This window comes from Pongo abelii, chromosome 10, assembly GCF_028885655.2.
Source record: "Pongo abelii isolate AG06213 chromosome 10, NHGRI_mPonAbe1-v2.0_pri, whole genome shotgun sequence".
Lineage (NCBI taxonomy): Eukaryota > Metazoa > Chordata > Mammalia > Primates > Hominidae > Pongo > Pongo abelii.
The window spans coordinates 59,592,203-60,700,233 of NC_071995.2; the positions used below are offsets into that span (position 1 = coordinate 59,592,203).

General features: G+C 36.9%; 4 protein-coding genes, 2 non-coding genes and 3 pseudogenes across 24 annotated transcripts; 3 read left to right on the forward strand and 6 right to left on the reverse strand.

The window, feature by feature from the left end:
• Positions 1 to 160,775: 160,775 nt before the first annotated feature.
• On the reverse strand, positions 160,776 to 746,176 carry TAFA2 (TAFA chemokine like family member 2). Of its 7 annotated transcripts, XR_010135621.1 has the most exons (14): positions 746,086 to 746,176; positions 744,518 to 744,622; positions 729,909 to 730,020; positions 727,036 to 728,226; positions 725,790 to 725,937; positions 724,322 to 724,501; positions 684,225 to 684,406; positions 681,797 to 681,990; positions 658,473 to 673,864; positions 595,509 to 595,641; positions 594,535 to 594,596; positions 530,994 to 531,141; positions 529,982 to 530,118; positions 519,527 to 528,677 (listed from the first exon to the last, which is right to left on the reverse strand). XR_010135621.1 is itself a non-coding variant. In XM_054526473.2 (8 exons), the coding sequence occupies exons 5-8, from the start codon at positions 322,966 to 322,968 to the stop codon at positions 163,271 to 163,273; spliced, it is 396 nt and encodes a 131-aa protein (XP_054382448.1). In that variant the 5' UTR covers position 322,969; positions 684,225 to 684,406; positions 724,322 to 724,501; positions 725,790 to 725,937; positions 727,036 to 727,165; the 3' UTR covers positions 160,776 to 163,270.
• Positions 334,788 to 336,265, forward strand: LOC100456176 (keratin, type II cytoskeletal 8-like; annotated as a pseudogene).
• LOC100456523 (small ribosomal subunit protein uS3-like) lies at positions 474,102 to 474,797 on the reverse strand (annotated as a pseudogene).
• On the reverse strand, positions 692,943 to 708,924 carry LOC129049137 (Krueppel-like factor 17; annotated as a pseudogene).
• On the forward strand, positions 727,327 to 871,717 carry USP15 (ubiquitin specific peptidase 15). 9 transcript variants are annotated; one of them, XM_002823463.4, is made up of 22 exons: positions 727,327 to 727,524; positions 761,129 to 761,256; positions 769,765 to 769,895; positions 781,765 to 781,891; positions 788,424 to 788,569; positions 792,691 to 792,752; positions 816,217 to 816,303; positions 822,465 to 822,609; positions 848,685 to 848,858; positions 851,026 to 851,184; positions 851,264 to 851,488; positions 856,593 to 856,676; positions 856,767 to 856,861; positions 856,955 to 857,146; positions 857,969 to 858,084; positions 858,262 to 858,534; positions 858,916 to 858,986; positions 859,374 to 859,489; positions 860,157 to 860,306; positions 863,358 to 863,461; positions 868,275 to 868,363; positions 871,267 to 871,717. In XM_002823463.4, exons 1-22 carry the CDS (start codon positions 727,436 to 727,438, stop codon positions 871,447 to 871,449), a joined length of 2,946 nt encoding a protein of 981 aa, XP_002823509.1. In that variant the 5' UTR covers positions 727,327 to 727,435; the 3' UTR covers positions 871,450 to 871,717. The 9 variants fall into 9 exon arrangements, 7 of the variants coding, with proteins under 7 accessions (XP_002823509.1, XP_002823510.1, XP_009246245.1 ...); XM_054527328.2 differs by lacking the exon at positions 727,327 to 727,524 and adding an exon at positions 745,404 to 745,694; XM_002823464.4 differs by lacking the exon at positions 816,217 to 816,303.
• On the reverse strand, positions 800,924 to 801,030 carry LOC112135902 (U6 spliceosomal RNA). The gene has a single exon (XR_002917135.2). It is a non-coding gene; the product is annotated as a U6 spliceosomal RNA (small nuclear RNA).
• Positions 871,718 to 946,906: 75,189 nt separating the features above from the next.
• Positions 946,907 to 1,074,667, forward strand: MON2 (MON2 homolog, regulator of endosome-to-Golgi trafficking). 5 transcript variants are annotated; one of them, XM_024256974.3, is made up of 35 exons: positions 946,918 to 947,451; positions 964,292 to 964,355; positions 973,681 to 973,808; positions 974,785 to 974,916; positions 978,183 to 978,312; positions 980,052 to 980,149; positions 980,838 to 980,963; positions 987,545 to 987,739; positions 1,003,789 to 1,003,913; positions 1,004,357 to 1,004,493; positions 1,005,229 to 1,005,382; positions 1,011,668 to 1,011,900; positions 1,014,073 to 1,014,154; positions 1,014,748 to 1,014,932; positions 1,016,383 to 1,016,495; positions 1,016,833 to 1,016,937; positions 1,017,327 to 1,017,407; positions 1,017,483 to 1,017,556; positions 1,017,646 to 1,017,736; positions 1,022,345 to 1,022,446; positions 1,024,129 to 1,024,239; positions 1,026,134 to 1,026,309; positions 1,028,926 to 1,029,088; positions 1,032,134 to 1,032,427; positions 1,035,234 to 1,035,432; positions 1,039,626 to 1,040,248; positions 1,044,375 to 1,044,518; positions 1,045,149 to 1,045,166; positions 1,045,456 to 1,045,584; positions 1,050,505 to 1,050,695; positions 1,057,539 to 1,057,599; positions 1,059,412 to 1,059,535; positions 1,064,293 to 1,064,500; positions 1,067,078 to 1,067,160; positions 1,071,599 to 1,074,667. In XM_024256974.3, exons 1-35 carry the CDS (start codon positions 947,341 to 947,343, stop codon positions 1,071,760 to 1,071,762), a joined length of 5,154 nt encoding a protein of 1,717 aa, XP_024112742.2. In that variant the 5' UTR covers positions 946,918 to 947,340; the 3' UTR covers positions 1,071,763 to 1,074,667. The 5 variants fall into 5 exon arrangements, with proteins under 5 accessions (XP_024112743.2, XP_024112742.2, XP_054383310.1 ...); XM_024256976.3 differs by lacking the exon at positions 946,918 to 947,451 and adding an exon at positions 970,136 to 970,216; XM_024256975.3 differs by lacking the exon at positions 1,045,149 to 1,045,166 and having other exon boundaries at positions 946,907 to 947,451.
• Positions 1,024,812 to 1,024,915, reverse strand: LOC112135911 (U6 spliceosomal RNA). Its single transcript, XR_002917143.2, has one exon. It is a non-coding gene; the product is annotated as a U6 spliceosomal RNA (small nuclear RNA).
• A 6,123-nt stretch (positions 1,074,668 to 1,080,790) lies between the features above and the next one.
• On the reverse strand, positions 1,080,791 to 1,088,627 carry LOC112135723 (putative uncharacterized protein encoded by LINC01465). The gene has a single exon (XM_024256396.3). It carries the CDS (start codon positions 1,082,544 to 1,082,546, stop codon positions 1,081,998 to 1,082,000), a length of 549 nt encoding a protein of 182 aa, XP_024112164.2. The 5' UTR covers positions 1,082,547 to 1,088,627; the 3' UTR covers positions 1,080,791 to 1,081,997.
• Between the last annotated feature and the right edge of the window lie 19,404 nt (positions 1,088,628 to 1,108,031).

Consider the following 1,108,031-nt stretch of genomic DNA (forward strand, 5'->3'; position numbering starts at 1 on the left):
AGTCATATTGAAAGCTAGTTTGGGGGAAGACAATTGTTAAAGAAAAAGCCTGTCATCCCAGTGATGTCAGGGTTCTGAGGGTTATGGAAATAGACTCTATCAGGACAAAGGCTCAGGAAATGAAGTGTAACAGGTCAAGTACTGTATCAATTTGGGGCGGCCACTGGGCAGAAGAGCTCCTGGCATGGGTCAGTGCCCTAGCAGAAATAAAGGAGAATATAAATAGATCCAATTAAAGGCAATCCCCTTTTGTAGGTCACTTTGGCCTTAAAATAAGACAGGCAGGCAGATCTGCCTATCTTATGGCTAAGGTCGGGGGAAAAAAATAATAGTAACAACACCACAAAAAAACAACTCTTAGACTTCTCTGGCTGGCAGTGGAATGAGTAACTAGGGTGAAAAGAACACTGTAAAGTTCCATAATCACAAGTAAGAGATTATGTAGGGAAACTGTGTCAAAACTTGGCAGCTGCAATTCAATTTTTGTTACGGAAATGTGAAGAAAGTTAACTATCCTAATTCTTCATGGTTAAGCTTCCAGAAGCCTCAAGAACCACAGAGTTAAAAGGATGTTTAGATAATTTAAGGAAAAGATCATCTGAGGCAAACTTTGTTTTGTAATCTAAATTAGCTAGGTTGGCAGGATACATTAAATTAATTCACAAAATGGATCCAAATTTCAAATATTTACTGAACACTCTATGTTTAAAACACAGTGCTAAGTTTATTCACTAATTTTTTTTCTAATCTAATTGAAGCAACAGTTATTCAAAGTGGGTATTATGGAGACCATTGCTCAGAGGAAAGAGGTGACTTGCCAGAAATCATTGTTAGCAAACAGAGGAGCCCTATTTGAACCCAATTCTCCATACACCACAGCTATATAATTGCTAAATCTTCTACTTCTCTTAACAGAAGTTGGTTCTGTGACATGTGATATTTGGTCATACACAGTGACCCATGTCACTTTTCTTGCAGTAGAGTCAACTGGTGAAAAGCCCACAGGGTTGCCTATGGGTTAGCCACAGAACTGCCATTAGCTGTGTAATTCTAGGCAGGTCAACTCATCTGGTTTTTATTTCCTGAGAAATAAGTGGATTGGTAAAAATCATTTAAGGTGATTTCTAACCCCAAATTTTAATGGTTATTACTATCAATTATGGAGTTTCAATCCAGATTTACTAAATGTATTTTGAAAACCCACTGAATACAAAGGGACTGTGCTAAATATTTTTCCAAAAATTAGACATTTTATCCTCCCAACAATCCAAAGGAGTACATAGTATTCTTTCTATTTTACATATTTTAAAAATCCAGAATCTCAGAGAATGTAGAAAAATATGCTCCCATTGATTATAAATGACAAAGCCATAATATATCTAGGTATTCTGGCAACAAGTTCAGTGCTTCTATCACTACCACCCAGCTGTCTCTTAGTCATGGTGGATGAATTTAATTTATATCTGCTCCATTACCTCACAATTCTATCTCAGGACCATTGTAGAGGTAGGGATTTTAGGGAAAACAATGTAGAAAAATTCAAAATCAAGCTTTTTTTAAAAAAGTTGCAGTAAACTAAAATATTTGACAGTAATTGTAAGTTACTCACAACTTTAATCAGCCCAAGACATTCACAGTGAGAAAGTCTGTTACAGCATTTGTATTCCTAAAACCAAAACAATAAATATAATCTGGCTAAGGGAAGGGAGATGTGATGACAGCTCTGTGATCCTAAAATTTGATAGACTTTTTAAATGCAGCTTTTATATTTTACCCTTTATTCCATTTTAAAGATCTGTTCTTGCACTACTAAAAAGACACCACAGTTTTTGTGCCTGGGTTTCAAGACTAGGAAAAAATATTCACACAAGCATCCTGTATTAATGCCTTCTTTCTTTGAAGAAGCATCTGGATTTCTACATTTTGGAGTTCTCTTTTTTTGCTCTTGTGCAAGAGATTTAAGCTCTTTAAGCCACTGAAAATAACATTTCTGAAGAGATAAGTAAAAAATGAGAGTCACAGATGTCATTCTAGTAAACAGCATGGTACCTGTTCATAAAATAGTCAAAGACACCACACATACACACACACACACACACTCTCACACACAAACTTTCCCTTTTAAAAACTACTCGCTGTAGGCAGGGCGTGGTGGTTCATACCTATAATCCCAGCGCTTTGGGAGGCCGAGGTGGGTGGATTACCTGAGGTCAGGAGTTCAAGACCAGCCTAACCAATATGGTGAAACCCTGTTTCTACTAAAAATACCAAAAAAAAAATAGCCAGGCATGGTGGCAGGGACCTGTAATCCCAGCTACTCAGAAGACTGAGGCAGGAGAATTGCTTGCCCCCGGTAGGCAGAGGTTGCGGTGAGCTGAGATCACACCACTGCACTCCAGCCTGGGCGACAGAGTAAGACTCTGTCTAAAAAAAAAACACACACACAAAACAAAACTACTCACTGTATAAAATTAACTATTACAACTATGGTAATTTTTTAAAAAATTGCAACAAAAGTGTTAAGAATATGTGTGTATGCTCAATTTTCTGGGGAATAGGTTTGGAGAACTGTGACCTCCAAATGTTGAAAATTGCTACTTAGATATAGTGCTAAAAAGTTAAACTCTACTGAAACTAGTTGAATCATGAACTAGGATATGTATAAACTCTTGTTTTTGTTGGGTTCGATACTAATAGTGACTACTAAGTTATTTATGTGGAAATTTGTACTCAATGCTGTAAGATAACAGGTTGAATAACGTGTCATTCACCAATCACATTGAACAATACAATATCTGGCGCATGCAAAAATAGGCGTACCGTCATCTAATCAATTCATCTTTTTTATTGTTGAAATTTGTGTACCATAGATGGAAAATTGTTGGCTGAATGAGATACTACGTAATTTATGCCGCTTGTATAAAAAAGTAATAGTCTATGCAAAAACGATAATTTCTTGCCCTTTTATTGAGAATATAGCATAGTGATGAGGCTTTAAATAGATATTTATGCCTAAAGACTTAAAGTGACTTTTCTGAGCATCTTAGTTATATGTTGCTTTCTATATTTTTCCTTCACATTTTATTGTTTTATCAAAAATGATCCTTCTTGTAACAGTATTTGTATTTATAACATTTCCTCAAATAGGTCTATATCTCTTAGATACTTTAAAAGATTGGTCTAGCTGCTGAATAAAAAATGAATTGGGATATGAAGCTGAGAGCAGAAAAAGGAGTCCAAAGACCATAACATTTCAAGGTTTGGGCAGAAATGGAGTAAGTGGAGTAGATTTTAAATTTATTTGAATTGAATAGATCATGAACGCTTAATCATCTGGAGGTGTAGGTTGATAGCAACTTGTCAAGAGTAAGTCTAACATTCCAAAAGTCAAAAATTGAGTCAATAGTGATAGAATTATGTTAAACAGAAAGATAAAAATAACAATCTTGGAAATGGAAAGCAAGGGATGTCATTAGTTTTTTGGTTCATATTAAGTTGGAGATGCCTATAGGAAATGCTGGGGAAAATGGCAAATATCTGGCTACAGGAGTGAGAAGTCAGAACATTTGTCTGACTTGAGGAACTCTGGGAGTTCTCACCACAGAAATTGCATTATAAGCTGTAGTGAACTAACCAAGCAAAAGATTACAGAATAGGAATTTAAAAGGATCTCAGGCCAATTCTTCACAACTCTGTTACAGGGAAGTTGGGAAGAGGAGCAGAAGTCACCAAGGGAGACAAAGAGAAAGAGCCAGAGGAATAGGAAGAATATTTGAAGGCAAGAAAGAGGCTATTCCAAAGAGGTGTGGTCAACAATATTATATTCTACTAAGTCTTGTAACATAAATTTTAAAAAATTCAATTTCTTTTAGTATTATGGCAGTCATTGTTAACCTTAGCAAGAGACCAGTGAAATGGAGAGAGCATGCAAAGAAGATGAAAATGTCTGTGCAAAAACTCTACAAATCTTGGTTGTGGAAAAGGGCAGAGGAGGAAAGTGGTAACTCTATTAATCAGGATGATTTAAGCAAGCTGCCTCTACAGAAAAACCCAAGGGCTTTACACAGTTAATGTTTGTTTTGTTCATGCAGTGTTTAATGATGACCCTCCCCAACCCCATCCTGCGGTTCTGCCATCTGGAACAGGTGCCCTCTATGCTCACCAGGACAGGGAAAGGATTTATTGAAGACTGATGCACACTGTTAGTGTTACACATGACTTTCACCCACAGTCCAGTCCATGGACCACAACCAGACTCATGGTCCAGGGAAGTTAGGAATCTTAGGAGCACACTTGGAATATCTGATGCATATGTACTGCTTTTATCAGAAAAACTCAAGCAGGATGTGGGGTCAAAAAATGTTTATATTTGTTGGTTGTTGTACTTTATTTGTCTGTTTGTTTTTAAGATGGAAAATACTAGAGCACATTTGTTATCTGATGGGAACATCAGATACAGAGTTGTAGAAGCATCAAAGAAAGAAATCTCAGAAGACAAATTTCACGAGAAGGCAAAGGGAATGGGATCCAAAACAGAGGAGGAACGGCCATGGGTATTTTCTCGGCTGAATCGCTGTCCTAAAAGGAAATAATGGATATGGGTTGAGGCATATTTATTAATTTGGTGATGGAAGATGAAGAAGTATCCTTTTGATGATGTCTATTCCCTCATTGTAACATGAAGCAAGGTTATGAGCTGATAGTTGAGAGGTTGTGCAGCGTGGTGTGGAAGCCCAGGAGACTGAGGAGCATGGTAAAGGCAGGAAATCATTTCCAGGAAGAATGGAAGTCTTTCACTTGGCAACCTATCTGTCTTATGTTCTAACACAATATTCAGTCCTCAAATCATCCTAAAATATTTAACATAACTTAATATGCCATGTGTCTGCTCACGTTTCATGACTTTATTCTTGCTTTTTCCTCTGCCTAGTGTGCTAACCCCAGTCTCACCTTATTTACCCTGTAAACTTTTACTCATCCTTCAGCTCTCACCTCAGGTAGGGGCTCTTGTATAAAGGCATTTCTGTTCCATCAGAAAGAGTTAGCTCCTTACCCTTTCTCCTCCAGTAATCCACATCTTCCTTATGGGGCTCCCATAAGGGATCTTCCTGAGGTCATGAAACTTGTCTCTCCACCTTTATTCTCAGACATAGCAGAGAACATTGTACAAAATGAAGAGATGCTTATAATTGCTTTTGGACCAGCTATAGACATTTAGTAGAATATAAACTATACTAACCATTGTGAATACAGCACACCACTCCAAAAATATGATAGAAATCTAAAATTTAATTAAATGTTTAAAATAGCATTCAAAATAGCAAAACAGGATAGAAATCAGCCCATATTTACTAAGGAAGGAGGGGTGTCTTCTGGCACACAAACAGTTCCAAGCCTGAAACACTGTAAATAACTAATTAAATTTTTTTTCTGTTGGAATAAAAATAAAATGCCTTAAGCAGTCTAACCTGCTTTTCCCAACTCATTTAGCTCCTTCCTTACTGTGTAAATGCCCTTTACAAAACAGACATCAGCTTCGCAGAAGATATTTTTGAACAATTGAAATATGAAGAAAAAACTTTGTTAAGGCATGCCATCTGTTTTGGTTTTTTTGGAGCCCAGTGATTTTATCTTTCCTGAGATTCAAACCACCTCACCCTTTATAGCAATTCATTAAAACTTCACTGCTGAAGGAAGGTGAACAGGGGAATCACAACCATAGGATATGAAAAATAGCTGCTTCTGCTCTGTTTTCTATACTCAAACCTCCCAATTAATAGAGAGTGTTTCTACCACTTTGAAAAATTCTCCTCGGCTCTGTAGTCTCTATGGGCAGGAAAATTTGGAACTAAGTTACAGTTTAGCAACTACTCAATTCCTAACCAATCTACATTGATACAATTATGTCTTCTGTACCATTGCACAACTACAACTAAAATTACTACTAGTTGGATAGTAGTATTTCAATATTTCTCAAAATCAAATTGAAATCCAGAGTTCCAAAGTTGCCACCACTGCATGCACATTTGCACATTATTAGGAAGCAATATATAATTTCTGGAGCAGTTGTGTGAAGCTCTCAAATGTTTTTGGCTAAAGGCAAAATTTTAGAATACAGTCTTTTATCCCTAATTAAATTACAAAATTAAATGTCACCTCAAAATCTGATGAAGCCCCCTTTCCATGGAAACTCTGAAATAAAACTAGGGTACAATACAAAAAGCACTGGTCACAAATGTGAGAACCTCTGACTTCAGTTCACCATTCTGCCACTAACTAGCTGTGCAACATAGAGTGTCTTTGAGTCTCAGTTTCCTCACATGTGAAATTAAGGTATGGGACCTCTTGATTTCTAAGATCAATTTCAGCCCTATATTTTGAAGAAATCAAAAGGCTACCTGAATAGCATTTACGTTTTATTGTGAAACCTGTATACCTTACATATTACCCAGTGCTGTAAAACCCAGTAGATCTTCAAGAAATGTTGAATAAGAAAATGAATGCCTAAATGTAAATAGGTATATGACTTTTGTAAGAGTCAATGAATCAGAAGAAAATAGAAGGGAGATGCCAGTGTAATGAATGGCTAGGAAGATGAAAAATAAGTAAGACAAATTAAATATTATTTGTTTCCATTTGGTATGCTTACCCACTGCTGACTCATTCACCTACTACTTATTTCTCTTTCAAGTACTGTTTGGTCCTAAATCAGCAGTTAAAGGAATTATTAGCCATTAAGTTTTCTGTTCTAGTTAGCATTCAGCTCAGCTAATGGCATCAGAAAATTCAACAATCGTGGCTTAATTGAGTAAAAAGATTCACTCTCATTCCATGGAAATGAGGCAGTTCAGAGCTAGTAGTATAAATCTATGACCATCAGAAACACAGGCTCCCTCTGTCCTTTGCCTTCTCATTCTTAAAAGGAAGAGTCTATCCTGGAGCCAAAATGACTGATCCAGCTCTAGCATTTCTACATGCGAAGACTTGTCTGTTTTTGAGGACACATTGCAGAATTTGCACATATCATGTTCTCTTGCATCAAAGAGCATAGTCACAAGGCCAGATAAAGATAGAAAGGAGGCTGAAAAGTTTATTCTATCTAAGAGAAACTGTTATTACCAGCAAATATTTAGGAAATGGCCATTACTTTAGCAAAGGTTAGAATGGATATTGAGAGATGCTGCCTCCCATTGGACTTCTAGTCTGTGTACATAATCTTGTTCTGGGCTATGAAGTGGATTTTAGGAACACTTACCTACCCTTTTCTGTATCCCTCTCATTCTTGTAATAATTATGCATTTCCTCCCAGGCTTTCCTAACCTGGAGGAAATTAGCTAAATAAATTATTCAATTTTAATCTCAATGTGATACCTCACAAAAGGATGTCTGCATTTTCAGAGGAAATCTCATTAAGAGGTCAAAATTTAAGCCTAGAAATGAAATAAGTGTTTCATTAAATAAAGTATCATTAAATACATACCTCAGTGAAAAGAAGAGTTTTAGGAGACACTCCTCCTGAGCAGCTCAAATGATGCTACTAAGCATCACCTATTTCATCCAAAAATAGGAGCAGCCTTGGTGAGTGATTCTTGTATTTGCTCCAATAGTTATTTGCTCTATTATTCCACTGTGCCATGGTTTTCTTCTTTTTATCTTATTAAATATTACAAAACTATATAGTGTGTAGCAGGGTTCTATTTTTATTTTAATACTACAATTAAATTTGATCTTCTAAGTCTAAAAGGAGATTATAAGTTTAACATCATTGAAAACTTCAGGTTACAAGTTCACCAAAAATACAACTATCTTTCAAAGTTTTAGTGGACACTAATTTAGAAACACTAATGTGTTCACATGTCATTAATAATATTAAGCTTTAAATTAATAATAACTACAGTAATTAAAAGTGACAATAATGACCTAAATGGCACCTATTACTATAAGACATTCCAATTTACTGAAGAAATTCAGTCCTTAATATGCCACACTCTGTCCAGCCATTAAAGCACAGGGATTACTTTTCATTCCATATTGTGAGTTACTTACCATTTAGTCAATTCACTTTATAGCTACTATGGTCTACTGGGTGAATTCCAGCCTTTAAATTAAATAGCCAAAGAGTATGACAGTGCTCAATGTCTATAAAATTCTGCATTTAAAACAATGTAGACTGCTTGAAAAATTGTGCTAAAGCATCTGGTAGATGTTATTTCATTTAAACATGGTACATTTTTATCCTAAACTGAAAAGCTGGAAAAATTGTAGAATTCATTTAAAGATATCACAGTTATGCTCAGGAGCTGGAAATAACTGAGACACGGTTCCATGACCACCTAGCCCACCAGTATGCAGGTTCCTCAGAAACCATTTGTTCAAGGTTCCCAAAGCTACTCAATTTAGAGTTGGTCAGAGAGAAAGAATAGTACATAAAATGAGGAAAAGGATCAGAAAGAGGTATATTGATTTTTCAGATTTATTTCTTATGATGAAGTGAAGGAAAGAGAGTAAAGGGAAGAATATGTGTAGGTGTGATGTTGATTAGGGTGGTTCAAATTTTAGTCTGCATAAAAAATATCTTAGAAGCTCTTTTTTAAACTTTTATGTTCAGGGGTACGTGTGACAGCTTTTACATAGGTAAACTCATGTCATGAAGGTTTATCGTACAAATTATTCATCACCCAGTTATTAAACCCAGTACCCAAAAGTTATGTTTTCTGCTCATCTTCCTCCCACCCTCCACCCTCAATTAGGCCCCAGTGTCTGTTGTTCCCTTCCTTGTGTTCATGAGTTCTCATCATTTAGCTCCTACTTATAAGTGAAAACATGTGGTATTCGGTTTTCTGTTCCTACATTAGTTTGCTAAGGATAATAGACTCCAGCTCCATTCGTATTTCCACAAAAGATATGATCTCATTCTTTTTTATGACTACATAGTATTCCATGGTATATACGTACCACATTTTCTTTATCCAATCTGTCATTGTTGGGAATTTAGATCGATTCCCCATCTTTGCTATTTTAGAGAAACTCTTAAAAGTACAAATTCACACAAATTCCTAGGGTTCCATCTTGTAAATCTAGCAAAAAAAAAATGTAGAAATCTTTTTTTAATTACAAGAAACCCATATGACTCTTATAGAGGTTATGGCAGGCAGAACAATGACTCTTCCACTTCCCTAAAAAGCCCATGTCCTAATTTCTGGAACCTGTGAACATGGGAACTTACATAGAAAAAGTAATTTCCCAGATGTAATTATGGTAAAGGATCTTGAGATACAGAAGAGTATCCTGGATAATACAGACGAGTCCAATCGAATCACATGAATCCTTAAAAGTAGGACACTTTTTCCGGGGCTGCTCAGAGAGAGGCGTGACTACAGAAGAATGGTCAGAGATATACAACCTTGCTGGCTTTGGAGATGGATGAAGGGGCCTATAAAACAAGGAATTTCAGTGGCCTGCAGAAGCTGTAAAAAGCAAGGAAACAGATTTTTCTCTAGAGCCCCAAGAAAGGAACACAGCCTTGCTGACACATTGATTTTAGCCCGGCGAGACCTGTGTTGGACTTCTAACCCACAGAATTATTTAGGTAATAAGTTTGTGTTGTTTTATGCCACTAAGATTTGTGGTAATTTGTTACAGCCACAGCAGAAAACTAATACACAAGTGGTCGAAGACCCACATTCTGAATTCCTGTTAAGCATTCAAAAACACTAAAATACAAAATCCAAAGACATTTTAATAGAATAAATGCAGTCTGTTTCTCAAAAGGGAAATGGTTTCTTTACTATACAACAATTGTTTAAATTCACTGATGGAGGTATTGTTTCTCCTTATGATGTGGTTCTAAAGCATATATAAAATTTTTATGTTTTTCATTTTCATGAAAAACTAAAGAAAAAAGAATAAATGATATGAGGATGAGAAATAAAACAAATATTACAGAAGGAAGGAGGGAAATGATAAAAAAAAAGGGGGGGGGGAACCGGGAGACTTTTGTGAACTTTATTGGGGTAAGCAGCCTGATAACATATTTTAATCCTTTCATATTTCAAACAAATACAAAGGCCTGACAAGCTAAGAAAAGCATATCATGAAGTGGCCTAAATGCCACAGCTGTTCTACAATGTAGTGTTATTTTTTTCTGAATATGCTATTATGTCCTGTGAAGAACATGTGCATCAGTAATTTTTCTTCTGTTCTAAATTTGTCTCACTCTCACTATTCCATATTCAATCAAAACTGTTTGCATCTCTCTTCCCCAAATATTTTAATTTTTCTTACTTCAGTGATAAAATCTCTGAGCTTCCTAAACACTATATGTTGCCCAAATCCTGGATTCTGAATTAATACACTTTTAAGCCCAATAACCCAAACACATTCTCTAAACCTCTTTTCTAGGGCCAACCACAAGTAAAACAAAGTGAATCATGTCTTTGGGAAAGTATTTTATCTTGAAAAAGACCACAGTCAATCCCATGGGTTGGAAAAGCCAAGGCTATATGGAAAGTCCCTAAATTGTAAGCATTGGGGTAGGATAATTTGGGGGCTATAAATGAGGTTTAGGTATCCATTATATTTCAAAGCTTAAGATTAGGTTCAGAGGAAGTTTGAACATATAGTAGTTAATATGTAAATGATATAACCCTCCAGCTTGGTAAGAGAAAGTGGTCTTGGTAATTCTTTGACCTAACTGAACCTCAGCCTGGATCTAGCTAAATATGCCACCAACCTGGTGTGCTCTCTCTTAGGAAAGCCGTTTTTCTCCTAACCACATTTGTTTGAGTTGAAGGCCGTCATTACCAGAAATGGTCAATGCTTACTAACATACGCATTGTTACATAGAAGTAACTAATTTCTGCTGACGCAATAATCCACAGGGATCTTGGTCTATCCTAAACCATCTCTCTCTCTCTTTGTTAATATCTTAGTACACCTTTAGCACTTTACTTCTCCTCCAGACCACTCATCCAATACTCCAGCCATCCCAATGATCATTAAGTCAAAGCATTATGGATAATTCATGGATGCAATTAGCTCTGTTACAATGCTTGTTCTGAAAATGTGAATTTGTTTCAATACAATTAATATGTTAGGGAACACTTTGAGCATAACAGAATTTTGAATTTGCTTCTGTATGCTTTTGTCAGTGAGCTCTAAATATTTGGAGACTTTTTTTAAAAAAATGGAAATACATCTAATGAAAGATTACAGTTTTGATCGTTATGTCTCTTAAATCATCTTTTAATCTAAAACACTTCATACTTGTTTTTTCATGATGCTAATTTTTTTTTTTTGAAGGGGAAATAAGGTCAAGTTGTCTTCTAGAATTTCTTAGATTGTTTTCTAGGCTTATCCGATTATATGCTCAGGTCTAATAACACTTGTTCCTCTCTCCATTATATTTTCTGTAAATTGTCAGTTATGTCTAAAGTCTTCATTAGAATCAGGTTAGATATTTTGAGAAGAACACTTGATAGGTGATAAATGTGAACTTTTTCTTTCTTTTTTCCTTTCTTCTTTCTTTTCTTTCTTCTTCATTTCTTCTTTCATTTTCCTTCCTGCCTCCCTCCTGCCTTCTATCAACTGGGTCTATTTGTTATTCTGCCAATATTTCTACTGACAAGTCAAGAAAAATGCTTAATTCTTCCCCTTTAATTACCAATTTTCAAAATAAGAATAGATAAAATGTTTAAAAGTACGCATTGCAAAATTATGATGAAGTTAAAAAATTAGAAAGAAATCCTTATTACACATATTATAGATAATGGCTAATTGCCCTAAAGAAAAAGAAAACTCCTATAATCAGTAAGAAAAAAACTAAAACTCCAGTAGAAAATGGGAAAAACAAACAGCTCTCATTACAGAGAAATGAAAATCACTCAAATGTAGTATGCTCAACATCACTTATTTCACCTATCTAATGGACACACATCAAAGACATATCAGTGTACAAATTTTATCAATATAAAAATTTTATCAATATATAATAATCATATAATAATGAAATTATATAATAATGAAATAAAAGTATATTAAAATGATGTAAAGATACAGGTGTTCCCATGTGTTGCTACTAGGAGTCTAAATTGTCACAACCCATATGGAGAGCCCATTTGTTAATTACCAACATGAAAAATCCACAGACACTTTGACCCAGCAATTCTCCTTCAAGAATTTAGTCTATGGTTATTCCCACACAAACTCCAACTATATTTTTAATAAGAAAAGTTGAAAACAATCAAAGTGTCCATTAGTTAGAGTTGATTAAGAAAATCCAAATTTGAAAAGTTTATGAAATAGAATACTAGGCAACAACAGAAAAGATGAGGGCATAATAATGTGAAATAATTTCAGATATATTTTAAGTGAAAAAGTAACATGCTGAAAAGTATGTCTAGATCACCTAATGAATGAGTGTAGTTAGAGAGGAGAAATTCAAGAACTGAGGTCTAAGCTCTTCAACATTTACAGTTTGAGAAAGGAAACGAAAACCAATAGAGAAGACTGAAAATGAAAAGCCAGTGAGGTGAAAACAAAATCAAGCTAGTATAGTCACGGAAAAAGCTTATTCCCTCCAGATAAGTTTAACCTTCTTTCCCAGAAAAATAAAACCCTCAATTTTCCCTAAGTCCCTGGATGCCCAGAATAAATGCTGTATTTTTTATCTTCCCTAACAAGGGTATGTAGTGAGTTGGATAGTGTGCCCTCAAATTTACGCAGACTTGAATGTGACCTTAGTTGAAATAGCATCTTGGCAGATATAATTAAGCATCTCAAGATGAAGTCACTCTGAATTGAGGGGATAAGGCCTAAGTCCAATGACTGCTCTCCTATAAGAGCAGAGAGCTCAGAGAAACACAAAAATATGCATAGAAAAGAATGCCATGTAAAAATAGAGGTAGAGATTGGGGTTATTCTAGCATGAGCAAGGGAAGGCCTGGAGCCGCATAAATTGGAAGAAGAATTCTTCCCTAGAGCCTACAGGGGGAGCATCGCCCTGCTGACCTTGATTTCTGACTTCTAGCCCCAAGAACTGTGAGAGAATAAAATTCTGTTGTTTTAAGCCACCCAGTTTGTGATGACTGTGGCAGCCCTAGAAAACTTATACAGAGGATATAGCCATCTATTTAGATTTTGACCTATCAGATACTGTAGACTATGTGGATATTCTAGGTTATACCTTTAAAAGGAAAGTTTCTTTTTGACTAGAATATGGACTTAAGGTGAGCACATTGGATGTGCAGATAAGGGTAACGACCTAGGAAGCAAGAAAATTGAAGGTGTCTATTCTAAGTGATTTTGCAGTGATCATGCCAGTTTTAATTTGTATGTAACCAAAAAAAATTAGATTATATTTTCTTTAAGTCATAGTTATGCTGGGGCTCTGTCATAGCAGATAAACCAACATCCAAAATAATACAAGAAAAGAGTTTTAAGAAAGAAGGAGTGATCAGCTGAACCCAGTGCTCCTGAGAAGTCCAATAGGGTGAAGACTAAAGCCTGAGCATGTAATTGGATGGATTAAAGTTAGTAATGACTCAATAGTGCTGTTTGAACCAGAATAGTATGAACAAGAGCCTATTTGGGGTAAGCCCTAGTGAGAATGAAAGGTAAGAAGGTAGAGACAGTAAATATAGATAGTGCTTTTGGGGAGTTTTACTACACACAAGGAGAAAGAAATGAAACAGTAGCTGGAAGAAAGCCAAACGAATCCTTTTTTTTTTGTTTCAAAATTACCTCCTGAGTATTTCTCAATCTTACCTACTTTATGTGTCTTCATTTCTCTCTTCCTAAGCCAACTTACAATTATAGCTCACCTGGACCACTGCAGTAGGCTTCTAATTCATCCATTTTACCAATCCTTGCCCATCTCTAAACAATTCTCCACACATCAGCTAGTATAATTTTTTAAAACATAAATACATTACTACAGTGTTGCACACTTCTCCGTGATTTCCCTGTGTGATGAGATTTAAATGTAAAATCCATAAAACACTAGCCCACATCATACCTTTCTCATGCTTTGTGCTCAAGCCAGGGTCACAGAGTGTCTCCTATCCTGCACTAAGGAAATGGTGCACTGAAGCTGTACATTTCACATTCTATGCAGCCTGTTGGGCAGCCCTTGAACTGGTCATACACACGTCTTTTCATGCCCAGCACTTTCATTCTCACGACTTTTAATGACATATTTCTCTCTATCTGAAAAAAAAAAATTCCTTTTCCAATTCTTTACCTACCTTGCTCCAAATCATTCTTCAACGGTTAGCTAAACACAGCTTCTGAGAGAAGCTTTCCTGAATTTACCACAAATTAAAGCCCTATCATATACTCTCATGGCTTTTTGTACATTTCTGTCGTAGCCCTTATTTATTTCCATTAAATTTCTTTCCTTCCTTCCTCCCTCCCTTCCTTCCTCCCTTCCTCCTTCCCTCCTTCCCTCCCTCTCTCTCTCTCTCTTTCTTTCTTTCTTTCTTTCTTTCTCTTTCTTTCTTTCCTTCTTTCATTTTGAGACAAGGTCTCACTCTGTTGTCCAGGCTAAAGAGTACAGTGGTACTCTCACTGCAGCCTCAAACTTCCCAGCTCAAGCAATCCTCCCACCTCAGCCTCCTGAGTAGCTGGAACCACAGAAGCATCACCATGCCCAGCTAGTTTTTTTATTTATGGTAGAGATGGTGTTTCTCCATGTTGTCCAGGCTGGTCTCAAACTCCTGGGCTCAAGTGATCTGCCCACCTCGGCCTCCCAAAGTGTTGGGATTATAGGTGTGAGCCACTATGCCTGACCAAATTGAATTTCTCATTTATGCAATTGTATATTTAATGAAAGGGCTCATAGCAGGTGATTAAGAGCACAAGCTCTGGAACCAGACCAGCTGGGTTTAAATTTAGACTCAGCTATTTCCCATTGTCTCTTGGGACAAAACGCATAACTATCCCCAGGTCCCTCATCTGTAAAGTGGGAAAATTACAGTTAATATCTGATGGAGTCATTTTGGGAATATGGATTAAATATACAAATGTCTAAATGTAGAACATGTGTATTACTTGATATGTGTCATGGCACATAATTCGGACACGAAACAATTATATGTGAATGGAAAGACACTTGTCAGTTCTATGAGTAACATGGCTATAATTTTAGTTATTATGAAGGCTGGGTCATAACAGACTTATTTCATTTTATAATTGCAGACTATTTGCTGCACTCTTGCATATTTAGTTAAAGTATATGTTTCTTTTAAAAGGATCTATATACATGTGTGGAAAATACCATAGATGGCACAAATACACAAATCGTATTTTTCTTTCTTACCTTGACCAAAGTACGTCCTAGGTGCAGAATACTGAAATTCCAAGTTCTGTAGTAGCCAGAAATGGTAACGGGTAACCAAGTTCTGGCTAATGAGAAGGGTGCAGAAATCCCTGGGAGGGTTTTCCTCCCCAAATCAAAAGACAAATCCTTGGGAGGAGAGGGCTTAATTTGGTATGTTTACTTCACCCTTGGCTGAATTTCACTATTCAGGATTCAGTTGTGATGCCTAGAAGTGCAGCAGCCATTTTCTGCCCCCATGAGATCCAAAGCCACATGCCTAAGAATGGTAGACCAAGGGAATGGAAAGGCTGTCCTTGTATGGCTATAGCATCCCTGAATGTCCACACTGGGTTTCTTGTTATATGAGCAACATTGACCCTGAAAGACTGAATATACAGACATATGGAAAAAGAACTCTGATCTACATTCAAAGTCCTGATAGCCAAACCACTATCTGCAGCAATTGGCCTAGAATTATTAGGGCTTTGTCAAGGGTGATGGACAACTTCCTTTTTTTTGGTTCCCTCTTCTATTTCTAATTTAGAACCAAACAGAGAAAGCCAATTTTTCCCCCCAAACCAATTACATAAAATGCCCTAAATCTAATTGTGCCACCTCCATCTTTCCCATGCCAACAACCTACAATCAGAGCAATAAGGAAAAAACCTTATCTTTTTCTACTGCCTTCCTTTCCAACTTTTCTAATTGCCTTTGAATCTCTACCAAATGCAAATGATAGTGTCTGACTCCCTTACTTAGAAAGTTCACAATAAATAGCTTCTTCTTCTTCTCCTTTGAGTGGTCTTCACTGATTTTCACAATCCTACATTTGTTTAAACATCTGTTTGCCAGCTTTTGCGTTGCTCAAAGCTAAGGGAAATCCTAATGCACTATTATTTTGTTGTTATTTTAAGTAATCTACTACATGTTTTATATTACTAATAAGCAAAGGAATTTGTTCCATAGTGCAGTGCTTCTCAAACTTTAATGCAACATAAATGTCTGGGAGTTCTGATTTTGTAGGCCTGGGGTGAGGCCCAAGACTTAACATTTCTAATAAACAAACTCCCAAGTAACATCAGTGTTACAGATACAAAGACAACACTTTGCATAGCAAGGCTATAGTGGATACCTTCCAGCCGGCATTTAGGCATTTCTCCCTTCAACGACAACTTTATTAACATTAAAAAAAATACCAGTTTCCTCTCTTTATTAGGGGAAAATGAATACTGAAAAGCACACAGGTCTAGCCAAAGAAGTGCAAGTGTTTTTTTGTTTTTTTTTTTAATTTTCTCCTTGCCCCAATATTTGAATCTTTGGTTTTGGGGGGCTCTCTGGTTTCTCTTCTAGACCATCTGCATAGTCAAATCAGCAAGAGTTTTTCAAAATTCACTAGAAGACCAAGGATCTAATCTGAATCTGTCATTCAAACACACTCTTTCTTGTGAAAAGAGTTGAGAGATGGTGCCTGACAGTCTGGGTGCTGCAGTCTTTGACTACCCAATGGTCACAGAATCTGGCCCTCCAACATCAAAATGATGAGACAGAAATGTTTTGTTAATGAGATGAAAATGTTTTTAGAATGAGTGCTGAGTCTCCAACAGATAAATATGAGAATGAGACATAAGGGAATTCATCATCAAATATTCTTTCATATGCCACATTTTTTTACACTTGCAACAAACATACAGCATTTTCCAAACCACTCTGTTATGCAAACTCGGTAAAAATAAAAAGGAGGGGTACCCCACCATAGTAGATAATAAATCTATTTCTTAACATCACAGAAGTTGTGCTCTAAATTTCTGGAGATCTCACTTGTTGAAAATTTAGTGAGACTGAGCCTGAAACCTTGTTTAAACAAAATCTTTACCACAGGCCTTATCAACAGAAGAAATAAAATCTTTGAACCCAGTGGTTATCTTTTTTCTGGTCATCTTGAAATGAATAAAATTCAAATAGAATTTGGCACTGTTCCTAGTGGTCACAAAGGCTATCTTGTCTCAACTAATTTATTACCACCTTGGTTTTAAAAACACTGTAAACAAAGCTACCAAGAACACACAGTTCTGAGAATTGTAAGTCAGACTAGCTGCTCATTTCATAGTGAAGCCATCATCAAACCACTTTTGCTGGCACCTGGAAATGTGTAACACCCACTGAAAGAGTGAAGGACCATTGCATCTCCTAATATCTGATATATAGATATAAAGCCTGTGTAACTAGCAATTACATCTTAATAAAGTGGTAATCTGGCAATCTTTGTGTTCTAATAGCATAACAAAGTAAATGCAATCTTCAACTGGATAGATGACTGGTATGGCCTGAATATTTCTCCTGACTAAACTTGTTTGACTAAAACTTCAGGCAGACTTCTTGACTCTAGCCCCTGACCTCCCTTTTCTTAAAGCATCTACCTTAGAAAACTTTCAATTATAGATTCTTTTTCTCCCACTTTGAGTAGATATTTTTTAAGCCTCTTACAAGTTTTAAACCTTAGGGATGTCTTTCTCATGGATCTTGGTGCCACTTCTTTGAAATGTAATCATCAAAGAAGATAGTGCCCTCATTTTCCAATCTCTGTAGGAGGATAAGTGCCTAATTTCTGTGGGTGCCTTGCTTCAAGCTGTAAAACTACCTCCTGCAATGAAGACAGGAGAAAGACTACTTTTCTTCTGAGTAAGGCCAACTAGCAAAAACAGTGGCCTAAGAATCTTTCTACCTCAGCAATTAAGAACTCTCCTACCATTTGTTTCAGTGGAGTTGAGTTCAGCGTCAATTTCGGCCTCTCTGCCCTTTTGTAATAATCTTGAATAAAGCCTTCCTTGTCCGTTTAACTTTATCTACTGCAATTTTTGCTTTGACATAGGCAAACATTCAATTATGTAATTTATTATTAAACAAATGTAGCCATGTTCACTAACACATACACAACTAAAAAGATTAGTAAGAAGGGGCAATTTTCTAACTAGGGCTACCACTGCAACCACAGACACAAAAGAAACATGAGCCTTCTGGACTGGAGGAAAGCAACAAGAAATTAGTTTATTACATCTCACAACAAACATGTCTTAATTTTATACCGTATTCCAGGTAAAATGTAAGAAAATGGTGGTACAGAGATGAAAGGCACACTCTGCTCACGGTGGCACACTAGGCTCTTAGGGGAATCTGCAATGTAGATCAACAATTGTAATTCAGTATGGTAATGGCATTCAGAGGAGTACAAGCACAGAGTCTTTAGAAGGTCAAAGAGAAGTATGTAATTTAGATTGGGGAGGTTTTAGAGAGTAAGTGACATTTGAATTACAACTTGAAGGATCAGTAGGTATTAACCAGGCACAGAGTTAGAGAGTAGTGAATCTTGGGAACAGGAGCCACATGCACAAGCCTAGAAACATGAAAAGGCATAGCATAAAGTGAGACGATCAATAGTTCAGGGTGTGCCTGGTGCATAAAGTGAGTGTGGAGCCATTGACGCTCTTCATCCCTCACCACGCAACACATCGGTTAGGAAATGCTTTCGGTTCATCTTCCAAAACAAAAACATAAGTCTGTCCACTTCTCTCCATTTCTACCCTACTGCAGACAACTTTGAAAACAACAGAATATATTTTAAGGTTTCCATTTCAGGGGCTCAGAATTGAGTCTTTTCTGTTTGAGAAAGTTCATAACACTAATAAAATGGTTAGCCTTTCTTTTGTCTTTTTATTTATTTATTTTGGCTTACCATAGTGCAAACCCAAATTAAATTCTAGGGCCCCCTAACTATCTGAATAGACCTCCCCTCTCAGCCAAGGGCACTCCAAAGTTAAACTGAAAAACCTAGTTCAGGTCATGATGGAAGGAGGGGTCCAACATTCCTCATTAAAACCTCCTCTCTTTTGAAATTCAGGAAAATCCAATCAGCATTAACATCAACACAGACCTTAAGTATGATAAGAAGCATTTACAATCTATTCTCTCGGAAGCCTGCTACTTGGAGGCTTCATCTGCATGATAAACCCTTTGCCTCTGTAATAACTTATCGTAACCAATACATTCCTTTCTATTGATCATAACTCTTTCAACGAATTGCCAATCAGAAAAAATTTAAATTTATATATGACCTGGAAGCCCCCCACCTTTGAGTTGTCTTGCCTTTCCAGATAGAAACACTGTAAATCTTACATGTATTGATTGATGTATTCTGTGTCCCTAAAATATACGAAAGCAAGCTGTACCCCAACCTCCTTGGGTACATGTCATTAGAACCTCCCAAGGCTGTGCCACAGGCTCATCCTTAACCTTGACAAAATAAAGTTTCCGAATTGACTGAGACCTGACTCAGACACTTCTGGGATCACAATAGCATTCAGCCACTTCTCACTACCCCCATAACGACCACCCTGGCCTGACCACCACATCTTTCATCTGGCTCATTCTAACAGCATCCTACCTAGTCTTCCTGCTACCACTTTTCATCCTTCTTCGATGGCAGCCCAAATGGTCCTTCAAATGCAAATTATGTTACTCTCTTGGCTAAATTTTTGTGATGACTTTCCATTGCCCTCACAATAAAATCCACACTAATTGTTTGAGGGGAGGAGAACATTTCTGTCTGACTTCTCTGGTTCCATAAAGGATTTTTTGCTGAATAATCTTAGGTTTTTGTTCCATCTTTAAATCCTCCCCAGGGAGGTATTTAATTGCTGGATCAGTGAGTTGGGAGAGGAACTGACCACATGTATGGATTAGCCCCTTGCTCTCATCCCTCGCTTTGTGATCTATGCACACACAGAGAACTTGGCCTGCAGCTTTGCTGTTTGCCAGCAAGAGAAACGGTCCTGTCTTCAGTGGGGATTTTTGTATGCTTGGCTCCTTCTTACATAGAGACTCATCTCAAATGGCACCTGATCATCCTGTCTAAAGTAAGCCCTTCCCCCATCACTCTTATAGGAACCACTGTTATTTTCTTTAAAACTCCACTCAGTGCCTGATATTTTATTGATCATTTCTGTTGTCTTTTTATTTTTCCTGTCATACCATACTGAAATGTAAATCCGTAACCAGGGGAATCTTTATCTTCTTATGCACTCTTATATCTCCAAAGCCTATAACCACACCTGGCACAGGTAGAAGATAAATAATTATCAAATAGCTGAATCTGGAGAAGTAAAGGAAGGCTTGGTACTGAAAGACAGCTAAGGTCCCAAAATGTCATAGCAAAAGGCATTCACCCTCTTCAAAGAGAGAAATTTTGAAAAATTTAAACTTAAAAAAATTATTCAATATTTCCGTAACTGAATAAAGGAAAAAAGGAATTTAAGTAGTTAAACTTTCAAATAATGATTTTTACAAGGCACCTTAAGAAATAATTAAAATAGCTATAGCTATGCAGAATACACAGTGTTTTCTATTGGCTAGCTAAAAGATATACATCAGTAGAGAAATTAGCACTTGATTATATCACAAATGGTCACATTTGGTTAATTGCTTAATAACTTAATAATGTAAACGGACATTTTACCTATAAGTAAAAGCCTGAAAAATGTAATTGAGTTTGCTCCCCTATATGAGTAATATCTAACTTTCATATTCTATTAATCAGTTTTAATCACACACACACATACAAAATGCTGCTGCCCCCAGTTGTCTAAATAGAAACATTCATTTTGGATACAAAAGCAGCTGTAACATAACATTAATCTCTAACACCACAGGTGAGTTAAAGGACATGATTTTAAAACAATTGTCTTCCTTTTACTATATAAAGACAGTTTTTAATTTATTGTCAATATCTCTTGGTCTCTTGCTAGTGGTTTTATGATAAGTCTGAGCTTAAAAAAAATCTAAGGCATCATATATCTGAGACACAGATAATGATCATCTTGACTGACAGTGTTTAAATTCCCACAGCCCCTATTCTCCAAAAAGAACGTATTAATGAAATTGAAGGTGCTCAGGAATTAAAAAGAAAAGAGGTAAGTTCCCCTTTTCACACTTTATTTCATTGATCCTCTCTATCTTTTCCTCTTACAGATGAAGCTTGGTAAGACATCTGGGCAACCGGATTATCACTGCTGTTGTCAAAGTGACATTTGATTAAGCCAAACTTCTAGGGTTTATCTTTAAAAGTACTGGATTCTTATGCTAAGAAGTTAATCCTTGTGTTTCTTATTCCACATATTTGCAGGTTCAGCCAGGGTTTTTAATTCTGCCTCTTCTTCCATGATAGTCTAAGTGACACTTGCTGTTTCTTTTGGAGATCTTCAAGTAAAGTAATGTAGGTAGCCTTAGCAAATTTGCATCACTGCAAATGCCTCCCTCCTATTTTTATAAAGTAAGGAGGTTATTATATTCTCCTAGCTATTGATTTTTCTTGATTCTTGCCAATGTTTCTAAAATGTAAAGTAATACACAAACTGCTTTCAAAGAACAAAATATCTTAACTATTGGTGTTAAATTAATTTTTTGTAAAGTTACTTAAAATTGATACAGACATAAATTCAGCTGTAAATTCCTTTTGTTTATAGATCTCAACTACTCTAAAACAGAAATAAACTGAAATATCACTAAAAATTCCTATAAAACCAATAAAGTTATAATTTTATTTACTGCAAAGGAGGAAGTTGTGTTGCTAGAATTAAATTGCCAAAGTTAGAGATTTATGGTAAAAAGATAAAGCCTCAGGTCTAGTTTTATATGTGACATACTTTTCAGTTTTAATAATAGTATTAATTCATAAAGTAGATATTTACACAAATATGATTGTTAAGAACACATCAATAACTCAAATTTTTGTCCACTAATACAGAAAACTCAGACAAGCAACTTTTATGAATCAAGTTCATCAGATGTACTCTCAAATGCCAATTTTAATAGTCACTTGATAACTCTGAAAACTCTCTTACTCAAATTAACATTAAACTGAGTTTAATTCAATAATTACTGGAATTGGGAAAATAAGAATTATTCATTTAATATTTACTACCATAGTTCTTGCTAATGAAATATTATAAATTGACATACACAAATAGAATTAGTATGATACCATTGATTATAACATTTATATGTGGTACAATTTCAGCACAGGTACTTTGTGGTTGGTGAGCCTATACTATCTTGTGTCTCATAATCACACGATTCTCTCATTGATATTCTCTGGGCTACATTAGTAACTTCTTTTACAATGTAATTGGCTTTTATCTGGGGCAAATACCATCTTAAATACAAATGTAAATGTAGGCAGCGTAATTATATGACAATACTCAATAGAACTCTTGAATGCTCAAAACTTTGTCTGCAGATCCATGGAAATTTTGACTTTAAATAGCCATTAACTGCATAAAAAATGCAGATAATATGGATAAGTATAGCGTGTGTTTCCAAGGAGAGCCACATTTTTTTCCTTTCCTTTCCTTATGTTTTCTAAAACTCTTCCTCCATCCTCTCTCCCAACTAGACCCAGGAAGGGGTGGAAAAGAGGGGCTCAGCAAGGCTAAAATTGTTACTCATCTTCTATATGCCTAGTGATTTACAAACTTAACCTCATTTAATTTTCACTCCATTCTAGAAAGTTAATCAGTCAGGACACAGGAGTTTAGAAAGTTTACATAGCACTTAATCCCACAAACTGCAACCAGTTTCCAAATCTAGTTTTTTCTCTCTCCAAATCCAGAACTCTTTCCCTTAGAAGCTCAATCCAAAGAAAGTATATTATAAAATTTAAGCTATAATCATCTCTTTATTATGATTTTTTTCTCAAAAGACAGCAAACATTTTAAGCAGAGATGTATCATGTTCACTTTGGTGACAAGAGCCTAGACTAGTGTATATATTTAATAGGGCCTCACTAGCCTTCTGTTGAATGAATAAATGAATTAAGTAAATGAAAGGAAGAATAAGCAAATCTGTTCCTGGACATAAATTACACATTTTCAAATCAATCAAAGTTTAGCTCATTCTTTCCCTGCAACTGAAATGAGACATTATTCCACTGACTCTCTTTTTTAAGCTTTCATTGGCAAACCCAGAAAACAAGAACAGAGACCTAGAATATTTGCCCTATGGAGCTAACCCTAGAAAATTTATATCTGGGCCGGGCGTGGTGGCTCATGCCTGTAATCCCAGCACTTTGGGAGGCCAAGGAGTGTGGATCATGAGGTCAGGGGTTCAGGACCAGCCTGGCCAACATGGTGAAACCCCATCTCTACTAAAAATACAAAAATTAGTTGGGTGTGGTGATGGGCACCTGTAATCCTAGCTACTCTGGAGGCTGAGGTAAGAGAATCACTTGAACTCGGGAGGCAGAGGCTGCAGATCACGGCACTGAACTCCAGCCTGCAAAACAGGAGCAAGACTCCATCTTGCGGAGAAAAAAAAGAAAAAGAAAAAAAAATTTTATCTGGTGACAGAATTTTTTTTTATTTATTACCAAATACATTTTTTTTTTTCAGATTCAGTGTTTACACGTGCAGGTTTATTACATGGATATATTGTGTGATGCTGAGGTTTGGGCTTCAATTGAACCCATCAGCCAAATAGGGAACATAATACCCAACAGGTAGTTTTTAATCTTAAGCCTCATGAGCTACAAGTGTGAGGTCAGGCCTTGAATGATACCGTATACAAATAAAACAATTCTGAAAGTTGTATTAGTATATTTACTTTATTTGCCAGAGGGAAAAAAAAAAGACTGATAGAAAAAAAAAATTACTAATCAAAGTCCTAAAACAGTGATCTTTCTCATGGGCTATGAAATATGACAGACTTTGTCTTATACTTCCCACTCATTTATTCATTCATTTATTCATTTAGCTAATTATTATTTTTATCATTACAACCTACTGTTTTCAATACTTTGCTGGATTCTAAAAAGTGTACCAGAAACTATTTTTTTAATGTGTCCTTTTCTGAGAAAACAGTATCAGAGTAGAGGCAAGAAAATGGTAAATCATGCAACACAAGCAAAAATGCAAGCAGTATAAAGACAAATGCTAAATTAATTGGCTTTGACCTCAGATATAACAAGAAAGCATATAGCTGTCGCACTGAGACCTATGCAAGTGTTCTCAGGTTGGAGCTGAAAGTGTCTGTACCTTGAAGCTTTGAGAAGATAGTGACCATAATGGGTTTCCCAAAGATCATCCCCCAACTGTGTTATTTCTTTTTTGTTTACTTCTATAATTTGTTTTGAGGGGTACTCATAAGCCATGGTCTAGTTCAGTGGTAAATATTGTAATATGGGACTGGCACAGGACACAGTTATGAACACTGCTCACAGTTAAGGACAGTTATTCGTACATATAACAAAATAAGAGGATTTAAGTTTCTGCTAAAAGGAGTAGATACATGCAACAGCTGGGTGATTTCAATACGTTATCAACAAGCAAAATTCAGCAAAGAAAGCTAACATAAAAGTGATTTGTTTCACAGTAACAGGCAAGTTACAGTAAGTATATTATAATTGCAAATAACAGATGAGTTTGCAAAAACTTGATTACATCTTAATGAATTCTTAAATACTTTCTTTAGTGCCATTATAATTTTTTCTACTGTGGGGTCTTTAACAGCAATAACATGCTCTTTCTCATTCTCTGTGTGTATTAACTGGCCTGTTTGGAAGGATAGTAAATAATGTGTTTAATATTAATTAGACTAATATAGGAGTATTGAGATCTATTTGTATTTGCAAATAATCCCTTTGCAAATAATTTCTTTTCAAATATAAATGGGGACAGAGGAGAATTTTAGCAGTGTCAGAACATCTCTATCTTCATCGTATTTACAAAATACACAGAAAAATCCTCCTCTACTTTGTTCACTGAGATTGGAAGCTGAAGCTGCTCAGAATAGGACCTCATACATTATTTTTTTGAAGTGCCCTCTGGCCTGGTCTCTTTTGTGTTATAGTTAACACCATTTTGTTGTTGTTGTTGTTGTTATACACTTCCTCCGGAGCTAGGTATTTTTGGAACCCAACAAAGCTTAAGCTTCAGGGCTCCTCATCTGAAGAGGCTGGTTTCGAGCCCCTAAGAGAGACTCTGGCAATATTCTTCTGGTCTTATGCTTTGGTATAATTCGCAAAAAATGTTTTAACTGCAATTAAATTTAAAGCACTTTTTTGAGGACATTTTCTCTTTCACAATGCTTCCCCTGTCAGGTATCAATGAAGTAGCCACGGGTATATTTGGATCGGGAACAAAGAAAAATGAGATGGTGATACACTTAGATTTTGCTCGGATTTAGTGGCATTTATGAATGCAGTTTGTAGTCGTGTGTATATAGTTACTGCTAACTGCCTTGGTGAAGAAATGACACCTAGCAATATTCTTGCTATCTGTGCTAAATCTCTGGGCGTGAAATCTTGATATGAACGTGTCCCATGGTGTCCTGCACCTGAAGTATGTGGGTAGTTTCTGGCTCCATTTCTCCTTACTTATTCTTTATCAAGACTACCGAAATAAAATGGTTTTACCCAAAACCTGTTATGTCTTAGGAAAAGAAAGCTAAAGTTCAAACTTAATCACCTCAAATTTATTCCTCATTCCCACAAGAAAAGGTACAACAAATTTTAAAGATAGCTACGCCTATAGTTTGAATGTTTGTGCTCCCTCCAAAATTCATGTTGAAACTTAATTTCCAATGCAACAGTATTAAGACGTGGATGTTTTGGGGAGATGGTTAGGTCATGAGGAATCTTCCCTCATGAATGGGATTAATGACCTTAAAAAAGAAGTGTGAGAGAGCTTTTTGTGCCTTTTGCCCTTCCACCTCCTCCATGTGAGTATACGGCAACAAGGCACCGTCTTGAAGCAGAGAGAGAGACGCCCTCCCCAGACACTGAACCTGCTGGTGCCTTGACCAAGGACTTCCTAGCCTCCAAAACTGTGAGAAATAAGTTTCCATCAATCATTACTTACCCAGTCTCAGGTATTTTGCCATAGGAGCACAAACAGATGAAGACAACTGCAACATTTTTTTCTAAAATAGTCTAAAATTTTTCTTTTCTAAGGAGTTCTCAAAAAGTGAATAAAAACAGGCAGCAAAACAAAAGTGGGATTTTTAAAATACTGAGTCTCTTCATTCTATATTCACATTGTACTCCTGGTTGACAGATGAGGTGAACTCTTTGTGGCTAAGATGAGACCCTTGAAAGAAAATTAAGTGGTCATAATAGGGAAAAGTGATTGGTCACATCCTACTACATTGTTAATTACTAGAAGATTTGTTCATTGCCATAAGGTTTTCTCCCTGCAGTTAGGCAGAAACGTGTTCCAGGAAAACACTGCCCAGCTGGCTCCAGTGGACGGCCTGATGCCAGCTAAGTGGTAGATTCCCATCTTGGGGTCCTGCCAGCCACGCCCACCAGATAGATGACCAACCTTACAAACATTCCTCCTGATAAGCAGCTACAGACCCTGAGCCAGTTCCAGCCAGCCTACAAAGACTACACACAAAATGTATTTGTGCCCTACAGCTCACCTTATGACATAAAAAGCTGAAGTCCATCTAATTTTAATGTTAAAACCCTGTCCCAAAGTGAACACGGGATGTATGTTAGATATATGTTAACTCACTGCACATGTGCTTGACTTTTTTTAATAAATATTCACAGACATTCCCAAACCCGATGAATACGCATGGTTATGCATGGAGACAGACCATTGAAGGCTTAAATGACAATGTGTTCTTCCTTTCTACAAAGTATGTGTTTTCAATTTCCTCAGAAGCTTCATTTCCCCAATTTACAGATTGTCACTCAGAAAATAAAGTTTTCTCCTTTTTCCTTCCTCCGCAGGTCTCATGGGCATTTGTTAACACCTGATTACATCTGACAGAAACGTGCTAAAACAGATCAATTTGTATCTATTTGAAAAAGTTCTCACTAATTAAGATTGTTGTATTTTCATGAAATATTAGATAAACACTACAACTCACACTCTTATTCTCTCTGGTAATAATATGATATTTTGAAAATAGAATTAAATTTAGTTATCTTGAAAATGTATTTTTTTTTGTTTTTAAACGATTGAAAAAAGAGATTTTATCAATTTTGTTTTCAACAGAATGAGTTTCATATGTTCCTACATTTTTTTGGTACTTATTTTTACCCTGTTAGGAAATGTCAGTAAATGAATAAAAGCTGTGTCCTCTTGATAAGAGAAAAAAAATCAAATTGGTCCCTTCTCAACATTTTCCATTTGTTTTGAAATTGTCTATTAGCATTAATACTTACAAGATTTGTGTCAGTTGTAACTAAGCTATCTCATCATTATTGGAATGGCACAGGAGATTAACACTGCATTTGTTTTGAAGGCCACTTTCTTGTACAAGAGATATATGGATTGTTTTCTTGTGCAGCTTCTTATAGCTTCTTCTACGTAGCTTCAGAAAGAATGATACCTTAAATATTTACCATAGAGAGGTGACAGACAGAGGAAAGATATTAACACAACACAGAAATATATTAGTAAAAGCCATTGTGCTAACTCCTTCAGTGAGCACCTCCTCTGTGTCGAGACAACTGTAGTCACTGGGAATACAGTGGTAACCAAGACTGATACTGTATTGGCCATTATCATACTTCAAACTGGTTGGATATAGAGGAGAGAACATTGAATTCCGAATTCAAAATGGAGTGCAATCAAAAGCTCAAATAAGCAAGCCCCCAAGAGAAATGGCAAACAAATGAACTTGACTTCAGTGGAAAATATCATTTAAAGGCTGTGAAGTAAGATTCTGGAGTGGTGAAGAGGAAGGGAAAAGGAGTGGCTAAAATACTGAAATTAATGCGTTTTGTTGTTGTTGTTCTTCTCTTTTTTGAGACAGAGTCTCACTCTGTCACCAGGCTGGAGTGCAGTAGCGCGATCTTGGCTCACTGCAACCTCCGCCTCCTCGATTCAAGTGATTCTCCTGCCTCAGCCTCCCGAGTAGCTGGGACTACAGTCACGTGCCACCATGCCCAGCTAATTTTTGTATTTTTAGTAGAGATGGGGTTTCACCATGTTGGCCAGGATGGTCTCGATCTCCTGACTTTGTGATCAGCCCACCTCAGCCTCCCAAAGTGCTGTGATTACAGGAGTAAGTCACCACACCTGGCCTGAAATTAATATTTTTAAATTAAATGAAAAATTGAATTTTAGATACAACCTAGTGTGTATCTGAGTGAAACTATAAACATATGTAGCTGCTCAATGAGTTTATTCAAACCATAAATGCATGTATGAAACTTCATTTAACCTAATTGGGTTGTGTTAGACTTTAAAATCATTTTTTTAGTATTGTTTTTGGACGTTTTGAATGTAGCATTTCAAACAAGCAAGTATCATGCTTTTTCCTTTGGTAAATTTGCTTTTGGAGGAAGAATTTCGAAAGATGTAATTTATCAGTTAATCAAGAAAGATCAATTCTAAAAACATAAAAGAATTGTAGAGAAAGTAATATTTATTCATTTGTTTAATACTTTTTCTTTGAATATCTATGTGCCAGGCACTACTTCTATGTCTCAGGAGTAAGATGGGAACCAAAAAGAAAATTTCTCTACTTTGCATTAAAGTGAGAGAGATAAATAAGAAGAGAACAAAAAAATTATTATATAATACAATGACAGGTGGAGATGTGTGCCATAAGAAAAAGTGGAACAGGTATAGGGAGGGGTGGAGGGGTTGGGAGGTGGCATGGATATTTTAGATACCAGGGTAGGGATGTCTGAGGAGGTGACATTTGAACAAGGACCTGAAGGAAATTGGGAATGAGCCATGTGAGAATCTTGTTGTGGGAGGGAAAGAGAAGAGAGCTTCCAGGCAGAGGGAACAGTGAATGTAAATGCCCCAAGGTAGGATCCATTGGGTCTTTGAGCAAACAGAAGAGGAATGAGAAGACAGAGTAGTAATCGTGTAGGACAAATTAGTAAAGCCTTTGAATTTTAATCTAAATACAGTGAAAACCAGCTGGAGGTTTTGAGCAGAAGAATAACAAGATCTGACATATGTTTTAAAAAGATCTCACTTTTGTGTTGGGAAAAACTGAAGGGCATGATGATAGAAACTGGAAAAGTTGTTAAAGTGCCATTAGGAATAATCTAAGTAAGAGATTTGGCTTGGATAAATGAGAGTAAGGAAGATAGTCAAAAGTGGCTAAATTTTGAATGTATTTTGGAAAAGCGCTGACAGAATCTGCTAATGGTATAGTGCATAAAGTCAGAAAATGAGCAGAGTTTATGATGACGCCAAAGTCTGGCATCTAGGCAGCTGGGTAAGTGGTCATGCCATTTACTAAACTGGGGACAATTCAGAGAGGAATAGTCAGGTGCATACAGTGGTAGTTGGCATTGTTTTGCATGCACCTGTAGTTTCAGCTACTTAGGAGTCTGAAGCAGGAGGATGGCTTGAGCGCAGTAGTTCCACTCCAGTTGGGACAACACAGCAAGACTGTCTCAAACAAAAACGAATAAAAAGACAAAAAAAAAAAGAGAGAGAGAGAGAGAAAGAGAGAGGAATAGATTTGGTGGGGAATGGAGAAAATGAGAGAGAATCTAAGAAAATGTTGGAGAGATGTTTTATTCAGTACAAAAATAGAAAGTAAAAGCAAGAAAGCAAGAGGTTAAGTGAAACGTAAAGACAAAAGTCTCAAATGATACTTTAAATGTAGCAATTGTGTTTGATTGAAATTAAAGCTTTTTTAAAGTGCAGTTACCTGACTTTATAATTGAATAGTTCTGTTGGCACAGACTAGGAAATATCCTCACATTACCGGCAGACTTTACATTGAATAGTCGTTATATTATCATGATATTACGCTTCCCTGGAGAATTGCTTTAATGGTATACTAATACATCAGTCACTTGAAGCCCACAGACAAGTAAAGCACAGTAGGTCTGCATATTCATGTCTTACTGTCAAACCTGAAAAAGAAGGTGCCACAATCTAACATCTTGCTCACATGGAAAGTGATGGCAGCCCTAGAAGATAATGATCTTCCATGGGGTGGACAAAGGGCCAGCATGCTGTTAGATGCTGCTAATGTGTCTTTCCAGAGCAACTCATTACTCAGAAGTTTTAAATTTTTACAGAAAAAAAGACTTTCAGGGCACAATTTTCTTTAGGGAATACTTATGACAGAGCATTTCCTCTTCTTTCTGGGTCACAAAGCTGCCTATCTATTTGGGATGGTTAAAGTCAGCTTTGATAAATTGGAAGCCTATTTAAAATTCTCTAGCTCAGAGTCATTATCACTCCATGCCTTTTAGTATTTCTAATTTTCTATTTTCAATTTTCAATCTAATGGGAAAATGGGGAGAAAAGGTATCTCCCTTCTCATATAACATATGGCTTTGATTGCTGGGGTTTGGTTGCATAATAGTTTGTAAGTCACAGGTATTGATTATATTAACATCAAACAGCAGTTTTTATAGCTATAAAATAGCACTGGAGTTGGTCCTAAAAGAAAACACGGTAAAATCATTCTTTGCACGTCAGCCCCTGATCCAATTCGAAATATTACAGCTTATCAGATTTTTGCTTTCCAGCATCTCTCCCACCATTTTAATAGAAATAACTTCATTAAGTATAGGGTTTGATCTTTTATCAATATACTATAGGAAAAAACAACAGCTGTAAGAAAAAGAGATCTTACCCTTACACCTGAAAAGAAAACAAAAAAGGAGCATTCAAAATTCTGGGGAGCAGTAGGGCTAAAACCAACCCTACTTGCCTTCCATTCATGTCTAGGATTAGCTCAGAATATCATAAGATGCGTGGCAGTACAATTGGACAAACTCTACAGAACTAGCAGGTAAACCACTATGCCACTGAAGAACACAAAATCAAATTCTGAAGCATTGCAAGCTTAGGCAATTCCTATGCTTTTGAGGTATACTTATTCTACAAAGTTGTTGTCTAAGCTTTTCCTATTAATATTTATTCTAAATCATTCCCCTTATCAGCAAGCTGAGTTTCATCCTCAAGTGCATTTAAACTTAGCTGACCTTACTGGGATATTTCACATTTGCCACACAATAAAACAGTTTGAAATGCAAGTTATCTCAGATACCACTAAGTAATTCCACCCTGCAGTGCAGACAATACATCATCAAATCATTATATTATCCCCTTTCCTCAGACTAATCCGCTGACCATTTCTAGCTGGTCCCTCTGCCATACAGGGCTCCTTTTATAAGTGACTGGTTTGTGTTTCTTTTAGTACTGATGATATTTTATTGTCTTAGTCCTCTTCACATTGAGTGTAACACCTAAAATTGCCTAGAACTAAGTAGGAGTTAAATAAATGTTAGTTACGTTAACAAATTAATTCTAATGATACCATATCTAGCAAGACATTATTTCTGCCTTTGAAAAGTTTTGGTTTAACTAGCAAGGTATTGGAAGGATTTCTAAGGAGATGATGGTTAAATATCTGAGCAGAATTTAAGAAAAGGGGGCATAGGCCCTGCGGGCCATAAACTCCTGCCTCCTGGAAATCCCTACAAATCGTTGCAATAGAAAGAGCCATTGATTAAAGCTTTAAGATCTGAATTTACATAGTATCTAATATTTGAGAAAACCTGTTTTATTAGCTCCAAATATAGCCAAAAAAAATGCAAAGCAGCTATTATTATTATTATTATTATTATTGCTGCTGGATCATTATATATATATATATGGACTATGTACTTTCCTTTGTGGTGCTCATGGAACTATAATTCATAAATACTTTGAAATCTTCAGGTAAAAGACATTATTTTAAATAAAGCAATTTAAGCATAATATATTGAGTTTTCTCCTTCCTTACTCTAGAGCAGACCTATGCTTTATATTCATAATGTTGCTCTATTTGGAGAAAACTTGTCTTAAACAACCTAGAGGAAAGCAGAGACTCATTCAAAAAAAGGCAGCCAAAGGAGTTATTATTTTCTCTTTTTAAAATAAGATGATGAGAAATCAGAACAAAGAGGTTAAATAATTAAAAGAAAAGGGATTCTGGAAGTCAGTAGTATGGCCCAGTTAGAGTGAGGTAATTTTCAGTTACATAATAAAGTGGTTTAAAAAAATAAGAAAGACTGCAGAAGAGGCGTGGGCACTGAGACAGTCCTAGGAGGACGCTGCCTCCTTCAGGAAGCTCACTAACACCTTCCTCTCTGGCCTGCTGTCCCACAGTGCTTGACACCCAAACATATACAGCCTTGCTTTCTTAAAGGAAAAGTCCTTGGCAGGCATATTTGTCTTCATGGAAACTTCAATGCATAATTCTTAGAATCCTTCAAACAGTCTAGAACAATGCCAAGAAAATATTTGGTGAGTGCATTGGATCTGGTGAATAAGGTCATATATGGTGAAATATTTAAAGATATCAGGACTTTGAGGGAGAAAAGAGGTGATGGAGCCTTAGTTAAAACTTTTCAGATGGGAAATAAAGGGATTTCATGAAGTACGACAACCTTTGAGCAAGAGGTCTTTAACATTCTCTCAGTTTGATGAAACCAAAAGACAGGCTTCTTTCTGATTCTAGGACCCTGACTTCCCTTTTCTTAGAGCATTTACCTCAGAAATCTTACCAATTCTTTCTCTGCCCCTTTGAGATGTAAATACATTTAAAATCTTCTAAACCAATTTTACAACCCAAGAATGTTTCTCTCAAAAACCTGGGCACCATCTTTTTGAAATGTAATCATCAAAGAAGATAGCGCTCCCATCTCCCATCCTGTCTAGGAGAGTAGGTTGCTAACTTTTGTAGATGTCTTGCTCCAAGATGCAAAACTACTTCCGGTGGACAAGGCCAACTAGAAAATACAGGCGGTCTAAGATCCACCACCACCACCATCTTGGTTCTTAAAATCTCTCTGACCCTTCATTTCAGCATAGCTGCATACTTAGTCTTGGTGTGCTCTCTCCTGTGTTGCTGGCAATAGTTGACAGAATAAAGTCAACTTCTTTTTGCCCTTTCTGTCTAATGTGATTTATTTCTTTAACACATTGCTGCTCCTACACAAAGAAAAGAAAAAGGGATTTATACTTAGAATCCTGCTGTTTCTGATCCTTCCTTGACAGGTGCCTTTGTAGGTTCTGCCACTTGCTTCAGCTCTGCCAGGGAGTGGGGCACAACACCCCTTCACTCGGGCAGTCATCAAACTCTACCCTCTCCCAGTCTGAGATACCATCTTGCTCTTCCTTTTCTTCTTCCTTCTTCTCCTCCTTTCTTCCTTTTCCTCCTCCTTCTTTTTCTTCCCCACTCTCTTACCAGCCCCCTTTCCTAAGTGACAATTTTTCTCTTTGCTCCCTTAAAGACATTTAGGACCTAAATATTTTGAATGTGCTGAGGCTTTCAGAGGTGATAGAATAAAGTCTCTTTCATTCTAATGTGAACAACATTGTTCTTCCTCCTTTCCCAAAACAGCCCCTGAGGCATGGAAAGTAAAGGATCAGGCTATATTCTTCAAAGGGAGAAAGGTGGAGACACAACAGGAGGCACAGAAAATACAACTTCAAAAACCTGACATCTCAACAAAATATACTGCTAAAATAGCATGGCCAAATTATTCACCCCAGGGAGAAACAAGACTTTGGCCTCCACGATTTTTCTGTGAATAATTCAAATGGAACTCTCCTTCAACATGAGACAAAGTGGTAGGCAGCCTGTATACCAGCAGCACTGACAACACCTGGGAGCTTTTGGGATGCAGAATCTCAAGTCCCATCTAGACCTACCAGAGCTGACCTGCAGTGTAATAAGGATCCCAGGTGATTCCAACGCTCACTAAGGTTTGAGACACTCTGGCAAAGACAGCAAGCTCTGGAGCCAGACTAGTAATAATGGCAATTCAGCACTGTGTTTGTTCCAGGAAAGGGGTCCCGATCCAGACCCCAAGAGAGGGTTCTTGGATCTCACACAAGAAAGAATTCAGGGTGACTGCACAGTGCAAAGTGAAAGCAAGTTTATTAAGAAAGTAAAGGAATAAAAGAATGGCTACTCCATAGACAGAGCAGCCCCGAGGGCTGCTGGTTGCCCATTTTTATGGTTATTTCTTGATAATATGCTAAACAAGAGGTGGATGATGCATGCTTCCTCTTTTTAGACCTGATAGGGTAGCTTCCTGACAGTGCCATGGCATTTGTAAACTGTCGTGGTGTTGTTGGGAGTGTAGCAGAGAGGACGACCAGAGGTCAGTCTCTTCACCATTTTGGTTTTGGTGGATTTTGGCCGGCTCCTTTAGTGCAAACTGTTTTATCAGCAAGGTCTTTATGACCTGTATTTTGTGATGACCTCCTATTTTATCCTGTGACATAGAATGCCTTAACCATCTGTGAATGCAGCCCAGTTGGTTTCAGCCTCATTTTACCCAGCTCCTATGTAAGGTGGAGTTGCTCTTGTTCTTACACCTCTGACATGTTCACTACAGCTAAGAAATTTGTTATCATCAACTTTGTGTGTGTGTGTGTGTGTGTATGAGGAAACAACACAATGAGCAGTAAAGTAACTTCTCCAAAATCACAAAGCTAATAAACTGAATCAGGAAGTTAAATAAAACAAGTTGAAACCCTAACTCTGTTGCTTACTGCTAGCTGACCTTAGCAAGTTACCTACGCTTTCTTAGTCTGTTTTCTCATTTGAAAAATGGGTGTCATAGATACATCCCATAGTTGTTATATTGATTAAATTATATGCAGAAGCATATGCACAAATATTATTTATATTCACAATGTTTCCAATTGTCTCTGAAAAAAATAGTCATCCTATTCAGAAATATATTTAGTCATCACTATGGTAGATAAGAGTTGTGAGATGTGAGTGATGGTAACTCCAACAGGAGGTTTATGAAACAGTACTAAGGAGAGTGTCCTTAATCTTCAGATCTTTGGTTGTGGTAATACATGATATATTCCAGGGACAGAGACTAGAGAAAAAAATTGACAGATCAGAGACATCAGAGAGGAAAGGAAAGAAGTCAGGGAAGAAAGTGCTTAAGGGAGCATTTTTAATTGCCAGTTATAAAATGTTTTTAATTTACTGTTTGTATTTATCAAACCCTCAAGTGCTTTAGGTTAGTATAATTTATCATTTTATCATGATTTTTCACTTCAGGCTTTCCTTTTATTTTGTTTTTTTCTTCCTTTCTTTCCTTTCTTCTTTTTTAGCCAGAGCTTTACTCCGCAGGGTAGAAGAAGATGAGAGAAATAAAAAGGTAGAACCTGTTGAGAAGCTGTGAGGTTAAAATCATGTTCCTAGAATTCTGATACTATACTAGGCTTGCCAAGCTGTGAGGCAAACTGAGAAGTCTCCTGCAGTGTTTTCAAAGGAACCAGATACAAAAACAATCTAAAAACAAGCAGTATGAGATGTGAGAGACAACATGCTGCTGCAAAGATGCTCCTTCTCTTTAATCCTGACACACATACCCTATATGAGGGCCCACATTCAGCCCTCCACATAGACACACACACACGCACACACACGTGCATGCACTCATGCGTGCACTGTCTTACATACCCTCCTTATCTGTCTGTTCCTAATATATTGCTTTGCTGGCCACCGGACTAGAGGTTCTGAAATTATACTATATGGAATACATATGAAAAAGAAAACAAAGTTGATTTAAATTTCCTCTGAAATGCATTTTTGTTTTGAAATCTATCACCAAGCACATGTAACATAGGCATCCTACAGAGCAGGCTGGGAAGATTGTTGGGGTTCTCAATACCGTTTGAATCACCAATTTCCTAATTATCACCTACTTACTACTTCTTAGAATGAACCTATTAGTGTATTTTACAATATTAATAGATATTTTATTAGCTATTATGTTTTAGAATTGCTTTTTATATAAAAGCCATGCACTAACTATGTCATCCCATTGATCTTACCTCAATGTGCTCCTTACAGTCATCTCAAATGGCTAATAACTTGCTAATATAACTTTACAGGTACATTTTGTACCTTTCTCTCCAATTGTGGACATAACAGCTCATTAAACACTGTGAAAGAACACAGGCTAAAGCCCTTTCTTTTAACAAGCCAGTGGTGTGAAACCAAAGTCTAAGCCCTTGTTCTGTAATGATGTTGATGCACCCCCTCCACAATATCAGGAGGTAGGATGTAGGGAGGAATACATCTCAGAGAGCTGCTTCCACAAAGGATAATTAATATTTTTGTGGTATTTCTAAAGTTTTCTTTTAGATGTTGCTTTAATCTTCCCATTCCTATCTTGGGTCATTTTAAAGCCTTGTCAGTACTGTTGGCTGGCTAAAAGAAAAGCATAACAAGGTCAACTGTTGAACAATGGAACTTGTGTCAAGGCACAGTTACACATTAATATAACTTGTTCTAGCCCATATCTACTCCTAACAACACATAAAAGAACAATTTGCTGTCACTTGGCAAAATAGCATCAAGGATGGTGTGACTGCAGAAATCCTCATGGAACAACGATTGCTAACACAGTTACTAACTATAAAACAGGATTTTTCTATTCTTAGTGGCCCTTGTGAGTGCATATCATTATTTGGGGGTTAAGTTGGAATGAAAGGTGTATGCATTAGTACCAACAATTTAATACACTGTTTACAGGTAGGAAAGAAATATGCCTGAAATTGTTTATGTACTCAATAAGAAAATAGAGCCGGTGAACAGTAGAACCAAAAAGAATTTAGTAGACTCTCTTACTGAATTTACCATATATTTATGTAAAGCAGGTATTGCATACCTGCCAGAACACAGAGCTTAATTTGAATGCCATTATTCCAGTCAAATTAACACAAGATGGCAAAATTGTTCAACAATTAAATTATTTTATTATACCCACTGCTTATGCTTTCAAATAAAATCAGTCAGATTTTTACAAACAGTGGTTTTCATAGAAGACTTTTTAGTAAATGCCTGCTTCAGAGAAAACCCCCACTGACTTAATTCACTTACAGATATTTTCGTAACCTCTCTCACATGAACATAAATGTTCATGGGCTACATTCAAGAAGTTAACAAGCCTAAGATAACAGCTCAGCCAAGCTATGGAACTCAATTCCTGCTCCACTTTGAGAAAGAACATGCGATGTTAGCAAATAATGAAACGCAATACATCAAACTGTCTGCCTAGAGAACTCAACTTGTTTAGAATAAATTAACTTAAGCTGCCCATAAACAGAGTTGAAATGCAGATGAACCAATATGGCTGCATTACCAATTCCATCTAGTTTTCACCATAGAGTTAGTTTTAAGTGATTGGAACATAGAGACAGTGGCTCTCACCACAGTGCTCCTATAATGCTTTGTCCACACTGCTTTTCCAGTCTTTTCTTCAATACATTGTAGTTATTTCTTTGGATGAATTTTTTCACCTACTGATTCTGAGTTCCTTGTAGGTAAGGATCGTATTTACTGTTTTAATAAGTGCTATTTTAATAAATAAGAGAAAGAATAAGTGAATTAATTAGAGTCATGAGTGGTTTAATGACAGGAAGACATTTTGAGAAATGCACGGTTAGGTGATTTCATCATTGTGTAAATATTACACAGTTCATTTACACAAACCTAGATGACATAACCTACTATACACCTAGGCTATATGGTACAGCCTATTTCTCTTAGGCTGCAAAACTGTACAGAATGATATTGTGCAACTGAGCCTTTATTATAAAGATCATAAGATGTTATAAGATGTTTGTTTAACTTATTTTCCTTTTATCTTGTCCTTTCCTGCCTCCATACATGTTTACTTGTCATTTTGGTAGACAGTAGTCCCTAGTAATTGATTAATTTGATATCCTCATGCCCAGCAGCTGGCCACAAGATTAATGAACTTGTTTTTTTTTAAAGAACAATGATTCTTAGGTCATACAGAACTTCTTGATGGCCCCCAAAGTTTCATTGGGCTGAGGGACTCAAATAGCTTTGATCATTGGGGGAACCCACCTCTCACATACCTACTGTCAGGCCTCTGGTCCCAAGCCTGCACGTATACATCCAGATGGCCTGAAGTAACTGAAGAACGACAAAAGAAGTGAAAATGGCCAGTTCCTGCCTTAACTGATGACATTACCTTGTGAAATTCCTTCTCCTGGCTCATCCTGGCTCAAAAGCTCCCCCACTGAGCACCTTGTGACCCCCACCCCTGCCAGCCAGAGTATAACTCCCTTTTACTATAATTTTCCACTACCTACTCAAATCCCATAAAACAGTCCCACCCCTATCTCCCTTTGCTGACTCTCTTTTCGGACTCAGTCTGCCTGCAACCAGGTGGTTAAAAAGCTTTTTTGCTCACACAAAGCCTGTTTGGTGGTCTCTTCACATGGATGCATGTGAAATTTGGTGCCACGACTTGGATCGGGGGACCTCCCTTGGGAGATCAATACCCTGTCCTCCTGCTCTTTGCTCCATGAGAAAGGTCCACCTACAACATCGGGTCCTCAGACCAACCAGCCCATGGAACATCTCACCAATTTTAAATCAGGTAAGTGGCCTCTTTTTACTCTCTTCTCCAACCTCTCTCACTATCCCTCAGCCTCTTTCTCCTTTCAATCTTGGTGCCATCCTTCAATCTCTCCCTTCTCTTAATTGCAATTCTTTTCCTTTTCTGGTAGAGACAGAGGAGATGCGTTTTATCCACGAACCCAAAACTCCAGTGCTGGTCACGGACTCAGGAAAACAGTCTTCCCTTGGTGTTTAATCATTGCAAGGACGCCTGCTTGATTATTCACCCACATTTCAGAGGTGTCTGATCACTGTGGCGGGGATGGCTGCCTTGATCCTTCACCCTTAGCGGCAAGCACTGCCTTTCTGGGGGCAAGCACCCCCCACCCCTTCTTTCCGTGTCTCTACCCTTTTTCCACTTTCCTGTGAGGCAAGCACCTCCCACCCTTCTCCACTTTCCTTGGGGGCAAGCACCCCCCACCCCTTCTGTCTGTGCCTCCACCCTCTCTTTTCTCTGGGCTTGCCTCCTTCACTATGGGCAAACTTCCACCCTCCATTCCTCCCTCTTCTCCCTTAGCCTGTGTTCTCAAAAACTTAAAACCTCTTCAACTCACACCTGACCTAAAACCTAAACACCTTATTTTCTTCTGCAACACTGCTTGGCCCCAATACAAACTTGATAATGGCTCTAAATGGCCAGAAAATGGCCCTTTCAATTTCTCCATCCTACAAGACCTAGATAATTTTTGTCAAAAAATGGGCAAATGGTTGGAGGTACCTTACATCCAGACATTTTTCACACTTCATTCCCTCCCTAGTCTCTGTTCCCAATGCAATTCCTCCCAAATCCTCCTTCTTTCCCTCCCGCCTGTCCCCTCAGTCCCAACCACAAGTGTCGCTGAGTCTTTCCAATCTTCCTTTTCTGCAGACCCATCTGACCTCTCCCCTCCTCCCCAGGCTGCTCCTCACCAGGCCAAGCCAGGTCCCAGTTCTTCTTCAGCCTCTGCTCCTCCACCCTATAATCCTTCTATCACCTCCCCTCCTTACACCCGGTCCGGCTTACAGTTTACTTCTGTGACTAGCTCTCCCCCACCTGCCCAACAATTTCCTCTTAGAGAGGTGGCTGGAGCTGAAGGCATAGTCAGGGTACATATGCCTTTTTGTCTATCAGCCCTTTCTCAGATCAGTCAGTGTTTAGGCTCTTTCTCATCAGACCCCACTAAATTTATACAGGAATTCCAATATCTAACCCTGTCCTACAATTTAACCTGGAGTGACTTAAATGTCATCCTAACTTCTACCCTCTCCCCAGATGAATGGGAAAGAGTTTTTGCTCTGGCCCAATCTCACACTGACAACTGTCGGCTCCACGAGCCAGACCTCCAGGAAGGCATTAGAGCAGTTCCCCGAGAGGATCCCCAATGGAGCTATCAGGAAAATTCCCCAGGTATAGCTAGGCGAGATTACATGATTTCCTGCCTAGTTGAAGGGCTTAAAAAGGCAGCTTACAAAGCTGTTAATTATGACAAGCTTAAAGAAACTACCCAAGGTAAAGACAAAAACCCAGCCCAGTTCATGGCTTGTTTGGCAGCAACCCTGAGACACTTTACAGCCCTAGACCCTGAAAGGTCAGAAGGCTGTCTCATTCTAAATATGCATTTTATCACCCAGTCAGCTCCTGACATTAGAAAAGAACTTCAAAAATTAGAATCCGGCCCTCAAACCCCACAATAGGAATTAATCAACCTCACCTTCAAGATGTGCAATAATAGAGAGAAGGCAGCCAGATGGCAACGCATTTCTGAGTTACAATTACTTGCCTCTGCTGTGAGACAAAACCCAGCCGCACCTCCAGCATACAAGAACTTCAAAATGCCTAAGCCGCACACACCTAAGCCTCAGCAGTCAAGCATTCCTACAGTACTTCCTCCATCAGGATCTTGCTTCAAGTGCCAGAAATCTGGCCACTGGGCCAAGGAATGCCCGCAGCCCAGGATTCCTCCCAAGCTGTGTCCCATCTGTGCAGGGACCCACTGGAAATCAGACTGCCCAGCTCACCCAGCAGCCACTCCTAGAGCCCCTAAAGCTCTAGCCCAAGGCTCTCTGACTGACTCCTTCCCAGATCTGCTCGGCTTAGTGGCTGAAGACTGACGCTTCCCGATCACCTCGGAAACCCCCTGGACCATCATGGACTCCAAGCTTTGGGTAATTCTCACAGTGGACTGACCCTGACACCCATCAGTCCCAGCAGCTTACCTGGGCTGTGCTGCCTTAAGGCTTCAGGGACAGCCCTCATTACTTCAGCCAAGCTCTTTCTCATTATTTACTTTCTTTCCACCCCTCCACTTCTCACCTTATTCAATGTATTGATGACCTTCTACTTTGTAGCCCCTCCATTGAATCTTCCCAACAAGTCACCCTCCTGTTCCTTCAACATTTATTCTCCAAAGGATATTGGGTATCCCCCACCAAAGCTCAAATTTCTTCTCCATCCGTTACCTACCTCAGCATAATTCTTCATAAAAACACACATGCTGTCCCTACCGATCATGTCCAACTTATTTCTCAAACCCCAACACCTTCTACAAAACAACTCCTTTCCTTCCCTGGCATGGTTGGATACTTTCACCTTTGGATACCTGGTTTTGCCATCCTAAAAAAACTATTATATAAACTCACAAAAGGAAATCTAGCTGACCCCATAGATCCTAAATCCTTTCCCCACTCCTCTTTCCGTTCCTTGAAGACAGTTTTAGAGACTGCTCTCACACTAGCTCTCCCTGACTCATCCCAATCCTTTTTATTACACACAGCCAAAGTGCAGGGCTGTGCAGTTGGAATTCTTACACAAGGACCGAGACTGCACCCTGTAGCCTTTTTATCCAAACAACTTGACCTTACTGTTTTAGGCTGGCCGTCATGTCTCCATGCAGTGGCTGCCACCACTCTAATACTTTTAGAGGCCCCCAAAATCACAAACTATGCTCAACTCACTCTCTACAGCTCTCATAACTTCCAAAATCTATTTTCTTCCTCACACCTGACACACATACTTTCTGCTCCCTGGCTCCTTCAGCTATACTCACTCTTTGTTGAGTCTCCTACAATTACCATTGTTCCTGGCCCGGACTTCAATCCAGCCTCCCACATTATTCTGGATACCACACCCGACCCCCATGACTGTATCTCTCTGATCCACCTGACATTCACCCCATTTCCCCATATTTCCTTCTTTCCTGTTCCTCACCCTGATCACATTTGGTTTATTGATGGCAGCTCCACCAGGCCTAATCGCCACTCACCAGCAAAGGCAGGGTATGCTATAGTATCTTCCATGTCTATCATTGAGGCTACCCCTCTGCCTCCCTCCACTACCTCTCAGCAAGCTGAACTCATTGCCTTAACTCAGGTCCTCACTCTTGCAAAGGGACTACACGTCAATATTTATACTGACTCTAAATATGCCTTCCATATCCTGCACTACTATGCTGTTATATGGGCAGAAAGAGGTTTCCTCACTACACAAGGGTCCTCCATCATTAATGCCTCTTTAATAAAAACTCTTCTTAAGGCTGCTTCATTTCCAAAGGAAGCTGGAGTCATTCACTGCAAGGGCCACCAAAAGGCATCAGATCCCATTGCTCTAGGCAATGCTTATGCTAATAAGGTAGCTAAAGAAGTAGCTAGCATTCCAATTTCTGTCCCTCATGGCCAGTTTTTCTCCTCCTCATTGGTTACTCCCACCTACTCCCCCACTGAAACTTCCACCTATCAATCTCTTCCCACACAAGGCAAATACCTTAGACCAAGGAAAATATCTCCTTCCAGCCTCACAGGCCCATTCTATTCTGTCATCATTTCATAACCTCTTCCATGTAGGTTACAAGCCGCTAGCCCGTCTCTTAGAACCTCTCATTTTCTTTCCATCATGGAAATCTATCCTCAAGGAAATCACTTCTCAGTGTTCCATCTGCTAGTCTACTGTCCCTCAGGTATTGTTCAGGCCCCCTCCCTTCCCTACACATCAAACTCAGGGATTTGCCCCCACCCAGGACTGGCAAATTGACTTTACTTACATGTCCCGGTCAGGAAATTAAAATACCTCTTGGTCTGGGTAGACACTTCACTGGATGGGTAGAGGCCTTTCCCACAGGGTCTGAGAAGGCCACCGCAGTCATTTCTTCCCTTCTGTCAGACATAATTCCTCAGTTTGGCCTTCCCACCTCTATACAGTCTGATAACAGACCAGCCTTTACTAGTCAAATCACCCAAGCAGTTTCTCAGGCTCTTGGTATTCAGTGGAACCTTCATACCCTTTACCTTCCTCAATCTTCAGGAAAGGTAAAACGGACTAATAGTCTTTTAAAACCACACCTCACCAAGGGGGCAGGTGGATGATCTCTAAGCTGCAAAAACTGTGCTGTCCTTGTGAGGTCACTGCCTGGACCTGGTGCCCCGGCTGCCTTCCTGTGCCCAGAAAGGAAGGGGCTATTGCCTCCTCCCAGCCATGTTCCCTTTCCTCCTCTCCCTCCTGTGGATTCTCCCATCAGCCATCTGGTCCTCCTCTTCAGGCCAGTTAAAGATGGTCCCTTACAGCTTCCCAAGTTAGGTTAGTGATGTGAAATGCTCCTGTCCCTGGCCCTACCTCCTTCCCTGTCCCCACCCCTGCATAAAGCAGTTGTTGGTTTTCTTCCCCAATTCTTTTCCAAGTAGGTTTTTTTACCCTACTCCCCAAATCCCTGAGCCAGAAGTGGGGTGCTTATACTCCCAAACCTTGAGTGTCCAGCCTTCCCCTGTTGTTTTTTGTCTCTTGTGCTGTGTGTAGTGGCACCTGGGCTGGGGAGGACACTGCCCCGTCTAGGTTTTTATAAATGTCTTACTCAAGTTCAAACCTCCAGCTTGTGAATCAACTGTGTCTCTTTTTTGACTTGGTAAGCAAGTATTAGGCTTTGGGGTGGGGGGAGGTCTGTAATGTGAAACAACTTCTTGTTGTCTTTTTTTCTCCCACTGTTGTAAATAACTTTTAATGGCCAAACCCCAGATTTGTACTTTTTTTTTTTCTAACTGCTAAAACCATTCTCTTCCAACTGGTTTTACTGTAACATTTGGAAAAGGAATAAATGTTGTCCCTTAAAAACAAAAAAAAAACAAAAAAACCCAAAAAAAAACACACATCTCACCAAGCTCAGCTCCCAACTTAAAAATGACTGGACAATACTTTTACCACTTGCCTTTCTCAGAATTCAGGCCTGTCCTTGGGATGTTATAGGTTACAGCCCATTTGAGCTCCTGTATGGACACTCCTTTTTATTAGGCCCCAGTCTCATTCCAGACACCAGCCCAACTTGAACTGCACCCCAAAAACTTGAATAGAGCCTAAAAATTCACCAACCAACCAAGCAATTATGCTGAACCCCCTTGGGCACTCTCTAATTGGATGTCCTGGGTCCTCCCAATTCTTAGTCCTTTAATACCTGTTTTTCTCCTTCTCTTATTTGGACCTTGTGTCTTCCATTTAGTTCCTTAATTCACACAAAACTGCATCCAGGCCATCACCAAAAATTCTATATGACAAATGCTCCTTTTAACAACCCCACAATATCGTCTCTTACCACAAAATTTTCCTTCAGCTTAATCTCTCCCACTCTAGGTTCCCACGCCAACCCTAATCCTACTCGAAGCAGCCCTGAGAAACATCACCCATTATCTCTCCATACCACCCCCAAAAATTTTTGCTGCCCCAACACTTTACCACTATTTCATTTTATTTTTCTTATTAATATAAGAAGAAAGGAATGTCAGGCCTCTGGGCCCAAGCCTGCACGTGTACATCCAGATGGCCTGAAGTAACTGAAGAATGACAAGAGAAGTGAAAATGGCCAGTTCCTGCCTTAACTGATGACATTACCTTGTGAAACATCTTCTCCTGGCTCATCTTGGCTCAAAAGCTCCCCCACTGAGCACTTTGTGACCCCGACCCCTGCTAGCCAGAGAGCAACCCCCTTTGACTGTAATTTTCCACTACCCACCCAAATCCTATAAAATGGCTCCGCCCCTATCTCCTTTTGCTGACTCTTTTCGGACTCAGCCCGCCTGCACCCAGGTGATTAAAAAGCTTTATTGCTCACACAAAGCCTGTTTGGTGGTCTCTTCACACGGACGTGCATGAAACCCACCTCACTTGTAATGTTCAAAGGCAAGTCAGATTTGAAGAACTGTCTTTCCTGCCCTCTCACTTTGACCAAATCAAATAAACCATTCTCTGTTTCTAAGCACCGATTTGTCAGTATTTGGCTTACTGCACCTCAGGTACACAAAACTAAATTTGAGGGTTCAATAGCAACTGGATAAAATACTGTAGACTATAGGCAACTGCAACACAATGATAAGTATTTGTGTATCCAAACATATCTAAATGTGGAAAAGGTGTTGTAAACAAAAGATTTAAAAAATGGTACACCTACTTAGGGCACTTACCATGAATGGAGCTTGCAGGACTGGAAGTCGCTCTGGGTGAGTCAGTGAGTGAGTGGTGTGACAATGTGGAGGCCTAGGCCATTATTCTGTACTACTGTCGACTTTATAAACACTGTACAGTTAGGCTACACCAAATTTATTTTAAGAAGTTTTTTCTTCAATAATTAATTAACCTTAGCTTACTGTAACTTTTACACTTTATAAACTTTAAATTTTTAAGCTTTTTGACTCTTGTAATAACACTTAAAATAGAAACGTTGTACAGATATACAGAAATATTTTTTCTTTATATTCTCATCCTATAAGCATTTTTCTATTTATAAAATTTTCTATTTTCTTGTTTTTTTTTTACTTTTAAAACTGTTTTATGAAAAAACAAACAATCCCATCAAAAAGTGGACAACGGATATGAACAGACACTTCTCAAAATAAGACATTTATGCAGCCAACAAACATATGAAAAAAAGCTCATCATAACTGGTCATTAGAGAAATGCAAATCAAAGCCACATTGAGATACCATCTCAAGCCAGTTAGAATGGCAATCACTAAAAAGTCAGGAAACAACAGATGCTGGAGAGAATGTGGAGAAATAGGAACGCTTTTACACTGTTGGTGGGAATATAAATTAGTTCAACCATTGTGGAAGACAGTGTGGCAATTCCTCAAGGATCTAGAACTAGAAATACCATTTGACCCAGCAATCCAATTACTGAGTATATACCCAAAGGATTATAAATCATTCTACTATAAAGACTCATGCACACATATGTTTGTGGCACTGTTCACAATAGCAAAGGCTTGGAACCAACCCAAATGCCCATCAAAGATAGACTGGATAAAGAAAATGTGGCATATATACACCATAGAATACTATGCAGCCATAAAAAAGGATGAGTTCATATCCTTTGCAGGGACATGGATGAAGCTGGAAACCATCATTCTCAGCAAACTTACACAGGAAGAGAAAACCAAACACCACATGTTCTCACTCATAACTGGGAGTTGAACAATGAGGACATATGGACACAGGGAGGGTACACAGGGAGGGGAATACAGGGAGGAGAACACTGAGGCCTGTGGTTGGTGGGGGGCTAGGGGAGGGATAGCATTAGGAGAAATACCTAATGGAGATGACGGGTTGATGGGTGCAGCAAACCACCATGGCACGTGTATACCTATGTAACAAACCTGCACATTCTGCACATGTACCCCAGAACTTAAAGTATATATATATATATAAACTAAGACAAAAACACACCTATTAGCCTAGGCTTACACAGGGTCATGATCAAGACATCATTAGGTGGATAAAAATTTTTCAGCTCCATTATGGTCTGGGGGGAACATCACTCTGTGTGTGTGTGTGTGTGTGTGTGTGTGTGTGTGTGTGTATATATATATTTTTTTTTTGTAGTGATGGAGTCTCACTGTGTTGCTCATGTTGCCCAGGCTGGAGTGCAGTGATGCAATATCAGCTTATGGCAACCTCTGCCTCACAGGTTCAAGCGATTCTCCTGCCTCAGCCTCCCAAGTAGCTGGTACTACAGGTGCACGCCACCACGCCCAGCCAACTTTTTGTATTTTAATAGAGACAGGGTTCCACCATGCTTTCCCAGGCTGGTCTCAAACTCCTGAACTCAGGCAATCTGCCCACCTCAGCCTCCCAAAGTGCTAGGATTACAGGAGTGAGCAGTTCATCACTCACCCAAACTTCGTTATGCTGTCAGTGTTTACCTGTAATTGAATACTAAACATTTCCATTTTCTTTTCAAATTACTTGAGTTCTTCATTTCTAAATTTTATTATGTGTTTAATATTAATACTATTTTATGTTTGCATATATCTTAAATTTCAAATCTACCAGCTAACTTTATCTTGCTAATTGTTTTTCAAAGACTATTTCTAATGTAACTTCAACCATGAAGCCTTTGTTAATGCCTCTGTTATAATCTTTTCCGCTTTAGAATACCTATAACACTTGAATTGTATTTCTGTTTTAGAACTTTTCTTGCTCTCTATAATTTACAGTTATTTATATAATTATTTTATTTGCCTAACCCACAATAGGCTACAGTTTCTTCCAGGGTAGGGACCACATTTTCATCAGTTGTTGAGTTCACCATGCAGCCATGTACATTGTAGGTGTTTGACTCAGTGCAACCTAACCAAAATTAGTGGCAACAGCATATGGTTCAATACCATAAAAGACAGATTAATAATTTTCAAAAAACAAGTAAGACATACTTCCTGCTTATAAAACATTCTGACCTTAAAATTAAAATACATAAAATAGATACTAATACACCAAATTATGAATGTGGGCTAAAATAGCTTTATATATCTGCATAGAAAAAGAGGTAAAATTTTAAAGAATAAATAAGAAGCATAATCTATGAAAGGCAAATCTTAGATGCTATATTATGGTATAGATTAATGAGCTCTGCTATTTTCTAGTTTGTGTGACCTTGATAAAATTGCATTGCCTTTTGGGGTCTCTGTAAAATAGACATTTTTTTTTATTTTACTTTAACTTCTGGGATACATGTGCAGAAAAATAGACATAATTATGCTTACTTTATTTAATTGTTGTGAGAAGAATAAGATTTCTGAAGCTCTTCAGACTCTAAGATGATACACAAACACAAGATGTTTTTCAGTATATAGAAGATGCAGGTTCAGGAATAGATGGGAATGACAAAGGGTGGCAAGTGTAAGGTCGTACTGAAAGCTCTCAAAGTCACAGTAGTTTGGATTTGATGAAGTAGAAAGTAGAATGCATGTATATATGTTTATTACATGAAATGACTTTATAAAAGTGGTATTAAGATGCATAACCAAGAAGTAATCAGCAGGTAATAGTGATTGAGAGACCAAATCCAAGGAGACTGAGCTAGGAGATAGCTATAGGAATTCAGTCAGGAAATGATTGAAGCCTGACTAGGACAATGGTACACAGAATGCAGGAGAAGGAAAAGACCCAGAGACATTCTAGTGTAATATTGACTAAAACTTGATGAACAATTAGGTATACAATGGGCAAAGCCTAAAGATGAATAAAACTGAGAGACAAGGAAAACTGATGGTGGCACAAGTAATAGATGGAAAAGGAAAAGCAATGTAATCCCTTACCTTGGATATAAAGTTGGAAACAATGGCCAAAATCTGAAATTTGAGATCTAACCAAATTCCAGTACTGGAATCACACAGATTTTGGAGGAATTAGGTACCTTATTATCCAGAAAATTTGATCCAGCCCTCAACTTTCTGGATGGAAAAAATTCATTGTCTTAAGCGATAATATTCTCAGGAAGTACACCTGTCACAGACCATATTAGACCTGCCATTTTTTAATCTTGGAATTCTGTCTTTCTGATATTAAAGTCTGTTAAAAAGTCTCAATTACATAGATGGGATCAACTTTTATTTGGAAAATCTAAGTTAATTATTTATTGGATACCTAGCATTATTGTAAAAGTAATGAAATGCAAAACAGACAATCAAGGATTCTGCATGTGTTCACAAAGTGTTTACAGTCTACAAATTAAAATACAGGTTCATAATTCTTTCTAGATGCTATTAATGAGATGTGTTAACTCCAAAATTAGTTATATCTGTTTCCTGAATTAATTCTGGCCAAAACAGCTGGAATTTTAACAAGGAAGAAATTCACATTCCTTTGAAGATCCAGTGTCTAGTGTAAGCCTCAATAACGTGAAAACCTACTAAATTAGAATGTAATCTTACCTCTCTTCCTTGTGCAGTAGCTGGGTTTCTGCTTCAGTTTCTTTGCTTAGCCTTCATGCTCTGAACTTTAGTATTTTGACTGTAACTTTAGGTTATGTTAGATCCTTTCCCTTGAACATAAGTTTATACATATCCTGGCCTAGCCTGGCTGTACCTTTACTTCAAGTGTATTATGTTACCTGGATTCCTCTTACTATTATTTATTCATCAGATTTCATCATTATGTCCTTCAGCAAATACTTACTGAGCATCTAATACATTCCATGTTGGCCCCCAATTACTTTTATCTGCCTGATTCAAGCCTAGTCCTTCTAACAACTTTACAATGAATTTCTTGCAACATCGTGATAGGAATAAAACCTATAGCCAAGTCTATTATTCACCTGTCAAATCTGGACTACTTCTTGCTTCTAATGCAATGCCTCAGCTCCTCATTGGCTCTTGTTGCCAAGGTTCTAGCATGCACTGTGGCTGGGTCTGCCCAAGTCATTTATGACAGCAGGGATATTTACCTAATAAATAGATAAAGATATAAGACCAAAATGGGAAACTCTCTAAGGAAATTAAAACAAGTGTGTAGTACCCTATGCTGTAACGTATACTTTTTGCAGTTTCCTCTATGAGCTTGCTGGGTTGCAGTCTCACAACTCCATAGTGTTTCTTATGTTCTTCCACCTCCCACTTGATTTCCAACGCTGATATTGATCCCTACTCACCTACCCATTCCATCTTTATTCATATGATAAATGCAAACTTCTTTTCCGTTCTCAAGCTTGGCCCAATTGGTTGCTTGCCATCTTCCCTTTTGTTTTTTGGCAGAGTAAATTATTCCTGCCTCTGTGGAAGCTTGAAAAACACATGATTATAGAAGGGCTTCTTACCCAAATCTTCCCATTCTGGGCACTGCAGTGTTAAATAAAATTGTCTAGATGGCCCTACCTATCTAAATATCAACCTAAGAGAATACCTGAGCAACTAAAAAGATTGTTTAACTGTAAACCTTTTGAGGACAGCGAAATACTTAGTTAAGGGTGACAATCCATTCTATGGAATGAGAATTATATATATATATATAAAATATATATATATAATATATATAATATATATAATATATATAATATATATTATATATATGTACACATGTATGTAATTGTATATATTATATACATAAAACATAGTATAATTATGTAAAATCATTATTTTTTAAAAGCTCTACATACAGGTAGGCTATGAGAGTAAACCTGTTAATCCTCATTAAGGAGTGGTGAAAACCTTTAGTGTAATATGGCACCAATCCAGCTGCGATACCTGCTTTTTTGTTGTTGCTGTCAAAGTAAACACTGGTCTTCTTCTGTGTATCCCACACAGTTCTTACCTTCTGAAACTCTGTTCACAGATCTTCTTTTTTTTTTTAATCACAGCATCCTTATCCTCAAAGTTCTCTTTGAAAATTAGTGAATTTTAATAATAAATACCTAATCTGGGGCAGAGACAAGTTGGATACTCACCAAACCCATGTTGTCTTTCTACTTGATTTCCAGTGGAATGCAAGTAGTAGCCACACTCATAAAAACCTTCTTCTCCATGCTCCCCTTAAGTGCCTGGAAGAAATGTGATCCTAAGGACCACCTTATGGTCCATGGGTTAAATATGATGGAGTCACAAGGAAAAAGAGCCTAGGTTTCTACATCATTGTTGGAGGAGAGCTACCTGCCCATCTGGAACACTTGCTTGGGCATCATGAGATAGAAAAGTAAACTTGCAGAATAATCCACTGAAATTTGGAGTTATATCTATTTTAACAGCAAGTATGTTCTTAAACTTGACATATGCTTTATTTACAATACCAACAGCAGCTTTATATATAGATATGCATGTAAATATATACAAAATGCTACAACGTGGGAAGATTAACATTCATACACGTTCATTGATTTCAGAGTTTCTTTGCTAACTTTCTCTGTCATATTCTCTAGGTTTACATCATCAAAAGGAAAATCATACATGAAGGGTACTTCAGTATAATAAATATAAGCTTGTGTAATCAATCATTGATAGACTGATGTGAAGTAACTTCCAGTTCCCATTTCCAGCTCTCAAAGAGTTAGGATTAAAAACATCATGTCATAAACTCACACAACAAGGAAATACAGCATCCCTTAATTTTCTACACATTGATCTGCCATTAGGTTGGACTTCCAAACCTTCCAGAAAGGAAAGAACTGTGACTGTGTCTCTCTTATACCTGTTCTTCTCACCTTGGCTCAGTTCCAGCTTGTGTATTGTCCAGACTACTCAGGAGGTGATGATTGCAGGGAGGATGTCATGCTCATCACGAAAATGCTTTGGTTCATCAGAATTTGAAGAAGGCTTCCTTAGCCCAGTGCTCATGGTGCCTCCAGGGCAGTATGAAGCTTTGAAGCAATCATTTAGGTCATGAAGTAAGGTCAGAAGATAAGTGCTGTCCACAGGACCAACTCAAAATGTTGCCTTTGGGTTTCCAAATGGTTGGTGCATCTTCTTGCATTAGGCTTGCTCCCAAACACAATGTGTTTATTGCTCATTCTCCTTTGTATATTGATTCTGCATCTAAGGAAAGGAGGCCTGGATCCAGGAGGTGAGAATGATGCTTTCCACCTCCTAAAGCTGATGCCTGGATGAGCTTTGCAGCATGACAAGCAGAGCCTGAAATTCCTTGCTGAGGGCTGATTCAAGGTGTTAGAAGATCTTCCTCCTATGGATCCCAATTCAGAAAATAGTATACCTTTTCCTGAAACTCTGGCTAACAAGTATTGATCTAAAAGACTTGATGTTTCTGTAGAGTGCTGGTGTGGTTACTCAAGCAAATAAGATTGTTCCTCAGTCGGTAGTGCCTGCTGCTGCCACATGCGTGTCAACATGTGCTGGCTGCTGAAAGTGGCTCTTCCTGAGGTTCCCATTTGACCATGAAACCCTATGGCCACTCGCTGTACCACTCCATAATGTGTAATATCTCTTGCTGACCTAAGACTGTGAATTTATTGCTAAGAATTATCGTGTTGTGGCTGAGTAGAGTCCTTAAAGGGCAGTACTGCCAGGCGAGTGTGCTCACTATTCTTTTTCTACTGGAATTTTCCTTGGTACGGGGCTTAGAAAGGAGTCTAAATATGTGAAAGCCTTTCTCTTAGAATTGATACTGTTGACACACAACTCAGAAGTGTCAGAAGAAGGTGAGAAATCTCTCCTCCTGGCACAGCCCGGGTTGGCTGGATCATCATTACCAGGCTTGATACCTGGCTTACACAGCCCACAGAGGAATGCCCACAACCAAAGAACCTGTGGAGTGGAGGAAGAGCTGGTACAAATGCCTGGTTGGTTGCTGCCAAAAGAATTGGAGGGAAGAAAGTGATGAGAGCTGCTTGGGGCAATGTAGAAGTTGCTTGGTCCACCTGGACTCTCAAGTGATGTTTTCAACTTGGGTGTTTTGCCAAGGAATTCATGGACCTACTCTTGCTCTTCCCTGCATGCCTAGCGTTTTGATTCTGAAACCATATCTGAATTCTGGATTCTGAAATTCCTCTGTAGTCCAATTCTTCTGTAGTAGCAATTCCAGGAAATCAATTCTTCTTAAAGGCCTGAAGAAGGATACTGGTTTGAGACCTACTGATGGGTGTTTGCGTTTGTTTGGCTTCTTGGCAAAGTTTTCAAGTCCAAGACTGAGGCAGCTGCTATCACCAGAGTTGTTCTTCTCCTCAAGAGCATCCAGACCCCAGTCGACTCTTCCTGAGGTGATATATTCTTTGCTTTTGAAACCTAGTATGTATTTTAGACTCCGGAATGCCAATGTCTTTGGCCAGTCATTCTCTGGTAGTTATCCTAGGGTAGTGGTTTTTCTCAGCTGCAAAACAATCCTCCTTCATAGCAATTCTTTTGAGAGACAGCCATGTGAAGTGCTGGTCAAATCCATAGTGGGAAGAGTCACCTGGATTCCACAGAGACTGCTGGCCACTTGAGCAGCTCCCAGAAGCCCAGGACTTACCAAGACCAGCATTTTTCACTTATCTCTTAAATACCTTTCCAGCTTATCCCTTCTTAAATATTTAAGACCTTGATGGAATTAAAGGAAGCCATCAAAAGTTAAATTTTAAGGCAACTACAGGGGCTACCAGATAATATTACATCTCACATAATATTTTTCCAAATATAGCTTTTATTCCAGACTCCCTAGTTTTGACATATCCAAATATTTTGGTCTCTGTTACATTCCAGCCCTCTTGTTTCTTCATTATTGTGGATGACCACATTATTAAAAAGACAGAATGCCTCTTCCCATATGTGTAGTTTGCACGATTTCTCTGCTTTTCCTGGAACACTTTTTTATTACATCATCAGATCAATTATTTTATGTCAGTGGAATGACATGATAGAGCATGTATTGGTAAATTGTTATCAGGGTCAAATCATAGATGATTCCAAATAGCACTGCATCTTGTACAGAAGGCAACCAATCTAATGCAACTACAAAATATAGCAAGGCTATATCTGATAACAAAATGCAGAGAATGGGATATTCACTTTTATGCTGTGAAGGAAAAAAATACCAAACTATAAGTGGTTAGGCTCACCTGTTCTTGAATGCCATGATAAAGGTAAGTCAAGAAATGCATGATCTCAGAAAAGGATGTGCTGCTTAACAAGACGGGGTAGAGAGGAGAAGAGGATAAATAGAACATGTAAAGAAAAGCAGAAGTTCTACTTCATTGAAAGACTGAAATTTTTCCCTTTTTTTATTTTGAGACAGGATCTTGTTCTGTCACCCAAGCTGGAGTGTGCAGTGTCATGATCATAGATCCCTGCAGACTCTTACTCCTGGACTCAAGAAACTCCCCACGTCAGCCTCCCAAGTAGCTGGCATCACAGGCATGCACCACCATTCTAGGCTATTTTATTTCATTTCATTTCACTTTTGTACAGACAGGGTCTCACCATGTTGCCCTGGCTGGTCTCAAACTTCTAGACTCAGGCAATCCTTCTACCTTGGCCTCCCAAAGTTCTGGGATTACAGGCACAAGCCACTGTCCCCCGGCCAGAAATTGTTTTCTCCAAAAGTGAAGAAAAAGAAACAAAGAAAGAAACCTGAAGACTCACTGTGTTTTAAAATAGAAAAAAAATATAGCAAACTCCTACTTGGGTTATAGATGTGACATCTGTGCTTTAAGCAATGATTAAATAAAAACCACCACCTGCAAATCATTCCAATTAGCTATAGGGCTCCAGAAAACGTTTTAAAATAATGTGATGTGTATTCTGCCACAGACATCTGAGAAACTCAAGTTCCATGAACTACAGCGAGGACAATAAAAACTAGTCAAACTGAATTGGGGTGGGATTGATTATCGCTGAGTCTTAGTCCATTTAGGGTTGCTATAACAGAATAGCCAAGGCTGGGTAATTTATAAAGAAAAGAGATTAATTTGGTTCATGATTCTTGTGATGAAAAGTCTAAGAGCATGGCACTAGCTTCTGCTTTGCTTCTGGTGAGGGTCATGTGCTATGTCACAACATGGCACGGAAGCAGAAAGGCAAGTGGGCATATTCAAAAGGAGACCAAACATGGAGGCAACTTTGCTTTAAAATAAGTTGCTCTCACAGTAAATATTCCAGTGCTGCAAGAGTGAGAACTCGCTCCTGCAAGACAGCATTCGTTTGTTCATCAGGGTTATGCCTCCATGGCATAAACATCTCTCACTAGGCCCCACACCCCAACACGGCTCCACTGGCAATCAAATTTCAACATGAGATTCAAAGGGAAAAAAAAACTAAAATTCACACCATAGAATCCTGGGACTAAATGTGCTCAAATGGATTAAAACATTGTGTGTGTGTGTGTGTGTGTGTGTATGTGTGTGTGCGCATGTGATGGTGCATGTTTGCAATTAAGTATCAGAAGAGCTTCTGGCTTAAACTAAAGGAAGCATTATGAGTTTAAATAAAAACAGTGTTCTGTGGAATGCTAGGATCCTACACAGTTAGCGGGCTGCTCTCTGACCTTGGGTTTTAGCTGGGGCTTCTCTGAGGGTAGCCAGCCAACACAGCAAGTATGTCAGTGGAGGGACCCCGTGGAGGTTGCAAGGACTTTGTTGGAGGCCAGGCACTAACTGTGGAAAATTCCATTAAAGAATAAATACACAATAGCTGGCCAGGAGCTAAGTCCTGATTTTGACTCCAGAGGGAAAATGGCCACTTCTTGTACCTATGATTTCTTCCCCACTCTGAATGAGGTAGCCAGATGGCACCTGGGGATGGATGCCTCCCAAACCAGAAGCAGCCTACTACTTTTGTGACTTGATCTCGAAGACTTTTGATCCCCAGTTCTCAGGGACTGGGAGTTGGAGAGCAATGTCATCCTCTCGCAAGCTCCCCAAGGTCCTTCCCTTTGAGTGGGGATGTCACTGCAGAGAAAAACCTCTGAACCTCAACATGGACTCTAGCCTATACTCCAGGCAATCAGAGACTCCAAGCTCCACTGTGGATATTTTGCAACCTAACTTGTTTTTGAGAGCAGCGGGCACTATTTAATCAGTAGCCAGGGCCTCCTCGAAGCATGCAGGAGGTCCAAATCCACCTGAAACCCAGCTCTCTGCATCATGTATGGCCTTTGGAAGTTCCATTTCAAAAAATCTTAAGGTCTCTATGCTACTAGAGTCTTTTCTCCCCTAAGCAACAAACAGCCATCTCTTCAACCTGACTTCCCTTGTCCATGGCTAAAGACTTCTTTTGCTTGAGGCCACCATCTCCAGAACTCTTATTCAGAAGGCATATCCCGCCATTTCCATCAAGGAAAAAAATACTTTCCCTCTCTCAATAGGAGCTGTAGTCACATTTGTAAATACACAGATAAGAATAGAGGGTCATAACAGGAGGAGACAAATAACAGGAGGAGATGAATTGTTGGAATGGATATTTACAGGGAGATACACACTCTGTATACATATAGAGATAGATTAGGATGTAGATATACATACAAATATATTTTGTATATACATTACATTTGTCCGATATCAGACTTTTGGGATACATTTATTTATTTTTAATTGACAAGTAATAATGTATATTCATGGGGTATAATGTGATATGTTTATCTATATATACCTTATAGAAAGGTTAAATCTAGATAATTAACATATCCATCACTTACCAACTTATCATTTCTGTATGTGGTGGGAACGTTAAAATATCTATTCTTGCCAGGCAAGGTGGCACACTTGTAATCCCAGCTGCTTGGGAGGCTAAGGTGGGAGGATCACTTGGGGCCAGGGGTTTGAGGCCGCAGAGCATTAAGATTATGCCTGTGAATAGCCACTGCACTTCAGCCTGGGCATCATAGCAATATCCCATCTCTTTAAAACATAATCTATCCTTTAAGCAATTTTGAAATAGGCAATGCTTTATTATTGGCCGTGGTCACCATGCAGTGCAATAAATTACTAAGACTTATACCTCCAGCCTAACTGAAACTTTGTACCCTTTGATCAACATCTCCGCTTACCTCATCCCTCCTACTTCTCCCACTTTTCTCCAGCCTCTGTTAACCACCTTTCTACTCTGTTTCTATGAGATTGTCTTTTTGATCCCATATAAAAATGAGATCATACACTATTCGTCTTTCTGTGCCTGACTTATTTCACTTAGCATAATATCCTGAAGGTCCATCTATATTGCCACAAAAGATGAATTCCCTTCTATTTTAAGGCTGTATGGCATTCAATTGTGTATGTATACCACATTTTCTTTATTCATTAATCCATTGACAGAAACTTAGCTTGTTTCTATATCATGGTCATTGTGAGAATGCTGATATAAACATGGGAGTGCGGACGTCTCTTCCATATTTTGATTTCAGATCCTTTGGATATGTACTCAGAAGTAGGATTGTTGGGTCTTACAGTAATTTTATTTTTGTTTCTTGAAGAAGCTTCATCCTATTTTCCAAAATAGCTATACTAACTTACATTCTCACCAACAGCGTACCAGAGTTCTCTTTTCTCCACCTCCTCACCAACACTTATCATTCATCTTTTTTGTAATAACCATTCTACCAAGTGTGAAGAGATACCTCATTGTGATTTTACTTTGCATTTCCCTGATGATTAGTATTTTTTCATATATCTCGTGGCCATTTGTAGGTATTCTTTTGAGAAATATCTGCACAGGTCTTTTGTCCATTTCTTTAAATAGGTTATTTTTTTCAATTGAGTTGTTTGAATTTTTTATATTTTTTATGTTTCCCCCTTATTGGATGTATGGTTTGCAAATATTTTTCACAATCTGTACGTTGTCTCTCCACTATGTTCATTGTTTTCTTTACTGTACAGAAGTATTTTAGTTTGATGCTATCCCATTTGTCTATTTTTACTTTTGTTGTGCATGCTTTTAGAGTCTAATCCAATAAGTCATTGTCCAGACCAACAACATGAAGTTTTGCCCCTAAGTATTCTTTTATGATTTTTATAGTTTTAGGTATTATGTTTAAGTCTGCAATCCATTTTGAGTTGATTTTTGTATATGGTGTGAGATAAGAGCCCAAGTTCATTCTTCTGCAAGTGGATATCCAGTTTCCCTAACACCATTTATTGAAGAGATGGTCCTTTCCCCATTGTGTTTTCTTGGCATCTTTGTGGAAAATCATTTGACTGTAAGTACTTGGGTATATATCGGAGTTTTCTAGCCTGTTCCATTAGTTGATATGTCTGTCTTTATATCAATACTATGCTGTTTTGGTTATAATAGCTTTATAATATATTTAGAAATCAGGAAGTGTGATACCTCCTGCTTTCTTCTTTTCTTCAAGATTGCTTTGGCTATTCAATGTCTTTTCTTGTTCTATATAATTAGAATTTTGGTAGGGATTTTATTGAATCTGTAAATCACGTTGGGTGGTATGAACATTTTAAGAATATTAATTATTCCAATCCATTAAAACAGGATAACTTTCCACTTATTGGTGTCTTCTTCAAATCTTTCATCAATGCTTTGTATTTTTCAGTGTGCAAATCATCACCTCCTTGGTTATATTTACTCCTTTTTTGATGCTATCATATATGGAATTGTTTCTTTATTTTCTTTTTTGAATAGTTCATCATTAGTTTATAGAAATACTACTGATTTTCGGCTGAGTGTGGTGGCTAATGCCTGTAATCCCAGCACTTTGGAAGGCCAAGGTGGGTGGATCAGTTGAGGGCAAAAGTTTAAGAAAATCTTGGCCAATATGGCAAAACTCCATCTCTACTAAAAATACAAAAAAAAATTAGCTGGGTATGGTGGTGCATGCCTGTAGTCCCAGCTACTCTGGAGGCTGAGGCACAAGAATCACTTGAACCCAGAAACCAGAGTTTGCAGCAAGCTGAGATTGTGCCACTGTACTCCAGCCTGGGCAAAAGAGTGAGACTCTAAACAAAAAAATAAGAAAAATAAATACTGCTGATTTTTGTATGTTGATTCCATAACCTACAACTTTATTGGATTTGTCATTTGTAACAGTTTGGTTGGTTTTTTGAAGACGTTTTGGGGTTTTCTATATATAAAATTGTGTTGTCAACAAACAGAGATGATTTCAATTCTCTCTTTCCCAATTAGATGTCTTTTGTTTCTTTTTCTTGCCTAATTGCTGAGGTTAGGAATTCCAGTACTATATTGAATAGAAGTGGCAAAAATAAGCATCCTTGCCTTGTTGCTGATCTTAAAGGATTTTTGCCACTGAGCATGATGTTACCTGTGGGCTTGTCATGTATAGACTTTATTGTGTTGAAGTATAATGTGGTTCGGATGTTCGTTCCCTCCAATTCTCGTGTTGAAATGTAATCACAAATGTTGGAGGTGGGGCCTAGTGGGAGGTGTTTTGGTCAAGGAGATGGATTCCTCATGAATAACTTGATGCCACCCCCTTGGTGATGAGTGAGTTCTCCCTCTTAGTTCATGTGAGAGCTAGTTGTTTAAAAGAGCCTGGTATCTTCCCTCTCTCTCTTCTTGTTCAGTCCCTCTTGCCATGTGACACACTTGTCCTCCTTCTTTCACCATGATTGTAAGTTTCCTGAGGCCTCACCAGAAGGAGGTGCCAGCACCATGCTTCTGTACAGTTTGCAGAACCATGAGCCACAATAAATCTCTTTTCTGTATAAATTACCCAGTCTCAGGTATTACTTTATAGCAATGCAAAATGGATTAACACAAACTACATTCCTTCTATTCTTATTTTTTTGAGTTTTTATTATAAATTGATGTTGAATTTCGTCAAATGACCTTTCTGTATCTAGTGAGATGATCATGTGATTTTTGTGCATTTTGTTTATATGGTGTATCACATTTATTAATTTATGTATGTTGAACCATCCTAACGTCTCTAAGTTAAATTCCGTTTGATTATGGTAAATGACCTTTATAATATTTTGTTTAATTTGGTTTGCTAGTATTTTGTTGAGAATTGTTGCATCTATGTTCATCAGAGATATTGGTCTGAAGCTTTCTTTTCTTATAGTGTCCTTGTCTCTGGCTTTGGTCTCAGTGTAATGTGGGCCTCATACAATGAGTTTGAAAGTATTCTTTCCTCTTCAATTTTTTGGAAGAGTTTGAGAAAGATTAGTGTTAGTTATTTAAATATTTGGTAGAATTCAGCAATGAAGGCATTAGGTCCTGGGTTTTCTTTCATGGGATACTTAATTCTTATTACTGGTTCAGTCCCCTTACTCATTACTGATCTGTTCATATTTTCTATTTCATCCTGATTCACTCATGGAAGATTTTATGTTTCCAGGAATTTGATTTTTTTCTAGGGTGTCCAATTTTTTTGTTTATAATTGCTCATAGTAGTTTTCTGTGATCTTTCGAATTTCTGTGTTTTCCATTATAATGTCTCCTCTTTCATTTATGATTTTGTTTGAGTCTCCTCTGTTCTTTTCTGTGTTAGTCTAGCAAATGATTTATCACTTTTATCTTTTCAAAAAAACAATTTTTTATTTTGATCTTTCGTACTGTTTTTCTAGTCTCTATTTTATTTATTTCTACTCTTATATCTGTCATTTCCCTTTTTCTGCTATTATTCTTTTTTTCTAGTTCCTTAAGGAATAACATTAGGTTGTATGTTTGAGATTTTTCTTCTCTTTTAATGTAGGCATTTATTGCTATAACTTCCCTCTCAGAACTCTTTTTACTGCATCCCATAAGTTTTGACATGTTATGTTTTAATTTTTGTTTGTGTCAAGATGTTTTTAAATTTTTACTTTAACTTCTTCTTTGACCCACTGGTTATTCAGAAGCACATTATTTAATTCCCACACATTTGTGTGTTTATCAGAATTTCTTCTGCTATTTATCTCTAGTTCCGTTGTGTCATCAACAAACAGAGATGATTTCAATTCTCTCTTTCCCAATTAGATATCTTTTGTTTCTTTTTCTTGCCTAATTGCTCAGGTTAGGAATTCCAGTACTATATTGAATATAAGTTTTGCAGTCAGAAAAGATAATCAACATGATTTCAAGCTCCTTAAATTAGTTAAGACTAGTTTTGTGGAGAATGTTTTGTGTGCACTTGAGAAGAATGTGTATTCTGTTGCTGTTAGATAGAAAGTTCTGTAAATATATTGTAGGTCTATTTGGTCCAAAGCAGAGTTCAAAATTTACGTTTTCTAATTGATTTTCTGTCTAGATGAGGCATTCAGTGTTGAATGTGAGGTATTGAAGCCTCCTGATATTATAGTACTGCAGTCTATCTCTCACTTTAGATCTACTCATATTTCCTTTATATATTTAAGTACTCCAACGTGAGGTGCATATGTATTTAAAATTGCTATATTCTCTTGATGAATTGACCCCTTTATCATTACATAATGACTTTCTTTGTTTTTTTTTTACAGTTTTTGACTTAAAGTCTGTTATGTCTGCTATAAGTATAGCTACCCCCACTCTCTTTTGGTTTTCATCTGTGTAGAATAACTTTGTCCATTCCTTCACTTCCAGTTTCTTTGTATTTCTAAAGATAAAGTGAATCTCCTATAGGCAGCATAGAGTTGGGTCTTGTTTTTCAATCCATTCAGCCACTCAATGTTTTTAATTGAAGAATTTAATTCACTTGAAAGAAATTGAATTCATTCAATTGAATGTAAGTGAATTCTTCAATTAACAAAGAAGGGAAGGTAAGTAAGAAATACTACTGCCATTTTTTACATTGTTTTCTGATTATGTGGTAGATCTTTTGTTCTCTTTCTCTCTAGCTGTCTTCTTTTGTGGTTTGATAATTTTCTATAGTAGTATGCTTTGAATCCTTTCTTTTTATCTTTTGTGTATCTACGAATGGTCTTTATGGTTGCCATGAGGCTTACATAAAACATCTTGTAGTTATAACAGGCTATTTTAAATGGACAAGTTAACTTTTATCATTTGCACAAACTCTACACATTTATTCCCCTCCCCAATTGATGTTTCTGATGTGACATTTGATATCTTTTACAGTTTTAATCCCTTGACAAATTATTATAGCTATGGCTGTTTTTGGTAGTTTTGTCTCTATACCAGAGATATAATTGATTTCTCACCTTTATTACAATATTAGTTTTTTTGTTTGTTTGCTGTTGTTGTTGTTTTTTGAGACAGAGTCTCACTCTGTCACCCAGGCTGGAGTGCAATGGTGTGATGTCGGCTCACTGCAACCTCCGCCTCCTGGGTTCAAGTGATTCTCCCCCGTCAGCCTCCTGAGTAGCTGGAATTACAGGCACCCACCATATGCCCAGCTAATTTTTTTATTTTCAGTGGAGATGGGGTTTCACCATGTTGGTCAGGCTGGTCTTGAACTCGTGACTTCAGGTGATCCACCCACCTCAGCCTCCCAAAGTGCTGAGATTACACACCCAGTCACAATATTAATTTTCTGACTTTTATTATATATTGACTTTTACCAGTAAGTTTTACATTTTTGTGTATTTTTATGTTGCTACTTAGTTACCCTTTCCTTCAGCTTTAAAGACTCACTTTAGCATTTATTTTAAGTTAGATCTAGTGGTGATAAATTTCCTCAGCTGTTGTGTGTCTGAAGAAGTTTTTATCGTTCCTTCATTTTTGAAAGACAGGATTGTTAGGGATAGTACTACTGTTGGCAGTTTTGTCTTCTGCTTGATTTAGTCTGCTGTTGAATATCTTTATTGAATTTTTGAGTTCTGTTACTATGTTCTTCATCATTTCTTTTTGGTCCTTTTTAGTATTCTCTTTTTGTTGAAATTCTCAGTTTGCTCATGTATTGCTCTTCTTACCTAAGTGAAGACCTATATGGCTGTTCTTTTGAATTTCCTGTAAGGTAAATTACATATGTCTATTTCATTAATGTTGGTTTCCGGAAATTTATCTTGTTCCTTTATTTGAAATATATTTATTCCTGTTTTTATTTTCTGTGGCTCTCTTTGTTGGTTTCTGTGCATTAGGAAAGAAACTTCACTTTGTTAGACTGGTGTTGTAAATAAGATTTTCCTCCCTAATCAGCCCAGACAGAGATTCCAGGTGACTAAATTATTTGTGCTCATCCAACTTACTGTCTTCGTTTTTTATGGCCCCAAGAGATTAGAAAGTGTCAAGTTGTGCTATTACCTTGAGAGAAAAGTAGGATAGAAGCCAGACCCTTGAGATGCAGCTGAAGAAGTTGTGGTGTTAGATATGTGTCCCCGTTCCTTCTTTCCTTGTGGAGAAGCTGAGAGCCAGAGTTTATCTCTCACTTGTTCCATCCCATGCCAAGGAGAAAATCTGCAGCAGATGCTCATGCCTTTTTTTAGACTGATTACTTTGAACTTGGAGAGATAGATGCTGCATGTTTACAGGTTTCAAAATCACCTTTTTGTTCTCTGTGATCTAAGAGACTTAGGAGTGCAGAGCACTGTCAATTCCTAGAGCTAGGTAATTTAAGAGCCAGTCCCTTGGGTCAATTGCTATAAAACTTGAGGCACCCAAGGCATGCAGAAACTGCTTGCAAGGAGTGCTTGCAGATTTGGATTTACTGCTGGAGCAATCCTGGGAAGAAGTAACAGGGAGTGCTCACTCTCCTGTATGAGCAATAGAAGTTTCATAACCTCCTTGCAGTGAGAGATTTCTGATCTGGAGTTATAACTGAAGTAAGCCAGGGAAGAAGGTACAGAGAATACCTACTTTCTCTCTCAAGCATGGAGTAGTTCCCCACCCTCCTTCCAACAAGAAATTTCAGGAATTTATCTCTAGAGCAAACAGAGAAAGATGGCTCAGGGAGTGCCATCCCTCCAGTACTTGCTGGCAGAGACCTGTAACCTCTTTCCACAAATAAATTGCAGGCTAAAATTATCACTGGAGCAAGCTGGAGAAGAAGGCACAGGAAGTGCCACTTCTCCCACTTAGGCTCTGGAAGTTTATTCTTTATTTGCTACATAGGCTCTCAGATAATGGCTTGATAGAAGCTAGAACCACAGGAAGCTGCTGGAAAAGTATTCAGCAAACCGTTTCCAAAGGGGAAGTTGGAAGCTAGGCTGATTCTAGGGAGTATAGCTGCTGGAAGTGCTCGCGAGGTTAGAACTCCAGTTTGTTATTTGTGCTTGAAATAAATCCTCCAATGCCCTCTTCCTGCTTCCCCTCAAACAAGGTGATTTAAAAGCCATACTTTATGTGTGATAAATACTACTTACCTCTCAGGAAGAATTTGGGAGGTGGGATTTCCTTCCCAGTGTAAGGTTCTGTGCTCAGGGTAAGGTTAGTACACAACGTATCTCTGTTTTTCCTACTCATTTTTATAGGGATATTTTCTCAGTCATCCAATGGTAGGAATCTTTCAACTGGATTCTTGTTTTCTCTTGGAAAGATTGATGTGTATGCAGATATACATTCAGTGTTGTCTGTGGGAAAAGGAATAATCAAGACCCTCCTATCCACTATGTTGCTGATGTCACCCCACAGCTAGTATTATCTTAATAGCACACTGTATTATTTAGGCCTGGAAATGGACAAAGTGTTGTATTTCTGCTCAGTGTCTTTTTGAGTTGTGTTCCGTGCTTTGCCACTCATCTGCTAGGAATTTTATGCATCTATGTCATGGGTTGAATTTCAAAGACTTCATTAATTTTCCATTACTTTTTTCCTTAATAGCAAACCATTTTACCCTAACTCTAGTTATAATCCAAGAACAAAGATTATTTATGTGTTTCTTATCTTCCTATTGCTATGACATAAAAGAGATAGAAAACATGAAATAAAAAAGCATACAACTTCTCAAAGAGGCTCACTTTGCATCACTGAAGGAAAACAATCCTTATTAGTTGTGATAAGACTGGACTAGAGCATCTCTGAATATGTCAACAGGTAAGGAACAAAATATATCTTCAAAATCAAATTCCAGTTTGGAGAGTGGTCTGGGAAACTGCTCTGTCACACAGTAGCTCACATGAAAATTGTCCACTTAGATAGGCATAGTCATAACGTAGAAGGTGGTGGCTGGAAACCTGCCTCAGGTCTCAGATACTCCACCATGTACAGTAGCAAGCCCCCGCCCCTTATCCATGGGGGTACATTCCAAGACTCCCAGTGAATGCCTGAAGCCACAGATAGTACCAAATCCAATTGCCATCAATCAGAACACGTTTCTTTCACACCTTCCACCTACAAATTTAGTGCCTTTCCATCCTAACTAAGCACTTATCATGCACTATGATCATAACTTTTGCAGTCTTATGCGAGACACAAAACTAGTATAAATTTCTTTTTCTTCACAATTTCATGGATAGAAGATTTTTTTTTTACCATAGGTCTTAGCAACCACAGCATATAACTTTTTTCCTTATTAAATTGGTAACTTAAATTTTCTTACTTAAAGGAAGAACTTTATGTTTTCTCTTTTGGCATGACAACTACTCTTGCACTTTAGGCCCACTATTAAGTAACATAAAGTTACTCGAACATAAGCACTGTGATAGTGAAACAGTCATACTGGTGATGAAGAAGATACTAAGTGACTACCAGGTAGGTAGCATAGACAGTGTGGATATGCTAGAAAAAGGGTGAATCACATCCTGGACAGGACAGAGTAAGATGATGTGAGATTTCATCAGGCTATTTAAGATGATGTGCAATTTAAAATTATAAATGCTTTGTTTTTGGAACTTTCCATGTAATATTTTGAATCATGGTTGACTGTGGGTAAGTGAAACTGCAGAAGCAAAACCATGAATAAGGGGGACTACCGTATGTTTCTATCCCCTCCATCTACCCATGGAGAGATGTGCCCACCTCTTCTGTTCTCTGGGGCACCTTCCCTCTCAGGTGGCTTTTACTTCGTATGGCAGATATTTTTCTTCTGGGCCCTATCTCAATGCTTAGAATTTAAGACACCCATCTTTATTAACACCCATCTCTATTATGGTGGGAAGTCTATACAAGTTAACATACATTCTGTCAAGGATAAGTAGCTCTCTTATTCCATCTTCTCACACAAGTATCTATTCTTATATTCAGTACTATCACAGGATTGCTGACCCAGAAATAGAGTCACTATAAAATGTTGTGAGAGGTAAAAGAGAAGTTTCTTGAATTGGGAATGAGTCCTCAAACTTTTATTCATATAAAATACTATTCAAGAAACATTTATTAAGCATCTATTTGTGCAAGGCACTGTGCTTGGCTCTAGCTGTGAATAAAGAAGGCTCATCCCCTGCCCCAGAGGAGCTTCATGTCTAATCAAACCTGTTGAGAGGGATTAATATGGAAGGTATATTCCGGTTTTTTTTTTCCAAGAATTGCACTTTTGTGATGGTTATCTGAGAAGAAAGCACATTTCTGCTTAGCATCAGTACTGGTTTGAAGTAGTTAAGTGGTATAATATTTTAAAAACTCACATTCTATATCACATGGGTTATAACAAACACTGTGTATGTTATCATGTATTTACCTGTCTTTTTCCTAGTAAGTTTGTACATTTTTTAGCACAGGAACTCTATTTTACTTACCATGATTTTCATTGTCAAGCACAATGCCTGGCACATAGCAAGCCCTCAATGAACATTTGTTAAGTTATTTCTACAAATAGTTCTGTGACCAGGATGCCAGGGTACTATTTCTACTGGCAAGAAAAACGGCTGCCTTAATATCTTACTTCTACTATTCGTATAAGAATCATGGAAATGTGTCAGATTGATTGTGAAAAGGCTTCGATCAATCCTAGCAGAAATATCTTCATTAAACCTGTTGTTTTCAGTTCTGACTCAAATCTCCTTTCTTCTTATACTGTTGCCAACATCTCAATCACATTTCTAACACATGGAAATTATTTCTGGGTATACCCACCTACTCACACTGGAAAAAAAACACCAGGGCAAGTTTATATGCTTGCCCTTATTTCAAGAGAAGTGACTGTGAGAGTATATTCATCAATCACGCTCTAGAAAGCAATGAGAGCAGTAAAATCTTTGGGAAATCAATAATAAGGTGAGTGGGTGTGCAGGAGACAGATGGTAGGATCTTGAAAATCACAGTTATTTCAATGACAGGACTTCCTTACTCTAGATACTATATGAAACATCAAAATATTACAAGAAATTTTTGAAATAACAAATTTTAAAACTAATGAGTATAGTTTTCAAGAAATCTTTGGTACTGGCCTATTTATTTCTACATTGACACCAAATCTTTCCAAATGTATAATGAAAACTTGGTCTTGGAGATCATAAACTGTTTATTCACAAATTCCTCAGAAAACATACATTTTTGTAAAGAAAGATTTTGACTTAGATCTTTATTTTGGGGCTCTGTGATGAGGGGCTATGTGTGTATTACTGTTGAATGTTTTAAAAGCACACACACATACACACGTGTGTGTGCTTGCATATTCATTTTAACATTATATATATACACACATATGCACGTGCACACACACACACACACACACACACACACACACACACCATCTCCTGGTATAATTGAAAGCATTTCTGATGCTTTTGATAGCCTGTAAAATTATAAGTTGTTTAAGTGATAGCTATATCATATAAAAAATGCTTTCATTTCTTATGCCCTTTAAAGCTTTTACTATTATCAGCTTATAAAATGCAAAGATAATAAAATAAGACCTGCACATTCCTCAAATTTAATTGGCAACTAAAAAACAGTCAGCTTCAGTAAGGTTCAAAAACTAATATGATTAATTATTAAGTTTTTTTTAACTTTTATAAACTTTTTGAAATAGGAATAAATAATACCATCAACTTAATCTATTTCATAAAGATACATTAATACTAAAAGTCAGATACTCTGACTTTCAAATCAAAATTTCACTAATCTACATGGCTTCCCATAAATATTAAAATCCAAAACAATGCTTATATTAACCATTTAACCATATTATAGTATTCACAGTGTTGTTAAACGAGTAGAATGATCCATTTCATTTAAAAGGGGAGGTGGTATAATAGCCAAAACTGAAACACATTAAGAAATAACAGAGAAGAGAAGAAGAATAACAATAATCATAACACATTAATATATCAGACATTTCAAGTATTTATGGCAAGAAAATCATAACTAATAAAAAAAAGTAAATTTCCTAAGTAAAGGAGGAGTAAAACAAGAAAGACAGTATTCCCCAGATGCATGTATATATATGTGTGTGTGTGTGTGTGTGTGTGTGTGTATATATATATATATAAACTGTAAGGTTGGAGATGAAATCCTCTTAGGAGTTTACCTTGACTCTGGACGGCAGCACCTTCACAAGATCAGCTGCATTGACTAGGTGAATTATAAAGTGAGAATAAGTCTTCAAACTATTCATAATTCTAACTCCTATCCCCATAGTTCATATGCTTTAAAATGTAAGTCTGCGTATATGCCCCTACAAAAAATTTCCACCCTTTACCCTCAAACTTCAAGGTTATCTTTTGGGAGGTGATAAATAGAACCTTCAGTTGATCCTAAGAAGGAATTCAATTTGATTTCTCCTGAGGCAGCATCTTGCCACCCACACGTTATCTATCCCTCGAGCTGAAATAACTCTTTGCATTCAAATGAACAAAAGTTCAAAAATGCGGAAAAGCCAGACCTCAGACTATTGAACTGTTGTGCAAATCTGACTACATAAATTTATGGAGTTAATATAAAACCCAAAGCTGAGTCACAATGTGTTGAATATATGGGTACATACACTCATCATAAGCAGCTCTACAGAAAAAAAAAACCTAAGGAAATCCATATAAAATAGTAGTGAATTTCAGTTTTGGGTCAACTCTTACTACAAAGAACTATCATATTTAGTGCTTAGGGAAAGAGAAGCAGTCCCTTTCAAAGGGAAGTGGTCCTCACCAGAACCTCCTTTCCGTATTCTCGATTCAGATCACTCCACATTGTGGAGTGGACCTCCACCTTTGATGCTTGTCTAAAATTATTTTATACCAAGGAAGTCCAAATGTGGCCATGGTTTCCTGAGTATCATGAATCACATGCAAAGCAAAAAGCAAATAATCATTTGAATTATAATTCATTAATATGCATTAATTTTCTAAAAAAAAGAAATTGTAATTTTAAATATCACACATGATTATTTTTCAAATATGAGAAATTCATAGGACATGAAAGAAAAAATGTGGCCAGGCGTGGTGGCTCATGCCTGTAATCCCAGCACTTTTGAAGGCCAAAGCGGGCAGATCACCTGAGGTTAGGAGTTAGAAACCAGCCTGGCCAACATGGTGAAACCTCGTCTCTACTAAAAATACAAAAAATTAGCCGGGCATGGTGGCCAGTGCCTGTAATCTGAGCTAGTCTGGAGGCTGAGGCAGGAGACTTGCTTGAACCCGGGAGACAGACAGAGGTTGCAGTGAGCCAAAATCTCACCATTGCACTCCATTCTGGGCAACAAGAGTGAAACTCCATCTGAAAAAAAAAAAAAAAAAAGAAAAGAAACAATGTACCTGGCCATGATGTCACCACTTGGATAGAACCATAGCTAATATTTTAGAACATGTTTCTACTGTGTTCTATGAATTCATGAATGTGTTCATATTTTGTGAAATATTATATTATGGCTAATAAAATATTTTACTTTTTATGGCCTGTATTTTTGATTAATATATCATTACTTATTGTGTAACTAAAATCTCTTCATAGTAATAATTCTAATGACTACCTTATAATATATATATTTTTAATGTGGAACACTGTAGCTCACACTTTTGATGGCTACCCAAGTCGTCATTCCCAATCTCCTTCTCCTTTGCCTGCACCTCATACTAAAAGCTGGACAAAACTATTCACTTCATTTTCCAGGGTCCTTATAGTTAGGGTCACCAAAGAACCAATCTGTCATTATAAGAGAAAATGATCTTTCACTAGAATTATTTCAAAAGTATTTGCTTTCCTTATAAAAAGAATAGATGGTTTGTTACATAGGTAAAGTTGAGTCATTGGGGTTTGTTGTACAGATTATTTCATCATCCAGGTATGAATCCTAGTACCCATTACTTATTTTTCCTGATCCTCTCCCTTCTTCCACCCTCCACACTCCACAATAGGCGTCAGCGTGTGCTGCTCACCTCTATGGGCCCAACCTGCACATACACCCCTAAACCTAACTTACTAAAAAGAAAACTCTATTACAGAAAATTGTACTCAACAATTATATTTAAAATTTTACCAATAAAATATGTAATTAAAAAATGTAAAAAAACTAGGTGGGAGCTATACTTTTCGGTGAACAGATCTTTCACCATCTTGGTTAAATTTATTTTGAAGTATTTTATTCTTGTTGATGCTGTTCTAAATGAGATTGTTTTTTGAAAATTTTTTCAGATAGTTTCTTATCAGTGTATAGAAGTGCCACTGACTTTTATATGTTCATTTTGTATTCTTAAATTTTACTGAATTTGTTTATTAATTTTAATAGTTATTGGGTGGCATCTTTAGGCTTTTCTATGTATAAAATCATGCTATCTGTAAAACAGAAATAATTTTACTTCTTCATTTTCAATTTTGATGCCTTTTATTTCTTTCTTTTTCTTGTGTAATTGTTTCAGCTAGGATATCCAGTACTATGTTAAATACAAGTGGTGAGAGTCGGCACCCTTGTCTTGTCCGCAATTATAGAGGAAAAGCTTTCAGCTTTTTAATATAGAATATGATGTTAGCTGGGGGTTTGTAGTATATGACCTTTATTATATTGTGGCACATTCCTTCTATAAGCAATTTGTTGAGAGTATTTATCATGAAAGGATGTTAAAAATTGTCAAATGCTTTTTATGCATGTATTGATTATATAATTTTTATTATTAAATATTTTAATAAGGTATATCACATTTATTGATTTGTATACATTGAATCTTTTCATCTCAGAGATAAATCCCACTTGATAATGATGTATGAACATGGTAATGTGATATTGATGAGAGTATTTAAAGATGACATGAATAAATGAAAAGCTATCTTGTGTTCATGAAAGAATTAGGATTGTAAAAATGTCCAAACTATCCAAAGTAATCTACAGATTCAATGTAATTCTAATCAAAATTCAAATGACATTTTTTGCAGAAATAGAAACAATCCTATATTCTTATGGACCCATAAAAGACCTCAAAGAGCTGAAGCAATCTTGAGCAAGAACAAAGCTACAAGTATACACTTCCTGATTTCAAATTATATTACAAAGCTATAGTAATCAAAACAGTATGGTGCTAGCATAAAAACAGACACACAGAACAATGGAACAGAATACAGAGCCAGAGATAAACCCAGGCATATATGGCCAACCAATCTGCAATAAAGTTGCCAAGAATATAAAATGAAAGGAAAGGAGATTTCTTCAATAAATAGTGCCACAAAACTGTTTATTCACATTTACAAAGATAAAATTGAACCTTTATTTTATACCACATATAAAAAGCAACATGAAATGGATAGAAATTTTAAATGTAAAAACATAAATTATAAAACTAATAGAAGAAAACCCAGGAAAACAACTCCAAGACATTGATCTGAGGAATAATTTTTGGATTTGCAAAAGCACAGGCAAAAAAAGCAAAAAATAAACAAATGAGACCGTATCAAGCTAAAAACCTTCTGCACAGCAAAGAAAACAATCAACAGAATGAAAAGACAGTCTTTGAACTAAGAGAAAATACTGAATCCTATAAGGGGTTAATATCCAAAACATATATGGAACACATACAATTTAATAGCAAAAAAACAACCCAATTACTAAGTGGGCAAAGGACCTGAACAGAAATTTTCCCAAAAAGCATATACAAATGACCAAAAAGTATATGAAGAGCTATTCAACACACCTTATCATCAGGGAAATGCAAATCAGAACACAATGAGATATCACCCCACACCTGCATAAATGGCTATCATCGAAGTCAAAAGATCACAAGTATTGTCAAGGACATAGAGAAAAGGAAACTCTTGTGCAGTTGGTTGGCCTGTGAATTGGTACAGCCATTACAGATAACTGTATGAAGGTTTCTTAAAAACTGAAAAATACAACTATCATATAATTCAGCAATGTATGTGCATTTGTGTTTGTTATATATGTATATGTGTGTGTTATATATGTATGTGTGTATTATATATAAACATTTCATTCATTCATATATATATATATGGAATATTGTTCAGCCTTAAACAAAAAGGAAATCTTGACTCTTGTGCCAAGCTGGATGAAATTGGAGAGCATTATGGTAAGTGAAATAAGACAGACACAGAAAGACAAATACTATATGAGCTGACTTATATGTGGAATCTCAAAAAATATATATATTAACTCACAGTAACAGAGAGTATAATGGTGGTTGCCAGGCCCTGGGGAGTGGAAGAAAATAGGAGATGTTGGTCGAAGGGTAAAAACTTACACTTATAAGATAAACAAGTTCTGAAGACCTAATGTATAGCATGTTGAATACAGTTAATAATGGTGTATTATATACTTTACATTTTCCCAGAAAGTAGATCTTCCAGTATTCTTACCACAGAAAAAGAGATAACTATGTGAGGTGATGTATATGTTAGTTAGCTTGATTGTGGTAATCATTTTACAATCTACATGTATATCAAAATAACATATTGTACATCTCAAATATATATAATTTCTTATTTTTCAATCATACCACAGTGAAAAAAAACTGGAAAAAATACTTCCAAAAAAAGCATAATTAGGAAAATAAAGATGGAGAGATACATCTGCCTCCCATTTCTCCTATCTCCTTGAACATAAAAGTGATGTCTCCAGTAGGGCAGCCATTTTGCAGCTATGTAGTAACAAGAGTGAAGATAAAGTATCAGTATATGAGAGGTGTTCATGATGACTGACTAGAAGCATTTTATGCCTGCCTCCTCCACTTAAAAGAACCAAAGTAATTTACAGTCAGTCACACTTTGAGTATGTTATCCATAATGGAAGAGTGAAATTCAACAGAGAAGTGACAGGTGACACCAAAAATGGGGAAGAAGGAGGAGAGACAGCTTACCTGGATGGAATCAGCTGGGAGCCAGGAATGACTTTCCAACATGGGAATGGGTAAGAGACTTCCAATAGCCATGGGACAGTGTGTCATCCATCCTAATCACTGAAAGTAACACAGAAAGTTGCTAGGAGACCATGGGACAGAGCTGGCCCAGGAAAAGAAGTCACACTGGGTCCCATACCTTATCTGAGACCTAAGCAGCTAGAGCAAGGTGCCATTGTCAAACCTAGCCTCTGGCAACCCAGCAGCACCAGGAATGAGGCATCATAGAAATTCAGGCTGTCAGGCGGGGCGCTGTGGCTCACGCCTATAATCCCAGCACTTTGGGAGGCCAAGGTGGGCAGATCACAAGGTCAGGAGTTCAAGACCAGCCTGGCCAACATAGTGAACCCTCGTCTCTACTAAAAACACAAAAAATTGGCTGGGCGTGGTGGCGGGGCCTGTAATCTCAGCTACTTGGGAGGCTGAGGCAGGATAATCACTTGAACCCAGGAGGTGGAGGTTGCAGTGAGCTGAGGTTGTGCCATTGCACTGCAGCCCGGGTGACAGTGCGAGACTTCATCTCAAAAAAAAAAAAAAATTGAAAAATTTTAAAAAAAGAAAGAAAAAGAAAAAGAAAAAAATGCAGGCTGTAACTCCTAGGACAGGGGAGAGAGTCAGGAGCACTCCTGCACCCAGAGGTAGGAAATGAGCATTACACTGCCAAAATTTGAGGTAGTGAGGCAAGCAGATCATGATTTGCCACTGGGGCTTGGTTGCAACCTGGGTGTGAGATCCTGCAGCCAGGGTCGGGAGTAAGCCCCACCAGGACTAGGGCATGAAGAGACATGTGTTTCTTCCCCTCTGCCGAGGCAGTGACCACCGAGGGAGGCCCCATCCTCTCCAGTGATGGGGCTTCAGCACAACTGCTAAAGCTCCTCATTCAAGCATTCTGCTTAGCACCTGAGGATTAACCTGCCTCTTTTCTACATGCTTTGTACCTACTCTTACCGTTAGGGGTCCTGAGCATAAGCCTGCTCAGCCCAGTGTGGCCGCCCACTTCTACAAAATAGCACATAGCCCCAGGGTCCTGGGGATTGCCCAACACAATCCACCACCCTGGGCACCTAAGCACTTCTCCCAGGGACTTGATGTTGGGCAAAAGCTCCTGACAACTACCACCTCAGCTGGTGATACCTGCTGAGTGACACCTGTGGGCTTGAAGACTGGCCTGCTCAGCCTATTGTGGCCACTTCCAACATCAACACACCACTCGGGACCCCGAGAAACATCCTGTCATTTCTACGCTCTTTGCCCATGGCACACTGACTGCCAAGGAGGCTGAAAATCTGTCTGTCCACTCAGGCCACTACTGACTACCAGCATCCAAGTAAGCCATCTGGAGGCACAGGTGCCAGCATACACTACCCTGGGACACAAAGACAAGCATGCTGAACACAACACTGCCAATACTGGGGCCTGAAAACTAACCCACCTGGCATCCTAGTACCCAGCACAACTTCACCACAGCCTCTACTAATAACCATACCCTAAACTGCTATGGAAATCAGGTACCATTAATGCTGTTTACAGCCAAATAAATCATACAGAGGCTATACTACTGCATACACCCAGAATCAAAACCAAAGTGTCCTCCCCATACAACACCATAGATAAAGCTTTAGGACAAAGTCCTCCCCTATGAAAGTAAATGCAAAAATAGAAGCAATTGTTACACCAGATGCACAGATATCAATGTAAGGGCATAGGAAACATAAAACAACAAGGAAATATGATACTTACAAAGGAGCACAATAATTTTCCAGCAATAGATCTTAATCAAAAAGAAATGTTTATAATCCCAGATAATAATTCAAAATATTGATTTTAAAGAAGCTCAGCAAAAGGCAAGAAAATTCTGAAAAACAATACAAAGAAAGCAGACAAACAATTCAGGATATGAATAAGAAATTCACCAAAGAGGTAGATATTTTTTAAAAGAACCAAATAGAAATTTTGGGACTGAAGTATTCATTGAAGGAGATACTTCAAGGCTACATTTGAAAGCTTCAATAATAGATTAGATCAAGCAGAATAAAAAATATCAGAACTTAAAGACAGTCCTTTTGAAATAAACCATTAAGACAAAAGTAAAGAAAAAATAAAAAAGAATGAGCAAAGCATTCATAAATTTAAGACAACACTAAGGAACCAAACATATGAATTACTGGTATCCCCAAGTGTGAAGAGAAAATAAAATGATTAGAAAATCTATTTAACAACATAATAGATGAAAGCTTTCCACAGCTAGCAGGAGATTTACATACTTAGATAGAGGGGGCTCAACGAACCCCAGGTAGATAAAATTCAAAAAACACATTATAATCAAACTGTCTAAAGTCAAGGACAAAAGGTAAATCCTTTTGCAAGAGAAATCTACCCAGTCACCTATACAGGAAAACCCATCAAACTAACTGTGGAATTCTCAGCGGAAACCTTACAGGCCAGAAGAGAATGGAATTATATATTCAAAGTGCTGAAAGAATAAAACCTATCAGCCAAGCATACTACATCCAGCAAAATCAACCTTTATAAATGAAGAAGAAATTAAGCCTTTCTTAGACAAGCAAATGCTGAGGGAATCTGTTACCACTAGACTGATGCTACAATAATGCTCAAGGGAAGCCTAAACCTGAAGCAAAAGGATGACATTCACCATTATAAAACACACAAAAAAGTATAAAACTCACTGATAAAGCAATCACACAAACGAAGAAAAGACTTAAATGGTCCCATTACAGAAATCCACCAAACTATGAAAAATAATAGGAGAAAAAAAAAAAAATATATATATATATATATATATATATATATATAAAACAACCAGAAAACAATTAACAATATGACAGGGATGAGCCTCATATATCAATAATAACCTTGAATGTAAATGAACTAAAGTCTCCATTTAAAAGATAAAGAATGGTTGAATGGATTTTAAAAATAATAAATTATAAGCCACTTAAAAGAAACTCACCATGCCAGAAAAAACACATATAGACTGAAAGGTAGTTAAAGTGATAGGAAAAGACAGTCCATGCAAATGGATACCAAAAGTAAGCAGGAATAGCTACACTCATATCAGATAAAACAGACTTAAAGTAAAAAACAACATTAAAAAAAGACAATACAGTCATTATATAATGCTAAAAGAACCATTTCAGCAAGAGGATATAATATTTCTAAATATATATTCACCCAACACTGGTGTACCCAGATTCAAAAAGTAAATATTACTAGATCTAAAAAGAAAAATAGACAAATAGACTGCAATAGAGTAATAGTGAGTGACTTCAGCAGCCCACTGTCAATATCAGAGAGATCTTCTAGACAGAAAATCAACAACAACAAAAAAAATTGAACTTAAACTGGACTTTAGAGCGAATGGACCTAACATACATTTACGGAAAATTCTATTCAACAACTGTAGAATATACATTCTCTTTTCATCAGCTTATGGAACATTCTCCAAGATATACTTTATGTTAGGCCACAAGACAAGTCTCAATAAATTTTCAAAAGTCAAAATCACATCAAGTATTTCCTCAGACCACAATGGAATAAAACTAGAAATTAACACCAAGAGGGACTCTGGAAACTATACACAGTTGAAATTAAGCAACATGCTCCTGAATCGTCATTGGATCAATGAAGTAATTAAGATGGAAATAAAAAATGTTTTTTAAACAAACGAAATGGATATAAAACATACTAAAACTCTCAGATACAGCAAAAGCAGTACACAAAAGACAAGTATATAATGATAAAAGCCTACATCAAAAAAGTAGAAAGATTACAAATTAACAATCTAAGAATGTACTTCAAAGAAGTAGAAAAACAAGAAAAAGCCACACTCAAAATTAGCAGAAGAAATAATAAAATCAGAGCAGAACTAAATGAAATAGAGAATTTTTAAAAACAACATAAATGGTAAATGAAGCAAAAAGTTGGTTCTTCAAAAAGATAAACAAAATTGATTAACTGCTAGCTAGATTAACCAAGAAGGTAGAAGACCCAAATAAAATTAAAAATGAAAAAGGAGACATTATAACTGACACCACAGAAAAACAAGCAATCATTCAAGACTGTTATAAACAACTGTATGCTGACAAAATGGAAAACCTAGAAGAAATTGATAAATTTCTGGGAACATAAGAGCTACCAAGACTGACTCAGGAATAGAAAACCTGAATAGAACAATAGTGTGAGTAGAACAATAGTGTGAGTAAAATCAAATTAGTAATAAAGTTCTCAAGAAAGAAAAGCCCAAGACTTGATGGATTCATAGCTGAATTCTACCAAAAATGAAGAAGAAATAATGCCAATCTATGTGAAACTATTTCAAAAAAATGAAAGAGAAGATAATTCTCCCTAACTCTTTCTGTGAGACTAACATCACCCTGATGCCAAAACCAGACAAGGACACAACAAAAAAGACAACTATAGACTAATATCCCTGATGAACATAGATGCAAAAAAACCCTCAACGAACACTCAAAAACTGAATTCAACAGCACATCATAAAGATAACATACCATGATCAAGTGGGATTTATAGCAGGGATGCAAGGATGGTTCAACATACACAAATCAAAAAAAGTGATATATCATATCAACAGAATGAAAAACAAAAACTATATGATCATCTCAGTAGATGCAGTAAAAGCATTTGATAAAATTCAACATTCAATTATGATAAAAAACATGCAATATATTAGGCATAGAAGGAACATACCTCAAAATAACAAAAGCCATATATGACAGACCCATAACTAACATCATACTGATTGGGGAAATCTTGAAGTGTTTCCTCTAAGAACTGGAAAAAAGAGGATGTTCACTCTCACCACTTCTATTCAACATAGTATTGGAAGTCCTAGCCAGAGCAATCAAGCAAAGAGAGAAATATAGGGCATTCAAATTGCAAATGAGGAAGTCTAATTGTCTCTTTTTGCTGATTATTTTGTATCTAGAAAAACCTAAAGACTCCATCAAAAAACTCTCAGATTTGATTGATGAATTCAGTACAATTGCAGGATATAAAATCAATGTACAGAAACCAGTAGCATTTCTGTACACAAATAATAATCTAGCTGAGAAGGAAATCAAGAAGGTAATCCTACTTACAATGGCTACAAAAAAAGTAAAATACCAAAGAATAAATATAACCAACGAGATGAAAGATCTCTACAAACAAAAAACCTACAAAATTCTGGTAAAAGAAACTGAAGATAACAAACAAATGGAAAAACATCTCAGGCTCATGGATTGGAAAGAATTAATATCACTAAAATGCTCATATTGCCCAAAGCAATATAAGAATACCATCATCATTCTTTACAGAAATAGAAAACACAATCTTAAATTTCATATGGAACCAAAAAGGAGCCTGTTGGTCAGAGTGGTGGGGAAAACATTTAGGGAAAGGACACAAACCTTCTGAAAGGTCAGAAGGTTCTGCAGAACCCTGGGGGAGAATAGCTGAAGGCAGCTGTTCTATAAACCTGAGGCAGAGGGCAAGAAGTAGGTACAAGGGAGTGTAGGGAAATTTATCTTAAACAGGCCTGTGTACTTATATTGACCAGGAACTGACCTTTGATCATCCACGCCTGTGACATTCCCTGAAAGAGGAACAATAAATGTTAATTACCTGCAGGTTGTGTTGGCTCCAGGTTTTCCATATTGTGCCTGCACTGAATAAAAGCAAGCAGCTCCAGCTTCTCAGGGCTGCTCTCTGATCACTACAGCCAGGCAGTCACCTAGCTGCTCTTACACTGCATACCTGTGTCTGAGTACTCATTTCATCTGTCAGCCAGGGTCTGCGGGACAGACCCAGCAGGAGCCCAAATAAAAAAACACAATCTTAAACAAAAAGAATAAAGCTGGAGGCATAAATTACCTGACTTCAAAATATATTACAAGGCAATAGTAACCAAAACAACATAGTATTGGTATAAAAATAGAAACATAGACCAACGAAACAGAATGGAGAGCCCAGGAATAAAGCCACATATTTTCAGACAACTAGTCTTCAAAAAATCCAGTAAGAACTTACATTGGAGAAAGGACATCCTCTTTAATAAATGGTACTGGGAAAATTGGATAGCCATGTGCAGAAGAATAAAACTGGACCCCTATCTCTTGTCATATACAAAAATCAACTCAAAATGGATTAAAGACTTAAATATACTACCCAAAACTACAAAAATACTGGAAGAACACCTAGGGAAAACTCTCCTGGGTGTTGGTCTAGGCAAATAATTTATGACTAAGACATCAAAAGCACAGGGAACATAATCAAATATAAACAAATGGGACTTCATTAAACTAAAAAGCTTTTGCACACACACACACACATAACAGAGTAAAGAAACAACCTATTGAATGGGAGAAAATATTTGCAAGCTATTCCTCCAACAGGGAACTAATATCCAGAATAAACAAGGAACTCAATCAACTCAAGAGGAAGAAAACAAATAATCCTAATTAACAGTGAGCCAAAGACATGAGTAGGATTTCTTAAAAGAAGACATACAAATGACTAACAGCTATATGAAAATATGTTCAACATCACTCATCATCAGAGAAATGTAAATTAAAATCACAATGAGATATATTATCTTAACCAGTCAAAATGGCTATTATCAGAAGGACAAATTATAGTAGATGGTGGCAAAAATGCAGAAAAACAGAAATTCATACATTGTTGGGAAGGTAAACTGGTATAGGCACTATGGAAAACAATATGGAGATTTCTCAAAAAACTATAAATAAAATTACCATTCAATCCAGCAATCTCACTACTGAGTATCTACCCAAAGGAAAAGAAATAAACACATCCAAAAGATACCTACATTTACATGTTTATTATAGCACTATTCACAATATCAAAGATTCAGAATCAACCTAAATATCCATCAACAGATAAATGGATAAAGAAAATGTGATTACATATATATATATGTGTATATATATATATATATATATATATATATATACACACCATAGAATATTCTTCCATAAAAAAGAATGAAATCATGTCATTTGCAGCAACATGGATAGAACTGGAAGTCATTATCCTAAGTGAAATAAGACAGGCACAAAAAGACAACTATTGCATGTTCTCACATAAGTACAAGCTACAAAATTTGAACACATGGAGGTAGGCAATGAAAAAATAGATAACAAAGTCTGGGAAGGGTGAGTAAGAGGCAGGGGAGGATGAAGATAAGTGGGTTAATGGATACAAACATACAGTATCTGTGGCCAGCCATGAGGCCTCACACCTGTAATCCCAGCACTTTGGGAGGCTGAGGTGGGCAGATCACTTGAGGTCAGGAGTTCAAGGCCAGCTTGCTCAATATGGTGAAACCCTGTCTACTAAAAATACAAAAATTAGCTGGGCATGGTGGCACATGCTTGTAATCCCAGCTGCTTGGGAGGCTGAAGCAAGAGGATTGCTCGAACCTGGGAGATGGAGGTTGCAGTGAGCTGAAATCACTGCACTTCAGCCTGGGTGAAAATTCCATCTTCAAAAAAAAAGATTAAATTCAAAGTTTGATAGCAGAGTAAGATGACCATACTTTTTAGAAATGTATTGTACTTGGGTGATGAACATACTAAATACCTGGACTTGATCACTATACATCACTTAAATGTAAAAAGTTCTCATGTACTCTATAAATTTGCAAAAATTAAAAAGTGCCAATATACTATGGATATGAGAGCAGAAACACAAAATGAGACTGGAAACTTAATCATATTGTTGCATGTAAGACTAAGCCTGATATCATCATCAAATAAACAATAAATGTACTTACTATTTAATAAACTGGTAGTCAGATTTTCTGTTTTTATAGTCAAAAGCTTTCCAAACTGTTCAAATATTTAGATTATTTTCAGGATTTTACTATATAAAAAGTGATGAAAGAAAATTTTCATATATAAATTTATATCCCATTTCCTCACGTTTTATTTAAAATATAAACTGAAACACAATTATGCTGATTTGGTTATGTGTATGTTTATATAAAATTAACTAATTTGTTACAATATTTTAATATTTTAACATAGAGCTGTAAATAGTATTATTTGATCATTGAAAAATCAGAAAACAAAAATATTTAAGTTGATTGATAGCCCAATTGTAGTGATTTGATCTTTGCAAATTATATGACTGGTTTTTTAAAAATTATCACACGTACCCTCAAAATGTGTATTTCTATTATGTATCAATTTAAAAATGTTTCAAAATAAAAACATATACAAAATCTTTCTATATGCAACAGTTTTCATTTCTAATATTTTATGTGTTTTTGTTGAGATTTTATCAGAAAGTACTTTTTAAATAAAACTTTAAATTAATTAGCACTTCTATTTTTACAGCATATTTAATCCTTTTGCTTATAATTATTATATCTATTCTACCTTTTTTTCGTAACTTTCTCAGAGTAATGAAGATATTTAGGGCTATAAATTTACCTTTAAGTTCAGCTTTGGTAATATATCACAATTTTTTTTATATGTAGTACTTTTCATTTGCTATTTTCTACTGTTTGATGCTGACACATTAATTATCTATAAAAGTATTATGCTTTCAACAGAGGAGCCTTTATTTTATTGTTGTTAATTTACAATGTGGTAGATATTGTCATAGTTATTATTTTTATCTACTAACTCTATTCTAAACTGAAAATGTAACCTCTTCAATTTCTTCTTTGTGGAATAAAAATGATTTTATTTTTGCCTAGTATAGCAAACATATTTTGTAAACCACACAAGGACATTTTAAAAGAACATATATTTTCTGCTTCTTGGTACAGAGCTTAATATATTTCTATTAATCCAACTTCATTAATTTTATTACTCAAAACTGACATGTCCTCATTTAATTTTTGACTACTTCTTATAATAGTGATAGTGACATTAACTGTCCCAACTGTAATTAAGTTGCTGCCCATTTCTCCTTGAATTCCTAAAATTTATTCCATATTTTGACTCACATAAATTTTCTGGCTATTATAATTTCATGTAGAATTTAACTTCTAGGAATATGAAAAGACTTTCTTTGTTATGCTTTAATGATTTTTTTTCCTTAAATACTTTTTTGTCTTCTCTTAGTATGAATACTCTGCTTTGGTTTTAGTGGCTTTTACTTAATGTATATTTGCCCATGTTTTTATATTTTATCATTCTAATTAAAAAATAGCTATGCTTATAGAAAATCTACTTTTTAAATTTTACTTTACTCAATTTTATTGTAACTGAAATGTTTGTATTTATTCTTAACGACATTTCATTAATTTCATTTTTAATCTGACTGCTGTTTGTTTTAGGTTTCTGTCTTTTATTGTATGATCTTTATTTGCTCTTCTTTGCTGTATATTTTAAAAATATATATTCTGTGTTTGATTCTATGAGTGATTACTTCAAAGAAAAATGCAAAATGTTATCGTTCTTTATAGTACAGTATCATAAACTGCATTCTGGTAAACATTAGCTTGCAGGATCGTAATACATAGTCCTAAGGGTCAGAAAAGCTAGAAATGTAACAAATCTCTCCAAATGTTAAGGCTTACAAGAAATTAGCGTTTTCTCTCCCTGTTCTCCAAGTTGCCTGGGCTCAACTCAGGGTCTCTATTAGTTTCAGTCAGGTGACAAGCATTCCAGTCACTCAAATTCAATTTGTGTGTAAGATGACTCCCTCTCACCTCTGGTAGCTGATGCTAGCTGATGGCTAAGACTGAGCTGGGATTACCAACCGGAGTGCCTACATATGGTCTTAACATGTGAAGTTTGCTTCTGACAATATGATGGCTGGATTTTAAAAGAGAATACCCCAAAGTGTTTTGAGAATCATAACCCGAAGCTGCAAGGCATTTTTTTATCTAGCCTCAGAAGTCCCATAAAATGGCTTCTCCTGTGTTCAATAGGTCAGAAAAGTTATGAAGGCAAGCGCATATTCAAGGGGAGGGAAAATAATCACTACCTCTTATTGGGAAGAACAGCATTCTCATGCAAGAAAGAAAGGAATTGGTGGAGTCTATCTTTTAGATACTTCTTGAAAAAATTACAATGTTGTTGAACATATTACAGAAAAAACTTGTATAATGGCTAACCAAACTATTTAATCTGAAAAAGTCTTTTACTCACACATAAACTGTCGTCCTTATAGCAGCATACCCACAACAGTAGTTTCAGAAGTGTTATAGACCAGCATTTTCTCATAGAAATATAATACAAGACACATGTAATTTTAAATTTTCTAATCACCTTAAAAAATAAAAAGAAACAGCTAAAATTAACTTAATAGTATAACCCAATATATCTAAAACATTATCATTTTGTCAACGAAATGTGTCAAGCTCCATAAAATATTTTAAGAGATTTATTCTGAGCCAAATATGAGTGACCATGGCCCGTGACACAGCCCTCAGGAGGTTCTGAGAACATTTGCCCAAGGTAGTCGGGGTGCAACTTGGTTTTATACATTTTAGGGAGGCATGAGGCATCAATCAAATACATATAAGAAATACATTGGTTTGGTCCAGAAAGGCAGGACAACTCAAAGTGAGGGCTTCCAGGCTATAGATAAATTTAAACATTTTCTGGTTGCCAATTGGTTGAGCTTGTCTAAAGACCTCAGATCCACAGAAAGGAAATGTTCAGGTTAAAATAAAAGTTAAAAGATTGTGGAGACCAAAGTTCTTATGAAGTCTTATAGTGGCTGACCTTAGAGACAATAGATGACAAATGTTTGTTATCCAGATCTTTAAAAGGTGGTAGACTTGCCAGGTGCAGTGGCTCATGCCTGTAATCCCAGCACTTTGGGAGGCTGAGGCAGGTGGATCACAAAGTCAGGAGTTTGAGACTAGTCTGACCAACATGGTGAAACCACGTCTTTACTAAAAATACAAAAATTAGCTAGGTGTGGTGTAATCCTAGCTACTCAGGAAGCTGAAGCAGGAGAATCCCTTAAACCCAGGAGGCAGAGGTTGCAGTGAGAGGAAATCGCACCACTGCACTCCATCCTGGGTGACAGAGCGAGACTCCATCTCAAAAACAAATAAACAAACAAAAAAGGTGCTAGACTTTTAGTTAATCTCTTTAGTATTGAGAGAGCCTGGAAGAAAAAGATCTAGCTATGTTAATAGAGATTCTTTACAGACACAAATTTTTCCCCACAAAGGACAGCTTTGCAGGGCCGTTTCAAGATACGGCAAAGAAACACGTTTGGGGTAAAATATTTTTATTTTCTTCCTTGTCTTGTAATGTTATGTCAGAGTCAGGTTGGAAAGTAAGTCATGATATATAGGGTTAAATAAAACCCATCTGATGAGAATTTATGGTTTGTAGGGCTAGACTCCCTAGACTCCTTAGATAGGAATTTGGGCAAGATTTAAAAAATCAGAGCTTAGTCCTCAATTTCAACACGTAAACAATAGAAACATTATTAATAAAAATTTCGTAGTTACTTTTATATTATGTCTTTGAAATCCAGTGTAGATCTTATCCTTAGGGCACATCACAAATGTTCCACAGTCACATATGACTATTCTTTACAATGTCGCTCTAGACTATAAACTCCTTGAAAGCAGGAATCATGTTCTCCTCAATCTTGTATCTCAAACATAAATGTGCTTGATACATAGGAAAAATTTATATGTTTGATAACTGACTTAAAGAATGAATTTCAAAGTTATAATTTTTCTAATGCATATTCCCTCAATCTTTCCTCTCTTTGTAAATTTTGAGGAATCTTATGCCAATATTCCCATATTCACTGCCAGCCTTTGTTAATATAATATGGAATTTGCTACTCAGTTTTAATATGAAATTTGCTACTCAGTTATTTTTAGTAGTCTCTCTTCACTTTTAGAAATACTTTGTACATTGCAAAAATTTTATTAAGAAATTAATAGCAATAATTTAGATTATTGGTTTTGTTGTTCAAAGCCAATATCATTCATTTGTTTCTCCTTTTATGCCACAGTAATTCTCAAGGTTACATTATTTGTCACATCATACTGGGTTGTAGAAGTAAAATACAAAAACTCAAACAAATTTCTACTCTCATACTTTTTTTTTTTTTTTTTTTTTTTGAGACAGAGTCTTGCTCTGTTGCCCAGACTGGAGTTCAGCGGAGCGATCTTGGCTCACTGCAACCTCTGCCTCCCAGGTTCAAGTGATTCTCCTGCCTCAGCCTGCCTCGTAGCTGGGATTACAGGCTCTCTTATTTTCGTTTCATAAGTCCTTAATTTTTTTCTTACTCTTCTTATACAACATGTGTAAAAAAGGTACTTGAGTGATGCATTCCACGTGTCCTATAATAATTGTCAATATATTTCTGTTGATGCCAACTTAACTACATCCACAAGTTTATATTGTTATCTCATCTCCTGAAAAATGTGTGTATATTGCTCCATTATCTTCAAACATAAACTGTTAAAGAGGAAACATCTGAGCCCAGAATGATTGCTTTTTATTAGCATTGTTTTTCCTGACTAGTGCTTAGATTATTCGTTTCTAACATGTCAAATTTTTTTTCAGAATGTCTATTTTATTTAATTTCCTCCAGAACATGGTAAATTATTTTAATCTTTGCAAAGGCTCAAATCTTTTTGTTAGTTCTGGAAATATTTCTTCTGTTTATTTTTTTATCTCTGATTTCTGTTTATTTAATTTGTTTTATTTTCTTATTTTCTAACTTAGTAATAGTTTATATTGACTTTCTAAGCCATGTATCAGTATCATATTTTTTCACAGCTTTGTAATTTATTTCACTTTCTCTTCTATACTTAAAGTATGTCTCAATTCTCCTCTACACAGAATTGCACACAGTTGTGCTGTTGGGACTAAATTTTAGCCTACACTCCATTTGCCAAACAGTGTCCGCTGAGAGAAGCTGAAGCCACTAAGAGCTGCACCTTGGTCTTACTCTGTCATTTATAGGAGAACGTTTTTCCTAATTCATCAGCCCAGATAAAGTACCTTTGTCTAAATTGTATAAAGGGGGCTCTAAAATTATATTCAGAGAGTTGTTTTCTATTTTTCATTAATAATGTGTTTTAACTTCTTACTGGTCTTTCTGTGTCTCTATCAGATCCATAGTTTTACTAAGCCTGCATCTCAATTGGTCACCTAAGTGTTATAAATCCACCTGATTACCCTCTATTCATTTCTTCCCACTTACTACTTTTTTTTTTATTTTCCCTCAACATTTGATTATCAACATCTAAGAACGGTACAGTAAACACACTCATACCCCAGGACCTACATCTACAATTAACATTTTATATTTTATCACATATCTCTCCAATTATTCATTTCTCTATTAACCCACCATCCATCTTACCTTTTTTGATGACTTTCCAAGTAAACACCAGAATGCCTCACCAGAAGCCAAGCGTTCACTAGAGCTTAACATTTCTTTATAGTTGTTCTCTGTGCTATTGTTTATATATAATGACATGCATAAATCATAAATGCATATTTGTTATTTGCTGAGTTTTGACAAATGCATGAACCTGTAAAACAAAGTCCTTATCAAGAAATGGGATATACCATAAGCCCACAGAGTTCACTGGTTCCCCCTTTCAAGTCAATCCCTTCTGCTGCCTCCAATTCATGTAAGTACCAGAGAGTGTGCACTCCTATGTCTGACTCTTTTCATTCAACACAATTGCGGGGGCTCTGCTTGTTGTTGCATAAAATAGATCTTTCTCTTTTTGTTGTTGAGTAGAATTTCATTGTATGAATACAACATAGTTTGTTTATCCAGGCTTCTATTGATGGACATCTAGGCTATTTCCAGTTTAGGGCTTTTTTTTTAATTAATGCTAAGAACATTACTATAAAAGTCTTTTGTGGGCATATGTTATCATTTCTCTTAGGTAAACATTTTGGAGTGAGATTATTGGATAATAGGATGGGTCTATGTTTAGTTTCCTAAGAAACTGAAAGACCTTTTCAAAAATGGTTTTACTATTTTACAGCCCAACCAACAATATATGAGATTCAGTTTACTCCACATCCTTGCCAAGGTAAATGATTGTAAGTCTTTTTAATTTAAGTCATTCTAGTAGATATGTACTTTACATTTTTTCTGAGGACAATGATATTGAGCACTTTCATATCACCCATATATCTTATTTTATGCAGTGCCTCCTCAAGTCTTTAGGTCATTTTTATTGGATTTTTTTAAATTATTAGGCTGTATATATGAGTGAATAACATTAGTTTCCTTGTCAGCTATATCTTTTAAGAACATTTCTTCCCATTCTCTGACTTTACAATTCAGTTTTTAAATGTCTGTGGATGAGTGGGATTTTCTAACTTTGAAAAAGTCTGATTTATTACTTTTATTTCTAATTATGGCTTTATTATCTTCAGAAAACTACTGCCCAAATACAAAGATATTCTCCCATATACCAGCTATATATTTTTAGCTTTTCAGTTTAGGTGTACAGTCCAGTTTCAGTCAGTATTTGTGTATTTTGTAAGGCAAGAGTCAAGGTCCATATGTTTCCAGTAGATATTCCATCTTTTTCAGTATATGTTGAAAAGATTTTCCTTTCAACATTATATGCTTTGACACCTTTGTTGAAATCAAAACATCACAAATGTGTGAATCTATTTAGGGCCCTTCCTCTTTTATTTCTTTTTTTTTTCTTTCCTTCTTTTGATCTGTTTGTTGATCCTTAGGCCAACATCACATGGTGTTAATTACTGTACATTTTGATGAATCAAAAGATTGATTTGGGAGAAGTGACATCTTAACAATATTGTCTTCCAATTCATGAACAAGGTTTATTCTCCATGTATTTATGTCTTTTAAAATTTATCCCACAAATATTTTGTAGTTCTCAGTGTAGATGCCCTACGTAAAAATGTATTTGCACTGAAATTTATTTCTAAGTACTTTGTTACTGCTGTTGTAAGATAATTATTTTTCTATTTCATTTTCCAAACTTTTGTGGCTAGTATCTAAAAATACAATTGATCTTTATACTGAACTTGCTAAATTTACTTATTCCGGTAGGTTTGAGAAAGATTAAGATTTTCTACATAAAAAATCACGACATCTTTAAAGAGAACATTTCATTTCTTCATTCTAATGTTTATGCCTTTTGTTTCCTTTTCTTGCTTTATTGTGTTGGTCAGGACCTCTAGAAAAATGTGCAATAGAGGTGGTAAGAGTCAGAAGATTTATGCCATTATTTCATCAAACATTTTTTTCTATACACTTACATTTTTTCTGCCTCTCTGAGACTCAGTTATATACATGTGCAATTACACATGTAGATATTGTTCCACAGGTCTCTCAGCCCCATTCAATTTTTATTTCAAGATTTTTTATCTCTGTTCTTCAGGTTTGATCATTTTCACTTATCTATCATTAAGTTATTTTTTCTTCTTTTTCAGTGATGGTTTTTCTATATTCTGTCATATTACAAGCATATTTTACTTTATTGAGCAGTTATAACAGCTGCTTTTAAAATGTTTGTCTGCTAATTTCACCATCTAATTCATCTTATAGTCTCTATTGACTGCACTTTCTGTTCATAATAGATCACAGTTTTTGTCCTGATATTTATTAGTATATATGAATTTTGGATTTATTATTAACATTGTGAATGATACATTATTGAAACAATAGATTCATTTCTTCTGAAAAAATATTAATAAAAATTTTAGGAAGCATTATCTTGGATGAATTCAAATCCCAAACTCTGAAGTATCACTTTAGATATTTTAGTCTCAGTTGAGTTATTAGGATGGAGTCTACCCCCATGCATATAGTTCTAGGATCAGCTACAGGTGAGGGAAGAATTTATAGAGAAGATCTCGGGGTACCCCTGTCTGGCTCTCTCTTTTCTGAACTTTCCCCTTTCACTTTCTAACTTCTGTAGGTGCCTTGAACTTTGTCTTCTGGTTCTTCAGTCCAGTAATACTGCAGTTGTTTATCTGAGTTTTATCAGCCCTGCATGATGCTGATTGGATTCTGTCCTAGGGATAAAACTCTTTAAATAGTTGAAAATTTACAGAATAATATTTCCTTCTTTCAAGTAAAGCTCCCTCCAATATCTGCCTCTTTTTGTTCACATTATAGTGACTTCAAATATTTTTTTTCTATTTTGTCAGACTTTACAATTGTTATCTGCAGAAGAGTTCATGTAAGAAGAGTTGTTAGATATTGTTACTGTAAGTCAAATTTATCTTTCTTTATAACATTTTGTTAAAGTAACTTAGTCTCCTGCCCTGTAGAATTTTCTTCCTTTTGTATTTTGTTGATTGCATCTCAGTGGACTAGTTTAGCATACTTCTCTGTCCTTGGCATCTCCTATAAATTGACATTTGGATCTAGAAACTTGATACAATTTTGTTTAAAATTATTTTTGACTATACTATTATATTTCTTCCATGGTTTTGTGTTCTGTTACACATCATATAATGCCTCATTGTCTCTCTTTTTAGGATGTCAGCAGCTACAGATGGTCATTGCCTTGATTCATTATAAAGTAATGTTTTTTAACTTAGACCCTTATGCATGGATAATCACAAAGAGGCAGGAGAACAGGATCTGGAGACAGGCAACCTAAGACTGTTTCACGCTGACTTCCTAGAACTAAATTGAAAGGAAAACCCTAACTTTCCACACCTAAGTAACAAAAGGAGCAGAGGATACACCCTTTGCAAACCCCCCACCTTTTCTGTGCAGCAGATGGGAAATTGGCTGTCCACAACAAATCAGACTGATTGCCGGCTGAGTCTTTGTTTGCATAGAAGCATAACTTTGTAACTTCACCCTAGCCTCTGATTGCTTGCTTTTTGCAACCAATCATATGTTTGCACAAGAATGTGACCTTTGTAACTTCACTTCAGGCTCTGGTTGGCTGCTTTTTGCAACCAATCAGACTGATTGTGGGCTACCACTTTATTTACATGAGGTGAGCATGATGTAGCCAATGGGAAACTTCTAGGGGGTATTTGGACCCAAGAAGATTCTGTATCCGGGCCCTTGAGCCACTGCTTGGCCTGTTCCCATACTGTGGAGTGTACTTTCGTTTTCAATAAATCCCTGCTTTCATTCTTTTGTTGCTTCATTCTTTCTTTGCCTTGCTGGGCGTTTTGTCCAATTCTTTGTTCAAAATGCCAAGAACCTAGACAACTTGCAGTCACGACTCTCTACTGGTGACAACAATGTCTGAGTATTTTAAACTTTACTAAGCATTGTCAAATGTGCGCCATGTAGTAAAATTTCTATTTAGACTATCACTGACAATGAACAAGAAGTACTGCTTCTGTACACCCTAATGGTACATCATTTTGGTATAATTTTTAAATGTTGTCATTTTTTACAAGTGAGAAATATGTCCAACTGAGGCTTTAATTATATTTAGTCACAAACGAAATTAACCTTGTCTTCTTAGGGTCTTTTTTGTTTGTTTGTTTTGTGGGTTTTTTGGCTATTCGGTGTCTCCTCTTCTATATCTTGCTTCTCATTTGGCCAGTACTTGATTAGATAGCATAATTTGTCCTTATTGATTTGTAAAAGTTCTTAATATATCAATTTTAATCATTATACATATGTCTTGCCAGTTTTTTTTCACTATGTAATTTTAAACAATTGAATATTGTGGTAGGCAGAATAGTAGCCCCTCAAAGATGTCAATGTCCTAATGCCTAGAATATCTAAATATAGTATGCTACATAGCAAAGGGGAATTAGGGCTATATATGGAATTAAGTTCACTAATCTGCTGACTTTAAAATAGGAAGATTGTCCTAGATCCTCTTGGTGAGCCCAGTTAAGGACTCACAGGAGTCCTTAAAAGTAGAAGAGAAAGATAGAAGAAAAGGTCAGAGTGATGCAATCTGAGACTTACTTAACTTGTTGTTGCTGGATTTGAAGATGGAGGAAGGGAGCCATAAGCCAAAAAATGCAGGCAGCCTTTAAAAGCTGGAAAAGACAGCTAGAAAATCCCCCCCCACAGCCTCCAGCAATAAAAGCAACCCTGCCGATACTTTGATTTTTAGGCCAGGAAAATTTGTCAGAGTTTTCACCTACAGAGCTATAATATATTTGTGTTCTTCTAAGCCACAAAGATTGTGATATTTGTTACAGAAGTCATAGAAAACAAATTAAAATATTAAAAAATTCATGATATACAGATGATGGTAACATAGTATAATGAACCATGCTGTGCCCTTAACATAGGTTTTTAAAAAATTAAGTCATGGCCAATATTATTTACAATACCCATATGTACTGGGTTACAATCTAGATTATTTTGAAGTAAACCAGACATTTTATCATTTCTTCATAAATATTTCAGATATAATTATGAATTATAAGCAGTCTTTTTGAAACATAACCAAAATATTATTTTATACCTGAAACTTCATAATGGTACCTAACACCATAAATATCCTGTCATTGTTATTTTTTCTTCTACACTTCATTTGTTTGATATATGCATCCAAATGAAATCTATTCCTTGCAACTGGTTGATATGTTGCTGTTTATTTTCATCTATAGGTTCTTTCTTCATCTCTTTTAATCTTGTTTGTTTGTTGATATCATCATGCTCTTTATTCCAAAAAGCTTTTATAGTCTGGACTTTGCTGATTGTATATCCATGGCACAGTTGAACAAGTTCCTCTATGCCCTATAGTTCCTGTAAATTTGTAGTTAGCTCCTGAGGTTTCATCAGTTTCAAATTTCATTTTTTTGGTAAGAACATTTCATAGATGTTTTCTACTTCTCTCTGCAGACATATAACATATAGTTCTTTTTACTTGTTTTAAACATTTTTACTAATGTGCTATCATACAAAAAAGTTCATATATGTTCAAACAAATATATTTTCACATATTGATTAGAGTAAAATACAAATTTATTATTTTCTCTATATTATTAAAACCCTATAATCCTTTTTCTTTCTTTTTTTTTTTTTTACACATTTGCAGGGTACAAGTGTAGGTTTCTTATTTGCATATGTTGTGTGAAGTGGTAAAGTCTGAGTTTTCACGTACTGATCACCTGAATAGAGAACATTGTACCCATACGTAATTTTTCAACCCTGACTACCCCCCACCCACCCACCTTTTGTAGTCTCCATTGTCCATTACTCCTGTGTGTCCATGCATACCCACTGTTTGGTTTCCGCTTATAAATGAGAACCTGCAGTATTTGACTTTCTGCTTCTGAAGTTATTTCACTTAGGAGATAACTTAGGAAATGGCCTCCAGTACCACCCATGTTGCTGCAAAAGACATGATTTCATTATTTTTAATGGCTGAGTAGTGTTTCATGGTATCTGTCTACCTATCTATATCAAATTTTTATTATCAAGTTCTCCATTGATGGACACTTAGGTTGATTCCATATTTTTGCTATTGTGAATAGTGCTGTGATAAACATATGAGTGCAGGTATCTTTCTGATGTGATTTTTTTCCATTTGAGTATAAATCCAGTAATAGAATTGCTGGATCAAATAATAGTAGAATCTTAGAATTTTTAACTCCACTTAACTCCACTCATCTTTTGTGCGATTTTTGTCCTGCACTTAGTTCTAAACATAATTTAAACCATATACTTCACTACATTTTTTTAAATTCAGTATTCTCTTATATGTATCCAGATTTTTTTTCTTGAGTTTTTCATTCCTTCTTGAATTTTTGCATCCAATATTCTTCTACCAGAATTCTCTTTAATATTTCTTTAATTGCAGGGTGGCCTAAAAGAATGTTTTTACTTTTTGCTTGAAATAATTCTATTACAATTTTATTTTGAAAGATATTTTCAATGAGCACAAAATTCCAGTTTGTGGTTCTTGTAGGTTGTTTGTTTCCAGCATTTTACATGTGTCATTTTATTGCTTTCTGATTTTTATTGTCTCTACAGAGAAATAAATCATCAATCTTACTGATAGCCCCTTGAGGTAATGTATCTTTTTTGCTGTGGCTAACTATACCATTTCTTCTTTATCTTTAGTTTTAACAAGTTTTACTATGATATGCCTATATGAGATTTTTATTTATTTATTTATCCTACTTGGGATTTTTTAAGCATTTTGAATTTGTTGACTTGTATTTTCTACTGGTTTTAGAAACTTTTCAACTATTACCTTTTAAATATTGTTTCTACTTATTTCTCTTTTTCTGCAACCACAATTACATATATTTTAGATTTTTCAAGCATACCTCTAGTATTTCTATTTGGTTTGTGTTTTATTCTTTTAGTTTATTTGTGCTGTATTTTTGATATTTTCTATTAACCTATCTTTTGTTTAAAAAACTATTCTGTTGTATCTAATATTTTGTTACAATCATGAGTTCTTAATTTCAGATATTACATTTTTTAGTTCTAGAAAGTCCTTTGATATTCTTACAGATTGTATTATCTGGTGATATTCTCCAGTGGTCTATCATTTTTTAAAATTTCTATAATATATTAACATAATATTTTAAATTATCATCATGTAATATTATCTGGATAATCTGTGGGTCTGTTTCTAATGTTTGTTTATTTTGATTGTTTTTAAAATTGTCTTGCCTCCTTTCATGTCTAATAAATTTTTATACCATGTTATACTTGTTTATAAAAGAACTATAAAAGTCCCAGGAAATAATATGCTTCATTAGAGGTGATTCCTCTGTTAGGTAGATAAGGGTATATTGTCTTTTCCTTTCCTCTGTTAGGTAGACAGTATAAGGGTATACTGTCTGTATGGCCTTTCTATACTTCCTGACTTCCTCAGCCTTAAAGATCTGAGGAAGATTCAGTTATGATTTTAGAGCTCTTCAGTTTAGCTTTTAATCCTCCATCTCTACTTGGCTTCAAAATTAAACTATTCCAAGAAAAGACCAGCCATGAGTTAAAATAGGCCTTTTTCTCCTATCAGGTCTTTGTTTCCTATTTCTGAAACACCAAAAAATTGAAAGAGATTTTATTCTGTTATTTAGTATCTTTTAACCCACTTATTTATTTATTTATTTATCTATTTTTATCCATTTATTTTTTTAAGATGGAGTTTCGCTCCTGTTGCCCAGGCTGGAGTGCAATGGCATGATCTCGGCTCATCACAACTTCCACCTCCTGGTTAACCTACTTCTTGAACCTCTTATGCAGGTCAAAATTTAGCAAATTTCTCATGAAAAAATGTAACCATGGATTTTAGGCTCCTTGTGTTTCCAATGTCCCACAAGTCCTGGGCAACCACTGAAATCTTTATTGTTTTCTCTTCACCCAGAAGAGATCTTCTGTCTATACCCCGCCTGCTCCTTAGCCTAAATCTACTACATGGCAATGCCCACAAGGGAAAATAAATAATTGTTGAAAATAAGAGCTCTTCTTAGGAATTTTAACCCACCTAGTTCTTATTACTTCTACAGATTACTAGTATCTTTAAAAACATAAGGTTTTCTTCCATATAACTTGTCCAGCCTTTTCTAGTTTTTGCAATGAAACTACTGACCTCCTATTACCTACTATATTCTATCAAAAGCAGAAATTAGTCTGTTATATTTTAATTTCAGATAATTTTTCTTAAGATTTTCTGGTCGTTTTTAGAAGCCAAATATTTGTACATCCCAACCAACCATTCATTCATCCAACACCTATTTATAGAATACTTATCAAGCAGTTGTTTTCTTGATTATGATTTCTATCATAAATTATTTTCAGATCTAAGTACTTCCTTGGAGTCTTCATCATAATGTTCCATTGTTTTATGTGGCGATTTTCTTCCCACAGCTTCATGTTGATTTAATTGTTTTTGTTGTTTCTTTTCAGTAAAGAAACAGTAACTTGGCTTAGGAATATCAGTAAAAAGAGAATAAATATTACCTTTCATTTGCTCATTGTGTATTAGGCTATTATAAAAAGACTACTGTCTGCTTAGTGTAAACAGATACAGAAAGCAATGCATGATCCATTTACATGGATCCATAGGAATTAATCTGGTTCACCTTTGTGGAACAAAGGCATATCTCTGCCCTAACTCCTTGATTCTCTATCAGAAACAGAAATAAATTGTTTCAGTACAGCATGGCATGCATTTCTTTCTTATGTAGGCTTATTATATGAAAGACCACACTTTCAGGCATGTACACACACACACACACACACATTTCATCCTCCACTTCCATCTATACTGCTTTAACAAAAAATTATATTTAGCAGAATGCCTATCCTAATGTGCACCATCTTCAACTCCCTGCTTTATTGCTTCCTTGTAGATGTGGGCCCCAAAGTATGTAGAATGTACAAATGGGTCCTAGAGAAAGGATGTTCCTGATTCTGCTTTAGATACCAATATTGCATCACAAGGGATTGATTGCCAATTTTCTTGATGCTACATAATCTGCATCACAAAACTAGAAGCACATAGCAAGAAGAACTGAACCCACTTCATAGGAGATAGGCCTACTCTGTTTCAAAATGGCGAAATACGTCACAATGTTATCTCTTACTTCTGCTCAATCTGATCTATGGTTATTGTAATTTATCCCCAGTTTCATTCAAATGGTATTCCTAAATGCAGTTAATTTCAGATAAATTAATCAATGAAAACATTAATTCAATTTATACAATGTAACTAAAATGATAATTATAAGATTGCAACAATAATAATACAGGCCAATATTAGTTGCATACAAGCCAGCATAGAGAGTTCAAGTATCCCTGATTACTCCCTCCCTTAAAGAGAAGCACTGATAGAGGTAGGTAAAGTATAAGGATAAAGTATAAGGATAAAGTATAAGGATTCCATCTTGCAATGATCTCAGGGGTAGCTTTTTGGGTAACAGGGAAAACAAAAGTCCTGCTTCTTTGCACCATGGGCTCTTTCCCTTTTTCTGGAATAGAAGGGATAGCATCTTTTTGGAGCGAATACTTTGCATCCTCCTTTGAGACCTTGATTCCTTGCAACCCCTTAAAGCTGGTACAAAGTGGCTGTTAATTATTTTGGAATGGCTTCTTGTCCTGGGGAAGCCTAAATCTGTAATTTCAATAGAAGGCAATTTTGTACCACAGGAAACATTTTACCTACTACAATGAGCAGGACAGCCCTCTACAACAAATAATTATTCATCCCAAAATATCAGTGTGTTGGGGTTGAAAAACCATGGCCTACAATTACCAGATTAAAAAAGAAGAAAAACATAGGTGACACAGGTACTTATATTATGCAACTCAAAATACTAAGTACTTCAAAGTACTTCACATATATTATTTCTAATTTTTATTATCAAAACAACTCTGTCATTTAAGTATTATTACCTCCATTTTACACATAAAGGCATTGTATCAGGAGGGATGGATAGATACATAGAATTTTAAATATTACAAATAACCCTAAAAGTATATTAGCTTTTTTTTTTTTTTTTTTTTTTTGAGACAGAGTCTTGCTGTTTTGCCCAGGCTGGAGTGAAGTGGTACAGTGGTGCAATCTCAGCTCACTGCAACCTCCACCTCCCACCCCGGGTTCAAACAATTCTCCTGCCTCAGTCTCCCAAGTAGCTGGGATGACAGGCGCCCACCACCACGTCCAGCTGATTTTTGTATTTTTAATAGAGATGAGGTTTCACCATGTTGGTCGGGCTTGTCTCAAACTCCTGACCTCAGGTGATCCACCCACCTCAGCCTCCCAAAGTGCCAGGATTACAGGCGTGAGCCACCACGCCCGGCCAGCATATTTTAATTAACTAATTTTTCCAGTATTCAGAAAATACTATGACAGTTCGAACTTCCGATACCTTGCCTGATAGCTCACAGAGCCGCGATTAAATCCAAGTCTGTTTCACTGCAAAAGGTGTTTCACTCCCCTTTCCATGGTATCATGTTAACTCTAATAACAGATAAGCATATGACAGCATTTCATTCATCTGAGCCATTGGTGACAACTCGTGCAACTGCTCTATTGCTTTCAGGTGTGACTAAACACAGATAGGATCAGTCTGGATATATTCACATGTGCGCAGCTTGATACAGTTTTACAAAATATCTTTGATACATTATCTTATCCTCCAAACAAACTTTGAAGTAAATAAAATTGTGTACACCAGTATGCATATGAGAAAACTGAGGCTCCATAAATTTAGGTAAGTGGAGGCTTAAACCCAGATCTTTCCAATTCTTTTCATTAACTTTACTAAAAAAGCCATTCTTACCTGAGCTTTTCTCATGTGCACCGTGTTTCTCCAATGTTTCTCAAACATTGGAACAAGGTGACACACATCGACAGTGACAATATTTCTTCAGTCACTTTGGGCAAAGAAAGGTGTTATTTGCTCATCATCCTGGAGATTCACCTATTCCAAACCTTCACTAGCCACAAGAGCTGCAAGGGTCAATAATTTGGCACACCTGTATCCCACACTAGTGCGTTGTAGACACTGATTGAGATGATCTAGTTAGTCTCACATGTAGGCTTTCTGAGACTTCTCAGTTTTCTCCATTGTTCACTAAAATGTGGTAGACAAAACTATTAATATTATATCAATAAGAGCATGTTATATATAAAATTTTATAACCAAACTCAAAATGAATATCACCCATATCAGATGCCCCAGCTATATAAACATATTTTGATGTTTACTAATCTTTTAAACATTATAGGACTATTAATTCAAACACTATTCAAAATATTACTGGGGATAGATTAAAAAAAAACAGTTGTCTCCTAAGAGAGCACAAGTGGCTAGGATGTTTCATTCAATATGTTTCCTCTCTTCATCAACAAAAATCAGTAAGAAAAAATGAATTATGATATAATCATGTTCTTTTCTAATGCACCATTAATCCCTATCTTTGCCTGCTATTATAATTCACTTTACCAAACAAAAACAATATTTGTGATGATATATTAGCTCAAATTTAGTGTAATGTGTCAGGAAACAGAAATATGAATCTCAGACATAATAACATGTCAATATGAGTAAATTTCTTTCTGTGCTTCAGTCACTTTTGAGCTTATTTCTCCCCCATTGGATTTTGCTCTCTTCAAATAACACTTCCCAGCCCCCATCACACCATTATAAATAAGTTTTAAACCTTTTTGAATTAAATAATTTCAGAGTCTCCTCTTTGCTAATCTTTTTCTCTAGCTCATCTAGAAGTTACATGAAATGTGAACAGATCAAATAATCACATGCATTCTATTTGTTACTCGAATGTGATAATTGTTAACATCTTCTTGCAGTATTTTCTATTACCATGAATAAGATCCTATCAATTCACTTCATCAAAGATGCTGAAAAGATTAACCAGAATATATTAAATATTCTAGCCTATTTGATGAGTTTTTGTTGAATTGTGATTGCGAGAGATGGTATAATTTTCAAATATGATATCTCATATTAGAATATGTCTAGTAGTTTTTTAATAACTAGAAGCTTTAAGCTGCTATGTTAACAATATTTAGTAGTTTAATAATTTAATCTCCTGGTAAGAGAAGTCACATGCTTATGGAATTCCAGAAAATAAGCTGCCTGTCACCTGTGAATGAATTGTCCAAAACCTAGCCCCAACAATTCAAATATTATAAGTTCAGGTACCCACTCTTCAAAAAAAATCTGATATTTGTACCCTGTACTTCTTTTTTACATAGAAATTAAACTGAAAAAAAGCTTTGTGATTGACCTTTTTTTTGGTAACCAAAAAAACTTAAGCTCTAACCCAAAAGTAAATTTTAAACTATAAACCATGTTTAGAACAGCAGCTCCTGCCTACAGCTACACACACACACACACACACACACACACACACACACGCACACGCACACACAAATTCCTTCTCCCTGTTTCTTCTGAGTAGAGAACTATGTTTATGAATTGAGAAAAAAATTTGAAAATAGCTTTTAAATTATGACTCATAATTTTGGACTATTAACAGAAAGCTTTTTCAAATATAAATCTGTTTAGGTCTCTCCTCTGTTTAAAAAGTCTTCAATAATTCCAACTCCCTTCCTCTCCCCTCCAACTTCCAGATAAATCCTAAACTCTTTCTTAGGCACCCTAGGCCCTTTATAATTAGACCTAAGCTTATTTCTTGTCTCTCACTCCTCATTATGCCTTTAGATTCATACAAGTCTGTCTGATGCTTCTTGAATCTGCAAACCATGACTACTGTTAATTCATGTCTTTGCCTAGAAATACCTTTCCCAGGTTTCTACATCTGAAATGCTCAAGTTTTCCCCCACAACAAGAGTCATCGGCATCCCTGCCTTATTTGCTCCTATGGCCCTAGTCTACTGCTCAGTCTTATGCTACCTTGTTCAGACCTCTTCCTCAGAGCACAAAAAATTTCAAAAGAACAAGAATGTTTGATCCTCCTCCAAGAAACATAAAGGAGCTTAGAATGTGCATTTTGTACAGTAAACTTACATATTTCAGCCTAAACTTATTTTTCCTAATAACCCTATTTTTTCAGTTAATTTATTTTTCATCTTGTTGGATTATATCACTACATTTTTAAATAAATAAATAAATATAGCTGCATTAATTTAAAAACTGGCATTAGGATTCTATTAGAGAAAATTGTCTTTATTAGGAAGCACATATTTAAGCCACGGAGAAAAGGAAAGCCAGGAGGGAATGTGTTGGCAGGCTTCAAGACAACAAAAGAGATCATTAGATTGCTCTGCAACAACAATGAAGAGGAATTCCTGGTAAGAAAGACAGAGAAAGCAGAGAGGAGGGGCAGAAGACAGTATAGTAGAGGGTTTTAGTTTGAGTTTTGACTATCACAGAGGAATTTAGGAATGGAATGATTTTAAGGTTAATATTAAGCTGGTTTTATTAATGTAATGCAAACCTTCTCATCTTCCAAACACTGAGTAAATATCCTGCATCAAGGAACAGAATTCCACCTCCATGATGTCTAGATTTATATTAAGGACATGGAGGATGATGTAAGAGGATCTCTAAACTAAGCTAACTGTGGAAGTGGGAGCTTAGAGTAAGGTGAAACCACGAGAAGGTAGAAACTCCTTAACTTTCCAAGAATGTGGTGCTAGGCACTGGCCACAATCTATGGAAAACAAGTTAAGTCAATTTAAGCTGTACTTTGAGGACAGTGTGACTCCATCTGATAGCTACTATAGAAGAAAATCAATTATAGCACCATTAACATAAGACTTTGTTTGAAAATGCTTAGCAGGAGAAGGCTCTAAATGATTGTTCTAATTTGGGAAATAAGGGGGATAATTTTTATTGGATTTTAGCAAGAGAGGTTGCATCATTTTCAGATAATTTTAAGAACAGTGTAAGGACAAAAACAAATTTGAAATAAGAGGTTTAATTCTTCTGTTGAAAATAAACGAAGAGCATTCTCTCACTCCTTTTCTTAGAGCATTTACTTTAGAAAGCTTATAAAAGTTCTTTTTCTGGTTTTTTTGAAATGTATATAAATTTTTCCGGAAGCTAAAAAAGCATCTTGCCAGCTTTGTGATCCAGGGATGTCTTTCTCAAGGACCTGGGCTCCATATCTTTGAAGTATAAACATCAAGGAAGATAGCACCCTTGCCTCTCAGTCTCTGTGGGAGGGTAGGAACCTAACTTTAGCCAGGCCTGGCTCCAAGTTGCAAAGCTGCCTCCTGTCATAAAGATGTATGTTTTTCTTTTATATAAAATCAAGTTTCTAATATAGATGGTCTTCCTAATTACACAGTGAATTTAGGATGAACTATGTATAATAAATGGTGCCGTCAGCATTCTTGCTTGAGGACTAGTTATTGTTTATCTTGAGAACATGAATGTAATAATTTGTTACTGCCTAGCTACATAAAATGGTGAGATTTCTTTCTGTCTTCGCAATCTCTTAGCGGATTGACTGCAATATCATATCTCTGTTTAATATTTATTCAATAATAAAACTTTTCATTTTCTGCTACATTTGTGGAAAATTTTTCTGGGTTGGGAGAATAATTTGTTTTTGTTTTTATTTATATTTCTCTAACAATATTTGGTCAAAAAATGGTTCTCTCAAAAAGAAGGAATTTTTCTTGTGTATCAGCAGGCATTAGGCAATTTGCTGCCACTGGAAAATTTGGGTTTTATTGAGAGAGAAGGAAGGAGGGATTGTTACACAGTTAGGAGCTAAGATCTTGTGCAAAAGATGGTGGAGAAGAGCAGCTGTGGGAGGGAGGAGGGATGGAAAGACATGTGAGGACCACAGTGGAGAATTCTCATTTCTTCAATGCCTGTTACGCTGGGTTACAGAAATTAGCAAACATAATTATTTATTGATTTGAATCCTCCCTCTCCCACAAACACACTGACATCAAAGTGATTGTATAATTCATAGTTGAATCCTCAGTATCTAGAATTTTCTACCACCTAATAGATACTGAAATCAATAACTGATAAACTTTGCCCAGTCTTAGGCTTCAACCACAAATTAATTTTGGAACAGATCTAGATATTTTACAATATGCTGGTAAAAAGCTGAGGTTACGGCCTGGGCAACATAGTGACATTCTGTCTGTACAAAAATCTAAAAAAACATAGCTGGCTGTAGTGGCACACATCTGTAGGTCCAGCTACTCAGGAGGCTCAGCTGGGAGGATCACCTGAGCTCAGGAAGATTGAGGCTACATCATACCACTGCTCTCCAGCCTGGGTAACAGAGCAAACCCTTGTCTTGAAAAATAGATAAATAAATAAATAAATAATAAAAGCTGAGGTCTTACAGATGAAAATGGACTTTTAGGACAGGCACGGTGACTCACGCCTGTAATATCAACACTTTGGGAGGTCAAGGCCAAGGCGGGCAGATCGCTTGAGCTCAAGAGTTGGAGAACAGTCTGGACAACATGGCAGAAACCCCGTCTCTACAAAACATACAAAAATTAGCTGGGCACGGTGGCTTGAACCTTTAGTCCCAGTTATTCAGGAGACTGAGGTGGGAAGATCACTTTAGCCTGGGAGGCGGAGGTTGCAGTGAGCTGAGATCACACCACTGCCCTCCAGCCTGGGTGACAGAGTAAGACCTTGTCTCTAAATAAATAAATAAATAAACAAACAAACAAACAAACAAACTTTTATGTATTTAATGATCTTATTTCTCAGATCCTTTGTTAAAAAGAGTAACTGGGCTCACAAGAATCTATAATCATCTGAAATCATCAATTTCAATTTGCTTTAGCAATTTAGCTTTTTCCCTGTGGTAGTTTTGTTTAGTTAGTTGGTACTTTGGTTCGGTTGGATTTTTAATCTCTATTTTAATATTCTCTCTGCTCACCATCCTAGCACCTTTTCATTATCAAACTTTCTTCATTGTGCACATGTTCCATAGTTTTTCCAATAACAGATCATTATGTAAGGTTCTCCCTAAAGGACAAAGATAGTAAAAAGAAGAACACAGAGAGTTAAAGAAATCAAAAGACATGGTTAAAGAAATAATAATTTCAACTCAATTTATCTTAGTTAATTTGCTATTAGCATCATCAGTGCTTGCATCTTACTTATATTGCAGATCCGCTTGGAAGAAAATACTGTTTTCTATTTGCTTGCCATAGCATAAATGCAATATTGCAAGGAATCTCATAAAAATTTCCCTTCTTTTATTCTTGTTAGATGTGGCTCTGTAACTTTGAAAATTCCTTTTCAAGGTTACGTTCTGGGATTTACAGCTCTGAAACATGAAGTTGGTGAATACATAACTAACTCCCTTTGCTTAAAAAAAAAGGCAAGCATATGGGAGATGAATGTATAGTGAATGCTTTCTCGAAGACAAACACAAATAATTAGCTATGGAATCTCACAATTACAGAAAAGCAGGAAGGATATACAGTCTAAATCACACATATAGAGATTGAAAAATGAATGGCTCAAATATAATTTATAACTGAAGAGATGGAATTTTGAAAATGAAAGAACATTGCTGAATTTTGCTTTAAAAACTTAGGAAAGGAGACTCAATGACTAGAAAAATGGAGGGAAAGACTGAAGTTGATACAGCGGCAACAAGAGAATAGATCATCATAGAAGCAGAGAAGCTGATACACAAACCTGGCACATTAGTAGAATAGCTGTTGGTGTGCAAGACTTGCCCTTGTGTCAAGGATGTTTCCATTCCATGATACCAACCAATAGATTGCTTGGACTCTTTCTTACACTTCTCTACTTTATCTTCCCTCTTTATAAAACAGCCCCATCCCCTGAAGAGCTTGAATGAAAACTCAAAACGCACTATTTAGCATAACATAAACTCCAGATATTACAAAACTGTCTCGCTTTAAAATATTTTGCTCCATTGTCTCCCGTCCTATACTTGTACTTAGCAGATTATGTGAATGAATTTTTGTCTTTTAAAAATAGTGTTCTAATAAGGGATTGTAATGTTGTTTACAGAAAACAAAAGTTAAAGAAATAACTGGAGGCCAGGTTTGGTGACTCTCATGCCTGTAGTCCTAGCACTTTGGGAGGCTGAGGTGAGCGGATCGCTTGAGCCCACGAGTTCGAGAGCAGTCTGGGCAACATGGTGAAAACCTGTCTCTACAAAAAATACAAAAATTAGCCAGGCATGGCGGTGTGTGCCTGTAGTCCCAGCTACTTGGGGGACTGAGGCAGAAGGATCGCTTGAATCCTGGAGGTCAAGACTGCGGTGAGCAGAGATGGCGCCACTGCACTCCAGCCTGGGCGACAGAGGGAGACCCTGTCCCCAAAAAAAAAAAAAAAAAGAGAGAGCGAGAAAGAGAAATGACTAGAACAAACACTTACAAAGGAGTAAGATAAATTTATGTCTCAATTATGATTGCTTTAATTTCTTCATCAATTTTTCCTTTACATAATCCAATTCCTAGTAAAAATAGGTTTCAAGAAAACTGAGAATTTAAAGATATGGCTTTCTCATTCTTAGTATACATAACCTCATGGCATTGGACACTCTTACCATTACCATCCACCTATCAAGAAAGATGCTTATATAGCCCTAGAAAATGCCATACCCAGCCCAGAGAGCAGTTTTAATCAAATTTTTAATCTCAAGGGATTAAGTAATCATTACCTCCTCTGCATCCTCCACTGTAACTCTAATTGCCCTGTTATAATCATGACTGACTCTTTTACCAGCTCTCCCACCAGACTGGGAGATCTCAGAGGATCAGAAGCACTCCATTTATATTTCTGTCATCAGCATTAAGTACCTTTCTTGACTTAATAATGTTTGCTGACCCAATGAATAAATCATAATTTCTCTGAATACAAATAATATTTGCTAAATTAGGCCCAGGATGAGGACATAAGTTTTATCTAGCATGTATCTCTGGACAATTGATAGTGATCAGCTGGGAAGATGTGTTGAGAAGAACTCCGATAGAAATATAATTATAAATAGAAAAATGTAAATAAATAAACGCACATATAAATACACACACACCCACACACTCTCTGAAAATACTGCTATAATTAATTAGCAGTATTTGTTATGAGAATAGTACTGGCATGGGAGACACTATTTGGTGTCTTGAGACCTGATGAGAAAAAAAAAGTATCTAATATATTTAAATTCTATTTTATCATTATTTTTCAAAAATGCTTTATGTAATTTAAAACATTTTATTTCCACAGAAACAATGTCTCCTACTTTAGAGATATATGGAAGGAGATTTGAGATTTAAGTCATTTTTCAAAGTTTATAGTTTATATGGTCAATAACTTGCTAATCTGGGTCTCAAACACAACTTCTAACAACAATAACGAAATGCCAAGATCTCCACAATGCTCCACAATGTATTACCTGTAATTACACTCAGCTCATGTGCAAGCACTCCTGAGCATATATGAATGCCTATATTTTGAGTATAATTATAGCAGAGAAACAGACCAGCTGGAAAGTGCTAACTGAACAATTTTACAAAAATATATCTGGATGTGTCTCTTGCAAATCCCAGTTGCATTTACGGGTACTAATTATACATTCTTATACAATTCAGTGCAAAGTCCTGTAGAGTCCCAGTGTTTGGAGCTTATTCAAGAGTTAGCTTAACAATGGAAATGTTCAGATAGTGATTGAGCTTTGATGGTAAAATAAAGACCAAGCTCTTTCCTGTTTGTCTTGTATTGCCTGGAAAAGTCAAGTTAGCATAAATCAGCAGATACCTTTAACAACTGTGATTCAAATAAAATGTAGTTCAACAATACGTTAGGGAAAGAATAAGACAATCTCAAGGAGGCTGGCCCAAGGCATTAGCATATTTGATAATATTTTGTTTTTTGATATTATTATTTTCTATGATTTTATTATATTTTATGTTATATTATTATTATATTATTTTATTATATTTTATATTATTATTTTGGTATTATTTTGTTTTATTTTGCCAGACACAGCTGAGTCTTTGATCCATTGAAAATATGTAACAGGGTGCTTTAAATTGGGGGTTAAGGGACAAGAAATTTAGGGTTGACAGAGCAGGGCCAGGGACAATGGTTAGGAAGGCTGTACATAGGTGTGGGAAGACATCTTATTGTCTCTCTCTCTCTGTCTCTCTCTCTATAGATAGATAGATAGATAGATAGATAGATAGATAGATAGATAGATAGTTTTTTTTTTTTTTGAGATGGAGTCTCATTCTGTCACCCAAGCTGGAGTGCAGTGGCGTGATCTCGGCTCACTGCAACCTCTGCCTCCTGGATTCAAGCGATCCTCCTGCCGCAGCCTCCTGAGTAACTGGGATTACAGGCATGCGCCACCATGCCTGGCTTAATTTTTGTGTTTTTAGTAGAGACGTGGTTTCACCATGTTGGCCAGGCTGATCTCAAACTCCTGACCTCAGATGATACACCTGCCTCGGCCTCCCAAAGTGCTGGGATTACAGGCATGAGCCACTGCACCTGGCCTTATTGTCATATTAAAGTTCTGGTTCTCCCACTTACTAGCTGCATGACCATGTGCAAATAGATTGCCCTCTGCCGTCAGTGCTCTCACTAAACAATTGGAGTTTTTGTGAGTATCAGATGAACGAATCTATGCAAAATGTTTAGGAAAGTGCCAGAAACATGGCAGACACTAGTAATAAAAATAGTCAGAGTTGTCAACATTTTTCTTATTGTTTTAATAAAAATAGTGGCAATAGTAGCAGGAGTGGTATTAAGACAGCTGTATCTGCGTTGCTATAAAGGAATACCTGAGGCTGGGTAATTTATAAAGAAAAGAGATTTATTTGGCTCATGGTTCTTCATTCTGTACAAGCATGGCACCAGCATCTGCTCAGCTTCTGATGAGGCCTCTGGAAGCTTTTACTCATGGTGAAAGGTGAAAGGGGAACAGGCATGTCCCATGATGAGAGAGAGAGCAAGAGACAGGGGAAGATGGGAGGACATGGTCAAGCGACCAGCTCTCATGTGAACTGACAGTGAGAACTCACGCAATACCATGGAGAAGGCATCAAGTCAATCATTAGGAATCTGTCCCCATGACCCAAACATCTCCTCCTAGGCCTCACCTCCAACACTGGCGATCACATTTCAATAAGAGATTTGGAGGGGACAAGTATCCAAACTGTATCAACAGTTTATGTTCTTAGACATAGGGGAAAGAACATAAACTCTGAAATCTAAATACCTGGATTTAAATCCAGCCCCTGCTGATTATAAATAAATCTATTAACCTCACTGTTCTTAGAGTCATCATCTATAAAATGGATCTAACATTTAATTGAAAGCTCATTTGAAGACCAAGGCCCTGCATAGAAAAAAAAAATCTTTGTAAACTAAAAAATACATACACAAACATGGGTCACACCGTTCCTTCATATCCTCTGCAGAGTCAATCTGTGAGCTAAAGTGCATAAATATTCCTAAAATATCTCTCACAGGTCTACTGTAGATGTCTGCTATGATCTGAATGTTTCTATTCTTCCAAAATTCATATATTAAAATGTAATCCTCAATGTATTGGTATTAAGGCCCTTGGGAGGTAATTAGGTTGCAGAGGCCAAGGAAAAGCTTCCCCTTCACCCTCTGAATGTTTGCTCAAAAATCAACACACAAAAGGAGATTAGCTGGTGAAAAGTAATACAAATTTATAAACATGCATGTAAAGGAGAACCTTAAAGTGATTACCCCAACCCCCAAATAGGGTTCAGAAGCTTATACACCATCTAGAGGTTACAGAACAAATGGGGACTTGGATTGTGCAAAAAAGATTGTGGGAATGGGAGGAGACCTGGCTGGCAAACAGAGCCTTATTATGTAAATTAAGTCCCACAGGTAGCAGCCCTCAGAAAGAACAGATAGTATAATAAATGTTTCTTTCAGAACAGGTGTCAGACTCTCGGTTTTTCTTCCTTAGATCCAGAAAGGGAAGGTCTCAGAGAAGACCCGGCTGCACCAGCGCAAATTTTCTCTACAGATGCAAGTCTCCACAATGAAAAACAGCTCAGCTACTTCTGTTACATGCCCTCTCAACAGCCATCTCAAAACATGTCAAAGTAGTGTATTTGGGGGAAAAATATTTCCTTCACTCTCCATTTTGAACTTTAAAAGTCTTCACAAATTAAAAGCCAAGTCAATTTCTTTGGAGAGATTTGGGTTAGTGATTGTTAGATAAGAGATAGGCAAAGGAAGGAAAAGACAAACTGGGATAAGCAGAAAAGAACAAATTTAAATATATCATCTCGTATCTTCTTGAATCAATCTCAGTCCTGAAAATAGATCAGGTCAGTTAAACAGTTGTGCTCCATTCCAGAAGGTGGCACTGCAGATGAGTTAGGCCTCTATATATGAAACAGGCAAATAGAACTTTGAAGGCACCAAGGCAATCATGAGGAATCCGTCCCCATGACACAAACACCTCCCACCAGACCCCACCTCCAACATTAGGAATCATATTTTAGTATGAGATTTGGAGGCAACAAATACCCAAACCATATCAACAGTTTATGTTCTTAGCCATAGAGGCACTTTACAGAAAGAATAAGGACTTGGATTGTCCCAAAACAGGTTATGGGAACAGGAAAAGGAGGCCTGACTGGCAAAAGGGGACTTGTTATGTAAATGAAGCCTCACGGTCTCACAGAAAACCGTAAGAAGTGCCATAAGAGACATTTCTATGGAAATAGAAGAAAAACAGAGGTTAATGTCTGGTGTAATCTATAGATTAGTTTTTTTGAATCTCTGGAGCATCTTTAGATTGCAGTAACAATCTGACAAATTTTCCTAGATTAGAGTTTGAATCAGATATTCAAGCAATCTTTCTGAGTAGTCTATACATCAGCTGGCACAAAAGCTGTTTACATGTAAGTTGTGGTGATTTCCCCCAACGTTTATATCAAGTTGTCTAGTTTCAATTAGGAGGACTTCAAGAAAAGCACAGTTTTAATGTCTAGTGATTCCAACTATGAAAAATGGGAGAAAATTTTGAAAATATTAGTTTGGAGACTTTTAACTGGGAAAGAATTCAGGATACAGTCCAAATTGTAGGCAAATAATGAAAAGCCAAAAACAATGGGCAGGGCTAGAATCTAATAACAGGTGTGCCACAGTTTTCTACTGAAACATAATTTTTTTCTCTCTAGTCTCCAATTTTTACCAAAGATTAATCATAATAGGACCAATTTATTTTCAAAATAAGTTTTAGTCTTCTTATATTTAGGCTTATTACTGGCATAAAGTACAGCAAGACTAGTGATCTGCCATACAGGCTCTTTTTAAGTTGGCTTCGCTGGAAATTTTCATAATGAATTTCAGATTAGACTTTATAGGGGCTCTCAAGGCTAGGAAGTCAAGTCAAGGATTTGCCATCGGATTGTGCCTGTAATATCTGTTCAAATTGGATGCACTCCTATCTTCTCAAGGTCCCCAAAATATCCTGAGGTTCCTAAACCTGTCAAAAAGTGACTTCCTTTACTTACTTCAAGGTCAGGAACCTTGCAAGAGAACGATATAGACAAAGTACCAGGCCAGTCTTTCTTGGGGGCTTTTTATAGGCTCTATAAAGTCAAGTTCAACTCCTCAAAGCAGCCTAGTCATATCTGAAAATACGCTAGTCCAGTCAAAGTCTTGGTGAAATAACTAGTGTCTCAAATTTTATCCTGTTACAAAAGAAAACAGATTCTTATTGAATTTATGCAAATAACTATATTGTCATAAATCAAGAGCACTCACAAATAGTTTCCAAATTCTGAAGAAATCAAGTAGAGAGAAAGGTAAATCTTTCAATTTTGCTCACAAAAGTGTGCATTAATCAATTATTGTAAGCTACAAATAGCTCAAAAAATTTTTCTTGACTCTGAAAACAAAACAAAAAGAATCAGCAATGTTTCAAACAAAAAAGTAATAAAAATTATTTTAGATGTCTATCAGTTCACTACTATATAATTAATTTTATTCCGCTTTATGTCGGGTTAATAAACCTCATGAATGCATCAGCATTTTAATTAGTCCTGAAAGTTTTTTTACCTAGTCCAATGGTATGATCTCTAAAGTTATCAGAAATCTGTATTTAAGTGTGCTTGTCAGGGTCCCTTTATGAATTTCCTTGAAGAGAAAGCACATTTTTGACAGTAGTTCATTATAAATTGCCTTTTAGGAAGAATTAAAGTAAAACAATAATTGCCCATGGATGACAAAATACTTAGAATAGCCATGGTTAAAGACACAATTGAAAAAAAAATGAGTTATTTTTGTGGCATAAACCATACACCATAATAATTATAATCATTACTGACAACATGTACCAAAACATATCAGAATTTTAGGAATTTCATATAATTATGAAACACATATTAATAACACATTTATACAAATATAACCCAAAGAAAGTTAAACATAATTTCTTATTTGACAATGCTTCCCACATGATTTTAACATACCAGATAAGCCTAATATGTCTCCTTTGAACTTCTAAGGATTATTTTTGGAATGTGAAATTTGAATTTGGGAAGTTATTAAATAGCAAACTTTTATAATACTTGATATTAAAATATGAAAACATTTAAACACTTGATCAAATTAGAATCATAGCTTACTCTAAAGTAATAGTCATCTCTTTATTCAAAGTGATAATTCTAAGATGTCAAGAAGCAAAATCTGATAGAGAGGAGCCTTAGTTTCCCAAACAATCAAAAGACCTAAAAAAGACAGCATGAAGTATACTGATTCTGTATCTCCCTTCTCACCTCTTTTATCTATTTATTTATTTATTATATTTATTTTGCAGTTTACTAAAAATATAAACAAAAATATTTTACTATCTCTCATTAATTCTACATGAAAATCTTGTTCAAAAAAAATCAAATTTTACCTTTTATATCAGTGCATTATTATTGTTAAAGCTAATTGTAAGGAAATATTATAATAAGTCTAGCTAATCTAATCAGCTTTGACCACACAAGATAATATTTCTATAAACCTTTTATAACCTCTTATATTTTTTCCATTCTATTTTTTCACCAACTTTGATATAGTTTGGATCTGTGTCCCCACCCACATCTCATGTTCAATTGTAATCCCGTGTTGGAGATGGGGCCTGGTGGGAGATGGCTGCATCATGGGGCAGAGTTTTCACGAATGATTTAGTATTATCCGCCTTGGTATTATGTAGTGAGTGAGTTCTCACAAGATCTGGTTGTTTGAAGTGTGTAGCACCTCCCCATTCCCTCTTGATCCTGCCCCTGCCATGTAAGACTCCTGCTCCTGCATTGACTTCTGCCATAAGTAAAAATTCCCCAAGGCCTCCCCAGAAGCAAATGCTGCCACACTTCCTGTACAGCCTGCAGAACAGTGAGCCAGTTAAACTTTTTTATTTTATAAATTACTCAGTCTCAGGTATTTTTTTTTTCAACATGTTTTTTTAAGTTCTGGAGTACATGTGTAGGATGTGCAGATTTGTTACATAGGTAAATGTGTGCCATGGTGGTTTGCTGCACAGATCAACCCATCACCTAGACATTAAGGCCAGCAACCATTAGCTATTCTTCCTCGTGCTCTCCCTGCCTGGACCCTACCCCAAAAGGCCCCATTGTGTGTTGTTCCCCACCATGTGTCCATGTGTCCTCATCATTCAGATCCCACTTATAAGTGAGAACATGTGGTGTTTAATTTTCTGTTCCTGCATTAGTTTGCTGAGGATAACGGTTTCCAGCTCCACCCATGTCCCTGCAAAGGACACGATCTTGTTGCTTTTTATGGCTGCATAGTATTCCATGATGTATGTGTATCACATTTTCTTTATCCAGTCTATTGTTGATGGGCATTTTGGTTGACTCCATGTCTTTGCTATTGTGAATAGGGCTGCAATGAACATATGGATTCATTTATTATATCTTTAAATAGAATGATTTATATTCCTGTATGTACATAAAGGAATTTATATACACATATAAAGCATTTATATAAAGCATTTCCAGTAATGGAAATGCTGGTCAAATGATATTTCTTCTTCCAGATCTTTGAGCAATTGCCACACTGTCTTCCACAATGGTTCAATTAATTTACACTCCCACCAACAGTGTAAAAGCATTCCTTTTTTTGCCACAAACTCACCAGTTTCTGTTGTTTTTTGATTTTCTAATAATTGCCATTCTGACTGGCATGAGATGGTATCTCATTGTGGTTTTGATTTGCATTTCTCTGACGATCAGTGATATTGAACTTTTTTTTTCATGTTTGTTGGCCACATTAATGTCTTCTTTTGAGAAGTGTCTGCTCATGTCCTTTGCCCACTTTTTAATAGCATTGTTTATTTTTTTCTTGTAAATTTGTTTAGGATTATCATAGACTAGAAATTAGACCTTTGTCAGATGGATAGATTGCAAAAATTTTCTTCTATTCTGTGGGTAGTCTGTTCATTCTGATAATAGCTTCTTTTGCTGTGCAGAAGCTCTTTAGTTTAATTAGATCCCATTTGTCAATTTTTGGTATTGTTGAAATTGCTTTTGGCATTTTTGTCATTAAATCTTTGCCCGTAACTTTGTCCTGAATGGTATTGCCTAGATATTCTTCTAGAGTTTTTAAAGTTTGTGGTTTTACATTAAAGTCTTTAATCCATCTTGAGTTAATTTTTGTATAAGGTGTAAGGAAGGGGTCCAATTTCAATTTTCTACATGTGGCTAGCCAGTTCTCCCAGTACCATTTATTAAATAGGGAATACTTTTGTCATTGCTTATTTTTGTCAAGTTTGTTGAAGGTCATATGTAGGCATGCTGTATTATTTCTGAGTTCCCTATTCTGTTACATAGGTCTATGTGTCTGTTTTTGTACTAACACCATGCTGTTTTGGTTATTGTAGCCTTGTAGTATAGTTTGAAGTCAGGTAGCATGATGTCTCCAGCTTTGTTCCTTTTGCTTAGGATTGTCTTGGCTATACAGGCTCTTTTTTTGGTTCCATATGAATTTTAAAGTAGTTTCTTCTAATTTTGTGAAGAATGTCAGTGGTAGTTTAATGGTGATAGCATTGAATCTATAAATTGCTTTGGGTAGTATGGCCATTTTAATGATACTTATTCTTCCTGTCTATTAACATAGAATGCTTTTCCATTTGCTTTTGCCCTCTCTGATTTCCTTGATTAGTGGTTTGTAGTTCTCCTTGAAGAGGTCCTTCACTTGCCTTGATAGCTGTATTCCTAGTCTCTTTGTAGCAATTGTTAATGGGAGTTCATTCATGATTTCACTTTCTGCTTGTCTGTTGCTGGCATATAGAAATGCTAGTGATTTTTTGCATATTGATTTGTATCCCGAGACATTGTTGAAATTGCTTATCAGCTTAAGAAGCTTTTGGGCTGAGATGATGGGGTTTTCTAGATATAGGATCATGTCATCTGCAAACAAAGATAATTTGACTTTCTCTCTTCCTATTTGAATAAGCTTTATTTTTTTCTCTTGCCTGATGTCCCTGGCGAGAACTTCCAATACTATCTTGAATAGGAGTGGTGAGAGAGGGCATCCTTGTCTTGTGCCAGTTTCCAAGGAGATTGTTCCAGCTTTTGCCCATTCGGTATGATATTGGCTGTGTGTTCGTCCTAAATGGCTCTTATTATTTTAAGGTGTGTTCCATTAATACCTAGTTTATTGGCTGGGTGCAGTGGCTCATGCCTGCAATCCCAGCAGTTTGGGATGCCAAGGCGGGTGGATCACTTGAGGCCAAAAGTTCGAGACCAGCCTGGCCAACATGGTGAAACTCTGTCTCTACTAAAAACACAAAAATTAGCTGGGTGTGGTAGTGGGTGCCTTTAATCTTAGCTACTCGGGAGGCTGAAGCAGGAGAATCACTTGAACTTGGGAGGCGTAGGTGACAGAGAGTCAAGATCACACCACTGCACTCCAGCCTGGGTGACAGAGCAAGACTTTATCTCAAAAAAAAAAAAAAAAAAAAGGAAAACCTAGTTTGTGGAGACTTTTTAACATGAAAAGATGTTGAGTTTATTGATGGCCTTTTCTGTGTCTACTGAGATAATAATGTGGTTTTTGTCTTTAGTTCTGTTTTTGTGATTAATTTCATTTATTGATTGGCATATGTTGAACCAGCCTTGCATCCCAAGGATGAAGCCAACTTGATCATGGTGAATAAGCTTTTTGATGTGCTGCTGGATTTGGTTTGCCAGCATTTAATGAGGATTTTTGCAATGATGTTCATCAGGGATGTTGGCCTGAAGTGTTCCTTTTGTTGTATCTCTGTCAGGTTTTGGTATCAGGATGATGCTGGCCTCATAAAATGAGTTGGGGAGGAGTCTTTCCTATAAATTTTTTGACAGTGTTTCAGAAGTAATTGTACCAGCTCCTCTTTGTATCTTTGATATAATTCAGCTGTAAATTCATCTGGTCCTGGGCTTTTTTGGTTGGTAGGCTATTTATTACTACCTTAATTTCAGAACTCATTATTGGTTTATTTAGGGATTCAACTTATTCCCGGTCCAGTCTTGGGAGGGTGTATGTGTCCAGGAATTTGTTCATTTTCTTCTAGATTTTGTAGTTTATGTGCATAGAGGTGTTTATAGTATTCTCTGATGTTTGTTTGTATTTCTGTGGGGTCAGTGGCAATATCCCCCTTATTATTTCTGGTTGTGTTTATTTGATTCTTCTCTCATTTCTTCTTTATTAGTGTAGCTAGCAGTATATCCATTGTACTAATTTTTTTAAACACCAGCTCTGGGATTCATTGATTTTTGAAGGGTTTTTTCTGTCTCTATCTCCTTAAGTTCTGCTCTGATCTTGGTTATTTCTTGTCTTCTGCTAGTTTTGGGATTTGTATGCTCTTGGTTCTCTAGTTCTTTTAGTTGTGGTGTTAGGTTGTCAATTTGACATCTTTCTAGCTTTTTGATGTGGAGCATTTCGTGCTATAAATTTCCCTCTTAACACTGCTGTAGCTGCATCCCAGAGATTCTGATACATTGCCTCTTTGTTCTCATTAGTTTCAAAGAACTTCTTGATTTCTGCCTTAATTTTACTATTTACCCAGTAGTTATTCAGTAGCACGTTGTTCAATTTCCATGTAGTTGTGCAGTTTTGAGTGAGTTTCTTAATCTTGAGCTCTAAGTTGATTGTGCTATGGTCTGAGAGACTGTTTGTTGTAATTTAAGTTCCTTTACCTTTGCTGAGCAGTGTTTTTCTTCTAATTATGTGATCAATTTTAGAGTAAGTGTGATGTGATGAGAATGTATATTCTGTTGTTTAGGGGTGAAGAGTTCTGTAGATATCTTTCAGGTCTACTTGATCCAGAGCTGAGTTCAGGTCCTGAATATCTTCGTTAATGTTCTTATCTCAATGATCTGTCTAATATTTACAGTGGGGTGTTAAAGTCTCCCACTATTATTGTTTGGGAGTCTAAGTCTCTTTGTAGGTCTCTAGGAACTTGCTTTATGAATCTACTTGCTCCTGCATTGGGTGCATACATATTCATCATAGTTAGCTCTTCTTGTTGAATTGAACCCTTTATCATTATGTAATTCCTTTCTTTGTCTTTTTATCTTTTCTGGTTTAAAATCTGTTTTGTCAGACACTAGGATGGCAACATCTGCTCTTTTCTGTTTTCCATTTGCTTGGTAAATTTTTCTCCATCCCTTTATTTTGAGTCTATGTGTGTTATTGCATGTGAGATGGGTCTCTTGAATACAGCACACCAATGGGCCTTAACTTTTTAATCCAGCATGACATGCTGTGTCTTTTAATTGGGGCATCTAGCCCATTTACATTTAGGGTTAATATTGTTATGCATGAATTTGATCCTGTCATCATGATGCTAACTGGTTATTTTTCAGACTTGTTTATGTATTTGCTTCATAGTGTCACTGGTCTGTGTACTCCAGTGTGTTTTTGTAGTGCTGGTAAAGGTCTTTCCTTTCCATAGTGCTTCCTTCAGAAACTCTTGCAAGGCAGGCCTGGTGGTGACAAATTTCTTCAGTAATTGCTTGTCTGAAAAGGATATTATTTCTCCTTTACTTATGAAACTTCGTTTGGCTGAATATGAAATTCTGGGTTGGAAATTCTTTTCGTTAAGAATGTTGAATATTGGCCTCCAATCTCTTCTGGCTTGTAAGGTTTCTGCTGAGAGGTCTGCTGTTACTCTGATGGGCTTCCCTTTGTAGGTGACCTGGACTTTCTTTCTTGCTTCCCTTAAGATTTTCTCTTTCATTTTGACCTTGGATAATCTGATGACTATATATCTTGGGGTTGATCTTCTCATGGAATATCTTACTGGGGTTCTCTGGATTTCCTGAATTTGAATGTTGGCTTGCCTTGCTATATTGGAGGAATTCTCCTGGATGATATCCTAAAGTATGTTTTCCAACTTGGTTCCATTCTCCCCATCTCTTTCAGATACCCCAATCAGTCGTAGGTTCAGTCTTTTTACATAATCCCATATTTCTTGAAGGGTTTTGTTCATTCCTTTCAATTCTTTTTTCTCTAAGATTTTCTGCCTGTCTTATTTCAGAAAGATAATCTTCATGCTCTGAGATTCTGCCCTCCGCTTGGTCTGTTTGACTATTGATACTTATAATTGCATTGTGAAGTTCTCGTGTTGTGTTTTTCAGCTCCATCAGGTCATTTATGTTCCTCTCTAAACTGGCTATTCTGGTTATCAGCTCCTATAATGTTTTATCATTATTCTTAGCTTCTTTGCATTAGATTAGAACATGCTTCTTTAGCTCAACAAAGTTCACTGTTAATCACCTTCTCAAACCTATTTCTGTCAATTCAGCCATCTCAGCCTCAGGTCAGTTCTGTGCCCTTGCTGGAGAGGTGTTGTGATCATTTGGAGAAGAGGCACTCTGGCTTTTTGAGTTTTCAGTGCTTTTGTGTTTCTTCTTTCTCATCTGTGTGGACTTATCTACCTTTGAATCTTTGAGGTTGCTGACCTTTGAATGGTGTTTTTGTGGGGTGTTTTATGTTGATGTTGTTGTTGTTGCTTTCTGTTTGTTTATTCTTCTTTTAACAATTAGTCCCCTGTTCCCTAAGGCTGCTGCATTTTTCTGGGGGCCCATTCCAGACTCTATTGCCTGAATCCCTCTCACATCTGGAGGTGTCACCAGTGAAAGCTGCAAAACAGCAAAGATGGCCTTCCTGCTGCTTCCTCTGGGAGCTCTGTCTCAGAGGAGCACTGACCTGATGCCCGCCTGAATACTCCTGCAGGAGGTGTCTGCAGACCCCTGCTGTGAGGTCTCACCCAATCAGGAGGTATGGGATCAGGGACCTACTTAAGCAGTCTCACTGCCCCTGAGCAGAGCAGGTACACTGTTCCAGGAAGAACCCCCTGTTCCAGATTGCCCAGACTTTTCAGAGCCAGCAGGCAGAAAAAACTAAGTCAGCTGAACCGCAAAGACCACAGCCGCCCCTCCCGCCAAAGCTCCATTCCAGGGAGATCAGCATTTCATAAAACCCTGGCTCAAGATGCCAAAACTCATGCAGGTTGGCCTGGCCCAGTGAGGAGGGATAGATTGGGGTCTCACTTAAAGAATCAGTCTGACCATGATCTGTAACAGTAGCTGTGCTGCACTGTGGGGAATTTCTCTTTGTCTGGACTGCCCAGTCTCCCTGGAGCTGGCAGGCCAAAACAGCTGACTTGAGCTACAGAGATGGTAGGCACCCCTCCCCCAACCCTCCCCAAGAACCTGGTTGTCTCACAACATCTCCAGCCTGCTGGCCTTGGCTTGCTGGAATTCCAAGGCAGTAGGTATTAACTTGTGATGTGCCATGGGAATGCAGCTTACTGAATGACACTATGTGCCTCTGTGGCTTCAGCCCCCTTCCTAGGGGAATGGACAGATCTCCGCCCTCACTGAAGTTACCAGGGCTGGAGTATGCAAAAACTCCTGAGTCTCCATGCTTGCCCGAGTGGCTGCTGAGAGTCTGCACAGCTCTCTGCTTCAGACCCAAGGCTGTGGTAGTGCGGGCTCACAAGGGAATCCTGATCGGCAGGCTTCAATGATCTGTAGGAAAAGTGTGGTTTCCTGAGTGGAGTCAATCACTCACCACCTCCTTTGGCAGGGGGTAGTGGCTCCTCTGGTTCCATGCCACTCCTGGGTGGGCCATCACCCCACTCTGCCTTTTCTCACTCTCCAAGGGTCATGCTGATCACCTAGTCAGTCCCAATGTGAGAACTGGGATACCTCAATTGAAGGTGTAGAATTAACTCACTGCTTTTGTTCTTCTCTGTAACAACTGTGGACCTCAGCTGCTTCTAATTGATCATCTTGGCCTGCCCCTGGTATTTCTTTATAGCAATACAAAAATGGACAAATACAAACTTTTTAATATCCATTTAGTTTTAACAATTTTTCATATTTTTTGGATTTAAAAGAAACTTTAAATAACCTCTAAATAAGACAAAATTATTTTTCCTTTAACAAAATCCACATTTAATGCCTTTTAAAAATAATCTTCCTTATTAAAAAACATTCCACCTTTCTTACACATTTTGCATATTGAATTGTTTCTCATATCTAGTAGTTTTAATTGCATAAATTAATTACAATGTTAACTCTTAGTAACCCTTAATTTTGGTGGAAAACTTAGGAAATAAGCAGTTTTAATTATGCAACAGATGCAGAGCTCAGGACAAAAAACAGAGTTGTGAAGACAATGTCTGGAGGACTTAACCCTTCCTAGCATGGCCAAGAGGCACAGCTAGGCCAGGAAGAACTTTGGGTATCTATTTCCAACACTCACTCTGGCCACTGGTCTAGACCTCAGAATCTAAAAGCTTAAAACCAAGACATAAGCTTACAAAGTAAGTCAGTATCAAACGTATCACTGAATATTTATCAGAAACAGTCTAAACCTATCAAACAAATATATCCAGGCAAAAGTCTCTAAATTAAATTTTGAAAACATTTGTATTATATTTTACCAGTAATTTAAAAACTGGCTTTATATACCAAAGATTACTATAGTCATGTGAACTTTAAAAGAATTTGAGATTATTTACTTAATTTATGAGTACTCATATACTTACAAGTTAATTTGATATCATGCAGATAATATACAAACAGATGTGTATGATATGTATACACATATATACATAAAAATACAGAGAAACACAAAAAAACTTATAACTTTTATTTTAAAATTTTATCCAGGAGGCAGGTAAAACTTACTCGTTTAAAAGGACAGTTGGATTTAGATTTTGCTTTTGTAAATACAAAAAATTAAAGTTTATCTGTCTCATATGGCCCACGCACTCACCAAGTTTTAGAGAAAAAAAGAGTAGCAAATTTCTGTCTCAAGGCATAGAAAAAAATAAAATTTTTTAAGAAGGAGTTTGGATTTGTTAGAGGGAGATTAAAAATGGATGCCAAGGTAACATAAAATCATAGAAATTAATCACAGGATTTTACACAAAAACAGACAAGTGACTCTAGAGAAAATTTTAAAACCTTTTCAAAATAACCAGCTAAATACCAGAAAGTCATATTTTGGAGAGCAATCTAGTTAGATAGATGGTTTTTAATTTAGTCTGTTTTCTAACTGCATACCTGAGCTCAAGGCAGAGTCCATTAATGAATACAGTCAACCAAGCATTTGCAGTTTCTAGGGCCTAATATTTAATACATAAAAAGCAGGCACAACTGGAAGGTAGAACACCCAGATTCACATAAATTAAAGATTTTATTTTTACACTGGATTCTAGGTCCCCACAAAGAGGAAAACACCATGCATGAGATTAGGCTGTGCAATGTTCCCACAGTATACCTCACTACAAAGAGATCCCCCACAAAGTTGGTACATGACCCAATGCCAGTCAGCCCACTATGATTAGCTTGTCACCCATGGGAGTCTTATACATTGGTGGTGAGCACTCCCATGTATTTCAAGTGTTCAAAGCATCCATTTCTTATCTAAGGTGCCAAGAAATGCATATCCCCTTTCAGTAATAACTATCTATTGCAACCACTGTCAGCCACCTCTGAAACTATAGCCAGTAACCCACCAGTCATTGCACATACAACGGTTTCCTCTTATAGTACAAAGTAACTCCTGGTACTCCCAAAAGCCAAAGAGATCAGGTGATTCAATGCAAAAGAGAGCAAAGCTGTAAACCAGAGGAAAGTAGATCTTCAGGATCCACTAGGAAGAAGAGAGAAGACCCCAGAATCAGTGTGTGTGGTGCCTTTTTCTATTTTCTTCTAGGTATTTCAGGGTTGTTAGAAGTCTCTTCTAGATTTCTTCATGTGGTATCAAAGATGGCAAAGAGGAAGGAGAGGCAAGCAGTAGAAATAAATGGGGGGAAAATTAAAAAAAAAAAAAACAGAAAACAGAGGGACAAATTATATCATCGTAAAAACGGGTTCAGACAACTGAAAAAAAAAATTCAAAAAAAATTCAAAAACAGATCCAAAAGGGAAAATCAGAAAGACCTTGAATATCAGCTTCTAATTAATATGACTTCTGACAATGAAGCACTTTAAAAAAACTTTTAAAAAATCTCTAAGTAGCAGATTTTAGCCGGGATAAATAGCTGATATCCCTGATATTACTGGCTTTTGAATTTTATTATTTTTACCAAAGTTCCTCTTCCCAACAATAAATGAGTCCTCCCAAAAGGCAAAAGTCAGAAAATATCAAATGAAAGGGGTCTGGCTCTTTAACTGGGAATGGAATCCAGGCCATGGTGATGGAACAGAATTGTATCTACTAGATTACAAGGTAGGGCAGCTTTCATTGTCAGTTCTGTGTGGGGTCTAAAGCAGGCAGTCTGAGCATATAAAGAATTTTAACGTTGTTTTAGGTCAGGTAGATTTTAGCATTTTAATTTAGTCAAAAGATTTTCTATCATGACACTATTATATGTTTTTCTATTAATTTGATGTCTCCATAAATACAAATAAATAAAACAATTTTTTAAAATGAGAGATCTCTAAAAACTTTTTTTTTTTTTGTAATTTACTAGTCTGTCTAATGTAAATGATCCACTAATGATTAGAATTTCCAATAGTGTACTTATTCCAACGGTGACTCAACCCAGTGGCAACTTCATGGAAAGCTCAAGGTGTAATTTTATAGGTTTAGAATAAGACTAAATTGATGTTTTTTGGAGAAGGCATAGGAGAGGCAATCCCAAAGATCTCTCTCCAGAACTTTTGCTTCAAAGAATAGGTTAAGATAGCAAAAGTCTCTTGTTGCCACTGATGGTTAAGGATGGTGTTTATGTGTACAGGGCCTGGTTACCCACAAGTTTGTGGGTGCTGCTAACCATAGATCTGTCAATCCATGACACCAGCTAGGCCCTCCTGGGATTAAACATTTCCTGGACTAACAAGGCTACAAGAGTTGAGATGACAAAAGTTCATGGGAATGGAATGTCTTAAGACAAGCTCCCCTGAGAGCATGATACATTCAGAACAAAGAGTGTGTTGCATAGAATCTTATGTGTCTTGGATTCCTAATCTTTTCAGATTGGCCACCAGATATGACCCAAAAATCATTCCCCTCCCCCCAGATGGTGGAGAGCCAGAGTGCTCCCATTGTGTCAAAAGTCAAGCCCTCAAGGACATAAAACAAGACAAGAGGGGAAACTCATCCAGTTTTTATTTTGGGGATGGACAGCAAAATTTACACACCATTCTGATCAGAATGGCAAAACCGACTGGTCTGCAGGGCCAGCTTGAGCAATGGGATTATAGTGGTTTTAGGCCTGTGTTTTACCCTATAATACCCCTTTTTATGACAGAACAACACAGAAAAACAAAGGAAAATACTGTATATTAGTCAAGGTTCTCTACAGGAACAGAACTAATAGGATAGATGTATACATAAAGGAGAGTTTATTAAGTAGTATTGACTCACACGATTACAAGGTGAGGACCCACAATAGGCCCTCTGCAAGCTGAAGAGCAAGGAATACAGTCCGAGTCCCAAAATCTCAAAAATAGGGAAGCCAGCAGTGCAGCCTTCAGTCTGTGTTTGAAGGTTCAAGAGCCAAAAAGCTGAAGAACTTGGAGTCCAATTTTTGAGGGCAGGAAGTATCCAGCATGGGAGAAAGATGTGGCCAAAAGACTAAGCCAGTCTAGTCTTTCCACATTTCTTTGACTGCTTTTATTCTAGCTGCACTGGCAGCTGATTAGATTGTGCCTATCCAGATTGAGGGTGGTTCTGCATTTCCCAATTCAGTGACTCAAATGTTAATCTCTTTTGGCAATACCCTCACAGATACACCCAGGAATAATCCTTTTCATCCTTCAATCCAATCAAGTTGACACTCAGTATTAACCATCACAGTCTGTTTTGGGTACGATAGGAATCAAACAATATGAATATTTATACCATAAAATATACCAGCATTGCTATACCCAAGACTACTCACACAAATTTTTTTCTCCTATTAATCAAAACTTTGCAGAGAAAAAGAGAGACAAATAGTGGGTTTTTAGCGTCAGCTCAGCCAAATTCCACAGGAAGAGAGACCAGGAGCCTGGCTGGTAAAAATTCTTACCCTTCTGTTGGCTTGTCAGGTCCTGGGTTTCTTTCACTGTGGCTCCCTGAAAAGCAGAGCAGCTTTGATGAGATCCTGTTCACAGTTCCAAAACTGTAGGGGTGAAGGGAAAGCTTCCCCTTAGCCCTCTGAAGGTTTGCTGAAAAGTCAGTTCACAAAAGGAAATGAATTAGTAACACGGCATACAAATTTATTAACATGCACATGAGAAAGAATCATAGAATGATTACCTCACTTTCCTCACCCCACACCCTCACCAGTTGAAGTTCAGAAGCTCACATACCATCTTGAGGTTACAGAAAGAATGGGGACTTGGATCATGCAAAACAGGTTATAGTGACAAAGAAGGTTATAAAAAGAGAAGAAGAGGAGGCCTAACTAGCAAAGGTGGTCTTGTGTGCCTGGCTGGCAAAAGTTGTCTTGAGAGGTGAATGAAGTCTCACAGCCCTGAGAGAAAATAGATGGTAAATGTTTCCATCAGACTTTTAAAGGTGTCAGACTCTCAGTTAAACTTCCCTAGATCCAGACGAGGGAGGCTTTTGGAGAAAGCCTGGCTGCATCAATGCAGATTCTCTACAGATGCAAATCTCCCCCTCAAAAGGCAGTTTAGTTTTTGTTCTTGATAGCATTGGGAGATATACCTAATGCTAGATGACGAGTTAGTGGGTGCAGCGCACCAGCATGGCACAATGTATACATATGTAACTAACCTGCACATTGCGCACATGTACCCTAAAACCTAAAGTATAATAATAATAAATAAATAAATAAATAAATAAATAAATAAATAAATAAAAGGCAGTTTAGCAGGGCTACTTCTGTTTGCATGCTGTCTGAACAGCCATCTTGAAATATGTCAAAGTAGTATATTTTGGGATAAAATATTATTATTTCTTTCAAGATCACAAGGGCAGAGTCCTGTGAATAAAATTAGTGCCATTATATAGAAGTCCTAGAGAGGCTTGTTTGCTCCTTTGCTGACCCACTGTATTAGTCCATTGTCATGCTATGTATTAGTCTGTTCTCATGCTGCTAATAAACACATACCTGAGACTGGGTAATTAATAAGGAAAGAGGTTTAATTGATTCACAGTTCAGCATGACTGGGGAAGCCTCAGGAAACTTATAATCATGGCAGAAGTGGAAGCAAACATGTCCTTCTTTACATGGTGGCAGGAAGGAGAAGTGCCAAGTTAAGGGTGGGAGAACCCTTTATAAAACCACCAGATTTCCTGAGAACTCACTCTCATGAGAACAGCATGAGGGTAACTTCATTCATGATTCAATTATCCCTACCTGGTCCCTCCTATGACATGCGGGGATTATGAGAACTAAAATTCAAGATGAGATTTGGGTGGAGACACAGCAAGACCATATCGTTCAACCCCTGGCAATTCCCAAATCTCATGTACTCCCATTTTAAAACACAATCATGCCTTTCCAACAGTCCCCCAAATTAACCCAAAAGTACAAGTTCAAAGTCTTATCTGCGACAAGGCAAGTGCCTTTGACCTATGAGCCTGTAAAATCAAAAGCAAGTTAGTTACTTCCTAGATACAATGGGTAAATTGGGTAAATACATCCATTACAAATAGGAGAAATTGGCCAAAACCAAGGGGCTACAGCCCCCATGCAAATCCAAAATCTAATAGGACAGTCATTAAACCATAAAGTTCCAAAATAATCTCCTTTAACTCCATTTCTTACATTCAGGTCATGCCGATGAAAGAGGTGGACCCTTATGGTCTTGGGCAGCTCTGCCCCTGTGGCTTTGCAGGGTACAGCCCTCCCCCTGGCTGCTTTCATGGCTGTTGTTGAGTGTCTGTGGCTTTTTCAGGCACATGGTGCAAGCTGTTGGTGGATATACCATTCTGGGACCTGGAGGACAGTGGGCCTCTTCTCACAGCTCCACTAGGCAGTGCCCCAGTGGGGACTCTCTGTGGGGCCTCCAACCCCACCTTTCCCTTCCACACTGCCCTAGCAGAGGTTCTCCATGAGGGCTTCACCCCTGCAACAGACTTCTGCCTGGACATCCAGGTATTTCCATACATCCTCTGAAATCTAGGCATAGGTTCCTCAATATCAGTTAATGACTTCTGTGCACCCACAGACCCAACACCACATGTAAGCCTCCAAGGCTTAAGGCTTGCACCCTCTGATGCAATGCCCTGAGTTGTACCTTGACCCCTTTAGCCACAGCTAGAGCTGAAGCAGCTGGAACTCAAGGCTCCATGTCTTGAGGCTGCACAGAGCAAGGGGTTCCTGGGCCCAGCCCACAAAACCATTTTTCCCTCCTAGGCCTCTAAGCTTTTGATGAGAGGGGGTGTTGTAAAGGTCTCTGTAATGTCCTCGAGACATTTTCCCCATTGTTTTGATAATTAACATTCCGCTCCTCATTACATATGCAAATTTCTGCAGCTGGCTTGAATTTCTCCCCAGAAAATAGGTTTTTCTTTTCTTTTGCATAGACAAGCTGCAAATTTTCCAAACTTTTATGGTCTGCTTCCTCTTGAATACTTTGCCACTTGGAATTTCTTCTGCCAGATACCCTAAATCATCTCTCTCAAGTTCAAACTACAACAGATCTCTGGGGCAGGGGCAACATGCTGCCAGTCTCTTTGCATAGCAAGAGTGACCTTTACTCCAGTCCCAAACAAGTTCCACATCCCCATCTGAGACCACCTCAGCCTCAACTTCATTGTTCATATCACTATCAGCATTTTGGTAAAAGCCATTCAACAAGTCTCTAGGAAGTTCCAAATTTTTCCAAATATTTCTGTTTTCTGAGCCTTCTAAGTTTCTAAGAAGTTCCAAACTTTCCTACATTTTCCTATCTTCTTCTGACCCCTCTAAACTGTTTTAACCTCTGCCTGTTACCCCATTCCAAAGTCACTTCCACATTTTTTGATATCCTTATAACAGCACACCACTATCTGCATTACCAATTTACTGTATTAGTCTGTTCTAATGCTACTAATAAAGACATACCGAGACTGGGTAATGTATAAAGGAAAAAGGTTTACTGGACCCACAGTTCAACATGGCTTTGGAGGCCTCAGGAAACTCATGATCATAGCAGAAGGGAGATGCAAACACATCCTTCTACACATGGTGGCAGGAAGAAGTGCCAAGCAAAGGAGGAGTAAAGTCTCTTATAAAACCATCAGATCTCGTGAGGACTCACTCACTATCACAAGAACAGCATGAGAGTCACCACCCCCATGACTCAATTACCTCCCACCAGGTCTCTCCCATGACATGGGGGATTTATGGGAACAACAATTCAAGATGAGATTTGGGTGGGGACACAGCCAAACCATATCACTGCTCTAAAGAATTGCTGCTCTAAAGAATTGCCCAAGATTGGATAATTTATAAAGGAAAGAGATTTAATTGACTGACAGTTCTGCATGGCTGAGAAGGCCTCAGGAAACTTATGATCATGGTGGAAGGGGGAGCAAACATGTCCTTCTTCACATGATGGCAGGAAGGAGAAGTGTGAGAACCAAGCAAAGGGGGAAGCCCTTTATACAAGCATGAGATCTCACCCCTTATATAAGCATAAGATCTCATGAGAACTTACTATCACAAGAATAGCATGGGGGAAACTGCCCCCATGATTCAATTATCTCCAGCCAGCTCTATCCCCCAACACATGGGGATTATGGGAACTGCAATTCAAGATTTGAGTGGGGACACAGCCAAACCATATCATCCCATTTCACCCTTGGATGACACAAAAACAAGATGCTGTCTATGAAGCAGAGAGCCCTCATTAGACACCAAATCTGTTGGCACTGTGATCTTGGACTTTCCAGCCTTCAGAACTATGATCAATAAATTTATGTTGTTTATTAATTACCCAGTTGAAGGCAGAGGTTATAGCAGTCCAAATGCTCTAAGATAGTGTCTTTTTCCACAGTAGAGATTATTTTTGTAGGTTTTACAAATACTTCTGAAGAACATTTAAAGTTACATGTCAGTCATAGCATAGAGTAAGCATAGATATGTAACAGATTTATCCCACTTTCTTCCACTCTGATAACTAAGAGTAGATTTGAATGGAGGGTTGAAGGAGGAAGGCAAAATTAAAAGGATAAATAGAGCATAAAATTCTATTTTGGAACGGCAGAAGTGGGTAACTGATGGCATGAGTGACAGCATTAGACCTCAGAGAAAGAAGACACAGGTAGGATCAAATGCCAGTGATAATTTTCACTCACAAATAACACAATTCAGTTAAGTTAGCTCTAGCTTGAACACAAAGGGTTTTTGTCTTTTTATTTTTTATAAAACCTATAAATAATATATTTTTGGCCAAAATATTTTGCTTAGTTTGTTTGATGTGAAAGTCTTTTTTTTAAAAAGAGCTCATTTTTTTCACATATGTTACTTCCCAGCTTACTAATTTATTCAAGTTAACTATAGACACTACATATACATTCTCATTTTTTTAAACTATTGAGAGGGAAAAAAACTCCACTATTCTAAATATTTGGTATTTCTTCCCCAAAAATTCTACGATGAACAGTACGCAATTCTAACGTTTTATAATCCCTAACACTCTGTAAAGGAAAGAACAACATTTTGGCTACTAGAAATCTCTCTGTAATGACACTGTCATCCTGAAGGAGTAGCGAAGAGTGAGAGAGGCTATTTTCCAGGGGGTCTTGGTAAAATGGGCTACATCTCATTTTATAGCAAGTATTATCTTTTGCCTATTCAATATGGAAATGAGCAATCTCATTTAGCAAAGTTTTGAATGCTTTATTTCAAAACTGCAATTGCATGAGCTATAGAAATTATAGCAGCAGTCTTCTCAATCTCATTTCAAATGTCATTGATATTTGCCTTCACTTACCTTTTTTTTTTCTTTGAAAGCATAAACTCTATCTTCTCCTTTTTTTTCATCCTAAGTACACATATGTAGATTTCCCTGGGAAGAACAACTTTACTTTATCTGTAACCTTTTGAAATACAGTATGGTAGTACTAATTCACACACGAGATTGTAAATTGCGCATGATTCTAAATTGTGTGCTATAGCACTCTTAATTAATGGCTGAATTTAATGTGTTCCTTTTTACTTGTTCTATACGTAGTCCCAGCAAAGTCACAGAAAGGTCTCTAAGAAGATTAAGAATTAACACTTTAAGTAATAACAAGAATACGAAATGAAATATAAAGGTAAGAAGAAGGAAGATAAGAAATACAGATTTCAGCAAATGTTATCCCCTGAAATATTGTTTTAGCAAAGTTTTGAATGCTTTAGATGGATCTTTATCTCACTCCATGTTGCACTCAGCACAATGTCCAGCTCAAAGGGCATTTCATGTATGCCTATTGATGACACAGAGATGATGGTTATTACCAGAACAAGAAACCCAAATTGCCAGGCTTTATTAGGCCCGTTTTTGTGTACTCTCTCTCAAATTCCTAAGTTATTTAGAATAACAGAACATTATAATTTCCTATTTATGTTATGGGCCAAAATGCTATTTTTTAACATTCTCAACATCCATTTCTGGACAATGTTTATTAAGATCTTGGATGATCATACATGGAGTTGGGTAATCGTCATCTTTGAAATTTCCCATTTGCAAGTACTCATACATACTTCCTGGGAAGCTGAATAGGTTCACAGTAAAAAAGGACATTCTCTGAAGTGTAGTAACATAAAAATATTTCTGATGCACTACAACAATCCCATTGAAACATAACTTCAAAAGGAACACCAGTGCTCCTGAGAGGGAACACGTAAAATAATCTGGACTAATGATGTAGCTGCAGTCCCAAGACCAAAGTGTGTTTGTAGGATACAATCAGACTCCAGCAGGACTTGCACTGACAGTGGAATCCATGCTGGTCTAGTCTCTGTGACACCTTCTGCAAATTTTGTGGAAACACCAAGGGCAAAATCCCCAAAGGGATATAACACCACTGTTGGTCCCAAGGGGTGCGGCAGTACGTCCCTTGGTGGAATGAAAGCAGGATCATTCTCTTTTCTACCTCACTAAACCTGGGCATGTAACTTGCAGCAGAAGCCACAGACTTCTGTTTTTTCTACTAGCATCAGAGCCCTGTCTTCCCCACAGACAGAGTGACTCCTCAGGCAAGTGAATCCCCTTGATTGCAGCAGCACTGCCTCTGGCCAACTAAGATATGCGTGATTTTCATCCCAAGTTTACCACAGACATCCAGGTGAGAAACACATTCCTAGGTTGATGAGTGTCTTTAAGGTTTGGATAAAAAATCGGAGGAATAAACCAAGGAAAAGGGTGATTTTTTTTTTTTTTTTTTTTTTACTATGTAATAGGTGGGGGCTTAGAGCAATGAGACCTGGAGGAAAATGTAAACATGGCCTTGTCTGATACTGAGTTGGCTGACTGGTATACCTAAACTTTTCATCTCCATAATCCAGCCTGCAAGAACTCTGGAGATTATCTGGAATAAAAACAAACTAACAAATAAAACTAATGGTACTGTAGAGTTTTACTTGGAATTATAGTAAATTAAAATGTCCACTCAGTGGTACATCTATAAAGAAGTGCCATTTTTTCACTTACCCTAGTTTTCCTGCAAAGTGTCTGTGAGCTAGTTTAGTAGGGCTTAGTACACCAGAATTGTACAAACCAACCTTCCTGCAGAGGAAGCGCATATCCCTCAAACTGAATACTGTTCTCCATGAGTTTATTTTCCTCTCTTCTGAGAACATCCTGCTCCCCTTGGCCTCTTTCAGCTGATGCCTCAAAGCCATGATTCCCATATTGAGTAGTCTGACATTTCTAAAGCATTGACTCACCTCTCCTTGCTTACTGTTACCACCTTTTCTCCTGCTCCTCCCTTCATCCAGGTGCTGTGTTCTTGATCACCTTGTAGACAGTCATTTCAAGCTTCCAGCTTTCTCCAGCCAATCCACTGACCCCTTGCCTAATGGCACTTCTAATTGCATGATGTTCAGTGGATTTTTTTTCTTTCCAATTTTAAAGGACATGAAATTGGAAAGGTGTAAAGAAAATTGCTGCATTTTAAAATAAACAAAAGGCTATCACTAATTTGGATTTTATAACCTTTATTTTTTTTCTATGTTTATGATCAGAAACTTTACAAAAACCATTCTGATTTTGTCATTATTTTGGAGAAATAATTACATACTAAATAAAAACATGCAAAACCTTATTAATCTGTGTCACATAGGTTCATTTTTTTCTTGGGTATGGATAAATTACATCTTTTGGAAAAGATTTAAAGGAAAAAGAGAACCAAAATATCTATAATCAAATATGTACCATAAACCTAATAATTAGAAAATATAATAGTGCAGCAAAAAAGTAAAAATAGTATGAGGTATGAATAATGAGAGGATAGCATTTTTCACAAGACTCAGTCGAAGTTATTAGCTCACTACACCTCCATGCCAGAGTAGCCAATAACACAAGATCCTATTATCTTCACATGCCAATCCCACCAAAGCCTAGAGAGAAATGACAAGTGGCATTTCACTGCAGGAGACTAAATGAACATTTGAAGAGAATGAAACTACCTTGATTCAAGGATCACATGGATCTGTGCAGTAGCAAACAGGAAAATATAGGCTAGTGCTATATAAATATAGCTGATGAAAACTCTACATCTTTAATATCTGAATTGTATAGACAATTACAGACAGACAGCATAAAACTGTCAGTACCTTGGATAACAAGGCTGACACAGGTAAATGATCACATCAGTGTGGTAACCAGGCTTGTTTGCAACAGAAAGCAGGATTAAAAAAACAACCAAACTCCATATTGTACATACAAAGATGAGGATAGAGGCATTTAACATATGTAATCTAAATTAAATATGGCTCTAATTTTCAAATTAGGAAGGCATACCAAATTGCTATTGCAAAGATATCCAAAAAGCAATGGTTCAAATAAGATAGAAGTTTACTTCTAAAAAGACTGGTGTGCAGGCTCCATTCCTTCAAGCTATCTAGGGTTCAGGTTAGAAGAACAGCTCTACTACCCTCTGGGCATTGCACAAGTGAGTTTCCAGCCAGAAATACCAGTGAAAAAGAGAGAGAGGGCATGAAAAAGACTGTTAAAGCCCAGTCCAAAGGACTTTTCATTTCTGCTAACATTCCACTGGAAGAAGTAGAAAGCAGAACTTGGTATATAGATAGTATAATTGAATTTAATAGGAGGGCTACACATAAATAAAAATACATTTTATTTTTGGTTTGAGAGAAATAGATGGTTGGAGAATGTTTGGAGGGATGATTGTCATTTATTAATGGTTTTATAAATATTATGTAATTCATTTGATCTAGTTTGTGCAATGACTGGTAACTGATGTTTTTTTCATGAACACATACTTACAGGCCATACTCTCAACTGCTTGTGTCTGTCTGATCCATTCATTTTCACTATTTCCCTACTAATAAAATATTGGAAATGTGGCAGAGGGTTTCATGACAACTCTCAGGATTTCCTGATCTGGGAAAAGAGGGAATATAATATTAATCTTATGGCAATATATCCAAAAGCAGAGTTCAAAGAGCATATTTAACATGACTCTTTTGAACTAGATCATTTGAAAGTCATAAGAATCCAGGTACTACTCTCTTAGTTTCCCATCACATTGATCTCAGCAACATACAAATAAAGAGAATAGGTTATTCTAAATATATATATATATGTATATATATATATATATATATATATAGAATGACTGTATAACTCTTCTAACCTGTGAGCAGTGGCAGCATCTTTGGAACGCTGCATAGAAACAGTACTGCACCATTTTAAAAGACACTTCTATCAGTATTTCTTAGGATTTTAAGTTCATCTCACCGGCAAGAAACTGCTCCTTTATACCTATAAAAATAAATGTATTCTAGCACAGTTTTATTTGTTTATCAGTATTTCTTATGTTAAGTAGAAGAACACAGTAAGGAAAAGAGCATAGCAAACCCCTTATATTCTGGTTAAAAATAAAGTATTTGCAGACAGGCCAGTATGTACCCACTACTTGCTAGTTTTGAATCCAGCCAAGTTATTTAAACAGTTTAGGGCTCAGTTTTCTCATCTGTAAAAGGGATATTGTGCATATTTTATAGTATCATTTGAGGATTAAACGAAAGGATATGCAGAAAGCACTTAGCACAGTACCTGGCACACAGTAAGCAGCCAAAAAGCATTTAAAAGTTATTTACTGTTGTTTACACTCTGATTGACCCTGGGTTTAAGAACAATCTTGACCATTATTATAAATTATTGTAAAATATTGCTGCAGTCTCTTCACCGGTCTACAATCTGAATGTCTTTCATTAGTATTTAAATTGATAGTAAATATGTACACTTCTAAAGCATTTCAAGATTATGTTTTCCTATATGTTTCAGCGGTGACTGATGGTCAAAACATCTGAGACTCCCTATGCCTGGGAAACTGGTAATGAAGCTTATAGAGCTTATTGAAAGTGCCATTTAACAAAATACATTAGCCCATTCCAAATGTCATCTCTAGCTGTATTGTATTTCAAGTTAAACGTCATGCAAAAACAGATCTAAAAGGCTCCATTACTTGCTTATTTTCAAGGGCATGAGGAAAAATGTCACCAGCTTACAAAGTAAAAACTAGAGTCTCTAACTAGTGCCTCAGACAAAATGGCGGAAAGCAAGCTAAGCACAGAACAGTCACTGGTAATGAGTCACCACTTATTAGGAATAATTGACATTTCGTGATTTCCAAATCTTCCTTCAAAATGTAATCTGTTCATTTCATTATTTTATGGCATCTTTTTTGTATCCATTAACTTAACATTTCCTTCCACACTCAATGGGGGAGGTTTCTCTCTCCTGAAATGTCACCCTACATAAATAAGTGTAGTGCAAGCCTTCCATCACTGTAATGGTTAAATGATGGCAAAGCTGAGCAATTGAAACAGAAAGAGAAGTCACCTTGACAGTCCTGTAACTGGGAAAAGCTGCTTAAGGCACCAGAGCTTTCACTGTGAATGAGTTGAACCAGTTTATATCTATTAACCAAACAAAATATATTTAAATAATATTCCAGCATTGAGACAAATCAAAGAAACTCTTTTTGGAGATTTTAATACTCTGTCTATTACAATAAAACATACATACTTTTGAAAATAAAGAAAAAAGAAATCATAGTTTCTCCACATTATGCATATTATTGATGTCACTTTGGGAACTTTTACAAAAGAATGTGGCTAAAATAAAAAAATAGGTGAAGTGTTTGCTATTGACCTTTAGTATAAATTCTAGGAATTCTTCAGGGTTTAGGTTTTGCTTTGTTGCTGTTATTTTTTAATATCTTATAGTAGGTATTAGAAAACCATTTAATTAGACAATCTGGTATATCTGAAGTTCTGCTATCCAAAATAGACATTAGATGAAAATAAATAAAGGCCAAGAAACTTAGAAAATAATGATGCCACTTTAATATACAGATTACTGGAGCAGGATTTTTTTTCCTGAATTAAACACATAATTTTATTAAAGTGCAATTTGGCATAACTGTTACATTTTTTAATATTGTCCTTATTATTTTTTGCCCACTCCAGGAAATGACAGCACTTCACTTTATATAAAGTGAAGTTAATTTTTAGATCACTTTGAGTCATAAAAATGTAGAATATTTTATAATTTTTAGTTGGGGCAAAGACTCCATTTTAATGATTTGAACAGAAATTAAACTGCCACCTCAATGTTATTGACATTTAAATCCCATGTGAGAAATACTGCATGATCCAACAAAGAAAATTAAAGTGCTTTTTGTAAAAAATTAGAACTCTCAGTCTTAATGTTTATTGCCTAGCAAACAGATTTTTCCTAAATTTAATAAAATATAATGTGCTCCTGCTTTGATGCATTAACATTTCCTATCACACTTTCAATGATGTGGTGATTATTGCTTTAAAATTAAATTAAACTTTGGCGTGCCTCAAAGTCGAAGTTCATGAGCTATTTAGTTGTTGTATAAAATTTTTCTGGAAGTAAAAGAAATATGAAAAATGGTGCTGAGGTGAAGTGATTAGGAATATGCCTTGTGACACCCCACTAGGCAAACAGAGTTGCTTCATGGAATAGTAACAGAGTAACTTGTTTTGATGGATGCGGTAGAGACCCTTTTAGTAAATTCAGGTGCCAGGCAAGTAGGGAATATCTGAAATCCCACACATGGACTCTAGATACAAGCTAAGGCATCTTTGTGACAGGTGACACAGAAGGGAATTGATATGATTTGGCTGTGTCCCCACCCAAATCTCTTCTTGAATTGTAGCTCCCATAATTCCCACATGTAGTGGGAGGAACCCAATGGGAGGTAATTGAATCATGGGGGCAGGTCATTCCTGTGCTGTTCTCAGGATAGTGAATAAGTCTCAGGAGAGCCAATGGTTTCATAAATGGGAGTTCCCCTGCACAAGCCTTATTGTCTGCCGGTGTGTAAGACATGCCTTTGCTTCTATTTTGCCTTCCACCATGATAATGAGGCCTCCCAAGCCACGTGGAAATATGAGTCCATTAAACCTCTTTCCTTTTTAAATTACCCAGTCTCGGGTACATCTGTATTAGCAGCATGAGAACAGACTTACACAGCACTGCTCACCTCTCATTGGAATTTCCAGTAACACCTGATCTTTCAGCTAGGAATCCCTGTCCAAAACAGTTCTTCCCAATAGTTTATTGCCTATGCATAGGAAGCTTATAGTTTCTCTCTAATTTTAGAAACACACACATTCACAGATCCTCACATGTTGGGTTAGGATTTTTTTTTAACATCTTACCATTTAGACTTACTACTCTTTTCCTTCATTTAAAATACAATAAAAACAAAATTAATGTCATAAGCCTCTTGCCATAGCACTGAAAAATCCAGAACCACCTACTGGAACATCAAGAGATGAAATTTTTAAATTTGCCTGTGTTCTATTTATATATATTTGTGGTTTCTGAAGTTTAAATATTTATTTACCGGTATATATCAGTGGTGATTTTATTTACCAAATTAAAAATAATGCGGCATAGTGTGACACATACAAGCATACTTATGAAGACAATATAAGAGAACTTTTTTGAAATGAGGATTTCTTTTTTGTAATTTCATTAGCTGTTAGGGTATAAGTGGTTTTTAGCTACATGGATGAATTGCATAGTGATTAAGCCACAGAATTTGGTTCATCCTTCACCTGAACAGTGTGCATCATACCCAATATTGTTCCTCACCCCTCCAAGTTGGCTGCTTTTGACTCTCCAGTGTCCATTATATCATTCTATATGCCTTCGCATACCCATAGCTTAGCTCCCACTTAAAAGTGAGAACATATGGTGTTTGGTTTTCTATTTCTGAGTTACTTCACTTAGAATAATGGTCTCCAGCTCCATCCAAGTTGCTGCAAAAGACTTCATTTCATTATTTTTATGGCTGCATAGGATAGTGTATATATACCACATTTTCTTAACCACTCGTCAGTTAATGGACACTTAGGTTAGTTCCATATCTTTGCAATTATGAATTGTGCTGTGATAAGCATATATGTGCAAGTGTCTTTTTGATAGAATGACTTTTTTTCTTTTGGGTAGATATTCAATAGTAGGATTGCTGGATTAAATGGTAGATCTACTTTTAGTGCTTTGAGAACTCTCCATACCGTTTTCCATAGAAGTTGTACTAATTTACATTCCCACCACTGATGTATAAGTGTTCTCTTTTCACCACATCCACACCAACATCTATTACTTTTGACTTTCTGATAATGACCAATCTGGCTGGGTAAGCTGGTATCTCGTTCAGGTTTTAATTTGCATTTCCCTGATGATTAGTGATATTGAGCACTTTTTCATGATTTTTGGCCATTTGTAGATCTTTTGAGAAATGACTAATCATGTCATCTGCCCACTTTTTAATGGAATTATTTGTTTTTTTCTTGCTGATTGGGTTGAGTTCCTTCTAGATTCTGAATATTAGTCCTTTATTGCATAAATACTTTGCAAATATTTTTTTCCCATTCTGTGGGTTGTCTGTTTACTCTGATAATTATTTCTTTTACTTTACAGAAGTTTTTAGTTTAATCGAGTCCCATTTATTTAGTTTTATTTTTGTTGCATTTGCATTTGGAGTCTTAGTCATAAATTATTTGCCTTGGCCAATGTCCAGAAAAGCTTTTCTTTCAGAATTTTTATGTTTTCAGGTCATATATTTAAGTCTTTAGCAAAATGGATTAAAAAAAAATCACAAAGTAAATATCTGCTGTCTTCAAGAGACTCACCTAACACATAAGGATTCTTTTAGACTCAAGGCAAAAGGGTAGAAGAAGATATTTTATGCAAATGGAACCCAAAAGTGAGCAGGAATAGCTATTCTATATCAGATAATACAGACTTTAAAGTGACAGCAGAAACAATGACAAAGAAGGTCATTATGTAATGATAAAAGGATCAATCCAACAAGAAGATATTAGAATTCTAAATATATTTGCAGCTATCTCTGGAGGGCCCAGATTCATAAAACAGTTACTATTTGACCTAAGAAAAGTGATATATAGTAATACAACAATAGTGGGGGACCTCAACACTGCACAGAAAGCACTGGACAGATCATCAAGGCAGAAAGTCAATAAACTAAAAAACACTGGACTTAATCTGCACTCTAGAATAAATGGACCTAACAGATAATTACAGAACATTCTACCCAAGGACTGCAGAATATGCATTCTTCTCATTAACACATCGAACATTCTCAAAGATAGATTATATGATATGCCACAAGACATACCCCAATAAATTTTTAAAAATCAAAATAACATCCAGTATCTTCTTAGAGCACTGTGGAATGAAACTAGAAATAAACTACAAAAGGAATCCCAAAAACTTTACAAATATATGGAAGTTAAACAGTCTGCTCCTGAATGACTTTTGAGTTAACATTAAAATCAATATAGAAATTTAAAAATTATTCAAAATGAATTATAATAGTGACACAAGTAATCAAAACCTCTGAGATACAGCAAAAGCAGCTCTAAGAAGAAAGATTATAGCACTAAATACCTACATTAAAAAGTCTGAAAGATCACCAATCAAGGAACATCACACCTGAAGGAACTAAAGAAACAAGAACAAACAAAACCCAAAGCTAGCTGAAAAAAAAGAAATAACAAAGATCAGAGTAGAATGAAATGAAACAGAAGGAAAAAAATACAAAAGATCAATGCCACAAAAGTTGGTTCTTTGAAAATATAAATGAAACTAATAGACCGCTATCTATTAATAGATTAACTAAACTAAAAAAGAAGGAAGATTCAAATAAACTCAAATAGAAATGAAAATGGTGACATTACAACTGACACCACAGAAATACAAAAGATCATTCGAGACCACTGTGAACACCTCTCCACACACAAACTGGGAAATATAGAAGAAATGGATGAATTCCTGGAAATATACAATGCTCCTTTGCTTGCATCAGGAAGACATAGAAATCCTGAAAACATCAACAACAAACAGTGAGATAAAATAAGTAATGAAAAAAAAAAAAAGACCAACAAAAACAAAAGCCCATGGCCAGATGTATTCACAGCTAAATCCCACCAGATATTCAAAGAAGAATTGCTATCAATTAAACTAAAACTACTCCAAGAGATAAGAGAGAATCCTCTCTAACTGACTGTGAAGCCAGTATCACCCTGATAACAAAGCCAGGAAAGAACGTAACAAAAATGAAACAAGAATTTCTTTTGGAAAATGAAGTATATTGTTTCCTGGGCCTTATTGTGCCTTGTGGAGGGGTTATGTCTGGGCAGGATACTGGCAGGGCCAGTCCCAGACTGAACTGGAGTTTTATTCCAAACCAGATCAGAGTAAAACAGTAAAAATATTGAATAAGTACGGATGTAACCATCAGCCTAGGGTTGAACCTGGAAGTTCCATCAACATAAGCATTGATATACTTTGCTGAAAGCAAATTCTTAAAGAGCCAAGCCTGACAATTGTCTTCATATTTCAGTGACCTTTTAAAACTATTACAATAAATCCATAAAACAGCTATAAGCTGCTATACTATAATAGAGCCAATGGATATCCTGACATTTTCCCCTCTGTATTATCTTTTTTGGTTCCATAAGCAATGCTATAAATTTTAAGTACAACCACTCTTTTATAGAAAAAAGTTATTTAACATAAAAATCAGCCTTCAGCATTGTTTGACCTCAATATTACAAAATTATAAATTCCTTTATTCTCAGTCAAGCAATGTTCAGTTTCTTGTATTCTACACAATTATTTCATTGTCTCTATCAAGCCAGTTTACACCAGAAAAGCAAAAGATGCAATAAGCTTCTTCTTAGCTTCAACTATTTGAATAATTAATTAAATTCTCTATTTTATTTGGCATGTGTAAATAAAGCCATTGATGACTGTTTAACTATCTTTCTTTAGGTGACATTCTTTCTCTGGACTTATGGTCCCTGATGAAGTAGCCCCTGTGTCACTTTCGATTGCCTTGTCTCTACATAACAAATATCATGATTATCAGTTTACTATTGGATTGATTTAAAACTCCAGGTTAATGTTTAGGTCTACTGTAGTATACATATTTTTGCATAGACTAGATTGACAAATAGAAAAATCTGATTTCCTCAAATTATCAAGACTCATCTACATGGTAAGACACTAGAAGCAATTATCGTTTCAACCTGTTCCACAGGAAAGGAAACAAAATGAGTTTTGTCTTCTGGCATAATTGCTTATGACTTGTCCCTACAAAGCTTTACAAAAGTGGAAAGGTGGTAAATGCCCAGATAATCTGATCAAAGCATACAATCATAAAAAATTATTTTTCACATCCATTCTTATCCAGACTTACATTTATAATACCGAATCCATTAATTCCCAGGTTTCTGCTTTCTCAGCTTCTTGAAAATAGATTCTAAAAAAAAAAAAGAAAACTTATTATCCAGTCCACTGGTACCCTAGAAGAAGCCCAGTGTGAGTTCAAGGTACAGTTTGTCCTTGCAATTTTAGTATTTGCAGATCTATTAAATATTATAAACAGTTGACCAGGCACGGTGGCTCACGCCTGTAATCCCACTACTTTGGGAGGCCGAGGCAGGTGAATCACAATGTCAGGAGTTTGAGACCAGCCTGGCCAACATGGTGAAACCCCATCTCTACTAGAAATACAAAAATTAGCTGAGAGTGGTGGTGCATGCCTGTAGTCTCAGCTACTCAGGAGGCTGAGGCAGGAGAATTGCTTGAACCCAGGAGGCAGAGGTTGCAGTGAGCCAAGATTGCACCACTGCACTCCAGTCTGGCGACAGAGCAAGACTCTATCTAAACAAAAATTACATGAATGCTTGGTTTTTGAATCTGGATTCTTTCCCTGTCATCATATCTCAAATGAATTTACTGTTCTTAAAGAAAACTTTCCATTAACATTGGTGACAGAGAGAAAGCCAAGGACTTTAAATAAGAGAACTCAAAACCAAACAGGCTCTTGTATTACACTTCACAACAGGTCTTCTTTACCAATGGTGCCACTGCAAACAGGTGACTACCAAAACAGCAAGATACACAAAAGAAACGTCTCCTGGTGAAATAACGGACTGGAATATTATATAAATATTATGTAAATAATGCATAAATATTCCTGTCAGTTTTTATATGTAGATGACAATGACAATAGTATACCAAAATATTATACAATTAGATGACAATAATATATTAAAAATTTCACAAGTAGTAGAGAGCAAACCCTCAGTAACAAGAAAAATTGAATGAAATTTCAACGCTTTTAGTTTAACTGATTTGAACCTGGATATATACTTGTTTTCTCTGGTAATTTTACTTTTGGTGAAGAAATAAAAGTTTCCATTATCTGAATATCCCCTTCTTTTACCTTTTATCCTAGTAGAACAAAAGTACTTTTAAAATAAATGTATTGTTTGTGAAACTGCCAAATAATAATAATGAGGATGATAACAACTTACCTATCAGAACCTGCCTGACTTTAATTATTTTGCTAAATTCTCGCAACTGCTGAATTTGATGCCATTGGCCTTATTTTAAAGATGAAGAAATTTGTACTTAGAGACCATTAATAACTTGTACCAAGCAGTGGATCTAAACTGGAACCCAGGTCTTTCTAATTGCAGATTGCAAGCTCTGAACTGTTAAGCTAGACACTTGTCTTTTTAAAGTAAGTATTCTTCCACTGAGGGAGGTCATAGCTACAGGAAATTCAGCAGCATCCTCTCTTCTGCAGAAGAATTATGATTTCTGAATTATGAAACTCACTAACTAGACTCTCATTGGAAAAAAAATCATTAGAGAGGACAACCCTTCTGTCCAGGAGGCAAGTAAATGTATTGTTTCAATAGAGAATATGTTGCGTTTGTGTCTAAGACAGTGATAATTATGTCACTCCCTAATGCATGGAAAAGAAGCCTTTGCTGTTTCTAGTAAGCTGTTTACAGCAAGAACCTTTAGAATATATAGTGTCTATTATATAGCATTTTCTACCAATAGCATCATTGTTCCCCTCCATATGTTCTTCTGCTAGGTGTCTAATGAGTTCCTATGTATGAAAAATGACAAGAGAATCTGAGGAATAATTCAAGCAACCGTGGCATATGGAAATATTGTTTTCTAGTCCCTTTGCCATGATTTCTAGGCAAAACAGCAGGAATACCTGGCAGCAGAGGCTAGAAAAATCATCATCCCTGACTGTAACTTCGACTGAGTTATCTGGCGCAAATGTCAGGCTTTGAGTTGACAGTGATAATGATAAACAAGGCAAAATTTCTGTCAGAATTTGATACATACATTCTATTGTTCATTCCATAGTGAATATTTCTCTGCCCCTAAGCTTAATTCCACGAGTCTATGAAAGGAGTCATTAGGACTTTTGCATCCAGTGCATTGAGCTTCCCATCATTTATAAAGCCCTCTTGTGTTTCTGAGTGTTGTGTGCTCCTCTGAATTCTTGTGAGGTTTTGCCAGATAAGCTTTTTTCAATAAGACAGTTACCAATCTATAGTTCTGCTTCTTCTCCATTGAAGGAAGGACACTCTAACACTTTTGAGACAAGGTAGTAGAGAGATGTAATATAGTGAGATGTGATTCTTCATCCCCTTTATCCTTCGTGATCCTTAGAAGTAATGATTGTGCAACTGTAATTTATTCTGCATTCCACCTACAGACATGTATCCACTCATCAATTTACCCATTCACAAGCATATTGAGGACACTCCTAGACAGAACAAGTCAATAATTCCTTCCACCATACATTTGTTCAGTGCTGCCTACTAGTATATACATTTACTTATTTAACTACATGCCAGTACCCAGTTTGGACTTAGGCATTTATGACAATAACAGAATTGATACAGTCTTCATTTGGTATTGCCACTACTTTTCTTTATTTTTTTAATTTTTAAGTTCTAGGATACATGTGCAGGATGTGCAGGTTTGTTACATAGGTAAATGTGTACCATGGTGGTTTGCTGTACCTATAAACCTTTCACCTAGGTATTAAACCCAGAATGCATTAGCTATTTTTCCTGATGCTTTCCCACATCCACACCCTCCTGCAATAGGCCCCAGTGTGTGTTGTTCCCTCCTTGGGTCCATGTGTTCTCATTATTCAGCTCCCTCTTACAAGTGAGAACATGAAGTGTTTGTTTTTCTGTTCCTGCATTAGTTTGCTGAGGATAATGGCTTCCAGCTTCATCCATGTCCCTGCAAAGGATATGATCTTGTTCCCTTTTATGGTTGCATACTAGTCCATGGTGCATACGTACATTTTTTAATCCAGTCTACCATTAATGACTGAATTTGGGTTGATTCCATGTCTTTGCTACTGTGAATATTGCTGCAATGAACATGCACATATCTTTATAATAGAATGATTTACATTCCTTTGGGTATGTCCCTAGTAATGGAACTGCTGGGTCAAATGGTATATTGAGTTCCAAATCTTTGAGGAACCACCACATTGTCTTCCACAATGAATGCACTCCCATTAACAATTGCTATGAAAAGAATAAAATACCTAGGAATACAGCTAACAAAGGAAGTGAAGGACCTCTTCAAGGAGAACTACAAACCACTGCTCAAGGAAATAAGAGAGGATACAAACAAAACAGTCCATGCTCATGGAGAGGAAGAATCAATACCATGAAAATGACCATACTGCCCAAAGTAATTTATAGATTCAATGCTATTCCCAGTAAAGTACCATTGACATTCTTCACATAATTAGAAGAAACTATTTTTAAATTCATATGAAACCAAAATTAAAAAGCCTGTATAGCCAAGACAATCTTAAGCAAAAATAAGAAAGCTGGAGGCGTCATGCTACCTGACTTTAACTACTAGGCTACAGTAACCAAAACAGCATGCTATTTTTACAAAAACAGACACATAGACCAATGGAACAAAATAGAGAACTCAGAAATGATACAGCACACCTACAATCATCTGATCTTCAACAAACCTGACCAAAAAAATGGGGGAAAGGATTCCCTATTTAATAAGTGGTGCTGGGAGAACTGGCTTGTCATGCAGAAAAGTGAAACTGGACCCTTTCCTTACATCTTTCCTTACACCATACACAAAAATTAACTCAAGATGAATTAAAGATTTTAATGTAAAATCCAAAACTATAAAAACCCTAGAAAAAAATCTAGACAATATCATTCAGGTATATAGGACATAGGCACAGGCAAAGATTTTATGATGAAATCCCAAAAGCACTTGCAACAGAAATGAAAATTGACAAATGGGATCTAATGAAACTAAAGAGCTTCTACACATCAAAAGAAGCTATCATCAGAATGAACAGACAACCTACAGAATGGGAGAAAACTTTTGCAATCTATCCATCTGGCAAAGGTCTAATATTCAGAATCTACAAGGAACTTCAGCAAATTTGTAAGAAAATAAACATTAAAAAGTGGGCAAAGGACATGAACAGACGCTTCTCAAAAGAAGACATTCATGCAGCCAACAAACATATGAAAAAAAGCTCAACATCACTGATCATTAGAGAAATGCAAATCAAAATTACAATGAGATACCATTTCATCCCATGCAGAATGGTGATTATTAAGAAGTCAAGAAATAACAAATGCTAGCAAGCTTGCAGAGAAATAGGAACATTTTTACACTGTTGGGAATGTAAATTAGGCAACTACTTTTCATTTTAGCCATATTAATTGTTGTGTAGTAATATCTCATTGTTTTTTGATTTGCATTTCCCTAGTGGCTAATGATCTTGAACATGTTTTCATGCACTTATTTGCCGTATTTATATTCTACTCAGTGAAATATTTATTCATATGTCTTCTGTCCATTTTCTACTTGAATTGCTTGTTTTTTTACTGTTGTTTTTTGAGAGTTCTTTATATATGCTAGACATTAGTTCTTTATTGGATATGTGTTTTAAAAATATTTTCTTCAAGTCTGTAGCCTGTCTTCTCAACCTTTTCATTTAGTCTTTCACAAAGCAAAGTTTTCAATTTTGATGAGGTCCAAGTTAGCATTTTTGCCTTTTATGAATCATGTTTTAGTCTCAAGTCAAAAAAGTATGTGCCTGCATTTATATCCCAAATATTTTCTTCCATAGTTTTCTAAAAACTTTACAGTTTTGCATCTTACATTTAAGTCCATAATCTGTTTTGAGTTAGCTTTTGCATAAGTGGAAAGTTTAGGTTAAGATTTTCTGTTTGTTTGTCTGTTTTGCCTATGAATATCCAAATGCCCCAAGACCATTTGTTGAAAGGTTGATTTATATTTTGAAAAATCCATTCTGACTATTGTGTGGAGAATGGAGGGTAGGAAAAGGAATAGGCTGATTCATTAAGAAACTTTTTCATTTGTATAGGTAAGAGATTATGGTGAATAGGACTGAGGTGATAGGAGAGGAAATAGGGAAAACTAAATGCAGAGTATTTGAAGCTATAGAGTTAGTAATACTTGGTGATGAATTTGATGTGCAGGTAAGAAAAGAAGAACAGAATCAAAGATGATTCTAAGTTTTTAACATGAAAACCTGAGCATATGGTGATTATATTTACAAAATTAGTGGAAACTGAAAGAAGACTTGGAGATTGAGACAGAATCAAAAGTTCTGTTTTGTCTATATTCTGTTAGACATCTGAGTGGAGATGTCAAGTAGGTTGTTGGAGTAATGTGACTGGTATTCAAGGGCAAGATCAGGGCTGAAGATACACATTTGGGGAGTCATCAGCATGGATGACATTACTTAGAAAGTCTAAAAAGGGAAGAGAAAATCTGTAATTATTATTTTGGATCAAGAAATATTTACATATATAGATTTCCTAAAAGTGAACAAGTTAACTACAAATCTAATTTTAATTATTTATACTTGATATGAATCTGTGATTAGAACATATTAATATATTTTACTGCATACATTTGCTATATAAAATATTATTAAGGATCTAACTGAAATAATAACAGAAGTCAGGTTAGAATCTTGTATGTGCCGTGTGCCTCACTGCACCTATAATAAAAGAATTCAGGGATATAAAAGGCCTCAGCTTTTCATCGATAATAGTTTGTCTTTCAAGGATAGCCTCCATGAAATAAGCAAAATATATTGAAATAAATTACCGCTGGCCAAACACTATAAGTTTTTTTTACCTCAATAACTATTATTCTAAGTGAAAGCAACCCTCAAAATTCTAGTAAACTCTCACATTTTCTCCATTCCAAAGAAATCCTGAGTGGATTAGTTCTGGATGTAGCAGAAGATTCAATTCTGTTTTGGGTGGATCAAAGCTTATTTCTGGGAATCCTTAGTCAAAGATATCAGTGGATTCCTATAGACTAAAAGAAAGTTGGTTCAAGAATGACTAAGCAATTGAAACTGAAGAAGAGTTTACCTAAAAATATTGATGTGACTACACAGAGAGCTCTATAATGAGCACCAATTACTGTAAAAAATGTACAAAAGATCATAGCATTTTAAATGAAGATCTGTAGAGTATAGGCTTGTATAAATATTAACTGAAAGTCATAAACTGAGACATGAAAAGTTCTAGTAAAATTATCTCTTTACTTTCTTTTAAAAGCAAACCAAAATCCCTGTGTTTGGGCTACGTGCTATAATATTATGCTGTTAGGTGGTTGAAGGGAAATTGCAAAACATAACAGAAAGTACTATATAAGTACTTTGGAGTTTGAGAAGCCTTAGTTTTGACATTCAAGCTTTTTTTGTATACATTTTGTAGCCCTGAGATAGTTACTTATATACCCGAATCAATTTTCCCTGTAAATTCACAATGATTATGCATATTCCCACATGAATTTAGAAAGTATAAAATGAAATTAAATAAATTAAGTTTCTGGTATTATAGTAGGTGTGTCTTACAATACAATACCCTTTTAAAATTTCTGTTTTACTTCTATCTGCTCTCTCAAAAAGTATTACTCCTTTACAAAAGAAGTGTAAGTCAAAGAAAAAATTAGGTATCAGATGCATATGTATAAGAAAGGAGATTATTTAATGAATTTATATCTCCATTTCACATAAATTATCTCTGAGAATTAATGAAAGAACTCATAGATGACAGCACCAAATGATAATTAGCACTTGAATGATAATCATTGAGGAATCATGGTTAATGTAGGTCAGGGATAATAAAGGTAGTTCCCATTTCAAAGATTGAAAGAAAAATTGATACAAAGAGTTGGTGTATCTATGTCTGGGTTACACAATAATTCTGAGAAACATAGAATTTCTTTGACCACAGTGTTAACACAGCTACAGTGAAGCATGACTAAGCCACATACTTTAAACAAAAGACATGTAAACCTCCATATGGTAGTCTGTTCAAATTCTATGAAGATTTTACCTACTAATAATAGTAGGTGGGAACATTTATTTAGGAATAATGAGTTCGATGTGAAAGAATCTGGGCTTGTGAAAACATCATATGTGTTATCATCGTTGTGCAAATATGCAAAGATGACTTCCAGTCAGCATTAGGGAGCACATGATAATCCACTTGTAGTGTTGGATATTGCTCATTTCTTCTATTTTTTTTCTCATCCATAGGAAACATGATCTGGATAAATAAACAGCATTGATCTACATATAAAGTTCTTCTTGAGAATCTGGCCTTTAACCTTGGCCTTATTTGTACAGCACTCAAATCAAATGACCTAGGAAATTACAGGCATCATTGCATATTGCTCACAGGATTTACAGCATTTTCCTATACAGAGCTGTAGGAAACTCCATGATTGATATCAAGTTACTACTCATGAGCAAGACTCTAGCCAAATGTTAGGGATTTGAATCTTCCTTCACCACTTACTAGCTGTGTGACCTGTGCAAATTGCTTAACTGCTGATTGCTTCAATTTCCCCATCAGTAAAATGCAGACAATAAGAGTACCTACCTCATGAAGTTCTATGAGGATTAAATGAGTTAAAATTTGTAGACAACTTAAAATCATACATGACATCTCCAAATAAATGCTTGTGAAGTAAATATTTCATTAAAATAAAACTGCTAAGTGACTTAGAGCTGGTCTTTTGAAGAAAGCCAGTTTCATTTATAATTGGGAAAGAAAGATCAAATATAATCTGATTCAATGCTTAGAATAGCATAAAAGTGTCATAAACCTATAATATTTACTCATACCTATGAATGTTCAAAAGAAAATGTGTCCATAATTATTATAATATTAAAAACTTGTAAGAGCCACAGTATAGTGTGACCTTGTTTTAATTAACAATGTAATGTCAGAGCTTACTAGCTCTCACTGATAGAAAATATGATGCAGATTTCACAAAGAGCATCAAGAGCTGTGTGTCTTCTCTGGCACATTGTAATAATGGTAATAATGTTAGAACACATTCATCTAGCATTTTAACTTTCCAGAAAACTAACCCATCTTTCACTTAGTCTTTATAATAGTCCTTGGTGGTAGATAGCAATGAAGCAGGAAACAGCCAAATGCTTAGGCAAATAGGGAAGGGTCCCCAGAGAACCTCCAACACACCCAGGTCATTATGCACAGGGGACTTGCCTAAACATGCCTGTGGTGCAAAATTCCATCCCTTAACATATGTGCAGTAAGGGAAATAAATCAATATGGAGTGGCTCCGACTAAGGATCCACATACACACTGGAAGAATGGGGTGGGAATTCACTCCTTATGCAGGGGAGGAGCCTGGCCTCTTCAACTTGCCTGGTATTCAATTCGTGAGGTGGAAACCTGCAGGCAGGACCCCTCTCTTTTTTGTTAGCTTTCCTTTCACTTAATAAATCCTGCTTTCCTCACCTTTCAATGTGTCCATGTACCTAATTTTTCTTGGTTGTGAGACAATGGCCACAGGCATACTTGCATGACAGATAGGTGGATGGCAGCTCCCCACCCCACCCTCCCTCCCAGCTGGGGAGAAAGGCCATGTCTACCACATGTGTGTGTGGCACCCAATGGCCACACAGGGCAGGACTGAGTCACAGCCACTGTCTGGGCCCCAGGATGGCCTTGGGCCGGGCTCCATGCAGCAAGCTGGCCCATGTTCCCCACCATGCATTCACAGAGTCTTCCCATCCCCTAATCCCCAGCTGAGGGGTCCAATTCGGTTGAATAGCAATTAAAAGTTTCTCTCCCTGTTGGGGAAACTCATTTGCATAGGAATAAGAGGCTTTTCCCCCAGGCATCTTCTCCACCAGCACTTAAGCTGTTTTTATTTCTCCACCCTGTCAGGAGTTAACTTTTATGCTAGATAATTTCTCTTGAAAAATGTCTTATTAGACGAGGACCCCAATTCACAGGACACCATTTTTCTCTTCCTTGTTTGAGAAGGACCCAATCCCACAGCTTCACCTTAGCATTTGGCTTATTGATAAGGAGGCAACAGCCAGTCTGGTGAGGGACACCTGGGACTCGAGTCCATGCACCCCCCCCGGGGCAGTTCTTTTTTCCCAAACTCAATTCCAAGCTTTGGGTCAAAGCCCTAGGAAAGAAAACTGGATCTGAGGGATCCAGAGGCAGATGACAATGAAGGTTAAAAGGCACAGTGCAGGTGAGCATGACTAATTCTTGCCAATTAAGCCAAGCCTCCTCTTTCATGGATAGACGTCATGTTAGTAACCATGGCTTAAATGAAGTGCAGGGAACTCAAAGGCTACTGACAGCAGGGACAAAGTCAGCACACGAGTCAAAATGGATAATCCCACCCACTAGGCCTCCTGTTAGCATGGGTGAAAGCTGCAGTGGTACCCATGGGTGGCACCCTGTCAAGGTCACTGGGACTCGGGGATATAAGGACAGAAGAAGAAAAGAGGGTTTTTTCCTTCTTTCCCTCATGAACCCTGGTATTTTCTAGGAAGAGAAAGGAACCAGAGACACCTTGCTCCCCTCTTTCTAGATGAGTGGCCATTCATCTTCGGTCTTTACCCCTTTTGAATGCATCCTGAACACCTGGGGCTCCTTTGAAAACAAACACCTTCTTTTTTCCTTTTTCCTCCTCTGCCCTCTCTTTACTGATGGGTAATTGTGTCCCCGTACTACAGGACACTCCCCTCGGATGCATCCTTCACACCAAGAAAAGTTAACTTCCCAAACCTTAAACTGGTTGGCTTAGAATTGAGCTCGGGGGAAGGAAACCCAGAAGCCTGACATGCTGGCAAAAGGATGAAAGTTTCTTTTTTTTTTTCTACCAGTTAGAATTTTAACCACTCTTCTTCTGCAAACTGGTAAAAGGAATGATAAGGATCATTGTTTATATTCTCTGTTAAGTTTTGATTAATGAAAAAGGATTTATGAGGTTGGCCTTAAGCTGTAGCCAATCTGGTGTGCATCACATGTCTTAATTGAGGCTTGTTGGTGTCACTTGAGATTACTTTTGATAAAGTTCAAAAGCCAAAAATATTGGCCACTTGGCATGGCTAAAGTCAGGTAATAAGGGATTTAAAAAGATTTTCTTAAAGAATGCTCAATTTAATTAAAAGTGGATATCCAGATTATGGGTATATCTTAAAGACCTTTATGTTTTATGTTTCTCTTCTTGGGTTTTGTTTTGCTGGGAAAAGTTTTTTTTTCCTCAGTCGACTGAATTACTTTTCTCCACCTTGTCTTGCCACTCCTAATGCACCCATGAGAGGCCCTAAGGTAATTTCTGATGGCCTGAGACTCCTTGGGAAAACCAGAAAAGGTACCACATATTCCATTTTGGGAGAAACATCTATTTTCTTTATTGAACTCCGGGAGTTAGAGGTGAATAGGTCCCTCTCAAAATCTGCTTTTATCTTCCAGCTATACCTGTTTATTAGGCCCTAGAAACTGCATGTTTTCCTAGCCCTGCTCTTAAAGGGCACCACCCAGAGGCCAATAAACCAATTAAAAGACTGGCAAATAAAAAATATTATAACTACTGGATCTTCTTCTGTTTGTGTAGTTATATATGTGTTGTGTGTGACATCTATTAAAAAAGAGCTCTAATTAATTGGCTTAAAGAAAAATTTTTTTGAAGGAAAAGTAAAAGCTGTAATGCTTTTCAGTTCATGTGACTTTAATGTTTGAGAAATAAAAAGCCTGAAAGATTATTGGTAAAACACAGATGTCATTAAAATGTAAACAAGTGGTCTAAATTATGCAAGTCAGGTACTAGGTTTGCTAGATGTTTTAAGATTGTAAACTGCTTCTTTGGTCTTTGAGAACTGTTCAACTTGCCTACCTTACAACTTGGTAAGGCTTGGGGACATATGGAATTAACCACACCATTAACTATGGTTGTAGGAGTCAAACCTTATTAATACATAGTGCATAATTAAAACAAATTACTAGATTTTACATTAAAATTAAAAATTGTTAAGAGGTACCTTATAACATGTAATTGAGACCACTGAAAATAGATTTACATGCAAGGTGTGTAAGAAAATTAAAATGTGTTTTTTAGTAAAAGATTATACAAAGGCATAGAAATGTACATTTTTGCCTAGGGTTAAAAGTTTGTTTTGAATTATATAAGATAAAACTAAAAGTTTAAACAAGTTGTGGAAAGTTTCTAAAAAATTAATCTTGTAAAAAGAAATTCTGTATGGACACTGGCTAAAGTTAAAAGGATATTATTTTTCTGTGAACTGAACATTGGAATAAAAGCACAGCAGGTTTTTCTTAAAGCACTGATTTGCTCTTTCACAAAAATTTATAAAGGGTTAGAAAATGTTTATAAGAATCTCATCTCATGGTCAAACAGGTTAAGATTAGATAGAATTTTCTATAAGGTTTCATAAAAAAGCTGGGGTTGACATTAATAGTAAACTAATACAAGGGTGAAATTTGGCTTTCTCTCCCTTGTACAAGATTTTCATGTAATAGTAAAGGATAATGAAAATTTTTCATTTGCCTTGCCGATAGACTGCCAAGGAAAACAAAAAGGAAGACAGGAGACAAATTGTTTGAAAAGCTGTCTTCTCTCTTAATGAGTAAAGGTTTTTGGCCTCGTTTTAAAATTTCTGAGTCATCATTTTGGCAAAATAAATAACATGGTAATCTGGAATTATATTTCATAATATCAAGTGTTTTAAACTCTAACATATTTAACAGGCTTCCCAAAATCATAGTTCAGTTTCAAGGTTGTCTTTCCTGACCCCTAGCTTTTGAATGATATAGAGGGCCCCTAGAGCATCCAGAAGAGAAGGAAACAGGATTAGCTGAGATGTTTAGGTATGTGGGATTGCCAAAATGATTTTTAATCTTCAGATTATATTTTAGTGAATAATATTATGTTTCAAAGTTATATGGGATTTCTAAAACTCTCATGTCTGAGTATATGCTATCAATCATAATTAAGGTTGTTAAGTTGTTGTAAACCACAGAAAAAAAAACAAATTTCTTTGTCAATTGCGTTTCTAACTGTAACTACACTGGACATTTTGTTATTTGCAGATAATTCTTATCTTGTTTTAATTCTCTTCAAAAGATAGTTTATAATCATCCATAGAATTTTGACAGGTGCTCTCAAATGCAGGTTTCTGATAACTTTGGAGATTGTGGCTTTGGAATAAAGAAAAAATGTACAGGACTCATGAAGAGCTGAAATGTTTGTGAATATCAAGCAGAATAATAGTTAATGAAATGGATGGAATTAATAGAAAACTGAAGTAATCTTTTTTTAACTTTTGCTTAAAACATTGCTGATTCTTGTTTTGTTTTTCAGAGTGAAGGAAATTTTTATGTTGAGCTATTTACAGTCTTTAATAATTGAGTAAAGTTTACTCTGTGAACAAAATTTGGAGCATATTTGTCTCTCTGCCTGATTCCTCTAGAATTTGTAGACTATCTTTGAGTATTCTTCACTTATAGCGATATGATTATTTGTATCAGTGCAATAAGAGTCAATTTCCTTTTGCAACAGGATGCTATTGGAAAAACTGGTTGTTTTACCAAGGCCTTGACTGGAAGGGTATGCTTCATTTTAAGGAATCAAGTTTGACTTGCAGAGCTGATAAAAGCCCCTTGGGAAAATTGGCCTCATACCTTGTCTACACGGTCCCTGTACAGAGTTCCTAACCTGTGGTGAGTAAAGAATGCCACTTTCTAACAGGACCAGGAACCCCATGTTCTTGGGACTTCAAGAAGAGAGGAATTCACCCAACTCATACTATTTGAGGGTACAAACCCATGGTTGGGCTCGGCTTTAAAAAGTCCTATATGAGATTTCTTGTGGAACAGAGTTTTATCAAAGTGAATTTTAAAAGCCTATATAAAAATAATTATTCTTGATGCACTTTATGCAAATAATCAGGCCAAGTATAAGACTGAAGTTTATTTTGCAAACAACTCAGTCCTACTATGACTTGTTTTTAACAAAAATGAGGACTGGAGAGAGAGAAATTATGTGTCAAAACTTGTCACACATTTGTCATTAAATTCTAGACCCATTAGTTTTTTTTTTTTGCCTACATTTTATACTAACCTTGCTTATTCCTGTGAACCAACTAGCTATCTCCGTCTGCAGCTCAGAAGAAAAAAAAAGGGATGGGTAATATAAAAATCTGGATCAATATTCTAGTTCTGGGCAATTATCCTACAAATCCTGCCAGGTGATAGGAATAAATAGGGTGCCCATAACCTGGAGGTTTTTTTGTTTGGGAAAACAGGACCAAGGGAACTAGCCAAAGCCAAGCTCCATGCACCCAAATCTTAGTAGGCATAACTATAGCTACCAGTTATCTGACCGCGTAGGCATCCTCTAGATTTTTTAGCTGTCCTTACCCCCATCCTTGTTTAGTTTTGATCCATGTCTTCTAATAACTTATTTTGTCTCTTCTTGCCTTCAAGCCATCGAACTCCAAATGGTCATGCAACCAGAGCTTCAAATGATGGCCCCTTTTTTACCAGCGATCCTTAGATAGGCCTCTGAGGGACATCTGACTGCCATTTTCTCAAAACAGTGCCCCTTGTCAGCCGCAAGTGGTCAAGATCAGTCTTCCTCCTTTTCCTTATCTTTATTCTAACGGTAGTTAAATGTACTTCTTTAGAGGAGGGAATGATAGAGGCAGGAGATAGCCAAATGCCTAAACAAATAGGGAAGGGTCCCCGGAGAACCTCCAACCCACTGATGTCATTGTGCACAGGGGGCTTGCCTAAACATGCCCACAGTGAAAAATTCCAATCCTTAACACATGTGCAGTAAGGGAAATCAGTCAATGTGCAGTGGCTCAGACTAACGGCCAGCATGCCCACTGGAAGAATGAAGTGGAGCCACCATCGTTCCTTATGCAGGGGAGGAGCCTGGCCTCTTCAACTTGCGTGTAGTGGCCTGGTATTCTATTTGTGAGGTGAAAACTTACATGCAGGACCCCTCTCTTTGTTGGGAGCTTTCCTTTTGCTTAATAAAATTTGTCCTCCTTACCTTTTAGTGTGTCCATGTGCCTAATTTTTCCTCGTTGTGAGACAAGAACCCAGATTTAGCTGAACTAAGGAGCAAAAAATCCTGCATCAATAGAACAGATATTATTATTTATATTTCACAGATCAGAAAACTAAGGCCCAAAGAATTTAAGTAATTTGTGTACCTAGGGTCATAATGTATCAGTTCAGGGCTCACATTCCCTAAAGTGCCTTCAGATAGTACCTAAATCACAAATCAAAACTTGTCATTCTCATTCTTTGCATTCCTTTGAAAGAAAGCAGGAAGAAAATACCTCTTTCTTTTTTTTTATGATAATAATTAAATAGTATATTATTATAACTACTATTATAACAAGCAAATGAATAATAATTTTTAAAAAGTGATTTCTGCATCATATGACTGAGTCTAAAATACACTCTTTGCTGTGAACCTTAACAATCAAGCACAGATCTCTCTCTAATTCTTCTTTTTTTTTCTTTTTATTAATTATTATTATTATTATTATTATTATTATTATACTTTAGGCTCTATGGTACATGTGCGCAACATGCAGGCAAGTTACATATGTATACATGTGCCATACTGGTGCGCTGCACCCACCAACTCGTCATCTAGCATTAGGTATATCTCCCAATGCTATCCCTCCCCCCTCCCCCCACCCCACAACAGTCCCCGAAGTGTGATGTTCCCCTTCCTGTGTCCATGTGTTCTCATTGTTCAATTCCCACCTATGAGTGAGAATATGCGGTGTTTGGTTTTTTGTTCTTGCGATAGTTTACTGAGAATGATGATTTCCAATTTCATCCATGTCCCTACAAAGGACGTGAACTCATCATTTTTTATGGCTGCATAGTACTCCATGGTGCATATGTGCCACATTTTCTTAATCCAGTCTATCATTGTTGGACATTTGGGTTGGTTCCAAGTCTTTGCTATTGTGAATAATGCCGCAATAAACATACGTGTGCATGTGTCTTTATAGCAGCATGATTTATAGTCCTTTGGGTATATACCCAGTAATGGGATGGCTGGGTCAAATGGAATTTCTAGTTCTAGATCCCTGAGGAATCGCCACACTGACTTCCACAATGGTTGAACTAGTTTACAGTCCCACCAACAGTGTAAAAGTGTTCCTATTTCTCCACATCCTCTCCAGCACCTGTTGTTTCCTGACTTTTTAATGATTGCCATTCTAACTGGTGTGAGATGGTATCTCATTGTGGTTTTGATTTGCATTTCTCTGATGGTCAGTGATGGTGAGCATTTTTTCACGTGTTTTTTGGCTGCATAAATGTCTTCTTTTGAGAAGTGTCTGTTCACGTCCTTCGTCCACTTTTTGATGGGGTTGTTTGTTTTTTTCTTGTAAATTTGTTGGAGTTCATTGTAGATTCTGGATATTAGCCCTTTGTCAGATGAGTAGGTTGCGAAAATTTTCTCCCATTTTGTAGGTTGCCTGTTCACTCTGATGGTAGTTTCCTTTGCTGTGCAGAAGCTCTTGAGTTTAATTAGATCCCATTTGTCAATTTTGGCTTTTGTTGCCATTGCTTTTGGTGTTTTAGACATGAAGTCCTTGCCCATGCCTATGTCCTGAATGGTATTGCCTAGGTTTTCTTCTAGGGTTTTTATGGTTTTAGGTCTAACATTTAAGTCTTTAATCCATCTTGAAAATACCTCTTTCAAATTGAGGAAGCTCAGCGGTCTTCTGTTTACAGTCATCCAAGATGGGCAACATAAAACTCTAGTTGTAGTCATGCACATAATGGTCTCTGTAAACAGTGTTTCCTGGATTTTTGTACAGGACACATCCTGCACATCCACATGAGGAATATATGAAGCAACTACTTTCACTCATGCAAAAGCCTAAGTCAGAAGCAGAAAGCAGCAGCAGCAACAGAATTGACATCCTGATTTCCATTTCATTGTGTGGTTTCACAGTAAAGAAAGGAAAAAAAGATGAAATCAAACAAAAGTAAGTTTTAGAGAAAATCTGTCACTCAGGTTAAATTTTCTCTTCCTTGAAATTCACCCTGTGTATATTCAATTGAATAGAATGACATTTGATTGAACTGACTGGGAAAGAAACTGACAAGATACATCCGGATTCAGGCTCTCAAATTTGGTTTATTGTTTAGTGCAGCAACCCCTGAAATTAAATGAACACATACAGGAGACTCATCATAATGCTATCTGTGGAATCCTGCTATAGGGAGACAGTGCTATTACAAAGTCCTCCCACAGTTAAACTCCCAAGATGGACTTGATATTCTGCAAAATAGCACGATGGATTTAAGTGAGACTGGAGCTTATTTTTTCCCATTTTTTCACTTAAATTAGAAATCTTGTAATTGGATTTTAAAAAGCTCCTTGTGAAGTAATTATGTGTAATCTATTTTCAAGTATTCTTTCTGAGTAAACCTGTAAGAGACAGAAAGTCAAGTATTCTTTCTGAGTAAACCTGTAAGAGACAGAAAGAGATATCTCATACCTTTCCTTTCTTAACTGCCACACATTTCTCTTTGAAACTGGTTCCAATAATGAGTCATTTAAAAGAGAAAATGGGCCTTTTTAGCTTTTGAAAACTTAATGGGAATCACAAGAAATGTTTAGCCAGAGGTAAAATGTAGAGGGTTATATGAGTTTTCCACAGTATCATAAGAAATGCTATCAGAAATAATTAAGCCAACAAAATCTTAAGCATCTATTAGTGTTCAGACATAATGACAACATACATATGTAGCTGTCATGACAAAACAGCAAATAATTCAAAAATTAATTTTGTAACAGTTATCACAGAAGCAATTCACACACACACAAAAGCCCTGAATATAAAAGGTGACCACTACTGGGGCATTTATAGTAAAATACTTGAAATGACTGACAGTGAAATAGCACTGAAATAGATTGTTTGTGTACTCCAGAAAACAACATTTTAAAATGTAATTTGAGTGTGTTTCCTAATGCTTTCAAAGTAGAAAAGAAAATGTTTTCCATAAGAGTTCACCAGCATACACTGACAACAGTGATTAAATAATATCCTTCTGCTATTCAACAACAGAGAAATTATGAGGAGTCATTTAATCCCTCAGATTGTTTAGGTGTGACACTTTTGATGTACAGTACAAGAGATTTAACTATCAGCCAGAAAACAAAAAGATTAACATGACATTTGCACATCAAATCACAATCACAATCATGTTCCATTTGCCAGACTATTCTCTAACAGCTGATATTCAGCATCTCTAAGTAAGGATAAGTTAGTCAATCAACAAAAATCAAACTCAGATACTACCAAGTGTGTCTATGTAGTATATATTAAATCCTGCAATGATTCCTTTAATAAGCAATGTCTTGGTTGCTTGCTGCATCCCAGACACTATTACACAACAAGATAACTGAGAGGAAGAGATTAGGCTTGCAGAAGTTAGAAAGACAGCAAACATATAAGCGATTACAAAGGAAAGCAACAGGAGTGTGGCAGCTAAGTCTGTCTATGGCGGTCAGGAGAGACTTGGCAGAGGCAGGCACTGTGAAGGAAAGCTATGGGGTATTTTTCTCTGTCTCAAATCATTTCACCAAAAAAAGAGGATTTGAAAATGGATTCCAGATAATCACCTCACCGGCAACTTTAAATCTATGTAAAATATTTTCAATTCAAACTATAAAATGTCAGTCTCATGTATATATGTATACACACACACACATATATATACACATATATATACGCACACACATATATATACACATATATGTATATATATTAAGATTAAATATTTAATACCACTTACTCTTTGTTGAACCCTGATTTCAGTCCCTTTGGGGAGTTTGGCTTTGGGAAAACTTTCCTTCAAAACAATCGCACCAACAGTAATCTTGTAATAACATCTCAATGTTCACACACTTAATATTATGGTAGAAATATTAATTAGTCAAGAGATTTTGATAACTTAAATTTAAGTATATGAATAGGGAAAGGCCAGGGGAAGAAGGAGTAAAGTCCAACCTCAGAGAGAAATGAGAGGTTTGTAGGAGAACAGTGCATTTAAAGAACTATACAAAGGAACTTGGGTGTGATGGGTTAGTAGCACAGACACAGTGTATATATGAAGAAGTGGACAGAGGCCAGATAATGGAATGCCATTTACGTTTGATACAAAGTATAGGTTTCCTATGAAGTTTACAATGAGGAGCCATGAAAGAATTTTAAATTGATGTATGTAAAAATCACATAGGCCTGAGAACATTTTTCAGATAAAAAAGCAAATTTTGTATTTAAAGGGAATGAAACTAGCATAAAATCACTACTGGTAAGTGATTGGAAAAAAAAAAAGATCCAATTCTTTGTCTTTTTCAATATCTAACCTTGCAATGTGACTTTGCAGCAACTTCCATCAAGAAGTGGAGTCTCTCCACTTCAGGAATATGAGCTGGCCCTGCTTTAAAAGAAAGAATGTGGCCAAAGTAATGGTGTGCCAGTTCTGAACCCGGGCCTCCCGATATTCATTTTCTCAGAACCCTGCTTTTGCTATGAGAACAAGCCATACTAGCTTGCTGGAGGATCAGACACCACTTGGTTCTCAAGCCAAGTTGTTCCAGTAAGACCATCCTAGACCAGTTTTCAGCCAGATACTCTCAATACATTTGAGAAAATCTAGACAAACTCAGCAGAACTGCCTGCACAACCACAGATACCAATAGATACGGGAGTGAGTCCAGCCAAGACCAGCAGATCCTCCCAGCTGACCCACAGACTTGGGAGCAATCATAGATGCTTATTGTTTTATGCCATCATGTTTTGGGGTGGCATGTTGCATAGCAGTAGGTAACTGCTATAACACCCTAACAAATCTTCCCTGATGCATTGTGGGTAAACACAAAGATAGAAAATTGTATTTCCAATTGAAAATCAAACATAAACCCTTAGAACACAAACCGATTGAAGTCTTTCTTCTGAAAAATACTCAGGCATTACTGAAGTTCATAATTATCAATATGATCTACCCTTATCAAAACAGTAAGCTTCTTTTTGGAGCATGTTCCTCCCTATTCTTCACAATCTCCCCATTTTACTTTCAGCCGATTATCTCTCCAGTGCTACCATGCAGCTCCAGTGCTTCATGGAATTTTTCTGAAGATTCTTAAGCTAAGTTGCTAAAAACTCAGTTTATTATCCCTCCCAGAAGGGTTATCATTTGAAAAGAAGGTAAAGCTTACTACTTATATTTTATTCACTGCACCTAAAACAGTTCTGGTGCAGAGTAGAAACACAAAAATATTTGTTAATGAATTAATGGATCTCTCTCCCTTATTACCCTTCCCTGTTAAAACTGCTCTCCACTTTCAAAACTATTTCTATTCTCTCTACCCCTCCCTAGATTCATAAACATTAATCTATTTTACTTGCCCTCCGAGTCAGGCTATACCCTTTCAATGTCATGTATACTAACTCCCTACTATTTACCACTACAGATGTTAAAATCCTGGCTCTGCTACTGACTATATGTGACACTAGGGAAATTACCTATCCTTTCCATGCCCCAATTTTCTTATTACAAAACGGTAATAACAATATTGCCTGTCTCAAGTAAGAGTAAATTAAATAATATATGTAAAATACATAGAAATAACTTGTGACAGAGTTAAGTACTCAAAAGAGGCTAGCCATTTTTTAAATCTTGCCTATCTTCATACAAAGATGATGCCAGCTATTCATTTTCACCCTTGCTCTGTCCAGATTGCAACACTGACAGACAGTGATACATCTCTACCCATTAAATGCTCTATATTGTGCCTTTACTATATTTTGGGCTCTCAATGTCTAGAATCACCAAAGTTTGTTTCTGATATTTTCTGCTCTCACTGGGAAGAGCAGAAAACCCAAGTCCATCCCTTATAAACTGAACAGATAAATCTTGTCTTCTGAAGACCTGTGTATGTCATTCTCTCAGCCCAGAGGCCCTAAAGCATTATTTCCCTTGGCCCCACTTTTGAATTTCTCTCTAGCTTCTCTCATCCTTGTTCATTTATCTCATTGAACAGAAGTATATATTCCTCTCTCACACTAACACTTCCATTTAATATTCCCATCCTCACCTATTTCTTCTTCCTTCAGGATGTTGATCTATTCCTTTTTTAAATCAATTTCTCTTTCTCCACTGACTGTTTGCCCTTGGCCAATAAACTCTTCTGGCCTCTCCCACCAGAAAAATATTTCCACTTAGTCTGCCACTAAGGTTACTCATTTGCTTTCCTTTCAGCCACACAATTCTAAAAAAAGGTGATTTAAATATAACAGCTGCACACATTTCTCTCTTATTTAGTACATGCACCAGCTGGCCCCAAACCCTTTTATGTCATATATGATATGAATCTATTATTTTCCATCAACATGATTTTTATGCAATTGAAGAGCAAACAGAACTGTCATATCTTTTGCAATGAAAGAACCACCATTTAACAAATAGTTACCATTAGATTCTGTGCTAAGCTCCTTGAATGTATTAACTCATTGAATCTTCACAACAATCCTATAAGGTAGACAGTGAAAGCATTTCCATTTTACAAATAAATAAGGATGATGAACTTAATTAATTTTTTCTCATCTGTTTATGATCTTGGAGCTACAACTTAACTAAATCTCAGTAGCTCAGGCACAAACTGTTAATCACCCATGTGCTAATCATTACTCTGATGATTGCTCTTTGACTCATGAGCTATCATACTACCAACTACCTCTGTTGAAGGTCACCAAAGGCCTAACTCCAAGTGCTTCTTCCCTGTTATAACCCCATAAGATTTACTATGGAACTTCTTCCTTACTCTGCATACATTATGTATTGCTTTCCATCTAAATATGGATACCCCTTCCTTCATGGATTACTGTGTTTTACTCCTACACTTTTTACCTCTCTCTTTCCCTGCCTCATATTGCAGCATAGATACACATACTATTATTTCTCTTGTATTAAGAAAATTACATTCCTTTTTAATTCTGCTTCATTGGCATAGCCACTACCTTACTTTTCTTTTTCACTTCCCATTGAAAAAGAAGTCTATATGTGCTAGTTCCACTTTCAAATTTTTCATTCACTCCCCAACCCACTGAAATCTCAATTCTACAAGCATTCCATTGAAACTGCTCTTTCCAAGGCCAACAATAATCTCTAATTACAAATCCAATAAAACCTGTTCAGTCCTTATCTAACATGATCTGTCTAAATGTTTCATTGGCACTTTAAACTCAATAGACTTAAAAATGAACTCATTGTTTTCGCCACTTGCCCCTCACCCTGCTTTACCTCCAAGTTTTTCTCTCATGTTTAGCTGAATTTCTGTTATTCCATTTTAGTAGGCTCAGGACCTCCTGTAGTTTTCTTCCTCATTTTCCTTTCATTCACCAATCATTTCACCCATCTCATTTCAACCTTGGCAAAAACCTTCATTAGAGGCTCTTAATTCTGGATGCATGCTAGAATCACCTGGGGAACTGTTTTAGAAATGCCTATGCACAGACCCTAATCCCAGACCGATTTAGAGAATCTCAGAGAGTTAGTTGGGCGTGGACATTTTCTAAGGCTTCTCAAGTAATTGAAATTGCAACCAGGCTTGAGAGTCATAGTTTCACATTTTTGTCAGTCATATAGTCCAAACTCAGACTCTCAACAACTCTCTCCTAGATTATTTTAATACTTTCTAATTTCTTTGCATGCCCACAACCTCTCTTCTTTAAGACTTTCAAATACATTTTTGCTAAAATCTGTAAAACACAGCTTTACAGAACATGCAATGCCCTGCCCGGCCATGTTCACATAACTTCTAGAATAAAATTGAATTGCTTTGCATAACAAGCCCATCCAGGAAAATGCTTAAGGTAAAGTGCATACCATTTAGTAACTTGCAATATATTGGGGAAAAACAAATATAAAAAATCAAAATAAATACAAAATGTTCATAAATCTACGTATCCACTTTCCCATTGGTTAGCATAGTGCCATAAAAACAGGGGCATGGAGAAAATATCTTTTGAAATAATTTGAAAGACCATTTTTAAGACTAAGCTTCAGCTAACCTCAAAATTCAATCTAGTCAAACATGCTTGTGCCTAGTAGGAATTCAATTATTGTCAGTTAATTGCCAGATAATTGAAATGTCTATACTACTTTTCCCAATCTCACACAGTGCAAGTTAAAGCAATGAGAAAGAAATCTAAATATATTTATTTCAATGTTTTCTTCCCAAAGCATTATATATACAAAACAAGGACAGGAAGGAAGGAAGGAAGGAAGGAAAGAAGGGAGGGAGGGAGGGAGGGAGGGAGGAAGGAAGGGAGGGAGGGAGGGGGAGAGTGGGGTAGGGGAGGGAGCAAGGGGAGAGGAGGGAAGGGAGGGGAGGAGGGGAAGGGAGGGAAGGAGGGGGGAGGGAGGGAGGGGTGGAGGGAGGGAGGAAAGGAGGGAGGGAGGGGGAGAGTGGGGTAGGGGAGGGAGCAAGGGGAGAGGAGGGGAAGGGAGGGGAGGAGGGGAAGTGAGGGAAGGAGGGGGAGGGAGGGAGGGGCAGAGGGAGGGGAGGAAAGGTAGGAAGGAAAAAAGAAAGACCCTTACTTTGATAAAAATAATAATGTTCTACCATGAGTTCTCTATGTGGGTAGCAGGGACAGAAGATACTCAGTATATGTCTCTCCAAACTTTTCACTTTCTCCAAGCAGAGTGTCCAGTGTCATCCTAATTCTCCCCATTAAATTAATGAGTCAAAGTGAGAAAGGGCTGGATAAGGAACAAATACAATTTGATTTCTTTGTTTCTTTGCATCACCCTTTCATGTGGATACATTATCTATGAATTGAGAAAATGATCAAAACTTTGAAAAGATCAAGTCTCATTTAATCACTCAATTAATTACTATGCTATTAGTGATTATTATCAAAAGTCACAGTCGAATTGTATAGCATTGGTTGTAAATGGTGCAAGTATTGTTATGGGAAATAAAGAATAAAATCAAAATTTCTTTTTATTTTAATCATAGACGCAGATTCTCAGATCTCTTCCTACCCATTAAAAACAATAGCATATTTGAAATCACATATAGTACACTCTGATGTTAAAACTGGAAGTTTCTATTGTGTTAAGGCAACAAGAGTGTATAAAAAATAAAGTAAAATAAAACTATGGGATATTATTCCAAAAATAGAGGACTTCAAAAGAATTATCACAAATCAGTCACTCATTGGCCCATAGTGTCACACTGTAATCTCATCCAGCATATTACAATGGATGGATACCAATTTTAAAAGGATTACACACACACAAACACACACACACACACACACACACACACACACAGAGTTCATGTGAAAACTAGTGAGATCTGAATTAGGTCTGTATTGAGTTAATAGTATTATACCAATGTCGATTTCCTGGTTTTGACAATGTTATATGGTTTTATAAAATGTTATCACTGGGTAAGATGGGTAAAGTTTTCAAAGAAACCCTCTGTGCTATTTTTGTAGCTTCCTGTGAGTCTTAATTCTTTAAAAATAAAAAGTTTTAAAAAAAACTTTAAAAGTTAAATTATAGTCATATTTGTGATTTTAATATTTTCATACATATTTTGAAAGATAAAGAGATCATTATCTTTAACAATTTTCATAAAATGAATTTTACATATTGCTAGCAAATTATGCCAGTGGTACTTATAGTCAAGATGGGCAAGTAGCGCAAGTGTTAAGTATATCTATTTCAATTGTATCCTAGCAAAGAAGCATTCATATATTGGAAACTTGTGTAAATGGCAAGATTTGCCATGGATCTTTATTTAAAAAAAAAAGATTGAAGAATTTATGTCATCTTCCCCAGGAATTCAGAGGTTTCCCTGGATAGTAACTGAAATGCTTTTAAAACACAGAAAACAGATCTATAAATGTAATTTATGAAAAACAGTTCATTTTATATCCCAATTTTATTCACCTTTTCTGAATAGTCACAACATTAATCTACTGGGGATAATCTAGTTAGTATAGTTGAAATTCCATTTTTTTTTTCTATTATATGCATGTATTACACTTGTATATAATACAGAGTTTCCAGTGTTGATTTAAAGAACATAGTTTAAAAAATGATAAGCATGATCTATAATTTTGAATCTCAAACAAACCTAGGACAAATTCATAATTTCCAAAAAGTATAGTTTTTCACTTGGTTACAAAGAAATTAACGATATTCTAATTGATGCAGAAACCCCAGGGCGACTTTTTTTTAATAATTTCATATAGTCTTGAGCCATTGTGAAAATCCACTCAAAGCCATCTAATTCATTTTATGCATGATTAAAATGGAGGCAGAAAGTCATTTCATTCCATGAACTTATGAGACAGTGGATTTTAGTTCAATGTCAGATACATACTTTTCAGATTTTATTTTTAACCAATTTTACATTTTTAGTTGCTCTTCCCAGGAAAGTGTCTGAGTAGTGTTTTGGCCTTTGAATATTGTCACAAACTAATAGACCAGAGCTCCCCAGAATATATGGGCCTCCATCCTGGAAACCAACGTATGTCTAACTGACCACATCAGTGAGTTTTTAGAATACAAGATATTTCCATACCTTCTTCCATACCACCTTCTATGATGGAAATTCTAACAGGACAATTTATGAAGCATCTTCTGAACAGTCTAAAATGAGTAAAACACAGAAATCCCTCTCCTTGCATTCCTTCAAACTATAGGTTTACACAATATTGTTACAGAATGGCTACCCAATTTTCTTTCTTCTCTCCCTTCATATCACAAATGAAACAAAATAAATGTAGTATAAAATTATACATTCTATAACTTAGGAAAAAAAAGTACATACATGTTTAAGGCCTTTAAATATTTATGACTTTCCTGTAGAACCAAAACCACAAACGTTAAAATCGCTACAAAAATGTCACAAAATATTGGCCTAACAAATTGTTTGAATAGGAAAACTGTAAGCAAATATTTATAAATTTGAGACTGAGGAAAATGAACAATTTTTTTCTATCAACAGATTGAACAAATATATAAGCATTCAGTCATTGGGATCAAGCAAAAGAAACTCTTTTAAAATGAGAAAGGACAGTTTTTTAAAAAATACTAGAAGAAATCTAAGTGAATAATGTTCAAGCTAAGAAATCAGAAACTCACATGCATCCCCGTCAATTTTTTTGAAACTGAAGGCTACCCATTAACTTGACTGCTCACTGCTGATTTCTGTGAAGGGAATAAGTAAACATAAAAAATTTTAAAAAAAGCTCACTTAAAAAAAAAAAAACAGAAAGGGAGAGTGCTCTAGAGGTACAAAGTATTATATAATGAAAATGGTAATCCAGTTCTAACTACTACCTATTTGACAAAGAGCTTCAGCAGGGTGTTGTTAGCCTTAGGGAAATATGTCAGCTTGTCTATACATTCTTATATGATTGATTTATTCAGATAACTATTACTTGCCAACATTATTATCAATGGATATATATTTCCATTCCTTTAACAAAAGCAACTTTAAGATGTTAAAACATGTAGGCTTTCCGAGCTCCAAGATTAGGATATAAATAAAATTGTCTCAGTCTACACCATGCCAGAGGAAAAGTTCTCAAAGGAAATGTCATTAAAGCCATGTGTAGTCCCACTAGCAAATGAACATAGGACCCAGGAACACATCCAGGACAGAAGGACAGTGCACTTGGGATACAGCTTGCAGAAACAAGAAAAGTAGTCACACCTGGAGCCAGTAACTCAAAAGGTGACTGTCTCTAACATCACCCTGAAAAAAACAACTCTTCACCAGCTCCGCAGACAGTGACTTCAAATTCTTTTAACAATTTACAAGTTGAACACAGTTCAAATCTGCTGAAATCTTCATACATAGAAGTTCATGTCTGACTTTTAAAAAGTCTTGATTTCAAGAAGAGGCCATGAAATCCCTTGGAAATAGACTCTTGAGTGCCTCTTTCAAGTGGTATAAAAATCTTCAAGATCACCTCAGGAGTGAAGTTTCTATGCGCATGTTCAATGTCATCAGCCTTGAGGATCACTTGATTTCTCCTCGGTTAATGGGTTACCTACAAAGGAAGGAGAAAATAAACTCAACATTTCATAACATACCGATAATCTTAAAACTAAACACAATTAAAAATTAATAGATAACTCAAAATGCTGGTGTTTGCTATATTAAATACATTGCTTAATTTTAAAGGACTAACAGATGCAGGTATTTCCATCATATAAAAATAGACTTTTTTTCTCATTATCATCTCACAATATTTTTAAAGCCATTTGCACAATTATCCAAATGAATACAACTGTGACTAGAATTATCCCAACTGGTGACAACAATATCCCACTCAGACCCAGAGAGTGATTCTGGAATCCTTGTTTTTTTGCACAGGCTTGGTAGACATAACCCAAATATCACAAACACATCATACTAGGCCTCAGTGAAGAAAGACCTTTGTTCCCAGCAACATAGTAACATCATATTCTCAAAAAGCCCTTGGGGATTGGTTCCATAAAGTTCATTTTTGAAATAGTTTAAAAATTGAGGGTTTATTTGAGTCAATTATATTTGAAAAATTATATTTGAAAAATTATATTTGAAAAAAATCTGTTTATGGGCGACAAAAATATCTGAGGAGAGAAACAATAAGGAATAGAAAAGTGTTGTGCCAAATGTTAAAGGTGTCCCAAATTTTTCATAAAATTGATTAGAATATACTATTAATGCTATTTTAAGTATCACTAAAAACATTCATACTAACTTCACACCTACTAAAGTCCAAAGACCATTTGTGTACAGGAAAAAAGAATAATAAACAGATAGAATGCCTGATACATATATACATACATATCTATGTATGCATAGATACAGAGGAAAACACACAGGGAGAGGGAGAAGAAGAGAGAGGGAGAAGGAGGGGAGAGGAAAAGAGATTTTGAGAGAGGGAGAGGATAGAGGGAGAAAGAGGGGAGAGGAGAAGAGATTACCGACACAGCAGAAATATCTTGATTTCTGCTGTGTTAATAAATTTCTAATTCTACTCTAATATCAGACAGGGTATTTAGAGAGTTATCTAACAGTTCTTTTCTAGGAATGGCTAAAACAAAAAGTGATTTTAAAAAATTATTGTCGAAATTTTGATTTTATTCTATTAAGTGACATTGTTACTTGTCCTTTGAAAAACATTACAAAAGTCTGTTTGGTTTCATTGTTTTCTGATCAATTATGTTAAAAAATGAATATATTAGACAAAATAATAAGCTAGTTCTAGACTTTGCTATGGCTAGTCTCAAATTATACTACCAAAGGGAGATGCTACAAAAGGCAAAAAAGTGTTTTCATGCATGGAGGCAGTCATCTTATTTCTGTCTCAGTGGTCTGCTAGCACTCCCGAGGAAGGAGTTCTTTGCCTGCGTATTTGAAGTGTCTTACTCCCATGCACAGAACCATGGAAGAAGTTGAGCTGAGAATGGAGGGTTGGAAACACATGAAGAGCCTACTGCATCTTTGAGATTCTGGGAGCAGGAGATACCTTAGGCATAGCAGCGATCTCATCATCAATTATCCACTATCAATCTGCCTGCCATTCAGGAGTCATCATATACAATTTCTGTGAAGGGCTCTCAAATTGAATATGAACGTGGACCATATTTTCAAAACTAATGCTGAAAAGACAATAAAAGAGAGGGGAAGATATATGTGTGTGTGTAAAAGATGGAGAGAGGAAATTGAGAGAGAAAGAGAGAGGAAATTGACAGAGAATAAATGGTTTAGCCTCTGCTGTTGCTCAGTGTAGCCAAATGGAGAAACATGGTGGAAATGAACTGCATGAACGTGGTGCCATGACTCTGTGATAGCAGGTGACATGTCCTCTTGATCTACTTCAAGCTCAGGTTGTAAGTAATCTATTAGTGAGTAGAATAGATGCATTCCTATATCTTCATTTCAAGCTAAATATTTGACCCTACTAGTTTATATAAAGTTGAGAAATTATCCTCTCAACTATTTATATATTAAAACTTTGCTCTCATATAATTTTGAAAATAGACATCTAAATTAAAAGTATAATACAAAAGGCTTATGAAACGAAAACAATTTTTTCTCCATTTCTGTAGAGAAAAAAACATAGATATATACACACACATAAACATATAAACACATATAAATAAGGATATAACCCATATCCTCAAAAACATCATAAACATCCATTTTCATGATGATATCTTTCTATCAGCTAACATAATTGCTAGACAAACACAATTTAAACATGACTAAAAGAAGTAATTGTCTAAATACACATGGATTACAGCATAATTAAAGCAACCTATTCTCACACCTAAGTTTTACACAGTATTCCTGGATTATTAATTTTAAAAATATCCTAGCATACATTATGAGATGAAGAATATGGTATAAATCATTTCTAATATTAGATGAAAGTGTACAATCTAATACTTGATTTTTTTTTTTTGACTATTTGATTTTGACCAAGGGGACACATGGTGATTCGGCATCAAGAACTCTGTATTTAGGCCAGAATGGCAGTATTGCCATGAAGATCAAGTATTATAATGTTATTTAACACCTAGCTTTGTCAACCCTGAACAACTATAAAAATAAAAGGTCTGGATTTTAGGAGGGATTTTTTTTTGCTTTTGAACATATAAATCTTTAACAAGAGAGCCACTAAAAGTAGAATGAAAGAATCACACTATTAAATTTAGCCTAAAGCTTCCTCCTTGCATATTTTAAGTTCAGCCTAAAGGTTTCTCTGTACATCATAAACTGTAACCTAAATGGAGGTGTCAACACACCATAGCCCACTCTTATGCCAATCACTGAGTTTTGGCCAATCAAAGGTGGCCAACTGTTCAAACTGTGTTCAAATAAGGCAGATGCTGTGCTGTAACCAATCTGGCTGTTTCTATACCTCACTTCCGTTTTCTCTATGTCACTTTCCTTTTTCTTTCTATAAATCTTCCACCACGTGTCTGCGCTGGAGTCTCTGAGCCTACTCTTGCTTGGAAGACTGCATGATTCACAAATTGTTCTTTGCTCAATTTAATTCGGCTAAAGTTTTTCTTTGAACAATACTAACAGACATTCATGCAAGTTTAGAGAACTGCATTGAAGGAATTAAAGCCTAACTAATGACTCATCCTTTTCAACACAAAATAAGGATGAACATGTATAAATATCTACCAGCACCCTCCCTGACAACTTCAGGGTTTGCACTAAACAAGATGGGAAAACCAAAGGTTTAAAAATCCATAGGAAAATGATTCTAAATATAGGTACATTATCACCAATTGAAAAAGCTTACTATGCAAGGTCCAAATACTATTTGCAAATAAAATTATTACCTAAAATTAAACAAAAATATCAACCTTTTATGATTTGTATGCTTATTTTAAATAAATATGAGTGACCCAAGTTTAAATTCTGGCATGCTAGGGGGGGAAACATATTTTAAATGTCATTTTACCTTTTGTAGACTCTAAACTGGAACACCCTGATATGCAAGATTTGCTTAAGCAATATTTATACAATCCAACATTTTAAAAAGTATAAGTAATCGTTAATACATCAAATTAAGCATTGCCATATTTTTACAACTTAAATAATACTCTTTCATTCAAACCGTATTTTTTGGAAGAGGCCAAGCACTAAGTTATACCTTCTAAGGAAGATTTTTGGCAAATTTTCAGTAACTAAAAGCAGGGGGTTGCAATAAAATCAGTTTTACAGGATGGGAGATAGCATTTGCTACCATGAATGCACACTATCTTCTTGTTCCGAGGGCAATAGATATAAAATACTGCATGAGGGAGAGAAATGGCCCTATGATTGTTACGGTTATGCCTTGAGCTTCATGCGCTATAATCACTATCTCAGTAAATTTGCGTTTCCAAAGGCAATATTTTACACAGCTGTTCTTTTTTATGCAAATCTTATTTGTGTGTGCCACACACCAGCCAGTTTGGTAAGTGAAACTACCGGGCTGCCGAATACATATAAAATGCAGAAATAATAATAGCTTTTCTGTCACAAGCAGGATGCTACCCTGGTAGCAATCAACCAGGATGAAGATGCTAATCTGGTAACATTAAGCAAAAAGTAGTAATTATTTAAGATCAAGGTACCCACTTATCACAGGCCAACAAAACAATTATAGGGCCCTGATTAGATTTCTAAACAACTCATGCTAAAATCATGTCTTTAAGTCTGTTCAACAATTTAAATTGAGAAAATAAAACCTGGTTAATGACATATATGATATTAGTTAAATTTGAAATTAGGTGAGCTCAATTATTTATACTGTTTCCATTTTATTGTTTGAGTATTGTGAAATTTCCTCTGCCAATCTTCAAGTTAAAGTAAATCACAAAGTTGGAAGGAAATTCAATAATCTATTCTGTCCTTTTATAACATTCTTAAATCTTAAAATTCTTACAATCATTATACTGAAGCCTAAAATTCCTTTTTCCCCCTGTTCAAGTCCTGCTGACTAGGTTATCCGCAGGAGGTAACATATTATGGTGAGAGGCATAATGACAAATAGCTCAGGCTTTGTTCGGCAGACTGCCCAGGTTCAAATCCTTGCCTTATCACTTTCTAACACTATGGGGTTGAATAAATTATTTAAACTCGCTGACCCTTGGCCTCCCTGTGTGTAATATGCTATTGTGATTAAATCAGATAATCCAGACAAAGTGCTTGTCCCAGTAAATGCCTTTTTTAGTAGGTGGTAGAAGTAGAAATTCTCAAACAAGATACAAAAGTTGATACATAGGATACCTATTGGAGGGTGGTATCACTTCTTGTTTCTCTAAAAATATTGACTTAATTTTTTGTTGCTTATAGTGATTCATCTTGCAATTATTTCTTTTCATAATCTTGTTATGTTAATAATAAAAGTCACATATTAAAAATGAAGCACTGGCCAGGCATGGTGGTTCAGGCCTGTAATCCCAGTGCTTTATTTAATTAATTAATTTATTTATTTTAATTTAATTTTATTTTTTTTGAGACGGAGTCCCGTTCTGTCGCCCAGGGTGGAGTGCGGTAGTGCTATCTCGGCTCACTGCAAGCTCTGCCTCTTGGGTTCATGCCATTCTCCTGCCTCAGCCTCCCGAGTAGCTGGGACCACAGGCACCCACCACCACGCCCAGCTAATTTTTTTGTATTTTTTTTTTAGTAGAAATGGGGTTTCACCATGTTAGCCAGGATGGTCTCAATCTCTCGACCTCGTGATCCGTCCGCCTCAGCTTCCCAAAGTGCTAGGTTTACAGGCATGAGCCACCACGCCCAGCCAATCCCAGTGCTTTAAGAGGCTGAAGCAGGAGGATTGCTTGAGGCCAGGAGTTTGAGACCAGCTCGGGCAACATGGCAAGACCCCTCAAGACTCTACAAAAAAAAAAAAAAATTAAAAATTAGCCAGTCGTGATGGTGCACACCTCTATTCCCAGCTACTCAGGAGGCTACAGGGAGGATTGCTTGAGCCCAAGAGGTCATGTCTATAGTGAGCTATGATCTTGCCAATGCACTCCAGCCTGGATGACACAGTGAGACTGTCTAAAAAAAATTGTAAAAATAAAAATTAAGAAAAAAATGAAGCACGACTTTGGTGTTCCATGAAGGTAGGCTGCCTGTGTTCAATGTTCAGTTCTGCTAATGATTTACTGGGTAAAACAGAAATACTATTAGCATCTGCATCATAGATTGTCTGAGCTGAGAAGTAAATGAGTTAATAGGTTACATGCTTAAAACAGTACGAGGAACCTAATGAGTGCTAAAGAAGTATTCACTATTATTATTCAGACATGTGTAAATTTTTAGCCATCCAAATGTATTAAATTCCCAGGTTTTGGCTCTCATTGTTTCTGCACATATGTTACTAGTCTTCTCTGATACAGAATTCCATTTTTTTCTAACTCTTTGTCTTTCTAATAAACCAGCTACCATCAGACTTTGCACAAAGGATACATATTTAGGAAGTTGGCACTGCACTTTATCTACACTTAAAAAATAAATGGGATATTATTATGCCAAAAAAAATGCAGATTTGCAAATTTCCCTATTCTTTATTGATGGTTCCTCTGCTATTATTTTTCTTTGAGTTCTACCCCATATCCCAGATTTTTTAAATTTCAGTTGTTCCATTTGCCAGTCTACAACATGTTTGTGAAATCACTGCCAAATCTCCACAGCATCAATGTAAATCTTATATGATATTAGCTTAATTAAAAAAAAATTCTCTTCTCCAATATGTTCATTAAAATCATGTTATGAGGAACTATTAAACAATATTTATATAATAGAAGTGAAAATGTGTTATGAACAATAGAAGTGAAAATGCATTATGAACATTGCAGTCAATTTCATTTTAAAAAGTTAAATTTTCACTAAAATATCCATGTTATTAGATAAACATTTATTTTTGGACTGATGAGCACTCTTTAGCTAAACAACTGGAAGACAAGGAAATGTGGTAATATTTCTAAGAGGAGGCAGAAGGATTAAATGCAGTGCATGGCCAATCCTTTTAAGATGGCTGCTTAATAACATCACAAATAGGCACAATTTCAAACTAACATTACAATAAATTTAACTTATTCGATAAAGGTAAAAGGGAGAATAGAATACCTTCATCATCCTAAGTGCTAATTTGAATGAACTCTTCCTTTCTTTGAATATAATTGCTACTTCACTGCAAATGTATTTTTTTAATGTAGCTCTTACACATACATGAAATAAGCTCTTGCTTCACTTTTTGTGTACTAAATGTGCAATTAAAACATCATTACTCTGCAGTATCAGGTTTTCTCATTTAAGCTTGAGAAAAGCTGCCACTACATTGGTTGTAACTATATGTGAATGCACTCGTCATATCTTAAAGCACTTCATGCAATAAGGTATTATGAAATGAAAGACACCTATTGGTCTGGGATATTCACGCATGAGCAAGCTGACCAGACAGCTTTCAGGTAAGGTAAGGCACTATAAGACAGTGACATATAAATCACTTTTATAAATATACTCATCTATATGAAAATTAAGCCTATATTTTACTTTCATGATGATGGAGGTGATTCCTAGAGACCTGAAAACCATTGTATTTTCATACCACAGCTTAGTTTTACCTCCAAAGAACTGCTTTTGCTAGACTGGCCTGAACATTTATTTTAACACTTTGAGATATATTTAATACTTCAGTTAGGATCAACATTTCCACTAAAGGACCTTGAACGATACTCAGTTATCTATTTTATAAGTTCTTGAAAAATTTAACAGCCTTGGGTGAGTGGAAAGTGTAATTTCAAACAACAGCATTTCTGTAGCTAACTGATTATATTTAGGTGTAAATCAGTGTGAGTCTCAGTGTAGGAAGCAAAAAAATAAGAGATTCTCCAGACTTGGCATATAATCTTTCTAGACTTCTGGAAAACAGAATACCAGATATGCCTGAATGGGACAGCCTCATTCTGCTAATCAGGAGACCACGGTTTTATACCAGTGTTACTACCTGCTAGTCCTAGAACTCTGGCTAAGTCACTTAAAAAAATATCTGAAACTTGAGTTTTTATCTACCAAGCACATCGGTTGGAGTCAGTGAGCTTCTAAGTCACTTCTTGCTTCCAACTACTGTGACCTTTCTTAAGAAACACTACTTCTAAATGGGATAAAATGTCGTTCTGATCACCTAAATTCTTCAGTGGTATAACCACTTTGAAAACTCCATTTTCTAAAAGGCCTAATCATTATATTAGAATGCAGAACTAGTGAGCTCCTACCACATATACAACATCTGTCAATGGCTTTCAGCTTCCTATGCTGTGCAAATGAAGATCTTGACTGGAAATGAATCTTTTGAACAGATGGACCTGCGCTGTTTCTTGGAACTTTGAAAGCTGTACAGTGTGCCTGCCATGAACTCTTCTATGTGACTCATGGAAGTAGATGACTGTTTGCGTTGCCATTTATGCACATTCATCCACTCAGAAGCAGATCAGCCGTTTCTCTCTGGATGACATTCAATGCTAGCAAAACAAAGCATTTTCTGCTTTTTAAGTAGCTAATAAATTCCTTTGACACTTTACAAAATATTTGTTAAGACAAGACTTTGCTTCCCCTTCCCTTAGTACCCCAACACACACACACTGTGTTTGTTTCAGGTGCAGAATCACACACACAAAATTAAGATAATGGTGAAAATCAACAGCATATGGAATAAGGAGAAATCTCTTGAAGACATTCAAAAAATCCTTAAGTCAGGAAAACAATTATTTTAAATGCCTCAAGGAAATCTGAGCAGCCTTTTTAAGATATTAATTCTATATTCCAGCATAGTTCATACATTTTTACAGACAGTTGAGATTCTGAACTCAATTCAAAGGCACCTTACCTGCTAAATTTGATATTAAGTTCATTTTTTTAGACTAGCCTCTCATTTGTAAAAGAGTAATTTGAATTGATAGTTTTTATCTACTTTCTGCCAGAAAGCTTTACTTTATAAGTTTCAATCTGGTCAAGAATCACTCTCCTCAAGAATTCCAGTCTCACTACAGAAGCTTTAAAAATTGTACTTTAAAAAATGAGTTTAAGATAGTTGGAGTTTAGGGGTGAAGAAGAGCTGAAACTTGGAAGAAATTCCTTTTCACAGCCTAGAGAACATTTTATCTTAACTTCTTTGTTGGTTTGTGTTACAAATACAAATGACTCTTAGGGACAACCTTTCCTTGAGATATTGAAACCACCTTTGCAAAAACTGTATCAGGGAGAAAATTACGGCAGTTGGGGGGATCTAATCTAGCCAAACCCTATCTTGCCTTAGGCATTCAATCTGATCTTAATTATTTCTGGGTTTAAGCCAAGCTAACTTTGGAAGACATTCAGTTAATAGCTTAAGTAATAATAGCCTTTCACCAAAACTCAACCACCTTTGTAAAGCTAAGGAAAGATCACCAGGCTACGAGGATAGAGGAGACTGAATTCTGCTAAGTCATAGACATAAACAATTGCCAGCCATTGTTCTAGAGGTCACAATGGATGCAAATTCTCCAATTACTCCTACAGATAACATCACTGTTGTAGAACCTAATATGGGTCTTTTGAGATATCTTTTCAAGGTTTTTGCATGCCTGACACCAGTGGCTCCACCTGGACCCACCAACCGCTCCTGTGACCTTACCCAGAAGCAATTCACCCACAGGAGGACTGTTTCCCACACCTGTATGACTGCATCTCCAACCAACAGTAGCAAGCAATCATTCCCTAGCCACTCCCACCCCTTCCCCCAAACTATCTTTGAAAAACCCTAGCCCCCAGATTATCAGAGAGCTTGATTTGAGTAACAGCTTCATCTTCTGTGTGGCATGGCTGGCCCCTGATCAATTAAATTCTTTATTGCAATGCCATGGTCTCTATGAATTGATTTTGTTTGTGCAGCGGGCAGGAAGAACCCTTAGGGTGGTTACACACCTGTCTGAATGAGGAATATGTTGCTGTCACTTAAAAGGACTTGATGTAACCTGTGAAAGGACAAAAGCAGTACCAGAAGTTTGTGAGAACATGCCAGAAGGAGCACATGGAGATGGAGCATTCTCTCCTCTCCATCCCTATCATCCTCCATAAAATTAAGAGATGATCATTCTACATGTGGTAAATCTTTTATTAAAAAAAATCCCCTTCTGTAAATTTCAAACTAAAATCCATTTTCTGAAGGATAGGGCAACAGAGATGGTGATGTTTAACATGTTGGGTGCTTTTGCTTTTTATTTATTTATTTATTTTTCGGTTTCCTAGATGTAATTCTTTTCGGACTTTTCTGATAACAACCATCATAGTTCAGTAATCTTGAATTTCCAAAGTATGTCAAAATATAAATGCTTAAATCTAATTATTTGTAATGCTTAGATACAGGTATGAAATAATATTCAATTGTGGGGCAATTTAAATATATAAAGAATGGACCATTAGGTAAGAATGCAGCCTTTATTTGGTTTATGGAGATTAAGTGAAAGTCTGATGGCTCAGTACTTTCCATGCTTATTTCCAAATAATAGCACTTTGAACACTAACAGAAGTCCAAGAATACACCCAGATTTTCGTAGCATCCATTTCCTACTTTGGGGAAAACAATACTGCAGAGCCATTGTAGGTGACATAACATAATGGCTCTTTGTGGCCAATTATTTGTTCAGTGTACGGGCCTCACATCAGTTTAAAGAATGATGTCTCTCTCTACTTTTTAATAACAATAATCCAATGCCTTTCTTTACTGACCACTGAGGCAGTTCTTTGCCTTCTGATTCCCTAAAGCTGTACCAAGTTCATTGTCCCCTCTGAAATCAGGGGCACTTAAATGCTAATGGTAACCACAAGAAAGAGTAGGTCATAGTTAATCCTGTTAGCACCATGTACACACCTGCTGCTTTGTGAGCAATAAACCAAGACGGGAGCTCATTTCTGGAGTTGTTTTGAATCTTTACTTCTCAATGAAACTTCTGTCCCTTCCTTAGAATCCGACCAACACTAGGATTCGCCACAACTAGTGCTCCAACATGGAGCCAAAACTTTTTTGAGTGTGGAGAAGTCAAAAATTGTCATCAGGCACAGCAGAAACCTCTTTCTACTTCTCCATTCGAACTTGAAGAGTTTTACACGTTTGCCTAAGGAACAAATACATGTCAGGCACTCCACTGTTTAACAGATTATTACAGAAAGCAAATCTGGGAGAAAGGGGACATTACAATAAGCATAAAGGGACAACAAGACAATAATGTCCTTTACCTCCAAAAAAGCTCACAGTGGGGATAGGTTTGTATCTCTCTTAGAAGATTATATAATCTTAGTACATCATTTTTTAATTTCAAAGAGACACGCACCTTTAAATGGGACTAAAATAAACAGTTTTTACAAGAAATTTTAAAAAAGGACAGTAAGCATTTCTTGTGAATATTTGGGGAGCATTCTGCACAAACCTAAGAAAAAAGTTCATTAAAAGCAAGGAAGAAAGTACACAGAAATCAAGAGATAGTCATCTAAGCACAAAGTGTAAAATAATTGTAGAAACAATATTAGGTAGTAATAATAAATTATAATTCAAAGATAAAATATTTGTGATCTTAACCATTCATAGCCTTGCCTGATCATCCATGCCTAGAGTAATTTATAATTTGCTGAGGTAGGAATTTGAGCCATACACACTTTAAGGGTGATAAATGGAACCAAGTCACTTAACCAACATATGGGTCTGGTCACCCCTGGGCGACATTCATTTTTCAAGCCAACTTTGTTGCTCTCTAATCATTATTAATTATATAATCCTCATTAACAGTCAGAATGAGATTCATGACATTTTTCAGTTGTAATTTATGATATTTTATAGCTATAGATAGATGTTTAAAAGTTTTATTGGCCAGGTGCGGTGGCTCACGCTTGTAATCCCAACACTTTGGGAAGCCAACGTGGGTGGATCACCTGAGGTCAGGAGTTCGAGACCAGCCTGACCAACATGGTGAAACCCCGTCTCTACTAAAAGTACAAAAAATTAGCTGGGGATGGTGGCGGTTGCCTGTAATCCCAGCTACTCTGGAGGCTGGGGCAGGAGAATCACTTGAACCCGGGTTGCAGTGAGCCAAGATCACGCCATTGCACTGCAGCCTGGGCGACAAGAGTGAGACTCTGTCTCAAAAAAAAAAAAAAGTTTTATTTATACTCCCTTTTCCAAAGTACTCCAGCGATATCAAAACATACTATTTGAGTTTCAAATATTTGAAGAATAATTCAGTAGTTGAGAGAAAAATATGAGTAACAATAATAAATAATAAATCATATGCAAATTGGCTATTAATAGTAATTTAGGCTCTGACAATAGAGGGGTTTTGGTTGTATAAGTTAAAAGTAAAGTAAAGCACTTTCTACATAAATTTGAGAGGTTGGAATAGTTAAAACTAATAGCAAGAAAAAAGACTAATCATGTAATTAGAAGAAAAATATATTTTCTAATTTTGAAAATATTTGTGTTATTGAGCAATTAGAACAGACTCCTGTTTTCTTATCACTGCTAATCCTGTCCTCTCCCTCCTAAACCAGAAAATGTAAAAGATGTAAATGATGGTTTGAGGAAGAGTGGAACTTTTGTATTCTGGCCAGAGTCGAGTCTAGATGCCTTTATTTAGATATATCAAAGCCAACACAGTTGTGAAGTGGGTCCGTGTTATGACTTGCAGTGGACACATGTAGCTGAAGATAAATGATAAAGACTGAGAAAATTTAGAAGAGTTTCAGTTTTTTGGATTTTTTTGTTTTTAAGAAAAAGCAAGTCGCACATGAAGAAATACATCATCTACATATTTCCAATCCTCCATTTTCTTTACGTTGTTCAAAAACATAGAAATGTTTTCAGGAACTTTTTAAAAATTTCATATATATCCATTGAATACTTTAAGAGTAGAATAACTTTTTCCTATATGTCTCATCTCTAATCACTTTCTAATCATCTTTCTAATCTATTTCCTACTCTTGGTCCCAGTACTACACTCTTTATTCCACCTGGTGTGTATAATTGCAATAATGTCCTGACTTGTCTTGTTCCCTGCTGTTCCTCCTCCTCTTTGCCACCGTCATCCTGAAAAGAAAAATCTATAATACTATCCCATTACAGGAAGAAACATAAACTTATTTATGATATATAAGATCCTTCATGATTAGACCCCAAACACCCAGCTTCATCTCCCCTTCTTCCCAATGTCTCCACAAAACATGCATGCTCCACTCTAGTCGTGCCTATTTAATCCTAGGACTTGATGTGCCCATTCATGTCCCCTGATCTTTGTGTTTGTTTTAGCTTTGCCTAAAACACACTTGCTTCAAACCCCAGAAGAAATGTGGCCACTTCATGATTTATCCAATCAGCACTTTGTCATAGTTCTATTATAAGACATATTTCATCATATTATGATTATTAATCTGTTTCTCTCACTAAAATACGAGGTATTGGAGAAAAAGAATATTAGCATACATTTTGTTTCCTCAGTGCTAAGCAGCATATCAGGCACATAAATGATGCCTAATATTTATTAAATGAAAGATTGAAACAATGGATGCATGGAGAGATGAATAAATAAATGAACACGTGAATGAATTAATATATGGATAAAGGTGATAAGTTATTTCAGAAGAAGGAAAGCTAGAATCAATATTTGGATTCTCTGTAAACAGCAAGGGGGGTGATTAGGTGACCCAAAGTGTCAGTTCCTCAATTTTTAATTTTTCTAGGATTATCCCTATGATACTGCAGTTTCAGAATTTGAAATTATAAATATGCATGGGTCCTGACACTCAGCTTCACATTTTCACCTCAGATATTTAAATGTATTCTCATTTGGAAAAGGTCTGATTTTAAAAACACAATTAATTCATGAAAATAATAATGCAAGTAGATAATAGCAATCTGTGATGCTCCAATTTGTATTAGACTAATCACTTGGGATGTGGAAAATGTCCAAATGAATGCATCGAGGTTGATGCTGGCATATTCACTACAGTTAATATTTCAGTTAGAAGCTATCCCATTAAAAAAATACACCTATCTCCTGAGTAATTTCCATACAGCTGCTTAACACTGTCAGGAAATTTTTCTCATGAAATATTTCATGAGACAATTACCCTACGCCAAGGAATTACATGCTCACTTGACATCAGATATGGTGGTACAAATGGAATAGCAACAAATTTCCTATAATAGAACACAGTAAACAAATAGCACAATGATTGGTTCACCATTGCCCCCAAATAATATTGTGCATGCAATTATTTATGTGCACGCACACAAACAGAATTATGTACTGTATGTATTACAGTTCGGGATGTCTGACCTCTCTCCTGCTTTATTTTTCCTATCAAATCTGGAGACTAGTATTTTAAAGCATGTATGTGGCATGATTTTTATTTTTTATTGTTGATACTTTGTTTTGGGGTTTCCCCCTCATAATAGTTTCTGAATGTGGAACTGCATGAACAAAGAGAAGACATATTTCATATTTTTTGGTTTTCTTTTCTCTTTCTTTCTTTCTTCCTCTCTCTCCCTCTCCCTTTCCTCTCTCCTTCCTTCCTTCCTTCCATTTCAATACTTTTGGGGGAACAGGTGGTTTTTGGTTATGTGGATAAGTGCTTTAGTTGTGATTTCTGAGATTTTTGTACACTCATCCCCTGAAGAGTGTATACCCAATGTGTACTCTTTTATACCTCACCCCTCTCCATCCCTTCTCCCCGAGTCCCCAAAGTTTATTGTATCATTCTTATGCCTTTGTGTCTGCACAGCTTAGCTTTCACTTATAAGTGAGAACATATGATGTTTGGCTTTCCATTCCTGAGTTACTTCACTTAGAATAACGGCTTCCATCCAGGTTACTGTGAAAGAAATTACTTCATTTCTTTTTATGGCTGAATAGTATTCCATGGTATGTGTATGTGTGTGTGTATATATACACCCCAGATGGGTGCATATATATATATATATACACACACACACACACACACACACATACACATACAGCATTTTCTTTATCCATTCATTGATTGATGGGCATTTGGGCTGGTTCCATATTTTTACAATTGCAAATTGTACTGCTATAAACATGCATGGGCAAGTGTCTTTTTCATATAATGATTTCTTATCCTCTGGGTAGATACACAGTAGTGAGATTGCTGGATCAAATGCTACATCTACTTTTAGTTCTTTATGGGATCTCCACATTGTTTTGCATAGTGGTTGTACTAGTTTACATTCCCCCCAGCAATGTAAGTGTTCTATTTTCACCACATCCACACCAACGTCTATTATTTTTTGATCTTTTAAATTATGGCCATTCCATTGTGATTTTGATTTGCATTTTCCTGATAATTAGTGAGGTTGAGTATGTTTTTATGTTTGTTGGTGATTTGTACATCTTTCTTTTTTATCTATTCATGTCATTAGCCCACTTTTTGATGGGATTGTTTGTTTCTTGCTGATCTGAGTTCCTTTGTAGATTCTGGATATTAGTTTTTTGTTGTATGCATAGTTTGCAAGTATTGTCTCCCACTCTGTGGGTTGTCTGTTTACTCTGCTGATTATTACTTTTGCTGTGTAGAAGCTTTTTATTTCAATTAAGTCCCACTTATTTATCTTTGTTTTTGCCACATTTGCTTTTGGGTTCTTTGTTGTGAACTCTTTGCATAAGCCAGTATCTATAAGAGTTTTTCTGATGTTGTCTTCTAGAATTTTTATGGTTTCAGGTCTTATATTTAAGCCTTTGATCCATCTTGGGTTGATTTTTGTATAAGGTGAGAGATGAGGATCCAGCTTCATTCTTCTACATGTGGCTTGCCAATTATCCCAGCACCATTTGTCGAATAAGGTGTCCTTTCCCCACTTTATGTTTTTGTTTGCTTTGTCAAAGATCATTTAGCTGTAAGTATTTTGCTTCATTTCTGGGTTCTGTATTCTGTTCCATTGGTCTTTGTGCCTATTTTTATACTAGTACCATGCTGTTTTGGTGACTATAGCCTTATAGTATAGTTTGAAGTTCAGAAAATGTGATGCCTCCAAATTTGTTGCTTTTGCTTAGTCTTGCTTTGGCAAAGCAAGTAACCCAGATGGAGTTGGAGGCCATTATTCCAAGTGAAGTAACTCAGGAATGGAAAACCACACATCGTATATTCTCACTTATCAGTAAAAGCTAAGCTATGCAGACACAAAGGCATAAGAATGATACAATAAACTTTGGGGACTTAGGGAGAAGGGTTGGAGAGGGGTGAGGTATAAAAGGTATACACTACACATTGGGTATAGTGTACACTCTTTGGGTAATGGGTGCACAAAAATCTCAGAAGAGTTTCTTTTTTTTTTTTTTTTTTTAGAAAAAGCAAGTCGCAGGTGGGGAAATACATCATTTACACATTTTTAATCCTCCATTTTCTTTACATTGTTCTAAAATATAGAAATGTTTTGAGGGACTCTTTTTTTAATTTGATATATACCCATTGAATATTTTAAGAGTAGAATAACTTTTTTCTATATGTTTTAACTCTAATTGGTGGGCTCTTTTTTGGTTCCATATGAATTTTAGGATTTTTTTCTTCTAGTTATATGAAGAATGATGGTGGTATTTAGATGGGAAGTGCATTGAATTTGTAGATTGCTTTTGGTGGTATGCTTATTTTCACAATATTGATTCTACCCATCCATGAGTATGAGATGAGTTTCTATTTGTTAGTGTCATCTATGATTTCTTTCAGCAGTGTTTTGTAGTTTCCCTTGTGGAGGGTTTTCACCTCCTTGGTTAGGTATACTCCTAAGTATTTTATTTTTTGTTCAGCTATTGTAAAAGGAGTCGAGTTCTTGACTGGATTCTCAGCTTGGTCACTATTGGTGTATAGCAGTGCTACTGATTTGTGTACATTGATTTTGTATCCTGAAACATTACTGAGTTCATTTTCAGATCTATGAGCTTTTTGGATGAGTCCTTAGGGTTTTCTAGGTATCCAATCATATCACCAGTGAACAGCAACAGTTTGACTTTATCTTTACCAATTTGGATGTCCTTTATTTCTTTTTCTGGTCTGATTGCTCTGGCTAGGACTATGTTGAATAAAAGTGGTGAAAGTGGACATCCTTGTCTTGTTCCAGTTCTCAGGGGGAAGAATGCTTTCAACTTTTCCCTGTTCAGTATAATGTTGGCTGTGGGTTTGTCATAAATGGCTTTTATTATCTTAAAGTATGTCCCTTCTATGCTGATTTTGCTGAGGGTTTTAATCATAAAGCAATGATAGATTTTGTCAAATGCTTTTTCTGAGACTATTGAGATGATTATGTGATTTTTATTTTTAATTCTCTTTATGTGGTGTATCACATTTATTGACTTCCATATGTTAAGCCATCCTTGCATCCCTGGTATGAAGCCCACTCAATCATGGTGTATTATCTTATTGATAAGCTGTTGGATTCAATTAGCTAGTAGTTTATTGAGAATTTTTGCATCTATGTTCATCAGGGATTTTGAACTGTAGTTTTCTTTTTTTATGTTATCTGGTTTTGAAATTAAGGTGATACTGGCTTGGTAGAATGATTTAGGGAGGATTCTCTCTTTCTGTATCTTTTGGAATAGTTTCAGTAGAATTGGTACCAATTCTTCTTTGTTTCATAGAATTCAGCTGTGAATCCATCTGGTCCTGGACCTTTTTTTTTTGACAATTTTTTTATTACCATTTCAAACTTGCTGCTTGTTATTGGTCTGTTCAGAGTTTCTATTTCTTTCTGGCTTAACCTAGAAGGGTTGTATATTTCCATGAATTTATCTATCTCCTCTAGGTCTTCTAGTTTGTGTGCATAAAGGTGTTCATAGTAGCCTTGGATGATCTTTTGCATTTCTGTGATATCGGTTGTAATATCTCCCATTTTGTTTCTAATTGAGCTTATTTGGATCTTCTCTTTTCTTTTGTTGGTTAATCTTGCTAATGGTGTATCAATTTTGTTTATCTTTTCAAAGAATCAGCTTTTTGTTTCACTTATCTTTTGTATGGTTTTGTTACAATTTCATTTAGTTCTGATCTTTGTTATTTCTTTTCTTCTGCTGGGTATGGCTTTGGTTTGTTCTTTTTTCTCTAAATACTTACGGTGTGACCTTAGATTGTCTATTTGTGCTCTTTAAGACTTTTTAATGTAGGCATTCGATGACATGAACTTTCCTCTTAGCACCACGTTTGCTGTATCCCGTGGTTTTGATAGGTTGTGTCACTATTATCATTCAGTTCAAAGAATTTTTAAATTTCCATCTTGATTTCATCGTTGACCCAACATGAATCATTCAGGAGCAGATTACTTAATTTCCATGTATTTGCATACTTTTGAGGGTTGGTTTTTTGTTTTTTTTTTTTTAGTTAATGTGCAGTTTTATTCCACTGTGGTCACAGAGAGTACTTGATATATTTTGATTTTCTTAAATTTATTGAGACTTGTTTTATGGCCTATCATATGGTCTCTCTTGGAGAATGCTCCATATGCTGATGAATAGAATGTATATTGTACAGTTTTTGGATAGAATGTTCTGTAAATATCTGTTAAGTCCATTTTTTCTGGGATATAGTTTAAGTCCATTGTTTTTATGTTGACTTTCTGTCTTAATGACCTGTCTAGTGCTGTCAGTGGAGTATTGAAGTCTTCCACTATTATTGTGTGGCTGTCTGTCTCATTTCTTAGGTCTAGCAGTAATTGTTTAATAAATTTGGGATCTCCAGCATTAGGTGCATATACATTTAAGACTGTGATATCTCTCTGTTGGATTAGTCTTTTTATCACTATATAATGTCTTTCTTCCTCTTTTTTTTAATTGTTGTTGCTTTAAAGTCTGTTTTGTCTGATATAAGAACAGCTATTTCTGCTTGCTTTTGGTGCCCATTTGCATGGAATATCTTTTTCCACCCCTTTGCCTTAAGTTTATGTAAGTCCTTATGTGTTAGGTGAGTCTCTTGAAGACAGCAGATTCTTGGTTGGTGAATTCTATCCATTCTGCCATTCTGCATCTTTGAAGTGGAACATTTAACATTTAGGCCATATACATTCAATGTGAACGTCATTGAGATGTGAGGTACTATTCTATTCATCATGCTAGTTGGTGTCCCAATACCTTGATTTTTTTTTCATTGTGTTATTGTTTTATAGTCCCTGTAAGATGTATGCTTTAAAACGGTTCTATTTTGGTGTAATTCAAGGTTTTGTGTCAAGATTTAGAATTTCTTTTAACAATCGTATAGTATTGGCATGGTAGTAGCAAATTCTGTCAGCATTTGTTTGTCTAAAAAATACTTTATCTTTCCTTCATTTATGAAGCTTAGTTTCACTGAATACAAAATTCTTGGCTGATTTTTTTTTCATTTAAGGAGGCTAAAAATAGCACCCCAATCTCTTCTAGCTTGTATAGTTTCTGCTGAGAAATCTGCTGTTAATCTGATAAGTTACCTGATGCTTTTGCTTCACAGCTCTTAAGATTGCTTCTTTCATCTTGATTTTAGATAACCCGATGACTATGTGACTAGGCAATAATCTTTTTGTGATGAATTTCCCACTTGTTTTATGAGGTTCTTGTATTTGGATACCTAGATCTCTAGCAAGACCATGAAAATTTTCCTCAATTATTTTATCAGATAAGTTTTCCAAAGTTTTAGATTTCTCCCTTGGGAACACCAATTATTCTTAGGTTTGATCGTTTAACATAATCTCAAACTTCTTGGAGGCTCTATTAATTTTTTAAATTTTTTTCTTTGTTTTTGTCAGATTGAGTTAATTTGAAAGCCTTGTCTTCGAGCCCTGAATTTCTTTCTTCTACTTGTTCAATTCTATTGTTGACACTTTCCAGTGTATTTTGCATTTCTCTAAGTGTATCTTTCATTTCCAGATGTTGTGATTGTTTTTTATTTATGATATCTATTTCTCTGGTGATTTTTAATTCATATTCTGTATTATTTTTTAAATTTCTTTAAGTTTGTTTTCACCTTTCTCTGATGTCTCCTAAAGTAGCTTAATAATTGACCTTCTGAATTCTTTTTCTGGCAATTTGGAGATTTCTTCTTGATTTGGATCCCTTGCTGTTGAGACAGTGAGATATTTTGAGGGTGTTATGGAAATTTATTTTGTCATATTACCAGAATTATTTTTTCTGGTTCCTTCTCATTTGGGTAGACTATGTCAAAGGAAAGATCTGGGACTCAAGGGCTGCTGTTCAGATTTTTTATCCCATGGGGTGATCCCTCGATGTGGTACTCTTCCCCTTCTCCTAGGGATGGGACTTCCTGAGAGAAAGACTGCAGTGACTGCTATTGCTCTTCTGGATCTAGCCATCCAGCAGAGCTACTGGGCTCTGGACCGGTACTGGATAGTGTCTGCAAGGAGTCCTGTGATGTGATCCGTCTTCAGGTCTCCCAGCCATGGATACCAGCACCTGCTGTGGTGGATGTAGCAAGGGAGTGAATTAAATTCTGTGGGGTCCTTCACTGCAGTTTTCTTTAGTGCACTGGTTTTTCCGAACACCAATTATGCTAGCAGTGAAGCTGTCACATGGACAAACTCAGGACCTCTGGTTAGCCAGGATGTTATAGGCAGTGGAACTAGCTGGTGTATTTTTCTTCCTTGGATCAGGGTTGTTCTAAGTTGGTATAATATCTTGAGTTAGTTGGCATCCAGCAAGGAGGTGGTGGTTTCAAGAGAATATCAGCTGCAGTAGTACAGGGGGGACAGAAGCTTGCCCTCAGGTCTCCTGAATAAGTATTGGGTTTCTCAGGCAATGGGTGGGGCCATAGAGCTCCTACAAGCTTACATCTTTGTCTTTGCCTACCAGGGTAGGTAGAGAAAGACCATCAAATGGGTGCAGGGTTAGGTGTGTCTGATCTCAGACTCTCCATGGGCAGGGCTTGCTGCAGCCACTGTGGTATGGGGGTGTGGTTCTCAGGCCAATCGATTCATGTTACAAGGGGATTATGGCTGCCTCTGCTGCTTCATACAGGTCACCAGGTAAGTGGGGAAAGTTGGCAGTGACAAGCATCACCCAACACCTACACAGTCAACAGGCCAGTCTCATTCCTGCCATGCTCCCCCAACAGCCAACAGAGCCAAATTTACATCCAGGCCTTCAGTGTGCAGGGCTGAGATCTTGTCCCAGGCTACAAGCCTTCTCTCTGAGAAAGCAGGCAGAGATTTCAGGCTTTGCCCCTCCCTGTCTGTTGTGGCTTCTGTGCTCATATCTGCACTTCCCATTTGCACCCCCACCACAGGATTCTGCCCAGGAAATTTGCACTCGGTTGAAATTATTACAAAGTTCAACTGGAAGTCTCCTTCCCCTTGTGGCCCTTCCCCAATTCCATTGACTGCCTTCCCCAAGGACCCCTGTGAGATAAAGTCAGAAATGGCTTCCCTGGGGACTGGGAGTACCTACAGGGTTCTTCCCACTGCTTCTTCTACTTTCGTATCTTGCTCTGTTCTCTAAATTTGTTTCAGCTCTAGGTGAGGTTAAATCCTTCTCCCATCATCTGGTTTTTCAGTTTCCCCAGTGAACAAGATGGACTTTACCCCTCCAAACTTGGGTACTGAGTTTTTTGTCTGTCTTATGGAGTTTATGGCAACAAGCTACATCTTGTGAATTCTTTTGGTTTTTCTGGTATGTTCCTGTGGTGGTTCTTGGAAGCAAAAGTTTACAATGTTAGTCTCCACATGCTGTTCTGTCTGTCCAGGTGGGAGCTGCAAGTTAGTCCTACCTCCTATCTGCCATTTTCCAGCAGTTAATTTTTGCTTAGCAGAAGTACAACACATTTTTTGGTTTAGACTAGGACCAAAAAATTGGGTTTTGGTTAAAACTGCTGCTCATTCTGTTACTCAAGGAATCCTGAAACCCTGCTCATTCTTCTTTTACTTCTACCTCTCAGATCATAATTGTTGGCATCAGTAGACAACTTAATAAACTTCCATGTTCTTTTGTAAAACCCCCAGAATTATTCTGTGAGATAGTCCCCATTTATGATTTACTGCTGTTAATATTATTAGTCTTTGTTACTAATTATCATTATCCCCAGTTTACAGTTGAGGACACTGAACCTCAGAAAAATGAAGTGAAACTTCCCAAAGATGCAGGGAAGCAGGAAGAGATAGTCTGGGGAAAAGATTCTTAGTTTTGGGCTTCAAAACCAGTGAAACAGGTTATGTGTTCTAGGTTCTTCTATTTCTTCATTTAGCTAATATTTATTGAGCATGTACTAAGTGGGAGGCACTGTCCTAGGTGTGAAGAAAAAGATAAAAATCACTCCTTTGTGGAACTGACTATCTACAGAGGCAGGCAAACAACAGACATAATACATAAAATTTTAATGTACTTTAGGCCCTGCCAAGAGAAGAATTAAGTCGAGAGAAAGAGAGGGACTTTTGAGACAGGGATGTACAATTTTAGTTGGGGTAGATGAGGAAGACTTGCTGAGAAAGTGAGGTTTCAGTAAGAGCATATGGAGATAAGAGAGCCAATCAAGTTGGTAGCTGGGAAAAGAGCATTTTAGGCAGAGGTAACAGCATCTGCAGAATACCTGAGATGAGAAAAATACAAAAGGGTGGTGTGGTGTCAGTGATATAAGCAAGAAGAAAGTAGTAGGAGACGAGATCACAGGTTTGTTCATTTGTCTGTTTACTTCCTTGTTTATTCGATGAATAACTCAATGAATTATTCAATGAATCTTACTGTGCTACCACATTACTTACTAAGGCTAAATCATAGGCAAAAGCAGACATGGTCCTTGCTGTCATGGAGTCACACTAAAAAGAAATGCAATGAAGTTTCCAGTAACACACATGACTTTGTAACTTCCTCCCTCAGAAAGCCTCATGCTTGGAATTGAAACTGAATAGAGGTTGGTTGGACATGAGAGATGATGCAGACTTCTATTTACAAGTCCTGGAGGCCAGTATTCTGTTCCTTCTGTTCAGATGGTGATGGTTTGCAATGTTTGAGGAGAGACAAGGAGGTTCAGATGGTGATGGTTTGCAATGTTTTGGGGAGGGACAAGGTGGAGTGAGCAAGTGATTGTGTGTGTGTGTGTGTGCGCGCGCGCGCACGTACGTGTGTTAAGCAACAGAAGATTTTCCTGCTAAATGTTTTCAGCTGACTGATGGGAGAAAATTCCTGAATGCATGGTTTATATTCACTTAAATTTTAGCTATATTGAAATATTCCTTAGTATAGAAAACCAATCTAGAACAAGAAGTCTGTCCATGAGGAAATCTTTGAAGGTATACCCCCATCTCTTATACACTCAGTCTATTCAGCTGCTCCTGGGTTAATGAAATCCAAGAGAAATTGAGCTCAGTCATGAGAAAACATGCCATATCTTGGCTTTTAGGGGATTCTGAAAGAAAGAAACAGATAAAAATCTAAACTAATACTTGAAGCACAGAGAAAGGAATATATTAGGCCCTATCCCATTTATGGCAAACTGGTTTGAAATGTGCAGCAGAGACAAAGCCAAAAATTATTTGGTTCAGTTAGGCTCTTCCTACTCAAATATTTATTTTCATGACTTGGAGGCTACATAGCCTGGGTTTGATCCCAGCTCCACTGCTTACTCACAATGTAACTTGGGCAACCTCTTTTTATTTTTTTTTAAATAAAAAAAATACATATAGAATTTACCATCTTTACCATTTGTAAGTGTACAGTTCAGTGGTAATAACTACCTTTATATTATTTTCCCCTTCATCACCCCTTCTTTCACTCTGCCAAATACCAATATACTCACTATTTTTATGAGTTGACAACCTCTTTATGCCTCAATCTCCTCAATTGTAAAAGGATGATAATAATCAAGTCTTTCTTATGGGGTGGTTGTAAGAATTAAATGAACTAGTATGTATAAAGTTCTTGGAATTGTATTTGGCCATAGTGAGAACTTAATAAGTGTTAGTTAGAACTTAATTAGAGTTAACTAATTCTTGTGAAAATAGAAGTAGTAGGCAGGCACTAACACAAGCAGGAAGTCATTTATGTGGTTTCCTCCTGAGGAATTAGGCCTTTTATAATTAGAAAATATCCTTCTTTAGCAATAGTATTTGCTGCAAATTCTTTGGTATTGATATTTACATAGTGTATCTTTCCCATTATTGTCTTATTTTCCATTTTTCTTAATTCTTATAGTTTGGATGTATCTCTGTTAAACAGCATATATGTGTTTTCATCTTTCGATCCAGATTGACAATCTTTGTATTTGCCTTTCTTAAAAGTTTATTTTATTCATAAATGACACATAATAATTGTACATATTTATGTGATACAGTGTGATGTTTCCATGCATATATACATTACATAAAGATCAATTCAGGGTGATTAGCATATTCATCATTCTAAACATTTATTTATTTGCTTTTTAATTGAATTATTTACCCCATTAGCATTTGATATAATCACTCATATATCTGAGTTACAGCTACCATTATTGAGTAATTTCTATTTCTTCCACTTATTCTAGATTTTCTCTCCTCTTTTGCCTTCTTTTGTATTGTTTTTAATAGTCCATTTTTTTAGTTGACTTGGAAGTTATACATTCTTTTACAAATTTTTTAATGTTTGTCTTAGTGCAGCAGTTCTGCAGCTTAATAATTCACTATTGTATATTATTTTGTTTGTTTTTGTTTACATTGCCTTGTCTTCATGTTTGCCTGGTTATTTTTCATTGTATGCTGAATATATTTGCAAAATTATTTGTGGAGTGATTGTGAGACTGGGGCTATAATCTTTCCAGAGAAGAATTACATTTGCTTTTGCCAAGCATGCCTTAAAAATATCTGCTCACCTCAATCTAATTTCGGTTATTAAAGTGATTCAGATTGAGCCCTGTGAGGGCTTTTCTACTTTTAATTCCCTCTTCTTCCTGGGGTGTAGCACTTCGGGTTTATAATAAGAAATAAGAGAGATTCACCAGGGCTCCCCTTCTCAGCAATCCCTGGCCTACTATGGCAGTCTGCTGGGTTCTGCAAGGTCGTCAATGCACTTTTATCCACTGAGCCACTCCTCTAATGTTGATAATTGCCTCGATGGGTTAAGTGATTTCCAAGAGCAGACTAATCTCTGTTAGTCTTCATCCTTCCTAAATTCTGGACAAGTAACTCTTCACTTTCTTGTTGGCTTTCCAATGCCTCCAAACATATCATCTTATATTTTGTTAAGTTCTTCAGTTTTCTTTTATGGGATGAGGGGAGGAGAAACTTAACAATATCACCTGATCTGTTACTAAAACTGAAAGTCAAGTTATGTGGGTTCAACTTTACTGATGAATTTGGTATTGATAAGTCATTCATAAAATTAATAATTGAAATTTATTATTGGTATTTTTCTGCCTGCACAGTACTTCTGCATTACAACCATGCTTAGACTGAGTCTTCTTTCTAAACTTGCTTTCATCTAATACTTAAAATAGACATTAGCTAATTGTTACTTACAATTGGAATTATTACATTTTCCATTTTGCTTGGGATAGTTCTGATTTACCCCTGTTGTCCTGAATTCCTGTTGAGTTTATCCTGGAAATATGTCCTACTATGGACAACAAATTATATCATCACGCACATAGAGTAATTATTCTTATAATGGAAATTTAATTTTAACAAATAACTCCTAGATGTAAAGTCTTCAGGCCGTGAATGAATGACTCTCTAATGCAAGAATTTCAGCCATTGTGATAGGCAAAAAAGAGCATTCCTTGAAGCATAAAACATTTCTGAAATCCACTAAATCACATCAAGTTGCTAATAAATGTTAAAGTTTGGCATTGAAGAGGTATCTATAGATATAGCACTGCACTAATTTCTTCAACTTTCCCATCATAAAGATGAGACATAGAGATAGTAATGTGAAAGACTGACTATAATATTATCAGTTAGTATTGTAGTCCAGGGTCCTGAACTCTGAGAATCACATTAAAGTGATGGCACACACTACTACCTTTGAGATAAAAGAGTTGTTACAACAAGGAGGTCAAATAGGCGTCTTACAAAAATCTAGGTCTATTTTAAAACACTGCAATATTGGGATTTTATATTACCTAGTATGCTCTTCAGTTTACCAACTAGATTTTTTAAGTTTTTTTCTATTATATTTTAAAGAAAAATTATATTACAATGAAAATTTTCTAATTTTGCCTAAAATTGAAACATGAAAATTGCATATCTTTTTCAATTTCTCCTAACTTTTTTTCATTTCTTTACCATGAATAATTAAAAGTTGGCTAAAATGGAATTTGTGCTACACATACTGAATGTTTATCTAATAGTAATAATGATGAGGAAGACGATGAATATAGATTTTCAGAGAATCAGATGGGTAATACATACAACATAGTGGTTAAGAGCATGGGGTTAAGAACATCATCTAGTCTTGGGATTATGCTCACTTAAATATTTATTAATTGTGTGGCCCTGTTATTTCACTAAAACAAAACTTAGTTTCCTTACCTATAAATGAAGACAATCCATATCTTATTACACTACTATGAAGGTTAAGTGCAATTATGCCTCCAGCAAGAATATAATAAACAGCAACTTTTAAACATTTTCAAAACATATTTTGAAATAAGTATTTTTAAAATAAATTTATTTGCTTAAAATTATCATTATTCTATTCCTGCTACAAAATATGAAATCTAATTATTTAATAAATAAGGCAGTAAGCACAAATGTATTTCTAGCTCTTTGATACTATCATTATCCTTTACAAAGCATAGAACAAATCTTGCTCTATTTTTGAGATTATACTAGAGTCAAGATAAATTATAAAGAATGTATGCTATGTACATAACATCTCCTAAGAGCAAAAACTTACATATTGCAACATATTTTGGTTAAAATGTACTGAGGTTCAAAAATCACTTAGGTTTTATTGGTTATTCCATTAATAGGAATTATTGGCCTCTGCTAATTGCTGAATATCTATAAACACTTTCTGCATCAGTTTCTACTTGGTGTTTTGTGATTTATTAAGAACATTAATGTTATACTAGTAATAGCAAAATGGGCAAGGGTGACTCAGCATTCAATAAACAGGTCTTTCCTGCTGCAACAACCACTCCAGGCTAACCTCATCTAAAATTGCTACAGGCAAACAACTACAAAAACTTTAAATGAAAATGAAAAAAAAACACACACACACAAAAACCTAGCTCATAGACCCAGACTAATACTCCTCCCTCTCCAGTTAACAAAGCATTTTTAAACATAAAAGATTTGTGCATGCATAAGAGGCTATCTTTGAATTATACCAGTGGACATAGAAATACTAGTTGAATAAATGTCAATAACTGTGATTGTCAGAAAAAGAATTGTCTCCTTCGCCTAGTAGGCCTGATAAGTCCATAAGAGATGTTGCTGAAAACCCAATGTCTGATGGCTATAAATAAGAAAAAATATTTCTGCTCTTGCAGCGTATCCTGGGAAGAGCACCTTTACAATTGTGTAGTCCAATAGTCCCCACCTGGCCCACCTATGGTAAATAACTAGAATAGCCCCATGTCTGAGGCCAGGTGGAGACTGTTCTCAAGCACTGAAATCCATTTAGTGCAGTTCTATGGTTTCTTTCTAGGATGTAACTTTGTGGCTATTCTAAAAGATATAGACCAACCTCCAGTGAATTTGTGCTTTCTCTTCAAAGCCCTAGTTTAAGTATGAATAGAGATAGTAAAGGAAGTTTTGAGTTATTTCCACATTAGTATTTCTTTAACAAGACTGACTACTGTGGAATAATAATGTTAATATTTGTTAATATTTGAGTTATGAGAAAACTGGCCCATTTTATTAGCCTATTAACAACTTAGTTGATTTATCTGTTTTACTTAACAAACACATATAGCCCTTATACTTGGCGAGAAACTGTTTTAAGTGTGTTACATATATAAACTAATTTAATCCATATGAGAAATCTATGTGGCAGATATATTATTGTCATCATCTCCCAGACGTGGAAACTGAGGAGTATTGATGTAAAGTAACTTTCCCAAGACCACCAGCTAATACATGGCAGTTGGGATATGAACTCAAGTAATATGATTCCAGAGACTGGGTTCTTAATCATTATGCCAGACTTGAAGGCATTCTCAACCAATCATACCAGATTTCTCACTGAGGTAGATGGATGGATAGATAGATACACACACACACACACACACACACACACACACACACACATAGACACACAGATAGATATATTGATAGATAATAGTAGCTCCTGGCACTGTATCCATTGTGAATGAGTAAAGCAAAGCCAATAGAATTCTCAGAGCCATTCTGGAGTCTTCACCAATTTAGAAGGATTTTTTTTCATGCAAAAGTCCTCGTAAATCAACATAGAACATTACTCTGCTCTCAAGGAATAAGACTTCCTTGCTTACACATTAGGCAAATAGCTAGGCGTGGAGTTTCAGAATCTCTTTATGACTACAACTCTTAGCTCTGTTATGTGGTATGAGAAAAATGAGATTTTTCCTTTGGTGTAATAACATTTTTTTCCTCATAAATACGCATTCCTTTAGGCTTAGATAATTTAGGATGGCAATTTTTTAAATGACATGCTTGTCTTATATATCTTCTCAAAGATTGCCCTTCCCAAACTAATTTGGTATCTGATAGATACAATAAGAGATATGTAGCCTGAAGAGGTAGGTCCAAAAATATATCTGAACTTCCACTGTACACATCTATTGGAATGGCCAAAGCCCAGAATACTAATACTAATGCTGACAAGGACATGGAACAACAGGAACTCTCATTTATTGCTGGTGGGAATGCCACATGGTACAGCCCCTCTGGAAGGCAGTTTGGCAGTTTCTAAAAAATTAAACATACTCTTGCCATACATTCAGCAATCATGCTCCTTGGCATTTATGCAAAGGAATTGAAAATGTATGTCTTCACAATAATCTGTATATGGATGTTTATTCACAATTGTCAAAATGTGGAAGCAACCAAAATGTCATTTCAGTAAATGATTGGATAAACTGTGGTAGATCCAGGTGATAGACTATTATTCAAGCTAAAAATATGTGTGGTTATCAAGCCATGAAAAGACACAGGGGAGATGTAAATACAAGCGGAAAAAGCCCAATCTGAAAAGGCTACATACAGCATGATTGCAACTGTATAATATTGAAAAAGGCAAAACTATAGAGAAGTAAAAAGATCAGTGGTTGCCAGGGGTTGGAAGGGAGAGAGAAATAAGTAGAGCACAGATGATTTTTAGGGCAGTGAAAATAGTCTGTAGGATACTATAATAGTGGATACACGTCATTATACATTTGTCTAAACCCATAGAATGTACAAAACCAAGAGCGAACCCTAACATAAACTATTGACTTTGGATGATAATAATGGTCAATTTTGTAACAATGAACTACTCTAGTGGGAGTGTTGATAACAGAGAGATTGTGCATGTGTGGAGGTAGGGGTCATATGGGAAATTATTACATACTGTCAGTGTTGCTTTTAACCTAAAACTGCTTGCTATGGTTTAAATGTGTCCCCTCTAAAATTCAGGTGTTGCCAATGTGATAGCATTAAGAGGTAGGGCCTTTAAGGAGCGATTAGGTCATGAGGGCTCCTCCCATGTAAATAGGATTAAGTACCTTATAAAGAGGCTTCACACCACATTTGGCTCCCTTGCCCTTCCACCTTCTGCCATGTGATGACACAGTGTTCCTGCCCTCCAAAGGGACCATAGTAGAAGCAGACAGCAGCCCTCACCAGACAATAACCTGCCATCACCATGACCTTTGACTTCCCAGACTCTAGAACTGAGAGAAATAAATTTCTGTTCTTTATAAATTATCCAGTTTGTGGTGTTTTGTTACAGCAGCACAAACAGACTAAGACACTGCTCTAAAAGATGTCTTTTAAAAAACTCTCATTATACAGAAGTCAAGAAAATATGTAATCTGGGCATTTTCATTCAGCATAAAGCCTGTGACTAGATAAATGTATATAGTCATATGCGCACACACACACACACACACACATATATAAAGAGACTATATATGTGCACTATAAATATATACACACATATATAATATATAATACACATATATAATGTATTATATGTGTGTGTGGTGTGCGTGTGTGTGTGTGTGACAGAGATAGAGAGAGACAGAGAGAGAGAGAGAGAGAAAAGAGAGACAGAGCAGATTGATTCATGATAAGAAATTTGCTCATGCAATAGTGGAGCTTGGTGAGTCCAAAATGTGCTGGGAGGAGGCCAGCAGCCTGAAGACTCAGAAAGGAGTTATAGCTATCATCCAAAAGAAGTCTGCTGGAGAATTCCCTCTTGTTCAAGGGAGGCCGTCCCTTTGTTCTTCCTAGGCCTTGAATGATTGAGGCCCATCCACATTACTGAAGTATTCTGCTTCACTCAAAGTATGCCAACTTAAACATATATCTCATCCAGAAATAGGCTCACAGAAACATACAGAATAATGTTTAATCAAGTATCTGGGCACTGTGGCCCAGCCAAGTTGGCACATATAATTAACCATCATACTTGGCTTTCTGACTTCCTGAATACTTTATTCCAGGTGAATAAACAAAATCATTTGATGACTGAGCAACAACTACAATAATTCTTGAAATTTCTAGAGGAGTTTGAAAAAGACACTCTCTTGCTGTGACCATTTCTCCTGTAAAACCTATGAAGAGGTAGCTGCACAGCAGCACTAATATCCCAGCTGCCTCTTAGCAAATTTTACCAGCAGTGCTCTAGAAGAGCCAAGCATATTATGTAAGCACCCATTATGAGATAGAATTGTTGCACATCTGTAGGGACTAGACTGAGAGAACCACAGTGCATAAGAAATGGGAGGATGATATTAGGTTTATAAGGCCTTGTGGGGCCTTGACAAGTTGGGTAGACTTAACATTGCACAGTTACCTCAAATGGTTATGGTGGGTGAAATGGAGAATCAAAAATTACCTAATACACCTTGACAATGTCTCCACCTGTCACTAATTTCAGTAACCTCAGAAAGGCTAAACCCTTAGTGAGACATCAACTGTACTACTGAAAATAATTCTATTATTATCTGTAGACATTTTTAATCAACTTATATAAACAATTTTTTTCATGTTATGAATATTTATCTTTACCTTCAGTATCACATAGTGATGTGAAACAGTTTTACTGAATAGGATCTCCTTAGACCATTACGTAGGTACAACGTGAATTATTTTAAAGTTACCATTAACAGCTTTTTTCATAGTTTCCCTTATTCATAAGGGAATTCACTTAAAATCCATCTAAGAAATCCTCAAAGCTATAATCTGGAGGCAGATGGTTCACAACTGTATTTTATATGCAGGAGTGCTCTCAACAAGTTGATTTCATTTGTGAAATTTAATCCCAAACAATAGTTGGACTCTCTGGACAGACATTTGCCTTCAGTAATCTCACAAATCGATCATATGTTGTAATTGAAGTTGGGGGTTGAGATTTCTAATCATGATACTTGTTTAGATTATCCTGACTGTCAGCCAATGTGTCTGGGAATATTCAATTTGATTTCTTTCAAGATAGAATAAATGCATCTCAGTATATGAATCCTAGAAACAGGCTGACCAAATCAACTCTCCTCACAATTACTCAAACAGCCTTTTCAAATATAGAGTATTTTAAAGTTGCAAAGCAAAGATTGCATTCAATTTGCAAGCATTCTTTGAAAACAAATTTACACTGCCTGATATTACCCAGTTTCTCTTTCTCTTTCTCTGTCTTTCCATCATCCTTCTCCCTGCCCTCACCAGTTTTCTTTTAACAGGACCAAGAAGAGAACAGAAAATGCAATGTAAGTGTAAAATATGTTTGTCCCATCATTCTCTGCAAACACAGGAACAGAAAACCAAAACACCACATGTTCTCACTCATAAGTGGGAGTTGAACAATGAGAACACATGGACCAGGGGTGGGGGGTAATATCACATACCGGGGCCTGTCAGAGTTGGGGGGCAAGGGGTGGGAGAGCATTAGGAGAAATACCTAATGTAGATGATGGGTTAATGGGTGCAGCAAACCACCGTGGCACGTGTATACCTATGTACAAACCTGCACGTTCTGCACATGTATCCCAGAACTTCAAGTCTAAAAATAAAAAGTCTAAAAACAAATTTAAAAATAGACACTGGAGACTCATAAGGATGGGAAGGTGGGAGGGGAGTGAAGGATGAAAATTGGCTTAATAGGTACAACGTACATTACTCAGAAAATGATTACACTAAAAGCCCAGACTTCATCATTATTCAAAATACCCATGTGACAAAACTCACTTGTAGCCCTTAAATTTATACAAATAAGCAAAATTTTTAGATGTAAAAAAAATTTGTCACCAGAAGAGAATAAGCAATAAAATATAAAGGTGAAATAGCCAATGGTAAGCAGAACCTCAACAAAAAAATCCTTCATTGACTTTAGGCTAATCCTACCATAAATCATGGGAAGCCAACATTGCTAGTTAATAGGAAAAAAAATGCCGTAATACTGAACCATGAGAGCAAAGCATATATTTAACAGCTAAATAACTCATGTTAAACAAGCTCAATATTAAACATTATAATAAATGGAATTCTATGGCTTAGTATAAGCTATCTGTATTATTTTTTGTTTTAATTTGGCAATTTGAGTTTTATATCTTAGATCACATTTCAACTGAATGGCTGATTTTGCTATAACTAATATACATTACTTCAAAATTTTTAAAGTGTTTTATAAGCTTAAAACATTAAAAATATGTGCAATGGTATAAGGTTCCAATATTCTTATTTGCTCGTGGGAATCTCAAATTATTTTCAATTTAATTAGAGTTATTAGTGTAGCCCCAATTTTTTTATATGCAAATTATCTCCCTTCCCCATCTCTCCTCTCTCTCTGCTCTCTCTCTCTGTGTGTGTATGTGCCTCCATCTCTCTTGCATGTGTGTGTATATATATTTACACACATACACACACACACATATATATGTATATGAAGATAGTCTAGTTGAGAAAGCATTTTATTGGATTTTGTTCTATTATGATAGTACCATACAGATATAAAGGCAGGAAAAAAATTCAGTTCGATCTTGACATCATGGAACATAATATTTAGATTCTGTTAGATTGCGTTTAGTTGCTATATACTATGGAGACAAATTATAGGTAAATTGCCCTTGAATGGCATCACAATCTGGTATCCTTGAGTGTTAGAAGAGTTATGGGCCATGCAATATTAAACTGCCAATGTGCTTTCGTGGCACTTACACAAACTTCTGTCCTACCACTTCTGTACATGACAATGATTTACTGACTTTCTTTCCAATTGACTGTGAACTTGTGAACTCTTGGGCAGCAAAGAGTCATAATTTTTTAAAAATCTGAATCCCCAAAATCTAGCACAATGTCTAGCACATACCCACATAGCATACATTCAATTTATCTTCACAGAGTAAATGAATGAATGAACAGACAAGCTTCCTTTAAACAGAGTTTGTTAATTCTGCTAAGGAGATTCATATTTATCCTTTTAGACAGAGTCTCACTCTGTCACCCAAGTTGGAGTGCGATGGTGCAATCTCAGCTCACTGCAACCTCCACCTCCCGGGTTCAAGCAATTCTCATGCCTCAGCCTCCTGAGGCTGGGACTGCAAGCATGTGCTACCACACCTGGCTAATTTCTGTATTTTAGTAGAGATTGGGTTTCACCATGTTGGCCTGGCTGGTCTTGAACATCTGGCCTCAAGAGATCCATCTGCTTCTGCCTCCCAAAGTACTGGGATTACAGGCATGAGCCACTGTGCCCAGCCCATATTTATTCTTATTTTTAAAGTACTTTAAACAGTGCATTCTGTTTTAAATGGATGTATATTCTGCAGTGTTTACAATGTGTTAACAATGACATCATCCAACTAGCAGGCAAGCTTTAGGATTATAATAAAACAAGTAATGTTCATCTAATGGACAAGAACTCAGTATTTCTTGCAAATCCCACATCAGAAAGAGACATAAAGCCACATAACCTGTCTGTAGGTTCCATATCCTTGTATCAACTGAAAGCCCTGGATCCCTGGAACCCTACTTCTGCATTCTCCCAGACTCTGGTCTTTCTTGGTTTTCTGTCTATATCTCTGTCTACACTTCTTGTTCCTTACAAGTGCTTTCTTCCACATTAGTTGTTAAAATGTCTTTGACACTCTTCTTTTTCTATGCATTTCTTTTGAAAGAGCATTCTTGATTAACTATTTCAATACCACCTAGGGAATAATAATTTCCAGATTTCTATCTTGACCTCTAGGCCTATATATCAACTTATCCTCCAGATACCTCTACCTCATAGTCTCATTAGCAACTACTATTGCAAAAATAAGTCAGGCAAGAAATATGTAAGAAGTATGTGAGTCTGGAATTTTTCCTTTCATTCACTTTTCATATTCAATAAACTACAAAGCCCTATCAATTCCCTGCCCTCTGCACCCACACTACCATCACCTCCCTACCTTACTTCAGGCCCATTACCTCATACCTCCTTCAATTCTGTTGACCCATTGCAGCCAAATAGACATTATGAAGTACAAATCAAACCCTTCTCCTCTCCTGCTTGATTAAGGTTCTTCGATGATTCACCACTGCATGGAGAATAAAATCCAAATCTTTTAACATGGTATTTAAAAGCCCAACATGATACAAACTCAACCTGCCATGATTCCCCTCACAGGGATTCCTCATTACATACTTCCCCTCACACACATTGTTACCCCATGAAATGGTTTCAATTCCATGAGTAAGATATGATCTTCTATTCCGTCATGCCTTCATATAAGCTGTTTTTTGTTTTGATAGCTTGATGTAGACAACTCTGCGAATTTCTGTTCATCCCTTAAAAGTCACAAATATATGCCACCCTAAAATGAGGAACTTACTGTTTCTTAAGGCAGCCCATTCAATGTCATCTAGAGTTGACACTGAGAAAGTTATTACTATAGCCTTAGTTGTATTCCTTGTAGTCACACAGAACAAATCTACATTTTTTTTCTTTCACATGCTGTGTCATCAAATAATTTAAAGCATATTGCTTCTAGTGCTTTAATTCCCTGAGGTAAATCTCCACAAAATCCTTTACACTTGCCTCTTTTCTTCTACCCCATTAAAAGTTGGTATCCAGGACTTTCTTGAGCACATCCAGATGAGGTTTGATCACTCTAAAGTAAAGCTCAATGCCACCCTTTATATTAGGTGCACTTCACAAACAACTCTCCACTACTCACAGGTGAAGTGACAAGTCCTGAACAGCCTTGCAGGGAGCTAGAAATCCTGAGCTTGTGGGAAAATTATGTGTTATTTCTCAGCTGCATCTTCACCCCACTCTCCAGAGTAAGAAAATAAAATTGGATCTGAAGTCATTGATTAAGAGAGTTAAACTCCACATAAAACGTGTGATGGACACAGGAGGGAAAAAGCCATGGGGGAATGTACATAGGAAAGATTATCCATATTTTTTAATAGGAAGTTTGCCACTCACAGTAGAGGAAAAAAGCACAGAAGCACCACTAAGTATGGCTTCTTGAACATACCTTTCTATTCCCCAAGTCCTACGAGGTGCCATGTTTCTTTTATTAGGGCATTTTAGTAACCAAAACCAGGTAAAAGTGTTGCCTCTCCCAGGAATGCTTACCTTTAAACAAATATCATGGTCTTAAACATTAGATATAAAGCCCTGACAGAATTTTATCTATCAGCCCTCAGGTAAGAGACAGAAATATTGGTCTCGCCACTTAGTTCATAGAACAGAAGCAGTCGCCTAAAGATGTACCTTGCAGTTGCAAATGAAATTCTATGGTGCTCAAACTGGTCCTATTACAATATGTGAACATTCGCAATTAACTGTAAGATTATAAGCACAACATTTGGAGTAACATCTACAGATTAACACCTGGCTCAAATATTGCAGAAGCATCTACATCTTAGAGGAACTTAAAAGCACTCATATATCACCCATTTCTCATTTCAATTACAAAAATACAGGCCAAGTTTCGGAAATAGAGCCTGATGATATATTTTTTGCATTATTTTTCAATAACTCTTTAAACAAATACCAAGGTAGACACTCTTGGCCCTATTAAATTATATTTAATTAAGTAATCAGCTCTTAAATTTAAAATATCAGGTTTAAAATGTTACTTTCTTTTGAGACAGAGTCTCATTCTGTTGTCTAGGCTAGAGTTCAGCGGCACAATCATGGCTTACTGCAGCCTCAACCTCCTGGGCTCAAGCAATTATCCTGCCTCAGCCTTCCAAGTAGCTGGGGGTACAGGTGAATGCCACCACATCTGCCTAATTTCTTTTTTACAGACTGGGTCTCACTATGTTGCCCATGTTGGTCTTTAACTCCTGGCCTCAAGCAATCCTCCCACCTCAGCTTCCCAGAGTGCTGGAAAGACAGGCATGAGCCTCTGCACCTAGCCTAAAAATGTTACTTTTACTAATGCTACTTCATGGACACCTCGCTTAGTGTCCTGTCTACTTGAACCCAATATCTAATTAAAGAAAAAGATTACCTTAATATATTAATCCATTTCTGTCCAAATCTCTTTAAAACTTAACATTATTATAGTGACTACATGCTTCCTTAAGTGTTATGTTTCACATCTCCATATCATTTGAGTTTAAATATTATTTAATAAACATATCACTTATTCAATTTCTGAATCTCTCATTACTATAGAAAAAAGTCTACCTACTCTTCTTCAGAAATATCAGATTTAAGATGTTATACCATATTTAGTTTTTCATTAAGTTAAATGACCTAAATTTAGTAGTTATTAATGTAAAACATAAAACATGCTCTTCCCACAGTTCTCTCCATCTCACATAATGGCAAATCCCTCATTCTATTTGTTTAGGACAAAAGTTTAAGTCAGTTGTGATATTACTCATGTTGCCTTTCTAACCTTAATTCTACCACTTGCCCTAGTTCACTCCACTCCAGACACAAGCATCATTTCTACCCCTTGAATATGATTTGCCCAGCAAAGCTCTCATCTCAGGTACTTTTACTTCTTTCCCTCTGCCTGGATAGCTTGTCCTCCATTTAGCCATGTAGCTCATGCCCTCACCTCCCAAGACTTCAATCAACTATGCAAACTCCCTTGCTCAGCAACACTCCCCACTTCCCTTCCCTGCTTAATTTTCTTCCCATGGCATCTATCAACATCCAACATACTATATATTTACTTACTTATTTTGTTTATCGTTTTGTATCCCCCCATGTGGTATGCAGAATTCCAAAGATATACTCCGGAGATTTTCATCCCTTGATTATTCAAACAAACACTAATCTAAGCACTGCTATAAAGAGATTCTGCAGATGTAATTATGGTTGCTAATCAGCTGATGTTAAGAGAGGGAGATTACCCTGGACTATCTAGGCGGACACAATGTAATCATCTGTGCCCCGAAAAGGCAGAGAAAGCCAAAAGAGCCCACCAGAGAAATGCAGTGGAAGAGGAAGAAAGGGAACAGATGGGGGAATGGGAAGTCAAAGAGCTTCAGAGCATGAGACAGACTCAACATGCCATTGCTGGTTTGACGTGAAGGAGGAAATATTATTAGAATGACAGGCATCCTGAAGAAGGCCAGAGAGCCTCCTGATGATGGCTACGTTGGTAATATGGTTTAGTTGTATCCCCACCCAAAATCTCACCTTGAATTGTAATCCATGATCCCCACATGTCAAGGATGGGGCCAGGTAGAGGTAAGTGGATCATGAGGGTAGTTTCCCCCATGCTGTTCTCATGATAGTGAGTGAGTCTCACCAGATCTGATGGTTTTATAAGCATCTGGCATTTCCCTTGCTTGCACTCACTCCGTCCTGCCGCCCTGTGAAGAAGGTACCTGCTTTTCCTTTGCCTTGGGCTGTGATTGTAAGTTTCCTGAGGCCTCCCCAGCAATGTGGAACTGTAAGTCAATTAAACCTCCTTCCTTTATAAATAACCCAGTCTCGGGTATTTCTTCATAGCAGTGTGAGAATGAACTAATACACAAGGAAACAGTCACCTCAGTCCTACATTTGAAAAGAAACAAGTTCTAACAATAACCTGAATGAGCTTGGAAGTGGATTCTCCCCAAAGTCTCCGGAAAGAAACAAAGACTTGTTGCGAAAAGGTGAAACATATCCCTTAATTTCAGTCTTGTGAAACCCAGAGCAGAGACCCACCTGAGCTACACTGTGCCCGGACATCTGACCTAAAGATAATTACTGGATATTGTATTAAGTCACTAAATTTGTGGTAATTTGCTATGGCAGCAATAAAAAAAATGTATATACCCTATTAGAATACAGGCCTGATGAAGGCAGGGATTTTCATCCAGTTTGTTTTGTTTTGTTTTGTTTTCAGCGCTCTGACCAGAATTTAGAATAGAATCTGACCATAGGAGGCAATAAAGACTTTTTGAATACAGCATACATATTCTTTCCCACAAAATCTGTATTTCACAAAGTCTTTTGAAATTTTTAGCCCAAAAATGTTGCATAAAAATATTTAAAATTAAAATGTGGAAGGTAAGTTGTTTTGAAAGCTCTTCATTCAGTAGTTTGTTTCTCTTCAAGTTAGCAGCAGCTATCAGTTCTATGAATTGGACATAGGAAACAGTCAAATACCACTTCCCAAAGCAGTGTTTTTCAATCTACAGGGTGCAACACTTAAGCAGGTGATAAAAGCAATTTATGAGGTTGAGATCATCAGATGGAAGGAAAGGAGGAAGGAAAGGAGGAAGGGAGGGAGGGAGAGAGGGAGGGAAGATAATAAAATCAAAACATTATAATGCAACTTTAACTTTAATGTAGCATATATGAGTGTGCATATGCATATTGTGTGGTGGTAGATCACTATATAAGATGTATTTCTTACTGTGAGTTCCATTAAAGTAATTAGAAAAACCCTAAAGGTCATTACAGTCTGTGCTGTGGACCAGAATGTAATTTAGGGCCTGACTGGAAGTGAGATGAAGACAAATGAATGGGGATCTGTCTATTAAGAAAGAGCTGATCAAGAAAGAACCACACTATTCTAAACCTGTACTTAAATTTGCAAGGCTAGAGAGAGCATGATAATTGAAGAATTTACACAAATTGCACCACCTTAAGGTAAGGAAATGAACTTTTTTCCTCTTGCTGTGTACATCATTTTCCATGGGTCTGAATTAGCACCCCTGGACACTGTTTAGAGCCACCAGCAGAGCAGAGTCACTGAGATTTGGTATGAAATCCAAATGGAAGAGTACAACCTGAGGCTTTAATCAGCAAAGCATCACAAGATGCTATTTCTTTTCTTCCTTACAGTGAAAGGATTAAAAATCTAATACTTATCTATCTTCTGAGATTTTCAGTTATTACTGTGATTTAAATGTAGCTGGAAAGGAAGTTAGAAATCTTCTTGTCACATGGAACCCAAGAATAAACCTTGGTTAGAGAAACTTGAAATTGAATCTAGCACAACATCCTCATTCTTATGCTATTCTATTATTGTTACAATATTACTCTTAACTTGATTCCAATGTTTGCTGTCAATAGACTGCATATGGGTAAAGGAAAGAATAATGTGGTTGGGTGTGGTGGCTCACACCTGTAATCTCAGCACTTTGGGAGTCCAAGGTGGGCGGACCACTTGAGGCCAGGAGTCAGAGACCAGCCTGGCCAGCACCCCAAAACCCCATCACTACTAAAAATACTAAACAAAAAAAAAAATAGCTGGGTGTGGTGGGGCATGCCAGTAATCCTAGCTACTTGGGAGGCTAAGGCATGAGAATCACTTGAACCCAAGAGGCGGAGGTTGCGGTGAGCTAAGACTGTGCCACTGCACTCCAGACTGAGCAACAGAGTAAGAGTTTGTCTCAAAAAAAGAAAAGAATAACGTAACTGTACACTACTCATTCCTCCATTCAATGGCATACTCTTTGTGGGCTGGGATCAAGCCATGCATTCTCTTTAATATCTACTATGGTTGGGTAAATTGAGTAAGATAATACCTGCAACGTACTCAGCAGAGTGCCCAGAACACAGTAAGAGCTAAGTAAATGCTTCTGTATTTGCTTTTGTTGTTTTAATTCTGAGTACTATTAATATAAAATGTGCGCATAAGAAATTCTTAATATATTTTGATTTTCATTGCATTATACAATAAAATAATATCATAATGCATACCTTTAAAATCAATTTATATTTGAAGGAACATTTAAAAATTACAGAGATCTTATCTGCTCAAGCCACTTTAAATAAGTGCATAAAGTGAAAGATTTCAATTAGCTAAAAATTAGCCAGAAAATTTCTTCTTAAGTATGTGAAAAGTCAATAGACCTGGGACATAGGATTCATAAAGGTAATCTTTCTAAAAACAATGTAAAGTCTTATATAATATGAAGTTAGGTAAGAGACCAAGTTTCTCTAACCTGATCCTTAGGTAAGAATCAACATTAAAAACTGCAGTGACCACTGTATTTTGCAGCTTGGTGTCCATACCATTAGGCAAGGACAATAAATCCTAAAAACAGAATATTATTTCCTTTAGATCTTCCACAAAGAAAGAATATCAAAACACCCACCCCCGCCCCACACACACACACAGAATCACAGTCTGTTTTTTTCTGATGATTTCAACTATGTTAAATATTTTCTTTTCTTATATTTTACAAGCTCTGCAGCATCTTTCCCCCCTGTTACTTTTGTGTTGTACAATTAGCATATAATTATGCACTCTTTCACACTGGAAAGATGATTCTTTTATTAATGACCCTTTGAAAAGTTCTTTATTATTTATCTTTGAAAGTGAGTTTGAAATCAAAACGCTTGCATGACTTTTCCTTTCCTTCTGTTTAACTTAGGAGATCTTAAAAGTAGTAAAAGAGACGGTTATAGATGTCACAGAAAGTCATAAATTTTCCACCTTTAGACTGAGAAATGGGGTTTGGGAAACAACTGTTGCATCTTCCACTCTTTCCAAATTAAATGCTTGAGCGTGTGAAGAACAGGTATGCAACAAAACACTCAAGTTCCAAAAATGACTCCCTATTCCTTACCTTTTCCCCCTGTTAGCACCAATAGGAAATGGTCAGAACCAAAAAGCTTCCAGAATCCGATACAAAAACAGAAGAAGACCATAATTCACATTTGTAGTAAGTACAATATAGGCTCAAAATTAGTCTTAAGTGGAAAAATCACTCAGACCCTGATTTGTAGTCAATTCGGGAAGGTGCCACTCATCTTTCCTGAGGCCATGCAAGCCTTATTACTATTTCTGGCTGACTGCTATTTATTTAACAGGCTTACCCAAGTACTCCAGATTGGCTATGGGCCATTATAAGGAAGAGTGTACATTATTGCAAATTTTAATTATTTCTCAAGCCATTTTGCTTGCAGTGATAATCCCATGAGACCAACATATCTTGCATAAGCAAAGCAAATAGCTTTTGGCTAAGACAGCTCTTGAGTTATTTTGTAACCTATTCCTACATAATTTCTGGCCTTTCCAATTGTGGCTGGGACCTGCCAAATCAGGAGTTCAATGGCTTTTTGGCTCATGGTGATCACAACCACATTATTGAAAACACACATATGGACAGTAATACAAATGATTAAAATAATGACTCAAATTTGTTTGCAAAAATAGTGCTATTTATGCATGATGGAAACACTTCCGCTATCTACCTCTATTCAACATTTCCTCTATCCAGCACTTCCACTGTGGGCAAAGTAACACATGCCTAGAGCTATTTTAAGAATTTTTCTTATCTCCTCCAGTTTTTCCACTATTTCAGTGGAGATGGCTGAGCAATAATAGCCTGATGACCTTGAAAACTTTTTGCTTCATTTGTAGCATCAGGGAAATTTTCCCAAATTGTTTTGTGGGCCAAACTTAATTGCACACTTTTGCCTTTCTATTTGGAATGCCAGTGTTCCTTTGGTTGAAAATGTCTAAGTAGCTCCATTTTCACAAGCAACATTTTTCTTGTGAAGGAATAAAAGGATAAGAATTTACTTTGGTTGTACTCAAGAAGCTCCTTTTTTCAAGTCTTTCTCTCTCCTCTTATATATGATGATTTTTCTTTTCAAAATGGGAGTCACAGACTCTTAGAAATAGAGGGTATCTTAAAAGAAACTAAATCTAAACACCTGCTGTTGCATGAAAACCCTCTATAATGTCTTAAATAAGGTCCTCCATTACCAGCTATTCTTTGGGGCAAAAGAGATTAAAGAAAAATAGAAAGTGCTATCCTCTATATAGAGGATAATGTCTTATAACTAAAACAAATTATAGGATGTAGATGTGATTTTCCCTACTCATGAGTTCTCAGTCTCTCATCCACCTTGTTTCATTACATTTGGAAGAATTTGTGAAGCAGACACTCCATTTTAAATTTGGGTCATTGAGAATACGGTCAACAGGCCAAAAGGGAGTAAAACAGCACTTCCAAAATTTTTTTTTTTCCATGAGAATTTAGACTGCATGGTCTTGACCTTTTCATTTCAATGATCCAGAAAGTTAGAGATATTTTTAAAGGTCGACCTCATAAGAAAAGAACTGTAAGATACTTTTACCATTATTGCTTAAGAATAAGTTACATTATTAGTACAAAGTACAGGTTAAAAGATTGGGTTTTGCAACGGAACTACATGTTTTGAAACCTGGCTTCCTAATTAATTAGCTATATGTCCTTGGGAAGTTACCTAACCTTTGGAAGTTTTGGTTAACTCATCTGTAAAAGGAGATAATAACACTATCTTCTCCACTGGGCTATTAGGAAGATTAAGTGAGCTAATTCATGTAAAGCATTTTGTTCAGTGTATGGCATATGTTTTAAGCATACAATAAATAATAGCTTCCCCTTGTTCACTGAAGTAATAAAAACAAAGAATTTGGTTGTCAAGAGCTCACAATTTTAAAAATTTGATTCATAATCTCAAAACGTTAATGAATTTCCTTAAGTCCTGTTTTTGGACTGAGAATTAATAGTGCTAGGGAAAATATTTTCATGGTATAAATACCTTATAAGGAAAATTTACATAACCAGAATGTTTTTAACAAATTAATACGTATTATTTGATAGCTCACTGAATAATATAATTATCCTAATTGATCATGCATCCAATAGGTTTTGAAAAGGTGTGACACTTAGCTAACCGGTTAGAGTCCAGAATAATTTCATGAAATATGTTTTTATTCATGCCATTTGAAACTTAGTCACTTCTGTGTTTGTCTGATCAGTCAATGTATTAAATATATTACTTGGCAGACTAAATTACATATCTAGATGAGATTATAAAATAGGCCTCTTGTATATATCCAGACAAGGTTTAAAAGTCTGCTATATCAAATAGCATTATAAATTAGCCAGTCTCCACTTTTATGTTACTTTTTATAAAACATCAATTTATACCATTATTCTGATCTATTCTTAAATATTCAACTCTAATTTATAGTATGCTTTTCCTAAAAGCAAAACAAAACAAAACCTTGCTTTGCTAATTCTATAAAGGAAAGAATTCAAATTCTGCCAGTCTGGAATACCCATGTGGCGAATTAGGAAATCAAGGAACAAAGCTATTTTTCAGTTCTCTACCATCACCGAGAGTCAGTAATTACAAAGCTGAAATACATCAGTGTCTTAAGAATATTCTTTTTGTATTGATCCTGAGAATCTGAAACTCTTCCTAGTAGCCCATTACAATAATTGTAAACCTTAACCACTAGAAAACTATTTAATGATTCAGAAATCAGGGACATCAAAATAATTACTTCCATAAAACTAAAAGAATCGCAGTTAAAAAACTGTATTAAAAGTAATATATAAAATAATGTTTTCAGAATTTATTTAGATTACTGTACATTAGAAGAATAAAGGATTGGGGTCACCCTCCCATAATTTAACATGCCTCCTCAGTGGGGAAAGGAGGTTCACATTACCCTCAGTATTTTATGAAGGAACAAACAGTGTTTATTGATCAGATATATGACAGTTGATGGTAATCTATGGAAGATGTTGTTCTGAGTGAAATAAAAATGTTTTGTGAAAAAAGCAAACTAAGAAAAAAATGGGGAAAACGTATCTTGCAAAACTATACTCTTCCATTCCACAATTGCCACTTAAATTGGTTACTGCGCAAGCTCCATTCTCTATTAATTCAGGGACATTCTCTTTTCCCAAGCTTGCTGTCCACTTACCCTAGTTGTTTTGACTTTATTCCCAGAGGAACAGCTCCATCCTTTCCGATCAGGGAGAACTTTACATTCTTCTCCCTCTAGACATGGCTGCATATGGCACCACCATTTCTGTTCCACTATTGAAGCTATAAGAGAGAAAAAAAATTGACTCAACGTTTTCTTCTTGGGACTTATTTCTCTTGTTCACCTTTAAAGAGGAACAAAAGCCACTAATTTTTCCTACCAGTGGGAAGACAGGTATTTGAGGTATGCCTTTCTTTTTGTTCAAAAGGACAAAACCTTTCAAGATTTTCTAACTAAAATAATTTTCTTTAAAACATTTTTTTTGTTGTAATGAGAACACTTAACATGAGATCTATCCACTTAATAAAATTTTTAAGTGTAGCAGTAGGAGATACACCTAATGCTAAATGATGAGTTAATGGGTGCAGCACACCAGCATGGCACATGTATACATATGTAACTAACCTGCACATTGTGCACATGTACCCTAAAACTTAAAGTATAATAATAAAAAAAAGAAAAAAAAGGAATGCAGTATAGTTAACTATAGACACAATATTACAGGATTTTCATGTGAAAATAGACTTCATGAAAGCTAACATATTGAAAATAAACTATGCAAATGTGTATAGGCACCAATAAGAAAATGGACCTATGACCAGTTTAGAGTCAACACTTTATAATCAATATAATATTCCCATGAATAAGATGATTATCAGGAGGGTGTTTATCAGAGTTATCATAATTTTTTTAACTGTGTGCTATAACCTCATCACAAACACTAAATTATAGTAATATGAGTACTTAACAAATTACTATTTATGGTAACATCAATTAAATAAATGCATATAAAGATTTATGTCCTACTATTATTAGGTGAACCCTCAAGGAAAAAAATTAATATGTTATTGCATCATCATAAAAGTTGATATTTTATGTGAATTCTATCCACAACTAAATGTTCACTCATATACATGGTGCTATATTTTTTAATTCTTAAGAATATCCATGGGTTTAAGAACCCATCATATTAAATCATCCATTTTCATCTTTCCTTTTCCAATTAATTTACACATACTCCACCTCCCACCATCCACCAAGAAATCAACATTTCATGGTATCAAAATAAGATGCACATTAATTTAATGGAACCTCATTATAATGCCTTTTGTAACAGAACTGCATAATATTTTAGATCTCTTTCCAGAGGATTTTAGATTTCAAAATGCCACCCAAATATTCTAGTTTCAACTTATTATGGTATTTGTAGTATGTTCAAATTTGTAGTATGTTCAAATATGTTCACCCAGGATTGACCCCCCATTGAAAGCATTATAGTGGGGTTCCAGTTCTAAGCCATCCTTGGCTGTGCTGTTACAATAAGGAATGGAAGAAGTCACACCATCCACACACGATGGAGCAGCTCGCGTGGTGCCTGCCACCTGCCCAGGGAAGCAGGAGCACTTGACTGTTTGTGACCGTTCTTCTATCTTGTTCTTATTACAGCATCTGTGGAGTGCCACCACCTCACAAGTTCCCGTTTTAACATGGTGAGCTGCACAAACAAAAACAAAATATAAGAAAACATTGAGAAAGCTTTGGACACTTTCCCCCACCCTTCTTTTTAATTAGCAGTACATTAAATATAGCTCTATAAGGGGTCTACCATGCATGAAACGAGAAATACAATGATGCTAACTCCATAATGCAGATTTGATTTCTTTTCTAAATGTGGTAGGAACATTTCTGTCAGTGAATGCTTAGTAAAGCAGGCACAATTAGTGACTAGATTAGAATAAGCTGTTAAAAGTCTGATACAGAAGCAGTATGTGCCGTCATCAAAAACATTTATTTGCATATGACTTTTTAATGCCTTTTTGTTCAATGTGTTAATCAAAGTGAAATAAATCTCTGGCCTAGGTACCCTGCAACGGGACTGAGGCCAGCCCCATTCTCAAAGTGGGTGGTTGCTGATAAAGCTTGTGTTCTTCTAGGGGAGAGTAAGAGGACTAGGCAGGAAGTGGAGGCAGACGGTGGGCACCCACATGCTCAGTATTCTTCTGCTCAATTTCCCTGAAAATGAACAAATCCAGTGATTCTTGAAATTTCCACCATTTTTCTGGAAGATCCAACCAGTCCCAGAACCCAGAGTCATTAATTTCAATTTTGCCTGAGAGGGCAACTGCCACCAAATGGTACCATGAACTTGGATAATTCGTATCTGGCAGCCAACTGCCTGTAAACCCAATCCAATAAGCTGTCAGGCTTCCATACTCATTTTGTCAGCCTTGAATAAGGCCACTAAGTGAGTTGGGTTAATGAAAATTTTGGACCTTATTCATTACATTATGATAAGATTCTAGTTTGTCTTCATTATTTTTTTCAGCATTTCTTCTTCAAATAGTAATCCTACTGTGAAAAGATAAAACTTTTGCCTGCTAGAATTAAAAACAGCTTAAAATCAAACATTTGTTAAAAGATTATGCTTTCAGTAATTTTAAAAGTGTAATTGTTATAAAAACAGAAATTACAATGGAAAAGATCTTAAGTTGTTTAATGGCATAAACATAGGGAGACCCATTGCAAATGAGATCAGCACATCAAGCATTTACATTAATCTTCTCATTGAAGATGAGTGAAACCAATGTGCAATAAGTCAGGCTAAGTAGTTTGCTCAGATTTTTCTAAGACAGAGCAAATCACACATATTGCCTACCTCTTATCCTTCTATGTGAGACCAAGAAACTCAAGTGTAACATACAGCTTTGACATATAATCCTCAATAGAAACTTCAAGAAGCAGACACCATTTCTGCCACTGTAGATACAAATTGGAATGTTTTCTGTGTTTGATTCAAACACAAATCTATCTCTATGAAAGCAAAAAAATAAGAGGCAGACTTTTGTCCCTATCTTCTCTTGTTCTGGGGGAATATTTTCTTAGCTAAGAATGAGTCCGTTTGTTTTAATTTGCCAAATGGTTTATATTACATTATACAAGTTAATATTCTGCCTTCTCTACATTTCTTTATTAGGTCACATTTTAAGCGAGTGAATACCACACATCAGCCATGGTCTTGAGCACTGGAAACACGGCAATGAATAAGGGACACAATCTGTTCCTGCCCTCAAAAAGCTTATGTTTCTGAGGAGAAAACAAATAATAGGCACCCACGGTAATAATTAAGGCAATGATGTTAGATTTTTAAGCTCCTTGAAGAAAATACAGTAGAGTAGAGTAGAAGAGTAGAGTAGAGTAGAGTAACGTGATTCAGAGTAATTTTGTAGGAAGGGAATGCATATTTTTTCAAGTGTCACAGGAAACATCTCTCTTTGAGGAGATAATCCGAATCATGAGCTGAATAATGAGAAGGAAGTCTCTAATATGAAGATCTAAGAAAGGAAGAACAAATATTAGAGCAGCAAATAACAAGGTCACGAAGTAGGGGGAAGTGTGGTATGTCCCCAGGGCAGCAAAGATGGCCAGAGTGGCTGGAGTGTGGCTAAACAATTGAAAGTTTGAGGGAAATGTATCAGAAACATAAGCAGATCATGGAAGGGCTGGTATGCTATGGTAAGGAGATTGGATTTTATTCTTCCTGCATGGGAAATCTTTGGGTAGAAATAGCATTACATCATCTATCTATTAGAAGTTTACTCATGCTGCTCTTTAGAGATTGGGATGAAGAAGGCAAGAGTGGAGACCAGTTATGAAGAGGTGTAGGAGTCTCTGTGATCAAGGATGAGACTTACACTAGATTAACAACAGCAGAGATGGGGAGAAGTAGCAGCTTGGATATATTTCAGTATAGAGTTGATTTGATTTACCAGTGGGTAGAATGTGGGTCATGAGGGAAAGAAGACTAAAGAATTACCCCTAAGCTTGGACTGAGCAATGAGAAGTTGATAGTTCTGATGGATAGAGAAGGCCTAGGAAAGAAGAATTTGTCAGAAGATGGTTGAGGTTAGTATATCTGTACTTCTGTTGGGGCCGTGTTAAGCTTAAAAGATACCAATGCAGAGATGTAAATCAAGCAACAACATTTATAAAATAAAGCTTAGGGGAGATATTTGGGCTACAGAGGCAGTCTTCAGTGATCTAAGCCTACAGATGGTATGTAAAGCCATGGACTGAACAAGATTACCATGGAAAAGGTTTCCACCAATAGAAAAAGAAGAAAAAAGAACAGTCTAAAATCTAGATCTGGAATGGGGAGACAGCAAGAAGACTGATAAAGAGGTACACAAAAGGAAAAAGGATAAAGAAATGTGTGTGTGAAAGAATGAAGAAATAGAAGACAAAAGAATAAAAGGTTTCAAAAAGGAGAGATTGATCATCTATGTCAAATGCTGTTGAAAGGTCCAATTAAAAGAAGAGAAATAATTGTCCATTTAAAAAGTAATACGGTGTAGTGGCCAAGAGTATAGACTCCAAAGTCCGAGTACCTGGATTCAAATCTAAGTTCCTCCTAATGACTACTTGATCTTGGTACGTTATCTATTATGCATGGGCAGCTGAGTTTTTTCATGTCTAAAAGAGGGATATTAATAGCACAATCTTCATAGGATTAACTGAGGATTAAATGAGTCATGTATAAAGTGTTTAGGACACTGCCTCCCCGTAGCAGGCACCTCTGTAAGTGTTAGCTATTTCTATTGCTGTTAACATTTGATCTTGGTAAAAATCATGTTAGTGGCATGAAAAAAATAAAAGCATTATTGAAGTAAGTTTAGTAGAGAAGGAAAGGTAAGGTTGTTATACTTATAAAAAGTCTTTCAAGGAGTTTTTCTGGGAAGGGAGAAAGGAAATTAAGCAAGAACTGGAATGAATCATGGGGTCAAGGGAATTTTTTTAAATGGATGCTTTAAAAGCATGCTTGTTTGATGGAGTGATCTAGCAGAGAGGGAAAATGACAACACAGGAGAAAAAATAGATCATTAACAAAGAATGTTCTTAAGAAAGAAAAGTAAATTGTGATCCAGGGCCCCTGGAGGGCTGGCATTAGATTTGTGTGAGGACACAATCGATTTTAACAAGAGGAAGATGGGATATGTAGGTACAGTCAGGTAGACGTGAGTGGATTCGGTGGTGAGAAGATAAGGTAGTTTCTTACCCGATTTCATCTATTTTTCCTATGAAATATGGCAGCCCTTGGAGAAGAAAAAGAGGGTCTGAAATAGACACGTAAGAAAAAGTAAATTTACCAGGAAAGAGTGGGAGCGATACCTGGCAGGGAGTTAGCTGATGCACACTGTAAGTTGCAGAGAACACAGCAGAATGGGAGATGGAGTGAGATTGCAGAGCACAGTGGAGATAAACATCTCTAAGATGATAGGTTTCTGGGGATGCTTGGACTTCTGAGAGTGATTTAGGGAACCAGGGATGTGAGTCATGATAAGATTACTCCTCTAAATCTCTGAATGGAAGCTAGGGAAAGATGATTAGGGCTTCTTCAGATAGTGACATTAGTAGGCAGATCACTAAGCTGAGATAGCTTCTGGGAGAACATTATGGTGGCTGGGGCTCTGTTCTCTTTCGTGGTCCTATAACAGCCAGGAGCACATGGTGAGTTTCCCCTGACCTCTGCTCTGAGAAAAGAGGCACCATTCTAGCACCAAGGCTACTTTCCTTCTGTATTTCAAGGAGATTTTATTATATGTTGAAAAAGAAAGGAGAAGTGAAAACTCATCTGTTTTCCATTTCCATACAAAATCAAAATTTATTTCTATTTTGCCTGACTAAATAAATAAGAGGACAAAGTAACTGTGGCAGTCATTAGTCCTGTTGACCAACTATGTCTGGTTTTCTCCCTTCTGGACAAAGGTTGTACTGTACTTCTCCACTCCATTTAATTTAGATGTAAGGGCATGACTTGCTTTGTCCAATGAAATGAAAGTTAAAGTAATATGGTCCACTTATGACGAGAAACTAATAATATCAATTCTATATGGAAGCTGTAAGAGCTACTGTGTAATTCAGCGTGTTTCTCCCCACCAGCCAGAGCAACCAATTATGTTCTTGATAGCGGAGGCCACGTCAATCTGAATCCCCAACTGAAGAGACATGGAACCGACTCACCACCGATCATGATGGGCATATGAGTGAGAAACAAAGCCATGTTGTTATAAGCCTCTAAAATTAGGATGTTGTTTGTTACTGCGACCAACTCAGCCTACTATAACTACAAGGTGGTACTTTCACTGCTTCTCAGATTGTTCAGGAGGGTACACTTTCCAAATGTATTAGTTGGAGAATAAGTCAGGGAAGCATGATATCTCAAAGCCCAAATCATCCTAGCTTATTTGAGTCAATGCAGAGTCAGGATGAAAAAGAAAATATTTAAATATTCCTATAATGTGAGAGGTTCTGAGAAATTATTCTACAATGTAGAAATAATTTCTACAATATAGAAATTATTCTATAACGTGAGGGGTTCTGAGAAATTATTCTACTTTGGGTAAGTTTGGCATGCCAGAGCTCTGGTGAAGAAAGTGTACCTCTTTCTTCTTGGAAGAGAAAGGAGGTGAAATGATGATCACAAGGCACAATGGAGAGTAGGGAAAGAGAGGTATGCCCTCCTTCAGAGAGCATGATGCTAGATGTTAGGAGAGTTGACCAGGAAGGGACAAATGGTAGCCTGATAGATGCAGGGCTTTCCTGCCCTGTGCTTTTTTTTTTTTTTTCTTTTCACTGCCTATGAACAAAATGTACAAACATGAGGGAGTTTCCTGGTGAGAAATGAACTTCGTAAAAACCTCTCTCAGCCTTTGTCCTTCTTATTAAAACTGAAGGTGTAAAACTTTTTATGGGGAAGAGAAGAGAGGTAACCTTTTAAAAATAGAATAGATGATAGATACAGATAGATAAATATATAAATAAAATAGATGATAGATAGATAATCTTGTATTCAAAAACTTTGAAGGCATTGGTAGGAAAAATATCAAAAATATATATATATATATATATGCGCCAGTAAATATGTCAAGTGAAGTGAGATACTTCAAAGAAGGAAATTAGCCTAGCAGGATTTGAACATGAAATATGTATGCATACGTTTAGTTTTCTTATTTGTCTGCTGTATATCTTAAAGTCTTGTTATGATAACCAAATTCTTGTAGACAAAGACTAATTTTTCATGTAAACTGCTCAGTATGTGGTATGTGTTTAATAAATGGTAAACAAGCAATTTAAAAAGATAAAACTAATTCCTGTGGTTTTTCTTTAAAAGGTTAATGAGACGGTAGGAAATTCAAGCAGTTACTAGAATTCTCTACACAGATTCAGACAGAGCTTGTGATAAACTAACCTAATCGAATATTAGTGCTTTCCAAATTAACAAAATAGGCTTCACAGAAGATCAGTTAGCATCATATTAAAATGATACAAGACCCCCTGGAGAAGATTTAAATGAAAAAGAACAAACAAACAATTTTATTCATGTCACAATTCCCAAGTCACCAAAAAAAAAAAAAAAAAAAAAAAAATTCTGATATTTTTCCTCCATGGATGTGATGCATAAACACAAAGCATTCCCTCCTACTTTTTTGTGAAATGACAGCAAAGACATATAGATTTCATTAAATTCTCATGAAACAGGGATACAAAGTCTTACCCAGCTCTAACGCTCTAACTACTGCCTTCCAAGGTTATGGCCCTTATGTCTCATTTCAACAATAGGACCTTTGGCTCTATGGTACCCCAGAAACATGGCCTTAAGATACTGCCTCTTAAATCATATCTTAGATTTCTAAATATTTTCTGAAGCTATTATGACTGGTATATTTTGAAACGAAGTCCCATAGGCATTTTACCAAAACCTTTGCTTCAAGCTGCTTTTTTTATGTAGTGAAAGAAACTTATTCATAAAAAAAGAAAATCAAATTAAATGACATTTGATTTATATAGGCATAGATTTTTAAAAATTATACATCATAATATTCATTGCATTATATATACGTAATATGGTCACATCTGATTGATCACTTGTGAGCCAACCATAAATACATGGGTATGAAAATATGGGTTCACAGTAGAATAATATTCATGCAAATTATTCACCTTAAATAGTAGTTGCTGGCCGTAGCTTAATATGAGCACTAACTTATGTATATTACATTCTGTATGTGAAAATAATTTATACACACCATAAACCATTTATGAAATAATGGTGATTACTAACATTGACTGAATATTGATTTTGTGATGAGCATTATTTCATTTTATCAATGCAATAACCACTGACAAGGAAACTATACCTCCAATTTACAAGGGACACAGAAATGTTAAGAGACACAGAAACGTAAGTTGGCCAAGGTAAAATATTGAGTAAGAAACAAAATTAGAGATAAGAATCCAGATAACTTACTTCCAGAAATCATGATCTTGACCATTATCTTATAATGCCCGATATGGTTTATATCTGTGTCCCCACTCAAATCCCATGCTGAAATGTAATCCCCAATGCTGAAGATGGGGCCTGGTGGGAGGTGATTGGATCATGGGGCAGTTCCTAATGGTTTAACATCATCCCCCTAGTCCTGTTCTTGTGAAAGAGATCTGGTTATTTAGAAGTGTGTAGCACCTCCCCTCTTGCTCTCTCTTCCTCCTGCTCTGGGCATGTGAGATGTCTCACTCCTCCTTTGCCTTCTACTATGATTGATTGTAAGTTTCCTGCAGCCTCCCCAGAAGCCTAGCAGGTGGCCAGCATCATGCTTGCTGTACATCCTTGAGCCATGTACCATGAGCCAATTAAACCTCTTTTCTTTATAAATTACCCAGTCTCAGGTATTTCTTTCTAGCAGTGTGAGAACAGACCTTTCTATGCAAGAAAGACTTTTCTATGCCTTCCTGAAGTTCTAAACACATGCAGCAGACTCCAATTCCAGATTATGTGGAGGAATGCAGTAAGTGTATCACTGTCCTTACACATAGTGCTTGATAACCTTGAAAGAGCCTAGCTTGACCTATACTACATTTGTATAAACTCTAAAGCAAGTTTATTCATTTTCCAAAGAATTGATTTGTTCACCTCTAAAATGGCTTCCTAGAGTCTTTATGAAGACCAAATGAGGTAATGTGTGTGAAGCTGTCTTGAAATTATATATTACTTAAATGTTAATTACCTTTATTTTTATGATTAGTGTAATTAATGAATATCAAAGTAATGCAATATGCATATAAGCTGCAAAGAAGTGGCTGTTAGGGGAAGTTATCTACATTCTATAGAAGTTCTAATTTATATATATATATATATATATATAGTTAATTGTGTTGACTTGAGATGCCTATAAACAAATCAATCTGACATCAAATCTACAAAAGAGAGTAAGTTTAGCATCAAGTTGTGAATTTGTTCCTACTTGGTTTCCTCTCCACTATATTTCAGTTCTTATTTGCATTCTGATTTCTCATTGATTCTGAAATTTTGTTTGTCTCTATATACTCCTATTTAATAGTTTACCCAGCCTGACTAGCTCCCTGGAGAATCTATATTATACCTTCTAAGCAGAAATAAAGCATCACCTACATGCACCAATAGGCAACTGAAATGCAAGCTAGTTAGTGGATTTAGGTTGCTGTAAATCACTTTAAATTGAAAAAATGTGCTGAAACAAAACTTTCTGAGACAGCTAATTTCTCACTTTAATTCATTAGAATGGGAAAATAGCTCATATTTTTTAGACTTTCATGCTGAAGCAATCTAATTAAAAGAAATAGTAATTTAAATAGCTCCATGAAATTTCAAAAGTTCTCATAATTCATGAAGTCAGGAAGATCAGGAGGAAACAACCAAGTGCCGATAACATGTTTACAAATTCTGTTTTTTAGAACTGTTCCACTTTTATATGGAAAAAAGAAAATGAAATTTTGGGGTGGGAAAAGATTGCCACTAAAGAAAGGATAATAACCATAAAATTTCAATTTAACAGTAGGGTCTCTATTAACAAAAGCAAATTCTCAACCAGAGAATGTCCCCCAGTCTCTTTTAAGAGAAAGCGACAAAACAAAGGAAGATTCACACATGGGATAATGCTTAGATTCTTTGCCCCTCATGAGCCTCAATCATGAATATCTTCCCACCCACATTTTAAATGACAGTTGATGTTAAGAAAGGTGTATCTAAAGGAATAAGTGGTCCCTTTATACACTGTCCAGCAACTTCTGCTTGTAAGGCCTGTTCTGGAAAAGAGGTATGAGACCACTGAAATCCATCTCTTCAGAAATTTAAAGTAAAAGCTGCAGAATAGACACATGGAAATTGACACACGAGCCAAAAGTATATCTGGTATCAGGAGTCAGGTAACCCACGGAAAGCTTCGTGCATGCCTCATGGTAAAGAGGGGTGGCACTCGGAGGAAGCAATCAGGAAAGGGAACCAAGCACAGCAGCAAAGAGAGGTCAGAGAGAAGGGAGCAGGTGGTCCATGAGCTGCCTTGGTGTATGCCCTTCTGCAGATTTTCCTGTTTTTTTCCTGAATTCCCGAAAACATTTTCCAGAATATGTTTCAATTGGCCCCCTTTTTTTTCATGAGGTAACTTGATGATGTCTCTGTTCCTTGATCCAAAACTGTGCTGACTAAATGATTTCTTTGTTTAAATTAAAGCTATAATTAACAAAAGCTCATTATCAGCCAGAAGTATTCTCCACCTTCATTTTTAAGAGGAAAAAGACAAATTCCTACTATCTAAGTAGGATCCAGGAAACATAATCTAACAGTCACACTTCCTACATTTACCTCATACTGAAAACTGATACTTCAAATGATGACCTTAAGTCCATTTATAATTACAGTAAAGGAGAAATGGTCCATTTTAGATTAGATGATAGATAGACAGATAGATAGATAGATAGATAGATAGATAGATAGATAGATAGATTTTTTAATGGCAAAGTTTGAAAAGAAAATTTTCTGATTAATCTTAAATTATACAAAACTGTAAAGAAATAGAACATCCCCGATTCCCAAGCATTGTAGGAATCACATTGTTCTTTCATGATTAAGAATATTCCTATAAGCATTCCTGGAAAGGAGTGTAGTGCAGACCAAGCGCTTTCTGAGGGAATGACCCAATGGGGAGAAAGAGTGTTAAAAATACAGATTGAGGATTGGGGCTCTCGTGTGTAGTTGTTTCTCCCTGAAGAGTGTGACTTGGAGTAAGGCATTTAGGTCACTGGATCTCTTTTCTTATCTGTAAAATGAAGAAATCAGACTAGATTTGGAGTTAATTTAGACTTAGAGGTTTCTCCCAATTCAAAAGTTTAATGAATTTGTAAAATGATTAGGTTTCATTAAAATGAAGACAATCTTTTAAACCTTTCAGAAAATGAAAACCTAAATATTACAGATTTTTTAACCCCTTCAAACTAAAACAACTTAACTTCATTTTAGTCCCTAAACTTAATGAGAAACTGAGGAGTTTATGAAATGTGTAGTTTAGATATATTTCTTCTCTGTATGAAGTTTGAAGTCTTAACTGCACAGTATAATATTCACCATAAAGTCAATCTGCACCCACATTTCTTTATTTACAAAACAGCTTGATTATGGTCAATTCCACGAGAAAGATCAAGTTCAAATCGTAATACAGGACAGTGGATTGGCTGAGGATTCTGAAGAGATGGTCTAGGTTCAAGTCCCGGCTTTAGAAGAAAGTGCTTTCCTATGCATCAAACCTTTTTCTTTCCTCCTGGCTTCACAGCTAGGCTATTTTCCAGTCTTCCTTGCAGTTAGATATAGGCAGTGACACAAAGAATGTGGGCAGAAGTAAGTTATGCTTTTTCAAGTCCAGGCTTATAAAAACCTCCCACTCCATCACCCACTCTCTCTCTTCTCCTTTCAGGTAGATGTTAGTGCCAGGAGTGACCTTGGAAACCATGTGTAGAAGATGGCAGAGCTACCATAAACCTGAGTCTCTGAATGACTATGTAGAGGAGAGACCCACCCCCTACTACCAGCTGGATTTCACATAAGCAAGAAATACATTTAGCCTATGTTAAGCCTAATGTAATCATAGGCTATGTTAAGCCTAATGTAATCATAGGCTAGGTTAAGCCAATGATTTTGATGTATATCTGTTACAGTAGCAAGCCTTAGCTTAACTAATATGTAATGATATTCCTAGTAATGGACCTAGGAAGGAGTTGGGCGCAGCTCAAGTGCTTCTTAAGGGAAATGACATAGGAAGTAGAAAGAGCAGAGAACAGAAATATGTAATTTGAGAAAATTATTTTATCTCTGTAAGCATCAGCTATTCATAGGTAAAATAGGAATTATGATATTACCTACCATTAAGTGCTTTAATGAGGGTAAATTGAGCTAACCTTCATGAAAGTGCTTAAACTTAGTGTTAGCTATAATTATTATGGAGAGTAATAACATCTAAATCAGACCCTTGTATATATTTATGTAATGCAGATATCTAAGAGAGAATCATAGATTTTTTTAGAGACTTAAAAATAAAGTCCAAATTTGCCATTTTGTAAAAAGGGAACTGGTGATGAGAAAACATAATCCTAATTCTATATCACAGAGCTAGAGAGGAGGAGATAGCTAACTAGAACTCACTTCTCTTAATTTCTAGTTAGTTCAATGTCACTTCCATTAACTCCTCCACCCCTCATTTCTTTGATCACCAAATCCCTGTAAGTCTGCCTTTTGTAAACCCTTTTGATTTTCCTCTCTTTCCTACAACTTCACTTCTACTGATTTAGCTTAGGCATCCTTAACATTTCTTTCTTGCAAAACCACAAGAGCCTGTGACTTATTTCCCTACTTGCTAGCTTACTTCCCTATATACATATAAACACACACATACTACCATGGAAGATCCTTCTAAAAGTAATTCCGCAATATAGAACCATTTGTGGCTCTTCATTTTTTATACAATAATTCAAACTCCAGGCATTGCAAAAGCATCCTTCCATCAGCCTACATCCGTCTTCTCTAGCCTCACTTTCATGTGCATATGTGTTGCATCCTACACTGAAGGCACATAAACTATTATCAGAGTCTTATACAAAGCATACCTTCACATCTCTTTGTCTTTGCTGAGTCCATCTCCCTGTTTCTTGATTCCTTGCCCTCTTTTAATCTTTCAAGATTTAGAGCATCACATCTTCTACTCTATGAAGCTGTCAATTAGCCGGTTTCTTACTTATCTCTGTAACACCTGTAATTGTCTTTTATATTTACTTTTTATATCTCTGTTTCCCCTACTAAATTTTGTGGACCAAATCTATGGCTTTTAATCTATGAATACCCAGCTTGAGACACAGTTTGAGAGCCAAAATAGAAAATTAAAATAATTGAAGAACAAATGAATAAATAAATGGTTTACTACAAGGGTTCTCAAAAGAAAGAAATAAAAACAGTAAATTTAACTTTTTTTTTCCAGTTCAGGCTTAGATAAACTTATTGGAAATTGTAAAAACATTTGACATTGTCTCTTTGTGAATATGTGTGTAATTCTTTTCTAATGGAGAGCCAAGTACAGTTTTGGAGATAAACCCTGGATGGGGAGGTCAGAAGCTCTGGCTTCTAGAACTTGCACTGACACAAACTGATGGTTTCATCTTTGACAAATCAGTTAATCTCACTAAGTCACAATTTATTATCTGTGGGATAATGTTGGTGATATATGATGGTAGGGCATTTAATATCATAGTAAAGAAAAAAAGTGACATCAGCTAAAAGCATGTTTATATTGTTATATCATAGAAGAAACTTACAACATAATCAATGAAAGCCTGCTCATCAGAGAAGCAATGTGGCATTGAACTCTGACCTAGGATATCTTGATTTTGGTCCTAACTGGTCAGGAATATTATTTCAGAAAGCACTTTACTTATATGGACTTCAGTTTCCTCAACTATAAAATTAGAAGAATCTCTAGATTTCTTTCCAACTCCAAAAATGTATTGTACAGTGTGATATGTAAAAAATTTAGATGAAGAGAGGCATTAAGTCATTTAATATTAAGAAGTGATTATTCCCTGCGAGGATGAACTTTTACTGTTCCCTGTATCTAATTTTGCAGATTTATAATTCCATACCCTTCTGTATGCTAAGAGGTGTTTTTTTTCACATATGTGGTATTCTTTGAAGCCAGCAAGAGCCCTACAAACAGAGGAAATCAGTATTATTTAAGAATGAACAAAATCTTTGCCTTCCAACTACAATCCAACAAAATCTTTTCTCACACATGGAAGATTTGCTTTGTTCCCAGTGATTGACATGAAAAGCAAATTTAGGTTATTTTTTCTCTACACTTCAGCAATTTCAGTAAGGAACATCCAGGTTCTGAGTGTCACTCTAGATTAAAAGGATATAAATCCTTAGTTAAATTATTAAAGAGGACTAGGATGAAGCTTTTTTTTTTTTAGTTTTTAGGGAAAAAAGGTAATAGCTCTTTGAAAACTTATATTCTGAACTGCCCATTCACTAGCAATTTTACACTGTCATCTCAACTAAGCTTTTGGTTGTTGTTGACATCTTCTGAAAATGTCCTCTTAAAAATGACTTTAAAATTCACTTATGATGTGAAATTCAAATTAAAATAGAGAAGCAGTAAAATGTATTAGGAGAACCACTTGTCAGCAAGTCAAGAAACCTGTGCTTTCATTTGTATTTCACTACTAACCATGAGATCACTGCCTAGTCATTCACACATTGAAGATTCCCTCAACAGACATTGTGCTATCTCTCCTGGAAATATAAATCCAAACCATCTCTACTTTTAAAAAACCTAGAAAGCAGTAGAGGGAGAGAACCAGGCACACAAAAACTAAAATAAATTATCCATGAAAGAAAGAATAGATAAGCTGAACTTTATTAATAGTAAAATTTGAAATTTCTGCTCTGCAAAAGACACTGTCAATTAAAAAAAAATGGTGAAAAGTAGGTAGGACTAATAGTAGGTAGGACTAGGCAGCTCCCATTTGGATGGACAGAGCAGCTTGTGGAGACTCACACTGTGAACTTTTGCTCTAAGAACTACCGCAGGGACATACCAGGAAAGCTGAGAGAATCCACAGACCCTTTGAAGAAAGTGGCTTGCCGCTGCAGGTTTCGTGAGATGGCCAAAAAACTGTGAGTAACCAAAGTGTGAGGGGGAAGGTCCACCTCCAAACAAACAGCCTCACTGGTGAATCTGAAGGTCCAGATCATGGGAGAAGGATTTGACCTTACCTGGAGCTGAGATGAATTTAGAGAGCAAAGTGAAATATAAGAGTAGAGGAAGCAGCTGGAAGAGTGCTGTGGGCACTCTCGGTCCCCAGGGAAGGCATTCCTGATTTTGTCTCACAGGGGTCCTTGGGGAGGTCTGCCAGTGGAATTGGAGAAAGACCACAAGGAGAAGGAAACTTCCAGCTGAACTTTGTAACAATTTTGACTGAACATGAAGTTTCCTAGACAGAATCTGGGGGAGGGGGCAAACAGGGAGTACACATAGAAGCACAGAAACTGCAGCAGATGGGGAGATGTGAAACCTGAAAGCCCTGCCTGCTTTCTCAGCAGGGAGGCTTGTATCCTGGGTCACCTTCTCACCCCTGCTCACTGGTTGCCTTGAAATGAACTCTGTGCTGTTGGTGGGGGCATGGTGGGAGTGAAATTGCTCTTCAGGCTGCATGGAAGCTGGCTGAGGTCTATCACGGCCAGCTTTCCCCGACTTCCCCACTTCTCTGGTATGAAGCAGCAGAGGCAGCCATAATTCCCCTGGGAACATAACTCCATCAGCCTGAGAACTATACCCTTATGCACTACAGCAGCTGCAGTAAGACCCACCAAAGGAGGGTCTGAGCTCAGACATACCTAACCCTACCTCCATCTGATGGTCTTTCTCTACCCACCCCAGTAGTCAAAGATAGTGGACATAATTACTGGGGAGCTCCAAAGCTCTTCCCACTGCCTGAGAAATCTGAATACTTATCCAGGCAACACTAGTGCAAGCCTGTATCCTCCCTACACTACCACAGCTGATGCTCTCTTGAAAGCACCACCTCTTAGCTGGAGGCCAACCAACACAAAACCATTGCATTAAAAAAAGCTAAAACAAAGGACACTCACAGAGTCCACTTTACTCCCCTGCTACTTCCACCATAGCAGGTGCTGATATTCGCAGATGAGAGACCTGAAGACAGATCACATCACAGGACTCTTTGAAGACACCCCCCAGTACTTGCCTGGAGCCCAGTAGCTCCACTGGGTGGCTGGACCAGGAAGAGAAATAACAATCACTGCAGTTCGGCTCTCAGGAAGCCCCATCCCTAGGAGTAGGGGGAGAGCACCATATCAAGGGAGCACCACATGGGAACAAAAAATCTGATCAGCAGCCCCTGAGCCCCAGATCTTCCCTCTGACAGTCTATCCAAATGAGAAGAAATCAGAAAAACAATTCTGAAAATATGACAAAACAAGGTTCATTAGCACCCCCAAAAGATCATAGTAGCTCACCAACAATGAATTCAAACCAAGATGAAATATCTGGATTGCCAGAAAAAGAATTCAAAAGGTCAATTATTAAGCTACTCAAGGAGGCACCAGAGAAAGGTGAATATCAACTTTAAAAAATCAAAAAAATGATACAGGATATGAACAAGAAAATCTCCAGAGAAATATATGGCATAAACAAAAAACAATCACAACTTCTGGGAAGGAAGGACACAATTAGAGAAATGCAAAATACACTGGAAAATCTCAGCAATAGAACTGAAGAAGCAGAAGAAAGAATTTCAGAGCTCAAAGACAAGGCTTTCAAATCAACCTAATCAGACAAAAATGAAGAAAAAAAGAATTAAAAAATTAATAAAGCCTCCAAGAAGTTTGGAATTATGTTAATCCAACCTAAGAATAATTGGTGTTCCCAAGGAAGAAAAGAAATTTCAAAGTTTGGAAAACATATTTGAGAAAATAATAGAGGAAAACTTCCCTGGCTTTGCTAGAGATCTAGACATCCAAATACAAGAAGCTCAAAGTACACCTGGGAAATTCATTGCAAAAAGATCACCACCTAGTTACACAGTCATCAGGTTACCCAAAGCCAAGACAAAGGAAAGAGTCATAAGAGCTGTGCGGGAAAAGCATCAGGTAACCTATAAAGCAAAACCAATCAGATTAACAGCAGATTTCTCAACAGAAGCTATACAAGCTAGAAGGGATTGGTGTCCTATCTTTAGCCTCCTTAAACAACAAAACTAGTCAGCCAAGAATTTTGTATCCAGTGAAACTAAGCTTCATAAATGAAGAAAACATATAGTCTTTTTCAGACAAACAAATGCTAAGAGAATTTGCCACTACCAAGTCAACATTAGAAGAACTGCTAAAAGGAATTAGAAATCTTCAAATATATCCTCAAAATACACCAAAATAGCCTCCTTAAAGCACAATTTCACAGGACCTACAAAACAATAACAAAGTGGAAAAAAGCAACCCAAGGTATCGAGGCAATAACTAGTACAGTCAATAGAAGAGTACCTCACTTTTCAATACTAATGTTGAATATAAATGGCCTAAATGTTCCACTTAAAGGATGCAGAATGGCAGAATGGATAAGAATTCACCAACCCAGTATCTGCCGTCTTCAAGAGACTCATCTAACACATAAGGACACACATAAACTTAAGGTAAAGGAGTAGAAAAAGATATTCCATGCAAATGGACACCAAAAGTGAAGAGGAGTAGTTATTCTTACGTCAGACAAAACTGACTGTAAATCAACAACTGTTTAAAAAGACAAAGAAGGACATCATATAATGAGAAAAAAGACTAGTCCAACAGGAAACTATCATAATCCTAAATATATATGCACCTAACACTGGAGATCCCAAATTTATAAAACAATTACTACTAGGCATAAGCATGATAATAGTGGGGGACTTCAATACTCCACTGACAGCACTAGACAGGTCATCAAGATAGAAAATCAACAAAGAAACAATGGACTTAAACTATACCCTAGAACAAATGGACTTAACAGATATTTACAGAACACTCTACCCAAAAACTGCAGAATATACATTCTATTCATCAGCACATAAAACATTCTCCCAGATAGACAATATGATAGTCCACAAAACAAGTCTCAATAAACTTAAGAAAATCAAAATTATATCAAGTACTCTCTCTGACCACAGTGAAATAAAACTGGAAAGCAACTCCAACAAAACCCTAAAAATTACACAAATACATGGAAATTAAATAATTTGCCCCTGAATGATTGAGTCAACAATGAAACCAAAATGGAAATTTTAAAAATTATTTGAACTGAACAATAATAGTGACACAACCTAGCAAAACCTCTGGGATACAGCACAAGCAGTTCTATGAAAAAAGTTTGTAGCATTGAATGCCTACATTAAAAAGTCTGAAAGAGCACAAATAAGCAATCTAAGGTCACACCTCAAGGAACTAGAGAAAAAAGAACAAACCAAAACCAAACCCAACAGAAGAAAAAAAATTAACAAAGGTTAGACCAGAACTAAATGAAATTGAAACAAAAAAACAACAGATAAATGAAACAAAAATATGTTTCTTTGAAAAGATAAACAAAATTGATAGACCATTAACAAGATTAAATAGGAAAAGAAGAGAGAAGATCCAAATAAGCTCAATTAGAAACAAAAAGGGATAAATTACAACTGATACCACAGAAATACAAAAGATCACTTAAGGATACTATGAACAATGAGATATCATCTCACACCAGTTAGAATGGCGATCATTAAAAAGTCAGGAAACAACAGGTGCTGGAGAGGATGTGGAGAAATAGGAACACTTTTACACTGTTGGTGGGACTGTAAACTAGTTCAACCATTGTGGAAGACAGTGTGACGATTCCTCAGGGATCTAGAACTAGAAATACCATTTGACCCAGCCATCCCATTACTGGGTATATACCCAAAGGACTATAAATCATGCTGCTATAAAGACACATGCACACGTATGTTTATTGCGGCACTATTCACAATAGCAAAGACTTGGAACCAACCCAAATGCCCAACAATGATAGAATGGATTAAGAAAATGTAGCACATATACACCATGGAATACTATGCAGCCATAAAAAAGGATGAGTTCACGTCCTTTGTAGGGACATGGATGAAATTGGAAATCATCATTCTCAGTAAACTATCGCAAGGACAAAAAACCAAACACCGCATGTTCTCACTCATAGATGGGAATTGAACAGTGAGAACACATGGACACAGGAAGGGGAACATCACACTCTGGGGACTGTTGTGGGGTGGGGGGAGGCGGGAGGGATAGCATTAGGAGATATACCTAATGCTAAATGGCAAGTTAATGGGTGTAGCACACCAGCATGGCACATGTATACATATGTAACTAACCTGCACGTTGTGCACATGTACCCTAAAACTTAAAGTATAGTAATAAAAAAAAGGATACTATGAACACCTTCACATTCACATACTAGAAAATCTAGAGATGGATAAATTTCTGAAAATATACAACCCTCTAGATTAAACCAGAAAGAAATAGAAACTCTAAACAGAGCAATAACAAGCAGTGATATTGAAATGGTAATAAAAAATTGCCAAGAAAAAACAAGTCCAGAATCAGATAAATTCACAGTTGAATTCTATCAGACATTCAAAGAAGAACTAGTACTAATCTTATTCACACTATTCCAAAACATAGAAAAAGAGGGAATTCTCCCTAAATCATCCCATGAAGCCAGTATCACCCTAAAGCCAAAACCAGGAAAGGACATAACTAAAAAAGAAAACTACAGACCAATGTCCCTGATGAATACAGATTCAAAAATCTAACTGCATCCAACAGCATATCAAAAAGATAATCTGCCATAATCAAGTGGGTTTCATACCAGGGATGCAGGGATGGTTTAACATATGCAAGTCAATAAATGCATTACAGCACATAATGAATTAAAAACAAAAATAACATAATCATTGCAATAGACTCAGAAAAAGCATTTGACAAAATCTGGCATCCTTTATGATTAAAACCCTCAGCAAAATCAGCATAGGAGGGACATACATTAAGGTAATAAAAGCCATCTATGACAAACCCACAGTCAATATTATACTGAATGGGGAAAAGTTGAAAGCACTCCCCCTGAGAACTGGAACAAGACAAGGATTCCCACGTTCACCACTTCTATTCAACATAGTACTGGAAGTCATAGCCAAATCAATCAGACAAGAGAAAGGAATAAAGGGGATTCAAATGGGTGACGAGGAAGTCAAACTGTCTCTGTTTGCTGATAATATAATCATATACCTAGAAAATCCTAAAGACTCACCCAGAAAGCTCCTAGGACTAATAAATTCAGTAAAGTTTCAGGGTACAAAATTAATGTACACAAATCAGTAGCACTGCTATACACCAACAGTGACTAAGCTGAGAATCAAATCAAGAACTCAACTCATTTTATGATAGCTGCAGAAAAAATAAAATACTTGGGAATATATCTAACCAAGGACATGAAAGACCACTACAAGGAAAACTACAAAACACTGCTGAAAGAAATCAGACAATGTAAACAAATAAGAACATATCCCATGCTCGTGAATGGGTAGAATCAATATTGTAAAAATAATCATACTGCCAAAAGCAGTTCACAAATTCAATGCAATTCCCATTAAAATACCACCAGCATTCTACACAGAACTAGAAAAAACAATCCTAAAATTCATGTAGAACCAAAAAAGGGCCCACACAGCCAAAGCAAGACTAAGCAAAAGGAACAAATCTGGAGCCATCATATTATCCAACTTCAAACTATACTATAAGGCTATAGTCACCAAAACATCATGGTACTGGTATAAAAATAGGCATATAGATCAATGGAACATAATAGACAACCCAGAAATAAACTCAAATACATAGAGCCAAGTGATCTTTGACAAAGCAAATGAAAACATAAAGTGGAGAGAGGACGCCCTTTTCAACAAATGTTGCTAGGATAATTGCCAAGCCACATGTAGAATGAAACTGGATCCTCATCTCTCACCTTATACAAAAATTAACTCAAGATGGGTCAAAGACTTAAATCTAAGATTTGAAACCATAAAAATTCTAGAAGAAAACATTGGAAAAACTCTTCTAGACATTGGCTTAGGCAAAGCATTCATGACCAAGAACCCAAAATCGAATGCAACAAAAGAAAGATAAATATATGGGACTTAATTAAACTAAAAAGCTTCTGTACAGCAAAAGTAATAATCTGCAGAGTTGACAGACAACCCACAGAGTGGGAGAAAATATTCACAAACTATGCATCCCTCAAAGAACTAATATCCAGAGTCTACAAGGAACTCAAACAAATCAGCAAGAAACAAACAATCCCAACAAAAAGTGGGCTAGGGGCATGAATAGACAATTCACAAAACAAGATATACAAATGACCAATAAAAATATGAAAAAATGCTCAATATCACTAATTATCAGGAAAATGCAAATCAAAACCATAATAGAATGAATAAAATCCAAAAATCAAAAATTAATATATGTTGGCCTGAATGTGGTGAAAAGGGAAGACTTTTACACTGCTAGTGGAAATGTAAACTAGTAAAACCACTATAGAAAACAGTGTGGAGATTCCTTAAAGAATTAAAATTAGATCTACCATTTGATTTAGCAATCCTACTCCTGGTATCTATCCAGATGAAAAGAAGTCATTATACAAAAAAGATACGTGCACATGCATGTTTATAGCAGCACAATTTTTAGGGGCAAAAATATGGAAACAGCCCAAATGCCCATCAATCAATAAGTGGATAAAGAAAATATATGTACCATGGAATACTACTCAGCCATAAAAATGAATGAAATGATTACATTCACAGCAACCTGGATGAAATTGGAGACTATTATTTAAAGGGAAGTAACTCAGGAATGGAAAACCAAACATTGTATGTTCTCACTTATAAGTGGAAGCTAAGTTACGAGGACACAAGGGCATAAGAATGATAAAATGGACTTTGGGGATTCGGGGGAAAGAGTGGGAGGGTGGTGAGGGATAAGTGATTATATATGGGGTACAGTGTACACTCCTCTGGTGATGGATGAACCGAAATCACCACTAAAGATCTTATCCATGTAACCAAACAACTCCTGTTCTGCATAAACCTACTGAAATAAAAAATAAAAATTAAAAAAATAAATTAAATTAAAATTGGTCTTTGAAAATAAAGACATTGTCAAGAGAATCAAATGACAACCACAGACTGGGTGAAAATGTTGTAAAAGATAGAAAAAGGATTGTTATCAAAAATATACAAAGAACTCTTAAAACTCAACAATACGAACACAACGCAAATTTAAAAGGAGCCAAACCAGTTAGCAAACACATCACGAGAAAATATATGTAGGTGGCAAATAAGCCTGTGAAAAGATGTTCCAAATCATATGTCATCAGATAAATGCAAACTGAAATAAGATATCACTATACACCTCTTAGAATGGCCAAAATTCAGAATATCAAATTTTGGCAAGGATGTGGAGCAACAAGAACTCATTCATTGCTAGTGGGGAATGTAAAATGGTACAGCCCCTCTGTAAGACAATATGGTAGTTTCACACAAAATTAAAGATACTCTTAACATATAATCCAGCAATAGTGCTCTTTGGTACTTACCCAAAGGAGTTGAAAACTTATATTCACCCAAAAACCTGCACATGAATGTTTATAGCAGCTTAATTGCCAAGACTTGGAAGCAAAGAAGATATCCTTCAATAGATGAATAGATAAACTGTGGTATATACAGACAATGGAATATTATTCAAGCTAAAAAAAATGAGCTATCAAGCCATGAAAAGACATGGAGAAAACTTAAATGTATGTAACTAAGTGAAAGAAGCCCAATCTGAAAAGGTTACATGCTGTATGATTCCAGCTATATGCTTTTCTGGAAAAGGAGAAACTATGAAGATCAGTGATTGTCAGGGAGTAGGGGAAAGGGAGGGATGAATAAGCAGAACACAGGATTTTTAGGGCAGTGAAAATAGTCTATACGACACTATAATAGTGGATACACGTCATCGCACATTTGCCTAAATCCATAGAATGTACAAAACCAACAGTTCATCCTAATGTAAGCTATTAAATTGGGGTGATGATGTGTGAATGTAGAGGTAAGTAGAAAGTCTCTGTACCTTCCTTTCAATTTTGTTGTGAGCCTAAAACTACTCTTAAAAAAATGAAGTCTCCCTTTGGCAGGAACTTCCATATTCCAGTAATATGCCAAAACGACAAACACCAATAGAAAGAAGAGAGACACCTGATGTATGTTTCCTAGGCCTTTTAGAAAACATGGAGTTGTTCCTTTGACCACACACATGCGAATCTATAAGAAAGGTGATACTGTAGACATAAGATAATGGGTACTGTAAAAAGAAATGCCCCACTAATGCTACCATGGCAAAACTGGAAGAGTCTACAATGTAACGTAGCATGCTGTTGGCATTATTGTAAACAGACAATTTAAGGGCAAGATTCTTGCCAAAAGAATTAATGTGTGTAGTGAGCATAGTAAGCAGTTTAAGAGCTGAAATAGCTTCCTGAAACATGTGAAGGAAAATGACCAGAAACAGAAGGAAACCAAAGAGAAATAAAGGTACCTAGGTTCACCTGAAGCACCATCCTGCTCCATCTGGAGAAACACACTTTGTGAGAACCAACAGAAAGGAGCCTGAGCTGCTGAAACCCCTTCCCTATGAATTCATGCATAATAGATGTTAAAAAAAAAAAAAGACCTCTGGACCGCATAAAAATCAACTAACATAAATGATTAAGAGCCATGATGAAAATAGTCATAGCCACAGACTATACTAAGATAAAGAAAGGAGGAGGGGTCAGGTCTCCTCAGTGACAGACAGGCATGAGAATGGGGATTAGGAAAGAATTCATAAAGATGACGCTTAATCTGAATCTCGTGAGATGCCTGAAAGCTAGCCAAGTCATATCAGCAAAAGTGGCCTCATTTAGTTTTCTGATCTAAACTAGATGATGTCTAAGCTCCCTTCTGGTTCTAAATTTCTAAATTTCTATGTTCATTTTTAATAAACATACAGAAAGATATTTATATATTTCTGGTTTGTTTACATGTGGATATGTTTAACCATAGTATGTATACTATCTAAAACCCTATATTGAAATATCTCTAATATAAGTTTTTCTAAATAATAAGTAATATCTCTTAAATATTCTTTAACTTCTCAGTGTTAATCTTGGCCATAATTATAAGCATTAGGTCCTGGAGTGTGTTGTAAGTGTAGTTTTATGAAGGGGAAAAAACATAAGACATAGTGTGAAATGTAGTTAGTGAGTGGATACTGAACAAGTGGCATTCCAGGAATTAATTTTCTTGAAAAGATCCCTGGTGTTAATTTGTTCTTTTGGTAATTTGCCTTTTTCTCCTGAAAGTGAACATACAGAGTAACATGCCCTCCTGGGCCAGGTAAAATGGCCAACATCCAGCAAAACCAATTAATGAATCAAAGACTAAGGCAGCCTTCTAGGGGGAAGCAGCAGAGCAACTAGTGGTTACAACAGGAAATCAGACAGATGCCAGCTTTTACACAGCTGTTACCAGCTGTGTGGCTTTGAGCTAGGTACTTACATGTAAGCTTCAGTTTCCTCATCTGCAAATCAAGAATAATAATCCTGCTTTGCAGTATTATCAGGAGGATTAAACAAGATAAGGTAGGGAAAGCTCTTAACACTGTGTCTGGCATGTTGACAGTACTTAGTGATAACTGGCTATTATTACTATGATTATTACAAATTCAGGGAGACTCCAATTATCCTTGTGAGAGCAATCTTCAGGATAATAGATACAACAGATGTCAATGGTTTTAAGTAAAGTTAATTTATGGATCTAGCCCTTAGCAAGTTACCTTTTCTTATCTAAGAGTCAACAGAACACATAAATAGGGGCATAGTAATAGAGAACATTGATTCTAGAGTCAGACTACTTGCACTCAAATTTTAGCTCTACCACTTATTTGCTGGGTAACCTTTGCCAAGGTTACTTACCCTCTCGATGCCTTAATTTTCTCACTTGTAAAACGAGAAAAATCAGAGAACAATATCTCATAACCTTGTTGTAAGAATTTAATTAATACATATAAAGCACCTGCTACAGTATCTGGGTTCAGTAAGTATTCTGTAAATATTTGCTCTTGATAGAAATAACATTTCTTTTAACCCTTGTGGAGAGGTAGGAGGTAGTGTCATCAATGACTCAGTGACAGTGATAGAAAGGGTGAGGTTGGTGCTCGATAGTAGCAGCATTCTCATAAATGCCTCCTGAGGAAAAGGGATAACTGGGAGCTCATTCTTTAGGGTCAGATAGACCCGAACAGGAAATCTTTCCTATTGTGCATGACCTTACTCAAGTTATTTCACTACAAAGTCTCAGGTGACTAGTGTTAAAAAGGGAATAGCAGTATCTACTTCACAAAAGTGTTCTAAGGATGAAATGAGATCCTGAATGTAAAGTGGTTCCCTCTTTTGGAGATTGTTGCAAGGGCTCACCCTAAGGATTAACGGGATTCAAAGCTCGTTTCTTGACTACTGTCCCATACTATCTCTCGAGCCTAAGGGGCAAGGAAGCTGCCAAGAAAAACTTTCGAACTGTTCTGCTACCACCACACCCCAACTCTTGAGCTTATTACTTCATTATATCCATCTGGCTTCTCACCTGGGACTCAGTGACAGTTCTAGTGAACATCTACTACTGACAAACGCTTGCCACCAGTCATGATGCTGCCTTTCAGATTCCATACCACACCTCCCTCTCACCCTAGCTCTCATCCTCATTCCCTCTCCCTCTCATGCATGACTTTACTCATCACTCATTTACTATTTATTAGATGCCCATGGTAGGCTAGACAAAGGAAAGACAAATGTCCTGCCCTCAGGGAAAAGACAAACACTGAACAAATTATGACATAGCTGGAAAACTGTATAGGAGACTGACTCAGGAAACAGGCTATGGAGTTACGTCAACCTGGGTTTGAGCTCCAGCTCTCTCACTTGTTAGCTGTGCTCTTGAACAAATTATGTAATACCTGTAAACTTGGATTTCTTATTTTGGGAATTGTGAATACCAATGTTCACTTTTAACTTGAAAATACTTGCCCTCCATCACCATCTAGCCCCCATCTGCTTCTGGGAATGTGCTCTAGAACAAGAAAGAAAAACAAATTACTTTACCAGTTATCCTTTGCTTATAGAGACTAGTGGGAAAGGATACCTTGCTTAAAACGTGCTCTGTTGAAAAGGCAAAATAAAAACAAGTTATGTTTTCAAAGCTTTGGTCAATTTTTCTGTAAATAAAAGGTCACCACCAAATCTCTGTTTTTGAAAACATAAGGCAATGAGCCCTGCTGGAAAACAAACCACATTTATCATCATAATGTAAAGCTGTGTGTTCACTGTGGGCAGGTATTTTTGCATATTATGTTGCATTATTATTTTGCATATTATGTTGCATTGTTTTTCTTCTTAAATTGTGCTTAAAAGATAGTCTGAGAAGTACATTTTTCCTTTGGAGGTAGTGATGTGTGTGTGTGAGAGACAGAGAATCCAAAGAGAGTTTAATCCAATAATTGCACCTCTGAAAGCTAAGTAGAATGAGGAGAAACACCCGCACTATGCACTGGTAGAAACCCCTCAGAAAGAATCAGAACTTGGAGCGGCAAAGCTAAAGTGACCCTATAATTTATCTTCCAAATCAAAACCCATTTGAGAGTAAAAGGGCATGCTATTAATAATTATTCTGAAAAAAATAGGTGTTAACTAGAGCTGCCTTAGTGCAAATTGGAACATGTTTTACAACCACCACAGCCTATGCTCACCCGAAGTGTTCTGCTAAAGCCTACCTTTGCTAACTATGATCTTATTCTAAGCCAAATACCCAGGTTTTTGAACATGTGCTGCTACAAATTATGTTCTATGAACTCTCCTAACGGGGATAAATCACAGAAAAGACTAAAACCAATTGGTAGGGAGCAGATTTTCCTATGTGAGAATAAAGATTTTCTACTATGAACATTCAGTGACATTCTCTTTCTCTGAAAAGCTGTGATAGTATATGCTGGGCAGGGCTTGAGACTTGCCCAGGTATGCTGCAGGTGGCCACTAGCCCTCACTCTCAGGAAGTAAAATTGCTGAATCTATGGTGTCTTCTTACTGGATCCGTTCTTTTCCGTTTTTATGACTATAAATATTAATCCCCAATATAATATCTCTATTAACAAACAGACTGCAGCCAAATGCTATAGGGATTTTAGGCAAAACTTTCTAACCAGAAGTGTAAGTCATATTGGAATTACAGATGTGTTTGAGGACATCAGATAACAAGAGTTATAATATTAAATATGAAAATCATCAGATGCAAATGAAAACAATGTCAAATATCCCAGAAGATAATATATGTGATTCCAAGCCACAGGACATATGGAAGAGAGGGCAGGAAGCAGATTAAAATCAGGAGTAAGAGCACACAGGTAGTGAAGCAGGATAAATGCCAACAGGTGTACATGTGCTATGACAGGACACATATCACATGCGGAAGAAACTAATAGTGCAAGGACACCAAGTCAACTTCAATCAAATCAGTAAGAACCAGAAACCTTAAGGTCCTTTAGCAGAGTAGACAGCATGGAGGTATAAAAAGAAAGAAGTGTGGAAGGCAGGTGACCAAGAAGACCTTAACACGCCCCTCTGCCTGGCTTAACTTTGTACAGATTTTTTCTGACTCTAGGCCACTGACATCTCCTTTCTTAGAGCATTTACTTTAGAAAACTTGTACATTCTTTATTTGCCCCTTTGTATTAATATAAATCTTCTCCCAGTCTCTTGCCAGTTTTACAAGCCATGAATATCTTTCTCAAGGGCCCCGAAGCCATATATCCCTTTGAAATTTAATCAAGAAAGACAGGGCCCTGTTTCTGTCTCTGTAGGAGGGTAGGAGCCTAACTTGGATAAACACTGATTAGCAAATACAGATGGCCCAGTCACATTCACCAATCTCCCTGCTAAAGTCCTTCAGTACTTTCTCACTTGTTCCTTCCAGTGTTTAAAAATTCTCCTGTTCTTTATGTCACCAGAGTTGAGTTCAAGCTCTCTCCTCTATGGCAACAGTCTTCACTTGTGTTGCAACAGTCTTAAACAAAGTCTTCCTTGCCATTTTTAACAAGTGTCCAGTGCAATTTTTCTTTATAGGGACTGGTTGTAGATCAACTGCTTGGACAGCTCAAAACATCATAAAGTCTAAATCAAATTTGCTTGAGTCAGACAACTGTAATTTCAGAAGCTCCTGAGAGCTTCCTCCCATCTAACTATCCAAGAACAATCCCTCACCAGCTTGCAGAGGAAATAAAGTTTTTCTAAAAAGGAAAAAGCCTCTCCTGCAATCAGAGATAAAAGGCTGGTTGAGGTAAAGCTTCAGTGTGAAGGCATCTCAGTGACAGCATAATCAGTCAAATAGTAGGTATAAATGGGTCATTATAAGATCCCTTCCTATTTGGACTGGGGAGCAGGAAGCCTGAGAAGGATAGAAGAGCCAGGAGGGGGGAATGTGGAGGAGAATGAAAGGCAGGAGAATAAGGGCATAGACAAATTTCACAGGATTTACCACTTTGCCTAGATTCCGCCTCATCTACCTCCAACTGGGCTAAGATAAAAAGAAGTTGAATCTGAGGTTTGTTTGACATGCAGCTGCAAACACAGGCAGCACACTTGGCTTGATTAATGAAGATGTTTGTTTTATTAAACACATTTTACCTCTTGTAAAGCAGCTTAGACTTTAGCATATCACCGTACTTGAAATCTGACATTGCTTTTCCATTTTTCTTTTTATAATATGCATTCCATTTTCCTTTCTATAATGTGCATTTAATTGGTGTGTGCATGCGTGTTTGTGTGTATATGTGTGTGTACCACGGCCTCAGGCAAAGCAAAAGACTAACAATCCCTCACGAAAAACAAAGCCCCCAGTGATAAGAATGTTAGAAACACACAATAAAAATATGTCTTAAAGTTTTTATTGAATCTTATAGAAAAAATATTATAATGCAATTATAAACTGGTACCAAAAAAATCAAGAGATTTTTACTAAATAACACATAACCAATGAAATAACTAAGCCAAAATAACAACAATTATAATTAAGAATCAAAAAAGCAGTAATTTTTACTTTTGTTTAGGGATGGTTGCAAGGGGGACAAAGTAAAAATTGAAATCTATGAGATTTCATGTCATTCACCGATGAATAAAATTCACAAAACTCTTTTACATGTTTGAATTTTTTTCTTGTGACTTCTGATCTCAGAGTCTCCCGTAGAAAACAGTGGGATTTGAGACTAGGAGGAATGGTGGAATACATGGCTACTAAAGATGTATATATTCCCATGAAACTATTTGATCCTGAAGGTATAAAGTGTAAACGAAATTCTAATGCCCCCCAACCATTTAAATGGGCTCCTCCTCACAGCTGAGCATTCCAAAGTTAACCTCAAAAATGAGTTCAGGCCATGATGAGAAGAGGGGAGCCAAACATGGCTCATTATACCCGCCTCCCTTTGGAATTACTGATAGAGACTATGTTTGATAAGAAACATTTACAATCTATTCTCTCTGAAGCCTGCTACTTGGGGGCTTCCTACGTGATAAAACCTTGATCCCCACCAACCCCTTATTGTAACCAGGCATTCCTTTCTATTGATAATAATTCTTTCAACCAATTCCAATCAGAAAATCTTTGAATCTGCCCATGACTTCCAGTTGTGCCACCTTTCTGGACTGAATCAAAGTACATCTTACATGTATTGATTGATGTCTTTTGTCTCCCCAAAATGTTTTTTACACATATACAAAACCAAGCTGCACTCTGTCTACTTTGGACTTATGTTCTCAGGATCTTAAGGGCTATGTCATGAGCCATTGTTCACTCATAATTGTTTCAGAATAAATCTCTTCAAATATTTTACAGAGTTTGACTCTTTTCATTGACAAAGGTTAAATTGTAGGCCCCAAAAAATAAATTTGCAAGGATTTTTTCCATCCTTTTATTAGTTCACCAGGTTTCAAGTTCCTTTCTAATTCAGGCACTGTTTAGGAGAAGTTTTAACTAAAGTTGACATTATAGGTAATGTAGTATTTATAAGCTAAGGTGAAGCAGATATAATTATTTTCTGTTTTGTTTAAATATTTAGTAAAGACTTTAAAGCTGTTTCCCCTAGGAAAATTCCAAAAAGCACATTAATTTCCTGACAATAAAGAGCACAACTAACATTTATCATTTTTTTCCAGGAGGTTCCAAAATTTAATCTTAAAGCTTGAGGAAAACATTTATTCTTGGAAAATTTATGCTAACATACTTTACATATTTAGTTTTCAACATACTTTTACATCAAAGGGTCAGTAAGTTGTTTGAAAACTAGCTACATAAAACACTGCTTACAGATAATTAACTACCTGATGGACAGCCCCAGGCAAGAAAGTTTAAAGTGCTTGGAGCCCACAGAAGATCAATCAGAAATAGAAAAAAACAAAGCTATAAAGGAATATTGCAAGGAATATAAAAATTAGTATTCATTTTACATAGAATTGTTGAATAATGCTTCCTTGTTTTGGTTAAGAAAACTTTATACGAATAGACTTTGACTTCACATGTCTAATTATACAGGACAGAATCAACTTTATTTCTGGTAATAAAATTAAGAGCTTATGACAATTTCTCTTCTTTACCACTCATGTACTTAGGCAGTTATCAAACTGTATTGTAAGAATTGGCTTCCTCTACTAGGACAGGAATTTCTTGAATTTGGCACAGAGTACACGTTCAATAAGTGTTTATCGAATTGAAATTAATGAACACTACAGATATGCCAGATAGGAAGCTAACAAAGTATTATTTATTTCTTATCCCAGACACAATGTTACTTACTTTATTAATAGAAAAGCACTTCAGAAAAGGATAGTGAGCAAGAAAACCTGCCCTTTAAACAGGTGAGGCAATGGGTAGTTAGTATTTAAAATTATTTTAAATTTAACTCATTGAAATTCTTACATCCTAAGAAAAAATCAACAACTCTACTGCAAACTATAGAAGTCAGTGCCCTATATTGATATTTCTTGAGAAAATTTAATTCTATTAAGAAGGATAAGCAGCATGTTCTTCAAATATTTATGTAGCCTAATCTTCCATTTCAAGGCTTTTACTAATAGTTTATTTAATCAGAAGAGAGAAATACATTGATATTTTTACTTAATGAACTCAGAACAATCAACATCAGATCATGTATAAGTGGAAGATTAAATAGAAATAGGAGGCATAAAAACAGCATGGCTACTTTATGAAAATAGCATAACCTATATTTTGTCCCCAAGGTTCGGGGAGCTATGTTTTCTCCTGTGAGACTGAAGCCATCTCTGGAAAAGGGAGGGGAAATACTGGAGGAAGAAAGGACATAATCTAATTATTTTGAATAGTTAGAAATAAGACCCCTCTTTACAAAAAGATAGGGAGATAAATAATGAGAGAGGGTTGAGTGAGAGACCCAGGAGACTGCCTCCCACTTTAAATCATTTGAAGTTAGGGTGACAGAGTAGGGTCTGAGAAGTTGTTTTATTGTTAGAAGCATGGTTCAGTATCTGGGAGCATAGTACTGCCAACCACATCAAGAGAGGTGATGTAAAAGATGACCCCTCAAGAAGGTGTGAGGTATAATCCATCTCTGGTCCTCAGAGTGGCTCAGATCAGAAGTGAGCACAGCCCTCCTCTGCTTCAAGTTTAAAGGGTTGGGTTTCTTCATTCTCTTTTAATGGTACTGATCCACAGTTTGAGAAAGAGAGTTTGGGAAGAAAATTTCTCACAGTCCAGTAAAAGGTAAGAAAATATTTTAGAGACAAATGTGGAGTGTTCAAGACTTTTTATTAAAAAGCAACAGAGGTAGAAATTTGTCATTAGTTCTAATTAAACTAAGTAGGAGTTTTGATGTATCTTGTGATATCTCCCTCCCATTTTTCAAAAAAAAAAGTTTATTTCAAATTTACATTACATAAAAGGGAAGTTTTACATATTTAGTCTTTTTAAATTCTCTAATTTTTAATTATTTCCTTTTCCCTCTCTTTTCCTTTTCATTTTCTTTTCTAATTGACATATAATAATTGTATACATTTATGGAACACATAGTGATGTTTCCATACATACAATGTACTGTGGTCAGATCAGAGTTATTAGTGTGTACATTACCCTGGACATTTATCCCTTTTGTAGGTTGGGAACATTCAATATCCTCCTTCTAGCTATTTGAAACTATATAATATATTATTGTTAACTATAATCATCCTTCAATGCTGTAGAACATCAGAATTTATTCCTATCTATCTATAATTGTGTATCCTTTAACAAATCTCTCCCTATTCCTTCCTTCCCTCCTGCCCTTCCCAGACTCTAGTATTCTCTGTTCTACATTTTACTTCTATGAGATCAACTTTTTTTAGCTTCCATATATGAGTGAGACCATTCAGTGTTTAACTTTCTGTTCCTGGATGATTTCATGTAACATAATGTCCTCCAGTTCCATACATGTTGCTACAAATGACAGGAGTTTATTCTTTTATGGCTGAATAGTATTCTAGTGTGTGTGTGTGTGTGTGTGTCTGTGTGTCTGTGTGTGTGTCTGTGTGTGTCACATTTTCTTCATTCATCCATTGTTAGACACCTAAGTTGATTCCATATCTTAATCTGAGGGTCACTTTATTTTCTGACTCATAAGGAATCACAGTAATTGAACATGATATCACATTGTACTAGAGGGTAGTTTTTCCATGGAAGCAATGGCCAGATTATTTCTACTTGTTGGCAATGAAATAATAACTATAAATATTGAAGGTGCACCTCTCATGCCTTTATGAACTCTGCAGATACCTATCCTGCCTTGAACTTTCTGGAAGAATTTAGAGTATCTCTCTGCACTTCAGTATGTGAACAAACATATTACTTATTGACTCCTACATGTTGAATCTGAGACAGGCAAAAAAAAATTAATGTCTTATATATATGACCATAAGCATACTCTATGATGTTCACATGACAAAATCAGCTAATGACACATTTCTCAAAATGTATCCTCATTGTTAAGTGATTCATGACTGTAATTACCAATCTAGGAAGAGTTTAAGCCCACATGAGAATCACAAACAGAGTATGAAACTTAAAAAAAATTAGGGAGGGGGAACCATATGGAGCCTAGCTGACTCTGAGTTGAGGAGATAGAGCTGTGAGTCTTGGGAGACAAAATCAGCTAGAGTTCACAGAGATTACTGGAGAGGAGAAGCTGCATAGAGAGAGGGCAGGAGTATTCAGCAGAGTACTAATCAGCATTTGCTTATGAGGAAACTATCCAATGAAAGGGAAAGAAACATCCACAAAGATTAAAAGAAACAGAAGCCACAGATCACATGGGACTTGGAAAAGTGTCTGGTTTCAAAAGCCAGACTAGGAAATCTTACCATGCATAAGGAATTGTACTGTACTCAGAAAGCTCTTACCTCAGTAGTAGGGGATAATTAGTTATTGACTAAATTCTGCTATGGTCCTGCCTTACTTACCTGAAAAGCAAGACTTAGAAAAAATAAAACCATTTCCAAGTAACCTGTGTCCCAGAGCAAAGTTTGACAACATTTAAAATTCAAAAATACCAAGCAGTCAAAAAAGGTAAAATCTAAAAGTCTGTCATCCTCTCAAAAATGACCAGCCACATACAGAGGTACAAAAAAAGTCCTATAATGAAAATAAATAAAAAAATTGAAATTGATCCAGAATTCACACACATTAGCATTAGTAAACAAAGACATTAAATCAGTTATTGTGCCCATATCCCATGTATTTAAAAGGTGCTAGGAAAGATAAATTGAACATGTTAAACAGAAAAATCAAAAATATAAAACAACCCGGGTTGAACACCTAGGGATGAAAACTACAATGTATGTAATGAAACAATACACTAGATAGGATCAACGTATTATATTCTCCAATGTATTGGAGAAAAGGAAGTATACAATTATAAGGTTTTAATACTATACATGAAAGAGTATAATATTACTAGAAGGTAATTATTTACTTGAAAGTTATAGATGTGCACTATATATTCAGTCATCCACTATAATAATAAAAAGTTATAGCTAACAAGCCAAATAAGATGATGAATGAAATTATAAAATTTACTCAATTAATCCAAAAGAACTCAGAAAAAAGAAGGGAAATTAATAAAGAACAAATGGGACTAATAGAAAACAAATAGCGAGATTAGTGATTTAAACTTAACTGCATAAGTAATCACATTAAATCAAAGTCTAAATACTCCCATTAAAAGAGAAGAAAAGATAAGATGAAACAGCACAACCCAACTATTTACTCTTTAAGAAATCAACTATAAACCTTGCAGGTCAGGAGAAAATGGGATGACACATTTAAAATACTGAAAGAAAAAAAAAAACCTGTTAGCCAAGAATATTATACTCAACAAAGCTATCCTTCATAAATGAAAGAGAATAATGCCCTTCCCTGACCAGCAAAAGCTGGTCTTCTTCACCACCAGACTGATCTTACAAGAAATGCTTAAGGGAATGCTGCAACTCAAAGCCAAGAACAATAATTACTATCATAAAAACATATGAACGTATAAAACTCAGTAGTAGAGGTAAGTTTATATTCAAACTCAGAATACTCCAATACTCTAAAGGTGCTATGTAAATCTTTCACACCACTAGCATAAAGGTTAAATATCAAAGTGGTTAAAAATAACTGCAGCTACAATTAGTTGTTAAGGAACACAAAATATATATAGATGTAAATTAAAGCAACAAAAATGTAAATTGTGAAGAGGAGGACAAAGGTCTAGAGTACTTTTCTGTGACCAAAGTTACACTGTTATAAGCTTAAAATAGTCTGTTATAACCACAATTTTTAAATCTTAGTTTCATGGTAACCACAAAAATAGACATACCAACAGACACACTAATAAGAAAAAGGAAAGAACCAAAGCTTACCATAACAGAAAATCACCAAACCACAAAGGCAAACAACAAGAGAGGAATAAAAGAACATGGGAGCTACAAAGCCACCAGAAAATAATTAACAAAATGGCTGGAGTAAGTTCTTACCTGGCAATAATAACTTGAATCTAAACAGTTAAATTATCCAGTTAAAAGATATACAGTGGCCAAATGGATAAAATAACAAGACTCAACTGTGTGCTACTTATAAGAGACTCACTTCACCCATAAGAATGCAAAAAGACTGAGAGTGAAGGGATGGAAAAAGATATTACATGCAAATGAAAATCAAAAGCAAGTAGGAGTAACTACAGTTGCAGCAGATAAAATAGACTTCAAGTCAAAAAGTGTAAAAATAAACAAAAAGAGTCATTATATAATGATAGAAATATCTATTCAGCAAGAGAATATAACAATTGTAAATATATATGCATCCAGTGCTGGACCACCCAAATATAGAGAGGAAATATCATTAAATCTAAATGGAGAGATAGACTGCAATACAATAATAATAGGTTATGTCAACACTCCATATTCAGCAATGGATGGGTTATCCAGACCAAAAACATCAACAAAGAAACACTGAATTTAAACTGCACTCAAGATCAAATGAACCTAACAGACATTTACAGAACATTTCATTAAACAGCTGCAGAATACACATTTTTCTCAACTGTAAATGGTACATTCTCTAGAATATATCATATATCAGGCCACAAAATAAATCTTAACAAATTTAAGAAGACAGAGATCATATCAAATATCTGTTCTGATCACAATAGTATAAAGCTAAAAAAGGAAATAATAAAGATTAGAGCAGAAACAAATGATATAGAGCCTAGAAAACCCATACAAAACATCAACGGGATAAAGAACTGGGTTTTTAAAAAGATAAACAAAATTTTGATGAATGTCTATCTAGACTAAGAAAAAATGAAGAGTAAAAAAAATTCAGAGAGGGAAAATGATAAAACTGACACAACCGAAATATAAAGGATCATGAGAGACTATTATGAACAATTACATGCCAACAAACTAATAACCTAGAAGAAATGAATAAATTCCTGGACACACAAAACTATCAAGATTGAAACAGGAAAAAATATAAAATCTGAGCAAACCAATAACAAGTAAAATAACTGAATCTATCAGTACTAAAAGTTTTTTTCTATTAACAAAAGCCGTATGTTTATTGGCCACATAAATGTCTTCTTTTGAGAAATGTTTATCTTTGCCCACATTTTGATGGGGTTATTCTTTTCTTGTAAACTTGTTTAAGTTCCTTGTAGATTCTGGATATTAGCCCTTGTCAGATGGACAGATTGCAAAAATTTTCTCCCATTTTGTAAGCTGCCTGTTCACTCTGATGACAGTTTCTTTTCCTATGCAGAAGCTCTTTAGTTTAGTTAGATCCCATTTGTCAATTTTGACTTTTGTTGCCATTGCTTTTGGTGTTTTAGTCATGAAGTCTTTGCCCATGCCAATGTCCTGAATGGTATTGCCTAGGTTTTCTTCTAGGGATTTTACGGTTTTAGGTCTTACATTTAAGTCTTTATTTCATCTTGAGTTAATTTTTGTATAAGGCGTGAGGAAGGGATCCAGTTTCAGTTTTCTGCACATGGCTAGCCAGTTTTCCCAACACCATTTATTAAATAGGGAATCCTTTCCCCATTGCTTGTTTTTGTCAAACTAACACATAAACAGAAAACCAAACACTGCATGTTCTCACTCATAAGTGGGAGGTGAACAATGAGAACACATGGACACAGGGAGGGGAACATCACACACTGGAGCCTGTCAGGATGTTGGGGGCTAGGAGAGGGATAGCATTAGGAGAAATACCTAATGTAGATGATGGGTTGATGGGTGCAGCAAACCAACATGCATGTATAGCTATGTAACAACATTAGGGGAAATACCATGTAGATGATAGGTTGATGGGTGCAGCAAACCACCATGGCACATGTACACCTATGTAATAAACCTGCACATTCTGTGCATGTATCCCAGAACTTAAAGCGTAATTAAAAAAAATAATTATAGCATCTATTACAGGGATATAATAGCATTTTAAAAAGCCAAAGACTTGGTGGTTTCACTGCTAAATTCTACCATTTAAGGAAGTAATACCAACTCATCTTAAACTATTCCAAAAATGAAAGAAAAGGGAATATTTCCAAACCCATTCTGCAAGGCCAGCATTGCCCTGATATCAAAACTATACAAAGATGCAACAAAAAGGAAAACTACAGACCAATATCCCTGAGTGAACATAGATGCAAAAAATTCTCAACAAGATACTAGCAAACTGAATTCAATAGCACATGATAAAGATCATTGACCATGACCAAATATGATTCATTCCAGTGAAGCAAGAATTGTCTAACATACAAAAATCCAATAAATGTGGTACTTCAAATTAACAGAAAGGACAAAACAATATGACAATTTCCATAGGTACAGGAAAAGTATTTAACAAAATTCAACATCCCTTCATGATAAAAAAAAAAGTCCCCCAAAATTAGGTATAAAGGTACTACCACAACACAATAAAGGCCATATATGGCAAACCCACAGCTAATATCATACTAAATGGGGAAAAGCTGAACACTTTTTCTTTAACATCTGGAACAAGACAAGTGTGGCCATTTAAACAACTTCTATTCAACTGTACTGGAAGTCCTAGCCAGAGTAATGAGCCAAGAGAAATCAATAAAGCTTATCCAAATCAGAAAGGAGAAAGTCAAAGTGTTTCTGTTTGCAGAGGCTATAGTCTTATGTATAGAAAATCCTAAAGACGACACCAAAAATCTCTTAGAACTAATAAACAAGTTTAGTAAAACTGCAGCATACAAACTTAACAGCTAAAAATCAGTAGTGTTTTTATGCATTAGTAGTGAATTATCTGAAAAAAAATGAAGAAAACAATCACTTTTACAGTAGCTACCAAAAGGCAAGATACCTAGGAGTAAATTTAACCAAGGAGGTGAAAGATCTCTACACTGAAAACTATAAAATGCAGATGAAAGCAACTGAGAAGTACACGAATAATCTGATAGACATTTCTTGTTCATGAACTTGAAGAATTAATATTTCTAAAATGCTCATACTACCCAAGGCAATCTATAGATTTAGTGCAATTTCTATTAAAATACTAACAGTGTTACTTATAGAAATAAGAAAAAAATACTAAAATTTGAAGGAAACCACAAAAGACCCTGAATAGCCACACCAATACTAAGAGGGAAAAACCTAGAGGCATCATATTACCTGACTTCAAAATATACAACAACACGATAGTAGCCAAAATAGGATGGTACTGACATGAAAAGAAACACATAGACCAATAGAACAGAAGAGCAGGCCCAGAAATAAATACACACATCAGCACTGATTTTCGACAACAGTCCCAAGAACAAATACTAGGGAAAAGACTGTCTCCTCAATAGATGGTGCTGGGTAATTTGTATATCCAGTTGTAGGAGAATGAAACTGGACATGTATATTTTGGCATACACAAAACTCAACTGAAAATGGATTAAAGACTTAAATATGAGACCTAAAACTATAAAACTGCTAGAAGAAAACATAGAGAAAATACTTCTTGACATTGGACTGGGCAAGAATTTTTTTATGAGACCTAAAAGGCACAGGCAACAAAAGCAAAAACAAAGAAATGGGATTACATCGAACTTCAAAAGCTTCAGCATACAAAAAAGCTTCAGCATAGCAATGGAAACAATCAGCAGAGTGAAGAGAAACCATACAGAAAGGGAGAAAATACTTGCAACTATACATCTGACAAGGGGTAAATATCTAGAATATATAAGGCACTCAACCCAATAACAACAACAAAAATAATCCAATAAAAATGGGCAAAAGACCTGAATAGACATTTCTTTAAAAAATTAAAACATACAAATGACCAAAAGGTACATGAAAAATGCTCAACATCGCTAATCAACAGGGAAATGAAAATTAAAACCACAGTGAGCTATCAACTCACTCCAGTTAAATGGCTGTTATCAAAAAGACAAAAGATAAGAAGTGTTGGTGAGAATGCGGAGAAAAGGGAAAATATGTACTGTTTGTGGGTATGTAAATTAGTATAGTCATTGTGGAAAACATTTTGGCAGTTCCTCAAAAAATTAAGAATAGAACTACTATATGATCCAGTAATCCAACTACTGGGTACCTATCCATAGAAAATGAAATCAGTATGTTGAAGAGATATCTGCACCACAATGTTTCTTGCAGCACTATTCACAATATCCAAGATATGAAATCAACCTAAGTATCCAGTAATGGATGAATAAAGAAAATATGGTACATATAAAAACAATGAAATACTACTTGGCCAGAAAAAATAATTTTTTTCATTTGCAACAACATGGATAATACTGAAGACAACTGTGTTAAGTGAAACAAGTTAGATACAGAAGGAAAAATACTACATAATCTCACTCATATATGGAAGCTTAAGAAGTTGATCTTACAGAAGTAGTGAATAGTGAACCATGATTACCCGAGACTGTGAAGGATAGGGAAAAGGATGAGATGGAGAGAGATAAGTCAATGGATACAAAGTTACAATTAGAAAGGAAAAATAAGCCCTGGTGTTTTATTGCACAGTAGATTGACTATAGTTAACAGTAAGGTACTGTATATCTCAAAATAGCTAGAAAAGATTATTTTAAATGTGGCCACCACAGAGATGATAAATGTTTGAGGTGATAGATTTGCTAATGACTATGATTTGATCATTACACAATGTATATATGCATTGAAACATACCATTATGCCCCATAAGTACAATTATTTTGTCATTAAAATTTTTTAAAAGAAATTAACTATAAATATGAAGACACAAATAGGTTAATATGATAGAAAAAACATACCATGCAAACACTAAACATAGAAAACTGATGTGAGTATATTATTTTCACACAATGTTTATTTCAGTGCAAATAATATTAACAGAGATGAAAATAAAAAATACTAGCAGGGACAAAGTGGTCAGCTCATGAAAAGAGAATAAGTCTTAAGCATTATGCATAATAACAGAACTTTAAGAGAAAAAAAGAACTACAAGGAAAGATAAAATCACTATTATATTCAGAGATTAAACACCTCATCTTTAAATAACTGACTTAAAAAGTAGAAAAAAATAGTAAGAATATAGAAAATTTGCACATTATCAACAAGCTTGACCTAATTGAAATTTAGAGAAAATTACCAGTCATATATACATTTGTTTAGTGCACAGAACATTTACCAAACTATACTATATTCTGGGCCAGTTCTAAATTACTCATGAGTGAAATACATTATAGAAAGGGAAATTAAGACTTGTTTTTAACTAAATTTTTAAATGAAAACAAAAATAAAACTAATCAAAATTTGAGGGATGGTAGGCACCTTATAGCACTAAGCATCTATATTATAAAAGAATAAAGATCTCAAAACAATGACCTCAGCTTTCATCTTAAGAAACTATAAAAAGGGGAAAATTATACCTAAAGTAAGGACAAAGAGGCAATAATAAAGATTAGAATTAAAGTCGGTGAACCACAAAATAGAAAAACAATAGAGAATATCAATAAAACCAAAATATGATTCTTTGAAAAATTCAATAAAATTCATAAACCTCTACTCAAAGTGATCAAGAACAAATGTTAGAAGAAAAAAAAAATCTCCATAAGAAAAATTTTAAAAGTGACAGTACTACAGATTTTATAGATAATAAAAGGGAAAAAATAAAAGTTGTGCCAATAATTTGAGCAATTTAGGTGAAATGGGTAAATTCTTCTAAAAACATAAACTACTAAACCTCACTCAAGAAGAATTGGATAACTCAAATAGCTCATATCTATCAAATAAATTGAATTTTTTAGTTAACAACCTTCCCACTATGAGAATTCTAGGCCCAGGTGGCTTTGTTTGTTAATTCTACCAAGCATTTAAGGAAGAAATTACGCCAATTCTATGAAAACCCTTTCAAAAAACTGAAGAGGTCTGACTACTTCTCAACTCACTCTGTGAAGCTAGCATTATCCTGATAATAAAAACAAAACACATTGTAAGAAAAGAAACTATGCGGTGTTTGGTTTTTTGTTCTTGCGATAGTTTACTGAGAATGATGATTTCCAATTTCATCCATGTCCCTACAAAGGACATGAACTCATCATTTCTTATGGCTGCATAGTATTCCATGGTGTATATGTGCCACATTTTCTTAATCCAGTCTATCATTGTTGGACATTTGGGTTGGTTCCAAGTCTTTGCTATTGTGAATAATGCGGCAATAAACATACGTGTGCATGTGTCTTTATAGCAGCATGATTTATAGTCCTTTGGGTATATACCCAGTAATGGGATGGCTGGGTCAAATGGTATTTCTAGTTCTAGATCCCTGAGGAATCGCCACACTGACTTCCACAAGGGTTGAACTAGTTTACAGTCCCACCAACAGTGTAAAAGTGTTCCTATTTCTCCACATCCTCTCCAGCACCTGTTGTTTCCTGACTTTTTAATGATCGCCATTCTAACTGGTGTGAGATGGTATCTCATTGTGGTTTTGATTTGCATTTCTCTGATGGCCAGTGATGGTGAGCATTTTTTCATGTGTCTTTTGGCTGCATAAATGTCTTCTTTTGAGAAGTGTCTGTTCATGTCCTTCGCCCACTTTTTGATGGGGTTGTTTGTTTTTTTCTTGTAAATTTGTTGGAGTTCATTGTAGATTCTGGATATTAGCCCTTTGTCAGATGAGTAGGTTGCGAAAATTTTCTCCAATGAGAACACATGGACACAGGAAGGGGAACATCACACTTCGGGGACTGTTGTGGGTTGGGGGGAGGGGGGAGGGATAACATTGGGAGATATACCTAATGCTAGATGACGAGTTGGTGGGTGCAGTGCACCAGCATGGCACATGTATACATATGTAACTTACCTGCACATGGGGCACATGTACCATAAAACCTAAAGTATAATAATAATAATAATAATAATAAAAATAAAAAAAATAAAAAAAAATAAAAAAATAAAAATAAAAAATAAAAAAAAAAAAAAAAAAAAAAAAAAAAAAAAAAAAGAAAAGAAACTATGGAAAAATATCCCACATAAACATAGATGCAAGAAGTTTTATTAGCAAAATAAATCCAACAATACATAAAAATGATAACACAAAATGACCAAGTTGGGGTTTACTAGTTTAATATTTGAAAAATAATCAAAGTAATAACTGAAAAACATATCTAATGAGCTGAATAAATTCAACACAAACTTTCGACAAAATACAATGTCTATTCATGACTCTAAAAAATAAGCTCTCAGCAAACTAGGTATAGAAAACAACTTCCTAAACTTGATGAAGCATATCTATGGAAAATCTACAACTATCATACATAATCCTGAGAGACTGAACATTTTTTTCTAAAACCAGGAACAAGACAAAGAAGTCCACTCTCACCACCTGTATTGAACATTTTACTGGTAGTTCTAACTAGTTGAGTCAGGCAAGATAAAGAAATAAAAAGTATCCAGATTGGAAAGGAAGAAATATTTGCTGAGAGCATGATCACCTATGTAGAAAACCATAAGCAATCTACAAAAAGATATTAGAATTAATTGACTTTACTATTAACATAAAAATGATTTGTATATCTATATATGAGAAATCAGTGTTTACAAATTGAAATGTTAAAAATGTATAATTTACAGTAGCATCAAAAAATATGAAATACTTTACGAGTAAACCTGAGAAAAGACGTGTAAGATCTTCACACTGAAAATTATAAAACATTGATAAAAGAAATTAAGGAGATCTAAATCAATGAATAGACATATTTTGTTCAAGGGTTAGAATACTTAATACTATGATTTTGATTCATCGTGTACTTATCTTTAGGTCCATTGTAATCCTAACTGACACCAAAAGCCCAGCAGTAATGTTGTAGAATATTATAAGCAGCCAATAAAAGTCCTTTGCAGAAATGCAAAGGACATAAAATGCCCCAAAAAATTGACAAATGGGATCTAATTAAACTAAAGAGCTTCTGCACGGCAAAAGAAACTACCATCATAGTGAACAGGCAACCTACACAATGGGAAAAAATTTTTGCAATCTACTCATCTGACAAAGGGCTAATATCCAGAATCTACAAAGAAATCAAACAAATTTACAAGAAAAAAACAAACAACCCCATCAAAAAGTGGGTGAAGGATATGAACAGACTCTTCTCAAAAGAAGACATTTATGCAGCCAACAGACACATGAAAAAATGCTCATCATCACTGGCCATCAGAGAAATGCAAATCAAAACCACAATGAGATACCATCTCACACCAGTTAGAATGGCGATCATTAAAAAGCCAGGAAACAACAGGTGCTGGAGAGGATGTGGAGGAATAGGAACACTTTTACACTGTTGGTGGGACTGTAAACTAGTTCAACCATTGTGGAAGTTAGTGTGGCGATTCCTCAGGGATCTAGAACTAGAAATACCATTTGACCCAGCCATCCCATTACTGGGTATATACCCAAAGGATTATAAATCATGCTGCTATAAAGACACATGCACACATATGTTTATTGCGGCACTATTCACAATAGCAAAGACTTGGAACCAAGCCAAATGTCCGACAATGATAGACTGGATTAAGAAAATGTGGCACATATACACCATGGAATACTATGCAGCCATAAAAAAGGATGAGTTCATGTCCTTTGTAGGGAAATGGATGAAGCTGGAAACCATCATTCTCAGCAAACTATCGCAAGGACAAAAAACCAAACGCCGCATGTTCTCACTCATAGGTGGGAACTGAACAATGAGAACACTTGGACACAGGAAAGGGAACATCACATACCGGGGCCTGTTGGGTGGGGGAGGGGGGAGGCACAGCATTAGGAGATATACCTAATGTAAATGACGAGTTAATGGGTGCAGCACACCAACATGGCACATGTATACATATGTAACAAACCTGCATGTTGTGAACATGTACCCTAGAACTTAAAGTGTAATTAAAAAAAAAAAAACTAAGCAAAATAAACAAAAAAAATGCAAAAAAGTAAATAAATAAAAAAGAAAAATAAAATAAGATTTTTTATAGAACTAGAATAATCAAGACTTACGGTACTGACATGAAGATAGATAAATAGATAAGTGGAACAAAATAAGGGATTCATAAGTAGATCCACACATATATGGACAATTGACTTTCAACATACCTATTAGAAAAGCCAAAATTAAAAACACTTACTACACCAAGTGTTAGTGACAGTGATACTATGAAGGAAAAAGAAGAACTAGAAGTCTCATACTCTCCTAGTGGGAATATGAAATAGAACAACCACTTTGAAAAGCTGTTTGGCAGTTTCTTATAGCACTAAGCATAAACCTACCATATGATACAATCATTCTCCTCCTCGCAATTTTCCCAAAAGAAATGAAAACATATTTCTAGACAAAGACTAGTTAATGTTTATACCAGATTAGATAGATGATTGCTAGAGAGATGATAGATAGATATACATGCACATACACATATTAACTCAAAACTGGAAATAACCCAAATGGCCATCCACAGGTAAATAGATAAACAAATTTTGGCATAACTATACAATATAATACTACTGAAAAATGAAAATGAACTATTTATATTAGCAACAACATGGATGCTTCTCAAATAATTATTCTAAGTGAAAGAAGACAGATTCAGAGTGTACATTGTATTTTTCCATTTGCATAAAATTCTTTTAAAAAATGCAACCTTATCTATAATAACTGATCAATGTATAATAACAAATCAATGGTTGCCTGTGAATTGGGAACTAGGGTGACTGGGAGGAGGAATTTTTGGAAAAGAAGAAAACAAGGAGAAAAAGTTATAACATTAATTCTCATGATCTAAGAAAAAAATTTCTTAAATGGAGAAAAATAAAGCAGAAATGAAATTTGAAAATTACTATTAAAATTGTGCTTTGATTTGAAAAGTCATGAGTGTTTAGCAGTTTTAAATCCAGCTATTTGTCTTTGTGATTAATAGATGAGAAAATAGTGCCTTCCTTCAATTTATCTTAAAGTTAGTGCTGATCAACTTTGAGAAGCATCCTTGTGTTCCTAGATTATAAGAAATGGCATGGAGTCATGGTTAACCTGAAAATTACTGACTGTATAGTTTAACATAAATATAAAGGCAGAAAAACATCTAACAACTAGCAAGAAGTGCATGTGAAGAGGTCATACCTCATTATGCCTCTCTCAAACAGCTGTTACAAAACTCTCTCAATCAGACTATTAGTTACAGAGAGAACAGTTGTAAATTCATAAGAGTAAATCTTGGTAAGTGTTTACCACACAGATGTCAGACTAGCTACACTGGAAGAGCTGATTTCACTGAGCAATTAACCTGTTTAGTCCAATTGGTTGTAGAATGGTTAACAGAGTTTACATAGCATCACACACCAATAGCATCACTAGTAGCCTTTAAAAGTGAGGCTAATGAATAGTTTACCACAGTAACAATGCCGAGCATGCCCTACCTCACAGTGCCAAAAGAAAAAGAAAAATCATCCATCAGCTCACTGCCAGCTACCAGTAACAGCATCTGGGAAGGAAGACTTCTGCTCCTTTGGAGAAAAAAAAATCCAGAAAAAGTAAAATGTAAGCATTCTCTAGGGAGCTTTGCACTAATGACCCAGTGAAATTAGCCCCAAACAGTCCCGGGATACTGCCCATGAGCTGCAATGGACAGTTGGATGGATTTATAGCTGCTGAGTGAGGAAAAGGTTTAGAAGAATTACACAGCAAATTGGCCTAGATCAGCTGGGCACAAAAGCCTGAAAAAATATATATAAAACCACAGATGGAGTCCTCCATGTAGAAACTCTAAGACCTGGCAAATTTTCAGCCATCTGACTTCAGCCTCCTGGGTTTATAGACTCATTTTATTCAATCAGTGCTTCGGCACTGGTGAGAACATTTCTCTGAATTGTCGATCTTATCTTCCATAAAGGGAAGACCCTTTCCATGGCCATGGGGACAGACAGAACTTTATTGCTAATGCTGCAGTTAAAACTGTAGGCACAAGCTAGACACTGGTTCCTTGGATTTGTCATGCAAGAGTTTGCTGTCAGTCTATATTAGACTTTCTCCTGTATGAAATTTTTGTCTTTAAATTTTTGAAATTCAAGCACAGTAAGAAATACATTTTATATCATACACAGTGTCTACACATACAGAAATGATTTTCAAAATATTTAATAACCACTGTGTAATGGGGATGAATCTATTAGAATAGGGCATTAACCAAAAAGAACAAGGTATCAACTGCATACAACTATATCACCACCATATAGATGCTGATTGGCTAAATTATAATGAAACAGAAGTTTTAGTACCATTCACATTATGAACAATGCATTCGTATGTTTTATTATTTCTCATTCTTTTTTTTGGTTTACATGCTGATCATGACCTATTAAATTGCTTTCATGATCAGCTAATGAATCATGACCTATAATTACAGAATCATTTCTCTTAACAATTTGGTCTTTTTGTGTGTGTATGAGTCTCTGCTGATTCCAGGGCCACCTGGACTTTATTTTATTTATTTTTTATTTATTATACTTTAAGTTCTGGAATACATGTGCAGAACATGCAGGTTTGTTACATAGGTATACGCATAAGTTATACATAAAATTTACCATTTTTAGTGTACACTTCAGTGGCATTAAGTGCATTCACAGTGTTGTACAGCCATCATCACCATCTATCTCCAGTACTTCTTTATTTTCCCTAACTGAAACTCCATACCTGCTAAACAATAACTCCCCATTTCCCTCTTCCTCCAGTCCCTGGCAACCCCCATTCTACTTTCTGTCTCTATGAACTTGGCAACTCTTGGTTTCTGTGGTTCATTTTTAATGCATAATATTTCTAAGAAATGGGACAATAAAAACACATGTGAAGTGAAGGAAAGGTGAAGCTGGACAAGTAATGAGAGTACAATAGGACAACTATCAAAATGCAAAGTTCTCTCATACTTACATATTACATTGTTAAACATCTTGTAGAAATATATTAAAGACCAGTGATAAAGAAATCTACTAAGGTACATGAGATATTTAAAATGTTCTATAGAATGTTATCTAAGATAATTGATTACATAATCTTTCAGAGGAAACACTAAATGCCAACAATTTTAATTCTCTATTTTTCCTTCACTGGGCCAAGTGCCAATAGTTTGAACTCAGCAAGAAGCAGCACATCTTAGAATAGCTTTTAGCAAAGAAACAGAAGCATTAGAAAATATAGCTTCCTTTATCCTCAGCTCTACTGGGCTTCTAATGACTAGTATCAAATATGCATACATGCTTTATTATCAACTTTTGTGATTAAAATGTACTTTTTACTTTTAAACTCATAGGACAGATAATAATAACATGTGGATGAAGAACAGTGTCACAGAGTCTGTTTACATTACTCATAGCATACGTTTGGTTCTCTTTTTCTTCTCACAAAAATAATAATGTGCTGTTTATAGTTCACTTCTTAGCAGTGTATTTTTTCCACTTTTGAGAAGAAGTCACACTATAAGTGTTATTAACCATTTAGACTTTGTTCTTAAGCATCTTGATCCTATCTTGAGATCATGTTTGATAAATATGATGAGAGGGGAGAGTGCTAAGACGAAGGTTAGAGCCCTTCCAAAAGGGCAAAGAACAAATCCCCTCTTAAGATAAGACTACTATCCAAGTCTCACCATAACCCTATAAGCAATCAGAAAATATATTCATATATACATTTAAAGGTGACAAACTGGCCAGGCACGGTGGCTCACTCCTGTAACCCCAGCACTTTGGGAGGCCGAGGCGGGCGGATCACGAAGTCAGGAAATCGAGACCATCCTGGCTAACACGGTGAAACCCCGTCTCTACTAAAAATACAAAAAATTAGCCGGGCGTGGTGGCTGGCGCCTGTAGTCCCAGCTACTCGGGAGGCTGAGGCAGGAGAATGGCGTGAACCCGGGAGGCGGAGATTGCAGTGAGCCGAGATTGCGCCACTGCACTCCAGCCTGGGCGACAGAGCAAGACTCCATCTCAAAATAAAATAAATTAAATAAAAAATAACGGTGACAAACTAAGGATCCAGAAGGTAAATTATTTATCCAAGTGGTGGAATTTGGGCAAACACAGAAGTCACTGGTGTTCTGATCAAGTTCTTTCTCCTTCTGGGAGAGTATTAATCCTCCCATTCCTTTGAATAAAATCAAGTAAATCACATTGTCCACAAACACTGTCATTTGGAATGCTAAATGAATAATGGACATTTTTATATGACTAATAACTAACAAGATATTATATAATTAGTTGAAATGACACTTAAAAGACAAAAATATTTGAAGTAATAAAATTAGTGATCAAGAGATAATATAGTTAGTCATAGTAATGAATAATATATCCACTATCTATGTGCCAATATAACGTTAATCACTTTTATGTACAATACCACTTTTAATCTTCACCACAACCTTAGGAAGTTGGTAATATTCTTGGCTGAGAACTCTGTTTTCAAGTTTAAAAGTTCCTGAAGGAAGAATTTATATTTGGGACCTTGCTTTCAGAAAATAAATTTGAAAACTTGATGTAATTTACATTTATTAAAGGGAAACTGCAGGTAAAAAAACTTGATTCAATAATGGAAATCAGAAAAACAAGAAAGAGATTTATTTGAACAATTGAATTAGTGTTCAGAGCCCAATACTGAGGGAGAAACACCTGAAAATATGGGGCAAATACTCAGGAAATTCGCCTATGAAAAGATTCAGGAAGTGATTTGCTACAACAGTGAAATCTATGGTATTTCAAAAGTATGGAGGTCATTAGCAATAATAGAGCTCAGAATTTTAGCAAAAAAGGAGCAAAAGCAGCAAAAAGAAGGAATGTTTAGATAGAAGAGAAGCAGGATAATACCAGGTACAGAAATAAATGGGAGATAGCTTGGAGAAGGAGATAGGTAGGCAATTCTGTCAAATGCTTCAGAAAGCTAAGGAGAAGATAGAAGGTAGACAACTATGTCAAATGCTTCAGAAAGCTAAGGAGGACCATTATGGAGAAAAGTCCTTTGCTGACCTTCAAGAGAATATTTATAAGTCACAGGATCCAAAATAGTCTCCACATGGGGCAAAGACATAAAAGATAATGAGATGTCATTTATCATTCTTCTAGAGTAAGATACTGCAAACACTTCAAAGATCACTGTAGTACATATCAGTTGTAAAGAATGTCTAAGAGGAATCTCATTTTACAATAGCTACAAAAAACTACCTAGGGATAAATTTAACCCAGGAGGTGGAAGATCTCTGCACTGAACACTACAGAAAACTATAAAAGAAATGAAAGATGACACAAATAAATAGAAGATATCCCATGTTCATGAATTGGAAGAATTAATATTGTTAAAATGTCAGTACTACCCATAGCAATCTACAGAGTCAATGCAATCCTTATCAAAATATTAATGTCATTATTTGCAGAAATAAAAGAAAATTATTCTAAAATTTGTATGGAACTACAAAAGAGACCAAGTATCCAAAGCAATCCTAAGCAAAAAGAACAAAGCTGAAGGCATCACATTACATGACTTCAAAATATACTGTAAAACTATATAGTAACCAAAACAGCGTAGTACTGGTATAAAAACAGACACAAAGAACAGAGAACTCAGAAATAATTCACATATTTACCGCCAGTTTATTTTTGACAAAAGCACCAAGAACATAAATGGAGAAAGAACACTCTCTTCAATAAATGGATCTGGGAAAATTAAGTGTCTTATATGCAGAAAAATGAAACCAAACCCCTATCTCTCACCACATACAAAAATCTACTCAGCATGGATTAAAGACTTAAATGTAAGCCATGAAGCTTTAAAACTACTAGAAGAAAGCATCAGGGTAATGCTTAAGGACATTGGTTGAGCCAAAGATTTTATGGGTAAGACTTCAAAACCACAGGCAACATAAGCAAAAATAAACAAATGGAACTATATCAAACTGAAATGGCTCTACACAGCAAAAGAAACAATCAATAGAATGATGAGATAACCTATAGAATGGGAGAAAATATTCGCAAACTATTCATCCAACAAGGGTCTAATATCCAGAATATGCAAGGACCTCAAACAACTCTACAACAACAAAAAACAAATAAACCAACTTAAAAATGGGCAAAGGATCTGAATGGATCTTTCTCAAAAGAAGACATACAAATAGCCAACAAGTATACTTTTAAAAGCTTAATATCATTAATCATCAGGGAAATGCAAGTCAAAACCACAGTGAGATTTTGTGCCACCCTGGTTATAATGGGTATTATCAAGAAAACAAAAACTAATTGCTGGTGACAGTGTAGAGAAAGGGAACTCTTACACATCACTGGTGGGAATGTAAAAAGTACAGCCACTATTGAAAACAGTATGAAGGTTCCCCAAGAAACTGAACATAGAGCTTACCATATGATCCAGCAATCCGTCTGTTGGGTATTCATCCGAAGGAAAGAAAATCAGTATATCAAAGAGATATATGCACCCCCATGTTTATTGCAGCACTATGCACAAAAGCCAAGATATGGAATCAACATAAATGTCCATCAATGGGTGAATGGATAAAGAAAATGTGGTCCATATATGCAATGGAATATTATACAGCCACAAAAAGAATGAAATTCTGTCGTTCACAGGCACATGGATGAGCCTGGAAGACATGTTAAATGAAATAAGTCAGGCACAGAAGGATAAATACTGCATGTTCTCGCTTATATGAGGGAGCAAAAAGTGTTGAGGGCATAGAAGTGGAGAGTAGAACTGTGGTTATCAAGAAACTGGGAAGGGTAGAGGGGAGGTGATGATAAGAGGTTAGGCAACAGATACAAAATTACTACAGCTAGATCAACAACACAGTAGGGTGACTTTAGTTAACAATAAGCTATTGTACATTTTCAAATAGCTGGAAAAGAGGATTTTGAATGTTCCCAACAGAAAGACAGGATAAATGTTTGAGGCAATGAACATAATAATTACTTTTATTTGATCATTACACATTGTATATATGTATTGAAATATCACTCTATATTCCACAAATATGTGCAATTATTATATGGTAACAAAAAGAAAAAATTACTTCAAAAAAAGGAATCCTCAGAGGAATTCACTGGGTTGGTTATTTTTAGTGTCAGAGAGCTCCATGGGTGCATTGTTCAATACTGCAAGCAATATAATTTAAAACTCCTAGCTGTCTCTTAATAACAGTTTCTGGACAATGGGAAAAAACTGTTTTGTTTTTAAAGAATGAATAGCATAAACAAAGTAAGTGTTTAATATTTTGCTCCTGTGGGGCATAGATCTGACCAATACTTTATCCAAGGAATACAAAGGATAAATAAGACAAATTTATAAAAATAAAAGATATATTAAATGACTGGCAATACTTGCTAGTGAGCATGCCTGCTGTTTCTGCTCGAAAGCCAAAGTACTATTAGTTCAAACTGTCTGACTAGGGAAAAGCTACCTTGGAATTCTAAGTGTACCATGCAATAGAATAGAAAATGTAAAAGAGAAATCATTGATGGCAATGTTATAAAATTAACTCTCCAGTTACACAAAACAATGTCTGGTTTCATTTAGTGTAGATAGATTTTATCCAGATTCTGTAACCAACTTCATTCTCAGCTTTAAGGATTGATGGTCTATTCCTTCTATATACGCTAAACAAGAAGTTTCTATGATTAAGAGCAATATACCACAACAATAATTGTACATCTTATGGATTAAAAATAGTCTAAATCCCCCTTTAGCATATATATTAACAGACTCCCTTATGCTGACATAATACTTGAACATAAATATAATTTTCTCTAAAATTGTATCCAATGTGCTATTAGATAACTATAGTTCATTGATTTATTTAAATTAATATTTTTATTATTTTCTAAAATCAGAAGCATAATAACTTCTTCTATGGCTAGTTAAATGAATTATTGAGGACTTTGCTATTATATATCACTGAAATAACAAAAATATAGTACATACTTCAGAATAAAATGGCACGTGTATACATATGTAACTAACCTGCACGTTGTGCACATGTACCTTAAAACTTAAAGTATAATAAAAAAAAAACAATGACAATAGCTATAATTTATATATCACTCCATATGTGCCAAGTGTGTTTACTCATCTTACATATGTTAATGCCTTTAACATTCATAGTAAGCCTACATGAAAAGTATTATTAATCCCATTATTATTACTCAGCAGACTGAGGAGAGAAATAGTACTTAATTCAGTGCATTTGTTCAAAGATTCCTAGTCAAAATTCTTATCTTCAACAGACAATGTAGATTCTTGTGAGACCTGGAATATCAGTTCACAGTTCTCATTCAAGTCAAGACAATAATATAATGGCTTCCTATACTTTAAATTAAGAACTTTATGGCTCACATTTCTCTTTTATAAGTCTTCAAAATTTAACAAGCAATTGACATTAGCGTCCATTTCACTATTACTGTTGTTAACATTATTATGTCTATCTTTAAATATATGTCACTCATTATAAAATATATGTCAAGAACTTGCCATAAATGAAGACATTCTGGTTTATGCTGCTTTCTCAGCAATTCAAATTCAAGGAGACTTGAATTAGCTCAGCAAGCACTCTCTCCTTGATCATCTTCAAGAGAGAGACAAAATAAGAGTACTTCAACTAGCTCCTACTGACAGACAAGTATGTGCTAATGCACCCAGGAAATGGATTAGGTAAAGTTCAAAGCAGACAATTGAGTTAGGAACTTCATTTTGTATTACAGTGATTCTGGGTGACATGTATACAGTTTATGAAGATTGTTGAGTCCAGTTAAGTTTCTATGAAACAAGTTTCTACAGTACTCTGTGGAATTATTACCTGGAATAAATTCTAACACCTTCGAAGCACTTTCTGGCTCCCATTATTTTAAGCACTTTATACCCATTATCTCATTTAAACCTGACATTAACCCTTTACAGCTATACCTGTTATTATTACTACTTTTCAAATGAGGAAAGTAAGGCACATAGAAGTTAGGTAATTTACCTAACATACACAGCTCATAATCAAGAGAATCATGACCCAAAACAAGAAAGTTTCAGAATTCCAATGGTATTTGGAAAGTCACCTATACCATTTCTATAGTATTTATATTTCTAAATAAAAATAATCAAACATACTCTAAAACAGCAAAGCAAGCTTTACTATACTTATTCATAATGAACAACAGCCTAAAAGCATAATTATTATATAGCATGAATGTTAACAGTATTCCTAGCTCAAAGTTAACAACTCTATTTTATCTGTCTAGAAAATGGTATATGTCTGGTATTTACAAGTAATAAATATAACATATATTATGAACAAACTTTTTAGGATGATTTAATAATTATGTTTAAAATAAATGACATCTGAAGAAATGCTTTCTAATACATGGCACAATATTTACTCCCTAAATTGTTATTTTTCAAAATATATTAGCAGTTGGCACTTCTACAAACTGGTACCTTACAGCAATTAAGGCCTGTGCCACATACCAGTGAGATTCTGTACATTACCTCATTCATGATCCAATTTTTTTAATTCAAAAGCCCAAATTTCAATAAATATTAACATCATGTCATACTATATTTACTATATATTTATTATTTTTCATTGTAAACAAAAATGCACTTAAAGTACACTTTGAATTTTTGCCAAGTAAATGTTTTCAAAAGATTCATTGTCCATTGCCCAAATATTAAACTCTGGTAACGCTAATTAATATTTAATATAGTGGCAGATATGATCATAGTAACACCATCACTGTGTTAAGTAATTCCTTTGTGCAGGGTGTGTTCCTCAAGATGCCCTGAACAATCCTCTTTTGAATTTCCAGAATGAATATATACCTGCAGAAATAGGACCTATATTTAGTAGATTAATGTGGAAATGGCAACTTATTTAATCGTAACTTCTAAAAATATAGAGATATCAACAAATGGAACTCACTAATACATCTTAATATGATGATATTCTATTCCTAGAGCCCTGAGCTGAGATGATAAGATTTCACCCTAAATTTCTGATGGTTTCATCTTGATGAAATTAACAAATTAAACTAATATATTAAATTGTTTATTATTTGACTCAGAAACACATAGCACTAACTACAAACATATCTCAGCTTAGTCCCTACAATCAAAACACAGAGAGAAAATGATGGAAGGTAACAACAAACTATTAAGATTTGTTACTTGAGAGTGAGGGATGGAGAGGGTAAAGAACATAACTAGTCTTCCCCACATTGTGTTGTGTCTTTGCAGGGGACATGTACGATTTTTACTTTTGTATTTTATACACTTATATAAATGTATACCAGTTAGAAAAATTGTATATGATATGGTTTGGCTATGTCCCCACTGAAATCTCATCTTGAATTCCCATGTGTTGTGGGAGGGACCCAGTGAAAGGTAACTGAATCATGGGGGCAGGTCTTTCCCATACTGTTCTCATGATAACTAATGAGTCTCACGAGATCTGACAGTATTTTAATGGGGAGTTTCCCTGCACACGCTCTCTTCTCTTGTCTGCCTCCATGTAATATGTGCCTTTCACTTTCTTCCATGATTGAGAGGGCTCTCCAACCACGCAGAACTGTAAATACAAGTCTTTCTTTATAAATTTCCCAGTCTTGGGTATGTCTTTATCAGCAGTGTGAAAACAGACTAATACCATAAATTGATACCAGTAGAGTGGGGCACTGCTGAACAGACACCCAAAAATGTGGAAGTGACTTTGGAACTGGATAACAGCAGGGGGTAGAACTGTTTGGAGGGGTCAGAAGAAGACAGGAAAATGTGGGAAAGTCTGGAACTTCCTAGAGACTTGTTGAATGGCTTTGTCCAAAGTGCTGATAGCAATATAGAGAATAAAGTCCAGGCTGAGGTGGTCTCAGATGGAGATGAGGAACTTGTTGGGAACTCGAGCAAAGGTGATGCTTGTTATGTTTTAGCAAAGGGACTGGTGGCATTTTGCCCCTGCCCTAGAGATTTGTGGAACTTTGAACTTGAGAGACATGATTTAGGGTAACTGGTGGAAGAAAATGCTAAGCAGCAAAACATTCAAGATGTGACTTGGGTGCTGTTAAAGGCATTCAGTTTTATAAGGGAAGCAGAGCATAACAGTTTGCAAAATTTGCAGCCTGATAATGCGATAGAAAATAAAATCCCATTTTCTGAGGAGAAATTCAAGCCAGCTGCAGAAATTTCCATAAGTAACAAGGAGCCAAATGTTAATCCCCAAAACAATGGGGAAAATATCTCCAGGGCATGTCAGACGTCTTCATAGCAGGACCTCCCATTACAGGCCAGGAGGTCTAGGAGGAAAAAATGGTTTTGTGGGCTGGGCCCAGGTTCCTCATGCTGTGTGCAGCCTAGGGACTTCGTGTACTGTGTCCCAGCTGCTCCACCCATGGCTGAAAGGGGCCAATGTAAAGCTCAGGCCATGGTTTCAGAGGGTGCAAGCCTCAAGCCTTGGCAACTTCCATGTGGTGTTGAGCCAGAGAATGCATAGAAGTCAAGAATTGAAGTTTGGGAACCTCTGCCTAGATTTCAGAAGATATATGGAAATGCCTGGATGTCCAGGCAGAGGTTTACTGCTGGGCTGGGGCTCTTATGGAGAACCTCTGCTAGGGCAGTGTGGGAGGGAAACATGAGGTCAGAACCCCCACACAGAGTCCCTACTGGGGCACCACCTAATGGAGCTGTGAGACAAGGGCCACCATCCTTCAGACCCTAGAATGGTAGATCCACTGATAACTTGCACTGTGTGCCTGGAAAAGTCACAGACACTCAATACTAGCCCATGACAGCAGCCAGGAGGGAGGCCCCTCCTGGCTGCACCCTGCAAAGCCACAGGGGTGGAACTGCCCAAGACCATGGGAACCCACCTCTTGCATTGGCATGACCTGGATATGAGACATGGAGTCAAAGGAGATCATTTTGGAGCTTTAAGGTTTGACCTCCCCACTGGATTTTGGACTTGCATGGGGGCTGTAGCCCCTTTGTTTTGGCCAATTTCTCACATTTGGAATGGCTATATTTACCCAATGCCTGTACCCCCATTGTATCGAGGAAGTAACTAACTTGCTTTTGATTTTACAGGCTCATAGGCAGAAGGGACTTGCCTTGTCTCAGATGAGACCTTGGACTATGGATATCTGAGTTAAATGCTGAAATTAGTTAAGACTTTGGAGGACTATTGGGAAGGCAAGATTGGTTTTGAAATGAAAAAGGATGTGAGACTTGGAAGGGGCCAGGGGCAGAATGATATGGTTTGTCTGTGTTCCCACTGAAATCTCATCTTGAATTCCCACATGTTGTGGGAGGGACCCAGTGAAAGGTAATTGAATCATGGGGGCAGGTCTTTCCCATGCTGTTCTTGTGACAGTGAATGAGTCTCATGAGATCTGATGATATTATAAGGGTAAGTTTCCCCGCATAAGCTCTCTTCTTTTGTCTGCTGCCATGTGAGACATGCCTTTCACCTTCTGCCATGATTATGAGGCCTCTGCACCCAAGTGGTCAATAAACCTCTTTTCTGTAAGTCCAATAAACCTCTTTTCTTTGTAAATTTCCCAGTCTCGGGTATGTCTTTATCAGCAGCATGAAAACGGACTAATACAGTACGTAATTGTACATGTGTGTATGTGGTACATCCCCCATCTCATGGAAAATACCTGTAGTAACTCCACGGGAAAACTAACCTTAAAAGATGATTAGGATTTAGATAAGCTGATGAGCAAAACAAGGTATGAGGAAAATGGAGGTAGAAATGAGAAAAAAAGTCATGTAGTTTAGCAGGAAGTTAAGGTTGGGTCTATGTTTCTAAAAGCCTTTAAGTTTAGACAGAAAAGCTTAGCTTTTAGGATGAAAGTAACATTGAAGGACTTGGTCTGAAAGCAGTAATGCAAGATGGGTTACAGAAGGGAAAGACTGGAATTAATGAGATCAATGTTGTCACAGTAGCCTTATATCTTTGCACAGTGCCTGCAGCACATACGGAATCAGTAAATGTTTATTAAATGCAGGCAAAAATGAATTAACAACTATATCAAAATCTATTACTAATTGTATTATCTAAATTGTATTACTAAATGTATTATCTATTACATCTATTACTTAAAGGTGACTGCTGTAATAACATCTAAGCTAATGTGACTCATCTATTGTCCATAACCACCATTTCTAAGTCTAGAAATAGACTTTTTTTCTAAGTCTAGAAATAGATGAATCACAGATGACACCCAAGTTTGAAGTATGTGAAAGCACATAGCTTGAAAGTGTGTGTGTGTGCATGTTCACGTGTGTGCATAAAACTATGCCTATAAATGAGCAGAAAACATAGGGTTCAGTGTGCAATCTCTAAAGTCAGGCTTCCTGGATCATATCACAGCCTTAATACTCACTGATTAGCTAACCTCAGGCAAAATTATTGAGCCATTATGAGCCTCAGTTTTCTCATATTTAAAATAGTAATAAAGCATCTTCCTTATATTTAGAATGACATTAAAACAGTACTTATCTTGTAAGTTTAATTGGGAAAATAAATACTTAAACTGTTTTACAAATAGTGACTATCAATAAATGTTAGTTATTATTCTTGAGTTTTGAACTTTACTTTTTCACTAAGTTACCTTCCTGCTGAGATTGTTCTTTCCACCAGATGTGGTTCAGAAATAGTTGACCAAGTCTTAGGGCATTTTTCATAATAAAAACATGCCATAAATAGCTCTTTACTGAAAGAACAGAACAGGCACTGATTATTAACTAATCCATGATTCTAATAGAATCATGATTTAGAGCATTTTTAATTTTAAGAAAAAGCATTACCCCTACATTTTGACTAACAATACTACTGGGTTTTCTTCCTAACTTTATGTCTTAGTTTTTTTATTATAAGGGAAAACCAATTTTTACTTATGGTTGAGTGTAGAAAAGCTTATTGTATAGTTTCCTTGTGAACCTACTTCACCCTCTTGTCCTCAATATGAAGAATCAAGCCCTTCTCAGCTTTAACAGCCACCCCTGACATGGAAAGGGAAATCTCAATACCTCTATGCACAGTGATGTGTTTGAGACCATCAATGTGCCAACATTTCCAGGTGATGATTTCTAATTTCTAATTAGGCAACTTCCTAATCCCATAATGTTTTCTGAAGACATAGCTGACCACCCCTCCACAACTGCCAGGGAATCATAGGAGTTGTTAAAGTCCTTTTGGGAAACACATTTCCTTCTCTCGTGATCTTTGCCATCTGAATGAAGTCTTCCTTTGTGTAAAAATAAATACAAGTTTCCTGTTACTATTCCTGTATAATTTACAGTTTTCCCAAATACTGATAAATGCATACCATAACATTTTTCTTCAAAATAAACCATGCCCAACATTTTAAGAAATGCTGCCTCTACGATTTTTGATATATCAAACTTAAACCCAGCTTCCTAAAATGAGTTCTACTCTTTCTCCAATGGGGGAAAATTGTTTTTAAGGAGGCTTAGCCATTACTTTGGTTTTTTTTTTTTAGGAATATCTGTAACTTTAGATCATGACTCTTGTGTTTTTAAATATAGATATTTCCACTTATTAAGTACACTTAAAGAGATTAAATGTAGCCTTAAATAAAGAAGACAATATGAGGAAAAGCAGTGCTGGCAATTGAGGGCAGATCAGACTTATTGTTTTACACAATGATTTCTATTACTTAAAGGTGACTGCTGTAATAACATCCAAGTATTAATAAAGTTTAAATAATGTGGCAGAAATAGCTAGCTATCTCACAAAGATTTATAGTCTTTTCCATGTTTGAGAGTTGTTGCTAGAAAGCAGCTGCCCAGATAGAGACTACATTTCCCAGCTTCCCTTGTGTCTTGGTGGGGTCACGTGATTAATTTCAGGCCAGTGGAATAAAGGTAAAAGTGAAGTGTTGCACTTCCAGGTTTGGGTCATAAGAATCTGCTGTACAATCCTCAGTGATCTCTTTCTTCCTCTCATTTTGGCAGTTGGAAGTATTTGCCCAAGATGACCTTGTAAATCATGTGTGGAAGAAAAAAGAGTTCAGTCAATTTGTGTTTTTGAAGATCAGGTAGAACCGAGACCAACCTACCACCATTCCTGCCACTGCCAAGTGGGTGGGGATAAACTGTTTACATTGGGTTAATCTATCGAGAATTGATGATTTTTTTTTTTACAGAAGCTAGAGTAATCTTAACTAATACATGTAGACAAATCACTACACAGTAAAGAAAAATTATATTAAGGTTCTATAACTTATATCTGAATAAAAATAAGCATTCCTTAAAAAGGGAAGTTTTTAAACAGCAATGTCTACAGAGTAACACACCAATATTAGTTATTAGTAGTAATAATGCATATGAACATTATTTTTATAATTTGGCTAACATTTATTGAGTGCTTACAGTGTTCAATTCTTCATGTATTATCACATTTAATTCAGAAAAGCCCTACAGTTGAAGAATATAAAGCACGGAGATATTAAGTTACTTGCCCAAGATTGTACAGTATTAGTTGGCAGAGAAGGGATTTAAAATACTCCATATATTGGAAGATTATTGTGTGATTAGTGAATTAAAGAAACTATTAAGAAATAGTTTGCCAGCAAGAAAATGGCAAACTTGTAAGTTCACTGTTCATTAAATTAGGAAGTTTTTATTTGCAAGGCATGATGACATTCAAGGACTGTGGGAAATAGAAATATGTAAAGGACGTGAACTATGACACAAGCATATTAAAATCTAGTTGGGAACATAAGCCATATACAAAAATAACTACTATATATCTGTATATAGTAAGTATCCTATAATATTGCAGAATATTGTGAGACTTTAGGTGAAAAGGGTCACTTTTAGCAAGGAGTCAGAGCATACTCTTTGTAGAAAATTACAATTAATATTGGCCCTGCCTGAATGGGTAGAATTCAATAGGCAGAAGCAATTAAAAGCCCTTTCAAGTGGACACATAAATATCTATAATCAAGAACAGGAAACGGATTAACAAAGAGGTAGAAAGACAATTTGGGATCAGTTGATTGTAGATCTTGAATATCAAGCTAAGGTTTTGACTTTATGAAGCAGATAACAGAAGTCATTAGCAGAGTTATACACTAAATAGATAAATCTAATAATCAAGTATAGATTGAACTAGTTTATGAGACTGAAAAGCCCTATCCTCTTTCCCCTATGTGGTATATTGTAAGAGATGTATTGTGGCTATGTGATTAATGATAGTGAGAAGGCCTACTCAAGAATCTCATGGGGCCGAAACTATGTGACACTTAGCAGCATGATGCAACCTGGCCTGGGAATTTCCAGGAGACAAGACCACCTCAGCACAGATGCAATTCCTAGAAACCTTAAAACAAAGCTTACCCTTACAAGAATAACTTAAACTCCCTCTGAAGGAAACTCCTAGTAACTGACCTGGACTGAAGACAGAATAAGAAAGGGGGAAAGATGCCTTAAACTCTGGGAATGGTGTCTCCAAGTCAAGACCCTCCCAGTCAGATGGCCATCTGATGTCCTGATTGTATCTGGCCCATGCCATTGGTCTGCTCCCAACATCTGCCTTGTAAAAGTACTGCCAGAATAAACTGCTTCAGGGTCAGATGGTGTCTGAGATTCATCATTGACGTGAATAGGACTAAACAGGAGAACTCACTCCTGACGAAGCTAGTGACCTAGGACAACCTAAGAGCCCCAAACATGACATCCCCGGAACATGAACAATAAAATTATATATGTTCCCACCTTTTTATTTTTTTTGGACATAGAGTCTCACTCTGTAACCCAGGCTGGAGTGCAGTGGCACAATCTCAGCTCTCTACAACCTCTGACTCCAGGGTTCAAGCGATTCTCCTACCTCAGCCTCATGAGTAGCTGGGATTACAGGCGCCCCCCCGCCACGCCCAGATAATTTTTGTATTTTTAGTAGGGACAGGGTTTTACCATGTTGGTCAGGCTGGTCTCAAACTCCTGACCTCAGGTGATCCACCCACCTCAGCCTCTCAAAATGCTGGGATTACAGGCATGAGCCACCACGCCCGGCCAACCTTTCTTTTCAATAAATGTTTACTGAAGACAGTTCAGAAATACAGGTGAATATAAAATAAAAAATATCCTCTTGTTTGCTATTATCTCCTTCCCTAATTTTCCCTTGAAAATATAAACAAAAAAATGCTTTGCAAAAATAGTTTCAAACAATACTTAATGTTGTGTAACCCACTGTTTAAACTCTATCATCATCATGATTGTGTAGCATTCCATCAATTGGCTAGATCATAATATATCTAAAAATGCCCAATTACTAGAAAATTAGATTGTATTTATGTTTACTGTCATTATATGACAAATAGCCCATTTTTAAACTTTGACAATTTCATGTTGAAAAATAATCTCATTGCTTTAATTTGCACTCCTTTGATTATCAGTAGTAAGTTGAGCTTTTTCCATACTTTTCATAGTATGTCTTTCTAGTGAATTGCCTACTCATGTATCTGCTGCTTATAAAATTATGTATCTTTTTCTTACTTATTTTTTGAAGACTTAATCTATATAGTAAGAATATTAACTTTTTTCTGTCATATATACTGCAAAACATCTTAGTTTGCCATTTGCCTCTAAATTAATTTTTGGCATTTCTGTCATACAAAATCTCTCAATATTCAGATAAGAAAATCTACCGATTCTCTCTTTTAGGATTTTTTCCTTTCTAAAAGAGTTTCCCAATAACAAAAGTATGGTGAATATTAGCCTGCAATTTGTACCAGTATTTTAATTATTGATTTGCATTTTTAACATTCCTCCTCCAAGCTAAAACTATATATTCTTCATGTTTATTTCCACCAACACCAATTTTACTGGCTGAAACTACTAGTGTAATATAGAAATTAAGAATATGGACTCTACAGTCATACTTCCTGAGTTAAATTCTGGTTTTACTTACTAGCTGTGACTCTGAGAAAACTATTTTACTTTTTGGTGTCTCAGTCTTTTCATCTACAAAATGGGGATAAGAAATGGACCTATCACATACTGTTGTGAAGCTTAGACAAATTAAATCACATAAAGCATATAATATGCCCTCAATAGGAGTTACTTTTATTATTATTGAGACATTCATTTGCAATACACCAACAAATCCAGGCCTTGTGCTAAATATTGGAGCATATCAATATAGTAACAGTTAAGCAATCTGCCCTACAGAAGTTTACATTCGAGAAAAGGCACGTAGTGTATGCACACAATAAGCAGTATCATTGCAGTTGTGTCTATTTCAATAAGGGAAATAAATGCAGTAATAATATCTCTTTTGCAGTAGAGAGCCAAAGAGCTTCACCAAGAGAAATAGGGAAACAGGCAGCCAGTTGAGAAATTTGAAGAAGAGCATTTGTGCCAGAGGGAGTAAAAAGTGCTAGGCCTCACAGTGAGGGAAGGTATTGGCATATTTAATCAACGTAAAGAAAACTAACCAGAGTGCTATAGTGAGCAAGCTAGGGAATGGGGCAAGACAAAGTTGTGGAGGTAGCAGGAGCCCCATGATCCAGGGCCTTGTGAACCAACTTAAGGAGTTGAGATTTATTCTAAGTTAAATGGGAAGACATTGAAGGATCTTAACCAGTGAACAGTGTCGTTAAACTCTCTCTGAATCTGGTCAAGATCTGATTCAGGTTTTTAAAAGGCTATATATGGGCTGCTTGAGGAAGAACGGTTTAGAAAAGGGCAAGAGTAGGAGCAAGAAACACATTTAGAAGGTGGGGTACACAGAATAGTACCCCTCGCCTGCAAAGATTTCCTCACTGTAATTCCAAGGACCTGTGAGTATGTTACCTCACATGCCAAAAGGGACTTTGCAGATATTTTTCAGCAAAGGATCTTGAGATGGAAGATTATTCTGGATTATCTCAGTGGGTCCAATGTAATCACAAGGACCCTTACAAGAGCAAAATAGGCGGGTCAGAGTCCAAAAAGGCAATATGACAGTGGAAGCAGAGAAAGAGATTGAAAGATGCTATGCTGCTGGCTTTGAAGATGAAGGGTGAAGCCACAAGCCAAGTAATGTCAGCGGCTTCTAAAAGCTAAAAAGGACAAATAGATTTTTCCCTAGATCCTCCAGAAGGAACAAAGCCCTGCTAACATCTTGATTGCAGCCCAATTCATTTTGAATCTCTGACCTTCAGAATTGTAAGATAATTAATTTGTGTTGTTCTAAGTCACCTAGTGTGTGGTAATTTGTTACAGCAGCAATAGAAAATACTGAAGAGTTCTGCATTAAGTAATTCAGGTGAAATATGTTAGTATTTCACGGAGTAGAGTAGTCGTGGCAGAAATACTAGAGAGGTGGACATATATCTGCTATATATTTTCTAGGAAGATAGGATAGGCATTGGACTGGATCTATAAATTTTAACTTGAACAGGTAGGTAGATAATGAAAACATTTATTAAACTGGGTAGATTGTAGAGTAAACCAGTTTGGTGTGGGAGGAAAAAAGAAAATCAAGAATTATGTTTTGAAAGTGTTAAGTTTCAGATGCCTATTAGACATTCAAAAGGAAATAAAAAGTAGGCAATTGAGGCCAGGCACGGTGGCTCACGCCTGTAATCCCAGCACTTTGGGAGGCCAAGGCAGGCAGATCACAAGGTCAGGAGATTGAGACCACCCTGTGAATGGTGAAACCCCATCTCTACTAAAATTACAAAAAATTAGCTGGGTATGGTGGTGGGCGCCTGTAGTCCCAGCTACTCGGGAGGCTGAAGCAGGAGAATGGCATGAACCCAGGAGGTGGAGCTTGCAGTGAGCCAAGATCGTGCCACCGCACTCCAGCCTGGGAGACAGAGCGAGACTCCATCTCAAAAAAAAAAAAAAAAAAAAAAGGTAGGCAATTGAATCTATTTACTGGGGGCTCAATACAAAGGTAAGAGTTGGAGACGTGAATTTGAGAGTCGCAGTATTTGGATGGCATTTACAGCTAGAGGCTACATAAAATTTTTTCTCTATGCACTAAATGTTTATTGTGCATCTGCTTTTCTAAAAGCTGGGCTTACAACAGTGAACAAGACAAAATTGTCCCTGTTCTCATGGAGTTTCTATTCTAGCGGAAGGAGATAGATAATAAACCAAGGGGATAAATTAAAATATAGGAAGGGAGAAGCATTATATGGAAAATAAAAAAAGATGGTGTGGGTTTCAGAGCTATTTTATTAATTTTATTTTTAAACTTTTAGGTTTGAGGGTGCATGTGAACATCTGATATATAGGTAGACTCATGTCATGGGGGTTTGTTGTACAGATTATTTCATACTCAGGTATTAAACCTAGTTCCCAATAGTTGTCTTTTCCTGCTCCTCTCCCTCCTCTCACCCTCCACCATCAAGTAGACCTCAGTGTCTGTTGCTCCCTTCTTTGTATTCACGAGTTCTCATCATTAGCTCCCATTTGTAAGTGGAAACATGCAGTATTTGGTTTTCTGTTCCTGTGCTAGTTTGCTAAGGGTAATAGCCTCCAGCTCCATCCATGTTCCTGCAAAAGACACGATCTTTTTCTTTTTATGGCTGCATAGTATTCCATGGTGTATATGTACCACATTTTCTTTATCCAGCTGTCATTGATGGGCATTTAGGTTGATTCCATATCTTTGCTGTTTTGAATAGTGCTGCAATGAATATTTGCATGAATGTGTCTTTATTGTAGAATGATTTATATTCCCCTGAGTATATACCCAGGAATGGAATTCCTGGGTCAAATGGTAGTTCTGCTTTCAGCTGTTTGAGGCATCACCATACTGCTTTCAACAATGGTTGAACTAATTTACATTCCCACCAACTGTATTTAAGCGTTCCTAGGGCTATTTTAAGTAGAGCATTGGGAAAAGTTATTTTTCAGAAATTGACAAGATGTATTAGACTTTAGGGTAAAGAAGCGTCCTTAGACTGGGAGTCAGAGAAGTCTTTATTGAGGTATTTAAGCTGAGACTTGAAGGACAAGGAGGCAGCCATACTTATTGCTGGATTTATTGTCCTTCTCGTATCTGACTGAACATTTGGAGGACAAAGATATTGCCTAATTTTTTTTTTGTATGCACAGGGTCTGGCACTAAGACAACCAGATTATTATATATATTGTAATAGTATGCCTTTGAGAAATTGTGAGTAAATAATAAGCATTTACTGTCTACCAGGTTGGAAGACCAAAAGAAATAAAACAATTTTGTTGCTACTTCCATAGCTCGCAGTCTATTTGAAGAAACTATACATAAGCACAGTAATTGAGATGGCAATATATGAAGCAGCATGACATGTACTGCTATCTTATATGCTACATGAGGACATCCTGATATAGTGAATGGAAAGTGGGCTTATATTAAGAAGACAAGATTGTTAAACCTACCCTTGTGTGTAATCAGATGGGGAATCTTCACAAGTAACTTAACTTATATGTATTTATTTCCTAATCTGTAAATAAAAATAAACATATTTTCCTAACCTACCTTCATGTGACAAGGCCTAGTCTGTCACAAAGCAAAAAGAATAATAATCGTAGTTATTATTATAGTGAAACTAATACATATTAAAATAATACATCCTAATTTTTATTAGGATAATATTTAAGTGTCAAAATATGCCATAGAGATACAGACTTTATGATAAGGAACTTATATTATATGGCTTTGACTTACTGGAAATCTTAAACATACATGATCAATTCCTAGGCAAGAATTTTTTCTCCCAAGAGAGAGCTTTTTATTTTTTTCAACTCCAAAGGTTGTCTTAAAGTTAGTGCTTTAAAGAGGTTCTTTTTGTGTTAAGTGGCAACTAGGTACGCCCTGGGTCTTAAAGACAGATGTCATAACTCTTTCCAGTTCTAATGCAGATTAGTGCTGCACAGAGCAGCCATAAAAAGGCCACAATGAGTGAATTTTAGCAAAAAGCAATAACAGTGATATATAAAAATGGCCAAAATAAACATAAATCAGCTACCTCAAAATGACATATTGACACAATTCAGTGGTCTCCTCAACCAACCTCTACCTTCCTTCAGGCATTTTTCTTCCCCAAGTGCTCCAAACCTCATTCTCAGAAACTTTAAATCATAGGGATGGCTCTAGGGAGCCTCTGCTATTCAGTTACCTTCACTCTTTGCTTCCATCATCCTTCAGCAACACCCAAGGCTGCCAACTAGCCAAAGCAGACTCTCCCTGGTGTCCAACATCAGCTGTATCATTCCTCCTCATAATTCGGCAGCAGGACGCCTGCCAGCCTCACCAGGAGAACAGAATCCACATCTCCCTCTATTGGGACTTTCAGCTGATCGACTTGGATCATTTTTCTAAAGCCTCAACTTTCTCTTTACCCTCCTTACTCTTCATTAAATCTTCAACTCATTCTGTCTGTTCTATATTGTCACATCTGTCTTTTTCTTTATCAAATAGAATCTGTCAAACCCCATTCTATAAAAATTGTTCACTTCAGTGCTTATTTTTTTTTAACCTACACTGAATAGGTAAATGTGCCACAATAATTATTTGCTTGGAATAAGTAATGTAACTTCTCAGGTCCTCAATCTTCTCATCAGTAAAATTGGGATGAAATGGACTACAATTAGTGGATTTTAAACTTTTGTTAAATACTGAGATTCCCTACAGCCTAGGTGACAGACCGAGACCCTGTCTCAAAAAAATACACACACACACACACACACTAGGATCCTTCAAGTGCTATTGTATACCCATGTATAGAGCAAAGCCCTCCAATGGAGCACCACTCTGGGGCAGGTGGTAATGGAACTCTGGAGCTCTCCCACGTGATGCAGCATCACTCTTCCTTATTGGGGTCCCTGAGATAGTTCCAACTCACAAAACCCAAAGGAACACATGATAGTCTTAAAAAGCTGCATTCTAACTTTAATATCCAAAGACTCTATTCAAAATGCTTGTATAGTGAGAGAGACTGAGTGGCAAGGAAGCTATAATTTTGTTGTACGTCAACTTTTATTTTATTGAAATGCCCATAAGCAGATTAATTCATTTAATTCCCTACAATAATGCTATTATGCTTATGGCTACCAATGAAAAGACTGAGACTTCGAGGGTAAAACTTAAATTCACATATTTTATAAGAGGCTATAAGGCGATTCAAACACTTGCTTCTTCCATCGTTGCACATTACCTCTAGACCCGATGATGACTTCCTAATCTAGTCCCCATCCAGCCATTATTACTGATTAATTAGATTCCCTTCCATATTTTATTGTGAATATGTTTAGTATATATCACCTATTGTTGATGTTTATATTTACTTGTCTAGTAACAATAGAACAATAGGATGGAGTAGATTCGTGTAGAGCACTAAGAAGTAATAATTTGACTTAAAGAGAGAAACAGAGAAGGTAGCATTGATAAATTGATAGTTAAATGTTTTCAAAACCTGACACTTACTTCTAAATGTACTATAAAAATCGTGATTACCCAGAAAGAGCATTACTTCAAAGAATGTATTTTTAGTTCCTATAATCATATCCAAAACAGTTCATAGCATGCATTGAATTTCTCACTTTTAAAAAGTCTTTCCAATGATAAAATGTGAAGATAAGCAAATGTAATCTCTTATAATTAGCTGAATTCCATATCCTTAGAATACCTCTTATGCAAATCTAAATATCTCTGGATAATCACAGAAATAGTATTAATTGTGGAAAACAGGCTAGGATGTGAAGTCAAAAACTTGTTAGATACTGCATTATCATTCCCTATTTATCAGCTTATATTTTTCCTCAGATTCTATGTTATCTTTGCTCGTTTTTCCTCTGGCAGGTGTTCAAGGGTGAATTATGCAATTAAGAATCCAAAATTCCACTTCATCCAGATGCCTAATTTGCTAACTATTCATTTGCCAAAAATGCATGTTTACTATATATTACATAATGACTACAGAAACAACTTCTGGTTTCCATTTCATGAATTGATACTGAGAATCTGACAAACGTCCTGGAAGGCATTTTTCAGTGCCCATTCCCATGCAATTTTATTAATTTCATAAATTTACCAACATCTGGGGAGAAAAACTCTCCCCTCAAAAGTTTTAAGTTCCAAAGTCATTGTTATTTTTCTTTTCAAAATCCATGGACAATTCTGTAGAATAATAATAAAATTTTAGTCTCTAAATTTTGTTAAAAGTTTAGCTGATCTTGAAAGAGGCCACTCTACCTTATCCAGAAACATTTTTAAAAATGTTTCCACAAGTTTTTATAGTCATTGTGAGTTCTTAAAGAAAACTGCATTTACATCAGTTTCTCCCATCCCAACAGTTACCAATACCCCTCAGTACATCAAAGATTTCATCACATTGTAGATCAATGGTGATGTAGTGATGGTGAATCTATTTCATTTACATTAACAAGACAAGTTTATAAAATGGTGGTGTGGGGATGGAAGGGAGAGGTAGTTGAAATAACAGGAAAACAATAATTAACATTATATTGTGTTCCAACCCTAAATCTGTCTCAACATATCCAAAATAATGTGGTAAATATAAGCTGATGTTAACTATAATGTCTACATTCATTTCCTCTCTGATTTTTACTTAACTTTAATAAGCAGCAATAGTGTGGTACGTATGTAACTATCTATCTGCCTCACTCTCTTTTTAGGAATTCCCAATATTCAGAATAATATCTCTCAGAGTAAGGCATATAAAAAGAAGAGAAGGAGGAGAAAGAAAGGAAGGGGAAAGAAAGGAAGGAAAAAAAGGAAGAAAGAGGAAAAAAAGAAATCAAAAAAAAAAGAAAGATAATTCATTCTTAATTATACTACCTTTTGTTTCAGCCCTACTAAACAAGGCACTCATTGAGTATTTGATGACTGGATAAATAAATGATAAAACAAAGTGAAAAGAACTCTACTGGAAAAAGGAAATGAATTTCAGTACAAGCGTTTTTCCCCAGCTAGAATACTGTAATACTCACCTGACCTCTTAGGATTTCATATGTTAAATGAAGAAGTGTGACTAGACAAACTGCAATTCTAACACTAATGTTCTATACAATTGTTTTAACAAAGAAATAAGTATATGGAGATTCTTACTCTTTGTTTTGAAAATATTTGATTACATTGGACAGGTGTATCCGTAATCAACGGACAGATGTATTTATTCACCGAACTTTGAGAGGATGTCTGTACCTTCCCTAATTGTTGGTAGGAGTGGAAGCTTTTTTTCTTGTTTGCACACATTAGGCATTCATTCAACAATTAGCTCCTTTCTACTCTTTTTTAAAAACTACCTACCTTTAGTGTTGATACTTCATTTGATAGGGGTACACACACCCACACACACACACACACACACACGATTATTTGGAGGGTGCTGAAACATCTTATTACCATCTACACTAATTGCTGTACATAACTTACTTGCTCTAGTTAAAAGGTAAAATACTTCATACTGATGGTTAAGTATTTGTAACATAGGTTAATGATTTGAAAATTCTCACATTTTTACCACATGGCATCTATTTTTATTGGTTCCTTTTCATAGCTAATCTAGGAAGAGGTTAGAACACCAAGACACACCTACAATTAAATAAAAGTTATCTTCCAGAACCTAAGTAGGAGTTTTCATCTTTAGACAGCCTACTGAGTGTTATCTTTTAATAAACTGGATTGCAAGCAAAAAAGAGAAAAAGAAAATAAGCAGGGAAGGAAGAGAGGGAGGAAGTGGTAAAGAGACAGACAGACCCTTAGAAACAAGAGCTATTTCAGAGCTGTCCTAGGAAACTGTCTCTGCATCATTTGGACTATGACTCATATTAACATGAATTTGCAAGTAAGAACTCTAATAAAAACATATTTATCCTCTATCCAGCACATCTTCAAGAGAACATTAATTGTAACAATGTATAATTGACTTTATGGAATTTAAGTTTAGAGAAAATTTTTTTTTTTAAATTTCTGCCGTGCCTCAAAACTTGTCCCAAAAACTTAAGAAATGAGAATGCTTAAGTCAGTTTGCCAAATTTTAAATGCATTTTATTCCTGTAGAGTTTTTAGTTTATAAGTCATTTTCCTAGGCATTATCACTTTTGAGTTTTACAATCTACTTCTGGAGTAAACTGAAATTATTAGCCCCACTTTTTAGATAATTACAGTTTAAGTATTGAATTAATTAATTTAAATATGAGCTAAGACAGAAAACCAATTATAATATAAAGCCAGAAATGCAAGAAATGCTATCATAGGCATCATGGAAAGTCTATTTTTGAATATATTTTGCAAATGCTATTTTTCTCATTGATTCTGAAGGGTTCATTTACATTAAAAGATACAATTAATTTATGTACTAATTCAATCTGTGGCTACTATAGGTTAAAAAAATACTCATTTTTCTCTTCACTGAAGATGAAAGAACATGAATTCAAAATATTGAGAAGTAGTTCTCTCATTCCTAAATCTTGTAACTTGAGCACCGCAGGCTCAAAATAAATCATCTATTTTGACACTCATCAATGCATATGTCCATTTTCTATGACATTTTAAATAGCATAAAATTTGGAGCAGTATCAAGCAGTAAAGGAAACAAATGACGTTGCTTTCATTCCTGCTCCTATTCCAATCTACTAAAAGTTCAAAATCACCTAAATATTCTGTCAGATTAGAAACGTAACTGTGAAGTATCAAAATGCATAGAAAGTAAAATTGCTACAAAACTAAGAAACCAGTAAGCAGAGAAAAATGTTCATTCACTGTGCACCTTCCTGGTGTTAAATGTCACTTCCTCTGAAGGCGTCCCCATCTCTTCAGACACAGGGATTATTTTTTTCCCATGGATTTGTTCCAGAGTTAGTTTATATAACCATGCTCCTAGAACATAATATGATGGTTTTTGTTTATGTTTCCTGCTTTCCAGAGACTAGGAAATACTTAAAACTAAGACTTGACTTTTGTATTTTTGGTGCCAGCATACTGTCTAATATAAAGTATATACATAATATCACATGTATCAATATGTAAATCAGTAAATGAATGAATGACTCATGTTGAAAGAAATACTAACATATTCTTTAAGAAGGAGACCTCAACCAGGAAAGGAAAAAGAGTCAAGCCTCTAGCTAAGGTTTATTTTAAAATTGTTTCATGTCTTCATGATTGATCATTTTGACTGCTCATTCATTCTATATGTGTTCTCTACAGAATTTTATCAAACATAGGAAATACTCTTTTAGTTATTTTTTTATTCTCTATAAATAAATTAATGGCTAGCATATGCATTAAAAAACCTCATTTAGAAACTTTTTAAAAGAATCTTTTAATTTTATTCTTCATATACCAAAATAAGTATAACATCATTATCATTTACTCTGTTTCTGTTTTGTTTTGTTTGAAATAGGGTCTCACTCTGTTGTCCAGGCTGGAGTGCAGTGGCATGATCATAGCTCACTGCAGCCTGAAACTCCTGGCCTCAAGCAATCCTCCCACCTTGGCCTCCCAAAATGCTGTAATTACAGCCATGGGCCACCACACCCAGCCCTAATGTTTACTCTGTGATATCAATTTTAAATGTTGTAAAAAAAAATTCCAAAACCTGCTTCTTCGGATCAAGGCCAATGTCAGTATACTATATTTAGCTGAATAAATTACAGGCACCCATTAACTTTGCTAAGAGCTCAGGGTCTCCAGGTAGGCCACAAATACCCCTTCAATCCTGGGCAAGTTACTCCATCTCGGCATTGCTATTTGCAAATCAGTAAAATAAGTAGTTGTACCACATAGCAGGCCAGGTCCTGTCCTGCTCATCGCATTCTGCATTGGTGTAACTCCTTGTTAGGAATCTTAGTATGAACTCTGCCATAGTTTCAGCCCTTGAAACAACCAGCAAATAAATGTAGCCTTCCTTCCCCCTCCAAACCCACCATGTTCTTTAATGTCTATATCCTATCAGTGAGAATTCAGACATGAATGTTTAAGGAAAATGGGAGGAGAGTGCCCATAGAATAATACTCACACCAGAATCTGAGAAAAGACTCATGCATGATCAAATAGGAACCACACACCAAAAGTCTTTGTGGGGAGACTTTAGGTAAGCCCCTAAGATACCCAACACCAAAACCTGGTGTCTACATTCTTATAGAAGGCCCTCTTTTTGAGTGTGAGTGTGAGACCAGTGATTTGATAATAGTCAGCAGAAAACAGCAAAAGTGACAGGATGTCACTTCACAATTCATGCTATGTTATATAATACTGTCTTGCTAACAAACTAGCTTTAGATTCTCCCTTGTCAGCTGTGACGAAGCAAGTAGAAATGGACACTACAGGAACTGATAGTAACCTCCAGGAGCTGAGAGAAATCTCAGTCCTACCACTTCAAGGAAATAAATTCTGCCAATAACATGAATGAGCTTAGGAACAAATTCTTACCCAGTTGAGCCTCTGATGAGACTGCAGACCCAGCCAACATGTGAGTTGCAGACTGGTAAGACCCTGAAGCATTAAATCCAGCAATGCCATGTCTGGACTCCTGACCCACAGAAACCATGAGATAATAAATGTATGTTGTTTAAGCTGCTAAAATTGTGGTAAGTTGTTATATGGCAATAGCTAACTAATACAGCTGTGAAGGTAATGTTGGTCTCTTCATTCCCACATTTTGTATAGAGTGTTTATTAGTGCCATACACTTAGGCAGTAAAAAGAATACTGACCCATTTTATCTCCTTTAGCAAAATAATTGTAGATATATCTATTTTATTTCCAAAAAAGTCATAATGTTTTATTGTCTCAGAATACTGAAATAAAGCACGTCTTAGATAATGAATGAAGAATTTATGCTAAAAGAAACTGGCTGGTTCTTTGGCCATTCCTTGCATCTAGAGTTTACCAATACTTATAGTAAAAAGTCTTAAATTCATTTATTTATTCACTATATATTTGATGCACTCCTGTTTATAAAAACTGCAGAAAGTGCTCTGGGGGATTCAGAGATAAATAAGACATGGTTACTGCCCCAAGAAAAATTATAACTTTGTCGCACTAAGTTTTGTGAATGTGTTGTCAATGCAAGAGTTTAAATTGTTTGTAATACTGTGTGTCTTAAAGGATCACAGTTTCAGAACAGAGGAAAATAAATGCAATGTATCAAAGTGAAATTGCTTATATGAGCCCATCTATGACGTTTGTATTAAATGGTTTCAGATAAATTCCCATGGGAATAAAATTGACTCTTATGGATGGGTAATATCTCAATAACCAGATATATGGAGGAGAATATTTTATTGGAGAAACTTAAAGGTGAGAATGATGGGCATATTCAGAGAACAAGTGATTTGGGCTTGAAAGCCATCATGGTTTATTGGAAAAAGCAAAAGCACAGAACATAGTGTCAATTAAAAAATAATGAGGGCCTGAACCAGGCTGGAATGGAAAGGAGGATCCAAACAGCAAACGAAGACACTGCGGATGTGGACCCTAGAATAAGCACAGCAACCGATTGTGTAAGACAGTTGATAGAGAGAAACAGAAACAACTTTGAAGTTTAAAACCTGGATAAAAGGGAATAGAATTATCATTAACAACATGAGGAGGGTTAAGAGGCAGTATTGGTTTGTGGGGAGAAAATAGCTGGGTGTGATACACATTGGATTTAAAGGGCTACTGAAACAGGGTATTTGAGGAGGAGAAAGGTAAGGAGAATAAGATCAAGAATATTTGGCAATGAGGAAACCACTAAAACTGCGCTTTCAGATGAGTGTTGGGTTTACGATGGGTAAAAAAGTAGGTTAGTAGAAAAAATGGAGTCAAATGACAAAGCAACAAGGATCTTGAATGACAACATAAGAAAAATTAAAGGGAGATGGGTGTTTCTAATGCTTTTCAGGGTGCAGCATCGTCTTACTACAAGTCAAAAGAGGAGCTCTAGTCTAAGTATATTCAAAATATGAAAAGAAATGTTTTTTGAAAGATGCCACAGAAAAAGATAAAGCACAAATTTTAAATATAATTTCATTATTTTTGGCACACATGCCCCTTTGAATATAGCACATCTCTTTTCTCTTAGGGAAAATTAATGGAATAAAAAAGACCTCCTATCCCTATTTAAGTCATTGGATCTGTAAAAATGGAACATAACCAAAACTGTGATGAATGAAACAATTGATGAAAGTTCAAAAAAATCAAAAGTTATTTTATATATATCCTTTGAGCAATTTTCTGACATACTTTCCATTTCTTAATACAGTACCCTGAGTTGAAGCAATGACAACTAGAAGCAGGATTATAACACCTATGTTTTCAGTTATGAAAAGTGAGTTATTTCTGATGATGAGTGTGAGCTGCCGACAAGCACATAACACCATGCCCACTAGTCCTATAGTTTGCTTTCGTTTTAGAAAATTTTCTTGTTTTCTGCAGTTTCCATTTTCAGAGTACGTGTAGCACACAACCTGGCAGTACTACCCTTTAAAAAATATATCCAGAGCATTTAACAAAGTTCTATGCAGAGAGGATGTTCAAAACTTCTAATTAGTTCATCTGTGTGTGTGTGTGTGTGTGTGTGTGTGTGTGTATTTGTAAATTTGAAATTCTGTATGTGAGAAAATTGATGTAAAATAGCTGGCAAAGTGATTGCTTAATAAATGCTTAAAAGAAACCTGAAATCTGAGAAATACAGAATGACAAAACGTGTTCAAATAAAAGAAAATTGGGAAACAGTTATCAGCTTAGAATCTACGTCATTCAAAAATATAAAGTGTTAACACCACCACAAAGCACATAATTTATGAATATTTTAATGCCAATGTGTCATATGGGCTTTTTGGCTCAGTAGATACTAATTTCCCAGTGACCAGAGTATCTCACCTTAAATGCAAAATGTAATCCTCAGATTTGACTCACAGCAAGATGCATTATGCGTGGCCCAGCCTGTGTTCCTCTCATTTATTCCTGCTCTCTGAACTCTGTCTCTCTCTCTCTCTCACTCTCTCTCATTTAGAGCTATGATTAACATTTTGTAATTTGCTAGATATTCTTGGGTTTTATGATATATATGTAAGAAAATGACAGAAGATCAGTAAAGAAATACTGCTTTAATTTCTAGAGGCAATATTTCATTACAAATATCAGAAAAAAATTACACTGACAAAATGACCTATACAGCAAAGACTGCACGTTGTTCTCTACTATGCATGCCCTCCTTCTCTAATAATAGAACTTCCCAATATTTAGCTGGGCATATAACCCCTCACAATACACCAAGCCCATTCCTTTGCAATTGCAGGTAGATATATGATTCAGTTTTGGTCAAAGAGATGCCAAGAGAAGTCTGATGTGGGTTGTGCCCTTCAAGGGAAGCAGTTTACCTTCTCCTTCCCCTGCATTTTTGCCATCTGGGATGATGGAGATGAGGGGATCACACTAAGGGGCTTGAGCAACAAGAGAGAATTCTTTACACTTGAATTCTTGCAGCAGAGCACTGGTATCATTCTAGAATTTTATGAGAAATCAATAACCTTCTGTCTTGTTTAAAGAAGTATTACTTTAGGATCTGAAGTCATATTGCTGAACTTATAGCCCTACCATTACTTGTTCCTAGATAGCATTTTAATTTTATCTTCCTTTCAAATTTTTAGTTCTACTTTGAAAAGATGATTATATTTAAATCATCTCAGAGCCGGAAAAGGGTTTTTTGTAACATTTAGTCTGGCATTCCCTGATGTGTATTTAACTGAATAAGCAGTAGTCATCAGTAGTGATGAATGAAGGAGATATAAATAAATGGCAATAAAGTAAAACATGTTTAGAAAACAGCAAAAATTCATTCTCTTCTTGAAGAGTCACAATGCATATTAGCATATAAAAATATGAATAGTCCTAAAATAGAGAGAAATATTTAACATTTTATTTTCCTATCAATAGACCATAGAAACATTTTTAAAACAATATAGATTAACATACTTCGTAACTACTGTTCTGTGGAACATTCTTTGGGGAACTTTGAATTTCTAGATAGTGCATAAATCCTCCATGTGTTCAAAAAATGGCTCATTAATCCTTGCTTGAATGCTTTCCAATAACAGAAGTCACTACTTCAAAAGATGATCCATTTCATCTACTTCTCACTTTTAAAAATAAAGACATTAATTAAGATGGATATTAATTATTTCTATTAAATGTGAGAATGTTTTTGACCTCAGTAACATTTGCCACAATGCATTAAGTTTTATTTACTAGGTTAGTAATGGCAACAGAAAGTTCAATGATCTCATTTTAAACAACCCGTGTACTAAGCCTACCTAACATTTCAATTTCCCTTCATCAGCATTTGATCAATCCTTTTTAGTGTATCATGTATTCTACATGTGAGAGAGGAAGGAGGAAATTGAATACATTTTTCTTTAACTCAATAATCTGAGAACACAGCAAATACCACTGAAATAAAGTCAACTATTTTCTGATGACCAAAACGACCATTTTGTTACTTGCTGTTTTGTTACAAATTCAAGAATCATAAAACAAAAGAATTCTATAATTAAAATGCCCATTTAGTCTTTGTTCAGATTCCATTTCCTAATCAATAATTGTTGCCTCAATACATGGTCATAAATCCACGTGTGTAGGCCACATTAAATACTCATTAGTCACGGTAATAAAGTGTGGTCTATTTGAATTTTAAAAATAATATGAACCTATGAAAATGGTAGAATGTATAGTAGGGCCAACTTTCTAAGTGTACACAGTAATACACTTGGCATTAGTAACTGATGGACTACAAAATGAAAAATGGTTTTACCAAGATTACCAATACTTGAAAAAAAAGGTATTTACACTATTTTTGACCAATTTTTGAATCAAATTGTTATCTTGACCAATACATTTGTTATCAAGTTGCTTTTAATCAGATCATTTACTATCTTTTCATGAAGTCACCAAATACATAGTTCAAGAATTTTTTTAAGCTGCATTCAATAAATTTAACTAATCAAATTGATTTTAATCAAATCTCTTGGCCCTCACCAACATAGCTTCTAGCATTAAATTTTAAAACTTTAATTAGAGAATTAGTAGAGATTCCACTGAGCTCCGAGTAATATGTAAACTTTTGAACAGCCATCTGATGACTCCACATAGACAGTATGATCTGAATGCCAATATATTCTTGAATAAATTAATAATGTTCTAGTTTATTTTCCAAATTATAATTTCAAATTAAATTTATTTAAATGTCACATTGGTAAGATATTTGTGAGTATTAAGTAATTATATTTAAAACTACAAAAGTCTCAGGACACATTTGGTTCCTGAGCTGTCTATTGGACACTTATAAGAATATAAGAAGGTAGATATTTTATAGTGCTGCACTGAAGTTTGGCTCCAACCTTGATTTTAAGCCTAAATCTGCTTTTAGGTTTGAGTTTTAGCCATGGACTTGAGAAGCTCGAACAATTAAAATTCTATTTTAATGCCATATCAGGCATTATTGAACTCATATACGATTAATGATCATGTAATGGATAGATTATCATCATTTCTTACCACAATATGAACAAAAATAAAATAAAAACAGCAAATCATTTGCATCGATTGCTAATACATGAATAGGTAACTTGGAGAAAATCTTATATACTTTATATATTGAACAATTATTTTTCACTAGTGCAAATTTACTTTTCTAAGAGTAAAATGCCACAATAATTTATATTTAATAGTGAAAGGTGTTAATTTCACATCAGAAAATGATTTAAAACAGCCAAAAAGTTAAACATATGACAGCATATGCATTTAATAAATATCAAGAAAAAACATATTAGCTAGATAAATTTTAAAAATATCTTTATCTTTTGTTCCAAAAATATTTATAAAATATAAATAGTAATTAAGGTAGAATAATAGAAGTAATGTCATAATGCTAATCTCTGTAGGATTATTTACTTTATAAGCATTGATAAGATTTAAAAATCTTTATTTCAAATCATCTTTAGCCTAAATATAAAGAACACAAAGTTCAAAAAGAAGCCTTAAGAGAAAAATGTCCTACCTCAAAATATCTCACTCCTCCATCTATTTAGTGGACAGTAAGCAATTATTTCATATCACAAATAATGCAATAGCATGTCTTCAGGGACTTTGTAGACAATAAGAATGCAGAGAAGTTATTGTTCCTGTGCTATAATGTCAACAATGTAAACTTTGTATAAAAAAATACTTGTACTGGTATATTAATCACAGCACTATTCACAATAGCAAAGATATGGAACCCACCTGTATCTACCAATGGTTGACTGGATGATTGGATAAATGTTATGATCCAATGGATCCAATGAGTGATTGGATAAATGTTATATATATATGTATATGGTATGTATATGTATATATTATATATGTATATATAACATTTTATGTATCTAGTCATCCATTGATCAACACAGGTTTATTCCATATCCTTTATATCATATATATAAATGTTATATATGTATACATACACACATATACATACATATATATACACACATATGTATGATACACACACACACACAATGGAATACTAGTCTGTCATAAAAAGAATAAAATCATGTCTTTGGCAGCAATAAGGATAGAACTGGAGGCCATTATCTTAAGTGAAACAACTCACACAGAAACACCAAAACCACATGTTCTGACTTATAAGTGGAAGCTAAATAATGTGTACACATGGGCACAGAGGGGATATAATAGTCATGGGAGACTCAGAAAAATGGGAATGAGATGGGGGAATGGGAGATGAGAAATTACTTAATGAATACAACGTATACTATTCGAGTGATGGTTGCACTAAATGCCCCGACTTGTGGGCTTCTTGCCACTTAAATTTACACCAATAAAATAAAATAAACTTTGAGTACTTGATATTGTAATAATGAAATTTAATATTAACTAAAAATTTTATCAAATTTTAGATTCATTCTCATACCTCAGAATTTAATTCTACGATGAAGATATTTCACTTTGGCCTTGGTTCAGCTGAATATTTTTTTTTAACAGCAGGCCAAATATGTATTTAGTGAACCTTTACCAAACATATCAGAATTTTTACAACTAAACAAGCATTTTATTCATATCAATTCCAATAAATACATATTTTTTCTAGATTTTACTTTTAAAAGTTTTTGAACTCCATTTTGTCAGAACATTGTCTTTGTAGACTAACAATTTAGTTTTGAATTAGTGGGTCACCCTAGACAAATGATTTAAATTATTTGAGCCTTCAGTTTCTGTAGGTCATGGATAGTAACATCTACTTTGCAGTAGTGTAAGGATTTAATTGGATCACATATATAAGGACCGTAGCTTAATGCTTGGTATGTAAAGATTTGCAAAAAATGAGTAACTTTCACTTTCTTCTTCCTTGGTGCCTATGCCTTTAATCTTTGAAATTCCTGTCATTAACAGTTTATGGACCATACAGGAAATTAAAATAATAGAAACACAGAAAGTTGGAAAGAGATGGAAACTCTGAGAACATTTACTCTATTATTTTCAACTTTTTGAGCAGGAAAATTCTTTCTTAAAATAAAATCCTATATCTAACCCCAATATATAAAACTGATCAAATCAAAGCTACTTTGGTTGAAGCAGAGACAAAGGGCCCTGAATCCACCAATTTTCTTCTCCTTTACCCTAAGCACAGTGGGTTCTAGATCACCTCACTCCTATGGAATTTCAGCCTTTTGTAATGAAACAACAGAAAGTGTGAAGCATTAAAAATACTGTTTTTCTGGAAGACTGGCTTTCCCTCAAATTGTGTGCCTTGTGTAGGTATATCTCCTGATGCTATCCCTCCCCCTTCTCCCCACCCCATGACAGGCCCTGGTGTGTGATGATCCCCTTTGGAAATGAGGGGTCTGAAATATTCCTTTCTAAATCTAATTCATTCCATCTATTTTCGTCATCAAACTTCTTGAAGAAAAATATATAAATAATTTTATCAAAATTTACCAATTATGGCAACTTGTAATTTCAAAGATGGTAGCAATGAAATCTTCCTTCCCACTTGCTCTTCTGCAATGTGATCTTGCCACTCAATCAAGAGATAGACACTAACTTTCCTCCCCTTAAGCCTAATTACCCTTTCTTAGATCAGTGCTGCCCTTAGTAACTCACTTGTACCCAACACCATAAAGCCACAGAATGGCATTGTGTGGATTTCCTAGACTAAATCAGGAAAGGCCATGCAACTTTTACCTGCTTCCCTTGGAAAGCTCACCTGCCAGATGTTCCCTCTGGACACTTTCTCTAAGAAACAACCCTGCAACCACGTTGTGGTGAACCCAAGCCAGAAGAGAAGTCACTTGCAGGTGCCCTGGTCAATACTCCTAGCTGAACCCAGACTTCAAGCTATGCCAGACCAGGCACTAGACATGTGAGTCATCTTCAGATGATTCCAGTCATTCAAGTCACTCCAAGCCAATAAAGTGTTCCCAGCTGAGACCCCAAACAAGCCACCCCTACTAGGCTTTGTCCAAATTCCTGATTGAAATAATTCATTAACATAATAAAATGGTTGTGTTTTTGCCACTAAGTTTAAGGTGGCTTGTAACACAGGAATGTTACACCAAAACATTAATAGCCCTATTGCTGACCATATCCAGTGTCCTTGACTCATGTTTCATCCTCTTCAACCTTGCAAGCACTCTTTAAAACTCTGTCTAACCATTACATTCATGACATAGCACTTATGATTCTCCTCCTATCATAATCTTTTTTAAGTAAAAATCCTTATTGGATTTCTCATTTCCTCTAGCAAACTCTTAAAAGAAGGTGTTTGTAGAGATCACTTCCTCAGCTCTCTTCCCTGCCATTCTCTCTTGACCAGCTCATCCAATACTAGGATTTAAATTATCACTTGATTTATTCATCAATTCACTCAATACATCTTTGTTGAGCATCTACAATGTGTCATTGCTCTAGGGACTGGGTATATGTAGCTGCTCACCAAACACACAGAATTCTTCCTTTAATGGTAGATACAGTCTAGTAAGAATAGACAAAAAAAATAAACAAATAAGCATATGGTAATTCAATAGGCCAAGTAGAAACGCCATGAAGAACGCCAAGCAGGGTGAAAGAGATATAAACTGATGATAGAAAAGTACTATTAGGTAATATTTTATATAGGGTGGAAGACATCTTTGATAAGGTATATTTGATCAGAGACCTAAAGGATCTAGTTCTACATATGTAGAGAGATCATTCCAGGAAAAGGTATGTGACAGAGCACCCTAAAACAGCAAGGAAGCAGAGATGGCTGGAGTAGAGTGAGGAAGCAGGATAATAACAGGAGATGCAGCTAGGAGTAGACTTCATATCGTCCTTTGGCTATCATTGAGGTTTTTAATTTTTTTCTGAGGAAAATGATGTGGGAGACATTATATAATATATAAATATATATAATATATAAATATGTAATATATAAATATATAATTTACAAAATATATATACATATATAAATATATGTATATATACATGATTCTCCAGTTCTCCTCTCCTTTTAGGCCTTAAGAAATACACTTCTCAGTTTGGTAAAAACTATTCTATTAGATGTAGCCAAAGAAATATGAATAGAAATAACATGTCATGAACCAGAACCATGAATTTAAAGTGAGACAAAGCATCATGATTTTCCCCACCTCCTTCCCCCAGAAACATTCAAATTTATATTCCTGATTCTCGAGTCCAAACATATCATTCTTTGTCCCCATTCAATCTTCAATGAATATCTATGGCCTAGTCAGTAGAGTCAACTAACAAAGCCCCAAGATCCTTTATAGAATAGCCCCAAACTATCTTTATGAATTTATCTCCATCTATGGTGTAAGAACTCTCAGTTCTTGCTCTCTCAGTTGATTTTATCATTTGACTGGATTATTTTTTCTTAATGACAGCCATTTCTCTTTGTTATTCTCTATTCAATAAAATTGATAATATATAATTTATTTAAGCCACACTAATTATTCTTTAACTTAAATAGTGTAACTTCTATCATGGTACTAGTTGCTTCAAATTTAATTCTTGGAACATGATCGTTTTTCTGTCATTTTCTTAATTTTTCTTCCTCTGTGACTATAATCCTCAGTAATTGCTTTTGTTGTCTATAAGAACTCTCTTGCCCACCCAGATAAACAAGGGTGATTCCCTATTCAAAGATGCCATAAACGTCCTCATTCCCTTCATTTCATTATGCTGTTGTACTCCATCTACAGCCCCAGCTTTGATTATCTCAAACCTGACTGTGCATCAGAATAATTAAGGGAGTTTTAAAACACACATAATCAAGCCCAACTCCAAGAGCTGGTATAGAGCCTGGAGATGCTCTATTATTAGTAAATTTCCTACATGGTTCAAGCCAAAGTTGGTCTCTAAACAAAGGATAGAAATCACTATACCTCCTGATCCCATCAAAATTCTACTTTTCCTTCAGGATCCATGACAATAGTAGTAACAACTATTGCTTACATTGTGTTTACTCCATGTACCAGGCACTTATCTAAATGCTTTTATATACACTAGGTCACTTAATCCTCACAAGCACCATGAATCAACAAAGTTTAGACATAGCTTCTGCCCCAATCTCCACTGTTTTGCTCTTGGGCCCAGTTGTGGACATGCGTTCAGCTTATAGGGATCTCCTACTTCTTCCCACTCAGGAGAAATAAAAATCTGGCAGCATAAGCAGGAAGTCAGAAAGATCAATAGCATCAGGCTGTCTGCTGTTGCCACTTGCTGTGGGATTCCTTACCTGCATATCAGCTCTTATTTCTGCTATGAATAACTCCACTGATTCACAATATTGACCTTAACCTAACGCAGTGACTTTGGCTTCTACCGAGGGAAATCTGGCAGCCTGACATTTCCTTCAGGCCAGTCTGCAGCTCCATTTCCAATAGAGAACACCCACGGTTATAAGTCTCCATACAGCAGAGTACTGACCTAGTGTATGAAGCTTTGTACAATGTTTTGCTAAGAGGTCAACACATGCTTTTCCAGGTCCCTTCCTGGGAAAGATGCCAACTCATGGGGGATTATCCTAATTAGATAACTTCAAACAGTGACAACCTTGCAGATAAAAATAAGTGGGAAAAAAACTGTAAGACATATCTAGCTAGAATCCTATCAACAGTTGATTTTATTATTTGACTGGATTCTTATTTTTCTTGATTAAATGACAACCATTTATCTTTAATATCATTTCTTATTTGACAAAATTGATACTATTGCATAACTTATTGAAGCCACACCAATTATTCTTTACCTTAAATCATATAATTTATATCTTTCATGGTTCTTGTCACTTCAAACTTAATTCTTCGAACATGATCTTTTTTTCTGTCATTTTCTTAATTTTTCTTCCTCTGTGACTATGATACTCCAGAATTGCTTTTGTTGTCTCAGCTGCTCTGTCTGGACTGCTTTCTGCTCTTCTAACTAAATGCTAATCAATTCCCACTCATTGCCTGAGGGGAAAAAAAACAGTTCGATTTTAAACTTTCCATTCTTCTTCTGACTATAAAATAATACGTAAAATTTGGAGACAAGAAAATAAAAATCATACACAACCCAGAGGATTACTGCTAACAGTAATGCTATTCTTTCCAGCATTTGATATATGTAGATATAAATAACTATACTCACTTTCAAATTTGGGATAATGTTAAAGATAATTTTTACTATACTTACAAAAATTAATACCAAATTTTGAATACTTTCCATGTTCTTTGAAAAAGATATTTTGGGGGGCCTGGCTTATTTTTTTATTTTAGATTCAAGGGGTACATGTGCAGGTTTGCTATATGAGTATATCAACTGATACTGAGGTTTGGGCTTCCACTGATCCCATCACTCAGAGAGTGAACATAGTAGTACCCAACAGGTAGTTTGAAAAAGATAATTTTAACATTTGGGAAGACTAGGGTTTTTAATGATTTTATAATACTTTTCCACACACAACCATGATTAATTTTTTTGTATTGTTGTAACGAGTTTTACTATTACAAATCGATTGCTATTTTTGCTTCAATGAACAATCATATTGCTATTTTTAAACTGTCATAAAGAACTTTGAGTAAATATCCTTAAACATAGATCTTGGACATACATAGGTCGAATTTTTCCCCATGTAGATTTCTAGAAGCAAAACATTACTGAATAAAATGGCACAAACATTTTGTTCCTTCCTTCATTCAATAAATATTTGTTTCGTACCTATTTTGTGTTAGACTCTATTTTAAACCCTGGAAATACAGCCATGGATAAGAGACAGCACCCACACTTAAGCAGCCTTCAGTTCAGCAAGGGATACAGTAATTATACAATTGCACTTATCATCTTAAGTATGGAAATAATGGTAAATACAGTAGAAGTTCCCTTAATCAACTTACATTTACACAATTCTGGAATATCTAATGTCCTCCAGTCCTAGCCTTAGACTAATGGATTCCCCCAACACCACATACCCTTGCTTGGTTAACTACTTGCTCCTACTAGTTAAATTGTGTAGTTACCAAGAAAAAGTTTTATGTGCCCCCAAACTTATTTATATCAGTTGTACATGTTACTGTGATCACATAATTAACTATATAAAAACTGATGCTATTTGAGTGTGAAATGCTTGAGTAAGAATCAACAAAGACGAGTAACTAAAAATAGATTTCTGTAGAGTTAGATGTGAGTGAAAAAATATAAAAGATTTTTAAAAGTGTGAGTGTAAAGAATCTGCATTTGGATTATTCCGCAAGCGTCTTAGATTCTTGAATCCCAACTTGGAAATTTAGAGGATACATTATAAACTCTATTCAAAGGGCCTATCTCAGACAAAAGCCCTTAACCTTCCATAAGAGTTAGGTGAATTCATATATTTTGTGTGGGTTTTAAATTTTACAATTTCCTCCTTAAAGCCACCTGTTGGACTAACTAATCACTGCTGGTCTCAATGACAATGAATAAATTATTCCCTAACAAAATCAAAGCTCTTATAAAATAGTTCCAAACTGCTTCTTTGAAAGCAGTTCAAAACAGCTTATTTTAAAGCATTATATATCTTTTGGCCATAAAATAGCTAGCACTCAGTATTTAGAATTGTTGCCGACATATATGCATATATATATGCATATACATACATATCATTGTTTTAACATACTTTTAGGAAATTAATAGTGAAATTGAACCAATGTTTACATGTTTATTGAGAATTTGTATTTCTTTGTGAATTCCCTGCTGACCTTTATTCCTTATTGATTTGAAAAAGATTTTTAACGTATGAAGGCTATTATTTTATTATCTGTCATAAATACTTTTGAAGTCTATTTCTACCTTTTAATTTTATTTATAATGTTTTTTAATTGACCAAAGTTTTTAATTTTTACATTAAAATTTAGAAAGTTTTTTAATTTTCACATTAAAACTTCAGAAAGTTTTTAATTTTTATTTTTATATAATCAGATCCAACACTCCATATCTTTCTTTTCTAAACTTGTCTGTGTCTTGTGACTGATATAACAACCAACAAATTTGATGGGGATTGCAATTTATTGATGGCAATGGAATCAAAAATTCTATATGAAAGCCACATTTATTTGTTTTTATTTTCTTTTCTTTTATGCTCTTTCTCTGAGTTTGTAAAAATCAAAAATTATGTGGTGCACCTTTCTTATTTCCATATGCGATTCCTTCTCCACTCTTTAACATATCTCCTTACAAGAATAAAAATGAATGTTGTTCTTTAGTGACATCATAACTCTTAATCTATAGGTAAAAAGCACTTCTAATATATAACTATCTTATTGGCAGTATTTACATATGAGAGAGATGCCCTTGGTGTAGACAGCATGTGTATTATATGAGATCTATTAATATTCCCTTAAATTAAATCAATTTGAATCTTTGAACTTCATCTCAAACATATCACTTATATATCTGAACTGCTGTTTGAAATTCTGTGACTGGGTCCATACATTCAGGCCTTCTTCAATAATTACTAATCAGATACCCACTCTTACTGAGACTTGGTGTTCAGGGCTGAAGATCACACAGAACAAGAGAAATATAGCTGCTGCATTCCTGAAACTTACATTCTAGCAGGGGGTGGGGTAGGAGTGCGGGGAAGAGATGGCAAACAAATTATACCAATGAAAAGTGATTATAATTTTAATAAGCATTATGAAGAATGCAAAGTGCTACAAAAGCTTGTAATTAGGGTTCTTTAAGAAAATTATATTAGAGCTGAGCACTGAAGGATGGGAAATAATTAGCCAGTAGAACAGACATTTGAGTTGGCAGTGTGGCTCACAGAACTCATTGAAAATTCTATGCTGCCACATCTGTTTTATGTGAACTCAGCTCCCAGACAGAGTTGATTAATGTGGGCATGGGCATTTGATCCAAGGTGAGACATTTTAGGGGACTAAATCTAAGAGAAGAGAATCAATGCCTCTCTGGTGGTAGAACAGTCAATGTAGGAAGTAGACTCTGCACATTCCTATGGCTCTGTTCTCTGAATGTGAGGGAGGAAATTGCAGGAGGAAAAAATAAAATTGATATCAGAGAGGCATGGAGATAAAGGCATAGACAGAAAGGGAATCCAGGCAGCATTTCAGTTCTTGTTCCAGTTGCCCCCAAGGCCTGGATCATTCTTGCCCTTAATACAGTTATGTGAAATACTGGAGTTTGCTTCCAATAAATCCCACTTTTCCCAAAGCTAATTGAATATGAGTTATATGAGTTTCTGTAACTCTCAACCCAAAGCATGCTAACTCACATAAGCAGGCAAAAGGGAAGAATCACATTCCAAACAGAGAAGACAACGTATGTCAAGGCTCAAACCAGACAGAAGACACTGAAAGAATCCTTTGGGATGGAAAGAAAAATCATCCAAGATGAAGTAGTCAGGCAGGGAGAGCTGGGATCATGTGGGGTGTTTTGCGCACGTACAAGGTTTGGGATTTAGCCTAGGAGCAATTTTCACATTCATCCTACTGAAGCAAAAAGAGAAGCAAACAAACAAAGGCAACTCAATGATTGAAAAATGTGCTCTTTCCAGGCATTTATTAACGGTTCGGCAAACATTTTTGAGCACCTATTGTATGCCAGGTCTTGCAGAAGTAGAGTGGAGTGAGGGGCAGCAGAAGAAAGAATAAACATTTGACTTTCCAGAAAACGTTATTAAAAGGTATATTTTTCAATGGTTTTCAAATAATTTTTGTTTTTCACAACTAGGGTAGGTGGCTGCTGGCATCTAATTGGTTGAAACCAGGGATGCTACCAAAATCCCCCTCCAACAAAAAGTTATCTGGCCCCAAATATCAATAGTGCCAAGGTTGAGAAACCCCGCCTTAGGGGGAAAAAAATAATGCAGGACTATTAGACATGAATAGAAAGTGAGCAAAGGGTGGAGTATTTCCTCAGACTTGCTTTCCCAGGTGTGAAAACTTGACTATGCCTCTGGGACACTAAAGCAGACAATTTTTTGTTCTCCAGGAACTTACAGTCTGGTGAGGAAGACAGGCAAGAAAGATGTAAACAGAGCAATGCTCTAAGTGCTGAGACGCAAAGATGCAGATGAGCTTGTTTTTCAGTGGGCAAACAAAGAAGGAATATCCAACCCAGACTCAGGCTATTAGGAACACTCTCCAGTGGAGAAATGTCTCAGTTGCTACATAAGAAGGAAGAAAGCAATTTGGAGAGTTCTCCAAGAACTAAAAATAGAACTACCATTTGATCCGGCAATTCCATTACTGGGCATATACTCAAAGCATAATACATTGTTCTACTGAAAAAACACACATGCCCTTGCATGTTTATCGTAACACTACTCACGATAGCAAAGACATGGAATCAATCTAGGTGCCCATCAACAGTGGATTGGATAAAGAAAATGTGGTACACATACACGATGGAATACTATGCAGCCTAAAAATATGAAATCAGGTCCTTTGCAGCAACATGAGTGTAACTAGAAGCCATTATTCTAGGCATATTAATGCAGAAACAGAAAACCAAATACAACATGTTCTCACTTACAAATGAAGGCTAAACCTTTGGTACACACAGACACAAAGAACAATAACACTGGAGGGAAGGAAGAAAGAGTTGAAAACTACCTATCAGGTACTATGTTCACTACTTGGGCAAAGGGATCATTAGAAGCCCAAACCTCAGCATCACACAATATACCCATGTAAAAAATCTCTACATGTACCCCCTGAATCTAAAATAAAAGTTTAAATTAAAAAAATAAGGTGTAAGAGAAGGATCAGAGTCAATATGAGAATACAGAGAAAAAATTAGCCAGGCAAAGTTGACATAGACATGAGGAAAATATTTCAGACAGAAGGAGCCTCATATGCAAAGATCTGGAGCCACGAGAGTGTATGGAATGTCCATGGAGCTCAGCTTCTCAGGATGTCTGGAGCAGAGAGCCCAGAAAAGGGCAAGGCTAGGAGATACTGTCGGAGCAGTAGGTCCTTGCTGTCTTTAGAGGGGCAGTTATTCAAAACTGAATCCAGTGCTTCAGGAGTCAAGTTAATAGAGCAGAGTTGTGTCTTGGTGTATTATGAAGTGGGAAGCAGTGGCATTTTTAGGTTAATTCTGACTTAATATGCTTCAAGTCTATTTTTATATTATGTGCCTGACGTGCCTCAGTTCTGTATTTCACTGTGCCTGGATATTTATATCAAGAGTGTGATAAATCAGTGATAATGTTATTTGGCATGTTTCACAACCAGTCAGTTTGACTGACACAAGGAAGCAAATTGTTATATTTTAAAACTTCTTAAACTCACTTTTGTTATAAGGCTGCTTATATATTAAATATCCGCCTCCATTGTTTCTTGACAAATCTTTTTAATTTTATATACATGTTAATTTTCGATGATATACTCTTCAACCAGAGAATAGACAATATGCCACACAGATTCTAGGAGTATAATCTCAACCAGGGAACTGCTTGAAAGATGGCAGAATAAATGAGCCAGCCCAAAAATCTCAGATATAGCTCTTTCACTCTCTGGATATTAAAGACCTCCAGTTAAATCAAGAGTTTACTGTTTTCATGACCAGCCTATTAAAGGAACAATGGAAAACAATGGTCTGCTGCTTTTCTAGAGGGATTGAATTCAATTTCTCTTCAACACAGTGGGAATGTGAGGATGGTGGTAGACAGGTAGATATTTGGGAGACCAATAACAGGGTCATGAGGGAAATTTAGAATTTACGTAAAGACAAACAGTTAGATGCCAAAAATTACAGCAGTACCTGAAATCAAGGTAAAGCAAGGTCAACCATCAACATAAAAGTGTCAAGATCCCAGTTGTAAAAGAAACCTAATACTGGCACAAAGCCTATTCAAATGAATTCATCAAAGACATGGAGTCTTTACTTTACTTCACACAGGACACTATGTTCATCCATGTGTCCTGCTGGAGCAGGAGGCAATATTAGCAGGGGGCCAGACAATAGTCTGCTTGTACCAGTAGGTGAATCTCAGTATAAATGTGGTCCACGAACACTATATCCACCACAAACAATGTGCAATCACAATGAGCACAACCCTGGCAGGACAGCTGTATTATATTATGTCAAAGTCTTTCTCCTTTTATTCAAAACTTGAATAACAGTGAAAATGGGACTTCTCTTCACCCCTGCCTCAAAAAAAGGTATTTGGCAATAACCTGTCCCAAACCAGTACATTTCACATAAGGCCAGTTCAAAAAATTGAAGGATACAAAGTTAACCAGATACCACTTATTGAAGAGACTGGTCTCTCTCTATTGTGTGTTCTTGACACCTTTGTTAAAAATCAGTAGGCTGTAAATGTGTGCATTAATTCCCGGGATCTCCATTCTATTGGTCTATATGTCTGTTTTTATGCCAATACCATGCTGTTTTGGTTACTATAGCTTTATAGTATATTTTGAAATCAGATAGTGCAGTGCCTCCAGGTTTGTTCTTTTTGCTTGGAATTTCTTGGAATATTTGGAGACTTTTGTGTTTTCATACAAATTTCAGGATTTTTTTAAATTTCTGGGAAGAATGTCATTGGTATTTTGATAGGAATTGCATTGTATTATGTATTTCAAAATAGAAGAGGGAATTTTTAATGTTCTCATCACAACAAAGACAAATGTATGAGGTGAATAATATGCTGAAAACCCTGATTTGATTTTTACATAGTGTATCAAAACATCATATTGTATCACATAAATATGTACAATTATTATGTGTCCATAAAACAAATAAAGTTTAAAAGTCAACTGTCTGATAAATGGTGTATTCAAATTGGTCAAGAAAGAAGATGGAGAAAGATGGAAGACCAAATAGAGCCCAGACAAACCGTCATGATTTGAGTTCCTTGCCACTCCACTTAAAGACTAGTCAGTATCAGAAAAACATTACTCTATAAGAAAAATAGGAGGGGATTCTAATGACACTGTCTCCATAAGGACATTTTTTTTTTCGCTCAAGATTCAAAGCGGTATAGAAAATAGCCATATTTAACACTAGATCATGAGTCTTCTCAGCCACATAAATAGGTTTATTATGCACATGGGAAAAATAGGAGAAGAAAGAAGAGAACAAAAATATGGTATAGTTTGCTCAATTAAGCAGCTTCCCCCACATGACAGAACTTGCCCTTTATATTAGGAAGGTCAAATGGCTAATATCAAGTGAAACTAAGTGCCCTTATTCTAAAGGCAGATGCTATTTCAGATCAGCATGTTTGTTTTTTTTTTTTTTTTAAGTTGAACTCTGTTGTCCTTGAAAATGTCAGGTACAAATCCTCTGAAATGTCTGACATTTTCAAATTCCAAACAATGAATTGCCTAAATCTGTATGGAGAATGAGAAGCAAAATTAAGAACCTGAGTTTATTCAGGTTTGTGAGTTTTTATAATGATCCCATTTAAAAGATTCTCATGTCAAAGTCCAGTGAACTCATTAAAATACTTCCTAGAAATCAAACTAAAGCATACATTCTAGATCAGAACAAATCCAATGATACTTACTGTTTTAAAAATCTCAAAGACATGAAAAGCCCTAAATATTTGATGACATTTTAATTTAATAAAAAATGAAAAATACAAAAGAGTAACCACAGACTAAAACGCTGGGATAAAACCAAGAGCTATTTAACATTGAAGTAGACGTCTTTCTCTTTGAAATGTTCTGTACATGTCACATGTAAACTTAAACCACATTTAGTAGGGCAATCAAATCCTCTCTCTGAGAAATTTTCACTTAATATTGAAATTCATGTCTCAGATTTAGTGTGTGACTGCAACTGATCACTGTATACACTTAAGAGAAGATGGGTGGGCATATTCATGGAGACACAAAGCTGGCCCACACAAGGAAGAAGAAACCCGACATGCAGAGGGGAAGTTGAGGTGAATCACCGTGTAGAGAGAGAGACTAAGGGAATAGCTACCTTGGGTCTCAGAAAATGTTCAGTAGGCCTTTAGGCAGGAGAATTGAGACAAAGGTTAAAACAAATTTACCTCCCTAAAAGCATATGGGGAAAAAGAGAGCAATCATGAAAGGTTATTTCAGATGGTCCTTTCTGTATAAAACTAGAGATCTGAGACCCCTGAGCCAGATAAAGAAATTATTTCCGAGTTTGCTCAATGGCTCTGCCACACTCTGTTCTTAAAACAACGTTGGTGTACTGCTAGGGAAGCAGTGGGACGACTCCAGATATTGGAAAAAAAAACTGCATTTAAGGGAAACAAAAATGAGGCTGACCAAACAACCACAGAAAAAACAACAGGAAAAATTCGGAACGCTATTTACCATTTTACTCTGATTTGGATAGTCCATACTTAGGATAGTAATCTGTAATGCACAGAGTAAGTTTCAAAGGGTCATAATGGGAAAAGTCTGTTTTTGACGATTAATTCAAAGAGTTGGGGATGTGAAGCCTGGAAAAAAGAGATCTAAAAGATGAGAAGATGAGAGTCTGCAAATATTTAAAGGTCCATTACATAGAAGAAATAGTCACATAAGCCTTGCTCTCCATTTTCAATTGATTGAAATTATGTGCCAGATGTTACCCTTCAAGTTTGGAAGTAGATTCATATATACACACATAAATATGTAAACAAATTTATACATATATAAAGAACTTTCCAACAAGTTCAAACAATTTGATCTCTCAGAAAATGTAGGTGAACTTGTGAAGTAGCAAGCTGTGTTAACACATTCAGCTGAAGACTGGTCAGGAGCATTGTAAAGGGGAGTTATGCATTTATTAGGGCTTAGAGTACATAGCTTCCAAGTGTTTGTTCAGTCCTGAAACTGAGTCAATATGGTTACTTGGAAAGAGAAAATGTACAGCATTAAGAAAATTATGCACACCTGGCTTATAAGAGGTAATCATAAAAATGTTTAAAAATTTATGTACAAGTGTAGATTATTGAGGCAGGTGGTATTTTAAAAGATTACAGTTTTGTAAACTTGTACTTTTTCATTATTCATTTAATAATTTCTGCCCTGGAACAGACAAATGAGACCCAATGAGAATCCCACATTAAACTATTTCAACATTTTAGCCAATAAAGAAATATTTCAGCCTTGAGCTTAAGACTTTGACATTAAGTGGCAAACATCTCCACTTTGAATAAGATTGAGATATTTCTAAGAGGCTTTCTGAAAACTATTTCCAGGCACTTTCAGCAAGACTGAAATCTGTTCAAGTGTAAATTCAATATTTCGATACTCAGAACTGAATCATGTATACAGAGTCATTTGTCAAAATAGAATAAAAAGTTTGTTTTATTATTATTGCAACAGTACACAAGAAAACCTTTTCTACATATTTTCAAATGATTATTGCTTCTTTGAGATACAGAAATTAATATTGCCAAGATTAAGGTCTCCGTTATTTAGGCTAAAATGGATCATTTTTATAGAAATTAGGTTTTAAAGCTCATTACACTCAAAGATTTCCATTATGATCTTATTTGAAATGAAAGTAAACAGAAATAACAATTTTGTTCTGCTAAAATAGGAAGTCACTGTGCTTCAATAAAATATCACAGCAGTTACAGGAGAAGCAATAAATAGGCTAAGATGCATGGCTCACGAACAATTATCAGCCATGTGAGAACTCATTATTAGTTTCTAGAAAATCATCTTTGTCTGTGAGGCATCACTAGCTGTTTTCTCAACCATAGATGTTGTATTGTTGTCTGCCTTGAAAACACTCATCTGGCAGTATCACAGAACTTAAAGTATACAGACACTGTATATATATATGTGAATATATCACAAATCAACTATCCAAAATTCAAGGAAATTTACCATCATGTTGAGTTCAGGACCACCTACAGAATGATGCCTAGGTCACAAGAGATTTAACATGATGAAATGGTCTGCTTGAACTGGTAACTGTGGGTTCCTGGGAAAAAAGTTAGCAGAGAACGAACAACAAAGGTATTTCATAAATATAATGAAGTCAAATGAAAAACTCCAAGAAGTTTCCAAGGCAATTAGTTGAGTTGGCATTATAAATCTCTGGTGCTTGAGAAGGCTCCAGCCTAATCATGCCCGTAGCAGTTGCAGTACTGGCAAAAATATAAGCTTTTCTTTATTATGACACAGGCCATCCAACGAGACTACTGAACTTTATTCTTAATAGCTTTAATGAGGTTCCCTTGTTTTAATTTACTCAATCAGAGACACAGTCTCTAAAAAAAAAAAAAAAGGAAAAGCATACAGAGACTCTAAATATACCCAAGTGTTTGGTCACCCCCAAGTTCTGGTCTCCAACACACCAAGCCAAGTCTTCTCATTGCCTTGTGGCACCAGGACAAGTGACACAGTTATCTTGAAACATTGCATCATGGACTATTGTGGCTTCAGGATCAAACTCTGGTTTCTTAACAAGAACAAGATCTTTAACACAGAAATTTTCCCTATGAAGAGTTGGTATTAGGTCTTTGAGAGAAGTTCAGATTTGAGACATTTTTTAAATCCCCTAGAGGTAAGCATGGTAGTTTAGTATTCTTCTGGGGTGATTATCCATTTTCCAAAGAGACTATCTCAGCATTTGGATTTACAGCCACATATTTTAATGTTCCCCAATGTGTCTAGAGGCATAAGCAATTATTTGATAACTCCGAAGTCTAAAGTGTTTTGTTACTAACACTCATATAAATGATCCACAAAATAAGGTTCTACAAGAATATAAAGTGTCCAAACATACCATATGGAAAGAGACCAAAATATTCCTGACAGAATATAAAAATGGTTTCCTAATCCCATTTTATAAGACCATAATTCCTTCACTAACACTACAAGGGAATAGTTGTGTTTAGACACAGAATTCATTTTATAAAATAAGCTTTTATTCAGCTTTGCACAATGGTATTGAAAGTCCTATTTGTCTATGTTTTGAAATACAAATACTATATTTTGGGCCAAGATTGGGAATCCAGACCCACTTTGAAATATGAAACTTTAGCTAAAGAGCAACAAAAGTTGATCTTGAAAAATGGGGATTCTAGAACTGATCAATAGCAATATCCTAGAGCATCTTCATAGGTGCTGTCACTGTATGTCTGGTATACCAGACGGATAGACTTTTTTCTATACTTACTAATGCATCAAAAATATTGTTGTTGTGACTGGACAGCCCATATTCCTCAGCATGCTTTCTTCAAGGTATTAAGATGTTGGGCTCTTTCTTTTCTGAGCAAACAAATAGTCAACAGGGTTTTCTAAATGATTAGATTTAAAATTCAAAAATACCTGTGTAAGATGAGTGATAATCATTCTAGTACTTCTACCAAAGTGATACAGCATTCTCACTAACAAGACAATTTCTTGTTTATGACTTATTTAGGGAAAGGGAAAAGTTTATCATTTATTTAGGAAACTTATACTCTGATAAAATAAGACAACAATCCCAAGATAGATTCAAGTAAGAAAACCTTTACCATTTTTAAATGCTTCCATAAAATAAAGGTTAACTTGATTATAACTATTGTCTTTGCTTACATAACTTAAACATTATTTCAATTAAAATAAAAACTTAATTCTTGATTAAATTAAAACTCTAATTGCATCCACGAACAACTGCCCACCCAATGATAGCTCTGAAAATAATAGTCACATTTTGGTAGAGGTATTTAATTTCCTCTGCCAAAAAATACAAAGCGATTTCAATAACTGTGACATTAGTGTGGTAAAAGGTCTGCAGTTTCAAAATCCATGCTATTACTCCAGAGAAAGTAAAAACTTGAGTTCATCTCCCAGGAGTATTTCATCAAACAAGTGACTTTGTAATCATAGCTTGCAGTCTTCCTTGCCTCCTTACTTCCCACACAGATTCCTCATTCTTCTCTTAGCTGCCCTCCAACCAACTACACTTTCCTTCCCACACAAGTCTTTTACTTACCCGCTACACAGCAACTATCTCTTACTTTCATCGACCCACTCAGGCTGACACATATTTACGCACTTCCTAGTAATTTTACTTTTTTGTTTAACGTTAAGAAGGACTTTTCTGTATTATCTCTTCTGCTGTTGTGATTATATACATGCACACGTTTTGTCCTTCCCTGTGAATAGGTAAGAGTTTATTAAATACTCACTGTGTTCACAATTTTATTAAACTAAAGTGTGTTTTCTTAGTTGAGGAGTTCCTTGAGAGCATTTCATTTTTATAGCCTCTTGGTACTTAAGTAGTATCTGGTACAAATAAATGCTCAATACGTATTTGTTGAATGAATGAATGATAAATAAATTACTGTGAAACAAAATGTTTGGAAGAAAAGAAATCCATAAGAATTTTACATTACTTCTGAAATTTAACTGTCCTCAATGTTGGACATGTATACATTACTTTGAGAAACCCATTACATGAAAAATGAGTAAGAGAATTACGTTAGGATATAATTATTTTCATGTCAACATGATTAACCTAAAAGGAGTGAATTTTCTTCTATTAAAATGAACTTTCTTACAAAAGTTTGTCTAACAAAAATTTTAGGCAAGGAAAAAAAAATTTAAAGCAAAGTGCATCACCTATCTTTGACCCAAAAGTCTGCAGAGCATGAGCAGTATTTGCCACAGTGTTTCATAACAGTGTTAGAGCTGCATATCTTTGTCAGGAAAAAAAAGACCAACAGGAAGAGTGCTTTTATTTAAGTAACATCTGTTTTGAAATATGACATTTGTAGAGTTAGAAAATAATACATAGGCTATAACTACTATACAAATAACCCAGTAACTTATTAAAAGGGCATGCCAACATGTTTTCTTCCTGAATTGTCTATTAGTGGGCTTGTCAGTTTTATCTACAGTTGATTTTCATTTCTCTGTATAACTCCAATCCAATTTGTTTCAAATCAGGAACAATTAATTCAATTGATGGATTTTCTCAATATTAACCTTCCAGTGAGTTAGCTATAACTTGAAAACACATTATAAAACAGCTCACTTTTTTCTACTAACAGGTGACACTGAGATTCCTCAAAATACTCCTACAGATACACATTTGCAAACGCAGATGAATTGCATGTATGGGCAAATAAATCGGAGCTGGTTATTATATGTATGATATCACATTTCAAAAGAGGAAAACAAGTCCCCAGTATGACTTACACTTTATTTCTCAAGAAATGTCTTTAAAAGTTTATTAAGTGTTCATTTTAAATAACGTGCTCACTGTGTATAGGAATTTGTATTTTGGAGGTGCTTGATCTATCTACAAATAAAAATTAATTAGGAATGACCTTATTATAAAATGCTCCTAAAAGTCCTAATTGTACTTATTTAAAAATAAAAAATGAATGCTAGACTTGTGTGCATGGAAGTAATTATGGTACATTATTATTGCAGTTTAAAAGTTGTACATAAGATATTTTGTTTTTACTGTATGTTTTTACTGAATGATCTGTTCCCCATCCCAAGGAAATCATGAATAAAATTAAGTTAAACATAGCACGTGGCATCACAGCCTCTTAGAATTTGTTTCATCTATTTTATTGAATAGTCTGTATCTTCAGTTATCCTGTTTAAAGAAAAAGGACAAATAAAACATGGCCAGCAAAAAAAAAAAAAAGTTTCAATATTTATAATAGTATTATCAGTAAAATTAAAAATTTGTATATAGCAGAAACAATAATATCTTACAATTTATGGTAGGTACTTTTTTTTTTTTTTTTAATGGAGTCTTGCTCTGTCACCCAGGCTGGAGTGCAGTGGCATGTTCTCGGCTCACTGCAACCTCCACCTAGCAGGTTCAAGCAATTTTCCTGCCTCAGCCTCCTGAGTAGCTGGGATTACAGGCACCCGCCACAACTGCTGGCTAATTTTTTGTATTTTTTAGTAGAGACAGGGTTTCACCATGTTGGCCAGGCTGCTCACGAACTCCTGACCTCAGGTGATCCACCCTCCTCGGCCTCCCAGAGTGCTGGAATTACAGGCATGAGTCACTGTGCCCGGCCATGTTAGGTACTTTCAAAGAATTTTCATATGCATTTTCATTTTAGGTCTTTATACCAATCCAGTGCAGAAAAAAGAGCACCTATTATTCCTATTTTACAGATAAACTAAAATGTTCAGAGGTAATATGTTTCACCCAAGTGCATTCAGCTCAAACCCTAAACACTTCTGACTTTAAATTTTCTCCTAGTCTTTGAATCTGTTTATTCTACAAATGCAGTCTTCTGTACTCATAATGAACTTATAAACTATTTATTTAGGGAAGTAGACATGTTCATCATGAGTGATCATCTAAGCACTCATTTTACTTGGTAAATTTAATTCCCAGCCTAGTATCTTGCTTATTTATTTTCATAATATCCAAATATCATGGCTAGACTTAAATCACTAAGTACATAACTTTCTATTACACAGATACTCAAGATATTAGTGATATAGAAAAGAAACTAAATGTGGAAAACTAGAAACTACAGGAGACACTTAAATTATTTTCCAGTGGTCATATTATTATGAGAATTGTCAAACAGTATGTTTTAGTGACTTGATAAGGAAGGCGTTCACAGAGCCAAGACTAGAAGCCTAGTGTGATTGAACAAAAATTTAGGTACTTTAGACGGTCTTACCTTTCTTTTTTACATGATGCTTGTGAAAAACATCTGGATAAAGGAAATTATAAGATATACAAAATAACTTTTCCCTCAAATATTTTGCTATGTGAATTCTTTAAAACACAGATTGTTGATCTAGTAATTATATTAGCTCCTCCAAGTCCTTAAGATCTGTTGAATCTATATGCTATTAGGACTTTCATAAATTATCATTAATGACAAAAAATAGCACTATGAAATCGTGTCATAATAACAAGAACTGACTAACTCTAGGTCATGCATTTTCAACAGGGGTGATATCATCCCCCAAAAGGGTGAGAATTGGTTCATAAAAGGTGAAAAAATCTTACTCTGTATAAATCACAGATACACATACAGCACATAAACCGACATATAGTATACCTGTGGTATTAAAATTTTAAGGGAGAGGAATCAGTTAGGAAAAAAAAGTCTAAAGAAGCTCCTTAGAGGGCAAAAATGAAAAAAAGATTGACAAGCACTTCTCTAAGTAAGTAAGTATTAGCAAGCTACTCTAAGTTAAATAATTCAATAATTTTTTTTACTTCCTTTAAGGGGATGATCAGTCATTGCAATATGTTAAATATATTATCTTATCTAAATATATTATCTAATATATTATTATCCATTATATATTATATTCTGGAATGCTTGTTATCTGTACAGTATCCACTAAATACCTGGAAACAAATACTTTTCAATTAATGAATTGTGCATGATGAAAAAAGAATAAATGCTTTATTGTTTTCAGCTCTTTTTTAAGGCATACAACTACGCAATAATGGTATAACTTCATTCAGTGACTATAAACCCACCAACACCAGGAAATCTATCTTTTATTTTCTGAAATAGTAAGATTTATTCTCCTCATGGTAGACTGGTTCGGCTTTGAGATTTTATTTTTTAAAATTCTTGAATCATCTAGTATAAACAAACATGAGAGAGGAATTACAGTGAAAGATTTTTCATTTCACAGGCCAAATTTTAAAGTATGCAATACTTTACCCTCAAATATATTATAAACTAAAAAGAAAATCTAAACCTTTAAATAAAAATATAGAGAGAAGACATTTCTTAAATATAATGGTAGAGACTTTTCAAAAGTCAACATTATTCTTAATGCTGGAACACCAGCGCTATCAACTTAAAACAGAAAAAACAAGGATATCTGCTATCATGATTGATTTCTTAAATTCTTCTGTAACTTCTATTCAACATTTTGAAATATGAAATCTAAACTTCAGCATATTTAAAGGAAATGACCATATCATAATTATATTTATTCTAGATACTGTTAGGAACAGCAGATGTTGAACATGAAAGACATGAATCTAACCTCAGAGAGCTTACAGTTAAGTGAGAAAAATAAACATTAACAAATAATTATACAAATATTTAATTAGTTACAATTGTGATAAGAGTACAATTGTGTAAAGAGTGCAAGGTGCCATGGGACCATATAACAGGGAAACTAACCTAGAGGGATAATAAAGGATTTCTAGGGGAGATAATAGTCATGAATAATGGCCTGAAGTTGGATGGACAAATAAAGCAATAAGACGCGAAAAGCACACAGAGGGGAATGTGGCATAAAGGGGCATAGTGCCTTCAAGAAATTGCCAAAAAGAAGCTCTGGATCATTCTGAGTAAGGGAGAAGCTGCCCAAAGGAGGGAACAGGCACAAATCATGCAGGGCTTTGTCATCCATGTTACAAGTTTTAAATTTAAGAGTTCTGGCCGGGCGCAGTGGCTCACGCCTGCAATCCCAGCACTTTGGGAGGCCGAGGCGGGCGGATCACGAGGTCAGGAAATCGAGACCATCCTGGCTAACACAGTGAAACCCGTCTGTACTAAAAATATAAAAAATTAGCTGGGCGTGGCGGCGGGGGCCTGTAGTCCCAGCAGCTCCGGAGGCTGAGGCAGGAGAATGGCGTGAACCTGGGAGGCGGTGCTTGCAGTGAACCAGAGATTGTGCCACCGCACTCCAGCCTGGGCGACAGAGCGAGACTCCGTCTCAAAAAAAAAAAAAAAAAAAAAATTGTTCTAAGTAGAGAAACAAAATTATCAAACGTTTATTTTTAAAAGTTTACTTTAGCACCTGGGTCGACAATGGATAAGAGTCAGGACATTTTGGATAAAAGACTTGAGCCGGGCACGGTGGCTCACACCTGTAATCCCAGCACTTTGGGAGGCCGAGGTGGGCAGAGCACCTGAGGTCGGGAGTTCGAGACCAGCCTGACCAACATGGAGAAACCCTGTCTCTACTGAAAATACAAAATTAGCCGGGCATGGTGGCAAGTGTCTGTAATCCCAGCTACTCAGGAGGCTGAGGCAGGAGAATCATTTGAACCCAGAAGCGGAGGTTGCAGTGAGCTGAGATCGCACCATTGCACTCCAGCCTGGGCACCAAGAGCGAAACTTCATCTCAAAAAAAAAAAAAAAAAAAAAAAAGAATTGCAATAGTTCAGAGAAAACAAAGGCCATAGAGATGGAGGATGATGGTCAAATGTAAGAGATAATTAGGAATTAAAAGGAACTGGATTTCACAATTGACTGGATGGCAAGAAAGGTGATTTGGAGATGATTCCAAAGACTGGCTTGCACAACAGGGAACAGAGCGAGTGAGCTGCGGATAGGAAAAAGTGTGGCTGAGAATGCTTTCTGAACCTTCAGAATTAAACAGCAGCTGCTCTGAGAGGCCAAACAGAAAGCCAGAAGGATAATGCCATTATTCTCTGACTTCACAGCAGCAAGATCCAGGAGTAGGAATATCCTGAGAACCTGGAAAGGAAGCTCTACCAAGTCCAAAATTAAATGCACATGTTTGGTGCCTGTCAAAGTAACTCCCATAAATACTAAGAAGAAATCAGTCAGAGTAGTAGTTCCCCAGTGGAACTAGCTACAGCTTTAGAATGTACAATTTATATTCTGAGAGCAGGATTCCAACAGGATATACATGAGGAGGGAAAATTCAAGTCCCACCCATCCAGTTTGGGACAAATAATAGAAAATGATGAGAAAAACAGGAAGAAAAATCAAAATGAAGGCTTGTAGAAAGAGATTGTTAAATGAGAGGAAGATACAGTATTCTAAAAGCAATAGAATAACAGTACTTAAAAGTATACTACAAGAGTGTGAGGAAAAAGAAATACTGGTCAAAGGGCACAAACCTTTAGCTGTAGGAAGAATAAGTACTGCAGATCTAACATACAGGATAGCAACTGTAGTTAGCAATGTATTTTATACTTGAAATTTGTTAAGACAGTAGCTCTCAAGTGTGCTTACCATACACAAAAATGGTAACCACGTGAGGTGATGAATATGTTAATCAGCTTGTGGTAAACATTTCATAATGTATACATATATCAAAACATTACATTGTATACTCTAAATATATGCAATTTTTATTTTTCAATCATACATTAAGAAATCTGGAAATAATTAAAAATACAAGAGGCAAAAATAAAGTTTACAAAGCGTCTGCTTTGTACTTTCATATAGTTCAGGAAACATGGACCTGATCAATTCAATGTTTAGGGATGAGCTACAATAGAGTGTGAAGTAAAAATATGAAGTTGGAAAAGAGATAAGTGGAAATAAGACAGAGAGTGACAAGAAGAGGAAGAGTATAAAAAAATTTAAAACAGCGATTTTAAAAACACTATTAGTGTTTTAATTTATGATGGTGGATTAAAAAAATGGATTTAAGTAGGAGGAAATGGCAACAAAACCTTGGAACTAACTCACTGGACTCAACAAAGCAGAATCTCTAGACTGGTAATACAGAATTATCAAAAGGATGGCGAAACTGGAAGCATCACGTCCATCCTGGAAGGAGTGAGGGCTATAAGTGGGAGCATTTCTGAAAGCTGTCTGAGAGGCACTTACATCTCTAGTTACTATCCATCATTCCACATTAGTGTGTGGCTGCCCTTCCACCAACCTGGTAGCAGGTTGGAAGTTTTTTGTTTGATTGGAGGGTTTTTTTGTTTTGTTTTTTAAGAGACACAGAGTTATCCTCTGAACTGGGAAGCACAAGACAAAGTGGAGGGTATGTAGGCACTGTACTGAAAACAAGAGAACTGAATAAGCTACAGAATGCTGAATTTGTAACACACTCCCACCCTAACTGCTTTCACCTCTCAGCTCTCCAACAACTTAAGCCAAGAAGTAAGCTTCTTATGTAAAGAACCTGAACAGTCCAAAAGAGAAAACCTAAATGTATTAACACTAGTGGTTCTCCAACGAGAGCCCTACTGCATCATTCTACATTGAGTCTCAATTTTTACAAGAGATTTCAGAGTAGACAGTTTGGAATTATCAATTATTTGAGGAAAGCTTCTAATATAGAAGACAGAAGCCAAAATAGCAAAGTCAGCACAAAATCTTAGAAGGAGAGACTATGCAATAAAAAATAATTTTAAATGGAGGACATGAGAATATTCAAAAAACAAAAATGAAGAGCACTTAGAAATTAAAAGAACAACAAGAAGATACAAAATTTCACACAGGTTTGGTCAATAAAGAAATCTCCCCCCAAAAAATTATAGCAGAAAGATACAGATGAAGGCAGGAGAGGAAACAGCACTGCTAGAAGACAAGTTTAGGAGATCAAACAGCCTAACAATAGGACATCCAGAAACTGAGAGGGGGGAAGATCCTCAAATAATTCAATACATATTTTCACAACTGGAGGATATGAATTGCCAGATAAAAGCATCCAAAAATGCACAGCTCAGCAGTTCATAATGGATCTTCACCAAGATATACATCATTTTAAAATTACAGAACAGAGTCAAGCAGAAGAGAGAGGGAGGAGGGAAAAAGGTCACAATCAAAGGATAAATATTATAAATAAGAATCATCTTAGACTTTTATAGCAGCAACAGTACAGTGAGAAAATAATGGAGAAATATCTTCAATATTCTACAGGTAATTATTCCCTCCATAGAATTCTATACCCAGCCGAACTATCATTTAAATATGAGGGTATAATAAAGATATATTTAGAAAAGCAAGGTTTTAAAAAATAAATTTCTTACTTATGTTTTTCCTCAAGAAACAGCTAAATGATATGCTTCACCAAAATGAAACAGTAAACTAAAAAACAATGAAGATATATGAGACCCTGGAAATGTATCATCATATGTAAGAGATGGGAAAAGGTAATTGTCAGGATGATAGTGAAGAGAGAGAGATCCCAGGATGAAGTATGTACACCAGATGCAGAGGAAAACCAATCTAGACTGGAGCAGTGACTCACAGGGCAGACACATTGAGGACTGTTCTTTAAAAAATGCCTGCCATCCTTGTACTGTCTTTTTAGCCTAAAAGAGATGCTTAGGTGAATCTGGCTCAGATTCTTGTCTCAGTTTGTCTTGGCAATAAGGTGATGACATTTTTGCTTTCTCTCCAATTATTTTCCTCTAAGGTATTCTGCCTGACTCAGCTGAGAACACTCATTTCAGCCATAGAAAAGTATGTTGCATTCACCTACTCTTAAGAGCTGGAAGTATGTCTTAATGAGCTTAGAAACATAAAATGCCAAGCATTTTATTCACTGTAGCCACATTCCTGTGGGACATCTATAACCTGAACTAGGCTACTACTTTTACATGTCCTGACTGTAGTCACCCTGTTTCATACATGGGCTTGTCTATTAACCTCTGCAAAAGAATCTTAAACTATTAAGGAAGCTGAATTCAAATTTTGATCCAGAACAACAGGGGTGGGAGAAAGGAGACAGCTTTCTATGAAATGCACTTAAAATATACTCTTTATTTAACATGTATATTTATATTTCATCTAATAATATATTATCATTTAGCTATTTTTTTCTGTATTATGACTATAGGCAAAAGAGTCTTCAAATAAAAATAAATATATATTTTTAAATTTCTGTATCGTGCACTCTACTGGATGCTCCAGAATTATTTTAAAAATCACATTAGTAGAAATAAAGGTTAGAATCAAATTACAGCAATGGCTAATCATTGAGGAGAGTCAACTTAATATATGAGAAAGGAAATGTGAAAAAGCATTATCAAAAATGAGAAACAGGTTGCTTGATACAGAGAACAAAAAATAATGATCCAACTTAGATACTAAATGCTCCTGGGAAGAAACAACACCAAAAAGATAAAAGCATCAAAGACAAAATAAAAGTAAGATTTTATTAGAAGTGGAAACCTAAGTTTGAAAGGTTTCACTCAAAAGACACAAAGACACAAAACCCGTATCTATCTAGATATCTATCTAGAGATGGGTTATATGTCTTTTAATATTGATCTGTCTATTGATAGACAGATATGCATGTTTATTTTTTGAATTCAAGGGTAAAGAAACTATCTTAAAAGTATCAATATTACCATCCCCCTCCCCTCAAAAAAAAAATTACCTACAGCTAGTAAAGAGATAAACCTGGATTAAAATTCAAATGGTCTGTGTCTCTGAAACTGTGCTACTATACTATATGCTAATTGATTGAATGTAAAATTTAAACTATTGACTGTTAATTATTTATAAAGAGCTCTTATAAAGCCATAATAAAAACAGTGTCTACTAATACAATGAATAAAATATGTGAAAAGATGATTAAAAAATATTAATGGTCAATAAACCAATAAAAGTTTTACTTATCATCTTTAGTAATAAAAAATCACAACTTAAAAGAGGATGAAATTGGAAAAGATTAAATAGAATAATAAATCTCAGTGTTGATAAGGGCTTATAAATACAGGCACTCATTCTCTGCTAATGAGAACATAAATTGAGAGGTTTACAATTTGACAACATATATCAAAATGCATACATTTTAACATGTATAAATGTTAATAAATTAACATTCTATGAATCTAGTCTAGATCATTTTTGTTAGTACTATTTTATACTTTCTAAATATCCTGAGTACAAATCATTTTTATAATTAAAAGTGTCATTGTCAAAACATAGTAACATTTTAGAATTTGAATCATTTGACCTAGTAATTCCTGTACTACAAATCTAGACTAAGTAAATAAACAGATATGGGGAAAAACAGTTATATATATATGAATGTTTATTACAGCATTATTTTTACTAAAAATGAAAGGAAACAGCTCAAACACTTAATAATATGGTATGGTTAAATAATTTTCAAAGGAAATGTAAAGAAATGCTCACAAAAAGTGAGAAAGTAAGACACAAATCTATAAATACAGTATAGTCTTAATATGAACAGTATTTGAGAGTTAATAATGGTGTATGTGTAGTGGAATTACAGGTATTTTAAAGTTTCTTCTTTACATTTTTCTATATTTTTCAATTTTCTCCAACAATAGTTTATATTTTATATTCTAAAATATAAAAACATTATTTTAAACATTACATTTGAAAAGGATATAACTGAAAATATACAAATGTAACCAAGCTTTAAGAGTTATATAAGAGTCTCAAATTAATAATAGAAACATTGAGTTGGCAAAGAAATTGATAAATTATCCAAATAATAGTAACAAAAATACTTCAAAATTAACTTTATCCATTTATTAGTATTCAAAAGTATAAATTAAAATATAAATAAGAGACTATGTCTAGACTTTCTCATTTAATAAAGATATTCAATTTAATTTTTTTTTAAATTAGTAGCCAGCCAGTATTTCCAGAGTGGTGAGAGGGGAAGCTTTATATACTTCTGCAAGGAAATAAAAAGTAATTAGACAATATGTAGAAATATTCTTGTGGCAAATATTTGTCATTTTCTTCTAAAACATTTACCTTTCTATATCCCTCTCTGTATTGAAGGGAGCTGGAAGCTTAGATAAGATTTCCCAGGCTGCTTTGCCAGCTGGCTTCTGGTTAGATTCTAATGGCAACCTTTTCTCAGGGATTCCCAATTGGCCTGAACAAGACTTTTTCAAAACTATGCTGAAGTTCTAGGCTCTTCCTACTCAGTCCTCCTTCCTTCCTTCTCTTCTTTCATGGGTGTCAGACCCTCATAGTCTGAAGGTTCACCCCCTCCTTCTCCTGCACCTCCTCTCTTTATACTTCAAAGGTGTTTCTACCCATAAATTTCTGGTGTGTTGGATTCTATCTTGGAGTCTGCTTCTTGGAAGATGGCACTTTCGTTAAGAAAGACCCAGGGGAAAAAAAAAGACCCAGGGAAGGAAGAAGCCATCTATTTTTTTCCTGCTTCTGGCTTCAGAAGTGGTAAGGTAGGGTACTATGGATGCCCATGGGCTTTAACAGCATTAGCAGAGAGTCTAGCAGTGTTGGAAGCATTCAGCCTCTCAGGCAGCTCTTGTAGCATCATGAGAGAATTGGTTCCTGGTTTCCTGCTCAGTGGCCATGGAAGTGATTCCTAAATCACAGGAGGGCTTTGGCAGACTCTGCAGTGTGCACCATCACGAGCCCTGTGTAACACTGTGTTGCTCCTTGCTCTTCCACCTGTAGGGGCAGGAACAGCTTTCTGAAGCTACAAGTGTCTGGTGATACTATCACGCTTCCTTATTTCCTTTTCAGCCCATTCAACACTTTTGTCACCAATTTCCTGTTTTAAACTGCCCTACCACGATTGCAATTTTCCTGACTGGATGTTGAATGACACACCTAACCATTTCATTCTTTTTGATACCCAAAATTCTCATTTGTACTAAATATTGAAAAAAATGTTATTACATGTGAACAAAAATTATTTTTTATTATTATTATACTTTAAGTTCTAGGGTAAGTGTGTGTGGCGATTCCTCAAGGATCTAGAACAAAAATTATTACACAAAGGTTTCTATGTTAGTATTAACAAAAAGTCTCCAAGAACTCTAAAAATGGGAATTTTGTTAAGAAACTTAGGGTGCATTTATATGTTTTTCCATGCCCCAATACAATATATGTTTATGGATATTTTTAGATACATGTAAATACTCGTTATTTACTGCTAAGTGAAAAAAAAAGAGACGTAAAATTGAGTAAGTGTTTATCATATGACCCATGAAATTCCACTTCTAAAAATACATCCTGGAGGAATTTTGTAAGTGTGAACCAAAACAAATGTATAGTGATGTCCACAGCAGCACTGTCAATAACAACCAACAACCAGAGTGACCCAAACATCCATCAACAGTAAAAGAGATAAATACATCTCAGTATATTAATACAATGAAACACTATATCACAACACGGATGAATCTCAAGAGAAAAACATTGACAGTAAGAAGCAAATCACATTTTTTAAATGCCTATAGTAGAATTACATTTTTACCACATTAAAAACCAGATATATTAGTCCATTTTCATACTGCTATAAAGAACTGCCCAAGACTGGGTAATTTATAAAGGAAAGAGGTTTAATTGACTCACAGTTAAGCATAGTTAGGAAGGCCTCAGGAAACTTGAAATCATGGCCCAAGGCAAAGGAGAAGTGGGCACCTTCTTCACAGGGCGGCAGGACCAGGATGGAGTGAGTGCCAGCAGGGAAATTCCAGACGCTTATAAAACCATCAGATCTCGTGAGACTCACTCATTACCACCAGAAAAGCATGCGGGAAACCGCCCCATGATCCAATTACTTCCATCTGCTCCCACCATTGACACGTGGGGATTATCCCCACCCAATTCAAGGTAATGTTTGGGTGGGGACACAGAGCCAAACCATATCACCAGACAGCAATATTCTGTTATTGTTTTTGAGAGGGAGCCTCACTCTGTCGCCCAAGCTGGAGTGCAGTGGCGCGATCTCAGCTCACTGCAACCTCCGCCTACAGGGTTCAAGCGATTCTTCTGCCTCAGCCTCCCGAGTAGCTGGGACTACAGGCATGCGCCACCACGCCCAGCTGATTTTTGTATTTTTAGTAGAGATAGGGTTTCGCCATATTGGCCAGGCTGGTCTCAAACTCCTGACCTCGTGATCCGCCCGCCTTGGCCTCCCAAAGTGCTGGGATTACAGGCATGAGCCACCACGCCCCGCCGAGACAAAGCAATACTCTATTGTTCAAAAATAAGAAGTTGGGAAAGGGATACCTCTGTGGGAGGAGGGGTTGTATTCAGCGACTCTGAGGGGCTGACAACATTCTAATTATTGTCCTGGTTGATAATTGCACACTAATTTGCTTTATGTTTATTTTTCATAATATGTAGGTGTTTTATTTACTATTATATAAGCATGAAATATTTTAACATAAAAAAGAGGAGAAAAGAATCAGGTTATGAAAGCATAACTCTTAGAAACTAGCAACTCTGCCTGCATGGTTTAAAACAGAATCACTAACTCAGAGTAACATAATCTCTCACAACTAGTCTTTGTCAATAAATGTATGAATACATAAAATAATTAATGAACAGCATGCTCTCAAATATGTATAACATGTTTATGAATTAAACCAGATGAAAAGATGTCCAAATGTTGTTTAATAATTTCTTCGTGGAAAAATGATGGGTAACTTGATTTCTCTTCTTGGTATTTTTCTTTCTTTCCAAAGTTTCTCAAATAAATATATATTACTTCGAAAATTCAATAAAATACATAATAAAAATGTGTCATTAAAAGTCCAGAATACAGTCAGTTTATGTTCTAGCTATTTTTCTTTCTCTTAGGACATTAATCCAATTGTTTTTATCAACAAGAAAAACACCATGAATTATAAATCAGTGCTCTTAAACTTTGGTGTACATCCTAATAGCTGCAAGCCAGCCCAAGAGATCCTACTAATATCCTAGGCTAAATTGGATCAAACAATTTAAACTGTAAGAAAATCAGCATTCTGAATATTTCCCCAAAGGATCTGTCCCAGCCACCTCCCCAGGCTAACTGTACATCACCATCCTCTTTGCTCTTTGCTCTCTGCTCTCCAGTCACAGCAATCTTATTTCAGCTCCAGTGAATTCTTTCCTTCATGTCTCAGTAGTTTGGCATAAGCTGCTGCTCTTGCCTGGATGTCTAGCCCTTCCTCTGTCTTCATTCAAATCTCAGCTCCAATGTCTCCTCCCTTGCAAAGTCTTCCCTAAAACTGTACCCTATCCATTTTACAGTTTATATACTCTTATCCTGAAATTTTATCTTCACAGCACTTTAATACCATTTGTAATTAACTATTTGTGTTATTATCTGATTAATGTTTTTCTCCTTCAACATACTGTAAGTGCCACTAGGACATGAGTCATGTCTGTTTTGCTCACTTCTGTTTTGTTTTCTTTGACAGAGTCTCCCTCCATTGCTCAGGATGGAGTGCAGTGGTACAATCTTGTCTCACTGCAACCTCCGCCTCCTGGGTTCAAGCCATTCTCCTACCTCAACCTCCGGAGTAGCTGGGATTAGCGGCACATGCCACCATGCCTGGCTAATTTTTCTATTTTTTAGTAGAGATGAGATTTCGCCATGTAGGCCAGGCTGGTCTTGAAATCCTGGCCTTAAGTGATCCACCGGCTTCCGCCTCCCTAAGTGCTGGGATTACAGGCATAGGCCACCGTGCCTGGCCTCGCCTTTTTTTTTTTTTTAAGAGAAAGGGCCTGGCTCTGTCACTCAGGCTGGAGTGCAATGGGCATGATCCTAGCTCACTACAATCTTGAAAGCAATCCTCCCGCCTCAGCCTGCCGAGTAGCTGGGACTACAGGCACAGGCCACCACACCTGGATAATTTTTTTTAATCATTTTTCTTAGAAATGGGCTCTCACTTTGTTGTCCGGGCTGGTATCAAACTGCTGGCTTCAAGCGATACTTTCATCTCTGCTTCCCAAAGTGCTGGGATTATACGAGTAAGCCGTTGTGCCCAGCCTGCTCACTTTCGTATCTCCAGAATTTGACTTAAAGCCCAACACTTAACAGACACTCGCCATATATTTCATGGATAGTTGGTTGGATAAATGAATAAACTATCAAATGAATCAACAAACAAATGAAGATCTGCCCAGAAAAATTTATGGCTATGTCTCCCAGGCTTTGAACTAAAAATCATCTTTATTTTAAAATTTGGTTATTACCATACTGTATACACATAATGAAACATCACACTGTACTCCGTAAATAAGTACAATTATCACATATCAATTAAAAATAAAATAAAATTTTAAAAAGTTGGTTTTTCTTTGAAAAAGATCCATTCAATCAAAAGTTCTCACTCAGACCAGTAATTAGCTTGTATTACAATGAGGATAACATATATTCAACCTTGGCTAATCTAACTTTTTTAGGCTCCTTTTTTTTTTGTGAGTATAACTCACCTGTGTGTATCTTTTTCAAACAAAATAAAAATTCTTTTCCAAACCCCAAACCCAATGATGACTCATTCTCCAGAGATTTAGTTTGGATGTGATGGGTAAGGAAAGAAAAGACAAGAAAACATATTAGCTTCCTAAGATTAATGACTATATTTTTCTGTTGGGAACTTGGAGTCCTAAACTAAAATGTTTGCTCTCTGATCCCCAATATCAGAAGCTGCACCTAATGTAATTGCTTCCAAGGGGGAAACACTGCTCATTCCTTCTGACTGGCTGTCACAATACTCTGACTTAATCCCTTCCGAAATGCCCAGCTCAATATAATTGTAAGAATTCAGGGCAGAATCTTTCCATGGCAGTTTGAGCAGTAAACTTATTTGTTTGTATGTGAGGGACTGTTAGTTCTCAATGCACAGAGGTTTTATTAAGAAGATGACAACAATTTCTGATTTTTAGATACCCATTTTTTCAAATCCAAATATTCTGGATTTCTACAGTGTTCCCACATCATGTTCAGAAAATGGAGTAATACAGTTATCCATTGGTGGCTCTTGAGAGCAGGATATTATTGTACCTGTATTTCGGTAGAGGTATTTATTTATTTGGTTCTTTCATCTTCTACACTTACTTGTTCCATAATGACCTATCTACCACTCTGTCCCTTAAATATTCTCTCTATGCACACCATCCTCCTTGCTATTTCTAATTGTCTATGGGCATGCTTGAAAGCATTCATACCTATTGCTGCTTTGCCTGGAGCATCCTTTCCCTGAATACTCCACTGGCTGACTCTACTGGAAACTTTAGATCTTACCCAAAGGGCTATTTAAAAATTATATTCCCTCCTGAATACTTCCTATATGCTTTCTTCCTTCATATATTTTCCAGAGCATTTATATCATAAAACATCCCATTTTATGTATTTTTCTTATTACCTATCTTTCCACTTCTAGAATAAACATCCCATGAAAACAAAGATGTTTGTCTCTTTTCTGTACCTGCTATATTCTCAGGCCTTAATGTAGCTACTCAACAATCATTAAGTAAACAAACAACTTTTCCATGAGAAATATCCAACTGAAATGACCTATATACTATGCTATGGGTCTAGCATATCCCAGAAAGGGGATAAGTTTACCAGAGGAAACAGTAACAGTGACACTAAACACAGAGCTACAGCTGTTGCCTGATCATCAATCAGTCTGTGCTCCTTACACTGATAGACCAGAGAGAGAGAGAAAAGGAGTTCAGTGTTGATGGGGTAAATGTAAAGGTCCCTGATGACCATGAGGAAGAGGACAGCTTCTGTGCACTAGAGGCAGAGAGGAATATCTTAGGTACTCAGATGATCCACTGGGGCATCTTGTGGCATTCCCATGCTCAGTTATAACTACCAATGTATAAGTACAGCAGCAAGAGAATGGTAACCCAGGGCTCAGAACTCTTAGTAAAACATTAGGAAAGCCTCCTACATGAGTAGAAGTGCTAGCAAAAAGAGAGGAAAACCTAGAATGGCTGGGAGTAGGGTGGACAGACCACGAGCACCAACTGCATTAGTGGGACTCTTACTATTCCTCTTCAAGTAAGTCTTCTTGGAAATTCTGACCAACCAAAATCTTGAATAAGCTTTGCCTGGACGGAGTGACCTTCAGTGAGAAGCAGGTGGATCTGAGGGCTGTGAGGAGTAGACTGCAGTGGAATGTAGCTGCTGATACATGACCAAAATCTTTTAGGGCTGTGCACCTTTCCTCCACTTTCTGTGAATGTTCTGTGATCACAGTTCACAGCTGCCCCCTTCTTTAGAGACTTACCTTCTGCTAAAGATGAGCCACTTCCCCAGAGAGGCCACTCCTTGCCATGGGGAACAGGCCAGTAGCTAACGGCCAATGGACACAAGGGTAGACAAGGCCATCTATGTTGCCTCAAGGAGGGACCATTTCTGTGGAGCAATTCATGCCTCAGAGATTCCCCATAGGAACAGATTGGGCGATTCTCCAGCTGAGACTCTATTTGTGCTTAGTTTTTATCTCCTGCTCTAGACTGCTTCACTTAATCTCATTCTCCTGAGAGCACTCTTTCAATAAATCACGTAAACAAGAATTCCTGACTTGGCTCTGCTTCCAAAAAACCCTGCTTAAGACTCATGTCATATGCAAATTGCCTCTGAAATAATACATTATAATGACAAGCCTTTAAAATTCTTCCAAATACAATTCTGATGAACATCAGCTCACAAAATTTTTCTTAAAAATCAGAAGCCCTAAAATAAATAAACTACCGTGAGTGAAAGTCACTAGGAAGAAAACATAAAATTGCATAAAATAGGATCATCAGATAGAAATATATAGAAATATACGGTATATATTTCTATATATATATATACACACCTATATATACCATATAGAAATATATGGTATATACATAGAAATATATATATATACCATATACAGAAATATATATAGAAATATATATACCACATATTTCTATAACTATATATGTAGTAAGATATAAAAAGAGAAACCTGAAAACATGAGTGAAAACAAAAAGCTATCAAAAGATTGCAGATTCCCAGCACTTTGGGAGGCCGAGGCGGGCGGATCACGAGGTCAGGAGATCGAGACCATCCTGGCTAACACGGTGAAACCCCGTCTCTACTAAAAATACAAAAAATTAGCTGGGCATGGTGGCGGGCACCTGTAGTCCCAGCTATTCCGGAGGCTGAGGCAAGAGAATGGCGTGAACTCGAGAGGCGGAGCTTGCAGTGAGCCGAGATCGCGCCACTGCACTCCAGCCTGGGCGACAGAGCGAGACTCCGTCTCAAAAAAAAAAAAAAAAAAAAAAAAAGTATCTACCACATAGATGGTTAAGAGATTAAATGAGTTGACATCTGTAATGCTCTTTAGTGCTGTTGAGTTTCTAATATTCATCTTTATTACTTTTATCTTGAATGCTCACCAAGGTGTTCTGGATCAGAAACTGATTTCTTACTAATTAACTCACAATAAATAGAAAGTGAACTGGCCTGCCTTGCCCTAAGCCTTAACCCTGATGAAAGCCAAGCCAAATGTCCTACATTGGTAGCCGAACATTCCATAGATGACTGACAGTGAACAATGGATTCTTTTCATTTATATATAGGAGAGAGACAACCATTCCCCTCCCCCTCCTGAAAGGAGAGAAAAATCTTTTCCTCCTTTGAAATGAGGTAGAAAGGATCCTAGGTTCTTACCTTAACTATTTAGAATGTAACTATGTCCTTCCACAGGTCAGATACACCAAAGGGGTCTCCAAAGTCTGGGCTTTGTACCTAGGGAAATAGCAGCCCAGCCTTTCTTGGATGGTGAGCACACTAGTAATCATTTTATGAACATGCGCTACAACTTACATATACACAACCCTTATTATTTTATGTGTAAAATAGCTCAAAACAAAAAGGATATTTTGTACAGAAAATATAAAGAAAAGAAAGAAAAAAGAACAAAAGGAAGAAAGATGGAGGAGGGGAGAAAACTTTCATAAAATCTTCATCCAAAATATCAGTGGCAGTGTGGAAAGGGAAAAGCAAAACAACAAAAAAACTCTATCTTCTGTAATGTACCAGGTCTGACAATTTGAGTTTTCTGACACGATGTGTAATTTCTTATGTTCAAGGACTATTTTCTTGGCAAAAAGAAAAGATCTTAGTTTCAGAGTTAGCATAGAACATAACACAATTTAAATGTCTTAAAGTAGCTTTAACAATAGTATGCAATATACACTGTGAGCAGTCTTTATGAGTGATTCTCTAAGAGACCCCATCATTTGGCTTTGGACAGGAGAAAGTATCTTTATCATGAACACTTGCTGTGCTAGGCTGAAGCCCACAATTTCTATGATCCCCTACTCCTCCAATTCTTCTTTCATAAACTGGGAAGGGGCACTAAGGTGACCATCAGAATAATGAGGATGGGGTGTGTTTTCTTGTTAAGTCCAAGGCAGGGCTTGGCCCTACTGGATTGCAGCTCTTTTAAAAGATGAGTATTTAATACTGCTTCATTCTTTGGTCTGGTTGGTTGTTGCCAATTTGAGACCACAGGGAATGTCCTCCTCATCATCTTTTTAATTTTACGCTGATAAAAATTATTAAAGAGAATTTAAAGTCTGATTTGTGGATCAGTGTGCTGTATTAAAGAAGAGGAGAAGAAAAAATATATGAATATATATTGACACACACGAAAACATACTGTGGGTAGAAAACAGGATAACGAAATATGAAGAAATTTCATAAAATTTTATTTTGCAAGATGTTCCTTTTTGATTTTAAATACAGGGGGAAGAGATTAGTCTTATAAGTTTCAGTCCCACACACCATGTCTTTTCTCTCCCTGGTGTTAATGTTCCATGTAATGCTAATTAAATGGACATGTGTAACTAATTTAAGTGTTACAGAATTCAAACCAGTCTTAATTCCCCCTTCACCCAAAAATAGAATGAGAAACTTAGTTGTTAGTCTCTAGACTTTATAGTGGGCAGAGAACTGAATTATAAAATCATATTTTACAGAAAAATCTAAATTGATTTCTCAGGTTATGAATACTTGATTATGATAGGGACAGTTCAGAAATAGCCCCATGGAAAAAGTAGTTATTCATTATATTGAGTCTTATGGCCAAGAAAGAGGGCAGAAAGAATGTAATTGTGAGTTGTCAAGGTTAACACATATGTATAGAGCAAATATGCTCACTCTGTTCAGTGGCAGAATTGAGCCTGCTGAATACTGGGCAGTGTCCAAGTGGTGGTCAAAGTGGTCCTCTGACATAAAGAATCATGACCCACAAAAAACATTGAAAGAAAATTTACATATAGACATATTATTAAGATACATATCATTACAGACACTTTCTTTACCAGGATAAGTGCAATCTGAAACTTATCTTTATTATATACCAACTCAATTTATTTATTTATTTTATTTTTTATTTATTTTTTCCTTTAAAAGACAGGGTAAACTTTATTTTATTTTATTTTATTTTATTTTATTTTATTTTATTATACTTTAAGTTTTAGGGTACATATGCACAACATGCAGGTTTGTTACATATGTATACATGTACCATGTTGGTGTGCTGCACCCATTAACTCGTCATTTAGCATTAGGTAAAAAGGGAAGGAAAGGCAGTGTTATATTTCCATATTCTTTGAACACTATTTACAGAAATGGCATTAATCCTGAAAATATCGTCTTTCTCTATCAAAGCCATCTTAAAGATAACAGTGCATTATTACTTAAAGAAAACTGCCAGGGGGAGAATCTATACCTAGTAAAATTTAACAGACCAGTGGAGGCAAAACATAACAGTCTGTGTTAAGGGTAGTCATCATCCACAGATAGTTGAAAAAAAAAAAAACAGAAAAGCTTACCTTTATGATGGTTTGCACTGGATACAACTTTCCCCCACAAGGTTACAATAAATATTATTATTAGCAGTTTTCCTTTTGTTGCTTTCTGTAAGTATCTCTTATTCATCCTGCAAATAAAAATAATAATAAAAATCATAAGTATGCAAATTCATAGCTTTTCCATTATGATTGTGCTACATTTAAAGCCTTCCACTATACTTTAACCCCTTCAACTCCTGAAAACTGTATTTCTTGTATTTAAAATGCTGTTCACTGTATACAAACGATGATCAGAGAAAATAAAAGTTTTCCAAAGTACCTTGATATGATGCAAGAAATAAGCAAAGCCCTGCCTCAGTCAGTCTTCATCCACTTAACCATAGCCTAAATCAGTTTGGAAATATTATCATATTTCTCTCCATATAAGCATAGATTTAGTGTATTAACAAAACCCAAGGCATGGTCATTTGGATAATCTTTAAATAAATGCCTTATTATTTTACTTTTTTCCTAACAATTGCCAAGTCAAATGGACAGTGTAACAGTTTAGATATAATTGCTTAGATGAATTCCTGCACAGAATATGCTCACTTCAAATCTATTATTCCTAATGTGCTTTTTAAAAATCACCTAGTTATATACATTTCTTACTGCAAAGTAACCTGATCCTCCTAATGTGCACAACTCCACTACAGGTGGACACAATATTGTTGGACTCCACCTTGATGTAAGTTCCCAGAGGTAGGAGAAAAATGAAAAAGCAGAATGAAAAATATCAAATCAACATTTTCATGTTGAACTCATAAAACTAGAAAAAGCAAAAAATGTTATAACAAAATAATAGCTACCTATAATAAAAGTTCAGAACTTACTTTCTCCAGCACCTTCTACAACATTCTTTCATTTGTTCTGAAGAACAAATTTGGCCTGTAGGTATATCCATCCCCATTTTGCAGATGAAGAAATTTGGATATTTGCCTGGGCCACATTTAATGGCAGAGTAAAAATACAAACCCAGAATTGTCTAATTCTAAAATTCTTGCGTTAATCACTAGGGGATAAGCAAAACTGATATGAAATCAAGTCCATCTCGATTTATTTATGAGGGAGATTAAATATATGTCTGTTACCCTGTGACTTTCCAATTCAGATCCTATACTGAACTCCACTGTGCTTGACCTGAAGATTCTTGCCTGCCCTGCTTTTAAAGCAATTTCCTGGGGTCACTTCCTGATGTAGCCTGATCTCTTTTCCTCTGTATTTTCTAGGTTACCCTTTTTTGTACATTTTTACCTCCAAAACATTCTATCTCCAAAAATGTGACTCAAAGGTAGAACAGGTGGCTATACAATTTCAAAGAGGAGTCCTTGACATTTTTTCATGTATGACTAAATGCATGAAAAAATAAATTATACATTATGTATTTTAATATAGATATATGTTAACATTTCTTAGCTTGAGGAGGTTATAGGGATTACTTCAAATGTTTAGATGGCAATATTGTAAGAATAAAAACATGAACTTCTAAGTCAGAATGCTGGGGTTTGAGTCCAAACTTTAATGGCTTCTAATTATGTGGCCTTTACCTGACTTAACTTTTTTTGGGTCTCCTGCTTCAGTTTCTTCTGCGAATTTCTGGATCTCCTGCTGCACTTTCTGCTACTGTAGCATAGGATAATGTATGTGAAATTCCTGGCCCACTGACAAGCATGTACTAAGGATTCAATGGCTGTGATATTAGAGAATATTGAGTCATTTGTATATGTTTGACCCTTAAGGGTCTGGGAGGCTAGTCCATTCGTGAGATGATTGAAGAGAGTTTCAGTAGCACCAACAGCTGTAAACTCTCCGTGGATCTTAGCCTCATGACATGTCAAAGATAACATACAAGAAGATAGGTATTTGAGCTTTTAGATCAGACTCTTTGGGTTTAAAACCAGGCTTCCTGCTGACTATGTGACTTTGAACAAATTACTAAATAATTCAGATTATTTTCATTGTCAGTAAGATGAAGATAATAATATGTACCTAACAGTATTGTTGGTATGAAGATTAAATGAAATAATCTGTGTAAAAGGTTTAACACTATGCACAGCAAATAATAAATGCTCATAAACGCTAGCCATTACTATAATCATTACTCAGTCAGACTAGCATTTTCCTAAATTCATTCTGTGAGGCACCAGTTCCACAGACTGTTATTAAAGTATTCGTGAAAAATAAAGGGGGGAAATATATTTGTAACATTCTGAGTTCAACCAATTTAACTAGATTTTTTTTTAACAAGAGGCATATTGCCAAATATGCCTTTTAGAAACATTTTCCAAGAACCTCCTCCACGGTGTAACACAGCACACTAGTGTCCTCAGGAAGTCTCTTAGAGAAATACTGAGCTATAACAATAACCTGGTTTGGAATTTATTCTCAGTAAACCAAATGTCATTTTAAATCTTCTGTTCTATTGCCTTTGTTTCCTCTCTCAGCACTCCTACTATGTGTTTTAAGAATCTTCTCTTTTTTTCTACATTTTTTCAACCATCCTGACTCCCCTCTGCATCTAATCCCTGCAACCTTATTGTACTGCATATCATATAACAGAATGAACAGCAAAACTCATCTGACAGGAAGAGCTGCTTAGCATAATTCTTGATAATAGCTTCTCCTTAGCACATGGCCTCTGCTACAAGGGCAATGACCCATCATTTTTCCATACCATTGTGCACCCACCCAATGGGATGACAGAACTGACAGCTGGTCAAACTGATAACTAGACATACGGAAACAGAAACACCCACAAAGTTGCCAGGCTGTCAAAGTAAAGAAAGAAAGGAGAATGCAGGTCAACATTTGGAAGGCTGTAAGGACTGGTATTTTCTCCTTTTCATAACACCATCACTCCTGTCCAGTTAATTACCATGTTCTGTCAATACTATCACCAGAATATCTCCTAAATGTATATTCGTATACGTACTACTTCTCAACACTGCAATACAGACCACCAAACTTTCTCACTGGCCACAGCATCCTAACTGGACATCTGCCACCAAATTGCCCTCCTATGTCTGTCTTTTTCACAACTATATTTGCAGTATTTATTAAATGCCTGATAAATATTGCTGACTGAATGTAATGCATTCTCTATGCTATGGCCAAATATGTCTTTATGAGCATGAAACATACTTGGTTAAAACCTTCACATGATTCCCTTCTCTGTTCAGAACAGAAGGCCATCATTCTTAGAAGGGTATAAAAATCCTGCAGCAGAATTTTTTTTTAAGCTTTGATCCTTTCTTTATGTCTCTAATCTCATTTTATGCCATTTTGTCCCATCTTTCTCTCCACACATAGTCTATTTTTAACCCTAGAAAATTTCTCCAATGACTTCCAGCTAAATCTTACCCCCCATGCCACCTGAAATATGTTAGCTATTCCCTCCATTCCCACCTACTCTTCAAAATGGGTAACTTCTACTCACTAGTAGAAGGGCAGGTCAGAATTCCTCCTATAGGATTTGCCCAAGACCGTGTCCTTCATTCTGCACAACAGCCACTCGCCATACCATATTATAATCCACCTACTTATATTCAACCATTATTCTCATATAAGATTCCTAAAGACAGCAACTGTGCCCCATACATTTGTGAATCTGTAGGACTCATCCAAAGTCCAGCTTAATAGCTGGTAAATAAGTACTTATTGAATGTTGATGGTGACTTACAGCCAAATATATTGCATAGTGGTTAACATGAGGAGGAAGGAAGTATGTGTCATCTCTCTAGACGACAAACAGGAAGTGAAAAAGAGTCGGGGGGGGGGCATGCAACAAGACAGAGCAAACTGAGAAGGGAAAGAGAAAAATGAAATCCAATCTTGAATGTGTTTTATTCTGATTTTTAAATAACAATCAAGTTTGAACAAAGTGAAACATAATAGAGTGATCAAGGATTTTTGACAAAGGGGCAATACCAGAGAAAAACACCTAAAGGAAAAAAAGCTGAATGTACATTTCTTCTTTACCTTGCATGACAGCACAAAAGGAGGGACATTGCCTTCTTTCTCTATGTGCTAACCACCAGGTCTCAGTATAAAATTTCCCAGCACAGAAATACAGAATGTGGTCCTGGCTCCAACACACACACACACAAAAAAAGAACTGCCACATTCATTTGTGAAAACGGCAAAATTTAAGTGAATTTTGCAAAAAGCAAAAACAGTGAAAAGAAACTGGAAACTGAAGGAAAATACACATAGAGGAGGAAACCTTGAAATCGCTCCCAGGCAGCGGCAGCTTGCAAGGGGAACAAGGGAAAAGAGGAAACTGAGAAATGGTAACCTTGGCAGTGAAGGATGTTGAAGTGAAAGTTGTCGAAGTGGAGGACTGACAATTAAACCTCCTGGACTTTCTCCCACTCTTCTCTTCTGTTACATATTTCACTTATGTACACGTAACTTTAGACTTTTGGATTATTTGAAACGCTTCTCATCCCACTAATGTTAAAAGTACATTTAATTGGCCAGATGCGGTGGCTCATGCCTGTAATCCCAGCACTTTGGGAGGCCGAGGTGGGTGGATCACAAGGTCAGGAGATCGAGACCATCCTGGCTAACACGGTGAAACCCTGTCTCTACTAAAAATACAAAAAATTAGCCAGGCGTGGTGGCGGGCACCTGTAGTCCCAGCTACTCGGGAGGCTGAGGCAGTAGAATGGCACGAACCCTGGAGGTGGAGCTTGCAGTGAGCTCATACTGCGCCACCGCACTCCATTTAATTGTTAAAAAGCAAGAAATAAAAAACTGTTATGCTATGAGAAAAATCATTTCCCCATGAAAACAGAAAGTAAGTTTAACTGGTCTATAAACAAAAACCTGGAAGGAAAAAAGGAGGGAATAAAGGAGATAGTATAAAGGAGATGTATAAAAAAGATAAAAGTGGAGGCTTAGAATCCAACCACCTGACCTCCCCTTGAGCCTAAGACACTTCTGTGGAAATAGAGACACATAAGGGAAAATATTTTTTAAGTCTTTTTAGGAAAATTCTTTACATTGATCTAAATACCGGACGAACTTGGTGTTAACTAGTTACAATGGCATGGACCTTAACAGACAAATCTCGAAAAAAAATTCGCCCTTAGGGCAGAATTCTCAGTGGATTAGTCATGTGCCCCTTCTCCTCATAGGAACCAGAATGATGATTATAAAATGTAAATCAAATCACATTACCCCACTGGCCTTATACCTTGCTTAAAATCCCGGAATTTACCTATTCACTGAAATGAGAATAAAATATAAATCTCTTACTGGAGAAAAAAACCAACATCATCTTCCCTCTCAACCACTCTGACTTCATTTCCATCCCTGTACCCCAGGTTCCCTACGCTTCAAGCACACTGGCCCTCCCGCTATCCCCTCTGCCAGGCTAATTCTAGACCTTACCCTAAACGTTAATTCTGCCATGAAGGTTCTGCCACCTGTCTTTGTGTAGTGGTCTGCTTTTCATAATCACCTTCACAGAGATTATTATGACCATCCTGCCCTCCAGAGCCCAGAGAGACCCACCCTGCAGTTTCTCTCTCTCTCTCTCTCTCTCTCTCCAAATAGCCTGTAGCATTTTCTCTATTTATTCTAATCTAAAATTATTCTATTCACTACTTTATACATTTGCATAAGTGTCTATTTTCTCCTTCTTCCCATTAAAATGTAATTTCCATGAGAGCAGAGATCCTGCCTGTAAGTCACTACTGTAGCACATAGAACATCACCTGGATCATGGAACATCAAGAGATGTAGAATGAAGAAATAGGTGTATTTTATAATCAGAATAAAAGAGGTGAGTTTTTTAATGGAGAAGTTTTATTACTTCTTTTGATTTAAAAAAATGTTCCTTATATTCAACAACTAGAAATGGAGATGTGAAGAACAGTACATATTGGTGGAGCGATAGAAGAAGTGAGAAGAATGAGTGGGAGATGAGGAAATGGAAACAAAGACTAGATTACTCTTTCAAGAAACACGCAGAGAAGGGAAGTAAAGATGGAGTGGTGGCTAGAGAGATTTAAACAAGACAACAGAGCCAATAGAAAGGGAGGAGTTAAAGATACCAAAGTGAGCGTAGATTATGAAAGTTAATTTTCAAATGAGGTCAAAAAATAAGTAACAGTTTTGTAAATGTAAAGCATTCTACAAGGATAAACTATTATTGTTATTATTCCTTTAGTTTCCTTATTTTTATAGAAATTAAATGTATCCTCCAAAACTAAACCATTCTTTGTTCTTACTAATAGATTAATACAAATACCCTACTAAATAGGACATCGAGAGCTACAAGTTTGATTTCACTGTTGCTTTTATCCAAAATCATGTCTAACCTGACTAGAATTTTATAACACTATGCCTGAATATAGAATATCCAAGTTATTACTGAAATAGCAATTGTCTTTGAGGTAGATGGTGCCATCAGTATTGATAGAGATTAAATAGGTATATATGGATATTAAAGCACAAGAGACTCATAAGTTGTATATATAAAGGGTATACAGTAACAAATTAGGAGATAATAATGTAACTCATACATGTAATCATGTATGTTATGTGTTACATCATCCAGAAACTGAGGTGGTTGATTTTAATCATTTTAATTACTACAGTTTTTCTTTTCACTTCACATCATGTATCAAGTATTATCACATGATGGTATTTTAAGCCACATTCACTAGGCACATTATGTAAGCCAGAACATTCCTATTGAAGAACTAGTTTTTACATTTCCTATATTGTAAGTTATTATCAAAAGTTTATAGAGTTGTATTTTCACAAGCTAGTCATAGGATTAGCCTAACTAGGTCATATTTTCTTAGACAACTTCAAAACACATACTTTGAAACCTAAATCAGTTTCTAAACTTTGTCTGAACTGAAACACTTGTTTTAAAATGCTCATTAAGTTTGATATATCAGTGTTTTGTAATGAATCCAGCTCTTAATTCTGTTCAGTAAAGAAGTCAACCCTGGAGATTTAGCCAAGAAAGCTGCATTGGTTTCCAAGGATTTCCTGGCAACAAACACAAGCTTCATTTAAGAACCACAATTATCTGCTTCCTTCACCCAAATTTTATACTTTCATTCATTTCCCCACAATACCGCAATTTTGGCGGGCACAAAAACTCAGGAGCACTATTGCTTTATGCCTAGCCATGTATAGCCAAATTGTTGGATTTGTGCAAATACCTTTACCACCCACAGATTGAAATGATATGGAATAGAAATGTATTATCATTTAAATGATTTCTCCAGAAACACAATATTCCAATGTGCCAAGCTCTAACATCCAAAACAGAAAATAATGCTGTAAGGCAAAGATAAAGCAATCATTTATGATTTTTCAGAGCCCTAGAAAGACACCTGAAATGATCAAGGCTAAGCTACATCACCATGCATCTATTATTACAAGTGAATCACTTGCCCTCCTTTCTGTCTCTAAAATGAGAATGTCATCTATTTTTTTTTTCAAACAGGAATGTCATTAGAATAAACAAGAAATCATGGGAGAGTTTGAACTTAAAGATGTGAAAAATCAGAGGTGTTACTGTTTCTTCAAAGGTCCTTCTCTCAGAGCATGGGCTTATAAGTCAGAAAAACCAAATGTGATCCTGGATTCCAACAAATAATAGTTAAATAAATTTGTCAACTTTTCTTAACATCGAGTCTCAATGCACACATAGAGAATGTATAAATATTATTACATATAATATTGTAATGTATGTAATGAATGTATAAGTATTATTACATATGTTGTAAAGAATGAGCACAATATAGATCAAGCTAAATGTATGTCTTTCATTCTCACACGCCCTGTTGAGGCATTTTACTCTTTTTTCAGTGGCTGTAGATAGTTTGAGGAGGGTGCATCCATCATATTTAAATTTCATATCTCTTTCCACTTCAGTCTTAACCCTAAACTACATTCTTTCTCTGCATTTCTGTTTTTTATTCAGTGCTCCTCTCCTTATCAATTGCTTATTGTTTTATATTATTATCTATCTCCTCCAGGGTCCAAATCTTTTTTTCCCAAAGAAAACAATTAAGGAAAATATGGTACGGTTATATAGTATGACCAAAAGTGAGATTTCGTACTGAACCACTGTAACAAGATATATATTATATCAAAAAATAAGCCATCAAAAATTTGAGTCTAACCAAGCTAAAATGTAAAATATATTAGAGCTACTAAATTGAAAATAAATCTAATTTTTGCAATTTAATATGAAATGTATGTGTCCACCAAATCATGACGATGTCTGTAAAGGAGAGGGCTGGTAATTGAGATCTAGAAAACACAAAACCTTGTTTTATATTTGCCCTCTGCTCCTACAAAAACTTCTACAAAAGTACTAACAATTAGAAAAAATTGGATTATCTTCTCCTACCCTTTTAACACAATGACACTATGTCACAATATGAATTGAAACAGGTGGTAGGAGACAAGCAGTTGATTTGTAGATCTGTAAACAATCCGCAAAGCTTCCACTCCTGCATGATCTGGAGATGACTACATTTCACAAACGTTAGGTGGAGCACCATTATATAGAATAAGAAAGACAACTTCCAATTACATGTAGCCTTTTATAGATGGCTAAATCATAAGCTTTATATTTAATTTTGTGATTATATATGGTAAAAAGAGAGATAGCTCTGCACATAACATCTAAGTTCTATATATAATATTGATAATAAAACATTTTCTTTCTTTTTTAATAAGACTTTTATAATGCAAATAATAAGACTTTTATCAATGCAAATAAGCTATGGTAATGGAACCAGTTCTAAATATTTCTTTAGTCTACTATCATTGGGACTAGTTAAGACTTTCATTCCTTTAGTTCTGGTGTACCTGTTTTCTTGGGAAATGAGGCACAGAAGAAATCCACTTCACCTCAGCTCTTTCTCCTGCATGCTGGCAAAGGAGTGAAAGAGTGAGTGAGAACAATGAAAACAATCTTTAAGAGTTCTTTGTTAGGATAAAGTTTGTGGTCCAAGAACATTTATTCTCACCATGGTAACACCTACGTATATGAAGGATTCTCCGTTTTATGCATTTAACCATCCAGTATGGTCAATGTGCCAGCAAGCACTAGCTAGTTAACAGCACGCATTCAAGACAGCAAAATAGCTTTACCAGCAAACCATTACAACATGGAACCTCCCCCTCGACACAGATTGTTCTCAAAGGTAGGTGAACTGAAGAGCTAAAGTTGCATATCCGAAGGCCTCTGCTCATATAACCAACCCTTCTAAAGCACCAACATCAACATATTTCAACCATACCATCAAAAATTACAAAAGCAAACAAACCATTAAAAAAAAATAGTTATGTGTCAAAAAGAATGCTATTCTATGTTCTCAAAAGAAACCAAAAGAAAAGAGTCCAAGAACAGACTGTTTAATCAACTTCACTTGAATTCACACTTCTCTCTGAGAATAATAGTTTAAGCAAAATTTTTGGACAATTATGTGCACTAGCATTAAATCCCTGAGCACAGCAACGTCACAAAGCACAATGAAAGCGACAGTGATGCTGGGACCCACATACTTTTATAACTACATTCTATTCACACTCCTTATATGTGTTTGATAGTTGTACATTACTTCACATACTTTAACGAGCTGTCTTTGAGGGAAAGGTAGAACATTATCAGATTTTAATATAACAAAGTACCATACTCAGCTTTCAGCTAACAGCTTAAGCAACTGAGAACTCAACTGATTAAGAATCAAAGCAGCAACCACTCTGTGCTACAAACCTCAGTCTACAGTAAGCCTCTATAACATCTTGCTTTCTGACTTGTTCTTTTTGCAATAAAATTTCAGTACCTTTTAGAATCTCGTTTTACTCTTTCCCTTTATGAATAAAATCGGTCACATAATATACACTACTCTAACTTCTATTTGCCATCAGCCGCTTTGTTCTACCCCTAACATTTTCCTTATGGATGAATTTGGTTTCCTCAGTCATGACGCAGGTATTTTCCTGCAGTATGCAATCATATGGCAAAGCAGCAGTCAAATGGTTAAATGTGAAATCTTGAGAAATTTTCCCAACGGTGAGATGTATTCTATTGTGAAATTATGCCCCAAGGTGGTGGTGGAAGCCTATTACCTGGGTCTACTTTCAAAAAATTCTCCAAAGAACACCCTGAGGAAAGCCCTACCTTACAGGGATATGAAGAACTAGTCCAAATTACAGCCATCGTCATTTCATATTGGCTGAAAACCTACTGACCTTATTTCTTCTCAATTTGTATCCCATTACTTCAATTGCTAGGAAGAAGGATTCAGGACACATCAGATAGAATACTACACAAAACAAGTGCCAGATATCACTACAGTTTAGCCACAATTTAACCAGTAATCCCTGAGTTAACACTCTTCTTGCAGTGTACAATGGACATGAGAGTACTCTGTAAACTGTATAGTAGTATATAAATTAGACTTATTACCAAATCATACTAAATTAGGTAATAGGGTGAATGGGTAAACAAATTGTGATATACATATATATACACACACACACACACACACACACACAAACATACATATACATATATATACACACACAGTGGAATATTATTCATCCTTAAAAAGAAATTACAACATAGATGAATTTGGAAACATGTTAAGTGAAATAAGCCAGACACAAAAGTACAAATACTGTGTGGTTCTACTTACATGAGAGATACCTAGAATAGTCAAATTCATTGAGACAGAAAGTAGAATAGAGATTACCAGGAGCTGAAGGGAGGGAGAAATGGAAAGTTACTATTTAATGAATATGGAGTTTTTGTACAGGATGACTTTTAAGAGAGTTCTGGAATAGATAAGTGGTAATGTACAACATTGTGAATGTACTTAACGCAACTGAATTGTCCAAAAAATGGCTACAATGGTAAACTTTATGTTATGTCTATTTTACAACAATAAAAATGAAGAAAAACAGATAAAATGGCAAGAGTCATAATGGGAACAGCTCTGCTCATTGGCTTTACCATATAACCTACATTTATTTTCTTCGTGGCACTGAACAGTATTTGAAATAGTATTAACCTATTTGCTTATTTGTTTATTGTCTCTCTCTTCCCCTACTAGAATACAATCTACTATAAGAGCACAAACCTATGCCTTCTATTTCACTACTTTATTTCCAGCATTTATGATGTTTCTTATCACAGAATGTGTGCAGAATAAATATTTGTTGAATAAATAAATAGATGGAAGAAACACTATATATGTCCTTTTAATTTTGAGTTTGGTTACTCTGCATGATCACACGCATTTTCTTATGCCCAATAACATTTAATGTCTCTAACTCTTGTAAGCAATAGAATACTTTCAATCGTTGTTTATATTATATGTAAGTCTTGTATCTGTAAATAGAAGTTAAGTTCCTTGACAAACCATACACTATAGCTCTATTTCCCCACAAAGTATCTTACTTTTGCATAGTGCCATATGGCATACTAAGAACTTTTACATCTGTGATCATCTTTGGTTCACATGATCATGAGGCTGGCAGATGGAATCACCCCTCTTGCAGAGACGAGGGAGCAGGCTTAGAGAAGGTAAGTGACTTGTTCAAAGTCAAAGTTAGTAAGTAGCACAGCCAGAACTCAAAACCAGTTATCCACCAGGCACAGTGGTTCATGCTGTGGCTCAATGCTTTGGGAGGCTGAAGCATGAGGATCACATAAGGACAGAAGTTGGAGGCTGCAGGGCAATGTGATGGCACCACTGCACTCCAGCCTGGGCAACAGAGCCAAGACCCTTTCTCAAAAAAAAAAAAATGTTTAAAAAGTTCTTCCAGCTTCAGGCCCAAAGTTCTTTCCATTAAAAGTCTGATAATGAAGAAGAAGCAGCTTCTCCACTCCTTCTCGAATCTCTGCCTGGTTGGGGCCCACCTGCTTCCACTCCTGCCTCCACCATGTCCATCAAGGTGACCCAGAAGTCCTACAAGGTGTCCACCTCTGGCCCCTGGGCCTTCAGCAGCCGCTCCTACACGAGTGGGTCCGGTGCCCCCATCAGCTCCTCAAGCTTCTCCAGAGTGGGCAGCAGCAGCTTCCAGGGTGGCCTGGGCAGAGGCTTTGGCGGGGCCAGCGGTATGGGAGGGATCACAGCTGTTATGGTCAACCAGAGCCTGCTGAGCCCCCTTAACCTGGAGGTAGACCCCAACATCCAGGCCAGGCCCTGCACACCCAGGAGAAGGAGCAGATCAAGACCTTCAAAACAAGTTTGCCTCCTTCATCGACAGGGTACGGTTCCTGGAGCAGCAGAACAAGATGCTGGAGGCCAAGTGAAGCCTCCTGCAGCAGCAGAAGATGGCTCAGAGCAACATGGACAACATGTTCCAGAGCTACATCAACAACCTTAGGCGGCAGCTGGAGACTCTGGGCCAGAAGAAGCTGAAGCTGGAGGCAGAGCTTGGCAACATGCAGGGGCTGGTGGAGGATTTCAAGAACAAGTACCATGATGAGATCAATAAGCGTACAGAGATGGAGAATGAATTTGTCCTCATCGAGAAGGATGTGGATGAAGCTTACATGAACAAGGTAGAGCTGGAGTCTCACCTGGAAGGGCTGACTGATAAGATCAACTTCCTCAGGCAGCTGTATGAAGAGGAGATCTGGGAGCTGCAGTCCCTGATCTCAGACACGTCTGTGGTGCTGTCCATGGACAGCAGCCACTCCTTGGACATGGACAACATCATCGCTGAGGTCAAGGCCCAGCATAAGGAGATCGCCAACCACAGCTGGGCTAAGGCTGACAGCATGTACCAGATCAAGTATGAGGAGCTGCAGACGCTGGCCGGGAAGCACGGGGATAACCTGTGGTGTACAAAGACTGACATCTCCGAGATGAACCAGAATGTCAGCTGGCTCCAGGCTGAGATCAAGGGCCTCAAAAGCCAGAGGGCTTCCCTGGAGGCCACCATCACAGATGCCGAGCAGCGCAGGGAGCTGGCCATTAAGGATGCCAACACCAAACTGTTGGAGCTGGAGGCCGCCCTGCAGTGGGCCAAGCAGGACATGGCACAGCAGCTGCGTGTATACCAGGAGCTGATGAATGTCAAGCTGGCCCTGGACATCAAAACTGCCACCTACAAGAAGCAGCTGGAGGGTGAAGAGAGCTGGCAAGAGTCTAGGATGAGGAACATGAGTATCTACTCAAAGACCACCAGTGGCTATGCAGGAGGGCTGAGCTCGGCCTATGGGGGCCTCACAAGCCCCCCTCCTCAGCTATGGCCTGAGCTCTAGCTTTGGCTCTGTTGCAGGCTCCAGCTACTTCAGCCACACCAGCTCCATCAGGGATGTGGTTGTGAAGATCGAGACCCGCGATGGGAAGCTGGTGTCTGAGTCCTCTGACGTCCTGCCTGAATGAATTGCCATGGCAGCCCTTCCCACCCTACTCCCCCCTGCAGCTGCCCCCCAGAGCCCATGAGAGAGGCCGCTGTGCAGGGGAGCACAGGGAACAGGAGACCCACCTGAGACTCAGCCCTAGCCCTCAGCCCACCTGCGGGGAGAGTTACCGCCGGGGAGAACCCCCTTCCCCATACCTCCAGCTACAAAACAATTCAATTATTTTTCCGAAATAAACCCTCAGCTAGCTCTGCCAACTGTCAAAAAGAAAAAAGAGTTTGATAATGAAAACAATTCTAATGTCATATTTCCATAATATAAAATAGAATATGTTAAAATAATTCCTACTAAATTTTTTTTTCTGGGCCTGCGAAAAAACATGCCTTGGCCATGGGTTTATTTTAAATGCTAAACAAGAGAGAAATTATACATGGCTAGAAATAAATTCAGCTGATTATTTGTCAATATAATATTATATATACAGTTACGCATTGCTCAGTAATCAGGATACATTCTGAGAAATGCATCATTGGGCAATTTTAATGTGTGAACCTCATAGAGTCTACTGACACAAACCCATATGGTACAGCCTACTACACACCTAGGCTATATGGGATAATCTATTGCTCCTAGACCACAAACCTGTAGGCAACTGTAACACAATGGTACTTGCGTATCTGAGCGTATCTAATTACATAGAAAAGGTACAGTAAAAATAGCATGTTAAATCTTATGGGACCACCATTGTATGGACAGTTCATCATTGGCCAAAACATTGTATGCGGCTTATGACGGTACAGAAAAAACTGACTACAGATATATGATGGGGCTGGTAGGAGCCATACAGCCCAGTCAGTGAAGTGAGGGCTCAATCATCTCACTGTCCAATTCACCTCCAGGAAACTTTCTGCTTCAGCCCATTGAGGACACATGGGAAGGAGAGCCTCATACCACCCCCACCCACCCTTTTCCCTTCAGGAGCCAGAAATCCAGAATCATATCTGAAATTCATCATTTTTAAATGTTATCAATTAATCTCATTTTAAAGAACATTCTGCATGTCAAATACAGCCTGTGGGCAACCAGGGTGTGGCTTCAGTTCGAAGCCGTCTTATTTCTGAGTAGGTAGCACTTTCTACTCATGGACTGTGTAAACTCTGAATTGAATCAGAAAAAAAAAAAAAGCAAGAAGAGAACATATGAATACAAAAAAAATCTTGGTTATCTTCTCTGTGCTTCTTATTTACCCACATTGAAAATTTTGCCTAGACTTACGGACTTCAAATGAGTGCCATTATATGAAATAACTGTGCTTATAAGAGTGCTTTCAAGTCCTTAGATTTGAAGATGTTTAACGTACTAATCCAACTTAAAAAACTAAGTTTGCCTTCCATGGGAGAATCCAGAGGCTAAAACACAGGCTAAAAACAGAGTATTTATTCTTGTAAGGACAGGATCTGATGTTTCTACTCTATACTTTAGCAGTGGCACATAAAGATTATAATTGGGAATGAAAGAAAGAAAAGGACCTACTGAAAAACAGATGTCTTGAGCTAGAAGTAGCAATCACAGCATCTGCACTTTGGCGTCGGGAGAAAAACACTGGAGGAAAACAATAAAGCACAAGGTATAAAAATACCAAAGAAGTCAGCTGGTTTTCTCAGTTGACTGGGGGGAAAATAGAGTACAAAAGGATATTTAGAAGACTTTGGTAAAATTCTGAAGACTTCAATAGCTTATGGTTCAGATAAGCTGAGAAATGGAGGCAAAAGGAGTAAAAGGAGAATAAAATGGCTGTGCTTAGTTTTTCTGTTACTGTAAGGCTTAAAAGACAATTCGGAACTGGCTCAAATTCAGACTCTTTCACCAAGATCAGTACCATTGCTTCTTTCTTGGTATCATCTTTCAAATGTCAAATTCACTCCAATTTATTACATATAACTTTCCAGAAAGCACCTTAAAAACCACCTCACTTTATTTCCTTGCAAATACTCTATGCTATATTTATATATTCTACCTACTACATAACACAGAAAGAATGCAGGATTTGGAGTAAGAATACTCGGATTCAAGACTTGGTCACCTGTTTAGGTAGATGATTTCTGGAATCATTTAATTCCTCTGAGCTTCAGTTGATCATTTTCTACAATAAAGGTAATATGACTTGCCTTAACTACCTCACAAGGTTGTTGCAAGGATTAAAAAAGTGTCTCTCAAGTTTTAATCTTAAAAATATATTATCTGCAAAGCCAAATGTTCATCCTCCAAGGAAACTACAACCTAACTGATCATTTAACAAACATTATTAAACATCTACTGTTACTTTAAATATTGGCAATATAGCTGTGAAAATGACAAGGTCCCTGCCTGCACACATGGAGCCCATAATCTGATTACAGATGTAAATTTTTAATTTGGGGTTTGATGATAACATAGTAAACAAAAAAAATCATCTTTCAGCTAGTAAGTAGATTACAAGTTTGTGATAATGTATTGTTTTTCATTAATTTTCATAAAGAAAAGAATATAATGGCATTATCTTAATTAAATTCAAAAAGGCACTTAGCCTGAAACCACAGAGTAAAGGCATTATTTACTATACATGTGTCATTGGAATATAGTAATTATTAGTCACCACAGACACACTTGCAATCATGCAAACATAAGGAAAATGCAGCTGCTCACTCAAAGTCTGATTTGTGGAAACATGACATATTCATCCAAAATAGCTATTACTAAGTTCTTATTTTATGCAAGGCCCCACAGTGGACACTATAAAGGATAGGTCAGCAAGCCCGTTTCTTGCTTCCTTCAAAGGACTTGTAATAAAGGAATAAAAGATTTGTGAGCTCATGTAAGTAAGAGAATGATGTATGAGTATTGAAGAAGGGATTATAGTGGCTTAGAAAGAGATGCCAAATTTAAGGAGCCAAAAGGTGCCTTCATGAAATTTTGACCAATAATGCAAAGCACCAGACCAGCAGTCAAAACTCCAAGTTTGAGTCTAATGATGTATTCACCCAAATCTGGTTCTATGAACTGAAGCAAATTACATTAACTCAGTTTTTCTATCTATGAAATAAAAAAATAGAAAACTACCAATATTCTGACCTTCTCAAATCCTTGAGTTGGAAAAACTCATGACTGAATGAACAGATTTTTCTGAATACCAGTGACTCCACAGTTTTGATTGTCGCATTAGATAACATATGTGAAGCACTCTCACTATTTCTTACACGAAGTAGGTCCTCAATAAATGTTGAAACTTGATCTGAAGTTGAATTAAACCTTAACATATTGGTAAGATTTTAATATAAAGAGATATGAAGAAAGTAATGTCAAGCCAAAAGAGCAGGCTGGGGAAAGACACGGAATATTAGAATATGCAAAGAGTATGAATGGCAAGTAATCTCATTTGGCTCCACGCTAAAGTGTATTAAGTGGAGGAATAAGAGGTAAGCTTGAAACGATGGCGCTGACCCAGAATATTTAGAATGCTGACGGCCACAGGGAAGTGTTTTCCCTTAATGTAGTAGGTACCAGCAAGGCACTGGGGGACTGCAAAGGACATCAGCCTAAACATGTAAAATCTATACAAACCCTTTGCATCATTTGATGATCAAACATCTCCAAAGAAAGCCAATCAACAAGCTCTTTGGATAATATATTTGACAGTAGCTCATATGACACCACTACCATTTCCAGTTAACATAAATAGAAAAAAACTCTTTGATGATTATTTGTAGTTGCTCTCTTTTAGTAGGACACCAGTGAATGCCTCTTTCAATATTAGGTGCATTGCATTTCTCAGAATTTATCTTTAATCAAGCTATCTTAAAAACTAGAGATGCTAAATGGAAAGATTTGGATCAATAAAGTACAGAGTTTATAATTTGTTTCAGAAAGACTTCACTATACATTTATGAATCACTATGGTACTCCATATAAATACAAAAAAAAGCATGACAAAAATATGTTCTCTAGGCTACCAATATACACTGTGTCTTAAAACTACTATGCAATATGTTTGTACTATGATGAGGAGGTTACAATAAGAGAATGAAGAATAATTCGAGGGAGAGAAAAAGAAAAAAGAAGCTAAAAGATAATTAATATCTAAGTTAAATAAAATAAGAAAAACAAAAGCATTTCAAATGTGGAACCCTGCCTTCTTTTGAGTTTTTCACTCCATTCCATTATTAAAATTCAGCCACATTTCTTAACTGAAGTAAGACAATACTTGCTAAATAAACTTCTTTGTTTCTACTGTAGGAAGCATCTAAATTTATAGTTTCTTATTTTTACAAACCTCTTTCAAATGGATGAATATTTTCACAGTCATAATTCAATACAGTGAGTAAGATGTTTTTACCCGTATTATAAAAATAAGAAAACTGAGGCTCAGAGGGGTGAAGTGACTTGCTCAGTCAGAGCACACCCAAAAGGGACAGCTTTAAGACCCATATCCAGGTCCTCTGATTACAAATCTCTTGTTCCTTCTAGCATATCATCCTACAGCAATACTAGTGGGCATGCTATGCGTCAGATAAAGAGTAGAGAAAGAGTTCTCAGCATTCACAATAGTTGCTCTTTTGCACAAAGGAAGAAGAATGATATAGTGCCGGGGTGCAGGGCAGCTTCATTCCTTTTTCATTTATCTAACGTAGTCCTACACCTTCCATACTGAGAATTGTATAAAAATAATCAAGTTCACAGAACCCTTGACACCATCTGCTGACACCACACTGTACAAACATCAAATGTAAGATGATAATACAATTAAGTTTTAATCTACTTTGGGATACTATCCAATTTGTGGACCATCTGGGGAGCATGTGTCCTCCACCTCAGTTCACCTTTGCTGTTTGCCTGATTCTGGACTAACTCTTTCTGTGTGAAGGTGTGAAGAATGAAAACTGATCACTGCATTAAAATATAATTCAGACGGCAGTGGTGTGCTGGAAAACTACATAATTGTCCCCAATGGTAAACAGAAATAATTTGAAGTTCTCTGCTATTAGAGCTTATAAGCATTGCTCTTTTCCTCCATTCATGCCAGTGACGTGAGTATGGGTGTTACATCATGTCTGAACAGGCTTCATTCCACTTTCTGATTAAAGAGAATACTATGATAGATCCTCCAAGAAAGATGGAATAGAAGACAAAATGATTCTCTTCTCCTTCCAGATTTTTTATTCCTGTGCACATTAGACAGCATGTCTAAAGGTACTATCTTCACTCCATCACAACAACCAATCAGAAAGGAAAATAGAGTGTACAATCAATGGCACGCACTCAACTCTGGAAATAACCCCCATAGTTATGTCAAACAATTGGTTAATAGGCTATGCTTTGGGTAAGGCCCCCCTTTGCACAGAAGAAAGCATTTTTACCAAAGCCAGAGCTTTCTTCTCCTCTTTTAGGCTCAGACCTCCCTCTTGTCGTTAGGTTCATACCTAGAATTCAGAATAAAAAATTTAAGGAGACCTGAGCCATTACCATGGGAGTTACATCACATTGGTCAGTCTGGCTCTAATGTATTGCCCCAGTTCTGGAAATTGAGCTTCTACCATTTTCCCAGGACTGACTCCTTTTCTTGGGTACCTGTAAAAGACCTCACTTTGTTCTTTCTACCACCCCCCCCGTCCCCACTGCCACTCTCCCATGGAACGCTGCTCCTGAAACTTAGTCCTGCTCTTTGCTACTTCCAGACAATGTTTCTTCACACTGATTTCTCACTTGTATCCCTCCTGCCCTCCATAAGAATACTCTGGGCTATATTGCTTTTGCCTTATCCCTAAACGCCATGCTTTGCCTACCAGAATGGATCCTCAGAACACAAGTTAGGCCTGATTCCAGCACTGGGTCCACACAGTGGCAAGTTCTCGTGTGGGTCCCAGTGGTCCACATCTGTGTCCACTTGCTGGAGTTGATCACTAAGGGCTTATAGTCTAATTGAAAGAGACGTACATTAACAAAAGGATTGGTTTTTGACTTTTGTTGTCTTATATTGTTAGCTCTTGCAGGCACTTAAGGATGAAATATTATGGTTCATGAATTGGTGGGCTATTGGCATAATTCAGCTATAATTATAACCAACTTATAATTGATGATGTAATGATAGTACTGAATAGTGGGAAACTTGGGAACCAGACTTCCTGGACTCAAACCCCAGCTTTGACATTTACCAACTTTGGGCCATTGGGCAAAATTAACAAGTGCCTCAATTTATTCAACTATGAAAGAGGAAATTTATAATGCTTTCTCAAAGGGCTTTGAGGATGAAATGTGTTAAAATATATAAAGTGCTTAGAGCAGGACCTGCTCATAATAAATGCTCAACTAGTAGATGTGTATTAACTCGGCAGGCTGCCATATCTAAAAAATAATAAGAGTCACAGAGAAGACCAAGTAGGGAAATCAGTCCCATATTGAAATTCACTATTAACTCTTTCAAGAAGAATTTTCTGCCCCTCCCCAGGACAAGCTGAATCTGACTCCACTACATCAGTAACTGTTTGGCAGGAAAGTGTGGACTACTACGTCTACCTTGACAGCTTATTACCTACAAGGAAGTTTTTTATCTGTTAAATGTAGAAAATAATGCTTCCTACCTAGTAGGGTTAGCCTGATTACAAAATTAGTTAAGACAGATAAAGCACTTAGAATCATGCCTGACATACAGAAAACACAAGTGTGAGCTAATTGCTATTCTAAGTGTAGCCTACACAATGGTCGGGAAGATGCTATGATGAAACCAGAATGTCCCTAAGTGATTAGAGCCTGGAGGATCCATGTTTCTGGCAAAGGGGGAAACTCATTAGCTCTATTCATACTCAGGACCCTTCCCACTGAAAGTAAATTCAAATCTTAACTGTACCTTAAAGAACATACCACATGGAAAGAAACACAAAACACTCAGACCAGAAAGAAGCAATCACAGCCACATTCTCCTACAAACAGAGAAAGTGGGCAAAACAAGGACAACAAGTTTCCAAGGATAACAACTCACATTTTGCAAAGCTTTTAAAGCATGTACTCTTTGAAAAATTCAGTGAGAGGGTGCACTTAAAAGACCAAGTAGATAAAAATACATTTTGAATAAAAATTAGGGTCCCCAAGCAAGGATGCAACAATCCAACACATACAGGTAGGAGGCAAAAAGGTGTGAACACAAAGGAGGATCAAAACAATCTAAAGGAAGAGAATTTCAGAGTGGACCGACATGTGGTAATTGCCAGATTCTTAGTGAAAAGGTCCCAGAAATGAATACCTGAGTTCTGCTCTAGTATAAACATATATTAGTTTATTTCATGGTAAATTTCAGAGCCTATTTCTTATTCCAAAAGGTGGACTCAGTTATTTTCAACAAAAGCTTTTCTAATGCTACCCCTCTCCATTGGAGGCTAAACTCCCCTGGAGTTGTTGGAGACTGTGTTTCCAGGAGCAATGGGCTGGCCTTGATTGCTAACTATCTGAGTGACCTTAGGAAAGTTACCACAACTCCGTCTCCATTCATCTCCCGTCTGCAGAGTGGACATAATGCTGGACTCTACCCAATAGAAGTAACACGATTATTGATTTAGCTAACACACATGATGCACTTAGGAAGGTCCATGACACACAGAAAGCATTATATACTTTCTGTTGTCTCATAAGGTACCAAGTTAAAGAATGTCACCATTGTTTTTTATGGATATCTAGACTAAGCTGACCCTATTGAGTATTGCAGTCAAGATTCTAAAGGACAAGATCAAAAGGGACAAACATGGGCAAATAACACCTCTCTCAGAATCTGTTCTGCCTTGTTCTCTATGGCTCGGTCTGCACCACTAGATTTAATAGGGTTCATTTTCTCTAGATGTATTTTACCTTACAATCTGGCTTACTAGGAATGAGCTCCCTGAGAAGCTGGCTGGTTTCTTTGTTCTCTACCTTGCATTTAACGTAGTTCCAGACACAAACTAGGTTCTCAAAAAATGAGTGATTAATATTCAACAAATGGATATCAAGCAGGAAAGAATTGTTCTAAATCCAAGACTACTTGCTAAAATCAGCAAACTTTTAAATTCATTAATAGAACAAAATTATTATTTTAATATTCTTTTAATAGTTTACAGCTAAAAGCATCAGCAGTGCTTTTTAAAGTGAATTGTGCCAACCGCTATGTTGGGAATCTTGAAATGTTTTTGCCGAATACTACTGCCATACCCTTCTGTCATTTAGAGACTTTTTAAATGGTTTTGTCTGCCCCAAATGTTCTGAGACACTTGTGTGTTCTCTATGCATTGAACTGCCTACACATAGAAAAATTATCCACTTCCCCACCAACCACTGACTTTTTCTATTACCAAATGAGAGGTTCTAAAGGCCCACAATGACTAGGATAAATCACTCCATTTCTTTTACTCTATTAAAGTAGATATTTTATGTTCCACTGCCACAAAATCCAAGATGAACACCAAAAATAGCCTGTGAGTTGAAGACTCTCATTTTAAAATGGCACCACAATTTATCCTATTTCTTACTGTACCATGAGCATTACATTATTCATTAGAAGATTTGGTTTTTAGGCAGCCTTTGCTGCCTTTGCTGAGTGTAGGCTTCCCAGTGCAAACTGGCGATTTAAGGAGATATCTTCCAGAGATAAGGTCACTTTGTGGATTGCCACCTGTGTGACCCCACTGTGTTTGCATAAATATAAATTTACTCTATGACATTCCTGTCATGTCTGCTCAGTGAGCAAGTAATTTGCCACTCTCATTACTCCAGGTACAAGGTACCTTGTGAAAAATCAATCTTCTTTCTGCTTCATACATCACAGCTTCCCCCAGTCACCCAGTGCATTCTGACTCTGAAATGCAGCTGTGAGATAAAGACACAGGTCTGTTTCAGCAGGTTGCATTGTCCAAACGGGCTAATGAATGTTACACCTCACTGGGAAACCCCATCTTGGGGCAAGGGAAATGTCTATATAAAAAGCAAATGCGCTGTTTTGTGCAAAGCATTTCCTATACCAGAGGGAGGGAGGTCTTAATAGTAGAACAAATAAGTAGCTATAGGGGGTTTAGCACACAGTTTTTCAGCAATATTAATCTGCCATCTCTTCAGGCTACAAATCATTTTCTCTACCTCTTGACAGGTTAAATTTTGACTTTGAAAGACAATCCATTGCAGGATCCTGACTGGCTATAATATGCCAGACTTCTCCTCAGGGACAGAGCCACCTCCCTCCAGCAGATGAAACCATTTTCAGTGTTTTCCTTGGTGCTGATTGCTGTTTTTCCACCAATGTATCCTCCTCAACATCATAGCGTAAGTGCCAGTGGGAGAAAAAAAGCAGTGGAAATATTTTCATTTTGTATCTATTTTCTGATCCAAAAAGGGGTTATATCCTGGAATTTTCTTGCTATATAGTAGCACAGATCTGTTTTAGAAAATCACCAATTCGGATGTCAGGAAATATGTTTTGAGGACCTACTGTGTTGTATTTCTGGAGCTGTAAATAAAGTAATTAACAGAAGTAACATAGTCCTTCCATCATGTAATTTATATTCCAGAAGGGAGAAAATAAATGAATACCTAAATAAACCAATGTGACAATTTTAAGTATTGATCAGTGTTTGGGGGGGCTGAAACATTAGATAGGATGGTGAGAAAGATTTAGCCAAATAAACCAGCTGTGAGGAAGAAGAAAAGAAGCAGCAGAAGCAGTAGAAGCAGCAGCAGCAGAAGCAGCAGAATCAAAAGAAGAATCAGAATCAGAAGAAAAAGAAGGGCTGGGCACGGTGGCTCATGCCTGTAATCCCAACAATTTGGGAGGCCGAGGTGGGCAGATCCCCTGAAGTCAGGAGTTCAAGACCAGCCTGACCAACATGGAGAAACCTTGCCTCTACTAAAACTACAAAAAATTAGCCAGGTGTGGTGGCGCATGCCTGTAATCCCAGCTAGTAGGGAGGCTGAGGCAGGAGAATCACTTGAACCCGGGAGGCAGAGGTTGCAGTGAGCTGAGATCATGCCATTGCACTCCAACCTGGGCAACAAGAGCAAAAACTCCGTCAAAAAAAGAAAAGAAAAGAAAAAAGAAGGTAGAGTAGGAGGAGGAGAAGGAGGAGGGAGGTAGGGGAGCATATAAGCATATTCTGGGCAAATTAAAAGGAATAGAAATAGTGAAATAGAGAGAAGGCAGTGTGGGAGGGGCAGTATGTATGAGTCAGGAGAGTGATCCCGGCAGGAGTCAGTCCACAGAAGCCTGATGGCCATGAGAACTGGGATTTATTCAAAGTGCAGTAGGAAGCCACTGGAAAGTGAAAGTGGAGAGGGCTTTGAAACAACCAGGCAATTGAAATGATCTTATTTACGTTTTTAAAGATCACATTAAAAAGTGCTGCTGCATAGACTTGTAGGGGGTAAATGTAGTAGAAGTAGGGGGGAACATCTAGGATGCTCGGGCCACAGTCCAAGCAAGTTATGATGATGGCCTGACCTACAAAGCTATCAGTAGAGAGGAAGAAAAGTAGACATATGTGTGATATACTTTGGATATACAGACCTTAGAACTTGGTCAGAGATTTGATGAGAGGGTAGCAAAGAGGACAGCAATCAAGGACATAGTCAAGATATTTTGTTTAAAAAACTAGATGAATATCGTTGTCATTACTATGATGGAGAGAAAGTGGAAATGAGTTAATTGTCTTTGGAACATATTAAGTTTGAGAGGACAGGTGTCCAAGATGTTACGTAGGAAGTTGGTAACACAAACCCGAAGCTTAGGGAAAAGTAACTTCTAGAGCACATAGATAGTATTTAACACCATGCATGTGAATGAGCTCACTCAGGGCAGGGGTGCCAGCTAAAATATAAGACATCCAGTCAAGTTTGAATTTCCAAAGCAATGAACAATGATTTAATGTAAGTATGTCCAAAACATTGCATAGGACGTACCTATACTAAAGTATGTCCTGGCTGGGCATGGTGGCTCATGCCTATAATCTCAGCACTTTGTGAGGCTGAGGCTGGCAGATCACTTGAGGTCAGGAGTTCTAGACCAGCCTGACCAACATGGCAAAACTCCGTCTCTACTAAAAATACAAAAGTATTAGCTGGGCACGGTGGCACACACCTGTAGTCCCAGCTACTTGGGAGTCTGAGGCACAAGAATCACTTGAACCCAGGCAGCAGAGGTTGCAGTGAGACAAGATCGTGCCACTGCACTCCAGCCTAGGTGACAGAGTGAGACTCCATCTTGATAAATAATAAAGTATGTCCCAATAGTTTATAGAGTGAATAAGTAAATAAATAAATGTGTATATGTATAAAATATAAATGCAGTAAAAAAAATCTGAAATTCAAATTTAACTTAAATGCTGTATTTTTATTTCCCAACAATCTAGGCAATCATAACTCTGAGTGAGATTATAAATAGAGAAGACCCAAGATCTAATACACTCCTAGCTTTAAAGGTGGAACAGAGGAAAAAAGAGGTAGCAGAGAAGACTAAGAAGGAGGTGCCAGTCAGAAGAATATGGTTTCACAGCGACTAACAGAAAGAAGGTATCCCAAGAAGGAAATGCTCAACTGAGTCCAAAGTTTTGACTATGGCTTAGGGGTTGAATAGGATGAGCTTAAACAAGTAACCATTACACTTGGCAGCATGCAAGCAAGCCTTGGTGACCTTGAAAACAGCAGCTACAGTGAAGTGGGAGGAACAGAAGACCCTCTGGAGTGAGATAAAGAGATAAAGATGTGAATACAATGAACATAGAAACCTCTTCCAATAAGTTTTGCTATGAAAAGGAGAACAAAAACTGGGTAGCAGCTATGGGAGCACCTAGGGTTGGGGAGATACATGACAATGTGTGTGTGTAATGGGAATGATCTGGTAGAGAGGGAGAAGCAGAAGATTCAGGAGTGAGAGGGGAGAATGGCAGGACGAAAGCTCATGAGAGGGAATAAGATCCAGACCATGATGGATGGGTTGGCTTTGAATAGCGGTGGAGACAACTCTTCCATTTTAACAGAAAGAACATACTGAATATATGTGTGGTGTCTGTCGGTTTCAAATTTAATAAACAACTCCAAAGACACACGTACATAAAAATATTCCACTTATAATCAAATATTTTTCTATGTTTTAGTTTGTGCAAAATTACCCTGCTATTATATACTCACATAAACAAATATAGACATATTCAAAATTAGTTTTTTCAAGACATTTTGATAGCTAAATGAATGTTAGATAATCATTTAGGAAAAAAAATTGTTCACGTTCTCTTTTACATTCCTAGTTTACTACCATTTCTATTTTCCACCTTCACTGTTTTTGAATAGTATTTATCTTAGTTTCCCTAGATGAACCCAAGTCAAACTGATACTGCTTTTAGAACTGATAAAATATGGATGCAGAAAAACTCCTGATTATTAAACAAACTATCATGTGATTATGTATCGATTTACACTATCCAGGCTAAACAGGCCTCTTTCTCAGCATGTTTACTACCATTTATATTTTCCACCTTCACTGTTTTTGAATAGTATTTATCTTAGTTTCCCTATATGAACCCTTTATTTTTCATGAATATGGGAAGTACAAAATAGCTACAACACCAAAGTTGAGGTTTTTCTAAATACAAATTAGACATTCCTAAATAACATTTCTCTTAACTGTGCCATAACGTACATCATTAAATATAAAAGTTTTGCTAATACAAAGTGAAAGTAAATACTGCCAAACTCCAGAGAAACAAAGGTCAGTTGCTGTGGGAACCAACCTTTGGACCTCTTGACCTTTGCATGTGTTGCATTAATGTGGATATTTGCATTGGATCTACTCCAAAATATAAATCAGGTATTCACTAATACAGTTAAAAATGCAGATCAGCAGCAAAGAGACAGTGCTGCATTTGGGGAGCACAAAGACAAACAGTAAAGACAATTTTTTAAAAATAGATATAGTATCTTTAAAACATTTCTCTCAGTATCATGCAGTCATCTGTCACTTAACCTGAAGTCCTGGTGATATTCATACATGAACACAATTATCCCATAATACTTAATGTTCTTGTTAACAAAAGAGTGATAGTGTGGTAAACAGAATTCCCTGGTTTATTAAAGGGTAATTATTGCCCACATGGTTCTTGTAATTTTCAACTCAAAGCTCAAAGCTAAAACAATCTTAAATTCTTTTGAATATTTAAAGGAATTTGTCTCTTAGCCATATCCTGCATTTGAAGTCAAACGATACTGCTTTTAGAACTGATAAAATATGGATGCAGAAAAACTCCTGATTGTTAAACAAACTATCATGTGGTTATGTATCGATTTACACTGTCCAGGCTAAACAGGCCTCTTTCTCAGCATGTTTATTACCATTTATATTTTCCACCTTCACTGTTTTTGAATAGTATTTATCTTAGTTTCCCTACATGAACCCAAAGAACACAGACAGAGCAAAATTGAAGTTCCATTCCATTTTAACATAAGCCAAGGGCGTTATGTACTTTCAGGGTCTGGTACCTAGCAGTGAGCCAATAAATATGCATGGATAGAAGCACGGATGGATGTATGGATGTCCAGAAGGACTATGAGGAGAGTAAGCTAGGAAATTTAGTCAGACAATAAAAATAGAATCATAAATATATGTTTTATATCAGTTGAGAAAAATGAGACATAGCCAAGATTTTAAACAATCTGCTACCCTTCTTAAAACTACAAGTAGGTGACAAATGTCTTAATTCCATGGTTTTTCTTTAGAAAAACCTATTTCTTCTACATCCTTTCACCATCCATAAAGCATACACTACCCCTCCCCTAATCTACCCACTCACACACTAAAAAAGTGAAACAGTTCTCCCAAGTATTGACTCAATGATACTCCAGGCTCTTATGGCTAAGTTTAAAAACTGACACCTGAGATTTACTCAAAGTTTCCAAAGCAAGCACAAATACAGTGTGGTAAAGAGTTGGAGAGAACAGTTCACAAATGCCCATGTTCCCAAGAATAACGTCCATGCTTACTTCAGATGACCTTAACAGTTCAGATGTTTGGCAATTCACACCTGTAAATCATAAACTGGGGCAATCTCTTCAGAGAGTGAATGTTTTAGAGGCTGGAAATATGTCATTCTCATCTTTGTATCACAGGAGTCCATGCCACACAGCTAAATAGTAGGTACTCAATATATGTGTTTATTGGATGAATGAGTGAATGACAAAATGAAGGCATCCATGCCTAGGTACCCTAGTAAGAAGTAAAATACAACCAGTAATCTAGTATCCTAACAATACGTGTCAGAGAACAGATTATACAAACTCTTCAAATATTTGGTTATATACAGAAGTTAGCACTCCCCAAAAACAGATTGCCCTGTAAATAAAGATTTCATGAAACTACAAATCCATCAAGCAATTAGTGAGAGAGAAGACAGAGGAGAATGAGAGAGAAATGAGAGGGAAGGGAGGAGGAGAGGACATAAAGGGTGGGGAGAAAAGGAATACAACTACCAAAGGGTGATGGGTCAACAGGATGGTACCTAAAATCTATGCTCATCGATGAGGCAATGGAAATCCAGTTCTTTATTTTTGTTTCATTTCTTTATTTTATTTAAAGCCTTAAACTTAGCCAAAGCTAAGTATGAGGTTCACAAGGAAAGTAATGGCTCTGGGGTTGAGAGTTAATAAAATTCTGGAATGAAAAAAATTAACAATGGCAGTCAAAAGCACAAATTAAGCCAAGATCTAATTATGTTACACTTTCATGAATGTAAAAAACATTATGAAATATTTAATAATCTACCAAACTCCACACTTTTTATCCACCCAGGGATTCCATAGATTGCATACAATTATCTCTTCAGTTAAATACACAGCACTTGGCAAGCACTTAGATTCATGTTCACATCGTTGTTCCTGATATTACTAGGCCACTTCAAGGCTTGAAGCTCTTCCCTTGCCATTCTCTGTGCTTAGAGAGTTTTATGTTATAAGGATTTCAATCTGCTTGTTTTAATCAGTAGTTCTGCACTATTTGCCTGTACCTTACATGTGAGCCTTTTGGCAGATGATTTATTTGATTTACTTTATTCTTATCTTGCCAACACTTTTAAAATTGAATAAAGGAAAAAAGAAGAGGGCTCAGCAGGCACTGAACAACATGTCACATTGTCAACCAAATGCTAAATACATATTCTGATTTCTAAGAGACCCTGGAACCTAAATTTTTAAAAAAAGATGTAACTGTTTGCATCATCTATGATGTTTCCTTTTTTTGCCTGCCATCAAGCTATTTGTGATACAAATAGCAAATGGGGGATATAAATGTTATCTGATAACATGATAATCTAGATAGTATCTTATCTCTATTGAGGGTCCAGATGATCTCAAAAATGACTGATTTCATGCAATATTACTTTTCCATATTATTTGATACATATAAAATAAGTAACATAGGTATATATAGAAAGCAAAATAATAAGATAAATATGAACCACTACCTACCAAACCCATCACCAATTTAATAACAATAACATTACCATTGGTCTTGAAAGACAAACACCCTGTTATCTGCAGGGGATTCATTTTAGGACCCATGTAGAGTGGATGTGCAAATCCTTGAGACAAAATGATGCTGACTGTACATCCTTAACTAATGTATTATTTCAATTTGTTTGGTTTCAGCTTCATAAATATGACATTATACTATGTGCAATTTCCTGAAATTTGCTTTTTTCACTCAACATTATACAGGATATATCTGTAGGTTCCACAACCATGATATAGTAGTCCATTTTCACACTGCTATAAAGAACTGCCCGAGACTGAGTTATTTATAAAAAAAAAAAAAAAGAAGTTTAATTGACTCACAGTGCAGCATGGCTTGGGAAGCCTCAGAAAACTTACTATCATAGCAGAAAGGGAAGCAGGCATGTCTTACATGGCAGCAGGTGAGAGAGAGAGGAATAAGTGTGAAGAAGGAAGTGTCCAACACTTATAAAATCATCAGATCTCATGAGAACTCACTCACTATCACAAGAACAGCATAGGGTAAACTTTCCCCATGATCCAATCACCTCCCACCTGGTCCCTCCCTTGACACATGGGGAATATGGGGATTACAATTTGAGATGAAATTTGGGTAGGGACACAGAGCCAAACCATACCATACTGCCCCTGGCCCCTCCCAAGTCTCACATATTTTTTCATTTCAAAACCTATCATGCCTTCCCAACAGTTTCCAGAGTCTTAACTCATTTCAGCATTAACCCAAAACTCCAAGTCAAAAGTCTCATCTGAAACAAGGCAAGTCCCTTCCTCCTAGAAGCCTGTAAAATCAAAAGCAAGTTAGTTACTTCCAAGATACAATGGGGGTACAGGCATTGGATAAATGCTCTCATTCCAAATGGGAGAAACTGTCCAAAAGCAAGGGGCTATAGGCCCCATGCAAGTCCAAAATCCAGCAGGACAATCATCCCATGTTAAAGCTCCAAAACAATCTTCTTCTACCCATGTCTCACATCTAGGTCACGCTGATGCAAGAGGTGGGCTCCCATGGCCTTGCGCAGTTCTGACTCCATGGCTTTGCAGGGTACAGCACCCCCCAACCACCACCCCCAGCTGCTTTCACAGCTGGTGTTGAGTGTCTGCATCTTTTCCAGATGCATGGTGTGGGTTGTCAGTGGATCTACAATTCTGGGCTCTGGAGGACAGTGGCCTTCCTCTCACAGCTCCACTAGGCAGTGCTCCAGTGGGGACTCTGTGTAGGGGCTCCAACCCCACATTTCCCTTCTGAACTACCCTAGCAGAGGTTCTCCATGAGGGCTCCACCCCTGCAGCACACATCTGCCTGGACATCCAGGCATTTCCATACATCCTCCGAAATCTATGCAGAGGTTCCCAAAACTCAATTCTTGACTTCTGTAAACCCACAGGACCAACATCATGTGGAAGCCACCAAGGCTTGGGGCTTCCACCCTATGAAGCAACACTCCAAGTGGTACCCTGGCCCCTTTTAGCCACAGCTGAGACTGAAATAGCTGGAATGCAAGGCACAAAGCAGAGGGACCCTGGGCCCTGCCCATGAAGCCATTTTTTCCTCCTAGCCCTCCAGGCCAGTGATGGGAGGGCCTGCGGGGAAGGTCTCTGACATGCCCTGGAGTCATGTTCCCCATTGACTTGATGATTAACATTCAGCTCCTTGTTACTTACGTAAATTTCTTTAGGTGGCTTGAATTTCTCCCTAGAAAATGGGTTTTTCTTTTCTATTACATCATCAGGCTGCAAATTTTCCAAACGTTTTATGCTCTCTGCTCCCCTTTTTCCAAATGTTTTATGCTCTGCTTCCCTTTTAAACATAAGTTCTAATTTGAGGTCATCTCATTCAAGTTCAAAGTTCCACAGATCTCTAGGGCAGGGGCAAAATGCCACCAGTCTCTTTGCTAAAGCGTAGCAAGATTGACCTTTACTCCAGTTCCCAAGAAATTCTTCATCTTCATCTGAGACCACCTTAGCCTGGACTTCATTGTCCATACCATTATCAGCATTTTGGTCAAAACCATTCAGCAGGTCCCCAGGAAGTTCCAAACTTTCCTACATCTTCCTGTCTTCTTCTGAGCCCTCCAAACTGTTCCAACCTCTGTCTGTGTGGGACAGACAACTCTGTGAGGACACAGAGTTCCAAAGTCACTTCCACATTTTCAAGTATCTTTATAGCAGTGCCCCACTCTCGGTACCAATTTATTGTACTAGTGCATTTTCACCCTGATATAAAGAACTGCCTGAGACAGGGTAATTTATAGAAAGTAAGGTTAATTGACTTATAGTTCCACATGGCTGAGGAGGCCTCAGGAAACTTACTATCATGGCAGAAGGGGAAGCAGGCACATCTTACATGGCAGCAGGGAAGAGAGAGGAGAGAGGGTGAAAACAAAAGCTGTCAAATACTTATAAAACCATGAGATCTCATGAGAATTCACTCACTATCACAAGAACAACATGGGAATCTGTCTCCATGATCCAATCACCATTAACCTGGTGCCTTTCTTGACATGTAGGGATTATGAGAATTATAATTCGAGATGAGATTTGGGTGGGGACACAGAGCCAAACCATATCACATGGATTCATCCAACCGTGGATCAAAAATATTCAAAAAATTAAAAACTTCATCTGTACTGAAAATGTGTAGACTTTTTTGCTTGTCATTATTCTCTAAACAATACAGTATCACAACTATTTATGTAGCATTCATATTCTATTAGGTATTATAAGTGATCTAGAGATGATTTATAGTACACAAGAAGATTTGCATAGGTTATATTCAAATACTACAGCCATTTTATAGCAGAGACCTGAGCATCTGTGGGAGATTCTAAAATCAATCCTCCTCGAATACTAAGGGAAGACTGTATTTCGAAGATGGGTTTGTGTTGTTGCATCCAGTTGTATTTCATTCATTTTCACAGTTGTATAATCCATTGTGTGAATATAACAAAGTATACACATCCATTTCTTGTCAAGGGTCATTTGGAATATTTCCAGGATTTTGCCATTGTGAACAATACAACTAGAAGTATTCCTATACATATCTCTTGGTTCACATGTGTAAGAGTTTTTCTAGGACTTATTCATGAGAAAAAAATTATTGGTCATAGGGAATGCATGTGTTTATGTTTACAAGATAAGCCTAAATAGTTGTCCAAAGTGATTATCCTAATTTACATCCCCACCAACAACAATGTGTAAGTTTCCATTGCTCCACACATTGCCAACACTTGATGTAGAAAAGCTTCTATTTCTGTGGCATTCTAGTGGTGTATCGGTCCATTATCATGCTGCCAATAAAGGCATACCCAAGACTGGGTAATTTATAAAGGAAAGAGGTTTAATTGACTTACAGTTAAGCATGGCTGGAGAGGCCTCAGGAAACTTGCAAGCACACTGGAGGGGAAAGCAAACATGTCCTTCTTCCAATGGCAGCAAGAAGGAGAAGTGCTGAGCAAAGGGGGAAAGGCCCCGTATAAAACCATCAGATCTCATGAGAACTCAGTCACTATCATGAGAACAGCATGGGAGAACCACTCCCATGATTCAATTGCCTTCCATCAGATCCCTCCCATGACATGTGGGGATTATGAGAACTACAATTCAAGATGAGATTTGGGTGGGGATATAGCCAAACCATATCAAGTGGGTATAAAATGATATCCATTTTTGGCCTTACTATGCATTTACCTGAGTGTTGCTGAAGATTAATGTTTGTTTTTTAATGATGCTTGTTTTTAACCTATGACTTTCATTGGTATCTATTAATTTCTGAACAGTGAATAATTTTTCAAGTAAGCAGACAGTATTATCATTTGTTTCCATCAACAAGATCATGTCAAGTTTTTTTTCATTAAATTGGCCAATCCATGTGGAGTTTTGAGCTGTGTGTGTGATTACCTGTTTTGGTCTACTTTACTACAGGTATGTTGGAATCTCTTTTAAGAAGCTAGACACTTTTCCATGAACTTTACCAAATATATGTCTTTATAACAATCTTTAGCAAATGTATTTGTACATATGTTCACTCGACTAATAATCTTTTCCCAATAGTGTTTTGTATATTTTCTAAGAATAATTATTCTGATGTCAAACTTAATTTGCTTTCCAAGTTTTAACTCTTCAATTTCACTTTTTAACAATAATTTTAACCTATTCTTCAACTTTGTAGTTGAAAAACATTCTATAAATTATATTGTTACTTTCCAACTGTGATGAAACAAATATATGGTACTTCTATACAAAAAAAAAAAAAGACACACAACATAAACAATACCTGGAACAAAAACTTATTTTCTCCAGAAGCCATTTGAAGAAAGCATTAGTACTTGGCCTGTAAAAATTATTTTTTTCAGGTAAGATCAAAAGAAGTACTATAGGAGTTAAAGTTGAATTGAAGGCACCACACTAATCAAATATTTGGCTCCACACAGGTTTGTTACATTAATTATCTGTCTCACACAACATCGGGAGACAATTTTTTATTGTATACCATGCCAGTTACTGGTTGTTATAATACAAATAGATATACATCCTGCCTCTGATCTGTCATTATATAATTTCTAAGAATGGGTTCTGTTTCTTTGAATATTTTCATGCATAGGCATCAAAATTTCTTATTCATTGCACATGACTAGGATAGCAGTATAACTTCTATCAAACACAGTTTTATGACTTTATAGGACTTAGCTAGCTATAGCTGTGGATACCACTTCCAGCTCTGAACCTCTGCCAGTTAAACTATTTTATTAAAATCTATTGATGTAATCATGGCGCAGGAATGTTTAAAAAAAAAAAAAAACTAAAACCTGTATCTTTCTGGTATGGTACTATAGGAATCCAGCCTCTTGGTAACCTGTTACACCGAGGCTGTCTACAAAATGATGTAATTGAAGAATTCTAGCCAAACTAGAAAACCAAGGAAATATATATTATCTCTGTAACAGCTTTACATCTAAAAGATGAACAACTGTCACTACCTTTAAAATAAGATGTCAATACGTGACTTCTTTCTATATTTCCATCCAGTTCAAAGCTGGAGATGGCATACGATCAATGCTCAGATTTAAAAATATCATAGAAACTATCTCCTGTGCTAGAGTTAACTTTGCTGTCTGCCTCTTCCTGGTCTCTCTGTAACATGAACACAATTGGGCATACCCTTATTTTTTAACACTTTCCTCTCTTCTGGGAGCGAGGCATTGAACTCTCACAATCTTGGCTCTCCTATTGCCTTACTGGCCTCTCACTGTCAGGGCGTTTTGCTGGCATTTGCTCTCCCGGCTGACCTCTGGTGGTTATTGCAGCACCTCAGGCCCTGTTAGAGCCTTCTCTGTTTACAATTTTGACCCAGATGATCTCATGTCTTTAATACAACCTCTTCACTGCTCATTCATAAAATTTTTCTCCAGCCTTGATATCCTATCTGTGCCAAACCTGCACATTCAATTGAGAATTTGGCACCACCAGTTAGGTAGCTAATAGGGATCTCAAACCTAACATACCCTGAGTAGACTGATGCATTTTCATCCTTCTACTCTGTCCACGATCCCTCTCCCATTCTTCATTGCACCACCATCCAACCTAGCCAAAAATTTATAAGTCACCTGTGATTTCTCCCTTTCCCTCATTCCCATTTTCAACCTGTCATCCCATCATTTTAAATATTCATTAAATCCATCCACTTTTTTACATCTCTATTCTTGCCCAATGCTGACCTCCACTTCAACAATGAACTCCTATAAGGTCTCTCTGCTTCTATTCTTCACCATACAATTCTTTCTACTAATAACATACAGAGCCACCATTTTCTACTTCATGTGTAAATCTCACCACTGCCCCACTTGAAAAATTACAGTGTAGTACCAATGTACTATGACTTACAATAAAATCCCAACCTCCTTACCATAACTTAATAGACTATTAGGGATCTGGCCTCATTCTGCCTCTCCCATTTGACCACCTATACTTCTCCCCCTCCCTCACTTTCTTTGTAAAAATGTAAAAATGCCAAACTCAAGTTCTGAAGCCCATTACACTGCTCATTCTTCATTTCTCTGTTCAAGTTTAATCTCTTTAGAGAGGCTTTCCAATTATGTGTACTTCAGCACTCAATTCATTTTTACCGCAATGAACATTGCTATCAATAATTTATTTATAAATGTTTTGATATATTTCCTGACACCAGCATCTAAGTTCCGTAAGAGAAATCTTTTCTGTCTTCTTCACCACTGTGTTCCCATGTACTGAGTCTAGAACACTGGCTGGCTCAATAAATATTTACTAGATAAATAAATTTTTAAAGCCCGTCTCCTTAATACCAAATAACCACCAAAAAACAAGGCCATGTTTTTGTTAATTTTCATGTCAAATTTTAAAATAATGGATAAATTGTTTGATTTGTGTGCTATTCTTTAATTTTAAGAAGTAGTCACTTAAAAATTCTACAGTTTTTTTGTATGTCAATGACTATATGTGAGTCAAAAATGCAATTGCACTCACAAAGTCAAAAAGTTCACTTTTATTTTTCCTTCTGAGAGAATTCAAGAGCAAAACCCTCTTCTTTACAAAGTCAATTGTAATTTACACCCATTAAGTTATCTGCCTTTCCAGACAATGGAATAATAATAGTCTAAGTAGTTTGAGAAAAATGCCTGGCTTTTGGCAAGTCCTGCTATTCTTTTCAAGATCTATCATCTGAAATTACTGAAGATTTCTGTATCTTCAAAGCTATTCTTTTCAGACACTAAGAAACTGACACAATATTATAGAAGTTAAAAGTAGAAACCTCAAAGCATCCTTCTGTATCAACTACATTATTAATTTGATAAACATAAAATATGTTTATCAGAGTCAATACACACCAGCAGCTAGTGGTGGTGTTCTAAAAAATATAACACACACAATGGGTCCTCAGACTGTGCAGCCACCATACCAGGTTGAATATAAACAATCTCCAGTATGGAATCTGGACATTTGGATCAAAAAACACTACAGGTTTTTCCCTAGTGGTACAAACTCCCCAAAAACTCATGTATTCAAGAGGCAGAGTACAAAAGTGAGAAGGTAAAGATTTTAGATTTAAATTAAAAAATGTGGCCCTGCTTTTTACTAGTTTGTACTCGAGCATATTACATGTTTCCTTCATGAAATATTCTTGGAGCAACCACTCTCCCAGGTGCTGTGGTAGGTGCTAGGGCTCTAAAAATAAAGTAAGATTTGGTCTTTGATTTCAAACAGTTTATAGCTTTAGTTTTCTCCTAAATAAAATGGGAATAATACTACTAATCCCATTGATGATCAACCAAGGTAAAGAAGGCAACATACTCAGCAAAAAGAAAAGACTCAGTAAATACCCTGTTTTTATAATTCTCAACTAATGGTCTATATGGAACTCCCCCTAGCAACTTACAGTATATATATGAGAGAAAAATTTAGACTCATTCCCTTTCCCTCGTTCAGTCCCACTGGAAAAAAAAATCATACTGTAATTATTGATTTGGGCATAAAATGAATGATACTAAAAAACAGTTTATTTGCAAATTTTCAGTGTGCCTAAAGGTTTAGTTAATAAATGTTTTATTGTCCTCAACTCTTTGATTCAATAAAATGTTACAAAAATCTACTGTGTTGATTTTACCAGTGAATATGTTTTTAAACATAGTATCTTCAACAGGTTGCCATTAAAAAATAGATACTAAAAAGCAGTCAGAGGAAAGCGTACCTTCAGTACCTACTGGACATTCAAAAGGTTTTGCTCCTTTTAATCTCTGGATCTCTACTTTATAATAATTAATTGATTATGTCTAGGAATATGGCCAAACAGTGTTATTCTATTTTGTAGAGAATTACTATGCCAAATTCAACAGTAATTATATTCCTATGGTGTAAAAAAAAAAGCTATTTTATGACTATCTTAAGAAGATAGTTTCTTATCTTCTCACAGCATAAGAGATTACTGTTCAAAAGTCCAGGCCATTACCAGGCCCTCTAATTCTGCTAATTATTTGAAATAACATAAGTACCACAAAAGAAAGAGCAGTAAATTGTCAGTTCTCTTGAAACTATAGTTCAATAATCCAATGTTACTATTACCCTAACATCAAGATTCTAATTTAGAGAGTTATAAATAACAATGAGGATCCAAATTAAATAAAATAAATCATTAGCTTACCCCCTCAGAAGTCAAAATGGTCTTGATATTATTTCATTAGCATTGAGGATTAGGTTTAATATTTTATGTAAATGGATATGTAAACTGCAAAGTTCTAAATAAATGTACATAATTAGCATGACAAGATAATCTCAATATCACCAGATAGATCGTTGTTACATATATCAAAGACAGTGGGGGTCACCAGAAAAAATATCCTCATATCCAATTAGTCTGAAATGAGATTTCAATCAAGGAAAATCTCTTGTCCTCCTCATGTATGAAAGCAAAGGATAATACAGAATTTCTTTTTCATACACAGGGGAAAACAACTGAAAATTACTGAAAAGGCAAATACTCATTTTATTAAGTCCCTTAACAAAATGCCTTTGACAAATCTTGATTGCCACCAGGCACACAGACACACTCACACACAGGCCCCAGAGCTCTCTGCTTTTCAATACTGTAACAATTCATCTGAGTATACATGGAGAAAGCCTGAACTCAGTAATCATGTTGTTAACATACATCTTTACTACTTTAATCTCTCTTCTAACAAAGAAAGTATACTAATTCAGAGTAACTTCAGAGACATGAAATTGGTCCTTAATGGATTGTCAAGAAAAAGTATACCTATTCCAAATATTGAATCTTCATTAGCAAATACAAAAGAGCCACATGTAGCCCACCACATTGCAGAATATCACACTTGGTAAGTTATGAGGATGATGTCATAAACTCTATTAAAAAGTGATATGGTTTTACTGTGTCCCCACCCAAATCTCATGTTGAATTGTAGTTCCCATAATCCCCAAATGTCATGGGAGGGACCCAGTTGGAGGTAACTGAATCATGGGGGTGAGTTTTTCCTGTGCAGTTCTCTTGATAGTGAATAAGTTTCACGAGATCTGATGGTTTTATAAAGGGCAATTCCTCTGCATATGCTCTTTTTCCTGCTGCCATGTAAGACGTGACTTTGTTCCTCCTTTGCCTTCTGCCATGATTGTGAGACCTCTCCAGCCAGGTGGAATTGTGAGTCCTTTAAACCTCCTTTCCTTTATAAATTACTCAGTCTTGGGTATGTCTTTATTAACAGCATGAGAACAGACTAATACAGTAAATTGGTACTGGGTAGTGGAGTGCTGCTGTAAAGATACTCGAAAATGTGGAAGCGACTTTGGAACTGGGTAACAGGCAGAGGTTGGAACGGTTTGGAGGGCCCAGAAGCCAGAAAGATATGGGAAAGTTTGGATCTTCCTGGAAACTGTTGAATGGCTTTCACCAAAATGCTGATAGCAATATGGACAATGCAGTCCAGGCTGAGGTAGTTATCAGATGGAGATGAGGAACTTGTTGGGAACTGGAGTAAAGGTAATGCTTGCTACGCTTTAGCAAAGAGACTGGCAGAATTTTGCCCCTGCTCTAGAGATCTGTGAAACTTTGAACTTGAGAGAAATGATTTAGGGTATCTGGCAGAAGAAATTTCTAGGCAGCAAAGCATTCAAGAAGTGACTTGAGTGCCATTAAAAGCATTCAGTTTTATGTGTTCACAAAGACATGGTTTGGAATTGGCACTTACGTTTAAAGGAGAAGCAGAGCATAAAAGTTTGGAAAATTTGTAGCCTGATGACGTGATAGAAAAGAAAAACCCATTTTCTGTGAAGAAATTCTAGTTGGCTGCACAGATTTGCATAAGCAATGAAGAGCCAAATGTTAATCACCAAGATAATGGGGAAAATGTCTCCGGGACATGTCAGAGACATTCTGCACAGGCCCTCCCATCACAGGACTGGAGGCCTGGGAGAAAAGGATAATTCTGTGGGCTGGGCCCAGGGCCCTACTGCTCTATGCAGCCTCAGGACATGGTGCCCTGCATCCCAGCTGCTTCAGCTTCAGCCATGGCTAAAAGGGGTCAATGTACAGCTCAGGCCATTGCTTCAGAGAGTGCAAGCCCCAAGCCTTGGCAGCTTACACGTGGTGTTGGGCCTGTCGGTGTAGAGAAGATTGAGGTTTGGGAACCTCCACCTAGATTTCAGAAGATGTATGGAAATGCCTGGCTCTCCAAGCAGAAGTTTGCTACAGGGGTGGGGCCCTCATGGAGAACCTCAGCTAAAGCAGTGTAGAAGAGAAATGTGGTATTGGAACCCTCACACAGAGTGCCCACTGAGACACTGCCTTGTGGATCTGTGAGAAGAGGGCCACCATCTTCCAGACCCCATAATGGTATCCACCGACAGTTGTAGCATGCACCTGGAAAAGCTGCAGACACTCAACACCCACGAAAGCAGGCAGGAGTGGGGGATATACCCTGAAAAGCCACAAGGGTGGAGCTGCCCAAGGCTATGGGAGCCCACCTTTTGCATCAGTGTGCCCTGGATGTGAGACATGGACTCAAAGGAGATCATTTTGGAACTTTAAGGTTTAATGACTGCCCTACTGAATTTTGGACTTGCATGAGGCCTGTAGGCCCTTTGTTTTGGCCATTTCTGCTATTTGGAATGGGTATATTTACCCAACGCCTGTACCCCATTGTATCTAGGAAGTAACTAACTTGGCTTTTGATTTCATGGGCTCATAGGCAGAAGGGACTTGCCTTGTCTCAGATGAGACTTTGGACTGTGGACTTTTGAGCTAATGCTGAAATGAATTAAGACTTTGGGGGACTGTCGGGAAGGCATAATTGATTTTGAAATGTGAGGAAATTAGATTTGGAAGGGGCCAGGGTGAAATGATATGGTTTGTGTCCCCACCCAAATCTCATCTTGAATTATAGCTTTCATAATTCTCATGTGTCATGGGAGGGACCCAGTGGGAGGTAATTGAATGATGGGGGCATATCTTTCTGGTGCTTTTCTTATGATAGTGAATAAGTGCCATGAAATCTGATGGTTTTATAAAAGGGCACTCCCCAGCACACACTGTCTTTCCTGTTGCCATGTAAGACAACAGGCAAGACAATGTATGACTTTGCTCCTCCTTCACCTTCGGCCGTGATTATGAGGCCTCCCCAGCCATGTGTAACTGTGAGTCTATTAATCTGATTTCCTTTATAAATTACCCCATCTCTCAGGTATGTCTTTATTAGCAGCATGAGAACGGACTAATACACAAAGATATGGATTCTAGGTAGGCTCCAAAAACACAAAGAATATAGATTTTTAAAGTTTCTAACCTAGTGTTATGCAGTGCTAAGATGTCTCAGAACTTTGAGTCTGCCAAGAACCAGACACCCAAAATATAATACCAAATTATGGTCCACTAAATGTAATATTAAAGAACATGAACCTATTCAGAGTAAATTTAGGCAAACCTCTTTATGGAGCAACATAAACATGGTTTTTGCCTGTATCTAAGAAGGAGAGGATGAACTATATAACATGCCAGGGTCTTTCCCATTCCAATATTTAACTGTATGATCAGAATGTTGTATTCTCAGCAAAACTAAACAAAAATGATATCAGCTTTTTCCCAAAATCAGTTTATTCTCCTGCCTAAAGTGTAATTTTTAATCCTAGAGTGATCCAATAGTGCAATTTCAGGAAGCAAGTTTTGCGTGAAGGAGCCTGCACTTCACTGTCGGATAGTTACAAGAGATGACAGTTTGTAATCCCATGGACACAGTGAAGGATGTTCACATATCAGAAAATCTAGAGAGAAAGGCATCCAGGGCCCTGCACAGGATGAGAAGTCAGTCACAAATTCATAAACTATAACAAGCATTTTGACCTTGAAGTCACAGCATTTTCAAGGTTCCATTATTTTATGTGTAAAAATGGAGGTGACTAACAAAAGTTTGAGGAAAGCCATTAAATTTTAGAGCATCCTAATATTGCTTAGGGGTACAAAGATAAATAAGGTACAGACTCTTCTCAGAGGCAAACATGGCGAGCAGGACATCGCATATAAGGCTCTGGACCTAGGGGAAGACATCTAGGTTAGGAAATACACATTTGGAACTTATCATCATATGGGAAAAAGTCAAGACTGAATCCTGACGCTGTCAGCCAGGAAAGAGTATGGTGATAGCAGAGCTGTGAAAGAAAATCAATCTCTGTAGAGATGCCAATATTTAAGGAGAAGCAAAGGAATAGATGCCTACCAAAGACTGAGTCGTGAGATGTGCTAGGAAAGTGTAAGGATAAGGCAGCCAGTAGGGATAGTCATGTGGGAAGGAGCTAACTGGCAGTAGCAGATGTAGTAAAGAGCACTAAAGGGTTAGGAAATTACTCACTAAATGTTTCTAGAATGGGGAAACCAGGAATTGAGAGTGGTCACATCTAAAGGCCTCTAGTTTTTCCACAAATTAAGAGATACCATAAACCTGTGAAAAATTAAATTGGAAGGTTTTAGTAGGGTTTTAAAGAGAGTGATCAAAGTTTGGAATATTCCCTGAGAAGAAACTGCTTAAGGAAAAATTTTCTAGGCTACTAAAAGGAACAAATACCATACTGCCTTTTAAATGTGTACAGATGGGGCATTCATTTAACTAATAATTATTAAAGGAGGCTATGCGAAAGGACAAAAATACGTAAGACAAATCCCTGACCACAAAAATTCAACTGTATATGTAACTTTCAATGCAATGCAAAAAACAAGGCCCCAAAAGAGAGTAGTAAGATGGTGCGTGTGCGTGCGCACGTGTGTGTGTGTGTGTGTGTGTGTTTTTGGGGGCTGCAAGTTATGCTAATCCATCTAACCTCCCTCTTTCAGCTACTCAGGACACAGGCATGAACTAACAAGACAATTCATGGATTTTAGGGGTACAATCCAAGGTGTAGAAGGAGATGCTCTCCCATGTTATGCATTGATCATACAATTTCAATGTTAGGAACATAATTCATATGTTCTTAATATGAATTATAAGATATAACTAAATTATAAGAAATAACTAAAAACTGCTGGAATGAGACACTCCCTCCTGGCTTCCACAAAGTTCAGCTAGCTGAGCATAACCAGTAACAGAAGAAGCTGGGTGACTGCACAGCTGTGACTTTCTACCAGCCTCTCAATTCAGTGACCAACATTCTCCCCAGAGGTTGACTCCAAGATAAACATAATCAACAAGCACCTACTGGTCAGGGCTGGAGTTAAAGTGGTATAAACAATAGCCCTGCCATCAAGGAGCTCTCATTTTAATTGGTAAGTATAACATAACCATGAGAAACCTTAAGCGACAATAAGATTTTGTAGGCTGGTCAAAATAACTAAGGAGGAGCTAGCCCCAGGTCATGCATAACTATGAAAGTGGCAGGAATTGTTCTGGGTCTTGAAACTACTTAAAGGTCAAAACTTCTTGCTGCAGAGCAATAAATAGCCCATCCTATTCTAACTAATTCGTATCCCTTTTGCCATCGCTGCTGATAAACTCACCCTGTGCAACTCCGAACCATCTGTGTTTCTTCAAAGCTCTAACACTGCCAATGATTTGGACAACTCTATTTTAGGAGGCATTCATTTCAAAGATCAGATGTTTGACTGTTTCTTTGTCTTTAGGACTGGCAAAAATAAGAAGTAATTTGCCTGCTCGTTCCCTGCATGGCTGAAGAGTTACATCATGTACAGATGTTCACGAAGGTTGTGTTAATTGGTATTTTGTCCTCACAATTTTCAGAAGAAAATAGCCATATGCACTTTACCTTATACTTTCTAGGCCAATTATTTAAGATCAGATTGAAAAGCATTTTGGGGTTTAGATTTTACATTTTACCCCAAAAAATAGCAATTTACCATAATTAGCACTCATAATCATTCAGCAGCAGGAGGATCCATTCCCTGATTCTTTACTCTGTACTCCTACCTTCCCCTCTAGTTTCAGAGTCTGGGCAACATTTCAAGCAAATAAGAATTGGGATTGGCCCAATCCTTTGAAAATTCCAGTCAACAAACCTGTCATTTATCTCACACTCATTATTCCCATATCAAGCCACTTCCATGGAACATGAAGCTAAATTTGTGTTTAATCCTTTCCATGTATAAGTTAAACTATGAAATTTTGAACTCACACAAAACTTTAAATTAGTTTTGCCTAGGCTACAAAGCTAAATTCCACAAGGAATTCATTGTCAGGCTGAAGAACAGGTACTGAAGATCACCCCAAATCTTTAGAAAAATTCATACTTCTCATGCATTTAATGAGCAGAGTTTTCTGTCCTAGTTTGTTGTCTGGGGCAGAGCAAAAACAAAACCAGGTTTGGTACCAGAGAAGCGGAAAGGAAGCATCAGGTCCGGACAGAGAGTCACAAATAGAATTGAGAGTGAAATCAGGATTGATTACAGGGAATCTGAATGAGAGACACCGGGAGCTTGAGAAGGTGAAACATCACAGTAACAGCCAGGAAACAAGAATCAAGGGTCAGATGAAGGAAGTGAGCAATCAAAACACAAGCAAAACAGAAACACAAAAAAAGATGTAGAGAACAAGAACCAAACAAATGCCAAACAGAAGCTGATGCATCATCCTCCTAAACTAACAGTTCTCATCCATCCCTTACTGAGGAAGAACTTAAAATTTTTACCAAACTCCCAGTGGAACCTGATGATACTGATAGTTACAATTTATTAAGTGCCTGTGTGCTAAGCACTTTACATGTTTTATGTCACTTAAACTTCAGAACAACTCTGTAGTGTATTTATTAATTCCCTATTTTATGCATGAGAATTCCAAGGTTCAGCAAGGTTAAGTAACATCCTTAATGTGATCCAGCTAATAAGAGCCAGGGTGAGGATTCAAAGTGCTCATTTATCTATAACATGCTATTTATGCTGAAGTTTACACATAGAAAAATGCATGCAGTTCTCATTCTATATTTGTGCTGTTCAATGTGGTTACCATTAGCTATATGTGGATATTGACACTTGAGTTGTGACTAGAGACACATGTTGAAATTATAATATTGGAGATATATCGAGTGAAATAAAATACATTGTGAAAATTAATTTCATCTATTTTATTTTTAAAACATGGCTATTAGAAAATACAAATATATGTGGCTTATCTTATATTTTTCATCAGTCAGCACTATTCTAGAATAGAAGTTAAGTCATAACGAATCGTTTTTTAAAAAATATAGAACCTCCAAAGTTTTAGTAGTAGGAAAACAATATTCATGGGAGAAAAGAAAGCCGACCAAATGCCCAGACATTGTTCCATGTTTCTCTTTTCTCAGTAGAATCACTTTGCGTACCACTGCCACCATTGTGTCAGCATCCAAAAGTGGAAACACACTCCTCTTCACTTCCCCCTGGTAAAGCTAAAAAATTGTTTGCCTCTTCAAAAAGATTTTGTAAACAACCATGATAAAACACAGGTGAATCAAAGAAAATTCACGGAACATTAAAATAGGCCTCATTACAAGCCAGGGGTTCCAATTCTGATCTTAGCTAGCTTGTGTAAGAGCTTGTAAGTTTCATCTTATCTCAGAAAAGCAGCAGCCCTCTAGGTCTGGGTCATAGAGTTAAAAATGTATAGAATCCACACTGGGTATATAAATGAGAGAAGAAGATCTGGTGAAAACCATAAGGAGTAGTAATGAGTGTGGTAAATAGATGATTTACTTATTTATCTATCTAAAGACATCACACTTGAAATTTTTTAAAACACTCTACAATAATTGCCAAGGGGGTAACCAAGAAAAATCTTCCCTCTCAGTTTTGAGGCTATAGGTTTTCAATTCACTAAAATGAGAGGCAAGTTAAGAAAGAACAGAAAATAAATACATAGGGAAAGAAGGTGTTAAGAAAAAAGAATACAGAGGGAAAGAAGGTGTTAGAAAGAAAATTGAGCATAAAATGGCCCTGATTACTATACACAGTGCCCTTCCTATAGGACTCAAGGAATCTGCATCTTCACCTGACATGTATAACATAAAGCCTCTAACATTTGTCAAAATATTTTATGGATATGTGTTATGATACAAAATAATCCCTGAAGGTAACTTAAATTCAACAGCTTTTAATAACACAGAAGGAAAGTGGAATTGATATTGGAGAAGAAACTTACTCAAAGTCGTGTTATTTACAATGGCACTTTGACAGTCTGACTATGATTCTGGCCTCACTCTATGGGTCACGTTCGTCTCTATTTTATAGGCTAGAAGCCAGGAGGGTGTGAATCACAGGAAACAAGTAGATAGGCATCAAGATTCCTGACTTCCCAGTGTCTCTAACATTCCTAATTAATATTTGTTGTGCAACTTTGCTTTCTTGGTAATTTAATTACTGAGAAAATGAATGGGGTCAGCAATAACGAGAGCTAATGTCCTTCATGCAGGAAATCCACAACCTGGTCCAAGAAGAACATATGCTTCAAAGGCATTATTCCCAGCCTGAAGAAGATTCCAGGACAGTCAGATGACAGGAGACACTGGGTGTGATATATTCATAATCCTTCAACAGATCACAACACTTGAGTTTCAAGGGTTACAGTTTAGCTATATTCAGAATAAAGGTGACAAAAGAAACAATCAGATGAATATGAATTTTTGGAAATGGTTTTGTGATAAAGCAACAGAAACACAGGGCTGAAAGAGGAAAACCCCAGCTATAGTGCCATACCAACACCACCTCAACTGACCTAACCCGGAGTGCTTAACTTTGCTGGAGTTAAACTAGATTTGAGGACACCAGGAAATCCACCCTAATCACTGCATTATCTCCCCACATTTATAGGTGATGCCCTAAGGATGAAGATCCATGGGTAGAATTTCAGTCAGGATAAGGAGAGGACAGTGCTAAAAGTTCAACCGGGAAGGCATCACAGTCAAACTTCACTTACATCATAATTTTGTCATGAAACATCCTTCTCTCAGGATCTAATCATGAATTTCTACTTAGGGTCTAAAGCTAGCCTCACATCAGAAAAAGGAAGAGACCCAAAATACGGGTTGCACCTTCACCACACTGCTCTCACTGTGGCTTGCTTAGAAGTCGAATGGTATGGAAGTTCAGGCAATCACCTTGAATGCCTATAAGGTTGGAAATGCATTCTGTAAAAAGCCTGGTTTTTGGAAACTAAGAGTTACTGTAAACCTAATTAAAATGACTGGTGTTATTCCAGTTAAAGTCTCTCTTGGCCCATCAGTGAATAAAAACTACCTAACAGCAAATGTTAGACATGGAGACTTTCCTTCAGAAGAGATTTCCAAAAATTACTCTCATTGCTAGGTTAGTAGTACCTGATATTATGTCCTCAAAATTGTATCCTAAAATTATTACATATTATTTATTCATTCATTTCACACTCATTTCAGCTGCGTTTTGTGCCAGGCAAGGCATCTGGAGTTGACAAAAAATTAGACAGATAAGATTTTTATTCTCTAAATAGCTTGCTTTCTAATTGGAAAGATAGGCTTCAAAAAAACCGAAAGACTTCTTTTATATATGTAGTAGAAGAGAATGATGTGTTGGCCGGGCGCAGTGGCTCCTGCCTGTAATCCCAGCACTTTGGGAAGCTGAGGCAGGCAGATCACCTGAGGTCAGGAGTTCGAGACCAGCCTGGCCAACATGGTGAAACTCCATCTACTAAAAATACAAAAATTAGTTGGGCTTGGTGGCGGACACCTGTAATCCTAGCTACCCAGGAGGCTGAGGCAGGAGAATTGCTTGAACCCGGGAGGTGGAGGTTGTGGCGAGCCAAGATCATGCTAATGCACTCCAGCCCAGGCAACAGAGCGAGACTCCATCTCAAAATGAAAATTAAATAAAAGGAAAGAAAGTGATGTGGTGTAGTCTAGACATGACTTGCAACTTTCTTTACAATTCTTTTTCGATTAATAGGGTTTAAGTTTTGGAAGGATCCATAAAGATACATAATCCATATATTCATCCAATCATCTCCACAAGCTCCCCACCAAGTGGCCATCCCATATATTCCAGAAATCCTTTGATGACAAGGAACATGCTTTCTCCAATTTATTGGTACAAACTCTTTTTCCCAGTAAATCCTGGTTCTGAGCCATGTGTATTAGCCAAAGTTCTCAAGAGAAACTGAACCAGTAAGCTATATAGAGAGATATTTCAAAAGGGGGATTTATTATGAGTATTGGCTTACTCAGTCACAGCGGCCAAGAGGTCTCACAATATGTCATCTGAAAGCTGAAGAACTAGGAACTAGTGTTGTAATTGAGTCTGAGTCCAAAGGCCCGAGAAGCAGGAAAGCCAATTGTGTAACTCTCAGTCCAAGGCCAAAGGCCTGAGAACTGTGAGAGGGGAAGTTTAAGTCCCAGACTCTGAAAGCCTGAGAGTCTGCGGCTCTGATGTCTGAGGAGATGGATGTCCCAGCTCAAGAAGAGAGAGTACATCTGCCCTTCCTTCACCTTTTTGTTCTATCCAGGTCCTCAATGGATTGGATGATGCCCATCCATCCACATTGGTGAGCATGAGTCTGCTTTACTATCCCAATTCTAATCTCTTCCAGAAACAGCCTCACAGACATACCCAGAAACAATGTTTTACTAACTAGCTCAGTGTGACACATAAAATCAACCATCACACCATGTAAATCAAGTCAGAGTTTCCATCCATAAAAGGTATTTTCAAATACTAGAGGACATGGGTTACTTTGTCCCTGACTGATCTAAGCCAAGCCTAGGATCTTCAGCCTTTCATCAAAAGAAATGTCATGAAGCCCTTTGTCACTGAGGTCATTCTTTTATTCAACAGGTTCCAGTTGTCTGTGTACCTCTTGAAATTTGAGATCCAAGACTAAACGTAATTAAGAAGAGAATATATGTAATAAGAGCTAAGAAATAATTCTTGGGGTCTGATAGATCTGTGTTACTACCTCAGCTCTAAAACTGCAGCTGACTTTCTGCAAGTTAATTAACCTCTCTGAGTCTATGTTTCCTCAACTAAACTTCCATATAATAGAGATCAGAATGTTTCATTACACTCCTCGAAGGTTGATTGTGAGGATCAAATGTGACAGAGCATGTACAGTACTTGGTACAGTAACCAACATATAGAAAAGGGATAATAAATGGTCATTATTGTTCTATTGTTAATGTTTTTACTCTCCATTCTTAATCTGACTACCCCAAACTAACACATCACTGTTAAGTAATCTTTGAAGTTGTTTAAAATTTATTTGCAGACCCTCTATTGCCTGTTACCATTTTTCACCTTTTGGTTACAATTCCATGCTTTCGCTTTTTCATGTTTGATTTCTTGGCTTAGTAACTCACCTACCTTTGGCTTTTGCTTTCATCCTACTTTTATTTAGAGAAAAAATTCTGCGTAGAAATACCTGCACCATGAGTCATAGTTAATCTGGAGTGTGGATTCAAGATAAATATTTTATTCCCATCTGATAGAATCACAGTGAAAATATCAAATTAATCTAATATGCTTTCCATTTTTTTCTTGAAAAATAATTAAGGAAGGATATATTTCAGGTTTTATGCTTCCTTATCCAAATTATGTACAGATGCTTCATTGAAATATATTCTTAATAGCTACATTAACTATGATAAGTTCACTCACATCATTGTCATTCATGTCTAATTAACCTAAATGCCCAGCTGGGAGTAGTAAGAACTTGTACACGGCAAGGAGAGTGAGTCATGTGAGATCTCCCAGCCCCCAATCGTGCCATTTGAATATACAAGGATAGGAGAGGGAAATGAAAATGAGTGTTCAAGATCAAGAGGGATAACGGTCAGGAGAGCCTGGCAGGACTGCCTTGACAGCACAGATCTGAAGTTGTTGAGCAGGGAAACTTTTTTTGCTTTTTGAAGGAAAGCATTTGTGAAATAATAAAATAGTAAGAAAAAGTACAAAACTGTCCCTATGAATTCAAGTCTACATAGCATTTTGAAAGACACATACAAAATAATTTTTCATAATTTTTACCTGTCAGAAATTAAATATTTAGTTCCCTTTAATAATAAGGTCACAGTTATATCCAGCTCTTTGTGTAGTATTCCTAACAACTATGCATCTAGGCTCTGCTTGATTATGATCACTTATGAGAGGCTTACCATCTCACAAGGCAACACATTCCATTGATTAGTTACACATTTCTTTCGTTTATTTGATTGAACTCTGCACCCTTCATAACTTCCCCTCCCGTGCCCACCCAATAATTAGCCTGTGCTCTCTCAACTGACATATCAGGAAGCTTGGCAGGCAGATATTGAAGGGAAGGAGTTGGTGGCTATTTGAGGGCAGTGCATTTTTTCATGTTACCTGTTAAAGAAGCGTGGTCACTTATTCCTACTAGGAGGAAAGCAGAAAGAATGAGAATGTATGTTACCTGGGTAAAGGTCTACCAAAGTCACACAACTCCTGCATCAGCCATGTATCTTATGGCCCAAGAAGCCACATAGTGAAAAAAGTACTTTGGCCAACAGGCTGGCAGAGCCTAACCCCATGAAAGAGAATCAGTAATTAAGTTCTGGAAACAAAGAATGAGACTTTATTCAGGAGCGCTGTGAATCTTATGAATGTATAAAGTTCTAGAGAAGCAGTAGTGGATAGCTAGGGATTCTCAAGTTACATGTTCATGTGTTGGGTATAAGAACCATGCTTATTTATTTATTTATTTTTAAATTTGTCTGGGTACATAGTGGGTGTATATATCCATGGGTTACATGAGATATTTTGATACAGGCATGCAATATGTAATAATCACATGAGGGTAAACAGGACATCCATCACCTCAAGCATTTATTCTTTGTGTTTCAAACAATCAAATCATACTCTTTTAGTTAAATTATCATTTACTCTATCAATTAAATTATCATTTACTCTAGTCTCCCCTAACAAATACTAGGTCTTATTTATTGTTTTTAACTACTTTTTGTTCCCATTAACCATCCCCCCTTTTCCCCACCCCCACACCCCAACTACCCTTCCCAGCCTCGGGTAACCGTTCTTCTACTTCCATGAGTTCAATTGTTTTAATTTTTAGATACCACAGATAAGTGAGAAAATGTGAAGTTTGTCTTTCTGTGCCTAGCTTATTTCTCTTAACATAATGACCTCCAGTTCCATCTACATTGTTGCAAATGACAGGATCTCATTATTTCTTATGACTGAATGGTACTCCATTGTGTATGCATACATTTTCTTTATCCATTCATCTGTTGATGGACACTTAGGTTGTTTCCAAATTGTGGCTATTGTGAATAGTGCTGCCATAAACACGGCAGTACAGTTGTCTCTTTGATACATTGACTGCCTTTATTTTGGGTATATACCTAGGAATGGGATTACTGGATCACATGGTAGTTCTATTTTTAGTTTTTTTGAGGAACCTCCAAAATGAAGAACCATGCTTATTTAAAATGCAGGCTGTTGGCTTCTATCCTCGGAGATTCTAATTCAGTGCCTCTGGTGCAGGGCCCAGGAGTCTTTATATTTAGCAAGGGCAACAGGTAACTCTGAGGTTCTTTGGGAAATACTGGTGCCATAATTAAAAGCTCTGGTGTCAGAAAGACCTGAGTTAATACCTGGCCTTTTCCTGTACTAGCCATATTTCCTCTTTAGTAAAATGGAGATGAGAACCATAGTTCCAATCTCTTTGGGTTGTTGCAAGGATTAAATAAGAAAATGTGTGTAAGTAAAGCATATAGCATACTGCCAACAGTGGCCTGTTAAGTAATTGTAGCAATTATTTTTGCTTTTCATTATTACAATGTACTGATTTCAACTTCCCCCAAGGAATTATTTACATTAATGACAACCTTTCCTTCTTGGCCTTCCCCTATTTCTGATTTTGTTTAAAATTCATCATATATCTTTTGGAAATAGAGCATAGAGGAATCAACCAAAAAACTTGCTAATTTAGCATTCATTATGTCTTTCACATCCAACCCTTTCCAGTTCCAACTTCCCGTCCCCTGGCCACTACCCTCTGCATTCTCACTGCCATTTCTCTTGCTTAGTCCCTCTCATATGTTGCTCTTTTTGCCTAGAAAACCCTTCCAATTCTCTTTCTGAATATCTGTTTCACAGATGGAAGCTTCAGTGATTTTTTTGGAAGTTTATAGTACAAGGATTGGGAAATTAGTCAATTTAGGTCAAATACATACACCCAAGTTCATGGCTCCTAAGTTCCACGTCTATATCCAGAGCCCTGTAAGCCACTATCTGTCTAGCTGATCCAAGGTAACTTAGTGTGAAACACTCAGATCAACCATCAATACAATCTTCCTGATCACTGTATTTTATTGTACTGTATATCTATTTTATATTTTATTATATGTTTATTTTATACTTATGTTTTATTTCATTATCTGTTATTATATTGTAACACTGTATTTTTAGTTTAATTGTATAATTGTCAATTTCTACATTTATCTCATTTAATCACTGAAGCTAAATTTCTAATAAGAGTAAGAAGGAAGCAGAAAATGGTGCAATGAATCATAGTTAATCACTCAACCAAAAACAGTAAGTTCTGATTCAATTGCCTAATTTAGGCAAATGCATTTTTGCCTCGTCAGTATAATATCTTAAATTTTTCACTTCACTTTCTTGATGTGAAGCTAAAATTTCTCAGTCTCATTACCAATATGCAATTATTATGTGCAAATTTTAAAAATAAAGTAATGACTATAATGGCAATTTTTGAAGTACTTGAAACATCAAACACTGCAAATAAAATATTTATAGTGTCAATATAAATATAACTGATGTAACAAATCAGCACTAACTTAGATGGTAAATGAGACAGTGACTGTGAAAGAATATTCATTTCTTCAATTGACAGTTAAATAAATCATAAATAAGTATACTATTGTAAGAGATCAGCTTATGCCACCCCAAAATATTCCACTTCGGCATAAAGAGGCAAATGAGAATTAACAGATGCAGAAAGAAGCCGTCTTGGAGCATCCTTTACCTCACTAAAAGCAGAAACTTGAAACTTCTGAGAAGACGACTGCCACAAATCTCCTCTCCCAGGGAAGTTTTAAGGCCATGAAAAAGATGGAAAGTTGGCACCAAATGGATCAGCAAACAAACGTTACTAAAATAAACCTTATCTTCCATTAGTTTGCCCCATATATTTACCTTGCCACAGTTTGCTGCTTCTAAAAGCCTAAAACCCTTTTCCTTTGTCTTGTCACTTTTCTACAAATGTATTGTTCCTTGTTATGATGATATATAGACGCAAGTTCTAGCCAGTTCTTTGAGTAACTCTTCACTGTTTCTTGCACACGTATGTGTGCTGTGCATGTTCATAAACTCTATTTTTTGCTTGTTAACCTTCCGTTTGTCAGTTTAATTTCAAGATCCCTAGCCAAAGAACCTAGGAGGGTAATGGAAAAAAAAATTCCTCCCCTATGCTATATACGATGTACAATTTTCTAATAATATAATAAATAAACTATATAGAATATCATATGGTAATGCTAAGATGCTCTGGGGAAAAAAAAAAGGAACAAGTAGGGAGTTGTCAAAGAAACCCTTATGGAAGAGATTCAGACTTCAAGAAGATGAGTGAGTACCCAAGAGAATATTCGGGAAAAAATTCTCCCTGGATGAACCAGTGAAAACTCCAAGAGGTTAGAGTGTGATTGGTGGGTTCAGAGGCCAGTGTGGCTGGAGCAGAACAGAAGAGACAAGCAGTGGGAACCAACATCAGAAAGAAAATGGTAGGCCAAGACATAATGGGAATGATTGGCCATTATGAGGAATTGGCTTTGACTCTGAGTGGCAAAGAGAACCACAGAAGTGTTAAAGCAGAAGCATGACAAGATAAGACTTAGGTTTTAATTAATCACCCTGCCAGGTACATTGAGATATTCTGTGGGGCAGGGAAGAGCACAAGTGAGCCACTTAGGAGATGATGAACTAACCCAGATAAGAGATATTGCTGGCTTAGGCCAGAGTGCTAGCAGTGGAAGTGGTGAGAAGTGTCCACTTACAGGATGTAAGGTTAGGTAGAGCAAGAAGACTCCCTGATAGATTGAATTCTGTTTTTAAGAAATAGAAGATTCAAGGAGGACCTTAAAATTTTGGGGTTTGTGCAATGGAAGAATAGAATTGCCCCTATGTGAAATGGAAAAGGCTATGGCTGAAACAGGAGACTTTTTGTTGTTTGGTGTGGTGTGGTGGGGTATGGTGTGGTGTGGTGGGGTATGATTTGGTATGGGGTTTTTTTGTGCAGTGGGATCAAGATTTCCATTTTGTACACATCAGATTTGAGCTGTCTATTAATTCTGCAAGTAGAATTGTTCAGTAAAGTAACTGGATACATAAATGAGGAATTGAAAATAATCTGAATACAAACACTAGTTTGCATATTGATGTTATTTAAAGGCATATAACTACACAGTATAACTATGCATCAATGTATACAGAAAAGACAACAGGAATAAGTAATGAACCGAGGGTCTCACTAACATTAAGATGTGAGGGAAAAGAGGAGGAACCAGTAAATGACAATGAGACAAAAATGAGGTGGTACAAAAATTGAGAATGTGGTGTCCTTCAAACCAAATAAAGAAAGTTTATCAAAAAGAAGTATGTGATTAACTATTTCAAATGCTGTTAATAGATCAAGTAAAATGAGGACTAAGAACTGAATGTTCGATTTAGCAATGCAGAAGTTTCAGTTGTCTTGACAAGACCAAGTTTAGAGAAGAAGTACCACAAAGACCAGATTCGATTTTGTGTAGAAGAGAAGGAGAGCAAGTGCTGCAAAATAATGGAGCTGGTTGGAAGGAGCAGTCAAAAGAACTTTAAAAAAATGGAAGAAACAATGCATGTTTGTATACTGCTGAAAATGATCCACTAAAAAGTAAATGACTGAAGATGAAAGGAAAAGGGAGAGTCACTGAAGTCATCTCCTTGGGGTGAAAGGAAATAGGATCCAATGCTGGGCAAGATGGCTGAATAGGAACAGCTCCGGTCTGCAGCTCCCAGCAAGACCAAAACAGAAAGTGGGTGATTTCTGCATTTCCAACTGAGGTACCCAGTTCATCTCATTAGGACTGGTTAAAAAGTGGGTGCAGCCCATGGAGGGCGAGCAGGAGCGGGGTAGGGTCACCTCACCCGAGAAGCGCAAGGGGTCGGGGAAACCCCTCCCCTAGCCAAGGGAAGCTGTGAGGAACTGTGCTGTGAGGGACGGTGCTATCCGGACCAGAAACTACACTTTTCCCATGGTCTTTGCAACCCACAGACCAGGAGATTCCCTTGGGTACCAACACCACCAGGGCCCTGGGTTTCAAGCACAAAACAGGGTGGCCATTTGGGCAGACACCTAGCTAGCTGCAGGAGTTTCTTTTCATACCCCAGTGGCACCTGGAACACCAGAGAGACAGAACCATTCACTCCCCTGGAATGGGAGATGAAGCCAGGGAGCTGGGTGGTCTAGCTCAGCAGATCCACCCCCATGGAGCCCAGCAAGCTAAGATCCACTGGCTTGAAATTCTCGCTGCCAACACAGCAATCTGAAGTCGACCTGGGACACTCGAGCTTGGTGGGGAGAGGGCATCTACTATTCCTGAGGCTTGGGTAGGGGATCTTCCCCTGACAGTATAAACAAAGCCACCAGGAAGTGCAAACAGGGTGCAAAACCCACCGTGAAGCAAAGTCACTGTAGCCACACTGCTTCTTTAGATTCCTCCTCTCTGGGCAGGGCATCTCTGAAAGAAAGGCAGCAGCCCCAGTCAGGGGCATATAGATAAAACTCTCATCTCACTGGGATACAGCACCTGGGGGAAGGGGCGGCTGTAGGTGCAGCTTCAGCAGATGTTCCTGCCTGTCACCTCTAAAGAGAGCAGTAGATCTCCCAGCACAGAGCTGAAGATCTGCTAAGCAACAGACTGCCTCCTCAAGTGAGTCCCTGATCCCCATGCTTCCTGACTGGGAGACACCTCCCAGCAGGGGTCAACAAATACCTCATACAGGAGAGCTCTGGCTGGCATATGGCAGGTCCCCCTCTGGGATGAAGTTTCCAGAGGAAGGAACAGGCAGCAATCTTTGTTGTTCTGCAGCCTCTGCTGGTGATATCCAGGCAAACAGGCTCTGGAGTGGACCTCCAACAAACTCCAGCAGACCTGCAGCAGAGGTGCCTAACTGTTAGAAGGAAAACTAACAAACAAAAATAGTATCAGCACCAACAAAAAGGATGCCCACACAAAAACCCCATCTGAAGGTCACCAACATCAAAGACCAAAGGTAGATAAATCTACAAAGACGAGGAAAAGTCAGCACAAAAAGGCTGAGAATTCCAAAACCCAGAATGCCTATTCTCCTCCAAAGGATCATAACTCTTCACCAGAAAGGGAACAAAATTGGATGGAGAACGAGTTTGACAAATTGACAGAAGTAGGCTTCAGAAGGTGGGTAATAACAAACTCCTCCAAGCTAAAGGAGCATGTTCTAACCCAATGCAAGGAAGCTAGGAACCTTGATAAAAGGTCACAGGAACTGCTAACTAGAATAAGCAATTTAGAGAACATAGATGACCTGATGGAGCTCAAAAACACAGCACAAGAACTTCATGAAGCATACACAAGTATCAATAGCCAAATTGATCAAGCAGAAGAAAGGATATCAGAGATTGAAGATCAACATAATGAAATAAAACATGAAGACAAGATTAGAGAGAGAAAAAAAAAAAAAGAAAAGGAACGAACAAAGCCTCCAAGAAATATGGGACTATGTGAAAAGACCAAACCTATATTTCATTGGTGTACCTGAAAGTGACAGGGAGAAAGGAACCAAGTTGGAAAACACACTTCAAGATATTATCCAGGAGAACTTCCCCAACCTAGCAAGACAGGCCAACATTCAAATTCAAGAAATACAGAGAACACCACAAAGATACTCCTCAAGGAGAGCAACCCAAGACATGTAATCATCAGATTCTCCAAGGTTGAAATGAAGAAAAAAATGCTAAGGGCAGCCGGAGAGAAAGGTCGGGTTACCCACAAAGGGGAGCCCATCAGACTAACAGCAGATCTCTCTGCAGAAATCCTACAAGCCAGAAGAGAGTGGGGGCCAATATTAAACATTCTTAAAGAAAAGAATTTTCAGCACACAATTTCATATCCAGCCAAACTAAGCTTCATAAGCAAAGGAGAAATAAAATCCTTTACAGGCAAGCAAATGCTGAGAGATTTTGTCACCACCAGGCCTGCCTTACAAGAGCTCCTGAAGGAAGTACTAAATATGTAAAGGAAAAACCAGTACCAGCCACTGCAAAAACATACCAAAATGTAAAGACCACCGACACGATGAAGAAAGTGTATCAACGAATGGGCAAAATAACCAGGTACCATCATAATGACAGGATCAAATTCACACATAACAATATTAATCTCAAAAGTAAATGGGCTAAATGCCCTAGTTAAAAGACACAGACTGGCAAATTCAATAAAGAGTCAAGATCCATCAGTGTGCTGTATTCAGGAGACCCATCTCACGTGCAAAGACACACATAGGCTCAAAATAACAGGATGGAGGAGTATTTACCAAACAAATGGAAAGCAAAAAACCCAGGGGGTGCAATCCTAGTCTCTGATGAAACAGATTTTAAACCAAGAAAGGTCAAAAAAGACAAAGAAGGGCATTATCTAATGGTAAAGGGATCAATGCAACAAGAAGACATAACTAGCCTAAATATATATGCACCCAATACAGGAGCACCCATATTCAAAAAGCAACCTTTAGAGACCTACAAAGACACTTAGAATCCCACACAATAATAGTGGGAGGCATTAACACCCCACTGCCAATATTAGACAGATCAACAAGATGTAAAATTAACAAGAATATTCAGGACTTGAACTCAGGTCTGGACCAAGCAGACCTAATAGACATCTACAGAACTATCCACCCCAAATCAACAGAACATACATTCTTCTCAGCACCATATAGCACTTATTATAAAATTGACCATATGATTGGAAGTAAAACACTCCTCTGCAAATGTAAAAGAATGGAAATCATAACAGACAGTCTCTCAAACCACAGTGCAATCAAATTAGAACTCAGGATTTAAAAACTCATTCAAAACTGCACAACTACATGGAAACTGAACAACCTGCTCCTGAATGACTACTGGATAAATAATGAAATTAAGGCAGAAATAAATAAATTCTTTGAAACCAATGAGAACAAAGACACAATGTACCAGAATCTCTGAAACCAGAATCTCTTAAATCTGTACTAGATAAAGCAGTGTTTAGAGGGAAATTTATAGCACTAAGTGTCCACAGGAGAAAGCAGGGAAGATCTGAAATTGACACCAGAATCTCTGGGACACAGCTAAAGCAGTGTTTAGAGGGAAATTTATAACACTAAATGCCCACAAAAGAAAGCAGGAAAGATCTAAAATTGACACCCTAACATCACAATTAAAAGAACTAGAGAAGAAGAGCAAACGAATTCAAAAGCTAGCAGAAGACAAGAAAAAACTAAGATCAGAGCAGAACTGAAGGAGATACAGACACAAAAAACCCTTCAAAAAATCAATGAATCCAGAAGCTGGTTTTTTTTAAAAGATTAACAAAATAGACCACTAGCCAGACTAATAAAGAAGAAAAGAGAGAAGAATCAAATAGACACAATAAAAAATGATGAAGTGCATACCACCACTGATCCCACAGAAATACAAACTATCATCAGAAAATACTATAAACAACTCTACAAAAATAAACTAGAAAATCTAGAAGAAATGGATAAATTCCTGGTCACATATACCCTTCCAAGACTAAACCAGTCAAATCCCTGAATAGACCAATAACAAGTTCTGAAATTGAGGCAGTAATTAATAGCCTACCAACAAAAAAAGCCCAGGACCAGATGGATTCACAGCCGAATTCTACCAGAGGTACAAAGAGGAGCTGGTACCGTTCCTTCTGAAACTATTCCAAACAATAGAAAAAGAGGGACTCCTCCCTAACTCATTTTATGAGGCCAGTATCATCCTGATACCAAAACCTGGCAGAGACACAACAAAATAAAGAAAATTTCAGGCCAATATCCCTGATGAACATCAATGTGAAAAATCCTCAATAAAATACGGGCAAACCAAATCCAGTAGCACATCAAAAAGCTTATCCACCATGATCAACTCAGCTTCATCTCTGGAATGCAAGGCTGGTCCAACATATGCAAATCAATAAATGGAATCCATTACATAAATGGAACCAATTACAAAAACCACATGATTATATCAATAGATGCAGAAAAGGCCTTCAGTAAAATCCAACACTCCTTCATGCTAAAAACTCTCAATAAATTAGGTATTGATGGAATGTATCTGAAAATAATAAAAGCTATTTATGACAAAACCACAGCCAATATCATACTGAATGCGCAAAAGCTGAAAGCATTCCCTTTGAAAATGGGCACAAGAGGGCGGGTGCAGTGGTTCATGCCTGTAATCCCAGCACTTTAGGAGGCTGAGGTGGGTGGATCACGAGGTCAAGAGATCAAGACCATCCTGGCAAACATGGTGAAATCCTGTCTCTACTTTTAAAAAGTACAAAAATTAGCTGGGCGTGGTGGCACATGCCTGTAGTCCCAGCTACAAGGGAGGCTGAGGCAGGAGAATTGGTTGAACCTGGGAGGCGGAGGTTGCAGTGAGCCGAGATCTCACCACTGTACTCCAACCTGGTGACAGAGTGAGACTCCGAAAAAAAACAAAAAAAAACAGGCACAAGACAAGGATGCCCTCTTTCACCACTCCTATTCTACACAGTATTGGAAATTCTGGGCAGGGCAATCGGGCAAGAGAAAGAAATAAAGTGTATTCAAATAGGAAGAGAGGAAGTCAAATAGTCTCTGTCTGCAGATGACATGATTGTATATTTAGAAAAACCCATCGTCTCAGCCCAAAATCTCCTTAAGCTGATAAGCAACTTCGGCAAAGTCTCAGGATACAAAATCAATGTGCAAAAATCACAGCATTCCTATACAGCAATAACAGATAAACAGAGAGCCAAATCATGAGTAAACTCCCTTTCACAATTGCTACAAAGAGAATAAAATACCTAGGAATACAACTTACAAGGGATATGAAGGACCCCATCAAGGAGAACTACAAAACTGCTCGAGGAAATAAGAGAAGATACAAACAAATGGAAAAACATTCCATGCTTGTGGATAGGAAGAATCAATATCGTGAAAATGGCCCTACTACCCAAAGTAATTTACAGATTCAATGCTATCCCCATCAAGCTACCAATGACTTTCTTCACAGAATTAGAAGAACTACTTTAAATTTCATATGGAATCAAAAAAGAGTCTGTATAGCCAAGACAATCCTAACCAAAAAAAACAAAGCTGGAGGCATCACACCACCTGACTTCAAACTATTCTACAAGGCTACAGTAACCAAAACAGCATGGTACTGGTACCAAAATAGATATATAGACCAATGAAACAGAACAGAGGCCTCAGAAATAACACCACACATCTACAACCATCTGACCTCTGACAAACCTGACAAAAACAAGCAATGGGGAAAGGATTCCCTATTTAATAAATGGTGTTGGGAAAACTGGCTAGCCATATGCAGAAAACTAAAACTGGACCCCTTCCTTACACCTTATACAAAAATTAACTCAAGATGAATTAAAGACTTAAACATAAAACCTAAAACCATAAAAACCCTAGAAGAAAACCTAGGCAATACCATTCACAACATAGGCATGGCCAAAGACTTCATGACTAAAACATCAAAATCAATGGCAACGAAAGCCAAAATTGATGAATGGGATCTAATTAAACTAAAGAGCTTCTGCACAGCAAGAGAAAATATCATCAGAGTGTACAGGCAACCTACAGAATGGGAGAAAATTTTTGCAATCTATCCATCTGACAAGGGGCTGATAGCCAGAATGTACAAGGAAATTAAACAAATTTACAAAAAAACAAACAAACAAACAACCCTATCAAAAAGTGGGCAGAAGATATGAGCAGACACTTCTCAAAAGAAGACATTTATGTGGCCAAAAAGCATATGACAAAAAGCTCATCATCACTGGTCATTAGAGAAATGCAAATCAAAAACACAATGAGATACTATCTCATGCCAGTTAGAATGGCAATCATTAAAAAGTCAGGAAACAACAGATGCTGGGGAGGATATGGAGAAATAGGAACGCTTTTACACTGTTGGTGGGAATGTAAATTAGTTCAACCATTGTGGAAGATAGTGTGGCAATTTCTCAAGTATCTAGAACCAGAAATACCACTTGACCCAGCAATCCCATTACTGGGTACATACCCAAAGGATTATAAATCATTCTACTATAAAGACACATGCACATGTATGTTTATTTCAGCACTATTCACAATAGCAAAGACTTGGTACCAATCCAAATGCGCATCAATGATAGACTGGATAATAAAAATGTGACACATATACACCATAGAATGCTATGCAGCCAAAAAAAAGATGAGTCTGTTGCAGGGACATGGATGAAGCTGGAAACCATCATTCTCAGCAAACTAACACAGGAACAGAAAACCAAACATCACATATTCTCACTCAAAAGTGGGAGTTGAACAATGAGAACACATGGACACAGGGAGGGGAACAGCACACACCAAGGCCTGTCAGGGGGTGAGGAACAAGGGGAGGAATAGTATTAGGAGAAATATCTAATGTAAATAACGGGTTCATGGGTGCAGCAAACCACTACAGCACCTGTATACCTATGTAACAAACCTGCACATTATGCACATGTATCCCCGAACTTAAAGGATAATTAAAAAAAAAAAAAAAAAAAAAAAAAGGAAATAGGATCCAATGCACAAGTGGAGGGACTGGTGTTAGATAGGAAGGGACACATGTTCTACAGCAATGATTGTCAGTGTTGGCCAGCAGAAATGTCCCCTGGGGAGTATTTTTAAAAACACAATACCCAAGAAAAAAACAAACAACCCCATCAAAAAGTGGGCAAAGGATATGAACAGACACTTCTCAAAAGAAGACATTCATGCAGCCAAAAGACACATGAAAAAATGCTCGTCATCACTGGCCATCAGAGAAATGCAAATCAAAACCACAACGAGATACCATCTCACACCAGTTAGAATGGCAATCATTAAAAAGTCAGGAAACAACAGGTGCTGGAGAGGATGTGGAGAAATAGGAGCACTTTTACACTATTGGTGGGACTGTAAACTAGTTCAACCATTGTGGAAGTCAGTGTGGTGATTCCTCAGGGATCTAGAACTAGCAATACCATTTGACCCAGCCATCCCATTACTGGGTATATACCCAAAGGGTTATAAATCATGCTGCTGTAAAGACACATGCACACGTATGTTTATTGCAGCACTATTCACAATAGCAAAGACTTGGAACCAACCCAAATGTCCAACAATGATAGACTGGATTAAGAAAATGTGGCACATATACACCATGGAATACTATGCAGCCATAAAAAAGGATGAGTTCATGTCCTTTGTAGGGACATGGATGAAATTGGAAACCATCATTCTCAGCAAACTATCGCAAGGACAAAAAGCCAAACACCACATGTTCTCACTCATAGGTGGGAATTGAACAAGGAGAACACATGGACACAGGAAGGGGAACATTACACACCGGGGACTGTTGTGGGGTGGGGGGACGGGGGAGGGATAGCATTAGGAGATATACCTAATGCTAAATGACGAGTTGATGGGTGCAGCACACCAACATGGCACATGTATACATATGTAACAAGCCTGCACGTTGTGCACATGTACCCTAGAACTTAAAGTATAATAATAATAATAATAAATAAATAAAAGGGGAAGAGAAGGGCAATTGAGAAACCTTGAATCTGTTTACCCAAAATAGACTTAAGTTTCAAACCAGAAGGGACTGCATAACCATAAATTGGCAAGATTAAGCCTTGTTTCCCAGAGCACAAATGAAGTTTTAAGAGCTAAACTAAGTTGAGATAAAGAATTATAAGGAAGTTTACATCTTTGTACTCCTGAATGCTAAGAAACCACTTCAATAATAGTAGAAGATATACATTGAACACTTTGTAGTTCGCTCTATGCTTAAACACTTTACATGGATCGTCACATTCCTCTTCACAACAACCTTATCAGTAAACACTATTTTTCACTTTGCTTTGCAGACAAGAAAGCTGAAACCTCACACCTACACAACGGCAAAAGTCAAGATTCAAGCTGCTAGATTAAAAGCTGCTGACCCTAATCACTCTAATCATCATGCTCTATACTGCTCCATTTAATAGAGCAACCATTTATATATTCAATATTTTAGGATATTACTTTAGGACATTAGATTCAGTGAATATCCCAACAGACTTACTTCCACGCCAGATTCATGTTCCTCAAGGCCTTGGAACATATTTTCAGAATTTTTTGGCTTCCTCTTACATCACTCTGCATGAGGAAGGGAATAAATAATTCCCATGAATTGCAATGTCTGTAATCCAATTTGTCAGGTGCCATGAGGCACAATGGTACACACGGGATCAGCACTTCCTTTGATAGCCTTGATGTTAAATCCTAAGAGGATCCATGGCAGAAGTAATTTGGTGCCAACATCTCTATAAATACAGTCAGAAGTTGTCTTCCATTCAAGCCTGGTGATAGTTGGTTTCATAAAATAAATGACTAGACAGACAGATGAGAGATCATTTATTTCCTTATATGACATGCCAAATAGCTAAAGAAATTGCACTGTTCAAGTTCTTGCTTCTCATGCCACCATCAGTTGAACCGTAATCATAAATAATTATAGTTTTTCATAAGGTATTCTGTGATTAAAGTGTATTACCTGCTTTTTTCAATTTTAGGATTATTGGGAACTCTAATCCATTTCATGTGTTATCTTTCAGCACTCATAATTAATCTCTGCTATGAGCATCCCAAAATTAAACCTCATGCTGTATGCTTATATTAGACTGGAAATCTCAGGTACCTTGGTTCATATGATACATGAAAATACTTTAATTTTAGATGAAAATATTGTAATATTCCAATTCAAATAGATATAATAAAAAAGGCACAGTGTCTGATCTTACGCTGTGTGAGGACTTAGCACTGGCCAGTTGCTGTGAAATTGGATACCTTTTAATGTCTTTCTGTAATAAGCATATTCTACAGAAACAGTGAATGAGAAAATCGCACACCTATCATTGGAATTTTTATTGCAGCTTACCTGTGGTATTTTGTGAAACTCTACATAATGCAAAAAATCTTGTATCTGTTCTGCTTCTCCCAGTAGTTTCAAAAACTGAAGGGCAATAAGCTACTTTAATCTCTAGTTTGGAAGGTACAGTTTAACTCTAGCTCCATGCATCCCTGGTGGTCACTGCCATTTTGTAATGTTACAAAGGCTTCTGTTTTAAAATGTGCTGTGGGATTACATAGCAACTTTATCAGATGAATTATCTTCTTTGGGAAATCTTCTGGAACACAAAAAGTATTATACAGCAGGCCAATTTTTGTATCAGTTATGTGCCAGGATATTTCTAAAGATAATCAAAATTCTATATACAGGGCTCTTGCCTGCCTACAAAAATGTATTTGAAGATAATTCTGCATCACCAATGTTTTTATCCCTTACAAATTTTATACCTAAGTAGAAATTTCCCCCTTTGCCGCATACCTTTTTCACCTAAGCCACATCAAATAACATTATAAATCATTGAATCATTTCAAATTAAATTTTGTACCAGAAAATTAACTTCCTCCTCCAAATTACTAAAATAATGTATATTACTAGTATTCATAAATGAAAAGCAGCCAAATGGTATTTTAAAGGCAGAAAACCAGATTTTAGATTTTCCTGTTTGGAGAACAGTCTCCAAAACATCACCACAAATGCAGCCCATTGATTCCAGCCGACTAGCACCATTTATGGCAAAAAGATAAGGTGAGATGATGCACATTCCTTTTCTGCTTGTGTTCAGATTTTGAAAAGAAACTTTAAGGTAGTAACCCTTCAGTGACAGTGATAAATAGATGCCTCCCAAGACTGAGAAAAGCAATCACTCGAGAGGTGAAAAGTGAAAAGTGGAAGGTGAAACAGCAAGGAGAGGCATAATATCATCCACAACCATAACTCTTCTGCAGAGTTTTGCTCTTTCATCCAGGCTGGAGTGCAGTGGTGCGATCTCGGCTCACTGCAACCTCCGCCTTCCTGTTTCAAGTGATTCGCCTGCCTCAGCCTCCCGAGTAACTGGGATTATGGGCACCCTCCACCACGCCCAGCTAATTTTTGTATTTTTAGGGAAGATGAGGTTTCACCATGTTGCCAGGCTGGTCTTGAACTCTTGACCTCGTGATCCGCCCTCCTCAGCCTCCCAAAGTGCTGGGATTACAGGTGTGAGCCACCGCGCCAGGCCCCATAACTCTTTTAATGGCCCAGGACAGGCACGCAAAGTACTTCTTTGCTATTCAACAAGTTTCCAGCTTTCTGCACCTAAACAGCTCCCTTAACCTTTCCAGAGCCGCCTTCTTCCTGGCAGAGGGTTGATTCCTTAGTATCTTAGGAAGATCCATTGGAAATTATTCTGTATGGTAGACTCTTTGCTGTTAGATCCTAGCAGGCTTATCCAGCCACAAGCTGCTGTCTCCTGGAACTAAGAAACTAAGAAAGCCAGGCTGGTTAAAGGCAACATGAAAGCTAGCAGAAAATTGAATTTACCCAGCTGAGGTTATTATCCAGTTTTCCCCCAAACTATATCTACATAGTGAAAAAAGACCAATGGAGTTCAGGGTAAAGGAGGTTCTTGTACTGAATCAGGAAGGAAACTTTGTATGAAAACCTGAATTTGTCTCATTTCTAGATTTATTTCTGAACCTTCATAGTATCAAGGAAGGAACATAGAATTTGGGATCAAACAGATTGAGCTCAAATCCTAGTTCAATCTGTTAAAGATTATTTAAAAACATCTTTAACAGCTATGAGCTATAGTTTTCACCTTTATGTAATGGATAGGAAACACCTACCTCATTTGCTTGTCATGAGGATTAAATAAGATAACGTAATAAAGTTACTGGTGCAGAACTCGAACCCAGGGCTAAAAGATATGTTTCCTGGATGGATACAATCTCTCACACCTGTAATCCCAGCACTTTGGGAGGCAAAGGCAAGAAGACTGCTTGAGACCACGAGTTTGAAATCAGCCTGGGCAATTATAGCAAGACCTCATCTCTATAAAACAATTAAAAAATTAGCCAGGAGTGGTGGTGCACACCTGTTGTCCCAGCTAATGGGAGGCTGAGGCCGACAGGAGACTAAGGATCTTTTGAGCCCAGGAGTTTGAGGCTACAGTGAGCCATTATCACACCACTGCACTCCAGCCTGGGTGACAGAGACAGACCCTGTCTCTTTATATATCTATCTAAGGAGCAGCTGTTGTAATGGTAATTGATATAGTAAGAACAATAATGACCTTTTGTTGAATGCTTTACAAGCTAGGCATTGTGCTAAGCACATAGACATAGTGTTTCTAAATCTCATTTTAAAACTCCACAACATAGATGTTATTTAACAAAAAAGTATCCCTGTTAAGTGGTAAAAGCAGCAAGGAGAAAACTGGACAGGCAGATTAAATTCCATCACTTGCTTTGAGTTGCAGACAAATAAATTAGCATCGAATTTTATTTCAGAAAGGTTAAGTGACTTCCCCAAAGTCACACAGCCAGAAACTGCCTAATGCCGCATTTTCATTGTGTATCTTAAGTGCAACTGTTTTCCTAGTTTATGCAACATATCGCAAAACCTAAAAATGAAAGAGATATTTGAGACCCAAGTAAATCCATACAAACTCACTATCCTGAATCCTGTTGCTGCACAGCACAAGACTGTCAGATAAATACTGTTCTCCAAAACTTCCCTAACCAGAAACCAGGGGAGTGGCCTAAGGTAACACTTATCAGAGAGAAGAGAATACTAGCACCCCTAGTCTGCCCACAAAGTCCCCAGGAGCTGGGCTAACAGTGACCCAGGATCACAAAACTCCAGAAGAACTCGGAAATTCAAAATTGGGAAATAAAGCCTAATCTTCACCACCAGTAATGACACAAATTAAAGTTAAGTACTGGGAGAAAGCCGACAACTAACTCATCAGGAATTAATGTTGAGTTCAAACATCAACTGAAATCAAGATAAGATCCTTCCTGTAATTCTTTATTATGCTAAACTGAACTCTGATATTTAAAAACTCTGGGACCATCAAACACATACCAAGATTATTGTTTGCCTGGGAAAACCCTGCTTAAACGCAGAAGATAAAATGACTTCAACTTCTCCAGATGTTTCTCCATGCTGTCTATGACACTTGAAAGAGATGCTCTTCTGTATCTCAGAAGCTGTGTTTCAAACACTGAGCAGAGTGAGTTTCTCTAGAGAGGACCTTTCACACTGTCTCTCTCTATGTTTATCACATAGTGAATCCAATGGCTAACTCAGGAAAAGAATAAGTAAATAGACCAAAGTCTAAATATATAAAATTGATTGATTTTGCAATATTCTCTACTTCTTGAAAGTATATATGACTCCACAGTTAGTACTTTTTGAGAAATATTTTAATGTATAAAGTGAAGAACACATATATCTCAGATCGGATATGATTTATTAAAAAGTAGGTTCACTTGACTGAGTTTACAAGCATTTACCAAGCCTGGCATGAGTACATGAAATTACTAATTATTGACTGTACAGCACCATCAACTGAATCAGGATGAGAAAAAGAACTGTGACGTGCTATATGCAAAGTGCTAGGCTTTACTAATATATCCTTACACTAAGAATGTTAATTCTATGATGGCATATTTTATATTTAGAATGTCTGGTTCTGACTATATTTTCCAAAAATAAGTATTCAATAGTAAATGGCAAGAAACCCAAGCACCAAAATGATAATAAATATTTCAAGCTACCTTTCCCAGAAGCACAATTTGTTTCTCAATTGATAGACATTCATCATAAGCCACTGTCTATATCATAGTTCTTTAGAAAATTTTACTGTGCAGTAATTCATCAAAAGCCAATAGACCAAATTGCCATTTAATCCTTGAACCAAGGAAACAATTCATATAGCTATAAGTTTATAAACATCTTACCAAGTACTTGATGTGCTACACCACAGCAATTTCAAAGTCCATCCAATATATCATCAACTCTAATTCTTGGTACAGTATATACTTACTTTCATTATGGAATTTATACAAGCTTAACAAGAATCACAATTTTAAGAAAAAATAATATGAAATTCTTCAGTATGTTTATTACATAGAATAGAAAAATAGTAAACATTTCTCATTTTTTGAAAGATCAACTTTCGAACAAAACACAAAGAGAAACAGAGATTTTAAACACCTGAATTCTAACCTCTACACAAACAAATTAGAAAATCTAAAGGAAATAGATAAATTTCTGGAAACGCACAAGCCCCCAAGATTGAACCAGGAAGAAAGTGAAAACCTGAACAGGCCAATGATAAGTTCTGAAATTAAATCAGTAATTAAAAAAAAACTTACCAAACAAAAAGATCTCCAGACCAGATCAATTCACAGCTGAATTCTTCCAGACATACAAAAAAGAACTGATATCAATCCTACCGAAACTATTCCAAAAGATTAATAAAGAGAGAATCCTCCCTAAATCATTCTATGAAGCCAGCATCACCCTAATACCAAAACCAGGAAAGGACATAATGAAAAAAGAAAACCACAGTCCAATATCCTCAACAAAATACTAGCTAGCCTAAACCAATAACACATAAAAAAGATAATATACTATGATCTCATGGGTTTCATCTCAGGAATACAGGAATGGCTTAACATATGCAAGTCAATAAATGCAATACATAAACAGAATTAAAAACAAAAATCATATGATCATCTCAATAGATTGCAGAAAAAGCATTCGACAAAATCCAGCATCCCTTGGCCAGGCACGGTGGCTAATGCCTGTAATCCCAGCACTTTGGGAGGCTGAGGTGGGTGGATTACCTGAGGTCAGGAGTTTGAGACCAGCCTCACCAACATGGTGAAACCCTGCCTGTAACTAAAAACACAAAACTTAGCCAGGTGTGGTGGTGGGCACTTGTAGTCCCAGCTACTCGGGAGGCTGAGGCAGGAGAATCACTTGAACCCGGGGGGTGAAGTTTGCAGTAAGCTGAGATCATGCCACTGCACTCCAGCCTGGGTGACAGAACGAGACTCCATCTCAAAAAAACATAAAAACACAAATAAACAAATAAATAAATCCAGCATCACTTTATAATAAAAAACCCTCAACAAACTAGGCAGAGATGGAAAATACCTGAAAATTATAAAAGCCATATATGAAAATCCACAGCCAATACACTGAATAGAGAAAAGTTGAAACTATTTCCCCTGAGAACTGGTACAAGACAAGGATGCCCACTTTCACCACTTCTATTCAACATAGTACTAGAAGTCCTAGCCAGAGCAACCATGCAAGAGAAAGAAATGAAGGGCATCCAAATTGGAAAATAGGAAATCAAACTATCACTGTTCGCCAATGATAAAACCATATACCTAGGACACCCTAAAGACTCCTCCAAATGACTCCTAGATTTAATAAACAATGTCTCAGGTTACAAAAATCAAAGTACACAAATCAGTAGCACTGCTATCACCAACAATAACCAAGCTGAGAAGCAAGTCAATAACTCAATCCTTTTTACCATAGCTGCAGATAAAATAAAATGCCTTGGAATATACTTTAAAAGGTGAAAGATCTCTACCAGGAGAACTAAAAAACACTGCTGAAAGAAATCATATGACATGAACAAATGGAAATGCATCCCAGGTTCATGAATTGGAAGAAAAAATATCATGAAAATGACCATACTGTTCAAAGCAACCTACAGATTCTAATGCAATTCCTATCAAAATATCAACATCATTTTTCAAAAAATTAGAAAAAAAAGTTAAAATTCATATGGAACCAAAAAAGAGCCCAAATAGTCAAAGCAATCCTAAGCTAAAAGAACAAATCTGGAGGCATCACATTACCTGACTTCAAATTATACTACAAGTCTGTAGTTACCAAAACAGTATAACACTGGTATAAAAGTGGACACATAGACTAGTGGAATAGAATAGAGAACCCAGAAATAAAGCCAAATACCTAAAGACAACTGATCTTTGACCAAGCATACAAAAACATAAATTGGCAAAAGGACACACCCTATTTAATAAATGATGCTGGGAAAATGGATAGCCACATGTAGAAGAATGAACCTGGATCCCTATCTTTCACCTTATACAAAAATCAACTGAAGACGGAGCGAAGCCTTAAATCTAAGACCCAAAACCATAAACATTCTAAAAGAAAACTTAGAAAAAATTCTTCTGGACGTTGGCCTAAGCAAATAATTTATGACTAAGACCACAAAAGCAAATGTTACAAAAACAAAACTAAATAAATGAGACCTAATTAAACAAAAAGCTTTTGTACAACAAAAGAAACAATCATCCGAGTAAACAACCCACAAAATGGGAGAAAATATCAGCAAACTACATCTCTGACAAAAAATTGATATCCAGAGTCTACAAGGAACTCAAACAAATCAGCAAGAAAAAAAACAAATAATCCCATCAAAAAGTGGGCAAATGGCATGAATAGAATTTCTCAAAAGAAAATATACAAGTGGCCCACTACCTGACTTCAAACTATACTACAAGGCTACAGTAACCAAAACAGCATGGTACTGGTACCAAAACAGAGATATAGATCAATGGAACAGAACAGAGCCATCAGAAATAATGCCACATATCTACAACTATCTGATCTTTGACAAACCTGACAAAAACAAGAAATGGGGAAAGGATTCCCTATTTAATAAATGGTGCTGGGAAAACTGGCTAGCCATATGGAGAAAGCTGAAACTGGATCCCTTCCTTACACCTTATACAAAAATCAATTCAAGATGGATTAAAGACTTAAACATTAGACCTAAAACCATAAAAACCCTAGAAGAAAACCTAGGCATTACCATTCAGGACATAGGCATGGGCAAGGACTTCATGTCTAAAACACCAAAAGCAATGGCAACAAAAGCCAAAATTGACAAATGGGATCTAATTAAACTCAAGAGCTTCTGCACAGCAAAGGAAACTACCATCAGAGTGAACAGGCAACCTACAAAATGGGAGAAAATTTTCGCAACCTACTCATCTGACAAAGGGCTAATATCCAGAATCTACAATGAACTCCAACAAATTTACAAGAAAAAAACAAACAACCCCATCAAAAAGTGGGCGAAGGACATGAACAGACACTTCTCAAAAGAAGACATTTATGCAGCCAAAAAACACATGAAAAAATGCTCACCATCCCTGGCCATCAGAGAAATGCAAATCAAAACCACAATGAGATACCATCTCACACCAGTTAGAATGGCAATCATTAAAAAGTCAGGAAACAACAGGTGCTGGAGAGGATGTGGAGAAATAGGAACACTTTTACACTGTTGGTGGGACTGTAAACTAGTTCAACCCTTGTGGAAGTCAGTGTGGCGATTCCTCAGGGATCTAGAACTAGAAATTCCATTCGACCCAGCCATCCCATTACTGGGTATATACCCAAAGGACTATAAATCATGCTGCTATAAAGACACATGCACACGTATGTTTATTGCAGCATTATTCACAATAGCAAAGACTTGGAACCAACCCAAATGTCCAACAATGATAGACTGGATTAAGAAAATGTGGCACATATACACCATGGAATACTATGCAGCCATAAAAAATGATGAGTTCATGTCCTTTGTAGGGACATGGATGAAATTGGAAATCATCATTCTCAGTAAACTATCGCAAGAACAAAAAACCAAACACCGCATATTCTCACTCATAGGTGGGAATTGAACAATGAGAACACATGGACACAGGAAGGGGAACATCACACTTCAAGGACTGTTGTGGGGTGGGGGGAGGGGGGAAGGATAGCATTGGGAGATATACCTAATGCTAGATGACGAGTTGGTGGGTGCAGCGCACCAGCATGGCACATGTATACATATGTAACTTACCTGCACATTGCGCACATGTACCATAAAACCTAAAGTATAATAATAATAATAATAATAATAATAATAAAAGAAAAAAAATGGAATTATAAAAAAAAAAAAGAAAATATACAAGTGGCCAACAAATAAATGAAAAAATGCTCACCATCAGTAATCATCAGGGAAATGCAAATTAAAACCACAGTGACATACCACCTTACCCTGTATGAATGGCCATTATTGCAAAGACAAAGACAATAGATGTTGGCAAAAAGATTTCACCACTATACAATTCATCCATGTAATCAAAAACAACTTGTACCACAATAGATATGGTAAAAAAAAAAAAAAAAAAAAAAGGGAAACCTTATATATTGCTGGTGGGAATGTAAATTAGTAAAACCTCCTTAGAAAACAGTTTGGAGATTTCTTTTTTTAAAACCTTTATTTTAGATTCTGGGGTACATTTGCAGATTTGTTATGCAGGTAAACTGCACATCACGGGGGTTTGGTTTACAGATTATTTTGTCACCCAGGTACACAGAGAGGGAAACAACAGACACTGCAGCCTACTTGAGGGTGGAGAATAAGAGGAGGGAGAGGATCAGAGATTTCTAAAGAACTACAACTAAATCTACTATTTGATCCAGCAATCCCACTCCTGGGTAACTACCCAAAGAAAAAGAAGTCATTGTATCAAAAAGACACCTGCATGCATATGTTTATTGCATCAAAATTCACAATTGCAAAGATATGGAACCAACCTAAGTGCCCACTGACCAATGAGTGAATAAAGAAAATGTGGTATGTATATACATCGTGCAATGCTACTCAGCCATGAAAAAGAATGAAATAATGTCTTTTGCAGCAACTTGGATAGAGCTAGAGGCCATTATTCTAGGTGAAGTAACTCAGGAAGGCAAAACCAAATACCTTATGCTTACACTTATAAGTGGGAGCTCAGCTTTTGGTATGCAGAGGCATACAGAGTGACATAATGGTCTTTGGAGACTCAGAAGGAGGAGGGTGGGAGGTGGGTGAGGGATAAAAAAAAAAAAACTACAAATAGGGTACAATGTACACTACTCAGGTGGCAGGTGCACCAAAATCTTAGACTTCACCACTATACAATTCATCCAGGTAATCAAAAACAACTTGTACCCCAAAAGCTACTGAATTCTTTTTAAAAAAGGATACCTATCGTTACTGAGCATTGTGCTTCCAGGCACACCCTACTAGAAGTTAAACTGCCAAAGAATAGTAGATGCATTTAAGTTTTTCAATGGTATCTGGAAAGTAATTTGAATTTACCATTTAATCCATAAATTAATTTAAAAAGACATTAATGAGATTTGTGTGTGGCTAGATGTTACTTGTTGATTACAATATTACTCTTAATTTATATTGTCATTTTAGTTGCCTAGAAAATATGACTAGTTAGACTTCTACTCTTTTGAAATTAATGACATTATTAAGCCTAAAATCTTGCTATTCAATTTTTTCCTCTGGTATTTGAATACAATGTGTATCTTTGGTTTATTGGCAAAAAATACTATCTATTTTTCTCTATGTGGAATTAGTCAAACTTTCTAATAAAGTTATTCAACATTAAAAATAATAATTAAAAAAAACCTTGAGTTCTGGCAGTTCTACCCTTAACTAGTTGCATGATCTTACCTGATTTGAATTTCAAATTCTGCATCTATAAAGTAGGAAAAAGTACAATCTCTGTCTACTTCATATGCTTGTTTTGTGGAGCAAATGAGATAATTTATGATACACATAAAATATGTAATGTTATTATCAAGAGCATTTTCAAATGAAAGAAAACAGGACAATACATTTGATGGCTGCCTCTCTTCACGTGACTTTTATTTTCACCCACTCAAAGCACAAGTGCCAAAAATAAGTTATTGCCTAAAGTAAGATCCAGAGAAAAAGAGCAATACCCTGGCAATGAAATCTCTAATCTTGGAGCAGTGGCTCAATTACACTGAGCCTTAGTTTTGCCTTCTTTAAAACAGAACGGCTTACCTGCTCCCACCTACACAGAAACATGACAATAGGTTTAACAGTGTTGTCTTACTCAGCTTCCTCATATGTAAAATTGGCTTTGTGGATAATGTATTTAAAGCCAATAGCCTGGTGCTTAGCATATTCATTCATTCAACAAATAATCTGTTCTGGCTGCTACAAATATAACAGAGAACAGAACAGAAAAGCCCCAGGCCCCACTGTGGTTACCTTATAGTATGGGAAGATAGACAATAAACAGATTAAGTCAAATAGATAGTGGCAGTGACAGCTTCATAGACATGTAATGTGTGCAATTGCATGAGGTCCCAAGCCCAGACACCCTGTGCTTGGTTTAATGCCCTGTTATTGCCATCTTGAAATTCTTAATACTTTGTGAACAAGGGGACCCACATTTTCAGCTCCTGGATGGTGGTAGATGGTGGTAGATGGTGGTAGATGGTGGTAGATGGTGGTAGATGGTGGTATGGAGAAAATAAAGTGCAAAGGGATTAGGAAATGTGTGTTGGGAGGTAGGAGGAGTGGCCATCAGGGCTTCAACATGACATTACACGTTTCGGCACTACACAAAGGTGCCCAGGTCGGGGAGACAGTGAGGGCTGAAAACTGCCTAGAGGAAGAGGCCTTACTCTGCACAAATCTGATTCCAGGTAACTCTCCAAGCACCTGGCTTTAGAGGTAACAATCACATAGATTACAATGTGCCTCAGGTATCTTTAGATGCAGTCAACTCAAAGCCTGCCTGCTTGTCCAGCTGTGAACCGCAGAGCGATACCCCCAGAGTGGGCATCCTTTTGTCATCTACACAGAGGTGCAGGTGAAACTAGCAATGGGCATGCTGGTCAGAAAAGGCCACTTGAGGAAAGGTCTGAAGAGGTGAGCAAGTAAGTTGTGCAGAATGGAGGAAGAAGGAGTTAGGCAAAGGGGACAGTGAATGCCACTGAATGCCACTAGAATACTATGGTTATGAGCTTTTCATTTGGCTGCATTGAGGAAAACGGTAGTAATTTATTTAAGGGGAAAATAATTTAATACTAGATTATCCAAGATAGGAGCCACTGCTATATGTGGCTACTGAATACTTGAAATACAGCATGTGTGAATGAGAAAGTTAATTTTTAATTTTAATTTTAAAACATATCTGATTCAGTTATTTCAAAACTTTTATATGTGTTTTAAACAATATGGGTATGTAAATCTATTTTCTAACTGTAATTTTATAAAATTTAAATACAGATCACATATTTGTGATGAAAATCCAGACTCTGAACTAGATATGTTGTTACCATAAACAGCACACCATATTTTGAAAACAGTACCAAAACAAAAACTTATATTATTAATAACTTTTATATAGACTACATGGTAAAATAGTATTTTCAATATGTTGGATACATAAAATATATCATTAAAATTAATCTGCACTCTTTTTAATTTTCTAATGTGGCTACTAGAAAATTTAAAATTATACATTGGCTCACATTATAATTTTATTGGAAAGTACTGGTCTAATGAATTAATAGGGTAGGCAAAACAAGATCTTGCCAAAAGTAAGAATTTTGTCATTCGTTTTATCTCAAGCTTCTCACAAAACCTGAAAAATAATGATGTGTTCTGATGTTTCTGCTTTGGAAATTAGCATATACACTTTTCATTCGGTCAGTTTGTTGAAAAGCCCACTCTAATTCACTGGGCCATTTTCTACCCGTCTTTTCAAAGTTCTGCTCCAACAATACATGCTCTAAGAAGATCAATTCTCTGGCCCCTGACAGTTAAGTTGCTCTCATCTCCTCGATATATAAGTGATAGCTGTAATACATCAATGCTTCATATGTCTGTGTACCCTACAAGACTTTCCTACATTGAAGCAAGGGTGTGCAATTTGGTTTTGGATCTGAAGAGCTTAGCACAAATCCTGAAACAGTAAGCCTCAAAACAACTTGTAGAACAAAGAGGTGAGATGGGAGTACAGATATGTAAGGATATATATAAGCACACTTTATGGAAACTCCCATTTATCCAGCTATCAGACTCATAGAAACCACAAACATCTGGAAAGCAGCCACATAATCTGGAAGTAAGGGGAAAATAAATAAATAATACTAAGAATGACCTACTATGCGCCTGACAGGCACTCTGAAAAGTTTCTTTCATTTAACCTTTGCTGTTATAAAAACTTAATAATTATTGAGCACTGTTATTTGCCAGGCACTGTGGTAAGCACTTTAAAGATTTTTTAAATTTGTTTCATCTTCACAAACTCCAAGCACGGGTTCTACTACTATTGCCATTCCTCAGAGCAAAGAGGTTAAGTAACTTTCACAAGATTACACAGCTAACAAATGTCAAAGCCAAGATGAAAATTCAGGCAGTCCCTAACATTTGAGATCTGAAGCAAGCATGACCTTAATGCAAAGGGATTCTAATACAAACATTTACAAATCTGTAAGCCAAGAGAAATCAACTAGAGGTAAATGTTGTTTATAGAAGTATATGAGAGCAATAATGAGACACTCCAGGAGACCTTGGAAATAAGGCAAATAAGACAATTAGAGATATAGAAGGCCACTTTAAAGATTGACTGATATATTCAGAATGATTCCATGCATATAGCACCCAAAACTGGTAGAACAAAGTATATTTAGCAATATATACATAGATTATAAAAATATAAAAAAGCAAGCAAATGACACAAATGTCAGGATACTGGTTTCCCTTAAAGAAGAGAGAATGTATTGTAGTCATGGGAGCTTTGGGGTATTGTAAGTGATTTACTGACCTGGGTGGTTGATATTTGGGTGTTTGCATTGTAATCCTCAAATGATATACATGTTTTATGTGATAACAACAACAGTGACACCTCAGCGTCTTAGCTCTAGAGCCCATGCTCCATTATACCCATAGCATGAGCTAAGCAGAAGTCAGGTGATTGCCTGTACCCATGGCTGAGTACTACTCATCACTCCTGACCTACCTTAAATATCATCTCTAACTCCCCCATTTCAGTAGGTCCTCCCAATCTTTTTACCATCATTTATTGCTTAGCACTTGTGATGGTTAATTTTACATGTCAACTTGACAGGGCCATGGGGTGGCCAGATATTTGGTAAGGCATTATTCTGGGTGTAGTCTGTGAGAGTGTTTTTTGAATGAAATTAACATCTGAATCCATAGACTCGGTAAAGCAGATTGTCCTCCCTACTATGGATGGGTCTCATCCAATCAGTTGAAGACCTTAATAGAACAAAAAGGCTGACCCTCCCATGAGTAAGAGGGAACATGTTCTGCCTGACTGTGTGAGCTGGAACATCAATCTTTTCCTGCTTTCAGACTCAATGGAAACATCAGCTCTTCTTGGGTTTCAAGTTTGCTGGCTTTCAGAATGGAACTTATACCACTGGCTCTCCTGATTCCCAGGCCTTTGGACTCAGACAGGAGCCACACCATCAACTCTCCCACGTCTCCAGCCTGTCAACTGCAGAAGGAAGGCTGCTCTAGACCGAGCACCTATTATAATGACCAGTAGATAACAGACAGCCAGTCAATGGGAATTAAAAACAAGAAATAAATAAATGCCATACAGCTGGTCAAGTAGACAGACACAGGCTTTGATCCAGCTAGCTCTCTACCATCAAGCCTCCTTACAAGTCACACATTCTTTATATACCTTGGGATGTCTCAGCCTCCATAATCATTTCTTATAATGATTCTGTTTTTCTAAAGAAAACACTGGTTCTGTTTTTCTAAAGAACCCTGACTAATACAACACTAAAGACCTTAAGACTCCTGGTAATTATTTTTATAATATGTTTTTGGTTTTATTTTATGTACTTTTATTCTAGGAAAACACATAAAATTTACTATCTTAGTCATTTTAAGTGTACAATTCAATTGTGTTAAGTACATTCACATTGTTGTGACACAGATCTTCAAAACTTTTTCATCTTGCAAAATCGAAACTCCATACCTAGTAATCAACAACACCCTTTTCCCCTCTTTCTCTAGTCCCTGGTAATCACCCTCTACTTTCTGTCCCATTAATTTAACAACTTTGGATACTTCATATAAGTGGAATCATACAGCATTTGTCTTATTGTGACTGGCTTATTTCACTTAGCATAATGTCCTCAAGTTTCATCCATGTTGTCACATGTGACAGGAAGTACTTCCTTTTTAAGGCTGAATAATATTTCATTGCATATATATATCACATTTTGTTTGTCCATTCATCCATGAATGGACATTTGAGTTGTTTTCACTTCTTGGCTGTTTTATGTAGTATTGCTATGAAAATGGGTGTGCAAATATCTCTTCAAGTCTCTGCTTTCAATCATTTTAGGTTTATACCCAAAAACAAAATTGCTGGATAATATGGTAGTTTTATTTTTAATTTTTTGAGGAACCTCCATACTATTTTCCATAGCTGCTGCACCAATTTATAGCACTACTAACAGTGCACAAGGGTTTGGAATTCTCCACATTCTTGCCAACATTTATTTTCTGTTTGTTTTGATAGTGGCCATCCTAATGTATACGAGGTAATATCTCATAGTTTTGATTTTCATTCCTATGATGATTAGTGATGTTAAGCATTTTTTTCATATGCTCATTAGCCATTTGTATATCATCTTTAGAAAAATGCCTATTCAGGTTCCTTGCCCATTTTTAATTGAGTTATTTGATTTTTTTGTTGTTGAGTTGTAAGAATTCTCCATGTATTTTGGATATTAAACCCTTATCAGATATATAATTTGTTCTGGTTTTTAAAATAATAACTTTATTGTTTCTGGATGTCTTTCTTATACTAGTTTGGTAGCTCCATAAAGTCTAAGTCTGTTTCTTCTCTGCTCTACACCCAGCATCTATTATAATAACCAGTAGATAGTAGATGGCCAGTCAACGGGGATCTAAAAGCAAAAAATAAATAAATGCCATGCAGCTATTAAACAGATGCAGGCTTTGAGCCAGCTCTCTACCATCAACCTTCTTTATGACACACATACGCTTTATAGGAAACGTAGAGTCTTCTTTGGACTGGAGCCTATTGACTTCCTATTGGCTACACAATTTAGCAAACATTCACCTGGCTTTCCCTAGCCTTGACTTTTGCCCTAAATGACCAATGCTGCAAGTTAGATGCTGGTAGTTCCAGGGATGAAAAAAGATCTCAGAAAAAGACTCACTGAGAAGTGACACCTAATAAAAAGAAAGTCAGAAGAATCACCAACTTCAATAGCAACTGAGGATATGTGACGCAGGAAAAAGCAGTCTCGCACATGGATTTTTCCCCAGCAGCTTCATGTAATGCTGTAAGAGAGATGCTTACACAAATGATCTTCCCAAGAAGAGTTAAATTCTGTGCTTTTTACAGGCAAATATGTTTTGAAAGATTTTGTAAAACAAAATGGTTACAATAAAAGAAGCCTGATGTTTTAAGAAGAAGAAATTTCACCAACATCAACTGTTTTCTTACCCAAAAATCTTCAAGTCCTGAAAACAACAAAAGTAACGCACATGCCTGCAATAAATGTGCACCTATATGTGTAAATGTCCTGGCTCAAATTAGGCAATGGTAATTGGATGTAAGATGAAAATTAATGTCATGGTAAAGATGGGGAAAATCAGAACCACACAGGAAAGCCTTGGCAACTCTATGTCTGGAAAACAAAAGCTATAGAAGGAAAGGACATGAAGGGCATAGAAGAAAAAGGAAAAGTAAAGATGGTGTTTGAAGGAAACATAGTGTATCATTTTTTCTTTCTCCGGATGACACTTAGGCATACACTACAAATTCCAAAATAAATCAGGAAACCAGTACACAAAGCTAACAATGTGCCATAATTTCGTTGGTACCTCTACGAAACTAATCACTGTGCACACCTATTTTGTAAACTGATTGATCTTAATGTTTATGGCTTTAGTCTGAGCTGTCTGTAAGGAGCAATATTCACCTAATTTTTAAAAAAAGCTAAATAAATCTTAACTAATATACACTTGAGAAAAAAACACGAAGCATTTTAAACAATGTAATTACCAAAGATGGCCAAGCCCAGAGGAGCAACTTGACTTCTTCCTACTGTTACTGACGGCTGAGTGGTGTGGAAAACTAATTGCCAAAGAAAATAATTATCGAAACAAAAAGACAGCAGTAACCTCTGCAGACTTAAATGTCCCTGTCTGACAGCTTTGAGGAGAGCAGTGGTTCTCCCAGCATGCAACTGGAGATCTGAGAACGGGCTGACTGCCTCCTCAAGTGGGTCCCTGACCCCTGACCCCCGAGCAGCCTAACTGGGAGGCACCCCCACCAGGGGCAGACTGACACCTCACACGGCCGGCCAGGTACTCTAACAGACCTGCAGCTGAGGGTCCTGTCTGTTAGAAGGAAAACTAACAGAAAGGAAATCCACACCAAAAACCCATCTGTACATCACCATCATCAAAGACCAAAAGTAGATAAAACCACAAAGATGGGGAAAAAACAGAGCAGAAAAACTGGAAACTCTAAAAAGCAGAGTACCTCTCCTCCTCCAAAGGAACGCAGTTCCTCACCAGCAACGGAACAAAGCTGGACGGAGAATGACTTTGACGAGCTGAGAGAAGAAGGCTTCAGACGATCAAATTACTCCGAGCTACGGGAGGACATTCAAACCAAAGGCAAAGAAGTTGAAAACTTTGAAAAAAATTTAGAAGAATGTATAACTAGAATAACCAATACAGAGAAGTGCTTAAAGGAGCTGATGGAGCTGAAAACCAAGGCTCGAGAACTACGTGAAGAATGCAGAAGCCTCAGGAGCCGATGCGATCAAATGGAAGAAAGGGTATCAGCCCTGGAAGATGAAATGAATGAAATGAAGCGAGAAGGGAAGTTTAGAGAAAAAAGAATAAAAAGAAACGAGCAAAGCCTCCAAGAAATGTGGGACTATGTGAAAAGACCAAATCTACGTCTGATTGGTGTACCTGAAAGTGACGGGGAGAATGGAAACAAGTTGGAAAACACTCTGCAGGATATTATCCAGGAGAACTTCCCCAATCTAGCAAGGCAGGCCAACATTCAGATTCAGGAAATACAGAGAACGCCACAAAGATACTCCTCGAGAAGAGCAACTCCAAGACACATAATTATCAGATTCACCAAAGTTGAAATGAAGGAAAAAATGTTAAGGGCAGCCAGAGAGAAAGGTCGGGTTACCATCAAAGGGAAGCCCATCAGACTAACAGCGGATCTCTCGGCAGAAACCCTACAAGCCAGAAGAGAGTGGGGGCCAATATTCAACATTCTTAAAGAAAAGAATTTTCAACCCAGAATTTCATATCCTGCCAAACTAAGCTTCATAAGTGAAGGAGAAATAAAATACTTTACAGACAAGCAAATGCTGAGAGATTTTGTCACCACCAGGCCTGCCCTAAAAGAGCTCCTGAAGGAAGCTCTAAACATGGAAAGGCACAACCGGTACCAGCCACTGCAAAATCATACCAAAATGTAAAGACCATCGAGACTACGAAGAGACTGCATCAACTAATGAGCAAAATAATACCAAAATGTAAAGACCATCGAGACTACGAAGAGACTGCATCAACTAATGAGCAAAATAATACCAAAATGTAAAGACCATCGAGACTACGAAGAGACTGCATCAACTAACGAGCAAAATAACCAGCTAACATCATAATGACAGGATCAGATTCACACATAACAATATTAACTTTAAATGTAAATGGACTAAATGCTCCAATTAAAAGACACAGACTGGCAAATTGGATAAAGACTCAAGACCCATCAGTGTGCTGTATTCAGGAAAATATTAATAACAATATTAACTTTAAATGTAAATGGACTAAATGCTCCAATTAAAAGACACAGACTGGCAAATTGGATAAAGACTCAAGACCCATCAGTGTGCTGTATTCAGGAAACCCATCTCACTTGCAGAGACACACATAGGCTCAAAATAAAAGGATGGAGGAAGATCTACCAAGCAAATAGAAAACAAAAAAAGGCTGGGGTTGCAATCCTAGTCTCTGATAAAACAGACTAAACCAACAAAGATCAAAAGAGACAAAGAAGGCCATTACATAATGGTAAAGGGATTAATTCAACAAGAAGAGCTAACTATCCTAAATATATATGCACCCAATACAGGAGCACCCAGATTCATAAAGCAAGTCCTGAGTGACCTACAAAGAGACTTAGACTCCCACACATTAATAATGGGAGACTTTAACACCCCACTGTCAACATTAGACAGATCAACGAAACAGAAAATCAACAAGGATACCCAGGAATTGAACTCAGCTCTGCACCAAGCAGACCTAATAGACATCTACAGAACTCTCCACCCCAAATCAACAGAATATACATTTTTTTCAGCACCACACCACACCTATTCCAAAATTGACCATATACTTGGAAGTAAAGCTCTCCTCAATAAATGTAAAAGAACAGAAATTATAACAAACTATCTCTCAGATCACAGTGCAATCAAGCTAGAACTCAGGATTAAGAATCTCACTCGAAACCGCTCAACTACATGGAAACTGAACAACCTGCTCCTGAATGACTACTGGGTACATAACAAAATGAAGGCAGAAATAAAGATGTTCTTTGAAACCAACGAGAACCAAGACACAACATACCAGAATCTCTGGGATGCATGCAAAGCAGTGTGTAGCAGGAAATTTATAGCACTAAATGCCCACAAGAGAAAGCAGGAAAGATCCAAAATTGACACCCTAACATCACAATTAAAAGAACTAGAAAAGCAAGAGCAAACACATTCAAAAGCTAGCAGAAGGCAAGAAATAACTAAAATCAGAGCAGAACTGAAGAAAATAGAGACACAAAAAACCCTTCAAAAAATAAATGAATCCAGGAGCTGGTTTTTCAAAAGGATCAACAAAATTGATAAACCGCTAGCAAGATTAATAAAGAAAAAAAGAGAGAAGAATCAAATAGATGCAATAAAAAATGATAAACGGGATATCACCACCGATCCCACAGAAATACAAACTACCATCAGAGAATATTACAAACACCTCTACGCAAATAAACTAGAAAATCTAGAAGAAATGGATAAATTCCTCAACACATACACCCTCCCAAGACTAAACCAGGAAGAAGCTGAATCTCTGAATAGACCAATAACAGGAGCTGAAATTGTGGCAATCATCAATAGCTTACCAACCAAAAAAAGTCCAGGACTAGATGGGTTCACAGCCGAATTCTACCAGAGGTACAAGGAGGAACTGGTACCATTCCTTCTGAAACTATTCCAATCAATAGAAAAAGAGGGAATCCTCCCTAACTCATTTTATGAGGTCAGCATCATCCTGATACCAAAGCCTGGCAGAGACACAACAAAAAAAGAGAATTTTAGACCAATATCCTTGATGAACATTGATGCAAAAATCCTCAATAAAATACTGGCAAACAGAATCCAGCAGCACATCAAAAAGCTTATCCACCATGATCAAGTGGGCTTCATCCCTGGGATGCAAGGCTGGTTCAATATACGCAAATCAATAAATGTAATCCAGCACATAAACAGAACCAAAGTCAAAAACCACATGATTATCTCAATAGATGCAGAAAAGGCCTTTGACAAAATTCAACAACCCTTCATGCTAAAAACTCTCAATAAATTAGGTATTGATGGGTCGTATCTCAAAATAATAAGAGCTATTTATGACAAACCCACAGCCAATATCATACTGAATGGGCAAAAACTGGAAGCATTCCCTTTGAAAACTGGCACAAGACAGGGATGCCCTCTCTCACCACTTCTATTCAACATAGTGTTGGAATTTCTGGCCAGGGCAATTAGGCAAGAGAAGGAAATCAAGGGTATTCAATTAGGAAAAGAGGAAGTCAAATTGTCCTTGTTTGCAGATGACATGATAGTATATCTAGAAAACCCCATTGTCTCAGCCCAAAATCTCCTTAAGCTGATAAGCAACTTCAGCAAAGTCTCAGGATACAAAATCAATGTACAAAAATCACAAGCATTCTTATACATCAATAACAGACAAACAGAGAGCCAAATCATGAGTGAACTCCCATTCACAATTGCTTCAAAGAGAATAAAATACCTAGGAATCCAACTTACAAGGGATGTGAAGGACCTCTTCAAGGAGAACTACAAACCACTGCTCAAGGAAATAAAAGAGGATACAAACAAATGGAAGAACATTCCATGCTCATGGGTAGGAAGAATCAATATCATGAAAATGGCCATGCTTCCCAAGGTAATTTACAGATTCAATGCCATCCCCATCAGGTTACCAATGACTTTCTTCACAGAATTGGAAAAAACTACTTTAAAGTTCATATGGAACCAAAAAAGAGCCCACATCGCCAAGTCAATCCTAAGCCAAAAGAACAAAGCTGGAGGCATCACGCTACCTGACTTCAAACTATACTACAAGGCTACAGTAGCCAAAACAGCATGGTACTGGTACCAAAACAGAGATATAGATCAATGGAACAGAACAGAGCCGTCAGAAATAATGCCACATGTCTACAACTATCTGATCTTTGACAAACCTGACAAAAACAAGAAATGGGGAAAGGATTCCCTATTTAATAAATGGTGCTGGGAAAACTGGCTAGCCATATGGAGAAAGCTGAAACTGGATCCCTTCCTTACACCTTATACAAAAATCAATTCAAGATGGATTAAAGACTTAAATGTTAGACCTAAAACCATAAAAACCCTAGAAGAAAACCTAGGCAATACCATTCAGGACATAGGCATGGGCAAGGACTTCATGTCTAAAACACCAAAAGCAATGGCAACAAAAGCCAAAATTGACAAATGGGATCTAATTAAACTAAAGAGCTTCTGCACAGCAAAGGAAACTACCATCAGAGTGAATGGGCAACCTACAAAATGGGAGAAAATTTTCGCAACCTACTCATCTGACAAAGGGCTAATATCCAGAATCTACAATGAACCCCAACAAATTTACAAGAAAAAAACAAACAACCCCATCAAAAAGTGGGCGAAGGACATGAACAGACACTTCTCAAAAGAAGACATTTATGCAGCCAAAAAACACATCAAAAAATGCTCACCATCCCTGGCCATCAGAGAAATGCAAATCAAAACCACAATGAGATACCATCTCACACCAGTTAGAATGGCAATCATTAAAAAGTCAGGAAACAACAGGTGCTGGAGAGGATGTGGAGAAATAAGAACACTTTTACACTGTTGGTGGGACTGTAAACTAGTTCAACCCTTGTGGAAGTCAGTGTGGCAATTCCTCAGGGATCTAGAACTAGAAATTCCATTCGACCCAGCCATCCCATTACTGGGTATATACCCAAAGGACTATAAATCATGCTGCTATAAAGACACATGCACATGTATGTTTATTGCGGCATTATTCACAATAGCAAAGACTTGGAACCAACCCAAATGTCCAACAATGATAGACTGGATTAAGAAAATGTGGCACATATACACCATGGAATACTATGCAGCCATAAAAAATAATGAGTTCACGTCCTTTGTAGGGACATGGATGAAATTGGAAATCATCATTCTCAGTAAACTATCTCAAGAACAAAAAACCAAACACCGCATATTCTCACTCATAGGTGGGAATTGAACAATGAGAACACACGGACACAGGAAGGGGAACATCACACTTCGGGGACTGTTGTGGGGTGGGGGGAGGGGGGAGGGATAGCATTGGGAGATATACCTAATGCTAGATGACGAGTTGGTGGGTGCAGCACACCAGCATGGCACATGTATACATATGTAACTTACCTGCACGTTGCGCACATGTACCATAAAGCCTAAAGTATAATAATAATAATAATAATAATAATAATAATAAATAAAAAGAAAAAAATAAAATAAAATAAAAATTAAAAAAAAAAAAAGAAAATAATTATCATCTATACTGTTACATTTCCCTAGCCTTCTTTTTTTATGTGTGTGCACCAATATATAGTCCCAGGTCTCTGCAAATGCTATCATCTGTTTAGGTGACAGGAAGGTAGACAGATGGAGCCAAGACAGATATCTGCACAGCCCATTTTACACCATAGACTCTCTGATGTAAAAATGTCCCACCTATTAATATTTCAGTGTTTTCATTAATTATTTTTCTCTATTAGGTAATGATAAAGAAGCTATGAGACTTTCAATGATAAAAGGATTAATAAAATGTAAAATATTAAATACTGAAGGTTTATATCAAACTTTTTCATCTTCAATTCACTTTGCATGCCCCTTTCAGAGTTTTTATATTTTTATTCCCTGTTCTTGTGGTCAAGTTTTGATAGTAACTCAAGTTAACTTATTCTTTCCTCAATTTCCAGTAATTAAATATTTTTTCTTTCTCAGATCAACACGATAAACTTCAAGAACTAACACAGATAAGCCCATTGGAAACAAAAAGACCTTCAGAAACACAGTACTTGCACTCTACTATTAACAGAAAAGAAAAAAGCAACTGACGTCTTTATCTCTTTATATATAAACTTCATGTATCTATACCATAGTTTTCCAATTGGTTAATCTTTAAGATTCTTTCTATCACCTTCAAAATTGCATAACTAAAGCTATAGAAAATTGTATTATATAAATAAGAATTTAAGAGGTATCATTTACATGTCTCAGAATCAGGCATTCTCCCTGATTAAACACATGATTATATGTATGATTATATATATGGTCATATAAAGAACCAAGTACCTGTTTTTGCACCTAAGATCAAGTTTTTTAGATCATTTCTCCTCTTTTATATTTTATAAAAATAAAAATACATGTTATATTAAAATAGCCCAGAGAACCAAGACCAAAGTCTGGCTAGATTTCTGCTTAATTTAGTAGTCAATAAAAAGCCAGAAAACATTATCCAAGGCAAGACTATAAAAGTATCTCTTCATTGCATCCCCTCCTTATGTTTATCATTTCCTCCATGAAGCAACAGGTTCTTCTTGAGGTGAAGAGAAGCAATAATAGTCATTGAGCCAGTTCAGTGTCCTGAGAACCTATTGCCATGGGAGAGCATTATGCACTTTCCAAAGAAAAAAACTGACACTCCCCTTAAAAAACCCAAAAACATAACTTTGTAGTACTATCATCCACCTAGTCTGTGTTTTTAAGGTGGTTATTTTGTTTGGATTATAGGTCTCTGTAACAAAATTTAAATACAAAAGATACTAATCCACTTCAAAATAGGTGCAAGTAAACACCAACTTCCAAGTCAAGAAGATAATTGAGTAACCTCAAAAAATGGGGTAATTGCAGTGAAGTTATATTGTAGGATAAAGGAAAATAAAACACACTATAATTCAGCTTTTCTTTGAGACATTATTACTGCCAATCACTCACTGGGAAGTTCACATTTCTTAAAGTTTGCATTAACATTTATTTGCTATATTTTTGTGGGATTTTAACCTATACAAAAAAAATGTGTATCCTTATTAACCAGTGGCCTCAGCAAAGAAGATACTTTACAGTAACACACAGGACATGACAAAGAGTTTTATGATTTCTGTACAATTGGAGGAGTCTGCCTCAGCATCTTCCCCAACCTGGAAGCACCTCATCCATCAAAACACCAGGGCATGGTTGGAGAAACCCAACACCACATGTCACATGTCACACTAACACAGAGAACTGAGCAAAGTGTGACAAGATCAAGCACAGACATAGGACATTTCGCTAATAGTGTGGTGTAGTCACCACACTACACAGGCATTTTTGAAAAGCATATTAAGAAAGGACATACTATGAAATTCTATCATTACCTAGAATTTTTTTCATGTTTACATTTGTTTTTTATTTTTCTTATTTGTATAAATTAAAGAGGTACAAGTGCAGTTTTGTTACATGGATATATTGCATAGCAGTGAAGTCTGGACTTTTAGTGTAGCCATCACCCAAATAGTGTACACTGAACCCATTAAGTAATTTCTCATCCCCCACCTTTCTCCGCACCTCCCACCCTTCCAAGTCTCCAATGTTTATCATTTCACACTCTACATCTGTGTGACACATCATTTAGCTCCCACTTACAAGTAAGAACATGTAGTATTTGACTTGGATTTATATAGAAATAAAGTTCTAGAAATAGATGCTCAAGTTAAAGCATGAACTTAAGGCAACTACAGAACTAGTAATAGGAACTAATAAAAGCACAGTGTTTTTTAATCCACTCAAGATTTTTAGGGAAAACACTAATTTATTTTCAGGGGAGGGTAGAACACTATTATGTAGCATTTGGAATTTGTATATAAAAATATAAGTTAAAGTTAATTGCTTGAAAAACAAGAGTCATCTCATTCATAGTATGGATTTGGTTATTCTCAATATTTTTCTTACCTGTGTAGTTACTAATTACAACACAAAACACACACACGTACACAATTTGGTATTATTGCTTAGAGATATATTGTTGGGGTGGACTTGAGCTGACAAGACAATATACTTCCATGGGTAAGGTGGGCGCAGCAGGTAATCAGAATCCTTCATGTAACTTTGTCCAAATGATGCTAAATTTTATTTTTGTGAGCTGCTTATTACAATGTTAAATTCAATCTCAATTTGGTGCATAATGAGAAACTCATGTATGTGAGTGATACTAAGCAACCTCAGTATTTGAAACTAGAACAGACAAAAAAATCTCTAGCTATTACATTATCACAGATACTTCGACTTCAGGAACTTTTTTTCATAGGAAGTCCTATTTCAGGGTTCATTGACCTACACAAAATCATTAAACAACAGAAAAGATTAACCTGAAGTTTCATTTATTTTATAACTGTTAGAAGCTTACCAGGTACTAAGATAATATAACCCTTCCTGAATACTCTTATATATCACCATCTCAAGAAAGAATATATTGAAGTCTTGATATGGTAGACTACATCATCTGGAAATAATATTAGTTTTACTAAAAATGTTGAGTCTTAAATTTCACATATTGTTAGAGTAATAAAATAGTATCTGGATTGTAAACTTCCCAGCTGCTATTTATTACTTAATTTAGAGAAAGTGTTAACATAACTTTGGGGCACATATAATGTTAACTATATAATTTAGAAGAAAAACTAAAGCACCATATTATCCTGTTTACCTTCATAGAATAGGTGCTAGAAAAATTATTTAATTAAAATATTGTAGGCCGAGCATGGTGGCTCACGCCTGTAATTCCAGCACTTTGGGAGGCTGATGAGGGCAGATTAAGAGGTCAAGAGATTGAGACCATCCTAGCCAACATGGTGCAATCCTGTCTCTATTAAAAATACAAAAATTAGCTGGGCATGATGGCGTGCACCTGTAGACCCAGCTACTCGGGAGACTGAGACAGGAAAATCGCTTGAACCTGGGAGGTGGAGGTTGCAGTGAGCCAAGATCACACCACTGCACTCCAGCCTGGTGACACAGCAAGACTCCATCTCAAAAAAATAAAATATATATATATATATATAATTAATTTTAAAAATTAAATCTGTATAAGAACCCAACAGTCACAAGGAGGTGTATGTTTTTTTAAAAAACATTGCAAAACTAGAACTCCATGAATCTCACAAATGTCTTAATTTAATGTACATGGTTTTCACAATGAACATAACAGTGAAAGATATGACTCAACCACAAGTTAAGTACATAGGGTGATTTTATTTGTAACAATTTTTGGGGGGCCAGGAAGCTCTCATAATGTCTCAAGTGTTATAATCTTAGTGATTTTAAAACAAATATCTCAATGGTATGTACAAATTTTAAAATTTAGGCTCAATTATAATTCCTCTGTAAGATAAGAGCATAAGATTTAAGTGGCAGACAATAACACATGAATAACAGTGATCAGAAAGCTAGATTCTAGTTTCCCACAAATGTATGCATACTAGCTACATTTTTTTTAAACACTTTAGTTCTATATTTGCTAAACATTTTCAAGTATCCTATAGCAGAGTCAAAAAATTCCATTTTATTGTATTCTATTTTAGTGGATTCTTTGTAAAGAATTATTTAGCAATGCATTCCTTTATTGGCTTTATACATGCTGATTTTCATATACTAATACATCATAAGTTGAGAAAAATACATAATCCTTATCTTTCGTTGGTGGATAAAGAATTTCACTGATAAGGTAAAATAAAACATCTCATTTACTTCCATGTTTCTCCCCTTCCTCCATCTTCTCAAAATCAAAAAATAGGATAGAAAATGAATAATATTGATTTGATAATTCTTTGCTTAGAGACCCTAATTTTTCTGACAATTAAGAGAGTTATAAAATGACTACATTTTCAGTACACATAATAATATCTAAAAATGTAGTTGGGTTCGTTTTTCTTTTAAAAATCTGAAGTTTTGTTTTCACAGAAAAACAGATGGTGTTTTTTTGGTTTGAGGGTGAGAGTGGTAGTGGAATTTTGTTTTGTTTTGTTTAAAAAAAAAAAAAAACAGGTGTGACAATCATTTTCTCCTGCTACTGTATTAGCACATTTAATTGCTAAGTTCACAGGCAGCCTTCTCAATTCTTTTACCAGCAGATGGTGAAAGTGATTTTAAAAGAGGAATAAGAATTTTTCAAGAACCATTTCAGAACAGCATGAGATCTGCTCTTTCTTCAATGGGTGTGTCAACGTCTGATGAACACTAAGAAAAGTCACATCACTGCATTTGCCTTTAATTACTTGACAGTTATCCAAGTTTTGTAAAATTACTCACACATTATCTACCAAAGTACTATCTGCTTGCAGTGACTATCTTCGAATGACTTTATAACTATTGGCTAATTAAAACTTCACAATACTCCTACAAAATATGTAGGTAGAAAGTTTTACAAGCTTTGTTTCACTGAGTTCCCAGGTATATCGCTGACAAAGATGGCAGTTAAATGTAAGTTCTGAGCTCACAAGGATTTATGCCCTGTGCCAGCATTTGCTTCTCAAACGGCAATGACTAACTTTTAGAATAAGGAGATCTTTGATGTCACAGACATAGTTACTTCTCCATTACCCATCCCTTTTTTCCTTCTCAGCTAATAGAACCCTAATTCTGTCCAGAATAGCCATAGACGAAGAAAAAGTTCTGACACTTGTTAAAACAGTAGGGAAGACTTTATTCATGACTATCGCAATATAGGACAGAGATGGGGCTCAACTCTGAATACAGCAAAGACCGCTGGGGGTTGCAGCCCAGTTTCAGAGTGAGGGGTCAGTGGATGGAAAGTTACTAAGAGGAGTCATCAATGGTAAAGGGATTCTTCTGAAGTCAGGCCAAGGACATAAATTAAAGGTGGGGGATGAGGAACTTGATCAGATATCAAAGTTGAACAAGCATGGAAAGTTGGGGAATTCTCACTAAACTGACTTAGCAGGATTCTTTGCTGAGATTGGACTGAGCAGGCCAAAGACAGGACTGGGGACAAGGTCAAGGCCCATTAGAGAAGACGTTCAGAGGAGCCTGACGAAAGTTGGTCAAGGAGAGAGTTTGCCACTCTATACTCAGCTAAAAGTCCGTATCCCCTCTGCAGGTGAGTGCAGCATGTTGCATGGTTTTGAACAACAACATGTAAGAGAAAGTCTGCTGGAAAGTTTGGAGAAAGTTTTCACCTTTCTGATGCAGGCCTGCCTCTTTCCCTTATTTCTTTCCTGGACACAATGCATCCCTATGGTGATCATTGGGACTAAAACAACATGCTAAAGATGATGCACAAATAGAAAGAGCTTAGGACACTGATGAAAATGTGGAGCCATTGACACAACCCTTACTCTGTGCTTGTCTCCTCCAACCTCCATCTACAATAGCATCTCACCCCAACGCCTCAGTTAACCTACATTAGCAACCTGGTGTGTTTCCTCTCATATTTTCTCATATACTCATACAAAGACCTAAATGTGAACAGAAATATTGTGTACAGATATGTATACAGAATTTACTTTTCATTGTTTTATTAAAATTGAGCCAAATTATTAATCTTCCATTTTTCTCACACAATAATACCTCATAACAATCCCTCCAAGATATCCAGTATAGCTCTAACATTTGCTTTTTAACAGCTGCCTAGTATTCCAAAGTATGGATATACCCTAATGCTTTCTTTTCTGATTTTTGACAGAACAAAAATGCCATAATAAATGTTTTCTTATATGGATATTCTTTTTTTATTCTATGGTATAAATTTACAACACTGCATTTCTAAATTTTTCTAGACACTTTTTGAAAGCGTCCATTTATATCAACAATAGATAAGTAACTTTTTCCCTGTATTCCTACCAATAATCTGTGCTACCAGTTTTTTTAATTTCTGCTATTCTAGTATTTATAAAGTTATATCTCATTTTTACTTTTATTTGCATTTCCTACATATATATATAAGTATCTCTTTATTTGCCTGTTGGCCATTTGTATTTCCTCTTCTGTGAATCATATATTCATAACATTTGTCTATTTTTCTCTTTGTCTGTGTCTTGCCAACTTTCTTGTTTATGTAGATATTAACCATCACTGTTACATGTGTTTTCCAGATCTTTTGTGTGTTTACCAACTCTGTTTTCAGTATGGGTTTTCATACATAGGTTTTCAATTGTTAACTGACTAAGTAAAACCATTATTTTTTCTGTATAGGTAACGGATTATTAGTCTAAGGAGATTTCCTAACCACCATATTTTTGAGACATTTACAGATTTTTATTTTTCTTTGTATATTTCAGTCTGCCTGAAATTTATTTTTGAACATGGTATAAGATGGGGTCCATTTTTATTCTTTTCCAGAATAAATTGCAGCCACTATATTTGCCAATATGAATTCATTATATTTATCACATTATTTCATATTCTCTTCTACTAATCATCTTTTCTTGTAATGACTTGATTAGAGGGGCTTTATTGTAAGCCCTGATATTTTTTAAAAGCCTCCTTTTAATTCATCCTTCTTGCATTTTTATTGGCTGTTCTCATACATTTATTTTTCCATGTAAACTATAATTTCACCCAATTAAAAAATTTGTTGGATTTCTAAATAAAATGGCATTAAATATATATGTTAATTTGAGGAAAGTTGATATTTTCATAATATTGCCTCCCTCATCCAAGAGCACACTATGCCTAATCCTTTATTCCAATTTTGTTTGAGTATTTTAATTAAATGTCACATGGTCTTTGTATAGGTCTGCTACTCTTCTTTTTAAATTTAGTTTTAAGAATTTTAGTTTTGTCACTATTATAAAGGTAGTGTTTGTAGGCATTTCTTGCTAGAGTAAAGAAAATCTATTGATTCCTTTTGTTTATGTAGTCCATATCTGGCCAACTCACCAAATTTTCTTATTAATTCTATTAGCTGTTTTTATTCAATTATAAATGTCTTAGATATATGCTTTATTGAATAGGAGCAAAGAAGTAGAGCAACAACATGGTCACTGGAATTGACCATAAAGTATGTCCAGCATATTAATATTAACCATTATGCTTTTGTGTGGAGGTGGAAGGAGAGAACATCTACTCTGAGATATCAAATATGTGGATTAATTTAGCTGATTTTACATATTATTTCTGTTTCCACATTTTTTTCAGACTGAACTGAACATATCTTTATCTTTTATTTAAATATTTGCAATGATTGCATATATTAGCAGTTTATCAAAAGTCCTACTGCATCACTATATTTTTTTTAATTTTTTTTAGAGATGGGTGTCACTGTGTTGCCCAGGCTGGAGCACAGTGGCTATTCACAGATGTGATCGTAGCATACTACAGTCTTGAACACCTGGGCTCAAAGCAGTCCTTCCACCTCAGTGTCCTGAGTACCTTGGACTATAGGTGTATACCACCGGACCTAGATTGCAGCACATTTTTATCAAAGAATAGCATGGCTGGTGTGTGTGCTGAAGTTTGTTTTAATTTTTAAGATTTTTCTTTGTGATTTCACATTTTAAACTTTATATTTAAATATCTTGATAATTTCCCTGTCATTCACAATTTTATGGGTGTAAATCTTAATAACTAAAATCTATATGCTGTTTTATATTATGATTTTTATCTTTAAGTCTTTCTCTAGAAAATATCGCTGGGTTCAGTGGTCCTTCTGTGCTCCAAGTTCACTCTGCACACATCTATATTAAATGGCATCAAGATATCACAATAACCCATTACACTGTATGTTATTTAAAAACACAAACTGTGTCTAATTATCATTGTATGCCCAATATCTAACACAGCTGGACATATTTTTGGTGCTAAATATGTTTGCTACACAGAGTTTAACTATTTACTAAGTTTATATTGACTCATTTTGTCTTCAAAATTATCCTGTGAGAAATGCTTTACCATTGTTCTAATTTTTCAGTGAAGAAACAGACTATGAGTAACTCAGAGAGTGATTATTCAACTAAAATTTAGTCCTTTGGTTTCCCATCCCATATAATCATTGTTGTTACCCACATCACCATACATTGCATCCTCCAATTATAAGTCCATGTTTGGCTATTTAATCAATTGTATGATTCAATAAATCACACTACCATTTTTATCATCCTTGTGTCTGTTTTTTAAAGTTTAGCCACTTTGTCCTATTTCACCAAAAAAAAAACTTCTGTTCTCAAATTTGCTTTGCTTCAGCCATAAACTAAACATTTATAACATCAGATAAGCTTATACAACCTGATGAAAATAGAAAAAAAAGAAGTTTTATTTTCTTGCTGTATTTGCTATTGTATGAGTCTGTTTTTGCATTGCTATAAAGAAATACCTGAGCCTGGGTAATTTATAAAGAAAAGAGGCTTAATTGACTCAGTTCTGCAAGCTGTACAGGAATGTGTGCCTACTTCCCCATTACCTTCTGCCAGGATTGTAAGTTTCCTGCTGAGGCCTCAGGAAATGTACAATCATGGCAGAAGGTGAAAGGAAAGTAGGCACATCTTACATGGCCAGAGAAGGAGGAAAGAGAGAGAAGGTGGGAGGTGCTACACACTTGTAAACCATCAGATCTCTAAGAACTCACTCAGTATCAGAAGAACACAAGGGGGATATCTACCCCCATGATCCAATCACCCCCTACCTAACCCCTACTCCAACAATGGGGATTACAATTTGGACATGAGATTTGGGAAGGGACACAAACCCAAACTATATCAACTATCAACTTAAGTCTATAATTTTTACGTGGATAGGTACTATATGCCCAAATCTTAAAGTTCCATAACTGTGGTCATTTTTGCAGGTTAAATTATCTGATTTCTAATCAAAAGTGTATCCTAAAGTTAAACCTTCACTTTTGTTACCTGGGAGTTTCTTTCTTGAAATAATGCCTCACATTCTATAGTATTTTTATATAAATTTAATGTCTATAAGGCAGCACCTTTCTCCCCTTATTTTAAGGTTAAGAAGCTATAGCTTAAAGAGGATAAGTACCTCATCCAAGGTCAGAAAAACTAAATAGCCGAACAGGAATTCACAACAGACCATACAACTCCAGTCCTGAAGCTGTTCCTTTTACTCCTTCTCTATGTAGTAGGGTAATAATATTTCAAGTTCTCCATGTGATTGGTTGTTGCATTTGTTTGTTTGTTTGTCTGCCTGGAGGATAACATCCTTTCCACATTTTTTTCAATCTCTTCTGTATCATCAAATGGTTTGTTTAGCAAGATTTCCGAAATTCATTTGGTTCTTTCCTGTTGTCCACTTAAGACAGGCAGATCTAATACTTTCTCCACAAATAGGATATAGCATTTAACTTCATTTTGATTTCAGAACATGTACCTATTTCCTCCAATCAGCAGAAAGCTTGGTTTTTCCCTTCGCTAGAATTGAATAATTTGAACTTCACTTATAGTAAACACTTGATTTACAACAATACTTTCACTACGTATATTGATTTACATTAAGGCCAACCAAATGCCATATTTATTCTTCACTCATTCATTGTTCATTGTTAAAGATTATGTGCTTTGTAGTTAATACAGAACTTCCAGGAATTCCTGTTTATTCTCATATTTTAACCTAAATCCCTGAAAAGTAATTTATTTAAGTATCAGCTTCTCAGCTTCAATTCAAAGCAGAACTCAAGTAAAACAAGTTGTCTTCCTTAAATACTTCTTATTTTATACATTAAAGGCGGGTTCCCACCATCTTTTCCTTACAGCTGTACTCTATCTACTCTCCATGGTGCTCAAACGGATGTAACAAAATAACCAACCTGATAATTCTGAAAAATAAAATCACGGTGGATGAGGACCGGAATCATGGATTTTTCTTGTTGCTTATTTGGCTTTTGCTTAAGTTTTTGTCATTAATACCTGCAGTCTATATTCAGGTTTCACTGTATTTAGATTACACCCTCATGGAAATTCTTTTTTTAAAACATATACACATTTTATTGGAGTTTTCTTTTCAAATTCAAAAAGGAGAACATTATTTTTTCAAAGCCAAGAAACAGAAGAGTATATGAAAAAAGTCAATTTTGTGCATATCTTTTTACACTTCTCTCTATGCTCATGTAAAACATGCATGACTTATGTAATTATACACATATGTTCCCGATCTCATCTGTATTAAATTTTATTATCGTACTTTAAGTTCTGGGGTACAAGTGCAGAACATGCAGGTTTGTTACATATACCTACACATGCCATGGTGGTTTGCTGCACCCATCAACCCATCATCTACATTAGGTATTTCTCCCAATGCTATCTCTCCCCTAGCCCCCCACCGCCCAACAGGCTATGTCCATGTGTTCTCACTGTCCAACTCTCACTTATAAGTGAGAACATACAGTGTTTGCTTTTCTGTTCCTGTCTTAGTTTGCTGAGAATGATGGTTTCCAGCTTCATCCATGTCTCTGCAAAGGACATGAACTCATCCATTTTACGGCTGCATAGTATTCCATGGTGTATATGTGCCATATTTTCTTTATCCAGTCTATCACTGATGGTCATTTGGGTTGGTTCCATGTCTTTGCTATTGTGAACAGTGCTGCAATAAACATATGTGTACGTGTCTTTATAGTAGAATGATTTATAATCCTTTGGGTATATACCCAGTAATAGGATTGCTGGATCAACCGGTATTTCTGGTTCTAGATTCTTGAGGAATTGCCACACTATCTTCCACAATGGTTGAAAAGCATTCCTATTTCACCACATCCTCTCCGTCATCTGACTTTTTAATGATCGCCATTCTAAATGGCATTAGATGGTATCTCATTGTGGTTTTGATTTGCATTTCTCTAATGGCCAGTGATGATGAGTTCTTTTTCATATGTTTGTTGGCTGCATAAATGTCTTCTTTTGAGAAGTGTCTCTTCGTATCCTTCACCCACTTTTTGATGGGGTTGTTTAGGGGTTTTTTTTTGTAAATTTAAGTTCTTTGTAGATTCTGGATATTAGCCCTTTGTCAGATGGATTGCAAAAATTTTCTCCCATTCTGTAGATTGCCATACTGCCCAAAGTAATTTATAGATTCAATGCCATCCCCATCAAGCTACCATTGACTTTCTTCACATAATTAGAAAAAACTACTTTAAATTTCCTATGGAACCAAAAGAGAGCCCATATAGCCAAGACAATCCTAACCAAAAAGAACAAAGCTGGAGGCATCACGCTACCTGACTTCAAACTATACTACAAGGCTACAGTAACCAAAACAGCATGGTACTGGTACCAAAACAGATATATAGACCAATGAAACAGAACAGAGGCTTCAGAAATAATGCCACACATCTACAATCATCTGATCTTTGACAAACCTGACAAAAAACGAGCAATGAGGATTCCCTATTTAATAAATGGTGTTGAGAAAACTGGCTAGCCATATGCAGAAAACTAAAACTCAACCCCTTCCTTACACCTTATACAAAAATTAACTCAAGATGGATTAAAGACTTAAACGTAAGACCTAAAACCATAAAACCCCTAGAAGAAAACCTAGGCAATACCATTCAGGACATAGGCATGGGCAAAGACTTCATAACTAAAACAACAAAAGCAGTGGCAGCAAAAGCCAAAATTGACAAATGGGATCTAATTAAACTAAAGAGTTTCTGCACAGCAAAAGAAACTATCATCAGAGTGAACAGGAAATTCTTTATTAGAAAATTACATCACTCCTTCCTCACTATATATTCCTAATATCCTAATTTAGACTATTGTTTTAACCTAGATTTTTATAAAAGTCTCCTGAATTATCTCCCTTCTACTGTCTTTCCCCTGTGAGAAATCTCGCCTCCATGACCTGCTATCTGAGTAAGGCTGTCAGAATGTTCTGACCTATACTTAAGGTTCCAAGCACTTCAAATTCACCTTATACCAAATAACCCTCCCTTCCCCTACCCTGCTCAAGTCTGCCCCTGCCCCAGGCTCCCTCGATATGACATCACCACATACTCAGCCAAGCAGGCAACATTAAATCATCTTTGATTCCTCCCTTTTCCTCACCCCATACTTTTCTTCATTCATCCATCCATTCATTAAATAAATATTTAAAGAGCTCTGACTATAGGGCACAGTGTGAGGTACTATTAATTTGGTTCTTTCTGCCATATTTTTCTTCCTCTACCACCTCTTTTCTCCACATGTCAAAATTCTATTCATCCTCCAGGACCTAGTCCAAAAGACATGTGAACTTCCTATGTGAAGCCTTTTCTAATTTATTCCCACTATCCCCCAACAACTTTTTTTAATGTAACTAAATAATTATTTATTTACACACGACTATCATGATATTCACTGCAATTTGATTTGTATTGGAAAGTAATCTATGCCTCCTCTACCAGGTTACACACATGATGTACATATTTTTTAGGATCTCATCAAGAAGTTAGAATAGACATTCAAAGGTCAATTATCAATGTATCCCCCAAATCCAAAAGGTTAGCTTCTATGAAATGTATGTTTGTGACTCCTTAGAAATTTAAATCCTAATCCCCGAGGTAATGATATTAGAAGGTGGGGGCCTTTGAGAGGTGATTAGATCACAAGGGTAGAGTCCTCATGGATGGGATTAGTGCCCTTACAAAAGAGGCCCAGAGGAACTTGTCTGCCCTTTTCACTATGTGAGGACACAGCTAAAAGCATCATCTATGAACCAGAATGTGAGTGCTCACCAGACAACCAAACCCGCCAGTGTCTCAGTCTTGGACTTCTCAGCCTCCAGAACCGTAAAACATAAACTTCTATTGTTTATAAGCTACCCAGCCACGATACTTTGTTATAGCAACCTGATAGGCTAAGAGATTAGCAGAGCACAGAATATTTGGGGAAATATCATACTTAAGAATCTGTGCAAGTATGCAGTCACTTGGGAGAAGGTAACTGGCAAGATTGAGTCCCTGTCTTAAAAGAAAAGTGATGTACTAGGTGAATAATCAAGCAAGGACTCAATCAAGAAGCAAGGCAGCAAGTTCATTTTAAACACTAGACTCTGGGAGGGGACTGAATTTCAGCAGCAACAAGTAAGAAGTCTAATTAGCAGGGATGGACTAGTTCCAACAGTACTTTGACAATATCACATAATTACTGCTACTTGACTAGTCATAAATGACACTTGTAAAGCAGGAACAAGACTGAGGTTGCAAACAAGTCAGTGGCTCCAACTCTAAGAAGCTGAGAATGGCATGGCATTGTGCAGCCCCTGAATCTCCTAATCAGAAAATACACTCAATTGCATTTAGTAAACATTTGTCTCTGAGTTAAAGGCTAAATAAAATCTATAATGTACCTAGAAATTTCTGAAAAAAAAATTTGAACCCTGCCATCCATTGATGGACATTTGAGTTGTTTCCACCTTTGGGGTATTTTAAATAACATTGCTGTGAACGTGGGGGTATAATTATCTCTTCAAGACCCTGCTTCCAGTTTTTTGAGGAACTGCCACACATTGAGGAAAATGCCACAGACATTTTCCACAGTGTCTGTACTGTTTTACTTTCCCATCTACAGAGTACAAGTGTTCCAACTTCTCCTCATCTTCACTGTCCTCATCATTCTGTGCTGCTATTAAAAAATATAGCTGAGACTGGGTAGTTTATAAAGAACAGACATTTATTTCTCACAGTTCTGCAGGCTAAAAAGTCTAAGATCAAGGCATTGGCAGGTTTGGTTGTCTGGTGAGGGCTGCTCTCCACTTGCAAGATGGCACCCTGCTGCTGCATGTTCCAGAGGAAGGAACACTGGTGGAAGAGCAAGAGGGCTGAGGCTTCAGAGGACCTCTTTTATAAGGGCTGTAATCCCAATGATGAGGGAGGGGCCTTTATGGCCTAATCATCTCTTAAAGACCCCACCTCTTAATATTACGACATTGAGCATTAAGTTTAAATATCTGTATTTTGAAGAGGACATATTCAAACCATACCATTCACCAACACTCATTATTTTCTGTTATTGTTGTTGTTTTTATTCTTATGGGTATGAGGTGTCATTAATCATCTTTTAAATCATCCATGTCATCAAGTCTGTGGCTGAGCAAATAATAATGTTCAATAAATACTTACGCAATTAAATTGAAAAAGAGCTGTGCTCAGCAGCATCTGAAAAAAGCAGATGTGCATTACATGATGCAATTCCATCTCAAGGAGATTGAGTGTTTTGCTCTCACTTGCAGCTATGCTAATACAAATTCTCTCTTCCTTCTTTCTTATTTTGAGGTGTTTCAAACTATGGACACATTTACAACACTGTGGGAGATTTCATGAATGATTGTGAAATTCCTTGTGTTTTGCCAGTCAATGAAACGGTCACTTTTCTATATGTGTCTTTTCCTATGTGTACATGCTATTATATTAAGTTTATATAAGAGCAGTAGATGTGTAGAATAATATCCATGTTGACCTGAAGCAAAATACATTTATATTACAAATTTTTTAATTGCTCTAAATTAAAGGTGAGAAGTGATGAGAGACTACATTACAGGGGGTCCTGATCTTTGCTTTTGGGTCAGGCTTCAGCGAAGAGGCGACAGTTGAGTGCATCTTTTTCTATGTGCATATTCTTTGCCTTGTACTTTTCTGTAACCAGGCAAAAATTAATTCAACCAAGAGATACTGATTAATCACCTGCTAAACGTAAGCACTATGCTAGGCTCAGTGGGGTTGCAGAGAGGAACCTAAGGACTTGGCTTGCTCCCAAGTAATGACAGAGGCTGGGAATCATCCTGGTTCCATCGAGATTCTATAGCAGAGCAAAGGTCAAAGTCCTTACATCCAAGAATATAAATGTAATGGGTAAGTTAAAGAGAATCTCATAGCCATTCATCATGCATCTAGTGAAATGATTTGATTCTAAAGAATATGCTACACTCCCATTGTTTCTCCTATCCACTTGTCCATTTGAATAAAACACGTCCACACAACACGTGTATTATATCAAAATGCACTGGCAGGCTGGCACTGTTCATTCTATCTATAATAATGCAAGGTGCTGGAAATTGAAGTGAAAGTTGAACCGACTCCTTGAACCATTCAAAATAACATTCAAAGAAGCATCCATTTTTAGAATACCAAATATTTCCATTCTGAATTTGAAAATCAACCAAGTATAGTGGCAGGAGGACTGAAAAAGGAAATCAGAATAAAACAGACCGATAAGTCGAAATTTGTGAAATTCCTGTTTTTGCATAAAATGAATGGGGAAAAAATATAAAGTTGATCTATTCGCCATTGTCATCCATGCTCCAATAAAGAAGATTAGAGTTAGTCCAGATAGGACAGACACTCAAGCAAGGAAGCACATAAGCAGGTCTGCAGTCCCACATTTCTGTAATCTTGGTCCAGGCCTGGTAATGTTATGGTGGTCAACCTTTGCTAATGAGGTCTTCTTGTTGGTTCAGTGGGTATTCATTATTTAGCAGACTTCACCACATTTTACTATCATTTAAAAACTGGTTGAAAACATATCCCCTGACCCCTTCTGATATTAGACGCTCTTCTAGATGGCAGTAGAAATGGTGAGATAATATGGACAATGAAATTTCAAAAACTTCATTTCTGCTGGTCTGACCTTATTTTCTTTTTCTGTATACAACCTGCTTATTCCTATTTATGGGCCTTTTGTCATGCTATTTTACCTACATGGCATATCTTCCATACCACTCTACAAGCACTTCCATTAAAACCCTGTCAGTATTCTCAATCATTCTCCAAGCTGAGAAAAGCTGAACAGCATTTTCTTGGAGCTCCATTAGTACTTTACATATGAATTGTAGTATAATAAGCCCAGGCTTCAGGTCCCTACATTGTACTTAAGAATGCGCATTAAATATGCTTGATAATTTTAAAGCATTATACAAAAACATGAGACATACACACAAGCCTGAATCTCAGCATCATTGCTTCAAGCCCCACATTCAGCATTTTGGGCTTGTTGTGTTTGTTTGAACACATTCAGGTCTGCTTTCCTTGTCTATATTTTCAGGGGTATTATGATTAAGTAATAACAATAACAATAGCCTCCATTTTTTGACAGCTTACTCTGTTCTAGTCACTGTGCTAATCATTTTTCACACATTATCTTAGTCAATCATTGAAACAATGCTATTCAGTTGAGTTGATATGAGGATTATTATTCCAATCAATCACATTAGGAAACTAATAGGGAAGATAAGTAGAAACTTGCCCCAGAGTTCATGACTCTATGAACTCTTACTTTGCCATAGATGATATCATCTCTAATAAAGGTGGAATCAGAGTGTTGGCTTTACAAACATGTAAAACTGACTGATTTCATATTCTTTCTCTGCCCTTCATAAGCTAGGTTATGCTGAAGGAGTTTGCTGATCATTTTGAGCCACATTTCTTCATCAATAAAATAATGTGATTGTGATTATTAAATGGAATAATGTATATGAAATACAAAATAAATGATTATCACACAGGAAACACTGAGCAAGGGTTCCGTTTTTCCCTTTCAAATACATTGTAAGTTCTTCAAGTCAGAAATATCATTATGACATTGGAGCACTCTAGCGTTTCTAGCACAATAATGCCACCATAAGTAATCAATAAATGCTTTATAACTGAACAACAAACATTTATTATGATTAAGAAACAAATGTATCCATATTCTAGCTAATTTTAAGGTTAAAAAAAGATTGTTTTAATAATCTAAACTTTTTTCTTCCTATCTTTGAAGGCTATTATTCATTCGTGAGACTCTGCAAAGAATATGAAAAAGCAACAGTTGAACACAGGCTAAGTCTGGAGACATATTAAATAACTAAAAAGAATCCTGACTCAGCTTCTGACCATTAAACTATTTTAAAATATTAGACTATTTTTAAAATATAGGGCCTGAAAAAATAAAAATACAGGACTTCGTCTGACTGCCTAAATCTTATTTTCCTCATTGTGTAAGAGGGCAATGCATAAGAGGTACGCATCCATTAAATATCTCTAATGAAAGACCTAATAATACTGAGTAAAAAATAAATGACAACATATATCTGATTTCCAGTGAACTCATAGTTTAATAGAGAAAACATGTGTGACATAGGTGGTAAATACATTTTTTAAAAGTACAAAAATAATGATATAATAATACAAAAGAAGGAGATATTCACTAAGATTGAAGGATCATAGTCCTTTCATACACAAGTTCAACTCAATACACATTTGAACTTGGTCTTGTAGAAGAGTACAAATTCACAAGGTAAAGATGATGACAAAAGAATATTCCACACAGAGGAAACTGTAATAATAAAAGCAGAGATATACAAAAAAGAAAGTTGCAACATTTTTGGAGACTGTCAAGAGATCCAATATGGCTAAAGCAAAAGGCAAATGAAGCTACACAGTCAGAGTAAGGATGAGAAAGGAAATACGGTTGGACTATTAAGGATCTTGACAGTCATAATGAGAGGCCTAGACTCAATGCAGAAGTTTAGACCCTGCCATTTCAACTCTGAGAATATTTTTACCCCACCATTTTGACCCAGTTGTATACCAAATTCCTGTCTTCATTCTTTAAAATATATAAATTGAAGAAAATATTCTTGTTATTTATTCCTGACACTAAGAGCAAAAAAGAATAACTAAGAAATCAAAAAATTAATTAGCTAATTGATAATGGAGATTACTGGTAGATATCATCAAATAAGAATAGAACAGATAGTGGCTAAAATTGCACAGGGTAAAATTTGTTAACAAGGATCTAAGAATCTAATTTTCTTGGTAAAATTCATATCTGATTTTTTTGGTTCCCCAAATATTGGATTTGTTAGAAATAATGGCCACAAAAGAAACAATACAATGTCAGAAGCTATAATTGTTAAATATGATAAGAATAAAAACGGCTGTAAAGGATAAGCAAGATTTAAATAAACAAAGCAGGGATAACACATCTGGGATAAAAGAAATGAATCATTTTGGCTGAAAGAATTTTTTTCTTCAGAAGTTATAATGTTAAGAATTAAATTGCACATCAAATCCCAATTTGGAAGGCCTTTACAACAGTCAAAGGAGTTTGGTAATAACAAAAACTATGTTCTTCTGCCAGAAAATGACATAACAGAAGAACTATTCTTAGATAATTGACTAGTTAACAAACATGCATTAAAGACCAAGAAATAATCACCGAGAAGTAGTTATAGAAACAAGAGCTACCAGTTTAAAAGCTAGTGCAAGAATCATCATGGACACCTAGACTAGAATGGTCACATTCAGAGTGGTAAAGAAAAATTCAAAAAGCATTTTAAGAAATGAAAAAAAAAAAAAAACCCTGGTCCTCAAGGATTAATTCTATATAGGAAAAGAACCTAGAAGGCTAAAGAATAGTTCTTCTGGAATATCTGTATTTCACGAATTTAAAACAGGAGAGGGTAATCCATAATGTCTTACGACTCATTAGTTCTAAACAATGAAGATTGAGAAAAAAGTTATAAGATATAGCAAAATAGATCATTATTGAACTTAGAAGAAATGGAAAGAAGCTGGGGAGGGTATGGAAAGCAGGGAAGAATAAGGAGTGAGTGGAAATCAAAGACACAAAGACAATGGATATAGAATGCTCATTTGAAAATCACACAGGAAATGGTGATGAAGGAAGACTTCCTGGAAAGAAAATGGAAATGTTATCTGAGTCTTGAATGATAAATAGAAATAAGACAGGCAGAGAGACAGTGGTAAATTATACAATACTCTTGAATCCACACAAAGTCTTGTTATTGCTCTTATGGTAAGAGAACTTTATAGAGAAACAGAAGTTATATTTAATAATGATCCAGGTAGCTGGGCTAGGCATCAGTACTACCTATAGAAATGGAAAAGTTGAGAAGGGAAGATCCCAAATTAGTTTCTTCAGGAGATACAACCAAGTGGTGATAACTTCACTCTTTTGACCTTTCCAAAGTTGTATGAGCCCTAAGGCCTTGCATTAAAATCTTCCCATCTGGAATTCACAAAGTGAGTTCTGTTTTCTTGGCCAAACCCTGACTGATGATATGCATGGTATAGAGGAATTAGGACTGGATAACTTGAGGAGCCTAGAAATGGGGAAAGGACTAAGCAGTAAATAACTGGGCAGAATGAAGAATCTGTACTGGAAAGAGAACAACGAGTACCATGACTTTTTTAAAAGATCAAATAACTTGTACCTATTAACAAATTGGTCATTGTAAATAATGATTACTGGCAACACTAAGTCATCTGGGGGAACGAGACAGGGCAATGGGATGATCCGCTAAGGGAAAAGAAGCATACAAAAGATATCTCAGGAAAAGCGAGAGGTAACATCAAACTGGGGTCAAGCGGATTACAGATAGTTCAAATCCATGATTAGAAAGCAGAACACTCATTTTGCACCGCAAAAACTGGTGATATAAGTTGAGTAACTCATACTTTAGAAACGATTTTCCCACCTACCAACAAACCCTATTCAAATGCTAGTACCAGAAAAATAGAACACTTACTATATTAGCATCCCAGAAAAAGATATTCCTGTGAATTATACAAAAGAACAGTATGTTTTTCCTTTTCAAACACATAACTCCCATTAAAGTAAATGCATGATTTTATACATCTGTCAAAAATAGATTATAGGCACTGTCAGTAAAGGTCATTTGGGTCTATTTCTTCTACCCAGGAGCATACCTGTGAATACAAATTAAAAGTGCACTATACAAATGTTGTAAGATAAGAGCTCCAAGTGCCCTTAATCCCCTCACTTACACAATGTGAACAGTCCTGCTGAAAAAATCATTTCATATCATATTTTAATCAAATACATATCCCCCAAGGATGACTACATGTTGCAAACATACTTAAGTTCTGATTTCCTTGGAAAATATTATTTAGATTATTTTTTAATTATAGATTAACACAGTAGTTCCCAAATTTGTCTTCACATTATTAGTAGAATCAAGTGGGATCTTTTAAAAATTTCAAATCCCAAGCTATCACCCAGAACAATTACATCTCAATCTCCTAGGGTGAGGCAAAGACCTTGTTATTTTTTGAAGTTCCCCAGGTGAGTCCAATGTCCATACAAGTTGGAAACCACTGTGTTAACATAGAACTCCTTAAAGGAAACCTGATTAGCCTTTGAGAGCAGCAGGTCTCAGACTTAGCTACATATCAGAACCACCTGGGAAGTTCTAAAAATCCCCAGACCCTGGCTACACCCAAGACCGGTTAAATTGTAATCCTTGGGGAAGTGAGCAGGGAGCCAACCACTGTTGTTCTTTAAAGTTCCAAAATGCAGCCAAGTTTGAGAACCAGTGCTTTGAGCCAGAGAATGGTTTGTAATACTTATTAAAATAACTTCATTGATGAAATAAAAATTCTTATTAAAACTCTCCAAAAAAAGAAGGAACAAGAATGTGTATTATGTAAAGGTAATGATGCTCTAGTAAGTAGACCAGCTATTGTGTTAACTACAATATTGAAAATTAGGACAGAGACAGAAAAAGCCTAAGCAAGACAAAAAGAAGAAATATAACCTGTTGTCATTTAGAGAGGTATAATTGAATCTTTCAATCTCTATATAATAAAATATATTCCTGTTCTATTCATCACTCTTGCCAAATGTATAAGTTTAAGAAAATTTAAAAAGAAAGAATATTACTGATAGAAAGTTTTCCAAATACTCAAAATATGAGATTAAATGATTGAATAATTTTGAAGCAAGAAAAGGTCATCTCATCTCTAATTCCCATTCTAATCAGTAGTTTCTGGCCACTCTTTGGTCCTGTTGAAAATTAGCTCAGCATGAATAAAATGTATATTATGTTTCAAATGCAACAGAAGGGGTGGTTGAATTAAGATAATTTGATGCTATAACTTTTAAGTGTTTATTAAATGTTCACTTTCATGTAAATATATTTCAATGGAAGTTTTAAGTATCATTTAAAACAGACTTTATAAAGTATAATTAGATGTGCTGTCAGATGGGAAGACAAATTAAAAGTGCAATTCACACTGTTGCAGCAGCAGTGCCACCAGGAGCAGCTGAGCTTTTGTACAATGCTCAAGGCAGAATGTAATCCAGTCTCCGCAGCACACGTGATTATAGACTCGCAGGGATACTACTATTTAAATTATTAATCAATGCAGTTTCCTTTGGTAGAAAAACCTGTGTGCTATACAAAGGAGGGGGAAGAGTAAGGTCTTTTTTAACTTTTGTAAATTGACTGCCTGGTAAAAAGCCCCTTACTTCTCAATCTCATAGGGTGAGTTCATCGAAGTATCAGCTACGCATGCCCTGCCAATTGACAGTATATGACAAAGTTAGTGGGAAACATCCATTTAGCCAATTACTTTGGGATGATTTAGTAGTTGTTACAACTGGAAATCTCTGGGTAGAAGTCAGATGAACCAACAGATTTTTCCTTAACTGTATATATCTGAGGTGCACAAAGTGATGTTTTGATATACATATACATAGTGAAATGATTGCTACAGTCCAGCTAATTAACATATAATCATCTTACATAGTTACATTTTGTGTTAATAGCACATTACTCTTAGCAAATTTCAAGTATACAATATTATTAACTAATATGTAGTCTTCATGCCATACATTTGATATCTAGACATATTCATCTGATATAAGATATAACTGCAACTTTGTACCCTTTGACCTACATCTCCCCTTCTTCCCTCACCTCTACTTTCTTTTAGATTCCACATGTATGTGAAATCGTGCAGTATTTTACTTTCTGTGTTCTGTGTCTGGCTTATTTCACTTAGCATAGTGTCTTTCAAGGTCATCCATTTTGTCACAAATAACAGGATCTCCTTTTTAAGGCTCAATAATACGTGTGTGTGTGTGTGTGTGTGTGTGTGTGTGTGTGTGTATCCCAATTTCTTTATTTACTCATCTGTTGACAGGCACTTAGGTTGTTTCCATAGCCTGGCTATTGTGAATAATGCTGCAATTAACATTTCTAAATTATCCCCACAGCTTTTAATGCAGAGGTAGGTGCAATTCTACCTATTGTAATCTTACCCAAAACATCAACAGGGACCCATCTGATGATTATTCCCTTTGAGGTTGTTGGTTAAGGGTACAAACTTGTAGTTAAAAGACTAATAAGTTCTGGAAACCTAATGTACGGCATGGTGACTACAGTTAATAACAATTTATTATACATTTGAAATTTGCCAATAGAGTAGATTTCAAGTGTTCTCATAACCACAAAAAGCAGAGGGGAGGAGGGACCCTAGGTGAGGTGATTGATACATTAATTAGCTTGATTGTGGTAATCATTTCACAATGTATACATATATCAATACGTCACATGGTACAACTTAAATACATACAATTTTTATTTGTCCATCATACCTCAATAAAGCTGGAATGAAAAAATAAAGTGAATCACTTTACCAAATGGTATAATTACATAACTAACCTAAATCTTAGGCAAACCTTTAAAAAAATCACTTTTCTTTCTTCATCAGCTGGAATCACTAATAGATGAAAAATCAAACATGATATGTTTTGCCTTTTCATTTTCTTCACTGAGCCTCTATTGGACTCACTAATTACCCAATCAAAAGGCAATATACTTAGCCGTTATAAGACACTCCTACCAACATGATAGAACCTGTCACCAATGCAGCCTAAGGTTTTGTTCTCCTTTCATTAAATATATCTATTACTGGTTGTTAAACAATGTATTTTGATATTTCTGGATTTCATAATACATGATTGGAAAAATAAAAATCATAAAAAACAATTTTATAATGAACTCTCCTAACAAATAAAAACAAACACACACAAATCATCTAAATAGGTATTTATTTTGAATCCAATCAACAATGTTTATTATAATCTGAATTTTTTTTCTTTTCTTCATTATACATTAAGTTCTAGGGTACATGTGCACAACCAGCAGGTTTTTTACATATGTATACATGTGCCATGTTGGTGTGCTGCACCCATTAACTCATTTACATTAGGTATATCTCCTAATGCTATCCCTCCCCCCACCCCATGACAGACCCTGGTGTGTGATGTTCCCTACCCTGTGTCCAAGTGTTCTTATTGTTCAATTCCCACCTATGAGTGAGAACATTAGTTTTCTGTCCTTGCGATAGTTTGCTCAGAATGATGGTTTCCAGCTTCATCCATGTCCCTGCAAAGGACATGAACTCATCCTTTTTTATGGCTGCATAGTATTCCATGTTGTATATGTGCCACATTTTCTTAATCCAGTCTATCATTGATGGACATTTGGGTTGGTTCCAAGTCTTTGCTATTGTGAATAGTGCTGTAATAAACATACATGTGCATGTGTCTTTATAGTAGCATGATTTATAATCCTTTGGGTATATACTTAGTTGTGGGTTGGCTGGTTCAAATGGTATTTCTAGTTCTAGACCCTTGAGGAGAAAATGGGGTCATTTAAAAACCTTTCAATGCACAAAACATTTTGCAGCATTTCATATGAATTTGCATTACAAACTACATATACTTTAATCCCAAATGAAAGATTCAAATATGCTTTTTGACCTAAGTCTCGTTAAATGGTAGATGTGATCAGCATTTCAATTTTCCTCTTAGCAGGATCTTTGGATAAAATATATCGTCTCCAAATTTTAAAATGGTTCCAAATTGCTAGTATTAAATAAGCACTTTTAAAATTAATTATCTCCTTTCCTGATAGTCTATGCTTATCACATCCATACTAGAAATATTATAAAGTGCTCCAGCAAAATATGAAACAAAGATACCTTATTGTTTGACTTTCCTATTTGACCTTGTTTGCCAAGTGTGCACTGAATGTCATGGCTTCCATTGCTAAATCCCGACAATGAATGTGCTACTGTCAGAAAGCCCATTTGACTGAAACCTCTTCTTTTGTGAATTTCATTCTGTAACCCTATACCTGGCCTCTATAAAGAATAAAATTGTATTTGTATGTCTTATAGTTGGTAGACCAGCAAAGTAAAATTGCCACTCTTTTTAAAGCCTAGCTTTCTCTTGTTTGCTTTCATTTAATTCTACAGGTCTTTGTAGCTTCCTACAGCACGAAACCATTCTCTCACTTTGTCTTTCTCAACCATAAGATAAATCAATGCAAAACAGCCACTTTTGTGAACATCAGTCTTTCTTTCAGCCAGGCTCTCACAATGCAAGCACAGTGGTGCCCTCGTCTTCTAATCAGTTTTCAGATATCCTTTGATTGTGAAGGGGAGAGGACAGGAAATAAAGAGGAAAGAAAGAAAATCATTCCACTGATTTCAGTAGATTAGGGTTTTGCCTTCTTTTAGATTAAGAATTCCTTTTATAAAAATAATGAAAACATTCCTACAATAGTGACCATGATGAAGATGCTCAGAAGTAGCATTGTCCAGGTTTCACTTAGCAATGAATATTTAATGAGCTACATGACTCTGTGCAAGTTACTTAGCTTCTCTGTGCCACATTTTTCCATGTAAAATAATATTACGCCTCTCAATAGGAGACTATGTGGATTAAAAAGAGATAATGTATACAAAACACTAAGTCCACCTGAGTAATTGCTCAATAAAATTAATTCTTACTTTAAAAGCAGAATTTAATGAAATTTCCAAAAGGACTAACATCCTATATAAATATCTTCTAAAATAAATTTGGTGAATTTGATATTCTTATCAGACTTCATATATCTCACACCCTATATTTCAAAACATATGACAAATTAATGTCGCAATATTTTATAGCAAATACTCTAATAACAATTTTCAAAATGAAAATGTATTTTAAAGTTTAAAAGAGAAGAACAGTTCCTACATGAGAAAGAAAGGAAGATTGACATACACCTACATCAGACAGAAGTACCATGGAGGATGAAGAAGAAACAGCCCCGAAGTCTCTACATATGCCCACACACATTAGAACTGGATTTCCTCTTGGTTCTCAGTGGTGCTCAGCATTGAAGATAACTTGGATTCACCTGAAAGCACTTGAATCCATCTGGATAAAATGTAGATTTCAGGGCCTCAACCAAGACCTACTGAATTAGAACCCCTGGAGAAGCAGGAGGCAAGAAATTGACATTTGACAAGAAGCCCCTCCCAGGCGGCTCAAAGTCCCACCAGTGATGCCAGTAGCTCATGTACCATACTTCAAGAAACTGCAAGAATTGAAGTCCCAAGTGAGCAGTAGCTATCATGGCCGATTCTTGCCAATGTTGCCTACATTTGCACTGTTTTTCAAAGTAGGCATATATGGAGTGATCAATATGTCTTTAATTAACACTTGTGACTGTCTCCCAATCAGAAAACCCAAGAGCCTAGTTCTCCAGTAACGAGGAAACTGTGTGAAATTCATTTTCACGTAATAATACACGTTGCTTCTTCAGTGCTAAACTATAATAGGTTATAATGTGAAACTAAATGACATTTGCCATTTTTCTGCAGATAACGTCATGTTACTCTCTTTTGCTATCCAGTAATAACCACTAAAATAAAGTCTGGTCAAACAAACTCCCCCAAATACTACAGTTACTTTGTAATTGTGCAGTACATTGTCTAATTACCCTGCCACTGCATAGCACTTTCCACATAATTAGATAAATAGTAATTATCCTTTGAGGAGCCAATAACTCAGTGGAATTGGTGAATGGCAAAGTGAATCACTGCCTTCCTGGGTAAATATGGGAAAAAGATCTTCAATGAAGGTTTTAAAATGAGGCCACTGAAGCACGTCTCAAAGGCTATGGGTTTTATATTATATCACATGAATAAAAATGGAACAAATAGAAAAAGTTTAGTGAAATGGCAGTTCATCTACTGTACCATCATTTCAGAAATTAAAGCTGGTAGCATAAGTTCAACCTTTCCAGGGTATAGAAAGAGTGAGAAAGGAGTGAGGTAAAGTATATTCTAGCAACCCACTGAAGTACTGCCTAGAAAATGTCCTAAATTGGATAAAGTATCATCAGAATTGAAAAAGGAAGGTGAGTAAGGAGGAAATTAAGAAAAGAAATGAACAGAGAAAATAAGAGGAAATAAAGAAGAAAAGAAAAACCAATCTTAAAGAGAAACAACACTGCTGCCAAAAAGCAGGAGCATGGCACCACCCTCTCCCCAATGGCAGCTCCATCACCACAGTAAAGATGCCTAGAAGGAGACCAGCTAATGAAAGATGCAGATATGGCAAACGAGGCTGGAAGGGAAGCCTCTGCAAAAGAAGTTTCATGGAAATAAATAAGAAAAATTAACCACCCTCTTAGTGCCTCTCCCACGCCATATCTCATAGGCAAGCTTTACCAGTGCTGTGTCCCATAAAACTATACCTTAAAATATACTTTTTCTGATATAAGCTAATGCTTATTCAGAAAATTATTTTCTTTTACATAAATTATCTTTAAAATATATTTTATGTTTATGAACTGTTTAGAATCACTCCAGATACTTTGCCCCCATTGAAATGTATCCCTGGCCATGCAAGTCTGGTTCAACATATGCAAATCAATAAACATAATCCATCACATAAACAGAACCAATGACAAAAACCACATGATTATCTCAATAGATGCAGAAAAGGCCCTTGACAAAATTCAACAGCTCTTCATGCTAAAAACGCTCAATAAACTAGGTATTGATGGAATGTATCTCAAAATAATAAGAGCTATTTATGACTAACCCACAGCCAATATCACACTGAATGGACAAAAACTAGAAGCATACCCTTTGAAAACCAGCACAAGACAAGTATGCCCTCTCTCACCACTCTTATTCAACATAGTGTTAGAAGTTCTGGCCAGGGCAATCAGGCAAGAGAAAGAAATAAAGGTATTCAATTAGGAAATGAGGAAGTCAAATTGTACCTGTTTGCAGATGACATGATTGTATATTTAGAAAAACCCATTGTCTCAGCCCAAAATCTCCTTAAGCTGATAAGCAACTTCAGCAAAGTCTCAGGATACAAAATCAATGTGCAAAAATCATAAGCATTCCTATACACCATTAACAGACAAACAGAGAGCCAAATCATGAGTGAACTCCCATTCACAATTGCTACAAAGAGAATAAAATACCTAGGAATCCAACTTACAAGGGATGTGAAGGACCTCTTCAAGGAGAACTACAAACCACTGCTCAAGGAAATAAAAGAGGACACAAACAAATGGAAGAATATCCCATGCTCATGGATAGGAAGAATCAATATCATGAAAATGGCCATACTGCCTAAAGTAATTTATAGATTCAATGCCATCCCCATCAAGCTACCAATGACTTTCTTTGCAGAATTGGAAAAAACTACTTTAAATTTCATATGGAACCAAAAAAGAGCCTGCATTGCCAAGACAATCCTAAGCAAAAAAGAACAAAGCTGGAGGCATCATGCTACCTACTTCAAACTACACTACAAGGCTACAGTAACCAAAACAGCATGGTACTGGTACCAAAACAGATATATAGACGAATGGAACAGAACAGAGGCCTCAGAAATAACACCACACATCTACAACCATCTGATCTTTGACAGACCTGACAAAAAACAAGAAATGGGGAAAGGATTCCCTATTTAATAAATGGTGCTGGGAAAACTGGCTAGCTATATGTAGAAAGCTGAAACTGCAACCGTTCCTTACACTTTATACAAAAATTAATTCAAGATGGATTAAAGACTTCAATGTTAGACCTAAAACCATAAAAACCCTAAAAGAAAACCTAGGCAACACCATTCAGGACATAGGCATGGGCAAGGACTTCATGTCTAAAACAACAAAAGCAATGGCAACAAAAACCAAAATAGACAAATGGGATCTAATTAAACTAAAGAGCTTCTGCACGGCAAAAGAAACTACCATCAGAGTGAACGGGCAACCTACAGAATGGGAGGAAATTCTTGCAATCTACCCATCTGATAAAGGGTTAATATCCAGAATCTACAAAGAACTCAAACAAATTTACAAGAAAAAACAAACAATCCCATCAAAAAGTGGGCAAAGGATGTGAACAGACACTTCTCAAAAGAAGACAGTTATGTAGCCAACAGACACATGAAAAAATGCTCCTCATCACTGGTAATCAGAGAAATGCAAATCAAAACTACAATGAGATACCATCTCATGCCAGTTAGAATGGCAATCATTAAAAAGTCAGGAAACAACAGATGCTGGAGAGGATGTAGAGAAATAGGAATGTTTTTACACTGTTGGTGGGAGTGTAAATTAGTTCAACCATTGTGGAAGAGAGTGTGGAGATTCCTCAAGGATCTAGAACTAGAATTACCATTTGACCCAGCAATCCCATTACTGGGTATATACCCAAACAATTATAAATCATGCTAGTATAAAGACACATGCACATGTATGTTTACTGTGGCACTATTCACAATAGCAAAGACTTGGAACCAACCCAAATGTCCATCAATGATAGACTGGATTAAGAAAATGTGGCACATATATACCATGGAATACTATGCAGCCATAAAAAAGGATGAGTTCATGTCCTTTGCAGGGACATGGATGAAGCTGGAAATTATCATTCTCAGGAAACTATCACAGGACAGAAAACCAAACACCTCATGTTCTCACTCATAGGTGGGAAATGAACAATGAGATCACTTGGACACAGGGCGGGGAACATCACACACCAGGGCCTGTCGTGGGGTGGGGGACTGGGGGAGGGATAGCATTAGGAGAAATACCTAATGTAAATGATGACTTGATAGGTGCAGCAAACCAACATGGCACATGTATACCTATGTATCAAACCTGCACGTTGTGCACATGTACCCTAGAACTTAAAGTATAATTTAAAAAAAAAAAAAGAAAAGAAATGTATCCCTGGCCAGGTGCAGTGGCTCACTGTTTCTTTTTAATTTTTTTAACTCATACCATGTTCCTAATATCTATCCAGGTTCTTAACGTGTATCCATGTTGCTCTGTTTATATCCAGTTTGTTGCTTTTAAGTGTCCCATGTTAAACACGGATCTTTCACATTTTAATTCCTCAGTCCCCTCAGTATGGAGATATATCCTTTAGTTCTCAAGTACCACTCCCAGCAACACCAAAATATATGGATAAGAAAGAAAGATCATCCTCAAACATATTCATTTACCTTTGTGAGAATTTTCTGTAGGGTATACCTAGGCCTGAGATGAGTAGTCATGAAACATATGTTAACTTCATTTCACTAAGCACTACCAGATTGCCTTCCAGAATGACTATATTCCCACCAGCAAGTGGAAGGCAAAAAAAAAAAAAAAAAAAAAGTTACTTTTTTAAAAACTTCTGACCCAAATGCTTTTCATATATTTAAGAGTTCTTTAATTCCCTTCTTCATCCCATGGACCCACACTCTATCCAAATTTTGTTGTTTTATTTTTTAAAGGGCTTATTTCAGAAAGCACAAGGTCAACAGCTGCTATGTAATTTGGGCATAGTAGGAAATAAAACATGCTACGGTTTAAAAAGATTCAGCAATGGAATAGACTATTTGGAAGCTAAAAAGCTGTACAGTGCTGGAATATGACATATTTTCTATGGAACATTCTATTTTCCTTTACAATATCCTACATCTCCATAAATCCACTCTCCCATTTTATACCCATAGGATTCAAAATCATATCCTTGGGCAAAAACAGCAGTACCATTTGCAGTACCATTTACAGTACCAGTGACTCGCAGAATGAAACACTTTCTACTATTATTACCAAACAATATAAACCAGGAAGGGGTGGAATTCTATGTCCTAGGTCCCTGGGATTTTGTTTGTTTGTTTTGTTTTGTTTTGGGACAGAGTCTCAATCTGTAGCCAGGCTTGAGTGCAGTGGTGCAATCTCGACTCACTGCAACTTCTGCCTCCCCGGTTCCAGTGATTCTCCTGCCTCAGCCTCCCAAGTAGCTGGGACTACAGGCACGTGTCACCACGTCCAGCTAGTTTTTGTATTTTTAGTACAGATGGGGTTTCACTATGTTGGCCAGGATGGTCTCAATCTCTTGACCTCGTGATTCGCCTGCCTCGCCCTCCCAAAGTCCCTGGCATTATTAATCAGTACTCTATAAATCATTCTGGAACCCCAGCACTTTAAGAATCAGAGAAGTTGGTGCAATTTCCTTCTCAGAGCTGAAAACGAGCTTAATAGCCACTCTTAGATAAAGCAAATGGTCTCAAGTCCTAATACTAACACCACTATGACTTCAGGTTTACTCATTGTCCTTTTTATTTATTATAATTACTGTTCTGTGACTACACCAAGCATCCCAGAGTCTCCTGCTAGTCAGTCTTCCCTGAACTATCACCATAGATCACATCGCTCACTCTCTCACCTCATCCCTGGCCTTGCTCAAGTATCAATGTAAAGAGAGCCCTCTCCTACCACCCTATGTAATGCTGTACCTGACACACTCATATAAACATGCACTCATTTTACCAACAATCTGTATCCTCTAACACTGCTATATTATCCTTCATAACACCACGTATATCTTCCCACTAAAGTGTAAACACACTAAAAGCAAGGATTTTGTTATTGTATTCATTGAGCTATCCCCAGTATGTAGAACAGTGCCTAGCACAAAGAAGGTATTCAAATATTTGTAGAACAAATCAATTTAGATTGTGATAGATGCTGAAGATCCAATAACAAGAGAGCCCAGTCCCTGCCCTCATGGGGCTTATATTCATGCAAGGATACAGATGAGTAAGCTGTAGAATGTGCAGGAGAACTCCAGTCTTGTCATTCACGTAGCTCTTTCCACCCTGCCATGCTGAACACTGTACAAAAGATGGGGCTTGATTATTTAGCAACAGCTGAGGGAAAACATTAGTGAACAGATGACTGCAAATGCTGAGTTAGTTGCCTTTTTCCATCACATATCTTGAAATCCTTTGTGGTTTTTTTTCCAGAGACCCATTCAGATTAGAAGCTACAAAAGAGGAGGTAGCCATGAGGACTCTTTGAAGGCTTGTATTATTCTAAAGAACATTTGCCATTATGTTTTTTGTACATGGGATATTATTTAGATTTTTAATTAAATCATCACAGTAGTAATGTAATCAATGTGCATAAATTTCCACATGAACATACCCTCATGTACAGTTTAACAGTGGGTACAAGAATGGACAGCTGGAAATGTTTCAGTGGTTATATAACTTGTCCTTAATAAGTCATGATGCTTATTTCCTAACAATGCAAGTAATATCTACCAAGTCATGTTAGAATTGTGATAGTGTTCTATTTGCAAACAAGTTAGAAAATAAAGCTTCTGTTCCTATGCTTTGGAATAGAAATAAACATCCTATTTTTATTGTATACCAGACTCTCTTTGACTACACCTGAAGAAAGTGAAAGGAACTGAAGTTTTAAATACTGTCCTAGAATTTAATTGAGAGAGAGGGAGAGGGTAAAAGTTCCTTTGAATGTGAAGTTGAGCTGATAAAACAATTTACTTTGTAGAAGCCACATTCCATTTCTGTTGACAGACTATGATATCTGACATAAGAGAAGTCCAAAGAACTAATTCCTGCACTGAGAGCTTAGGGACTCATACACCAAGATTAAAGGAAATGCTCGACATGCTGGACTTATTTTGAGTTACTTAATATGGCCTAAAGATTTTTGAAAAAAAGAACATAAAAATATGCTGTGAATAATTTTCACTGGAAGTATATTTTGTCCTGTTTATACTTTCGCTCATGGGAGCCATAAAGGACAAACGATTGAACAGCAGAGTCTTCTCATCTTAACCATTTGAGGGGAGGAAGACAATAAAGATTGGTTTATCACATACAGTCTATTATTATGTAATAACATTGAATCATTATAGGAATATTGTATAGTTATTAGGGAGTAATTTTTCAAGTCTCAGTGGAAATTATCTCTAGTGAGAAGTCAAATTCTCAAGTTTCTGATATTTACTTGTGAGTCACAAGTCTCCCCTGTTCGATATTAACATATTAGACTGAAAGCACAAAAATTCATTTAAAAATAAAAGAAATAAGTCACCAGCTCCCTGTACTTCAGAAGGTCTCCCAATTTCTCTAACTTGCTGATAACATCTTTCTCTTTCTCTTTGTTGCTCCTGTTTTGGAATGAGGGCAAAGGATCAAATTGCATTTATTTCCACTGAATTATGATTTTCAGCACAACCAAATGAGATTGCTTTTTCTTTTGAAAAAGTTGTGTTATGATATGTAAAATGATTTTCTGATTACTATATTTAGATGTGAAATACAGATCCACATGTCACCTGGTTATGCTTCATTTTTTAATGGGGCAGGCATTGGTAATCATAGCTCTGGAGTACTCAGATTTTCACCAGGCTCCACAGCTACCTCAGCCCACAACCATTGCCCTTGGATACCATGGTGCTCATGGTATACAAGAGCTTCCTCTGGTGACCTCGAAATAATCAGCACATGCTAAGTAGCTCTGTGCTCCGCTATTGTTTGTATTATGCTCAGTGTATTTGCTAAGTAGAAAGAGTGACAGAATCTAGACATAGACAAAGAATCTAAGTTCTTTTTTTTTTTTTTTTTTTTGTTTTGTCTCACTCACTTACCCAGGCTGGAGTTCAATGGCATGATCTTGGCTCACTGCAGCCTCTGCCTCCCAGGTTCAAGTGATTCTCCTGCCTCAGCCTCCAAGTAGATGGGATTACAGGCATGCACCACCACACCCAGCTAATTTTTGTATTTTTAGTAGAGACAGGGTTTTGCCATGCTGGCCAGGCTGGTCTAGAACTCCTGACCTCAAGTGATCTGCCTGCCTCAGCCTCCCAAAGTGCTGGTATTATAGGCATGCACCACCACACCCAGCTAATTTTTATACTTTTAGTAGAGATGGGATTTCGCTATGTTGGCCAGGCTGGTCTCAAACTCCTGGCCTCAAGTAATCCACTCATCTCGGCCTCCTAAAGTGCTGGGATTACAGGCAAGAGCCACCACACCCGGTCCAAACGATCTAAGTTCTAAGAAAAAGTCTATCATTTACTGGCCATGAGACTTGGTTTAAAAAAAAAAAAATCATTTAAACTGTTCAATAATCAAACTCACCCTGCCCTTCTAACAGGATTAATCGCATCAAGTTGCAACAAAAGGTATTATACGGAATTTCAAAAGAGTGTGTGTGTACATATGTTGTTTTATATGCTTGAAAACTAAAATAATTCAAATTTGAAATAATTACATAAGAACATAACATTATATAAATAGGACTTGACAGAAGCAAAATTGGGGAGAAGACAAGTAGACCGTCTATGTCCGAGGCTCACATTCTTCAGTGCTAATGCTGCCATCTGCTAGTTATTCTCTTGGTCAAGAAAATGGACTTCAGCTGGCTCACATCTTGGGGAATTATTTTAAATAGACCATATAAATTATTTCTTTTCATCTTATGTAGTTGATTCGCTCCTCCAAATATAAAAAGGTCACTAAAATATAAAATGTTCTGTAGTTTTAAGCATCCAGTGTTGTGAGGAGAGAAAATACTGATTTTTTCTTTTCTAAATTTAAAGAAAACAAGCTTGCAGTACAATCTTAAGATTCTTGTTAGTGCAGTAGGCTCCACAACTCATAAATCATAATGTGCTTCCTTGCAGCATCCTCTTTACATGTAGCTGAATTAAAAAAGCAATAAAGGGTGAACAAAAGTATCTCTGGTTTCTGTTAGAATGAGTGCTATGTCCATACAACTCTGCCTGCTTTTCAAACCAGTAATCCATCAAGTCTCAAGACAAAGAAATAAACGGTTCTGGTCAACTCATCACTGAACGAATGTGCTTATGTACTTCTCTCTGGGTCTGGGTACCATTATTCCACAGCCGGAGTAACATGCACAATTTGTGTTTTGCCTTATTTAAACTAATGATTGCCTTTGTTAGAAACTACCATGGAAATATTATTCCCTGCAAGATGCCAAACTACGAGTCCAGAAAAGTCTGCACCCTTCCTAAACAATGGTTGACAGGTTAAAAATTGTACTTCCGAGAACACAAATAATGTCTAAGCCAAAAATAAGCTAATCTAAAAGCACTTAAATTATTCAGGCTGCTCTTTCACGTAAAGCAAATTGGCAGAATTGGTAAATTAAATAAGGTAACATCTTACAAAAGGTCTCTTTTGTGGAAGGAAGTGAACGGATGTTACAGGATGTTGCCCCATAACAGAGTGTCCTCAAAAAGATCAAGGGGAAAATCTACTGTTCTTGTAAATGGCCCAACTTAAATTCAAGCTCTCAGCAAATGTTTGTTGAAGCAAATTAAAATCAATAAATTTCTTGGAGGCTTAAACCACATAAAATAAATTGAAGATTATAAATTATCACCACAATGAATTATTCTTCAATTAATATTCTTCCACAGAAAACAAATACGTGCTGCTGATGGATACAGAGGATAACAGCCAGGAGGAAGGTTTTCCTGGCAATACCCACACTTTGAGAGTTATCACAGGAATGCTATCATGACCCAATCTGAGCTCCAGACAGAACTTAGCACCCTACTTCACAGGTGTCAATGGGAGGACGTCTTTCTCATGAGGGAGGTGTTTAGGGGAAATTATTGCATTGTTGGTTTCCTTTTCACATGTAATATATGCCCTGTTCACTTCCCAATAGAACTTAAAGCATTTCAAGCAGTAGATAGTGAAACAGATTAAATGTATTATAAATTGCCCCAAGATTTGGAATCTCGACAATATTTTATAATATTAAAATACATAAAATAGTTAATAACTAAAATGGATCAGAAGCCATTTAGGAAGTAATGAAATCAAAACCAGTATGTGAATTCATATAGAAAGACAAACTCTGCTGGTAATAAAATGTTGGAGGAGTTTCTCAAATGATACTTCCTTTGGAAGACCTTAAGAAGCAGAGCACATAATGTCTTCAATCACTCATTTATTCAGTAACTGTTTATTGAAAGCACCTACTATGTGCACTACAATTTTGCTTAAGAAATACTCTGTTTTTCAGCTTGACTTCTGATCAAAGGGACATATAATTAAATTATCATTCCACAAATACATTCTACCGGAAAACTAAGGTTTAGGGATGCAACTTGGCCCAACAACAGAGATGCGTCTCTTGTACTCTCCAGTACCACTGCAAACATACTTCAGCAGGAGGCTGTCTGTGCAAGCTTGGGCTCTGTGTTGAGTGCTACAGGATGTGGGAGCCTGAGTTTTTAATTGATGTCAAACAAGCAGAATAAAGATTATCTTTTGACACTTAGGGATACAACTTTCATCTTTGTTTTACGGAAATAATCCAACCTCCATATCCAGGCAGACTACAGGCTTCTTGTGAGCAAGACCAATTTTGTTTTACGAAAAATGAAAATATATTTTCAGCTGTTCTTACATTGTATATGATGTAAGTGCCTTTGATCAGAAAAATATTTTAAGGCAGATATGCATTAATAGTGTGCTGTATTGATCATACCTCTCTAACATGATAAATTTAAAGGAACACTGCAGCTTGATGCTCCTGACCAAGATGGGTTAGCTGTAAATGGGTCCTGAAGGTTGTGATCCCAATTTTGTGCAGCAGCATGGAATTCTAAAATAGAGTTGCGTGTGTCCTCTCACCAAGATGTAGAAAAATGCCTAGTGATCCATAGAAGAGAAGCACAGTAATAACATCTGCCCTATACAAACATGAACTGTTATCCCTCCTTCCCCAAAAAAGGTTTATGCCTAAGACATATTGAAAAGCTGGTCCCCCCATTTACTCCCCCAACCCTAAAAGAGCAAAACATTGACAAATGTCCATCGCATTCTAAGTGACTTGGCTACGTAAAATCATTTCTGGCTGACAAGGAATATAAAAATATGTGCTCCCCATTCTCTAACTCCTTACCAAACCTCTCAGCATCACCCTTGCCACTGCCTTCCCCATTCAGAAAGAATGGTTACTGCCCTCTTTACAGGGGAGAAGCCAGGGCCAGCTCACGGCTTGTTTTAGAAGGTGCACATGAGAAGCTTCCACTTCTTCCCCCACTCCCAGAATAGATGTGGTTCAAAGGTGTATCTGGCAAGCTTCCAATCATTTGAAGCAAATGTGTAGAAGTGCTCCAAAATAGGATGTCAGAAAGCATATTGCCCTCATAGCCTGCTAAAATAAATAGAGAGAGGGATATGTGGAGGAAACAATACCAATTACCCATGCTGGAGCCTGCCCAAGTCAGAACAACTAACACACCTTAATTGTGTAAATAATCACCCTCAGTATTTTAATGAGTTCAGTAACGGAGAGTCATCTTTTCTTCATCCATTTCACCTCCAAAACAGCACTCCCTACAACTCAGTCTCTATTAACAATCTGCTGAGACATTAATTGAATATTAACCCAAAGAAATGTCTGCTACCTGTGGCATCACTACAGCTCCCCAGTCGAAAACCAGCTCTAAATCTGAGCTACAGCAGGGAAAGAATTCCATCTCACCACTTTGATTATATTTTAACTGCTAGTACTTGGAAGCCAATGAATTTTACTTTAAAAATAAGGAAAAAAAATTCAAGACAGCTGCAGTATAATGAAAAATGCCCTGAATTAGCAGTCAGGAGTCTCAGCTTTCTATTACTGTTCTGTTCTTCCAAACTCTGTGACTTTAACTATGGACCATTCGTTAATTTATTCTTTTATTAGACTATTTATTAAGTGTCTACTCTGAGCTAACCACTGTGCCAATTTTTGTTAAAAGGCAATATTTATATCTATTCTGACCAACACACAGGGTTGTCATAAGAATTAAACAAAATTACTTATGTAGTAGTGCTTAGCAAACAATAAAGCACTGTGTAATTATGAAGCAACTATTATCAAAAACATTCCAACTGCTCGAATCTGCATATGATCACCACGTGGAGGAGTGTATATGTATATAAATGGAATTTGTGGGTACATGATATGTAAATTATGCACAATGAGAAAAGTATTATAAGATATGTGAGCTATAACAAATGAAATATAATTTGGAGAATGAATGGAAATGGAGAAGCAGAATATTTAAGGTGAGGGAAATAGTTACCTTTTGTAAATCCCCATAAATTAACTGTGCATGGGGCTAAAAGTAAGTTACAATTTAGAAGACAATAAACTGAGAGAAGCAATAGAACAAGGTACTATGCTCTATTCTGGAACCACGTTGTCTGAGTTTAATTACTTACTCTACCACTTATAGCTGTTGCCTAGGAAAAATTGCTTAATATCTGTGCCTCAGTTTCCTCACCGTCAAAATGTGCTCAATTCTAGTATTCACCCTCTGGAATTGTTGGGAGGATTAAATAAGCTAACACATATAAAGTAAGTGTTATATAGTGCATTGTAAGTCTACCTAAAGATGAGCTATTTAACATGCAGATACTTTTACATTTAAGGGGGTTATTAGAAATAATGATGCTTAAAAATTATTAAATCATAAATCAATTCAGTGAATGTTTCTATAAGCACATATGTAGGTTTTTATGTCATTCCTTATTCAGAAATCTACAAAGGCTTCATTTTATCTACCATAAACGGTCTAAAGTCATTTATTGGCTTTGAACTTGCTATATTTTCATACACTACCCAAATATTTCTCACAACTTCTAATATGAATGCTACCTTTCAGTTAAGTCAATTTATCCCTCTGTTGGTTCTTTTCCATTAGCATAAATACACACTAAATCTCCCGTCTTTTTTAAAAAAACTTTTTTGATCTTCCCTATTTTATTTTTTGTTCATTTTTACAGCAAAACTCCTTAAAAGAGTTTTCTGGCTTACTGTCTGAACTTCCTGTTTTATTCTCTCTTGAACTTTCTCTAACTGGGTTTCACTCCCTGCTAGTCTCACTAAAACAGCTCCTGTCAAAGTCACCAATGATTTTAACATTGCCAAGCCCAACTGTCATTTCTCAAGGCTCCTCATACTCATCTATTCAGTAGAATTGACATTACTGATGACTTCCTGCTTTTGAAACAGTTCCTTCATGTTGGCCTGCAGAACAGTTTTCACTTCTTCTCCCATGTCTCTTTCAGTCTTCTTTGCTGGCTTTCTCATCTTCCTGCCCTCTAAACGTTGATATAACTCAAGACTTGATCCTCACACCTCTAGTCTCTCTCTACTAAACCCCCTAGCTCATCTCCTCTATTATACAGTCTTAAAAAATTATCTAAGGGCAGACTTCTCTCAAATTTGTATTTGCAGGTCATTCCTACCTTCTGAAATCCAGACACATAACCTACTACTAGTATTTGGTTCCCTTTAGAAGTCCATAAAAACCTCAAAGCTAATGTGTCCTATAGAATGTTTGATAATTCCTCCCATACCTGCTGCTACCACTATCTCCCTAATTTCAGCAAATGGAAACTCCATTCAGAAGAATCTTTACTGATTCCCCTCTTTCTCTCACACTCCATAGGCTTCAATCCATAGGCTTATAGTAAAGCCTATAAGCTCCTTGTTGAAAATACATCTAAACCAATTTTCACAGCTTCCACCACTCCCTAACTCTCTTTGCCTCTCACTTGGACTTCTTGCAAGAACATCCCTGCTTCTGCCCTGCTTTCCCTACAGTTTGTTCCTACATAGCAGCCAGAGTGAGCCTTTAATATAAGTCAAACTGTGTCACTGCTCCCCTCAAAATGTCTAAATGGTTTCCCACTTCACTCAGAGTCAAAACCAACATCTTCACCATATACCTCAGGGACTACTGAACTGGCTGCTACTTCCTCTTTAACCTCATTCATCACTACTCACCACCTCCTCCAACCCCCTTTTTCTGCTCCAACTACACCACTCTTCCTTTTCTTGTAAAACATCCCTATGCAAGAAGACAAGCTCCATGAGAGTAGAAATTTTGGTGTTTTATAAACTGCGATATCCCTTAAACCAAGAAAAATGCCTTGTGATTTCCTATATTTGTTGAAAGAATAGACTGAGTGATTAATCTCTTTGTATTGTACGTAAATAATAGCTCCTACACATCGAGTGCCACGCCTGATGCCTGCATCATGTCAAACCTTCATGAAAACTCTGAAGACAAGCATTATTATTATTATGTAGATGAGTAAAATGAAGCCCAGGAAGATTACATTTCATGTCCAAAATCGCATAGCTAGAAAGTGGCCACACTGAGGTTGCAACCAGAGGCTGTCCTCTTTTCATTAAGCCTCTCTGCTCACTAAACATTCTGTACTCATTACTGTTCCCTAAACTGGGCTGATGTTCTTACCATGTCTAGAATGCCCTCCTTCTAACTCTAAATCTCAAATGTAAACTACAAATCAATGCTTCTCATTAATTTCCTTTATTGGCATCCCACTCATCCATATGTCATTCCAATTTTTATCAGTGTCTCTATTCTCAGAACTAAAGCTCTTAAAGTTTATAAAGAATGAAAATAATCTCAAGTGTACATGCTTTTCCATAATTTTCTAATGTATGTGTGTATGTTGGTCTGCCCAAACACAATTGGGGGCTTTACTATAGAACCTATTTCATTAAAATATCTGTCTCATCTAGTGGCGATTGAGAATGTTCATAGCAAGGGTTAAATGATGTATTACCTTGAAGACACACAAATATGTAAAAGAACACAAGGTTCTTTTGACCTAGGTGTCAAAAACTACAAACTTTAGTGTTGCCATTCAGAAATTTCTGTCATTGGCCATAAGAGCACAAAGAGTAGATGCCCATTTGCTCAGACTAATGAAAGTCTCATAGATCAGGATTTTCCTTTCTGTCCATGCTAATCCCTAATTTTCCTCATGGTGTAAATTGGGGACTCTTCACAAATGGTCACTGTTAAGTACAGACAATGAAAATAATCTTTAATTTTCTAATACAGAGACTAAAGTGTGCATGTTCGTGGGATGTTTATTTGCCTTGAGTGCTGCTTCTCTGTCCCCCTCCAAAAGGCAGATGAAAGATTCATGTTCCTTAAACAGTACTTCCCTCATACTGCTCCCTCTCTCATAACGCCCTGCACAGCTCTCTACTACCACCTATAGATGAAATCTAGACTTCTCAATCTGACCCTGAAAACCTCTCACAACCAGATTCTGCTCTCTACATACTAATGGTCCACAACTTTGTAACTAACACTCTCGCCTGCTTTTAAGTAATGCAATTAGATATTATATGCACATGACACATTTACTCTATCCTTTGTCCCCTTGCACAGATAGGTTCACTTGACCCATTCAACCTTTTCCACCCCTCACTTTAACATTAACATTGTCACCATCCTTCAGAGTCCATATCTCTACTGAGAAAAGAGAAGCCACCAAAGTGGAGCTCTGTCACCATCAAAACTTCATGCAGACAAACCCATCTGTTCAAGCCTGCTTTTCCTTCTTCTCTTTTGATACACTGAGAAAATATCACTATCTTATTAACAATCAATGTCTCCAGCCATGCTCTGGATACCTCCTTCCCCATGTTGCCTTTTCAAGACTTCTCTCAAGACTTCTCTCCTGAAACTTTAGTCTCTCACCCTCTCCTGAGTTATTCTCATTAACATTCAAATATGCTCCAAAATATCCCACCTTAAGGTGGGAAGGAAGACCTCATGTAACTCTATTCTTCCTCACAGCTAAATTCTCAAGAGTTTCTACACAAAGTACCTCCATTTTTTTCATGCCATTCTTCAGTCCATTCTAATCCTAATTCTAACCATTTTTCCCTCAAAATTGTTCTGGTCAAAGTCACCAATGATCTCCATCTTTCCAAGTTTAATAGACTCTCCCTTCCTCATTTTTTTATATTCTAGTAGCTTTTGACACAGTTGTCCACTCAATCTCCCTTCGTATCTGTATCCGTGTATTCACAGCTTTCTTCTTACTTGCCTGGAGACTTTTTCTTAGCCTCTTTTCTGGTTCTTTCTCTGCTATCTCAACTCTGAATTTTTATTTAGGGTTTGAGCCTGGGCCAGCTCTTCTCTCTAAGCTCTAAAATACATCCTGAACATGTTCACTTCTCTGCATTTCCACTGACACCATCCCATTCTAGACTATCCTTTTTACTAGCCTAGTCCACTGCAACTGCCCCCTAACTTGTCTGCCTGTCTCATATTTCTCCAATTAGCCACTCAACAAGAGTGATCCTATTAACATAAATTAGTCCACTTCTGTCTACTGTGTCATACTCTCAGAGGCTTCCCATATCCACAGAATAAAACCCAACTTCCTTATAATGATCTCCAAGGCTTCACATAATCTCCCCCTTTCTCCTATGAGACTTCAGTCATCTTATGCCACTATCACTCCTAGCTCATTATTCTTCAGACACAATAGTCTTTCTTTAGTTTCCCAAATAACCTAAGTTATTTCCCACATCAGAGCCTTTACGCTCCCTATACCCTCTTCAAGAATGTACTTCTCCCATCTCCACATGGCTAGTTCCTTCAAAGTCATCAACGTCATCTCCTTAGAGATTTTTACCATCTCACAATTCGTTTCAAATGTCTTCTTCACTACATTTTCTCTAATTGTATACTACGTTTTATCACAGCACTTCTCTCATTAATTATTTTTGTTTGTTTTGGGTTTTTATTTTTTATTTGTTTTGTGTCCTCTCTATTAGAACACAGCCTGGTACCAGGTCAGCCTTTTTCAATGTTGTGTCTTTCCATGGCTAACATTGTGCCTAGTTCATAGGGTACTCAGCAAACACATGATGAATGAATTGATAATTATGTGCAAGATTTAAGGGTACATTTGATTACATAGTATGTGATTCCATTTATATGAAATATTCAGAATAGGCACATCAATAGAGACAAAAAGTAGATGAGCAGTTGCTACGGCTTAGGGTAGATGGGAGAAATGGAGAGTGACTGCTAAAGAGTATAAAGTTTCTTTGGAGGTTGATAAAACATGTTCTAAAACTGATTGTGGTGATCAATAAATAAGCATTTATTTATTCTGTGATCAATAAATAAGCATTTATTTATTCTGTGATCAATAAATAAGCATTTATTTATTCTGTAATAAATAAATAAGCATTTGTATATTCTGTAAATATACAAAAATCATTCAATTGTACATTTGGAGTGAATTGTATGGTATGTAAATCATGTCCCAATAATTCTGTCCCCCTCCTCCCCCACATAAAGACATTTGGCTAATCCATTAGTTGATTAGTTTTTTTTCTTTTGACATTGTATTGATGAGAAATATTTAGTAGCACATATTTTATTTGTTTTTATAGTCCTTAAGGGTACTATAAAAATAAATGACCATAGGATAATGCTAATAAGGCAGTCAAATAATAAAGAAGTATTTATTCAACACTTGCTATGTACAATGCAAAGTACTGGAGATAATCAAAAAGAAAAATGCCTCCACACTGCCATTAAAGAGTTTAAGGAACCAATTTAATTCAGATTAAGATGACTAAGAGGAAACAGTGAAGATCACTGTATCAGAAACCTCCTGTGACCCATTTCCCATCCTCCCACAACCCTTTTTACTCCAACCAATGCTTCAGTAACAAGCTGTGAGCAGGTGCAGTCCTTCACCTCAGCTTTCTACCAGGGGCTTCCACTCAGCCAAGTGGGACACTGCAGAATCGCTCAGTCATTTCAGTGTATGTGCAAATTTGGAGGAGGTGGGAGTTAACAACTGTTGCGACTCTTGCCTACATGAGAGCTGCCTACATGGGAAGCCTAAATACTCCAGTCTTCTGTGTCTCAGGTGCACTATTCTCCGATGTACTGTACACCAATTCTCAAAGTTTGATCAGTGGGACTGAGTCTCAGCTGCCCACAGTTGTAAGCAGATCAAAAATGCACCTCAAATAGGCTTTCACTCTTCTCCTCTTTCTCTCTTCCAAGCACTCCACTTATGTACCCTGGCATCACTTCCCCAAATAAGCTACCTGTATGAAAGCCCTTGTCTCAGGTTTTGCTTTGGGGTGGGAGGGATCTAAGTCTTAAGCAATTTCCAAAGTCTATTTCTCTATTTTTATAACCTTACCAAGAAAAACCAAAATTTCTGAATCCAAAGCATAGCATACTGTCAATCAGATAAGATGACCGTAAATCCTGCTTAGTCTGCACATTTGCCAAGCTATTTTATTCAACAATTCACTCATTCCTTTATTAAATATTGATCATCCACTATTATCTAGGCTCTCTTCTGAATTCTAGAAATATAGCAGTGGACATAAAATCCACCCTCTCTGGAGGTTGTATTCCAGCAGGAAGAAACAAACAATAATAAACAAATATACCAAAGTGTATATATGTATATGTGTGTGTGTATAGATACATACTAGACTATATGTATATATGTGTGTGTGTGTGTGTGTGTGTGTGTGTGTGTATATATATATAACCCATTAAGTGGTGGTAAGTGCAATTTAAAAAAGTAAAATAATGAGTGATGGCAACAGATTATGATCAGAGAAGGGGTCTATAGAGAAGCGATATTTGAGCAAGGATCTGAATAAAGTGATTCATGAGAATATCTGGGGGAAATAATCCCAGGCAAAGGGAACTGCAAGGGTAAAGCCCTGCTGTTAGTAACGAGCTTGGTACGGTCAAGGAAGAGCAAGAAAGCAGTACAGCTAGTGTCAAATGAGCAGGGGCAACAGTGGAAAGAGAGGCCCAGTGGCTCTTACAGCCCAAGGTACAAAAAAGTTAGATTTCATTCCAAAAGTAAAAGGAAGTATTTGGGGAGTTAAGAAAAGAGGGGGTGGTGACAAAATTGGATTTCCATTTCTGTAAGATGATTCTAGCTATTATATGACAAATTCACTGTGAGAGGGCAAGAGAGGAACCAAGGAGATCAGTGAGAAACACTAAACAGCGATCCAGAAGACAGATGACAGTAGAGAAGGATGAAGGGAGGAAGAAACCATTCCAGTGACTTCACATGTTAAAAAAAAAAAGTGGAGGGACATGTTAGTTCCACTTAAGCATTGTTTTTTGGATTTTTTTTTTATTTTTGGCAAATAAACACTTTCACAAAAAGCTGTTCACATTTGAACAAAGTTAATTTTAAATGTTTTTTTAAAATAACAAAGTATAAAACTGTCCTGAGATATGACATAGTATTCCTACAACTTACAAAGAAAAGTGGAGACTAATTTCTAAGCACCTATTTTTAAGAAAATAACTTAGATCGATCCCCCTCAGTTCCAATCTGCAGGAAATCATGGGTCAGATGTAAATTATGCAGTCAGGAGGGAAAAGAAAATCCTAGACACACTGTTCTAAAGATTAAAAAATCAAAAGGAATTTGATGAGAATAAATATAAGGAAAGAATTTAAGGAATAAGTCAGAGCAAGTAAAAGGAGAGTGGAAATTTTCCTTAAAAATGCAGTTGCCCATTCCTGTCATTCAGGACATCAATATGAGGGGAAATAACAGGTTTCAAGTGAAGCTACAAAATTACATCTTCACAGATTTCTTAAATAAGAGCAATATAGCATTATATTTTTAAAATATTTCCAGAAAACTTTATTTTTAAAAACAGCTTTTGCATGTTCATTTATATTAACTCCTCCCCTTACCCTCATCTTAAAAAGATAGTGCTCTCATGAAAATTGAACCTAGACGTAAAACTGCAAACAATACTTTTTTATACCAAAGGTAAGTATCTTTCCCTCTTTAACCAAAATTTCAGATATTAAAGGCCATCATTTCTAACTGATATGCATATATAAAAGCATTTAATAGTCACAGTTATATTAAGTGTATACTATTATTTTTCCCATTTTACAGATGGGGAAAGTGAAGCTCCAAGGAGTTAAATGTCTTGACCAAGGTCTCACAGCTGGAAGCCAGAGTTTAAATCCATGAAGGCTGGCTCCATACTCTCAACCACTGTAAATATCACCTTGTAATGTACTATACAGATGGTAGCTTGGTTCAGAAGAAAAAACAAAAATAGAAGCAACACCTGGAGGATGTAATTGAAGAAAAACAAGGGTGGGGCTGAGAATACACATCTCTCCTCAACAGCTAATTCTACCAACTGCAGAGAAGGCACAAGTAACATCTGATCCTGCCAAACATCTCACCTAGAAGTGTGAGAGATTCACCTCACATATTGCAGGCAGCAGCTCATAACCTGAGGATTTTCTTCTGGTAGCAGCATCTGAGTGCTAACCTGCTCTGTAACAATATAGGGCATCCTGCCAGGGAAGCTGGGTTTTTATTCAGCTGCATGAATGAGATCTAGTTTCAAATGCAAGACTTCCTTACTACTTATTCTAGAGATTTCATTTAAGACCGAAAAATATACTGGCCATAAGAAGATCTTAATATGAGAGGAAAGAGTTCTGTTTAATTCTAGGGGGTAGTTCCCAACCTAACTGAATGACAAATTCAAACTATCCTTCAACTAAAGCATGCTCCTTCTTCAGAAATGGCCTCATGACCCATACATTTCAAGCAATAGCCTCAGCACAAGAATACAATTAGCTGACTTTGTTATAAACAATGGCTTTCATTCAATAGTATCCTAACTTAACCTCATACAAATCCAACTAAGCAGATTTGTCAGGTATTAATATCTACATTTGTTAGATAAGAAAGCAAAAGGACAGGGAGCTTTAAAGTCTTGCCTAAGATTACATAACTAGGGGAAGTATGGACAAAATATGTGGATATGGCTTCCTAAAATTGAAGATTAAGCCATTCGTTCGTTCATTGTTGGTGAATTGGCAAATCAACTGGTGACTGAAAGCCTGTCATGTGCCCAGCTCCATGCTAACCAATAGAGTTCTGTAGAGAACAATTTGAAACTCCCAAGCAAGTACTTAATCCACCAGTGTCTGTTTCTGTATCCGTATGCTGAAGCAAATACTAGTACTATATCCCAGAATTGTTAAGAAAATTAAAGGAGGCATTCCATATCAGCATTTAGCACAGTGTCTGGCACAAATTATTATGATATTTTTTAAATCCTGCAGTTAGAGCTGTCTAATAATGATTGAACTCCTCTCACCAGAAAAGTAGAGAGACAGGCTGAATAACATTTATCAGAACTAATGGATAAAGCCTGTTCCAAACCTATGAGACTGTGGGAAAGAGGTAGCATCTTGGCTCATACAGGTTCTTTTCCTCCCTACTTGTTGATATAGGAGAGCTTTCTCAGAAATTTTCATACATTCCCAAAGATAATACAAACAAATGAAAAATTAATATGATTTTCAGAGACACACCAAAATAAATCAGATGCTTGGATTAACTACTCATTTATTTTTCTGTTAAGATCAATGTCATTTTCCATTGCTTATACTTTTTTAAAAGAAAACCAAATACAGCAACTAAAACTAAATCACAGGAAAAAGTTAATAAATGTGGCTGTTATTAGTTTAACCCTGTACATTAGCATTCTAATGCATACTGCCTGTGTAGTCCTTTAGTTTCTTCAGAGGTTTTCATTATCCTAACTATATTAAGAGGAGCTCAAAGAAAGAAACTACATCATATGTTTTTCTTAATTCCCTGCCGTACTTTCCAGCACACAGTAGTTGGCAAATATCTTGATATGGCCATGGTAGCTGTGAACTAGATTCCATACCAAATGTTGGCAAGGACGTGGAGTACATGGACCTCTCATGCATTGCAGGAGGGAGTCAAAATTGTTACACCAATATTGGAAAAGAGTCTGACAGTATTTTCAAAAACTGTACATATACACACCCTATGACCTAATAATTTCACTACTGGTATGTGTTTATATGGCAACTCTACAGCAATACTACAGTGATGCATCCATGTATTTAAACATGCATAAATATGTGCACACACAAAAAAATGTACAAAGGTGTTTAAAGCAGTATTATGTGGAATATCCCCAAACTGGAACAATAGAAATATTCTTCCAAGGTATAATAAATGAATTGTGGTATATTCATATGATAGAATACTATGCAGCAATGAAAATAAAGTATTGCCTTTCATATCATTCTCACCAACATGTTAAGCAAAAGAAATAAGGTTCAAATAAGTTTATACTCAAAGATTCCATTTATATAAAGGTCAAAAGCAGGTAGGATGGATCTATAGTGATAGGATGCAGAATAGTAATTACCTGTGGGAGAGGGACATAAGAGTAACTTTTAGAGTACCAGTAATAAAAATATTTATAGAAGTAAAAAGCCACAGGACCAATATCATTGAGCTCCACTGCTCTCTTCCCCTTGCCTATTGGATCAATGTAATTTATTAATATTCTATAGAAATAACAAAAGGCAGGGGAAAGAACATTGTAGCAAAAACCCTGAACTTCTTTGAGGTTCTATTGCTGCTTCGAACTAGCTACAAGGTTACTTAAGTTGCTAAAATTTTTTGTTCCTTCTCATCTCTAAAATAAATGTATTGAACTGATCTCTTTTATCCATTCAGCAACACAATATATAGCAGCAGTCCCCAACCTTTTTGGCATCAGGGACTGGTTTCATGAAAGACAATTTTTCCATGGACTGAGGCATCGGGGAGTGGTTTCGGATGATTCAAGCACATTACATTTATTGTGCATTTTATTTCCATTATTATTACATTGTTATTAATATATAATAAATAATTATACAACTCACCATAATGTAGAATCAGTGGAAGCCCTGAGCTTGTTTTCCTGCAATTAGATGGTCCCATCTCGGGGTGATGGGAGACAGTGACAGATCATCAGGTATTAGATTCTCATAAGGAGTGCACAACCTAGATCCCTCACACATGCATCACAGTAGGGTTTGTGCTCCTATGAGAATCTAATGTTGCCACTGATCTGACAGGTGGTGGAGCTCAGGCAGTAATGCAAGCAGTGGGGAGTGGCTGAAAATACAGATGAAGCTTCACTTGCACTCCCACTGCTCACCCCCTGCTGTGTCACCCAGTTCCTAACAGGCCACAGACAGATACCCATCTGTGGCCCAGGGGTTGGGGACCCCTAATATATAATGATTCACATTACATACAAAAGTAAATCAAAATATTATAACTATAGCTAATTAAAAACTATGTAAACATACAGATGAAAATAAGATATTAGGAGCGCTATAATTAGCTGCTGTTAAGTGATGATGTTGTAGAGAGGTTTTAATACAAATAAAACTTGGAATCAAAAGATCCCATGATAATATGAACATAACAATGTTACCAAAAAACAAAAGCCAGATGGTTTGATCATCAACCTGGAGGACCCTAACCCTCCTATGCCTCTCTCTTCTGTGGAAACACATCGCTTGTCCCCTTTGTCCAACCAATGAGAAAACTCTTCAGAGACTGTTGATAATATGGTGGGGAAGGTCACTGCAATTAGGTCTTGTAGTGGCTTATGTTTCACCGTGTTTTCATATAGCCTAGGACATAGTACTCTGCATATTGCACGTATTCCATAAATATTTCTAGATTATTTGGGATAATAAAAAGGGAAAATTTCTGTGAGACACACACTTGAATCATAAAAGGCCTTTTTTAGTTTCTCCTTTCCTTACAAATAGCCCCCATGTAACCTCAGTGTTCTTTCTCTAACTGAAATCCTGGCTCCCCCCTGAGCACCCTGCCTCCCTTGTGTCTCAAGCATTGGCTTTCTCTCATTTTTGCATAATGGGCCTAGCTACAAGTGAGGTGCACTCGTTGCTTCTCATGATAGCTTCCCGATTATTTTCCCCATCTCTTCCATAAAATTTCCTAGCTTAGAATCTCATGTCATCAGATTACATCACTCGCAAACCCTCATTGTTGACATAGTATACTGATACCTGCATCATTTCCACTTATTGCTTGACAATTTTAGCTCCTGGTTTACTATGACTTTCTAAAACACAACCCCTATCTTAATTTTTGGCTATTTCAATTCACATAGAGATAGTCCTTCCAACACTCTGGCCCCTTCCTGAATTTCTCTCTTCCAATAATCATATCATACTCCCTATTCTAGCTTCTCATTCCCAAGTCATATTCTTCATTTTGTTGTTACCTATAAATCCTCTAAAATCTAAATTTTATGCATCCACCTCCTGGGATGCATCTTTCTATCTTTCTACCTTATTCCTTCCAGTACATCAATCACTCTAAAAATGCTTAAACCCCACAAGTTCTTGCAAAGCATTAATTCTACTAATTTTTTATGTCCTTCACCCATCTGACATCCTCTCTACCCTTCTTACTCAGATTAAATTCTATTGCCAATCATTGAAATTACTCCCTTGCATACATCCTTTACTCCTTTCCCCTCTCACCACCATCATGTCTCACCTGGATTACTGCATTAGTCTCCTAACAGGTTCCCCAGCTTCTATCTTTCTCCATCTACAGTCTATTATCAACATGGTAGCCAAAAGGATCCTTTTAAATGTAAATATGGACCTGTCATTCTCCTATTCAATACTCTCAAGTGGCTTCCATCTCACTCAGAGAAAAACCAAAGTCCAAGCAATGCCTTACAAAACCAGCGATGAACCGCACCCCCTTATGTCTGATTTCCCCTCCTATTCTCATCTGCTAACTCAATCCAGGAAGCTAAACTGGGCTCCTCACTGTTCCTCTATCCCATTAGACAAGCTCCCACCTCAGAGCCTTTGCACTGACTATTTCCTCTGCCTAGAATGTTCTTACCCTAGATATACTCTCATGACTTCCTCCTTTGCCTTCAAATTTTGCTTAAATCTCAGCTTCTGAAAGTGGCTTACTCTGAAATCCTATTTAAAACTGCGACCCATCCACCTCAGCCTGGCACTCCCAATCCTTCATATCCTGCTCTATTTTTCTTTTTACCACTGCACTTTTAAATGTCTACTCTACTGTACAATTTGTTTATTTATTGTGTTCATTGCTTCCCTCTTGTCTACCACCACTAGGATTTAGATTCCATGAGGCACAAAGATCTTAATATGTCTTGTTCTCTTATATATTCCAAGTACCATGAGCAATGGCTAGTATATAGATGTACAATAAATGTGTTTACATAATTTAAATATAAATACATTTCTATGTGTGACTTGCTGGATTTCAAAAGAAGCAGAACCAGACTTGAGTAAAGACTTTCAAATTTTTCATTTCCAATTTTTCACAAGAAGTGCATGCAAAAAAAGGAGAATGTTTCTAATTGACCCATATGTTACAGTCTAAAAGTTAATCTCTACATTTGCTTCCCATACAGAAAAAAACATTCTTAATTGTAGATCCACAAGTCCATCTATAAAATCACTTTTGGTTTATAGTTATCTGAAATATTATATATTATAAATGAATAGCAGTGACTAAAATCATTACAATATCAAGCAAAAATACAAAATAAATAAATTATAAAGGTATTATTTTATCTTAAATACCAACACTTAAGAGCAGCCATACATAATTAAAGAAAGTGAGAAGAAAGATGAAAACTTTTATGCTAATTCTGCAGGAAACCTCAAGCCTCTTTTAAAGTTTTAAGAAATGAGGTATTTGTTATGTCTATTTTCACTTCAAAGCATGGCTTTCTTTGTCCCTGTTACAAGTGGATCACCAGCACTGCTCTGATATGGTTATATTCCTTTCAACTCATTTAAATGAAATAAAGAGAGAGCTGGAAAGGTGTTTCTGATATTACTAGGCGATGGCTAGAAGAGAGATGAAGCAAAAAAGGTGTTAAAAAGAAGAAAAGTAACTTGAGCTGAAAATAGCTGCATTGTAAAACAGGAACGAGCATCTGTGAGTAAAGAGAGGGAAAAAAATGAATGTCTCCAAGTTTGGTGGGGAATGTGATAGGGTATAAATTGTCTTTAAGATAAGCGGGATGGGCAAGATATAGAACTACTTTATGACCCAGAATTTCCTCTGTTGGACATGTACCCAAAGGAAATGAAATGAGTACCATATAGAGATATCAGTGCTCCCATATTCATTGCAGCATTATTCATAATAGTCGAGATATGAAAACAACGTGTCTATCGAAGGGTGAATGGATAAAGAAAATGTGGTACAGATAAATAGTAGATATTAATAAGCCTTAAAAATGAAGAAAATTACATCATTTGCAACAACATGGATGAACCCAGAGAACATTATGCTACGTTAAATAAGCCAGAAACACAAAGAAAAATAATGTATGATCTCACTTATTTGTGGAATTTTTTTAAAGTCAAATACATAGAAACAGAATAGAACAGTGGTTACCAGGGATGGGGTGAGGGGGTTAAACTACATGGAGAGATGTAGGTCAAAGAGTTCAAAATTGCAGTTATGTAGGATGATTAAATATAGAAAGCTAATGTGTAAGCTAATGTGTAATAATCAATAATATTGTATCGTATACCAGAAATTTGCTAGAAGAGTAGAGTTTAGGTGTTACCACCAAAAAAAGATAACTATGTGAGGTGATGGCAATGTTTATTTGCTTGACTGTAGTAATCATTTCTTTACTACGCATGCGTATATCAAAACATTATGCAATATACCATATATACACACAATATAAATGAATAAATGAATGAATGGAAGAAAAGTTCTAATTTTATTGCTATCGTTTCCACTTTAGCCTTGCTTCTTCCTTCCTTCCATTTCCAATGAGATCTTAAATATAGATTATTTGTGACTTCAGAATACAGATATGTTTCTGGAAATTCATATAGAAAATAATTTAATTTAAAATATAGGAAAGGTATGTTTAATTCAGTTACATGCATATAGCATTTTCTAGCTTACTAGCAACTTTAATATGAAATTTTAGCATGAAAGTGCTTTCAGGGACTATACACCATACATATTATAGATAATCTAGTTCAAACTATTCATTCTGAGAGCAGGAAAATTAGCACCAGAAAGGATCAATGTTTTCTCTAAGGTTATAGGGATAAACTAGAAAGCAGGTTCCCTCTCTGTCATCCTGCTTTCTTTCCATTAATCCACAAAAATACTATATGGATTTTACAGATAAGCAAAGTGAGGTGTAGACAGTTCATTTGCCCTAAGTTGCACAAATAGTAAGTGATGCAACTCAAGTTCAATGTCCTTTCTGATCCATATACCTGCCAATGAAAAAACATGTCTGAGAAAGAAATAACTGCAAAATCCAAAAATGTCTTAATCTACCCTCAAATCATCTATTTATTAAAATGTACAATTCATCGTTTTCCTATCAAGCTCTATTAAGCAAAATAAACTTAAACATTTTCATTTTTATAATACTATGAAGACTCATAGCACAGCTTTATTGTATTTCTTTCTTCTCTCGATTTATTAAAACTACTTCAATCTCTCTTAGATTATTTGAACAGTATAAAATCTACCCTAATGATGGTAGTACTGACTAGATCCTAAATTTCTTTCCATTTTGATGATACTTTTGTTTTGTAAACCAAGCACATGAGATTTGAAATTTTATCGGTGGTTTTTTTTGTTTTGTTTTGTTTTTGTCTTTAAACCTTCCTATTTCATCACTGCTTTTTGTTGACAAAGGCAAACAGGGTTGTGAAGCGTGCCCTCTGCTGGTAAGAAGAGGAAAATGGTCATACTTCAAACCAAACGGGTCCTATCAATTTCACGTGGATAGCAGATGTATCTAAAGATCCGAAATATAGTAGCCTACAAATGATTGATTTAGAAATAACTATCATGTTATAATAACATAATTATATACAATATAATATACACTTAAAATGGGAGAGAAAATAGATTTACAAGGCATTGAATAGTAATATTTATATTTGTTCCAGCATTTTATATTTGCTTTACTACTAACTAAAGTCTAAGAGAGGCTACAATTAGGAAGAGAAAAAGGAAATCATACTCAGATGAATGGAGCCACCCAATGTTTTTCCATATTTTACAGAGGAAACTGTCAATAGTTTATCAACTTCAAAATATCAATTGCAAGCACTGACATTGTCAGTTAAATGGAAGTCACCAAATTCAGTGACCAATATATCTTCTCCCCAACCCATTTCCTATCACAATTCATTAGTAAGCCCCCATCAACCATTTTAATATCTCCCTGCAAGGCAAAAAGGGAGACAGATCCCTAACTCATCACAAATGTTCATTACAAGTGTGTGCTTCAGACATCTGCAAGTTACTTAAACTAACAACTATAAACTTATATAATATTTCTTATCTCATAAGACTAAATGGACTATATATTTCTTTTTATGAGGTGTTAAGAAATGAATCTTGCCTGTGAAGCATGATTGAAGGAAACTCTGGGAAGGGTGATGAAGATGCGTCCTGTGTGATCTGTCACCTGGCCACCTCTCTACCATTCTTCCTGGTCCCCATGCTCCTTCTGCTCCAGCCACACTGACCCCTTCCTATTCCTGGAGCATGCTGAGCACATCATCTCCCAGGGGCTTTTGCATTTGCTGACCCCTATGATTGTAATGTTCTTTACACACATAGACACACAGCCTCATCTTACAGCTCATTTAGGGCTCGGCATAAATGTCCCAACATCAAAAAGACCTTCCTTTATTACCCTATACGAAATCACCACATCCCCTTACCCTGATCTTCATAATATTTATTACTTGTTATTATCACAGTGATTTTGTTTTATTTATAATCCGTATCTTCCCACGAGGAAGCAAGCTTTGTGAAGCAGAGACTTAACTTATGTGGTTCACTGTTCTGTTCACAGTGACTGGAAGAGAACCTAGTTCATAGTAGGTCATAAATATTTGATGAATGGATAAGTAAATGAACTTATCAGGAACACTACAGAGATCATTTCTGCTTTGAATGGGAGAGTGATCTAATGACTTCCAGGGCCCCATCCTGTAATTTTATAAAGATAGCTCATCTTGAAAAAACAGACCCCATCTTCTTTCTTTTGATTGCTAGTAGTACACTTTCAGAAGTCCTTATAACTTTTTTTTAAAGTTTTACTTTCTTTTAAATTGATACATAACAATACGGGGTACAATGTGATATTTGCATACATGTATACACTGTATAATGATCAAATCAATGTAATTAGCAAATCCATCACCTCAAACATTTATCATTTCTTTGTGGTGACAGCATTCAAAATTCTCTCTTCTAGTTATTTTAAAATATACAATACTTTATCGTTAAATATAGTCAAGCCCACTGTCCAAAAGAACATAAGAACCTATTCCTCCTAATTGGAATTTTGTACGCAATTGCCAACATTTCCCCATTCCTCTACCCTTCCCAGCCTCTGATAACCACTATCCCCTCTACTTTTATGAGATCAGCCTTTTAAAATTCCACATATGAGTGAGATCATATGGTATGTGTCTTTCTGTGTCTAGCTTATTTCACTTAACATAAGGTCCTCATAACTCATTACAAAGAAATAAAGTATAAGCAAATCAACTAAATGAATTTGGGAACACCATGAAAAAAGTTTGATTGGATGTTTAAATAATTCATTGCACTACCATGTAAGATATTTTTTCTTCTTTGTTACTGTCATTTCCTTTTGATCATGTATTTTAAGACAAATAAAATACAGCAACTATAAGTAATCTATAAAAATATCACATTACTGGAGTTGATTAAGTGGTTAAATATCAAATATTTCACATAGTTTCTATACTTTTTAAAATTAACATTATAATAGAATAATGTTTTTCAAGAACTGAAAAGGTAAAGCAGTAACAGGAAGAAAACAAAATTTAAATGTGTAAGTATATGCTAGTACCTACCATTTTTTTATTATGATACTGCCAAACTCTATTAAAAGTATCATCGCACAACATAATATCTTCTAAGTCTAATTCTAAGTCTAATACCTATGATATTCTATTTAAAATATTACTACTATAACACCCATCACATTTTAGGTATGAACACATTTTAGGTATGCTTGTAATCCCTAAGGAATAAGCAAAATAATGAAATTGGTAACATGTCCAAATATTCCTAGCTGACTTTCTGGCATTGCTGTCTGTCTGGATGCATCAGGATTACACACAAGAAAGATGATTGCAGTTATTTGGTGTTTTGACAAATGCCTGACACTATCCATTTTATTGCCAACATTTTAGGCCCCTTATTGCACATGATGAGAGAACTGACCTTTGAAAGAAAATTGTTGGGTCGAATAGAGAAAAATCAAATGACAGAAATTGATAGAAAGAGGACTGTTTTGCAATCATACTTGGATCGTCTCAGATGACCAACTTTTCTAACTAGTAAATTTTTGTAACTTAATCATGTTTATCAGTGAAAATCTCCTATTAGAAATGTACACACATTACAGGAGGGAGAATCTTTTAGCCCATGTAAGTCATTTTTTCAGAACAAAAGCAGAGCAATGAGAACTTCAGTGTCTGGTCACACATAGAATCATCATATTAAACACATAATTTCAGGTGTTTATAGCATTTTGCAAAACACACTGCTTAAACAAATTATTTGAAAGTCAGTTAAGTGAATTTGGGGGGCATCATAAGGCCAAAAGATGATGCAGGTCCGCTTATTTATAAAATCATCATGTTCTCTTTTACTAATCCTTCTTACATTGGTTTCCAGTAACAGCAGAGAAAGCTCAACTCTCTTAGATGTATTCATTTATTCATTTAAAAAGCATTTCTTAAGTGTCTGCTATGTACCAGGAACCAACAGCTGCTGGGAATTTGAAGATTATACATAATCCCAACCTCTTTAGAGCGGACAGAAGACATAACATGGTACAGATGATTTCCGATTTGTGTTTAACATTACCACTATGAAACGCTCTCAAAGAAAAGTCAAAAGGACACTAGGCATTTAGATATGAGCAATTCAGAAACACTAATTTGGCTTTATCAGATATAAAAATATATAATTATGTGAAAGTCTAATATTATTTCAAGTGACTAAGACATCCAAAGTGACACATTACGTCATTCCATCCATTTATTACTCACAGAAAGTAATCAGAGAATTCTATTCCTTGTTTTGCAGATGAGGAAACCAATATTCTGAAAACTTGTGATACATAGAAAGTCAAAAAATGAGCAGTTCTTAGATATGAACTCCTAGTCCATGTTTTCTTCAATGATAATAATTATCCAACCATATAGAATAAACTCATCTTCCTTCCCTTTCCATCTTCAGACACTGATAGGAATGCCTTGGTGACAAAGTACTGTGTGTTTAAATAATTCAACATTCTTTGAAAACTGCCCCCAAATAGCTACTCCCCTGCCAGAAAAGAATAAAGGAGACTGGCCAATTGAGGTAGTCTCATAACATATTTAAATGTGCCTAAGAAACACACCATTCTCCATTAGCTTTTACATTTTTGTACTATAGGTTTACTTTTCCAACTTTCAAAATATCTATACAAAAACATTAATTTGGAACTGTAGTATGAGGTAGCCAGTGGGCTTGTATAAGATAGACCAGAGTTAAATCCCCTGCAACTGCACTAAGCTCTTCTGTAAACCTCAGTTTGCCTCATCTGTAAAATAGAGCTAAAGCTGACTTCATATTTGTAAAATATTTGGTTGACCTCTCAGCACACACATGCTAAGTAAATCATAAGCACTAATAGGGATTCTATGAGAATAGATCCCTAATAGTGCTTATACGCTACTGACAATTGTTTGTACTTGATTTTCAAGCGTTCTTAAATCATTTCATAGTGCATGCTGAACATTACTGCTAGAATCTGTAGAAATCTGTAATTTCTAAGGCTTAATATTTTTAGTCACATTCAGTGGAGATCAAATAAAAGTGATTTAGTGGTGATAAGAAGAACTCCAATCCACCTCATATACACTGGTGCACTGAGAAACATCAGTAAATGTTAATTATCTGACCGTCACATTATTAAAACTTTAAAAAGTCTTTTTTTCATAAAGGAAATATAGAAAACAAAACATTTTGCCTGTAATAAACTCTTATTTTTATCACTTCTATTTTCCTTTAGGTGATGTGCCCTATTGAAGACAATAGGAGACACATATATCGTCTTTCTCATATTTCAGCATTTAAAAAAAAAAACAGACTGTTGATTTGTTTTAACCTCTGCAGATGCTTTGTGAAGGTACAAAGGTGCATATGGTCAGGATGAGACATTTCCTATTTTTATAAGCACCTTCAAACTTCCATTGCTTACATTTGTATTGAATTTTCTCAAAGCACAGAAGTAAAAAAGTCTCTACAGGAGTAAAACTGTATCCAAAGTATTCCATCTCAGACTTTGCCTTATTCCTAAAAGTACTCTACAGAAGAAAATATTTGAAAATGTAATGGGAAATAATCCAATCTAAAATACAGTACCCAAAATTTAACCTTATCAACAAAAAAGCAAATCAGTATTTTGGTACTATGATACTAATGAATATTCCACAAATAACACACTCAGAAGAGAAAAAATAAAATTCTACATTCCTGATTATTGCAAGGTTTAAAAAATCACTTAAATCTAAATACTGGAGGGAAATGTAGTTTGCGGAAAATCATAGAAGCACACTCATGCTACAGACAAAATTGCCCTGAAATTTGCCCAGTTCAGAGCCTCAATGCATACTTACATATTCTCCTTATTAAAATGCTGGAAATTAATTTCTCGCCCAAGAGGAATTCATAGTCCCATATTTAAAGCACAAAGATTACAAGGGGAATATTTAGATTATCTAGAGATGCCATCATGTGAATTTAGCCTATTATTATTGAACATTTGTAGTTTATGGACAAAAAATAGTAAATCAGTTCAGCAGGATAGGCTGCTTAAGAAGGATTAGACTATCACACTATAAATGAGATAGAATTTTACTACATGGAAATCAGTGAGATAAATTTAAGCTTTGTAGCTTACAAATTTGTGGTATTTACCATAAGTGCAGCACAATAGAAATCAATGCCTGCCAGTACCCACTCATAAATCTCTAATCATAGCACGTAACAGGTTTGAACTAATGTAGGATCAAGTAGAACACAATTTTCCTGGTTAACATATTATAAAAGTAGGTGTGTACATAAACGCACAACAAGAAAAAAGAAAGAAGACTTCCCACTGCTAATGGGTGCCATTTGAGACTTAAGTTAATAGTAAGTCTAAAATTCCAGTATCTAATCCTTCAGGCAAATACTGCAACCAGATATTAAACACTACACACATCATCATCACACAGCATGGGGGCTCTGTTGGAGTTACTCTATTAGAAAAATCACCCTTATTACTAGTCTAATACCACAGTGTGAGTAATGAACTGCACTGTAAGTTGTATAGAATCATTTAATGAACTGCAATAATATGAAATTTCTTTTTGTTCTATTTAATAACATCTTATTCACTCAACTACTCAGGCTTCAAATCTTGACCATCTAATATTAGACACTGGGAGCTTCAATGTGTAAATATAACAAATTAGTTGTAAGTTAGTCGATAATTTAAGGTCACCTTCAAATATAGCACAATCAAAAGCCAAAATACTATTGCACTTTTACAACAATTGGTATAATGGCAACAGGTTCTATCTTACAAAGTCTACCTAATAGGCCTCATCAATATATGCAGAAGGGAAATTAACTATCTTGGACCCACTTTCCACGAATAGTGCCAGGGACATGCTAGATACTTCTTAAATACTTGATATCTGACTGTTGACTGATATCTTAGTGAACTACTGTGGAATGCATTTAACAAAATCTTTAAAATATATATTATTCCACTGGGCTATATAAACACACCTCAAAACATTCTACTGACATCAAAAACCTTAATTTTATACTTCAGGCACTAAAATACAAAGAATTATAAAGCTACATCCTCAAGAATATAGGGTAAATTTAACACATTAGTGGACCAACTTTGGCAGCAAGATACCAAAATTTACTACCCAATAAGATAGTATATTAACCAGTGTTGCTGCATAATTTATTTTGTGTTTGTGAGCTGAAGATACTTCAAAATAATGTTTTGGCTGTGCGCAATGGCTCATGCCTGTAATCCCGGTACTTTGGGAGGCCAAGGCAGGTGAATCGCTTGAGCCCAGAAAATCAAGACCAGCCTGGGCAACATGGTTAAGCCCCATCTCTACAAAAAAAATACAAAAATTAGCCGGGCATATTGGTGCACACCTGCAGTTCCAGCTAGTCAGGGGGCTGAGGCAGAAGGATTGCTTAAACCTGGAAGGCAGAGGCTGCAGTGAGCAGAGATGGTGCCACTGCACTCCAGCCTAGGTGACAGGGCCAGAATCCGTCTCAAAAAAATAAAAAATAAAAATAAAATAAAATCATGTTCAGTTGTCAGTACTTTTCATCTTGGCTGCCATGGTTAAACAGGCCATAAAGAAACTTGAAGTCAGATTCAACTAGCATTTATTAAACAGAACTATTAAATATCAAGTATTGTGCTAGACTTTTCTACATAAATTGATAATTCTCATGACCAACCAGATTTGGAAACCACTCTGCGATGCTGGGCCACATAACTCCACAATGCTATGCCCAGTACCTTCAATGATAGGACAGGCAACCTCCAAAAAAAAAAAAAAAAAAAAAAAAAAAGCCATCCATTTCATCATGGTAAATTCTTCTATTAGCAAATTATTCTAATATTCTCTATTAGCAAATTCTTCTATAATTAAACCAAAACTGTTTTCTAAAAAAGTCTATCCTAGCACCTCTTCTAGTATTACAAATGAGCCTTCTTCTCTCCTATATGAGAAAACAGCTATTCACAAATATGAAAAGTTACTTTGTCTCCAACTTCCTGCAATTTAAACTTGTCTGCCCCATCCTTGATCTTTCTGGTAGCATTCCATCTTTTTCCTTCTTATAATTTACAACTAATATATCATTTGTTTGTTCACTTTTTATAGCTTGGGTTCTTCACTAAACTAGGGCTCTCTGAGTCCAAGGATCATGTCTATTTTGTGCACCATTGCACAGCCAGCATCTAAAACATAACAGGTACACAATAAATATTTGATGATTTAGGTGCATACACTCATAATCTTTGGTTTATATCACCACACTCATTTTTAGAGATAGTGTCACAAGAGAAGGATAAGAGTTCCTCAATTAGCTGATCTCCCACATAGTAGGAAATCTCAGTAAATGGTTTTTAAGTGGATTTTTTAATGATAAAGATCAGCAGCATTTGTTTATTCTATAAATACATATATGGATTTTCTACAAAGTGCAAACAATGTACCAGACACCAATGATATAGTGGTGAGCAGAGTAGATACAGTTCTTGCCCTCATGATGTGATAATGAAATTTAAGAGGTTGCTATATAGAGAAGCAAAGTACACTATTTATTGCAAGACAATTGCATTAAGTTCACATCCTCACATAGATCCGGCAGGGAAACATCAATCCCAGTAATCAGATAATAACCACAGCAAGGAAAAAGAGAAGATGGTAGGCCTCAATTTAAACAAGTAAATCATGGAGTTACAAAGCTGAGACATGAGTGTTCCAATTCATAAATACAGAAAGTAGAATGGTGGTTGCCAGGGGCTAGAGGGATAGGAGAATGGGGATTTGTATTTAATGGGTATAGAATTCTATTTTGGGAAGACAAAAAGTTTTGGAGATGGATGATGGTAACGGTTGCACAACGTTAATAGATGTAATGCCACCAAATTGTACACTGAAAAATAGTTACAATGATAAATTTTATATTGTGTATATTTTAACACCATAAAGAAAACTACAAAAAGAACTGTGTCACACATGGCAGTTATATTTCAAACAATGTAGTAGTCATTTACCATGCACATGTACAGAACTCTGGGTCCTGAGTTTGTTTTTGAGTTCCACGTGCACAAATATGGAGAAACACTACCAACAGCAGGAACTTCAAGTGAAGGAAGACAACCACATTTGACAAATGATGTATCATTATGTGACCAGTGAGAAACCTCAAGGATGCTGACAGCTCATTTTTTACTTAAATTCCTTTTCAGGAAATCTCTCTAGGACTGTGAGACTAAGTGATTGTTTTTTAATTCTCTCACCTCCAAAACACAAAGAAATTTTTACCCCTCAAGTTAAAAAGCTTAACTTTGAAAAAATCCTAAGGACACAACTACCAGAAATGACTATAGGATGAAGTCGGAAAATACTGGAAAAGCTAATTGGAAAATGTTAACTCTGTCTGAACACTCCAACTGCCCTCAGACCCTTCTTCCCACAGGCACCAAGGAAATAAAATTTAGAATCAAGATGCAGGTGGCATATGACTGAGGAGAAAACCTCCTTTCCTAATATAAAATGTAAGGCATACTGCAACAACATTCCTCCGAGCCCTTCTCAGAATCAACCATCCTACTAATCATTCATACTGATAGCAAAACCAGAATAGTGTCACCGCCAAGCCAGTCAAACTGTCAACAACATTTATTATTGTGTGTACAGGGTACCAGTAAGTGATACAAAAGAAAAAGTCTCATCCTTTGCCCTTCGAGAGCTCATAATAGGAAGAATAATTATTTCTGCCATACATGTAGGGCAGGGGAGTTGGAAGGCAATGAAGAAAAGAGTGTGAGCTCTGGAGTGAGACAGATCAGTGATCTAACAGCAACTCTATAACTTTTTAGCTGTATGACCTTAATGAAAATACATAGCTAAATTACTGAGGGCTTACCATGCACCAGGAAGTTTGGTCTATAATCCATCCCAGCTAATCTTCACAAGCCCTATAAAGTAAATATTATTATTGTTTCATACATGAACTCAAGTTATTTTAATTTCCCTGAGCCTCAGTTTCCTTGAGGGGATGGAGGATTAATACCAACTTTATATCATTGTTTTGAAAGTTACATGAGTTAATGCGTAAAAAAAAAATAGCTTAAGATACTGTAGACTCTCAGTGAATGAATACTGATACCACTATTTAATTAAATGTCTATAAAATGGCACATATTTAGAAAAATTATCCCATGAAAGTATTTTAGATATTTGTATTTTGTTATAAATAGTCTGAACTATTTGTAAATGCAATTTAATTCAGCAAGTATATGTATTCTTGCTATATACAAGATACTGTGCCAGCTACTGCAATACGCACACCAATATATGACACAATTTTGGTCATTAAGGAGTTAGTAAGCCAGGGAATTAATAACAGAATATATTCTATCTTAAAATTAACTCAACTAACCAAGACCTAAGAGTTGGCCACGTGGTGAAATATTTTCATTCTGGAGTGTATTTTATTATATTCTCCACCACTGTTTTGAACTGCAATATGACTTTTTCCCTGAAAAATATAACTTTCTACAAGTTAAATACCAGGTTATCTCACTAAAGTATGGTTCCTCTTGTTTTTCACATTAATATAGCATATATTTTTATAAACAACTGTAGTAAGTGAACACTTGCTATTTTTCAATCATCAGTATGCAATTCACTCAATAAAAGAAAACAAGCAGCCAATATTCAGGCATTCTGTTTATAATGACAACCTAAACTGCCATTCAAGCTCAATACTGCCTGTTATAATTATCAGAATGAGTGGAAACAAATGATCAATAATGGGAAAGCTTCTTATTCGTCTCCCATGGCAATGTGCTTTCAATTCCTAGTGAGATTTCCCAAGATATTTATGGGGAAATCTTCCCAGAACACTGATCTCAATTGAAAATCTTATAGTTTGGGAGAATGCAGGGAATTTCCCCATGGAAATGGGGAGAGATATGATATAAGGTACTGGGCATTCCTGCAGTAAATGAGTACTGAGAATTTATAAAATGTTTGAGAGAATTGATAACATGGACACTGTAATTAATGTGCATTATAAAATGTTTCCCATCCCTCCAGGTAAACTCCATCAAACTGTAGTTTTAAAAGCAGTTAACATACTAGAATAACAATCATTAGTCAAAACCCATTACATTTCATTGTGAAATCCCCAGTATTATTATTCTCCTTCATCTTTCCAAGAAAGAATAGCAATCCATGTATATGATTAAGTGATATCACCATTTATTCACACAAAATCAAGCAAAGGCTTAAAGACAGTATTTTTTAATATATCTAGAAATGTCAGTTCAACTAAACTTAAAATTAATATAGATCAGTAGAGCAGAACAGAGGCCTCAGAAATAATGCCACATATCTACAACTATCTGATCTTTGACAAACCACACCAAATCAAGAAATGGGCAAAAGATTCCCTGTTTAATAAATGGTGCTGGGAAAACTGGCTAGCCATATGTAGAAAGCTGAAACTGGATCCCTTCCTTACACCTTATACAAAAATTAATTCAAGATGGATTAAAGACTTAAATGTTAGACCTAAAACCATAAAAACCCTAGAAGAAAACCTAGGCAATACCGTTCAGGACATAGGCATGGGCAAGGACTTCTAAAACAACAAAAGCAATGGCAACAAAAGCCAAAATCGACAAATGGGATCTAATTAAAGAGCTTCTGCACAGCAAAAGAAACTACCATCAGAGTGAACAGGCAATCTACACAATGGGAGAAAATTTTTGCACTCTACTCATCTGACAAAGGGCTAATATCCAGAATCTACAATGAACTCCAACAAATTTACAAGAAAAAAACAAACAACCCCATCAAAAAGTGGGCAAAGGATATGAACAGACACTTCTCAAAAGAAGACATTTATGCAGCCAAAAGACACATGAAAAAATGCTCATCATCACTGGCCATCAGAGAAATGCAAATCAAAACCACAATGAGATACCATCTCACACCAGTTAGAATGGCAATCATTAAAAAGTCAGGAAACAACAGGTGCTGGAGAGGATTTGGAGAAATAGGAACACTTTTACACTGTTGGTGGGACTGTAAACTAGTTCAACCATTGTGGAAGTCAGTGTGGTGGTTCCTCAGGGATCTAGAACCAGAAATACCATTTGACCCAGCCATCCCATTACTGGGTATATACCCAAACGATTATGAATCATGCAGCTATAAAGACACATGCACACGTATGTTTACTGCAGCACTATTCACAATAGCAAAGATTTGGAACCAACCCAAATGTCCAACAACAAAGACTGGATTAAGAAAATGTGGCACATATACACCATGGAATACTATGCAGCCATAAAAAATAATGAGTTCATGTCCTTTGTAGGGACATGGATGAAGCTGGAAACCATCATTCTCAGCAAACTATCCCAAGGACAAAAAACCAAACACCGCATGTTCTCACTCATAGGTGGGAATCGAACAATGGGAACACATGGACACAGGAAGGGGAACATCACACACTGGGGACTGTTGTGGGGTGGGGGGAGGGAGAGGGATAGCATTAGGAGATATACCTAATGTTAAATGACGAGTTAATGGGTGCAGCACACCAACATGGCACATGTATACATATATAACAAACCTGCACATTGTGCACATGTACCCTAAAACTTAGAGTATAATAAAAAAAATTTGTAAAAATAGAATAAAATAAAATTGATGTTTTAAACCACAAATGATGCTTCTGATTCTTAAGTTTCCAATTTAATTATTTTCAATTTCTTAATACATTTTTATTCAATTTTAGTTTTATGCATTTCAATGCTCAACATTCAGACTACCTCACTATAAATATTGAAAGACAGTCTCATCATTATAGATTAAACTGATTCCAAATCACCTCAACAGGATATTGAGAACTTACCTTTAACTGAAAATGTTTCATTTTATTAAGTTGATACTAATTGACTACAAATGCCAAGTTCTATACTGGTACTAGGCACATAAAAATGACTTCAGAACATAGTAAGAAGGAGAAACACAAGAAAGACAAAAATTAAAATACAACATGAAAACTGCCACACTAGTATTATTATACCAATGCCCCACAGAAACACAGAGGGAATATGCCCTCATTATAGCCCCCATCCTTTCATTTCTACCTGGAAAAAATGGCGACCCTACACTTCCAAAAGAGGTAGTTTTGAGCTGAATATCAGGGTACAAATAATAGCTCACTAAGAAAACTTAAAAAGAATGAAAGAACATTCCAAGTAAAGAAAAATGTAAGACACAAAGCCCAAAGGTAGACATGGGCATGGTGTTTTCAGAGAATGTCAATTAGTTGTGTCAATGAGTTGCAGCACAGATGACACTAGGATATGGACAGGGAGTCAGATAAAAAGGATGAAGGTGAAAATTATCTACCTACAAACCAAACTGTAAAGACTATTCTATTTCATGCTAAGGAGTTTACTCTATACTACAGGCAAGAGCTGCTCATTTAAGTTTTCTCTTTGTGTTTGAAAATGATTTCATTGAAAACACCCCTTTACTCACTTCTCATTTACTGAAATGTACTGATTGAGCACCATTTCTCTGCCAGGATTGGCAAATATCACAATGGCCAAAATTTTTCTGTAGCCTGGTTTTATACGGCCCACAAACTGAAAATAGTTTTTACATTTTTAAATGAATGAAACAATCAAAGTAAGAATAATATTTCATGACACGTTTATATAAAATTTAAATTTTAGTGCCCCTAATAAAGTTTTATTTGAACTCAGTTATATTCACTCCTTTGCCTATTGTCCATGGCCACTTTTGTGATATGGTAGCAGAGATAAGTAGTTGCAATAGAGACAGTATGGTCTTCAAATCCTAGAACACTTACTAAAACAGAAAAAGGCTGCTAATTTCTATAATAAATACTGGGAAAACAAGAGGTCTAATTATGGAGATGAACAGAGAAGCAGATCTATACAATTCAGTATGATAAGCACTACGGTACAAGTAATCTCATAATATTTGATTAGCAGATGCTTGGGACACATAGCCCAAATTGTGGGAAAGGATTCTAAATAAGGAAAGGCTTCTTTTTTTTATTGTTTTTATTTTCAAAGTTTTTGAGGAACAGATGGTGTTTGGTTACATGAGTAAGTTCTTTAGTGGCGATTTGTGAGATTTTGGTGTACCCATCACCTGAGCAGTATATACTATACCCAATTTGTAGTCTTTTATCCCTCACCCCCTCCCACCCTTTCCCCCAAGTCCCCAAAGTCCACTGTATCATTCTTTTTTTTTTTGTCTTTGTACAATATTTTATTAAAGATCTTTACAGAACGACATCCAGACTCCAGAATACAGCTGCCAAGGAGACCCTGTTACGCTGTGGGGACTGGCTGGGTCATGGCAGGCGGCTCTGGCTTCCCACCCTTCTGTTCTGAGATGGGGTGGTGTGCAGTATCTCATCTTTGGATTCCACGATGCTCACATGGTCAGGCAGGGGCTTCTTAGGGCCAATCTTACCAGTTGGGTCCCAAGGCAGCATGATCTTCACTTTGATGCCCAGCACACCCTGTCTGAGCAACACATGGCACACGGCAGTGTCAATGTGGTAGTTAACATGGTCTCCGCTGTGGATCATCAGGCCATCCACAAACTTCATGGATTTAGTCCTCTGTCCTCGGAGTTTCCCAGACACCATGACCTCACAGCCTTTGGCCCCACTCTCCATGATGAATTGCGACACACCATGGCAGGCCCTCCTCACAGCAAGCCCTCCTAGGAGCTTGTAGTGCAGAGACTCTGCCTGGGCAATGGCACAGACCCCTAGCGGCCACCTTGTCAGCATAAAGCTCTACACTGCCCTCTGGAAAGCCAAACCTCTTCTGAACTACAGCAGTCAGTTCCCGAATCCGCCAGCCCTTCTCACCAAGAACATTCTGTGTTCTGGTGGCTGAGATAATGATTTCTGTCCTGGTTGGCATAAAGGAAAGGCTTCTAAAACTGGATTAGATAAAATTTAGAGACCAAGTGATGAAGGCAATTTCATACTGAAGGCAACGGCAAGCCTTTGATGGGTTTTGAGAAGGTCTATGACATGATCAGTTTTATATTTTAAAATGTTGATCCTAGAATAAATGTATATAATTATATTTAATGCCATTTTCTTCCATAGCAAACACAACACTGGGATGCAAGGATTATTTCCTCTAAGAAGAATTAATTATCATTCCTGTCAGGCAATCATTCACTTTTTCTCTCTTAATAAAATAATAATAATAACAATAATAGCTAGTACTTTTTGAGTGTTACCATGCGTCAGGAACTTGCTAAGTGCTTCAGTGTATTAATTCATTCAATCCTCACTGATATAATCAGAGCAAGTAATTCTTGTCGAACTGGGTACATAAAATAATGTAATTAGATTTAACCCTTTTCTGGATGAAAACATTTCTAGTGCTCAAATCACATATTCTTGTCTGCTGTTAGGCAAATGTACTGAACAGTTGTAGCATAAACTTTAACTCCCTTCGTCAAGCAAGATAGATAGTTATATAATCACTCGTTTATCCACTCCGATTATTGACTGAGTGTCCATCATGTGCCAGTAACTATGCTGGGAAGATATGAGTGTATACCAGCAAGTAGTTCTCATTCCCAGGGGTTCCCATGGCTGAATGAGGGGAGCAACCATACCAGCAATCTCAAACCTGAACCACTGTCACTGTTTCCCCCTTCACCCAGGATTATACTGTTGGATACATCTAATATTTGAAATTCTTATTAAAATATATACCTACTAAGCAGTTTTGTGAGTTGATGTTCTGGTGAGAGAGAGAAAAAGACAGTGAGAGACAAAGAATCAATGAGCATTAGTGATGAAAATGAAGCCAAGAAAGACAGAAATTACCGGTTCATAGAGAGCCAAGGATTGGTATTTCGGCCTGTTTTCCAATAGTAAAATGAATGAAATAACAATGGATTGTTACCTGGAGTAACTAGGTTGGAAGTGGAGGGAAAGGGGCTTAGTGAGGGGAGGGTGAACAGCTACTGTGTGGACAAGAGGTGGACCTCCCTCTGTGATATGTGGCATTTGCCTTGATTTATGCTATGAAAGGTGCAGGAAATTTTTTATACATCTAAATATTTTTTGTGTTAGATAAACTTTCTTTTGAGTTCAGATCTAAATTTAATAATCATATATGCATCTAGGATATAGGATATACTATGCTTTACAGGCTGAGTAACTTTATTGGAAAATTAGATAAAATCAGATAAAACAAAGAATTTGCCATTTTACTGGAGCACTGCACAAAGTACAAGGTTCACAAACCAAGACTTATGAACCATGAGCTTAAAATCATGATTTTGTAACTAAAAAGATACTGAACTGTATCTGGAATTTCCTCTAAATTTCCAACAGCAGCAACATACCTCTGAGCTTCACCAGAAATCAACACAGAGAGGGAATGATGGCATTTTGTAGTTCTGTACTTTTTCAATTCACCTGAGATGGATAGCTTCACTACTGCATCTACTCCTTACAGTCTGAACTTGACCTGCTGTCAAATGGAAGGAGAAAAATTAGGTACAGAAAAAAACACAAATCTCCCCCAAAAACTTCCCACATATAATTTTCTCTCATTAAATGTTTTTCTTCTGCACATCATCTTTATCCTCAGTTATGTTATTAGAAGACTTATAGGAGAGTTAAATAGGCATTTGTTAAGATTGTGAAAAGTCAAAAGTTTAGATAACTTTGAAAGATTCTTTTTGTATCTGATTTAATTGCAAGTTTTTCAATATTGGAATCAGTTGCCCTACCTCTACTGCTTGAAAACACTCTTTGTTCCTATTTCTCTTGCATGCTTCCTATTTGGAGATATTTTCTACATCAGGCAGATTTCTTTCCCCTCTCATCCCAACAAAATCTGGTATTCAGGAAAGTCAGTAAACAGCTCCATGATCTCAGCATTCATTCTCTTTCATTTTCTGTGTATTCTTGATATATGCTATTGGAAATAGAGTTCCCCAAAATCCACAGCATAAGTAACCTGACTGTAGTATATTAATAGAAAATGAACTCTCATGGAAAGTTAGATGAATAGTTGCCTGGATAGAGATATAGGTCCCACTGTTCATACTTTCTTCTAAAATGATTTGGTGATAATGTCCAAAATGCCTATTGGTTGGTTACAGCACAATCTCTGCAGATTGGTTTTGCTTCGCAGTTAGACAAAGTTAATGTCCCATATGAGAAATCATTTTGGATCTTAAACTATTAAGAAACCTAGAATAAAACTTAGAAAACATCAATTTGGACACTGGCCTTGGGAAAGAATTTATGACTAAGTCTTCAAAAACAATTGCAACAAAAACAAAAATTGACAAGTCAGTGCTAATTAAGCTAAAGAGCTTCTGCACAGTATAAGAAACCATCAACAGAGTAAACAACCTTCATAATGGGAGAAAATATGTGCAAACTATACATCCAACAAAGATCTAATATCCAGAATCTATAAGAAACTCAAACAATTGAACAAGCAAAACCCAAATAACCCCATTAAAAAAATGAGCAAAAGACATGAACAGACACTTCTCAAAAGAAGACATTCAAGCAAATAACAAACATATGAAAAATGCTCAACACCACTAATCATCACAGAAATGTAAATCAAAACCAGAGTGAGACACCATCTCACACCAGTCAGAATGACTATTAGAAAGTAAAGAAAAAGAATGCTGGCAAGGCTGCAGAGAAAAGAGAACACTCATATACTACTGGTGGATATGTAAATTAATTCAGCCATTGTGGAAAGTAGTTTGATTTCTCAAAGAACTTAAAACAGAACTACAATTCAACCCAGCAACCCTATTTCTCTGTATATTTCTCTGTATCCAAAAGAAAGTAAATCATTCCACCAAAAACACACATATACTCAAATGTTCATCACAGCACTATTCACAATAGCAAAGACATGTTGCCTATCAATGGTGGATTGGCTAAGAACCTGTAGTACATACACACCGTGGAATACATGCAGCCATTAAAAAATGAAATAATGTCCTTTGCAGCAACATGGGTGCAGCTATAGGCCAATATCCTAAGCAAATTAACACAGGAACAGAAAACCAAATAATGCATGTTTTCACTTACAAGTGGGAGCTAAACATTGGGTATTCATGGACATAAAGATGGCAACAATAGAAACTGGGTACTACTAGAGGAGGGAGGGAGAGAGGGAAACAAGGGCTGAAACACTAACTATTGGGTACTATGCTCAGTACCTGGGTGACGGGATCAACCATACCCCAAACCTTAGCATCATACAATCTACCCAGGTAACAAAACTGCACATGTACTCCCAAATCAAAAATATATGTTGAAATTTTAAAAATTAAAAAATAAGCAAATAAATAAATGAAACACTTTTTAAAAGAGAAAAAATTCTGATTTCTAATGAAAAGCTAATCTTTGACAGCCTTCTCTCAGTATGAAATAGACTTTTTAAATATTATGGACTGTTTGTACTTAAATGAAACAGTTTCTGCATGAAATCTATCATCCATATTTAAGCAGAGTGGGTAAAATTTAGCCAGAACATTGGATGGCTATTGTTTTACAATTGCTATTGTAAAAATAATAAAATTTGTTTTAACTTGCTTTGTGTAACACTTAGTAGAGAATAAGCCTTGCATTTTAAAGGCATGTAATAATGAAAAAGATGTTTTACAAGAAAAATTAGAACAATTCAAATTTTGTATTCTAGCTCTGATTTTTGCAAATTGCTTGCCCCATCTTAATTACAAGGCACACTAGAGTTTTTACCTAAGGAAAAAACATATTTAATAAAAATATTGAGCACCTACCATATGTACTGCAGAGGAACCCAAAATAAAGAAGTAGTCAAGACGAAATTAACTGGTAATACACATTAACATGGCAAACAACCAACCCTGTTCATTTTTTATACCATATATATTTCAGTACATGCAGGAACCCAATCAATGAGGTTCGTTAATAATTTAAATTCCAAGGGTAAAAAGAAGCCTACTTAAAATATAATTGGAAGAGCTTTCACGTCATCCTGTTTAGATGAACATAAAACATTAACCATGAAAAGGATTAATTAAAATGAGTTTATTGTCTTTCTCTAACCCTCCGATACACTAATGTTGAAATGGAAAGGTTGCTAAGGTGTTCCACTGGTGTGGTTTCCATTCCTCACTTGTTTCAGAGATTTACCTGAATAGATATCCAGTCAAAGAAGTCACATAAAGAAGACAGAAAGAAAAACATAAGTTCCTTTGAGGTTTGCCCTTGAAGCGCCCCTGCTTGGCTTCCCCACAAGACACAACAGGGCAAACCCGTGATGGATTTGCTTTTTTCTTGCTGATACAAACTTCTAAACTTCCAGGTTCTTGGCAAAACCTGGAAACATCTCTCATCACTAGAACAAGAAGATCTGCTTCTTGGTCTGATTCTCTTTCCAACTCCAGCTCAACTTGATCTTTCATGATGTACACTTCCTTGTTTTTCTCACAAACAGCTCTGATTCCTCTATCAGCTGGCAGACAGTGCTCATTCTGTCCAGCTTTGTTTTGGTTTGCAGAGCCTGGGAGACAGTCTATGTTTTGAATTTGCTGAATAATGCTATTATTTGGTTTATTCTTTGTATCTTCTATTTTTAGCAAAGGTTTCCATTTCTAAAAATACTCAAAATTATGATAAATATTTTGGGGATTTGGAGTTTAAACAAAATGGCTTCAACAAAAGAAAGCATTTAGAATTGTAAATTTGCATTTAAACTCTTGACCATGCTGGTGTCACTTATGCGGCAATATTAAACAGCATGAGATAAATCAGAACGCAGCTTGAAATTATAGGCCTAACTTATTTGATTTCATAATAATTTGAGGGTCTTTTCTTTAAAAATCAGTAGCTCGAAGACGTTTTTTTCCCCAGGGAATTCTCTTCTCTTTTTGAATAATGACTCTCCCATGGGTCACAGAATGGCATATATAAAAGCACTATTTCTACAATAATTATTCCTAATTTTTAAATTTAGCTAAATAACATCTGCCACATATTTATAAGTATAAAATTAGACAAAGTCATTTAACTGAAAGCAAACTAATTTAAAATATGTAAATGAAAATGTTCTACGCTGGACCAAGGATTTGCATGTAAGTTACTATTTTGAACTGCACTTGTGTGATTGCAAGATAAAGAATTAACATGCAGCATAGAGCCCTTTGACATAGCCCTAGAAAAAGGAAAATAACTAAGAACATAATATTCACAATCAAACAAATTAATAAACTGGAGTATTGATCACGGGAAAGTGGAGTTGCGGAAAGAAAACCTACTAGAGAAGATTAAATGATTCTCAAAAGAAATCATAAAATTTAAAATTTTCTAAGAAGGTGAAATTTGTTGCAACAAACAAAGCAAAAAACATTCCTAGTTTTTTCGTGTGCTAATGATGTGATTGATAATATTAATATTTGTGTAGCACCTTTCACAATAGAATCCAAAAAGTCTAATGATTTTTTTCTTGCACAGAACATCAAAGTTGTCCTACGATCCACAGAGTAAGTTGTACCCTCTTCCTTCAGCAGAACCTCCTTTGTGGCACTTTGCCATATGCCAGCCTCTGTTCAAAGTGTATTTTTTTATTCTAAATCTTCAGCGCAGCAGATTATATTTCCCTTTTAGAGATGAGAAACTAAAGTACACAAGGATTCATTAATTTGCCCAATTTTTCATAGGTAGAAAATAGTAAAGCAGAGACTTTATCCAGGTATCTGCCTGTAAAATTCACTAGTTTAATTGCCATGTTTTGCTGCTTCTGCTCTACCAAATCCTTCAGGGAACCACAAGATTAGCTCCAGATTTCTAAGATGCAGTTGGCTAATACCCTGGTTCCATGTTATCCAACTAGCCTTCGTTTTCTATGTTGAAGGACTTTGAATCTCCAGTCTAGGTCTTGGCTTCCGAACTCATCTGCTATAGAGGTAGGCTCCAGTGTCAGACTGGTTGGGTTCAATTTTCATGGGGCCACATTATGGTTAGAAGAAGACAATGCCTCTTGTGTTTTTGTTGTAAGAGAAAATTCTCAAAATACCTCTCTAATAACCTAGTACTATATCAAGTTCTCAAGGAATGTATCCAAAGGCAAGTGTGAAAACTTGTTTTCTATGGATTTAGTCTGGCCCTCTCCTGTGGTAAGCTGAGCTAGGATCAATGACCTGGTCTATCTAGACTAGTACCTAGACTCAAGAACTAGCTAGACCCGTGACAGAAAGACAGTTCTTGGCTCCTTCACAGTGAGTTCCCACTTCCTCCTCTCATCTTTATCCTTTGCACTTCTCTCTGTCTGCAGGAGAGGAAGCCAGTAAGCCTTGGAGAAAGAACTCTTTTCTCTAAGCCTCAAGGCAGAGAAACGTATGAAATAATTCTCAACTCTCAGCTATTGAATGCTTACTACACATGGCTAATTCTAGAGTTGTGCATGGTCAAACATAACAACACAGAACAAAAGAAAAGCATTGTGAGAGTCACCAGAATCCATCTTAGCTTATAAGTAAGTTCACACAAATTGTACAAACTCAAATAACTATCCTAAGTTTCCTCTAAACTATTGCTTTAATCATAGCAGAAGGCTCTCAAAGCTACTGACAGCCAGCAATTGCAGAGTCAAATGCAGTCTGACTGGCCACCTGTTGCGAGGTAGAAGCCAGGAATAAATGTGAGTAAAATCAACTTTATCAGTCAGAAAAAGAGACATCTGCCATAACAGTCAGTACAACCACCCAAAAGGACAAACTATAGTCCAAACTACTTCCCAGTTCCTGTTTGCTTCTCTTCAACCCTCTTTCACATCTAATATAGGAATATCTGCCATTTACTATCTGTATGCTACCACAGCATAATTATTTTCACTTTTTCAAGTATAGGCTAAAATACATGTATTTAATATGTAACTAATAGATATGCATTAGAAAATTTATAAGGAGATTTTTTAACTGAATAATATGTTAAATACTAAAAATGGAAAATGTTCTCACCATATTTAATTTTTTAATTAAAAATTGGGTGACATTTTAACTTTCACTAACTGGTTTTAAAAATCCTTTTGTTTTGATTCTAAATGAAATCAGGCAAGCTATCTCAAAGCATTCAGTTAGGATTTATAATCTGTAAGGGAAGCTCCCAGTGGAAGCAGGGTTTCACTTGACGGAAAGAAGAAAACCACTAATTGTGAAACACCTAGCATGTGTCTGATGTGCTGGACAGATTTACCTACATGTTATCTTTTTAACACCAATATTATGCTTGTTAGGGAGGTGTTATCAGAACCATTTTATTTATAAGAAAATTATGTTTCTGAAAAGTTAACAAACTCATCTAAGGTCGCATAGCTAATAATTAGCAGGTTGTCTGCTTGCAGAGCTGCCAACCCTAGTAAACAGCACAGTATACAGTTTCCATGTCCCATGCCTGAGGAACTTAAACTGATGTGATAAGATAGCTAAGTATCAGAAAATATGGCAGAACATGACATAATGACATTATAAACAATTACTTTTTTTAAAAAGCCAAAACATGGATTACTTGGATCATAAAGGCAAAGGAAAGTGCAATCACCCCATACTTCTATATCACCATCACCTCATTAGTTAAGTACAGGTCAAGGTCTCCCTAGAATAACAATGAACCCAGGTGAGGATAGTTGACTCCAGCCCTCATGATCATGCCCACATGGAAGAACCACATTAAATGTCTGCCTATCTCTCTCTCTCTCACACACACACAGACACACACACACACCATGCAGGACTCTAGAGAAGTTTCTAGAGAGTCAAGATAAGGATAGCAACATTACCACAGCAATGTCTGAAAGAAAAATGATCTTAGAATTAACACAGGGCACTGCTTTCAGAGCTGCATTTACCTCCCATTGAGGTCTCATCTGGCTCCTCATGTAAATAAGGAATAATCACAACTACCTCTTCCATGAAGTCACCCAAGTGTATTTTAGGAATGTAAAGGCACAGAATCTAACTTCTTATCAGCCACTGCTGAGGAGGAAAAGCTCAGAAAGGATCAAAGACACACTGGCATCCTTGGGGACCCAAAGACAGCGGTCACAGTAGAATGCCTGAAACTGAGATGAAGATGGGGTTGCCATTACTGATAAGGTCTGGGTATGAGTGAGGAAGCAATTAACTGAGGTTGGAAGATAAGGTCATGGAGAAGTGGAATCCTAGGAACTGGGAGTGTGTAAGAAGGATCACCTATATACATATTTAAATGGCCCCAAATTGAGATAATGTTAATATGGGAGAAACAGAATAAGCCACAAGAGAAGATTGCTGGGTAAAGAGGAGAGAGGACCCAAGGGTTGGGTAGGCAAAAGAAACAAAAGTAGTGTAAGGGAGTTTAAGAGAAAGGCAAGATCATGATCTGAAAACCACAATGACAAACAAGGAAGACATCTATTCTACTCCCAAGCCTAGTGATATGAAGTATGGTTATAAGAGGAAAAAATAGCCACCTCTTGCCAGGCTTGCAGTGAAAGCAGCAACCTTAGGGAGAGCCAGTTGTCAGAGCAAGAAGGTGAAAGGAATATTTCGAGAAAAATCTGAAACTATAGAAGACTTTGCTGAAAATGGTCCATGGACTCTAGAAAGTATAGAGAGAATGGAACATGATGCAGTGGGACCTGGGAAACAGAGGTTTGTTGTTGTTGTTGTTACTGACTTGAGGTTAAGGACACAATGAAATTTGTCTCAATAAATTCAAAGCAAATGGTAAAGGTAAGGCTTTGGGTTTCAGAAGTAGGAGTAATGGGTTTCTGGAGCTTCCTCTTCACCCTTAATGATGCAGGCAGAAGTTATAGAGGAGGTGTGGCCTTAATCTCGGGCACATCAGCTCCTCACTACAACCCTTATATGGTAGGTACTATTATTATTTCCATTTTTACTTATTAAAGAGAGAATGACCATGATAACTCTGGACTGTACCTAAAGCTCCATGGTAAAGGAGTCATGGACTGTGTGATGTTTAATACTGAGTGTTAATTTGATTGGATTGAAGGATGCAAAGTATTGATCTTGGGTGTGTCTGTGAGGGTGTTCCCAAAGGAGATTAACATCTGAGTCAATGGGCTGGGAAAGGCAGATCCATCCTTAATCTGGGTGGTCACCATCTAAGCAACTACTACTGCAGACAGAATATAAAGCAGGCAGAAAAATGTGAAAAGAGAGACTGGCCTAGCCTCCCAGCCTACATCTTTCTCCCATGCTGGATGCTTCCTGCCCTGGAACATAAGACTCCAAGTTCTTCAGTTTTTGGGACTCAGACTGGCTCTCCTTGCTCCTCAGCCTGCAGATGGCCTATTGTGGGACCCTGTGATCATGTGAGTTAATACTTAATAAACTCCCCTTTATTTATATATATATACACACACACACACACACACACACACACACACACACATCCTATTAGTTCTGTCCCTCTAAAGAACCCTAATACAGTAAGAGCTGAGTTGTCTGTTTTAGGGTGTAGGGCCAAGGAGGCTCTTGAAGGCAGACAAAGTCAAAGAAAAGTATGAAGAATGACATTTACCTGTACATACACACTTTGAGAACTTGGAGATCACAAGTATAGTAGTCAACTACACTACGAATTCCTCCCTTTCAACAAAAACCCTACGACCTCCATGTTCCAGAACAGTGCCACCTCTGTTAATATATATGTTGTAACATTTGAAGCATAATTTGAATATTTATGGTGGCCTACTTTATTGTTAGTCTTAATTATGTTTTAGAGTAGTCTAATATTTTCAGGATGACTTTTCCAAACCAATTTAGTTTATCTGATAAGAAAATTTAGCTACTATATTACGAGAAATATTGTAAAACGTTATTTCTTCTTAACATTAGCAAAGATTTTAACAAGGCCCTGCTTGCCTCCTATCATCAGACTGGGGAAACATGGTTTATAACTTAAATAACATTGAAAATGTGGCTGAAAAGTGCACTTAAAAAGCAGTTATTGATGGCACAATACCAACCTGGAAAAGTATAGCACGTGTAAGTCCAAGAGACCATGGTGAACGATGAATTGCAAACATCTCTCTTGGCAATTTTAACAATAACATAATGTTTAAAATATGGAGCAGGAGGATATAGCTATGAGGAGGAAAAACACACCTGAGAAAGGGTACAGGAAAGGACTCCATTTAAGTAATATGACCTTTCTCAATTTCATTCAACCCAAAATTTCTCTGCTGGAATCCAGTAATACATCTTGTAATTGATTGGCATGCACACTAGGATGTAAACAAACTTTGCCAATATCTCTGACAAGAGTTCTGAGGACTGTTTTGCAAATCAAATATATGTGAAATGTTATAAGGAATAAAAAACATTATGTTTGTACTAATAATTGTATCTATAATAATAATGTTGGTATTATTCCTACTCAGACTAATATGAAGTGTTCACAGCTTCAAGACCCCCAGCATGAAAAGCATTGGTAATCATGTCAGTATCTGTCTGATTTCTTTGTTTAAGTTCCATAGGAATACATTTTTTTTCCAGAAACAACCCTCATGTAAGACTTCTTGATGCATTAATAAAAAAAAATCTGTGGCTCCTTTTTAAACAAGGCAAAAACAGCAGACCTGCTTGGAGCTACTTATATTTATGGGCATCGAGAGTGTTGTTAGCTTCTCTTACCGTATATGAATCAGACAAACAGAAACAGAAGAGTATGTGAAGCTTCCCATATTTTTCTACTTATCTTAAAAAACTAAAATCAGAAAAGGAAACAGCATTCTCACCTAAGAATATCCTCCCCCTCAGCAATGATTCACGTTTTTCATGGATTTTATTACTATTATTATTCTACCCTCAGGGAATTCCAAGAGTAAATAAAAATTTATGATCCAAACCACAACCTCTTCCTCTCCCCCAGCTAAGGATCTGCCCTGCATGGAAACACGTACATGAACTGCCAGCCTACTCACACAGCCATGCCAGACTAGCACCTGGGAAGTTATTCCACCCTGTCCAGGGAGCAGAACGACACTCAAGCTGTTACCCTTGCTTTTCAAAGGCTGGAATTATTGTGGGTTACATCACCCTTTGGCAGAAATATTACCCTTCCTGTGTCACCTTATGAAACACCATCATATGCCCACTCACATTATGGGGCTTTGTCATGAACATGCATATATTCCTGAGGGTCAAATGTCCATGAACTAAGGAATTCCCAAAACCCTAATATTAGGAAATAGATAATGACTAAAAATGACCTTCATTCAATGCAGACCACTGACACAGACTACATCGGCCCTTAGGAAGGAGGTTTGCTTTTTGTAATTCTGCACATTTTTCCTACATTTGATCAGATCCCAAAGACTCTGCTCCCTAGACAAAGATTTTCTTTCACCAGTGAGAGTTAATGCCTCAAGAAGAGAGCAGAGTTTCCAACAACACTGACATTATCACCTAATTCTCTATCCATCCCTAATTGCTAGTCTAAGATCAAATGACTAGAAAATCAATTTCTATTAATTATTCTATCACAATATGAAGAAAATTCTTCAAGGTGTCATGATGTATGTCACCAACCCATAAATATGTTATATACCAAACACTCATATATGAGTGTTTAGCCTGAGATGCCTTTCCCTACAGAATCACTGGTTTAAATTACAGCTATGTTCTCTGGTTAGCCTATAAAAATCTATTTGAACCATTATGTACCTACTCCAAGTACATATAGAACTATTTCAACTTTGTTTCACTATTAGAATATTACTTTTATAAAAAAATGAATACAAAGTTTGTATTTATTTTAAGCTGAACCACATGAAAATGCATTTTTTGTACGTCAAAAATGGCTGAATCTCGGCAATTTCATGTGGTTCAACCTAATCTATTTATTCAAAAAGCATTAACTGAATAATATGCATAAGAGAGAAAGAGGTTGGGGGAAAAAGAGTGGAACACATAATGCATGTATTTAGAGATCATCACATCCAGTTAACACATAAATGGATATAATGGGTACATGACATGATGAGCGGCGATTTGATGCATTTTGACTCCAGGACAACTAAACACAGACCACGTGTGTTTTATATTACCAAGCAATGTCAGCAGATATTGTCACCTTGAGCCCAGCCCCCTTTGCCAAACCCACACTGTAAGGGACAGGATGAAGGTCAGGTACCACCTGGCAGATAAACCATATGAATAGGAGTCAAATGTTTATTAGACTTTACCTACCTCGGAAAGGGCCAATGATTCAGCCATTCTCTATAAAATTACTCAAACATAATGACCTGTAATTTAAATTTTCCTATTACTCTCTTTAGCTGTAATGTTCATTCTAATTTGTTTTGGGTAATAAATAGATTAATCAATTTAATAAGGATATTCAGTCTATTTTCTATTTGAAAAATCCAGAGGACAAACACCTCTGCTTTGTGTTGGCTGCCTAATTATGCTAACTATATTTGACTGAGTATATATTAGACAGAGAGCCAAGCAGGATGTTTGGATCACAAAATGATCCCTTATTCTCAACTCCAAATTACATCATTAATCTTCAATTTAATTTTTCACAGATTTCTCCATAGTCAATAATATGTATGTATTATATTAATACTATTAAACTCCTGTAAAATTATAGTTTGGGAAATTCAATGATACAATCTTAGAATCCAGTTCAGCATCAATATAATTTTAAATTTTTAGTCATCTTTCTTAATATAGAAGCAATGCTCATTAAATTTTTAAAAATCAAACAATGTAAAAATACAGTAGAAATTGAGTTATATGTAATTGAGGTGAAAGGGGTGAGAGAGCAAGAGATAGTGATTTGAAAACAGAGTGACATTATATTGTTGTATCAAAATAACCACATCCAAAAAGCCATGACATATACTGTTTTACCTACAACTACTGCATAGAACTATATATGATTAATACCAAATATTGGTTTACAAATAAATGCCTTATCAATTTAAAGGAGGGAGGTCACCCCTCTACATGTCAAAAATAGTTGATGGGTCTAATTCTTTGTAAATCACTGTAAGATACATTATCTTACTTGATGACTGATTCATTGAAGAGCTATTTATTGAGTGACTACCAAGCACAAAGAATTGTGTTGGCCCACTGAGGGAACCACAGTGAATAGGCCCTGCCTTCCTGAAAATTGTATTCTAATGGGAAAGATAAGATACGAACAACCAGTGACACAATAAATTATTTCATTAGAATTGTTAATAATGTCCAAGGACAGGCATACATAGCGCTCTAAGGAGAAAGCAATCTAACTCAGTGGGAGAAGTATGGAAGGCTGCTTTGAGGAGTGCTATTCGCTGAGCTCTGAAGTTCCTACTCAGCAAATGAAAGAAGTGGGAAGAGGGTTGATATAGGGAGAGCCACAAATACAAAAGCCCTAAAATAAAAAGAATTTAAAAAAAAAACCCACACAGGCTTTTCAAAGAACTGAAAGGAAGCTAGTGTGCCCGGAGTGGCGAGTGCAATGGAAAAACAGCCAAAGACAAGCCTGGTGAAGCAGGCAGGGGCCAGATCCTCTAGGGCAAGATTTCTGAACTTCAGTGCTATTGACGCTAGGGGTCAGTTGTGAGAACCAAACATGCCTCCAGGCTTTGCCAAAAGTCCCCTTAAGGACAAAATCATACCTGATTAAGAACCACTACTATATAGCCTTATAGGTGATATTAATAAATTTGACCTTTATTCTGCCAGCAATAAGAAAACATTGAATATTTTTAGAAAGTGATTGATTTTTAAAGCTATCTGGGTAGGACAAGAGGAGGTTAATTAAAAGAGCAAAATGCTGCAGCTGCCAGATAAATAAATGCTCTCTAAGCCTACAGAAGAGAAAGCAGGTTGGTAGGTCAGCCGTTCCCAAAATGTTCTGAATTACCTCAATAGAAGTGGGAACAGGGCCACTAGTTATGTACTTCCCCATTGTCCATTCATTTATCTGAAGTTAGACTTTAGGGCTTCTTGTGCATCTGTGTTCACCATTCGACCTGGTAGTAGTACTCTACATAGCAATTGCTAAATAAAACCTTTGCTGATGAATTGTCAGAATTCTAATATGCTTATTAGGGAGAGGGTGAGAATAAATTGTAGATGGAAATTATTAAAATGTAAAATATGTAGCAATGATTATATACATATATTATGTTCCTTTGAGGACATAACACAAAACTAGGAAATCAAATAGCAAAACTAAAGCAGGTATCAAATACTGAAAGAGAAGTTGCACCACCAGAAGCAGTAATTCTGTTTTTAGTAGAAGTCTCCTGGCTGTACTAACTTGAGATCTTTATTGGCTAAAACAAAAAAAATCAGTCAACTGTTTCCATCCTTGTTAACTCAGTTCCTTCTGCTTTTTAGGAAAAACATGTAATTTCTCACTGAGGTCTCTTTCTATTCCGATTCTGCTGCATTGTTATTTTTATTTTAATGAGTGCTTGGAAGGTATTTATTATGTAATTTAATAGCAATAAATAAAGTAAATCTGGATGAGCTCCTAAAACATTTGCTATGTACCTGCTTATTTAAAGTAAGAAAAAATAGAACATTTTCCACAATGACCAGGTAAATGTTTATTTTGCTTAGTGCCTCTAGCTCCAGCCTTCATCTTTTTCTCTTACTTGTTCCTAAGTGTGGGCTCTGCCCATGAACTTACTGTTCCTTCTCCATCTGTGCTCGAAAACTATTGCCCATCTGTGCAGGGTGAGTTTCATTCAAACCAATAACCAAGAAGCAAGAACCAATGTCCTTAAGCACGCTAGAATGAAAGAATAATACCAAAAGAATCCTTCTGATCCATGAACAGGATTAAGTCTTCAACAGCCAACACTGTCATTAAATTACTCTCTCTTGAGTTCTGGCTCAAAATTCCAGACAAATTCCTGATTTTTAAAAAATCATACAATTCTTAATCCACTCATGCCACAAGTAAATAGAATGCCTGCTTCTAATCACATGCAGCAGAGGTCCCTGAACTTTGATAGGCATCAAAATTATCTGCATTACCCTTTACAAATACATATGCCCACTACCCACTACAGACTTATGGAATAAAACTCATCGGAGATAGGAGCAGACCATCTGTACTTTTAATGAAATCTCCAAGAAAACTTACATACCAAATTCCAATGCACACCAAAACTTAAGAATAACTACTTTATAGACCAGAGCAATAATTAGTAATGGTCATACAACAATTATTAATTGGTCAGGGATAGATAAATATAAGTCACAACATAAATTATTTTACCACCAGACAGATGATTTAACAGTCTCCCCTAATAAATCAAAATCTCTTTGGAGGAAACAACAAATCTTAGTCACCTTTATGCCCAAACCAGTTGTATAGCAGGTACTCAATAAATTTTAGAAAAATAAATAAAAACATCCATATCCACATGAATATCTACTTTAATCAGTTCTATCATTTCATTTGTATGTAAGAAGACTTCTGTACTGTATGATCCCACATGTGAAATCTAAAAATAAAAATCAAATACACAGAGAGAAATTAAAACAGTGGTTACCAGCGGCAGGGTGGAGAGGAAGTGGGGAGACGTAGGTCAAAACATACAAAGTAGCAGATGTATAGGATAAACAAGTCTTGAGATTTAACATGCAACAGAGAATTATAGTTAATAATATTGTATTCAAGATTTTGCTAAAAGAATAGATTTTAGATCCTCTTAACACAAAAAAGGTAACTATGTGGAATATGTCAATTTTCTTGACTATAATAACTATTTCACTATCTGTATGTATATTAAAATACCATGTAAACCTTAAATACACTATCTTCCCTCTTTGTCTGCAGGCTCTGCATCCACAAACTCAACCAACTGCAGACTGAAAATATTCAGAAAAAAAAAGCATTACAATAAAAAATATAAACTATAACAATGTACATAGCATTTACATTGTATAAGATATTATAAGTAATCTAGTGATCATTTAAATTTTACAGGCAGATGTGCACAGGTTACATGCAAATCATACACAGTTTTACACAAGGAACTTGAGCATCCACATACTTTGGTAAGCAAGGGGAGTCCTGGAGTCAGTGCCCCACAGATACTGAGAGATGACTATATGCAATAAAATTTTTTAAAGAGAAACCCCTAGACATACAAAAAGAATGGGAAAAAACAAAATACCAAGACTTTCACTTCATTTGATCACTTAAAAATACTATGCAAAAAGGTACAACAATACAATGTTCCCAGGAAAGAAATGCACGTTCCTCTCACCCACTTTTTCAACCGAGAGTACACTTTACGTCTTGATTTTTAAAAGAAATGAAAATAAGCCATGTTATACATGATAGTCATAAAATTCTCAGGAAAAAATATGAGATGACTCCCAAACCCCTCACATAGCCTTCTCCCTCATACCCCCCTTTGCTGACCTGACAGCTCATCACTGCATTGCTCCTTTGCAACGTCTGCCCCAGATGATGTCTGCATATTTTCAAGAACAGGGTAACAGTTTCTGTCCTTGCAACAAGTGACCCACTAAAAAATTCTAGACCCCCTCACTGGATTTGAGATGTCAGTGCAGGGAAAATGCAAAATAAGAAATGTAGACCCAGAATTACCAATGTGCAAGTACAAAAGCACTCATCCATTGGTTTGTAATGATATCCAAGTTCCATAAATATAACATTTGGTATGGTAAACTCTATGCACCTTACACTAGTTCACTATTTTATTTATTCTGAATCTGTCCAAAAATAACAAATGTTTTCCTATTCTTGGAGCACTCAGTGAAAACCGCTGAGTAAGGGCAGTAAAATAGGTTCTTCATTCCTAATAAATCATTATAATTTATGTTGTACTTGTCCCATTGGAGAGGATAATAAGAGGCTGCTATGCATAACATATTTCCTTAAAAAAATTTTTCACTGGGTTCTTACTCACTCTGGACAAGCAATTGTAAAGCAGAAACTTCATGGTTGAGAGCAGGGCATTAAGCAATGTTGAGAGAGATCAGTTGTCAAATGGAGCTTAGAATAGGACTTTTAAAGGTAGCTTGGATGAAATTAATGTTACATCACCTCAATATCAATGCTGCCTTTGTCATAAGTATGCTTGAGAATACTGCTAAGAACTCAAGGTAAAGAAGAGAGATGGCTCTTCTAACTGTTGCATGAACAATCCTGAGATGCATATACACTTGCACAATCAACTTACAAGCTCCACCATTGTCACCAAAGCAGATACCCGATCAAATTCAGTACTTCTCAACCTGCAGCATGCATATGGTTCACCTGGAGAACAGACACATGAGCACTACTCCCAGAGATTCTGATTCAGTAGCTTGAGGTGAGGCCCAAGCATTTGCATATCCAAAAATCTCCTAGATGATGCAGATGCTGCAAATCTGTGGATCACACTTTGAGTGGCATTCCTCTGGTTGATTTTTCTGATTCCTTTTACTCAGGGTTGCTTCTAGATGTTCATTTTAATTAAGAATGCTGCAGGAGAACACACTGGGGAATTTGACATGTATTATACCACTGAGCCCTGCATAAATAAACATCTATGATGTTTACATTGCTAAACTCACCAAAAAGTGAAATAGCCAGGGTCCAATGTAAGACAGTCTGACTCCAAACACCATGTTCTTTTCATTACACTACAGTTGTTATTAAAGTCAACAACTAGATAAGATTACTTGGGGAGAGAGAGAAGACCCAAAAGGGGCTGAGGTCAGAACCTTTGCGAATACCAATTGTTATGGGTGGAATTGTGTCCCATCCCCCAAAAAAGAATATATTGAACTCCTAAACCCCAATACCTCAGAATCTGACCTTATTTGGAAACAGAATCTGGACAGAGGTGATCAAGGTAAAATGAGATTATTAGTATGAGCCCTAATCCAATATGACTTATTTCCTCATAGAAAGAGGAAATTTGGACATAAAGACAGACACATGCAAACAGAAGACACACAAGAAGAAGACAGTCATGCAACTAGAAGCCAAGGAACCTCAAGTATTGCTAAAGCTAGAAGAGCCAAGGAAGCATTCTCCTCTGGAGCCTTCGGGGAGAACATGGCTGTGCAACACCTTGATTTTGAACTTCTGGCCTCCAGAACTGTGTAACAATACATTTCTCTTATTTCAGTCACCCCACTTCTGGTACTTCATGACAGCAACCCTAGAAACTAACACGAATATTTACAGGAACAAAACGAAGTACCCACGAAGGACACTAAGAGGCCATGTTTAAAGGGAGAGGAGTGCTATACCATAGGACTGAAGAGGTCAAACTGAATTTAAAGAGAGACATGTAAAAATTTCACAGAAACTTCCTAAACAATTATTGTCTTTCTAAAATGACCTTTCTGGTCAAACGAACAACTTCAACAGGCCATGTGATTAGGAAATCTCAAAATATTTTTGAGCACTTGAGCCGTGAGCAAGAAAGACTAATAATAAACACTTATATGTCTAACAAGACCCTATTATTCAGACTGTTTTTATCATTTGTTCTCAAAACAATCTGATGAGGTAGGCAGTATCTACATTATTCATATCAGAAACTACAGCTGAGAAAAAACTAATCTTTATGTGAAATTATAAGCCTGCAGACATTATGTTATTGATTTAACTGTTTTCTTATGTAATACCTACAATCCTCTGAGGGAGAAAACATAGAAATGTTAGGTAAATTGCCCAAGATCAGAGAGCTTTGAAAAAAAGAAAAATTTTCTTTTTTTTTATTTATTATTGACATACTTTATTATTTTTTTTTTAATTTTATTATTATCATTATTATTATTATTATTATTATACTTTAGGTTTTATGTTACATGTGAGCAATGTGCAGGTAAGTTACATATGTATACATGTGCCATGCTGGTGTGCTGCACCCATTAACTCGTCATCTAGCATTAAGTATATCTCCCAATGCTATCCCTCCCCCCTCCCCCCACCCCACAACAGTCCCCGAAGTGTGATGTTCCCCTTCCTGTGTCCATGTGTTCTCATTGTTCAATTCCCACCTATGAGTGAGAATATGCTATGTTTGGTTTTTTGTTCTTGCGATAGTTTACTGAGAATGATGATTTCCAGTTTCATCCATGTCCCTACAAAGGACATGAACTCATCATTTTTTATGGCTGCGTAGTATTCCATGGTGTATATGTGCCACGTTTTCTTAATCCAGTCTATCATTGTTGGACATTTGGGTTGGTTCCAAGTCTTTGCTATTGTGAATAATGCTGCAATAAACATACGTGTGCATGTGTCTTTATAGCAGCATGATTTATAGTCCTTTGGGTATATACCCAGTAATGGTATGGCTGGGTCGAATGGAATTTCTAGTTCTAGATCCCTGAGGAATCGCCACACTGACTTCCACAAGGGTTGAACTAGTTTACAGTCCCACCAACAGTGTAAAAGTGTTCCTATTTCTCCAAATCCTCTCCAGCACCTGTTGTTTCCTGACTTTTTAATGATTGCCATTCTAACTGGTGTGAGATGGTATCTTATTGTGGTTTTGATTTGCATTTCTCTGATGGCCAGTGATGGTGAGCATTTTTTCATGTGTTTTTTGGCTGCATAAATGTCTTCTTTTGAGAAGTGTCTGTTCATGTCCTTCGCCCACTTTTTGATGGGGTTGTTTGTTTTTTTCTTGTAAATTTGTTGGAGTTCATTGTAGATTCTGGATATTAGCCCTTTGTCAGATGAGTAGGTTGTGAAAATTTTCTCCCATTTTGTAGGTTGCCTGTTCACTCTGATGGTAGTTTCCTTTGCTGTGCAGAAGCTCTTGAGTTTAATTAGATCCCATTTGTCAATTTTGGCTTTTGTTGCCATTGCTTTTGGTGTTTTAGACATGAAGTTCTTGCCCATGCCTATGTCCTGAATGGTAATGCCTAGGTTTTCTTCTAGGGTTTTTATGGTTTTAGGTCTAACATTTAAGTCTTTAATCCATCTTGAATTAATTTTTGTATAAGGTGTAAGGAAGGGATCCAGTTTCAGCTTTCTCCATATGGCTAGCCAGTTTTCCCAGCACCATTTATTAAATAGGGAATCCTTTCCCCATTTCTTGTTTTTGTCAGGTTTGTCAAAGATCAGATAGTTGTAGATATGTGGCATTATTTCTGACGGCTCTGTTCTGTTCCATTGATCTATATCTCTGTTTTGGTACCAGTACCATGCTGTTTTGGTTACTGTAGCCTTGCAGTATAGTTTGAAGTCAGGTAGTGTGATGCCTCCAGCTTTGTTCTTTTGGCTTAGGATTGACTTGGCGATGCGGGCTCTTTTTTGGTTCCATATGAACTTTAAAGTAGTTTTTTTCCAATTCTGTGAAGAAAGTCATTGGTAGCTTGATGGGGATGGCATTGAATCTGTAAATTACCTTGGGAAGGATGGCCATTTTCATGATATTGATTCTTCCTACCCATGAGCATGGAATGTTCTTCCATTTGTTTGTATCCTCTTTTATTTCCTTGAGCAGTGGTTTGTAGTTCTCCTTGAAGAGGTCCTTCACATCCCTTGTAAGTTGGATTCCTAGGTATTTTATTCTCTTTGAAGCAATTGTGAATGGGAGTTCACTCATGATTTGGCTCTCTGTCTGTTATTGAGGTATAAGAATGCCTGTGATTTTTGTACATTGATTTTGTATCCTGAGACTTTGCTGAAGTTGCTTATCAGCTTAAGGAGATTTTGGGCTGAGACAATGGGGTTTTCTAGATATACTATCATGTATATCTAGAAAAATTTTCAAAGTCACATCTGTTGTCCCCAAAACTCATATTCTTTGCATGGCACTATAACTGGTGAACTCCATGAAAAAAGTTATTAAAGTGAGGAAGGAACTGAAAGTGGATTTAGGAAACTAAAGCTTTGTAACTTTACAGAAATAGTCAAAAGATATTTCTCTTATCTAGGACATTGTGCATAAGGTGGCTGAAGAAACCATTCACATAAAGGTAATCAGAATTTATTGCTGACAAAATAAAATATTTTCCCACAAATGTGTTAGTAAAATGGCTTTTCTGGTCAGGTGAACAACTTTAACTGGTCACCTAGTTAAAGGCAGAATTTGGAAGTAACTATCTAAATTGCATGTATACTTAGTTATTCCTCTCCTCGATAAAGAGTAAAAAATCATCAAGACATAAACCATAGGTACATTACAATATAGAATCTAAGTGCTTTTATTAACATCACGTTTTTGTGCTATGCTTAAGATTAAATAAAGTTTTATGCTTTAATAAAGATTTCTCACAACCCTAGAAGATTTTTTTCAAAGACTATCCTACTTCATTTTAAGGCAAATTTTCATTCATATGTAAATTCTGAAAGAAGATTTCGATATTGCTTAAAATACAAAAATACAAAAAAGCAAATGATATAGCATTCTTTTTATTATGAAATGCTTATTTTCAGAATCCCAGAGCTATAAAGGATCTCCGAGAGGCATTTAATTTATCCATGTGGTCTTAATACTGTATATTAATATATTTCAAATAATGATCAGGATAGAAAGTCTCAAAGAAGGCTGCCTCCATGGTGGCAACTCCTTCATATCTGAAGGGAATCCTCAAGGCAGAAGACACCCCTTCATGGGGAGTCGTACCCATTCCCAAGCTCTCTTATCCCTACAAGCAAAAGCACATAAATACTCAACTCTGCTCAGTGTCTAGGTCAATCCTGATCTCATGGAGGAACACTGTAAACAGTTCTAGGCCACAATTAGGGTCAAACAGAATCAGCATAAGTCTCTTTGACTGCTAACCTAGTTCAGGTGCTTGCATCCCAATTCTGACCACCTAGATTTAGTCCTAAGTTCTGCATTGAAGTCTTTGTGTGTATGTGTGTGTGTGTGTGTGTGTGACATGCATAATGCAAGTATGTGTCAAAAACTGAGCCTTTGCCTTCATCTGGCCAGTGTCCCTGCTGGAATAGAGTCTTGCCCTGAATTCTGTTCTAGTACCTGAAACCTTACTATTAGTTGAATGGTTTCTCTTGTTTTACCAGTCTACATATCTACCTAGAATCCTAAGTACTGGCATGATATTACTTTACCTTGCCTATCAAAACACTTATAACTCCATGATGAGCCTATATTTTGTCTGTTACTATACATCTTTATAATGTGCCCTCCATATCATCAACTGTATTGAACCACACGTATCATCTCAATGCCTGTCTCATTCTAGTGGGGTAGCCTTTAAGCATAATCTATCCTGGCAAGGTTAATTGTGCTACATCCAGCCCAGTCTTAAACACAGTCTATGTGGTGACCACTCCTTGGATCTGCCCCAATGCAAGACTGTCAGCACCTTGCCTTTCCTCCCCTTCTGTAGGGTCCTCATCATCAGAACTTAATAATTTCTAAAGATCACTATAGTTTTATAAAATAAAAATTGTATCTTCAATAAAAGGGGGATAGAGATGTCAGCCACAGACAACAAGGACAAAAGTAACACTTATAAGTAGTTATTTTTCATTCCTAAAACAGAAATGTAAAATATGTAATTTTAATTAACAATATTTTAATGTATGTATTAAATCCTGCTGTATTTAAGAAGAAGAATATTTTCTTCATTTAATTAGTTTATTGCGGCACTATTCACACTAGCAAAGACTTGGAACCAACCCAAATGTCCAACAATGATAGACTGGATTAAGAAAATGTGGCACATATACACCATGGAATACTATGCAGCCATAAAAATTGATGAGTTCATGTCCTTTGTAGGGACATGGATGAAACTGGAAACCATCATTCTCAGCAAACTATCACAAGGACAAAAAAATCAAACACTGCATGTTCTCACTCATAGGTGGGAATTGAACAATAAGAACACATGGACGGGGAGGAGCCAAGATGGCCGAATAGGAACAGCTCCGGTCTACAGCTCCCAGCGCCAGCGACGCAGAAGACGGGTGATTTCTGCATTTCCATCTGAGGTACCGTGTTCATCTCACTAGGGAGTGCCAGACAGTGGGCGCAGGTCAGTGGGTGCGCGCACCGTGCGCCAGCCGAAGCAGGGGCGAGGCATTGCCTCACTCGGGAAGCGCAAGGGGTCAGGGAGTTCCCCTTCCAGGGGTGACAGACTGCACCTGGAAAATCGGGCCACTCCCACCCGAATACTGTGCTTTTCCGACGGGCTTAGGAAACGGTGCCCCAGGAGAGTATAGCCCGCACCTGGCTCAGAGGGTCCTACGCCCACGGAGTCTCGCTGATTGCTAGCACAGCAGTCTGAGATCAAACAGCAAGTCAGCAGCGAGGCTGGGGGAGGGGCGCCCGCCATTGCCCAGGCTCGCTTAGGTAAACAAAGCAGCCTGGAAGCTTGAACTGGGTGGAGCCCACCACAGCTCAAGGAGGCCTGCCTGCCTCTGTAGGCTCCACCTCTGGGGGCAGGGCACAGACAAAAAGACAGCAGTAACCTCTGCAGACTTAAATGTCCCTGTCTGACAGCTGTGAGGAGAGCAGTGGTTCTCCCAGCACGCAACTGGAGATCTGAGAACGGGCTGACTGCCTCCTCAAGTGGGTCCCTGACCCCTGACCCCCGAGCAGCCTAACTGGGAGGCACCCCCCAGCAGGGGCAGACTGACACCTCACACGGCCGGCCAGGTACTCCAACAGACCTGCAGCTGAGGGTCCTGTCTGTTAGAAGGAAAACTAACAGAAAGGACATCCACACCAAAAACCCATCTGTACATCACCATCATCAAAGACCAAAAGTAGTTAAAACCACAAAGATGGGGAAAAAACAGAGCAGAAAAACTGGAAACTCTAAAAACCAGAGTACCTCTCCTCCTCCAAAGGAACGCAGTTCCTCACCAGCAACGGAACAAAGCTGGACAGAGAATGACTTTGACGAGCTGAGAGAAGAAGGCTTCAGACGATCAAATTACTCCGAGCTACGGGAGGATATTCAAACCAAAGGCAAAGAAGTTGAAAACTTTGAAAAAAATTTAGAAGAATGTATAACTAGAATAACCAATACAGAGAAGTGCTTAAAGGAGCTGATGGAGCTGAAAACCAAGGCTCGAGAACTACGTGAAGAATGCAGAAGCCTCAGGAGCCGATGCGATCAAATGGAAGAAAGGGTATCAGCCCTGGAAGATGAAATGAATGAAATGAAGCGAGAAGGGAAGTTTAGAGAAAAAAGAATAAAAAGAAACGAGCAAAGCCTCCAAGAAATGTGGGACTATGTGAAAAGACCAAATCTACGTCTGATTGGTGTACCTGAAAGTGACGGGGAGAATGGAAACAAGTTGGAAAACACTCTGCAGGATATTATCCAGGAGAACTTCCCCAATCTAGCAAGGCAGGCCAATATTCAGATTCAGGAAATACAGAGAACGCCACAAAGATACTCCTCGAGAAGAGCAACTCCAAGACACATAATTGTCAGATTCACCAAAGTTGAAATGAAGGAAAAAATGTTAAGGGCAGCCAGAGAGAAAGGTCGGGTTACCATCAAAGGGAAGCCCATCAGACTAACAGCGGATCTCTCGGCAGAAACCCTACAAGCCAGAAGAGAGTGGGGGCCAATATTCAACATTCTTAAAGAAAAGAATTTTCAACCCAGAATTTCATATCCTGCCAAACTAAGCTTCATAAGTGAAGGAGAAATAAAATACTTTACAGACAAGCAAATGCTGAGAGATTTTGTCACCACCAGGCCTGCCCTAAAAGAGCTCCTGAGGGAAGCGCTAAACATGGAAAGGCACAACCGGTACCAGCCACTGCAAAATCATACCGAAATGTAAAGAACATCGAGACTAGGAAGAGACTGCATCAACTAACGAGCAAAATATCCAGCTAACATCATAATGACAGGATCAAATTCACACATAACAATATTAACTTTAAATGTAAATGGATTAAATGCTCCAATTAAAAGACACAGACTGGCAAACTGGATAAAGACTCAAGACCCATCAGTGTGCTGTATTCAGGAAACCCATCTCACGTGCAGAGACACACATAGGCTCAAAATAAAAGGATGGAGGAAGATCTACCAAGCAAATGGAAAACAAAAAAAGGCAGGGGTTGCAATCCTAGTCTCTGATAAAACAGACTTTAAACCAACAAAGATCAAAAGAGACAAAGAAGGCCATTACATAATGGTAAAGGGATTAATTCAACAAGAAGAGCTAACTATCCTAAATATATATGCACCCAATACAGGAGCACCCAGATTCATAAAGCAAGTCCTGAGTGACCTACAAAGAGACTTAGACTCCCACACATTAATAATGGGAGACTTTAACACCCCACTATCAACATTAGACAGATCAACGAGACAGAAAGTCAACAAGGATACCCAGGAATTGAACTCAGCTCTGCACCAAGCGGACCTAATAGACATCTACAGAACTCTCCACCCCAAATCAACAGAATATACATTTTTTTCAGCACCACACCACACCTATTCCAAAATTGACCATATACTTGGAAGTAAAGCTCTCCTCAATAAATGTAAAAGAACAGAAATTGTAACAAACTGTCTCTCAGATCACAGTGCAATCAAGCTAGAACTCAGGATTAAGAATCTCACTCAAAACCGCTCAACTACGTGGAAACTGAACAACCTGCTCCTGAATGACTACTGGGTACATAACGAAATGAAGGCAGAAATAAAGATGTTCTTTGAAACCAACGAGAACCAAGACACAACATACCAGAATCTCTGGGATGCATTCAAAGCAGTGTGTAGAGGGAAATTTATAGCACTAAATGCCCACAAGAGAAAGCAGGAAAGATCCAAAATTGACACCCTAACATCACAATTAAAAGAACTAGAAAAGCAAGAGCAAACACATTCAAAAGCTAGCAGAAGGGAAGAAATAACTAAAATCAGAGCAGAACTGAAGGAAATAGAGACACAAAAAACCCTTCAAAAAATAAATGAATCCAGGAGCTGGTTTTTTGAAAGGATCAACAAAATTGATAGACCGCTAGCAAGATTAATAAAGAAAAAAAGAGAGAAGAATCAAATAGATGCAATAAAAAATGATAAAGGGGATATCACCACCGATCCCACAGAAATACAAACTACCATCAGAGAATATTACAAACAACTCTATGCAAATAAACTAGAAAATCTAGAAGAAATGGATAAATTCCTCAACACATACACCCTCCCAAGACTAAACCAGGAAGAAGTTGAATCTCTGAATAGACCAATAACAGGAGCTGAAATTGTGGCAATAATCAATAGCTTACCAACCAAAAAAAGTCCAGGTCCAGATGGATTCACAGCCGAATTCTACCAGAGGTACAAGGAGGAGCTGGTACCATTCCTTCTGAAACTATTCCAATCAATAGAAAAAGAGGGAATCCTCCCTAACTCATTTGATGAGGCCAGCATCATCCTGATACCAAAGCCTGGCAGAGACACAACCAAAAAAGAGAATTTTAGACCAATATCCTTGATGAACATTGATGCAAAAATCCTCAATAAAATACTGGCAAACAGAATCCAGCAGCACATCAAAAAGCTTATCCACCATGATCAAGTGGGCTTCATCCCTGGGATGCAAGGCTGGTTCAATATACGCAAATCAATAAATGTAATCCAGCATATAAACAGAACCAAAGACAAAAACCACATGATTATCTCAATAGATGCAGAAAAGGCCTTTGACAAAATTCAACAACCCTTCATGCTAAAAACTCTCAATAAATTAGGAATTGATGGGACGTATCTCAAAATAATAAGAGCTATTTATGACAAACCCACAGCCAATATCATACTGAATGGGCAAAAACTGGAAGCATTCCCTTTGAAAACTGGCACAAGACAGGGATGCCCTCTCTCACCACTTCTATTCAACATAGTGTTGGAAGTTCTGGCCAGGGCAATTAGGCAGGAGAAGGAAATCAAGGGTATTCAATTAGGAAAAGAGGAAGTCAAATTGTCCCTGTTTGCAGATGACATGATAGTATATCTAGAAAACCCCATTGTCTCCGCCCAAAATCTCCTTAAGCTGATAAGCAACTTCAGCAAAGTCTCAGGATACAAAATCAATGTGCAAAAATCACAAGCATTCTTATACACCAATAACAGACAAACAGAGAGCCAAATCATCAGTGAACTCCCATTCACAATTGCTTCAAAGAGAATAAAATACCTAGGAATCCAACTTACAAGGGATGTGAAAGACCTCTTCAAGGAGAACTACAAACCACTGCTCAAGGAAATAAAAGAGGATACAAACAAATGGAAGAACATTCCATGCTCATGGGTAGGAAGAATCAATATCATGAAAATGGCCATCCTTCCCAAGGTAATTTACAGATTCAATGCCATCCCCATCAAGCTACCAATGACTTTCTTCACAGAATTGGAAAACACTACTTTAAAGTTCATATGGAACCAAAAAAGAGCCCGCATCGCCAAGTCAATCCTAAGCCAAAAGAACAAAGCTGGAGGCATCACACTACCTGACTTCAAACTATACTACAAGGCTACAGTAACCAAAACAGCATGGTACTGGTACCAAAACAGAGATATAGATCAATGGAACAGAACAGAGCCGTCAGAAATAATGCCACATATCTACAAGTATTTGATCTTTGACAAACCTGACAAAAACAAGAAATGGGGAAAGGATTCCCTATTTAATAAATGGTGCTGGGAAAACTGGCTAGCCATATGTAGAAAGCTGAAACTGGATCCCTTCCTTACACCTTATACAAAAATCAATTCAAGATGGATTAAAGACTTAAACGTTAGACCTAAAACCATAAAAACCCTAGAAGAAAACCTAGGCATTACCATTCAGGACATAGGCATGGGCAAGGACTTCATGTCTAAAACACCAAAAGCAATGGCAACAAAAGCCAAAATTGACAAATGGGATCTAATTAAACTAAAGAGCTTCTGCACAGCAAAAGAAACTACCATCAGAGTGAACAGGCAACCTACAAAATGGGAGAAAATTTTCGCAACCTACTCATCTGACAAAGGGCTAATATCCAGAATCTACAATGAACTCCAACAAATTTACAAGAAAAAAACAAACAAACCCATCAAAAAGTGGGCGAAGGACATGAACAGACACTTCTCAAAAGAAGACATTTATGCAGCCAAAAAACACATGAAAAAATGCTCACCATCACTGGCCATCAGAGAAATGCAAATCAAAACCACAATGAGATACCATCTCACACCAGTTAGAATGGCAATCATTAAAAAGTCAGGAAACAACAGGTGCTGGAGAGGATGTGGAGAAATAGGAACACTTTTACACTGTTGGTGGGACTGTAAACTAATTCAACCCTTGTGGAAGTCAGTGTGGCGATTCCTCAGGGATCTAGAACTAGAAATTCCATTCGACCCAGCCATCCCATTACTGGGTATATACCCAAAGGACTATGAATCATGCTGCTATAAAGACACATGCACACGTATGTTTATTGCGGCATTATTCACAATAGCAAAGACTTGGAACCAACCCAAATGTCCAACAATGATAGACTGGATTAAGAAAATGTGGCACATATACACCATGGAATACTATGCAGCCATAAAAAATGATGAGTTCACGTCCTTTGTAGGGACATGGATGAAATTGGAAATCATCATTCTCAGTAAACTATCGCAAGAACAAAAAACCAAACACCGCATATTCTCACTCATAGGTGGGAATTGAACAATGAGAACACATGGACACAGGAAGGGGAACATCACACTCTGGGGACTGTTGTGGGGTGGGGGGAGGGGGGAGGGATAGCACTGGGAGATATACCTAATGCTAGATGACGAGTTGGTGGGTGCAGCGCACCAGCATGGCACATGTATACATATGTAACTTACCTGCACATTGCGCACATGTACCATAAAACCTAAAGTTTAATAATAATAAATAATAATAAAAGAAAAAAAAAAAAAAAAAAAAAAGAACACATGGACACAGGAAGGGGAACATCACACTCCGGGGACTGTTGTGGGGTGGGGGGAGGGGGGAGGGATAGCATTAGGAGATATACCTAATGTTAAATGATGAGTTAATGGGTACAGCACACCAACATGGCACATGTACACATATGTAACAAACCTGCACATTGTGCACATGTACCCTAAAACTTAAAGTGTAATAATAATAAAATTTTAAAAAAAAGAATCATTATGATAACTGAATCTCAAGTATTAATTAAATATATCTTTAAATTTTACTTGGTGTTTTTATATTAAGCATCTTGCAAGGAATCTAAGATCTTCAAAGGAAAGAATTATATCTTGCATATAATACATGATAGTTTCATCCTATGTCAAATCCATAAATCCCTACACATTGATTGAAACCACATGCTGGGGCATTTTATGGAGATTTGTAAAAGCTTTGCTGGCATTAGATTGAAGGCTGTATTAACAATTATGATAGCTACTTTGGAAAAATAAAACAAACAAGGGAAAGCACAGAAAAGTTACAAGTGGCACTTGTTCTAACACTCTAAAGCAAATATAATCCCCTTCAATTCACAAAACTATTAATTACTCTCAAGGTTTGCAAGTGTTCTACACAATTTGCAAACCTTTTTCCATCTTTGCAATGTATACTTTCAGACATAGAGGTATTTGAGAACCCACTAACGGTATGATCATAAGGTATTACTGGGCAGTGGGTGTTAAAAAAAAAAAAAAAAAAAAAAAAAGTATTTTTTAAGATACCAGGAAAACTCAGATTCCAAAATCTCCTCTACTCCTCATGTATTTCTTATTTTTTGAATTGCCCAAAGCTTTTTAGTTCAAGTTCTTAATACTAGTAAAATTGGCAATAATCTGAGTGTTTTAACATTTGAAACTTCTATCATATTTATACTACTTAGAGTAACAAAAAGTCTATCATTACAAATAAAGTGGTGAGAGGAAATGGATCGCAAGGATGCTAAGAATCTAAGTCTGGGAAAGGGGCTATCAAAAGGGAGCAAAGAGCAAGATTCTGGGGATAAAACAAGACCAAGTGTGGACATTTCCCACACGTAAAGAAAGCCCGCATAACCTGAGTTCTGGCTTACACCAGGCAGGTGTCAGTGTGGCACAGACCAAGAGAACCAGGACTAATAAACATGAAGATGGCAAGTGATTTTCAACTCAGGCTCCTTCTCTTTTTATCCAGCTCCACTGTTTGCTTCCTACCTGCTGTTAAATCAACAGTCCTAGGCAGACTTCAGTCACGTGCCAAACAACATGGGGGCCAACTGGTTTTGGAAAAGTTCATGAGAACTAGGCTCCACCTTTATCTTTCTGCCTTTTTAGGTACTGCTATCCAAATGCTGGTTGAACAGCTGAGCTTAAAATCTCTCCCAGATATAATGGGAAAATGAAAGCAGACAATCAATCTCCTGCAAGCTTCTAAACCATGTGAGAACAGGATAAGACCCAGGATGATCAGGCTGAATTCTGCTTCCCCTAAAATTTGGCAGAGAAGCACCTCCATCTGTGTTCCTTGGGCCCTTGGAAAATCACTGTGTCTGACATTTTAAGGCCCTGGATACCAGAGACAACATTCCTTTTGCAGGGAAGAACAGACTGAATCATCCATTAGATATAGCAATAGCTTTCTTTATGGGGAAACCTAACTAGCTTATCTGGCAGACATCTGAGGCACAGATACTCTTTACTTAATGTAGACACAGTCTAGGTCGTACAGAAAAATAAATAAGAATGAACTTCCAAAGAAATATAAATCCCTACAAATTAAATTGATTTCATTCATGCTCCAGTTGCCCTGTTCATTTCCAACGTTTTTTTATGCTGATAACTTCCCTCCCAACTTCTCTGTTCATGCTTGGGCTCACACATTCTCTTAATCTGTTAATTATCTGTATTAGTTATTCATCAAATACTATACGCTTTTGGTTGGAACCTGACCAAGAAATTTTTTTTTTAAGTTTCATGCTCTCCTAGGAATAACTTATAAGACGAAAATCCAGATTTCATCACACGATGCACATAGTGAACTCCCTGGGGGAGATGTTACCAGTAAAACAAAGCTCCTTTCTGTCAAAGCAAAGTGCTGTGGATTCTGAAATTTGAAGCCAAAAATAAAATATTCACAAACAACAAAAATATTTATGATTAAAGATGTTATGCTTTCAAAATTATGCTCTACAAACTTTTGCTATGTCTTCTATTAAAAAACAGTAGCCTAATGCTAAAGTGTCAGATACTAACCTGAAGCTATTTTAGATGTTCCTGTTTTAAAAAATTGAGAAACACTATATGTAGAGAATCTAATGTTTTTTCTTTTTCCTCTCTCCTTACCAAAATCAATCAAATTTCAATGGCGACCCAGAACAGTATGAGGGAAACTTTATCATTCGCAACACATATATAACAAACAGCAAGGAGGCTCCCCTAACCAGTATTGCATGCAGAGTGTCAACAAAAGACAGGAAAGAATACAAACTGCTTGCTGTAAGAAAGACCAGAGCAAGAGATCTGAGAGCTAACAGAGAACTTAAGAATGAGAACTGTGATCCAAAAGAAATTCTGAGGGAAAATAAGATGAATGGTGAAATCGGAAAGGAGGAAAACTAGCTAGAGAAATAAGAGGCCCCAGATAGATAGGGATACAAAGGTCAAAGTAGCCCATGGCCATAATGATGGATTCAGAAAGCAATAATGCTATAATTTGCTCTTTGAAAACTAGGACTGGATCCAAAAGATTAAAGTGTGTTTCTGATACTATTTGACCCCAAAATTCAACCTGCTCCCGTGTTTGGTGTGTATCAGAGCTAGAAAAATGAGTCAAGATAAGTCAGTTCTTGCACTGATTTATTGCCATCCAATTAGGAAGCTCTTGGCTCACTGATCAGAAACAAAGATTAAAGGAAAAAAAGATACCATAAAAGCTAAAACTTCTGCAATCTTCTATCTCAACTGACTATACAAAAAGATATGCAGTACCTAATTTAGTAAGAGTTATAAATCACTGCAAGTGCTAAAGAAAAAAAAACAGATGTTAACATTTAAACATGTTTCTTCTGGATTTTGGTGTATTATTATGTCACTGATAAAAATATTTTTAAATGAAGCTTTAAATGCCCTGATTTTGGCTGTCTACACAGAATAAATCTAATATAAAACCACACTTAAGTAAAAAATATTTATACCAATATAAAATACTCTACAGATTTCAGTAAATATTGTTGCTATAATAGTTATTTGGCCTACTTCTTTCTAACTCCCTATGCCTTACTAAATCAGCAAACACATTGTTCAGCGTCCATAGATGAATAACTAACACTATGTGATGGAAGGATTTGTCTCAGTCTAATGGTTATTTGACAGATTACTTCTCTGTTCATTAGGGGATGTTATTATTTCAACATATTATTTGTAAAACCTTTTAAAACATTATTTGCAAAATTTTAAAGTATACCTTTATTTTTTATTATTATTTTTTATCTTTTATTTTAGGTTGGAGGGTACATGTGCAGGCTGTTACATAGGTAAACTTATGTCATGGGGGTTGGTGAACAGATTAAAGTATACACTTATTTTTTATTCATTAGGTTAACACCCATAGAAAATGTGCATCAGAAAATGAATATCATCTTAAAACAAGGAAAGTAAAATAGTAATAATAATAATTAGATCAGGAATTGAAGCATCAACAAGTGTACTGATTTATTAATAAGTAATAAACATTCTCTTATAAAGAGATTTTGATGTCTATTCAGCACCTAACTGGTAGCAAGATCTATGAGACAGAAACAAGGTAGAAAGGGAGGAAGGAAGAGCAAACAAAGCAAGGCCAAGTCACAGAAAGCCTGGAGTTTAGGCCCTCATGGATAAACTGCATGATATTTGGCTAGTGACAACCTCTATAAACCTCAATTTTCCCTTAATATAAGAGTGCAACTTATGTCCCAGGATCATCATAATGATTCAGTTAGATGGTGTAGGTAATATTGTTTTACAAATGATAAAGCTGTATATGATATAAATTTATTACTTCCGCTAATATTTAGCTGAACAGAGGAAACAACCTCAGAAATAATGAAGAATAAATTTGGTTAGATGCCAGGTTTATTTGATCACAGAGTACTGTTAAGGTTTACTAATTTAATTTCCAATGTAGCTTTTCAAACTTATTTATCCAAAGTGTTAGTTTGCATTTTTTTAAATACCTATTAAACCAAAACCTACCCATTTAACTAATAAATCATTTTCTTTCCTTGAGGTATACATAGCCAAAGATATAAAAGAATTGTCATTTTTCTACCTAAGAGAGTTTTTTTAAATATTAAGAATAACATTTTGTGTCTACCTCAGTCTACCTGCCTTCAAGATTATAGTTCCAGATTCCAAATGCCAGAATGCATCTAAATGGAGGTTAAAAAGGAGAATATGCATGCTGAAAGTTCCTAAATAGAACCTCTTCACAAGTTCTAGATGTGTAGGTCTTCAAAATACCACAAGAAAAACAAAAAACATAACCACATAAATTCCTGCTTTAAAGGAAAAAATGTGTTATGATAAAGTGATCTTTGAAGCAAATCTTTTCAAATAATTTTTTGTGATCACCCTAAGATGATTAGAGATTGCTTCTAATCCAGAATTAATCTTTCAAATATCTGAGTTGAATAGTTTTGATAAGAGCAACACAAGACAATATTTGTATTAGTCTGTTTTCACACTGCTATAAAGAACTGCCCGAGACTGAGTGATTTATAAAGGAAAGAGGTTTAATTGACTTACAGTTCAGCATGGCTGGGGAGGTCTCAGGAAACTTACAATCATGGCGGAAGGTGAAGAGGAAGTAAGACACCTTCTTGCCAAGGCAGCAGGGAGGAGACGTACCAAGCAAAGTGGGAAGAGCCTCTTATAAAACTATCAGATCTCGTGAGAACTCACTATCACTAGAACAGCATGGAGAAAACTGCCCCCATGATTCAATTACCTCCACCTGGTCTCTCCTTTGACATGTGGGGATTATCAGGATTCTGGGGATTTTAATTCAAGATGAGATTTGGATGGAGACACAAAGCCTTACCATATCAATACTCATGGAATACTGGAAATTAAAATCCTCACTTAGCAGCTCATTTTTTTCCTGATTATATTTCCCCAATTTTCAAATCTTCATTTGTCACCATTTACTCTATTTACTGTTCAACCTTTGATCATAATGTTGTTATATCAAATTCACTGTTACTTTGCCCCCACTAGTGTCATTTTATTATTACAAATAACCCTTATGATAAGTAAGCTTAATGTGAAAATTGTTAATAGATTAATAAAATGGAGAAATAAATGATTCTGCATAACCCAAGGCCTACACTTTGCTATCACAATTTAGTTATTGCATAGCAAATGACAGCACGACCAGCAGTGTGTATTTCAGCTGAGTAATGCATATATAGGACATAGATAGACCAAAGGAGAGGAATATGTCATCCAAAGATTAAACCATTTAGACAAAATATCTGTAGACAGAGCCACACTAAGAGGCAGATTACCCATGCAGCTGCTCATGTTGCTAAGCTATCAGTTGAAATATAATACGATGGAGAAAATTATATTAAACAATGTCCTCTTAAGGAGGAGATATATGAAAGAATACTTTGATAAGTCTCATTAGGTGGAGTACCACCTCCAGTGGATACGTCAAAGTCACAAAGGTAATATGTCTTCTAGGGAGGTGGGTATGGATTTACTGAATGAGCCATACTTCCTGGCAAGCTGCCCCAGAACCCCTTCTCCACCCTCTCCACCCTCCATGGCACTCCTCTAAATGAACATTGAATAAAGAAATAAAGAGAATTTTCTCAAAGAGGCACCAAATCATGATCCTACCAGGACAGCAAGACATCCTATTTTCATGTGAGATGATGCATTCTGGCAGCACTGTGGCTTGGAAGGGAGACACCTACACTCACAAAGAAACATTAGCAGACAATTGGAATTACTCAGGCAAGAAGTACCTAGCACCTGAACCCAACCAGTGATAGTGGGAACAGGAAGAAAGCAGCTGAATCCATGAGTTTGGATGAGGTTGTAAAGGGAACAAGCACATAGTGGGGAGAGCAACTAAAACATCTTCAGTTGAATAATGAGCAAAGAAGCCAAATTACACTGAGTTCAGGATGAAGCAGGAGAATATGAAAAACCCTTTTTTCATAAAGATTGACAATAAAGGGATGTCTTAAATTATCTTAAATGTCATAATCTTGCTAGAAAGTCAACACATACAGGAAAAACAGAAGGCTACAAAAACCGAGTTTTCAGTATGAAGTCAACTTATATATAATGTATTATATTATGTACGTATATTATTAAGTTCATTAAGAGACATATTAGAAACAAAAGAATATGTAGGAATCTTGCCAAGAAATTGCAGAACAAAGTCCAACTCTCTGAACTGAGCACATCAGCAGAATTGACATGGTACCACAGGGAAGTGTTGCTACCAATTGTCTATAAAAGAAAGTGGTTTCGAAAAATTTGCAGACTGCCACATGAATATCCAAAATGATAACTCAGCTAGACATGAAAATGTACAGATTCACAAGCGTAAATCCAGACTAATGTTGACTAGAGCAATTGCCCTGTGCTGGCTCATTTGGGTGTAGAGTAACATTCCCGAAGTTATCTATCCCCTGTACCTGCAAGATAGCCCACTCTTTTGAAAAGAGAATTTTGAGATGCTTCTATTGTTACTACTACTGAAGGGCAAAGTAAATGCCTGAGACCATGCCCTCGGACCTTCCAGGGGACACAGATTCTAAAAATAATTGCCCCTCTCACCAAGATGTCAAACAATAAAAAAGAATTAAAATTTTATCACAGCCGGGCTCAGTGGCTCAAGCCTGTAATCCCAGCACTTTGGGAGGCCGAGGTGGGTAGATCACGAGGTCAAGAGATCAAGACCATCCTGGCTAACACAGTGAAACCCTGTCTCTACTAAAAAATACAAAAAAATCAGCTGGGCGTGGTGGCGGGTGTCTGTAGTCCCAGCTACTCGGGAGGCTGAGGCAGGAGAATGGCGTGAACCCGGGAGGCAGAGCTTGCGGTGAGCCGAGATTGTGCCACTGCACTCCAGCCTGGGTGACAGAGTGAGACTCTGTCTCAAAAAAAAAAAAAATTGTTACAAACTTTACACAGCTCCATATTCCCTTGTATAATAAATGGTCATATCTATACTTATTAGTTAAAAACGTGAAACTCCTCCACATTATCCCTACTAACCTGGCAGTAAACTCCTGCAACCAAAAACTGAAGTGATTTTCAATTAGCCATGTGCTGATAAGAGCCAAATCTGGGCATTCTTTTCCAACTCTGCGTACAGTGATGTCACATCACTAGCTTGAATCAGCCATGGTAGGAGTATTTACACCATAGGAACTGGCAAACACTATCAATTACAGTTTTATCCCCTTCTAGAGTGCTGCTTGTCAAACCTTTTACCATCACATTACTACTCTAAGCATCCTTTTCATCAGTGCTTTAAAAAGCAGAATTGAATCCCTTCCCATCACTCAGTCTCGAAGAGCTCTCCAGGATTTCCAAAATGCCAACATTTTCCACTCTGAAAGTTTACTCTCTCCAAGGTAACAGACCTTAACAGCATCCTTAGTGTTGCTAAATTATACCAGAGGAAAAAAAATCATTTTTGCTAGATCAGCTTTTTGTGTTGCTGTAATATTTTAGCTCTGTGCTTCCTGACAGCTAGGAGTCTAATTACCACCCTCCCATTCATCCATTCAGCAATCTTTGACTATCTTCAACCCAGTGAGGCATACAGATTGGTCCTTACTCCTCCTCCTCCTGCCTGCTTCATGCAAAAGGACTTCATTCAGACCCAGGAACAAATTCCCATGTTTTTCATAAACAGCGCCAATCTTATAGCTAATAACCTTGCTTCACAAGAGTCCATGCTCTATGGTAGGTACTGACAATAGAAAGACGAATCAAACACACTTCCTCCTTATGAGGGGATACAAGGTCAGGTGTGGAAAACAGACATTTAAGCAACTGCTTTTCTACACCATTTTAAGTAAGCTTCCAGTAAGAATAGGAGCAGCAAGAATTGAGATTCCAGGAGAAATTCAAAAATGTACAATTTTTCATTACACAAATACTTCAATTCAATGTAAATTATTTTACTTAGTGCCCACAGTGAGCCAGGCACTAGGCACACCTGTCACCTGTCCATGAGGAGAGAGGTGACAGGTGTGCAGAATGCCTGATTCACTGGGGGCACTAAGTAAATGGATTACATTAAATTGAAGTAACCATGTAAGGAAAATTGTACATTGAACTTAAAGAAACTTGCAAATAAGTTTTATAGATAATTTACACCAGGAGTCAGCAAATGTTTTCTAAAATGGGCCAGATAGTAAATATTTTACGCTTTGTAGTCCATATGGTCTCTGTTGCAACTACTAAGTCTGCCTTTGTAGTATGAAAGCACTAATAGACAATACATAAACTAATAAACATGTTATATTTCCATAAAACTTTAATTGCAAAAGGCAGGCACTAGGCCATAATTGGCCCATAGCCATAGTTTTCCACCCCAACTCCAATTTCAATTATAAAAATTGAGATGACTCAAACATTTTCATGGGTGCCTCTGACATTTACCAATGTCTCTTCTCATTTTACCTTCTCCTCCTTTTGTGTGTGTGCATGTGTGCGTGTGTGCGTGTGTGCATGTGTGTGTGTGAGAGAGAGAGAGAGACTTACTCTGTTTCCCAGGGACTGGAAGGCAGTGGCATGATCACAACTCACTGCAGTCTCAATCCCAGGCTCAAGTGATCCTCCAGCCTTAGCCTCCCAAGTAGCTAGGACTACAGGTGCACGCCACCACGCCCAGCTGATTTTTTTGTTGTTGTACAGATGGAGTCTCACTATGTTCCCCAGGCTGGTCTTGAACTCCTGGCCTCAGGTGATCTGCCCGCCTTGGCCTCCCAAAGTGCTGGAAATACAAGCGTGAGCCACTGCATTGCACTTAGCCAACCCTCTTCTCTTTGTGCTCTAAGCAATTAGTAATTACACACTTTTATATATTAGTATTTTATTTTGAAACAATCCTCTGCTTGCTCACCTTCACTCTGTTTTCCTAGCACCTGGCAATCAGTAAGAAGCAAGTAGGTCCCCAGTATACGCAATTGACACCATTGATTCCATTAGAATGATGAAAGCTGCTCTACCTAAATTCTAATTATTCTAGAACTTCTGGGTCTGAGCCGCAGCATAAATGCAAAAGTAGAATCTAAGAGATTCTTAGATTTGTGGAGATATTAGCCACAAACGAAGACTGTATCCAAGCACTGATATTTATTGTTTGCTAAATAAAGAGTGCAAGTTTAAAATCAGTAAGATCATTTCTTTAAAAGTTTAGTTATTTATTTGAATCTTCACTGAGAAGTCAGTTCATTCTGACCTTTTCATAAATTAAATTAAACTAGCACTGGCTAAAAGGTGATGGGAAGAAAAGGTGAAAAGGTTAGTGGGTTGTTGTCGTTTTTATTGCACAGAAATTTCTGAATTGAGCATTCAGCCAAAATATTGCAAAGATTCAAAATTTAATTTCCTGGGACCAGCAAACCAATTTTTGATGGTACCATAAAGACTTCCAAAATGAGAGTTAATTTAATTCATTGTCATCCAAGTCAAAATTGTGAAAGTATATAAAAAAGGAATCAGTACATTTTCTCCAGGTAATAATTTTCCTTTCTCCAAGTTTCATGTATATTACTACAACCCAGAGTAATATTTTCTCAGTAGTATATTTTTACTTGTTTTGTTAGCATAAGATGCTGCTCTAAATACATATATTTAATATTCTGGTATGTTTTTAAAAATAGTCTTATTTCCTTTCATTGTGACTTTGAAAGAGCACCTTTATGCATATAAAAAAAGAAAGGACCCTAAATACAAAAACTAACATAGAAAGTATATAAAATTGTTATATGAATATAATAAATGCTGCTTTATTAACTTTGAAATAACACCAACCATTAATAAATTGAAAATTTTGTAACTTAAGCTATTTAATGTAATTCTGTTTGAAATATGTATTGTTTACTAAAAACTTATTTTAGCCAAAAATAACACAAAGCTTCTAGACTGCCAACAAAATGTGTTTTAATAACCCAATTCATTAGAAAGATGTTGAGGAGGACTCTCCACCCCTTTTCGCTCCTTACAAGTTGAGGAGCTGCACGACATAGTGGAATGAAATTCCCTAATTTGAAACCTGGTTCTATTGCTTAGCAGCTGAATGACTGGGCAAGTTATTTAACCTGGCTCTGAGTGTCATAAACTGGAAATAGTATTAGAACCTATCTCACAGGCTTGATGTGCCACTTACATGAGATAATATTTGTAATCCACTATAAACAGAGCTTAATACATAGACAATGTTGAATAAATGTCAGCCATTAGTAATATGTTCATTTTTCTTGGTTAAATGTGATTTTATTATTTACTACAATTTGATCTCATAAATAACAGAGACTAGAGGCTATAGCTACATAAAAAGGAGAATTGGGGTCAAGTAGTTCAGACAAGAGAAACACACTAGAGCTCAACTGAGCATGCATGATACAGCTATGTACTTCCAGTGACTAACAGTGGATGCTGCTGCAGGCAAGATACCAAAGCAATGTGTGTCAGCAGAATTAAGCAGATCAGAAATCAAAAAAATTATATACAGTAACAGATTCTATGGTTAGCAACTGTAACTTAAATACAGAAAGCCTGTCTATGTGTTCAAATTCAAATACGGACGTAATGCTGAAAAGTTTTTAGTTAGTCTTTTCAGCCCTTTTCACCATTAATGCCCTAGATTCAATGTAAAGACTTGCCCATTGTATTGCCAACAAAGCAACATTTCAAAAGTAAAGTTCCAGGACACTCAAATCTAAGTCTGAGATCATACACAATCTCAGAGTTCACCTCAATATCTTCAGCCTGAAGAAAATGGATAAAAAGTACAAGATACTTTAAGCTTTAGTGAGCTGTAACTTATTTTTAAACAGAAAGGGAAGGTATATTTTAATGTGAGTTACATTTTAAAGCAAAAGCAATATAATGGTACTTCTAGAACCTCATAAACTTTGAATAAAAATGGATCAGTTCATACTTAATGCTTTGTTCCATAAAGCTCTTCCAGATACTTGAAATGTTAAAGCTGCTATTTTACATAAAACAATATGCTCTTCTATAAAGCTGTGTTCTAAATATATAACGCCTGGGTACATTTCATGGCATTTTAAAATGCATTGTTTTCTGGACTTGCATTTATTGGTGATTTCAGGGATATAGAATTATAAAACAGTGTCACAATTTAAAGTATGCAAACATTATGATTTCATCACAGAATTTTATTTTTAGAAGTTTTTTTATCTTCTAAATAAGATTAAAGAACAGAAATTTGTCTCATACATATAGTAGGTTTTTCTAGATCACTATTGCTATAGACAATGTTTGTACCCCTCCAAAAATTCATGTGTTAAATTCTAATGGTCAATGTGATAGTATTAGGAGGTGGGGCCTTTGAGGGTGATTAAGTCATGAGAGTGGAGTCCTCCTGGATGGGATCAATGCCCTTATAAAAGAGGCCTCAGAGAGCTCCCTCTCCACTTCCACCATGTGAGGACTCCAGGAAGCAGTCCCCCACCATATACTGAATCTGCCAGCACCCTGATCTTGGACTTCTCAGCCTTCAGAACTGTGAGAAATAAATTTCTGTCCTTTATAAACAACACGATTATTTGTATTTTGTTACAAAATCCTAAACAGACTAAGATAACTATAGCAGTCAATATTTAGCCCATATACTTCAGAATACTAAGAAATAAATTTCTGAAGTAGAAAAGAGTCTCTCCATGTGATATTTTCACATACCATTTAGTCAACTTATTACAATGATAAGTATAAATATTTCTACATTGTCTCCGCCGGTATTAATTTTGATCTTCAGCAGCAGAATTAAACTTATCAAAGATGATTATGTGTTATGCAGGTCACAAGTACTATTGTGCCACCATTTCAATGACAAACTAGAAAGATTGAAAAAAACAGAAATGATTTTAGATAATTATACCTAAATAATTTCTAATAATAAAAATCAACAGTCATCTAAAAAGATATTAGCTATCTGGTTACATTTTAGATTGCATTTTTCAAAGTTCAGGTTATAACCTATTTCTAAATCCCCAGAATTAATATAGTGGCTCACAACTTGCAATTTTTTAGTAAAATGATAGACTAGAAAAAAATAGAAAAGAATAGAGATACTAGAACACATCATATCTATAATAAAAGTATCTTTTCATAAAGTATATTTTTAGTTACATGAGTATGTGTGTGTATGTTGGATTACAATTAAAATCCATTTCTTATTATAGGTTACTGTCAAAAACCTTTGAAAGTCAATAGAGAGCTATCATACATAAATGTAAGTATAAAACTAAAATGCAAAATTCTTAACTCTTGCTTCTATGTAGTTCACTTCCCACTCAAAATCAGGATTTCAGTATATGCCCACAATATCTAAAGTTCTAACAAATACAGAAAAATTGTTTTCTGCATTAAAGGCCAAATTCATTCCTGATATTATGACTTAGGTTTTTGAAAAATGGAAATTATACTTTTCTTTTTTAATTTCTCTATCTCCTATAATGCTTTTATTATGAGGGGGGGGTGAATATTTGAAGTTGAGTAGGACAAGGCAACCCACACAATAGCTTGCTACATCGCTAGATATTTAAAACACTCCCTTCTTCAATTTAGCAAAATGCTATTACAGTAACCAATATTTCCTCTAATTTTTGAAAGTATGAATAGAATATGATTACATAAAAACAACTAACCACAATATTTAGACATTGAAAAGTTCAACTGATGTTTACAACCACCAGTGTGGTATATAATAATAATTAAATTTAAATTAGTAGTAGTGTTTGCACATGGTATAACCAGTCAGTGATAGTGTATTGGTGGAAGAAATTGTTCTAGAACTTGCAGGGACCTGGAGGCCTGAGGTCCATGGGCTCCCCCACCAACCCTGCTTCCCACACAACATGCCCACTCTTCTGGTGTCCCATCTCTGCATTTTGCAACTTTCTAAGGCTGAGCTAAGGCAACCACTGGACACTTGGGTCTGCTCTGACTCAATCTTAACACCTAGGAATAAGCAAGTCCTTCCTCAAAGATATCCCAAAAACAGGGAGATCACCTATGTTTTGACCACGAAAATGAAAATCAAAAACCATTTCGGACACACCAACCACTGCATTCACTAGGAGGAGAAATGGGTGCTGCCTACATCAAGCATAACAATAACAACAACAACAACAACAACAAAAAAAAGATGGGGGCCCGAAGGCACTTCTAATCTGTGGTTAGGATAAAGTTAGCTAGTATTTTGTTTAAAGTTTTTCTATCTATGCTCTTGAGAGAGAAAGGCCTGTAGTTTTTAGTCTCTCATGCTGTCCTTTTCTAAGTTAGGTGTCAAGAGTGTACATACCTCTCATTGCTATTCCCTGGAAACGTTTTTGGTGGAATACTGAAATTATTTGTTTTTGAAGGTTGGGATGAACTTACCCATAATACCATCTGAGGCTAGTGTTTAATTTGTGGGAAGATTTTTACTGATTTAATTTCTTCAATGCTCATAAAATGTTTCAAGTTTTCTATTTCTTCTTGAATTTTGGTAGGAGGTGATTTTCAAAATTTTTCCCCTTTTGTTTAAGTTCTCAAATTTATTACCATTAAATTATTCACAGTATGTTTCTGATCTTGCTAATATCTCAGTTTTGTCTCTCCTTTTAATTCTTAGTATTTTTTCTTGATTGCTTTTTTTCTCTTCTTCTTCTGATCCATCTCACAAGATGTTATGTTAGTCTTCTCAAGAAACCAAATTTTGATTTTGATGAGCCATCTCCTAAAACTGTGTTTTCTTTCTAATTATGATTATATGAGGGTTTATTCCTACTATATTATGTTGTGCTTTCTATTTTTCTCTCATTTTCTATACTGTTTGTTTTTCTTATTTTTTCTTTATTTTAAATTATTAAATTACTTTGTCATTCAATTTGTTTTACTTTACTCAGTTTGGAAATTATGTACTGTCTCTTGAGTTCCTTTTTCGTGAAATGTTACTATGCACACTTAAGAAGGTAAAGTCTAAAATTAATCAGTATCATTGCCTTCCTTTCAAAAAACATAGGAATTTAGGCCACTTTAAATCCTTAATACTTCACACTCAATTATTTGCAATTGCCATATATTTAAGTTCTATCATTTTAACCACACTAATTAGACATTGTTGTTATTGATTCATGTGGCGGGTATCAGTTCAGCTGTAACCACAGGTTTCTGATTTTCTTCGCTCACCATTCCCTCTTGCATTCAGATCTCACTTAAGGAATCACTTCTGAATTCATTATTTATAATTTCCTTTAATGAAGGATCAGCTAATGGCAAGCTCTCTCTTTGTCTGAAAATATCTTCATTTTGCTCTCATTCTAAAAATAAATAAATAAAACTGATTTGCTGAATATAAAATTGAAGCTACACATTGTTTTCTTTTAATAATTTAAGATATTATTCCACTGTCTCCTGGTTTCCATTCTTGCTATTGAGAAGTCAACTATGCCTGTCATTCCTTTGTAAGGAATCTGTCTTTACCGTGGAGCTGATTATAAGATCATCTCACTCCCATGATGATGGGCCTTTAGTGAGATTTCTGTTTGTTCACTTGGGATTCCTTGGGTTTTCCTAACCTAAGGAGTAGAATCTGTCATCAATTTTGGAAATTCCCACTCTTCAAAATTTGCTTCTCCCTCATTCTCTCTCTCCTCCCACAATCCTGATTAGATAGATATCAGACTTTTCACTTATTGTTTTATTTAGCCATGTTTATGGAGTGCTCACTATGTGCTGGGCACCGATTTACAGACACTGCAGATACAGCAGTGAATAATTCAGTCTGAGTCCTTCCCTCAGAGGTCTTACATTTGAATGAGGCAAGGAAGTCAGTAAATAAGTACAGCTATAGTATGTCTGACAGCGCTGTGTTTCATATCCTGCCCTCCTTTTCATGTTTTCTCACCCCTTTTTTTTTATTTTCTGTGTCCGTTTCATGCATTCTTTCATTCAAGAAGTAATTGTTCAATTGGGCATGGTAGCTCATGCTTGTAATCTCGTCATTTTGGGAAGCCAAGGTAACAGGATCACTTGAGCCCAAGAGTTTGAGACCAGCCTAAGCAACACAGTGAGACCCCATCTCTACAGAAACTTTTTAAAATATATCTGAGCGTGGGCGCAGTGGCTCACGCCTGTAATCCCAGCACTTTGGGAGGCCGAGGAAGGCGGATCACGAGGCCAGGCGATCGAGACCATCCTGGCTAACACGGTGAAACCCCGTCTCTACTAAAAGTACAAAAAATTAGCCGGGCGTGGTGGCGGGCGCCTGTAGTCCCAGCTACTCTGGAGGCTAAGGCAGGATAATGGCGTGAACACGGCAGGCGGAGTTTGCAGTGAGCCCAGATCACGCCACTGCACTCCATTCTGGGTGACATAGCAAGACTCTGTCTCAAAACAAAACAACAACAACAACAACCAAAAAATATATATATATATATATCTGAGTGTTCTGGCATGAGTCTGTAGTCCCAGCTATCAGAAGGCTGAAGCGGAAAGATCCCTTGAGCCCAGGAGTTTGAGGCTCCGGTGATCTATGATTGCACAACTGCATTCCATCCTGGGCGACAGAAGGATACCCAGTCTCTAAAAAATAAAAATAAAAAGATGAAAGTAATTATTGAACTGCTGCTATGGGACGAGCATTATTTTAGGCCGTGGGGCTGCTGCACTAAGCATGAAGAACAGTCTATTGAGTAGGATTGGGGAGACAAGCAACAAACAACTATGTTAATAAATAGAATGTCACCAGGTAACAAAACTGTGAAGAAAAGTAAAGAGTGGTAAGAGATAGCAGAAGTTTAGCAGTGGCGGGGAGGGGGTTGCTGTTTTATAATACATGGTCAGGAAAGGGCTCCAGAATAAGGTATTATTTGAGCAGAAATCTGAAAGAAATGAAGGAGCAAGCCATGTGGCCACCTGAAGAAAAGTATTCCAGGCAGAGTCAACAGCAGGAGTCATGATAAGTTCATCTTGAATAATTTTCAGTGCTTCTTGTAGGCCACAAATTCCATTTTCAGCTATGTCTATTGTTTAGGCTGTTCATTAACTGTTTAATATCAGTTTTTATATTTTTCATTTAGATGTTCTATTCATTTTTCAATTCTGTATACTCAGTTTCAAGGTCACTTGTTCCTCATTTATATTTTAATTTGATCTTTTATTTCTTCCTACTATATTAAAATATTTTTATAATTTTATGTCTGATAATTCCTGTATCTCAAGTTTGTGAGGATCTGTATTAGCTATCAGCTATCATTGTTTCAGAACAATATTACCACAAACTTAGTAACTTAAAATTACACACATTTATTATTTCACAGTTTCTGGGGGTCAGGAGTCTTGCCTTGCTTTCTTGCACAATGGATTTTTACCATTTTACTCCTTCACTGAGGATACAGCCGTTTGGTCTCTAAAATGACCCACTTTGGGTGGGCTTTAGACTTTGTCTCCTGTCCTCTGCCCTCAGCAGCCAAGAAATACAAGCTTCTATAGGCAGATGGATCTAGGAATGTTGCAAATAATAAATACAATCATGCATCACATGATGACATTTTGGTCAACAATGGGCCACATATACAATGGAGGTCCTATAAGATTATAATGGAGCTGAAAAATTTTTCATCTTGTGATAACTGTTATAATGTCCTAGATCAATGCATGACTCACGTGTTTGTAGTGATGCTGGTGTAAACAAATTCACTGTGTTGCCGGTCTTATAAAAGCATAGCACATACAATAGTGTACAATACATCATAATAATAATAAATGACAATGTTATTGCTTTATGTATCTACTATACCATATTTATCACTGTTTTAGTGTGTACTCCTTCTGCTTAAAAAAAATTTAACTGTAAAACAGCCTCAGGCAGGTCCTTCAGGAGGTATTCCAGAAGAAGACATTGATATTATAGGAGATGGTAGCTCCATGCGGGTTACTGCCCCTGAAGACCTTCCAGTGGGACAAGATATGGAGGCTGCAGACAGTGATACTGATGATCCTGACCCCGTCTAGGCTTAGGCTAACGTGTATGTTTGTGTCACAGTTTTTAACAAAAACTTTAAAAGTAAAAAATTTATTTAAAATTTTAAAAATAGAAAAAAGCTTATAGAGTAATAATAAAGAACATCCCATGTACCCCATAAATATCTACTATGTATGCATAAAAATTAAAAATTAAAAAAGTTTAAAGGGAAAGAAAATATTTTTGTACAGCTGTAAAATGCATTTTAAGTGACGTGTTATTACCAGAGTCAAAAGTTTAAAAAAAAAAAGAAAAGCCTATAAAGTAAAAAAAGTTTTAGTAAGCTAGGGTTAATTTATTATTGGAGAAAAAATATTTTTAATAAATTTAGTGTAGCCTAAGTGTACAGCATTTATAAAATCTACAGTGCCATATAATAATGTCCTAAATCTTCACCTTCAGTCATTACTCACTAACTGACTCACCCAGAGCAACTTCCAATCCTGCCATCTCCATCTCCATTCATGGTGAAGTGCTCTGTACAGGTGGGCCATGTTTTGTCTTTTCTACAGTATTTTAACTCTACCTTTTCCATATTTTAATATTTTAAATACACTTATACTTACAATTATGTTACAACTGCCCACAGCATTCAGTACGGTAACATGATGTACATGTGTGTAGCCTAGGAGCAACAGACTATACCATATAGCCTCGGTGTGTAGTCGGCTTTACTATCGAAGTTTGTGAAATTACACTCTGTGATGTCGCATGACAAAATCGCCTAACGGCACATTTTTTCAGAACATATCTCCATCGCTAAGAGCCATAAGACTGTATATGCTATTATCGGGTAATGAAAGAGGAGTCACAAGATGAGAAAAAGAAAATTATGCTACATTTTTAGTATAATCTCCTAATATAATTTAATGAGATTGTCACTAGGAGGTTACTCATTTTATGAGGTGTAAGAATTAATTTTGGAAAGTAGAGGCACTACATGAATAAGTTAAACTATACGATGCCTAAGGAAAACTAAGAAAACATCATTTATTCATTCATTGAATATTTATTGAACATATACAATGTATCAGATCAGAGTACTTTTTACTTTTGAAGACATTTTAGTGGATAAAGGTGACAAAAATCCTTGCCTACTGGGAACCTACATTCTAGTAAGCATGAGAGTACTGAGCTATTTATTGTAAGAGTGGGGAAGACACGGCACCAAGAGGCCCAGGGGAGGCTCGGGGAAAAAAAAAGAGATGCCAGCCTGGCCAACATGGCAAAACCCCATGTCTACTAAAAATACAATAATTAGCCAGGTACAATGGTGCACGCCTGTGGAACCAACTACTCCAGAAGCTGAGGCATGAGAATTGCTTGAGCCTGAGAGACAGAAGTTGCAGTGAGCTGAGATGGTACCACTGCACTCCAGCCTGGACAACAGAGCAAGACTCTCTCAACAAAAAAAAAAGAGATGCAAAACATAAAACTCCCTTACCTGGCCACTTTACTTAGAGTTGAATGTTACCCCTCATTTTCAAGATCAAGTCTACTGTCTTAATGTATTTGCTAAATCTGTTAACAATACACTGTATACTCTTGGGAGAACTCACACTTCTTGCATCTGGGAGGGGAACACTGACGAGGCGTAAGACTAATAATACTGGAATTGGAGATGTGGTTTCATTGCGACCTGACAAGAAGTGAAAGCCTTCCTCATGCTGCAGTGGTGATAGGGGGCTGCTCACTGAGTCAGTAGTACAGATGCCAAGCCAACTTGGCCTCTTTCCACTCTGAGGTTATATCTAATAAGGTCCAATCCCACTACCTCCTTGTCTTGACTTGCTTGGAACGGTATGGAGACGTTAACACACCTGTATCCATTTTCTGTTGTTGCCATAACAAATTAACACAAACTTAGTGACTTAAAACAACACAAACTTATTATCTTCCATTTCTCAAGTACAATAAAGGTCTCACCAGACTAATATCAAGCTGTCAGAAGGCTGCGTTCCTTTCTGGAGGCTCTAGAAGTGAATCCATTTCTTGCTCATTTATGTTGTTGATAAAATTAAGTTCTTTATGGTTGAATAGTAGAGGTCCCCATTTTCCTGCTGGCCCTAAGGTAAAGGCCTTTCCCAGCTTTTAAAGGCCACCACATTCCTTGGCTCATGGCCCCTTTCTTCTGCCTTCAAAGCCAGCAACAGCGGATGGAATCCATGTCATGCTTCACATTTTTCTTCCTTCTCTTTCTGTCTTATTTCTCTGACCCAACCAGGGAAAGGTTTACTGCTTTGATAGACTCATGATTAGAGGGCATACCTAGATAATCTAGGAAGATCTCCCATCTCAATACCCCTACTCTTGATCACAACCTGTGTCATATAAGGTAATATATTCACAAGTTCTGAATATTAGGACATGGACATATTTGGGGGGACCGTTATTCTGCCTGCCACACAGCCCTAGTGACTTAACTCTATGGTAGTCCTTCAGCATGAAAGTTGTCCTGGCTATTTGTAGAAGGTAAAATTGGTTATAATCTCTTACTATTAAATATTTCCTTAAAATCTTAACATGAAATAGTCCTCCAATTCCTGATGCTAAGCTAAACTAATAACCATAATAATTGGGCTATATATCTATCTACTCAGAGTTATGAATAAATCTAGGAGCCATTTCCTACCATCAAATTCGTATTCATTTATCTGTTAAAGTTTATCTGAAGAAACAGAAATATGTATTCTATATATAGTTTGGGTTAACCTTTATTCAACACTCCTGGGAACTTTCTATAGCAATGGAATCCATTTAGTATGCAGCCTTAGAAAAGGCACCTTTGATAGAAAGGCAGATACAGAGACACTGAAGTGTTCATCTTAATGATTAACCAAATTATATTTTGCTGTCTTTCCATTTGCACAATGAATGCTATTCACATAGAAAATTCTTTGTTATCCAAATGAACACCAGGTGGTTTGATGTATCAACTGTTATGGTTAATAGAGATATACAACATACAAATTTCCTATAATCAAAAACCTTTAAGAGCAAAGCTTAATCATTGTTCATGATACAGATATTTCTAAAAATGAATCAAAATATAAAGAAAGCCAATAGTTTTTGGTATGTAAGGGTGGCTGGACACACACACACACACGCACACACATGCCCACACACACACACACACACAATAGATTGGATAATCCTAATATTTAAGATTAAGAAAAGGAAAGCAACTTGTAGAAAAACAATGAGAGCTATTATTTGTTGTTCACTTACATTGTTTCTTAGACAATGGTAGGTGCTTAATATATATTAATAATTGCTTACGAGAGCTGTGTAATTTATGTGTCATGATCATTTTAGAGATGAGAAAACTGAGGCTCAGGGGGAATTTTCTAAGCTGATTTAAGGTTAAGTAGCTAACAAATGACAGGGCTGGAATTTTAAATCTGAATCTGAGTTCATTTTTTAAATGTACTAAAAACTTTACCTAACAATTGTAAACACTATTATTTTTTACATGATGAAGACAAAGATATTTATATTTTGTGGAATTTTGGAACACATAGACAGCTATTTTGCCATATTGTTATCACTGTACATATACATAAAAAAGTTCGTGCCTATTTAAAACCTGTAGTTGCCATTCCACAAACCCACTTGGTTTTTGAATAACTAAAAAAACAAAAACAAAAACAAAAACACAGTTGTGCCAATAAACAACTTACCTATGTTTTCTTATTAATGTATTGCCAGTATAACATTAAAAGCGAATCCAGAGGCAACTTGTAAGCCAAGAACAATGAAAAGAGAATAAAAGAAAAAATATACACCACCCAAATCTGTTGGACTTTGGTTTTCAAATTTCCTCCAGAACTGTACCACTTGGTGGATTCAACAGAAAGAATGCAAAATCTTAAGACAGTTATCCAAATAAAAATGTTTCTGTTCAATATCATTAAATGTTTCATTTTCTTCATATATAATTTTTAAGTAACTTATATGACTGAATTTCATTCCCTCATAAGTGCTATTAAGGTACACTTTAGTTCACTATGTATTAATCCATCTGCAAACCTGTCATAAATTGTGGTCAGTAATAGCTTCCAAATGAGCATGGTTTTCATATAATCCTCAGAACTTCCAATACCTATTACTGTAGGAATACCACTAACAATCTTCACAGTAAGTCTTCTATTGAATTTGTACTATTTTATAAACTAGAGGTTCAGTTTCCGTTGTCTATATTTCTCTAAGTCATCAATATTAATTTTACTATTTTGACTGACAATATGAAGTCTTGTGCATATATTATTGAATGCTACATATAATATTACTTTAGATAGCTGTTGTTGCTATATTTTAACACTATGCTCCCTCAAGATTAAAATCATACAGGCTTGTTTTTCCTCCAAGGAATTTAGTTCCAAAAACCAGTCATAGTACAAGCATTTTCTGCAAGCTATTTTCATAATGAGTATAAGCTTTGCACGAAATCAGAAAGTATTTACAGAAAGTAAAACAGAAAGTTTTACTAAGAAAAAGTTTGTTAAGGTGATACACCTCACTTCCAGGAAAAAACCTGAGTACAGAACAGCAGTCCAAATGTCAACAATATTAATATGAGTAGTAAACAGGAAAAGGAATTTCCAAATTACAAAAATCAAATATTCAGCAACCTATTGCAGACCAGGATTCTGTGAATAAACAATGACTGATTATAGCAGAGAGCCTCTTGGATCTTATTTTCCTGCCTTGTCTTACCGATGAAAATACCAAAACAATGTTGAAAAAATGTGCACTTGGAAACTCCAAATCATAATCAGTATTGAAACCAAAATATATGTGATAGCATCTGGGCACAGGCCCAGAGCCCAATATATTATAAGCTCCTTTATATTTATTCTTAGCATGTGTTCATATCCAAAAAGCATCAAGTGTGGTCAATTTTTAAAATCATACGGTTTCACTAGCCAAGAAGCACTGTGTATGCTGATAAAACTTCCGTGTGTGTGTGTGCGTGTTGTGTGTGTGTGTGCGTGTTTAGTGATTAGTAGGGGTAGAACTAAAACTGAGTTCTGTACATATATTTTACTTCAAAAGTAATATTTACACCTGTACTCAGCCTTATCATCCACAAAATAATAAAAGAAAAGTGGTTTTTACTTGCATGTCAGTTGCAGAACACACCAACAGCCTCCAGAGCCATACCACTTTATAAAAAAGCTGGTTACAATTATTAATATCAGTGTAATCTTGAAAGCACCAGTGCATGTAGGAAAAGCTGTAGATAAACCCTGTCATTTCTGTGTGATTAGGAACAGTAATTTTTTCAAAGTGAAAGAATTAGTAACTGAGAATTAGTAACTGAAAAGTAAAAAACAGAATTCCCCATTCAAATAAAAGGCTGGATAACACTTTTTTTGCTGAAACAGCCGTGTGTGTGTGTGTGTGTGTGTGTGTGCAGGCATGCACACGTGTGTACATAGTAGGGTATATATATATTTATGGGGTATATGAGATATTTTGATATCAGCATGCAATGCATGATAATCACATTCAGATAAATAGAGTATCCATCACCTCAAGCATTTATCCTTTGTATTACAAACAATCCAATTATACTCTTTTAGTTATTTTTAAGTGTCCTTTTAAGTGTCCAATTAAATTATTTTTTACTATCCACCCTGTTGTGCTAACAAACACTAGGTCTTATTCATTCTTTCTAACAATTTTTTGTACCCATTAACCATCCTCACTTCCCCCCACTTCTCCCCACCACCCTCACTACTCTTCCCAGCTACTGGTAACCATCCTTCTGCTCTCTATCTCAATGAGTTCAATTATTTTCATGTTTAGTTTCCACAAATAAGTGAGAGAACAAGCAATATCTGTTTGTTTTTTTTTTCTGTGTCTGGCTTATTTCAGTTAACATAATGACTTCCAGTTCCATCCATGTTGTTGCAAATAACAGGATCTCATTATTTTTATGGCTGAATAGTACTTCATTGTGTATGTGTACCACATTTTCTTTATCCATTCATCTATTGATGAACACAGGTTGCTTTCAAATCATGACTATATTGAATAGTGCTGTAATAAACATGGGAATGCAGATATATTTTCAACCTACTGATTTCCTTTCTTTTGGACATATATTCAGCAGTGGGATTGCTGGCTTATATGTTAGCCCTATTTTCAGTTTCTTAAGGAACCTCCAACCTGTTCTCTATAGTGGTTGTACTAATTTACATTCCTACCAACAGTGTAGAGGGTTCCCTTTTCTCCACATCCTCCCCAGCATTTGTTATTGCCTGTCTTTTGAATAAAAGCCATTTTAACTGGGACGAGATAATATTTCTTTGTAGTTTTGATATGCATTTATCTGAAGATCAATGATGTTGAGCACCTTTTCATATGCCTGTTTGCCATTTGGATGTCTTCCTTTGAAAAATGTCTATTCAAATCCTTTGCTAATTTTTTTTTTGGCAGGTCAAAATCCTCTTATCTTTTAGTTGAAAGATACTTTACAGTTTTCATAGCTTAGTCAAGAGTACATCTGCATTTTATTTATTTATTTTTTAGAGTGGTTTTTTTATTATTATTATTATTATTATTATACTTTAAGTTTTAGGGTACATGTGCACAATGTGCAGATTAGTTACATATGTATACATGTGCCATGCTGGTGTCCTGCACCCATTAACTCGCCATTGCTCAGTTTTTTAATTGGGTTATTTGATTTTTTCCTATAGAGTTGTTTGAGCTCTTTATATATTCTGGTTATTAATCCCTTGTCAGGCGGTAGTTCGCAAATATTTTCTCCCATTCTTTGGGTTGTATCTTCACTTTGTTGATTGATTGTTTCCTTTGCTGTGCAGATGCTTTCTAACTTGATGTGATCCCATTTGTCCATTTTTTGCTTTGGTTGCCTGTGCCTGTGGGGTATTACTCAAGAAATGTTTGTCCAGTCCCATGTCCTGGAGAGTTTCCTCTATGTTTTCTTTTAGTAGTTTCAATGTTTGAGGTCTTAGATTTAAGTCTTTACTCCACTTTTATTTGGGTTTTGTGTATGAAGAGAGACAGAGGTAAGTTGCATTCTTCTTCATATGGATATCCAGTTTTCTCAGCACCACTTATTGAAGAGAAGGTCCTTTCTCTAATGTACATTCTTGGCACCTCTGTCAAAAAATGAGTTCACTGTAGATGTATGGATTTATCTCGGGGTTATCTTTTCTGTTCCACTGATCTATGTCTGTTTTTATGCCAGTACCATGCCATTTTGGTTACTATACTTCTGTAGCATAGTAGCCCAATTTTTTAATGGTAAAGTATCAGACAGAATTTCACTGTCCTTACAACATCAAAATGAACTTTCAAGAAATATTCAGGTGACTTTTAAATATCCAGATATCACTGAAAAAACTAATAAAACATCAGACTTCACAATTAGATTTGCATTTGTATATTATTTGTTTACTGCATTTATTTCAACTTATGTGTCTATTACTTTCCTTTTCTTTCCTTTTAATAATTTTTGTTTTTACTTTTTTTTCAGATTCTTCTAAAGAAAGGAAAATTCTTAGTGTCAGATCTTCACATCCACAAACTGCATTCCACAATTCCACAATAACGCAATTCTGTAGTCACTGGTCTACAATTCCTTTTACAAAAAAAAAAAAAAAAGAAAGCTTATTTACCTTCCTCACTTTGAAAATACAAACTCTAACACAAATCAGAACAGATCTCTATTTTTTAAATACAGGAAATGTCGTGATGAATGTTCTCATAGATATGAAAGGCATGAACTAGCTATACAAAGTTAATCTTCAAGAAAGTTTAAACTACAAATACCCCCACATAAGGTGACTTTCGCTCTCTGTGAACCTCTGTTCAGTTCCTATAGCACACCCTCAGCTACCTAGGCAAATCAGCCACATTGGTGTCTTGAGGATGGAGTTCTGAGAGAACAAGATGAGATGGTACTCATTCTCTTTTTATAACTCACCTCTGCTCTCTTTTGAAATGCTAAAAATTAGAAAAGTTAAGCTATTTTTTCTGCTGGTACCCAAAGAACAATTATCAAATCTTCTACCTGCCTCTTTGAAATAGGTCTTACAATAGTTAAGCAAGCGGCTCATCTATCATGCCAGTAAAATCATCAGAGGGGCTCACTTTCTGTTGGAACATGACAATGGAAAATTTACAAAATATTATTCAAAATTTACAAATATAATTCAAAAAACCAATTTAGAAGATTTCTCCTTTACCAAGCCTAAAATTATTTTTGACCTCATATAGAGGATTCAGATGTCTTGTAGTACTTGGCCATTGTCAAGAATCACTGGGAAATAAGAATAAACAGTCTACATGATTACATCCATCAGAAATATTTATAATCATAGACAATCATTTAAAAGTAGAAACTATTAATTCATACTAACTGAATGCATCAGTGTTACCAACATCAATGCCAACACAAATAGAAAGATGTGACTCCTAAACTATGAGGTCTGAATGTCACACATTTTCTCCATTTTCTTAAAGTTTCCTATGTGGGGACATCATAAAGCATATGCTCTCTAGAAATAAAGAAAGCCAGCTTGAAAACCTCAATCACAAAAGCAGAGCAATTTTTGTGCTGCAATTTCCACAGAGAGGATTTATTTATGTGATCTATGGAAGCCATCGTTAAATGACTTTTGGGCTCCACACTAGTCTGTTGTTCTCCAGGCTGACTCCCTTCTCACTGCTCCATGACAGCCTATTAACCTTTTTAGTTTATCTGTGACCCTAACAGCAAATCCCTAATGGCATATGGGCAGGAAAGAATCAAAACAGAGGTTTCTTTAAAGGTGTGTTTTGTTTATTTTCTGGAAATCACTAATCTGATGCTCTTAGTATGAGTCCAAGGGGACAGGGATGGCATCCAATCCTCTGCCCTATACACACCACATAATGAATTACCAAAATTAAGAGCATGCCGAACTACAGCTTTCCAGGGCTTAAGCTACTTCCTGGATAGACAGCCACTTTCAGATGCTACGTACACCAGGAGTACAGTCAAACTGTATTTTCATAGCATGAACAACTCCCAATGGTACCTGAAAAATAGACAAGAAATGCCTTAAACCTTATAATGACACTAGCTAACAAGGGTTGAGCAGTTCATAAGAACCAGAAAACATAAAAGTTCCTTACATACAGAGTCCAAGTGCTCGTTTTTTATACTTGAAAAAAGAAAACACATAATATATTGTTACACAGGACTCAACTGTCCCCTTTGGTTGTTTGAATTTTAGTTCTTTCACATGACAAGAACAACACAATAGTGACCAAGCACACTGCTTCACTTTAATGTGCATAATCATGGCATGCATCATTAACACTGAAAAGATTTGCTAACCCATTTTAAAATAAGAACACTTTTATTTAGATTAAATACAACGTTTGTTATAGCCAATGTATATATGTCAAGTTCTTCCTAAAATTTATACTGTTGCAAGGTGGCCTTACTTCCTGAAGACATTTATACACTTGCATGCAAGTTTTGGGAGTAATATTAATTCATCCATTGATTCATTCTTCCCAGAGCTGTCTGAGACCAGCTCTCAGCAAGGAACTAGAGGAAATTCCAAAGACACAGAAGGCAGTTTCCTCTTTAAGATATTTGTTTCTTGTGCTGCTTTATTTTTAGAACATTATTGGGGAATTTGAGGTTAAAAAATGTCTTGAATGAGGTGTAATAATAGCAATGGACTGCAGAGTTATCTTAATCTCTTTCTAATACTGACACAATTTGCAACATTTTTAAGCAAACCTCAAGTAATACTATTTTTTCTATACAGACAAGAAAAGTCTGTGTGTGTGTGTATGTGAGAGAGAATATGCTACAAAGCTCATGAGACACATAGTGAAAAACGGCATTAAAATATACCAGCTAAGAGCAATAACCATAAAAGCAATTATAGTCAACAACCTGATACTTCACTTTCCTTGGTTTAATTGAAACACAAAGACTTTTGTTAGCAGCTCTTTCCTAGGGAGTTTGCATTGAGTGCTCCCTTACTGATGGAGGAAGTGGCATAGCTCTATTCTCTTGCCTCTGCTAGTAGTTAGGGCTACACCTAGAGTAAAAGAAAAAATAATTGTAATTATCCAATGAGTTAAGAGTGATCTGATAACAAATTCAGAAATCATTTGCACTTCAAAAAAAATAGCATCCCAGCTTTCCACAGAAAAGCCTCCTAACTGCCTTGGACTCTGAATACTTTACCTAAAGGTTAAATAATCATGAATATCATTTTAGTATATTATAAGCTGTCACTACACTATTTCTTATTTATTTTTTCTCTTTTCTGTTTTTCACATTCATGATTGCAGGGGACAGTGTCTGGTTTATTATATTCTTATTGTTCAGCTTTTGGTTATAAAACATGAATGTTTCAGCTACACCAAATTTCAGATAGAATTATCAAATCTGAACACACGAAATAAACTGGCACAACCCACCATCACTTAATGCCCTTACATCATTAATGTGAAGTTGAGTCCTGTTTAAGATGCAAACTGCAAATAATGCTACTTAAGTAAAAAGAAAAAGAAGTCTTTCAACAAATACGTATTAAACCTCTTGCAGACAGACACAGTTCTGAGTACTGTGAATACAGTGATGAAGAGAACCTGTGGAGTTCCTCTCAAGAAGCTGGGAGCCTAGTGATCAGAGGGTATAAGTGTTACAGAAAGACTAAATGCAACAATGTGATGGAAAGCAATAGAAAAGGCCTCTCTAGAAAGGTGGCATTTAGGCTGAAATCGGAATGCTAAGAAGGAACAGGTCTCCAGGAACAGGTCAGCATGTGGCTAGAGCACAGGAAGCGGGGGTGAGAAAAGGATCACAAAATAAGCTCAAAGAGGAGACAGGTGAATGATCATGTAGGACTTTGTAAGCCTGAGTAAGGAGAGTGATTTTTCTTCTAGGTGAGATGGGAAGCTTTGAGGGAGTTCAAGCAGGAGAGCAACATGGTCTCATTCACACTTTTAAAACATTACTCCAAGCACTTTGGGAGGCCGAGACGGGAGGATTATTTGAGGCCAGGAGCTGGACACTAGCCTGGGCAACATAGGGTGACTCTGTCTTTACAAAATAAAAATTTTTTAAAAATTACTTCAACTTCTCCATGGAGGGATGTACTGTTGGGACATAAAAATCCATGGGAGGATTCTAAAGAGAGTTGTAGACCTGAGCCATGATGTTAGAGGAGAGGAGACAACTTGAGATAGCTTTTGAATATTAGTTTAATCATACCTGGCTGACAGGATAAATGTGGAGAATAAGGCCAACTTCTAGATACTTGGCTTGAACAACTGGGTGGATGATAGTGTCATCCTGAGATGAAAAAGACTAGAAAAAGCGAACTTGTGAGGATAGGGGAAATACAGTTGTGTTTTGGCTGTGTTCTTTTTGAGATGCCTAGAACATTAGTTCTTGATGTTTTATTATGCAATACACTTCACTGCACTAATATTTATAAAAAATTAATAGCATATTCATAAACAAGACAACTAAACTTCTTACACTACATTTCAGGTACTATTTTTTCACACTCATTTTTCTCCAAGCATCCTGGCTTAGACAAAGTTGCATATCCAGAGAAAGATAAGTAAAGTAAAATGTAAAATGGGCATGAGGACCAACATCCTTGAGCAAAAATCTTGCACCTTCTGTGTTAAAATAATCCATTCCTGGCCAGGCGCAGTGGCTCACGCCTGTAATCCCAGCACTTTGGGAGGCCGAGGCAGGCGGATGACGAGGTCAGGAGATCGAGACCCACCTGGCTAACACGGTGAAACCCCGTCTCTACTAAAAATAAAAATAAAAAAATTAGCTGGGCGTGGTGGTGGGCACCTGTAGTCCCAGCTACTGAGGAGGCTGAGGCAGGAGAATGGCGTGAATCCGGGAGGCAGAGGTTGCAGTGAGCCAAGATCGTGCCACTGCACTCCAGCCTGGGCAACAAAGCGAGACTCCGTCTCAAATAATAATAATAATAATAATAATCCATTCCAGGCCAGGCATGACGTCTCATGGCTGTAATCTCAGCACTTTGGGAGGCTGAAGTGGGCAGATCACTTGAGCCCAGGGGTTCAAGACCAACCTGGGCAACATGGCAAAATCCCATCTCCACAAAAAATACAAAAAATTAGCAGGGTGAGGTGATGTGCACCTGTAGTCCCAGCCAGCTACTTGGGAGGCTGAGGGAGGAGAATCATCTGAGCCTGGGAAGTTGAGGCTGCAGTAAGCCGTGATCACATCACTGCACTTCAGCCTGAGTGACAGAGTGAGACCTTGTCTAAAAATAAATAAATAATAATCCATTCCAAAGATCAAAATACCGAATGATCCAAATAAGATGGAGCAAAGTAAAGAAAGAAAACTGATACCCTGATCAACTGACAAAGTTTACTTTCATCCTAGGATGACTTATTCTTTTGCAATGAGAACTGTTTAGTTAGCTCTTAAATGATAGGGGAAGCCCATCAACCTAAAAAATGTTCTTGTTCCCATCTAAAGCCAGTGAAACCTTTAAAATCTCTTCCGACTGAGCAGCACAGAGGACAGAGAAAGAGCTAAAACAAACTAATCCAAGATACTGCTTCTGATGGCAGGAAGTGCCATATCCAGTTTATAGTATCATGGAAAACAAAAGCAGGCAATACAGATCAGGGGACAGAGTAAGACAAACAATAGAGACTGGAATCTGAAAAACATCCTACGGATATCCTAAATGCTCACCTGAAGATTTCACTATTACTTTGGTATTGTTCCCTTCTGTATACCACACATTTTACATATCTCGTATTCCTCCATTTCATCTTCGCATTAAGCCTTTGAGGTAGATGTTATTATACTATAGGTAGGTGTTGTTATCTTATCTATACATTATAGATAAGAAAACACCTTTGAGGTAGGTGTTATATTATAGGTAGGTGTTATTATCTTATCTATATATTATAGATAAAAAAACTCATGTTCAGAAATCTCATGTTCAGAAATACTTGAATAGCATTGCACAGTTGGTAAGTGGTAGAGCCAAAATTTGACTTTATGTCTGTTTAACTTCAAAATTCATGTTAGTATCCCCTTATTTTTTATTACATTTTTGATTATATGGTAGATACTTAGAATAGTTTTAGTTATCTGCAATCATAAAATGACAGGCCATGAACCAAGTGGACCCACATGGTACTGAGGTCTTCCTATGCCACAACTATACAGACGAAAATGAATCATTTTGTAGAATGGAAAGAGTAGGGATTGTCTCCAATGAGATGAAATAGCCCTCACACATGGCATGCTGCTAAAGCAAATTAGGTGTCTGTGTCTTGACTATCCCACAGTATACAATACAAACGTTTTGAGTCTATGTGTGCTGAATTCGAGGTTGGTGAGTACAAACTTGCTTCCAGTTTGTTGACTTGCCTAGCATAGCATTAAATAGGAACTATTTCTCATTGAATGTACAATAATTAACTTATGCAGCACAGGCATTTAAGTTTAAAGTGTTTTATCCTTCTCCTTCCCAAAGTTAAAACACACACACACACACACACACACACACACGAGAAAGATAACGTATGGCAAAGTCAAGATTAATTTTAGGTTTCTGTGCTCAGACAGTACCATGGCATTCCGGCCAGCATGATTGCACAGGCACAGAGTTTTTTCCAGCAAATATCATTAAGTACTTTATTTTTGCATCACAAAAATTTCAATACTTAATTTTGCTTAATCTTGAAATTAAAGAGTTCATTTAAAAGGAACATTTTTTAAAACCCTTCAAATTCTAATCTCTAATGCAATTTAATTATTTGAAGAGTGACATGTCTTATGAGCTAATTAATAATTTATTAAAATTAACTGGTGATAAATTTATTAATTTTGGAACTTCTGCAGGAAAACATTGTATATTTTCATTTAGCTAACAAATCCATAGCTATAAAATGCCATAAAATTAAGAAAGTCTTGTTTCCTCTTGCTTCTGAAGCCATATTCTTCAACCATCAATTTGTTTTCATACAGACAGTACAAAGCGAGGTTATAAATGAAATATTCACATCCAGCACATCCAAATCCTTCTATCTACATGAATTTTTTTTTTTTTTTTTTTTTTTTTTTTTTTTTTTTTTTTTGAGACAGAGTCTCACTCTGTTGCACAGGCTGGAGTGTAGTGGTGTGATCTCGGGACACTGCAACTTCCATTTCCTAGGTTCAAGCAATTCTCCTGCCTCAGCCTCCTGAGCAGCTGGGACTACAGGCGAACACCACCACACCCAGCTAATTTTTGTATTTTTAGTAGAGATGGGGTTTTGCCACGTTGCCCAGGCTGGTTTCAAACTCCTGCTCTCAAGTGATCTGCCTGCCTCAGCCTCCCAAAGTGCTGGGATTACAGGCGTGAGCCACCACACTTGAAGATCTTGAATTTTAAAGATTTAGTGACTACAAGAAACTCATCACAAATGAAATATGGACACAAATGTTATTACATTTTCAGATGACAACCATTGAACCAATAACACAACATTCTTCTTCACTGTTATGAAATGAAATATTTCTATAACAATAACAGCTATCACTTGAGTACTTACTATATACCAGGCACTATTTATATATTATTTAATATGTAAATAATTTAATGTACTGTGTATTTCATTAAGGGGGAAATAAGGAAAAAGCAGTGTCCATCATGGTGGACATACAAACTATCCACTAAAATCATTTGTTCTTCTGATAGTAATTAATATGTAGGTAGGATACAGATGCTAAGCTAGAGGGCATACATCCCCAGGCTCTTTTGCAGTTAGGCATGGCCATGTGTCCAAGCTCTTGACAATGGAATATGAAAGGAGGCAACATGTGCAAATTCCACCTCTTTTGCTTGAATGGAAATCACTGGACCCAGATTAGACTCTCTCCCCATTCTCACAGCTAGACTGGCTATATCAGACCTGTTCCTAGACAACTATAAGGAGCGAAGCTGCCAGTCAGATAAAAAGATTAAACTTGGGACAATTATTTCATCATTTCATGTCCACTCATTTCAGCAGCTTAGCCTACCCAAAGTAATAGATCACACAGGCACACATACACGCATATACATACACATATGCACACATATACATTGTTTTATGGTCAATTACCAGTAAGGGTTTTTGTTTTTACTCTTGCAGACTTATTAATCCACTAAGTTATTTAAGAATACTTACTGACCAAAACACTAAGAATATCCACATGAGCTATACATAAAACTATTGTTCTCTGATTATTATACTGCTAGTGATAACTAACTTCAATTATATGGTTTTGAATTTGAATTTCATTGTTTACAAACCTTTTCCAAAAATATTCTTACGTTGTCTTTCTTACACTATTTTTATTTTGTAGACCCTAAACTAAAATTCAGAGTGGTTAAGTAACTTGGCAAATATTACTCAGTTATCACTGGCATACACTGAACTGAGCCAAAATCCATGCCCTTTAAATCCATACTTCCTCTTTGTGACAATGTCTTTAACCTTTAACCTTCATTTAATCAGTAAATGAAACTGATTTAAATTGTACTTTTCAAAAGGGAAGTGAATTTTGCTTGGTGTTGTTGTATTAAAAGTTAGCTAAGATCAGTCTTTCCTACTTCTTTTATATTTGAGCATGTCTGGTATAATCCATAGTATGCTGAAAGATCAAACAGACATGTGGAGAAATATGAAAAAAAAATGTATTTGAAGTTTCTTTGAGAAAAAGCCTCCAGATTATCTTCAGTTTTGTTAGCAGAGTAACTCAGTGAGATTTAAGGCATTAGAAACAGAAGTTAATTTAAAATAAATAAATAAATATTTATAGTGCAAAAGCTTTTTTGAAAATCACTTTTCTGCCCTACACTTCAGCAAAGTGTCACTGTGAGATCATTATACTTTTTCTGCTTCCTAAGGTTTTCTTTAGGGTTTTCAATTCATCTACTCCAATAAAATCTAATGTTCTCCTCACTACTCTTCCAAATTCCTCTTCTGCTAAGGTTCGACACCACACATAAGTCTGTGTATGGTGGCCAAGAACCTTCCAGGAGCATTCTTCACCCTGTCTCATGTTGTATTTAAACAATACTTCTCCTACCCCCAAACAGAAGGGAATAAAACAATAGCTTCCACTAAATACTTTCTTCCACAGAATTACCCAACAGTTCTATTGCTATGCACACAAAGCACAAGGAAGAAAGATAGAATTTATTTCTTATCACACAAATATCTTCATGGGTTCATATTCAGATGAGACAGCTTCTTTGAAGGCCCTGGAGATGTGCAGAGCTGCTCAGAGCAACATCAAAGACTTTGGGGAAAAAATAATCTAAAACTGGAACCTCTGAGAAGGAGAAAGGAGCTCATGAGTGGAAGTCTAAAAGAAATGAAGCCTCGATGAGTTTTAGATTCCTCATTATATTAGTCTAGGTTTAGGTGATTAACTTTCTGATATGTTTAATATAAATGAAAATATTGCAAATTCTTCTAATCCTACATAATTTTTTATGGATCCATTAAGCATAAAAGGAATTATTCAACACCAGATAAATTATTAAAGTCATTAATTACCAACATAGAGAATTATTGTTGGCTGACTTGACTAAGTCGCTCCTTAAAACCAACAGTGTAGAGACACTTCTTTCAATTAATTTGACACTAGTGATTTCAGAAGCTGAAAAACATATGAACATGGTTTAATGAGGATGCTTCTATTCTGTGTTCTGTTTCCATTAATTGACAAAGAAATATTCACAGATATTTTGGCTCAAAGTCATTGCATAAGCTATCTTTCACATAAGAGTAAATTAAAATTAAAATTCTTTCTTAAATTAGCAAGTAATGATTGTTTAATTAGAAAAGAGGAAAGCTTGGCTACTCCTTTTTAAATTGCTAAAAGGAAAGTAATATTGTTGGTGACAGAATGAGGATCAGCATCAAGTGTGGCCAATTTTGGAGAAGAAATTTCCTTTAATGACTGGATTGTTAAATCCCTCTAAGGCTATGCAACAGGTATTATAAAGCATGCAAGAAATTTTATAAAGATATCAAACCTCTTTTCTCCCTTGGCTGCCAGTATACCACTTTGTCCCAATTCTCTTCTGGGCTCTCTAAAGACTGATCAGTATTTTCCAGTATTGCCTGTCTGCCCCCAGAGCTCTTTTCTTATTATCCCATGTACTCTCACAAGAGTACCTTGTCCACATCCATGAATCACACTGGCACCAATATGTTGATTACCAAAATCCACATCTTCAACACAAACCCCATTCTAAGCTCTCAAGCCATATTTTTATGCTACTTCTATATCACAGGGACCTAAAAACACTGAACATCTCTACTTCTAAATTATTATAGGGATCTCAAAATCAACATGTCCCTAATTTGCTATATCTACTCTCTATCACACATTCAAATAATCTGTTAGCCCTCCTACATTCTCCCCTAAATGAGTGGTTTCAGTCTTCTCCTTCAGGGCTTTGTCAGTGTTCCTCTTGAGACAGCACAGGTCTCGGTAGACAAGAGACACAGAGCTCAGGATCTCCATGGGCCTCACATGTCCGGGCATATTTCCTCCCCTACCCTCTTACCTCCCTTAACAAGCTGACCCAAGTCACGTAGCAGAAAGTTGCCCCCTCCTAACTTACCCAGCCAAGCTGAATTCCTAACCATAAAAGGCAGAGCCTAACGTTGACCTCCTTCAACAAGATGTCCCAAGGTTGCTAAAGTGGGACTCTAGCATTCCTGATAAGAAACTGCCATCTCCCAAGGTTACAAAAGGAAGAGTCTGGCATTCCCCATAAGAACTGTGCACATGTACTCTAAAACTTAAAGTATAATTAAAAAAAAAAAAAAAAAAGAACTGGATCAGATCCAGCCAGCTAAAGACAAGATGGACCCAGCACTGGCCTTTCACTGATTTTTTTCCTCTTCATAATCTCATTATAATACTAAAATCACACCCAGGGGTGTACATTTAACAGGCCAATGAGACATATGACACATAAAGAAGCATGTTATCAGACTGTGCAGATGCTAAAAATTCCCCACCTCTACGTGCCTACACGTCACTCCTTTTCTCACCTCAGCTTCCTTAAAATGACAAGAGCTTAGCCCTTTGGGGAGCTGGCACCGGGATCTCTTTCCCTTATGCTTCTCCCTTGCCTTTCTAGAGCTGCAAGCCTATTAAACCTTGCCTGAGAAAAATTTCTTTTTGGTGTGATGTTAATTTCTATTTATACCAATATTTATCTGAACTACAGTGACACTCTGGGTACCTCCATCATGAGCTATGGCCTTCATATCACCAGAGCAATGCCATGTGCGACAGGAGGAAGAGGGAAGAACACTGAAATGCTCCACCCTAGTTCACTTTGTCCCCTGGAGATCCATGTGGTTCAGCTTATGGGCATGTTTCACAAATTTTTCTTAAAAACAATTCTTCAGCTTCCAACTACAGCCTTTCTTTCTAAAGGACTCGAGTGTTGCCAGTGAAGTCACACTGAGTTTACGATGCCATGTCATCATCTGCAGCTGCCCCTCTCTCCAACCTCAGCTCTTCAGGAACCACACAGTAACATCTCCCTTGCAAGACGCTTTCCTCTAAACAAGTTTACCCGTGAACACAGAAGCCTAGGGAAATTGTTGGTCCCATACACCCAGCTACAACTGGATCACACATACATGCCTCTCTATCAAATATATATTTTATCAATTAATTGCAAAGTAGTTGATATTCCTGATAGGCCTCTGGGACTGTAGACAACATTGTGGCTTGATAAAAGTTTAACAGTGGCCGGGCGCCGTGGCTCATGCCTGTAATCCCAGCACTTTGGGAGGCTGAGGAGGGCTGATTGCCTGAGGTCAGGAGTTCGAGACCAGTCTGGCCAACATGGTGAAACCCCGTCTCTATTAAAAATAAAAAAATAAAAAGAAAATTTGCCAGACATGGTGGCATGTGCCTGTACTCCTAGCTACTCTGGAGACTGAGGCAGGAGAATTGCTTGAACCAGGGAGGTGGAGGTTGCAGTAAGCCGAGATCGTGCCACTACACTCCAGCCTGGGTGACAAAGCAAGACTCCATCTCAAAAAAAAAAAAAATTAACAGTATGTTGTTACTAAATCTGTGATCAAAAATCAACATTCCTGTCTCAAAATAATTCTAGGATATTCAGGTTAATCTGACGCAATCTATCCACTTTTATCAGGTGAAGCTTCTCACAAAAAAAAAGTGCATCAAGCAGCACACTAATGGAAAAGTCAGTATCTTCCCTCTTTATTAATTTTCTACTGCCACATAGCAAATTATGACAAACTTGGCAGCTTAAAACAATACCAACTTATTAGCTCACAGTTCTACAGGGCAGAATTTCAGGCACAAAGAGACTGGTTTCTCTGCTCGGATCTTATAGGCTAAAATCAAGGGATCAGCCAGGCTGCATTCTCATCTGGAGCCCAAGTGCTCTTCCAAGACCACGTAATGGTAGCAGAATTCAGTTCCTTGAAGTTGTAGAACTGTGGTCCCCAATTCATCACTCTCTGTCAGCAGAGGCTGCTCAGCTCTGAGAGGCCAGCTATAATTCTTGCCATAGGGCCCCCTTCATCCTCAAAGCAAGCAACAAAGATTCTCCCTTATGTCAAAGGGATATGTATATCCCACTCACTTAGAATCCCTTTCTCCAGGAAATGCCCAGTCTCTTTTAAAAGCTTTCCTGATTCGGTCAGGCTTATCAAGGATGTTTTTCTTGTCTTAAAGTCTCTTTTATTCACAGTTCTGGCCCACTCTTGAAGGCAGAGGATTATACAAGTATGTACAGGGGGTGAAAATCTTGGGGGTCATCTTAAAATTCTGCCTACCACATTACCCTTCCTGCTGATGATAGTTTCTTTCCACCACATAACCATGCACTAAATTGAATTATCCCCTGGGTAGAAAGAAAAGAAAAAAAAAGTAAAAGTGAATCATAGACATGGGAATGAATGTGTGCTACTGGTATGGCTTCTCTGATTTGACACATATGTGAACTTTACAAAATTCTAAAATCTATACATAATGTAGTGTGCATCTATTAAATCCTTGAACTTCTTTGGTCTTCAGTTTCACAATTTGTAAAACCATGATTGCCACTTTGTATGACTATATAGTCATAAATAACATATTTATATTCTAAAATTTACAAGGTGATGGAAATGAAAAAAATGGTCTCAACTTATCTTTCTGTTAATGTCCATGAAAAGTAATCTCTACAACAGGTTCATTAAAAAGTAGCCTCCTGAATCTTTGATAAATGGTCTATTTGACCTTGAATTAAAACATTCCCCTGGCCGGGCACGGTGGCTCACGCCTGTAACCCCAGCATTTTGGGAGGCCAAGGCAGGCGGATCACGAGGTCAGGAGATCGAGACCATTCTGCCTGACACGGTGAAACCCCGTCTCTACGAAAAGACACAAAAAATTAGCCGGGCATGGTGGCGGGCGCCTGTAGTCCCAGCTACTCGGGAGGCTGAGGCAGGAGAATAGCGTGAACCCGGGAGGTGGAGCTTGTGGTGAGCCGAGATTGCGCCACTGCACTCCAGCCTGGGTGACAGAGCAAGACTCTGTCTCAAAAAAAAAAAAAAAAATTCCCCTAAATATTATTTCTATTTATAGAATTTTAAGAAAATTTTTGCAATTATTTAATCACTTTAATTTTTCAAGTTACTTTCATAATTATTGTCACATTAGTTATTTAAAAAACTATATAAAATAGGTAAAACATGAATTACTTTTTTCATTTCACAAGTGGAAAAAACCCTGAGTCTGAGAAAGAATAAATAATTTTTCCACGCAAGTTAGGTAAAGAACCAAGAGCAGATTCCAATTTTTTTCTTCAACTTGTTTTTTTGTTTGTTTTTTATTTTTTTATTTTTTTTTGTCTGTTTGTTTGTTTTGATATGGAGTCTCTCTGTGTCACCCAGGCTGGAGTACAGTGGTGCGATCTCGACTCACTACAACCTCCGCCTCCCAGGTTCAAGTGATTCTCCTGCCTCAGCCTCCCAAGTAGCTGGGACTACAGGAGCCCACCACCACACCTGGCTAATTTTTCTATTTTTAGTAGAGACGGGATTTCACTTTTTGGCCAGGCTTGTCTTGAACTGCTGACCTCAAACGATCCGCCCACCTCGGCCTCCCAAAGTGCTGTGATTACAGGCATGAGCCACTGCGCCCAACCTCTTCAACTTGTATTTTAAGTTCAGGAGTACATGTGCAGGATGTGCAGGTTTGTTACATAGGTAAACGTGTACCATGGTGGTTTGCTGCACAGATCATCCCATCACCTAGGTATTAGGCCCAGCATCCATTAGCTATTCTTCCTGATGCTCTCCCTCCCCTCCTCCCCACCCCCGACAGGCCCCAGTGTATGTAGTTACCCCCATGTGTCCATGTGTTCTCATTGTTTAGCTCCCACTTATAAGTGAGAACATACAGTGTTTGGTTTTCTGTTCCAGCATTAGTTTGCTGAGGATAATGGCTTCCAACTCCATCCATATCCCTGCAAAGGACATGATCTCATTCCTTTTTATGGCTGCCTAGTATTCTATGATGTATTTGTACCACATTTTCTTTTATCCAGACTATCATTGATGGACATTTAGGTTGATTCTATGTCTTTGCTATTGTGAGTAGTGCCACAGTGAACATATGTGTGCATGTATCTTTATAATAGAATAAATTATATTCCTTTGGGTATATACCAGTAATGGGATTTCCGGGTCAAATGGTATTTCTGCCTCTAGGTTTTTTCTAATGTGGCCTGAGGCACTTCTATTCCACTAATGCTCCTTTCATCTTTAGTAGTAAGCAGCTATTTTTTTAAGGTGTACAAATATCACATCTGGTTTATCTTGCATTCCAAGGGGCATAGCACAGTCAATGTTTGTTGACGCAACCAACATTGAGTACTGCTAAGTGCCAGATATGGTTCCAGGCAGTGAGGCGCTGGGGCTATCTGACACACATGACACAGCCCTGCTTTCATGAAGCTTATCAAGTTTAGATATTTCTTCCAAGGAGCATGATTTCTGACTAAGTCTCCAAGGAGCACTTAAACATCTGAGCACATAGAATCTTTTGATGTAGGATATGAAGTCAAGCAAAGGAAACAATAATTACATCAAGTATTGAAATAATAACCAGTCACCAACTCATCACAGTGGAACATTTCAATTGAATTCTGAAGAATATTCAATATAAATTTAAAATATAGCCTCTAAGAATAATTTATGTCATTTAGTCATTCACAAAAAAGGAAACTTAACACTTAACACAACATATACTATTAATCTGCAATGCTCTACAGTGATTTTTTTTCCATTTAATCCTTGCAACATCCCTTTGAGTGTAGGTGCTATTATTAACCTCCTTTTACAGATGAGGAAACTAAGGCAAAAATAGAAACTTGCCCAAGATCACACAGCCAGTAAAAGCCAAGATCTAAATCCCCAGTATCTCATTCTGGAATTCAGGCTTTTAACCAGTAGGCTCTATTACTCATTAAATATTATAAATATTTGCTGAGCATCTTCTAAATTCCAGGCACTGGGGATTGAAAAGCTGTTTTTGTTTTATTAATAGGATTATGAACTGAAGGAGCAATCTGATCTGCTATAAATCTCGTATGACCTGATTTGCATATGATCTTATCTGAATCATTTCTGTGGGTGGAAAATGCACTACTACAGTTTCTATAAGTTTCTGAATGGTAATGACAACTTCTTCCTTCTATACCTACCTGCTATTAGAAGAGTGTCTTCTCAGAAGAGAGTAAAGGAGTTTCCAAAAAGAAGAAAAATACTTTTTGGACACCCCCTAGTCAAAATTCAGGTAAACATTTTTCTGGGGCATATGCCATATATATCAGGTTTTCTCTTTGGAAATGCCTCTATCCTTCAATAAAACCTCTCTCCTCTCCACCATGAAAGTAAAACAAAATAAGGGTGGGTTCTTATCAATTTGAGCCTGAACAATACTTATATAGTTGCAAACCCAATCCACATTTGACTACAAAGACATGAACGTCATTTACAAATAAAATTTTATTCTGCCATTAAGAAATTTGGTTCATCTTCCAAAGTTTTAACATAAGACAGAGAAATGTGTCTTACACTTTTTAAATATTCTTTTTTTTTTTTTTTTTTTGTAGCAATGGCTAGCTAAATAGCAGAGAAACCAGTGTAGGAGTATCTTTAGTGTTGGAGTCTTTTGATTATCTTCATCATTAACATATCTGCAACATTTACATTGTGTTAGTAGCCTTAGCATTTATGTGACTTTTTTATTTTTTATCATCTAATTTGAATTCTTCCCATACCGCTGACTGTTATTTGGAGAATGCTTTATTCTCATTGTGTGTGTGCTTGAGTGTGTGTGTTTCAAAAGACACATACAAGCAAAGATACATCAATATTCTCAGGGTGTTTTTAAACTGAACTCCAAATTCAGGAGATTTATGGTTTAAGTATGAGTACACAGTACATTTTCAAAAAAGCCAACCTTTCATCAAAATCTGTAATAGGTATGCAAAGAGAGACAAAATCATCTGGCAACAGCACTACATTTTTCCAACATTTCCCCTCACTATTTTACATTCCTTTTCCTCCTACAATTTTCAAATCCAAATTTACAGGAAAGCTTTTTGAGAGCACAAAACCACTTCCCAATTATATGCTTGATACTTAAATACCTAACAACTTATCTAATACTTATTTAAATGAGCCCAATTATGACAATCATTAGCATTTCTCCATTTACTCTTCTCTAATTATAATAGTACAGTACAAAGGTAGAGACGTAACACAAATGATGCTGAGCAAAGCAATGCAAAGTCATTTATTCACAAGAAGGAGGGAAGGGTCTCTTGGCATATTTACTAACGCCGAGTCAAAAATGTTTGCCAAAGCAGTGTTTGGAGGTGAGTCTGCAATCATTTTTAAGAGAAAGGAAATTTTGCTCCCCAAAAGGAGAGAAAAAGAGAATAGTCAAAAGCAAATTTCCTCCAGGGGCTCATTCACGTCTGCTGATTTTTTCCTTTCTAATAAGCAGGACTTATGCTTGGACAATCAAAAACACTCAGGCTTAGAGGTAAAGACTGGACAAAGAAGTAGTAGAGTTATCAGACAAATACAGATCCCAAACTTACAATAGTGAGACTTCCAATTTTTAGACTTTAAAATTTTTTGAGAGTGATATGCATTCAGTAGAACTATACTTCAGATTTTGAATTTTGATCTTTTTTCAGGCTAGCGATATGTGGTAGAATACTCTTTCTCCCAATGCTGGATAGCATCAAGCTGCAGCACCCAGTCAGCCATGCACAGAGGTAAACAACAGGGTTTTTGGATCATAATGAAAAGAAAAAATACACTGTGCAGTCAAACTTGATACCTTCCTGAAGAACACTACTCCTGCTAAACCATCAACAAGTGTTCATAACCCAGTGCTTTCTATCATCCGTCCTCGAGCCTCCCCAGAAAAGAGAGAAACTGATGATCCTGCTGCAGTAGCATCCCAGTCATCCAGCAATTAATTTTACTTTGTTGCTTCATATGTTAAGAATAATAAAAAGGACTGGATTTCTTCAGGCTAAATATAGAAAATAGCCAAAGTCACAGGGAAAAGACATCTGACATAAAACCTGAAGAAAATGAAAAGTGCATCTATTCTGAAGCTCATTGTCCTTATTTCTTCTTCAGATGAAAGAACTGTTTTCAATGTTATATTTATGTTATGTTTTATCCCAAGCTTAGCAGATTGAGATAAATCTAATTAACAATGCTTCTAGGAGTATAACTTGTAGACCACGTGTTTACAAAAGAAGCAAAAGTAGCAGAAGAAAATTGTCCTGGAGGTAACCAATATTAATTTAATTAATTAATTAATTCTCATGGTGGCACAGGATTCTATGATTCTGAGAAATAAACATGTATTTGCCTTAAATATCCCATTTAAATGCCTTCTTTTATTCATTCATTCCACATTTTGCTATGTGCCAATCCCTGATTTAAGGATTGGAGATAGAATGTAGTGTAAGACAGCCATGATCCATGATCTTATTGAGCAAATATTTCATTGGAATTATAGAAATCAAAAGGTAGAATAGGTACCATATACCTAATATAGAATTTAAATCAAAATGGATAACAGGACTAAATGTAAGAGCTAAAACTGTAAGACTCTGATATGATTTGTTTCTGTGTCCCCATCCTAAACTCCTGTTGAATTGTAATTTCCAGTGACGGGGGAGGGACCTGATGGAGGTGACTGGATCATGGGGGCAGATTTTTCCCATGCTGTTCTTGTGATAGTGAGTGAGTTCTCATGAGATCTGATGGTTTAAAAGAGTGTGGCACTTCCCTGCTCACTCTTTCTTTCTCTTTCTCTCCTGCCACCATGTGAAGAAGGTTCTTGCTTTCCCTTCTCCTTGTGCCATGATTGTAAGTTTCCTCAGGTCTCCCCAGAAGCAGAAGCATATACAGCCTGCAGACCCATGAGCAAATTAAAACTCTTTTCTTTACAAATTACCCAGTCTCAGGTGGTTCTTCATAGCATTATGAGAACGGACTAATACAGTCTCAAAAAAACAAAACAAAAACAAAAACAAAAAGCAAGGAAAAGGCTTCATGACAGTGGATTTAGCAAGATTGTTTGGATATGACATCAAAAGCAGAGGCAACAGAAGAAAAAAATAGGTAATGTGGATTTCCTCAAAGTTAAAAACTTTTGTATGTCAAAGGACAGTATCAACAGAGTGAAAAGACAATCCATAAAATGAGACAAAATATTTGCCAATCATATACCTGATAAGGGAATAATATCCAGCATATATAAAGAACTCCTACAACTGAATAACAACAAACCAACCATCCAATTTCAAAATGGACAAAAGACTTGAATAGAGATTTCTTCAAAGAATGTATACAAATGGGTAATAAGAATATAAAAAGACGTTTAACATCACTAATCATTAGCGAAATGCAAATCAAAACCACAATAAGATACCACTTCATACATACAAAGGATGGCTATTACCCAAAAAAGGGTAGGGGGTGGGGAATGAATGTTAGTGAGGATGTAGAGAAATTGAAATCTTGCTCATTGCTGAAGGGAATGCAAAATGGTATTGCTACTATGGAAAACAGTATTAAAAATAGAATTACTATGTGATCCAGCAATTTCACTTCTGGTTATATACCCAAGAGAGTTGGGAGCAAGGACTCAAACTGTTATCTGTACACCTATATTCATAGCAACACTATTCACAGTAGTCAAAATGTAAAAGCTACTCAAGTGTCCACTGACAGATAAATGGATAAATAAAATGTGGTATATACATAAGATGGAATAATATTCAGACATAAAAAAAGAAACAATTCTGACACATGCTACAATATGGATTAATCTTGAGGATTTTAGGCTAAGTGAAATAAGCCAGTTACACAATGACAAATACTGTATGATTCCATTTATAAGAGGTACTTAGAGTAGTCAAATTTGTTCACAGAGACAGAAAGTAGAATGGTGGTTGCCAGGGTCAGGGAGAAAGAGAGGAATGGGAAGTTAGTGCTTAGTGGGTGTAGAGTTATGGGACTGGGAAGCTGAAAAAGTCATGGAGATGGATAGTCATGATGGTTATACAATAATGTGAATGTACTTAATACCATTGAACTGTACACTTAAAATGGTTAAAATCGTAAATTTCAGATTATGTACACTTTACCACAGTAAAAACAAAGTATACAAAGATAACTTCAGGTAGTAAGAAGTGCTACAAAGAAACATTGTGTCACTGAAAGTGACTGGAAGAAGCCCGAAAACTACATTAGAATGAGAGTACTTGGTGGAAATGACATTTGACTGAGGTCTGATTGACAAGAAAGAATCAGAAAGGTGAGACCTGGGGGACAAGCATTTGAAGCAGAGAGTATAGCAAATGCAAAGTCCCTGAAGCAGGGATGAGCTTTGCATGTTGAAGAAACAGAAAAAAGGCCCACTAGAGTGGATCTTGGGAATGCAGATAAGGGATGACCTACAAAGGATAGGTAAGATGTCGTAGGCCAGGGAAGGAGCCTAGATTTTCTTCTAAGGACAATGTAAAACCTTGGAGGATTTTTGAGCAAGAGAATTAAGTGATCTAATTTGTTTGTAAAAGATCATTTTGGCCACTGTGTAGGAAATGAATCATAAGAGGGCAAGAGTTGAAGCAGATCCATTAGGAGTTGTTCTAACAGTAGGGACGGTGGTGGCTTGGAATAGATGATGATAGCAGTCATGACAGAGACAAATGGAGGCATTCAACATATGTTTTGAAGGTAAAGCCAACAAATCTTGCTGTTTTCATTATAAATAGGGTAATCATACATTCCCTGTTTCCCTGGGGCAGAAATGATTTCTATCTGTCGTCCCAGTGCCCTGTGTGGTTAGTATCTCTTTTATTCTCAACAGTATCCCAGTTTGAACAATAAGTCATATGGTTGCCCTAGCTATGAAGAACAAAGGATAAAGAAGAATCAAGGGTAACTCCTCAGCTTAAGCCAAATTTGTAGTATTGATGTTTCAAAGATGCACTATTAACAGTATTGTTAATGAAGGAAAAACAACAGAACTCCACATTTGTTTTATTCATGAGTCCTTTTTGTCCATAGTCACTTAACAATCTCACATTCCTCTTTCCATCTGAATTCAATAGCTATGAATATGTACTAAAACTTCAGAAGAAAAAAAAATAGGGCAAATTGAATTAGCCAACTAAAATTAGACAGTTCAAGTAACTGATCAAGAAATACAAGAGAAAAGGAACAATTTCCAGGAGACAGCAGCACGTACAGGAGTAGCTCTTAGGCTGCCCCCGGTCCTGCTCAGACAGAGACATCATGGAACCGGGTCTTTGGTCTGCTAAGACTGTGGTAGAAGGAGCTTTATCCTGGATCTTGGACCTGGGAGGATTTTATGCCACGAAAAGATAGAAAAGAAGACTCTCGGGGAAACAGCCCTGTAGAGGGCCTGGACCACATTTAAAAAAAAAAAAAAAAAGACACTGGAAATTAGTTAGAAAAAAGCATCAAAAATGAAGAAGGCTATATGAGAATTCTTCCTTAGAAGGAGGATTGTGGCACAGGAATATCTAGCATCTAAAACCAAGAAATATGTTTTTCTATCTGGAAGCTGTTATTTCCTGAGATAACCCTCAAGGAGTGCCAAATACATTATTATTTTGCATTCTGAAAAAAAATACAGGCTGATGTGGCCTGAAAAAATACCTGCTACATTTTTTTCTTTCTCTCTCTCTCTCTCTGTGTGTGTGTGTGTCCGTCTCACACACACACACAAACACACACAGAGTTCTTATAATACATTATTGCTTTCTTCCTTTATCCAAAGAAGTAGCAGCAATGAAAAAAATCCTCTGAAGTTTGCTTTCGTAATTCTGAAGTTCAACAAATATCCACAAGGCCAAAATAGAACTTCAGGCCACCCCGAAATAACTGTTAAATGAAATTAACACCAAAGCTTAGTACTAGAACTATCCACGTTTATTAATATTTGAAGGCAAATTCATCAAAATTTACACCTCTTATTACACAATGAACCGATATACTTTTTTAAAGTGATGGGTAATTGACTGGGGACTGTCAGTGAATGTGATCTGGGTAAAGAAGAAAATAGATTAGTTGTGTTTCAAAGGGAATTACTGTACGTCACCTGCTACCCATAATTTTCAGGCTATTTTAAGCCTTGGTTTTGTGACCATCTACATATTATGATTTCTAATATTACCCTAAATAGAAGAACTCTAGTAGTGCCCAAGGACTCAAAGTTGATTTTTTTTTAATTTCAGTAATTGTTTTCGTCAGTTGATAGCCCTAGGATATGAAGAGCACCGGGACTTAACTAAAGTCTAAATTCAGCTCTAACATAAAGAAAGAGTGAGAGAAAGGGAGCGAGCGAGGGAGAGAAAGGATGGGGGAGACAGAGAGAGATACAGAAAGAATCCTTTTAGGCCAGCCAAATCTATATTTATGGTAACCTGCCCCAGTCTTTTAAATGCATATGATTCATGGAAGCATCTGAATGATCTTTTTAAAACCACAGAGCTGAAACAAGTAATTGCTAAAGAGTCACTGGATTAGAAGGCTAGGTGAAGCCCACTATTTCTTCAGGTTTTCATGATCAATAGCTGCCCCAAACATATTTGATTCCACTTTTGCTTATGCAAATATCATTCATCTTGCCACCGTCATTTGCTTTAGTCCATTAACAGAGTTCTTTAATCATAGTTGTTTCCACAGATCCATCAAATCGCATTCATTATTGTATCCTGGACTCTAAATTAAGCTGAATAACACGGAGATGTTATCTTTTACTTGTTATGTGCTACACAAATATTATCAATTCTCATAAGACTACCTGAATATTGTGAGCCACACATAGCTACTTCCAGGCCAATGCAGTGATTGCTCATTTTACCTAACATTAGTCTCCCTTGGTTTTAATTCACGTTCAGATCTTGGCTTTTCCAGTGGATAAAATTTCAACATGATTTTGAAGTAGTCTCCAGTCTCTAGTCCAGTAGAGTTAAACTCTTGGGGAGTTTCTTCAAGAATTTCAATTAATGGACTGAATTGAAAAAGCTTTTCCTACAGACAAGTGATGAGCTATATAGGAAATTTGACTCTGAACAAAATGTCTTGGCAGTCATTTACACATCCATAATCTAATAGAAGATTTTCAAACTGGACCATATATCAAAATTATACTGTAAAATTAAAGAAAAATGTTTCTACTTTGGAAACATAGGAGCATTTTTTACTGTATGAAGAATAGTGAGGTTTCTAAACAGAACAGTTGGCATCACTTTGAGTAGTCTGCTGATTTGGAAAGAGAAAGAATGCCTCAAGACTGTGAATAAGCCACTTTCCTTTGGCAATCAAGAAATCGTTGGGGACAGAAATAGAGTCACTACCAATCTTAGCACTAGAGCCTCAAGGTCAACTGAAGAACTAGTCTGTTCTCTACCTCTTTCCGACAATCATGTGATTATTCCCTTTTTGTTCTTGCTGAACATGACAAATATTTTTTTCTAAAGAATATATAAACCCTATTGCAGCACTCATTTTCCATGGAAAATATTCTGTTAGAGTAAGAAGAATGAATAAAAGTATCTCTTCTTTGGTTGTTCAGTCCTTTCCAGAAATCTGCCACTTCTGTCAACACATTTCATAAATCCAAGGATAACCAGTTTGGGCCAAAATTATGTTTTCAATAATTAAGATAGAATGATGCTGGCAAAGCTGAGTTTTTACCTCATATATACAGATACTTATGCCTATTTTCCATTGTTTTGCCACTTTCAGAGAATTTGAACAAAAGTTTTGAATATCCAGACACATTATATATCAAAATTAATCAACAAGTATTTGTTGAGTGCTTCATATATAGCAAGCATTTTGCTAGAAACAGGTATCTCCTTTTCTTATCTCAGGTGCCAAGACAAAAAAGTTGGTTTGAAGTCCCAGTCCAAGTTCTAGCTTTTCATCTAAGTAGTTGTCTGCAGCCATTCCAGTCCACAGTGAATTTTTTCTTTCTCTAAGCAACTATAGCATTTATATCTGTATTTCTTATTTTAATTCAAGGCAGTGAATTCCATTTGATGGAATTAATGATGTTAAATGATATCATTGCAGAGCTTGGCACATGCTTTGTATACAGTAGATATGTATCTACTATATTAAATACTGTTAATATTAAGTATTAAGAATGAATATTTGCTTCCCTCTTTAAGATAATGTCTATACTTAAATACATGGAACTCATTATGTAACAAATCTCTAGGTACAGCTCTTACATTTTTATACCATGCACTTTACAATCTCGTTATCACTAGGGGGGTGGAGAAGAGGAAGGTCACCAAACTACCCATGAAGCTGAGGTGGTAGCAGCTAGAACATCATAACTGATAGGTCAGTTGATACTCTGAGCCAGTGATTCCAATCTCATACAGCAATTTGCCATTTTTGTCATTACCCATACCTCCAATGCAATCATTTGAAGGTCCTAATTAACCGCCACATCCCCTAGGTGATCCCAGACCCATGATAGTCATTCAGTGATTTGTCAAACTCAAGGTAAAGTGCAAGCTCAATCACAATACTGTTTCATAACTGTCTCATATCTGCTCTAGGAAAGATATTTTGAAACACTTTTTGAAGATTTGCTATTGTTTTTAATAAGCTTCCAAAGAAATGTAAAGCATTCTAATTGCTGTCAACAGAGTATCAAGTTGAGTGACATATTCTTTTCAGCTAGTCATTCTTTGGTGTGACACTGAGCAATAATACTGAACCATTTGAACATTTAAAATTATTTTTACAAGAATAACTAGTACCCACTGTTAAATCTACCAATCTGTTGGCATCGGTGCCCAAAATTCTACCTTCTTTCTTGATAATATAGATAACCAGTCTGTGCTCCTAGTTAAGATTAACCCACCGTTTGTACACTTGATTCCATCCCCATGCACCTACTCAGGAGCATGGGAACCAGCTCTTCTCCACTGGCTCTTACAGGAACAGATTGTCCTATTAAACCACTATATAAACACATAAATATGCTGTAATTTCTCTTAAATAAAAACTAGTTTCTTCACCCCACTCCCCCTGTAATTTCATCTTCTATTACCCCATTTCTCTTCAACTATTTCCACCAAACCTCCTTAAAGGAGTTATTTAAATTCCTGTCTCCGATTTCTAGCCTTTCATTCTCTCCAATCAGGGCTTTGCTCCTGCCAAAACCATTCCTATCAGGGTCACAAATGACCCTCCAGTTTGATAAATCCCATGGTCAGTTCTTAGCCTTCATATTCCTTGACACGAATAATCTAAATTCTTTGAAATGTCTTCCTCATTTTACTTCTAGAATACCAAACTCATCTGGTTTTCCTTTCTACGCCTTCTTAGCCTCCTTTACTGGTTCCTGCTCTTCTCTCCAACTTCTAATAACCCCAATGTCTAGAAAAGGATTTGACACATTGTATACATCCAACATGTATTTTGTGAAAAAGTGAATGAATAAATCAACCTCATTAACAAACACCTACTATAGTAGATTAGAAGCTGGCTCCAAGGTCAATGGAGTGATTTTTTTAACATATCCATCTGCAAAGGAAATATTCTATCAAGGAAAGAAGGTCATAATGTTTAAACTTCTCTAGACGGTTTCAGAGATATGGGCCCTGCAAATTATCTTCTCCCAAATCCCATATAATTTTTAAACCATTATAATTAAGTGAATACTCGGCACTTACCATGGTCAGCCATCAGTTTCCAATCAAATTTACATATCAGTGAAGGCTTTATTTGATATATGAAATTTGCTTTATAGTCCATTCATACCTTCTTTATAATCAATACATCAGTCTATTTATGGATTTTTATACGATTTGGTATTCAACTTTATTATTTTAGACTATTACAGAGAACTCAGCTGTTATAAATTTTCTTTTATAATGCTTTATTGCTGAATCTCTGATTTGTTTGCTTTTGAGTCATTGGTTAGGAGCACAAACTTGCAACAATATTATTCTTTTAGGAAAATATTAATCTGACATATAGAACCATTTTCAGGAATGCATTGTGATGGAAAGCAATTTACAAGTTTTTATTGTAAGAGACTCTGTGTACATTCTGTGGGTTTATCAAGGTAATATTAATGATGGAAATGAAGATTTCAAATATATGTAATTAAAATGATAAATGCTTAATAGTAAGGTGCAGCACTGACAAAATCTATTGTATATTGGCATTGCTAGAAGTGGCTTTTTAACAAATAGAATTTACACATTCAGATGAATTTTCACTTCAAACCGGTTACATATCTTAAAAATAAAGAATCAGCAAGACCCCCTGGGGAGGTCTGTAAATTTTAGCTATAAAAATAATAACCACTAGAATTTATACATCCTAACAGGTATTGTTTCCCTCACAGTGATAACCTTGCAAAGCTGCCCCACATTCCAGTGTTGGTGTCATATGCTCAGAACATTTTTGGAACTCCATCTTCAAAAACAGCACCAAAGCCTACATCGCACTCTTTATTGCCCTCAGAGGGCGACGTGTTCATACTTTGAGGGTGGATTCTTTTAAAAAACAAGACAAAACAAAATTATTCAGTGTCAAGACCAACAAATCAGATAATGATAAAGTTGAGTAATACCATCATGAATCCAAAACGAGATTTAACTACAAAATAAAAAGGCAGATATCCTTGTAAAAGATTGCAAATCTGCTCTGAAGGCAAGTCCCAAAGAGGAGGACATTTAAGTATGTATTGAGCAACTGAAGCAAGGTTAAAATGAATGTAGCCTCCAGGGTGGCTACTGTGAAGGGTATCAATCACTTCAGTTTTAAATTCAGAAAACTTTGTTTTAAAACTTCTTTCTGGTGGATATTTTGTAACTTAGGTACCTAAGACACTAGAAGCTAATGTTCCCCATTCTTCTCAGGGTTATGCTTCTCATCTTCAAAAACATCTGTATAATTGACTAAGGTAGCTCTTAGCTTTTTATTAAGAAATAATTTCATCCTCACTCTGGAATGGAAAACCAAATATCATGTGTTCTCACTTATAAGTGGGAGCTAAGCTATGAGGATGAAAAGGCATAAGAATGATATAATGGACTTTGGGGACTCAGGTGGGGAGGTTGGGAAGAGGCGGTGAAGGACAAAAGACTACACATTGGGTACACTGTACACTGCTCAGATGACGTGTGCAATAAATTCTCAGAAATCACCACTGAAGAACTTATGCATGTAACCAAAAACCACCTGTACCCCAAAACCTTTGAAATACAAATAAAATTTTTTTAAAAAAGAAATAATTTTAGAAAGAAATCAGTTTACCTTTTAAAATTTAAAATGGATAATAACAGAAAAAATATAAACCTTAATATTATCCCAAAATTCCTTAATTTACATATTTGTTTATTTATTTTGGCTAACATTGAATGCTTACTGTATTTCAGATACTTCTAAACACATTAAGCATATTCATTCACTCCATCTTTATAAGAAACTTGTAAGATACATTCTATTATTAGCTTCATTTTACACGTAAAAAAAAAAAAAAAGAAGTCAGAGAAATTAAGAGACTACCAAAAATCACACAGGGCAAAAGGGCTAGAGCCAGAACAGGAACACACGCAATTCAATCCAGAGCTGCTCTTTGAACTACTGCACTACATTCTGAGAATATTCGCCAAATTATCAAGACATATTAGAAAAATATATATTTCAAAGGTAATAAGATATGCAGAAATGAGGAGAAAAACAACAGTAAAGCATTAGCCATTAACACATTCTTCTAAATTGTTCAGTTTTTTAAATGCTAAGAATATTTGTAATTGTATCATTATTCCTGTTTATCTAACCCCAGGCACCAGGCCACTTAGATAAGTCCTTGCTAGGGAATCTGAGTGACGTAGTAAAAGTGGCCTTCGTAGGACACTTACTTATTATTATACGATCTTAGAAAACTGTCCTACCACACAATACATACAACTATAAGAGCATCATAAGAATGCTATGATAAGAGTAAGAAATGCAAGGTCTTTGAGCATCAGGCACTGGGCTGGGCACTCTCAGGCTGCAAGTGAGAGAAGGGATATAATTGCCACCCTGCTGGAGTTAATGTCTTAAGGGATAGACAGTCGATTAACAATTAAACAAATAAAATATATGAATGTTATTCTAATGATGAGGAAAATAAACATGACACTGTGGTAGAGAATAAAGTGAGTGGTTAGGAAAGGTCTAAAAGAACATGGTCAGGTCCAATGCACTGAAATTCTGTAAGGCCAGATGGCACAGCAATGAATAACATTAAGAAATTGCATAGCAAGAAATTAGTATCTATATCTGAGTGGCACAGCTCAAATAAATTTCATTTAGTAAGGCAGACTCCGTGAGTTGATATGTCCAATTCCCATACTAACCTATAAATGGTTAAAAAGCCAAAGGCCCTGGTTACCTAAAGGATTTCTCACCTGATTTTAGTAAACTTTGAGTGAGCCTTTGAAAAACAGGTAGTTCCAAGAATCTGCATTCAACCATACCATAATATTGTTAGTCTCATATGTAGGCTTGCATTGCTTATTTTCTGGCTTCAGTCATACAAAGGAAAACTAACATTGCTCAGAGGTAAAGAATCCTTTTTGCCAGTCCTCAAGTTTGAACCAGTCTTTGTGAACTGTCGTTCCCCAGAAAGCCTCTGTGAGCATTTAATATTTAAACTGAAATCTAAAGGATGAGAAGGAGCCAGTTTTGCAGAACTTCAGGAAAAAGAACGCTACAGGTCTGGTTCAAAAAGCAAACTTTTACAAAGACTGATATTAGCAAAACATCTCTGTAAATTGGCATTTACTAGTCCCTTTGAACATTACCATTTCCCGCTACCATAAAGCCAGCATCCCATAATACGATGTGGAAGCCATTATCAAGGGAAGCAAAGGGGTAACTGCTGGTTCTCTTATTTGGAGGTCTTATCTGTGTTTGGACTCTTAATCTTTAAGCATAGCCCAAATTCCCTACTGGATCTGGGATTCCTGTCTTGGTGCCAGAGATGTTGCTTAGATTGTGAGGTACTCTTTCAAAAGCCATGCATCCACACATCACTGATAATAAAAACACTAAAGTCACATAAGTACTGTAGAGAAAGCAGGAAAGGTGAAGGACCTCTGCTTTAACTATACCCGAGTCAAAAGGAAACTGTTTAAAAAATCTGAGATACAAAGACACATAAGATGTCACAACAGGATCCTATTCATAAACAAGAAAATGCAGAACATTTGCTTTTTAAAAAGCAGAGGAATAAATGAACCAGACCAAGGTCTGGTTTCTTAAAAAAGGTTTTACTAAATTGGGTGTCCAGGATTATAAATCCCAATTACTATTTGAGTCTCCCCTTTTCTAAGTATTTCCAGAATAAGATAAATGACCACATTTTGCCTTAAAACTATGTTAATGAAAAAAACTTCTAAAGCATACAATGCAATTTCCAAAATTTTAATAATAACTCAGTGTCACAAATGAAGCCAAATCTGGTGGGTGAGCCAGTGTTGAAACACAGGCACAAATGGCTTAGCTTGTCACTCTCGTGCAGTTTGCAAACCCTTCCCCAAGCTGCCAAACTGTATTGATTGCCAAGCCTCTGGAATGTCACACAATTTCTCTTAGGGGCTGTTGAGCAGCAGGTACACATACCTGTGCATGTTCTCATGGGGCACATGCCTGAAATCACACAGCTCCACACCCCAAGTTGCAATACTGTTTTATGGACATTTTGCATATATCTCTCTCTCTTTGATCCCCCATCAGAATGTCTCCTGTTTAACACCCCCTTGCTATTTCTAATCTCTGTAGTCAGCTGTTGCAGCTGTGTCTGATTCCACAATTCTGCTTCTGTTTCTTCATTGATTATTCAAAAAGAATTTATTAAGAATTATGTCCCAAGCACTGTGTTAGGCAAAAACTGAACCAAAAAGACAGGATCTCTAATTGCAAGGAGCTTGAAATGCAGAGTAGACAGATGTTAAACAAACAAATATAGCATTAGAACTTGCAGTAATATAATACTTTGAGGGAGAAGGATAGAAAGGAGCTTATTTGGACTCTGGTTCCAGAAGGCATTTCTGAGGAGGTAATAATTAAACTAAGGCCTAACAGATAAATAGGAAAAAGCCAGAGAAAGAGTGAAGAGAAGACACTGAAGGCATAAAGTGCAACACAGGCAAAGGCCTGAAACCAATAAGAGCTTGGCACATGTGGGGAATGGAAATAGGTTGGTAAACGGGAAGAGTGAAACTGGCATGCAATGAAGTAACAAAAGAAGTAGGAGTCAGATGATGGCTTGTAGGTCATGTTAAATATTTTTAACACAAGGCTTGGCTAGTAAACAGTATTGACATGATCTGCTTGATTATATTTTAAATGGCTGTCTTGTCTGTCCTATAGGAAAGAACTAAGAAGAAGGCAAGAGTGGAAGTTAGGAAGTCAATTACAGGGACATTGCAGTAATGCACGTGGACTCCATCTCTTCTCAGTGAGTTTCTTCTGTCTCCTCCAGTCACTTATGACCCACTCTGATTTTTCATGGAAAACTTGACTTAGAGGCACTGGGTATCCCTCAGTAGTTTTCTCTTTTCTTCCATGTGGTAAATCAAACAATCAGCATGAGAAAAGCTCCAGCTTTTCTCAGCTGTGTTCATGATTCTCAGAGGCTGCTTTGTCATGAAAGTTTAAAGATGTCTTAAGCTTGTGAAGTTGAACCCCGGAAAACTAAAGTCTACATTCCACTATATTAAAAAGAGATAGTTTCATGGAGTCTATGTGACAATATATATAACTTTAATATATACTTATCTGCAAGAATTTCCCATTTTGGAAGTGAAAACACATCTGTCAAAATTTGACTTCAGTGATAAATGGTGTTGCCTTAACATTTTATCACCCAGGTCCTTAACTTGACATCTATAAACACTAAGGAAAGACCATTAACACTCTGAAAGAGTATGCAAACACTTAGATGCATTCGTGCTTGAAGACTTTTCTGCAGAGGTCTGTAACACTCATCAGAGTGTTCCAGAAGATTCAAGAGTGAGTGGCTGAGGTTTACCTACCCATGGCTAGCAAGCTTTCTCATCATCTCCATGGGCACACGACCAAGGTTGGCCAATCAGAATCTTCCCTGACACTGATAAATGGATATGAAGAGAAAAAAGCTAGGTTTTCGCTGGAATTCCTAAGCTTGGGCTGCAGTGGCTATGTTCCCTGCCATGTGGAAAAATCCTTCCAAAATAGGACAAAAGTATAAAAAAATGGACATTTAGGTTAAAAACAAACAAACAAAACAGGTAGAGACAGACAGATTTCTGCCATCATTAAATTAAGGCTCTAATTCTGGCCTCTGTTCCTCCAGTTCTGGAATCTACCCCAGTATCCTTCCAAGCTACTTGAGCTGATTAATTCTCTTTTTGTTAAGCTAGCTTGAGTTGGAAGTCTATGCCTCTTGCAAGAGAATTAGTCCTGGCTTATAAAATAACACTCAAATGCTTAAGAATTATCTCTTCAGTGTAATGATCTGATATCGAAATCCATCAGAGACTTAAAGATATTAAAATTGAAATTGAATAAAAATATGAATTCATATTTGACCACTTAACTTTCAGAGATATTACTATGACTACCTACAGATATTTTACCAGATTTAGTTCTAGCAGCAGAAATTAAAGCCTAATTAGACACCTGTGGGAAGCTTACTAAATTATATTTACACATTAAATGTTTGCTTAATAATCTAATAAACCATAAGACCACTTGAGGTTACAAACTAGATGGCATATTTTAGACAAATTTAATGGAATTAGGTAGCTCACATAAAATTATTTAATCCAGTACATGTCATAAAAGACTTAAAATGCCATGACAGAAAGAGACTTGTAATTTCATTCTAGTGGTAATGATGATATAAGGAGTAAAAACTGGTAAATCACAAAATATAGAAACACTCTGCCTAATCAATAGTGTAAGTCTCTAGAACATCCTCCAAATCGATATGATATATAATAATGACAAGAAGCACGTAAGAGTAAATGAAAAAAAAAAGTGAATTGTCTCCCAGCCTAGAACCATTATCTGTACTATATTAAAAGAGCATTTAACACAAAAATGTGATCAGTCTTCTTAACTGCAGTAGCACTGACAATAAATAAAATTTATCTTTCCTTCTTCATAATAGAGAGTTATAACGTTCCAGAAACCTCACAAAACTAGAAAACAAATAGTTTTGAGAATCTTAGACCACGCTAGCACTTAACTACAGACTCACACCTGCAGGCTTTTGGCAATATCTAGAACATTCAAAGTTTATAATTACTGAGTTCAATGACCATTTATGCATAGGATGTGCATTATAAATTTAACTTCCAGTCGGAGAAATAGCAATGCAGTAAAATCTCATTGAGAATGGGGTGTTTTAGATAAATTTTGCCAAGCATATGAGGAGGCAAATAATACACTGAGAGCCAGCAATATGCCAGGCCCTTGCTGGCTGCACTTCACATATATGATGTCATCCCAGCCCCATGGCACCCCTGCATGGTGGGAAGCATCCCCTTCACTTTACAGATCAGTAAACCAAAGCTCAGAGCATAAGTAACTTGCCCACATCACTTCAGCCTAAGAGATGGATCTGGATGCAAATACAGTCTGACTCTGAGTCAGAAAAATTTTTTTCATTTAGATCATGTTTTATTCAATAAATGCTTATAAAATGAGAACAAATTATAGATGTAAATATTCTTTTAAAATAGAAAATACTGAATGTATTTTCTCAAAGTCTCAAGGATAATTATCAATATGAATTTTTTTATTTTTCTTGTTATCCCTCAAGGTCAAGCTTTTGATTATTCCACTTGCTGTCATTATGTCTTCCACAAACACTGCCTCTTCATAATAGCAACTCCCTCTACACACACACACACACACACAGCCCTTCAAGTTTGTTCTTTCAATCTTCTCTGGGTGGGAAACGAGAACACCATGTTGTTTAAGTATTATATGTTCATTGAGAGCCATTAAAATTCTGGAAGAACTGAAAAAGTCAATTCCATGTTACCAAAGTCTTTGAAACCACTATGTCAGAGGCCTCCTTGGTTTATTTCCTTACTCCTAGTAAGATTTATATCCCAAAGGACTGAAATTTCAGAAATGAAGACTGGAGGTAGAAAATTGCTTCCAAATACATGAAAAGTGGCTGTGTTTATACCCCTGTACAGTTTGGTCTGAGATTTCTGGTATACTAGCTAACTTCTAAATATAGACTCCAGCAATGATTTATGGACTAGATCATATTTGCAATCCCTTACTCACCTGTTAGATCACTTGAAAATCTTATCTGTTATAGCCTATATCATACATCTCATTCCATCCAGTCATCCTAAAAGAACAGTGTAGACCTTTCTATAACAATGAAGATCATCACTTGTGTACCTCTTGAATGTCAAGCACTGCACTAGGCACTCTGCGTGCAGTGACTCACTAATCTCATAAGCAAACAGTTCTGCCCATTGTGGTATGCACGTTGTGCTCTTCAAAACTTATGAGTGCCAGTTATATAGACTACTAGGTGAGTGGTACTCCTTGCAAATGTACAATGCCCAACCTACACAGTGGCATAAAGGTAGGTATTATTGGATTCCCATGGCACAGAAATTGAGGAAACTGAGGCTTAAAAGTTTAAGTGGTACAGGTATGTCAGGAAAAAAAGTCTTAATCACTGTGTTATACTGCACCCTATATTTTCCTACAGAATAATGTTGAGTTTTGATACCTTAAAACATACCCATACTTGCAGACACTTCAGATGTATCTATATACAAGCACGCAGAATGCAGAAATGGCCTAGGTTAGTAGGAGATTATCCAACAACAACTATCTGTTTCTCAAGAATGCCCCAGAATAAACCAGGACCCAGAAGAGTCCTGATGATCCTAAGAGACCCCTCAAATATAAGAACAGCTCCATAGATTAGGTTATGGAACCAATAACCCATGCCCACCTGAGATCCCTAAGAGCCAATACATACATGACTAATGGATTTGACCAACACAGTGCCATGGCTGACATCAAATTATCAAACTAATTCCTAAATGAGTCTATAGGTGCTAAGAACTGATACATCTCTGATCCATAACCATGCCTAGTACGAATTTGGACTTAGCTGGAAATATACACTGAATACACTTTGCATTTACCTGGAGATGCACACTCATCATGCAATACTTGGTAACCAAATTTCCCTAGATTGTTAGTTCTTCCAGAAGCCCAAACATAACTCTTATTCACAAAGGTAAACACCATAGAGTTCAAGCAGGTTCCAAGGCAGCTCTGCAGCTGATAAGCCACAGAACCTTTTGTGCAGCTTCTATAAGAGCAATCCATCAGATGGCATGTACCATCACTACCCTACACAGTAAGTTCTACTTAAGCACAGTAGGAATGGACCATTTCTGGAGTCTATTTGAGAGCCCTTTCATTTATCTCAATTTTTACTAAGTGTTTACTGAGTACCTACTCTAAGTCTAATACTAAGTGTAGCATTAGCCAATGGTATATTGAAATGAAAAGGAATAGTCCCTGTCCTCAAAGAACCCACAGGAAAAGGAAGGAGGAAGATGTAAAAATAGATAAATCCTAAAACACATAGTAGTGCTGACAAAATGGTGAAAGAGCAATTAGCTCTGCCTGTGGGTGGGACAGGAGGTTGGAGAAAGATTCATAGAAAAAAAAAAGTGGCAGAACTAATGGGTCTTGGAGGACAAGTAGGAGTTTGCCTAGTTAAGAAGCTGAGGTGGAGAGCAGGTGGGAGAAAGCTGTTTCTTGCTATATAATTAACTGCAAAGGCATAAAACGAAATTTTCTTCCTGCTTTCATTATACTTGTGCTTTGTCCTCCCTTGATTATATTTTCTTTGAGTTTAAAGTAAGCAATTAGGGGAGATTCACTAGACTGTTATTTGGATTGAAGTGGAATGATCTGGGTTCAGGTAGAAACTATTGCTATTTTTTAAATATTTTTCTGGGTCCATTAAAAAATCAGCTGCAATATCATGACTTTTCAACAGTTCATGTTGTGAAAACATGAGATATTTTTCTTCAGAAAAGTGTAACTTGAAGGTCACAATTAAATTAAACATCAACATTTATTAAGATCAAGTTAACACTCTCTGAAAATTAGATTACTCCCCCCAGTGTGTATTTAAATTGACAGCTGGTGACTAGGGTAACGTGTTCCACATTGTTGCACCATAGCAACATAGAAATCTTTACAGAATGTACAATGATTGCTGAGATGGTGATTCCTGAGATCTTTTCCAGTAAACCCCATGAGCTGAACTACTTACTAAACAGCAGTGTCAGAAGTGTTCTAAACTACATGGCTTTATAGAGAACTCCAGAGCTACCTCCTAAATCTGAACAATTCCTGTATTATAATACAATAATGTACTCTGGACCCAATTTCCTCATCAGCTTAAAGAAAGAGAAAAATACTAAGATGTATTACAGTAGAGGAAAAATAAGCTAGCATATATTTAGGCAAATCATATATCTACCATGTTTAATACTCATAGACTTCACTTAAGAAGACTCTAGGGCTGTCCTGAGCACAGTTGGTCCATCGCCTTTGTATCTGTCTTATTAGCAGTCTACTATGGTCTCTCCAAAGAGGAGAGAAACTTATGTTTCCCACATATATTCTGGGTAGTACTAGCCTCGACTTCTCTTTCTACAGTACATCCTTGTGCTCATGCAACCTCTAGCCCTGTTGACAATAGATGTGTGAACTCAATTTCATGACTCCCATTCATCTGATTAGAGTTCACACTCAGAAAGGTTGAAGAAAAGCATCTTTTAACACTGTCATCTTACACTCATTACAGCTGAAATCAGAAGCATCACACTGGAGGAAACGTTGACCAAAATCCTGTTTGCTGTTCATTCAGAAATGTTGCTTCCCCAGAACTTCTGGCATTCACCTTGCTAACACTGACTACTTCTTCGAATCTGTAATATTTGCTGTATGTCTAGCTGGATGTTTTCATTTCCAATCTCATCCTAGGGTCAAAATCACACACTTACCCCATCAGAACCAGCAATGATCTGTTATTATCCAGTCCAGTATATGAAGGGTGTCTTCAAACAGCAACTAGAGTTGTGCAGAATAGCTTATTAAAGACTACATGCTTCCGACCGGGCATGGGGTACCTGTAATCCCAGCATTACAGGGAGGCTGAGGCAGGTGGATCACCTGAGGTCAGGAGTTCGAGACCATCCTGACCAACATGGAGAAATCACATCTCTACTAAAAATATAAAATTAACCAGGCGTGATGGCGTATGCCTGTAGTCCCAGTTACTCGGGAGCCTGAGGCAGGAGAACCGCTTGAACCCGGGAGGCAGAGGTTGCGGTGAGCCAAGATTGCACCATTGAACTCCAGCCTGGGCAACAAGCATGAAACTTCCTCTCAAAAAGAAAAAAAAAAAAAAGACTACATGCTTCCTCATAAACACCTGGGAACTGGAGGGGCAGGATGGTATGCACTGATAGGAAATGATACAAATGATAAATGAGCAATGTCTAATTATTCAGGCATTGCTCAGACTCAGAGACAAAAGCAGGAAAACTGAGAGTTAGGGATGAAACTCCATCCTCCTCTAACCCTATTGTGCCTGTGTACTGCGGTACATATTAATATAACATCAAGCCCTATTTTTAGACTTCTGCAATTCCACAGGCATAAATCATTCCTGTACCACAAGTCACCTTTGAGTTGGCAATGCCAAGTTTAACATTTTGCAGAATCCTACAACAATATAATTGAAAGCAAGTGATATTTAAAATGAATAGTGATAATTTTAATAGAATAAAATTAGCTTAAATATAGCTTGTTTGAGAGAATTTATTGAGTAATAATTAAAAGGAAAAGTGACAAACGTGCCATTTAGCTAATCCTATCTTCACAATAGCTTTCACAGTTGAATTTGGAATGCTGTTCTTCTGAAGCAAAAAAAAAAAAAAAGCTAATGTAATGGTCTTTTTCTTTTTACATAATATTGATTAATCCTCAGCAATTTTAGACACCAGGGTTTGCTCTGAATTGCGCATCTGATTAAAGAAGGAAAAGCATAGTACAACTAAAGTCACAAGCTGGTCAAAGTGTTACTTTTTATATTAGCCCATGTCTTTTGTTGAGGAGAATTAAAAACAAAATCTTCTCCCAACCCAGAAATCTTATCCATAAAAGTAACAAGAAAGAAAACACTTTTACCATTGAATAAGCATTAAACCAAAATGGAATGTGCATCATAGGTAATCTGCTTAGAGATTCCAGAGAATGAAAGAAATCTCACTCTTGTATACAGCCACACAGATACAAATCATTACATACATATTTTCAAGATAAGCTGTAACTAGTCCTCAACTAAGAGGACTTGATGGTACAATTTGTCATGCACGCTTCATCCTAAATTTACCTGGTAATCGGGGTGACCATCGGTGTAAGCTAACTGGCTTTCTTTAGGGGAGAGCAAACTTCTCATCTCTTCATGACAAGGTAATTTTGAGGCTCAAGCTTGGCTCCTACATCTCACAGAAACTGAGAGATTGAGTTGCTATCTCCCTGGATGTTTACATTTCAAAACGTTGGCTGCCAAGTCCTTGAGGGGGTAAACTGACAAAAAGTCTATTTAGTTTTCAAAAGGATTTACATACATTTCAAAGAGAGGAGAAAGTACTTATAATTACAAGTTTCCTAAAGTAAAGGAAGGGGGAAAGGTCTCCCTTTTTTTTTTTGTTTTCAACAGAGAGAATTAAGCCTCTTATTTTCAACTTTTATTTGTCCTTACACCATACAAGTTTAGTGTGATTACCATAATGCAAACTCATTTACAGAAGATATGTGACTGCTGAGTCCCCAGAAGACAAAATCAAAAAAAAAAAAGAACAAAATGAAAATGGTTTCTAAACCATTAAATCAGCACAAATTAATATGTCATGCCAAACCACATGCATTATAGGCTGCAAAGATTATTGATAATGTATTTCACCAGGGGGAAAAAGCAAATTCTTAATAAGCCTTTGTTTTCCTGCCTATTTCTGACAGGGATGATGATTTCATTTTTAATTTGTTCAGAACTAAATTTATAATGATAACCAAAGGGAAACAATTTGCTCCCCTGTATGAGATTATCTATAGTATCATTAGCCATTAAAAATGTATTAGATTGAGTACAAATGGGAGTTTTGTATTCATCTAAATAATGCATATTACTCTACAAAATACAAAATGTATAACAGAGATGAGTTAAATGAGTCAACTTACCAAAATTTCAAATCAATGCTTATGTTAGAACTTATTTAGCTGATATATTTGGCTGATGACGCATCCCAGATACGTAGTTCAAACTATTTAATGAACTTTCTACCTATATACAGTAATTTTCCACTAAGTGCTCTGATAAAGCACCATCTAATGTTAGCATTAAGAGGGATGTGTAATACGAATCAATAGCCAAATAAAACAAAACCACCAGAAGTCAGAAGGGGATAATGCAGAGAGTAATGCTTTCTGATGAGACCTTTCTTTAGAGGGCAACATCAAAAGGAATCATCCAGCGTCTGCTGCCATTAGCAGATCACATGCAACCGTTAGGAAGTTGCTAACAGAGTTCCTATTTAATGAAAAATAGGTGCACTCTTAGCTCTTGCTAACTGTGTTTCAATTTATCTTGGAAAGTGCTACGGTAAAAAGAAATGTCATAAAGAAAAGTATAGGCCGGGTGCAGTGGCTCACGCCTGTAATCCCAGCACTTTGAGAGGCCAAGGCGGGCAGATCACCTCAGGTCAGGAGCTCGAGACCAGCCTGGCCAACATCGTGAAACCCCATCTCTGCTAAAAATAAAAAAAATTAGCCGAGTGTGGTGGTGGGCGCCTTTAATCCCAGCTACTCAAGAGGCTGAGGCAGGAGAATCGCTTGAACCTGGGAGGCAGATGTTGCAGTGAGCCGAGATCATGCCACTGCACTCCAGCCTAAGCAACAGAGTGAGACTCCACCTCAAAAAAAAAAAAAAAAAAAAAAAAACTATAAAGGTTTAAGGCTAACACTAAGGAGAGTCCTAAATTCAGACATTATCCAAAAAGTTAACTGGTTTGGGGTTTCTGGGAAAATAAAGGGAGAGGCAGAAGGGAATGGATGCTTCGAATTCCTGACTTGAATTTTACTTCTGTCAATTCTAAAATCTGCCCTCCAATCTGATGTGTTTGGCAAATTAAAAGAAAGCGTAGAAAAATCGCTGTAGATGACACTGTGGCCTGCTTGATGAGAATCTGTAGAGTAACAGTAAACTTTTCTTTAGCATATTCCCCTTTGATTTACATGAAAAGAGAAGCTGTTTCTCCAACACTGGCCCCTAACATCCCACTGTGAAGACAGCTGCCTTATTTGCCTTTCAGCAAATTAAAAGTTAAAATAGCTTCACTGTCAGGAGTAGCAGCAGCAATTGAGAGACTTGTAAAAGAGCTCAGTTTACTGCAATAGAGGGTTCTATTTTACAAAGGATCACCGCTACCTATTTTTTTTATTATTTCAGCACAGTCTTCGAAGAAATGACACCCTTCCTCTACTATCACCCTCTCTGCTGCTCCCCCTGTTGACATCGGTCAAGACAAAATTCCAAAAGCAGAACGAGAAAGGTTCTGCTTTCTTAATGTTCCTACGCAGAGTTTTGATTTCATTTTCTTACATTGTTAAGATTCACCTCTATCTACTTCCCAGTAATGAAAGTAATTAATAGAAATTAAACGTACAACAAAAATGTAGGTCATTCTCTACTTCAGACAAAAGTGTAAAATATCTCTGGTATTTCTCCACCCACCCGCCCCCCAACCCACCCCCAACACGCACACATACACTTTTTTAAAAAAGGGATGAGAATGGAGGACCAATCAGAGTTGATAAAGCTACTGGAAGAACTATATACATCATTTCCTCAAAACGCCAAAAGAGAAAAAAGGAAAAACTACCAAAGGGAAGAGCAAATAAATTCTACCAGAGTCTTAAGTTTGGCTTGTACTTTATTTTTCCAAATAAACCAAATTCTGTCCCCAAAATAAAAATAAAGTAGTGAACTCAAAAACATTTTTAAAGCCATATTTTCTTAATTTTGGTCTTGTCAATTTTAGCCTAGGGAACTCAAAAGTTAACTTTTCCTTAGGTATTTTTCAGAATTCTGACTTACCAAAATGAGCTAAGATTATTTTCTTAAGTAAGGTTTGCATTCAGAAAGGAAACTGAAATAGAAGATCTGGAAGAATAATTATTTAATTAGGATGCCATTGCTGGACTTTTTAACTCTTCTGTGTTCATATTTTTTTCATTGCAAATTCATAACAACCTCCTCTTTCCTTACTTGGCATATAAAACCTCACCATTTACTTTTAGTTTAAAATCTCCTGGATGAATGAAATAAGAATACTACTAAATAAAATACAAATTACTGTAGTATTTGTTACTTTAATATTATTATTAGTATCTGCAAGAGGCCATAAAAATTATCTTCTTTTTCCTATTTTGCTTAATATGCTGTAAAGAGTATTGTCTAAAGAATTTATTGTTTCATTTCTTACGTTTTCATGGCTTTTTTAACCACACTTTTAATTCATTTCCATATAAAAGCTTTTTTTATATATACTTGAAGTTCTGGGATACATGTGCAGAACGTGCAGGTTTCTTACATAGGTATACACGTGCCATGGTGGCTTGCTGCACCCATCAACCTGTCATCTACATTAGATATTTCTCCTAATGCTATCCCTCCTCTAGTCCCCCACCCCCCAGCAGGCCCCAGTGTGTGATGTTCCCCTCCCTGTATCCGTGTGTTCTCACTGTTCAACTCCCACTTATGAGTGAGAACATGCGATGTTTGATTTTCTGTTCCTGTGTTAGTTTGCTGAGAATTATGGTTTCCAGCTTCATCCATGTCCCTGCAAAGGACATGAACTCATCCCTTTTTTGGCTGCATGGAATTCCATGGTGTGTATGTGCCACATTTTCTTTATCCAGTTTATCATTAATGAGCATTTGGGTTGGTCCCAAGTCTTTGCTATTGTGAACAATGCTGCATTAAACATATGTGTGTATGTGTCTTTATAGTAGAATTTATAATCCTTTAGGTACATACTCAGTAAGGGGATTGCTGGGTCAAATGGTATTTCTGGTTCTAGATCCTTGATGAATCGCCACACTGTCTTCCACAATGGTTGAACTAATTTACACTCCCACCAACAGTGTAAAAGCGTTCCTGTTTCTCCACATCCTCTCCAGTATCTGTTGTTTCCTGACTTTTTAATGATCACAATTCTAACTGGTATGAGATGGTATCTCATTACGGGTTTGATTTGCTTTTCTCTAATGACCAGTGATGGTGAGTTTTTTTACATATGTTTTTTGGCCACATAAATGTCTTCTTTTGAGAAGTGTCTGTTCATATCCTTCACCCACTTTTTGAAGGAGTTGTTTTTTTCTTCTAAATTTGTTTAAGTTCCTTGTAGATTCTGGATATTAGCCCTTTGTCAGATGGAGAGATTGCAAAATTTTTCTCCCATTCTGTAGCTTGCTGGTTCATTCTGATGATAGTTTCTTTTGCTGTGCAGAAGCTCTTTACTTTAATTAGATACAATTTGTCAATTTTGGCTTTTGTTGCCATTGCTTTTGGTGTTTTAGTCATTAAGTCTTTGCCCATGCCTATGTCCTGAATGGTATTGCCTAGGTTTTCTTCTAGGATTTTTATGGTTTTAGGTTTTACATTTAAGTCTTTAATTCATCTTGAGTTAATTTTTGTATAAGGTGTAAGGAAGGGGTCCAGTTTCAGTTTTCTGCACATGGCTAGCCATTTCTCCCAACACCATTTATTAAATAAGGAATCCTTTCCCCATTGCTTGTTTTTGTCAGGTTTGTCAAAGATCAGATTGCTGTAGATGTGTAGCATTATTTCTGAGGCCTCTGTTCTGTTCCATTGGTCTATATATCTGTTTTGGTACCAGTACCATGCTGTTTTGGTTACTGTAGCCTTGTAGTATAGTTTGAAGTCAGGTAGCATGATGCCTCCACCGTTGTTATTTTTGCTTAGGACTGTCTTGGCTATACAGGCTCTTCTTTGGTTTCACATGAAATTTAAAGTAGTTTTTCCTAATTCTGTAAAGAAAGTCATTGGTAGCTTGATGGGGATAACATTGAATCTGTAAATTACTCTGGGCTGTATGTATATTGTCACAATATTGATTCTTCCTATCCATGAGCATGGAATGTTTTTCCATTTGTTTGTGTTCTCTCTTATTCCTTGAGCAATGGTTTGTAGTTCTCCTTGAAGAGGTCCTTCACATCTCTTGTAAGTTGGACTTCTAGGTATTTTATTCTCTTTGTAATAATTGTGAATGGGAGGGGGAGGAGCCAAGATGGCCGAATAGGAACAGCTCCGGTCTACAGCTCCCAGCGTGAGCGACGCAGAAGACGGGTGATTTCTGCATTTCCATCTGAGGTACCGTGTTCATCTCACTAGAGAGTGCCAGACAGTGGGCGCAGGTCAGTGGGTGAGCGCACCGTGCGCCAGCCGAAGCAGGGGCTAGGCATTGCCTCACTCGGGAAGCGCAAGGGGTCAGGGAGTTCCCCTTCCAGGGGTGACAGACGGCACCTGGAAAATCGGGCCACTCCCACCCGAATACTGTGCTTTTCCGACGGGCTTAGGAAACGGTGCCCCAGGAGAGTATAGCCCGCACCTGGCTCAGAGGGTCCTACGCCCACGGAGCCTCGCTGATTGCTAGCACAGCAGTCTGAGATCAAACAGCAAGTCGGCAGCGAGGCTGGGGGAGGGGCGCCCGCCATTGCCCAGGCTCCCTTAGGTAAACAAAGCAGCCTGGAAGCTTGAACTGGGTGGAGCCCACCACAGCTCAAGGAGGCCTGCCTGCCTCTGTAGGCTCCACCTCTGGGGGCAGGACACAGACAAACAAAAAGACAGCAGTAACCTCTGCAGACTTAAATGTCCCTGTCTGACAGCTGTGAGGAGAGCAGTGGTTCTCCCAGCACGCAGCTGGAGATCTGAGAACGGGCTGACTGCCTCCTCAAGTGGGTCCCTGACCCCTGACCCCCGAGCAGCCTAACTGGGAGGCACCCCCCAGCAGGGGCAGACTGACACCTCACACGGCCGGCCAGGTACTCCAACAGACCTGCAGCTGAGGGTCCTGTCTGTTAGAAGGAAAACTAACAGAAAGGACATCCACACCAAAAACCCATCTGTACATCACCATCATCAAAGACCAAAAGTAGATAAAACCACAAAGATGGGGAAAAAACAGAGCAGAAAAACTGGAAACTCTAAAAACCAGAGTACCTCTCCTCCTCCAAAGGAACGCAGTTCCTCACCAGCAACGGAACAAAGCTGGACGGAGAATGACTTTGACGAGCTGAGAGAAGAAGGCTTCAGACGATCAAATTACTCCGAGCTACGGGAGGATATTCAAACCAAAGGCAAAGAAGTTGAAAATTTTGAAAAAAATTTAGAAGAATGTATAACTAGAATAACCAATACAGAGAAGTGCTTAAAGGAGCTGATGGAGCTGAAAACCAAGGCTCGAGAACTACGTGAAGAATGCAGAAGCCTCAGGAGCCGATGCGATCAAATGGAAGAAAGGGTATCAGCCCTGGAAGATGAAATGAATGAAATGAAGCGAGAAGGGAAGTTTAGAGAAAAAAGAATAAAAAGAAACGAGCAAAGCCTCCAAGAAATGTGGGACTATGTGAAAAGACCAAATCTACGTCTGATTGGTGTACCTGAAAGTGACGGGGAGAATGGAAACAAGTTGGAAAACACTCTGCAGGATATTTTCCAGGAGAACTTCCCCAATCTAGCAAGGCAGGCCAACATTCAGATTCAGGAAATACAGAGAACGCCACAAAGATACTCCTCGAGAAGAGCAACTCCAAGACACATAATTGTCAGATTCACCAAAGTTGAAATGAAGGAAAAAATGTTAAGGGCAGCCAGAGAGAAAGGTCGGGTTACCATCAAAGGGAAGCCCATCAGACTAACAGCGGATCTCTCGGCAGAAACCCTACAAGCCAGAAGAGAGTGGGGGCCAATATTCAACATTCTTAAAGAAAAGAATTTTCAACCCAGAATTTCATATCCTGCCAAACTAAGCTTCATAAATGAAGGAGAAATAAAATACTTTACAGACAAGCAAATGCTGAGAGATTTTGTCACCACCAGGCCTGCCCTAAAAGAGCTCCTGAAGGAAGCGCTAAACATGGAAAGGCACAACCGGTACCAACCACTGCAAAATCATACCGAAATGTAAAGAACATCGAGACTAGGAAGAGACTGCATCAACTAACGAGCAAAATATCCAGCTAACATCATAATGACAGGATCAAATTCACACATAACAATATTAACTTTAAATGTAAACGGACTAAATGCTCCAATTAAAAGACACAGACTGGCAAACTGGATAAAGACTCAAGACCCATCAGTGTGCTGTATTCAGGAAACCCATCTCACATGCAGAGACACACATAGGCTCAAAATAAAAGGATGGAGGAAGATCTACCAAGCAAATGGAAAACAAAAAAAGGCAGGGGTTGCAATCCTAGTCTCTGATAAAACAGACTTTAAACCAACAAAGATCAAAAGAGACAAAGAAGGCCATTACATAATGGTAAAGGGATTAATTCAACAAGAAGAGCTAACTATCCTAAATATATATGCACCCAATACAGGAGCACCCAGATTCATAAAGCAAGTCCTGAGTGACCTACAAAGAGACTTAGACTCCCACACATTAATAATGGGAGACTTTAACACCCCACTATCAACATTAGACAGATCAACGAGACAGAAAGTCAACAAGGATACCCAGGAATTGAACTCAGCTCTGCACCAAGTGGACCTAATAGACATCTACAGAACTCTCCACCCCAAATCAACAGAATATACATTTTTTTCAGCACCACACCACACCTATTCCAAAATTGACCATATACTTGGAAGTAAAGCTCTCCTCAATAAATGTAAAAGAACAGAAATTGTAACAAACTGTGTCTCAGATCACAGTGCAATCAAGCTAGAACTCAGGATTAAGAATCTCACTCAAAACCGCTCAACTACGTGGAAACTGAACAACCTGCTCCTGAATGACTACTGGGTACATAACGAAATGAAGGCAGAAATAAAGATGTTCTTTGAAACCAACGAGAACCAAGACACAACATACCAGAATCTCTGGGATGCATTCAAAGCAGTGTGTAGAGGGAAATTTATAGCACTAAATGCCCACAAGAGAAAGCAGGAAAGATCCAAAATTGACACCCTAACATCACAATTAAAAGAACTAGAAAAGCAAGAGCAAAGACATTCAAAAGCTAGCAGAAGGCAAGAAATAACTAAAATCAGAGCAGAACTGAAGGAAATAGAGACACAAAAAACCCTTCAAAAAATAAATGAATCCAGGAGCTGGTTTTTTGAAAGGATCAACAAAATTGATAGACCGCTAGCAAGATTAATAAAGAAAAAAAGAGAGAAGAATCAAATAGATGCAATAAAAAATGATAAAGGGGATATCACCACCGATCCCACAGAAATACAAACTACCATCAGAGAATATTACAAACACCTCTATGCAAATAAACTAGAAAATCTAGAAGAAATGGATAAATTCCTCAACACATACACCCTCCCAAGACTAAACCAGGAAGAAGTTGAATCTCTGAATAGACCAATAACAGGAGCTGAAATTGTGGCAATAATCAATAGCTTACCAACCAAAAAAAGTCCAGGTCCAGATGGATTCACAGCCGAATTCTACCAGAGGTACAAGGAGGAGCTGGTACCATTCCTTCTGAAACTATTCCAATCAATAGAAAAAGAGGGAATCCTCCCTAACTCATTTTATGAGGCCAGCATCATCCTGATACCAAAGCCTGGCAGAGACACAACAAAAAAAGAGAATTTTAGACCAATATCCTTGATGAACATTGATGCAAAAATCCTCAATAAAATACTGGCAAACAGAATCCAGCAGCACATCAAAAAGCTTATCCACCATGATCAAGTGGGCTTCATCCCTGGGATGCAAGGCTGGTTCAATATATGCAAATCAATAAATGTAATCCAGCATATAAACAGAACGAAAGACAAAAACCACATGATTATCTCAATAGATGCAGAAAAGGCCTTTGACAAAATTCAACAACCCTTCATGCTAAAAACTCTCAATAAATTAGGAATTGATGGGACATATCTCAAAATAATAAGAGCTATTTATGACAAACCCACAGCCAATATCATACTGAATGGGCAAAAACTGGAAGCATTCCCTTTGAAAAGTGGCACAAGACAGGGATGCCCTCTCTCACCACTCCTATTCAACATAGTGTTGGAAGTTCTGGCCAGGGCAATTAGGCAGGAGAAGGAAATAAAGGGTATTCAATTAGGAAAAGAGGAAGTCAAATTGTCCCTGTTTGCAGATGACATGATAGTATATCTAGAAAACCCCATTGTCTCAGCCCAAAATCTCCTTAAGCTGATAAGCAACTTCAGCAAAGTCTCAGGATACAAAATCAATGTGCAAAAATCACAAGCATTCTTATACATCAATAACAGACAAACAGAGAGCCAAATCATGAGTGAACTCCCATTCACAATTGCTTCAAAGAGAATAAAATACCTAGGAATCCAACTTACAAGGGATATGAAAGACCTCTTCAAGGAGAACTACAAACCACTGCTCAAGGAAATAAAAGAGGATACAAACAAATGGAAGAACATTCCATGCTCATGGGTAGGAAGAATCAATATCATGAAAATGGCCATCCTTCCCAAGGTAATTTACAGATTCAATGCCATCCCCATCAAGCTACCAATGACTTTCTTCACAGAATTGGAAAAAACTACTGTAAAGTTCATATGGAACCAAAAAAGAGCCCGCATCGCCAAGTCAATCCTAAGCCAAAAGCACAAAGCTGGAGGCATCACACTACCTGACTTCAAACTATACTACAAGGCTACAGTAACCAAAACAGCATGGTACTGGTACCAAAACAGAGATATAGATCAATGGAACAGAACAGAGCCGTCAGAAATAATGCCACATATCTACAAGTATCTGATCTTTGACAAACCTGACAAAAACAAGAAATGGGGAAAGGATTCCCTATTTAATAAATGGTGCTGGGAAAACTGGCTAGCCATATGCAGAAAGCTGAAACTGGATCCCTTCCTTACACCTTATACAAAAATCAATTCAAGATGGATTAAAGACTTAAACGTTAGACCTAAAACCATAAAAACCCTAGAAGAAAACCTAGGTATTACCATTCAGGACATAGGCATGGGCAAGGACTTCATGTCTAAAACACCAAAAGCAATGGCAACAAAAGCCAAAATTGACAAATGGGATCTAATTAAACTCAAGAGCTTCTGCACAGCAAAAGAAACTACCATCAGAGTGAACAGGCAACCTACAAAATGGGAGAAAATTTTCGCAACCTACTCATCTGACAAAGGGCTAATATCCAGAATCTACAATGAACTCCAACAAATTTACAAGAAAAAAACAAACAACCCCATCAAAAAGTGGGCGAAGGACATGAACAGACACTTCTCAAAAGAAGACATTTATGCAGCCAAAAAACACATGAAAAAATGCTCACCATCACTGGCCATCAGAGAAATGCAAATCAAAACCACAATGAGATACCATCTCACACCAGTTAGAATGGCAATCATTAAAAAGTCAGGAAACAACAGGTGCTGGAGAGGATGTGGAGAAATAGGAACACTTTTACACTGTTGGTGGGACTGTAAACTAGTTCAACCCTTGTGGAAGTCAGTGTGGCGATTCCTCAGGGATCTAGAGCTAGAAATTCCATTCGACCCAGCCATCCCATTACTGGGTATATACCCAAAGGACTATAAATCATGCTGCTATAAAGACACATGCACACGTATGTTTATTGCGGCATTATTCACAATAGCAAAGACTTGGAACCAACCCAAATGTCCAACAATGATAGACTGGATTAAGAAAATGTGGCACATATACACCATGGAATACTATGCAGCCATAAAAAATGATGAGTTCACGTCCTTTGTAGGGACATGGATGAAACTGGAAATCATCATTCTCAGTAAACCATCGCAAGAACAAAAAACCAAACACCGCATATTCTCACTCATAGGTGGGAATTGAACAATGAGAACACATGGACACAGGAAGGGGAACATCACACTTTGGGGACTGTTGTGGGGTGGGGGGAGGGGGGAGGGATAGCATTGGGAGATATACCTAATGCTAGATGATGAGTTGGTGGGTGCAGCGCACCAGCATGGCACATGTATACATATGTAACTTACCTGCACATTGTGCACATGTACCATAAAACCTAAAGTATAATAATAATAATAATAATAATAATAAAAGAAAAAGAAAAAAATAAATAAATAATAATTGTGAATGGGAGTCCACTCATGATTTGGCTCTCTGTTTGTCTGTTAATGGTGTATAGGAATGCTTGTGATTTTTGCACATTGATTGTGTATCCTGAGACTTTGCTGAAGTTGCTTATCAGTTTAAGGAGATTTGGGGCTGAGACAATGGGGTTTTCTAAACATACAATCATGTCATCTGCAAACAGAGTGAATGTGACTTCCTCTCTTCCTATTTGAATACCCTTTATTTATTTCTCTTGCCTGGTTGCCCTGGCCAGAACTTCTAATACTATATTGAATAGGAGTGGTGAGAGAGGGCATCCTTGTCATGTTTTGGTTTTCAAAGGTAATGCTTCCAGCTTGTGCCCATTCAGTATGATATTGGCTGTGGGTTAGTCATAAATAGCTCTTATTATTTTCAGATGTGTTCCATCTATACCTAGTTTATTGAGAGTTTTTAGCATGAAGAGGTGTTGAATTTTATTGAAGGCCTTTTCTGCATCTATTGAAATAATCATGTGGTTTTTGTCATTGGTTCTGTTTATATAATGGATTCTCTTTATTGATTTGTATATGTTGAACCAGCCTCGCATCCCAGAGATGAAGCCCACTTGATCGTGCTGGATAAGCTTTTTGATGTGCTGCTGGATTCAGTTTGCAAGTATTTTATTGAGGATTTTCACCTTGATGTTCATCAGGGATATTGGCCTGGAATTTTGTTTTTTTCTTGGGTCTCTGTGAGGTTTTGGTAACAGAATGATGCTAGCCTCATAAAATGAGTTAGGGAGGAGTCCCTCTTTTTCTATTATTTGGAATGGTTTCAGAAGGAATGGCACCAGCTTCTCTTTGCACCTCTGGTAGAATTCAGCTGTGAATCCATCTGGTCCTGGGCATTTTTTATTTTTTTGGTTGGTAGGCTATTAATTACTGCCTCAATTTCAGAACTTGTTATTGGTCTATTCAGGGATTCAACTTCTTCCTGGTTTAGTCTTGGGAGGGTGTATGTGTCCAGGTGTTTATTCATTTCTTCTAGATTTTCTAGTTTCTATACATAGAGGTGTTTATAGTATTCTCTGGTGGTAGTTTATATTGCTGTGGGATCAGTGGTGATATCCCCTTTATCATTTTTTATTGCATCTATTTGATTCTTCTCTCTTTTCTTCTTTATTAGTCTGGCTAGCAGTCTATTTTGTTAATCTTTTCAAAAAAACAGCTTCTGGATTCATTGATTTTTTGAAGGGTTTTTTGTGTCTGTATTCTCCTTCAGTTCTGCTCTGATCTTAGTTATTTCTTGTCTTCTGCTAGCTTTTGTATTTGTTTGCTCTTGCTTCTCTAGTTCTTTCGATTTTGATGTTAGGGTGTTGATTTTAGATCTTTCCTACTTTCTCCTGTGGGCATTTAGTGCTATAAGTTTCCCTCTAAATACTGCTTTAACTGTGTCCCAGAGATTCTGGTACATTGTGTCTTTGTTCTCATTGGTTTCAAAGAACTTATTTATTTCTCCCTTAATTTCGTTATTTACCCAGTAGTCATTCAGGAGCAGGTTGTTCAGTTTCCATGTAGTTGTGCAGTTTTGACTGAGTTTCTTAATCCTAAATTCTAATTTGATTGCACTGTGGTCTGAGAGATTGTTTGTTATGATTTCCATTCTTTTGCATTGCTGAGGAGTGTTTTACTTCCAAGTATGTGGTCAATTTTAGAACAAATACGATGTGGTGCTGAGAAGAATGTATTTTCTGTTGATTTGCAGTGGAGATTTCTGTAGATGACTATTAGGTCTGCTTGGTCCAGAGCTGAGTTCAAGTCCTGAATATCCTTGTTAATTTTCTGTCTCATTGATCTGTCTAATACTGACAGTGTGGTATTAAAATCTCCCACTATTATTGTGTGATAGTGTAAGACTCTTTGTAGGTCTCTAAGAACTTGCTTTATGAATCTGGGTGCTCCTGTATTGGGTGCATATATATTTAGTATAGTTAGCTCTTCTTGTTGAATTGATCCCTTTACCAATGTAATTCCCTTCTTTGTCTTTTTTTTATCTTTGTTGGTTTAAAGTCTGTTTTATCAGAGACTAGGATTGCAACTCCTGCTTTTTTTTGCTTTCTATTTGCTTGGTAAATAATCATCCATCCCTTTATTTTGAGCCTATGTGTGTCTTTGCACGTGAGATGGGTCTCTTGAATACGGCACACTGATGGGTTTTGACTCTTTATCCAATTTGCCAGTCTGTGTCTTCTAATTGGGGCATTTGGCTCATTTACATTTAAGGTTAATATTGTTATGTGTGAATTTGATCCTGTCATGATGGTCGCTGGTTATTTTGCCCATTAGCTGATGCAGTTTCTTCATAGTGTCCATGGTCTTTACAATTTGGTGTGTTTTTGCATTGGCTGGTACCAGTCTTTCCTTTCCATATTTAGTGCTTCCTTGAGGAGCTCTTCTTGTAAGGCAGGTCTGGTAGTGACAAAATCTCTCGGTATTTGCTTGTCTGTAAAGGATTTTATTTCTCCTTTACTTATGAAGCTTAGTTTGGCTGGATATGAAATTCTGTGCTGAAAATTATTTTCTTTAAGAATGTTGAATATTGGCTCCACTCTCTTCTGGCTTGTAGTGTTTCTCCAGAGAGATCTGCTGTTAGTCTGATGGACTTCCCTTTGTGGGTAACCCGACCTTTCTCTCTTTCTGCCCTTAACATTTTTTCCTTCACTTCAACCTTGGTTAATCTGATGATTATGTGTCTTGGGATTGCTCTTCTCAAGGAGTATCTTTGTGGTATTCTCTGTATTTCTGAATTTGAATGTTGGCCTGTCTTTCTAGGCTGAGGAAGTTCTCCTGGATAATATCCTGAAGAATTTCCAACTTAGTGCCCTTCTCCAAGTCACTTTCAGGTACACCAATGAAACATAGGTTTGGTCTTTTCACATAGTCCCATATTTCTTGGAGGCTTTCTTCGTTCCTTTTCATTCTTTTTTCTCTAATCTCGTCTTCAAGCTTTATTTCATTAAGTTGATCTTCAATCTCGTATCTTTTCTTCCACTTGATCAATTTGGCTATTGATATTTGTGTATGCTTCACGAAGTTCTCATGCTGTGTTTTTCAGCTCCACTAGGTCATTTATGTTCTTCTCTAAACTGGTTGTTCTAGTTAGCAGTTTCTCTAACCTTTTATCAGGGTTCTTAGCTTCCTTGCATTGGGTTAGAATATGCCCCTTTAGCTCACAGGAGTTTGTTATTACCCGCCTTTTGAAGCCTACTTCTGTCAATTTGTCAAACTCATTCTCCATCCAGTTTTCTTCCCTTGCTGGCGAGGAGTTGTGATCCTTTGAAGGAGAAGAGGCATTCTGGTTTTGGAATTTTCAGGCTTTTAGGGCTGGTTTTTCCTCATCTTCGTGAATTTATGTACCTTTGTTCTTTGATATCAGTGATCTTCGGATCAGGTTTTTGTGTGGATGTCCTTTTTGTTGATGTTGATGCTATTCCTTTCTGTTTGTTAGTTTTCTTTCTAACAGTCAGGCCCCTCTGCTGTATGTCTGCTGGAGTTTGCAGGAGGTCCACTCCAGACCCCGTTTCCCTGGGTATCACCAGCAGAAGCTGCAGAGCAGCAAAGATTGCGCCTGTTCCTTCCTCTGGAAGCTTCGTCCCAGAGAGGCACCTGCCATGTGTCAGCCAGAGCTCTCCTATATGAGGTGCCTGTCGACCCCTGCTGAGAGGTGTCTCCCAGTCAGAAGGCACGGGGTTCAGGGACTCACTTGAGGAGGCAGTCTGTCCCTTAGCAGAGCTTGACTACTGTGCTAGGAGATCCACTGCTCTCTCTGAGCGGGCAGGCAGATACGTTTAAGTCTGCTGAAGCTGCGCCCACAGCTGCCCCTTCCCCCAGGTGCTCTGTCCCAGGGAGATGAAAGTTTTATCTATAAGCCCCTGACTGGGACTGCTGCCTTTCTTTCAGAGATGCCCTGCCCAGAGAGGAGAAAAATAGGCAGGCTGGCTACAACAGCTTTGCGGAGCTGCAATGGGCACTCCCCAGTTTAAACTTCCTGGCAGCTTTGTTTACAATGTGAGGGAAAAACCACCTATTCAAGCCCTGATAATGCTGACCGCCCCTCCCCCCACCAAGCTCGAGCATCCAGGTCAACTTCAGACTGCTGTGCTGGCAGTGAGAATTTCAACACAATGGATCTTAGCTTGCTGGGCTCCATGGGGTTGGGATCCACTGAGCTAGACCACTTGGCTCCCTGGCTTACGCCCCTTTCCAAGGGAGTAAATGATTCTGTGTCGCTGGCATTCCAGGTGCCACCAGGGTATGAAAAAAACACTCCTGCAGCAGCTCGGTGTCTGCCCAACCACCCACCCAATTTTGTGCTTGAAACCCAGGGCCCTGGTAGTGTAGGTACCCAAGGGAATCTCCTGGTCTGTAGGTTGTGAAGACCATGGGAAAAGCGTAATATCTGGGCCAGAATGCACCATTCCTCAAGACACAGTCTCTCATGGCTTCTCTTGGCTAGGGGAGGGAGTTCCCTGACCCCTTGTGCTTCCCAGGTAAGGTGATGCCCCACCCTGCTTTGGCTCATCCTCCGTGGGCTGCACCCACTGTCTAACCAGTCCCAGTGAGATGAGCTGGGTACCTCAGTTAGAAATGCAGAAATCACCTGCCTTCTGCGTTGATCTCATTGGGAGCTGCAGATAGGAGCTATTCCTATTCGGCCATCTTGCCCAGGTCCCCTCATAAAACTTTTGTCATATATCAGTGATTTCTAATGTGTAACAAAATTAAATTGTTTAAGAATGCAAAAATTATAATGTCTCAATAATTGATGATATTTTATTAAACTAACTAAGAACAATGTTTATATCGTGGGTCATGTTGCTAAAAGACCTCCAATTACCACTGCCAGGCATATTAATTATGTAGTCAGATTTAATGTCCCAATACTGTGGAGCGTGTCCATATTCCCATTTTACAGAAAGGCAAAGTACATGGCCGAGGTTCACAAAGCTACTAAACTATAGGGCCAGCCTTTGAATCAGAGTATACCTGAATCCAAAGTCCATAGTTTTAACCATTCCTTAATATTACCAGGCACATTTATACAAAGTCTCACTATTTGTACAGGTTGCTTTTCTTGGTATAATTCATAGCACTAAGGGTCCCCAAAGATTCCTCCAATAACTCAATTTTTATTAGTAATTTTTTTCATAGCTCTTACATGGGCCATATTCTAACTCAAGGGGCTTGTTTAATTAAAAATTGACTCATCTCATGTAGTGTGACTTTGGTCATTTAGGCCAACATTAAATTCTAAAACCAATGCAATATCTTCATTTTTAAATATTTTCTCCAAACATTGACCTCCTTTGGGTAATTTCTTCCCTATAATTTGTCTATTTTCCATTTTAATTTTAATTCTAAGCCTAGAAAAGAAACTACTAAGATCATCCTGACCAGAACAGGTCAGTTATCAAACTGAAAACAATGAAGAGTTACCTCCCCTTTGCACCAAAATTATGTCTCCTTCCCCAGGCCCCCACTCTCCAAGTGTATATATCAGATCAACTCCATGCTGCAGCAGCAGGCCAGCAATTCACACTGCACTGATTTTTTTTCTATTTATGACAGCATATTACAAGAGCTATGGTAAGATTTTTAAAGTTCATGAGCCTCTAGCCTTGGATCAAGCCATGCCGCAGCTCAATCTTTTTCAGTCTTTGTTAGTAGTGCACATCATGTCTAAACTAAAATATATGGAATATAGAGTGTCGTGTCCAAATCACAGTCTGTAACCTCAGATGGGCAAGAAATACCACTTTTTGTATATTTATGTTTTTATAACTGATGATGAAAATGTCATCTCAGTACATTTAAAGATGTATCCCCTCCCAACCCTCACACCCACTCTCACCTCCCACAGTCCTGCTTCCCACGGTTGTGTCCGGTTTGTACCAGATGGAGGGAGCTTACTTAACTGCACAGGAAGGAGAAAGTGAATCTGATGCGCAAACTCCATTTATCTGCGATGGTATCCACTCTGACATCCAGCTTCCTTTCTTGTCCTTGGTCACTGGCCCAAGCAGGTGATTACACGGTGTTCCTCAGGACCATCCACATTAGCCCCATTACGTCTAGCTGGCTCAACTTCAGTAAAATCATTTGACCCCATTGTTCTCTGCATCCTTCTGTGTGGTCTAGCCTCCCAGATAAAGGACAGTCAAGGGAATAACAGAAAGTCATGTGGAGAGAAAAAGGAATCATTAACTAATCTAGGAAAGTAACATTTTAAATAAAATTGAATATTAGTTCTTTAGTCTGTTACTGAAAAAAAATGAAAATAACTGGCACCAGATTTTCACAAAATTTGGAGGGTGTGCTTGGAACTCTTTGACTTCAAATACGTACAGTGTGGCTTACCCAAAGTCCACTTTGAAGGGACCTGAGAAGTACCTCAAACAAGACAGGTAGCTATCTTTCACAGCAGCATACACTGAGATGCACGACGCCCATGTGGCTACAATTGGAGGAGACATACCTGAGGCATGCATACACAGAGGAAAGCCTGTGTGAGAGCCAGGGAGAAAACACAGTAAGACCTTGTGGACAGAGAAAACGTAGTGGTTCTAAATATGAGCCCACAATCATTATCACAACGACAGATGCTTCTAATTACAGGTGTTCCATTGCCATTAAACTGCTCTCATGTGCACACCTCCATAAAGTACCTTGTAGGCTCTGGAGTATGTAGCAGCAGGGATTTATTTATTTAACAGTGGTTAATTTTTTCAAACAATTAAGAAGGAAGCCTTTAGTCCTCAATAAAAATGACAGGGATTTAGGGATAATGGCATTTGCAAATGTAAAATTTTTCCTCTAATTTTGGATCCTTGATGCTTTCTCACATACATTTGTGATGTATAGTCTGTAGGCTTTACTGTTGTGTCCCAGCAGAACCTAGAACAGGACCTGGAAAATGGCAGGCACTAATTATGGAGTTAAGTCGTGGGAATCACAGTCACAGAAATGGAGGTTGTTATGGGCTGATCTGTGTTCCTCCTAAACTCATATGCTGAAGCCCCAGCCCCTAGTTCCTCAAAATGTAACCTTATTTGGAGATAAATGAGGTTGTCTATTTGGCCACTTTTATCTATTTGGTCATTTTAAATAAGTTAAAATGAGGCTGTTGGGGTAGGACCCTAATCCACCATGACCGGTATCCTTAAAAGAAGAGGAGACACCGGGGATGCATACACAGAGGAAAGACTGGGTGAGGATCCAGGGAGAAAATGGCCAACTGCAAGCCAAAGAAAGAGGCCTCAAGAGAAACCAAACCTGCCAACTCTTGATCTTGGACTTCTATCTTCCGGAAACTTTGAAATTTCTGTTCTCTAATATCACTCAGTCTGTAGTATTTTGTTATGGCAACCCTAACAAACAGATGTGAATAAGTATCTGGGCTTCATTACAAAATAGTATTTACAAATTCTAAAGACTGCCAGTTGCTTTTGTAAGCTGAAATTCCTACTCATTTTATTGGTTAGTTCCTGTGTTTGTTTGGATCTTGCATATGCCCTCATTATATTGGCATTCTATTGTATTTGCAATAATTCACAATAGTTTTAATTTTGCTATTCTAGAATGCTTCCAATTTTGTTTTCTAAATATAAAAAAACAAGTGGTGCATTTAGGAACTATGTTTTAGGAAATTAGATATTTAGATCTGAAATTCCACATATTGACTCACAGCATTCAGCCTGGGACCCCACATATTTCCAACAGATGTGTTTAGGCTGATTACTTAAATGCTCAACACTTCAAATGTTCCAAGTATCTTATCTGTATTAAAATTGGTTTCAGTACTGTCTTAATTTTTTCTTTAGAAAATATATAAAATATAATTTAAGTGAGCACCAAGAAAATGTAGTAGAATGAGTCCTATCTTTCCTTTTTTATGTGATAGACACAGATAACTTGCGAATGAGTTCTTAAAGCTGTTTTTCTTATAACATATAATCTAAACATGCATTGATAAATAATATAAAAATAGCAACAAAATAGAGCCTGCCATGCCAACTCTTAAAATACAGTTAAAAACTGAATTTCCTTAATATTCATCTATTTTGGGAACTAGTTCATCTTTTTTTCCTCTTTGTACTTCAGGTGCACAGAACTGGATTAATAATAATCCGTGGCTTATAACATACTCTCAGCATTGGTAACTGTATGACCCACTTTTATCTATTTGGCCATTTTTAATAATGTGATAAGTACACATGAATTTTCCCAAAACAAATATTGGGGCTCTGATTGCAACCCACATTCAACTATGCAGTCACCTCATATGACATCCCTCTCAATCTTCAGATTTGAGGCAATAACCAAATTTCATCCCATACTCATTATTCCCTTTATTCCCTTGCTGTTGTACAGAAAGAATAATTACATATATATGTATTTAAAGGGATATTTTAGTTTTTAACTCTATAAAATGGTATCATTAATTTTTTAGAACTTGCTATTTTGTGCAGTATTATATTGCTAAAATTTATTCATATTTGTAAATGCTGTACTTCATTCATTTTACTACTATGTCATATTTTAATGTGAATATACCACAGTTTATTCATCCACTCTCCTACTGATGTCTATTTAGATTGTTTCCAGGCTATTCCATTCCAAGTGGCAATGATGTTAACATCCTTACACATATTTTTGTTATATATGTAAATGAGTTTTATTGGATATCTAGGAGTATAATTTTGAAGTCATATGATATATGAATGTTCAATTTTTCCAAATTCTTTAATGTTTTTTAAAATGATTGCACCAATTTGCCCTCCAATCAGTGAAGAACATTCAGTGGACCTGTTTCCTCTCCAATAATTGACACTATCAGGCTTTTATATTTTCTTCCAAAAGAAGAGTGTAAATTTATGTTGTATTATTATGTTTCTTTGTGTTTTCATGATCACTAATGGATGTGATATCGTGTAATAAACATCTCTTCATATGTTTGTTAGTCATATGAGTTTTCTCTTCTGTGTCTATTTATAACTTTTGCTACTTTTCTTACTGATTTGTAGATAATTTTTTGTGCTCTTAACACCAATCCTTTGTCCGTTATGTAGATTGTCAACTAGTTTGTGACAGTACTTCTCACTTTAAGAGATCTCTTTAATGAACTAAAGCTTTTAATTTTAATATAGCAAAATATATGTCTTTTCTTTTATAGTTAACATGTTTTATGCCTTATTTAAGAAATATCTTTCTACATCCTAGGCCTAAAAATCATTCATCTGGATTGTCTACTAAGTGTTTAAAGATTTGCTTTTGATACTTAAATCCTTAATCTATATGGAGTTGTTTTTTCATATAGTGTGAGGGAAGGACCTAGTGTCATATTTTCATAGACATTTAATGAATTATTTACTCTTCAGGCATTGATCTGTAGTTACTGGAAATTATTATTACATTATTCTTAAAAAAAAAAACACTCCCAAATTTTACTACTTACATAAAATTCTAATTAGTTATATAATGTTTTCCTAAATGAAAAAAAATTTGCATAGTAGGAGTTGAGGTTACTAATACTATCAAATACAATCAGAATGATTATAAAAAGAAGAGAAATGAGAAGATGATTTCCCTGAAGCATCCCCAATCATCTCAACAAGGCATATTTAAAAATCTGTTTTGACTAACTGGAACACACACAAATTCACACATACATATATACACATACACCATACACAAAAGTAACCACAACATGGGAAAGGCAAGCATAATCATTGTTCCACATATCCACTTCTATTTTCATTTTTGCATTCCTACTATGACATAATTTGTTTTACCTCATTTTTGTATTAGCTCTTTTGAATGCTGCTTTAAATGAAACCGAATTAACCTGTACCTTATAGATAAGTAGGTCACAAACAAAGAAAAGGCACACCAAAACGTAAATTAATTGCCACATATCCACTATTTCAGAGGAGCTCTTGTTTCTCTGTTTCTGCTCCATCATGGTATGACTGCATCTCTGTAAAAGCAAAAGGGTTTGGCCAGGCGCAGTGGCTCACACCTATAATCCCAGCACTTTGGGAGGCTGAGACGGTTGGATCACCTGAGGTCAGGAGTTTGAGACCAGCCTGAACAACATGGAGAAACCCTATCTCTACTAGAAATACAAAATTAGCCGGGTGTGGTGGCGCAAGCCTGTAATCCCAGCTATTCGGGAGACTGAGGCAGGAGAATCACTTGAACCTGAGAGGCAGAGGTTGTGGTGCGCCATTGCACTCCAGCCTGGGCAACAAGAGCGAAACTCCATCTCAAAAAAAAAATTTAAAAAAAAAAAGTAAAAGTGTTTAATTTCCAAACCATTTAACAAACATCTATTAAACATCTACTATGAGAAAGTGCTGTGCTAGATATTTTACAGAACAAAAATTTGCTCCATAATATAATCAGGGAGCCATAAATAAATCTAAAATAGGCCCATCTATGTTGTTCCACAACTGATATACCCACAAATGTTGACTGACTTCAACTACGTCTGTAATTACTAAGCACCTAAGAGGATATGGCATTGTACATTTCAATGGTCTCATTAAATAAGCATTTGTATTTCTTTTTAAAGATTCCATTTAGTAATTTCATTATGTAGGAAATTTAAAATAGAAGCAGTCAATAGCGGTAAAATTTTTAAACTATATCCATTTCCAGACGTGCTTCAGACTATAATGTAAACACTGGCATAGAAAATGTTGAATATTACTAACATATTTGATGAAGACTTTTCTCCAAAACTAGAGAAGAAGAGAAAGTAAGAAATAGTCTTTCCAAACTCTTCCTTCGTGTGGTATGTACAGTCAAACACAACTCCAGCCTACTCAGTTACTTGGCTTTAGGTTTCCAGCTGACCCAACAGCATGACCAGCTTCACATAAAGATATGAAAATCTATAATGCACACTCTAGGCTCTCTATTTTCCAGTCTGTCCTGTTCTATCTCTTTAAGCACTCCTGCCTTTACTCCAGAGTCTCTAGTGGGGTATCCCATCTAGGCCTTCCATTTCCAATGGCTGCATCATGGTTTCTTTTTTATAATTAATATTACTTATTTTATTTATTTATTTTTTGAGACGGAATTTCGCTCTTGTTGCCCACGCTGGAGTGCAATGGCGCGATCTCGGCTCACTGCAGCCTCTGCCTCCCAGGTTCAAGCATTCTCCTGCCTCGGCCTCCCGAATAGCTGAGATTACAGACACATGCCACCAGGCCTGGCTAATTTTGTATTTTTAGTAGAGACGGGGTTTCTCCATGTTGGTCAGGCTGGTCTCGAACTCCTGACCTCTGGTGATCGGGCTGCATCATGATTTCTATGAACTACCCTAGGTAAGTTCAATCTCTCCTCACCTCAAGGTTCTGCTCAGTATCACATTCCCTATAAATCCCTCTTGGGGTCTTCCACGATAACCCCTACCTAATCTCATAAACATATATACACCAATATGAGGAAGTTAGAAAGACTTTATTCCTGCCGGGTGAGTGAGTATCATCATAAGGCTTTCAAGTCAGATATTTAAAAAGTATAGTGCCACAAAAATTTGCACTTGTGGTCAGAGACCTCAGATTAAGTCCAAAGTCCACAATGATTTGTGTGTAACATTGAGCCAGTGATTTAACTTTACTGAGACTCAGTGACTAAATCTATTAGTTATGAGAAATAACGAATTCACGTGAATGCTGTCAGAAATTACATGATGTATGAGAGAGTATTTTTAAACTATAAAGTGATCTAAAATATAAGTGATTTTCATCTTATGGCAATGATTCAACCACTACGAAAGATATTAAATTTGGTATCTCTCAAGATATTCTGTAGTAATAACCTGTTTCAACTATGCTAGGGATAGGACAGCCAACAAATTTGTGAGAAAAGACAGAGATAATTATCTAAATCATGCCTCTATTCAATCACTGACCCATTCATTTGAGGGTAAAAGCAAATGTAAGGTTCAGGAGATAGGACAGTGACCAAGGTAGACATAACCCCTGCCCTCATGGAGCTTATATTCTGTCCATGGTTCAAAACAGCTAGAAAATGTGGGAAAGCTGCAAGCACCAGCATGACCATTGAATTCCCAGGTGAACATCACTCTTCCTGAAATCAGTGTCACCTTTGTATTTTACTGAGACAAGAAAGAACAGAGATGGAGCTTAGCAAACTAACACAGGAACAGAAAACCAACTACCACACGTTCTCACTTATAAGTAGAAGCTAAATGATGAGAACACATTGACACACAGAAGGGAACAACACACTGGGGCCTTTGGAGGGTGAAGGGTGGAAGCAGGGAGAGGATCAGGAAAAATAACTAATCAGTACTAGGTTTAATACCTGGGTGATGAAATAACCTGCACAACAAATCCCCATGACACAAGTTTACCTATGTAAAAAACCTGCACTTGTATCCCTGAACTTATAAGTTTTTTTAAAAGCCCATGCTATCTGATTTACCTCAATGAATCCGCCTGTGAGATCAGCATATGATCTGCTCCATCATTCTCAAAGAACAAAAGACAAAGTAGTCTAGATGAAACCCAGGATGTTCATAACGAAAAGCCTAATGGAATATTTCTATACTTGAAAAAGTAGGATATTTCCTTCTGTTAGAGCAACACTTCAGCTCTTTGAGGATAACAGCTAACACTCAGGCTCTAAGTGCTCCTTTAAGCATTGACTTTTTATCTTATTTAGCCATTACAACTCCAGGTAGTAGGTACTATCATTATCGTGTGGTATTATAAATGAGGGGGAAATAAGGCATCAAGAGGTTAATAACTTGAGCTAGGTCACACAGCTATTTCCTGTTGAACCCAAGAGTCCAATGTATTACACAGTCCATATATACCCATCGTACTGCACTGCCTCCGTATAGATTCCTCTCAATGAGTGATTGATAGCATACAAAGGGCTAGGAACCACTCACTGTTCCATATAACCCCAATCACTCCAGAATTCATTCTAGGGCACTGGGTACATCGAGAAACACCATTCACACTGGTTTGGTGTGAACTGCACCGCCTAGGGGTATGCAGCACACAAACAGCATAATCCCACACTGTGACCTGTAGCCCCATCATAAACCATACCTTCTTTTCCATGGCCTTTCTTATGTTGCTTTTCTACCATGGAGAACCCTCTTCTCTCATCTCAACATGCGTAAAACCAGTCATCATCTAGCTCATATCACCCTTGAAGCTTTTCTAGGCTCTTCCAGCTACAGGCATCTACATATTTCTCCTCTGAACACCTATTTCATATTCACTTTATGGGCATTTTGAACTACTGCTTAGCATTTAGATACATAACAATTTGTATTTTACCAAACACGTTTATTTACTCAGCCACATTTAAGTTTATTGAGGACAGAAAACAGCTTTTATTCCCTCTCTCAACTGCATACTCTCTCTCTCTATGCCCACACTCCACACCTCATATAGAACTAGAAGTTCAATAAGGCTGTTTGGATAGTTGGTGGACTAATTGATTAATCTATTGAATAAACATTCACCTAAACTTAAATAATCTCCAAGAGTTTCTATCTCAGATGTAGGTGCACACACAATGTGTGGGCCTGTAAGGTAATGGACTAAAGAAGGGAATAAAAAAAAAGCTTTCACTGGGAAATTGCCCTAAATATAAAAATCACAAGAAATGGAAATGTATAAGAATTCAATCTGAAAACTTTTAAAGGGAGAACAGGCTAACTGGAAAAGTAAGAAAAAAAAGTGGTTTTATGCATTTAGCATTAAAGTATCTTCTCAGGATCTGAAAATCAAATGCTTCTCCTCATCATTTCTGTCATTTTTCTTCAGAAGATGTAATATATCCCCCACATTTGAAGTATATATTAAAATTCAAATGCTTAACACCTTATACTTCTTCATTCTACTCTTTCTCCCTCTCTCTCTCACACACACACATACATTCTGAACCCTCCCCCAACACACACACACACAAACCTACCCCACATATTCTCAAATCTCCCCCACCACACACACCACCTTTTGAGGGAGAACTAGCTCTAAATCATCAAAAAGCGCTCCTGAGATTGGTTCATGAACTCGGGCTCCCTCTGCTGGGTCTGCAGCAGTACAACAGACAAGTCTGTAGAGTAGGAGTTTACAGAACTTATTCATAAAATATTCTCCTGTTTAAACTCGAATTTAAGCTGACTAGCCTACAAGACGCAACAATTTGGAAACAGAAAAGATTTAGAAGTTGAATAAATTAGTAACAATAACTCAAGACAAGTGGTTTTTAAAGCACTGCAAATCAGTATTTTTGCCCCTGCTTATTTCCATTTGTAGAAGAATGGTAGAATTCATCAGAGAATTGCAAAGATTGCAAAGATAATGACATAAAACTGTACAGAAAAAAACAGCTTCAAGAGATAAGATCTGGATTACATATGTATTTGTCAGAAATAAATGCAGATGAGTATGACCAAAGGCCATATAAGGTCTCTAAGCAAGATTTCTGAGGAAGTTAAAAAAAAAAAAAAAAAAAGGAGCTAAGAAGTATTACTAAAAGAATACAAATCAAAGCTGTTGATAACATCACTGAAATATATTAGCCAACCCAGGAGTAGAGTATATTGAGCCTACACAGTCACACACACCAAGAAATAAAAGAAAATGGAATCACAAAGTGCATTCCACATTTACTAAGTATAACAGAAATGTAACTTATACATCAAAAGGGAAATAGTAAATATTGATTGCTGTTAAAAGGAAATGTTATCTCTCATCGAATTGATTTGGTGCTTATTATAAAACGAGAATGGTTAAATTGGCCTAAAACAAAGCATCAGACCAGAAAAAAAGATTGAAAATAGATCTAAGATCTTTAAAAATCAGAAAATTATACATAACTGTCTGTAATATTATTTTCCTTAAGATAGACTAGTATTCTACAATAAATACATCTTAAATCAATCCCAGCATGATCTTGTAGAATCATCAAATACGCAGGGAATTGGATATTCCACAGCTTAGAAATTCCAGTACAGATATTGGCAGAAGCTCTAGTTACTGGTGTAGCCAGTCCATATCCTTTCTCTATTGTCAAATAATGCACTGTTGTAAAAGGTCAATCAAGACTCTAGCCCATAACTCGCTACATAATTTGAAATAGCCAGTGCAAAATGAAAATGCAGGGCCCCTTGTTCAAAAAAAGTACCAAGAATTTCAAAACAGTGAAAACGGAACAGGAACCCAACCAAGTCAACTCTTCTAAGCACAGCTCTTTTAAGATGGGTGATAGTGAACTTTCATGTACATAGAAAGAGGGCGGGGAAAAAGCCAAAAAGGATTCTATGAGCACCTGAGTTGTAAAACAGGCGTTCATTCCCTCTGCAGAATTGTATACCTTTTTTAAAAAAAAAAAAAAATAATTACAGGAATATGATTGGTAGGAATTCACCCTTCCCCTCTGGAGTCCTCACCCTTAGAAACATCCAGGGACTGATTGATTGAAAACAGAGCAGGAACCAAACCAAACAAACTTTTCTAAACATAGCTCTTGTAAGTATGGGGCCCTGTGTGACTACACAGATCATATGCCCATGAAGCTGGCCCAGCTCTGCCCTAGTTTAGTTGAAGGTTAGCAATAACATATATATCTTCATGCATCCCCAACCCCAACATTCACAGATGAAGACACTGACTCATCTTACCATCGTGAAGAATTTCCTTTCAGAGAGACATCTTTATTAAAACACAGTTCAGTTTAGTTTCCCAAATGCTCATTGAACCTGTTAATAGGGCATATTTGTGTTCTGTCTATCCAAATTTGGTTTGAGAGACAGAGCACAAGTTTAGAGAACCTAAGATAACTCCCGCAGATATTTTTTTTCTTTTATTTCCTGTGAGGAGTTGCACAACTTAAGTTGTTAAAACACAGTCTTCAGCGTCGAACTGCCTGGGTTCAAATTCCATCTCCACCACTGACCACCTGTATGACTTTGAACAAGTTACTTACACTTTTTGTTTGAGTCTTTCTTTAAACTTTCTGAGTCTCTGTTACCACTAGCAGATAATAATAGTACTACTCATAGGGTTCTTTATTGGGATATACTGAGGCATTATTTATAAAGAGTTTAACTCAGTGCTTGGCATATAATAAGTGAATTTGATATTATCATCATATAATAATTTTTTTTCACATATATTAGAATCCAGATCACGGAAAACCAGCTGGTTGTCTATGGGCCACTTGGCATTTGAAAACCAGTTGTGCTTAGTGTGGTTTAATGGATTATTCTCTAAAAAATAATTTGAAATATAGCTCCCCATATTCTCCATATTTTAAAGGTCTTCATTAATTCATTGATTTTATAAACATACATTGATTCTCTACTCACTGACAAGCATTATGCTGAATAGTAGGGATGAAAAGATGAAAAAGATTCCCTTTCTGCCCTAAATGAGCTCACCAAGCAGACACTTAAGTGGATAATTTTAATACAATGTGCCAAGTGCATCAGCTGTTGGGAGACAATTCTCCATGGGTGGCTCCCATTTCTGCACTTTCCAAGCAAAGGCATTAACATATATTTTGTTCCAGATTAGCTGTTCAGGAATGTTTGTATGTCAAACTGCCTTGGAAGGTACAAATAGTGTCTCTTTCCAGGGCAGAAGGCAGGTTTGTTTTCTCACTAGGATAATAAAGATATTTTTTCTTTCCAGGGTAAAGTTTGAGCAGGTTTGCTGGCATCCCTTTTGAAAAAATGAAGGTTTCCAAAGTTTGAGATTCTTCTGTTGTGCCACAAACCCCCTCTATGTGCATAGAAGGGGAAAGTTGATATTCCATGCTGAGAGAATCAAGGTATGAAACAGCATAGTATGAATGCATAAGTCTAAACGATGCAGTAATGCTGACAAGTTAGAGATGAGATGAGAAGAGGGAAGAGATGACGCTGGAGAGCCATAGAAGGACAGAACCTTGGAGGACTTTATAGGCCAGGTATAAACTTACTTCATAATAATCATTTAGCTAACAATTTTACAATTATAGCTCTTGAAAAGTTATGCCAGTTTTTGAACAAAACTTTCTTCTTCAGTAGAGAAATCTTTTCCCCCAAGATCCACTAAATAAATACACATAAGACATGATATAGTAATATTACAGTTTCAGGGAGACATGGTCACCCATGTACTTGACTAGCCAGAGAATATCTTATAGGACACATTTGAATTAAACATCACATTTGGATGAACCCAAACACTTCTTAAGTAAGTTGAAAAGAAAGTATTAGTCTATTATATATATATGCATGTGCTAGTTTCATTATGGGCTTATGTATTATTACATGTGGTCTCAAGTCAGGCCTTTATTTTGCCGTAAAGGTATGCTGTCAGTTACAAAGTAAAGTTTGAGTGCAAGGTTATCAGAAGCCCAAAAAGGCTGCTGAAGGATTGGTTTAGAAAACGGGACAGAAGAAAGATTGCACCTTCCAAAGAATGATTCAATTGCACACCACCTCCATCATTCCCTACCCACTACTAAGTCTTTCCTTTCTCCATTGGCAGGTATAATAAACCTTTATTTTTTGTAGAAATTGGACTTCCTTATTTTTGCATTCTTGTTGTTGATTTATATACACTCATTTTCAGTATTGAATTGCTATCTTTTTTCTGTGAAAACTGGTTCATCTTAAGTTGTGACAAAATCCATTATAATTTTTCTTATTAAAATTAATAAAAGTTTTTACCTTTAGTTTTTCATTTAGCAAAAAGTTTTTCAGAAATGAATTACAGTCATTAATGGGGGATGGATGTACTTTGAACTTCACAGTAGGCTTTGAGGAGACCATAAAGGTCTTAAACAGAAGGGCTTGAGCAAGTTATGAGCCAGTGCTCCGAAGTCAAAATGCCTAGGGTTAAAATGTGTCTCTGCCACATATTAGGTATGTTACCTAGAGCAAGTTTCTTCTTGTGCCTTGTCTTTCTTGTCTAGATTTCTTGTCTGTGAAATAAAGGTAATAATAGTTCTAATACCATACTGCTGTAAAAATGGAAAGATTTAGAAAAATACCAAGTACATAGTAAGTACTCAATTAAATGTTGTCTGCTAATATTATTTTCTTCACATTTGTAGTGTCTGTAATTCACTCTAACAGCACAGTGGGGAACACATTTGAGGGTATCAACACCATCAAGAAAAGAAATCCATGGGAGGCACAATCAAGGCAAGAAAAAACACAGGTAGGGAATAAGAAGCAAGCATATGGTGGAAAATAATGTGTTTTATTTTGGACATGTTGCGATTAAGGTACCTGAGTAAAATTCTTTTTCTTCTATCTCAGCAGTTTGTTCAGGTCAATTTTATCACTGCCTTCTAGGACAAAAAAGATTAAGTCCAATTAGGATTATGGTTTGAAATAGAAACTGAGAAATAATATAGGTTCAAGAATTTTCATTGTCTATTCAATGTTAATCTATTCAGGGAAATGGTTGGTCCTAGAAGCCACATGCTTGCTACTGTTAACTATGACAAAATCAATGCACTGGTTTTGTACTCCGATAATTCATTTCCTTGGAAACTCAGAGGTTGTGAAACAAACATAAATTAAGCTTGTGTTTACCCTGCCTTTCCCAAAGCTAATTATTCAACATAGCTGAGACTTAAGAGTTTCTAACAGAAAGGGCTAAAAACAAATCCAGGTAAAGAACAAGAGGCCAGCACAGGTGTAAATTGCTTTCATGCTTATTTAGCCTTTTACCACGTATATCTCCCCACCACTCTTGTTCCACTCACCATTCTCAGTACTGCCATCTCCCCGCTCTCCCTTCCCTGTCCCTGACATCTCTTTCCATAGCTGTGCAGGATGGCAAAGACTATTCATAATTCATGTTTATGCCCCTTGTTCCCAGAATAGCTTGGCACATATTAGGTGTTTCATATGTGCTTAGTTAAAAAGGAATCATTGTTGCATAAACCCACTTCCTGATGATAAGCTCCTTAATCACCTTATAATTGAAAAAGTAGTTCCGTGGATAAGATCAGGGCCACATAACAGGCAGTTTCTATTATGTAAGTCTGTATAGTTGTAAATACCATACATTAAATCTGAATCCATGTGTGAAAGAGGTTACTGCAGACACATAAAATTAATTTCAGTCTCATGCTTTAAACTTTTATTATTTTTCAAATAAATCAGTAAACAACATCATAAAAAGTTCTATCTTATTTACTGCACTAGCCTGAATGTGAATAAGATGGTCCTCGGTAAATATTTAAGTCACCTACCAATAAATAGTTTCCTTTGGTTTTCTACCCAGAAGCAGGTATTTTTCTTTTTTATTTTCTTGGACTGTATACACAAACTTTATCTAAATGGTAGAAAAAATGTTTTTCTTCTTTTTTAGGTTCTCCCAGTAACCTAAAAATAAAAGCATAGTACACTGTAATAACAGCAGTGCTGAGAGAAGTACTCTTTCAATACCATACCACCTATTATTTTTAAAGGAGATTAAAAACTCATTAAGAAAGATCCAGTTGTATTTCCATTCTGCTGTAATGTGAAAAGTAAATAATTTTGTCTATAAGAAGTAACAATTCTAACTCAAATAACTGTTATGATGTAAGAATCAATTGCGCCTCTTCAGATAACTATACCACAGCATAACGTCTCTATCCATCTGGCAGTCAGGAATCTCCACAAACCAACATTTCTGCAGTTCACCGATACAGTGGTAATGAACGTTGACAAAGACACCGAAGCACTGTAAGATGCTAAATTGTTATCTAAATCACCAAAAATGCTCACTGTCATCTTGTAATTTTACTAAATCCTAATTTAATTTTAAAAAAATGTTAAGTGCAGGGTAGGGTCTCTGAAACTCAGAACTACTGACATTTTGGACCGGATAATTATTTGCTGTGAGGACCATTAGTGCATAGTGGGATGCTTAGCGGCATTCCTGGACTTCACCCACGAAATGCTTCTAGGACCTCTTCCTTTCATCCCCATGACAGTCAAAAATGTCTCCAGGCATTACCAAATGTCTCCTATATGGCAAAATACTATCTGTGGTGAGAATCACTGCTGTACAGGTTATAATGTGTGGCAACTCTCAAAGATCAAGAATTCTAAAATATACCATTTCTCAACCATTCTTGATAAATAATAAGTTTTCATGTTATGTCTTAGTAGCTCTCCATTACCCAGCATATTAGATTAACCCATAAATCCCATTTCCCAGTTATAACAATGATAAACATAAATCCAAAGTACTTGCTCTATTCAGGAACTTAACTTTCTTACCTTTTAGCAGCTATTTTTAACAGTAAATTATAAGACAAGGGAGAGTTCCTCTGGTAAATTGCTTTCATCTTCCCAAGTGACTGGAGGCCTGAGGGACTATACAACCATAGTTGCAGCCTAACACATAATGTCTCCCTTAGCATTTTCCTTTACTCTCCATAAACAAAGTAATTCACATCTTTTCGGCTGCTATCAGGAAGCCTTTAGAGTTTCTCCTGCTGTTGCAGAAACTCATATGAAGGAACAAATTTTGCAGAGAAGGAAAAACGTTATATTTTAGTTCAAAATTAATGAAAATGAAATACATAATTCAAGGAGGTAAGGAATTAGTGGATATATTATATTAATATAAATTAATATTGCAAATAAAGAAAGATCAGTTGTGACATTCAAATAAAGAAAGATCAGTTGTGACATTTTTGCTGGCTAACCTGCTCCCCAGGGTGTATGGGGGTAGGGAAATGAATGAAAATTAGAGTTCCTTATTATTTAAACTTAGTGATTATTCACATGTGTTCCTCTTTTTGTTTCACTGGACATTTCCTGAGTACCTACTACGTGGCAGGCACTGTGCTAGGGACATTCACAGCGGTTGACAGTATTTCCACACATAGATCTATATTACATACTCCACATAATGGTCTTCTCTAAGTGATACTTGAAATTCACTGACCCATATTTGATCTGTTTTAAGTGTTCTGATTTTCAAACACAATATGTTTCTTTGAGAGGGACATGCTTATTTTTGGACAAGGGTCAAGAAAGGGAGAAGAGAGGAGAGAAAATGGCATGTTGAATAACATTTTATTAAACTGTGAAAATCCCTTTCTGAACAACAAAGTGAAAATCATGTCAGTGGCTAGCAAACTGAAAACTTGACAAGTGATAAGCATCAACAAATTGCTTAACAAAATGTTAGCAACTGATTACAATGTTGATGCAGAACAGAAAAAGCCAGCTGACATAAAATAACATGTTAAAACTGAAAACTGCACTAATGAAAAGGGACAATGCTCTATAGCTCATTGGCTTTTGTTGGGGATGGGGAATGGCACATATGAAGCAATACAAAAACATTCATGGCAGTTCACTGGAGTAGCTAGAAATTGAGGGCACAAAACCAAATGTCAGAGCCCATCTTCTGCTAAGTAATTATAAAATAAATAGATCACCTACAACCCCTTAAATTGTAGGGACTCTGGGTGGCATCCACACACAGAGAAAGAAAAAAAAGTAACATTTGCAAGTTCTCTGTGCACTTAAGCTTACCCAACAGCAAATAGTTAGCTCCTCCCTATTAAGGGCTGGGTGCGGGGGCGGTGGGTTGCTATGTATAATCAATTTTTTTGTTAAAACATTTAGAAAGTCCTGGAATTAAAGAGCTTCGGGCATGTTACCTGAGTAGCGTTCCACTAATTATCTTTGAAAAATTTAAATGTTCTCAATTGTGCTCCTGGAACACTCCAGATGGGCTTCCTAACCATTTCCAGGACCACTTTTGAAGAGTGGCCCTGTATGTACTGCACCAACATTATAACAAAGCAATAGAAACACCATTTTAAAAAAATTAATTTAAGGAAAGAGATAAAGTGTTCACTTGAGTGTAAATTTTGTAGCAGTAGAAAAAATCTGTTTCCACTATCTAAAATGACTATTTTTAAATGTTCTTTTTTAACCTCTACTTTAAAGGAGTCAGATATGTTTGTATAACTTCAGTCTGAGTTATTACATCACTGTTCAACCTATTAAATAAGCCAAACCACTATTCCCCATTTTTTATTTGCTGCCTTCCATTTCTATCCTTTCAATGTTTCTATGATGACCGTTTCACTAGAAATTTCATATTTCTGTCGTTCCTATTCACAGCTTCATGGCCAGGTCAGTTTTTGTATTTGAAAACCCTTGATGTTCAAAGCATCCATTTAGTACACAATGCAAAACTAGGAAATGGTATTTTAAAACAATTAACAAATGAGAGATGCCTACACAAAACTGAATCAAGTCCAAAAAAAAAAAGAATTTAAAATCTACATTGATAAGATAAAATTTTCAACATGAAATAAAATTTGTATCACATTTCTCCCCAAATTAACTTCCTTTTTAAAATAAACATTTTTGAGCCCACATTCACAAAAAGTTACCTTAATCTGGATTTTTCCCTCAGAAAGCATTTAACATGAAAATATTAAACTCTAATCACTTCTACATTGCGAAAGGCCCATATTTAGCAGAAAAAAAAAAAATGAGTTTCCAGGAGACACTGAGGGCATCTCCCCAGTGTCTATTTCCTTTCTCCTGTGTCTTACAGTAACTAGGCAGTACAGGTATTGACCCTATCCCCAACTCCAAGAATGTACTCTGATGTGTCTAAACCAGTTTTTTCAACCTTACTAAATGCAACAGTCCAATTATATAATAAATATTTTGTAATGGCCTCTCTCTATACTAAAGTAAAATTTTTTAATAAATACAATTATCTCCACACATAATTTTTTAAATCAATACCTTGCTCAAAATAAAACATAAAGTAGAAATAAACAAAAGTAATTTGTTTTAAAATGTATTTTAATATGTAAATCATCAGGCACAATATTGTAGTCAGATGCATACAGCTTTATATGGAATTACCATGAAGTGAGACACCTAAAAAACAGGTGACAAGGCATGTTGCACAGATAATTCAGATACCAGATCACCATCCCATCTGTGATATGATTTTTCAACTGAGCAAGCAAATCTTAGAAAAGTTCTGAACAAAGTATAATATTATTACAATACATCCATAGCTACATTTCTGGAAAATTCAGTGTATATTAAAATAGTGCCCCCAAAATATATTTTGCAGAAGTCTAGATTCAGATTATATAAAATTATATACAATTTTTCATCAATATTGTATTGTCAATACAACATTGTCAATACAATATTGTCCAGAAGCACATTCCAAGGGAATGCAGAATGTGGAATAATTATTTGTGGTAGAGGCCCATCCTGTACCTCGCAAGACCTCTATAGCATCCTTGACCCTCATTCACTATATGTCAATTTTGACACACATGCACCCCCAGCATTGTCACAACCTGATATTTCCCACAAAATTCCATGTGCATCTTCCATAATTTTCCATGCACACACATTCCCAAACGTTGGTATAACTCCCCGTTGACACACTCCCAAAGACTGGTATAACTTTCCACATTGGATATTCTAAATAACTGGGAATATCCTTGTCACGGTGGTTGTTTCAGTAATAAATATGGAACCCAGGACTAAGCATGTCAGTGTTGAGTATTTTCCTGGCTCCATGAAGGTCAACTCCGTGAGCACAAAGCTCAGGACTTATAATGAAAATTCTGGAACCTTCTTTTGGATAATGTAGATACAAAGTCCGAAACCGGGCAAAGCTAAAAGAAGAGGAAAGAACTAAAAGAAGGGTAGAAAAAAAATAGAGAGGGAGATTTCCTCAATCATCCCAGAAACCTTATTTCCATTATGTAAGCAAACAGTTCCATTTAATACGTAAGCCATGTTGAGCTTTGTTTTTCCATTGCTTACAAATGAAAGTTCTCTTATCTTCCCCTTGCCCTCCAAGGATATATGACTCAGGGAAAAAAGCAAGCAAGATGAAGGCAAGGACCTTGAATACCCAGTTTAATTTTGCGTCCTTGGACTGTAGCATGGTATGTGGGTGCCAGTAAATATTAGTTAGTTGAATGAATGAACAAACAAACATAGGCTTGGACAAATAATCATGGAGCATATAGGCTTGGGCTAGCTTCATGGCTTCGCCATTTACTACCTGGGATAACCCTAGGCAAATAGCTTATCGGTTTTCTTACCTATAAAACTGGAGGCAGAGTTCTACCTGCTCACCTCTCCAACTTCATCTCACGATACTCTACTCCTAGATTATTACACTCCAGCAACACTAACCTCTTTGCAAGAGCCTCAAACACCTCACTCTCTTTTCTGAGGCATGGCCTCTGCAAAGAATATTTCATCTGCTTAGGACACTCTTTCTCTTCCCCTTCTTATGCTTGGATTTTTCTGGTCCTTCAAGATTCAATTTAAAGTGTTGCTTCCTCCACCAAGTCATCCCTGACAATCCTACAGCCTTTCCCAGATTGCTATCACAATACCGTTGATACAAACTGAATATTTGTGGAGCCCTAATATCCAATATGATGGTATTAGAGGTGGGGCCTTTGGGAGGTAATTAGGGTTAAATGAGGTCCTAAGCATGGAGCACATGATGAGATTAGTGCCCTTATAAACAGAGGAGACCAGAGCTTTTGCACATCCTCTCTTCCTCTCTCTTTCCCTCTCTCTCTCCACCCCATGTGAAGACACAGCATGAAGACAGTCATCTGAAAACCAAGAAGATGGCCATCAGCAGATATTGAATCCACCAGCACTTTGAACTTGGGCCTTCCAGCCTCCAGAGCTGCAAGAAAAAAAGGTTGTTTAAGCCACTCAGTCTACAGTAGTTTGTTAGCCCAAGCTGAGAAAGACAACTGATAGATATCAATAGCACTTGTCACAATCTACACTTTGTGGCTATGATTTGTTTCCTTGTTCATCTAATGTCTCTTTCACTAGAAAGGAAAATCCATGAAGGCAGGGAGCACATCCATCTAGTTAATCCATCACCAACACCTAGCATGTAATTGTCAATATCTAATATCGAATGAATGGTTCCTACTACTTCTCCAGTTAACTTCATACTCCTCAGTCTCTATATTCTCCAGCTATATAGGCCTTATTTTAATTCCTCAAGCTGCTATTGCACATTCCACTCCCCATGCCTGAAGCCTTCTTTCATCCCAGCACTGTAACATTACATACTTTCTTCCTGATCTCATCTCCTTTACCTGTCTAATTTCTACTCTTCTATCAGATCTTAGTTTAACATTGTTCTTTTCCAGAAGGCTTTCTCTGACCCCAAATACTAAGTTAAAACCCCCTACTATTCACTGCAATAATTCCATGTCATAATACTAATCACAAGTACTATAATAATTACTAAATTACCTCTTTTCCATGGTAAACTGTAAGCTCTATGGAGTCAAGGACTGTGTCTTAGTCACAGCTGAAACATATAGTAGATGCTCAATAAAACCTATTCCCTTCCCTCTTTTGATAAGACTGGTACCTAAATCTGAGGTTGTCAACAACAGCCTATTGCAAGAGAGAGACTTTTGGACTATTCCCAAAGTCCAAAGTCTATTCAAGCAAAGCCATATTCTTAACAAAATCTGACTCCTCTAACTTGATATCAAGCAAAATGTCAGTTCTGAAGGACTAGATATTTCAATAAATTGCACAGAACTCCAGTGACAGGCATCGCAAGATTGCCATCAGATTTATGATTTGAAAACTCAACTACTCAAGTAAAAATCTCTTCAACACAAGGTTATAGGGCCAGCAGAGTGTTACTATTACAAGGTTGAAAAGATTTAGAAAATTCACTATGGAAATAAAATAAAGGGTTATTTAAAAATAAAATTAAACATTAGAAAAAAACAGGTAATAAAAAATAGATTTCACATATAGTAAAACAACAAAATTAAACAAGGAAATAGGCTTTCTTTTCAGAAAGCAAACTCAGAGACTGGTTTACCATCTCTGAATTATTTCACTTATGAATGTCATCAGCTCAATTAAGTTAGTAACAAAGCTTGCATTGCGCAATAAAGTAAAAAAAAATCATATTATGCAAAATGTTATTAGGAAAGCTTACCTTTTGGCTGGTCAGTAGACAAAGAGTGAGGATTTTCTTATTCTGTGATGTGAACTGATAAAAAACATAAATCTCAGGAGAAATCATACATGTATAGAAGAAATGCATGGCTTCTTCACCCTGATTGACTTTTCCCTGCTCTCCATGTGTCTCGGGAGAAGAATGCTCTTTTTTATGCCAGACGCATCATGATGAATGCTGATGAGACAATATTTGACTCATCACTGCTTAGATGGTTATTTTGCATGCAATCTTTCAATTTCTTCATCAATTCATTGGCTTGCACACACAGCAGTATTTGGGGTGCGATTCCTAGTTAGCAGGTGAACTTTTTTGTTTTTAAATTACAGGGATTTTATTAGGAGAAAGGGTATAATTACTTTCATCAGTTTAGATTAAGTTGATCCAAGAATCAATCAAAAGATGCAATAGTCTTCAAAGTTATTTTCTTTAATACAGTGACCCACAACTGTTGTGAATCGTTTCATGTCTATGGAGATACAGATGAGCTAAATAGATACAAATCTAGAATCATACAACACGTGGCAGTTTTTGTCTTCTTTGTGATTCTTCTGTCAACCCTAATAATTTCAGAGGAAAGCAGATCTGTTTTTTCCCTCTATGAAACGATCTCATTCCAATATTCAAAAAATACAAATAACAGAGGACAAAACTTTTCAGAATATAATTTCCCCTAAGGTTTTGGGAAATCACTGCACAGAAAAAATAAGCTATCCTTGTAATTCACAATGGCAGTTAAGCATAAGGTATAAAGATATCCTAAGCTTTTTCTGTAAACACTATATACGCAGAGAAGTTTATAATTAGCAGTGGTTAAGGGAACCAAAGACAGAAGATATTGACAACTGAGAAATATGAGAAGCCAGGATAACATCTTCTAACCACAAAGTGTTGTGTGGTGAAATATTTGTTAAGAGAATTAGCAAGAGTAGGCAACAATTTCTCTCACATGCAGAGAGTGGTATTTAGAGTACAGCCATTGGCTAAGTAAAGCTTTATAGAACAGTAATTGGTAATGTTTTGGGGGACATGCACCCCTTTGAAAATGTCATAATCTACCATTTCTTATTCCCAGAAAATATATGCATATGCACAAAATTTTTCATAAAATTTGAAGAGATTCCCTGAGGCTCTGAAGTCTGTCCTTAGAACTTTCCTCCTTCCTCCACCCCCATCCCCAGCAGAAGTCTCTACTTTGGAGAGAACCCTCACCTTAAACATGGGACTGAAGATTACAGGGAGAAAAAAGTACTATACTGGTAGGAATTTGTCTTCAATACAATCGCGGCTATTTAGCAGAAAAACTCCTGTTTCTTACCCCTGCTACCTCAAGGACAGATATGTAGAGAAATGTCCTGCACCGATTCTTCCTAAAGAGTCAAGGGAACATATTTACAGTTCATGGGCAAATAAACTTACATTGTAAATGATCATATATAAGCTAATGAAGAATTGAATGAAAGTAATATTTATTAAGTACTTAGGTATGCTAAGCCCTCTATGAGCTGCTTTAATACATATTACCACATTAAATCTTCACAAGAACCCTGAGAGCTAGTTACTATTATTCCTACTTAAGAATAAATGGAAACAATGGTTCCAAGAGGTTAACTAACCTGCGCAAGGTCACACTGCTGGTTGAGGATGGAATTTAGGTTCTAACTCAGAATTATCTCATTCCAAAGCTCATCTTCTTTCCTTTACCTTCTATTTCTTCACAGCTAAGTTTATGGCATGGTCATCCACTGTGCTTGGAAAACACATTAGAGCTTAGGGCCTTTCTCATGGAGTACATAACTAATCCACTCAAAAGAATCCCAACCCCTCCCCACCACCTCCACTCCAACCACCCTGATACAAAGCATCATCATCTCCCCCTGGATTATTGTAATGGCCTCCTCACTAGTCCTTCAGCTTCCTCCCTGGCCCTCATACAGCCCATACTCAACACAGCAGCCAAAGTGATTCTTTAAGAACAAAAGTTAGATCACAGCATCGCTCCTCTATTCAAACCCTACAATGGCTCTCAAACACACTCAGAATAAAAACTGCATGCTTTATGAAAGCCTACAAAGTCCAATTTCGTCAGGTCTCAGACCTGCCTCTCTGACCTCACCTTGGATCTTCAAAATCCCTCCTGTCTAGCCTCACTAGCCTGCTTGATGCACTCTTCAATTTTGTCCTGCTTATTCCCTCTGTCTGGAATGCTCTTCCCCTATATCTCTATCACAAACTCCCTCAAATCTTATGTCTTTGCCTCAAATGCCGCCTCCTTTATGAAGGCTTCCCCAGTCATGCTATTTAAAATTGCACATCGCCCAGGTGTGGTGGCACCCACCTTTAGTCCAAAGCTACTTGAAAGGATGAGGCAAGAGGATGGTTTGAGCCCAGGAGTTCAAAGTTACAGTGAACTATGATCGTACCATTGCACTCCAGCCTAAGCAACACAGTGGGACCCTGTCTCTAAAAAATAAAATAAAATTGCGCACCAACTAATACCCCAATGTTCCTTATTCTCCTACCCTTCTTTATTTTTTCCATGGCATGTATTATCATTTGATATACATTTAATAGCACTCCTATGCTTATGTTCTCTTTCCTGCCTCCTGTAGAATGTAAGTTTCATAAGGGCAGGAATTGTTGCCTGATAGTTTACTGCTGTAGTTTTAGTTCCTGAAACAATGCTAGGCACACCGTATGTGCACAATTAATGTTTGATGAATGAATAAGTAAATAATGGTCACTGGCACTCCAAGTTTTAATTGACAGACCAACAGAACACATTGAACTGTGCAGCCTTCTAGAGTCTACTTGTATGATAACTGCTGTAATAGGAGGGCTGCCTCTCAACACTCCACTGCACGCCAATTAAATTCAGCCTGTGAGTGTGTGCGCAGTCCCCAGCAAAGTTTGGCCTCCCCTGGTACAACCAAAGGGCTCCTGCATGTCATCTTTTCAGTTCAGTGCACCACTTAAGACATCTAAATCAATGGAAACAGAAACGTTCATTTTAATTTAAAATAGCCTTTGCAGAAAAGGTGTGAGCTTTACATTTTAAGCAAGTTTGCCAACTTTATCCTTAGTTAAATAATGAGAGCCACAAGAATTAATAGATTTCATGCCACCCAGAGATCAGAAATAGGGTGAAAAAAACAGTTTCCTTCCTTTTCCACGGAGTAATTAGATATACAAGTGAGGACATCTATGGTTTTAAGAAATTGTTAGATGTGGTTAAATGCTTGGGGGCGGGGGAGAGGATGAGAAAAAGAATCCTCCCAAAGCTGTTTATCTTTACCAACCTAGGAAAAGACCTTGTCAATCTCTGTTAAAAGGTGTGTTAGGAGAAAATAAAATAAAGACAAATAAGCAAATGTGTTTTAATACTCCTGAAAAAACTAATAGTCAGCAAGACAGTCAGTATTATAATTACTTGTGCTGCCACAAACAGGGCATCCATCAGTGCAAAATGAGTACACCTTACTGAATTACTGAATGTTATAAAATGCTTAAGTATTTTGTAGAATTCATTTTCCCCATTTACAGATTGTCATTGACAGACATTGAAATAAAATGAAACATTACACCCCAGAGTGTCAACTCAGGTTGTTCTTAATGGAAAAGCAAAATACAAAAGTTTATAATAGAATGTGAGAATTATGCCTACCATGTTATAGTTTATACATTAATCTAATATAAAATCAAACATAGCAATTCAAAGAATTAATTAATACCTCTTCTCCTGGTTTGGGATGGAAGAAGGGATACTTTAGCCAATATCTGCACCAGAGAAACATTTTCTCCATTTAGGAGGCTGTGTGAGCAGCAGCATGCATCTTAGTAACAAGCATTACTTGAACCATAGCATGTGACAAAAAGAAAAAAAGACTAAGGCCAACACTTTGGGGAGAGGCTTTCTTATTATTCAAAAGGCATAACACATTAGAGCTGCAAGGGATCTAGACCAATTTCCTCACTATACAGACAAGAAAACAGGGGTTTGGATTTGAGAAGTGACTCTCCCAAGGTCACACAGTGACTTAGCCAGGATAAAAATCACATCTCCTAACTCCCAATCCAATTATCTTTTCACTACCATGTGGGTACTCAATAAACATTGGTTTCTCTTTCTTTTAAGCAGCAGGAGGAAAGACAGAGAGAAAGGACATTGCCATTTATTATTGTTTTTTGTATTTTTAATATAAGGACTTTAGAAAGACAATACCGAAGCGGCAATGTGTATTTTATTTCCCCAGAGCATGATGTGCTCTTGGGTAAATGTGTTTTATGAAGAGATTTGTCCTGGGAAGTTGGCAGATTTTACTGTAAATATTTTAACAGTTTCCTATTATTTAGTTGTGGGATTAAATTTTTATCCCAGCTGCCCCAGACTGATGTCTGCAAGTTATAAGTGGTTTTGTGAGGGAGTGCTGGCAAGAAGAATTATGGCTTTCTTCTTCAAAGAATGTTTTGGTAGACATTCAAAGAAGAACTTTTCCTGTCTGCAAGAAATCAGCTCTCAACTTCTTCAGCTTCCCACCAGCTTCAGAGAACTGCTGTGCTGCAGGTCAAGGCCTTCTGGTGCTATCCACATCTGGTGACCAAGCAAGACAGGAGGAGTAGAAAGGCTTAGACAGTTTGACCAATGCAGAGCAGCTCTGATGAACAGTACTCACTTCAGAGCTCCCTGACAGTGATCAAGGCTTTTTCAGACCCAGATCACAATTCAAATTCTCCCTCCGCCGAATATGCCTCTCCTCTTAACCTTCACAAAGGTTAATCCCTAATAAATATCTCACAGGCAGAACTCTGCCTCACCGTCTGCTTCCACTCAATCCAACCTGCAACAAATATCTGCTTGGTTTCTCAGGCAGACACTCCAGCCACAAGTTTTCAGCCAGCCTAGGGTGGTGCCCAGTTCATACTAGAACCAGCTTCCCCAGGGCTGCCAGGACCATCAGAAGTAGGTTTTATGTCCTATAGGAACAGGAAAATATAAGAGACTAGCTGATCAAAGACTATAGGCCTTGCTTGCATCAGATCAAAAAGTTAGCACATGGGGTCAAATGAAAACAGCCTTGACTGTAGAGAGAACAGATGAGCTCCTGGTAGACACCAGGGAAGGACCCACTGTTCATGTTTTATCTTGATCAGCTTCTCAGGATCAGGCGCTGTGCTGAGTGCTTTACATATGTTGTCCCTTTAAATCCTCACAACCACCTTCTGTTCTAAGGCAGATTTCTTTATCCTCATTTTACAGTTTTAAAAATAGTCTCAGAGAAGTTAAGTAAATTGTCCAAGGTCACCAGTCAGATCATAGATGCCTGAAATACCTTGAACAATGAACAAAGTTCTTCATTTTACACAGAGAAGGTGGGCTTAAAGCCCCTAAGCATCTCTGAGGAGGAAAGTTCAGAGAGAACAATGACTGGGTTTCTGGAGCCTGTGTGTTCTGTCTGTGTAGATTGATCGTGTAATTGACCTATAGCACTGCGAGAACGGGGCTTACTGCAGTGAACAGCTTTGCTTTTCTCTGAAGTGGTTCCAGTTGTTTCTGCCTGCCTCGAAGGTTCCAGTTCCTAGCACCGTTGGTCAGGCTCTCCAAAGAGGTGCATGCAGCTTCAACCTGCAGAAGCTTTACCAGCCATCTTCTATGTCTCTGTTCCCTTCTTTGAGGATAAACCTCAGACTTGCTATTCATGCCATTCAAACAAAGAATTTTGCCTGACATTTTGACTGCTATTTCAGTGTTTAAATTTTACTATACATTGCAGTTCAATGGTTTTCTCTTTTTTAGTGAGTAATCTTTTGATTTGGCTTTATATTATCATATTATTACTTCTGCTTTTTAAAACTTTCCTAAACTGTAAACAATAAGAGATATGCAAGCCAAACAATTATGATGAGAGCCATGCACTAAACAGGGGGAGCTGAATGACTATTTTATATAATTAGTTCTGCACAGGGCTTTTCTTTATCCCCAAGGAAGACTCCTAGGCAAGCCCCAATAAACGCTAAATTCAGTCAACTAAGAAAAACTGACAGAGCCACGCTCATCACTGATCTTGATCATTTGGGAAAACCACAAACGAAATCTTCCTATGGAAATGCATTGAAATTGTCCCTAACACTAGGTTATCATTGTTTCTGTAAGTATTAACAACCACGTATTGATTGCCCACTAATGCCAGGCGTCACATGGTCTCCTCACCATCCAACAAGGGAAGCACCTTTATGTTCATATGTGCTAGCTACCAGCAGGATTATGTTCCCCTTCTTATAAATGAAGAAACTGGGGCTCAGAAAGGTTAAGTAACTTGCCACTTTATAAGCTTGTGATCTTAGGGAAGCTATTTAACCTATCTGAGCCAGTTTTGTCATGTATACAATGAGAAAAATAATAACTACCTGAGCCTGGTGTAGTGCCCACACCCTTAATGCTCTGCCTGGCCCACAGTAGGCCTTCAATTAACATTTGTTGAATAAATGAAAGTCATAAGAACTGAATAGGATGACAATTATAAATACTGTAAGAAAACTGACCAGGACAATGTGTGGCAAATGGTGGCTATGTTATTGTCATTTCATAGTGGTAAGTAGTTACAAATGCCTATGTTCCTTTCCCTCTATGACATCATGTTTCAGATCATGGCACTGTAATGATGTCAGAAAAAAAAGTGAAGCCTAACTAAAAACATACCACAGCGAAAATTCATAGTGTCTTCCATGCATGACTACCCAATATTGGCCAATATTGCAGAGCAGCTACAGCACACTTAGAGGAGAGAGTAGGAGAAAAGTTCTACCCAAGTCAGATCTTTCTATTAAACACCTCTGCTTTATTTCAAGCAAAGATTCCCATGGTATTTTCTGGAAGAGGGTATAAAAGTCTTTAATTAAATTATGGGAATCCTCTTTAAATCTTGGTGGCTTTTTGAAATACCCCAATTAAAACGATCCACTTTTTGTCAAAACAGTGTGTCACAGATAATTTTTTTAATGTTTAATATTTACTGGATTGTAACTACATGCCAGGCAATGTTTTAACCACCTGGTGCAGATTAACATCTTTTAATCCTTATGAGAACCCTATTATATAAGTACTACTATTGTTTTCATTTTCCAGAGGAAAAAAGTGAAGCACAGAGAGGTCAAGGAATGCACTCAAAGCTATACTGTGAATAAGGGCTTACCCAAAGTTATATCACTATGCTATACAACCCCTCCATACCTGCCTTTCCAAACTTCTTAGTTTTTAAAGAAACCTAAGCACTGGCTAAGTTTAAAATTTTGCCCAGCTAGGTTTTTCAACAGAGATGGCTGCAACATGTAGGGTTACCTCAGCCTCCTCTTGCACCAACCATGGCCAGATAAGAATCCTTCCAAGACTAACAGCCTTCCTTATCTCCCTAAAAATGCTAACCCCCTTCAGCAGAAGAATCCCCCACGGATGAGCAGTCAATTGGAGAAAGTCTCCTAATTGCATTTGCAAATTGACTTGGAAAAGAACCAGGTATCATTAAGGCCATGCCTGATCTACAAAGTGATCAGTATACAGAGCTTAGGCCTTAAAACTAATTATAAAAGGGAATTTTTCCCCTGCTGAAATTCTCAAAGAATCTGACCAGCCCAAAGACTATCTAACTAAGAACTTTGTTTCATCTATGAAACCTGTCCAGGGTAACATCCCTAGGGACACCACACAGCTTGACTCCAGCATGTGCCATTCATGTGATCTATGTGAAGGTAGCTGTCTAGACCAATACAGCCCACAACCTGAGCAGCTTTCAGCAGTAGCCCTGACACTTCTAATGGCAGCCTCTGCCCACCACCCACAACCTTATTAACCAAATCTCCTCTTGATGTCATCTTTCCTATAGACCCTCAGTCAAACTATCCTTTAGAGTCTTAAAACTCGGCAGGGCATGGTGGCTCATGTCTGTAATTCCAGCACTTTGGGAGGCCAAGGCAGGTGGATGGCTTGAGCTCAGGAGTTCAAGACCAGCCTGGACAAAGTGGCAAAACCCTATCTCTACAAAAAATACAAAAAAAAATTAGCCGAGCATGGTGGCACATGCCTGTGGTCCAAGCTACTTGGGAGGCTGAGGTGGGAGGATCGCTTGAGCTAAGGAGGTTGAGGTTGCAGTGAGCTGAGATCATGCCACTGCACTCCAGCCTGGGTGACAGAGCGAGACCCTATCTTTAAAAAAAAAAAAAAAAAAAATCCTAAACTCTCATATGATGACCATAGAGTTGATAGTTTTCCTTCTCTGCAGGAAACAAATGGAACTGGCAAACTGTGACTATTGTCTCTTGTTCATAAGTAAGATCTGTGTGTCCTTCTCTAGAAGATACATTTCAATACAGTATAGAGAATGAGATGTTAGGCAACCTCCTGTAAGAAACAGCTCTGTCCAAAATTATGCTAGCTTAGTGTTGAATATCGCTATTGAAAAGCAGAAAGTGGCCTGCCTCTGGAACCACCACTATAGAGGCATGCAGTCATGACTGGATATCGTTCCTGCCAGTTACTTCTGTCTCAGGAGAGCTCAAAAAAGAGGTAAGGTCACCTAAGCCCCATGAAGGAATGATTCTATCCCTCCCCTAACCAAAAAAGAAAGATTCAAATCTAGTTGTATATTTGTGGAAAAAAAAATTTTCAAGAACCAGCACAGAGCTGACACCATTGTGGTAGTACACAAATTGTGGATACAGAAGCAGCCGCAGAGCAACTCTACTGATTTACCTCTTGGGGAATTGTTACATTTCTTTTTTTTCTTAACAAAAACATTAAGATACAAACATTCAGATTATCCAAAAGAAGGCACCCTTAATATTTGGCATACATTTAAAGCAATGTCCCAGGCCCTTAAGTAGAACCCAACCTATGTCCTATGCCATAGGATGCCACCATCCCAAGGCTGGCAGTTTTTTTATTAAACCACTGCCTTCCCAGGATGGACTGGTTGAGAAAGCCTTATATTCCATTTCATAAGAAATCAGTCTGGTAGTTATGCCTCAACCAGATGAACTTGCCTTGATGTCCAGTCTAGCAATGTTGATCAATGGTCAACTACTTGTAACCAGTTAATGTCAAAGCTCGTACTTGGTGAGGCATATGTATAAAATGGATTTTAGTTTTCTCCAAAGCCTTCTAAGTGGATGTTCCCTTCAACAATAATCAAAGGTGATGATCATTTAACACCTTAGGTAGACACCATAACTTCTTATTCAGCTTTTGTTTATAATAGTTTTGTTTATAATAGTTTGTCCAATCTAATGTTCCAGTCTCCTATCAAATTCAAAGCTTGTCTTTCCCCCATCACTGCTTAGTTTGTGCTACATGGCAGGGGTCCCCATACACCAGGCCACAGACTGGTACTTGTCCCTAGACTGTTAGGAAAGAGGCCACACAACAGGAGGTGAGCGGTAGTCCAGAGAACAGTACCGCCTGAGCTCCGCCTCCTGTCAGTTGGTGGTGGCCTCAGATTCTCGTAGGAGCCAGAACCCTACTGTGAACTGTGCATGCGAGGGATCCAGGATGCGTGCTCCTTATGAAAATCTAACTAATGCCTGATGATCTGAGGTGGAACAGTTTTATCCTGAAACCATCCTCCGCACCCCCGTCCGTGGAAAAATTGTCTTCCATGAAACAGGAGCCTGTTGCCAAAAATGTTGGGGACTGCTGATATAAGGGACCTAAAGAAGTGGAAGAAAATATATTCATGAACTCATCCTCCTTCACCTTGGAATGAAAAGCAGTAGCCTCCCTCTGGGACATTCTCCTCCCTGTTCTGAGTCTCTGCCTATTCAGGAGAAAGAGAGAAGGGTCTTTTATTAATACTTGAATGGCACTACTATCTACCACTAGCTGGCTACAGATGCCCGGTCTGGAGAAAATATCCAACTCCTCACTCTCTTGGTGAGGCATGCACATGAATTCTCTAGCTGATTTAGCAAGGCATCCTCGCTTGACATAATGGAATTTAGTTGTGACTTAACCTTTGCTAGTGTGCTATCAACTCCTATCCCAAGTGTTATACCCCACAGCCTTTCGCTGTTGGCGATACCCACTTGGGTAGGATACCAGGAAGGCGGCTTAAGCACAACTATTCTTTGGTATCTACAGAACCAATGAAAAATTCATGATTCCTTCCTTGCCATGCCAAATGATGGGAATGTTGGTTACTATGCCTCCTCTTCACCCTACTCTTTCGCTCCAGTTCTCCATTTCCCCACTGGCATAAGCACAGTCCTTTGCCAAATCTAACATCTATCCTGGAGTAACAGTTTCCCCTTCATGAAGGAGCCCTCAAGTTTCTGAGAAGAGGTTTCTTGGAGGCCCTCTCATCTCACCTCGAGAAGGGGAAGCACCATAATTCTCCCATCCATATGCCATACCACTGCCCTCCTAAGGTTGCTTTGCCTTCAAAGCTTTCTCCTCTTTGCTGCTTTTTTTTTTCTTTTAACAGGATCTGGCTCTGTTGCCCAGGCTGGAGAGCAGTGGCACAATCTTGGCTCCCTGCAGCCTCGACCTCTGAGGCTCAAGTGATCCTCCTACCTCAGCCTCCCAAGTAGCTGGGACTACAGGCATGCCACCACAACCAGCTAATGTTTTGTATTTTTTTGTAGAGACAGTGTTTCATCATGTTGCCTAGGCTGCCACTTCTCCTTTAATCGGCTAGAAATAGGAAGTGGTCTTGGGAAATAACTGGAGGTAGGAAGGCTTCTGGTTCTCAACCCTGAATGAATTGTATGGCTCCCCATAATGATGGCTCTCTTAAGAATGGGAGGTACTTAACCTCTCTGTCCCTAATTTTGATATCTAGTCCCTGTATCCCAGGCAATATGAAAAGTGCCATGCAACATCCTGTTACAACTAGAAACACAATCCAGGGCTTTTAGAGGCAAAGAGATGCCTTTTCCATGACCCTGAGAGTTCTCAGGAATACACCTGATAAAAATTAATAATCTCAAGATATGTAAAATATAGACTCTAACCTGATAATCCTCTTTTGGGAGCTTTAAAACTATTTGTTTATATAGAGACTAAGATCCTAGAGAGTTACTCCCTCTTGGTAAAGTTTGGGTCCTTTATTAAAATATGACCACTAATACTGGTACAAAAATAGACACACAGACCAGTGGAACAGAATGGAGACCCCCGAAATAAAGCTGCATACCTACAACCAACTGATCTTTGACAAAGTCAGCAAAAATGAACCATGAAGAAAGGATACTCTATTCAATAGTATTAGGAAAACTGGTTAACCAGGCACAGAAGACTGAAACTAGATCCATACCTCTCACTATATACAAAAATTAACTCAAGATGGATTAAAGGTTAAATGTAAGTCCTCAAACTATAAAAGTTCCAGAAGAAAACCAAATACATATATATGTATATATGTATGTGTATATATATGTGTGTGTGTATATATGTATGTATATATGTATGCGTGTGTGTATGTGTGTATATACATATATATATATGACTAAGTCCTCAAAAGCAATGCAACAAAAACAAAAATTGACACCTGGGACCTAATTTAACCAAAGAGCTTCTGCACAACAGAAGAAACTATCAGCCAGGCGCGGTGGCTCACGCCTGTAATCCCAGAACTTTGGGAGGCTGAGGTGGGCAGATCACAAGGTCAGGAGATTGAGACCATCCTGGCTAACACGGTGAACCCTTCTCTCTACTAAAAAATACAAAAAATTAGACAGGCATGGTGGCGGGAGCCTGTAGTCCCAGCTACTTGGGAGGCTGAGGCAGGAGAATGGTGTGAACCTGGGAGGCAGAGCTTGCAGTGAGCCGAGATCCCGCCACTGCACTCCAGCCTGGGCGACAGAGCAAGATTCTGTCTCAAAAAAAAAAAAAAAGAAACTATCAACAGAACAAACAGACAACCTACAGAATGTGAGAAAAAATATTTGCAAATTATGCATCTGACAAGGGACTAATATCCAGAATTAATAAGGAACTTAAAAACATCAACAAGAAAAAAATAACCTCAATAAGAAGTGGGCAAAGGACATGAGCAGAAACTTCTCAAAAGAAGGCATACAAGTGATCAACGAACGTATGAAAAAAAATGTTCAATGTCACTGATCATCAGAGAAATGCAAATCAAGACCACAATAAGATACCATCTAACGCCAGTCAGAATGGCTATTACTAAAAAGTCAAAAAAAACAGATGTTGCCGAGCTTGCAGAGAAAAATGTATGCTTATACACTGTTGGTGGGAATGCAAATTATTAAAGCTCCTGTGGAAACCAGTTTGAGATTTCTCAAAAAACTAAAAATAAAATTACCATTCAATCCAGCAATCCCAAAGGAAAATAAATCATTCTACCAAAAATACACTTGCACTTATCAATTCATAACAGCAGTATTCACAATGGCAAAGACATAGAATTAAACCAGGTGCCCATCAATGGTGGGTTGGATAAAGAAAATGTGGTATATATACAACATGGAATACTACGCAACCATAAAAAGGGTAAAATCAAGTTTTTTGCAGCAACATGAATATAGCTGGAGACCACTATCCTAAGCAAATTGATACAGAAACAAAAAACCAAATACCACATGTTGTCACCAACAGTGGGAGCTAAACATTCAGTACACACAGACATAAAGTTGGGAACAATAATCACTGGAGATTCCAAAAGAGGGGAGGGAGGAAGGAGGACAAGAGTTGAAAAACTACCTATCAGGTACTATGCTCACTACTTGGGCAACAGGAACATTAGAAGCCCAAACCCCAGCATCACTCAATATACCCATATAACATACCTGCACATGTACCCTCTGGATCTAAAATTAAATAAATCAATAAGTAAAATATGACCACTAAGAAATGTAGAGACAAAGGGCTTTGTCTCACTAATCTTGAGTAACCTTGAAGAGATTTTTCTGAGTAACTGGTATACTCAATTGGAATTCAGTCCTTCTAATGCCAATATGACCCTGTCTCCAATTAAAAAATAATAAGTATGTCTTAATGTATATGCAGGTCTCCTCTTGTTGAGGTATTCATGGATTTTTGAGACATTCCAATCTAATTGCCTTTCAAGTTTTTCTTTGATCCCATTACCTAGCATTATAATCTTAGGTTCACCTGGAATTCTTTTCTAGGCCTTGCCTAACCAGTACACCTCAGCTGGAATGGACCACACCCTCAGCCTGATCCAGAGCTAGGCCTTAGCACAGACTTGCAGCATTTATTAATGTATCATTTGCTTTCGGTTCCAAGACAAAAAGATTCATGAACCCACTATGTATTCTTGATATGAACTCTAGTAATATTCCTTCAGGTTCTTTCTTGTAATTACTTAAGAATCAATATGGATAGGAATTGGCTCTTGAGAATTAAAACCCAGGTCCTGTTCAATGGTGTAGAACAAAGGATAAGACATAGATCTAGACAATGCTAAAGCCCTTCAAAAGAGTTTTAAAACCTGTGCTCTGCAGAGCCTGGGGTTCCTCAGAGGTATCACAGGAGATTTCACAGAGGGGGGAAATTCAGAAGTGAGGCTCTCCTTGCTCTCTCTCCCACATTCTCAACCGAAAGGATTTTATTTTACATGCTTTATATATCAGGCTTCTAACTAAGATTTTATACGAAAATACAGTTTTGCTGCCAAAAAATAAACATTTGCTATATGAATTTCCTTAAATAGAATATATATATATTCTATTTATATATATATACACATTATATATATATAATATATATACACATTATATATATATAATATATATATACACATTATATATATATAATATATATACACATTATATATATATAATATATATATACACATTATATATATATAATATATATACCTATTCTATAAATATATATATTCTTGACTTATCAAATGAGAATAAAATCTGCCTTAAGGAGAAGCTGAACTTAATTTTACAAATTACTATCATAAAAAAACAGTATATTAATAACTATGACAAAATACAAGCATCATTTTTAAGGTTCATTCTTCAATATTCAGCTGTACTAAACACTTTCCTCCAACTCTCACTCGGCCACAAAAATGCTTTCACAGACTATAATTTAATATTATGCCTTGGCCTTTATCAGAGGTTGATACAAGGAACTGCAATATGACAAACATTTTTGCCTTATTTGTGAAATTGCTGTTGAAGATACCATCCATCTCCCTTTTATAAAGATCCACGCAATTACTCTCCTTAAAGCTAAGGGACCGAAAACTCTTCTCTTTCCTATTTTTGAAATTCCAAGAAACCTGTAATCCCTTAGGTTTGCCTTTAGCCTCCAGTAAACTGAAAGTTAAATTTAATGTTTAAGCAGCAGGGGATGGGCAGGGGTATATTCAGATGCTGTGTTTTTTGACCCAATTACCACCCAGTTCTTTTCTAATTCAGCCAACATGAATTGAGTATTTAGGTGCTAAGCACTGTGATAGACACCAAGGGCACAAAGATTATTAAAACAAGATGCTTTCCCTAAAAGAGATCTTGGATGAATAGCTCTTGTTCTTTCATTTTATTTTCATGATCTTTCTGTATATGGACCTTTATTTGTAACAGATATGGTATTATATGTAAGTAAATAAAATTAATTAGCATATTCTAGAAAGAGAAGGCATTGACTTAAATTCATCTAGAGAGGTAGATAACTAATATTATATTCTTCTCTCTTAGCCTCCTAAATCATCTCAAAGACTGAGCCTCTCTTCCAACCCATCCTACACACAATCATCTGATTAATATTCTAACAAGCCTATTCTAATCATGTCATTCATCTTCTACTCAAAAATACTGCTGTCAGTACCACACACATTGCCTTCAAAATAAAGTCACAAAACAGTAGCAAACCTGGCTGGGCATGGTGGCTCACACCTGTAATCACAGCACTTTGGGAGGCCGAGGCAGTTGGATCACTTGAGGTCAGGAGTTCGAGACCAGCCTAGCCAACATGGTGAAACCCCGTCTCTACCAAAAAAAATACAAAAACTTCACCAGGCATGGTGGTGTGTGCCTATAGTCCCAGATACTCAGGAGGCTGAGGCACAAGAACCACTTGAACCCAGGAGACGGAGGTTGTGCTACTGCACTTCAGCCTGGGCAACAGAGTGAGATCCGGTCTTTAAAACAAACAAAAAAAAAAAAACTGCTTCATCCCTCATAAGCACTTATCAATGGATGGGGCTGGGTTACCCATTCCTAGACTGAAATAGGCACATCCAAGTGTCGAAGGCCTTGTCAAAAAAAAAGACAGTCACAGTAAATTCACATGAACTTTCTTCTAAAACACTAATTTCTTTATTTAGCCATTTGGGATCTTACATATCAACCACATAAGTTATTAACGTTATTTCTCAGGTCTGTTCAAATTCACACCACCACCATCACCTTCTTTTAGGCAGGAAGGGTATTCTTTTTGCCCTTTACAAATGCAACAACTGGAGCAAACCCAGATCCGAGGTCACCTGGCTAATCAGTACCTATCTTGCTTGCTTCCTCCTGATGTGCCTTTAAGAAGCAGAATGCAGCCCATGCTGAAAGCCACCCACAGTGACTGCCTGCTGTCCATCAAGGCATTTCTCTTGCGGGTTAGTCCTTGGTTGAAAGTCTTTCTCCACAGAGGAAGCTAGTGTTCCTAGATTTTGTCACTTGCAGAGAAACTTAAAATGTGTTCTCTATAAAAAGGAAGGACTTCTTTACTTTCAATGCAGAAGATTGCCCAGAATGACAATATATATGGTTCATTTGCGGTAGCTGATGTTTGTGTAGTTATTTAGTGTCATAGAGAAAAGACTTGATACTTTATGATGAGACTTTAGTGCCAATTTAGTCATGCAAATATATAGTGGCATACAGACAAAAATCCTTTAGCTATTTATTCTGATTTCAACTGTAATTTTTCCACTGTTCTTGCCAGAAAAGTGTTAGTAAACTAATTTCTTTCTTCCCCAGACTTGTGTATCTTGTACATAAAATAGAAATCTCTACTTCTAATCACGCTTTAGTCCAACAGGGCTTCTAAGCCATACATTAGAATAGAGTATTATTTAAAGAAGTATATTTACAGGGTTAAGAATACTAAGAAGACTCAAGAAATAAATTCTTCAGTTATGTTTTATTTAGCTATCAGATACAGTTACCTAGTGAACTAGTGAAACAAAGTAATGTTAGCCTTTAGATATTTATGGTTCTAAGGAGGAATAGGGAAAACAATGGAAAGCTGTAGTGCAAAATATTTTCAATAAAGTGGACATTTTTGATTTAGTGTAGTCCTCTGAAACAGCAGGCCCATCTGTAAAATACACAACAGAATGCTATTGCTTTGGGAAATGTGTACGCATCCTTACGCTGCAGTCAACTCTATCTAGAGGGAAAAAAAAGATGATCTCTAGAAGCTTTTTCCTGCCACACTCATTAGAGAGCATTTTTTAATTACATTCACATTCTCAGATACTGTATTGTATGCACAGTGAACAATGCAGAGAAAAAATTTAAAATGAATACGATTTTCTGCAAACTACTGGAAGAAATGTGAACCGATGTCAGTTTCTTACACAGATAAAACAGCACAGGCATAAGAAAACCCCCAGGAAGATAAGGCACCCTGACATTCCCAAAATTCAGAAATTCACTAGACCCAAATGACACCATGAAAATGTGATGAATCATTCACTCCTTAGAGATTTTACTTATCCATGGACTGATTGCCTGTGGCATAAACGGGTCCCAAGTTCTCTGGAGACTTGTAATCCAAAATTGTTTAGTCTGGATTTGAAGGATAGACAAGAATATTTTAACAATGTTCTCTTTTGCATGATAATTTATCTCCTGCTTAAAGATCTGTGTTATGCTATTCCAAAATTCAGGGTCACTCTCCCATAGAAGTGAGGCATAAAGCTTTGATGGGGGCAGTGAATAATTTTAGGCTAGTTGTACACAGCTGCAGCTACTTGCATGGGTAATTGCTTTTGCCCAAATCACCAGCATTATTGTGGCTCTAAAAGACATATATTTAAAAGCCATTGAAGTGCCAAATCATATTACAACAATAGAGCCAGTTCTCCAGAAAATATTCATGTTTTAATTTTAACCAGTCTCCACGAATGTGTTGAGCCCTTGCTATAGGACAAAAAGCTGTCCAAGTATTGTGATACGTTGATGTTTAGCATGACGAACAGAGAAACGGTGTTGAAACTGCATATACTACCGGACTCTAAGTTTCCATGATGGAAAGGATCTATTAATAATGCTAGCACCACCACCTCACCCAGCTTTTGGCATAAAAAAGACATTCAATAATTTTTTTAATGAATGAATACAACCTCTAATTCCCACAATTGAAATCAGAAATTTGCAAGTTGAAAGCAGGTCCAACTATGATGCTTGAGAGTGGCTGGCGGTGGCCGTCGAAAGTAAGGTGGTGACTACAACAAAAATGGATTTATCTGCTACCCATGCATGTGTTTGTCACACTTGAACTATCACATCCCATTGTTATATTAAGTGATATAAGACATACAAGAAGTGGAACATTATTCCTTGCTCTGGAAAATGTTCCAATCTAATTAGACAAGATTTCTGAGAAGAATAATAACAGGAACATACAATCAAAGTGCCAATATCAATGGTCAGCTGTGGTGGCTCACACCTGTAATCCCAGCACTTTGGGAGACAATGGCGGGAGGATCCCTTGAGGCTAGGAGTTTGAGACCAGTCTGGGCAATAGCGCAAGACCCCATCTCTACAAAAAAAAATAAACATTAAAAATTAGCCAGGTGTGATAATGCACAACTGTCTTCCTAGCTACTTTGGAGGCTGAGGCAGGAGGACCGCTTAACCCCAGGAGTTTGAGGCCACAGTCAGCTATGATTGAACCCCTGCACTCCAGCCAGGTGACAGAGTAAGACTTTGTCTCAAAAACAAAAAAAAAGGCAACATCAATTGTGTACTATAAATAAAGCAGTGTCGTATAGTGGAAGAGTATAGGATGCAGAATAAAAAGACATCTTTAAGTCCCAAAGACTGACACTTAGGTACTGTGTGCTCTTAGTCAAATCACTGAAACTCTAGATATAAAGTTTACACATATATATTTAGAGATGGAAGTCTCATTATATTGCCCAGATTGGAGTGAGTGCAGTGTCTATACACAGGCATGAACATAACAAAATAATGTCATGTTATGTTATGTTATGATGTTATGTTATGTTATGTTATGTGTTATGTTATGTTATGTTATGTTATGTTGTTATGTTATGTTATGTTATGTTATGTACTAGAGCCTCATACTCCTGGACTCAAATGATCCTTTGCCTCAACCTCCTGAGTAGCTGAACCTACAGGCACCTGCCACCACACCTGGCTAAATAATGTATTTTATTATTAAAGGAATGCATGCAGATAAACAAATGTGACGGTTATTTGTTTTCATACAAGAAGTCCAGGAGTAAAGGGTTGCTGGAGTTGGTTTAATGATTTAAGGCTACCAAGGTCAGTCACTAGAATTCTCTTGATCTTTCCCTCTGGTCCTAAGAAATCTATAACAGCTCTAACTATTGTGTCTGTGATATAAGAAGGAAGGATGGGGGAAGCAGGAGAATAGGAGAGAAGCTCTTTCGGAGGAGACAAAGCTTTCCAGATCAGAGTCAGGCTTGCACTAATAGCTCATTGGCTACATTTGTGTCACATGCTACCCCTGATAACAGGGGAAGTTAGAAAATGTAGGCTCTTAAAGCTAGACACATTTCTAGCCCAGTTAAAATTAGGGTTTGTTAGTACAGAAAAGAAGGATGGGAATGAATAGGCCACTAATAGTGTCTTTGTCAATATTTACAGAGTTGGTGTAAAGAATTATAAGAGATAATATATTTGAAAGTGTTCTGTTAACCATAAAGTTAAGGAAGTCAATTTTTTTTGAATGCACTAAATGTTATACTATTTTCACGTGCATCCGGTATCATGGAAAAAGACCTTTAAATAAAATATATATTATAATTTTTCTAATGTATAAACATTACCTAATATATGTTAGGTCACACACATACACACACACAAACACACACATCCCTGACTCAAACAGGAGGAGTGACTTTCTTTTTCCTGTATATTTTAGACAATATAAATTAAAAACATATGTGATTCACAGCATTCCCTATGACATGTGAAATAGGACAAAGATGCCCACTCTCACCACTCCTCTTCAACATAGTACTGGAAGTCCTAGCCAGAGCAATCAGACAAGAGAAAGAAATAAAGGGCATCCAGTTGGTAAAGAGGATGTCAAACTGTCCCTGTTTGCAGACAATATGATCATTTACCTTGAAACCCCTAAAGACTCCTCCAGAAAGCTCCTAGAACTGATAAAAGAATTCAGCAAAGTTTCCAGATATAAGATTAATGTACACAAATCAGTAGCTCTTCTATACACCAACAGCAACCAAGTGGAGAATCAAATCAAGAACTCAACCTCTTTTACAATAGCTGCAAAAATATATATATAATGCTTAGGAATATACCTAACCAAGGAGTCGAAAGACCTCTACAAGTAAAACTACAAAACACTACTGAAAGAAATCATAGATGATACAAACAAATAGAGACACATCCCATGCTCATGGATGGGTAGAATCAACATTGTGAAAATGGCCATACTAACAAAGCAATCTACAAACTCAATGCAATCCCCATCAAAACACCATCATTCTTCACAGAATTAGAAAAAAGCAATTCTAAAATTCATATAGAACCAAAAGAGAGCCCACATAGCCAAAGCAAGACAAAGCAAAATGAACAAACCTGGAGGCATCACACTACCTGACTTCAAACTAATATGAATAATATGTATAAGGCCATATCACCAAAACAGCATGGTACTGGTATAAAAATAGGCACATAGACCAGTGGAACAGAATACAGAACCCAAAATAAACCCAAATACTTACAGCCAACTGATCTTCGACAAAGCAAACAAAAACCTAAAGTGGGGAAAGGACACCCTTTTCAACAAATGGTGCTGGGATAACTGGCTAGCCACATGTTGGAGAATGAAACTGGATCTTCATCTCTCACCTTACACAAAACTCAACTCAAGATGGATTAAGGATTTAAAACTAAGACCTGAAACTATAAAAATCCTAGAAGATAACATTGGAAAAACCCTTCTAGACATTGGCCTAGGCAAGGATTTCATGATTGAGAACCCAAAAGCAAATGCAATAAAAACAAAGATAAATAATTGGAACTTAATTAGACTGAAGAGCTTTTGCATGGCAAAAAGAACAGTCAGTAGAGTAAACAGACAACCCACAGAGTGGCAGAAAATCTTCACAATCTATACATCTGACACAGGACTAATACCCAGAACCTACAAAAAACTCAAATCAGTAAGAAAGAAAGAAACAATCCCATCAAAAAGTGGGCTAAGGACATGAATAGACAATTCTCAAAAGAAGATATACAAATGGCCAACAAACATATGAAAAAATGCTCAACATCACTAATGATTAGGGAAATGCAAATCAAAATCACAATGTGATACCACCTTACTCCTGCAAGAACGTCCATAATCAAAACATCTAAAAACAGTAGATGTTGGTACGGATGCGGTGATCAGTGAACACTGCCACACTGCTGGTGGGAATGTAAACGAGTACAGCCACTATGGAAAACAGTGTGGAGATTTCTTAAAGACCTAAAAGTAGAACTACCATTTGATCCAGCAATCCCACTACCAGGTATCTACCCAGAAGAAAAGAAATTATTATACAAAAAAGATACTTGCACACACATGTTTACAGCAGCACAATTCACAATTTCAAAATTGTGGAACCAACCCAAATGCCCATCAATCAACAAGAGGATAAAGAAACGGTGATATATATATAATATATATGATGAAATACTATTTAGCCATAAAAAGGAATGAATTAACAGCATTTGCAGCGACTTGGATGAGATTGGAGATTATTGTTCTCAGTGAAATAACTCAAGAATGGAAAACCAAACATCATATGTTCTCACTGATATGTGGGAGCTAAGCTATGAAGACGGATAAAAGACTACCTATACGGTGCAGTGTACACTGCTTGGGTGTTGGGTGCACCAAAATCTCACAAATTACCAGTAAGGAACTTACTCATGTAACTAAATACCACCTGTACCCCAATAACTTAAGGGAAAAAAATTTAAAAAAATATGTGATTCACTATGGTCTATAATTTAAGGCAGAGTATAACAGGGCTTTTTTTACTCTTTGCTTTATTTCTTTAAGTACATTATTTGCCTTGGATGACTAAATTTTGTCTAAAATTTGGTATATATGCCCTTAGACCTCATTTGCAAGTGATAAAATTAAACTGCAATTATGCAGTTTGTGAATTAAAATGCCTGAAGCACAATGCTCTTCAAAAAATGAAGGACAATAATAAAAAATGTTAGGTACAATTTTTTAAAAATTATCTTCAATATCCAACAACATATAATAGACTTACTGTGTTTTTTTTCTTTCAAGAAGCCTGTGAATTTTTTCATATATCAAAAAATGATTTGGGAAGAGGATTTTTTTTTAATTTAAAAAAAGTCAATGTAGGAAAGAAGAAACTAGGAAAATATTCTGTCTCTTTGACAATATAATTACAGTGCCCTATGAAGAAAGAAGTTGGCACAGTAATCTGATTTTTATTGAATACCAAGGCATACATGAACATTAAAATGCAATTTGAACATGCATGGTGTCAGAGTAGTCAGGAATCTTAAGGAGCAGATTGTTTGGAAAGCATCTGAAAACACCTTATCTTCACCTACAGCTCACCATGGCTGACGAATCCCTCTGCGGTCCAGTCTGCCCTCCCTGGCTCCACCTCTACCTCACTGAGTCACACCAGGTCATTCCCAACTCAGGGCTTTTGCACTTGCTGTCCGCTCCTTAGTTTTCCACATGGCTGTCTCCTTGGTATTCCAGTGCTGGCTCAAATGTCACCTCCTCACCACTGTGACCATCCTGACTAAAGTAGCTAACATCTCCACCACTTAAACAAGGTTCATGTGCTTACAAAGTCTAAAGACCCAGCGCAAATGATGCGGAAAAGGCATCAGAAGAGGCATTCAATACCTTCAACTCATTTGAAGCAAGGAAAAAGGGAATGTTCATCTTTACTTGAAAGATGAACTTTAGAAGGAAAAAGTTGTAACTTTACAGATTATACAGGTATGATAACAAAATCTTTAATTAAATATAGAGTTCTAAAAAAATCATTAGAGTTCAGGCAGTTGAAAGACTCATTACAGAGGAAACATAATCTCTTCCTGTCCCATGATATAATTTAGCATGGCACTGAAGAACTCTTCTGTTTCTGTAAATGTGTTAGATGTGGCTAAAAGACATGTTTTTAAGGTTGAAGATGTTTCCTTAAGGCATTGCCTCATGCAGAGTCACTTGCCAAAAGGTGGGTGCAAGAGAGAGTAAAACAAACACAAGTAACTAGCCAAAGGATTCTAATAATTCTGAAGAAATTAACATTCAATATAATGGCCATTAATAAAAATATTTGTGCTATCATTACCAGCAGAACTGCCACCATAAACTGAGTAGACTATGGTGAATTACTGAGTATCATAAAATTCTTAAGTATCTTGTAAGATGCATTTCCCCCATTTAGGAATTACAACTCAGGAAGAAATATTCTAAAAGGAACAGACTGTTCCTTTGAATGTCAGAAGCCACAATAAATATTTTTACAGTAGAATCTAAATAAATGCTTGCATTTTCCAACAAGTCTCAGCTTTTAAACTAAACTTAGTCCAATCAAGATAAAATTGTAGGGAAATTTTTTTTTCTATTTTGTCTTGATTGGACTGAGTTTAGGAGCTAAGCTATGAGGACTGCAAGGCATAAGAATGACACAGTGGACTTTGGGGACTTGGGGGGAAGAGTGGGAGGGGGATGAGGGATAAAAGACTACAAATATGGTACAGTGTATACTGCTTGGGTGATGGGTGCACCAAAATCTCACAAATCACCACTAAAGAGCTCACTCATGTAACTAAACACCACCTGTACCCCAATAACTTATGGAAAAAATAAAACAATAATTATTATTATAAGATAAAATAGTAGGGGAAGACTGTACTGGATGTTCTTAGACTCCCCATGATATGCCTGTTTCTGCACTTCTTGGGCATCCTGCCCCTGCTACTCCATGTATTTTAGCTTCTCCTCTCGCTCTTTTCCCATACTCAAGTCATTCAGCTCAAGAAATAAGTAAGGAACATCATCTGTGTGCCAGTTCCCATACAGTCCCATAGTTTTAGAGCTCAAAGAAGCAAACTAGTGGGTGTTGAGAAAATATCTGAAGCTCTTTTTGTCAAATCTTCTGGGAACCCAGCCATGCAGCTGCCCTTTCCTCCCACTAGAGATGTCCCTGTTGGGCTTTCTTCTCTCCCTAACAGATCCACGATCCCAAAAAATGATTAGGTACAAGAAAAATCCAACGTGTCTATGAGTATGCATTGAGGCAGCTCATGGGAGAAAATTTTTACAAAGGTCCAATGTTACCTCCTAAGGAAAGCTTTCCAGAATCCTTCAGGTAATTACTCACTTGCTTCTTTGAGCTCTCAGATCATTTTGTTCATACTTCCATTAAAGGCCTTGGCCAGTTGCATTGCAATTACTTGGTTTCTGCTAGTAAACTGTGACCTCTGCATTCGTCTTTGTACTCCTAACCCTTAGCACGGTGCCTACGTCACAGTAAGTATTAAATAAATGTTGCTAAATGTGAAGGAGTTAGAAATTGTGTTTTGCCTGCCATCCAGGGCCCCAAGTCATGCAAAGTCATGTCATAACTTCAGCATATGACAGACTCTTCTGACTTCCTCAACATGATTACCTGCAGTTGGGGGCCATTATCTGTGTAGAGTTTACATGTTCTCCCCATGTCTGCATGAGTTATCTCCAGGTACTCTGATTTCCTCCCACATTCTATACCCATTAGGTAAATCGTCATATCTAAATGGTCCCAGTCTAAGTGAGTGTAGGTGGGCGTGTGTGTGAGTGTGCCCTGCGATGGTCTGGTATCCAGTCCAGTGCTGGTGCCCCCCTTGCACCCTGAGCTGTGGGAGAGATTCCAGCCACCCAAGACTCCAAAGTGGAATAAGTGAACTGGAAAATAAATGAATGAATGAATACAGATTATTGTAAAATAAAAATGTGTCGAGTCTACAAGAATCATATGAATGTATGACAATTAAAGATACAGTACAAAAGTACTCAGTGAGCCTACTCTATTTGTTATTTTTTGGTTTTGAACTACCCTGTGGTAGGAGGTACTCCTTACAACTTTCGCTTTGCAAACATCTATTTCTTGATTTAATTCACCACCACTACAAATGCCATCACTCACTGATTCATCAAAAATCAGATAAATACCAAAGAAAAAAAATCAGTATATCAAAAAGATACTTGCACTCATGTTTATCACATCACTATTCACAATCGCAAAGATATGGAATCAACCTAAGTGTCCATCAGTGGATAACTGCATAAAGAAAATGTGGTGTCTATATATAATGGAATACTATTCAGCTATAAAAAGAACAAAGTCATGTCTTTTGCAGCAACATGGATGGAACTGAAGATCATTATCTTGAGTGAAACAAGCCAGACAAAGTCAAATATCACATGTTCTCACTCATAAGTGGGAGCTAAACAATCTGTACACATGGACATTGAGAGTGGAATGATAGAGGATGGAGACTCAGAATGGTGAGAGGGCAGGAGTGGGTGATGCTGAGAGATGACTTAATGGATGCAGTGTAGGTTATTCAGGTGATGGATGCCCTGAAAGCCCTGACTTGACCACTACACAATCTACACTGGTAACAAAATTGTACTTGTACCCATAAATTTATACAAATTTCTAAAAGGGTAAAAAAAAAAAAAAAGACAAATGTAAACAGTCTTTTGTTCTTTATTTTAAAATTGGGTAAATAATTATATTGTGTGATTTTATTAATCTTTCTTAAATGTCTATATAGCACACATGTATTTCAATGTTTAATATTATAAGTGTTTGGGGTCTTTATTTAGAAATTTGATGATGTTTTTATGACCAGAAATGTGTCATAGGAGTTAACTCTTGTCTAAATCAATTAGCCTATGGTAAAATTGATTTCATTATACATCATTTCACTTAAGTCACAGTTTCTAAGAACCTATAAATGCTATTAAGTGAAGACTTGCTGAAATGTGTTAAGTTCTTTTTCTGTCTCTTTGAAATGTATGTAAATCTTTTTAAATGCTAAATAAGACTTTTGCTAGTTTTAAGACTTAGGAATGTCTTACTCAAGGACCTGGGAGCCATCTCTTGGAAATTTAAACTTTAGGGAAGATAGAGCCCTATCTCTCAGTTTCTGTGGGAAGATAGGAGTCCAGCTTCAGCAAGCATCTCGCTCTACATTGTAGAACTATCTCTCATCATAAAGATGTGAGAAATTTATTTTTCCTTTACATAAAACTTCTTAGCTAACATTGATGGTAGCTCTAATTACCAGGTACACTTAGGATGAGCTATGTGCAACAAATGCTGCCGTCAAGTCCTCTTACGGGAGAAGCAGTTCCTGTTTATCTTGAAACTGTGTATATAGTGGGGTTTACCTGCTTAGCCATATAAAAGGCTGAGATTTCCTCTGTCTTTGCAATCCCTTAGCAGATTACCCATGATGCATATCACCTACTGGTTTAACGTTTATTCAATAATAATGCTGTTTTCCTTCTCTTTTACCTTTGTAAAGAGGTTTTCTGGGATGAAGGAGTTCTTGTGTTTAATTACATTTCTCCAACAGTATCATAGGTGAACTGTGGACAGTGAAATATCTGGTCCACTGCAAGCTTTCTCTGGCCCCAAGTAGTCTGCCTTGTCAATTTGACTGGGATTCCCCATTGATATCTGATGTCACGGAATAATAAAATCTTATAATTTGAAAGGAATTTAGATCAACAAAGAGAAATTTAGATCAATTAAAAGAACTCTATATTACTATATGAATACCTCTCTGTGGGATTTTCCCCCAAAAGAAGAAAAAAGTGGTCAGCTTCTGCTTGAGAACTTCCAGAGTTCATGGAAGAAATGCTACTTAAGGTCTGAAGAATGGGGAAGATTTATCCAAAGGCATAAATCAAAAAAGGCAGCACTGCAAATAGAAGACACAGCATGAACAAAGCACAAAGGAGGAAAAATAAAGGATTTTTGTAAATGCTGAGTGGTCTAATCATATTAAAATGTTAAGTGCGCATACGAGCTGGAAGACAAAACCAGTAATGGAAGTCATGACAATAGACAGACAACCAAATGCCGGGATAAAGACTTTCTGCTTGACTACTAAAATAGAACTCTGCTTGTCTCTGAAAGGAGTAACATGACTTTACAAGGATCTCGCCCCAGAAATAATGATGAGGTATGTTCGGTACTAGGCTCTCTTTACAATTCTGCAAAAATGAGTCTCAGTTCCAGATAAAATCTCCAAACACTGAAAGAAAACACGAATCACAACTTTCCATTGCTCTTAGGAGCTGAGTTTTTGTTTTTGTTTTTGTTTTTAACTGACGGCAATTATCTCCTTTATCTCCATAACAGCTAACAGCAGTTTGGGGTGTTGTACTAAGATGGCACAGCTGTTTAAAAGAGCCATTTTTTTGTTCTCAAGTCCTTAACTTTTGGGCCAGAAGCAACCATTGCTATCACTTTTCTTACGCTGTCTCCCACAGTGGCTAAGGCAAGTGGTTTTAGTTTTTCTTTGACCTTCCTTCTCATATTCAGGGAGGTGTCTTACCTATTTAAAGATGATTTGTTGAAACCAAATGAGCAGTCACGGAAATGTAAGTGCCCACAGAATGTCCTCTTTCATTTGCAAAATCTGTATTCTAAGACAGATACTTTTAGAGAGGCTGTTATTTAAATATGGCAAATATATTAGTTTGTCTTCAAACTAATGTAAATCCCTCATTGGTTTATCCTAACCGCAAAGAGTCTTCAAAAAGCTGCACAAAGTAAAGAAATAGTCATCAGCAATAACCATTTGTATTAACATGTAGTATTTCTTTTGAAGGGTACATTAAAAACACAGAGATTGGGAGATGGGGAGAAGTAAGAAAAAAAGTTGCATTTTAAGTTTTTCTTAGGACTTTATTAAAAGGATTTTCACTTCAACAGATACTTCTATAATCATAGCTGAGACATAATTTATTTTTGGAAAACAGAGAAAATGAAAATGTTATGAATAGTCTTGTTTCAGGCAATCAAAGAGAGTGGAACAAGAAATCTTGTATTTGATTTGTTTTCACAAGTACGATTCAAAGAACATCTGTGCTTATGCCATGAATCCTTCTGCATAGGGCTCTTCCTTAGAAGTTTTAGTAATAGCTGAGTCCATTGATCTGTGATTTGGTAAACTTGAGGTTTTTGAAGGGCAGCCAAAGTTTCACTTAGTTTCTCAACAACTCTCTCTGTTGAACATGAGAACATCTATCTTGTTCCTCGAGAACTTAAGATCCATTTTTATACTCTGGACATCATAGTGCAGGAACTTGCAGACAAAAGCCAGGCAGCCTTGCTGAGACACTGAGTTGTTTTTAAAGAATTATTTCATTTAGATTCTTAATCAATTATCAGTTTTTAGAAGAAATATGACTAAAATTACAAGTGCTACTTCCCATGGGCATTTCCATGTTTTAAATCTAGCTAGGGCTCAGGCCTTAACACACACAGGATTCACTCAAGATTTAAGATAGACAAAATAATCTGTACAACAAACCCTAGTGACATGAGTTTACCCATATAACAAACCTGTACGTGTACCTGTGAGCCTAAAAACAAGATAATTATTGCATTTCTAAAAGTCCACCCAGCAATTAACCAAAGTGGAAACATTTTCAGATATAATCTTGGTTAATTCAGAGTAGTTTCTAATTGTTAACGCTTCTGTTAGCTTCCAGAATGACCATGAAACTTTAAATAGAAAGGACATTGAGGATCACATAAATGAAAGAATGGGTGTAAAATAATTAGTACAAGGCCTGGCACAAAGGGCTAAACAAATAATAGTTCCTAATTTAGTAGTGCAATAGTGGCAACAGTAGCCCTACATCCTCTTCAACAGTCCAATTTACAGATGAAACCCAGAGAAATTAAATGATTTTCCCAAGGCTACAAAGCTTGTTAGTGGCAGAGCTGAAATTGAAATGGAAATTCCTTAACTAGTCTAATACTGTCCCCAGTACCTCAGGGAAAATCATTTTTTCAATTATACTGAATTGGTCTGTCATATAAAACATACAGAGGGCGAGACTTCACATATCTTCAGATAGCAAACCTTCTCAGTGGCTAGTCTGATTAATTTGTAATTTCAGAATCTGATAGCCTTTCTCCCAGTCCTCTCTTCTTTTAACCTCTCTGCTGCATTTTGCAACCATTGCCTACACTGCCCTTTAACCTGAGCAACACTACGCTAAACCAACTTCTACCTCTCTGTCTACTTACCTCCCTCTGTATTTACTTTCTTCCTCCTTCCTCATGTACTCAAGGCATGGAACTTTCCAAAGTTCCACTCTTGAATCTCTATACTCATCCTTGAGAGATCACATATATTCCCAAATAATCTCTGTATGAAGATAACCTCAAAACATTTGTCTTGAGCCCTAGTTTTTCCTGAAATCTAGCCACAAATTTCCAGTTTCCTATTGGATGTTACTACCTAGATGTTGTGATATCATCTCAAAATTACCATGTCCAGAATCAGTCATTATTTCCCTCAAAAGTAGCTCAAAATCTTTACTTTCATGGTGTAACAGTCCCATAATTCCTCCAGTGTTGAAACCATAGAGATATCTGTGTTTCCTCACCCTTCATAAGTAATCTGCCACAAATTCCATCATATCCTTTCTTTTTTCTTCCTTCCCATTTCCACTGACATCACATTAGTTCAGTTTCTCACCACCAAGGCTAGAACTACTCCAAGAGCTTCTTAACCGATGGCTCTGTCTTTAGTCCTCACAATCTTACAAACTCCCCAAGTTAGGGGACCCAGCTTAGGGACATAGAATTTAACATGTTGCCAGTTGGGATAAGTTTTATTTTTAATTGATTGTTGTTTAAACTTAATACAGTCTTAATACAGTCTCTCTCTCTCTCTCTCTCTCTCTCTCACACACACACACACACACACACACACACACACACACACACAGATGCAAACATTACAGAATTTGCAAAAATGATCTGAATTCTGACTCCTCAGGCTGTTTAGAGACTGGTATCATGCATGTTCCCCCAGGAAAGCTATTGGCTAGATCCCTCTGTGAGGAAACACATCCACAAGAGTGCTTCTTTAATTTTCTCGTTTTCTTATATTTTATCTATTTTTCTTTTATGTATTTCTTATTCTTTAAAAAAATTATCTCTCTAATGCAAATTTAAACTATACTGAAACACTAGTTCTTACCTATAAGATTGGCATAAATTGAAAATTTGACAACATATTCTTCTGGCAATTTGGTAGAACAATTGGCAATTTATACACTGCTGATGTTAACACAAAATAGTAACCCCTATGGAGAGACGTTTGGCAAAACTACATGTAGTTTTAGCCTTTGATCCAACAATATCACTTCCGGAAATCCGTCACAAAGTAATACTGGCAAAAACACAAGAACTCATTTTTGTTGCACTATTTAATAATAGTAAAGGTATGGTAATATTTACAAATGGATTAAAGCAAACCCCAGTTTCCCTTGCTTCAACTTTTGCTTCCTTTCCCTTTTTTTCTCATCTTTTTCCCTTTCCCCTTTGTTTGCTACCTCCACCTCCCCTGAAACTTGACAAACTGCAAGGATTGCAAAATAGCTCTTTAAAGAACTACTCTGGCAATTGCCAGAAGGGGATTGTCCCAGTGATCCCAAACAAGAAGCATGAAGAATGAAAACCATCACCATCTGTTCCAGTCACAAGTTCCACATAGTTAGAAGCTGAGCAACATGACCCATACACAACAACACATACCCCCATCTTCTTCTTGCACTATAAAATTCCAGTCGTGACACAGCTTGAAGAATTTTCTGGTTTCCATGTGCTCCCTGATACATGCCAGTGAAATAAAACCTTTAATCTCTATTCAAATCATTTCAGGTATTATTTTCTTTGACAAACCCAAATGTACGTCAAAAAGGACTGGCTAAATAAACTATGTTACATGCACAAATGAAGTGCCATGCAGCTGTAAAAAAATGACTTAGCGATGTTTCCATATGCCACAATGGAATGATCTCCGAAAACACTAAGTGAAAAAAAAATCAATGGAGAAAAATTTGTGTGGAGTATGTTATCAGTTATCTAAAGTATTGGACATAAATATACGTATGTATTTATGTATATATTTTTCTTAAATTATAAACCAAAATTTCTAAAGTTACTTATAGAGAAAGAAAGGAAGGAAGATGAAGAGGACAAGGTCAGAAGCTAAACTTCTCTGAATATGTCTTGTTTTCAACATAAATATCTTACATAATACAAAATTAAATTTTAAAAAGCAAGCTTTAAAAACTAAAAGCAACATGAACCAATGAATCTCCATAACAAACCAGCAGTATAACCAGAGAGAAACTGTTAACTAATGTTACGTGCTTTTTGTAATCATTTTTGGTAGTAGTGTTAGTATTGTCATTCTGAGACTGTTTCATTGCAGGATAAAACAAATGAACAATTATATTGGTGTCATTGATATCCAGGATTTCAAGCATGGAAGAGGGTACAGACATAAATCAAAGAAATTAAGTTAAAACCCTTTAGCCCTAAACTTGAGCTGGAGGTATTATTATGACTTTATAATACATTTTATCTTTAAAAGTTCACATATCCTAGTACTACACACTGGAAAGGCTTTGAAATAACATTCAACCTAAAAAAGAACAGGTGTCTCTAGCTCCCAGATTGTAGTTCTAAATTTCTAGTCATTTCTACTAAAAGGAGCTATGGCTTCTTGGAAAAATCGTTTATTACAGATTTGGGGAAGGAAAAGTATGAGATACACTTGAATCATCTTGTCACATTAAAAATCAGGTTGTTCAAAAAGACCCACAACCCAACTTGAAAAGATGCTTACTGACCAAAGATAGGGCAATTTGAACATCAATGAAAATAATATCTACAATGGATTGAAATACATGAAATATGGCTAAATTCTATAAATTCATAATCATACTTTCTTTAAAAAACTCATTAGCAATCTTTGAAAGATGCTAAAGATTCCACTAATATTTAAAAACACATCAACATGTGTGCGTGTCTGTGTGTGTGCGTGTGTCTGAGTGTGTCTATCCTGCCTTTCCTGTATTGTACCTCTGGGTAAGTGATCAGCTGACAAGGAGCAATTTCTCTTTATAGAAATAGTCTCACCAATAAATAAAAAAGGAATCATAGAATTCTTATATCACGACTTTGCAACCCATCATTAATTAATAGATTTAGGCACTGAGCATTAGTGGCTACTAGCATCAATAAAGATAGACAACTATACACCACCACCTATGAAATATTCTTGCCCAAAAAAATCTAAATTGAATATGATCAAGCTTCTTGTTTGAACTACCAATTAACCAAAACAGAGAACAAATAAACAGGTTAAAAACATGGCAAGGATTCAATCAGCAAAATCCAGACTGAGAAATTCTACTGAATAAATGACCTAAATTATTCTGCTGATAAACTGCAAAGAAAAAGAAAAAAGATATGAGGGGGAAATATAGGCCAACGGTTATTTAAGGCCAGGTGTCGTGACTCATGCTTACAATCCCAGAACTTTGGGAGGCTGAGGCAGAAGGATCTCTTAAGCCCAGGCGTTTGAGACCAGCCTGGGCAATATGGCAAGACCCAGTCTCTAAACAAAATATTTTAAAATTAGCTGAGCATGGAGGCGTGCAACTGTGGTCCCAAGTACTCTGGAGGCTGAGGTGGGAGGATCACTTGAGCACAGGAGGTTGAGGCTGCAGTGAGTTATGATTGCACTACTGCACTCCAGCCTGGACAACAGAGCAAGATCTTGTCAAAAAACAAAAAGAAAGAAAGAAAGAAAGAAAGAAACAGGCATATCAACAAATGACTGTATGGACCTCTTTTGAACCCTAATTGAAACAAGCACTCGCTCTCTCTCTCTCTCTGTCTCATTCTCACTCACTCTCTACACACACACACACACACACACACATTTTTAAAACCCCATATATGTATATATAAAAAAAATTGGGGAAATTTCAACACTGACTAGCTATTTGATAATGTTTGGGAATTAATGTTAACTTTTTAGGTGTGATGACATTATTGTGGTTAAATATTTTCTGGAAGAGTCATTATCTTTTAGAGAGATACTGAAATATTTACAAAATAAATGATAGATATCTTGAACCTTCTACAAAATAATGGATGGGTAGAGGAATGTGCCTAGTTCTAAACGAAACAATCTAGCCATAAGCTGGCCTTGTAAAAGTTAGGTGATCTGGCCAATACCACACATCTAGTAAGCAATGGAGTTAGAACTCCAATACTAGTCATCTGATTCCAAATTCTATGTTATCTTCAATACACCTAAGATGCCTCTCAAAAGCACCCCCACAGATAAGTGGCACACAACCACTTGTAAACTGATGAATAGCTGTATTACGTGGCTCTGCAGGGTTTTCTGTGCCTTAAATATGTATTTAGTAAAAATTTTGTAAGTGTTTATTAGTTATAATAATTTGTGAAGCCACCTAGAAGAGGTGATACATTAGACTTAGAAAAGCATCATAAGAAATAGATGTTTTAGGCCGGGCACAGTGGCTCACGCCTGTAATCCCAGCACTTTGGGAGGCCGGGGCGGGCGGATCATGAGGTCAGGAGATTGAGACCATCCTGGCTAACGCAGTGAAACCCCGTCACTACTGAAAATACAAAAAAATTGGCCTGGCATAGTGGTGGGTGCCTGTAGTCCCAGCTACTGGGGTGGCTGAGGCAGGAGAACGGCATGAACCTGGGATGCGGAGCTTGCAGTGAGCCAAGACTGAGCCACTGCACTCCAGCCTGGGTGACAGGGCGAGACTCCGTCTCAAAAATAAATAAATAAATAAATAAATAAATAAATAAATAAATAAATGTTTTAAAATAAATAGCAGGTCTTCTTTAATAAATGCTTTTGTTAGTTTGTTCTACTCAAAACTGATAGTAGCTGTATAATAAAAATGAGTCTAAGATATATAACAGAAATGAGCTTACAATACAAGCACATATCAAAAAACCAAGTTAAGATTCTAAGATAATTCATATATTATATTTCTTTCCAAGTTCCTTACAAACACCATAAATGCTCTTTTGTCTATCTTGTTGTGCTAGTGATTTGTGGAAGCCAGAAGTGAAAACTGCAGTCACAAGGACTCTAGGGCAAGACTTAATAGAACCCTTGATGACTAAAATAATTGATACCACTCTTTAAAATGTGGAACAAAGGAAACTATATGTTGAGGTCCAGTGTTATCATAATAATAATAATAAGTAAAAATATGTTTAAGTCAGGTGAACCTGATGTTAACTCATTAGCATCACATCGGGTGAGGACTTGAGGCAATCTCTTTGAGGAAAGAAATCTACTGATATGGCTAGCGTCAAGGTGCACCTTCTTCTGAAATGTTGCCAAGACATGAAAGAAATACTAGTTTTGAAACTTGTCCAACTTGTACATCAAGTCAGTCAGGTTCTTGAGATAGATCACTCTGCTTTGATGCTTTTCCATTTTCATGTTTGCTTATTTACTGTGCCAGAGTTATGTGTGTGTTTATTACTTCTCAATAGGATTCACTCACTAAAGAGGGACCATCTAGATCTATCCACCTCAAATACTATATGCGGTTTTTCTATTTTATCAATTTAAGGGGTACACATGCAGTTTTTTTACATCGATATAATGCAGAGTGGCGAAGTCTGTGCCTCTATTGTAACCATCACCTGAATAATGTACATTGCACCCATTAAGTAACTTCTCATCTCTCAAATCCCTCACCTCCTTCCCACCCTCCATCCTTTCTAGTCTCCAATGTCTATTATTCTACACTCTGTGTTCAAGTGTACACATTACAATATGGGTTTCATCAGGTAGCAGACTACCTTGGCCGTTGGCTTATTATAATGTCTCTAACCAAGAACATTTTGTAGTCACAATTTTTAAAACTAGGTTTACTCTTAATTTTATACTTACACTCCTGTAGCATTTCTTAAATGATGCCATAGTTTAGGACAAATAAGTAGTTTACCATCTAGCATTAATATCTTATTCACTTTATTAAGACTCACGACACTTAATATAATTGTGACACCTTAAATATGACATTTAAGGTGTCACAATTATACCCTTGTTGTTATTATTTTAGTATAATCCCTGTTATTATTACTATTATTATTATTAATATTTTATTCTTAATCATCACCTCTCAACTAATAAGTAACTCATGCGGACAACCTACAGTATTTGAAGAGAAAGGATAAAAGAAAGACGATAAATAAGCAAATCCTCCATGCACCATTTTTGTGCTCCACTCTACTAAAATTTTACACTGCAGAGCAATTCCAGATCCTGTAACTTAGGTCCTGTATGTTGACAGTATTTAAAGAAAATGCCAGCTGTGACTAGAGCAAAGTTGCAGCAATAACAAGAAACTTCTGCTACATGGCATTTCCTTTGGTAATTGCTATGGTCTAAATGTGTTCCCCAAAATTTATATGTTGGGGTCTTGGCCCTCAAAATCATGTTAGGAGATGGAGCCTTTGGGATATGATTAGATCATGAGGGCACATGGGATTAGTGTCCTTATAAAAGAGGCGCAAAGGAGCTTGCTTGCCCTTTTCACCATGTGAGGACACAGCATGGGGTGCCTTCTACAAGGAACCATCCCTCACCAGACACCAGATCTGTCAGTGCCTTGATCTTGAACTTCCCAGCCTCCATAGCTTTGAGAAATAAATTGCTATTGTTTATAAGCTACCAGTTTATGTTATTTTATTATAGCAGTCCAAATAAACTGACAATAATAAATCATCTAGAAAAGGTATACCCCCTACCAACAGACAAAAATTTCACAGAGTACTTTAAAGAAATTATTTCCTTCTTTTTTGATGCATTGCATGCTGATAATTCTGAGATCAAGCAAAGATAAATATATTTATCTATTATAATACTAAGAAACTGGCCAGAGGCCCACATATATCACTTTTAAAAATTCATGGAGGATTAGGAAAATGGTCAGAGTGTATCTGTATTGTCTCTTATAAATGTATTTTTAGTATAACTAGAAACCTACTGAAGCAAATTATCACAAAATCTCTGTGTCAAAAAGAAAAACAGTATAGATCATGAGTTAAAAGATGATTCTTTTAAAAAAGAAAACATTTCAGACAAATTTAATATTCTTCTTTAACAAAATTATAGGTTTAGGATATAGAAAACAAGGATGCCTTCCTCCCTTCCTTCATCCTCCTCTTTATTAAGAGACAAAAATTGCCAGGAAATGTGCAAAGAACAGTCCCTGCCCCAAGGATCATATAATCTAATGACTAAAGCAAACAAATAAGAAATTTCATTACAATAAGGTGTCTTCAATGTAAATTGAAGTTGTGTACGTGTCCAAAAGAGGGCCCCAAAAGCTCCACATAGAAGGAAGTCTCTCTTGATGTTACTTGAATGATATAGTCATCAATGTGCCAAAAAAAGTTTCTAAGAGCATGTAACTCCAACAGTTGATTAGAAGAAATGAAGTACCACAGGCACTAATCTTGATTCAGAGCAGTTTTTCCGTGACATTCATGATGGACCGAACAAAATGCTCAGTAACACTGTAGCCAACTATGTCAAAAGTTATTTCAAGGTAGGGGCTGACTTCTGCCTCTTTTTAATAGGTAAAATGCTCAGTATAAACACAAAGTAGGTGCCTAATACATACTAATTACACACTGAAAGCTAGAGGAACACGCAAAATATTTTCACATATTAAGATAGAATTTAAATGCTAGTAACCTTGATAAATTTAAAATATCAAGAGAAAATAAACGAAGACTGAAGCAATGCTAAGCAATGCTTTGCCTTTAAATTCAAACTACCTGTGTTCAATTCTAATTTAGTCACTTAATAAGCTCAGTGGCCTTTAGCTGGGTATTTAGCTTATTTGACTCTCAACTATCTAACCATAAAATGAGGATATTGATACTGATCCCTTAGGCTTGGGTCTTTGTGAGGAATAAATGAACTAATATATTAAGGTTCCTAACTCAAGGCATGGCCCAATGTAGGGTACTCAAGAAATGTTAGCCTCATGTCCTTATTACATACATGGAAAAAAAATTTCCAAAAAGTGTAAAAGGCTGGGTGTGGTGGCTCATGCCTGTAATCCCAGCACTTTGGGAGACCGAGGCGGGAGGATCACCTGAGGTCAGGAGTTCGAGAACAGCCTGGCCAACATGGTGAAATCCTGTCTCTACTAAAAATACGAAAAAAAATTAGCTGCGTGTGGTGCTCGCCTGTAATTCCAGCTACTCGGAGGCTGAGGCAGGAGAATCACTTGAACCCAGTAGGCAGAGGTTGTGGTGAGCCAAGATCACACCACTGCACTCCAGCCTGGGTGACAGAGCAAGACTCCATCTCAAAAAGAAAAAAAAAAATAGTGTAAAAGACCTTAAAGGGTCTCCTCGTCAATTTCCCTTTAAGACATTCTAAACTGAAAGTACGTACAGAAGGTCATTCTATAATTTACCCCATCAAATGGTGTCACCTTTCTAGGAAGCAGCACAAAAGAAAGTGGCCTGAGTATCTAGCATAAACCTCATCAATTCGTTTATTTAACATTTATTAAGTATCTCCCACATGCCACGGATTATTTTCCAGACAAGTGTCATTTAAACCTGTGTCCAAGTTTCTGATCTATATGAACCAATGAATGCTAAGTATCCAACAACCTCTAGTGTTGGAAATTCATCATTTTCTTTAACAATTCTTAGTCTTTGGACAGGTTTCAGTATTATTTACTGATGCAGGAAAACGGAGAAGAGTTCAGAGAGAACAGGAAATGAGCTCAGTCTGAGATTGCTGAGTTTGAGATTAATCTGAGATATCCAGATGGAGAGACATAGTGTGTAGATGGAAAATCAGACCAAAAGGTCTTACCAGGAACCTTAGACTTGGAAATTGTCAACACATACGCAGTAGTTAAGTGATGAGAATAGATGAGATCAATAAGAAAATGTTGGCCAGGCGCGGTGGTTCACGCCTGCAATGCCAGCACTTTGGGAGGCCAAGGTGGGCAGATTGCTTGAGGCCAGGAGTTCAAGACCAGATTGGCCAACACAGTGAAACTCCGTCTCTACCAAAAAATACAAAAATTAGCCGGGTGTGGTGGCGCACGCCTGTAGTCCCAGCTACTCACACTCCTGTAGTCCCAGCTACTCGGGAGGCTGAGGCAGGAGAATCGCTTGAACCTGGGAAGTGGAAGTTGTAGTGAGCTGGGATTGCGCCACTGCCCTCCATCTGGGCGACAGGGTGAGACCCAGTCTCAAAAAAAAAAAAAAGAAGAAGAAGAAGAAGAAGGAAATGTTGGTAAGAGAGACATACCGAGAACAGGGTGCTAGGGAACACCAATATTTCAAGGAAAGGCTGAGGAAGAGGAGCCAGCAAGGAGGCTTTAAAGAAAGTATCACAGAAATAAGGAGAGAACCACAGATACTGTTTCATAAGCCTAGGAGTGGAGGGAAATTGAGTTGGAAAGAAAGGGAGTGGACACCTACATCAAATGTGAAGGATATCAAATAAAATTAAGGATAAATAAAATCCACTAAAGAATTTAATCTACCTATAAGGCAGTTCAAAGAAAGATAAGTTAATAAAGGGTCCATCTAAAATTTGAATGCCCTCAAAATAATGCTGTCTTGGGAACTGTCCAGTTGCACTTTTATGAATACTCCCAGTGTTAAAACTTTACCACTTAATGAAACCCTTAATCTTTACACAGCTCTAAATATTATCAAAATCTTCCTCATTTTGAATACGAATATTTCTCCTTATATAACTGTCCACTGATACAATACCATTTTCAAATATTTGGAAATAACTTGTCTAATATAGCACTTATCATAATTTGCAGATCTATTTGTGTATATGTCAATATACACCAATATATTCTTGATTATAAACTCCAAGAGAGTAATGATGCTCCCTGTTTCACTAAGTATCCACAGCACATAGCACAGTGCCTGAAACCTAGTAGATGCTCCACATACAACGACTGAATTAATAAGTGTATTGACAAGCAGGGATTTAGACTCCAGAATTAATTATTGAATGAAATTTTAGCATTCCTTTCTCTGTGGATTTTTTTTTCTTAATTGGATCAATGCTTATGTAACTTCTAAGTCAATGTAAGAAAGCAAGATAGGTTGGGTGCCCTCTCCAACTTCCTTCCAGAACTTTGATTCTATGAAAAGCTGACAAAGATTACATGCAGTGGGAACATCTCATTGGAAAATTAGGAAACCTGGGTCCCAGACACAGGTCTGTCACTATTTCTGTGCTCTTCAATAAACCTGGCTACTTCTCTGGGCCTTGGGACCACATTTATAAAGTGAAACTTTTGTATCTACACACTCCAAGGTCTTTTTCTAGTTTAATATATAAGACTATAAAAAATGTAAATATTATAATATATTGTGTAAAGAAAGATACCTGAAATGCCTAGTCATTGTTCTGATTATCATTTCTTCAAACTTCACATTTCTCTTTTTTTTGAAGCTATTGTATAGCTATAATAAGCTCCTTTTATACCATATTTTCACTTTGCCACATCTTCAATCATCTGAAATACAACTGCCCTATCATCTCTAACAAAGTAGTTCTTCAAATTGAATTACATTGTTGTTTTCTATGACACTGAATCTACTCTTTCACAAGGGGCCTTTCTCTTAGCCTCAGGTAGAAAGTTTTACTGCTAGTTATAATTTTAAAGCACAATCTATAGCAATACTTATTGATAATTAAGGCAAATTATCAACAATTAACTATTCTATTATATAAGCAACAATTCTAATTCAGACCAAGAAAGTGAATTAAGTATACAAAGAACATATTATTTATATACATATACATATATTAAAATTACAAGAAAATTTGCATGATACCTCTCATCTGTAAAAAAAAGAATTCAATCTGTTCCCACCTTTTTCAGCAATATTTCTAAGATATTCAAAAGAAAATACAACATAGGTGTAATACACTGCTCCTCCTTTGATGTTGTCATATTAAAGACATCCATAACCTTCAAGAATAGAAATCTACTATTACAATACCATCATATTACCATACAATATCTGCTGCCTGCATTTTCATATTATTAGAAAAAATCTATTTACATATATATTTTTGGTTTTATTCTGCCATTTGTTACAAATAAAATTAATTTAAAATAGATTTACTTGGAAAGGGATTGTCTGAATTCTTCCCGTATAACTAATGTTTTCACAAGGCTTTGTCATTAATCAAAAAATTAAAAGATTGCATTGTTCAACACTCACCCAGCATTTAGCATCTAATTAGTCTTATATTGATGTTCTACAAATGCAACTGAGTTCTGCACCAGAGCTGCTGCATAGACTATTCCCACCCTACCCCCAAGAAACCCATTTCTTACACAGCAAAGAGCCCAAGAGAGGTTTTCAGAAGGTAAATGTAATCGTACATTTTGGCCTGAGTTTAAATCCCAGAAAAAGACACACTTTGGCTCACATTTATTTAAGAGTTAGAACTTTTTTTCAATTCAAATGAATAAATATTTGAGTATATAACGTGAATTTTTCCAATTTTCTCAGATGCTAGTTCTTTATCTTAGTACATAACAAGGCTTTTCATTAAATGAAATTGGAGAATCATAGAAATGCATTTATGGGAAATCTGAGACATATTCAAAGAATGCTATGGATGTTACGGTACAATTTTAATTGAACAATTCTAAAATTGAAAAAGGGGGTCCTACTTAGTATTTCCAGATACAAATAATTTGAACCAAAAGAATTCTCTAACCAGCATTCTGTTAAGCAGAATGAATCTAATGTTCTAATGAGTATGATTGAGATGCAATACTGTATGGTTAAAAACTCAGCTCTGAAGGCAGAACATCTGATTCAAGACTCATATTTGCTTCCTACAAGCTCTGTGGCCTTGGTCAAGCCACTTGCTTATAAAATAGGAAGGACACTAGTCCCTTACTCTTGAATTGCTGTGTGAGTTTAAAAAGATCACTCATGTGAAGTACTAGCACAGTGCCTGGCATGTTGGTCAGGTTTTAAATTCTTTTAATGTTTACAGATCTCCATAGAAAGCAAAGACCACAGGCGGGAAACCTTCATCCCTTCAGAGTGTTCCTGTCCATGACAACTATGCAGGGGCACAGCCTCAGTGCACAATGACACTCAAGTGGTAACAGAAAGCAAAATGGAAATAGAGAACTCTGGGCATGCTCCTCACTTTCATCCCTGGCTCTCTCTTCCTGCCACCACCAACTTGTCTAGGCAGCAGAATGCTGCTGGAAAAGTGGACTTCATGGTCTATGAGGCCAAGTTGCTTCAAGCTGGGCAAAAACTCAGGAAGACAACAATAGAGAGAAAGGTGACTTTCTGCTGACATTTTTAAAAGCTAAGTTCTTTTATACACATTATTGTTCCCCAAAGCTCTCTCCTTGGTGTTAAGACATTTCCTGGGAGATCTCAACCATTCAGAGGATTTCAGCTGCTATCAGTACACTAATGACTTCCAAACCTGTGTCTTTAAGCCATAATTCTGTTCTGAACTTCAAACCCAAATTTACCATTACTCACATTTCCTCTTGGGTATCGCAAAGGTACCTCAAACTCAAAATGCTTAAAATTAAACCAATTATCTTCATCTAGGTGGGCTACAGTTGCTCTGGGGATCACATTTTATAACCCCCAGCAGTCACCTAAGCCAGGACCCATTATTGACTCTTTTCTCTCCCACTACCACATATTCAGTCTCCAAGACCAGTTCGTTTCATCTCCTACCTCTAAACTGTTCCTTCTTTTCCACATTTCTTCCACCTCTTTTCTTCAGACTTTTGCCAGTTCTCACCAGAATGACTGAATAGCCCTGTAGCTGGTGTCACTGGCTTCCTACTCTCCCCTCCATGGAGTCTATCCCCTATATTCTCACTAAAGCATCTTTCTAAATATCAGAGGAGGGTAAGCCTCAAAGAGACCACAGTTAGGCACGGCAGCTCACACCTGTAATCACAGCACTTTGGGAGGCTGAGACAAGAGGATCACTTGAGGCCAGGAGTTCAAAACCAGCCTGGGCAACATAACAAGACCCCATCTCTACAAAAAATTGAAAAATTAGCCAGGCATGGTGGTGCAAGTCTGTAGTCCTAACTTTTTGGAAGGCTGAGGCAGGAGGATCACTTGAGCCCAAGAGATAGAGGCTGCAGTTAGCTATGATTGTACCTCTGCACTCCAGCCTGAGTGACAGAGTCTCTAAAAAATAAAATAAAATATGAATAAAGAAAGAGACCTCAGTGGGGCAGTAATAAAATTCTGTCAGGAGTATAAAACTGTTTGTTATAATTTTGTATGTCACTGTTTATGTTATAATTTTTCTTAGAGTAGCTACTATAGCAGACATAAACTAGGAAACAAAGGTTTACTTTGATGTGACAGAGATACTATCAAGAACTCTGAAGGGTCTGAGAGTTTACCCTATTTGCAAACTCACAAGTTAGTCTACCATATTTCACAGATCCTGGCAAAAGACACAAGATTCCCAGATTAGAGACAGAGGAGTTTATTATTCATCATACAGCAAGCAGCATGAACATCCTGTTTAAGTCAGTTCTCTTTCTCCCCAAGACTCACAGGTATGACATAAAGGATCCTATGCAGATGCTGCATGTGGCATCCCTAGCACTTACGGAACCCATATCTTTTATAATGGGCTACAAGAAGATCTGCCCTTTGCCTCGAAGGGAGATTATTTTTATTATGTTGGACAGTAAGTAAATCTGCCCTGTAATCCAGAGACAAAGAGTGTTTTCCAAGACTAGTCATTTGTTAAACATCCTTGAAAAGATATTTTGGAACAGAAGAGTAGTTAGTGTTCTGAGACACTTGTGGAGAAACAGGCTTTGAATTCAAATCTGCCTCTGGCATTCACTATCTGTATGATTTTTACCTTTCTCTATCAGAGTTTCCTTACATGAAATTGAGGATTGCACTCATTTCTAACTCACAGCCATTTTACAATATCAAAAGAAATCACTTGCATCCAAATGTTTTGTAAACAATATAGCACTATTGAAGTATAGTTATTATTTATGATTCTGGAATGTATTTTGTTGTTTCTTATGGAAATGAAAGAGAAAAATTATTTAGAATTTTTAAATTATACAATTAATGAAACACTTATTAAATGCCTTATTAAAGGTTAGATTTGGGTGGTACAAGGTGAAGAATTATGACACATTCCTCAACCTCAGGAATTTCACATTCTAGGGAGGAAGGCGACAGAAAGGACAATGACCAAGATGTGTTCAAGTGACAGAATAGAAGCATTATATGCTTCTATAGAACTTGGAGAAATCTTTATAGAACTTGGAAGAATCAAAGTAATCATTAAATCCAACCCTCTCATTTGCCATAGAGAAAATTGGTGATGAAAATGATCAGTAATTTTTTCCAAGGGCTGATAGCTATCTGTGGCAGTGTCAGAACTGGAACTCATTATTTTTGACTTTTAGTTTAATAAACAACCTTGACAGAGATTTCTTGTTCCTGAATAGAGGTTCTATAAGACTTAGGCAGGACATTCAGTTTGGCTCCACGCATTTTTCTCTCCTCTATAGTCTTACTTCAGTGCATTGCCATTTTACCTCTTTGTTCCCCACAAATTTCAATGGATTTATTCTTTTCTAACTTCTTACTTTTCTCAAAGGTCAAGGATTTCCTCTTTTTTTAGAGAGAAATCTAGAACAAACTTCCCTTCTGACCTTCTTTTCTCCCTTACTTTTACTCCATCTGGCTCCCTACCTGATAATTCTTCCTCGTTATATCCCACAAAATGCTAACCCTGCCACCTTCTCAATCCCTGACTGCCAGTTATTCAGTCTGCTTTTTTCTCTCAGTTCACTCCAGTCTGCCATACCATCTGCCCAGTGAACTTGACGCAGATTTCATAAAATGCTAAGTAAAATATTAGCTACAAACCCTGAAGTTCACCTTTAAGACTATGTAATCAGCTGCTAGGAAAAGACAGTAAGCAAGGAAAATCATAGCTCACCCAGTTTTCCTAGTAGTATAACATGGACTCTGCTCCAAGGTAAAATTCAGCAATGTGCAGTAAGCTTGATTTCAATTCCATGTATTGATTTTAAATTTTTTTCAGTACTATACAGTACCTGAATTCTTTATGAATTTTCATATTTGGGATTGCATTGGGGAAGAAGAATAGATATATCTTTTTCAATAAGTACCACCATAGCCATAGCTCAAAAATTAGATTGAGCTTAGAGCTTAATTATACAAGTCTGAGTGTTTTGGGACAATACAAGGAGAAATCAGGTTCATTCCATTTAAAGCCTTTCTTGAGAATCATCAGAGAATCCAAAAAATATTACACTTCAAAGACTAAAGACATCATATTCAAGGGTTTTGAGAAAGTTTCTAAGTGTATAGCAATGCTAATATATACAGTTATATTATAATCTTTTAAAATACATGCAAAGAAAAAATATTCAACTTTTTTATGATCTAATAAACTGAACTTTTTCAGGTTTTATTACACATATGTGTTTTTTAAATAATCAAATACAGTCAAAGAGTTTTAATTTTGTGGAATCTTCTATGGTGGCAAGAATTTAGAAGCTTAACTCAGAAGGGTGAAAATGAAATCAATAAATATCTGAGCATATTATCTATACTAAATAGCACCTAGAATTAGAATAGCAAAAAAAATTTAGTATCATGGAAGCCAAGAACAATGGTATCAAGGTCACTAGTGTTTCTGAAGTTAACAAAAAAAAGCAAATCCCAGTTCATGATAAATTACAAAAATGGTAATTATGTAGATAAGAATAAATGGCTTTAAATTCCCTAATGAATGAGTCAAGTTACTGACAAGAGCAATCAAAATATATTCCATATGTGATTAACAACACTTAAATTTGACATTGACAAATATTATTTAATTTATACAACAGTAGAATCACAAGTGTATGTAGTCTCTAAGTCTCCAGGTTACAATAAATTATGGAAAGAATGAGAATTTCACTGAGCATGCTTACTTTATTTTTGTCCTTGACCTTTTGCCTAGAATGTATTTGTTAATTCGGGTGTAGGTCAGAAAAACTGGTGCCCCCCGCCCCCTCAGTCTCTCTCTCACATACACACACGCGTGCGCACACACACACAATTAGAAACAACACTTCTTCACCGAATGCTCCCTTAGGCATTGAAGAAACATATAAAGCTACACTCTATCAATTTGTAACTATGTAACTACTGATCCCATCTTCCCATTAAGTTTATTAAGTACCTAGTAGATGCCAGACACTATGCTAAACACTGAGAATCAATAGAAATGAGATATACATGGGTCTGCCTCACAGAGCTTACAGTCTAACAGATTCAGTAGAATGAATTGATACCATTCCTCAGCTATAAGCAAAGCTATTCTATATAGTATAAACTTGTAAACATTTAGAAGAAAAAAACTGAGTAAGATTTAATAGCATGACTATTGAGAACTATATTAATCACACAACTTGAAAGAAAACAAATTGCTTCACTCCCTCAGACTGACATGTCTAAATCTAATCTCAGTTTATAATTAATACACCAGCATAAGGAAACATAAGAACTTCCAGAGCACTGATAAAACTGATGACAAAATATTTCACCCAGTGAACTGAGCTTGTGACATGAAGTCCTAGACAGCAGTAGAATAGAGTCACGTATCTTAGCAATGACACCTTCTGACATTAGCCAAACTGGCTTAGCGGGAGAAAATGCTACTAATATATGAAGATAAGAAGTTCAAACTTCCTAAATCATAAAGTATTATGTCTTCAATCCTATAGGAATCACTTATGGAAAGTTATTTAAGATTAACAGGGAAAAATGTACAAAAAAGAAGAGATATTCATTTTAAAATTGTAAGCCCAATAAATTTACAAGGAAAGCTTCATCTTTTTTCAAGTCCATCCTCCCCGCTACAAATAGTAGCTACTCAAGTAGAACAAAAACCTAGACATTATGGCCAAAATTTTGACATCTAAGCCCTAAAAGGAATAAGTCACTATTGAAATTCCAAAAATAATTTGGAGAACTAAAATTGACTTTGCATACTAGAATATATTGATATATAATATAATGTCTTAGTTATGAAATAAACATCTCTTCAAACTGTAGGATGTAAACCAAACTTGCATTAATATGTGAAAAACAATTTCTGATTTACATTTTGAAGGAAAAATACGTTCTCTAAATAGAAGGCTAAAAAACTAAGCAAAACACTTACAAATTCTGTGCTCCTATGAAAGAGCCTATGAGAAAAATGTTTGGAGTCAGTGGCCAGGTTTGAGCTGCTTGCCACAGGGAGAAACCTGCCAAAGGGGTAAGAGTTGAAGGCTTCCCACCTTTTTGAAGGTGCAGAATAAAATTTAGTGATAAAAATGCTTTCTAAAGCCATGCAACTCAAACCATAGTCCACAGGTCAACAGCATTCAGCTGGGAGCTTGTTAAAAATGCAGAATCTCAGGCCCTCTTCCACAACCTTCATTTTAGCAAAATTTCCCCGGTAATTTGTGTGCACATAGAAGTTTAAAAGGCACTGTTATAAGGAATAAGGCATTCTGGGACTACAGCGCCTGTTCCAAATATTTCGCATAAATTTAAACTTCTGCATCTACGGTACATCTCTTAAAGCCTCCAGGATACCACCGACTTCAAGATGAGTTCAGCATCAACTATATAATGAGTCATTAAGAAGAAATAAAACTACAGGGGTCAAATTGAGCCACTCATCATTATCATTATCACCTCCAGATGAGCCCTTTACTATCAACTACCCTGATTCCAGATGCAAATGGAGTTGGAGGATTGTGGTTAGAGATGACAGAGGGGCCAGCATACACATCTCCATAACTAACTGTCCTCACACACCCCTCTGTCAACCGTGATACACTCATAGTCGTTAGCCTGTGTATGGCCTGCAGATATGTCTGTTGATCCACATAGTATTTCAAATTTAATTAATCGCCATCATGTATAATTTTGGAACTTTCACATTTAAAAATCTGCACATCCAAGTTCTCTTCTGCAAATCAGAAAATCTGCCACACCAGACCCATATTAGACCTAGTGTGGTAACATGTTGGAGCCAAGGCTCAGCTGTCTCACTTAGATGCCGGCCATAATCTCCACCACTCCCTGTGGTATCCCCAACACTATGGCTGAGGCCGAGTGTCGGTTGCTATTTGTCATCTTCCACTTGGTCTGCTTTATTCATTCACATTTCCAAGCTGACCCCTATAGGCATTTGAATTTGTGAACCTTTTTTTATTTTTTATTTATTTATTTTTATTTTTTGACAGATTCTTGCTCTGTTGCCAGGCTGGAGTGCAGTGGTGCTATTTCGGCTCACAGTAACCTCCACCTCCCAGGTTCAAGCAATTCTCCTGCCTCAGCCTCCTGAGTAGCTGGGATTACAGGCACCTGCCATCACACCTGGCTAATGTTTGTATTTCTTTAATAGAGACGGGGTTTCACCATGTTGTCCAGGCTGGTCTCAAACTCCTGACCTCAGATGATCCCTAAGTGCTGGGATTAAGAGACTCTAGGGCACATCATGTCACTGATCTAAAGTCACTCTATATGTGAAATTCAGGAAAAAGAGCTACCGTTTGTGTCACCCTCCATTTGAGGATAGACCTCGTGAGCTGGAATCAATCCACTGCATTACATACCTCACCTCAAATATATACTATAATATTTTTCTTCACAATCCATTTCAACTCAAATATTTAACTATTTTAATTATTTCTTTTCAGACCTATACTTCACAGCTATAAATAAGAATGACTAAGAAGAAAACATACAGCACAATACATTGTTGAACCATTCTTTCAGATTAATTTCAAAACTCCAAGTAATATACTAAAATGGTAAATATCATGAGGGCAGATGTCTGCCTTTTTTGTATACTAAGACAGCCCAAACACCTAGAGAGTGCTTTCTATGGACTGAATATTTGTGTCTTCCCAAAATTCATATATTAAAGCCTAAATCTCCAATGTGATGGTATTTGTAGGTGGGACCTTTGAGAAGTAATTATATCATGAAAGTGGAGCCCTCATGAATAAGATTATTGTCTTATAAGAAGAGACATGAGAGAGATGATACCTGTTCCCCCACCCCACAACCACCACATGAGGATCTAGTAAGAAGGTGGGTGTCTACAAGCCAGGAAGATGGCCTTCACCAGACAAATCTGCTGGTGCCTTGATCTTGAACTTCCCAGCCTCCAGAACTGTGAGAAATTACTGCTTATTGTTTATCACTCAGTCTGTGGTTTTGTTTTTGTTTGTGGTGGTGGTTGTTTTGATACAGGGTCTTGCTCTGTCAGTCAGGCTGGAGTGCAGTGGCACCATCACAGCTCACTGCAGCCTCAACCTCCTGGGCTCAAGCAAACCTCCCACCTCAGCCTCCCCAGTAGCTGGGACTACAGGCACTTGCCACCATGCCCGGCTGATTTTTGTATTTTCTTGCAGAGACAGGGTTTCATCATATTGCCCAGGCTGGTCTCAAACTTTTGGGCTCAAGTGATCCACCTACTTCGGCCTCCCAAAGTGTTGGGATTACAAGCATGAGCCACTGCACCCAGTCAATCTGTGGTATTTTTATCATAGCAGCTCAAACTGACTAAGACAGTGTCCAATAAATACTTATTGAATAAATGAACAGACTTTTCCAAGGATTATAAATTCTCAAAATTCATACATAGATTTTGAATGAATGTGTTTAATTATCATATAATATATGAAGATTATTTATTTGCTAGCCTAGTTGATCGAACTAATTTTATTTCAGTGACTATGAAAGCCATCAGTAGAGCAAAGACATGTAACCCTAAAAAACCTGAGACCCATGACCTAACACAACTTGTTTTATAACAAAACAGCATCATGCAGACAAAGCAACATTACTAAATTATAAGATTAAATCTGATTCAATTTTATGTCCCAAGGTCTATAGCCTTTAGTCATCACTGTAATCATCATTATCATCATCATCATCTCCATCTCGATCTTACAAAGCTGAAGAACCCAAATAGCAAGCTAATGAATTTTAACCCCTCAACAAATGATGGAAGGAGCAAACATATCTTCAACTAGAAGAGTATAAATTTTGACTCAATTCTGAATGTATATCGATAAGCACACCAATCATCAGTCTAAAAGGGGTTTGCAATAATGCTTAAATGCATACATATCTTAGCAGGAAACAACTGTCATATAACAGATTACTTATCTATTGGAAAGTATATATGAGGCATTTAAATGCCAGAAACTATCTGCTAGATTTTCCTTGACTTCCTAACTAAAAGGGAAGCTCCTTAAGGTTAAATATGTCATGCTATATTATTGCACTTCCATGCCATGATACTCAGTGGGTCTGAACACATGGGAAAAAAAATACCTTTTTTTTTTTTTTGAGGCATAGTCTCACTCTGTCGCCCAGGCTAGAGTGCATGGCGTGATCACAGCTCAATGCAGCTGTGACCTCCCAGGTTCAAGTGATCCTCCCACCTCTCAGCCTCTCAAGTAGCTGGGACTACAGGCACACACACCCATGCCTGGCTAATCTTTTTTTTTTACTTTTGTAAAGGCAGGGTTTCATCATGTTGCCCAGATGGTCTTGAACTCCTGGGCTCAAGTGATCCTCTTGCCTCAGCTTCCCAAAGTGCTGGGATTACAGGCATGAGCCACCATGCCTGGCTGAAAAAACACTTTAATTGTCTTAAAAATTCCACTGAAGAAATATGTTGCTGAGAAACTGAGGCACAGAGAAATAAAGTGGTTTTTTCATGGCCACATGGTTATTTATTGTTAGAGCTACAAAAGCATCTCCAGAGCTCTCGCCACTGCACCACACTGGTTTTATAATAGTCAATTTTAAAATTTATCTGCTAACCCAAATGACAAGCTAATGAATTTTAACCACTCAACAAATGATGGAAGGAGCAAACGTACCTTCAACTAGAAAAGTATAAATTCTGACCCAATTCTGAATGTGTATTTATAAGCATGCCAATCATCAGTCTAATAGGGGTTGGCAATAATGTTTAAATACATACATATCTTAGCAGGAAAAAAACTGTCATATAACAGTCATTAGATTTAGTCCAAGAACTAAACTTTTAAAAATTAGGTTAAGTTTTTTCCTTAAAGTTTTCCAAAATGGGGCCTCTGTTTTGTGGAGGATGAGATTTCAATGCCCTCTCATTCTCCCCTTGGCCTTTGAATTTCTTCACTGAAATGTGGATTGTCTACCTCGTTTCTCTTTCTACACCGTGAAAAAGAACTAAAGTTAGAGCTATTTCACTCAATTTGACTCAACTTTCCAAAGAAAATACAAACAAAGCTGGAGAACCCAAATAGCAAGCAAGACCAGGTCACAGCTACTGACTTGTCTGACAGCCATTTCTGAGAAATTTTCTGAACACTCTAGCACCAACAAATTTGAGTATGCCATTTACCATACAACTATAACAAGGTAAAACTAAACTGAGAAAGAAATGGTAACAGTAACCAGGTTTCTTACTTTAAATAAAATAGTACTGGACAGTGCCTCTGTGAAGTTAGAACTGTCTGTAAGCTAGTAACGATAAAAATATAAGTATAAATGTTGTTTTTCTCAAGTAATATGAATGGCCCTTTCTAAATTCTTGACTGATCTGAAAGTCACAAATTCATTCCATCAATATATAATGCCCTATTGTTTGTAGGGTCCTGGAAGGCCTGCCCTCTCAAAGAATATATTTTAACAAAGTCTCTTTGTTCTATCACTAGGTGGAAGTTTGCTATTAAAATTCCTATAACCACATAACCCTTTTAAAACCATGGCAGAGTTTTCAGATATAGACAATAATTTTGAATGATCAGTTTTTTGTACCAGAAGGAATCTGTCTCCTCATAGACCAGGACATTCTGGTTTGAAAACTTTAATTCCAAAGCACAAATGCACCTTTACAAAAATCTTCTGTTCTAGTGCCCACTATAATTTATTTTCAAAGACTTGTTTATAAACAGCTGCATAATCCACCCAAAGAAAGTCAAAGTGTTTTTCTGTATTATTAAACTCAACAGAAAGTTCCATGTGCAGCTACAGGAGGCCATAGGCAATTGACACTGAAAATTGAAAGGTTTAGAATGTTTGCATGACCTTTAAAGGGCAACACAGTTGCCCATTCACATGCATGCAATTATGCAGTGACTAGTTCGTAGCAGCAAATACATACGTATTTATTTATATTTAGTAAAACAAACCTTGCATTCATCAAAAACTACTTTGAACTTTCCAGGCTTCATGTAGAGAGTTAGCTTTACATAGTACAGGAGACTTGTTCAGCTGGTTGTCTTCATTTTGTCAAATTACTAAATTCAGCCTATCACCGTAATTGCTAGAATGCAATATTATCACATTATTGAATCTCGCTGGAAAGAGTTTCCAAAATCTACTGCACAAAGCTACACTTAAAAGAAGCAATATAAATATAAATTTAATTGAATGACCATGTTTGTACTATTGCTGGGGAAAGGAAGATGTAACTTTGCTAACTAGCCATTCAGGGGAAATCATAAAACAATTACAGCTACTATGGAGTAACTTAGGAGATTGAAGGAAGTGATTAAAAGGACTTTATCTAATATAAACATATAAGTTCTGACTCCTTAGTTATATATCTCATACTCCATATGAACCACTGAACAAAATAGAGTATTCTTACAGCTTAAATATTTACTCTTCATCTGATTTCCAAGTAAACTAGAAACCTCAGGTTTTCCAATGGCAATACCAATCAATTGCCTAAGTATTCCACTGACTAGTTTGCCTAATATTACAGCACAGGATAAAATCCAACATATCCATGCAGTATACACATTAGAAACAGGTGGATTTTGGAAAAATAACATAAATTTGGAGTATAATATCAATATATTTCTGGCAATTTTGTAGATACCATTTTAAACGAGAATAGTACACGCCAATGTAATACATAGTTTGTGCATTGACTATGGAGGTGTATATTCAATAAAGACAGCAGCACACAGATATGTTCAGCGTTTAAAATGTGTCAAAATTCCCAGTTGTAGTGTCAATAAAAACATCCCAAAGTGTCTCCGCATTGAGGGCAAAAATGATTTTTTTTTTGCATTTGTAGCCTAGTAAATAAAAGTATCTCCAAAAGAAAAATTCATGAGAAAAATAGAATGTATTAACAATGGCTCAAACAGTAAAACTCAGTTATAAATGACCTTGTCACACTATGGATATGGTTGTACTGCAAGTCAAATCATGGAAAATAGTGGAAAAACTATGCACCTAAAAAGGTAGACATTCTACAAAGTTGTTCTGATCACCCTGTTACGTAAAACCAGTATTTGACATGGGTGTCATTTAAAACATATGTATGTATGTATGCATGTGCATATATGTATAGATACAGAGATTATATCGTTAGATACTACAGACAAATATATTTAAATACTTTCACATTCCAATATGTCTAACTTATCCTCTTAAAATTTCTGTAAGATTAAGAAAAGAATTGTTTTATTTCATTGACAACACTGCACTGAATGAACAAAATCAGACCTTCTAAAAATTACCCAATAAGTCAGTGGCCAATGACAATTAAAAAACAAAAACTAACTTCTATGTCTCTGTTTGCTGGGCTCACCTGTCAATCTCCTGTTTCAGATTGTGCTCCGAACCTAAAGTAAAAGTGTTTTCTAAAGACTAATGGTAACTCCATGTGAAATTATTTCTTCTCTTTCGATGGAATAATAGTTCAATATGCTCAAAGTAGTTCAAATTAAAGTTAACCAAAGAATTTTCAAATAAAATGGTAAATTCAGCATATCACATGGCATTATAAAATCAGTGGTCCAAAAGCAAGCTATAGCATGTGAAATTTTGTGCAAGCATGTGGCCAGATATGAAGTTGATGCAGCTGGTTTGGGCTTCATATCTAGCAGCAGGCTGTGTTAATGCATTTCTTCTCTTTGTTTTGATGAAGCCCTACTAATAACAGGTTGATGAATTGCATTTGCAAATGTCAGGCATAGATCAAAGGAGATGACGGCTTGGATGAATATTTTACCCCACGTTGTGATTTTTCACCAAGAAAACAAAACTCCATTGCACAGTAAAGTTCTTTATTTTTACTTGAATCTTCACTGAACAAAACAGCTGCAGAAACATGTGACTTAATGAGGCATCCCTAATAAAATACTGCAGAAGTAAAAGCAGGGGCACTGAACTGTTTGCACTCTGGTTGTTTCATCTTTTCAAATATATTAGAAATAACTGATGACACTTTGGAACATTCCTTGTTTGGGACATGCATTAGAGAGTTCGTCAGTAAATGTTCATCAGTTTGCAGTGATTGCTGAACTTTGGTGCAATCTGACAGTACCTTTTCTTAGGGGCCAAGATAAGAAATGACTGAGAAATCCTGAAGATACACATTTTACCCTTCCTGTATAAGGTAATCCATAACTTGCAATTAGTGATAAATCATCCTTAAATGTGTATTTTAACACAAAAATACATTTAAAAATGATCATCAAAATACTATATTGAAGACACTGGATCCAGGACTACTAACATTTTCTGATAAAATATAAAATAATTTTTAAATTTTTCCTACCACCCTCTAAATTTTATCATTTTATAAATTTTTAAATAGGAAAACTGGCCATATCTAAAAACAGATATTTTTACAGCCATGTCATCACATTTTATAACTTGGTGGTTAGTAAATACCATATTGCCATCCCTAAGCAATATGTAATCTATTTTGACATAAATCCATAGGCAACACAATGAATCTTCATTCTCCAATTTGTCATTGTTAAAATAGCTAATATTTTTCTAATGCAATATCACATATACTTAGAAGCCTTAATTCTCCTTTAGCAGAACCTGTAGCATTATATAGTCATTTGCTTTAATGTCAAAAATTCTGGGTTCATCTTTAAGAGACACACATCATAGCACTCTACATAAATATGAATTCAAGCATCCTAAAGTACTAAATTTTTTAAAGGCAAGAAAAGAATCAACACTTTCACATCAAAAAAAATGCCTAACCTGAATAAAACAACACACTAAAGCCATTTGCCTCTTAAAAGATTCCCTGTGCCTAAGTATTCAGTTGGCAGTGACATTGACCTCACTGACTTTTACTATCTATAAATAATACAATCCAACTTTTTTATTGAAAATTAGGAAAATGAAAATATTTATAAGCTCCAGTGTGGTAACTGATGGCCTTTAAGTGGCTACTGGTGGCTTTAAAAATTAAGATTCTAAAAAGAAAGGTCAACTCAAACAATTGACTCGGGATGAGATCCAGAACAAAATAAAGTAAGGAAAGAGACAAACATGTCTGATCTTTTATTTGAAATATAGGATGTTAGGTGCCAATTTTGATATTGCAAATGATTAATCAGTCTGAGAGTACAAATGCAAACGTGGAAAGGCTGGGGTAAGTACAAATAATCTTAATCTTCTGATTTTTAAAGCTTTAGAAGTGTTTTTAATCTCCTTTCCTGGTTATTTTGGTTTAGCACTTTACACAAAAATCTTAAATTAATTGTTCATTTGTCTTAACTTATATGCCTAATAAAGCAGTTTGAGAGTGTTAATTGATAACTCTGAATGTTGATGTTTAAAACAATCCAGTTGAGAAGACAAGAATCAGATAATTATCATTCAGTCAATAGTAATTGAAATTCATCCTGTCCTGTGTGAAGGACCCTCCTACACTACCAAGTACTTTGGGGACACTTCAGAGTAAAGGTTGCTTACGAGTTTGCTTTGTGTGTGTGTGTGTGTGTGTGTATGTGTGTGTGGTTTTTAAGGTTTTTTTTCTCCACGAACCATTTTGTAAAATCCAAGAGGGGATTTCACACTCACAAAAAGAGTATTTTTTTCCCTCTCTCTTATTGCCATAAGCCAAACTCACGCAGCAAAGGTGAAGAGAGACTAGCCGCTGTAGTAACATTACTACACATTTGATTCCAAACGCTTCAGGCAATAATTTAACACTCGGTCAGGACGTGGAATACTCAATAGGGAAGCCTCGCGTCCACCCAAAGGCTCTACGAGCGTCTATGGTTCTTCCTTTTCAGACAGGATAACTCAACCTGCAGTTCTCAGAGAAATAGGGCGACGGATCTCAAACTTTCCTTTGCAAAGCCAGTTTCTGAAAATAACGCTTTCCCCCATTGACAAGTGAAGATCAGTAGCCTCAAGAAAACACTTCTTGGTAGGCACCTGGCCTTTTAGAATTGAAGGGGGAAGGGATGGCAAAGCAGTTAGCAGAAAACCCGTGTACTAGTAGCAGGATCTGGGAGACATCTAACCGGAAAGAAATAAAAAACCATTAGTTTCCCGAAGCCATTCTTATTCTGAACGCTGTTCGTTAAGAGTATCATTTACTAAAGCTCTCTTGCAGTAGCCTTTACAAAAGCTTTATTTCATTCAGTAAGAAAGCGCCCCGTCCCAAATCTAAATAAACCTTACATAGATGAGGCTCCGGAAATTATCAGCTTGATTCTTTATGAAGATAGTTAGAGGTGGATAAATCAATAGACTCGCTGAAACACCCACCTTCTGCAAACAGGCCTGAGAATTAACTAATCAGAAGAGGACAAAAAGTAGGGATTTCAGAAAGATGACCTGACACATCCCATTGATCTTCCCTGGAATGCGACCCCCAACTCCTTATTAAGAGTCCAAAATGGTTACCAGCCAGGATGGGTCTGGGTGAGGAATCAAATTACAACCCACTTCAATCCTCAACCTGGTCGTTTGCTGTATTAGGAGAAATGGGGCAGAGAGGGAGGGCACTGCTCACGGAGCCTCCTTTCTCATGCTCCGATCCCCTTTCGGCGTCCCTCTACTCCGCCCCTACCCTGACCGCCTGCGAGGGAGACGCCGGCCGATGGACCCGCATCTGCCCTCACCTCTCGCCTTCCCCGGGCGATCCCCCTACAGCCCCGAACCCCCGAGAAAGGGGAAGGGAGACGTGTGCACACGGGGGCTTCCGGGACCGCGGTCCTGCAGTTGCCTCTCCGGTCCCCAGCGCTGGCCGGCGACCCGAGGCGCGGCTCGCACCTACCTGCAGCCCCGCTTCCCAGTGGCGGCAACACCTAGCGATGCTCCTGCAGCTTTTGCGGGCCGGCGCCAGCCTTATCGCTCTCGCATCGCTTCCAAGATGCCAATCCGCCGTCACCATCCAGGGGCATAGGGAACCGAAGTCTGGTGCTGTGTGCTCCTGGAGGGCGGCGTGTGAGTGTGGCCCTGAGCGTGCGAGTGTGCGCGCGCGTGTGTGGATGTGTTTCCTCCGATGGCAAAGAGGGTTCAGGAATCTCTTGACATCCAAACTGGAATCCCCCTGAAGCGGGTGAAGGTGAGCCTGATCCTTCTCCCCCCTCCTTTATTCCACAGTGTCAAAGTAATCAAAAGATTTGTTTACTGAGGAAAAGCCAAAGTCCTGCAGCCCTTGGCAGCGCCCGCGGTCGCCTCCTGTCCTCGCCGGATGCGCGCGGTGCGCTCAGCTCCCCGGACTGCAAGAATCAAGGCGGTCTTGCAGCAATTACCGCTCTTATTCCATCTCTGATTTGTTTGCTTTTAAGGCCGACTAAAGACTTTTCCTCTCGCCTCACGTCGTCTCTCCCTCTCACACACACACACACACTCACACATCCTCCGTTCCCTCTCTCCCGCCCTCCCTCTTGTTCTCTGGGGAAAGGCAATTGGACCGAATGATTCACCTTCAGGAAAGCAGCCTCGGCCACGCACTTCTCGAGTTCCCTGGCTCTCGCAGGTACCGGGTCTCCAACGTGGCGGAGTTGCTGGGAAGCTCGGGACTGGAAGGAGGAGAGGCTCTGAGTTCAGCCGATGTCCCCCCGCCAGACGCCCGCGTTCCTCTGTCCAGATGCCCCTGTTCCCACTGCTCGCAGATAGGTCCCCGCTGGTGCCCTCGCGGAGACTTTGCGCCTTCCACTCGAATCCACTTAGCAGCAACTCCTGGCCAGCTTCAGCCCCTCAATCCCGCCTCGAAGTGCTGCGGGCAGAGCCCCACGCAGCCCACCCGCTGCCCTTCTAGGCATCGTGGGCTGGAAGGAAGGGAAACCCGCCGATGTCCCCCTGGCAGCAGTGCCCTGGCACCGTCACCACCCAGGAGGTGCGAGTTTCAACATCGAACACAAGCGAGCAGGTGTCGCCTGTGTCACTTCGCTAAAGGCGGGAGGGGAGAAAGAAAGGAGCGGGGGGAGGGGGCCGAGGAAACAAATCCAGATCACCGGCGGAGAAAGAAGCCGTTTAGCAAGCAAAGCCTCCTCTCCGCGTCCCACCCCAGATGCTGTACTGCCAAAGACACTGATGCTAATCTTTTAGAAAGTCGCCATAAAGAGCAGAGCCCCTGCTCCACTCTAGAACCCTATTCCACCCAGCCTGGCTGTCCAGTGAGTACAGAGTGACTTGGCTCCCCCGTATAGTGCAGAGAGAATGCAGGAGAATAGGTCCTGACACTCCAGGTTGAGTTAAGCAGTAAAATGGAATGGCAGGGCCGGGCGGCGTTGCCTCGCCTCTCTCTCCCAACAGCCAGTTCTGTTAGCCCCAGCAACTGCCGTTGAGAGCAAACAACGGTCCTACAGAAAAAGAACGAGACAGTAAAAGATGAGGCGGCAATTGGTATAAAAGCTGGACTATGTCTCCCTCTAGAGGGTCAACCGGATTAGAACGCTTTACTAGATGTAACAGACCAGTTTCTCTGCATAAAGAAAAAGAAAACAATACCTGGTTTCAGAGAATTTGCATTTTTACAAATTACAACTTCTCAAGGATTTAGACGGAGGATTTTCACTGCAGCCCTATTAAGCAAAGCCCTTGCTAAAGGAACGTCGTGATATTCATGACGCTGGAAGGTCATGCCCTTACATGTTTGGTCAAATTGGGTGTTGGTTTAAGCGCTGTGCATATGAGCTCAAATGAAGGGTCTTCTGAGGCTCACTTCAGTCATGTTTGGAGATGAGCAAAACCTTAATCTAGTGATTAGAAGACTATTCAAAAATGAATAATTAGTAAGAATGAATTCAGAAAAAGAAAATCTGAAACAAAGAAAGGGAATGCTGACCCAGGAAATCTTACAAGTCCTTTACAAGGAAAGATAATTCAAGAATCTGGTTTTGGAGCCAGTTTTCATACCTCTTTTTCAACTAGACCAATAACGGTCAAGACAGCTAAATTTCTTCCACCTCTAAAGGTCTGTGCTTTTATATAGCTGTGATTCACTGAAACCATTAACAAATTAGGTATCACAAGCTCTCTTCACCAGCTATAAAATAAAAGTAATACTACCTACCATATTTACAAAGAAATATAGCATATATGCTTCACTTAGCTATTTTATCTTAACATGCTTAGTAAATCAACCATATTTTGTATCCAAAATGCATCAAGTAATTTAATTATGTTGAAGTGGTCATTTTTATAAAAAAATAGCTCCACCGATTTTATAAAGTTTTGTTACATCAGTCCAAATCAAGCTAGGTCCCATCTGTAACCTTAACATTTAGATTTTTGTGAACTTACTATTTGAGCTGGGGGTTTGCTTTCAAAATGTTTCTGTATGTTCAAAAATTGTAAAATATGTATTAAAGTTATTATTAAACACCCTTCCATTCCCTCTGAATTTTTGGAGCAGTTCTATTTTAACTTGATAATCTAAATTAGCATAGTCATAAAGAAAGAAAAGAATGTATTTTTTAAATAGCTGAGACTAGTTGAAATCATTTAAAACAAAGCACCAAAACTAAACAAGGCAAGTTTTACCGTAACTAATTGCTCTATGGCATATTTGACTTGGTCTGGTAGTATACAGCAATCATTTGTTTCCAAGGAACTCTCAGATAGTCTCTTTCAAAAGATTTATGCCATGTGATTAAATATTTCATTCCACTTACATAGTAACTTATATCCAGGAAAGCAACGTTTACATTTTAAAACACCTGGCACTGTTTCACTGCAAATCTTACAGTAATTTTGTGTCTGCTGTGTTCAATAGTGTGATGAAATTCAAGCAGGAATGACATTGGAAACTTGGGCTCTGTACTAGAAAGAAGTCACTTACAAAATCACTTTAGAACATTGGCTTTCTTTTCACACACACACACACACATACAAAAAAACATAAAACATACATTATAATCTTTCTAGCTTCTAATTCATTAACTTTTTGTGGTTGTAGAGGAATCTATAGTTTTGTCATCTTGTTAAAACTTTATTTGTATTGTTTAAGTGTGGGACATTTTTAGCCTTATTTTTCTAACTAAACCCACTGTGTTTTTACAAATATATGAAAAAGTAAAGAGAACGAGATACATAAATTAATTACAAAATATAACAAAATTTATTATCCAATGTCATATGATGCTGAAATTCTATCATAACCTCTGTGCTTTTTGTAAATAATTCCCAATAATTTTTAGATCAAGATATTACTATTTCCAGCATCTCCTAGACAAAACAAAATCTTTTGCATTCTCTTCAAAGGAAACAAAGTAGCAAATATTCTCCTAATTTAACAGAAATTTTTTGTTGATACTTCTTACCTTCTACAGGCATGCCTCAAAAATGTTGCAGGTTTGGTTCCAAACCACCACAAATATTGCAATAAAGTGAGTCACACAATTTTTTTGGTTTCTCAATGCATGTGAAAGTTATGTTTACACCATACTGCAGTCCATTAGGTATGCAATAGCAGTTTGTCTTAAAAATGTACATATCTTACCTTGAAAATGGTTTAATGCTTTTTTTAAAAAAAGTGTAATGATCATCTGAGCCTTCAGCGATTCCTAATCTTTTTGCTGATGGAGAGTCTTGTTTCAGTGTTGATGGCTGCTGATGGATCAGGGTAGTGGTTGCTGAAGGCTGGAATTGCTGTGGCGATTTCTTAAAATAAGACAATAATGAGGTTTGCTGTGTCAATTGACTCTTCCTTTCACAAAAGATTTCTCTGTAACACGCAATGCTGCTTGATAGCATTTTATCCACAGTAAAACTTCTTTCAAAATTGGAGTTAGTCCTCTCAACTCTGCCACTGCTTTATCAGTCAGGTTTATGAAATATTCAAAATCTTTTGTTGTCATTTCAACAATATGCACAGCATCTTCACCATGAGTAAATTCCATCTCAAAAAAAAACTACTTTGTTTGCTCATCCACAGAAGCAACTCTTCTAGCATCTAGAATGGTGAATGATCTCCAGAAGCTTTTCAATTTTCTTTGCCCAGATCCATCAGAGGAATCATTATCTATGACAGATGTAGCCTAGCAAAATATATTTCTTAAATAAGAAGACTTGAAAGCCAAAATTACTCCTTGACCTATGGGCTGCAGAACAGATGTTGTGTTAGCAGGCATGAAAACAACATTAACCTTCTTGTACATCTTCATCAGAGCTGTTAGATGACCAAGCGTATTGTCAATAAGCAGTAGTACTTTGAAAGGAATCTTTTTGTGAAGCCAGTAGCTCTCAACAGTAGGCTTAAAATATTTAATAAAATATGCTGTAAACAAATGTGCTGCTATCAGGCTTTCTTTTTCCATTTATAAAACACAAGCAGAGTAGATTTATTATAATTCTTAAGGGCCATACGATTTTCAGAATAGCAAATGAGCATTGGCTCCAACTTAAAGTCACCAGCTGCATTATCCTCTAACAAGAGAGTCACCCTGTCCTTTGAAGCTTCGAAGCCAGCCAGGCACTGACTTCTCTCTAGCTGGGAAAGTCCCAGATGTCATCCTCTTCCAATATAAGGATGTTTATTTACATTGAAAATCTGTTGTTTAGTGTATCCACCTTCATCAATGATCTTAGCTAGATCTTCTGGATAACTTGCTGCAGCTTCTACCTAAGCACTTGCTGCTTCACCTTTTACTTGTATATTATGGAGACAGCTTCTTTCTTTAAATCTCATGAACCAACCTCTGCTGGTTTCCAATTTTCTTCTGAAGATTTTTTTACCTTTCTCTCAGCCTTTATAGAATTGAAGAGAGTCAAGGCTTCACTCTGGATTAGACCCTGGCTAAAAGGAATGTTGTGGCTGGTTTGATTTTCTATCTAGACCACCAAAGCTTTCTCTATGTCAGCAATAAGACTGTTTTGCTTTCTTATTATTTGTGTGTTCACTGGAGCAGCATTTTTCACTTCCTTCTTGAACTTTTCCTTTGCATTCACAACTTGGCTAGCAGTTTGGCTCAAGAGGCCTAGTTCTCAGCTTTTGACATGCCTTCTTCCCTATTAAGCTTTTGATTTAAACTGAGAGACATGAGACTCTTCTTTTCATTTGAACACTTACAGACCACTGTAGGGTTATATTAATGGGCCTAATTTCAATATTAGGTCAGGGAATAGGGAGACCCCAGGAGAGAGAGGGAGTTGGGGGAATAGCCAGTTAGTAAAACAGTCAGAACCACACAACGTTTATTAAGTTTGCCATCTTACATAGACACGGTTCATTGCATCCTAAGACAATTATAATAGTAACATCAAAGACCAGTGATCACAGACCGCCATAACAGATACAAGAATAATACAAAAAGTCTGAAATATTGTAAGAATTACCAAAATCTAACACAGAGACATGAAGTGAGCACATGCTGCTGAAAAAATGGCACTGAGGGACTTGTTCAACACACGGTTACCACAAACCTTAAATTTGTAAAAATAAAATAAAATAAAAATAATAAATAAAAACAATATTTGCAAAGTGAAGCAAAGAAGGGGTCTCCAACCCCCAGGGTCTGGTACCCTCCCTGTTAGTAACCCAGCCTCACAGCAGGGGTGAGCTGTGGGCAAATGAGCATTACCGCCTGAGCTGCATCTCCTGTCAGATCAGCTGCGGCATTAGATTCTTACAGGAGCCCGAACCCTATTGTAAACTGCACATGCAAGGGATGCAGGTTGTGTGCTCCTTAAGAGAATCTAATGCCTGATGATCTGAGGTGGGATGGTTTCATCCCGAAATCATCCCCCACCAACTGTCCATTGAAAAAAATTGTCCTCCATGAAACCGGTCCCTGGTGCTGAAAAGGTTGGGGACTGCTGCAATAAAGTAAGGCACAACAAGTTGAAGAATAGCCATATTTGTTTAAATTGCCATCCTCCTCAAGTCTAAGCAGTAAAAAATAATTTCTTTAAATGCTGAACTTAACTGGATTGTAACTCTATCATAGCTTTCCATGTTCTGTTCACTAAAAATCACTTTGGTGCACTTCAGGATTTTTCTTTTTTGCCTTTTATAGAAAATTACTTTATTGAAGTATAATTGACATACAATCAACTGCGTGTATTTAAAGTGTACAATTTGATGAGTTTTGACATCAAATTGTGAAACTGCCACCAGTCAAAATACCAAATGTTTCCATTCCCCCAAAAGTTACCTCATGCCCATTTATAATCCGTATCTTCTTCCAGTCCTGTCTCTAGCATCCACTGATCTAGTTTCTGTCACTATAGTTTGCATTTTCCACAGTTTATATAAATTGAATAGTATTTTATGTGTTCTTTTTTTGTCAGGCTTCTTCCCATTGGCATAATTATTTTCAGATCATCTGTGTTGTTGTACATAGCAATAGGTCATTCTTTTTTACTTCCAAGTAGTATTTCACATTGTAGATACACCACAATTTCTTTAACCATTCACTTCTTAATGAACATTTGGGTTATTTCTAGTTTGGGGATATTAAAAATAAAGCTGCTATGAACATTTGTGAAGAAGGCTTTGAGTGAACCTATGTTTTCATTGCTCTTGGGTTACCACCTAGAAATGAAATGGCTGGATCATATGGTAGGGTATGTTTAACTTAAAAACAAGAAGTATTTTCTAAAGTGTCTGTGCCATTTTGTATTCCCATCTGTTGCGGTGGAGAGCTTTTGGAGCACTTCTAGCTTTCTACCAAAGGCTTTGTATGATATCCAAACTCCTTACCTCAAATCCCCACAACATCTCATAAAGCAGATGATATAAACCCACTTATCACATGAAAAAAAATGACACAATCTACCTGTTATTACATATTGGAGCTGAGATTCAAACCAGATCTATCTAAAGTCAGAGCCAGTCATTGATTTTTTGTTTGGCTTGGTTTTGTTTTTGTTTTTATTTTCCCAGCCTCCTCTCTTTCTGCCTCCAACCCCACTAGTAAAACATGTTATCTCCTGTATCACAGGGAGATCAAACTCATTTGGATCTGGATATGGAAAAGGCTTTAGCCAGAGAACCTGGGTTCATTAGTAAGAATAAAGAGAAGAGATTAGTAAGAGTGACAGAATAAGGAGAAAAATTAGCTCTGGCTCCCCTCAGTGTTCTGCAAGATATGGTATTATAACAATTAAATTAAAACTTATGAGTCCTAGTTCATAGTTCTCAGCTTGTGGGATTGCTACCTACAAGCCATTCATCCCCACTTGTCTCCTCTTAGTTTATTTGATGTTAACCAAGTTATTTCTAACTTATGCAATAATGTATCTCTCATTTATCTTTTAAATGTTTTTTAAAAACATTTACAGAATATTTTCATGTAATCAAGTGAATGGAAGGAAGCACAGAATTCATTCCACACAACCCAAGGTTACATGCATGTTATTAACTTGTACTATCCCCATCCCCTAGCATGGTACCTAACACACAATAAATACTCTATAAATACTTTGTGGTCAAAACTCAGGAAACCAAACAGGCCAACTGAATAGACACATGCCATGGAGATAAGTCAAGAAGACCATTTCACAAAGCGATGTGAGAAACAACTGAGGCAGGAAAACTGTCCTACATGTAGTAGGCAAATATAACAAACCACCCCAAAAGTTAGTTACTTAAAGAAGAAACATTTATTTAGTTCACATTTCTGTGGATTGGCAATTTGTTTTTGGCTCATTCTTCTTGACTCAGTTGGGCTTACTCATGTGTCTGAAATCAACTGGCAGTGTATTGCCTCAGTCATTATCTGACAATTGGCTGATTGTAAGCTGGAGTACTGGGGATAAGTAGGCCATGTGCCTTTTTATTTTATTTTACTTTATTTTATTTTAAGTGCCTGGATACATGTGCAAGACGTTTAGGTTTGTTACGTAGGTAAATATGTACCATTGTGGTTTGCTGCACCTATCAACCCATCACCTGGGTATTATACCCCCATGCATAAGATATTTATTCTGATATTCTCCCTCCCCACACCCCAACAACGCCATCAGGCCCTGGTGTGTGTTGTTTCCCTCCCTGTGTTCATGTGTTCACATTGTTCAGCTCCCACTTATAAATGAGAACATGTGGTGTTTGGCGTTCTGTTCCTGTGTTAGTTTGCTGAGGATAATGGCTTTGGGCTCCATCCATTTCCTTGCAAAGGACATAATCTCATTCCTTTTTATGGCTGCATAGTATTCCATGGTATGTATATGTGTGTGTGTGTGTGTGTGTGTGTGTGTATGTGTGTATATATATATACACACATATATATATAAAATATTGTCTTTATGCAGTCTATCACTGGTGGGAATTTGTGTGGATTCTATATCTTTGCTATTGTGAATAGTATTGCAATGAACATATGCATGCATGTATCTTTATAATAGAATGATTGATGTTCCTTTGGGTACATACCCAGTAATGGCATTGCTGGGTCAAATGGTATTTCTGGTTCTAGGTCTCTGAGGAATCACCACATTGTCTTCCACAATGGTTGAACTAATTTACATTCCCACCAACAGTGTAAAAGTGTTTCTGTTTGTCCACAACCTCAACAGCATCTGTTGTTTCTTGCTTTTTAATAAACGCTATTCTGATTGGTGTGAGATGATATCTCATTGTGGTGTTAATTTGCATTTCTCTAATAATCAGTGATGTTAAGCTTTTTTTCATATGCTTGTTAGTTGCATATATGTCTTCTCTTGAGAACTGTCTCTGTTCAAGTCCTTTGCCCATTTTTTAATAGGGTTGTTTGTTTTCTTCTTGTAAATTTGTTTAAGTTCCTTGTAGATTCTGGATATTAGACTTTGTCAGATGGATAGATTGCAAAATTTTCTCTCATTCTGTAGATTGTTTGCTCACTCTGACGATAGTTTCTTTTGCTGTGTAGAAGCTCTTTGGTTTAATTAGATCCCATTTGTCAATTTTTCCTTTTGTTGCAATTGCTGTTTATGTTTTCATCATGAAATCTTTGCCCATGCCTATGTACTAAACGGTATTGCCTAGATTTTCTTCTAGGGTTTTTATATTTTTGGGATTTATATTTAAGTCTTTAATCCATTATGAGTTAATTTTTGTACAAGGTGTAAGGAAAGGGTCCAGTTTCATTTTCTGCATATGGCTAGCCAGTTATCCCATCACAGTTTATTCAACAGGGTATCCTTTCCCTATTGCTCGTTTTTGTCAGATTTGTCGAAGATCAGATGGTTGTAGATATGCAATCTTATTTCTGAGATCTCTATTCTGTTCCATTGGTCTATTGTCTGTTTTTGTATCAGTACCATGCTGTTTTGGTTACTGTAGCTTTGTTGTATAGTTTGAAGTCAGGTAGTGTGATGCCTCCAGCTTTGTTCTTTATGCTTAAGATTGTCTTGGCTATATGGGCTCTTTTTTGGTTCCATGTGAATTTTAAAGTAGTTTTCTCTAATTCTGTGAAGAATGTCAACGGTAGTTTAATGAGAATAGCATTGAATCTATAAATTACTTTGGGCAGTATGGCCATTTTCACAATATTGATTCTTCCTATCCATGAGCATAGAATGTTTTTCCATTTGTTTGTGTCCTCTCTTATTTCCCTGAGCAGTGGTTCGTAGTGGACTTGAAGAGGTCCTCCACATCCCTTGTTAGCTGTATTCCTAGGTATTTTATTCTCTTTGTAACAATTGTAATGGGAATTCATTCATGATTTGGCTCTCTGCTTGTCTATTGTTGGTGTATAGAAATGCTTGTGATTTTTGTATGTTTATTTTGTATCCTGAGACCGCTGAATTTGCATATCAGCTTAAGAAGCTTTTGGGCTGAGATGATGGGGTTTTCTAGATATAGGATCATGTCATCTGCAAACAGAGACAGTTTGACTTCCTCTCTTCCTATTTGAATACGCTATATTTCTTTCTCTTGCCTGACTTCCCTGGCCAGAACTTCCAATACTATGTTGGATTGGAGTGGTAAGAGAGGGCATCCTTGTCTTATGCTGGTTAAAAGGAATGCTTCCAGCTTTTGCCTATTCAGTATGACATTGGCTGTCAGTTTGTCATAAAAGGTTCTTTTTATTTTGAGGTATGTTCCATCACTACCTAGTTTACTGAGAGTTTTTAACATAAAGGGATGTTGAATTTTAGCAAAGGCCTTTTCCTATGTCTATTGAGATAATTATGTGGTTACTGTCTTTAATTCTGTTTATGTGATGAATTATGTTTATTGATTTGCATACGTTGAACCAGCCTTGCATCCCAGGGATGAAGCCAACTTGATCACGGTGGATAAGCTTTTTGATGTGCTGCTGCATTTGATTTGCCAGTATTTCTTGAGGATTTTTGCGTTGATGTTCATCAGGGACATTGGCCTGAACTTTGTTGTTGTTGTTGTTGTTGTTGTCTCTGCAAGGTTCTGGCATCAGGATGATGCTGGCCTCAAAAGATGAGTTGGGAGGTGTCTCTCCTTTTCAATTGTTTGGAATAGTTTCAGAAGAAATGGTACCAGTGCCTCTTCATACCTCTGGTGGAATTCAGCTGCAAATCTGTCTGGTCCTAGGCTTTTTTTGGTTGGTAGGCTATTTATTATTGTCTCAATTTCATAACCTGTTATTGGTCTATTTAGGGATTCAACTTCTTTCAGATTCAGTCTTCAGAGGTTGTATGTGTCCAGGAATTTATTTATTTCTTCTAGATTTTCTAGTTTATTTGCATAGATGTGTTTACAGTATTCTCTGATGGCTGTTTGTATTTCTGTGGGGTCAATGATGCTATCCCCTTTATGATTTTTTATTGTGTCTATTTTATTCTTCTCTCTTTTCTCCTTTATGAGTTTAGCTAACAGTCTATCTATTTTATTAATTTTTTTCAAAAAACAAGCTCCCGGATTAGCTGATTTTTTAAGGGTTTTTCATATCCCTATCTACTTCAATTCTACTGTGATCTTGGTTATTTCTTGTCTTCTGCTAGCTTTGGGGTTTGTTTGCCCTTGGTTTTCTAGTTCTATTAATTGTGATGTTAGATTTGAGATCTTTCTAGCTTTTTTTTTTTTCTTTTTGAGACAGAGTCTCACTCTGTGGCCCAGGCTGGAGTGCAATGATAAAATCTTGGCTCACTGCAACTTCTGCCTCCCAGTTCAAGCAATTCTCTCGCCTCAGCCTCCCTAGTAGCTGGGCACCCACCACCATGCCCAGCTAATTTTTGTATTTTTAGTAGAGGTAGACAGGCTGGTCTTGAACTCCTGACCTCAGATGATCCACCTGCTTTGGCCTCCCAAAGTTCTGGGATTACAGGTGTGAGCCACTGTGCCCGGCCCTTTCTAGCTTTTTGATGTTGCATTTAGTGTTATAAATTTCCCTCTTAATACTGCTTTAACTGCATCCCAGAGATCCTGGTACTTTGTCTCTTTGTTCTGATTGGTTTCTAAGAACTTCTTGATTTCTGCCTTAATTTCATTGTTTACCCAGGAGTCATTCACGAGCAAGTTGTTCAATTTACATGTAGCTGTGTGGTTCTTTTTTTTTTTAGACAGTCTTGCTCTGTCACCCAGGCTAGAGTGCAATGGTGCAATCTCAGCTCACTGCAACCTCCACCCCCTGGCTCAAGCAATTCTCATATCTCAGCCTCCTGAGTAGCTGGGACTACAGGCACATGCCAACATGTCCAGCTAATTTTTGTATTTCTAGTACAGACACGGTTTCATCATGTTGACCAGGCTCGTCTTGAACTCCTGACCTCAAGTGATTCATCTGCCTCAGCCACCCAAAGTGCTGAGATTACAGGCATGAGCCACCACACCCATCTTACATGTAGTTATGTGGTTCTGAGGGAGTTTCTTAAATCTTGAGCTCCAATTTGATTGTGCTGTGGTCTGAGAGACTGTTTGTTATGATTTTGGTTCTTTTGCATTTGCTGAGGAGTGTTGTACTTCCAATTATGTGATTGAGTTTAGAGTAAGCGCCATGTGGCACCAAGAATAACGTATATTCTGTTGTTTTTGGGTGGAGAGTTCTGTAGATATTTATCAGGTCCACTTGATCCAGAGCTGAGTTCAAGTCCTGAATATCCTTGTTAATTTTCTGTCTCGATCATCTGTCTAATATTGACAGTGGGGTGTTAAAGTCTCCCACTATTATTGTGTGGGCATCTAAGTCTTTATGTAGGTCTCTAAGAACTTGTTTTATGAATCTGGGTCCTCCTGTATTGGGTGCCTATATATTTAGGACAGTTAGCTCTTCTTGTTGAATTTAACTCTTTACCATTATGTAATGCCCTTCTTTATCTTTTTTTATCTTCGTTGGTTTAAAGTCTGTTTTGTCAGAAACTAGGATTGCAACCCCTGCTTTTTTTGGCTTTCCATTTGCTTGGGAAATTCTCCTCCATCCCTTTATTTTGAGCCTATGTGTGTCTTTGCCCATGAGATCAGTCTCTTGAATACAACATATCAATGGGTCTTGACATTTTACCCAGCTTGCCATTCTGTGTTTTTTAATTGGGGCATTCGGCCCATTTACATTCAAGGTTAATGCTGTTTTATGTGAATTTGATACTGTCATCATGATGCTAGCTGGCTATTTTGCAGACCTGTTGATGTAGTTGCCTCATAGTGTCTTTGGTCTTTGTACTTCAGTGTGGTTTGTAGTGGCTGGTAATGGTTTTTCTTTTCCACATTTAGTGCTTCCTTCAGGAGCTCTTGCAAGGCAGGCCTGGTGGTGACAAATTCCCTCAGCATTTGCTTGCCTGGAAAGGATCTTATTTCTCCTTTGCTTATGAAGCTTAGTTTGGCCAGATATGAAATTCTGGGTTGGAAATTCTTTTTTTTTTTTTAAGAATGTTGAATATTGGCCCCCAATCTCTTCTGGCTTGTTGGGTTTCTCCGGAGAAGTCCACTGTGAGTCTGATGAACTTCCCTTTGTAGGTGACCTGGCCTTTCTCTCTGGCTGCCCTTAACATTTTTTCCTTCATTTTGACCTTGGAGAATCTGAAGATTATGTGTCTTGGGGTTGACCTACTCATGGAGTATCTTACTGGTGTTCTCTGGATTTCCTGAATTTGAATGTTGGCCTGTCTTGCTAAGTTGGGAAAGTTCTCCTGGATGATAACCCAAGGTATGTTTTCCAACCCCCTTGTCTCTTTCAGGTACTGCAATCAGTTGTAGGTTCAGTCTTTTTACATAAGCCCATAGTTCTCGGAGGTTTTGTTCATTCCTTTTTATTCTTTTTTTCTCTAATATTGTCTGCCTGTGTTATTTCCACAAGATAGTCTTTAAGCTCTGAAATTTTTTTGTCTGCTTGGTCTAGTTGGCTATTGATACTTGTGGTTGCAATGTGAAGTTCTTGTGCATGTTTTTCAGCTCCATCAGGTCATTTATGTTCCTCTCTAACCAGAGAATAACCAGTTATTCTGTCATGTTTTATCATGGTTCTCAGATTCTTTACATTGGGTTAGAACATGCTCCTTTAGCTCAGTGAAGTTCATTATTACCCACTTTCTGAAGCCTACTTCTGTCAATTCATTCATCTCAGCTTCCACCCAGTTCTATGCCCTTGCTGGGGAGGTGCTATGATCATTTGGAGGAGAAGAGGTATTCTGGCTTTTTGAGTCTTCAGCATGTTTTCATTGATTCTTTCTCATCTTCATGAGTTTATTTAGCGTCAACTTTGAGACTGCTCACCTTTGGATGAGTTTTTATGGGGACTTTTTTGTTGATGTTGTGGTTGTTGTTGCTTTCTGTTTGTTTTTCTTTTAACAGTCAGGCCCCTTTTCCATGGGCTGCTGCAGTTTGCTGGGGGTCTACTCAAGACCCCTTCACCTGGGTCCCTCCTGCACCTGTAGGTATCACTAGTGGAGGCTGCACAATAGCAAAGATGGCTACCTCCTCCTTCCTCTGGAAGTTCTGTCCCAGAGGGGCACTGACATAATGCCAGTGGGAATGCTCCTGTATAAGGTGTCTGGTGACTACTCTTGGGGCGGTCTCACCCAGTCAAGAGGCAGAGGATCAAGAACCCACTTAATAAAGCACTCTGGCTGCCCTTTGACAGAGGGGGTGCACTGCACAGGGGGAAATCTCACTCATCCAGACTGCCTGGATTCCTCAGAGCCAACAGGGAGAAAGACTAAGTCTGCTGACCCGAGAGACTTTGGCCACCCCTTCCCTCAGCAGTTCCATCCCAGTGATATCAGAGTTCTGTTTGTAAACCCCTGGCTGGAATTGCTGAAATTCCCTCAGGGAGGCCCCACCCAGTGAGGAGGGATGGGTCAGGGTCCAGCCTAAAGAGGGAGTCTGGCCATGATCTGCCACAGCCACTGTGCTGCACTGTGGGGAATTCCTCCTGGGTCCAAACTGCCCAGTTTCCCTGGCATCAGCAGGGGAAACACAGTAGACTGGAGTGGCCATAATGACTGCTGCCCTTCCAGGAAGCCACAGTGATGATGGCTGCCCCTCCCCCTGCAAACTCAGTAGTCTTAGGCAGTCTTCAGCCAAGCGGCCACCAAGAATGTGCACAGTTCTGTGTTTGGGATCCAAGGCCCTGGTGGCATGGGCTCACAAAGGGGATCTTCTGATCCATGGGTTGCACAGATCTGTGGATAAGGTGTGGTTTCCCGGGTGGGGTAGCACAATCACTCACTGCCTCCCTTGGCTGGGAGTGAAAGCTCCCTTTTCCCCATGCGGCTCCCAGATGGGCTGTTACTCCACCCTGCTTTTCCTCGCTCTCCATGGGTCGCGCCAACTGCCTAGTCAGCCAAATGAGAGAACCTGGATACCTCATTTGCCGGTGCAGGAGTCACTCACTGTTTTTATTCTTCTCAATGGGAGCCTCCAACCCCAGCTGTTTCTAGTCAGCCATCTTGACCCTTCCCCACCATATGTATTTTATCAGCCAACCAGCCAGCCTAGATATTTAACATGGAAAGCAGAGTATTCCCATCATAGATGAAAGGACACCTGTCTTGGGTAAGTACAAGAAGTTTGTCTAGAATATCAAGTGTCTGGACACACTCCCATGATCAGTGTAAATAATGTAATCTCTCCAACAGCATTCACCAATACCATGAAACATGTCTTCACATTCTTTTTCTCTCTAAGAAGCACAAATTTTCCAAGATTTATTATTGTTTTCACTTTAGACACAGAATTAATTCCAATGCTTTATTTTACAATTGAAATCTATCAACTTTATACTAAAATCTGACTTGTTATGCTAGAAATCACTAGCAACTTTTTTTTTTTGAGACAGGTTCTCACTCCTGTCACCCAGGCAGGATGCAGTGGCACAATCACGGCTCATTGCAGCCTCAATCTTCCAGGCTCAAGAGAGCCTCCTGCCTCATTTTTTGACTTTTTTGTAGACACAAGTTCTCACTGTGTTATCCAGGCTGGTCTCAAATTTCTGGGCTCAAGTGATCCTCCCACCTTGGCCTCCCAAAGTGCTAGAATTACAGGCAAGAGCCACTGTGCCAAGCCCACTAGCAATTTTTATATGGCAGTGGTTATGTCATCTTTGGTGCATGGACCTGACATCACATATTTTGGTTATTCAGGCTTTATTTGTTTACATCCTGGTTTTTTTTTTTTACCATATTTCAAAGTATTGAGTTCATGATATAAAGAATATGTTATAAATGGCTCCTCAAATGGACTTAATTGAAATCCTTGGCACCATCATACCGCATCTGTCAACAACCTCCTCTGCCTAGTTAGCTCCAACTCATTTGTTAAGGCTCAGGACAAGAGTTATCTTCTTTAGGAAAACATCCTTAATTTTGGTAACCCACTGTATTAATTATTTCTCCTACGTGTTCCCAAACATCTATACTTCCCTCCATCTTAACACTTATCCCATTGTGTTATAATTGTCTTACTTTTTCTAGATTATCCAACATTAGACTGCATGCCTTTTGCAGTATACAGTGATGTATATCTTTGTTTCACATAGTAAACCTGCAGACATAAATGAAGGAGTAATTAATATATTTCAATTTACAAGATTAGGGAAAAATATATGGTCACATTTATTTTAATATCCAATAATAATGACTGTAAGCCTCAATCCTGCTGATCGTAAGAGTTACATTCTCCTAGCTACTAGAGTTCCAAGTGGTTTCTGGAAATCTTGAAAAATGCTGACATGGTCTGTAAAATTATCCCTTGTTCACACACAAACACACACACACACACATACACGAGACAAGAAGCTCAAATGCATCCCTACGGTCTCCTTTGTCTTGCTGACCTCCAGAGGCCCACCCATTTGTTTCTGTTTTCTACATTTAGCTGCTTCCATGCACTTTTTAGCACTAAACCTCATTTCAGAATTGTAAATGAAGTCCAATTTTCTCCAACATCTGAACCACAGTGGTTCCTAGCGTACAGGGGATGTTCCACTTCTCCACAATGTTATACTCAATCAAAGATCAAAGAAAAATAAGCCCTAGACTCCAGAAGCCCCAGCTCTTCATGATCAACTCATTTGAGTTACAAGCACGTAGATATTTTCCCCAAGGTGTGCCCACATTGCCAGAGTATCTAGGTATGAAAGAGACCCAGCATCAGCTTCATGCTGAACCCAGTACTGGGCCCTCCCTGTGGTAAGTTAGGTAACTTCGGCACTGGGCTTAATCCTCCTTCATCCCAGGTCTCTAATATCTAGACATCCTCATTCCTTATGAACACTGAGGTCTGCCACAAGGAGGATGAAGTGAGATGGGCAATCTTGGTCTCATTCCCTGGCTGGATGCTTGTTGAATTCAGAGTCCAGAACAAGAAAGAGTCCATGGGAAAATCTAACCTTTTTATCTAGTAGTTTGAGGTAAAATTTGAAATTAGAGAAAAGGGTCTGCTTCTTGTCTGCAAAATTCTGAAAATAGGAGGCTAGCTTATGTGACCAAGAACAGCAGACAAAGGAGAAAGGTCATCAAATAGTCAAGGAGCAATTCTATCATTTCAGGGGGCAAGGACATATGAATCAAGTGGTATCACAAAAGATAGTGGCCTAAGACATTCAGGAAATAGGAGAAAAAAAAAAAGCTGTTTCTTAATTGAACTTAACAGTTTGCACCCATGAATTAACAGGCTGAACATTAGGTTCTATGAATATTGGTGTTTTAGACATTTTAGTTCTGTAGTATAAGGCAGGAGAAAACTATTTACAGACACCACTTGCTAGTAAAAAAAAAAAAAAAAAAAGCTCTTTATAACATGGTAGGCTGAGATCTAAGGATTTCTGTAACTTGGCAGGCAGCAAGTAAGTAGCTATAAAATCATTGTGAATACCTAGCATGGGGCTAGGATTAGGCAGGGACTGATAAATTCCAAATATACAGGAAATTAATGGCCCATATAATGAATAGAATAGTCTCAGCAGTATAGATTAGAGGGTAGGATTATCAGGATTGAAGATATTGTCTTACTTAATATTCCCCTCTTCCATCATAAAAATATCCCTTGGTATGACATAGGAAATCCAGGTCTTTAAAAACTTTATCTCATTTAATTTATTGACTGTCTTGAGCCATAAGATTTTCATAAGGGTTACCCAGAATTAGTCCTCATTCAGTCTCCACCTGAGGTGTGATACACAGCCTCCTGTCAACACTACCAGCTCCAGGTTATCTCTCTGTTGATTTTGTCATGCTGGTAGTCATCTTGGACAATTAATGTTTCTTCTAATCCTCTTTCTTTCTGCCTGGTTTGCTAGATTAACGAGATGGCTTTTGGCCTCTAAATTTCTTTTTGCCCTCTTTCCTCTACCCACTTCCCCAACACAAGGTTTTTGAAAACAAACAGACTTCCACTTCAGCAGGAAATCAAAGACTTCACATGCTGATACAGTTAGGCTTTGTGTCCCTACCCAAATCTCATGTTGAATTGCAATCCCATAATCCCCATAATCCCCACCTGTCAAGGGATTACCAGGTGGAGGTAATTGAATCACGGGGACAGTTTCCTCCATGCCGTTCTCATGATAGTGAGTAAGTTCTCATAAGATCTGATGGTTTTATAAGGGGCTCTTCCCCCTTCACTCAACACTTCTTCTTCCTGCTGCCTTGTGAAAAGAGTGCCTTGCTTCCCCTTCACCTTCTGCCATGATTGTAAGTTTCCTGAGGCCTCCCCAGCCATGCTGAACTGTGAGTCAATTAAACCTCTTTTCTTTATAAATTACCCAGTCTCAGGTATTTTCTTACAGCAATGTGAGAATGGACTAATACACATGTGAAAGTACATTCTGAAAGTACAAACCATGGTGAAAGTCAATTTTCAGTACCATTCTTAAGAGGAGCTTAGCTCAAAGTCCTATTCCTCTGTATTATTTGCTAGCTAAACAGATATTAGCAATACCTAATTATGTTCATCCTCAGGACTAAAAATGAGGAGAAGGGGAGTGAGATCCACTGAACTATTTAACCGCACATTAAAGACTGGTTTTAACTAAACTAAGTAGAGGACAATGTTTACAATTTTTTAACCAAAAGTGGGAAAGAAAACTAATACTTATCTCTTTGTTTTTGTAATCATTTTATATGATAGATATTATCTCACTTTATGACTTATAAACTGAGGTTTAAAGATTAAGTAACTTGCCCAGGCAATTAAGTTAAAAAATAAGGGCATCTGGCCGGGCGCAGGGGCTCACGCCTGTAATCCCAGCACTTTGGGAGGCCGAGGGAGGCGGATCACGAGGTCAGGAAATCGAGACCATCCTGGCTAACACAGTGAAACCCCGTCTCTACTAAAAATACAAAAAATTAGCCGGGCGTGGTGGTGGGCGCCTGTGGGAGGCTAAGGCAGAAAAATGGCGTGAATCCAGGAGGCGGAGCTTGCAGTGAGCCGAGATCACGCCACTGCTCTCCAGCCTGGGTGACAGAGTGAGACTCTGTCTCAAAATAAATAAATAAATAAATAAATAAATAAATAAATAAAGGCATCCAGAATTACAAATATATTATTCTCACTCAAGAGCATCAACAAGAATTCTTATTTTCTAGTTCCCAATTCAGTGTTTTTTCATTTGACATATTGTTGTGATTTAATTATTTCCAGAAAGCTTAAGTTTAAACTCTGAAATTCCTTCATCCAAACTCTCTATAGATTCCTTTACAAATTTTTTGCCCACTTTTAATATGATATAGGATTATTTCCTTCATTCAACATGGTCAAAATGTTGATTGAAAAGTTAAGACAGAGCTTCAAATTCCCTATGCGCTTTGGCCACCCAGCGTCAAAACAGGGCAACTGCAGGCAGATGCTAACATTTTTACAGACAAGCATCGCAGTACATGTTGTCTGTTTTATAGCAACAAAAATAAGTCATGCCAGAGGTTCCGGAGTCTTTGAATGGCAAAAAGCATGTACATATTGAAGATACTCCCACAACAGAGAGAAGTACATGAAAATGGGCAGCCAAATTTTTTAATGAAAGATTTTAGTAGCATTATTGAAAAGGATGTACCGATTCCAAAATGCTAGAAACAATTGAAAGGAGTAAAAAGTAATAAGAAGAATAGAGAAAATGAGACAGAACATAATCGTATGTGAGGAAGCAGCCAAAAATAAGAGAACGTATATTGTCTTTTCACACTTTTCTTTAAGGTAGAAGTTAATTCGACAGGGTAATGACACACACATACACCACCCCCCCCAAAAAAAAACAGTGAAATTGCTAATATTGTGTTATTCAGAGAAATATCTAGCTGGAAAACTGAAAGGAAACCTATAAAAGTCAAGTTCTACCAAGCCGTAATGACAAATTCAAGTGAGCAATATCAGCAAGAGATCTTTAGGACTAGTGTTAGAACACTGTCATCTGAGTGGATTTACTACACATGTAATTGTACATAGACATAGATAGCACCTGCCCTTTGTCGAGCACAATCTAATAAAATAAAAATGATGATACCACCAAAGAAAGAAGTTATTAGCTCATTAATCCAATTACATGAATGACAAACAGGAGTGAATTTCAGAGATGGGTATAGAGTATGTGCTTATTTAAAATTTAAAAAGTAGAAAAATGGGCCAGTTGCAGTGGCTCATGACTGTAATCCCAGCACTTTGGGAGGCCAAGGCAGGTGGATCACAAGGTCAGGAGATCGAGACCATCTTGGCTAACATGGTGAAACACTATCTCTACTAAAAATACAAAAAATTAGCTGGGCGTGGTGGCACGCACCTTTAATCCCAGCTACTTGGGAGGCTGAGGCAGGAGAATTGCTTGAACCTGGGAGGCGGAGGTTGCAGTGAGCCAAGATCGCACTGCTGCACTCCAGCCTGGGTGACAGAGCGAGACTCCAACTCAAAAAAAAAAAAAAGGTAGAAAAATGGCCACAGAACTTTGGGTATGATAAGAAAAGGATTTTTATTGTTAATATGTCTTCTTTCATAATCATTCAGGGGTTGGGCTTGGGCTCCCTGGGTCAACCTCTATTGTGAAATCCTATCTTTTTAGGGTGTCTGCCCAAGCACAGTGCATGAATGTATAAGGCTATAGATATAGATTAGACCAGTGGCTCTCAACATTTTTATCAGGTTCCATATATGGAATAGGAAGCACTCTCATATATGTACTTGAGTTATTCAAAATTCCTGACTCCTTTCCTGAAAGTTCTTTCTCTTCCACCGAAAAAAGCATGGTTAATGCAAGTCAGTAAAAAGAACAATTATAGTAACTATTCTACTTTACATTTCAAAGTAAATGCTTCCCAAAAGTCAATACTCTGTCAGTAGTAACTTTATTATTAATGACCCACTTCACAACAAATTATCAACTAGTATGAAACCTGTAGTCAAGCAATAAATATTGTTAAAGGTCATAATTTAATTATCCTTTGTGAGTCAAGGTATACAGCAAATCAGGGAAAAGCAGGTAGAAAGAAACTTGGTGTATATTCACCATTAGCTAACAGAATTGAAAAGGAAGTTTCAAACAGTACTCAGCTTTCCTTTATTTACAAAAGTTTGTATTCGAAATATCCCAGACCCAAAACCTTCCTGTCATTTTAATGATATTCACCTATGGAAATTCAACAATCTCTCCAAGAATCCACCTATAAGGAGGTGTTTCATTGAGCCCTGTATTTCACACATGAGCCTACTTCTTCAGGTTTTGCCCTTTAAGGGGTTTGGATAAGCACATTTTCATCTCTTTGTGATCATGATTCATATTCCCCAGGGATACCCTCTAGGAATAACTCCTCTCTGCCACCATTAGACACTTTTCAAGTTTGCAAACTATTATAGCTTAGCCTACCAAAGTCCTCTGACATCCATGAAGGAAAAGTCCCTCTTCTCCTCTATCTGCTGAATAACCATTCTCTAAATAAGTGTCCTCTTTTCTTGGTAGATAGAATTGCTTTCCTTTGAAAACCTGTTACAATAGTTGAGATTCTCATATGCTCTGCCAAAAAAAGGTACTAATAAAAGTGAAACATTTGAAAAATCCTCTTTTTTATTCATTTGGCATTCTAAATTATCAAAGATGTAAGCCATTTCTCAAGAGAAATAAATAAATTATAACTGTACTGATACAACAGGTTTTTTAATGATTGCATTAAAGAGAGCAAAAAATACACCTAACCACATGAATCCAAAAGATATAAATGTTAAGGTAAAAATTATTAACAGAAGATTAAAACTTTTAATATTAGAGTGCTTAAAGATGCCTAAAAATAAGCCTAAATATATGATTGGTATATGAAGTCTTTGCTTCATATGCTAGTTCTAAAAAAAGTGCAATTATGAAATTATATAAAGTAGAGGCCGCAAATTTTGGCCCATCTCTGAATCAATTCATACCTGGGAGCCACTATAAATGCCTGTCTTTTCTTTTGGATTTACCCCAGGCAGCTGCTAATATACCCCACCACCGTTCATTCCCTTCTTACTTGGGTAAGGGTCACAGTCAGAGAAGTAGTAAGAAGGATGAATGGAATAGTGTTAAAGCCACGCTTCAGAATTCAGGTAAAAACAAAATCCTTAGGTGTACTCAGTTTATGGATAAGCTGCCTAGTTTTCAAGATGATTACCTGAACCATTTAGGTAAGTTCAATTTGTTAAATAATATTAAAAGTATAAGTTGCAGCTGGGCACGGTGGTTCACACCTGTAATCCCAGCACTTTGGGAGGCCGAGGCAGGCAGATCATGAGGTCAAGAGATTGAGACCATCCTGATCAACATGGTGAAACCCTGTCTCTACTAAAAATACAAAAATTAGCTGGGCATGGTGGTGTGCGCCTGTAGTCCCAGCTGCTCAGGAGGCTGAGGCAGGAGAATCACTTGAACCCATGAGGCAGAGGTTGCAGTGAGCCGAGATTGTGCCACTGCACTCCAGCCTGGTGACAGAGTGAGACTCTGTCTCAAAAAAAAAAAAAAAGTATAAGTTGCCATTAGGTACTCCTGTGTGTGGTGCTGTGCTTTGTTAATACACATGGTCTTGTCTTTCAGAATTTACAATCCAAGCTAAATAATAAATACTTATCATCCACCGAAATTCATTAAACTCAATTATTCTTCTTTACTCCAAGAGTAGGTAGCCTAAACTTGTGAATAAAATATCTTTCAAGATTTTATATATTGTTTTGAACTCAGAATGTCCCCATGCTATAGAAACTGATTAAGATGGAAACTAGGTTCCTAGACCTGTGTACAAACAAACAAAAAACTATTAAACACAGAGATATTGAATCAAGTTCCCAGTTTGCATCACTACCAGTATGTAAACACTATTTGGACTCTTAGCCTTTTGGGGAACTAAGAACCTAATGAAAGCATATACTTCTAAAATTTCACAAACCATTAAGGTGCACCAGGTTAAGAAGGGTTGATTTAGCCCATTGTTTATTTAGGAATTTAACTGCCAATGTAAGAAATAATCCCCCTTATAAGAGGCTGACTTATGGCCCCCACCCCCAATATGGTTTGGCTGTATGCCCACCCAAATCTCATCTTGAATTCCCATGTGCTGTGGGAGGTAATTGAATTACGGGGGCAGTTCTTTCCTGTGCTGTTTTCATGATAGGGAATAAGTCTCACGAGATCTGATGGTTTTCAAAATGGGAGTTCCCCTGCACAAGCTCGCTCTCTCTTTGCCTGCCACCACCCATGTAAGACGTGACTTGCTCCTCCTTCCTTCCGCCATGATTGTGAGGCCTCCCCAGCCATGTGGAACTGTAAGTCCATTAAACCACTTTTTCTTCCCAGTCTTGGGTATGTCTTTACCAGCAGCATGAAAATAAATTAATACACCCCCCAAAATTAATATGTTGAAGTCCTAACTCCTACTATCTCAGAATGTAACTGTATTTGGAGATAAGATCTTTTTTAAAGTAATTAAATTAAAATGAGGTCTTTAGGGTGGGACTTAATCGAATATGACTGGTGCCCTTGTGCCCTTGGACACAGACATGCACACACACAGCAATATCATAGAAAGATAGCCAAATAAAAAGGCCTTGGAAAAAATGAAACTGCTGACCCCTTGCTCTGAGAAATCTAGTCTCCAGAACTGTGAGAAAGTGAATTTCTGTTGTTTAAGACATCAGTCTATGGTACTTTGTTATGGCAGCCCTCACAAACTAACACACACACCCATTATCCCCACCTTCTAATATAATATGCCTCAAAGCAGTGATAAGAAGGGATGCCACTCTAGAGATACTATCTTTAAAGGCTCCATTTATTTTGATAACCAGTTCTACTTACATCCCTGCACCAACACTGAGACCCACTCTCCTGACTCGAAGGGGCCAGACTAGAGAGAAAAGGAAGTTGTGCAACTCTCACCTAAGAGAAAGTACTAAGAAATGAAATCATTACTTTTGCATAAGCTATCTCTGTATATCCTCATAAGAGACCAAAACTTTCCAAGACACTCATACCTCCAGGTTTTGGAATTGAAGAACAAAAGTCAATGTCTACTTGTTCACATTTTGGGTTATTGGTAAGTCAATTTTTCACAAATTGTTTATTAATTGAGTGCAGATGAGCAGTCACCAAAAGCAGCCCTGTGTGTCTTATCTCTAAATCATTTGAGTTTTCCCTTCTCAGTAGTTGCTCCAACAGTAGGAATAACCTGAAATGGGAAAAGGCTAGGTAATAGGATACAAGAATAACAAATTTTCCAGAACGTCTCATAGCCTAGGGAAGTACTGACATTTTCACCAAGCTCTTGCTATTCAACTCTGCTTTTCAGACACAAAAAATTAAATAAATACAATCTTACTCAGGGAAAATTTACTGCAGCCACAGTCTCTCCTGCAAAAAAGAAAGAACTTGTTTTCAAAAAAAAAAAAAAGAGGAAGAACTTGTTTCTCTTGCTTAAGAGAAACAACTTGTTTATCAAAAAAAAAAAAAAAACAAGAGAAAGAACTTGTTTCTCTTGCTTAAGAGGAAGAACTTCTTTCTCAAAAAAAAAAAAGAGATATGACACTTGCAAGTTACATTTTGTGTGACCTAAACTCCCTGAATCTTGGTTTCTTATTTGTGGACAGAGAGCTCTTATATAATAGCAGCTACTCTAATGAAAATGGTTGTGATGAGCACCAAATAAAATTTTATAAGAACTGCTATTTGTAAAGACCAGTGGGTTTTGCCCATCAAAAGATGGGGTTTCTAGAGACCCTGTATCACCATGGCAAGTGAATAAAGTAACAGTTTCCTCAATCCTTCCCCAAGGGGACATTACCAAAAGCCATTTTCTCAACTAAGAAAATACCCAAATGTTTCAAGGACTTTTGGACACAGAGTCTGAATTGACACTAAAGCATCATTACATTCCTCCGTTAGAGAACCAGCATATGGGGGTAAAGTAACAAATGGAGTCTGGCCAAGTGCTATCCAATTGCGGGTCCACACACCTATCCAGTAGTCACTACTGCCATTGCTAATTGAATAACAATAGTGGACATGCTTGGTAATTAGCAGAACCCCCATGTTGCTACCTTGGACTGTGGAATAAGACCCATATAGTAGAGAAAGCTAATTTTAAACTCTGAAACTGCTCCTTCCCAAGGCAGTAAATTTTAACAAACAGTATTTAATCTGTTTGTTAGTGGGGGTGTTGGGGAAGTGGTGGCAGAGACTAATGACACCTTTAAAAACCTACATAATATTTGGTTGCTGATTTTCATCCTATTCCCTTTTGACTGACCAGCAAGGACCCTACAAAAAACAGACATATCTTGGAGAATGACAGTAAAGTAAGGCAAATTCGATCAGAAAAGTAGTCCCAATTATAGATTTTGTGCCAGATGTGGCTTCTTTGCTAGAGCAGATTACCACAAATTATTAATACACAGTATACTATTGTTGACCTGAAAAAGATTATTTTCCAATCTTATTGGAAAGATCAGAAATGGTTTGAATTTACTTGAAACAGATAGGTGTATATGTTTACAGTCTTACCCAAAGCTAGGTTAATTCTTTTGCCCTCTGACATAATGTATTTCAAAGATGCCTGAACTGGTCATTTGTCAAAACATAGCATTGGTTCACTATTTTGATGGTACCATGTTAATTGGACTAGACAAGCAAGAAGTTAGCATATACATTATGGTATAACATATGCATTCCAGAGTGTGGGAGCCAAACCCTATAAGGGCTCAGGGAAATGCCATGTAGGTAGTATATGGGAGTCCAGTGATCTGGTACAAGCTGCGACATCCTCTCTAAATGAAACAAATTATTGTATCTTATATGTCCCTCCACAAAAAGGGAAGCACCATGCCTGGTATTCTGGTATTCCTCTTTGGCTAACATGTTTAACATATTACATATTAGCAAATACTGCTCTTACCCACCCTCTAGATAGCATGAAAGGCTACAAGCTTTGAGTGGGGTCCAAAGCAGCAGACAGCCCTGCAGCAGATACAGGGAGTGCTTGGGCCATATGATCCGGCAGACTTTTCAGTATGAAAAGCATCAGTAATAGGAAAAGATAATATGTGGAGTTTATGGCAAGGCCCTAAAGTAAAACCACAATGTAAATACCTAGGATTCTGGATCAAACCACTCCATCTGAAGTAAGGAGTTACACACCATTTTTTAAAATAAAAGCTCTCTGGAGTGCAATTGGGACCTGGTAGACAGAGAGAAAAGACAAAGAGTCTAATTACGGAAGATCAAGTGATTAGTGGACTAAAACTGTCTGTTATGAGGTAGGTTCTCCCAGAGCTGCCCGAGTCAGCCGAAGAAAGCCTCTTGCCCAAGATCAAGTCCCTTTCCAGAGGAAAGTTCATTTTCAGTGACTGATCCAGATGTAAAGGCCCAGCCCTTCCTTCAAAGTAGGCCAACTCTGAAGGGCCATACCTGTTCCAGAGCTTCCCTCGAGGTGGCTGAAGCCATTATCACAACTGCATCACAGCTCAGCTCTCCCATGAATATTCTTACTTCCTCCGCTCTCCCACGGATATTGATCCCAAGGACATTCTTCAGTAAACTTCTTTCAGACAAATTTGCATCTCAGAATCTTTTTTCCCAAGCAAACATACCTGAGATGGGTACATACCAAAATGCTATTGAGTTGAGTAAGTGAAAATGAGCCAGGAGAAAAAAGTTTTACTTCTGAACTTTTCAAAACTAATGCTGATTGAATTTATCTATTTATTTTTATTTATTTATTTATTTTTGAGACAGGGTCTCACTCTGTTGCCCTGGCTGGACTGCAGTGATGCGATCATAGCTCACTGCAGCCTCAGCCTCCTGGGCTCAATAGATCCTCCCACTTCAGTCTCCCAAGTAGCTGGGACTACAGGCACGCACCATCACAACGGGCTAACTTTTTAAATTTTTAGTAGAGATGAGGTCTTACTATGTTGCCCAGGCTGGTCTTGAACCCCTAAACTCAAGCAATCCTCCCCCCTCAGCCTCCCAAAGTGCTGGGATTAGAGGAGTGAGCCACTGCACCTGGCCTGAATTTTAATTTGTAAAGAAAAAACAGTGGAAGAAAGGAAATGGGGGAAGGAAAGGAAAAGAGTCTCTCCTACCCGTGTCTGCTGAATACATCCCCTATTACTTGAAATGCTAGTATGTGATCAGTTGTGTAGGCTCACATCCCTAGTTATCAAAGTGAGGAATAATGTTAGCCTGGAGAACTACCACAATTTGCTATTCAGCAAAGAAAAAGCTAAATATCCTAACCCAACCCATACTGTGTTTGCCTCCTGTGAAAATTCTGAATTTCATTCACTCATTTAATAAATATTTATTTAGCACCTACAATATGTCAAGCACAGCTCTATATTTTATAATATAGTGCTACTATCTTTACTATCTTTATAGCTTTAAATCTACGAATGAAACAGATGTTTCAGATATTCTTGGATATAATATTATACATAGCCATTTATTTTCTTTCTCTTTTTTTTTTGTTGCTTTCTCATTGCAAGTCACAAAGTCAATAAATCAATGATAATCAGAGTAGATATCTAAAGGACATTTAAATTGGAATAGTTTTCTATTTACCAAAGATATTCTGAAGGACATTTTTCAGGCTGTTACACATTTGCATAGGAGATTCAATAATATCATACTTGCAAAGTAGCTAGACATTATGACATTTTGGATTTGAGATGATAGGATTAAAATGACAATAGAAGAAAACTGTAATTTACACAAAATTAGAAAAGATGAGGACAAAATAGCATTTTAATTACTGACAATGAATAACATATCAGGGAGCAAACATATAGCAAAAACATATAGCAAAAGAAAATTTAGTGGGAAAACATTTTTGAAAACACACAAAACAACTTAAGTTTCTCATAGTAAGATTATATCTCTGCAAATTGATGAGTAAAAATATGCTCCAGCTTTGAAAATAAAAACTTAGGTTAACATAAAAGAATTCAAAAACAAAACTAAGAGAAATTCATCTGTGAAATTACTTAAAGTGTAGAGATGAAAAATTAGCTTCGGTTAAAACTGTAAGTGAAATCATAGGTCACAATTTTATTAGTCTTTAATAGAAAACTTGAAGAAGTTGCTAACACAAGTGTTTTTGGAAATGCGAAGCATTGGCAGATACAGGAGAAGGTTAGAGAATATTTACACACAGCAACCCCAGAATTTGAATTAAATCTACACTTAGTCTAAATCACATAAACCTGAATTTTTGTATACCAAGGATGAAGTTATTCGATAATAATCAAAAGTTAATTTTAATAGAAAATTCCAAGCCTTGTTGACTTGAAACTTTGAAATTGGGTGTTTGTTATAAAAGAAACTTATTTTCTAAAGAAAAGTTTGTTTACTTAAAGTTGTAAGCACTATTTGTCATAAGGGGTTGAATTTGCTCATCAAATTTACAATTAAATCACTGACTATATAACCTAACTGCTTTTAATATAAATCACTCACCCAGTACGTCAGAACTGTGCCTCCTTCTATTAAGTTGTAACTATATCTGCAAGTGTTCCTCTTTGAATAGGTTGTTAAAACAAAGAAATGATTCTAACACATTACCTTTAAAACACAACACAAAATCTCATTCTTTTGCAGAAAATACTCCACAAGCTAAGCTGTAGATATGAATTATTTTTAAACCCAGTGATCAGCAGATCAAAGAGAATATAAGATGAAAACTGAAAACACCTAGTACATTTTGGGAAGTGGAAAAATCTAGAAGAAAATTATGGAGCATTTTTAAACAACTAAATTATTGAAATGTTACCAAAAATAAAACAACTGCTCAGATGCAGTTGTTTTATTTAATAAAGGCAAAACCTCACTAGAGGCAGAAACAAGCCACCAAATAAAAAAAACCTAATGAAGTTAGAACTAGAACAAAGTAAAAGTCAAATGAAAGAAATGGAAACACTAAACTCAAAGGAAAAATCATTTTAAAAACTAATCATTACTTTAAAAAAATTACAAAATTAAACCCACTTACTAAAAAGGAAAAAACTACAAATTAATAAAATGAGAAATAAAATACAAAAACCAAGATAAAAAAATTTTAAAAATATCCAAAACAATAATGAGATACCACTACACACCTGTAAGACTGGTCAAAATCAACATTACAACCACAAATCCTGGTGAGGATATAGAGCAACAGGAACTGTCACACACTGTTGGTAGTAATGCAAAATAGTACAGCCATTTTGGGAGACAGTTTTGCAGTTTCTTACAAAATTAATTGTGGATGCATGTCATCATATATTTGTCAAAACCCACAAAATATATAACGTCAAGGGTGGATCCTAATAATAACTGTGGACATTGAGTGATAATGATGCATCAATGTAAGTTCATTGATTGTAACAAATGTACCACTCTGGTGGGAGATGTTGATAGTGGGGAAGACTATGCATGTGTGTAGGCAGTGGCATATGGGATCTCTCTGTACTTTCCACTCAACCTTGCTATTAATCTAAAACTGCTTAAAAAAAAAATAGTCTGTTTAGAGAGAAAGAAAAGAACAAAGGAAGGAAGAGCGGAAAGAAAGAAGGGAAGGGGGCCGGGCGCGGTGGCTCACGCCTGTAATAACAGCACTTTGGTGAGGCCAAGGAGGGCGGATCACGAGGTCAGGAGATCAAGACCATCCTGGTTAACACGGTGAAAGCCTGTCTCTACTAAAAAATAGGAAAAATTAGCCGGGCATGGGGGCGGGCACCTGTAGTCCCAGCTAGGGAGGCTGAGGCAGGAGAATGGCGTGAGCCCGGGAGGTGGAGCTTGCAGTGAGCCAAGTTCATGCCACTGCACTCCAGCCTGGGCGACAGAGCGAGATTCCGTCTCAAAAAAAAAAAAAAAAACAAAAACAAAAACACGCAAGGGAAGGGGGAAGGGAAGGGAAAGGGAGGGGAGGGGAGGGGAGGGGGGGAAGGAAGTAGGGAAGGAAGGAAGGAAGGAAGTTTGAAAGAAAAGTAACAAAAATATTCACCGAAATACCCATCTCCAAGTAGCTAGATGTACAGGTCATTTTTGTATTCTTTGATATTCATTGTTCAAAAACATTGAAAATATTAGACCAACCAACTGATTTAGTAGGCATCTAAGTTGGTAAGAGATACTAAGACTTATTACTGGACTATGATAACTAAGACAATGTGCTATTAGTTAAGGGAAAAACAAATAGATCAATGACTCAGGATAGATAACTCAGAAAGATCTATTCATATATGAATACTTAATATATGACAGCAGTGGCACAAAAGATTGGTGGTTTTTAGCAAATGAGTGTGGGATAATTGGGAAAAATAAAATTGGACCCTAACCTCTCATTGATTCATGAGAATCAATTCCAGGAGGATCAGAGAAGTAAATATAAAGACAAAATAATAATAATAATAATAATAAAAAAAGAAAAAAAAAATGAAACAAAGGAGAGAAAAACAACTTCACAGACCAGAAGTTCTTCAATACCATATTTAATGGCTCTACATTTCAATTTTGTTCTGTCCTCTCAAATACATTTTATGAGGCTGTGCTGTTATGTGTGAATGATGGTATAACATGAGAAAAAGAAATATATATCTTATTATGTTTTATTTTACATAATTGAACCATCTACAATAGCATTGTTTCAGAAATAAAGACAAATGATTTAACTTTAAAAAAAAAAAAAGACAAAAATGATAAAGATTGTAGAAAATAGAATTGGTGGATATTTTTATGACCCGAGAGAAGGAAATCATTTTTAAATAAGATGCAAAAAGCTCTGACTATCAAGTAAAGATTGAAAAAATCTAGTATATTAAGGTAAAGAATTTATGTTCACCAAATAACAACATAAAAGGGTGATAAGAGAAAGCTTAAAGAGAGGGGAGAATATATTTTTAACACGCAACTACAAAGTGCTAGTATTCAAACTCTTAGAAATCAGTAAGTTGGAGAAAAGAAATTGCCAGAGTAGAGATTTCTAAACCATGTAAAGCAAAGAGTCCAAGAAGATGGGAGTGGACCTGAAATAAAGTAAGATTAAAACAAGCAATGTTTATTTTAGGAAGTCAGTCTGTTTCTGTGACAGAGGGGTGAAGAGAGACATTGCATTGTAAGAACCGTCATAGATGCCTACCTGTGCCTATATGCCTACAGAGAAGCAAAGGTATAATAAACACACACACACACACATTTGGGGTCATAGGGAAATTTCACCTCACTTCAACACAGCCCTGGCTCATTCCCAGTATAAGCCACCTACATGTACCTTGTCCAGGAAAAACTTACCTCCCTCAAAACGAGTAATCAAGAAAGAACCAGTGCAGGATCTAACCAAAGAAACCACCAGAGAAAATTAATAGGGAGAGCTTAATGATAGACTTTTTTAAAACTTTCTTCAAAAAATACTGCTGAAGTGTAAGTGAAAATGGTGGCCCACACATTTTACCATGAAATCAACATAAATATTCAAGGATTTTATTATTATTATTATTTTGAGATGGAGTCTTGCTCTGTCACCCAGGCTGGAGTGCCATGGCACAATCTCAGCTCACTGCAAGCTCCACCTCCCGGGTTCATGCCATTCTCCTGCCTCAGTCTCACGAGTAGCTGGGACGACAGGTGCCCGCCACCACGCCCAGCTAATTTTTTTTTTTTTTTTTTTTTTGTATTTTTAGTAGAGACAGGGTTTCACCACGTTAGCGAGGATGGTCTCGATCTCCTGACCTCGTGATCCGCCCACCTGGGCCTCCCAAAGTGCTGGGATTACAGGCGTGAGCCACTGTGCCCGGCCTCAAGGATATTATTTTTGCTCCATGAACTGAAAACAAAGAAATGCAATGTCTTCATGTACACACACAGCAACCAGTTAAAAGATACTAAGAAAAGATCTTATAACAATTTTTAAAAAGATAAAACACCTGAGAATATACTAAACAAAATGTAAGCAACATCTATATAAAGACAATTTTAAAATGATATTAAAGGACAAAAAAGAAGACAAATGAAGAAGGAAACCATGTTCTTGATTAGAAAGACTCAGCTGTATTAAAATATAAAGTTTTCTTAAATTAATCTATACATTTAATGCAATCTTTTTAATTAGGCAAGCTGATTCTAAGTTGATACATAAAAAAATAAGTAATATATGATCAAATGATTTATTTTGAGACAGGGTCTCACTTTGTCACCCAGGCTGGAATGGTGCAGTGGCATGATCATGGCTCAGCTCACTGCAGCCTCTACTTCTTGGGCTCAAATGATCCTCCCACCTCAGCCTCTCAAGAAGCTGGGACCACAAGCATGCGCCAACCATCCCTGGTTAATATTTTGTGTGTGTGGAGATGAGGTCTCCGTATGTTGTCTAGGCTGGCCTAAAACTCCTGGGCTCAAGCAATCCCCTCACCTTGGCCTCCCAAATCAAGTGATTTTTGACAACAGTGCCAAGACCATTCAATTCAGATAGGACAGTCTTTTCAATAAATGATGCTGAAAAAAACTGGATACAAATATGCAAAAAAAATGAAGTTGGATCTTTACCCAACACCACATACAAAAATCAACTCAAAAATAGATTAAGACCTAAATGTAAGTGCTAAAACTACAAAATTTGTGATTAAGACCTAAATGTAAGGGCTAAAACTACAAAATTTGTAGTGGAAAAAAAGGGAAACATTTCATGATATTGGATTTGGCAATGATTTCTTGGATATGTCACCAAAAGCACAGGAAACAATAAAAAATAGATAAGTTGGACTTTATCAAGTTTTTAAATTTTGTGCATCAAAAAACACTATCAACATAGTGTAAAGGAAACGTAAGATAGTACGATTGCTTTGGAAATTAGTATACTGGGTCCTCAAAAAAATAAAAGAAACCTATAATTACCATATGATCCAGCAATTCTACTTCTGAGTATATATCCAAAATCATCGAAAGGAGGGACTTGAATAGATATTTTTACACCTATAATCATATTATTCACAATAGCCAAATAGTGGAAGCAACTCAGGTATCCATCAATGGATGAATGAATAAACAAAATGTGTTTTATATGTGCATACACACACACACACACACATACACTGGAATATTATTCAGCCTTGAAAAGGAAGGAAATTCTGACACATGCTAAAACATGGAGGAGGTTTTAGGACATTACGTGAAGTCCATACAAATGCTTCATAAGCATAAGCATTTGTATGATTCCACCTATATGAAGTACCATGTTAGATGTCTTGGTGTATTTAGGCTGCCACAGCAAAATACCATAATCTGGGTGGTTTATCAATAATAGAAATTTATTTCTTACAGTTCTGGAGGCTGAGAAATCCAAGATCATGGTGCCAGTAAATTCTGAGTCTGGTGAGTGCCCACTTTCTGCTTCATAGGTGGCTGTCTTCTCACTGTGTCCTTACATGATGGAAGGGGCCAGGGAGCTCTCTGAGGTCTCTTTATAGGGGCACTAATCTTATTCATGAGGGCTTCACTCTCATTCGGGAGGTAATTATACCTCCCAAATGCCTCACCCCCTAATACCATCACATTGAGCATTAAAACTTAACATATGAATTTTGGGGTGACACAAACATTTAGACCATAGCACTGGAGTATTAAAATTCATAGACACAAAAAATAAAATGGTTGCCAGAGGCTGGGGAAAGGGAGGGATGGGCAGTTATTGTTTAATGGGTTCAGACTTTCAGTTTGGGAAGATGAACAAAGTCCTGGTAAGAGGAATTGATGGTAACAGTGGTTGCACAATAATGAGTGTACTTAATGCCACTCAACTGTATACTTAAACATTGATAAAATAGTAAATTTTATGTTATTTACATTTTAGCGGATTTTTAAAATTAAAATTAAAAAAAAATAAGTAATAGGCAATACATTTCTGAAAAAGAAAAGCATTAAAAAGGGCTTAGTTCCACACGCCTGTAATCCCAGCTACTCGGGAGGTAGAGGCAGGAGAATCGCTTGAACCCAGGAGGCGGAGGTTACAGTGAGCTGAGATCACACCACTGCACTCCAGCCTGGGCAACAGAGTGAGACTCCGTCTCATAAAAATAATTTAAAAAAAAAAGTTGGTGGGGGTGGTGGCGGGCTTAGTTTAATCAATTACTTAATTAAGACAATGTGGTAGTAGCACAATATTAGACAAACAGCTGTAAGAAATGAACTAGAATGTCCAGAAATTGATCAAATATAATGAGAATTTAGTCGCTTCAAGTCAGTAGAGAATGATTACTTTAGCAAATGGTGTTGGGACAATAATTATCCCTCTGGGAAATAATGAAATTGGATGCACACTTTCCACCTTATAACAATAAAAATTCCAGGCTGATCAGACTCAAATGTAAATAAATCATAAAGAAGCTATAAGAAATCATGTGAGAAAAACTGTTATAATCTTGAAATGAGAAAAGCCTAAGTGTGCTTCCAAACTGAAAAGCCGTAAAAGAAAGCACTGATTAATTTTACTACAAATTAATTTTTTAAATACCTGAAAAACACCCACCAAAGTTAAAAACTGGAGAAAGCTATTGCAACATACAAACAAATGCTTAATTTTCTTTATATAGTAAAGATTCCTCCAAATCAATATTAAAGAAAAAAATGGAAAACAGAGAAACATCAAAGGACACATTTTATAGAAAAGGACATATAAGTGACTCTTAGTCATATGAATAGATACACAAACTTTCTCACAAGAAAATAAATATGTATAAAGATACCCCAAAATATCAATTTTTACATGTAAGTTTGACAAGGATCAGAAAGTTTAATAACACATTCTTGGCAAAAGCATAGAGAAACAGGCAGTTTTATACATTGCTGATTGGTGTATAAATGGGTTTAAAATCTGTGGAGGGTAATTTGGCAATATTTATAAAAATTTCCAAAGTATGTGCGTTTTGAGGCAGCACTCCCACATCTAGAAACTTACACTACAGATGGTCTCACATAACATGCACTCCATCCTCAAAGTGTTTAGGTTTTGCCCCTCAGGTTATACCCATTGCCTTCAAGAAGTTTTGTTTGTTGGCTCTTTCTAAGATGTTCATAGTGGTGTGCTCTCTTTACTTTCTCCAGTAAATACCTTTGCTTAAATGCTGCTGTGTTTTAGGACTCCAGTCTTGGTCTGTATCTTTCTCTTGATTACATTTTTTTTTTTTTTTTTTTTTTTTTGAGACGGAGTCTCGCTCTGCCTGCCCAGGCTGGAGTGCAGTGGCGCCATCTCGGCTCACTGCAAGCTCCACCTCCTGGGTTCATGCCATTCTCCCGCCTCTGCCTCCCGAGTAGCTGGGACTACAGGCACCCGCCACCACGCCCAGCTAATTTTGTTTTTGTATTTTTAGTAGAGACGGGGTTTCACTGTGTTAGCCAGGATGGTCTTGATCTCCTGACCTCATGATCCGCCCTCCTCGGCCTCCCAAAGTGCTGGGATTACAGGCGTGAGCCACCGCACCCGGCCTTGATTACTCTTTTAAGCAATCTCATTCCACTCTCTAGGCCTTAACTACCATCAGTAGGTTAATCACTTCCAAATCTTTAATACTGATACCTATCTTGAGGCTTTTAAACCTGTGTGTAACTCAAGCCCTTCAAACTCTGAATATCTAAGAGAAAGTTTACCCCACTTTCCATCCTCCAAACACATTCTTCCTCTCATATTTCCAAAATCAATTAATGACTCTACTATTCACCAAGTTACCCAAGGCAAAAATATGGAAGTCATCTTTAGTAATTTATTCTTCTTTACTTTTCACTCACAATCAAATGGTGCCAGTTTTCCCTCATAAACATTTCTCAAATTTGGCCCATCCCCTGTAACCCTGCTACTGCTGCTTTAGTTCAGGCCCATCTTTTTTGGCCTGGAATATTGCAACAGCTAAACCACTTCTCCTCCTGTGTATAGCCTTGCTCTCATCAAGGTCACCAAAGCCTTGGTAGTCTATCTGAAACCCAGATTTGAATATGTGAACACCCTGCTTAAAATCCATCAGTGAATCCCCACTTCCTTCAGCCTGAAGCCTAGACTACGTATCATGACACAAGGTCTTCATAATCCATTCCCCTTTCCTTATCCTCACTTTATTTCTCGTTATTCCATACCTTGCACTTTGTATTCTGGTGGTGTAGAATTTCTGGTAGTTTCTTCCTCAGATCACATTATTTCTTCCCTCTAACCTCTCTTACACTCTTTACATTTCTTCTTGGCTAAGCCTTATTTATCTCTCAAGACAGAAGTCGTTAATCATATCCCCCAAAAAGCCTGCTCTGAACTTCCTGGTTGGAGTAAATATGCAGTCCTACTATGTACAGTTACATATGCACTACACTAAAGTGTCTGGCTGATGGGACAAGTAGGGGCAGCAAACTCTCTGGCAGAAAGGTATTTGTCTTTTTTTGAGAAATAGCTCTGCCGATCTTTTGCCCATTTTAAAGTAAATTATTTGTTTTCTTGCTATTGAGCTGAGTTTCTCATGCATTCTGGTTATTACTCCTTTGTTGGATAGATACCGAGCAATATTTCCTCCCATTCTGTAAGTTATCTTTCCTCTTTGTGGATTATTTCCTTTCCTGTGTAAAAGATTTTAGCTTGATATAATAACATTTGTCTATTTGTGCTTTTGTTGCCTGTGCTTTTGAGGTCTTATCCAAAATGTCTTTGCCCAGACCAATGTCCTGAAGTGTTTCCCAAAGTTTTCTTCTCATAGTCTCAATCCTAGACTTCAGTACTTAATCCATTTTGATTTTATTTGTGTATATGGTGAGAGGGCTCAAGCTTCATTCTTCTGCTTATGGTTTGTAGTTTTCTCAGCAACATTTATTGAAGAGACTGCCCTTTCCCCAGTGTACGTTCTTGGTGCCTTTTCCAAAAATGAGTTGGCTGTGAATGTGTGGATTTATTTCTTGATTCTGTCTTCTGTTCCATTGGTCTATGTATATGTTTTTATGTGAGTGCCATGTTGTTTTGGTTACTATGGCTTTGTAGTATATATATTTACTTTGTATATACACATACACATGTATATATACACGTGTGTACATACACACACACATTTATCTCTGAAATAATTTTTTTAATTTTTAATTTTTTTATCGTTGGCCAAGTAGTAAACTTAGCACCTGATAGGTAGTTTTTCAACCCTTTCCCTCTTCCTCCCTCCCCACACTTGGAATCCTTCGTGTTTATTGTTCCCATCTATGTGTCCATGTGTACTGAATGTTTAGCTCCCACTTATAAGTGAGAACATGCAGTATTTGGCTTTGGCTTGGGTTGATTTCATGTCTTTGTTATTGTGAATAGTGCTGTGATAAATATATGAGTGCAGGTGTCTTTTTGGTAGAATGACTTATTTTTCTGTGAGTATATACCTAGTAATGGAATTGCTGGATCAAATGGTATTTCAATTTCCAGTTCTTTGAGAAATCTCCAAACTGCTTTCCACAGAGGCTAAACTAATTTGCTTTCCCACCAACAGTGCATAAGCATTCCCTTTTCTCTGCAACCTCACCAACATCTGTTATTTTTTGACTTTTTTATAATAGCCATTCTGGCCAGTATAAGATAGTATCTCACTGTAGTTTTGATTTGCACCTCTCTGATTATAGTATATTTTGAACTCAGGTAGTGTGATATCTCCTACTTTATTTTTTAAGCTCAGGATTTTTTTGGTTATTCAGGATCATTTGTGCTACCATACAAATTTTAGAATTTTTTCTGTGAAGAATGTCATTGGTATTTTGATAGGAATTGCATTGAATCTGTAGAAAACTTTGGGTAGCATTGACATTTTAATGATATTAACTCTTCTAATTAATGAGCATGGAATATCTTCTATATTTATACACCCTCTCCAACTTCTTTCATCAGTGTCTTAACAATTTTCCTTGTAGAGAACTTTCACTTCTCTGGTTATATTTACTCCTATGTATTATATATTTTTATAGCTATTATAAATGGAATTATTCTTTTTTATTTCTTTTTCAGTTGGCTGTTGGCATATATAAATTCTACTGGTTTTTATATGTTGATTTTGCATCCTGCAACTTTATTAAATTCATTTATCAGTTCTAACAATTCTTGGTGGTGTCTAGGTTTTCCTAAATATACTATTATGTCATCTGCAAACAAGGATAAGTTGACTTCTTCCTTTCCTGTTTGGATGCCTTTAATTTCTTTTTCTTGCCTAATTGCTCATGTTAGAACTTCCAGTACTAATACTATGTTGAATAAAAGAGGTGAAAGTAGGCCTTTTTGTCTTTTTCCAGATCTAAAAGAATGGCTTTCAATTTTTCCCCATTCACTATAATGCTAGCTGTCAGTTTGTCATATATGGCCTTTATGGTTTTGAGGTATGTTTTTTTTATAACCAGCTTGTTGAGGGTTTTTATCATAAAGCGATGTTGAATATTGTCAAACACTTTTTCATCATCTAATGAAATGATCATATGGTTTTTGTTCTTGATTCTGTTAATGTAATGTATATTTTTATTGATTTGCATATGTTGAACCATTCTTGTATTCCTGGGCTTCCCATCTAATCATTATCAATTTTCTTTTTAATGTGTTATTGTATTTGGTTGCTAATATTTTGTTCAGGATTTCTATATCTATGTCCATCAGGGACACTTGCCTGTATTTTCTTTTTTTTTTTTTTTTTATTGTGTCTTTGTCTAGTTTTAATGTCAAGGTAATTCAAGCTTTGTAGAATTAATTTGGAAATATTCCTTCCTCTTCAATTTTTTGGAATAGTTTAAGTAAAATTGTATTAGTTCTTTTTTAAATGTTTGGTAGAATTTAGAAGTGAAGTCATCGTGTCTTGGGTTTTTGTTGTTGTTGTTGTTGTTGTTGTTGTTGGGAGACTTAAATTATTGCTTTGATTTCAGTATTCATTACTGGTGAGTTCTGGTTTTCTATTTCTTCATGGTTCAATGTTAGTAGGTTATATGTGTCCAGAAATTTTTCCATTCCTTCAAGTTTTCCAATCTGTTGGCATACAGGTGTTCATAATAGTCTTTAATGATCCTTTGCATTTCTGTGGCTATGTGGTTATGTTCCCCTTTTCACTTCTGATTTTATTTATTTGAGTCTACTTTTTTTTCTTAGTCTAGCTAAGGTTATGTTGGTTTTGTTTATCTTTTTTAAAAAACTAACTTTTAATTGATCTTTTTATTGGTATCAATTGTATTTATTTCTTCTCTGATCTTTGTTATTTCTTCCATTCTACTAATTTTTAGTTTGGCGTATTCTTGCTTTTCTTATGATCCTTGTGGTGCATCATTAGGTTGATTACCTGAAATCTTTCTATGTTTTTGATATAAGCATTTATTGCTAGAAACTTCCCTCTTAGTACTGCTTTTACTAGATCCCATAGAATTGGGTATGTTGTGTTTTCATTTTCATTTGTTCCAAGAAATTTTCGAATTTTCTCTCTACTTTCTTCATCAACTCCTTGATCATTCAGGAGGATGTTGTTTTATTTCCATGATTTCTATGGTTTTCAAAGTTCTTCTTGTTATTAATTTCTAGTTTTATTCCACTGTGATCAGAAAAGATACTTGATATGATTTAGACTTTTTTGAATTTGTTGAGACTTGTTTTGTGGCCTAACATAAGTTCTATTCTAAAGAATGTTTTTCGGTTTTGGTTTTGGTTTTTGTTTGTTTGTTTGTTTGTTTTTGATACAGGGTCTCACCCTGTCACCCAGGCTGGAGTGCAGTGACACAATCATGACTTAGTGTAACTTCAACCTCTAGGGCTCACATGATCTTCTTGCCTCAGCCTCTCCACTAACAGAGACCACAGTGTGTACTACTATGTCTGACTAATTTTTTATCTTTCGTAGAGATGAGGTATCACTATGTTACACAGGCTGGTCTCGAACTCCTGGGCTCAAGTGATCCTCCTTCCTTGGCCTCCCAAAGTGCTAGGATTATAGGCATGAGCTACCACACCCAGCCAAGAATGTTTACTATGCCAATGAGAAAAATACGTATTCTGCAACAGTTGGATAAAATTATCTGTAAATGTCATTTATGTCCATTTGATCTAGAGTGTAGTTTAACTCTGATGTTTCTGTATTTATTTTTGGTCTGGATGATCTATTACTAAGAGTTGGGTGTTGAAGTCCCCTACTATTACTGTATTGCAGTCCATCTCTCCCTTTATATCTATTAATGTTTGCTTTATATATTTGCTTTATATATTTATATGTTTGCTTTATATATTCTATAATGTTTGCTTTATATTGTTTGCTCCAATGTTGGGTGCATATAGATTCACAATTATTATATACTCTTGGCCTCTTTATCATTATATAATGACCTTGTCTCTTTTTACAGTCTTTAAGTTTCTTTTATCTGATATAAATAAAGCTACTTGTACTCTTTTTGGTTTTCCATTTGTGTGAAATATCTTTTTCCATTTCTTCACTTTCTATGTCTTTTTGGGAAAGTGAGTTTCATGTAGGCAGCATATAGTTACGTTTTGATTTCTATCCATTCAGCCACTGTCTTTTAATCAGAGAATTGAGTCCATTTACATTCAGTGTTATTATTGATAGGTAAAGACTTACTACTGCCATTTTGTTACATGTTTTTTGTTTTTTTTAACAAAATTTTCCAAATTTTATTAACACTATAAAGATTTAGATTGAGAAAGTTCAGTGAATCACAAACAGAATAAATTTAAGTTTAAAACCAAACAAAACCAATCACTATATTTAAGAACAGATACGTTATGTGGTAAAAACAATAAATAGCTAAGGCAAGATTAATCAAAATTCAGTATAGTGGTTACCTCTGCAGAGAAGGCTGGGGAACTCAAAGCTTTAAATGTATTAGTACATTATTTTTCCTTCTTTTCTTTTAATTTTATTTTTTTACAGAGACAAGGTCTTGCTGATCTCAAACTCCTGGCCTCAAGTTATCCTCCACCTTGGCATCCCAAAGATTACAGGCCTGATCTTAGGGGTAAATAAGTATTTTTATTAGTTTTCTTTTTTCCTTTTTTCTTTGACTTTCCCAATGTGAGTGCATTTATTATTAAATTGGATATATACAAAATATTTCTTGCAGGTGTGATAGATATCACAATAAATGGAAAATTAATGAAGTTCATCATTCTTCTTGTTACTTATAACACAAGCCAGAAACCTCGAAGTCACCCTTGACCTCTCCCTCACCTACCAAAAATCCAGTTAACTGTCACTTTCCTACTTCTTACCTCCACTCTCACACCCTGGCCAAAGCCACCTTGACTGTCTCCTGAAATACTGATATGTCCCTTTCTCTCCCTTACACCCTCACTCTAATCTAATCTCCACACTGCAGCCAAAGAAAACACTTTCAGCCTTATCTCTCCATCTTGAATCTGTCTCACCATCCCCTTTACTATCAGAAGCAAGAGTGACAAGTAAATTTCCCAAGACATCTCACAGCCAGGAAACAGCAGAGCAGGATTCAAAATCTACTAGAGAGTCCACATGTCTTTGTTTGTTTGTTCTGAGATGGAGTCTCACTCAAGTCACCCAGGCTGGAGTGCAGTGGGGTTTCACCATGCTGGCCAGGCTGGTCTTGAACTCCTGACCTCAGGTGATCCAACTGCCTCAGCCTCCCAAAGTGCTGAGATTACAGGCATGAGCCACCACACGCAGCTGAGTCCACATGTCTTATCCACCCACTGTCCTACTTTGGGTGATACTAGGAAAGGCTTAGCCACTGCCTAGCACAGGGCCATCTCTGGATAAAGACTTATTTCTCCTCCAATCACCACCCCACCTCCTTTTATCTGCCATTAGCTCCTAGTTTTCCTTAAATCTGACTTCAAACCACGACTTCCAAGAAATGCCTTTCTAACCCCCTTACCCAATTGCAAGTCCTCACTATTTGTCCTCCCAGCAATTTGTGCATTTCTTTTTTTTTTTTTTTTAAGATACAGCCTCATTCTGTCACTCGGGCTGGAGTGCAGTTGTGCCATCTTGGCTCACTACAACCTCCGCCTCCCACGTTCAAGTGATTATTCTGCCTCAGCCTCCTGAGTAGGTGGGACTACAGGTGTGTGCCACCATGCCCAGCTAATTTTTGTACTTTTTGTAGAGATGAGGTTTCACCATGTTGGCCAGGCTGGTCTCTAACTTCTAACCTCAAGTGATCTGCCCACCTCAGCCTCCCAAAGTGCTAGGATTACAGGTGTGAGCCACTGTGTTCAGCCCACTTTGTGCATTACTAGTAACATCCCTCCTCCACTAGATTGTGACCTCCACAAGAGCAGAAGCCTGTTTTGCCCACCATTGGAATGCACTTCATACACCCTTGATCACTCTGATCCTCTCCACGTCCATTTCTTGGTGAAAGTGCTAGATCATCAACCAGACCTCTCGTCTTACATAACAAGCAATCTAGTCTGCTGACCCTACCCATGAGGCTGTGTGTGAGCCAGGTGGGCTGGGGAACAGAGACCAGCCCTGGCCCAGTGAATCCAAGATGGCCTGCTCCATGGAAGGGATCTGGTGACCTGGTAGAAATGAAAGATACTTTGAGTACCCAAGACCTCAATCCCTGGGGCTAGTGAATGGGTCAAAAATGAGCCCCTTCTGCTCCTGTTCTTTTAATCATGTCCACTCCCCTCACTTGGGAGCTTGGACGGAGGGCACCTGGATGTCCATCCCAGGTATACTGGGGCCACTAGTAACACAGACCGAGGCAGCAAAGCAGGACAGGGTCATGGTGGGGGTGGCAGAGCAGGGCAGACACAGCCAAGGCTGTGGGCTTCTCTAGAGGCCCAGATAAGCTTGAGCCTGTAGAGGACCAGCTTCTCTCCTTGGCAGCACTGGGCACATTCAGAAATTTTGTCTATGATCTTTCTGCTCTGCAGAGGCAGGGTGCCTTCATGTACCTCTGAATCCTTACTGTCTATGCCATAGTTTTCAGAAGATAGAGACATTTCCAGTGGTATATGTCCAAGAAATGGGAGGTGCAGCTAGCCGCCGTGAGTCCTTTGGATCTGACTGAGGCATCTCCTTGAGAAGTCTTTCTTCCCTGACACATTCTTTAGTTATCTCCATGCTCCTCGCCATGGGTCCCCACAGCCTTCATGCTCTCAGTATTGTAGGCTCAAAAAACATTTGCTGAATGAATATAGAACTTGAAGACTGCCTCTCCTCTGAGCAGTTGCCAGGTCCAGTGTTCTCTGCCTGGAATCCTCTTCCTTCTTCATTCACCTAAGGACCAGGAACAGGACCGTCCTGCTGTCCATTGTTGGCCCATGGGTCTGAGGGTCCTGGCCGATGAGTCTTCTGGTGTTGCTTGAGATAGTCAGACCTCGTGAACTCTTGGCTGCACTGATCACATTTATATGGTCAATGTCTGGTGTGTACCCACGTATGTCGTCTAAGCTCATTAGAACGGAAGAAAGACCATAAACACCTTTCCCGTTGCACAAATAGGGCCTCTCACCCTTGTGCTTGCACTGGTGGCTAACAAGGTGGGAGCATTTGGTATAAGCTTTTCCGCAGTTCTCGTAGTTGCAGTAGTAAGGCCTTGCCTCTGAGGAGCCCCCTCTACCTGTCCTTTCCTGAGGCCTGGAGTTCTTCTCTGCTGTCTGTGGAGCAGGTCTGGGTTGCTCCGGTAGGAATGGCCCTGCTTGGGAGTCCGGCTGACTTACAAGAGAGTCCTGAGATCCTAAAACCAGCAATGACTGGGACTCAGCTCAGGGCATCCCAAGATCATGGGCATCTTGTGGGGGCAACATCTGAGCCACGGAGGGGAGCATAGCCTGGGCCTCAGTGGAAGGCATGGTCGAGGCCAACAATGTTTCATCAGAAGGTATTGTCGAGAGGCCAGGGTAAGGCATTGTAGGGTCCCCAATATGAGACATCACTGGAATTCCAGTGGAAGCTGAGACTGGCAGCCTGAAGGCCCTGGCCACCTTTGGAGTACTGGGCTCTCCTACAGGCATTATCTGGGGCCCACTGAAAATCATCATCTCTTGCTGAGGGGGAGACACTCCCTGACAGTAAATCATCTGGGAAGGAGTGAGAGTCGCTTAGGGGCAGTAGCTCACGCCATGCTCAGGCAGTGGCATACTGAACTGTGGCCCCCCTTCATCCACAATCTGCCCTGATGCCTCAAAAGACAACAAGGGGGCCCTCAGCATCTCTGTCCTGTGAGGAAAGTGCTAAATGCTTGGTAGGCCATGGTTCAAGAGGTGTGCACTCCAGAGCTTCCAGAAGATGAGTCATGTTCAAGATGGGTGCTGAGTTCTACTTATCCTGGGCAGCCTGGTGCGCCGCCTGCCACTGGCTCAGCTTCCCAGCTTCCTGCTCCTTCTCAGCCTGTGGTCGGCTGTACATGAAGACTAGGTGGTGTCTAGACTCTCTGCTGAACAGACAGGGAGCAACCCACCACAGCATCGCAGATGGATATCGGGACATTGCCCCTGGTTGTTTTGTAACTCCTTTCTTCCTTTATTCCTTTGTTACTGTCTTCCTCAGTGGTTAAATGAGTTCCTCATTTAATGGTAATATGTTTAAATTTGTTGCTTTTTATTTTTAGTGGATCTATTTTAGGTTTTTGGAGGAAGGTTTGCTTGTTTGTTTTTGTTTTTTAGAGATGGGGTCTCATTATGTTGCCCAGGCTGGACTCTTGGGTTCCAGAGATCCTTCCACCTTAGCCTCCTAAGTAGCTGGGACTACGGGTTCATGGCACTGCACCCAGTCTATTATAGACTTTTGCTTTGTTATTACCATAAGGCTTTCCAAAAAACGTCTTACAGACATGGCAAGTTATTTTAAATAGATGACAACTTCTATCGCAAAGAAAATTAAAAAAAAAAACAAATGAAGGAAAACCTAAAAGTCTCTACACTTTAACTTAATTCCCCCACTCATACATTTTGACGTTTTCTTGTCTCAATTTATATCTTTTTATACTTCCTATCTTTTAACAGATTTCTGCAGTTATTATTTTTGATAGATTTGTCCTTTAGTCCATACTAGAGATATGAAGGACTGTATACCATAATTACAGTACTAGAATATTCTGAATTTATGTGTGTATTTACTTTACCAGTGAGTTTATGCCTTCAAATGTTTTCTTTTTTCTTTTTTCTTTTTTTTTTTTTTTTTGAGCCAGTCTCACTCTGGCTAGAGTGCAATGGCGCCATCTCGGCTCACTGCAAGCTCCACCTCCCGGGTTCATGCCATTCTCCTGCCTCAGCCTCCCCAGTAGCTGGGACTACAGGTGCCTGCCACCATGCCTGGCTAATTTTTTTGTATTTTTAGTAGATATGGGGTTTCACCATGTTAGCCAAGATGGTCTCGATCTCCTGACCTCGTGATCCACCCACCTCAGCCTCCCAAAGTGCTGGGATTACAGGCATGAGCCACCGTGCCCATCCCAAATGTTTTCTTTTTGCATGTTAGTATCCTTTTCCTTCAGATTGAAGAACTCCCTTCAGCATTTCTTGTAAGACAGGTCTAGCAATGATGAATTTCCTCAGCTTTTGGTTGTCTGGGAAGACTTTATCTCTGCTTCATGTTTGAAGGAAAGCTTTGTTAGGTACAGTATTCTTGTTGGACAATTTTTTCCCTTGACTGAATGTCATCCAACTTCCTCCTGGCAAGTTGTTTTCCACTGAGAAATCTGCTGTTAGATGAATATGAGCTCCTCTATTTGTTATTTGCTTCTTTTTACTCGCTGCTTTTAGAATCCCATCTTTGTTCTTGATTTTCGAGAGTTTATTAAACGCCTTGAGGTAGTCTTATTTGGGTTGAATCTGTTTAGTGATATCTAACCTTCCTGTACCTGAATATCAATATCTTTTTCTAGGTTTGGAAAGTTTTTGGTTATTATTTTCTTGAATAGTCATTCTACCCCTTGCTCTTTCTCAACTCTTCCTTGAACACCAATGACTCTTACATTTTCTCTTTTGAGTTTATTTTCTATATCTTGCAGGCATTCTGTATTCCTTTTTATTCTTTTTTCTTTTCTGAATGTGCATATTCTAATAGCCTGTCTTTTAGCTCACTAATTCTTTTTTCACATGATCCACTCTGTTGAGAGCTTCTAATGCATTTTTCAGTTTAACAAACGTATTTCTCTGTTCCAGATTTCTGTTTGACTTTTTTAATTATTTTAATCTCTTTGTTAAATTTATCTAGTAAATGTATATATTGCTTTGCTGTGTTATCTTGGAATTCGCTGAGTTTCCTTAGAACTGCTTTTTTATTTCTTGATCTGGGAGCTTACTATTATCATGTCATTAGAATTAGTTCCGGGTTTCTTGCTTTGTCCATTTGGAGATGTCATGATTCCCTGTTTGTTGTTGTTTCTTATAAACATACATCTGTTGCTTCACTTTGAAGAATTATTTATTCTAGTCTTTGCTATCTGGGTTGTTTTCAACTTTCTAGGATATGTTTACCTAGAGATTCTTTGCAGTTGCCTGTAAGGGCCCTTAATCCTAGATTGCTGCTTCCTTTTTGGCATTAGAGGGTGCATTAAGCCCCAGTTTGCTTCAGCTCTTGAAATCATTCAGAGCACTTCCCAACCCAGATTAGGGGTTACAGGGTCCCAAAGGGGATACCCTGATTGTATGGGAAAGTTGGCTAGGAGTTCATGCACAGAAGACCGATGGAGGGTGCATCCTACATCTTGGTGTTGCTGAACAGCCAATCTGCTTTTACGTCTCTGGCTGAGATAAAGAGCAGACTTTCATGAGCTGGGGTCTCTAGTCCTGCCTCTCTTTGTTGCTAGCTGGCCTCAGGAGTTTTTCTCCCTATAGGCATTTGCAATGCTTCCCATGAAATAAACCAGGAATGGTTTTCCTGCAAGGGAACACAGGATGGTGGGAAAATTGGCTGTCTCCCTTGATGTCACTTTTTTTTTTTTTTTTTTTTTTTTTTTGAGACGGAGTCTGGCTCTGTCGCCCAGGCTGGAGTGCAGTGGCGCGATGTCTGCTCACTGCAAGCTCCGCCTCCCGGGTCCACGCCATTTTCCTGCCTCAGCCTCCCGAATAGCTGGGACTATGGGCGCCTGCCACCGTGCCCGGCTAGTTTTTTTGTATTTTTAGTAGAGACAGGGTTTCACTGTGTTAGCCAGGATGGTCTCGATATCCTGACCTCGTGATCCGCCCGCCTCCGCCTGCCAAAGTGCTGGGATTACAGGCGTGAGCCACCGCACCCGGCCGATGCCACTTTTTATAGTGTGGAAACAATGGGTTTCCACATGGCATCTGGCAGATTGAAGGAGGGGCTTGATGGGAAGAAAAGTCCATTTCTTTTATCGTCTTCTCAGAGTTTCTCACTGCTTTGTGATCCTAGGGGTCATCTCAGCCCCAAATTTAAATTCTAGGATACTGCTGGTTATAATCTTGGCATTAGATATTTGTTTTCAGTTTTCTGTGGGGAAGAGTGAAGTCAGATTGCTTCCACTTCACATTTTGGTTACATCACTCAACAATAACCATTTGTTTTTGTGAGCACTTTCCATGTGCCAGGCACTGCACTAAATATTTTACCTACATTATCTCACTTAATCCTCCCAACAGCTCTCTGAGTTAGGAACTATTATGTTCCTATTTTACAAATGACGAATCTGAGGCTTGGAGAGGTAAGTAACTTGCTCAGAGTTAGACATTTTGATTCCACAATCCAAACCCTTAATATTCAATAATATTAATTGAAACTTTCAATTTATAAATCTGACCATCCCACAAGATTTAGAGCAAAAATTATACTTTATCTTTTTATCCCTGATAACTAGCATTGTCTGAAATATTCTAAGTACTTACTAAATATTTGTTGAAGTAAACCTAATCTATAATGACTTGTATTTACAAGTTATCAGCAGAACTACAGTATACAGTATTTGGATACGTAGGTATGTTTTCTGTATATTTATATATATCCTAAATGTGACTGATTATCCTTGGACCACTCTTGCTCTGCCACTGCAGCTTCCTCTAAGCCAATTATAATCCGTCTTTGCAATTCCAGAAAACAAATGTCTGATTCCAAGATGCATTTATAAATATGCAGGTTTTTGTGAAACAGAAGAACAAAACTTTTTCCAAATTCCCTTTGAAGACTTTAGATGTTTTCACAGAATTTCTCTTTCCACAGAAGCCAGCTTTTCACTCCCTTTTTTCCCTCTGTGCCAATTTCAGTTATTTCTACCTCCAGAGTTTTCTCCCTGACTGTTCAATCTATAGTGAAGATAAATTTAGCTCTTTAGGTTTATTCCATTTCTATCCGCAATGGGCTGATTATATTTTCTAAAGGTGACCACCACAATAAATCTCATACCACAAGCCCACCTCTTAAGTGCTGTTCATTCTTGGTTCACATCTTTTTCTTGATATATTCTTCCTAAGTAATTCCACCTTATCTCTGTATTTTAACTACCATTAGTATGCTAATGGCCCCTGAATTATAAGCACTGATCCTCATCTTTAGACTTTTACACACATGATAACACAAATCTCATTACAGAATGACAGTGACACTCCTCTCATCAATTAATAGCTCCTCTTTTTAGTTTTGGTGGACAATTGTGACTAGTTCAATGAAAAGAGTAGGGTAGGAGCGATGCTAAATGACTCCCAAGACCAGATCATAGAAATGATATGCACTTCTACCTTGTTTTCTTGGGATGCTCTCTCTTTTAACCTAGCCACCATGTTGTGAAAAAGAAAAACAGCTGCTTGTGGAGGCCATGTGTAAGTGATCCATCTGACCAAGAACCCCAACTGAGGTCCTATGCAACAGCCAGTATTAACCATCAGATATGTGACCGAGTGAGTCTTCAAATGATTCCAATCTCCCACCATTGAGTTATACACCACCCCATCTGATGCTGCATGAAGCAGAAGTGAGCTGTCCCCACTGAGCCCTTTCCAAATTGAAGTTTCATGAGTTAAATAAATGATTGTTGTTGTTTTAAGCCACTAACTTTCAAGTAAATGAAGTAATTTTTTAAAAACATTATGCAGTTGATTATACAAAGCAACAATATATACTCATGATTATTTGTAAAGGCTACCACTTATGGACTGATTTTCTGTTTCATTGTGTGCTAAAATGCCAGGCACTTGAACCAGCAAAAACTAACTATATGGTGTAAATCCAGAAAGCTGAGATGATGGCTCAGTAGCAATATTCTCTAACCACTTCAGCTATTATTTAACATTCGCTGCACATTGGCAGCATTCTAATCGTTTTATAAAATGACCCTGCCCAGTGAATTTACAGTTAACATCAAACAAAGTTAAGACATGAAAATGTCATTGAACCATTACAACATCTGCTTTTTATTCCTCTTCCAAGCTATTTAACATTCTTTTTTGAGACAGGGTCTTGCTCTATCACCCAGACTGAAGGGCAGTGGTAGCATCATGGCTCACTGCAGCCTTGACCTCTCCAGCTCAAGCAATCCTGCCTTAGCCTCTCAAGTAACTGGGATTACTCTAGCTCCTGGGGCATGTGCCACCACACAGGGCTAATTTATTTTGTCTTTTGTAGAAACAGGGTCTCACTATGTTGCCCAGGCTTGTCTCTAACTACCGGGTTTAAGCAATCCTCCTGCCTTGGCTTCCCAAAGTGTTGGGATTACAAGTATGAGCCACCATACCTGGCCTTTTTTTTTTTTTTCTATCAGGAATGTATTGTGTGCTCATTAAGAAAATTAAGAAAAACAAAGAAAACTAAAAAGAAAAAAAAATCATCCATAATCCATAGTCTATCATCTGAACTCAATCATTGTTATTTGGGGATGTTTCTTTTGTCTTTTTTTTATGCATAATGTTTTATTTGAGGTTTATGGAAGAACAAAGATAGATATATAAATCATGCCACATATATATTATAGTTATATACACACACATGAGTTTTTTAATCTTTTCTATTTTAATAACACTGCATCAAGGCTTTTCCCATGTTATCATGCACTCTTCATGAAATAATTTTTAAGATGTGACAATTTATTGACCAAATATGCAACAGTTTATTAAACCATCCACAATGGTTTACTATTTGATTTACTTCTATTTTGCCAGAATAAATAATGCTCTAATCAGTATACTTGGGTATGTTTCCTTCTGGATACCTGAAGAATTTTCACTAGGGTAGATTCCAAGATGTAAAACTGCTGAGGCATGAGGTCGGAACATCTACAACTTTACTAAATACCAAATTGTCCCCCAAAGTAGTTTTTTTCTATTTATACTACTATCAGCAGAGCATTAAAATTCTTATTGTTTCACATCCTCATTAACACTAGATAATGTCAAACTTTTTAAAAATTTGCCAAACTGATGGATGTGAAATGGTATCTCATTGCACTTTTATTTTGTCTTTTCATATTTACTAGTTTTGGTATGTTTATTGTCATTCAGGTCTCCTTTTTGGTAAATTTATCTATCTTTTGCCTATTTCTCTTTGTTTATTTTCTTATAATTTGTAGTAATTCCATTTTTTGTCAGTAATATTCACTTCAAATATCTTCTGCCACTCTGTGGTTTATCTTTAATGATATCTTACATTGTACAGAAGTTTTTCATTTCAGTATAGGCAAATTTGTCACTCTCTTACTTTAAGGTTGATATTTTATATCTCATAAAAGAAAGCTTTCCCTACTCAGAGTGTATAAATATATTTTTTTCTAAAAATTTTAAGTTGTTTTTACATCTGGAATGTAATTTGTGTTCGATATGAAATCAAAATTACATTTTATTTTTTCCTATGGATATCTAGTGTCTCAGCACCACATAATGAATAGTGTAACATTTCTCCATTGCTTTGTAATGGAACCTCTGTTATATTTCAATTTCCTCTATATGCATTTATCTGATTGCAAGCTCTCAATTTCTTCCCTTTGTCCATCCCTTACTAATATCACAATATTTTACTTAATAGATAATTGATATTTGTGCGATCTTATGTTCAGCAAGCTTGCCAAGTACTTTTACATGTCTGCAGATTATCCTGAATTTCCACATGGACATTGACATATTGTCAATAAATAGAGACAATTTTCCTATTATCTCACAATTACGCTCTATTTTTATATTATTAATATTGTTTAGTATGACTTAGTTTTCTTGACCAGTTTTGTTGAAATATATATACACACATTTTTCTATGTAATACATATATATTATACATAAATATATAAAATGTACATTTTATAGAATATACATTAAAATATTTTTATAAATATATAAAAATGTAATTTTATATATTTATACATTTATTATATATTTTATTTATAATACATATAGCTACATATATACATATTTATATATAAAGCAATATATATATGGCTTTTCAAAAGATCAGATTTGGAGTTTTTTGATTCTTATTTTAGTTTCTGTTTTCTATTTTATTAATTTCTGTAGCTTATTCTGTTGTACTTTTTTCAACACCTTAAGATAAAACTTTAGCTCATTAGTTTTCATCTTTTCTTATATATATATATATCTAAGACCTTAAATATCACTCTTGGTATTGTTTTAGCACCAAATTACTTTTATTGTTATTCCTTTCTTTTTGAGATGGAGTCTCGCTCTGTCGCCCAGGCTGGAGTGCAGTGGCGCAATCTCGGCTCACTGCAAGCTCCGCCTCCCGGGTTCACGCCATTCTCCTGCCCCAGCCTCCCGAGTAGCTGGGACTACAGGCGCCCGCCACAACGCCCGACTAATTTTTTGTATTTTTAGTAGAGACGGGGTTTCACCGTGTTAGCCAGGATGGTCTCGATCTCCTGACCTCGTGATCCGCCCGCCTGGGCCTCCCAAAGTGCTGGTATTACAGGCGTGAGCCACCGCGCCCGGCCTACTTTTATTGTTATTCCTTTCTGTATGCTATGTAATCTCTAACTATGATTTATTTTACCATGAACCATTTGGTTTAGTTTTCAAGGTGGTATTTACCACATGGATTGTTTTAGATTTGTTGAAATTTGCTTTATGATTGTACTACTCAATTTTTGTAAATATTTCATCACTGTTTGAAATAACCTATATTCTTTAATTGGGCTGAAGAATCAATATATTATCATTAGATCAAGCTTGTCAATTATGTTGTCCTAATCTTCTGTATCTTTACTAATTTTTGCTTTATGAGTTTTTAAAACAGTTTGTCACTTTCTACTTGTAATTCTTTGTCTTTCTGCTTTATGTGTTTTGAGGTCATTTATTTAGAAACAAAAAGATTCAGAATGATACATTTTCCTAATAAGCTGTTCTTTTTACCATTAGTGACTTTTTTCTAATAAGTTTTTTTCCCTCAAAGTCTGTATTATTTATATTTGATTGACAGTAGATGTAAAGACAACTCTAAATTTTGATATGCCAGCAAAACCAGTTTTCTTTCATTAGCATTCCATTTGCCTGGCATGTTGTTTTCTATCCTTTCACTTTCAACATTTCTGTCTTTAAGGTGCCTCTTATAAACAGCTTAAGGCTGTTTTGTTTTGTTTTTTTTTAATTAGGTATAAGAACCTCTGATTTTTAACAAGTCAAATTAATCTATTTACATTTAATGTGAATATATTTGGCCTTATTTCTACAATCTTATATATATGTTTTCTATATGCTATGCCTTCCATTGCTTCTTTTTCCTGCATGCTGCTGTTATTGTTTCTTTGTCTGCCTTATATTAGATTGCTTAATTTACTGTATTATTCCCCCTTCTACTCTTTTGAAAGTTTTTAACTCTTTTTTTAATGAGTGACCCTTAAATTTTTAACATGCTTGTCTTAAGATCTAAAGTTAACTGATACTTCTATCTTATGTAAGTTGAAAGTAATTCCTCACCACCATTTTTTTCACAACAAAATCATTTATTATTGTGTAGTATTAAAGTTATAAAGGTGTACTGTCAAAATAGAATTGAGTAAACCCTACAGGGCAGTGAGAGCACTCTAATTCCACTTACTCTCATTCAACTTGTCTCAAAAACTGTGATCACCCAACATTCTGAAAGTGCAGGCATCAGCATTTGCCTTGTTCTTTCTTGTAGACAAGCTCCTTGAGTTTTCCTACTTTACTGTGCATTACAACTCATGTGTCATGTTCAAAGTACAAAAGCACATTCTTTTACTTTAAGGGCAAAGTAAGGAATTTTCAACAGTACCTTTGACTACACAACAATTTTCTAAATAGCTTTGGAACATAACCCTTACGTAGAATGTGACTTCACAGTGACATATTTTTTCCTTTTACCAGGCCAACTAGAAGATCCATAAACAATTAGATTTTTAAAAGAAAAGCTAAAATCTATACCTTGCAGGAATAAAGGTTACCTTGCAGATTCCCAAAGACCTATAATCAGGCAAATGACGCATTCAGTTGTAAGTTTTAGTGTTCCCTTTATTTTGAGTGTTTTTATTCAAATAAGTTGCAACTTTGTTGTTCAGAGAAATAGTCACTGAATTAAAATCAATGAAAAATTAGAAAGACTGTTTCTTTTTTTGAGTCTTGGCTCTCCTTTTGATGCAGGATTTTTTGCTCTTTAGTTCAGCTAAAATCTGGTTCTTGTGTCACAACCAGGAAAAATTAGGTACATGGACACACTGAAAGGTGAGGAGAGCAGAATTTATTAAAAGAAAGCTCTCTGAAAAAAGGGGGTCCTTTCAACAGGCTTCCACCTCACAGACTGAATACCAGGTCACCACACATGAGCTGAAGACGCCAGGCTTTGCCCAACTTTATCCGGTGTGGATTCCAGGTGGGTCCACCCCATTGTCCCAGTGCAGGGGTGGGCCCTTAGTCTGAGCCACTCCATATTGATTTATTTCCCTTACTACGCATGTGTTAAGGGACAGAATGTCTTTGAACATGACACATGAGTTGTAATGCACAGCAAAGTAGGAAAACCCAAGGAGCTTGTCTATACATACGATGCATGTGTTAAGGGACAGAATTTTTCACTGTGGGCACGTTTGGGTAAGCTCCCTTTGCACAATGGCCTGGGCAGCATTTGGCTGTCTCCTTCTCTATTACTTTTATGAGGTGTATAACCTTTTTAAAAATGTGTAAAACTTATTATTTTACTGTATTGTGGCAAGAACACTTAACATGAGATCTCTTAACACATTTTTAAGTGTACATTAAATTATTGTTGACTATAGGTACCATGTCATTAAGCAGATCTCTAGAGCTTATTCATCTTGCTGGACTTAATGCCTGTTGATTACCAGCTGTCCGTATCTCCTTCCACTCCATTTACTTTATTTGTTGAAATTATTTCCCTTCAAATTCTTTTTTATTTTTAATTGCGGCAAAATATATATAATAAAATTTACTAACTTAAACATTTTTAAGTGTGTGATTTAGTAGTTAAGTACATTAACATGGTTGTGCACCCAGTCTCCCAAACTCATCTTGCAAAACTGACACTCTGTACCCATTAAACAACAACTACCCATTGCTCCCTTCCCTCAGCATCTAGCAATCATCATTTGAGAAAATGGCTCAGAGCAGTCTGAAGAATGTGAGAGATGCAAAATTATCAGGCCCAGAGAGCAGTGAGCATGATACTTCAGTCGCATCCCCCGCACCCATGCCCCAGGGTAATTGCTTAAAAATTTTTGTTTTTTTCATTCCTTCCCTGTAGTTTCAGACTAGCTGATAAATTACCTAAAATGTTACCACACATTGCACAATGTGACCCTCACCCAGTATCTTCATGTTCCTGGAATTTGTGATAGAAAGAACAATGTATGGCCAATTGAACTTAGGGACTGCTCCCTTCTCTTTTTTTCCTTAAAAAAAAAAAAAAGGAAAAAAGACCACTTGTAACTGCTGTTAATCAGAGCATATATTGAGGGCAACTTGAATCTATGATTTCCAGGCTGCAGTCCTCACCTTTGGTTTAAATCAACCCTCTACTTAATCTGTGTCCTTCAAGAATAGCTTGATGCCATCCTTGTGGTAATGAGTAAGTTCTTACTCTATTAGTTCCCATGACAGTTGATTATTAAAAAGAGCCTGGCACCTCTCCCCACACTCTCCCACCTTTCCTCTCTCACCATGTGATCTCTGCATATGCTAAATGTGCCTCAGTTTCTTCCTCTTTGCCTGAGATTCTTCCCTTAGGTCAAAATTTCTGGTGTAGTCAGCAAGATTCAGAGCAACCTTCCAAATACCCATTGTTCCCTCTCAGACTCAGTGCTCAGTACCAGCAAAGACCCATTGCATTCTTCCAACTCCAGATATTTTGCTGGGTGCAAAAGTGTGAGGTCTACATTTTATGTGGGCTTCTTTTTCAAACTCTCTTTTTTTCTTTAAGAGCAAGAGCTTCCATCTCTGTCTCTAAACAGGAGATTCAGACAAAGAGCCCTAAAGAGAATTTTTGCCCTCTCCACCTGTGCCTCACAGCAGGTTTGGGTTACAGTATTGGCAGTCTAGCATGGGTGGTTTCACTTTTTGGGGGGGCCTAAAATTAAGTAATGTCTTTGTCCATTTAGTGTTACTCTAAAGGAATACCTGAGTCTGGGTAATTTATAATGAAAAAGGGTTTATTTGTCTCACGATTCTGATGTCTGTAAAAGTTCAAGATGGGACATCTGCATCTGGTGAGAGGCACTCATGGTGGAAGGCAGAAGGACTTATTTTAGCAAGCATCAATATGTTGTAAATTCAGTCTCTTTAAAAATAACTCTTTATTTCCCTTTGTCTTGAATACTTTGACTGAATACAGAATTTTAAGTTAACAGTAATTTTCCCCTTGGCACTTTGAAGATAATATTCTGGCATATATTTCTGGCATATACTATAACTGATGAGAAGTTTTCTATCCAATGCTTCTACCTAAATCGCATTTTTAAAATAATGAACTATCTTTTCTTTTTATATTTAAGATTTTTCTCTGAGTTCATATTTTTATGTTCATGAGAATGGGTCAAGGTATTTATAGTTACACATGTGTGTGTATGACTTGTTTTATTTTTATTGTTTTTCTCAAACTCATTATAATTTCTGTACATATAGATGTGTGTGGGTGTGTATGTGTGTGAGTTTTGTTCTTATTAAATTCATTGTAATTTCTGAATCTAAAAACTAGAGGTTTTTTTCCATTCTGGAAAAAAATAGGTATTATGTCTTTGAATATTGCCTGTTTATTTTTTATTCTGGAACTCCTATTAAACATATGTTGGGTTTTGGCCATTCTCTATGTGTCTTAACTGTTCTTCCATATTTTCATACTTTATCTTTCTGTCAAAGTAGTATATTAGAGAAATTTTCAGCAAATGATTACTCCCTTCCCCTCTCCTACAGGAGGAATGTACTTCCCTGATATTAATTGAGGTCTTGCATAGTTAGGCTTGTCTCTTGATCTCTTTTTGCAACGAGAACATGACTCAGCTAGCCTCTGGTTTAAAGAGGATGAGAGATATGTGGAACAGACCAGGACCTGACCTAATCCTCAGAGACCAGCTGAGTCTCGCCAAGACCAGCCAATCTCCAGCTAACCCAAAAATGCATGAGTAGGAAATATGCGTATATTGTTGTATGGCACTAGGACTTTGGGTGTTTCGAAAGGCAGAAAAATTGGGCTGATTCAGAATTTGATGTATAAAGTACAGTGCTGCCATAACTAAAACCTAAAATATGTGGCACTGGCTTTGGGAATGGGCAGCAGGTAGTCATGTAATTGTTATAGGAGGCTGGAATAATGACAAGCAGTATTATGTAGTGGCAAAACATTTGGTAAAATTGTCACCTGCAATAATATGGAATACAGAACATGCAGATCTAGTAAACTTGTGAATTTGGATGAGGTGATTTCAAAGAAGAATATTGAAGAGCAGGCTGCTGCCAGGTGCCTTTGAAAAAGCATAAGAAAGTGGTGAGCTCAAAACGAACTGCCTGGGTTACAAACAGAATTGAGAGGAAATAGAGTTTAGAAATACTGAAAGTTGTAGGCTTAAAAATGAAACTGTTTCTCAACATATCCCTAGCTCAAAGAAAAAGTAAATTTTGGCCACTGCCAGGGTAAAGACCAAAACAAGGGTGTGGTGCAGGCCCGAGTGCCCTGAAAGCAGACTCTGAGATGGAAAATAGCCTGTAAAGAAGTGCTCTCAGGATCAACACTTGTGGAAGAAAGGAAGCAAGCAAGATTGAGCAGAGAAAGAAAGTGGGCTGTAATTAATTTATAAAAAGAACTTAACCAACCCACTGAAGCTAGATTGCTCCTCAGAGTTGTTTCCAATAGAGGAAATGAAGCCAACTCTTTAAACCCCTACATCAATTAGTTATTGCATACTGGCTGCCCCCTGAAGAGAGCATGAACTACACAGGGTGCCTCTTTTCTATTGAGAGTGATTCCCAAAGAAGACTGACAGCTGAGATCAGTAGAAATCCCAGCAGCTAGAGGAATAAATTCTTTAGTCCTGAAGGATGATGTTAATGGCACAGTACATCATCCAATTCAATTCACCCCATGTTCCACTCAGACCTATATTTTTGCAAAAGTTTTTGAAGCAGCTCCAGAACTTGGGAAGAAAGTTAGCGAGTTACATAGATTCCACTGCAAAGACCAAAAGTGATACTCAATATATGCTTCCTGATCTACCATTCTAGAGTTTCCTCACCTTGACTAGCTCCTCTGCTGGTCTTGTTGGCTTACCTGGTGGGATGATCCAGTCACTCATCCTCGAGAGTCACCAAACCTTTCTCAGGTCATCAATACTTTACCAGTCAATTTACTGTCAAAGTTGTGCAAGGGCATACCAAGAGATGCCAAATACATTCCTTTTTGCCATCACTGTATAAGGGCAGCCTGACCTCCTCCCAGTATTTAGAATGATAAACCTGCCAGGATGGTGACCACTCTCATTGCCTGATCCTTTGGCACTAGAAGGCAGAAGTGCCCCAGTGACAGCCATAGTTTAAAGTTCAATGGGCCTCTTGCTGTGTCTCCTCAATACCTCTAAACCTACAAATCTCAGAGCTATGGAGATGAGTAGCACAAAATCCCCAATTGGGTCACTGACAATGATGGTAAACAGGACCACCTCTACTTCTACATTTGATTCTCATATCCATAAATTCTATTTGTTGGGAACACAGCAACATATGCTGGCCATTGATTCAGAGGGTATACTGCACAGGGTATTATTGTCTCTAAGGTGCTGCTTAAGCTGATTCTTCTACAGGCCATTCTGTTGCTCCATCCAGCCAGCAATTGTTTACAATTCTGGGTTAGGTGATATGTGAAAGAATCAGTGAATCACATGGTCATGTGCTCACTACCACATCTCTTTTGCAATAAAATGAATCCCTTTGTTTGATGTGATATTATGGAAGATCCTGTGTCATGAGATCAAACACTCCATAAGTATGGTGGAAGCAGCTGAAGCACTATTGGCAGGAAAGGAAAATCCATACCTGAAATATGTGTCAATTCTAATCAAGATGAATCATTCATTGCCCCTTACATAATAGAAGGGATCCATGTAATTAACTTGTCATTTGATTCTCCTCCATGGATGATTGTATATCAAGGGCTCAATATTGGTCTCTGTTCCTGACAGGTTGGACATTTGGCAGTGGCAATAGCCAAATCACTGTTGGTAAGTGAGAGAGCCCATGCTGTGGGGCCATCCAGTCACGATGACTACCCTTCTTGTGCCCATTGTTCCAGCTTTGAGGATAGAAGCTTGTTGATGCCAACCATTGGAGTCATTCTGTTTATTCAGTACCTCTTTTGTGATATATCCTTTATGGTTGGTGTTCACTTGTAATGCAAAAATCTTTATACTTTGTGCCCAGTCCCATAGGTCCATCCACATACTTTCTCATCAGACTTCCTAGTCCTAAATTTTCTAACATTTCTTCTTCCTTAAAGTAGGCTGTTCTACTACTTATCACTGCTATAACAAATTACCATAAACTTATTGACTGAGACAACAGAAGTATTGTCTCTTACATTTCTGTAGAAGTCTGACACAAATCTTACTGTGCTAAAAATCAACGTTTTAGCAAGGCTCTGATCCTTTCTGGAGGCTTTAACAGAGAATTCATTTCCTTGTTCCTTCTAAATTCGAGAAGCCTTCCACATTCCTTGGCTCATGGCCCCTTTATTCCATCTTCAAAGCCATTCTTCCATAGTCACATCACTCTCTGGCCATAACCAGGAAAGTGTCTCCTACTTCTAAGGATTCATATGATTAGATTGGACCCAACTGAATTATTCAGGAAAATCCCCCCATTTCAAGGTCCTTAATCTTAATCACATCTGTAAAGTCCCTTTTGCCATTTAAAGTAATATATTCACAGGTTCTGGTATTATGATATAGTCCTCTTTGGGGAGCCACTCTTCTGCCTTCCATGATTTAAGTCCACATGGCAGTCTAAAATATGTCTTTGATCTGTTATGTATCTGTTTGTGGTTACAGAACATTCATAAACATTTAAAAATATTTTTTGCACCATATTCTTCCAACGGCTTCCAAATCAGCTTCCAAGTACATTGTTTTATCCCTAAGAATACCTTCACACAAAAGACTGAATAAAGCTACACTTTAAATATCCTTCTTAACCTCTTTGTAATTGTGTTTCTTTGATATGGGTCACTACTAATTTTAACACAGCTGTTTATGTTATTGCATAACAACTTTGTGATCTTATTAATTTGTTTATCTTATTATTAAAATCAAATTTAGTAGCTGCTCTGGTCTAAGGGAGGCAAATATTTTATAAATCATTGCTACTATATGTTAAGCTCTAATATGAGTTTCACATTCATTATTTTATTCACCTTTAAATGAATCCTATCAAAGAAGTCTAGTATCACTGTTTTACAGATGACAAAACTAATGTTTCCAGTATCACAGAACTAGTAAGTATCAGAGTAGGGCATACAAATATAGGTCTTTTTGACTCTAAAATGCATACTATTTTCACTATATCCTTAATAAATTCCCATTGAGTAAATTAAATTATTTGTAGAGGTATACTATCATATCCAGCACATTTCATGAATTTCTCATGCTGTAGATATCATGTCCAATGTATTACACAGAAGCCTTGGGCCACTAATAATTCTTGAACTGACATAGTTCAAGACGACCTAGATAGAAGCATACTGGCAAGAAACAAAAATCAATGGTAAATATTTTTATGAAATCACTAGACTCGTTTTTTACTTCATTGTTGGTATCTTCTAATTTGACCTAAATCTACTGTGTGGTCTACGGCGTCCTGTTGCTTAGCAAAACCTGGAACACATTATAAAGAATACCTATTTAATGTTTCCACCAGTCCTGAAACATAGATACATTCTTGAAGACATGCTATTATATTGTTCTAAGACTCTTTGTGAGCAATTTTAAATCCTTTTGCTATCTCAGCCCAAATGAAGTGAAGGGTTGTCCAAACAGAAAGTCTGAATAATTCAGCTTCTCTTGGGAGAAAACAAAGTTAATCTCTCTGGAATCTATATAGCTGCAGAATCACTGGACCATTGAACAACTCTCTACTTCACTTTGGTAGTATAGATTTCCAAGATCCATGAGCATAAAATAATTATTTTTAAACTTTCGAATGAAACAGATTTAAAGTAAAATGGATCAAGTATATAACATTAACGTATTTTAATTAAATTTGACATTTAAAACAAAAGATCAGCATATTTTTTAAATAAGTAAAAAAATTTAAAAATGATCAGCATATTTGAAATGATTTTTAGCTTTCTAAAGTCCATCCATTATTATGAGGCTTAAGAAAGACTTCAGAGCTCTCCCTCTCCCTCTCCCTCTCCCTCTCCCTCTCCCTCTCCCTCTCCCTCTCCCTCTCCCTCTCCCTCTCCCTCTCCCTCTCCCTCTCCCTCTCCCTCTCCCTCTCCCTCTCCCCTCTTTTTTCGGTCTCCCTCTCCTTCTTTTTTCGGTCTCCCTCTGTTGCTGAAGCTGGACTGTACTGCCGGGATCTCGGCTTGCTGCAACCTCCCTGCCTCGGGCTCCTGTGACTCTCCTGCCTTGGCCTGCCGAGTGCCTGGGATTGCAGGCGCGCGCCGCCACGCCTGAATGGTTTTTGTATTTTTGGTGGAGACGGGGTTTCGCCGTGTTGACCGGGCTGGTCTCCAGCTCCTGGCCTCGAGTGATCTGCCTGCCTCGGCCTCCCGAGGTGCTGGGATTGCAGACGGAGTCTCGCTAACTCAATGCTCAATGGTGCTCAGGCTGGAGTGCAGTGGTGTGATCTCGGCTCTCTGCAACCTCCACCTACCAGCCTCCTGCCTTGGCCTCTTAAAGTGCTAAGATTACAGCCTCTGCCCCACCGCCACCCTGTCTAGGAAGTGAGGAGCGTCTCTGCCTGGCCGCCCATCGTCTGGGATGTGAGGAGCCCCTCTGCCCGGCCGCCCTATCTGGGAAGTGAGGAGCGCCTCTGCCCAGCCGCCCATCATCTGGGATGTGAGGAGCGCCTCTGCCCGGCTGCCACCCCGTCTGGGAGGAAGTGAGGAGCGCCTCTGCCCGGCTGCCCCGTCTGGGAGATGAGGAGCACCTCTGCCCGGCCGCCCCGTCTGGGAGGAAGTGAGGAGCGCCTCTGCCCTGTTGCCCTATCTGGGAAGTGAGGAGCGCCTCTGCCTGGCCGCCACCCCGTCTGGGAAGTGAGGAGCGCCTCTGCCCGGCTGCCACCCCATATGGGAAGTGAGGAGCGCCTCTGCCCAGCCGCCCCTTCTGGGAGGTGAGGAGCGCCTCTGCCCAGCCGCCCCGTCTGGGAGGTGAGGAGTGCCTCTGCCCGGCCGCCCCGTCTGGGAGGTGAGGAGCGCCTCTGCCTGGCCGCCACCCCGTCTGGGAGGAAGTGAGGAGCACCTCTGCCCGGCTGCCCCATCTGGGAAGTGAGGAGCGCCTCTGCCCGGCTGCCACCCCCTATGGGAAGTGAGGAGCGCCTCTGCCCGGCCGCCCACTCTGGGAAGTGAGGAGCGCCTCTGCCCGGCCGCCCACTCTGGGAAGTGAGGAGCGCCTCTGCCCGGCCGCCCACTCTGGGAGGTGAGGAGTGCCTCTGCCCGGCCGCCCCGTCTGGGAGGTGAGGAGCGCCTCTGCCTGGCCGCCACCCCGTCTGGGAGGAAGTGAGGAGCACCTCTGCCCGGCCGCCCACTCTGGGAGGTGAGGAGCGCCTCTGCCTGGCCACTCCGTCTGGGAAGGGAGGAGCGCCTCTGCCCGGCCACCCCGTCTGGGAGGTGAGGAGCGCCTCTGCCCGGCTGCCACCCCGTCTGGGAGGAAGTGAGGAGCACCTCTGCCCGGCTGCCCCATCTGGGAAGTGAGGAGCGCCTCTGCCCGGCCGCCACCCCATATGGGAAGTGAGGAGCGCCTCTGCCTGACCACTCCGTCTGGGAGGTGAGGAGCGCCTCTGCCCGGCCGCCCCGTCTGGGAGGTGAGGAGTGCCTCTGCCCGGCCGTCACCCCGTCTGGGAGGAAGTGAGGAGCACCTCTGCCCGGCTGCCCCGTCTGGGAGATGAGGAGCACCTCTGCCCGGCCGCCCCGTCTGGGAGATGAGGAGCACCTCTGCCCAGCCGCCCCGTCTGGGAGGTGAGGAGTGCCTCTGCCCGGCTGCCACCCCGTCTGGGAGGAAGTGAGGAGCACCTCTGCCCGGCCGCCCCCTCTGGGAAGTGAGGAGCGCCTCTGCCTGGCCGCCACCCCGTCTGGGAGGAAGTGAGGAGCGCCTCTGCCTGGCTGCCCCATCTGGGAAGGGAGGAGCACCTCTGCCCGGCCGCCACACCGTCTGGGAAGTGAGGAGCGCCTCTGCCTGGCTGCCCCATCTGGGAAGGGAGGAGCACCTCTGCCCGGCCGCCACACCGTCTGGGAAGTGAGGAGCGCCTCTGCCTGGCTGCCCCATCTGGGAAGGGAGGAGCACCTCTGCCCAGCCGCCACACCGTCTGGGAAGTGAGGAGCGCCTCTGCCTGGTCGCCCCGTCTAGGAGGTGAGGAGCGCCTCTGCCCGGCCGCCCAGTCTGGGAGGTGAGGAGCGCCTCTGCCTGGCCGCCACCCCATCTGGGAGGAAGTGAGGAGCGTCTCTGCCCGGCCGCCCCGTCTGGGAAGTGAGGAGCGCCTCTGCCCGGCCGCCCCCTCTGGGAAGTGAGGAGCGCCTCTGCTCGGCCGCCCCCTCTGGGAAGTGAGGAGCGCCTCTGCTCGGCCACCCCGTCGGGGAAGTGAGGAGCGCCTCTGCCCGGCCGCCCCGTCTGGGAGGTGAGGAGCGCCTCTGCCCGGCTGCCACCCGGTCTGGGAGGAACTGAGGAGCGCCTCTGCCCGGGCGGCCCCGTCGGGGAAGTGAGGAGCGCCTCTGCCCGGCCGCCCCGTCTGGGAGGAGAGGAGCGCCTCTGCCCGGGCGGCCCCGTCTGGGAAGCGAGGGGCGCCTCTGCCCAGCCGCCCTGTCTGGGAGGTGAGGAGCGCCTCTGCCCGGCTGCCCTGTCTGGGAGGTGTACCCAACAGCTCCGAAGAGACAGTGACCATCGGGAGCGGGCCATGAGGACGATGGCGGTTTTGTTGAAGAGAAGGGGAGGAAGTGTGGGGAAAGGAAGGAGAGATCAGATTGTTGCTGTGTCTGTGTAGAAAGGGGTGGGCATAGGAGACTCCATTTTGTTCTGACTAGGAGAAATTCTTCTGCCTTGGGATGCTGTTGATCTATGGCCTTTCCCCCAGCCCCCTGCTCTCTGAAACATGTGCTGTGTCAACTCAGGGTTAAATGGATTAAGGGTGGTGCAAGATGTGCTTTGTTAAACAGATGCTTGAAGGCAGCATGCTCTTTAAGAGTCATCACCACTCCCTAATCTCAAGTACTCAGGGGCACAAACACTGCAGAAGGCCGCAGGGTCCTCTGCCTAGGAAAACCAGAGACCTTTGTTCATGTGTTTATCTCCTGACCTTCTCTCCACTATTATCCTATGACCCTGCCATATCCCCCTCTCCGAGAAACACCCAAGAATGATCAATAAATACTTCAGAAATTAAAAAAATAAATAAATAAATAAATAAATAAACTATAAACTATGAAAAAAAAAAAAAAAAAAAAAGCCGGGCGTGGTGGCGGGCGCCTGTGGTCCCAGCTACTCGGGAGGCTGAGGCAGGAGAATGGCGTGAACCTGGGAGGTGGAGCTTGCAGTGAGCCGAGATCGCACCACTGCACTCCAGCCTAGGCGACAGAGCGAGACTCCATCTCAAAAAAAAAAAAAAAAAAAAAAAAAAAAGAAGGTACTTTGTAATATTCTCCCTGCCCTTGAGAACGTAATTTGTATGCCTATCCCAAACCTATAAGAATTAATGATAATCCCACCACCCTTTGCTGACTCCCTTTTCGGACTCAGCCCACCTGCACCCAGGTGAAATAAACAGCCTGGTTGCTCACAAAAAAAAAAAAAAAAAAAAAAAAAAAAAAGAAAGACTTCAGAGGCTGCTTAAACATTTCGATATTTTCATGTAGAGGTTCTTTATCAACCTTGAAATCTGTCAATAAATGTAAATAACAAGTAAAGAAAATATAAAGTAGGCAGATTTTTCCTACTATGAACCTTGATTTGATCTATATCACTCTTAGTTGAATGGGATAAATTAACACTTTCTTGAAAGTTTCCTACCATACACGTACATTTAATTTTTAAATATTCAGGACCCACAGAATATACTATGCCTATTAAGGATTTTTTATTATAATTCTAGACCTGTTAGATACTTGATTTGCTTATCAATTCAAATCAATTTAGGTCTGGCCAGGCGCAGTGGCTCATGACCGTAATCGCAGCACTTTGGGAGGCTGAGGCAGGTGCATCACTTGAGGTCAGGAGATCGAGACCAGCCTGGCCAACATGGTGAAACCCCATCTCTACTAAAAATACAAAAATTAGCCAGGCATGGTGGCGCATGCATGTAATCCAAGCTACTCAGGAGGCTGAGACACAAGAATCTCTTGAACTTGGAAGGCGAAGGTTGCAGTGAGCGGAGATCATACCACTGCACTCCAGTCTGGGCAACTGGAGAGTGAGACTCTGTCTCAAATAAATAAAAACAAATCAATGTAGTTCTATCAGCATGTAGTGAGAGTCCACTATAGGGCAGATTGATATCAAATTTCATGGTATAGTCAGCTTTCTAGCACACTTCATGTACTTCTTAAAAAGAGGATAGGCCAGGCTCATGCCTTTAATCCCAGCACTTTGGGAGGCCGAGGCGGGCAGATTGCCAGAGATTGGGAATTTGAGAGCAGCCTGGCCAGCATGGTGAAACCCTGTCTCTACTAAAAATACAAAATTTAGCCAGGCATGTTGACAGGTGCCTGTAATCCCAGCTACTCAAGAAGCTGAGGCAGGAGAATCACTTGAACCCGGGAGGCAGAGGTTGCAGTGAGCCCAGATCATGCCATTGCACTCCAGCCTGGCCAATAGAGTGAGACTCCATCTCCAAAAAGAAAAAGGATATAAAGTAGGAACCTAGATTAATTAATTTGTAGACTTTATGCCCATGCTAAAATTAAACTTTCTAGATCCTATAGGACAGAAAATATAATTTTGTTTGCTCTAATTTTTTTAAATTTAGACCTTTAATTGGGATAGACAGCTCAACAGTCCCACAACTCTTTATTATCCCCAACAGATTTCCTTCACCCATTTACGTTAGCTGTATCTAACCCCTGCAAGTATTTGAGTTTCAGCCTCCGAAATCTAATCATTTTATTTTATAATAAGAAAACGAATGGTCACAGAGAATAAATAACTTAGCCAAGGTTACCAACTAGCAAGTGGCACTAAGCCAGAGTCAAAATCCAAATATAGTGGCTCTTTGTAAAAGGCAGTGTTTTCATCTTACTATATTTTCATTCTCTTTATCAGAACCTAACATTTGTCTGAAGTAAGGACCCTCTGTAATTTTTTTTAGCTTTCAAAAGTGCCTCATGGCACTTACAATTTTTATTCATATCCCAAGTTTCAAAATATCATTAACAGATTAAGCACTTTACTACATGCTATTTTGGTGTTTGCACTACTCCCCCGCCTTTCCACTGCCTTTTAGCTGCTCTGAGAGCTGGTAAAGAGAGATGAGAATTATACAATTACATAAGATAAAAGAATGAAAGGTTTAGAGAAGTGAGTAAGAATGAGGGGGTGGTAGGGTCGTGGGCAGGAATAACTGTAGAGGAAGGACAAGGAGAAGGAAAAACTAAGACAGTGGTTCCTGAATATCAAAGACAGGAAGAGTTGAGAAATAAAGACAGCCAGTCATCAAACGTTGTTCTTTCATGGGATGTGCTGATTCTGTGTGTGTGTATGTATATGTGTATATATATACATATATATGTGTGTGTATATGTATATATACACAATATATACATATATGTGTGTGTATATGTATATATACACAATATATATACATATATATGTGTGTGTATATGTATATATACACACACATATATATGTACTTGTGTGTGTGTGTGTGTGTGTGATTTGCTAAGTCCACTCAAATTTTAGGCAGATTTTTCCCTTAGGCTCATGTAGCCAGTCCCACACAAAATTATGAAATAGGCAAAACTTACCTTGGAATTCTCCTTTGTACTTTCCTCCATTAAACTGTATTACAAAATGCAGTGCTTTTTTTCTCTGGTTCATCCCAGGCTGAAAACTGGCTCTCTTTGACACTTTAGTTTTAAGCCTGACTCTCTCCTGGAGTATTTACATTTGAAGTCCCATCTCTTAATTGTTGAGTAAAAGAACCTCTATTAAAGGAATTGTTTAAATATCAGTAAGCAGAGAGGTTTGGAATTACTAGAGGGTAAAGAAATCCTTCCTAGAGAAACTCTAATTTCACAACCAACTGTGACTTTAAGAGGTCCAGCTTGTTCATATCTAGCCTAAGTACTCAGCTTACTCAACTCTCTAGGTTACGTTTTAAATTGACAAGAAAGGTACAGAGAGTCTGAGAAGGCAATAACAATCACCAAGCAAACTGTACATTCATCAAAAGTTAACTAAGGAATGCATCAGTGAAGACATTCATTCTAAATAAGCAGATATAATCCCTGATTTATATTCAATTATTGGTGATTAAGGTGAAGTAGCTTTTCTCATCAATTTATCTACTTAATTATTCAGTAGGGATGTGGACTTTAACCAATTTATGAACAATATCTTATTTCTCTTCATAATTGAGAGAAGCACCAGTAAAATAAGCAGAATTTCCATAAACTGATCAACTGAGATCACTAAAATGTTGATTGCTATAAACAAAATAATAAAGGTCAATAGAAAAATAGACGTTTACCCAAACTTTCCAGATTCTGCAGCCAGACTGCCTGGTTTCAATTTAGGTTCTGCCACTTACTTGCCTCAATTCCTTATCTACAGACTAGAAATAATAATAGTACCAAAATCATGTGATTGCTGTGAGAATTAAGTTAGTATTTTAAAGTGTTTAGAACCATGCTAGGCACCTGTAAGTGCTTGCTAAATAAAATACTATAATTTTATCTCTTTCCTGACTCTGATGGCAGTTACTTAGGTCTACAAAATGGCTCCATAAATCTGATGTATAATTCAAATTGGCATTGAATTTACACGTCTATATCCAGTTAACTTCCTGCCTTGAGCATGGTGCAAGTGAAGAAAATATTATTTTACTTCATTATATGGTTGTAGGTGTCAACACTTCAAAAATGCATTTTCTCTTAAGGGAAACTGGACATTAGGGTAATGAATGATTTACTGCTACTTGGTTATGTTATGTTTATACAATGAAGGAGAGCACAGTTTTGCCTTCAAAGCCTCTAACACCTTTTTTCAATAGCTTTATTGAGGTATAATTCACATACTGTACAATTCACCCTGTCATCAATAAACAATACTAGTGTTTACTGAATGGCTATTACGTCCCAGGCAATAAACACAAATTGTTTCATTTAATCTTCATAAAAATCCCTTAAGGTAGGTATTATTATACTCAATTTTATGATTCAATTAAAGGGTAAGAACTTTGCAGCTAAAGGTTGAAGTGAGGTTTGAACTTACGTCCATGTAGCTCCAATATATGTTTTCCATATTCTGCAGCTTCCCTTCAGAAAATTACTTTGTTCTCTTTCAGAGAGTGACTGGAAAAAGGGGGAAAATGTGACTTTTAAAGGGTAGCCGTGCTTAGAGAAACTCTTAATCTTTTAACCTGTCAGAAGAAAAGCCAGAAATAGCAGTCACTGAAAGTTGTTTTAAAACTCTCAATTCAAAGTTGGCATGATAATGCAAAATAGTATTATTATGCAGAAATAAGTAATCATAATCATAATACTGATATACACAAATCATAATGCCAATATACACTACTTTCACTTGGAAGGATTCAGCACTTCCTACTAGCATAACTACACCTACCTTTATTGCATTCTCACCAAATGAGTTAGGGTTTAAAACGGGCAAACGAGAAATGATGCGGGGATTCCGGCCCATCTTTTAAACTTTTCACATCAATATGGTATGTTAAAATCAAACCCATGGACATCATGCTCGGGAATACTTAAGTAATTTTGCCACAATTCATTTATTAAACAAATATTTAGGTGATTTTTACATGTCCATCAGTACTGTGCTAACCACCAGGTGTACAGAGGTTAAAACAAAAGATGAACCCAGTTCCAGCTCTTAAGTTTACATTTTAGTTCAGGCTTTCATAAGGAGAGGCAGTGAGTGTGCTATACTGTATAGCATGTGGGCTCTTGAACCAGCCTCTCCACTCACCTCTCCACCTGCTGTGTGACCTTGCATTTGATTTTTAAGCGACTCGATTTTCTATTTTGTAACATAATCGTTGACTTCAAATTAAAGACATATCTAGTTTCATTTCAGGTGTACGGCACCATACGAAGATGGGGCTAAGAAAATGTTACTCTCCTGTATAAACAAGAGGGTTTCTCGCACGTTTTCTTCCTTTAGTATCTGGCATTATTCAATACTGTCCATATTCTACTCCCTGTTCACCGATGAACTGGGACATGTTTTTCACTGCAGCTTAGTCGTCTGGGTGTGCCTGGGGAGGCGTCACAAAGAGCCTATAAAGGGTCCCCACCTACAACGGGAGTAAGCGCTGGAAGGAACCCAGGAAGGGCATGGAGACCAAGCGTTCGGTTTCGGAATGTTTTTTGTGTGTGCCCATATTCACCGAGCTTGGGTTCTCCTACTCGTAACGAAAAGCCCAGTCACTCAGCTGCTACATTTTCTGCCATATCTTAGCCGTCCCCACGCCCCCCACCACCCCACCCTACCTCACCCTCAAGCGTGAGTGAATGCGCAAATAAGGGTTTTCAAGGCGTCAGTGGAAAAGAGGGAGGGGAAGGCAACGCCGAGGATGTGAGGACAGGGCGGTGGCATCCCTCTAACGAGAGAGAGCCAGAGCCCTCGGCGGCGAGCAGAGCTAAAACCCGACAGTCCCGGGCCAGAGGAGGCCAAGGCAAGATGCTGGACGGGCGGGGACCGATGGGGGGCAGCAGACCATGGCCGCGCACCCACTCCGCCCTCGGGGCCTCCTCTTGTCCCGAGGAGCACCCCCGCTCCCGGTGACTTTTGGTTTCGACCGGCCTACTGGGAGGGGCCGTGGGACGCCATTCCCATAATGCTCTGGGGCGTGCCGCCGCCGTCGCTGCCACCTCCCCTACCGCTAGTGGAAGAAGATGGCGGAAGGCGGAGCGGCGGATCTGGACACCCAGCGGTCTGACATCGCGACGCTGCTCAAAACCTCGCTCCGGAAAGGGGACACCTGGTAAGAGAAAGGGGTTGAGATGCCCGCGGTTGCCCGAGGATAGTGGAGAAGTGGGCGGGAGCCGCGAGCTGGTGTCTTTCGCTAGTGACAGGTGCGGGCAGGTCCGGCGGCGGCCGCCGGGGCAGCGGGATTTTGGCTGCTTCTGAAATGTTGGGGCAAAGGTTGGATTCTAGATGAGGGTCAGGGTTCGTGGCTCGCCAGGGCATGCTGAAAGGTATCCGGGGAGCGGCGGCGGCGGCGGCTCTGACTCGTGCGGTTCTCTTCGTCCTCCCTTCCGTAGTGCCGCTCCCACCTCAGGCCTTCCCGAATGATAGGTTATAGTGATTTGGTTTGAGTCTTATATACGCCGTTTTGACAGGTGCCGGTGCCGCGGCTTATCACGATCTCACCGGCTTTACTTCTCTGTTCATTACCTTTTCTAGAATTGTCGGCGTCCAAGTTCCCTTTTATTCTGATTCTTGGTCTTCCGGGAGGCAGGCTGCAGGATGTTTGCGGTCTGTACTACACAGGTGGCATGTCAGGGCTCCACATAAGAGAAAGAAACCCTAGTTTCTAGTTCTTGTCAAAGGAGGGAGAGGAGTAGGGAACCTTGGGCTTGTGAGAGACCACGTGGTCTTGTGCTTTAGTGGTGGCTTGATAGAAGCCGGCAGCGTTTCAGTTAGACGTGCAGCCCTTCCCTTCTGTTTGAAAGATAATGTAGGCCTGCAAAAAGTAGATAAGTCCACTTGAGGCTTAACTGACTGCTAATATTCAAACTTGTAAAATACCAAAGGATATACATTTAAAATACTGAAGGATGTATGTGGACATTTTCACACTTGTTGACCATATCAAGTGGCATCTAGAATAACTTAAATATGTGAATATGTAACATAATTTAAAATTCCTTATTTTTTGGGAAGCATAATGTGCCTATTCATTATAATAAAAAATATTTTCACTTTCCACTGTTACCATAACAGTAGTATATAATTCATAGAGTGTTTCAGTATGGCATAGTGAAAGGAGCAGTAAGATTTAGACCTGAGTTATGTCACAGTTTCACCACTCAACTTGCAGTATGGCTTTGAGGAGAGTTAATTTAAATCATTGCACCTCAGTATCTTCATCTGTAAAATGGACAGTAATTTTATTATAAGGGTTTTATCTTGATTCGTTTTAATATCGTAAGAATTTCATATTTATGAGATGTTAAATTTTAGTTACCCTCTTATCTCTGCTCTTTATTCCTGACAAAAGGCTGTGATATTGGGATCATTTCCAGTTAAGCTAATAGGTGGCAGACTTAGGACCTTAATTTAACCTTGATCTAAGTCTTAGTCTCTTTTTTCTTTTTTGGTAGGCTATATACTATGTTTGTATGATAGAAATCCCTAAGGATGTAAATATATACTTGTTTCATTATATCAAAAAAAATAGAATCTTCAAGTGACTTAATAGTTATTGTTGGCCTGGCAGGGTGGCTCACGCCTGTAATCCCAGCACTTTGGGAGGCCGAGGAGGGAGGATCACTTGAACTCAGGAGTTCCAGACCAGCCGGGGCACCATGGCGAAACCCTGTCTCTACAAAAATACAAAAAAATAGCTGGGCATGGTGGCACGCCTGTGGTCCCAGCTACTCAGGAGGCTGAGGTGGGACGATTGCCTGAGCGTAGGAAGCAGAGGTTGCAGTGAGCCGAGATCCGGCCACTGCACTCCAGCCTGCACAACGTGAGACTCCATCTCAAAAAAAAAAAAGTTACCGTTTTTATTATAATGTTAGTAAGATGTTTATTACTGTGGGGAAATTGGACATTTCCTAGGACACCCATGTTTACCTTGGCTTGTGGTAATGACAAATAAGTCCCCGCTCGCTATCGTAAGTTAAAGAACATTTAAAAATTCTTAATTCACCCAACCTATTACCACCTTATTTTAAAAAGTGGATTTCCTTAAAATAGAAATCTGTAAGTCTGTAAATTAAAATATAAGTGTTATTGTCTCTCATTAATGTCATGTTTTTGTATATGGAGTAATTGGTAGTGTTGATACTACAGGATGATAGGAGCAATATGTGCATTGTGGGCGTTTAACTTTATAAAGTTTAGTATTTTCAAATAAGTATATTTTTGCTTTTTTACAAAATTAATGTAAATTGTTTTATATATGTGCGTGTGTGTGTGCGTGTATAGAACAGTGTCTCACTGTATTGCCCATGCTGATCTTGAACTCCTGACTTCAAGTGATCCACCTCAGCCTCCCAAAATGCTAGTATTACAAGTATGAACCATGACTAAATACAGGAGGCTCATAAATTTGAGTCATTTCAGTGCTTTTATTTTAAATAAAAGTAAACTGAGGACCACATATTTAGATAAAAGCAGATTGTGCAAGTTTATACTCACGTTAATTTTCTCTTAAAGGAAAAAAGCTGCAAGAGAAAGGTGGTACTGGGAGTTGCAGAAACCAGTTTGGTTTATTTGTGAGCCAGTTTATTTGCAAATAAGCAAGCGAAACCTGTCCAAAAACAAAGAAGTATAGAGCAAAAATTTGATTCAGAGTTTTAAAGAGAATAATTTGATAAGTATAAATTTGATGATGAACTTACAAGTACAGAACTGGTGGGGATATGTAATAATTTAGTTTATGTTTTTGGAACTCACTAGAAAGTTGTTTTTCCTTTTAATATCTTTTGTTAATCTTTGAATCAGGTTATTTGAAATTTGCCCTGTGGATTATTGTCGTGGCATATGTATGTAACTGTCTAGGAAAGACTGATTGGGCTATTGAGAAAAAATGGTGGGTTTACCATAAGTTTGTTCTTGAAAGTTTAATACACATGTCTGAAGTTATAGTCAAATGCATCACAGTGAATAAATTTCACTTACTAGCTTTTGAGCACTTTGCAGATAATGACTGTCTCACGGTAACTCGGGTAACTAACTTCCATACTAGGCAAGTATAAAGATTTATTTGATTCTGTGTAAGTACTACAGTTTCTCTTTATTTGTAAGCAGTGAATGATTTTTATCTAAAAACTGATTTTCTAGAGATGAAAATAAGTTACACAAGTGTGAGATGAAGAGAAACATACTTTATGATATATTTGGTTCTAGACTTTTATTGAGAAGTAAATCAAAATTAATACAAGAGAGTAATACCTTTTTAAAAAGCAAGAAGAAGGTAGCACTGATTTGTATAAGGAGTAAAGCAGTCTCAAAATGATATTTGTTGATCTGTGTTTCAATTCCAACAAGAGATCAGAAAAACATGAACAAAATTTAGAGTTTAGGAACTATAGGAAAGAGATAAATTAAATAGAATTGTATAGCTTAGGATGAATTAAAAACAATTTTCAGATACATGGTGGTTTCTTCTGATGAGACAAAAAGATAATATGCTTAAGGTACATATGAGTATTTTAGAAATGTATTTAAGGAATGGTAGTTAATGAGTTACAAAGAAAATTATGGGTTATAAAATACTGTCTTTGGAAAAAAATTTTTGAAACAGAGTCTCGCTGTGTCGCCCAGGCTAGAGTACAGTTCGTGGTCTCGGCTCATTGCAACCACCTCCAGGGTTCAAGTGATCCTCCCACCTCAGCCTCCCAAGTAGCTAGGCCTGCAGGCACATGCCACCACGCCCAGCAAATTTTTGTATTTTTAGTAGAGACAGGGTTTCCCCATGTTACCCAGGCTGGTCTCGAACTCCTAGCCTCAAGTGATCCGCCTACCTTGGCCTCCCAAAGGGCTGGGATTACAGGTGTGAACCACCTGTAAAATTTCTGGCCTGGAAATTTTTAAAGAAATGGGCCTATTATGAGTAAATAAAACATAACCCCAAATCATCCAAAGCACTGCTTCATTTCCCCCATTTTTATTAAATGTTACTCATCTGTCAATCATTTTCAGTAATTTTTATGTGTGATTATGTTAAGTGGTAATGTGTAGTTAACTTTTGCAGTTTAGCAAAACATTGCGTGCCATTTTTGTATAAAGCCTAATAACTGCAGTAGGTAACTTTACAGAGTAAGTAATTTGTGTGTAGAGTCATTTAAAATCTTTATGACATTTTCATTTCAATAATTGCCAAAGAATCTGATCAATGAAGTTTTAGGCAAGAGACATTGATTTCAGTTTTTAGAGCTTTCTGTTCATTCCACTTTTACTTAGAAATCTTTGGGGCTTAATTTTATTTGATCCCTTAATGTTTGTGCAACTTTGAAACTAAAAGAAAATAACCTTATATTCACAAATCCCTTAATAATGAAAAGGAACACTATTACTCAACATGAATTTCAAAATATTTAGTGTATACTTAAAGAAATTTTTATATTACTATTACTTTTAAGATGAATTTTAGTAGTGCCAGGGTGTTTACGACCAGAGTGGGTATATACTACATCATTTATAGGAAATGAAACTAAAAGAAAAAACTTTTTCAGTCTTGGTAAATTGGTGAAAACAAGGACAGAGATAGTGACCTTAAGGCATGTTTCACATCTTAGATGCTTAAAAATCTAGGAAAGCAACTTTTCTTAATTTAAGCCATTTTCGTAAGTTTTTAAATGACTTCTGTTAGTGAGTCCAGGGTTAATGTACCCTAATAGGCCAGGAAGGTCCAGAGCTAGTCAATGATTTCATTTATCTGTTTGGTGAAATTCAGGCTTTATTTTTTTCTAAATTATACCATTTTCCTGTTAGCACATCTAAGGCATTAAATGACCTTTTTGCAAAATGGTTTTGTGACAGTTAACAATTTTGCTTCTACATAAGTGTAACAAGATAAAATTAGTTTGTCAGGCCATGACCTGTAATATTACATTAAAAAACACTATGTGCCAGGTACTGTTATAAATGCGTATTGACTTATTTACTCATCACCATATTACCACAATTCTGGGAATCAGTGTTATTCACATTTGACAAAATAGGAATCATAGGCTCAAAAAGGTTTTCACATAGTTGTATAGCTGGGATTTGAACCCAAGTAGTTTAGGTCTTTGGTTTGTGCCCTTAAAGCACTGTACCACATTGCCTCTGATTTTATTTAAAAAAATTTTTTTTAGAGACGGAGTCTCACTTGGTCACCCAGGGTGGAGTGTAGTGGCATAGTCATAGCTCATTGTAGCTTCAAACTCCTTGGCTCAAGCAATTTTCCTGCCTCAGCCTCTAAAATAGCTGGAACTCCAGGTGTGCACCACCACACCCGGCTAATTTTTAAAGTTTTTGTGGAGATGGGATCTTGCTATGTTGCCTAGACTGGTTTGAAACTCCTGACCTCAAATGATCCTCTGACTTCAGCCTCGCAAGTATTAATAGCTGGGATTATAGGTATGAACCCCTATGCCCAGCCTCTGTCTCTTATTTTAAAGATTCATTTTTTAAAAAGTAGATTCACTTTAAAAAGAAAAGAACCTATTTTTCTTTTTAAAGGAAGTCTGTTTTATATTTAGTAGCAGAATTCTACCATTTGCCTCTTGTGACTGTTCAGTTTAGATATGATAGAACATGTAGGAAATCTTAACACCTTGCTTCTGGATATTAAAACATGCTTAAAGATTGATAGGTGAATAATTGAATGTACAGAGCAAATGTCATTTTGATCCACAAGTACATTCAGACAAAAAAATCTGAGGTCATTTACTATTGAGCTTTTGAATTTTATTGTTTATCAATAATCATAAGCTCTTATTAGAGATGATATGGCCCCTTCACATATAGTTTTACAGAAATAACCCATCAAGCATATAGTAAGATCTTGCAGGCTATTTTGTTTCAGTACTTGGTCCATATTTTGAAAGTATGGTATTGGTTTACTGTAAGCCGCAAATACATAAGGCTTTCTTCTTGGACTTAAATCCATGTGAACCACTCAGCACAGAAAATGCAAATATGAATGCATTATTATGTTCCATGTTTAACAACTGATTTTTTCCCTAGAGATAACTCTTAAAGAATTTTTGAAGTGAAAGAACATTTAAATTAAGATAGTGGAAGATACAATGATAATAAAACAGTCAATTTTGCTATCTTAGTCTTGAATTTATCTTATGATGTGAGTTTAGAGTGATTCTTCTTTTTTTCACTGAAAATCACTTCATTAATAAGCCATGATTATTGACAAAAGTAAATTGAAACCATTGGGTATATTGGTAGGGAAATAAGGGGAAGATAGAGAACAACTGATAAAGGTTGATTATGTGCATTATGAGATTTGATCCTCAAAAGGAGGACCAAAATATATATATTTATATGGCTTATAGATGAGGAATCTGAGAGAAATTAATTGCCTTGCTCATAGTTTACTACCAGCGGACATTTATTAAATGCTTTGTTGCAGCCACTATTTTAAATGCTTTACACTTACACAGCCTTTAAAGTACATGCTCTTATTACACTTCATTTTATCTTTGATGATTTCAGAGCTGGTTTAAATACCTGGTTTATAAAGATTTAGAGTACTAGATACTATCTAATACTAAGAATAGATCCTTAGTATTAAAAATGGTTTTTTGCTGTCACTACTCGAATGTAATTCAAACAGTATTTCTTTAAACCATGGGAATTTCTCTTTTTTCTTAGTCCTTGTATAGAATTTTCCAACAATTACTAAATACTTTTTTTCTTCCGAGTAATGTCAGTCTAGCTTGTTTCTTTTAATTTCCTCACTTACCACTGTAATTCACATTCTGTGTCTCATATTCATTCTTCTGAAGCCACTTCCCCAGACTCTTTCTCCCATTTATCCTTTAAACAGGGGAATGTAGATCCTTTAGATTTTATCACCCAGTTTACACAAAAGTCACTATTCAAGAAATCTAGCATAAGCCTAGTAAGTAGCCTCAGTTTTGGATACAGATTAAAATTATTTGAGGGAAGGGTCAAAAATGGCTCCTTACAAAGAAGGAAATAAGTTCCAATTATAATATAAAACAGAAAACCCCTGTAGGGTTAACCTGCATTTGATTATGCCTGGACTGCCTTTACTGCTTCCATCACTAGGATTCTACATGGTTTCCTTATAGCTCTCTAAAAAGAAAAGAGTAATGACGCCTTTTTTTCCTCCAAGGAAAGGAGAACTAAGAATGCTAACTGTCCCTTCCATTCTCCCTTTAGTTTTGAGAAGACCCAGATATTAGCGTGGTAATTCCCCACCATAAGAGAAAATCATTTAGCGGAAGTAGCAGTAGAAAGGACTTCCTTTGTGAAAGAAGTCAAAGGTCTCACAAAGAAGTTCAAGGGTGGCTCTGAGGCCAGGGTATTCTAAGTTTAGAGTAAGTTAAATCAAGACCTGAGAACATTTAGAGAAAGTTACTTAACTGAAAAGAGCATCAAGTTCCTTGCTCCAGGTAGAAAACACCTGGTAATCTGGATTGATTTCTGTTATTTACCCATATGTTTTTACAGCTTGAAAAAGTTTAACAGTTTAGTCAAGAGATTTGCCTTTGATAAAAAGATGGGACATTTATATTCGTACATTTGAACGGATTTCAAGCTGAAGAACTTTTTAATTCTCAGGAGAGGTGTAGCTAAGTATTTATATGTAATACATAGTTGTGGCTATGGTTTACAAAAACTTATTACTCATTTACTATGTTAAGAGCATTTTAAAAGTTCTCTAGATACAGGTTCCTTATGTAATATATTTATCCCAAATATATTACATATATGAAATACATGGTAGTATTCTCATTTTATCAGTACAGAAACTGAGATAATTAAATGTATATGGTCATAACACTTAGTCAGTGGTAGAGCAGGAGGTCTAACTTAAAGCTTGCATTTTAAATTCTAACTGTATTGCCTGCCTATGTGTGATAGAGCCATACCCAGATTATGGAAGTAACTTTTTGAAAGACAAATACTTGAAAGTATTAAAATCAAGAAATGACAGCTTTGTAATACTTGTTAAACACATTTTCATTTGTTATTAATATCAAGAGCCTCTAGAATTTTGTGAGTCTTCTTGGTTTAGCCTTGTAGTCTCAGCGGTCTCATTTCTAATTAATATATCTCTGTTTTGATACAGATAGTGTCTCCCATTTCCTGCAAATTATTTGCTTTTTCTTGCTTTGAGGCGTTTATACCCCATTTCTGTTGTTTCAGATACTTCTTAAAAATTGCTGACTTTCATTTCAAAACCTAGTTCAAAGTCAGTCTCTAAAACCACCTCTAATCTCATCCAAATTTGTGGCCCCTCCATTCTTTGCTTTTAAAATATGTATGTGTATATAAAACAGCTTTATTGTGATGCTATTCACATACCTTACAATTTGCCCACTTAAAGTGGACAGTTCACTGGGTTTTAGTATACTCAAAAGAGTTGTGCAGCCATGACCATAATCAATTTTGGAATCCAAAAAGGAACCTCATACCCATTAATAGTCACCTCCTATTTCTCTCCCAAACTCTTCTGTTCTGGGCAGCTACTAATCTATTTTCTGTCTTTATATATTTGCCTATTCTGGATATTTTATATAAATGGAATCATATAGTATGTGCGATTTTTACATCTTGCTTCTTTTACTTAGCATACATGTTTTCTAGGTTCATGCATGTTATAACATATATCAGTATTTTTACTGCTGAATGATACAGTCATGAGTCACTTAATGATAAGGATAACTTCTGAGAAATGTATGTTTAGGCAGTTTTGTCGTTGTGTGAACATCTTAAGAGGGTACTTACACAAATCTAGATGGTATTGCCTACTACATACCTAGAATGTATTGCCTGTTGCTCCTAGGCAAAAAAACCTGTACAACATGTTACTGTAGTGCATACAGTAGTCAATTCTAATACAATGGTAAGTATATATGTATGTGTGTGTGTATATATATGTGTGTTTATATACATATATATCTAAACATAGAAAAGGTAGAGTAAAAATACAATATTATGATCTTTTTTGTTTTTAGAGACAGGGTCTGGCTCTGTCACCCAGACTGAAATGCAGTAGCCCGATATTGGCTCACATTACCCTTGACCTCCTGGGCTCAAGCAATTCCACTGCCTCATCCTCCCAATCAGCTAGGACTACAGGCGAGCACCACTGTGTCTATTTTTTTATTTTTATTTTTTTTGTAGAAATGAGGATGTTGCTGTGTTGCCCGGGCTGGTCTTGAACTCCTGGCCTCAAGCACTCCTCCCACCTTCGTCTTCCAAAGTGTTGGGATTATAGGCATGAGCCACTGTGTCTAGTCAGACATAATGTGTCTGTTATTGACCTAAATGTTGTTATGTGGTATGTGACCATATTCCATTGTATAGATATAACACATTTGATATATCCATTTATCAATTGATAGACATTTAAATTTTCCAATTTTGAATTTCCTATTTTGAATAATCCTGCTATGTACATCCATTGCAAGTTTTCATTTCTTGTGTATATATCTGTAAGTGGAATTGCTAGGTCCCTGTTTAACTTTTTAAGGAACTGCTAGAATGTTTTTCTAAGTAGCCATAATTTTACATTGCCACCAGCAGTGTATGAGGGTTCCAGTTTTTTCACCTCCTTGTCAGCACTTATGTTCTTTTTTTTATATATATAGCCATCTTAGTGGATGTGAAGTGGTATCTCATTGTAGTTTTGATTTGCGTTTTCCTGACAGGTAATGATGTTGAGTATCTTTTCATCTGCTTATTGGCCATTCATATGTCTTTTGGATATCTGTCCAGATTCTTTGCCCATTTAAAAAATTTGGTAATTTTGTCTTTTTATTATTGCATTGTAAAAGTTCTCTAGATACAGGTTCCTTATCAAATAGTTAATTTACAAATTTTTCTCCCATTCTGTGGATTTTCTTTTTACTTTCTTGGTAGTGTCCATTGAAGCATAGAAGTTTTTATTTTAATGAAATTCAATTTGCCTGTTTTTTCCTTTGTCACTTTTGCTTTTGGTATCATGCCTAAGAAGGCTTGGCTTAACTCAAGGTCATGAGGATTTTCTCTTATATTTTCTTTTCCAAGTTTTATAGTTTTAGCTCTTACATTTAAGTCTGTAATTCAACCGAGTTAATTTGTTATGTATATGGTCGGGGGAGGAGTTCAATTTCATTCTTTTGCATGTGGTTATCCAGTTGTCCCAAAACTATTTGTCAAAAAGATCATTCTTTTCCCTGTGCAGTTATCTTGGTACCCTACTTGAAAATCAGTTGACTGTAAAAGTGAGGGTTTATTTCTAGATTCTATATTTGATTGACATATATGTGTATCTTTATACCGGTACCACATTATAACTGTATAGACAGTTTTAAAATCTGGAACTGTGTCCTCCAACAACTGTTCAAGTTTGTTTTGGCCCTCTTTTATTAGTTTATACTATGTTGAAATGTTGTTTTGTAAATATTCTTAAATATGTGTTTGTATTTCATTACTTCATATAAATGACACACACATCTTTTTGCAGCTTGTCTTCTTACCTTCTCTCATTCGAAATCTACCCCATCTCTTTATTTCTTAGAGGTATCTGGTATAGTAGTATTTGCACAGGGAATGCTTTGTGTCATTTAACCCATGGATCTCTCTTCCACTCCTAATCTCATGCCCCAAAAGCACAAACAATGCGCTGTCTTAAGAACATAGATAAGTGTGCTAATTATCAAAAACACATTTACAGTACCTGGAAAATGTAAGACAACACCCTCAGCATATGAAAATGACCTGGCATCCTGAAAGGAGGCTAAACTCACATTAATCCTTCAAATGAAAAAATAGTCACATCATACCCTTTAAATAATGCTTTAAAACATTCAAAATTATTTATGAATAATTATTTATGAATCTTTGTGGAAATGCAGTTATGTAAGAAAAGTATAAAAATATTCATGGAATGATAAATGCTAAATCAGAGTAAGGGTATTCCAAGAGAGGGGCCCACAAGGGGCTATATTAATATTTATGATAATTTTCTTTAGGTGCTTCTTTTGATGGTATGTATATAGATGCTCGTTGTTATTCGAAGTTTAATGTATGCCTGCATATGATACAAAATACTTTTAAAAAGCAAAGTTGATTGTAAAAGCTTTTTGTTTTGAGGAAGTCCCAATTTTTCTTAGTTTTTTCTGTTTATTTTTGTATTGTTAATACCAAACCTAATTCTCCCAGTGTAGAAAAGTTACACAGAGCTGAGAGAATTTATGTAGAGTCAAGCATTACTAATTATCATTTCTTTCTTGCTTCATATATGCTTATCACGCTTATATGTCACATATAGTTACAAGATATCTTTAGTATGGAGAGACATACACATTTAAGATATTAATGATCATGTATGTGTATTCTGGATGAATAGTTTAAAAACAATCTTACTTGGCCTACTTCTTGAGTTTCTTATTTGTCTTAGTTTAGATCTAAAAAGAGATCATAAAAGTTATTTATTGCTAGGTGATGGATTTAATGTGCGGAGCAGAAAATAGGTTAGAAATGCATGGAATCTAAACATTAAGCTATAAAGAGATGGTAAACTATTCCATTGGTTTATTTGAGCGAATTTCATAGTTTTATTTGTTTAAGTTTTACTGAAACCATGAAATTCTGAGTCTTAGTTTGTGGTACTTAAAAAAAAAAGTCAGTGAAATACCTGATTTATAGTAATTTAAAATACTAGATGCTGCCAGTATCTCCTTAGTGTTGAAAATTGTTTTATGCTATCACTACTCAAATATAATTTAAGCATTTTGTTAAATAAGAGAATTAGTCATAGGAGTGAATTAGTATCCAGAATTGTTTATGCCATTCTGCACAAGATGATTATAAATATTTTTCTGAGATTAAGTATGCTACATTGGATTAGGCTGAGATTTTTGTGTATTTTTTTTACTTATAAAAGGACTGCCTATGCCTGCTCTGTGGAGAGGCAGATAGGATTTCAAAAAATAAACAAGGTTATATTTATTTTAATATTAGGCAATTAAGCAGGAACATTTATCTGAAAATTGTCAGCATAAACATGTACAAATCAACAACAACAAAAAAACTGCTTTACTACCTCTCTGGTTTCCTAAATCCTGCTGTTGGAATTTCCACATATTCCTTTTATACTCTGTTGTATCTGGAGCTATTTCTTAATCATTTGTTGGTCCTTGTATATCTTTCTTAAATTTGCTTCTAGTGTAAAAGCACCAAACAACTTTTGATATTCTCTTTCTCCCTGCCAACTCCAAAATCTTTTACATTCATATAGTAGCTTTACTGCATTTGAACAGTGTCTTAAAATTGACTCTGAAGCCCCCAGTTTCTCCAGAGCCATTGAAAATTATTCTGTCCACACCATAATACAAATTATTTATCATAATGCCTTCAGAATATTTAGCACCATACAATTTAGATCATTTTGAAGTATTCATGTTACTATAACTTTATGTAAGTTTTTGACTTAGTATTTCACATGTATTTGATTGCTCCAGTAATCTTGTGAGGTAGTCCCAGTGGTCTTCATGAAATGTAAATTAAATCATATCTCTTTACAGTTAAAAATCTTTCAGTGGTTTTCAGATTACTTGAGATGAAATCCTTGTCATTGCATTAAAGGCACTCTTTAGTTCGGTCTCAGTCTAACTCTTTAGTCTCATCTTCCATTTCTCCCCCACCTTGTCATAAACTCCAACTTTATTTAGTCATTCCTTCAACACTCAAAATGCCCAAAGTCCTTCTGGCCTTAGCATGTCATCTTCATTCAGTTTAGATACTTTTTCTTACTACTTTTCTTGGAGTAACTCTTATTCAGAGGCTAAAACATTATTTTTTCAGAGAGATTTTCATTTATTCTAAATAGGGCCCTCATTATATGCTTTCATAGCTCCCTGTACTTTTCCTTCACAGCACTTAACAATATTTTATTATGTACCTTGATTGCTTACTTTTCCTCTCTCCTCCACTGGACTCTTGAACAAAGGGACCTTGGCTGTTTTGCCAACCACTTTATTCATATGAATTATTTTTCGAATGAATGAATTCCCATTTTTAAGATGGACAGTCGAAGGGTTTTATTGCTGAGTAACTTTTCTAAGACTTCACAGCAAGTAGTGTCAAAAATAGAAGTTTGGTGTGGTGCTTTTTCTATGGTAAATTTAGAATTTACATCTACTCAAGTCTGATTTCAGGAGATAAGAATATATATAAACAAAAATCATCATGAAAACAAATTGAGATTGGTATGACAAATTCATCCACAGTTTAGTGTTTGCTACATTTCTAGGAAACTTCTTCAGAGAACAGTAGTGTTTTTGTGTGTGTGTGATCTTAATTGATGTGAAAACATGAATCTCGTATAGGCATGCGTGTGAACATTCGGGCTCTTTTTCTACTAAGTTTCTGATAGGCAAAGCTCTAACCCTAAAGATAACCACTTTGAAAATACTCATTTTCTCAATAAGTAAAATGGATTGTTAGAAATTGTTGGAATTTATCTTCTAAATAAGACTTCCAGTTCTATTTATAGCTTGGTGATAATGTTATCATATCCTCTGCTGTCTCACTTTTAAAAGTGAACTTATTGTTTCATAAAGAGGGAGTGTGGTATATGATTTTACTAGGCATCTGTTACATTTCTAGGTCTTTGTTAAATAAATGGAATTTAAAGTTTGGTGTAATGAAAAGAACACTTGAACTTAGAGTCTGAAAACTAGAGTGCAGGACTTTGTGTACCCACCGAGTAGTGTTACATGACCTTGATAAGTTATATAACCTCTCTGAGTTTTGACTTTTCCTTCTGTTAAAAAGGAGGCTGGGCATAGTGGTTCACACCTGTAATCCCAACACTTGAGAGGCCCTGGCAGGAGGATCACTTGAGGCGAGCAGTTCAAAACCAGCCTGGGGAACATAGGATTTCAAAAAATAAACAAGGTTATATTTATTTTAATATTAGGCAATTAAGCAGGAACATTTATCTGAAAATTGTCAGCATAAACATGTACAAATCAGCAACAAAAAAAACTGTGCATTTACTACCTCTCTGGTTTCCTCAAATTAGACCTGTCTCTTCAAAAAAATTTTAAAAATTAACCAGGTGTGTTGGTGCTGTCTGTCGTCCCAGCTACTTGGAACGCTGAGGCAGGAGAATCACTTGAGCTCAGGTGTTTGAGGTTACAGTGAGCTATGATCACAACACTGCATTCCAGCCTGCGCAAGAGTAAGACCATCTCAAACAAACAAACAGATAAATAAATGAAGATAAATAAAAGGTTGCTCTACCCTGTCTCAAAGGAAGGAGGGGAGGGAGGGAAGAAAAAGGTTGCTCTACCGTCAACTAATGTAAAAACACTTTGTACAAAAACCTTATATAAACATTACATTTATATTATGCAGATAGTAAGATTTTAAACAGAAGTGAGATGATCATGTTTGTGGTTTTAAAATGTTTGGCAGCAGAGTGGAGGACAGCTTGGAAGCAAGCAGAACTTAAAGTAGTTGGACAAGTCAAGCAGCTATCGTAGTAATCTATGCCACTAAAAATAGTATGGAAAGGGAGCTGCAGAACTAAAGTACTTTTCTGAGGATGAAGAGGCGAGGGGCAGACTCTTAGAAATATTCTGGAGGTGCTTGGTTACTGGATGTTACGGAGCGGGGAATATAGGTTAATACTCTGGTTTGTGGCTTGGGAAATTAAATTACTGATGAAGTCACTTATTAAAGTAATAGTAGAGAATGGGTAAATGTAGAGAGAGAGGATTGACTCAAGGTTGAGATGTCTGGAAAGTCTAAGTTGACATGGACTAATACGAATTGGAAATATGATTCAAGAACTTGAGGACTAGCTCTGAGATGCAGATTTTGGAATTATTGGTATGAATTATAGGAGAATATAAAACAGTGAAAGAAGAAATCAAAGAGCAGCGCTATGTAATACATTTAAGCAAAAGAGAAGGTTGTAAAAAAATTGGGAGGAGTATCACCCCCCCAAAAAAACAGAATTACAGAGGTTAATTTTTAGAGGGATTAATAGATATATAAAATTATGAATCCACTGGATTTGTTAAGGTGGTCATTGGTGATTTGTGAGGGCCCATTAGACTAGGAAGACCTGTAAGTGAAAGTTGAGGAAATAGAAACTTGAGAAGCTTGACTCTAAGGACAAGTCATAAAATGAGAATAGATGAGAAAATACGAGAGTTGAGAGGTGGTATGGTGGGAGAGGAGAAAAAGACTTAATCTCCGTTGAAATGCTGAGTAGGAAAAGGTCTCCAAGGAAGCAGAAGGAAATTAGATCCACAGCATAGGAGCAAAAATTATTGGCCTGGGATTTGAGGAAGATTACTGCCTCTACTGATATGTAAGGGAATCAGGTAAGATTCAGGTGTAATGCAGTAGAGTTGGACAGGCTTCTAACTGCTTTGTAAGATAGGTAACAAGGTTGTTCAACCTAATGGGTTAGAGACTAGGTAAGACTGGCAAAGGTTTGAAATAATTATTGAGGATATAGAAGGGTGTGCTGTGGACATGGTGGAAGATTACAGGTCATCTTTGAAGGACTTGAGAGATTGAAAACTAGGTCTTCAATCTCTATATCATTTTCTTTAGTAACTTTGAACTCAGATAATATTAACATTATGATAAAAATAATTTCAGATTGATGTATGTAAGAATCATGTGTAATGACCAGGTATGGGGCACCCTCATAAAATTCCTTGTAATACTCTGAAACAGGAAGATTATAGTAATTAAGCCGTAGATCTTTTAGATTATACATTGGTACCTTTACTTCATAACTTCTTTACAGGAACACAGTCAAATGTCTTAGTGTTCAGAAATATTTCACCTTTGGTTTCATTTATAAAGCATTGACTCCTTTGTATAAGAAATTTAGCCTGTTCATCACAAAACAATTTAATTACTACTCTGGGCTACTCAAGATGGTTTGTACATTAGTATTTAGATGAATTTTAGATGGTTGCAGGTCTGTAGTTAATATAATATTTGGTACCAAAATTTGATCAGCTTCAAATCAGTAAATATGTCAGTTTTGGAATTGTTTGTTTTGCTTATATTATCTTCCAAGATATAAAGGGTAATAATCTGTCCTTTATGTGCTTTTCCTTTTATATGAGATATCACTCATATAAAATCATATATGAGATATCACTCATTATTTTTCTGGCTTATTCACTGGTTGCTCTAGTTACCAAAAGGAAGTATTTTCTCAGGAATGAATACACTACCATATATCAGAATCACATTTTGATAAATTTAGAAATGATCGCAAATGAGTTGTGCTTTTCCAAAGAAAATTCTTCAAGACTTAGGTAAATTTTTAATTAAAATCTAATGCAAGTTCACCTGTTTAGAAAAAGTACAACTATAAAAAATAAATACAAAAGATCATATAAAGTTATGAATTTTTTCAGAAATAAAAAGTAGTGAATAAAAACTGTACCTTTTATGCATTTTGCTGTGTATATTTTGTCCCAATTTTAAAATGTGTTTATAATTAGTTTTCTTATTTTTATGCATAAAATTTCCATTGTTGACTGTCACTGAACACTATCACTTTTGCTAGCCTCAACATTATTCTTAGTCTATTTGACTATACTTCATTCTGTGTGCCTATATGTGAAGATGTATCTATACATAACTTCTGTATTAAACAAAAGACATTTACTCTTGCTGTTAAAACTTTCTGGCAGATTTTGGGTAACCTTCCTTGCACCACTTGACAATAACTCACAAGCTGCAACTCTTCTGAATCCCACTTCCACAAGCAGACAATCTTTTTTAAGATAAAATGTCGTTTATTATGGTATTTATATATTTCCTAACCATTTAGCACATGTAAAGCTGTGCTACCGTTTTTATTATCTTCTTTAAAACATGTCACTGACAGTGCCTCAGCAAGAGAAGGAAGGGGATGGGATTAGGGAAGCATGCAAACCTGTACAGCATGTTACCGTACTGAATAGTGTAGGCAGTTTTAATATAATGTTAAGTATTTGTGTTTCTAAATATAGGAAAAGAACAGTAAAAATGGCATATAAAAGATTTTTTTAAATAGTACACCTATTTAGAACACTTACCATGAATGGAGCTTGCAGGACTGGATGTTGCTCTGGGTGAGTCAGTGAGTTAGTGGAGAGTGAATGTGAAGGCCTAGGGCAGGGTTGTCCCATCTTTTGGCTTCCCTGGGCCAAATCAGAAGAAGAATTATTGTCCCGGACCACACGTAAAATACACTAACGCTAAAAATAGATGATGAGTGAAAAAAAAAATCACAAAAAAATCTCATAATGTCTTAAGAAAGTTTACGAATTTGTATTGGGCTGCATTCAAAGGTGTCCTGGGCCACCTGCGTGCCTCGGGTTGGACAAGCTTGGCCTAGTGCACTAATGTACACTGCTGTAATCTTTATAAACACCATACACTTAGGCTACACTAAGTTAATTTAAAAATATTTTCTTCAATAATAAAATTAACCTTAGGTTACTGTAACATTTTTACGTTATAAACCTTAAAAATGTTTTAAATGTTTTTGACTCGTTTGTTATAACAGTTTAAAACACCAACACATTATACAGCTGTACAAAAATAGTTTCTTCATATCCTTATTCTGTAAGCTTTTTTCTATTTTTAAATTTTTTCTAATTAAAACGTTTTTTGGCTGAAAACTAAGAAACGCACATTAACCTAGGCCTGCACAGTCAGGGTGATCAGTATCACTGTCTTCTGCCTCCATATCTTGTCCCATTGGAAGGTCTTCATGGGCAGTAATATTCATGGAGCTGTCATCTCCTGTGATATCAATGCCTTCATCTGGAATACTTCCTGAAGGACCTGCCTGAGGCTGTTTTACAGCTAACTTTTTTTTTTTATATAAGTAGAAGGAGTACACTCTAAAATAACGATTAAAAGTATAGTAAATACATAAACTCATAACAGTTGTTTATTATTGTGAAGTTATTATATGCTGTATCTAATTATATGTGCTATACTGTTGTAAGATTGGCAGCACAGTAGGCCTGTTTACACCAGCATCACCATAAACATGTGAGTAATGAGTTATGCTACAACATCACAATGGCTACATCATTAAGCAAAAGGGCTTTTTTAGGTACATTATGGTGTATGGGACCACCATCATATATGTAGTTTGTCATTGACAAGAAAGTCATTATGCAGTGCATGACTGTATACAGATGGTCCTCAACTTAATGATGGAGTTACAGCCTGCTAAACTCATTAGAAGTTGAAAATATTGTAAGTAAAAAATCCATTTAATATACCTAACGTACCATATAATATAGGTTAGACTAGCCTACCTTAAACGTGCTTAGAACACTTACATTAATCTACAGTTGGGCAAAACCAGCTACCACAAAATCTGTTTTATAATAAAGCATTGACTACTGTACTGAAAATGAAAAGCAGAATCATCGTATGGATATTAGAAATATGGTTTCTGCTGAATGCTTATCACTTTCACACCATTATAAAGTCCAAAAATCTTAAGTCACACCATAAGTTGAACTGTCTATATCAACTTTTTTCATTGTAGTAAGAATACTTAACATGAGCTTTGCCCTCTCAATTTTTTTCTGTACAATATAGTATTGTTAACTATAGGCACAATATTGTACAATAGACTTACTCATTTTGCATAACTGAAACTTTATACACACTGAATATCATCACCTCCTTATTTCTTCCTTTCCCCAGCCCCTGGCAGTCACCATGTTACTCTTTGTTTCTATGACTATGATGTTTTAGATACCTCATAAGTGGAATCATGCAGTATTTGTCTTTCTGTGACTCATTTACTTCATTTAGCATAGTGACCTTCAGGTTCATCCGTGTTGCTGCATATGGCAGGATTTTCTTTTTTCAGGCTGAATAGTACTCCATTTTTCTTTATTCTTTCATCCATCAAAAGACATTAAGGTTGTTTCCACATCTTGGCTATTGTGAATAATGCTGCAGTAAACATGATAGTGCATATATCTGCAGGACCCTGATTTTAATCCTTTTGGATATGTACCCAAAAGTAGGATTGCTGGATCATATGGTCATTCTATTTTTAATTTTTTGAGGAACCTTCATACCATTTTCCATAGCCAGTGCACCATATTATATAGTCTACAAGAGTTCCAATTTCTCCACATCCTCACCAACAGTTACCTTTTGTTTTTTTCAATAATAGCCATCCTAACACGTGTGAGGTGATATCTCATTGTGGTTTTACAAGCATTAGAAAAGAACTGACTGCATGTATAAGATAGAGCTGTAATTGATTTTTTCCTTTATGCATGATCTGTTGTGCCAGTACCTTTTATAGAATAGTCCATCTTTGCCTGTTAGTTTGTAATGATGCTTTTGACATATGTCTTCATATATATGTGAGTCTGGCTCTTCTTTGCACTGTTTTCAGTGGTCTTTTTACTTCTGTCTATGCCAGTATCACATTTTCTTAATCACAGCTTTGACACTTTGTAACCTTGGGCAAGTTAATTTCTGTGTGCATATGTACTCCATCTGAAATTAAGATAATAGTACCTACTTCATTGGGTAAATGAAAATACATGAATGTGCTTAGAAGTATGCACATGGCTCAAGAGTAAAACTCAAATATTAGTGATTTTGTTATTAAACTTAATAAAGTTAATAATTAACTTAGCCTTATTATGTTAACAATAATTAACTTAATAAATTTAGTAATAAATTAAGCTTAATAAAGAGGCTTAGTAATGAGGAAACTGAGATTTCCACCTTGTTTTTCTTCCAAACTTTCTGGGAAAGTGGGGAGAGGGTTATGGAAGGATTCCCTTGAAGCAGTGACATTTAGGCAGATATGTGAAAGATTATAGTTGTTAACTATGTGTCTTAGCCTCTTCAGGCTGCTATAACAAAGTACCTGTAAGTGGCTTAAAAACAGCAAATTTATTTGTCACTGGAGGCTGGGAAGTCCAAGATGACTAGGTACTCACAGGTTCTGTGTCTGGTGAGGACACAGCATACTTTCTGGTTTACAGATGGAGCCTTCTAGCTATAGTGGAAGGGATGAGGTGTCTCTCTGGGAGCCTCTTTTATAAAGGCATAAATTCCATTCCTGAGGACTCTGCCCTTGTGATCTAATCATCTCCTAATTCCCTATCCTTGGGGGTTAGGATTTTAACATTAATTCTGGGGGAGGAGACAGACGCATTCAGACCATAGCTCTACATGTTGAAAAGAATAAGGGACTTTTCTAGGTATAAGGGGTTACGAGGCAGAAAATGGTGTGTCAAGGAAATGAAAGAAGGCTCTTGCAGCTGGATCTGGGCACAAAGAAAAATGGTACCAGCTGAGTCTAAAGAGGTAGCTAGGGATTAGATTAGATCATGCCAGACCTTTTAGACAGTGTTAAGCATTTTAGACTTCATCCTGCATAGTTATAACTATTTGTATTGGTTGATGTCCTAATGACTTTAAGTCAATAAAAGAAACTCAAAGTGAAAATTGGACTTATCTGGACCCTAATAGTATATGAGGATTAAGAATACCATTGAGGATGTATAAATTCAGGTCTTTGTTCATTATTTGTAGTCTTTGTAATCTGTTGATTCTGTTCTAGTATTTTATCAGTTCAAATTGAACATTGGGAATTTTGACAGATTTCATAGATGTATAGTTTTTACAGTGCAACAGATCTATATAAATGTATTGAAATGAAATCTTTTCATTTATTTGTCTATGTCATCTAATCTTACCTTTCTTAGTCTTCTTTCTTGTCTACGTCATCTAATCTTGTCTTTCTAATATATACCTAACAACACTATACATTATTTCTGGAATAGATTCTCCTATTTTTCTTTTTTTGTTTGCTTTTTGAGACAGAATCTTGCTCTGTTGCCCAGGCTGGAGTGCAGTGGCATTCTCTCAGCTCAGTGCAACCTCCACCTCCTGGGTTCAAGCAATTCTTGTGCCTCAGCCTCCTGAGTAGCTGGGGTTACAAAAGTGTGTACCACCACACTTGACTAATTTTTGTATTTTTAGTAGAGATGGGGTTTCAACATGTGGGCCAGGCTGGTCTCGAACTCCTGGCCTCAAGTGATCCAACCATCTTGGCCTCCCACAGTGCTGGGATTACAGGCGTGAGCCACAGCACCTGGCCAGATTCTATTTTTCTACTTTCCTGATGTTTCATTACCATAAAATTGTGTAGATAGCCCTAAGAGAAATATGGTGCCCTTTTTCAATTGAAGATAGTATTGAAAGCAATTAAATATCATCAAATGGGAAAGTCTCCTATCATAATAGTATCATTGTACAGAAAGAAGTCACTACAAGATCTAGGAAAGATAGTTCATACAGAAACATATGACAATAGATAGATAGTTGATATAGAAATGTATGACATTAGAAGGTTTACCAAGTACATACTTTTAGTACCGTAGTCCCTTTTTATCTGCAGAGTATAAGTTCCAGGACCCTCAGTGGATGCCTGAACCTGCAAATAGTACCAAACCTTATGTACACTGCTTTTTCCTATACTTAGATATAATAAAGTTTAATTTATGGGCCAGGCACACTGGCTCATGTCTGTAATCCCAGCACTTTCGGAGGCCACAGTGGGAGGGCAGCTTGAGCCCAGGAGCTTGAAACCATCCTGGGCAACATAGTGATATCTCATCTCTACAAAGAATAAACAAAATTAGCTGATTTTGTGGCACATGCCTATAGTCCCAGCTACTCAGGAGACTGAGGTGGGAAGATCACTTGAGCCAGGGAGGTCGAGGCTACAGTGAGCTGTGATCATGCCCCACTGCACTCCAGCCAGCCTGGGTGACAGAGCAAGACCCTGTCTCCAAAAAAAAAAAAGTTTAACTTATAAATTAGCCACAGGAAGATTAACAGCAACAATTAATAATAAAATAGGACAGTTATGACAATATCCTGTAAAAGTTATGTGGATGTGGTTTCTCAAAATACCTTACTGTACTGTACTTACCCTTTTTGTAATAGTGTGAGATGATAAAATGCATATGTGATGAGATGACATGAGGTAAATGACATAGGCATTGTGATGTAAATGGAAGATTTCAGAAATAATTTATAGGTTTTAAATTACATGTGTGCTGCATAGTGTGATGAAATACTGTGCCATTCCACCCAAACTGCCTTCAAGCCGTCTTGGTTATCAGGTCGACTGTTGCAGTATCACAATCCTTATGTTCAAGTATCCCTTATTTTATTTAATAATGACCCAAAATGCAAGAGTATGTGAGAGTACCACAGTTGACAGTTAACCCGCAGAAAGTGAAACTGCAGATAAAAAGAGGCTACTGTATAACTGTAAAGGATTTATTAAGTACTTTGGGAGATTAAACTCTATATCTTAAAAATGTCTAAGTAACTATAAATAGAACTTCTATACTGTTCCACAAATTTTTTTTAATGTATTTTATAAATGATGTTTGTAACTGTAGTATTAATGTTATCTGAAGTCCATATTCTATTTTTAATGGATATGGCATTAGCTTTTTAAGAAAACTAACAGGAAATTTTGCATTTCCATTTTAAAGGGAAAAATCAGTAACTAAGAAAAATTAACTGAAGATCAGAGTCTACCCTCCCAAATGTTACTACACTCCCCAGTAGTTTTTCATACAAGTAAATCATTAAGGGGCAGATAACCCCTTACAAACTACTTTTTTAGATAGTAGAAGAGTAAAAGCTATTCTAGGTTTGTTCAGAAAAGTACAGGAGAAAACGCTTGGCAAGTGGAGAAAATTTTCATCACCTTCAACACTTAGTCATGATAGTCTAAACAAATGTTGAATAGAAAGGAACTTCTCTAAGTTCATAAGCAGTATTTATCAAAAACCTACAGCAAGCTAATAAGCAGCATTTATCAAAAATCTACCTAGTGGTGAAACTTTAAATATTGTCATTAAAAAATCAAGACAAAAATGTTTGCTGTCTCTTCACCTACATTTTAGGAGCCCTAGCCAAGAAAAATAGGCAATAGACAAGAACAATAGGAATACAATTAGAAAGGAACGATTAAACATGTTATTTGCCGCAACAATATGAGTTTTTACATAGAAAAATCTAAGGGAACCTACAACCAGGTAGAACTACTCAGAGTTCAGGATGCTGGTGGATATCAGATTAATCACTTAAAAAAATTAGGCTGAGCACAGTGGTTCATGCTTGTTATCCTAGCACTTTGAGAGGCTGAGGCGGGCGGGTCACTTGAGGCCAGGAGTTTGAGACCAGCCTGGGTAAGATGGCGAAACCCAGTCTTTACTAAAAATAGAAAAATTAGCTGGGCATGGTGGCACAAGCCATAATCCCAACTACTCTGGAGGCAGAGGCAGGAGAATTGCTTGAACCTGGGAAGTGGAGGTTGCAGTAAGCCCAGATCGTGCCACCACACTCCAGCCTGGGCAGCAGAACGAGACCCTGTCTCCAAAAAACAAACAACAAATATTATTTCTATGCATCAACTACAAGCAGTTATAGAATGTAATTAATTGGGGAAAAAATGTAAAATTCACATAGAAAAACTGAGGTTTCTAGGAATGAATTTAGCAAAACATGACTTTTATTGGAAAAACATATAAAATTTATTGAAAGACATTAACCTGAATAATGGAGAGATATGCTGTAGCTGTGGATAAGAAGACTCACTTTGGTAAAGATGGCAGTGTCCCTCAACTTTGTAAGTTTAATGTACTTCCAATCAAAATCTTACTAGACTTTTTTGTGGGACTTTGCAAAGAAAGCAAGTCGAATGTCTGAGTGTAAGTAAAGTCATTGCTAGTCTAGTCAGTATTTATTTTAGAAAATAGGATTTTCTTAAGACTTAGTCCCTCAATTCTTTTCTCACAAATCTTAAACTCCACAATGTGTGGGGGCTTTCAATTGCATAATCTTGACAGTGGGTTCAGAATACTGGTACATAGATAATTCTGCATATCCACTTTTAGGGAGTTAAACTCATGAATATTCTTTAAGAAATCTGAGGTTTTGTTAGGTTAGTGCCTTTGCTTTAGCTATTTTCAGACGTAACTGTGGGTTTTTGTTCTTATAGTGCTATATATGGTAAGCATAGAAAGAAACACTAGAATGGATAATCTTCTAAAATACTTTGTTACCTGTAGTATTACACGCATGAGCTTTAAATCTTTCACTAACCTTTATTTTTACCTTTGATTCTGCTTGTGATTGAACCTGGTTAAATGTGGGGGAAATGTTTCTAGAAAAGAATTTAAAATCATTGTGAACCAGTGACAAAGCAGTATTTTATAGCAGGCATACTATAGTCAGAATAAATTTTTACAATGTTTTAGGAATTTTTTCAATGCTGTCTATCCTAATGAACACTTGTTTTACTTTTTCTGTCATTGGTCATCTGATGAGAAGCTAGTTTCTAGGTAGCTGAAAATAAGATGGATATAGTTTCAGTAATGTTTACAGTGTTAGCTGTATCACACTTTTGAAATCATTCAAAAACCAATCCTCCTTGCCCCATATTTTACTACTATAGGAGAAACAGTCAGAGATAGTATTGTTGTTATTAACTTCTGTTGGTAAAGAAGCTTAATTAAGGTTTTAGGACTTGATTATACTTTCTATTAATATTTTTATAGATTTAGGGACAAAAAAGGCAGTTTTGTTACATGGATGAACTGCATAATGGTGAAGTAAGGGCTTTTAATGTAGCCATCAGCTGAATAGTGTATATTGTACTCATTTAATAATTTATCGTCCATCTCCTGCCTCCCACCCTTCTGAGTCTCCAGTGTCTATTATTTCACTCTCTATGTGTATACATGATTTAGCTCCCACTTATAAGTGATAACATGCAGTATTTGATTTTGTATTTCTGAATTATTTCCCCTAACATAATGGCCTCCAGTTCCATCCATGTTGCTGCAAAAAACATGGCTTCATTCTTTTTTATGGCTGAGTAGTATTCCATGGTGTGTGCGTGTTTGTGTATGTGTGTGTGTACATGAGTGCGCCACATTGTGTTTATCCAGTCATCCATTTATAGACACTTAAAGTGTTTCCTAAGATAATGGCCTCCGCTTCCATCCATGGTGCTGCAAAAAACATGGTTTTGTTCTTTTTTATGGCTGAGTAGTATTCCATGGTGTGTGTGTGTGTGTGTGTGTATCTATATATGCCACATTGCCTTTATCCAGTCATCCACTGATGGACACTTAGGTTGTTTCCATATCTTCGCTATTGTGAATAGTGCTGTGATAAACATACAAGTGCAGGTGTCTTTTTGATAGAATGATTTCATTTCCTTTGGGTATATACCCAGTAGTGGAATTACTAGATCCAGTGATAGTTCTATTTTTAGTTTTTTGAGAAATCTCCATAGTGTTTTCCATAAAGGTTGTACTAATTTCCATTCCCTCCATTCCCACCATTCCTTTTCTTCTGCATCCTTGCCAACATCTGTTATCTTTTGACCTTCTAATAATAGCCATGCTGACTGGTATGGATGCTTTTTCACTGTGGTTTTACTTGCATTTATCTGATAATTAGTGATGTGGAATTTTTTTTCATATGTTGACCATTTATATGTGTTAGTTTGAAATTTTTCTGTTTAGAGTAAACAGATAATCTACAGAATGGGAGAAAATATTTTCAAACTATGCATACAACAAAAGACTAATATCTGGACTCTATAAGGAACTTAAATCAATAAGAAAAAAAAATCCGTTAAAAAGTGGACAAAGAACATGAACAGAATTCTCCAAAGAACACATACAGACAGCCAGCAAACGTATGAAAAAATGCACAAAATCACTAATAATCAGAGAAATACAAATCAAAACCACAGTAAGATACCATCTCACACCAGTTGAAATGGCTATTATTAAAAAGTTAACAGATTTTAGCAAGATTGCAGAGAAAAGGGAATGTTTAATATGTTATTGGTGAGAATGCAAATTAGTTCAGCCCCTGTGGAAAGAAAGCAGTTTGGAGATTTCTCAAAGAACTAAAAATAGAAATACCATTCGCTCAGCAGTCCCATTACTAGAAAATAGATCATTCTACCAAAAAGACACTTGCACTCATATGTTTGTCACAGTACTATTCACAATAGTAAAGACATGGAATCAACCCAGGTGCCCATCATTGGTGGACTGGATAAAGAAAATGTGATACATGGCCGGGCATGGTGGCTCATGCCTGTAATCCCAGCACTTTGGGAGGCTGAGGCGGGCGGGTCACCTGAGGTCGGGAGTTCGAGACCAGCCTGACCAACATGGTAAAACCCCGTCTCTACTAAAAATACAAAATTAGCCAGGCAAGGCGGCGCATGCCTGTAATCCCAGCTACTCGGAAGGCTGAGGCAGGAGAATCGCTTGAACCCGGGAGGTGGAGGTTGCGGTGAGCTGAGATCACACCATTACACTCCAGCCTGGGCAACAAGAGTGAAACTCTGTCTCAAAAAAAAAAAAAAGTGATACATATATACCATGGAATACTGTGCAGCTATCAAAAAGAATAAAATTATATCCTTTACAGCAACATGGATGCAGCTGGAGGCCATTATTCTAAGCAAATTAACACAGATACAGAAGACCAAATACTGTGTGTTCTCACTTATAAGTAGGAGCTAAACATTGGGTAAAGACGAACACAAAATTGAGAACAGTAGACACTGGGGATTCCAAAAGAGAAGAGGGAGAGAGGGGAGTAGCGGTTGAAAAACAACCTCTAGGGTACTGTATTTGCTACTGGGCAACAGGATCATTAGAAGCCGAAACCTCAGCATCACGCAATATACCCATGTAACAAACCTGCATATGTACCCCCTGAATCTAATATTTAAAATAAAATTTAAAATTTTTTTAAAACGAATTTATGATATAAAAATAAATTTTAAAAATCTGTGTTTTTTGCCCACGTTTAAATGAGTTTTTTTTGTTGCCATTGTTGTTATTGAGTAGTTTGAGTTCCTTGTAAATTCTGAATATTAGTCCTTTGTTGGTGGCATAGATTACAGATGTTTTCTCCCATTGTTAGGTTGTCTGTTCACTCTCAATTATTTCCTTTGCTGTACAGAAGTTTTTCAGTTAAACTAAGTCACTTTTGTCTATTTTTGTTTTTTGTTGGATTTGTTTTTGAGATGTTAGTCATAAATTCTTTGTGTAGGCCAGTGAACAGAGAGTTTTTCCTAGGTTTTTTTTAGGACTTTTATAAAAGTTTCAAGATCTTGAATACACCTTGCATTAATTTTTGTTGTTGTTGTTTTTCGACCTTGAGTTAAATATTTTATATAGTGAGAAGTAGGGGTCCAGTTTCATTCTTCTGCATGTGGCAATCCAGTTTTTCCTGCACCATTTATTGAATAGGGTCTCCTTTCCCAGTGAATGTTTTTGTCAGCTTCGTTGAAGATCAGTTGGCAAAGATATGTGGCTTTATTTCTGGGCTCTCTATTCTGTTCCATTGATCTGTGTGTCTGTGTTTGTACCAGTACCATGCTGCTTTGGCTACTATAACCTTGCAGTTTAATTTGAAGTTGGGTAATGTGATGCCTCCAGCTTTGTTCTTTTTGCTTAGGATTACTTAATCTGTTGAGATTCTTTTTCTTTATTTGAGTTTTAGAATTGTTTTTTCTAATTCAGTGAAACGTGATGTTGGTATTTTGATAGAAATTACATTGAATCTGTAGATTGCTTTGGGCGGGGGAGTATGAGTTATTTTAACATTATTGATTCTTCTGATCCATCAGCATGGGATGTTGTTCCACTTACTTGTGTCATCTACAGTTTCTTTCATCAGTGTTTCGTAGTTTTCCTTATAGAGGTCTTTCACCTCCTTGATTAGATGTATTCCCTGGCATTTTACTTTTTTTTGGTAGCTTTGGTAAATGAAACTGACTTTGATTTGGTTCTCAGCTCGATTGTTACTAGTGTATAAAATTGCTTCTGGTTTTTGTAAGTTGATTTTGTATGGTGAAACTTAGAGTTCATTTCTCAAAGAAGTCTTCGTGGAATCTTTAGGGTTGTCTAGGTATAAGATGATATTGTCAGCAAACAGAGATAACTTGGCTTCCTCTTTTCCAACTTGGATGACTTATTTCTCTTGCCTGTTTTCTGGCTGTGACTTTTAGTACTATATTGAATCAGAGTGTGTAAGTGGGCATTTTTGTCTTGTTCCCATTTTTAGCAGGAATGCTTTCAACTTTTCTCCATTCGTATGATATTGGCTGTAGTTTCGTTGTATGTGACTTTTATTATTTTGAGATATGTTCCTTCTGTGCCTAGTTTGTTGCAGGTTTTTATCATGAGATGTTGAATTTTACCAGATGCTGTTTTTGCATCTATTGAGATTATTATCTGGTTTTTGTTTTTAATTTTGTTTAGGCGGTGAATTGCATTTATTGATTTGCATATGTTGAACTTTCTTTGCGTGCCTGGAGTAAAACCCACTTGATCATGGTGTATTATCTTCTCGAACGCTGTTGTATTCAATTTGCTAATATTTTCTTGAGGAATTTTGCATCTATATTCATCAGGAGATATTGATCTGTAGTTTTCTTTATTTGATGAGTCCTTGTTTGACTTTGGTATCCAGGTGACACTGGCCTTGTAGAATTAGAAAGAGAAGATTCCCTCTACTATTTTGGAACAGTTTCAGTGGGATTGGTACAAGTTCTTTGTGTGTCTGGTAGTATTCAGCTCTGAATCTGTCCTCTCCTGAGCTTGTTGTTGTTGTTATTCTTGTTGTTGTTGTTGGGAGATTTTCGTCTTACTGACTTAATCTTAGTACTCATTATTGGTCTGTTCAGGGTTTCCAGTTCTTTCTGGTTCAGTACAATCTTGGGAGGTTATAAGTTTCCAGGTGTTTACCCACTTCTCTAGGTTTTCTAGTTTGTGCATGTAGTGATGCTCATAGTAGTCTCTGATGACCTTTTGTATTTCTGCAGTATCAGTTATAATATCTTTTTTATTTCTGATTGTGTTTATTTGAATCTTCTCTCTTCTTGGTTAGTCTAGCTAGCAGTCTGTCTGTTTTGTTTCTCTTTTCAAAGAACTAACTTTTCATTTCATTGATCTTTTTGTATTGTATTTTTGGTCTCAGTGTCACTTACTTTTCCTCTGATTTTTATGTCTTTTCTTCTGTCAACTTTGGGTTTAGTTCTTGTTTTTCTGTTTCATTGGGTGTGACATTACGTTGTTAATTTGTGTGTGTGTGTGTGTGTGTGTGTGTGTGTGTGTTTTTAGACAGCAGTATAAACTTTCCTCTTAGCACTGCTTTTGCTGTATCCCAGAGGTTTGGTATGTTGTATCTCCTTTTTCATTCATTTAAACATTTTTTAAAATTTTCATGTTAATTTTGTTGTTGACCCAAAGATCATTCAGGAACATGTTACTGAATTTCCATGTATTTGTATAGCTTCAAGAATTCCCCCTTGGGATTGATTTCTAGCTTTATTTCACTGTGGTTTAAGAAGATACTTGATATGATTTCAATTTAAAAAAAAAAATTTTAAGACTTGTTTTGTGGCATACCATATGGCCTATTTTGGAGAATGTTTCATGCATGATGAAAAGAATGTATATTCTGCTATTTGGGGGTAGAATGTTCTGCAAATGTCTGCCAAATACATTTAGTTTAGAGTCCAATTTAATTCTGGTGTTTCTTTGTTGGTTTTGTGTCCTGATGATCTGTCTAGTCCTGTCAGTGGAATATGGAAGTCCCCTACTATTATTGTATTGCTGTTTATATCTTTTCTTAGGTCTAGTAATATTAGTTTTATGAATCTGGGTTTGGGTCCTCTGGTGTTGGGTACATATATATTTAGGATTGTTATATCTTTCTATTGAATCGATCCCTTTCTCATTATAATAACTTTGTATTTTTTTTTACTGTTTTTGATTTAAAGTCGACTTTATCTGATCTAAGTATAGCTACTCCTACTTGTTTTTGGTTTCCATTTGCATGGAGTATCTTTTTGCACCTCTTTCTTCAGTCTGTAAGTTTCTTTACCACTAAGGTGAGTTTATTGTAAGCAGCATATAGTTGGATCTTGTTTTCTAAATTCGTCCTGCCAATCTTTATCTTTTAAGTAGAGCATTTAACCCATTTATGTTTAAGGTAAATATTGACATGTGAGGTTTTATTCCTCTAGTAATGTTAATTGTTATCACATTGCTTTGTAGTTTCATTGGTGTAATTATTTTACAAGACCTGTGGATTTTTTACTTTCTTACATTTTTATGATGGCAAGTATTGACACTTCGTTTCCATGTTTAGACCTCCCTTGATCATTTTTGTAGAGCCAGTCTAGTGATGACAGATTCCCTCAATGATTGTTTTTCTAGGAAAGACTTTATATCTCCTTTATTCCTGAAGCTTTTTCTAGCAGGATACAAATTTTCAGGTTGACAGTTTTTTTTTTCTTTAAGCCTATTTTGAAAATAGAATCCCAGTCTCTTCTGACTTGTAAGTCATCTGCCAGGAAGTCTGCTGTTAGTCTGATGGAGTTTCCTTTGTAGGTGACCAAATGCTTTTCTCTTGCTGAGACCACACACAGTCTGATGACTCTATGTCATGGTGAGGCCCTTCTTGCAATGTTTTTTTCTGGGTTTCATTGAGCCTCTTATTCTGGATGTCTAGATCTCTTGCTGGACAAGAGAAGTTGGTTTTCCAAAGTTTTTGCTTTCTTTTCTTTTCTTTCTCAAGAATACCTACAATTCCTAGGTCCAGACATTTTAATGTAGTCTCCTACTTCTCAAAGGCTTTGTTCATCTTTAACATTCTTTTTTCTTTCTTCAAAAGACCTGGCTTTATGTTCTGAGATTGTTTATTCTCCTTGGTCTAGTTTATTGTTGAAGCTTTCATCTGTATTTTGTAAATCCTTCAGTGAATTTTTTATTTTCAAAAGATTTCATTTATATCCTTAATTGATTTTCTGTTTCTTTGTGTTGGTTTTTCACATTTTCCGTGAATCTCATTGAGCATCCTTAAAAATCAATATTGTGAATTACTTAGCATTTCAGTAATGTTAGTTAGGATTTATTGCTAGAGAGTTAGTGTGATCCTTTGAGGGTATTGTAACACCCTGTTTTTTCAAACTTCCAGAATTATTACACTGGTTCTTTCTCATCTGGAAAAACACATTTCTCAGTTTGAATTAATTTTCGTTTGAACGAGACTGTTTTCCCTTGAGGATGCGACTGTAATGTATGTTGAATAGGGTCATTTGGCTTTGCTTCTGGGTGCTTTTAGTGGCAAAGACTCTATATGAATTTCCTGGTTTTAGATAGCCTTTGGTGGCTTTCTCAAACATCGGGTGTGATAGTGGTATACTTGGCTTGTGAACAGGCTCACAGCCTCCTGTAGAGTCAGGGTAGCAGAGGTCTCAAGAAGTGTATGTTGTTCCCAAATTGTGTGCATTTATGTTACCAGATTTTATATTAGGTTGTGCATTTCACCTCCAGGCCAGTAAGTAGCATTTGCAGTTATGAGTCAGCTTCAGTGGTAACAGTGGGGTTTACGCTTGACCTTTGTTTGCCAGGGAAAGCTCAGATATTCTGATGACTGGCAGAGGCACCAGCCCTGACAAGGGTGGCAGGGGAGAGGGGAGTCATTGGGCCACTGGTAAAATGCACTGAGGTCTCTTGTGGAAAGGGATGCGGGGGGGGGGGGTGTGGGCTGGGTGATGAGCTGTCTTAGCACCCTGGCCTCAGCAGGCAGGAATGTGATGTTTCCCTCTCACACTGCTGTTCTGGTGCTCAGGTTGTTCAGTTCTCTTAGACACTGCTGTTTATCTCCAAACTGCAATGTAGCCTAGAACTACAGGAGATGCCTGCCCCATGGCTTGACAGTACACTTCTGTGCTATCTGGAAATGGGTGCCATGCAGACTCTGCTCCCCATGGCAGGACCCCTGAAACTCTAGGCAGAGAGTGGGACAGGACCCATCTTTCTCGTGAACCTGAGCCCAGAGGCCACTGCCAATGGAGCTGCAGTTGCCCCTCACAGCTTCAGATAGCCTGCCCTCTGGTTTCTTGTGCCAGCTTCCCATGGGAGCAGCAATGACTGTGTCTGCAGCAGTGGGTGGAGGGGGAGGAGAAGTCCCCTTCTGTATGTCTGGGCTTAAGCACAGAGGCCACTTGGCCAGTGGTACAGGACCTTACTCCTCACTTGGAGTGCTGAGCAGAGTTTGTGTCTCTGTGTCTCTGCCAGGAGCAGGCATTCACTTGCAGCCCCAAGCAGGGAGCTCTTGGGGGGCGCTGGAAAATGCATGCTTTGGTTTCCTTTGTCCCAGAGGCTGTCCCTTTGGTGCACTGCACTTTTCCTTCCCTTAAAAGTAGCACTCCTTGTGGGATAGATTATTGGGAACCCTGCAGCACCCCTGGGTCTAACTAGCACTGTGCCACTACTGCCCACTGAGTGGGTTCTGGGGAATGTCAGCAAGAGCTCCCAGGATGTGGAAGCACAAGGGCTGAGGTTCCCTGGGCAAGATAAAGTCCCCTGATGGATATGCTCTGACAATGATGCCTTGCCACAGATGCCCGAGTCTAGGATGGTGGGAAGGTGAGCAACCCAGCGTGAGCTTGCAGTCTGGTGTAACACCCTCAAGAAATCCCTACCCTTACCACTGTCTGGGTTTGAGAGAGCAGAGGAGCTTTCCCATAGATCGCATACTAGCACTCTGCCACAGGAATGAAGGATCCCAAACACTCGCTTACCCTTTCCATGCAACACCAAGTCCCTTGGGGCTCCCAGCCACTCTTTTTTGGCCTCTCACTTCCTTCTTTTTCTATGCCTAAATTTTTTCTGTGATTTTTGTGTCCTAGTATTCTCTCTCTGATATTCTGTTAGAGCTGCGATTATGTGTTTGTAATTTTGGTTCTTTTTTCTTTTTTGAGACCAAGCCTCTCTCTGTCACCCAGGCTGGAGTGCAGTGGTGCGATCTCGGCTCACTGCAACCTCTGCCTCCCAGGTTTAAGCAATTCTCCTGCCTCAGCCTCTTGAGTAGCTGGGGTTACAGGCACCTACCACCATGCCTCCCAATTTTTGTATTTTTAGTAGAGACGGGGTTTCACGATGTTGGCCAGGCTGGTCTTGAACTCCTGACCTCAACTGATCCACCCACCTCAGCCTTCCAAAGCGCTGGGATTACAGGCGCAAGCCACCACACCCAGCTGTAATTTTGGTTCTTTTTTCTGAAGAGAACTGGAACTTGATGTCTCTAGTCAGCTATCTTGAACCTCTCTCTCTGATTATAATTATTATAATTAACCTTGCAACCCTTGATAACTGGTTTCCTTTACCTCCAAAACACACAATAAAGTACATAAAATTATTTGCAAGCTTCTTGTAAAACAACCATTTTTTCTATTTACCATATTGCATTTTTAAATTTATTTTGACAAATTCTTATGATTATTTCCATTTTCATTCAATTGAGAAGCATTTTCTTGAATACATATATTTGTATTTTTATGTCAGTATTTGTCATCAAGTAGTATATATTTATAGAACAATAGGAATAATACTTTATACAATTGAAGTCTTGTCTTTCTAATACTAAGGGGCATTACAGTTTTCAAATATCCTTTGAAGTAGATATGTCTTTTAATATAAAAGGAAATATCAAAAAATAGATGGCTCTTTTACTGTTCCTGTATTTTCAGGTATTTTCCTTAACCAATTTCTTTTATTTTTTAGGTACCTAGTCGATAGTCGCTGGTTCAAACAGTGGAAAAAATATGTTGGCTTTGACAGTTGGGACAAATACCAGATGGGAGATCAAAATGTGTATCCTGGACCCATTGATAACTCTGGACTTCTCAAAGGTCATTATTTTCTTCCTTCAGTCAAGTTGTAAATGTGTTAAATTTCATTATATAAATGTCAGTGAGTTGAATATGGAAAATGTTAGTGCAAATAAGTTGATAAAGTTTTGCATTACAGATTTGACCTAATGAACTTATTATTCTAATTAGTTATTAAAAATTTTGCTATTGTTCTGTATGACAAGTTTTGTTTTTCATTTATGATGTAATAAGGTTTTATTGTTGTTTAAACCCTTAAATGAAGAATCTGATTTCTTCATTTAAAGATTTCATTATTAAGTAATCATTATTTAATGATTATTTATTACTAAATAATAGGACTGATTATTTGTTATTAAATAGTAATTAAAGACTGATTATTTTGAGAAATGCTATGTCACATATTTTTTTTCCTAGTGGACACATGACATTTTTTAAAATTTGAGGAATAATCATATATGCTTACATTCTTAAATTTTTGCATTAGCTTTCTACAACCCTCACTACTTGCCAGTCCTTCTGTATACCTCTTATTATGGGTAAAGGGAACAAAACATAAGTACCAGAACTTCCATTTCTAACAGCGGTTCTCAAAACACTGGATATCAGGCAACGGAAAACAGTGATCCTTGAGAGTTGCGAAACAAAATAGGTAAGCCCTCCAGCTGCCTTCAGTTTACTGCATTAAAAGAGATTTCCAAGACACAACATGGGAAGATGAAACCCGTGCAGACCCTTACTATCTCCCTTAGTTGAGGAAACAGAGTTTCCCTTAGTTGAGGAAAACCAAGGCTACAAGAGTCCAGGAAAATACCAGAAAGTAGTGAGTAGCTCAGAGAGAGAGAGAGAGAGAGAGACCTAGACCCCCCATAGGGTTGCTCTTAAGTCTTCAACTATTAATCAGCACTTTGCATATGAGAAAACTGCCCAAGGCCAGACAAGGTACCCCTGAAAAGAAGGAACAATCATCGAGGCTAATATAGGATTGGGAATCATTTGTGTTCTCAGCAGCCAGAGTGGAAAACCACATAATTTAGAGTAGACTTCTGAGAACAGTTTTACTTATGTAATAGGGTGAAATTAATTTTCCTGCTCTGCTAACCTGAAAGCATCAAACTATTTCCAAGAAACTTAACTGCATTTCAGAATAAAACTTGAGTATTTATAAGAATACAAAAATATCCAGCATACAAAAATATAAAATTTATAATGGCTTGGATCTGACCAAATATTACCTGGCATGTGAAGAAGCAGGAAAATATGATCAATAATGACAAGCAATGTCAATCTTAAAAACAAATCTCCCCCACAAGACATGGAAAAAATTAATAAAGAACAGATGAGACATATACAAAATTAAAAGTTGCTAGATTGAAACCCAGCTCTATGAATAATCACATTAAATGTAAACACCTCAACTAAAGGTAGTGACGGTGAGATTAGATTAAAAAGTTAAAAACCAGCTATCAACTGCCTACAAGAAACTCACTTTAAATGCAAGAACACAGATAGATTAAAAGTAAGATATGGAAAAAGATAACACCAGGCAGTGGTAAGCAAGACTAACCCCCAGTGATCCTCACTCTTATATAATACTCTCCCCTTTGAGTGTAGGTGAAACCTGTAAATAGGATGAAGATATCACTCTTCTGATTATGTTATGTGGCAAAAAGAGACTATCCTGGTGAACGTAATCTAATCACACATACCCTTTAAAAGCAGACAGTTTTCTCTGTCTGATGGCAAAAGAATTCAGAGATGCATGAAAGAGAGTCAATATGTCATTGCTGGTTTGAAGTTGGAAGGAATCGTGAGATGCAAGGCAGGCAGCCTCTAGGAACAGAGAGTGGCCTCAGGTTGACAGCCATCAAGGAAACGGGAACCTCAAACTCACAACCATGAGTAACTGAATTCTGCCAACAACCTGAATGGGCTTGGAAGCAGATTCTCCCTCAGACCTTCAGATAAGAGCCCAGCAAGGTTGGTATCTTGACTTCAGCCTTGTAAAACCCTAAGCACAAATCCATTTGGGTCCTCCTTAACTACTGACCCACAGAACTGTGAACTAATAAATCGGTGATGTTTAAGCCACTATGGTAATTCATTATGCAACAGTGGAAAACTAATACACATGCTAACACTGTTTTTTAAAAAGCCGGAGACATTAAGTTTCAGAATAAAGAACATTATCAGGGATAGAAGGTCACTTTATAATGACTAATGGGATGGTATAGTTCATCAAGAGAATATAGTAATCCTAAATATATACTTACCTAATGACATAACTTGAAAATATGTGAAGAAGAGTGATGTCAGCAGGATGATAGAATAGAAAGTCTCAGCCCGCAACCCCCAACAGAAACACTGAAGTAACAATGGACCAGACTATCTTTATGAGAAACCCAAGATCCAGTTAAGAATTTGTAGTACTTCAGATGAGCACAAAACTGAGAACAACAACATTGAAATGAGTAAGAACAATTTTATTTTGCCCACATCAGCCCCTCCTCCAAGGAGTCTTAGCTTAGTCTCAAGAGAGATTGTCTCAGATCAGGACCTCTCCCTTGGGGGGAAAACTACCCAACAGGCCAGTTTTCTAAAAAAAAATTTTTATCACCTTACACAGAGTGCTGATGGAACCAGCATAGTTCTTATGCCTGGGGGCAGTTAACAGAGGAAAAGGGGTAGGTGGTTGCTGCAGCTGGAAGGCTCTGAGAGATTGAGAGAAGGCTAAGAACCTGAGGCTTCTCTCCCAGGAAGGAAGGAGAGGAGTGGGGGCATCCTGAACTGCCCATGCCTTTCAGTGTGCTGCTTGAGGGGCCAGTTTCTGTCATGCCTCATTGTACCAGAGAGCTGACATAGTTCAAATAACTGGGGGAAGTTAAAAACAAAAGAAAAGGGATAGGTGGCTTGCTGCAGCTGCCACAACCCTGTAATATTAGGAGAAGACATAGAACCTGAGACTTGTCTTCCAGGGAAGAGGAAAAGGAGTGGAGTGTTACCTCCAGTGTTCCAGTCTTTCAGGGTACTGCTTGAAGGACTGATTTCTGTCTTATCTTACCCAGTGTGCTAATGGAACTGGCAGAGTTTGGTGGGGGCAGATAGGAACAAAGGAAAAGGGGCAAGTGGCTTGCTGCACTCAGCACAGCTCTACAAGATTTGAGAAGGCAGAGAACTCAAGGAAGAGGGAGACAAGTGGGATGTGCCTCTAATGTTCTGGTCTGTGGTATGATGTAGTAAGATACCAGAAGGAGGAAGAGATTATGGGCTCCTGAAAAAAAAGGAAATCAACAATCTTCTAATTAGGAATCTACATGCACAAGTACAGAAAAGATGTATCCACAAAAAAAGTTTGAGATGTTCTCAGAATCTCTAGCCAGGCTTTATGGGTGGAAGTGAAGCTATTTGCCTTTCAAAGCCAGTTAATAAAGACTGGGAGAGATGGCTGTTTCTTCAGTTGCGCAAACACCTGTGCAAAGCTACAAGAACTCAATCAGAGAAACGTGACACAAAAAAACAAAATCTCCAGAAACTGACCCTAAAGAAATAGAGATAAATTGCCTGACAGAGAATTCAAAATAATTCTTATAAAGCTCACTGAGTTACAAGAAAACATAGACAACTTTACAAACCCAGAAAAATAAAAATTCACAAAATTAGAATATCAACAAGGAGCTAGAAATTATGAAGAACCAAACAAATTTTGGAATACGATAACTGAAAAATTCACTAGAGGTCTTCAACAGCAGATTTGATCAAGTAGATGAGTTGGCAAACTTGTAGACGGATCATTTGAAATTATCCAATCAGAGGAATAAAAATAATAAAAAAGAGTAAAGGAAGTCCAAGTGACTTATGGGACACCATCAAATGAACCAATTTGTGTGTATGGAAGTTCCAGAAGGAGGAAAGTGAGAGGGGCAGAAAGCATATTTAAAGACATACTGGCTGAGGCCAGGTGTAGTGGCTCACACCTGTAATCCCAGCACTGTGGGAGGCCAAAGTGGACGGATCACATGAACACAGGAGTTCGAGATCAGCTCAGGCAACATGGTGAAACCTTGTCTCTAGAAGAAATACAAAAAAAATAATCCAGCCAGTCGCGGTGGCTCACACCTATAATCCCAGCACTTTGGGAGGCCGAGGCAGGAGGATCACAAGGTCAAGAGATCAAGACCATCCTGGCCAACATGGTGAAACCCCGTCTCTATTAAAAATACAAAAAACTAGCTGGGTGTGGTGGCGCACACTTGTAGTCCCAGCTACTCAGGAGGCTGAGGCAGGAGAATCGCTTGAACCTGGGAGGCAGTGGTTCAGCGAGCTGAGATCATCCTACTGCACTCTAGCCTGGCGACAGAGCAAGACTCCATCTCAAAAAAATAAAATAACATAATCTGTGGGTGGTGGCATACACTTGTAGTCCCAGTACTTGGGAGGCTGAGGTGAGAGGATTGCTTCAGCCCAGGAGACAGAGGTTGTAGTGAGCCGAGATCGTACCACTGCACTCCAGCATGGGTGACCGGGTAAGACCCTGTCTTGCAAAAAAAAAAAAAAAAAAAAAGAATTAATGAAATAATGGCTGAAACTTCCTGAAACTGGGAAGGGAAATTGGACATCTACATTCACGAAGCCCAAAGAATTGAACAACACTGTTAATCAACTTGATCTAATTGAATTTTGTAAAACATTCCTCGTACCCATTAGGAATCACACCCTATCCCTTCTTTGCTGCCACCCCCTGCTCTAGACAACTACTAATCTCCTTTGTCTGTATGGATTTGCTTATTCTGGACATCTCATATAAATGGAATCATACAATATGTGTGTTTTTTTGTTTTTTTTTTTTTTATTTTTTGAGATGGAGTCTCACTCCGTTGCCCAGGCTAGAATCTCAGCTCACTGCAACCTCCGCATCCCAGGTTCGAACGATTATCCTACCTCAGCCTCCCGAGTAGCTGGGATTACAGGTGCGTGCCACCACACCTGGCTGATCTTTGCATTTTTAGTAGAGACGGGGTTTCACCATGTTGGCCAGGCTGGTCTCTGAACTCCTGACCTCAGGTGATCCATCTGCCTCAGTCCCCCAAAGTACTGGGATTACAGGTGTTAGCCACTGTGCCCGGCCCAATACGTATTCTTTTATGTTTGTCTTCTTTTATTTAGGACAGCACAATGTTTTCGTGTTTTATCCATGTTGCCGCATGAATCAGTACTTGATTTCTTTTTATAGATGAATGATTTCTACTGAATGGTACCACGTTTACTTTATGCACTCATCAGTTGATGGACATTTGAGTTTTTACTTTTTGGCTCTTCTGGATATTGTTGCTATGAACATTCATGTAAAAGTTTTTGGGTAGATACATGTTTTCCTTTCTAATGGGTAGATACCTAGACATGAAATTGTTGGGTCTTTTTAAACTTCATTGTTTAACTATTTTAGGAACTGTTAGACTGTTTTTCCAAAGTCATTGCATCATTTTACATCGTTGCTGGCAGTGTATGAGGATTCATTGCTTCACATTATTGCCAACACTTGTTCTTGTCTGTCCTTTTTATTATAGCTGTCCAAGTGGGTGTGAAGTGGTATCTCGTTGTGATTTTTGACGTGCATTTCCCTAGTGATTAATGATGATAAGTTCTTTTTTTGCGTGCTTGTTATATATCTTTTTTAGTGAAATATCTATTCAGATCCTGTGCCTGTTTTTAACAGAGTTGTCTTTTCATTGTTGTATTTTCAGAGTTTGTTATTTATTTAGGTTGCTAGACCCTTATCAGATGTACGATTTGCAAAAATTTTTTCTTATTCTGTTGGCTTTTTATTTTCTTGATGGTGACCTTTGAAGCACAAAAGTTTTTTAATTTTAAGTCCAATTTGCCTTTTTTTCTTTGTTGCTTGTGCTTTTGGTGTCAGAAAGCATTGCTGAAACCAAGGTTGCGAAGATTTATGTAAGATTTATACTTACATTTTCTTCTACGAGTTTTATAGTTTTGGCTGTTAAATTTACACCATTCGTCTACTTTAAGTTAGTTTTGTATATGGTGTGCGATAGTGTTCTAACTTCATCCTTTTGCATGTGGATATTGAGTTGTCCAGTAAGCTTTTTAATAGAAAAGGATAAGCTGATCCAAAAATTCATGTGGAAATTCAAATGACAGAATGGCTGAAACAACTTTGAATTTTAAAATAAAATCATAGAAGTTAACACTATTTGATTTCAATCCTTATTTTAAAGCTGTAATAATAAATATAGTTGATACTGACATAAAGACAAATACATCAATTGACCAGATTAGAGAATCCAGAAATAGATCTACACATATATAGTCGTTCAGCTTTAGAAAAAGGTAAAAGAGGAATTCGCTGGCAAAAGGATAGTCTTTTAAACAAATGCGGCTTGAGTATTACTCAAGTATTTGGCTTGAGTATCTGTTTGCAAAAAACTGAACTTTGATGCATACGTGGCACTGTATACAATATTAATCCAAAATGGACTATAGACCTAAATGTAAAAACTAAAACTTTTAGGAAAAAGTCTTTGTGATGTTGTATTAGCCAAAGTTTTCTTGGATATGATTCAAAAGCAAGGTTGATAAAAGAAAAAAATGTAGTTGTGTCTCATCAGTAACAAAAGCTTCTTTAAATGACACTGTTAAGAGAAAGAAAAGAGAAGCCACAGTGTGGGAGAAAATATTTACAATCATGTAGCTGATAAAAGACTTGTTTGTAGAATATACAGTTTTTAAAACTTATTTTGAAGAAAACATAAAGCCCAATGGAAAAAGTAGGCAGAAGATTTGAACACATAATTCACCAAAGAAGATACAGGTTTCAAAAAGCCACGTGCAAAAATGCTCAACATAATTCATATTAGAGAAATGAAGATTAAAACCACAATGAGAAAACTGATCCATACCAAGTGTTGGCAAGATTGTAGAGGAAGTAGAACTCTCATACACTGTTTCTATCGATGTCATATCATAAAAGCACTTCAGAAAACAGTCTGGCAGTTTCTTAACAAGTTAGACATACATTTATTATAGAGCCCAGTCATTCCACTCCTAGGTATTTACCCAAAATAAATTAAAGCATTTTATCCATATGACTGATTGTACACAAATGGTCATACAGTGTTATTTGTAATAGAAAAAGTTGTGAACAGCTCCAATGCCCATCAACACCTGAATGGATAAACAAAATGTAGCATATCCATACAATGAAATCCCACTCAGCAATTAAAAGAAGTTAAGTATTGATATGTAAAAACATGGATAGATCTCAAAATAATTACATGGCATGAACGAAGCCAAACAAAAAAGAGGACATACTATTTTTATGTAAGACTCTAGAAATTACAAACTCGTCTATACTAACAGAAAGCAAGTACTGTTTTCACGTACAAGTCTAGAAAATGCAAAGTAGGCTATAGTTGCAAAACGCAGAATAAGTAACATTCTCTTAATCTCTCAGGTTTTTTCTTGCTTCTTGATTTGTATTGTTTATATCTTATTGGGAATAGTGTGTTCTCATTATTGAAATGCTACCAAGAACAATTTTGCTTTCCGTATCTGTTAATTAAGACTAAGTTAGGACAAGAAAAATCTCCATTAAGTTGGATATAACTCAGTGAGATATTTCTGTTCCTCTTTCTGCATTTTAAAAATTCAGATGGACAGATAACAAGTCTCAGATTAGGACTATGATGTAGGTATGGTTCCAGAAATTTCTTCTAGATCTGTGGCCTGTCTTGTACTAAATTTTTTTAGTCTAACTAGAAATTTGAAAGTGGACTGTGAATTAGAACCACATCTGAAGAATTACCTCCATTTTAGATCTTGGGAGAAATCCAGATTGTGGGCCTTCTGGAATAATGAAGTGGTTCACAAGATGCCCATTTGTGATTTCTGTCATGGTTCCAAGCCCATGTGTCTTGGTGTCATTGTAAAAGGTTGTTGATTTGCTTCTGAATTTCCTACAAAGACTGATGCTAGAATGAATATTGTTACCATGTGAGGGATCTCTGCTACTCAAAATATGTGGGAAACACTCTTTTGTCAAGTCTCTTGACTAACAGTTACTCCATAGTATTTTTTAAAGAACCTAATAAAAGAATTATGTTTTTAAATATTGCTTTTTGATTTATGGTACAAACTGAAAGTTTTAAAGCAATAGTTTATTTTGAAATATGTGTGGCAGGCTTGTCCAACCTGCAGCCCATGGGCTGCACACTGCCCAGGATGGCTTTGAATGCAGCCAAACACACATTTGTAAACTTTCTTAAAACATTATGAGATTTTTTTAAGCTCATCAGCTATTGTTAGTGTTACAATTCTTCCAGTATGGCCCAGAGAAGCCCAAAAATTGGACACCCCTGATGTAAGGGAGCTGAATTGCTTTAGAGCTTAAAACTTGTTTTAAATACTTAAATTAGCCTTCATGAATTTAATTTGTAATGTGTCCAACCAAAGTATTTAGAGTTAGGTACTACTGTTTTTTTATGTGTTGAGTTTATTTTTTTTCTTTTGCAGATGGTGATGCCCAGTCACTTAAGGAACATCTTATTGATGAATTGGATTACATACTGTTGCCAACTGAAGGTTGGAATAAACTTGTCAGCTGGTACACATTGATGGAAGGTCAAGAGCCAATAGCACGAAAGGTACATTTTAATAATAACTGACTATAAATATTATTTTTCTTGATTAGTTCACATTTTATTATTAATTCAATAAATTGTGAAGTTTTATTACTTATCTTAGAGAAAAAGCCAGCAAAATTACCGTACACTGTGTTACAATAATGGCAAGTAACATGTTAAGAGGGTCTACTTATGCTAGCCACTATTGTAAGTATGTATTATTGATTAATCCTCTATAGAGAGAGAAAACTCTATAAGGTAAGTAGTAGGAAATGAGGATAAAAAGTTAGGATCTAGTTATTTTAGAAAGTCATATCAGGATACAGACTTTGGCAACCTGATCCTGTTTTCTGTGCTGCACTGTTTTTGATAAAACAATTCGAAAACAATGAAGAAACTAAAAGTTGAAGCAATGTTTTTTGGAACATAAAGATTTTTTAAACTTGAAAATGTAGATTTTTTTCCATATCCTTTAACATTTTAAAATTGTAGTCTAGAAACATTAAGAATAACCAATTTCCTTTTTTTAGGGAACTAAAAAGCAATAAGTAAGGGTGTTGCTATAGTAGAATACCAAATATGCAAGGTAAATGAGTGAACCTTACACATATATTTGATCATTTATTGTGGGAGGAGTGGGAGGCTGAGAAGGGACCAAAATCTCTTGGCATAATTTTGTATCTGGTTTGGGTCCCCCAACCCTCCCCCCATCCCCTGCCACATAGAAACAATTAAAAAGTTGGATTAGGTAACATAAGTGTAAAAAAACCTCTACTAGACCTAACTATATTTGAATTTATTTGGAATTGATGCTACAGAGTTACCATGTTAACAATTTGTATTTGTGTATCTATGGTTTTAGGTATATTAGAAGCTAACCTTGGATCTTATTTTCTGAATAGATCTTGAATGTACCCTTTATTTATTTTTGTTTAGTTTTATTCCTTAGTTTCACTCAGCCACTTCGAAATTAGAATTTCTCTCTTGTAGGAATGCCAGCCTTATAGATCTGTGAAATGATCTAGTTGCTTTATCTATAGTTGCTGGAGAATTGAGTGTTTTGATCAAAGGTAGCCTATTTAGCTGTAAAACTGTCTAGAATTATTTCATTTCTAGGATAAAGGAAAATTTGTGCCCAAAATATCTCTAAAGGTATTAAACTGTATTCCTTTAATCTTAATGATACACTTTTTTTTCTTATAAATGTAGCACGTTATACACTGGCAGTCTGCAGTATGATAAACAGATCAACTACCAACTTCATTGCCATTACTCTTTGAAATAGTCCTCATTGAGAGTTCTTGAAACCTGTGTCTAATAACAAAGTAAAATATAATCAAAAATTTCACACAAGTAGAAAGAAAAAACATTGACAAATCTCTTGGGAGACCACATACTTATTTTTAACAAAATGAATGAAATATATTCAACCTGTAAAATAGTTTGCAAATGTTCATGTGCTACATTACATTGCCTGGAGTTCTCATTACAGATGCAATTTCCTACAACATTAAATCTGCAGTAAAATTTAATTAATCACAGTTAAATTTGGGAATTTCATTTGCATTTTCACTGTGCCCCACATGACTGATGCAGGTGGAACTCAAAGAAGTAAATAGACCAGCTTATAGTGTCTGAAGCCCAACTTTGAATGTTACCCATCTCTGGTTGCATTAAAGAATCTAGGATTGGTGGTTCCCCTGGCTATAATGCAGAAACCAAGTTTCTGCATTATACCTCAAAGATCTCTATAATCTTTATAGAGATCTTTATACCTCAAAGATCTCTAAAATGCGTCATTTATAGTGTCAACACTCAAAGAATGGATGAAAAGAAAGCAGGGATATAAGCAGAAAATACAATGGAATCAAAATCCAAGAGAAACAGCAGACCATAGAAACAGACCCATAAGAAACCCAGGTAATTGAGTTATTAGATTTTAGAATAGTGGGCTTATTATGCTAAAAAAAAAAAAAAAAAAAAAAAAGGCAGATGAGTAGTAGGGCAAAACTATTAAAGAAGAAGCAAATAGAATTCTAAAACTAATAATATGGAAATTTTATGGGTTTCATGTTTGGGAATAAAATTATTAGACCAAACAGAACTGAAGAGAAAATTTGTAAACTAAATGATTTGTCAATAGAAAATATAGAGTCTAAAGCTTGGAGAGACAAAAGAATAGAAAATACAGAAAAAAGCTAAGGCATAAATAGAATGCAGTAAGTTTAACATACATACATATAGTTGGAATCTTGGAGAGGAAAGAAAGAGTGGGTAGAACTAATACTAAAGGAGGTAATAGCTGAGAATTTTCCCAAGCTGAGAAAGGTGTCATGCTTTAAATTAAAGAAATGCTATGAATCCCAAACTGAAATAATACAAACAAAACTGTACCTAGTACAAATGTTGAAAAGCAAAGGCAAAAAAATTTCTAATAATAGCCAGAGAAAAAGACATGTTATCTTCAAAATAAGGATAAGACAAAATAATGATTTCTCGAGAAACCATGGAAGCCAGAAAACAATAGACTTTGATATGTTAAAAGAAAATAACTGCCAATATAGGATTCTGTGACTAAGAAAATAATCCTTCAGGGATGAAGGTGAAAAAAGCTATTTTCAAATAAAAACTAATAGAATTTGCTACCTGCAGACGTGTATTAAAGGCACTACAAAATAATCTTAAGAATGGAAGGAAAATTATTCCAGATGAAAGCTTGGAGATGCAGGAAAACAGTGTAAACTGACAAAATGTAAATGTTGTGAGTAAGTCTGAAGATGGACTGTTGAAAACATTAATAATAATTTTTATGGAGTTGAAAATGTGTATAGAATTAACTACACAATAGTGTTAGCATGTAAGTTAAGATAATATTCTCCACTATGTTCCCCAGTGATCCCCAACTCCTCATATCCATATTCTTGGGCACTCCTCTTCCATGTTGTACTGAGGTTGGTCTGTGTGGCCAATAGCATATAGCAGTACTCACGGTACATCACTTTCGAGATTAGGTTATAAAAAAACACCGCGGCTTACATCTTGGGTGCACACGCACTCTAGCTGTCTCTCTTTCTCATTTCTCACTCGGGGAATTCAACTGCATATGGCGAGGACACTCAGGCAGCCTATGGAGAGGCCCACATGGTGAGGAACTGAGATCTCTGGCCAATAGAGAGGAACGGAGGCCTGCAACAACCATGTGAGTGACCTTGGAAGTGGATCCTTTAGTTCTAGTTTAGCTTTCAGACGATTGAAACCCCAGCCATACCTTGAGAGCAACCTCATGAGAAACTCTACACCAAATCAACCCAGTTAAGCTGCTCCCAGATTCTTGACCCTCAGAAACATTGTGAGATAATGTTTGCTGTGTTAAGCTGGTAAATTTTGGGGTAATTTATTATGCAGCAATAGATAACTAATATTAATCTTGGTACCTGTAAATAGGTGCTGATATGAAAACTTGAAATGTGGCATGGCTTTGGAGCTGACAGTGAATAGAAGTTGTCAGAACTTTAGGAGTATCAATGAAAGCTTAAAGGACCTTAAACAAACTGTTAGTAGATTACTAGACTTTGAGATAGCTGCCAGTGAGAACTTAAAGTGAGGAAGGTCTTACTGGAAACTGGTAGAAAGTGGTCTTTGTTATACAGTGGTAGAGTAAGTTTAGCAACATGTTGCCTGCAGTAAACTGAAAGGTTAAAGATAGTATTTAATGAAATTAGAGGTCTGCCAAAGTGTTAAAAGTACTGCCTAGTTTCTTTTTGTGTTGGTTATAGTCAGATGTGAGAGAAGAGAAATACACTAAAGAAAGGATTGTTCAATAAAACAGAGCCAATATTTACTAGTTTTGAAGATTCCTAGTCCCTCCAGATGGCAAACGATGCTAATACTAAGAAGTGTTTCTGAGCAAAGATAAAACTCAGAGTATTCTCAGAAAAAAGTATGATCGAATCTGGCAGCCAAGGTTGTGACCGTAAGTTACCTCAGAAAAATCGAAGGTCATGCCTCACAGTACCATTCAGACAAAAGGCCCTATAAAGCATTTAAGGGTTAACTTAGAGGTTGTCCTGTCAGTAGTAATATTAATTAATATTAAGGGTGTCTTCTCAATATGTGGCTTCTAAGAACAGGAGGGCTTCAAGAAGCTTACGGGCAACACCTTAGCTTTCTCAGCATAAAGCCAAAGTAGAGAGGACTTACCCTACAGAACATTTGTGGATATGGCTTTTGTCTAATGGAATGAACTCCAGTAAGATCCAGTGGAGACCTACATTGCTTTCAAATTACCTCGCAGAACCACTGCCATTTTGGACTGCAGAGACAGTATCAAATGAAAGATGCCTTTGACCTCCCAGACTCCAATAAGTAGGAATCAGGCTGAAAATTTACTTAACTTCAAGCATGTGCTAATGCATGAAAAAAGGATGACTCAGAGAACGGAACCAAATGTTAGATAGAATAATTTTCAGGCAAGAGTAGAACTGAGTTCCAGTCAAGGAATTTCTAGTATTTGTCCAGGTAGATTTCATAATTGCTATGGACCATTGATTCCTTTGTACCTCCTATTTCCCCTCTTATAAAACAGAAATATTTAAAAGGCTATGTTCTGTGTGCTTCATCATTTTATTTTGGGTGTATGGGGGGCAGAAAACTTGTCTCTTAGTTCACAGGCCTGTAGATAAGAGGCACTACAGTAGTCCCCCTTATCTATGGTTTTGCTTTCCATGATTTCAGTTACCTGCAGGCAACCATGGTCCAAAAATATTAAGTGGGAAATTCTGGAAATAAACAATTCATGAGTTTTAAATTGTGCACCATTCTGAGTAACATGATGCCATCCCACTCCATGTCCTCCCCATGGACAGTATACATTACCTTCCCGTTTGTCACTTAGTAGCCATCTTGGTTATCAATCTACTGTCACAGTGCTTTGTTGAAGGGCATTAGTAGCATAATGCAGTGTTACAGTGTACATCATTCACTTCACCTCTTCTCATCAGGTAGACATTTAATCATCTCATATCATTACAAGAAAAAGGGTGAGTACAATATGATAAGCTACCTTGAGAGACCACATACACATAACCTTTATTATAGTATATTCTAATTGTTCTATTATTAGCTATTGTTAATCTCTTACTGTGCGTAATTAATAAATTAAACTTTGTCATAGGTATGTATGTTTGTAAAGGAAAAAACTTAGTGAATATAGGGATTAGTGTGCTATTTGTAGTTTCAGGCATCCACTAGGGGTCTCGGAATATATGTCTTCAAAGGCTTATAGAAAATTTATAATTTGTCAGTTATAGATGACAAATTTCCGAACTCCAGGTTGCTAAAATGAATTGAGACTAGTCGGGGCCTTTGGAAGAGCTGAGTGTATTTTGTATTTTGGGGAAAGGAACTGTGAATCATTGGGGGCCAGGGGGTAGACTGCGGTAGCCAGCCTCAAAGATGCTCCTCAGTGATTGTGACCTCTTAGACTCCATAGTCTTGTATAATCCTTTCCCACATTGTATGACAATTGGTCTGTGCAGTCAGTAGCATGTGGCAGAAGTGGTGGTATGTCACTTCTGAGATTAGTCCTTAATGGATGCCGGTACTTCTATTGGGAGTGCACATACCTCCCTCATCCCCTCCCCTCGGATCACTCACTTTGGGTGAAGCCATAACTTTGCCTTTAACTTACCCTATAGAGAGACTCACATAATGAGGGACAGAGGCTGCCAACAGCTACATGAGTGAGCTTGTAATTAAGATTTGAACATGATTAACCACCATAACCTAATTGACATGTACGTTGTACTTAGTCATTGCAGAATACACATTTCTATTAAGTGGAATTTTTAAGCAAAATTGACCATATTCTGGGTTATCAAAATTCCAGTAAACTTCAAATGATAGAAATTGTTCACTGTATTTTCTGTCATTAGTGGGATTAAGCTAGAATCAGTAACAAAGAGATAACCTGATTATCCCCCAACTATCTAGAAATGGAAAAATATACTTTTAAGTAATCCTTGAGACAAAGAGAAGAATGAAAGTTAGACATATTTTAAACTGAATAATAATTAAAATACAACTTAAAAGATTGGCTGAAGTCATTCTCAGAAGGAATTTTATAGCTTCAGTGCAAATACTGGAAAAGAAAGTGAAAATCTGTTGTCTTAACAAGAAAAGGAAATTGAACTTAAGAAGAAACATTATAAAGTAGACATTAACAAAATAGAAAACAAACCTACATTAAATGAAGAAAATTCAGTCATTGTAGAGAGCAGTGAAATTAGACCAGTAAAATAAAGATGAGTCCTGGCAGGATTGTTTAAGAATGAAAAGAGAGTAGGCACAAGTAACCTATATTGCAAATGAAAAAGGAAACATCATAGCAGAGTCTCTAAAGACTTTTTTAAAAAGATTATGTTTTGAACAGTTTTATGTAAATTTGAAAATTTAGACGAATTGGATAATTTCTAGACAAACAAAACTTTAAAATGTCAATACAGTAAGAAATAGGAAACTCGAATTCACCTATATGATTAAAGAAATTGAGTCATTGAAAACCTTCCCACAAAGAAAGCTTCAGGCCAAGAAAGCTTTACCAGTGTATTCTACCAAATATTTAGGGAAGCCATAAACCAATACCATACAGATTCTTTCTGAGAATAGAAGAAGCAGTATTCCCCAACTTATTTTATAAGGCTAGCATAAACATGACATAAAACCTGAAGGACATTACAAGAAAGAAAAATTACAGGCTGGTCTCACTCATGAACATAGATGCTTAAGTCCTAAACACAATGTTAGCAAGACAAATCCAGCATTATGTAAAAAGGACAAAAATGACCAAGGTAGATATTTTTCAAAGAATACAATTTTAAATTTGAAAAGCATTCATAATTTTAGCAGAATAAAGAAGAAAAATGATCTCAATCGATGTACAAAGAACATTTGATGCTTAACATCCATGTATGATCTTAAAAACTCCTAGAAAACTAGGAATAGAAATCGCCTGTAAATATTATACTTATTGGTAAAATATTAAAAGTTCCTCCCAAGTCAAGAATAACTGTGTTAGAAATCTTGGCCAGTATGGTAATGTAGTAAAAAGAACTAAAAGAGTGAACCTTGTAAAAGAGGACATAAGACTGTCAGTGTTTTTAGAAGGCATGATTCTGCAGGTTTAAAATTCCAAAAATATGTACTGGTAAACAATTAGAATTAACAGGTAAATTTAACAGGTTGCCTGATATAAGGGCAGTATAGGGAAACCAGTTTTTTATTGGCAACAAATAAAGTTTATTTGTACAAATTTGTGGTGTACATGAGAAAATTTGTTACATATGTATAAGTAGTGATGAAGTCAGGGTATTTTGGGTGTCCTTCACCCAAATTCAATACATTTTTGTTAAGTATAGTCACCCTGCTCTGCTATCAAACATTGAATTTATTCCATCTTACTGTATGTTTGTACTTTTAAGCCAGTTCCCTTCATCCTTCCCTGCTCCCTTCCTTATCCTTCCCAGTGTCTGCTATCTGTCTTTCCACTCTTTACTTCATGTGATCAAACTTTTTACCTTCCACATATAAGTAAGAACATACTATATTTGTCATTTTGTCCCTGGCTTATTTCACTTAATATAACGACCTCCAGCTTCATCCATGTTGCTGCAAAAGACATGATTTCATTCTTTGTAATGGTGGAATAGCACTCCATTGTTTATATATATATACAATATTTATCCATTCATCCATTGATGAGCACCTAGGTTGGTTCCATATCTTGCTATTGTAGATAGTGCTACAATAAACATGTGAGTGCAGGTGTCCCTTTCATATACTGACTTCTTTTCCTTTGGGTAGATATGCAGTAGTAGGATTGCTGGATTCAATGGTAATTCTGTTTTTAGATTTTTGAGAAATCTCCACACTGTTTTCTGTAGTGGCTGTACTAGTTTACATTCCCATCAACAGTGTATAAGTGTTCCCTTTTCTCCACATCTTTGCTAACATCTGTTGTCTGTTGTCTTTTTAATAATAACCATTATGGCTTGGTTAAGGTGATATCTCATTGTGGTTTCGATTTGCATTTCTCTGATGATTAGTGATGTTGAACATTTTTATATACCTGTTGGCCGTTCATTTGTCTTTTGAGAAATGTCTATTCATGTCCTTTGCCCACTTTTAAATGGGATTGGTTTTTACCTGTTGAGTTGTTGAGTCCTTGTATATTCTGGATATTAGTCCTCTGTTGGATGAATAGCTTATAAATATTTTCTACCCTTCAACAGGTTGTCTCTTAATAAAGTTGAATTTTAAAATAACATTTACAGGTCAAAATACTTAGGAATAAACCTAGTAAGAACTATGTTTTTCTATACTGAAAATTGTAAAACATTACTGGGTAAAATTAAAGAAGACTTAATGAATTAATGGATCTAGCCTGAAGGTCTAGAGGCTGAAGATGTAGGAGAAGGAGTAGGTCACTAACGTTTTTCTGTAAAGGGCCAGATAGTAAATATTTTTAGCTTTATGCGCCCTTTAGTTTCTTTTGAAATGACTAAACTTTGCTGATTTAGGCATAAAAGCAGCCCTAGATAATTAATAATTGGGTATGAAAGTAGCCGTAGACATAAATGAATGGGTGTTGCTGTGTTCCAGTAAAGCGCTATATACAAGAATAGATGATGGGTAGATTTAGCCATCTAAACCTAAGTTTAGCCAAACTTAGTTCATAAGTTTGCCCATCACTGGATCTAGGCATTGGCTTTAATGTCTACCAGCATCACAAAAAAAGGAGCAACTAGATATTTGCATCCTGTTTAGAGTGAGTGTATGTCACCATCTATGAAGTGGTCTAAACTAAAAATTACAAGAATAGGAAAGATGGAGAACTTCTAGGTTAAAAGACACTTAAGAGACAAATTAGTCTATTGCAATATATGGACCTTATTTGGATCCTGATTCAAACAATACATTAAAAATGAGACAGAAGGAAAAATTTGACTTTTGACTGGATATTTGATATTAATTGATTAGTTTTAATTTTTTAGGTGTGATGATGGTATTGTGGTTATGTTTGAGTCTTTGTTTCTGAATATTCTAAAGTATTTGTGGATGGAAAATCACATATATAGGATTTGTTTCTTACACATTAAGAACTATGATGTCATAGTTTTGTTGTATTTATCTACTTCTCTGTCTTCACCGTTATCTGTTCTCACTCAGACTCCAGGATCTAGGTTTAATTTATCTGCACCAAATGTAGGTACTCAATAAATGCTTTTAAAATGAATGAAGCTAGCTCCTACAAAAGAGTAAGTCAGTCTGTTAGAGGCCTGGTATTATGAAATTGTTTATATAGTACTAGATTTTTTTAGAAACTACTTTTATTTCTCTTCTCATTTCAGGGAGGGAGGCACTTGGAATGAAGGTAAAGTTTCTATGAAACTTTTCATACACAGATATAAAGGGTAGACTATATTAGGTTTATTTAATATGTTTAATGGCCTTGTAAAAAATGCTGTAAATATTCACAGCAAAAAATGAACATAGAAATTATTTATTTTAATCCTCTATAAACTTATATTTAGCTCAAATACTTAGTAAAGAGACTTTGCCTTCATTATGGTTATAAATTAATGAAAATATGTTTACATATCCATAAGTCTTAAATTTTGGACAAGGAGCCAGATTTCATCATGTACTTACTTTTTATTTATGGTAATATAACAGTGTTATAATTCACTTAGAGTAAACATTGTAACTATCATCTATAATACTGAAACATAACTATCACTTCTGAATATCCCCCTTCCGATCTTATTTCAAATTTATATTTTAATAGTTATAATAATTAGGTAAATAAAACTATACTTTTTTTATAAGCTTGTTTCTTCCTGTTAGTCTTCATGACCATCATTTTCAATGCATACATTTTTAATTAAGGTAGGAAGGAGATTTTATGTAAACAAATATGAAGGAGATTATATAAGCAAATAATCTACATGTGACCATTATAACATTGATTCGTAAATGTGCTAATTATTTTTCTTTTTATGGTGCTGTTATTTTCAAACTTTAATAGTACATATAGTATGACCTTTTCATATAAAAATAGTTTGACAACAAACTCATATTTTTAAAAATGACACATTGTTAATACACTACTTTGGGAATTAGTAAAATAAATATAAATATAGTAGCAGTATTCTGAGTAGTGATGATGAAGGTTTTAGCAATGTAAAATGTAGGAGAGAAGAAAAAAATGTTGAGAAAAATTCTGAATCCCAGTAGTGTGGATTTTGAAATATTCTTGATATTTTGTTTTCATAGATCTCACAATAACTCTGACAATTAAGTCACCAGGTTCTTTCCAGGAAAATATCTATAGTATTATGAAAATGTATTTTCATTTTTAGAAAACTATGCCTATTTAGAAAGTGTATACCTCAATATAAATCATAATGGGGGGGTTGTTTTTTAACCATACTTATTCCTTTTCCTGCTTTGTGTTGGTCATTCCATTTTTCTTTTTCTTCCATAAAAATGAGGCCTGCAGTTTACCTTAGTTTTAGTTACTACCAGTGATTAGTAGCTACTTTAATGTAGTTTATTTTAGGATTTTACTCAGCTATTGAGCCCCAGAACAGAAATTACTGACTGATAAGAATATTTGATTCCTTGTTTCTCTACTTAAATACAACTACAAGTAATCTTATAAAATTAAATGTTACTACATTTGTAACCATGAAGTAAATCAGCCTAAGATGGTTGAAACAAATCTCAGTAGTTTAACATATTGGTTTTACAAAACAAATTACATTTATTAGCAGGAGAGGTACAGGCTGCTACCTGTTTAAAAAAATTGTAACAAGTATGATTAAGAAAATATATATGACAAAGTATCATAAAAATGTGTGTTGTATTAGATAGTAAATACTAGATGAACTGCATTTGAATTTTTTCCATTCAGTGAAAGACAAGTTTGTAAAGTCCTTTTCTGGATTGATGTAAGCTTGTGAGTATATCCAACGGTCATTTGGAGCCTCCCGTTTGCCGTATTTGTCTAATGGGTCACATATCAGGCCTATTACTATTTTCAGAAACAGTATTCATGACTGAAATCCTACAGTTAACCTTTAGAAGATTAAAAGGAATTATACTTATTTAAAAGGTGACCTTAATATATACATATTTCCTTTTTATGCTTTATGGCTTGCATGCTTAACAGCTTTCTTTTAATTGTTATGTAGAATTACTAAGCGTGTAGTTAAAGGTCAAAGTCACTGTAGGGAAACTAACATATCAGTTACCTAGCCATAGCTGAATATTTTGGCAACAGTGATTTGGAGTTATCATTTTAATAGATATATTTTAACATAACAGTGATAATATAGCCATTAAGTTGAAATTGTATAAACAACTTTTTAAAGGTTTTCTGCTTGGGATCACTACTAAAAGCTAAGAAGTATGTTTGTATCTTCAATCAGAACTCTGTTTATTTGTATTATAATGTATAAACAGAGAACTTATGTATGTATTTGCACATAGTCATTTTGGGTAAGCTTTCTCATTATAAATACTGAATATTAATTATTTATGGTGTACTAGTGTATCTTCATAGATCAATAGAATGCCTTTCCAAACTGTCACTTAATGTTTTAAAATCATGATTATTTCTTTCTTTTATATATCAAAATTTCCAAAAAGGTTTCTTGCTTTTGAAGTTTTAACTATCCAATATCTTTTTTTATATATATTGACAGGCTTTAAGAGTGACTGGTTTTTCACTGGAGATCTGCAGTTTTCTAAAGTCTCTTTAAATGTATTGTTATTAGAGTGAAATATATTGATATAGGTGACACTGATTGGTTTTGTTTCATTATTTTAGGTGGTTGAACAGGGTATGTTTGTAAAGCACTGCAAAGTAGAAGTATATCTCACAGAATTGAAGCTTTGTGAAAATGGAAACATGAACAATGTTGTAACTCGAAGATTTAGCAAAGCTGACACAATAGGTAATGCAAGATCCTGTCTTGTTTTTAAACCATTGCTATTAGATATTTAATTAGAATTATCTTTGTATATGCTACTTGGATGATAACCATTTTAAGAATTTATATATACACATTCGATTTCCAGCTTTGATGCAATGTCTTAGAGTTAAATTATTTATTGTTTCTTGTATGCTTTTGCATTTATTAAATGAATTTTAACATTTGTGCCATTTTGCTTTTTTAAAAAACATCAAATAATTACTGTTTTTATTTAGCAACTGGTGTGTCATTTGTAACATAGACCTTTAAATAAAAACTTAATTAAAACTTGGTAAGGTAGCATGGAAAATGACAATTGGTTATTTCCTTTTTTCTCCTAGTTTATTCTTTGGTACTATAAATACAGTCAAGTAGCCAAGGCAGCAGGCTTAGCGTTATTTTGACACATTGATTTTTCAAATTAATGAGTAGCGTAAGCAGTTGTAAGTCAAATATAAGTGGACTTAATTCTCTCTATATATATTAAAATATATATAAATTGTTTTATTTATATTTAAAAGGCACATTTTTAATTTTAGGTAAAGAATAGATTGAATAAAATGTTTTTTAAAATAAATGATTTTGAATTTAATAAAAATTACATAGTTTTTGCTTCATAAAACTCAAAAATTTTTAAAGTATTTAATTTCAAATGAAGTTGTAAAACAAGATTAATGGTAATAACATTGATCTTAGAAAATACAAATGAACAGTGAAGAAGGACACATAACTTGTAGAACCCAGCATGGAAGAGAGATTAGCAAATTTATGAATTATAGCGTGGCATAAGATTTCCTTGTTGGAACCAGTCATTAAAGTAAATGAAAGTATTTCTAAATTTCATCAAGTGCATTTGGCTTTCTTTCACCACTTACCCACTTCACAGCAGGAAAATCCTTTTAACCCATATTTTTTATGAAATAGTAGCATTATTCAAGTACTCAGTGCTTGGTTAATCCTAATGTTTGCACCAAATAAAATACAGCATTATGTTATGAATCTTTATTCTCCCCTCTTCATTTAGCCAGAACATTTATAAGTTCGAGATTAAGTTTCAGTAAGCTCATAGTTGGCCAGATGCGGTGGCTCACACCTGTAGTCCCAGCACTTTGGGAGGCTCAGGCGGGTGGATTGCCTGAAGTGAGGAGTTCGAGACCAGCCTGGCCAACATGGTGAAACCCCATCTCTACTAAAAGTACAAAAATTAGCCAGGTGTAGTGGGCGTGCACCTGTAGTCCCAGCTACTTGGGAGGCTGAGGCAAAAAAAATTGCTTGAACCCAGGAGGTGGAGGTTGCAGTGGGCCAAAACTATACCTCTGTACTCTAGCCTAGCAACAGAGCGAGACTTCATCTCAAAAAAATAAAAATAAAAAGCTCATAGAGTCATCTTTCTAAAATGAATGCATAAAAGATAAGGAATTTCATATATAAGTTTTATTATAATTATTATTACAAATAAATTGCTTGACTTTTGAATTTCCAGATTTGTGGAATATATTCAGGAAAATAAGATATTTCTACATATTAAAAACAGTTTTCAACATATGAAAATTATTTTAATCATATGAATATGTACATGAGAAGAGTCTATAAATTTAACAAGGGTAGTCTGTTAAAAGTAATTCAGAGAGTCGTCTCTGAAGTTTATAGCCAATTGGAATATAAATGAGAAGCTACCTCTTAAAATGATGTTTTCTAGTTATTTTTAAAGTTTGCTATTTTCTTCTCTCCTTACCTCATTTTGATAGGAAAATTATATATAAATATGAGACCATCAGAGATACTATTTTAGAACATTATTGTACTAAGTATTTTGAAACTCAGGAAGATCAGCAACTGATTTAATTTCTGAATTCAAAACAAGCATTATGGGTTCTCATGATAAGAACTGTGTAAGAATTTGTCACGAAGATACGTAATTTATAAAGGATCACTGCTTCAAAAAGTTTACAATCTGGCATAGATTTTAATCAACATAGATACTAATACTTTAAAATGCTAGATAAATTGGATATGTACTTTAACATTATATATGAACCCAATTTTTGCATAGCTATAATTTTTTACTGTATTAAATCATTGTTTTTCAAACTGGATTGTTGATATTTTGGTGGTTCATTAAACAGTTTTGGGAGTAAAGAAAATTGAATGAGAGATATTAGAATACAAAATATCAACATATATGTTTATGTCCTGGGTCACAATTTCTTACTATAGCTCTTAGTTTAAAAAGTTTGAAAGTTGTAATAGAATGAGTCTTCTTTTTAAGCAAAAAGGTTTGCAAAAATTAGTCAAGTCAGGAATTTTAGACACTTCATGGTTATGGTTATCATACAGGTTAACAGTTATTGAATATTTACTATGTTTTAAGCACTTTACAGGAATTTTCTTGTTTGAAGTTAAACAAGCAAGTATCTTCCTCTTATAGATAATGAAGCTGAGATTTAGAATCTACCTCAATTCACCCTGGTACCAAGTGGTAGAGCTAGTACTTTAACTTCGTAAGCAGAGCTCTTAAACCAGAGTCTCGTCTCTCAATTGCTGCCTTACACAATCTGTGTATGCTAAAGGAATATTCGTTTTGGAGATATTAACTGGGCTGATTTTGTTTTTTCTAAAGGAAGTGGGTTTTGAAACACAGAATTTACATAAGAAACTTAAGATGGATATGTATTTTTCCCTTATGGTCTTTTAAGAAATCTTGATTGAAAATGATTAAAATAGCTATGTATGTGAAATACAGCTGTATAAATTTTATAAACAGAATTAGGAAATATAAGTGTCTTTTCTCTTGTTACCAAATTAATAAAATATTCTGTTTTCAGCTAGTACTACCTACAATGATATATAGTAAAAATGATAGCAGGCCATAGGCCATATCTAAATGATTTACCTATCAGGGCCAAAATCTTCTGCCTTCAAATGTTTTCTGCCAAAATTGATATATTTGAGCATTGAGCATGTTTAAGTAAGATAGATAAAATAATAGTTTTATTTTCCTTTAAGATTAACTACCAAAAACATAAAACTTCTTGAAAAATATGATTTAATTTCTATGACCTGTATTAATATTTTTTAATTTCTAATTTTTGTGAGTAACCTGTATTATTTTTCTACCTCTGTGTGCTTTTCATTAACTGGCTAGTACAGTTGAATTAATATGTGGAAAAATTGACCATTCTCAACTTCAGTGATCTCAACCTCAGCCAAGCTCAGCCACCAATTATTATAGTTAAACCCTAGACTGTCGTTATCTGTAACTGCACTTGCCAGATCTCAATTTTAGCATCCTGCATTCTGGCCACCACTTTCTCTGCTCCCATTTTCTCTTGAGCCCACTACATTAGACATTGAAACCTACCACTCCGTTGGTACTACTACTGTCATAGTCTCTCATGACCTTGCCATTGACAAATCCAGTGGTAATATAGAAATCTTCCATTTTCCTGACCTGCCAGCAAAGTACAACACAGATAAACTACTTTTCCATCTAGAAGCACTTTCTCTTCATGTGGCTTCCTGGGCACAGTTTCTCACTGGCTGCATCTTGTTGGAGTCCTTTGTAAAACCTTCTTCATATTCTTTATCTCAAAATATCAGTGTCTCCATATTCTTCCAGCCCTCCTTTCCTTGGTGATTTCTTTTGTTCTCCTGGCTTTAAATATTTTCCACGTGTTGATATCTTTTAAGTTGATAGGTCCTGCCCTGAAGTCTCCCATAATTCCAGTTTGAACTGTCCCATATCTTCATTTGTATGTCTGACAGGCTTCTCAAGAAGACTATCAGGTATAAAACTAAGCTCCCTTTCCCAAAAAACCTAAGTCTCTGTCATTCTTCCTTATCTCCATAATTCCCACTTTTGCTCTTCCAATTGCTTAGGCCAAAAATCATTTCTGATTATTTTATTTCTCACCCTTCATGTAATCTAGCAGCATATCTTCTTAGCAATTCCTTCAGAATTTATTCTCAGTCAGACCACTTAACACTGATTCCATTGCTACCACTTTGGTTAGGATTGTTGCAGTAGCCTAGTTTCCCACTTTTGACCTTGAATTAGTCCATTCTCGCACTGCTATAAAGAACTACTGGAGATTGGGTAATTTATGAAGAAAAGAGGTTTAATTGACTCACAGTTCCATAGGCCGTACGGGAAGCATGGCTAGAAGGCCTCAGGAAACTTAACAGTCATGGTGGAAGGCAAAGGGGAAGCAACCACATCTTACCATGGTATAGCAAGAGTGATAGAGCAAAGGGGGAAGTGCTACACACTTTCAAACAACCAGATCACGTGAGAACTCCCTCACTGTCATGGGAACAGCAAGGGGGAAATCTGCCCGCATGATCCAGTCATCTCCCACCAGGTGCCTCCTCAAACACTGGGGATTACAATTCGGCATGAGATTTGGGTGGGGACACAGAGCCAAACCTTATCAGACCTTCTGCAGTGTTCTTCACTACCAGCAAAAGTGAACATTTAAAATGTCAGTCATATCATGCCACTTCTCTTTCCAACTCCTCAATAGCTTCCTCTTTTGCTCAGATTAAAATATAAATACTTTGATAGCTCACAGAAGGTGTATATAATCCTACAGAATTACCTTTATAGTCTCATTTCTATCTCACTTATTCTGCTTCAGCCACATTGATGTACCAGGTTATTCTAAAACATGCCAAGCACATTTGCACCTCAAGGCTTTGCGTTACTACCCCTACGCCTGTAATGTTCCCACATATGTAAATTAGATCGCAAAACTCAGTGAAGAGGAAATTTCCACGTTTGTTTATAACATGTTATGTACACAGATGCCTGTATTAATAGAAAAAACATCCAGAAGAAATATCAGAATGTCAACAGTGGTTATATCTAGGTAGACATTTTATTTATATATGTCAGTATTTTTGGTATTTTTGCCAAGAGCAAAAATTATTTCTGCCCTCAGGAAACATTTATTCATTTTTATAGAAAGATTAAAACAGCTCCCTTCCTTGGCTTCTTCCTTTATCCTCTTTCTAGGTAATGTTTTGTTTCTTGATCTTGGTGCAATTTACATGGGTGTGTCCACTTTGGAAATTTATCACAAGATACTGATGATTAGTGCATGTTTCTGTATACATGTTCACTTTAATAAAAAGAACGAAAAGAAAAAAATAGAACCCTGCCAAAGTAGAAGGCAGTACTGATAAGGCTTGGCTATGTGTTCCCACCCAAATCTCATGTCAAATTGTAATCCCCCATGTGTTGGAGGAGGTGCCTGCTGGGAGGTGTTTAGATCGTAGAGGCAGATTTCCCCCTTGCTGTTCTTGTGATAGTGAATGAGTTCTCATGAGATACGATTGTTTGTGTGTAGCACTTCCCCCTTCGCACTCTATCCTGCTCCTCCATGATAAGATGTGCTTGCTTCCCCTTCGCCTTCCACCATGATGGTAATTTTCCTGAGGCCTCCTAGCCCTGCTTCTTGTATAGCCCATGGAATTGTAAGTCAATTAAACCTCTTTTCTTCATAAGTTACCCAGTCTCAAGTAGTTCTTTATAGCAGTGTGAGAACAGACTAATACAGGTACTAACAGTATATTTATTTTATGTAATTATTTAAATATTCTGGGTGATTTGCTTTAAGTTTTGAGATAATGCTGTTGATATTTTGAATTAGTGCCTTTTTTTCCTACTGATTTAATGCCCTTATCAAAACCTCACTGACTACAAGACTATTACAAAACATTAGCTGCGAAGTAGATAGTATTATTGGACTAAATTATGTAGGATAGATATAGGTTTTCATATTTCTTTGGAGAACATATATTATTAAGTTTAATATTTTATAATTTTTTTCAAAACTAACCAACTATTCTAAAATTTAAAAGTATTCTGTATTCATATATCATAAAATATTTTGATTACTATTTTCTTGAGTTGGTTAGGCAAGTTATTGACCAGAACTAGATGAAATTTCAGTAAATTGATTTAGAAATCAGAAAAAGACATGGCTTTACCTTGAAAATACTAAATTTTGGTGAATACAGACATCCCTTCAAACAAGGCACTTTCTTTTTTACTGTGTCCATATATTCTAGTTAGCTGTTCAGTTTAATATAAACTATTTTTAAATTGCTTATGTGATACTTAAAAAATTTTGCATCTGTAATGTCTCTTAATCATACTTTAATTTCTAATTCCTACATCTCCTCAGAAAATATTTGAATTATAGTATGTTAAAAGTTAAAGTTTATCCTGTGTAGCATAAATTGTATTTTAGTGTTAGGTGATTGAACTCTTACCTTTTGAGATTTTAAATTCCCCAAGTAATTTGTTGGAGTACAAATACCATTTTTTCCGTAGAAAGCACACTTGGTCTTAAAAACCCTTTTGTTTGTTTGTGTTTTATAGATTTATTACATATTTAGTCTTGATTTTCTATTAGTATTTTAAAGAATTTTTGTGCTGGTAACATTTAGCTGTATGTGGTATATTTTGAAATACATACTATATTTATATATCTTTCCTCCTTAAATCTAGATACAATTGAAAAGGAAATAAGAAAAATCTTCAATATTCCAGATGAAAAGGAGACCAGATTGTGGAACAAATACATGAGTAATACATTTGAACCACTGAATAAACCAGACAGCACCATTCAGGATGCTGGTTTATACCAAGGACAGGTATTGTTTATTTTAAGCGTACTATACATGAAGGTTTTTGGATTCACAAACTTTTAATAATTATCCTGGTAATATATAATGGGCTCTACTGTTTCTGGCTTCTTCTTTCTAAACTCATCTCTTGTCTCTCCTTGCTGGTTACTGACTCTGACTTCTGATTCCCTCCTTGAGCTTGGGAATAATCTACTTGTTAAAAAGAAATCATTTTTAATTAGAAAAAAATCCCAGCTAATATTATAAGGTGGGTCAGCTAACTTTCTATGAAAGACCAAGTAGTAAACATATATGGAGCATCTCTTATTTACATAGTTCTTTGTTACAAATTACAGTTCTCTGCAGGCCATAAAGTAGCATCTAAAACGTTGCCATTGCAGTGCACAAAAACAAGCATAGATGATACATCAATAAATGAGTATGGCTATATTCTAATAAAGCTATTTATATAAATGTGCAGCAGGCTAAGTGAACTGTAGTTTGCCAGCCCTTGTTGAAAGGTGTCAGCTCCCAATTTGGCTTTTTTGTTTGTTTCTTTGAGACGGAGTCTCACTCTGTTGCCCAGGCTGGAGTGCAGTGATGCAATCTCGGCTCACTGCAACCTCTGCCTCCCAAGTTCAAGTGATTCTCCTGCCTCAGCCTCTTGAGTAGCTGGGACTGCAGGCATGCACCACCACACCCAGCTAATTTTTGTATTTATAGTAGAGATGGGGTTTCATCATGTTGGCCAGGATGGGCCAGAATGGTCTCGATTTCTTGACCTCTTGATCCACCCGCCTCAGCCTCCCAAAGTGCTGGGATTACAGGTGTGCACCACCATGCCCGGCCAGTATTTTTTTAATAAAGTATTGAGAAATGAAGAGGTTTAGTCACAGTCAGCAAGTCCTACTGATTCTATCTTCTAACTGTGTCTTGAAGTAATCTCTGTGCTCCATTCTCAGCCCTTATCTTTCATAGTCTCTTCACAAATTCCTCTATCTCCAGGCTCTTGTATGTCTGTTCAATCTTTCTTCCTTTTTTTGTTATTAGCAGATAACCATAGGACAGTCTTGTTTTTGCAAGAATACTCATTCTAAAATGTAAACTTCACTCTCTTCCTTTCATAAACTTTTCCTGGTTCCTTAATAATTAAGTCCAGGCACTTTAAGCCAGCATGCAAGTTATGGTTTAACCTCCTACCTACTCTTCCACCATCTTTAGATTATCTTTGTTTTGTGGTTTATACTCAAGCAGTACCAAACAGAACTGCTTATAGTTCCCTGAACACACTATGCTATTCCATATTCTTGTGCTTTCTGATGTGTTATTCCATCTGCCTGATGATGTACACGTCTTTGGAGTCCCTGTATTCATCCAGCAAAAAGTCCTTTTAACCATCCATATAATCAAATTAACCATCCCATACCATCATGTAGGCCAGCCGTATCAGATTATTCATCCTTCAGGTTCTAGCTCAAATGTCACATCATCTATTCAGCCTTCCCTATTTCTCTCAATATCCATTGAGGTACAGGATGTTTCTACTTTGGAGAAAAGAATTGCTTCCTTAACTTCCACAAAGATTTATGTATATTTGTTTTGTATCGTTCATTATATGCTTTAGTTATTTGTATTTTAATCTCCCCAGACTATGAGGTCCTTGTTTTGGTTAGACTTTGTACCCTATTTTTATTTTCAGAACCTAACATGCCCGTTGCTCTGATAAATGGAAGATTTTTTTGTTTTATTTAAAAATTACTGTTAACATCAATAATATGATTCTGAGTTGTGGAAAAATTCAGATAAAGTGAGGGAAATTAATTTTTAGTAAATGCCAACTATATGTCAAGAATTGTACTAGGCTGTCAAAATACAGTGATTTTCAGATTTATTTTAGTCATTATATTCTTAAGAGAAATCTTACAAAATCCAATATGTATTACAGTTAAAAGGGAAACGAAGCTGATAGAAGCTTGAAGTGTGGACCTTGGAAATCCACTGATTAGCCAACACTGCCCTTTTATGTAGCCAGCTCTCTCTTTCTGTCTTCCAGTAGACATAACCTGTCTCCTTGGTTTTCATCCATTAGGCCTTGAGGTAGCTCCAAAAGTACAATTTGAAATCTATAGAATTCTTTATTTAAACCTTTTCAGCAATCCTCTGAAATGAGTGTTACTCTTTTCATCATGTACATTAGAAAACTGAGACTTAGAGAAGTTAAATAATTTGATGTTCTTAATAGGTATGTATTTATCAGATGGCAGATGAGAAAATAATTTAATAAGATTAAATATCCTTAAGGACTTGACCTTTAAAAACAGGAATGTTTCAAAGAATATTCATTAAATTTTTCAGACTTTATAGTAATTCTTCAGCCAGAGAAGATAAATGAACTAAACCCTGTCCTGGACCTTCTTTTTTTAATCCTTAAATTGAAAATATCCTCGCTAGAAGATAAAACAAAGACATATTATTGAAGAGTTTGCCCCCCAAAATGTGAAGCATTTCTTCTCTCCTTTTTGTGTGGGTTTAATTTTAATTTTGAAATCTTTTCAAAAATATTTTTATTTTGAGTTAAAGTTTTAACTATAACAAAATTTTATTCAGAAAATGATACACTTGAATAAAGGATTGAATTTTAAAATTTCTGATGGCCTTCAGCATTAGTATTTGTAGTTTTTAAAACATGGAATTTTAAGTATACTGTCAGGAATGAAGGCATTATGGTTAAATAATTATATTAAATGCATAACTTTAAAATCTTCTATAGCTAAAATCTCTTGTTTTAAAACTGATTTAAGTCCTCAAATGATTGTAAACTTTATATGTATATTTATACATATAGTTAATATGTAACTGTTATCTTGTATAAATTGCAGTAAAGCAAAACATTCTTGAGAAGTTAAAAATCACTCTCTAAGTTCTACTTTGTAAATCTTCAAAAATTTATAAAACTATATCGAAATGAAAATCAGAAAATTGAGACAGTGATTACTTGTCTCTAGTAGGTAGGGAGAGGAAGGTGATCAGGAAGGGATCAGTATATTAGGTACATGGTACATTTATTTTTTATATGGTACAAATACACTTTTTAATGTGTGAAATAATAGATTTTTTAAAGCTAACTTTAATATTTTAATTAGCATCTCTTTTAACAACAAGATTTCATGAATTTTTTTTAAATCAACATTTTATTGTTACATATACTCTGAAACATGCTTACATTTTACATAGCTAGGCTCTAAATGCCAATTTATAAATGGCCTGGAAACATATAGTTCACAAAAATATATTACTAAGCGCATGTAGAGTAGGTTATGAAATTGCAACTTTAGGAAAAAGACTTAATGAAACAGTAAATGAAATGTATTCAAATTTATAATGCCTTGGATTTACTTCACGTCATATTGTCTGTATTACAGTTTTTCAATGGAAATTGTAGATTTTAACTTTTTATTGGTATTATCATATATAAAGTATAGCTCTCCCTAAGCCTATACTTTTTATTTATTAGAGGTGATTTCTGTCTGCCTCATCCATGCTGTTAACAGAGAACTTCAGTCTGATTCTCATAAATGGGACTCTGTCATTTGTATATTTAAAGATTCTATAATTTCCATTGTGATAATGTAAATACACACTAATTTCAAAACCCCAAATAAATTCTACATAATCTGTAATTTGGAATTATCTGTGTCACCCTTCATCTGCATTTGCATAAAAATAAGTTAACCAAGATCCTATGTATGTTCAACAACTGCAAACATTTATTGTGCATCTGTTATTTACAGAGTTCTCTGTTCAGCCTACAAATACAAATAGAAAATATATTCTCTAAATTCAAGGAATTTATATTCTGTTTACTTGGTTTAAGTTTTCTTATACTTAATAGAACCAATGGTTTCTTTACAGTTTATCTTCTAGGATTCCTTCTCACTATCATTACTGATTTCTTGTTATTTGAGGTCTTTTAGTCTCCCCTGCCTAGCTTTGGAATCGAAATGCAGATTACCTGTTCACCTTGTCTACTGTTTTCCTTTAAATAATCACAGAGTTACTTTAGTTTCTTAGTTTATCCAGCTATCTTCTAAAGTTATTTTAACTTCAGAGTTATGGAAAAACACACTTTTATTGTGTCATATTTGCAGGTTTTAGTGATAGAACAGAAAAATGAAGATGGAACATGGCCAAGGGGTCCTTCTACTCCTAAGTAAGTGCTTCCACTTCTTATGGCTTATTGTATGATTTTGAAGCTCTTGATGTTAGATAATCAAATCCACAATGATAGAAAAACCTAGTTGTGTATTGCAGAAATTCATGCCTTCTTTATATTTGAGTATTTTGTTCTTAGTATACAAGCTATCTAAATTTGCTCTTAATTAGTATGTTACTATTTTAAAAGCTTCCAATTCAAATATCTTAAGGCATAGTATAAATATAAATGAGAAAGTTGCATTGTCTAATACAGTCAAATCATTAAACATTTGTTTAATTTCTTGAAGCTTTTTTGTGGTTATTAAAAGTATCTTAAAATATTTCTTTATCAAAATGAATCTGATGTGAAAGTAATATATTTATTCAAATGAAAAGTTTTAGAATAAAAAAGAACAAATAGAGATAGAGGAGTATATGAGGTATTTTTGAGGGTAAATGAAAGAAGAATTAGGAATCTTTTTAGCTGTTTTAGAACTAATAGATCTACACTCCATTATCAAAACACAAGGCCAGTTGTGTTTAAATATACAGACTTCTCAAAGCTTTAAGATGTAATATGGTACATGTCCCCCCATTACTGTAATGTTTCTGTTTCTGCAAAAGGACACTTTATAGTCAAACACATTAATATTTTCTCAACAAATATTCACACTAAGTGGGATAAATAAGGACTATAAGTAGCATTATATCAGTTCAGGTTAGGTGCCACCAAATGAACTGTGAAAAAATTTTTAAGTTTTCAAAGCTTTGGAATTTCAGATGTTCTGATAAGGGATTGTGAACATATATTTTGAAATTCTTAAAATAATGATTTTTTTAAAAATTAGTAACAATTTAGTACATTTTAACCAAGCAAATAAAAAAATCTGCTACTTTATTTTATTTAAAACTACAGTGCCCTCCAGGGGCAGTGGCACATCCCTGTAATCCCAGCACTTTGGGAGGCCAAGACAGGCAGATCAAGAGGTCAGGAGTTTAAGACCAGCCTGGCCAACATAGTGAAACCCCATCTCTACTAAAAATACAAAAATTAGCCAGGAGTGGTGATGCATCCCTGTAATCCCAGCTACTCGGGAGGCTGAAGCACGAGAATCACTTGAACCCAGGAGGCAGAGGTTGCAGTGAGCTGAGATCATGCCGCTGTACTTCCAGCCTGGGCAACAGAATGCAACTTTCTCCAAAAAATAAATAAATATATAAATAAATAAAATAAAATAAAACTACAATGTACCTTTTATAAGTGGTTTTCTATCCTTTTTGTCTTACATGAAGTTTTTTTTTTTTTTTCATTTAAAAATATCATGAGAAGGCACCTAAATATGTTAATTATATGGAGGTGATTTTTATTCTTACCCTACTTAGTTGGATGTAGTACAAGGGTAGAACTTAGTACAAAAGTAGAACTTTTATTAAGAAGATGTGAATATTAAAAGCATGTGGGTTGAATTATGTAGATTTCATAACTGATGAAGGTTTAGATAGGAATATTTTTTGTGAACATTTCCTTTTAGCCTTCAAAGCAGAACCACTGTTGTTTCCTAAATGTTTAGATTGCTATGTACTTGCTATATCTTTAAATTATTTTTGAAATTACAGAATTGTTTGTGGATTAATATTAAAAAAAACCCATGAATTCTAAAGATTGAGAAATCTTTTCTACTTAAAATGACTGATTTTTGCCCAAAAGATAAGACTAATTTTATATTTTCTTTTATTCCCTAATAGCACAATATCATTTTTATATATTCCAACAACTGTAGTACTTGGCTTTGTGTGAAAGAAAACAGAATTTCCTGTATAATACCCAACACACCATACTCATGCAATAAATATTGGTGAATGCAGGTGCTGTACTAGAGATGACAAAAGTACAATTAAGAGTCCTATTTTTCACTGGATCTACTAATTGAATAAGGATGCCATATACTAAAGCATAGAAAAGTTAAATATCCATTCCCTATAAAATGTAAGAAATACTATGCAGTAATATGTCATAAATTGCCAAATAATAGTTTACTACAATACAGAAAAAGATTTGCACCTGTGTATGAAAAGATTCTCAGAAAACTAAGAATAAAGGGAAATTCTAACGATACAGCCTGTGTACCTCAAGTCTATAGCAAAAGTTTATATTTCATTAAGAAATTTTGAGCACAATTTAAGTAAGAGTAGGAGATAAGAAAGAAGAAATAAAATTCACTGTTCGTATATGATATAGTCATTTGTATAAAATCCAAAACAGCAAACTACTAGAACTGAGAGAATTCAGCAAGATTGTCTAATATAAGATTAATTTATAAAAAGCAGTTGTTTTTTCTATACCGAGAGATCAGCAATCTTTTTTAAATGTTTTCAGCTTTGTGGGCCATATGGTCTCTGTCATAACTATAACTGCTGATGTAGTATGAAAGCAGCCTTAGACATCATGTCAAGACATGGCAATGCCTGTGTTCCAATAAAACTTTCTTTGTAAGTAGATGGCAAGCTTGGATTTGGCCTGTGAGCCATAGATTTCTAACCCCTGCCATTTATCATGAGAAACCCACTTAGAAAATAGTCTAACAAAAATTAACTTAATTAAAAATGCATAAAACCTTCATGGGAAAAATAAATCTAAGTTTATTAGAAAATAAAAGATTGTCTTGTGATATATGGCTTAACCTAGTAATGCCTGTTTTCTTTAAAGCACATCAGTGTCTCCTGTTCAAATTTTTTTTTTTTTTAAGAAACTTGACAAATTGATTTTAAAGTTAGCATAGAGCAATACAGGTCCAAAATTAGCTGAGTCAGTTTTGACAAAAAGAGGAAGGAAGGAACACTAGACCTTCAAGGTAATTGAGAATTACTGTAAAATTATACTAATAAAAACAACATAATGCTAGCAAAAGAAAGGCAAATAGATTGGTATAAACTAGTAATCTCAGAAAGATTCATGTATATTTGACAACTTGGTATATGATGTGGCACAACTAGGTAGTGAGGTTGCTTAAAGAAGATGATTGCTTAGATTTAGTAGGAGTACTAGCTATTTGGAAAAAAAAGAAAGCTAGATCCCTACCTTCAACTTCATATGCAAAGGCTAACTCTTGAAGGATTAAAGACCTAAATAAGAAATATAACACTTACATTTAATGAATTCACTTATATTTAGTGAATATTCACTTATATTTAGAGAATAGTAGGCTGGGCATGGTGGCTCATGCCTCTAATCCCAGCACTTTGAGTGGTCAGGAGTTCAAGACCAGCCTGGCCAACATGGTGAAACACTGCCTCTACTAAAAATACAAAAATTAGCTGGTATGGTGGTGGACACCTGTAGTCCCAGCTACTCGGGAGGCTGAGGCAGGAGAATCACTTGACCCCAGGAGGGGGAGGTTTCAGTGAGCCAAGATCGTGCCACTGCACTCCAGCCTGGGTGACAGAGTGAGACTCTATCTGAAAATAAATAAATAAATAAATGTGAATAGTAGAAATTTTGGAGAATAACTACATCATAGGGATCATAGAACATAATGTTCAAATTTAGTAGATCTCATTACATCAGAATTAAAGATTTCTGTTAAAAGAACTATACACAGAGTTAAAAGTCAGATGTCAGCTTTGGAACTTTTAAAACCTAAAGGGAATGATACCTGTAATATATTAAGAACTCTTATAAGTTAACAGAAACAAAGAACAATAGCTTTTAAAAAATAGGTAAAAAGATACTAACAGACAATTTAAATAAAGGGTAGCCAAGTGCTGACAGGTAGATGAGAAGATAGACAAACTCACTAGTAATCAGAAAAAAATGAAAGTAAATGAGATACAATTTTTCACCCATCAAAATGACAAATATTTAAAAGTTTGCTGATGCCAAGTGTTGGGTATGGTGTAGACATCTGTGTACTTAACGATGTGAGTGTAAACTAATACTGTTATTCTGTAAATCAGTCAATAGTTAATTAAATCAGAAGTGTTTAATCCTTCTGACCCAGCACTCAGAGGAATTTTTAAACAGATCTTTGAGGATATAATCTTTGTAGCTGCATAGTTTGTGGTAGTGGGGATTTGGAGATAGCCTAGCTAAATATCCATCACTGGTAAATAGAGCAAATAAGAAAAATGAAATGGTAGTAACAATGGTGAGATCTTTAAAACTAGATGAAACTTTAAAACATACAGTTGAGAGAAAGAAACAATGAGATTCATAAATATTTAAGAACATAGAAAAAGCACAGTAGAAGGAAATCAGAGTAGAGATAATAGGAGGAAAAGAGGAAACAAGTTTGAGGAAGTATCACTTGCTAAATTTATTTATATTATATTTCTATAGTTGAAACGAGGATACAGATTCTTTTTTCTGGATGAAGGCTGGCTTAAAAAAAAATAAATAGGGCTGGGCACAGTGGCTCACGCCTATAATCCTAGCACTTTGGGAGGCCAAGGCCGGTGGATCATTTGAGGTCAGGAGTTCAAAACCAGCCTGATCAACATGGTGAAACCCCGTCTCTCCTAAAAATACAAAAATTAGGCATGGTAGCAGGCGCCTGTAACTCCAGCTATTCAGGAGGCTGAGGCAGGAGAATTGCTTGAACCCAGGAGGCAGAGGTTGCAGTGAGCCAAGATCACACCACTACACCCCAGCCTGGGTGATAGAGTGAGGCTCCATCTCAAAAAAAAAAAAAAAAAAAAACCACACACACACAAATATATAGAATGCCTCTGTGTTCATTGAAAAGCACATTTTAGGCTGAGCAAGGTGGCTCACACCTGTAATCCTAGCATTTTGGGAGGCCAGAATAGGAGGATCACTTGAGCCCCGGAGTTCAGGATGACTCTGTGCAACATAACAAGACCCTGTCTACAAAAAAAAAAAAAATACAAAAATTAGCCAGTTATGGTGGCATGCACCTGTAGTCTCAGCTACTCCAGAAGCTGGGGTGGGAAGATTGCGTGAGCCCAGGAATTCAAGGCTGCAAAGAGCTATGATGACACCACTGCACTCCAGCCTGTGCGACAGAGTGAGACCCTGTCTCCAAAAAGGGGAAAAAAAAAAAACAAAAAAAAAACAGAAAAGCATGTTATAAGCACATGATGTTAGCTTAGGCAAATTTAACTCCAGCACAGGGCATGTAATTTTAGGTCCTTAGGAAGGACTTCAAGATATTAAGATGTAGAACAGTTTATACTCCTCAAAATTGTCACATTTGCCAGAAGACAACCCCTGGCCTTCAAGATGGCATGAAAATGCTAGTTGTAATATATATCACTAACCTGGAATTTGTCCATAATATTGCATAGCGCATAACCAGTTCCTAGCTAGGGATAATTAAAGCTGTAATATGGTGATAGAAGAATCACTGGTAGAATTTATTAAAACAGTTTCCTGGGCCCCATCCTCAGAATTTCTTATTCATTATATCTGGGTGTGGCTCATTTCTAATAAGCTTGCAGGTGACACCAATGCTGTTGGTCTAAGGATGACACTCAAATTTTGTAGGTAATGTTTATTGACATTTACTAGGTGAACCACATAGTGGCATCCAGGGTTCCCACCCCAGACCAGCAAAATATAAATCTTTATAGTTAGCCAAGGAATTTGCATTTTAAGTACTTCATATGAACAAGAAAATATAAGAATATTACAGGTAGGCACATGTGAAACCACATGTTAGTATTTTGTCTGTTCTATACTGCTGAAAATAGAGGAACCTACTTAGTGCTCTGATGTCCTATTGTATTGGCCCCATTTTGATTAGATTTGAAACTGTGTATCTTCAGCTGAAGCATATATTTTTGGGCTACTTGAGAAGAAATGCTAAATATTCAATAAATGTTAAGGGTAAAATTTAATTTAAAACATGTAGTCATTTAGTTACAAAAAAAATGTGTATATGCTTTTAATCAGCACCTAAAACAACTCAAAGTCTGTACTAGAAATCTAAGAACCTACCCAAAAAATACTCACTCAAAAATTTTCTGGTCAGGCACAGTGACTCACGCCTGTAATTCCAGCACTTTGGGAGGCCAAGGTGGGTGGATCACTTGAGGCCAGGAGTTCGAGACCAGCCTGGCCAACATGGCGAAACCCCGTCTCCACTAAAAATACAAAAATTAGCCGGGGGTGGTGGCGGCGCCTGTAGTCCCAGCTACTCAGGAGGCTGAGGCTGGAGAATCACTTGAATGCAAAAGGTAAAGATTGCAGTGAGCTGAGATTGCGCCAGTGCACTCCACTTTGGGTAGCAGAGCGAGACTGTCTCAAAAAAATAAAAGTTTTCTAACTGAGTATTTCTACTAGAGATCAACATAGAATTTGAAATTTTTATTTTTATGTTCATGCTGCACTTTTAAACACTACTTGTTTTATCAGGACTTGCATTTCTTATCTAGTTTTTAAGTTTGATTTCTTAAACAGCCTCTTAAAAACATGATCTTTTCTAATGATACCTTAGAAAAAGTTTTCCCCCCTAGTTTTAAAAATTCTGTTAAATTTCACTTTTTTTTTTTTTTTAAGAATGTTAGCATTGGGTGGATGATCTAGTTGTTCTATTGCAGACGTGTAGCTAGTAAAATCTTGGATTTCTAAAAAATGATTTTACAGTGGGATCATTATAGAAACCTGGGGGTTCCTAAAGAGAGAATTTGATTTAAATTTATTCATTTTCATTAATTAGTCAAAAAGTATTGTCAAAAGACATGTGCTTAAGTATTTGGTGAAAAAAAAAATAAGAGTCATTGATGATTTTGAAGAGGTGATTTTTCTTGGACTAGAAAACATCCAGAGAAAAATGTACCATCATCCAGAATAGGACATGAGTGGCAGAAAAAAAAAATCAAATGGAAAACCATGCTAATAGCTCTTACTCATACACTGTCCCTCTGCCATTTGTGGTGTTCTGATTAAGGGAATTCCAAATTGATGACTGAAACACTATAAACTTAATCTCATGACACAATAGTATTTTCACAGCACTGTCTTCCTGAGTGCTCTGCTTGGAGAGAGGAAGAACTTTATAAATAAAACCAATGCGTACTACTTTTTTGGTTGGGACAGATAGTAAGCACCTAGGTGATTCTGCAATATTCTGTTTTTGTTTTTTTTAACACTATCTTAAACGTCTTTAGAAATTTTTAGAGAGTATTTAATCCCTGTTTGCATTTATAACTGCAAAGCAGCTAAATGGATTCGGAAATGATGCATAGACTCATTTAGTTAAAAATTATTAAAATACATGTTGGCTCTAGCCATTCTTTGTTCCTTGTTATTCAGCCAGTTCATACATTTCAGTAATGCCAATCTTCAATTTGAAATGCAATATGTGAACCGTAAATCTAGAGTAATATTCCAAAATCTATAATTTGTTGTTGTTGTTGTTTTAAGACAGGGCCTCACTCTCATTACCCAGGCTGGAGGGCAGTGGAGCAGTCACAGCTCACCGTAGCCTCAAATTCCCAGGCTCAGGTGATCCTCCCACCTCAGCCTCCCAAGTAGCTGGGACTATAGGCACACCACCACACCTGGCTAATTTTGGGGGTTTTTTTTCTTTTGTTTGTTTGTTTTGTTTTGTTTTTATAAAGATGGGGTTTCACCATGTTGCCCAGGCTGGTCTCCTGGGCTCAAGCAGTCTGCCCACCTCAGCCTCCCAAAGTGCTGGGATTACAGGTGTGAGCCACCATGCCCAGCTGTTATCTTTTTAAAAGACATTTTGAATCCTTAAATTTCCTTTTATGCCTTTTTTTATGTTGTTATTCTCGTTAAGAAACAGATGTAGAATGGTGTTCTCTGAGACTTTAAAGTTTGAGGTAATGAAATAGCTAAACAAAAATGCTTAGGTTACAATTAAAGGGAACTGCAGTATGGAGTACTAAGAACTGCAGGTATGGAGTCATATTCCTATAAATGGGAATATAAGCATATATAAATTATCTAACCAAAAATGTAGAGACAACATACCAAAACCTTAAAGAGCATCCTGAAGTAATGAAGAAGGACAGTTGGCATCAAATAGAATAATCATGAAGGCTCAGGAAAACTTGTGATGATTAAAACAAAAAATCTCTTATTTTTTAGGGATACATACATACTGTTATGTTTTCAGGCGAAATTATGGGTGTCTAGAATTTGCTTTAAACTACTCCAGCAAAAGAGGGGCTCGGAGGGAAGCTGAAGGGATTATAGAAAAAATAAGAATGGTAGAATGTTAATTTTTGAATGCCATCCTTTTGTAGTGGCCATACTAATCTTCTCTGTATCGTTCCAATTTTGGTATATGTGCTGCTGAAGTGAGCACTAGAATGTTATTTTTAAAGCTAAGTTTCTGATATTAGGTACATGAAGGTTAATGTATGTTTCAAAATTTCTGTAATAAAGTTTAAAGAAAAATGGGTTGCAAGTTTGGTGCTTAGACTCATAATGGCTGAAAAAATTATTGTAATTTCGTTTATTTAAAATGGAACATTTTATGTTATCAAATATTATATGTAAAAGTAAGCAGTCAAAATAAGGAAAAATAGAGCTATGAAAAACAATTTATATATAATATAAATCTACTTAAACTCTCTTTTGTGTACCTTTAAGTACCTAACACCCTACCTGGCATATAGGAAGCACACAGTAAATGCTGTTGAACTGAACTAATCTGTATCTTACAACAGTAAAAGTGTTTAATTTTTTAGGAGATTTAGAATTTTCTTTTTCTTTCAGAACTTGTCTTAGGATGATTATTAGAAATGGAGAGTGTAATGTTGGTCTTGTTTTTGTTACTAAGATAATTTTTGTTTTATGATGTTAGGTTGTATGAAGTTAGGATGTTTTACAATGTTGGGTTTGAAAATATAAAAATCTTTAAATAACTGTTTTGCTGTGTCAACGTTCAGACTTAACTTCTCTGTATTTTGGTTGCTTAATATGGTGGTAGATTTCCGTGAGCGTTAAATGTTTAGTTGACTTACTAAAAGCAAGTTATGTTTTTCTATTGAAGTAAGAGGCTCAACTTAGCCTTGAATTGCATGTTTTTAGTTGAAACATATTGGGCATAGGGAAATTCAGATACTACAAACATTCATTGGTCAGGAGTAAGGCTGAATTTTCTCTCTTCATGAAACCACTTCAGCTAAATGGAAGTCTTACCTTTTTCTGTCTGAAGGCACGATATGTTATACCTAGCCCAAACTGGCCAAAATTAGTTTAATTCTAGGTAAGTGGTTTGATGTCTAGTTAATGTATGATATTCTTAGCATTTTTTTTTCTCCTTTTTCTAGAGAGCCACTAGAGCAGAGTTGCTAGTGAACAGTTTAATTTCCACATACGTCACAGAAAGAGAGCTAAAGGGCTCTGGTTATCATCCACAGACTGACCAGTCAACCCCTAAATAACCTGATATTAACTCCACAAATGTTAGCTAGATTGGACCATATGCAATCTGAGTCAGAAGTCGGAATCAGAAGAGATAAATGATGCGTTATCACTCAACAGTAATGTCTGTAACAGTATTGTAAAATTGTTATACTTTACCTTTACCTGTCGACCACATCCATCCTTACCTCTCTGATCACCTTACTATTTAAGGACAGTCCCTCTACTCTACCTATAGTATTTATCTCAATGCTTCCTGGTCCTTGCTTTTGCTTTTATTATCTCCTCTCTCCTACATATATAAATGCCTAGCATAGTGCCACACATATGGTAAACACCAGTTCATTGTTATTTCTTTTCTAATGTAATCTTCCCCCTCAGCCTATGAACATAAACACATCTTCATCTTTAAAACCAAAAACCATATACTTCCTCCATATACCATCCTTTAGCTTTTTTTTCTTTGACAGCCGCCTACATTTAAAAGGCTATACTTAATGTTGCTTGCCACCCATTCAGGATTTAACAAAGTTCTTATTTGTCTTTCTTTTAACCTAGTTTATTTGACCTGTCTTTAGTATTTCTTTTTGATAACCATCTTCTAAAGAAATTCTCCGAATTTGAATGCATGATACGACCTTTTATTCCAAGGACTTTGCCTCTCTGAGCAGTCCTTTGTCTGTCTAGCTCGGTTCCTCTTTAGGGTTGCCACATTTGGTTTTGCAAATTGTGCACAGCTCTAGGGGGCATCATTCATATCATATGTAGTCTATGTGACAGGCCCTCCCTGGCACAGTGCAGTGCAGCTTCACTAACTGCAGTAGCTCTGCCCAGACCTTAAATGCATTGACATTCACTAAATTTCTGTCAGAAGACCTCTTTTATCATACCATAGTAGGTGTTCAAAATTAGGTGATTCTATGCTAATCCTCTCCCCCAGCTCAAACTGACACAAAATATGCCATTCTGTATTTCTAGACTAGACCACTTTTCTGAATTCCAGATTTTTCATAAATCTCATGTAGGACTCACCACCTCAAATTAAACCAAATCTTTTTACCCCTCCTTCTCCCATCCCCTCAGCCTAAACTGTCATTTCCTATATTGCCTATTTCAAGTACCATCTAAGAGCCATCCTGAGTTCCTCCTCCAGCCTTTCTTCTCTTGTCTAGTTAGTCAGCAAGTCTTGCAGATTCTGCCTCCTCACCTGAAGTTTTCAAACATTTTGATCTTGGTACCCCTTTACATTCTTGAAAATTATTAAAGACCCAAAGAACTTCTGTTATATGGGTTATAGCTATTAATATTTGTCATATTCGAAATTGAAATAAGATTCTAAGGTATTTTAAAATAACAATACAAAACCATTGTATTTTGACATGAATAACACTTTTATGAAAATAACTAATTCCAAAACAATAAAATTACCAAAAAGAGTTGCATTGTTTTTTATTTTTGCAATTTCTTTACTATCTAACTGAATAGAGGACAGCTAAATTCTTGTATATTCTTCTGCATTTAATTTATTGTAATACAATGTTTGGGTTGAAGTACATGAAGCAAATTCAGCCTCACACAGATACATAGTTGAAAACGAGTATTTTCAGATCATTAATACCACATCAAAACTTGACCAGTGGTGGTTTAAGTCTTAAAGTTTAATGATAGAATCTGAAACCATATCAATGAACCTTTTATAGTATTAAAATCTTTAAAATGTAAATTTCATGCATTTTGGTCATTTGGAAAATATTGATTCACTGAGTTATGCAGATCTTCCAAATGTTGACACATTTTATTCTATAATTTTTTTCAGATCACATTTTTTAAAACATCACCTATCTTATGAGAAAAGCCTAAGTATTGGGAAGCTGTCAACTTCGTGGTGTCAGAGTCAAGTTTTCCAAGATTCTAATTCTTTATGGAAAGCCCAAATTTTATCATTGGCTGCGAATACATTGTTTTCCTTAAAGACACAGCCTTCCTTCATTCGTTTTTCAGAAAACCTCTGCTTGATAGCTGTATTAGTCCATTTTCATGCTGCTGATAAAAGACATATAGGAGACTGGGCAATTTACAAAAGAAAGAGGTTTACTGGATTTACAGTTCCACATGGCTAGCGAAGCCTCACAATCATGGTGGAAGGCAAGGAGGAGCAAGTCACGTCTCAGAGAGAGCTTGTGCAGAGAAACTCCCGTTTTTTTTGGTTTTTTTGTTTTTTTATCTTTTTTTTTAAATTTTATTTTAAGTTCTGGGATACATGTGCAGAATGTGCAGGTTTGTTACATAGCTATGCATGTGCCATGGTAGTTTGCTGCACCTATCAACCTGTCATCTAGGCTTTAAGCCCCACATGCATTAGGTATTTGTCCTAATGCTCTCCCTCCCCTTGCCCCCCACCCCCCAACAGGCCCCAATGTGTGTTGTTCCCCCTCCCCGTGTCCATGTGTTCTCATTGTTCAACTCCCATTTATGAGTGAGAACATGTGGTGTTTGATTTTCTGTTCCTGTGTTAGTTTGCTGTGAATGATGGTTTCCAGCTTCAACCATGTCCCTGCAAAGGACATGAACTCATTCTTTTTTATGGCTGCATAGTATTCCATGGTGTATATGTGCCACATTTTCTTTATCCAGTCTATCAGGATGGAGATTTGGGTTGGTTCCAAGTCTTTGCTATTGTAAATAGTGCTGCAATAAACATATATATGCACGTATCTTTATAGTAGAATGGTTTATAATCCTTTGGGTATATACCTAGTAATGGGATTGCTGGGGCAAGTGGTATTTCTGGTTCTAGACCCTTGAGGAATCACCACACTGTCTTCCACAATGGTTGAACTAATTTACGGTCCCACCAGTAGTGTAAAAGCATTCCTGTTTCTCCACATCTTCTCCGGCATCTGTTGTTTCCTGACTTTTTAATAATCACCATTCTGACTAGTATGAGATGGTATCTCATTGTGGTGTGATTTGCATTTGTCTAATGACCAGTGATGAAGAGCTTTTTTTCATATGTTTGTTGGCTGCATAAATGTCTTCTTTTGTGAATTGTCTGTTCATATCCTTCACCCACTTTTTGATGGGATTTTTTTTTCTCATGTAAATTTGTTTAAGTTCCTTGTAGATTCTGGATAATAACCCTTTGTCAGATGGATAGATTGCAGAAATTTTCTCCCATTCTGTAGGTTGCCTGTTCACTCTGATGATAGTTTCTTTTCCTGTGTAGAAGCTCTTTAGTTTGATTAGATCCTATTTGTCAATTTTGGCTTTTGTTGTGATTGATTTTGGTGTTTTAGTCATGAAATCATTGCCCATGACTGTGTCCTGAATGGTATTGCCTAGGTTTTCTTCTAGGTTTTTATGGTTTTGGGTTTTACATTTAAGTCTTTAATCTATCTTAATTTTTTATAAGGTATAAGGAAGGGGTCCAGTTTCTGTTTTCTGCATATGGCTAGCCAGTTTTCCCAGCACTGTTTATTAAATAGGAAATCATTTCCCTATTGCTTGTTTTTGTCAGGTTTGTGAAAAATCACATGGTTGTAGATGTGTGGAGTTATTTCTGGGGTCTCTGTTCTGTTGCATTGGTCTGTGTATCTTTTTTGGTACCAGTACCATGCTGTTTTGGTTACTGTAGTCTTGTAGTATAGTTTGAAGTCAGGTAGTGTGATGCCTCCAGCTTTGTTATTTTTGCTTAGGATTGACTTGGCAATGCGGGCTGTTTTTTGGTTCCATATGAACTTTAAAGTAGTTTTTTCCAATTCTGCGAAGAAAGTCATTGGTAGCTTGATGGGGATAGCATTGAATCTATAAATTACTTCGGGCAATGTGGACATTTTCACAGTATTGATTCTTCCTATCCATGAGCATGGAATGTTTTTCCATTTGTTTGTGTCCTATCTTATTTCCTTGAGCAGTGGTTTGTAGTTCTCCTTGAAGAGGTCCTTCACATCCCTTGTAGGTTGTATTCATAGGTATTTTATTCCCTTTGTAGCAGTTGTGAATGGGAGTTCACTCATGATTTGGCTCTCTGCTTGTCTATTTTTGGTGTATAGGAATGCTTGTGATTTTTGCACGTTGATTTTGTATCCTGAGATTTTGCTGAAGTTGCTTATCAGGTTAAGGAGATTTGGGGCTGAGACAATGGGCTTTTCTAAATACCTAATCATGTCATCTGCAAACAGAGACCATTTGACTTTCTCTCTTCCTATTTAAATACTCTTTATTTCTTTCTCTTGCCTGGTTGTCCCGGCCAGAACTTCCAATACTTTGTTGAATAGGAGTGGTGAGAGAGGGCATGCTTGTCTTTTGCCGGTTTTCAAAGGGAGTGCTTCCAGCTTTTGCCCGTTCAATATGATATTGGCTATGGGTCTGTCATAAATAGCTCTTATTATTTTGAGATATGTTTCATCAATAACTAGTTTATTGAGAGTTTTTAACATGAAGGGATGTTAAATTTTATTGAAGGCCTTTTCTGCATCTATTGAGTTACTTATGTGGTTTTTGTCGTTGGTTCTGTTTATGTGATGGATTACTTTTATTGATTTGCATATGTTGAACCAGCTTTGCATCCCAGGGATGAAGCTCACTTGATCATGGTGGATAAGCTTTTTGATGTGCTGCTGGATTCGGTTGACCAATATTTTATTAAGGATTTTTGCATCGATGTGCATCAGGGGTATTGGCCTGAAATTTTCTTTTTTTGTTGTGTCTCTGCCAGCTTTTGGTATCAGAATGATGCCGGCCCCATAAAATGAGTTAGAGAGGAGTCCCTCTTTTTCAGTTGTTTGGAATATTTTCAGAAGGAATGGTACCAGCTCCTCTTTGTACCTCTGGTAGAATTTGGCTGTGAATCAGTCTGGTCCTGGGCCTTTTGTGGTTGGTAGGCTATTAATTACTGCCTCAATTTCAGAACTTGTTATTGGTCTATTCAGGGATTCGACTTCTTCCTGATTTAGTCTTGGGAGGGTGTATGTGTCCAGGAATTTATCCGTTTCTTCTAGATTTTCTAGTTTATTTGCATAGAGGTGTTTATAGTACTCTCTGATGGTAGTTTTTATTTCTGTGGGATCAGTGGTGATATCCCCTTTATCATTTTTATTGTGTCTATTTGATTCTTCTCTCTTTTCTTTATTCTTCTTTAGTCTAGCTAGCAGTCTATCTATTTTGTTATTTTTTTCCAAAAAACCAGCTCCTGGATTTGTTTATTTTTATTTTTTGAAGGGTTCTTCCTGTCTCTATCTCCTTCAGTTCTGCTCTGATCTTCGTTGTTTTTTGTCTTCTGCTAGCTTTTGAATTTGTTTGCTCTTCCTTCTTCAGTTCTTTTAATTGTGATATTAGGGTTTCAATTTCAGATCTTTCCAGCTTTCTGATATGGGCATTTAATGCTATAAATTTCCCTCTACACACTGCTTTAGCAGAATCTCTGGTACATTGTCTCTTTGTTCTCATTGGTTTCAAAGAACTTCTTTATTTCTGCCTTCATTTTGTTACTTACCCAGGAGTCATTCAGGAGCAGTTTCTTCAATTTCTATGTAGTTGTGCCATTTTGGGTGAGTTTCTTATCCTGAGTTCTTACTTGATTGCACTGTGGTCTGAGAGACTGTTAGGATTTCTGTTCTTTTGCATTTGCTGAGGAGTGTTTTACTTCCATTTATGTGAGCTATTTTAGAATAAGTGCCATGCGGCGCTGAGAAGAATGTATATTCTGTTGATTTGTGGTGAAGAGTTTGTAGATGTCTGTGAGGTCCACTTAATCCAGAGCTGAGTTCAAGTCCTGAATATCCTTGTTAATTTTCTATCTCATTGATCTGTCTAGTATTGACAGTAGGGTGTTAAAGAGTCCCACTATTATTGCGTGAGAGTCTGAGTCTCTTTCTAGGTCTCTAAGAACTTGTTTTATGAATCTGGGTGCTCCTATGTTGGGTCCACATATATTTAGGATAGTTAGCTCTTCTTGTGGCATTGATCCCTTTACCATTATGTAATGCCCTTGTCTTTTTTGATCTTTGTTGGTTTTACCAGAGACTAGTATTTCAACCCCTGCTTTTTTTTTTTTTTTTTTTTTTTTGCTTTCCATTTGCTTGGTAAATACTCCTCCAACCCTTTATTTTGAGCCTATGTATGTCTTTGCATGTCAGATGGGTCTCCTGAATATAGCACACCAATGGGTTTTGACTCTTCATCCAATTTGCCAGTCTATGTCTTTTAATTGGGGCATTTAGCCCATTTATATTTAAGGCTAAATATTGTTATGTGTGAATTTAATCTGGTCATCATGATGCTAGCCGGTTTTTTTTGCACATTAGTTGATGCAGTTTCTTCATAGTGTCATTGGTCATTATATTTTGGTGTGTTTTTGCAGTGGCTGGTACCAGTTTTTCCTTTCCATATTTAGTGCTTCCTTCAGGAGTTCTTGTAAGGGCTGCCTGGTGGTGACAAAATCCCTCTGCATTTGCTTCTCTGGAAAGGATTTTATTTCTCCTTTGCTTCTGAAGCTTTCTTTGCCTGGATATGAAACTCTAGGTTGAAAATTCCTTTCTTTAAGAATGTTGAATATTGGCCCCCACTCTCTTCTGGCTTGTAGGGTTTCTGCAGAGAGATCTGCTGTTAGTCTGATGGGCTTCCCTTTGTAGGTGACCTGACCTTTCTCTCTGGCTGCCCTTAACATTTTTTCCTTCATTTCAACCTTGGAGAATCTGACGATTATGTGTCTTGGGGTCGATCTTCTCGTGGAGTATCTTAGTGGTGGTCTCTGTATTTCCTGAATGGGAATGTAGGCCTGTCTTACTAGGTTGGGGAAGTTCTCCTGTACTAGGTTGAAGAAGTTCTCCTGAGAGTTCACGTCTCTCTGAAGTGTGTTTTCCAACTTGATTCCATTCTCCCCGTCACTTTCAGGTACACTAATCAATTGTAGGTTTGGTCTTTTCACATAGTCCCATATTTCTCGGAGGCTTTGTTCATTCCTTTTCATTCTTTTTTCTCTAATCTTGTCTTCACACCTTATTTCAGCAAGGTGATCTTCAATCTGTGATATCCTTTCTTCCGCTTGATCGATTGAGCTATTGATACTTGTGTATGCTTCTCTGATTTCTCGTGCTATGTTTTTCAGTTCCATCAGGCCATTTATGTTCCTCGCTAAACTGGTTATTGTAGTTAGCAGTTCCTGTAACCTTTTATCAAGGTTCTTAGCTTCCTTGCATTGGGTTAGAACATGCTGCTTTAGCTCAGAGGAGTTCGTTATTACCCACCTTCTGAAATCTTTTGTTAATTCATCAGTGTCAGTCTCCATCCAGTTTTGTGCCCTTGCTGGAGTGGAGTTGCGATCATTTGGAGGAGAAGCAGCATTCTGGCTTTTGGAATTTTCAGCGTTTTTGTGCTGGTTTGTCCTCATCTTTGTGGATTTGTCTACCTTTGGTCTTTGAGGCTGATGACCTTTGGATGGGGTTTTTATTGGGGGGTCTTTTTGTTGATGTTGTTGCTTTCTGCTTGTTTGTTTTTCTTCTAACAGCCAGGCCCCTCTTCTGCAGGTCTGCTGCAGTTTGCTGGAGGTCTACTCCAGACCCTGTTCGCCTGGTTATCACCAGTGGAGGCTGCAGAACAGCAAAGATTGCTGCCTACTCCTTCCTCTGGAAGCTTCATCCCAGAGGGGCGCTGGCCTGATGCCAGCCGGAGCTCTCCCATATGAGGTGTCTGTCAACCCCTGTTGGGAGGTCTCTCCCAGGCAGGAGACACGAGGTCAGGGACCCACTTGAACAGGCAGCCTGTCCCTTAGAGCTGGTGCGCTGTGCTGGGAGAATCCGCCTTGTCAGGATCACTGCTCTCTTGAGAGCCAGCAGCCAGGAAAGATTAAGTCCACTGAAGCTACACCCACAGCCATCCCTCCCCCAGTTTCTCTGTCCCAGGGAGATGAGAGTTTTATCTGTAAGCCCCTGGCTGGGGCTGCTGCATTTTCTTCAGAGATGCCCTGCCCACTGAGGAGGAGTGTAGAGATGCAGTCTGGCCACAGCCACTTTGCCACACTGTGGTGAATCCTGCCCAGTCAAAACCTTCCAGTCTTCATAGCACTGTTGGGGGAAACCACCTACCAAAGCCTCAGTAATGGCGGATGCCCCTCCCCTAAACAAGCTCGATCGTCCCAGGTCAACTCCAGACTTGTGCTGGCAGTGAGAATTTCCAGCCAGTGGTTCCTAGCTTTCTGGGATCCGTGGGAGTGGGACCCGCTGAGCGAGACCACTTGGCTCCCTGGCTTCAGCCCCCTTTCCAGGGGAGTGAATGGTTCTGTCTCACTGGCATTCCAGGCACCACTGTAGTTACGAAAAAAACTCCTACAGCTAGCTCAGTGCCTGCCCAAACAGCCACCCAGTTTTGTGCTTGAAACCCAGGGCCCTGGTGGTGTAGGCACACGAGGGAATCTCCTAATCTGCAGATTGCAAAAACCATGGGAAAAGCATAGTACCCAGCCAGGTAGTACAGTCCCTCATGGCTTCCCTTGGCTGGAGGAGGGAGGTCCCCTAACTCCTTGCACTTCCCGGGTGAAGCAACGCCCCACCCTGCTTCTACTCACTCTCTGTGGGTTGTACCCACTACCTAACCAGCCCCAATGAGATAGATACCTCAGTTGGAAATGCAGAAATCACCTACCTTCTCCATTGATCTCTCTGGGAACCGCAGACCAGAGCTGTTTCTATTCGGCCATCTTGGCCCCTCCCCAAAACTGCCATTTTTAAAACCATCAGATCTCATGAGACCCATTCACTATCACAGATCAGCATGGAAAAGACTTGCCCCCATGATTCAGTCATCTCCCACAAGGCCCATCCCACAACACATGGGAATTACAGGAGCTACAAGATGAGATTTGGGTGGGGACACAGAGCCAAACCATATCATTCTGCCCCGGCCCCTACCAAATCTCATCTCTTCACATTTCAAAACCAGTCATGCCCTCCCAGCAGTCCCCCAAAGTCTCAGCTCATTTTAGCATTAACTCAAAAGTACACAGTCCAGTGTCTCATTCGAGACAAGGCAAGTCCCTTCCACCTATGAGCCTGTAAAATCAAAAACAAGTTAGTTACTTCCTAGATACAAGGAGGATACAGGCATTGGGTCAACACAGCCATTCCAAATGGGAGAAATTGGCCAAAACAAAGGCCAATTCTGTAGGCCCAGTGCAAGTCCGAAATCCAGCAGGGCCGTCAAATCTTAAAACTCCAAAATGATCTCCTTTGACTCCATGTCTCGCATCCGGGTCACGCTGGTGCAAGAGGTGGTCTCCCACGGCCTTGAGCAGCTCTTTCCCTGTGGCTTTGCTGGGTATAGCCCCAGTCCTGGCTGTTTTCGTGGGCCAGCATTGTCTGCCGCTTTTCCAGGTGCACAGTGCAAGCTGTCAGTAGATCTACCATTCTGGGGTCTGGAGGACAGTGGCCCTCTTCTCACAGCTCCAGTAGGTGGTGCCCCAGTAGGGACTCTCTGTGGGGGCTCCAAACCCATATTTCCCTTCCTCACTGCCCTAGCAGAGGTTCTCCATGAGGGCCCCGCCCCTACAGCAAACTTCTGCCTGGGCATCCAGGCGTTTCCATACATCCTCTGAAATCAAAGTGGAGGTTCCCAAACCTCAATTCTTGACTTCTGTACACCCACAGGCCCAACACCACATGGAAGCTGCCAAGATTTGGGGCTTCCACACTCTGAAGCAACAGCCTGGGCTGTACCTTGGCCCCTTTTAGCCATGGCCGGAGCAGCTGAAACACAGGGTACCAAGTCCCTAGGCTGCCCAGAGCAGGGTGGTCCTGGGCCCAGCCCATAAAACCATCTTTCCTTTTAGGCCTCCAGGCCTGTGATGGGAGGGGCTGCTGTGAAGACCTCTGACATGCCCTGGAGACATTTTCCCCATTGTCTTGGGGATTAACATTTGGCTGCTCAGTACTTTTGTCGGCTTGAATTTCTCCTCAGAAAATGGGATTTTCATTTCTATTGCATTGTCGGGCTGCAAATTCTCCAACCTTTTATGCTCTGTTCCCATTTTAAAACTGAATGCCTTTAGCAGCACCCAAGTCACCTCCTGAATGGTTTGCTGCTTAGATTTCTTCTGCCAAATTCCCCAAATCATCTCTCCCAAGTTCAAAGTTCCACAGATCTCTAGGGCCAGGGCAAAATGCCACCAGTCTCTCTGCTAAAACATAACAAGAGTCACCCTTGCTCCAGTTCACAAGTTCCTCATTTCTGTCTGAGACTACCTCAGCCTGGACTTTATTGTCTGTAACAGTGTCAGCATTTTGGTCAAAGCCATTCGGCAAGTCTCTAGGAAGTTTTAAACTTTCCCACATCTTCCTGTCTCCTGAGTCCTCCAAGTCTCCAGGAAGTTCCAAACTTTCCCACATTTTCCTGTCTTCTGAGTCCTCCAAACTGTTCCAACCTCTGCCTGTTACCCAGTTCCAAAGTTGCTTACACATTTTCGGGTATCTTTTCAACAACGCCCCACTCTACTGGTACCAATTTACTCTTAGTTTGTTTTCACGCTGCTGATAAAGACATACCTGAGACTGGGCAGTTTCAAAAGAAAGAGGTTCATTGGACTTAACAGTTCCATGTGTCTGGGGTGGGGGGGGCCTCACAATCATGGCAGAAGGCAAGGAGGAGCAAGTCATGTCTTACATGGATGGTGGCAGGCAAAGAAAGAGAGCTTGTGCGGAAAAACTCCCATTTTTAAGACCATCAGATCTCGTGAGATTCATTCACTGTCACAAGAACAGCATGGGAAAGACCCGCCCTCATGATTCAATCATTTCCCTACCAGGCCCCTCCCACAACACCTGGGGATTATGAAAGCTACAAGATGAGATTTGGGTGGGGACACAAACCATATCAATAGTCAAGTCCAAATAACCACACACAGTCGTTTCCTAATGTAAAAGAGAAAAAAGAGTGGTGTCATGAAAACAATAACTGGTTCCACTTGTAGTTCATGCAGTTCAAATAACTACACAAGCTTTTCCTAATGACAGCCATGATACTTCAGTTTGTAGCAGATATGCTTTATGCAAACTTCCCAGTTTGTCAGATAATATTAAAAAGAAATATAAGTAAGAGTTAAGATTTAATAAAATCAGTAATTTTTTATTTTTTTCGATGTGGATATTCTCAAGTGAAACTTTCTTACTGTGATGTGGTGAAGTATAGGTTAGTGCTACTCCTTTGATTCATGATGCTAAGGTTTCAGCAGTTTTATCCACCATTGCTTTTGCACTATCAGTGCCAATATCCACTCAGTGAAAGAGGTCAAATAATATTTAAATAACACTTTGATATTATTATGAAAATAGTTTTGACCTCACCAATGGACACCTTAAAAAGGGTCTTGACGACCCCCAGGATCCGTGGACTATACTTTGAGAACTGCTTCCTAAACATCCAAGATATGTTGCCCTTGTCCACTCTACTTTCTTAACTCCACCCCTTATTAATTCTTACCTTTGTTGTTTTTATAGTTCCCTAACTGGTCTCCCAATCTTCAGTCTTTTTCTTTTCGTTAAAAGTTCCTAGAATACAAATCTGATTTTGTTGATACCCTATTAAAATCTTTCGACATGCTCCAGCACAATTGGATAAAATCCAGATTTCTTCATAGAACATAAAAGACCCTTTATTATCATACCTACCTTAGTAATCTCTGTTCCTGTCAGTACTTCCTAGTCTTTGAGCCAAGCTGAATTTACTGGTAATTCCCTGAACACAATCATGGTTTGTACATGATTTCTACATGCTATTCTTCCTACCTGTAATACTCTTTTACTTCCCACCTATCCCTCTAATTGTACGTCATTTTTAAATCACCTTATGTCACCACCTACCAAATTTTATATTAGAATTTGTTATCGTACTTATATTCTATTATAGTCATTTTGCTTATATGTCATTTTTTCCTATTAGATTGTGAGCTGTTTGAGGTCAGGAACTGTATCTTTCTTTGTATTCCCAGTACTTATCAAGGGTGAGGCATACAGTAGTCATTTAATAAATATTTCAGTGTTTGAATGAACACCATAAAAATTCAAAATACAAATTAATTCCATGGTATTTCATTTTCTGTTCCTTCTAATATAGTTCTTAGAGTTGCTAATTAATAATAAAAAAAGGCCACAGATGAGAAGAAAAAGAAAAAAGTGTGTGTGTGTACATATATATGTACATATATATGTACACACACATATATGTACACACACACACACGTACACAGTGTGTGTGTATATACACGAAGTGTATACACTGTGCATATATATTATATATAATATATATATGTCTCAGCTACTTTATTGGATGAAGCAATGGATCTTTATTTCCATAATTTTTACTGTAAGATTCCGGGGAACATTCAATTTATATATGTTTTTGAAAAGTTGTAATGAATTACATTTTAAAAAATTAACCTCCTTAATTTATTATAACTCAGTCTCTAATCAATTTAGACGTTTTTTCCTAATTTAGAATTCTTAATGTGGAGGCAAAAATGCCAGGATATTTCCATTTTTTATTAATATTTTTAAACTATCTGGGAATATTAGGATTATTAAAATTACTTTTTAAATGTGTTCTATACATTGTTTTATAATAAAACTTGGTTGATTGTATTTTGTTTTTGAGTTTAGTACAGTAAAATAAAATCTTCTTAAAGGGACTTCTATCAGAAGGATACCTAACTAGAAATCCCACTTAACAGAATCCAGTAATATATATCATTTATCAGCTAAAAGAACCTCGTTCAAAAGAAAACATTGTTTTCTAAGATTTTATAATGTATAAAACTTTAAAAGTTAAATTAGGCCTGGTGCAGCCTGTAATCACACCTGTAGTCCCAGTGCTTCGGGAGGCTGATGCAAGAGGATCACTTGAGGCCAGGAGTTTGAGACTAGCCTGGGCAGTATGGTGAGATCTCTGTCTCTGCAAAAAGTTTGTTTTTAAATTAGCGGGGCATGGTGGCACACGCCTGTAGTTCCAGTTTCTCAGTAGGCTGAGATGGAAGAGCTCTTGAGCCTGGGAGGTCAAGGCTGCAGTGAGCCGTGATTATGTCACTGCCCCCCAGTCTGGGCAACAGAACGAAACCCTGTCTCTAAAAAAAAAATAAAAATGAAATTTAAAATGTACTTTTTTTATATTTAAAAAATTTTATTGCCCACCATTTGTTCTGCATAATGCATTGTAGATATGTATATTTAGATAAATCCAAATCACTTAAAAGCAAATTTTGTAGATTATGCTTTTCTGCCTATTGACCATTTCATTGTTCGTTAGCATAATATTTAAAAGTGAATCGTTTGGGGCTTGACTAATTTAGAATTTACAATGACTGAGTCACTGGACTGAAGCCTAGCTTTTTACAGCCCCTTGCCTAGATGTTGCCTAGTAAATTAAAATAACATGTTTACAAAATTACAAGGGGAAATAAAACTTTTAGTGACCTTTACATACTTAAATTATTACTGTATTATAGATTTGTTGATTATAAGTCATGCCTTTAATGCATATTTGTTGATTAAAAACCAATAGTAATTGCAGTTTCTTCAAAAAGATTCTGAATTAATAAGGTATGTATACTATAGTCAGATTTATGACTTTTCCCTTTGGCCAAATATAGCATATTGGGATTATGCTTGGAATTATTTTATCTATTTTGTCCCCATTGCCTTAAATTTTTAAAAATTGGGAATGTTCTCTGATCTCTGTGTCAGTGTTGTACATAATTAGAATGCCATGGTGTACCAGTGAGAAACAAAGTAGAATAGTTTAATTCCATTGACTGATGGAAATTGATCGTAAAATGTTAAAAATGGTTACCTAAACTCGGAAATGGGTATATGTAGTTAGTAGATTTATAGGAATAATAGCAAGTTGCATATTTAATTTGATAAATTTTATTTGAAAATAGTTCCCTTTTGTACTTTTATGTTTTTATACGGAATAATACATTCAAAATTGAAAACCAAAGGATAATAGTGATTTTGCTCATAAATCTATTTTTCAGCATTCATTTACTACAAACATTGTCATCTGTTAGTTCTTTTATTTCATAATTAATTTAAAAATTCTTCATTTTTTTATCTAATTTAACATTTTCATATTTTTAAAGGTCCCCAGGTGCATCCAATTTTTCAACTTTACCAAAGATCTCTCCTTCATCTCTATCAAATAATTATAACAACATGAACAACAGAAAGTAAGCACTGAATCTTAAAAACTCTTTGTTTAATTGATCACCCTATTATGGTTGCAAAAAATCTCTTGTATCTAAAATTTAGGATAAAAGTCTTAATGCATTAAAATTGGTTTTCTTTTAAATTACTGGTTAGTTCTTCCATGAGTATCAACAAAAAAGAAAGCAATTAAATTACTTCTTGATTTAATACATATACTGAAAGAAATAAAACACTTAAAAAATTTTATATACTAAACACTAATCATTAAAATATATTTAGAAGTTTGTTAGAACACAACTTTTTAGGAAGAATTTAAATTCAGATACATTTTAGAACTAGATATGTAATCACATATAATAAAGTACTTTTAAAAAGTGTGTATCAGTGATTCTCAAGTGGAAAGCACACATAAATTTTTGTTTATGAAAAAGGCAATCATTTTTTCTTGAGAAGTTCAGAAAAACAATTTCCTTACCCCTTATCAAATAAAATTTAGAATCATGGAATTTATAAAAATTTTATTGAAGTGTATGTTATATTGCTATAAGAAAAACAGTTGAAAGTCAAGGTTAGACGGCTTCACTCCGAGTGTATTATCTTGTATTGACTCTGAGTGTATTACCTTGAACATTGACATGTTTTTTTATTCAAAAAGGTCAAAAGAAAACCTTTATTATTTGTAATTAGCCCAAATTATGGGAAGAATATTGATCTAGAGATGATTATCCTCCTTTTATTTTTTTTCACATGTATAGTGCCATTTATGGATTAGATTGAAAGTATTTAGATATTTGCACTAACATATTAGTATTAGATATTTAATACTTATACTAATTATGTATTACTATTATACTAATAAAAATTTTAGCATTTAGATTTTTTTCAGTTTCTAAATGGCATCTGATTATCTCAGTGAGTAAATTCTAAAAGACTAAAGCTATTTGTGAAATAATCTTTAAAATTAAAACACCAATAATTAAATTTATATGTTTAATTAATTTTCCCTTAAAATTTATCTTTTGGGGGAGGATGACAAAAATGATTCTAACATACATCTGGATTATAAGTAGATGACAAGAGCTAAAATAATTTTGGAAAAGGATAAGAAGGATTAGTCTTAAACTAAATATCACAATGTATTATAAAGATATAAAAATTCAAACAACGTAGTACTGACCCAAAAATACGCCTACGTATCAGTGGAATCTAACAGCTCAGAAACAGATCTTTGTATAAAAAGAATTTAATGTGATCAGGAGGCATTGTAGACTAATACAAATGGGCAGATTATCCAGGAAATAGGGTTGAGAAAATTGGCTCACATCTGAGAATTTCTCTCTGGAATTTTAAATCCAAGATAATTGTTAAGTATATTTAAAAAGGACAAATAAATGGAAAAAAGAACTTGTTGCAAATGATAAAGGATTTATATTCTAAATATATCAAGCTCATAAAAATCAGAAATTTTCTAAGACAGTCTGAGAAACACTGGGCAATACAAGGAAAGGAATTAAATAAGGGACAAACTTTTTTTGAGGTAGGGTCTCACCCTGTCACCCAGGTTGAAGTGCAGTGTCACAATCACAGCTCCCTGCACCCTTGACCTCCCAGGCTCAAGTGATCCTCTCACCTTAGCCTCTTGAGTACTTGGATTACAGCACACGCCACTACACCCTGCTAATTTTTTTTTTTTTTTTTCATAGAAACGGTCCCACTATGTTGCCCATGCTGGTTTCAAACTCCTGGGCTCAAGCAATCCTCCTGCCTCAGCCTCCCAAGTGCTGAGATTGCAGGCATGAGCCACCTTGCCCAGCTGGGATAAATATTTTACATTTTCACATTCACTACTGATTAGAGATATGTAAGTTAAAACCATGAAAAATTCCATTTGCTTTCCCTTACCTCAGTCACATTGGAAAAAATTAAACAATGACATGTATTTTTATAACGGTTCTGAGTGTTTGGAGTACTAGAATAATTTTTTCTAGCAAAATAGTTTACCAATATGAATCAAGAACATTTAAAATGGTCACATTCTTATTTTAGTAATTCATAAAAAGATATGTGCACTATGTGTAATAATATTACAACATAGTGTAATACTAAAATACTGAAGACACTGAATATTCAGAATTATGCTGTGGTATCTTCTCTTCTATTTAAAAATATATGTGCACAGGCCAAAAAAAAAGAGTGAAAATAACGCCTCGTAATTTGGTTTGTATTACATGAGAGCTTTAAGTAAACTTACCAAAAGTCATTTTTTCATACTAGATAACATATTACTAATGATTTACTCATTGCAGATGGCTCTCATATTTACTATAAGAGAATTCATTTACAGGTATTTACAGTCATTCTTTGGAGAGATTTTTAACATTTTATGTAGACTATATTGAATGTAGACTATATTTTGACCAGAATTACCATATTGGTATGTGTGGTCTGGTATGTTTCTGGTTTTGTTCTGTTTGCATTCTTAGTAAATACGTGACAGTATAATCTAATCTCAAAACCTCTGACAGCAGAAACTATTGAGAGAAATTAGAGTCTTAAGTTTCGATGATTCTATCATATGACTACATTATATTTTTAGCTATTTATATTTTTTTAATTCAAACACTAAAATAGCCCTGTCATGTTATGGAATTTTAATAGTGAATAGTCACTGAGGTGCCATGAAGCTGTGAACCATTTTGAGCTTAAAAGTACATTTTTATGTATGGATTGTCTTTCTTAGTAAGGAACAGAACTTAAGCATTTGTAAAATAGAAAGTTTTTTTTTTAGCCTTAAAAAACTTGAATTCCATCGTATTTAAACAACTGTTTTACATACAATTTATTTCTTGAATTTCCATTCAGCTTATGGGAAGACTTCAGGTAGAAATAGCATAGTTTCTTCAAAAGTATGTAAAATAGGTAATGACCTTTTTGGATTAAGTATGTTTATGAAACCTTATGTATGTGGAAATAGTTTACAAGTATAAGTAATATATTAAAATCAATAGTTTATGAAATTTATTTATAAATTCAAGATTTAACCCTACACTGATACATTTCTAAGATATAAAATTTTCATTTCCAGAAATAAGAGTATTGTTATAAAATAATTCCAAGTAATAAAGCATACTTGGAATTATTTCATTTAAGTTTAATACGTTTTTATTAAAAACTAGTATTATGAAAAATCCATTACTGTAATATAGTTTGTTTACCTTGTGTCATAATTTTACCTGTTAGTCCCTTGTGTATTTGGTTTTGCGTCAGTTATAATTTAAGTATATTTTTAAATATCTGTCAGATTGTCTTTCTGGTAATAGTTCTATAACCTGTATTTTTCTGCCCTGCTATTTTTGCTTTGATACATTACTAATACTGCCTTTAAAAAATATTTTTAATGTGTTTATTGTCTCAATTTGACATTCCAAATGCAGAACACTTTTTTATTTTTCTGTTAATTCATTTAAATCTTTTTCTTTGAAATGAAAATGATTCCCTGTATGAGATTGAGCCATGAACAGGAACTGTGAATTTTGGAAACTACCAGAGCTAGCCATCTGGCTCTTGATAAATTTGTTAGCTAAAAGCATCATTTCATTAACTGCAAAATGGGCATAATTATAGTTATGAGGATTAAATTATATATTTATAAAGTCATGTGTCAGTGCTAGTTTAAAAGTCAATCTGACATTTTTTATAGAAAGGTAAGGTTCAATTTCACAAAAAAAATGTGTATTTTTATTAAAGAAGGATAGATATAATACAGAATTAATCTAATATAGCATTAAAATTCCCATTACTATTACTGTAAATTTATTTTTGCAAAGTAGCATAGCCTTAAAAGATGATGACTAGCTTAAGATCTTTAGGAAATGATTAGTAGACATAGTCATGAAAGATACTAGAGGCTATCTTTAGGGCCCAGATTTTCATATATTTTTTGAATTATATAAACTGCTAGTTTTGATATTTTCCATGACAAGCCTTAATATTTCATTTAGAGCACACATAATATGTGGATTATAAGTGACCAATCAAGATAATATTAAAGTGTCTTAAATTCATTGATTTTCATTATCATTTTTGAGCATCTAGACTATCTCAATCTTTGAGCAAAGTTGTAGATATTATTTAGGGATTTAGATTTTTTTAAAAAACAAAACCAAAAAACTGCTTTGCGAGTAAGTTTTTTGTTCATTTCTCAGTAAATAGGAATTTCTGTCCCATCAAATTCCATCATGTTGCTGCTTCCAGCATCCCTTTGTGTTACACGTGGGGAGAGACAGGATATCTGAATATATACTTATGGAATGAGCATGTAAATGTGCTTTTAGTCTTTTCACGTGTGTGTGTGTATAGGCATGAGCATGCATTGGGCATACTTTCCTGTGTGCTCTGGCTGCTTAAATTTTACTATGATTTTACAGCCAGAAGTTTTTTCTTCTCTGTAATGTGTAGAATGTGTAGAAAATGCAAGCCTTGCATTTTTAAAAATAATATACAGAAGATCTTCATTTTTAGCACTACTTAAACTTATAAAAGAAAAACAGGATTTTTTTTGTACTTCAGCTTTTTGTTGTGTGTACCCAAAGTTAGATTCAATAATCCAATTATGGGCAAAAATACTTAAAATTGCTAATAGGCGCTTTGTACTTTATTAGTTACTAGGAATATAAAATAAAATGTGAATCATAGGCTAATGATTTGCCAAAAAAAGATGCATGAATTATATTTTTTGTGTTTTGTTTTAATTTAAGTCAAGTAAATAGCTATAAGTCTAGCAATTCCGAATTTGAATTGATCAATGTTACATTTCTTTGGCGCCTGCTGTTTTTATCTCAGGGTGGATTATTTTTTCAGAGTTGAGGAGTTGACCTTTTATTTGTAGGAGAAAGGAGTGTTTTTTTAAAAAATGCAAAAACATTAGTAGGCCGACATTGTATGTGTAATTTTAGGTTGGTTTGGTTTTGTGTGTTTTCTCTGGGGGTGGTGTGTGTGTGTGTGTGTGTGTGTTTACTAAAGACTTTCTTAGAACAGGTAGTATAGTTCACATAAACTTTTATAATAATAAAGTGAGAGTGTCCTATATGGAACAATAAAGTGAAGTATTTAAAATTATAAGAAAAAACTACTTTAAAAAAGTAATACCAGGAATAAATTATAGCCAGTTGTGAATTGCTAGAGATACTGATTCATCATGCTCATTTATAAAGCTGTTTTATTTATAGCGTCATTTGCTTTTAGGAAAGATCTCATTCAGGTTTTTTCTAATTAATAAAAAAAGATTGAAAGCATGCTTTTGAATTATATCCAAAATATTCATCATACATATTTTATAAGATAACCTATTAAAAAATAAGAAAGAATCCATTCTTTTTCACAAAATTATTTTTTATTATATGCGAAAGGAAGCGGGATCGTTTAACTTATTTTCTTCTTTCTAAAAATTATCCTGATTTTGTAACTTTTAGAATATTACAGTTTTTTAATATTAACATTTACATTATCTTGAGGTTATATTTATCTAATTAAATAAACTACATTGTTCTGAGAAACCAAAAGAAAGAAAAGGCAAATAACACTGGGATATACTTGTTAGAATCATTTTTGTATTCCTGTTCACCCAGGCTTTTTTCTGCATTTGAATGCCAGTTTTTGCTGGTCTCGCATAGAAACTATAAATGGAATCTTCAGTGCATCATAACAGTGAGGTCACAGTGGCCTTGGAAATCTCTGCTCTTACCTGTAACTTTTTAAAGCATAACTCTTACTGTTTCTACCATTTTTACTCTATTACAATAACAGAATGCAAAAGGGTCATAAAGGAGATGATTTGTTGCTGCGAGTGGTATTTAAAATCTGAATGTTTTAAATTCGATGGAGCAATGGGGAATGGAGCAAGCTGTAAAGCTGCTCCAGTTAATCAGAGGTAGAAAGATATGATAGTGGTTTGTATTGGTTGGTGTGGTATATGAGAGTGATTTTGTTGATTGCATAAGGAGTATCTTAATTCAGGGTGAGTTATTTTGTTTGAGGTTCAAGTCTTTAAAAAAGTATCTGAGTTGAGTACTTTATAAAAGAAATTTAATGATCAACCACATATAAATAGGCCTAAAGTACTCTTTATTATAAATATGTTGTAATATAATTGGCTGCATTATGAAAATTTTTTTTCTTCCAGTGTGAAAAACTCAAATTACTGTCTCCCATCATATACTGCTTATAAGAACTATGATTATTCAGAACCTGGAAGAAACAATGAACAGCCAGGCCTCTGTGGCCTAAGTAACTTGGGAAATACGTGTTTCATGAACTCAGCTATTCAGGTAGGTCTTTGTAAACAAAGTGAAACTCATGTTTCATGGAAATCTGTAATACAAGAAGATAAAGTTGGGTTTTTCATGCCAGAACATGAGTATATGTTTTGAAAGTTCATTTTTCATGGAAGATTTAAGCATACATATTTGACTCATTCATTCTACTACTGGTAGTAGAATATATGTTTCTCAATTAGGTGACATGTGATCGATTAACATAATGTACAAGATTATATATCACTTTGCAAAAACATAATATCAAACAGAAAACTTAAGCAGTCTAAAAGGGGAGGAAAAAAAAAAGCAAAAAAGCTAGTGAGTTCCCTCCATTATTCAGTAGAAGTCTGTTGCACTTTTTTTTTCTTTTTTTTTTTTTTTTTTTGTCTTAATGGGAAATTAAAATTTTAAAAAGGAAAATCTTGGGAACTTCTTTCTGTATACATATTTTAACAAATCACTTTCCCTTAAAGGTCTTTTAATTTGGGGATATAAGAGGTAACTACCTTTCCCCTGCCCCCACCCCCTTTTTCTTCTCTTTCTGCTTTAGTTTATATCCTCTTTCAACTTAACTTGTTAAATATTTATGTCTTTGATTGATTCTGAAGTAATGAGAGAGATATATTTTTTAATATTACTGTTACTGTGTATAAACTTAGGGCTGCTTATTTTATTCCCCTTTTACAGATAAAATTTTTGTGTTTATAAAAGCTCAGAATAATGGCAAACCATTTTTGATATTTGAATTTTAACCTTTTTTTGTCAGTCTCTTTTGTGAATTCTGAATTTTTAATTTTAAATCTAAACTTTTCTGTTCTCTATTCATATTTTTTTGTTGAATCTCCTATGCCCAGGAGGCAGCCTTGAAAGATATAGATTAAATGCAGGGTATAGATTGATAAGGACATTATTAGACATCTTTCTCACTATCTGAGAAAAGGATGACTCTTCACCATTCAGTATTCTAAGTGAATCTTTTTGTACATCATCATTCATACAGCTGCTTCCTAAATTAACCATTGCCTTTATAGCATTCTTGGAAATTAGAATCTGTCATACACTATAGGCCAGGAGTTAACATCCTTTTAGAAATTGAGTGGGGAAGGCATAATCGATTTCTGGTATTTTGCTTTAGAGTTGAACCACTTGGGAAGTGGCCTATCTACCTAAGCAGATAGGTTAATATATAGGTTAATAAACTCTTCCTTTAAATCTTCGAGTGAGTAATCCTGCTCATAGTATAGTGTGAATTACTTTATTCAAAATAGTTTTTCAAGAATTCTAGCACTAGTTAAACATAGAGACAATTTAAATTTTTATCTTTATTTTTCTAGATGAGGAAGAAAGCCAAAATGTATTATTATACTAATAGTTAAATAACAAAGTAAAGTACATGGGTGCTTAGCTTTCAGAGATAGAAATGAGACAGACAAATTATAATATCTGTTGGACCATCTCTGGAACATGTTTTATGTAAATTGTGGTTATACCAGTACTAGAAAACCCTGTTCTCAGATCACCAAGTTATGTTAATTTTTATATACCTCTTTATCCTTGAACTGCCAAAATTACTTTGGTTCCAGATGCTTGATATCAGCTAGAGTTTTTTTTCCTAGTATAGAAAACCAATCTTGGTGCTTTTTCATAAATATTAATAAAATATTTCAACATAGGGATTCGAAATTTGAATCTGTCCGGAGAGCACAAGAGTTTGTGTTGATGCTAATCATTCATGGGAGGCTTGGGCCAGCATTCAGACTAAATTCCTTCTAAAGCAATACTACATCCTAGTCTTCTGTGCTTTTGATACATCTGTTTAGTATTGTCTACATATGGTTAACTGCAATTTCTCAGGAATAGGTATTCAAATTCAATCTTTTAACCAGCTAGGTTGAGCTAGATTTGGCATCGTTTAGCTTTCTTGCATGTTATGTTTAAGGTGTGAGGATCTTTAGTTTATTCACTTTTGCTTCTATTCAAAACTATTTTATTAGAATAAATTGATAGCTCTATTGCAGACCCTCCTAATATATTTTACCATCACATATTCCATTTCATCTGAGACATAGCCGTGAGCGTGATGGTTTATAATTTTATGGTAATAGCCATAAAATTTTTTGACGAAAATTTTGGCAGTGAGTATTTTAAGCAGTGGATATTATTTCATGAGTATAGCTTTATTTAGTTGGAAACTATATTGTCTCTAAAATAAAATTCTTCAAACAATTTGGAGAAGAGAAAAATGAGTTTTTGTGCTGCTTTTAGCTTTTAGTTCACATCTGGAATTAGAAAAGCTAGGCCTTTAGTTTTATTTTCTTAAAACTTCCATGATTTTTAATTGATTAAGATGTCAGCTCTAGAGCTGAAAATTGACTGTAAGAGGGAGTACAAAATGGTGGCAGTAGCCTTTGCTCCTCTATTTCACAAAAATTCATGTAAGTTCATAGATCCAAAAATAAAAAGGGTAATAGATAACTAATAGAATAGATTCTTTAAATAGGTTTTGTCAGATACTATTTCTTCAGTTATGTTTTTTCAAGTTTCCTTGTAACTTCTTTGAAATTGAAGACAATTTTCATGAATTTTAGAAAATATTATCAAATATTATCTCTACTGACAATTTGAATTTTAATGTAACCTCTTAAATTAATTCAGTGTCCTCCAAATTTAAGTGATCATTTCAGCGCATCAGGTGATATAGTATTAACATATGTTAAAAAAAAAAAAAAAAAGAGTGTAAAAAGTATACTTTTTTAATGTAAGAGTGGGTTATACTTAGCCCATCAGTAGCCTTGAGATAGTGAAATCTTTTGACCACACATGATTAAAAACTAAGCAGCACCAATCTGAGTGTGATTTAACATTATTACTGTTATTATTTAATTTAATGATATTGGTACTTAAGATTTTCTGATATAATGGTATGAATGAGTATTAACCTTTTTTGGTGAATATGGTACTGCCATATAGCACAGTAAAAAATAACAATATAACAGTTTGTCCAGGCATGGTGACTCATATCCCAGCACTTTGCGAGGCCGAGGCGGGTGAATCAGCTGAGGTCAGGAGTTTGACACCAGCCTGGCCAACATGATGCAAGCTCATCTCTACTAAAAAATACAAAAATTAGCCGGGCATGATGGCGGGCACCTGTAATCCCAGCTACTCAGGAAGCTAAGGCAGGAGAATTGCTTGAACCCGGGAGGCGGAGGTTGCAGTGAGCCAAGATCACGCCATTACACTCCAGTCTGGGTGACAAGAGCAAAACTCCATCTCAAAAATAAATAAATAAATGACAATTTAAAATAATGTGAATTTTAAAACAATGCAATATAACGATTAACATAGCATTTACATTTTATTAAGTATTATAATAAATCTAGAGATGATTTAAAGTATATGTGAAGATATATGTAGGTGATATACAAATACAACACCATTTTATATCAAGAACTTGAGCATCTATGGATTTTGGTATCCCCAAGGTGGAGAGGGGGGCTCCTGTGACCAATCCCCTGTGGATACCAAGAACAACTGTATATCCTGACCTTATGAAGATTATAGCCTAGATATTGTGATTTTCAAACGCTTTGTATTTTAGCATCAAAACCTTTTTTTTAAGTTACTGTGGAAAGTTTAATTGTGTCCCCAATATTTAAGTAGATATGGTAAAATTGCTTTGGTTGGGTGAAGTTCCCTGAACCCCATCTGCTTTCCTTTACTTTCCACAATGGCCCCAGAAGCTTTCTCATGGAATCCCAGGACTCTGAGGAACTGTTTGAAAGCCAAAGTCTGGCTTGGAAAAAAAAAAAAAAAAGAAACACATAAAAAACTAATAATACAGGTTAAGATCACAGTTTATGGAGTTACACTACTTGGATTAAAAACATGGCTTTCCTGCTTATTATAATAACTGTATTTCCCTAGACAAGTTAATTCCACAATTCATTTTTCTCATCGTCTGACAAGAAAATAATAGTACCCTATCTTAGGAGTTTTGTAAGCGTTACGTGAGTTGGTGGTTTTAACTCGTAGGATGCTGACTGGCACATTATAAATACTGAATACGTATTATGTAGAAATTATCTCATCTTTTTTTAAAATTCAACAAGTTAAGCAGAATGACTCTGGAAAGATTCTGTCCTCCATAACCGTTGTGTCTGTTCTCTTTTCTTGAGTCTTTTTCCACGTGGACCTTAGTGGACTAAGAAGAAATAATTGAGTGTACTTTTATTTTTCATGTAGTGTTATTGCAGTAATGGTATTTATCATCTCTTTAATTTCTGAACTAGGCTAATTTAACTCTTCCTAGGCAAGCTGATAAGGAAGGGATATAATAGCATAGAATTGTTTATGAATATTCTATCCGTAGGGCACTAGGAAATTGAAAATTCTTGAGTTTGGTTACCCCTAGCCCCTGCCTCCTGAGTAGTTATGATTATAGGCATATACCACCATGTCCCATTGGTTCAAATAATATAATAAGATAGTTTTCTAGTGCCCTAAATCTGTTACTCCATCTAGAGAATGCCCAGTTTTTAAATTTTGCGTTATTGGCGATAATTTTAATTAGCATTAGTTCAGTAGGTTCAAGAGCACTTCAACCCTTGTCTTTTTCATTGTCAAGGCCTACCTAGGAGGCTCATGGTTAGTTTCCTGGATGAAGCATCTCCTCAGATGGATTTGAAGCAGGGGAGTAATGTGGTCTTTTCCATTGGAAAGCAGCATGGCATAAGATGGTTATTTTCAAAATCTTTACTTGGACATAATAGAGCTCCTTAAATAGATTCTAGGAAGTCATTGAAAAAAATGATACTAATCATAGATTTATTCATTATTCCTGTCATAAAATATAAAATAAGTTGGGATTTCAAGCATTTTTAAGGTCAGTTTTTTTTTCTATGATCTGTTGATTAGGAAAAAACATAATTTCAAAAATTTAGAAGAATGTTAAATAGAAAGTTTAAACTTTTTTAAAGATTTAATTTAAGAGAATAAGTAATACTACACAGAAATAACATTTTTAAGAAACTAGATAGATCTTCATTACATTGTAAAACGGAGAAAAAGTTATTTCTGAAACTGTTATTTCTATGTTACATTACTTCAACTAGCCTGCTCTTACCTTGAGACTTTCTTTTTGCATTTATTGGAACTCAGTTTCTTAGAAGTCCAGTTTAACACTAAACCTAATTTTATTTAAATTACCAACCTTATATTTAAATGAATATAGTTTTCGTCGTAAAAGGAAAAACCTCATTTCTGAGACACAAAACGCTTTTTAAAAAATAGTTTAGGATCTTATATTTGTTCTGATAAACTGAGAATGTGGCTAATGAAAAATTTAAAACTACTACTTTCTAGGTCAGGTTTTCATCCTAATCCAGGATGTTAAACTCAATTATGTGAGTTCCTTTCATGTTATGTGCCAGACATTACATAGCAAATTGTCATCAAAAATATATTCAATCCTCTATCAAATGACGACTCAGTCAGGTCATCTGTCCATTTTGATAAAAGCAAAAAAAAAAAAATGGAAACAACCTTACTTGCATTAGAACCATTCATTTTTCTCAACATGGATACCAATATTTTTACTTTTCCCTTTGGACTAGAATAGCCCTTCCTTTTTGAAAGAGAACAGAGGTGGGAAACAAGAACCTACGTTCTCAGACAGATTATTTTAAGAAAGAGTATATATGAGATAGTTCTGTAAAAATTTAGTGTTCACAACTAGGGGAGAAATGGTATCTCTAAAAGAATGCTTTGCACTTGTGTAACTTGGCTAATAATGATTTGTTATGAAAACATGCCTTTCTTAATCTCAGATGGAGACATGAGATTTGATTTGTCGCTGTTCACATTCTTCTCAGTGAATAAGCAAAATTCCCTAAGATTAGTTAGTGCCTCTTTCTGAATTAGGTTTTTTTATGTGTTTTATCTGTCCCTAATTCTATAATAGGAAAATGACATAATAGAGATCTTAGAGAAATAGAGAGGTTCTTTTAAAGAGTTGTAAATTATTACATCTAATTCTAAAATATAAAATGGTTTTACTATCCTGGCTAGGAAAGGCCAACACCAATTTAATAATATACTTATTAGATAGTATTGTAGTGACTACATCTTATAACAAGTTATTAATATAATTAAGCTGAAGTATCTTGTATCAATTATTATAATTATTTCAAGGATTTTTTTTGTAATTAAAAGCAAAACAAAAGAAATGTCAATCTGTAGTCTGTAATGGGAACTACAGATTTGCTCCCTCCCTCCAAGAAAATAAAAGGAAAGAAAAACCTGTTTCAGGTTTACTTCTCTTACTTAAAATCAAGCAGCTCATTTTTTTTAATGTCAAAATATTTTCTAAAAGATTACCATTTACTTCTTTACAATGATTTATAAACTATTCTGGGCAGGGAGAGAGAGGGTCAGTGAGTTGGTTACTTAAACCATTGTTCGATTAATAGTAATATCTAAATCAATTACTAGTTCTCATATAAACCCATATTAAAACATTAACAGCCCTGTATTGAACCTGCAGCCTCTGTTAAGAGCAGTACCCTTCTTTGCATAATGCAGGTTATTTTTTTATATTGTTTTTCACAATTTTCTCTTCACAGAGGTCTGTGAGTTAGGGCATAAGTATCTCTATTCCACTAATGAGGAAATTGAAGCAAGGAAAGTTTGATTTCCAGTCACTAAGACAAGTTATTATGAGTTGTTATTCAGTACATTTTGAGGTAATGTATTTTTTTGAAATTATGCCAATCAACCTATAAGAAATGCTTATGTTTTGTTTTTTGTGGTAAAATATAACAGAATTTGCCAGTTTAACCATTTTAAGTTTATAGTAACATTAAGTATATTCACATGTTGTACAGTTATTAAAAATGTTTTTATGTTTAGTTCAAATGATTGGCCCCCATAATACAAGATGCTCTCATTAAGTAGCATTAATGTTGTGCCATTTAAAACAGTTTCCCTAGGAGGTTATATACACACTTACTCATTCGATGTTCAGAATGTTAAAAACTATTCAAGTACTCCTTTTGGAATTGCTTTTATTCTTCTGAGTATCACTGGTGGATATTTTTCATCCTTCAATGACAAAGTAGATTTTTGAAAGCCAGAAGTTATTCAGAGCACTATTTTCAGAATATTGTAGATTATCAAGCTGGGTAATTTTTTTCAAGTAATTCATAAGTAATGAATGACTTATGAAGTCATTTACTCAGCAAATGTTTATTGAAGGTCTATTAGGTGACTTTCACTCTTATAATCACTAATTATGCCATGATGAACAAAACAGTTTTTTCCCATGGAGTTTACAGTCTAGTGAGGGAGATAAATATTAAATCAGTCATGAATTATGATAAGTATCATGAAAGGGAAAGTAGAGTGCAACGGGAGCTTGGAGAGCACCTGTTTTAAGCTGGGTGTCATATTTACCAAAAGTAACATGAGCTTTGACCAAAGAATATGTGTGAGTTTGGCAGGTGAAGTTAGAAGGACCAAAAACATGTGCAAAGCCACTAAGAAGGGCAAGTTTGAGGAACCAGAAGTGTAGTTTGTGGAATAATGTGTGAAGGGGAGTGAGACAAAATGAGTTTGAAGGAGTAGGCAAAAGCCAGATCATACAGGGAGAATTTAGATTTTAATGTTACAAAGGCACTAAAGGTTTCAGGCTACTGTCTTCTTATCTGGTTCATTCCATGTGTCTGCTAGCTGGTTTCTTTGCTTCTGTCCTTACCCTCCACAATCTGTTCTTAAAAGAACAGCCAGCAATTCGTTTCAAACCTAAAGCATTTTCTATTACTTAGGCAATAACACGAAATGCCTTCTCATTTCACTCAATGATCAACGAAAGCCAGAGTCCTTAAAAAAAAGTACAATGCCCTGTAGGATCTGGCCCCATGCTAGCTTATTTCCTATCACTTACCTCCATGCTTACCTTGTTCCATCCTCACCCTCACGCATGCCAAGAGCGTGCCTGCCTTAGGGTCTCTGAACTTGCAGTTTCCTATGCCTGTAATGTTCTTCCTCTAAATATATATATTCTTGCTCTCTCACTTCCATTAGGTCGCTATTATCTATCAGTCAGGTCCTTCCTCAGTCACCCTGTAAAAAATAGTGACTGCCCCACATTCCACACAGTACTCATAACCATCTGGCATGCTTTATTTCTATTAGGGTTTTTTGCTTGTCTGTGTATCTTCCCCTACTCCCAACACAGACACCCTCTCCCCATGTCCCCACCCCGTGCTCTCTCCCTCTCTCCCTCTCTCCCATGACTGCTGGGATTTTGTTTTGGTCACTGTTGTAGCCCCATTGCCTGGAATAGTGTCTGGCATGCAGAAGGCACTCAAATTAATGAAAGGTGAAGGGAATCACAAGGGTCTCTCTAGTTTTTGGCTTATATATCATAATGATAGATGTAACCATTTAATGAAATTCCAGAGCAGTAGGAAGAAGAACATAGTAGGAGAAGTAAATTTGGGGTGGGGAGGAGATTATGAGTTAATTTTAGGCATGTTCAGTTTATGATGTCTGTGAAACATCCAAGCAGATAGATCATAGACAGTTGGATATTCCAGTATGGAATGTAGATCAGAGGCCTAAGCTGGAAATAAAAATCTGCGTGTTGTAGATGGTATTTAAAATCATGGAAATGGTTGTGTCTAAATGAGGGTATCTATGAAAAAGACATCCGAGAACTAAGCCCTACAGTGCATTTGAATGGAGGAATGAGACTTCGTTTGCAATAGGAGGAAAGAAAGGGATTACGGATGCAAGCAATGTCTAGATTTTCTGATGGCTTCCATTATCCCCAAAATACAAGACTAGATCATTAGCTAAGAATGAAAGGGTAAGAAGATTGCTCAGCAGTATTGAGGTCTCATTTGATATTGGAGATCATCAATTTAGAATGGTATAAATGTATTCACTTGAAATTTTTTCCAACAATGTTCAGTTACATGGTGCATAAAACGGATGCCTAGATTCATCTAGAGTTGGAAAGAGAAGGGGCAAAGGAGTTATTAATAAAAAGCAATCAAACTTGTTTTCTTGTTTTTATTTATTTATTTAGTGACTGGAATTTTTTTTAATTTTTCTTTTTTTATCATATTATTATACTTTAAGTTCTGGGGTACATGTGCACAACATGCAGTTTTGTTACATAGGTATACACGTGCCAAGGTGGTTTGCTGTACTCATCAACCTGTCACCTTCATTAGGTATTTCTCCTAATGCTATCCCTCCCCAGCCCCCCAACACCCAACAAGCCCTGGTGTGTGATGTCCCCCTCCCTGTGTCCATGTGTTCTCATTTTTCAACTCCCACTTATGAGTGAGAACATGCAGTGTTTGATTTTCTGTTGTTGTGATAGTTTGCTGAGAATGATGGTTTCCAGCTTCATCCATGTCCCTGCAAAGGACGTGAACTCATCCTTTTTTATGGCTGCATAGTATTCCATGGTGTATATGTGCCACTTTTTTTTATGCAGTCTGTCATTGATGGACATTTGAGTTGGTTCCAAGACTTTGCTATTGTGAAAAGTGCCGCAGTAAGTGTATGTGTGCGTGTGTCTTTTTAATCGAATGATTTATAATCCTTTGGGTATATACCCAGTAATGGGATTGCTGGGTCAAATGGTATTTCTAGTTCTAGATCCTTGAGGAATCGCCACACTGTCTTCCACAGTGGTTGAACTAATTTACACTCCCACCAACAGTGTAAAAGCATTCCTATTTCTCCACATCCTCTCCGGCATCTGTTGTTTCCTGACTGTCTAATGATCACCATTCTAACTGGTATATGAGATGGTATCTCATTGTGATTTTGATTTGCATTTCTCTAATGACCAGTGATGAAGAGCTTTTTGTCATATGTTTGTTGGCTGCATAAGTGTCTTCGAGAAGTGACTGTTCATATTCTTTGCCCACTTTTTGATGGGGTTGTTTGTTTTTTTCTTGTGAATTTGTTTAAGTTCTTTGTAGATTCTGGATATTAGCCCTTTGTCAGATGGATAGATTGCAAAAATTTTCTCCCATTCTGTAGGTTGCCTATTCACACTGATGATAGTTTCTTTTCCTGTGTAGAAGCTTTTTAGTTTAATTAGATCCCATTTGTCAATTTTGACTTTTGTTGCCATTGCTTTTGGTGTTTTAAACATGAAATCTTTGCTCATGCCTGTGTCCTGAATGGTATTGCCTAGGTTTTCTTCTAGGATTTTTGTGGTTTTAGGTCTTAACATTTAAGTCTTTAATCCATCTTGAATTGATTTCTGTATAAGTTGTAAGGAAGGGGTCTAGTTTCTGTTTTCTGCATATGGCTAGCCAGTTTTCCCAACAACATTTATTAGAGAATCCTTTCCCTGTTGCTTGTTTGTGTCAGGTTTGTCAAAGATCAGATTGTTGTAAATGTGTAGTGTTATTTCTGATGCCTCTGTTCTGTTCCATTGGTCTATATATCTGTTTTGGTACCAGTACCATGCTGTTTTGGCTACTGTAGCCTTTTAGTATAGTTTCAAGTCAGGTAACGTGATGCCTTCAGGTTTCTTCTCTTTGCTTAGGATTGTCTTGGCTATGCCAGCTCTTTTCTGGTTCCATATGAAGTTTAAAGTAGTTTTTTCCAGTTCTGTGAAGAAAGTCAGTGGTAGCTTGATGGGGATAGCATTGAATATAAATCACTTTGGGCATTATGACCATTTTCACGATATTGATTCTTCCTATCCATGAGCATGGAATGTTTTTCCATTTGTTTGTGTCCTCTCTTATTTCAGCAGTGGTTTGTAGTTCTCCTTGAAGAGGTCCTTCACATCCCTTGTAAGTGGTATTCCTAGGTATTTTATTCCCTTAGTAGCAATTGTGAATGGAAGTGCACTCATGATTTGGCTCTCTGTTTATCTGTTATTGGTATATAGGAATGCTTGTGATTTTTGCACATTGATTTTGTATCCTGAGACTTTGCTGAAGTTGCTTATCGGGTTAAGGAGATTTAGGGCTGAGACGATGGGGTTTTCTAAATATACAATCATGTCATCTGCAAACAGAGACAATTTGACTTCCTCTTTTCTTGTTTGAATACCCTCTATTTCTTTCTCTTGCCTGATTGCCCTGGCCAGAACTTCCAAGGGCATCCCTGTCTTGTGCCAGTTTTCAAAGGAATGCTTCCAGTTTTTGCCCATTCAGTATGATATTGGCTGTGGGTTTGTCATAATAGCTCTTATTATTTTGAGATGCATTCCATCAATACCTAGTTTATTGAGAGTTTTTAGCATGAAAGGGTGTTGAATTTTGTCAAAGGTCTTTTCTGCATCTATTGAGATATTCATGTGGTTTTTGTCATTCGTTCTGTTTATGTGATGGATTACTTTTATTGATTTGTGTATGTTGAACCAGCCTTGCATTCCAGGGATGAAGCCGACTTAATCATGGTGGATAAGTTTTTTGATGTGGTGCTGGATTTGGTTTCCCAGTATTTTCTTGAGGATTTTCGCATCGATGTTCATGAGGGATATTGGCCTGAAATTTTCTTTTTTTGTTGTGTCTTTGCCAGGTTTTGGTATCAGGATGATGCCAGCCTCATAAAATGAGTTAGGGTGGAGTCCCTCTTTTGTATTGTTTGGAATAGTTTCAGCTGCTCTTTGTACCTCTGGTAGAATTCGGCTATGAATCCATGTGGTCCTGGAATGTTTTTGGTAGGTAGTCTATTAATTACTGCCTCAATTTCAGAGTTGTTTTTTTTGTTTGTTTGTTTGTTTTTTGTTTTTTTGAGATGGAGTCTCGCTCTGTCACCCAGGCTGGAGTGCAGTGGTGCAATCTCAGCTCACTGCAAGCTCTGCCTCCCGGGTTCATGCCATTCTCCTGCCTCAGGCTCCCGAGTAGCTGGGACTACAGGCGCCCGCCACCACACCTGGATAATTTTTTGTATTTTTTAGAAGAGATGGGGTTTCACCATGTTAGCCAGGATGGTCTCGATCTCCTGACCTCGTGATCCGCCTGCCTTGGCCTCCCAAAGTAATTTCAGACTTTTTTATAGGCCTATTCAGGGATTTGACTTCTTCCTGGTTTAGTCTTGGGAGAGTATATGTGTCCAGGAATTTATCCATTTCTTCTAGATTTTCTAGTTTATTTGCATAGAGGTGTTTATAGTATTCTCTGATGGTAGTTTTTATTTCTGTGGGGTCAGTGGTGATAACCCCTTTATCATTTTTTATTGCGTCTATTTGATTCTTCTCTCTTTATTAGTCTGGCTAGCGGTCTGTCTATTTTGTTTATCTTTTCAAAAAACTAACTCCTAGATTCATTGATTTTTTTTGAAGGGTTTTTCGTGTCTCTATCTCCTTCAGTTCTGCTCTGATCTTAGTTATCTCTTGTCTTCTGCTAGCTTTTGAATTTGTTTGCTCTTGCTTCTCTAGTTCTTTTAATTGTGATGTTAGGGTGTCAATTTTAGATCTTTCCTGCTTTCTCTTGTGGGCATTTAGTGCTATAAATTTCCCTCTACACACTGCTTTGAATGTGTCCCAGAGATTCTGGTACGTTGTATCTTTGTTCTCATTGGTTTCAAAGAACATCTTTATTTCTGCCTTCATTTCATTATTTACCCAGTAGTCATTCAGGAGCAGGTTGTTCAGTTTCCATGTAGTTGAGTGGTTTTGAGTGAGTTTCTTAATCCTGAGTTCTAATTTGATCGCACTGTGGTCAGAGAGACTGTTTGTTATGATTTCCGTTCTTTTGCATTTGCTGAGGAGTGTTTTACTTCTAATTATTTGGTCAGTTTTAGAATAAGTACAGTGAGGTGCTGAGAAGAATGTATGTTTTGTTGATTTGGGGTGGAGAGTTCTGTAAATGTCTATTAAGTCTGCTTCGTCCAGAGCTGAGTTCAAGTCCCGAATATCCTTGTTAATTTTCTGTCTCATTGATCTGTCTAATATTGACAGTGGGGTGTTAAAATCTTCCACTATTACTGTGTGGGAGTCTAAGTCTCTTTGTAGGTCTCTAAGAACTTGCTTTATGAGTCTGGGTGCTTCTGTGTTGGGTGCATATATATTTAAGATAGTCAGTTCTTCTTGATGCATTGATCTCTTTACCAGTATGTAATGCCCTTCTTTGTCTCTTTTGATCCTTGTTGGTTTAAAGTATGTTTTATCAAAGATTATGCAACTCCTCTTTTTTTTTCTTGCTTTCCATTTGGTTGGTAAATATTCCTCCATCCCTTTATTTTGAGCCTACGTGTGTCTTTGCACATGAGATGGGTCTCCTGAATACAGCACATTGATGGGTCTTGACTCTTTATCCAATTTGCCTGTGTCTTTTAATTGAGGCATTTAGCCCATTTACATTTAAGGTGAATATTTGTTATGTGTGAATTTGATCCTGTCATTATGATAGTAGCTGGTTATTTTGCCCATTGGTTGATGCAGTTTCTTCATAGTGTCGATGGTCTTTACAATTTGGTATGTTTTTGCAGTGGCTGGTACTGGTTGTTCCTTTCCGTGTTTTTAGTAGCTAATTTATTTAGCTGACTCAGCAAGCATCCATTGAGTCTCTACTATGTGCCATGCATTGTTCTAAACATTGGCATACCCAATTTTAAAAAACAGTGCTTGTCCTCTAGAAGTTCATGGTTTAGTGAATGAGGTAGACATATAAATAAGATATAATATGTTATATAATAGAAAACATGATCAGCAAAATGTCATGGAAGCAAAGTTCTTTCTTTGATTCATTGGCACATAAGTGAGGCTTTATCAGGAAGGTGAAATTTGAGTCACATTTTTATTTCATTTATTAGAGCACATTACTGTCCATTATAACTTACATGTTCATTTGGTCATAAAATAGAGAATTACCAGGGATGCAAATTAAAACATTATAGCTTATGCTAGTTTCTACATTTTTTCACCTCAGAAATTCCCATATCAGAAATCCGTTTTGCCACAGCAAAAACACGTTGTTCACACACTCAATAAAAACATATTGGAATCCTTTATATGCCAACTGGTTTTTTTTTCCTTTTTTTTTTCCTGCTACCTGATTTTTTTATTTTTTCATGTGCCAACTATTGATGCTTTTTCACACATGTGCCAGCTCTAAAAAGAGGAGGACCTAAAATATCTTGAGCAATATGTAATGCTTATTCGTAATGCCTCAATTATATACCAGATTTGGTGTATATCACATAATGCTGCTTCTGTTATATACTATATTTGATATGTAATTGAGGCATTATGAATAATTTCTAGGGCTTTCCTAAGTGCAGTTTTCTATACTTTGCCAGGAGAAGACTTCTAATAAGTATTTTTAAAATGAAACAGATTTGTGACAAAAATGTTCCTTTTTAAATAAGGAAATCCTTAATATTAATAGTAGAATGAAACATACATTTAGCTTCCTTTTATACTTACAGTAGTATCATTGTATAATAACATACCAAAAATATATCTGTCGTCATGATGATACCTGGAACCCCTGTTACCATCCCTGAGACCTGTTCCCTTGTTTACTCTTTGTTTTATTCTTCTTTTTTGTTTGGTTTTTTGAGACGGAGTCTCGCTGTATCGCCAGGCTGGAGTGCAGTAGCGCAATCTCGGCTTACTGCAACCTCTGCCTCCCGGGTTCAAGCGATTCTCCTGCTTTAGCCTCCTGAGTAGCTGGGACCACAAGCATGCACCACCACACCCGGCTAATATTTGTATTTTTAGTAGAGACAGGGCTTCACCATGTTGGCCAGGATGGTCTTGAGCTCTTGGCCTCGTGATCTGCCCGCCTCAGCCTCCCAAAGTGCTGGGATTACAGGCATGAGCCACCACGCCCGGCCTTGTTTTATACTTTTAACCTCACCTCTTCACTGTCTTTCTTCCTTTCAGCATATATACATAGTCAAGTCTTTTTTTCAGCTGGGAAGTAGAGTGAGGGAGACCCATGACCTTGAACAGGATGATCTGTACTTTTCCATCTCCCATTCAATAGTCCTTATCTCACCATAGCCTGTCAGCTGCTTAGCATGGTAGGTCAAAGCATGGATTTTGGAACTAGACTGCCTGTATTCAAATCCTAATTCTGCCACTTACAAGCTGTGTGACCTTGGATAAGAAACTTCATAGTTTCTTCATCTGTAAAATGAAGATAAAGTGCTTAGGAAGTGCTTGGCACATGTAAACATATAAAAATATCAAATACTGTTATCATTACTGTTACCATCATACCACCCTATAGAAATTGCTTTTGATTAGCTCACTCTTGACCTCCTGTTTGCTAGGTTCCTTGTACCACCTTTACCTTTGAGAATTTGACATCCATCTATATACTAATATCCAAAATTTCTCTCATCCATAATTGTCTCTTCTGAATTTCCCTCCAATATGTAACTGTTAAATGGACATTCCTGCCAAGTTAAACTACATGTAACTTAAACTCAAGATGCCTACTTACACTAATCTTGATTATTTTATTTCCTACACTTTCTTATAGGTACAACCCAGTAACCCAAGTCAAAAACCGAAGACTTATCCCAAGTCCTGTTCATTCTACTTCTTATATAGCACATATTTTTCCCTTTCCTCTCCTGTTACATTATTTCAATGCTTAAGCATCTTTTATGTGAACTATCAAAATATATCTGTGTCATCTCTTTGTTCCATCATTTGTCCTCTTCAAATCCATTGAATACAGTGCTTCCAAATTTATTGTTTTATAAAGCAAATATGATTATTATGTGTTTAAAACCTGTGCCCCGTCACCTAAAGGATAAAGTTCAAACTGGATTCTGTCTACCTGTTTAGCCAAAACTACTTTCAATTCTTAGAATTTATTATGTTTCAAAACTCTTTGTATATACTGTTACCGCTTCCCTACTTGCCTTTTTCATACTTTTCTCTCTTTCTTCTATCCATTTCTCATGGACAAATACGTATTATGTGGTGAGAATTGTGAAAGCAGAGGCTATCTTTGGTTTTCTTTTATATCCCCAGTGTTAGTATAGTGCCAGATAATCCTAAGTACAGTAGAACTGTGTTTCTTACAATGTGTCTATGGACAAGATAATTCTGGTCAACAATAAAATAAGCACAGAAATTGTAAGTGATCAAAAATCTCTATAGCAATTTGATAGGGTAATTTTATATCAAGTTTAATAATAGAAAGCAAGGCTTGTTTTTTGTGTGGTGTTTTTAATTTAATTTTTCTAGCGGTTCATTTTTATTGTATCTGACACAAGTACCAATCTGTAGTGGAATTTTTTAAAAATTAGTCCTTTCCATGTAATTATTGCACTTTCACACTCATAATAAAGCTTCTACCTGAAGTGCCTTCTAGGTCATTGAGAAACATGGAAAATTATCTTCCATATAGATTTAGAGGAAAGTGTATTTTGCTGTGGAACTAATCATTTGAAAACTGAGAATAGCACCAGGAGGTAAAAATAGCTCGAGCAGAAATATTTGGGTTTGTGTATTAGCTCTGCAACTTTTCTTCTGTGTATGTGAGTAAGCAGGTTACTTATCTATTCAAAGACTTAGTCTCTTCAGCTCTAAAACAGGAGATAACGCTTACTAAATTTACTTTTCAGAGCTGTTGCAAGAATTAGTGAAATGTACATCAAGATGTATTTTAATAAAAATAATGTGTTCAGTATTTAAAAAAAATTAGTCCTTTCACACACATGGTTTGCAAAACACTGCATTAGAAAAAATTATTTACCAGAGATATTTGGAACTTGACCTGAGCTATCTAAATTCCCAAAGATTGCACAGTAATTTTAGTAAGAATTATAGCACATAATATATATTTATTTCTTGCAACTGAAGGGTCAGAGAGCTACCTATATATGTATAATAACTCTTGGACCATATATGGTCCTGCAGATGCAGTCAATCTGATAGCACTTGAATTGAGCTGGCATGTTAGTCACAGCTGGGCAGATCATATCAGGACCACCATGGAAATAGTTCCTTGAAAGATTTCAGTGAATGATAGGAAAAAAATTCTTTTAGAACGTTATTTGTATACTTACAGACTCTTGAAATAATGATCTCTTAATATTTATTGAACAATTAAAGTTTTTTTATTACAAAAATGGCTTGATTGTTTCTCTTAAAGAATGTAACAAATCAATAAACTTAAAAAAAAAAATACTGCTGTCCTTTCCTGTATGCCTTTGCAGAAGAACTAAGATCAGTAAACTCACACAATTCTTAATATTTATTTATTCAAAGTTGTTTCTTTACTGAATATTATGTGCAAGGGACTGAACACATACAAAATTATAAAGAACTATTTTTTTATAAATCCTTTGACTGTCTTGCTTGCCTAAAAAGTTAATTCTTTTAAATTTCATTGTGAGCCAGTTTTGAATTATTAATGGGGTAGGAAATAATGTAACTTAACATTAAAATTGAATTCCATTTGATTCTTCTATTTAAGCTTCCATTCTTTAAAATAAGTATAACTTACACCAACATTTCTTAATGTTATTAGAACCTTCTGGTTTTAGCATACTTCCCATAAAGTGAGTATATGAAAAAGTTTTAAAATTCATGAATAGCCTGTTACTAAAAATAAAATAATGAAATCAGACAACTGCTGACATAATCTAGTATTAATAGTTTCAAAACCTTATTTAAAAACAACTTATCCTAGTCTTCTAGCCTTTTTGCTGGTGAAACAATTATCACAGAGACTTCCACTTTTATCTATGTCATAAGTGAATCCTCTATCCATATTTTTTTTTTGGCTTTCAATATGAAAATTAATGGTCTTCACATAATCATGGCTTTTTTAACATTGACATCTGTAGTTACAGAATTTACTCACAGCAAGTAATAGGGTAGTCTTTTTGACAAACTTTGAATTCTCCTTCCTTGGTCCTGTGTAGATGAGGGCAAAAAAGGATTGACATTTCTTTGCTAGCCAACAAAATGTTTCCCATCAGTATCAGTATTTATACTTCCTAGAACTTTGATAATTCTTCATTGAATTCAAATAGTATGTGAAGAAGAAATACCATAGAATTTGAAAGAAGGGACAACAGTGGGGACTTTAAATGAAGTTTAATTTTATTCATGTCTTAAGCATAGGGACCAAATTAATTATATATATTCAAGTGTTAGGACAACATCCTTGTCCAGTTCAAAAACCTTGCCTTTAAAACTACCTTTATTTAACATTTTAATATTTTAAGTAGAGTATACTAGTTCTCTCTTCACTGACGGGGGGAAAAAAAGCAGTTAAAAGTCTTAAAAATATAAGAGGAAAATTATATCCATTTCTATTTTACTTGCCTGTTTGTTCTTTTTTTAAAGTTGAAGAAAAATGGAGATACAAAGTAAAACAGAGCTGTAGCTGTATTGCTGTCACAAAATACGTGATCTTCAGAATTGATCTCTCAAATTTAATGGGATTTGCCTTTCTTAGAAAAAAATATAACAAAAATAAGAACATCAAGTGACTTAAAATATATCATTTTAAAAATCTGCTTGATGAAGAAACAGGCCTATATTTGTAGTTTTTAATTGAAAAAATTTACCTCAAACTTTGCTATGTTATCCACTTGTGTAGCGTTACAGAACTAGAGCCAATATCCCAATATTAGTAGATTGCTTTGGAATCATACAGTACCTTTTCAGAATGCTTATACTATTGTCATGATGAATTAAAAAACAATTGACATGGCGAATCTGAAAATTCTTTTCCATCTAACCTTAAAATCCAGAAAAAAACTGTTTGAGGGTATTCCAAGATGACTTTAACCATGGATTACTTCAGGTTTTATTTTTTAAATCATAACAAACTAAGAATGAATCCCTTATTTTATTTAGAGTGGGCTTTTAGTACTGGTCAGTTAGAAGGTATAGCCATTTTTTTAAGGGTTGTGAGTGGTATTACATTTTCATCAGTTATAGAATGAGTTACACAACTCAAAAGCTTTAGGTAATCAAAAATTAAGTTTGTTTTCTTTCCTGTTCTAGTTACCGGTTTACTAAAATAGTGAGCATACATGATCACTTGAGAATTGGGCTTCTGGAGCACCTGAACAGAAAGGGAGTGGTTCATATTCAGCTTTACAAAAGACAACTTTCTCTTTTTGAAGGGGATTACTTTGGCTATTTTCCAGGTACTGGGGAAATTCCAAATGCATTACAAGTTATTGGGATGGCTATTAATTATTCATTTCCTAAAATATGTTGACTGAAGACTTGAAATTTGGTTATATAATAGAACATTATTTGACTTCATCAATTTATAAAACTTATGTAGAAATTTAGCAAAATACAAAATTGAGACTTACATGCAGCAGTTATATTTTTTCAGAGAACTCTAGAACCATCAGGCTTATTAGTCAGAACATATTTAGTAGAAGTACTTTCTGAAAATAATGGAAGAGCAATAGAATTTGTGCATGTGTATATAAAGAAAAGTTATGTGCAATGCATTGCATCTTTCCAAGTAATTACTTAACAAAAGAAAATCATATTTTGCATAAAATTTCAGTTTTAGGATATTAGGTTAAGGAAGGGTATTTATTTATAACTAAAGAGGTTTTAATAGAGAATTAATACTTTAATAAAGAATGCATAAACCATTCAAATATTTTTATAAATAATTCTTCAAGGTGTAATTAATGGCCTGAATATATTGAACCATATCACAGAGTGTCCATTGGATGAGACATTTGATTATTTAGAATAATTCTTCTTTAGAATTTTTATGTCTGCTTTGAGGTTGAAGATTTAGGGGAAATGATCTTCATAAAAATATATTTCCAAACATATTTCCTTTGCATACCTTTTACTTACGGATTTATCTTGATAGTTGTTGGGGAAATCATAAGGGTTATTTTCCTTCATTAGGAAAACCTCTTTAGGCATTATTTGGACTTTTATTTTTGAACATGGAGAACTTTGGGCTGCATTCGAATTATAACAGGGTGCAATTCAGATCTCATTTTAATCAAGTTTTTTCTCACTGCTCTAAGTCTCTCTAAGGACTACTTCTAATCTTCCTACTATACAAGTTCCCATTCATTCCAAATACTTTATTGAGTGTGCCCGATATTGTGATAGATCCTGAGGTACAAAGGTGAATAAGACATAGACTCTGCTCTCAAGTGCAGTGTAACTGAGTTCGAGGTATCAAGTTAGCCCAGAGAAAGGAATATTCGTTCTCCTTGATATACAGAGGAAGATATGACATTTAGAAGAGATGTTGAAATAAGTGTTTAAGAATAAATAGGAATTTCTTATAGGAGATGAATATTCTAAGAAAGGCAAGAGTGCATGCAGTCTCAATACATTAAACTAAGGAATATGTCTTAAGACGCCTAATTCAAATTCGTGTACTCTTATTACTTGCAGTTTCCCATATAAAATATATATGAAGGCACAAGTAGAGAACCACAAAGCCAGTTCAAAACCACAAAACCACTTAGCAGTCACTTCTCACTAAATAATTGTCTTGCACATACAATTGCCATTCTTACCATTCCTCGTGGATCAGCTTTTCATAATAGCTCATGTCCTAAACTTTCCAACAGTCATTATATCATGGTGAATTCCAAAAGTCTAGCGTATATTAAATAGGAAATTTAGTTTTTTAATCATTACTCATGGATCAACTTTTCATAATAGCTCATGTCCTAAACTTTCCAACCAGTCATTTATATCATGGTTAGTGAGCTCCAAAAGTCTACCATATACTAAATATGAAATTTAGTTTTTTAATCCTTAAATTTTCAAATGCTGTTGTCAGTTTTGTGTGCTAATAACTTACATAGGAGCATTTGAAAATATTTAAATATAAAAATATTTAACCTAGTTCATAAGTACATTTACTTGTTAATATACATTTTTTTTCTTTTTCTCTTTTTCATTAAAAATTGGAACTATTAGTACAAAGCCTTTTTTCTTTGTCTGGCTATTGCCTTATTTTTAACATATTTAAATTCTACCCAATTGTAGGACCAACAGTAGGTACCATTATGATATAAACAAAAATGTGGCTTAAGAAATATGTTTTATGATCAGTCACATAGCCTCATATTTGGACCTTGTTATATTAGTGATAAATTTTAAGATCTAGTTCTCCTGAAACACTGAAGTTTTGGCATTTGTCAATGTCAAGCAGTTGAACTCCAATAAATTAACAGGGGCATAGCTCCAAATGGCATGAGACTGGTAGACATGTCACAAAACTTATAAGTAGCCACAAAAATAACATACTAACTAATACTGTTTATATAATCTCTTTCGTTTTTCATGATACATTCATATATAGTCTCAGTTTTTATTAAGAACAACCATGGCTGTTGCAGGAAGTTTTGTCCTGTTTAACAGTCCAGGAAGCATTGAGAGTAAGAGATATTCACATAGGCACAACACATATCTGATTTTTAGTCCATATTGTAATATATCACTCAGTAAAGTGTCTTACAGGATAAAAGGGAAGTTTTCGACTGCTACCTACACATGGAAGATTTTTAAAACATATGTGTCTTTAAGAAAAGAATTGTTTTGGGATAGTCTCATCTGATAGGAAAATGATTTTTTTATAGTAGAAGAATCTTTGAGATAGATACTTCAGAACTGATTATTATTTTCATTACTGACCTTATAAAAATTATACATTTTTAATTTTATGTATTTTTAATTTTTATGGATACATAGTAGGTGTATACATTTGGGGGGTACATGAGATATTTTGATACAGGAATTCAATGTATAATAATCACATCAGGGTAAGTTAGGTATCCATCACTTCAAGCATTTATCCCTCCTTCATGTTTCAAATAATCCAATTATGCTCTTTTAGTTATTTTTAAATGTACAATAAATTATTGTTGACTGAAAATTATCTTTGTTCATTAAAACATGGTATTTAATTGCAGCCAGTCCAAGTAACTAGTGGTCTTATAATTGTCAAAAATGTTCGTGTTCTAAGATAGCCTCATGTGAAAATGTTAAATAATGAATTGCATAAAGTAATTACTAATCAAACTACATTATGACCAGCTTTAAGAAACTGGCTTCAGCCAGGTGTGGTGGCTCACGCCTGTAATCCCAGCACTTTGAGAGGCCAAGGTGGGCAGATCACTTGAGGTCAGAAGTTCAAGACCAGCCTGGCCAACATGGTGAAACCCCGTCTCCACTAAAAATACAAAAATTAGCCAGGCATGGTGGCACGCGCCTGTAATCCCAGCTACTTGGGAGGCTGAGGCAGGAGAATTGCTTGAACCTGGGAGGCAGAGATTGCAATGAGCTGAGATCGCGCCATTGCGCTCTGCACTCCAGCCTGGACAACAGAGTGAGACTCCATCTCAAAAAAAAAAAAAAAACCGGCTTCTTTTTTTTGCCAGAATGATGACATTGAATACTGATATAACATCACGTGGGGCGTGGCATTATTTTTAATTGCTTGATTTTTTTTTTCCATTTATGCCTTGAAATTTACCAAAAATTATGAAAACTTTTAATATTTTAACTGGTCTTTATACTATTTTAAGAACATATTGACTCAAGGTCTGGCGCGGTGGCTCACGACTGTAATCCCAGCACTTTGGGAAGCCAAGGCGGGCAGATCACCTGAGGTCAGGAGTTTGATACCAGCCTGGCCAACATGGCGAAACCCCAACTCTACAAAAAATACAAAAATTAGCCAGGCGCGGTGGTGGGCGCCTATAATCCCAGCTGCTGGGGAGGTTCAGGCAGGAGAATCGCTTGAACTCGGAAGGTGGAGGTTGCAGTGAGCCAAGATTGTGCCATTGCACTCCAGCCTGGGTGACAGAGTGAGACTCCATCTCAGAACAAAAAATAAAATGAACATATTGACTCCTAATGGTATTTTCAAGATGAGGGTGGAAAGGATGGTATTTTTATGAAGGAGAAATACCGGACATCATCTTAGTTTTTAAACTAATATGATTTGTGTATTAGTAGAACAATTATATTGACTATTGAATTTATGTATTTATATGTGTTTATACAAATTGTTAGGAAGTGTAGCTTGTTAGAATATATGTTTAACAAATAGAATGTTTGTTTGGGCCCATTTAGGACTAAATAGCTTAAATTTAAATATTGGTTATGATATCTTCACAGATAACACAGGCAAATTATCATTAAAATGATTTGTGTTTTGTTGTTAATTGTTAACATTGAATTATAATCAGTTTGAAACCAGCATGTATCACTGTGAAAATAAACGCTGGTCTCTGTTTCAAGGAGTTTTTAAAAATCAAAGCAGAGGATCATTTACAAAGCAGATAATGGATTGAATGAAAAATCAGACAAAGGGGCAGAAAAAATTGTACTGCCCTTATGGTTTAGTATTAGGTAGAAGTGCTTGAAGATATTTTTGAGATTATTATTTACAAATATATTTTTCCTCCATTTAGTAGTATTTCATTCAACAAAAATTTATTGACCCCTCTATGCCAAACATTGAAGGAAAAGAGTAAAAATCAAGAGGATAAATGCATTAGTAAATACAGGCAAAAATATTTTTAGTAAGCATACATTTATTGTGAACATGATCAGTGCCACGTGACATAGTGCTCAGTGCTGGAAATATAAATAAGAATACCCTGGTACCTGCTTTCATGGAGGTCTCAGTTCATTTGGCAAAACAAACTAAAAATTAAAGTTACAGTATATTATCAAATAAGTGCTGTAATAAAAGTAAGCAGTAAGCATTAAGGAAACATACAGGAGAAAACACTATAAGGAAATCTAAGGGAGGCTTCCCAGATAGGATGCCAGAATCTTGATGGATTTATAGAAGTTAATAAGGCCAAAAAAAAAAAAAAAAGTACATTTCCAAGTAGATGAAGTAATGTTGCAGACTTTCAGAGTGAGAGAGTATGTGGAGGAATGACTAATTAAATAAAGCTGGAACAGTTGAAAAGAAAAGGGCATTGACAAAGGATGAGGCTACATAGATGAGCAAAAGACAGACCCTTCTAAGAATTTGGGCTTCCAATCTGTAAGCAGGGAGAGCCGTTAAAGGATTTATAGCAAGGAAGCAACATGATGAGATGTACATTTTAGGGAGAGCACTCTGGATACTATCTGGAAAGCTAAAAAATGTTCAGTTATACCTGTAAGTTCTTTCCAAGATAAGAGTATATGTGAATAATTAAGTTATAACAAAGTTTAAGAATTACTCAGCTTTGCGCAACTTGGTTCTTTTGAGATATTTGTAAATTAGGTTCTTTATATAATTGCATTAACAGACAATAATGGAATGTTACATTCTTAGCATAACCCTGAGCTGATCAAATATAAGAAGTGGAAAACTATTGATAATTGTTGGAAATTCCTATCTGACCTCTCCTCTATCTGACTATTTAATGTTGATCTTATTTTGTACTAAATCAGATGATACTAAGTGATGGCATTTACCCTCTGTGTAGCTATGATGCATTCTAAATTGCCTGGATCTCCCTCTAGTGCTGGGTTTATAATTAAAAGGACATATAATACAAAGGAAGAAGAGAAACTGAAACTCAAAAGGAGTATAAGATTATAAGAGAGGTTGAGATCTAAGAGGTAAAAAGTTAGGGAAGCATCCTTTCTCTTAATTGCCTCCTACACTGTAGCATACCTCTCTTTCTCCTGCTCACATATATTAAAAAGTTCTACTGCTGAAAATATGTATATGACTCTAAAGGCCTATATAGCTCACTCCAAACATTTTAGCTGTTTTTATTATTTTCATTGCCTAAGAATTATATAATCGTAAATTCCATGATATTATAACCAGTTCTCCCTTTTGCCTTGAGGTAAGGGCCAGGCTAGCAATTTATAATAAATATTATTTTTATTATAGAGAAAGTTTCTAAATAGATATTATTGACTACTTCAGTAAACATGTTGATTTATAATTGAAACCACAAAATTGAGTACCATAATTATTCTAAAAAAACTAAGTAAATGTTGACTCTGCTTATTTTGGAATTTTAGCCAAACAATGCATAGTATATAGTCGTAGTTTATGGTATATAAGTTATCTGTATGAATTCAACAGGCTGAGCCTTTCATAGCTACCAAACCTATCTAACTTAATACAAATGACTATAGGCAAGCTTCAAAAAACTCTGATTTCCATTAGTGTGAATCCAGGCTCTCATAAAAGTGAGTTTCTACTATTTTCCATGCAAGCAACTGGCTTCCTTGCAGCACTTTGCCACTTAATTCCAACACAAATATCGTCCTACAGCAAAAAAAATTTACTTATGTGACCATATGTCTGTGTTAGTCGTTGCATATTATAGACATCTAATTGATAACATAATACTGGGTTTGTATTGAGGTCAAATTATATGGATCATCACCTTAAAATTATTCCAACTTGAGATAAAATGTTGTGGAAAAATTGTACTTCTGCCATGTTTTATTTTAAATATGAAATTTTTTAATTAGGAATTGGAAAGAGTTGGAAAATTAACTTATTTATAGTTTTTATTTTGCCATAAAGGAAAATTGCATCATTTATGAAATTAAAGAAGAGCTGGAAGTGAGAACACACTTACCAGAGTTCACATACTAAAGTTTGTTCTCTCAGGCTCAAGTAATCTGTACCGTCTCTTCTAAAAATGGTTGACCATATGGAAGGTTTAAAGGCTGCTCTTTCATGATAAATAATTGACAATGGAAGCAGTAAATACCTCTATTAAGTTAATTTCTTGCTTGCACTCTATCTCAGTTTTTACCTACTCAGGCTAATTTGCAGGTGCCTGGGATGAGTAGACAATCCATAATTTCTACCAATCAAGTAAAAGAAGGAAAGAAAACTGAGCTTCTCTCCCAGTTACCAGGTAGTTTGCTGTGGTTAAAATTAATGCAGATTTTACAGCAGCAGATATTAGCATTTTTATTTATTATAAGTAATTATTTTGAAATTTGGGAAATGAATAGTTGAGTACATCATTTGAGTGTTTATTTGACCACTTATTAGTGCAAGAAACCATCATTTAAATGTTCTCTATGTGTTATAGCAAATCAATTTGTTTCTCTCTTCATATTAATGTGTTTTAAGAAAAATTCATTATGATTACTTTTACTTGAAAATATATTTTATTTTTTGCAGTGTTTGAGCAACACACCTCCACTTACTGAGTATTTCCTCAATGATAAGTATCAAGAAGAACTGAATTTTGACAATCCCTTAGGAATGAGAGGTGAAATAGCTAAATCTTATGCCGAACTGATCAAGCAAATGTGGTCTGGAAAGTTTAGCTACGTTACCCCAAGAGCCTTTAAGGTTAGTGTGGTAAATGCACTTTAGCAAGGGTACCTGCAAGGGTACAAAAGTTGGTTCTTGGGGATAGGGGGAGTGAAAAATAGTAGCTATTACAATGGTTTGTGGCCCTCCAAAGGAACAGTACATAAATAGATATACAGTACCTCTGTGGTATAAAGTTTAGGTGGGAGAGATATGGAACAGTTTATCTGTTTTTTTGTTTTTTTGTTTTACGTCTAAATCTGGAATGGAGAGAATAATGAAAAAAAGTTGAAAAACACTGGTGTGGTACAAGGATGACTATAGAGACAGCAATGAGCATTTGTATAGTTGTTTTGGAATATAGTACATCTCTGGAAAACCTATGAGAATATTCTATACAAATGTAAAAGACTAACTTTGGGCATGTTACTGAACTCTGAGAACCCATTTTACTTTGAGAGTCGTTATGAATTTGAAAAATTATCAAAATGAAAATAGTCTGCAAACCAAGCACTAAAAATTAAATGTACCTTCAATATAGTTCTTAAACTTTTAAGGTTATTCACATGTGTGAATTGTTACTTATCAAATAATTTATTGTTCAAATAAGAATTGAGCTGAAATTTAGCTTTATGGCTGAAATTTAGCTTTATATTGTTAAAAAAATGCGTACTTAATTATATAGGTGAAACTTTGAGAAATTTTAAACTTGTAAAGAGAATAAGCAGTTTTAAGTCATTATTTATACAAGTAATTTAAATGGCATTGATAGAGGACATCTACTAGACAACATTTTTTATTAGCTATATACTAGTTCTTAGAAAATAAAAAACAACCAGCAAATCAAAATACCTCTGTATTGTCTTCCTTAACATTCTAAACTTTGGACAAACTAGTCCAGACAAACCGTCTCTCAGCTCTTACTAGCATTCTAATTGGTTTTATTTTGGTAGATTTTCTCTCTTAAAATTATGTGTAAATAGATTCTTTATATGTGACTTTTTTTCTGTCACATGATGATTCATACTATTACATTTATTTTCAGTCTCATCCAAAAAAAATACTTAGTGATGCAAAGATTAGGAAAATTGAATATGAACATTAATGTTTCTGTTATCTCTGTGATACTCATCCTCCTTTTGCACATAGAAACTAAGTGAGAGCCTAGAGTAGTTATCTTAAAAATGCTTTCAGATACGTAATTATCTTTATGTGTAATATAGCAAGGATGAGAACCTGCCTCTTACTGTCTACCTACCAGACATTTATAGGAGGAGGCAATAGGAATACCTAAAGCTAAGAATTAAGGACATCTGGAAAATCCTTTGACAAATAGTGAAGCAACAATTAATGACAATGAAATCTATGACCAAACAAAGATCAATACATTTTTATATATTAAAGATTACATGTGTTGATCTATTTTGTCCCAGATAAGCTTTGTTGAGTGCTTACTAGGAATGCAAAACAAAATATAATTCATATATATTCCTGTTGTTCATGTATACAATTTTTATTATTCACAGGAGTTATGTTCCATGAAGCTGCCACAAACACTGAAATAACAACTACTGAACCATTACTCCTAGGGAAACTATAGGGTTTGATTCCTCCAAGCCTTTGTTCACAACATTTTTGTCAACCAGACAATGTATAATTTTGTTTTGCATGTGTTTCTGTTTAAAAACACCTTGTTTAATATATATTGTTGAGTCCTTAACATTGAACTCACAGCAAACAATGCTATAACTCATGTCTTAATGAAGCATATCTAACACATACTTTTTCTCCATAAAGCACATCACAGCTTTCTTGCATTTAGGAACACTAGCTGGCATGTTAATACTTCATTTAGTGACCATTTTAAACACTGAAATTAACAACAAAACAAACAAAAATGTGAAAAAACATAACACTAAATAAACTACAAAGGACACTTGTTTATAGATTCAGAGCTGAAACAACAAGCCAAAGCATCACCTTGTGCAACCCCAGCTGGTAACATGCATATCAGGTGACTCAAATTTTCTGCCACTCTGAAAATATCTACAAATGACCGTGAATTGATTTGGGGGTTACAAATACATTTTAGAAAGCAGGCAAATTCACAAATGTGGAATGCATGAATAATGAGAATCTATTGTGCATATTTTAAAAAATCAACCCTGTTCCTAGAACTGATTTTATGGTTTTGCATTTCTTACAGACACAGGTAGGACGTTTTGCACCTCAGTTCTCTGGATATCAGCAGCAAGACTGTCAAGAACTGTTAGCTTTCCTATTAGATGGATTACATGAGGATTTGAATAGAATTAGGAAAAAACCATATATACAATTAAAAGATGCAGATGGAAGGCCAGATAAGGTAAATTTCATGATCTTATTGTCACCATTGTTATAATTTTGTGATACCTCTTTCTAATTTGTGTCTATCATCCTTGTAGGTGGTTGCCGAAGAAGCCTGGGAAAACCATTTAAAACGAAATGATTCTATCATAGTAGATATATTTCATGGCCTTTTCAAATCAACTTTAGTTTGTCCTGAGTGTGCTAAGATTTCAGTAACATTTGATCCTTTTTGTTACTTGACACTTCCATTGCCCATGAAAAAAGAACGCACCTTGGAAGTTTACTTAGTTAGAATGGATCCGCTTACCAAACCTATGCAGGTAAATCATGGTTTTTTTTGTTTTGTTTTTTGGTTTTTTGGTTTTTTTTTTTTTGCATTTGTTGTTTTTATAAAAAATTAGTGTTGAGTCCTTATTATAAAAATTAAGTATTGAGTTATCAAGCCCAATGAATAATGTTTATTTATATAAGAGATTTTATAAGCTGAATACTTTGGAAATCAGTATAACTTTTTACAGTCTTGAAAGAGCAACGTGTGTCTTATAAAACTCAAAAGGCTTTTTATAGAGGTTAATTTTTATAATATTGGGGTGAATATTAGCTTATGAAGATTAACATAATATTTTTAATTTTTTTAAACTTCACCTTTCTTTAGTGTTAATTGTAATTTTTTTTACTAGTGGCTATTGGAAGTAAAGCTAATACTTTTAATTCATAGTGTGATAGTACTGTATTTAAATACCTGTAATTTTTAGGCATTTTAGGAACTTAAAAGAAAGTGGAAGTTTAGTTAGACTAAAAATATTTCATTCAGTGATGTTCTCTAATTTCTAATACTTTGAAGTATCACATATTGCCTATTCTGTGCAAAAGTCCTGTGATAAGTCTTACTGTCAAATTGTCTGCCTGATTCCATTACCTAGTGTTATAATTGGATTATTTATATTTTGTGGGTAAAGCACTGTCTTTTCTCCCTTATTTATTAATCAGTTAATCCTCTTCTGACACTTGACCCATCCCAGTGAAAGTAACTTCTTCTTTTTCTACCTCTCTTTCCCTAAATTCTAACACTTAACTAATTTTATTATAACTTTTGGCTTACTTTTATCTTTTCTCCCTAGACTACAGGTCTTTGAAGACAGAGACCTTGTAAACCTTTGTATTTCCAACTTTTGTGGCTGGTAGATATTAATGCACAAGAAGTATTCAAAAATTTTATTCATCAAGATACTTAACTATGCACCTGCTAAGTATAAAGCTCTTTCGCTAAACAAAACAGATATGATTCCTGCTTTAGAAGATTGTTTTCTGTAAATTTTTAGCCAAATAACTCTGTTAGTGCGTAATTGTCACGATGTCCATATGAAAGCTATACTTTGAACAAAATTATGAGCTTACCATTCAGGGAAGTATTTGGGTTTACTGTCAGCAAAGACAGGGTATATGTAGTGTTCATAAAAACACAGTCCTTTTATTCAAATTAATTAAAGTCTAATAGATAGTAGGTATGTACTCAGTTATGCAAATTTAAGCGATTTGTTTTTCTGCTGCTTTATGTTTTCTTTATGAACTCATTGAACACAATGCCCTCATATCAGTATTTCATTGGGGAGTGCTAGGTACTATCCCTTATCTGTGAGCAGAGCCAATAAAGACCTGCTTTTACTTTTGGCCTGGGGAATATGTGTTCACATTTTTAAAGTTATATCCTTTAGATATTCACTTATTCACTCGTTTATAAGTACAAGATTGTCAACATTCTTTTCAATGGTGAGAAACTATAACAGTGCCAAACCACATCCTTACCTCTCTAGTTTGTAACTTTGCAGATATACACCAATGAGTGTAATGGAGCAAGAGAGCTTAGAATAATGAGTATAAATTTACTGCAACAAAAAATAAATGTAGATGTTTTATTTCTCTACAGCACATTTGTTAGAGATAATATTCTCCCATGCCAATAATATAAGGTAATCTATATCAATAGTGGCAAATTGCACATTAGTCCATAAGGTATATGATAAGTGCTCTTCCATAAATTGGGCTCTAAATTATTTTTCCAGCAATGTGAATTTCATTGACTTATCACTTTTTTCATTTGGTGACCAATAATATAAATTTGCGGAGGTTAGAGCCATGGTTAGCACAGAGAAATTCATTTGTTTTTGTGTTTTGTGTTTGTTTTTCTTTTTTCCATTTAGAGGCAGTAACAACTCAAATACAAAATGATCACCTCATTTCATTAACACTATGCTTTGACCAGCTCGTAAGAAAAGTGAAATTAGCTGAGTTTGCCTGTTTGTTGAGTTTTCCCATCATTGAAGTTGATTTAGGTCATGGAAGCTTATTAGGAAAAATATTGAATATGTACTATATCTTAGGCTCTCATGCTGTGCAAGGTGCTAGAAATATAATGGTGTTTCTGTCCTTGTTCTTCAAGAAGCTTGTCATACAGTGTGAAAATTGCTCTGACAGGGTGCTGCAAGAGAACACAAAGTAACCTACCCAAACTGGTTATGAGGCCTGTGATGAGTTCTGAAGGACAATTAGGTTATAAGCAGGTGAAAACTAGAAATAAAAGCATTATAGGCCAAGATGATGGCATGTACAAAGAACTTACGGGAGAAGAGGACATGGCCCACTTCTGTAATCTACAGTAGTTAATATGGCAAGCAGGAGCTAGATCACAAAGAACTTTGATGCCAGTATAGGAAGTTTGAACTTCATCCTAAAAACTAGGGAAGCCATTACAGACTATTAAGTATAGATATTATATGGCCACAATTATGTTTCAGAAAGATGATTCTGGCTAGCACAGAGATCAGTTAGAAAAGGCTTAGTACTAAGACCAGGTAAGAAGCTTTTAGTGATCAGACGACAGACAAATGACAAATGCTTCAACTCTGTCAGGGTGGCAGTTTGAAGAACCAGTTGAATGTAGGAAATGAAAATGTGTAAGTATATTCAAAGATGGTGCCAAGTTTACTTGACAGGAAAAGAGGAGACAGCAGTGCTGTTTTAGTGGAATATATAGGAAGAACAAGTTGAAGAAGGAATCCATTTTAGTATTGAACATGGTGGCTTAACATGACCCAAACCTGTGTTTAGCATTGGACATGCTGACTTACAGATGCATGAGGAATACTTAGGTAGAGATATCCAGAAAGCATTGAATTTGTGTATCTAGACCAAAGGAGAGAGATTGCTTTAGATATAAATTGGACAATCAGCTCTATGAAAATGATAGTGTTTTAGAAGGATGAGATTACTGAAGGCTAAGGTGACCCCGTGATTTATCATCTAAACAAGAACTCTTGAAAATAGAAGGGACTATCATTAATAATTATACCAGGATAGCAGGCTAATCCAGGACTGGCCAAAGCAAATCAGGAGATACTGTTGCCTCTTCCAAGGAGAGCATATAAAATTGAGAAGAAGGCTAAAGACAACACTCTAAAGAACACTATAGGAGAACTTCAAAAGGAGAATATGATCACAGCAATAGAAAAGAATTAAAAAGTAGTCGTGTTATAAGGAAAGGGAATTTTTTAAGGAGAAAGTGGTCAGCAGTCATTACAAAGAGGCCAATAAAATAAAGACTGATAAGTTGTACAACAGTATTGGCAACCTTGGAAACAAGTTAAATAAAGAGGTGAAGACAAGCCAGCAAGAGGGCTGAGAAGTAAATGGGAGATAAGGAAGTTATGATAATATAGATATAATTAATAAAGTTATTTATAAAATAGAGGAGAAGGGGAGATAATTAGAGGGAAAGCAATGAGGTACCCTTGTTTTTTGAGAGACTTTATATTCCAATGCTTATGCAAGAGTCAAGATTAAATGGAAGAAAGAATAATTGCTTGGTTTAGGTCCCAGAGAAAGCAGAAAAGTATGGGATTTAGAGCATAGATGCTAAGGTTAGCCTTGAATAAGAAGAGAGACACCTTTCTTTCCATGTGTTGCAAGAGACAGAAAAGTACCTATATGGATTCAAAGAAGTTAGTAGGAGAACAGGAAGTTGGAGATTTTCCCACCCAGTAGCTTCTGTTTTTGAGATGAAATAGGTATTCTGCTGATATTAAGGGAGCAGTAGTGAAATAGGAAGCCTAAAGAATGGTGAAGATTTTTTTTTTTTTTTCTAATGAGACAGGGTCTTGCTCTGTCACCCAAGTTGGAGTGCATTAGGGTGTGATCTCAGCTCACTGCAACCTCTGCCTCCTGGGCTCAAGGGATTCTCCCACCTCAGACTCCCAAGTAGCTGGGATTACAGGTGTGCGCCTCCGAGCCCAGCTAATTTTTTGTATTTTTGTAGCAATGGGGTTTTGCCATGTTGTCCAGGCTGGCCTCGAACTTTTGGGCTTAAGCGATTCACCTGCCTTGGCCTCCCAAAGTGTTGGGATTACAGGCGTGAGCCACTGGGCCCAGCCCGATGAAGATTTTAAATAGTCATTGAGATAAATGAGAGAATAACCAGATGTGTGATATGCAGAATTATTTCTGGGTACTGTCAAAGGATCAGTTGATATTGGGCACTGTGAATTTGTAGCACACCAGCCTCTAAAATTGGGAAATTTTCTTCAGCACATATGAACAGCTCTGAGAAAGTTTAGCAAGAGTGGAATGAATAGAATTGGGTAACAAAGACATTAAAGGTTTGTGATAAAGCATGTAGGGCCTGGATGGAAGGGCTAGAAGACAGTAAGTAGGGAGCTGGTAAACTGGGAGAATACAAGAGTTAAAAGGAATAGAAATCTCTGTGCAAGCCAAGAAGAGATAAGAATGAATTTCCAGGAGAAGTAAGAAGTAGTGGTTAGACAGTAACCTGAGTTTAAGATAGTAAAAGTGGGGCCGGGTGCAGTGGCTCACTCCTGTAATCCCAGCATTTTGGGAGCCTGAGGCAGAAGGTCACTTGAATTCAGGATTTTGAGACCATTCTGGGCAACATAATGAGACCTTGTCTCTAAAAAATAGAAACTAGCCAGTCATGGTGGCACACGCGTGTAGTCCTAGCTACGCAAGAGGCTGAATTGGGAAGATGGCTTGAGCCCGGGAGGTTGAGGCTGCGGTGAGCCAAGATCATGCCACTGCACTCCAGCCTGGGCAACAGAGTGAGAGCCTGTCTCTAAAAAACAAACAAAAAAAGACAGCAAAAGTGGGAGCAGTTTCAAGTGATGACAGGATCTAATAAGTTGACTGAGATTGAATTAATGCAAGTGTCTTTGAACTGAGGAGCCAAGGAATGATAAGACTAGGACAAATTATCCATGTGGGCATTGTCACACAGGACCCAGGATGGTGGCAAGATTGGAGACAAACACTAAGCCAAATGCCAAAAGAATGTGAGATAGCAACCATGAGGTCACTCTCATTTACTGAATTTTTTTTCCAAAATAATAAATTTATTACAATTTTTTTGTTTTTTAGTACAAAGTGGTTGTCCCCAAAATTGGAAACATATTAGATCTTTGTACAGCATTGTCTGCTTTGTCAGGAATACCTGCAGATAAGGTAAGATGTTTCTGGGGTTGAAGTATATAAGTTGGTATTTAGTTTCTCAGTGTTGTAAAACCAGCTTAATAGAAATTCTTTTCCTTTTAGATGATAGTTACTGATATATACAATCATAGATTTCACAGAATATTCGCTATGGATGAAAACCTTAGTAGTATTATGGAACGGGATGATATTTATGTGTAAGTATAAAACTCATTGTACAAAATATTACTTGAAAAAAAAAAGAAGTAACATAAAATTTTGAGAGTTTATGGTCAGTTTTGTCCTTGTAGGTTTGAAATTAACATCAATAGGACAGAAGATACAGAGCACGTGATTATTCCTGTTTGCCTAAGAGAAAAATTCAGACACTCGAGTTATACCCACCATACTGGTTCTTCACTTTTTGGTCAGCCTTTTCTTATGGCTGTACCACGAAACAATACTGAAGACAAACTTTATAATCTCCTGCTCTTGAGAATGTGGTAAGTGCCAGACAATTCTACATTGACAAAATAAATATGGGAATAAAATATAAAATAGCTAATAAAAATAAACAAGGTACTATCGGAATATAATTATTCAAGTCTGTATTATCTCAGTTTTGTTCATAGTCAGATTATAGTCCTAATCCACTTTCTTGTTCACGTAAAACATATTATGGAGGTAATTTCAAACCCAGGAAGCATGAAGTCTGTAGCAGTTTTAGACCAAAAGTTTACAGTTAAAAGGACATAGGAATTTATGTTATAATAATTATGTGTTACATGTTTGTTCTGTGAAGTCATAACAAATGTCAAATGCTTCATTTCTTTATATACATTACCAGTTCATGATTAATAGTATTGTAAGGCAGCGTATTTTTTGCCTTCCTAAATCCCTTGATTTGAATTATAAAGTTATCAAGAATGTCATTTGATCCCTTTTACCTTGAAAGCTGATATATTTAGTATTCTTTCTTGCATATCTAATTATTATAGTTTCATAACCCATATATAAAGATCACATTATACAAATATAAGTGTTTTTAACAACAATATATACCATCTAAATGAGGATAAGTTGAGAAATTATTTGCAACAAACATTTAACCTAAAAAGGAACATATTAATTATTTTTATAAAGAGGAGCAAAACAAATTACTAGTCAGTTATACTTATGATACTATAAGTTTGAATTTATCTTTGAATCTACTAAGTGACCACTGTTACTGCATTAAAAAGTTTGTTTTACTGATAGAAGGAAAACTTTTTAAAAGTTTTTATCTTTGTAGTACTGAATTTGTTTGATTCTTGATTTTACTTAAGCCGATATGTCAAAATATCTACTGAAACTGAAGAAACTGAAGGATCCCTACACTGCTGTAAGGACCAAAATATTAATGGGAATGGCCCAAATGGCATACATGAAGAAGGCTCACCAAGTAAGACTTTTCTCTTAAATTGTACAAATGTTTCACTTAAATAATTGCTTCAGAGAAAAAGTTAAGAAAATGGGAATTAAAGAACTAAAAAATACCTGGAAACCTAGGATTAATAATATTAATAATTTAAAAATATAACATTGGGTTTATTTAAAGCTGTCTAATATCTAAAATTAGGTGAAATGGAAACAGATGAGCCAGATGATGAATCCAGCCAGGATCAAGAACTTCCCTCAGAGAATGAAAACAGTCAGTCTGAAGATTCAGTTGGAGGAGATAATGATTCTGAAAATGGATTATGTACTGAGGACACTTGCAAAGGTCAACTCACGGGACACAAAAAACGATTGTTTACATTCCAGTTCAACAACTTAGGCAATACTGATATCAACTACATCAAAGATGATACCAGGCATATAAGATTTGATGATAGGCAGCTTAGGCTAGATGGTAAGTATTTGTGAAAAATGGCTTGAACATTAAACAAGCAGAGCATGTTATTTTTTTTTAGGTGAAAACCATGAAATTCAGCCCTGTCAAGAAATATACCATTTACTTTTCTATCTCAAATTTTACATGAAAGGACTTAATATCTAAGTAGACTAAAATGTGTGTTTGTGTTTCATAAATGGAGATTGAACTCATGCTTAAATTTTCTTTTTTTAAACTCTTAAATTATTTCAATGGCTTGGAAACTGCTGTTTGCCCTAATCACCAGTACAAGTAGAAAAGATTGCTGTTTATTTATTCTGGTGTATATCCTAACATTAAAATATACTTTAATACTAAGACATATTAAATTTTAAAGAAAAAATATGTTTTCCACCTTAGAAAGATCTTTTCTTGCTTTGGATTGGGATCCTGATTTGAAAAAAAGATATTTTGATGAAAATGCTGCTGAGGTAAGTCATCACTCACTCACTTATTTACCTTTCCTTGATTTACTTTATGCGATTACCGGAGATAATCATACTGTTGTGTTACATTCTTTGCTCCCACCAAATATGTTTATTTTGCCAGTAAAAAATTGGTCATGAACTAGAAAAAATAGTCTTTGCAAAAATACGTTTTTTTTTAAAGGTTCAGAGTTTATTTTGAACATGTTTTGGTCATCCATATAGGAGTGTACTGGAGTTATTTAGAAGTATGATATAAATCTCAACTGAAATAAGCTTTATGATTCTTTTGAGAAAGTTTAGGAGTTTTCATTATTATTCATAGTAAGATGGTATCACTAAAATGAGTTTTGTTTCATTTGTTCTCTTAACTCAAGAAATACTTCTCTTTAGGACTTTGAAAAACATGAAAGTGTGGAGTATAAACCTCCTAAAAAACCCTTTGTGAAATTAAAAGATTGCATTGAACTTTTTACAACAAAAGAAAAGCTAGGTGCTGAAGATCCCTGGTAAGAGACAAAATTAAATAGTTGTTTTTGTTTTCTTTAAGGATTTATTCTGAGATATGTGCCACATCAAGTTGAAAAAGTAATTACTAAATTCTCTTTGATGTTTTAAATAGTAAAGGATTCTTTATATAAGTTGTAGCCTATTAAGAGGGATGGGAATGTCTTAAAAAAACACAATTACAGCGTTGCCTTAATTTTATTACTGTGTTTTTCATAATAGCCATTATACTATTAATTCATTTTAGTTACTTTTTTTCCAAGAAATTTTAACTATGTAATCATTTTGAGAGAAGCTTTTTAGGAAAAGTGTAGTGATATATTTTGTGGTGTTATTCCATTAGAGCCCAGATTTGAGATTTTCTAATACCTGTCTTCCAGCACAGATTTGTGACCTATGTCTTATTTGCATACTAAAAGAGAAATAATCCAGCCCTCATTATGTCTTTAAATATTTATTTGCATATTAATTTGTAATGGTTTAACCTATTTGGAAAATGTGTTGAAAATAAAAATAATAAGAGTTGCTTTCAACCTGGTACATATTAGGCATACTATAATTGCCCACTGAATAAATGTAGAACTTTCCAAACCTTTTTTGTCTATTATTTTCATTAATGGGGGTTGTTTGTACCTCTGTCAAGCTTTAAATACTTCTGTTTATTCTTAGGTATTGTCCGAATTGTAAAGAACATCAGCAAGCCACAAAGAAATTGGATTTATGGTCCCTGCCTCCAGTACTTGTAGTACATCTCAAGCGATTTTCTTACAGTCGATACATGAGAGACAAGTTGGATACCTTAGTTGATTTTCCTATCAAGTAAGCTTTAATTGTACTTTATAAGCATTGGGCAACTCTTCTTTCAAACTTATTTGATGCTTTTTGTTATTATCCTTTAGTAAACATCAGGTGCCATTGGACCCAATTTCAGCTTTCAAGTTTGTTTTTGAGTAGTTCTAACAATTTATAAGGATCGGTGTTTCAAAATTTTTATTTTTTCTTATAGATTTTCCAAAGACCAAAGAGAAAATATACTTTAAAAAAATAAAAACAATAAAAATCCTTCTGTGTTATATTACCTATGGGTTAATTGGTCTCATTTATAAATCTAAGATACTTTATGGTACTTAGTGATTTTGTTTATCCTAGGAATTACTTCATCATTACTTATCACTTACTCCTAAATATGTTGGGTTTTTTTGGTGTTTTGTTTGTTTGTTTGTTTTTTGAGACAGAGTCTCACTCTGTTGCCCAGGCTGGAGTGCAATGGCGCAATCTCAGCTCACTGCAACCTCCACCTCCTGGATTCAAGCGATTCTCCTGCCTCAGCCTCCCAAGTAGCTGGGATTATAGCCACCCGCCATCATGCCCAGCTAGTTTTTGTATTTTTAGTACAGACGAGGTTTCACCATATTGACCAGGCTGGTCTCAAATTCCTGACCTCAAGTGATCCACCCGCCTTGGCCTCCCAAAGTGCTGGGATTACAGGCATGAGCCACTGTGCCCAGCCCTAAATATGCTGTTTTCAAAAAGACTAAAATAAAACAGAATAGTGGAATTGCTTAGAAGGATAACAGAGTAGTGAAATAAATCATCCCTATTGCATTATGTTCAGTTTTCCTGTTGCCATTGTATGACATCATATTTGTAAAAAGATATATCTATGGCCATACCACCTTGAACGTACCCTGATCTTGTCTGTAAAAGGATACAAAGAAGTCTGTATACATCTTCATACTTTATCTCTCTTTTTTTCTTTCCCTGCTTTTAACAGTTGAGAATTCAGAATGACAAAAAGGGAACATTGTATTCCCCGTCACTTAGTCATTCAGCAGAAGGACTTCATCACACAATATTTTGTACAAGTACTTGGTACTATCCCATTTTGCAAAAAGAACTTTCAGTGGTATTATTTCATATTCTGTGATATTTGTGCACCAAAATGTACTTGATACAGTTAGTAAGTAGACAATTGCTAAAAGCAGGTGTATCTACAAAGGTAACTAGAAGGAAATAGATTACATAAAACAAAATATTCACTGGATTACTCGTTCTAATTGGTGGTTATAAATTGAAAATTGAAAATTATTTGTAATTATTGAGTGAAAAAAAGGTCATTTTCTCTTTAACAAAATAGTGAGCTATAAGTTTTCAAGAATATTAGCATTTGGCAATGTAAGTATAAGAAAAAGAATCAGGGCTGGGCACAGTGGCTCACGCCTGTAATCCCAGCACTTTGGGAGGCCGAGGTGGGTGGATCACAAGGTCAGGAGATCGAGACCATCCTAGCCAACATGGTGAAACCCCATCTCTACCAAAATTCAAAAAAATTAGCCAGGTGTAGTTGTGCACTCCTGTAGTCCCAGCTACTCGGGAGGCTGAGGCAGGGGAATCGCTTGAACCCAGGAGGCAGAGATTTCAGTGAGCTTAGATCGTGCCACTGCACTCTAGGCTGCCTGGCGACAGAGCGAGACTCCCTCTCAAAAAAAAAAAAGGAATCAGAAGTAATGACAAACTAGAATCTATCAGAGATGTATTTAAAATTTAGAATCATTATTGCTTTTTAATGAAGCAAATACAAGAAGAACAACCAGAAATAATAATAAGCTGTTTACAAGATAGTCATCTTCCAGGTTCTTGAATGATAGATTTTGATTAGTCAGTTACATTCAAAGGATGTTGCCCATTTCGGGTATATAGGTCATCAAAGACAGCAAATGTAGAATAAAAATTAAGGTTTGATATATTAATATTTTTTAAAACTTCTAAGAAAGTTTTCACTGTTCCTGTATTTTTCTTCATATAAATCACTTCCTCTTTTTTTTTTTAATCTCCGACCCTGCCCATAAATTACTTTCTAAAATTGACTGTAAAATAAAGATCTACTGGACCCAGATGGTCAATAGCGATGACTGTTTTTCCTGGTATACTGAGAGTTAAATGTGTTAGCATAAAAATGTTTATCTGAATGACAACATTCTACATTTTTATTTTATTTTTTTTTTTAATTTTTGTGGATACATAGTAGGTGTATATATTTGTAGGGTACATGAGATGTTCTGATGGAGTGTGAAATAGTCACATTATGGAGAATGGGGTATCCATCCTCTCAAGCGTTTATCGTTTGTGTTATAATCCAGTCACACTCTTAGTTATTTTAAAATGTATAATTAAGTTATTATTGACTATAGTCACCCTGTTGTGTGATCAAATAGTATGTTTTATTCATTTTTTTTAACCCATTAACGGTCCCACCTGACCTCTCCCCTACCTTCCCACCACACTTGTCATCCTCTAGTAATCATCCTTCTACTCTGTCCATGAGCTCAATTGTTTTTATTTTTAGATCCCACAAATGAGAACATGGGATGTTTGTCTTTCTGTGCCTGGCTTATTTGATTTAACATAATCTCCAGTTCCATCCGTGTTGTTGGAAATGGCAGGATCTCATTCTTTTTTATAGCTGAATAGTACTTCATTGTGTATATGTACCAGATTTTCTTTAGCCATTTATCTGTTGATAGACACTTAGTTCCATCAACATTGCAACATATAGTTTCATCAAATCAACAAGATTTGGTTGTTTCCAAATCTTAGCTGTTGTGAACATTGCTGCAACAAACATGGGGAGTGCAGATATCTCTTCAGTGTACTCAATGAAGCATTTTAAAATTTTCAGCCCATAAACAAATGTTTGCCAAAACATTAATATCTCAGAGGTACATGTATGATTTGTTTTGTAAGTTATTTGACTCATGATAATTTCTTTAGTGAGATATATATATATGCCAAACAACAATGGCAGAAGGGAATAGAATTCATTGCATTTAGGGACAACATAAAAATTAACTTGGTTTCTTTTTTAAACAGTGACTTGGATATGTCGGAATTCTTAATTAATCCAAATGCAGGTCCTTGCCGCTATAATCTGATTGCTGTTTCCAACCACTATGGAGGGATGGGAGGAGGACACTGTAAGTTGACAGTTTGCCTTTTTACCCAAATCATGGTGTTAGAAGAACTCCAGACTTTTTCTTTAAGATATTTATTACTTCTTAAGGATAAAATATCAGATGTGTCTTGGATATAGTAGTTCAGTATTGATTAATGAATGAGTCAGCTTTTGAACCTTTTTTTTTCACCTAGGGTATAGAGAATTGAGTTCATCATACTCCTCAGTTCAAGGCCTAGTAGGGAATGTTGTCCCATTTAGAGTGCATTTCCCTCCACATTCTCCTTCCCCTTTGCTTTCTAACATGTTTGATGCATATACTCTTGTAAATCATTAATATTTATTCATTTATATAATTGGTACTGTGCTATAGATCTCACTAGGTCTCGACACTTATTAAGACTTATCTGTGTTACTTTGTGTCCATTTAGTCAGTTGTTTCTCACTGCTCATGATTTACATCTACCATATTTTATGTCTCCACTTACCTCATGGTGGACATCTAAATTCCCTTTCACTTTCTACCACTGTAATACTGATAAACCATTGTTTATGGTATCGTATGTAAGAATTTATTTGAGCTGCATACCCAAAAGTGAGATTGCTGAGTTTAAGTAAGTGTTGCCAGATTGCCCCCCACCCCCCAGGATGGCTCTAACACTCGACACTCTACAAGCAGTTGATTTTTCTGTTGAACAGTATTTACATTCCTTGGATATATCCTACTTATTATGATATATTTTTTGACACACAGTTGGATTCAGTCAAATTTATTTAGGGTTGTTACAATTTCATTCATAAGTGAAATGGTTTTGTAAGTTTTTTATATTTTCATTATCTTAGTTTGGAATAAAGATTAGAGTCATAAAACAAGCTGAGATGCTTTATCCTTTTTCTGGTTTTTGGAACATCTAGTACAATATAGGAATTAACTGTTCATCAAAGTCTAGTAGAACTAACCTGTAAAGCCATCTAGGCTTTACAGCCATAATTGTTTTTATTTATGTCATGCATATTGGTCTATTCAGTTTTCTTTTCCCTTTTGTGTATATTTTGATGTTCTCTCTGTTTCTAAAAATGTATCCATTTCATTTAGGTTTTTCAATTTATTTAAGAATTGTTGTTTATAATGCTTATATTACACTATTTTTGTCCTTTTTTCATTCTTTTTCTCTTCTTTTTTTAAATCAATCTTCCTGGCCAGGCACAGTGGCTCATGCCTGTGATCCCAACACTTTGGGAAGTGGAGGCGGGTGAATCATGAGGCCAGGAGATCAAGACCATCCTGGCCAACATGGTGAAACCCTGTCTCTACTAAAAATACAAAAATTAGTCGGGTGTGGTGGCATGTGCCTGTAATCCCAGCTACTCGGGAGGCTGAGGTAGGAGAATCGCTTGAACCAGGGAGCCAGAGGTTGCAGAGAGCCGAGGTCACACCACTGCACTCCAGCCTGGCAACAGAGCAAGACTCTGTCTCAAAAAAAAAAAAGTATCAGTCTTCCCAGATTTCTATCTTGTTAGTCTTTTCAAAGAATTACTTTTCATCTTATTAAATTTTTATTTTTGTTATTGTATGTATTTATAGTTTTTATTATTATTATATTTTATTTTATCTACACATTTTTTTTGAGACTGGCTCTCTCTCTGTCACCAGGCTGGAGTGCAGTCACATGATCTTGGCTCACTGCAACCTCCACCTCCTGGGTTCAAGCGATCCTACCACCTTTGCCTCCCGAATAGCTGGACTACAGGCACATGCCACCACACCCAGCTAATTTTTTTGTATTTTTAGTAGCAGTGGGGTTTCACCATGGTGCCCAGGCTGGTCTTGAACTCCTGGGCTCAAGTGATCCTCCTACCTCAGCCTCCTGAGTAGCTGGGACTACAGGTGCACGCCACGACACCTAGCTTGTAGGTATTTATTCTATCTAATTGATTTCTTCCCTTCCCTTCATTGTATGGTTCCTCTTGTTACTTTGGGTTTCTATGTTACTCTTCTTACAACTTCTTGAATTGAATGCTTAGCTTTTTGCTTTTCATTGTTTCTCCTATATTGAAGGCTGTAATTAAAAGGCTATAAATTTCTGCTAAGTACTGCTTTAGCTGTACTTCAGATTTTCATTATCTTTCAGTTGTATGTATGTTTTAATTTCCTTTATTATTTCCTAATTAGCACAATGTCATTTAATCATATGCTTAGTTTTCAAATGTAGAGAGTTTTGTCGCTTCATTCTTACCTTGATTACATAGCAGTTGAGAGCATTGTCTATATTAATCTTTAGGAGTCTGAAAGTTCTAACATGTCTTAATACATGGTCAGTTCCTTAAATGTGTGTATGCTTGGAAAAAAATATACATTCCCCATTTAGATATAGAGTTCTTTATATCTCTGATAATTTAAGCTTATCAACTGTATTCAAACCATTACTATCCCTGGTTATTTTTTATGTTCATTTTATTCCTGAGAGGAATTTATCAGGACTCCTACTAAAGTGTTGATTGACCTGCTTCTCCCAACAGTTTTATTAGTTGTTATGAATATTTTGCATAATTATACTTATGTTCATAATGGGTAGCTCTTCTTTCTCTGTTCCTTTTAACACCAGGATTTGACATTCTTTGCCCCTTTTTTCTTAGGTATTACAAGTCTAGCTTTCTTTTTGATATCATTTGATTTACAAACCCTGTGCCTTTTTGTTGAATGTGTCTCTTATAGATCACACAGATCTAAGTGCAGCGTCTACTCTGCACTGGTCTTGGGTTGAGATCGACAAACTCACAGCACACAAAAGGATTGACCCAGCACCATGTTTACTTAGATTTAAGAAAGGATACAGGTCAAGAAACAATACAGCATGCACTCCAACAGCTTAGCAGAGGTCCTGTGTAGCTGGAAGGAGAGAAAATAGGGAAAAGTGTGCTCAAAGGAAGCTGTTCATTCCGTGGCTATTTCCTTCCACTCCTCACCAAGGCTGATTTTTAACCAGAGTTCATGGGGTACAGTCATATTAGTTGTCAAATATTTTGTTAGCCCAACAGGACTTTTAAACAGCAATAAGACTCTGATTCAGGTAGCCTGAGTATTGCTGATTTCTGTGACAAAAACTGAAGCATGAAATTTAAAAACTTTCTTCTAGATTGTTTTCTCATTTCTGCCTCCATCTATTCTGTCGCATTCTTCAGCCATCTTGCATGCACACAGAAATATTCTTGAGTTCATATATTGAGAACAGGGTTCTCAATTTTTTTCTTGTTAGTTCCTTTGACTCTAACTTCCGTCTGCTTCTACGGTTTCTCTCCGTGGTTGATTTTTGAGGAGAGGGAACCAACAACAGATAGAATATGAAACATTTCTTCCACATGGTAGTTACTCAGTAAAATTGTTAACCAAACAACTTAGAGTTTAAACCATTATTTTATTGTGATTAGTTGGTTGGTTGGCTGGTTGGTTGATTGGCTTGTCTTTTGAATTATCTTCTGACCGGCAATGGAGGTTCACCAAAGATAATGCTTACCTTACTTTCAAAGTATTGTCATTCCCTCTGAACATCATCCAAACAGGTAACTCAATAGAAAGAGAATATTGCCCTTTGATTTCAGCCATATTAAGGATAATACCTCAATTTCTTATTTATATACGAATGGGAAGAATAATAATATTTACTTTAGGATGGGAAGAATTATTTAGAAGCCGTACCCTACAAAGTGTCACTTTTTAGAAGCAATGACCACATATAATTATTTTGGAAACATTGTGCAACTTTATTTCTTCAGTTATTGAGTAGTTTATACAAGGCATGGGATGGGGAAAGGGGCATTTTTTTAACTTAAAGCAGATCTTTAAAAATTATGTGGATTAATTAATCACTTTTTGCCTTTTTCTTGCTGTGTACAGTCATCCCTTTGTATCAGTGGATACCACTGATGTTCAAGTTCCTTATGTAAAATATTGTAGTATTTGCATATAACCTACCCACATCCTCTCATATACTTGTATGTGTAGATTATGTATAATACCTAATACAATGCCTGCACGTCACTTCATTCACATGAATTGAACATAGTACTCAGCACGTGGCAAATTTAAGTTTTACTCTTCAGGACTTTGTGGAATTTTTTTTATTTCCTCAAATATGTTTGATCTGTGGTTGGTTGGGTTCAGGGATGCAGAACCCATGTATGCACAGGACCGACTACACTTTTGTTAAAGACTGACAGAGATTCTGGTGTTTAAAAAAAAAAAAAAAAAAAAAAAAAAAAAAACCACTATAGCATAATGAGTAGAGGTATCAGAAAAGAAATTGTCATGGAAAATTGAATAATTGAATAATAAGTTGAAATTTCAAACTACGAAGTCAGAAACAGACCTAGGTTTAAATCCTAACTGCTAGCTAACAGTATACTACCTTGAGGAAATTATCCTTCTTTTGATGCCTTAATTTCCCATCTCTCAGGTGGGGAGAATAATAATAATGATAATACCTTCTTTATGAGACAATACATGTAAAGTGCATAACACTATGCCTGGTACACAGTAGCACTACACGAATGTTAATTACCATTTATTATCATTAGTGTTATTCTGTGAATTTAAAAATAATCTGTTTTTTCCTGAGATGATAAAAGAATGTTTCAACTTACATGAAAATTATTTTTGGCATCTAATTGTGGAAATTATAAATCATTTGAATCAATTGAATGTGTAATAAATAAGCCTCATAGATGATTACAGGCAGTTTTAATAGATATTCCTCATATAGATGATTATAGAGTTTTGAGGAGTCCCCAGAAAACCAAGATCATTTTTGTCACAGTGATTATATTTTTTTCATTAGATACTGCTTTTGCAAAAAATAAAGATGATGGAAAATGGTACTATTTTGATGACAGTAGTGTCTCCACTGCATCTGAAGACCAAATTGTGGTAAGTTTGTCTTATATTTCCTGAGAACTATGGGATTCACTGTCTTAAGGAGTGAATATAAATTAATAAAAGGGGCTCATGGAACACTGTAGTCTATATTCTAGCAGCTTGAGTAGCTAAAAGAGACTAACTCTTATTTAAAGAAATGTCAAATTGTCCCTTAAATGGAAATTTGTCTTCTAAATTTGCCCACTAACAAAAGCATAAATTGCAAGGTGAAAAAATTTTTGGTAGTTTTCAACATGGAGTTTCTAATAAAAATAATTAAGTTTTGCTTTGGAAAGTAGATTCAGCTCTTAACTTTCTAGACATTGACTACTTAAAGCCAGAATGTTTAAACAAGAGGAAAAAATCCTTGAAGTACTTTACCGTACCTGTGATCTTTAAAGTCATATCCTGCCTTACGAAAATTAACTATTTAAACTCAAAATGACATAATCAGATAAAACAAATTACAGATTTATAAAAGATTAATACATACTTACTACTTTGATATTTTCTGAATAGTAAAAAAATGAGGAAGTTCCATCTGTTCACACATGAATCAGTTTATCATCCACCACTGACTCTCTCAGTATCATCCACTGCTGACTCTCTCAGTATATATATATACGTATACACACACACGTACACACAGATGCATACATATATATATATATATACTGTTATTTCTCTCCCTATATCTATGACAAAAAGAGACTTGAATAGTATAAATATTTTTTAAATTGTTTGTTTTAATTAACCACATTTTTTGTTTATACTTAAACTCCTAATTTTTTTTCTGCAAAAGAAAATCAATTCTGTTCTCCTCAAATTGCCCACCTCCTCCATCAGTCTTTTTAACAACACTGCCCTAATCTTGGCTTCAAATAAACAGTTATCTTGTTTATATATAGTATACGAATTTGAGGTTGCCATGCATTTTAACAATGATGATTCTTCATTTAGTCAACAAATTGAATATGATAGAGAGAGAGAGAGAGATACACAAAAGACTCCATTCTAAACAGAGTTAAAAAGACAGCTGTCACTCAGTCCAGAGTTTAAAAGATAGCTATCTCTGATTTATAAACCAAAGAAGACAGATAAGTAAATTAACAATTACAGCATGATAAGTACTATTAAATACCTTACTATGGCCACTTAGAAAGGGAACTTCTGTCTCAACTCAGATTTGGGGTTTGAGGGGACAGTACCAGTACAGGGAAGTTCATGTGGTAAAGATGATTGTCTGACCTGAGTCTGCTAGTAAAAATAAGAGTAAATTAAACAAAAGGTGTTCTAAGCAAAGAAAACGGTATCTACAGAAACAAGGAGGCATGACAAAGCGTGACATTTTAAGGGAACAGCACATAATTGGATGTGACTCAAAGGAAAAGCTCTTAAAGGGACATGGGGAAGAAATTAGCTTGGAGATAAATTTAGCGCTTAGATCAAGAAAAGTGGCATTCTAGTTGTTTAGACATTTTCTTACAGACTATGAGAAGCCATTAGATTGTTAAACAAGAGAATAACATTGTTCAGTTTGTGTCTTAACATTTCTCTGAGAACATCATAGAAGATAAATTGGAGACACTGAGTAAAGAAACAGAAAAGCCATACAGGAGGCTGTCACATAATTTAAGCAATTAAAATAGTAGAACAATACAAACAAGGGGAGAATGGATTTATGAGATATTTACTGGACAGAATTAATATAACTTGATAAAAGATATAATAAGGATAATAGATGTAGAGATCCAGAGAAGGAGAAGTTTAAGATGACTTTTACTTCACCATTCACCAAGATTGGGAATATAGGAAGAATAGTTGCTGTTGAAGTTTGAGATGCCTGTATGATAGCTGTGTGGAAATTTCCATTAGGTTGTTGGACTCATAAGACGGGAGTTCAGGGGTGAGAACTGATTTAGGTTGTACATTTGGGTTGTCAGCCTCAGGCAGCAGTTGAAGCCATAGGTTTAAATGAGTCACCTAGTGAGAGGATTCAGGTTGAGACAATGGTGGGCTGAGGACAGAACATAGTATGTTTAAAGGTCAGGATTTAATGAGTCCACAGAAGAGTCTGGGAAGAAACCAAAGAGATAGTAGGAGATCTGAGTAGTGTTGTCACAGAAGCAAAAAATTGTTTGTTGATCAGAAAAGAAATAGTAAAGCATTAAATGCTACTGAGAGATTGACCAAAAGAACTGAAAAGGTCACCCATTTCAGTTGTTTATTAGGTTATTGACCCGACTGAAAGCCATTTTACTAGAATGGTTTGGGAAAAAGCTGGATTACTTTGAGTTGAGAAGTGTGCATGAGAGTGAATGATGAGTATTGACTACTCTGTTTATCACCCTGACTATGAGGAAGAGGAAGAGAGAGGTATATGGCAGCTAGAAGGGGAAGTAGAATGGAGAGGGACTTATGATAGGAAAAACCTTAGGTATTTTTTAATGCCAAAGAGACAAGTCCAGTGGATAAGAACTCATTAAAGATACACAGTGATGATTGATGGAACAGTATCCTTAAGATGGTAGGAAAAGTTGGACTCTACAGCAAACATGGGATGAAGTGACTAGTATTAGAAGGCAGGAATTTACCTTTTCCTTAAGAGATGATAGGAAAGAAAGCATAGAATTCTATTTTTACGTTAGAGTAACTAGGTTAATCTGTGATACAGTTGCATTTATTTCTTTGTCCAAATAATTTAGAAGCACATAAAAATTTGTAATTCTAATGACTATTCTTTATTAGAAATCATCTTATATTTAATGAATTTTAGTAGCTTCCATTTGACCATGCATGGTTTTTCTATTTGATTTATGCCCTCTCACCAAAATTGGTGACCAGCTAAAAATTCATAATGTATTTAATGTGATCTTTGAGAATCATAACTGTTTTAACATCCTTTGTTTTGACAGTCCAAAGCAGCATATGTACTCTTCTACCAGAGACAAGACACTTTCAGTGGAACTGGCTTTTTTCCTCTTGACCGAGAAACTAAAGGTGCTTCAGCTGCCACTGGCATCCCATTAGAAAGTGATGAAGATAGCAATGATAATGACAATGATATAGAAAATGAAAACTGTATGCACACTAACTAATGAAAGTCCTAGAAGCCATAAAAGAGACACTTTCCTGCTGGTGGTATCTATGGAAATGATGAAGTTACCCACCACATTAAAACAAAAGTCTGAGATGGGGAGTTTCAGATAACCGAATGTAAATCCTTTATCAGATTTTAACTTGTGCAGTACTTGAAGTGAAACACAATGAAATCTTTAACAGAAATTGTCTCTTAATACATTTACAGTCTTGTATTTACAAGCTAAATATATATAGGAAATCACAAATAAATCCCTTTTAAGTTTGCTGCTGTTTTGATTAATTATGTTTCCTTTAATTTTTTGGATGTGAGTTGATGACAAATGTTAAATTTGTGGATGTTGGTCATTTATTTTGCTCTAATAATACTGCAAGAAAACTATGGCTGAACTTAGTTTTTGGATAATCTAGTTCATGTGCATTAGGCTGCCGTATATACTACTATGATATTTAGCTGCAGTATCAATGTGGCATAAATACTGCGGCAGCATTCTTCGAAAACCACATTTTCAAATTTATCCCGGTAATCAATGTGGGCCTATTAAAAAACCAAATCGTGATACAAGAAACAACCTTGGAAAAGTTATTTCCCTTTGTAGTACCTTTAAAAATCCAGAGTATTATATTCATTTTACTGCCACTGTGGAAACAGGTTCTAGATTTCATACTCCATCTAAAGTCATTTTTCAGTTACATGTAAGTATTATTTACTGCTATTGGGATCTATTCTTCAGACATTCAAAAACATTTTTTGCTTTAAAATGCATATCTTTAATTGGGTGTTGGTCCAAAATTAAAATTTTTGCTGTCTGTTTTTCTCTACCCCATTTTGTGGTAATTTGGCAACTTTAGCTCTCCCAATCATTGTAATATAAGGACGGACGTAATAGTATTCTGTATCCATAGTAATAATTGCATCAAGCTTAGATGAGAAATTTTTTTCATATACTGGCCTTTAAATCATTAATGGACAATTGGCTATAAAGGTAGGTCTGTTAACTTTCTTTGTGTGTTCCTGATGGAATTCACCATAGCCTTACAGCTTTTCTCAGAAGGTAACTTGTTATAAGAGAAATGGCATTTGCATGTTCCAGAGTCAGAACCTGTACAGTATATAAAGCATAAACACCTTGAATTTGATTTTAGTTCACCACATTCAAGGATCCAGGATGCCAAAAATATGTGTGAACATTTGAAACATTTTTATTTGCTGCTTTTTCCCTTTGATCTAGTTGAAAGAATGTATTGTAAATTGGCATACAATACTGCCTTTAATAGAAAACCTAAATGCTGGGGCACATTTCACATATCGACTACCTGAGAAATTGCTTTGTGTCCCACTGTTATTAAAGCAAAAAGTATAATGTTCTTCACTTGAACTAATCAAATACAATAGATTATAAATTGTGTATTGTAAATAAAAGTTCACTCTGTGAGTGCACATTTTGGTAAATTATTTATTTATGTTAGCATTTAAAAGTTTAAAAAAAAATGCATTTGACCAGGATAAATGAGGTATGTTGATCATGGCTTTGCTTTATATCTTGATATTAAAGCTGGTTTATCATCCTGGTATTTTAAAAGCTGCTTTGGGTTTTTTTTTTTCTTTTTTTCTTTTTTTTAATGTAAACTAACCTCCTGCATGACAGAGGTTAAAATTTTGTCTGCACTTGAGTTCACTTGAGTTTACATTTGAAATGTGCATGTTTATTTATACAGATTTCAATAAAGCTATTCAAGGCCTTATTTAGTCTTTTATTTCTTACTCTTAATCTTTTAATAAAAATCCCCTACTTTATGGTTAGGTGAATATATGCTAGACTTTTTAGTTATAAATAGTTAATACTAGAAAGGAAATTATGTCAGAGCAAAATGAATCCTACTATTAAGGACATGTTTTAAAGTTGATTTTTGTCCACTTTAATATTTATTCATTAAACATATGTTTGTGTACCAATCAATCACTGTTCTAGAGTCTGGAGATACAGCAGTAAAGAAATATCCTTACCTTCACAGAGCTTACATTCTTTCTGCCATCTACCAACTAATGGACTATATTTCCATTTTTCTGAAGATTTAAAGAAAAGTCAAAGCTAAATCTTTTAAACCTAGATTGTGGTCTCCATCCTAATTCTTCAGAGACCACTTTCTTTTTAATGCCTGTCATTAACTTCTGTTCCCACTAAAAGAAGTGATGTTAATAATGCCATTGAAACTGTCAAACTCAAATGTCATTTTTCAGCTGCAAAAAGTAGACTTTAAAAATAATGCAAAAGGATAATACATATTGTAATTAAAAGTAGGCATTCAGGCTGGGCACGGTGGTTCACGCCTGTAATCCCAGCACTTTGGGAGACTGAGGTGGGAGGATCACTTGAGCCCAGGAGTTTGAGACCAGCCTGAGTAACATAGTGAGAACCTCATCTATACAAATGTATGTATTTTTTTTTAATTAGCTGGGTGTGCACACACCAGTGTTCCCAGCTACTGGGGATCCCGGCTGAGGTGAGAGAATTGCTTGAGCCCAGGCAGTCAAGGCTGCAGTTAACCGAAATCACACCACTGCACTCCAGCCTGTGCAACATAGCAAGACTCTGTCTCCAAAAAAAAAAAGATATTCATAGGTAATACAGGGTAGTGGGAATATATCTAGACTAGAATTTCTACTTCTAGCTCTGCCACTTAGCAATCATATGACTTTGAACTTAATCTTTCGTAGTCTGTTTCTTTACCTGTAGAATAATGATGATAATAATAGCCAGCATTTATTGAGCACTTGCTATGGACCAGGCACTATATTAAAGTGTTTATATGCATTCTCTCATTTAATCCCACAACAGCTATGAGGTAGGGATAGTTGTCATCCCCATTTTTCATATGAAGAAACCAAGATACAAAGCATTTAAGTAATATTCCCAAGCTCACACAATTGCTATGTGGTAGAGCCAATATTTTATCCTCAGATATATACTACCTCTCACTGTGTTATAGTGTCTGCCTCATAGGATTGTTGAGAGCTCAAATGAGATCATGTATTTTATGGGAAGAGCTTTGTAAACTTTATTACACACTCACTGATTTCTTCAGTCTAATAGACATCTTGAAGTCTAATAACTTTGCTTCTAAAAGTATATTTAGCTCAGTATTCGAGCATTGAATAAGAAAGTACCCACTGGAACATTGACTAACCCATTCCCTTTTAAAAATTAATTTCATTTAATTTATATACCTTTATTACAATTTTAATTAAATGGTAAATACAGTGTGACATATTTTTTTCTTACCTTTTCATCTAACTTGTGTCCCCTTCTTTCCATTTCCCCGAATGCAACCCTGAATTTCAGGACTTTGTAAACTCTCCTTTAGTTTCGCTTTCTGTTTGTTTGTTTGTTTGTTTAGAGACAAGGTCTCACTCTGTCGCCCAGGCTGGAGTGCAGTGGCGTAATCATAGTTCACTGTAACCTTGAACTCCTGGGTTAAAGTGATCCTCCTGCCTCAGCCTTATAATGTAGTTTTAATTAATCTCCTTGAAAAAGTTGCAGGCTGGTGCTTTATTTAAATATCTTGCTTTCTCATAATCTGTGTTCTTCTAGTAGTCCTGTATTTATCCTTGCTTTCCTGACAACTGGATATAAAACTACACAAAACTGATTTGGGCACAAAGAAAATCAGTAAGTACCAAAATAGATACAACATAAAGGTGGTGGAGTTTTTTATGAACTAATTTGATTGAAGTGAGTTTATCTTATAAAATAAGCTGGGAGACTGAAATGGAGTCTCCTTCAGTGGTACACCAAAGGGAGTGTAGGGTGTAGTAGGAGCTTTCTGCCTCAGAGAGGAGGAATATATTAGACTGATAACGTTTAAATGACAAGAAAAAGGCCAATTTTTTGTTTTGTTATTTTTAAGTTATCTACAGATAATGCATTTCATTATTGCCTGCTTCGAACTCTCCCTGTGTAGCATGTTTCTGATCTCCTGTGCTTGTGCAGTGTAGATGAGCTCACCACTTTAATTTTTAAGATAGAAATGTGGAAAATTCTTGAATCATAGACTAGGGGAAGGAACCAGAGGTCCTCTAAAATATCAGAGGAGTGAGAAGGAAAGGAAAAGCTCCTTTCTAGGGCCAAAGAATAAGAGTAGAAGTTTTTGCTCATTTTTTGTTTTTACTTTACAAAAAAATAAAAATTTTTTTGCTCTTTGAATAACTTAACATGAGGAATTTGGAAACAACCTCTCTTGAAAATAAATTGATATTTATTCCCAAATAATTCTTTTAAGTGCCACTTGACCAGAGGATAGGGAAAGGAGGAAAAGGTGAGTGTATTTATATCCTTGCTAGTTTTTGTTATATATTCAATTGCAGATCTATGTTATATATCATTTTATTATCAGATTTTCTAGTAAGAAATACATATGATGGTTTTTTTAATCATTCTAGGTTTGGAGGCCATTTCAATTCAATATGTATGTGTTTTATGTGTTTAATTCATATTTACTATATATTAAACAAAAGAATTTCCCAATAGCTTAGATAACAAAACTTTGGTTTAAAATGGAGTTATTTTATAAGCTACATAGAATACATCAAAATTTTATAAGCTGCATAGAATAGGGTTTAAAATATCAGAATTAGGAAAATAAAATATAGATGGTAAAAATTCAAATATTTATCAAGACTTTTTTCTTCACTAATGATGGGGTAAAGAATTTTTAAATGGATAATGTAAAACAGACAGTTCAAAAATTATTTTTGGAAAATATATGCATCGGGAAACATACCCCACATGGTGCCATTGTTTAATTATTCCCCAGCTCTACTTTTGGGAGCCTGGAACTTGTCAGGGTTGTGAAATAGACCTTAGACTATTAAGGACATTCAGAAACTGGCTAAGCCATTCAAGGAAAATCAGGAATTTACATAATATATTGGACTACAGTCTCAAAGGACAGAGAGGAAATCAGTCAAATGGGTTTTGATATTTTTTTTTCCTAGAAATGTGTAGCAAATGTGATTTTACAAAGCAGCTAAAAATACAACTATCTCTCTGGAATTGAAAATGTGTAAAATAAGACCACACACTTTCAATATGCACAAAATATATTTTAAATGTTTAAGTTGTATTGGTAATTTACTATGTTCTACTGTAGAAAATCATAATTAAAGTTGGTGCTCGTGTTGCTAAAGTTTTCTTTCTCATGTCAGGAACTTGCAGCTTGTTCTCTATAGTTTGGTGAAACAAAACAGTTTTTATCTGCTGTGACATTTAAGTTTGTTGTTAGCTGGAGTTAAATCTACATACATAAAAGTAAAACAATAAATATGGAAACATCCCAACAGTCTTTCCCACAATGTGTATTATTACATTATTCTCAGTAATGACACATACTTAACATTTCCCAAGCTGTTGTTTTAAACCTTAAAACATCACCACATTTCTGATTTTTATTTAAAATCTTTCAGAATTCTTAGACTTTGTAACATATCAAACACAAGTCTCTCACTAAAATGTTTTTTTAATAGTATTTGCTTCTCTTTTAAACTCCATAAAGGAGTATTCGATGTTAACAGACGTAACTCTTTAATGCTCTTCTGTTCACGATTAAGTATGCTAAGTTTTAAGTAATTTAGACTAATGTATTAAAGTGTTCACTTATGTCTAGTCATATGTGTACCTACTCTCTTCTAACCTTGAGTCATTTCTATTTAATACAGCATTTAATCTTCTTTCAAGTGAGAACCATCTTTCCATTATATCAAGTGGGCAATTTTTAAATTGTCTGATAAGTTCATCCAAATTAATTCCATCATGCCTGTTTAACTCATTTCCCCAAAAAGACTGCGACCTCCAGCCAGTCATTCAGTTCTTGAACTCCCTAATAGAAGCACCAAGGATTATCTATTTGTAATCACATTGTGGTGAATTATCAGTGTCCCAAGAATTATGTAAAGCAAATAGGAATTATTTTAGAGTTGCCCTTATTTTAAAAAACAAAAAAAAAGTAAAGATGGGGAAATTACTTATAGTATTTTTTTTTTAATTTGAGAAAGAATTCTTGTAGGTCTCCCTTAAATACTGAGTGACTTTGGTAAAGCTTTTTAATTTCTAGAACTCAGAGCTATATTCACTTTTGAGCTACGTACCTATTGTATAAGTTGAAGTAATACTGCAAATTCAAACAGTAAACATCGTTAATCCTAGATATTTGGGTACTACCTACAGTGAGATACGGTAGAAACATTCTATATTTACAACAACTTCCACCATAGCTAGCTCCAAACAGGTCATTAACCTCTGAATTACTGTTTTCACAACCATGAAATTATGCTGGTCTCGAAAGTATTGAGTGTATGGATGTGGAGAGGAAGGCTTAAATTTCATTTTTGAAGCTGTTGTTAAAAGTATATATTTCTAGCAAAGGAATTAATAACCAATAGGATGAGTCAATTTAATATTTGTTTTTGTTTTTGTTTTTTTAAATTTTGGGCCTCACTCCTATAAAAGACTTGGAACAGAAGTCTTAGTATGATGGTAAACTTGAAAATTAAAATTTTATCAGGGATATTAGAATCCAATTATATGAGACTGCATCCTCAACAGGCACCTTGGTTGCAACACCATGAAAGACCTTGATCCAGAGGTTCTCAGCAAGCCACACCTGAATTCCTAACCCACAAAGTGAGATAACAGATGTTTGTGTTTTTAGCTGCTAAGCTTTAAGGTAATTTGTTTATGCAGAAATAAGGGAAAAGGACCCCAGAGATCCTTGAGGAATCCCACTTTACAGTTGTAGAAGCTGAGGGCTAGAAGGAGAAAACTCATGTACACAAAGTCTGGAGACAACTCAGATAGTCACTAGATCCTCTTGCTCCTCCTCATTTTTACTCTTTAACTGGCTCCTCACATTGTAGATGGATGGCACTGGGCTCTGGAACAAACCATCTGTTCTGTATCTATTAAGGCCTCTAGAGCTTCTTTCATTCCTTCATCAAATATTTTTTGAGTGTCCACTATGTGCCAGGCACTATTCTAGATTCAAGATATAAAGTAATATACAAAAACAAAATCCAGTTACAAATATAATTTTTAAAGCTATTTATGAGCATAACTTCCTAACACATTTAGAACCTTTGCATTCAGCAGACATGAATTATGTTGTCTTTTTGTTTTTTGGCCCAGTTTCATTAGTCATTAAAGTCATTTGAATTAAAGACAATAATCCAGACTCCAGAGGTTACGGCTTTTATGTGTTTGGGTACTGTCATAGTCTGCTCAGGCTGCCATAACAAACACAGACTGGGTGGCTTAAATAACAGAAATTTATATTTTCACAGTTCTGGAGGCTGGAAATCTGAGATCAGGGTACCAGTATACTTGGTTTCTGGTGAGGGTGCCTTTCCTGGCTTACAGATGGCTGCCTTCTTACTGTGTTCTTGCGTGGTAGCAGAGGAGGGTCAGAGAGGAGAGCAAGTTCTCAGGCATCTCTTTTTTATAAGGGCACTAATCCCATCATGGAGCCCCCACCCTCATGACCTCATCTAAACCTAATTATCTTCTAAAGACTTCCTCTCCAAATACTATTTAAGGCTTCAACCTGAATTTGGAGGTGACACAGTTGAGCCCATAGCAGATATATTTAGTAACAATTATGGGTACAGGCATGCCTCAAATATTGCAGGTTCGGTTCCCAGCCACCATAAATATTTAAATAAAGTGACTCACAAATTTTTTGGTTTCCCAGTGCACATAAAAGGCATATTTACCCTATACTGTAGTCTATTAACTGCAATAGCATTGTGCCTAAAAAAGATGTACATGCCTTAATTTTAAAACTATTGCCCAAAAATGTTAAATAACCATCAGAGCCTTCAGCAAGTAGTAATGTTTTTGCTGATGGACAGTCTTGCCTCATTTTGATAGATACTCACCAGGATGGTGGTTGCTGAAGGTTAGGGTGGCTGTGGCAATTTTTTACAGTAAGACAATAGTGAAGTTTGCTGCATCGATTGACTTCCTTTTACAAGAGATTCCTCTAGCATGCAATGCTATTTGATAATATTTGATACCCATAGTAGAACTTCTTTCCGAACTTCTTTCACAATTGGAGTTAATCTTCTAAAGCCCTGCCACTGCTTCATCAACTAAGTTTATGGAATATTCTAAATCCTTTGTTGTCTTTTCAACAATGTTCACAGCATCTTCACCAGGAGAAGACTTTTTCCCCCCTTCTTTTCACAGATGTTGAGATTGTCAAGAAACTACTTTCTTTGCCCATCCATAAGAAGCAACTTATCATCCGTTCAAGTTTTATCATAAGATTGCAGCAATCCAGACACATCTTCAGGCTCCACTTGTAGTTCTCTTGCTATTTTCACCGCATCTGCAGTTACTGCCACCACTGAGGTTTTGAACTTCTCAAAGTCATGAAAGTTGTAATTAACTTCTTTCAAACTCTTGTTAATGTTGATATTTTGACTTCCATGAATCACAAATATTCTGAATGAATGGCATCCAGAATAGCAAATCCTTTTCAGAAGGTTTTTATTTTGCCCAGATCCATCAGAGGAATCACTATCTATGAAAGCTTTTGCCTTATAAAATGTATTTCTTAGATGGTAAGACTTGAAAGCTGAAGTTATTCTTTGATCTATGGCTGCAGAATGGATGTTGTGTTAGCAGGCAGAAAAACACTAATCTCATACATCTCCATAGAGCTCTTGGGTGACCAGGTGCACTTGTCAATGAGCAGTAATATTTTGAAAGGAATCTTTTTCTGAGCAGTAGATCTCCACAGTGGGCTTAAAATATTTAGTAAACCTTCCTATAAACAGATGTGCTGTCATCCAGGCTTTATGGTTCCTTTTATAGAGCAAAAACATTATATTTAGTATAATTTTAAGGGCCCCAGGATTTCTGGAATGATAAATGAACATTAGTTAGCATTGCATTGGCCCCTAACAAGAGAAATCAGTCTCTCGTTTGAAGCCAAGCATCAACTTTTCTCTAGCTATGAAAGTCCTGGATGACATCTTCCAACATAAGACTTTCATCTACATTGAAAGTTTGTTTCTAGTGTAACTACCTTCATCAATGATCTTAGCTAGATCTTCTGGATAACTTGCTGCAGTTTCTACATTAGCAGTTGCTGCTTCACCTTAAGCTTGTCTGTTGTGGAGACAGCTTGTTTCCTTAAACTCCATGAATCAACCACTGCTAGCTTCAGACTTTTCTTCTACAGCTTCCTTACCTTAGCCTTCATAGAATTGAAGAGAGAGGGCCTTGCTCTGCATTAGGCTTTGGCTTAAGATAGTGTTGTGGTTGATTTGATCTTCTATTAAAAAAAAAACTCAGGCTTTCTCCATATCACTTTTCTTATGATTCATGTGTTCACTTGAGTAGCACTTTTAATTTCAAGAACTCTTCCTTTGGATACACAACTTGGCTGTTTGGCTCAAGAAGCCTAGCTTTCAGCCTGCCTTGGCTTTCAACATGCTTTCCTCACTAAGCTCAATCATTTACAGCATTTGATTGAGAGAGAGAGAGATGTACAGCTCTTCACCTGAACACTTAGAGGCCATTGGATGGTTATTAACTGGCCTGATTTTAATAGTGTTATGTCTCAGGGAATAGGGAGGCACATGGAGAGGGAGAGATGGGGAATGGCCAGTGGAGCAGTTGGAACACACACGTCTGTGCCCTCAAACAGAACAGTAACATCAAAGATTACTGATCACAGATCACCATAACAGATACAATAATAATGAAGACATTTGAAATGTGAGAAGTACCAAGATGTGACACACACACAGTAAGCACATTCTGTTAGGAAAATAACACCTATAGACGTGCTCAATGTAGGCTTGCCACAAGCCTTGTCTGTAAAGAAACAAAAACAATTATCTTCAAAGCATGATAATAAAGTGAAGCAGAATAAAACAAGGTATGCCTGGTTTTTGTTTTGTTTTGTTTTGAGACAAGGTCTTTCTCTGTCACCCAGGCTGGAGTGCAGTGGCACAATCTCATCTCACTGCAGCCTCCAGCTTCTGGGCTCAAGTGGTCCTCCCACCTCAGCCTCCCAAGTAGCTGGGTCTACAGGCATGTGCCACCACACCACACCTGGCTAATTTTTGTAGAGACCAGGTTTCACCATGTTGCCCAGGCTGGTTTTGAAGTCTTGAACTCAGGCGATCCATCCACCTCAGCCTCCCAAAGTGCTGGGATTACAGGCATGAACCACAGCACCCAGCCATGTATTTTCATTTAACTAGTACTAAATAACTACATGTCTTTGGCAGCCTATAATGTAGCATCCCATTTTAAAAAATATATAAATGTGTATTCAGGGTGCACTCAATAGGATTACATCTGGCTAGCAGTCCCTTCCTACTTCAGTCCATTATCCTGCTACCAGAATGATCTTCATGGTTTCATTAAAAAAAAAAAAATCAGATCCTGTTTCTCTGTCTTAAAGTTCTCTTCTAATTCCTTGTATTAATCAGGATTCTCCATAGAAACAAGACCAATAGGATGCATATATGTGTATACACATATATGTATAGCTCTCTCCCTCATATATACACAGATTGTGTATATACATATATATCATATATATACATATATATATATGAGGGAGAGAAAGATTTATAAGGAATTAGCTCGCGCACTTAGGCTGAGAAGTCTCATGATCTGCAGTCAGCAGGCTGGAGACCCAGGAATGCCAATGGTGTAGTTCAAGTCCAAGTCCAAAGGGTTGAGAACCAGGAAAACCAATGATAAAAGTTCCAGTCCACAAGGTACCTGCCAAAGACCCAGGAAGACTGAATGTTTCAGTTTTAGTGCAAAGGCAGGAAAAGACTGATGTCCCAGTTCAATCAGGCAAGAGAAATTATCCTTACTTGAGCCTTTTTTGTTCTGTTCAGGCCTTCAATTCATGACAGCCACCAACATTAGAGAGGGCAATCTGCCTTACTCAGTCTACTGATTTAAATGTTAATCTCATCCAAAAACACCCTCATAGATATACCCAGAATAATGTTTGACCACATATCTGGGCACCCTGTGGCCCAGTCAACACATTAAATAAACCATCACATCCCTCCATGTAGAAAAGAGTGGTTTGGACCATAGGCTCAGGAGTTAAACCACCTCTGAGCCTACCACTTTTGTGCAACTCACCTCACCTCTCTGCCTCTCACCTCTCTGTAAACTAGAGCAGCTCCCGAATGTCCATCTAGGAAGGCTTGGGGTGAACAACCTGATTAGAAGGGAACAATGTGACTTAAAACTGCAATTTGCTTAGCAAACCTATGACTTTTCTCAGAATGTACCGTTTACTTGTGATGGAGGGCTATTAATATTTATAAGGAAACCAAATCCCCATTCACTTAAGCCATCCACTCCTACCACTGTAATTGAATATTACCTACCTTTCAGAATAATTGCAAGGTTTTGTGTCTTGATCATTATGAAAAATGTGGCAGGTATTATTACTAATAAAGAAGTACCCAACTATGGGAATGATTGTTCCTTCCTTACAAATGAGAGCAGCTCTCTGTTCAATACCATTCATACTCAAGTTCTAATAAACTTTCTTTAGCAAGAGAGCAAAGAGTATGGAACAGTCAGTCCACCCACGTTGCCTGTTAACCTGGTGCTTGAAGGAAAAAAAGTAAGAATTTGCCCTCACCTAATTCCTCACTTTCCCTCAAACATGTCATACTACTTGACAATGGGGCTTTCTCACATACTATTCTATTCGCATGGTCTGCCTAATCTCTTACCTGGCGAACTCCTACACTCCTTCAAGACCTGCTCCAAAATGCACTTGCTCCATCTTCTGACATCAACTGCCACCTCAGGCTATAAGTTACGTGTCTCTCTTCCCCCACTAGACAATTACCTGATGGAAGAATATTGTTCTTAAGATGTTAAGATGGTGTATGTGTGGCATAGTATTTGTTCCTAAATGTAAAAGTTATTAAACAAGTTTTCTGAAAGTCTGAAGCTTTATTGTGTTTATTGTGATTTTGTTGTATTCCTGACATGTTGCTGGCTACATATTTTAACAGCTTTAAAAGTAATTTACGTTATGAATGTGCACTAAAAATGTACATTTTAGATATACTAACATTTTAAGTTCGGTATTTATGAATTTGGAATATTCAAGATTAAATGTAGAGAATTTATATTTCATTTATATTTTTCTAAAGAAGTTTTAATTGTAAGGAATTCTTTTTTCCAGTAAGGAAGATACAGTTGCTATCTCTTGCTCCAGTTGGAGGGCATCCTGAATTCCCATTTGTTCAGATGTTTTTCACAACTTGGAGCTTCTGGCATCTCCACAAAAATAATACTTTGACTACACAAGGCCAGGAACACTTTTTTGAGTTGGGGATACCCCAAACATTTATCTGTTCAATACAGTTGTCCAAAGACAAGGAATGTACTCTTGATTTGGGTTCTTTGCCACCTCAAAGATCTGTATTATACCTTAGAAGGCTCTGGACAAGGGAAGAAAATTGTCAGAAGTCTCTTCTTCTCCATGTCAAATTTGGCTACAACAGACATGATTGTTATCCACCCAATAGTCATCCTTCCTTGCTAGTGGGCATAGCAAGTTATCCACCCCCTAACCAGGTAACTAGGGATAGGAATTTATTATTGAAAGTCAATTTTGTGGAAAGTAGTCCTATTCTCCTTGTCTTTTTGATTTAGTGTTGGATCCATAACCCATTAAAGGCCAATGAGTCCAGAAGGGAAGTCGGCTGGTGTACTTGTGGGAAATTTTTCTGGAGAAAAAAAAAAAAAAATGATCCTTCTTTAACAGAGTTCTTTCTGTCTACATGTGATTCCTGGAATTGCAGAGTGTCATCTTGGGACTGGGGTTGAAGTGTGAAGGTGTGTTAGCCTTGAGCATATTCTTTTACTTTAGTCTTTATGCCTGATAACCAAAACTGTATTCATCTGGGGTGGAAAATGGCCTTTTTTCGACTTACTTTTATCCCTAAAGCCCACAAGCTTTGCATTGTAACATTTGAACATTAAAAACAACAAAAAACCTTTTTACTCTATCACATATCATATCCCAAATCCAAGGTTTTGGGGACTTTTTGTTTAATGATACAATTTACAATAAAGTGAACTTATGCTGCATAAGCAATTACTTACTTAGAATAAATGATGGCTCTTTGTAATATAAATAATATAAGCATATAACTCTACAATTATATATGTTTTGCCTGTCAGACATTGTCTAATCCATACCTCATAACTTACAGCATCTTTTACCTCTTCTCTAAGCCTTATATCCTCCCTGAGCCACACTTAATCTCAGTTCTCTTCCTGAGCTACACTACAAGGGAAGTGGTGTACCATGGGATATGGCCTAGTAATGAGTTAAGACAGTTTTGCTTACTACTTGGTAATTTTTAAAAACAGAGTTTATTTTAATTAACTAGGTTTAACATTAAGAGGAGGAGGAAAATTCTAGTATCAAAATCCTTGTGGCAAAATGTCCACATCAGACTTCTGGCTTCTGGTAAGGAAAGAGGGGCTTGTATCAGCCTAGCAGTCTTGCAAGTAACATTAAGAAACTCTAAATATAAAAGAACTATGAACACCTTTACGTGCATAAACTAGAAAACCTAGAGGAGATGCATAAATTCCTGGAAAGATACAACCCTCCTAGCTTAAATCAGGAAGAAATAGATACTCTGAACAGACCAATAACAAGCAGCGATATTGAAATGGTAATTTAAAAATCACCAACAAAAGGAAGTCCAGGACCTAAATATGAAGGCACTGAGTCATAATCATACAGTCTATGCTGTTGACAGAGCTTATGTGGAAGATGCCAGTTTATGCTGAGGGGTCTCAGAGGTCTTAGTTTTGCAAAGCCAGAGTGACTAGTAATTGAAAAATGAAATCCTAAAAACGATGGAGCTATTGTTGATTGCAACAAAATCTACCTAAAAATGTAACTGCCCAACAGGTTCACCTTGCCCACTGCCTAGACAGAGCCAATTTGTCAAGACAGGTGAATTGCAATACAGAAAGGGTAATTCACAGAGAGCCAGCTTTTCTTAATATCAGCTGATTGTTCAAAGCAAAATATATGACAGTATACTGTGGGGCTTGTAACGTGTAGGAGTAAAGATACATGACAACACAGACAAAAGATGAGAGGGGTGTAAATGGAATTATATTGTTATAAAGTTCTTACATTAATATATGAAATAGTATAATGTCAATGCAAAAGAATATATGTTAAGAATGTATATTATAAACCTTAGAACAACCATCAAAAAAGAAGAAAACAAAAAAAAGTTACAGCTAAAATCCAATAAGGAGGATAGAATGAAATAATAACATTGTTCCACTCCCTCCCCCGCAAAAAGTAAAGGTAGAAAACCAAGGTTTACAGGCAACAAATAGCACAATAAATGGAATGGTACTTCACATCTCAATATTAACGTTGAGTGTAAATGGCCTAAATGCTCCACTTAAAAGATACAGAATTGCAGAATGGGTAACAATTCACTAACCAACTATCTGCTGCCTTCAAAAGACTCACCTAACACATAAGGGCTCACATAAACTTAAGGTAAAGGGGTGGAAAAAGACATTCCATACAAATGGACACCAAAAGCAAGCAGTAGTAGTTATTCTTATATCAAACAAAAAACTTTAAAGCAACAGCAGTTAGAAAAGACAAAGAGTTAAAAAAGACAAAATGATAAAAGATTTTGTCCAACAGGAAAATATCACAATCCTAAATATATATCCACCTAACATTGGAGCTCCCAAATTTATAAAAACAATTACTGGGGGAGGAGCCAAGATGGCCGAATAGGAACAGCTCCGGTCTACAGCTCCCAGCGCGAGCGATGCAGAAGACGGGTGATTTCTGCATTTCCATCTGAGGTACCGTGTTCATCTCACTAGGGAGTGCCAGACAGTGGGCGCAGGTCAGTGGGTGAGCGCACCGTGCGCCAGCCGAAGCAGGGGCGAGGCATTGCCTCACTCGGGAAGCGCAAGGGGTCAGGGAGTTCCCTTTCCAGGGGTGACAGATGGCACCTGGAAAATCGGGCCACTCCCACCCGAATACTGTGCTTTTCCGACGGGCTTAGGAAACGGTGCCCCAGGAGAGTATAGCCCGCACCTGGCTCAGAGGGTCCTACGCCCACGGAGTCTCGCTGATTGCTAGCACAGCAGTCTGAGATCAAACAGCAAGTCGGCAGCGAGGCTGGGGGAGGGCCGCCCGCCATTGCCCAGGCTCGCTTCGGTAAACAAAGCAGCCGGGAAGCTTGAACTGGGTGGAGCCCACCACAGCTCAAGGACGCCTGCCTGCCTCTGTAGGCTCCACCTCTGGGGGCAGGGCACAGAAAAACAAAAAGACAGCAGTAACCTCTGCAGACTTAAATGTCCCTGTCTGACAGCTTTGAGGAGAGCAGTGGTTCTCCCAGCACGCAGCTGGAGATCTGAGAACCGGCTGACTGCCTCCTCAAGTGGGTCCCTGACCCCTGACCCCCGAGCAGCCTAACTGGGAGGCACCCCCCAGCAGGGGCAGACTGACACCTCACACGGCCGGCCAGGTACTCCAACAGACCTGCAGCTGAGGGTCCTGTCTGTTAGAAGGAAAACTAACAGAAAGGACATCCACACCAAAAACCCATCTGTACATCACCATCATCAAAGACCAAAAGTAGATAAAACCACAAAGATGGGGAAAAAACAGAGCAGTAAAACTGGAAACTCTAAAAAGCAGAGTACCTCTCCTCCTCCAAAGGAACGCAGTTCCTCACCAGCAACGGAACAAAGCTGGACGGAGAATGACTTTGACGAGCTGAGAGAAGAAGGCTTCAGACGATCAAATTACTTCGAGCTACGGGAGGATATTCAAACCAAAGGCAAAGAAGTTGAAAACTTTGAAAAAAATTTAGAAGAATGTATAACTAGAATAACCAATACAGAGAAGTGCTTAAAGGAGCTGATGGAGTTGAAAACCAAGGCTCGAGAACTACGTGAAGAATGCAGAAGCCTCAGGAGCCGATGCGATCAAATGGAAGAAAGGGTATCAGCCCTGGAAGATGAAATGAATGAAATGAAGCGAGAAGGGAAGTTTAGAGGAAAAAGAATAAAAAGAAACGAGCAAAGCCTCCAAGAAATGTGGGACTATGTGAAAAGACCAAATCTACATCTGATTGGTGTACCTGAAAGTGACGGGGAGAATGGAAACAAGTTGGAAAACACTCTGCAGGATATTATCCAGGAGAACTTCCCCAACCTAGCAAGGCAGGCCAACATTCAGATTCAGGAAATAGAGAGAACGCCACAAAGATACTCCTCGAGAAGAGCAACTCCAAGACACATAATTGTCAGATTCACCAAAGTTGAAATGAAGGAAAAAATGTTAAGGGCAGCCAGAGAGAAAGGTCGGGTTACCATTAAAGGGAAGCCCATCGGACTAACAGCGGATCTCTCGGCAGAAACCCTACAAGCCAGAAGAGAGTGGGGGCCAATATTCAACATTCTTAAAGAAAAGAATTTTCAACCCAGAATTTCGTATCCAGCCAAACTAAGCTTCATAAGTGAAGGAGAAATAAAATACTTTACAGACAAGCAAATGCTGAGAGATTTTGTCACCACCAGGCCTGCCCTAAAAGAGCTCCTGAAGGAAGCTCTAAACATGGAAAGGCACAACCGGTACCAGCCACTGCAAAATCATGCCAAAATATAAAGACCATCAAGACTAGGAAGAGACTGCATCAACTAACAAGCAAAATAACCAGCTAACATCATAATGACAGGATCAACTTCACACATAACAATATTAACTTTAAATGTAAATGGACTAAATGCTCCAATTAAAAGACACAGACTGGCAAATTGGATAAAGACTCAAGACCCATCAGTGTGCTGTATTCAGGAAACCCATCTCACGTGCAGAGACACACATAGGCTCAAAATAAAAGGATGGAGGAAGATCTACCAAGCAAATGGAAAACAAAAAAAGGCAGGGGTTGCAATCCTAGTCTCTGATAAAACAGACTTTAAACCAACAAAGATCAAAAGAGACAAAGAAGGCCATTACATAATGGTAAAGGGATTAATTCAACAAGAAGAGCTAACTATCCTAAATATATATGCACCCAATACAGGAGCACCCAGATTCATAAAGCAAGTCCTGAGTGACCTACAAAGAGACTTAGACTCCCACACATTAATAATGGGAGACTTTAACACCCCACTGTCAACATTAGACAGATCAACGACACAGAAAGTCAACAAGGATACCCAGGAATTGAACTCAGCTCTGCACCAAGCGGACCTAATAGACATCTACAGAACTCTCCACCCCAAATCAACAGAATATACATTTTTTTCAGCACCACACCACACCTATTCCAAAATTGACCACATACTTGGAAGTAAAGCTCTCCTCAGCAAATGTAAAAGAACAGAAATTATAACAAACTATCTCTCAGATCACAGTGCAATCAAGCTAGAACTCAGGATTAAGAATCTCACTCAAAATCTCTCAACTACGTGGAAACTGAACAACCTGCTCCTGAATGACTACTGGGTACATAACGAAATGAAGGCAGAAATAAAGATGTTCTTTGAAACCAATGAGAACCAAGACACAACATACCAGAATCTCTGGGATGCATTCAAAGCAGTGTGTAGAGGGAAATTTATAGCACTAAATGCCCACAAGAGAAAGCAGGAAAGATCCAAAGTTGACACCCTAACATCACAATTAAAAGAACTAGAAAAGCAAGAGCAAACACATTCAAAAGCTAGCAGAAGGCAAGAAATAACTAAAATCAGAGCAGAACTGAAGGAAATAGAGACACAAAAAACCCTTCAAAAAATAAATGAATCCAGGAGCTGGTTTTTTGAAAGGATCAACAAAATTGATAGACCGCTAGCAAGATTAATAAAGAAAAAAAGAGAGAAGAATCAAATAGACGCAATAAAAATGATAAAGGGGATATCACCACCGATCCCACAGAAATACAAACTACCATCAGAGAATATTACAAACAACTCTACGCAAATAAACTAGAAAATCTAGAAGAAATGGATAAATTCCTCAACACATACACCCTCCCAAGACTAAACCAGGAAGAAGTTGAATCTCTGAATAAACCAATAACAGGAGCTGAAATTGTGGCAATAATCAATAGCTTACCAACCAAAAAAAGTCCAGGACCAGATGGGTTCACAGCCGAATTCTACCAGAGGTACAAGGAGGAGCTGGTACCATTCCTTCTGAAGCTATTCCAATCAATAGAAAAAGAGGGAATCCTCCCTAACTCATTTGATGAGGCCAGCATCATCCTGATACCAAAGCCAGGCAGAGACACAACCAAAAAAGAGAATTTTAGACCAATATCCTTGATGAACATTGATGCAAAAATCCTCAATAAAATACTGGCAAACAGAATCTAGCAGCACATCAAAAAGCTTATCCACCATGATCAAGTGGGCTTCATCCCTGGGATGCAAGGCTGGTTCAATATACGCAAATCAATAAATGTAATCCAGCATATAAACAGAACCAAAGACAAAAACCACATGATTATCTCAGTAGATGCAGAAAAGGCCTTTGACAAAATTCAAGAACCCTTCATGCTAAAAACTCTCAATAAATTAGGTATTGATTGGATGTATCTCAAAATAATAAGAGCTATCTATGACAACCCCACAGCCAGTATCATACTGAATGGGCAAAAACTGGAAGCATTCCCTTTGAAAACTGGCACAAGACAGGGATGCCCTCTCTCACCACTTCTATTCAACATAGTGTTGGAAGTTCTGGCCAGGGCAATTAGGCAGGAGAAGGAAATCAAGGGTATTCAATTAGGAAAAGAGGAAGTCAAATTGTCCCTGTTTGCAGATGACATGATTGTATATCTAGAAAACCCCATTGTCTCAGCCCAAAATCTCCTTAAGCTGATAGGCAACTTCAGCAAAGTCTCAGGAGACAAAATCAATGTACAAAAATCACAAGCATTCTTATACATCAATAACAGACAAACAGAGAGCCAAATCATGAGTGAACTCCCATTCACAATTGCTTCAAAGAGAATCAAATACCTAGGAATCCAACTTACAAGGGATGTGAAGGACCTCTTCAAGGAGAACTACAAACCACTGCTCAAGGAAATAAAAGAGGATACAAACAAATGGAAGAACATTCCATGCTCATGGGTAGGAAGAATCAATATCGTGAAAATGGCCATCCTTCCCAAGGTAATTTACAGATTCAATGCCATCCCCATCAAGCTACCAATGACTTTCTTCACAGAATTGGAAAAAACTACTTTAAAGTTCATATGGAACCAAAAAAGAGCCCGCATCGCCAAGTCAATCCTAAGCCAAAAGAACAAAGCTGGAGGCATCACACTACCTGACTTCAAACTATACTACAAGACTACAGTAACCAAAACAGCATGGTACTGGTACCAAAACAGAGATATAGATCAATGGAACAGAACAGAGCCCTCAGAAATAATGCCACATATCTACAACTATCTGATCTTTGACAAACCTGACAAAAACAAGAAATGGGGAAAGGATTCCCTATTTAATAAATGGTGCTGGGAAAACTGGCTAGCCATATGTAGAAAGCTGAAACTGGATCCCTTCCTTACACCTTATACAAAAATCAATTCAAGATGGATTAAAGACTTAAATGTTAGACCTAAAACCATAAAAACCCTAGAGGAAAACCTAGGCATTACCATTCAGGACATAGGCATAGGCAAGGACTTCATGTCTAAAACACCAAAAGCAATGGCAACAAAAGCCAAAATTGACAAATGGGATCTAATTAAACTCAAGAGCTTCTGCACAGCAAAGGAAACTACCATCAGAGTGAACAGGCAACCTACAAAATGGGAGAAAATTTTCGCAAACTACTCATCTGACAAAGGGCTAATATCCAGAATCTACAATGAACTCAAACAAATTTACAAGAAAAAAACAAACAACCCCATCAAAAAGTGGGCGAAGGACATGAACAGACACTTCTCAAAAGAAGACATTTATGCAGCCAAAAAACACATGAAAAAATGCTCACCATCACTGGCCATCAGAGACATGCAAATCAAAACCACAATGAGATACCATCTCACACCAGTTAGAATGGCAATCATTAAAAAGTCAGGAAACAACAGGTGCTGGAGAGGATGTGGAGAAATAGGAACACTTTTACACTGTTGGTGGGACTGTAAACTAGTTCAACCCTTGTGGAAGTCAGTGTGGCGATTCCTCAGGGATCTAGAACTAGAAATACCATTCGACCCAGCCATCCCATTACTGGGTATATACCCAAAGGACTATGAATCATGCTGCTATAAAGACACATGCACACGTATGTTTATTGCGGCATTATTCACAATAGCAAAGACTTGGAACCAACCCAAATGTCCAACAATGATAGACTGGATTAAGAAAATGTGGCACATATACACCATGGAATACTATGCAGCCATAAAAAATGATGAGTTCATGTCCTTTGTAGGGACATGGATGAAATTGGAAATCATCATTCTCAGTAAACTGTCGCAAGAACAAAAAACCAAACACCGCATATTCTCACTCATAGGTGGGAATTGAACAATGAGAACATGTGGACACAGGAAGGGGAACATCACACTTCGGGGACTGTTGTTGGGTGGAGGGAGGGGGGAGGGATAGCACTGGGAGATATACCTAATGCTAAATGACGAGTTAGTGGGTGCAGCGCACCAGCATGGCACATGTATACATATGTAACTTACCTGCACATTGTGCACATGTACCATAAAACCTAAAGCATAATAATAATAATAATAATAATAATAATAAATAAATAAAATAAAAATACTTAATTGCTAAAAAATGCTAAAAAAAAAAAACAAACAATTACTAATAGACCAAAGAAATGAGATAGACAGCAACGTAATAATAGTGGGGGACTTCAATACTCCACTGACAGCCCTTAGACAGGTCATCAAGACAGAAAGTCAACAAAGAAACAATGGATTTAAACTGTATCCTGGAAGAAATGGACTTAACAGATATTTACAGAACATTCTACCCAACAACTGCAGAATGTACACTCTATTTATCAGTGCATGGAACTTTCTCCAAGATAGACCATATGATAGGCCATAAAATGAGCCTCAATTAATTTAAGAAAATTGAAATTATATCAAGCACTCTCTCAGATCACAGTGGAATAAAACTAGAAATCAACTCCAAAAGGAACCTTCAAAACCATGCAAGTATATGGAAACTAAATAACCTGCTCCTGAATGACCCTTGGATGAAAAATAAAATCAAGACCTACATCAAAAAGTCTGAAAGTACATAAAGTGACAATCTAAGGTTACACCTCAAGGAACTAGAGAAACAAGAAGAAACCAAACCCAAACCCAGCAGAAGAAAGGAAATAACCAAGATCAGAGCAGAACTAAATGAAACTGAAACAACAACAACAACAAAATACAAAAGATAAATGAAACAAAAAGCAGGTTCTTTGAAAAGATAAGTAAAATTGATAGATCATTAGCATGATTAGCTAAGAAAAGAAGAGAGAAAATCCAAATAAGCTCAATTAGAAACAAAATAGGAGATATTACAACGGACACCACAGAAGTACAAAAGATCATTCAAGGCTACTATGAACACCTTTATGTGCATAAACTAGAAAACCTAGAGGAGATGCATAAATTCCTGGAAAGATACAACCCTCCTAGCTTAAATCAGGAAGAAATAGATACTCTGAACAGACCAATAACAAGCAGCGATATTGAAATGGTAATTTGAAAATCACCAACAAAAAGAAGTCCAGGACCAGACAGATTCCCAGAATTCTACCAGACATTCAAAGAATTGGTACCAATCCTATTGACACCATTCCACAAGATAGAGAAAGAGGGAATCCTCTCTAAATCATTCTATGAAGCCAGTATCACCCTAATACCAAAACCGGGAAAGGACACAACCAAAAAAGAAAACTACAGGCAAATATCCCTGACGAACATAGATTCAAAAATCCTTAACAAAATATTAGCTAACCAAATCTAATGACATATCAAAAAGATAATCTGCCATGATCAAGTGGGTTTCACACCAAAGATGCAGGGATGGTTTAACATAGGCAAGTCAATAAATGTGCTACACCACATAAAAAAATTTAAAACAAAAATCACATGACCATCTTAATAGACACAGAAAAAGTATTCCACAAAATCCAGCATCCCTTTATTATTAAAACTCTCAGCAAAATCAGCTTATAAGAGACATACCCCAATGTAATAAAAGCTATCTATGACAAACCCACAGCCAACATAATACCAATTAGGGAAAAGTCGAAAGCATTCCCTCTGAGAACTGGAACAAGACAAGGATGCCCACTCTCACCACTCCTCTTCAACATAGTACTGGAAGTCCAAGCCAGAGCAATCAGACAAGAGAAAGAAATAAAGGGCATCCAAATTAGTAAAGAGAAAGTTAAACTGTCGCTGTTTCTTGACAATATAATTGTTTACCTAGAAAACCCTAAAGACTCCTCCAGAAAGCTCCTAGAACTGATAAAATAATTTGGCAAAATTTCTGGAGGCAAAATTAATGTACACAAATCAGTACTCTTCTATACACCAACAGTGACCAACCTGAGAATCAAATCAAGAACTCAACCCCATTTACAATAGCTGCAAAAAATAAAATAAAATATTTAAGAATATACCTAGCTAAGGAAGTGAAAGACCTGTGCAAGGAAAACTACAAAATGCTGCTGAAACAAATCATAGATGACATAAACAAATGGAAACACATCCCATGCTCATGAATGGGTAGAATCAATATTGGGAAAATGACCATACTGCCAAAAGCAATCTACGAATTCAATGCAATTCCCATCAAAATACCACCATCATTCTACACAGAACTAGAAAAACAATCCTAAAATTCATATGGAACCAAAAAAGAGCCTACATAGCCAAAGCAAGTCTAAGCAAAAAGAACAAATCTGGAGGCATCACATTACCTGATTTCAAACTATGCTATAAGGCCATAGTCACCAAAACAGCAGGGTACTGGCATAAAAATAGACACATAGACCAATGGAACAGAATAGAGAACCCAGAAATAAACCCAAATACTTATAGTCATCTGATCTTCGACAAAGCAAACAAAAACATAAAGTGGGAAAAGCACACCCACTTCAACAAATGGTGCTGGGATAATTGGCTAGCCACATGTAGGAGAATGAAACTGGATCCTCATCTCTCACCTTATACAAAAATCAACTCAACATGGATCAAGGACTTTAAGACCTGAAACTATAAAAATTCTAGAAGATAACATTGGAAAAACCCCTCTAGACATTGGCTTAGGCAAGGGTTTCATGACCAAGAACCCAAAAGCAAATGCAATAAAAACAAAGATAAATAGTTGGGACTTAATTAAACTAAAGAGCTTTTTGCATGGCAAAAAGAACAGTCAGCAGAGTAAACAGACACTCCACAGAGTGGGAGAAAATCTTCACCATCTATAAATGTGACAAAGTACTAATATCCAGAATCTACAAGGAGCTCAAACAAATTAGCAAGAAAAAAGCAAATAATCCCATCAAAAAGTGGTCTAAGAACATGAATAGACAATTCCCAAAAGAAGATATACTAATGGCCAACAAACATGACAAAATGCTCAACATCACTAATGATCAAGGAAATGCAAATCAAAACCACAATGCAATACCACCTTACTCCTGCAAGAATGGTCATAATCAAAAAATCAAAAAATAATAGATGTTGGTGTGGATGCAGTGAACAGGGAACACTTCTACATTGCTACTGGGTATGTAAACTAGTACAACCACTAGGAAAACAGTGCAGAGATTCCTTAAAGAACTAAAAGTAGAACTACCATTTGATCCAGCAATCCCACTACTTGGTATCAACCTGGAGGAAAATAAGTCATGATACAAAAAAGGTACTTGCACACACGTGTGTGTAGTAGCACAGTTTGCAATTGCAAAAATGTGGAACCAGCCCAAATGCCTATCAATCAATGAGTGGATAAAGAAACTGTGAGATATATACGATGGAATACCACTCAGCCATAAAAAGGAATGAATTAATGGCATTTGCACCAACCTGGATGAGGTTTGAGACTATTATTCTAACTGAAGTAGCTCAGGAATGGAAAACCAAGCATCAAAAGTTCTCACTCGTAAGTGGGAGCTAAGCTATGAGGATGTAAAGGCATAAAAATGACACAATGGACTTTGGGGACTCAGGGAGAAAGGGTGGGAAGAGATTGAGGAATAAAAGACTACAAATAGAGTACAGTGTATACTGCTTGGGTGATGGGTGCACCAAAATCTCACGAGTCACCACTAAAGAACTTGCTTATGTAAACAAACACCACCTGTTCCCTAATAACCTATGGAAGTAAAATTTAAAAAAAAAAAAAAAAGGTAGCGCAGGCCAGGAATGGTGGCTCATGCCTGTAATCCCAGCAATTTGGGAGGCCGAGGCAGGTGGATCACCTGAGGTCAGGAGTTCAAGACCAGCCTGGCCAACATGGTGAAACCCTGTCTCTACTAAAAATACAAAAAAACTAGCTGGGCTTGGTGTTGGGCGCCTGTAATCTCAGCTACTTGGGAGACTGAGGCAGGATAATCGTTTGAACCTGGGAGGCAGAGGTTGCAGTGAGCCGAGATCATGCCATTGTACTCCTGCCTAGGCAACAAGAGTGAAACTCCATCTCAAAAAATAAATAAATAAATAAAAGGCATAGCTAAAATCCAACAAAGGGGATAGAATGGAATAATAAATAAGACTGTTTCACTCCCTCCCCCCAAAAGAGTAAAGGTAGAAAAGGAGAGGAAAAGGAACAAAGAACAGAAAGAACAAATAGAAAACAGAGGAAATAGTAGATTTAGACCCAACCATATCAGTAATTAAGTTAAATGTAAATGAACTGAACTCTCCAAGAAATGAAGAAATTGTAAGATAGCCCCTAACCAACAAAATCCAATTATATGCTGTTCCCAAGAGACACAATTTAAATATGAACACCAGACAGGTTAAAAGTAAAACGGTGGGAAATGATATGCCATGCAAACACCTGTGATAAAAAATTTAGTGTGGCTATATTAATATCAGATGACTGATACTTGTAGAACACTACACATGGCAAATGCACATGGAATAATTACTAAGATGGACAAAATGCTGGGCCATTAATTAAGTTTCAGTAAATTACAAAGAATTGACATCATACAGAATATGCTCTCTCACCAAGTTACTTCAAGTTAAAAATAACAAGTTATCTAGAAAATCAACATGGGTCAAAGAAGAAATCACAAGGGACATAACAGTACATTTAGAACTGGTTGATCATAAAAAACTATCAAACTTTGTGGGCTGAAGCCAAAACAGATATTCAAGTGAGGGCTGGGTGCGGTGGCTCACGCCTGTAATCCCAGCACTTTGGGAGGCCGAGGTGGGCGGATCATGAGGTCTGGAGTTCGAGACCATCCTGGCTAACACAGTGAAACCCCATCTCTACTAAAAATACAAAAAATTAGCCAGGCGTGGTGGCGGGCGCCTGTAGTCCCAGCTACTCGGGAGGCTGAGGCAGAAGAATGGTGTGAACCTGGGAGGAAGAGGTAGCAGTGAGCCGAGATCGTGCCACTGTACTCCAGCCTGGACAACAGAGCAAGACTCCATCTCAAAAAAAAAAAAAAGATATTCAAGTGAGATTATACTTGAAGTACTTATTTTACAAAAGAAGAAAGTTTAAAATTAAGTATCCATTTTAAAAAGCTAGAAAAAGAAACACAAGTGATGGCTATGTGGGAAAGACCCAAAGGGAAACAGCAAAGGTGTGAACAGTTATGAGACTGGAGCCACCGTGGACAAGACAGAACTTTTGGTTTGATCATAAACTGAGTTGATTGACTTGTTGAGAAAAAAAACTTAACATCCTTCATAGAATTATAATAGAACCCACGGTCTCACAGTATAGCCGTCACATTTTCTAGGACAGAATCAAAAGTTATTTGGCATGTAAAGAATAAGGGAAGTGTGACCGATTTACAGAGGGAAAGACAAATAGCAGATTTCAAGACATAAAGCTAAGGTAATCAAGACTGTGATATTGGCAGAGAGATAGACACACAGATCAATGGAACAGAAGAGAGGTCTCCCAAGATGGCACACACCAGTACAGTTTGCTGATATCTGACAATATTGAAAAACCAACTCAATGGAGGAAGCATAATATTTTGAACAAATGATGCCAGAGAATTGGATATGCATAAGAGAAAGAATGAACCTAGACCTAAAACTTCTATCTTATACAAAAATTAACTCAAAATGAATAATTTAAATGCAAAGCATACAACTATAAAACTTATAGAAGATTACATAAAGTGTTAGGACAAATTCTGAATACTGACAAGGAGGCAAAAAAACAGGATTTTATACATTGCTGGTGGGAATACGCAATAGTATAGCAACTCTGGTAAATAGGCACTTTCTTTAAAAACTAAACAAAGACTTAGGTAACACAGCAATCACTCCTAGCATTTATTCTGAAGAAAAGAAGTCATTGTCTCATTAAAAACCTGTAAATGATTGTTCATAGGCCAAAACTGTAAAAAAAAAAGTCTCACTATAGGTAAATGGTTAAACAAACTGGTACATCTATACCATAGAATTCTACTTAGCAATTAAAAGGAAAAAACTCATTGAAAACATAACTTTGATAGATATTAACGGCATTGTGCTGAGTGAGGAAAAAAGCCAATTTCAAAAGCTCACATACTGTATGATTCTATGTGTATGAAATTCTCAAAATGACAAAATTATAGAAATAGAAAGCAGATTAGTAGTTGCCAGGGGTTACAGATGTTGAGGGATGGAAGTATGACTATAAAAGGATAACACAAAAGATCTTTATAGTCATGGAATAGTTTGGTTTCTTGATTATAGTGGTGATTACACAAATCTACACGTGATTTAATGATACAGAGTTATAAATACACATTGTACCAACATCATTTTCTGATTCTGATATCATACTGTAATTATACAAGATGAAACCGTTGGGGTAAACTGGATGAAGAATACATGAGGCCTCTCTGTACTATCTTTGCAACTTACTGTTATTCAATAATTATTTCAAAATAAAAAGTTATTTTATTTTATTTTATCTTTTGAGGTGGAGTTTTGTTCTTGTTGCCCAGGCTGGAGCACAATGGCATGATCTCGCTCACTGCAACCTCCGCCTCCCGGGTTCAAGCGATTTTCCTTCCTCAGCCTACCAAATAGCTGGAATTACAAGCATGTGCCAGCACGCCCAGCTATTTTGTATTTTTAGTGGAGACGAGATTTCTCCATGTTGGTCAGGCCGGTCTTGAACTCCCAACCTCAGGTGATCCACCAGCCTCAGCCTACAAAGTGCTGGGATTACAGGCGTGAGCCACAGTGCCCGGCCTAGTTATTTTAAATTAAAGAAAAATATCACTGGATGGTCTCAATAGCAAAACAGAGATGTCAGAGGAAATAATCTGTGATCCTGAAGAGGATAAACAGGAATTAACCAAATTGAAGAACAGCGTAGGGAGAGAAGATTTAAAAAAAAAAAAAAAAAAAAAAAAGAGCAATAAGAACCCATGGGACAATCAAAAGAGCTAACAGGTTTGTCAAAGCAATGGGGAAAGGATTCCCTATTTAATAAATGGTGCTGGGAAAACTGGCTAGCCATATGCAGAAAGCTGAAACTGGATCCCTTCCTTACACCTTATACAAAAATCAATTCAAGATGGATTAAAGACTTAAACGTTAGACCTAAAACCATAAAAACCCTAGAAGAAAACCTAGGCATTACCATTCAGGACATAGGCATGGGCAAGGACTTCATGTCTAAAACACCAAAAGCAATGGCAACAAAAGCCAAAATTGACAAATGGGATCTAATTAAACTCAAGAGCTTCTGCACAGCAAAAGAAACTACCATCAGAGTGAACAGGCAACCTACACAATGGGAAAAAATTTTGGCAACCTACCCATCTGACAAAGGGCTAATATCCAGAATCTACAATGAACTCAAACAAATTTACAAGAAAAAAACAAACAACCCCATCAAAAAGTAGGCGAAGGACATGAACAGACACTTCTCAAAAGAAGACATTTATGCAGCCAAAAAACACATGAAAAAATGCTCACCATCACTGGCCATCAGAGACATGCAAATCAAAACCACAATGAGATACCATCTCACACCAGTTAGAATGGCAATCATTAAAAAGTCAGGAAACAACAGGTGCTAGAGAGGATGTGGAGAAATAGGAACACTTTTACACTATTGGTGGGACTGTAAACTAGTTCAACCCTTGTGGAAGTCAGTGTGGCGATTCCTCAGGGATCTAGAACTAGAAATACCATTCGACCCAGCCATCCCATTACTGGGTATATACCCAAAGAACTATAAATCATGCTGCTATAAAGACACATGCACACATATGTTTACTGTGGCACTATTCACAATAGCAAAGACTTGGAACCAACCCAAATGTCCAACAATGATAGACTGGATTAAGAAAATGTGGCACATATGCACCAAGGAATACTATGCAGCCATAAAAAATGATGAGTTCATGTCCTTTGTAGGGACATGGATGAAATTGGAAATCATCATTCTCAGCAAACTACCGCAAGGACAAAAAACCAAACACTGCATGTTCTCACTCATAGGTGGGAATTGAAAAATGAGAACACATGGACACAGGAAGGGGAACATCACACTCTGGGGACTGTTGAGGGGTGGGGGGAGTGGGGACGGATAGCATTAGGAGATATATCTAATGCTAAATGACGAGTTAATGGGTGCAGCACACCAGCATGGCACATGTATACATATGTAACTAACCTGCACATTGTGCACATGTACCCTAAAACTTAAATATAATAATAATAAAATAAAAAAATAAAAAATAAAATATAAATTAAAAAAAAGAGCTAACATGTTATTTGTATGACTTTGAATTTCTCATCAGAAGCGATGGAGTCCAAAAGAGAATGGAACACCTTTAAACTGTTAAAAGAGGAAAAAACTGTCAATTCAGAATTCTTTGTCCAGCAAAAATATCCCTCAGAATAAAAGGGAAATAAAGACATTCTCAGATGAAGGAAAATTGTGAGACTTCATCACCAGCAAATCAGCTCTAAAAAATACTTAAAGGAAATTATTCAGGCTAAAGGAAAATGACATCAGAAACTTAAAACTTGAAAAATGAAAGAAGAGCAATGAAAATTATCACAGTCTGAGTAAATATAATAATCTATTTTTCTCCCCTTAAGTTTTGAAAAATGTGTGTTACTGCGGAAAGCAAAATATGATTGGGAGGCAGTCTGCTATGGACCTCTTGTACTCCTACATGTCTTGCGGAGTGTGTAAAGATTGCAAGGCCCTAACAACTCTTTCAGCCAGGTCATTTCTCAGAGTTGTTTATGCAGCTGGCAATTATCAGAGGTGATGTAATATGTGCTCTCAGACAAAAAGCTGGCCTCTTTGTGGCTTGCCATAAAAGTAAAAGACTCCTTAATTTTTTTTTTTTTTTTTGAGATGGAGTTTCACTCTTGTTGCCCAGGCTGGAGTGCAATGGCAAAATCTCGGCTCACTGCAACCTCCGCCTCCTGGGTTCAAGCAATTCTCCTGCCTCAGCCTCCCAAGTAGCTGGGATTATAGGCATGTGCCACCATGCCCAGCTAATTTTGTATTTTTAGTACAGATGGGACTCCTTAATTTTGATGTTCCTTTCCTCTGGCCCCATAAACCCACTGTGCGTGCTGGCTTCTTTAGGCCTTTTACATTACCTTATGGGTTGTGGGGCTCAGGCAACCAGCACAAAAATGCTGATTCTCTGGTTTCTGCCACTGCTGTGTGTGCATAAAAACATCGTTTGTCTCTGACGCAGGATTCTAGTGTCTTCAGCGTTCCTGAAATTATAGCATGCTAACTTAATAAGCTTAAAATAGGGTAAAATAAATCTCCTCTCAAAATTATACCATTGCCTGGTAGGAATATTAATGTCTGTAGGTGTAATACATATGACAACTGTAAGATAAAGAGAGGAGGGTACAACAACCTGTATGGTTGTAAGGCTTCTACATTTTACTTAAGTAGTAAAATATTAACCTGAATAAAATGGGAAAGGTTAAGTAAGGTATGTGTAATTTAAACTACAGAGAAGCCATTAAGACAAAAAAACTAAAAGACATTGCCAAAAAGCTAATAAACTAAAAAGGAATAATAAAGTATTCAAATCATACTAAAGGATGCAAAAAAGGTGAAAGAAAGAATCAAAAAGCAGATAAGACAAGTAAACAAATCATGAATTGGGAGACTTAAACCCAATAATATCACTAATTACATTAAATGAAAATTATCTAAACACACTAATTAAAAGATAGAGATTGTTAGACTGGGTGACATCATATTCTGCCAAATATGCTGCCAAATAAAAGTACCACAAACTTAAGAGAGAAAAATAGCTTAAACAACAAAAATTTATTTTTCATAATTCTGTAGACTAGAGAAGTCTGAAACCAGGTGTTGGCAGTGTTGGTTCCACCTGAGGTTTGTGAACGAGAGCCTGTTCTCCATGCCTTGCCTACCTTTTGTTCCTTGATGTTCCTTGGCTTGTTTGCATCATCCCAGTTTCTGTCTATGTTCACATGACACTCTCCCTTTCTCTGGGTCTGTCTCCATTTTCCCCACTTTATAAGGACACCACTTTATTTATTCTTTTTCTTTGAAACAGGGTCTCACTCTGTCGCCATCTCAGCTGGAGTGCAATGGTGCCATCTCGGCTGGAGTCCAATGGTGCCATCTTGGCTCACTGCAACCTCTACGTCCCAGGTTCAGGCAATTCTCATGCCTCAGCCTCCCAAGTAGCTGTGACTACAGGTGCACACCACCATGCCAGGCAAATTTTTGTGTTTGCAGTGCAATCAATCTACAAGTTGTTGTTCAATGGATATTGACTTTTAGTAGTGCAAGATGAAAGAGTTCTAGGGATGTGTTACACATCAATGTGAGTATAGTTAACAGTACTTAAAAATGGTTAAGATGGTAAATTTTATTATGTTTTTTGCCACAAATAAAAAACCTAACTCACTTATACAAACTTAGAGACAAATCATAGTATGTGTTTTTGTATCATTAGGAGTAACAATAAAGTTTACAAATTGATTTTTAAAAATTAATCACCTCATGTGAAAAAATCGTAAGATTGTCTCAGTTGCAGAAAAAAGCATTCAGCAGATTCAACACCTTTTGTTCGACAACTGTGTTGAGGTACAATTGATATACAAAAATCGCACATATTTAATGCATACAATTTGATGAGTTTGGACATATGCACACATATGTGATACCACCACGACAATCAAAGTATATAGATAGATTTATTGCATCCTGAAGTTCCCTTGATTTTCTTTGTGGGTTTTTTTCTGGCAGGGTCGGGGGGCACAGCAGGCAGTTAGAACACTTACCTAACTTTACCCTGTTAACAAATTTTGAAGTGTATAATACTATATTGTTAACTATAGGTATAATGTTGTACAGCAGATATGTAGAACTTACGCATCTAGCATAACTAAAACTTTATATCCATTGAACAACGCCTATTTCCCCTACCCGTCATCCCCTGGCAACCACGATTGTAGTTGTAATTTCCATCAGTTGGAATATTATAAACACCTCATATAAGTGGAATCATGCAGTATTTGTCCTTGTATATTGACTTATTCTCTCAGCCTAATGTCCTCAAGACTTATCCATGTGGTCGCAAATGGTAGGATTTCCTTATTCTATAAGGATGAACATTTTATTTATACGCAACATTTTATTGCATATATATTTTCTTTATCCACAATTTCTTTATCCATTCATCTGTTGATGTTGTAAACTTGGGTTGTTTACATATCTTGGCTGTTGTGGATAATGCTGCAATGGACACAGGAATGCAGATGTCTCTTCAAAATCCCGATTTTAATTTTTTGGGCATATACTCAAAAGTGAAATTACTGGATTTTATGGTACTTCTATTTTCGATTTTTTGAGGTACTTCTATACGATTTTCCATGATGGATGCAACATTTTACATTCCTACCAACAGTGTACAAGGGTTCTAATTTCTCCACATCCTTACCAGTGTTTGTTATATATATATATTTTTTAAATAGACATCTTGGCAGGTGTGAGGTGATATCTCACTGTAGTTTTGACAAAGACTCCACAAAAAACCTGTTACAATAAATAAATTCAGCCGGGCGTGGTGGCTTACACCTGTAATCCCAGCACTTTGGGAGGCCGAGGCAGGCAGATCACAAGTTCAAGAGATCAAGACCATCCTGGCCAACATGGTGAAACTCCGTCTCTATTAAAAGTATAAAAATTAGCTGGGCATGGTGGCAGACGCCTGTAGTCCCAGCTACTCAGGAGGCTGAGGCAGGATAATCCCTTGAACCCGGGAGGTGGAGGCTGCAGTGAGCCGAGATCACACCATTGCACTCCAGCCTGTGCGACAGAGCGAGATGCCGTCTCAAGAAAAAAAAATTTGTTTAAAAATAGATAAATTCAGTAAAGTTGCTGGATATAAAATCAACATGCAAAAATCAATTGTGTTTCTATACATTAACAGTGAACCATTCAAAAAGAAAAGCAAACAAATCCACTTTTAATAGCATCAAAAAGAATAAAATACTTAGGAATAAACTTAACCGAGAAGATTGAAGGTTGTATTAGTCAGTCAGTGTTTTCTAGGAGGGACAGAACGAATAGGATGTATCAATAGATAGGATAGATAGATAGATAGATAGATAGATAGATAGATAGATAGATAGATAAAAGGAAATTTGTTAGGGGAATTGGCTCACATAATAATGAAGGCTAAGAAGGCTCATGATAGGTTGTCTATAAGCTGGAGAACCAGGGAAGTAGGAATACGTCTCAGTCCAAGCGTAAACGCTTCAGAATTAGGGAAGCTGATGGTGTAACTCTCAGTTCAAGGCTGAAGGACTGAAAACCTGAAGTGGGAGTGGGGTGGCTGGTATAAGCCCCAGAGTCCCAAGGCCAGATAATCTGGAGATCTGATGTCCAAGGGCAGGAGAAGAAGGGTGCCCCAGCTCTGAGAGAGAGAGAAAGAGAGAGAGAGACAGACAGACAGAGAGTTAGTTTACCTTTCCTCTGCCTTTTTTGTTCTATCCAGACCCTCAGCTGATTGAATGGTGCCCACTCACATTGGGTGAGAGTGGATTTTCCTTAATCAATGCATTCATTCAAATGTCAGTCTTTTCTGGAAACCCCTTAATAGACATACCCATAAATAATGCTTTACCAGGTGTCCGGACATCCCTTAATCCAGTCAAGTTGACACCTAAAATTAAGCATCACAGAGGTGAAAGACTTCTACACTGAAAACTATAAAACATTGATGAAATAAACTAAAGGAGACACAAATAAATGGAAAGATACATTATATTCATGAATTGGAGGACTTCACATTGTTTAAATGCTGATACTATCCAAAGTGATCTACGTATTCAAAGCTATGCTCATCAAAATCCGAATGGCTTTTTTTTTTTACCAAAAAAGCAATAACAATTCCAAAATTCATGTAGAACTACTAAAAACTCAGAATAGCCAAAGCAATCTTGGAAAAGAAGAACAAAGTTGGAAGCATCACACTTCGTGATTTCAAAATATATTACAAACCTATAGTAACTAAAACACTATGGTGCTGGCGTAAAAATAGACATATAGATTAACGGAATAGGATAGAAAGCCCAGAAATAAATCCATGCATATACCACCAACATGTCCTTAACAAGGGTGCCAAGAACATACAATGGGTGAAAAGATAGTCTCTTCAACAAATAATGTTGAAACATTGGATATCTACATGCAAAAGAATGAAATTATACCTTTATCATACACTATACACAACAAAGCAATTCAAAATGGGTTAAAGACTTAAACATATGACCTGACACTGTAAAATTCCCAGCATAAAAATGGGGGAAATCCTTATGACATTGGTCTTGGTGATTTCTTCCATATGACACGAAAAACACAGGCAACAAAAGCAAAAATGGACAAGCGGTGCTCATCAAACTAAAAAGCTTCTGCACAGTAAAGGAAATAATCAACAGAATGAAAAAAGCAACCTATGGAATGGGAGAAAATACATGTAAGCCATATATCTGATAAGGGGTTAATTTCTAAAATATGATGAACTCCTACAACTCAATAGCAAAACAAAACAAAATAACACAATTTAAAAATGGGCAAAGGACTTCAAAAGACATTTCCTTGAAGAAGACATACACATGGCCAAGGGGTATGTGAAAAGATGCTCAACAACAATATCTTTTATGAATAAAACTCAGTGAACTGAGATTAAGAAGGCCCTTCCCCAATCAGATAAAGGGAATCTATGGAAAACCTATAGCTAACATCATACTTCATGGTGAAATACTGAGTGCTTTCCCTCTAAATGAGGCAAAATGCAAACATATATGCTCTCACAACATTTATTCAACATTGTACTAGAGGTCTTAAATAGGTAAGAAAAAGAAAAGGCCTAAAGATTGTAAAGGAAACTAAAATTGCATTTATCCCGGCTTTGAGCAATTTGAGCATGATGTACCTTAGTGTCATTTTCTTCATGTTTCATGTGCTTGGAGTTTGTCATTCTTGATCTGTGGGTTTAGTTGTTTCATCAAATTCAGAAAATTTTCAGCCATTATTTCTTTAAATATTTGTTGTATTCCTCTCTTATTCTTTGAAGAATCTGATTATACATTTATTAGTCCCTAGAAGTTGTCCCACAGTTCACTGAAGATGCTTTCATCTTTTGAAATTCATTTTTAATGTTTCATTTTGGTTAATTTTTATTGCAATATACTGCAAAACAAATTCACTTATTTTTGTTCACTAATCTTTTATTCTGTCTAACCTGATTTTCCCATATATTGTATTTTTATCTTATACTTTGCATTTTTCTTACCTCCAAGTTCATTTGAGTGTCTTTTATGTTTTCCATGTTCCTGACTTGGGTATATGGGATATAATTTTATTATTTTAATATCATTTTCTGCTAATTGTAATGTCTGTATCAGTTCCGAATTCATTTTAATGGTTTAATTATTCTCCCAGTTATGGATCATGTTTTCCTGCCACTTTGCATGCCTGGTAATTTTTATTGGAAACCAGACACTGTGAATTTTAGCTTATTGGGTATTGGATATTTGCCTGTATTCCCATAAATATTATTGAGCTTTATTCTGGTATGCAGTTAAATTACCTAGAAGCTGTTTCAGATCTTGTTTTTATGATTTGTTTGACAGGTTCATAGGAATGCTCAGTTAGAGCTAATTTTTCCCCACTACTGAAGCAAGGCTCTGCTGACTATTTTACCCAATGTCACACGCTTTAAGTTTTTCACTATGGCTGGTGCAAACAGGAACCAAGCCATACATCTGATAAGGGGTTAATTTCTAAAATATAATCAACTCCTACAACTCAATAGCAAAAAAATGAAACAAAACAAAATAACACAATTTTAAAATGGGCAAAGGGCTTGAAAATACATTTCTCCAAAAAAGACATTCTACCCAATGTCACATGCTTTGAGTTCCCAGCCCCAAGTGATTGCCAATCACGGTTTCCTTTACTCTTTCAGGATGATTTTTTCTTCCAGACTCAACTTCTTTTCTCACACTTATGCCCTGACCAGTACCCTGAAGGGTGTATCCTCAGCAGATCTGCTCTTTGTGAAGAAAATCTCCACTCTAAGCACTCTGCCCTGCAAACTTGAGGTACCTTGGTTTCCTTGGACTATCAACTACATCTCTCAACACAGGAGGTTCACTACACTCCATCCCATTTCTCTTTCTCTGCACTATAGCCTGCAAACTCCCAAGGCAGTAAGCTGAGGAAATCATAGAGCCCCACTACTTACTTCCCATCTCTCAGTGATGACTGTCTTTTGTTGACTGATGCCCAATATTATGAGAAATGCTATTTCATATATTTTATCTCTGGTTTATTTTTGGTTGTTTTTGGCAAGAGTGTAAATCCAGTCCCTGTTACTCCATCTTGGATTAAAACAGGAATCTAGACTTCTTTATGTAAGAGAAAAAAAAAATCCTGATTTAATTCAGTGTTATTTGAGTATTCTGTAATATACAGACAAACCTAATCCTAACTCCTAACACTGAGTACTTGGATGAGGGGATTAAAGAAAGAAGTCTTCAGGCTCCTCATGAGGCCAACTCTGGATTTGTGTCCAAATCTCCATCAATGAAAGTAATTTCTATGTCCCTTTTCCACAAGACTCCGGGGCATGTGAACAGGACATTTTGAGACTGAGGGTATATACTGGGTGATCAGTTCAATTAGTGGTGCCATTAACTGAGAGAAGAAATACCTCCTAGAGCTGATTCAGGCATCCTAATAGTATATATATTCAAAAAGGTACAAAATTATACACTGAGCATCACTAAATACGTGGGTCCGAAGGTATTTTATATATGAGTAAATAACATCACTATATTCAACCAACATTTCCTCTTGTTAAAGATGACATGGCCATAGATTTATTTACATTTTATTTTCTTTAAAAAAAAAAAGAAAAAAAGGCTGGGCATGGTGGCTCACACCTGTAATCCCAGCACCTTGGGAAGCGGAGGTGGGTGGATCATCTGAGGTCAGGAGTTCAACACCAGCCGGCCAACATGGTGAAACCCCGTTTCTACCAAAAAAAATACAAAAATTAGCCAGGCATGGTAGTGCGCCCCTGTAATCCCAGCTACTCAGGAGGCTAAGGCATGAGAATTCCTTGAACCCGGGAGGTGGAGGTTGCAGTGAGCCAAGATCACGCCACTGCATTCCAGCCTGGGCGACAGAGTGAGACCCTGTCCAAACAAAACAAAGAAAACCTCTCAAAGCACTTGTAAATAGTATTTGAAGGCATCACACTAGTGCAGAAGCATCTTCTGTTTGGTTAGTTAGTGGTTATTATAATCCTTCATCTCAAGATATGTAACTCTCAAGTTTAAACATAAAGAATATTTGTGCTTTCTATGCCATGTCTCTCTGTCTCTTTTTCTCTTCTTTTTTTTTTTTTTTTTTAAATGAGGAATCTTGCTCTGTCACCCAGGCTGGATTGCAGTGGCACGATCTCGGCTCACTGCAACCTCCACCTCCTGGGTTCAAGGGATTATCCTGCCTCGGCCTTCCAAGTATCTGGGATTACAGGTGTGCGCCACCACGCCCGGCTGATTTTTGTGTTTTTTAGTAGAGACGGGGTTTCACCGTATTGGCCAGGCTGGTCTCGGCCTCCTGACCTCAAGTGACCCGCCCGCCTCAGCCTCCCAAAGGGCTCGAATTACAAGCGTAAGCCACCGCTCCCCGCCGCCTGTCTCTTTTTAACAACTTAATTTTCTCCCAGTAATTTAAGGTGTGGGGAACTTTTATATTAAGGCAAAACTAAAGAAAGGAATAGATCTGTGTTTTCAAATTGAGACGAACGTCACTGTAGAGTCACAGGATGAATACAGTACATCTTCTTGGAGTATCAGTTTTGCTCAATGGTAACTATTTTAAAAGCGTTTTATAGCGAAACAAACAGATTTCATAGAAAATGCAACTCAAGACTTAATGACTTATTTTTAAGCTATAATAGAAAACTACTTCCCCAAGACCGTTTTGGGTCCTACAACCCACCCCATACATGCTTTACCCTCCTCTGCCATTAGTTTCCCTTTAGTGCTCAAGTGTGAGTAGCACTGGATTGATGACGACGTTAGTTCTCCATTCTAGTGAGGTCGTCTCTGATATAATTAATATTTTTATCTAAGGCCGTTTTCCCTGTCTTTTTTTTCGAGGTTTTACTATTACCCAAAGAGTGTCCAGAGCGCCTGCCCAGAATTCCAGAACAAGGAGGTGAGCTGCAGAGTGACAATACAGGAAGGGCAGCTTCGCAGCTGTCTGAGCGGGGAAGCAGGTTCGCGGTGTCCTGGAGAACTTGCTCAGCTCCACAGCCTCCTCCATCCTCCCCTGATGTCTCAGGACTGGACTGAGACCAGACGCCCCTCTGGGCAAAGTTACCCAAGAAAATGGGCTTACACATGGTGAAGCTTGGAACCTAGCAGTTCCTACTCTGCTGTTTTCCAGGAATTAGCATTCCCTTATTAAAACTGTCCTCTGGATCGTCCAGTTCAAGATGCCTGACTACAGACATCGGACACCCCCCGCCTCCTAGAAAGAAGAAGCAAACCTGTGAATAGATCATCACACCTGGAATAGAACATCTAGGAGACAGTCCAACAGAGGAATACCTAAGGTTCAGGAAAAGAAAGTGAGCAGCCAGCTCTGCTGAAATGGTCCAGGAGACCCGAGGGTCTCCGTATTGCGGCGAGAGGGTAAGTGAGAGGGCTCAACGTCGCATCCCTAAGCGAACTGCTGCGATCCTAAGCGCGGGGAGCTCCCCCACCCAGAGGTACCCAGGCGGTGCTTGGGCGGTAGTTTGGAGACCCCGAGAGGACAATGAACCAGACAGGAAACTCGCCCTGGGTCTCTCACCACACCCCACCTGAGCTGCGGCAGGTGCCATTGCGGGAGTGCAGCCGCCACGGGACTGCACCCTGCTCTGGGAACCACAGCCCCGGTATCTCCACATCCAAGGACTTCCTGCTGACATTCCCCAGTGTCCACTGGAGAGCTGCAATGGTACAGCGCTGGCTGGACCCAAAAGGTGCTGCAGGGGCTCCAGTACTCTAGCCCACAGGGAGTACGACTCCCTAAGGAAAGGACGAAAGGCTGCAGCTGCTGCAAAAGAAACCAGAGCAAGTTTTCCAGAGCCCGAAGCTTCCTTTCCTGGGGCTGTGAGAAGTCACTCTGCCCCCAGCGGCAGCACAAACTCTGCTCCGCTTTGTAAGAGAAGAGAGAAGTCCCCATCCAGCGGCCGAGCAGCATCTGCACCTCGGGCTAACGCTGTAGAGAGTGAGACCTCTTCCCCTCTGCACACCGCTGCAGGCACAGCCACTGCCACTACCCCCAGAGGTTAGGGCAGGCAGGTTGGAGGGCTGCCTGTCTGAGGCTGTGAGGGGTGACTATGGCCCCTTTGGAGTTGTGGCCTCCGTGCCCGGGCTTGCACACGAAGGGAGGGGTGGGGTCCCTCCCACACTCTGCACGGTGCTGTGGCACTGCTGTATCAGAGAGCAGGAGGGCCTGAGAGCTGCAGGTTTGGAGCTGTGGATGGCGACTCGGCACCGCAGCCACAGCCAACACCAGCGCACACCGATCATGACCCAGAGGGTCTTCCTGCTACCGCCATTGCCCACACCACGCCCACTGTCTAGAAACCCAAGAGCGGGCTAGCCCGCCTAGCCTACCGTTGCCACTACCAGACTCTAAGCAAGCTACTGGAGGTCCAAGAGTCCGCCGGCCTGGGTCTGGTCCAGCTAACATCAGCCAGCATTCGCCTAGGGCCCAGCTCAGGCATACTCAGCCCACTGCTGCCACCACTGGGGCCCAAAGACCGGCCCACTTGGCTTCCCCATCCTCAGCAAAACTTTGCATAGCCTCCATTAATAACCCAACCCTAAACCACTGAGGAAATCAAAAATACTACTGAAACTCTTAACTGCTGAAGAAATCATAGAGTCTACACTATCACAGGTATCCAGAAGCAAAGCCAAAGTGCCCCACCCAACCAACACCATTGATACTCCTCAGGAAAATGTCTTCCCTATAAAAGCAAATTCAAAAAACTGGAAGAAGTGACTATTACACTAGTTGAGAAGGTATCAACGTAAGAATAAGGGAAGCTTGAAAAAGCAAGGAAATGACACCTCCAAAGGAACACAATAATTCCTCAGCAACAGACCCCAATCAAAAAGAAATTCATGAAATCCTGGAAAAAGAATTCAATACTATTATTATTATTTATTATTTGAGACTGAGTCTTGCTCTGTCACCCAGGTTGGGGTGCAGTGGCATGATCTCAGCTCACTGCAACCTCCACCTCCCGGATTCAAGGGATTCTCCTACCTCAGCCTCCTGAGTAGCTCGGATTACAAGCGTGCACCACCACACCCGGCTAATTTTTGTATCTTTGTAGAAATGAGGTTTCACCATTTTGGCCGGGCTGGTCTCGAACTCCTGACCTCAAGTGATCCGCCTGCCTCGGCCTCCCAAAGTGCTGAGATTACAGGTGTGAGCCACTGCACCCGGCCAAGAATTCAAAATTATGATACTAAAAAAGCTCAGTAAGTTACAAGAGAATTTCAAAAAACAATACAAAGAAATCAGAAAAACAATTCAGGATATAAATGAGAAATTAACCAAAGAGATAGATATACAAAAAGAACCAAACAGAAATTCTGATACTGAAGTCCTCAAATAAAATACAAAATATAGTTGAAAGCTTCAACAATAGATTAGACCAAGCAACAGAGAGAGTGTCAGACTTGAAGACAAGTCTTTTGAAATAACCCACTCTAACAATGTTCCAGAAGGCAAGTGACTTAAGTGGAAAGATTGGTACTATTCTTCCGCAACTGTTTTTCTCCTCTATCTCTGCTCTCCCCTCTTTGCATTTTTTGAAGAGGCAGCATGTGGGTGGTTAAAAGTGTGAATTGTGGAGCCAAACTCCCTAGGATTAAATCTCAGCCCCATCACTTATACTAGCAATTAAGCATTGGGGAATTTCACTTAATCTTCCTGCTTTAGTCTCCCTATTTGTAAAATAAATATAATAATGTTCACTTTATAGGGTTATTATGAGGACTAAGAATATTTGTAAAGTGCTTAGGACAATGCCGGTTTATGCCTACTTAGCTGGGTTCCTATTTCCTATGCCTGGCACATACTAAGGATGATATTAGTATTTCTTAAATAAATATCTCTCCCAAACAGAGGGGAGAAACAGTACATGAAAGAATAGATTGTCTTTCTTATCCTCTTCTCTCGATCTTTCTCTCCAGCTTTCTCTCCAACTTTGCCTCTGTTTCTTATTTGCTCAACATTTACTGAGCACCTTCTGTGTACCGGATACTATTTTAAACTGTTGATTACTTTTGAATTATAAACACACTGCCCTTATCTTCTTACCATATAATGAAACAAATCAGCACTTGGGCAGGCTATTACAATGCAACAAGATGGAGGAAGAGGAGGGAAAGGCAGAATGCAAGCTGTTCCCTCTCTCTCTGTTTTGAAGAAAATAAACTAAGAAATTTACCCATCAAAGTATGGGAAGAGCTGGCTATCTTTTATTAGAAAAGTTGAGAGGTTTCAAAGTGTTGTTGTTCCTACAGTTAACTTGAAATCGTCTGGTTTTAGTTAATTCTAGCCAGCAGGGTGCAGGAGTGTCCAGCTGTGTGACCCCAGTTATTCTGATCTTTCCAAGACTTCACTAAAGAAAAAGTGCTTTTTGATGGGGTTGTTTGTTTTTTTCTTGTAAATTTGTTGGAGTTCATTGTAGATTCTGGATATTAGCCCTTTGTCAGATGAGTAGGTTGCAAAAATTTTCTCCCATTCTGTAGGTTGCCTGTTCACTCTGATGGTAGTTTCCTTTGCTGTGCAGAAGCTCTTGAGTTTAATTAGATCCCATTTGTCAATTTTGGCTTTTGTTGCCATTGCTTTTGGTGTTTTAGACATGAAGTCCTTGCCCATGCCTATGTCCTGAATGGTAATGCCTAGGTTTTCTTCTAGGGTTTTTATGGTTTTAGGTCTAACATTTAAGTCTTTAATCCATCTTGAATTGATTTTTGTATAAGGTGTAAGGAAGGGATCCAGTTTCAGCTTTCTACATATGGCTAGCCAGTTTTCCCAGCACCATTTATTAAATAGGGAATCCTTTCCCCATTTCTTGTTTTTGTCAGGTTTGTCAAAGATCAGATAGTTGTAGATATGTGGCATTATTTCTGACGGCTCTGTTCTGTTCCATTGATCTATATCTCTGTTTTGGTACCAGTACCATGCTGTTTTGGTTACTGTAGTCTTGTAGTATAGTTTGAAGTCAGGTAGTGTGATGCCTCCAGCTTTGTTCTTTTGGTTTAGGATTGACTTGGCGATGTGGGCTCTTTTTTGGTTCCATATGAACTTTAAAGTAGTTTTTTCCAATTCTGTGAAGAAAGTCATTGGTAGCTTGATGGGGATGGCATTGAATCTGTAAATTACCTTGGGAAGGATGGCCATTTTCACGATATTGATTCTTCCTACCCATGATCATGGAATGTTCTTCCATTTGTTTGTATCCTCTTTTATTTCCTTGAGCAGTGGTTTGTAGTTCTCCTTGAAGAGGTCCTTCATATCCCTTGTAAGTTGGATTCCTAGGTATTTGATTCTCTTTGAAGCAATTGTGAATGGGAGTTCACTCATGATTTGGCTCTCTGTTTGTCTGTTATTGATGTATAAGAATGCTTGTGATTTTTGTACATTGATTTTGTATCCTGAGACTTTGCTGAAGGACATGAACAGACACTTCTCAAAAGAAGACATTTATGCAGCCAAAAAACACGTGAAAAAATGCTCACCATCACCGGCCATCAGAGAAATGCAAATCAAAACCACAATGAGATACCATCTCACACCAGTTAGAATGGCAATCATTAAAAAGTCAGGAAACAACAGGTGCTAGAGAGGATGTGGAGAAATAGGAACACTTTTACACTGTTGGTGGGACTGTAAACTAGTTCAACCCTTGTGGAAGTCAGTGTGGTGATTCCTCAGGGATCTAGAACTAGAAATTCCATTCGACCCAGCCATCCCATTACTGGGTATATACCCAAAGGACTATAAATCATGCTGCTATAAAGACACATGCACATGTATGTTTATTGCGGCATTATTCACAATAGCAAAGACTTGGAACCAATCCAAATGTCCAACAATGATAGACTGGATTAAGAAAATGTGGCACATATACACCATGGAATACTATGCAGCCATAAAAAATGATGAGTTCTTGTCCTTTGTAGGGACATGGATGAAATTGGAAATCATCATTCTCAGTAAACTATCGCAAGAACAAAAAACCAAACACCACATATTCTCACTCATAGGTGGGAATTGAACAATGAGAACACATGGACACAGGAAGGGGAACATCACACTTCGGGGACTGTTGTGGGGTGGGGGGAGGGGGGAGGGATAGCATTGGGAGATATACCTAATGCTAGATGACGAGTTGGTGGGTGCAGCGCACCAGCATGGCACATGTATACATATGTAACTTACCTGCACATTGTGCACATGTACCATAAAACCTAAAGTATAATAATAATAATAATAATAATAATTTTTAAAAGTTGTAAAAAAAAAAAAAAGAAAGAAAGATCTCACCCCCCCCCAAAAAAAAAAAAATATATATATATATATAGAAGATCCGTGAAGCTAGTTCCTTTGGAACCTAGAGCTTGGTGACTTTCCACATTGGGGGGCAAAACAGTCCAAGCCTATTTAATGTTTTTCAATCTTAAATACCATTGCATTTATCTAAATACAGACTTGCATGTCTATATCTTTTTTTTTTTTTTACGTGACTCTTTGTTTCTCATGGGACTGTGCAAATTTCTCCCTGATTCTATCTTTTCCACTGTTTCTGTGGAAGGATGTTAGCCTCATTCTTCACCATGCTCCCTGTCTCCCTGCCTACCCCTTTCTGTCTTTAGTTGAGCTCCGTGAGGGCTGAGACTGTATCTCTTTTATTAACTGCTATGCCACAAACACTTAGCATAACACTTGGCACAGATAATTTATCAAATAAATATTTTTTGAGAGTTTGAAAAAAAAAAAAAAGAAAAAGTGCTTCCAACTTGATATACAGGAGCTTCAAATTCTTAAGCTATACAATTGGTGCACAGAAAAATGATTATTGGTATTAACGTGTTACAATTGGTAAATAGGAATAAATTTCTACTGATTTTGATGGTCAATTTGACTGTCGTTTTCCCACAAACATTTGGTCTCTCTTCAAATCTCCAGGTAACAAAAATTTCTGCCTTTACATTCCTCAGATAATCTCAATTGAGGACAGGGATGTAGGGAAAACACAGATTCTCAAGACATCAGGCCTGCCCAACTGGGCAACCTTGGCTTGTTATTTAACCTCCCTCAGTTTTTGCTTAAAAAGTCTGTAAAGACTAGGCTGAAGTCCCACTTTGGACAGTCCAGGGAACCGCATCCTTTAGGGAATGGGGCTATTATGAGGATGTGTCCAGGTTGACACTGAAGGGCTAAGTCACAGGTATCACCTTGTTCTCTGATCTTTTGGGTTTCTGCACTCACAGCTGCTACAATAGAGGCCATGCAGTCCTAGAAGTCAAACCCAGCTCAGAATTTTGTTTAAAAGTTTTGCTTCTGGTATGTTTCCAGGAAATTTACATTGTATTTCTTTAATAATGGTTTTATAAAAGATACATTTTCACTTTCTACACAACATATACCTTATCATCTAACATTTACAGTGCTTTTTACAGTTCTTATTTGTGCTTTTTAAACTTTTCTTAAAGCAAACAGGCCTGTTTGCTTTAAGAGTACAGAGAACAGCCTTCTTCAATTTCCTGTTTTTATTTTTTAGTTTCTTCTTAAACCTGAGTATTTTTTTTTAATGTTGAAAACAGTACAGGTTCAATATAAAACATTTGATTGATCATGGTTAAAAGCAAAAATTGTCTAATATCCCACCAACCAGTGATAACCAGCATTAATATTTTGCTATTTATCTTTCTGGTCTGCTGTCTCTGTCTCTTTTTTAAATTTAACTTTTATTTTAAGTTCAGAGGTACATGTGCAGGTTTGTTATACAGGTAAACTTGTGTCATGGGAGTTTGTTGTACAGATTATTTCATCACCCAGGTATTAAGCCTCGTACTCATTGTTTTTCCTGATCCTCTCCGTCCTCCCACACTTCGCCCTCAAATAAGTCCCAGTGTGTGTTCTTTTTCTCTATGTATCCATGTGTCTCATAATGAGAATATGTAGTATTTGGTTTCTGTTCCTGTGTTAGTTTGCTAAGGATAATGGCCTCCAGCTCCATCCATGATCCTGCACAGGACATAATCTCATGGGGTATTTTTTATGGCTGCATAATATTCCATGGTGTGTCTGTACCACATTTTCTTTATCCAGTCTACCACTGATGGGCATTTAGGTTGATGCCATGTCTTTGCTGTTGTGAATAGTGCTGCAATGAACATACGTGTGCATGTATTTTTATAATAGAATGATTTATATACCTTGGGGTATATACCCAGTAATGGGATTGCTGAGTCAAATGGTAGTCCTGTTTTTAGGTCTTTGAGGAATCACTACAATGTCTTCCACGATGGCTGAACTAATTTACACTCCCCTTTCTCCCATAGTCTCAACAGCATCTGTTATTTTTTGACTTTTGTTTTGTTTTGTTTTGTTTTGAGATGGAATCTCACTCTGTCACCCAGGCTGGAGTGCAGTGGTGCGATCTCGGCTCACTGCAACCTCCACCTCCTGGGTTCAAGCCATTCTCCTGCCTCAGCCTCCTGAGTAGCTGGGATTACAGGTGCATGCCACCACGTCTGGCTAATTTTTGTATTTTTAGTAGAGACGGGGGTTTCACCATGTTGGTCGGGCGGGTCTCGAATTCCTGACCTTGTGATCTGCCTGCCTTGGCCTCCCAAAATGTTGGGAGTTAGGATTACAGGCATGAGCCACTGTGCCAGGGTTTTTTTTTTTTTTGAGACAGGGTCTCTCTCTGTTGCCCAAGCTGGAGTGCAGTGGCACAATCTCAGCTCACTGTGGCCTCAATCTCCTGGGTTCAAGCAATTCTCCCACATCAGCCTCCCGAGTAGCTAGGATTACAGGGGCGCACCACCACACCCAGCTAATTATTTTTTTGACTTTTTAATAGTAGCCATTCTGACTGGTGTGAGATGGTGTCTCTTTGTAGTTTTGATTTGCATTTATCTAATTATCAGTGATGGTGACCTTTCTTTCATAGGATTGTTGACTGCGTGTATGTCTTCTTTCGAAAAGTGTCTGTTCATGTCCTTTGCCCACTTTTTAATGGGGTTGTTTGGTTTTTTCTTGTAAATTTGTTTAAGTTCCTTACAGATGCTGGCTATTAGGCCTTTGTCATGCACATAATTTGCAAAAAAAATTTTTCAATTCTGTAGGTTGCCTGTTCACTATGTTGATAGTTTATTTTGCTGTGCAGAAGCTCTTTCATTTAATTAGATCTCATTTGCCAATTTTCGCTGTTGTTACAATTGCTTTTGGCATCTTCATCATGAAATCTTTGCCTGTTCCTATGTCCAGAATAGTATTGCCTAGATTGTCTTCCAGGGTTTTATAGTTTGGGGTTTTACATTTCAGTTTTGATTCATCTTGGGTTAATTTTTGTATATGGTATAAAAAAAGGGTCTAGTTTCATTCTTCTGCATATGGTTAGCAAACTATTCCAGCACCACTTATTGAAGAGGGTGTCCTTTCTCCATTGCTTATTTTTGTCAACTTTGTTGAAAATCAGATGACTGTAGGTGTGCAGCTTTATTTCTAGGTTCTCTATTCTGTTCCACTGGTCTATGTGTCTGTTTTTGTATCAATACCATGCTGTTTTGATTACTGTAGCTATAGTTTGACGTTGGGTAATGTGATGCCTCTGGCTTTGTTGTTTTTGCTTAGGATTGCTTTGGCTATCCAGGCTCTTTTTAATTTCCACATGAAGTTTAGAATAGTATTTTTAGTTCTGTGAAAAAATGACATTGGGGGGAGGGGGGAGGGATAGCATTAGGAGATATACCTAATGCTAAATGATGAGTTAATGGGTGCAGCACACCAGCATGGCACATGTATACATATGTAACTAACCTGCACTTTGTGCACATGTACCCTAAAACTTAAAGTATAATAATAATAAAAATAAATAAATAAATAATAAAAATAAAAATAAAAAAGATTAACACATCAAAAAAAACACAAAAATTAACTATATATTCAATCACAGACAACATGGAAATTCTGACACTATAATATTAGTAAAGATAATCAGCCAAAAAAAAAAAAGAAAAAACGACATTGATAGTTTGATAGGAATAACTTGAATCTGTAGATTGCTTTGGGCAGTATGGCCGTTTTAATGATGTTCATTCTTCCAATTAATGAGCATGGAATGTTTTTCCATTTGTTTGTGTCATCTATTATTTCTTTTAGCAGTGTTTTGTAAGTCTCCTTATAGAGATCTTTCATCACCTTCGTTAGATGTGTTCCTAGGTATTTTATTGTTTTTGTGGTTGTTGTAAATGGGATTGCATTCTTGGTTTGGCTCTCAGCTGGAATGTTATTGGGGTATAGAAATTCTACCTATTTTTGTACATTGATTTGGTATCCTTAAACTTTACTGAAGTTGCTTATCAGTTTCAAGAGCCTTTTGGCAGGGTCTTCAGGGTTTTCTGGGTATAGAATCATATCATTCATGAAGAGATATAGTTTGACTTGTTGTTTTCTTGTTTGGATGCCTTTTATTTCTTTTTCTTGCCTGATTGTTCTGGCTGCACTTCCAGTACTATGTTGCATGGGAGTAGTAAGACTGACCATTCTTGTCTTGTTCCAGTTCTCAAAAGGGAATGCTTTCAGTTTTTGCCTATTCAGTATGATGTTGGCTGTAGGTTTGTCATAGATAGCTCTTTATTATTTCAAAGTATGTTCCTTTGACGCCTAGTCTCTTGGGAGTTTTTATCAGAAAGAAGTTATAGCTTTTATAGAAAGCATTTTCTGCATCTATTAAGATGATCATAAGGTTTTTGTTTTTAATTCTGTTATGTGGTGAATCATGTATATTAATTTGTGTATGTTGAACCAACCATGCATTCCATGAATGAAACCTACTTGATCTAACTTTTTGATGTACTGATGAATTCAATTTGCTAGTATTTTGTTGAGGATTTTTCTGTCTGTTTTCATCAGTAATACTGGTCTGTAGTTTTCTTCATTTGTTTTATCCTTGTCTTGCTTTGGTATCAGGGTGATGCTGGCTTCATAGAATGAGTTAGGGAGGAGAAACTCCTCCTCGATTTTTTGGATTGGTTTCAGTAGAATTCATACCAGCTCTCTTTTGTACATCTCATAGAATTCAGCTGTAAATCTATCTGGTCCAGGGCTTTTGTTAGTTGGTTGATTTTTAAATTACTACTTCAATTTCAGAACTCAGTATTGCTCTATTTAGGGTTTCAATTTCTCCTTGATTCAATCTTGAGAGATTGTGTGTTTCCAAGGATTTATTCATTTCTTCTGTATTTTCTAGTTTGTGTGCATAGGGGTGTTCATAATAGTCTCAGAGGATCGTTTGTGTTTCTGTGGAATTGGTTGTAATGTCATCTTTGTTGTTTCTGATTGTGTTTATTTGGATCTTCTCTTTTTTTTTCTTTTGATAATCTAGCTAGTGGTCTATCAGTCCTGTTTATCCTTTCAAAGAAACAGCTTTTGGTTTTGTTGATGTTTTGTGTGAATTTTGGGGTCTCAATTTCATTCAGTTCAGTTTTTTTTTTTGTTTTTTTTTTTTTTAGTATTTATTGATCATTCTTGAGTGTTTCTCAGAGAGGGGGATATGGCAGGGTCATAGGATAATAGTGGAGAGAAGGTCAGGAGATAAACACATGAACAAAGGTCTCTGGTTTTCCTAGGCAGAGGACCCTGTGGCCTTCTGCAGTGTTTGTGCCCCTGGGTACTTGAGATTAGGGAGTGGTGATGACTCTTAAAGAGCATGCTGCCTTCAAGCATCTGTTTAACAAAGCACATCTTGCACCGCCCTTAATCCATTTAACCCTGAGTTGACACAGCACATATTTCAGAGAGCACGGGGCTGGGGGAAAGGCCATAGATCAACAGCATCCCAAGGCAGAAGAACTTCTCCTAGTCAGAACAAAATGGAGTCTCCTATGCCCACCTCTTTCTACACAGACACAGCAACAATCTGATCTCTCCTTCCTTTCCCCACACTTCCCCCTCTTCTTTTCAACAAAACCGTCATCGTCCTCATGGCCCGCTCCCGATCGTCGCTGTCTCTTCGGAGCTGTTGGGTACACCTCCCAGACAGGGCGGCCGGGCAGAGGCGCTCCTCACTTTCCAGAGGAGGCCGCCGGGCAGAGGCGCTCCTCACTTCCCAGACGGGGCGGCCAGGCAGAGATGCTCCTCACCTCCCAGACAGGGCGGACGGGCAGAGGCGCTCCTCACTTCCTCCCAGACGGGGTGGCAGCCAGGCAGAGGCGCTCCTCACCTCCCAGACAGGGCGGCCGGGCAGAGGCGCTCCTCACTTCCCAGAGGGGGCGGCCGGGCAGAGGCGCTCCTCACTTCCCAGACCGGGCGGCGGGGCAGAGGCTCTCCTCACTTCCCAGATGGGGCGGCCGGGCAGAGACGCTCCTCACTTCCTCCCAGATGGGGTGGCGGCCAGGCAGAGGCACTCCTCACCTCCCAGACAGGGCGGCCGGGCAGAGGTGCTCCTCACTTCCCACACTGGGCGGCCGGGCAGAGGCGCTCCTCACCTCCCAGACAGGGTGGCCAGGCAGAGGCGCTCCTCACTTCCCAGATGGTGTGGCGGCTGGGCAGAGGCGCTCCTCACTTCCCAGATGGGGCAGCCAGGCAGAGGCGCTCCTCACTTCCGCCCAGACGGGGTGGCGGCCAGGCAGAGGCGCTCCTCACCTCCCAGACTGGGCGGCCGGGCAGAGGTGCTCCTCATCTCCCAGACGGGGCAGCCGGGCAGAGGTGCTCCTCACTTCCTCCCAGACGAGGTGGCGGCCGGGCAGAGGCACTCCTCACCTCCCAGACGGGGCGGCTGGGCAGAGGCGCTCCTCACCTCCCAGACAGGGTGGCCAGGCAGAGGCGCTCCCCACTTCCCAGACGGGGCGGCTGGGCAGAGGCGCTCCTCACTTCCCAGATGGGGCAGCCAGGCAGAGGCGCTCCTCACTTCCTCCCAGACGGGGTGGCGGCCAGGCAGAGGCACTCCTCACTTCCCATACGGGGTGGCCGGGCAGAGGCGCTCCTCACTTCCCAGATGGGGCGGCCGGGCAGAGGTGCTCCTCACTTCCTCCCAGATGGGGTGGCAGCCAGGCAGAGGCGCTCCTCACTTCCCAGACGGGGCGGCCGGGCAGAGGCGCTCCTCACTTCCCAGACGGGGCGGCCAGGCAGAGGCACTCCTCACTTCCTCCCAGATGGGGTGGCAGCCAGGCAGAGGCGCTCCTCACCTCCCAGACGGGGCGGCCGGGCAGAGGTGCTCCTCATCTCCCAGACGGGGCAGCCGGGCAGAGATGCTCCTCACTTCCTCCCAGACGAGGTGGCGGCCGGGCAGAGGCACTCCTCACCTCCCAGACAGGGTGGCCAGGCAGAGGCGCTCCTCACTTCCCATATGGGGTGGCGGCCGGGCAGAGGCGTTCCTCCCTTCCCAGATGGGGCAGCCGGGCAGAGGCGCTCCTCACTTCCTCCCAGACGGGGTGGTGGCCAGGCAGAGGCGCTCCTCACCTCCCAGACGGGGCGGCCGGGCAGAGGTGCTCCTCACTTCCTCCCAGACGGGGCGGCCGGGCAGAGGCACTCACTCCTCACCTCCCAGATGGGGCGGCCGGGCAGAGGCGCTCCTCACTTCCCAGATGGGGCGGCCGGGCAGAGGCGCTCCTCACATCCCAGACGATGGGCGGCCGGGCAGAGGCGCTCCTCACTTCCTCCCAGACGGGGTGGCGGCCGGGCAGAGGCACTACTCACCTCCCAGACCGGGCGGCCGGGCAGGCACTCCTCACCTCCCAGACGGGGTGGCCGGGCAGAGGCGCTCCTCACATCCCAGACGATGGGCGGCCGGGCAGAGACATTCCTCACTTCCTATACGGGATGGCGGCCGGGCAGAGGCGCTCCTCACTTCCCAGATGGGGCGGCTGGGCAGAGGGGCTCCTCACATCCCAGACGATGGGCGGCCAGGCAGAGACGCTCCTCACTTCCTAGAAGGGGTGGCGGCGGGGCAGAGGCTGTAATCTTAGCAGTTTAAGAGGCCAAGGCAGGAGGCTGGTAGGTGGAGGTTGTAGCCAGCCGAGATCACGCCACTGCACTCCAGCCTGAGCACCATTGAGCATTGAGTGAGCGAGACTCCGTCTGCAATCCCAGCACCTCGGGAGGCCGAGGCAGGCAGATCACTCGAGGCCAGGAGCTGGAGACCAGCCCGGTCAACACGGGGAAACCCCGTCTCCACCAAAAACACAAAAACCATTCAGGCGTGGTGGCGTGCGCCTGCAATCCCAGGCACCTGGCAGGCCGAGGCAGGAGAGTCACAGGAGCCCGAGGCAGGGAGGTTGCAGCGAGCCGAGATCACGGCAGTACAGTCCAGCTTGGGCAACAGAGGGAGACCGAAAAAAGAAGGAGAGGGAGACCGAAGAAAGGGGAGAGGGAGAGGGAGAGGGAGAGGAGGGAGAGGAGGGAGAGGGAGAGGAGGGAGAGGGAGAGGAAGAGGAGAGGGAGACGGAGAGGGAGAGGAGGGAGAGGGAGAGGAGCTCAGTTCAGTTTTGATTGTAGTTATTTCTTTTCTTCTGCTAGCTTTAGGTTTAGTTTGTTCTTGTTTTTCTAGTTCCTTTAGGTGTGATATTAGATAGTTTGAGATCTTTCTAACGTTTTGAGGTAAGCATTTAGACCTATAAACTTTCCTCTTAACACTGCTTTTGCTGCACTCCAGAGATTTTGATATGTTGTGTTTCTGTTTTCTTTTATTTCAAAGAATTTTTAAATTTTTGCCTTAATTTCATTATTAGCCAAAAAGTCACTCAAGAGCAAGTTATTTAATTTCCATGTAATTGTGTGGTTTTGAGAGATCTTATTGCTATTGATTTCTAGTTTTATTCCACTGTGGTCTAAGAGTATGGTTGGCATGATTTCAATTTTTTTGAATTTATTCAGACTTGCTTTATGGCTGAGCATGTGGATGATCATGGAGTATGCTCTGTGTGAAGATGAGAAGAGTGTATATTCTGTGGTGGATGAGTGGGGTATTCTGCAGGTGTCTATTAATTCTAATTCATCAAGTGTCAAATTTAAGTCCAGAATTTCTTTGTTAGCTTTCTACCTCAACGATCTGTCTAACACTGCCAGTGGGGTACTGAAGTCCCCCATTATTATTGTGTGGCTGTCTAAGTCTTTGCATAGGTGTAGAAGTAATTGTTTTATGAATCTGGGTGCTCCAATTTTGGGTGCATATATATTTAGGATAGTTGAGTCTTCTTGTTGAATTGAACCCTTTATCATTATATAATGCCCTTCTTTCTACTTTTTCACTGTTGTTGGTTTAAATTCTGTTTCATCTGATATAAAAACAATAACCCCTGCTCTTTTTTTGTTTTCTGTTTGTGTGGTAGATCTTTCTCTAACTCTTTACTTCGAGCCTGTTGGTGTAGTTACCTGTGAGATGGGTCTCTTGAAGACAGCAGACAGATGAGTCTTGCTATTTTTATCCAACTTGCCACTTTGACTTTTAAGTGGGTCATTTAGACCATTTACCTTTAAGGTTAATATTGACATGTGAGGTTTTGATCCTATCACAAATTTGTTAGCTGGTTGCTTTGCAGTGTCTGTTGTGTGGTTGTTTTATAGGGTCTGTGTGTCATTTACTTTAGTGTGCTTTTGTGCTTTCATTTCTGTTTAGAACTCCCTTAAGGATTGCTCATAAGGCTGGTCTAGTGACAATGAATTCCCTTAGCACTTGCTTGTCTGGAAAAGATTTTATTTCTTCTTTGCTTATGAAGCTTAGTTTGGCAGGATGTGAAATTCTTGGTTGGAATTTCTTTTGTTTAAGAATGGTAAAAATAGGTCCCCAGTGTCTCCTAGCTTGTAAGGTTTCTGCTAAGAAGTCCACTGTTAGCCTGATGGGGTTCCCTTTGTATATGATCTGACCTTTTTCTCTAGCTGGCTTTAAGATTTTTTTCTTGCTGGGTGCGGTGACTCACACCTGTAATCCCAGCACTTTGGTAGGCCAAGGTGGGCGTATCACAGGGTTAGGAGTTCAAGATCAGCCTGACAAACATGGTGAAACCCCATCTCTACTAAAAATACAAAAATTAGCTGGGCGTGGTGGCACATGCCTGTATCCCAGCTACTTGGGAGGCTGAGGCAGAAGAATCGCTTGAGCCTGGGAGGTGGAGATTGCAGTGAGCTGAGATCATGCCACTGCACTCCAGCCTGGGTGACAGAGTGAAACTCCATCTCAAAAAAAAGGATTTTTATCTTTAGCATTGAACTTGGACAGTCGTGACTATATGCCTTGATGATGTTCACTTTGTATGGCATCTTTCAGATGTTTTCTAGATTTCTTGTACCCAGATGTCAATGTTTCCGGAAAGATTAGGGAAATTATCTTAAATTATTCCCTCAAATATGTTTTCCAGTTTGTTTGCTTTTTCTCCTTCTTTCTCAGAAATTCCATACTTCATACCTTTGGTCACTTTATATGCTCCCCATATTTCTTGAAAACTTTATTCATTTTTTAAAATTATTTTCTTTATTTTTGTCTCACTGGATTAGTTTGAAAGACAAGACTCTGAAATTCTTTCTTCTGCTTGGTTTAGTCTATTAATAAAGTTTTCAATTGTATTTGAAATTCCTTAAGTGAGTTTTTCAATTCCAGAAACTCTGATTGATTTCTTTTTAGGATGTTTATCTCTTTCTTCATTTCCTGGATTGCTCTAGAAGTTTCTCTGTGTTGATTTTCAGTCTTATCTTGGATCTAACTGATTTTCCTTGCAATCCATGCTTTGAATTCTTTATCTGTCATTTCTGAGTTTCCATTTTCGTTAGGAACCATTACTGGAGAGCTTGTGTGAACTTTTGGTAGTGTCACTACATTCAGATTTTTCATGGTGCAAGAATTCTTGTGCTGCTTCCTACTAATCTGGAGACACTGGTATTTCTAAGTTTTGTAATTTTTTTTTTTTGACAGATCTCACTCTGTCTCCCAGGCTTGGCTCACTGTAACCTCAGCCTCCCAGATTCAAGTGATCCTCCCACCTCAGCTTCCCAAGTAGCTAGGATTACAGGCATGCACCACCATGGCCAGCTAATTTTTTTGTATTTTTAGTAGAAATGGGGTTTTATCTTGTTGGCCAGGGTGGTGCCATACTGCTGACCTCAAGTGATCCACCCACCTTAGTCTCCCAAAGTGCTGGGATTACATGTGAGAGCCACTGCACCCGGCCAGTTTTGTAATTTATTGTGGGTAGGAATTTTTCTTTTTCTTTCTTTTCCTCTGTATTTTCTTTCCTTTCTCTTTCTCTTCCCTCCCATTCTTAGGGGATGTGACTGTAGAGAAGACTAGGTAAGGTCTTCTGGCTTTTCTTCTATACTCCTATGCATTTCTGTCAGCAGTTTTTATATCAGGCTGTGCAGTTCAACCTGCAAGCCAGTAGATGACACTTGTAGGTAAGAACTGGCTATGACCAAGGGTGCTGGGTATATACTTGATCCTTTTTTACTGGGGGAAGCCTCTGTTGCCTCAGGAAATGGGCTGGTTCTTGGAGTGCAGAGTGGTCTGAGCTCCCTGCTCAGCCCCAGGGAGGTGGGGACAAGATGGGCAGGTCTGGACTGGGCAGGTCCACCTACAGGTCCCCCGATGGCAGACACAAGCACCAGCACTGAGGGAAAACCCAGTGGGTGGCCACCAAGTACCCAGAGGTGTGCCTAGGTGTGGAGCTGGGAATCCTCGTCAGCCCCAGTTCTCTGCATGGGTTGGGAGGTGGCCAAAACACTTAATCTAAGAGAGTGGGTGCACTTCATGCCTGGAAATCTGCTTGAGTGTAGATTAGAGAAGGCTCCCTTGCACCAGGATCTCTGCATATCATAGGTGCCACATTTTCTTTACCCATTTATCCATTGATAAACATTTGGGCTGCTTCCACCTCTTGGCTATTGCGAATAGTGCTGCAATTAACATGGATGTGCAAATTTCTCTTCAAGGTATTGCTTTCAATTCTTTTCAATATATACCTGGAAGCAGACTTGCTGTATCCGATGGTAGTTTTTTGTTTGGTTGGTTGGTTTTTGTTTTGTTTTTTTGAGATGGAGTTTTGCTCTTATTGCCCAGGCTAGAGTGCAATGGCGCGATCTCAGCTCACCACAACCTCCATCTCCCAGGTTCAAGCGATTCTCGTGTCTCAGCCTCCTGAGTAGCTGAGATTACAGGCATGCACCACCACACCTGGCTAATTTTGTATTTTTAGTAGAGACGGGATTTCTCTATGTTGGTCAGGCTGGTCTTGAACTCCCAACCTCAGGTGATCCGCCTGCCTCGGCCTCCCAAAGTGCTGGGGTTACAGGCATGAGCCACCACACTCGGCCCCCAATGGTAGTTTTATTTTTAAGTTTTTGAGAACCACCACACTGGGAGGGTAGGAGGATGAGAGATAATTCTCTAATCCACCTCCCTGAGAATTTGGGGACTAGGGTATCTCAAGGACAGTTTGGTAGGCAGGGAGCTAGGGAATGGAGAATACTGATTGGTCAGGTCAGAGATGAAATCATAGGAAGTTGACACTTTCTTCTTGTACTGAGTTAGTTCCTGGCTATGGGTTACCAGTCTGGGTGGTGCCAGTTTAACCATAACAAATGCAAGGTCTGAAAAATATCTCAAACACCAGTCTTAGGTTTTACAACAGCAATATTATCCATAGGGACAATTAGGGAAGTTGTAAATCTTGTGACCGTTGACTACATGACTCCTGAGCAGTAAGCAGTTTTAAAAAGGCAAGTTATAAAACAATGGTTAGTTAGAGTTTAACTGTGCCTACATCTTAGCAGAATTCAGGCCTCTATCACAATTCTAGCATTGTGAATTCTAACCATAATTCCACCTTTTGTTAGTTTTACAAAGGCAGTTTCAGTCCTGAGCAAAGAAGCATTTAATTTTGGAAAGCGACCGTTATCATCTTTGATTCAAAGTTAAACTATAAACTGAATTCCTCCCATAGTTAGCTTGGACTGAGCACACAGGTTGTGAGGTTAGAAGCAAGAGTCAGTTATGTTAGATTTCCCTCACTGTCATAATTTTTAGATTTCCTTCACTGTCATAATTTTTGCAAAGGCAATTTCAAACCTCCATGTATTAGTCCGTGTTCATGCTGCTAATAAAGGCATAGCCTAGGCTGGATGATTTATACAGGAGAGAAGCTTAATGGACTCACAGTTCCATATGGCTGGGGAGGCCTCACAATTATGGTGGAAGGCAAGGAGGAGCAAGTCATGTCTTAGACGGATGGCAGCAGGCAAAAAGAGAGCTTGTGCCAGGAAACACCCCCTTATAAAACCATCAGATCTCATAAGACTTATTCACTATCACGAGAACAGCACTGGAAAGACCCGCCTCCATGATTCAATTATCTTCCGCTGGGTCCCTCCCACAACACATGGGAATTAAGGGAGTACAGTTTTTTTTTTCTTTTTTGAGACAGAGTCTTGCTCTGTTGCCCAGGCTGAAGTATAAAGGGGCAGTCTCAGCTCACTGCAACCTCCGCCAAGGGAGTACAATTTAAGATGAGATTTGGGTGGGGACACAGAGCCAAACCATATCACTCCACCTATATCTCACTGGCCAGAATTTAAAAGCATGTCTATATCCAACTGTATAGAAGGCTAGAAAATATAGTCCCTTAGTTGGGCAAATTACTTATTGAATTTTATTTTATTTTATTTTTTTTGAGACGGAGTCTCACTCTGTCACCCAGGCTGGAGTGCAGTGGCATGATCTCAGCTCACTGCAAACTCTACTTCCCAGGTTCAAGCAATTCTCCTGTCTCAGCCTCCTGAGTAGCTGGGACTACAGGTGCATGCCACCACGCCCAGCTAATTTATGTATTTTTAGTAGAGGAAGGTTTCACCATATTGGTTAGGCTCATTTCGAACTCCTGACCTCGAGTGATCCACCCACGTCAGCCTCCCAAAGTGCTGGGATTACAGGCATAAGCCACCACGCCCAGCCTTATTTAATATTTTTTAAAGAGAGTTGTCAAAGTCAGCTGATAAGTACAAATGGTGTAATCTTGATAGCAAACATGGATAAATACAAAAAAGGGAAAAGGCCACCTAATTTTTGAACTTTGATAGAAATATTCTAAATAAACTACATGTATACTCCACTTTAGACATTTCCAACTAACGTTTTCCCAGTAGAACACCTTTTTGTTATTACTATTCAGATTTCATAGGATGTATACAACACAACATTTTTTGGCTGATGCTTATTATAAAGAATGTTTATACTAATGCCCAGAAAAATATTCAATACAATTTTTAAACAAAACCATATGTGGGGAAAGTTTTGAGTTACATCATAAATGCAATAGTTGAGCTGTCAAATCTCATGTGGAGATTTTGAAAATATACTGCAAGTCAACAAAACCAAGAGAAATATGCACTGGGGATGTTGCTGGCCCGGAGAGGCCAAGCCATACCTATATGTATATATATATTAGATGGAGTTTTGCTGTTGTTGCCCAGGCTGGAGTGCAATGGCATGATATCAGCTCACTGCAACCTCCGCCTCCCGGGGTTAAAGCAATTCTCTTGCCTCAGCCTCCCAAGTAGCTGGGATAACAGGCACATGCCACCATGCCCGGCTAATTTTGTATTTTTAGTAGAGTTAGGGTTTCTCCATGTTGGTCAGGCTGGACTTGAACTCCTGACCTCAGGTGATTCGCCTGCCTCGGCCTCCCAAAGTGCTGTGATTACAGGTGTGAGCCACCGTGCCGGGCTGCATTTTATATTCTTACAGTACTGTTTGTTCCTTTTTATGGATTTTTAAAATGGGTTTCTTATGGTTTAGGAAATTCATTTGGGGTTTGGGTTGATGTGAAATGCATCAAAATTTTTCCTGGTTGGTGACTTCACTCACGACATCTGATTTTCAAAAACTGATTACAGAGATTAAGCAGGAAATGCCTATATTAAGGGACTTAAATCCAAAAGTGTAATAAAAAAATTATTTGGCCAGGCATGGTGGCTCACACCTGTAATCTCAGCACTTTGGGAGGCCGAGGCAGGTGGATCACTCAAGGTCAGGAGTTCAAGACCAGCCTGGCCAACATGGTGAAACCCTATCTCTACTAAGAATACAAAATTAACTGGGCATGGTGGCGCATGCCTGTAATCCCAGCTACTCAGGAGGCTGAGGCAGGAGATTTGCTTGAACCCAGAAGGTGGAGGTTGCAGTGAGCCGAGATCGAGCCACTGCACTCCAGCCTGGGCGACAGAGTGAGACTCCTCAAAAAAAAAAAAAAAAAATCATTATAATCAAGTTTATCCTAAGACTGCAAACATAGTCCATACCAGAAAAGTCTAGCAATATAACGTCTCCCTAATATTCTAAAAGAAAAAATTATATGATAAACTCACTAGACTCTTAAAATAATTACCATGGGCTTGTCCCCATGGCTCATGCCTGTAACCCCAGCACTTGGGGAGGCCAAGGCAAGTGGATTGCCTGAGCTCAGGAGTTTGAGACCAGCCTGGGCAACATGGCAAAACCCCATCACTACAAAAAAATACAAAAATAAGCTGGGCACAGTGGTGTGCACCTATAGTCCCAGCTACTCAGGAGACTGAGGCAGGAGAATTGCTTGAGCCTGGGAGGAAGAGTTTGCAGTGAGCCAAGGTCACGCCATTGCACTCCAGCCGGGGCAACAGAGCAAAACCTTGTCTCAAAATAAAATGAAATAAAATAATTCCCACATATACATATATGCTAATTTTAAAAAAACAGCACTTTTAACAAAGAAACAGACTAGAAGGAAACTCCCTCATCTTGTTAAAGGTGTAATACCAAAAACAGAGCAAACATAATACTTAATGGAAAAAAATTGAGATGCATTCACTTTAAGCTCAGGAAAACACAGGTTGCTCATATACAGCCATACAGTTTTCAGTGGTTTTGAAGGAGCTGGTAAGTTGTATAAGAAAAGAAGAAGAAAGGAGATATAAGAATTGAAAAAAAAGATAAAGCTCTCATTATTTCCAGATGATATAATCTATGTACGAAACTCGGAATCAATAAGCAAGCTATTTGATGAATACGAGTATTCAGAAAGATTGCCAGATACCAGATGAATTCATAGAAATCATCCATATGAGCAATAATCAATGGAAAATATAATAGAACAAGGAAAAGTATCTAAGAATTTAACTTAAAACAGAAATTATGAAAAAATTATCTATGAAAGTATCTATGAAAAAATATTTTAAATCTATTCAAAGTCATAACCAGCCTGGGCAGTGTAGTGAGACCTCATCTCGACAACAACATCAACATTAATAACAACAACAACAACAAATTAGCCAGTTGTCATGGCACGTCTGTGGTCCTAGCTACTTTGGAGGCTGAGATAGGAGAATGGCTTGAGCCCAGGAAGCTGAAGCTATAGTGTGTGGTGATTGCACCACTGCACTCCAGCCTGGACAACAGAGCAAGACCCTGTCTCCAAGAGAAAAAGTCAACAGAGCAAGACCCTGTCTCCAAAAAAAAGTCATAGGGAAATATTTGAATAAATGGAAAGTATTTTATTCTCTTAAATGGGATAATATCTATCTAGATATCCAGATATCTAGATAGATCGATATTCTCCCCAAGTTAATCCATAAGTTTCATGCAATCCCAATCAAAATTTCAGCTGTAGCTTTTTTTAATAGAAATTCAACAGTCAAAAGTTACACAGAAGAACAGAGATCCTTGTTTATCTTTTTCAACTGTAAAAGAAGAACCACATGGGGAGGAGTTGCCTTAGCAGATATTAAGACACACAACAAGGTCGTGAAGTAGAATGGGAGTAGGAAGGCCTGGGAGGTCTTGCAGGGGTAGAGGCATCTGATGCATATTATCTCAATACATTTCTTCACAACCCCAACTTTACAGTGGACATTTCAACCTCGCCCCATGGCTTTCTTAAGTATTCTTTCACTATGTGGTCTCCTCTCTTACACATCCTAGACTGCTCTGAGACCCTGAAGTTGCGCACCATGCTCAGAAGAATGAACAGGAAAAAAGAGAAATGGGTAGAGCAGGGATGTGAGAAATGACCCAGGCTTGCATGTCTTTCCTGTGATCTTCCCCTCTGGGATCTGCTCTCTGGTGGAATACTTAATCTAACACCTGACATGCTCAAAGACTGTGCAGCTGGCATGGGCTCTCAGGTATTGGTAAGATTATGGTTCATCATTGGAGCAGGAATGTTAGGAGAGCAGACCTTACCTTTCAATGCACCCTTTTCCTACATCTTTTTTTGTGCATTGATGCTGGGAAACTAAACAAGGAGGAGAGCATGGGACACAATTGTCAATCTCCCTTTTCAAGGCATCCTTAAGAACTTCATCCATGAATAATATATTGTTTGTACTTAGTATGGTATTAATTTTTAAAGTGGATAAAGTACATTTTTATTTTTGTTTAAAACACATTTATCATTTTGAATAACATGAAACATGTTTTTCTAGAGGGGAGACTCAGTTGATTTTTCCTCTGTTGAAAAGGCACTGAATTTCATTCCTACAGGTTATGTATGCTCCATTTGATAGGATGATGTTCCCTGAGGACAAAGTTTAGACTACAACATTGCTCTGCATATCAGCCCTTACACAAATAAATGGTTTGGCCTAGAGATACCTGATATGGGAAGGGGACTGGTGAACAAATGTTAAGGAAATCTCTTTTCCTGTGGGGGTCCTGAATCCCTAAATATTATAATCCATAGCCTAACTAAAGTACTAAATTATTGTGTTTGAGATTTTATTCTAAAAGTCCTCTGCCACACCCAGATGGATAGTCTGCAAGTCTGGATTGAAATAGTAACCTCTACTCTAATATCTTTCCCACCTAACCTGTTATCTTAGATAATAATGTTTTCTTTCCCAAGAGTTATGTTCTAAGATGTCCCTCTGGGCCATCATAATCGAGTTAGAAATGTGGGAAGTGGACAGGAGACAAAAGAGTGAATCTCTACTGTGAGCTGGTCCTAAGGATCGCTTACCTTAATGATGTCCTGATGTTTCATTCGTATGGGTAGAATTTGATTCCTCTGTTGGTAGTATATTCAGTACCATAAGGTAGAACCCCACCACTCACAACAGAAAACAAAGAAGAAAATGAAGCTTTATGTAGTTGAGCTTCAGCTCAGCCATGGGGCTCTAAAGAGATACTCTCCATCATCTAAAGCACAGTGCTGCCTCAGGCAACTGCGCACTGAGACAGCCCACTCTAGCCACCCTCAATGAGGTTCCTGCCATCCCTGCTTACCTTTCCCTATAAAAGAAAAGCCTTTTCCTGTTTGATTTTGAGATGCTTCTAGATCTTATGTTCAGAGCATTCTCTGAACATAATTGTTCATATTGCCGTAGTCTCTATGAAAAAAGTCTCTCCTTAGTTGTCAAGATTTGTTTATTTGATAGTTTTATAGTGTCATGACTTGCTCAAGTGCTGTTTGTTCCTCAGAACCTACTGTCTTTACCCAGGTATTCATATTCATGCTGTCTTCTCAGATCTTTTGTGCCCTCCTTCTTGGCTGGGGAAATCCAGATCCATGGTACATTGGTTTGTTATGGCTGCCATAGCAAAATACCACAGACTAGATGGCGTAAACAATGGAAATTTATTTTCTCACAATTCTGGAGGCTGGGAAGTCCAAGATCTAGGTATCGGCATGGTTGGTTTCTTCTGAGGGCTCTCTCCTATCAAATGGAGCATACACAACCTGTAGGAATGACATTCAAGAAGGCAGATATCTGCCTTTTTGCTGTGTCCTCACATGTCATCTGTGTCAGTTTCCTAATCTCTTCTTATAAAGGCACCAGTCATATCAGATTAGGCCCACCCAGATGACCTCATTTTCCTTTAATTACTTCTTTAAAGGCTCTGTCTCCAACTACTCTCACATTTAGAGGTACTAGGGGTTAGGAAATCAACACATAAATTTTGGAAACACAATTGAGCCCATAAAGCACAGTAACTCCTTATCTGGTGACTTAGAAAGTTGTCTAACATAGTAAGGAATTACTTTGATTCTATTGAATGGGGAATCTTCCTCTTTCTTTTTTTTTTTTTTCTATTTCAGCAAGAATCTTCCTGTATGGCTGGGTGCAGTGGCTCACACCTGTAATCCCAGCACTTTGGGAGGCCAAGGGGGGTGGATCACCTGAGGTCTGGGGTTTGAGACCAGCCTGGCCAACATGGTGAAACCCCATCTCTACTAAAAATACAAAAAATTAGATGGGCATGGTGGCAGGTGCCTGTAATCCCAGCTACTTGGGAGGCTGAGGCGGGAGAATCTCTTGAACCCAAGAGGCGGAGGTTGCAATGAGCCAAGATCACACCATTGTACTCCAGCCTGGGGAACAAGATAGAAACTCTGTCTCCAAAAATAATAATAATAATTTTCCTGGATGAAGGTCATCTTGGCAAGTTTTTAAAAAAAATATTGTAATTGTTAAACAAAATAAATATTGTTAAATATTTATATTTATATATTGTTAATATTTTAAGGAACTGCCATGCTATTTTCCATAACAGCATCTTGGCTCTTTTTGAGTGGAAATTTAATCTATGACTCTTTCTACTGAGAGAGACTCTTACTGGCTCTTTTCTGTTTGAATGGGAATTTTCTTGGATGGAAGTCTTGACTCTTTTTGAGTGAGAATTTAATCCCTGAAACTTTCTATTGAGTGGAATTCTTCCTGCCTTTTTTTTTTTTTTTTTTTTTTTTTTGAGACACATTCTCCCTCTGTCACCCAGACTGGAGTGCAGTGGCGCAATCTAGGCTCACTGCAATCTCCACCTCTTGGGTTCAAGCCATTCTCCCTGCCTCAGCCTCCCCAATAGCTGGGATTACAGGTGCCTGGCACCATGTGCAGCTAATTTTTGTATTTTTAGTAGAGACGTGGTTTCACCATTTTGGCCAAGCTGCTCTCAAACTCCTGACCTCAGGTGATCCACACACCTGCCCAGCTTGGAGCGAGAATTATTAGTGGGATTAGTTTAGTATTCAGGTAAACAAAACAGACCTCAAAAAAGATCCAGGAGGATTCCCATTCAACAGAAAAGAGCCAGGAAGGGCCAGGCATGGTGGCTCATGCCTGTAATCCCAGCACTTTGGGAGGCCAAGGCTGGCGGATTGCTTGAGGTCAGGAGTTGGAGACCAGCCTGGCCAACATGACAAAATCCCATCTCTACAAAAAATCCAAAAAATTAGCAGGGCGTGGTAGTGCATGCCTGTAGTCCCAGCTACTTGGAAGACTGAAGCATGAGAATCGCTTGAACCTGGGAGGTGGAGCTTGCAGTGAACCAAGATCATGTCTCTGCACTCCAGCCTCGGCGACAGAATGAGACTCTGTCTCAAATAATAATAATTCTCACTCCACCAGATGCTTGTCCACTTTTTCCCTTCCAGACCATATGCTCCAGCAGCACTATGGCACTAATTCGGTCCAATATCTCCAAGAAATAGCAACATTTTTTTTTTTTTGAGATGGAGTCTCGCTCTGTTGCCCAGGCTGGAGTGCAATGGCGTGATCTCAGCTCACTGCAACCTCTGCCTCCTGGGTTCAAGCAATTCTCCTGCCTCAGCTTCCCAAGTAGCTGGGATTACAGGTGCCTGCCACCATACCCAGCTAATTTTTGTATTTTTAGTAGAGATGGAGTTTCACCATGCTGGCCAGGCTGGTCTCAAACTCCCAACCACAGGCGATCCGCCCACCTTGGACTCCCAAAGTGCTGGGATTACAGGCATGAGCCACCACACCCAGCTGGCAAAATTTTATAAAGAATAATCTGAAGCCACAGTGGCCTCTTTCCCCAAAGTTGATTCATCTGTGGGAAGCCCTTGTATCCTGGGGATTCAAAGTCTCTAATTTCTCTTGATATGGAGAAGCTGACAAATGTCTTTCTCAGTCTAACATTTTTTATTTTTTTATTTTTTGTTAAGGCGGTGTATTAATCAATTTTCAAACTGCTGATAAAGACATACCCAAGACTGGGCAATTTACAAAAGAAAGAGGTTTAATGGACTTACAGTTCCTCTTGGCTGAGGAGGCATCACAATCATGGTGGAAGGCAAGGAGAAGCAAGTCATGTCTTACATGGATGGTGGCAGGAAAAGAGAGAATGAGGAAGACAAAAGCAGAAACCCCTGACAAAACTATCAGATCTTGTGAGACTTATTCACTAGCACAAGAACAGTATGGGGGAAACCACTCCCATGATTCAATTATCTCCCAGTAGGTCCCTTCCACAACACGTGGGGATTATGGGAATACAATTCAAGATGAGATTTGGGTGGAGACATGGCCAAACCATATCAGATAGGGTCTCGCCCTGTTATCCAGGCTGGAGTGCAGTGGTGCGATCACAGCTCACTGTAGTCCTGAATTCCTGAACTCAAGCAATCCTCCCAGCTCAGCCTCCCAAGTAGCTGTGACTACAGGTGTGTACCACCATGCCTGGCTAATCTTTTTGTATTTTTTGTAGAGACAGGGTCTCGCCATATTGCCCAGGCAGGTCTCAGACTCCTGGCTCAAGCATTCCTTCCACCTCAGCCTCCCAAAGTGCTGGGATTACAGGTGTGAGCCACTACACTCAGCCTCAGTCTAACCTTAATCAAGTCATGAATATTCTCAATATTCTTTATCTAAAGCTATTCAGTCTCTCAAGGATCATTTGTCCTCCTCAATTATTACTCCTTCCTCTACTGCAACCTCAGAAACACTCACTCCTTTCTCCTTTCCCTCTTCTTATCAATCTGCTTCTCCAACCCCTTCCTGTCTCTCTCTCCACCACGGCCTGGACCTCCTTGTGTCTACCCACTTCTCCCCAAACCTATAACTACTTTTCTGGCCCCCAGTTTCCTGTAGTTACTTGAGAAGTTGGCCCTACTCTTTTGGTACTCAGACTTCAAGACCTCAAGGAAGGAAAGTTGAAGGATCTCAATTGCCCCTCCTCAATAAGTCATTTTAAATCATTGGTCTCTATCTGTCCTCTATAACAGAGGACTTCCCTGACCCATAAGAAAACAGAAATGTTTTCTACACAAATTAGGTTTAGGGGCATATTTTCTAGGGCTTCCAGAGATTTACCAACCATTCAAACTTGTTATGGGTCCTGGAGATGCCTCCTTATCTAAGGCTAAATGGGCCCGAGTCAATGATTATAGACTTATAATTAAATCAAGGTACACCCATCACCTATCATGAAGCTAAGTAAAGTAAAGATTCCTACCCTATGGCCTTGCTATCTAAAATAGACTGGTCAAAGTTTCAAGAGTGCAGATAATAAAGAGACAAATCAGTCTCTGATTATAGTCACCGCTTAAAAAACATTGGGAAGGTTCATTTGGGCCTATTCCTGATGACTGCATGGTGTCTGATTTAGTTACCAGCTTTGTTAATGGGTTTGGTGTGGTACTGAGAGAGCCTATTCAAAAACATCATATAAACTGGTAAAGTGCCTCTCTCTTTGAAATCCATGAACAGGCTGGTAAAATTAAATCTATATAATGCAAACTCATGGCTCATGGCTTTTCAACTTAAACAACTTGAGAAAAGTTGAAAGTTAGAGAAGACTACCAGAAAGCACAAACCTTAAGATGAAGGAATGATGCAAAAAAAACAGTGAAAATTTCTGTCCCAAGACTTGGAATAAGGTTTGACTTTATAAAATTAAGGATTTCCTTTCAACAAAGGACTTTATGAAAAAAGTTAACAGACACATAGCAAATTAGGAGAAATCATTTATACTGTCTAATGCTAAAGAGGCACTGATACCTAGAACATATGATAAATGCTTCCAAATTAACAACAACAAGAAAATACAATAGAAATATGGACAAATGATAATGGGCAATTCACAGAAGAAGAAACCCAAATATTAACACATACATGAAAACATGCACAAAATCATTAGTAATAAAATACAAATTAAAACAGTGAGATTTTATACCATTAGATTGACACACAGTAGAAACTCTAATTTTCCCAAGTGTTGGTGGAAATGTGGAGATACAGGGACCTAGTGCTGCTGGCGAAAGACCAGACATATTTGTCCATTCTGTAAAGCAATCTGGCAGTTCATAGTCTAAATATGTATATTATATACATTCAAGAGAGGGATTCCTAAGCTTGTTTATATGCCTTTAAATGTTTTTGAAGAATGCTCTCACTTAGCCGTTTTTCTGCCCCAAAAGAGTTCTGAGTAAGGCGAAATAAAGGCAATCCTGTTTTTCAGTCCTTTAGGGAACTCCCAGACCTATTGCAGCTAACAAACACAATTCTTTGGAAAGAAGGTCCACTCTATTTCCTTCAGAACCAGATACCCACAGCAGGAATGTAGATTGCCATCTAGAAGACCTGCTATTATTTTGGGAATGTGAGTGAGGCAAAGCTAAGGTAAATGCCACAAAGTTCTCCTGCTGGCTTAAGTCATTTTCCTAATTCAATGTTCACTTGGTTGCTATAAACCTTTGACTATTTTCCAGATTCTGGAGAAGCAGATTCTGACAGTTTTTGTTCATTTTTTGGTGTTTCTGTGAAGGGTAATGAGCCTTGGGAACTTCCTACTCCACATTTTGACTGAGGTCTGGCCTTGCCAATAATTTTAAAAAATAAAACCGGATCCTCAAAAATGTCTTACAGTAAAAAGATACAATAATCAGTACATAAATGTAGTGAAGGAAAACATTCGCTGTCTACTCTTGGCTCTGTATTAAGACAATAAGGAACTAATAATTTCTGTGCACCAGTCGTGCTCCAAACACTATGCTAGGAATTTTACATTGACTTCACTGATTTTTGTTTGTTTTTTTTTTTGAGACAGAGTCTTGCTCTGTCGCCCAGGCTGGAGTGTAGTGGTGCTATCTCGGCTCACTGCAACCTCTGCCTTCTGGGTTCAAGTGATTCTCCTGCCTCAGCCTCCTGAGTAGCTGGGATTACAGGGGTGCGCCACCACATCCAGCTAATTTTTGTATTTTTTTGGTAGAGACAGGGTTTTGCCATGTTGGCCAGGCTGGTCGTGAACTCCTGACCTCATGATCCGCCCGCCTCGGCCTCCCAAAGTGCTGGGATTACAGGAGTGAGCCACCATGCCAGGTGAATTCACTGATCTTAAGAAGAATTATTGGTTGTGATTCAAACTTTATTTCAAAGATTTAAGACATTTACTTCTGGCAAACACCATATGCCATGTACAGTTGTTTTCACAATGGCTTAGTATTTTTACAGTTGTGGTCTTAAACTCCAAAGGCAGAAAGCTTATCTTAGTTGCAGCATTCCATTCACTCAACAAATATTTCTTGAGGGAACGAAGCAGCTATTTGGGATAAGATGTACAGTGGCAGGTACATGATGGCACTCACTTCAAGATTTATTGAGTCTCCTCTGTGGGAGCAAGTTGCCTAATGTGTATATCCCAGTCCCTTAGTGTGTTTTCCTTTGCTTAAATTCTTGCCTTGATAACCTTCTCTGTACCTTTGCTCCTCTGTGATCAAGAAGAAGAATCCATGTAACTGAAACAAATGTTTTAGTCTGTGTGTGTGTACACACACACACAAACACACACCATTTGCCAGGAATATAGCTATGAATAACACAAGGGCCTTTCCACTGAAGAACTCGTAGTGTAGCAGGGAGACAGACAATGTTACAATTAAATAGAGTATGTCTTATCGTATAGGGAAATGTACTGAGTAGTGCTATGACAAACCTAAAGTTCTTTCTTTCTAAACAAATAACCAATATGAAAGGAAGGTTCCAATCAATAAGATGTTCAGAAAATAGGCTGGGCACGGTGGCTCATGCCTGTAATCCCAGCACTCTGGGAGGCCGAGGTGGGCAGAGCACCTGAGGTTGGGAGTTTGAGACCAGCCTGACCAATATGGAGAAACCCTGTCTCTAGTAAAAATACAAAATTAGCCGGGCGTGGTGGCACATGCCTGTAATCCCAGCTACTGGGGAGGCTGAAGCAGGAGAATTGCTCGAACCTGGGAGGCAGAGGTTGCAGTGAGCCAAGATCACGCCATTGCACTCCAGCCTGGGCAACAAGGGTGAAACAATGTCTCAAAAAAAAAAAAAAAAGATGTTCAGAAAATAGATTAAGGGAAGAGACAGGCCTCAGGCCTCTAACTTTATCAGATCTTCCCCTCCCTCCCTTCTTTTTTTTTTTTTTTTTTTTTTTTTTTTTGAGACAGGGTTTCATTTTGTTGCCCAGGCTAGAGTGTAGTGATATGATCATGGCTCATTGTTTTACCAGTAAAAGCTGTCCAGGTTCTTGGCATCTTGAACAAAGAATTGGACAAAATGCACAAACGAAATCAGAAAAGCAAAAGCAGGGATTTATTGAGAAGAAAAGTACACTCCACAGTGTGGGAGTGGGCCAGAGCATAGCTTCAAGAGCCCCGCTTACAGAATTTTCTGGGGTTTCAGTACTCTAGAGGTTTCCCATTGGTACTTGGCAAATAGTCTATGTAAATGAAGAGAATGAAGTGAAGTCACAGAGTCATTTACTCAGAATGCGCCCTATTGTAAATGGAGAGGATGTTATTTGGTGTGTATGATCTATGTAAATGCCTGAACCAAGTTAGTGATAGTGGAGAAAAGTGGGATGGATTAGAAAGTTATGAAGGAGGAAGAATCAACAGATCTTGATTCAGCATAGATGTAATGGAAGAGGGAGAAGGAAGAGTCAAGTTTGACTCTTAGTTTCTTGATATGGGCAACCAGATGGATGGTGATGCTTTTCATCGAGAAAGGTAATGTATGAAGAGGATCAGCTCCTTTTTGGGGAGGAATATGGGGTGTCAATGAGACTTAAAGGTAAAGATGTCCAATAACCAGTTGAATATTCATGTCTGGATCTCAGACAAGAGCTCTATAATTATAAGTGTGTATAAGGGCCTGACATTGTGTCCGGAATTGGTGGGTTCTTGGTCTCACTGACTTCAAGAATGAAGCCGCGGACCCTCGTGGTGAGTGTTACAGTTCTTAAAGGTGGTGTGTCCGGAGTTTGTTCCTTCTGATGTTCGGATGTGTTCGGAGTTTCTTCCTTCTGGTAGGGTTCATGGTCTCACTGGCTCAGGAGTGAAGCTGCAGACCTTCGTGGTGAGCGTTACAGCTCTTAAGTCAGCACATCTGGAGTTGTTAGTTCCTCCCGGTGGGTTCGTGGTCTCGCTGGCTTCAGGAGTGAAGCTGCAGACCTTCGCGGTGAGTGTTACAGCTCATAAAGGCAGTGTGGACCCAAAGAGTGAGCAGCAGCAAGATTTATTGCAAAGAGCGAAAGAACAAAGCTTCCCCAGTGTGGAAGGGGACCCCACCAGGTTGCCACTGCTGGCTTGGGCAGCCTGCTTTTATTCTCTTATCTGGCCCCACCGACATCCTGCTGATTGGTCCATTTTACAGAGAGCCGAGTGGTCTGTTTTGATAGGGCGCTGATTGGTGCGTTTACAATCCCTGAGCTAGACACAAAGGTTCTCCATGTCCCCATTAGATTAGCTAGATATAGAGTGTCGACACAAAGGTTCTCCAAGTCCCCACCAGAGTAGCTAGATACAGAGTGCCAGTTGGTGTATTTACAATCCCCTAGCTAGACATAAAGGTTCTCCAAGTCCCCACCAGAGTAGCTAGATACAGAGTGTCGATTGGTGCATTCACAAACCCTGAGCTAGACACAGGGTGCTAACTGGTGTGTTTACAAACCTTGAGCTAGATACAGAATGCCGATTGGTGTATTTACAATCCCCCTAGCTAGACATAAAGGTTCTCCAAGTCCCCACCAGACTCAGAAGCCCAGCTGGCTTCACCCAGTGGATCCCGCACCGGAGCCACAGGTGGAGCTGCCTGCCAGTCCCGCACTGTGCCCCCGCACTCCTCAGCCCTTGGGTGGTCGATGGGACTGGGCGCTGCGGAGCAGGGGGTGGCACTCGTCGGGGAGGCTCAGGCCACGCAGGAGCCCACGGCGGGGTGGGGCGAGGCTCAGGCACGGTGGGCTGCAGGTCCCAAGCCCGGCCCCGTGGGGAGGCAGCTAAGGCCCGGCGAGAAGTCGAGCACAGCAGCTGCTGGCCCAGGTGCTAAGCCCCTCACTGCCAGGGCCAGCTGGCCGCTCCCAGTGCGGGGCCACCAAGCCCACGCCCACCTGGAACTCCAGCCAGGCCCACAAGTGCCGCACGTAGCCCTGGTTCCCAGTCGCGCCTCTCCCTCCACACCTCCCTGCAAGCTGAGGGAGCTGGCTCCAATCTTGGCCAGTCCATAAAGGGGTTCCCACTGTGCAGCGGTGGGCTGAAGGGCTCCTCAAGTGCCGCCAAAGTGGGAGCCCAGGCAGAGGAGGCCCCGAGAGCGAGCGAGGGCTGTGAGGGCTGCCAGCACGCTGTCACCTCTCAACATCATAGCTTTCAGAGATATCAAGACTACAGTTTCATGTTTTATTCTCACCATGCTAAATTCAGGAATACACTAAACTAGACTGTGTTAGCCTAGGAAAGCTTAGAATAAATAATTTGTTCATATCTGAATATCCTCTAAACTGTGTCCTAGCTATCATATTGTGTATTATATTGCTCTGTGATTGATGATCTACCATGCCTAGGTGAAGTGGTCTCTAGGGAAGGGGCTATGTATAGGACTAGTCCAGCTTTATGTATATAAGGCTAGGACTGGAAGAGAAAGTTAAGTTTCCGGAAGGTCTGATGTTATGCATTCCAGAAGGTCTGAGTATTTGGAAGGTTAAGAAACTTGCACTTTCATCTCTTGGCTGATATTGCAACTAATTCCTTTATGTATCCTTCAGATAAAGTAAACCCAAGTGGTGTCTGTGTGGTGGTATTTCTGCTAATCTGCACTTTCTATTGATATGTATCAACATGGAGGTTATACAGGGCGATATCAATAGATTGGCAGTAATTGAAGCCATTGGTGTGCAAAGGATCACTCAAAGAGAATAAAGAAGACAAGCAAGTGGGGGTGGGGAAGACAGCAGAGAATAGAATTCTGGGAAACACTAATAACTAAGGAGTAGATGAAAGAAAAGTCTAAGAGGAGAATAAGTAAATGTGATAAAATCAGAAGGACTGAACAACTAGAAAGGTAGATTGAATAATATTTGTATTTCATCATTAAAGATATTTCAGAATGACATTAGACATTTTCTTATTACACATAAATATATACTCATTGTTAAATAGATATATTTTCTAAAAGATTCATAACAAGGGCTCAGAAAAAGACATGGATTTCCTAATTTTCAACTAGAAGGTTAAACACGAGGACAAAACTCACTGATAATTCTGTTAGAAGTTAATAAAAGATGGCATTAGTGATGACTACAAATTTAAGAGTTCTCTTTTCTACCACCTATTTAAAACATTTACTCAAAACTAATGTGTGCCAGGCATGCTTTACCTACAATATTTCATTTAACCTCACAACTATCCCATGAAGCAGGCACTTTTGTTTTCTTCTTTTAATGCTATGGAGAGGTTAAGTAGTAAAGATTGGTGAAGATTAGAGAGGCCAAATGTTGCGGGAAGTCAGAACCCTGAACGGAGGGACCAGCTGGAGCCATGGCAGAGGAACATAAATTGTGAAGATTTCATAGACATTTACCAGTTCCCAAATAATACTTTCATAATTTCTTACACCTGTCTTACTTTAATCTCTTAATCCTGTTATCTTTGTAAGCTGAGGATGTACGTCACCTCAGGGCCACTATGATAATTGTGTTAACTGTACAAATTGATTGTAAAACATGTGCGTTTGAACAATATGAAATCAGTGCACCTTGAAAAAGAACAGAATAACAGTGATTTTAGGGAACAACGGAAGACAACCATAAGGTCTGACTGCCTGCGGGGTCGGGCAAAAAGAGCCATATTTTTCTTCTTGCAGAGAGCCTATAAATGAACGTGCAAGTAGAGAAGATATTGCTAAATTCTTTTCCTAGCAAGGAATATTAATATTAATACTCTAGGAAAAGAATTGCATTCCTGGGGGGAGGTCTATAAACGGCCGCTCTGGGAGTGTCTGTCTTATGCGGTTGAGATAAGGACTGAAATACGCCCTGGTCTCCTGCAGTACCCTCAGGCTTACTAGGGTGGGGAAAAACCCCACCCTGGTAAATTTTAGGTCAGACTGGTTCTCTGCTCTCGAACCCTGTTTTCTGTTAAGATGTTTATCAAGATAATACGTGCACCACTGAACATAGACCCTTATCAGGAGTTTCTGATTTTGCCCTGGTCCTGTTTCCTCGGAAGCATGTGATCTTTGTTCTCCTTTTTGCCCTTTGAGGCATGTGATCTTTGTGACCTACTCCCCATTCGTACACCCTCTCCACTTTTGAAACCCTTAATGAAAACCTGCTGGTTCTAAGGCTCAGGTGGGCATTACGGTTCTACCGATATGTGATGCCACCCCCAGAGACCCAGCTGTAAAATTCCTCTCTTTGTACTCTTTCTCTATTTCTCAGCCGGCTGACACTTACGGAAATAGAAAGAACCTATGTTGAAACATTGGGGGTGGGTTCCCCCGATGGTTAAATAATGTGCTAGAGTCACCCAGGTAGTAACCAGCAGAACTCAGATTCAAACTAGAGCTTTCCAACTTCAGAGTCTAAAGCCTAACTACCATGTAATAATGCTGTGAAAGCATTACTTATGGTAATAGTTAAATTTATCAGGCATTTATTAATGTAATTTTCAATGAAGAGAGATTTGGCAGCCATGGAGGAGTTTTATACCCACACCGACATTTATAGGTATGCTACAATTTTGAAAGTATTTCTTGAGATACTTGAGAACAAAAACATGTATTTGAATATTTGGTTTTGCTACTAAAAGAGAAATTATTCAGTTTTTTGAAATGCTAACTCTTAACTTTAGCTGATTTGTTAACTTGTAGAATAAAAAATTATTTTTACCTTTGGTAACTTGCTTGGCTTTGGCATAAAGCCATGCAGTTTCTGGGGCAGTATAATCTCTCTTGGCATATGTACATAAAAGGCTATTGTGTATTTTTTTAAAAGAAATTTACAGAATACTAGATATAAGTACTTGCTACACATTATTATTTTATTTTATTATTATTTTTTTTGAGACAGAGTCTCAGTCCCTCACCCAGGCTGGAGTGCGGTGGTGTCATCCCCGTTCACTGCAACCTCTGTCTCCCGGGTTCAAGCAATTCTCCTGTTTCAGCCTCCCAAGTAGCTGGGACCACAGGTGCCTACGACCACGCCCGGTTAATTTTTGTGGTTTTAGTAGAGACAGGGGTTCCGCCTTGTTGGTCAGGCTGGTCTCCAACGCCTGACCTCAGGTGAGCCACCCGCCTTGGCCTCCCAAAGTGCTGGGATTACAGGCGTGAGCCACCGCACCCGGCTGCTACACCTTACTTTTAAAATTTCAAATCATTAGAAGTATTGTTTTTAATCAATGAATTCCAATTGCGTGTCCTCAACTCTGAACGGAGATGTAAAAGATTCTAATGATGATTTTGAGTTAATCATGCCAAAGTTACCAATAGTAAAAAATCCAAAAGAAAAGTTGGCTACATAGTGAAAGGCAGAGAATTTGATCCTATATCACTAGCCCAATTACTAAAGCATCATTTTTGGCCAGGTGTGGTGGCTCATGCCTATAATCCCAGCACTTTGGGAGGTTGAGGTGGGTGGATCACTTGTACTCTGGAGTTCCAGATCAGCCTGGCCAACATGGTGAAACCCCTTCTCTACTAAAAAAAAACAACAAACAAACAAAAAGGCCTGCAGTGTGGCTCATGCCTTTGTAATTCTAGCACTCTGGGAGGTCAAGGCAGGCGGATTGCCTGAGCTCAGTAGTTGGAGACCAGCCTGGGCAACACAGTGAAACCCTGTCTCTACTAAAATACAAAAAATTAGCCAGGCGTGGCGGCCTATGCCTGTAGTCCCAGCTACTCGGGAGGCTGAGACAGGAGAATTGCTTGACCCTGGGAGGTGGAGGTTGCAGTGAGTGGAGATCGCGCCACTGCACTCCAGCCTGGGTGACAGAGTGAGACTCCGTCTCCACCCGCCACCCAAAAAAAGTGCCTCGTTTTTACAAGCTCCCTGAGACCTCAAGAATAATGTTTGCCGTATACTCCATTTGAACTTCTTTGCTAAATTCACCGGTTTTCATACATAAAGCTTATACCATAGGAGGTGTCAAGTTTCCCAGAAGTTGTGTAATAGGCACAAATGATCAAAATTACTGCCCTAGGAGCTCTCTACTATTACCTCATCTGTCCCCTTTATCCATCCTTGCTTTGCTTCTTATCAGAAGGAAAAAAAAATAAAATTATTTAGCTTACAAAGTAGCTCTGTTACAGCCAAACAGTGCTACCCACTGACAATCTCATGGCTTGCTGTCTTCCATCATGTCATAAGCTCAGCTGTCTGAAGGTGTTGGTTTCTTCATCTCTACTGTTTCTGGTTTTTCCTCCCTCATTTTCTGCTTTCTGACCAGCAGCTGCGAAACGTCTTGGGGGCAAAAGTAGACCAACCTGGATCTTGGGGAAATACAGATGAAGATTTTTCTGTTTGGCTTTTGCCTCATATTTATTTGGCACTTCAGACCTGATGAAGGCTTTTATGTATCTGTGCCTTGTTTGAGCCTCGAAACTCTGATTTTATAATAGGAGGGTATTCATTCAACAAATATGTACTGATTACCTGCTATATGCCAGACACTGTTCTAGGTGCAGGAGATACACAGGAAACAAAATAAGATTTAAAAAGAGGAAGAACCGCCAGCCCAACTCTTCCGAAACTCTCCTTTTAGCTGGGAGCATCTGCCAGTAAAGGGGCCAGGACAGATCTCGTAGCGCCTGGTAGGTGATTGGAGGAATTTTGGCTTTTACTTTTAGTGAGATGGGAGGCCAGCGGAAGGCGTAGAGCAGAGGGTAGTCTCATTTTAGAGATTAGGAAAATAAGAGGCTACCCCACAGTAAGTGCACCAGTTGCGTTTAAAGAAAAAAAGTGTATATTAACAGGAGGTAGCCACTGATTTGGGGCCACTAGTCCAGAGATTCGAAATGAAGCGGGAGGAGACACGTTAAGATTAATCTACAGGGAAACAAATTATTTACACCGAAATACAATTTAACACAAACATACGCAAAGAGATATGCCAAAGAGTACTCGGGGACTCTGTTCAGGCACTTGTTAATGAAAACGAAGCGAATCTTGACGCCTTAAACCCTGTCTAGCCTGCTTGATTCCGGGGGTGGGGCTGTGGGAATCGCTGCCTACCCGGAATCCGGCCTGCCCCGAGCATGGCCACGCCCCAGCCACGCCCCGCCGACGGCCTGCGGCCGGGGTTGGCAGCGGCGGTGGCTGAGGCCACGGTACCCGGAAGTGCGGCTGACGTGTCCCGGCAGCGCTCGGAATTGTGGGCGACTCGGCTAATGGCGTCGGCGAGTCTTAGGGGCCTGGGGAGCTGGCGCTGAAGCTTCTTGCCAGGTTGGCTGGTGACACCCGGTGTGGCTGGGCCCCGCGGCAGCGGAGGGACCTGCCCGCCTTGTGGGTTGCTCGGCCGGAGTCGGCGGAGCCTAGCGGGACGGGGCGACTGCGGGGGGCGCCTCCGAGAGAAGCCGGAGGTGTTGCGGGGAGGCTGCTGGGGGACGCTCGAGTAGGCTCCGGGTTCGCAACCCAGGGCCCGGCAGAGCACCTGCAGGGCCCAAGAAGTGGGCTGCTGAAGGACCAGAGACACCGGGAGGGAGCTGCCTGTGGCCCCAAGTTGCTGACAGTGCCAGAGCTTGTTTGTACCTCTCGGAAATTGGCTGGGACCTTGGAGGATCATGTCCGGCACCAGCAGCCCCGAGGCGGTGAAGAAGCTGCTGGAGAATATGCAGAGCGACTTGCGCGCCTTGTCACTGGAGTGCAAGAAGAAATTCCCACCTGTCAAAGAGGTAAGCTTCAGGCGACGTCAGGAGAAGGCACTGTGAGCATGCCTGGTCCTGTTAGACTCAGTGCTTCACCCCAGTTTCCAGTCCTAATTTTCATTCAGGCCTCACCTTTCCAGATTTGTGAGTCGGTGGGTTGTTCCACAAGGGCTTTTTATAGTTTCCGCTGGAGAGGGCTGAGGCACTTTGATTTTCTCCCCTCTCCTGTCCTCCCAGTTTAGGAGTGAAGTTCATGAAGTGAGCCTATTCAGTTAATCCAGCTAGGTGTACTGTGCACTAGCCTATTCTGGCCTTTTTCTTGCTTGAAACTGGCCAAACCAAAATTGAAAAACTTGTTTGTTGCTCCCCGAAACGAGTATCCACCCATCTTGTTGAAACCTGTACTCCTCACGTTTATGGCATATCACTGAATTGGAAACAATTTTCCTTCTGGTATATATCATTCAGCTTAACTCTGTATCAATCCTTTGACGTGTTAATAAACTATCCAGAGCCACCTAATTTATGAAGAATATTGAAGATCCACATAATCATGTTAAACCTTGTTGTTATGAGCAGTACTGTAGTGGGAAGTTGGGCTTGCAGTCAGAGCGAATACACCTGAATTTAGTTCCAGCAATAAATCTTAACCTCTTTGAGCTTCAGGTTTTTTTTTTTCCAGCTGTAAAATAGGGTTAAAGGATGATTTTATATTATGTATGGGAAAGATGTCAGAGCAGAAGGGTATTATTAAAGAGACCCCAGTAAATAATACATGGAAATTAAATTCTCCAAATAGTTCTTGAGTTGAAATATTTAACATTTGGTTACTATTTGCTTTTTCTCTTAAAATGTCATTTTAATTCTCTAAAAAAACAAACAAACAAAAAAAAACAGGCCCGGCTAATTTTGTATTTTTAGTAGAAACAGGGTTTCTCCGTGTTGGTCAGGCGGGTCTCGAACTCCCGACCTCAGATGATCCCCCTGCTTCGGCCTCCCAAAGTGCTGGGATTACAGACGTGAGCCACAGCGCCCGTTTATTCCTATTTAATATAGTTTGTTTTAGCTGCAATTTCATTTACTCTTTGCCCTAAAAATTCACCGAGGGATTTCATATTTACATACTTATTTAAATATACCTTTATTATTATGAAGATTATGTAATTAGAACTTGACCAATAAATTTTGGATTTTAGGCTTGTAAGGAATATTAACTTTTCTGTAAGTGCATTGGTTTTATCACTTTTCAACAAACTCCATCTTGTATTTCTTTAATTAAGTAAGTATTACCCAGTGATGGAAACCAGATGTGCCACTTTTGGAAAGATGGCTGTTACGATATGTTTTATTTCACATAGTCAATAGTCTATTTTGATATTGATTTTCATTATTTTTTATATCCTCTGTTGAAAGTTATAACAAGTAAATCTAAAGAATTAGGCTGTTTTAGAGAATTTTAAAGAATTAAGTTGTTTTAATTTTAAGAGAAATGCTCTCATTTAGAAAATATCAAACACTATTTTGTAATTTCAACAATAATTTGTAGAACTGACTTCGCAGTTCTAATAATTCATACAAAAACTGTGGTTCCTCTATAGGCTGTTGTGGTCTAGCTTGGGAATTTAATTGCCATTTATTACATTTTTTTGTTTTGTTTTTTGATTTTGGAAACGGGGTCTCTGTGGCCCAGGCTGGAGTGCACTGGTGCGATCTGCAACCTCGAACTCCCTGGCTCAGGTGATTCTCCCACCTCAGCCCCCTGAGTTGCAGCGACTACAAGTGCATACCACCACGACAGGCTAATTTTTCGCTTTTTTTTTTTTTTTTTTTTTTTGTAGAGACGGGGTTTTGGCAGGCTGGTCTCCTGAACTGGGTTCAAGCGCTCTGCCCACCTCTGCCTCCCAAAGTGCTGGGATTACAGGTGTGAACCACCATGCCCAGCCGGAAGCTGCTGGAGGATCCCTTGAGCCTAGGCGGTCCAGGCTGTGGTTAGTGGCGATTGTGCCACTGTACTCCAGCCTGGGAGACAGAAGGAGACCCTGTCTCAAAACAAACTAACAAAAAAGCTTATTAGTTTTTACTTGAACACTGGCTAGAGAGATATTTTGTAATTGCACCTAGTCTTTGAGATAATAGCAAAAGTAATTCTTCTGATTATCTCTGATGCATAATTTTGTATATGGTACATGTTTATAAGAATTTGTTGTAAGCTTTTTGATTTCTTACCCAGTGACACTGGGCACTACTTTAGGAATTGAAAAATGATCTTGACTGTGTCATAGGTTTAAAACAAAGAGAGTCATTAGCCTAATTATGATGATGTTTTAGGACAAAGGTTTGACTTTCAAGAAATAGTTTGGCTGAATTAAATTTTCTCTATTAAATTAATAAGAGTGCCAGATTTTGGCTTTTGTTCTTCAAGAAACTGGCAAGATTTTGGTTTTATTTTTCTCTTTGGGTGCCAACTAAACTTTAAGGCAAAGTCTAAGAAGCTAGTTAACAGAGACATTTTATATTTAGTCTTTATTTCACATTTTTAGTCATTTCTGCCTTTTATGGCCATAGTGCTTGACTATTATTTTATTTATTTATTTATTTATTCATTTATTTATTGAGACAGGATCTCTTTCACCTAGGCTGGAAGTGCAGTGGCAGGATCTTGGCTCACTGCAGCCTTGACCTCCTGGGTTCAAGTGATTCTCCCACCTCAACCTCCTGAGTAGCTGGGACTACAGGTGCATGCCACCACATGCAGCTGATTTTTGTATTTTTTTTGTGGAGACAGGGTCTCACCATATTGCCGAGGCTTGTCTCCAACTCCTGGGATTAGGCAATCTGTCCACCTCCGCCTCCCAAAGTGCTAGGATTATAGGCGTATCCCAGGCTGGCCATGTAATTCTTTTTTAAAATTAATAATAAGCTGGATTTAAAGATTTCAGATCTGTTAGAAAAACCAATAAAAGAGTATTGATAAAGGATAGTGCCTTATTTACTGATATTTACTTACTGTCTTTGGACTTCTACATGGTTTTTCCTACCTTACTGTTTTCATTTCTAACTCTATCCTTTGTTATATTAAATTGTTGTTGTAGTGGCTATGGCTTTATTCTGTCATTTTATAATAACCTCTTTCTCTTTTTTTCTATTTTTCTTAGTCGTTATACATAAATCTTCATGTTTTAGCAGTATAACTTTTTTTAGTACAACTGTACTAGCTAATTTGGGAATATCTGTATGAAATTTTTTCCTTTGTTTTAAAAATTACTTTGAAGCCTTCCATGATCACTTCTATGTGATTAATATTCAGTGGCCTTTAGAGGAAGAGACCTCTGAAGCTTTATGTTTATGTATTTCATGAATAAAAACTTTTTTATTATTTCCTATTTGCAGGTACAGATGAGGGGTATCTAACTGAGCCTGGAAGTTGGAGCAGGGGAGTCATTCCTAGCAGAGGAAATAGCACATGTTGTTAGTATTCCATGTAAAATAAATTTTATACTGAAGATGATTGGAGCCATTAGAGCTTTTTGAAAGAGAGTAATATGATCAAATTGATATTTAGTAACATCGCCTTGACAATTGGTAGGAAGAATTAGAGGGTATTGAGACTGAAGCAAAGAGAGCAAAGTTGAAAAAGTGATGATTCTCTGTTTTGAAGCAGTAGTGGACATAGACAGAAGGCTGCTTGCATTGAGTTAGACAGTAGTGAAAGAGTATAGATTGAAAAGGTAAAAATTACCAAGGCATGGTAATCTTTTATATAATGGAGAGAGAGAAATGTGTGATGCCGCCCAGGTTTCTGGCTTAGGAAACTAGGTGGATCACTAAGAGAAGAAATAAAAGAGGAGGAAATGTTTTTGGGGAAAATGAGTAGTCATGTATGTATATTGTTTGAGATGGAGTCTCTGTTGCCAGGCTGGAGTGCAGTGGCACAATCTCGGCTCACTGCAACCTCTGCCTCCCAGGTTCAAGTGATTCTCCTGCCTCAGCCTTCTGAGTACCTGGGATCACAGGCGCGTGCCACCACGCCCGGCTAATTTTTTGTATTTTTACTAGAGATGGGGTTTCACCATGTTGGTCAGCCTAGTCTCGAACTCCTGACCTCAGGTGATCTGCCTGCCTTGGCCTCCCAAAGTACTGAGATAACAGGCATGAGCCACCACATCCAGCAGAATAGTCATTATATTAAGTTTAAGATTTATGTGTGACATCCAAGTGGAACTGACCAGTAGGTGTTTGAAAATGATGGTTTGGCACTTAAGACGGAGGTCTAGAATTTCAAATTTAGGAGTATCAGTTTATAAATAATATTTGAAATTATAGAATTGGATGAAATGGGCCAGGAAGAGTGTGTGTATAGAGTGAGAATATCAGGACTGGAAAAGGAACTTTGGGAAACAACATTAAAGAAAAAGGCTGCTGGGCAGACTGAGGTTAAAGATACAGGAGAGAAGGGTAAAACTCATTAGAGGAAGGTCCTTGAGAAAACTGAAGTTTCAGTGGCATAAGTATATGAACAGGATTTCAATCTGAGAAAGGACACATTATCTTCTGACAGAGGAAGGACAAAGGAAAAACCGGGTTTGAATGTGACAAATTTGACAGAAGAGAGCGATAAGTTGTGGGCAGTTTGGTCTGTGGCCTCTGCTTTCTTGGGAAGATAAGAAACAAGCTTGTTACTAGGAATAATTAAGTGATAAAAGAAGTAGGGGGTGGGAAGTTTGAGGAGAGCAGTGGATCACTTTGGAGAAGTGGAGGAGAAATTGTCTTGGAACACTTAAGAGTCTTAGCAGGAAGAGTGGTTGAAATAATGGTGGATTGTGAGAGCTAGATTGGATTCCCAAAAGAAGGAAAGCCAGTAGTTTGGACTGATTGGACGGTGATGGGAAGGTTAAAGGCTAGCAGCACCTATTTCATCAAAGAGCAGTGGGGTTGGGGAGTGAGAGAGCTAGAAGGATAGGAGTTGGGACAATGGTGGGAATATTGCATTTCAGATTGCCCTGTACTAGAGGATGATGAAGTCCAGGGAATGGGTGGTAGAAGAGTAAAGGGAAAGAAGTTCATTTGAGTTTAGGTGGTCAGAATTAGGGAATTGGATAGATTCCTTTTCTCTCTTTTTAAATGATGCAGAATCAGTAAGGGTATAAATAATATAAAAGTGCAAGTAGTCTTTCCAGGCTATGTACTTTAAGTTTCCTGTTACCCATTCAGACCTGATAGAAATTGGCTGGCAGAGAAAAGCAAAGGTTTCTTGTGATAGAGTTCCTCAGTATCCAGGTGTTTTGCTTTGTTAACTGGCTTAGGGAGACCCCTGGTGAAAGAGATGCCTTCTACTTACTGTGACAGGATTTGCCATTTAACCAGATATTTAGGGACTGTGACTAATGTCATTGGCTCTCCTGGTTGGGTTAACACCTCATTTGCACGACCTTATGACAGTGAAGATGAGGGCTGGATAATCTTTATGAGCTTACTTGGGATCTGTTTTGGTTTAGTATTGTATAATGTGTTGTAGTTTCTTCCTCTTGACATTGTGTTCTTTCTCCCATGAGCGTAATATAATGTATTCATGCTTTATATATTGAAAGCTATAAACTGAAATAAATGATTACCTGTGCTTTGGTGATAGAAAAAATAAAAGACATAGTCTCTAACTTATAAGCTAAAAAGGAAGACATATTTCAAAATTTGATTTATTTTTCTTTTTTCTTTTATGTAAGCATAGCTGAACATTTTCAACCATGTATGAAGTAGAAGGTTTTGCTGTTACTGTTATAATTTAACAGAAATTTATGAGTCTCCTAAAAAAAGCACAGCAGGAACACAGAAATAATTGAGAAATTGCCTTTATTCTCGTGAAGTTAACTCAAGGTTGAATAAAATGTTGCCTTCCCACTAGGCTTGGAACTTTGCATCCTTAGACTCTAGTGCAACATGCCATGTTAAATATTTCATTTTACAGATGAGGAAACTGGTTTAGACGGGGTTAGTAATTTGCATAAGGTAGTAAAGCTGGAAAATGGTGGAAATGGTATGTGAGTCCATGTGAGTCCATCTCTAACTCCTCTCCCATTTTCCATTATATCATGCTGCACATGCCTTTACAACTTTCTTGTTTTTGTTATTGTTCCCATTTGTTTACCTTGCTTCATTATTTGTTACTATTGGTTATTCTTTCCATCTTGGAACCCTCTAGTTTTGAGTTTTGTAACACTGTACTTCCCTGTTTCCCCTCTCAGTATTCCACATCCTTTTCTTTTTTCTTTTTGTTTCTATTTTTTGAGACAGGGTCTCACTTTGTCACCATGGTTGGAGTGCAGTGGGCTATCTTGGCTCACTGCAGCCTCTGTCTCCCAGGCTCAAATGATCCTCCCACCTCAGCCTCCTGAGTAGCTGGGACTGTAGGCAGATGCCACCACGGCTGGCAAATTTTTGTATTTTTTCATAGTGACAGGGTTTTGCCATGTTGCCTGGGCTGGTCTCAAACCCCTGAGCTCAAGCAATCCACCTGCCTCAGCCTCCCAAAGTGCTGGGATTACAGACCCGAGCCACTGGGCCCAGCCATCCTTTTCTTTACATATAAGTGTCTCCCAGGTTCTGTCTTCAGATTTTTCCTTTCTCCATGCTCACCCGCTTGCCATCATCCACTCCTGTTGCCTCTGGCCTTGCTGTGATGCTGATGACTCTTAAATCTACTTCACTCATTTGCTCTCTTTACTGAGTGTAGATCTGCATTTCCAGCTGCACATCAAACACATCTAGGATGTTTTTTCACATGCGTCAGTAAAACTTCTTCTTTTTCTTTTCTTTTCTTTTTTTTTTTTGAGACAAAGTCTCGCTCTTGTTCCCCAGGCTTAAGTGCAATGGCTTGATCTCAGCTCACTGCAACCTCCGCCTCCCGGGTTCAAGCGATTCTCCTGCCTCAGCCTCCTGAGTAGCTGGGATTACAGGCGCCTCCCACCACGCCCGGCTAATTTTTGTATTTTCAGTAGAGACGGGTTTCACCATTTTGGCCAGGCTGGTCTCGAACTCCTGTCCTCAGGTGATCCGCCCGCCTCGGCCTCCCAAAGTGTTGGGATTACAGGCATGAGCCACTGCGCCTGGCCTCTTCTTTTTCTTTTCTTTTCTTTTGAGACGAGTTTCACTCCTGTTATCCAGGCTGGAGTGCAGTGGCGCAATCTCAGCTCACCGCAACTTCTGTCTCCCGGGTTCTAGTGATTCTCTTGCCTCAGCTTCCTGAGTAGCTGGGATTACAGGCACCCGCCACCATGCCTGGCTAATTTTGTATATTTAGTAGAGACGGGGTTTCTCTGTGTTGGTCAGGCTGGTCTCAAACTCCCGACCTCAGGTTATCTGCCCGCCTCGGCCTCTCAAAGTGCTAGGATTACAGGTGTGAGCCATCGCGGCCAGCCAGCTAGAACTTCTTGTAATTGAACTGGCCTTTTCCTCAAAACGTCATTTTCCCCCTATTTCAGTTGTTTTGTTAATGGTATCTAGCACTGTTGCCTACTTTAGTCATATTTGGCTATCTTCTCTCCCTCATCTCTCTTTATTCACTGTCACCTGTTCCTTCCAGCTCTGTAATTTTTAGCATACTTCTCCTTTTTTCTGTTTTCTCAGCTATTATGCTGGTTCCAGATTCTATTAGTAACCTTATGCCTGGCCTTTGACATACATTAATAGCATACATGACTTCAAATCATTCTGTATGTCACCCATACAGAAGCCCACAATGTCTACTCTACTTATAGGACTCTAACATAGCATTTAATATTCTCTTGATTTTCCTAACCTTCCTTTTTAGCTTTATCACCCTCAAGTCTTCTTCATATGCCTTTATACTTCAGCCCAACTAGGTTACCTGCTAGTCTCCAAATATGTCCTACTGCTTCTCTCTTTCATGTTATGGCTTCTTTGTTTTTTTTTGTTGTTGTTGTTGTTATTTTTGGAGATGGAGTCTCTCACTCTTGCCCAAGCTGGAGTGTAGTGGTGTGATCTCGGCTCACTGCAACCCCCACCTCCCAGGTTAAAGCGATTCTCATGCCTCAGACTCCAAAGTGGCTGGGATTACAGGCGCCCGCTATCATGCCTGGCTAATTTTTGTATTTTTGGTAGAGTATTTTTAGTAATCTAGTAATTTAGCCTGGGTGAAAGAGTGAAACTCTATCTTAAAAAAAAAATTAATCAACAAGTATCTAATTAGCACCTCCTAGGTATACAAATGCTTTGCATTATAGTGAATTTAGCATTTAGTAATTTAGTGTTTTTAGTAATTTTGTATTTTAGTTTCACCATGTCGGCCAGGCTGGTCGTGAACTCCTGACCTCATGATCTGCCCTCCTCAGCCTCCCAAAGTGCTGGGATTACAGGCGTGAGCCACCACACCCATCCCCCTTTTCTTAAAAATTTAGTCTTCAGCTAGGCACAGTGGCTCATGCCTGTAATCCCAGCACTTTGGGAGGCCGAGGCGGGCTGATAACCTGAGGTCAGGAGTTCACGACCAGCCTGGCCAATGTAGTGAAACCCCATCTCTACTAAAAATACAAAAAATTACCTGGGCATGGTGGTGGACGCCTGTAATCCCAGCTACTCGGGAGGCTGAGGCAGGAGAATCGCTTGAACCCGGGAGGTGGAGGTTGCAGTGAGCGGAGATCTCGCCATTGCACTCCAGCCTGGGCAATGAGAGCTAAACTCTGTCTCAAAAAGAAAAGAAAAGGAAAGAAAAAGCATACCACCTATGTGGGAATACCATGTATATATTTTTAGTTATATACATGTAATCTGCATTCCAGTCTTTGATTTGTTAAGGAAATTTGTTTCCTAGAAGCTAGAGGTTCTAGAATAGAATGTCATATAGGTATATATTTTTAGAAGGTTTTAGAGTTGTAGAATAATTGAATGTTACAGAAGAAAATCTTATTGATTTCAATGTAGTATTTGTTTTGTGAGCATTTTGTCACCTAAAGGGTGTTCTAGATGTATCAAGTACTCCCAGTGTACACTTGACTTCAGGTCTTTTGATTTTACCTGACATCTGAAATCACAAGTCTTCAGGCAGCTCCATACCTCTCTTGTGTCTCATTGGTACATTATTTTATCTAAGTTGCCATTAACTTGAATTTCACTTTTTTTTTTTTGAGACAGAGTCTCGCTCCATCGCCCAGGCTGGAGTGCAGTGGCATGATCTAGGCTTACTGCAACCTACGCCTCCCAGGCTCGAGCGATTCTCTTGCCTCAGCCTCCTGAGTAGCTGGTATTACAGGTGCACACCACTGCTGCCCGGCTAATTTTTTGTATTTTTAGTAGAGACGGGGTTTCACTATGTTGGCCAGGCTAGTCTTGAATGCCTGACTTCAAATGATCCACCCACCTCAGCCTCCCAAAGTATTGGGATTACAGGCATGACCCACCATGCCCAGCCTCACGTTTCTTCTTTAGCTCTTGTTTCATGCTGTGTCCTGTGGAAAAATAATTTGGACCTTTGGTAAATTTGCCTTAATATCCAGGTTTTATTCTCATAGAAGTCGTGAAAAACGTTTGTTATTTAAAAACAGAATAGGGGTTAGGTGTGGAAGCTTATGCATATAATCCTGGGACTTTGGGAGGCCAAGACTGGAGGATCACTGAGATAGGAATTCGAGACTAGCCTGGGCAACATAGCAAGACCCCCATCTCTACTAAAAAATTAGCTGGACGTGGTGGCGTGTGCCTATAGTCCCGGCCATTTGGGAGGCTGAGGCAGGAGGATTGGTTGAGCCCAGGAATTCAATGCTGCAGTGAGTTATGAAGGCGTCATTGTACTGGGTAGGTCCATGGTTTGTTTTTTCCTTTCAAAGGATGTCCTTACACTACTGTTGACAGAGTGATGCCTTATCTCAAAAACAAAAACAAGCAGAACAGCAACTTTTGTGAAAAAAAAGTAACCTTTTAAATAACTTTTTGTGTGTGTGTAAATCTGTACATAGTTTTGAGTGGACATTTGTTAATTCTTTTGCTACCATCCATTCCCTTTTGCTTCCTTCAGTGGTAGGCTGTGTTCTTCTCTCATTTTCAACTCTTTGGATTCTCATTCCTAACTCTAGGGTACCATGATTAACTTAATCTACCTTATTTTTATTTATTTATTTTGAGACAGGGTCTTTCTCTGTTGCCCAGGCCGGAGTGTGGCAGTGCAATCACAACTCACTGTAGCCTCGACCTCCTGAGCTCCCACCTCAGCCTCTCGAGTATCTGATACTACAGGCTCACACCACCACGTTTGCCTAATTTTTTTTTTTTTTAGAGACAGCATCTGCCTATGTTGCCCAGGCTGGTCACGAGCTCTGAGGCTCAAGCAATCCTCTCGCCTTGACCTCCCAAAGTGCTGGGATTACAGGCATGAGCCACTACTTCTGGCCTAGATTAGTCTACTTTAAATCCTCCTAACTGCTCCCCACCTCACCTCCATTCCTGCGCAAGTTACATAATGCTAGTAAGCGCTTCTGGGAAAGAAAAGTTTTCTCTTCTTTCTCTAGAGCTACTGAAAGAGACCCTTTCTCTCCTTCAAAATGGTGTCATATGAAATTTGAGGTGTGGAATGGCTGCAGCCATTGTTGCCAAGGTTGGATGCAGCCTGAGGATGAACCTACTCATGGAACAGGGCAGAACCAAGAGAATGGCAGATAAGTGAAACTGCAACCCTGATGACATTGTAAATCTCTGGATCAGATTTCCTCTGGATGTTTCAATTTGTGATACAGTAAAGTCCATCCCTCTCTCTCCCCTTTTTAAGTGAGTTAGAATTGGCACTTGCAGATATAATTTGTGTGTGTGTGTGTGTATAAAATACCAACCAGTTTTTTTGGTACATTTAGAACTTTCCATTTCTTTCCTTAGGAACATTTATTATATAGCTACTGTATGAAAGGCACTGGGATAGACATTAATAATATAGAGATATGAATGAGATATATTTCTTATCTTTATTATTCTTATAGGTAGTATGAAGAAACAGACATAATGAGATGAATAAGATAAAGTGTTACAGGTACAAGCCATAGACAGTACTAAAGGTAGAAAGGCTTTTCACTAGTTACTATAGAAGAAAGTGGTGGAAGAAAAGATTTCCGTCACTGCTTATGACACTAGGAGGGTGACAAAATCAGAAGGACCTACACCATAAGTCTATAGCTATCATCTTGTTGTTACTAGTGGTTTAATTTCAGCAAAGCATTATTTGTCACATTAAAGTAGTACTAACTTGGGTTTGTATTTCATTTGTGAACATGTTGGCATTATAATTTAAGTCCTATAAAGAGTATATTCCTGATTGTATTTATATATACATGTAAGTTTGTCAGTGACTGGGTAGGTCCGTAGTTTGTTTCTTCCTTTTAAAAGATGTCCTTATACTACTGTACTAAATTTTGAGAAACACTAGTAGGAGTGGGCACTAGGGAATCATTGAAGAATTGAGACAGTGGATGGATGGAGGACAGGATTGTAGGTAGAGACATTTCTTCATTTAGGTTGGTAATGAGTGTTGAACTAAAGTGTAGGAGTGAGATTTGAGAAAAAGGTACAACATAGGTTAACCAAAAAGACTTCGTGGCTGATTAGACTTGTGAGTTGAGGGAAAAAACCTGGGTATCTGGTCAGTGACTGGATAGATGATGCTGCTGGTAAGAAAAATAGAAATTGTAGAAAGAAGAAATAGGTTTTTCTGGCTGAGGTAGGAGTTTGGGGGTAGAAGGAAATGATAGCATCTATTTTCAACATGTCGAATTTAAGATGCCTTTTAAACATTTAGGTTAATAATTTCTGTAGTATAGGAGACAGATCAGGAACAGGAATATAATTTAGAAGTCTTCAGCAGTTAGAAAGTAAATGAAACCATGAAATTACAGCCATCCTTTGATATCTGCAGGGAATTGGTTCCAAGAACCCCAGGGAATACCAAAATCTGAGGATATTCAAGCCCCTTATATGAAATGTTGTAATATTTGCGTGTAACGTGTGCATATCTTCCCATATAATTTCAGTTATTTCTAGATAATACCTAATACAGTGTAAATGCTATGTAAATAGTTGTTATACTGTATTTTAAAATGTGTGTGTGTGTGTGTGTATCCCCCTCCAAATATTTTTGATCTGCAGTTGGTTGAATCTACAGATGCAAAACCAGTGGATACGGAGGGCTGGCTGTATGGTATTACACAGGAAGAGTTTACTGAATGAGAAATGAGGTCAAGGATATTCTAGGTGGTCTTAGAAAAGCAGTCAGCAAAGGGTTTTGAGAAAAGAAGAAAATGTTTCTTTAGAAGATTAAGAGTAACATATTAAATGCTGCAGTGTATTTAAGGCTTTGGCATTCTTTCCAACTCGTAGATTGTCCTCAGCAATAGATAAGATTGCTTACCTTAACCTATATCATTTCTATTCAAGTCTGTAGAACTTTTTTCATCTTCTTTTCTTCTTTTTTTTTTTTTTATGAGTATCAATTAAGGAAAAAAAACAACATGTTTACAATTTATTAGGTTCTCTACAGATATACATGGTATCTGATCAGAATAGGGAATGCTTTTAAAGCAAGAAGCTAACAATTTTTTTTCACACCTGCAATCCTTGATACATAGAAGGAAATCTGATTGCGAAGACCTCTGTTCATACAGAATAACCTTAAAGATGTAGGCTAGTCTTACTTCATACGTAAGCGATATACAAGTGTGTCAATAATCATTGATAGTGAAATTTTCCATCAACACAGGGTGCCTATGAGAATAAGATGATACAATTCCAGAGTATTTTGACAGTAGAAACTTGTATGTTAAAAATGAGGAGCTATGTGATAGGTCTAATTATATCTAAGGCAACAAACAGTCCTTTTGGCAATTCTTTGAATTTAGGAATGAAAATACTGGTTATGTATCTTTTAAAATACCATTTTGTAACTACTTAAAAAATACTTGACTAGGCAGGGTGGCTCACCCCTATAATCTCAGCACTTTGGGAAGCTGAGACAAGGGGGATCGCTTGAGTCCAGGAGTTTGAGACCAGCCTAGACAACATAGGGAGACCCTGTCTCTACAAAACAAAAAACAAAAAACAAAAAAAATCAGCCAGGTGTGGTGGTGTGTGCCTGTGGTCCCAGGCTACTCAGGAGGCTGAGATGGATGGATTGCTTGAGCCTAGAGGTCCGTGCTGCAGTGATCTGTGATCACGCCATTAACACTGCAGCCTGGGTGACAGAGTAAGACCTGGTCTCAAAATGAAAAACAAACTTCCTTTTCCTTCTCCTTATTGTGTGTTTGCATAAAGATATTTATTAGACGTGCACACATTCATGGTTCAACTCTTATTCATCTCAGGAAATCAGGACTATGGCGAATTTGAAATCATTTACTGACATCTATCATCTAGCATGCTACAGGATGGATTTTGGAAACTGTTAAGGTTTGACTGACTAGAATTTAGAAAAGTCTGGATAAATTACATCCATATTTATGATGGTTCAATTTAATCAATCTTTGTTTGCACCGAAGCAAAACCACATATTGACTTTGGACCTATGCAAGGTATATAGGGCCATAGTGAGAAAGGGGAGAAGTTAAACTTGAAAATGATGATGGAAGAAATTTCAGTGACCACAGATTAATTTCCACTGCCTCAGTAAGAAATTGATCCAAGATAATTTGCGATGGGGTGTGTGAATGTTACAAAATACACATAATAATTTCAGTGTTCTATAATTTTTACAGTAGTAAATTTGCTGTGGTTTGTACATCTTCAAGGTATATCAAGAATCTCACCACTTCTTACCGTCTCTATCACTAACAATCTTGGGCCAATCCATCATCATCTCTTGCTTATATTATTGCTGTAGTCTCTTAAATTTTACTGTATATTGGAATCACATGAAGATTTTTAAAAATACTGACGGCTCGGCCAGGCGTGGTGGCTCACGCCTGTAATCCCAGCACTTTGGGAGGCTGAGGCGGGCGGATCACGAGGTCAGGAGATCAAGACCATCCTGGCTAACATGGTGAAACCTCGTCTCTACTAAAAATACAAAAAATTAGCTGGGCATGGTGGCGGGTGCCTGTAGTCCCAGCTGCTCAGGAGGCTGAGGCAGGAGAATGGCGTGAACCCGGGAGGCGGAGCTTGCAGTGAGCAGAGATCGAGCCAGCCTGGGCGACAGAGCAAGGCTCCATCTCAAAAAAAACAAAAACAAAACAAACAAACAAAAAATTACTGATGGCTGTCTCCCACCAATAGTCATTCTGGCTTAACTAGGTTGCAATCGGGGCATCAGGACTTATTTAAAAGCTTCCAGTGTTTCTAATATACACTGCCCAAATAATCAGAAAACCAATAATCTTTCCCTGAAGTAATTCATTTTGACCATGTTTTTCTTCTAGGAGATGTATTAATTTAATTTGGGACCTTTCCATTTTCTAAAGTTTTAGAAATAAGTCCTAGTGTATCCATTAGGCTTCTTAGTTGTGAGCAATGAAAGTTGACTCTGGCTGATTTAAGCTGAAATAAACTTTACTGATAGGATATTGAGTGGTTTACAGAGTTGGTAGAAGGCTGGATGGAGCCAGCCCTAGAAAAAGTATATAAACAAAGGGGAGGCTAAACAACTAGAACCATGGCAAAACTCATGCCAGCATGACCATTACGGCTGTGTCTGCTGAATAATGACTGGATGCTGTTGATTGCACTTCTGGGTATGCTGGTGACTCTAGGCCACTACTGGTTCTGCTGCCTTCGGAAACTAGATACTGCTTTCACTGTTGCTGTCATCAGAAAGAATTCTTTGTTGTCTCTGCTCTTTGTTACTAGGCTCCACATTCAAAATTGCTGGTGGGTACATCTCTGTGGGTAAGCATAGGCTGCCAGCAGGGCATGTGGAAAAGCATCTACATTTTCAGTTTTAATAATGGAAGATAGGCTCTGTTTTGCACCAAAATTTATGAAGTTAGGAATTCTTCAAACACAAGCAAGGGCTTGACATGCTTGGAGCCAACAAAATGAGAAAGTCTGCTGCACATGGTATATCTTACAATGTGTTCTTTATTTTAGACATCAATTCATTGTTTGTCAGACTAACAGGCCATAGCATACTGGTGTTTTTACATAATTATTTTTAAACCTTTAGAGACTGCTACCACTTGTCCCTTAGCAAGCAGTAAGAGATAAAATAAATGACCAAGTAGCAAGCAAATTAATAAGAAAACTAGTACATATAGCTTCTTATGAGTACGTAATTACTATCTTTGGAAGTATAGATAACAGTGTATGTATAAAATAGCACGTTTCTAAATAATAAAAATGTTCCAAGTTTCTATGATGGAAATAATATGTCAATATTATATCTCAGCACTCTTCAATGGAATTATAATGTGGGCTACAGATGTAATACATATATGTAATTTTTAACTGCATTAAAAAGTAAAAAGCCAGGTGCAGTGGCTCATGCTTGTAATCCTAGCTCTTTGGGAGGCTGAGGTGGGAGGATTGGTTGAGGCCAGGAGTTCAAGACTGGCCTGGGCAATATAGCAAGGCCCTGTCTCTACAAAAAAAAAACTAAAAAATTAGCTGGACGTGGTGGCATGTACCTATAGGACCAGCTACTTGGAAGACGGTTGTGGAAGGATCACTTGAGCCCAGTAGTTTGAGGCTGCCGTAAGCCATGATTGTGACATTGCACTCCAGGCTGGGCAGTACAGCAAGATCCTGGCTCTAAAAAAAGGGGAAAAAAAGTAAAAAGAAACAGACATTTAATTTTAATAATAATTTAACGTAATAATTTGAAATATTATTTCAACATGTAGTCAGTATAAATATTTAGGGGATAGGTTATATTCTTTTTTTTAATACTAAGTCTTCAAAACCTAGTATATATTTTACACTTAGAGCATAGCTCAATTCAGACTGGCCACATTTCAAGTGCTTAATAGCCACATGTAGCCAAATGGCTACCAAATTGGACAGTGCAGTTCTGTGGCATTCTGTAAAATACTGTGTGACTTGCCAGTACTGCCAGCTAAACATACTACAATTAATGAAGTGTTTGGTTATCCATTCTCAAAAAAGAAAACAAAGTAGCTTTTAAAATCCAACACAGGTCTGGGCATGGTGGCCCATGCCTGTAATCCCGGCACTTTGGGAGGCTGAGATGGGTGGATCACTTGAGGTCAGGAGTTCAAGACCAGCCTGGCCAACTAAAAATACAAAAATACAAAAAGTACAAAAATAAAACACTCTACTAAAAATACAAAAATTAGCCAGGCATGGTGGTGGGTGCCTGTAATCCCAGCTACTTGGGAGGCTGAGGCAGAAGAATGGCTTGAACCAGGGAGGCGGAGGTTGTAGTGAGCCAAGATCGTGCCATTGGACTCCAGCCTGGGCAACAAGAGCAAAAAACTCCATCAAACATAAATAAATAAATCCAACAGAGTAGTTTTACTTGATTTTGCAGTGTTCTATAATTTTTTTGTGTGTGGTAGAGGGAGAGGAGGCTTGAAATGGGGAAAAGGAGCCTAATTATTTTCAGTAGATTTTGTTTTTGTTTGTTATTTTTATTCTCGGAAAATTTAACTTTGCAGGGGATTGAGGTATTCCAGATAATGCCTTAAGGCAGAGGAAGGCAACATGTTGTAGTGCATTCAGAGTTTGCATGTGAATAATCAAATTAATCATGTTTTATTACATTTAACGTATATGTCACTACTGGGCTTAGTATCTGATGGTTTGAAAATTAAAAAGGTGGTAGGGTAGTGACTGACTTTGTGCTTGATATTTTGTCTATCACATATGACTTATTTTCCATAGATAATTCATTTTGGCAGTAAATTTTGTGTTCTAATTATTTTTATTCTTGCAGGCTGCTGAATCAGGAATAATAAAAGTTAAAACAATTGCTGCACGAAACACTGAAATTTTGGCAGGTAATTTTTTGTATTAAAAATTTAATAATAAACAAAAATTTGACTAATAGTAAAAGTAGAATCTTTATTGTAAAAGCCATCAGTTTTCTGTAACATCTCTTCCTCATGCCCTAACATTTGCTATTCATAATGATACAGAATGGGCAAAAGTCCATAACTTATGAACTGACTGTGTTTCCCAGAGATGAATGCTATAAAAATTCTCTGAAATCAGAAAGCTTAACACTACTAACTCCCTAAAGGCAAGGATTTTTTTCTTACTCATCTTCGCATTCTCCTCCACTTCCTGCTAATCACCTGAGACACACCATAAAAAGCATTCAGTAATATTTGTTCCATTGTATTGAATGAAAGATTGGTTCTCAGTCCACCTTCTGTGATCTACTTTCTCTGATATAATACGAACGGTTCATAACATAGTCTTCTGTATTTAGTTGTACCATATGAATTTTGAGTCTTGGGATTAAGGCAATATGATCATGAAAAAAGAATGAGAGTGAAGTAGAGAAAAGAAAACAAAAATATTTTCTTACCTTCTCTTGATTGAACCCGGTTTTCAAGGAGGAATTTTCAGGAGTTTCTCTTTGGCATCCTTCTTTTCTGCCCAGTCCACTCCTTTCTCTTCCTTGGTGCCTTTTGTTCTTGCCTCAGTAATGAACATGGAAAAGAGGTAAACTGGCTTGTTTTTTTTTTTTTTAAGAATCTGTTATATGCAAGGCACTTGTGTCATTCTATCTTACATAACAACCTTGTGGGGAAATATTATCTTATTTGATAGTAGAGCAAATTGAGATGTGAAGAGGTTAAGTTACTTGCCCAAGGTCACAGGAAAGGTGGTAGAACCAGATTAAAATCCAGGAGTGTTCAGGAGCCCATGTTCTTCCTGCTACAGTGTGCTACCATGGTATCACCAGGTTTCCACGTTAGCTACTTACTCCCAAGTATTACATACGTAACCAGTGCTTGCTTCAGTAATCCTTTAATCCGCATTTCCAGTTTCAGTAGTGCTGTTGATCTCAGCTAATCTATGAGGAAAGTAGTCCTATTAAATTAATTTACACAGAGTCCAGATAGTAAATAATCTCTTTAACTTTCATATACTTTACATTTTTTAAAAGGGATACCAGTAAATCTGTAACTGGTGGGATTTCAGAGTGTTATGACATGAAATTTAGATTTTTGGGGGCAGATTAAGGATCAGGGGGCAAGAGTGGATTTCACTTAGCCTATCCAGCTTTGCTGGAAATTTGCCCTTAGCGTAAGCTCTCCTCAATTACATCTGTTTCCCACAGCTTTTTCCCTGATTTTTAACAGTCTATCAAAACACCAAATAGTTCTATAACATTATGCACAGAAGTGAATAATGCTCTGTGTGCATATTGAGAAGGGGTATAGTGAAAGTGGTGGGTAAAGGCAGAGGTGCACATGGTAGGGTTAGGAAGGCTGGCAAGTGGGTTTTTTTTTGTTTGTCTGTTTTTCCTGAGATGGACTTTCGCTCTTGTCGTCCCGGCTGGAGTGCAATGGTGTGATCTTGGCTTACTGCAACCTCTGCCTCCTGGGTTCAAGCGATTCTCCTGCCTCAGCCACCCGAGTAGCTGAGATTTCAGGTGCCCAACACCACATCTGGCTAATTTTTGTATTTTTAGTAGAGACACGGTTTCATCATGTTGGCCAGGCTGGTCTCGAACTCCTGACCTCGTGGTTCTCCCGCCTTGGCCTCTCCAAGTGTTGGGATTACAGGCGTGAGCCACTGCGCCCGGCCAGCATGTGGGTTTTAATGGGAGATGTACATTAGGCAGATTAGCTACTGTGGGGAAATTGGTGTTTAAAGAAAAATGATGACCTGGATATTTTTATGTTGGAGACTTACCATAGGCCAATCATATTAGAATATCACTGTAAATATTTAAAATGTTTACTGTTGCTAATATCATTGTTGATACCGTGGTAAGTCCTTAATTATTCTCCAATAATACAAATTTTTATTGGTTTTATAGTTTGTGGAAGACTTTTTTTAAAAAAAGACTGATTTCCTCAGAGGATCACTGTTATTCCAGCATTCTATCCCAAGTAAAATGTCTAATAAATTACTCCTAAGATGAGTAAGAAAAATTTTGACTTAGTTGGTATGATTTAAATAGATAGGCAGGCTGTTAATTTCATTTTAATTCAATTAGCGTTATTCAAATCAAGTTAGAACAGATCTGGTGCAAATACAATTAATAGTCATGTTTTATTCTTCGTAGTATCCAGAGCCCATATACTTGAGGAGGTATATTCGCACTTAAACTTTATCCTAGTATTTTTTATGAAGTATTTAAAGCAATTATACCTAAAAGTTATAGATTTATAGACCACTATCATCTTGAAAATCAGAGGCTCTTCAAAACAGAGTTTAAATTAGTCAGTATATAGTTTCTGAACTATATAATTAAGAGTACAGTTAATACTGAGAAAAATTTTTAGTTAACTTTTTAAAATTTCCTGAGAAGTATTTACTTCTTTATGGTACTTGAGACTATAGGAGACTATACTACTTTTGTGCTCTAATGTATGTCAAAAATACCAAACAATTGAGGAGTCTCACATGAGATTGGATATTGAAATCTCATATGTCTCTGTATATTCAGAATATATAAAGATTTGTTGTAAGAATGATAACTTTTAATTTGGATCAAGTAATTTAATTAATGATACTTGGCATAGATTTCTAGTCAACTTTAGTTTTCTTAGATTTATTTTCCAAGGGAATATTACTTATATTTCAGAATAAGTCTTTGCTTTACATCTCCCCTTCTTTTACGCATCCTCCTTTAATGTTTATTTTTCTTTGTTTTCACTGCTGTCATGAATGCTGACATAAGTGGGAATGCTATGCCAGGTAATGTCAGCATTGATTCAGATGTACAGATCATTATTTAAAAATTTCCATTTTCTTTAAAAATAAAATTTTGAAAATGAGAGATAGCAACATAAAGTTTTCATTTACAAGGCCAAATGCCTTAATCTTACATTTATTATATGAATATTATATATTACAAATTGTGTTTATTATCCTAGCTTATAGTATACTAAAAATTCAAAAATTCTTTGTTATACAAAAATTACATAATCTGCTTTTTGCATAAATATTTGTAACAAGGAAATCAATGAAGTTGTGGTATCTTTTAACATTGTATATTTAGCCCCTACCCCAAACCATAGTGGTTACATCTACCTGTGGCTGCTTTCAGCTGCTGTCAGTATACATAAAGAATTTTTACATAAATAATCAGTAGATGTGACTTTTGTTCTTTTTTCACATGTTGTTCCATCTTCTTTTTAAAGAGCTCATAACTAAAAGGTCTTTAAGTAGCAATGAGTAAATATACTTTGGAATTTTTTTCTGATTTTAAAAGGTAATTTATTTGCTTTTAAAATTGAATACATTTATATTTATATATTTAATATATTTTCTTATCAATAAATGTGCTTGTGATATTTTACAAACATCTATAGAATATATCATACAACATATTCCTAATGAGTAAATAATTATGTAAGAATCATTAGAGGAGATATAAAGATGGGTAATGAAATTCACCTCCAGTCTATATGGAAATACAAGAAATACACTTGAAAGAAATGTTTGTGCCCTTCATTCTGTTTAGCCTACCTACTCCTTCATTTGGCTTTTGAAGACCTTTCCTAGAAACTTATTCTTCTAGATGACATACTCCCTGAGGTCAGAGTCAACATCTTATTGTGACTTATGTTGCCAGTATTTAGCATCCTACATGGGAAATAGTAAGCCCTCATTCAATGTAGGCTAATAAATAAATTACACTAAGAGGCAACTAAGTCATTGCTGCCTCTAGTATGTTTTTCTACCTCTCTTTAATTTTGTGTGATTTGAGTACGTGAGTTTTATCATCTTAAGTTCATGTCAACCAGATAACAGAAAAATGAAGGAGACTGACCCTCAGCATAGAATTTTTATACTATGTGGTTAATGCCAAGGTGGAAGTATAGAGAGGGACATAGGGAAGGCACCTAACCCAGCCTGGGAATCTGAGGCTGAGTCTGGAAGCCTGAGGAAGACTTAGCCAGGCAAATAAAATATAAAAGTATAAAGTAAAGGGGACTTCTTAAATACATGAGGTTTGTGTATACAGCTTGGTGTATTCGGATACACTATTGAAGTGTTGCTTGACTGTAAAGTATGAAGGGGGAATAGGTGTCAGGAAATTCATATGGGGCATTATGTGATATCCTGAGCAGCATGATGGGAAGAGTTTGAGTCAGGGAAGTGACACGTCCATATTTATATTTTAAGTAAATTAGGATAGCAGTATGGAGGATATATTTCAGTGTATCATCATTTAGGCAGAGATCTTTTGGGAAGCTATTTCTAAAATCCAGGCTAGAAGACATGAGGGGCTGTAAATAATGCCATTTTCAGAAATTGACCTGTTGAGCCAGGGAGATTACGTAGTTTATCTACAGTACAGTGTGCTTTTATTTATTCTTTTTTCTTTTTAAAATTTACATTCTTATATCATTTGTGTTTTTTGTTATAAATATTTTTCTTTGATGCCAGTCTTTTTAAATGTTTTAAATTGCTGTATGATAGGGGAGGGATAGCATTAGGAGAAATACCTAATGTAGATGATGGGTTGATGGGTGCAGCAAACCACCATGGCATATATATACCTGTGTAACAAACCTGCACGTTCTGCACATGTATCCCAGAACTTAAACTATAATAAAGAAAAAGAAATAAAAAAAATTTAATAAAATTGCTGTATGATATTTCAGCAAGTGGATTGTAGTTTAGCAATTTCCTTATGTTAGGCATGTTTTAGTATTTAGAATTATTTCTTAATAAATTTCTATAAGTGGGATTATAAAGTTAAAGGGTATGAATATGTTTAAAATTCTTAGAATATGTTACCATACTGCTTTCCAAAAAGATGAAAGTTTATACCTTTACCAACAATAAGTGAGCATATTTTTATAACCTCCTTGCCAGGATTATTATTTTTAAAAGTCTTTTGGTAATTAAATAGACAAATGAATTCTCACTTTCACTAGATGTTGATCATTTTTCCCTGTATTAAATTATTCTTTTTTAAAATTTTACGTTCATTTCTTTGAACTTTTGTGTTTTCCTTGTCCAATTGCTTGAGCTATTGATACAGGAAAAATATTAACCTCCCATCATGTTGATATCATATTTTTCCTAGGCCATTTACCTTTTAATTTTTTTATCTAGAGGCTTTTCAGTTTTATATAACCTAACCACTTTTTCTGATTTCTTTTGTAGCTCTGCACTTAGGATGACCTTCTCCTTCTACATAGTTGATAGTCATTTTTATTTTGTGGTTTGATTTTTCTTAATAATATGTAGGGTAATGTGAGGACTTAGATTTTTTCTTTTGCAAAATTACTAACCAATTGAACCAACATCATTTGTTAAATAGCCCTTCCCTTTCCTGTAATGTGCTTTTAATGTGAAACTGCCTAGACTTTCATTTGTCCTCATTCTTGAATCATTTAAATATATTTTCAGACCTTTTGAACCCACTAAAATACTTTTTAATGTTGTTAGGAATATCAGTCTTCCACAGAACTAGATTTTAAGCATTTTGAGTATCAAAATAATGTCTAAGTCACATTTTCTTTCATAAGAATTGAAGTTTATTTTTTAATGGCTGTTAAAATTTTTCACAATAAAACTTTTATTACACCTGTTAATATGATTCATAGTGGGGTATCCTAGTTTAATTCTTTTTTTCCAGGATAAAAACTGCAATTATGCAGTGAAACTGCTCAGAGCAAGGAAACCCCTAGGATATGGGGACCTGGTGGACCTTTTTCAGGTGTGTGAAAGTGCATCATTTGATCTCACAGTTATATAATTTGGAAATACAATATTTATCCAACACACAGTGTTACTCTATTAAAGAGTTACACTTATTGAGGGACTTAGGTGGAAAATAAACTTTTTCTTTTATCCCTCTCCGTAACCTATTTTTATGTTTTAATGAAAATAGAAACAAATAACTTTGATCAAAAAGAATCAGCTTTTTCTGTTTTTTTTTTGTTGTTGTTGTTTTGTTTTTTTCTGGAATGACATACAAAATGGTTAAAGTAAAATGTCTTCTTTATATTACTGTACAGCCTTTTCCTCTGTGTGATTTCTAAAATCTCAGTCTGTTGGAAGGTATTTACGTAAAGCTATCATTAACTAACATATTAAAGTTATGGTGGAGAGTGGATATCTCTCAGTTGGAAGAGCAAGAATAATTTATGCTTCTTTGGATTATTACCACTTTTTAAAGAAGAAGAGGAAAAGCAATAACTTTTTTCCTTATGATTTTTCTCTTACTGAATTATGATCTCAATACAGTGGATGTGTTTTTGTTTTTCAAAGTATACTTCAGAAGACTTAGAATAGATAAATAGGTTTTATTGTTTTGTTGATCATTTATTCTAGATAACATATAAACTTCCGTTTTGATTATTCTCATATAAATTGGGAGGGAAAAGATGAGAAATAGATGTTTGATTCCTTTGAATTACATTAAAATAAATTTAAAAATTAATTTTTATTACTACCTTAAGTTTATCTCAGCTTGATAGACCTGGTTGTAGCCAACATGTACACAGCATTTCACCATGACTCACCTTATTCTGTTGATTTTAATATACACAGTTTTTTCACCTTTTAACATCCCCTGATTGGTATGCATCTTGCAGTTGATGGCATCTTAGAATCATTATGAGCCAGGTGATGTTGTAGTTATCTTTTTCAATATGTGCATGAACTTGTTCATGGTTCTTCATGTTATCATCAGTTGAGTTGCATGCATTGTTGATACCGCATATGTTGAGTTGAATTGCTATTTAAAGTGTCACCCTAGTTGTTGAAAACTTTCTGTTAACATCTTATGGTAAGATGAAAAAAGCACCAGCAACAAAACATGCAAAATGGGTGCCATTGACTTAGAAGAAAATCTCAGAGACAATAGTGAAGTACTCTTTCAAGAAATAAGGTGTTCATTCCCAGTGCTGTTTATGGCCCAGAGGATGAAATTGTGAAGAAAAATTCTAAGTGATTAGAAAGCATTGTGTCGTAGTTTAACTGGCACTGACTTTTCTCCTTGTTGTGATATTATGGGTGTGTCTTAAAATTATTGGCATCTTAAACCCTATGAAAGTATATCTTCTTTTTTGTTTTTTATGAAAACGAGTTCATTTTCCTTTATTTGTCTGAAGACTTCAGGCAGACAACTTTAAAGTGCAAATCACTGGGTCCTCTTTTAACTTCCATTATTGTCAGGTTGCTATGTACCATAAGGAATTGGCAGCATAATATTGTAGGAAGAATAGTGAACCAGGAGTTAGAAGACATACGGTATTTTCAAATTCTGGCTTTACTACCTACTTACTGTATCAGTAGGGCTGCATCAGGCCCTGTAAACTCTCTAAGATTATTGAGATGCTGAAATGAGAAACATATATTAACACATAAAAATTATAAATGTTACTTGGTTACTATTAAGAGCTTTTAATTTGCCTGAATAACATTTAATAAGGAGTGTTCAGCAGAGATAGGGGTTGCCTCACACTTCAGTGGTTCTGGCAGGATTAAATCTGGTAGGATATTTAATCATTTTGTTGAAGCTTTATGAGAAGCTTTATGGTCATCATCTTTTAATCATTCATATCGTTATGGAAAATTTGTCTCTAGGTTTGAATCAAAACCTTTGTGTACAAGAAAGCAAGGGAATAAGGACAGGGAGCCCTTTTGGGAACACTGTTCTTTGCCAGTTACATTTGCCATCTTTAGCTATGCTAAATCAGTAATTTATGCTGGCATACTGAGGGACTTTGCAGAGCAGGCTGTAGGAAGTTGTAGTCTTAATTTACCATACCATAAAGACAACTTTGGAAGAAGAAGGTGAGGATTTAAATGATAAAATTAATGTTAACACTGCTTTTACATTTTTAATGGTGATTCTGGATTACTTTGTGTCAATTTCTTTTGAGAAACATTTTAAAACTTAAATTTATATGTCTTTATTGCATGTCTTGCCTCAAAAAATAACTGATAGAGTTAGTTCTTTTAATAACAAATAATCATGGCCAGGCACGGTGGCTCACGCCTGTAATCCCAGCACTTTGGGAGGCTGAGGCGGGTGGATCACGAGGTCAGGAGATCGAGACCATCCTGGCTAACATGGTGAAACCTCGTCTCTACTAAAAATACAAAAATTAGCCGGGCGTGGTGGCACGTGCCTGTAATCCCAGCTACTTGGGAGGCTGAGGCAGGAGAATCACTTGAACTGGGGAGTCGGAGGTTGCAGTGAGCCAAGATCGTGCCACTGCTCTCCAGCCTGGGGACAGAACAAGATTCCGTCTCAAAAAAACAAAACAAAACAAAACAAAAAGACACACACACACACACACAGACACACAAAACAAATAATCGCTTATAAGTTTAATGTTCTCTTGACTTGGAATTCCGTGTCATTTATTCAAATTCTGTAAGGATGACAAACTTGTCTTATCCATGTTTGTGTAGCCTTTCAGTAAATGTGTGTAGATTTAATTTCATTTTGTAAATTTAATTATGTGTAATTCAGTTTGTGTATTTTCTAACCTCTTACATTTTTATTGCCACTTAAAAACTTCTGAGTGAGCTGGCTTGGTAGAAGTTAAATTACGGTTTGGAATTATAGCATGTGCACCCAGTTAATTTAAAGTGCTGTTTCAGTAATAAGAGGAATAATGTTATTGTTTTTAATGAAATATGTTTATTTCTTGAAGAAATTAGGGCTGTTTAAATTCAAGGCATATAATAAAATTCTAGGACATTTCTTAATATTCATTTACAAGTATTATGGGGATGATGTATGTACTATTTTTAATGATTCTATTCTAGGGTTTCCCTCCTGCAGTATATGTTTTCCCTCCTGCAGTATTTATGTTTTCCCTCCTGCAGTATATGAAGAAATAGAGTGCTTTTTTGAGGTGGGAAAGAAGTTTTGAAAATCCATGTCCTAAAAGAGTTTGTAGCAGAAGATGGAGGAGAACCAAAGGACAGAGTGTTAGGAGAAAAGCATGGGAAAGCAGTAGTTAAGGCATATAGCTTAGATACAGAGTCTGGAGTGTCTGTCCAAGGTATTTTAACTCTTGCTACTTGATTTTTGTTTTGGTGTTTATTTTACATAAAGTGGTTTTTTTTTGAGATCGCTATTACTGGTTGTAATTATATAAAAATGCATTCTTAATTATAGATTAATTTTAATAATTTACTTTATATGTGTTCTAAATGAAGCACTGAAAGAGAACAGCTCAGAGGTTGTACAGCCTTTTTTAATGGGTTGTGGAACCAAGGAACCGAAGATCACTCAGCTATGTTTGGCTGCTATTCAGAGACTCATGTCACATGAAGTCGTGTCTGAGGTAATATGAAGATTTTATCTAAACTGCACCTAAGAGTTGAATCAGGAGTTTTCATGAAAGGAGAATGAAAACATACCTGATATTTAATATAAAACTTTTACAAATAGCAATGTGCTCAGAGAAAATGGCTTTATTTAAAAATATTGCCAAATTTTCTCCTCATTAAACACTCACAAACAAGTATTTTTGCAAGTCATTTGTAATCTGAGAAGTCACAGTTCAGTAATATAGATGAAAATTTTGAGACTCAAGCAAGTTTTCAATTTAATTGGTTATTTAATTTTTCTTTTATAAAAAGAGGAGAGAAGAGCATGACTCTTTCCTAGATTATATGGAGTAATAATTTGTTTTTCATTAACTTAGACGTATTGTTCGTATCTAACCTTATGATGGAAAAATTAAAAAAAATATTTCTTAACCATGAATCTGCATGTTGGTCTCAAATTTAATGGTGTTATTCTTAATTTTGTACTCCATAAGTACTATAATAGAAGTAATAAATGTTTTGACATTAATGTATCATCTTAAACAATGTCAGATTTAATTGAGTGTGCCAATGTGTTGTTAATATGGGTTGCATTTTTTTTCTGTAGCATACTGTAAATGAAGTATTTGTATCTGAAACAGCAGGCTCATAGCTAATTTGCATATGTCCATATTATTCATGTCCAAATACAATCTATCAACATTATTGTAGAAATGAGCTGTGATTTTGACTAGGTATTACAAAACTGCTTGCTGCTATGTGTATATATTCAAATAGGATATTACAATTTTTGAGGGAAAGAATTAATTGATTGTAAGTCCTAAATTACTTGAGAGATGTGTTTGGATCTAGAGATCTAAAAATATGGGTTTTGTTATTGTGATCAAGAAATTCTCTTCAGCTGAGGTAGGTTTGTATACCTTTTCTTATTTAGAGACATCAACATCTATATTTTATTTGTTGACAATAATTAAAATAACTATTTTACAGACTGCAGCTGGAAATATAATTAACATGCTTTGGCAGCTAATGGAGAATAGTCTTGAAGAACTTAAGCTACTTCAAACAGTTCTTGTTCTTTTAACAACCAATACAGTAGTTCATGATGAGGCACTTTCTAAGGTAGGAAAACTGTTTGCCAGAGTTCATATGTGCTTTGAGACAGTATTTGAATAAGCTGGCTGAAAGAGAAAAGCTTGGTGCCATTTGAACCAAAAGCAACTTCCCTACAGCTATTGTGATGGTTGACATTGCATGTTAATAACTGTTGGTACCTTATTTTTTCCAGGTTAGAGTTGAAATCAGGTTGGGGTGCTTAAGCAAAGCCCCTTGGGTACAGCCAACAGGCTGAGTTGTGAATAGGAAATGGAAAAAAGAGAGAAAGTAGCCCAAGAGTAAGAATTGGGAAGGCGGGAACTAAGAAAAAAAAAACGTGTTGTAAGATCACGAGGTCAGGAGATCAAGACCATCCTGGCTAATATGGTGAAACCCCATCTCTACTAAAAATACAAAAAATTAGCCGGGCATAGTGGTGGGCGCCTGTAGTCCCAGCTACTCGGGAGGCTGAGGCAGGAGAATGGCGTGAACTCAGGAGGCAGAGCTTGCAGTGAGCCGAGATCGTGCCACTGCACTCCAGCCTGGGCGACAGAGTGAGACTCCGTCTCAAAAAAAAAAAAAAAGATACTGCCTTGAGTATTTTAGATTCCCTGTGATAGCTCTCCCTACCCGTAATTTCACATGTATATGGTATGTAAACCAGACAGTTCAAATATGTTTCTTAAATGGCTAGACAAATCTCCTTTCACGATTTATACTAGATAAGATTGCATGTATGATGGCTAGTTCTCATTTTGTCATCACTCCCACCCACTTTGGAACATGTAAGAGCCATGCTATTGTTTATTTCACTTTTTAAAAAGTTTTTTATTGTGAAATATTTCTAAAGAACAGAAAGTAGAGAGTACCATAGCAGTAAATGAATTATAGTGTAAGGAGTTTTTTAGACTCTCAGTAATAGCTTTATTATAATTTGCATGGCTTATAAAGAAGTACAGTATACTGTCACATTAAGCTGCGTATACTATATCAAGTGATGTTCTTAGATCATAATGAGATTTTAATTGCAAATAGTTTATTCTTTTAAGCTTATATGAGCTATATAAATATTGTATATATTTTTGTAGATCCTTTTGTGTATCGTTCCTCTTGGTTTCTAGCTATCAAATTATTGTTCTGATACATATATTTAAAATTTTATTAAAGGTTTTCATTTGATCTACTAAAGAAATAAGAACTGATTATAGGATTTATTTTAGTATGTTGGTTAATTTGGAAATGCAATAATTAGGGATGAGAAAAATCAAGTATAAAGAAATAGTATAAAATTGAGTAATATGAAGGCTTCTATATAACTATATACTGTGTCTTTCCTTTATGTTGAAATCTAAAGAGTAGTAGCGATATCAAAGGCTTGTGTCTTTTAAAATTTTAATATAGTTAAGGTGATAGGCATTGATTCTAAAACTACCATTATGTTTTTCTCCAAGAATGACTTCTTTTAAAAGTAGAAAACTTTTGGAAGTATAAATAGGAGAAAATCTTTGTGATACTGGGGTAGGTAAAGATTTATTAGGGCACAAAATCTAAAATCCTTGAGTAAGCCCCAGAATGTGGGAGAATACAAATATCTGACAAAGGACTTATATCTAGACTACATAAAGAACTCTTAAAATTCATTCATAACACAGACAACGCAATTAATTATGGACAAATGGTTTCAACAGGCACTTCATTAAAATAGTATATTCAAATGGGTGACAAACACATGAAAAGAAGTTTAGTGTTATTATTAGGGACACAAATTAAAACCATAAGGAAATAGTATTATGCTTCCATTAGAATAGTTACAATGAAAAAAGACCATATCAAGTGTTATGGAGAATGTAGGGATAGTTCTAAATTCACGTATACTGCTGGCAGAAATGTAAAATTGTAAAACCACTGGGGAAACTGGCGGTTTCCTTCTTTTCTTTTCTTTTTTTTTTTTTTTTGAGATAGAGTCTTGCTCTGTCCCCCAGGCTGGAGTGCAGTGGCATGATTTTGGCTCACTGCAACCTTCCACCTCCCAGGCTCAAGGGATTCTCGTGCCTCAGGCTCCCAAGTAGCTGGGATTACAGGTGTGCACCACCACACCCAACTAATTTTTGTATTTTTAGTAGAGACAGGGTTTCACTATGTTGGCCAGGCTGGTCTTCAAATCCTGGCCTCAAGTGAACCACCCACCTCAGCCTCCCAAAGTGTTGGGTTAACAGGCATGAGCGACCATGCCTAGCCAACTGGCGGTTTCTTAAAAAGTTAAACTATTCTTACCAGATGACCCATCCATTTCACTTCCAGATATTTACCCAAGATAAATGAAAACGTATTTCCCCACAGTGACTTATATATATGAATGTTCATAGCAGTTTTTTTTTTTGTTTTTTTTTTAACAATAGAACCTGGAAACTGCCCAAACGTTCACCAGCAGGTAAATGAATAAGCAAAATATGGTGTACTCATACAATAGAATACTGCTTGGTAATGAAAGGTACAGACTACTGATAAACAGAGCAAAGTGGATGAATTTCACAAATATTATTCTAAGTGGAAGAAGCTTGGCCCAAATGAGCACATACTGAATTAATCTGTTCATATAAAAATCATAGAAGATGCCCATTGATCTGCACATGGGTGCTTGCCTGGGGCCAAGGGTAAAGGAAGAAATGGGTGGCAAAGGAGCAGAAGAAAACTTTTGGGGTGATGGAAATATTTCGTTTCTCAATTGTGGCCATAGTTTCATGGGCCCACATGTTTGTCAGAATCAAATTATATAAATTTAAGGGATTCTATAATTTATTGTATATAAATTACATCTCAATAAACTTGAGTTTTAATAGAAAAAAATAGAAAAAAATGACTCCTTTTAAAATTTTCATAATTTTATTTATTTATATGCTTAGCAATCACATAGCTTCTCCAGATCATTAAGTGATACAACAAACTTTGAGTTCATGTTATTTGCAAAGCACGTCATCTGGGGAAATAAAAGCATAACACATTGTTATATAGATGTTAAAAAACCAAATTTTAAAAGGTATGTTTCACATTACCATATTTTTCACATTACCAAATTTTAAAAGGTATGTTTCGCATTACCATAGCTAATCTTCTGTGGCTGTATATTTACTGACAACTTGGATTACATCAAAATCTGAGGATTTTTATATTTTATTGTAAATGGTGGGACTTTCCATATTGGTGATTGAAACAACCAAACATGAATTATTCAATAAAGATGATGGCCTTGCTCTTCAATCTTATTTCACACTAAATGAAAATTGTGTTTTCAGGCAATTGTTCTTTGTTTTCGACTACACTTCACAAAAGATAATATTACAAATAATACAGCTGCTGCTACAGTGCGACAAGTTGTTACTGTTGTTTTTGAGAGGATGGTTGCTGAAGATGAACGACACAGAGGTAAAGTGCTAGAAGTTGTTTTACTTTGTGGGTGGTTCTTGGATGATTTCATTTTTATTAACTTTCGGCCTTTGCTGAGATGATCAACATTATTATGTCTATAATGGCAAGTTAAAAATTAAATGCCTCACAATTTGATCCCCCTAAGGAATAGGCTCCTTGTTTTCCTTGTTTATTTCTAGTGTATGCATAATTTTGTATTAAATATGATAAATTTCACATTTTAAACCAAGTATTGCATTATATGTATTTTTTAACCGAACATTACATTCTATGAATTTTTCATGTTTTTGCTTTGTCCTCATAATTTAAATTTTAATGATTGCATTATATTTCATGGCCATTCTGTAATTTAACTGAACTAGTCTCCTATTGGACACTTGCATTCTGTTCAGTGCTTTATAACTGTTTTGGGTGGTTTCCTACATATCTTTTTGAATTATTTCTTTAGGATAAATTTCCAAGAGTGGGCTTCCCTTGTAAATTTTTGTCTGTATCTGCTAACATGTGTTAAGAACATTTAAATAATATAAAAATTAATTTTTGGCTGGGTGCGGTGGCTCATGCCTGTAATCCTAGCATTTTGGGAGGCCAAGGTGGACAGATTACCTGAGCTCAGGAGTTTGAGACCAGCCTGGGCAACACGGTGAAACCCCGTCTCTACTAAAATACAAAAAATCAGTTGGGTGTGGTGGTGTGCACCTGTAGTCCCAGCTATTTCAGAGGCTGAGGCAGGAGAATCACTTGAACCTGGGAGGCAGAGGTTGCAGTGAGCTGTGATTGCGCCACTGCACTCCAGCCTGGGTGACAGAGCAAGACTCCATCTCAAAAAAAAATAAATTTTTTAAAAATATTTTTATCGAATACCTTTATTAGAATATTTCCACTTTGGTATATTGTTTTTTCTTTGTTTTTTCTTGGGGGAAAATGCAGGTAGAATTGTAGTAGTTTGAAATATTAAGGAGTTATAATGTGTCCCATTTGGTTAAAATATTCAAAATCATATTGTAGTAACACAGGGCAATTCCCCAGTTTCAATGTTTTATACATTCATAACCTCAATAAAATTCCTGGATTGGTAGTTTTAGTTGTTTGTCTCTAAGGCTAATCTGCCATTTAATACTTTATAGTAAGGTAGAAATACTTAGAACTTTTTTCTTTTCAGGTAGTCGTTAAGTCAATATTTATTCAAAACAGGCTGTCATAACTTACAGAGAATGATATTTTTTACTAGTAGTTAAAGAAATGCTGAGTTGGGAAACACCATCCTAGCTGATTGTTAGCTGGTGAGTATCTGTAACTGACATGGTAACAGCAGCAGATCAAACAGTAATTCTCTTGAAGATAGTGAAATGGTAGAGGAGTTAACCATATGGTAAACATTTATGTTTGTTTGATATTTAAAAGCACATTTAAAGATCATGTGAATTTTAAATCCATGAAATAAAGGGGCTGAAGAATGGGAGACTGGGAAACCAAATGTATGGACAAAGATACCCAGCTTATTAGAGTGAATGTAAGGTAGCAAAGAGTGATTTTTATGGTATTTGGTGTAAAAATAGATTCCCATTTTTTTTTTTGTTTTGGAGACATATGTTAACATTGGCAATTTTAATTCTGAAATTATAATTACAACTTATATAAACAAATATTTATTTTAAACATTATCTTTTAAACAGAATATATAATTTATTAGAGGCTGTTATGAACTCCTAAAACCCATCCTGTTTTGATTGCAGATATTATAGAACAACCAGTACTGGTACAAGGAAATAGTAACAGAAGATCTGTCAGTACCCTCAAACCTTGTGCTAAAGATGCATATATGCTTTTCCAGGTATTTTAGTTGATAAAAGTAATTTTTATTCTAAAATATAGTTTTGTGTAAATTTTTTAGTTGGGGATTTTATGTCTAATTTTTTTAATGTGAATTTTTTGAAAATATGTCAAAGTAGTATTAAAATAGTTCTAAAGAACAGCTTTTATATTTACTTTATAGCTAATTAACGTGATAAAACGTTATGACTCACTTTAAGAAAATGAAATAAATGCAGAACTAGAAAACAGGTATATCAGAAACAACTAGTCATACAAAAAAAAAGTTTCTTTAAACAAGGAAAATGTAAGTAATAAATTTGGTCTGTGTAGTATAATTTGATACATAGATACCTGATTTTTACATCACTTGTCATGAATAAATAATTTTAGGTAAAACAAGATTAATCTGTACTGAAAATATTACTTCAGATTAAAAGCTTATTTCTTCATTTGAAATAATGTTAGATTAATCATTTATCTGTCTACTGTCTCTGTGTTGTCAGTGGTTATATGATTCTTTAAAAGTTTACTTATATAATCTATCAATTACACAATTTGTCAAAATTGGAATTACCAGTGCTTAGTTTCTAAGGAGCAAAAACATGTATTATATAAGAAGAGAGATTTTTTTAAAAGACTTATGAACTGCGAGTTTTGAAAAGCACATTTAATTCTAGCACGTGAAATTGTTGGATTTATTTTCCCAGGATCTTTGTCAGTTGGTTAATGCTGATGCTCCTTATTGGCTAGTGGGCATGACAGAAATGACTCGGACGTTTGGCCTCGAATTACTTGAGTCAGTCCTCAATGATTTTCCGCAGGTCTTTTTACAAGTAAGCCATTTATAGTATCTTGTGACAAAGTTAATCTTAATTGTTTTACAGATTTTTTAAAGAAAGCAACGCGTATTTTTTTTCCACCTTAAAAGTGGCAAAGAGGCCAGACTTGGTGGTTCATGCCTGTAATCCCAACAGTTTGGGAGGCTGAGGTGGGAGGATTGCTTGAGCCCAGGAGTTCGAGACCAGCCTAGGCAACATAGTGAGACACCATCAATACAGAAAATAAAATGAAAAGGCTGGGTGCGGTGGCTCACGCCTGTAATCACAGCACTTTGGGAGGCCGAGGTGGGTGGGTCATAAGATCAGGAGTTTGAGATCAGCCTGGCCAATATGGTGAAACCCCGTCTCTACTAAAAATACAAAAATTAGCCAGGTGTGATGGCGGGTGCCTGTAGTCTCAGCTACTCGGGAGGCTGAGGCAGGAGAATCACTTGAACCTGGGAGGCAGAGGTTGCGGTGAGCCACGATTACACCACTTCACTCCAGTCTGGGTGACAGAGCAAGACACTGTCTCAAAAAAGATAAATAAAACAAAAATTTTTTAAAAAAGATAGGCGTGGTGGTGCATGTCTGTATTCCCTGCTGTTCAGGAGACTGAGGCAGGAGAATCGCTTGTGCCCAGGAGGTCAAGTTTGCAGTGAGCCATGTTCATGCCACTACATTCTAGCCTGGGTGAGAGAGCGAGACCCCATTTCTTAAATTAAAAAAAAAAAAAATAAAGGAAGGAAAGAAAGATATGGAGAATTGTAGCCCAAACTTTAGACATATAACAGTTTAGTGTTACATTGCTTTTTTTTTTTTAGTGCCTTAGCATTTTGGAATTTTAATAATAGAATATCTAGAGACAATCTATTAATAGTCAGGTATTTCCCAGTGTATGGGTCTGTGAAGGAAATGTGGAATGTGAGCTACTTGTGTAATATTTAAAAGCCTAAAGAAATTGTTGATTTTTACTTGCTTATATATCTAGCTATGTGTTTTCACATAACTTAAATGGGAAAGAACTAAAGTCCAAAATCAAGTCAGTGACTTGCACAGGGTCCCTTAGTTATTAAGCAGGTCTCGAACTGTAATTTAGGTTTTTTAACTACTCATCTAGTGCCTTCCCCTACCATGCTTCCTCCCTAAGTAATCCATTTTATCCTTTGCTCTTACCTACAAAATGAGTGAATCAAGTGCTACAGTAATATAAGATTTTTTAGGCCAGGATGTGGAGCTAAAATTAATTTTATATGGCTCATAATTTTTGGTATACATTAGGCAATTGTTAAATGCTTTTGGCGAGCAGTATATACTGATGATTCCCTTTCTTGTAGTGTAATAGGATAAGCAGTATGTAGGTATAATTTGTCCAGCACTCTTGTATAAATAATAGTCATAGTAGCTGTCATTTCTCGACTGCCTTCTACATGCTATGTGCCAGATTCCTTACATATTATATTCTCTTTTATCTTCCCAAATGCCTGAGATACCAGTTATCACTGTTTTACACGTGAGGAAACTACAACATCCAGAGGGTTAAATAATTTGTCTGCAGTTTCGTGGTTTATAAGTGATGGAGTTGGGATTTGAACTCATGTTGATGCAAATTAGTTTCTCTCCGTATCCTGTCTTTTTTATTTACACATCACATCCCGACCATCACCTTCAAAATATATTCAGGATCTAATCAGTTCTTACCACTTCTACAATTATTCTAGTCTAAGCTACCATCATCTCTTACTTGAATTATTATGTTGGCTTCCTAACTGGTCTGCTTGCATGTATATTAATACTTGTACCACTTATTATAGTTGTTTGTGACACCACATCCACAATGGTATTTTTAAAAAGTCGAATCTTTTTAGTCTCTTGTAAATTGCTTCAGTTGATAGATATCCTCCTTATCAGACTAAAAGATGAAGTGTCCTTATGCTCTGTGGAACTTTTCATGATTTAGTCCCCAATATTCCTTGATCTTGTTTCTTTCCTCTCTTCTCTTTACCCTCACCCTTTGGCCACACTGTCCTTCTTGTTGTTTGTGAAGTGCCTCAAGCAGACTCCTGCCCCAGGGCCTTTGTACTTACTATTCCTGGGCCTGGAATCCTTTTTTCCTTATATGGCTTGCTGTCTTACTTTTTTGAGGGCTTTGCTCAATCGTCAACTTACCAGACACATCTTCCCCAACCACATTGTGTAAAATGGCAACCTTTTTTCCTACCAGCACCATTATCTTTCTTATCTCTCTTTTTCTTTGTAGCATTTATCACCTCCTGCCTGACACACACACACACGTATATACGTATTATATATTATTACATATTGTGTATTATTTTATTTTCTCTCTTTCCCTACAAGAAGATAAACTCTATGAGGCAGGGATTTAGTACACTGTTGTATAGGTGTCTTTAGTAATAGTGCCTGGCATATGGCAGGTGTTTGATAAATATTTGAATGAATGAATTGGTTAATGAATTTGAATTTAAAATTTTTATGTTTTGGTCATGTTTTCTGACTTTATAGGAAAAGATTTGAAACCGTTTTTACAGATTTCTTTTCTTTTCTTTTCTTTTTTTTTTGAGACGGAGTCTTGCTCTGTCGCCCAGGTTGGAGTGCAATGGGCGATCTCAGTTCACTGCAAGCTCCGCCTCCCATGTTCACGCCAAGCTCCGCCTCCCATGTTCACGCCATTCTCCTGCCTCAGCCTCCCGAGTAGTTGGTACCACAGGTGCCCGCCACCATGCCCGGCTAATTTTTTGTATTTTTTCTAGTAGAGATGGGGTTTCACCGTGTTGGCCAGGATGGTCTTGATCTGACCTCATGATCTGCCCACCTCGGCCTCCCAAAGTGCTGAGATTACAGGCGTGGGCCACCGCACCCGGCCTGTTTTTACGGATTTATTATACTTACAAAATTTACTTTATTCTTCCTGCTGTAAAGAATGGAAGAGGAAGAATTCTCTGTGTAAGATCCTAGAATTTCATCCTGTACAATTTTCTTCCAGAGATACATATTTGTTTCTTTTTTTAACTCATCATTCACATATGCAATCAAAATTTACCAGTCACTTAAGTTTTATGCCAAGTATACAGAAGTTAAATAAGACTGATAAAATCTTTGCCCTGTGGCACTTACAATTCTAATGGGGAGACAGATTTTAACTGAGTTGATAAGGCTTGATGAGTGCTGTGAAGGAAAAGTATTAAAAGTGTTAGGAAATGAATAACGGGACCAGACCTGGTGGAGAGTTGGTGATAAATCAAGGATAGGATACTTAAGCTTGTAAATGAAGGATTAAGAGTAGTTAGGAGATATAGAGAGAACAGGAAAAGAATACTCCACACAGAAGGAATTCAAAGAGCAGCGACCCTGAGAAAGGATGTCTTCTTTTCTAGAAAAATAAGCTTTAAGGGCATTGAAGCTTTCCCTTTTGCCTCAATGAAGTGTTGTAGTGGAAGATGAAAAAGGCAGTCTCAAAGATGATTTCTAGCTTTCTGGCTTGAACAGTGAACCATTTGCTGAGATGGAGTACTCCATGGGCAGAATTTTTTATCACAAAGGACACATTATTCATGATATATACTAATTTCAAGGTATCTGTGAGATATGCAAAATGTTAGTTGGACTTATGCATTTCAAGGTTTGGGGCTGAAATTATAAATTTAAATGTTCCTGACATATAGTTGCTAATTGAAGATATGGGAGTGAATGAGATTTTCTGTGGTAAGAACCTAGAGTACAAAGCAAGGGCATGGTACTCTGGAACTCTGAGGAAGCTCAACATTAAACAGTTGAGGATGAGCATATACAAGAGACTGAGAACACAAGGCCAGAAGGCAGGAACAAATCTAAGAGAGTGTGACATAATAAAAGGCAAAAGCAAAGAAAGTTTCAAGATGAAGCAAGTAATCAGTTATATCAGGTGGTTCACAGAGATCTGGTAGGCGCAGTGGCTCACACCTGTAATCTTAGCACTTTGTCGGGCTGAGGCGGTCAGATGGCCTGAGCTCAGGAGTTCAGGACCAGCCTGGGCAACATAGTGAGACCTTGTCTCTACGAAAAATTTAAAAAAAAAATCAGCTGGGCCTGGTGGCACATGCCTGTAGTCTCAGCTACTTGGACAGCTGAGAGGTGGGAGGATCGTTTGACCCCAGGAGGTCAAGGCTGCAGTGAGCCATGATCATACCACTGCACTCCAGCCTGGGTGACAGAGCAAGACCCTCTTTCAAAAACAGAACAAAACAAAACAAAAACAAAGAGATCTGATAAGATGAAGACTGGAAAGACTGGAAAGTGTTTGCTTTGGCCGCAGAGATCATGATGAGTATAATGAGAAGTGGAGAAGTAAAGTTGGGATAGTTGGTGGTCGTGCTGGAGGAAACCCAACTGTAGTGAGTTGAGCAGTGAAAGGGAAACAGTGAATTGGTAAAACTTTTAAGAATTGCTTAAGAATTGCCGGTATGTTTATATATTAACCAATATACAAAATAATTATTTTTGTAAAATATGAAAGTGGACTTTACTTTTCATTTTGGCAGTCAAAGAAACTAACTAGATGTGAGAGTATAATTTCAAATCATTTATCTCTTAAGATCTCATTTTGGGGGAAAGAATGAAAACGTATATTAAAATATTTATAAAAGTCTGGAAGAGTATACATGCAGAAGTTAACAATGACTAGTCCACTTATCTCCAGGAGGTGAGATTAGGCAAGACTTTTATTTTTATCTTTTTATTTATCTGTGTTTTCGGATTTTCTTTCTTGAGAATCTGATTTTTTAAAACATACATTTAGTGGCTTATGCCTATAATCACAGCACTTTGGGAGGAGGCTGAGGCGAGCAGATCACCTGAGGTCAGGAGAGCCTGCCCAACGTGGTGAAACCCCGTCTCTACTAAAAATACAAAAATTAGCCAGACGTGGTGGCATATGTCTGTAATCTCAGCTATTTGGGAGGCTGAGGCAGGAGAATTGCTTGAACCTGGGAGGTGGAGGTTGCAGTGAGCCGAGATTGTGCCATTGCACTCCAGCCTGGGTGACAGAGTGAAACCCCATCTCAAAAAAAAAAAAAGATACATTTAAAAAATTTTGTGTTTCTGAGCAAACAGCCTGCTCTATGCCTTATTTTCCTTCTCTGTAAGATTAAAGGATTAGGTCAAATGATTTTCGTGATATTTTCTTTGTTTATAGCTTCAGTGAAATTTGAATGACGACAACAAAATGTATTTGAGGCTAGTCATTAAATACAGCCTAGGCCTTATATTGTCAGTGAAATGGGATTACTCTTGGCTAATATAGGCAGGGAATTAACAGGTTAAGGAGTGCTTTCTTCATGATATATCATGACTCTAAGTAAAATTTAAGAATTATTTGCAAGATTCCCTGACTTGTAAAATAATTATGCTTGTTTGCCATTGCATGTTTTATCAGCTCATCATGTTCTGTTCAAGCAGTCCAGGCAGAACAAAATTTTAAGTTAATTATTAAATCTCTGCATGAATAGAATTGTTCTTTGAAAAATGAAATCAGTGAATTATATAACTTATAGTTTATTAGGAAATTTTCTCTCCTCAGCTACCTATTTTAAACTATTTGCTTCAATTTGTATAGCTTGTTTTCTTTTCTTTTTCTTTTTTTTTTCTGTGTGAGATAGGGTCTTGCTGCATTGCCCAGATTGGAGTACAGTGGTGTGATCATGGCTCACTGCAGCCTCAACCTCCCTGGGCTCAAGTGATCCTCCCACTTTAGCCACCCAAGTAGCTGGGACCACAGGAGGCACCACTATATCCAGCTAATTTTTGTTGTTGTTGTTGTTGTTGAGACAGGGTCTCCCTGTGTTGCTCAAGCTGCTCTTGAACTCCTGGATGCCAGCAATCCTCCCATCTCAGCCTCCCAAAGTGCTGAGATTCCAGGCCTGAGCCACCATGCCTGGCTCTATTTTCTTTCGTCTGTTTATGTTTTTAATTACCAGTGTCCAGCTAAAATTGAAGTTTCTGTTAATCACCAGTTACTTAATTCTAAAATCATTAAAATGTTCCTTTTAAACTTACATTCTTTCAAAAACTTCTTGTAATACCGATTATTATTATTATTTTTTTTTTTTGAGACAGCATCTTGCTCTGTTACCCAGACTGGAGGGCAGTGGCATGATCACGGCTCACTACAGCCTTGACTTCCTGGGTTCAAGTGTTCCTTCCACCTCAGCCTCCCAAATAGCTGGGACTACTGGTGCGTGCCACCATACCTGGCTAATTTTTTAGGTTTTTTTTGTAGACATGGAGTCTCACTGTGTTGCCGAGGCTCATCTTGAACTCCTGGGCTCAAGCTGTCCTCCCACCTTGGGCTCCCAAAATGCTAAGATTACAGGCATGAGCCACCATGCTGGGCTCTGATGACTGTTCTGACCTTAGACTCTCTAAGTGCAATACGAATTTCAAAATTGTGTGTAAACTATAAAATAATAAAACATATAAACTTATAGTAAAGCTGAATTATTAATACTGGTTATTAAGAAGTTTTGTTTCCTAGTGAGACTGTTTTTGGAAGTATTAAGTAAAGTTAATTATTTTTTTCTTTCTTTTTTCCTTGCAAATAGCACCAAGAATTTAGTTTCCTCCTCAAAGAAAGGGTATGTCCTCTTGTGATAAAGCTCTTTTCTCCAAATATAAAGTTCAGACAAGGTTCCAGCACGTCGTCTTCTCCAGCACCAGTTGAAAAACCATATTTTCCTATCTGCATGCGTTTGCTGAGAGTAGTATCTGTTCTGATTAAGCAGTTTTACAGTCTTTTGGTAAGTGCTAATTTCCTTATGTATTTGTGTATATAGTTGCATGTTGTGCCCTTTGTAAAAAGTGGTCTGTTGTAGTGCGTTTAGTTTTTTCAATTCAGTTCAACAGAATTTTTTTTGAGTACCTACATGTATTCTAGGTACTCTAAAAGTTTGTTCTATCCTTTCTTGAATCTTGCTTATGTTTATAGAGTATTCATAATGTGTGAAGCAGCGTCATTGCCTGTTGTCTGAAGGCAGCATAGGAATTGTGGTTTTGGAACTCAGCTTCTTAGCTAATTGTCTGTATCTCATTTGAAGGATTATTAAAATTATAGTCTCTTCAGTTTATTCTGCTTTCATTTATACTGTTTCATATGTCTTAACAGATTAAAGCAAAGACATTAAAGATTTGGTCAAATCTAGGATTAGAAACCAATTATTTTGACTTACAGTCCAATATTGTATCTATTTTGCATAAGTTAATGGATGCCTATTATGTTGTGATATTTTGGATGATAATTCTATTTATGTAATGCTTTAGTCGTAAACATTCAAATACTGTTTCTCAGAAAAAATAATGCACCATGTTTTTTTAAAATTCTGTGTTAAGTCAAATTCAGCATTCTGTAATTTTTTCACATTTATATTCTTCTTCTTCTTCTTTTTTTTTTTTTGAGATGGAGTCTCCCTCTGTCGCCCAGGCTGGAGCGTAGTGGCACAATCTTGGCTCACTGCAACCTCCACCTCTTGGGTTCAAGCAATTCTCCTGTTTCAGCCTCCTGAGTAGCTGGGACTACAGGCACCCGCCACCACACCTAGCTAATTTTTGTATTTTTAGTAGAGATGGGGCTTCACCCTATTGGTCAGGCTGGTCTTGAACTCCTGACCTCAGGTGGTCCACCCACCTCAACCTCCCAAAGTGCTGGGATTACAGGCGTCAGCCACCACGCCTGGCCCTATATTCTAAAAACAGACAATATAATAATAGTAGGAGACTTCAATATTCTACTTCCAATAAAGATAGAACAACCAGACATAAGACTAATAAGGAAACAAAGGACTTGAACAACACTGTAGAACAGTTGGACCTAACAGACATATACAGAACACTCCACCTAACATCAGCAGAATACACATTCTTTTCAAGTGCACGTAGATTATTCTCAAGGATAAAGCTTATGTTAAGCCATAAAACAAGTCTCAACAAATTTAAGAAGATTGTAATCTCTGACCAAAGTGGAATCCAACCAGAAATCAATAGTGGAAGGAAAATGAGAAGAGTCTCAAATGTATGGAAATTAAACAACATACTAGTTAGGAGAAGGAGGGAAATAATAAAGAATACCACATAAATAAACAAAATGGAGAATAGAAAAGCAATAGAGAGAATCAATGAAAGTTGTTTTTTTTGAAAATTAAGAAAATTAACAAACCGTTATCCAGACTAAAAAGAGAAAATACTCAAATAACTAAAATCAGAAATGAAAGAGGAGACATTACAACTGATGCCACAGAAATAAGAAATTTAAAAGGATCATAAAAGACTACTAGGAAGAATTATGTGCCAACAAATTGGATAACCTAGAAGAAATGAATAAATTCCTTGAAACATACAACCTACTGAAACTGAATCACAAGAAAAAAATTAAACAGACCTATAACTAGTATGGAGATTGAATTAATAATGAAAAACCTTCCAACGAAGAAAAGCCCAAGAGCAGATGGCTTCACTGGAAAATTCTACCAAACACTGAAAGAACAATTAACACACTCCAAAGAATTGAAGAGGAGAGAAAACTTCCAAGCTCATTTTATGAGGCCAGCATTAATACCAAAGCCAGACAAAAATACTACAAGGAAAAAAAAAAAACAGATCAAGCTCCCTGATAAATATTGATAAAAAAAATTCTCAAGAAAGTACAAGGAAACTTAACAGCATTTTAAAAGGATTCTATGCCATGACCAAGTGGGATCTATCCCTGGAATGTAAGGATGTTTCAACATACAAAAATCAGTTAATATAATACACTACATTAAAAGAATGAAGGTTAAAAACTACATGATCATTTCAATTGATGCAGAAAAAGTATTTGGCAAAATTCTTCATCCTTTCATGGTAAAAACACTCAACAAACTAGGAATAGAACTAAACTACCTTAACCCAATAAATGCCATTTATGAAGAGACAATAACTAATAACTAATATCACACTTGATAGTGAAAACCTGAAAGCTTTCCCTCTAAGATCAGGAACAAGGCAAGATTGTCTACTCTTGCCACTTCTATTCAACATGGTACTGGAACTCCTAGCCAAAGCGACTAGGAATGAAAAAGAAATAAAAGGCATCCACATTGGAAAGGAAGAAGTAAAATTATCTGTTTGCTAATGTAATGTTATATTTAGAAAACCCTAAATATTCCACACCAGAAAAACTGTTAGAACTAATAAACATAACAAAGTTGCAAATATGTCTCTGTACACTAACAGTGAACAATTCCAGAAAGAAATTAAGAAAACAATTTCATTTGCAAAGTACCAAAAAGAATAAAATACTTAGGCATAAACTTAACCAAGAAGGTGAAAGACCTATGCATTGGAAACTATAAAACATTATTGAAAGAAATTTAAGACACAGAGAAATGGAAAGATATCCAGTGTTCATGATTAAAAGACTTAAAATTGTTAAAATGTCCATATAATCTAAAGAGATCTATGAATTAAATTCAGTTCCTATCAAAATTCCAACAGCACTTTTTGCAGAAGTAGAAGAAACCATCTTAAAATTCATATTGAATCTCAAGGGACCCTGAATTACCAAAACTATCTTGAGAAAAAAGAACAAAGTTGGAAGTCTCACACTCCCTGATTTTAAAACATATTACAAAGCTACAGTAATCAGAATAGCATAAAGTGGTACTGGCATAAAGACACACACAAAAACCCATGGAACAGAATGGAGAGCCCAAAAATAAACTCTCATATATATGGTCAAGTGATCTTTGAAAAGGGTGCCAAGACCAGTCAGTGGAGAAAGGATAGTCTCTTTAACCATTATGCTGGGAAAACCGGATATTCACATGCAAAAGAATGAGGTTAGACCCTTACCTTATGCCATGTACAAAAAATAATTCAAAATGGATTCATGAACTAAATACAAGATTTAAAACTAAAAAAATTCCTAAAAGAAAACATAGGAGAAAATCTTTATGACATTGGATTTCACAATGATTTCCTGACTATGATAGTAAAAGCACAGGCAACAAAAGCAACAGTAGACAAATGGAACTACATCAAACTTAAAATCTTCTGCACCTCAAAGAAAGCAGCCAGCAGAGTTGTATTAGTTTTCACACTGCTGATAAAGACATACCCGAGACTGGGCAATTTACAAAAGAAAGAGATTTATTGGACTTACAGTTCCATGTGGCTGGGGAGGCCTCACAATCATGGCTGAAGGTGAAAGGCACATCTCACATGGCGGCAGACAAGAGAAGAGCGCTTATGCAGGGAAACCCCCCTTTTAAAACCACCAGATCTTGTGAGACTTACTATCATGAGAACAGCATGGGAAAGACCTGCCTCCCATGATTCATTACCTCCCACCAGGTCCCTCCCACAACAGGTAGGAATTCAAGATGAGATTTGGGTGGGGACACAACCAAACCATATCATTCCGCCCCTGGCCTCCCAAGTCTCATAAGTCCTCATATTTCAAAACCAATCATGCCTTCCCAACAGTCCCCAAAGTCTTAACTCATTTCAGCATTAACTCAGAAGTCCACAGTCCAAAGGCTCAACTGAGACAAGGCAAGTCTTTTCTGCCTATGAGCCTGTAAAATCAAAACAAGTTAATTACTTCCTAGATACAATGGGGGTACAAGCATTGGGTAAATACAGCCATTCTAAATGGGAGAAACTTGCCAAAACAAAGGGGCTACAGGCCCCATGCAAGTCCGAAATTCAGCAGGGCGGTCAAATCTTAAAGCTCCAAAATGACGTCCTTTGACTCCATGTCTGACATCCAGATCACACCGATGCAAGAGGAGGGTTCCCATGGTCTTGGGCAGCTCCATTCCTGTGGCTTTGCAGGATACAGCCTCCCTTCCAGCTGCTTTCATAGCCTGCTGTTGAGTGTCTGTGGCTCTTCCAGGTGCACGGTGCAAGCTGTTGGTGAATCTGTCATTCTGGTGTCTGGACGGTGGCCCTCTTCTCACAGCTCCACTAGGCGGTGCTCCAGTAGGAACTCTGTGTGGGGGCTGTGACCTCATATTTCCCTTCTGTATTGCCCTAGCAGAGGTTCTCCATGAAGACCCTGCCCCTACAGCAAACTTCTGCCTGGGCATCCAGACATTTCCATACATCTTCTGAAATCTAGGCAGAGGTTTCCAAACCTCAGTTCTTGACTTCTGTGCACTCACAGGCTCAACACCATGTGGAAGCTACCGAGACTTGATGCTTGCACCCTCTGAAGCTACGGCCCGAGCTCTATGTTGGCCCCTTTCAGTCACGGCTGGAGTGGCTGGGATGCAGGGGACCAAGCACACAGCACAGGGACCCTGGGCCCAGCCCACGAAACCACGTTTTCCTCATAGGCCTCTGGATCTGTGATGGGAGGGGCTGCCTCAAAGGTCTCTGACATGTCCTGGAGACATTTTCCCCATTGTCTTGGTGATTAACATTTAGCTCCTTGTTACTTATGCAAATCTCTACAGCCAGCTTGAAATTCTCCTCAGAAAATGGGATTTTCTTTTCTTTTTGCGGGGAGGGATGGAGTCTTGCTCTGTATCCCAGGCTGGAGTGCAGTGGCCCGATCTTGGCTCACTGCAACCTCCGCCTCCTGGGTTCAAGTGATTCTCCTGCCTCAGCCTCCTGAGTATCTAGGATGACAGGTGTGAGCCACCACACCCGGCTAATTTTTGTATTTTTAGTAGAGACGGGGTTTCGCCATGTTGGCCAGGCTGGTCTTGAACTCCTGACCTCAAGCAACCCACCCGCCTCGGCCTCCCAAAGTGCTGGGATTACAGGCATGAGCCACTGCGCCCGGCCTGGATGTTCTTTTCTATTGCATTGTCAGGCTGCAAATTTTCCAACCTTTTATGCTTTTTTTTCCTTTTAAAACTGAATGTCTTTAACAGCACCCAAGTCACCTCTTGAATGCTTTGCTGCTTAGAAATGTCTTCTGCTAGCTGGGCGTAATGGCTCATGCCTGTAATCCCAGCACTTTGACAGACTGAGGCGGGCAGATCATGAGGTCAGGAGATCGAGACCATTCTGGCTAACATGGTGAAACCCCATCTCCACTAAAAAATACAAAAAAAAGCTAGCCGGGCATGGCGGCAGGCACCTGTAGTCCCAGCTACTCGGGAGGCTAAGGCAGGAGAATGGCGTAAACCCAGGAGGCAGAGCTTGCAATGAGCCGAGATCACGCCACTGCACTCCAGCCTGGGTGACAGAGCGAGACTCCATCTCAAAAAAAAAAAAAGAAAGAAAGAAAGAAATGCCTTCTGCCAGTTACCCTAAATCATTTCTCCCAAGTTCAAAGTTCCACAAATCTCTAGGGCAGGGGCAAAACGCTGCCAGTCTCTTTGCTAAAACATAACAAGAGTCACCTTTACTCCAGTTCCCAACAAGTTCCTCATCTCCATCTGAGACCATCTCATCCTGGATTTCATTTTCCATATCCTTATCAGCATTTTGGTCAAAGCCATTCAAGTCTCTAGGAAGTTCCAAACTTTCCCACATTTTTGTGTCTTCTTCTGAGCCCTCCAAATTGTTCCAACATCTGCCTGTTACGCAGTTCCGAAGTCACTTCCACATTTTTAGGTATCTTTTCCACAGCACCCCACTCCTGGTTCCAATTTACTGTAGTAGTCCATTTTCACACTGCTGATAAAGACATACCCAAGACTGGGCAATTTACAAAATAAAGAAGATTAATGGACTTACAGTTCCACATGGCTGGCGAGGCCTCATAATCTTGGAGGAAGGTGAAAGGCACATCACAAATGGTGGTAGACACAAGAAGAGAGCTTTTGCAGAGAAACTCCCTTTTTAAAACCATCAGATCTCGTGAGATTTATTCACTATCGTGATAACAGCATGAGAAAGACCTGTCCCCATGATTCAATTACCTCCCACCAGGTCCCTCCCAGAACACGTGGAAATTAAAGATGAGATTTGGTTGGGGACACAGCCCCAAACCATATCCAGAGTGAAAAGGCAACAACTTGGGAGAAAAGATTCACAAATTGCGTATCTGAAAAGGGATTAATATCCAAAATATATAAAGAACTCCTACAACTCAACAACAACAAAAAACTAATGTTAAAAAATATTCATGTCACAGGACATGAATAGATATTTCTCCAAAGAAGATATACCAGTGTCCAACAAGCATATGAAAAGATGCTCAACATCTCCAATCATTAGAGAAATGCAGAGCAAAACTGTAATAAGGCTTATGCCCATGAGTGGTCACTGTTAAAAACACAACAGAACACCAGAAAATAACAAGTGTTGGCAACGATGTGGAGAAAATTGGAACCCTTGTGCACTGTTGATGGGAATATAAAATGGTGCAGCCTCAATGGAAAGCAGTATGGAGATTCCCCAAAAACCTGAAAACAGAATTACCATATGACCCAGCAATACTACTTATGCATATAAATTCAAAAGAATTGAAAGTGTGATTTGAAAGAAATGCTTGTACACCCATGTTCATTGTTGCATTTTTGTAATAGCCAAGAGGTGAAAGCAGTTCCAGTGTTCATTGTCAGATGAACAAACCAAGAAAATACAGTGTATACGTATGTTGAAATATCATTCAGCCTTAAAGAAGGAAATCCTGTTACTGGAACTTTGAGGACATTATGCTGAGTGAAATAAGTGAGTCAAGAGGACAAATTACTGTGTAATTCCACTTAATGCGTGGTACCTTGAGTAGTCAAATTCATAGAGAAAATGGAATGGTCATTGCCAAGGACCAGGAGGACAAAGGGATAAGGAGTTAGTGTTGAGTGGGTATAGCATTTCAGTTTTGCAAGATAAAAAAGTTCTAGAGGCCAGGTGTGGTGGTGCATGCCTGTAATCCCAGCACTTTGTAAGGCCAAGGTGGATGGATCACCTGAGCTCAGGAGTTTGAGACCTTGGCCAACATGGTGAAACCCCGTCTCTACTAAAAATACAAAAAAATGAGCTGGGTGTGGTGGCGCACACCTGTAATTCCAACTACTTGATAGGCTGAGGCAGGAGAATTGCTTGAATCTGGGAGGCAGAGGTTGCAGTGAGCTGAGACCACACCATTGCACTCCAGCCTGGGTGACAAGAGCAAGACTCCGTCTCAGGAAAAAAAAAAAAAGTTCTAGAGAGTTTTTTACACAACAGTGTGAAACAGTTGATACTACTCAACTGTACATGTAAATATTGTTGGGGTTTTATATTGTATGGTTTTACCACAATTAAATATTTTTTAATATTGAAAAGATTCCTCCACTCCCATGTTTATTGCAGCACTATTCATGAGATTTAGTAGCAACCAAAGTATTCATCGACAGATGAATGGATAGAGAAAAGTTAGTACATATAGGCAATGGAGTACTATTCAACCATAAAAAAAAAAAAAATGAGATCCTGTCATTTCCAACAATATGGATGGAACTGCAGGACATTATGTTAAGTGAAATTAGCCAGGCATAGAAAGACAAACTTCACATGTTCTCACTCGTTTGTAAGAGCTAAAAGTTAAAACAATTGAACTAATGGAGAGAGAGAGAATAGAATGATGGTTACCAGCAGCTGGGAAGGGTGGTGGAGATGGGGAGCAGGGGGAAAGTAGGGATGGTTGATGGGTACAAAAATACAGGTAGATAGAATGAATAAGATCTAGTATTTGATAGCACAACAGGGTGATTAGTCAACAATGATGTACATTTAAAAATAACTAAAAGAGGCCAGGCGCCGTGGCTCACGCTTGTAGTCCCAGCATTTTGGGAGGCCAAGGCAGCCAGATCACATGAGGTCGGGAGTTCAAGACCAGCCTGACCAACATGGAGAAACCCCGTCTCTACTAAAAATACAAAATTAGCCGGGCATAGTGGTGTATGCCTGTAATCCCAGCTACTCGGGAGGCTGAGGCAGGAGAATCGCTTGAACCTGGGAGGTGGAGGTTGCAGCGAGCCAAGATTGTGCCATTGCACTCCAGGCTGGGCAACAAGAGCAAAACTCCATCTCTAAATAAATAAATAAATAAATAAGTATAATTGGAATGTTTTAGCACAAAGAAATGATAAATGCTTGGGGTGATGTGTAGCCCATTTCCCCTGATGTAATGATTATGCATTATATGCCTGTATCAGAATATTTCGTTTACTCTATAAATGTTACATACCTACTATATACTCATAAAAATTAAAAAAAATATTTTTAAGTAAACAAAATAGTGGAAATGAAAATAATTACAATATAGTAATATCAGTCACCACGGAAAGTCAACAGGATAGGAGGGATTTTTAAAAAGGAGAAGAACTTTAAGGGCCAGTGTAGTTGCCATAGTTGCTATTAAATCAGGTGGCCAGGTCATGTGGTGGTCCAAATGTTTAGCAAATTTTTATTCTTGTCACTAGGCCAACTAAATACCACTTCCTCACTTGTTCCCTAAATATTAGCAGGGCTGTCTTAGAAGGGCTCCTCCTCCTTCTTTCATTAGAATGTTTCTTAGCTACATTAAGTTAAGACTATAGGAAGAGAAAACAGTTCCCCTTTTCCTTTTCATATCCACTAGTCAGTCCTGGAGAAACAAGTATTCTGTTCTTCTCAGTCATGCAGCCTAGTTACATCTTCATAGTAACAAATGGAAAATTCACATTTTGTTTCTGTTGCTAACCAGGACCTCCCAACTTATTTATCATCATCATCTTTTTTTTTTTTAAATAAAATTTGATGCTATGGGTTGAATTATATCCCCCAGAATTAATATATTGAAGCCCCAGTCCCCAGTCCCCAACATGACAGTGTTTGGATATGTGGCCTTTGGGAGATAATTAGGCTTAGATGAAGGCATGAGGGTGGGACCCTCATGATGGGATTAGTTCCCTCATGATGGGATTAGTTCCCTTGTAGAAAGACACCAGAGCATACTTGCTCTCTCACTTTCTTGCCCTCCACCATGTGAAGACAAAGGAAGAAAGCATCCATTTGCAAGCTCAGAACAGGGCCCTCAGCAGAACCTGACCACGCTAACACCTCCATCTCATATTTCCAGCCTCCAGAATTGTAACAAATAAATTTCTGTCATTTAAGCCACGACAGACTAAAGATACTTGGGCCAAGCTGAGATACTTGGTTTCTGTCTGTCAATTCTGTTATTTAACAAATTTATCTAATAACCTTTTCAGAGGTACAGATATCTTAATTCGTCTGTCAATTCTGTTATTTAACAAATTTATCTAATAACCTTTTCAGAGGTACAGATATCTTAATTCCTCAGTAATTTCCATTTTGGGTGAAATTGTTTTATTGAGTTCATCTGTTCCGGACACTGTACAAAGTAATTGTCTTAGTTCGGGCTGTTATATAAAATATGCCAGAAACTGTGTAGCTTAAATCTCAAAGTTCTGGAGCCTCAGAAATCTAAGATCAAGCTACTAGCATATCTGGTGTCTGGTAAGGGTGTACTTCCTGGTTTGCAGATGTCTGTCTTCTCATTTTATTCTTATATGGTGGAGAGTAGAGAGAGGAAGAAGCCTCTCAAGTATCTCCTTATAAGGGCACAATCCCATTCATGAGGGTTTCAGCCTTATGACCTGATTTCCTCCGAAAGACTCCACCTTCAAATATCATCCCACTGGGGAATAGGCTTCAACACATGAATTTTGGGGGTATATAAACATTTAGACCATAGCATTGCTTTGCATACATTAATACATTTTAACTTTACTACAGCCCTATGAAGCAGACATTCGTATTTGTGTTTTATAGCTGAGAAAATGAGGACCAGGATGCTTATATAGTTTGCCTGAGATGATGCAGTTTATAAGCTGCAAAACTGGGGTGTTAACTAATTTTTTAGGCTCCATAACACACTTTTAACCCCACTGCACTTTACTACTTCACTGTTTTCTTAGTTCTCACTCTCTCTTTTTTTTCTTTCTCCAAGGCTGACAGTGCCAAGTTTCTTGTATTGCTTCTATACCATATTTTGACCTTTGTCCCTTTAATTGGTGGGGGTATAAGGGGACAAGGTGGGACAGATGACAGCACAGCCAGCAACAGAAAAAAATGGAAAGTTACTGCCTAAACGAAGCGGAAGGCCTGTTTTCCTGCTTTACTTGTGAATTGTGGGTGATGATCAACTGGTAAAACATTGGTTCCTAATAAGGAACTCTAGGACTGAGTTTGCAAAGTTGAGATTTTCAGATATATATAAGAAAGTAATTCCTCAGTATTGTAATTGGATACATTGGGACATGTTAGCTTAGAAAAATTTAGGCATTCTACAGTTTCTTCAAGGGCAAAAGTTAGAGGCCTGGTAGTTGGGGGGTAAGCTATATATGGTTGGTATGTGATGCCTCTCTCTTATTTGTCTGTATTTTCTTTATTTAAACCTGGAAATGGTACATCTCCTAGAAGACATACTAGAGGAATAATTCTTATACTTTTTCGTCTCAAGACTGCTTTATACTCTTTTATTACTTTTTTTGCAACAGGAAGTGGTCATTTAATAACCATGTGGAAGAGGGGGTGCTACCATTCAAAACACCCCGACGGGTCACAGAATGTTCCAGAGCAGAAAGGCGCTGGGGATGCCCTGGCTGTCTGCCACCTCTAGCAGCACACTACTGTTCCAGTCATTCAGCCCTTTGTGTCCCTACTAGTCCCTGAAATCGCCTCAGCTGAGTGATACTGGGAGTGGGTGGTGAGAGAGGAATGCTGGGAGGGAGTGACGCTTGGGGAACCAAGACAGAGGTATCAGGACCCAAAATAAATAAATCATGTTGAATGCCCTATGAAAACAGTGACCCCTTTATATTCTTAAAAAATATGTAGGAGCTTTTGTGTGAGTTATTTCTATCATTAGTTACTTTATTAAGAATTAAAGCTGAAATGATACTAAACCTATTACATGTTAACATAAATTATTTTTATGAAAAACAATTATGTTTTAAAGAAAAAAATTATTTTACATTTTCCAAATGTAAATGTCTTGAATGTCTGGTTTAATAGGAGACAGCTGGATTCTCATATCTTTTGTCTTCATTCTGTTGTGATTTTTTTTGGGTTGACACATAACGATGAAAATCTGGCTTCATAAAGACATGTAGTTGAAAGGCAGAATTATATTAATGGCCTTTTTAGATAATAATGGTGGATATTCTTCTTTGATACTATACCAAACGGTACACTTTCTTTCTTTGTTTATGTTCTTGAGACGGAGTCTTGCTCTGTCACCCTGGCTGGAGTGCAGTGGTGTGATCTCGGCTCACTGTAAGCTCCGCCTCCTGGGTTCATTCCATTCTCCTGCCTCAGCTTCCTGAGTAGCTGGGACTACTGGCACCTGCCACCACGCCCAGCTAATTTTTTGTATTTTTAGTAGAGACGGGGTTTCACCACATTAGCCAGGATGGTCTCGATCTCCTGACCTCGTGATCTGCCGGCCTCTGCCTCCCAAAGCGTTGGAATTACTGCGTGAGCCACCACACCCTGCCAACACTTTCTTACAGGTCTAGGATCTGAAACGTTTTTATACTGTGTTACAGTAAAGTTCATTTCATTGGTCTTACATTTCAAATGGATCTTTTAGTCATGCATGATTTTGTAACATCATGTATTTTAGTTGTGTAGATATTCCAAATGTTATCACTTCCTGCAAATATTACATTTGTTAATATCACCACCATTTATCAGAAGAGTCTTAGGTTATAGGGTAGATACAGGTTTTTTTAAATTCTGATTTTTATTTGAAAGCTCAAATTTTATTATTGGCAACAAACACTGTCAGTTGTTTACCCTAAAGTGACAGGCGTACTTTGTTTATTTTTGAGAAACTGTTCGTACAGTATATACAAATGTAAATAATCATGATTTACTGTTTGCTTTTTCAGTTAAAATGTTATTCCACAGGGTAAAAAGACTAGCTCAGTTCACAGCTATGCTTTTCTTCCAACAATGATGGTACTTTGATACACAGTAAAAATGCTTCATGTGTACTCCTGTTTTGTCACAAGGAACATTAAAAAGGCATGTACTTGGCCAGGCACAGTGGCTCACGCCTGTAATCCCAGCACTTTGGGAGGCCGATCACCTGAGGTCAGGAGTTCGAGACCAACCTGGCCAACCTGGTGAAACCCCATCTCTACTAAAAAATACAAAAACTAGCCGGGTGTGGTGGCAGGCGCCAAAATATCCAAAATATATAAAATATTATATATATAATAATATATAAAGATTTTTTTTTGAGACTCCATCTCAAAAAAAAAAAAGGCATGTACTTATGGGTCAGATTTAACAAAATCAATCTGTATTTTATTTTTATTTTAGTTTTGTTTATTATGGCTCTTTTTAAAAAAAAAAATTAATCATTTTTTTTAAAGATGGAATTTCACTCTCATTGCCCAGGTTGGAGTGCAGTGGTGTGATCTCGGCTCACTGCAACCTCTGCCTCCCAGGTTCAAGCGATTCTTCTGCCTCAGCCTCCCAAGTAGCTGGGATTACAGGTGCCTTCCACTATGCCTGGCTAATTTTAAAAATATTTTTTAGTAGAGACAGGATTTCACCATGTTGGCAAGGCTAGTTTTGAATTCCTGACCTCAAGTGATCCACCCGCCTCAACCTCCCAAAGTGGAAGGATTACAGGCATGAGCCACCTTGCCCGGCCCGTTTATTATGGTTCTTAAGTAAAACCATTTTTGTTTTTTAAAATCATATGTGGCAGTGAAGAATCCAATGACACTAGTACAGTTTGGGGTTACTGCCTTGATTTCTGCTAAGGCACCAGCCATTTGGCCCACGTGCATTGAAAATGGCAAATAATATATTATTATGAAAATAAATTTGAAATTGCAGACCACCTGAAATGGTCTCAGGGACTCCTAAGGGGCCCAGGGACCACACTTTGGGAATGACTACCCTAGAGAATTATGTGCTTCCCAGTATTCACCAGGTTATCTCACTCTATCAGGTAGTAGTTCAAGGGTGAAGATAATTAATCTTCAAAGGTTCTGTTAATACATCTAGAGTGACTAGAGGAAATTAGAATTTCTCACTCATTAGGTATATTAGAATTTATCACTCATTAGAATTTAGAAATTAGAATTTCTCACTTATTAGGTATATTAATAGCTACTATACTATATTATTTTCCCTTTCTGTCATCCAAGGTAGGTGCTTTTCTGCTCTCTGAATCACTTAGGATGTGTACCCACATATCATTCCTTAAACAAGTACCCTTAAGGAATTTAGGAAACTTAATTATGAGGGGCTAGTGGCTGGGTGTGGTGGCTCACACCTATAATCCCAGCACTTTGGAAGGCCAAGGCGGGTGGATCACTTGAGGTCAGGAGTCCGAGACCATCCTGGCCAACATGGCGAAACCCCATCTCTACTAAAAGTACCAAAATTAGCTGGGCATGGTGGCTTGTAATCCCACCTTCTCAGGAGGCTAAGGCACGAGAATCACTTGAACCCAGGAGGTGGAGGTTGCAGTGAGCCAAGATTGAGCCACTGTACTTCGGCCTGGGCAACAGAGTGAAACTGTCTCAAAAAAGAAAAAAGAAAGAGGCTAGCATATCTCTTTTCTGCCCTTGACTTACTGTTTTTAGAAAGGAATCAGTGAGGCTAAATTGTCTTGTCCAAACTAATTTTCTACTACTTCACAGACATTTCTCTAACAAAAGATCTCATCACTAACAAATCTATTAGCTCCAACGTTGTTAACTCTGACAAGCTCCTGACAAATAGACTCCTGCATGAATGTGCTACCGGATTTTCTTCATTGTCTGCCAAGTCAATGCTTACATACAGGATTCTTTAATAGATATCTATGTGATATTGAGATTAGAATGTCTACCTCAGTAACTTTGATTCATCTTAAGCCATTAGATGTCTCTTGACATTTAGATAATAATCAACTACCAAAGTACTACAGGAGTTCAAAAACATTCATCACCCTTCATGTTGGTATAGTGGAGTTTATGACGTATCTGGGTTACAAAAATTGGATTTACACCATAAATGCTAATCTTAATACCTGTTTTCATTATGAGTGCAGCCACTTGGGGGAAAGACTTAACAGATTCATAGTAGGTTTTCTCCACTGAGGCCCTTGTTCAGTGTTCAGTGCTCTCAACACTAGTTCTCTGCTCAAACTTTCACACTTGACAAGAAGAAACAATAGGAGAACAACGTTCCAGACTTCAGGAGAGAGCCTCTTTTTTTTACCCAAATCATAAGATTTTAGTGGTTCCAGTATAAATTGATAAATGATTGGTTTGTGTTATAGTCATTGTGTCATAGAGAAAAAATCATATGCTTTCAAGGCAAGTTTTATAATGTTATTCCTTTGGCTGTAATATACTTGATGTTTCTGAGATCCTTTGTATTCTTGCCTCAGAGCTTAGCTGATGAACCTTAAATTCATTCACACACACTTATATGCCACTTATGCCACTTGTAAAGCTGATATTGCACTTGTTGAAGGGCTTACTAATATTCAAACCCTCCAGTAGATAGAGCTGTTGTCCAATGAGTCACTAGCATGGGTCTTTCTTTTTCAGTTCTTTCTCTAAGAGGGGTCATTTTGTTTAGAAAAAATAATGCCCTCTTCATTTGCATGGCACTTTGTCATGTTTAGGGGATGTTTTTATTCTTACATTTTTCTCATTTGATTTCCCAGAAAGATGTAAATATTTTCATCCTTTATTTATAAGAAAGGCAACCACGCTTGTCCTTATGCACAAGGTTGCTGGATAAAGAAGTTGAGCCACCTGACTCCTGATCTAGTTTATTTAAACTAAGCTTTATCATGTTTAGGACAATGCCAAGCCTCTGTGTATACTTACCCAGTCATTAGCAGTCTAAGTGATAATGTTGTTTTTAGTTATTCCTCCTACTGTGTCATTATGATTATGTCCTTCTTTTAAGCATCCAGTTAAAGATACTGAAAGGCATTAGAAAATACTAGCAGCTAAGACTTTGCACTAAAAGCCTGAGGGCTACTATATTTCCCCAAATTTCTTGTCTCACATTATGGTTCACTCATTTTGAGATACCCCAGCTAAAACATCCAGTAACTTGCTGTACCTAGTAGCAAGAATCAGTTTGGCCTAATAATCACCACGTCAGCTTAATTTTTACCTCCCAGAGGTCCTGCTGTATTGTCAATTAATAAGTAACAAAAACAATCCATTTACCTTTGGATAAACTGGTTAGCTTTTGTTTGTTCATTCAGTTATCAGACATGTAATGAATAATGCCTTGGGTGTGCCTTGAACATTATTTACAAAGAGCTTGCTGAGAAATGGTCTATATTAGCAACAACAGTAATGATAATTAATACTTAATTAGCAGTACAGGCCCTGTTCTAATAGTTATATACTTTACATCTGTCAACTGCCATAGGTTCCTCCTTATTTTTCTACTATAAAATTTATACTAAGCACCCTTTGGTTTGCCTCTTTGTTTCTTTAGTAGCAAAAGAAAGTATGGAAAAACTGCTCTGAAGAGTAGAATGTGCATCCTGTCAGCAGTTTATGTGGTACGTGCTGTCTGGCAGTTTTTAGAAATGGAGATGGCATGATGATATTATCTGATTTCTAAAGAGCAAGGATAAAGGATTAACCGTATTAGCAGATTACTAATGTTTTCAGGGATATATTTAGAGAAACACTGTGATTATTTTTACTGTTAATGTTTCCATGTATAACTACATTTCCTTTCTCCACTCCCCATTAAGAGTTGATTTCTAATCTACAAGATTTTATTGGTTTGTCCATAGCACTAAGTTAAGAATAAGAACACAGTCTATAATTCTTCTCTTTGATTCAAAGAAATAGTATTAAAAATCATATATTTTTAGGTAACTGAATGTGAGATATTTCTGTCACTTCTGGTGAAATTTCTGGATGCAGATAAACCACAGTGGCTACGAGCTGTTGCAGTGGAATCAATACACAGATTCTGTGTGCAGCCTCAACTATTAAGGTAAAACCTCAGCAGTAGTTTGTTAAATAGATAGGTTAATGTTTATTAACCTATAAACTAACCTATAATAGGTTAATAAACTAGTCAGAAGACTTTTGGTATTTATTCCCAATATTAGTGATTTCTAAACAAAGAAAATAGGGTATTGTATCTATAAGGATGGGTAGGGCGTGTAGATGTGGTAAAGAACTGTGAGGTAAACACGTGGTGAGTGATAGACATCAGTCTGAATTTACTGATTGAATATAGCCAAAATAATTTTTTTTAGAACTGTGACCTCTATCTGAACCTTTGTCCTAAATTGGTAAAATTACTGAGTTGTAATGAAGAATGTTTTAGTATAGTTTGGTAACTCTTATAGTAATATCACTTGCTATAAAAAGGTTTACAATTTTTAATATATTCAAATGTTTTTCCCAAAAACCTTTTAAATTATTTTACAGGTCATTTTGTCAGTCCTATGATATGAAACAGCATTCTACCAAGGTTTTTCGTGATATTGTAAATGCACTGGGATCTTTTATACAGTCCTTGTTTCTTGTCCCCCCTACTGGAACTCCTGCAACAAGCAACCAAGCTGGTAAAAACATACTCATAATTTTGTTTCTTATATTCTGCCATAAGTTACAGTATTGACTATTCTGAGAGGATATTATGAAATTCTGTGACTAGAGAAATTTGGGTTACCTAAACATGTTGGTAGTAAAGAATTGCACTTAAAGAATAATCTGATGTCACTGAAGCAGTTGTGTTTCTTTTTTCCAGAATAGGTTTTCTTCTGTGACATACTTTCAGTTTCTCTGATCACATAAGAACAAAAGTTTAGATGCTAATCTTCATTTTAAAAGAACCTTTATTTTGATGACTCCCTTTGAAGAGTCTAGATGGTTACCACCTTGGGAAGACTTAGTCCCTCTCTTAAAGGGGTTAACATGGTTGGAGTTTGTTTGGGAATCTATATGGTTTGTTGTTTCCCTTTACCTTCGTTCTCTTCCACTTTGTACTGAGTGATGGTTTTGTATACTTTATTCCCACTTCTGATAAAAAGTGGTCTAATGAAAGATAGGCTAAACATTCATCAGTATTTTTACTTCCTCTAGTAGCTTTTATTTTAAAAAGGGAAATGGTATTTTAGGGAAATAGGAAGATTCTCTGATAGACAAAGTAGTACTGATAAATTTCATTTATTTCTGCAATACCCATTCTGATAGTACAGAAATTTTTTTTTAAAGATTGGCCAGGTGTTTGACTATTACTGATTTGTAGTCAAGTAGTAAATTAGTGTCTTTCCTTTTTTTCCCTTCTTCTCTAACAGGAAACAATAATTTAGGTGGCTCAGTCTCAGCACCAGCTAACTCAGGAATGGTGGGGATTGGTGGAGGTGTTACTTTGCTACCAGCATTTGAATATAGGGGAACCTGGATACCTATTCTGACAATCACAGTTCAAGGCAGTGCTAAAGCCACCTAGTAAGTAGTAGTAGCATCATTTTATAAGGAATGATGTTGTTGGGGGTGATATTTAACCTAAAATGCTTCTCTATTATATTTTAAATTTTAGACCCAGTACTTCTAATGTATTTTAGAGCTCATTTTCTTTCATCATATTTTGAAAATTGTATCTAGGACTGGATTTTATTTGTTTTCTTTTGTGCTGTTTGTAGACTAACAGCATTATAAAACAAACTGTGATTTCTTTACATAGGGACCTATTAGCTCTCCTATACAGCTTTTTGGTTTAAGTATATGAATTAGTTTCAGACCACTTGGGCTTAGATCTTCTAATATTAGCTGAGTTACTATCAGCAAATTAATCTTTTTTTCTTTTTTTTAACCTCATTTCTCTCATCTATACAATGGGAGTAGTGATATATCTAATTTTCAGAATTCTATATGTAAGAAAAGTTATTTTAAGTGCTTATCTAATCATTGTTAGGGTTTAACACATGGAAATTTTAGTTTTTAATTAATTAAAAAGTGTTTAATGGATTCCATATCTGTTATTTTTAAATTGTTTGTCATTAGCCATTTCAATTTAACAAATACATACTCAATAATGTATTACTGATTTTTTCTTAACTCTTAATGAGATACAGTACTTACAGAAATAAGGCAATCAATACTACATGGATTTAACATTGCTATAGTTACTATGAGGCAGTTATAGATATATTTTGAGTAATTGGTATGTATAATTAAAACTATCCTTGGCCAGGTACAGTGACTCACGCCTGTAATCCCAGCATTTTGGGAGGCCAATGTGGGCAGATCACTTGAGGTCAGGAGTTCGAGACCAGTCTGGCCAATGTGGTGAAACCCCATCTCTACTAAAAATACAAAAATTAGCTGGGTTGGTGGTGTGCACCTGTAATCCCAGCTACTCGGGAAACTGAGGCAAGAGACTCGCTTGAACCTGGGAGGCAGAGGTTGCAGTGAGCCGAGATCATGCCACTGCACTCCAGCCTGGGCGACAGAGCGAGACTCTGTCTAAAAATAAAATAAAACTATCCTTATGACATAAATCAAGACTTAATATGAAACAGACTCAGGAGGCTGAGGCAGGAGAATCACTTTAGTTCAGGAGTTGGAGTACAGCCTGGGTAACTGCGAAACCCCATCTCTTAAAAAAAATAGAAGTGAAACAGAATCTTTGGCTAGTTAAAATCATCAGTTTCTCTGGTGTGTCAGTCTGCATTGTATCATCCTAGGTATATTTTACCTTACAGCTTTATTTTGCCTAAAATTATAAAAGTATAGAATCATAGAAGACTGAAATATTTTAATTAAAATTCATTGTTATTTTTAGTCATTTATATTAAAATTACTTAGTATTTTTTAGGCTTTGCCTTGTACAAAAGGTCAATGACTCAAGTATACTAGAGAATTAAGTTGTAAAAGAATCAGATATCTAGCACTAAAGGAGACATTAATTATCTAGTTCACCTTCCCACCTCATTTTATAACCTGAACAAAAACCAACGCTGAAGAAAATTTTTGCCTTCATAGAGCTTACACTTTAGTGAGTGAGATAGTAAATAAATAAATACACAAGTAAATATATAATATAACCTTGGGTAGTGGTTAATTTGAAGAAAAAGCAAGTTAAGGGCATAGAGAATGACCAAGGTGAAGATGGGGACAGAAAGGGTCTCCCTGAGGAAATAATACTGAGCAGACGCGTAAAGGGAGGGAGTGAAGATGTGTGCTTGAGGAAGGAAAAAAAAAAAAAAAAGAAACAAGCCACAAAATAATAGATACTTGTCTGGGTTGTAGAACTCCTTTTTAAAATTTATTAGTAAAAGCCTACCAACACTGTTTATTGATACTGGATTTTAACTAGTTCTGCTACTAAATACTGTGATTTTGAGTATAGCACTTGATTTCACTTGATCTGAATTTTCTCATCTTTAAGACAAGATTAGGACTGAATCTCTAAAGGAACATATGCATAGATTTTTTTTTAGTGCTATACATACTGAAATTGCTTAATTCTGAAATAATAAATGGCCAGAAAATACTGGGTGTTCTTTTGTACATGGGTTAGTATGTTCACACTGGAGCTTAACTGTTGAATTGGCATCTTTCATTCATTCATTGTGAGGTTCAATATAAAATGATTTCACTATTTTCTTTGAAGGCATATGTGTACATCTTGATTGTGCATTCTGTTCTTTTATTGACTGCTTGAGTATAATTTGAAAACTTAAGTGATATATAGATAGAAGTAGTTTTGACGTAAGTATTGGTGGCATATTCTTCTATATTTATTACACTACAGATCCCTTCAAAGTTGGACTTGTGACAGTTTTTGCAATTTGACCTTAAGTTTAAAATGTTTAAACAGATAAATTACATTTTATCTCAAAGTGGAATTTATGCAGAAATTCTAATAAAGTAGCACTGAAACAGTGAGGTAAGAAAGTATGTGTTTTCTTTTAGGTTTATGATATAAATAAAAAGTATAAATTACCCTTTCTCCTAATGCTTAAAGTCTGTGCCATAGAATTGGAGAATTGGAGTTTCTGATGTTTTGGATTATTTTATGTTTTAGATACATTTTCCCAATAGATCACATATTCTTTGAGAATAGGAATTTGTCTAATGAGATGCTTAACACTGATTTATTTAGGATGTGGCTCTCAAAGGCTAATTGGCCTGGGAAAGATTAAAGCCGTAAACTTTATCTCCCCATTTGAGCTTAAGTTTCTTTCTATTTTTCACTTTCCTTTTATGTTTGGGGGTACATGTGAAGGTTTGTTAAATAGGTAAACATGTGTCATGGGGAGTTGTTGTATGTATTATTTCATCACCCAGATGTTAACCCAGTACCCAATAGTTACCTTTTCTGCTCCTCTTTCTCCTCTCACCCTCCCCCCTCAAGTAGACCCCAGTGTCTGGTATTTCCTTCTTTGTCTTCATAAGTTATTATCATTTAGCCCCATTTATAAGTGAGAACATGCAGTATTTGGTTTTCTGTTCCTGCATTAGTTTGCTAATAGCCTCCAGCTCTAGAACTTAAATTTCATGATCAACAATGTAAATATATTTCTAATGATTACATAAATTTTTAAAAGCTCAAGAGTTGACACATTAGTGGTAGGCTTTAGTGTCAGACTTGATTTTAAAAACTTCTCATTGATAACTGTCATATTAGTCCTCAGTTTTATTATCTGTGTCTCTTAGGGTGTTAAATGAGATAATACATATTAAAAAAGTAGAGTCCTAGGCTAAGAGTATTTGCTCAGCGAATGATCACTATATATAGATGTTCTTATTATGTTTTTTTTGAATTTAGCATTTCTTTATTAATTACCTACCTTGATGATTCAGAAACTTTAAGATTTTGAGGTAGGACATTTTCTTAGCATTTTCATTGTAATCTTTAGTAATGTCAATTTTACTTTTGAGATAATTCATATGCCATGAAATTCACACTTTTACAGTGTACAATTCATGGTTTCATTATATTACAAAGTTGTACAACCATTACCACTACCTAATTCCAGAAAGTTTTCATCACCCCTAAAAGAAACCTCATACCCATTAGCAGTCATTTCCCAATCCCCCTTCTTCTAGCTCCTTAGCAACCACTAATCTGCTTTCTGCACCTATTGATTTGCCAATTCTGGATATTTCATATAAATGGAATCACACAATAAATGTTATTTTGTGTCATACTTCTTTGACACAACATAATTTTTTTCAATTGCTATGTAATAAATGTACATATTTTCAGGGTAAATGTGATATTTTGATACATTTATATAATGTGTAGTTATCAAATCAGGGTAATTGTGTTATCACCTCAAACATTTATCTTTTCTTTATGGTGGGAACATCTGAATTCGTGTGTTCCAGGTATTTTAAAATATGCAATAGATTATTGTCAAGTGTAGTTACCCGACTGAACTGTTAGATGCTAAATTGTATTTTTGTACCTATTAATCAACCTCTCTTTACCCCCAAACCTCCACCCTTCCTGGCCCCTGGGAATCACCAATCTGCTTTCTACTTTAATGAGATCCACTTTTTTAGCTCCCACATCAGTATAATTTTTTTTTTTTTTTTTGAGACGGAGTCTTGCTCTGTCACCCAGGCTGGAGTGCAGTGGCGTGATCTTGGCTCACTGCAAGCTCTGCCTCCCAGGTTCATGCCATTCTCCTGCCTCAGCCTCGCGAGTAGCTGTGACTACAGGTTCCTGCCACCATGCCCGGCTAAATTTTTGTATTTTTTAGTAGAGACAGGGTTTCACCATGTTAGCCAGGATAGTCTTGATCTCCTGACCTCGTGATCCACCCGCCTCGGCCTCCGAAAGTGCTGGGATTACAGGTGTGAGCCACTGTGCCCGGCCCAGCATAATGTTTTGAAGGTTCATCTGTGTTGAGAATATGTTCATACTTTATTCCTTTATATGTCTGAATGGTATTCCAATATATGGAATCACTTTTTTTAAATTAATTGGTGCATATTGGGTTATTTTCACTTTTGTTTATTATGAATAATACTACCATGAGCATTTGTCTGTAAGTTTTTGCATAGACATGTGTTTTCATTTCTGTTGGGTATACAACTAGTAAGTGGAATTGCTGGGTTATATGGTCACTGTATGTTTACATTTTTGAGGAAGTGCCAAACTCTTTTCCCAAGCAACTATACCATTTTACATTCCTACCAACAATGTGTGAGGAGGGTTCAGATATCTCCACATCTTCAGCAATGCTTGTTAATCTTTTTTATCATAGTCATCCCAGTGAGTATGAAATGATATCTTACCGTGCTTTGATTTGCATTCCCTAATGACTGGTGACAAGCATTTTTTTGTGTGCTTCTTGGCCATTTATATGTCATATTGGGTGAAATGTCTATTCAGATCCGTTGCTCCTTTTTAATTGTATTGTCTTTTTCTTATTTAATTTTAAGAGTTATATATTCTGGATGCCTGTCTCTTATCAGATATGTGATTTGCAAAAGTTTTCTTTCATTCTGTGGGTCTTTTCATTTTCTTGATTGCTGCTTTTTGAAGTACAATTGTTTTTAATTTTGATGAATCTAATTTATCAGTTTTTTCCTTTGTTGCTTGTGCTTTTGGTGTTATATCTAACAAACCTTTGCCTAATCCGAGGTCATGAAGATTTTTACCCATGTTTTCTTCTAAGAGTTTTATAGATTTAGCTCTTACATTTAGATCATTGATTCATTTTGGAGTTAATTTTGCATATGGTGTGAGATAGGGGTCCAACATCACTCTTCTGCATGTGAATATCCAGTTGTTCCAGAATCATTAGTTCTTTGTCAATTGAATTACTCTTTTTTCTAGGAATTATTTTGCCAGATATCAATTTTAAGAGGTTTAGAACCATAGTTCACTACCTGCCATGATTTAAAACAGATTTATTGTGCTTCCTGCTGAAAACTTTCTCCTAACTATGGGGTAAAAAATTGCTCCGCAGTTTGAACTTGACACACTGATGCTCTTATTCTCACCTTGTTGGCAGATTGTACTTGAAATGATAGGTGAGCTGGGCATCTCACAGCATGAAAAGCATCTTCCTCTTCATAGGAGTGATTTGATTTGATGGCACCTTATTTTATTTTATTTTTTTTTTGAGACGGAGTCTTGCTCTGTTGCCCAGGCCGCAGTGCAGTGGCGCAATCTTGGCCCACTGCAAGCTTTGCCTCCTGGGTTCATGCCATTCTCCTGCCTCAGCTTCCCAAGTAGCTGAGACTACAGGCACCTGCCACCACGCCTGGCTAATTTTTTATATTTTTAGTAGAGACGGGGTTTCACTATGTTAGCCAGGATGATCTCGATCTCCTAAGCTTGTGATCCACCCACCTCGGCCTCCCAAAGTGCTGGGATTACAGGTGTGAGCCACCACGCCCGGCCAATGGCATCTTATTTTTAAAGCACAAGTCAGAGTTTAAGAAGTTTTATCTCATTGTGTTTTGCATGTCAGTCTTAATTTTTCTAATATCTAATATTTAATGAAAACATTGGCACAACTCGGGAGAATGAGAAGTAGATTATTAAAATAATTAGCTGTGGCAGTGGTCAGGCCTTAATTTTTCTAATCAGGTTTTTAGAATACCATGAAGAGATCTCTTCCCTAAATGAAAGAAATTTGGTAATGTCCCTTTATTTTTTGCTATTCTGTTAATCTTAATTTCTGTAGTCTGTAAATTGTAGAAAATAGTTTTATGTATTTTTTTTTGTTGTGGCTTCTCATGAGTATTCTATATTTTTCATAATTTCAGCTTAGAAATGTTGGACAAAGTTGAGCCTCCAACTATACCTGAAGGTTACGCCATGTCTGTGGCATTCCATTGTTTGCTAGACCTTGTTCGTGGAATCACAAGTATGATTGAAGGAGAGTTAGGAGAGGTTGAAACAGAATGTCAAACCACCACTGAAGAAGCTTCTTCACCAACACAGTCGACAGAACAGCAGGATTTACAGTCAACATCAGACCAAATGGATAAGGAAATTGGTATGAGTCTGTATTTTTAATTTTTATTGGAAATAATTTGAAATTTATAGACAATTTGCAAAAATTGTAGTTTTTATAACTCTTTCACCCTGATTTCTCAAGTGTTAACCACTTTCCCACATTTGCCTTACCATTTTCTTGAATTATATACATGTGACTATACTTTTTTCTGACCTATTTATAGAAGAAGTTGCAGACATTATGCTGTATTACTACCCTTTAATGCATCAGTGTGTATTTTTTCAAAATAAGGTTAGTCTCCTGTATATCATAGTACAATCGCCATCAGAAATTTAACGTCAATCCAATATTATCATCTAACTCCAGGTCTCATTCAAATTTTGCCAGTTGCCCTAGTGATGTCCTTTTATGTGTTGAATTTAGTTGCCATGTCTCAACTTGGAAGTTTCTTAGTTTTTCCTTGTTTTATATGACCTTACTTTTTTGAGTACAAGTCAGTCAGTTTGAGTTTGTGTTATGTTCCTTCATAATTACATTCAGCTTATTCATTTTTGACAGGACTGGCACAGAAATGTTGCTGTGCTGTACTTACTGTATCATTACATTAGGAAGCATACTACAGTATCAATTTGTGTCATTATTGGAGATGCTCACTTCTATGAGTTGGTTAATACAATGTCAGCCTGGTTTCTTCAGTGTACAGTTAATTATTAACTTTTTGTGGAAAAATACTTTCAGATTGCTACTACAAAAGAGTGCTTTCCCATCTGCATTTTTTTATTTTTTAAAAATTATTCACTTATATTAGTATAGATTCATGGATTCCTATTTTATTCAGAGGATTACAGTCTTTATTATTATTTGGTTTGATGCTCAGATTGTTCCCAACATGGCCAATGGGACCTCTTTCAAGATGACCCATGTGTCCTTTGGACATGTCCCATGCCCTTTTGACATTCTCTGAGCACTTCCTTACTATTTGATAGAACAAGATGTTCCAGGCTGATCTTGGATGATTCTTGTCCATCCCAGGTGTCAGTCATTTCTCCAGGAAGCCCTGGTTCCTTTTAGTGGAGAATAGTATTGAAACGAACACAGGGATACTAGGTATGCTTTTCGCCACTTGGATAGGAAATACATACCCACATACACACACCCACACACACAAGCACACGTCTCTGTACATTTCTAAAATGTCTGTTTCTCTATATTGAATTACCATGACATCACACTAGTTTCTTCAGTTCCAGTTCAGTACCGCAAGGTTTATTTTTAACTTTCTGTATTTGTAATTCCCTTCTCCAACAGTGTGGAACCTGCTCACATTTTGCTCAGTGTATTTACTTATTTGCTTGATTCTCGGTGTATGTAATCAGTCTCCTGGCTGAGCCAGTTTGTTACACTGCACCCTGCCCTCACTCCAACTGGTCACACAGGCTGAGAAAGTTTGGGTTGATGAAGGCAAAGGGAAAGGAAAGGATATCAGCTGGGCATAGTGGCATGTGCCTATAATCCCAGCTACTTGGGAGGCTGAGGCAGGAGGATTGCTTGTGCCCAGGAGTTTGAGTCCGGTCTGAGTAACATAACAAGACCCTGTCTCTTAAAAAAAAAAAAAAAAAAAAATATGGGTGGGCATGGTGGCTCACGCCTGTAATCCCAGTAGTTTGGGAGGCCGAGGTGGGTGGATCACGAGGTCAGGAGTTTGAGACCAGCCTGACCAACATGGTGAAACCCTGTCTCTACTAAAAATACAAAAATTAGCCAGGTGTGGTGGTGTGTGCCTGTAATCCCAGCTACTCAGGAGGCTAAGGCAGGAAAATCTCTTGAACCCAGGAGGCGAAGGTTGCAGTGAGCCAAGATCATGCCACTGCACTCCAGCCTGGGCAACAGAGCAAGACTCCATCTCAAAAAAAAATATATATATATATATATAAGATATATATATATAAAATTTAACTTGTGTACAGAAAGATCTTACCACAGATATTTTAAAACAACTTATTTTTAAGACTTCTTCAAGTCTGAAACTATAGTACGGCTTCTGAGTTTTCATTCTTTTAGATTTTTAAATACGGAATATTAGTATTTAATAGTTAAGTTGTTAATGGAATATTTGACATATTGTCCAGGAAAATTTTAGAATGTCACATATTAATAAATATTGTGCTATCTATAATTACAATTAAATATTGTATGTTTTTTTCCTTTAAGTTAGTAGGGCTGTTTGGGAAGAAATGGTGAATGCCTGCTGGTGTGGTCTTCTTGCTGCACTCTCACTCCTTCTTGATGCCAGGTATTAAGTCTTTGTAAGTTTTATATTGAACTGTGTCAGTTAAAAAAACACATTAAAATGGTTTACTTACATTTGTCCCTAGAATTATTTTCTAATATTAGTTTTTTATATGTGTGAAACATTATTCTTTTTCCCTCATCCCCCTTCCTCATTCTGTCCTTGCCCTTCCCCAAGCCACCAGAATTGTCATGATGTTTTAATGGAAAATACAGTCCTAAAATTATAGAATGCCTTTTTCATTTCAAGACTTACAACTACTTTTGCAATTATGATTATATTTAATTTCTTTGTTCTTTTTCTTTAGGATTTAAAAATTTACTGGTTTCAAAATGCTTGATATTTTAAGCTAAATCTTTATGTTCTTGGTCATTTTCTTCAGTAATAAATACATGTATTATTATTCATTGCTTTTACCCAGTTCAAATTTTTCAGGTTATGTTAATAGATTAAAATTCCTTAAGTATATTGGTAATATTTTGACAATTTTTTTTATAGATTTTCTTAAAACATCACTGAATACTTAATTCCACATCATGCTTTACAATGTAATTAAAAATAAGTTAATCACATTAAATGAAATACTTTCTTTTCAGCACAGATGAAGCTGCCACTGAGAATATTTTAAAAGCTGAACTGACTATGGCTGCTCTTTGTGGAAGACTGGGCCTTGTAACTTCAAGAGATGCCTTTATAACTGCAATATGCAAAGGTTCCCTGCCTCCCCATTATGCTCTTACTGTATTGAATACCACCACTGCAGCTACACTTTCCAACAAATGTAAGACAGGCTTACTCAAAATTCTCTCTATGTAGTGAGATGATATGGTGTAGACAGAAGATTATAAACATCTGAGTTTAAGTCTCTGCTTTTTCACATACTGACTCTGTGACCTTGGGGAAATTAATGTCCCTGAGAGCTCTTTAAAAATAAGGGGGGGGGGTAGGGTGTGGGGTTGGGATATCCAAAAATCCAGAATCTAAAATGCTGCAGAATCTAAAACTTGTTGAGCACCAACATGACAAAGGAAATGCTCATTGGATAAGTATATAATGTGAATAGGTATATAATGCAAACCTAAGTATTTACAAATATATTATGCAAATAAATGCATAAGTATATATAATATAAATATTCAAAAATCTGAAAAAATCTGAAATCGGAAACAGTTGTGATCCTAAGCATTTCGGATAAGGGATACTCAACTGGTAATAACAATTTTAAACAATAATTATGAGAGTAAAATAAGATAAATCTGGAAGTCCTTTGTAAACTATGAGATACCATTGAAATGGTGATTGTTATTTTTTTTTTAATGGAACTAGTAGAACAGTAATGTTTGCAACCACTTAGGTTAAACTTACATTCAAAAATTTATTTTCTTGTTGAATTCTTTGAAAATACTTGTTTGTTACATGTAATATAAATTTCAATGTAATATTTAGGGTTTTTTTTGTTTATACGTTTTTTAATGAGACAGGATCCCGCTATATTGCCCAGGCTGATCTTGAACTGGGCTAAAGCAGTCCTGCCTCAGCCTCCCAAGTAGTTGGTATTACAGGCTAATATTCAGTTTTCAAACTGAAAATGTATTGGTCTCTAACTTAAAAAGCATACCAGGGATACGTGTTTAAAATACTTAGAATGTGTTCTAGTTCTGTATTGCTTATGAAGAAATCTACCAAAGTTATATAATTTTATGTTGTATGGAAAATTACTTAATATTTGCTTAACTTGTCTTGGTTTTTGTACCTCATGAAGTTTTTGTGTTTTTTTTTTTTTTTTGAGACAGAGTCTCACTCTGTCGCTCAGCCTAGAGTGCAGTGACCCAGATCTTGGCTCACTGCAACCACCGCCTCCTGAATTCAAGCAATTCTCCTGCCTCAGCCTCCTGAGTAGCTGAGACTACAGAAGTGCATCAACATACCTGGCTAATTTTTGTATTTTTAGAAGAGTCAGGAGTTCACCATGTTGGCCAGGCTGGCCTTGAACTCCTGACCTTAAGTGATCTGCCTGCCTCAGCCTCCCAAAATGGCTGGGATTACAGGTGTGAGCCACTGTGCCCAGCCCCTCATTAGTTTTTTAAATGTTTTCATATAGATATTAGGTATTACTGATATTTAAATAAGTGTATGGCTAAACTTGGTTTAATCAAACTTTAAATATAACATTACTTTAAATGCAATATAAAAATATATTTTAATTATTTAGGCTTTCCTTTGTGTTCTAGCATATTCCGTTCAGGGCCAAAGTGTTATGATGATAAGTCCATCAAGTGAATCTCACCAACAAGTTGTGGCAGTGGGTCAACCTTTAGCAGTCCAGCCTCAAGGGACAGTAATGGTAATGTACTTGTTTTTCTCTTGGTTATCAATTAGCTATCAAAGAAACTTCTTGTACCTATCTTTGTGTTTGCCAAAATGTATCATACATTTATTTACTTTCTTTTACTAGAACTACTTTCTTAAACTAGAAGAAACTAGTTTATGCAGTTGACATTATTGTAACCAATATGATAATACAACTTTTAATCAAATGAATTGTTCCTTATAAAACCTTCCAAATCTTTTTCTTAATTTTTTCTTTAAAAAATCTTTTAATACATTAATGCTACTTTACAAGCTTTTAATTTTTAAGAATACATAACAATTATTGAAAATGTATCCTTTTTAAAATATAGCTGACTTCCAAAAATATCCAGTGTATGAGGACTTTACTTAACTTGGCGCATTGCCATGGGGCTGTTCTTGGAACATCATGGCAACTTGTCTTGGCAACTCTTCAGGTATGTAAAAGTGTCTGGGTCAGAGATTAGTGTTGTTTTTATATATAATTGCTAACAGTTAGACTAAGCAATGCCTTTTGATGTTTTGGACAGGCCTAAAAAATAGATAGTAAGTATGAAAAAAGAGAAGTTAGAAAGGGAAAAAGATGTGACTCATATTGTAGGAAGTGGTGGAATGCTTCTCATAATGGCCTAAGCTCTGCTGCATATGTTTAATATAATTAATTATTTTATATGAATGTTAATTAGTGATTTTAGTTTTAGGTTTTAAAAACCTACTACTGATTTTAATTTTGGTTACTAGAAGTTACTACTGATTTTAATTTTAGTTATTAGACTTTTTATACTTTTGTAAACTTCTTCGTTTTGATTTTTTTTTAATTTTACAGCATCTTGTATGGATTCTGGGATTAAAGCCTAGTAGTGGCGGTGCCTTGAAACCTGGGAGAGCTGTAGAAGGACCCAGTACAGTAAGCTCTAGTCTTTCTTACCCAATTAGTGTATCCCAAAGTGTCATATATTACATTTAATTTTATTCTTCTCAGGTTCTAACGACAGCAGTGATGACAGATTTACCAGTGATTTCCAATATACTTTCAAGATTGTTTGAAAGCTCACAGTAAGAGTCAGTTTTTTTAATTGATAAAAACATTGTTATTAGTTATATATTTTAGATCAAGATGTCTTATTTCTTCATTTCCTTTTTAGGTATCTTGATGATGTATCACTGCATCATTTAATAAATGCGCTTTGCTCCTTGTCTCTAGAAGCAATGGATATGGCCTATGGAAATAATAAGGTGTGATATTCTACCTTTCTGTTTTAAATATGATACATTAGTTATATAAGATGTACATCCATTATGATCTTAGTGTTTTACTAGTAGAACTAACACTCAGATTGTATGGTAACCATACTCTGTTGGGTTTTTACCACTTATGGTCATTTGTTGAAGGAGTAAAAAGGACATGATTTGGCTTGTGATGTGTCTAAATATGTCATATGATTTTAAGTTGTGTTCATTTCTCTTATATACTGAACATTTTAAAAATATTTTTATAAAATAATATAATACAGTTTTATAGGTTATATAAAATGTCATGATAATACCTGTAATTACAATTTATGGTTGGGGTAATATAAGATTTAAATTAAAGAATGTTTGTCTCAGTTTCCTTTGCCTTCATTGGGATGGAAAGTAAGGAGCTAATCATTTCTTTCTAAAGGTAATGATTCTCCTTATCTTGAAAATTTAAATTTTTATTTCTTCATTGATTAAATGAAACAGTACTTTTGAATATTAACATTCAAGAACATTTCTTTCTATACTACTAAAAATATCACTTTCTGTTTTACTTGGAAAGCACAGGAACAATTGTGTTTATTTATATCTTAGAAATAATTAAAACAAAATACTTTCCACATTTTAAAATCAATAAATATAGTTTGACTATTTACAAATAACTGAAAATAACCCAAAATATGATTTAAAAGCTAAAATTTATATAATTTAAAGCTATGACATCTAACTGTAGCATTCAAAATTATGTTGTCTGCCTAGTCTTTTTTTTTTTTTTTTGAAACGGAGTCTCGCCTGGTCGCCCAGGCTGGAGTGCAGTGGCGCAATCTCGGGTCACTGCTCTGCCTCCCGGGTTCACGCCATTCTCCTGCCTCAGCCTCCCAAGTAGCTGGGACTACAGGTGCCTGCCACCACGCCTGGCTAATTTTTTTGTTGTATTTTCAGTAGAGATGGGGTTTCACTGTGTTAGCCAGGATGGTCTCGATCTCCTGACCTTGTGATCTGCCCGCCTCAGCCTCCCAAAGTGCTGGGATTACAGGTGTGAGCCACCGTGCCCGGCCATCTGCCTAGTCCTTAAGTGTAATTCTGTGTACTGTGGCTTGTTATCTTGGCTCTTATGAAGATTGGTGAAGAAAGGCTCATTAGAGCATAGTTTCATATATTATAGTACATAGCTAGATAATTATATAAACATGCAGGTGTTTGAAACTATGTATTATGGCTGGGCGTGGTGGCTCACGCCTGTAATCCCAGCACTGCAGGATGCCGAGGCAGGCGGATCACTTGAGGTCAGGAGTTCGAGACCAGCCTGGCCAACATGGTGAAACCCCGTCTCTACTAAAAATACAAAAATTAGCTGGACATGCTTGGTTGAACCCAGGAGGCGGAGGTTGCTGTGAGTCGAGATTGTGTCACCGTGCTCCAGCCTGGGCGACAGAGCAAGACCCTGTCTCAAGAAAAAAAAAAAAAAAGAAAAAAAGAAGATGTGTATTATAGTTTGCTCTAAATCAGGGCAAGGATAATATATAATGAAGTAATTAATTTCTCGATACCTTTAATAATTGTACATATTTGAGATTCTTAACACAAAACTCTAATATTTTTAATAAAGTACCTTAATGAAATCTAAGCAAGCTTATATGGTAATGTTTTCAGAATTTATGTATTTATTCAATAAGCACAGTAGGCTTACTGTGTACATGACGATCTGCTCAGAGATATTAAGAAATAAGAGGTTTCTACTTTCAAAGAGTATATAAGCTACTAGGTTCATAGTTTGTGACAATTACTATGGTATGAGAGTCTCAATAAATAATACAGATATTAAATGACATGAGATTTACTCTCTGAAGTTTTAGTTCTTTGTTATATAAGATGTTATTGGTGTATGTTTTTATTAAGATGAATTAAGATTAATCAAGATGAACTAGTGTGATTGGAGATGTATATTGAAAGATTGGTAGGATTTAGGTAGGAAAGGGCAGGTTCATGTAAATCAAAAGAAAAATATTGTAGGAAATCATGACCTATAAGAAAAAAATAGAAGATTTGATGATTAATCATTTATTTTTAACCTTCAGTAGTGCCATTTCAGAGAGTGGTAGCAACAGATACGATTTTTAAGGAAGGCTTGGGAAGAACAGTTGTTGAAAAAATGAATACACTGAGTAAAATGGAGATAATTTCTTTGAAAATGGATTTACATGTCTCCATTTTGGGATTTAATTTTGTAAAGTGAAGTAAATATGGAATGGAAATTAAAACTTTATAAAAATAATCAAGTATAAATTTTAGAAAAGTATTCAACGTAAACCTTATATTTTTAGATGGAGGCTATAAAAAGTTTATTCAGTTATGCCATCTATAAAAATTATTATAAATATGCAGATATTAAAATTAGTGGGAAAGTTTCTATATTATTGAAAAAAGAATGTTCATCTAAATCGACTGTTCTGAGTGAGTTAAATATTCTGGGGATTAAAGATGTATATATCAGTGTTCTTTAGGTGTGGCTTTACAGTGATCAGCATCTCGTTTTTTGATCCTCGTTTCAGGAATTTGTGCCAGTGTGTTGAGGAAGTAGCTTAAGATAAAGCTTGCAGGCCGGGCAAGCTTACAAGCTCAAGCCTGTAATCCCAGCACTTTGGGAGGCTGAGGTGGGCGGATCACCTGAGACCAGGAGTTTGTGACCGGCCTGGCCAACATAGGGAACCTCTTCTCTACTAAAAGTACAAAAATTAGCCTGGCATAGTGGTGCACACCTATAATCCCAGCTGTTCTCATGGCTGAGACATAAGAATCACTTGAACTTGGGAGGTGGAGGTTGCTGTGAGCCAAGATTGCGCCATTACACTCCAGCCTGGGCAACAGAGTGAAACTCTGTCTCAAAAAAAAAAAAAAGATAAAGCTTGCAAATTCTTTCTTAGAAGAAGATGATACTTCTATAGTTACATTAACAAGCACAGTATAACAACAACAAAAATATTAAAGCAGCTATTGTTCACTGTTTACTGTATGCCAAGCACTACTAACTTATTTTATCATTTAAAACAACTCTGTGAGATTTAGTGGTAATATACCCTTTTACAGATGAAAATATGAAAAATAGCTTAAGTGACCTGCCTGGGGTTACGTACTTACTTATTGGAAGAGCTTGGATTTGAATTCAGTTAGGTCTCATTCCAAAGCTCTGTTCTTAAATACTTTGCTGACTTTTGGTGTGCATCAGAAACGGCTGTGTAGTTTTTTAAAAAATGCAAATGCAAGGGCCACATTCTAGGTTTTTGAGTAAGAATCTTCAGGTGTGAGCTTTGGATACCTTATACATATTCTTTTATATGATTCCTGAGTATATCCTAGTTAAAATAAGTAAGAGGAAGAGGAGGAATAAAGAAGTAATATTAGGCAACATTGTGGGAGAACTTATATGCCAGGCACTTTCTAACATTAGATAGTTTTCTATATTATTATTATCTTCATTTTTTAGGTTTAAAAAAAAACATTCGGAAGAGGTACATAGGTTACCCAAGGTTATATAGCTATTAAGTAGTAGAGTTGAGATGAGATCCCAGTTAAAACTTCATAGACATCATCTTAACTACTATACCATATTCTCCCTAGAATCATGAATTTTTCTACCACCAAAATTTTTAGGGTGCTTTCCACATTAGCACATGTGGGAAGGGTCAACCTGACCATACTTGTCTTAAAACCCTAATATACTTGGTTCACTGGCTTCTGCTAGAAAGGAAGATATTATCACACATTTCCCTGTTAGATTTTTATTAGCACTGTGAAAATGTTAAGAATAGACTCATAAAAAATCTTTTTCTTGAAAAATTATTCTCCTAAATTGGCTTTTTTATTCAGTTGTCTTGTCTTTTTTCTAAGACAATGTCTCTGTTTGAAATACCACAGCCATCCACTCAAAAATACTCATGGCTTTCATCAGCTGAATTTGCATTTAAACATGTTTATCACCTTCATTAATATTGGATTAGAGATAACTGCCCTTTGATCTTTTCTGAAACCATTCTTGTGACACATGTACCAAGTACTCTAATTTAGCCATGTGTAATGTACCCTGGTTCCCTTTCTGATTATTGATATGTCAGGGACTATAGAAAATTGTTTTGCCTTCGTGTCCTCTACTGTTCTGTTAGTGTCTGGACTGACTGCCCTGATCTCTGCTGTACTCTTGATTTCATTTTCCTTTTCCTTTATCTCTGTTGTCTCTTTTTCCCTACTTCTTGACATTCACACATAAAACCTGGTCATTTTAAGACTTTGCTGATAAGAATGCTTCTTTCTTTCTGGTTGGAAGACTAGCCATTCTATGTGTCTAGTATAATTTTTGGATTTTCATCCCTCCGCTATTAAAGCATTCTCTTCCTAGCCAGATTTTCTAATCAGGAGCTATTTTGGATACTTAAGGTTGACAGGAAGCCTTGTCTTTGATAACTGAGGTTTTGTTATATTTATTAACTTTATACTAACCACTCAGTTTTACTTTCAGTCGTGCTCTTCAGAGTATTCTCAGTTTTATTCATAGTCTAATTACTCAGAATTCTCCTTATACTATCAAAATACAATGTATTTTCTCCCTAGGAACCATCTCTTTTTGCTGTTGCCAAATTGTTAGAAACTGGTTTAGTTAATATGCACCGAATAGAAATTCTGTGGAGACCTCTGACTGGCCATCTACTTGAGGTAAATTCTCTTTCTTAAATATATTTAATTTTTTAATAAACATTTGCACACTGAGCTAATGATTCTAAATAGCCATTTGAAAAATCAGCATTAACTTTTTTTCCCCCTTTCCTGACCGTATACTTACTTATGTTTGTACATTTTATCAAGGACTAAAGTTGTTTTGTAATTTATTTCATGAAGGAATTGGTTGCTTTTATTGGCTGAAAATGGGTGACATTTTAAAGTGAGAAATATCAGTGAAATCAGCTGTTAGCTTGAGACCCCTTTCTTTTATCATACAGTCTCTTGATCCACCTCAGTTTCAGATAGTTCTGAAAGTTCAAGGCAGTTGGGGCATAGTTAATAGTAAACGCTGCTCATTTATAGCCTTTGCTGTCATCATGAGATAGCTTTTTTTTTTTTTTCTCCTTTTTGAGACGGAATCTAACTCTGTCACCCAGGCTGGAGTGCAGTGGTGAGGTCTCACCTCATTGCAACTGCCGCCTCCCAGGTTCAAGCAATTCTCCTGCCTCAGCCTCCCCAGTAGCTGGGATTACAGGCACACACCACCACACCTGACCTATTTTTGTATTTGTAGTAGAGGCGGGGTTTAAGCATATTAGCCAGGCTGGTCTTGGAACTCCTGACCTCAGGTGATCCACCCGCCTTGGTCTCCCAAAGTGCTTGGATTACAGGCGTGAGCAACTGCGCCTGGCCTTGATTATGAGATAGCTTTCTGCGAAGGGGAAAACCTGTTTGGTAACACTAACTATAGATAATGCTGGAGAATTTTACCTGGATTTACATTGTCTTACATTTAGGTTGAGGTAATTCTTAATAAATAGTTCCTGCTTAAAAACAAGCTGCTTCTGCCAGTATGTGTGTTTGTGTACAGTTTAGGTTTAGGTTACCGTAGTTCTTTTGTGTTATTTAGAAACCTAGGAAAGGTATTATTCTTAATAAGAAAAGCAGGCTGGCTGCAGTAGCTCACACCTGTAATCCCAGCACTTTGAGAGGCTGAGGTGGGAGGATTGCTTAAGCCCAGGAGTTCAAGACCAGCCTGGGCAACATAGGGAGACACCATTTCTACAAAAAATTTAAAAAATTAGCTGGGCTTGGTGGTATATGCTTGTGGTTCTAACTACTTGGGAGGCTGAATGGGGAGAATTGCTTGAACCCAGGAAGTTGACGCTGCAGTGAGCTGTGATCGTGCCACTGCATTCCAGACTGAGTAACAAAGTGAGAGACTGTGTCTCAAAAATAATAATAATAAAATAAATAAGAAAAACAGATGTACATGAGCTTTCCCCCCATTTTATTGGAATTACTTTTATGAATGATTAAAGGCTACGTGCAGATGCCTTCATTAATGGATGGTCTCATCAAAGGGCAACTCTGTGACATTATTTGATTAATGAGGGTAAACTTAAGAACCTTGGTATTAGCTTGCTTCTTTTGTTTACCCTGATATATAATTTACTGTTATGAAATCCTTTCTTTTCTGTGAATTGTTTTAGTTTCATCTTTTTTCTTCTGTCTCTCTATTGCTTGCTCTTGCCCTTATTCAGAAGGTAAGCTAACTTACATTTTGGGTGTAATTTTTCTTCCAACCCTTATTGAACATTTGATATAAAATGTAAAATTGATGTGTGACTCATAGCTTAAGTATACAAATTAAACTTAATTTTATATACCTTCAGGTCTGCCAGCATCCAAACTCTCGAATGAGAGAATGGGGAGCAGAAGCTTTAACTTCCCTTATTAAAGCAGGATTAACATTTAACCATGATCCTCCACTCTCACAAAACCAGGTAATAAAAACCTTACTTTTTAAAAGGAATACTCAATATAAAATTATCCTCCTCCATATGTGATTTTTTTCTTACCAGGTAGATCATATTCTAAGAGTAGGGTTTTTAACTTAATATTCTATTTTATGTATGGGCCCTGAATCTCTTACATAAGGTAAGAGATTTTTAGGGCTGTCTTCATAAAAAATTTTAAACATCTTGTGGATGACACTAACCTAAGCTAAATTACCTGGAATTGGTCTCACGTTCATAAGTTTTCCTCTTCATGCAGTGCTAAAGTGTTATTTTGGAGCCTCTTTTGCTTTGGTCTTTACAAGTCCCTGGATTTTTTTTTTTTCTCACTACCCTTACATGGGGAGAAAATAAGTGGCAGAAGAAACAAGCACAATGAAATAGATTTTTATTTTAAAATAATTTTAAATTATTTTTTACTTCCAGAGTTTACTTTTGTCCTGAATTATTTGTCCTGACTCTCTATTATTTGTACCCACTTTTTAAAAAGTCTACCAAAGTTTTATTGTTTCATGACTGAGTAGGAATGAGGCATTTATTTATTTTTTAATTTTTTAAATAAAAATATGGAGTACATCATGAATTTGCATGTCATCCTTGCCTGGGGGCTGTGCTAATCTCTGTATCATTTCAATTTCAGTATATGTGCTACTGAAGCAAGCACAGAATGAGGCATTTAATAACCATTCCAATTGCCCTCATCATCTTATTGTATTGTAATTGTACTCTAGAAATTGAGTTAACACATAATTGTTGAATACACCTCCTGGAATAAGATGATGAACAAGACAGAAAAGATATTATAAAACTTATAGAGCTTAGATTTAATGATTTCCTATGTTCTTCTGCAACAGTTTGAATTTTTTTTGAAAAAATAATACCCTTTTCCATTTATTTTGATATCCTCAATGTCCAGCTTAATACTTAGTGCATAGTAAAAGCTTAGAAATGTTTATTCAGTGAATGAACCAAATAAATGAATCCCCTAGAGAGAAGAAAGTTAAGAATGAAGGGTTTTCAGATGCTGAAAGGGATAGACAGAGTGCTTTTTTTAAGTCGCCAACAAATTTCATGGTTTTATGTCATCTTTGTTAATATCTGCTACCTTTATTCATTTTTTATAAGTATTATAGCTTCTATTACTACATCACACTTGAGAATTTTACATTTAAATACATGTGATATACATTAATAAAGTAAATGAAAGGTCATTTTAGAAATTGGGAATTGATTCCCTCTCTCCAAATATATCTAGAGATATATTTCCTTTAGTGAAATTTATTTCTTTATTTATGGGATCTATAATTAGTATCTTTTAAAATAAGATAACTACCCATTTACCTAAAATCTATCATCTTGAAAGTTGATTTTTTCCTCTTCTTTAAAAATATAGATTTGTCTTTAATAATTACTGTTAGATAAATGATATTTGATGTTTATTTAGGTAGAAAAATTCCAAACGGGCATGGTGGCTCACACCTGTAATCCCAGCACCTTGGGAAGCCAAAGTGGGCGGATCTCCTGAGGTCAGGAATTCAAGACCAGCCTGGCCAACATGGTGAAACCCCGTCTCTACTAAAAATACAAAGATTAGCCGGGCATGGTGGTGCATGCCTGTAATCCCAGCTACTCAGGAGGCTGAAGCAGGAGGATCACTTGAACCAAGGAGACGGAGGTTGCAGTGAGCCAAGATTGCGCCACTGCACTGCTGCCTCCTGGGTGACAGAATGAGACTCCATTTCAAAAAAAATAAATAAAACATAAAAATATCTATTTTCCATAGTAGTCTGAATGGAGATGAATTTAAACTTGAAAAGCAACAGCAAAGCCTTCTTGTCTTTTTGGACTTCTCTTCCTAATTAGTTTCTTGCCCCCTTTTCAGAGGCTGCAGTTGCTTTTATTGAACCCATTAAAGGAGATGTCCAATATTAATCATCCAGATATTCGACTCAAGCAGTTAGAATGTGTGCTGCAGATTCTGCAGAGTCAGGGAGACAGTCTTGGGCCTGGATGGCCATTAGTGCTTGGAGTCATGGGAGCAATCAGAAATGATCAAGGGTAAGTATTTAAAATTATTTGAGAAAAAATATATATGAAAAATAAAATATAAATAAAATAAAATTAACATCAAAAAGTGATAGAGATAGAAAAGGACTCCATCCTAAAATCTTGAAATAGTGGTTATTTTTTTCATGTATGCACTTCCTGCTTAAGGCTAAGATCTGTAATAGTTTTTCTTAACTCTACCCCTAAGTGGCTACAGGCAATTTTTAGGGATCACCTTTGGTTTGGAAAGATGGAAAAATTGCTCTTTATTTGCCATTCATGCAAGAATACATGATTCTTACTTATAAGATACATGAAACAGTCTAACAAATTTTATAACATCCAAAGATTGGGTTGTTGTGTTTTGTTAAAATAAATAAATTATTTGATAAGATGTGAAGTAGCATTTAGGGCTTGACCTCCCTATATATATTAGGCAGTCAGAAATTGCTTTAAAGTAACTTTTTCATTACTTTTTAATTTATTAAACATTTATTCTGTGCATAGTGTATTTCAAATACTATGCATGATAGTTATTCTGATTACACAGGTAAATAGCTCCTGCCCTAGACATAGAATCCTAGTGAGAAAGTATAGTTATACGCTGCCTAACGTTTCAGTCAACAACAGACCACATATATGATGGAGGTCCCATAAGATTTTAATACGCTGTTTTTACTGTACCTTTTCTATGTTTAGATATGTTTCAGTACATAAATACTTATATTGTGTTACAATTGCTTACAGTATTCAGGACAGTAGCAAGCTGTACAGGTTTGTAGCCCAGGAGCAATAATATACCATATAACCCAGGTGTGTAGTAGGTTATATCATCTAGGTTTGTGTCAGTAAACTCTGTGATGTTCATACAGCAACAGAATCGCCTAATGACACATTTCTCAGATCATATCCTCGTCAGTAAGCAATACATGACTGTAGTTTGTTATGCCACAAAATAAGAAACCTTCAGCAGGAGGAGGACAGAGGCAAAATTATGAAGGAGATCTTATATGCTTATATAAATGATTTGAATTTATCCAAAATTCATGTGGGAGACATTTTGGGATTTTAAGCAGAGGAATGATGTAATCACATATGAATTTGATAGATATCACTGTGACAGCAGCATGGAAGGGAAGGTGGGAAATGAGAATGCCTACAAGTGCTCACTAGAAATAAGAGATGGATTTGAGCTACTTAACAGATTGACTGTAGTGGGGCATAGGGGAAAATAGCAATCAGGAGTGACTTCTAGATTTCTCACTTAGGCAATTTAGTGGGGGATGGTAGTATCATTAACTAAATAGGGAATACACAAGGAAGAGCAAATTTGGAGGGGACATACGGACTTGTTTAACTTTTAGGGTAGGAGATTGCAGTGGAGAGATTAAGCAGACAGACATTGGATAGATTTTTCTGTAATTCTGCAATAACACACTTTTGTTTTGATGACTAGTTCAGAAGTTGTAGACAACCAAGATGCTTGAGAATATTATGGAAAGTTAATTTTTCTTAAATATTTATAGTAATAAAATTCTTTACTACAAAATATTGAGATGCTTAAATTGAAGAGATCAGCTTAGATCAAGCTTAAGTGTCTTCTCCCAACCTATAATATGATGTATTAAATAGGGCATTGTAGTAAGGGTATAATGAATTAATGGGTGTAAAACACTTAGAAAGTATGTGACATACTAAGCACTCAGCGTATTAGCAATTATACTTACCATTTTCATTATTATTTGGAGAAAAAACCACCAGGATTTTTCTCCAAAACTAAATACTTCTTATTATCTTTATTTGAAATTCAAAATTTACTCTTCTCACTGACTGGATGTGGGTTTTTATATTTCTTTGGAGATTTAAATAAGATATAGTACGGATATAAAAGAACGAGGAGCTCTTTTTCAGTAAATTGTGTGTATTTACATGTACTGGACACTGTACTAGATATCAGGGATACAGTGAGGAGAAAAATAACTGTAGCAAACTTCCCATTCTCATTTATTGTCTAAGTTTTCTTTGGTTAGTTGGTATGAAATATAAACAGAAGTAATATGATGTTGTTAATACTTTATTTTTAAATTTGTTTTTATTTCTTATTGCCTGTAAGCTTCTTTGTTTTTGTTAATTTGTTTAAGTAAGCATGTCTTTTTTACATATATGTAAGTGTTAAAATACTTTATGATCGATATTAGGAAACAGTTTCTTGTTTAAATTCTAAAATAAAATTTTACTTTAAATTATTGTAAGATACGTATTTTTACACATTTCTTTTAAATGCATAAGTAAGGCTGGGTGTGGTAGCTCATGCCTGTAATCGTAGCACTTTGGGAGGCTAAGGCAGGAGGATTGCTTGAGCCCAGGAAATTGAGACCAGCCGAGGCAACATAGTAGGACCCTCTCTCCCCCCAAAAAAAAAAAAAAAAAAAAAAGGCATGGGAGTGTGCACCTGTAGTCCCAGCTACTAGGGAAGCTGAGGTGGGAGGATCACATGATCCGGGGAGGTTGAGAGTGAGGCATGATCGCACCACTGCACTCCAACCTGAGTGACAGAGTGAGACCCTGTCTCAAAAATAAATAAATAAATAAAATAAATGCATCTGTGTACATTTCTTTTGTTTTCAGAGAATCCTTGATACGAACTGCATTCCAGTGTCTTCAGTTGGTTGTGACAGATTTTCTACCAACAATGCCTTGTACTTGCCTGCAAATAGTTGTAGATGTTGCAGGTAGCTTTGGCCTCCATAACCAAGAACTCAATATTAGTTTAACTTCAATAGGTTTATTGGTAAGTATCATTGTCCTTAGAATGTAATATAATTTAGAAATCATTGTTATTCAGTTGGGAGTGAATGCTAAGCAAATATACTTTTAGCTCTTTGCAAATTGTTTATATGGCTTTTAGATTTCAAACTTACGTCTGTGTGAAGGATTAAATAACATCACTTAAATATTAATAGCAAAATGTTTGAAATAATTTTCATACATTGAGCTGAAGTTTGGGTTTTACAGGGTTTGTCATGAAAGGGTTTAGTAAACAATAGTATATACAAGGCAAATCTTCAGTTGACTTTTATGTGAACCAATTACATTAGCCCCTGACAAGAAAATCAGCTTGTACTTTGAAGCCTTGAAGCCAAGCATTGACTTTTTATCTCCAGCCATGAACGTCCTACATGACATCTTCAAGTAGAAGGCCGTTTCAGGCTGGGCATGGTAGCTGATGCCTGTAATCCCAGCACTTTGGGAGGCTGAGGTGGGAGGATTGCTGAGGCCAGGAGTTTGAGACCAGCCTGGGCAATAAAATGAGACTCCCATCTCTACTAAAAATTAGCTGTGTATGGTGGTGCACACCTGTAGTCTCAGCTACATGGGAGGCTGGGATGGGAGGTTGCTTGAGCCCAGGAATTGGAGGCTGCAGTGAGCTATGATCACAGCACTGCACTCCGGCCTTGGCGACAGACCCAGACCTTGTCTCTGTAAAAAATAATAATAATAAAAAGGCTGTTTGTCTACATTGAAAATCTGTTGGTCAGTGTAGCCACCTTCATCGGTGATCTTAGCTAGATCTGGATAACTTGCTACAGCTTCTACATTAGCACTTGCTGCTTCACCTTGTACTTGTAGGTTATGGTAATAATGTCTTTTCTTAAACCTCATGAACTAGCCCCTGCTAGCTTCAGACTTTTCTTCTGCAGCTTCCTCATCTTGCTTAGCCTTTATAGAATTGAGGAGAATTAGGGCCTTGCTCTGGATTAGGCTTTGGCTTAAGGGAATCTTGTAGCTGGTTTGACCTTCTATCCAGACAGCTAAAAGTTTCTTGATATCATCAATAAGGCTGGTGTACTTTCTTCTTTCTTTCTTTCTTTTTTTTTTTTTTTCCTGAGACGGAGTCTTGCTCTTGTTGCCCGGGCTGAAGTGCAATGGCATGATCTTGGCTCACTGCAACCTCTGCCTCCTGGGTTCAAGCGATTCTCCTGCCTCAGCCTCCCATGTAGCTGGGATTACAGGCGCACGCCATGATGTACTTTCTTATCATTTGTTTGTTCTTTGGAGTAGCACTTTTCGTTTCCTTCAAGAACTTATCCTGTGCATTCACAACTTGGCTCATTGGCACAAGAGGCCCAGCTTTTGGCCTGTCTTGGTTTTCAACATGCCTTCCTTACTAAGCTTAATTATTTCTAGCTTTTGATTGAAAGTGAGAGAAATGCGACTCTTCCTTTTACTTGAACACTTACAGGTCATTGTAGGGTTATTAATTGGCCTAATTTCACTGTTGTTGTATCTCAAGAAATAGGGAGGCCTGAGAAGAAGTAAAAAGATGAGGAAACAACCTGACGATGAAACAGTCAGAAAACTCACATTAAGTTTGCCATCTTACATAGGTGCGGCTCATGTGCCCCAAAATAGTTACAATAGTCACATCAAAGATCACAGATCATAGATCACCATAACAGACATAGTAATAATTAAAAAGCTTGAAATATTACAAGTATTACTAAAATGTGGCACAGGGACACAAAGTGATCACATGCTGCTGGAAAAAAATGGTACCAACAGACTTGTTCAATGCAGGGTTGCCACAAACCTTTATCAATTGCAATTTATAAAAATTGCAATTATCTGTGAAGCACAACAAAGAGAAGTGCAATAAAACAAGGTATCTCTGTAACGAAATCTTAGAGAATTGTTAACATTACATGAAATAAACATGCACAGAATCGTTTTTAACATATATTTAAAGGCAATTATTTAGAGTCTTAAATGTATATTAAAACTCAGAAGTTTTATAAATTTGAACTTTAAATTTTCCTCACAAGCTAGATAAGTTACTACATTCAGCTCTTCCTACGTTCAGCTCTTAATATCTGTGGCTTCTGCATCTGTAGATTCAACCAACTATAAATAGAAAAATTTTTTTTAAAACAGGATAGTTGTGTCTGTACTGAACATGTACAGGCTTTCTTGTCAATATTACCTAAACAATACAGTATAACTAGTTACATAGCATTTACCTTATGTTAGGTATTAAAAGTTACCTAGTATTATTCAAAGTATACAGGAGGATGTGTGTAGGTTATATTCAAATACTACACCATTTTATGTAACGGACTTGAGGATTTGTGGATCTGGGTATGGGGTGGGAGGTCCTGAAACCAATTCCCCACGGATACCGAGGGCCAACTGTATTTTACTATTACTATTATTTTTCCCATTTTTACATGGGAAAAAATGTAAGCATGTTGCATATATGATTGCAAGTGGGTGGCTAGTTCAACATTGCTTAAATTACTGCTGGATAGCACCTCCTTTATTTTACATTTATGTTCACAGTACTGGATTCTCTACATTTTAACCGTTGACATAATTATCATTAATATAAGGTATGTTTGGAAACAGTAATTGCTCTTGTATGAAATTACAAACTTATTAAACAATATTAAGGAATTGTTAACATTGTTAGGGTGGTAATGATATTATAGTTATATTTTTTATAGTTAACGGTTGTTATATTTAGGTGGTAGATATATCAATATGTTCAAGTTCCTTATACTATTCTTGGTTTTTTGTATGTTCTTGACATTTTTTATAATAAAGAAGTAAAAAAAAAAAAATGTTAGCTCAAGATTGTTTCCCCACTTTCTCCTGAAATAATGTAGAGACACTGACAGAGGAAGAGATGTTTTGACTGAATCTATTCTACTAGGAAAGAGATTTTTGAAGTAATGTTTTTAAAGTTTTACTCTGAAAGGTAAAACAGCCACATGTTGCATATTTATGTGTTTAAAACAAAACCTTGAATGAACTAATATTTTTCTACTTTGCTTTTTAGTGGAATATTTCAGATTATTTTTTCCAAAGAGGGGAAACTATTGAAAAAGAACTGAATAAGGAAGAGGCAGCACAGCAAAAGCAGGCAGAAGAGAAAGGAGTTGTTTTAAATCGGCCATTCCACCCTGCACCGCCATTTGATTGCTTGTGGTTATGTCTTTATGCAAAATTGGGTGAACTATGTGTGGATCCCCGTCCTGCTGTCAGGAAGAGTGCAGGGCAAACTCTGTTTTCTACAATTGGTGCGCATGGAACTTTATTACAGCATTCAACCTGGCACACTGTTATCTGGAAGGTATTGTAAAATAGATTGGACTATCAGCTTTTAATGAGACATGCTTATATATTAATACTTTTTCAGTTAAACTTACTTCTTTTAATTTTTAAAGAATTTCCATGCATTTGTGTATTTGACAAAACAGGAAATAACTGTGTCATATTGTAAATTGTACCTCATACAGAGCAAATTAAATATTAACAGCCTTATCTCTGTTTCTGTCTTCATCTCTTATTATCACTCTCATGATTTCTGCCTTTGCCTTTCTCTCTCCTTTTTTTCCCCCCGTTTTCCCAAATAGTAAAAACCAGGAGTTACTAAACAACAAAGGGTAATCAATCCCTTACCATAGAGTGGAAAGCTTTTGGGGTTTTTGTTTGTTTTACTTTTGAGGTCTACTTATAGATATGTAATTTAAATATAATCAAAAGAGAATTTTATTAACAGATGAATATCAATAGCAATGAAGTTTACTTGTAGACTCACCAAACAAAAGTAACCTCCAAATAGTATATTGTACGTGTAATGTTTATTCATTAAATTACAATTTCATTTTTTTCTTCTTTTGAAACTTTCTAATAAAATCAGCAGTTTATTAGTGATCATTCCCTCTTTGCTAAAAGTCTCATCTTTTTTGTTCCATCTGTTCCATTATAATAAAATTCTGTTTATAATCCTTTCACTTGCTTTTGTGAGTTTTTCAAATTAATAGACCCCAAAATGTCTTCTTAAAAAATTAATGGGCTGGGCATGGTGGCTCACGCCTGTAATCCCAGTACTTTAGGAGGCTGAGGCAGCAGGATCACCTGAGGTCAGGGGTTCAAGACCAACCTGGCCAATATGGTAAAACCCCATATCTATTATAGTAAAAGCCCTCTTTCCTTCTGTCTTCTATTTCAATTCCATCCCATAGTTCCTCCTCAGATCACAAACTTGCTTAATTCTCCCATACAGTTTGTTTTTAATCTAATACTTTTCTGATTCTAATTTTCCTTTCAAGCAACTTCATTTTTTATCTTCTTGCTGCCTAATTCTTAATGATTTTTTTCTCACACACCTTGCATTGTCTTATTTTCTGTAACTGATTTCCAGACTATTCTACTTCAGTCTCTTAAACATTAGAGTGTGACAGAATCACCTCGAAGACTTGTTAAAGCACAGATTGTTGAGCCACTATTGTCAGCCCTCCCCGAACTTGAGTTTCTGATTATTTTGGCCTGGAGTGAGGCCTGAGAATTTGAATTTCTATTAAGTTCCTGGATGAAGCTTGATGCTGCTGGTTAGTTCAGAGACCACACTTTGAGAAACACAGGAATTATTCATAGGCCACAGTTGGTCTTTTTTTGTGAGTGAAAGATAGGGTCTTGCTCTGTCACCCAGGCTTGAGTGCAGCAGCCTGATCGTAGCACACTACAGCCTTGACCTGCCAGGCTCAAGTGATCCTCCCACCTCAGCCTCTTGAGTAGCTAGGACTGTAGGCTCACACTACCAAGCCCAGCTAATTTTTAAAATATTTTTTGTAGAGATAGTCTCACCATATTGCCCCAGCTTTTCTCAAACTCTAGGCTTCAAGCAATCCTCCCCACTTTATGGCCTTCCAAAGCACTGGGATTACAGGCATGAGCCATCTCCAATAATTCTACTTTTGTCCTGGACCCCTCTCCTTACCTTTGTGTGTGTGTGTTTTTGTTTTGTCGTGATCTCTGCTCACTGCAAGCTCCGCCTCCCAGATACACGCCATTCTCCTGCCTCAGCCTCCCGTGTAGCTGGGACTACACGCGCCCGCCACCACGCCCAGCTAATTTTTTTTTTGTATTTTTAGTAGAAACGGGGTTTCACTGTGTTAGCCAGGATGGTCTCGATCTCCTGACCTCGTGATCTGCCCGCCTCAGCCTCCCAAAGTGCTGGGATTACAGGCGTGAGCCACCACGCCCGGCCAGCTTTGTTCTTTTCTTATACATTACCCCATAAATCCTCCATTGATACCTCAACAAGTATTATATTTTATCCAGTTAATTTAATTTAATTTTTTTTTTTTGAGACAGGATCTCACTCTGTTGCCCAGGATGGCATGCAGTGGCATGATCACAGCTCACTGCAGCCTCAACCTCTCCCGGGGGCTCAGGTGATCCTCCCACCTCAGCCTCCCAAATAGCTGGGACTACAGATGTGTACCACCACGTTTAGCTAATTTTTGGGTTTTTTTTTGTAGGGACTGGATTTCGCCATGTTGCCCAGCCTGGTCTTGAACTCCTGGGCTCAAGCAATCTGCCCACCTTGGCTTCCCAAAGTGCCAGGATTACAGATGTGAGCCATTGTGCCCAGCCTTATTTTTTTATATTCCATGATAAACTTAAGAATGTATAATTATGGCCAGGCACAGTGGCCCACGCCTGTAATCCCAGCACTTTGGGCGGTCGAGGCGGGCAGTTCACCTCAGGTCAGGAGTTCGAGACCAGCCTGGCCAACATGATGAAACCCCATCTCTACTAAAAATACAAAAATTAGCTGGTGTGGTTGCGGACACCTGTAATCCCAGCTACTCAGGAGTCTGAGGCAGGAGAATCACTTGAACCTGGGAGGCAGAGGTTGCAGTGAGATCGTGCCATTGCACTCCAGCCTGGGTGATAGAGTGAGACTCCATCTAAAAAAAAAAGAATGTATAATTACCTCTATTGGTCAGTTTCCTCCAATATATAGGGATTGATAAGACTGTCAAGTACTTTTTTTGTAACAATTTGTAGATTCCTATGCTGTTGCTCCTCTGCTATTGCTTAAGCTATATTATCAATGCATTTTAAATGACATTTTTATAAATATTTAGGTACTCTTTCATCTACTGGACAGAGTTCGAGAGTCCTCTACCACTGCAGACAAAGAAAAGATTGAGTCTGGAGGTGGCAATATTCTTATTCATCATTCAAGGGACACAGCCGAGAAGCAGTGGGCTGAGACATGGGTATTAACATTGGCTGGAGTAGCAAGGATCTTCAACACTAGAAGATATTTGCTGCAGCCTTTAGGTATACATACATTTTTTTCTGATTATACAAGTAATTAATGTTAAAAGAAATTTGGAAAATACAGATGATTCTTTTAGAGTCTATCTTAACTTAGTCTTTATGTGTGGTGTGTGTGTAAGCATGTGTGTTTTCATTCGTTTGTACCTACTATGGGCTAGCCTCTAGAGGATACAATGAAAGGCAAAATACACGTCATTCTTGCTATCATGGGCATGAGGAAGTACCCATAATTACATAAATAAAGGCAAAATTTCTACAATGACGTGTTACAAGGAGTGGTCCATTGTGAGCTTAAATAGGTATTTGACCTGGCCAGTGAATTCCAGATGGACTTTCCTGAGAAAGCAATAGTTTTCCTGAGATCTGTAGGGTAAGTAGGAGTTCATTAGGCAAGAGTAAGATGAAGTGTGGAGAGCCTTATAGTCAATGAGAGAATGTAAAAGAGACAGGAGAAGATTGAGGAAAAGAGATGGTGGACCCTAGCATGTTTAAAGGTCTAGAATGAGGAGAATAAGAAAGAGTTTGATTATCAAAGAGATTGAGAGGTAGTGAAAGGCCAGATCATCCAGATCGTGTAGAATGTGTTAGGAGAAAGTTAGGAGGCTGGACATGGTGGCTTATGCCTATAATCTCAACACTTTGGAAGGCTGAGGCAACAGGATAGCTTGAGCCCAGGAGTTTGAAACCAGCCTGAGAAATATAATGAGATCTCATCTCTACAAAAATTTTTTTAAAATAAAAAATCATCCAAATGTGGTGGTGCACACCTGCAATCCCAGCTACTCAGGAGGCTGAGGTGCAAGGCTTGCTTGAGCCTGGGGTGTGGAGGTTGCTGCAGTTAGCCAAGATTGTGCCACTGCACTCAAGCCTGAGTGACAGAGTGAGACCCTGTCTCAAAAAAAAAAAAAGTTAGGATTTCATCCTAAGAACAATGAAAAAAACTACTGATAGATTTTAATTCATGATTTGACATGATCAAATATGCACTTCAAAAAGGTCACAAAGTGGGTATCTTAGTGTGTATGTAGAATGGAATGGCAACAAGGAAGGATGACAGGATGTTGGACTGGTTAGAAAGCTGTTGGTTGTGTATATCAGTGGTTCTCAAACAGGGCCCATTATACTCCCATAAGACATTTGGCAATTTTGGAGACATTTTTAGTTGTCGTAACTGGGGAAGGTTGAGCATTACTGCTATCTGGGGAGGGTAGAGGCAAGGGTTGATGCTACACATCTTACAATGCAGCCTCCTATAACAAAGAATTATACAACCAGAAATGTCAATGGTACTGACTGAGAAACCCGGTTGCCGATTATACTACTTTCAATTCTGGTGGTAATGCTGGTGGTGGTAGAAAAAGGTGAACAGAGATACTTTTGTACATAGTTATGAGCATGTTGTACATATTATTTTATCTATTTTATTATTTTGTGTTTGACATTTTTTAAACTTCTTTGTGTTAAAGCACAAGCATATTTACTCATTCCATAAGCATTTTTGTATGTTGTTCTTTATGTGCACTTTTTTCTCCTTTTTCCCAAAAACTATTTATGGTGTCTGATCCATTTTGCATGTTAGGGCTTGGTGTATGTATTTTTAAATATTGGAATTTTTTTCATGTAAAATTTACGTAGAGTGAAATGCACAAATTTTCACTGTACATTTGCTAAGTTTTGACAAAATGAGCATCGTTTTTAGTACCTTCGTAATATTTCTCTTAAAAGCTAAGAACTAATAGATCTTGGTTCACCCCAACCTTTGCCTCCCAGGTTCAAGCGATTCTCCTGCCTCAGCCTCCTGAGTAGCGGGGATTACAGACAGGCATGCGCCACCATGCCCGGCTAATTTTGTATTTTTAGTAGAAATGGGGTTTCTTCATGTTGGTCAGGCTGGTCTCAAACTCCTGACTTCAGGTGATCTGCCTGCCTCAGCCTCCCAAAGTGCTGGGATTACAGGTGTGAGCCATCACGCCCAGCCTAGATTTAGATTTTTTTAGAATGAAGACATAAGACAGTTAATGTCTTTGATAATTTTTTATAATTTTAAGAAATGATATTTATTTTAGAATAAGTTTTATATTTTTAACATAACCACGTGCAATATGTAATTATATTTACTGTTTTAAAGGGACCCCTTCTCTGACATAAAATATGTTAATAGAGAAATTGCAGGAGTTTTTCTCCCTAAATGGCACGGGATATTCTAAATCTGATATTAGGTCACCATTCTGATTGGCAAATATAGTGATTCATGAGACTTTTAAACTGCGATGGCAACAGGTAGAAGTGCTTTAATTGTTTGACATTTTAAAATGTAATTTGTCAAAACTCTTTTAGACAGTTTACTTAAAATTCTGTGTTTTTATTGTAAGTAAATTATACCTCAATTTTTTTTTTTTGAGATGGAGTTTTGGAGTTTCACTCTTGTTGCCCAGGCTGGAGTGCAGTGGTGTGATCTCGGCTCACTGCAACCTCTGCCTCCTAGGTTCAAGCGATTCTCCTGCCTCAGCCTCTGAGTAGCTGGGATTACAGGTGCCCACCACCATGCCCAGCTAATTTTTTGTATTTTTAGTAGAGACAGGGTTTCATCATGTTGGCCAGGCTGGTCTCGAACTCCTGACCTCTGGTGATCCACCCGCCTTGGCCTTCCAAAGTGCAGGGATTACAGATGTAAGGCACTGGGCCCAGCCCTCAATTTTTAATAAAAAGAATATGGAGGGGAAAGATGCATATAACTAGGCAGGTGTTACAGTTTGTCCAGAGTAGGCAGATAGTACCTATTGTTTTATACCAGACCTGCTTCAAGCTTTTCTGTTAACCGACTGCTTTCCCAGGAATTTGGGGTTTATCCCTTTTTAAAAAAAAATCTGGTCATTTATCAGCTTTCCAAAATGAAAGTCCTTAAATCTTGATTATTTATTTTACATGTTTCATAGCCTACTTATGTTGTACTGCTTTGGAAAATATCAACTTTCTTAATTTTTTACATCATTTTAATGTAGGTATGTGGATAATAATCCATGTTATTAACAAAGCCAGTAGGCTTGTTTGCTGTAGGAAAAAGATCTGGCTGGACATGGTGGCTCATGGCTGTAATCCCAGCCCTTTGGAAGGCTGAGGCAGGAGGATTGCTTGAGCCCAGCGTGGGCAACATGGTGAAACCTTATCTCTACAAAAAATACAAAAATTAGCCAAGCGTGGTTGGTGGTGTGCATCTGTAGTCCCAGCTACTCAGGAAGCTTAGGTAGGAGGATCGCTTGAGCCCAGGAGTTCAAGACCAGACTGGATAACATAGCAAGATCCCATCACTACAAAAAATAATTTAAAAATAAATTAGCCAGGCATGGTGGCATGTGCCTGTGATCCCAGCCACACTTCGGAGGCTGAGGTGGGAGAATCACTTGAGCTCAGTGAGCCATGATCGTACCACATGACACTCTAGCCTGGGTAACAGAGTGTGATACCATCTCTTAAAAAAAAAACAGAAAAAAATTCTGCAGCTCTAAAATAATTTAAATATGAAAACTAAAGTATAAAGTTAAGATTTATGAATGTGACATAGTTTATCTTAAATATTTAGGCCAAAAAAAAAATGTATTATACTGTCCTAAGTTACGACTTTTCCAATGATTTTCTGGTTAAGAATGAGAACATCTTACTTAATCATTAATAAAAGTAGATGGATAGACTGAAGATGTTACTGAAATGCTTTTGTTTCAACCTCATTGATTTAATTTTCTGTTATCCTTTGGCAGAAGTTCTGGGAAATGGTATAAATATGTATAAGTACATACATATTTTGGGGTTTAAAAATTTTTTTTTATTTCAGTAGCTTTTGGGGTACAAGTGGTTACTGGTTACATGGATGAATTGTATAGTGGTGAAGTCTGAGATTTCAGTGCACCCATCACCTACCTGAGTTTTGTTTTTAAGATTGAAACATTATTTGATATATCCATCATCCTCCTCTTGGTGCCCTTTGTTCCTATATCTGAAAATTTTTTTTACTGAATTTCTAGGTTGTGATCATTTTAATTCCCATTGTTAGTACCTTAGTACCTAGTCATATATTTTCCAGTTCTGTAGGATTTTAAGCAGAAAAATTAAGCAAATATGCTTTCAAGTATCTAATATTAAGAGAAAATTTGATCGCTTTTATGATTAATAGTTTTTTTTTTCTCTTCCTAATATAGGAGATTTTTCAAGAGCTTGGGATGTTCTTCTTGACCATATACAGTCAGCAGCACTCAGCAAAAACAATGAAGTATCTCTGGCTGCTCTGAAAAGCTTCCAGGAAATTTTACAGATTGTGTCCCCTGTCAGAGACTCGGATAAGCCTGAGACACCACCTGTAGTTAATGTACCTGTGCCTGTTCTTATAGGGCCCATATCAGGCATGAGCAGGCCATTTGTAAGAACAGATTCCATTGGAGAAAGACTTGGAAGATATAGTAGCTCTGAGCCACCCATTGTTACTGATGAGCTTGAAGATTTGAATCTATGGTGGGCTGCATGGAATACCTGGTATAGAATTGGATCTGAAAGTACTAAGCCTCCTATTACTTTTGATAAACTAACTTTTATTCCTAGCCAGCCTTTTCTTACAGCTTTAATTCAGATATTTCCAGCTCTCTACCAACACATAAAAACTGGTTTCAACATGGATGACTTGCAGAAGTTGGGAGTCATATTGCACAGTGCTATTTCAGTCCCAATAAGTTCAGATGCATCCCCTTTTATTCTTCCATCTTATACCGAAGCAGTTTTGACAAGTTTACAGGAAGCTGTACTTACAGCTTTAGATGTTCTCCAAAAGGTAATATAATTTTAGTGGCTAAGTAATAATGCATATAGTTCTCTGAAATTTTTTTTATTTTGCTATATATTTGTGGGGATAAATTTTAGATCATCAAGATTGTTTTATATGTATACTTTGGGATAAACTGAGGATTGTCAAGATCTAGGTGTTTTGAAAACTTGTGGTTTTCTGTTGTATTTTGAAAGGTAATTCATGTATGTTTTGAATCTTAAGCTGCCTGCATCCTAATGTTTCACTTCACCAGGATTTTTGGTTTGTCCATGCAAGTCTTCACAAGAGGATATAATATTTGGAATAAAAGTTTTAGTAAAGTACTTTTATAATTAGAAAATTAATAAGCGGTGGGATTATATTTTTTAATCTGTGCTTAAATTTAGTTCTGAAATTATTGAAAGCCTATACTAAAAAAAGAAATTTATAAAAAGTATTTTTCCTCATGGTTTTTAAAGAGATTTATTTTTACTATGTGTACTTTGTTATTGCAAAAAAAAACTATTCAGACAAACAGATCTAAAATTATGGAGCAAATTCAGATTAGCAAGCAAGGCTAGATCAAATTCAAAGTGTTTTTTAGACTATCAAGAAAAATTGATAGCACAATTCACAGTCATTAAAATGCTAAGCAAAAAAATGCCAACTGAGTAGCCAGCCTTTCCAACAAAGTAAAAACATTCTAATAAGATTGGAGTAGATCTAGATTCTGATCACACATGTTATCAGTAACTATTTGTGTAGTGTAAATTAGATTTCTGATTAACTGCATCTTACCCAACTGGAATGATAAAAATTTTCACAGTAAGAATTTCTACTCTACGATGATAACTCTTAATTACCTCTGGAAGAAATTTAGCTGAGCAGTAGTTCTTGAACTGTTGAACCCTAGTTGCGTTGTGCAGGAAATAAGAATCTGGCATTTAAAAAAATTCAGTGTAGGGGTATTGGTTTTCTACAATTTAACTCAAAATACCCATCTTTATTTTCATTGGAGAAGAAAAGTAATTACCCACCCTGTCCATTGGACATGCAAATAAGTTGCTTATAGACTTCAGGGGATGGAAGAGTTATCCTATCAGAAAAGAAAATAAGACATAGGCCTTTTGAGATGCCCGTAATCTGGTACTCTGATTCAGAGCTTTGATTCAGGTTTTTATATATGTGTACAGGCTAAACAAGAAACTTTTTTTTTTCAGAAAAAAAATGTAAGTTTTATTTTTAAAAAATTCTGCTTTAGCAGTGAGAGGAAAAGTGGAATCATTTATCTCAACTACTAGTAATTTGTTCTGAGCTTTTAATAGCTTTGAAAACAGTCTGAAACTTTGGATGGGTTATTGTTGTTCATTTATATTATTTTAAAATTATTATTAATGTTCACACTAGCCATTGTTGTGTTGTATGATTACCTAAATGATGTTTCATAGACCTTGAATGTGAGATTTTTAATGGGTTTCTAGTATCTCCTAACAGAAAAATGTATATTTATTATCAGAGTGTTTTTATATTTTCTTCCACAGATGTCAGAAAATTTTTGCACATGCCAAATTTACTTGCTTTTGGACTTTATCCTTAAACTAATAGTTATCGAGCAAAACATTTTATTGATAGAAAGCTATTTTCTTTCCTAAGAGAAAAACTGATTTCTGATATCATGTTTTCTTTCTAAAGGGGAACATTTATGTTGTTCTTCCTCAGTGCTTTTATATTGTTTAGGACTTCAAGTTCTCAGTCTTCTCTTTGTTCTCAAACCACCAGTTCCCAGCCAAGTTGACTTAGTTATATGTGCTAATTTATTTATTTATGTATTGCCAAGTTATTTTAGCATACATAGAGGAACTGGGAATTTAATTATCTGCTTTCTGTATGTGCTTTACTGTAAGTCCTGAAGTCAGGAAACTGCATCTGTCTTATTTTTTGCTAAACTTCTTAGTCAGATGGCTGAATACCATATCTGCATTCATCACCGGGGCTGCCGGAGTTGCACTCCAGGAGACAGCATCACATTGTATGTGAATGATGCCCTTGGAGTTGTGTAACAAAGCCCTGTCTTCTAAATAACATGGGCAAGTTCCTTAATCTTTCTATACTTCAGCTTCCTCATCTATAAAGTAAAAATAATAAATCTACAACTTTTTGCTTGTTATGTGGGATATTTGTAAGGCACTTAGTGCCTGGCATGAGTTAAACACCCAGTAAATGTTAGCTGTTGTTATTTTCATCATCAAGTTCTCTAGCAAAGGCCTTAGTACGTGCCAGGCACTGAAAAGATTATTATTAAGTGAGTTAGTAAGTGAAACCTTAAACAATATAAGAAATCAGGTGTTCAATATTTTTTCTTGTCTTCAAATAGACAGCTTTCAAGGACTAATAGGAAATATTATCTAGATTGCTTATCAGTTCTTAGCTTTTGGACTAAAATTTGTTATCAGGTTTATTCTATAGATTTTTCTGATATTCAGACTTCAGAATACTGAAGAAAAGCCCATAAAAACTTTTTCTTAGATGGAGTTTGTTGTTAAAAAATTGTGGGTTCCAAATTATGCATTTTAAAGTCCCAAAATTTCTCTATACATCAATTATAACACTATTAGTGTGTTTTCTTATCATAAAGGATCATTGAAAATCAAAATGCATAGTTAAGTCATTAATTTGTGTTAAGATTCTTACAAAGAAATTATAATACTTAGTTTTCTCAGGTACCCACATATGGTTTTTTGTTGTTGTTAGTCATTGAAAATAAAACAATTCACTTAGAGTAATTCAGTCTCTTTTTCCACAGTAATTACTACTTGTTTACTTCTAAGAGTTAAGATCCAGCAAGAGGTTAATGAAGAAGAAAGTAGAACTATTACAAGCAGTCAGTAAAGAGAATTTTTAGAGTGTATAAATTTTACTATTCAAATTCTTCATTATTTCTGAGAAAAAAATATTGAGACATGGTATTAGATGTCTTTATACTACTTTCTTACATTATAATTATAGGACAATCACACTTAGGTATGGGCAGCACTTGCATATCTACTTTATATCTCAGTGCAGTTTTATCTAAAAGTTCCATTATAGCTAAATGGCTACATCTCCGCTGAGGGAAAATAAAACTAATGTGTTATCTGATCAGCTAAAAGCCATGGAGTGCATAAAATAAATTTTGTACATACTGTTTTTAAAGAAACTTTTTAAAAAAGTTAAATGGTTTGAATTTTGGTTTAAGATTTTAAGAGTACCTACCCTCTCAGGCATAAAGTGATCATCCTTTTTGTCTTATAAAGCACAAGTATATTTTAGACACTTCATAAATAATATCATTAAATGTTTTTCTCATGGAGAAAAATGAAGACTGAAACAAGAAAATACGAAAAGAAAAAATAAATTTGTGGCTAGAAAAAAAAACCCTGATTTAAGTATTTTCAACATATTTGAAATAATTAAAATCTGCAGTATCATGATATACATTTTATTCTTTCTTCCTATCAAATTATTTGAAGTAAGAAACCTAGAGAAACTAGTTACTATTTATTAAAATGTTTTCTTATATTAAAATATTTTAATTTATTTTAAATCAAATCGATATATTTAGATACATTTCACATTAAATATACACAGCCCTGTCAAAAATTAATCGATACATTTCTTTTAGAAACAAATTTTCTTAGATGACTTATTTTCCCAACTGCAACACACATGATTATTTGTTAAAGTTGGTGGACCAGGCATGGTGCAGAAATCAGATGTCATTTCAATGAACTGATATCACAGAATTTGAAGTCAGTGTCATCGTGGTCAGTCACACATTCTTAATGGCCTAATGGTTGTATTACTGAACAAATGATCAGATTGTAGAACCTGAGGACTGCCTGGGACTTCACTTTGTTGGCCCTTTTTCTATTCTGTTAAGAAATAAATCACACTGTAAAAAAAGAACATTTTTTAGCTGATTAACAATTTCAGCCTATACTTTATTCTATAACAGTTTAAAATAGTTTGTGTCCTTTAGGGCTTAGAAAAGATGGTATAATACATAAAATAAGACAGATTTTTTAAGATTCTGTGGTTAAACAAATATATATACAGTAAAGAACTTAATGGAGTTCAGATTATGCATTCTAATGTTCTTATTTTGCTTTTATAGGCCATTTGTGTAGGACCAGAAAACATGCAGATAATGTATCCAGCTATATTTGACCAGTTGTTGGCATTTGTAGAATTTTCCTGTAAACCTCCACAGTATGGACAGCTGGAAACAAAGCACATTGCAAATGCAAAATATAATCAGGTAATTTACTGTAAATTTTATTTACTTTGTAAGATTTAATGGCTTATAAATACAGATAGTTCCACTTAAGATGGACTTTGATTATCTCAGAAAAGGATACTTTTCACTCAGAAATATATTTACACATGTCTGTTAGCAGTTTAAGCTGAACAGAAATATTGTTTGGGAAACTAGTTCTGTGTTCTTTTTCTCATTTATGACTTTCCTCTTCGAACTGGTTCTTCAGAAAGTTTGGCCTTTCATATTACTCTCCAGTATATCTTTCTTGAAAAATATAAGTTCCTTTGTACCTCTTTCTTGGTTGCCCCATCCCAATACAAAACAGCTTCAAAATCCCTAAGTCTAATCTTACTTAAAACAGATACCTGCCATGCAAGATGAAGAAACTGTTTGTACTAAATAAGAGGTTGTACACTACTGGTGTGAAATTTAGTTGGATTTTATATAAAATATTTTTATAGCCATAGTTGGCAAATTTTAACTTTGTTTAAGTAAATTTCTGAATGCATGCACATGCTGATTTTGTTCACTCAACATAAAAATTATAATTTTATATCGTCCGAAAGTAGTTTAAATATGTATTAACTTTTCTCATTCTATTTGTCTTGCAACACAATGGAATCACAATAGATCCAACTATTTGCACCGGTGAGTTAAATTTCCTAAAATTGTCCTAACCTATTGGCAACAAATAAAGTACATCTTTCCCGGTTCTTGGTAGAATGCTCTATGTGCTTTTTCCAATAGTTTTAATTTTTGCCTGGCTGAAAATTGTTTTTTTCATGAAGTACATATCTCTTTGAAAACTTTGCATGTAATGTAATCTGACCTAAAACCAAGGCCTGAACTTTAAGACAAAGATGCTTTCTCTTTGAAAACAATATGATTAATTTAATCTTGTTTATTTTTAACTGCATGTGAAAATATTACTTTCTAGGCGGAATGGGTAGCCTTGAATTATGTGCCGTTTGCTGAAAGGTCTTTAGAAGTAGTTGTGGATTTATACCAAAAAACAGCGTGTCACAAAGCAGTGGTGAATGAGAAAGTGCTCCAGAATATTATTAAGGTATCTTTTTTTCATTTCTACACTTTCATTAGATGGTGAGAACATTATTGAAATTATTCCTTAGGTAATACATTATCATTATATTGGGATAAATAGAAAATAAAATTTGTATTATTATTTGTAATGACTTTTCTCCAATATTCATGAATTGTATTTAGCAAGCCATTTTTCTAAAAGTTCTTTTTAGTGAAAAATATTTTAACATAAATGTGCATTAAATTTGTTACAGTTCTTAATGAGAACACATGGACACAGGAAGGGGAGCATCACACACAGGGACCTGTTGTGGGGTGGGGGGAGGGGGGAGGGATAGCATTAGGAGATATACCTAATGTAAATGATGAGTTAATGGGTACAGCACACCAACATGGCACATGTATACATATGTAACAAACCTGCACGTTGTGCACATGTACCCTAAAACTTAAAGTATAATAAAAAAAAGTTTTGTTACAGTTCTTACATTTTCCCACATAACCCAGTGATGGGATTTCTTAGGACAATATTCCTCAAGGTTCAAGGTTGATGAGCATTCAGGGAGAAATTCACAATGCAGCCCGTAAACTTAACTGAACATGCATGCTGACTTTTTTAAAGCCACTTTTTTAGTATATGGACAGCCATTTAAAAGATTCTTGTTGATTGTGTTCCATTCCTCTAAGGCTTATTTCTTGTTTTTCCCTCTGTTTTGAAGGACTAGCCCTAAACCTTGTTCTTCCTGTAGCGTGTGGATGTACCTTATATTGATTGTATAAATACCAGACCAACTTGAGCTGTCTTCTCTCAAGACTCATCTATCCCCACCTTTCTTCATTGGTGATTATTTTCATTTTTCTTTCAGCCATCTTATACAAGGATTATTAAGCCTTGGATACTACAATAATTTTCTCTCAACTGCACTTACTACTCAAATTGTCATCCTCTTTCAGTTTTCCTTTATTTCCATATCCCTTAAACAGTTTGTGGCCTTCACCTAGTCACCACTCACTCTTTGCCTATTGTGCGTTGGTTTACGTCCATATTGCTCTACAGAAACTGCTTTCTTAAAGTTACAAAAGACCAAATCTTCACATCCTCAGTCCTTCTCTAATGATTTATCTTCCCTATAGCATGATACTGGCCTTCTGAAACCTGAGCCTTCTGAAAGCTCTTTCTTCTCTTGACTTTTATGATACTTTTCTCTCCTTACTGCTTACCTCACCAAAACTATCGTCTCTCTTTATTTATTGAGCATATTTTTAAAGCATCTTTCTACAAGGTACTAGCAATTTTAAAATGAATAAAATGATTCTTAGATTTAATAATTCAATATAGAGAATAAAGAAAGGCAAACAAGTAATACTACAGTATGTTAAGTGCTAGGTAAAGACCATAGTGGAGGCTTTGCATTCAGATAGCCTGACTTTGAATAGTCCACTGTTACTGGCTTACTGCTTTATGGTTTTTGGCAAATTGACCTATCTGAGCATGTTTCTCGTCTTTAAAAGAAGGATAATACCAATACTACTTACATGTCTTACCTATAATGAGAGAATCCATTGAGATACAGCATTTAATGATGCTTGCCAAGTAGTCAGTGCTGAATAAAAATTGAGTTCCTCTGAAAGACAAAAAACTAAGTCAACTGCTGAGGGGATTTGGGCAAGAATTAATAGAGATGACACTTGAAAAATTTAAGAGTTAGGTTAAAAAGGGGGAGGCAGGTATTATAGGTAAATTAAGCCATGTAAAAGATCATGGTATATTTTTAAGAAATGTTGAGAAATTTAGTTCAGGACCTGGGATATGTCTGAAAAGATAACTGTTGGTCTAGGCCATCATAAGATCAGACCTTATTCTTTAATCATTTAAGGATTAAACACTAAAAAGTAATATGAATCAGTTTGTGTATTTTTATTTTTTTTAAAGACAGATTTTTATTCTGTCACCCAGGCAGGAGTGGAGTGGCATAATTATAGCTTACTGCAGCTTCAAGCTCCTGATCTCACGTGATCTTCCTGCCTCAGCCTCCCAAGTCACTGGGACTGCAGGTGGGCACCACCACCCCTAGCTGATTTTTAGATTTTTTATAGAGACTGGATCTTGCTTTGTTGCCCAGGCTGGTCTCAAACTCCTGGCCTCAGGCAGTCCTCTAACCCCCTCCCAAAGCACTAGGATTGTAGGTGTGAGCCACTCTGCCTGGCCTCAGTTTATATATATGTATACATTTTTTTTCTTTTTTTTGAGACAGAGTCTTGCTCTATTGCCTGGGCTGGAGTGCAGTGGCTCAGTCACTGCAGTCTCCACCTCCCAGGTTCAAGCAATTCTCCTGCCTCAGCCCCCTGAGTAGCTGGAAATACAGGTGCACACCACCACGCCTGGCTAATTTTTGTATTTTTAGTAGAGATGGGGCTTCACCTTGTTGGCTAGGCAGGTTTTGAACTCTTGCCCTCAAGTGATCCGCTCACCTCAGCCTCCCAAAGTGCTGGGATCAAAGGCATAAACCACCATGCCCAGCCACTCAGTTTGTATTTTTAAAGGAGTTAAATGATCTCTTTTCTATAATCCCATTTCATTGGTGCCACTTACCACATTGTTTTGTGGTTAATTGGACAAGGCTCTTTCTCCAAAATTGTGAACCTTGTGGTGACAGGCAATTACTGAGCACATACTGTATACCACTTCCTGTTTAGATGTGTAAACATTTTAAAAAATAAAATGTATAAATTGAATGGATCTGCTATGCTTAATGTTTTTCTTGGTTTTAATAAAATATCAATTGCAGTAGCAAACCATACTTTTCTTTTATCTTAGCTCGAGTTATAAAATGTAAACTCAAAATGGCCCTGTATCACTTAGTATTCTTTTGGTTGCAAATGACATACACTCAGGCTCTGACTAGCTTTAACAATAAAGGGAACTTTTGGGCATGCTTAATGGGAAAATTCAAAGATAGAGGAAGGGCATTATGACTGGCTGATCCAGTGGTTCAGCAGTATCATCAAAAACCACATTTCTTTCTCCAGAAAGTTCTGCTAAGAATTGACCATATCATTTCTCTTCATAGCTGTAGGCCAGTAACAGGATTATATGTCCAATAGGAAGAGAGAGAGGAAGAGAGAGAGTGTGTATGTTCCTGCATACACACATTCACACACTTCTATTATTCTTAAGTTCCTAAAATTAATTTTTAGTGGATCAGCTTTGGTCCCATACCCACTCTTGAACCAATGATTATGGCCAGGGAAATTGATTGGATTCATTGGCTTAATCAACTCCTCACCTCTTTGCCTGAATTCCCAAACTGGAAGTAGAGACAGTTGCTCCCAAAGCACATGGATTATATGGAGGTGGAAGGAGGGGAAGGGGATAAATAGATTCTGGGTGTGCTAATTATCTGTTAATGAAGGCACATTTCATGCCAATATGTAATGGTTAATATGTATACTGTATGAGTATTCAGTAATAATTCATGTGGAAGATGATGATATTTGGTTTTATATCCTTGAAATATGAAAATTTTTCTACTTTTAGACCTGAATGTTTACGTAAAAGCAGAATTTTTACTCTAATGCAAATAACCTGACAGTATGCCAAAACTGTTTGTCAGTGGTGCTCTGTGTTAGTTCATTATGATGTTTTGGTTAATCTAGTGTTCTAATTGCAAGATAGAACTGTGATCAGAGAAATTCATTCTGAACCACCAAATTAGTTCTTTTAATAAATAAAAGCCACCTGTCTCAAAAGTTGATCAGTTGAAAAGATAAGTCACTATACTTAGTCACTATATATCTAGTCACTGTGCATAACTCAAACGCTCTACTCCTGTACCCCTCAATGGTCAAATCTTAAATTATCAGTTTTACTGAACTATTTGGAGAAGGAAAAAAGTACACAAAAATAGAAGGGAAACAGTACACATATTAGAGTAGGATATAAAATTCAAATCATTTTACAGATAGAACATACAACTTCAAAGTATTGACATTTTATGTTGTGTTTACTCTTCCCTCACCATTAGTGGGAAAATACAGTCATGTACTGCTTAAGGACCGAGATACGTTCTGAGAGATGCATCATTAGGCTGTTTCATCGTTGTCTGAACATCATAGTGTACTTACACAAACCTAGATGGTATAGCCTACTTCACACCTATGCTATATGGTCTAACCTATATATGTGGCAGATGACTGCATAAGCAATATTGACCCTTTGCGTATGGGATATCCACATCAGCCAAATTATTTTTTGCTGGAATAACTGTGGCAGAATTTTCTTTTTCTTTCTTTTTTTTTTGAGACAGGAGTCTCACTCTGTCGCCAGGCTAGAGTACAGTGGTGTGGATCTCGGCTCACTGCAACCCCTGCCTCCTGGGTTCAAGCGATTCTCTGCCTCAGCCTCCTGAGTAGCTGGGACTATAGGCACGTGCCACCACACCCAACTAATTTTTGTATTTTTAGTAGAGATGAGGTTTCACCATGTTGGCCCAGATGGTCTTGATCTCTTGACCTTGTGATCCACCCACCTTGGCCTCCCAAAGTGCTGCAATTACAGGCGTGAGCCACCGCGCTCGGCCAGAATTTTCTAATTCCATAACATCAGGTTAAGAAAAGGTACAGAATTGTGTTTCCTTCTCTTAACTTTTCAGATAATATCCCTATTATTGATGATGAAAAACTGAGGTTCAAAAATGTTATTTATTTAGGCTCATTGTTTATAAGATAGAGATAGGATTTAAAAGTATATCTTTCCAGACAGTATTTGAGGACCACGTCTGAGAATTGGCCTTTCTGCGAAATAACATCCTTTTTTAAATGAAAATACCATCCTTTTTAAGATGAAAATACCTATGTTATTTTTTTCTCTGCTGTAGTTTTTCTTAATTAAAATTGTGTGTGTATGTTTTAATTAATGCTTATATTAAACTGTCTTTATTTTCAGACTCTTAGGGTTCCTCTCAGTTTGAAGTATTCCTGCCCTTCTGAAAGCACATGGAAACTAGCAGTATCCTCTCTCCTCAGAGTTCTTTCTATTGGGCTACCTGTTGCCCGGCAGCATGCTTCTTCTGGAAAATTTGACAGTATGTGGCCAGAACTAGCCAATACTTTTGAAGATTTTCTCTTTACTAAAAGGTCAGCTCATTCATTTTTAAAATTAAGACAAGAAGTGGCACATTATATCTTCAGTTGCTCTAAAAACAGTTGTCTTCATTCATTAACAAAGTAATTGATTATAAAGGTTGCTAGATTGTATTAAAAACACACCTGGATTAGCCATTTATCCATTGGGTACATTATCCGTGAACAATGGAGATTTTTGCTTTTTGTATTTTTGCTTATAAGACAGGAATATTATATATAAAACAATACAAATGCATCATATTTAAGAATTTTAACTTAATAAAACTAAGAAGATTCATTTTTTAATTTGATGCCCTTTGGGCATTGCAAGAGAAAAACAATGTTAGAAAATCAGTGTATTACCAGAATAGGATGAGTGGCAATATAATGATCAGCTCTTTAAGATGTTTAGATTTGTCAAAGATTAACAATTTTCATTGTATGGTATCTAATTTAAAGCTTGTATTTAGGATGCTATTTCGACCCCTCACTGAACTACTTACTGTAGGATGATTGGAACACAGACTACATTTTTTGAATGAAGAATTTGCTGAGGTCCATCTAGAGCTGTGCTATTCAGTACAGTAGCAATTGCTAGTTACAAATGACTAATTAAAACCAAACTTTAAATAAAATTAAAATTTTCTTCAGTCTCTCTAGGCATGTTTTAAGTACTCATTGCCATGGGTGACTAGCAGCTGCCACACTGGGTAGAGCAAATTATTGGACATTTCCATCATCACAGAAAGTTGTGTTGGGCAGGACAGATCTAAATCATGCCCTTTTACTAAATGTGGACTTGTCTGTAATAGCTGTAATAGCCAGGCAGTGTTTAATCCTTCTAGCACAAGTAATTATCCTTTGTGTTACATTGGTGAAATTCTTTTCTGAGACAGAGCCTTGCTCTGTTGCCCAGACAGCGGTGTGATCACAGCTCACTGCAGCCTCGACCTCCCAGGCTCAAGCAGTCCTCTCACCTCAGCCTCCTGAGTAGCTGGGACCACAAGTGCACGCCACCACACCTGGCTAATTTTAAAATTTTTTGTAGAGATGGAGGGTCTCACTGTGTTGCCTAGGTGTCTTGAACTAACTCCTGGGTTCAAGTGATCCTCCCACTTCGACTTCACAAAGTGCTGGGATTACAGGCATGAGCCACTGTGCCTGGCGAATTTTTTAAATGTTTGTATCCATCAGTAATTTTTTGATATTGTAGAATGATGCCATGTACTGCTAAATAACCATTTAACATTATTAGTTTGAAGCCACTTAAATTATGGATTTGATGTACTTGAAGAAAAAAGCTTACATTGGCATATGGATAATGATTGAGTCCACAACAGAATGAATTAACTGAAAAAAATTTTCTTTACTATTCTAATATGGTTTAGTTATTCAGTAAAAAAATTTCTAGGGTGCAGAAGATTAACTTGCGTTTCCCCTGTAAAAGTTTGTCTTATAGTTCAGAATTTAAAATAATTACAGGTGATCCTAATTTCTGTCTTGCAAGTGGTCAGACTTTGTTTTGTAGTTTATATATTTTTCACTTCTAGAAATGTTATTGATACCAATGTAAGCATACTCTGTTTCTGAAGGAAAAATTATAGGCACTCATAAACTATATTCAAACAAATTATGTTTTCATCCTTAAAATAACTCTGAAAATTTGAGTTCCTTCATAGACATAAGAGCCTGAGTCACTATTAATTTGTATCAAGCACATAGGTTGAGAAATTTAAATTTTTCCTTTTATTTTCTAATTGTCTATATATGCTTAATGCCCCATTAACAAATTGAATAAGCTTTCAGATCAGCTTTTTTTTTTTTTTTTTTTTTTTTTGCAATGAGTAAAACTTCTTTAAGTATTGCTTTCCCTAGCAAGGTGTGGTGACACACCTGTAATCCCAGCTACTTTGGGAGGCTGAGGTGGGAGGATTGCTGAAGCCCAGGAGTTCAAATCCAGCCTGAGCAACATAGCAAGATCCTGTATATAAAAAAATTGGTTTTCTATGTAAAATAATAATATTTTATATAATTTTGTATTAATGCAGTTGTAGTATAATTTCATTTAAAATTTTAGCTCTAAATTTAGAGGTTTTTGTTTGCTTGTTTTTGTTTTTCTTGAGAGTTTTTCTGCCATCTTCCTTATTCTTGAATTTCTTATGAAATATTCTTCACTTTCTGGACTTTATTCTTATTTTATTAAATCCCGTTTTCTGAAGAGTTTTTTAATATAGAAAAGTGGACAGTGGAATTAAAGGCCAAATAATAGTATTTTACATAATTTTGTATCAATGCAGTTGTAGTATAATTTCATTTAAAATATTTTGCCTGATTATGGCTCTACTTACCTTAAAGGTTTGAGTATGTTTGGTGTGTTGGAAAATACATTACTTAAGAAGCAGCCAGCATAGCGGATAAGAGCATTGGCTTGGCAACCAGACTACCTGGATTCAAATCCCAGTAGTACTACTTTGTACTACTTTTTAGACAAGTTATTAAACCTTTCAGGGACTCATTTTTCCTCATCTGTTAAATGTCAATAATAATGCTCCCTAACTTACAGGGTTATTGTGAGGATTAAATCACTTAAAATGAATGAATGCTTAGAATAGTACCTGGCATGTAAGTACTTTAAAATGCTTGTTTCCACTATTATTGTCATTAATGTTTTTTCTTTCTTTTAGAAAAGGTGACATTATTCATATTAATTCCCATGAAACAACTATTATTTTAAACCAAAATTCTAAAGGCCAAAACTCTAAATGACTGAGACTTGGAAATTTAGCTCTAAATTTGGAGGTTTTTGTTTGTTTGTTTTTGTTTTTCTTGAAACAGTGTCTCGCTCTGTCACCCAGGCTGGAGTGAAGTCGCATGTTCATGGCTCACTGCAGCCTTGACCTCCTGGCCTCAAGTGATTCTCCCACCTCAGCCTCCCTTGTAGCTCGGACTATAGGCGTGCACCACCACACCCAGCTAGTTTTTGTATTTTTTTGTAGAGACGGGATTTTGCCGTGTTGCCAGGCTTGGAGTTATTTTTAATGGCTAAAAATAATAAAGCTTCTAAATTCAGCTCTCAAGTAACACAGTATCAGTATTCTAAGTTATGGTTATTCTAGTTACAGATTTAAGCTTTCTACTCCATGGAGTAGTTGATGAACACCCTAGATTGAGAGTCAGGAGACCTGTGACCTGGTCCTGACTTGCTGTCTACTTTCTATTGATCGTGAGCTGGTCCTTTCCCATCACTAGGCATTATTTTCTTTATTTGAAAGACAAAAAGAAGGCCAACCGGAGTATGTAATCCCAGCATTTTGTGAGGCCAAGTTGGGAGGATTGCTTGGGCCCAGGAGTTCAAGACCAGCCTGGGCAACATAGTGAGACTCCGCCCCTACAAAAAAATTTAAAAATTAGCCAGATGTGGTGGCATGTGCCTGTAGTCCCAGCTACTTGGGATGCTGAGGTGGGATGATCGCTTGAGCCCAGGAGGTTGAGATTGCAGTGAGCTGTGACTGTGCCACTGCACTCCAGCCTGGGCAACAGAGTGAGAGCCTGTCTCAACAAAGAAAGATGAAAAGTTATTTGTTGGAGTAATTGTAAAGGTCCATGAATGTTTAATCAGTCTTTTTAACTTACAGCTTATATTGGATAAAGCCAGTTTAGTTTTTGTTTCATAGTTCAAAAATACTTTAAGGCTCAAATTGAAAGCTTTTATTGGTCAGTTGATAGTAAAAGTGCAGTGTTAAGAGAACTTAAAAACCATGCACATTTTCAGTTTCATAACAGGTTTTCTCTTTGTTTTTGTTTTCTAAATAATTGATAACTTTGGAGGTCATAAACTTTTACATTTTAAACTTTACTTAATGCCACGTATGTACTGTGTTCTATAGCTGAAGTTTATCGTAGTATTTGAACAGTAGGAAGATTGTTTTGGAAAGTTGCTTGGAATAGCAAGACTTAATGAATTTAAATAAGACTAATACTTGGTTATTTTTTATATTGGTACCTTTATAAATCCTTTAACCTAATTAATACATACTCTAAGACTTTAAGAATAAACATATCTCTGTCTGTAATATTCCCCAACCTTTTTGATCTGCAAGATGCTTTGGCAAGGGAATACAATAACACAGAAAATACAAATAAAATCAACTAGCAGAAAAGAAAGCCTTTGCATGTCATTGAGGGCATAAGTAAACAGTTTAAGAGAAAGAAAAAGACAAAGTTGAAAAACACAAGGACTGCAATTTGGTAGACACTTGAAGTCTATTAGAAATTCATTTAGCCAACTTTGAGTACCAAAACATGGTAGTTATAAAGGAGACACAATGGGTGAGTGGGAAGTTACACAATCTGTGGACCTTACATTAAAAATCACAAAGTACTGTGCAAAAGAATTGAAAACACATGTTCACACAAAAACTTGTACACTAATGTTCATAGCAGTGTTATTCATAGTAGCAAAAAAGTGAAAATAACCCAAATGTTTATCAACTGATGTATAGACAAATTGAATGTAATATATTCATACAGTAGAACATTATTCAGCCATAAAAAAGAATGAAGTGCTAATGCATGCTCAAACATGGATGAACATTTACAACATAATGCTAAGTGGAAGAAACTAGACACAAAAGGCTATATATTGTATGATCTTGTTTATGGGCTATATCCAGAGTAACAAATCCATAGAGACAAAGTAGATTTATGGTTCCCAGGAGCTGGGGGGAAGGGAGATGAGGGAGAGTGACTGCTAATGGGTACAGATTTTTTGGGGGGGGTGATCAAAATGTTCTGGAATTAGAAATGGTGATGGTTGTACAACTTTATGAATATACTAAGGAACACTAAATTGTATATTTTAAAAGGGTGAATTTTATAATATGTAGATTATATTGCAACAAAAATTTTAATATGTCATACAGAGAGAACTGACAAAATACAAATAACACTTTAGCAGTTTGAAGGCGCTTTTTTATTTTAAATAAAGATTCATGAAAATTTTTAAAGATTACTGTAGTTTTCAAATTTAAGGAATTTAAGATCTTACATGGCTTATTTGTAACCTGCAGTATTGACCATTGCCCCTTAAAATTTATAGGTAAATTCTGTTAATCAGCATTTTTAAAAGCTCAATCGATGTTTTTGATATGTTTGCTGGTTATAAATTAAATAACTATTAGTTATCCAGTTTTTAGTTTTGTATGCTACTCTCTTCCCTCATCATATGATATTTTAAAAATCTAGTTCAGTATTTCTGATACATGATCCAAACACTATTAATATTATTAATGTGTTGAAATAAACACACTAATACACCTTAGCACACAGTATACACACTAAAAGTATTAATATTGTTAGTGTGTATATTTCTATAAACACTAATAAATATACACACTAATAATATATTATTTTATTATTTTTGCCTCTTCATTTTTTGTTGATAATCAACTCATCCTTAGTTACCTCCACCATCATCACAAATCTTTTAATATTACTAAACCCTTACCTTCCTTGGTTATAAATTAAAATTAAACACAACTTTTGTCTCTAGAGATGCAGATATAGTCTGTGAAGCTGCTTTAATGGCAGTGATTGTGAAATTCCTCTGATTGGTTCAGGTTTGGGTAAATTTCTTTCAGTTTTTTTCGTCTATTTCCTACTACCAATTTATAGTTGGCTTGGGACTTGGACACCAGAATCTAAGTTCCATGAGAAATGGACTGAGTCTGTCTTGTTCACAGCTAGATCTTGAACACCCAAGAATATAATACCTGATGCAAAGTAGTTGGTACTCAGTAGATATTTGTCGAATGAAAAATGTCCAAATCAATGAAACCACAGTCGGATGCCCATATATTCCTATATACAAAATTGTATATTATACTTAATATACAGAAGTGTATATTAAACCTAAATGTTCTAATACTATTTTTACATCTACAACATAAAAAAGAATAATGTAGGCTCAAATATCAGATAAATCTAGGTTTAGATTGTGGCCTCATCATTTACTTAAAGTGTGTTCTCGGGCATATTACTAGGCATTCTAAGTTTCGGTTCCCTCTTCTCTTGATTATATAATAATTACTACATGGAATTGCTATGGGAGATTAATACAAATAAAGCTCATAGTACTGTGGCTGTCTGACTTTTTAGCTGTCATTATTCTAACAGTTATTACTATCCTATTCTCAACTGTTTTTAAATAGTACCTTGCTGTTTTTTAACTTTATGTCCATTTTACTGTTCACTCTTATGAGCCACAGAGTCTGGAATCCACCTTGGTTCCTCAGAACTATTGATTTTCTTTGTTCTTGTTGGAACAATTTTCTGCTTTAGAAAATCTGCATCAGTCTTCTTCTTTACAGATTTTCCCTCTTTATTGTAAAGATCTTTAATCCATTGTATTTATTACAAATTAATGATTAATGGACTGTCTCTGAGTGAATAATTCAGCAGCTGAACTAAGGCTGTCTTAAATAACCACCAATATAAGTGAATTCAGGTAACACCACAATGGTAACTTTTGCTCTGCTGCAGATGATAGCTCTTTACCTTTCGTTGTTTTTTTCATTCATAATATTGAAAGAAGTTTAGTTCTACAGATTTTATTTAGTTCAAGATTGGACCTAGTGTTTTTGTAGTTAGAGTATCATGTTTGTAATTAGCTTAGTCATTTAAACTAATAACTTTAATTTATAATATTACTCTTTTCAATAAATAATAATGCCCTAACCTGGGTTGGAAGACGTAATTTTTTGACATTTGAATACTGTTTATCTATTTTGTTTGTATTTGCAGGGAATAGTTTATCTTTAAAAATCAAGTTTTTTTTTTTTTTTTTTTTTTTTTTAGCATACCTCCAGATAATCTCTCTATTCAAGAGTTTCAAAGAAATGAAAATATTGATGTCGAGGTAAGGAGGCTGTTTAAAATGTTTTCCTGTGACCATTTTTGAAACCAAATAGTAAAAATGTTTGAACTATACAGTTGCTGAAAGAATAAAGTAACAGGTTAAGATTAAAACTGAAAGCATTAAAACTCTTACAGGTTAAACGTTGATATTTAAAGGACTGGCATTTTAAAAGTGACTTCCTTAGATTTGTTACAGTCTTGTGCTTTGTGCATGTTGTCCCAATACTTAGTTGTGTTCATTTAATAAGTTTAAAAAGAGTTTATTCAATGAAATAAATCCATCATTCAGGAGGCATATATTTGAGAGCTTACTCTGCAGTTTGACATACCAGATGTTTCTGGTTCAAATTAATCAGAAAGTTGCTTGAATTTTTCAATTTTTAATCAGCTGTATATACAGCCTATGGAATTCTTAAAGCAAATAGTGTTTTTTAAATAATATATTTTGAGGCTGGGAACCGTGACTCGTACTTGTAATTCTAGTGCTTTTAGAGGCTGAGGCAAGAGGATTGCTTGAGACCAGGAGTTTGAGACCAGCCTAGGTAACATAGCAAGACACCATCTCTACAAAAAAAAAAAAGTTTTTTAAGTTAATTGGGCATGGTGGTTCACATCTGTAGTCCTAGTTACTCGGGAGACTGAAGTGAGAGTATCACTTGAGCTCAGGAGTTGGAGGCTGCAGTGAGTTACAGCTGTACTACTGTGTTTCAGCCTGGGCAACAGAGCAAGACCTTGTCTCTAAAAAAAAAAAAAGTGAAAAAAATAAGTAAAAAAATAAGAAATATATTTTGAGGATTATAAATGGAATTTAAATAAGCAGTTCTTGTGGTTGTGGATTTTTTTGTTGATGGTAGGGTTTTGGAGGTTTTTTTCCTTTAAGTGGGATAGAGGAACTTTTAAGTAAATAAAATCAATTACATTACTTTAAAATATACATTTGGCCGGGCGTGGTGGCTCACACCTGTAATCTCAGCACTTTGGGAGGTGGAGGCAGGTGGATCATGAGGTCAGGAGATCGAGACCATCCTAGTTAACATGGTGAAACCCCGTCTCTACTAAAAAAGAAAAAAAAAAAAAAACATACAAAAAAACATTAGCTGAGCGTGGTGGTGGGCCTGTGTAGTCCCAGCTACTTGGGAGGCTGAGGGAGGAGAATGGCATGAGCCCGGGAGGCGGAGCTTGCGGTGAGCCAAGATCATGCCACTGCACTGCAGCCTGGGTGACAGAGCAAGACTCCATTTCAAAATACATAAATAAAATATACATTTAAAATGCATAGGCATTATCATATGGAAACAAAATATTGCCTTTTGTGCCATTACTGTATTAAAGCTCTTGTGGACTTTAAAGGGCAAAATAACATACTACATGTTAGAGATAAACTATTTGACAAAAATGAATATAACTTTAATTTCTCTTACAGCTGACAGTTTTTGGTTATAAAAAGTGATTTAAATGTTATTCTTAATCCTATTTTGAATATTTTAATTCTGACATGGGTAAATTTCACATGCTATTTTTCTCTAGAGTCCTATTTGCAGTTATCATGCTGAAGATCAACATTTATCCAAATGGTTGGCATAGTAAACAGTTATGGTACTGACTATTTTGTATTAAAGTTACTAGGACAGATGAGAGAAACAGATTAGTAGTCATCCTGTATGTTAACATTAAAATGTTTGTGTACTTCTTTAAAGGAGAGTTCTTTAACTGATTTTCATTTAAAGTAAAATTTAAATTTTACTCTAGAAATTATTTTAGTCAGTCTCTTTCAAAGAAAACAATACATTTGCATTTGCCCCTATTGTTTTAGGTAGTTCAACTTATCAGCAATGAGATACTACCTTATGCCAATTTTATTCCTAAGGAATTTGTTGGTCAAATAATGACAATGCTTAACAAGGGCTCAATACATTCTCAGTCATCTTCATTTACAGGTATGTTATTTTAATTTTTTTAAGTATTAAAAAGTATTGAAGTACTTTTGAAGAAACTGTCAATAGAAATGTTTAATCCTATGATTTTGGTAATGTAAACTGGAGAATGGTAAGGTGATTTTTAGGATTGTAATATAGAACTAAGCTTTATGAGGAGAAATGTTATGACATGACTGTTCTGTGGAATAGAATGTTTTTATTCCATGTTTCTATTCTGTGAAATACTGTGTTTCTGATCATATATCAGAAACACTGAACTATATTTTTTAAATATCATAATTGCAAACTGTGAAGAATTAAATTGCAAAGCACTTTATGGAATCCATGGATGTCACTGCAGGCTGACACAAGTTACCAGTTTTGTGAAGTCATAGATTGGAAAGGAATGTAAAAATATGAATGTATATTCTGCCACTTAGCAGTCAATTAACTTTTGAGTCTCAGTTTTGTAATCTTTAAAATGGAGATATTAATACCATCTTCTCAAGACTATACATTACAGAGTTCATTTAAAAAAATAAGATGCCTCAACATTTTTTAAGGGAATTAACATTTACTCAGTGCCAACTGTGTACAAGATACTATGCTAGAATGTTATATTATTTCTCACAACATTTCTGTGAGGATAGGTAAGACCATATTACAGGAAAGAAAACTGATTTAGAAAGGTTGAAAAAATTGCTCACAATCTTAGGGCTAGAGGCCAAATTCATGCTTAAAAAGAACTACATGCTTCTTTTCATTATATCATGCTGCCTTAATTGGGAACTGATATATAAATTACGTTTGTTATTAATTCTCTTTTTCTAAACCTGAGCTCAAGTCTTAAACTGTGGCATCAACCAGGTGCAGTGATTCATGCCCATAATCCTAGCGTTCTGGGATCGCTAGGTGGGATCCCAAGGTGGGAGGATCGCTTGAGGCCAGGAGTTTGAGACCAGCCTGGGCAGCATAGTGAGACTGCCTCTGTCTCTACAAAAGATTTTAAAATTAGCTGGGCATGGTGACACATGCCTGTAGTCCTAGATACTTGGGTGGCTGAAGTGGGATGGCTTGAGCCCAGGAGGTGGAGGTGACAGAGTTATGATTGTGCCACTGCATTTTAGAGTGCACTCTGGGCAACAGAGCAAGACTCTTGTCTCATATATATGTATATATGGTTTAAAAACTATACTTTGGGAGGCCGAGACGGGCAGATCACTTAAGGTCAGGAGTTCAAGACCAGCCTGGCCAATACGGTGAAACCCTGTCTCCACTAAAAATAATTAGCCAGGTGTGATGGCATGTGTCTGTTATCCCAGCTACACAGGAGGCTGAGGCAGGAAAATTGCTTGAATCTGGGAAGTGGAGATTGCAGTGAGCCGGGATCACACTACTGCACTCCAGCCTGGGCGACAGAGCGAGACTGTCTCAAAAAGAAAAAAGAAACTGTAAATTTGTGCCATGCAGATCCTTAATCCTCAGAATTTATTAGAGCCTTAACTAGCTTCTCCTGTTTTGTGCTGAGCATTTTAAAGAGCATTTATGTGTACAGTTTGACCACTAGATGTCTCTCATACTGCTCACTTCACATACTAGTTCTTTTTTCTAGCTCAGTTTTTAAAACTGGCCTGGTAAAGTGTGGGTTTAGCAAACATGAGAATCTCAGGGAAAATTTTAAAGCCCGCTTATCTTAACGCAGCCAACTTTTTATTATTAAGAGTATGTGAAAAAATTTAATTTTTAATAAAATACACATTAAGAACAATATTCACAATTAGGTATAAATGTTCAAAGTTAAATAAGGGCTGTTGAGTTACCAAGTATACTTTTACTGGCAGTTTTCTGATAATATATCTTGCTATGTATGGTATTAAATTTACCAAGACAAGAAAGGTACATGGACATTCTTACAGTGACTTTGCCATATGACACGTCTTCTCAGCATTCACTTGGAGTTTTCCAACACCTGGGAAGCTTCACGTGAGAGTCCTTCACCACCACAACAATGCTCCTGCTCATTCCTCTCATCAGACAAGAGCAATTTTGTAAGAGTTTCAACGGGAAATCATTAGGCATCCACTTTACAGTTGTAATTTGGCTCCTTTTGTTTTCTTTTTGTTTCGGATCTTAAAATACCATTGAAGGACAGCCTTTTTCTTCAGTCAATAATGTAAAAAAGATAGCATTGACATGGTTAAATTCCCAGGACCTCAGTTTTTTACGGATAAACTAAATGGCTGGTATCATCGCTTACAAAAGTGTCTTGAACTTGATTGAGCTTATGTTGAAAAATAAAGTTTGTAGTTTTCATTAAAAAAAAAAAAAAAAAACTTGGAGTTTTCCTTAAACATATACATACAAAACTGTTCTTTGCTAAACAAGGCCAACCTGTAAACACAGAGGTTCCAGTGATGATTGGCCTTTTGCTTTTAAGTATGATCTGATAGTCAGAGCTCACAGACATTTGAGGAAATTCTCTAACACAAAAGAGAAAGACCAAAACAAATGAAGAGGAAGTAAAAGAAATTGGAAGGAAACAGATAAAATGCAGAGTCACTGAAAACATAAAACCACTTAGGATGATCAAAGAGATAAAAGAACAATTTAAAAAATGCTATATAAAAGGAGCAGTAGAAAAAGAAAGAAGGCTGGGCACGGTGGCTCAGGCCTGTATTCCCAGCATTCGGGAGGCTGAGGCAGGAGGATCACTTGAGCCCAGGAGTTTGAGACAAGCCTGGGCAACATGGCAAAACCCCATCCCTACAAAAAATACAAATATTAGCTGGGCGAGGTAGTTCATGACTGTAGTCCCAGTTACTTGGGAAGCTGAGGTGGGAGGATCACCTGAGCCCAGGAGAACAAGGCTGCAATGAGCTGTGATCACGCCACTGCACTCCAGCCTGGGTGACAGACTAGAGACTCTGTCTCAAAAACAAAAAAACAAGACAAGAAGGAACTCATAGAAACTAAAGATGTGATGACAAGTTCAGTGAAAGGTTGAAAGGAGAAGTAAAATGAATCCAGGGAGCCTAACATCTGACAGAGAACAAAGAAAATCTAGGAGAAGGAATTATCAAAGAAAATAAACTGAAGAACTGAAGAACAAAACTTCCAGATTAAAAATAGTATCAAAAACAGTGAAAGAAAAAAGACCCACAATCAGGCATGTCATTATGAAATATCAGAATACCTGGGATAAAGAGAAGACCCTAAAAGATTTCAGAAAGAAAAAAAAAAGTTCAGTATAAAAGACATTGGAGGCCAGGCACAGTGGCTCATGCCTGTAATCCCAGCACTTTGGGAGGCTGAGACGGGTGGATCACTTGAAGTCAAGAGTTCGAGACTATCCTGGCCAACACAGTGAAACCCTGTCTCTACTAAAAAAAAAAAAAAAAACAAAAATTAGCCAGGTGTGGTGGTGCATGCCTGTAATCCCAGCTACTCGGGAGTCTGAGGTGGGAGGATCACTTGAACCTGGGAGGCGGAGGTTGCAGTAAGCTGAGATCACGCCACTGCACTCCAGCCTGGGTGACAGAGTGAAGACCCTGTCTCAAAAAAAACAAAAACAGACAGTGGAATTCTCAGAGGCAGTATTGGATGCTAAAAGACATTGAAGCAGTGGTTTTAGGGTTGTGAATGGAAAGGACTTTTAACATGGAAGCTCCATGTTAAAACTCATACTGTTGGCCAAGTATGAGTGTAAAACAGTAATTCTCCAATTTCAGCATGCATCATAATCAACCAGAGGATAAGCAATTGCTGAGTAGTACCCCCTGAATTTCTGATTCAGTAAGACTGGGCGGCATGTGAATTTACATTTCTAACAAGTTCTCTGGTAATGCTGATGCTGCAGGGTACATTTTTGAGTACCATAATATATGACATTTTCGGAGGTACATGCGCTCAAAAGTTTTACTTCTCATTGATTGTTTCTTAGGAAGCTACTTCAAAATATGCTCTGTAAAAGCAAAGTAGTAAACCAAGGAAAAATAAGGCATGAAGCTGAGTGCCATGGCTCACGCCTGTAATCCCAGCACTTGGGAGGCCAAGGCGGGCGGATCACGAGGTCAGGAAATCGAGACCATCCTGGCTAACACAGTGAAACACTGTCTCTACTAAAAATACAAAAAATTAGCTGGGTGTGGTGGCATGTGCCTGTAGTCCCAGCTGTTCAGGAGGCTGAGGCAGGAGAATTGCTTGAACCCAGGAGGCAGAGGTTGCAGTGAGCCAAGATTACACCACTGCACTCCTGCCTGGGCAACAAGATGAGACTCCGTCTCAAAAAAAAAAAAAAACGAATGAAACAATTTCCAGGGTGATGGCAAAGACTAGTTTCAGGATATAACAGAACAGCATGTCTAGAGAGCAACTGCCAGACTGGAGCAGAGGTCACGTTCCAGGAAAGAAGTTGCTAGGAGAGGGAAAAACAGACAAAAAGAGATTGCTGCAAGTTTGACCACATGAAAAACTATTGTGAAGTATATTTTATAGTGCTGTTTTATGGTATAGAAAGACCAAATCAAGAAATATGTTGAATAGAAGTGATGAGGATCTTGCCTTGTTTTTGATCTTGTGAGGGGGAATTTGTTTCTCTCTACATACACACACACACACAAACACAATTTCACTATATGTATGCTATTAGCTATAGGTTGTTCTAGGTGCCTTTCACCAGATTGAGGAATTTCTCTCTATTCCTAGTTTGCTAAGCATTGTTATCATTAAAGCTCATTGATTTAACTTTTATTAACCATCAAAATTTGTTAATTTTACAGAAGCAGAGATTGATATTCGTTTGAGAGAGGAATTTTCTAAAATGTGTTTTGAAACATTACTCCAGTTTTCCTTCAGTAATAAAGTCACAACACCTCAAGAAGGCTACATCTCACGAATGGCACTCTCAGTGCTCTTAAAGAGGTCCCAAGATGTACTACATCGCTATATAGAGGATGAAAGATTAAGTGGTAAATGCCCTCTTCCAAGGTATATATTTCATTTTATTAAAGAAATAAATGTATTGTACTAATTGTTGATAACAAGGAAAACTCTGAAAAGCAAGTGTTTTTGTAAGTGATCTGAACTAAGCTGAAGTTGTTTATAATCTTATTTATCCCATATGGTGTAAATATTCACAGGTTTTCCTGCAGATTTATTAACATGTTTTATTATGGGGTGCATTTTTAGATCCCTCATGGAGATTATGTAACATATGATACATAGGTACCAAATTACCTTTTTGAATTAAAAAAAATAAACTGAATTCCAAAATATATCTTCTTCCAGAGATTTCTGGATAAGGACTTGTGGATCTCTATGAGCACATGATATTATTTCTCTAAAGTGAAAATCATAAATCATATTTTAGGAATATCCTAGTTGTTTTACAGTCATTTGCAGGTTTCTCTCTGTGTCAGCTAGCCTGATCTTAGGTCTTCTTTTCATCCAATCTGCTTAATTAAGCCCATGGACCTAAACTGATTTATTTCTCATCTGTTCAGCCTGTGTCAGTGGAAGGGGCACTAGGCTTTTCTGGTCAGCCAAGGCTAATCAGAGTTGGAGTACAGACCAGAATTCAACAAAGGATACAGTCATAAATTAGGGTTAGGTTTGCAAATCTACTTTTTTAATGTAGAAATTAGAGTTCAAGGCATAACTAATGAAGCAAACAGAAAATAACATGGGAAAGCAAAGTTATCAAAGTCAGGAAAGACAAAAATCATTGTTCTTGTCTCATAAGGTAGGATTGGAGAGGCAAATCACCAGCGTTAAATCTTTGTGCACATTTTAATTTACTTATAATAAATTTCTGAAGTTGGAATTGACCTGTCAAAAGACACAGACATTTTATAGCTTTTGATATGCATTAACCAAATTTCCCAACAGAGATTTATACCAATTTACATTCTCCCAGGAATGTGTGAATGTCCCTTTCCTCAATTTTTAGCATTTTTAAATTATTTGCCAGTTTATCATTTATCTTTTTCTAATTTGATGAATAAAAAATAGTCATATTTTACTTTGCTTTCATTTTTTAATTACCAATGCATATTAGCTATTTGTATTTCTTCTTTTAGGATCCAGTGTATTTTGAATTTCTAGAACTTAAATTATAACTCCTTATACTCAAATTTATACACAAAAACACTCCAAAGACAGATGTTAGTAATTTGGTTATGGGCATGATTGAAAATTGATTTCTGAAGTATACTTGGAAATGTGGTAATAAGGTTGTTTTGAGTGGAATATTGTTAGAACATATTTATATATTATAAAATATTATTTGATTTCAGAAGGAAACTTTCACTTTATTTTTTAATGTTCTAAGTCTTTACTTTTTAACTACTACCTTTAAATTGGGCCTTATTTATAATTGTCCTATGAAGTTATATTGTATCATTCTGTGTTTGTTTCAGTATCATTTGTTTTCTAAAAAGCTACATTGCAACACAATAAAATACTTCAATGCTTACAATAGGAAGTCTTGAAATAGTACCCTGACATAGTATTAGAAAGTCTTATCTGTAGAATAACACAGATGCACACCAGGAATGGGGAGGGATGAGGGCAGACCAGAGACCAGAAGAGCTTTGTTTTTATGAGGAGAAAGAAGGGAATCAAGCTACTCTTGTTGACTCTTTACTCCAAGTTCATTCTTCATTGCTAATGTCTCCAAATAGTGCTACCTTAGGATTGATTTCCAGAATGTTTCTTGTTTGTATTATTAGAAAGTTAAATAAGTACCATTGTAATTTTGAATGTACTTTCAACAGCATGGCAAAATATATGCCATGTGGTAATAGTAGTCTTTGTTTCCATTTAAGCTTTGGCAAATCTCTTTTAGTACTAATTCATTAAAAAAAAAAAAAAAAAAAAAACTTGTAGAGAAGTTTTAAAAGCATATATTATAAAATGTTTTAAGGGCAGGGCACAGTGGCTCATGCCTGTAATCCCAGCACTTTAGGAGGCCGAGGCAGGAGGATCACTTGGCAGGGGGATCACTTGAGCCCAGGAGTTCGAGACCAGCATGGGCAGCATAGCAAGCAAGACCTCGTTTCTACTTAAAAAAAAAAAAAAAAAAAATTAGCCAGACAACGTGGCATGCACCTGTAGTCCCAGCTACTTGGGAGGCTAAGTGGGAGGATCACTTGAGCCCAAGTCAAGGCTGCAGTGAGCTGTGATCTCACCATTGCACTCCAGTCTAAGTGACAGAGCAAGACCCTGTCTCAAAAAATCAATAAATAAAAATAAAACGTTTTAATTTTAAGTAGTTATGTGAAATATCTTACAAATAAATTTAATTTTTCAGGAGTAGATTGCCCTATCGCTTTATTAATTGATAAGTCATGGCAAGAATAACTACAAATTTGATTTGCACACTGAAGTACATATAAATAAAATGATTTTTACTTTTATATGAATTTAAAACTAACATTAACCTTGCATTGTATTGTGTTCAGTATTTTTCAAAAGTTCATCTATTTGTACAAACTTAGTTTAAAAAACAAACATACCTGGCAACTTTAAAATCTTAATGGAAATGATTTCCTATCTCTTTTTTAGGCAACAAGTAACAGAAATTATATTTGTTTTAAAAGCAGTCAGTACTCTTATTGATTCACTTAAGAAAACTCAGCCTGAGAATGGTAAGTGCTTAGAAACTCAGTTATTCTAAATTCGTAACATTTATGTTCTATTTGTGATGGACTTTTGTCTGTTAATTTAACTGAATTATAGGAACATAACAGTCATTAGACTTTTCTCCAATTCTCATGACAACAAAGCATCAAGTCCATTAGGATGTCAATTAAGTAAAATTAATTTGTGATGTTTTCATTTTTTATGAAGCAGTCTACCTGACTTTTTTTTTTTTTTACTATATTGTTCTGAAGTCAGGTTATTGCAAGAACAATCCATATTTCATATATTTTTAATGTAGAAGATAATTGACTTATTTGGGGACAGGTGGAGAAGGGCTTTATCTTCTATTTGTACTGATTTACTTTATAGATACAAACTGTATAAATAACTTTGAATCATTTTTACCATTCTTTCTCATTTGTTTGCCCTTTCTGTTGTTCATTCCTGTCCAGTCCATTCTTTACATGATAGCCAGAAATAATTTTTCTATAGTAGGGCTTTGATCATTTATTTCCTCATCCTCTCAAAGCAAAAAAATATTTTTCATTTACCGTTTCCTACCAAATTGCAAAGAATACTGCAGTCTGACTCCATTCTAGTCACACTTTATTTCCCACAATAGATTTCATTTCCCCTACTCTCCACTAAACTAAAATTCTCAGTCTTCCCAAATTTTTCCACCCTTTTGTTTCTTCCATTATCCAGCTTGTATCGACCTATTTGGAATACCACCCTACTTTTAAACCTTGTTTTTAATCTCTTAAAGGTAAATAATTTGTCTTTTCATTGAATGCAAAGCTTTTTTATGTGTACTTGTCTCGAAGCACTCTATTTGTATTACAATTATGCATGTACATGACTCATCTCCCTTTACATTGTTAAGATTTTTGAGGGGCTTTTCAGACCATGTTTTGTTCTATTTTGAATCCTCTACAACATTGCTTTTCAAAGTGTGGTTTGTTGGACCAGCCATTGATTGGCTTCAACAGTTTTGTTACTGGTCTGGGACAAGATAGTGAGCTGGCATCAGAATATAAATCAGATGTGTCACTAAACACACTGCTTGGTTCAGCTGACATTTTTTTATACAAGAAGACATTGGTAAAGAAGAAAACTGTGTGTTGGTTTACATTCTGGCACAAGCTTCTTATTTTGTAGCAGATTGGCACCTTAAGGAGCATTACTTTTAATATCCAAGAAAAAAGTAGATTCCTAGTAAATTACTAATGAATGAGTTGTAGGATATTTATTCCTATCAACTATTATATAAGTGGAGTAAATACGTATTTTTCTTTTGTTAAAATTCACCCATTGGTACTTTGGCCTAGAAAGGGTATTATACTAAATCTTAAGAGGCAGTACACTTGTCTTTATTCAACCCAAAGGGACGGATGGAATTTCTAAGAAAAAGCCTGGGGCAATGTCCTGAATTTATCCCATTAGAGTTCAGATTTGGGTTTTCTTAAAAAAGTGTTCTGGGCTGGCACAGTGGCTCACACCTGTAATCCCAACACTTTGGGAGCCTGAGGTGGGAGGATTGCTTGAGCCTAGGAGTCTGAGACCATCCTGGACAATGTAGTCAGACCCCATCTTTTTTAAAAAAAAAAAAAGAAGAAAAGAACCAGAATGTGTATAAAGGGAGAAAAGGAAGCAAAAACTCAGTAACTCTTTTTTACAAAGCCAATAGGTTGTATATATAAGGCAGTGTAGTAATAGATGATCTAACTAAATGAATGTTAAAAAATTGTTTAATGGAGTTTGAATTATGTCTCTGGGTCTATGAAGTGAAAATTTAAATTGAATGTAAACATATAAGATGATATAACATTTTAGAAAGCTGTTGGTAAGCTTCATTAAGAAAAAGAATGACTTCATTATTTGTTTTGGGGCTTTTTAGTGAGAGAAGATGCATTTGTTAGACTTATTTTTGTTTGGGGAGATTTTTTGGTTTTTGTCTTTTTTGAGACAGGCTCTCTCTCTGTCACCCAGGCTGGTGCGCAGTGGTGTGATCTGTGCTTACTGCGGCATTGACCTCCTGGGCTCAAGCGATCCTCCCGTCTTAGCCTCCCAAGTAGCTGGGACTGCAGACACGTGCCACCACACTCTGCTAATTGTTTTGTATTTTCAGTAGAGATAGGGTCTTGCCATGTTGGCCAGGCTGGTCTCATACTCCTGAGCTCAAGCAGTCTGCCCACCTTGGCCTCCGAAAGTGCTGGGATTGCAGGCATGAACCACCGCCCCCCAGCCAAGATTTTGTTTTCATCATTTTACTTGATCTTTATTTAAAATTTTAAATAGGTAGTATACATATACATGGTCCAAAAATCCAAAACTGTAAAATGATATACAGGGAAAAGTTTTAATATGATCTTTTCCTTATTCTCTATCTGCCCAGTTCTTACTTTACCACAGACAACCATTTTTATTGGTTTGTGGATCCCTCCAGAAGTTTATTATCTAAATACAAAGTACATATTCTAATACTCCCCCATCCCGGTTTTGTACACAAATGAATATTTGTACACAATGAATTTTGTACATAAATGAATATTTAGACAGAGTCTTGTTCTGTTGCCCAGGCTGGACTGCAGTGGTGCTATCTCAGCTCACTGAAACCTCCGCCTCCCAGGTTTAAACGATTCTCCAGCCTCAGCCTCCCGAGTAGCTGGGACCACCGTGTCTGGCTAATTTTTGTATTTTTAGTAGAAATGAGGTTTCACCATGTTGGCCAGGCCTGACCTCAGGTGATCTGCCCGCCTTGGCCTCCCAAAGTGCTGGAATTACAGGCGTGAGCCACCACGCCAGCCTAAAACATATTTTAATTTAAGAAATTTGAGTTGCTTCCTTTGAGTTTAAGATATCATCTTAACATACTTTTGTGTTTTACTGTAATAAACCGAGGGTTAATTTGGTCAATTGACTCTCCATATGGGACAACCTAGACAGGTTTCAATCCATCTAATCTTTTGTTAAATGATTAGTGTATAAAGTTTCACAGGAGACAACTGAAGCAGAATTTTTAAAACTTCTTAGACAGTGGCTTTTTGACTTTTGTATTCTGTTAAGCAGCAAAATTCTTTTTACAAATGAAATGTGATGTGAATTCCCAACATATTAAAACAGAGAAAAGCAGAACAGCTGCAGCCTGACTCCTCACCCTTAACAATACCCATCAGCCCTATTCCCCATTTCTTCTTATCACACCCACCCTGAGGAAGCCCCTGTTTGGGAAAAGAGGTTAAATTAACAGTATAGCATTTTTCTAAGATATGTACTAAGGCATGAACATTGATGATGTGTGATGTCAGTAGATATTGGATGGAAAGAAAATCCATAATTAAGGGAACACTGGGTTAAAGTTAAATTTGTTCTTTTACTATAAGCCCTTAATAAGTTGATATGAAGAATTAGTCTCCAAAAGGTGAGAGATATGAAACATCTGCCAAACTACTTTATCATGAGCTTTTTCCTAAGAAGTAAATTGAGGAACACTAGTTTGAGAAACACACTTCTTTATTTTACAGTGGAAGAAGTAAGATAAAGAGAAATTAAATGACTTGACCAGGGACACCCATCATTGCCTTATTTCAGAAAGAATTTTAGGCAATTGACACCCAGTAAATTGTAGTGAAAAACAGAATCAAAGCTCTCTACACATAGTATTTATTTTTCTTAAATACTAGAATGCCTCTTAGATTTGAGACTTGTTTCACAAAATTTTAAAAATATCTAAAAGTCTAAAAAAACCTTGCATATTGGGTGCCCAACATTATGCACAATACTTATAGGAAAATATAACTAATTGGGATATAACACTTTTGTCCTTTCAGTAGCAATAGCATTTAGCTGTACTGTTTGTTCATGATCGTGGTGAAGAAGGCAGACATGGTTCCTCCCCACTCAAGTCTACATCTAATGATATACATTAAAGATTAGCAAACAGTACGAGACAAGAATGGATCTGTTTGTGACAGTTTGTAATTAAAAGTAATATCAAGGATATTACTGGGAAAATCATTAAACATATTTTGTATTTCAAAAGATTTCTACTTTTAGCAGACAACTGAAAACGTTATTTTCTAATTCTTGAAATGTACGCTACATCCTCTCACAATTATATTAAAAATGACAAAGATTTGGATTGTTCTGAATTGCTTTGTTAGCTTTCAGAGCCTTCACAAATTGAAATACCATTTAAAATGTACTTTATCAAATTTATTGTTACTGATGACTGCACACTGAGCATATATTTTTTCCCATACCTTATTAAATATAGCAGGAAATCTTTGAAAAATTAAAAAGATAAAAAGATACAAGCTTGTAGAATCTTCATATTTCAGAGTTTTTTCTTTACATTCAGTTTAAAGGATTGTGTTCATGTTAATTGAATAATCTCTGCTATTTAATTCCACCCTTTTGAGGTTTTATACTTTTGCATTACAGTTGATGGAAATACCTGGGCACAAGTAATTGCCTTATACCCAACTTTAGTAGAATGCATCACCTGCTCTTCTTCAGAAGTCTGTTCTGCACTTAAAGAGGCACTAGTTCCTTTTAAGGATTTCATGCAACCACCAGCATCCAGAGTTCAAAATGGAGAATCTTGACCGGCTACAGTATATTTGAAAGAAGGAAGATATTCTAAAAAATGTTTGCTCCTAACTGAGTCTTCTGTGAGAAGGACATTTCTTACTGCAAATAATTCTTGGCAGCTGTTGTTGGCCTCCTTTAAATTCTACTTACCTGAGTTCAGTAATTCATATTACAGGCTTGCACTTCAACAAAGGCTCCTGAATGAACAGCAGTGTAAGGCTTTAATAAATTAAACTGATGGGAGGGATAATTAACACTACAGTATACATGCTACCATATCTCCAGTTGGTGATTTAAAGTGAGCTTATGTACAGTTTGTGGTGTATGTGTTAATGATGTACTTTTTAAAAAGAAGAGATATTTCAATTCAGTCAGAGTTATTAGGCTGGTGTTTTTGCACCCTTTTTCAAGTACAAAATCGTACTAGAATTTTATGCAAGATGGTACTATAACATTCCATATTATCTATAACCAGCCTTTGTTAACAAAGGGAACTGATATAATTGTGTGTATAATAAATGGTACAGTTCTGTATAAAATAGTTGCGTTTATTTAAATTTTAAAAGTATTGATAATGTTAAATGCTTAAAGCTCTATTTATTATTAATACAAAATTGTTTGCTTACATTTTTACTTATAATTTGCCTTCATATGTGGCGGATAAGCTCACCATATGATCATGCAGTTAGCTTCATGCTTATTTTAAATGTATTATTAGTGACCATTAAACATCTGACCAGTGAGGTCATGTGAACACAGCAGCAAATAGTTTATGATTTGCTGATTTTGCAACTTTGAAATATAGGTTCTTAATACATTGATACATATTGTAGCACTATGACTTCATCATACCTCATTTCTTTAAACAGCTCTCCAAGCTTTCACTGAAGTCTGTCTGTTTTTTATATTTGCTGTCTGGATTTTAAAGACTTTTCATATTTTATATTTCTACTGATTTTGTTTCCCCTAACAACATTTGTCACTGTCTTTGAATTATGACCCAGGCAAGATGATTTCAGATTTTCTAAAATCTTGCCTGTGAGGTTTTGTTCATATCAGTGCTTCATTTTGTAATGTCTTCTCAAGAAAAATACCTATGTTAACTCACAAGTATAAAGTATGTGTGTATTATAAAACAATGAAAAGTGTATTTTTGGAGATAGTCAAGCATTTAGAAGTGCAGTGAACTTGCTGTCATGGAGTAAAATGCTAATTATGTTTCACTTTCCTATCCTAGTGAAAAAGAAAAGTGCTCTTGAGTACAATACCTTAATTATTTCTTAAAATACTGACTTTGACCTAGCTCACTGTATTTTTTATTTAATGGATTATAGATTATAGTATTTTTCTTCTGAGTTAAATTTTCATAATTTATGTGAAGACACAAAGATGTTTAAAACAATGATTATTCATAAGAAATCATAATGGTCTTGGTATTATTTTAGTGTATTGGAAGGTCTTTGATCTTAATAGAATTTATAAATTTCAGCTTCTCCAGAATAATCATAAAACTGCAAAAATATATTATAATTGAGTCATGATTGAGATACAGTTTTGAGGCTATTATAATTGTATAATTATTTAATTTGCACTATTAACTGTAAAATGTAAGGTTTTTGAGGGGATATTTTTTATTTACATGAATTACTGAATTTCTATTTTATTATTTCACCTAAAATTAAGGTAAAATATGGCATTTCCTAAGTTCTGCTTTCAGCATTTTCCTTAAAGTTGTAAAAAATCAAACTATGTACTTATTTTCCATATTTGGGTATGTTAAATTGAGGATTAGAAAAATCCACATAATCACTGATAAAGCATTGAAACAGAATAACCCAAGGGTAGCGTACCAATTCAGTAACATGTTAAAAATATTGCTGTGCATTTATTCAAAGGAAAATGGTCTATTCTTGAGAAATAACAGATCAGTTGCAATTAGGATAATTAAATAGTTAAATATGAGTCAAGTGTATGCAATATACATTTATATGAACCGAAGCTTGCTTTATCAGGACCATGCCCTACAGTTCAAAACATAAACATAGTGAATGTGTTAATATCATATAATAAGGTAATAAATGCCAGTCTTAGTGTGAAGCAAGTGGATGACCCCCTTGGTAGTATAATTGGACAGGCTTTTCCTCCAGAATATTTCCTGTCACCCTCCAAGAGTCACTACAGTAATTCATTCCCTTGAGTCAAGCATTCCTCTAGGTTGCATTTTCTAAAATATTCTGATTGCTGGTATGGAACACATTGCCCTTGTCTTGTTAGTATGAATTGGGTTCTCCAGTGATCAGAAGAACTGGGGTGTGTGAAATTATTCGATGCCAGGAGATTCAAAAAGGAAGCTCTCAAAGATAAGATCATTTTATGGCACAATTGAGTCTATAACCAGCCCTTTAAGCAGTAGTAAAAATGTCCTTTGTGATACTTACTAGAAATACTATGAGTTTTTTTTTTTTCTTTTGAGACGGAGTCTCGCTCTGTCACCCAGGCTGGAGTGCAGTGGCATGATCTTGGCTCACTGCAACCTCCGCCTCCCGGGTTCAAGCAATTTCCTGCTTCAGACTTCCAAGTAGCTGGGATTACAGACATGCCACCATGCCAGGCTAATTTTTTTATATTTTTAGTAGAGATGGGGTTTCACCATTTTGGCCATTCTATTCTTGAACTCCTGACCTCAGGTGATCTGCCCGCCTTGGCCTCCCAAAGTGCTGACATTACAGGCGTGAGCTACTGCGCCCAGCCAATACCATGAGTTTTAAGCCTCACATCGTCACTTGTTGTCACTGCCAGTGCCTGTTTTATTCATATTGCTGGACAACAGGCATATGCCACCAATTGTATGATTAATAAAGTCTTTTTCTGGCCATTTTGTCCATTATAAAGGAAATAAACTAATTGTTAACCTGCATAGATTACTTCTCAGTTTCCTATGATGCTACCACTGCCAAGGGAAAAAAAAATACATCATTTTGTAATGTCTTTAGTATTTCTTTATAACTAGTGTTAAGGTTTTGTTAATTTTATTGTATACATTTGTAACATTTATTAGGAGCCTTTTAGGTTCCAAAACAAACAAAAGGCGTAAAAGTCTAGCTTAGAGAGAACCACTTTTCACTTGCTTTCATTTTTAATTTTATTCACTTAACAGCTAACATCTCCCTTGTTTCTTGTTTTTTCCATATATGGTTATCGATTCAACTCTTGCTGTATTCCTTAAATTTGTATGTATCATCAGAAGAAAGAGATGAACAATTTAGTGTAGATATTTTATTCTGGAGAATAATATTCAGTTAAATTATTTCTACAGCAGGCCAGCAACAACTAGATTATTTGTCCTTTCTCAGTATAATTTTAAAGAGCATTTTGTTTTATTGTCACAATTTGGTACCACTAGTCCCAGGTAACCATTGGGCCAAAGGATCAGTTAAGAAACAGTTAAGGATGAATTAGCATAAGTTATGGAACAGTGTTAGAAAACAACTCAAAAGTATATTCTTTATTAATGAGGTGGTCATTATTACATTTGTGTCAATGAAGGGCAATGTAGTTATTTTATAATGACTAATATTTTCTCCCCAAATACAGAATAATTCAGATGGGCAGCCAAGTTTTTGAGAGACTGATGTAGGTGAAGTCTGTCTAGCCAAGGCAGAACACTTACAGGAGTCCCTAACTGTGCCACCCTTGGAATGGGTTAGTGTGCAGGCTCAGAATATTATGGATTACAGTTTTTCAGAGAAAACTACCACAGATGTAGACAAAAATGATCTCTGAAAGAATTGCCAGCAGCCAGGTATGTTCCTTAGATTTCCACTTAGGTTTGGCATTTTGGCAGAGAAGCTAATCTTGTATAAAGTATCACATTTTACTATGCTTAGTGTTCCTGGGTTGTATTTATCTACATTATTAGAGGGAATTTTTATTTTAAAAAAAATTACCATTCATGAGAAGAACGGGAGTTCATGCCACATAGTATTTTACCAATTTATATAAAGTGGGAAAAGTCTTTAATGCTTCATGATCACTTGAATTAAAGTTTTTGTATCTCTGGAAAGTAGAATAGTGCTTTCATTTGAATGAAAAGTGTTTATAGATTCAGAAAGAGAGATAATGTCTTTGTATCTTGATTTATATACAGACCATTTCAGAGGAGGTTAAATGTCTTACAAATCCAATACTTTCTAATGCTCTAACAGTGTTGGCTATTTAAAAGAACATGTGGCAAGTTCTATATGAATATTCTTGGTCATCTTGACTAATTCTGAGGCAATGATGGACAGAGACTCTACCTCTTATTTAACTCTAGGCATGTTGACTTTTCAAAGCGGTTTCCTTATTTCTAAACAGAGATGATGATCAATGAGTTACTAATTCTTTAGAGGAAAAAATGCATAATTTGAGTGTGGAGTTGATTTTAATGACATTAGGGTAATTCAAGTTGTTTGATAAATTTATTACTATATCATAAGAGAGATCTTTGACCATTTTTCTTCCTTTTTCTTGGACATCACTTTCTTCCCTCCCCTTCTCTCTTTTATGTTTTCTTCCTTGTTAAGTTTTATGTTTACGTTACCATCTTTCTTATACTTTCCCCTGATTTTTCTCTTTTAATTCCTCTTTCATTCTCTGCCTCTTCTCTTTCAGTTCTTTCTCTAATTGTGCCTATTCCTTGTTCATAAGAAGTGGAGCTGTTAGTGGTAGAACCACTGCTCATTGCCTTTCTATTAAATGAGATTCTAGAAATACTTTCCACTTTGGCCACTGTTGCATTTTTGCCAAGGTAAAGTTCCCCTGCCATTTTGAAATAGCTGAACAAGTTAAAGTAATATGTTCCAAAAACTGGAAGTGCCATAAAAAAACTAAAAATAAAAAAAAATTGTGACTATAACTCCTACTGTCTTTATGAATACACAGGATTCAGCAGCCAAGATGCTCACAAAATGGGATTGCTATAAATATGATGGATTCAGCACCTAAATTTGGAACAATCATGTCTTTTCTGTTATGTGGGTAGAGAGATTATATATCTTTTCTCAAAGTAAAGTATTTAAAACCTGTTTAAATGAGGGTTTTGGCTGGCATGGTGGCCCACACCTGTAATCCCAGCACTTTGGGAAGCCAGGGTGGGAGGATCACTTGAGGCCAGGAGTTTGAGACTAGCCTAGACAACATAGCAAGATCCTAGCTCTAGTTCAAAAAAAATTTTTTAATTAGGGTTTTGGTTTTTTATGATTTTGGGGGGTGGGGGAGATATTTGTTTTTTTGAGGCAGATGTTTAAACTTTTAGATTCATCCCATCTTAATATTTATTGATTTATAATATTGACACTGCCTACTTACAAGAATGATTTGAGGCAGCATACTGCCCATGTATTTCAACTATTTTCATTTTTTCTGTTGCAAAGCAGTCTTTGATGGAAGACCCAGAATCTTATAGTTCTCATATCTGAGTCTTTCTGGAGTGTATTTGGTGTCTGTGTGCTTGGTTCACGCAGAGGTCACCCAGAGGTCAATTGAAACCTTCCTAATTATACTATGGTATTGATTCTGTCCCCTCAAGTATGAAAAAATTAAATTTTCAGACCATTTTCAGTTGCTGCGAATGTAGTTACACTAAGTTTTATTTTAAACTAAAATTCAATAAACAGTGCAACCAGGGAAGATCTGCTAAACCATGCTGTTATTTGGAAAATCATTGCAATATATTAACAACTGCTTCCTTCTATGATGTTTTACTATATGGGAGAAAAATACTCCATACCTATATTGCAATTTTATTTTTATCTAGAAAAATAAAATATTAGGCTTCAGACCCAACTGTGCAAATTTCATTTGCTTTCCGTGTCTTACTACTACCTCTGTGTCATAATTTAACACATAACATACAACTCCTGTCTCTTAAGGCAGCTACCATATGGTGTTTATGTCAGACTGGATATATTTATCTAATTTTGTGAAATTCTTTTTCAGTTCCCAACACAATTCTTGAAAGTAATACCACTGTTGTTACTCTTTCTCCTTACAATTTTTATGTTGTTGAGCTGTATCAGTTATGTATTATAATCATGAAATTGTATTGGCCTCAAACCCAAATTTTCTTTGTAGTCTAGGATAGATTTTTCATGAAAGCTATATAGTTGTAACTGTGATTGTATAGATTATTTGCTTTACAGCTAACATTAAGCATGATTCCAAGTTTTTAATTATGTTCCAGCAACACTAGTATTTCTTTATAACTTAAAATCATAACCACTTTGATAATTTACCTTTGGATCTGACCAGTGATTCATTTTTTTCTTGAATATACTTTGTGTTTGCTTTCTCATCCCCGTTAAGTCTGAAACATTATTGACACCCCACATCACTTACTCTGTTTAAAGACTTTATGAGTAGTGAGTCACATGTTTAGGATGATCACTTTGGAAAAAAAAAATTATAGAGTAAAGGGGAAATGTTCTTGAGAGCTTTATTAAAACCATTAATATATAAAATGAAAAAATAAACAGAAGACACGAAGTGTCTCTCAATAGTTTAGAAAGAAAGATTTGGAACTTTAAGTAAAAATGCTAGGTCAAGTAAAAATGTAATCCTGATGTAGATTAGATTATCTTAATCTTATGAGCATTTTTTTTTTAATTTGGTGAAGCTGTTTTGAAACTGCCTGTCCATATCAATGCCAGACTATCTCTCTACCTCTCAAAGAAAATAATTTGCATTAAAATTCCCTTTTTTGTTACGTAATGAAAGTATAAAACAAGAATTTGTACATTACTCAGTGTGTACTGCAGTCAGATATAGTTAAAATAATTTTTCTAATGCCTAATTTTAACCACCATTTCTGGAGTACCTAGTATGTGCAGGCCAAGGCTTTGCCTATATTATTCCCTTTAATCGTCAAAGTAGCCTTGCAAAGAAGTTATTTTCATTTTACAGAAGAGTCAAGGATTAGGGGGTTGAAGTGAGCTGCCTGGAGTCACATACCTAAAGTCCAGGTGGATCACTATGTCTTGCTTTTTCAAAAGCAGTTCTTTCTACTACAGTACAATAGTTTCATGTTTTACAGTCCATTAAAATCCAAGACTTATAAACTAAAAATACTCTTGAGGCAATTATTTCTATGATAGGCATTGGGACAAATATACTTGAACATAACAAAGAACTTCAAATATTGTGAAAAAAAGATTTGTCTTAACGATGACCTTGAAAGTTGCATTGGGTTTTTATTATTGGTCTAGGTTTAAAACATTTTATCTATTTAAAACATATGTTGTGTGTTTTAAGAAGTTATGTTAAAAATAACAGCATTGTGGTTAAGAGCCCAGAGTCTGGGGCCAGACTTCTTAGATGCAAATCCCAACTCTGTTATTTTACTAAATGTGTGACCTTGGGCAAGTTAATTAACCTGTTTTGGTGTCCTCCTCTGTGAAATGGAGTTAATCGTGGTATTTAACAGAATTTAAAATGTAGTGTGTTCTAAAGCGCTGTGCCTGGAGCATCATCACCACTAGGTAGTTAGGGAAGTAAAATACATTTGGCACACATCATTCAAGAACGGCCAGAAAATCCATGTCTTCCCACAATAGGGACCAATTTTTTGCCTTTCACCAGACAACCACTGAATGTTAAGAATCTACTGTGTGCTAATAACTGTGTCCTTGCTGTATGTGACAGAAGCTATTTGGAGCACTCTCAAGTGCTTATTATAGCTAGTCAAGGAAACCGCATATATAAAATAATACTGGATACAAGACTATACAATTAAATACTGGTGTATCACTAACAACTCTTTAGACCCTGTTTTTGCGTTAGGCATTGGGTTAGTCTCTGTCCTCATGGAGTTTTCAGTTTTATAGGGAATACAGACCTTTTAACAAGTATGTAAAATATAGTAAAAGACAAGTACAGATTAAAATGAGATCATAAAATAAGAACCTTAGCCAAGTCTTTTGTGGTTTCAGGTTAATAGTGCTGTTAGAAGGAAGTTTTTTAAAGAAATGAAAAAGCTCAGTGGTTAAGATAGAAATTAAAGTTAGTCTTGATGGCTACCTAGATTTTGGATGAGTTCAAAGGATATATGGAGGGATTTCAGGCAAGATAATATGAGCAAGGCATATCTGTGAAATAGAAAACAGTACATTTTGGTGTATTGTGTGAAACAAGGTTGGTTGTGAAGGATTGGGTCCCTGCATAAAATTCCTTGAAAGCCAAGGAGAGTAGTTTAGATTTGAGATGGCAGGAGTCTGGAGTGATTTAAGAATAAATTATAAAACCAAGGAAGATAAACTTGCAATCATAAGCAGGATAGGATATATACAGTATGGAAAGCTAAGCTAGAAAGCTGTTGCAATTTTCTTGCTACGAGGTGATGATAACAAGAATTGATTCACTAACGGTGGTCATATTCAGAAAGGATACTTAAGATTCCTGATATGCGGGGAGGGGGGAGAAAAAGTTGATGGTAACAGTACATTATATGTGGATGATGAATATATTGGTGTTAGCACTGTGAAAAACATTATGGAAAGGAATCTAAGTGATAATTAAAGTAGTATAATGACTAAATTTAGTTGGAAACTACTGCTGTAACAAATCTGTATACCATAGACCAAACAGGTGTTTAGTGGCCATTTAAAAATCTGTGCCATTATGGCAAAGGACATTTGCTTTGGTACAGAATAATCTGATCCACTGCGCAGTCAATGAGCAGTGAGGATTGATTCCCATGGCCGTCCAATCTTTGCTTATCAAAGAAGGATGGTGTGAAGTTTCTACAGACTTTCTGGTAAGTGATTGATAGGTGAGTTTATGCTTAGGGACTGATAGGTGAGTTTATGCTTTGTCAACTAAAGCATTTAATTGCAAATGTATTATGTTTACACAAATAAATATTCTTAATTGGAAATAGTTTCTGAATATGCACGTAAAAATGTTGTTATGTAATATGTCAGGCAGGCTGATTTTTAACTCGAAAACTTCTACTTTAAGAAACTGTTTGAGTCCCATCGCCTATATCATGTAGAATAGAAACAAAAAGCCAGTTATTTAATTTTTAATTTGCAATTAAACTCTTGGCCAAGAGGATCTGTTGTCCAAAATTACATCGTGATAGCTTCAGGAAAAAAAAAAAAAAAAAAATCTTACTTTGCCAGAAAGGGAATTATACAAGGATATCTTTATGAGTTGCTGCCAAATTTTGTAATTTTGTTCTAGACCACGGCCCTCTGGCCTCCATGAAGGATCAAAGTCTGGGCAAAGACAATTCTAAGTTGTAGGTAAACATGCTTTTCATTTCCCTCCATTCCTTACTTTTGTCATAAGCAGTCTGGATTTTCAGGGGTAAGGCTGATAGGGTTGCCAGATATAGTCATTAAAAATTGAGAATGTGCAGTTAAATTGGAATATCAGATAAACAATTTTAAAAATATATGTAACACACATATGCCAAAACACTGGTTATTTGAAATTCCAATTTAACTGAGCGTCCTGTATTTTATCTGACAAGCCCTAACTTCTTTAAAATAATTTGTTAACCTCCTACAAAAAAATCTCTAAATGGGAGGAAAAAAAAAATCCCGTAAGTTGTCTGGGCCAAAAGCAGAAGTGGCTCCATGGCAGCCAGCCTTCTCCCTAACTTGGCTTAAAAAGGAAAAGCCAAAACCAGAAGTCCCAAAAGCTTGCGTTTAAAGCGAGCTGTGCCGCAGCTTTCCCGCCTGTTTTCTGCGGAATGTAGCACGGCGGCCACCCCGCGTGGGTGGGGCTGGTATGGTTGTGTCCTTGCTGGTTGGGAAAGGAGGTGCCGGAAACTTCAAACCACGGCCAGGGTACAACGTGTCCGCTTAGGCGGCGGTATGCGCCGCCATCTTCTTTGCGGGCAAAGGCCGAAAAAAGTTTGGTACTCCACTTTCACCCGCTGAGCCGATGGAGGGCATCACCCGCTGCCTCAGCACTCCGGTGACGTGCAATCGGGGTCCCCTCTTTCAGGGCTGATTTCTGGTGGCACGTCGAAGCCTGCCAAGGCGGGGAAAGGGGACGCCGCCTCTCTCCCGGATGTAAGATGGCGGCGCGGGGGGCGGCCTGGTGGGGCGGTCACGTGGTGAGGAGTAGCGCGCGAGCTTCCTTAAGTGATCTCTAAGGTTCGTCCGGACGCACAGGAGCAGCGGAGCGCGAGACGGGTCTTGTGTCCGCACGCGTCGAGTCGTCGCTGTCGCCACCCGGGCCATCGCCCGGCCCGGTTTCACTGTTAAGGGGTTTTCGTTTGTTCCGTTTTCGCCTCCTGTAGCGCTGAACGGGAATTCCCCGAAGGGTGCTGGGGAACGGGTGGCCTGGGGACTTCCCGGCTATGCCTTGGCTGCTGTTTGGCGGAGCCGGCGGCAGCCTCTGCTGGATGCGCCCCGGCGATTATCGGCGCCGAGAGCGGGCCGGCGGCGGGTTCGACAGCGCGGCGCGGGTGGGGGCGCGGGTGCCGGACTCGGCCGCAGCCCAGCCCCCACCGGGGGCTCGGAGCAGGGAGGGGCGCGAGCGGCGCAGCTCGGGACGTGGCGGCAGCTCCTAGCGGGCGAAGCGCGGGAGCGCTGCTCGCTGCCTCTCGGGGGCAGTCCAGAACCAGTTGGTGTCTGACTGCGCTTTTGCCGCCCATTTCCTGCTTTCGAGCGGCTGAGGCGACGCGCTCCCTTCGGGCAGTGGAGGGAGCGGCTCTCTCCGCAGGACACCGCCTTCTTTCTCTCTTCAGAGCGGTGGCTGACGTAGAGAACGCCGGCTGTAACACCCGGGCGCCGGCGCCGGCTCTCATCCCCGTAGCTCTCGGGGGGCGCCGGGAGCAGCCGAGCCGCTGGGTGCTGGGCGGGGTCTCCGGGCGCGGCGCGGTGGGGAAGGCAAAGGAAAAGAAGGGGCGGCGGGCCGACGTCGGCGGCGAGGAAGGACGGAGGAGCGCCGGAGCCGCTTTGCTGCCCTCCGCGTGGTCCCGTGCCTCCCCGACACCATGGCCCTGGCTGAGGTAGTAGTTTGTGCTGTTGGTCGGGTTGTGACATTGCCCGCTGTGGAGATAACTGCGCAAGCTACTGCCTTGCTAGTGCTGGTGATGCTCAGCGCCGCGGAGGACAATGGCTGGGAATCCCCTTTGTTTTCCGGGGCGCTGCCTGGGACAGCCCGCGAAGCCTCGGCGCCCGGCCGGCGCGGCCACCACCGGAACCGTTAGTTTCACATTTTCCTAGAAGGAATTGAGGGGAGTGGGGTGGACCGCGATGCATTTTAAAGGTTGGGAAAGAGCTAAGCCATTGGATTCCTTTTCTTGAAGGAAGGAGTGGAATTGTGTAAGATAATTGATACAGATAACTTTTTCACCCTGAAAAATTCTAACACTTCTTTCAGCAGTTAAATGCCAAATTTAGTGTGTACCTGTTTTACTTCATTCTTTAGCTGTAGGTTGGAGTGGTGTGAGCGATCTGCAGAACTGGCATTAGAGGGGCAGAAGTAGACCTGATAATTAAAGTTTATGCCTTAACATTTTAGATCTGGTTTCTGATATGCTCTCTTAGTAAATCTGAGCGTGTCTTTAAAAACGTAAACCCAAAGCAATTTAAAGTTTCTCTTTAAACTTTGCAACTCGCGAATGAGAAGATTGAAATTATTTGTAGGTAATTGCACTATTCCGATTTTTTAATGTATGAGGCAAACAAATAAATTCTATGTACAGTGTGCTGTGAATGGTTTTGTTTTTTGTTTTTTCTTTTTAGTTTAACCTTGGGTCTCAGATTCCGCTGGTGTGGTGGGTTGGTTTTTTGGTTTTTATGGCTTTTGATTCTAATGTTATGTGGTACTTATATCTTTGAGGTTTTGTATGGGAGAAGAGGACTAGGAATTGAAAGTGGTTTCTAGATTTGAGTTTAAAATCTACTAACACTCATTTTGATTCCTGAGTGGCCACTACTCCTAATAGGAAAATACCTTTGCATAGAGAAAAAAGGTAGTTTGGATAACTAATGAAAATACTCAGTGTTCTAATACCCTGAAGTCTGCGTGGAAAACAAGATACTTGTATTTTTACATTTTATTTCACTGAGGGAAGTAAGTGGTCAGTTTTAGTACTTTTCTTTGAAAACTGATCTGTATTTATACAGAATAGGTAGTTTTGAATATAATGTAATCACAATTTTCTATGGTTTTCTGATGCTCAGTTGAAAAAAAAATAAGGCAGTTCTTTAAACCAACCAAACCAAACCCTTCAGCAGGAGTTTGATGCTTTTATCATTCAAAAGTGATCTAATATATGTACCTTGGTTGGGTTTGGTTTAGCCTTGAGAATAACCTTACTTAATCTGATCTCATCAGGATGGAGCCGCCTCATTGTGGGAAGGGCGGTGAAGAACCTTATCTTGAATCTTAGGATGCAGAAAATGCTTGAATGTTGGCTCTTGAAGTTTGCTTTTCTTGGTAGCAAAGCAGAGTAAATTCAAGGCTTTGTTAAGTGCTTGTTTTCTTAAATAATGAAAACCTCTGCGGTGCTGTGTCAAATCTTGGTTTATGGAGAAACTAATCATAACATGCTAATTTCATTATGATTTTATTTTCCAAAACACTTCATTCAACCAACCGAGGTAATCATCCAACCCACTACACGCTAACATTTTTATGCAGAATCAACAGTTGTTAATCTGCACCCCAAAGTATAACAAATTCTGCTGGTAATTTAAACTAAGTGGATAAGCACACCAGAAATGCTCAATGTCCTATACAGATAAACTATTCATACTTTATATCTTGTGCTTTTAAAGTAAATTTTATCCACAACTACATATTGCCCAAATAGTAGTAACATTTTTGAGTTATTGGATGTAAAAGTCCTTTGAGAGGTTAACTGTTTTCCTAAGTTACAAGAGAAAATACTGCCACCAGCCGACCTGTTTTAGTCCCATAGCTATATTTCTGCTCTAATCTCCAATTTTAAAAATGAATCTGCTAATTACATTTGTCTACACACCAACTGAAAATTACCAACTGAACATTGTCCTTGTTGACAGTTTCCCACAAGATGAATTTGATTTATCAAAAATACAGCTTTCTGAACTTAGTATTATTGACATTTACTTGGTGCAATTAACTTTTTTGTTAAAGGTCTGTTGTCAATCATTTAAATAATTTGTAGTTGTAAAAAGCCACTGATGGAAAGTAATAAGGCAGTATTTTGAGTGCCCTTCTCAATAAGTACATACTAAACCAAAGGAAAGCTGGGTTATGGTAATAACATTTTAATAAATGCCATCCTCAATTGGAAATGGAGACGGTGTTATGGTATATAGGGCACACCATATGGAGAAGATTCTTGGAGAACACAGTTTTGCTTCATACTTCAAAATTCCTGATTGCTAATCTTACATAGAAAAGCTTTGTTGACAAGCTATTTTAAAATAACCTTTTGGCAGGTAGGCAAGACTGACTGGCAAGGGTGCACTGAAGACATTGTGTCTTGTGGAGTGGTCCCCAAAGAATTCCTGCCAGAGGCACCTGACAGCACAAATTAGCTCTTCAGTGTACAAGCACAAAGCACCAAAAAGGCTGAGATTTCTTCCTAGCTACATGCTCTCTCCCGCTATTGTTTATTACACTCCACCTGCTCCATGGTGAAGCTGACAAAGGAGATACTATTAATTTCCTTTCCCACTGAATAATCCCCTCTGTAATTTCTACAACAAAAGGTAAATAGGGCAATCATCTTCGAAAATGAATTAGGCCAGATTGGTAGTACCCAAAAGGAGAATTAATGACCATTGTCATAAACTCTGAAAAGCTGTTGGCGCTACTGATAATCTAGATAATTAAGCAAAAATTTGAAAATTACTTCTAAGATTGTCTAATGAAGTTCACTAAGTGTTTTTGTTAGGTTATCACTATTGGGCACCATGAGGAAAGCAAAATAATTGTATAGCTAGGAAAGATGTTACATGAAGTGTTTAAGAATCAAAATGTAATTAGCTGAGTGTGGTGGTGGTGCGTGCCTGTAGTCCCCACTGAGGTGGGAGGATCTCATGAGCCCAGGACTTTGAGGCTACAGTGAGCCATGATTGCACCACTGCAGCCTGGGCAACAGAGTGAGACTGTCCAAAAAAAAAAAAATCAATGTGAGCTCAATGCAGTGATGTGCACCTATAATCCCAGGTACTCTGGAGGCTGAGGCAGGAGAGTCACTGGAGCCCAGTAGTTTGAGACCTGCCTGGACAAAACAGTTGACATTCTGTCTCAAGAAATTAAATAAAGAATCAAAATGTGGGCAGGTGAGAAAAACATTAGTGACCTACTTCACTTTTGAGACCTGGCAGAAAAGTGATTGAATGAGCTAAGGGAAGGGAAGTATGGAACACTTCAAATAGTATAGTAATTTAGGGAGTTCTTTTGGTTAGGTTTGTTGCCTGAGATCTTGGAGATGACAATCGCAGTGATGATATTCTAGGTGATTTACAGTTTACTTTCGTATTATCTGCTACAAATACGCTGGGAGTGTCATCAGAATTAAAAGAAATATTAGCAGTTCTACATGGAATTTATGTGTTTTCTTATCTCAAGTTGAAAATTTTTTTTTGGTTAAATTTGTTTTACAGTTACCTTTCTTTAAAAGTGCTGTTTTGTTCAGATGTAATGGAATTGTGCCTACACAGGATTTTTGGCCACTAAATTTGTGAATAGGGTCCTTCAAAGGCATACTATTGACATCCGATAGTGTAACTTTAGTCTTTTAGTTATATCAAATATGAACAAACCTAAGATACAATCTTGTGTTTTTAAGGATAAGTTCCTAGTTCTTTCCTCTTATTCAACATCAAACAACACTTACAGAAAATATATTATTTTCTTCGAATCAGGTTTACAAATTCCGTTAGTTCCATTATAATATAATTGAGAGTATTTTATCATGGAAGTCAGGAGTTCGCAGAAAGCCAAACAGTGTGATATGTCACAGAAAATTCAAGTAAATTAAGGACTAAAAACTGTCCACAGACATTGACAGTTTAGATCATATATGTAGTTGTAATGTGTTTTCTGTTATACATGAAAAATCCCTTAACTGCTCTTTGGTTGAGTAATAAACAATTAACGGGTGTTTTATCTCACTTTGAACATAACTACCAAAAAGGTATTAAGATTCAGAGATTGCTGTTTTAATATTCTGCACATAGTATATTTTAAAGCCCTTGTTAAACAGAAGTATTATGTAGATACAGGGCATGGACTAGTTTTAGTCATAATAGTAACACTGACTTAATGTTAACATAATAGATGGCCAAAAGAGCTGACTAAACTCTAAAATCAGATACATAAGCAAATTAAAATATATTTTTCTGTTTTAAAAACAAATTTACATACTTTTTAAGAGTTTAGACGAAAAACCTAAGAATAAGAATCCTATCTGCCATTCATTTCTTTTTGTAGAGAATGAAGCTTATACAGAATAAATAAGTTCCAGATAAATTCAACAGATGAATCGGATGCCTACTGTATGCCAGGTGCTGGGAATATACAGAAGATAAAACAAACACAAACCCACTCCACATTATGGAATTCACATTGTAAAAGGAATACATTTCCCTATAATAATAATTACAGACGTGTAGTGAGGACAATCCATGGGTCACCTGAGTTGTTTTCAAACCTGAGTTCCACTCATACACCTGTTCTAGAGCCCTTTCTCCAAAACCACTATTGATATTGCAGTTGTATGTTTAAAAAAAGCCATTTCCCATTGATTTTTGTTATAATTCTACCTGTATTTTTTTTAAAAAAGATGATAATTTAGTTTCACCAGGGCTGTTTTCTTTCTTTTTTTTTTTTGAGACGGAGTCTTGCTCTGTCGCCCAGGCTGGAGTACAATGGCACGATCTTGGCTCACTGCAACCTCCACCTCCCAGGTTCAAGCGATTCTCCTGCCTCAGCCTCCCAAGTAGCTGGGATTACAGGCGCCCGCCACCACGCCCGGCTAATGTTTGTATTTTTAGTAGAGACGAGGTTTCACCATGTTGGCCAGGCTGGTCTCGAACTGCTGACCTCATGATCCGCCCACCTTGGCCTCTGAAAGTACTGGGATTACAGGCGTGAGCCACCGTGCCTGGTCCGCCAGGGCTGTTTTCTATCTCCTAAACAGGATGACGCTGCAAGAGATACTTCACCTTTAAGAGCTTACAATGTTGTAGCAAGTGTCCAACTACCTTGTGGGGGAATCTAGACCACATAGCCAGACATCACATTTTATGATGTACACTCTAAACACGGTAAAAGTTCAAAGAAGCAGGAGCGCACTGTGAGTAGGTAGAGAATGCATCTCTCTGGAATGGAGAGCGATTATGATGAGCCTTGTGGTGCCTGAGAACAGGAAAGAAAGAATCAAGTATCTATCCTACCTTCCTTATATAATTTATACCTCGGGGTAACTAAATGATTGTGAGGCAGATTTCCTCATTACACAATAATTCCAGTTTCACAGTGCAGAAGGTCTGATAGAAATAGAATGTTAACATTACAACAGCTCATGAAATAAAGCTAGACCTCTTCAATGGCTAACTTAATGGTTGAAACCATTAAGTAAAATGCTGATGGAGAAGTATTTGATTAATGAATCAGTAGTAGAAAAGTATTTAATTCATGGATCAGGGTAACCACACTTAAACTCACTGATCAATTTTAACATTACAAAAACAGATTACTAGATATTCTAGTTCAAATAATTGAACTAGATAGTGGTTTACTAAGACTCTAGACTCTTCATTAGGTTTCTAGATCTGATGAGTAGTTTATTAGAAATTTAAGATATAGGGGAACATCGTTAAATCACCACAGGAGTGCAAGTAGCAAAAATCCACACTGAAATTCTACAGGACAAATGATCTGATTTAAGAAAAAAAAAAATTTTAAGGGAAAAAGGGCAGGAAAACCTGTAGAGTAAAATGAATTTAAAGATATTTATCGGTTTAATTGTAATGTATAGACCTTGTTTGGATCCTAATTTGATCAAAGCTAACCACAAACACATTTATGAGACAATTGGAGAAATTTTAAAACTGAATATTGGAAGTTAAAGAATTGTTTTTGAAAATGGTATTGTGGTTATATTTTTAAAAAATCTTTTGGTGTATGCATACTAAATAATTTACTAATGAATGATATGATCGGACTTTGCTTCATACTTTAATCAATGGGGGATGGGAAGCATATATGGGAGTACACAGGAAAGAAGCTTGTCCTAGTGTTGGTGTTGATGATGGGTGATGGGTAGATGGGGTTTTTTAATTCTATTCTACTTTTGTGTATATTTAGAATGTTCCATAATAAAAACTCAAAAACACGTAAAACAAGAGAAAGAAAGATTCCTGTGGTTGAGAGACAACCAAAGCAAAGTGAGAACACATACAAAACCATGTGAAGGTCAGTAAAGTGCAGCTAAGTGTTCTTAGGGTATCTTCCCAGGCCACTTTGAAATACTACCTTGAAGTCTATCAGAGGATCAGTCCATTTTCCTTATACTCCAGATCAAATATGTTGACTAATATAGTGGAAGTTCACACATACCCACAACAAGGATACCATTGTTTAAATATATCTATTATAATTAAAACTAGTAATTAGAATTAATAAGAGATGTGTCGAGAACTTGTACTAAGTACTTTGTAGGTATAAAGTACTTGCTTTAATGTTACCCTATTAAACTTAATAACTTTCCATTTTAAATATTATTTTGCTAGTTCCATAGTCTTTTTCTAGAAGTATGCCTTATTTCAAATTCTTAAACAAGTACTCTAAGCAAAATAGCTCACTAAAAAAATTTGTTTGGCTTTAACTGCTTTCAATAAGCTTAGTTCTGTTTTTCCTCTTTTCATCTTATTTTGTTATTCCTCCTATCTGAAACTTTGTACCCTTTAGCCAACATCTCCCCAGAACCTTACCCCCTCCGTCTATAAGCCCCTGGTAACACTATTCTCTCCTTTCTGCTTCTCTGAGTTTGACTTTTTTATATTCTACATATAAATGAGATCATTAGTATTTGTCTTTCTATGCCTGGCTTATTCATTTAGTATAATGTCTTCCAAGTTTAAACATGTTGTTGCAAATGATAGAATGTTTGTCCTTTTAAATGATCAACTCTAATAATTGTTCTAGCAATTTATTCGATTTTTTGTTTCCAGTTAGAGTCCTTAATTTTTTTCTTAACCGTGTGTGTGTGTGTGTGTGCGTGCGTGTGTGTGTGTGTGTGTGTGTGTGTGTGTGTGTGTGTGTGTGTGTGTGTGTGTGTGTGTACAGGGTCTCACTGTCATCCAGGCTGGAGTGCAGTGGCATGGTCACAGCTCACTGCAACCTTCACCTCCCAGGCTCAAGCGATCTTTCCACCTGAGCCTCCTGAGTAGCTAAGACTACAGGCACACGCCACCACCCCTGGCTAATTTTGTATTTTTTTGTAAAGACAGGGTTTTTGCCATGTTGCCGGCTGGTCTCAAAACTACTGGGCTCAATTGATTGTCTACCCCGTCTCCCAAAGTGCTGGGATTATAGGTGTGAGCCACCGCACCCGGCCCCCATCAATATATGTTAACACTTAGCAGTTAGTTCATTGTGCTTCTACATATTAGCAATGTTATTAATCTAATTTAAATATTTAACTGAGTGCTGTTATTGCTTTGAATATATTAGCACACTACAAAGATAAAAAAAAAATAATCAACCTGTGGATCAAAAGAAACAATGATTTTGCATTTTACTAAGCACAGAAATTATCATGTTTTTGAATGTCTACCACATATGCCAGGCATACACACACATATGTAAATAAGGTTGAAGGAGGCCGGGTGCGGTGGCTCACACCTATAATCCCAGCACTTTGGGAGGCCAAGGCAGGTGGATTACTTGAGGTCAGGAATTCGAGAGCAGCCTGACCAACATGGTGAAACCTGGTCTCTACTAAAAAAACAAAAAATTAGCCGGGCATGATGGTGCGTACCTGTAGTCCCAGCTACTCGGGAGGCTGAGGCAGGAGAATCGCTTAAACCCCAGAGGTGGAGGTTGCAGTGAGCTGAGATCACACCACTGCACTTCAGCCTGGGTGACAGAGTGAGACTCCATCTAAAAATATATATATATATAAGGTTGAAGGAATAAACACATTGAAGCATTATTGCAAATATAAGATACTTTTTTTTCTTTTCTTTTTTAAAAATAAGTAGAGACAAGGGTCTCACTTTGTTGCCCACGCTGGTCTTGAGCTCCTGGGCTCAAGTGATCCTCCTGCCTCAGCCTCCTAAAGTGCTGGGATTACAGGCGTTAGCCACCACACTTGGCCAAGAGAATTCTTTCAAATTTACCAATATTATCACTATTAAATAGCTTTTATTTTGAAGTATATATCCTGGTGACTTTTTAACTTCGTATATCTTATTCTGTATATACATAGTAAATCACTATCTGGACTTGTTAGTTAGACGTTGAACTTAGCTGTGACCTTATCTACTACATACATGGGCATTTTCTGTTGTTATTAACCCTGGGACTTAAGTTGCCTTAGAAATATTAATGATAATTGCTATATGTATAGATGTTACCACTAATATCTTTAGTATTCTCTGCTGACTACCCATGAACCCTGTGGAGTTCATTATGCTGGAAGTCACTGTGTATTCCTTAAACCCCTCTGATTCTGCTTTATGGCCTCCTCCCTTGTTGAGTATCATGTTAAAAGGAATCAGAACCACTCTCCACATTCTCCAATAGTCAAGTCACACCATGAACACGGTTCCAAGAAGCGGAAAGGTCCTCTACCACTTCAAGGAAATTAGGAAGAAAAAAGAGAGAAAAACATGTTGTTCAGAAGGTACTATGCAAGTTCTCAAATGACCTCTAGGCATTTTGGTTCAAGGTCCATCTTTTTCCTTTATCATGTCACTCTTCTTTTTTCCTATTAAAGAATAATTTTTATATCTTTCTATGTGACTACTAAAAATAATATTCTCCTTCTCCAAAAGTCATGGTCAGTTAGATATATAAAGGTAGTTGGTAATGAAACTTCATGTTCTTGTGGTTTTTAAAATACAGAGTCTCACTCTGTTGCCAAGGTTGGAGTGCAGTAGCATGATCATGGCTCACTGCAGCCTCGACTTCCTGGGCTCAAGTGATCCTCCTGCCTCAGGGCCTTGAATAACTGGGACTACAGGTGCACATCACCACACCCAACTAATTTTTAACATTTTTTATAGAGACAGAGTCTCACTCTGTTGTCCGGGCTGGTCTTGAACTCCTGAGCTCAACTGATTCCCCCATCTCAGCCTCCCAAAGTGCTGGGATTACAGTTGTGAGCCACCATGCCCAGCCATGTTTTTTTTGTTTTTTTTTTTTAATGTAACAAAAGGTAAGAAAAATATGGTGGTTGTCTTACAGGTACATATGTGGTTTATGCACTGTGAAGCTGTTGAAAGGAGTGGATGATGATGAAATGCATGCAGTTGAGCTAGGCTCAGTGGAAAGTCATGTTGGGGAACAGATGGAGTTTTGAAGTGCTAAGAGAATGATTTAATGAAACTGGGGTCATAAAATTGCTAGAAAGAATGTAGGCTGATTTCTTCCAGAATTTAAAGGCTCTGGGAATAGGAAGCCAGAAGAGTAAGAACAGAAAGAGATCAGCTTGAACACCAGAGCTGCACCTTTGAATGAACTCTGGGGAAAGGGTATGTTTTCAGAGAAAAATAAAAAAGGATCTGGGATCATTTACTCTATCATTTATTTAACAATTATTAGTGTGTGTGTGTGTGTGTGTGTGTGTATGTGTATATATGTATATATATTTTGAGATGGAGTCTATCTCTATTGCCCAGGCTGGAGTGCAATGGTGCGAACTTGGCTCACTGCAACCTCTCCCTCCTAGGTTCAAGAGATTCTCCTGCCTCAGCCTCCCAAGTAACTGGAATTACAGGCCCATGCCACCCCACCTGGCTAATTTTTTTTGTATTTTTAGTAGAGATGGGGTTTTGCCATGTTGGCCAGGCTGGTCTCAAACTCCTGGCCTCAAGTGATCCGCCAGCCTCGGCCTCCCAAAGTTCTGGGATTACAGGCATGAGCCACTGTGCTGGACCTATTAATGTATTTACTGGATATCAAAATGACTAAGAAATAGCACTTTCCCTGAAGGAGCTTTTCTATTTGAGGAAAAAGACATGTATATAAATAATTGCAAACAGAATAAAACAAGTGTTATATAGATCTACATACAGTGACATGCCATGGGAATGCTGAACACTGAGCAACAGTTTCAACTAGCGAATTGGCACAGGAAACATGAGAAATAAGCGTATTTTCAATATGACAAGAATGGTCATTTCTGGATATAAGAACAAGAGAAAAGTCATGGGTATATGGAAAGGCATGGACTCTTCAAGGAAGAGCAAGTAGGCTAATGTAGATGCTGTATAGGAATCTGTGGACAAAGGGACAGATAAGTGGCATAGACAAAGAAGCTGGAAATATGGTTATGGGCTAGATCATGAGTGACCTATAAGCATTAGGAGTTTTGATTTATTCTTTTGGAATAAGAAACATTTATGGCTTTTGAGAAGGAAAATTACACAAGGGAAAATAAAGGGTTTTTATTTTATTTTTTTATTTTTGGAGAGATGAGATCTCACTGTGTTGCCCAGGCTAGTCTTGAACTCCTGAACTCAAGCAATCCTCCCGCCTCGGCCTCTGAAACTTCTAGGATTATAGGCGTGAGCCACTATGCCCAGCCAGGATTATGTTTTTTATGGGAGGGATGAGAATATTGGTAGGTGGGTAGAGGATAAATGAGAGAGAATATGTATATGTGAGATTGAATATATAATAGAAAAAAATTGATAGGACAAGTCCTGCGTTATTACTACATTTTATGAGGAAAATCTATATATTAGAAGTGCTTTAAAGGTATATTTGCTGTTCTAGCTGTGGAAACCATCTGAAAACACATTTGAAAGTGCTTTGAAACAGGGGTCAGCAAACTTTTCTGCAAAGGGCCAGAGTATGTTTAGCTTTGCGGGCCACAGATGGCCTCTGTTGCCTATGCTGCTGGATCTTCACCTTCCTCCTCCTCTTCCCTTCCTCTTCCTTCTTTTTCTTCTTCTCTTTCTTCTTCTTTCTCTTTAAAAGCATAAAATCATTCTCAGCTCTTGGGCCATACAGAAACAGGCCATAGGCCAGATTTGACTTCTAGGCCATAGTTTGTTGACCCTCCATTTTAGAACTTAGCTTTCCTGAAAGAGCATTTGGGTCTCTCTCTCTCTCTCTCTCTCTCTCTCTCTCTCTCCCTTTCTCTTTCTCTCTCTCTCCCTTTCTCTTTCTCTCTCTCTCTCTCTCAGTAAGTGAAGTAAGAAATAGGTCTTTCTTGAGGAACAAAAAGCTGAAATAATTTCATGCATCTGAATATGACCCTTGACCTGTTTTTGTCCATCATCACTCAAATTTGTGGCTGCAACCACCAACCAATTTGGTGCCATAGGATGTAGCATAATTTTTCAGCAACAGTTCATAAGCTTTTCTTTTTGTTCTTTTTCCTTCTTCCAGTTGTAGTGGTTTAAAAACATGTCTGCAAAATCTTTGACACTTTCCAGTAAAAAATATAGTCTTGTGTTCCCTTTTCTTGAACCTAAGTGGCCTTTGTGCTGCCTCAACAAATAGAATATGACAGAAATGACACTATGTGACTTTTGAGACAGGGTCATAAAAGGTGATACAGCTTCCCCATGCCCCTGCATTTTAGAGCTCTGGGTTGCCATGTAAGAATAGCTACCCTGAAGCTACTACGCTGAAGAGACCACGGGGAAATCACATAGAGTTAGAAAGAGGTGTCTGAGGAAGCCCAGCTGTTCCCAATCCCAGCTATTTAAGTCCTCCCAGACCAGGTGCCATATATATGAGTGAGCAAGCCTTCAGATGATTCCAGCGCCAGCCACCATCTAGCTGTAAGCTCATGAGACCCCTTCAACGAAAACCATCTAGATTAGCTTAGTCAAGCCCCAGAACCATGAAAGACAATAGACTTGCTATGGAGGTCGCCACATGCCTCTTTTTTCTCCCTTTGTGAATGGGATTATTTATAATGGTTACCCCATACCTACTCCACTATGTTTATTGGGTATGAGGGAGAGATAATTTGTCTGACTAGCTGACAGATTTTCAGACCTCAAGGAATGCCACTTGAGCTGTACTCACAGGACCACACACAAGGATCTTTATCCACACGTGACCTGATTTCACTGATAAAGTCCTGGACCTTGAGCCTGAGCCCAATGTCTTAATAAATGAGAATTTCAGAAGGTCTTGGAAGGGGGTGAGTATATTTTGCATGTGGGAAGGATGTAAATAATATGTGGCCTGAGAGCAGATTATGGTGTTTTGAAAATGTGTCCACCAATTCTTTGATACTACTCTCAACAAGAGGTGGAATCTGTGTCTCTTCCTTTGGAACATGAGTGGACCTTTGTGATTAAATGCAGCAGAAGAATGCTGTGTGAACTCTGAGACAGGGTAGTAAGGGGTGATACAGCTGCCACCTAGTTCTTTCTCAGAACATGTGCCTTTGGAGCCCTCAGCTGCCATGGAAGAAACCACCTACCCTGAAGCCACAACACTGGAAAGACCATGTGGAAGAACCACAGAGAGAGAGAAGAGGACCAAATGTATGAGCCTTCCCAGCCCAGGCTCCAAATATGCAAGTAGTAAGCCTTCATTTCTCTTTGGTTTTAATTTTTTTTTTTTTAATAAATCGAAATGGGTTCTCACTATGTTGCCCAGGCTGGTCTTGAACTCCTAAGCTCAAGTAATCCTCCCACCTCAGTCTCCCAAAGTGCTGGAATTGTAGGCATGAGCCACCATGCCCGGCTGCAAGTAGTAAGTCTTCAGATGCTTCCATCACCAGCCACCTCTGATGACAACCCCATGAATGACCCTCAGAAGAACTACCTAGCTGAATCCAGCCAAACTCCAGACCCATGAGAGAGAAATAAAATTGTCGTTTTGAGTCACTAAATACGGAGTAATTTATATTATCAACAGATAATTGGAACCACAAGTGCAATTGTTAAAGGTAAAACTTTGAATACATTTGTATTTGCCTTCTGCCACATTCCATAATTGACTTTTGTTCATGAACCTATTGGCAAGTTTGCCTTATTGCTTTTCCTTCTTACTTTTTTTTTTTTTGTAACTTAAAAAATCACATAATAAAACAACACAAAAATGTATTTGAATGTAGGTTGAATTACTGTAAATAAGCACAAAAGTTCTCCTTCCTGTGACTCTCTTGTCTGTATATGCCAAGTATCTAACACAAGGCCTGCCCGGCACATAATTTTTTTTTTTTAAATGTTAGTCTCTTTTATCATTCTTTTTGCCTGTCAGTGGTATTATCTTTACCCATGGAATCCAGCACCCTCATGCTGACTTCTAGTTCCCCGAAGTCCCTAACCTCTACAGTCCTCTCCAACCCCCACCCCAGGCCTCTCTCTATGTTCCAGACATTTTCTGGCTTTTTAGCATTATCCAAACTCTGAACTTATCTACTTAGTTTTTATTAAAAAAAACACAGAGTGACTAGATAGCTAATATAAATAATGCCAGTGTTAACACAAAAATTTGACTTGAACGATTACAATAGCAAACTTCAATGTTTACCCCATGGAATAGGCAGAAAATTTCAAGCACTTTTCTAGGCCACCTGAGTCTATTTTGAGTAAGGATCCTTAAGTTGATACTCAAGTAATGACATTCATGCAATGTAGAAGACTATGCTAAAATTTGTCCTGGCTTCTCTCCATGCTATGGGCCATCTGTAAAGCTTTGGAGTCTAGGTCAAATGTATGCGTTGTCTCCTCTTTGCTACCATTTTTGTACAGATTTCTAATCTAAGTAAAATTAATGTCAATAACAGTGTGGAAAGGGAAAGCCTAAAAGAAAGAGGGTTTTTGAAGAGTGGGGGACCAGAAAAGAAGAGGACAATTTTACCTGAATTGTTTTACTTTAGAAAATAAATTTGTTCATGTGATTCTGTGAGTCAATTAACACATGTATATAAATACACATTTCTTTATTTAACCATTATTATTATCACTGTGTGATCCCTCAATGTGCTGGCTACCATGGGTGTAAGATAAATTACAGAAACTCCTTATTCTGAAGGATTGCAACAACAATTTGGCATTGTGCACTGTATGGGGCCTGGGAAAATCCTCTGATTTGCCATACCTTAGGAAAGGTCTTTGCATGATACTAGGCCATGTCTCTTACTACAATGATGAGCATTCTTAGATTTAAAAATGATACCAAGCTGTCAGGAAAACTGAATTCCATCAATAATAACATCTTTTCATAAACTAAAAGCTTGCAAAGCCTTAATTAAAAAAAGAATTTATTACTAAGTGAGTTTAATTCACAAAAGGAATTTTCCCCAATATTTAGGCTGTTGTTGGTTTTGGCTTGTTTTTAATTAACATTTTTAGTTGTATGGTTTGATCAAATACTGAATTTGAGTTCAAAGATACATTTCCTCTGAGGATGCAGTCTAAAGAGGCCAAGTAAATAATAGAAAATCAGTTTCCAAGTTTCGCAGAACAAAGCTCAGTAGTTCCATGACTTTTTCAGTGTTCTACAGAATTGAGCTACTCCCTCTTACACAAAAAAGTGCTCTAATTTTCATTTTTTTCTTCTTTGCTCAGTTTCTTCATTTCTTTTTTGCCTACTTTCTTAATTTCTTCCTGAGTAAATATATAGCTGTCTTTGAGAAGTGATGTAACAACAGAAAGAAAGAGTAGACTCACAATTAGAGCCCACTGACTCATGGGACTTTAGATAAACCACTAATCAGGAAATTGGGGGTGTTAATGCTGTTTAGTTCGTTGATTGAGGAGGTGAGGACAAAACCTGGTGACTTCACGGCCTCAGCAACAGAACTCCTACCTATTTCCATTGCCACCACTTACCTTACAGGCATTAGATAATTCTGCAGTGAGTTATTCTGTGCATGAGGGGGCAAAGGCTTTAGAGTCAGGTAGCTGGGGAGTTATTTTCTCTCTCTGCTATTTAATAGCTGTATGACCTCAGGTGAATTTCTTAATCTCAGTTTCCTTGTTTGTAATACCCATCATGAGAAGTTGTTCTGAGGATCACAGATACTATACCTAAAGTACCCAACAAAGTCCTGACACAAGGAAGGTGTTCCATAAATGGTAGCTATTTGAAGTAGTCTGAAAGTTCTCTTTCAAATGTTTAAAACACCCATATAATCCCAGTCTTAATCTCTCACTCTCTTGTTGGCCCATCATTAGAGCACCAGATCCCCTTGACTGCTTTCCAGGGTAAGGATGCAAGACCACTGAGAACTGCCGTGCTGGTAAGAAGAGGTGCTGATGGCATGCTGTTGCCTCTGCCAGACAGACTCTGTCTTTGCTGAAGTGTTTAGTATTGCTATTGTGGCAAATGCCATTTTAGTCAAAGGCAATAAATCTTCCCTTGTTTAAATGACAGATGGCTAGGATTGTTAATTCTGTTTCTAGCAAACCCAGAAAGGGAAAAAATAAATTACTGACATTCAGAGTTCTTGTTTTTTAAGAATATTAGGGGGAAAATGAAAATAGTATAGTTTCAGCAAAGTTATATAGTGTTTGCAGTCAACAGAATAATGGGCCCCCTAATGATGTTCACGTCCTAACCCCTAGAATCTATGAATATGTTAGGTTACAGGGCAAAGGGGAATTAAGATTAATTAGCTGACCTTAAGATAGGGAATGTAGCATAATTTATCCAGGTGAGCCCAATATAATCACAGTGGAAGACAGAGACAGAAGAATCAGAGTCAGAGAAGACGTGGCTACAGAGGAGAGAGTGATGAGATGTGAGGACTCTGCCTGCCATTGCTGGCTTTCAAGATGAAGGAAGGGGGCCATGAACCAAGGGATGCCTCTAGAAGCTGGAAAAGGTAAGGAAACAGATTCTCTCCTAGACTTCCAGAAAGCTCTGCTGTTGCCTTGATTTTAGCCTAGTGAGACCCATTTCAGACTTCCGACCTCCAGTACGCGAAGATAATACATTTGTGTTGTTTTAACCTGTTAAGTTCTAAAATGGTGAACCCAATTTCATTTCTTCTCTCCCTTTACAAGGTAGGTGCTATTAACAGTGAAATGACAATGCAAAAGCAAAGCAGAGGAAAGCACCAGCAAAGGGCATGCCTCGCTGACTGCAGATTACAGTGGCCTCTACTCAATTCCTATCTTAATATGTATCACATGCCCTGCCTGAGATAATGAGGACTCTTTCTTCCATTCCCTCAGTCTTCAGGTTGCCTCTACTTCTCTTCCATTTTCTTTTTCCTTGATATGATCCTCTTCTTTCTCATTCTTCTCTTCTTTCATTTCCCGAGTTGTTTTCTCACCACTTCTTCCCCCTCTACTCTGATAGGAAATATTATAGCAGTAGCCCAAGCTAGAAGAAAAAGGACACACCTACCAGCTCCCTCCCTTCCTCACAACACCTACACGGCTGCTGGGGAAGCCTTGAATGAAAGCTAGAAAAGAACAAATAGGAAAAGAGGCATTTGAAAACAGAACAGAAATAGTCACAGACGGGTGACAGGAGATGCCACCTCATTGATAGCTGCCACCATTTTCCATAGAGAAGTTATTCCATTGTAGTATACACCAGGGCTGGGTTTAAATATTTTTCCTATGTACTTGGTAGTATAGTGGAAGCTCCTCCATTTCTCTAAATAGTTAACTGCATACTTAGAGCTCTTGGTAGTGTTTAGAACACAGAGTTAATTATTCTGAGTGTACCTAGCCCCATCACTGTCTGTAATTTGTACAAAATTTGATAAGCCTTTTTAAGGTAGTTAGATATTGAGACTCTGCTGTATATTTGGCAGTGCACCAGATATAGGTAGTGGTGGTGGCAGCAAGCAATACGACCAGTGGAGCCTGCTTTTTAATACAGAGTGATCTCTCTGGTATTGTTGTAAGTACAGCATATAAGCAACTTGAGGTGTTGTCTTAAAGATGTCAGCTCACCTAATTTACACAAGAACATCAAAGCCAGAATTCCTCCCCTTGCTGATGTTAGCCTGTAACTCTGTGCCTCTCAAGTGTATAATAACTTCTTCTGTGGGAATCATGCTTTTGAAGCATGAGGAAAGAACACACCCGTGTTTCCATTTTCTCTGCTGCTTTGGATGTGATCCCTCCAGGTATGCAAAATAATGCCTCAATATCATTTTGACCTGTGTTGTCATTTTACATATTTTATCAGAAGACTTCATATCAGATGGAAGCAAATCTTTAGAAGGGATGTTATAACAACTTGAACAGCCCATCATGCTCTAGGCATGCTCCCTGTCACGGTTATGTTTTCATTCATTAGAGATAGAGGAGGAGGCGGCTTAAAATGTGTAATTCGAATCACCTATTCCTACAGCTCTCTAACTGGTCTCCGTGGCTTCTCTTTCCTTCCTCCAGTCTTGCCCGTGAACCTTGATTAGAGGACAACACAACACTAACAGCCACTCCTCCCTCTCCCTCCCGACTCCTTATTTGAGTTAGAGGCTCTCATAACACCTGCGTCTTCCCCTTTGTCAGCAGTCATCACAACGAATTGTGATTGCCTATTTACTCATCTGCATCTCCCGCTGAATTCTGATCCATGGTGGCTGGCCCATGGTGTACATTTGCATGTAAACCACTTAACCCAAGTGCTAGGAAGCAAACAGTACACGCAGGTGTGTGGAGTGATTGAAAGCTAATTTGCTACCTAAGAATGTACAGTGATTCCTCAGTGTTTATTAGATCAGGCCCAGACTCTTCATTTCAGTTTTCAACTCCTCTGATTTTTCTTTTATACAAGCTTTCAGATCTCCTCTTGGTTCTCATCTAGCTCTTGCATCTTTATGCCGTGGGTTGATTCCTCTGCCTGCCTATCTGTAGTAGCTTGTCTCCTAGGATGGCTGCCATCAATTTCTTCTCTTCTGTATACACATGCCACTCCCGCATTGAGAGATGGAGTCTTCTTTCCCCCTGGAATCTTGTCTGGCCTATGACTAATTTCAGTAATAGAATCTTGCATTTCTATTGAAACTACCAAAAAAAATATTGTGTCAGCTAATACAGCTACTAAGTTTTGGGATGGTTTGTTATATGGCAATAGATATCCTCAATACCATTCTTCAAAGTCCCAAACCTACATTTTCTGTGACTTACCTTGCTAGTCTAGTTAACACTGATCTCATCCTTCTCTAAAGTTCTATGGGAATAGAACTTTGTTGATGCCACACATTTTGTTATCCAACTGTATGTATTATTACTTTTCATTTCCTGAATGCCAATATAACTCCATGACCAAATTATATGGTCTTTGAAGATACCAAATAGTGGAAATAGGTCTTTTGTAATCCCTTCAACAAGTCCTAGTACTGAATAAAAACGTAATGGCTGTTGAATTGGATTAAAAATAAAAATATTCTTGGTCATTTTAGCTCTCTGCCAATTATTTTGACTTTTCTTCACAGTATCTTTGAGCGCATTCTTTCAAATCGTGGTTATAAAAAGCATGTGTGGCAGCAGGCAGCCCTTAGGATCCTTACCCCTGCAGACAGTCTGTGACAGTGCAGTGGTTCTCAAAACGTGGACCAGGAGCAGCAGCAGCAGCACCTGGGAACCTGTTAGAAATGCAAATGCTTGGGCCTACCCCAAACCTACTGAAAGAGAAGTCCTAGGGGTGGAGCCCAGCATTCTGTTTTACCAAGCTTTCCAGATAATTCTGATATATATATTAAAGGATGAGAATCATTCTAGTAGTGGAAAGAGTCCTGGTTTAAGGTTAGAAGGTCTAGGAGTTTTTGGTCCTAACACATTTTGGTCCTGATGCTTATGTATCAATGAGAAAGTTACTTAACTTCCCTGAGCCTCTCCTTCCTCATTTGTATTATGATAATCCCAACCCTGAGATGGGAGAGTGTCTTAGTTCATTTTTTGTTGCAATGAAGGAATACCTCAGACTGGGTAACTTGAAAAGAGGTTTGTTTTGACTCATGGTTCTGCAAACTATACAAGAAGGATACTGCTGGCATCTGCTTCTGCAAAGGCATCAAGAAGTCTACAATCACAGCGTAAGGCAAAGAGGGAGCAGGTATGTTACACAGCAAAGAGAGGGAGCAAAAAAAAAAATAGACAGGTTCTTTTTTTTTCTTTTTTTTTTTTTTGAGACGGAGTCTCGCTCTGTTGCCCAGGTTGGAGTGCAGTGGCGTGATCTCGGCTCACTGCAAGCTCCACCTCCCGGGTTCACTCCATTCTCCTGCCTCAGCCTCCCAAGTAGCTGGGACTACAGGCGCCCGCCACCATGGCCGGCTAATTTTTTGTATTTTTAGTAGAGACAGAGTTTCACCATGTTAGCCAGGATGGTCTTGATCTCCTGATCTCGTGATCTGCCCACCTCGGCCTCCCAAAGTGCTGGGATTACAGGCGTGAGCCACTGCGGCCAGCCAAAAACAGAGAGATTCTTAAACAACCAGCTCTCACATGAACTAATACAGTGAGAACTCACTTATTACTGTGGGGAAGGCACCAAGGCATTCATGAGGGATCCACCCTCATGACCAAAACACCTCCCCCCACCTCCAACATGGGGGGTCACATTTCAACATGAGATTTGGAGGTGACAAACATCCAAACTATGTCAGAGAGTCAAGTGAAATCTTTTTTTTTTTTTGAGATGGAGTCTCGCTCTGTCACCCAGGCTGGAGTGCAGTGGCGGGATTGCGGCTTATTGCAAGCTCCGCCTCCCGGATTCACGCCATTCTCCTGCCTCAGCCACGTGAGTACCTGGGACTACAGGCGCCTGTCACCATGCCCGGCTAATTTTTTGTATTTTTAGTAGAGACGGGGTTTCTCCGTGTTAACCAGGATGGTCTTGATCTCCTGACCTCGTGATCTGCCCGCCTCAGCCACCCAAAGTGCTGGGATTACAGGCGTGAGCCACCGCGCCCAGCCCGTGAAATCGTATTTATGACTCATCCTTAGCTGTAAAAGGACCAGGAGTGGTAGCTCATGCCTATAATCCCAGCGCTTTGGGAGGCTGATGTGGGAGGATTGCTTGAGCCCAGGAGTTAGAGACCAGCTTGGGCAACATAGGAAGAACCTATCTCTACAAAAAATTAGCCAGGCGTGATGGCACATGTCTGTAGCCCAAGTTCTTGGGAGGCTAAGGTGGGACGATTGCTTGAGCCTGGGAGTTTGAGGCTACAGAGAGCCGTAATCACACCACTGTACTCCAGCCTGGGTGACAGAGTAGCCTGTTTCAAAACAAACAGAACAAACAAAAACCCTGTAAAAGTATAGTGATGAAAGTCACAATTAGGCTGGACTCAATGGCTCACACCTGCAATCCCAGCACTTTGGGAGGCCAAGGTGAGGGAAGACTGATTGAGCCCAGGAGTTTGAGACTAGCCTGGGCAACATAGGAAACCCATCTCTACAAAAAATTAGGTGTGGTGGTGCACATGTCTAGTCCCCGTTACCCGGGAGGCTGAGGTGAGAAGATTGCCTGAGCCCAGGAGGTCGAGACTGCAGTGAGCTGTGACTGTGCCGCTGCATTTCAGCTTGGGTGATAGAGTAAGACCCTGTCTCAAAAAAAAAAAAAAAAAAAAAGTCACAAGTAATGACAGGTGTTACTTCATTCACAAGGTAGAATGGGATTGAACACAGAGAAGAATGCTTTCATTTTAAATTATTTTGCTCCCTTTTCCTTCCTGTCGTGGACTCGGTATAATTCTATCTGGCTTGGCAGGCCTTTGATTTTGATTTCACAAGTTCATGAGCAGTGGCTTGTGTAATATTCCCAAGTCAGGTGCCAGGTTATCTGTATAGACTTATCTCCCTTAGCAATGGCTGGCTTCAATGTAATTTTTTTTTTTTTTTTTTTTGAGACAGAGTCTTGCTCTGTCGCCCAGGCTGGAGTGCAGTGGCGTGATCTCGGCTCACTGCAAGCTCCGCCTCCCGGGTTCACTCCATTCTCCTGCCTCAGCCTCCCCAGCAGCTGGGACTACAGGCGCATGCCGCCACGCTCAGCTAATTTTTTGTGTTTTTAGTAGAGATGGGGTTTCACCGTGTTAGCCAGGATGGTCTCGATCTCCTGACCTTTTGATCCACCTGCCTCGGCCTCCCAAAGTGCTGGGATTACAGGCATGAGCCACCGCTCCCGGCCTTCAATGTAATTTTTAAAACCCAAGTAATTTCACAGTGATGCAACTGAAAAACTTCCTGTCAACTATTAAAACTAATATGTTTGATAGCTTCACTAATAAAGATAAAACTTAACCAGGAGAATGTAAGCCAACAAACCAAGTTTAAATTGAGTTTAAGTATTTATTCAAGATCAAACCATATTCATTTGATATATCAGCTAGTGAAGGTGAATTTACTACATGGGAAGTATTGTCCCCAAATTATAAATCTGGTGGAATAAAGGGGAACTAAAAGTGAAGCAAACTGTAAATGTATTAAGTGTGTATCAAGTTGGACAGAGCAGTGAACATGCTCTGAGATCCCGGGCAGTTCTGCATGGCTGAGCAGAGGCTGACTACAAGGAAAAAAAGTCTTTAGAGGATTCAGGGTAATGTTTCTGAGTTGTGGTTTACCAAGCCTCAAGACAGCAAGTCCACAGGGAAAGAGTGAGCCTGGCACCCAAACAAAAGCAAGCCTTGCTCTCCAGGGTGAGGTAACCTAGTTCAGGTCAGAGATATGAAGCTATTGCTCAATTTGCAGTGTTTTCTCACTTCACAGATGGTGAGCATGGAATTAGGGTCAGACATCTGTCCTGGGCCAGGAGCAGGAAGATACACTCGGGCTCAAGTGATCCTTGCACCTCAGCTTCCCATGTAGCTAGGACTACAGGCACATGCCACCATGCCTGGCGAGACCTTACTGTTTCATCTCCTAACTCCGACTCTGATTAATAGTGTGAAAGTGAGCAAACCATTTCCACTTTGAGCCTCATTATACTCATTTTGTCAAGTGCGAGGGTTGAAGTTTTTCCACCCCTGAGATAAAAAGATTGAGTCTGGAAGCAGGATAAAAAGGATTACAGTTTAAGGAAGGAGCCAGCTGCCTTCAATAATGAGAGGCAGTGGTGCCTGCGAGAGGCTGTCCCTTTACATGAAGTATCCACGGGAGTGGACATTGCTGTAGAGTATCTAAAACTGTACCCTGTATGTAGTTTGCAAACCAGTGATTCCCTCACATCACAGTAAATTGATGAGTGAATTTTCTGAGTAACTAACTGCACAGTCGACACTAGAAAAGGACTATAGCTTAAAAAAAAACAGCAAGAAAGGTATCTTAGTTACCTATCGCTTAGTTATCTTGCAGTTTTCTGAGGGACAGGAATGCAAGCAGGCTGGTGCTGGGTCTCTTTCAATGGGGTAGTCATCTCATTCACATGGTAGCTGGCAAGATTCAATTTAGCATGGGCAGCTGGTCAATCCTTGTCACCTGGGCCTCTCTGTTGAGCATCTCACAACATGGCAGCTGGTTTTTAATCAGATCAAGCAAGCAGGAGGACCAGAGAAAGTGCTAGCAAGAGAGAGTGCTGGCAAGATGGAAGTGAAGGTCTGTTGTGTTTTAATCTTAGCAGTAATTGCCCATCACTATTTGAGTATCCTGTTTCTTAGAAGCAAGTCACAGCTGGGCACGGTGGCTCACACCTGTAATCCCAGCACTTTGGGAGGCCAAGGCAGGCAGTTGGGCTGAGGTCGGGAGTTTGAGACCAGCTTGGAGAAACCCCGTCTCTACTAAAAATACAAAATTAGCTAGGCGTGGTGGCACGTGCCTCTAATCCCAGCTACTTGGGAGGCTGAGGCAGGAGAATTGCTTGAACCGGGAGGTGGAGGTTGTGGTGAGCTGAGATTGCGCCACTGTATTCCAGCCTGGGCAAAAAGAGTGAAATTGCATCTCAAAAAAAAAAAAAAAAAAAAAAAAAAGGAAGTCACTAGGTCCAGTCCATAGGCAAAAGAAAGGGATTTACACAAAGAAGTGAATATAAGAAGGCAGGATCACAGGGAGCCACATCGGAAGCTGCCTCCCACAAAAGGCTTTCTATCCTGGGGTTCGTTTTCATCTAGACAATCCCCCAAATCCCCCAAATTCTGAGGTCATGAAGTCAGTTAGTTACATGGCGAGGAAATGCTGAACCTCCTTTTTTATGTGGGCTATGCTTGAGGGTTCTGTTTTCTCAAATATGCATTCTTTCATTAAACAATCGTTATTAAACATGCATCTACTTGTACCAGATAATGTGCTAGGAGCAGGGGCTACTAAGATGACTGTAGGTTTGTTTCTGCCCTCATGGGTTGGAGGAGGGTGGCGGAGGTAATATTTACATACATAGAAATGAGACATACCCCACACTATCTCTGCAAAACCTGCCTACTGAATAAGATAGTCTTAATCTTTCAGTTTTACCTTTTCACATGTGGATCAAATGTCATTATCAAGAACTTAACTTTAGGAACCCTTTAATTAGAATGTGTGATATGGTTTGGCTGTGTCCCCACCCAAAATCTCATCTTGAATTGTAATCCCCATAATCCCTATGTGTCAAGGGAGAGAACAGGTGGAGGCAATTGAATCATGGGAGCAGTTTCCTCCATGCTGTTCTTGTGATAGTGAGTGAGTTCTCACAAGAGCTGATGGTTTTATGTGTTTGGTAATTCCTCCTGCATTCATTCTCCCTCCTGCTGCCTTGTGAAGAAGGTGCATTGCTTCCCCTTTGCTTTCTGCCATGATTGTAAGTTTCCTGAGGCCTCCCTAGCCATGCTGAACTGTGAGTCAATTAAACCTCTTTCCTTTATAAATTACCCAGTCTTGGGCAGTTCTATATAGCAGTATAAAAACGGACTAATACAATGTGTTTTCATTAAAGATCACTAGTAGCCCATTAAAATAGTTTATATGCAAGTGTTCACATTCACCATAGAATAGAAAATATAGATAAGTAAAAAGAAGGAATTAAAATCCTTAATAATCTCACTACCCATAGATAATAACAGATAACAGCTAATATCATTTCAATGTATTCCAAACTTTTTCAGTGCCTGGGTGTTATTTTCCCCCTTCCATACCTGTCTGAAGCTCTTAATAGCATAGTGTGAATACCGAGTCACTTATTTCCTGGAGGTCAACATCATTTGTGAGAAAGATGGTGGTGAGATGATTAGTAGTGTTTGCCCTTGGAGTGAGCCTAGCTACTTTTATTTTTTTAATTTTTAATTTTAATTTTAATTTTTGTAGAGATGAGGGTCTTGCTTTATTTCTTAGGTTGGTCTTGAACTCCTGGCCTTAGGCAGTCCTCCCACATTAGCCTCCCAAAGCACTGGGATTACAGGAATGAGCCACCACACCTGGTCTAGCTCCTTTTTTCACTCTTGTCCATGTCCGTTTTTTCCTTTTTTTTTTGGAGCAGAGTTTTGCTGTGTCATCCAGGCTGGAGGGCAGTGGCATAATCTCAGCTCACTTGCAACCTCTGCCTCCCTGAGTTCTAAGTGATTCTCCTCAGCCTCCCCAGTAGCTGGGATTACAGGCACGCACCACCACACCTGGCTAATTTTTGTATTTTTAGTAGAGACGGGGTTTTACCATGTTGGTTGGCCAGGCTGGTCTTGAACTCCTGACCTCAGGTAATCTGCCCACCTTGGCCTCCCAAAGTGCTAGGATTACAGGTGTGGGCCGCCGTGCCTGGCCCATTTTTTCCATTTTGTTCATTCTTGCTTTCAGCCCATAGACTCCTCCTTCTTGCCTCTCCCCTCCACCTGTCCTACTTTTCCTCCCATTTAAGCCTTTTTGTTCTACCTATGGCCAACCTTTGACTCCTTCTGTTAACCAGCTCTCTTCTTCATCCTTCATGACCCAGTGCAGTCGTCAGCGTTTGTGGGAGACATTCCTTGATCCTTGCAGACTCTTAAACACTTTCTCCTCTGACTTTCCACAGCATTCTCTTCTTACCTCTATTATTGTACCATCTCATGTGAGCATTACAAATTTAGATGTCTGCTTCCCTAGATTCATTTTATTCATCTCCATAACCCTTGAAATATATGGAAGAGCTTCTGTAATGTTTGCAAAATGAATAAATAAAAACACCTATCCTGTCGGAGTTACCTAGAACTACTATTTATGAGCACATCTTGAATCCCTTGGCAAGCCCCTGGGCTATCCAGGCTTCTGCCCTTGATACACAAGTACTGTGAGTCCTC

Bases quoted from the DNA above. Each gene is read 5' to 3' on its own strand.
- USP15 (XM_002823463.4), top strand. From the start codon at position 727,436: ATGGCGGAAGGCGGAGCGGCGGATCTGGACACCCAGCGGTCTGACATC. The intron at 860,307-863,357 runs GTAAGCTTTAAT...TTTTTTAAACAG, and splicing joins TTAGTTGATTTTCCTATCAA to TGACTTGGATATGTCGGAAT. The intron at 868,364-871,266 runs GTAAGTTTGTCT...TTGTTTTGACAG, and splicing joins CATCTGAAGACCAAATTGTG to TCCAAAGCAGCATATGTACT.
- TAFA2 (XM_054526472.2), bottom strand. From the start codon at position 726,533: ATGCAAGGTCACACAGCAGGTGGAGAG. The intron at 725,870-726,506 runs GTGAGTGGAGAG...CCCTTTTTCCAG, and splicing joins GTCACACAGCAGGTGGAGAG to TCACTCTCTGAAAGAGAACA. The intron at 208,556-322,862 runs GTAAGCTTTTCT...TTGTTTGTGCAG, and splicing joins CAGTGCAAACCATCATAAAG to CTCACCATGTTAAAACGGGA.
- MON2 (XM_024256974.3), top strand. From the start codon at position 947,341: ATGTCCGGCACCAGCAGCCCCGAGGCGGTGAAGAAGCTGCTGGAGAAT. The intron at 1,004,494-1,005,228 runs GTAAAAACATAC...CTTCTCTAACAG, and splicing joins TGCAACAAGCAACCAAGCTG to GAAACAATAATTTAGGTGGC. The intron at 1,014,933-1,016,382 runs GTAAGACAGGCT...TTTGTGTTCTAG, and splicing joins AGCTACACTTTCCAACAAAT to CATATTCCGTTCAGGGCCAA.
- LOC112135723 (XM_024256396.3), bottom strand. From the start codon at position 1,082,546: ATGAGAGCCGGCGCCGGCGCCCGGGTGTTACAGCCGGCGTTCTCTACG.